Source organism: Lycorma delicatula, chromosome 4 (genome assembly GCF_047948215.1).
Source record: "Lycorma delicatula isolate Av1 chromosome 4, ASM4794821v1, whole genome shotgun sequence".
NCBI lineage: Eukaryota > Metazoa > Arthropoda > Insecta > Hemiptera > Fulgoridae > Lycorma > Lycorma delicatula.
Genome location: NC_134458.1, coordinates 206,795,285 through 207,876,913, shown reverse-complemented (window position 1 = coordinate 207,876,913; position 1,081,629 = coordinate 206,795,285). Strand labels below are relative to the sequence as shown.

Below are 1,081,629 nucleotides of genomic sequence, written 5' to 3'. Positions count from 1 at the left end.
AGTTTAACATAATGCACAATAATAATCACAGCAACTGGAGGAATGTAATGCTGTTTCTTACCAAATGCAGTAATATGTTAATATATTGTATAAACAACTTTAAATTACTGATAATTTAAAATAGTCATTAATTTATATAATGAAAATAAGAAATATTTACACTAAATACATTTTTTTCAAAATATATTGCTAAGACAAAAAAATACCTATGTATTTCACATTGTATAGACTGGATGTAATACATAGTAAATGAATCAGGGTTGCACTTGTAAATTTTCCAGTAGTGGAATATTTGATTTTTTATTATAGGATATGGTTCACATCCAAGGCAACTGGCTGACTATATGAGATGTATTTCAGATGTTTAATTTTTTTTTGTGAATTACATTGTGGTTACATCTGGTGTAGTTGCTGACTCACAGTGCTTTCTCAGTATTTAATGTTTAGGCAACAGCAGTGTCCATTACACATTACCATTAATGATAATATACTTATTTGCTTCAATTAAGTATAGCAAGTTTTGACTGTTTTGTATAAATTTTAAGTAACTTTGTAATTTTATATCATCAAATAAATTATAGGATAGCAATTTTACCCGTATTTATTATGAAACCATTAACATTTTACAGTTATTAATTTATATAAGTTAATAATAGCATCCACTGATGCCAAGGTTTGTTTAATTTTGTTGATCAGTAGTACAATTAGTTTTACTATCAGTAGTACTATTAGTAACTAAAAATAAAACAATTGAAAAAACAGTTTATGAAGAGATTAAACTGTTAGCACAGAGTAAAAAAATTGAGAGATAGTTTCATCTCACTATTATCAACAAATTGTCCCATATACATGGGTATTTGCAAAATTTCATAAAATTTGGTTTATAGTTAAAAGTTATTAAGCAGATTTTTATATTTTCTGGGGTCTCTGGGTCATTAATCAAGAAGTGCAAAAAACCCCATACCCTTTTTCTTTGACTGAATACTATACTTCCTTACAGCTTCTTTCCTTCTAAGCTTTTTTTTTTTTAAATAACTTTAGAAGATGTAAAAATGTTAGATGGTAATGCTGTCTCAATCTTAACAGTAAGTAGCAGTGAAAAACTTCACACTTTTCAAATAATCATTGAACATAAAATTGGTGTTTGGTATGCAATCTTCTACCATTGTATAATAGATCACCTATATAATTGTTTTTTACCCTGTAGTAGTAACATGTCCTACTGATAATGAAACAGCCAATGTTTTGGTCATTATTCTATTTCAAAAGATTTGTGAGTGAGATGTACTGATAATCCCCATTTAGGACTAATGTATGAGTTTGAGGATTCTTTTAAAAACTACTTTTATTAAACTACATTACCCAAATGGAGATGGGGCTGCTAAAATCTCCATTTGGGTAGTGTAGTTTAATAAAAGTAGTTTTTTTTTAAAAAGAATCCTCATACATTTTTTGTTTTTGGTCTGTGACCAAACGCCCAGTAGCTCGCACAATGTGGGGAGCCACTAGAAAAACAACTCCTCTTTTGTACAACAGCCTGGATACCTGTCTTGCAGCCTCAGCATAACTCGCTGCTGTTTCTCCTGCAGGTCTTCTCTAGAGGGTGCCTTGAGCATCCAAAAACAATGGTGACCCTGTTAGGGCCCCAACTGCCTTTCCTAAGCTGTTCCCTACCATCTTCTACATCCAGCTGCATAACATTGCTCTCTTTCTGCTGCTCACCTACTGCAAGACATTCAAGATGTCCGGATGAGGCCTGCAGCGAAGGCAAAAGCTGAGTTTAAAAATCACAGATGCAAATGTCTATCATCGAGGCATTTTACATCTGTGACAGCCCAATGAGGCCTGGCTTATTACTATGAGATGTAAAATGTTAGAGAGCAAAAGACGACACCCACGGCTAGGAACAAGGGTGGTGGTGTGCTGACCAGAAGCGTTACAGCAGGTGCCTTCCCCTACAGGTTGGGATGCTCACCTACTGCACTCAAAGAAGGTGTGTCCTGTGTCTTCACCTTCACAATATTGGTGTGAAGACACATTGGTATTGGTGTGTTTCTCCTCATCATTGTTAAATGCGCCGTGGCTCCTCAGGAGTTGAGTTTATCGAAAGTTAATCTCCCCATTCTCCTGACTGGCCCACCGTCCGATTTGGTTTACTTGGCATTTCTCCTGCCACCCTGTTTAGTTGCCCAAAAGCATAAGACCGAATATCTGTGCCACAAACGGCTACTGAGCCACGAAATAGTTTAGCGACTAGTGTCCTAACTAGCTCCTACAGCTAACCTAAAAGCATGAGCAGAATAAGCATGGTACCATACACCACTTGCTTGGTTGTCCCACCACCCACTTGTCATATATCACTAAAGTGGGTATGCGCATCCTGTCAACTATTAAAACATATATGACTACCAATAATTAATTTAAAAGACAGCAATTCGCTGCTAGCCTAGGCCGCTGAATACCAGCAAGTGCCTGTCCACCATATTAAAGCACTTGGAGCCTTAATTCACTGGTGCGGTAGGAGGCTTTTCCCTTAAGTAAACTACTGATGTCGGTTGAACAAAGCAAACGCATCAAGGAACTCTCACACAGTCCGACAATGCAGCTCTTGCCACATTGATTTGCCGCTTGTGAGTAGTCAATTTTCCCCATGACCTCTAAGTTCCAGGGCGGCCTGAGTTCTAGCCCCCCCAAGAGCTGGGCAATCGAACATCATGTGTTCGTTCGATTGGATCTCCTCGCAGACGCACAGCTCATCAGCTGCCAGAACCGAAACAAATATTGCTTTAAATTTACATGGTTGGAGAGCAATCGGGCTCCCGTTGCCCTTAAAAACGAAGGAGGGACATACCATCCCCACAGATCCTGTATAAATCTATACAAGGACCTTCCCTTAGTCGTGGCGTGCCATGCTTCCATTGCGAGGCGTAAAGCCTCCTCAGCAGGCGGGAGATGAGCAACTGTTTGAAATTAAGAACCAGTACATTGAGATAACCGTCCCGCTCCGGTACAGGCCCGGGTCGAAACCGCATCCCAAATAACCTCTGCCTTCCTGCCTCTTCGCAATTTCCACATGGCCGCCCGAACTTTCACCACCAAATCGATTGGGAGAGCCTACGGTGGTAGCCTCGTAGGAGGTTGTTTAAAAACACCAGTGCATACAAAGGCTCTGCGCTGGGCACTCCTACTCGATTTTTTCCATCCTATTCGCCCGAACGGACCCGCAAAAGGGGTCATACTTTCGAAGACACCTCGGTACAAATGACGGCCCGACAGTCCGTTATCCTTTCGAGCAATCCTTGTGCATCACAGAGACGGCGTCCGCCGCTACTTGCCTAATGTGATTGCTAAACAGCAACTTCTCATCAAACAAAACACCTAGGTACTTATGAACTCGACTGATTACACAGCCTTTATACTTAATACGGGGGTTACGACTGTATGATAATTTGTCTGCACCCTTGAGTAGCATAAACTTCGACTTGAGCACAGAAATCTTTAAATTTTGAATGTCCATCCAGCCCTCTGCGGTTGACAAATCCGCCTGCGCTCGGTCTTCTAGCTGCGGTCGTGAATTACCACGAACTAACAGGAGACAGACATCGGCGAAAGCCTGAGCCATGACCCCTTCTGGGAATATCAGTCCCAAAAATCCGTCGAATACCAGGTTCCACAGCAAGGGAACAAGAACGGAGCCCTGCGGGCTTCCCCTGGTGATGGATGGGTTTTCCACAACTAGGTGCGCATCCTTAAACAGACCTGTGCGATCTCACAAGTAGTCGCGTACAACGACCTGCAGGGCTACGGGAACATTGCGGCGTTCCAACTCATAGAGGACAGAACTCCAATACAAGGAAGGATATGCTGCCTCTCTGTCAATAAAAATTCCCAAAACATATTTACATTCGGCGCTTTCCACCTCGGCAAGAGCATTTAAGATGCAATCCTCGGTGCTGACCCCTTTCATAAAGCCATACTGGCCTCAAATTAGAAATGAGTTCATATCGATGCTTTCCCAAAGCCGTTCCACAACCAGCCTTTCAAGCAACTTGCCGATTACCGGCAAGAGGCTGATGGGTCGATTTGCTACTTCACTCGGATCTTTTCCTGATTTTAAGAGCACCTTCACCAAAGCCACCTTTCAATAAGTCGGAAAGCAACCCTAGTTTTGGCATCCCGAGAATCTGCCAAGCGGCTAACTTATGACAGGCAGCAGATGGGATAATATATCTGGGTCAAGCTGATCAATTCCCGGTGCCATTCGAGAAACCACTCAGTCTATATGTACGGGTTACACAGCCCGTACGCCAGGAAATGGTGTCTCACCCGCCCTAACGCCCACTTTTGCTTCACCCTCCGGAGCATCTGGAAACAGAGTATCCAGGGATGCCTGGTAAGTCGCCACAGATGTTAGTGTGGTCAGACCACCAAACCCGCATCGAACACTGGACAGCACGTGCAATGGCTTTGGCCGGTAACATGACTTCGCGAGCTGCCAGGGATTGCTCTGCAACTCACGCATGGAGTCTTGCCAAAACTTGGCTTCCTGGATGGCATGAACGTACTCATTACGGGCGCGCTGGTAGATCCGCAGATCCTCAGCACCCACATCATCATCGATAATCCCCGTTAGGGAGCGACGCTGGTATCTTCTCCTCGTGGATCTAACTCTTGCGCGCAGCACGCTAAGGTAAGAGGACCACCACTTTTTCCCGGGTTTCCGCCTGCGTTTAACAGACGGCTCCAGGCACTCTCCGATCAGCTGACAGGCCAGTACCTAAGGGTCCGTCCATTGGCCGAAGCCGCCGTAGGACCCTATCGCAACCAGTGTTGATGGCCCGGCCGAATTGTTCAGCCATCAATTCCACCTCCTCCCTCTGCTCCATGCGCGCGCCATTCCAACCTTTGTAAGGTAGCCGCACACTCGCGCCGCAGCCTGTCTTTATCCAGGCCCCTTTAGTTATAGCGATCCGAATGGAGCTCTTTGACCACCACCATAAACGATCATAGGTTACAAGCCTATGATCACTCACACTGATCTCGGGCCAGACAGTCTAACTACTTGTACACCAAGGTGACGTCGATGAAACCTTCCCCCAGTTCGGAAGAGAAAGTCGGCGGTTGTTCTGCCTCGTTAAGCAAGTAGAGGTTCCTGGCTTCAACGAACTGTGCGAGATTAGCGCCTCTGGATTCAGTGAGTAGTGAACACCAGACGGAAGACTTGGCGTTAGCGTCCAACCAGCACTCTAATGCCCGGGAGACCGTCCAGAATCCGCCCCAACTTCGCAAAGTCATCGATACTCCATCCAACCTGGAAGTATCTCGACACCAGTACAACATCGAGCGTACCCCTCGTGACTGGCACGACGGTGAATTGCTCATCAGAAAACTGAGGCATCCAGAAGACGTCCAACGAGACCGAGCCGACCACGATTGCAGAGAGCGGCCGTTTCTGACGAGAATGAATAACATCAACCCCATGAAAGCCGACCACCCTATCCTCGACCGTGTACGGCTCCTGGATCAAGAGGACCTCGAGGTCGTACTCCTCAAGATTACTCATGGCTTCATTGGTGGTCGCCTGGGAACGATGCAGGTTTAACTGTCCCAGGCGCAAGCGTTCGATATGGTGACGACCGTCCTCGAAAGCTTTTCCCAATTCAGGCGTCGCCATACGCCGTATTGTTTACAATCTTCGCCCGGGCTATGTCATACGATCTGCATTCTTTGCCCCCGACCCGTTATCCGGCATCAAAGCCTTTCACCAAGGCACAGGGAGCGCACTTTGGAGGCGATGTCTTATTAGGCTAGTGTTAATTGCCGTGTGCCCAGCAAGGGCGCAATGACCCCACATCTCCAACTGTGCTCAAAGCCTTGACATTTAAAGCACCGGGGTACTTTGTATGGTCGAAAACCCTGCAAGAGTTCCATCCAAGGAACAGCCGACCACCGGCCACCAAGACCTGCCGGATCTTTGGCAAGGTCTTAATTATCCAATGGCTCTTCGGGGCCTCTTTCCGCTCCAACTGCTGGACCACCCCGGTCCTCTTGAGGAAGTCCTCGACATCCATATACAACACAGGATTTTGGCTGTGTATAGCCCTAATGATTTCGGGCTCCTCTACCCTCGTTGCCCTTGGCAAATCGTAGACCAATATTTGCGGCCTCAGTTCGGCCAGCAACTGAGCCTTCAGCCCGTTCTTCCTAAGAACTTGGGCCTCCAGCAGCCGCTTCGCCTGCTGCTCATTAACAACCTCTAAGACGACTCCATGGTCCCTTGTTTTTGTGACCCGGGAAATCTGGAACCTTTCCTTCCGCTGGTCCAGGACCTTCTTCAGGGTCAGCTCCGTCATCGCAGAATCCCCGGACCAGGCGTCACAGGGACCACCTTGACAGTGGCCCGCTTAATTTTGATAGCCGGCGCCTGGACTGGTGGCGGGGAACTAACCCGCTTAGGTCCCGGCACGGCTGTTACCGCAGCGAAGGAGACAGGTTTTTTTTACCTTCTCCTCCACCCGTTTCAGAGAAGTGGATCTCGCCAGCTGTCTCGACCGAAATTTTTGACTCCATTTTTGAGGATATTTTGGCCCATGCGGACCGCATACCCTCGATCCACTATACGATCACGGCCACCACGAAACTGCATACCCTCGATCCGCCCTATCCCGAGCTAGACCCCTTCAAGTGTGGCATCGCTCCGGAGTTCTACGGGACAGAGCTGACCACCGCACCGCTGTACTCCACCATCCTCGACTTCGCAAGGAGCTGCCTCTCAGCCTTGACTCGTCCTCCACTTTTCTTTCCTTTTTTTTCCTGTTTAGCCTCCGGTAACTACCGTTTTTATATAATACTTCAGAGGATGATTGAGGATGATATGTATGAGTGTAAATGAAGTGTGGTCTTGTACATTCTCAGTTCGACCAATCCTGAAATGTGTGGACCAAAGAACACCGGTATCCACGATCTAGCATTCAAATCCATGTAAAAATAACTGGCTTTACTAGGACTTGAATGTGCTGGAACTCTCGGCTTCCAAATCAGCTGATTTGGGAAGACGCGTTCACCACTAGACCAACCCGGTGGGTTGACTCGTCCTCAACTGCCTTGCTTTTCCTGCACGGTTCCAACCGAAGTCTTTCCCGCACAACTCAACGCAGAGGTTTTGGCCATTTCGTGCAATCCGCCGGTGCTCGAGAGAGTAGGAGCTCCCCTCTCGTGGAGACCTCCTTAACAGAGCCGCGGACTCAGCGGAGACCTGCCTAGTGACCTTCTTGGCAGGAAGGGGTCACCAGTAACCAAGTCTTCGGCTAAACCAACCAAGTCCTCGAGGCAGTCTCCCCCGGATTTCTCCATCACAGCTTATTAAAACAATACAAAAATTGCACTGCTAGGCACTACAGCTGCAGTTTGAATGAACCTAACACCTTTTGCAAGACAGGTGAGCATTCGGCTTAGTTATTCCGAGCAAAGCCGCTTGTTCTCGCACAACCCCACTTGAAAAAGTCAAAGTTTAAAAGCTCCTAATATAGACCACCAGCAAGGTCGTAGCAAAATCGCTTCCTGAACTTGCCAGAGGTTCAGCAAAAATTTACTGGCCTTGCGAACCTATGAAAATGGAGACATGATTCAAACACACTACACAGCTATGTTGCCTAAACACCACAGCAATGCAGGTTGACTGACAGCCACTGATTTTTGTCAGCCCCAACAACATGAACGTAGGCATGCTGTACTTGTTGAAGCAATATAGCAGTAAATACAAGTTTTACAGCACAAGGCCAGAGGCCGAGAAGCGATACCCACCTTCTGATATTGGGTAGAATGTGGTAAAGGTCCACTTGCCCACAACTGATACCTCCCATCTCTCTCTTGCCTGTGCCATCATCTTTACTGTCTCCATTTGCCCTTTTGACCCTGAACTCTATGAGCGGCACTCCTACAATAACAAAGGCTGCCTTGAGGAAACCATTCCGTAGGCAGATGTAACCTGAGTGCTAAGAAAATTGGCCCTAAGGGCCATTTATAAGATAATCAGAAGCATAATGTCTGAAGTTTTCATCAAATTTAGTTAAAGGATCTAGTGTTCTACCTATATAAATATGGTCACAATCATTGCACTTTAAATAGTTATTTGTCTTGGAATGCAGGTTTAAATGCCAATTTAAACTATCAGTTTTCTGTGTGCTATTTATCAGTATTAAATACCAATATGTATTAATTTTTGACATTTATTTTTTGTATATATTATCTGCTAAAGATTCATTATAATCATTATATTTAGAAATTTGTTATAATTGAACTTTGTGAAATTTATTGCTCTTATAACCATGTTAGTTTATGTATGTGTTAACCTAGTATGACCACAGATGATTTGAATATCAATATATGGTGGTTTTGTTGGTTGTGGGTTTCCTATGTATGTGTATATATATGTTTTATCTACAAACATCTAAATAATTTATTCTCATTTTTATCAATTCATTATGGCAAGAATTTAACTTATTCAAAATTATTAAATTTTCATTATAATAATGGTATTATAGACCACAAAAATATCAACATACCTAGTCCAAAGTACATATCGTTAACATAAATAATGCTATAAACAAAAAAATCTCAGATATGATTGCAGACAATGGAAAGCCTATTGGTAAGGTAACTTAAAATAATTCTAGTGTCTTCATGATTTTGTATTAATTTATTTTTTATTATGTTGATTGTTTCTATGGGTATGCTGGGGTACATGTACTAATGTCATAACCAAGCAGGTGCACTTTGTTCAATCTAGAGTGATTTCTTAATTATTATTGTAATTAAAAATATTCCAGTATTTATATTATATATTGTTCCATTAAATTTTTATACTTTTAAATACATGATGACAGGCGACATGTTTGATTTGTCTGATTTTTTTTTTATAATTATAAAAATTATATAAAGTTAAATTTTATATTTGATATGGTTCCTTCCTTATTATCAAGGACAACATTTGTTAAATTTATCAAATTAAAACTGGTATCACTAAAGGATACCTGAATTCACTTTTAAAGTGAATTGAACCAAATTGCCAATTATAATCATTATTCCCCAGAAAATCCCCTTTTATTGTGTAATAACCCAACCTCTTATAATTATTCTTCGTTTTTATAAAATTATCAGTCTTTTTACATTTGGAATCATCAAGTTTATATATATACATATTATCCATATTAGTCCTAGTTAAATCAATAAGTGAAGATATGTTATTCCATAATATAATAATCCTACCTTATTCCATAATCCAAGCAAGAGCGCTTTTGCTAGTACCTCACATTAGTTGCGATATATAATTTTTCAAATTGTTGGTTCTAAATTAGCAATTAGCCTAATTCTTTGGCTAGCTAGTCTACATGGATTTCTATTTTGTTTTTATTGATTTTAACTTTAATTTTATTAATGTCTTTATATATGTGTTCGCAAATTAATTTTAATTTTAAATTTTTTAATTTAAAAAAATTGTAGTTTTATTTCTGTTTGATCTAATTGAAAGTGGATCTTTTAACAGTTTTAAATCTCATGTATAGTATAGGGTTTTTAATTCTATGGAACCAACGATTTGAAAAATTATATAGAGCAACTGATGGTGCAAGGTATTCACAAAATAATAAGGAATAAGATAGGTGTCATCCTATTTTATTTTATTTTATTAGTTCTGTACTTGGGTTGATAGGATTAATATAATTTGTATAGTGCAAAGGAATGTGATTCCTGAAAGGATTGATTTTAGAAAAATAATTTTAAATGCCAACCTGGCAAAATTACTATTCAAATTCTGCAAATTACATATCAAACTTCTATAATACATTTAAAATACAGTTAAATTACTATAATATGATCAATAAGGTTTAACCAAACTTTTAGGGTAAAAGTTTAGGATAAAACAAGAAATCAAACTCACATCTTCACTTTTGGAAATGTTATGTTTGATTATGTATTTCATTTAATTAGGACTAATATGGATGTGTATAAATACAAACTTGATTCCAAATATAAAAAGATTGATAATTTGATAAAAACAAAGAATAATTATAGTAAAAATAATCATAATATGTTAATAAATATAACAATAAGGGTTTGGCTTATTACAAGGGGATTTGCTGGGGAATTATGATAATTTGCAATTCGGGTCTTGATTTGATAAATTTAACAAATATCCTTAATAAGAAACGGTCTATTTTAGCTAATGCATTTCATGTTTTTAATAAAAAAAAATATAAAATTTGAAAAATAAATTGAATAATAATTTTATCATTTTAAAATCAGATAAATCAATCACGCCTCTCATCATGTACTCTGAAAAGTATAAAAATTTAATGGAACAATATATAGAAAATTTTCTAAAAATTATTCTTAATTATTACGATAATTTAACATATCACTGTACACTTTTGAACCAAATGCACCTATATTAACTGGACTTTGTATACCTATGCATTAATTGGCCGACAGAATTATTTTAAGGTTGATAAATCCTATATTCAAGAAAATACCTTACCAATGGGCTTTCCATTGTCGCCCATCATATCAGAATTTTTACAAAATTTTGAAAGTAAAATTGTTTATAGCATTACTTTATTTATGTTCATTACTAGGTATGTTTATATTTTTGTGGTCTATAATCCTATTATATAATGAACATTTAATAATTTTGAACAAATTAAATTCTTACCATAATGAATTGAAATTTATAAAAATAGGAGAATAAATTACTTAGATGTTTATATCTAAATAGATATAGGAATAAAAATCAATTCAGTACATAGGAAACCCACAACCAGCATACATAGATATTCAAATCATTCGTGGTCACACAAAGTTAATACATATACAAACATGGTTGTAAGGGCAATCAATTACACAAAGTACAATGAAAATAATAATAGTTATAATAGATATATTGTATATAATATAATGTATATTATAAAACATATATATAATGGTTATAATGAATCTTTTAGTAGCTATATACAAAAAACAAATGTCAAATATTAACAATTATATATATTTAATACCAATAAATAACACAATATTGACAATGTATATTTAAAATATGTATATACTGATAATATTGTTGAAAACAGAACAAGGGTTTATGATAAAAATTTAAAAAGTACACTTAAAGATTTAACATTTAAAAAATACACTTACTGCTTCATATGATTTATACAATTTGTGTGGTATTTATAGTGCAATGATTGTGACCATATTTATATAGGTAAAACCACTAGATCCTTTAAAACTAGATTTGATGAAAACTTCAGATATTAGAAAATTAGGTTTCTCTAATGTTTCTGATCATCTTAATAATAAACATTCAATATCAGATATTCATACAAATTTAGAAATTCTGGAAATTAAGAAATACAATATTAATATAAATAGAGTTCGATATTTTAGAAAGATTTTACATTTATAAATATAAAAGTAAATATAATTTGATCAACCTACATACAAAGTATGAGGATGACAATCATAAAAGCTGCTGTAGATAGCAGCACTTATGTAGACATTGATAATTCATAATATTTCAACTAGAAGGAGCGTAAGCGTTCTTGCTTGGATTATGGAATAAGGTAGGTGTCATCCTATTTTACTTCTTTTATTTTATTAATTCTGTTCTTGGGTTGATCCAATATAATTTGTATAGTGCATTGGAATGATTCCCAAAATAATCAATTTTAGAACTATAAATATATGTTATACAATATAACATGAATATTAAACAAGTATACATACGCGTATAGTTGAATTATACTCATAGTTTCAAATTATATTCACACTGGTTTGTATTCAAAATAATGAGTAATTATCATAGAGCTCAATTTATCAACCATATTTTTCTTGTAACATGTAACTGCATAACTCTGTATATAATAACAACTGTATAACTCTAGTCTTTACTAATAAATTGGTAACATATACCCTGCTTGCTTATTGAACCTAGAATCATATACATTTAGGATTTCTTTAAATGTTCACGAGTCCTTATTGGCAAGCAACACATTCCAATGAAAGATTTAGTGTACACCAGTAGTCTATACTGCTTAGGATATTTAATCCTAAACAAGACAACAATGTTTATGTTGTATATGTGCATGCTTGTGTTGTATGTATTGTGTTTTGTATACAGTAGAGCAATATGAATATGATAAATTACATTAATATGTATTTTAGCTTCTAATAAACATTACTCAACATGTGTGAACATCAACATCTAACTAGATTCTCAGAACTTGGGGATATACCTGGGTAACAACTCCATGGGTGAAGCATTTCGTTGATTAGAACAAATCAATAAATAGGTTACATGAAGGGAAACACCATTTATTGCGTTATAGATAAGTTTGTGGAAAATCTCACAGCGACAGACGATCTCCATGGTCTGTTGAAATAGCAAAAATAGGACAAGAGTTCAGACACACCTTAATTTGTGTCAACACTAAAATTTCTCAAATTTTTGATTGTTTTTTCTGTATGATATTTGATGCTTTTGATTGTGCTTTCCCATAAATCTCTATCCCTTGGGTAGTTGTACAGAATATTTTTTAGCAGAATGAAAGTTTGTACCATTGTTAGAAAAGATTTGAGTAGGTGTTACTCAAATGTCAAATAAATCTTTAGAGAAAATAAACTACTGAAGTCAAATCTGAAACAAGCTAAATGAATAGCCTCAGTAGCTAGACATATATGAGCCTTACTCAATGTTTTAGATCTCTGCCCGCCCTGATGAGTCACAATTGGGCCGCTATAATCTACTGCGCAAAAGAAATAGGCTGTTGGGATTGAATTTTTGCATTAAACCTAAAACAAGTCAACCATTTATGAATGATTGATGAAATTATTCTTTTTGCATTTACTATCCAGTACTTCTGACTGGATTCATAATTGATAGTTTCATAATGTTTGCACTAATGTTTAACATTGTATTGTAAAAAAGAGGGTTGAAGTCTGCCTTCTACAAGGAATAGACCTAAATCATCCAAAAAGGGAACTAGCGAACTAAGCTTACTCTGCTTAACAATTACTATTTTAATACAGAAGCTAAATGTTTGTATTAAAGTATGTAAACATGAGAACCTTTGTAAATAATCTAATACAACATTAGATACACAAGAAATTAAAATATGTTTGCACCTTTCTAATAAATATTCCAAATTCAAATTACCATTAAACGTAATATTACAATCCTTTGACCACAGGGAAGAATATTGTAACAGTCAGTGAGGACCATGCTACCAAATTGTAAATATCAAATAATTTACTTGAACAACCTCTAGATAGTACATCTGCTGGATTATCAGAGGATTTGATGTAATGCCAATTTGCAATTGAAGTGTTTTGCCAAGTTTCAGAAACTCAGTTTCCTATAAATACTTATCAGTTTGAAGAATGCCCATGAATCCAGCTAAGTGCTATTATGGAATCTGTGTGTAAATGCATCTCGTCAAATTGACTTTTAAGGGGGCTAGTCTCGATTTAGAACTTTGTGGTGAATAGGTGCGTATGTAAATGCAACAACTGTAGCCTTAATGGATGCATCAGAAAATCCATGCATTTGAATTAAATGTAATTTACACAATGAAAGCCATTGTATTTTTACTATTTTGTCCCAATCAAGTTTGAGTTGTCAATGACTGCATAAATTGTATGTATGGGGCCAACAAGTCCTAAAGGATCAGATACTTTCTGTGATGTGGACAGTATCTGAATTGTTTAAGAGTACGTATGTTATGTAGTGAAAAATCCTAGTGTTGTAATAATTTGGAGATGTCTTAGTTGAAAAACTTGTAACAACCTGTAATGAGATCAACATAGAAATCATTTTTAATAGCTTCAGAAGCTTGTGGAAAATTATTTTCAATTGATATTTGGATGAGACATCTTGTGGCTAAATATGGTGTTCAAGAGGTTTCATAAGTTACAGTTCGTAGTGCAAAATGTTTTATCTCCTGATTTGGAGAATCATGCCAGAGAATCCCTTGTTACAATTACAATCACTGGAATTAACTACATCCTCTAACTAGTAGAGTATCATTCAGAGATAACCCATTAGTGGTTTTAACTGAATCATCGATAACCATGTTAAACTAGTTGATTTAAATACCAGATGGTGAGGTAAGTGACATTTGATTTGTCCTAACAAATCATCAAAGTAATGACATGTGACTCAAAACTAAATATTTGAATTTTGAGACTAAGTGGAAAAGTCATGTTTAAGACTGGAATTATTGTTTACCTTCTTTCTAACAATAAAAATCTATTCTTTGCATTTACAAAAGAATTGCCTAGCTATATATTATTGGGTTTATATGATAAAGACACCACGAATCTGCCTTGACTGTTTAAGTAGAATTAAGTTGAAAATTTTTTTCACATGTAGAACATTCATTAAATGGAATATTATTATTGATTTCCTCAATCTTCCAAAAATTCTCAAGTACAGTTGAAAGATTTGTAGAATCTTGAGAATCATGTCAGTAGGCTGTTATTTCTGTTAAAATTCTGTGAAATTCTTTACATTTGAAAAGTTCATATGTAAAGAACGCATAGTAAATACAACACTTATGTTTTTGTTTGACTGCAAATTGAAAGATGACTTTAATTTGTTTGTTTCCGAGAACAAATCACTATTAGAGTAACATTTATCAACAGAATGACCCTTACTTAAACAATTGTTTTGATCCATGTAAACGATTAGAATTACCAATTAGACATTGCTTATAATTAAGTTTTGAATAACAGCTAAAATTTGCCTTGTACTGCTTGTTAGCATTTGTTTTAAAACATCTAGTATAAAATTTAGTTCCATCAATTCGTCCCTTGGAGTTATTTCTTAAGATCTTATGGTTTGACCTACTTGCGTTAATATTTTGAAGCATATGTTTTCTAGAAAGTTTCTCCTTCCATAAACTGGAGGTATTGTGATTAATTGTTTGTAATTAATTCATATGTGTCGATTGGAATATGAAGATACTTCAATAATAAATTTGGATAAATTATCCAAAGATTCTCCCTTTATAGAATTTAGTTTTTAAATATGATCTGCATTCCAAGATGCAATTAAATATTTATTTCAAAACGCCTTTAATAGATCTAGTGTAATTATATAATTTTTATTCACGATTGTTAGATTTTAAATAATAGCTAAGCCGTTCCTCAAGGTAAAAATGTAGATAGTGCAGTTTTGTAAACTGCATAAAATCGCTAAATTATAATGTTGCCAGTCAAGAACATTACCTCTGAAAAATGGTAAATTTTCAAGTTGCATTTGAATGGCATCAGATTTACCTTGCAACTCTGATAAAACTTGACTATCAGTTTGAGAGACATTTTTCAATGAATGTACAGATTCTTGTTGTAGAGGATTTAATTGATCCTTTCTGTCTTATTAATTGTTCATCATAAAATTAGTAATATTAATTAACAATATTAAAAGTTGTTGGCAACTTGAAAAACACTTTTTTGATTAACCATAAATTAACATATTGAAGATTTGTAGAATATAACCTTTATTGTCTTTGAAGAATGCCACAGTAAAAGTAAACTTCACATTATCCATGGTCGGAGGACCAAAAAAAAATTGTTAGAATAACTATGCCTTAATGCACTTTTCATTGTTTTGAACTTACGGCGCTGGTTCATTTATATCTTTAAATAAATTGATTGTTAGTCTTGTTGAAAATATGTATACTTTGTAAATAACACATATTTATCTTGATTATAATATTGTTGTTACACAGGATAACCTTTACATTTATATTAGTTTATATCGTATTTAAATAGTGTACATGTAATTCATTGTGTGTTTATTATTAGAATAATATATTTATTAAGAGTAATGTTACATATTAATGTTTAAATTATACTAAATACAATAAGAAAACGTTAATATATAATGAAAACAGCTGTTAACTCATCACTGAAAATAAGAAATTTATATACTTTTATGAAATAAGAGTCAGACAGTTAGTTTGTTTACCTTGAATAAGGAGGAAACAAAACATGGGAACATCAAGTTTTATTTTTTTTGCCCAATGTATGTAAACAATGTTGCTCCAGCACAAAAGGGTGCACAGATATGACTTAAGAAAAACCAAGTATGGTTATATATTATATTTTTGAATATTAAAGTTTAGTTCTAGTTAAGTTCTGACATTTTGTTCATCAGCTATAATCAAACATAAAGCCCTAAAGGAAATTGTATTAACGTCACCGCAGCTACAGCTTTATTTAAAAACAAAGTAGTCAATCGAATTTCAGTGGAAAATGGGCTGATATAGAGTTTAATTTATTAGATTTTAATAAATGGTTATTTATATTTATTTATTTTATAAATATAATTTAACCTACGCTCGCTTCGCTTGCTAACCTTGACTAATTAACAGGAGTGTTTTGATTATTTAAATAATAAATAATTGCAATAACTACTGAATTTATTAAACAAATACTCAAAAAATTACGGTGTTAATTGGTCAAGCTTAGCGAGCGTAGGTTAAGTTTGGTTAAATTATATTTATAAAATAAATAAATATAAATAACCATTTATTAAAATTAATAAAGAGACTGTTAATTTTCCACCGAAATCTGATTGACTACTTTGTTTTTAAATAAAGCTGTAGCTGCAGTGGCGTTAATATGTAAGTACCAAGGAAACTTATTGTGTGCAATTTTTTTTCATAGTATTTTTACTATGTTCCTCCTGTACTGCAGGCAGGGATATTACTGATCACATAGAACCTATTAGCTTATATACACACATACATATTCTACACATAACTAATGTTTATAGAAAAATGTGTACTTCTTGGTTGCTATTTCTATTATGCAGCAAATTTTACACCATGGGATCAATTACCCGTGCTCCTCTAGGTATCAGAATCTATACAGTAGGAAACCTCAATGAAAAGTAAAAAAGAAATTCATATGAAAACTGTTAATTTTGACTAGAAATTAAAATAAATTTTTCTTTTGAAAAAATGCAAAACCAGGGAAAAAATAAAATGCACATTCAAGCATTTCATGATTCCTTTCTTGTGAACCTCCTCATTCATGATGTAATATAATACTTTTCAATACTGTCCAACTTTTTTCTGTGTTAAAAAAGACATGGTGGTTCACAAACATATTTCATTAGTGGTTGCTGAGGTCTCAGATCCTATTCTTTAATACTGTAGTTTCTAAAGATATTTACAGTAGTGAGTTTGTATATTAAAACATTACATTAACATAGATTTACGATTATTTTATTCAACAGTTAAATATGTATGCATTATTAAAACATCAATTTACACAATGCACATTAGTGAATGATTTTTTGATTCTTCAAAATTGTTTTTAGAAACATAAGCTTCACAATCAACAAACGGGAAATATTTATTTTGTTTAGAATATACTAACTAGCCCAAAATAATTTATGATAATGTAAAATGAAGGTTGTTGTAATACTAGATGTCTCAGAAATTAACTATTCAAGGATAAATTACTTCCATAAGTAACGATATCCAGCAATATTAATTATAGCTTTATTATAAACAAAATTAAAAATTATAAATATTGATTTGTTAATACATCAGCATAATTTAACTACTGATCACACCTCCTAGACAAACTATCCAAGATAATATTTCATAAATTAGTACACTTTCTGCAAGGAAAAATATATGATCTAAACTTAACATCACTGCAATTTAGAATAGCAAAAAATGTAACTTTGCAAACCTATCAATGGTATTTGAACCTAAACAAATATTTGTAACCAAGGACTAGTTGCAATTATTTCAGTGAAGGAAGAAAAAAGAAGTTCTCACTGAAAATTAATTAATTCAGATTTAACAATTCAATTGATATACAATTTTTGGGTTAGGTGCAGAAATGAATTTCCGGATTAATCTTAAAAAGTAAGATTATATTTACATAAAAAACAAAATTTTTACTATTAGTCAGTAACTTTATTTTAAAAAAACATAAGAATAAATATATCCTTTCACAAAAAAATAATTATCAAGTAGGTAACTACAACCAGCATTAATGAAAATAGATTTTAATTCAGAAATTATGAATCATAAATCACTGCTTTGCTTGGTAATTACAATTTTTACTAACTAAAACCTATGCTAAAATTAATTGAAACAAAATAAAACTACTGAACTTTATATCACCATATGTTATACAAACTGAAATTTCCACTTCAACCCGGTATATGTAAAATAATACAAATTTTCCTTTAATTTTTTTTAACAGTTTCAATAGAAGGATGATGTTCTCAGTTTGACTTGTAGTTTTTGTTATGTTTTAGAGAAGGATCCTGTAAAAGGATAGAAAGGTCCTGTAAATGTTTCCTGATAAACTATTAAGTAGAAAATTTGTTAATGAAAAATTAAATTGTTTATTTAAATGGCTAGAATACATTTCTCTTTTTTCTCTTGCAGTTATTTACTTACTACTACTGAATTGCTGTATAGTAGTGATGTATAGCCTGATTACATTTTGACACACAAATTATTTTTCTGCTGAAATTCTTGTAAATTAGTTGAGACCTGAAGTAAAAAATAATATATGCTTCCTTATTCTAAAACAAATCCTACCTCACATTTTTCATTTCTACCAATACACAGGTTTTTGCCTTCATGCCACTTGACTGTTTTTTTTTTTATGTATAAAAAATAATATTTTATATATCTACTTCAAAATTTTTACCATTTTAGTTGGCAGCAAATTAAAAACAAAAATTTATAAACTGACTTCATTAAATTTGTTGTGGACTTAAAATGGTCAATATATAAGAATTTAAAAATTTTAATTTTTAGAAAAATTTGTCATGTTTTTTTTTTAATTAGGAAATAGTAGAGTATGAGACATTCAACCAGAATTTTGTTCATACTTAAAATAATAGTTAGTTAACTTTATAATATTCAAGTGTGTTAAGATCTGATTGTTGTGCCTACCATATAAACAGTATTGGCTTAATAACCACATCCTAATCATAAAATAAGATCTAAGATATCTAAAATGGCTTCAGTCATATTTTTCTTTAAAAAAAGCTGCTTATATTAAGAGGGTTATTTTTTTCAAGGTCCGATCGGTCACAAAATTAAAATCAGAGTGAAAATAAAAAATATTTTATTTGTAACAAGTACTTACATAGTTACGCTGTTCCTCTACATAGTCGCAACTTCGATTTATACATTTGTCGTAGCGTGGTACCAACTTTCCAATACCCTCGACATAGAACGGAGCCGCCTTTGTTTTCAGCCATGTTTCTACGCTGGTCTGTGCCAAAATGTTGTCCTAGCCAGCGTTTCATGTGAGTAAAGAGGTGAAAATCGGATGGAGCCAAGTCCGGGCTGTATGGTGGGTGATCAAACACTTCCCAACAAAAACGCTGCAGCAGCTTCTTTGTTACAGCTGCAGTGTGTGGCTGAGCATTGTCATGGAGAAAGACAATGCCTGATGACAACATTCCTCTCCGCTTATTCTGAATCGCCCTTTGAATTGTTTTGTGATGGTTGGACAGCATCTTGGGAACATCTCGCACACAGTTTACAATACTGAAGTCTCTCACTCACAATGGTGTAGAGAGCTGACCTTGAAATTTCAGGAAACGAATCACTCAACACAGAAGTTGTGAACTGACGATTTTCTCGAATCACCTCATCCACTCGCTCATAGAGATCATCGATTGACACTCGCTTCCTTCCCTGACCGCCTGCATCATGAACATCTGTACGTCCTGCTTCAAAGTTCCTGCACCATTGTCGCACTTTGCTGTCACTCATTGAAGTTTTACCGTACACATTACTTATTCGTCGATAAATTTCAGCTGCATTACACCCCTCAGCCTGAATAAATCGAATTACTGCAGGCACTTCACACTTGGCGGGAGATGCTATTGTTGTAGACATGTTTACGTGCTAGCTGCGTGATCAGAACTAAACGAAGTGACGCGGCGTGATTGAAACCATACTAGAGACGCTGCGCAACACATATGCGCAAATGTTCATCCGATTTTTGCGCGGGTTTTTATTTCGCGACCGATCAGACCTTGAAAAACAAATAACCCTCGTATTACTCATGTTTATTATACTGGTAATAAAATTGATAACACTGATATTCAAAACAAAAAAACATTTTAATGTTTTCTAAGTGTGATACCATTTCTTGAATTGTTTTTTTGTGTCCATTACAGATCTGTAAATACAATTTTTCTATCACCCTTACTTTTAAATAAACCACACTTCAAAAAAAATTAAGGGAAAATATAGTTAAAATCGGCAAAATTTATAACTTTGCAAGGCCATAACTGTGCTAGACTGATTTCGCTGGTGCTTTTATTTTATAAATAGCCTGAATTAATGTCTAACAGTAATCGACTAGCATGTTAGTATTCCATTTCCCTTTCCCTTTCCCTTTATAGCGGCTTTCCATCACTGAAATGTCTTGGTGGAAACGTTCACCGTGTTTGTCACTTATGTCTCTGAGGTTGTCCAGGAAAAAATCCAGATGTGAGTGGAGGAAATGTATTTTCAAAGCATATTACATCCCATAGCTCTGTATGAAGTAAGAAATTGATTAACAATATCGTGATAATTGTCAGATTTTTGTTTGCCAAGAAAACTTTTGCAAACGTCTTTAAATAAATCCCAAGCTGCACTTTCTACATTGTTTAACATTGAATTAAGTACATTATCTTTGATCAATTCTCTTATTTGAGGATCAAAAAATATTCCTTCTGTAATTTTTCCTTCACTTACATTTGGAAATTTCTGCCTGATGTACAAAAATCTGGGACTATCCTTCTTCTTTGCTTTTACAAAAAATTTTCAGTAGTCTTAGCTTAATATGGAGAGGGGGTAAAAATATTTTTTTTTGGGTTCAACTAAGGACTCATGAGTATTTTTTCCCATTTGGAGTTAAGTTGTCTTGTTTCTTCCACTCGTTGGTGTAATATATGTTTATCCCTAGCTCAGTTGTCCCATACGCAATGAAAATACATGTACTTAGTATAGCCTAACAAAATAGCTATAACTTTCAAACCACCAAATATATTCCAGCTATGATTTTTATAATTCATTTTTTCAAGAACGTCTTTCATCACATCGTTTGTCTCTCTCAGATTAATACCATAAGCGATTGATATCGAAGGATATTTGTTACCGTTGTGTAGTAGTACCACTTTTAAACTATACTTGGACGAATCTATGAAAAGGCTCCAGTCCTCAGGTTTATGTACTTGTCCCAAGTGCAACATAAGCTCATCAATATTAGTGCTATAAACCAAATTATTTTCATCAATTAAATACTGAGAAAGTTTTTTTTGTTGGCTTTGAAAACCCAAAATTTTTGTATTTTTTTGAAGTAAATTCCAACCTTGCAGTCTTGATCCTAACAGTTCAGCTTGATTTTTTCATAAATTTAAATCCCTAACTGAGTCATTTAATTCACCTTGTGATATAAGCTGTGACTTATTGGAAGATAATTCAAAATCAAAATCATTGTTATCTTCTTCATCGCAGCTTTCAAAACACAATCACAAGTGGCTCAGAATCTGGAATAGTTTCACTGTGAGGTGCATGCCTGATTGCAGATTGCAATAAAGGATATTTAAAATATGTTTAGATTTTTTAGAAATTCCAGACATACTTGTTAAACAAGAGTAACAATGATCCTTTGTTACATGATCCTTTGGTTCATGCCGAACCATAGGTAAAAATGGCAAAGCCTTCCATGTACCTTTCAGACATCCTCTTAAATAAACAGAACAATTAATGCATACTATTTGAGGAGCCCACGTCTTATCCTGATCATCAATTTTACACTGAAAGTAACAAATGATATGCTTTTTTAATTGAAGGTGTAATGTTTTTTCTATTTGATGTTATGGTAAACTCTCAACATACATAACAAAAGGCATCCACATCATTTACACAATTTTGAGGCATTATGACATTGCACTGTTAACAAACTTAAGACAGCAATAAGACTGAACAAAATTAATTAATTCCTAAATCCAGTGCTTAATACAAACAACACAGCTGTGTTTTCAGCTATATGTTTTGACCTGCACAGACATGATTAATCTTGTCCATGAAGGCTTACTCTTCAGTATTAGATATGATTTAATTCCTTGTCTGGTATTGTTTATTTATAGCTTACAAATTGCATTAACAAAATTAAACATTAAAAAATGAGCTAACAAAATACAACATAGGAGCTTAAAATGCTAACTATACATTGAAAAATGAAAAAAATCCTTTAATTAAAATTTAAACATTTTTCAAAAATAGTGGGTGATAAGAAAGATTGTAAGTTCATATTCGTTTTCAGCATCAAAAAACAAATAAAAATCATGTATCTGTATAGCATGTTAGAAAACAAAAATTATGTCTCTTAGTGTAATTAATATTTGATAAAAAAATAATCAGTTTTAAAACTGAGTTGCACTAAAAATTGTAAAAAAGAAATGTATTTTAATAATACTAATTACTGTAAATAAATAAATACTCTACAGGTAATATGCATCAAAGTTTGAAGAATCTACATTTAATTTGAAATTAAAGATATAAATGTACATGAGAAGAATTATGGATTATGAAACAAATCCAGCTATTCATATTAAATACTATAAACTTAATTATATCCTGTTCACCAGAGGACAATATTGACTGAGCATAACTGATGTAGCAAGGAAAAATGAGGATTGTTTAATTTTAATCATTGTCAGAAACAAATACATAATATTTTAATGAGGTAGGATGAGTCAGATTAAGTAATATGTATTTAGGTTACTTGGAACTAAAACAGAGATCCTCTTTTATGTGTAAACATCTAGGACATTGTTAATGCTGGTTTCTATGAGATAACTGGTAAATGTTGACATTTATCTACCACAACCATTTGACTACATTGGTTTTGTTAGACAATTGACTGATTACATCAAAGATCAGAGTATGTACATACAAATTGTTTATGGTTTGACTAATTCTTGTAAAAAGTCCTTTATATACAATTTTATTAATATTCACATTGGCATTACAAATAGTGTGTTGTTGTGTGCTACAGAAAACACTAACTTTGCTTCTGTGCAAAGAGTTGACCATGAAGGCCTGGACAAGTTATATTCTACTATTATTAGTTTCATATTATTGTGTTCCAGCCACCATTCAACTGTCAGATAAATATTACATACCAGTTTGTATAACCGATCTATTGCTTCCTCACCTGCACTGCACAGTAATTCTGCAGATATCCCAGGGGCCTTTCTGCCATTCAAATCTTTAATGCTCTATTAATTTCAGATCTCAGTATTGTATCTCCTTTTTCATCCTCTTCAACTTTCTCTTCTTCCTCTATAACACCAGTTTTTAATTCATTTCCTCCATATAACTCGATATGTTCCACCCACTATTCAACTTCTCTTTTGCTTTGTAAATTGGTGTACCATCATTGTTTAACACATTATTATGTTTTAATTTATGTACCCAAAATTCTCCTTAACTTTCCTTTATTCTTTGTTTATTTTATCATTGATCATTTTTCTTTCCACTTTGAACACTTTTCTTTAATCCACTCTTCTTTCGCTAATTTGCACTCCCTGTTTATAGTATTTCTTAGTTGTCAATAGTTCCTTTTATCTTCTTCACCACTAGCATTCTTATATTTTGTACATTCATCCATCAGCTCCAATATATCCTTTGATATCCAAGGTTTTCTACCAGTTCTCTTTGTTTCACCTAAGTTCGCTTCTGCCGATTTAAGAATTTCCATTTTAACATTCTCCCATTCTTCTTCTATATTTTCTACCTTACCTTTTTTACTCAGACCTCTTGCAATGTCCTCCTTAAAAACCTTTACCTCCTCATCCTCAAGCTTCTATAGATTCTACCGCTTCATCCGACACCTTTTCTTCAGGTATTTAAATCCCAATCTACTATTCATTATCACCAAATTATGGTTGCTATCAATGTCTTTCTTTTTCCTGTTTAGCCTCCAGAAATTACCATCCAGGTATTCCTTCAATGGATGATATGAATGAGTGTAAATGAAGTGTAGCCTTGTACAATCTCAGTTCGACCATTTCTGAGATGTGTGGTTAATTGAAACCCAACCACCAAAGAACACTGGTATCTATGATCTAGTATTCAAATCTGTATAAAAGTAACTGCCTTTTCTAGGACTGGAATGCTGGAACTCTCAACTTTCAAATTAGCTGAATTGGGAAGATGTGTTCACCACTAGCCCAACCCGGTGGTCGCTATCAATGTCTGCTCCAAAATAAGTTTTACAGTTGAAAGTTGATTTCTAAATCTTTGTTTAGCCATGATATAATCTATCTGATACCTTGCAGTATCACCTGACTTCTTCCATGTGTGTATTCTTCTGTTATAATTTTTAAACTGGGTACTGGCAATTACTAAATTATACTTTGTGCAAAACTCAATAAGTTGGTCCCCCTCTTTAATTCTTTTTGCCCAGCCTGTATTCACCCACAATATTTCCTTCCTTGCCTTTTGCAATGCTTGTATTCCAATCTCCAACTATTATTAAATTTTCATCCCCTTTTATATGCTTAATTGCTTCGTCAATTTGTTTGTATGCACACTACCTCATCATAATGGGCACTTGTAGGCATATAGATGTTACCAATCATCGTTGGCTTAGGTTTTGATTTTATCCTTATTACAATGATTCTATCACTATGCATTTTGAAATATTCTACTCTCTTCCCTATCTTGTTTATTACAAAACCTACTCCTGCTTGCCCTTTATTTGACTTTGAGTTTATAAAATCACCGGACCAAAGGTCATTTTCCTCTTTCCATCGAACCTCGCTGATTCCTACTTTATCTACATTTAACCTATCCATTTCCCTCTTTAAATTTTTGAACCTACCAACCTTTTTAGATTTCTAACATTCCATGCTCCAACTTGTAGAATGTAATTTTTTAATTTTCTGGCAACCCCCTCCTTAGTAGACCCAACCTGGAGATCCAAACGGAGGACTAGTTTACCTCTGGAATATTTTACCAAGGAAGGTACCTCCATCTTTGTTACATGAAAATGAAGAGCTACATTTTCTTGGAAAAACACTGCTGTAGTTTTCCATTGCTTTCAGCTGCACAGTAATCAGAAGATTGAATGATGTTGATATTGCTGTTTAATTCTTCCTGACCTATACCCTTAACAACTACTGAAAGAGCTGCTGCCCTCTTTCAGAATCACTCCTTAGTCTGGCTCTCAGCAGATACCTATACAATATGGTTGCACCTTCAGTCCAGCTACTATGTATCACTGAGCACTCAAGCCTCCCTCACCATCTGCAAGGTCTCATGATTCATAGAGGGAAAATATCTCTGTACTATTCTAATTAGCATAAAGTATTACCGTGTTATGTTAACATAGTTAGGCCTCAAAATATTGACTACAGTAATTTGCTTCATATATATTTATTAATTGGCAGTGTAGACTTTTAAGTGTTGTGACATATACAGAGTATTTCTAAAATGGTGGGCTGGATATACTTTTTCGGATTCTACTTGTAAAACTAAACAAAAAATATCCTTAGGAAAAATGCCAATTTCTCCTTCGTTCTTCCCCAGACCGCCACTTTATTTTTATATAAAAATTTATATCTCAAGTTCGGATAGAGGAATCACATTAATATTTGTTTCAAAAGTAGAAATATTTCTGTGAAAGTTTTCCCTCGTTTCACGCAAAATTTTACGTTGTATAGATGCTCCCGATAATCGCTACTAACATGTTGTACTAAAATTACAATAACACGAAAACTAAACATGTGGTTACGGAGGAGGTTATGTGGAACACAATGCTGCAAACCGCACATCACTAAATATCTCCGTTGGCGCGTAATTAAAAAAGTTCGGTTATTTTCTGAACAAACCTCGTACAACAATAACAGTTATGTAATATGTCCTTCTGCTACTTTTTGAAAAAACTGCTAAAAAATACTTTTGCTTATCAATTTTTCAGTTATTTGACACTTATACAGAATGTTTTTAAAACGGTGGGCTGGCTATACTTTTTCGGATTCTACTTGTAAAACTAAATAAAAAATATCTTTAGGAAAAATGGCAATTTCTCCTTCGTTCTTCCGCTATTTTGTTATTTTTATATAAAAATTTATATCTCAAGTTTGGATAGGGGAATTACATTAATATCTGGTAAGCATCTTTGTAATAAAGTTTTAAAATTAGAAAAAAATCAGAACTTAAATTCCTTCCCAAATTTCAAAATGGTGGCGATATTTATTTTCCAACCCTTTATATCTCCATAAATATAAATTTTTTCAAAATGTATGTTACTTTGTTAAATTATTAAGCCTTTTATTTTGAACAAAATGACATTTTATTTTCTTCTAAACTGGGGAAAACTTTCATAGAAATGTTTCAACTTTTGAAACAAGCTTACGGAGATGATACTCTGGTTCGTACGCAATGTTACGAACGGTTTTCACGATTTATAAGTGGTCGTCAGTCACTTGAAGATGACCCTCGACCAGAAAGGCCTTTCGACTTCAACTGATGAAACACGAGTTCAGAAAATCAACAATCCAGTGCATGCAAATCGCCGATTGATTGTCAGAGAACTTGTGGAAGAGGTTAGCATCTCAAGCAGAACATGCTATTTTTTCTTTTCTTTTGTTATAGTGGTGAGGAATCCCATTTACGTACGCCTAAGCAGTGTCGGGCTCGCTAACAGGTGCCGTAAGATGTTATGAGTATGCGTCTGTATACCTACGCACTACCGACTAAACCTACACCCCTAGCTATCCATCCTTCCTGGTACCTCTAGTGTAGCACTTCTGCAGGAAGTTAGTGTTACGCCTATTCACACGTTCATACACTATAATGCAGTGCTGCACATGAGAATGTATCATATACATCAAACACTTGTGAACAAACAGCAAGCAGAATACATTATAAATAATATTTAATTTATGTTAAAATTATATACTGCACAAATCTATATTGTACAAATGTACATTATAAATATATACTCGTATAACATACACTACACAGAATAATACATAATAAACAAAATACATAAACAATAACATAAGCAACTATTAACACAATAACATCAAATCAATACAAAACGTTGCAACTGAATTGCTACATATATAATTAGTGCGTGACCAAATGCAAAATACATCACAAGATAATACATACATAAACACAACAGTACACAACACAACAAATAAACAAAAACTCAAAATACAATATAAAATGTACAGCTCAACATGATACTTCAAGTACCACGACACAAGAAAACTCAGAGGCAATTTGTATCATTAACAAACTCATTTCATCACTCACTCCACAATGGACATGGGCCTACTACAGACTTACCGTCTGTGACACACAGGCGAATTGCTCGCGGCCTCATTGCATTCAGGTGCCCCCCACACGTTTGGGGGCCCCTCTAGATACTCAGCTGGGAGCCTGTCTGCCCGCGCGTCCTCCAGCGTTCTCGTGTTCTGCGGAACTCCTCCCATCTTAGGTCTTCCATAACCACTCTAGTGTAGTTACTAGTCACTCTCCATGCAGTTTCAGATTCGAGCAGGATGCTATGTGCCTCTTCAGGTGCGAACATGTCCCCTCTGTTTAGTTCGACTAGGAGGTCATTCCTCAACCCACCGGGTTGATCTAGTGGTTAACACGTCTTCCCAAATCAGCTGATTTGAAAGTCGAGAGTTACAGCGTTCAAGTCCTAGTAAAGCCAGTTATTTTTACACGGATTTGAATACTAGATCGTGGATACCGGTGTTCTTTGGTGGTTGGGTTTCAATTAACCACACATCTCAGGAATGGTTGAATTAAGAATGTACAAGACTACACTTCATTTACACTCATACATATCATCCTCATTCATCCTCTGAAGAATTATCTAAACGGTAGTTACCGGAGGCTAAACAGGAAAAAGAAAGAAAAAATGAGGTTATTCCTCACCCACCGGGTTGGTCTAGTGGTGAACACGTCTTCCCAAATCAGCTGATTTGGAAATCGAGAGTTCCAGCGTTCAAGTCCTGGTAAAGTCAGTTACTTTTATACGGATTTGAATACTAGATCGTGGATACCGATGTTCTTTGGTGTTTGGGTTTCAATTAACCACACATCTCAGGAATGGTCAAACTGAGACAGTACACTTCACTCATACACTTCATTTACACTCATACATATCATCCTTATCCATCCTCTGAAGTAATATCTGAACGTTAATTACTGGAGGTTAAACAGGAAAAAGAAGTGAAGGTCATTCCTCGGCTCATCATACCTGGGACATCTGAAAAAGACGTGATGGGGTGTTTCTTCCTCTTGACACATCAGTCATCCACTTGGTCCAGGTTAAACCTATGTAAGTAGGCCCTACACCCACCATGACCCGCCAGAAACTGTGTTAAATGGTAAGTAATCAAGCTACCCATGGGGAAATGCCTACACCATCGCTTGACATCACGTAGGAGCCAGTGTGTCCATCATCTCTTCCATTATATGTTGAGATTGCATTTTCCTTTCTGTTGTTGAAAGTGCTTGCAGCTCCCACATTCTTCTTTGGTGTCCAATTTGTAGTTCAATGGGGAGTTGTCCTGCAAGGAATCTATCCTGATGCCCAGGTAATTCACAGCCAGTTGTGACTCAATACGTTGACCTTCTATTGCGATGGACAGTTGCGTAATGCTATCACATTTTGACTGAAAAATTGAACATGCATCAAGTTGCACCAAGGTCTGTTCCTTGTTTGATGATTAAACAGCAGAAAGAATATCGAGTGGATTTTTGTTGGCAACTTCTTGCTGAACAAGCCAGTGACGATGAAACATTCACGCAAAGGATCATAAAGGAGACAAAAGCTGAGTTTACGGCTACAACATTGAGATAAAAGTTAAATCATCACAATGGATTGGCAAAGAATCTATACACCCCAAAAAAGTACATCAGTCTCAATCCAATATCAAAGTGATGTTCTCTGTTTTCTGTGATTTTAATGGAATTTTTAATTCTTGCCTCAAGGGGAAATAGTGAATTGTGCGTGCTAACAAGGTGTTTTACAATGGTTACTTGAAAAAATCCGTAAAAAGAGACCAGAGTTGTGGTGCGACAACTCATGGTTACTTCACCACAACAATGCACCCGCACACTCATCTTTGTCAATATGCATTGTGACAAAAATCAGATGTCTGTCCTCCCTCAGCCTCCCTACTTACCAGACCTGGCTCCTTGCGATTTTTTCTTATTTCTGAAATTATGCCGCCGTTTTGAGACTATTGATGACACTAAAGCAAATTCATTACAGACCTTAAAGGCCATTTCAAATTAAGCTAACCAGGACTGCTGTGTGAAGTGGAAACACCACTGGGAAAATTTTGTGAGTAGCGGAGGGAAGTACTTTGAAGGGAACAAGCACCAATAATCTGTAAAATTAAAAAAAATAAACTTTGGTTATTTTCTGAACAGCCCTCGTATTATCTTTAACAACAAAAGAATTTCATTACATTAAAATACTGATGTAGCAGAAAAACCACTTCCTATTGAAGTATAAAAACTGGAGTCCTACTTCAAAACTGTTTTAGTTAATATCATTGCAGTTTTCCTGATTCTAAAATTCACTGCTAGATTGCAATGCATTCCATTAAAACAGCTGATCATGGTCCACCAGATGTTTTTCTCAGATGGTTTTTCTTCTGTTGTTGTTTACATTTATAAAACAAAAATGTTGCTATTCATTGAAAAAATATTAACAAAAAAACAACAAATCTTTGCCTTGAAGATGTAGTATCCAAATTGTTTTAATGCAATGTTAATGTTTAAAATAATCACTTCAAACAAACTGAAGTTTAAAACTCGCAAGTTATCAGATTGCAATATAAGGAAGTATTTCGAAAAGCAAAATTCTGTTATGTACTGTCCAGTTACAAGTAGATCTAATGCTGCTATGAATAAGGTATTTTTGTCTATTAAAAATTTTATTGGAAGTCATTAAGAATCTTTTAAAATTCAACAAGTAGGTTTGCTTTAAAATTTTACCATATTCATTTTAGAGAATTTGCACCAGGAAAAATTTCAGTGATACAAACCATAATTAATATGTGTTCTTATAAAAAAAAATGATCCTGTTTGTAAGGTACAGTTTTTAAAACTGATGTTAAATGAAATTGAACAAAGAGATCTTAACCTGTTTTTTTGGAGTCTTGAAGCATTTTTTAAATTATCTAAGCTGTTAAATAGGCACAACTGTATTTTCATATTTAATGGTTTCCAGAAAACAACCTTAATCTTGAAGCTAACCTAAACCAACTTGACCCAACAGTTTAGTATGGAATACTAAGGTACATTACATTGGTGGTTCCAAGGAATGCTGAAACCAAAGTTTGTTGAAGGCTATATGAGCGGTCAAGAAATTGCTACCTATCTGTTACATAGCTGCAAATAGGTTTTGTATAGTTTTTAAGAGTTTATTTCCAGCATGATAGTGCTCTGCTGCATTAATCTAGTGCAATGCATGGTTATGTTATCAAGTAAACTGACAGGATGATGGAGCTCCATAAAAATGCCAGTAAGATCATTAGCTCTAACACCTATGGACTTTTTCTTTTTGAATGTTTTTCATTCATCATTTGTTTAAAGCAATGTTTAAAGCATTCATCATTTAACAAAATATTTTTAAGGAATTAATGTTGCTTTCAAAGAAAATAATTTTGATCATTACTGCTTACAAAACTATTTGACTCAGTGTTCTGTAGCATTTGTATTCATATATTAATAAAGAAAAAAATAGTTGAAGTGTAAAAGTAAGTCAAGGTAAATCTATGTTGGTTTCATTCAAGAGGTAATTTTGTGCTAATAATTGTATTAAATATTCATAATCTCTTAAAAACTGTCAACTCTTTAAACTTGTTAACTATCTTCAACAGCAATTAAAAGAATAATGTTATGATTTTTCAAAACTTTGTAATTAATCATTTGTTCAGTTTGTTTAAAAAGTTAGTAATTATAACTGATTTTCATCACTGCCCATCTTGTATGAAGACATAGCAGATTTTTAATTTGAGTTAATTGGCTGTAATAAGACTGTCAACCTCAAGTTGTTTTTCCATTTCTCATAATCTTCAAGAAAGAAAGAGGTTTAGGGATACTGTATTATAAAGAATAAAATAAATTATTCTTCCTAAGATAATACACTTTTATTTAACTACTCCATTATAATTACATGAGTTTTAAGCTTTTTTCTGAATAGCTGTTATGTATGATTTATGCAATTAATATAAATATGTTACTTACAAGAATAGAATTATCATCTTAAAGTTATAAAATTTTAATTTTTTTTGTCATCATGACTGAACTTAACTAGTAATCCAACATTGGTGTACTGTGAATCTTGATTATTTGAAAAGGATTTTGTTGTAATTGCAAGCAAAAGATGAATTTCAGCAATCATTACTCACTTAAAGTTTTTAATAAACTACAAGAACAAGAGAAGCAGATGTCAAGAACATTACACAGATCAAATAATACTCCATACAAACAGCCTCTACTATTGACAATTATTTGACTCCATTAATAATAATTTGACTTAATGTACAGACATAAGTAGCACATGTAAAACTAACAGGTGGCTATTTAGAAAGGATGGTAAAATTTATAAGTCTAGTTGTGTAATTTCATTATATTTTTAATTAGTTAAATCTTACTTGTAACAAATGTTATCAATATGTTTCCATGAAACTGTACAACTGGACATTTGACACTTTGCAACTTTGGTCCTTCCATGGTCTAGTTGTGTAAGAATAAATAGCTCTTGTAGAGGTTAAGTGACTGAGGTAGTTAAAAATTAATTTAAATTAATTAATAAATTAAAATTATTAATTTTCATTTATCTATTAATAATATTCAAATGCAATGATGACTTGAAGATTTTATTATGAAATAATTCCAATAAATATATTTTTGAGATTGGTGTTATTCTTATCTCTGAATCAGTATTTCTCAACCTGGGGTCATAGTGATATGAAAGGGGGTCGTGAAATTAGCCATGTCTGTGAAGGAAGCAGTCCATCCTTTGGTATGTCCTGGTATAAGACAATCTTTTAATTTTTCACATCTGTTGATTCATCAAACTGAATACTAAAAAATTCTCTTGAACTCACTTGCTGAATTGTCTGATCTCAAACATCGGCACCCATGTCATTGATTTGCCTGGATTTGATTGTTAGAAAGTGGTATTTTTTTCAATTTTTTTTTGCTTCCTCCACTCCTATTAAAACCCTGACCACATCGATTGCAGCAGGTAATATGACATTTTCTGCAATTGTATGGAGTTTGGACATCTTAGCTACTCTTAATGGTACAAGATAGATGTTTCTAATCTACTTTCTTGATTTACAAATAGAAGCTTGTTGATTTCTCAAAGTATATGGTTTTCTTTCAAAAAATTAAGAGGGTTTGCTTTTTTGATCTGGATGTTTAGTTCCTAGTGTTAAATTAATTTTGATGGCTTTGTGTTTTCATTAGAGAGGACTTGAAAACAAACAATGCGATGTGGCTTTTCATCCAATGAGGTAGAACCATAGTTTAAATTACTGTCATTGTACAATGTTTTCTTTTTACCAGCCAGTTCACTGGATGTAGATGGCTCACTTTGTTTTTGCACAAATTTATCCATTTTGCATAAGAGTCTAATTGAAAAAAACTTACTCCATTTGACCGCTAAAAAACAGAAACACCAGTTATTGTTATTTTGAATGAAATTACTATGCTTTTAAAAACTTTAATAAAGGCATTAGATGCATGCTTTACATTCAAAACTAAACTGACATTCTGCAATCCTTTACGTCTCTTCTATACTGCTGAGAGCACATGTTCAAACATATCATGCATATTCGAGCAGAACACTCTTACAGCAAATATGCAAGCAGACCAAATTACAAGGAGCAGTTGCACATCAAGTTGGAGCCCATCACTATCAATGCAGCTAAATAGTTTTAACTAGGCTTCATTGGGTTGAGATTAGGGGTTGCAAAATATTCATTATATCTTTTTTTACATTTTGGGGGGTCATCGAGCTAAAAAGGTTGAGAATCACTATTCTAGATACATGAAGACAATTTTCTTTCAATGCACACATTTTATTATACAGATGATGCATTTTTATTTATTTGTTTACAAAATTTGATTTAAAAACATATAGATAACATTGTCTTAAGTGATATTGCAAAAAAATCTCTACATTATGTCATAAACTTATTTCATAAAAACATCTATGATATATTTAACAGTGTCACAATATTATAAGATCATGTGCTGTAATATGCAATTTTTAAAATGTAATGGTTCATAGATTATTGTCCTTGACATTTTCAGGGCCATTAAATTTAAATGCTGAAGATAGCTGAAGCAAGCAAGTAGTCATGCTTTAACTTTTTCTAAGTTCTTTTGAAACATATTATTATTGATTATACATTAATATATTCTATGAGTTTTTTAAATAAAATATGTATTTTTTTAAAGTTATATAATATTGCTGCATAATCAATATTGATGATCTGAAATTTTAATGAGTTCTTTCTATAAAAATATATATGAATATTAAAATTTAAAAAAAATCAATCAAGGGCGTTTTTTTCTGTACTGATAATCTTCAACATGTGAGTGATAAAATATAGAAAAATAAAATAAATATTGGTATATTGGGAAGAATGTGAAACAAGTCATCTTCTGTACAGTTAATTACTATATTTGAGATTAAAAGGTCATCAACATTTTTATTAAATTCTAGTTTATCTACATTGTGTTAAGATAAACGTATTATGTAGTTCGTTGCAAATAAATTAATCTTAAGTGAAGTCTTATATTTCTTTAAAATGTTTTTACACCGTTAAGAACATTACAGGAGCGTTTTGTTTTTATTTTGCTATTAAATCGATTATTCAAACAACTAATCGAAATGTTCACGTCAGTAAAAATTACGTTTTATTTTGGTGAATTACTTTGTTGTGACAGTTCATTTTAACCGATGCATCGCCGTAATTGTGTTAATAATCATCATTATTTCCAGGAACCCCCTCCTATGACAGTTAATACCCCCACTCAAAGTTGAACTGGCCGCCCAAAGGTCGATTCGTCAATCTTCGGTTGTTAGAAGTTGTCTTGTCGTGTGTAAGCTCGTTCATAGCCGAAACGAAAGAGAACGAAGTTTTAACCCAGCGAGTATGTGTTTAGGATTAAGACAGGGAGGGTGAGGTCAAAATGGCGAATGTGATGTGGTCTTGTCCGTGTTGTTTAAGATTTAAACTTACACCTGAAGAATTAGAACAGAGGTATAGGAGTCAAGAAATTGATAAAATGATCGAAAAAGATAAACATTCTTTTCGAAGGCAAGTGAAATTATTATTATTAGGTGCTGGTGAAAGTGGAAAGTCAACCTTTCTTAAACAAATGAAAATTATTCACGGACTTAAGTTTGAACCTGAACTTGTTAAAGAATATCAACAGGTGATATACCAGAATATCGTTAAAGGTATGAAAGTGTTAGTTGATGCTAGAGATAAGTTAAATATTCCGTGGGAAAACCCAAAAAATACAGAGTGCGGTAATTATATTTTAAAATACGAAAACAATACGCATCTTGATACTAGACTCTTTACACAGTATGAACCTTATTTAAATAGTTTATGGAAAGATTCTGGTATTCGTAGAGCATATGAAAGAAGAAGAGAATTTCAATTGAGCGATTCAGTTTCTTATTTTTTGGATCATCTTGAAAGGATAGCTAGACCTGTAAGTTAAATTAGTTTAACCTATATTACATCACTGATATAATTTATATTTACTATTTCTTTGAACTTAATATTTACTTTGAATTATATTAGTTATGGCAGAATTAGAATATTTTATTCTTGTTTTTTAATATGTTACAGTTGTCACGTTTATTTAGTTGTCCAATATGGTCCGAATATTGGTTACATTTAAGCATTATATGTAGGTTATACCGTTTTGACATTTTTCTTTAAGTCGCACTAATTACGCCAATACAAATATATATTATTTTAATTGCATGAATAAAGTATCATTTTTTCTGTTTTACAGAGGTCTACCGTAATGAGAGTTGATTAGTTAGAATTTCATTAGAATTATTACTACTACTCAATTGGCATTGTTTATTTCGTTGCAAACAAGTAAATTCCAATTCATTTATTGAGGGCCAACCAAAATTTATGTTGATTTTGTTGTAGGATTTAGTACAGAACTGACTAAGTGACTCGCTTCCTAAAATGTAAAAATTACAGAAACAAAATTGAAAGTTTCAATTATTTTCTTCAAATTAAATATCTTCTGTAGATTGTTTTTGAAAATTTTCAGTACAATTGTATACTGTTATTTCTGCTTACTAAATAGTTAAAAAATGTTATTTGCAATAAATAGTTGAAATTTAATTATATTAAATTGCATAATTATGTCTTTTTATGTCATACAAACACATAAGTACTGTGGGATTTTCTTAAAATTTTTTAAATTGCTCTAAGAACATGAAAGATAATATCCATTTCCATATGAACTCCAGAAGTTGTTTTAACTACACAATCTATTTCACATTAATTTGAAAATTTATAAAATATAATGAAAGATTTTTGACATAGTAAAGCTAACAGGTATAAACAAGTATAGCCATATTGTATTGCAGATTATTTAGTGTTAACTGTGCTTTTATCTTTGTAGATCTCATCTCTATTTTAGAAACACATGGCGATTCATCTAGTCTATAAAGGTTACGATTCCTATTTCAGGTATGGGAGGTGAAGAAAAAAAGACATTTTAGCATGTTAGTAGTCATTGTGATAACAATCTAAATAGCTTGTTTAATTAATTACCTTAAAATACTATGAAATCTATTAAAAATTTCATCTAATTAACTAAAAGTCAGAATCAAAACTTAATGACTTTTTTGTACATCAATCAAGGTAATGATTTCTTTGTACACAAGTTAAAAAGAATTTAACCTGTCTTTTAATGTCTCATTTGTAATCATAAGATCATTAAAATATCAGACCATAAGGATGTAAAATTGGTTATTTTGTACAGCAGTTTTTGATTGACAGGATTTTTAATTTTGGGTGTTTGTTAGCGATTTATTGTTTAGTCTTTATCTGATATTGTTTAATATTGATCTAATTGTTTAATCAACTGGTATATAGGAGGAGTATGCAAACGATTATTGCAAATAAGTATTAACTTTATTACTTAATAAATTTTATTTTATTGAACTTCAATAATTTTTTATTAAATAATGATGAATTTGAAAGTGAATACAAGTAATTGTTTAATTTTCAGTAAAATTAAATGAAAACTGTGGCAGTGGGAAACAAGTGAGAAGTACATTCCTCAAGTATGCACGTTCCCTAGTTTTTTGAGAATGTTTGCAGTTTTTGGGTGATGTGTTTTTTATTAGGTCATCCATATTTTTTACAGTTATGTCTTTAAGACATTTGCTTCTTTTGTATTTATATCATTAAGAGGTAATAAAAAAATGGTATCAGATGATAGTAATATCAATAAAAATTATTTAATTTGGTAATGTTTAATTATTTATATCTCTTTTAACCTGACGTTGGTCGACCCCCCACCAGTCACTGAGATGGTTGGGTGAATGTGGCGCTCACCCACATTATTTTACAATTTTTGATTTATTTTTGTCATTTTTGGTTTTTTATTTATTTGACAAAAATAAAAGATAATACATTAAATTAAAATATTTACGTAAATATTTGCATACCTACATTTTTAAACATAAAAATTAACCTTTTTTTAGGTTAACTTGTACAGATGTGAATTTAATAAAACAATATATTAAAAATCCATACTATTTTTAATTATTTCTTACTCTTATTTACCATTTCAATGTTTCCACCGTATTATACACACATTGTTTTTGTGTGTTCACCACAGATTGGTATTATACATTTTGCACATCTGGTTGTGTTGAACCTTTTTTTTCTTTTTAGGGAAAACCCATATTTGACTCTGTATTTGAAACAGGCTGTGGTCACTGATTATTGGGTTCCATAGCAAGGAATCTTTTGATGTTCAGTATTAAATCAATTTGAAGACCAGTTTGGATGTAGCTTTACTGGTCACGTGAGGCTTGACCAGATTAAGAGTAAGAATCTTCAAAAACTTACTTTGCAACCTTTTTTCCATTGTTACAATTTAGAATAATTTGGGCATTGATCCTACCAATGTTGAGTAGTGAAAAAAAGATACGAAGAGACCATCAGACGCTTACTCTTGGTGTCAGATATTCTTCTTTCATGTCATAAACTACATCAACCCCCCCTTATGGTTTCGTGAGGTCACCAGTTCCTTCATTTGTATTATTGGAATTGTGCATACTCAATAAGTTTTTGTATTTCTTCAGAACGTGTGACACTATTATAGCCTTTTCTCCAAAAGCAAACTGGCCACTGCATTGAGTCTGGTCCTTGTATTCACTACTTCAGGTGGCAACACTTTGGTTTTTTTCAATTTTGCTATAAAAGTAACCCTTTTCTCAGTTACTAGCTGCACAATGAGAACCAATTATCCATTGTAAGATTTGTACTTGAACCATAAATTGGTAAAGTCATTCTCATAACAACTGCACTAGGCACAGTAAAGCAAAAGGTCCATCAGGCTGTTTTCCACAGTACACTTATAGCTTGAGTGTGTAGAACATTTTACTGTCAACCAATGCAAACAGTTTCAGTCCATATTTTGCAGGTTTGTTGGGCATATATTGCTGGAATGAACATTTTCCTTTGAACGATTCAAGCATTTAATTTAAAGTTACGTACTTGCCAACACTATAATTCTTCAAGCACCTCTCAACAAATTCATCAAAGACATCACATATTAGAGCCAGCTTGTCCAGCACTTTTCTTGCTTCTCTTGTAGCTGCATTGTCAAAACGGAAGTGCATGCAACAACAAATAAAAATGTCTGTAAGTCATTGTTAGTCAAAAGAGTTCTGGTGCATCTCGTCTATAGCACATACATCAATTATATTTACATGAGTAGATTTGAGTACACCAGCCATGACGAGTAGACCTATCAGAGCTTTAACTTCTGGGGTTTTGTCAACTACATTAGAAACACGATTATACTTTAGTACAATTTTCATTAGCCAAATGTCTATGTGATGAGTAATATATTTGATTACTGGTTCAGAAAAATAGGCTCCAGGCTGAAAATATTGTTGCTGCATTCTTGGCATCCCGTTTGACTCTGGTGGGTGAATAATGATGTTTCTTTACAGTCTTATGTTGATTTAGGGGTGGTGCATGAATTTTCCAAAGAATTACTTTGTCATGACCTAAATAACTTTGTTCACGATTGGCTAAATCACTACCTTCTTCCTCTTCAGACTGTTCACTTTCGCTTTCATCGTTTCTGATGATGTAATTGTTTTCGGAATTAGAAAAGTCGATACCTTAATTACTATCTCTGGACATCTCTTCTTCTAACAACTTCACTATTTGCCGATCTTGGTACATGTTATCGGACTGAAGAAATAAAATCTGCAACACTTAAAATCTAAAGTCCAAAAACAAAACTAACTAGAGACTAAAAAAGAGTTAATGTGTATGGTCAACAGGTGAGCGCGGCACTCACTGATGTGCTCTAATGTTCAACTTGGAGGCACTGAGCTGACTGAAGGTTGATGTGGAGTACGTGTGCATAATCATCCCTCTCCTTACATCCCAACTGACAGCTACTGAGGAGGTGGGGCAGATAGAAACAAAACTCAGGATTTTACAACAAATCAAAAATTAAAGTGAGGACTATGCTCACTCCTCGACCAACGGTGGGTTTAAACATTTAAGTTGAAAGTTACTTTATCTTAATAGAAATACAGTATTATAACCATATGTCTTTGAAACCATAAAGTGTAAAACAATGAATTATCAAATAAAACTTTGTTAAAATATTAATATTAAATTTTTGGATTTTATTGCAAAGGTTTGTTGTATAAATTATGCATTTCACATATAAACTAGCATCTCAATGCACTTGAACAATATGAAAATTACAAATATTTGACAAAATTAAATTATTACAAATTTCATTTGACAAAATTAATATGAAATAAATTACCATAATAGAGATGTATTATTTGAGTACATTCTATGGAATCCTAGTCACTTTACAGCAAGTATACTGACGACAATGCCTTGTACTGACTGGCCACCTTCACTGCAAAAAAATGTGCAAAATTAGTTCTCAAAAATCTTCTGGAACAGAAGCAGTTTCTCTTTAATTTAAAACTGAGTTAATTAAAAATAATCCTACCCTACTAAAGAGCATTTGTCTGTGTGTTTGTCCATCCCCTTAGCTTAGACCAGAATGTATCGATCACTAGCAGAAGATACTGATTATACTGATTCGTTAGCACATGTCTTGTGGTGGTCAGGTGTATACTTGTTATATTATTATATATTTATTACTTGTACAAGGTGGGCCATATTGATGGGACACATTTAAACTGCATTTGTGGAGCATGTTGAACACAACATTTATTACAAACTGTGGAACACATTGCCAAAGGATGGGAGTTTTGCAACGTGTTCAGTGTTTGAAGATTATATCTCTTAGATGGGCACCACCTTGACGAGAACATTCTTTGGCCGTAACAATCATGTTCAGCACAGTTTGGTGCAGGGTTTCGACAGGGATGGCTGCTATCTCCCTTCAGATGCTGCCATTCATTTCATTGATGATAGTGGGCTTCATAGTGTACACCTTCTCCTTCAAATAATCCCACAGGAAATAGTCGGGTGGAGTTAGATTGGGGGATTTGGATAGCCAATGGATATCACCAAATCTGGAAATGAGGTGTCCGGGGAAGTGTCGCTGAAGGGTTGTCATTGACACTATTGCACTATGAGACTGGTGGCACCATCCGCATGTCCCCTAGGCCAAACAGTCTCATTTCGGAAATGAAAAATGTTTGTAACATTGTGTTGTACCATTCAGCAGTAACTGTGACTGTGTCATTATGTTTGTTCTCAAAAAATTAGGGACCTATCACACAGGCATGACTCACTGCCCACTACACAGTAACTTTGGCACTGTGCAATGGCGTTTCTAGCAACAGTTGCAGATTTTGTCTAGCCCAGAATCAATAGTCTTGTTTATTGATTACCACTGAGGTGGAAATGAGCTTCGTTGGATGTGATAAGGTGTTAGACGAAGTCACACCACCTTTGCTGATTAGCCAATCACAGAATGTGGTTTGTTGAACCTTATCTTGGTCGAACAATTTATGCACTACCTGTACCGTGTATGGATACAGTTGTAAGCCCTTTTTAAGGATTCACCGCACACTGGTTCGTGAATATGCACTTGACGACACAATTGCTGAGTTGACTTTGGACCAAAGTTTTTGTTCGTGTTTGCAGTCTCATGAAAGTTGTGAACAGCATGCAGTATGATCTTTCGGGATGGTGCTACACGTTTCTTAAAATGTTTGAAATGCTGCTATGCTGTGATGATGGAGCTTTCACTACTGAAGAACGCCTCCATGATGTATAAAATTTCAACGGTGGTCTGCCTACATCACGATGATTACCTGCCGCAATGAAAGAAACATGTTTCAGTAACTCCCGTCCTTACACTTCCTGTTAAGCTATATGAAAAACATGCATGATTGTTATTGCTCGCAGTATTCAAAATATAAATATGTCCTATCAATATGGCCCACCCGTACTTGTTATTATTTATACTTGTAATATATATCTATCTCTTTAATCAATATATATATATATATATATATATATATATATTTTTTATTCATGTGATTGTTTTTCTTCATAAAATATTGAATTGTAAACAAAAAGTAATTACTCAAATTAACCATGATACAACTGGAAAACTTTTTTCTGACCATCCTTCATCATCCTTTCCTGATTTCATTTAATTTTCATATTATTCATTGAATATTCATTTTAATTTAAAAAAAGGAACTGCTACCACTTTTTTATTATTAATACTGATGTTTTAATTCACCTTATAAGTTCATGTTTTCTATTACTATTTGATAGTGAATTTTTATTAATATATTTTTATAGTTCTGTTTAGAGCCCATTACAGAGTACTCTGTTTTCTTTTCTTTCAAGGGAATTCATATTCTAATATCGTTAAATATTGTCTTTTCTTTAAGAAATAATAGTGTTTTTTTTTGTTACAAAATTTTTTTTTACTCGGTGTATGAAATCAGAAATACTAATTATTATTATCTCCGAAATTAACCAGAAGCAGTAGTAGCTTGAAAAATGATCAATAACCGAAAATCAATGATACAATTTGTTCACATTGGACACTAAGAACCAATAAAATGTATTTTATTTAGTTCTTGGGATGAAGAGGTAATTAATCAATTTTGGATACCTAATAATCCCATTCTGAGACGCCTATCAGAGCAACCTGCCCAGAGAGGCTAGCTGTGGAGGGCATGCCAGGAGAAGCTAGTATATAATAAATTATTTGCGTTCTTTAAGAAATGTTCAGTGGTTGTGATTTAATAAAACTCTTTATCTTTGTCCCTGCATCACTTCTTTTGTAACAAATTTTCCTTGAAAATAGTTTTCTGGTGAAATTTGAATTTACATGAATTTTAGAGAAAATGAGTTAATTTATATATCTATTATATATATATATATATATATATATATATATATATATGATAAAAAACCATGTGTAATATTTAGATTTTAGATGTACAAAAATATCCATTTGGTACAGATAAATTATAGCCATGGAGTATTGTTAAATGATATTACAGACAATAGTCTAAATAATTTACATTCCAATCTACTAATCAATAAATAATTTATTTTAAGAGTCATAATTTAACTAAAATTGTGCTTACCAGTTTAAAGTAATGTAAAATTAAAATTCAATGTAATTTAAAAAAAATAAATAAGTTTTTACATTATGATTTTAATTTAGAAATGAATTTTCCTGACTTACATTACTTTTGATGAATGAATAATTTTTTTAAGTCCCTTACTCATTTTCCTGTTTTAAATTAATTTTTCTGATTAAACTAACATCTGATGTTTACCATATCTTTCATCCTTAATTTGTCTAATTAAACTAATATCTGATATATCTTTCATCCTTACTTATCTGTTTTATACGTTGCAGTCTTTTTCTTCCTCTATAGATTTCACCTAATGAAATGATATGCTTATGCATACTACCTTACATCAACATGTTAAAGCCGTTAAGGATGCTGGTAGTATTTACCCATAAAAGTGACACAATCATGTTGTTCACCATAGGAAATGGGTGTTGTGTAGTTTATTGATTGCTGACCTCCATGGCCTTTCATCCCATGGTCCCGGATTCAAATCCCAGTCAGGCATGGGATTTTTCACACACTAAAATATTCATGTATCATTCATCTAGTGACTGTAAGAGGGCATAAGCTTTTTGTTACTATGTAAATAAATAAGTTATATTGTTATATTCCAGAGAACCTCAACTAAGAATTAGCAGCAGCAGTCTTTTTACATCATTTCTTTAAATTACTTCTCTTATTTTTTAACAAAGTGTAGCATTTTTCTTTCTGTTTCTTACGAATAGTTGTTTTTCATACGGCAGTGGGGCTTTTTTGTGAATGCCCATCATAGTTTAAATAAAACTAAAAGTGAACATTAAAAAAACAAAGCAGACTTAAAAACTATTCTGAAAAAATTAAGGTTTTAATTTTTAAAGCAACTATGTAAATTTAAAAATTTCTATAGAAAAAATAAATTCTTGAAGTAAGATTTAGCAATTATTTTAATTTGGTACTAACTTCAAAAAGTCAAAATCAGTTTTGTTACAGTTTTATAATTTTAGTTTTTAATTAAAAAATGTGTTAGTTTTCACTTTTTATGTTTTTAAGATTAGGTAAAAGAAATTTTCTGTGCAAATAATTGCCTGCATGCTGTAATTTACTAAATTTTTGTTATAAATCATATTGCTTAATGTTAAGTTGAAATATTTATTCAGGAAGTGATTGCCTACATTTGATTACTGGGATTATGTAGCTGTGAGAAACAAAATAGTTTTGTCATGACTAAAAATAATTAGTCTTGCATTTCTCCCTTGGAACTTGAAACTACTAATTACTTGTTTAGATTCCAAAATAAAACTAGGAATTGGGGAGTTCTTGTTAGTTTTAAACGTATAGAGTGCTATTTCTCATCATTTTATCGTTATTAATATAGTCAGTTTTTCCAAAATCGTAAGTGTAACACCATTACACTTTTTGCTTGCTAGTTAAAAATCATAAATTGTTCACTTGGCTGTACATCTTTGGTCACTTACAGTTGTTTCAGTTTTGTACATATACAAAGGGCACTAGTATAGTTTTGCAGCACAACTTTAATTTTTATAATTTTTCAAAATAATTTTCACTGCACTTATGCTTCTTCCTTCGTACACATCCTTCGAAACCAGTCTTCAAAGAAACCCTGCCATTTTCATTGAAGATTTGGGCACACTTATCATCATCCCAAGCTCTTAGGAAGTCATGATCACTCTTAAAAATAACTTTAGGGAGGCGTTCCATGGTATACCACTTCCCTGTAACTGTTTTTTGAGTTTCCATCACAACTCTCTTTAAAAAATACTGATTCTTCTTCACTGATCTGGATTTTCCAACAGCCATGGGGGTCTCCTTATCTTTGAACATCAACTCTTCTTTATTCTGAGCATTGATTGGGACATCATAATGGTACAGTAAAGTATCTGTTACCTATCACAATAGTGTTCACATAGAGGGATTTCCCATTTTCAAACTTTTTCAGTATTTACAGGACTATGAAACAAGATGCCCCATCTGATTGACAGTCAAGTTATGTGGGTACAAAACTTTCTAACTTGAAGGTCATCTTTTGCTTAACAGCATGAAATGCTGGCACATTTATGCCCAAAGACATTTTGTTTTGGTGGTAGGTAACATGCCTGTGTGTCTCAAGCATTTTTCATACTGAAGTAATGAATGTTTCTATCAGTCACAGACGAAGGTGATCGACCTGATCTTGGAGTATCTCAAGGCCAAAATTTCCTCCATCAAGCTGTTTGTTCTCCCTAAATATTATTGTTCATTGAGGGCAATCCTCTCCGAGCACATAAGTTATTTCCTCTAAACGTTGATCAACAACTATTTCATTTGCAAAATTGTAGCCCAAAATTATCTGGTATTCAGTTTCTGACCGTGATGATATATAACTACCTTTTTCACTAACACAACTAAGATTCAAACGACACTGAGATAGTGACTAGAGCGGCTACAGTGTAGGTTGGGAGGTGTCTAAATATTGGGAGCTATCTTGTAACCACTTGCATTGATCCATTCTGTCAAATTGCAAAACTTTTCTAGTGCCCTTTGTATAAATTGTTAAAAGATTAAAAGAATAATTAGTTGTTTAATATCATTTTTATCTAAGACTCCTTTTTCTCTATAAGATTACTACAATGATAGCTATGGCTGTAGTGTTATAGAATAGTAGTGGTAGTGTAGTGATATTGTATAGAATATTATTTGCTCTTTTTCAAGGAAAATTTAGTTTCTTAATGGCCAGTATTTTGTCTACTGTTTATTATTTTAATTAGTGCCTTTTTTCAACGTTCAGTAGTGTAATTCTAAATCTGTTGTGAACCACTCATAGCAATATGTTAACAAAAAGTGGTAATAAGAAACGTGTGTTCATTTATTTTTTTCTTGGGACCTACATAATTTATTTTTTGTTTATGCCTTAGAAAAGGCATAAGGCTTTTTTCTGCCTTTTCTCTGCCAACTCATTGGATTATAATACTTTCATTGGATTATAATAATTATTATACTTGAAATCTTTATATCCACTGCATCATTTAGAGGCATTATGAAGTCCCATTATTTTTTGTTCAGCCTGAGCAACTTTCTGTAGACCTAATCTTTTATTTTATGATGGTAATATAAAGTTTTAATGTACTTTCTTGAATGATGTGATTTTTCCTTACTCTTAATACCATACAGTTATCTTTACAATTTTTAATGACCTATGTACTTTATTATGTTCTAATTTCTGTACACAGTTGCACAATAGCCATCTATACTTCTAACACACAAATGCCTATCTAAACACTGCCAGCTGATCTGTTTTTAGTTTTACATTTTTTGACAGTTTGTCAAATTCTTATACAACTTTCATCACTGATACAAACTCCAGTAGCATACTAGACTCATTCTTCCATAACAGTTAGTTTTTTTCACCATTCATCATGATCAACAAAATATTCTTACCAGTGGATCGACTGCTGACCTTATCATATTTTTAATACTTCTTTCTAACTAATGTAATTCACTTTGACTCTCTTTTGCTGTATGTAACAATTAATTCATTTTGCAAATTTCATTTTGTTAACTGCAATTCAATTGAATCCATAAACTTCTTTAGTTACAACTCTTTTAGTTACTTATGGGCCTGGGAATTTCAATCTTCACTGTATTTTTATATGGTTTGAAATAGATTTTAATCTGTAGTTGGTGCACCCGTCTTTAAAAATTTACTATGGTGTTTGGAATGTTCTCATCTTCCTCTAAGAACTAGCACTTCTTCATAAGGCTGTAACTGTTTACTAATGCATATACTTGCATACCCGTAGAAAAAATGTACTACAGTAAAAACAATAAAAAGAACTTTTTCAAGAACAAACAACATTTATACGGAGAGAATTGGAGTGAGTTGGATAATATTAATGTAATTGGGTGTATTAAATATTTATTGTAGTTAAATGTAACAAAGTACTAAGGGACATAAAAAAATTTACTGGGAAGGTAGTGAGAGTACTAAATTGTTATAAGCCAGTTTCTATTGTAATAGGATATAGTAATTCTTATTGTATCTACTTGAGAGTTTACCTAGAATTTAGTATTTTAAAAACTCAGGACTTCAATCTGTCTACTAAACACTAAAATCTGGATTGGTTCATTTATGCATATCAGCAGTGTAAATAAAGTGAATTTTCCCTTCCCATTAATTTTTAAAAGCATTGTTTGCTGCAGATTATAAACATGTGCTAAAATTACTATCCTGTACAGCAGTTCAAATTTTATAAAAACTATATATTCCAGTTCTAAAAAATCCACTTTTGAAATTAGAATTCTTAAGAAATATTTATTGGTTTTTATTTTTTGAAATTTGCTTTCAAGTGCAAAAAATATGTTGTTTTCAATTCAGTGTGCTGGATGTGACATTTTGCACATCTGCTGCAAATCACTTAATTACTGTTTGTGGAAGCCTCTGTAAATGGTTACTAGAGGACACGACACTAGTGTATCATCTCTATTGTTTTATTAGTGTCTTGAATTTTCTGGTACTTTGTGTTCATATATAAATAAATGTTATTTTCACACGGTTTTAGTGTTGAATTAGTTTTTAGAGATTGTATCAGTTGAATATTGAAATCAAGTCAAGTTTTTGATGTATTTTTTCTCATATGTATTTTTAAAAATTGATCAGTTTTTTACTAAACAGCAATAAATGTTATGATAGTAAAAATTAAGAGGACACATTGTCAACCAGCGGGAAGAGCATGAACAATTGCACAAGTTGAAGATATGATTGTATGTAAACAGAAGTCAACAGCTAAGAGAGACCACAATGTGTTCTGTGGCACATTGTGTCGTAGTACACGTGAAAGTTTTAGCATCAGAGTGCATGCTACCAAGTAATTTAAAACTCCATTTAGGAACTATTTATCCCAGTGTTATTAGTAAATCTCATGACTTTTTTAGCTGGAAACTGGAAAGAGTTAAATCAACAAAAGAGCAGTTTTTGTAAGTAGGCCATCAACCTAGCAATGCTCTGCTAACAGCATACAAGGGAGTACATAAAATTGCAAAATGTGAGAAGCCTCATACAATCACAGAAGTACTCATTCCATCACCTGCTGTATATATGGTAAACATTATGATCGGTGAGTCTGCTGGGAAGATACTTTCAAAATCAAAAGTCTCTTTGTTTTATGACACCATCATGACTTAGTGTATAGATTTTTTTGTAAAACTAGAATATTTATATGACATTTTTGAAAATATGAATGCTCCTCCGAATCTCTCCCTTCAGGGAAGCAAGATACATCTTTTAAAGTTGATAAAAAGAATTTTAGCTTTTATAAAAAAAACTAAAGCTATAAAGAAGAAAAATAAGTTGATAGAGGCAAGGAGTGTTTCTCCTTGTTTCAATAATTCTTTATCACCAATTGAATTGATTTCTCTTGAATGAAATTAATTTTTGAAGAAGACTGATCACCTGCTTAGAGAAATATTTTTAAAATGATAATGTTGATAAATTTTCAGGGATTCAAGGTCTATTTAATGCTACTGCTCCATTTGAATTTGCCGCTGCAGAAAAAGAGATGTCTTGTGACAGTTCATTCAAAACAAATTTTAGCAACATGGATTTAACTAAATTTTGGATATCAGTAAATGATAATATCCACTCCTTGGAAGTAATGTTCTGAAAATTTTAATTCCATTTGCAACTTCTTAATTGTGTGAAGCTGAGTTTTCAGCAGTTGCTGTGATAAAATTTAAGTATTACGCAAAAGTTAATCTGGAGAAGGAAATCAGGAACTGTGTTGAGTTTAAAGTTTAAAAAGGAATTTTTTCCAGTTTAATTCTGCTATTTGAGAAAATGTGCAGTAATCAACAGGCTAGGCTCATCCATTGAATTTGTTTGATCATCTTTTTGTCTTCTAAAATTTATTTATTTTTATGTACCTTTACAAAAAAATGATTGGCTATTTCACTAAGTGTACTTGTTAGAATTTGACATAGGGTGCCTTGGGAAAATCTGGATTCAGTAAGGGTGCTGAGAATTGAAAAAGTTTGGAAATGACTGATGTAAGCTAATTTTTGTTTTGTTTTAATAGTTAAAAGTAATTTCAATAATTAAAAGTAAAATTGAATAATAAAACTTTCTAATATGTATTGCAAGAGTACATGTTAATGATTTTGGGATTAGCTAAGACAATATTATAAAATTAATTATTTGAAAAACAATTTTCAGATAATTCATAACCTAATTGCATAAAAATAAAAATAAACTTTTTCCACTTAAAATATTGAAATTACTTAATATGATAATTAAAATTAATTATGTTCAGAAATTTAGCAGTTTGCACGGTTTGGTATCCATAGGTAAATTTGCTATTAATTACCTATTATAGAAATATAATTTTAATTCTGCAGAATTTTGCTAATCTTATTGGAGCACAGCAATGTTTCTCCATCTTGGGAACTTTGGTTTTGAATCTTTCATTTGCTACAAAATTTGTTCATTGTCAAGAAAAAAGGTAGTTATGATTAAGTGGATAAAATAAATAATTTTATTTTAATTTTGAAAATGCAAAAATTAAATTATGAAAGTTATTAATAGGTTGAGTAATTTTTGTTTCAGTCGTTTTAATTTGATTATTTAATTTATTTTAATGTATGGAGTGTTTATAAAATAACTTCTTGGTTCTAAAAAATTGTAATGAAATAATGAAATCTGTTAAAAGCATCTGGTTTGGACTTAATATGTATTATTAAGACTTTCATTACAAATATTCATCATGGTTGGCATCACTGTGTTCAGCAAAATTATCAATGTGAATATGGCTGCGCCCACAAATAAAAAAATAGTCCTGTGGTTTAATCAGTTTAAGAAAATAGGCAGTGTCTTAAAGAGGAAGTCACCAGGCAGGCCGTCCATATCTGAACAGAATTTAGAACGGATCTGAGCATCCTGTACGAGTAGCCAGAAAAAATCATTAGCATGGCACAGTTTAGAGTTAGGAATACCTAAATCTAGTGTACAAAGTGGTGCATAAGAGGTTTATTAACAAGGCACAGTTTAGAGTTAGGAGTACCTAAATCTACAGTGTACAAAGTGGTGTGTAAGAGGCTTTGATGACGTTCCTGTAAGATTCAACTTTTTCATGAAATCAAACCCAATGACAAAGTGATAAGATTAAAGTTTGCAGACTCGAATACTGTTAATGCTTAACAATATTGAAGAAAATGAGAACTAACTGAAAAACGACATCTTTTCAGATGAGGTAAAATTTCACATTAGTGGTCAGTAAATAGACAGAATTGCAGGATTTGGGGATCAGAGCTGCCGCATGAAATTATCAAGCTTAAGTGTGACTCCCAAAGGCAATGTTTGGTATGGACTAATGAATGATCGTATTGTGGGCCCATTTATTTTTGTAGAAAGCACAATTAATGGGGATATTTTCTGTGATCTCGAACTTTGTCTTTCCACAGGTTGACAATTTTAAAGAGGAAAGAGGATTCATTTTGTATGAGCTAGACGGCAGTCTTCTGCATTACATCAACTGTGTCTGTGCTGCATTAAACATTTGGTTTCAAACCAGGTGGATTGTAAGAGGAGGGCCAATCGCATGGTCACCAAGGAGCCCCAGCCATGAGCCCACTAGATTTTTTTTATGGGGGCATGTATAAAACATTGTTTATTTTGAGAAAATCCGTAACATCAACAACTTGTGGGAGAGGATTGCTGTGGCAGTAGCATCCATTACACCCGAAATGCTGATGAGTACATAGGAAGAGCTGGGTTGCCTTCTGTACGTTCGCAAGGCAACAAATGGTGCACACATTGAAGTGTATTAAAACCAAAAAAAACTTCAGAATTTACCCTTTCGGAATATACTCATGCAAATAATACTTTAAATACAGTGCTGTTTAAATACTTGAAACAGAGGAATTCTTTTATAAACACTGTATTGCTATGAAAAATAACTGCTTTTTGTTTATTTTAAATTATTGGTTTTTATTACTATTAATAAAAAAAGATACAGTTTAAAATATTTCTTATCAAAAAACTTGATTTTTGTTCATTGATGTTATCTTGACATTTTGAAAGGTGAGGAAAATATTGATTTTGCCTTGGTTTTATCGTATCTATTAATTTTTCCCCCTCTTTCTGTGAAATTGATTGCAATAACTAGTAAACAATTCAGATGATACTAATTTGTATGTATGTATATTATTAAGAATGTATGTATATATACATACATACTTAATAATTTATACTATCGTAATGAAAATTGATTATTTTTGTCATTTGACATCTGTTAATAGGAATGTTCTGTCAAATTCTACCAGTTAATTGTAGCATTTAATTTGCTAGCTCTTGCCAAAAGGTTGTAGGCGTTGTGCATTTACTGTTGATGATTAAATTAGGTTTAAGGTTAGGAGAAGATTAGCTAATATGTCTTAAACTATTATTCTAAGAAATGTTATTTATACCATTAAAAATAAGTTTATATCATTTACTGTAGTATCTCTAAATTAATGGCTCATTTGTTAAAGTGTAATATATATATATATTTTAAGTTATTGGCTCTGTAGAATTGTTATTTGACCTCGCTTCTAGTTAAGCAGATGACATATTTTATTGCTGTAATTAATTTGTGATAATTATGATTACACTTCATTGCATTCTAGATGTTTTTTTTTATATCTATGAGTTTGAAGTTGGTATTTTACCGTAAGGTAATACTTTTTATTTATTTCTGTGAATACTAATTGTAACAGTCCTTAGATATTCATTAATAACCTATTTACTGTTTAAAAAAAAATGGATAATTCTGATATTTTACTGACAAAATCTATTGTGTTATCAGAAGCTGAATTCTTCTTAAAAGTATATTCCTTACTTCCTTGCTAATAGGTCCTTTAGATCTATTTATATGTATATTTCTTCTAAATTACTAACCAGAATAATTTGTAGAAAAACAGAACTAACAGTAGAGGCATACCTAATGAAGTCAGTTTTAATGAAAATGAAGTGGTTTCAGAAAAAAAACCAAGAACTCTATTAGCATTACCCCCAGATTAAGTTTTGATTGCAGGCTGAAGAAAAGGAGTGCTATTTACAGAGTGTGTTAATTATCTCGGGACTTTATAACCTATTCTACTCTTGAAGATAATGTTAAAGCTTCATATAAACATACATCCTAAAATTCTTCATTTGTGGGTTATGGCTAGTGAAAGATTTCACTAAGTTTTCAGCTACTCTGGTGAAATGAGGTTGTACTGAAATTTGTTGGATGTTAATTAAGGGCAGAATTACTGATTTCTAATGGGGTTTTGACTGGAAAATTGAATAAAATAGGTCCCAGAACCATATCTGCAGTAGTTTTTGAGAAATCTGGGATTAAAATCAATAAATTAGAGTAAAAAGCACTCTCTTTATGTTTGGCATACAATAACTTTCTTAAATGGGTATTAAACACTTAAGATTATTGAACAAAACTTGAAGAGAATTTAATTCTGAACACATTTGATAATATGAATTAAATAAAACAAAGAAAAGTTAAAAAAAATTATAATTTATTTAGAAACAGTACATCAGACCAAAGTGCTTTATATGTACTACTTTATAATAAAAATTCAAAAATGAGCCCGCCATTTTCAACACATTTCTTGGCACACTTCTGTACTGATTTTGTTGCTCTTTTTAGTAGTTCTTCAGGGCTGTCCTTAACTTACTTACCTGCATCCATAATGCAGACAATTAATTCCTCACACGAATGATTTTGTTTTTTATACAATAGTTTTCATCCATCCTCAGACACAAAAATCTAAAGGTGTTAGATCAGGTGATCTTGATGGCCAGGAATGTGGACCTCTACGACTAATCTATTTCTGAGGGAAATGATGATTTAAGTGAATGGAAACAGCACAAGAAAAGTGGGGAGACGTGCCATTATGCTGGGAGTATACTTTACATCTCAGCGCTAGAAGAACATCTTCAAACATCTACAGCAGTTCCTCTTGAAGAAGGTGTAAGTAGAGCTCAGCATTTAAGCAGCCAAGTAATATGAATGGTCCAAACAGCTCATTGTGAAGAAGGCTGCCACTATACATTTATGCTAAATCTGTGTTGAAAATTGCCGTCCACCGTTTCTTGAGTATTTACTTCTACCCATGTATGCTCATTGCTTAAGTTGTTTACGCCATCTCGAGTGAAATTTTCCTTGTTGCTAAACAAAACGTATACTTGTAGAGTTGTTGATTTGTATTTCACCAGTTACAGAACTACAAGCGAAACAGATTGTCTCTTGGATGTAGATGTTACAACTGGCTGTTTTTGATAAAACTTGTTTTGTTGTGTCCTCCAAACCATCAAATATGAAACCCTGATCCACTTAGAAAGATGTCGTGTACTGACGCCTGGACTGCGCTGAATTGCATCGATAATAATTTCAACCAACAGTGGAACCTGTTTCCTGAAGGTTGTGAAAAGTCGCTCTAATTTTTTTGGGATCTGGAATCCTGAGATTTGGAAAACATGTTTTGTATTCTACTGCAGTAGCTGTAGTGTGACAATTGCACACAGCCAGAATGAATACCATATTGGTGTATACCTCTGTTGTAAATAAGTATGGCATTACTTCAGTTGCAAACCGATCATGTTCAAACTAAATTCACGGAAAACCTGTGTCAATGACAACACAGTTCACAGTACCCATATACTTAATGTACCTTACAGAATGATTTAAACGTTAATACAGTATTGTACATGGTTGATCAGCTGTTGTTATTTTGCCAACTTTGAAATAATAATTTTTCAAATAATTTATTGAATTTGTCATTAATAAAAAAAATTATTCTTAGTAATTTTTATATACTTAATTTTATTTTACAGTTGTGTAATTTCCAGTTTTTAAAAATATTTTAACAGCATTTTTAACAGTAAATTTTGTTTTTTACAAGTTTTTATCATCAACAAAAATGAATTTGGTCTTTATTTACATTAAATACTTTTCTGACAAATGTAGTAATGTACTATTTCTAAACAAAATTCTAATTTTTCTAACTTTGTTTTGTTCAACTTATCTTAGATCATTTTGTTCACAGTTAAATTCTTTGCAAGTTTTGTGTAAAAGTTTTGTATATTTATTACTCATTTAACAAAGTTATTGTATGTCAAACATAAAATAAGGGCCTTTTATCCCAATTTATTAGTTTTCACCCCAGATTTCTCAAAATATATTACTGATATGGTTCTGGGATCTATTTTGTTCTCTTTTTTTAGCTTGCAACCTGTAAGAAATCACAAATTTTGTCCCTTAATTAACATCCTAAAAACTTCAGTACAACCTCATTTAACTGGGGTAGCTGAAATCCAAGCAAAATCTTTCATCAGCCGTAACCTGTAAATAAAGCATTTTAGGACATACGTTTGTTTATATCAGTTTTGACCTTATTATTTTCACAAGTAGAATAGGTTATGAAAGTTTCATATAACTTCGTGTTACATTCCTTATACATAGATTTGTAAATATCAAAAAAAGTTAGATAATGAGAATGAAAAATAATTTTTTAAGATCTAAGAAAAGTTGAATTTAAATGCAAGAAAAGAGGAATTATTTGAGTTTTCTTTTTGAACTGGGTATGAGTACAATGATAAAAAAAGGAAAGACTTGACTTTGGTTAGGTTATACAGTTTTTCAACTTTTGAAAATTTTTTTAATGATTGAATAAATAATTATACCTTTAGCAGAAATCTAAAACATTGTTTCCATACATTCTAAGTCTTTTTTGTTTTATTGGTTGTTGTGGTGTATAAATAAAGGACAATTTTGCCATTAGTGAAAAATGATGCATACAAATGTTTTTGTTTCAATATTTTGTCCTGATTTAAAAAACACTAAAGTGATGTAGGTTACAAAATAATGTATTAGAATTACAGAATATGCATTACAAGATACTTATGCAAATCTATGCTGAACTATTGATGATAAGTAGGTAAATTATCTGTCATTGATTTTCTTGGAGACAGTTTTATTATTTAAACCAATTGTATTTAGTTTTATCTTTTCCTATTGTTATCCAGTGTTTGTTATAAAAGTTTTAAGAATTATAGTTTAATTAACTACCACCATGTGATTGTCATAAACCATGCTAAAGAGTATGGTTTATTAACACATTTAGCATAGTTTATTGGTAGCATGAGACTGCTTATAGGATATTTGTCTTGTTATAAATTTATTCCAAAATAAATTTCTGTACTTGATAAATGTACTGTGAAAATCAGCTTAGTATTTTTCAAGTTTAGATGATGTTAACAGAGTGTTGACCACCATGTGCTTGTCATAAACCATGCTAAAGAGTATGGTTTATTAACACATTTAGCATAGTTTATTGGTAGCATGAGACTGCTTATAGAATATTTGTCTTGTTATAAATTTATTCCACAATAAATTTCTGTACTTGATAAATGTACTGTGAAAATCAGCTTAGTATTTTTCAAGTTTAGATGATGTTGTTAACAGAGTGTAGACCACCATGTGCTTATCATAAACCATGCTAAAGAGTATGGTTTATTAACACATTTAGCATAGTTTATTGGTAGCATGAGACTGCTTATAGAATATTTGTCTTGTTATAAATTTATTCCAAAATAAATTTCTGTACTTGATAAATGTACTGTGAAAATCAGCTTAGTATTTTTCAAGTTTAGATGATGTTGTTAACAGAGTGTAGACCACTATGTGCTTATCATAAACCATGCTAAAGAGTATGGTTTATTAACACATTTAGCATAGTTTATTGGTAGCATGAGACTGCTTACAGAATATTTGTCTTGTTATAAATTTATTCCAAAATAAATTCCCGTACTTGATAAATGTACTGTGAAAATCAACTTAGTATTTTTCAAGTTTAGATGATGTTGTTAACAGAGTGTAGACCACCATGTGCTTGTCATAAACCATGCTAAAGAGTATGGTTTATTAACACATTTAGCATAGTTTATTGGTAGCATGAGACTGCTTATAGAATATTTGTCTTATTATAAATTTAATCCACAATAAATTTCTGTACTTGATAAATGTACTGTGAAAATCAGCTTAGTATTTTTCAAGTTTAGATGATGTTGTTAACAGAGTGTAGACCACCATGTGCTTATCATAAACCATGCTAAAGAGTATGGTTTATTAACACATTTAGCATAGTTTATTGGTAGCATGAGACTGCTTATAGAATATTTGTCTTGTTATAAATTTATTCCAAAATAAATTTCTGTACTTGATAAATGTACTGTGAAAATCAGCTTAGTATTTTTCAAGTTTAGATGATGTTGTTAACAGAGTGTAGACCAACTAGTGCTTGTCATAAACCATGCTAAAGAGTATGGTTTATTAACACATTTAGCATAGTTTATTGGTAGCATGAGACTGCTTATAGAATATTTGTCTTGTTATAAATTTATTCCACAATAAATTTCTGTACTTGATAAATGTACTGTGAAAATCAGCTTAGTATTTTTCAAGTTTAGATGATGTTGTTATCAGCGTGTAGACCACCATGTGCTTGTCATAAACCATGCTAAAGAGTATGGTTTATTAACACATTTAGCATAGTTTATTGGTAGCATGAGACTGCTTATAGAATATTTGTCTTGTTATAAATTTATTCCACAATAAATTTCTGTACTTGATAAATGTACTGTGAAAATCAGCTTAGTATTTTTCAAGTTTAGATGATGTTGTTAACAGAGTGTAGACCACCATGTGCTTATCATAAACCATGCTAAAGAGTATGGTTTATTAACACATTTAGCATAGTTTATTGGTAGCATGAGACTGCTTATAGAATATTTGTCTTGTTATAAATTTATTCCACAATAAATTTCTGTACTTGATAAATGTACTGTGAAAATCAGCTTAGTATTTTTCAAGTTTAGATGATGTTGTTAACAGAGTGTAGACCACTATGTGCTTGTCATAAACCATGCTAAAGAGTATGGTTTATTAACACATTTAGCATAGTTTATTGGTAGCATGAGACTGCTTATAGAATATTTGTCTTGTTATAAATTTATTCCACAATAAATTTCTGTACTTGATAAATGTACTGTGAAAATCAGCTTAGTATTTTTCAAGTTTAGATGATGTTGTTAACAGAGTGTAGACCACCATGTGCTTATCATAAACCATGCTAAAGAGTATGGTTTATTAACACATTTAGCATAGTTTATTGGTAGCATGAGACTGCTTATAGAATATTTGTCTTGTTATAAATTTATTCCACAATAAATTTCTGTACTTGATAAATGTACTGTGAAAATCAGCTTAGTATTTTTCAAGTTTAGATGATGTTGTTAACAGAGTGTAGTCCACCATGTGCTTGTCATAAACCATGCTAAGGAGTATGGTTTATTAACACATTTAGCATAGTTTATTGGTAGCATGAGACTGCTTATAGAATATTTTTCTTATTATAAATTTATTCCACAATAAATTTCTGTACTTGATAAATGTACTGTGAAAATCAGCTTAGTATTTTTCAAGTTTAGATGATGTTGTTAACAGCGTGTAGACCACCATGTGCTTGTCATAAACCATGCTAAAGAGTATGGTTTATTAACACATTTAGCATAGTTTATTGGTAGCATGAGACTGCTTATAGAATATTTGTCTTGTTATAAATTTATTCCACAATAAATTTCTGTACTTGATAAATGTACTGTGAAAATCAGCTTAGTATTTTTCAAGTTTAGATGATGTTGTTAACAGAGTGTAGACCACCATGTGCTTATCATAAACCATGCTAAAGAGTATGGTTTATTAACACATTTAGCATAGTTTATTGGTAGCATGAGACTGCTTATAGAATATTTGTTTTGTTATAAATTTATTCCACAATAAATTTCTGTACTGGATAAATGTACTGTGAAAATCAGCTTAGTATTTTTCAAGTTTAGATGATGTTGTTAACAGAGTGTAGACCACTATGTGCTTGTCATAAACCATGCTAAAGAGTATGGTTTATTAACACATTTAGCATAGTTTATTGGTAGCATGAGACTGCTTATAGAATATTTGTCTTGTTATAAATTTATTCCACAATAAATTTCTGTACTTGATAAATGTACTGTGAAAATCAGCTTAGTATTTTTCAAGTTTAGATGATGTTGTTAACAGAGTGTAGACCACCATGTGCTTATCATAAACCATGCTAAAGAGTATGCTTTATTAACACATTTAGCATAGTTTATTGGTAGCATGAGACTGCTTATAGAATATTTGTCTTGTTATTAATTTATTCCACAATAAATTTCTGTACTTGATAAATGTACTGTGAAAATCAGCTTAGTATTTTTCAAGTTTAGATGATGTTGTTAACAGAGTGTAGACCACCATGTGCTTATCATAAACCATGCTAAAGAGTATGGTTTATTAACACATTTAGCATAGTTTATTGGTAGCATGAGACTGCTTATAGGATATTTGTCTTGTTATAAATTTATTCCAAAATAAATTTCTGTACTTGATAAATGTACTGTGAAAATCAGCTTAGTATTTTTCAAGTTTAGATGATGTTAACAGAGTGTTGACCACCATGTGCTTGTCATAAACCATGCTAAAGAGTATGGTTTATTAACACATTTAGCATAGTTTATTGGTAGCATGAGACTGCTTATAGAATATTTGTCTTGTTATAAATTTATTCCACAATAAATTTCTGTACTTGATAAATGTACTGTGAAAATCAGCTTAGTATTTTTCAAGTTTAGATGATGTTGTTAACAGAGTGTAGACCACCATGTGCTTATCATAAACCATGCTAAAGAGTATGGTTTATTAACACATTTAGCATAGTTTATTGGTAGCATGAGACTGCTTACAGAATATTTGTCTTGTTATAAATTTATTCCAAAATAAATTCCCGTACTTGATAAATGTACTGTGAAAATCAACTTAGTATTTTTCAAGTTTAGATGATGTTGTTAACAGAGTGTAGACCACCATGTGCTTATCATAAACCATGCTAAAGAGTATGGTTTATTAACACATTTAGCATAGTTTATTGGTAGCATGAGACTGCTTATAGAATATTTGTCTTGTTATAAATTTATTCCACAATAAATTTCTGTACTTGATAAATGTACTGTGAAAATCAACTTAGTATTTTTCAAGTTTAGATGATGTTGTTAACAGAGTGTAGACCACCATGTGCTTGTCATAAACCATGCTAAAGAGTATGGTTTATTAACACATTTAGCATAGTTTATTGGTAGCATGAGACTGCTTATAGAATATTTGTCTTATTATAAATTTAATCCACAATAAATTTCTGTACTTGATAAATGTACTGTGAAAATCAGCTTAGTATTTTTCAAGTTTAGATGATGTTGTTAACAGAGTGTAGACCACCATGTGCTTATCATAAACCATGCTAAAGAGTATGGTTTATTAACACATTTAGCATAGTTTATTGGTAGCATGAGACTGCTTATAGAATATTTGTCTTGTTATAAATTTATTCCAAAATAAATTTCTGTACTTGATAAATGTACTGTGAAAATCAGCTTAGTATTTTTCAAGTTTAGATGATGTTGTTAACAGAGTGTAGACCAACTAGTGCTTGTCATAAACCATGCTAAAGAGTATGGTTTATTAACACATTTAGCATAGTTTATTGGTAGCATGAGACTGCTTATAGAATATTTGTCTTGTTATAAATTTATTCCACAATAAATTTCTGTACTTGATAAATGTACTGTGAAAATCAGCTTAGTATTTTTCAAGTTTAGATGATGTTGTTAACAGAGTGTAGACCACTATGTGCTTGTCATAAACCATGCTAAAGAGTATGGTTTATTAACACATTTAGCATAGTTTATTGGTAGCATGAGACTGCTTACAGAATATTTGTCTTGTTATTAATTTATTCCACAATAAATTTCTGTACTTGATAAATGTACTGTGAAAATCAGCTTAGTATTTTTCAAGTTTAGATGATGTTGTTAACAGCGTGTAGACCACCATGTGCTTGTCATAAACCATGCTAAAGAGTATGGTTTATTAACACATTTAGCATAGTTTATTGGTAGCATGAGACTGCTTATAGAATATTTGTCTTGTTATAAATTTATTCCACAATAAATTTCTGTACTTGATAAATGTACTGTGAAAATCAGCTTAGTATTTTTCAAGTTTAGATGATGTTGTTAACAGAGTGTAGTCCACCATGTGCTTGTCATAAACCATGCTAAGGAGTATGGTTTATTAACACATTTAGCATAGTTTATTGGTAGCATGAGACTGCTTATAGAATATTTTTCTTATTATAAATTTATTCCACAATAAATTTCTGTACTTGATAAATGTACTGTGAAAATCAGCTTAGTATTTTTCAAGTTTAGATGATGTTGTTAACAGAGTGTAGACCACCATGTGCTTATCATAAACCATGCTAAAGAGTATGGTTTATTAACACATTTAGCATAGTTTATTGGTAGCATGAGACTGCTTATAGAATATTTGTCTTGTTATAAATTTATTCCACAATAAATTTCTGTACTGGATAAATGTACTGTGAAAATCAGCTTAGTATTTTTCAAGTTTAGATGATGTTGTTAACAGAGTGTAGACCACTATGTGCTTGTCATAAACCATGCTAAAGAGTATGGTTTATTAACACATTTAGCATAGTTTATTGGTAGCATGAGACTGCTTATAGAATATTTGTCTTGTTATAAATTTATTCCACAATAAATTTCTGTACTTGATAAATGTACTGTGAAAATCAGCTTGGTATTTTTCAAGTTTAGATGATGTTGTTAACAGCGTGTAGACCACCATGTGCTTGTCATAAACCATGCTAAAGAGTATGGTTTATTAACACATTTAGCATAGTTTATTGGTAGCATGAGACTGCTTATAGAATATTTGTCTTGTTATAAATTTATTCCACAATAAATTTCTGTACTTGATAAATGTACTGTGAAAATCAGCTTAGTATTTTTCAAGTTTAGATGATGTTGTTAACAGAGTGTAGACCACCATGTGCTTATCATAAACCATGCTAAAGAGTATGCTTTATTAACACATTTAGCATAGTTTATTGGTAGCATGAGACTGCTTATAGAATATTTGTCTTGTTATTAATTTATTCCACAATAAATTTCTGTACTTGATAAATGTACTGTGAAAATCAGCTTAGTATTTTTCAAGTTTAGATGATGTTGTTAACAGAGTGTAGACCACCATGTGCTTATCATAAACCATGCTAAAGAGTATGGTTTATTAACACATTTAGCATAGTTTATTGGTAGCATGAGACTGCTTATAGGATATTTGTCTTGTTATAAATTTATTCCAAAATAAATTTCTGTACTTGATAAATGTACTGTGAAAATCAGCTTAGTATTTTTCAAGTTTAGATGATGTTAACAGAGTGTTGACCACCATGTGCTTGTCATAAACCATGCTAAAGAGTATGGTTTATTAACACATTTAGCATAGTTTATTGGTAGCATGAGACTGCTTATAGAATATTTGTCTTGTTATAAATTTATTCCACAATAAATTTCTGTACTTGATAAATGTACTGTGAAAATCAGCTTAGTATTTTTCAAGTTTAGATGATGTTGTTAACAGAGTGTAGTCCACCATGTGCTTGTCATAAACCATGCTAAGGAGTATGGTTTATTAACACATTTAGCATAGTTTATTGGTAGCATGAGACTGCTTATAGAATATTTTTCTTATTATAAATTTATTCCACAATAAATTTCTGTACTTGATAAATGTACTGTGAAAATCAGCTTAGTATTTTTCAAGTTTAGATGATGTTGTTAACAGAGTGTAGACCACCATGTGCTTATCATAAACCATGCTAAAGAGTATGGTTTATTAACACATTTAGCATAGTTTATTGGTAGCATGAGACTGCTTATAGGATATTTGTCTTGTTATAAATTTATTCCAAAATAAATTTCTGTACTTGATAAATGTACTGTGAAAATCAGCTTAGTATTTTTCAAGTTTAGATGATGTTAACAGAGTGTTGACCACCATGTGCTTGTCATAAACCATGCTAAAGAGTATGGTTTATTAACACATTTAGCATAGTTTATTGGTAGCATGAGACTGCTTATAGAATATTTGTCTTGTTATAAATTTATTCCACAATAAATTTCTGTACTTGATAAATGTACTGTGAAAATCAGCTTAGTATTTTTCAAGTTTAGATGATGTTGTTAACAGAGTGTAGACCACCATGTGCTTATCATAAACCATGCTAAAGAGTATGGTTTATTAACACATTTAGCATAGTTTATTGGTAGCATGAGACTGCTTATAGAATATTTGTCTTGTTATAAATTTATTCCACAATAAATTTCTGTACTTGATAAATGTACTGTGAAAATCAGCTTAGTATTTTTCAAGTTTAGATGATGTTGTTAACAGCGTGTAGACCACCATGTGCTTGTCATAAACCATGCTAAAGAGTATGGTTTATTAACACATTTAGCATAGTTTATTGGTAGCATGAGACTGCTTATAGAATATTTGTCTTGTTATAAATTTATTCCACAATAAATTTCTGTACTTGATAAATGTACTGTGAAAATCAGCTTAGTATTTTTCAAGTTTAGATGATGTTGTTAACAGAGTGTAGACCACCATGTGCTTATCATAAACCATGCTAAAGAGTATGCTTTATTAACACATTTAGCATAGTTTATTGGTAGCATGAGACTGCTTATAGAATATTTGTCTTGTTATTAATTTATTCCACAATAAATTTCTGTACTTGATAAATGTACTGTGAAAATCAGCTTAGTATTTTTCAAGTTTAGATGATGTTGTTAACAGAGTGTAGACCACCATGTGCTTATCATAAACCATGCTAAAGAGTATGGTTTATTAACACATTTAGCATAGTTTATTGGTAGCATGAGACTGCTTATAGGATATTTGTCTTGTTATAAATTTATTCCAAAATAAATTTCTGTACTTGATAAATGTACTGTGAAAATCAGCTTAGTATTTTTCAAGTTTAGATGATGTTAACAGAGTGTTGACCACCATGTGCTTGTCATAAACCATGCTAAAGAGTATGGTTTATTAACACATTTAGCATAGTTTATTGGTAGCATGAGACTGCTTATAGAATATTTGTCTTGTTATAAATTTATTCCACAATAAATTTCTGTACTTGATAAATGTACTGTGAAAATCAGCTTAGTATTTTTCAAGTTTAGATGATGTTGTTAACAGAGTGTAGACCACTATGTGCTTGTCATAAACCATGCTAAAGAGTATGGTTTATTAACACATTTAGCATAGTTTATTGGTAGCATGAGACTGCTTACAGAATATTTGTCTTGTTATTAATTTATTCCACAATAAATTTCTGTACTTGATAAATGTACTGTGAAAATCAGCTTAGTATTTTTCAAGTTTAGATGATGTTGTTAACAGCGTGTAGACCACCATGTGCTTGTCATAAACCATGCTAAAGAGTATGGTTTATTAACACATTTAGCATAGTTTATTGGTAGCATGAGACTGCTTACAGAATATTTGTCTTGTTATAAATTTATTCCAAAATAAATTCCCGTACTTGATAAATGTACTGTGAAAATCAACTTAGTATTTTTCAAGTTTAGATGATGTTGTTAACAGAGTGTAGACCACCATGTGCTTGTCATAAACCATGCTAAAGAGTATGGTTTATTAACACATTTAGCATAGTTTATTGGTAGCATGAGACTGCTTATAGAATATTTGTCTTATTATAAATTTAATCCACAATAAATTTCTGTACTTGATAAATGTACTGTGAAAATCAGCTTAGTATTTTTCAAGTTTAGATGATGTTGTTAACAGAGTGTAGACCACCATGTGCTTATCATAAACCATGCTAAAGAGTATGGTTTATTAACACATTTAGCATAGTTTATTGGTAGCATGAGACTGCTTATAGGATATTTGTCTTGTTATAAATTTATTCCAAAATAAATTTCTGTACTTGATAAATGTACTGTGAAAATCAGCTTAGTATTTTTCAAGTTTAGATGATGTTAACAGAGTGTTGACCACCATGTGCTTGTCATAAACCATGCTAAAGAGTATGGTTTATTAACACATTTAGCATAGTTTATTGGTAGCATGAGACTGCTTATAGAATATTTGTCTTGTTATAAATTTATTCCAAAATAAATTTCTGTACTTGATAAATGTACTGTGAAAATCAGCTTAGTATTTTTCAAGTTTAGATGATGTTGTTAACAGAGTGTAGACCAACTAGTGCTTGTCATAAACCATGCTAAAGAGTATGGTTTATTAACACATTTAGCATAGTTTATTGGTAGCATGAGACTGCTTATAGAATATTTGTCTTGTTACAAATTTATTCCACAATAAATTTCTGTACTTGATAAATGTACTGTGAAAATCAGCTTAGTATTTTTCAAGTTTAGATGATGTTGTTAACAGAGTGTAGACCACTATGTGCTTGTCATAAACCATGCTGAAGAGTATGGTTTATTAACACATTTAGCATAGTTTATTGGTAGCATGAGACTGCTTACAGAATATTTGTCTTGTTATTAATTTATTCCACAATAAATTTCTGTACTTGATAAATGTACTGTGAAAATCAGCTTAGTATTTTTCAAGTTTAGATGATGTTGTTAACAGAGTGTAGTCCACCATGTGCTTGTCATAAACCATGCTAAGGAGTATGGTTTATTAACACATTTAGCATAGTTTATTGGTAGCATGAGACTGCTTATAGAATATTTTTCTTATTATAAATTTATTCCACAATAAATTTCTGTACTTGATAAATGTACTGTGAAAATCAGCTTAGTATTTTTCAAGTTTAGATGATGTTGTTAACAGCGTGTAGACCACCATGTGCTTGTCATAAACCATGCTAAAGAGTATGGTTTATTAACACATTTAGCATAGTTTATTGGTAGCATGAGACTGCTTATAGAATATTTGTCTTGTTATAAATTTATTCCACAATAAATTTCTGTACTTGATAAATGTACTGTGAAAATCAGCTTAGTATTTTTCAAGTTTAGATGATGTTGTTAACAGAGTGTAGACCACCATGTGCTTATCATAAACCATGCTAAAGAGTATGCTTTATTAACACATTTAGCATAGTTTATTGGTAGCATGAGACTGCTTATAGAATATTTGTCTTGTTATTAATTTATTCCACAATAAATTTCTGTACTTGATAAATGTACTGTGAAGATCAGCTTAGTATTTTTCAAGTTTAGATGATGTTGTTAACAGCGTGTAGACCACCATGTGCTTGTCATAAACCATGCTAAAGAGTATGGTTTATTAACACATTTAGCATAGTTTATTGGAAGCATGAGACTGCTTATAGAATATTTGTCTTGTTATAAATTTATTCCACAAGAAATTTCTGCACTTGATAAATGTACTGTGAAAATCAGCTTAGTATTTTTCAAGTTTAGATGATGTTGTTAACAGAGTGTAGACCACCATGTGCTTATCATAAACCATGCTAAAGAGTATGCTTTATTAACACATTTAGCATAGTTTATTGGTAGCATGAGACTGCTTATAGAATATTTGTCTTGTTATTAATTTATTCCACAATAAATTTCTGTACTTGATAAATGTACTGTGAAAATCAGCTTAGTATTTTTCAAGTTTAGATGATGTTGTTAACAGCGTGTAGACCACCATGTGCTTGTCATAAACCATGCTAAAGAGTATGGTTTATTAACACATTTAGCATAGTTTATTGGTAGCATGAGACTGCTTATAGAATATTTGTCTTGTTATAAATTTATTCCACAATAAATTTCTGTACTTGATAAATGTACTGTGAAAATCAGCTTAGTATTTTTCAAGTTTAGATGATGTTGTTAACAGCGTGTAGACCACCATGTGCTTGTCATAAACCATGCTAAAGAGTATGGTTTATTAACACATTTAGCATAGTTTATTGGTAGCATGAGACTGCTTATAGAATATTTGTCTTGTTATAAATTTATTCCACAATAAATTTCCGTACTTGATAAATGTACTGTGAAAATCAGCTTAGTATTTTTCAAGTTTAGATGATGTTGTTAACAGAGTGTAGACCACCATGTGCTTATCATAAACCATGCTAAAGAGTATGCTTTATTAACACATTTAGCATAGTTTATTGGTAGCATGAGACTGCTTATAGAATATTTGTCTTGTTATTAATTTATTCCACAATAAATTTCTGTACTTGATAAATGTACTGTGAAAATCAGCTTAGTATTTTTCAAGTTTAGATGATGTTGTTAACAGAGTGTAGACCACCATGTGCTTATCATAAACCATGCTAAAGAGTATGGTTTATTAACACATTTAGCATAGTTTATTGGTAGCATGAGACTGCTTATAGGATGTTTGTCTTGTTATAAATTTATTCCAAAATAAATTTCTGTACTTGATAAATGTACTGTGAAAATCAGCTTAGTATTTTTCAAGTTTAGATGATGTTAACAGAGTGTTGACCACCATGTGCTTGTCATAAACCATGCTAAAGAGTATGGTTTATTAACACATTTAGCATAGTTTATTGGTAGCATGAGACTGCTTATAGAATATTTGTCTTGTTATAAATTTATTCCAAAATAAATTTCTGTACTTGATAAATGTACTGTGAAAATCAGCTTAGTATTTTTCAAGTTTAGATGATGTTGTTAACAGAGTGTAGACCACTATGTGCTTATCATAAACCATGCTAAAGAGTATGGTTTATTAACACATTTAGCATAGTTTATTGGTAGCATGAGACTGCTTACAGAATATTTGTCTTGTTATAAATTTATTCCAAAATAAATTCCCGTACTTGATAAATGTACTGTGAAAATCAACTTAGTATTTTTCAAGTTTAGATGATGTTGTTAACAGAGTGTAGACCACCATGTGCTTGTCATAAACCATGCTAAAGAGTATGGTTTATTAACACATTTAGCATAGTTTATTGGTAGCATGAGACTGCTTATAGAATATTTGTCTTATTATAAATTTAATCCACAATAAATTTCTGTACTTGATAAATGTACTGTGAAAATCAGCTTAGTATTTTTCAAGTTTAGATGATGTTGTTAACAGAGTGTAGACCACCATGTGCTTATCATAAACCATGCTAAAGAGTATGGTTTATTAACACATTTAGCATAGTTTATTGGTAGCATGAGACTGCTTATAGAATATTTGTCTTGTTATAAATTTATTCCAAAATAAATTTCTGTACTTGATAAATGTACTGTGAAAATCAGCTTAGTATTTTTCAAGTTTAGATGATGTTGTTAACAGAGTGTAGACCAACTAGTGCTTGTCATAAACCATGCTAAAGAGTATGGTTTATTAACACATTTAGCATAGTTTATTGGTAGCATGAGACTGCTTATAGAATATTTGTCTTGTTACAAATTTATTCCACAATAAATTTCTGTACTTGATAAATGTACTGTGAAAATCAGCTTAGTATTTTTCAAGTTTAGATGATGTTGTTAACAGAGTGTAGACCACTATGTGCTTGTCATAAACCATGCTAAAGAGTATGGTTTATTAACACATTTAGCATAGTTTATTGGTAGCATGAGACTGCTTACAGAATATTTGTCTTGTTATTAATTTATTCCACAATAAATTTCTGTACTTGATAAATGTACTGTGAAAATCAGCTTAGTATTTTTCAAGTTTAGATGATGTTGTTAACATAGTGTAGTCCACCATGTGCTTGTCATAAACCATGCTAAGGAGTATGGTTTATTAACACATTTAGCATAGTTTATTGGTAGCATGAGACTGCTTATAGAATATTTTTCTTATTATAAATTTATTCCACAATAAATTTCTGTACTTGATAAATGTACTGTGAAAATCAGCTTAGTATTTTTCAAGTTTAGATGATGTTGTTAACAGCGTGTAGACCACCATGTGCTTGTCATAAACCATGCTAAAGAGTATGGTTTATTAACACATTTAGCATAGTTTATTGGTAGCATGAGACTGCTTATAGAATATTTGTCTTGTTATAAATTTATTCCACAATAAATTTCTGTACTTGATAAATGTACTGTGAAAATCAGCTTAGTATTTTTCAAGTTTAGATGATGTTGTTAACAGAGTGTAGACCACCATGTGCTTATCATAAACCATGCTAAAGAGTATGCTTTATTAACACATTTAGCATAGTTTATTGGTAGCATGAGACTGCTTATAGAATATTTGTCTTGTTATTAATTTATTCCAAAATAAATTCCCGTACTTGATAAATGTACTGTGAAAATCAACTTAGTATTTTTCAAGTTTAGATGATGTTGTTAACAGAGTGTAGACCACCATGTGCTTGTCATAAACCATGCTAAAGAGTATGGTTTATTAACACATTTAGCATAGTTTATTGGTAGCATGAGACTGCTTATAGAATATTTGTCTTGTTATAAATTTATTCCACAATAAATTTCTGTACTTGATAAATGTACTGTGAAAATCAGCTTAGTATTTTTCAAGTTTAGATGATGTTGTTAACAGAGTGTAGACCACCATGTGCTTATCATAAACCATGCTAAAGAGTATGCTTTATTAACACATTTAGCATAGTTTATTGGTAGCATGAGACTGCTTATAGAATATTTGTCTTGTTATTAATTTATTCCACAATAAATTTCTGTACTTGATAAATGTACTGTGAAAATCAGCTTAGTATTTTTCAAGTTTAGATGATGTTGTTAACAGAGTGTAGACCACCATGTGCTTATCATAAACCATGCTAAAGAGTATGCTTTATTAACACATTTAGCATAGTTTATTGGTAGCATGAGACTGCTTATAGAATATTTGTCTTGTTATAAATTTATTCCACAATAAATTTCTGTACTTGATAAATGTACTGTGAAAATCAGCTTAGTATTTTTCAAGTTTAGATGATGTTGTTAACAGAGTGTAGACCACCATGTGCTTATCATAAACCATGCTAAAGAGTATGCTTTATTAACACATTTAGCATAGTTTATTGGTAGCATGAGACTGCTTATAGAATATTTGTCTTGTTATTAATTTATTCCACAATAAATTTCTGTACTTGATAAATGTACTGTGAAAATCAGCTTAGTATTTTTCAAGTTTAGATGATGTTGTTAACAGCGTGTAGACCACCATGTGCTTGTCATAAACCATGCTAAAGAGTATGGTTTATTAACACATTTAGCATAGTTTATTGGAAGCATGAGACTGCTTATAGAATATTTGTCTTGTTATAAATTTATTCCACAAGAAATTTCTGCACTTGATAAATGTACTGTGAAAATCAGCTTAGTATTTTTCAAGTTTAGATGATGTTGTTAACAGAGTGTAGACCACCATGTGCTTATCATAAACCATGCTAAAGAGTATCCTTTATTAACACATTTAGCATAGTTTATTGGTAGCATGAGACTGCTTATAGAATATTTGTCTTGTTATTAATTTATTCCACAATAAATTTCTGTACTTGATAAATGTACTGTGAAAATCAGCTTAGTATTTTTCAAGTTTAGATGATGTTGTTAACAGCGTGTAGACCACCATGTGCTTGTCATAAACCATGCTAAAGAGTATGGTTTATTAACACATTTAGCATAGTTTATTGGAAGCATGAGACTGCTTATAGAATATTTGTCTTGTTATAAATTTATTCCACAAGAAATTTCTGCACTTGATAAATGTACTGTGAAAATCAGCTTAGTATTTTTCAAGTTTAGATGATGTTGTTAACAGAGTGTAGACCACCATGTGCTTATCATAAACCATGCTAAAGAGTATGCTTTATTAACACATTTAGCATAGTTTATTGGTAGCATGAGACTGCTTATAGAATATTTGTCTTGTTATTAATTTATTCCACAATAAATTTCTGTACATGATAAATGTACTGTGAAAATCAGCTTAGTATTTTTCAAGTTTAGATGATGTTGTTAACAGCGTGTAGACCACCATGTGCTTGTCATAAACCATGCTAAAGAGTATGGTTTATTAACACATTTAGCATAGTTTATTGGTAGCATGAGACTGCTTATAGAATATTTGTCTTGTTATAAATTTATTCCACAATAAATTTCTGTACTTGATAAATGTACTGTGAAAATCAGCTTAGTATTTTTCAAGTTTAGATGATGTTGTTAACAGCGTGTAGACCACCATGTGCTTGTCATAAACCATGCTAAAGAGTATGGTTTATTAACACATTTAGCATAGTTTATTGGTAGCATGAGACTGCTTATAGAATATTTGTCTTGTTATAAATTTATTCCACAATAAATTTCCGTACTTGATAAATGTACTGTGAAAATCAGCTTAGTATTTTTCAAGTTTAGATGATGTTGTTAACAGAGTGTAGACCACCATGTGCTTATCATAAACCATGCTAAAGAGTATGCTTTATTAACACATTTAGCATAGTTTATTGGTAGCATGAGACTGCTTATAGAATATTTGTCTTGTTATTAATTTATTCCACAATAAATTTCTGTACTTGATAAATGTACTGTAAAAATCAGCTTAGTATTTTTCAAGTTTAGATGATGTTGTTAACAGAGTGTAGACCACCATGTGCTTATCATAAACCATGCTAAAGAGTATGGTTTATTAACACATTTAGCATAGTTTATTGGTAGCATGAGACTGCTTATAGGATATTTGTCTTGTTATAAATTTATTCCAAAATAAATTTCTGTACTTGATAAATGTACTGTAAAAATCAGCTTAGTATTTTTCAAGTTTAGATGATGTTAACAGAGTGTTGACCACCATGTGCTTGTCATAAACCATGCTAAAGAGTATGGTTTATTAACACATTTAGCATAGTTTATTGGTAGCATGAGACTGCTTATAGAATATTTGTCTTGTTATAAATTTATTCCACAATAAATTTCTGTACTTGATAAATGTACTGTGAAAATCAGCTTAGTATTTTTCAAGTTTAGATGATGTTGTTAACAGAGTGTAGACCACCATGTGCTTATCATAAACCATGCTAAAGAGTATGGTTTATTAACACATTTAGCATAGTTTATTGGTAGCATGAGACTGCTTATAGAATATTTGTCTTGTTATAAATTTATTCCAAAATAAATTTCTGTACTTGATAAATGTACTGTGAAAATCAGCTTAGTATTTTTCAAGTTTAGATGATGTTGTTAACAGAGTGTAGACCACCATGTGCTTATCATAAACCATGCTAAAGAGTATGGTTTATTAACACATTTAGCATAGTTTATTGGTAGCATGAGACTGCTTACAGAATATTTGTCTTGTTATAAATTTATTCCAAAATAAATTCCCGTACTTGATAAATGTACTGTGAAAATCAACTTAGTATTTTTCAAGTTTAGATGATGTTGTTAACAGAGTGTAGACCACCATGTGCTTGTCATAAACCATGCTAAAGAGTATGGTTTATTAACACATTTAGCATAGTTTATTGGTAGCATGAGACTGCTTATAGAATATTTGTCTTATTATAAATTTAATCCACAATAAATTTCTGTACTTGATAAATGTACTGTGAAAATCAGCTTAGTATTTTTCAAGTTTAGATGATGTTGTTAACAGAGTGTAGACCACCATGTGCTTATCATAAACCATGCTAAAGAGTATGGTTTATTAACACATTTAGCATAGTTTATTGGTAGCATGAGACTGCTTATAGAATATTTGTCTTGTTATAAATTTATTCCAAAATAAATTTCTGTACTTGATAAATGTACTGTGAAAATCAGCTTAGTATTTTTCAAGTTTAGATGATGTTGTTAACAGAGTGTAGACCACTATGTGCTTGTCATAAACCATGCTAAAGAGTATGGTTTATTAACACATTTAGCATAGTTTATTGGTAGCATGAGACTGCTTACAGAATATTTGTCTTGTTATTAATTTATTTCACAATAAATTTCTGTACTTGATAAATGTACTGTGAAAATCAGCTTAGTATTTTTCAAGTTTAGATGATGTTGTTAACAGCGTGTAGACCACCATGTGCTTGTCATAAACCATGCTAAAGAGTATGGTTTATTAACACATTTAGCATAGTTTATTGGTAGCATGAGACTGCTTATAGAATATTTGTCTTGTTATAAATTTATTCCACAATAAATTTCTGTACTTGATAAATGTACTGTGAAAATCAGCTTAGTATTTTTCAAGTTTAGATGATGTTGTTAACAGAGTGTAGTCCACCATGTGCTTGTCATAAACCATGCTAAGGAGTATGGTTTATTAACACATTTAGCATAGTTTATTGGTAGCATGAGACTGCTTATAGAATATTTTTCTTATTATAAATTTATTCCACAATAAATTTCTGTACTTGATAAATGTACTGTGAAAATCAGCTTAGTATTTTTCAAGTTTAGATGATGTTGTTAACAGAGTGTAGACCACCATGTGCTTATCATAAACCATGCTAAAGAGTATGGTTTATTAACACATTTAGCATAGTTTATTGGTAGCATGAGACTGCTTATAGAATATTTGTCTTGTTATAAATTTATTCCACAATAAATTTCTGTACTGGATAAATGTACTGTGAAAATCAGCTTAGTATTTTTCAAGTTTAGATGATGTTGTTAACAGAGTGTAGACCACTATGTGCTTGTCATAAACCATGCTAAAGAGTATGGTTTATTAACACATTTAGCATAGTTTATTGGTAGCATGAGACTGCTTATAGAATATTTGTCTTGTTATAAATTTATTCCACAATAAATTTCTGTACTTGATAAATGTACTGTGAAAATCAGCTTAGTATTTTTCAAGTTTAGATGATGTTGTTAACAGCGTGTAGACCACCATGTGCTTGTCATAAACCATGCTAAAGAGTATGGTTTATTAACACATTTAGCATAGTTTATTGGGAGCATGAGACTGCTTATAGAATATTTGTTTTGTTATAAATTTATTCCACAATAAATTTCTGTACTTGATAAATGTACTGTGAAAATCAGCTTAGTATTTTTCAAGTTTAGATGATGTTGTTAACAGCGTGTAGACCACCATGTGCTTGTCATAAACCATGCTAAAGAGTATGGTTTATTAACACATTTAGCATAGTTTATTGGAAGCATGAGACTGCTTATAGAATATTTGTCTTGTTATAAATTTATTCCACAAGAAATTTCTGCACTTGATAAATGTACTGTGAAAATCAGCTTAGTATTTTTCAAGTTTAGATGATGTTGTTAACAGAGTGTAGACCACCATGTGCTTATCATAAACCATGCTACAGAGTATGCTTTATTAACACATTTAGCATAGTTTATTGGTAGCATGAGACTGCTTATAGAATATTTGTCTTGTTATTAATTTATTCCACAATAAATTTCTGTACTTGATAAATGTACTGTGAAAATCAGCTTAGTATTTTTCAAGTTTAGATGATGTTGTTAACAGCGTGTAGACCACCATGTGCTTGTCATAAACCATGCTAAAGAGTATGGTTTATTAACACATTTAGCATAGTTTATTGGTAGCATGAGACTGCTTATAGAATATTTGTCTTGTTATAAATTTATTCCACAATAAATTTCTGTACTTGATAAATGTACTGTGAAAATCAGCTTAGTATTTTTCAAGTTTAGATGATGTTGTTAACAGAGTGTTGACCACCATGTGCTTATCATAAACCATGCTAAGGAGTATGCTTTATTAACACATTTAGCATAGTTTATTGGTAGCATGAGACTGCTTATAGAATATTTGTCTTGTTATTAATTTATTCCACAATAAATTTCTGTACTTGATAAATGTACTGTGAAAATCAGCTTAGTATTTTTCAAGTTTAGATGATGTTGTTAACAGCGTGTAGACCACCATGTGCTTGTCATAAACCATGCTAAAGAGTATGGTTTATTAACACATTTAGCATAGTTTATTGGTAGCATGAGACTGCTTATAGAATATTTGTCTTGTTATAAATTTATTCCACAATAAATTTCTGTACTTGATAAATGTACTGTGAAAATCAGCTTAGTATTTTTCAAGTTTAGATGATGTTGTTAACAGAGTGTAGACCACCATGTGCTTATCATAAACCATGCTAAAGAGTATGCTTTATTAACACATTTAGCATAGTTTATTGGTAGCATGAGACTGCTTATAGAATATTTGTCTTGTTATTAATTTATTCCACAATAAATTTCTGTACTTGATAAATGTACTGTGAAAATCAGCTTAGTATTTTTCAAGTTTAGATGATGTTGTTAACAGCGTGTAGACCACCATGTGCTTGTCATAAACCATGCTAAAGAGTATGGTTTATTAACACATTTAGCATAGTTTATTGGTAGCATGAGACTGCTTATAGAATATTTGTCTTGTTATAAATTTATTCCACAATAAATTTCTGTACTTGATAAATGTACTGTGAAAATCAGTTTAGTATTTTTCAAGTTTAGATGATGTTGTTAACAGATTGTAGACCACCATGTGCTTATCATAAACCATGCTAAAGAGTATGGTTTATTAACACATTTAGCATAGTTTATTGGTAGCATGAGACTGCTTATAGAATATTTGTCTTGTTATAAATTTATTCCACAATAATATTCTGTACTTGATAAATGTACTGTGAAAATCAGCTTAGTATTTTTCAAGTTTAGATGATGTTGTTAACAGAGTGTAGACCACCATGTGCTTATCATAAACCATGCTAAAGAGTATGCTTTATTAACACATTTAGCATAGTTTATTGGTAGCATGAGACTGCTTATAGAATATTTGTCTTGTTATTAATTTATTCCACAATAAATTTCTGTACTTGATAAATGTACTGTGAAAATCAGCTTAGTATTTTTCAAGTTTAGATGATGTTGTTAACAGCGTGTAGACCACCATGTGCTTGTCATAAACCATGCTAAAGAGTATGGTTTATTAACACATTTAGCATAGTTTATTGGTAGCATGAGACTGCTTATAGAATATTTGTCTTGTTATAAATTTATTCCACAATAAATTTCTGTACTTGATAAATGTACTGTGAAAATCAGTTTAGTATTTTTCAAGTTTAGATGATGTTGTTAACAGATTGTAGACCACCATGTGCTTATCATAAACCATGCTAAAGAGTATGGTTTATTAACACATTTAGCATAGTTTATTGGTAGCATGAGACTGCTTATAGAATATTTGTCTTGTTATAAATTTATTCCACAATAAATTTCTGTACTTGATAAATGTACTGTGAAGACCAGCTTAGTATTTTTCAAGTTTAGATGATGTTGTTAACAGAGTGTTGACCACCATGTGCTTATCATAAACCATGCTAAAGAGTATGCTTTATTAACACATTTAGCATAGTTTATAGGTAGCATGAGACTGCTTATAGAATATTTGTCTTGTTATTAATTTATTCCACAATAAATTTCTGTACTTGATAAATGTACTGTGAAAATCAGCTTAGTATTTTTCAAGTTTAGATGATGTTGTTAACAGCGTGTAGACCACCATGTGCTTGTCATAAACCATGCTAAAGAGTATGGTTTATTAACACATTTAGCATAGTTTATTGGTAGCATGAGACTGCTTATAGAATATTTGTCTTGTTATAAATTTATTCCACAATAAATTTCTGTACTTGATAAATGTACTGTGAAAATCAGCTTAGTATTTTTCAAGTTTAGATGATGTTGTTAACAGAGTGTTGACCACCATGTGCTTATCATAAACCATGCTAAAGAGTATGCTTTATTAACACATTTAGCATAGTTTATTGGTAGCATGAGACTACTTATAGAATATTTGTCTTGTTATTAATTTATTCCACAATAAATTTCTGTACTTGATAAATGTACTGTGAAAATCAGCTTAGTATTTTTCAAGTTTAGATGATGTTGTTAACAGCGTGTAGACCACCATGTGCTTGTCATAAACCATGCTAAAGAGTATGGTTTATTAACACATTTAGCATAGTTTATTGGTAGCATGAGACTGCTTATAGAATATTTGTCTTGTTATAAATTTATTCCACAATAAATTTCTGTACTTGATAAATGTACTGTGAAAATCAGCTTAGTATTTTTCAAGTTTAGATGATGTTGTTAACAGCGTGTAGACCACCATGTGCTTGTCATAAACCATGCTAAAGAGTATGGTTTATTAACACATTTAGCATAGTTTATTGGTAGCATGAGACTGCTTATAGAATATTTGTCTTGTTATAAATTTATTCCACAATAAATTTCTGTACTTGATAAATGTACTGTGAAAATCAGTTTAGTATTTTTCAAGTTTAGATGATGTTGTTAACAGATTGTAGACCACCATGTGCTTATCATAAACCATGCTAAAGAGTATGGTTTATTAACACATTTAGCATAGTTTATTGGTAGCATGAGACTGCTTATAGAATATTTGTCTTGTTATAAATTTATTCCACAATAATATTCTGTACTTGATAAATGTACTGTGAAAATCAGCTTAGTATTTTTCAAGTTTAGATGATGTTGTTAACAGAGTGTAGACCACCATGTGCTTATCATAAACCATGCTAAAGAGTATGCTTTATTAACACATTTAGCATAGTTTATTGGTAGCATGAGACTGCTTATAGAATATTTGTCTTGTTATTAATTTATTCCACAATAAATTTCTGTACTTGATAAATGTACTGTGAAAATCAGCCTAGTATTTTTCAAGTTTAGATGATGTTGTTAACAGCGTGTAGACCACCATGTGCTTGTCATAAACCATGCTAAAGAGTATGGTTTATTAACACATTTAGCATAGTTTATTGGTAGCATGAGACTGCTTATAGAATATTTGTCTTGTTATAAATTTATTCCACAATAAATTTCTGTACTTGATAAATGTACTGTGAAAATCAGTTTAGTATTTTTCAAGTTTAGATGATGTTGTTAACAGATTGTAGACCACCATGTGCTTATCATAAACCATGCTAAAGAGTATGGTTTATTAACACATTTAGCATAGTTTATTGGTAGCATGAGACTGCTTATAGAATATTTGTCTTGTTATAAATTTATTCCACAATAAATTTCTGTACTTGATAAATGTACTGTGAAAACCAGCTTAGTATTTTTCAAGTTTAGATGATGTTGTTAACAGAGTGTTGACCACCATGTGCTTATCATAAACCATGCTAAAGAGTATGCTTTATTAACACATTTAGCATAGTTTATTGGTAGCATGAGACTGCTTATAGAATATTTGTCTTGTTATTAATTTATTCCACAATAAATTTCTGTACTTGATAAATGTACTGTGAAAATCAGCTTAGTATTTTTCAAGTTTAGATGATGTTGTTAACAGCGTGTAGACCACCATGTGCTTGTCATAAACCATGCTAAAGAGTATGGTTTATTAACACATTTAGCATAGTTTATTGGTAGCATGAGACTGCTTATAGAATATTTGTCTTGTTATAAATTTATTCCACAATAAATTTCTGTACTTGATAAATGTACTGTGAAAATCAGCTTAGTATTTTTCAAGTTTAGATGATGTTGTTAACAGAGTGTAGTCCACCATGTGCTTGTCATAAACCATGCTAAGGAGTATGGTTTATTAACACATTTAGCATAGTTTATTGGTAGCATGAGACTGCTTATAGAATATTTGTCTTGTTATAAATTTATTCCACAATAAATTTCTGTACTTGATAAATGTACTGTGAAAATCAGCTTAGTATTTTTCAAGTTTAGATGATGTTGTTAACAGCGTGTAGACCACCATGTGCTTGTCATAAACCATGCTAAAGAGTATGGTTTATTAACACATTTAGCATAGTTTATTGGTAGCATGAGACTGCTTATAGAATATTTGTCTTGTTATAAATTTATTCCACAATAAATTTCTGTACTTGATAAATGTACTGTGAAAATCAGCTTAGTATTTTTCAAGTTTAGATGATGTTGTTAACAGAGTGTTGACCACCATGTGCTTATCATAAACCATGCTAAAGAGTATGCTTTATTAACACATTTAGCATAGTTTATTGGTAGCATGAGACTACTTATAGAATATTTGTCTTGTTATTAATTTATTCCACAATAAATTTCTGTACTTGATAAATGTACTGTGAAAATCAGCTTAGTATTTTTCAAGTTTAGATGATGTTGTTAACAGCGTGTAGACCACCATGTGCTTGTCATAAACCATGCTAAAGAGTATGGTTTATTAACACATTTAGCATAGTTTATTGGTAGCATGAGACTGCTTATAGAATATTTGTCTTGTTATAAATTTATTCCACAATAAATTTCTGTACTTGATAAATGTACTGTGAAAATCAGCTTAGTATTTTTCAAGTTTAGATGATGTTGTTAACAGCGTGTAGACCACCATGTGCTTGTCATAAACCATGCTAAAGAGTATGGTTTATTAACACATTTAGCATAGTTTATTGGTAGCATGAGACTGCTTATAGAATATTTGTCTTGTTATAAATTTATTCCACAATAAATTTCTGTACTTGATAAATGTACTGTGAAAATCAGTTTAGTATTTTTCAAGTTTAGATGATGTTGTTAACAGATTGTAGACCACCATGTGCTTATCATAAACCATGCTAAAGAGTATGGTTTATTAACACATTTAGCATAGTTTATTGGTAGCATGAGACTGCTTATAGAATATTTGTCTTGTTATAAATTTATTCCACAATAATATTCTGTACTTGATAAATGTACTGTGAAAATCAGCTTAGTATTTTTCAAGTTTAGATGATGTTGTTAACAGAGTGTAGACCACCATGTGCTTATCATAAACCATGCTAAAGAGTATGCTTTATTAACACATTTAGCATAGTTTATTGGTAGCATGAGACTGCTTATAGAATATTTGTCTTGTTATTAATTTATTCCACAATAAATTTCTGTACTTGATAAATGTACTGTGAAAATCAGCCTAGTATTTTTCAAGTTTAGATGATGTTGTTAACAGCGTGTAGACCACCATGTGCTTGTCATAAACCATGCTAAAGAGTATGGTTTATTAACACATTTAGCATAGTTTATTGGTAGCATGAGACTGCTTATAGAATATTTGTCTTGTTATAAATTTATTCCACAATAAATTTCTGTACTTGATAAATGTACTGTGAAAATCAGTTTAGTATTTTTCAAGTTTAGATGATGTTGTTAACAGATTGTAGACCACCATGTGCTTATCATAAACCATGCTAAAGAGTATGGTTTATTAACACATTTAGCATAGTTTATTGGTAGCATGAGACTGCTTATAGAATATTTGTCTTGTTATAAATTTATTCCACAATAAATTTCTGTACTTGATAAATGTACTGTGAAAACCAGCTTAGTATTTTTCAAGTTTAGATGATGTTGTTAACAGAGTGTTGACCACCATGTGCTTATCATAAACCATGCTAAAGAGTATGCTTTATTAACACATTTAGCATAGTTTATTGGTAGCATGAGACTGCTTATAGAATATTTGTCTTGTTATTAATTTATTCCACAATAAATTTCTGTACTTGATAAATGTACTGTGAAAATCAGCTTAGTATTTTTCAAGTTTAGATGATGTTGTTAACAGCGTGTAGACCACCATGTGCTTGTCATAAACCATGCTAAAGAGTATGGTTTATTAACACATTTAGCATAGTTTATTGGTAGCATGAGACTGCTTATAGAATATTTGTCTTGTTATAAATTTATTCCACAATAAATTTCTGTACTTGATAAATGTACTGTGAAAATCAGCTTAGTATTTTTCAAGTTTAGATGATGTTGTTAACAGAGTGTAGTCCACCATGTGCTTGTCATAAACCATGCTAAGGAGTATGGTTTATTAACACATTTAGCATAGTTTATTGGTAGCATGAGACTGCTTATAGAATATTTGTCTTGTTATAAATTTATTCCACAATAAATTTCTGTACTTGATAAATGTACTGTGAAAATCAGCTTAGTATTTTTCAAGTTTAGATGATGTTGTTAACAGAGTGTAGACCACCATGTGCTTATCATAAACCGTGCTAAAGAGTATGGTTTATTAACACATTTAGCATAGTTTATTGGTAGCATGAGACTGCTTATAGAATATTTGTCTTGTTATAAATTTATTCCACAATAAATTTCTGTACTTGATAAATGTACTGTGAAAATCAGCTTAGTATTTTTCAAGTTTAGATGATGTTGTTAACAGAGTGTAGACCACCATGTGCTTATCATAAACCATGCTAAAGAGTATGCTTTATTAACACATTTAGCATAGTTTATTGGTAGCATGAGACTGCTTATAGAATATTTGTCTTGTTATTAATTTATTCCACAATAAATTTCTGTACTTGATAAATGTACTGTGAAAATCAGCTTAGTATTTTTCAAGTTTAGATGATGTTGTTAACAGCGTGTAGACCACCATGTGCTTGTCATAAACCATGCTAAAGAGTATGGTTTATTAACACATTTAGCATAGTTTATTGGTAGCATGAGACTGCTTATAGAATATTTGTCTTGTTATAAATTTATTCCACAATAAATTTCTGTACTTGATAAATGTACTGTGAAAATCAGCTTAGTATTTTTCAAGTTTAGATGATGTTGTTAACAGAGTGTAGTCCACCATGTGCTTGTCATAAACCATGCTAAGGAGTATGGTTTATTAACACATTTAGCATAGTTTATTGGTAGCATGAGACTGCTTATAGAATATTTGTCTTGTTATAAATTTATTCCACAATAAATTTCTGTACTTGATAAATGTACTGTGAAAATCAGCTTAGTATTTTTCAAGTTTAGATGATGTTGTTAACAGCGTGTAGACCACCATGTGCTTGTCATAAACCGTGCTAAAGAGTATGGTTTATTAACACATTTAGCATAGTTTATTGGTAGCATGAGACTGCTTATAGAATATTTGTCTTGTTATAAATTTATTCCACAATAAATTTCTGTACTTGATAAATGTACTGTGAAAATCAGTTTAGTATTTTTCAAGTTTAGATGATGTTGTTAACAGAGTGTAGACCACCATGTGCTTATCATAAACCATGCTAAAGAGTATGGTTTATTAACACATTTAGCATAGTTTATTGGTAGCATGAGACTGCTTATAGAATATTTGTCTTGTTATAAATTTATTCCACAATAAATTTCTGTACTTGATAAATGTACTGTGAAAATCAGCTTAGTATTTTTCAAGTTTAGATGATGTTGTTAACAGAGTGTAGACCACCATGTGCTTATCATAAACCATGCTAAAGAGTATGCTTTATTAACACATTTAGCATAGTTTATTGGTAGCATGAGACTGCTTATAGAATATTTGTCTTGTTATTAATTTATTCCACAATAAATTTCTGTACTTGATAAATGTACTGTGAAAATCAGCCTAGTATTTTTCAAGTTTAGATGATGTTGTTAACAGCGTGTAGACCACCATGTGCTTGTCATAAACCATGCTAAAGAGTATGGTTTATTAACACATTTAGCATAGTTTATTGGTAGCATGAGACTGCTTATAGAATATTTGTCTTGTTATAAATTTATTCCACAATAAATTTCTGTACTTGATAAATGTACTGTGAAAATCAGTTTAGTATTTTTCAAGTTTAGATGATGTTGTTAACAGCGTGTAGACCACCATGTGCTTGTCATAAACCATGCTAAAGAGTATGGTTTATTAACACATTTAGCATAGTTTATTGGTAGCATGAGACTGCTTATAGAATATTTGTCTTGTTATAAATTTATTCCACAATAAATTTCTGTACTTGATAAATGTACTGTGAAAATCAGCTTAGTATTTTTCAAGTTTAGATGATGTTGTTAACAGAGTGTTGACCACCATGTGCTTATCATAAACCATGCTAAAGAGTATGCTTTATTAACACATTTAGCATAGTTTATTGGTAGCATGAGACTGCTTATAGAATATTTGTCTTGTTATTAATTTATTCCACAATAAATTTCTGTACTTGATAAATGTACTGTGAAAATCAGCTTAGTATTTTTCAAGTTTAGATGATGTTGTTAACAGCGTGTAGACCACCATGTGCTTGTCATAAACCATGCTAAAGAGTATGGTTTATTAACACATTTAGCATAGTTTATTGGTAGCATGAGACTGCTTATAGAATATTTGTCTTGTTATAAATTTATTCCACAATAAATTTCTGTACTTGATAAATGTACTGTGAAAATCAGCTTAGTATTTTTCAAGTTTAGATGATGTTGTTAACAGAGTGTAGACCACCATGTGCTTATCATAAACCATGCTAAAGAGTATGCTTTATTAACACATTTAGCATAGTTTATTGGTAGCATGAGACTGCTTATAGAATATTTGTCTTGTTATTAATTTATTCCACAATAAATTTCTGTACTTGATAAATGTACTGTGAAAATCAGCTTAGTATTTTTCAAGTTTAGATGATGTTGTTAACAGCGTGTAGACCACCATGTGCTTGTCATAAACCATGCTAAAGAGTATGGTTTATTAACACATTTAGCATAGTTTATTGGTAGCATGAGACTGCTTATAGAATATTTGTCTTGTTATAAATTTATTCCACAATAAATTTCTGTACTTGATAAATGTACTGTGAAAATCAGTTTAGTATTTTTCAAGTTTAGATGATGTTGTTAACAGATTGTAGACCACCATGTGCTTATCATAAACCATGCTAAAGAGTATGGTTTATTAACACATTTAGCATAGTTTATTGGTAGCATGAGACTGCTTATAGAATATTTGTCTTGTTATAAATTTATTCCACAATAATATTCTGTACTTGATAAATGTACTGTGAAAATCAGCTTAGTATTTTTCAAGTTTAGATGATGTTGTTAACAGAGTGTAGACCACCATGTGCTTATCATAAACCATGCTAAAGAGTATGCTTTATTAACACATTTAGCATAGTTTATTGGTAGCATGAGACTGCTTATAGAATATTTGTCTTGTTATTAATTTATTCCACAATAAATTTCTGTACTTGATAAATGTACTGTGAAAATCAGCTTAGTATTTTTCAAGTTTAGATGATGTTGTTAACAGCGTGTAGACCACCATGTGCTTGTCATAAACCATGCTAAAGAGTATGGTTTATTAACACATTTAGCATAGTTTATTGGTAGCATGAGACTGCTTATAGAATATTTGTCTTGTTATAAATTTATTCCACAATAAATTTCTGTACTTGATAAATGTACTGTGAAAATCAGTTTAGTATTTTTCAAGTTTAGATGATGTTGTTAACAGATTGTAGACCACCATGTGCTTATCATAAACCATGCTAAAGAGTATGGTTTATTAACACATTTAGCATAGTTTATTGGTAGCATGAGACTGCTTATAGAATATTTGTCTTGTTATAAATTTATTCCACAATAAATTTCTGTACTTGATAAATGTACTGTGAAAACCAGCTTAGTATTTTTCAAGTTTAGATGATGTTGTTAACAGAGTGTTGACCACCATGTGCTTATCATAAACCATGCTAAAGAGTATGCTTTTTTAACACATTTAGCATAGTTTATTGGTAGCATGAGACTGCTTATAGAATATTTGTCTTGTTATTAATTTATTCCACAATAAATTTCTGTACTTGATAAATGTACTGTGAAAATCAGCTTAGTATTTTTCAAGTTTAGATGATGTTGTTAACAGCGTGTAGACCACCATGTGCTTGTCATAAACCATGCTAAAGAGTATGGTTTATTAACACATTTAGCATAGTTTATTGGTAGCATGAGACTGCTTATAGAATATTTGTCTTGTTATAAATTTATTCCACAATAAATTTCTGTACTTGATAAATGTACTGTGAAAATCAGCTTAGTATTTTTCAAGTTTAGATGATGTTGTTAACAGAGTGTAGTCCACCATGTGCTTGTCATAAACCATGCTAAGGAGTATGGTTTATTAACACATTTAGCATAGTTTATTGGTAGCATGAGACTGCTTATAGAATATTTGTCTTGTTATAAATTTATTCCACAATAAATTTCTGTACTTGATAAATGTACTGTGAAAATCAGCTTAGTATTTTTCAAGTTTAGATGATGTTGTTAACAGAGTGTAGACCACCATGTGCTTATCATAAACCGTGCTAAAGAGTATGGTTTATTAACACATTTAGCATAGTTTATTGGTAGCATGAGACTGCTTATAGAATATTTGTCTTGTTATAAATTTATTCCACAATAAATTTCTGTACTTGATAAATGTACTGTGAAAATCAGCTTAGTATTTTTCAAGTTTAGATAATGTTGTTAACAGATTGTAGACCACCATGTGCTTATCATAAACCATGCTAAAGAGTATGGTGTATTAACACATTTAGCATAGTTTATTGGTAGCATGAGACTGCTTATAGGATATTTGTCTTGTTATAAATTTATTCCAAAATAAATTTCTGTACTTGATAAATGTACTGTGAAAATCAGCTTAGTATTTTTCAAGTTTAGATGATGTTGTTAACAGAGTGTAGACCACCATGTGCTTGTCATAAACCATGCTAAAGAGTATGGTTTATTAACACATTTAGCATAGTTTATTGGTAGCATGAGACTGCTTATAGAATATTTGTCTTGTTATAAATTTATTCCACAATAAATTTCTGTACTTGATAAATGTACTGTGAAAATCAGCTTAGTATTTTTCAGGTTTAGATGATGTTGTTAACAGAGTGTAGACCACCATGTGCTTGTCATAAACCATGCTAAAGAGTATGGTTTATTAACACATTTAGCATAGTTTATTGGTAGCATGAGACTGCTTACAGAATATTTGTCTTGTTATAAATTTATTCCACAATAAATTTCTGTACTTGATAAATGTACTGTGAAAATCAGCTTAGTATTTTTCAAGTTTAGATGATGTTAACAGAGTGTAGACCACCATGTGCTTGTCATAAACCATGCTAAAGAGTATGGTTTATTAACACATTTAGCATAGTTTATTGGTAGCATGAGACTGCTTACAGAATATTTGTCTTGTTATAAATTTATTCCACAATAAATTTCTGTACTTGATAAATGTACTGTGAAAATCAGCTTAGTATTTTTCAAGTTTAGATGATGTTGTTAACAGCGTGTAGACCACCATGTGCTTGTCATAAACCATGCTAAAGAGTATGGTTTATTAACACATTTAGCATAGTTTATTGGTAGCATGAGACTGCTTATAGAATATTTGTCTTGTTATAAATTTATTCCACAATAAATTTCTGTACTTGATAAATGTACTGTGAAAATCAGCTTAGTATTTTTCAAGTTTAGATGATGTTAACAGAGTGTAGACCACCATGTGCTTGTCATAAACCATGCTAAAGAGTATGGTTTATTAACACATTTAGCATAGTTTATTGGTAGCATGAGACTGCTTATAGAATATTTGTCTTGTTATAAATTTATTCCACAACAAATTTCTGTACTTGATAAATGTACTGTGAAAATCAGCTTAGTATTTTTCAAGTTTAGATGATGTTAACAGAGTGTAGATTCTATGTTGTATGTTTATTTGATCTCAGATCAAGTAAACAAGACTATAACTATATAATTTTGCAGATAGTTTAATATTTTGCGTGTTTATAATATTTAAAATTCTACCTGCTTGCTGTAAACCCTCCATTATTTTTAAAATCTCTTGATTTGGAAAACTAAATTTTTTTGATTGGAGAAGTACATAATAGTATGAAATACTTTCAAAGAGGCTTTCACAATAATTTGTATAGTTATAAATTTTGGGTTAAGCTTAGAAAATAATTTCCTCGAGAAAAGTAAATTACAGTTTTCTAATAATTCTAAGTGGTGTTAACTTTAAAACTATCAACTTTTTATACAATAAACAAAACAAAATTTCATAAATTTCAGTTACTTCAACATTTTTCTGTCTTATAACTCTTTTCACTAATCTTTTTCACTCTAGTGCGAACTGATGTTATTAGTGATAGGTTATGTAATTTTGTAAATGTATATAGCATATCAAGGTTATACCTTGATAAACCTCTATACATTAGTTGATAATGTTGTGCCTTTATAAATCTATTATTAGATAGGTTTATGTTTTGCATTTGTGAAATGATTGGCAAATGGCTGATAAAATTATCCTTTTTTCGTGTTCATTATTTCTTTATTTGAAGCTGCTTCCTATCTGTCTAATATACTGTGCAGTAGAAGCAGTTTATATGAGAAACGTTTTCCTTGTTTCATGATTGTACTCTTCTTTAAAACCAAATTTTTTTAATGTATAAATATTCTATTGGTTTAAATTGAATCTTTGTATATATTTGGTAGTGTGATGTATTTTTTGTTTTTTATATTTATTTTTTTATTTTGTGTAAGAATGTATCAATTAGTGTTCTGAGTTGTTCTGTGTAGTCTTTAGTTAACATGGATGTGTTGAGTAGTGTGTGCTTCAAAAAGCAGATAGTTTATCTGAGGTTGAGTGGTTTGTGTTGTTGTAAATGAGTGTTTGTGATTGCTGGTTTTCTGTATATTTTGAAAGTATGTTGGTTGCTTTTTGAAATATTGAAGTAAGAAAATTTGTTTATTTTTTTTGGAACTATCAGTCAGTTGAATGACTTAGTACTGTTCTCCATTCTTTGCAAATCTTTTAACTTCCAACACATTATTCTTTAAATTATATTCCAGTCTTTGTCTTCCTCCACAGTTCCTCTATCACTAAGTTTACTATACTTGGATTTCTTAATACAATATATGAATCACTAACCTATTAATTTGTCTTCCTGCAAATTTTACTTTGAGAAGAATTCTCTCCTTTTCATATATTAAAAATGAAGAATCATTTTTTATTTTATGAACTCACCTAATTTTCAACATACTTGCGTCAAAGCTTTTTATTCTTTCTGTTTTTCCTATTCACGTTTCACTAGCATAAAGTGCTTCACTTAAAACAAATATGTTCTTGATTTTTTTTTACAGTTCTTAGATGTTTATCCAGGATTTGATACTAGATTTTTTCTTTCATGAGGGCTCTCCTGCTTGTACCATCTGCTTTTAATGTCGTAATACTTGGTTGTCCATCTTTTGTAATTTTTCTATCTAAATAACAAAATTCTTCCTACTTGATATATTGCATTCTCTTATTTTATTATTTTATTCCTCATTATCCTTCATTCTATTGGATTTAATTACTTTTACTTTAGTCTTTATTTATTTACATTGTAAATTTCCTTTTAAAAAAAAAACACGCTTGGAGAAAAAGTGTGTTAAGTTTTTGTTTTTGTATTTTGTTTATCTAATAATTGTTCATGTTGTGTTGCAATGCAACAATACATGGTGATATTGGCTATATATCTTGCATGGCAGAAATAGAAAAACCTATGCTTTTCTATTATGTATCTCTATTGTTATTTCTATTTGTTTTTGTATTTCTTCATTTATTTCTCTAAATATCTATTTGTGTAAAACCATATGAGACCTATTTAATCAAAGGCTATATCAGTTTTGGCATAAGAATTGTTTTGGATTGTGATTTTGTTTTGTAATAATGTTTGGTATTTTATTTGTATGAAAAAATAAAATATGTTTTTGATATTGTTTGTGGGAGTTTATCTTTAGTAATGGGGGGAAAGCTTCTATTACTGAGATTTAATTAAAAATAAATTTGTTATGCTAATGGTGAAAAATATTGGATTTGGGGTCTGTGCTTTTTTTTATTTTATATACTTTCTGATTACCTTGTCCATGTGTCAGACAAGTTTCTGGATTAGGACATTTTGGAACTGATGACTGGAAATACTTATACTATCACAGCTATTAGCCACTAATAATTATTGTGGTTTCTGTGCATGTTGTAGAAGTATGAAGAATATGTAGTTCCAATCAGTTATCATGTAGGTAGAATTCCTGAATAATTTACTTCGATTCAAATGTATCTGTTCTTCTAAAAGTTGTAATTTTTTTAACATCCATGAAAACACTTCACCCAGAATGTTTTTAAGATTTTGTGGTTTATAAGAAGACAAATGTGGCTTTGACGTGTTATCTTTACTGTTCTTAATTTATCCATATAAACATGGTTTCAGTTACTATTCTTTAAAATGTTAAAGATGAAAGCCATTGTAGGTTTTATTGACATATTTGTTATCATTTTAAAATTTTCACAGAGGGTTTTTAGATAAATCTTTTATTTGTTAGCCATTTACCTGTTAAATATCCTAATCAAGAAAATTTAAAAATATATTCATAATTATCAAGATATCAGCCAAATTAAGTAGAATATATCTTGAGTTATAGGAAGCGCTAACAATATATTACACAAGGTTTTATACAAATTTGTTTTTGAGCAAATTTCAACTTTAACAGACTTAAATTTAAAAAAGATTTTAATCACTTCTGTCCTACAAGTAAAGTTATGTTTTTAAAAAATCTCTTTAACACTAGTATAGAATCGTTATTATATTTGTATAGTTTGTATTTTTTATTCTCATATTATTTATATGTAACTAATTAAGAAAATAAGAGGTTATATAATTAGTATTCATAATTCCAAGAAGTTTTTTCACATTGATATGCATTATGATTGTTTATGATATTCATTGATAAAGTTTGAATTATATTTTAAATAATTTAATTTATGTGTTATATTTGTAGTTTTCTCTTCATAATATTGTTTATATAATAATGAAACATTTTACCAGTGACATCATCATTCTTATTTATCTGGGTGTAGTCCAAATTACATTCTAAGTGAATTGTAACATTTTTGAGAAATATAGCTGATGTTTAAAATAATCTTGTTGGCAGAAGCGTTACTAAATTCTAACCGTTATAAAATAAAATAAATCTGCTTATGACTTATATAAGTTTTATTTTTGCTGTTGCAATAGAGTTTAGACGTAAGTGTAATTTTTTTCTTAAAAATGACTTGTAACTATTACAAAGTTTGTGTAAAGCAAGAGATACTGTTCTTCGATGATAACAAAAATCAATTAAAAAAAAATGTATCAGTTTTAGAACAGATATGTTTGAAGCCTTGAGTAAATCGTGTAGGTATTTTACCTGTTGGACAATTGATTCTATGACTGTGCGACTTGAATTTGAATTTTCCTTCGCTATCTGTAATTGACACTTTTAAAATTAAGTTATCTTAGCAAGATATAGAGAACAGCAATTGGCTTATCATGATTAGAATAAGAGATGCTGGAAAACTAGAGTTGTAAATTACTGTGGTAAATACTTTTTATTTTTTGGTTTTTAAATCGCAAAGAAAAGACTTATTATGAAATTTTATTATTTTATTACATTGTAATAATAATGTTTAACTATTTTTATGCCGGAAATGCAATGCTTGAAGAGTAAAGAAATGCTACACAGAATTTGTCTTGCTTGCAACTATTTTAATAAATTAACCAAATTAAATTCTTATGGGAGTGTTAATAATTGAACACTTCTCTATTCTGAATTGTCAAAATGAGATAGAAAATATCTCATTTCTCTTCTTTTTTTTTAATTTCTGTTTCATGGAATAGGTAGAGTAGATACTAGTCAGTGGATAAACAGTAACAAATTGACATGTGTGGTGACATCATTATGTAATCATTCAGACTAGTTTTTGTGGTCCCTGGTTCAGTTCACTTGTGAGAATTTAATTCACGGAAATTTACTATTGCATAATGATGAGATATATATATATATATATATATTAAAACAGTTATCAGTATGTGTTTGATTTGGTAACAGGATACCAAATCTTATGATTGTGATTGGATGTGTGTTTTTTAAATGCTGGTACTTTTCTTTTATTTATTAAATGTTAGTAACAAATTTCTGTAAAGTAATTAGTGAACTCACCTTGGTCTTTTATTTGGAAGAGAAACTGTTTGATATACTATTATAGATTTTAGATGCAGCTATGTTTAATTTTGTATTTCTAATTCGGTGCAATTTCAATTTATTGAAGTTTATATATATTGGAAAATTGCTGTTTGAGCTTACATGAGTTATTAGTGCTAAAATAATTCATTAAAAAAATTAAAACATCATGGTAATTTATATTATACGAGTTGTAGAATAATATAGTTTTTATTACATAGAATAAGTGTTTAGCATGATAAAACCATTCTCAGGTGAGGGTTTCTTCCTACCTCGATCTAAGACAAATTCTTCTTGATTTTATTGCATCTGATACTTGTTTATTACTAAATGCTAATAGCATGTGTTTAATAATTCAGAAAGCAAGTGTACTTTTAATTTTATTTTATCAATTACTATTTTATTTTTGAATCTGTCTATTAGATCTACAATCAACTGTTCTGGCATCTTTCAGCTAATTCATACTCTATTATCAAAAATTCTCTTAGTTGTTGTGGATTCATTAATTTTGAATTAATTGTTTGTGGTTGTAATAAAAGTATTTGGTTTACTGTATTAACTACTATTTTACTGTTAACAAATCATTTCTCACCTACATCTCCGATGTAAGAGTATCTTTTTTTTTTTTTTTTGTCTTCAGTCATTTGACTGGTTTGATGCAGCTCTCCAAGATTCCCTATCTAGTGCTAGTCGTTTCATTTCAGTATACCCTCTACATCCTACATCCCTAACAATTTGTTTTACATATTCCAAACGTGGCCTGCCTACACAATTTTTCCCTTCTACCTGTCCTTCCAAAATTAAAGCGACTGTTCCAGGATGCCTTAGTATGTGGCCTATAAGTCTGTCTCTTCTTTTAACTATATTTTTCCAAATGCTTCTTTCTTCATCTATTTGCCGCAATACCTCCTCATTTGTCACTTTATCCACCCATCTAATTTTTAACATTCTCTCCTATAGCACCACATTTCAAAAGCTTCTAACCTTTTCTTCTCAGATACTCCGATTGTCCAAGTTTCACTTCCATATAAAGCGACACTCCAAACATACACTTTCAAAAATCTTTTCCTGACATTTAAATTAATTTTTGATGTAAACAACTTATATTTCTTACTGAAGGCTCGTTTAGCTTGTGCTATTTGGCATTTTATATCGCTCCTGCTTCGTCCATCTTTAGTAATTCTACTTCCCAAATAACAAAATTCTTCTACCTCCATAATCTTTTCTCCTCCTATTTTCACATTCAGCGGTCCATCTTTGTTATTTCTACTACATTTCATTACTTTTGTTTTGTTCTTGTTTATTTTCATGCGATAGTTCTTGCGTAGGACTTCATCTATGCCGTTCATTGTTTCTTCTAAATCCTTTTTATTCTCGGCTAGAATTACTATATCATCAGCAAATCGTAGCATCTTTATCTTTTCACCTTGTACTGTTACTCCGAATCTAAATTGTTCTTTAACATCATTAACTGCTAGTTCCATGTAAAGATTAAAAAGTAACGGAGATAGAGAACATCCTTGTCGGACTCCCTTTCTTATTATGGCTTCTTTCTTATGTTCTTCAATTGCTACTGTTGCTGTTTGGTTCCTGTACATGTTAGCAATTGTTCTTCTATCTCTGTATTTGAACCCTAATTTTTTTAAAATGCTGAACATTTTATTCCAGTCTACGTTATCGAATGCCTTTTCTAGGTCTATAAACGCCAAGTATGTTGGTTTGTTTTTCTTTAATCTTCCTTCTACTATTAATCTGAGGCCTAAAATTGCTTCCCTTGTCCCTATACTTTTCCTGAAACCAAATTGGTCTTCTCCTAACACTTCCTCCACTCTCCTCTCAATTCTTCTGTATAGAATTCTAGTTAAGATTTTTGATGCATGACTAGTTAAACTAATTGTTCTGTATTCTTCACATTTATCTGCCCCTGATTTCTTTGGTATCATTACTATAACACTTTTTTTGAAGTCTGACGGAAATTCCCCTTTTTCATAAATATTACACACCAGTTTGTATAATCTATCAATCGCCTCCTCCCCTGCACTGCGCAGTAATTCTACAGGTATTCCGTCTATTCCAGGAGCCTTTCTGCCATTTAAATCTTTTAATGCTCTCTTAAATTCAGATCTCAGTATTGTTTCTCCCATTTCATCCTCCTCAACTTCCTCTTCTTCCTCTATAAAACCATTTTCTAATTCATTTCCTCCGTATAACTCTTCAATATATTCCACCCATCTATCGACTTTACCTTTCGTATTATATATAGGTGTACCATCTTTGTTTAACACATTATTAGATTTTAATTTATGTACCCCAAAATTTTCCTTAACTTTCCTGTATGCTCCGTCTATTTTACCAATGTTCATTTCTCTTTCCACTTCTGAACACTTTTCTTTAATCCACTCTTCTTTCGCCAGTTTGCACTTCCTGTTTATAGCATTTCTTAATTGCCGATAGTTCCTTTTACTTTCTTCATCACTAGCATTCTTATATTTTCTACGTTCATCCATCAGCTGCAATATATCGTCTGAAACCCAAGGTTTTCTACCAGTTCTCTTTATTCCGCCTAAGTTCGCTTCTGCTGATTTAAGAATTTCCTTTTTAACATTCTCCCATTCTTCTTCTACATTTTCTATCTTATCTTTTTTACTCAGACCTCTAGCGATGTCCTCCTCAAAAATCATCTTTACCTCCTCTTCCTCAAGCTTCTCTAAATTCCACCGATTCATCTGACACCTTTTCTTCAGGTTTTTAAACCCCAATCTACATTTCATTATCACCAAATTATGGTCGCTATCAATGTCTGCTCCAGGGTAAGTTTTGCAGTCCACGAGTTGATTTCTAAATCTTTGCTTAACCATGATATAATCTATCTGATACCTTGCAGTATCGCCTGGCTTTTTCCAAGTGTATATTCTTCTATTATGATTTTTAAATTGGGTGTTGGCAATGACTAAATTATACTTCGTGCAAAACTCTATAAGTCGGTCCCCTCTTTCATTCCTTTTGCCCAGCCCGTATTCACCCACTATATTTCCTTCCTTGCCTTTTCCAATGCTTGCATTCCAATCTCCAACTATTATTAAATTTTCATCTCCTTTTACGTGTTTAATTGCTTCATCAATCTCTTCGTATACACATTCTACCTCATCATCATCATGGGCGCTTGTAGGCATATAGACGTTAACAATCGTTGTCGGTTTAGGTTTTGAATTTATCCTTATTACAATGACTCTATCGCTATGCGTCTTGAAATACTCCACTCTCCTCCCTATTTTCTTGTTCATCACGAAACCTACTCCTGCCTGCCCATTATTTGACGCTGAGTTAATTACTCTAAAGTCACCCGACCAAAAGTCGCCTTCCTCTTCCCACCGAACCTCACTAATTCCTACTATATCCACGTTTACCCTATCCATTTCCCTTTTTAAATTCTCTAGCCTACCAACCTTTTTTAAGCTTCTAACATTCCACGCTCCGACTCGTAGAATGTTATTTTTTACTTTTCTGGTGACCCCTTCCTTAGTAGTCCCCACCCGGAGATCCGAACGGGGGACTATTTTACCTCCGGAATATTTTACCAAGGAAGGCGCCTCCATTATTGCTTTTGAAAATGCAGAGCCACATTTTCTTGGAAAAAAAAACAGCTGTAGTTTTCCATTGCTTTCAGCTGCGCAGTACTCAGAGGACTGAGTGATGTTGATACGGCCGTTTAAGTCGTCCTGACTCACGCCCCTAACAACTACTGAAAGAGCTGCTGCCCTCTTTCAGGAATCATTCCTTAGTCTGGCTCTCAACAGATACCTCTCCGATATGGTTGCACCTTCGGTCCAGCTACTCTGTATCCCTGAGCACTCAAGCCCCCTCACCAACGGCAAGGTCTCATGATTCATAGAGGAGGGTAAGAGTATCATTAAAAAAAAAAAAAACAGTTAGAAAAAAATTTTGTAATTATAAGGTTCAGTTTCTTTTTCTTTTTAAAGTCTTATAAAACTGTGAAATCTTTCATCATATTATCTAGTTCTGTAGCCTTTGAAACTTATAGACATGATTAAAAAAAATAAATGTGATAATATGGAATTGTTCATACTGGTGTGTATAATATTGTTTTGATTGCTAATTGTAAAAATATGTTTTTAATTTTCAGTCAGTTATAACTTTTAGTACAGGCAATTTGTCATCAAAATAGGCTGTATTTGAAAATCCTTACCTACCGATTGATCTTTTGTCCATGCAAGCTTAACTCCATGGAAGCTCCATGGAAGCTTAACTCCAGATTTTTAACATCCCCTCCCATAGATTTTTGAAAAACTCGAAAAGTTTTTGAATGCGTTTTTCTCTGAATCTATGCATTTTAGAGGAAAGTTTTTCAAACAAAAAATGTAGAGGTCATTCTCCTCTACAATTAATGCCGTTGAAGTTATGCCGTATAATTTGAAACTGAAATACTAGGTGGCGCTGAAGTTGTAAAAAACGTTGTAAACGAGTAGACCGGTTTTGAACACGTGCCCAATTCACAACATTTTCACACTTTCACAAGCTACAGCTCCAAAACGGTAAGTCGTACAAGAAAATTGTTTAAATAAAAGTTTTGAGATTAACAACTTTTCCAAATGCAATACAGACAAAAAACAATTTTTTCGGGTGAAAAAACCGAAAAAACACGTTTTTTTACAACTTCAGCGCCACCTAGTATTTCAATTTCAAATTATACGACATAACTTCAAAGACATTAATTGTAGAGGAGAATGTCCTCTACATTTTTTGTTTGAAAAACTTTTCTCTAAAATGCATAGATTCAGAGAAAAACGCATTTCAAAAACTTTTTGAGTTTTTCAAAAATCTATGGGAGGGGGATGTTAAAAATCTGGAGTTAAGCTTCCCTCATCACCCCTAACATATAGAAAAAACATCAATCGGTAGGTAAGGATTTTCAAATAAAAATACAAATGACTGTACTGTTTTGCAAGTAGTGAGTTTTGTACTACATTTTAATCTATAGATGAAATTTTAAATTATTTTAAGTCGGTCTCATTGTCATAAATGTTTAGTTTATCTCATCTGTGTTATATTTGCTGTATCTTTGTTTTAAGTTTATCTCATGTCGTAAATGTTTTATTATATACAGATTTATTGCTTTTGACATTTCCTGTAATGATACATGGAATTTTGTTTTGTCATATGTGGTAGAGGAGGATTCATTATTTTAGCTGGTAGTAAAAGGATATGAATAATCTTTATAGAACAAAGGAAATTTGCGTATTTGTTTAAAAGTATGCACTTTGGAAAGAAATGTTCTATCCATTATCTTTAATCTTATTTCATACTCTTAGAAGGAAGAGAGGTCAATTTTGAGTAGACACTTATTTTTTTTAAAGATTATAAGATTCTCTTTTAAATTGTTTTTTTTTTATTGATGATAAAAATAGACCACTACGGTAATTTTGATTATCTACAGCAAAATATTCACTTTTAACCCCAATTTTCATTGATAAAGTATAAATTTCTATGACTTACATTAAACATTATAAAATACTATTTTTATAATAAAAGTTTTTATTATAAATTACTGTAAGTAAAAATTTATCAAGTGATCTGATATATGCAATTATTCAAATTCTTGAAAAAATAAAAACTAAAAAACAATATATCTAGGCTCTGTTTAGAAATGCTTTTCAAAAAATATATTTATTTTAATTTGACCAAATTTACCAAATCTTTATGTAGATGAGTAAAAAAAAATAAAAACATTTTTATTCACATAAGTAAAATATATATATATATATATATATATATATATATATATATATATATATATATATACACACACACACTTTAAAATGATAAAAATATGAATTTTGAAGTTTAATAAATAAAATTTCAAGTAGTGCATAATTTTATTCAGTTCTCTTAATTATTGCATTAATAATGTAATTTAAAAAAAAAATTAAAATTTTTATCTGAAAAAAGTTTTTTTTGGGGTTATTTGTATTTGTATTGTAGGTAACAAATTTGTTTTAATAAAGTGTTCTTTAAAATGCCTCTGAAGAAAATCAAAATCAAAATTGTTTTTTTCACAGTATCCCCTATCCCCTATCCCCTTAACAAATTTGAAATAAAAATTGATGTGATCAATAGAGATATTTGAGCCAAATTTGAAGAAAATCAGTTCGGTCATCATGCGATATAAGGCAAAAGCAATGTGACATACATACTTACATTCATACATGTTTTTTGGTCTCTAGGAACAAGCTCCCTAAAATGTAAAGATTTGCAAAAAACCTGATACCCTATTTTTGACATGATATCATATTTTCCTCTTTAATTTAGCTACTCTAGCTAAGGAAAGTACTGCTGGGAAAGTAAAAACCATATATTGGTTGTTTTTTTATTAATAAATGTCTTATTAATAAGTCTTTTTTTGGTCTAGAACTTTTTGATATACGAGGTGCGACAATAAAGTAATGAGACTGATTTTTCTTTGCAAGATGTGGCAACCCTGCAGCTTGCGTAGGCACACCATCTTTGACCTTGGTCTATAAGCTACTTCTAGTCCAAGCGGCACATTGATGCAGTTGCTCAGTCGTGAGTTGTGCTGTAATAAGTGAACACATGTTAGTGTCTCTCGTCACAGAAATGAAACCGCAAAATATTGCGCAACAGTATGCCATTTCTTTTTGCGTTAAATATGATGAAAACGTGACAACTTATGGCAAACTTCAGAAGGCTTTTGGAGAGAAGGTTATGTCAAGAGCTCAAGTTTTTCGGTGGCATAAGATTTTTAGTGAAGGCAGAACGAATGTTGAAGATGAAGACCTTAGTGGACGACCATCAACATCACGGACAGATGTCAACTTGACCAGGGTGCGTGAAATCGTACGATCTGATTGAAGATTATCTGTGAAAATGATTGCAGAAGAACTCAACATCAGTCGAGAAACGGTTCGTCTAATATTAACTGAAGATCTTGGTATGAGAAAGATTTGTGCAAAAATGGTCCCCAAAAATCTCACACAACTACAGCGAGAAACACTGAAAAATCTGTTAGAGGAAACGGAAATCAATCCAGATTTGTTGAGCCGTGTTATCACTGGTGATGAAGGTTCGTTTTTTCAATACGATCCAGAGACAAAACACCAAAGTTGGCAATGGTGCTCAAAGGTATCATCCAGACCAAAAAAAGCTTGCATGTCAAAGTCAAAAGTGAAATGCATGCTTGTGTGCTGCTTCGATTCCAAGGGAATTGTTCGTAAAGAGTGGGTGCCTCCTGGACAAACAGTTAACCAATATTTCTACAAAGAAATTTTAGAAAGACTTCGTAAACGAGTTCTTCGTGTCCGTGCCAGCATTGCTGATAATTGGATTCTTCGTCACGATAATGCGCCATCCCATACTGCTCTGTCAGTACAGCAATTTTTAACCTCAAAACAAATTTCAGTACTACCACAGCCACCTTATTCACCAGATATCGCTCCGTCCGACTTTTTTCTATTTCCAAGAGTCAGAATGGCGGTCAAGGGACACCATTTTCAAACAACACAAGATGTCCAAAAAGCTGTGACGAGGGTCTTGGAGGATATTACAGAAGATGAGTTCCAGAAATGTTACCATCAATGGCAGAAGCGCTGGAATAAGTGTGTGCAATCAGAGGTGAACTACTTTGAAGGAGACAACACTAAACATAACTAAAACGGTAAGCAACATTTTTTTCCACATCAATCTCATTACTTTATTGTCGCACCTCGTATGCATATGAAAATGCTATGGAATACTAGACTTTTGATTTTTTTAAAGATTTTAAGATCAAAAAATGTATGTCAATCGATTGAAAATTTTTGAAGATTGAACACCCATTTTGTTTTTATGTATAACTATTTAAACTACTGAAACATGTTACTATATTTGAGGTTCAGGAAATCTACTAAAGGATCAATATTTTTTATTTTTTGTTTGTGGTGACTGTCAGTAAATTGAAAAATGTTAGAATAAAATCTTATTGTTAATTGTTAACTCCTAGTAAAGTCATACTCAGATTAAAATTAATCAGTCACTGTTTGCTGAATAATAAAATTGCAAAAATAAGTACAATTAATAATTATAATAATAAATATATTAAAATATTAAAGTGTAGTTTAATAAGTTGATATGATGACAGTTGTCAAATTCCATTTTTTTAATATAAAATTTGTTTTCATACATATAAACCTAATTGTTCATAAAAATAATATTTTTCTATTGATTAATATTGTAATATTAAGATCTATGGGTCTCTGTTATTAAATTCTAACTATGTACCTTGATTGTCATATGTAATCTAACAAACATAGATATGTATTTTTGTAAAATCGATGACATAGGAACGTTCTGTATGAATTAACAAATTCTCATCTCTAATTAAGATATACATTTATCATTTTTTGTTGATAACTTGATCAAAAAAGAGGGTGAGAATTTAATAAACTTCAACTTATTTGTAGAAGTATTTTTCATTTGCTACCTTGATACATGGAAAATCTGGAGTGAAACACAGTTATTTGATAGGGTTGAAAAGTACGTACTAAATAACAAAGTTCTTATAAAAATAATTCTTTCTCAATCAGTGTTTATCCTACAATAATATAATGAATGTAATTCTTTTCTTTCAAAAAAGCTGTATTTGCAAAAATGGTGCCTTTTTTCACCATGAGTACAAAGTAAGATTTTAATATTTTTATACCAATTTTTTTTTTCAGTATTTGTTGCCATTTTTTAATACGTATGGAAATTTGTAGTTGATATATATCTGTTTTGTTATTTCTTATTCTGCGATTTTTTTTACACACATTTACTGTTGTGAACAATTCGTTTGTGTACTTTTTTCATTTCTTATTTTGCGATTTTTTTTACACACATTTACTGTTGTGAACAATTCGTTTGTGTACTTTTTTCATTTCTTATTTATACACTTGTACCTTCTCGGGTACTTTTATGTCTTTATCGTCTTGTAATTGGTAGGTGGAAGTTACTTGCTCAATTAATCTAATAAAGATCATACTTATCAGTTTTTTAATAAACTTGTGGTTGATGGTGCATTATTTTTACATGGTATTTTTCAGTCACTTTGAATGCTACAGTCATTTGTTTTGCCTTTTTTTAATCAGATAATAATAAATTGTTTTGATGTTCTGGTTGTTTGAAAACTACTTAATGATGTGGCAGTGACAATGCTACTCATAACTAGGATTGTCTAAGGATTTATTTTATTAAACAAGACTTAACAGATAGAGATTTTATTGTTGACACAGGATATTACTTCTTGAGACATTCTAGGGCATTAGACGATTAAATTGTTAAGATATTCAATTCATATTAAATTATTCTCAATAGATATATAATATCCTAATATATTACGGGATTGATATATTACGTGTTAATTTTCATCCCTGAGAATGACATGCCTACTCGTATTACTCCATCATTTCATTTCTTCAGTATTTTTTTTGCATTATTTCTTCAGGGATTTGTAGCCTGAAATTATGAAGTTTGGAGTTAGTTTGTTATGTAGTCATTAGAAACAAGAGTCCTCAAAATGTTTCAAGAGACACAAAAATGTTTCTTAAAGAAACATTGTTGTCCCCCTTTGCAATGTGTTGGTTGTCAAATAAACTATAGCCAGAACAGCTAATTAGACCTCTAATTGGAGGTATTTGGTTAGTAATGGGTGTTTGGTTCATTTCCAATCAGTGTTATGATAACTCCTTGCAGTTGTTGTAAGACATCAATTTAAATTCATTTGATGGTAGCAGTTATTGTTATTAGTGTATTGATGTTCACCTTTTTTTTCAGTGCTTCTGGCTTCAATTTACTTTAGGCCTTAAGGTTAAATTAATAGTTTTTTCTCAGGACTTGTTGGCTTGAAATTATGTAAGATCACATTCAGTGTAGCAGATTAATTAATTATTAATTTTATAGGCTAACTACATAAATAGTTACGGCTTGTTCTAACTGTTGTTAATCTCAGAAAATGTGTAGAAGCTGATAGCAGTGACTACTGCAGGCTTATTACCACTTAACCGTTTTGTTTTTGAATATATTATTAATTTTGAAAGTTTAGATAATAGAAGCAAGCCTTTTAGAGTTCTGCAGTAGTTAATCATTTCTGTTTTTTAAGTATTTATTGTGTTTTTTGAATGCTGTCCATCATGTAAGTTTTTGTTCTAGACACATTTTTTTTACTTACCTTTCTCGATCCTTTTTAATATTTTAATAAAAATGAACATTTGTTGATCACATGCATATTTGTTCATGATCTGTGATCATAACGTTAAAAATATTTTATTATGTATGAATTATCATATCTTTTCTGGTACCTGTTCTATTACAAACATTCCATCAGTTGTTGACCTTGAAACCTTTGTATTACAGCGTGATATAATCGATAAGTTGTTCTAATCAGTTTTCTTCATCATATTACTAGGTCATTTCATGCCAAATAATGTATTGATTTAGAAATATTTTTCATTATTCTTGTTTATAAATTGTTAGTGAGTAAAATGTTTAGAGAAAAAAGTTACATTTATTTCAGTTGTTTCCGAATATAATTTGTGTAATGAAAAGAATGTAAATCAAGTTAAATTTAAAGTTAGTAAAGGAACTATATATACTTCTTGGATGTTATTCATCAGAGGGTACTATTATTTATGGTGATATCATATAAATAAAATCTAATTTAAAACAGTTTAAGTAATTTTTTACAAAATAAAAAATTATTCAAATCCATCTATGACTATACATTGTTCATACATGAGGAATGTCTAGGTGTATTACTCACATAACTAAAGCAACTGTTCCTGCATTAGTTGCTTGGAAGAATCAAGGACATTTTTTATAAGAATACAAAAAAAAATAAATAAAAGAAAATAAATAAAATTAGCAAAAAACTGAAAAGTAATACTTTTAGATACTAAATAATTTAAAAAAGATATAAAGAATTTTTTAAATATTTTCATCAATTTAAATTTTAACTTTGAAGCCGGCATCATGTTTAGAAGTAACAGAGGGTAAAGTTGATTGATCGCCTGCTCGTGGTGGCCCCTGCGTAATCCAAACGATCAACAGATGTCGCCAAAGAGCCTATAAACGTAAATTTGCATTGCGACATTTATGCTTTTTATAAAAGCTCTGACAAATTTGGTGTAAAAATCAAGTCTTTGGTTTGCAATGCCGGAGGCATGGAATATACAGAGCTAAAAGTACTCATTACCAAAAATGACATTGACATCTTCGCCGTAGTGGAAGCAGGAAAGTCGGCTGATGCCATACAATATTACCAGCTACTAGGATGTGGAGTTAACATCACTTAAGCGGTCACGACAAATCGCATCTGGTATTGTGATAATAGTGAAGACTAAGTTTACGACTAAAGTGTGCATAATGCATGAAATGAGTATAAACGAAAATATGAGGCTATGCAGGTACAGGTAACGATCGACAATAGAAGGTTAAAATTTTATTTTATCTATAATCCACAAACAAACAAGTGCGATCTCAGCTGGCTGGAAAATATCTGCGACAATTAAACATTGGTGAAGGAGATTTCAGTATTCACTTTAGATGGAAACATCAAACCACTGATCCAATAGGTAGCATAGTGGTAGATTTCATACCACTCATACATATAGATTTCATACTCATACTCGGGCCAGAGGTAAATATCAAGAATGATGATAGCGCGCCCACATATTTGGCCTACAATGGGCAGCAAATGCACTCGGATCGTATCCTTAGAAGTCATCGTAAGTCGTCCTTAGAAGATTGTTATCCAAGCTTAGAAGGAAAATTAAACCTTAAGTTACACCAGGGTCCTGTATCTTTTGGGCATAGCATACTCTTACTTGAGATTAAAACAGTAATATTGTTTAAAAAATTTAGAGGCAAGCTTCCCTAGATGGAATTTTAAAAAAGCTAAATGGGAGGAATACACGCGACGATCTGATGTATACATAACTGAGAAATTATTCAAAGGTAGTATAGACCACATATATAAGGAAATAAAATACCAAATTATCAAACGCGCTGCGAAATTCATACTTAAGGTCAAATCAAAAGGTGTGTATCCCTTTCTGGCCTGATGAACTTGAAAAACTTAGGGTGGAAAGAGATGCAGCTCGGAGGACAGCTCAAACAAGCGGCTCCCAGAAGGATTGCGTAGCCCTGAGACAAAAGAATGGCGTCCTTAAAAGACTCATTATAACCTCAAAGAGAGAAACTTATAGAAGATTCCTTGCAAAATGGACTTTAGAAAAGATGGAGCTAGAGCCTACAAGTTCAATATCCAGGATTAACAATAGCCATGTCGAGGTCAACGAACGTATGATAGAAGGGGCAAAAGTACTCCCGAGACAAGTGGATATTGCCAATAAATTCTACAAGATCTTTGTTAAAACTAGCAAATTTAAACCCCCAAACAAAAGAAACCCCGCGAACCCTGGAATAAGGAAGCTACTAGTCAGTTAAATGAGCCATTCTCTATGGGGGAGTTAACACTGGCACTAGAAAACACAAAAAGTGGAAAAGCGCTTGGGATAGACGACGTATACCCTGAGTTCCTCAAGCGCATCAGGGAGAGGGCGAAAATAATTATTTTGAAGTTTATTAACCTAACCTGGGAAAATGGATGTATCCCAGATCTTTGGAGAAAAACTTTGTGAAAAATAGACAAGCCGAACAACGCTTTACAATCTGCCTTAAATAATATCAAGAATGGCATATCGCAGCGCCAAGCAGGATTTATAAAGCATAGAGATACTATCGAGCAGGTAGCATGCCTTTCCCAGGTGACTAAAGAAGGATTCCATAAAAAGCAAAGTACACTAGCTATCTTCATTGATTTTAAGTCGGTGTTAGGTAGAGTATAGAGGGATAAACTATTGCACAAATTATTTTCTCTGGAAATCGAAGTAAATTAATGGGGTGGATCAAATTATTCCTATTCCAACGTCAATGTGAAATATAGGACAAGCACCTCAGGATTCAAACAGGTTAAACAGGGACTCCCCCAAGGGTCAGTATTCAGCCCAGTGCTCTTTAATGTTATGGTTAATGATGTTATCGATACTCTGATGGAAAAGTACCTTACTTTATGTTGACGACTTGATAATCCCGGGAATGCCTTTGAACTCGGTGGGGGGGGGGGGGGGTCAAGAGTCCCCGTGCTTTATCACAATCGCCCAGCTTTTCCAGAAGCAGGCCGCATGGACGTAAGTCTATATTCCTCATTCTCGCCAATCAAATCGATAATGGCTTTCCGTAGTTCTGCCTCCGTGGTATCAGCGTCTATAACTTGGATATGAACCGCCGCGCGCCTATCACCTCGGGATCGCAGATCGACCTGCAGATCCGTCGCTTTATCGCGCAGCGTGGTCGTAAACTGTTCCGCGTTCGAGGAAGCCTTAATGCGCACAAACAACTCCTCATTTCTGCCCCGCGTCAGCGAGAAAACATCACCATCTTCTTCTCTTGTAACGGAAGTCTTCATAGTCCGCATAAGACTTACCCGCTGCTCGCACAGCAACAGTACAACTGTCATATACGGGCGGCGTGGAGAATTTAACAACCACCGCTGTTGAGCTGCTACTGTCAAGGGTTTTGCTACCATTACCGAGACCGGTTCAGAGCTTTTCTGAAACAAAAAATCAAATTTTTCTTGACCGAACTGCCTAAGGTTCCACCAAGATGAACAAAAACAAGTAAAAGATTTCTGCAGGACTTGCCTAGCAGCATTCAGAATCGCCTTGAAATTTTCCAATCTTCCAATGAAGAATCATAGTGTATTCTATAACTTTGTGAAGTAGGTTGCCTCATCAGCCATAAGAGAGGACGTATCTCTTACTATGTCACCAGGTTTTAGCTTTGACGATTGACTATACCCATCACTCAGTTTACGTTTATGAGCCAGGTCCACAAAACTACAAGTATTGCCGGTATCAGAAGTAAGAAGCTCCAACTGTCGTATCTTGCTGTTAAATTCTGCCATCTACGCTGTAATGCATCAAGTAGATCATCGTCAGATAAATCGCCCGTGATTAAAGCACAAAGGGTCTGTTTGGGTTGCTTGTGTGACCGTCAAAAGTGGCACTGACAACTCGGTTAAGGTCTTGAAAAACGTATGAGTCATCCTCAGTAAAACTGTAGATGGGCTAGTGATGCAATGGATTCCGGTCCATTGCGGTATCTATGGAAATGAACAAGTGGATTGCCTTGCGTGGATGGTTGCATGTCAACCACAGCTTATCTACCTATTTCATTGCATTGTGTGAAACAAATGGTCTGCACCGAAAAAGAGCAGCAAATTTTAGAGATTGGGGCGACAAACGCTGGGTGTCAATGCTCGACCCTAAAAAACAACTTCCACTGACTATCCAGAGCAGTAGCAGTGACCTGTTTTAGGCTAGCCAGTGGAGACGATTATTTGCGATACCATCTAAACAGAATAGGAGTAGCTGAGACTTCACAGTGCTACCTATGCAGCAAAGAAGAAATGACAGCTTATTTATTTGTATGTCCAGTAACTTTACCTATGGTAACTGAAACAGCCATGTTAATACCGTGGCTGTATATTGGGCTGTGAGGAATAAAATGGCAGAAATGCCTAATTTGGCGTAGAAAAAAAGTAACAGTTATCAATTGCTTATTAATTATTTATTTGCCACAACTTCAAATCAAGAATCTAAATAATTAAAAAAGTCTGCATCACCTTGGCCCTTACATCTCTACAAGTTTCAGTGTTCAAATCGCTATTCAATTCAGAGAATTTTTTCACATTATATTTCTGTATTTTACTTAAATCTTTAATTATTTGTATAAAATATTGGTTGGCTAGCAAAATAACTGTCAGAAAACTTCAAATTAAAAAAAAATGTGGAGAAGTAATACAAAGGAACTGCACTATATTGAACATGGCTAATATTCTTTGGAATGTACAAATGGGATTTTTTATTCTTAATTTTACAATCAGTTTTCTTGAAGTTTTGTGCGAAAGTAATTAAAAAATTTTAATGACTGCTTGTGTACCACTAAACTGCATAATCCTATATTAAGCAACATGGTGCCCAAACAAGTAAAATATATCTTTAAATTGTCTATATAGACTGACATATATTTTGTTTCAAAAGTCTTAAGTTTCTTCCTGTTTATTTGGAAGAAATAAATCTACTACAGGACCACTAGAGGAATCTGGTTTACATAGAATAAAAAATTAATTACCAAAATCAGTGGATTTGGTAAAGAGAAACAAAACAAAACCATGGTTTTGATCAACCGTAACCGTTTCTTTTTTTTTTTTTTTTTGCTTGTACATACATAAAAAATACATTGATTTAGGTTTAAGACTTAAAAATTTAGCTGAAAATATTTAAATCCATGTTCATGTTCTCAATCCATGTTCAAAACTCTCTTCCTTTTCTGGGGACTATCATGGAATCCAGTTCTCATTCCTGCCCCTGTTTGCTTTAAACATTTTAGCTAAATCTTTATTCTTTGAATAATTGAAAGGTATGATCTTTTAGATTAAAGTTTTTAAAAATATTTTATTAATTTCTTTATACATGAAAAAAATTACCTTTTTAGAGGGTTATGCATTTCACAGTGTTTGTCCCCCCCCCCCCCCCATTTGAAACAAATATAATTGGACTAATTTTATTTATAAAATAAACTTTTAAGTATATTAATGTTGGGAGTGAAATTATATGTGAAACTTCAAAAAAAGAAAATTTTTAGGGTGGTTCATGTGTATGAAATGCCTTATGGATTTGGAAGAAATCCATATGTTCTTCCATTCTAACTGCCAAATGGATTTGAAAAATGAGTTATAGATAATTCATTTTACTAGTAGGATTAGAGAGTAATTGATCTTTCATAATTCTTAAGAGATGAGGTAAACTAATAGCCATTAATTGAATTTTTAAGAAATATATTGTTCTCTTTCACTTAAAATTTTTATTTTTTGCAGTATTTTTTTGTTTAATTCCTTAATATTGATTGAATGATTTCATTTAATTTCTTCTTTTTTTTGTTGCAGGATTATATACCATCAAATAAAGATATATTACATGCAAGAAAAGCGACTAAAGGTATATCAGAGTTTACTATTCCGATTAATAATATTCCATTTAGATTTGTGGATGTTGGTGGCCAAAGATCACAGAGACAAAAATGGTTTCAGTGTTTTGATTCTGTAACATCAATCTTATTTCTTGTATCTTCATCTGAATTTGACCAAGTCCTTGTTGAGGATAGGTAATTTTTCTAAATTTATATTAATATTGTTCATTTATAACTTATTTTATGTGTGTGCATATTTGTTTAGTTTCATCATTTTTTTAAGTATCATAAGTTAAATGCAGTCATATTTAGATTCAGAAAAGGAAGGTCCACAACTAGTCCATTGAGCAAAATGATGGAAATAGCGGATAGAACTGCACAAGCCACCTGGAAAACAAAAATTCCAGCGGTCATGCTCTTAGATATGCAAAATGCATTTAACTCCCTCAGCTGGGAGGCCATCTTCAGGATGCTGAGGGAGAGAGGAGTTGCGAGATATCTAAAGAGAACCATTCAAACATACTTGCAGGATAGGTATCTCATATATCAGTCAGGAGAAGTGAAACTGAGATTCAAGGTAACGTGGGGTGCCCCAGGGATCGGTGCTGGAGCTGATCCTTTGGAACCTCGTATTTGATGATATACTATGGCTGAGATACCCGGAAGGAGTAGTACCAATAGAATTTGCTGATGACATAGCCCTTGTAGAATCGGCAAGAACAGAGGAATGGGTCACTGGCATTGCGAATGCATCAATCGAAATGATGCAAGAATGGATGATGGTGAAGGAGCTGCACCTGACCAGAGAAAAAACAAGACTAATAGTGATGGCAGGAAGGTGCAGCATCAGGAAAGTGTGGGACTGGTAAGTGTGGTACAAAATCAGAGGACAGCCAAAACATCTAGGTGTTTGGCTGGACAATAGAAGATTGTTTACAGCTCATGTCAACGAAATGTGTTGTAAGGCGAAGCAGACAGTAAAGAATCTAAGTAGACTACTGAGTAATGCGGCAGAACCTCGTGCTTCAAAATGCAAACTGTACGCTCACATTGTGGGATCAATATTACTGTATCGCATACTGGTGTGGAGGAGAGCAATAGAAGTGGAAAGAAACAGAAGGCTACTTAAGTAGGTTAAGAGACGCATTGTGCTCAAAATAGCTTCAGCACACTCATCGGTGTTGACCGAGGCTATCCTAGTGGACATGGGTATTCTTCCCCTACAGCAGCTGGCGAGAATGAGAACAAGTCTGTATGAAGGAGGAACGAGAGCAGTAGTCCTGTAAGAGATGAAGAGCGATTGGCAGACAAGGTGGGACTGTTGAGAAAGGGTAGGTGGACGTACCAGCTGATAAGAGAGGTAGGACCATGGGTCGGGAGGGGATTTGGTGAACTAAATTTTTGGCTCACCCAATTCCTGACCGGCCATGGTATGTTCAGAGTATACCTGCACAGTAGGAGGAGGACAGAAGATGACACCTGTCCTTATTATGGCAAAAGAGATACTTTGGAGCATGTGGCGTTCAAGTGCTGGAGGTGGATTGTGCAAAGGAATGACTGTGAGGGGAAGATGGGAAGGCCAAACTTACAGAATATAGTATCTACAATGCTTGGCAGGACCAAGAAACTTTGAGGTAATATCAGAATACATAACGGGGATATTGAGGGAGAAAAAATGGGAAGCGAGGGGAGGATAGACAGCCTGCTGTGGAGTCACTGTTGTCTTTGCTTGCATGGATGGGCGGCAGCAAGAAAGCAGTGGGACTCTTGAAACCCTGAGTTGTTAAGACCGAGTCCCAGCGAGGATTACCTTCAGGATTCCCCTGTTTGAGGCAGGCGCAAAGGACCGAGTCCCAGCTTCCAGGACGGGGTGACTGGAAAAGGCATAGCTTGGCCTAGTGTGGTCCTGTTCTGGGGTTAGAGGTAAAAGCACCTCCCAGGGCCGTGTTTATGCTTGTACGTGTCTGCCCTGGGAGGGGAGGGAGGGAAAAAAATCATTTAAGATTAAGTTATACAAATCTTCTAAGGAGATCTAATGAGTTGTATTATTATTATTATTATAACAGATTTTATGAAAGAGCAGTATATTAACTGTGCAACCTTTCATTTACTTTAAAAATGAAATTATCTTCAAGGGAGTGGCTTTCCTCTCTTACCATTTTCCCCTAACTTTTATATTTTTCTATAGCTTTTTTTTTTAGCAATGATTTAGAAGTATGATGTTTAAAAATCTGAAATATTTTGGAGACAAGGTAAACTTTTTTTAAACAAGAATTACATATTGACAAACAGAACCATTGTATTCTTCCTTAAAAGAATCGCTAATACTCACATCCAAGATGTTAGATAGCTGTTGTAGAATGAAACTTATTCCAGGAATGCTGTACATTATATTTTTTTTGAATATTTTTAGTTTGTTTCTGACTGTTAATAATGTAGTAGATCATTAGTTATATCTAAATTAATTAAATCTGAGGGTAATTTGGATATTCAAATTCACTGAAAATTGTAGTACAATATTTTAGGATGTATTGTAATTGTATTACACTGTACAGAATATACTAATTGTGTTGTTTAAGTTATAATTAATGCTGTAAGTTCTATAATTACCATTTTTTGTTTAATTTCACTTTGTAAAGAGTTTCTCTATGCACACCTCAGTTATGCAATAATATTTTTTCTTTAGGTATTTTATCATCTGTTATAACAATGCATGTTGTCTATGACTGTATGCGGATTTGCTGTTATCTTTTCAAATCATAGCATGAAGGTTTAATATTTCAGCAGGCATAAGCCACTGTTAATGTCACAGTTCTGGTCAAGCTTGTATTGTCATAATTCATTTGTATTCAGTAGCTTGTTAATTTATTTTGCTAAATTTATTAGTTTTGAACACTTTTTCTTGTTTAAATTTGTAGCATCTTATATCTTTGTCATTTTTGGTTTGATGTTGAACCTCTGGAAGTCAGGGTAATTATATGGGTATCCTTTAAAGCTGAGGTAATTTACTTGCTAAAGTGTCTAGGGTATACAATCTATATACAACCTATTATATGGTAAATATCTATCCTCACAATCTCGATTATTTTTATAGTTTGCTGTTGTTTTGTGTTAATTGTTTTTGTGGTAGTTATGTATTATAGTAATGTTATTAAATTTCAAATATATTTTTTTTCATAGATTTTTAATTATTTGCTAAGTTTCTTTGTAATAATGCACAGCTCTATAATACCTAGAATTCTAGGTCATATTCTTTATATAATTCAAAATATAAAAATATTTAATTGATTCATTTGATACAAAATGTTTTTCTGAAAATTTAATAATTTTCACAGTAACAGAAGTAGAGATAAAAGTGATGCAGGTGATGCCAGTACTGTTACTTCGAGAACGGTTTTTAAGGCATAGCTAGCCACCTAGTATGAAGTGCATACAGAAAAAATTAAAAATTAAATGCCAATCTCCATGCCAGAGGGTTAGCGTCAGCCTTTCATCCTGGGGTCTGGATTTGAATCCCAATCAGGCATGGCATTTTTCATACACTACAGTATTCCATTTTACGTATCTCCATGTACATTACACAAGCTTTCAAAAGCTTGTTTAGTGAATTAATTCATCAGGAAAAAAAAAGAAAAAAAAGTTTTAATTTTTTTTTTATCATTTAAGAAATAAATTGATTACATTCACTGGGAAAATGCAGTTTCTAAGTCAGATGTTCTGGCCAAAATTTTTTTAGCAACATTAGTTTTTTTAAAAAACTATAAAAAAAAGTAAACAAGATTCATTCTACCTTCATCTATGGTTTAATAGAATTTTTTAATATATTTGGGAATATTTCTATAAAATACTGTAATTTTCTTAAAAGTAGCTTGACCATTTTGGAATAATTTTGAAGGATTAAAATTGCATTGTAATAGAAAATACACTAGATGATGTCTTTATTTCGTTCTGTGCTACCAGCTTTTATCCTTCTTTAACAAATTCATATTGCCAATTATTTCACATCTATTCAGTTCACCGGTTACTGTGTAGTTAAATGAATTTGTGATCAGTTAATCATCTATGTATGTGTATCTTTTATAAAATAAATAAAAATTGATGACATTTTACCCATAAGCACTATTAATTGAAAAATAATGAAGAAAGAGGTTCAGAACAAGTGTTGCAAATAGTGAGCGTAAAAATATTTTTTTACTATTAAGTTTTGAATGTCGCAGAAATTATTTTTAACACACTAAAAGTAGCTTGCATGCATGCATATATGAATGTACACAAACACATGCATGTGCGCAACCCCAGACAACAATAGTGGCTTGTACTATAAGTTAAATGGCTCTGAAAAAGAAAGTAAATATTCTGTTAAAAATTTCTTTGTAAGATTGAGATCTAAATAAAATTCCTGTAATTTAACCTTCTGAAGTCTTTATTGTATCTTTTTATTTAAATACTTGTTAAAAGAAATCTCACTTCAGTTCATTTAAAAGAAATTTGAATAATAAAAACTTTATTATTTTTTGATTAATTCTGTTCTTAGAATTATTTATTATCTTATAAGTCCTGATCCATTATTTCTTAAAAATATTAGTGAAATATTGTCAGTTTATTTATGGTATGTTTAATCGTTTAATTTATGGCTGGTAACTTTACAAAACAACGAATGTAATACTGTGAAGCTACAAAAGATGATTTCAAATTACACGGCAATCTCTGGTTCTATGAGGTGTGTGAGAAAGTAATGATATTTTTAACACTGCGAGCGATCTGAAAACGCTGTGTCTACCGGTCTATGCTAGACCGGTTTGTTCATCCCTTCCACATGCTCAGTACGAGTTTCAACTCCATTCAACCAACACATTATTTTTGACAGCGCCATCAATGAAGTTGTGTTTTTGTTGAGTGTTATGAAAATGGAGCATCGGAATTTAGAGCAGCATTGTGCAATCAAGTTTTGTGTTAAACTTGGGAAATCCACAATTGTGACCTTTGAAAAGTTGAAACAGGCCTTTGGGGAACATTGCTTATCAAGAGCACATGTTTTCCGCTGGCACAAATCATTTTTGGAAGGCTGAGAACACGTTCTGCCCTCGCTCAGGGACGTTGAGCTTGTGAGGGTTCTTGTAAGATCAGACCGTCATTTAACAATAAGGATGATGAGTGAACAGTTAAATTTAAAACACTTTCACCGTACATCAAATTTTGACAGACGATTTGGACATGCGAAAGGTTTGTGTGAAATTGGTGCCGATAAACCTCACAACGGAACAGTAGGACAATCGAAGAAACGTGTACGTTGATCTTCTTGAGAGGATTGACAATGACCAAGAATTCTTCAATCATGTGATCACAAGGGATGAATCCTGGATATTCGAGTATGATCCTGAAACAAAGCGGCAAAGCGAAGGGCAGCACACTCCATCATTTCCTCGACGGAAAAAATGTCGAATGAGCAAATGAAAGATAAAATCCATGCTGATTTGCTTTTTTGACATAAGGGGTATCGTGCATAAAGAATTTGTTCGTCTAGGACAAACTGTCAACCAAGTGTTTTACAAAGGTGTCCTTGAAAGGCTCAGGAAAAGAGCGATTCGTGTGAGACCAGACATTGCAGACAAGTGGATGCTTCAATACAAGTATCTCCACCTCAAGCACCAGAAGGTTGTTGCATTGCTTTAATATTTTGCAATCAAATGTGTGGTGAACATTATAGAGCAACAATTATACCCATTCCATACAACAGATGTACAAGAGTTATTACCACTTGGTTTTGATAAATGGATGCAATTCTGTCAATGTTTAATTAGAAGATGTGAACATCATCCTAATTTCCCAAGTAATATTCTAATTACTGATGAATCCTGTTTTACAAGAAATGGTATTGTAAATTATCAAAATACTCGCACTCGGGCAAAAGAAAATCCCCAAGAGACTGCTACAAATCATTTCCAACATTCTTTTTCGTGTAATGTGTGGTATGGTCTTCATGGTGATAACCTTTAGACAAATTCATCTTACCACCAGGGTTCAATGGAGAGTGTTACTTGAATTTTTTGCAAACAAATCTGATAAAAATCTTTGAAGATATTCTACTTGCAGATAAGAGTACAGATGTGGTTTTTCAATGATGACGCATCTGCTCACTACATTGTGATGTGATGAACCATTTAAATAACACCATTAGTAAGCAATAGATTAGTTGAAGTTGATCAGTAAAATGGTCACCTTGATCTCTTGATCTCATGCCAGCAGACGTTTTACTTTGGGGTTGGATGATCCCATCAATCAGTAGTCATTAGTTTATTCCGCTCATACTAACACACAAGAAGAACTGAGACATCGTACAGTAGAAGCAGGAGCTACTATTAGGATTAATAATAGTGCTATTAGACATGTCCGCTCAACATGGATTTGCCGAGCTGAACTATGCATTGATTAACAACAGAATGGCAGCCACATTGAGCAACTGCTTTGAAGAAATGTTTGTAGCTTTATCAAGTAACCACTTTGATATTAAATAATTTTTAGAAAAAACCAAAAAGTATGAATTTTATTTTTTTAAATCTATTATTTATTCAATTTTTCTGTTTTGTTAAGTGTTCTATTTGTTTTCATTTATGTTATGTTGTTCAGTCATTGATGAAAATTTCTCTGTTTAAAATTGTATCACTTTTCAGGTCCAGTTCGTGTGCTTTGTTTTTTATTAAAGTTGAACTTCTCAGATCTGTGTTTAATTTTGATAGACGTTATTTACATCAATTTTCTCAGAATTAACTTCTCAACGAAGTTGTTTTATGCCAAACCTAAAAGTATATGTCGTGTTTTACCCAGTTTTTCTTAAAACCTAACTGAGATAGAAGTCTGAGACCACTTTTATTCAATTTTATAGATCAAATCCATAACAAAAAGCACCAAATTCACTTCTTGATTTGTATATCAAGAGTCTTAATTCAGTTTAATTTCATGGATGGAGCAGAAAGCAGGGCTAAATGTTTTGCAAACCAAAACTCCGTAATGAACCGTTTTCTCACCTATGTTTATATGAACGTTATTTCTTACTTTTGAATATAGAATCATCTCCTGAGAGATTGCTATGCAGTTTGGAATTACTCTGTATATGTATTTTTAGTGCTGAAGATTGATGTCGTAGACAGATATTATTTATAGTATTTTAGTTGCAAGCATGCTGTAATTGGATAAAAATTGTATATATGTTTTAACTCAGTTGCTCAGTAACTTATATGTAGTAAATCAGTTGTTTTAATAGCTGATTTTTGAAGTCTAAGGTTTTTGAGGTTGAAATCCTAATAAAAGTCAGTTGCTTAGATATGGATTTGAATACTAGACAGTAGATTTCAGTGTACTTTGGTGGTTTGGTTTCAATTATCCACACATCTCAGGAATGATCAGTGTAATACTGTTCAAGAATACACCTCATTTACATGTCATACATATTTTCCTCATTATATTTGGCCATGGGAGGGTTGCTTATTATTCACTAGTTGAACAGATTGTGACATATATATTAGAAAAATAAATAAAATATGTATTTGTAATGCAGTTTTAGAAATGCATTACTAGAATGGAATGTAATGCATTTCTAGAAATTAATGATTCTCTATTCTAACAATAGATATTTATCGTTAGATGTTTTAACTGTAAATCCTACTCCATATATTCCATTAGGAATATAATATTTCCTACTGCTAACTGCTGTAAAACAGAAATCTGTTGGATGAATTTGTTTTACGAGAACAGTTCAAAACATTGGAAGTCATCAGGTTAGCAATAACACTTGTTCCTCATTGTTCAGCTGTAAAGCACACTTGTACACGAGAGATTTTATCCTTACAAAATTATGATTGTATTCACATTGTGTGAATGTTTATAACTCAAAGCTTTATGATCAGTAAATTTTAAAAACAATTCTTTTTATTTTAAAATTGCAATGTTTGTGATAAACATCTCAAGATGTTTAAACATCTTGTGGTATATGCACGTAAATTACTCCATAGACTGACATTAAAGGTTTAACTATGATTACAATTTTTTCTTTTGTATTACAGTAAATTCAGTCAAAGGAGAGTTACCCAATTACTTGTAGTGATAAAAGAGTGGGACTTAAAGTTTGAGAATTTCATTATAGCCTTATTCAGGAGTTCCTCTATAAAATGTTTGCCACTTTTTTTTTAGAAATTATTGCTGTGAAACAAAACTCCAGATTGAGCTATTATGCTCATTAATGATAAATTGAGAATTATCTCATTGATTATGCTGATTTTCATTTCATGCTTGATGTACATAACATAATGCTAGTTTTGATAAATTTTTGAATGTAGTAATAATCTTAAGTTAAATTTTTATAAAAAACAAAACAGTTTTAATATTTGTACAAAATTTATTTCCTGCAACAAATAATTGTTACAATGTCAAAAATAATAATTTGTACATTTAATGAATAGTTATGTTTTTACCAATTGTTTGTATCCATACTGGCATTCAAATCATTTTCATAAAATTACTGATGAAATTTTATTATTATTAATCTTGAGTTATAAATATAATTTTTTGTTTGAGATAATTTAATGTAACGGTAAACATCTTGTGTATAACTTCCCAATGTTGGACATGGCTTGGAAACAACAATCTGTCCATTATTCAGAAAAATGTGAATACAGTATAATGCTCAGTTATTGTACAGAAAAAAGCAATTTTTAATAGAAAAACAGTATTTTGTATTTATTTCTTGTAAATTAAAATTAAAAAAAAAAAAAAATTAGTGTAATTAAAACAACCTTTTTTTTTCCTGAAAATAAAACGCTGCTGTCTGTGTTCATATTTCAATAAAGAAATAATACTGTACTACTGTAATAAAAAATAATTGAATAAAATTACTGTACTGTAATAAAATGGAATAAAAACAATGTTAACTATAGAAATATTAATCAAAGAAGCTACAGTATACAAGAATATTAATCAAAACACATGTACAAAAAATAATGTAACAATCAAAATAAAAAACCAAATACGGATACGTATAATTTATTTATACTTAGATGATTTAAAATAGCTTTCTATTTTATTTTGAACTAAGTCATGGTACATATTTTTTTCAATAAGTGACTGCACTTCTGATATTAAAGTAACACTTTCTAGTAACCCTTTTTGTAAAAAATATTGCTTTAATTTTCTAACCTCTTCTCTTGCTTCCTTACTCATGATGATAATTTTGGATTCATTGTCATCACCATCATCATCGTCAGAGTCATTGTCATTGGCTTTAAAAGTAGTCAGGTCTTAGGCGGCAACAAGATCACGGATATCATTTGATTTGTCCTCTGTGTTGAGTGTGATGTCAGTGTTTGGTACTTATTGTAGTTTCTAAATGGTTCAATAAGTTCTTGTAATTCACTCTGTTCCACAAACTTTTCATTTGGTTAAGGAAGATTTTCAATGTCAGAATTGAAGTTAGTTTGTGGAGGGGTCAATCCATATCAAATCATCCAGGTCATGAAACCCATAGTCTCAGAATGTCATGAACATTTTTTATTTGTTCTATTTGTCATCCTTATTAACCATGTAGAATTTTATTTTGATTTCCTAACTACTTTTTAAGTTATTAAATTTTTAAATTTGTTAAAAAATATGTTATTGTTGTTTCCGAGACTTTTAGTGATTGTTTCGTTGATTTAGTAAAAAACTTTGTCAATTTTCATCATATCACAAACCAAGCTCTCCAAGATTCCCTATCTAGTGCCAGTCGTTTCATTTTGGTATACCCTCTACATCCTGTATCCTTAACAATTTGTTTTACATATTTCAAACGCCTGCCTGCAAATTTTTCCCTTCTACCTGTCCCTCCAATATAAAAGAAACTATTCCAAGATGCCTTAATATGTGGCCCATAAGCAAGCCTGTCTGCTCTTTTAACTACATTTTTCCAAATGTTATCTTCATCAATTTGCTGCAACACCTCTTCATTTGTCACTTTTTCCACCCACCTGATTTTTAACATTCTCCAATAGCACCACATTTCTAAACTTTTCTTCTCAGGTACTCTGATTGTCCAAGTTTCACTTTCATATAAAGCTATTTTCAAAAATGTTTTCCTGACATTTAAATTAATTTTTGATGTAAAAAAATTATATTTCTGACTGAAGGTTCATTTTGCCTGTGCTATTCGGCATTTTATATTGTTCCTGCTTTGTTCTGTAATCATTAGTAATTCTTTCCAAATAATAAAATTTTTCTACCTCTAATTTTTTCTCTTCCTGTTTTTATTTTTAGTGTTCCATCTTCATTATTTCTACTACATTTCATTCCTTTTGTTTTGTTCTTGTTTATTTTCATGCAGTAGTTCTTGCAGGACTTCATGCCATTTATTGTTTTTTCTAAATCTTTTTTACCCTCAGCTAAAATTACTATATCATCAGCAAATCGTAGCATCTTTATCTTTTCATCTTGTACTGTTACTCCGGATCTAAATTGTTCTTTAACATCATTAACTGCTTGTTCTATGTAAAGATTAAAAAGTAATGGGGATTGTGAACATCTTTGTCAGACTCCCTTTTTTATTACGGCATTTTTCTTATGTTCTTCAATTATTACTGTTACTGTTTGGCTCCTGTAAATGTTAGCAATTGTTCTTCTATCTCTGTACTCAAACCCTAATTTTTTTGAAATTCTGAACATTTTATTCCAGTCAATGTTATTGAATGCCTTTTCTAGGTCTATAAATGCCAAGTATGTCTTTCATTATAACTCCTGCATATTTCATTTAACATCTCCTTCCACTCAGACACCAAATTTTCATCTGCAGCACCAACATCACCACAAATATTTTTATATGAATCATTATGTTTAATTCAGAATTTATGCAATTAACCCTCTGTTGCTTTACATTCATCGTAACAGAGTTATTTACTAATTTCTAGGGCTTTCTCACGTATCAAAGTTTCAGAGACTGGAATGTTATTAGCATGAGCCCTGAAAAACCACTCATAAGTCAGATTGTTAACCAATAGGCCTGGTATTTTAGGAAATACACATTTGCTTAACTGATTGTCATTTTCAGTCCAAGTCATTAGGATATAAAGTTTGATTTTTAAGATATTGCTTATTCGAGTTTTCCCAATATAAAAACATTCTGCTATATCATGCACACAGTTTTTCTTTTTCGAAGATATTTATAACTGCTACTTTATCTTTTAATGTCAAATGTCAACGTTTTTGAGATATTTTAAGTTGTAGTAGCGATGATTGTAATGATTTTTATAAAATACACAAAATTGAGCGTGTATTAAACACATGTATTATGTACTAAAGAAAAAATTTTGTAACAACAATGTTACATGTGTTCAGTGTACAGTATACATTTACACAGCAACTCGTTCATCATCCAGCGTGTTTACGATGGCAAACACGCTGGATGATGAATTGATTGAAATCATAATGTCAAGTCTTGGCGGAAAGTGATGCAATTCACAATAGAGAAACAAATTAGTCACACTGAGTATAAAATAAAACAAGGAAAAATTAAGTATAAAATAAAACAAGGAAAATTAAAATTTTTATTCCTGTTGTCCCTTTTTCAGAACTGATTGAACAGTTTTATAGGTAAATTCATTGTTCGACGCGAACAATGAAACAGACGCTGTTATTTAGAAAGTCTGTTATTGAGAAGTGTTTTATTCATTAATACCACTATAAAACTGCCGGGGACTCTAAGAGTGTTCGGTATTAAGAGGAGTTTTTTATCGGGAAGGGTTCGTTAAAGGAAGTTTCACTGCACTATCCTTTTGAAGTATTTAAGAACAGATCATTGTTAACTTATAATTATTATGTTTATAAACCTGATGTCAGTTTAGATTGATAAGAAAAATTTATTATTAAACATTAAATTTCATTTAATATTAATGTTGTTAATTCAATTTTTATTCATTTATTCTTTTTTAAATAATGGTTTGACTTCTTTTTGTTTTTTTTAGTGACTAATATTTAATATTGTGTTTTGTGGATGTGGATTACAGTTCAGATGTGTGTGTATGTGTATTTTCATGGATGTCTAAGCATTCATTATAATAGTCTTAATAAATTTTTGATGATATACACATGTTTTTTTTACTTATGTTCATTATATATTTTTTTGAACTTGTGTTCTGTATTAATTAACATGTGGGTGGGAAATGCCTATTGCTGTAAGTTGTTTTGTTTCTATGCAGATAATGAATTTAACTTGTTTTCTGTATTATTCTTACCGATTAAAAAAAAGTTGTATGAATTTATTGTTATTTTGTTATTTGTGTGAAATATTATATCATATTTATTTTTATTCTAAAGCCATTATATCATGAAGATTTGCTCTTTTTATTTAATTAACACTCATAATACTTGTTTTTTCTATTAAATCATTTTTTCTTATAGATTCATAAAATGTGATTCATTCTCTTTACTCAGAAACTTATGCAGTATTTTTCTATACTTTATTTTTGATCATTTTAGATTAGGTTGTTTTTTGTGTATAAGTAATAAAAATATGTAAAGGTTATTTGTTCATATAAAGTTCAGCATTTTTGGCATTAAACATGACCTATACATTATAAAAAGCTTGCCAACACGTGGGATGGAATATCACTTATTCCGCGTAATGAGTTTCAAGCATATATTACATCATCTAAGAGATTAAGGAAAAATTAGATCATCTAAGAGATTTTGTTGTTTAATGCAACATCAGGCTGATACCCAGTTTCAAAAGTCACCTTTTTTTCGATTAGATGAATTTTAATAAAGGTTGTAATCTTTTTCAACCTTTATTCTCATCTCATCACTCACTAAGATCAGAAGGGTGGAAAAAACCAAATTAAGCAGATATTCTCCTTAAATAGGCTAATACTGCTCTTATGAGATATTGCTTCTTTACTGAATCCTTAGAGGATTAAAAGATGTAACTAATTTATAAAAATTACTGTATCTTGCTCCATTTTTGGTGAAACACAGCAATTGTTAGGAATATTTATTTCAACTGTATGGATTTTTCTTAACACCATCCCTAATGGGATTGAAGTTCTCTAACTGTTTGGTATATTTTCTGAATCTGTTGTGTTTGAAGCATAAAATTAATCACAGGTGATATAATGCAAACATTCTATTAAATCCATGCTTAAAATTGTGAACCTGAATTAAGATTGGAAATCATAGTTTCTCATGTAGTTTGAGATATAATCTAGAATTCAGCGCGGCAATTAATTCCGAAAATAATTTGCAAACATGTTAATAACTAATTTCTGTGGAAGTTTCTAACTTGTTCTAAAAATATTATTTTATGAACTTTAGTTGTGTTTAGTTGCATATTAATGTTGGTAAGCAATCTCCATTTTCAGATAGGTAAATCAGACCATTTACGTTTTAGTTAGTAGAGAATTAATTAGGCAAGCAGTCACCCTGTGCAATGTGTTTTGTACAAAATTGAGGTTACTGTGTTAGGCTGTATGGTATCCTAGAGCTCTTGTTTGTATTCATATACAATTTATGCATTTAGATTTGCTCTCGTTTTAAAGTTAGATCAATTTAATTGATTTTTTTCACTCTTAGCAAAAATTCTTATGATTTTATAAATTGAATACTTCTTGGTATATTATGCATAGTAATGTAATGTAATGTAAAGTAATATTTATTGTATTCTATAATTGTGTAACTTGAAACTATTTGAAAGAAAATTTATTTCAGTATTTTAAGTAAACATTTTATTGATCAGTTTTAATGTATTGTTTTCTGTTTTCATTTTTTTAAATATCAGATGACATTTACATGGTATGTATAAGTTAAAACGTACTTCATTGTTAGTCATTTTATTTTAATTTTATTATGATAATGTTGTTTATCATGAACATTAAAAATAGACTGATCTATATTTATTTCAAATTTATTGACTTAGAACATTAAATTTTATTATTTTCTTATCTTTTTTATTGTTTTTATTTTTTATTTGGCATTAAACAGTTTACTGATTATTTTTTTAATAAAAATCTTTAAATTAATTATTAGCTAGATACAAATTATTGTAACTGTACGTTAGTATTTTTTTCAATCTATAAATAAGGTTATTTTACCCTGTTAATTATTGTACTTAGTTATTTATCTTCAAAAATTTCATTGTGTTTATTCTTTAGGAAATTATTGATTCCAATAGGATATTTGTACCATTTTCTTAATATATTAATAAATAAATTTATTTTGCTCAGTTGTAAAAATATTTTGTTCCTACTTATTAAGTTAATTCAAAGCCAATAGGACCAACTCTATTGATTACTTTTGAGTTATCAATAATTAAGAATTATTGAGTCTGACCAAACTGCCCAGCCATTTTTTTTTTTTTTTTTTTTTTTTTTTTTTTTTTTTTTTTTTTTTTTTTTTTTTTTCTAAAAAAATAATATCTATCTCAGATTAATTTTTTTTTCTTTTCACTGTACTAATATAATTTTTTTTTTTCAAAAGTGTGTGTTTTATTGCACATTTCTATATTTCTGTATGTGTATATATATATATATATATATGGCTGACAGAAAAAAGAGAATAAATTTGAAATGTTCTAATGAAAGAGCAAAGAGTCCTCAAGAATTTTCTGAATGAAACCAAAATCCTTTACATTGTTTGTTTTTGCATTAGATTGTACGATTATTATAAAATAATTTTATTAATAAAATATAATTAAAATTGCTAATTTCTGGCAGAATAGTAAATGCAGCTTTCAAATTTTGACATAAGAGCATTGTTTTGATACATAATGTATGTATATTTAATGAATGGTTAAATTGTTTATTTTTCTAATCGCTAAATACATCAGAGAAATCTTATAATGAAATTGTATTACTTTGAACTCTTTTTTACAATCTTGGTAAAATGTTCATTTCAGATAATACAGTAATTTGAATTAGATAAGTTTTGTTGAATTTATGTTTTCTTTTTTGTTTAAAAAAAAAGAAGGAATTATGAAGTACTAAAAAACTGGCAAGTAATTTATAAGTAAATTCTAAGTAAACTGGGAGTAATTTCCAACGATATTTTTTTATTTATCCAACTAGAACATTTTTATTCTACATTCAAATATTTTCATTGCTAAAATTTTTTACTGGAATCTTGTTTGTTTTCAAAAGAGTATTATGAGTTTAAGTAACTTCATAAAATTAATTACACAAATGAAAACATAATCTAAGTTCTATCCTGAACAATTACTTGTTATGTAAAATTAATTCTTTGTTTAAATTTGATTTTTTTGTTATATTTTGTTAAGCAACTAACTAGATTGATTGGCTGTAGAATAATATGCCCATTTTTAGATAATTAATTAATAGAGAGTTGTGCAGAATGTAAAAACTGTTGAAGAATAACATTTCTCCTAAAATTAAAATTTGTGGCACTTGTTCTATCTGATATAAAGTGTTTGATCAGCTTAGTAATTTGCACATTTAATACCTTTATCACACCGTTTTAACATCCATAAGTGAATTTCAATTGGTTTTACACCTTCAGAAAGTAAAAATCTTACAGGTGCACAGAGTTTTATGTCGTATTTTTATGGAATTTTAACAGTTAATTGTTTATACTGAATTTTTTTTTAATTTTCTCAATAATTAAAAATTATTACAATCTATTGATTTAAATAATTATTTTCAATCTACTGAGTAGGTAGTGTCTCGGGATTTTGTGCAGAGGTCCTGGGTTCAAATTCTGGTCAGGCATGGCATCATTTCTTAAGCTACCAATTTCCATTGGGCTAATGACCATAGCTATTGATGCTCACTCTTTCATAACAAAAAAAGAAAAAAAAAATTGAAAATAGAAAAACTCAAATTATTTTTAAAAAAAGTTTAATTAAAAATCAGAGATTATATAGTTATTTTTAAAGTTAAACCTTCATTATTAGTAGATACTGAACAATTAAGAAAAACAGAAGACTGCGTTTAATTGGTTAATAAACAATACTTATGAAATATTAAAAAAAAATGTTTTTACCTGTGTCTATAATATAACAACTTTAGACTAAAAGTTGGGTAATGTTGTAAAATTACTAAAGTAATTCTTTTAAAATTTAGACAGATATTGCCTAAATGATACTGTATAGTTTTTAGTTAAGTGTTTTGTAATCATTTTGTATTTTTTTATTAATTACTGTATTATTTTTATCAAATTGTATTTAATTTTTTTTATTATTAACTGTTGATTTTCTGTCTAACCATTTCCAGTATCTTCTGATTATGATTGTTTAAACTATGAATAATATGTCATCTAATTTTAGATTAATTTTTTTTTAACAGTTATTGAGCATTTTTTATTTTCGAATTTACATAAATGTAGATCAGCAAAATGTAGATCAGCATAAATGTAGTCAGCAAATATGCAATGGTTGGTTTTGATTAAAATGGAGAACACAAATAAGTAGATATAACTTCTTTCCTATCAGTTGATTGAAAGTTAGAAACATTTATATAATATAAATTAAAAGGTGCATATTATACACTTATATATATAATATGTTTGATTAATACTAAAGTAATGATTGCATTATGAGGCAAGAAATTTGATATTAGTTTTTTAGAACTAATATTTAGGTTTAATTGGCTTTTTTTATCATACTTTTTCTTATTTGTGTTAGTGAATATTTTAGATTATTGTTTTTCATAGTTTAAAAAAAAAACTGTATTAATTGTTAAAAAAATAAGCTATACATCGTAATAGCTTCCTTGAACCTTTTAACTATTGTTTTACAGGTTACTGCACATTGACCCTGAACGGGCGCCATTATATCCATCATTTCTGTAAATTTTGTGCTTTACATTTGTTTGTCGGCTTATTTTTTGTTTTGTAAACATTTAGATAATAATAACAAAAAAAAATTATGCAAAATGTCAAATTACTTACAAGTATTATTTATTATTTAGTTTGTTGCATATTTTTTTTATTAAATTATATTTTTTCCCATTTTGTGTAATGTATTGTAAGAGATATATTGCTGTAATTTGATGTTTTTTTTTTTCATTTAGTCATATTGTGGAAAATTTTAATCTTTCATACATTTACGTTTACATAAGACAATCCCTTGACTTGGGAAATTTATGTTACGTGGTTTACATTTTTTGTTGTAACAATTGTTTAACATACTGTTTCTTAATTAAAAATAAATAGTAGTTGATAAACTCATTTGCTCACACCATATTATTAAAAATTATTATAGTAATTTATCTTTGTTCTACTGAATATATAAATGAATAATAATATGAAATAAATAATAAATAAATATGAAATTAATAATAAATTAGTTTATTATATGTACTTGAATGTATTTTGTTAAAGAAGGTCTAAATAAATAAATGTGTTATTTCTAATTCTCTCTTTCCTTTATTAGTTAGTTAACCTGTCCTGTTAAAAATTACTAGCGGTTTCTTTTACTTACATAAAATTTGCTCTCCTGCTTTCAAAATATAAAGGCATTTTATTTACAAATTAAGTTCATTTGGTTTCATTTAGTTATTCTGATGTTTACTTATAATTTTCATAGATTTGTATTTATGTATTATATAAAAGGATAACGATAAATTAAATATTATTTTAGAGGGCAGAGTAGTTCAGAGGTTACGACATTTTGTTATTTAGGTTGTAAAAAGACAAAGGAGATAGATAAAGTAATACAGACATGAAAAGCAGATTAGCACGAACAAGAAAAGTTTTCATGAAATAAAGAGATTTACTTAGTATTAAATATAAATCTAAGAAGTAAGAAGAACCGTTAAAAGTGTTTCTGTTATTACTTTTGTGATAATGAAGCTAAATTAATGAAATCAAAAGCTGAAAGGAAAAAATATAGGCTTTTTAAATGTACTAGGGATATCTCTAAAGTAAAGACTGCTGGGAAGTTTCTCTCCTTAAGGTTGGCAAACCTGTGTTGTTCATGGTCACACTAGTAATGTACACACTGCATTGCTGTCTGTAAGTTGTTGCGTTGTGTAGTTTCATTGATTATGTGTGAGTAATTATGTTATAAAATGAATAGGAAAATTGATGTTGCTGCCAACTGTGAAATACATTCAGTCATGTTTTCTAAACCATCAAAATGTTAAGCCGGCTGAAATTCATAGGCAGTTGGTTGCCGTGTATGGTGATAATGTAATGAATGAAAAAAACATATGAAAATGGTGTGAAAGGTTTAGAAATAATAGAATTAATGTGCATGATGAACATTTGGGGAGGTCCTTGATAATCACTTGTTGAAACGTGTTGTTGATGAAATCAGAAAAGATTGTCACTCAACGATTTCCGACCTGGCCCTTCCTTTTCCTGGTTCAAGAGCTGTTATTGGTTGCATTGTTCATGACCGTTTAGGCTTCAGAAAGGTTTGTGATGTTGGTTGCCACACGTCATAACAGAACGTCACAAAAAAATCTGATTTGGAATTTTTGATGCGCTACACAGAAAAAGGTGATGAGTTCCTTAATTCAATTTTTACCGTGGATGAAACTGATTTCGTATTACACACCAGAGAGAAAATGGCAGTCAAGTTAATGGCGTCATTCTCAATAACCAACCAGACCAAAAAAGGTCAAGCCACAGCCATTTGGACGCAAACTGATGGCCATCACAGTCTTTTGGGATCAGTTTGGCATATTGCTGATTGATTTCATGCCACGTGGAATGACTATAAATGCAGAAGCCTACTGTGAAACTCTTAAATAAGTTACGGCATACCATTCAAAATCGGCAACGTGAGCGGGCAGATCTGACATGTGATTTACTGAGAACATCTGGATGGGAAATTTACGATCACCCACCACATAGTCCGGACATAGCTCCTTCTGATTACCATTTTTTTGGCAAATTGAAAGAATATTTGAGTGGTAAGCAATTCGTGGGTGACAATGAACTTAAAAATGCTGTTAATCAGTGGCTAAATTGGCTGGCAGCAGAAGAATACGATGAGGATATATTGAAGCTGGTGTATTGCTATGATAAATGCCTTAATTCATGTGGCGATTATATTATTATAGAAGTAGTATGAGGTATTTAGTTTAAAATGAAAAATATTTATAAAGTTTTTAGAATACATTTTTTTGCAATAAAATTGTCTTTATTTTAGAAATAACCACTCGTATTACAAAAAATGATGAAAATTTAGTAGATCAGTCATTTTTTAGAAAAAATTATAATAGTCATAACATGAATAAGTAAGAAGTATTTCTAGAAGAATAAATCATTAAGTGAATAATGCCTAAGTAGATTGTTTGACTGTAGAATAATATATTCATGTTTTGGTAATTTTGTAATGGAAGAATATGTAGAAGAAGGTAAAAACTATTGAGAAAGAATAACATTTCCATTATGATAAAAATTGGTGACACTTGTTCTGCCTGATTTAAACTGTTTGATCTACTTATAAAAATTTGCAAGTTTAGTACGCTTTTAATTATATTATTGTCAGCATTCGTGAGTGAATTTAAATTGAAATTATATACCTTCAAGAAAAAAAAATCTTATCACATTATCATGTTCTTCCAACAAACGTGATTAAATAGATTTAAATCTGGTTTCATTAAAAAAAAACAGATACCTGCAGAAATCAGCTGCTGGATCTTAGACTATAATTATTGACCGACTCTCAGCAAAAATAGATATAGTAAAATTGTGAATATTCTAACTTTTTCAAGAATTTATGTGATTACATTGCCAGTTTTTAAACCATTCAAATCGTTCAGTGTATGCAAATTACATGGCAACATCAAAGATTTCATTATTTGCATTTGTTGAGGGAAGACCATATTATCTTGTCTTCCGAATGAAAAGTGATGAGGCGTTCTACAATTAGCTCATATCAATCTTCAGTAAGTTATTGGTGTAAAATTAACAATTAATTTGATATTTATTACTTTCAGAATCTTCTTAATTGTGTATAAATATTGAGTATTAAAATATTAATTTGTATTTTTACTTTTTTTTCAGAAAAACAAATAGATTGGAAGAATCAAAGAATATTTTTGATACTATTGTAAATAATTTGGTATTTAGAGGAGTTTCAATTATTTTATTTCTTAATAAAACAGACTTACTAGCTGATAAATTAAAACATGGAGAAACAAGCATCAGATGGTTTTTTCCAGAATTCATTGGTGACGAAAGAAAACTTGAAGATGTACAAACTTTTCTATTAGATTATTTTAGAAATGTTAAAAGAGATCCAAGGAAACCATTATTTCATCATTTTACCACAGCTGTTGATACTGAAAATATTAAAGTTGTATTTAATGCTGTTAAAGATACAATATTACATAGGAATTTAGAATCATTAATGTTACAATGACCTTTCATTAGATGTGTAAAGGTAAGCAAGCATTTAATTTATTACTTTGATTATTATAAATTAAAAATCGTCTTGCTGGTTGGAGCCAAGATTCCTGAAATCTGTGGATCTGAATTTTTATACAGTGACATTATGTGTTGGTATTTCAATTGTATTTGATTCAGAATTTATGAAACTGTTTGGCAAAAAGTTTTTTTTGCAAAGTAGTTTTTTTGTTGGTTATAAATGTGAAACGCAGTTTATAACAGACTTCAACATAATTAAAAATGCATTGAATGTCTTTAGAAGATTATACTAACCACTGTATCTGACGGATATATCTTGTACTTAACCATTTTACTTTTTGTCTTTCAAAACTCATATGAATTAGTAATATTTTTATGCTAACAGGTCTTGATACCATCCCCACATACAAATTTGTTGTGTTATATGCAACAACAGTCATTATACAAACAGTCTATGCTATATGTGCAATGATTACACAAACAAGGGATGCAGATGTCTATTAACCTCAAATCAATAAAATTTTCGTTTTACATCTGGAGTATTCTAGAATAAAAAAATAGTGTTGGGTGTAGTTTCATTGCATTCTGTTACAATACTAAGCACATATAACTTGATGGGTGACAGTGCCAGATCTGATGGGCGTTTTGCGATAAATTTGGTATCTTTGGAATCATCAGTGGAAACATGGATTTGACTGTACTAGTTTGAAATCTATGGAGACGCATGATGGATGTGAGTTTGAAATAAGTTCATGAATTAAAAAGTCGTGAGTGAAATTTCAGTTCTGTCGTTCAAGTACATACACTTTCAACTGAACATGCATTCTCCTTCAAGAAGTAAAATATAAATTCTTCTTTCTTACTGTGTAAGTTTATCAAATATTTAATAATCAATGAAAAAATGTTTTTAATAATTAATAAATTTAAATTTAAAAAAATCAATAAATGTAATTACAAAAACCTCTATCAGTTCAGTAAATATGTTTTGTTCTAGTTTACATTTGTCACTGTAATTGATAAAGAACTTAAAATGTGTCTGATAAAAAAAAATCTGTAAATAATACGAAAATAAAAACGAGAAAGGAACATTTTATCTTACAATCAGCATTTTGTTGTAATACATTTATGCTATTCAATAAAAGTTTAGGAAATAGAAATTTACTTTTAATATTAGTAAAAGTTTATTTAATTTACAATTTAATTTACAATTAATTTAATTTACAATTTTTCTAATTATAAAGAGAATATGTCCTACACGTAATACTTCTTTTGTGTTTATGAATGAATCACTGTTATAACATGTAACAAATTTATAAACAAATTGCAGCTGTCTGAGCATTGAGCATTGCAACCATACTGTAATTGAATGAGAGATATGCCATTCTAAAAGCACCATTTTAATTCATAAAATAGTTTCATATTTAAGTCCATCATGCATTTCCATAATTCTATTTTAATTAAAAAATTTATAATTGAATTTATGTTGCCCTGACAGTTACAATGATACCAAGTGTAATGTATAAAAAATCTCTTCCCAGTATGCACTTCTTTTGCAATGGAAATATCATGTGTGTTTTAATATAAATCATTAAATAATCATTAAGATTTGGTACTTAGCAGAGTATTACATGAGAGTTAGATTAACAACTTTTTAGAGTATCAAATTTTTATTGTTTTATAGATGTCTAAATTTTACTTTATGAAAATTTCCTTAAAAACTGTTATTTTTCTATTTTCACACCAATAAAAAGGAAATGGAAAACGAAAGGAAATGTTGGTTTTTATGCAGAAAAATAATGAGGATCCTAATTTTACATACATCTTTTTTTTTTAGAGCTTAGTATATAGCTAAATGAAAATATCAATTTTTTAATACCATCTAAAGTTTAATAAAAAGAATGTCATATAAGAAACAGTTGTGTAAACCTTTTTTTAAATCAGATATCTGCATAGTATGAAATGCAACAGACCTAAAAGATCTGAATGGTAATTTGCTGTAAAAAAAAGCTTCAGATGTTTACTTGTTAGTCTGTTTAATTAAATTTTTGTATAAGTTGTAATATTTTTAAATGAAAAATGAATTATCTGTTTGATAAAAATTCTAATTAATTGGTCACTATGATAAAAAAATAAAATACACTCATAGGACATGTGGTAGAGTAATGTGCAAAGGTCATTGATTTGGTCAGTTGACAGTAAATTGACCAATCTTGAAGCGATGGTTTGTTTAATTACATAAAATGTTCTTGAAGTTCTTGATGTAGGACTTTTAAATTATAAGTCCTACTTATAAAAATTAGCTTTTTAAAAATAAAATTCTTTTTTTGAAGAAAAAAGGATAAGGCATTTAGAAATTTTAAGCAAAATATTTTAATCTTATTGAAAGTAGGTATTTTATGTTAAATCAACAAGGCCCACAACTTGACCAACTGGGATTTTCATGAAATTTGGTATGAATTACTGTTGATAAAGTTATGAGAAAATACTGAATATTAGATCTCTAACCATTTCGTTTTTAGAGCTCTTCAGATTAGCTGGAAAATGGCAAATTTTGACTTGCGGCAGTAGCGTTAGGTCAATATAACTTTGTTATTTATTAAGGTAGAATGATAAACTTGGTCTCAATTTAAAGCTTATTTGATGATGTTTCTTATATATAACAAGTCCTTTAATTTTCTTAAACCTTAGACCTCAAATTTCAGAAAAAATAGTCTTCAATTTTTTAATAAAAAATATATCTTATTCTTCATTATATTGTGAAGCAGTTAAGAAAATTTGAAACTGGGACTGCTTTGGGATCAGGAGATAAAAAAATGAGATGTGTATCAATCAATGTTTTAGAAAAATCTACTTTTTTTTAAATTTCTAATTAGTTTTATAACAAGAATGCAATGAATATTAATTAAGTCAAAATGAAGTTGAAAATCATTACACTTTATGCTTAATATTGAAATTAAGTTAAATTACAGTTACAGCATTTATGATTTGGACATTTTGACAGTCTTAAAATTCTTACACAGTATACAGAAATTAAAGCAGATCAACAAAATTTTAAAAGTAGTTTTATACATTCTTAAATGTACTGTTTCATTCCAATAGCTGTTATTTTAAATAAATATTTTAATTTGTATTAATTTTAAACAGTAGTCTTATAAAATACATCAACAGCATTTAAGTATTGATTAATGCTAATGTACTAATTAATTTTTCAAAGTAATGTTTCTTATTAAAAATAGTTTTTTATAATAATGATTTAATAAATGTAATCTTGATATTTTCATTAGCTTTCAATTATTGCTACTTAAAAATTATATCAATAACACTAGTATTAAGTTAAATTTAAAAAAAATTGTTTATGTGCTTGTTTGAAATATCTGATTATTTCGCTGTCAGTTTTTCATTTGCCTGAGTAGTTTCCGTTTCAGATAATGTATATGTACGTCCAGTAGCAGTTTTCAGATTAAATTTCGTTAGTACTTCCTGTCGAGGTAATATTAGAATATCACTATGTACTGGAAAAACATATGAAGGAGATGGACCTGGAAAGTGAAGAAAACTTACTTCCACTTCTTCTGTCTGATTCATTTATAGATAATACACAAGCCAACCACCAAGCATCATTATAAATGCATGTGACAAAACCGTTTTGTCAGTGGTAAATCAGAAATTTTAGGAAAACCAACTTCTGTTTCATGCAAAACTTTATGTTTATATTCTTCTTTTTGGAAATAATTTTTGTTTTAAGATATGTTTTCCTGGCTGATAAAATAGGATGCAACTTTTAAGTATCTGGAATCATCACCGCTTTTGCTAAACGAGGTGTTGAATACTTTTCTTCTTTCTGATATTCATTTGAAACAAATATGAAATTCTTATTTTTAATATTTGACCAAGCCCAATTGTAAAGCTGAGTGACTGTTGTTATTTGATTTTGGTATGGGCATTGTAAACTTGCTTTTGATGCTAATCTTTTAAGAGTTCCACCAAGACCATCATATGCACTCTTGCCATGTGATGTGGCAAAGAAGTGCCATTCCACCTGGGCATCAGTCATCCTATGATACGTTAAATTCACAAATTTTTTATGATTTTTTATATTGTGCTGCTGAGCCATCTGAGAAGTAAATAAGTTCGTTCACAATATTGTACTTTTCTTCTAAAAACTAAATTAGTTTTTTCTGAAAAAGGTGAACTTGTGTCATGTTGAAGGCAGTCAGACGTAACAAATAAATTATCATTTAAAGTGTCTGCATTTCTTGACTTTTAAAATAAATAGGAAAAGGATGAATTGTAACCTGTTGATTGTTACAGTGAAACCCTTGGGCTTCAAGAAGCACAAATAAGTAATTTTTAGCAAGGTCACATAATGTGATAAAGATTCCAGGTTCAATTACAGTTTGTAAATTTTTTAAGAAGTTTGACTGCTGAGAAGCAATGAATGAATGACGAACGAGAATTGATAATTTTTCAATAAACATCTCAATAAAATCTTCTGTGTTCTCTACTGTTTCTAAACTTGAATGATCAGTTGATATTCATTGCTTAAGTTATTTTGTCTACAGAATTTTCAACAAATATTGAATCTAAAATGTTTTTAAGTTGTCAGAATCTAGGTAATTCTTACATTCACCAAGATAACAAATTTCTTGAGATGGATTACAAATAATTTATACCACAGAGTATTTATAAGAAGTGAAATGATTGCCGTACTCTTTTATTAAATAATTTAATTTACATCCTTTAAACATTTATTTTTATGTTCTGATGGATAACATACACTTACACTATGAGTTCCACTGCCACCTGCTAAAACACAGTTTTCAGGATGTAAAGCAGCAAAGGTAGAAAACCCAATTTTAATACTTCCATTAGTTTATTTAAACTGTTGATTACCTCTTTCAGATTAGCCGGTACTAATCTTTTTTGAACTTAAATGTTTCCACAAGGTGTTTTGATTGTGACAGTCATTTTTGCCTGGCATTACATGACTTACATCAGTCTGGTTTATAAAGTGCCTGAATACATCCAACTATGTTTTGATCCAGACACTTTCCAGATTTAGGGTTCGGTGATGACAGAATCCCTTGTTCTATAACTAGTTGTTTTGCCTGTTGTATCATGTAATTGGTAATCCCTGCAAATTCATTTTGCACTTTTTTGATGCTCTAACTTTGTGGAAGAAGAGTAAGAATTGTTATTTTAAGACTTTTAGCCATTGTACAATTAAATTTTTCTTTCAACTGTACCAAGATTTCGCTATCAGGTTCAACTTGAGATGAAGTCTCAGAGTTTTTATTTGCTACATTGAATATTTTTTCCTTCATTGACGACTCAGTTTTTGCAATCTTTTTGGCAGGATATGTTTTTCCATGCAATCTTTTAAATTTTATAGGTGATTCCCCAGTACTTGCTAGACTCCCATTGAGCCTGTCTAATCCATATTAGTTTCATCATAAAGGGCTTCTGTACCATCATTTGCTTCTGAAGCTTTATTACTAATCGAGGCAAATTTTTTCTGACACTTATCACAGATTTTCAATCACTTTCTAAACGTGGATTTTTTTTCTGTCATCCGTGGTAACACTTTTCTTAAATTCTTAGTAACATTATTATGACCTACTTCTTGAAATAGATAACAACATTTATAGTAGTAAAACATTGCCATACTTCAAAAGATGCCTAACTTTAAAAAAAACTGTACCTACACCAACACTTGGACATAGACTGTGACTAAATTGTTGATGTAGTAAGCTTCAATACATTATACATTTTGTCTTCCAATTTGAATTAATTACACAATCATCGCATTACATCATCATTGGTCATTTGATTGAGTTGAGATATACTATTTCTTATTAGTAGACAAAACAAATAAGCAACATATTACTTTATTATTTTTAGTTTCTTTTTGCAAGACATTTTATTTGATTTTGCAAGTGTAGCCAATAAAAATTTGAGTATTTACCCTCTCAAAACCCCACAAAAAATATTTTTTTGTTAAAACATTGATACACATTGAAAATCGCAGTTGGTGGGTTGTGAATGGCTAACTACTGGTTGATTTGACACGAATGGCCCAAGTGTTAACAGCTTTTGATTTGTAGGATATAAATCTATTACAGAAATGTTTCAACTATTCTATTTTTGTATTAAGCTGCCTTTTTTTATGCAGGTGCACATTCATAACTTATATGATATTCTTTAATTAGCCACAAAACCAAGAAAAAACTTAGAGTAAAAGAAAAGAAAACAAAACCATTAAATGTAACTTAAGAAAGAAGTTGAAAGTAAAGAATGAACATGAAAATTATGTTTTGGTGTATATAAACACACATGTTCACAATTGAAATGTGGAAGGTTTTATGGTTGGGGTTGGAGCAGTATTATTTCATTTGGTTCAGTATTTGCAGATTATATGTGACAATGTAAGCAACATTGTTTTGTCTATTTGTTTTTTTAGATGTTTTAAGGTGTACATTGATCAGATAAAGCATTGATGGTTTCCATTAGAATCAAATTATTGAAGTTAGTTGTGTAAATCTGTTATAGCTAAAACCTATGAATTAATATGCAGAATTTTCATTTAAGTTTAATTATTTTTTAGAGTATTTGCTGCCATAAATGAACAGATCAGTACACAAATGAAACTGATTGTTCTTTTTTTGAATAACTTAAAAATTAGATTTTATTTTTAACAATTCTTTTTCATAGTAAGTTATTTGTATACTGTGTGTTTTTTGTCAGCATGTTGATTGAACTCATTATAAAAAATATTTAGTTACCCTTTTGAAATATAACAAAAAGTAATTATGTATCGCCTATCGTTATTAATGTATAAAGTAAAACCGGTAGGAACATTTTATTCTGGAGATTAATACATTTATCAGTTGTACATATACATTTATACCAATCATTAATTAAGTATAAATTGGTGAGTGTTGTAATTCTATTTGTTAGATGCTTTCCAGAATCAGTATACATTGATTATTAAAATAAATAATTCTGCCAATTGTGAAGTTGAAGCTGAGGTTTGGTTTTTGATGGTGGAAACTAATGCTTTTTTTTAGAGATAATCGGAATAATGCTATGAAATTTATAGGGAAAGTACTATGAGTGTCATTAACATCAGACAACAGTAGTATTGTTTGTTGGAAATGTTTGGGTTTGTACAAGATGGTCTGGAAGGGTTATTAATACAATATATAATATTATTATTATTATTATTATTTATATAATGATAAGGCCAAATGTTAACATTAACTGAACTGTTCATAAATGTTTATTATGCAAAGTTATTAATAGATTACTGTATTTACTTAGTGTACTAATATGATTGTAATTATAATTGTTTTTTTAGTTTCAGGTTTATTGATTATGTGAAGAATATTGCACTTAAAAAAGATTAATGAAAAAAAGAATATGTACTCTTAACATCACACTCTTTTTTAATGAAAAGCTAGTTTGTATTTTTATATCAACAAATTATATTACAGTGATACTTTCACCTACAAACCAGAGTTCATGTACTTTTACCTGTATATTTGAAAAGCATATCTTTGTTTGTATGTGTATATATATATATTTAAAAAAAAAATGTTTTTATTAATTATATAAGTGTGTGTGTGTGTGTGTGTGTGTGTGTGAGAGCGCATATTGATACATTATCATATCTTGGATCATTCAATTTGATCTAATAATCCATTTTTTATATTAATCCTTTCAACATAATATAATTATTTTTGTGTCGTTAATAATTTTGGGGAAACTGTGATAATTATAATCGTGTATATCGTGTATGCTCAGTTCATTATTATTATTATAATTATTTCATCTACTCAGGATCCTAATAAATTTTTATAAATTATTTTAATAAGAACTTCTTTTATGTATAATTGTAACTTCTCAGTAAACAGCTTATTGTATTCACTGATTATGTATAATTAATTATAAACCAAAGTTATTGCACTGTTAAGTAAAAGCTTAATTTAATTTATGGTTGCTTAATATTTTATATAATTCACAAAATTTAGAAGTTTACTTGAAAAGTTTTTTTTGTAATAAAAGTGTGTTTTTAGTTCATATGTTCAGTATGGATGATGTGGTGGTGGGACAACGGTATTTCAGTATTGTAACAGTATTTCATCTGGTAATTCATGGTGAACAGCCTATATCCATCAGTATGTGTTAAAATACAGTAAACCTCTCATATCCGAATTTTTAATTTATCAATTAAACTGAATATCTTTTTACATTCTGATCATTTAAATATAGGTTTAGAGTAATTAATATGTACTTCATTTTGTACATTAATGGGGGCCCAGTAATATCTATTTACTTATATTAAAGCCTAAATAAACATGTAAAATGAAATATATGAAAAAAGAAGAATATTGCATGGCAGCATATTGTGAAATTATGTACATTTACCATTTTTTTGCACTATTAGTCTGCAGATGAATAATTTGTTAGCAACTCATCTGTCCAATTTGACCGCCGTCCATACATTAATAAAGCTTATAAGAGTATTCGTAATACATTTAGTTTTATAGTTTTTAATTTTTTTGCCTGTAATTAAAAGATCTGTAACTTTTTTATTTAGTCAGTTCTACATTCAGTGACTATTTATAAAACATTTACTCACTTTCTTAACATTTAAGTCAAAAGTTACATTAATATTTGCTCATTATTCGTAATGGTTTAACTGATAATAAGTTGCTTAAGTTTATTAATTTAAAATATCTTCTATTTTTCTCTCCTTTTTTTTAATATACGTATCGGTCATCACACATATGTTGTAATTTCATCTTTTACATTTTCTTTTGATTGCTCTTTATGTAGTTTAATTAACAGGTAAAAAATGGATTAATGAGGAGTAAATTACTGACCAAGAAGACAATAGTAAATAATAGTGATTCAATATTTAGTTATTACAATTTAAGAAATAATTATTTTTGTAATTTCATCGATATGTTAACAGAATCTGTAACTTTATAAATTATTTTATTTTATGGCCTCATTATTATTTTATTAATATCTTTCCTTTTTATTAATTTTCTGCTTGATTACTGCATTTGATTGGAAAATACTTAATAAATAACATTGTATTGTGAATTAATTTAAGAAAAATGACAAGTACAGCTTTTTCCTGTTGTAATATATTTAATGATGAATAGATCTGGTTATTATATGAGGCATGCAGCTTAAGGCTAATAAAAAAATGACAATTTAATTTTAAACACTTATCATTATGAAGAACTATTTTTCAGCATAGTCTAATTAGTTGCATAACATTCCATATACTTTCTTCATATATTGTGGACTTCCTTAGTTGGCATAGGCCGTCTTTGATGAGAACTGATTTTTGCACAGTCCTAATGATATTATCATCTTCAACAGTGATTTAAATAGCTGCTTCAAATGCAGGAAGATGTGGAAATCACTTGGGATTAAGTCTTATCTTTTGGGAATGATCTGTTTGTTCCCATCCAAATGATATCCTGAGTTCTTGGGTTCAAACAACAGCATCAAGCAAAGCATTATTGTGAAGCAGCACAACACAGTACACCTTACCTTTTATTCTAGACCACACATCACAATTTCTTTAAAATCTCACAATAGGAGAACCCTTTCTTCTTGCGTTCCGTGACAAGAAATCAACATTAACGACACAACTGCCAATTTTGTGCCATATCATGGATGTGTTCTCATCCTTTGTTAAACTGTCTTACGCTGCTTTCTCCATCACTAATTGTATTTTCACCATAAATTTCTTTAGTTTTTTGATGAATCTCTGCTGGTTTCACATTTCTTGCATTCAAGAAACATATAATAGACCATACTTAATCAGCATTCAATTGCCTTAAATATGTAAAATTTACTAAATAATAAAATGTTATCTTAGTGTACATGTATATAGAAATCGTGTACATTTACATAGAGCTCTAACAGTCACATTTGGAAGAGTACTTTTTAAATTTGCCTCATATTACTTGAGTAATCAAGTAATATGCAAGTAGCAGCATGTAAATGCTGTTTATTTTATAGTAGATAAGAGATTACATAAAGCATTAATTTATGCAATATTGTGCTTATTAGGAAAAAATCTGATGAATGAAAATTTGCGGAAAATGTCTTTACAGGTAAATATTTGCATATTAAAAAAAAAGTTAAATAATAATGAATTTTTTTTTTTTGTAAATTTTACAGATAATTTGAATCTTTAAAAGTATGATGATGGACAATTGTAGTTATTATTAAAATATCAGAGAACATAATTGCAATGGATTCTAGTTAATTGGGACATATCAGAATAGGTTATAAATTATTTAATAAAGCAGCTACCCTAATAATGCTAAATACAATATTGTACAAAAAATATCTTTTGAAAATAAATATACACACCATTTGGAAGTAAACAAAAAAATTATATTGTTAATATAATTAAACATGGGTTGTAAATAAAGACTATAAAAAAAGTAATATGTATATTACATGTACTGTGATTTGAAATGTATGTTTTATGGAAATACATCAGTTAGTACAATTAAATGAATGCTAGAAAAATAAATGAAATTACCTAAAAAAAAGGTGAACAAATAAACATTATTAATATCATTTGATGGATTTATTCATTTTAAGTTCTTTTTGTTAATGATTGCTGTATAAATTCAGCATAGATATCAAACAATCTAATACAGATAAAGGGTTTTGTTATTGCAGAACAAACTAACATAAAAATCAATAGAGTTAGGTAGGATTAATAGGGTGAATTGGTTGTCATCATCGCTTTGGTCATCTGACTTTAAATATTTATCAGACTTAGTTCTATTTATAATAGATTTGTTGATTTATCCATCTATTTCACTGTAAGATTCAGTATAATCATGAATGATAATGTTAGGAACTTAAATCCATAATGTACAAAACAGTTTTGGATGATTTTATTCTGGCCACCTGTTAGCAACAAATTGTATTGCTTATAAGAGAAACCCCTGCACTAATTTTATTAACAATAGAATGTAATATTATTAAATTTCCTTCAATTTCTTCAAGAATATGATCATAAATTTCACATTACATAATTTTTGTATTATTTTCAACTCGTTTGGTATAATAAAATTGTGTTGAATAACAGAAATTCAGTTTGAATTTTTTTAAATGTTTAATGCAGATATATGCCGCAAGGTTTCAGTAAAATCTTTGTTGCTGCAGTCCATTGTCCACTTCATTATTCATTCCCTAAAAACCCCACTGATCATTCTTATTAAAATTGTATGAAACAAGCAGGCTATCCATCATAGCCCTTTAAAAGATCAAGGTTTGACTCTTTTCCAATAAGCAAGCATTCTTTTATCACATCCTAATATATTTACACAACATAGTAATGACATGCGATCTATTTCTTTCTTGGAATCTATCAAGGAGTTGTTTTTACAACAGCAAACCATCTCATGCTAACATGATAAAAATAAGCCTATTATCAGCATTGGAAAATGTCATCAGGTCAAAATATTTTAAGCAGATAGGCCATTTCATTCTTATCCGCATTGTTCCCCCCCCCTTTTTTTTTTAATATTGTCACCTTTTCTATTATGATAACCAATCATTTTTGTCTTAAATTCAGCTTTGTGCATTTTTTTTTTAATTCTGTTTTTATCTTTAGCATTAACTATTGAACTCTTTGAGAAGTGAAAGCTGAAACCCATTTTTTTAAAGCTTCTTTGACTTTTTGGTTTAGATTTCCATATCTGGGAGTCCATTCTTGCCATATCATATCCCCTTGAAGCATATGAAATTATGTTTGGCACTGCAATTATTTCAGTCACGACATTGATTTTTCTTTGATGATAATGAATTATTTTGCTCATTTACACAGTTTCTCTCTTTCACAAATTAAAATACTTCCTTAGTGTTTGTACTGAATCAAAATTATAATTTTTGTTCTAAACTCTTATCTGATACGGAATTGATTTGCCAGCAATAAACAGATGATGGATGAAATACAATGTACTGAAAAATAAGAGTTATGGAATGGTGAGAGAAATGAAATTAAAAGTAAAATATGACTGTTTACTACCAGTGTTAAAAGAAATGAACCATCATTAATGTGTGAAGAGTACTGTATACCAGTAATTTAACCCAGTTAAGCTGCAATGCATCCTTGTGATTGAAGAATATCGTCATTAGTAATCTAAGTTTGGTTTTGGTTTTTACGTGCCCCAATAAAACAGTGAAAAGCAGTTTCAGCTATTCCCAATTAATTGATGACCTGAGTAAATGAATTTTAATTAATATGGATACTAATCCACAAAATCCTTAATTCAAATAGGCGTATTGATAAACGACTTACTAACTTCAGAAATAAAGGCATTTTTTATTTATTATTTGTATTATATATATATATATATATAATAGGGGTGTGTGTATATATATATGTTTTCTTTAATAACAAAAAAGAATCTGTTATAGCCATTAATAGTCATCAAATCTAAACATGTCAAGTCAAAAATATATTAAAATAATAAATACATAAGGAAGTTTATAAAAAAATTAATTATAAAACTTTTCAGGATTATATAAACAACAAATAAAAAATTTAATCAGGTAAATCAAATTAGTAAACAAAATAAGAAGATAAAAAAAATCACTTATAAAAATGAAATATTAAAAGAGCTGATGGTTTTAGGATCAAAACTTTGAGACTTTGTGAAAAAAAATTAAAAAGATGTAAAATAGGGTGGCAGGAACATAAAACAAATGATCAAAAAAATAATATATAAACTTACAAAAAAAGTGTGAATAGATTTAAAATGTACAAGTAAAAAAGCTTTTATAAACAGAGTAAAATACTCTCTGTATATGGTAATATACTGCTATAAAAATTGCAACTTGTATGTGTAATTTGGAAGTTAGAATAATTTGCAGAAAAAAATTAGCTCATTTCAAGTTTACACATAGGTTAAAGAAAAATTTTTTAAAAATCTGATAAACTAAATAAATGGCAATATTTATTCATTTTACAACAGGAAAAAAGAAAAAAAAAACATTGGCATGCTTACAAATAAAAGTTATACTTAATGTTATGTCTACTTTTTGTTTGAATTATATATCCTCTACAAAAATCACGTAGTTGTTTTTCAAAGATTTCTATTTAGGCTCTCTAGCAATCAAATAATAACACTAGCAATATCAGTTGTTTATTATACAAATGTAATTTTACATTAAGAATCAAAGTGTCTAGTGGCTGATAACATTTGTTTGTAGTATTTGAAAAGTAGTTCATTTAGGATGGAATATGGCAATAAATATATTTATCATAAGCTCGGGAAAGGTTTGTACAATTTTGAACAAAAAAAGAAGAAAATTTATTTAAACAGACTGATTAAGGCAAAGAAAGAAATTTCCTGTTTCAATCATTATTACAAATGGATTTATTTATAAATTATTTTAAATCAGTGTTATAATTTTCTACCTTGTCGGTTTATTTTAGTTATCATGAGTATAATAATAATTCTCTAAAAATTAAAAGTACATTCTAATAAATGGCAATTTTATTTATTTTGTTATAAATATTAATAATCATTTTAAAAAACAATAATAATATTATTAATAATAATCATAAAAAAAAATCACTTTTTGTATTTTTTATAATGTACTGGTATTTTAATGAACAATTGTAACTTAAATTAAGAAGGAACTTATTCAGTGTAAATGTAATCTCTTAATTTTGTATGCTACCTTATTTTTTTTCTTTACAGATTCATTGTATATTCTGTAAGTGTCAGAATTAATTTTTTTTTTTGTGGAACTATAAATAAATGATTTATCATTATATAAATGATTTATAGCTATAGAAATAGTGTAGTTTGTTTTATTAGATTGCTATAACTTTGTTCATTAGCTAAAAAAACATCTTTGGTGATCTGCAGGGACGATTTTATTAAAAAATAACTTCAGACATTGGCAATTTATCTTTGTCATAACTTTCAGTTTTCAGTAGATTTTTTAAAAATATTCTAGTTATGAAATCATTAGATGTAATTGACTGCCTTACTCAGGACCATAATTGGTCCTGTTTGATCATTAAAGGAGGTAAATGGAATTAGGAACCCCTCCCTCTGTGCCCCACATGGCTTTACCATCAGGTAAAACTGTCAAGCTACTTCATAGCTATTAAGCTACTTCAGCCATTAGGATTTTTAACATAAATTGGTTGTTTATTACTAATTTATGTCTCGTATAGAGTACATTAATTTATAAGAATCTATGTGTTTACGTTTTTGTGCTGATATAAATTATTATTTTTTATTGCTGTAATTTGTGATACAAACATAAATTTCTCTAAGTTTAGCAAGTCTTCTATCATTGTGTGTGATATTTATACTCATATTCAATTAGTGTGGCATTCTATTAAAATTTACATATAGTTAAATCTTGGAACTGCTTTTAATCATCTGAGCAATGCTCAATATGATATTTTTAAGTGATTTTTAATTGTTCTTTTTTTATTTGCTTTTTGGGCCCTAAGCAGATTCATTAATTGATAAGATTGTTGAAGTAGCCACTTTAACTCATAGTGCCGTCAACAGAGAGAGCTAGAGCTACCAGTTTATATGAGTAGTCCCTCCCATCAGATTGCATTGGCCTACTCATGGCTCGTCAGCACAGACATTGCATGGCAGACATACACTCACAGTACTGAAATTGGTAGTAGGAATCAAGTATATGGAAAAGAGATTGGAGGTGAGAAAGAATGATCTACCCTTTGGGAGGTACACATTGCAGTATAAACAACCCTATCCAGAGGAACAAGGCCTCCTTTAAACAACAAGTTTCCATCTCACCTCCAATTCATTGATAGAACGAAGCAATCAGTATTTTGTAAAAAAATGTTATTTTTATCACTGATTAAAATATAAGGCCAATTGAGGAAACTGGCTTTATAAATTTATAAAAAAAAAAATCACAAACATTCATTTAAATTTAGCATTGTTGGTTAGAATCAATGTAACAGCACTGCTTGTTATTTAGAAATCATTTTTGGTTCCTCAGCTGTACTAGTGACATCCTCCCAGTTGTGCTTTCCATTATCTGCTTTATCTAGCCACTTCCAAAACTTAAGAAATTTCTGCATTGCTGATATTCTACCTATCATCTGAAAGGATTAAAATTTTGCCTGGGAAATATTCATCTTCATACATAAAGACTTCTATTTCTTTATTTTTCTCTTTCTCTTCTTCATTCTTTAACAGGTAATTTTTACTTGTGATAATTTCACAGTTTGTAAAGTCTTTTTTGCTTCTTCGCGGGATTTTCTGGTTTTTTCTTTTTTCACCATTTTTAACAATTCCTCAAAGGTTTTATGCCCCTGTACCGCTGATTCTGAGAAAGTACTTCTTCCTTGCAGCTGTACTACAGCTGAGAAAGTATCAGCTAACAGTTGCAAGAAATGGCTTTTGAGTATGGAATAGCTGAAGAAGCAGTAGCTTCTGGCTCTGCTGTATTAAGGTGTGGCAGATTCTTTTTATACCTTAGCAAATCATCTTCCTTACACATTGACACAGGAATTGCTTCCTTGTTAGGACCTCGTTTATCTCATCATAAATTCCTGTGGCCTTAAACCCATTCACTATATTAAGGGCAGGTATGTCTTATGCAAGGTTTAATTTGAACAAATGTTTGTTTGGAATTTTTCGTATGGCGATTTTCCCTCTGCCACTTAACAGAGAGCCTTGTCCCAATAATTTTTTAGACTTTTAAATACTGCAACATCTAATGGTTGAAGTAATGTGTCGTGTGAGGGTAACTTCATTATAGTTATTGATTTTCTTGGGCTAATCTGATCAATTGTGGAGAAACATGGTCATCATATATTAATAATACTGGTCTGTTTTTAGTTATGTTAAGCAGAAAAACATCACGAAACCAATTATAAACAAGGTGGTTTCCACCCAGCCTCGAGATGTTGCAGAAACTGCTGTTTGTGTTGGTATGTTTTCATTTATCTAATTTTCCATAATATATTTATCTTTAAAAACACACACAAGAGGTAACATGTGGCCATTGGCAAAACAACATAGCAAAACAGATATATTTTCACTAGTCTTGCGCATGCTTTTTGTACAAATTTCACAAATAACCTTTGTTTTATGAGGGTCATGACAAAATTATGTCTCATCACAATTGAATATCTGTTCTGGTTTCCCTTAAGATGAAGTTCTTCCACAGTTTTCTTATATTTCAAAATAATTATAGATGATCCACGGGTTCACCTGATCGCATCTAACTTGCTTAACGCTCTGGGCTTTCTTTTTGTTAAAACTAGGCGATGCCTAGTTTTAAAGGATATGAACCAGACAGTAGCAGGGCGCTGATCTTTAAATCTAGTTTGAATATTCTGTCGTATGTATAATAGCACCAAATCTAACACCTCCTCTCTAGATAGGCCAAATTCATTTTTTTTCGTTACTTTTAAACTCCACTATTTCCTTTTCTTCAAGAGTAGACAAATATGTTTCAACTCCACTACCACCCTTACCTTCTCTTGAAGTCAGTCCAGTAACACATGTCCCTCTAATACGATGTTTTAACATAGAACATGGAATATTGTAAAATGTTGATTTTCCCCTGGTCGTCTTGTTCCCATTTCTAATGTCATAAAGTGCCTTATTAAGATCCTTTGCGATATCCGAAAACCCAGCTCCTTTTTGAGTTTTTCTTTTGTATGTTCTCACCATTACATGCAACAAAACCAAAAGGAATTAGGAAAAAATACGTAAACCATTAATTAGGTCAGTTTAGATGAGGGAAACAATATGTCATAAAAGTACATTGATAGCATATTAAAGTTTGCCTAATGTTAACTTATTTTATTGGTAGTTACATTTTGTTAAGCTTAGTCATTTATTTTTGTAGCCTAAAAATAGTCTCAAATTATCTACTGGTATAACAATACATCAAATGGGGTAACAAGGTCCTGTGGGGTAACTGGCCCCATACCTGACCTAGTGACATGGCCCAATTAAAATAAAAGCAAAAGCTCACGGGGTAACTGGACCACCCATCCTAACCTCAAAACTTCCAGAGTACACGTATAAAACTAAGTATAACATTGTTAATTATAAATTCTTTAGTAGTGCTAAAATAAAAAATGTGACAAAAACACTTACCTTGATTACTCAAAAAAATTACTTAAATCGTAGTCACAGCGTAATGTTTCCAGAAAAACCAGGTAAAAATTTTCAATGTTCTCACATAAACCAAAAGTACGAGTGAGGTTAGAGGAATTGTTTGGGACAGAAGACACATTTTTGCAGTGTTGCCAACTGTTAAATGTTGAAATACTCTTACAGTTTTAGGAAGCACAGCCTGTGGCCCAGTTACCTCCTCCGCCTTCTTTAAATCTTAAAGCAGTGATTGATAATTTGAGTATTTTTTGCAGCTACTTTTAGCCACTAATGCTCACAGCTCACAATTATCCTTGCAGAGGAAAATTGCTTCTAGTATTGCTTAATTTAAATAATATGTAATCATTAATTTATTAGTTGCGTTGAATGTGTCTTTAATATTGGAAGTTTATCATTAACTCAGGCATGGCATTTTTCACATGCTACAAAATTCATTTAATTACTGTAAGAGGGTTTGAGCCTGTTGTTACTATGTAAATAAATTTAAAAAAATAAATAAAATTCACAACCTTGTCATTTCTGAGATATTAGTTGAGGTTTAGCATAACTCACTGGTTGTAAGTGACTGTACTTTTACCATCTGCCTATATATAACAAATATTGCTGTGTGTTCACAGACAAAATAAATCTTTAAATTGAGTTTCGACTAGTTCATAGTTTACTGTAGGATATCATTGCAATTAAAATAATGACTATTATTATTGCAACAAAATTTTGTGATATTTTATGCTAAGAATGCATTTTTAAAATGCGTATACTGTAAATGTTAAGAAAAATTTAGAGTTGCTTTTTATGGCAGGTTTTATATATATTTTTTTACATTTATTAAATACTGCTTTATATTTACTTGCTGTAAATATTTATTATTTAAATAAAATAAAAGGTTCTATATGATTCATTTATACATTTAAAAATATAATTATATTATAATGTTTTGTATTTATTATAATATATACAACAATCAGGACTGTTATTGATGGAAATAAATGATAATCTGGGAAAATAGTTGATTGTATGAAAATATATGCGAGGGTAAATCAATTATAAACGGGATTTTTTTTTTTAATTGAAAAATAAAAGGTAAATATAATTTTTTTCTATATAGTTCCTTGTTTAGCAATACATTTTTCCAGCGAGAAGGAAGGTTTTTTTAATCACAGTATCGTAGAATGAAGCTGGTTGCGTCAGGAGCCAATTGCGCACGAATCCCTCCACACCCTCGTCATCATCAAATCGTTGGCCTTCTAGAGCTTTAAGTGGCCCAAACAAATGAAAATTGCAGGGCAATAGATCCGGGCTGTTGGGAGGATGATAAAGTTGAGTCCATTGCATTTCTTTTAGTTTTGAGACCGTTAAAGATGCAGTTTGGGGCCTGGCGTTGTCGTGGAGATTGACTCTCGAATCGGTTGGTCTTGTCTTTTGGGGCGATATGCAGCTGTTATCTTCTTCAACAGCTCGCAGTAGTTAGCAGCATTTGATTTGAGTGTTGCTTTTACAAAAAATTAATGATCGAATTGCCTCGCCGGTCAAAAAAATCTGTTGAAAGTAGATCATGTTCCTGATTTTCCACTCGTTCTCGTCTTTCCATGATTTCTTTATGCCAGGAAATCATACGAGTCCTTGACAATGTTTGGTCCCTGAACTGTGCAGTCAATCAACGAAAAATTTCCGTCGCTTGGACTCCTTCGCGAGCAAGAAATTTTATAATCGCGCAGTGGAGGGATGCACCTATTACTTTGATATCGTGAGCATTACTGATGAATAGATTGGGAGTATGGAATGGCCGGCTCTTCCCACTCCTAATGATCCCACCCAAGCATATTAGAAGGGCGGGCCCAGTCCTACCAACCATAGATGCTCAGGAACAAAAATCCCGTTTATATTTGATTTATCCTCGTATATGGGTGTTTTCTCTTGTAGTAATTTTTGTCTGTAATTTTTATATTCTTACATCTACATAAGTTGTCTTAAGATTTGAAATAAATTTTTACTTTCCGTTCCATGAAATGAGATTATGTATAAAGTAAAGAAATTTAGTAAAATTTCAATAACTTACTTGACATTGAAGAGAGAAATAAATCTTTTTTTCAGGTTGAAAATTTAACATTGTAAGAATTAATGTTGTGTAGTGATATAGTATTGTTACAAAGGAGGAGATAAGATTATTCACTTAATATAATTTTTTATACACTTAAGCATTGCCATATTATTATTTCTATGCTTAGTTGTTGATCAGCTAGTAGACTACTGTCACATTAGAATGCAAAAGAATAGTGCTTATAAATTACTGTAACATGGAAAAATAAAAAATACTAGAGCTAGTGTTATGTACTATTTCGTAAATAAATATTTACGAAAATATAAGTGAAGTGTAACAAATTAAATGACTCCCACCATACAAAGAATTTAACTTTTTTTACTTTGTCACTGCACTGTATGTACTTAGTAAAAATGAGAACGAAATAGTGATAATGTTATAAATTGAAAACTAAAATGAAAATTATAGGAATCATTATTAATAAACAATTAGAGCAGGAGATGAGTCAAACAGCATACATTTATACAGTTTTTTTATTTTGTTGGCGTAATAAAAAAAGCAGCCTTCTCCATACAAACTGCAATAGTTAATGAAGCAAGGAAATCATGTCAATTACCTGTTATGAGGTATTTACTTTCTTTCTATGTTTATCAATAATTTGCCTACCTGTTGATGTTTACATGGAATTAAATAAGTTACAGCTACAAAAAATTTAAGTTTGTGATGCATTACTTTCCTATTTAAAGAGGTTTTTATCTTGTAATGGAAAAATAAAATAAAATAAAATATTTTTTAATAAAGTTTTCAGATAAAGAGGTTTTATTTTACATGATATTATTACTTTTAATTGAGGCTACATTTTATATTTTAAACCTGATGATTCATTAGAATTTCATGTTTAGCTACCACTAAACCCTCATTAAGAAGCTGTGACAATAGAGTGGTCTTTTTTTTTGGTTTAAAATCCCAATTCGGGAACCCACTTATATATGCCACCTTTTGGTGGCATGTATAGCAATGAGTTTGGAATCTGAAGTTTAAATAATTTCTGTTTTATTTCAGAATTATCTGTCTTCATGTTTCATAAAACCAGTTGTATAAAACTTGATTGAGTAAATAATGTTTTATATTTGTTATTCCTTTTTTTGTTCCATCTTTTCACATAATTTTAAAATTGTAAAGTTTTCAGTTTTTTCTTCCCTTCTCTACCGTTCATGTACTGTTATTGGTAAACCTAAATTAGTAATAATATTTTTTTGATAAATCTCTTGAGTGTAGAATATTTTTTTGAAGTTTCAGTATAAGACAAAATATCATATATCTTAAATGGTTTGTTTTGGGTATATGTTTGGCTAAGTGTATGGATAATCACTGAATGTATATTATATTTATGGTTAAAGTTAATCAAATATAGTATTGTATTTTTGAAGAAAAGTATAATTACTTCCATGTTTATTAAACTAATTATGCATATTTAGTTTGTAATTACAAAAAAATTAATCCTGAATTATATTCATAACATTGATTTTTGTTATATTACATTGTTTAAGTGGGGTCAGGATATGTAAATTATATTATGTCTTAAATTTATATCATATATTCTAACAAATAATAATGTTACATGCATGTATGTAATACTTAACATTATAGAATTAAATTTGTTTTATTAGAAACGTTAGACTGAGAAAATGAATTCTCAATTATGAAAAAACTTTAGCTGTTGTATTATTATAAACCAAAGACCTTTTAAAAAAATTAATTCTAATTTGTACAGTAATATTTTCATGTAATTCACGTTAAACAAAAAATATTTATACAATCTATGATTTGCTCTGATATTTGATAATAAAATTAAAAGACTGTATTGAACAAAAATAAGTATTTGATATAAATAATTTTTTTTATACATCTTGTAATTACATGTTACAATTACATCTTTTTATACATGTTGTACATATGATAAATTTAAGAAGTTTGTTATATACATTTTTTTTTACTTTCAAATATTTAAAATTTAAATGAGTAGAGCTCACAAACATTTTTATAAGGGTAATATTGATACTAATAATTGTTGGCATGCTTTATTATTAATTAAAAATTTGTTTTAATTAACTTGTCTTGGTTACATTATTATCTTTGTGATAAATTGTCTATTTTAAATGATACTTTAAATTACACAGGTCAGCAATGGAAAAGTTGTTTGAAAACTAATAACTGATTCTTATAAATTTTTGTGTGCTTTTGTAAATTTTTTGTGTTCAGGAAAAATAGTCAAAAAATTTCCATCATGTACCATTTTCTCACTTAATTTTTTTAATATTCCCACAATTGATAATCAATATTTTATTTATAGAATGTTGAATAAAAAATTAGGCATGTGTTAATTTTTTTGATGCTTTATTATCAGTTTGGTTTTATGGAATGAATACAAGTAGTGTTTCATAATTTTGGTTTTATACAGTAAGATGAGTGACTAAATAAGATGATTTAATATGGTAATTAGAGTGACTTCTTGAGTCACTTTTGTCAAGATATTACCTAACTCATTCATTCCTATTTCCCTTCACTTTACTGAAATAAAAATAAATCAGTTGCAGTTACAATATTGTGTTGAAAGGTTTTGCTAGTGTTAAATAGTTTTCTAAAGTGTTATAGTTTTCTTTCATTTTTTGAAGTTATTTTACTTGTGCTGTCCTTGTGTTTTTATATTTTAAAATTGCTTCAAAGGGTTGTGTTAATTCACCTAATAACTTCTGTTACATTTGTGGGGGAGTTTGTGGTGAAAAAACAGCAAGGAAATATTACAGACTTGTTAAAAAAGTGTACTATGCATATTTTAGGGTAAAACTTTGTGACCAAGATAAAATGTGAGTCTCTCATACAGCTTGTTCTACTTGTGTGGAAGAGCTAATACACAAATAGACGTTAAGAATACGTTTTTTTGGTTTGCAGTACCAATGATCTGGAGAGATCACAAAATCACACACAGTTATGATTGCTATTTTTGTTCTTGTAATGTACAAGGGTTCAATCTAATAAATAAGAAAGAAATTGTGTATCCAAATTATTATTTGGCTATAAGCCCTGTACCTCATGGCCCTGGTGTACCTACATCTTCAGTTCCAGAAAAACTGCAAGATATACTAAACAACTCCGAAACAGTCACAGGATGATGATGCTGATAATGATATTGATTTTACTTCTGGTAGTTATGAACTGAATGACTTGGTCAATTTTACTAAAAATTCAGCAGAACTTTTGGGATCTTGATTAAAAGAAAAAAACTTACCACTACTTTTTCATGGTACAGAAACAGGGAAATTTTCTTTACTTTGTACTTATCTGAAGATGGTAGATTAATTTATTGTAACAATGTTCCTGATGTAATGGAGCAGTTGAACATAAAATATGATGTTAGTGAATGGAGGCTGTTTATCGACTCGTCCAAAAGAAGCCTCAGAAATGTTATTCTTCATAATGGCAACAAATATTCTTCAGTGCTATTAGGACACTCTTTATATCTGAAACAATGCTATGAGAATTTAGAATTAGTTCTGTCTAAACTGAAATATTGCGATCATGAATGGGTAATAAGTGGTGACCTAAAAGTAATTTCTATGCTTCTTGGGCAGCAGGAAGGATACAGCAAATATACCTGCTTGTGTGAATGGGACAGCTGGAACAAGAAATAAATTGGACTAGAAAAAAATAAGAGTATTATTAGAACCTGGGAGCAAAAATGTAATGTGGAAAATTTTGGTTGATCCACAGAAAGCCCTCCTACCTCTACTTCACATCAAACTAGAATTGATAAAACAATTTGTAAAGGCTCTGTTTAAAGAAGGAGAGTATTTTGAATACATATACCGTAAATTTCCACAACTGTCAGAAGCCAAAGTGAAAGAAGGTATTTTTACTGGTCCAGATATTCGTAAACGTTTTAAAGATGTCTTTCAAATCAAAATGGAGGACATTGAAAAATAAGCATGAAGACCATTTAAAGAAGTTGTAAAAACATTTCTTGGGAACATTAAACCCAAATTTTAAGAGTGTAGTGAAAAACATACTAATTAAATTCCAAGATTTGGATTGTTCGTTGAGCTAGAAGATACATTTTCTGCATTCTCATATTGATTACTTCCTTGAAAATTTTGTTGCTGTAAGTGAAGAACAGGGTGAAAGATTTCACTAAGACATACAGTAATGAATGCATGTATCAGGAGAGGTGGAATGTGGATATGATTGCAGATTGCTGTTCATGTATGCTTAGATGATCCGCAAGCTGACTACAACAGAAAATGTGGCCTAAGAAACATTGAAAGGAAAAGAAAAGGGCAGTACAAGTCTTCATAGAAGTAAGAAAATGTACAAAAACTCTTTCTTTAAGTCATTACTTTTTTATAAATAAAAGTTTTAGATGAGGAATCCATTTACAGTGTTGGTTTATTACATTTTCTTTTTATAGTATTGTGAAAACTTATGTGATAGAAAAAAATGGTGGCCATATTTGAAATCAGCACACAAAATAACATAAAAATCAGTTATAAGATTACAAACAACTTTCAAATTCCTTAATTTTGTTGACCTGTGTTATTAAAGTAAATTGTGTAATTATAAAACTTTATTACACATTTTTGATGTAGGTTGCCTCAAGGGGACCCAGTAAGGTCTATTTTTCCAATGTTAAAGTAGCTAACTTCAGAAACACTTTTCTCATCAACTGCTTGAGATATTTACTTAGTTTCTGTTTGATTTTGTGCCTCTTTTTTCAATGTATTCATGTATAAATAAATTTTTGTATTGGTTGCATAAAAACATTTATATTTTTAGAAACTACAATTTTATAGGTTTTTCTCAATTTTATTCAATAAAAATTAAGCCAAGCAATCTATTTTAAAACCTATTTATCTAATAATGCTGCAGAAAAAGACAAAAATATAAAAAAAAAAAAAAATTAAGCGAATATTTTCTTGGTACCTCAGAAACGTGTTCTTAAAGTTAAAAAAATACTTTTTGTGAAATCACAATTAACTTTAACTCTTACATGTAATATCCACTTACTTTGCTTCTTAATAATAACCTGGTACGTATGAAAGCTCCTCTGGGTCTTCCTGGGCCTCATACATCTCCCAAAGTCTTCTTTTAACTTTTTTCATGGCATTGTTTACCTTTTTGATAAGTTCATAAACACTTTTTTGGCTCCGCACACTCGTTGCATATCTAGTTTATAATGTGCTTCATAATAGTTTCATCCATACCAATTTTTTCACATACTTTGCACTACATAATATTTCCAATGTTAAAGCTTGAAACAGCATCATTCACTCCAAACTCAAGTGGTGGCAGTGTAACAAAGACATTCTTAGGAATTTGAGTCCAAATTATGTTTGGATTTTGATTCTTTCTGTGAAGACATTTTCTGAGAAGTTCAGGCTTGCTTAAATCATTAAAAATTGGCTTGACTTCATCTAATATAGCTGGTGCAAGATGAAAATGTTTGCTGTAGTCATATTCCTTACCCTCTAATGATTTACAGTACTTACACTAGCCATCTATTCCTTTCCTGCATCAGGTTGCGAAGTGGCTATTCATTTGTCAATTTCAAGTGAAAATACTACCCACACTGCTCATCTCATATTTTCTAAATTCCTAACATTGCATGTTATAGCCAATCCATAATAAGTAGGAATGTCTTTTACAGCATTGTCAGTTAGCGCGACCAGATAAAAGTTGCCCATCTAGTAATTTCACACTACTCAATTTTGCTTTTACTTTCTGTAAACAAGTGCCCATTTACTTTTGGATATGTTCACAACATTCAAATTTTGTCACAGTGCAGTCATCTCAGGAAGGGTTTTCACTGACACGAGCACTGAATGCTTTGCTGTCTCCATCACCCTGATAATTCATATATCTAACTTTGTAGTTCTAGACAGATCTAGAGAATATTTGTCCTTCCACTTCCATCCTTCCACTCACTCCCCTATAATTTGCAAAACAGTTTTCATCATGAATGTCTGTCTTTATTTCATTCCAAACTTATGTAGTATAAACTCATCACAGAAACATCAACTATCCAGTGTCTAAAGATTTGGCAATTACGACCCCATTCAACAACTTGAACCCACGTTTCTGTCATGTATCATCTAGTGCAGCACTCAAGTCTGTGATGTTTTCATTTATTTTGATAGCCTCTTCAACTGCAGCTTTCGTGTTTTCCTGACAAACTTGTTTTGTAGCATCACCTAATACAACTTTCCAGTCGGGTAGGAGGACTTGGCAAATTCATCATACAACATAACATCTTTAACACACTATCACCTCTACAGACAGAGCATAACATAACCTAAAATTTGCATCATAAAGATCCTTATAACCTTTAGTCAGGATTTCCTACATTATTAGAACTTGAATAATGTGTTTTTGCATTACATCCAGTACATGAAAATTCTAGCTGAAAGGTAAGTTAGTCCTTTTAGTAATTTCTGCTGACAACTGTTCATAACAATGTTTACAAACAGTAATAGAAAAAAATACATTTAAAAATTTATCCAAGTCCAATAATTAATTCATAAGTAAAATTAGCGCTACTTGAATCAAGTGGTATAATCATCGTAAAAATGAGAAAAATCTTGTGCGTTTCTTCTTGGAACTAGATTCACTTTTTGTTGAAGTTGGGCCAATCAGTTCTGTTGAAGTACTAGAAATACTTTGATTAGAAATGTCAGTTTTTACTGGTACACCATTTTTCTACAAATATTTCCATTTTTTAAAAGTGGGTTTTGATCTTTTCATTATACAATAACATTACAAAAACACAGGCTACTTGTACAAATAGATGATTATAACAAAGTTACATATTTCCAACCTTTGAAATGCATGTATAAATTATTGTAATGATAAAATTAAGTGGTTTTACTAATTTTTCAAATGTTGTGCTCTTTTTAAAAAAAAGCATAAAACAATCTCCATTCATCTGAATTCATTAATTTTTGTCTCATTTAAAGTCAAAACTATACTGAATCAAATTAATTATTAAAAAAAAATCAAATTTCTGACTAATTTTTATTTACAGGATCCACTCAAATTATCAATGCCTTCTATAAGAAAGAAAAATTTATTTTTTAAAAATAAAATTAGTAAGCAAAGTATAATTTACAGTTTTTAATGATATTGGGAGTCTGAAAATTATAAATAATTAATTATGGTATCGGTGATAACTGAAATAAGTGGGAAAGTACTATAAACTCAACAACAAAGTTGGTTCCTGAATCACTTGATCAAGTTGGTTTTAACTTGACCCCTTAGAATTTCAGCCATGTTGTTATAAGTTGATTGCAAGAAGATCAATTTTTCAGTGAAATTATAGTATTTTATTTAAACAGTCAAATTTTATATTGCTCTACTTTGTCAAATTACAGGGTGTCTAATAAGTTAATACCCAATTTTAAATACATCCAGAATAGTAGGTAAATAGAATTTAATATTTATTTGGACATAGAAATTGTATAGAACACTTATTACCAACTGTCAATAGACTTCTGAAATGTCATCCAATGCTTCTGTTTGCCTTGTTCTTTAACATGAAATAATTCATTGACATCATCATTTGATATTTAAAAATTTAAAGAGGTATGATGACATTATTTAAATTGGGTGAAATAACAGAATTTTGCTATTATTTAGATAAGGTTTATGGAGGATTTTATTTGATAAAATACCTCATTTCTAGTTTGGATTTTTTTGCAATTGTTAGATCGGAAACAAAAAAATGAAACATAGGCAGAATTGCTTTTTCTCTGAACCATATTAAGGAATTGGGTGCCTTAATGAATCAACTAGAAGGGGCCAATTTTTGTCATCATGGATGGATCCAGGTTAATGGCTGATATAATTCCCATGGCATTTATTAATGGAAGTAGAGATGAACACAAGAAAAGTATTTGTAGAGAAAAGGAACAATGATTGCATACAGAATTACCCAGAACCAACGTTTACTGAAATCTGTAACTTAGAAACCTGAAACTTGTAATTACAATAAAATAATGTAATGTAGGCTTGTTTTTATGTATAATTGTATTAGTGCAACTACAGTACAATGTACAATTTTATGCACAATTCTCTTGTTAGGCTAAAAATGGCTTATTTTCACTATTAATATTTGTTCAATGTCAATAAATATTTAGCTATTGGTTTTAATTTTTTTCTCTGTTATGGTGAGCTGTTCCATGTACTGAAAATAAAATATTTTTGAATGCTTAATTCATTAATTTTCTTGAAGAATAAGCTTCGTAACTATTCTTTGGTTTCAAAACAAACTGAAATTGTGTCTGTATTTTTCAATTCTAAAACACATTGCTGAAAAAGTCTTGAGACAACCTTAAAAATTAGAGGTAAAAAAATAACCCATGTAAGATGTATGCATTCCATTTTACAAGATGTCATTATGTAATTATTAAGTTTTAATTAACTATAGAATCATCTCATATTTACAGAATTTATATTGGTTGTGGTTAATTTACTTAAATATATATTTTCTACTTTATTATTTTAATTTTTTGTTTTTACAAATAAAAAAATCTGGCAGAACAGTTGCATGAAATTTTAACGTAGAATGTATTAATAAGAATCATGGTTTAAACTATGATAGTTATTTCAGAAAATTTTTGTATGATATTTATTTTCTTTAACTGAAGGTATTTTTATTACGTTTATGCTTAAATGTATTATATGAACTGTACTATTTACCTATTTTTTCAAAATTAATAACATACTTATTTAGTGATTAATTCTAATTTTATCGAAGTACTTTTAATATGTTATATAAAACTTTGTGCAATATACCATTGTATTACAAAAAATATTGTAAATATGAGAAAGGTTTAATAAATGTTTTTCTTCCTCAGTCTTGATTGTTTTTAAGGTAATTCCACATGCAGTGTTATTAAAGTAATTTTGATAATAAGATTTGTAATTGCAAAATTTATATTTTTTTTAATATTACAATTAAGTAAAATTATTCAATTGATTTTTTTATCTGTATTTTTATTACATCACTTATAAAGGTTTGTTTTTTTATTATTTAATTCATGAACTACAGTAAAAAATTATAGAAGGTTAGAGTCTATGTAAACAAACGTTTTGGGCATAATACTAGCGTTACTTGGTTTGCTTATTCATGTACTTTTACTGCTATATCAACATTTTGACAATAAATTTACTTACATATTTTTTTACTTGGTAGTGAAGAAATATTTAGTTTATATTATTAAAAAACATATAGATTCTATGGTGTAGTTTATTTATTAAGAAGTTTGTAAATAATAATAAACAGTGCATCAGTTAATAATTATATAATGCAGCTCTGGTAAATGTTTGTTTTTCTTATAACATAAACTTGATTATGAAAAATTAATTAATTGTCTTTGTTTATGCCAATTTTTATGTTTGAGGTCTGTTTTTTTAATTTACTGATTAAGTAAATGAAATTTAAAAAAAAATTATAGTAAATATTCTTAAGCATACACTAATATACTGCCATCAATGTCATTGTATTTTTTGTTTAGAATTCAAATTATCTTATTTTTATGAAGATAAGTAAATTTAAGAATTGCATCTGCAGCAGAGTGTATGGTAAAAAATATAAACTTAATTTACAATGCTATAAATTACTAGAATATAAAATGGTATACAAACTCATGTGGGTTCTTTTCATAAACTGTTTACCTTCATTAATATGTGCATTGTTTTTAGGTTGTATTTTTGTAATCTAATTAAATTTTAATAACTCTGATAAACCTTAAGGTTCAAGAGACTTTTAATTGACGTTAAAACGACTATAAATTCATATTTACAGGAAAAATATTTTTTAATAGATACACCAATTTTTAAGTATTTCCATATTGCAGAGATTGGCATTTACATACTTATAAATTGAATTTGATAGGAGATCTTTCTAATCTCAGGATATTGCTGTTAGAGATAATACAGTTTCATACAGCCATAATTTGTAGAAGTACCTTGCTGAAACTGTGGATAAATCTTAGAAATCTAATTAATGAAAAATTTTTGTAAAAATGAAGTTGTTGAACTGTTCTGTTTTTACTATTTTTCACTTTTCCAAAAGCCATAAAATTTGCTTCAGTGTTGAAGGCTTATGAAAATAAACTTTGAAAGTAATGTTTTGGCGATTCTTCTCCTAACTGTGTGTTGGGGGTTGGAATAGCTAGATTAGTTTAAGCATTACATCAAAGTTATTGCTATGAATTTATGCTATTCGAAACAGTAGGTAGCCATTTTAATTTAAATGAAACTTAGCTGTGAAAAATTATTTGTTCAGTTTTCCTTCAAAATATTATTTATTATTATTACTTTTATTACAAAAATTATGTTGAAAACTTATAAACTAATGTTTTATTTTTTTTCCATACAACAGTTAATGCATCAAAATAGATATTTCATGTATTTTATGAAATGAGAGTCAATCGAACACAGTTGATAAAATATGTCTAGAGTAGTTGAACATTTATTTACCAGTAGTCAATACTATATAACTTTTGAAATACATGAGAACCAAAGATTATGTTCCTTTCACCATACAGTTGTGTTTGTAATAAGTCACATAAAAAAATTATTATTAGATTGAATAGTTAAATAAAAGAAAAAATGTAGTTAGTTCTACTGAAACATTTCCACAAGTAAAATACATTGAGAAAGAGACAGGAGAAAATATAGTGACAAAATCGAAGTGGGTGCTATTTTGAAAAAATTTAGAAGGTTGGTAGGTTGAGGTTTTGCATGAGCACTCTAGTGTTGACATGTAACATGGTTAAGATACAACACAATTGGTAGCAAATGACATGGAGTTGCTTAGTTTTCCTAAGCCTGTCTATTCAAGCAAACGAGTTTTTCTCCCTATATGTTTCATCAAACCTCATTATCTTTAGAACCCCAAATTCCAGCAATATAATACCTCATTCTGAAAAAGAGAGTATTTTTCACTTAATTTTAAAAATTTGAATGTTGATGTTGGAAAATTATATTTCTGTTAAGGTGTGTATGAGGCACTCAATTGTTATCCTGGTATTTTCGGCATTATAATCTGTCGTAATCTTTTACTTTGGGATCTTTGGTATACTGCACAAATTAGATTTTGATTTAAAATTATTTATCAATTTTAATAATGAATGTTGTATGAATCCTTGTTTTAATGATTCAAGTGGATTCTTTTGAATCTCAAAAAACAATCTAAATACAAAAAAATGTTTTTGTAGTAATAGCATAGAATGCTGCAAAAAATAGTTTTACTTGAAATCTTGAAAATACATAGTGAAGCTTATAAGTATTTTATGCTCTATAATTAAGATTTTTGGTAGAAATAAGAGTAGAATTGTTGAATTAAATTGTATTTTTATATACTTATACATCTGTTTTGTATAATGCAAAAATTTGTAGATAAATCTGTAAATAATTTTGTATTTAAATATTAATAATATATTGTTAGTATATATTTGCTCATGGTTGTTTACAACAGCCGTCACAATTCCACTGTGTTCTTTATAAATTTAATTTAAAATCATTGTAAATTCATTGTTATATAATGCATAATATTGCATTTTGTTTGTGTGCATGTGTTATTAATAAAATTTTACATAATTGTTTTATTTGTATTTATGTAATATATTTATTTAAGTAATATCACAAATTTATGTAAGTAATAAATATAGCAGACATTTATAAAAATATGCACATATTTGTATAATTTTGTTAAAATATGTATATTGTTAATCATTTTTGTTTATTATATAAAGATTGAAAAATAAAAATTATCTAACAAAAACAATTTTAATTATTTAAAAAAGAACTTTAATTTGTTTTCCTTTTTTTAAGGTGCTGTAACCTAAAATTAAAATAGTTTACAGCAAACCGCTCGCACGTTGTTCCACTAAAGTATGTAGCCATTCTTAGTAATAAGAAATCCCATGCCAGGCTCACTAGGAAAGGTAATGAATTAAGTGATTGTCTGCTTCTGCTTTCTTTACCAAATGAAATATATTGTTTCACATCAGTTTGCAAGTTCCATCAAAATGGAGATAATATTTCACAGCCCTTTAAATATCTCAATTCAGTTCACCTCAGGGATTGACTGAATAGCAAACATAATTATTCTCAGAGAAAACAACTTCATGCTCTTAACCTTAACATTCATGATCTTGTATAATACAAAAATAGGAGAAAGTGGGGAATAGACAGAATAATTTAAACATTTCTATTTTGAAACAATGCATTTACACATTGTTATGAGAGGGAAATGACAATTATGCTCAGTAATTTTTTTTATGGATATCTATTTTTTAAATTACATAGTTTTGTTTCATGTAGAAAATTGCAAAATACTTAGACTTAAATAGGTGTGAAGAATGTTGAGTCATCACACTTATTTTCTACATTTTGCTTGGATTAAATTTATTTATATTTTTCTTACTGTTGAAATACTTTAATAAAATGTTGAAGAAATTCCTTAGAACTATTTACAGAAAGAAAACATAACTGGATGTACAGTGCATAAAGTTATGATGCTTAGTTGATCAAAAAGAAAAGAATGTAAAATGGTACAGAAAAAAAATGAAAAATGATATGGAGGTTGGTAGTGGTCTGTAAGGACCAGTTTTTAGGATAAATATTAAGGAAAGATAAACTGAGGTGACTTAAGATTGAATAACTGTTATTATTCTAAGATTGAGTAACTATCTGTTTCAAATTATTCTTAAGCGTACAGAGTAAATGTATGTGTAGGATGAATATATAAATGTGAAAGTAATAACACTAAAAAAAATAATAATAGTTTGAAAGCAAAGAAAATTTATTTGCAAATTATACTTTGATTTATTAATGAATGTATTACAACACTGCATACAGAACCATTAAGCCTTGAGAACTGCTATGAAAAATTAAAATATAGAACTGTAATAAGAGTAGCTATACTTAATTAACATCTATTCTTTATATGTAATATATTACAGTACTAAAATACTGATTTACATTTACTCTCACTAAATATAATGTCATTTCATCAGTTGTTTTGGTGGTGAAAAAGTAAAAAAAAACTTGACATTTCAATCCTAAAGCATCGCATCAAAATTATTATTTTTTCTTCATAATGAACAGTTTTACAATAGAAACTAAAAAAAAAATTATTAAAATTACAATCGCATCAGAAAATGGAAAACAAAATTTAAATATTTTTGTATAAATATTGAATTTACTCTTGTGCATGAGAAGGTCAAGGGCATGCCATTAAGTGTAATACTCGTATGACAAAATCTTATTAAAATAGGTTACTGTAATAGTAGTGCACATTTGTTTATTAGCAATTATTAATATTTATCATTGGTCAGTGACAATTATTGTTTGCATTATATTTTTACTGGTAGTGAAGCTTAATAATTGCTTCAAAATAATGGTTAAATCATACGGTGATATTATTTTACTCTCCAGTTACTTATCTGTTATCTATGCTACTTCATTTTGTTCAAAAACTGGAGAAAACTAAAACAAAACACCCTTTATTTAAGCTGTAAACTTTCTAAAAACAAAATAAACTGATTATGCAGATACAATTTATCAGTAACTAACTGTTTCTAAAGATTTATAGTTTTTGGTGTAACAGCAACAATGGATGTGATGAGGTTAAGAAATACTTCCTTCATTCAGCAGTTCATATATATATATATATATGTATTTCTTTTACATAAAATGTAAATCACCAAAACACAGTAATTAGATAAGTTACACTTACCATATTCATTTCCATTCAATTATCATAAAATATTAAATTTTATTAACACAGTGGTCAGTATGTTAATTATTTATGTGAAACTTTCAAAACGTGTATATACATGTAAGCCTGTATGAATTATATGTCTATTAATTAATTATATTGTAACTATGAAATGTGGTGCTATAGGAGACTGTTAAAAATCAGATGGGTGGATAAAGTGGCAAATGAAGAGATGTTGCAGCAAATCGATGAAGAAACAAGCATTTGGAAAAATACAGTTAAAAGAAGAGACAGACTTACAGGCCAAATATTAAGGCATCCTGGAATAGTCGCTTTAATATTGAAGGGACAGGTAGAAGGAAAAAATTGTGCAGGCAGGCAATGTTTGGAATATGTAAAACAAATTGTTAGGGATGTAGTATGTAGGGGGTATACCGAAATGAAATGACTAGCACTAGATACTAACTAGAATCTTGGAGAGCTGCATCAAACCAGTCAAATGACTGAAGACAAAAAAAAGTTTAGATTTACCAATACTTTTTTTTATTTTATAATGCATTATTTTTATGTACAGGTTACTTAAGATAAATATGCTGGTGAAAATAATGGCTTTAAAGTTAAAGTTGAAGCAATGAGGTGGATCCAGAAGCATATCAGAAGTTTAGGAGGAGAACCAAGTCAAGTAACAATAGGTGGATATGGTGCTGGCTCCAAAAGTGTGATTCTAAAGTTATTACCAATGGCTAAAGGTTAAATAATAGATAACTTAAGAAGCTAACTCTTTTTTATAGTATACAAAGACGAAAGTGTCCTTTTCGTGTATAGGAACACTGATAAAACAAAATAAGTTTAAAAAGATAATATAACAGAATTCTAAAAAAATCACAATCAAAAGTAAAAAAAAATACTTTTAAGTTATTAAAACTTCAATTTTTGATGTCGGTATAAAATTAATGTTAATAAATTATTTTCAATCTGGTGCAGACTTTATAATTGAGGTTGAAATTTATAAAAAAAATTATTTTATTTATTAAATTTTTAATATCATACTTGTAAGTTTACATAGCCGGTCAAGCTCACTTCACTCGCCAGACCATCTAGCCAGGTGGCTCTACCCCCTGGACCCTCGACACATTTGTATCTTCATGTTTGTGAGGATATTATTCTAAGAAAAGCAATATTTGTGTGAAGAGAATATTTTTCTGAACATTTTGGTGTTTTTATATTTAAAATAGGCTTAATGAGTGAGTAGATATAGAATTTAATAGTCTTTAATAGAAATATAATGTTTAATGCTAGGCATATTGCTAACAGGGAGTTGGCTTAGGGATGCCGTCTTGTTCATTTAGTTTTATATGTGTTCGTGTGAGGTTGTGTTAGTTGCCAGTCCAGGTGCTGCTATTAGCACAGAGCGGACTGTGTGATCCGCCGGGTGGCTGTGCACAAACAACTCTCTCCTGCTAAATAAGAAATACTTTTTTTTACTGCTATAAAGTGAAGGAAACATTAAAGAAGGAATATTTGTTGGTCTTCAAATAAGAGAGTTTGTCAAAGATGATGCATTTAACTCATTGTTAAATAATGTAGAAAGTGCAGCTTGGGCTTCATTAAAAGACGTTTGTAAAACCTTTCTCAGAAAATAAAAATCCGACAAGTACCACGATATTGTTAATCAACTTCTTACTTCATACCGAGCTATGGGATGTAATATGTCTTTGAAAATACATTTCCTCTACTCACATCTAGATTTTTTCCTGGATAACCTCAAAGACGTAAGTGACAAACACTGTGAATGTTTCCACCAAGACATTTCGGTGATGGAAAACTGCTATAAAGGGAAATGGAATACAAAAATGCTAGCCGATTACTGTTGGACATCAATTTGGAATGTGCCTGAGAGTATTTATAAAATAAAAGTATCAGCAAAATCATTCTAACACAGGATGGCCATGCAGAATTATAAATTTTACAGATTTTAATATATAATATATTCCCCTAAAAAAAATTAATATATTTCCCTTTAAATTTTTTTTGAGGCATAATTTATTTAAAACTAAGTGTGATAGAAAAACTATTTACAGATTTTTAATGTATGCAAAAAAGCAATTCAAGGAATGGTATCACACGTAGAGAAACATTAAAAAAATATTTTTTTGTCTATCAGTGTTATATGCTGAACATTTTTAATGTTTAAGTAAATATCTAGTTCACTAACTTGATTTTGTTAGTTATGTTAATAAAATTAAAAGTTGTACAAGAATTAAATTTAGATACAGTTGAATCCCTGTAACATGACAGTTTGAAATTTATTAATGGTCAGTATTATCTCCAGTTGTTGATAATACTTGTGATTGAATTATTGATTGAATGATTGAATTATTTTTGTTGACATCTTATCTGAGGAACTTATCAAATCATTAGATGTGCAGCTGGATCTGTTGATTGTCATCATCATGTTGTTCTTGTACAAGGGTGGTCTGAAAGGTTCTCAGCCTTGTCTATAGATTGCAGCACTATTCACATGATTTTTTTTCCTTAGTTCAACTGTTAGAAGGCACCATGTGAAATTGCAAGTCATTCCATCGAGCAGTTGCCTACAGGCAGCCATCTTAATTTGTTACATTGCGTGTGTTGTTAGAAATGGAAAAAGTTGATTATTGTGCAGTGATAAAATTCTTTGTAAAAGGTTTGATGCTGGCCAAAATTCATTTGAAGATCGTAAATGTATATGGTGACTCTTCTGCTTCAATTTCCACCATGAAGAAATGGGTGGCCGAGTTTAAACATGGTCATGAAAGCGTCTAAGAAGATTCATGCATAGGATGTCCGAAAAGTGTAACCACACTGGAAATCATTGAAAAAGTGCACAATATGATTTTGGAAGATCAGCGTACAAACGTGTGTGAAATTGCTAAGAGTGTAGGTATTTCAAAAGAACACTTCTGTTACATTTTGCATGAAGAACTGCATTTGAAAAAGCTTTGTGCAAGATGGGTGCTGTACGTGCTCACGGCAAATCAAAAATGCATTTGCACGACACTTTCCAAACAGCGCTTGGCATGTTTTACGAAAAACAAGTGATTTTCTTCATCAATATGTGACAATGGATGAGACATGGATTCACCATTACACACAAGAATCAAAACAACTATCCATGCAGTGGACAGAGCCGGTTCTTCAGCTCTAAAGAAGGTGTAGACAGTGCCATTGGCAGGAAAGGTCATAGTGTCAGTTTTTGGGATGCAAAAGGAATCTGTTAATTGACTATTTTGAATAAAGTAAAACAATAACTGGGGAATATTATTCTAACCTTCTAATGAAACTGGGTGCAAGAATTTGTTAAAGCAGGCTTGCTGAAGAAAAAATTTTCCATCAGGACAATGCACCTTCCAACAAAAGTGTCGGCAATGGGAACTTTGAGGGATTAATGCTATGAAGGGCTAGAAGATCCACCCTATTCCACCATTACACACCAAGATTTAGCTTCCTTAGACTTCCATATCTTTGCAAAACAAAGTTTTCCTCGCTGGTCAGTGTTTTTCATCCAATTAAGAAGCAATTGCAGGTGTAACGGGTACTTTGCATCACTTCCAGAGGAACACTACAGAGACTGGATAATGGCAATGAAACACTGCTGGTTGAAATGTATTAATATTAAAGGAGATTATGTTGTAAAGTAATAATTTTTTGAAAACATAGATTCTCATTTTCTTTATCAGGCTGAGAACTTTTCAGACCATCCTCGTATGTTACAGAAGAGTCTATTTAGATGATATTCTAACATATTCACTGATTATCCTTTACTGTAGATTGTGCTGCAATTTTTTTATTATTTCTTCAGAAATGTCTACTAAGTATAATAATATATATTTAATTGAATAACATTGTTGCAAATATAAAATGATGTTACACCTGCTTGAACAAGTTTTAATTGGAAGGAATAAAATAATTTCTGTACCCCTTTTTCACAGTGAACTTTCCTTATGTGTTAGGATTTGTGTATTATATCCATCAACAATGTTAAAAATATATTGGGCTTGTGCCCCTAAGCAGAGTTATATCTCAAAATTGTGAGAAAATCTTTTTCCCTCATGCCTGATAGAAAAAAGGTTTTTATCCTTTTTGTGCTCAAAGGCTTTTTATATTTTTGTAAAAGAATTATGAGAGTGAGCCTTCTGATTGTTTTTATATTAGCCAGTAGCTTAATCTTGAACTGTGTTATAATATGGAAAATATTTTGAACTGTGTTATAGATCTAGGGGACCTGTTTACTGAAGTTGGAGACATTCAGCCTGCATTGCCTCCAAAGCAGTCTAGGCAGACACCCACTCCTACATCAGCTGGATCAATTGCGATACCAAGACCACCATCAAGAAGAGGAGAGGTATTTTGAATATTTTCTTTCATCTTTAATATTATATATTTTTTTAAATATCATGTAAAAATTGACATACTGTGAACATTCCAAAAAATGTAATCAGATGGCTCACATTCCGTTTTAGCTATGAGCTTCCAGTTCTTATCCAAACAGCAGCACTCGATTTCTTCTGTGTGATGGTTGCACTTCAAGTTATTGCACCTGTATGAATCAATTTTGTATATCTTTTCTATCTTCTTCACTCTTTATGTAAATGTGAAGAACCATCTGAAGATGCTGGCAAGACATTATCAACTTTCTCCCCTAGTCGATTATCCTTTTTTAGTGTGGCTACATTTGATATTCCTTTGTTTTTTTTTTTTTTTGGAGGCCTAGGTAAGATCTTCCATTCTTGAAACTGTTTATGACTTCTTGATGTCTGGTGCATTTGATTCATTCACACCATTATGTGATTGTCAGCACCGATGCCATTTCTTGTGTTGATCGTTAAAAAATTCTCTTCAATTTCTCATAACTAGTCACAGGATAGTATTTCCCATTAAAACTACCTGTTTATTAAATTTTAGTACCTTGTGGTAGTGTTGTTCTGTTGCCTGAAACATGCTCTTTTACTTGTTTCTTATGTTATGTAATTTCTTTGTGAAATCTTGCAGTGAATAAATATTTGTTTTGTGTAATTTTTTAATTACCTTTAATTCTTCTGTCTTATTTTTGTAATTATTCATATTCATCACAATTGGTTTGTTGTACTTATATTTTTGTCGAATTCAGTGTGACTGTATTTTTTTTAGTTTTGTGATATTTAAGATTGAAGTATTCACATATTTACAATTAGATTACTTGTAATTATTACTTTGGACTTCAGCCTCTTCTTTGACATGGTAAAATACCACATTAGACCTGAAATAACCCAATAGCTGGTCAGTCATTTAAAGTAGCTGTTTATTTTTGCTCTTCAATCTGTTAAATTTTTCATAGCATTTCATTTTTAAACATTCTCTGTATGTAACTTTAACTGAGCAGATAAAGCTGAAATTGATATTTTAATCTCACTGGTGTCATTTTTAATGAAGTCCAATTCTTCTAGCCTTTTTCAAAAATTTCTTGCAATCTTGTTGGGTCTGGAATGTTTTTGACTTATCCAGTCATAAGTAATTACTTTAAAGAAACTTTCTATAAAACTGTGGATAAAGTAGCAAAAAGTAATTTGCAAGTAATGCATACATATTGAGCAAATATACAAAAAACAAGCTGACATATTTTTCGTACTATACATAGTTTAGTTCCATATGAATCGATAAGATTGTGAGGAGTAGCAAACTTTATAATTTATTTTTATTGAATGTAATGTTTTTCAACAGGGTGGTGGAAGAGGAAGAGTTAGTCCATCTCCTATAGCTAGAGCAGACAGTGTTGGGAGCCTTGAATTCCGTGCAGCTGGAGTTGCATTGGGGTCATCTCGTGGCCCATCACCTCTTACCATTGGCATGGCAGATACGATTCCACTTGCTGTAGCATTCCATGAAATTATACATTCATATTTCCGAGGAACTGATGAAACAAAGTAATAAACGCTAATATTTATTAATTAATAAAGCTAATACATTATTATAAGTCAAGTATACACTGGTAAAGATATCGAAAGATTATTTTAAGTTTAGCTTTTATTCTGAATTTTTAGTCTGTTACATTTTTGGGAACAAGTGGATATATTTAAATACCTGGCAGTTGATAATTTTTGAAAATAGTAGTTGGAAATGAAATAGTTAAGGAAAATGGGAAGCGATAACATACAAAATGTAATCTAGTGAGACAAGCCAAATTAGGAGACAGTATTGGATATTAGAAGGAGAGGGCTAAGATGTTATGGTTACCTGATCAGAATTATTGACTTGCAGAAGCTCTCTCAGTTGATAATAAACAAGACTGGAAAGGCAAAGAAGGAAAGGACAACCAAAAATAGGGTAGCAAGACTTTTCCCCCTTTTTTCCTGGAAGAATTGATGTGGAAGTGAGAAAAAAGAGAGTTGGAGATTAAAGGATGGTTGAGAAAAGAGAAGAATCTAGGAAATAACAAGATGTCTGATACTATGAGAAAGTAATAAATAAAGAACTTTTTTTTGGAGGGAAAGTAGTCAATCTAATGTTTCCGTACTAAATATCAGCTAATTGTTTATTAAGAGTTCTGTGATACAAAACTTGTGAAATGTATTTAGTTTTTTATATCTAGCCTTTTATATAGTTACCCCAGCGAATCTACGAGCTTGTGATGGGATGTGCTGACATCTCATTATATTATTGTTTTCCAAAACATTTTTGTGTGTAATTATTATTTTTATTTCATTTTTCCACTTACAAACAATATGGGTGCCCAAACAATGCAATTATATTGTTGTGTGTTCAGTTATTTCCACTTGAGTTGATTACATGTATAAAAATTCTTAATGACTCAATCTTGCAAACAATAACAACTCCTTAACCAATGACTAATGCTCTGATTGGTATTATGTACAGGCCTATAAAAATTTATACATGCTGTTAGAAATGATGTCTTTTGTCACGATTTTATTTAGATCCGTAATTCGTAGTAGATGATGTGTGTATGCAGAAATAAACTTTAGTCCAGTTTATATCGTGTTCAGTGAAGGTATTCGGATAGCGTTTTTGTGCGGTCATATTATTTTATAATTACTTATTGTTTTCCACAGATTTTTTGTAATATGTTATTAGTGCAGCTTGTTATGACAGAATTTAAATCCATAGTTAAGAAAAAAAAACTTAGGCATCAAGCACGTGAAATTGTCAGTAATGTTTATGGTTTTATGAAAAAATAAGCTCTAAAAGTAGGGAAATTAACTGATGACAAACATATAATTGGAATTCAGAAATGCAAAGATAGAACTGCTGCTGCGTGTGGGATATCAAGAACACAGGTTCAAAAACTTAGAAGAGAAAAAAAAGACATGATTCTTCAATCAACATCCCAATCGTGTTCTTTCAGCACGTCGAAAAAGTATAAATGATGTTCAAAACCTGTCAGTGGACTGGACAGTTTTGATTTAGGTATAATTAAAAGAACAGTTAATGAATTTATTTCAAAGAAGAATGAATTACCTACTTAAAAAAAATAAGGCAAGAACTTCAGTCATCTATTGATTTTAAAGGTAGTGAATCAAGTTTAGTTTTATTTTGAAAGTTAGGTTACAAATGGCATAAAACTGAAAATTAACAGTAAACTTTCAATTGTGAAATCTGATATCAGGTGAAAAGAATTGAATATTTGCAGGCAATGGCTAAGTAAGACAAAGCAATGCTACAATTGTTTATTTGGATGAAATGTATGTTTTAAGTTCACATTGTTCGATAAAGTCATGGTCTGATGGTATTGTTGAGGGACTTCATGTGCCGATTAATAATAGTGACCATTTAATAGTAATTCATGCTGGAAAGAAATTGGTTTTATTCCGAACACACTACTTACTTGGAAAAGCCAGTTTGAAAAGTGGCGACTACAATGACAACATGAATACAGACAATTTCATGAAATGTGCGTGTGAAAAACTGATTAAAAATCTTCCACCAGTGTCAGTAGTAGTTATTGATAACACCCCTTATCACAATGCAGGTATTGATAAAGCACCAAATTCTAACTGCAGAAGAAAATATATGACCGATTGGCTGGAGAACACCCTTATTCTCTATAGTTAAAAAATGCTGAAACCACATTTATATGAATCAGTAAAGTTACATAAAACTAAAATATAAAAATATCACTTGGATGAACTTTTGAAAAAAACATGGGCATTGTGTTCTTGAACTCCCACCGTACCACTCTGATTTGAATCCGATTGAGATGGCATGTGGTCAGCTGTAAAACGACATGAGGCGAGTCATAACACAACATTTTCTTTCACAATGTTGAAAAATTATCTATGAAGAAATTTAATTCCATGAATGAAATTGACTGGAAACCCTATTGTGAAAAAGTAAAAAATATTGAAAAAGAGTATGAAAAACTGGAACAACTGATAGATGAAGTGACAGAATGTTATATGTGTAGATTCTGATAGTGAAAGTGACAGTGATAGTGATTTGTTTAGTGAGGATGGTGAGCTTGTTAGAAGTTTGAATTAGATGCATGAAGAAACTTCAAGTAAGCTTTAGTTTATTATTAAAAATTAATAATTTAGTACAAATAAAGGTTATAAGAGAATTAATTATGTATTGTTTATAATTAGTAAATGTAAATATGATAGTTATTACCGCATACAATATGATAATAAGCAATAATTTGATTTGAAATGCGGAGTTGATGTTTTCAGGCTGAGTAGTAATACAGTCTGCTTGTGAGATCACAAGCTCGTACATTGGCTGGGCCAAGTATACAGCTGTTTTTAGATTATCCTTAATTTATAGGAAATTCATAAAATTCTGGGTTATTTATTATACATAAAATGAACAATATCTATGGTTCCGTTCACTTGCTTGGTAACATTGAAAAATTAGTTTTTAATCTTCAGTTATAATTTTAATTCAAGTAAAAGGTTGATTGAAGATTTCTTCATTGCATTTTTTGTTTTTAATTTTTGCATATAATGCAGTTCATAATTCTCAGCATCAGATCTGAGTTTGTAAATATTTTTTATTTCAAAAATGTATGTTGCTTTGTTGTGAGGAATTCTGGTAACATTTTTTAGATGTATTAGAGAATTTGTTAGTGTATAGTTTTGTAGAGAGCATTGATCCTGTTTTTATTTTATGCAATTATTTTAAAACATTTTATTTATTTTTTCAGGTGTAAAGTGAAATTATCAGGAGATATGATGGTTTCCTTTCCTGCTGGAATTGTAACTGTTTTAGCTAATAATCCTTGTCCTGCTCAGTTATCATTTCGAATAAGAAATGCAACAAAATTAGAAAATGTGCTTCCTAACAAACAACTTGTCAGCCTGTAAGTTTGAAAAATCAGAATTATTTCTTATAAAAATTAATTTAGGATATTACTAGGATATTACTAGCAAGAACAAAACAGCCCCTTAGATCTGCAGAAACAATTAAATAAGAGAAAATATATTTTAATGTTGGTGGATGTGTTACTGATGTATTGGAGTTTATATTAAATGAGCTTACTGAAGATTATGTTTTATATACCGACACACAAAGTTGTATTACACCATTCTAATCTGTTTTCTACTGTGTATCTTCAGCTCTAGTACAGTTTCATTCAATCCAGACTGTAAGTTATTCATGAGAACTATATACTTTTGTAGAACTCTATACTATATACTACATATGTAACTGCAGTTACTTTATTGTGATATAGTGAAACCTTCCTCACATGTACACTGAGAAAAAGTTAGCCAGATTAGGGGATTGTCCTTATCTGAAAGTACTGGATATTGATGATTTGCCCATTATTTCACTTAAAATGACTGTGTATGACAACTGATATTGCCAAAAAATTGAATCTACACCCTAAAGTTTAGAAAAGTTTAAATAGAAATAAAAGTTGTTCAGTAATTTATTTCAGCAAAATAAAGGAAAGGAGAATTACATATGTTCCATAACACAAATATAGTTTCTTTGAAATTCTTAAATTAATCTAAAGTTGATTGCTCCAAGTATACTGTGCCTGTATTTTACTGAAAACTACAATAATGTTACATAGAGTTAATCTTATTTTGTGGGAATGTAATACTGATATCTTGAGTATTTTCTGCTGGTATACATGTGTACACATGTAAGCACACTCATACATATATATATTATTTTGTTTCTAAAATCGATCCTTTCGGGAATCATATTCCTCTGCACTATACAAATTATATTAAAACAATCAACCTAAGTACAGAATTAATAAAGTAAAATAGGATGACACCTACCTTATTCCATAATCCAAGCAAGAATGATTTTGCGAGTACCTTGCATCATAAGTTGCTTTATAATTTTTCAAATCTTTCATTAAAAATTAACATTAAAATTAAAATTGTTCATTGCAAATTGCACATACAATTAAAATTGAAATTGAAAATTGTTAAAAGATCCTTTTCCCATTAAATCAAAACAGAAATAAAACTAATTTTTTTATTAAATTCATAAATGTTAAATTGTAAATTAAAATTACAATTAAAAATTGCATATATATGAAATATGAAGTCATTAATAAAATTAAATTAAAAGTCAAAATTAAAATTAATAATAAAAATAAAATAGAAATCCATGTAGACTAGCTAGCCAAAGTTAAAAAAAAATCTAATATTGAATGTGAATTTTATTTTATTAATGAATTCATATATCATATATATGCAATTTTTAATTTTAATTTACAATTTAACATTTTTGAATTTAAAAAGGGTCATTCAGTAGGTAGTTAAAGACACAAATAGATGTGAAGGCAAAATAGTTAGAGGATTATGATACTTTTAGAAGAGTAAGTTGATAACCCTGTGATGACTTTTGATCAGCTGTTTAAACTAAATTGTTTATAACCTCAAAATCTCATTTTACAATTCAAATGTAAAAAGAATTAGTTGAACAGCATGCGGTGGTTTTTTATTTTTTTATTTTCCAAAGGTGAAAAACTGGTTAACATTTACTCTCATATGACCAAATAATACAGACAGAACTGTATAAACTGCAGAAACTTTTACAAGTGAATAGAAAAATTTAAAGATGGTCAGACTTCAGTGACTGATCAGCACTGTTCTGGATATCTAGTTGAAGTTTCAACTCCAGCGATTGATACTCACTTACACTCTCTCATTCAAGAAGACTGATGGATTATAGTTGAGATTATTGCTAAAATTACAATAAGTGTTGGTATTGTTCATAACATTATCACCAACATGTCAAGATGGTTCCAAAAGAGTTGACAGCTCACTATAAGGAGACAATACTTCACATGTGCATAGAACTGAAACAACTGTATCAGGAGGAAGGTGATGCTTATTTGCCCAGCATTCTAAGCGGTGTTGAAACATGGATTCACCATTATGAACTGGAATCAAAAAGACAGAGTACAGAGTAGAAGTACATGAGTTCATCTGTCAAGAAAAAAGTTTGAATCCAACCATCAGCAGGAAAAATTACAATATATTGTTTTGGGATGCAAAAGGTCAATTTTTTGTTGATTTTATAGAAGACCAGTGAACATTAAACAGCACATACTACTGTGGCTTGCTTGTCATCAAACTGAAGCCAGCAGTGCTATTTAAAAATGCCATGGATCTCAGCACAAAGACATCATTCTGCTTCATAATAATGCCTAGCCTCGTACAGATTGAGTAACTCAAGAAACCATTGACAGATTGCATCAGGAAGTACTACCTCAGTCCCATACAATCCTGGCTGCTCCACTGCATTTCCCCTTTATTACTATACTCACGGAGGCGCTATGTGGTAAGAAGTTTAACGGCAACGACAAAGTCACAGAAAATGCGCTAAATTGGGTCCAACATAAAGACAGATTTTTTTGCAGCAGGCATAGATAAGGTGATTTGGAGAAGAGGGAAGGTGTATTCATGTTGCTGGAGATTATTTTGAAAAGTGAAAAAATGTCACATTGATTAAATAAACTGTTTTAGCTCCAGGGCAATTTTTTTCTTTAAAATTATCAAATGTCTCTTGTATGTATGTGTCTCTGTTTATATGCATGTATGTACATATATATATATATATTATCGCCGAATGGCTTCGACGACACTGGCATTTTAAAACATTGTAGTAGCTCTGAGAAGGGCTATTGTCGTCAATTGGCTTCGATGGCTCATTGTAATTTATAACTTTGTGGTAGCCCTGAAAAGAGCTGTTTTTTGCGTTAGCTCTGAGAAGAACTGTTGGGTCTGGAAGCTGGTCTGCAGTGAAGTCGACTTGGCTGTAGTCGGGAGTTGCAGTTCATTCATTGGAATCAGACCAGGCTTCCCCTCAGCGGCCTGACTATAGTGTGGCAGTGGTGGCCTCCAGAGCCCGGCAGTGTCAGGTCGGTGTCGGTTGTCTTTTGCCAGTGTGGCCCAAGCGATCCCACGCTGGGCTGGCTCCTGCTGCTGAGTCGCTAGCCAGGGTGATTGAAGCCCAGCAAGTTGGAGTGGGAAGGTAGTAGCATCTACACCCAGCGGCTCCCACAGTGAGCCGACTAGGCCTGCTACTCCAGTGGGGATGTTGGCATCCGTTGGGAGGTCCCACGTTGAGGCGGTCAGGGAACTTCTGTTTTCTTCCATCTTCTCCTTCTTCTTGGTCTTCTCCAGGTGGTAGTTGACAATGAACTAAAAATTCACTCTCGTGCATGCTCTTTTATTGGACCCTGAGAGTGGTGAGAGAACTGCGCGGCAGGAGTGACACTTATGCAAGCGCATACGTATACTGTGCACCCACTGACATCTGAACTGCTACCGTTGCCCGTTGCCATCTGCTGACATTAAGTTAGACATATATGTGGTAAAAAAAAAATATATATATACATAAACATACATACAGGTACAATTTTTATATGTTTTTTCTTTTTATAGAAAACTCTCTTCCAAACTATCTCCTCACTACAACACCCAGATCCTATTTGATTTGCTTTCAAAGTCATTTGAGAACATACTTATTTAAGTTTCATCAACAAGTGAATGCAATAATAATTTAATTAAATAAAATGCCATTTATTAGGGACTGTTCTGTTTTAAAAATTTACAAATTAGTTGCAGGATATTTGTAAAGTAAGTTTAACAAATGGATATCAAGGAACAACTAAAACACTATAAAAACTTACATAACCTGCAAGTATAAACACCTGAGATTCTACCATTTTGTGATATTTTATTTTGTTTTGTAATCATTTCTAGTATTAGAGGAAATTATAAAAATAAAGACAGTCTGTATCAATATCCATTTCCCCTCTTTTGAACAAGGAGGTCGAGGAGTCATTTCTTTTTTTACTGAAGTTTTCATTTGTTCTAAAGGTAATGAAGTGGATTAATGTTTTTAAGATCACACACACACACACACACACACACACACACACACACACACACACACACACACACACACACGCACACACATGTGTGTGTGATTATATATATATATATATATATATACATATGGGCAAGAATGAACTGTGTTACTTGGTGACATCAATACATTCACATTTCCTGTTAAGTTCACTTAATATCATAGATAACTGATATAATGTTACTTATAGTGTATTGACTGAAGAATTTTTAGTAACATCAGTAGCCTTCTATTTGTTTAAGCAGAAATGTTTCAGTGTTCCTTGTTCACATGTGCTATCTAAATCTGTTGTCACATTAACTTAATTTGAAATGAGATATCTGTAGAATTCTAACTTCCTCATGCAGTTGTGTTTGTTAATCTGTGTTAGTAATGGGCATTGTCAGCTTCTGAATCTCCTGTCTAAATTTACAGTTAGTATAACTGTGCAGTTTAAACCGTAAGACTAAATGAAAGTAAATCAGTTTTTTCTTTTGTTTTATAATCCTTCCTTTTTGTGAAAAATAAAAAAAATGTTGTTTGAGGCAAAAAACCCCTTTTATAATTGTTTAAATGAAGAAGACTGTAATAATACTTATATTAACAACAGATGAATCTATATACTCTACTTATTTTGTTATTATTTCAGGTTGATTGTGATTTATTTCCAATGAAATTTTTTTTTAAATTTATGTTTTATTATTAATCGAGAAAATGGGAAATGTAATTCATTGTGTATTTATGCTCTTACTAATTCAGGTAAAATTTTTTTTTGATGCTGTAGGAAGTTTTATTTTAAATCCAGGCTCTGTTATTAATCCAAGTAGATTTGAAAGATTTCCATTTATGGGTGGAATAAATCGTAGAATAAATATTTGAAATGAACCATGTCTAAATCCTTATTTTTATGAGGATATTAAACAGATAATGGCTGGAGATCTTTAGAAGTTTAAGTTAAAAAGTAGCACCTAAAATTTTATCTAAAACTCCATTAATTATTTTAGAGATCTTTAGAAGTTTAAGTTAAAAAGTAGCACCTAAAATTTTATCTAAAACTCCATTAATTATTTTATCTAATAGAAATGTGTTTCCAGCAGACAAATTGTTTTCTGTTAGACACATACAGTATAACTGGAAAACCTGTAAGTATTTAAAAGCAGCAGGTAGTAAAAAACCAAATCCATTTATAGCTGGTTTATTAATTTGTTGGGGTGCTAACTTAATCTCTGTTGCAGAAAAATTTTCAGTTAACTATGATAAAGTCGAATATATTTAAAAATATATCAATAATTTCAATTGATTCTTATGACTGATAACATCTTCAGGAAATCATCATCTTTCATTTCTTCTTTGGGAAACGGGAATGAAGAAAAAATAGTTGCGTATCTGCACACCAGTAAACTATTGACAAGTCTATAAGGAAATTCAAGCTGTGTTAAGAAATCTCTAAGTGAAGTAGTTTAATTCTATATATAAAAAAAAGGAGGAGTCTTGAAGTGTAGGACTGGTAAGGGCAACCTCCCCACCGAGGGGAGTTGAACATTAGTATATTATAAATACTTCATCTTATAATAAATTCTTTAACTTTCGTATTAAACATCTCAGTTTGGTGCTGTTAGTACCAATATTAGATAAGAGTTGACTGTTTATTATTATACTCTTTAAATTAATTTGTACTAAACCTGCTTATTTATTTTACTTTTAAATCAATTTATTTCAGCGATTCAGTGCAGTCAACTAGTGAGAGTACTGCATATGACTTTAATATGAGTGCCTTAACAGCTCTTCTGAGGCGTCAGTCTGAGCAGAATCCTTCTGCTTCATATTTCAATGTAGATATTCTTAAATATCAGGTAAATATTTGATTTCTCCCATTCTCATCAAATGATCTTGTGGGCTTATTTATTATTTTATAAAGTTCTTCCAAAAATTTTGAATGGGCTTTATCAAAATACTTTATGATTTTGTTATACAAAGTATGCATGATTAATTTAATTTAAAATATACTATTTAAAGTTTTCATAAGACTTTCTTGCACATTTATTTCTGCCAGTCTGTCAGTATGTTAAGTCACCTAAGATTTCTCAATAAATCTCTGTGCATTTACATTTTGTATTCAGAAAATGCACTATAAAACTAACTTTGAATTTAAGATTGATATCCATTTGAAAAGTATAATTTAATAAAAACATCTACAGTGAGTCAGTTACATATTGGCAAAAGAAATTGTGAGCATACTGTTCAATGCTGTTTTAGATGATTTTGACAAAAAATATTTCCATAATGGCCTAGAAGCAATGTACATTCATATCTTCGTCTTCTGGAATGAATACAGATTATGTGATACAAATTATACATGTGATTGATAAATACAGATTATATGAATACAGATTACATTTGTAAAACAGAAAAATGTGTTGTCTAAATACACATTTTTTTTACGTTTGTAATACAAAAGGTTTTTTAAATGACTAATAAATGCATAAAATTTATAATCAAAACTTGTAGAGAATTTAATTCTAAGAAAATTGATGTAAAAAACTAATAAAAGTTCAAGAAATTTGATTTAATTACCTTTATTTTTATTACTATTTGCAATTTCCACAATTTAAAAAAATATGACTCATTATGACTACTTTGCTATTATCAGATATGATTTCGCAAAATAACTTAGTTATTGAGAAATAATTCATTTGAACAATATTGTATGAAAACAATATTTTTTTAAAACTTTATCAAAAGATAATTTTTGATCCTTTTGTGCAGATTATGGTCTTTCAGATCACAATTGTCAAATTGCAATAGCATCATTTATTAATGAAAATATGTGATGAGACAATGATTACGTTTATTATTTTAAAAGTGTGATAAAAGAAAATTCAATTAGAGATTTTAGTACTTGTCAGAAATAAATTAGAAAAGTAATAATAAAATTAGTTTTGATGAAAAATTTAACAATTTTCGTAATACATTTCAAAAGGTTTTTTTCTAACTTGCCCTTCAGTAAAGAAAAAACCAGTTTAAGCATAAAAAGAAAAATATACAGGTTACTAAAGGAATTGTAAATTCTAGCTCTGTGCTAAGAATTCTTCTTGGAATGTCTAAATAATTTAATCTTATAACTTCCAGAATTATTTGAAAAATTACAAATAAATTTACACTGAAGTTATTTGTACCACTAAAATATAATATTATTATAATATAATATCTAATTCAAACATTAAATCTGAAACTGTGTTGGCAGTTATCAAACGTGAAAGGCATTTTGGAAATAAAACAGGTTAGATAACTTTACCAAAAATGCAAAAGGACCAAACTTATGTTATCACATCCAGGTATCAGAGGAATTTAATCATTTCTTTTCTACTTTTATAAACAACTATATATTGATTCATTTCAAACAATGTCTTTCACTTAAATAGTTTTATTTCCTGTTGATACCCAGGAAGTTTTAACTTTTATCTTAATTATAGGCCAATTTTGTATCTGAATTTTTCTAAAGTATTTAGAAAAATTGACTTGACAATTCTTGAAAAGCATAGTATATTAATAAATTTTCAGCATGATCTTAGAAAAAAATTGTCTACTGACAGCCATTTTCCAGTTTCTGGAAAATATTTTAAATTGCGTAGACAACAAAAAGATTTCATTTTCAAATTTTTTTAATCTCATTAAAGCATTTGATTTAGGCCATATCTTTACTGATTGGTTTGCTTGGCATTTCTCCTGCCACCACCCCCATTCAGATTTCCTAAAGCGTAAGACTGAATGTCTGCGCCACAAACGTCTACTGACCTATGAAACAGTTTAGCGACCATTTTCCTAACTAGCTCCTAGAACTAACCTAAAAGTGTGAGCGGAATAAGCATGGTACCATACACCACTCACTTGCGGGTCCCACCGCCCACTTTCATATATCACTAAAATGGGTAGGTGCACCCCGTCAACTACTAAAACATATATGACTATCAATAATTAATTTATCTTGTCAAAGACAGCAATTCGCTGCCATGCATGCCTAGGCTGCTGAATGCCAAGTACCTACCCACCATTAAAGCGCTTGGAACCAAAATCTGGCTGGTAGCCAGCCATATCTCTCGGTTAGCTTCCTACAGCAGTGCGGTAGGAGTCTTTTCCCTTAGGTAAACTACTGATGTCGGTTGAAAAAAGCAACCACATCAAGGAACTCCCACATGGTCCAACAATGCAGCTCTTGCCACATTGATTTGCCGCTTGTGAGTAGTCAATTTTCCCCATGACCTCTAAGTTCCAGGGCGGCCTGAGTTCTAGCCCCCCCAAGAGCTGGGCAATCGAACATCATGTGTTTGTTCGATTCTACCTCCCCACAGACGCACAGCTCATCAGCTGCCAGGTGGGATCGAAACAAATATTGGTGTAAATTTACATGGTTGGAGAGCACTTGGGCTCCCGTTGCCTTTAAAAACGAAGGAGAGGCATGCCATCCCCCTAGATCCTGTATAAATCTATACAAGGACCTTCCACGCATTCCTTATACAAGGAATGGCACACCACGACTAAGTCGTGGTGTGCCATTCTTGCTGCCATGCTTCCATCGCAAGGCTGTAAAGCCTTCTCTGCAGGCAGGAGATGGGCAACTGTTCAGAATTTAGAATCGGTGCATTGAGATCACCGTTCCGCTCCGGTACAGGCCTGGCTTGAAACCGCATCCCTAATACCTCCCTGCCTCTTCGCAATTTCCACATGGCCGCTCGAACTTTCACTAATAAATCAATTAGGAGAGCCTTTTCCAATACAGTAGTAGCCTTGTAGGAGGTCGTTTTGGAAACACTAGTGCATGCAATTGAGGCTCTGCACTGGGAACTCCTTAAATTTTGAATAAGTGCTCAATTTCTTTCCAACCCATGTGCCCAAACGGACGCCGCATAAGAGGTCATACTTTCGAAGACAACTCAGTACACCATGTACAAATGATGGCCCAACAGTCTATAATCCTTTTGAGCAATTCTCCTAAGCTTGTACATCTCGGAGACGGTGTCCTAATGTGGTTGCTAAACAGCAACTTCTCATCAAACGAAACACCTAGGTACTTATGAACTCGAACTCGACTGATTATACAGCCTTTATACTTAATACAGGGGTTACGATTGTATGGTAATTTATCTGCACCCTTGTGAAGCATAAACATTATCTTGGGTACAGAAATCCTTTAATTTTGAATGTTCATCCAGCCCTCTGTGATTGACAAATCGACAGACACTCGATCTTGTAGCTGCGGTCATGAATTAATACAAACTAACAGGAGACAGTCATCGGCGAAAGCCTGGGCTGTGACCCCTTCCAGAAATGTCAGTCCCAAAAATCTGTTGAAACCAGGTTCCACAGCAAGGGACCGAGAATGGTGCCTTGCAGGCTTTCCCTGATGATGGATTTTTCCACAACGAGGTGTGCATCCTTAAACAGAGCTGTGCAATCTGACAAGTAGTCATGTACTATGGCCTGCAGGGCTAGGGGAACTTTGCGATGTTCCAACTCATAGGAGAGAACTCCAACACAAGGAAGGAAATGCTACCTCTTTGTCAATAAAAATTGACAAATAAAATTGAACGCCTGGTATGTCGCCACAGATGCTGAAGTGTGGTCACCACCACCAAACCCGAATCGAACACCGGGCAGCACGTGCAATGGCTTTGGCCAGTAACATGACTAGCAAGCTGCCAGGGATTGCGCTGCAACTCACGCATGGAGTCTTGCGATAGCTTGAGTTTGGCTTCCTTGATGGCTTGAACGTACTCATTACGGGCGCGCCGGTAGATCCGCAGACCCTCAGCACGCACGTCATCAACGATAATACCCGTTAGGGGGCGACGCTGGTATCTTCTCCTAGTGAACCTAGCATGCAGCACACTAAGGTCAGAGGACCACTACGTTTTCCCGGGTTTCCGCCTGCGTTTAACAGACAGCTACTGGAAGCAGTGGTCATGACGGCTCCAGGCACTCTCCGATCAGCGGACTGGTCACTACCTAAGGGTCCGTCCATTGGCCGAGGCCGCCGTAGGACCATATCGCAGCCAGCCTTGATAGTCCGACCGAATTGTTCAGCCATCAATTTCACTTCCTCCCTGTGCTCCATGCGCCATTCCAACCCCTGTAAAGCAGCCGCAAACTCGTGCCGCACCCTGTTTTTATCCAGGTTATCTTAGGTTATAGCGACCCGAATCTGGAGCTCTTGGACCGCCACCGTAAGCGATCACATAGGTTATAAGCCTATGATCACTCACACTGGCCTCGGGCCAGACAGTCCAACTACTTGTAGACCTAAGCAGATCGCCCGTCACCAAGGTGACGTCGATGTAACTTTCCCCCAGTTCGGAAGAGAAAGTCGGTGGTTGTTCTCCCTCGTTAAGCAAGTGGAGGTTCCTGGCTTCAATGAACTGTGCGAGACCAGCGCCTCTGGAGTCAGTGAGTGGTGAACCCCAAGCGGAAGACTTGGCGTTAGCGTCCAGAGCACCCAGCACTCTGATGCCCAGTAGACCATCCAGAATCCGCCCCAACTTCGCCAACAATTCATCGATACTCCATCCAAGCTGGAAGTATCCCGAAACCAGTACAACATCGAGCGTACCCCTCGTGACTCGCACGACGGTGAATTGCTCATCAGAAAAAAACTGAGGCATCAAGAAGACACCCAACGAGACTGAGCAACCACGATCGCAGAGAGCGGCCGTTCCCTACGAGAATGAAGAACGTCAACCCCGTTGAAGCCGACCACCCTATCCCGGACCGTGTATGGCTCCTGGACCAAGAGTACCTCGAGGTCGTACTCCTCAAGAATTATCATGGCTTCATTGGTGGCCGCCCAGGAACGATGCAGGTTTAACTGTCCCAGGCACAAGCGTTCGATATCGTGATGATCATCCTTGAAAGCTTCTCCCAGTTCAGGCGTCGCCATACGCCGTATTGTTTACGATCTTCACCCGGGTTATGTCATGCAATCTGCATTGTTTGCCCCTGACCTGGTGTCCGCCATCAAAGCCTTTCACCAAGTCACAGGGAGTGCACTGTGCAGGTGCAGTCTTATTAGAACAGTTAACTACGCTGCGCCCAGCAACGGTGCAATGACCACACACCTCCAACTGTGCTCTACAGCAGATAGAGGTGTGCCCAAAGTCTTGACATTTGGAGCACTGGGGTACTTCTGTATGGTCGACAACCCTGCAAGAGCTCCACCCAAAGAACAGCTGATCACCAGTCACCAACACCTGCCACATCTTTGACAAGGTCTCAGTTATTCAGTCGCTCTTCAGGGCCTTTTTCTGCCCCAATTGCCGGACCACCCTGATCCCCTTGAGGAAGTCCTCGATATCCATATCCAACAGGATTTTGTGTATAGCCCTGAGGATTTCAGGCTCCTCTACCTTCATTGCCCTTGGCAAATTGTAGACCAATAATTGCAGTCTCTGCTCAGCCAGCAACTGAGCCTTTAGCCTGTTCTTCCTAAGAACGTCAACCTCCAACAGCCACTACGCCTGCTGCTCATTAACAACCTCTAAGACGACTCCATGGTCCCTTGTTTTTTTGACCCGGGAAATCTGGAATCTTTCCTTCCGTGGGTCCAGGACCTTCTTCAGGGTCAGCTCCATCATCGCAGACAAAGCCCCTGGACTAGGCGTCACAAGGACCACCTTGACAGTGGCTCGCTTAATTTTGATAGCCGGCAGTGGGACTAACCCTCTTAGGCCCCAGCGTGGCTGTTATCGCAGCGGAGGAGGCATGTTTTATTACCTTCTCCTCCACCCATTTCAGAAAAGTATGGATCTTGCCAAGGACCCTTTCTGTTTCCAGTTTGAAGTCCTTAATTCCTTCCACCACCTGATCCATCTTGCCCGACAGTCGAGAAACAACTGAATCAATGGCTTGTTTTGCACCATGGAGGTTTTCGTTTTTCAGCACCAGTTCAGCAACGATCAAGGAACATTCAGAAAGGTACAAGTCGACCAGCTGTCTAAACTCGACTAAAATCCTTGACTCCTTTTTTGAGGACATTTTGGCCCATGCGGACCGCATACCCTCGATCCGCCCTATCCCTTTGGATCCTGAGCTAGACCCCTTCAAGTGAGGCTTCGCCCCAGAGTCCACCAGGACAGAGCCAACCACCACATCGCTGTACTCCATCATCCTCGACTTTGCAAGGTCCTGCCTCTCAGCCTTGGCTGAGAGGCAGGACAAAAAGTTATAATTAGTTTTTAAGATACAAAAATGAGATATCAGTTGTTTAGCTCCCATAATTATTAATCATGTAGGTAGAAAATTAAATATGTTAAAGTTACTTGTGTTTATATATTTTGTAATCTTTGCTAAAAAGATTACAAGTTACTTCTTCTGTACGGAATCCATCTGTACCAAACCAGACAATGGAACTGTTTTTGTATGACTAAACACAGTGGAAGTATTCTGTTAGTTACACAAAAAACTAGAAAAAACCTTTCTTTGCTTCCTTTGCCATTTTTAATAAATTACCAAACCATTTGAAAAATCTTCCCACCAATTTAGTTAATATACAATTAAAAAATTATTTTCTTTACAGCAACAATATTACTATCGTTGAATTTTTTTTTTAAATACTGAATTTTTTGCGTCCTGTTCAGCGTGTACATAACGTAAGTTTATGCTGAAAATAATTTTCAATAATCCCTTCTGAATTTGAATTAGTTTATAGTATTTTTTTTATATTTAATGTATTGTATAGGGTTATTTTATTTTGTTAATTTTGTGTACAGAATGATTCACGTACTGTTACTGGTGCTTTCTGGGCACATTCTACTAGCGAAAATTATGAAAAGAATTCATATAAATGTAGGTTATAAAGCATGGGTCTGGAAACACTCTTTTAGTAAGTTATGGCGAGTGAAAGATTTCACCTTGATTTCTGGGCAAAGAGTGAAATAAAATCATACTGAAATTCTAGGAACCTAAATTAAGGAGTAAACTTAATGTTTCATTTATTGCTGCTTGTAGGATCACAATTAAACTTTCTACAGAACACACAATGAACTATAACAACGGATTCACATTTGGCAAATGTAAAACAACAGAAGACTTTCTTTTCAAGAGTTGCCATCTCTGCTAGTGGTGCTGTCAAATGGAAAAAGAGTATCAATCTACGGTCATGCGCACAACTAGAAACATCCTTTTTGCTCTTAAATTCTAGACTTACAACAACAATACTGTACACCTCACTTCATCCAACAGATATAATAACAAATTTTAAAAAAATAAATAAATTTTTCCTAAAACATCATCATAATTTTCTCTGTATCAGGGCCATCTAAAATAATATTTCATTAAGCAACAAGTTGTTAAGAGCTACAATATAATGTAGAGATGTTATATCCAAAGAAAAACAGACCTGTAACATTGTACTTCATATTCACTTTTTTGTTATGTAGAGGATCCTTTTCCTATCTTTTTACATTGATCATAAATTTGAGATTATAACCATAATTACAGTCATGAACTGATAAATGAAAATGTTATCTGACACATTCAAAATTTCAGGATTTTCATACAATATTTGAAGTAGAATGAAAAATTCTGTCTTGAAGGTAAATCATTTGGTGGAAGTTTTGTACTATCTGTATTTTTACGGATGATACCCTAGTGAACCCTAAATCCTAGTGTAAAATTGCATTTCATTCCCTCTTATAAGCTCAGTGAATTTGCATGATGACTTGTTAAGCATTTTGGATTTCAGGTAACTTGCTTGATCAATTAATGGTTTTTAGAGGCCTTATAGTTTTTCTTTATTTACACCTAAAACAGTACTAGTTGGCTGGAATTTGTTAATCCAGTTTAAGATTTCAGCATGAAGGAATTCTATTTAATTCCAGAATCTTGAACAGATAGCAAATGAAACATTTGGATATAAAATTTTTATCAAATGGAAATTATCATCTTGTTACACTTTTGATATAGCTCGTAATACCAATCATTTGTTGGTCCATGTGCTATTTATTCATAGCTAATGGGAATTTAACTGATGATAACAGAAGAAACTGGTTTGCTACCTCACAATTCTTTATGTATTAGCAGTGATTTCATATTGGTCAAAACTTATTGCTTGTACCCATAATATGATATAAAAGAAAATATTAAATAAATAAATTCACTCTGACTCCAGCTAACAAATTCATATTCAGTAATTCCTGTAATAACAGGAACATGATTAAATTGTTTACTTATAATTATACAAGGGAATATCAGAAAGTAAGTTACACCCCCTCTATGAAACAAACACATTCATGAAGCAATTTTTTTTTTTATTGAACAAAAAACTACATATTTTTATCTATTTTTTGACATAATCCCAAGTTTTTCTAAACACTTTTCATACCCTGTGACAAGTTTTTCAATTCCACTCTCATAAAAATTTTGTCCAATTTCCTTCAACCATTTAAGGACCGCTTCCTTAAGTTCATCTTAATTAGCAAAACGCTCCTCTCCCAGGTCTCACTTGAGAGGACCAAACAGGTGGTAGTCGCAGGGTGCGAGGTCAGGGTTGTAAGGTGGATGAGACCATAGTTACCACTTGAACTTTTGCAGTAACTCCTTTGTCACATGAGGCTGAATGAGAAGTAGCGTTGTTCTGAAGAAAAACAACACCATCACTCAATCTCCCGGATCTTTGATGTTTAATCACTTTACACAATTTTTTTAAAGTGTAACAGTAAGATTCAGCATTGATTGTTGCTCCTTGGGGCATAAATTCACTATAAACAACTCCCTCAGAATCGAAAAAGAATGTTAGCATAACCTTTCAAACATGTGGAGATGTTATCACTTTTTTTGTCTGCGGCAAATTTTTATGTCTCCATTCATGTGATGCTCGTTTAGTCTCAGGAGTGTAATGAAGCACCCAGCTCTCATCCCCTGTGATGAAATGTTTCAAAAACTGTGGACCAGTCCTGGAATAACATTGAAGAATAGAAAGATCAGATACAAAACGTTGATGTTTGTGGTTGTGATCAACAGATGTGGAACTCACAGTGCACACATCTTATGGTAATCAAGCTGATCATGAATAATCACAAACACACTACCATAACTGATATTAAGTTCACTTTCAATCTCTCTAATTTTAATGAGCTGGTTAATCAAGCGTTGTATTAATGCGTTCCGCATTACCCTCGAGTTTGCAGTTGAAGGACGCTCAGCACGCAGTTCGTCACTCACATTTGTTCTTTCATTTCTGAAGATTTGGCACCATTTTGTGATCATCATGCGTGACATTGCATTCTCACCATATACCTCAACAATTTGGCAATGAATTTCACAACAATTGTAATTTTTTGCCTACAAAAGTCGGACTACTGATCGTACTTCTATGCTGGACAAAAACTGTAGAGGACACGCCATATTGACAATAATACTGCACACGTACTGAATTGCTGCTGGGGGAGCATGAAGACAACTCAACCAGTGCTGCCATACAAGACATTAATATCCCTTTAAGTTCAAGAACACAACAAGGGTGTAACTTACTTTTTGATCCACCTCTCGTATTTTTAACTTCATCAGGAAGAAATCTCTCTAAAGGTGCAATAACTGAGCTGATTACAACCACAGGAATTCTCCCTAAAACCTATCATTCATTATTTGTTATATAATTTTACATTTTAAAAAAGGTAATATTTCCAATATCTATCATTAATTTTTTCCATAATCAAATGGTTGAACCAGATTTGAAACTCAGAAACTGGCATACCCTTTCTCAAAAACAAATCTTTCATGTCAAGCAATAGAGTAAGTTTTCCATTTGAATTCTTCAATAAGCTGAATTTAAACAGCTCAAAATGTTAATTATTCACTTGCAGATGAAACATGCTTTTTTCAAATTATAAATAAAATTAATGTTTTAAAAATTTTGTAAGGTACTCATTTTACGTAAAACATTACTAAGGATTACTATTTTTATTTTATTAAAAAAATTCATCTTACTGGAATTTTGATTGAATATGCAAATTATTTACTAATTACACAACAATATTTTTTCTTAATATATAAGAAACCCAGATACATCTATTTAAAGACCTTTAAATGGGTAAGCTTGATACAGAATATATCTCTATGTACATAACCATATAAGTCAATACCATGTATTTTATTTTATGAAAAAGTGACATTAACTGCTGTTATCATAGCCATTTAAAAATGCTAACAGCATCCAATGAACTGCCCCCAATATTCTTAACTTTAGTATTTTATAGATAGTAATTCATTAAAAGTGATTTTAGTCATTGAATTTAGCTTATTTCCCATTCTTCAATATCCAGGATGTTACTCTGTGAGGCATTCTAGGTGTTTTATTACCATCAGATATTAAGAGATACTGTTTATCATTTTACCTAGTATTATTATTAACAAATAGCAATGTTATTATTTTACTGTTATCCATCTGCTTCAGAATGCATTTATTATATTGTCCCCCAACAATAATCTGTAGGCTTAATTAATAAGAAGTTAATATGGATTTGGATTACACAGGTAAGCTTCTCTTCATCAGAAAAATTTGAGGAAGATGCTTCCTCTCATTTGGTGGGCTTGGGCATACTAGATGTGCAATTGGTATATCATAAAATGAAAACTCTTCATATAGTTAGTCTTCATTTAGGTAGTTTGTATATAGTAAATAATTTGTGTTAGTATATAGTAAATAAGAAAAATGTATAACAACTCATAGCATTGATGCTTAAACAATTATCAATTACATTAAAACAGGTTTAAATTATATATTCAAATGTTAAATTATATTTTCAATTCTCCTCTTATTATGAATACCTCTTATTAAGAATCTCCTATTGTAATTTTAACTTGAATACAATGTAATAATTGATAAGACTAGCACTTCCGTATAGAAAATCAGGTAATTGAGTAAAATTAAAATATTTGGGAAGCAAAAATTAAATTTTTTTTTTTTTTGTCTTCAGTCATTTGACTGGTTTGATGCAGCTCTCCAAGATTCCCTATCTAGTGCTAGTCGTTTCATTTCAGTATACCTTCTACATCCTACATCCCTAACAATTTGTTTTACATATTCCAAACGTGGCCTGCCTACACAATTTTTCCCTTCTACCTGTCCTTCCAATATTAAAGCGACTATTCCAGGATGCCTTAGTATGTGGCCTATAAGTCTGTCTCTTCTTTTAACTATATTTTTCCAAATGCTTCTTTCTTCATCTATTTGCCGCAATACCTCTTCATTTGTCACTTTATCCACCCATCTGATTTTTAACATTCTCCTATAGCACCGCATTTCAAAAGCTTCTAATCTTTTCTTCTCAGATACTCCGATTGTCCAAGTTTCACTTCCATATAAAGCGACACTCCAAACATACACTTTCAAAAATCTTTTCCTGACATTTAAATTAATTTTTGATGTAAACAAATTATATTTCTTACTGAAGGCTCGTTTAGCTTGTGCTATTCGGCATTTTATATCGCTCCTGCTTCATCCATCTTTAGTAATTCTACTTCCCAAATAACAAAATTCTTCTACCTCCATAATCTTTTCTCCTCCTATTTTCACATTCAGTGGTCCATCTTTGTTATTTCTAATACATTTCATTACTTTTGTTTTGTTCTTGTTTATTTTCATGCGATAGTTCTTGTGTAGGACTTCATTTATGCCGTTCATTGTTTCTTCTAAATCCTTTTTATTCTCGGCTAGAATTACTATATCATCAGCAAATCGTAGCATCTTTATCTTTTCACCTTGTACTGTTGCTCTGAATCTAAATTGTTCTTTAACATCATTAACTGCTAGATCTATGTAAAGATTAAAAAGTAACGGAGATAAGGAACATCCTTGTCAGACTCCCTTTCTTTCTTATAAGGCTTCTTTCTTATGTTCTTCAACTATTACTGTTGCTGTTTGGTTCCTGTACATGTTAGCAAATGTTCTTCTATCTCTGTATTTGAACCCTAATTTTTAAAAATGCTGAACATTTTATTCCAGTCTACGTTATCGAATGCCTTTTCTAGGTCTATAAACGCCAAGTATGTTGGTTTGTTTTTCTTTAATCTTCCTTCTACTATTAATCTGAGGCCTAAAATTGCTTCCCTTGTCCCTATACTTTTCCTGAAACCAAATTGGTCTTCTCCTAACACTTCTTCCACTCTCCTCTCAATTCTTCTGTATAGAATTCTAGTTAAGATTTTTGATGCATGATTAGTTAAACTAATTGTTCTGTATTCTTCACATTTATCTGCCCCTGCTTTCTTTGGTATCATAACTATAACACTTTTTTTGAAGTCTGACGGAAATTCCCCTTTTTCATAAATATTACACACCAGTTTGTATAATCTATCAATCGCTTCCTCACCTGCACTGCGCAGTAATTCTACAGGTATTCCGTCTATTCCAGGAGCCTTTCTGCCATTTAAATCTTTTAATGCTCTCTTAAATTGAGATCTCAGTATTGTTTCTCCCATTTCATCCTCCTCAACTTCCTCTTCTTCCTCTATAACACCATTTTCTAATTCATTTCCTCCATATAACTCTTCAATATATTCCACCCATCTATCGACTTTACCTTTCGTACTATATATTGGTGTACCATCTTTGTTTAACACATTATTAGATTTTAATTTATGTACCCCAAAATTTTCCTTAACTTTCCTGTATGCTCCGTCTATTTTACCAATGTTCATTTCTCTTTCCACTTCTGTACACTTTTCTTTAATCCACTCTTCTTTCGCCAGTTTGCACTTCCTGTTTATCGCATTTCTTAATTGCCGATAGTTCCTTTTACTTTCTTCATCACTAGCATTCTTATATTTTCTACGTTCATCCATCAGCTGCAATATATCGTCTGAAACCTAAGGTTTTCTACTAGTTCTCTTTATTCCGCCTAAGTTTGCTTCTGCTGATTTAAGAATTTCCTTTTTAACATTCTCCCATTCTACTTCTACATTTTCTACCTTATCTTTTACTCAGACCTCTTGCGATGTCCTCCTCAAAAATCTTCTTTACCTCCTCTTCCTCAAGCTTCTCTAAATTCCACCGATTCATCTGTCATCTTTTCTTCAGGTTTTTAAACCCCAATCTGCATTTCATTATCACCAAATTATGGTCGCTATCAATGACTGCTCCAGGGTAAGTTTTGCAGTCAACAAGTTGATTTCTAAATCTTTGCTTAACCATGATATAATCTATCTGATACCTTGCAGTATCGCCTGGCTTTTTCCAAGCGTATATTCTTCTATTATGATTTTTAAATTGGGTGTTGGCAATTACTAAATTATACTTCATGCAAAACTCTATAAGTCGGTCCCCTCTTTCATTCCTTTTGCCCAGCCCGTATTCACCCACTATATTTCCTTCCTTGCCTTTTCCAATGCTTGCATTCCAATCTCCAACTATTATTAAATTTTCATCTCCTTTTACGTGTCCAGTCTATTTGGGCTATAAGAAAGTTTGGTGTTTTAATTTATTTACTGTAAGTCATCCTTCTTGGCTTTTCTTTCTGTTTTGGTGTTTTTTTTTTATTAATAAAATACAGATGTTTTAGCTGTTAAATATAATTCAAAGAAATTAGTTACTTAATCAGTTGTGATTTTGTTTACATTGGCAACGGCCATACGGGCTCTTTGTGATTGGTCGTTGTGTTTGACAGCGGCCATCTTGCATTGATCTGATTGGTTTTCTTTTGTTTACATTTCAATCTGATTTATTAGCCTCTTATTTATTAAAAAACTGTACAAATCAAAAATAGATAGATAGATTTATTAAAAATAGATGAAATCAATCTTGGATGCGGGTTATATATCGTGCTAAAATTTTTTTTATCGTGTTTTTTTTTTTAATGAAATGCAGATGTTTTAGCTGTTAAATATAATTCCAAGAAATTTGGTCGTTGTGTTTGACAGCGGCCATCTTGCATTGATCTGATTGGTTTTCCTTTGTTTACATTTCCAAATTAAAAATTTACAATTAAAAATAGATAGATAGATTTATTAAAAATAGATGAAAACAATCTTTGATGCGGGTTATATATCGTGCTAAAATTTGAGCTCAATCGGTACAGAACATTTTGAGTTTTTGAAGCGTACACAAACGAACTTAACATTTTTATGTATATAGATTTATAATTTATAATAAAATATAATTTTTACAATATTTAAAATTAACATTTTCAACAATAATAAAGCGATTCCTCATATACGAAAAATCGCCTATATGGGAAACGATTTAGAAATTGGATTCAAAATAAGGAATCTAAAGAATTAATCGATGGGGCAAACACTATTTATGCAGAACTTTGCCTCACCGGAATTCCGATAGCCAAACACTGTAGTGGTAAACTTAAAAAAATTAAAGACAGTGGATGTAAACAAGGTAAAATAAATAAATAAAATTTCATCGTCTTTAAAAAATATTTATTATTTTGTAAAATTTATTGTACATTGCGCCGACTAAAACTGCGAAATAATGTGTTTTATTGTGAAATATTTTGGTGAATCAATAATTTATTTAAATTGAAATATATAGACATTAACAAGAATAAAGGTTGTGGTATTATTGGATCTATGGTAAACTTAATTTTTGTAAATTCATATCAAAAACTTTAGATTTATTACCAGTTGAAAAAAAATTTATTCTCACAATATTTTTGTATTTGACGATGAAATAAAATGAAAATGTGTTTTAACCACTCGTTTAACAGTTTCGATTACTTTTAAATTTATTTTAAAATCTGGCATCATTACTTTCAGCGAAAGCGGATAATGGTTGATGGAGGTTGTAGATTGTTTATTGCTGAGATGGCTAATGACACTATGATGAAGTGTAAATTTTACAATGTTTGGTCATCACTACTTTCAGCAAAAATGTAATATACCATTGATTATTTCTTAATGTAAACAATAATCATTATTTAATGTCTATAATTTTAGTTTAAACTTCAAAATCATTGTTAGTTTTGAAAAAAAATCAGACATTACTTTCACCGAAAGCGGGATGATGAGTGACGGAGGTTGTAGATTCTTTATTTTGTTTAGTGTTGAGATTGTAATAGTATATTGACACCTTGATTGTGTAAATGTTATTATGATGTTTGTTCATCACTACTTTCAGCGAAATCTAGAGTTTAAACAATTGTATTATAAATTGACCGATTCGCCATATACGTTTTCAGATTATAAAAACAAATATCCCTTGTATGTGTGTGATTGTTCACGACAGGATGAATCGATAAAAATGGGCGTTATTGATTTGAAAATTAATATTGAAGTTGAAGAGAATTTTAAACCAAATACAATCGTGTATTGTTTATTAATATATGAAAATGTAGTGGCTTACTCAACGTTAACCGGCAAAGTAATTAAACAACTTTCATAAGTAGAAATTTTAATTTTTGCTTTCGCTGAAAGTAATAATGTCCGGTTTAAAAAAAAAAAAATTAACGTGATTAAAACTGCTAACTGAGCACATTTTCATTTTATTTCAGCATCAATTTCAAAAAAATATTGTGAAAAGGGCGTAGTTCAAGAACGGCTGGCCTTGGTCAGATGAAACTAGTGCACAATCAATTCAAAAAATTGGAAATTATTCTATGCATAAAGCCTTTCAAAATCGCGTTAAAAATGGCCTAGAACGCACCGTTTTCGAGTTACCCCCTATTTTTAAAATTCGACAGAATCTTTTCTAATGTATTGAATAAGTTATACATATACGGGTGTAATCTTCTTTAATGTATTTGAATGAGTTACATACATACTGGATCAATTTATTGAAATCGATTATCCCGCTTTCGCTGAAAGTAATGATATAAAATTTTTTTAAATTAATTTAAAAGTGATTTTGTAATCGAAATACAGGCGGATGGCCGCTTGGTTAGAAAGAAACTATCACAAAATAGATTGGAAGAACGGTGACATTGTATACAGCGAAGATGTTATGAAGAATTTTTGTTCACAGTTCTCTACAATATACACAAAGGGGTTGGAGAAATCTGAATTTTTGCGATGATATCCTAACGATGTTCGAATGATCAAGAGAACCTACCATAGCCGAATTTGAATTATATCGTAACCTGTCCGTACCATAAAGTACATCCAAGCGCTGGGTGGAGGTTTCTAATTTTATTAGCACTATTTTAAGAACAAAAGGCAAAGAACCGAAAAGAAGGGGCTTTGGTTATGAGGGTTGAAATGGCATGGTTTGGGTCAGGGAGGCAGCCTCCGCGTCTAGGACGTCTGGTCTTACCCACATGCAAGAGTGGAGTAGTTTGGGCATACCATGAAGGTGCGTGTGACCAGGGGCATGAAGCAATGGGTGTGTGAAATGCATGCCCTGAGCTGGTTAGGGTAGGGCTGGAAAGGGCAACCTCTCCCACCTAGGAGAGTCTCAGCTATTCACAAGAGGAGATCGGAACCCTCTGTTGAAGTGGGGGGGACCCCAACAGGTGAAGTTCAAGAGAGGACCAAGATAGGAGGCAGTCTACTGCCGTGACATCTGGGGGCGACTGATGGTATGCATTCCGGCAATTACTGATTGGTCCTAGGAAGCTTAAAATGAAGAATGGTGGTTCAGTACCAAAATATTTAGTTATAAAGAAAAAAGACAGCGATTTTTTGAATATTTGTATTCGATTGCTTGAAGCAAAATGATATTTTAAAAACGAGTATGGCAGACATATTAATTGAATTTGAGTCTTAATCGAATATTCCTTGATAAAACTGCTGCGTACTGTTAACTAAACTGCTTAACTGTTTTTACTATTGACCAAAGATAGTCTACTCTTGTTTTATGAATGACAAGACTAACTGCTCAATTTTCAGTTTAATATAAATGTCATGAAGTTACCACCCTGTGATATGGCAAGTCATTTTTTTATAAAAAAGGTAGGTACTAACTCTCACATGTTAATTCATAACTCAGTTGTTTAGCATCCCAGAGTTTGTAATTTTGGATTGTTTATTTTTTTAAAGCTACTGACCTTTCCTTGATTGTTATAGGAACAGGAAGTTTATAGGAAAAATAATTTTTATCAATTTTATTTACCACAAAATCAATTTAAATTGTGTATTACTCATCAGTGCAGTCTCTCTCAACTGCAGTGTACTTATCCTATCATTGTGGAATTTTCTCAACTAAACAACTATAATTTACAACTGCTTTCTTAGTATTTCTAATTTTTTTGAATAAAGTAAATTATAAAATGAAAAATAATCCCAGGTTTAATTTATTGCTTTGTTTATATACTTTCTTAAATCATGAAATTTTGACAATAAAACTAATATTTTTTTTATCTGCAGACAAAACATTTGAAACTGAACATAAGTAACGAAAACCAATGTGGAATATTCATTCCATGAATCTGCTGTATGTCCAACACCTCCATCTAATAATTCATTCACAAAATTCTTTCTTTTTTTAATTTAATATCGCATCAACCTTATTTCATACAAAATTGTCATTAGCAAAATATCTAGTGGATTACATTAAATTACAGATTGCTGCTTGTAGCAGTAAGTAGCAATTCAGGAATTTAACATAAATCTAAATGAACATGTCGAGTTAGAATTTGTTACTTATAATTCACAGTTATATATAGTGCTGAAAATTCAAGTCCTTCAGATAATTTAGTTTTCTCACAATTTGTCACTTTAAAGAATTTTTCTAGATCTTTTGTTTCGTGCTTTCTGTTTGATAGTGTGGATGACTTTCCATACTACCAAACTGGTAATAATGTGTTTTACTGATAAATGGAATATTCATAACTGTAATACCTGCCAATATTCAGATAGAATTCGCTCCTTTTTCAATCTGACACTTTGGCACTATTTGGTTTTGGTTCCAGTTGGCTGAAGTTAGTGTGTCCTATTCTCAATAGTTACACTTTTTTTTTTACTGAAAACTGCTATGGAAACCTTCTTAAAGAGAAAAGGATTATCAGCTTAAAAAAGATACAAATAATAGTAATAGCACAAGAGTTAACTTTACTCTATATGATTTCTATTTTTTATTCAGAATTCTTTTTAAGCTCTTGCTAAGGTACGATTTTCATATAGGAATGACAGAGTTTGTATTTTTAAGTTCCAAACTCTTACAATAACAGAATCTTTAAAGTAGTATCTATATTTATATATATGTATAACAACATTTCTTACTGTTTTACTAATTAGTTATTAACACTGTTGGGAAGTAAAAGGTTGTCTGCAAACAACAAAGTGTAACAATTATTAGTTAAGTGTAAAAAATGGCCCACTGAGCTGGTCAACTTGTGGTCAATGGTGGTTAACCTGTCATTGCAAATCATTTGTTTAAAGTCTCAGGAATGGTCGACAGAGTCTGTACAAAACTACATCTCATTTACATGCTATCCTTATCTCATTAGGTCAGGGGGGGGGGGGGGGGGGTTGCTTATTATTCATTAGTTGAACAGATTGCAATATACATATTAGGAAAATAAAATAATATTTTCAGGAGGTTTGCAATAAAAACTTTTGGAAACAGTTTATTTTTATATTTACCATCACAGAAGAGATGCCAGTAGGAGTTTGTTTACCTTATCTTCTAAATAACTGAGAATGACAGATACAAAACTTGAAATAAGCTCTTCCTGTCTGTCTAAAAATGAATAAATGTTTTTTTTTCTTCTTGTTCCATTGAATGTAAAATATGATCTGGCATGAATAACAGGTCTACTATATCTATATTTTGGGTTGAGACTGGCCTTGTAATAAAAACATAAGATAGTAGCTTTGTCACTTTTTTGGATTACTTTGCTTATTTTTTTTGAATTATTTTCTCCATTACTAAATAAAATTACTCATAAAATTTTGATTTTATGAGTACATTTCTAGATGTTTGATTACCTGAATCCTTTCATTTTAGAAAAGAAATGATGAAATATTAGGCAGTTCATAATGTGTGAAACTTACCTGCATAAAGACTCAATACTATAGAGATGGCCAACAAATCTCTTAGATTACCTTTTTTTGCTATGAGATTGCCACCTCATATTTTATCTTCATTAGATTTAACTAATTTACACATATTATTCAACCAAGATTATGTAAAAATTTATACAAAATATTTCTAAGAAGAAAATGGAACTACCTTCTTGGATCCTTTCACTCTCAGAAATATTTAATTAACTGGTGCAATGCCCAACATGAACATATATGGCAGAATTGATACATCCTTATCGTGCGCAAAATAATTACCAAATTACTCAGGAGCAAGACTTATGGTATAGGAAATTAAAAATATTTATAATTAGTTTGATTTATAATGGAGTATGAAACCAATAATAAAACTAATTAAAAAACATACCAGACTATTGAGATTTTGCAATATTGCACTATATCTAGATGCTGAGCAAATTTTGTAAATTTATAATTCACACCAGAAATTATTTGAACGTTAGATAACATTTATTTACTTATACAGTAATAACAGGCTATGCCCAATAATGACTAATTATAGTTGATAATAAACTTTTTATAGCATGAAAAAATCCTGACTGGGACTTGAACTTGGAGCCTACAGGATGAAAGACAGTGATGGTACTACTATGCCACAAGATTGGTAGAGCATTGAATAAGATAGATAAATATCTATTACTAAACTATACATATAAAAAACCCAATTTACTTTTGTATAAGGATAAAAGGAAAATTCAGAATATGTAAAAAAGTATTATTACAGAAATTTATTATTACAAATTATTATCACATTTTTTAAAAAAATTGTTAAATAATAATATATAGCATATAATTTTGAAAATAAAAAATATGAATTACAAAGGCAGATATATGTGTTCAATTAAAAGAAGAGATGAATTAATAAATCTGTGAAAAAATATCTAAATAAAGAAGGAAACAGCTGTTAATTGAATAAGTTAATTAATAATATTGATTAAAAATAATAATAATAATATTAAGCTAATATTAATAACAATTAAATGACTAAATGAATGTGACTAAAATGAAATCTTAGCAATTAGCAAAAATTCCTATGATGAAATTAATTAATTACATTGTTTAAATACATATAATATATATATATATATATATATATATATATATATATATATAAGCCGTTTCCTTATTTACATTAAACATGTATTTTTCACAGGTTAATAAAATTTTTAATAACAATTCTATAATATAGTATTATTTGATTTTTAGAGTTTTAAATTAATGTTACTAATAAGAAATTAGTATTATTGTTATTATTAATTAATATTAAAGCTGTAAGCTTTATTATATATAAATATAAAAAAAGAAAAAAAAAACAGATTCTCGCTTCGCAGTCAATACTGTAATCGATTTCTTTTATACATAATTTTTCTAAATAATGTAATTTGTAAAAACTATATGAATAAAAAATGAAATGTAAAAGAAATACACATTTTAATGTCTTAAGATATGTGGTAAATAGATGTATTTGAAAATTAATATACATGTAACTATAATTCGTCAGCACTAAGTGTAGCATTCTGTGATACCTTAACATTATCTATTATAAAATATTTATAATATTTTTTAATCTACAATATTTGAGTTAAATCGATCACAGTAAAATTATTATTATTAATACATTTTCAAATATATTTACTATTACTTCATTTCTTTTTTTAAACTAATAATATTAGTCACCTATTCATCATATAACTTACACACAATAATAATAACATTTATTCAATAATTATAAAAAGAAAAAAAGAACAATCAAACAGAATTATGTATATTAATAATTAGAACCGAGAATTGAGCATAATTTATAAAATTGGAAAAAATATTTATATAAATATATATAAACAATATTTTAAATAATTTACCTCGATTCTAACTGGAAACATACAAAGAATATGTATACATTCTCAAACATTCAAAGCAACTTTAAAATAATACTACAAACACTCTTAAAAGCGCAATCATATCATTTTCACATACATACGTCTATAATACAAATTTTATTAGGAATTATATAGTTAATAATTATATTTATATAATAATAATAGTCATAACTACCGTAACTAGAAATACAAATCCTCCAGTGGCTATTTACTAACATGCATATATATGTAGATCATAGACGGAGACGTGTTAGAAAAGAAATACAAAAATAAATTAAATAAGAAATACTTTACACAAAAGACTCATAAATTTCATAATAATTATTTTACATAATAAGTTACTATTATAGAAGGAAAGATGTATATGATAGTTAAAAGAAAAATGAGAAAAATGTTATTTACAACAAGAACCTACACCGAAAGAAAGTAAAATTAATAATTATAAAAAAAAATAAATCCCCGTTTGAGCTAATTAAAAATACAGTGAGTTCAACAGCCATCGGAGGAGATGATTCAATAAATACAATAAAAATACATTTTAGATCTATTTATGAATATTTTTAAAAGTAATTACTCAAAATTAATCTGAAATGTATTTTTCACTAATTGAAATTTTCCTATATTCAATTTGAAATAAACTAGTAAAGATCTGTTGAGAGGGCCATTAAAAGAAAACTAAGGCAGTACGTTGAATATAATCTCGAAAGTTCCCTCGATCGTTTGCTTTTTGAAAGCGTTTTGGTTAAGAGGGAAGGTCTTCAAGGCAGTGTTAAATAGAGGCCCTCTCATCTTGTCAAGTCTCATGAGAGGTAGTCAGGAGAAGGCTCTGCAACCGGCTCCGGTGTAGTGAACAGAGGGTTTGGGAACTCTGGAGGATGTGGCAGCGGCCCACTTGTCTTCGGCCTTCGCCGGTAGGCTATTAACCAGCACGATACAGCCACTGCCACTGCGACTAGTGCCAAAAGAGCCGTAATTACTAAAGCGATAATGAAGCCTATCATGGAGACACAGATGTCTTCGACTTGTTGTATCTCTGGAGCTAAACAATGAAACAAACTAATTAATCAAAACATATTTTCAATTTTAATTTATCTAAAATAATACAAAAAATCTTATTACATAATTCTTAGCACTAATGTTCTTCTTTTTAAATAAAAAGTAAAATTTGTACCCTTCAGTGGAAGGTAGCCTAATTGTTGTATATTTTGGTATATTCTAAATATACCTGTACACTATTGAATCAAGAATAGGCAAGGATGTTAATCAAGGAAGCTTATGCTTACTCCTGTGCTTTTGGGCCTTTTATTTTTGGAGAAATATAAGCAGCTGCAATGTATTCACTCTCCGGCTATAAAAATTATTTTCAGTGACAGACAGCTTATCCACTTCAAATATAATCGGAGATCAGTATATCTTTACAAACCTTACGTAAAATCTACTATTTTTCTTATTAGCTTTAAAAACAATCAAATAAATCAACAAATGATTTTCACAGAATTCCAAGTACAAAGTTTTGGAACAATACCATGCCCAAACCTTGCACCAATAAATAAAACTTGTTTACAAAGCTGGTCAAATAGCTGTAGAAAAATTTATATGACAATGACAAAGTAATTTGTCATTGTCATTTGTAGTGCAGTGATGATTTGTTAGAGAAAGCATACTTGAGAGAACTGATATTGTAATCAAGCAATTTATTTCCAGGCACACCAAATACACTGAGGTCCATGAAACTACGTTAAAAAATTAATAAACTTGTGTTGTAGAAGTATAATAATTTATTTAAAAAATAAAATACATTAAAAACATTAACTGGAGTTTGTATTTTTACTTTCTTAATATATTTAATATGTTTTATTATATTTATTATACTACTTTTACTTTTTGGTTTTTTGCAGCATTTTCATTAAACCTCTTTAAAAACACAATTAAAAATAATCCCTTAGATTCTTCAGACTAAATGTCTGTCAACTAATGATCATCTATTAATAAATACATATAAAATTACCATAAATAAAGAAATTTCTATTAAAAAAATGGGTATTACTTTACATGACTAAGACCATGTGAAAATACCTAAATATTCCTCTTTAATCCCTTTTATTCTTTTAAATCTTATGATAGACAATTAATAGGCGAAGGATATTTACAACAAATATATTTGTCTAAGGATGACAACTGCATCTTAGGTTAATGTAATTTTAGTTACAACTAAAAAAGTAAGTCTATAAGTTGTACTCATATGAATATCAATGTAATATATATAAACATGTTATGAATTAACATCAAATATTATTAAACAACTAAGTTACAAACAATTTTGATTAAGTTTGTAATTTACGAGTAGTTAATTTTATTTGCTATTAAAACTGAGTTTTATCCACTTTACTGTAATATACTGTGAACAGATAAAACTATATTTTACCTTCTGTCGGATCGATAAATCGTTCTTCTCGTCTTTCAAATGTGAGAATTGCGTTCGACTGTATTGTTATTTCTTCTCGTAATTGTCCTTCATTGAATGATTCTGTTATATCTACAGCTGTGGTATTATGAACAGCAATTTCTCTTCGTCTACGTCCGTAGGCATTATAACCTCGGCAATTAACCTGAAATAACAAAATTCACCATGAAGTAATTCATATGTAAAATAAAATTTTTTAACTTTTGTATCGAAACTATTAGAATCAAAATAAAAAATATTAGCACTCTACATTAGGAGTGCTTATTATTAAGAATGATTCTTATACATAAAACAATTTTATTAATTATTAATTGCTATTATTTGGCCATTCAATAAACAATTTTTGGTTCTGGGTAGTTTTTCTATCATTTACAATAAAAAATTAACTGATATAATGATATTTTAACTGATAACAAAAAATACATTACGTATTAATATTTTTTATTAATAAATGACCAAAATAATCCCCAACCTTAAGGTGAACAGTTCCCTTGCTTTTTTGTCTGCGTAAGAAATTAGTTATTAAATGTCTAACTTTACATAAATTTTGTAATTACTAAATCAGCAAAAGCAGGCTGAGTAAAATTAAATAAATATATAGATGAATCATTTGACTATCAGTGTATTATATGATTAACATGCTTAGTTACAGACTGAAGTAATAAATGTTTGAGTCCTAAGTCATTAAAACTAAAACAAGGCTAACTGAATGAAATAAGAATAATATTCTATTAATAAAACAAATATAATACAATAAGGATTAAACATGATTTTAAATGAAATTTTGACTATAAAATTAAAATTATATATAAACAGAAATAAAAATTATTGACAGATATACTTAATCACTTTTTTTGCTTTTGACCTATAACAACTTACTCTCTTCAACTCACTGTATTTATAAATTCACTTCAATGAGAGAAAAATTTCAATTAAAATGTGAATATTGATAAACATTTTAACAACTCCATCCTAGCAGTAGATGTAATTTATAAAATTAATCTTTTTTGCATTCATCGCAGAGATGTGTGAAAGTATTACATTTATAATATTAACATAATAATATTGCAATTAACTATATATTTGTATCATAATTAAATGTTTGCATAATATTAAAAATAATCTGACAGATTACCTCAAAAGTAAAAGTAAAAATAAATATATACAATATAAAATAAAGTATTAAAAGGAATCAACTTACAGGTTGACATTTTCCAAAACAGACGCGGATGTTACACTGGAATCGGATGTTATCACTACTTGGGAACTTGAATGCATTGAATCCTGCAAGCAGAGATTGAGTTTCTGGATTGTAATCCCATTCTCCAAAAATTGTTGGATCTGTTGCACAACCATTTTCATCGGTGACTATATATTCATTTTCAACAGAATCTTCCATTGTTTTAGCTACACAGCTTCGTGCAAATCCTCCATATATACCTTTAAAAGAAAATTATAAAATCTATTATTAAAACATTTTGATTTATAATATTTTTTTTAAGAAAAAGGTGCCACAAAATGGATTTTTAATAAAACTATTAAGTAATTTAGTAAACTGAATAAGACAGAAAACCCCGAAAAGTTAATAAGATACATATTAAAAAATAATTTTTATTAAAACTTGATGCTTTTAATTAGGTATATAAATAGATATATAAAATTGAAGTGCTAGTTTCACATTGTATATGAAGATCAAGTTGACAATCTGAAATATACAATTTTTAACTTTTATATTTACAATTATTTGCATCTCCCTTGATAATATAAATTCATGTCAAAAGGGAATGTGTTCAATTAAGGTTGAATAAACTGGTTAGTCTTTCATCAAATTTTTTTGAGATCCAATACTGGTTTCCACACTCTTTAAATTCTAAAAAACTTTAGTTATAGGTCCAGATTCTACACGTTATATTTTCAGTTTACTGGCAGAAACAGAAGAAAAGTAATACCAGTCAAAAATAGCAAGATTCTTCTCATTGGGCTTTTTTCAGTTTATATGCATATGTGTTGCCTTGATTTTAGTCTATATCTCAGGATAGTTCAATCTACAGTTACAAAATTTGGTTTGGTAGGTTGTGTATTAGGAGGAATTGATGGTATGTATTTTTGGATTAAACCAAGTTTTGAAGTGGCCTGGACTTATGAAATCTTATTTATGTATATGAAAAATTATCAGAAAATACTGCAGACTTAAATAATCTGAATCAACTAAAATCATGCCAGAGATCAGCTGAAAATTTGGATTACCAGGAGGCTGTATTCTAAGATCAAAAAATTTAGAATTAGAGTGGAAAGTCTACGTGTAATACTAAACATGTAGTATAATCTGTTAGTTAATTTCAAAATAATGAACATTTACCCATTTTTTTATTTTCACTGAACAAAATAAATTTTTAAAGTAAGAAGTTTCTAAATGATAATTTAATATACGATAAAAGAAAAAAATAATTTAAATGACTTAATAAAGTCAAACATAATGAAACTAATAACTTTCGTTATTGTTGAAATTAGTTATTTTTTGAGTCAATATTTTGAGTCAATATAATGGATAGAGTAAACGTGGATATAGTAGGAATTAGTGAGGTTCGGTGGGATGAGGAAGGCGACTTTTGGTCGGGTGACTTTAGAGTAATTAACTCAGCGTCAAATAATGGGCAGGCAGGAGTAGGTTTCGTGATGAACAAGAAAATAGGGAGGAGAGTGGAGTATTTCAAGACGCATAGCGATAGAGTCATTGTAATAAGGATAAATTCAAAACCTAAACCGACAACGATTGTTAACGTCTATATGCCTACAAGCGCCCATGATGATGATGAGATAGAATGTGTATACGAAGAGATTGATGAAGCAATTAAACACGTAAAAGGAGATGAAAATTTAATAATAGTTGGAGATTGGAATGCAAGCATTGGAAAAGGCAAGGAAGGAAATATAGTGGGTGAATACGGGCTGGGCAAAAGGAATGAAAGAGGGGACCGACTTATAGAGTTTTGCACGAAGTATAATTTAGTAATTGCCAACACCCAATTTAAAAATCATAATAGAAGAATATACACTTGGAAAAAGCCAGGCGATACTGCAAGGTATCAGATAGATTATGTCATGGTTAAGCAAAGATTTAGAAATCAACTCGTGGACTGCAAAACTTACCCTGGAGCAGACATTGATAGCGACCATAATTTGGTGATAATGAAATGTAGATTGGGGTTTAAAAACCTGAAGAAAAGGTGTCAGATGAATCGGTGGAATTTAGAGAAGCTTGAGGAAGAGGAGGTAAAGAAGATTTTTGAGGAGGACATCGCAAGAGGTCTGAGTAAAAAAGATAAGGTAGAAAATGTAGAAGAAGAATGGGAGAATGTTAAAAAGGAAATTCTTAAATCAGCAGAAGCAAACTTAGGCGGAATAAAGAGAACTGGTAGAAAACCTTGGGTTTCAGACGATATATTGCAGCTGATGGATGAACGTAGAAAATATAAGAATGCTAGTGATGAAGAAAGTAAAAGGAACTATCGGCAATTAAGAAATGCTATAAACAGGAAGTGCAAACTGGCGAAAGAAGAGTGGATTAAAGAAAAGTGTTCAGAAGTGGAAAGAGAAATGAACATTGGTAAAATAGACGGAGCATACAGGAAAGTTAAGGAAAATTTTGGGGTACATAAATTAAAATCTAATAATGTGTTAAACAAAGATGGTACACCTATATATAATACGAAAGGTAAAGTCGATAGATGGGTGGAATATATTGAAGAGTTATACGGAGGAAATGAATTAGAAAATGGTTTTATAGAGGAAGAAGAGGAAGTTGAGGAGGATGAAATGGGAGAAACAATACTGAGATCTGAATTTAAGAGAGCATTAAAAGATTTAAATGGCAGAAAGGCTCCTGGAATAGACGGAATACCTGTAGAATTACTGCGCAGTGCAGGGGAGGAGGCGATTGATAGATTATACAAACTGGTGTGTAATATTTATGAAAAAGGGGAATTTCCGTCAGACTTCAAAAAAAGTGTTATAGTAATGATACCAAAGAAATCAGGGGCAGATAAATGTGAAGAATACAGAACAATTAGTTTAACTAGTCATGCATCAAAAATCTTAACTAGAATTCTATACAGAAGAATTGAGAGGAGAGTGGAGGAAGTGTTAGGAGAAGACCAATTTGGTTTCAGGAAAAGTATAGGGACAAGGGAAGCAATTTTAGGCCTCAGATTAATAGTAGAAGGAAGATTAAAGAAAAACAAACCAACATACTTGGCGTTTATAGACCTAGAAAAGGCATTCGATAACGTAGACTGGAATAAAATGTTCAGCATTTTAAAAAAATTAGGGTTCAAATACAGAGATAGAAGAACAATTGCTAACATGTACAGGAACCAAACAGCAACAGTAGCAATTGAAGAACATAAGAAAGAAGCCATAATAAGAAAGGGAGTCCGACAAGGATGTTCCCTATCTCCGTTACTTTTTAATCTTTACATGGAACTAGCAGTTAATGATGTTAAAGAACAATTTAGATTCGGAGTAACAGTACAAGGTGAAAAGATAAAGATGCTACGATTTGCTGATGATATAGTAATTCTAGCCGAGAATAAAAAGGATTTAGAAGAAACAATGAACGGCATAGATGAAGTCCTACGCAAGAACTATCGCATGAAAATAAACAAGAACAAAACAAAAGTAATGAAATGTAGTAGAAATAACAAAGATGGACCACTGAATGTGAAAATAGGAGGAGAAAAGATTATGGAGGTAGAAGAATTTTGTTATTTGGGAAGTAGAATTACTAAAGATGGACGAAGCAGGAGCGATATAAAATGCCGAATAGCACAAGCTAAACGAGCCTTCAGTAAGAAATATAAGTTGTTTACATCAAAAATTAATTTAAATGTCAGGAAAAGATTTTTGAAAGTGTATGTTTGGAGTGTCGCTTTATATGGAAGTGAAACTTGGACGATCGGAGTATCTGAGAAGAAAAGGTTAGAAGCTTTTGAAATGTGGTGCTATAGGAGAATGTTAAAAATCAGATGGGTGGATAAAGTGACAAATGAGGAGGTATTGCGGCAAATAGATGAAGAAAGAAGCATTTGGAAAAATATACTTAAAAGAAGAGACAGACTTATAGGCCACATACTAAGGCATCCTGGAATAGTCGCTTTAATATTGGAAGGACAGGTAGAAGGAAAAAATTGTGTAGGCAGGCCACGTTTGGAATATGTAAAACAAATTGTTAGGGATGTAGGATGTAGAGGGTATACTGAAATGAAACGACTAGCACTAGATAGGGAATCTTGGAGAGCTGCATCAAACCAGTCAAATGACTGAAGACAAAAAAAAAAAATGAGTCAATAATCCTTAAAACTTCTACAAAACAATGTATTTTTCAATGTATTTTTTTTGAAAAGATATATTTTCTTACTGTCAATCCCTGAAAGAAATTTTAAAGATTGTTAACTAAAAAAAATAACCAATTTCAACAATAACCAAAAATTATCAGTTTTAATATGTTTGACTTTATTAAGTCATTTAAATTATAATTATTTTTTTCGTATATTAAATTATCATTTAGATAACTTCTTACTTTAAAAATTTACATTGTTTTGTAAGTACAGCATTAAGATATTGCAATGTACAATGTTGTTTGATAAAAGAAATTGGTTTAATGCCACCATACCTTATTGCACAAACTACAAGTACTTCATTAAAATGGTACACTTGGTAATAATTTGTTTTACTCTTTGATGTAATTTTTTTTTGGAACAAAACATTTTTATAAATCCTACATTGTTTGTTTGGGTCACCAAGGGGTTCAAACTGTTGAAAATTTCATTAAAAAAAGAATTTCATAAAAGTCACTTCCAAAAATCTTCCACCTTTTTCTAAATAATCATAATTCTTATCAAAGGATTAAGGTGATAAAATAACCCCTCTCTTAAATGCAGGAATGTATACATTTTCCCTTGCTTTTAATACCAAAATTATCACAAATCTTTATTTTCCTTCAAATAAAGTAAAATCAGAGTGGAACTGGTTTAAGTCTTCAGTTAGTAAAAGATATTTTAAGACAAGAAAATCTTAGCATAGGACTGAATTGGTAGCTACTTCTTTAGCATTTAAATTTTTTTTAAATTAATTATTGTTTTTTTAATAAGAAAATTATCATTTTTAAAGTTGAAAGGAAAACAATTTTCAGTTATATCAATAGAGGAGGAATTAAATTATAAACTCTATCATGTCCAACTTTAAAAATATGTTAATACATTTTGAAATTTTATTTTAATAAATTAATTTATGGTAAACACTTTTCAAACATGAAAATATTAAATCTATAAACAATTAATTTGTGATAAAAAAATTACATATTTTTATGTAAAAATATGTAATATTCATTGGTGGCCATGATATTAATAGCTCTAAGGGTTATTATTTCATAACAATGAATAAGTACATTAAAAAGATAAAGGAAGGAAATAATTTCAAAACTTACTTGAAGGTTGTACATCAACTTGTAGCATTAAGTTATCTCCAATTTCAGCAGAATTTATTTCCTGTCCAGTATGAGTTACAATACGCATTAAACATGTTGGTGGTGGTCCTGTATTAGCAATTGTACCAGCAGTTGTTAACATTGAGACATTAAAACCAATTGTTACATTTTGAGTACCGGTTGAATAGACACATTTAATATGATAAGCCTGCGCTTTATATGTAACTAATTTTGGATGCTTTTGTATAACTAATATAAATGTCGCCTGGCCCTGTAAAAATAAAGTTTAACAATTAGCATAAATGACATCACTGTTATTAGTATTAACACCAATATTTCAGTAAAATTAATTTCCAGTTTATACTTGAGCAGTGTCATGGCATAAACATAGATACAAATTCATACAGAAATAGTATAATTATAATGCACACACACACACACACACACACACATATATATATATATATATATATATATATAAATAAATGATTTATACAGGAATATCTATGTGTATGTATGTTAATTACATAGTTATAATGGCAGCAAGTGATCTGATATGAATCATTTCACTTCCTAAAATGGCCTCCACTTCCAAGCATAACAGGCTTTCACTGGAAATGAAGTAGATTTTCATTGCCTTTTTCACGAAAATAGTTCTTAGCCAAATGTATAGTCACATAACATCACGTTAAGATAGGCAATTTATAGACTTTGCAATAAAAAATCTTCACAGAATGAAGTTAAATGTAGGATTGAATACAACATTCATATATAAACCACTATATGTAGCAGTAACACCAAAACCATGATTATATATTCAAAATAAAAAAGCTATTATTTTTTTTTGAAGGTGATGTTTATGAGTGAATAACCAGGGAGGGTTGTCATTGACAAAAGCTAACTGCAATAAAAAAAATCCCTTTCGGCATGCTGGAAGGCAGAGGTAGATTTCACTGGTGCTAAGTAGGGGATAAAAAAAGATTTCCACCTTAAAGTTAAGAAAAACTTCAAATTTACTCAATACGACAATGATTGCATGTGAAAAAAGTTTCACATGTTTAGCATATTACAATCCCATCTTCTTACAATTCCATAAATATTTTGGTCATTAATTGCTGTAAAGGTTGGTCATATCAAAAATTGTTACAGACAAAGGTTTTAGGTAATGTTTAGAGGACTAACGACCACTTTAAACCGATTAAATACTGTGCCTATTAAGGGAGGTATGATTTTTTTTGTCTTTGAAACCCCCATTTTTTCAACCCCCTGAGCCAATGGTTGGTGATATAAAAAAAATTTACTTAGATAAGTTTTAGGTCCTTATCCAAAGAATGGTAGGAACTTTAAATGAATTCGATATTTTACTTAAGAAAGTTATGCAATATATTTATTTTTTTTATTTTTTGTTTTGCTTATCCCTTGCCGTAAGGGTTAGTCATATCAAAAATTGTTTCAGATAACAGTTTTAGTAATATGTAGAGGACTAATGACCACTTTAAACAGATTCAATACTGTGCCTATTAAGGGAGGTATGATTTTTTTCTCTTCAAAACCCCTTTTTTCCAATCCATAGACCAATGGTTGGCAATATCAAAAAACTTTACTTATATAATTTTTAGGCCCTTATTCAAAGAATAGTAGGAACTATAAACATATTTGATATTTTACTTAATAAGAAAGTTATGGCAATATTTTGTTTCTTCGAAAAAGCTCTCCCCATTTCCATTCCCACGGTTCAATTTTGGCTGTTAACGAACTCAACAGAGTTGATTTTGGACAGAGTAGATTTTGGACGAGTTATTTTTAAGGAACAATTTTAAAGTGATTGGCGCAAAATTATGGCAGTTGTCGTGTCCACAAGAAAGTGAAATATATATAATATATATATAAACTTTTGAACTGATGGTGGTTTTGGGGTCTGGGGAATGTGAAATGTAAAGATATGTTGAAATTTTCCAGAAGACAAATCATGGTACCCATTACAAAAGGTAGCTTTCTTATGAAATCTACCTAAAATATAACAATACACAACACAAGTAAAATAAGAACAATTATACAGTTTGGTTTGGCTTGTGTCATTATAAATTATTATAGTTTTGTATAATTGTCACTGCCTATTGCTGTACATATATAAAAAACAGTTATACAGATTGCTTTGCTGAGCTAATCTTTAATGTAATTCTATACTTATATTTATTCATGTTTATTTTCCTTAAATTATTTAAACTATTTTGTTTAATTAATATTGAATACATTTATGTTGTACAATCTGTACAAGAGTAGCTTAGCTGTAATAAGAGTAGAATATGAAGAAAGGTAAGCTCTGATTCTTCAATAAGTGTGACAAGGCCTGACAACTGCTTTTCAACTTGTATATAAAAAAAACAGAAAAGGAACTGAAAACTGAATGAAAAATTGAGAGAGGATTAAATATCCAAGAAGAAAAAGTACTCATACAAATATTAAAATTTACCAATTTTTTTTTTTCAGCAAAAACTAAAAATGAGACAGAAGTAATGTTGGATGGCAAGGATTTATTGTTTGGAGGAATCTTTTTGAAAATAAATAAGTCTAAAACAATGATAATGAAATGTGACAGAAGTGAACGAGAACAATGACAGTATATGAATGTAATATACTGGAAGATACAGAATTTTGCTATTTAGGGAAAAAATAAACAAACTAAGATGGAAATCTAAAACAGACTAGCACAGGTAAGGAGAGTATATCCGATATATTATCTAATATAGATCTATCTGTTAGAAAGATTTTCATAAAAATATTTGTTACATAGAACATTTTATGGAAACAAAACATACAAAATATACATCAAATTTTTCCTATAATAATTCAACATTTCAAAGTGGTCTTTGAAAATTAGAATTATTTCAGAAAATGTTAAACATTAGGTAGGTTGAAAAAATACAAGATGAAGATGTCTTAAGGTGAATAAGAGAGGAGAGAAGTTTGTGGTAGAAGTGAACTAGACTGATGAGTCATATCCCATTACCTTACATCGATTAAGACATTGAAGTCTAATTGATACTGATGTAAAGGGATGTGTAGAGGATAAAAATTATAGAAGACAAAGATGAATTGAATTTATAAAACAGGTAGCTGAAGAGATACGAGATAGTAATTATGCAGAGGTTAAAAGATTAACATAGAACAAAAATGAGTGAAGTAGTATCAAATAAATCAAATGACTGATGACTCAATAACAAAATTTGAAAACTCAGGATATAAAATAATTATTAAAATGTGCGCAGCTAACATTAGGTATTCATATTATGAAACTTACATTCACTTGTATTAATCCACAGGTACCAAAATTAACTTTGAATATTTCAGTACGAGCTGTTGAATCTTGTGGTAATGTAACCACACGACGGCACTGTTCATTTTTACTGTGACCTTTAACATACAGTACACCATTAAATCCTTGTTCTGTAATGTGGATTTCAACTTGTACACCATCAGATAAACAACTAACTGCCATTTCTGGTTTTGGGAAATCTGTCCTTAGATGTGAAGTTGTATCTGAAAAGATAAAATTTTTAATTAAATACAATGCATTAAGACAATTGAAAAAAATATTAACTACTTTATCCTCTGTTTTTGTTAAAAAATGGATAATACTTTTATTCCCTAAAGATAATCCATTGTAACAAATTACTTGATAACTACCTTAAAATCCTATGTAATTAAAAGAGGCTATAACAAAAGATGCTTGTAGAAAATGCCTCAGTGTAAGAATTTTAATACAGCGATAAAATTAATATACTTCTTAAATTCATTTCTGTGGAGTTATTGTAAAAAAACACAAACATTCAAAATACAGATATTTGTGAATTTCTAAACTTATTTGGGGTTAAGTACTGAGAGACTTTATCAGGACTTCTACAACTGGATGACCTTAATGATTTTAACTTACAGATGCCTTTATTAATATAAGTAGAAAATAAAATCCATAATATGTAAATTTCGATTTGATGGAGATATGGGCAATTCTATGATGAGCAATTTGAGTGGTATTATTATTACAGGTTTTTAATAACAGACTTTTGTGATTCCAAAATTCAGGCTTTTATTAATTTTTAAGTGAATTTTCACAAAGTTAACATTATTTAAATTTTTTATTAGAATTAAACCAACACAGAAGCTATAAGTATGGAAATTTTTTATGAGAGTTTCAAAAACTTTGACACCGTAGGTTTTATCATTTAAAATTCTGTCAAGTAATAATGATAATTATAATTGGAATACAAAAAAAATATGAAGGATTAGAAATGTTTGTAGTACTATTTTGTATCAGATGTTCCAACTCAGGTGAAACACTTCTCTTCAGAGAAATGTACAACATTGTAATTAATGAGTGAGTAAAAAGTTTATAAATCTCTGTATATATGCACTGTACTGATTACAGGTACAAAAGTAATTGGATATCTTATAATCTAATCATTTTGTAACATCTGAAAATGTGTTACAGAGTTGTGCAAAGAAAGGATAAATACAAATGACTAAAACAGTGTTAAATAAACTAGTTTCCATGTCTCTGAAATTAAATAATACCAGATGGAGTCTCACTGTATACTGTTTGCATTAATTTGAGGCTAATGACCACAGCATTTTAATAACAAACATTTATATAAAATAAATAAATACAATGCATAAATAAAAGAGAGCCTGAATCTGCCAGTAAATATAGACATAAATTATTCATCATAAAAGAAAAAGTAGAGCTTAATATAAAAACTAGATCATGTGAACTGACACAGTAGATAAAATTCCATTACATTTTTTATTTTAAAATTATAAATACTTACTACAATAAATGTTGGCATCACCGGTGTAACCAGTGATACACTGGCAGAATGCTTGGTGTTTGGTAGCATTGCACAGTGCATTGATTCCACATCGTTTTGTCAAGCACGGATCATCACATGTTTTTGTTTCTGGATTACAATAACGATGGTCTGGACACTGTTCATCAGTTTCACACTCAATTACTTGCACTGTAAATTTAGAATAATTGACTTTTAATAAAAAGATTTTAAATGTATCAATTAAAATAGAATGTTTCTAATATATATATGTATATTATTTAGCACAATTAGTAAGATCTTGAAATGTTAAATAACAAAAGAAATATTAGGTCTCAGCTTCATGATGTATTGATGTTCTATATAAATTGATGGTCAGTGGCTAAAATTTGTCAAGTTATAATGTTCACAAGAAGAATTTTTTAAGCTAAATTTTGAAAAATATGGTCCAACAAGTTTGATAAAAGTTTAAGAATAAAAAAATAAACATAAATAAAATATTAAAAAAAGTATTGTAAAAAATTACTGAAACCAGTTTAAAATACTTTACATTATAAGCTACCACTTAAAAATGTTTAATTCTGTAATTTAATACATCAATGAAATGTCAAATTTTTACTATAATCTATAAAAACTGGTCTACCAGCATTAGTAAGTGAGTGAACAAATTACTTATATACAAACTGATTGTCCATAGAGTTGAGAGAGTTTCTTATCAACCAACATTATTGATAACACATCTAATTATAAAATAGAAACAATCAAGAAAATTTCACAGAATAATTAGTTTAAAAATTAGCTCAAATAATCATAATGTTGTCTTTTTTAACAAGATAAAACTATAATCCATAATACCTACCAGGTACACAATTTCCATACATGTCCAAACGATAACCATGTTCGACAGGGCAAACACAGTTTCCTCTTTCATCAATAATCATTCCTTTTTCTAAAGCACACACACAATGTCCACGTTCATCAACTTTTTGTCCTCTTTCAGGTGTACATCTAACACATTCATCATTTGGATTTAATCCTGTTCCTGGAGGACAGACACAGTTTCCGTTTTCATCTCTTACAAATCCTTTCTCAACCAGGCAAACTGTAACAAAGATTTTCATTGTTTATTTAATAAGTTATTAACCTATTAGACTTGTTTAACAACTTATTAAATAAAATGTTTAATAAATCAGTAATAATAAGTTTTGAAAAAATCTAGGTAACTGAAATGTGTGTAATTTCACACACATTTTTCTTGAATTAATAAAGGCAAACAGTGTTTTCAGACTCTTATTAGGAGACCAATGAAGAAATAGAAAGAAGAGTTCAAGAAATTTTTAGCTGATTTAAGTGGACTGAGTGAAGAAGTACAGAAGAGATGTAATCTTACACGAGATGAACTTCACACTGATTCAGACGTATAGTGCAGAGGCTTGGATTACAAAACGGGCAGGGGGAAAGTAAATTGTGATATATGAAATGATCTTTCGTAGAAGTATGATAATCAAGATAAACAAACATCATGTGAGGAATTTAGAAGTAATGGGTCTCAAAATATAGAAATTATGGTGGATAAGAAGGGAGAACAGACATTTAAAAATTGAACTGGAAAGTAAATGGAAAGAAAATAGGAAAAAATATTATTAAGAAGTATAGAGGTAGAAAAAATTGTAAGAGGGAAATAAGTTGGAAGAATAAGAAATGGAATAATACACATTTAGAATAAATCTATTAACATTTTATATTACGATTAGAAGATACAACGTAATCAGATAGACTTTACTTATGGGAACTATAACAAATTATACACATGTTTAACAAACACTTTCCTGGATTTCTGGCTGATACTTTCTATTCATAATACAAAAACTTCTTTTGTTAGAAAAACAAAAATAAGTTTTACAGAAATAAAAAATGCTGATTTTTAAATTAATAATTTTTTCTGTTCAAAGATAAACCTATGTTTTTACGTAACTAGTTCATATAATGAAATGCTGACCTTTATTTTTAAATGAAAAAAAAAATGCAACTTATTTATTATTATTAATATACTTAGGATATGTAAATGTACGAATTTTATCAATAGATGATACAGATGAATGCAATGTTCATGCTGACCATTAACCTGAGACCAGCTGATTTAGAAAAATAAACCAATCAGCTAGCCATGCTGACTGAAATTATTTTATCACGCCAAGAGAAAAAAAAAACTGCCTCTTTTACATGTATGTATGTGTGTGTTTGAGTCAGTGTGTGTTAATTATATACTGAGTATTCAGTTAGTAAGATGTGGCACCCTATTTATATCAGTTAAGTAGGGTGGCACCCATTTATTTCACCTATTTCCCATTTAGGGAAATGAGAAAAAATATAAAAACTACTTTCAAATAATTTATTTACAATGAGTTACTGATTTTAAATGGATTTATTTTTAATGCAATCATACTGGCTTAACATAAGAAATGAAAACAGGTACAAAATACTAAAAATATATTTTCCGCTATATTTACATCATCTGAAATTGTATTTATATAGATGCTAATGTTTTGTTCACAAAAAAAGTTCTTAATAATTTTGATAATAAACCAGAATTTGAAAAAATTGCAGTTACTTAGTTTATAAAGGATTAAAATATCTGAATGTCTTTTAATTTTGAAATTTTTCATTTTCAAATCTGATATATGAAAAATCTTAAAATTTAATTTTTTGTAATGTCTGTTTAAATATGTGTATCAAATTTTGTTGAAATATCTAAATCCATTCTCGGTACAAATTTTTAATGAAAAAACAAATTGGCAGATAGCTGGGAAGTGAAACGAGAAAGAACATTTTTCATAATCCTTTCTTTTTTTTAAGTACTGAACCATTTCCCAAAGTTTGACAATATATAACATTCTACAGTAAAAAATATATAATACTGGTAAGCCAACTGGTATAACAATTAGCATGTTGATTTCTGAATAAGCTGATCTCAAATTCAATTCTTGACAAGGATCTAGAATCTTTTCACCCATCATTACGTTGATTAATTTTTGTTCTTGTGTATAAATGCACTTCCTAAATAAAAATAACAAAAAAATAATTTATACTATTTACCATTATCACAAAGTACAGCAGCATTTCCTTGGAATCCAGGTAAACATTCACAAATCATTGTACGAACAGGAGCTGTGTCAAATACTTGACAAATTGTATTATTACCACATGGTTTAGAAATTTCACATGGATTAACACAATCTGCATTGATACAAGCAGTCTGAGATGGACATTCTGTGTCACTTACACATGCAACTTCCACTGTAAAAACAAGGATAATAATGACAATTATATAAAATCTCATCTGAACAATAAAGTACTACATTCTACGAAGAATACAAAAAAAAAAAATTAGAATTAAAAAGAAAAAAAATTATAAAGAACAATTAGCTTTTTTATTCACTCTCCTTTTTTTATAAATAGATTTTGAATTCTTTAACCCTTTATTCAGTATGGCCTTATTTATTCGTGCCCTTGACTGTGCTGCTGTTGATATGTGATACTTGTATTTTGTTACTATACCATGTTCTACACAGCTACACATGCAATTCTTTTACAAGTCCTATTACTAATGCTTCCTTTTCAAAGAATTCCCACTTACTTTCTGACATTATACTTATTTATAAGGCCGGGTAAATACTAAATGCATATTCTGATATCAGAAGTATCTGTAGAATTATGAGTATTTTGTAGTTTTGATTGTTTACCACTGACAATTAACTGTTATCTTCACTTATATATATATATATAGTAGTTTATATATTACTATTTTAGTTTTTCAGAGGTTTGTAATTTTTGTTTCAAACGTTTTCTATTATAGTTTCTAAGAATGATGGTAATTACTAAATTACATTTTAACGAATACATGATTACTCACACTCCATGAATTAGATGATGAAGAATTAGAAATAATTAAATTTATAAGATTTAAGATTAACAATTTATAGATAGATATTTCTGAACTTCTAGCTACTTTTCAAGAGGAGAGAAACTTTCAAAATTTAGCAATTAATGTAAAAATCTGATTGATATTTGGTCATAAGTTCATCCCATGATGTAAGATATTAGTATAATTTGACAAAAAATTAATTTTTAAAACATACCTACCACAGTATATTGATGTTAAAATTTTTGTTCTATTTTTATTTAATAATTCATTTAGATTTAAATTTTAATAATATTATTATAAATGAAAAAACAGATTATGCATTATTAAATGAAAATTCTTTACTAAAGTGCAGAATGATTTTTATAATAGTGTAATTGTAATACTGATTTAAGTTATTTAAGATAGACTTCTATTAAATATAGAAGAACCCTGTGCCTTGGAATTGTATAGGATTAATTTCAAAAGACTTAAATTAAAGAAATAAATTTAACTGGTCAATAATGTAACTCATATAGGTCTCTGCAAATTCAATGAGAATATTTTTAATATCATAGAAACAGAAAACTTATAAAATAATGTTAGTATTATAAAGAAAAAGGTAATACCATAATTCTTAAACATACCTTTCTCACATCCTTTTCCTAAATCACCAATATAACCAGGTGGACATGAACAATCAGGTTCATGATTATATACGTGACATTCAGCCGGTTCTTTACATGGGTTATTAACAGTACATGGCGAAGCACACTGTTGATTAATGCAAGCTCTATCAACTGGGCAATCAGAATTAGAAGTACATGCAACTAAAATACAAGCGATCTGAGCATCACCGGTCAATCCAGGTGGACATTCACATACTGCACGATGGTGAGCACCATAACATACAGCACTTGTACCGCATGTACTGCCATCAGATGCACAAACTGGTGTACATAATCTATTTACACATGCATGAATGCCAGAGCAATCTGAATCACTTCGGCAACCAGCTGAAAAAATCAAATTAAAAATATTCATTATATACTAATAAAAGTCAATGCTTCTTTACTATAGTATTAAAGTTTTAATAAAATAACAATAAATAAAGATATTATTTAATAATTATTCTGTTTATTTGAAAAACATAAATATAAAATCAAATGAATAAAATGGGGGAAAAAAACTGCAACATACACTAATCCCACACATGATGTCCACATTCTGAATTTGGAGTAAAACTGAACAATACAATAAATTTATTTGATTAAAACATTTTTAAATAAACTGTAGAAAAAAATTACTAACCGCTCAAATTTAATTTATGTATAATGAAATTTTAGACAATACTTTCAAGCCTACTAGTACATCTCAAATTTTACTAATCAAATATTCTCCTACCTTAATAACATATCACTTTACATCATACTATCTTTCTTTCACTTACTTTTTGTCAAGATTATTTTTACACATTACTTACAGTTTTTATTTTCTAAGGAATCAATATTTAGTAATTTAGCTTCCTCTAAACAAGTAGCAGTAAAATAAATTTTTTATTTTTTTATATTTCATTATTTTATAAGCATGTATGTTTAATTAATTTTTTAATGGAAGTATTTATTTTTAATTTTAATATTTACGCAGTTCTGAAAATATAAAATGTTTAACATCAGTTTATATACAACAAAAATGAAATGTGAAATAAGGATTGAAAAAAGTTTTTTATTTTATTAAAAAATTAAACAAAATTATAAAAATTATGAAGAGAAATAACAATTTGAAGCTTTGTATAAAGCATCTAAAGTAAGTGGCACTATTTATTTATTTATAAAATTTACTAAAGCATCTCTAAGGATGGAAGTAGAAAGCACAATAAAATATCTTAAAAATGTAATTTAAAGTATATATCTTATATCTTTAAAGTAATTTATAAAACTCCATTTTTTTTTTTTGAAAATAATTTGTTAATTATTGGTGTAATAATCATTTTATAAAAGAAAAAGAAAATATTTTCTATAAATCTATTAACATTTACTGATGTTGAACTAGCAATTTTTTTTTCAATACACAACTCTGTAAAAGTTATTATAACAATTTAAATCAAATAGTCGGAATAAAAAATAATAAATAACGGAAAAATTAAATTCAACATACAAAAATGTAATCAAAATATATGTATGCGAGTGGTGTGATAAAGAAAATAAGGCCGTAATTAAGCAGACATGTCAGTCCAATTCTTCAGTTATTTGAATTCCTTCATCAGTAAATGCATAACATTAAAAAAGATCTAAAAGGATCTAACATTAAAACATTAAAAAGATCTAGCAACTAGATACAAAATAATGAAAACAAAGACTAAAATAATGAAACCTAACAAGAAAGTTTTAAAAAACCAACTAATTTAAAAATATTTCAATAATATTGAAAACATACCTCTAGAACATTCAATATCTGGATTTCCATCAAAGCCAGGTCGACAAGAACAAACAGGTTTATGGTCCACAACTCTACAATCTGCATTTGAACCACAGTTGCATGGGTTTCTACAAATACCTTTAACACAAGCTCTTTCAGATGGACATTCTGAATCATTCAAACAACCACCAATCTTTTCAATAGGTGGCGTTGGATTACATGTACCACTACCGCTGCTTATATAACCGCTTGGACAAACACAAATCATTGTACGGACTGGTAAAGAATTTACAACCTACAAAATAATATTAATTAGATTATACATAACATCAATTATTTTTATCCATAATGAAAAAGTTCATTAACAATATGATAATATAAGGTGTATAACTTAAGAATAAAATTTTTCTTTAGAGAGAAATGCAGTTTAGATTTAAAATAAAACTAATTACAATTATATTGTTTTATAATCACTTCAGTATGCACTTGTAAGTCTTGATTTAAAAACCAAGTATATCATAATTGACTCTTCTCTTAATAAGAATTCTTACCTTTTTATTTGAAATAAAAATATTTCATCATTTTTTTGAATAGTATAAATAAATATACCTATGTAGAAAAATAATTAATAATTTTATAACCGATCCATAATTAGAACAATAGCGTTAAACAATGTGAACTAGAGAATGTGAAGAGAAAAAAGAAGGAAAACAGCAGAAACTAATTATTATAGGCAACAGAGAAACATATTTTCTTTCATCAGACTATGCTATTTCCATAAAATGCTAATGATTATAATAGTTGATACCACAACAAAATGTATAAAAAGAAAATACACTGTACAAAAACAAACAATTCAACTAATACAAATAGCAAATAATATGATATAATATTAAGAAAATCATGTTAATAATAACAGATTTACTTCTTGAAGCAATTTAATAATTAAAATAATATAATAGTACATTTAAAAACCTTCATATTAAGAAAAAAGCAAAACACAAAAATAGGAAATATCATGTAATATAAACGATTGCAGTAAAACCTTTCTTTTTCCTGTTTAGCCTCTGGTAATTACCATTCAGGTAATACTTCAGAGGATGAATGAGAATGATATGTATGAGTGTAAATGAAGTGTAGTCTTGTACAGTCTCAGTTCGACTATTCCTGAGATGTGTGGTTAATTGAAAACCCAACCACCAAAGAACACCGGTATCCACAATCTAGTATTCAAATCCGTGTAAAAATAACTGACTTTACTAGGACTTGAACACTGGAACTCGACTTCCAAATCAGGTGATTTGGGAAGACGTGTTCACCACTAGACCAACCTGGTGGGTTTGCAGTAAAACCTGTTTCAGTAAAACAAAACAATTGAAAATTATAAAAAATAAAGTTTCTTTTATCCACATCTAAATGTTTCATTTCTTCTGTTATAACCACTCTGCACTGTTATTCAAACACTAATAATTAAGGAATTGTTACTGCTTTCAAACTGTACTATCTATGTCAGACTTTAGGACATTGATTAATATAATAAAAAATGATTAAAGTTTAGGCAATATTTAAAAAAATATGACAGCAGATAGTACAGTTAACTTCAATAATTGGGTTAAAGAAATAAAATCATCTTTTATAAATGCTTAGTGGAAAAACCTATGAAAAGTTGCCTATTCATATTAGCAGAATGGAACTTGATTCAGTAATAACAGAACTGTTAATCTTGTGCAGAGAAAAAATAGAGAGGGATTTCAAAAAAATTCTATTCTCTGATGTAGTGTAACTTAACAAATTTTATCAAAAAATCTTACAGTGAAATTAATAATGCAGCAATCCGATGATGAACAATGAATAAGAAGTGGTCCAGTGGTAAATAAAAATTTGTTAGGAAGTCAATGAATGAAATTGTTAATTTGGTAATAAAGTTATAAAACTTGATCAATGAGAAATAATTAAAAAAAAAAAATTATAATCAAAGCTACTCTTGAGCAATGAAAAATTAGTAAACAATTTTGATAAACAGTCTTTTGTTCAGTTATGTAGTTGTTATGAATAGCAATAGAAAATTAAATAAAACCACCACAAATGACTACAAATAGCAAATTTGTTTTAATGTAACTAAAACTAATAGTTAATATCGATTTTTAATTGTAAAGACCATATCATATTTTCTCAATATGTTTATAGTCTTGAAGTTGCAGTTTTCATATTTACAACATCTTCAGAGATCATAACTTCTGCAAGTAGTGGGGTTTTATATTAGTGATTTAAAAATATAAATAATGATAATGGTTTTATTAATAAATTATAAAATATTGTATGTTATTGTAAAAAAAAAAATCTTTGACAACTAATAAGGAAAACCTACCTGACAATCAGCTGGACGTTTACATGGTTCAACTTGTCCACAAGGTTCTCTACATTTCTCATTAAAGCAACCAAGGAATGGAGGACAATCTCCATCAACTTTACATTCCGGTGTAGGCTCAGGTCGACAAGCAACATATGGATTACCCATAAAACTGACCGGACAACGGCATAATGCGAGATGATTATGTACTTGACATTCAGCTCTTGATGCACAAGGATGTTCATAAATACATGGATTAATACACTGAGCATTGATACATGCTCTATCATCAGGACAATCGCTATTACTACGGCAACCAACAACAAGACATCTATCCAAAGGATTTCCTTGATAACCACTTAAACAACGGCATTCTGCCCTGTTTCCAACAGCATAACATTCAGAATTTGCTCCACAAGGGTCACTGATGACACATGGATTTACACAATTTCCATTAACACAAGCTTTACCAGAATCACATTCAGAATCAGATCTACAACCAACTGAAAATAAAAAAATAAATAATTATAAATAAATACAACACACACACACACACACACACACACACACACACACACACACACACACACACACACACACACACACACACACACACACACACACACACACACACACATACATATATATATATATACATATATATATATATATTATATAAATATAACTGAAATCCTAAGGTTTCTAAATATTATTTGTATGTACATTAGAGCCATAAACAGATGGTTGTAAAGGTTTGATGCAAGAATCAGTCACTTCAGAAATTGACTGGCAATTAGGATTTTTATTAAAATGGCCAGAATATGGAATTCTCAGGTTTAATAGAAATTCTATGGAAGTGTAGAAATATTAACCCTTTATTCAAGCTTTAATCAACTAGAAATTAAACATAAACAAAAAACATAATTACACAAGATCTCCATGATAAGGGATTAATTATAGCTGATAACATACTAGGCCTATTAGGGAAAGAGAAGAGAAAAGTGGTTTCCTGTGATATTCACAAGCTAGAATATATCATTGCATACCAATATTTAATGAAATGCAGGTGATATTCAGCCCAAGCGACTGATGCTGTTCATTACGTGTTCTATACTATTCTGAGAGAAAGCAACTCTGACTAGTATACCTCAGACACTTTAATGTTGTGAGGACAGATGAAGTAAATCAGCAAATTAATATATAACCATTTTTTGCTATACAATAGATTCCATAAAGTGTTTCAATTTATTTAGTAGGGGAAATTTACATTCATAGAATAATTCTTTCTATTCTATACTTCCTGATAGTTATTTGGTAATAAATTTTAGATACCTAAGCAGCAACCCATGGTTAAAAATGATTGAAGAGGTAAGGTTTTAACCTAACTCATTACAAGAGGTTAAAAATTATCACTGATTAACAGAAGAAATAAAAACTATAATGATGTTTCATAGAATTTGCCTCAAAATTGTTGTACATCAAAATTACAGTAATACCTAATAAAATACAGGTGCTGTATTCATTTTACAAAAAAAAACTAATTTTCTTATTTAAACTTTACTAAATATTTTTCTGATTTTGAAATACTTTATCACGTTACTTAAAAAAGATATTTTACCTGGTCTACAAGCAACATTTGGATTTCCTTCATAACCTTCTTGGCAAGAACAGATAGGTCTATGATTCTGTACAAAGCACTGTGCATTTGTTCCACAATTACATGGGTTACGGCACATTCTATTTATACAAGTTTCATTTGTTGGACATTCACTGTCAACTGTACATCCTGGTGGCATTGGTACTATAACTGAAAAAAGACAAAAATTAAATAATTGAAATTATATATTAATATCATTTTGAATTATTAGGAAACTAAAATGTGTATAAATCTAATGAAACATTTTGTTAGGAATTCCTTTTAAGAGTTTGTACAGATGAACAATTTTAAAAAGAAGTACATTTATGTTATAAGTATATACATTAAAACACTTAAGATTATATACAATTCAAAGTAGATTCCTCTGGCAGTTGTATACTTTTGACAAAGTTTATACTAATTTTAAAAATACTCTTAGTAATTTCTTTCAGCTGCTTCACTGCATCAGCTATGATGTCACTGACATCTTTGTATTGCTTTTTATCTGGTCATAGATAGTCTATGATCATCATGTAACCTTTTCCTCAATCTTTCTTTACCTTTTTTTTATTATTAAAAACTAGTGGCCCTTGCAGCATTAATATTTTTTCAAAGTAATGTTATATATTTAAAAATATTATATAAAAACCTAGTGGACACATGCTTCAGTGTTGATATTATAACAAAGTAATGTTATATATTTAAAACAATTGGCTAAAAACTTGTTTTAATTTATAAGACATTTTATCTCCAACTCCCTTGTATTTATCTTTTCTTTCCTACCACAGGTAAGGTGCGTGCTCAAAACTAATTTCCAGTTTATCCAGACATTTTACTAGACAGATAAGACTGATTTTTTATTCTTCTTGGAATGGCCTGCAGATATGCCATCAAGCATTGATGGACTTTCAAAGTGATTTTCCTGTGAGTAATAACCTCGGAAAGTTCCTCAATGGAGGAATAAATGAAGATTTCTAAAGGGAGAGTTTGGGTTTGTTGATATATCTGTTGGTCATTCTGAGCAGAATAAAAAAAAAATCAGTCCGATCCGTCCAGTAGAACACCCACATGGACTGGAAATATGTTTTCAGTTCATTTTTTGAATAAGATGTTTATTAATACAGTGAGCTATAATTAAAATCAAGACTGAAGATAATTTAAGGATCATTTAGTGGGTTCTGTTTAATCACTTTATTTGGTAGTCAATTTAAGAATACAATATTTTTTATAATGTTCATAACTGGATATCAGAAACAATAAATGAAATGAAAATCTATAAATAATCAGATCACTCAGAATTTCTAAAAAAAGAATTTTAATAAGTTTTCAAAATGCCAATTGTTGGAACAACAAAACAATGAACTATAATGAAAAACAAAGCTGGTATGTCAATCTAATGATTTGTTTTACCAAATAGGAAAGCAAAAATTCTTTGATCACTTACCTGACAGAAGATGGCTAAATAATTTCAGTACTTAAATTACTAATAATTTCTGATTTACATAGTTACTTATATAGGCTCTACAAAAAATTACATTTTAATTATAAAGATACTTAATGCATTCTTAACAAATATTCTTACCTGGTTTACATTCTCCTTCATTATTTGGAACCCATCCTTCAGGGCATGTACATATCATAGTTCTAACTGGCATTGTATCTAATACACTGCAACGAGCAGTTGATGTGCATGGTGATAACACTATACAAGGATTAGTACATGTGTTGCTGATACAAGCTAACTGAGATGGACAATCTGTATCATGGCGACATTCGGGTTCAGATTCGATAACCGATGCACGTTCACAATATGAAAGTGGATTGCCAAGTGGAAGATGTTCTGGACAGCGACAACCAGCATTATGGTTTCTTACATAACATTGAGCATTGACAGCACATGGTGGATTTACAACATCAGTACATGGGTTAACACATCTTTCATTAATACAGGTTCGATCTTGTGAACAATCAGCATCTACTCTACATTCAACCTTTAAAATTAAAATGAAAAAAGTTAAAAATAAACATACAAATATGGTTTTATTAAATAACTTACAGATTAATAACTAAAATAACTCTTTTACTCAACAGTCTTATATATGTTGTGGTAAAAGTGTATGAAATGTAACCAAAAACCTTGTAATCTAATTATAATATCAGGTTAAACACATACATTTCATGACCATGACTGTATCTATTCTTTAGTACATGTTTTAATGATTATGAAAGATCTTAACATCAGCTTACATAAAATCTGGCTTTTGTATTAAATTTTTTAGATTTTTAAACAAATACAACAATTTCAATAATCTTATTTTTAAATCACTAAAGTAAAACCTGCTTGTTTTAAATTTTAAAACCTGTTGTAAGTAATTTGTACTACCTGTTATGTCAGATTACTAGGACATAATATCTACATGTTTAGTGATAACTAATTATTAATAATTTCAAGATTGAAAATTTATTTTGGTGATGTTAGCTGATTTTAAAATAAGGTAGTTTAATTTGCAATGGTTAACTATTAAAATGAAGGTTCTATTAAAATAAAAATTGATCTTAAATGATCAATTTCTATATTTATTTCGGATTTATGAAGTAATGTTAACAAACATAGTTATATTTTGTTCTTATATTTGTGCAACTGATGCACATATAGTCTTTGTTGAATTAATTATTTGAATGTTTTCTTAGTGGAGATTGTATTAATGTTATTACTACATGGTATAGATTGACTTATTTATTGCTATATTTTTCACTTTTATTATTTAATAATTAATAAATTTGTTACTATTATATAATAATTACCATATTTAATACAGTATGAATGATTCCTTATTTAATTAAAAAAAACCTCATTCCATGCTGATTTTATAATAAATCTACATAGAATCATTATTTTATAGTAAATAATATTGATTTTTATAGAAAAAAATTTGGTGCAGTAAGAGAAAATGTAGAATCTAGTAACTTATTTACATTTTGTAAAACAAACACATTATCATACCTGTGTACATTGAACAAGAGGATTTCCAGAGAAACCTGGTCTGCAACGACAGTTACTACGATGATTGCTTCCATAACATTCTGCATTAGCAACACATGGATCACCCAATATACATGGACTAACACATTCTCCATTATAACATGTCTTATCAAATGGACATTGTTCATCATTCTCGCAGCCAACTGTAAAAAAATATTTAAAACCTTCAATATTATATGCAAAAATCTTTAAAAAATTTTATAAGCTAAATAGTTTTATTTCCCTAGCGTGTACTTGCAATCTGTTGAACTAGTGAACAATAGGCAACCCCCCACAGCCCAATGAGATATGTATGACATGTAAATGAGGTATTGCCTTGTAGACTCAGGCTGACCGTTCCTGAGATGTGTGTTTAATTGAATCCTAACCTTCAAAGTACACCGGCAATCACTGTCTAGTATTCAATCTGAATAAAAGAAACTAACTTTTACTAGGATTCAAACCTCAGAACCTTCGACTTCAAATTGGCTGTTAATGAGAAATCACTAGACCAGCCCGGTGGGCATAAGCTAAATATAATTAATTTTTTTTATTTAGCTTGAGTTTTACATAGCTTGTCTTTTAAATAGATAATCTGTAATACTTAATTATTTTTAGCTCAATTTACAAAACTGGATTCAAAACTGTATAAAGAAATTTAAAAAAGAAAATAAATAATTTTAACAATATTTATAAAAGAATTTTATGTACCTTTAACACAACCAAACTGTGGATTTCCGGAATACCCAGGTCGACAATAACATATTGGATAATGATTTGTAACACGGCAATCAGCGTTAGGTCCACAATTGCATGGTGTAATACAAAGTCTATTAATACATGCCTCTTGTAAACTACAATCAGAGTTTGCTGAACATCCTACCACAGCACCAGCTGCAAAAAATAAAAATAAAAATACATGTAATTTTTTAAATATATAAGCTAAAAAATAAAAATAAAAAACATTCTATGTGCAGTTATACAGCACAGATCAACTTCATCCTTCAATAGGAATTTAATTGAATAGGATTTAAACCATTCAATTAAATAGTTTGATTGTATATTTCACATTTGCAACCTATTTCTGGGGATGTGTGAGTGCTTTGCTGAAGGAAGGCCTACACCTTTTTTTCAGATGATTTTTTTTAATGTCAGAAAGGAAACCAATTTTTTATCATGAGTTGGTTAATATAAAATCCTTACTCAGTAATATACTGCTTTCATCGGTATAAAACAATTTACATCCTAATGAAGTGTAGAGAGGATAGATGTCTACCAATTAGATGGGACCTCTTGAAGCACTGAGATCGCTAGTGTAGTTTTTTAGGACCTCTGTGGTAGTAATTCATTCCCCACCATCCTTTTCTATATGCTTGAATTCTCTTCCCTGGTGGTGTTCTGTGAGTTCAGACTAGAAACCTACTGGATCTGTTTTAAGATTGTGGGTACTTAATAGATTATGAATAACTGGGCCTTTTATGTCTACGTAGTTTGGTGAGGTTGGCTTTGCCTATGACCTTGTTTCCGGGATATTCATGAATAAAAAAATAAAGTAAGAATGAAGGTAGAATACTTACGTGGTCTACATTCAGTGAAAGGATCTCCATTAAATCCAGGTGGGCATCGACAAACAGGTTTATGTTCTTCAGCATGGCAAAAAGCTGTAATCGAACACGGATGACTACTAGAGCATGGATTTTCACATCTCTGATTAATACAACTTCTATCAGATGGACAGTCATCATCTTTTATACACTCTGGTACTGGTAGTTGAATAACGACTTTAGGAACTGAAAAAACCAACAAAAATTCAATTAGGTATGAAATAAATACATATATAAGTAAATCATACCTTAAAATTTCTAGCTTATAAACATAATTTAGTTTAAAATGATTTAGAATTAAAATTAAACAAAAAAATGAAAGAAATAAAATTTAATATTTCATGGGATATTTTTTACAAAAATTCTCTTATCCTGAAAATTTATGTACATAATTTCTAAAATATCAGAAGGGAAATTTAAATTTTCCACTTATTTATACAAAATAATATGAAGATAGATCAGAGAAATAAGAGAGGATCTAAAAGAAATTGGCCTTACACCAGAAGACACCACAGACAAGATAAAATTAAATGAAAAAATCAAGGACAAAAACACTTGCTTCATACTCACAAGAAAGAAACTCACACCCCAAACATTTTCAATACCAGAAAGGGCTTGGAGATTGGAACATATGAAGAAGTACTGGGAAGACCGCAAGGCCTTAACAGTCCCTTCAAAGAGACTTGGATAATGGACTGACTAAAGTGATCCTATGTGGTCATAAATGAAAAACACAATTATCTACATTATCCTTGTTCAATCCATTCAAAGTGTTTAGCAGAATTCTTCACCAAATCATCTTATGTCTTTTCAGGTTTAAGAAAAACAGCAACAAGGTACTGACATAAAAAAAACAAAACATTCAGCACAGTTTCTTTGACAGCAAAACTTTCTGATCAGAATTTACACTGCTCTAATGTAATAAGAGTTATTCTCAAGATATCATTTTGATCTGCAGTTCCCAATTCTCTGGTAGAAAACATTCATAAGTGATAACAGAATATTAGTGACAACTGAAGGCACACAACCTGATTTTACTGGGCTTTAATAATGGAATTAGAATGGCTTCACACCACATTTAATCATTCATTTTCTTTTATTATTCTTAATAATTCTCACTTATACTTTTCCCAAGTCTTGTAACAATTGCAAGAAGAAAAGTGTTATATAGTAAAATAACTTTTTTCCAGGTAAATTAAGTAATCTTTTTCCAAGATGAAAAAATGTTGCAATAAATTTATGAATAAATAAAATAGTTTTAAAAAACTTACTTAATGAACACTCAACGTGGGGATTTCCAGTAAATGCAGATGGACAAGTACAAACTGCAGAATGCGAGATAGAATTACACTGGGCATTGAGACCACAAGGATCTACTCTACATGCTTCATTACAGTGTCCACGCATGCAACGTTCTGTTGTTCTACAATCAGAGTCCACTTTGCATTCAATTTGGGAAGGTGCTATGAAAATAAAAAGAAAAGAAAATTATTATGACATGAAAAAATATTTTCACATCTCTTCTATTTGAAAACCTAATTATTTTAAACTTACACAACAAAATTCATCAAAAAGTTCAAAATAACTTTAAAAAAGTAAGTTAACTGTTATAAATAATAAATATTTACTGAATGAAATGAATAAATAATACATTAATTAAATTACTAAAATAATAATATTCACCAATAAGTTTGCATCGTCCATCAGCAAGAGCAATACTATCAGGTGGACAAACACACATAACCGTACGTAATGGTAACGTATCTTGTACACGACATTCTTGATCGGGTGAACATATTGCTGATAATTTACATGGATTTTCACAATGATTATTAATACAAGCTAATCTGGATGGGCATTCACCATCTGAAGAACATTCTGGTGTTAATTCTGGTATACGCCCTCCTGTAAAGAGAATAAAAATATATTACAATAAAATATAAAATCAATTTAAGATATTTATTAATCACTGAATAAATTTCTGTTTATAATAATTTGTTGATCATAAAAAAAACTTGTTTTTTACACATGACTTATCACTTAATTTTAGATACAACTGCGTGTATTGTGCTATAAACAAATTATATAAAAGATAAAAATATTTTTATAGTTGACGATCGATCTATGATATCACTTAAAATTAAATTTAAAACATTTTCAATACCAGAAAGGGCTTGGAAATTGGAACATTATTTGGATTGGATTGGAACAATTATGTATAAAAATTATGTAAATTATATATCTTAAATTTATTAATTTTGACACTTCATTCCCTCAAATAAAGTGATAAAAAATTATTAAATTCTGTTTATTTTTAAGTAATGCAAATTAAAAGGATATTTGTGATAAGATGTTTATCTTATCCTAGTTGATAAGAAAGCGACTGTATATCATTTTAGATAAATATATTTGTTTTGATTGCTTCACAGTCCAAGCGATTAAGAACTTTAGATTTTTAGAAGTAATGATTGGTATTCAAAATCTTCAAAGACTGACTAATACTATATTACACAACAGCCAAATATTCACTGCAAGAAATGGTACTGTTATGTGTTAGAAAAAGAGTTTTTGTATCAACTTCACACTACTTAGATTTTAACAAAAGAGTATTAATAAAAAATTTCTGTAATTTTTTTTCTTATAAATTTTATGTTTTACTACACACTTTTTTTCTATTTTCATATTACTTCAAAAATAGTTGGATGTTACAGTATGATAATACTTCTAATTTTTTGAAAAATTAATTTATTTGTTTAAATTCATAAAACATATGTTTGAAGGGGGAATTTTATATGAAAGTGAAATTCTTTAATTAAAAGAAGGTAAATTAGAGAAAATTTTGATACACTTTATTGAATAACAGATAAATTTATCACAAGTATTATTAAATAAACTTACTTGTACACTGTATATAAGGATTTCCTTCACTACCAGGTGGACATACACAACTAGGCTGATGTTCACGAGCTGTACATGTGGCGGTTTCAGCGCATGTATCTTCTTCACAAACTGGTCGACAAACTCTGTTTAATCTATCACATGCTTCATGGTCTGCACAATCTTCATTATACTGACATACAACTGATACACAAGATACCTAAAAAATTTAAATATGAATTAATAAATCAGAATAATAAAGAACAATAAATTCCAGATTTATTTTTATTAATAATGAGACCATATTAATGGCCACTTCATTTTTTATCAAACATTTTTTAACAGACCTTAAATGTATTTATTTAGAAGCATTAGACATCAGAAGAATTAGAGCAAGAATTTTCACAAGTATAATGAAATGATAAGATGAAAAACTTTCAAATCAAGGAATCAAACTTGGGACTATATATTCCTGGCAAATGGTGTATTCACCTGATACTCCTGCTATATGACTTATGAAGTCAACTATATTCTATATTTTATCAGTTTATGAATTACAGTGAACTCTTACTAAAGTAGACAGTTTTTGCTGCTATAATTGCTTTTCAGACAGAAAAATTAAATCCAGGCTTTAAAAATTGATGCATTTTAGATCTATTTCCTAAATTGGGACGTTTCAGAACTGTAATGTAAAGTAACTTGAATAAAATTTTCATTACACAAAAATAAAATCTGAACATAAAGAAAAGAAACCTGGACTTAATCCAAGAGTAAGGCTTCTGAAAATATTTATTCTAGAATGTAGTTGTAGGCAAAATGTTCTGGTACAGGAATATGTAAAAACAAAATACAAAAAATACAATATTAATAAAAATTACAAAAAAATATTTATACAATATATGTATTAATCTTTTCCAATAACTTATCAGAGTAAAAATTCACCTTATTACTGCTGACAATCACAGTCATTTTTAACCTTTGCATTTAATTTGTAGTAGATATCTTATAACTTTTAGTAAATCCTCATTTATGTTGTGTCATTGGACATGTATGGAAATTAGCTGATTAGCATCTAATGGCAGGCTTCTTTGATGGCAGGAATATTTTTGGTTCAGTTTCATTGTCTTCTTCACTTCCTTCCTCTTCTTTATTCTGCAAGAGAATGCTTTTGATGATATTGCCATTGTCAGAAACAACCAAAGTAACCATCGTCTATCCCTAGACAGGATCCAAATCTATTTTTCTGAAGATACTGCAGATGTAGAACTGTTTGGACTGCTCACTTTGTGGAAGGTTGTCTTCTTCAACATAAATATTGTTTGTTTCTGGGTTTAGAACAAGGCCAAAATGTCAAATTAATTTTTTGATGTTGTGGTTATATTTTCTCATGCTTTTTGCAGTAGGTATACTGTTTTCATCATATAAATTAATTTTCTTTTGAGGTGTTTTTAATAAGTCTTACCATTTCCTTCTTATAGTAATCTTTTATGATACTGTGGTCCACCAGTTGTAGAATACATTTAGTATTGACTGGCACAAAAATGGTTTTAATTATGATATCAATATGTCCTATAATCTGTCACCAATAAAATTTTCTGATCAACTTTTCTTGTGTTCCTTGATTTACTGATTCCTAATAACAGATGTTTTTCTGTTCCTGACATATTAGCACAGAATAAAATGGTGATTTGTTCCTTTGACATTTTTCCAATGACATATTTTTCATCTTTAAATTTTAAAAATTTTTTCTGGAAGTACAATTTATAAGATAATTTGTTTTTTATTCTTACTATCCCACTTTTCCAGTCAACAACCAAAACATTTAAATTCAAAATTTTTTTAAATCCTAAATTTTTTGCGAGAATTTTGTCTTTACTTCTGGCCCAAAAGGAAACATCTGAACTCTTTATCTATGAAAACTACTTGATCAATTCACTCAAGTTCTGATCTTTAAATCTTTCTGTAATTACTCCCAGTTTCAATAACATGACAGTTGATTTTATTATTGTAACATAATGTTATTAGAAAAAATTATCACTTGATGACCAGGAAAATACTGCTGCAAGAGAAATTAGTGAAATTTTATCTGCCATAATAAAAGAAATAAAATACATTGCTTAATGTAAGAATATGAAGGGTAAATATTCCCACAACAGAGGTATTGCTGCTACAAAGAGAGCCACAGTAATAAAATTTCACTGTATTAAGTTATTTATCTCTCTGAAGCTGTAATTTTTAACTTAAACAAATAATAAGTTATTACAATGTAGATCTATACTTGTAGGAGTAATAATTGTGTAGAAATTAAAAATTTAATTTTTCTTATAGCAATAACTTTTAAACAAGAATTATTGATACGTAGATAAAGTTAACAAAACACAAATAAAGATAAACTCCAAATTGCAAACAATCTTTACTCAATTATTTCAGTATATCTATTAAATATACTCATATGACAAAATATTTTATTTTTTAATAGATTATTAATTAATAAATCATTAAAAAACTAAATATTCTCTCAAACAACATATATATATTGTTTATAACATTCTGGTTATCTTTTCTGGTGCTTTTTTATAATCATGTTTAATTACTTTTTAAATTATTTCAATCTGTATTTAATTTAAATAATATATTCAAATTTATTTTTGTCAATATTCTCACAATTACTTTGATTAATGATGATTTTACAACAATTGATTAACAACTGAAAAGAAATTCTATATACATATATAAAATACCTGTGGATTTCCTTGAGTTCCAGGAGGGCAGAAACACTGAGCTTGATGGGACTGTACTCGACATTCTGCTCCACGTCCACAAGATATACCCACACATGGTGATATACAGTTACCATTTACACAAGCCTTATCATACAAACAATCAGCATCTACCTTACATTCCGCTGAAAAAAAAATCATATCTAGTTACTTAAGTAGTTCTTAATGAAAAAAATTTACTACCTAACTAATATCTACTTCTATAAAATAAGAGTTTACGTAGGAAATTAAACTATTACATTTATAAGAGCAAACATCACATAAACAGCAAATTAACAAAATATTATTTTAAAGTTATGTATCATACATTGACACTGATCTTAAAATGCATTTTTAGTTTTCACAGCATTACAAATATCCACACAATCGGAGAAAGTAAAAATTCTTCTAAAATATGGCACTGCTTACCAATAAACAGAAGATGTAAATACACACTGATGTAGAATTAAGCAGTTACAAAATGTTACTATCCATACCATTATTGGCATAATTTTTATTTTTAGCAAGTACAACAATGAACAACCATACAGAATAAAGTGTTAAATGAATACGATAAAAGAAATTCAATATTAAGTGATAAATCATTCAGAATCTTTAATTTATGTTATAAAAATAATACTTTTATAAATAATTTCATTGTTTATTCAGGATTTTTTTTTCACTTGAATTAAACAAAATAAGAATACTTAATACTGAATTTTTTTATTTTAAAATGGACTTCATTTCAAAAATTTAACAGAAAATTTTACAAACTGGTTATAATTGCTGTACCATTCTACAGAAGAGATATTCATTTGTAACCATTAAAAAACAAACAGTATAGAAAGTTGATGCAACAATTTAATTAAAAATTTATGAATTGAAGAATAACTTTGAACAATTTTGTCTAGTCCAAATGTATTAAACACAATATTTAATCAGGTATGGTTGGTTCCTTTCTGATACATAAACCTACAGTAAACTATCTAGATATTTTATATGTATCAAATACAAAATTTCAAACAAAAGTAGTTACATGGAAATACTTACGTTTATAACATTGAACTTGTGGATTTCCAGCCCATCCTTGAGGACAACTACATACAGGTCGGTGATTGCTTGTGACACATTCGGCTGATGTTCCGCACGGATTTGACACAACACAAGGATCTTGACAACGTTGGTTAACACAAGCTCTTAAGATTGGACATTCTGAATCAGATGTACATTCAGGTGTAGTTGCTGGTACTGTAAATAAAAAAAAATTACATAATCTTTCATTAATAATTCTTAATAATATCTAATTTGTTAACAGGTATTAATAAAATAAAATAGAAGAGAAAATGTAGGTTATTTAATTATTGTCTATTTTAATTCCATTCCATTCCTTACTTGGCATTACAATGAAATATGTACAATCAACTATCAGAGATTGCATCAGTACTTGTCAATGACTAAATTAAATTATTACTGAATATTTTTCTTAAGATTTAACTACAAATTTATTCTTTGATCAAAAGACATCCACACAATACCACATATATTTGTGGAAGTATTTCTTCCACAAATGGAAGAAATGGTTGGTAATAATAAACACATAAAACATTTGGCATTTTCTACCGAAATGACATTTCAAATGTGTGTTTTCTTCTGTTTTTTAATATTTCACATTGTAATGTGTATCCTCAAATAAAAGTTTTAAAGTTTCTTAATATTTAGTGATATAAAGTTAACTATAAAAGTAACACCTTAAATTATTCACAGTTAATTTAATGATACAAAATTCCATTAACTGATATTGTTTTTGGTACTATTTTTATATATTTATACACAAGGTGCTACCCAAAAGTTTGGGGAATTTGAATTTTGCGCGTGAACCATTGCTGGTACAACCTGCTGCCGCTAGATGTGGCTAACAGTACTCTTTGTGAATCAGTGTTCCAACAGCTGTGACGGTGAGAGGCTGCATTGTTGACTTTCATGCGGTTGTGTAACGTTGTGTTTTACTGCTTAGGCGAAGTTCTAAATGGCAGATTTTAAAGAACAAAGAACCTGCATTAAATTTTGCTTAATGCTTAAAAAAAACTGGTGCAGAAACCCGTTGTATGCTTGTGGAAGCATTTGGTGACAATGCTATGAGTAAAAGTAAAACTTTTTTGTGGTACAAACGATTCAAAGATGGACGAACAACAGTCGATGACGAGCGTTCAGGAAGACCATCAACAAGCGCAACACTGGAAAACATCGTGAAAATGCGAGAGGCTATTGTTGCAGATCGTAGACAAACAATCCATGATGTTTGTGCAATCATACAAATGTCATATGGATCCATGCAATGCATCTTGGTGGACAATTTGAACATGAGACGCATTGCTGCAAAATTTGTACCGAGACTGTTGAACAGCGACCAGAAACAAATCACGTAGCTGTCTGTAGTGAATTGAAAAATTCAGCAAGCGATGACCTTCATCTCCAACATCATAACCGGTGATGAGACATGGGTGTACGGGTATTACCCTGAAACTAGCAGCAGTCGTTGTAGTGGAAGTCGCCAAACTCTTGGTCAAACTGTCAATGGGATGTTCTATTGTGAAGTTCTGAAGCGGTTACGTGAAAGCATTAGGCGCAAACGTTCAGATCTGTGGGGTAACAACAGCTGGGTTCTGCACCCTGTCAACGCGCCCGTGCACACATCGCTAGCCATTCAGAATTTCTTGGCTTCCAAAAAGATGTAGTGATTCGCCTGACCTTGCCCCGTGCGACTTTTTTCTCTTTCTGAAAATAAACTTTCAATTGAAAGGCCGTCGTTTTAACACAGCTGAGGAGATACAGGAAGAAACCCAGAATGTGCTTTTAACACTTACACCTGTAGACTTCCAGGGATGCATGGAATCATGGAAAAAATGCTGGGATCACTGTATCAATGCCCAAGGGGATTACTTTGAAGGAGACAGTGGAAATTAAAAGTTATGGTAAGCTATTATATTTTTATGGTAAAATTCCCCGAACTTTTGGGTAGCACCTCGTATATATAACCATACTTGGCATATTATAAGGTATTTTTTTTATGAAGGATGTAAACCTTCAAAGGTATACATTTCCTTTTCTTTGCCTGCACATTACTATTAGTAGAACTGGATTGTAATAATAAACCAAAAACACCTAATCAAAATTATTTGTAGATGCTAGTTAGGACTCAATTGTTTCCTTTTTTTCAAACACCAAATTTCTTACCTTTTTCACTTTTATAGGCATGTTAGTAACAAACTAAGAAATAAGAAGAATTTTATGTTGTTTAAAATGAAAAATGAGTACTCCGGGTCTGCAGTTAAGCAATTTTTTTCCGCAGAGGATGAGATGAATTCTTTATAGCGTGTGTGAAAAATGTCAAGCCTGACCAGGATTCGAAACCAAGACCTCTGGGTGAAAGGCCGAGATGCTACCACTCGTGCCACAGAGGCCGGCATCTATATTACACCTAAAGATATTTAACTTGTTACCTGAATGTGTTAAACTGTATTAGTAAGAATCTGTAACAGGATGATAAATGACTGGTTACTTAATTATGAAAATGTAGAGTGCTCTGTTTTGTTTTCAAGCGTCTAATTTTTTTTTATTATGTAAATGATGATTTATGATTAATAAATATTGCCAGAATATGCAATTTGAGAAAATATGACTATGCAAGTACATCAGCTCTTTTAATATATTCTGTTTAAAAAATAATAATAATTTATTGCATAAAAATGAATAATGGTGATTGTAATAATTGTTTGCGCTTTTTGATTAGTTATTTATTTAATTTAAATAAACCGAACAAGCCGCAATCATTTTGTCAATGTTTGGTTTAATTAACAATTGTTGTTTAGCCTGATCTGATGGTAATGCAAAAACAGGGCTTACCTCTCCAGCTACCTAACTATTTTTTTTTTAAATACAATTAATTATTTTAGACATGTAGGTAATAAAAACTGCTATAGTTTTATTTTTTTACAATGTTTGTTTCTGTACAATAACGTTATAGAATGAATTTTGTAAAAGAAAAGTACTGTTATATGAACAAAAAAAAAAATACTAAAATCACATCTGAAAAAAAAACATCAAATGAAGAAATCATAATTCCAAGCTATGTGTGTTCCTATGAGGCAAAAAAAAATTCCTATCTTTGAGTTATGGATAGTAGTTGCTTTACATATCACAACTAAAAATAAAAATTATCAATACTGTATAATTAATTAATATTCAAATTAATAAAAATAACATTAAATAGACTTTTTTTTAATACTTTTAATTATAATTGCATCAACAATTAAAGTCATTAGCGACTTACCAGTAAATATGTAGTTTTGAACAGACTCATGCTGACCATTCCTGAGACGTGTGGTTAATTGAAACTCAACCACCAAAGAACACTAATATCCACGATCTAGTTTTCAAATTCAAATAAAAGCAACTACCTTTATTAGGATTTGAACCTGAGAACTTTTGACTTCGAAATCAGCTGATTTGCAACAACAAGTTTACCACTAGACCAACCCGGTAACAATAAATTAAATATATTTAAACAGGTAATTGTTACTTTATAAAAAAATAAATGAATGATGATTTTGATGAATAAGTACAAATTCAGTGAAATATACTACGTAACACTTGTATACTTTACATTTGTTTTTTCATATAACATTTTATTAATTACCTGAGTAGCAGTTAACAAATGGATCACCGATAAGGCCTGTAGGACATTTACAAACTGCTTTATGATTAACTGGTTGACATTCGGCATTTTGTGCACATGGATGTGTTAAAGCACACGGATTAACACAGCGTTTGTTCAAACATGTATCTGTTAATGGACATTCATTATCGCTTTGACAACCAGGTGTTGAAGCAGGAGCTGTTAAAGTGAATCAAACAGTTAAGGAATTAGTCAAAATTAAAAGAAAAAATCTACATATAATTTTATCGATGTTAATAAAAAGTAATAATATTATTAAATTGTAGCAAAGTAAATTATACACTTTCTGTGTGAAATTAATAAAAAAAAAAAAATAAAATAAATAAATAAATAAATAAAATATAAAATAATTACTTCACTATAAGAAAATTATAATGTACAATTTTATTACTCATCAAAGTACAGAAAGTACAACAAATAGATGCGCAGTAGTTCCAACTGGGTGTCAATTAGTTTATCATTACTGATATTACAGTGGAGTCGACAGTGTTCTGCCAGAGTACTAACAGATAGCAGGAGGAGATCACAGGTCCAGCAATCCAACCCCACACTGTGCATCAACTGAGCTGTATAAACTTTGATGAGTAATACACATGTTATAAAAACATCAATAACAGAGATATATGGTTTTTCTATATTAAAATGATGTCTTAATTCCGTATGAATTCATTATTTCATTGAACAAAATTAATAATGCTAATTTACAAACTTTTAAAATTACAATAAACACAAGTAAATATATTTATTTAAATGTAAGTTACTTATTCTTTTTTTTTACTGTACTGCAATATGATTAAAATTTAAGAAAAGAACATTTATATAAAGTAAATTATTTTAAAAATCTTTAAATTATGAAAGATAATAAAATAAACTGAAAAGGGAACAAACTCATGCAAATAAAACATGCAATGAATTTAAATATAAGTAAATAAATAAAAATTAAATGGGTGTGTTGCTGAGGAAGAGGCAGGATTGTATAGGTATGGAAAATGTAATTAATAAAAGCAAAGCTTGTTATTCATTAAAAATGTGACCTGAAACATAACACAAAAGCATTAATTAAATGCATTATAAAAAAAGACTTAGTAATTAGGCAACAATGTATGATATAGACATTTTTCTTTCATTTACAAAACATCAGGAAAACCCAATAAATAATTAGGTGTCACCTTTTAACACTTTAATATTCTGTTTAGAGTTAGTAAGTAGGATAGAGTGTAATGATATTTAAATGTGCATTAAACAAATGTTAAATATTTTTTTCTGTCAATAAAAATAATGTAACATAGTTAAAATAAGTAAAAATAGTTACCTAACAAAGTAACTAACTAATTTGAATCATAGTAATTATTATAAATAGTAAAAGCTTAGTTATTATCAAACAGCAATGATATTTATTTGAAAATAAATATTTAGTTTTGTAAAATAAGATTATTAAAATAAAATTAAAACTGTCAATTTTTAACATCAAAAAAATATTACATACATTTCGTAAAGTGAACAATTTTGACAATTAATTTTGATTTATGTTTAGATTCCTAGACATATCTTTTTTTACTAATATATATATATATATATATATATATATATATATATATATATATATATATATATATATATATATATATATATTTGTACACACGTACAAAAATACAAGTCAAAAAAAATATAACCTGTGCGCACCATTTCTAATTTTTTATGATATTTCATTTAACAATTGATATGAATAAGAACAAAATTACAATTTTGACAAAATTTCAAAGTATATCAAATTTTAACATATCAATTTAATCTAAAATAGATATTAAAAAAAATAAAACAATGTTGTTAGAGAAAATTTCAGAAATAAATATATGTACATTAACTTGTTAACTGTAATCTGTCAAACTAGCTCTATTAAAAATAAAATTAAATCCAATAATAATTATTATTTGGTTATCACTTTCTGATGGTAAATATTTATTTTTAAATAAGGCAAATAATAAATATAGTCAATTTTTTAGAAAAAAATTTAGTTAAATTAACAATAAAACATAAGACTTACAAGAAAAATCTTAGAATACATTAAACCTTAAGAATTTTCTGGGAAAAAATTGTCATAAACTACATGAAGATTAGATTTGTTGTAGTTTTACATTGTTTGTTATGCTTTTATATTTGAATTGCTTTTTATTATTATGAAGTTTTGAAAATATATTACTTTTAAAAGTGAAATATGTAAAATATTTAGCTCTTCATACTTATCTACACATAGATTGAATATTATTTTAACAGTTGTTAAGCAAAGACATTTTTGTTAATATCAACATCAAACTGTCTTTAAAACTATGATTAAATTCATTAAATACAAACAAGTTAATAAACATATAACTTCTTCATAACTATTTTCAAGTGTAAGTAAATACTTACAAGGTAAATGACTCAGTTCATCTAAAATTGATTTATTAAACGTAAGGAAAAAACCTTCATCATCAAAACAGAAAGACAAAATGTACCATAACACAGGCTTGAAAGTGTTCAACATATAGAAAAATTTATACATTGTAAAAAAGTGCCTTAAAAACATCTTTTTAATTATAATAAAAAAAAAAAATCACTAGTATTCACATTTATCAATATAAATTGATTAAAAAATAATAGTACAGAAGTATTAACACTAAAATTAATAAAATCTTAGCAATCTGACTTAAAGATTTAGCCAGAATAAATGGCAAAAGTGCAAACTAATTAATATTATTATTTTTTTTTATAAATTGAATATGTAAACAATTTATATATATATATATATATATATATATATATATATATATATATATATATATACAATCTATACATATAAATAAATAATGAAAAAAATTAGGTTAATTTTACCTGTTTTACATTCAACATCAGCATCTCCAATAAAACCTGGTAAACAGAGGCATGACATTGTTCTCAATGGCAGTGTGTCGACCACAAGACATTCAGCATTGGCACCACAAGGTTTAGTTTCAATACATGGATTTTTACATTCTTGGCTAAAACAAGCCAACTTGCTAGCACAATCAGCATCTTTCTTACATTTTGGTGGTGATCCCACAGGTGCTGAAATAACACGTGCAAGAATAATACATAATATTAGAAACAAAATAATAAAGAGATCTAAACAGAAAAACATTATCTTTATAGGCTAAATGAAACTAATACATTTTTAAAAGGTAAAATACCCAAGAAATTTTCATTTTCTAGTAATAACATATCTGATGTAAAACAAGATAAAAAAAAACCACACATATCCAGAGAAAAACAAAAGGATCCAATCTGAAGGCATTGAAAGCTGTTACCATTTACATTAAAATATTAACCAAGTGTAAAATAATAAAAATGTTAACTAATATGTATATTATCTAACTGTACAAATATCTATGTTTATTTACTTTCCTCTACAAGAGGAAACCTTTTAAGTATAAAAAATGCAAAACGTTTAACTAATTTCACTAATATGTGTACGTGTATAAGTAAAATAATGGATTAACTGTCAGTTACAACTACAGGGTGTCCCATATAAAACGCAACCGAACCTTATATTGGTATGTATTGAAATAATATAAAGGCATGTGTAAATGTAAATGTAATTTTTATTATCATCCATTACCTTACATTTAGAGTAAATGTTGGAAGTGGCCGCCATCTTCTTGAATACAAGCTTCAATTCTTTTTACAGCGTTTCTTCCAACTTTTTACAAAGTTTGTGGCTGGATATTTAATACAGCTTGTTCAATATTGACTTTCAATCGGTCAAGTGTTCGTGGTTTGTTGCTGTAGGCTTTTTCTTTGAGGTAACCCCGTAGAAAAAAATTCGCCGCAGTCAAATCTGGAGATCTTGGTGGCCACAAACCTCGACCGATAACACGATTACCAAAGAATTCCTCAACGAAATCAGAAAATGAACCTGCAAAGTGCGATGTCGCACTGTCATGTTGTAGCCAGCAGTGTCTGTCTTCCTCTTCCAAGAGTGCGATGAACTGAAATAAGATATCCTGATATCGTTCTGCATTAATGGTGTACTCAAAAAAAAATAGGACCAATTATTTTCTTCCGTGATATCGTGCACCACACGCCCAACTTCTGCGGGTGTAATTGTTTTTCGTGATAAACGTGGGGATTTTCAGCACTCCAAATTCTATTGTTTTGGCTGTTTACGTAGCCACCCAAATGAAACCGTGCTTCATCTGTGAAAAATAACGAATCCATAACATTAATTCCCTCACGCAGAAATCGACGGAACCATTGACAATATTGTATATTCTTTGTCGGGCTCAAGAAGTTGATGAACCGTTTGAATGCGATAAGGTCGTAATTGTAATTGTTTGGTCACCCGATGAACAGTTGATTTAGACAAATTAATTTCAGCAGACAAACGTCTGATCGATTTATCTGGCGAGGCGAGTAATCGGTCTTTGATTTCAGTGACTGTATCTGTATTCAACACTGACGCAGATCTTTTGTGCTCCTTGTTATTAACAGAACCAGTCTCTCTAAATTTTGCAACTAACCTTAATACTGATGTTTTGTTAGGAGCTGGTTTATCTGGGTACTTATGGCAAAACAAATCTTGCACTACAACCACTGATTTCGTACTGAAGTACGACTCGACAATGAAAACACTTTCATCTAGCAAAAACAGCATCTTGTCTCTAGCAATACACTGAACGTTATGATTGCATTGTTGTTACTATCGGTAGTGTTCTACTGCATCGCCGCGATGTTCAGATGTTGGACGAGTCCATTTCAGTAACGAGTAGGGGAGTAAGCTTGACTTTTGAAATTTCATGGATGAGTGATTGATGGGTTGCGTTTTATATGGGACACTCTGTATTTAGATAAGAACACTAAAAATAAAGTGTTTTCAAGAGATTACCCCATCATAAGCTTTTTTAATGTATATTAAAATGCAGTTTCATAAAATTTTTGTCTTTATAAGTACTTCAACTTCTACCACAATATTTACAGGAATCGTGAATAACATATATTCATATATAAAATAATGCATTAATTTATTAAATATAATATAAACATTTTCAGTCTTCTTTGCGACCATCCTCATTGATTCATATTGTAATTATTACACATATATTTTTTAATTAAATAAAAATAAACAAATTAAAAACTTACCAATAGTACAAGATTCATGAGGATTGCCAATATAACCAGTTGCACAACGGCAAGATGGTATATGGTTAGCAACGTTACAAAGTGCACTTGGTGCACAATCACAAGGATTTTGACATTTCTGATCAATACAAGCCAATTGGTCAGGACAATCCGAATTTGATGTACACTGTGGACGTTCACATCTAACAAGTGGATCACCTGAATACTCTGGCAAACAGAAGCAACGTCCACGATGACTACTATCAACACGACACTCTGCATTGACACCACACTGTGTGTAAGAACATGGATCAACACATTCACGATTGACGCAAGCTCGTTTTGGTGGGCATTCAGAATGGGCTCTGCAACCGACTGTAAATAAAAGAACATAATAAGTAAATTATTAATCATAAAATAATAAATTTATAATAATAAGGTAAATAATAAAAATGTTTTGAATTCAAGATTTAAGCAATTAACTGAACCTTTAAGGTGTTTGCTACCACATTTCTGTGTTTTATTGGAATTAAATAAATAAAAATGAATATTGAAATAAATAAATATTCTATCAAAAATTACACCTGGGTGCCAGAAAAATAATGAATTTTACTAATTTTATTTGCTATCTATTCCTTTTTTTATACATGTTTTTATTACTCTACAGTAATGATGCTATAAAAGAAATAGTACTTCATTAGAAATGTCTAAAAAAAACTAAAATTTCTGAAATTTAGCTCACTTGATTTCCATAAAACTTTTATCTTAACAAAAAATGTAATTCTCAATATTACTACATCATTAACTTCCAACTATACACAAATAATTTTTCCTTGTGACACTGATTTTAGATTTAACAAATTACATTTACTTACTATAACACTGAAGTTGAGCATTTCCAGTAAGACCATCTCTACAGACACAGAAAGGACGATGTGCCTGTACTCTACACTCAGCATTTGAAGCACATATGTTGCTAGATTCAAGACATGGATTTTTACAAGAGCCATCAATGCACGCTTTGTCATTGGAACATTCTGGATCAGCTGTACATTCAGGTCTAGGAGCTGTTAACCAAATAAAGTATTTAAAATGTAATTTTAAATTGTAAAACATACACTAAATGAAATGAAATTATAAAAAACTTTTTAATTTCAATCTTTGTTATGAATTCTGCACATTTTTATAAGTAATGAAAAAAAATCCACGACAATTCCAATTATAGGAATACATTTTTTAAGTCAGTTTGTTATATGAACGTGAATAACTAATTCTTACAGTATTTTTCATGGTGTTTAAAATATGAAACCAGAATTCAATGCACGATTATTCTATCAGGCTTAGTTTTTTTGTAACTACCATTCTTATTTTTAGGTAGAATCATGCATGAACTCCATAAGCATAGCATTCTGTGAATGCATTTTATTACATTATTTATCAACTAAATAGCTTTTGTTTATTTATTACAGTCCCTTAATTGTTGTCACATTGATTTGTTAGACATTATTCATCATGTTTATTATTTACACCCTAATTAAAATGAAAAATAATGTGACTCATTCTTCCTATTTTCATCTACTATAAACATATAATCCACTCCTTAGTTATTTCTGTTGTTATATTTATAAACAGCATGCAGATTAAAGAAATATTTTTAATTCTCATTCAAGCGCGAGTTCTCGTGTGTGTAAGATTCAGTTTTGTAGCTGGCTTTTGTATTTGCGGGTATATGTTGTTCAGTAAAGTGAGTGTATGTTTATTAAATTAGTATGCTTATAAAGTGTTTCTTTTTAAACAATATAAGTTATTGTATGCCTTGCAGTTGCATTAATCATCCAAATAATTTCTGCTAACGTTGAAGTCTCAGAAAAGAAATATAACTCTACTGATAAAAAAGTGGTATGAACTGTATTTTGGATATAAATTTGGTGATCAGGACAAATCAAATCAGGGCAAATATGAGGGCTCCTCATATTTGAGGAGTAATATTGTTTCTTGTGTAATATTGTTGAATGGTTGCTTAAATGGATCTCGTCACATGCCATTTGCAATTTCAATGGTTTTGAGAGAAACAAAGGATCACATCACAGATTGTTATTTTTGTGTAATAAAGATATCTGGGATTACAACTAAAACTAGACACTGTTAATGTTAAATACCCTGATATTCCCTCTGCCATGTGGCCAGTGCTACATACCCAAAAGCTTCCAATTCCAGTACCATCAGAAACTTGGAACTAGGATTAAGATAAAAAAGGTCAAAATCTTTTGCTGAGTTATCAGGCGATGTAAAAAGAAATCCAAAACTTTTAGAAAATGGATATACTAAACCCCATTTAATTAATCAGTCAGAATTAAATGATCTGGCTTGTGATCTAAATTTATCAAAGAAACAAGCAGAAATACCGGCATCAAAACTAAAAGGATTGCAGCTTTTACAACCAAACACTAAAATAAGTGCTTTCTGTGACAGTCAGAATTTGAACATTTCTTCTCCCAGTACAGAAACTTAGTATACTGTAATGATGTGGACTCTCTACTGGGAGCTTTGGGTCATATGGACCATCCTGACGAATGGCGACTTTTTATTGATTCATCGAAGCTTAGTTTGAAAACTTCTACTTCACATTAGAAATAAATACCCATCAATACCATTAGCATATGCTGTACACATAAAGGAGTCTTATGAAACTTGTATTGAACAGGATTAAGTATGAGAAATATTTGTGGAGATCTGAAAGTAATAGCGCTTTTACTTGGACTACAACTTGTGTACACTAAGTTCTGTTGCTTTTTGTGCAAGTGGGACAGCATAGGAAAAGAGCAGTGGCCAAACAGATAGGTACTATCTGTAGAAGAGAAGAACGTTGTCAGTCAGGCATTAGTAAAACCAGAAAAAGTTTATCTTCCTCCACTATACATTAAGCTAGGTTTATTCAAAAATTTTGTTAAACCAGTGGATCGTAATGGTGCAGGGTTTCAATTTTTAAAAAACAAACTGTCAAATATAAGTGATGCTAAAATAAAGGAAGGTATATTTGTTGGACTTAAATAAGAAAACTAATGAGTGATCCAGCGTTTGAAGAATGTTTGAATGACTTGGAGGTTGCCGTGGAAATCATTTCAGAATGTGGTAAACAACTTCCTTGGAAGCCATAAAGCCAGTAACAACAAAGAACTTGTGAGTGAACTCCTTCAAAACTACAAAGAACTTGGGTATAGCATGTCACTCAAAATTAATTTCTTACATTCACATTTGGATTTTTTCCCTAACAATCTCTACACTATCAGTGATGAACATGGAAAACGCTTTCACCAGGAAATATCTACAATGGAAATATGATACCATGGAAAATGGAACCCAAAAATGTTAGCTGACTACTGTTGTAATTTAAAGAGGGATCTATCTGCAGCAAATTACAACAGAAAATCGAAAAGAAATAGATTTTAAGTGAGTACAAAATGCATGTAATGTATTGTCATATTACGTTCACCATACATTTTTTTGTTTCAAAAGAAATTCCAATTACAAAAAACTGAGTCCAATAGAAAAAAATTATTAACATATATGAAATCAGCATAAAAAATACTATAAAGAATCAGACATTCACTCTCATTTAACAAACAAAAAATTAAATTTTGTTGACCAATGTTATTTGTCTGAATTTTTAAGATGCTCTTACCCCTTGGTAGAAGCTTTTCTTGCTTTAATTTTCCACTGTTATTCATCTCCAGTTCAATCGATACTCTATCTTCTTTCTTTTCTAGCTCTTTATTATTATTACTATTATTATTGAAATTTTGTTATTTTTCTATATTTTGTGTTTTTATGTAAACTTATTTTATACAATGAGCTCAAAAGCCTAACTAGAAGCTGTTCATCTTTGGTTTTTGAGCTAAAGATGATGAATCAATTAATTCCTTTTTTTATAAACAGAACTGTAAGATTTTTTTATCAGCTGTCAGCCTGATACCGTCTAATAATCTTGTGGAAGAGCTGTTTTGGTTTTTAGCGAGGTTCAACAGAGTAGTAACTCTATTTAAGGGATATCCAGTTATTTCTCACTATTCCCTGGGGTTCTAATCCTGTATTTGGTTTTGTAATCAAGGGAAAAAGCAACTAAATTACTATAAGCAACTAAATTACTGATCAAGATGCATTTTTTTGATAAAGGCCTCTTACTCCTACTAAGATCTAGTCTCTGTCACTAGTTTATCAGTTAATTCATTTAATTTTTCAGATATTTGAAATTCCCTTGCAGTCAGTCAGTTTTCTTGTGACAGTAGTCTTCCTTGAGGAAGATCTTTAAGTCATTTCTCTTTTAGATGAAATAGTAATGGAGAGGAAAAATACTTTTAGCAGACTCTACTTGACTCCAAATTAACATTTCATACATAACAATGAAAAAAAAAATATTCATGAACTTTCTATTACTAGGAGTATCTGTTTGTAAGGAAGAGTATATCATATTCATATTTCTATTAATAAGATAAATTATTGACTTAAGTGATTAAGCTAATTTTCATTAATAGATTAATGGTTTGGAATCAAGTAAGTTCCTTACAAGGCTAAACATTCTTATCTAGTCTAAAAATAAAATCTAAGAAAGATAAAGTTGTTAAAAAACTTACGTATTTGTTGAACTTCCTGTAATTTACACTGAAGTCTAGGTTCACCAGTATAGCCAGGTGGACATGAACAGATTGCAATGTGATTGACAACTTGGCAAATTGAATTAAGACCACATGCATCAACACATGGATCTTTACATTTTTGTGCAAAACAAGTCTTATCTCTTGGGCAATCTTGATTAATAACACATTCTGGATAGGTACAAGATGCAATACCATTAATGACACGACACTGTCCATTCTGGCCACATGGTGACGGATTGCATGGATCAACAGGTGGTGCTGGAAAATGAAAAACAATGCATTTATAGATGAATTAAATATATAATTGGGTATTTTTTTACTTATAATTAATTATTTATCACCACCATAGTACACAATAGATTCATAATGTTTAAGAGAAGTTGTACATCATTAGTAACTAATTTTCTTAATAAAAGTGACATCACTATTGTCATCCAAGGAACATTACTCATTTACACACATGTATTTATGTATACTAGTCGGTCAGGGCTCTCTTCACTTGTCCAACCCTCTAACCAGGGGGCTCTGACCCCTGGATCCTCGACACTTTCATATCCTCATGTTGGTGAGAATATTAAGTATTTTACAGAAATATTTTAAGAAAAGAAATATTAGTGTGTAGAGAATATTTTTCGGAATATTTTGATGTTTTTATATTTAAAACAGGTTTAAGGAGTAAGTAGATGTAGAATTTAATCGTTTTTAATAGAAATATAATGTAATATTATGTTGTTATATTTATTGTATAAATATAATATTATCTATACGCTAGCCATATTGATAACAGGGAGTTGAGTTAGCTTCTTTGTTTAGTCTTGTGTGTATTCGTGTGAGGTTGTTAGTTGCCGGTCCAACTGCATGCCAACAACTCTCTCCTGCTAAATAAAGAATCCTTTTTTTACATGATTACCCAAAAAGGAGTATAATGTTTTTAAGGTGTATATATATATATATATATATATATATATATATATTTTATATATTTACTGGGCTTAAGTGGACTATAAGAGAACTGACATAATAATTTATGACAGCTGAATAAGTTTTAACAATAATGATTAAAACCAAAAACACCGCAGATCTCTGCTTTCCTAACTTTAGCATATATCAATACTTCAATAATTAGACTGTTTAGATAGGTTAAAAAAGATGAATAGATAGGACAGTTTCTTTTAAAAAAATAAATGAAAGGACATAAGGAATTTATAATGAATTATCTGGATTTGAAACTCATCAGACTAGGCAGTTTTTATTCATTACAAATTTCTTGTATCATATTCCCATTCATAAGCTGTAAGTCTTCATGCAGTGAATTATTAATGAACTAAAACATTCATCAGTTCAGCCATTAGAGGCTGATATTTAAATAACAAAAACTAGCAACATAATTATAAACAGTAAATGAAATCAGTAATAAATCAGAAATCCAGTATATAATATATTGCAAGCAGGATTTAACAAAAATAAAAATAATGATCAACAAAAAATTAATGAAATGAAAAATATTTATACTTACGAGGCAAATCTTTACATTCAGTAAATGGATCACCGGCTGTAGGTGGTGGACAGCTGCAAATAGGACTGTGGTTGACAACTTGACATGTGGCACGGAAACCGCACACTCCAGGACAAGGGTCAACACATTTATTATTGACACAAGCACGATTTCTTGGACAATCAGAGCTGATTACACATTCTGGTCTACATCCTGATGTACTCGGAGAACCTTGGAAACCAGGTATACATTCGCAAACAGCTGCTCCATTAACAGCATGACATACTGTATTTGGACCACATGGTGATGGTACACATGGGTCTGTGGATGTTGTTGCTAAAATAACAGGATACAAATATTTGTAACGAAGATTCTGATGGAACAAAAATCTTTATATAACAAAATCAATATATTAAAAACTATATTGGCATATTAAATCATTAAGTAGATTTTCTAAGTAAATTTAATATTATAGGAAATGGTCAAAAATAAACATAAAACCTTTGTATACATTTCTAAACAAAATTCTTAAATGTTAAAAAAAAATTAAAACGATAAAATAGAAATTCAACAGACTAATAATTAAAATTTAACTAAAAAAATATGCATGATGATTGAAAATTACAAAAAGACCAATGATTTTATCAAAAGATAACAGAAATCTCAGTAGGTATTCTATAGCAAAATTAATTTAATTCAGTAAAGGTGATTTCTTTGTATAACTAGTATTTTTACATTGGGATATGGAATATAAAGCCAACTAATTCAGTATTGAATTATATTGATAACCTTATGAAAATTTTATACATATGTTTTCTGGTAAGGTTATATCATTTAACAAAAAATTAACAAGTAAATAGATAAAAGAAACATAATTTTACGTAGTCGTAATTCTGTATGACTAGATGTATAATACAATACTTTATTATAATTTTTGAAATGCTTCTAGAAAAAGTATTATAAGCAGAATATTACAAAAAAAAAAATTAAACAGAATTTATTAAATAAATTCTAAAAATTGCTAGTTATTAATAGAACCTGTCTATTAATTGATTCAGTGTGGAGAGGAGGAATCTGTTTCTTTTAATAAACTCAACTTTATTTTACATGTGGGAGGGACTTTAAAAATTCCTAAAAAGAGGGTGACGTGTCACTCTGAAAAAATGGCACTGTCATTCCCAATAATAATAAATACTCATCCCAAGCTTACTAAGATAAGTAAGGAGTGAAGTAGTTTTTCAGTCTTTAGTTCTGAGCTATACAATATCATCATGTCAAGTCCACTAAAATGCAGGTGGTATTCACAAGTTGTACTCTGCTCATTGCTGGGGGTAAATGTATAATAAAAATCATTATTTTAAAAGAAAGAGAAGCTTTTACTAGTCCTTTAAATGCTTTATGTGATTCACAGACTAGGACAGATAGAGAAGTATAATTCAACATATTTCCTCCTACAGGAAATACACCATTATACATACTATGTCCACTTAGTAGAGGGAAACAGAGATCTATAATCATGTGTGCAATACATAAAAAAATAAAAATTAATTTACTCCATTTAAATTTTTATATTAAAAATGAATGAAAAATTTGTAGGCACATTTTTATCACAAAATATCTTTGACATCTTAGGGTGTCTTATTTTAATTGAATACTAATACTATTGGTCACGACCATTATGTATTTTAAGAAATATACTTTTTTACATAAAACTGCTGCCAATACATCGGTTAGTAGCTTCCTTTACCTTTAGTACTTTATCAACTAGGAAACAACATTTTTTCCTATGATTGATTTATTTTTGGAAATGGTAAAATAAATTCATTTGTGAACATTCTTATAGATTTAACTAATTCACAAATGAAGATATCTGTGTATAAACATTATAATTAACAATAAATACTTCAGAAGATAAAATAATTCAAATTTTTGGTAAAAAGAATCTACCACAGCTCTTTACTTTTTAATCTTGAACTAAATATTACATAAGAGCTGGAGAGGGGTTTCCTAATATTCAACAGAATTAGATGGTGGGGGAGGGGGGTGAAGGACCTATAATTTTAAATTTGTAATTCATGAAATGAAAATATATGTATTTAAGCAATGTTCACAACTTTTATAAAAGGTAGATTTAAATAATTTAAAAAAATAAAATAATTAAATGTTTGTAAAAGTATATTTTTTACTTACGTATCATCTGAATGCGATCGCAGAGTCTGAATGCATCACCAGTAGTTCCATCAGGACAAGAACATATAGGAATATGATTTGATACTGTACAGATGGCATTTAGGCCACATGTACCAGGACAAGGATCTTTACATTTATTTCTAATACAGGCACGATTCATTGGACAATCAGAACTCACAAGACATTCAGGTCGACAACCTTCATAAGGATTACCTTGATATTCAGGGAAACATTCACACACTGCGTAAGTACTTTCGACTCGGCAGCGTGCATTTGGACCACAAGGTGATGGTGTACATGGATCAGATGGTTTAGGAGCTGGTGGTGGTGTAGCTGAAAAAAAAAAATGTACTGTAATTTTTGTTCAAAGAAAACTCACTTTAATTCAGAGTCATTGAATAAATAATTTAAAATAAATGTTATTCAGATTATTGTTGAAAAGCATTCTCTATAGATTAATAGAATATTTGTAATAAAATGAATAAAACAATTATTAAAGGTAATAAATAAAAAAGATTAATTAATTCTAAAATAAATAAAAATGTAAAATTTGTTTATTTTATTTAACATATTTTTATTTAACAGACTCTGCTAAAGTGAGGTACTAAAATAAGATTTCAAATCATGCAAACACATAACTATAAATTTCATGCAAAGAAAATGCAAAATACAGATTAAAAAATCATGCAACTATATAACATTTGACATGCAAAATTACTTCAGAATGAAAAGATAACAAAATAGTTACTGTAGATCAAACTTTGCAGAATCAACTTTTGATGATCCTTTAAAAAAAAAAAACAAAAAAAAAAAAAACAACAACAAAATAATCGACAAAAATAAATCCAAAAACCAATAGGTGAAGCAAAACAACCTTAAAAATATTACTTATTGAATTAAGCAGGAGAACTGAAATAATTACACCGATACCAAACAGCTTAATCAATATGAAAGTACCTAAATATTTGCAACAAGGGTATATATACAAAAAGCGGTTAAAAATGATACTACTTAAAAGCAAATTATTATTGATTATGATGTTACAATCATTTACTTTATTATATCTATAATATTACAAATACTGCATTAATAATATTAAGATTAAAAAAAGGTACTTTAAGCCATTATTAAGCAAATAATTACATTAGTGTTATCTACATAAATACTAATAAATAATCATACAATAATAATTTATTTATTTTATTAAACTAATTAACTCCTCCACCAGTAGTACGTAATATGGTATTAAATTATATTGTACTGAAATTTGGAACTGGCCAAGAACTATAACAAACAAAGGAACTATACATAAAAAACTTTTGGTCAAACAAATCTCATCATTGATGCCTACGTTTTATATGGAAAAAGTGAGATTTACACAGTATTTCAAATATTTTACTTCCAAAAACATTAATAATGGAAAAACAGCTTGTCTGTTCAGAATATTCCAAAATTCTGAAACATACACCAAAAATATTTGATATATTTCTATATACTAACAACCAAAAGGTTTTTCCAGCAACAATTATTTTTTTTTAACCGAGTTGTGTTTTTTAACATAAACAGAATTTAAAAATAAAACTAGTACTGATTATATTTTTTGTAATTTATACCTTTTAAATGAGCAGAATAACAGATTTACTCCAAAAAAATATTTACAGAATTATTCATAGTTTAATAAAATAAAAAATTAGCATTTTATAAAACAGTTTGTTTTCATTGTTGCATTAGCTATTAAGGCCCACTAGCAGCTGTGATTTGATTTTATTGCTAAAAATTTTCCAAATCCCTAGCTGGGAACCCAGCACTTTTGGTATAATAAACAAGGATACTACATTTGCAACAATGAGAATAAAAAAAACAGCAATTTAATACCATATAAAATACAAAATTACCTGAATTTAGTTTATAAATTAGTAAATTATTTATTTATAAGAATCTATAATTTTGGTAAATAAGTAAAACAGTTAATATAAACAGTTGCAAAACAATTTTTTTTGTAAAATCTTTAAATTAACTTTTTAATTTATCAATCAAAAGGCAAATTTATGCTAAACATCTTTTCTCAATAAACAACTAGTAATAAAAAATGTATCATAAAAATATCACAGAGTTGTTAAAAATTAAATGGCTATGCTGTTTTACAGTTTACTTTGGTACTAATATTCTTATAACTATTATCACAGACAAAAATTACAAAATTACATGACTTAAAATAATTTAACAGCACAACCATTATTTTTTAAAAATTATATTAATAACAGTATTAAAAAAGTTACATTATGTTCATTATTAATATATTACAAATAAATATTAATAAAGCCATTTAATACCATTAGCAACCCAAATAACTATTATATAATTTTATACATTATTTTTACTTCTAACCAATGGTTTATATAATAAATTGATTTAGAGATCAGTCACAAAACTACAGTGAAAAACTACATAACTTTAACTATCACCAGTTTTTAATAATAATTACAATAAGTATAATGATATAAAAGGCAAATAAAATAATCGCATAAAAATTCCCCAGCATAATTAGGTGTTGTTATCTACTGAAGCTGCTGTATGAATTTATCAGGGTAACGCTTACATGGTACTGGATTGCAGATAGTAAATGGATCTCCTGTAAAACCTTGTGGACAAATACAATTTGGTGTATGACTAACAACACGGCATTCAGCATTTAAACCACAGGAGCCAGGACATGGATCTTGACATTTTTGATTGATGCATGCTAACTGAGGTGCACATTCGCTGTTAGAGATACATTCTGGTCGACAGTTTGGTGGTGCGCCGATGAATCCAGTTAAACATGTACATGATGGTGTGTTTGCAGATGATGCTTGACATACTGAGTTAGGTCCGCAAGGTGATGGTTGACATGGATTCTGTGGTATTGGCGCTGGTGTTGGTGCTGCAGGTGCTGAAAAATCATGAGTAAATTAACACAACAAAATTCATTTTTAACTTAATTTTAACAACATATGTTGATGTAAACTAACAATTTTAGGACACCTCATAAAAAATATCTGTTTTTAATTCTTTTTCAAAATGGGTGTAATCATAACTAATAAAAATATGATTCAGTAAACATTAAACAGATTATGCTAAATCAAAGTGAAAGAAATCTTTTAAGAAAAGGCTATAATGATGAGAAGTTCAGGTTTAAAAAGTAACTTTTTCTTTTAAATCTTTTTCTTTAATGAGTAGTTAAAAAGCGGCAATGTATATGTTCCTGAATTAAAATAAAAATAAAATACATATAAATTCAGTAAGCAAGAGTCATAATGAATAAATGATATGCGAGTAAATTATGAAAGACAGTTGATAAGTATTATGATTTTAAGTGGTTGAAAAACTGAAAAAAAAATGACATCTGAAAGCAGAGGAACTTATTACAACAGAAATAGGGAAAACAATGAAATAATTTAATTATGTGAGAGGAAAAAACTCAAGTTTGTCAATGATATTAGATTTATAATAAGACATTTACAATTACAGGAGGGTGCAATCATCAGAAAGAAATGTAAATGATGAGATGACTGGTACATTGACTTACAGAAGAAAAAAAGATGAAAATACCATAAAAAATTACAAACAGAAATGAGGATTATGAGATTAAAGTCGCTGAAGAATATTGGTTAGATCATGTGATATTTTCATTTACTGAGAAAAAATAGCCAATCTGTAAATAGAAAATTTCAGAGAAAACTATAAATCCAACAGTATCTTGTTCGTATTTTAACTAAAATAATAATTTTTTTAAAAAAATAAATGCAAAAAAGAGAAGAAAAAAAGATGAAAATACCATAAAAAATTACAAACACAAATGAGGATTATGAGATTAAAGTCGCTGAAGAATATTGGTTAGATCATGTGATATTTTCATTTACTGAGAAAAAATAGCCAAACTGTAAATAGAAAATTTCAGAGAAAACTATAAATCCAACAGTATCTTGTTCGTATTTTAACTAAAATAATAATTTTTTTAAAAAAATAAATGCAAAAAAATTCACAAAAATAAACAAATATTTTTTAGACAGATTAATAAAAATAATTAATGTATAATTATTTCACTCACGAATAGGGAAACATCTTGTGAATGGATCTCCAGTCATTCCAGGTGAACAGCTACATATTGGATTATGATTTATAACTACACAACGAGCAGAAAGTCCACAAGTACCAGGACAAGGATCAGTACAATGCTGGTTAATACAAGCTTCATTCAAAGGACAATCTGAATTGACAACACATTCTGGTCTACAAGACGGTGGTGAACCAATAAATCCAGGTAAACATGAACATACTGCTTGATTATTAACTTCTCTACATTGACTGTTTGATCCACATGGTGATGGACTACATGGTTGTGTTACTACTGGAGCTGAAAAATAAAAGTGAAAAGTTAATATTTACCTAAAAATAACTTTAAAAATGTACAAATAAGTTACTTAGCAAAAAAAAAAAAAATTATTTTTGGTACAGCAGTTATAAATGTTTGTTATATTCTATACAGGACAATCATTTTTTAAATTAAAGCATTAATTATTTTTTGGTTAAATCTTTAACAGATGTCAAAATTAAAAAAATAAGTATATTGTTTAAAAATGTAATTTTTGTTTATTATTTTAATTTACTGAGCATTAATAATTCAAATAGAAACATGTTAATTTAATCACATACAGTGATTGGAATGAGCTAATTATAAGACACTCAAATATAAATCTACTCATTAAACATCAAAACATAAAAACAATCTTTAAGGTCAACCCCCCATTTTTTAAATTTAATTTAAAGGAAAATATCTGCTGCGGACACCACATGATATTCCTTGTATGCCTATTAAATTACATATACATATTTTTTTTAAATCAGAGGTTAATAATTATTAATAATCAATATATTTAAATTAAAAAAAAGTTAAAAAAAAAAGGAAATGAAGTTGGATTTGAACCAATGTGTCTTCCCCTTGTACTATCCAAATATTTCATTAATTAAAATTTTATTTGGGTATTGGAACCAATGAAAATAAGTACAACTATGATATATTGTTGAAAAGATTTCAATGAGAGCTGATTACTGCAAGAAAAAATCCAAAATACAAATTTTTTGGATTATGGGCTTTTTTAGACACTTTTGGTCCAGTCGATAGCAATCAAAAGAGGAGGTGCACAACTAGATATTACTACTTGCTTAAATTTTATATCTAAATAGCATTAACAAAACGTAAAATTGTAATAAGCTTTTTAGTACCATACAAAATTATATAAATACAAACCTTGAACCCGACGACATAGCACAAACGGATTTCCAGATGTTCCAGGTGGACAACTGCATATCGGTATATGATTAACAACATCACAACGTGCATCTTGACCACACGTTCCAGGACAAGGATCTGCACATTTATTTCTGATACATGCTTTATCACGAGGGCAATCAGCATTTAAAACACACTCAGGCCTACAACCTCTGTATGGATCACCTTGATATTCTGGTAGACAAGTGCATATGCCATCAGAACATTGAGCATTTGGCCCACAAGGTGATGGATTGCATGGATCTACATTTACTGGTACAGGTGCAGCTGAAAAAAAAAACTAAATTATACGACATCCAAAGAATATATAAATCCAAAGTACATATAAATGTTTTACGTTTATGATAACATAAACGTATGTTTTTTAAAAGCATTGATAAAAAGCTGTAGTGATTTTAATGAAGTTAAGAAATTTAATAGTTTAGTGTAATTATTTTTTATATTAGAGAGAATTTTTTAATATACTTCTTTTAAATTTTTCTAAATTTTTGCAGCTACTACCATTGCTTCTCAGATGTGAAAACTACTTTAAAAATTCAAAATATTTAACTACATATTTCTAATGGTTACATACAATTTAAAAACGTAGGTAAAATTTAATTACTCTCACTATACTTATGAATATTAAAAAATATTAAATCAATACTATTATTATTTGATATAATAAAATAAAAAAATAATTTGATACAATAAGAATTTATCATACTGTAATTAAACTACTTCATCAGCAATTATAAAAACAGTACACATCTTTTTCATAAAGATACTTAAGATTGTTATGATTACAACTTAAAAACTTAAAACATGAACTTGATTGAAGAAGCATTATTATTTTTCTTAATTTTTAATTACATATTTTAAAATAAACTATGATAATGTTGCCGACTAAGTAATGTTGTATATTATGAATCTGCTTTAAAAATAAAATGATAACATTATAAATATAAATTTTTAGCTTATTAACTTAAATAAATTAATAACTACATACTAGTTGCAGTTTAAAGTGTTGCCAGGGGGCATTTTAATACAATATTTATTATCAATTAAAAAATTATTATGAAATCAATACATACGAGATGGATTTGGAACGCAGTTTGTGAATGGATCTCCAGTCATTCCTTCAGGGCAAGTACATGTTGGAGTATGATTGATTACACTACACTGAGCATTAGCGCCGCATGATCCTGGACATGGATCTCTACATTTTTCTCTCATACAAGCCAAATTACTAGCACATTCAGCACTTATAGTACATTCTGGTCTGCAATTCGGTGGACTGCCTATGTATTCTGGAAGACACGAACATGATGGTGATCCACCAATATCCCGACATTGTGAATTTGGACCACATGGTGATGGAACACATGGATTTACAACAACTGGTGCAGCCGGAGGTGGTGGAGGTGCTATAAATAAACCATCATTTAAATAAATAACTGACACTTACAATTCAATAATTTAAAATTAATATTTGTTGAAATATAATCAATTTTTTTCAACTATAGGGAAGATTTGAAATATATCATTACAGCCAGTGGCTACAACAACAAACTTTTAAAACTTATTCTCTATTACAATCTTTTTTTATCTAAAAACAAATTTAAAATATCTGATGTGGACACCACATGAATTTCTTATATGCCAATCTTTTTTTTTTTAACCTCCTGAACCACCTTTAGGTATTTGCTTCAGAGGATCGATGAATGATTTTAGTGTGTGTGAAAATGCCATGCCTGACCGGGATTCGAACCCAGGACCTCCAGATGAAAGGCTGAGACGCTACCACTCACACCACAGAGGCCGGCTCTTGTATGCCTATTAAATTACATATACACATTTTTTTTTTTTTTTTATTGTTACTGAATTATTTATCATAAAAGTTTTTACAACTAGAGGTTAATAATTTTTAATAAATCAATATATTTAAATTAAAAAAAAAAGAAGATGAAGTCTGATTTGAACCGATGAAAATTGAAAAGCTCTCAATGAGGACTTAGTACTGTAGTTAAGAAAAAGTCCAAAATATGAATTGGACACTTTCGATTCAGTTGATTGCAATCAAAAGGGGAGGTGCACAATTAGATGTTACAACAGTACTAAATCCAAAATTTCAACATCTTACAACTAATTGTTTTTGAGTTATGTGTGATACATACATACAGATGTCATGCCGAAACTAGTCAAAATGCATTCAGGTGTTAAAATGGATATTTCTGTTGAAATCAGAAAACCGAAATTTTTCATGATCACAATACTTTCTTTTACTTTGTACAAGGAAGTAAAAACGGTCAACTTGTATAAAATAAAATTCAAGAAACACCAGACCTTGGTTATATGATTAATAGCTCATACAAATCACAAATTTAAAGCAGTAAAAATATCCATAAATAACTTTAGTTTTATAATATAAATCTTATTTCACTTTTTGTAATATACTTAAGTATCTACTGAACTTAGGTAGTTCTATTTAGATATCTACTTTTAAAGTCGATCTTAAAAAGTAGATATTTCAAACGCTTTATAATTTATTAAAAACTTATTTTTTGGGAAACAAAATCATATCAACTTACGTGGAACTGGTAAACATCTAGTGAACGGATCACCAGTGAATCCTTGTTGACAACTGCATATTGGACTATGATTTATAACTTCACATCGTGCATTCAATCCACAAGTTCCAGGACATGGATCAGTACATTTCTGATTGATACAAGCTCTATTCAATGGACATTCTGAACTGACAACACATTCGGGTCTACAACCAGGTGGACTTCCAATATAATTTGGTAAACATGAGCACACAGCTTGTCCATTAACTTCTCTACATTGACTATTAGGTCCACAAGGTGATGGATTACATGGATTAGTTGGTGGAGCTTGTGCGGCTGAAAAAAAAAAACAAAATAAATTATATATTTACAAAAATTTATTTAAATTGCTATATAAAATTTGTTTATTAAAGGACTGACATGTCAGTAATGATATATAAGTGCAATAGCACAACTAATTAACATAATATGTAAAATTAAATGATATTAATTAAAATAAAAATTAATATATATATTCATACAAAATGTTCAAAGAGAGCGTGTGAATTAAATAAGTTACAAACACCTTTCTTCTATTTCCTTCCTTTTAAAATAGCATATATTTATGGTAATTATCCCAAGGAATAATTTTACAATTCCCTCTCTCTTCTATTATTACTATTTTTTGACACATTAAGCCAAGATAATTCAAAACAATTTATAGGCCGAGAGTTACAGATTAAGTGGTCAAATCTTTATGGATTATTTGCTCAGAAGCAAATACTGTTAACCAATAATTAAAACAAATCAGAAGAAACATAAACTATAAAATTAAAAAACTTCCATCATATCGTGACTAACAATCATTAGTCAGCTAATGGAAATTTTTATAAAAAAAATAAAAACTTAGAATTACTTACAAGGTGGTGGTATAGGAGAACATATCCTAAATGGATCACCAGTAAAGCCAGGTTGACAAGTACATGTTGGTAAGTGATTAACAACTTGACAATCGGCACTTGGACCACAAGTACCAGGACATGGATCTTGACATTTATTACTGATACAAGCTCTGTTTGATGGACAATCTGTATTTAATACACATTCTGGTCGACATCCTTCATATGGGTTTCCAATATAAACTGGTAAACAAGTACAAGATCCAGCACCATTTTGTTCTCTGCATACAGCATTACTGCCACAAGGTGATGGTACACAAGGTGTTGGTCTTTCTTGAGGTATTGGAATAGCTAAAAATTACATAAAAGAAAAAATTAAAAATTATTTTAGATATAAATAAAAACTATAAATTAGGTTTGTTTATGATAAGGTTGTTTCATTACCAGTACCTATATAATTAATCATTCTACCCATAAATTTCTGGAATAATTACAGCCAAAGATAAATGAACTGTTACAGTTAGGAATAAACTGAGTGTTTAAATACTGTCCAGACTGTGAAAAAATGAAAGTATTAATGAACAGATCACTCAGAACTTTGTGTAAAAAATATAGAATTAAAACTAACGTAAAAAATTTAATTATATTTATTTAGTTTATACTCTGCTCTTTTTTGTTTGCAGTGTATTTCCATAATATTATAAACATAAATATTGTGATTTTTCATAGAATTATCCAGAACATTATTATACAGATTCATAATGAGTAAATATTTTAACATTTAGAAGTTAGATTTATGAAATCCTAACAACAAATATTTCAAATTTCCTATTTTTCAGAACAAAATATAGAATAATGATCAAATTCATTTGTTTTGCCTCACACCATAGCAGAAAAAAATGAATAAACAATTAACACAATCATAACAAGAAAATTTCAGCTGTTTAACTAGATTTTAAAGATGTTTATGCTCATAAATAAAGAAAAAAATTGTAGACAGTTTTAATTTTTTGTGGTAAAATCTAATTAGAACCCTTCTGTAGTATGGTTTCATAGTATGTAACTAAAAATGTCATCTTAAGTAATGAATTGATAAACTGTGCCGGGTGGCTATGCGCAACACACAAATAATTCATTCATTCGAATGGTTTATAATTCTTGATATGAACAATTTGTGTTTTGGAGCTAAAAAAACAAAATATTGGGGTTACAGCTGTGTTAAATACAACTCAAGAAATAGCTAAAAATGTTCAGCATTTTGAAGCTTTTGTTGTAAATGTTTTTGTTGCTGTTAGTACGCTAAATTCATGAACATTATTTAGTTACAACAGGCAAAAACATTTAATAAAATCAGGTGTAATGAAAAATTTTGTTGGTGGGCCTTAGGCCCCCCTTTTTTTGTATTATCTGAAAACTGAATATAATATTCACAATCTTTCATGCCAGAGCGGTACTCTTTTTGCATTTCATCTAAGAGGTTCTAGAATAAACTCCAGTTAGGATTGGTATATTTCAGAAATTAAAAAATTCATTTGTAATAGTTAAACAGTAACTATAAAATGAGGATTAGCCTTTTGGTACACGATTACTAAAAAATAAAAGTAAATATAATTATTACTAAATGTTTTTCTTTTTTTTCTGAAATAAAAAATTCAAAATAAAAATAAAACAGTAGAAAAAAGGTAAACATTATTAATTTATAATTACCTTGTTGTACACTACATTGGATGAATGGATCTCCTGTATATCCATTAATACAAATGCATTGTGGTGTATGACTGACAACTCTACATTCTGCATTCGCTCCACATGTTCCTGGACAAGGATCTCTACATTTCTGATTAATACATGCCAAATGACTCTGGCATTCACTATTACTAGCACATTCTGGTCTACAACTGGGTGGAGTACCAATAAATTCTGGTAAACAGGAACATGATGGACTATCTCCAGCTTCTCTGCATTGTGAATTTGGTCCACAAGGATTTGGTTGACAAGGATTTGTAGGTGGAGCTGCTGGTGGTGGTGGCAATGGTTGACATCTTACAAATGGATCACCAGTCATTCCTGCTGGACAACTACAAATCGGGTTATGATTGATAACTTGACATCGTGCTACAACACCACATGTACCGGGACAAGGATCTCTACACTTCTGATTCATACACGCTTGATTTAAATTACAATCTGCACTGACAACACATTCTGGTCTACAAGCTGGTGGTGAGCCAACATATCCTGGTACACAAGAACATACAGCTTGTCCATTTACCTCTCTACATTGGCTGAATGGACCGCAAGGTGATGGATTACATGGTTGTGTTACAACTGGTTCTTGCATCGGCCGACACTGTACAAATGGATTTCCTGACATTTTTTCTGGACAACTGCATACTGGTATATGGTTGATAACATCACATCTAGCATCTTGTCCGCAAGTTCCTGGGCAAGGATCAATACATTTGTTACGTATACAAGCTTTGTCTCGTGGGCAATCTGTGTTCAATACACATTCAGGTCTACAACCAGTGTATGGGTCTCCTTGATATTCTGGTAAACAAGTACATATTCCATTACTGCACTCTGCGTTTGGTCCACATGGAGATGGATTACATGGATCTACTTGTTGTGGTTCAGCAGCTGAAAAAAACAAACGAAACAATAGTTAAAACTGGAATATGATTCATTTTAATAAAATAAAAAAATATAGTAATTTTTAATTTTAGAACTAATTTTTAAATAATTTAGTATTTTTAGCATAGGTGAAGTGGTTTTGGTAGAATTTTTGTGTTTGTAACTACATTGTAATTTTAATCTGCTAGAGAATAAAGTTATGATCAAACAAATCTAAGCCTAATGGTACTTAAATTTTGTTTACAAATGCTGAAATTAAAGGATATATAAAAAATATGTAAATTTGTTCTCAGATTCAGCCCCTTTCAGCTAATCAGCCTAGTGTATCCATATACTATTATTAAACTAATGAAGTTAATCAGCACTAACTTGAGTAAACCGATTGTTTTTAATTTTTGGACATGTTTTCTAATAATAAAAAGATGTATCTTGTCAATATTAAAATATGGCAAAAACAGATCTGATAAAAGTTCATCTTGTGTGGTACATGACTGAAGAACACAGCTGGATATTGATCAAATGTCTATATTTAAGTTATCTATATACAACTAATTAAAAAAAAATAAAATTTTATTAACTTCACACTTACGTGGTGGTGGAATTGGTGAGCAGCTTGTGAATGGATCACCAGTATAACCTTCTGGACAAGTACAAGAAGGTGTATGGTTAATTACATTACATAATGCACTAACTCCACAAGATCCAGGACACGGGTCACGACACTTCTCTCTAATACAGGCCAAATTACTAGCACATTCTGAGTTGATAATACATTCAGGACGGCAATTTGGTGGTGATCCAATGAATGATGGAAAACATGAACAAGATGGTATTGTGCCGACAACTTGACAAATTGAATTCAAACCACATGGTGATGGTACACATGGGTTAACTGGTTCTGGTGGAGCAGCTGGTGTTGGTGGCGGTGCTAAAAAAGAAAGAAAAGTACATCAACACTTCTAACCACAAATAATAATTTTTAATTTGTGTTGGTGGCGGTGCTAAAAAAGAAAGAAAAGTACATCAACACTTCTAACCACAAATAATAATTTTTAATTTATATTTCATAATATTGAAATATTAATAGTTTAATAATGAATTCATATAAAATATGCACACATAATGTCATTATATCTATAAGTGATGACACACACAGGATATGATAAAAATTATTTTCAATTTTCGTTTTATTGTAAGAATGTGTAAAACATATAATTATAAAACAAAATTATTTTAAACAAGAATTTAAATTTAATTAAGTAAAGACTTACATGGTGTAGGAAAACATCTAGTGAATGGATCTCCAGTAAATCCTTGTCTACAGCTGCATATTGGACTGTGATTTATAACTTCACATCGTGCATTCAATCCACAAGTTCCAGGACATGGATCTGTACATTTCTGATTGACACAAGCTTTATTCAATGGACATTCTGAACTGACAACACATTCGGGTCTACAACCAGGTGGACTTCCAATGTAATTTGGCAAACATGAACATACAGCTTGTCCATTCACTTCTCTGCATTGACTATTTGGTCCACACGGTGATGGATTGCATGGGTTTGTTGGTGGTGCTTGAGATGCTGCAAAAATAATATGAATAAAAATAAAATCTGGTAAGGTAATAAACAAATAGTTATGTAATTTTCATTTTATTTTACTGTAATATTAAATAGATACAACTGACAAAGAACACAGTTAAAGGTGTTATTGAAGCTTACTTCTCATTGTAAGAGATTAACAAATGTTGATTCTCCAGAGGAAATGAAATTTCTGAAAAATTATAATCACAAAAGAAAGGTCAACTAATCAGTTATCAGGAAGTTGATTGTTAAGAGTAGCATTAAAGAGAAAAAAAAATTAGTGAAATTTAACTTTGATGAAGATGAACAATCATCTGGAAAAATGTTAATTTTTCAAAAGTAATCAATAGTTTATAAGAACTCAGTTCAGTTAAAAAATCTGAAATGCAGATTGTATTAATGAAAAATCACAAAAACTTACAACAATTAAGATTTATCAGAAAAAAATATATTGTCAAAGAATTTTTTAAACATTCCAATATCATTGTTACTATCAGAATTATTTCTCATTAACCACATCAGAAATTTGATAAATTCTCCTTTTCTGGTAGTGCTTTTCTAATCCCAACTCATTATTCTTTTTATATTTCATCAGATTACCTATCGTTACATACAAATTTTTGTGCTGCTTTGTAGTTTCAAGTATCATATTTTACAATAACAAACAATACATCATGTTAAAAATAATTGTCGGTCTAAGAAGAAACTAAATGCAATGAAAGATGCAAGAAACGCCTAAAATATAACTCATACAGTAAACTGTAAAATCCTACAAGAAATAATTTTTGGCAAAAAAATTTTTTTTAAGTAATAACCAATAAAATAGTTAATAAAATATTAATAAAAAATTAAAATAACTAATTATAATCATAAATGTTTTAACTTACGAGGTGATGGTATCAGTGAACAACTTCTGAAAGGATCACCAGTAAAAGCAGGTCGACAAGTACATGATGGTAAATGATTGACAACTTGACAATCTGCATTTTGACCGCAAGTTCCAGGACAAGGATCTTGGCATCTATTATTGATACAAGCTTTGTTTGATGGACAATCAGTGTTTAGTACACATTCTGGTCGACATCCTTCATATGGGTTTCCTGTATAGTCTTGTAAACATGTACAAGATCCTGCACCATTTTGTTCTCTACATACAGCATTACTTCCACATGGTGATGGTATACAAGGTGTTGGTCTTTCCTGTGGTGGTGGAGTAGCTAAAAGTAAATAAATTGATTACATTGTACATCAATAAAAAATAAAATAATACATTAGTGTTTATATTTAACAATGTTCTTAATTAAAATCAAATATAAAGAACTGATACAGAACTTAAAAGTTTTTACAAAAAATGCTTTTAATAAAAAAATGAATCTGCAATGTAAAAAATAATATTGTATTGCTTGATAAAAAAGATAATTTTTAAGTGTAAACAAAAATATTTTAATACATAATTACTATTATTATTATTATTTAGCCATTAAGTCATGTTTTATCCTTGGCAAACTCCATAGGTAAATGATGTTTTGTCATTGGAATCTCCTGGTAGATTTTACAGGTGGTTTGCCATTGCCTTTTCAACTCTGAAGGAAAGGTAGATAAATGTACTCAATATAAAAATTATGATGATCTTAAAAGAAAATTTTGCTAAGATCATCATAATTATCATTAAAATATATATATATATATTTTAAATATGCGGGATTCAACATAAGCCACCCAAGGAAGAAAATAAAATAAAATAAAATGACACACCTTATTTTTTCATATGATTTCTACAAAAGTACCCGCATCATAAATTGAAGTCATTGTTTTGTAAAATACTTTGTATAAATTACATATTAAACGTAAAAATAAAAATAAAAAGGAAATGATAAAAATATTAAATTATGAATATTAAAATTACATATAAAAATATATGACATCAATTAAAAATAAAATAAAGTAAAAAAATCTGATGTGGACATCACATGACTTCCTTTATGCCTATTAAATTGCATATATTTTTTATTACATACTTTTATTTTTTTTTTGTATTTTATTTTTATTATTGAATTATTATTTATTGTAAAATTTTTTTACAATCAGAGGTTAATCATTATTAATAAATCAATATATTTCAATTAAAAAAAAAAGTAAAAAAAAAGAAAGAAAATGAAGTTGCATTCGAACTGATGTGTCTTCCCCTTGTAAGATCCAAATATTTCATTAATTAAAATTTTGTTTGGCTATAATTCTGGAACCAATGAAAATAAGTACCACTTATGATATATCATTGAAACGCTCTCAATGCTTATTATTGGAGTTAAGAGAAAGTCCAAAATCCAAACCTTTTAGATTTTGGGCTTTTTGGACACTTTTGGTTCAGTCAATTGCATTCAAACGAGGAGGTGCAGAACTAGATATTACAACCGTCCTAAATCCAAAATTTCAACATTCTACGGCTAATTGTTTTTGAGTTATGCGAGATACATACGTATCTAAAGACGTCACGTCGAAACTAGTCAAAATGGATTCAGGGATGGTCATAATGGAAAATTTTTATTTTTATAATGACTAAAATGTTCATAAAATCTGGCTTTAAAGGATCTATTGGTTTTACCTATATAAATGTCCTTACAATCATTACACTTTATCTTATAAACCCCACATAAATTGTATAAATTATATGAATCAGTATTATTAAATATTTTATTATGTGGTTGTTAGTTTTATATGCAGGTTTAAATATATTATTATTAATAATAATAATCATCTCATTAATAATTAACATTCTATTTCAGATATTAATATTAATTTAGAAATAAAGAAAGGTGATATAAAAAATAATAATAAAAATTCAGATATTTTGGAAAAGTATTATATATATAAATATGAGCAGGGATTCAACTTGATCAACTCACAAACAGAATTTGAGGAGCTAGAATAAATAAAAGCTAGAATAAATAGCAACACTTTTACAGATATTACACAGACATTTTATTTAATAGTACAGTATTATAGTATTACTGGCCATATACATATAGTTTGTTTTTTACTTCATTTTATTTTTAATTGACATCATATGTTTTTATATGTAATTTTAATAATTTATTATTTTTAACATTTCATTTTTGCTTCCATGTACAAAGTAAAGGAATTCAAATTAAAATATCAATTTTGAACATCCCTGGATCCATTTTGATTAGTTTTGGTGTGATGTCTGTACCTATGTACATATGAATATATCTCGCATAACTCAAAAATGATTAGCTATAGGAGGTTGACGTTTTGAATTTAGGACTGCTGTAATATCTAGTTGTGGATCTCCCCTTTTGATTGCAATCAACTGAACCAAACGTGTCTAAAAAAGCCCAAAATCCCCCAAAATTTGGATTTTGGACTCTTTCTTAACTGCAGTAATAAGTGGTACTTATTTTCATTGGTTCCAGAGTTATAGCCTAATGAAATATTTGGAGGTACATCAGTTAGAATCAGACATCACCTTTTTTTTTTAATTTAAATATTGATTTATTAATAATTAATTATTAACCTCTGATTGTAAAAACGTTTTACGATAAATAATAATTCAGTAACAACAAAAGAAAAAAAAAAGAAAAAATATCAGAAGTTATTAATGAAATAAAATGTTATGTACTTTTCATTTAAAAAAAAATGTGTATATGTAATTTAATAGTCGTACAAGGAAGTCATGTGCCAGCCTCCGTGGCGTGAGTGATAGTGTCTCGGCCTTTCATCCGGAGGTCCTGGGTTCGAATATTGGTCAGGCATGGAATTTTCACAAACACTACAAATCATTCATCTCATCCTCTGAAGCAATACCCAACAGTGATCCCAGAGGTTAAAAAAAAGAGGAAAAAAAAGAAGTCAGTGGTGTCCACATCAGATGTTTATTATAATTTTTACATTTAATGTGTAATTTTATACAATATATTTTACAAAAAAATATCTACAACTGAAGATGCGGGTTACTGCGAAAGTACTTTTGTAGAAATCATATGAAAAAATAAGGTGAGTGTCATTTTATTTTATTTTCTGTACTTGGGTGGATCACGTTGTATAATACATATTTTAATTATTAGAACAGAGGTGGATATGGGTCTTGAAAGGGTCGATTTTAGAAAAATATATATTTTTAAAATAATTCTAATTGGTTTGGAAAATAATAATATTAATCTCTCGAAAATTAATGTCAAAGACATACATTTAACCTTTAAAAAAATCAGCTGTGATCCATTTGTAAATATTAGTATCTGCAAAACTGAAATCTGTCTTCACAGATCAATCTCACACAATCAAATCACAGATATAATCTCTCACAAATTCAAATAATTTTGTTACAGAAATAAACACAACACTTAGCAATTGACACTAACATACAAAAACGTACAAAAAACATATAAAACACAATACTTGTGCAGATTTAAATAACAAAATACATTTTTTAAATTAAATTAACATACAGTAAACCAGTAAGGAAATTCAATTTAAAAATTTACTATGCTGGTTAAATCTATTAACATTTATTAATAAAATTACTTCATTTTAATAAAATTACTAATGATTAATGTACAACTCTATAAAAGCAACTGGTATACAATCATATGATTGTATTTATACTAGTCACGATGTATGTTTTCCAGTAGTTTGAAGAGTAACAACTCACTTCATAATAACACTGAAAATTCAAGATAATCTATCTTGTTTTACAATTACTTTTGTAACATTTCATTACTGGTTACTTTTCTAATAAAAATTGAAGAATGTCTAAAGAAAGGTATTATTATGACTACTTAAAAACCCATTCTTAACTTATGCTTTCATGATGCATGTAAAAAAATCTTTAAAATTTGTCTAATAACTATTCTATCCTGTACTTACACAATCTAGGCACTTAGCAGCCACCAATTTTTATGCAACTGGCTATTTTTAATAATTACCATTTCGATCATACATGGTTAAAGATAAAAAAAGTTAATATATTTATTTTTATAAATTGAACAAGAAAATAATAACCAAAAATTATAATTGAACAGTCAGTTACCTTGTTGAACTGTGCATTGTATGAATGGGTCTCCAATATAACCAGCAATACAAATACACTGTGGTGTATGGCTGACGACTCTACATTCTGCATTTGCTCCACAAGTTCCTGGACATGGATCTCTACATTTCTGATTGATACAAGCCAAATGGCTCTGACATTCACTGTTACTAGCACACTCTGGTCTACAATTTGGTGGTGTACCAATAAATTCTGGTAGACAAGAACATGATGGACTATCTCCAGCTACTCTGCATTGTGAATTTGGTCCACATGGATTTGGTTGGCAAGGATTTGTTGGTGGTGCTGCTGGTGGTGGAGGTATTGGCTGACATCTGATGAATGGGTCACCGGTCATTCCTGGTGGACAACTGCATATCGGATTATGATTTATAACCTGACATCGTGCTCCAACACCACATGTACCGGGACATGGATCACTACATTTCTGATTCATACATGCTTGATTTAAATTACAATCAGTACTACTAGCACACTCTGGTCTACAAGCTGGTGGTGAGCCGATATACCCTGGTACACAAGAACATACAGCTTGTCCATTTACTTCTCTACATTGACTGAACGGTCCGCAAGGTGATGGATTACATGGTTGGGTTACAACTGGTGCTTGCACTGGTCGACACTGTACAAATGGATTTCCTGACATTCTTTCTGGACAACTGCAAACTGGAATATGGTTGATAACATCACATTTAGCATCTTGTCCACAAGTTCCTGGACAAGGATCAATACATTTGTTACGTATACATGCTTTGTCTCGTGGACAGTCAGTGTTCAATACACATTCAGGTCTACAGCCAGTGTATGGGTCTCCTTGATATTCCAGTAAACAAGTACATATTCCATTATTGCATTGTGCATTTGGTCCACAAGGAGATGGATTACATGGATCAGCTGCAGGTGGTGGTGAAGCTGCAACAAAGAACAAGTAACTCATGTTAAACTTGTTATAAAAAAGTCCTACTTTTGTACAAATAAGCACAAAACTGTTCAATTTTGTTATATTTTTTGCTAAACATATAGTCGAAAACTAAATTTATCTAACTACGAAACGACTTTTAACTATAATTTAATGACCGTTAATATATTATGTTATATTATTCAGTTTTACACATTTATTGATAATCTAAACATTGCTGAATATTTCACAAACTGGTCTAATTATTTTAAATTATATAATTTAGGGTTATAATTATTTGTTATACATAAGTTTATAATATTAAATAAAGTTATAAATTTTAGGATATTAATACGACAAGGGGATATAAATATGTGAAGCTACATATGTCAATATTCAAAAGAATTTGAAACTTAGAAACAAATATTTCATATGCAAATTTATGAATGATAAAAGTTCTTAAAATGAACAAAAGAAGAGTATAAAGATGATTTTTATTGAAGAAGACAAAGTAGATTATTTATGAATATGTTTTAAAAGGTAAAGGATCTAGAAGGAATAATCAAAGAGATCACAATGAAGAAGATTTCAAATCGCTACAAGAAACTAAATTAGTAAATACATTGAGTACAGACTCTATATAAAAGAATTTACATGCTATGTGATTAGTGTTCAGTATATTCTGTAAAAACAATACACACACACTTGTGTTCATACTAAGTATATGTGCATCGCTAAATATAAATACATACTTTTGTTGATATGGGAATTTAGCTTTAACCACAGACTAAATAAATATATAATAATAACTGTTAAACTGTAAAAATAAGAAAAAGTAAAAAGCAATGAATAATATATCACATACACAGAAAACTCAAAAAATAATAAAAAACGAGGTAGTACCATGGAATTAAATAGGTGAACCTAATTTATCATTTTAAACACAATCTTATTTTACTTTGAGGTTTATAACAAATAAGTTTAGGTTAACATCAAATACTAGACAGCTGATCTTAATAATAAGGATTCAGTGGATAAAAATCAATACTTAGATAAAGTAGACACATAATGTGTGTTTAATATTTAAGGAAATAAACCAGATTGGTTTTTTTTTAACTAACCAGATTGTGTTACAATGTATTAACACAATCAAGTTTAGTTAATATCACTAAAATAAGAAGAAAGATATTTAAAAATTAATAACTGTAGAGGAAGATAAACACTGGAACCTACAAAACAGATAATTGAGGATTTAGGCTGAAGTACAAACGTTAAGGTTAAAAAAAGATTAACATAGAACAAAAGTAATGAAAAATAGCATCAAAACACGTGAATGACTGATGGCTCTGAAATAAAAAGTACATTGAATATAACCATAATGTAAATATACAAATACATACTTGGTGGTGGTTTCGGGAAGCAGTTTGTAAATGGATCTCCAGTCATTCCTTCAGGACAAGTACATATTGGTGTATGATTGATCACATTACACTGAGCATTAGAACCGCATGATCCTGGACATGGATCTCTACATTTTTCCCTTATACAAGCCAAATTGCTAGCACATTCAGCGTTTATTGTACATTCTGGTCTACAGTTTGGTGGGCTGCCAGTATATTCAGGTAGACATGAACAAGATGGAGATCCTCCAATATCTCTGCATTGTGAATTTGGACCGCATGGTGATGGTACACATGGATTTACAACAACTGGTGCTGCCGGTGGTGGAGGAGGTGCTGTAAATGGATAAAAAAAAATACATAATAGAAATTTTATAAAGATAATTTTAATCAAGAACAATCAAACATGTATATTTAACAGTCATATACATATAATTAAATTCCCAAATAATCTAATAACAGAATAAAATTCATAAATCTAACAGTACCGACACTGATTTGTTTCCAATCTGTAAATTTAACACACTTTGTTAAATAAAAGAGAGATATAGCAAGTACTAAAATTATCTTCTCAGTTAAGTTTATGTGATTGTAAGACATGAAACAAGCCTTTCTCAGTGTTCTACAAATTTTTTTTTTTTTACTTCATCATCGACTAGTTTTGTAAGCAAAACTTATAAACCTAACATGATTCTGTTTTTTATTTTTTTATATAAAACTCTTACACAACAGTTACAATCAATATCATGATGGAAAGAAAATATCAATTAAAACCACAGTTTGATTTTTTTACTTGTGTTTTATGATTCTAAGAAGGGGTTCTGAAATAAGAAAGCAGAGCCATTGTAATTTGTTTGTACTACAATACTTCGAATGTTGTAGGAAGAATATATTAAAAAATACAAAGATGAGAAGTAAAAATACTACTATTTCAATTAATAAACTATTATGCTACAATCCACCTGAATCTTAAAAAAAGTGAATCATAAAAATAATTTATTTTGGTTACATGCCTATGTTGCTGTCAGAATTTAATGGCTGCCAAAACAGTTGACAATACTAATATTTTCTAACAAAAAAATATAAAACATCAAACTATTTTAAACCTTCTAATTATTAAAAATATTAACATTCATATTAAATTAAGATAATAGTACACTTACGTGGAATAGCAAAACATCTGGTGAATGGATCCCCAGTAAACCCTTGTTGACAACTGCAAATTGGACTATGATTAATAACTTGGCATTGAGCATTTAATCCACAAGTTCCAGGACATGGATCTGCACATTTTTGATTTATACAAGCTCTATTTGTTGGGCATTCTGAACTGACAACACATTCAGGTCTGCAACCAGGTGGACTTCCAATATAGTTTGGTAAACATGAACAAACACCTTGCCCATTAACTTCTCTACACTGACTATTAGGTCCACATGGTGATGGATTACATGGATTTGTTGGTGGAGCTTGTGCAGCTGAAAATAAAGAACAAATGGTATCATTAATAAGATTAAATAATTACTGCCTCAACATGTCAATTACTGTAGCATTCATAATTAATCTAATTAGCATAAAAAAAAATTATGCTAAGCGTCCTCATGTAAAATTCTTGAGCTATATGTGTGACATATTTTCTTTGTTAATTTTTTAAAACTTTTTCTTCAAATTTCATCAAGACTCCTGTCTGGGAGTCTAATGTATCTCCACCAAAAAAAAATGAAAAGAAACACAAGAAAACAACAAACAAGAGTTATTCAAACTTCTTATGAAAGGTTATGACTTTTCATTTACTAAAAAACATACACTACTTAGATAACCAGTAATACTGTTTTGTTATGAAGTTTTCTTTATATACTAGCTATTTTCACTATTAAATATTCATTAATTGATATGTTTTAATATTTCTCATCATGCAAAATAGAATCACCATTTTTATTCTTCTCCCACAGCAAGCAAATTTACGTTTTATCTATATTTAGTCACATGGCACAGGCTAAAACCACATGTTTTGTTTATTTCTAATAAAGAAAAAAGTGAAACCATTATTTTTCAATCTATATTCTGTCAGACAGTGCAAGCTAAAAGGGTCCAAAAAATATTAGGATTGCATCAAAAATTTGATGAATAATTATTATTTATTAACAAAAATAATAATGGAGACAATTATATTTTTTGTATATTAATTATGATGAAAAGTAAACACAGTAAAATTACAGCTGAATTACAATCAGCTGGACTGTGATAAATGGAAATTATACATATGATATTTACCATTAGTAAATAATAAAAATTAATAAGTAACACACACACATGAAGTAAGTGTTTTTTCTGGAAAAATCAAGAAACTGCAATTAAAAAATTAATTTTTATGTACTGTATTGATTGTTTTATTAAACTGATCTAAAATCATTGTTTTTTATTTATTTTATTTCATCATATACATCATGATGAAAGTGATGAAAGATTATGACAAAAATAATTGATATCACAACTACCAAAAAAACAATTTTAATTGTTAAAGTATTAATGAATCTCCTTATGACAAAAACATGATATAAAAAAAAATGTGAATAATACAAACCCCTGAAAACACTTGCAGTATGAAGGCATCCATTAAAAAACAACTGTTTTCCTTGAATTTGAAAAGAATTCATGTATAAAGAAACTGAAAACTATTTGCTACTCTCAAAAACTTCTCTAAAACTCAATTGTCTTCAAACGTAGAGAAAAAATATTTAATAAATTAAGCTGTAAAAAACTTGGAAAAAATTACAAACAACCACTAGCCACAGGGCTATTTCAAAATATAACAAAAAATTGGTTTAGAAAGAACACAAAAAAGCAGCCAACTCGATTGTTAAGAGCAACATCTATTAGAGTAACATTATTTTGCTTTTTATTATTTTGCAATTGAAACAGCTCCATGGTGAGTGAAGTATGTAATTTTTTAAGTTTATGCAAGATTTAATTTATTAAGTATCTTTCCTCTGCGTTTGAAGCAAAGAACTGTGTTTTACAGAAGCTTGAGAGTAGCAATAGTATTCAGCTTCTTTGAATATCAATTTTTTTTGGATTCGGGGTAAACAGTTGTTTTTTGAGAAATACCTTCACACGGTAACTGTTTTTTTGGGAATTTGTATTTTCTTTCTATATCATTATGTTTTTGTCATAAGGAGATCACTAACAATTTTAAAATGAAATTTTTTTGGTGATTATGATAATTTATTTATGATAATTATTTATTATAATTTAATGTCAACTATAAAGTAAATGAATAATAACAAGAAAAAACTGAAAATGTAAGAAAAAAATGTTTTGTATAAAACCATATATACGTTTATATATATTAAATAAGAATTATGTGTATTTAAAAAGAACAAATAACTGATCCTTACACTGAATTATTATAGTAGATTATTAAAAAGTTTTAATAAAAATGTTCATATAATAACAATAATAAAAGTAAATAAAAGTGCCATGAATTATGCATCTACTGTAATAAATGACCACACTACAGTATACTGCAGTTGAAGAAGATATATATAGCAGTAACTACAGACGAAAAATAGCACAACATTCTCAGAGAATTTATTAATCCAATGTTTCAGTTTCAGTTAACCTAATAGTTATAAATTTGAAAAGAAACAAACAAACAATAAAAAAAAGTTGTACATCTAGGTTGATACTTCTTATGTTCATCTGAGCTTTGATACTTCTTATGTTCATTTACGATGAATGTTACCAGATAATATTGTTTTAATCACAACTCTAGTTATTTTATTAAACTTCTGATTAAACTTAATTTAATATGTATTTCTTAAAACAAAACTAATGAATGTATAACAATTTTTCCTGAGAAAATAAAAAAAGACTTACGAGGTGGTGGTATTAGTGAACAGCTTCTGAATGGATCACCAGTAAAACCAGTTTGGCAAGTACATGATGGTAAATGATTGACAACTTGACAATCTGCATTTTGACCACAAGTTCCAGGACATGGATCTTGGCATTTATTATTGATACAAGCTCGGTTTGATGGACAATCAGTATTTAATACACATTCTGGTCGACATCCTTCATACGGATTTCCTGTATAGTCTTGTAAACATGTACAAGATCCTGCACCATTTTGTTCTCTACATATAGCGTTACTTCCACATGGTGATGGTATACAAGGTGTTGGTCTTTCTTGAGGTGGTGGTGCAGCTGAAAATAAAACAAGAAATTTATAATTCTTGAATATATCTTTGATTAAAACTACTCACTTATTCAAACAAATAGATTTCTAAAATAATGGAAAAATGAACTGCTGAAAATAAAATTTTTATCGCTCGTATTCTCTTCACATTTTACAACATGAAATGATGTAACAGAAGAATATTTTAGATTAAAGGTACACTGAAAAATTATGTGGTAGAAAAGTATGAATGATAAAGTTTTATGTACTCCAACCTACTCTATGGCAAGAGTTTTATGGAATATAAACATAGACTGGAATCCAATAAAGTATTAAACAATAAATGTTTTGTGACTATAGGTAAGGAATTAGAATTTTTATTAAACTTTTTTACATCCTAGTCCATAAATGCTGGTTATAGAGAGATGAGCTACCTCACAATAAACTACTACAGCAAATTGTGAGTTCATTTAATATATCAATAAAATGTAATAAAAAAGCTTATCATCAGGAAACTATCAACAGGGCTGTTAAGTAATAGCTAATCACTAAATCAAAATAGTAACAAAAACTTCTTATTAATTTAATAGACATACCTTGTTGAACAGTACACTGCGTGAATGGATCTCCAGTATATCCACTAATACAAATGCATTGTGGTGTATGGCTGACGACTCTACATTCTGCATTTGCTCCACAAGTTCCTGGACATGGATCTCTACATTTCTGATTGATACAAGCCAAATGGCTCGGACATTCACTGTTACTAGCACACTCTGGTCTACAATTTGGTGGTGTACCAATAAATTCTGGTAGACAAGAACATGATGGACTATCTCCAGCTACTCTGCATTGTGAATTTGGTCCACATGGATTTGGTTGGCAAGGATTTGTTGGTGGTGCTGCTGGTGGTGGAGGTATTGGCTGACATCTGATGAATGGGTCACCGGTCATTCCTGGTGGACAACTGCATATCGGATTATGATTTATAACCTGACATCGTGCTCCAACACCACATGTACCGGGACATGGATCACTACATTTCTGATTCATACATGCTTGATTTAAATTACAATCAGTACTACTAGCACACTCTGGTCTACAAGCTGGTGGTGAGCCGATATACCCTGGTACACAAGAACATACAGCTTGTCCATTTACTTCTCTACATTGACTGAACGGTCCGCAAGGTGATGGATTACATGGTTGGGTTACAACTGGTGCTTGCATTGGTCGACACTGTACAAATGGATTTCCTGACATTCTTTCTGGGCAACTACAAACTGGAATATGGTTGATAACATCACATTTAGCGTCTTGTCCGCATGTACCTGGACAAGGATCAGTACATTTGTTACGTATACAAGCTTTGTCTCGTGGACAGTCAGTGTTCAATACACATTCAGGTCTGCAGCCAGTATATGGGTCTCCTTGATATTCCGGTAAACAAGTACATATCCCATTATTACACTGTGCATTTGGTCCACATGGAGATGGATTACATGGATTAACTTGTTGAGGTTCAGCAGCTGAAAAAAGATAAAAGTATGTATAATTCAGTTATTTTAAATGAACATATGATTACTAAAAATTATTAGCTAATTGTAACTGTAGTTAGGATTACGAAGTCTTTAAGGCAAGGAGAATATGTATAAGAGATCAAGTAAACTGTTTCACTATAACATTCAAGCAATTTATATTAAAGATAAAAAAAGTCCAGTGTTGTTTATTTAAAACTAATTAGATACATTTAACTAGCGAATATATTTTTCTCATAAACCAGTCCTGCTCACTCGATACCCAAATTACAATTTATTTATTTGTACCAAAATTTATAGTACAAAATTATAACTAATCATCAAAAATGTTAATACTACAATATAACTGCAAAATTAAATGTAATTACCACGTAAATAATCTCAAAGCGTAAACTTTCAGATCATAGATTACTCCTGCAATATATAAAACTAGTGAAGGGATAGTAAATACTTTATTGATCTTAGAAAATAAAAGAAAGCAAGGAATACCCAGAGAATGATGGATGAACTGAATGAAAAATTGTAAGAAGCAGTAAGATTATGGATAGAAAAAGTAATTAATTTAAGTATTATATTTGAAATACATTAAAAAGTAATTTAATTTGACAATAAATATGATAAGTATTTTTAAAAACTCTTGGTAAAATAATCTGATGTTCATCATATATTCATCATATACATGATTAAAATTAAATAAATTAAAGGATTATGATTACAATAAATTCAAATCATAATATTTATTTTTTTTTGTATTTTTTTTTTTAAATATAAGTTCAATAAAAATATATTCAATGTACAGAATATAAATTAAAATTTAAGGTTCAAAAAAAATTTGAAACTATCTACTTCATTGATTATCAATATTAATAAATGATCACTTATAGAATAATAAAGTAGAGTTTACCAAATAAGATTCTTTTAGTTCTTTGACCATTTCAATTCTTTCCTCTATGTATGTTGCAATCTGTCCCAACTTGTGAACAATAATAATTTCAGTTTCAATTTCAATTATTACAGAAAAAAATTAAGTATTTTCATTGCAATACTTAATATAAAAAAAGGAAAAAAATTACATCATCTATACTTCCCCCCTTTTTAATAATATTATTAAAAGATAATGTTGTTGCATTAACGATGTAACTACTTCTTAAATGTAAATTACTTTCAGAAATCAATACTGAAGATGAAAAATTGAAATTAATAGACTAAAAAATCATTATTGTTAAGTTATGTTTTATTTCTCTGTTATCTAATTTATACACATACTTTTTTCAGTGTAAATCATTTTTTAAATAATAATCTAAAGGTCCTTAATTTGCTAAATAAAAATCAAGTATGATTAAAAAATATAATTCTCATACCAAGTAATGATAATTATAGTAATAATGAAATTACCAAGTAATTTACTGCATAAAATTATAAGTTTGCATCCAGACTACTAATAAAATGTGTTAATTGTATTCATATTAACTAAAAATTTCAATATATTAATAAGTTACAGATAAATAGCAACAAAAAAATTATTAATTTTTAATAATGACAACTTACATGGAGGTGGTTTAGGGAAGCAATTTGTGAACGGATCTCCAGTGAATCCTTCTGGACAGGTACAAATAGGCGTATGATTAATAACAACACATTGAGCACCAGATCCGCAAGAACCAGGACACGGATCTCTACATTTTTCATTCATACATGCCAAATTACTTTGGCATTCAGAACTGATTACACATTCTGGTCTACAGTTTGGTGGTGTTCCAGTGTATTCTGGTAGACATGAACATGATGGAGATCCTCCGATATCTCTGCACTGTGAATTTGGACCACATGGTGATGGTACACATGGATTTTGATACGCAGGTGTTTGTGGTACTTGAGGTGGAGCTGAAAATCAGAAAGCAGTATATTACAAACAATAAAAAAATAATTCTTTATTCTTGTGATTCTAATATATGTTTATATACAAACAGATAATATGAAGAAAAAAACAATGCATAACACTTTACAAATGGTTATTTTATTTTCATCAATAACTATAGATGAATTTTTAGGTTTGTTAATTTTAACAATTTGTTCTACCGTGTTAAAATTTCACAGTAAAAATAATTTTATATGTTGGTATAAGATAATTTATACCAACAGCTCAGCATACATGATTTATGGAATTCTCAAATTCAAATTCTTTGTCAAGTAATTTATAAATCTTTGCACTAATAAAATACCTATTGCCTTGACATTATTTTTACAACTGCAACTGAATATTTATTTAAAATTACAAGTTTAGTTTCTGAAAAGCTCCACTTTTTATTTCTGTAATTAGTAAGGTCTTTTTTTAATGATCTGGTAAAATGAAGCAAACATGAACAAATGTTACTGATTTTTAAAAAAATGTTATCCCATCATTCATTTAGAAAGAGGTTTTTAACATATAAATCAGTAACTTTTGCTTTACATATTTTATATTAAAATTTTTTTACCACCCCTCACTTAATTGATTTGATACACTGCTATGTTCTCTCTATTGCGCTAATCTTTTAGTTAACACTTTCCACATCCTATGTGGATAATTATTTCCTATATATTCTAACTTTTGTTTTCCCTAGCAAATTTTTACGTTTTAATCACCAAAATTAAAATAATTAACTCTTAGTATTTTATTGTAGGAATTATCCCCATAGTTCTCCAGTTAAAATTTTCTGCGTACTATTATTTTCCTTAAAACTCCTTATGGAATTTCTTTTAACACAAGAAAATATTATCAAACTTAATTTCACATTAAATGAACAAATCTAACATATTTATTTGAAATTTCTTTTTAATAACAAGTGCCATAAAATTTTTACAACTTGTATCCAACTGTGAATTTAATTTTATCAAATGAATTATGAGTTTAATAAATTTAACATTTTACTAATACTACAACAATACTATTTTGATTTCAAATATATTTATAAAAAAAATGCAATTATATAATTTTTTCTAACAATTTAAAGTTAGAACATCATTTTATTAATAAACATCCTATTTATTTATATTTTACTAACAATTTCAGTATTCAACTGATGAAAAATTTTCTAAATTAAGTAAACAAATGAATTTTTCATCATGAAATTTAATAATACCACATATAACAAAGATAACCAAACCAAATAAATTCAGTAAATATGTAAAATGGAAACTAAATGTAACAAAATTCTTAATAATTCGTAAATGAGGAAACATATATTTATTTTATTTTTTTATAGTATAACAGGATAAAAACAAAATATAAGTTTCCGATCAGTTGGTCAAAGTAGCTCTAAAAACCTTTACATATCATTTCTCAAACACCAAAAATAAGTTATAGTATTTTTAAAATAAAAAAAATTCTTCTTACGTGGTAATGGGTAACATCTAGTGAATGGATCTCCAGTAAATCCTTGTTGACAACTGCATATTGGACTATGATTTATAACTTCACATCTTGCATTCAATCCACAAGTTCCAGGACATGGGTCTGTACATTTCTGATTTATACAAGCTCTGTTTGGTGGACATTCTGAGCTGACAACACATTCAGGTCTACAACCAGGGGGACTTCCGATATAATTTGGTAAACATGAACATACACCTTGTCCATTAACTTCTCTACATTGACTGTTAGGTCCACATGGTGATGGATTACATGGATTAGTTGGTGGAGCTTGTGCGGCTGAAAACCATAGTAAATTATATGATTTACAAAAAAATATTACTAGTATGCTAATATTTACGTAGCTTATTTTCATAAAAAGTAGAAAAACAGAAAAAACTATAATTTATGCACAATCTATAACCCAAAGTATTTTAATATTGGTGTACAATTCTAGATGTCATATAAAGTAAGAATTCCTTTTGTTTTATGTTCTACTTTGGTGGTTATAAATGACTAAACACTTACTCACTCACTCTCATACAACACATGCATGTGCACACACACACACACACACACACACATATATATATATATATATATGTAAGCTACAGATCTAAATTTATTTGTCATACATAACAAATGTGTCAAACATTTCATTTAAAATTAGGAATAATATAAAGAAATATCAGAGAAAATATTTTAAGTATTTTGATCAAAATTGTTATATGAAATTGAGGAAAAGATTTACGATTAGTTAAAACTATTCATTTTGGTAAAAAATGAATAAAAAAAAATATTATTTCTCTTCTTTTTTCCTCATCCCTATTCTGAGTTCTGTGGAGTATAAGTTATTTCCAATAGGTACTTGCAGAGGATCTGATCTGGTAAGTACTGGCTATCTGAAGACCTATTCAAGAACATTTTGTTCTATCCAGTGACTGGACAATTGGTGTAATGACTGAAATACTTATTCAGTAAAACCAGGTCCCTTAATTCTTCCTAAACTAAAATATTGTATTGTAAATAAATAAAATATAAATTTTTGCGTTTTGAAATTCGTTAGCAGATATTTTGATATTTTATTCCAGTTGCTTGTCATTCAATTTACTACAGAAGGTAATAAACTAATAAATAAAATAATAAACACTCATTATCATTAGAAAGATCGAGAAGTAGTCTGGTCTGCCATGTTATTTATTTTAACTGGTAATTCAGCCAATAGCAATTGGTAAACAGAAGCATATCAAGTAGTTTCAAAATGTATCCATTAAAAATGGGTCTGTAAAACTGTTATATGAAACTTGTTGGAAAAGATTACTATGACTTTGGTTTAAACTCTAGTTACATTTCAGCTGAAAATTATGAAGATACATCCACTCTTTTTGGTATGGGGTATGATGTGAGTGAATCTTGATGTTTAGTAAATAACCTGAAGTCTTTTAAAATGTAAAATTCTGAGAGATAGTTTTTACAATACATGTGTACAAACTAAATTAAAAAATTTGATATATGCATAAAAAAAATTTTCAACACTTACGTGGTGGTGGTATAGGTGAACAACTTCTGAAAGGGTCACCAGTAAAACCATTCCTACATGTACAAGATGGTAAATGATTAACAACTTGACAATCAGCATTTTGACCACAAGTACCAGGGCAAGGATCTTGACATTTTGTACGAATACAAGCCAAATTTGATGCACAATCTGAATTAATAACACATTCTGGACGACAACCTTCATATGGATTTCCAATATAATCTGGTAAACAAGTACATGAACCAGCACCATTTTGTTCTCTACAAACTGCATTTGCACCGCATGGTGATGGCATACATGGTGTTGGCCTTTCTTGTGGCAATGGGGCTGCTGTAATAAAGAAAAAACAAAAAGAAAATAAAACTAAAAATTCTTTAAAATTAATAGCTCAGGAAAAAATTGAACAGATTATTTACATATTACTTCAAAGAAAAACCAATAACTTACTTAGCATTAGCAAGCATTTAGTATACTACTAGCAAGCATTTGAGTTGTTTTGGTTCTTTTAATTTAGAGAATTTATTGATAAACAATAGTTTTAAAATAAGAAAAAAATATATATAAATAAGTTTAAATTAAATAATACTGTTTATAAAAATAATTATTATTTTTAAAGTAGAAAATAAAAAAAACTTACCTCTATATAATACAGAATAAATTAAACAAAAATTATAGATGATAAGCTAATGAAATTCAAAAGAAACTATATATATTTTACGCATAAGTAACTGTTACATGTTAAAATAAAATAAAAAACGTATAAAATAAAAAATATGACAAGTCATTATAAATTTAAAAAAAATTATCATCAAAATAAAAATTACAAACAAGATTATTTTACTCATAAATAGCTAAAAAAAAAAAATTGAATAGTAAAATGTGTTTAAAATATCCAATAAAATGTGTAATACTAATTCAAATAAACAGAAATTTTAATACACACTTTCAAAAATCAGATCTCATTTTTCATAACAGTATAAAACTGTTCAAGTATTAAAAGTTCAACATAAGTATAGTACCAATTATCAATGAGATAATAATATAAATTAATTGAATAATAAATATATGACTAAGAAAAAGATACAAAGAATTATATTTAAAAACATCTAAGAAAACTAAAAATCAATTTTGTGGAAAAGGAAGTAAATAATCTAACTTGCATAAAAAATAGTAGTAATACTCTCTATAGGATGATATGTAAGATATTAACAATAAAATATAGGAATTTCAAATTCATAGAAGTAACAGTACAGTAGAAATTATACATATCATTAAAAATTAACATTAAAGAAAATGAAAATAACAAAACTGAAAAAAATTAGAAATAGTATTTTGCAGCAGAGGACTGAAGTGAATTTGATGTAATACATAGAGAAGACATGCCTCCTTTATTATTAGTTATGCACTTTTATGTACATTTATTGAAAGAAATTTATATTCACATTGACTCTAGAGATAATGGAAAACATCAACCAGTATAAAAATATTTTAAAAAAATACAGTGATTTTTTTATGATGGAAAAATAATTGACCTCTTTCCAGGTTGCTGCTTCTTTGACAACGAACTAGTGACTATAATCTATGAGTAAATTAAAAACAAAACCGACTGTAAAAATTAACCAACTTCATAAAAATTTCCTTAGCTGAGATGTTATTCTAACAAAATAAATTGTTTTATTTACTTACGTTTGTGACAGCCTAATATGTGAATTAAGAGTCATTTAAGAAAGACTAATTTTTTTAGAATGAAAAAAAAGGTAAGCGTGATCATGAGGAGAGGTGTTATAACTAGACACAGACTCTACTATTCTGCCATGTTGGCTGAGTTCTCATGTATGACTATTTCAAAAATTAATTTAGGAAAATAAATTATATGAGGGGTTATAATTTTAAAATAAATACGACTTTGTTTATTTAAAAAAACAATTATATAATTGTTTAGTTTTAAACTGTATAGTCTTTTGTAAAGAATTGTTTTAATGAGAGAACGTATAAATTAATAAGTTGACTTACAGGTGTAAAAATCAAAAGTTAATATCAATGAACAACAAAGTACGTTATAATTGGTAAATAGGGTTTCCAAAAAGTAAGTAAAATACTGAAAAACAAAATATAAATAATAACATACAAATGCTCTAAAAATTAAATATATTAAAAACTTAACATTTTTATTATAATGTCGAAGTAATATAAAATTAGAACTTTAAAGGAACACGAGTAAGTAGTTGGCTGACTAAAAAATATTAACAAACTAGCATGAAAGGTACTTGACAAAATGAATATAGATAACAATCATTATTGATAAGAATAAATATAAAATAAATCAATAAAAAGACACTTGCACAAATCAAGGAAATCACTAATGGTTATAAATAGAAATGTGTATTTAATAACAAAAATAAACAATAAAAAAATAAATCGACTAATGTAAAAGCAGGAAGATTAACTGATCAATTACGAACTTGTTTATATCTAAAATGAATAAATAATAAAAATTTTTTAAATAAAATTATATGACATTTATATAAAAACCTGATGAAATGGTAACATGTATAAAAATTATTAGTGCAATAGTAATAGAATACCAACAAGAATCAAAAAAACGAGCCACTTTATAAATCTCAGTAACACAAATTTCAAGAATTATTAAACTGCCACATGCAGATAAAAAGAGGTAAGGACACTAATAAAAACATGGTGGTATCAAGAAATATTCACATCTTTTACATAAATAAAAAAAATTATAAAATATATACTTAATTAAAAATATCAACCAAATTGGTTTTATCTATCTTTGAAATTTCATACAACAGAGAAGAGGATTAAGCTTAAACTTAATATGTAATCATACGAGTGTTGAACATGCTGGCTGAATTTCTACAAGTATATAGTTATCAATATTAACTCATTCTATTAGATGCCATGGTAGAGATAGAAAGGTATAAACATTGACAAGACAAATATGGTTGGTATTTTAATGTAGCATTTTCATTTGCACTTGTATTTTACAATTACTTACGCAGAGAATGAGAATATTTCTCATAAGTTCAACATTTTGGTAAGTATCTTTACGTCTTTTTATTCATATCAGGTGGTTTAATAGTAATTAACACTGATAAACATAATTTTTGTTTCCTAACATGCGATACATTTTAATCTGTTTTTTTATGCTGAAAACGAAGATGAACTCAAAATTTTTCTATCACCCACGATTTTTGAAAAATTTTTAAATTTTAATAAAAGGATTTTTTTCACTTTTCAACATATAATTAGCATTTTAAGCTCCTATATTGTATTTTGTTAACTCATTTTTTATTGTTTAACTTTGTTAACATAATTTGTTAGCTATAAATAAACAATACTAGACAAAGAATTAAATCATATCAAAGTTACATATTATGACATCATATCTATACTGAAGAGTGAGCCTTCATGGATAAGATTAATCATGTCTGTGCAGGTCAACATGTAGCTGAAAACACAACTGTGTTGTTTGTATTAAGTAATGGATTTAGGAATGAATTGATTTTGTTCAGTCTTATTGCTGTCTTAAGTTTGTTAACAGTGCAATGTCATAATGCCTCAAAATTGTGTAAATGATGTGGATGCCTTTTGTTATGCATGTAGTGAATTTACCGTAAAATCAAATAGAAAAAACATTACACCTTTAATTAAAAAGCATATCATTTGTACTTTCAGTGTAAAACTGGTGATCAGGATAAGACGTGGGCTCTTCATATAGTATGCACTAATTGTTCTGTATATTTAAGAGGATGGCTGAAAGGTATACGGAAGGCTTTGCCATTTGGTGTACCTATGGTTTGGCTTGAACCAAAGGATCATGAAACCGATTGTTACTTTTGTTTAACAAGTGTGTCTGGAATTTCTAAAACATATAAACGTACTGTAAAATATCCTTCATTGCAGTCTGCAATCAGGCCTGTACCTCACAGTGAAATTATTCCAGTTCCTGAGCCACCTGTAAATATATGTTTTGAAAGCAGCGATGAAAAATCAGGCAGTACTGAAGAAGACAACAATGATTTTGATTCTGAACTATCTTCTGATAACCCACATCTTATATCACAAGTGAATTAAATGACTTGGTTAGGGATTTAAATTTATGAAAAAATCAAGCTGAACTGTTAGGATCAAGACTGCAAGGTTGGAATTTACTTTAAAAAAAATACAAAGATTTTGGACTTTCAAAGTCAACAAAAATAACTTTTTCAGTACTTTATTGATGAAAATAATTTGGTTTATTGCACAAATATTGATGAACTTATGTTGCACTTAGAATAAGTTCATAAACCTGAGGACTGGTGCCTTTTCATAGATTCATCCAAGTATAAATTAAAAGCGATTCTACAACGGTAACAAATAACCTTCGATACCAATTGCTTATGGTATTAATTTGGAAGAATTAATACCATCTGGAAGTATGAAAAAATAAATCATAAAAAACATAGCTGGAACATATGCGGTGATTTGAAAGTTATAGCTATTTTGTTAGGAATGCAGTTAGGCTACACTAAGTACATGTGTTTTCTTTGCAAATGGCATAGCCGAGTTAGGGATAAACATTATGTTACCAGACAGTGGAAGAAACGAGACAACTCCAAATAGGAAAAATATTATTCATGAGCCCTTAGTTGAACCCAAAAAAAAATTTTTACTCCCTCTCCATATTAAGCTAGGACTAATGAAAAATTTTGTAAAAGCAATGAAGAAGGATAGTCCTGGATTTTTGTACATCAAGCAGAAATTTCCAAATGTAAGTGAAGGAAAAATTAAAGAAGGAATATTTGTTGGTCCTCAAATAAGAGAGTTGGTCAAAGATGATGTATTTACCTCGATGTTAAATAATGTAGAAAGTGCAGCTTGGACTTCATTTAAAGACATTTGCAAAACTTTTCTCACCAAACAAAAATCTGATAATTCCACAATATTGTTAATCAACTTCTTACTTCATACAAAGCTATGGGATGTAATATGTATTTGAAAATACATTTCCTCCAATTACATCTGGATTTTTTCCCGGACAACTTTGGAGACGTAAGTGACGAACACGGTGAATGTTTCCACCAAGACATTTCGGTGATGGAAGGCCACTATAAAAGGAAATGTATACTAACATGTTAGCCGATTACTGTTGGGCATTAATTCGTGATGTGCCTAAGGCTATTTATAAAAGAAAAGCATCAGCGAAATCATTCTAACATGTATGGCAATGCAAAATTATACATTTTACAGATTTTAACTATATCTTCCCATAATTTTTTTTAAGCGTAATTTATTTAAAACTAAGGTGTTAAAAAAATTGTATTTACAGATCTGTGATGTAAGCAAAATGCAATTCAAGAAATGGTATCATACTTAGACAAACATTACACAAATTTTTTTTTTTGTCTAAGTGTAATTCTTATTTATTAATTTTTTACTATATAATATGTATCACACAATAATATTAATAACAGTTCGCCAAATTCTTCTTTTAAATAAATTATCTAAAGATCAAAAGTAAATTACCAGATATATCTAGTACAGAGGAATAATATGAATCTTAAAAATATTAATTTCAGTAAAATAATATATATAATTAAATAATAATGGATAATTACCTATTTTTTGTTTATGAGAAACTCACTTTTTCAATGTGCTTTAATAATGAATTCCTTTGTAATATGTAGTTTTTTACAAATACATACGTGTTATTCATTAAAAAAATAATTGATTGTTTAAAGTATCCTCTATACTCTTATATCAGTATTTTCTATGTTACGGCTTGAATTACATGGAAGAGATTGGTCAAAGGATAAATAACGAAATTTTTTTTAATGAATAAGTAGCATATACAGTTTGAAAAAGGGAAGTTATGAAATAATGAAACTGATGGTAGAAGTACATTCAAAAATGCATTCTTCATAAATAAAAATGTAATTAATGTAAGAATACCTCCTCAAATATGCACAAGCACATAAGGTAATATTTTACTTATTATGAGATCTGATTTTATTCAAAATTAATTTAACAAAAAACTAAAATCAAAATTAAAGTACACTAAAAGACACATTACTGCTACTATCTGAAAAATAATTATTCAAATATTTTCATGACATAAAAACTCTTCATTTCCTTATCTTCAGTAAAGTTACATCATAAATGTATTTTAATTTTTGCAGAATTTTTAATTCTGAAAAATATAAATAAAATAAAATAAAATTACCTGTTTTATATGCAACAAAAAGTTATCTATATACTTACCCATAATAGAAATAAATCCTGTATAAATATGAATAAACGTGAAAAATGACATTATTTACATAATGAAATTTACAATTCTAAAAATATTACATTTAATGATGAATTGTTTAGATCAATAGTAAAAGTTAAATAGCATTATTACTTTTAAGACAAACTAAACCAAATTTTAAACACAACAGAGGAGTTTTATGTAAATCAAAATATTCTCATTAAACACAGAGATGTTTGGTCAGTGACAAAAGCTACATGATTTAACTATAAACAATTTAAAATGAGTATCTTAAAATTTGGTTTGGTTTATCTAGAAAATGGAAATATTATATAAAAAATTACATTATTATAAAACAAAAAAGCCAGTAATTTTAAAAATACAAATCAAAATGATTAATTAGCCAAATAAATAGCTTATATCTAAATATAAATAAAGTACATAAATATAATATAAAAATACAAAATGATTAATACAAAATTAGAATTTTTTTTTTACAGTAAAAGCAACCACACATCAAAAGTTCCTATGAACTATTTTCTACTCTATAAACAAATATAAAGCAAAAGAAAAAAAATAATACAAAAACAGCAGTACAATTTGTATTTACATTATTCTAAAGTGAATGTAATAAACAATTAATTACTTTAACAGTTACATATTACGCTTTGTAAAAAAAAGTGACATATATTTTAATATAAAGCCAGCCAGCAATTTAGTTTATATTGTGCTATTTAATTATGTATATATAATAATGCGTTATACATGCTGCAAAAAAAAAAAAAATTAATAAGCAAGCAATATATAATATTTACAAATATGATTACATAATATTAAAAAGCTATATAATATAAATGGAAATAAAAAAGAACTTTGTATTACAAAATTAACTATTTCATAGGTCAGGTTTGACCGGTTCATAATAGAAAAAACTTCAATCATAATTTTCAATGGATAAATTACATAAATAAATAACAACTGAATTTTCCTCAATAAAACTGAATAATACTATAAATGAAGAAATCATTCAGCAATAAATGTAATACATAATATATATATATATATGTAGAATTATTTGAAATAGCATTGTGCAAAAATCAGTTGTATATATTGCCACAGACTGATCAAATTTTTAAATATTTTTATTAAAACACCAAAATGCATAGTATTAAAAAATCTTAAACTTGCAACCAGTTAGTAATGGTTTTCCACAGTTATTCAAAGTCGAACAAAAATTACATATAATGGAATTATAAATAATTATTTCATTATTAATTAAAATAATGAATTTAAAAAAAAAACAACATTATCAATGAACATAGTAAAGGAAAAAATAACAGAAATGGGAAATAGTGATTCTCACTCAAATAACATTATCAATGGGTTGAATTTACATGTCATATTAAGACAACAAAGAAAGAAGTAATAATATCCAAAGCAAGGGTAGTTAAAATAACATATATTAATCCAATTAAATTATTTTTATAAATAGTTATACATCTATATTCTTTAAAGTATTGGATTGTTGTACAAAAGTAGATATTAACAAAAAAAAAATTCTAAACATTGCAGCCCAGAATAAAAAAAAATCCCTGAAAAATTTTGATTAGAAACTATATTAAATTAAAACAAAACAATTAACTAAAGAAACATATTAAATAAAAATGCTTTAAGATTAGTTAAGTTTTTAAATAAAACTTCAAAAAAGATTAGATGGTTGAGATTACACTAACATTAATACACCATATTAATATTTTAAATGGTTTTCTTTTAGTTGTATAAAAATACTAAGATAATAATATGCATCATAACTTTTAATAATCCTAGCATCCTAGTTGTTTATATTTTACCACATTTAAAAATAAAAGAACTTAAAAGAGGATAAGAGAACTTTAAAGAGGATAATACTGAAATGATAAAATTACAACATATTGTTAGCAGGTTAAATTAAACAAATACATACGTAAAATTTAAATTAAATATTTGCAAAGCAGATTAAATACTATGCAATTTAAATTTATATTACTGTAATAAAAAGATTAAAACCATACATGAATTTTGAAAGAGGACACTTACACTGTAAAACGGTGCATCCAATAAATGGATTTCCAGTATAACCTTCAGAACAAGTGCACATAGGCGTATGACTAACAACATTACATAATGAATTAGATCCACAAGAACCTGGACAAGGATCTTTACACTTTTGATTAATGCATGCCAGATTACTAGCACATTCACTGTTACTAACGCATTCTGGACGACAACTTGGAGGAGTACCGATAAAATCTGGTAAACATGAACAAGATGGGCTATCACCAGCAACTCTGCATTCTGAGTTAGGACCACATGGTGAAGGAACACATGGATTTTGAGGTTGGATGGGTTCTGGAGGCGTGTTAGCTGAAATCACACATAAAAAAATAAAATAGATTGACATACTCGCATTACAACATTCTAAAAGATAAATTAATATTTATCAGTAATAATAACTATATTGTACTTTATTTCATTAATATTATTTCTAAAATTAATAGAAGATTATATATCACACAGTTTAATTGAAGCAACAGTAACTACAAAACATTTTGGTCAGCTCTCAAAATTTAATTTAAACCTTTAAAAATAATAGTTATGTAAAATTATAACATTAACAAATATGTTTTCATCTCAGTATTCACAGAATTTTTTTCTTATATATTAAGATTAAAATTTTTTTCTTAAAGTATCATTGTTTTCTTTTTTGTTTTCAGTAATGTTATTATTCATGGCTTTATGAAGATTCAACAATAACAGAACATTATTAGTTCACATTACTGAGAGATTTGGTTTAAAATGCTTTCCAGTAAATTTGATTATATGCTTATATATTAATATTAAATAAGGAGCACAAATTACAAATTAAAATGAATGTAAAATAATTTAGCGGATAGTTTTAATAAAATAATAAATCCTGCAACTAAAATAACTCATTGAAGAGGTTCTCTCTGAACAAAAAAAAGCTATTACAAAGATTTTGTAACAAAAAAAGTTATAAAAGAAATATTAAAAATTAAAGTATATAGCAAGCAGCAAGTATCATAGTTAACAACTATAGTTAATCTATAAAAATAATCACTAAAATATAAATACATACGCATAGGAGTACATCTGATGAATGGATCACCAGTGAAACGAGGTGGACAACTACATATTGGATTATGATTTACAACTTCACATCTAGCACCAACACCGCAAGTTCCTGGACAAGGATTTCTACATTTCTGATTTGAACATGCTTCATTTCTTCCACAATCAGAGTTCACAACACATTCCGGTCTACAAGCTGGTGGTGAGCCAATATATCCTGGTATGCATGAACATACTGCTTGTCCATTAACTTCACGGCACTGACTGTTTGGACCACAAGGTGATGGAATACAGGGCTGTGTAACAACTGGTGCTGTAAAATAAAAACAATACAACTTAATATTGTGCAAATTGTTAACACACACACACACACACACACACACACACACACACACACACACACACACCACTAACAGATATATTTAAGAATTAAGACCTTCTTCAACAACAGTCAGCATAAGTAATAACTGTCAGAGTAGGAAAATAAATTTTTTACAGTTATAGTGATACTTTCATAATTACATAATTAGCCAATATCTAATTAAAAATTCTATTATAATACTTATGTGAAATAAATGAAAATGCTTTTTAATTTATCCTTTGTTTATTGATATTACACTGACTAATGACAATATATGAAGGAAAACAAATTATAAATCTTATTTTCTATTTATTTACAAAAGCGAAAAAATGAAACAAAAACCTGAATATAAATAGATAAGAAAGCATTTTATATAGAAAGTTATACAGCAGAGTTAGAATTTTTGCATTTTGTGTAGGGCACTTCTGAATGAATATGAAACAGAGATACTAGGAAAAAGAGACAGAGAAAAGTTGGAAGTTTTTGAAGTGTGGAGATGGAGTACTTCGGGCAAAATTAAGAAATGGTGACTGAATGAGAAGATTGAATAAGAATAGAAAATTAATCAGAACATACCATAACAGAAAATTTAACTGAATGGGACATATCATCAGAGGGCAATGGTTAATTAAAGCAGTGCCAGAAGGGTACTGCAAGGTATTGTAAAAGGAGAGTAATGTTACAAGTGATCTAAAAGGGAATCCAAGATATCAAAACTAAAAAATTTAGCAAGAATTAGAAGAGAATAGAGTTAATGACTGATTAAAGGATCTGCCTCAGCACAGGTAACCATACAATGATGATAAAACTAAACAAAGTAATTAATCATACAAAAAATTCTTAAAAAATTTACTAATACAAGTAAACTGAGACAGAATTTGTAAATACGAGTAAATCTACAAAGGCTTATACAATTCAAACTTTTTTAAAGATATATTTCAAAATTTATTGTTTAATGTCTGAAAAACTGTTTAACAGATCTGCTTATATCCTGACATTAAACTTTATTAGACAAAATAGTTATTGAGTGCTAATAAATACAAACATATGCACTATAAACAAGATACATACCCTGCATAGGTTTACAATCAACAAATGGATTTCCAGATGTTCCAGTTGGACATGTACACATTGGTATATGATTTATAACTTCACATACAGCTCCTTGACCACATGTTCCAGGACATGGATCAGTACATTTATTTCTAATACAAGCTCTATTTCTTGGACAATCTGTGTTAAGTACACATTCTGGTCTACATCCTGAATAAGGATCTCCTTGATATTCAGGTACACATGTACATATGCCATTGTTACATTGAGCATTTGGTCCACAAGGTGAGGGATTGCATGGATCTGCTTCTAATGGTTCTTTGGCTGAAAGTAAAATGAAATAAATTTATTAATTTATAGTTCTATATAAACAACAATGATTTGAAAATGGTCATAAAACTGAATGAAAACTTACGTGGTGGTGGTTTAGGAAAGCAGTTTGTAAATGGATCACCAGTCATTCCTTCAGGACAAGTACAAATTGGTGTATGATTGATTACACTGCACTGAGCATTAGAACCACATGATCCTGGACATGGATCTCTACATTTTTCTCTCATACAAGCCAAATTACTAGCACATTCAGCGTTTATTGTACATTCTGGTCTACAGTTTGGTGGGCTGCCAGTGAACTCTGGTAAACATGAACATGATGGAGATCCTCCAATATCTCTACATTGTGAATTTGGACCACATGGTGATGGTACACATGGATTTACAACTGGTGCAGCCGGGGGTGGTGGAGGTGCTGAAATAAATAAAAATATATCATTACTTGAGTTAAATATAAACTATACAGGAGTAAAAAGAATTCTGATGAAAATAAAATTTTGTTACCATACAAAAATATTACTTACATGGTAGTGGGAAACATCTAGTGAATGGATCTCCAGTAAATCCTTGTTGGCAACTGCATATTGGACTATGATTTATAACTTCACATCGTGCATTCAATCCACAAGTTCCAGGACATGGATCCACACATTTTTGATTTACACAAGCTCTATTTGGTGAACATTCTGAACTGACAACACATTCAGGTCTACAGCCAGGCGGACTTCCAATATAATTTGGTAAACATGAGCACACACCTTGTCCATTGACCTCTTTACACTGACTGTTTGGTCCACATGGCGATGGATTACACGGGTTGGTAGGTACGGGTTGTGCAGCTGAAAATTAAGGGAAAGATATTTAATTCGTTTAATAATAATATAATATACTTTTTACTAATACTTAAGAAAAAAAAAACAAGTTTATTGAAAATGTTAAACAGTTATGAGAATGCTACTTAACATTAAATTTAACAATAAAATTTAAAATTAAATAAAAATTATTAGTAATTATTATTTATGGCTATTTTTCAATTTAAAATGCTATCTATCGTTAATCAAATTATAAAAAACTGATCGTAAATATACATTAATGTTTTAATTCTATATGAATAACATAAATATTATAAGAGGAGATTTAATTCCAGGAAAAACAATAACATTTTTAAGTTGTACAAGGAATAAAGAAGTTCAGCAAGAAGATAAAAGAATTTTATTAAAAATATTTTGAGATTTAAAACTGACAGATGAATAAAAATATTAACAATGATTTTAAACAAATAACAAATAGGAAAAGATAAGGGGTGAACTAGAAAAATATAAGCTACATAAAAAACGAAGAACTAGGAAACAGAACATTCCAACTTGTTTGTTGAAATCAAAGTATGAGAAAATAATATGTACTGCAGGTATGCAATTTATTTATTTTCCACTTATTTTGTATGTTTCAAGGAATGTTCATCAAATCAAAGTCTGGTTTGATCTATTATAAGCTACCATCAGCCCCATTACACAAAACAGTGGCTACAAGATGTCTTTTAGCAAAAGTCATGGGACAGTGGCCAATTCCTTTCCCAATCAGAAGCATATATCATCTAATAACGGTTATATTACCTAGACAAGAATAACCCAACAAAACTGATGTACCATAACTATAATACTCACATTCAGATTCTATAAGTTACAAAATCGAATTATAATTTAGTATATTTAACCAAAATCTATGTAACATTTCTCCACGTTAAAATTTGAAATTTGTAAAGATTTGTTTAAAATCATAACATACATAAAAGACAAATAATGTTAAAATCAGATTTAGGGTTTCATATAAGCTAAAATATTTTTATTCATTTCATGAATTTAATCGGATATTATAAAATTTTTAAACATGTAATATGATTTATCACATAGGTTTAAAACTTGTATTTGAGTGTCATATGGAATATTGTAGCATATAAAAAAATTGATTATGCTGAGATTTCAATTTGTAATGTTCTGGATGAAAACAAATATTCTACCATTTACAAACAGATTTCAATCTAGTAAATTTTAAAATCAGCAAATAAATAAGAAGAAATCTTACAAGGTGGTGGTTGAAGTTTGCATAATCTGAATGGATCACCAGTGTATCCAGGTCGACAAGTACATGATGGTAAATGATTAACAACCTGACAATCTGCATTTTGACCACAAGTTCCAGGACAAGGATCTTGACATTTATTTCGTATACAAGCTCTGTTTGATGGACAATCAGTATTTAATACACACTCTGGTCGACATCCTTCATATGGATTACCGATATACTCTGGTAAACAAGCACATGATCCGGCACCATTTTGTTCTCTACATATTGCATTACTTCCACAAGGTGATGGTACACAAGGTGTTGGTCTTTCCTGAGGTGGTGGAGTAGCTGAAATATGAAAAAAACATTATAAACATATTTTTAATTTATTATGTATGAATACCAACAAAATACATAAAAATAACTGAATTATTTAATTAATAATGAAAACAATTTCATAATTTTTTAATGGATGTAGCATAATGCTTTCAGTATTATCTATTATATCCAAATCAGAAACAAAATATTAGAAAACTGACAAATTTTTTTTTTTTTACTAACAATAAATCTATCTGGTTGTGAAAGAAACATACTAAAAAATTAGAGTAGGAAAGACTGAGATTAAAAAAAAGAAGTTATATAATGCAGTAAACTTCCACAGTTTACCCACACGACAACCTCTTGATATAATTAACACGTGATCCTAGTAAATAATTATTAGTTTTTAATTTTAATTAATGAAATCATTCTTTCAACTTCTGATTAATGACCTAAACATCTTAATCATTACTAATTAAATGAAATTAAATTGAAACAGAAGTAAACAAAACATTAATCAGACTGTTTTTGAAATGCTAAATGTAAATATATTTATAAGATCTAATAAAAAATGTAACAGTATGCATCATACATTTATCATTTTTGTCACTAACAACGAACAACCTGTTTCTTTAAATAAATGACAAGCTGCAATTAAAAGCATAAACAACAAAGCATATATATATTTTTTAAACATGTTGACCTGTGTGTTGAATTATAATTAGTATCTATAAATCACCAGATACATACATACAAAGCAATAGTGATCTTACTTTCAATCAAATAAGGCCTTTTCAAATACTTTAGATTCATCATCAGTTATTAAAAATAATATACTTAACGTTATCACTGAGGTACCTTATCAACCATGTCATGACCACTTGCTTTATATTTTATATGTTTTGCTTTATACTTGCTTTATATGTGTGTTTCTGGTGGTTTATAAATACTAACTATACTTATTATATATACTATACTATATAACTATACTATACTAACTTATATATATATATATATATATATATATATATATATATATATATATATATAAACTTCATAATTTATAAAACAGTAACAATTTTGGCAAATCCAAAAATTCACATATTATAAAAACAGTATGTTTAATGTAATTATAGAATTCAATAACAACTGAAAATGCAGGACCCGTAAAAATCCATTATTGGAATTAATGTGTTCTAACAGGCAATAATTTGATATTGACAGAATTTTTTATCATATTTTAAGTTTTTATTCAATACTTATTTTTATCATTAAGTTTTTATTCATTACTTTCAATCATCAAATGGAATTAAAATTAATGTTTGCAACTCAGAGAACAGCATTACAGTGATTAAAAAATTCATTTTTCTATTGTTTTAAATCAGTCACATCTATTTAACTACTATAGTGCTATTAAACTACGATCATTTTGCATAATTTATAAGTGTCTATATTGATCATAAGTTCTATTAACCTTATTGTACCCAGAATCTAAATGTACCACCAACATGGCACGCGGTACATGCTTCCATGAACTTGAGTAGCTAGTTCAGAGGGCAACAAAATAGGACAGTCAAGATGTCCGAAAGAAGCCTACAGCAAAGGCGAAGGCTGAGCCAAAATTTACTGATGTAAATGTCTACAGAGGCATTTACATCGGTGGCATCCCAATGAGGCTTAATTACTGTGAAATCTAATCAGTTAGAGGGTCAAAATCACAACCTCCCCTAAAGCCCATCAGGGCTATGAACAGGGGGGGGGGGTGACAGTGGCGATCAGAATATCGTCACAAGGTGGGTGTCTTCCCTACTGTGGTTAGGATGTACCACCAACATGAATTCGAATACAGTAATACAAAATTCTATTAATTACCCAGTATTTTAGGTAATTAATGAAAGAGGCTCAAGAATACAGTAATATAAGGAGTATATGTATAATAAAATACAGTGTGATATAGAATAATATAAACAGATTTAAATAACATACCTTGTTGAATAACACACTGTATGAAAGGATCTCCAATATATCCAATACTACAGAAGCATTGTGGTGTATGACTGACGACTCTACACTCTGCATTTGCTCCACAAGTTCCTGGACATGGATCACTACACTTTTGATTGATACATGCTAAATGACTAGCACATTCACTGTTACTGATACATTCTGGTCTACAATTTGGTGGTGTACCGATAAATTCTGGTAGGCAAGAACATGACGGACTTTCTCCAACCTCTCTGCATTGTGAATTTGGTCCACATGGGCTTGGTTGGCAAGGATTTATTGGTGGAGCTGCTGCTGGTGGAGGTATCGGTTGACATCTTATGAATGGATCCCCGGTCATACCAGCAGGACAACTGCATATTGGATTATGATTTATAACCTGACAACGTGCTCCAACACCGCACGTTCCAGGACATGGATCTCTACATTTCTGATTCATACAAGCTTGATTCAAATTACAATCTGCGCTGCTAACACATTCTGGTCTACATGCTGGTGGACTTCCAATATATTCAGGTAAACAAGAACAAACAGCTTGTTCATTTACTTCTCTACATTGACTAAATGGTCCACAAGGTGATGGATTACATGGCTGTTTTACAACTGGTGCTTGCATCGGTCGGCATTGTACAAATGGATTTCCTGACATTCTTTCTGGACAAGTACACATTGGAATATGATTAATAACTTCACATCTAGCATCTTGTCCACAGGTTCCAGGGCATGGATCAATACATTTATTACGTATGCATGCTTTGTCTCGAGGGCAATCATTATTAAGTACACACTCTGGTCTACATCCAGAGTATGGATCTCCTTGATATTCTGGCAAACATATACATATACCATTGTTACATTGTGCGTTTGGACCACATGGTGAAGGATTGCATGGATCTGCTTCTAATGGTTCAGAAGCTGAAAAAAAAAACAATATTTATTTACAAATAATTTCAAACAAATCAAGTTAAAAAAAAAGTAATAATAATAACGACATATCTACAACTTACGTGGTGGTGGTTTTGGGAAGCAATTTGTAAATGGATCTCCAGTCATTCCTTCAGGACAAATACATATTGGTGTATGATTGATTACACTACACTGAGCATTAGAACCGCATGACCCAGGACACGGATCTCTACATTTTTCTCTCACACAAGCCAAATTACTAGCACATTCAGGATTTATTGTACATTCTGGTCTGCAATTCGGTGGACTACCAGTATATTCTGGAAGACATGAACATGAAGGTGAGCCTCCAATATCTCTGCACTGTGAGTATGGACCACATGGTGATGGTACACAAGGATTAACTGGTATTGGTACAGCCGGAGGTGGTGGAGGTGCTGTAATGAAAAAAAAATAAAATAAACAAAACAGATCATTATAGTAAAGTGTCGTTAGTAAGTGTTGAAAACAAAGTATTCTTAATTTATACAATGGTCACAGTAACAAATTTATAATAAAATATGTAAATACTTACGAGGTATTGGTGAGCATCTAGTAAATGGATCTCCAGTAAATCCTTGTCGACAACTACATATTGGACTATGATTTATAACTTGGCACTGAGCATTTAATCCACAAGTTCCAGGGCATGGATCTGCACATTTCTGATTCACACAAGCTCTATTTGGTGAACATTCTGAACTGACAACACATTCAGGTCTACAGCCAGGCGGACTTCCAATATAATTTGGTAAACATGAGCACACTCCTTGTCCATTAACTTCTTTACATTGACTATTTGGTCCGCATGGTGATGGATTACATGGATCAACTGGTGCTGATTCTAGAGCTGAAATTGCAAAAGAAAAATATATCCTACTTTTACTATGGGACATTAATATAATTTTATTTTTAAAATTTATTACAATTATTAGTTAAAAATTACATGATTTAAGTTTTTTTGTAGGAATTTTGTCACAGATGATTTAAAAAATCTATCAGTATTAAGATAACTAATTCTCCTTTTTCCACTGATAAGAAATTATGAAAAATGTATATTGACTAATATGCAATCTAAGCAATATACAGTCTATGAAATCTGATATAAAGTTCAAAAGAAATTTTTATTTGAAATTATGTTGTTTAACAAGAGCCTGCAAGTGTGATTAAAGATTGGTAGTTGGTTTTGTTCAGTCTCAAGGAAATTGTTCCTTTAAAAAAAAAAAAAATACTGAAATTAAAAGATAATACAGATAGACATAACACAATATGGCTTACCTACAATTCAAATTATATTGTGAAATCTAACAATTTCTTATTATTAAGAAAGTTTAAAAAAATACTAACTTCATGCCTGTCATAGAACTTTATTTAAATTGAACTTTTCTCTTTTTTTACATTTTTTCAGTATACAAAACTGATTGCTCACTTAGATACATCTACCTAGTATAATTTCAGTAATTAGCACTTTGAAAAGATCCTGAGTGTGTTAGTGCTAATTATGAGAGATTCCTCTATTTATCCCTCTACAATATTTTCCTATTAAAACTGAAAGAACTCTGCTATTACTAGCACATCAGTATACAGTGTCAATGAATTCATACAAACTTAAGTTTTATGTCACTGTGATAATACCTGTACATTATAAATGATTTACTGAAATTAATCTTTCCAAAACAAATGTGGGCTAATAAAAAATGGATTACACAAAATATTAAAAATTAATAAATAAAAAAAAATATCACGCATGGTATTGCAGTTTATGCTAATAACATTTTAAAATTTGTTTTTAAAACAATTACATGTGAATATGAGTAACTAAAGCAGGAATTCTGTGAGAAAAACATTGTACTTGCATTAAACTGTTGTTCAGTGTGTTGCAATCAATAACTATCAACAAAAACCACCCAAACACACCAAAATAACAGGCAACTTTATCAATTTACATAAAAAACACTTTTAGAATCCTGGATCATGACAATCATCAGTTTTAACATATAACAAAGATAATGCATTGCCTGAAATAGTATTTTAATAACTGATGATGAATCCATGGATCTGAAACATACTTTTTATATAAATTTGTTTTTATTAACAGATTCTTTATGATTATAATTTTAAGAATACACAATGTAATTGTGAAACAAAAAATAACAACCAATTATTCATTGTAGAATTGTAAAAATGAATAGTTTTTTCACTTTAAAAACAATTACTTTGCTTATTCAGACTAAAAATTGATTGGCTCGTAGTTATTGAGAAATATACATACTTCAGTTATTCAGTATATACTGTGCAAGGTTTAAATAACTTTTTGCCTATTAAGAGTGCTGTTTCTTTATTCATATTAGAAAAATTATATGGAGAAAATATTGTTGGGTAGAAAAAAAAGGAACAAGGCAGAAATTATAACATAAAAGTAATAATTAAAAGTAAAGCCTAGAAGTTCCTGTCAACCTCAATGTAACATCTAGTCAGCCAGCAATGTGAATGACAAAGTGATAAAATGTTAAATGACCCCCTTCTAAAAAAGAAGTTTTATTCCTTCTTGTATATTTAGCAATGATGATATTTTCTGCAAGTGATATTAAATTATAAGTCATAAATCATATCTTTATCAAATTTAACACAAGTGCTGACTGAGACTGTTTTTTAGAATGATAAGCTATATTTTATGTATAAATAACCAGTAAAAATGTATAAAAAAATATGTAAATAACCTTTCATAACCATTTTCTTTGATAATTTCCAACTACAATGGAACTGGCAAGGAAAATACAATTTATAGTCTCATAAGTAATTGAAATTGACTAATTATAAACTAAATAATTAATTTAAAAATTATTAAGAAAATTATAATTCTTACATTGGACAGGTTGAAGATTACAAAATCTGAATGGATCGCCAGTATAACCAGGTCGACAAGTACAAGTCGGTAAATGATTAACAACTTGACAATCTGCATTCTGACCACAAGTACCAGGACATGGATCTTGACATTTATTACTTATACAAGCTCTATTTGATGGACAATCAGTATTTAATACACATTCTGGTCGACATCCTTCATAAGGATTACCAATAAATTCAGGTAAACAAGTACATGATCCGGCTTCATTTTGTTCTCTACATACTGCATTACTACCACAAGGTGATGGTACACAAGGAGTTGGTCTTTCTTGTGGCACTGGAGTAGCTGAAATAAATAACAAATAAAATTGCCGTTATGATCACTGATAAAATCAAATAAATATACTGAGAAAAAGTTATAATGTAATATTTTATTATCTAATAATAATAATAATTCAAATAATATAGATAAACACAAGCAAACATTGAAATAATCAATTATAAGAAATAATAGTTTTATTAATTTAAAAAAAAAATTATGGGAAAATATTAAAATACACTGTATCAATTAAAAAATAAATTAAAAAAAAAAAAAATCAGAACTTTTTATCAATTATAAAAATTAATTTTAATTGTAAAAAATAACATAAAAGTAAACTTACTGAATAAAAAAAAATAATAACCTCATTGTTTATTTTTATGTATTTCCAGTTATGAATTTCTAAAAAAAAAAGGTTTGCATTTGTGACAGGTATTATTAAACCATTCTAATATGGGATATCATCATCAGTGATCCCTCTTCTCATTGAGAGCTGGTGACCCAATTCATAACCTGCTGACAATTTTCTGCCATAGCTCACAGTCCTCTCTGTCATTTGAGTCAAGTCAACGTGTTAAATGTTTCTCCAGTCGCCTCTTCAATTTGGTCCAGTCATCTTTTCAGTGGTCTTTCATGAGACCTGATGCCCTCGACTTTTCCCTGCACGACTAGCTTCTCAAGATTTTGGCCAGGCCTATTGATTATATGACCGAAAAAGCAGAGGATGTGTTGGAAGCATATTGTGGACAACCTCCTCAGCATACTCAGCTCATTTATAATCGAGTTTTTCGTTATCTTTTCCGCCTATTCGACATGGAGCATTCTTCTATAGTTCCATATTTCTAAGCATCAATTCTCCTTCAGTCTTCACCTTGATAGTCTAGGTCTCAACGCTATACATGACTACTAGAAAGACTAGTACCTAAAGCAATCTCAGCTTTGTATTCTTCATGATACTTCGCAAGCGCCTCCTTTGCCAGGATAATTTTTTTTTGTAGTTTGGCCAACAAGCCCCCATCTTTATCTACTGTGGAACCTAAATATACAAAACTGTCCACCTTTTCAAAATCACACAGCGCATCTCTGACTGGAAGTTCATTGGCTGTCTCCAATCATAACTTGTTTTTCTGTTGTTTAATTTCAGCCCTAGTGCCTCACTTTCTAGCTGAACACAGTTGAGGATCTCCTTCATTTCAACTTAAAAGATATTTTATAATGTGGAATGAAAATGTTTAAGATTTCATTAAAACACATATTAAAATACAGAGAAAGGTTTATCTAATATTTGTAAAAAAAAAAATAAAAATTAACTATAATAAGAGTAGATCAGGAAAATAAACAAAAATATAAATACAAGTAGAAAATTGTACAGAAACTTGTACAAAGTTGAAATAATAGATTTGAAGTAAAAATTTAAGAACAGACTAGCAACCTAAAATGAGAAATAGAAAAATGGCATTAGCTAATGATAACATTTTTTTAAAAGAAACTAAAAATTATATAAATTCAAATGGTATGAATTCATTAAGGGAGAAATAAATGAAAAAATAAATAATAATAAACTAAAGAAACAAAATGAGACAGATAAGAGAATAACAGAGTTAAACACAAAGGTAACAGAACAAATAAGAATTGAAGAAGTTTGTTATTTTAACAGTAAATTAAAAAAAAATCTGATGAAGAAAAACAATAAAAGCAGATATTACAAGCAAGGAGAGCTTTCACACTCTAGTGATGCCTGCTGATATAGAAGGCCAAAAAGGGGAAACATTGAAGGATTTTGAAATAGGGTAAAAAATAATTAAATTTAAAATTGAAAGGGCTAGAAGAATCTTGAAGATAATTCAAGACAATTTTGATAAAGAGAAATTTGAACCACAACCTAAAAAAAAAGAAAAAAAAGATGGATATTGGTCTATCGTAAGATGTGCAGGATTAGTTACTCTAATACAAGAAGAAAATGTACAAAATAAGAAGAGTTAGAGAAAATAAATGTTAAAATAAACAAAGGAACTAAAATTGTGTAGTATGTAGAAAATATTTTATGACCAGAAGAAAACCGGAAAAAATAGAGAAGTACCAATCAAATGGCTCTTTTTTTAAAACATACTAAAAGAGTATTATATAATTATAATATTATATGTAAGTTCCAAAGGGTTTCCTGTGGCATAAGCCAATTAAAATTAGATACAATCTTTATTTCTCAAATGTATAGATACATATAAAAAATTCTAGTAATAAAGTTAGGAAAAAACTCTCGATAAACATAAAAAAACAAAGCAACAGATGGAAGAACACTTTTATTGAATGTACCAAAGTCTAAAAAGAATTTAAAAATAATAAAATTAAGTTTAAAATAATTAACAATGTAAATTTTGCTAACCTTGTTGTAATATGCACTGCACAAATGGATTTCCAATGTAGCCAACATTACATATACACTGAGGTGTATTACTGACAACACGGCAAACTGCATTAGTTCCACAAGTTCCTGGACATGGATCTTTACACTTTTGATTGATACATGCTAAATGACTAGCACATTCACTGTTACTGATACATTCTGGTCTACAATTTGGTGGTGTACCAATAAATTCTGGTAGGCAAGAACATGACGGACTTTCTCCAACCTCCCTGCATTGTGAATTTGGTCCACATGGGCTTGGTTGGCAAGGATTTGTTGGTGGAGCTGTTGCTGGTGGAGGTATCGGTTGACATCTTATGAATGGATCACCGGTCATACCAGCAGGACAACTGCATATTGGATTATGATTTATAACCTGACAACGTGCTCCAACACCGCACGTTCCAGGACATGGATCTCTACATTTCTGATTCATACAAGCTTGATTCAAATTACAATCTGCACTGCCAACACATTCTGGTCTACATGCCGGTGGACTTCCAATATATTCAGGTAAACAAGAACAAACAGCTTGTTCGTTTACTTCTTTACATTGACTGAATGGTCCGCATGGTGAAGGATTGCAAGGCTGAGTGATGATAGGTGCTGAAAGAAAGAGAAAATTACAATTAAATAAATAAAGACAGTAAAAAAATAAACCAGAATAAATCATACTGCAAGTAAAATACGATTATACAAAACAATTAAATCCACTCACCTTGCATTGGTCGACATTCAACGAATGGATTTCCAGACATTCCGACTGGGCATGTACACATTGGTATATGATTTATAACCTCACATGTTGCACCCTGACCGCAAGTTCCTGGGCAAGGATCAGTACATTTATTTCTAATACAAGCTCTATTTCTTGGACAATCGGTATTAAGTACACATTCTGGTCTACATCCTGAATAAGGATCTCCTTGAAATTCTGGTAAGCATGTGCATATTCCATTATTACATTGTGCATTTGATCCACATGGTGATGGATTACATGGATCTGCTTCCAGTGGTTCATTAGCTGAAAAAAATTTAAAGGTATAAATTATATAGGACATTTTTAATAAGAGTATACTATTTAGAGTAGCAGATTTTTAACCAACATAACATACTGAACACCTAAATAATGTTTTTACCAATTTTTTAATATAATATTATAAAGTACAGAATTAAAACTACAGACATTGCATAGAATTTATAAAATTAATTTAATTGCATATGGTTAGAAGTATTGTACAGAAAAACACTGTTTTATACTTTGCATTAATGCTGCTAATTATACCAAACATTAAAAAAAAATGAAATTACAGATCTCAAAATTTTCAAAATTTAATCTCCTACGATAATGATTGAAAATTATTTTTAATTTAATGAACTTATTTAATTTTTTAAAGAAATATAATAACAGGTGAACTATATTAAAAACACTAAAACACTAAAAAGTTATGTAAATTCAACACAGTACTAATATACTCTGTTGTTAGATACAAAAATATGATTAAAAACAACAAATTAAAATATTTTAGTCTATTTGAATAAAAAGAAAGATAAGTAAAACTTCTGCACCATTTTAATAAAGGATGAATTCTTCCACCCTGGTAAAGTTTTGTTTGAAGAAAAAATTAAGTGTGAAAGGCTGAAACAGTAAAATGCTTTGAAAAAGATCCTTTAAACTCCAGCTCTGAAGGGTTGGGATGCTTTTCTTAAATTAAAAAAATGTCAATTATATTTTATTGTAACTAATTTTTAATAATCTAAAAAACATAGCAAAAGTGAAATTTTTATGAAGTCCAATCAATTCCTTCCATAACTTAGGAGCTATCAAAATCTCTGAGCTCTTATTTAAAAAAAAAAGAAAAATAATCTACTTAATATACAACATATTATGTTCATATTAAGCTGCCTAATGTTGTTTCTTTCTTGTAGACTAAACCATGTTAAAAAATAATATATACTATACACAAATGTTGACATTCAGAATTTTGTAATTTTTAATTTGAGGACCATAAAGTGATAAAAGAAAAAATTTGGGTGAGTCATTTTTAATTTTTATTGATAATATTTTCCATTTGTTTTATACTATAACAGCAAGTAAGATAACACAATAAAAATTATATGGTATGAAAAACTGTATAACTGCGATGAAAGAAGACTACATGTAAAGTAAGAACACAAGACAATTTCCTAACTCATAAATCTAAAACAATAGAAAGAGTATTATCTCTTTTTCAGAAAAAAATAAGGATATTTTTAATAATATAAGAAAAATTATTGTGTTCTACTCAAAGACCAGTTAAACTACTTTCACTATCGAGTCATAAATATGAAAAAATTAACATTATCTAAATAAAACTATAAATAAAAGAAATTGGAGGTCCTGAGCAACTTCTATATATATATATATATATATATATAAAGTAACTAGTAATACATACACACACACACACACACACATATATATATATATATATATATATATATATCATTACATTTGTAAAATAATTTACATAAAAATAAGAAAAGTAAATAAAATAAAAGAAAGAAAGCTTGTACCAAGAATTAAATCACGGATTACACATCAACTAGTATATCAGTTTATACAGCTACAGAGGTTAACCATCTAGTTTAAGTAAAATTAATTTAATACCTTCAATAATCTTCAGGTTCATTAGTACAAATTATAAATTTAAAAAGCTAAAAATACAAGAGATTCTAAGACATATACAAAAGATACATAAAATCACCTTTTTAATGAAAAACATGGGAAATTATGGAATTGTGGAAAAAATATTTATAAACAACTAATAATTTAAATTGACTGATATTGCATTTATACTATATTAAGTTAATTACTAAAGACATAAATTATTATATTATTAAAAAAACATACATGGTGGTGGTTTTGGGAAGCAATTTGTAAATGGATCTCCAGTCATTCCTTCAGGACAAGTACATATTGGAGTATGAATGATTACACTACACTGAGCATTAGTACCGCATGACCCAGGACACGGATCTCTACACTTTTCTCTCATACAAGCCAAATTACTAGCACATTCAGCATTTATTGTACATTCTGGTCTGCAATTCGGTGGACTACCAGTATATTCTGGAAGACATGAACATGAAGGTGAGCCTCCAATATCTCTGCACTGTGAGTATGGACCACATGGTGATGGAACACAAGGATTAACTGGTATTGGTGCAGCTGGAGGTGGTGGAGGTGCTGTAATGAAAAAAAAAAAACAGATCATTACAGTAAATCAATACAGTAAGTGCTGAAAACAAATTATTTTTAATTTATGCGATGGCCATAGTAACAAATTTATAAAAAAATATGTAAATACTTACGAGGTATTGTTGAGCATCTAGTAAATGGATCTCCAGTAAATCCTTGTCGACAACTACAAATTGGACTATGATTTATAACTTGGCACTGAGCATTTAATCCACAAGTTCCAGGGCATGGATCTGTACATTTCTGATTAATACAAGCTCTATCCAATCGACATTCTGAACTAACTACACATTCAGGCCTACAACCAGGTGGACTTCCGATATAATTTGGTAAACATGAGCACACTCCCTGTCCATTAACTTCTTTACATTGACTGTTTGGTCCGCATGGTGATGGATTACATGGGTTGATTGGTGCAGCTTCTACAGCTATAAGAAAAAAATCAAATAGAAACTTAAATAAGACATAAAAAATAAAAGATTAATAGAATAAAAAATTATGCTGTTAATTAAAAAAATAATAATTATAAAAAGAATTATTATAATATTACTGACAATTTATAAGTTAGATCATAAAATTATATGATCTGTATAACTGGAGAATTAATTTTTTTATCTTAATATGGAATATACATAGTATAAACATGTGAAATACACCAAACTGATTGGAATAAAAAAGATAATTGCAGTTTAGGCTAATCAGAAAGTAATGAATGGGAAGTAGCATTTGATGCTTGAATAAAGAATATGTAAATTAACAAACAGGAGTAGGTCAGAAACTTGAAGCAGACAGATGTAGGCCTACATGAAATTATTTTTTGATAAGTATGGTCTCTGATAAGGTATCTATAAACATTTCAATAATACTGCATTTAATATAATACTACTTACATAAGACCTGCTAAGTTTCAGTTAAATCTGATATGCTTCTAATCTGTACATAGTTTAAAAGGGAATACATGTTTCAAAATGCTACAAGTCTGCTCACATTAATTTTAAAGCTACTATATAACATATACCCTAATAAATAAAAATATCCTTTTACTTTTCATGAACAATGAACTATAAATAAATAAAAAACTGATAAAATATTGAAGACATATATATAAAAAACTTACGAGGTAGTGGTTGAAGGTTACAGAATCGGAAAGGATCACCAGTGTAACCTGGTCGACAAGTACAAGTTGGTAAATGACTGACAACTTGACAATCTGCATTTTGGCCACAAGTACCAGGACATGGATCTTGACATTTATTACTGATACAAGCTTTATTTGATGGACAATCAGTATTTAGTACACATTCTGGTCGGCATCCTTCATACGGATTACCAAGATATTCAGGTAAACAAGTACAAGATCCTGCTCCATTTTGTTCTCTACATACTGCATTACTTCCACACGGTGATGGTACACAAGGAGTTGGTGTTTCTTGTGGCACTGAAGTAGCTGAAATAAAAACAATTATATATGAATAGAAAATTAAATACTGTTGTCATTAATATAAAGGGAGACACACATGGTAAGAAAAGACTTTTTAAAATGATCCACAATCTGATTATAAATCAATACAACTTAAAAAAAATCATATCATAACCATTTTAAGTAAGATCCATTTAAATTTATAATTAATTTATTCTTGGAGCATATATTTAGCATGTTTGTAAATAAAAATCTCACTACATGTGATTTTGGGATGTATTTTGGTTAGAGAGTGAAAAACATTTCTATAGAGATTCACAGGCAAAGATTTAACAGGGCTGTGTTTTAACACTCCATACTCATACAGAAAATCAAACTATTCAAGAGTTTTATTAGTATTTTTCTGCTGGGAAATCTTTGACCACACTCAGTACAGTTTCTAACACACAGAGTGATGAGCATCCTTTCCGGCATTACAAAGATTTGAAAACGATAATCAATTGAAAAATAACATAAATGTTAAATAGTTCAAATCAAGGGTAGGAGAGTTTCTGAAGTATGATTTACTGAAATTATATAATTTGTACTGTGTATAATGAATATATATATAATATTATATGAAATATAAACCTATATATAATTTTATATGAAATATAAACCATCACAGCACATTAATTAGAAAAGTTAAACTTACTATATTAAGTTCCAGTAACTAGTTTTCGTGGTATCCTGCATCTTCAATTAGTATTAAATTCTATATTTATTACATTAAAACATATTCTTTTAATTGCATGACATTTTATTAAAAATTATGTTGTTGCCAACAATTGGTTTGTATTTTTATTATGTTTTTAATTAAATCATCATCATTGAATGTGATCTGGTGGTTCAACATTTAATATTTTTACTTATATTTATCAATGCAATATTTCTCAGGTAATATATGTACTATATATATTGAAAAAAAACGAAAAAAATAAAAAGTTAAAAATAAAATTTGACAGCTTTATAGTTGAAAATAAACTGTTTATCTTTTTTTAATAATGATTTTATTTCAAAGCAGTTCTTATTAGAAAGGAAAAAAGATTATTCCTTGTATACTAAACATTGCTTAATGTTATAAGATATAAATCAGTTTCTAAAGAAAACTTCCTATTTTTAACATACATTTCTGTAAAAAAAAATTTAATGTTTTAACAATTTTAGATTACTCTGAGAGAGGAGAATATCTCTTGGGAAGGAAATTTCTATAAGATCACCACTTCCTTTGATATTTCTTTTTATGAAAACAAATATTATATGATTGATTTATTAACATGACGAAAGAAAAATGAAAATTTGTCTACTTTAATTTTTCATAATTTAGAACAATGTTCTTTAAACATTCATAATTTAGAAACAATGATAAAACTAGAATTTTTCAAGTTGAAAATTTTTTTCAGTTGTTTAATTTGACAATTTATGAGATGCTTTTTTTTAAATATATATTATAGAAAACCACAAACACCCACAAGAAATAAAAATAAAAAATGGTTAACATCTATCAATATTTTGTTATTTCAATTTTTTTTCAAAAATTAATGAAAAACTTCCTGTAATCATCAACTTCTACACAAAATTTCATGATTAAAGATTAAACCACAATAGATATGTAAAGCCAAACAGTAATGAACACACCAACAGAATTTTATAATGAAAACTAATATTTTTAGCCATATAAAAATGTTAAAAATACACAAATGATAAGATTATATGGCAATATACAAGATAGCAATTACCTTGGACTGTGCATTGTGTAAATGGATCTCCAGTATATCCAACTATACAAATACATTGTGGTGTATGGCTAAGTACACGACATTCTGCATTTGCTCCACAAGTTCCTGGACATGGATCTCTGCACTTCTGGTTGATGCAAGCTAAATGACTAGGACATTCACTGTTACTAGCACACTCTGGTCTACAATTTGGTGGTGTACCGATAAATTCTGGTAGACAAGAACATGATGGACTTTCTCCAACCTCTTTGCATTGTGAATTTGGTCCACACGGGTTCGGCTGACAAGGATTTGTCGGTGGAGCTGCTGGTGGTGGAGGTATTGGTTGACATCTTATGAATGGATCACCGGTCATTCCAGGTGGACAACTGCATATTGGATTATGATTAATAACTTGACAACGTGCACCGACCCCGCAAGTACCGGGACATGGATCTCTACATTTCTGATTTGAACAAGCTTCATTTCTTCCACAATCTGAGTTTACAACACATTCTGGTCTACAACCAGGTGGTGTACCGATATATCCTGGTACACAAGAACATACAGCTTGTCCATTAATTTCACGACATTGACTGTAAGGTCCACAAGGAGAAGGATTACAAGGTTGTGTAACAACTGGAGCTATAAAAAAAAAAAAAAAATGTATTAGTCTAAAATATTGAAAAATAAAACATTTAAAAATAAATACTGGACAACTTAAACAATATAAAATCCAACTTACCTTGCATAGGTCGACATTCAAAAAATGGATTTCCAGACATTCCAGTAGGACATGTACACATCGGTATGTGATTTATAACTTCACAAGTTGCACCTTGACCGCAAGTTCCTGGGCAAGGATCAGTACATTTATTTCTAATACAAGCTCTATTTCTTGGACAATCTGTATTAAGCACACATTCTGGTCTACATCCTGAGTAAGGATCTCCTTGAAATTCTGGTAAACATGTGCATACTCCATTACTACACTGAGCATTTGGCCCACATGGTGAAGGATTGCAGAGATCATTTTCCAATGGTTCTTTTGCTAAAAGAAAAATAATTAACCATTAACGATTTGTTTTATATATATATATATACACCTACACCTACATATGCACAAAATAATTATAACTATAGTCACAAAAAAACATGATTCATATAAAATATATAAAAATATGCCATTTTTATTTTAATTTATGAACCTAAATAAACAATTTCCAGAAATGATAGTTAAGTTAATAAAGGAAACAGGCTGAAATGAATAACTGAAATTAGCTGAGTAAAGAGTAAACAACTTAATAATAAGCTATTCTTTTAAAATAAAATAAAAGAACCAAACAGAAGGAAAAATAATACATCATCTGATAAAAATCATATAATATGAATATTCAATAACCTGATTACAAAAAAATAATGATTTTAAAATAACTTAATATACTTACGTGGTGGTGGTTTTGGGAAACAGTTTGTAAATGGATCTCCGGTCATTCCTTCAGAACAAGTACATATAGGTGTATGATTGATTACACTACAATGAGCATTAGCACCACATGATCCTGGACATGGATCTCTACACTTTTCTCTCATACAAGCCAAATTACTAGCACATTCAGCATTTATTGTACATTCTGGTCTGCAATTTGGTGGACTACCAGTATATTCTGGAAGACATGAACATGATGGTGATCCTCCAATATCTCTGCACTGTGAGTTTGGACCACATGGTGATGGTACACAAGGATCGACAACAATTGGAGCAGCTGGTGGAGGAGGTGCTGCAAAAGAATAATAAACATTTTGTTAAATGGTAACCAGTTAAAAGAAATAGATTCAAAATACATAAGACAAACAAAAGGAAGTTTAAAAAAAATTATGAAGTTATTACTTACGAGGTATTGGAAAACATCTGGTGAATGGATCTCCAGTGAATCTTTGTCTACAACTACATATTGGACTATGATTTATAACTTGGCACTGAGCATTTAATCCGCAAGTTCCAGGACACGGATCTGTACATTTCTGATTAACACAAGCTCTATCTAATGGACATTCAGAACTGACAACACATTCAGGTCTACAACCAGGTGGACTTCCAATATAATTTGGTAAACATGAGCACACACCTTGTCCATTAACTTCTTTACACTGACTATTAGGTCCACATGGTGAAGGATTGCAAGGATCAACTGATGTTGCTTGGACAGCTGTAATTAAAAAAAAAGGTACTTAAAAAATTACACAGATCAAAAATTAATCTTATAACTTACCATTCAAAATTAAACAACTGTTCAGTAGTCTGAGTATCCCCCTTTTGCAAGAGAAAATATTTATTTTTGTAAATTTTTTATTTATTCTTATATCATAAATTTATTATTTATTATTATAGATGAGTGACATGTTAACTTTTCTTGCTAAACAGACCTTAAGAAGTAATTTGTAACTTCAGCTTTTTATGTAATAAAAAATAGTAAGTAGTTAACATTTTTAACGGTTATAAAAATAGTATATACTAACTTTTGAAACTCAGATAATAAAAAAATCAAGAATTTCCATTCAGTTATTTAATAAAAAAAAATAATGAAAGAATAATAAAACCATAATAAATCATAATAAAACCATAAATCTGTACTGAATCTTAAAAATTGTTCTGGATCATTAGGAATACTTCAGTATTTAGAATCTTGCTAAAATACAATGATGTTGAATTTAAGTAATACCTTAATGTAAATGTATTATATAATGATGAAGGAATTGAAAAAAAACTAATACAATTATCAACATACCTTTTTTATTTTTGAAAAACTTCCATTAAAAGAAAAAACCTAAGCTCTTTGTTTAGCAGCCAGTACTGCTTGGCTCAAGTGATCAATTTATAAATGAAAATAAATTTATGAACAAACCTTAAAGCTCTAAGAAAAATCTAGACATTTAAAAAGAATGTAAAGTATAAATAAATATACAAAAAACAATTTAAAAAAAACATTCTACTATTGTAATTGATAAAATAAAAATTGGACTCCTCTTTGATTAATAACATAAATCGTACACAGAATTTATGTTTGTAATTTAATTTGATTAACTTCTGAAATACTAAAAAAACTAATGAATAAGTAACAAACAATATAATTAAAAAAATGTACAACTTAAATTAACAACAAATAAAATTTCTGCATTACTCTTCACGCTCAGTAATGGTTTATTATAAATACAGTATAATAAAAGAATTTCTTTATTAATAATAAAAAAATATCTTACCAGGTGGAGGTAGAAGATTACAGAATCTGAATGGATCACCAGTATAGCCAGGTCGGCAAGTACAAGTCGGTAAATGATTGACAACTTGACAATCTGCATTTTGACCACAAGTACCAGGACATGGATCTTGACATTTATTTCTTATACAAGCTCTATTTGATGGACAATCAGTATTTAATACACATTCTGGTCGACATCCTTCATATGGATTACCAATGTATTCTGGTAAACAAGTACAAGATCCTGCTCCGTTCTGTTCTCTGCATACTGCATTACTACCACAAGGTGATGGTACACAAGGAGTTGGTCTTTCTTGTGGTAATGGAGCAGCTGTAAAATGAAAAGAAAAACTAGGATAAACTATGTTCTTTTTTTATTTATTTACTATATTTATTAATTATCAAGCACTTTTGAAGAAAGTAGTTAAATTACATAATTAATCATAATATATATAAAGATGAAATATAATTTTTTATTTTAATGAATTATCTTATAACATATTCAACAGTAAGAAAATAGTTAACATAGATACTGGTGACCTTTCCCAGCACTTATGTATATGTTGTAAAATTAAACCCTTTCCACCTGGGATGAAGTTGAAAATTATTTTTATACTTATGACCTCTTTTTCTTTTCTACATAATTTCTTATTAAAAAATAAATAAATATATTTTAAAAAATTCAAAATTTATTTAATAAAACAGTAAGCCTTAATATAATAAACTTAGCCAATTATGCTTAAATTTACATTTAAAAGATTAATTATTTTTTAGGAAAATTATGAAAATATCTATCTGTATGACAGATGAAAAAGTATTTAATTCTGATATTGCCTCATTGAGCATTAAACAAAAATTTTATTTTTGCGATGTTAAAGAGTAAAAAGCACCAAAATTTATGAAAAATTATTTTTACCCAAGGTTAAGGTTCAGGTTTGAAAATTAATTCTACTCTGATGTGATGTAAAAAAAAATTAAAGTAGAAAAATTAAAAAATTCATAATTTAGAAACAATGATAAAACTAGAATTTTTCAAGTTGAAAATATTTTTTCCGGTGGTTTAATTTGACAATTTATATGATGCTATTTTTTTTTAATATATATTATAGAAAACCACATACACACAAGAAAAAAAAAATGGTTAACATCTATCAATATTTTGTTATTTCAATTTTTTTTCAAAAATTAATGAAAAACTTCCTGTAATCATCAACTTCTACACAAAATTTCATGATTAAAGATTAAACCACAATAGATATGTAAAGCCAAACAGTAATGAACACACCAACAGAATTTTATAATGAAAACTAATATTTTTAGCCATATAAAAATGTTAAAAATACACAAATGATAAGATTATATGGCAATATACAAGATAGCAATTACCTTGGACTGTGCATTGTGTAAATGGATCTCCAGTATATCCAACTATACAAATACATTGTGGTGTATGGCTAAGTACACGACATTCTGCATTTGCTCCACAAGTTCCTGGACATGGATCTCTGCACTTCTGGTTGATGCAAGCTAAATGACTAGGACATTCACTGTTACTAGCACACTCTGGTCTACAATTTGGTGGTGTACCGATAAATTCTGGTAGACAAGAACATGATGGACTTTCTCCAACCTCTTTGCATTGTGAATTTGGTCCACACGGGTTCGGCTGACAAGGATTTGTCGGTGGAGCTGCTGGTGGTGGAGGTATTGGTTGACATCTTATGAATGGATCACCGGTCATTCCAGGTGGACAACTGCATATTGGATTATGATTAATAACTTGACAACGTGCACCGACCCCGCAAGTACCGGGACATGGATCTCTACATTTCTGATTTGAACAAGCTTCATTTCTTCCACAATCTGAGTTTACAACACATTCTGGTCTACAACCAGGTGGTGTACCGATATATCCTGGTACACAAGAACATACAGCTTGTCCATTAATTTCACGACATTGACTGTAAGGTCCACAAGGAGAAGGATTACAAGGTTGTGTAAAAACTGGAGCTATAAAAAAAAAAAAAAAAGTATTAGTCTAAAATATTGAAAAATAAAACATTTAAAAATAAATACTGGACAACTTAAACAATATAAAAACCAACTTACCTTGCATAGGTCGACATTCAAAAAATGGATTTCCAGACATTCCAGTAGGACATGTACACATCGGTATGTGATTTATAACTTCACAAGTTGCACCTTGACCGCAAGTTCCTGGGCAAGGATCAGTACATTTATTTCTAATACAAGCTCTATTTCTTGGACAATCTGTATTAAGTACACATTCTGGTCTACATCCTGAATAAGGATCTCCTTGAAATTCTGGTAAGCATGTGCATATTCCATTGTTACATTGTGCATTCGGCCCACACGGTGATGGATTACATGGATCAGTTTCTAATGGTTCATTTGCTGAAATAAAAAAAAAAAAAATGAATGATTACCTTATTAACACCTAATTTAATATTCTAACATAATATTAAAGACAAAAACATATTTTCAGTTATAATAAAAAATATTGTTTTGGGATTAGTTTGAACAAAATATAAAAAATAGCAATCTTGTTTTTCAATTTTAAGAAGATTAGTAGACATTTTTAACTCAAATGAATGCACCAAATAATACAAAAAAAGTCTTTCCAAATGGTATATTCAACAGATTATAATAAATAAATTTTAATTTGTAAGATAAAATGAATACAGCAACTTTGATTATTAATTGTATATAATTACCTGGATTCAATTTGACTTTGGAAATAGGACCCCCAACTTTAAATGCTAGGCACTTTCATTAGGTTGGGTTGGTTAGCCATCAGCAAAGAAATAACAAAGTCTGCAGAATTGTTGGAGAATTTTGCTTTCCTTGAGATTCTTCCAGGTAATTTGCATACCATTCAGCCCCCAATAAATATATCTGGATGCCATACAAACTAGGTGCCTGGAGAGAGTCAGCGTATGCCACAGAAGTAATCCAAGATAGAATGGATGAAGAATTAGGAAAAATGGGGAGTCATTCCTCAAAGGATGTACTTATAATTAAGATTGTATGATTTGCTGTTCTTTAAATCATCTAACAGAAATACAGTGTGGAGGTAGTATGGAAAATACACTAAAATCAGTTTAAAGTAACTTAATGTACTTACGTGGTGGTGGTGGTTTTGGGAAACAGTTTGTAAATGGATCTCCGGTCATTCCTTCAGGACAAGTACATATTGGAGTATGATTGATCACACTACACTGAGCATTAGAACCACATGATCCTGGACATGGATCTCTACATTTTTCTCTCATACAAGCCAAATTACTAGCACACTCAGCATTTATTGTACATTCTGGTCTACAGTTTGGTGGGCTGCCAGTATATTCTGGAAGACATGAACATGATGGTGATCCTCCAATATCTCTGCACTGTGAGTTTGGACCACATGGTGATGGTACACAAGGATCAACAACAATTGGAGCAGCTGGTGGAGGAGGTGCTGCAAAAGAATAAAACACATTTTGTTAAATGGTAACCAGTTAAAAGAAATAGATTCAAAATACATAAGACAAACAAAAGGAAGTTTAAAAAAAATTATGAAGTTATTACTTACGAGGTATTGGGAAACATCTGGTGAATGGATCTCCAGTGAATCCTTGTCTACAACTACATATTGGACTATGATTTATAACTTGGCACTGAGCATTTAATCCGCAAGTTCCAGGACACGGATCTGTACATTTCTGATTAACACAAGCTCTATCTAATGGACATTCAGAACTGACAACACATTCAGGTCTACAACCAGGTGGACTTCCAATATAATTTGGTAAACATGAGCACACACCTTGTCCATTAACTTCTTTACACTGACTATTTGGTCCACAAGGTGATGGATTACATGGATTGCTTGGTGGAGCTTGTGCAGCTGCAATACAAAAAACAATCAATAATTAAATAATTGCTAGAATGCAATTAGCACAATCTACACATAAAATTATATGAATATAACATTCAAAAATTATCTAATATGGTTCTACGAACAAACATTTTTGTTAATGAATTCAATGTGTACGTGTATGAATACTTTTTGTCTCAGATCTTGATTTTGATTTCAGATTCGGTTTACGCATCATTAGTGAATTACTAAAATATATTAATGGCTGCAATTGGTGTCAGATTCACCTAAGATGACCACCAAAATTAAAGTTTTGTAATAATCATTATGCAATAACAGTGTAAGCTTTCAAGTTGATTCAAATGTAAGGTATACTAAAATTAATAAAATATATAAATATAAATTTTGTAAATCAAGTGTAAAACCCCAAAATGGGGGGAAAACTAAATTTTTAATAATTGAAAAAAAAAATGCTATAAAGCCACCAAAACATGAGAAAATAAATTATATTAACTTAGCGTATATTGGCTTCCAGTGGGAATTTAATAAAACCATAACACTCATTTGCATCATCTGCAGATCTTTAAAATTTAAACTTAGAAAAATGTGTAACTCTTTAATTGTAACAAATACTGAAAAGGAACTGATGTCATAAAAGACTATAAATTATGATTAACATAATATACGAGTACTGATTTGATCGGGCACCAAAATAATGGTCAATCTAAGAGAACTTTAAAACGTAATAAATAATCCCTGAAAGACTTACATACCTTAATATAAAATAATTAGTTTATAAAGTGTTAAAAATTATTAATTATAGTCAAAGTCCTGTTCAAATATCTTTAATTGCTTAGGAAATATAATTAAACAGTAATAGTAACAGAAATAATGGACTGCTGTGAGCTTTCTCTGCCGAAAGTCCTGCGCTGTCCGACATGAATCAGTCACTTCGGCCATTGGCAGGGATTGTCCCATGGGTAAGGGTATGGGAACCCTTACTGCTACGTGCGAGCCCTGGGATGTCGGTATCGTGGGTCAAGCAGTACCTGACTCCCCGGCCCGGGTTAAGTTTGTGAGAGGCGGCTGACTTGGGGAATCCAGGCAGGATCAATGATCTTGGGCAAGCCCAACCGTCTCTCCGCCCGCACCCTGTGTCATCATCACAGCCATATTGTAGGATTATGGACAATTTTTCATCACATCTTCCGTGGTAGAAGGTCCACGTAAAAGCCCTCGTCCTGGAGAGCCTTTGTCTTTGCTGGCGAAAAGAAGAAAGGGCGTAGAATTTAGCGATAAAGAAGAGATTATAGACCTGGAATGGAAGAAGGAAACTCGTAAGTTTAGACCGAAGAATACTGATTCAGTACCAAAATATTTGGTTATAAAGAAGAAAGACGGCGATTTTTCGAAAACTAGCCCTTTCGTGACGTGATAGCTCGTGGCATCACGGAAGCTGCTAGTGGACCGGTTAAAGAAATACGGAAAACTTGAGTTGGACTTTTTGTAGAAACTATCAACGACACGCAATCGTTACGACTATTGAAAACACAGAAGATCGGAATCATGGACATTGAGTTATCTCCCCATAGTACATGAAACACCTCAGAGGGCGTTATCGCGTGCAGGGATTTGTTAAACTGCACAGAAGAGGAGATTGTAGATGAATTGCATGAACAAGGTGTTGTTGCGTGCCGTCGCTTTAACATGCGTCGGAACGGGGAAGTTCAACCATTTGCATCACATGTGTTAACGTTTAATAAACCAAAGTGTGCGAAGAAGATAAAAGCTGGATGTGCGTCCGTCTATCTCAACACCTTTGCATTGCTTTGGGTGTCAGAGATTCGGACATACGGCGGCTCGTTGTACAAGGAAGCAGATATGTGTGTGTGTGTGTGTGTGTGTGTGTGTGTGTGTGTGTGTGTGTGTGTGTGTGTGTGTGTGTGGGGTGAACCATTACAACTGTATGAACTGAGTAGGGATCCCCTTGTCTGTGTCAACTGTCATGGACACCATTCTGCAAGGTCTAGGAATTGTCCTATTTATAAACAAGAAGTAGCTGTTCAAGAGATTAAGACAACGCAGAAAGTCAGCTACTTTGTCGCAAGAAAAATTCTGCTTGGCAGAACGCCAAAGGCCGCGTCTTATGGACGGGTTACTGCTGCTCCTGCCGCTTCCTTCACACCAAAGGATATGGTAATGGAATTGGCGCCTTCCTTAGCAAGCTTAGTGGTACAAATAATCGATAAGAAACTGAAGAATCATACAATTAAGGACAGTAGCCCAAAGTCGTCGAGGAAAGCAGACGTAACAAAACAAAAGTGTGCTACTCCACCGAAGAATGAGCCTTAGACCAGCTTAAAGGCGAAGGAAATTGAGACAAAAATGCAGAAGGAACTTGCAGCTAACATTCAGACTGAAGAAATCCAAACTTCGGGAGCTGCGAAACCAGAAATCTTCATTTTGAAAAATGAAGATTTAGGAAAAACTACAATTGAACCTCAGAAATCACGGAGGCCTTTAACTGAGACGGCGAGACACTCGGCCGCCCCACACGTTCTTGCAGTGAGTACATCAAGTCTTGACTGTGATGTATTTCTGACTGCGCCAAAGGAGCCGGTGTCATCTGTTGCCGGTAGCAGAAGATCCTTCGCGGTTTCCGCCGTCGGGACTGAAGGATCGATCTCAGATGTATCGGATACCGCAGAATTTGACATCGAGGCTTTCAGGAAAATGAAGAGGAACAAAAACGGATGGCATAAAGGGAAACCAAGACGATACAATTGAAGAAGAGAAAGATCATATATCTCAATCAAGAATTTTATAAAAAAATGTATTTTTTATTTATATGAAAATTTGATATATATTTTTTGAGGTTTTAATATAAGTGTTTTGTGTGATGTTAAATGGTAAGAGCCCTTTACACCCTTGTCATACTTCGTTTAATAGACTTTTTAATGTGCAGACAAGATTTTGTTTTTAGAGTTTTGACCAAATTTCGTAAGAAATGGCTAGAAAGATTTTAAAAATAACGAGGGCCTTTACACCCTTGCTATGTTATGTTTTCGGGGTTTCAATAACCATTGACAAGTCTTTTCCAGATGCTCTTTTTGACAAGACTAGTCCTTGACTATATCACCTGCGTTCTCTTTTTTGGGAATTTTTTTCTTTTATGATGCAGAAGGGGCTAATGGCCGTAGTAGTTCATGCCCCTAAAACTTAAAAAAAAAAAAATAATAATGCCCTGAGGTAGATAATCCCCACGTCCGAAACACACGACCTACGTTCCACGTTCAGGGCGGTAATAGTTGGACATAAGTACTATTAATAATGCTGACTAACGGGGCTCCAATTGTTTTTCTTCGGCCCGATTTTTCGGCCACCTGCAGACATTAAAATTAAAACGATTAAGGAAACGGATCAATCGCACCATCTTTAGAGCTGGCGATGTGGGGGCCAGGAACGAAATGATTGCAGGTGTAACAGAATCCCTTTCATTGTCCACATGCCGCCCGCGATGGCAAGCATGTAGCTAAAGTGCCCATGTATGTCGGAGCATGGAAGCCCTGAAAACTTCGGTGTGCAGGGGCCTGGAGTCAGTGCAGAGATTGTGTATCCGCTCTCTGCCAGGACATATGCCGGTTCCACCGGAGTACCGGACCGGACCTTCAGAGTTGGTAGCCCTGGAGGGGGGTGTCCCCAGCGGCTAGCTTTGCTACAGAAGGGACAGAAAATCATGCAAGTTGAACAAACGCCAAACGTGACAGAGGGTTTACGTAAACACCCTCGTCTTGAATCATTCGTTTCACCTGAAGCAAAACGGAAGAGTTTTGAGACCGCAAGGTTAGAGAAAGAGGCTAAGAGTATACAGAGAGCTCTGTACAAGAATAGTTTTTGTAAACCAAAATATTTTTATTAGTATAGAGGAAGGTAATTTTTCAAGGATAAGTCCTTTCCTTGTCGCTCGGGAGATAAATAATTGTGTTGGAGGCCCAGTAAAGGAAATCCGTAAAACTTTTAACGGACTTCATGTAGAGACGACTAATGACAATCAATCGCAGAAGATTCTTGGGCTGAAGAAGATAGGTGAGTTTGCTCTTTGAGTTGATCCACACAGCACCCTCAGTACATCAAAGGGTGTTGTGGTTTGTCGGGATCTAATCAATTACACGGATCAGGAGATTGTAGAAGTGTTGACACCTCAAGGTATGATTAAATACCAAAGGCTGAACTTGAGAAGGATCGATGAAGTTCTTCCGTCTGCCTCTCATGTCCTTACTTTCAACAAACCAACCCTGCCAGAGAAAGTGCGTGCAGGAATACACAGGTTGAATGTGCGGGATTTTGTGCCGCAACCCATGAGATGTTTCAGTGTCAAAGTTTTGGCCATACCGCTGCTCGGTGCGAAAAACCACAAATATGCATGTGTGGTGTGGAAATTCATGAAGGGCAACCATGCAAGTATCTTCCTTCCTGCGTAAACTGTAAAGGACAACACTCATGTAGATCGAGGAATCGTACTGTTTGCAAAGATGAGGTAGTTGTGCAGGAAGTCAAAACCCTGCAAAAGGTCAGCTACATCGAGGTGAAGAAGACTGTAAACGCCCACAAGCCCAGAGCAATGACAACTTATGCTCAGGCTGCGACTTGCTGTTCCTGCTCCAACTGCTGTTGATACAGACCAGTTTCTCGGTAAAATTGCGCCCACATTAGCTACTATGATTGAGAGAATAATTGACAATAGAATGAAGTCTTACTCATAAGGAATTTATAAAACCTGTGATAAAGATACAGCCTCCAGCTAATACATCGATTATAAGCAAAAGCGCACCTGAAACGAAGACAGGTGCTAAACCAGCGGTTCCAGTGAGTCTGCACAACATTTTAGATGTTGGTGCGAAAAAGGTGGTTGCTTCGGAGTCTTCTAAGTATGCTCCCAAGCTTCCTCCAACTGAGGTGGTCTCCAAACCACAGAGACGACACAAAGGAGGGACTTGTTTCCCTCCTGCCTGAGGTGGTGATTGATGCGACTCCTGTTGTGGGGATCTCCCAGGTTTCCGCCTTTCAATCGGCGCCTAAACCAGGCGTCGATACATGCCCGTCGTCGCCTGCGGCATCGATGGTCTCCGATTTGGAGATCGGGAGCTATACGGGCAACGACATACTTATCGAACACGAAGCTGTTCGTAAAATGGAAAAGAAGAGGAAAAAGGATGGCCGAAAGGCAAACCAAGAGATTAAATAAATTAAAAAATTAGTGATTCGATAATTCAATAGAAAATCAGTGGATGCTTGTCAAACATCCATGAGCTCCAACGTTTGGTACATGACGTAGATGCAATTTGTATATGCCTGCAAGAAACACATTTCTGCCGAAATGAAAATTTCCAGCGAAACATTTCGCCGAAAATTTTCCGCGAGATCAACCGTCAAATAAGAGCTAGAGTTGGAGTAACCGTATTAACATCGACTAGAGCTACGACCGAAGCGGTTGAAAGAAACAAATCTGCAAGCGGTCGCAATCACAATGGAGCGTCCGCTGCACATATACTTGCCAAATTTTTATTTGAAGGAGGATGACATAACACGACTAATTACTCTGCTTCCACCACCCATACTACTGGTAGGTGACTTTAATGCACATAATTCTCTTTGGGGGTCGGATCGAGTAGATCCCAGTGGAAGAGAATTATAAAAGTTCCTATTGACTTCCGATTTCATTATCTTAAATGATGGTTTAGGAACTTTTTTCAATACCAGAGATGGATCGATGTCCTGTATAGATCTTGCACTTATAAGTGGATCGATAGCACCGAGGTACACTTTCCATATTTTAGAGGATCTACATGGAAGCGATCATTTCCCGGTGCAAATTGTGACTCACGTTACGAGGAAAATATATCCAATCTCCAAAAGATGGAGGCTTGATAAGGCAGACTGGACGAGCTTCACAGCTAATACGATACTCCCTGAAACATTGAGTTATCGAAGCCGATGTTGATGCTATAATTAACGATATATTTAATTCGGCATCAAGATATATTCCCAGAACATCTGAAAAACTGAAGAAGCGACCCGTTCCGTGGTGGAAAGATGAAATAAGTGAAGCTATTAAAAGAAAGAAAAAAACGTGTAACGCCTTTAAGAAATGTCTAACAGTAAAAAATCTAATTGCCTTTAAAAAATACAGAACGTATGCAAAAAGACTTATGATATATTCCAAAAAACGATCCTGGCAGCAATACGTGTCATCCATTAATAGAAACACAACTGCATCAGACGTTTGAAAGAAAGTGAACGCTATCTGGGGGCGTGCAAGCTTTGCTCCCGTAACTTGCCTTCAATATGAAGATGAAGTTAAAGATACGCCAAACGAAATTGCAGAACTATAGCCAAACATTTAGAAGAAGCCAGCAAGACGGGTAACTACGATAAATATTTTAGAATGAAAAAAAAAACAGAACTTGAGGGTCCACTAAATTTCAGAAATTAAATAAATTATTCATATAATGTACCTTTTAATATGGAATAACTTGTGAAAGCGTTGGAGAAAGCTGGCAGAAGGCATTGATGTGACCTGGCGACATGGAATAATGCTTCAATTACATGAATGGGGCATTCGCGGCAATCTGCCAGTTTTACTCAGCAACTATATGAACGACCATACTTTCCAAGTAAGCGTTAACAATGAATAATCATCAGAAAAAAGATTGAAAAATGGCATACCACAAAGTTCGCCGTTGAGCGGTACCTTGTTCACGATCGCCATCAATAAACTAATATTAGCCATGCCAGCAGAAATCAACAAAAGTGCTTATGTCAATGATCTGGAAATTGTGTATGCCTGCAACAATACAGCTGGTGTGAAGTACAAATTGCAAGAAGCGATAAACGCCCTCAATGAAGTTGTGAGGAATAATGATTTCAAATTTTCACCAGAGAAAACGAGCTGTGTACACTTTTGTAGGAATAGAACTACTCACTGGTATTGCAGGGAATGAAAGTGCAGACGAAACTGCCAGGAAGGCGGCAGTCTGTGATAACTGGACATAATTCCTATACGAGTGGCATATGTTAAAAATTGTCTAACTAATACAATAAGAAACTTTTGGAGTAATGATTGGAGAAGATTAAATACCAAACTAAACTCAGTTAAAACTTCAAGTAAATGGAAGAGTGACGTGAAGCTGACTCGCCGACGACAAGTGTGACCAGACTCAGAATCGGGCACACACGAATAACAAATTCATATTTGTTAACCACAAAGAAAGACCAATGTGCAGTGTTGGTAATAATGCCCTTACAGTCTAGCATCTAATGGAATAGTGTACCATATATGAAGACCTCAGAAAGAGGTTCAGGCTAAGAAATAGTACTGCTACTGATTTGGGAAATGGAAATGAAGAAAAAATAGTTGCGTATCTGCACGCCAGTGGACTATTAACAAGTCTAAAAGGAAATCCAAGCTGTGTTACGAAATCTCTAAGCAAAGTAGTTTAATTCTATGTATAAAAAAAGAAAAAAGGGATCTTGAAGCGTGGCATGTGTAGGGCCAAGAGGTAGCCCCCCCTTGCCTAAGGTGCCTGGGCTTGCCTGCACGCAAGAGTCGGGGCGTATCCGATGATGGCATAGGAGACTCTCAAAGGTGGACAGAGGGCGCATGGCAAAGGGTATGTGCAAGATGTGCCTGAAGCCAGGTAGGTCAGGACCAGGAAGGGCAGCCTCTTCGCTGAGGGGTTCTTTGGCCATCCTGAACAGGTGGTCAAATTGCTCCACGACGCGGGGAGGGGTCCCGATGGGTTAAGTCCTACAGGACAATTTATAGGGGGTAGTCAACTGCCATGGCATCCTGGGGTGACTGATATAATGCTTGACGGCGATTCCAATTGACACGGGGGAGCTTATAAAAAAAGAAGAAAATGTTGGTATTCTTTTCATTTTTAGTTTGTGTTTTATTTATTTTTTCATTTTAATATTGGGGCCCTTTACACCCTGCAAGTGTTTTTAGTGTTTGTGTTTAAATGTTCTGTCTTGTTTATTTTGGTGTTTTTAAATAAAATGTAAGGGCTCTTTACACCCTTACATATGATGAACCTGATGGAGATTTAAACCTTACTTTAAAGAATGTGATGAGGGTTAATGACCATAGAAGTTAATGCCCTAAAAAAAAAAAAAATGATAATAAGAATGTTCGTTCAGAAAAGTCTTAAAAAATTTTTTATTTCTAATGATTAAAATTGAATAATTCCTGCTTAAGTTGAAATCGATTCTAAGAAAAAAATACTTCTTTTATATCGTTTTTTAATAACTGTGACCTTTGTATTATTAGTATGGTAAAATTTTGTAGTGTTAGGTCTTCATAACAGACTTTCTCTCTCTTTCTGTATAGCTTCCAGAAACACTGTTACGGTATTACTTCAGAGGATGAATGAGGATGACATGTATGAATGTAAATGAAGTGTAGTTTTGTACAGTCTCAGGTCGACTATTTCTGAGATGTGTGGTTAACTGAAACCCAACCATCAAACAACACCGGTATCCATGATCTAGTATTCAAATCTGTATAAAAAGTTTGTATAAAGACAGTTGCCTTTATTAGGATCTCAACCATAGAACATGCAACTTTGAAATCAGCTGATTAGTGATGACGAGTTAACCACTAAACCAGCCCTTTTCTTTTTCCAGTTTAGCCTCCGGTAACTACCGTTTAGATAACACTTCAGAGGATGAATGAGGATGATATGTATGAGTGTAAATGAAGTGCAGTCTTGTACATTCTCAGTTCGACCATTCCTGAGATGTGTGGTTAATTGAAACCCAACCACCAAAGAACACCGGTATCCACGATCTAGCATTCAAATCCATGTAAAAATAACTGGCTTTACTAGGACTTGAACGCTGGAACTCTCGGCTTCCAAATCAGCTGATTTGGGAAGACGCGTTCACCACTAGACCAACCCGGTGGGTCAAACACTAAACCAGCCCAGTGGGCCTTTTCATAACAGAATTATGCCTATTTCTAATTAAATAGACAAAATTAATTTTACTATCTAACTATTTATAAAAATTGAAGAAATTTGAACAGTTCTGTTTGCAGATTAAAAGTGCAGATTTAAGTGTAACTAGGAATTAAATTCTAGTATTCTAAACATAATGTTTGGAAATTAAAATTTCCAGATAAAAAAATTGAAGAATTTTCATAGTCTAGGTAATTAAAATGAAATTTAACTACAAATTAATTGAAAAAAATTACTGACAAGATATTAAAAAATATAGAATTAATTATTATTGTAAATTATTCTATTACCATTAAGATTATCATATACGTTCAAGTGGCATTTCACAGAAAAAACCAATTAAAAATAGAAACAACATTATGAAATTAGTACTAGATAGTAATTATAAAATATAAACTGTCTTACGGGCTGGAGGTAGAAGATTACAGAATCGGAATGGATCACCGGTATAACCAGGTCGACAAGTACATGATGGTAAATGATTGACAACTTGACAATCTGCATTTTGACCACAAGTACCAGGACATGGATCTTGACATTTATTTCTTATACAAGCTCTGTTTGATGGACAATCAGTATTTAACACACATTCTGGTCGACATCCTTCATATGGATTACCAATATATTCTGGTAAACAAGTACAAGATCCTGCGCCATTTTGCTCTCTACATACTGCATTACTGCCGCAAGGTGTTGGTACACAAGGTGTTGGTCTTTCCTGTGGTAATACAGCAGCTGCAAAAAAGTAGGATAAGCAATTAATTCTTTTTTATAAAATAGAGAAATTTGATTAAAAATATAACACATGTAAATGTGGTCAAACAATTTTTAAGATAATCAAATTAAATAATTTTAAAATACATTAAGTATCAGCAAGAATGATTTTTAAAAATAATTTATTCTGCTTAATGACAGTCATGTGTTCATTAACAATTAAAAATATGCATAAATGGTGAATAAAAATTTGACACCCTTGGTAAGAACGGAAACCAATAGCAGCTGAGTTGATTTAGATACCAATATTACTAATAATTTTCTCAGTATCAGGAAAAGTTAAATTTTGATTTAATAACTCATAAGATGTTCTGAAAGTTTCTACATATTTCTATAGCAACTTTTTTTAACCTTGGACCCACACAGCTGGGTCACTAATTTGTGTAATGTCTGCAACAGTAGCATCTTACATCCATAGATTATAAGGTTATGTTATTACATGGTTATCATTAATATGGTGGCTAAAAAGAGCATCAAGAAACTATTAACATCAATAATTGGTTCAAACTATGAACCTTACACACCTACCAGTTACCTACAAACCTCTGACAAAAAAAGACCAGCTCTAAACTATCTGAATAATTCTGACACACAAACTAAATTAAATCAAATTAAAACTATAATTCTATTCATAAATTATGAGATAATATTAGTAAGAATAAATTTAGACTCAACTTAGGTATGTCTTTTATTATGTATAAATTGAAGGTAAAATAGAACATATTTATGTAATATTATTATATCGGATATAGATTACATAAATTAAATGGTAATAGATGCAATAACTACCTTGTTGCACAGTACATTGTGTAAATGGATCTCCAGTATATCCAACTATACAAATACATTGTGGTGTATGGCTAAGTACACGACATTCTGCATTTGCTCCACAAGTTCCTGGACATGGATCTCTGCACTTCTGGTTGATGCAAGCTAAATGACTAGGACATTCACTGTTACTAGCACACTCTGGTCTACAATTTGGTGGTGTACCGATAAATTCTGGTAGACAAGAACATGATGGACTTTCTCCAACCTCTTTGCATTGTGAATTTGGTCCACACGGGTTCGGCTGACAAGGATTTGTCGGTGGAGCTGCTGGTGGTGGAGGTATTGGTTGACATCTTATGAATGGATCACCGGTCATTCCAGGTGGACAACTGCATATTGGATTATGATTAATAACTTGACAACGTGCACCGACCCCGCAAGTACCGGGACATGGATCTCTACATTTCTGATTTGAACAAGCTTCATTTCTTCCACAATCTGAGTTTACAACACATTCTGGTCTACAACCAGGTGGTGTACCGATATATCCTGGTACACAAGAACATACAGCTTGTCCATTAATTTCACGACATTGACTGTAAGGTCCACAAGGAGAAGGATTACAAGGTTGTGTAACAACTGGAGCTATAAAAAAAAAAAAAAATGTATTAGTCTAAAATATTGAAAAATAAAACATTTAAAAATAAATACTGGACAACTTAAACAATATAAAAACCAACTTACCTTGCATAGGTCGACATTCAAAAAATGGATTTCCAGACATTCCAGTAGGACATGTACACATCGGTATGTGATTTATAACTTCACAAGTTGCACCTTGACCGCAAGTTCCTGGGCAAGGATCAGTACATTTATTTCTAATACAAGCTCTATTTCTTGGACAATCTGTGTTAAGTACACATTCTGGTCTACATCCTGAATAAGGATCTCCTTGAAATTCTGGTAAACATGTGCATATTCCATTGTTACATTGTGCATTCGGCCCACACGGTGATGGATTACATGGATCAGTTTCTAATGGTTCATTTGCTGAAATAAAAAAATAAGAGAATAATAATACTTAATATATTTCAGGTACTATACAAAAAACACACATAAATATATATTTAAATTTATGTCAAAAACATGGATAATAAATGACTGCTAGATAATCTGACTTTAAGCTGAATGGGTTGGAGCTTGTGAGCTATAACATTAAAATACTTCCTTGTGTAAAAAGATGCACAATAAACTGACACCCATGATAGAATGTATTAAATTGAAAATTAATGTACCATTTTTTCAAACAAAACTCTATGAATGAGCCTTCCAAAGAAAGGTTTTTCAAATAATTCTAACTTCAGAAGTTGTGAGAATAAACTGCAGCAAAACTCATTAAGAGTATTTTTCAGTTCTAAAATAACATCTTTTAGTAAAAATGATAATAAGTTTATATCCTAGAACTACAACAAAAATTTAATCTGCATACATTTTAGATTCTATCTCTTCCAAAAATTCTGTATTATTATAAAACAGATAGAACTGGGCATTACTGGTAAAAAAATCTGTATTGGAGATCACCAAATTAATGTAAAAACATATAATACATAAGTATCAATCAAGCAAAAGAGGTATGGCTGATTAAAGGAACTGAGATCTCTTAAAACTATAATGCATAAATGTAAATTAAAGAAACAATAAATCTTTACTTAAAAACATTTGCTTAGGACCATTATACACAATATGAAAACAACTTTTTCAGATAAATAAATTTACACACACACACACACACACACACACACACACACATATATATATATATATATATATATAATCATATAAAATAACTAACAGAACATGATTTAATTTAAAAAAAAAAATTAATTAGAATTAACATAAAAAATAGGAATGATGAATGTTAACCAAGAAAAAGAAACAACTAAAAACACTAAAAACTTAAAATTTCAGTTATATTAAATAAAGTGAATCTTACAGTGAAGATAAACTTAATAATAAAATAAAATAAAAGAACCAAACAGAAGGAAAAATAATACATCATCTGATAAAAATCATATAATATGAATATTCAATAACCTGATTACAAAAAAACAAAAACAAAAAAATAATGATTTTAAAATAACTTAATATACTTACGTGGTGATGGTTTTGGGAAACAGTTTGTAAATGGATCACCAGTCATTCCTTCAGAACAAGTACATGTTGGTGTATGATTAATCACACTGCACTGAGCATTAGCACCGCATGATCCTGGACATGGATCTTTACATTTTTCTCTAATACATGCCAAATTACTAGCACATTCAGCACTTATAGTACATTCTGGTCTACAATTTGGTGGACTGCCTGAGTATTCTGGAAGGCATGAACATGATGGAGATCCTCCAATATCTCTGCATTGTGAATTTGGACCACATGGTGATGGTACACATGGATCGACAACAATTGGAACAGCTGGAGGTGGTGGAGGAGCTGTAATTAAAAAATAATATACATTATCATTTTTTAGATGAACTTACAGAAAAGTGATAAAGTATAAGGGTGAACGATTTCATAGAAAAAAATTACTTACATGGTATGGGTGTACATCTAGTGAATGGATCTCCAGTAAATCCTTGTCTACAGCTGCATATAGGACTGTGATTTATAACTTGACATTGAGCATTTAATCCACAAGTTCCAGGACATGGATCTGTACATTTTTGATTTACACAAGCTCTATTTGGTGGACATTCTGAACTGACAACACATTCAGGTCTACAACCAGGTGGACTTCCAATATAATTTGGTAAACATGAGCACACACCTTGTCCATTGATCTCTTTACATTGACTATTTGGTCCACAAGGTGATGGATTACATGGATTAGTTGGTGGAGCCTGTGCAGCTGAAAAAAAAGAAGTTAACTTAATAAATACAATTATGATAGATATTTAAATACATCCTAGCATTAGAATCAGTATGTTATTGTTATAATATTTTCATAATATATACTAATTTATCAGCAATAATATACACTTTTAAAAAAAAATTAATCATTGTAAATTTTAATGGGAAAAAGAGCAAACATGCTGTTTCAACCCAGTTTAATTAAAAAGTTTTAATCAGGGTTCCCTGGAACAACTAAAAAACATTACAAGTTGAAATAAAAAAAATAATGCAGTGTTTAAGGTATAAAATAATTTTTATTTGATAGATATGTATTTACATGCAGTGTCTATTAGGTTACTGTGACAATGCTACAATCATTCATTTGAACGTGAGTTAAAATAAAAAATTTCTGTGAAAATTTGTGAGTAGTTGTAGTACAGATAATTAATAATTCAAGAATTTCTGCTGAGGCATTTGACAAAAAAAGTTAATTAGGAAAGAATGGCTTAACCATAAATCTGGACTGAATCTTAAAAATTGAAGGTTTTTAGATCACAAAGAATACTTCAGCAGTTAAATCTTGTAAAAAAGAAGAAAACTGAATTTAAGCAATATTTTAATATGAATGATGAATTATAAATTGATGAAGCAATTACATAGTTTAGGCTTATATAAACATATTTTTTTAATTTTGCAACAGAAATAAGTGTAAGAACTCTGTGAACAGAGATTGGTTATGAGGGTCAGATTGGTTATAATGAGAAAAAAAAAATATTGCAAAACATTTTACTATTGCAACAGGTAATGTGATATGTGGAATTCACACCAGATTTTTTTATGAAAGCAGTTTAATTTTATTAATTAAAAAACTAACGAATAACTATTAAACAATATAATAAAAACACTACTATTTAAATACATACAACAGATAAAAATTCAGAATTACTTCAGTAATGGTTTATAATCAATACAATACAAAAAAGGGTTTCATAATTAATAATAAAAAAAAATGACTTACGAGGTGGTGGTAGAAGATTACAGAATCTGAATGGATCACCAGTATAGCCAGGTCGACAAGTACATGATGGTAAATGATTGACAACCTGACAATCTGCATTTTGACCACAAGTACCAGGACATGGATCTTGACATTTATTTCTTATACAAGCTCTGTTTGATGGACAATCAGTATTTAACACACATTCTGGTCGACATCCTTCATATGGATTACCAATATATTCTGGTAAACAAGTACAAGATCCTGCTCCGTTCTGTTCTCTGCATACTGCATTACTTCCACAAGGTGATGGTACACAAGGTGTTGGTCTTTCCTGTGGTGGTGGAGCAGCTGGAAAAAAAAAATTATTAGTTACAAACACACCCACACATACAAATCAAAGTTTATATATATTGGTTAATTAAAAAATTAATGATATATTGGAAAGTAAAAACTTTATATGTATAAAATATATATACAGTTAGTTACCTTGTTGTACAATGCATTGTGTGAATGGGTCTCCAGTAAAACCAGCATTACATAAACATTGAGGTGTATGACTAACAACACGGCAGATTGCATTAGTTCCACAAGTTCCTGGACATGGATCTCTACATTTTTGATTTATACAGGCCAAATGACTAGCGCATTCAGTATTGCTTACACATTCTGGTCTACAGCTTGGTGGTGTACCAACAAATTCTGGCAGACAAGAACAAGATGGACTTTCTCCAGCAACTCGACATTGTGAATTAGGTCCACATGGTGAAGGTAAGCATGGATTTTGTGGTGGTGTAGGTGCTGGAGGACTATCAGCTAAACAAAAATATATATACATACATTAAGTAAAAATATAAATATGAGTACCAAAGTAAATTACCACTGAAAATCTCAACAACACAAAACACAAACTTTATTCATTCTCTATATGAATATTTAGGAATTTATCAGTATTTTTTGAAATACTAATGAGTTACAATTATGTAAAAAAATTAAGAAAAGAAAGAAATCTAATTACAAAAAACGAATTTCTTTACTCATTCCCAATAATTTAATAGAATTCTTTACATTCAAAATTATTACAAATTGCTAATAAAATTAAGATAGTACATATTACAGTCTATAAAATTAGAGTATTTAAATTATAAATAATATTTTCTTATATAAATACTTACTAATAAGAATACATCTGACGAATGGATCACCACTGAATCTTGGTGGACAACTACATATCGGATTATGATTAATTACTTCGCATTTGGCACTGACACCACATGTTCCTAAACATGGATTTCTACATTTTTGATTTGAACAAGCTTCATTTCTACCACAATCAGAATTAAGAACACACTCTGGTCTACAAGCTGGTGGTGAACCAATAAAACCAGGAATACATGAGCAAACTGCTTGTCCATTAATTTCACGGCACTGACTATTAGGACCACAAGGTGATGGATTACATGGTTGTGTTACAAGTGGTGCTGTAAATTAGAAAAAGGTGAAAAATTAATTAACATTTTAGTAGTCTAAAAAAAAATCATTATAACTTAAAATATTGAAATAAAAATTAATCAAAACTACCTCAAAATCAGCCTAAAAAACCTGATAGATCAGTTATCACATACTCACACCCATGGATATGAATATAAATTCTCCGTTAGAGCATAGAACTTCAATGGAGTTTCAACATAAAAACTAATAGCAAGTTAATTTTTTGTGTTTAAAGGAAATATGTTAATCTGGATCTGTGTGAACATTTGTTGAAGTATATTTAATAGCTATCTAAATTACATGTTTATAAGAAAATCAAAGCACTGGGTTGATAAACAACTATATAAATCCCAATTTTAAGATAATAATGCTAATATATTTTATTTCATTTCTTATTTTAAAACAATAAAATTTTTGTAATTATTTCATATTCCTACAATATATATATATATATATATATATATATATATATAGAGAGAGAGAGAGAGAGAGAGAGTGAGAGAGAGAGAGAATCATTTTGAATTGCACGCCAATCTCTCGGGAGATGATTCTAAAGTGAAAAATATAAAACACGTACACGTTCGTATAAACGTAGGTCAGAAAACGGTTCGTTAGCGAGTTTCGGCTCGCGAAACATTTAGAGAGGTGGGAGTGGTGGGAGAGGTGGGAGCAGAGAGCCCTGCTCTCTGCTCCCTCTGTGAAATTAAACTGTACTAAAATTCTTGGGGTACAAATCGAGGAGTAAATCCTGATCTAACACCTTTCGATTTTTGCATCTTGGTGCTGATAATGCGCAAGGGTTTTTAGCCCCCCCAAAAAAAATTGTTCAGAATTAATATAAGTTTTATTTAAAAGTTTTATATGTTTATTACCCATTTTGCAAAGTTATTGTCAGACATAAAAAACAGGGTTTTTTACCCCAATTTATTGGTTTCACCCAAATTTTCTCAAAAACTACTACAGATACGGCTTTGGGATCTATTTTACTCAATTTTTCAAGTCAAAAACCATAAGAAATTGTTAATTCTACCCCTTAATTAATGTCCTAAAAATTTCCGTACAACCTCATTTCACTGGAGTAGCTGAATCCGAACAAACTCTTTTACTAGCCATAATTCACGAACAAAGCATTTTAGGACATAAGTTGATATGAAGTTTTTCTATTATTTTCATGAGTAGCATAGGTTCTGAAAGTCTTGGAGAACTTGACTCATGAACATGATTCATTCTGTATGTATATATATGTAATCTTTTGTTATCTGAATGCTTTTAACCCGTTTAAGTTTAATTAATTATTTAATACCACATTTTGAATTTTTCTACATTTCTTTTGATGTAGTTTTATGAACTTTTACATACAGATTTAAATCTAGAACATGCTGATTTAAATGTATGCTATAAGAAGAAGATAACAGAATTATGGAAAACAAACAAGTACTTTCTTTAGTGTACAAGAAAATCTCATACTTTAATTTAGTGTAGCACACATAAATTAAGCAGTTTCCTTCACTTACTGTGTCCTTCACCACACTATCTTTACTTATACAGGTTGTAGCTCAAGTTCTATACTCCAAGCTGTAAGTACGAAAACCCAGATACAACAATTACAGATGTTTATTCATTTTTCTTCCTCAAGGAGACATGAACACAAGGATTTAATTTTGTTCCTGTATAGATACTGCATTTAGATAATTTACGTTCCCCTAAATTATTCAATACAATTTCTAATGTTAAAATAAAATAATTTAATACTGAATAATAAAAAAAAAAAATTATTGAAGATCTTTCTGTTTTATATATATATATATATATATATATAAGTTACATATAACATACCCTGCATAGGTCGACATTCAACAAATGGATTTCCAGACATCCCAGCAGGGCAACTACACATTGGTATATGATTTATAACTTCACAAGTAGCACCTTGACCACATGTTCCAGGGCATGGATCAGTACATTTATTTCTAATACAAGCTCTATTTCTTGGACAATCTGTATTAAGTACGCATTCTGGTCTACATCCTGAATAAGGATCTCCTTGATATTCAGGTAAACATGTACATATACCATTATTACACTGAGCATTTGGTCCACATGGTGAAGGATTACATGGATCTGCTTCCAGTGGTTCAGACGCTGAAATAGAAAAAAAAACCATAATTAAAAAATAATACATTAAATAATTTAAAATATGTGAATATGTAATAAATAGAATCAAAATAAGATTTTTTTTTTTCATTTTATAACATTTCATTCTTAGCAATCTATACTAATGTAAAATTTTAGTATATGTATTTTTTTTTTGTGGAAGCTAATAGCTACTACTTTTTTCATGTATTAGTCTCTTCTTTTTCATAATTATAAGAAATAAACAAAAATAAATGTATTAACCTAATTGAAAAAAAACATTGTGGCTACTTTTAATCTATATATTTACTGCCTAACATTGTTTGCAAAGTTAATTTTCTATACTTTCTGAAGCTCCCTCTATGAATCATGAGACCTTGCCAATGAGGGAGCTTACTGCTCAGTGATACAGAGTCGCTGAACCGAAGGTGCAACCATATTGGAAAGGTATCTGTTGAGAGCCAGACTAAGGAATGATTCCTGAAAGAGGGCAATAGAGCTCTTTCAGTAGTTGTTAAGGGCATCGGTCAGGACGACTTAAACGGCCATATCAACATCACTCAATCCTATGAGTAGTATGCAGCTGAAAGCAATGGATAAATACAGCTGCTTTTTTTCCAAGAAAATGTAGCTTTCTGCATTTTCATATAACAAAGATGGAAGTGCTTTTCTTGGTAAAATATTCTGGAGGTAAACTAGTCCCCCGTTCAGATCTTTGGGTGGGGACTACTAAGGAAGGGGCACCACAAAATTAAAAAATAACATTCTACGAGTCGGGGTGTGAAATGTTAGAAGTCTAAAAAAGGTTGGTAGGCTAGAAAATTTAAAGAGGGAAATGGATAGGATAAATGTAGATGTAGTTAGAATTAGCGAGGTTCGGTGGGAAGAGGAAAATGACTTTTGGTCAGGTGATTTTAGAATTATTAACTCAGCTTCAAATAATGGGCAGGCAGGAGTAGATTTTATAATGAACAGGAAGATAGGAAAGAAAATAGAGTATTTCAAAATGCATAGCGATAGAATCATTGTAATAAGGATAAAATCAAAACCTAAACCGACAATGATTGTTAACGTCTATATGCCTACAAGTGCCCATGATGATGATGATGAGGTAGAGTGTGTATATGAAGATATTGACAACGTAATTAAACACATAAAAGGGGATGAAAATTGAATACTAGTTGGAGATTAGAATGCAAGCCTTGGAAAAGGCAAGGAAGGTTAATATAGTGGGTGAATACGGGCTGGGCAAAAGGAATGAAAAAGGGGACCGCCTTATAGAGTTTTGCACGAAGTATAATTTAGTAATTGCCAACTCCCAGTTTAAAATTCATAATATAATATACACATGGAAAAAACCGGTGATACTGCAAGGTATTAGATAGATTATATCATGGTTAAGCAAAGATTTAGAAATCAACTCGTCGACTGTAAAGCTTACCCTGGAGCAGACATTGATAGTGACCATAATTTAGTGAATGAAAAGTAGATTGGGGTTTAAAAACCTGAAGAAAAGGTGTCAGATGAATCAATGGAATTTAGAGAAGCTTGAGGAAGAGGAAATAAAGAAGCTTTTTGAGGAGGTCATTGCAAGAGGTCTGAGTAAAAAAGATAAGGTAGAAAATGTAGAAAAAGAATGGGAGAATGTTAAAAAGGAAATTTTTAAATCAGCAGAAGCAAACTTAGGCAGAACAAAGAGAACTGGTAGAAAACCTTGGATTTCAAACGATATATTGCAGCTGATGGATGAATGTATAAAATAAAAAAATGCTAGCGATGAAGAAAGTAAAAGGAACTATCGACAATTAAGAAATACTATAAACAGGAAGTGCAAACTAGAGAAAAAAGAGTGGATTAAAGAAAGGTGTTCAGAAGTGGAAAGAGAAATGAACATTGGTAAAATAGACAGAGCATACAGTAAAGTTAAGGAAAATTTTGGGCTACATAAATTAAAATCTAATAATGTGTTAAACAAAGATGGTACTTTGATTTATAATATGAAAGGCAAATTCGATAGGTGGGTGGAATATATTGAAGAGTTATACGGAAGAAATGAGTTAGAAAATGGTATTATAGAGGAAGTTGAAGAGGATGGAAGGGGAGAAACAATACTGAGAGCTGAATTCAAGAGAGCATTAAAAGATTTGAATGGCAGAAAGGCTCCTGGAATAGACGGAATAACTGCAGAATTACTGCAAAGTGCAGGTGAGGAAGCAATTGATAGATTATACAAACTGGTGTGTATTATTTATGAAAAAGGGGAAGTTCCATCAGACTTCAAAAAGAGTGTTATAGTCATGATACCAAAGAAAGCAGGAGCAGATAAATGTGAAGAATACAGAACAATTAGCTTAACTAGCCATGCATCAAAAATCTTTAACTAGAATTCTGTACATAACAATTGAGAGGAGAGTGGAAGAAGTGTTAGGAGAAGACCAGTTTGGTTTGAGGAAAAATATAGGGACAAGAGAAGCAATTTTAGCGCTCAGATTAATAGTAGAAGGAAAATTAAAGAAAAACAAACCAACATACTTGGCATTTATAGATCTAGAAAAGGCATTCGATAACGTAGACTGAAATAAAATGTTCAGCATTTTAAAAAAAATTAGGGTTCAAATACAGAGATAGAAGAACAATTTCTAACATTTACAGGAACCAAACAGCAACAGTAATAATTGAAGAATATAAGAAAGAAGTTGTAATAAGAAAGGGAGTCTGACAAGGATGTTCTCTATCCCCGTTACTTTTTAATCTTTGCATAGAACTAGCAGTTAATGATGTTAAAGAACAATTTAGATCCAGAGTAACAGTACAAGGTGAAAAGATAAAGATGCTACGATTTGCTGATGATATAGTAATTCTAGCTAAGAGTAAAAAGGATTTAGAAGGAACTCCTGAACGGCATGGATGAAGTCCTACGCAAGAACTACCGCATGAAAATAAACAAGAGCAAAACAAAAGTAATGAAATGTAGTAGAAATAATGAAGATGGGCTACTGAATGTATAAATAGGAAGAGAAAATACATATTTGGAGCGTAGCTTCATATGGAAGTGAAACTTGGATGATCGGAGTACCTGTGAAGAAAAGATTAGAAGCCTTTGAAATGTGGTGCTATAGGAGAATGTTAAAAATCAGATGGATGGATAAAGTGACAAATGAAGAGGTATTGTGGTAAATTGATGAAGAAAGAAGCATTTAGAAAAATATAGTTAAAAGAAGAGACAGACTTATAGGCCACATATTAAGGCATCCTAGAATAGTCGCTTTAATATTGGAGGGACAGGTAGAAGGAAAAAATTGTGCAGGAAGGCCACGAATATGTAAAACAAATTGTTGGGATGTAGGATGTAGGGGGTATACCGAAATGAAACGACTAGCAATAGATAGGGAATCTTGGAGAGCTGCATAAAACCAGTCAAATGACTAAAGACAAAAAAAAATTTGTGAAGTCCAACCAAGAAAATGCATGTTACAACAGTTACATTTTCCTCATTTGTTTATGCATTAACTAACTGGATGATTTGAACACAAACCTAATTTTTATTTTTACAAATTTCTCCAGCCTCCAATATTACAATTTATTTTGTGTTAATTAAATTCAATTAAGTTAATTAAAAACCAAACCTCAGTGAAATTACTGAAGAAAAAGAAAAAGTAATAATAATAAACCAGTTATGGGAAAAAATACATTTAACTAAAAACATTCTGATTTAATTAACAAAACAATGTTACCTAAAATATAAAAGTTAATATTTATACTCAATAAACTGATTACAAAAAAAAAAAAAAAAAAAAAAAAAAACATTGTATATTAAATTTATTAAACATATTAATGTTTATTATATATTATTTAATATATTATGTTTCAATATATTATATTGTTTGTTAACTCTAAATATACTTACGTGGTGGTGGTTTAGGGAAGCAATTTGTGAATGGATCTCCAGTCATTCCTTCAGGACAAGTACATATTGGTGTATGATTGATTACACTACACTGAGCATTAGAACCACATGATCCTGGACATGGATCTCTACACTTTTCTCTCATACAAGCCAAATTACTAGCACATTCAGCGCTTATAGTACATTCTGGTCTACAGTTTGGTGGACTGCCTGTGTATTCTGGAAGACATGAACATGATGGTGATCCTGTAATATCTCTGCACTGTGAGTATGGACCGCATGGTGATGGTACACATGGATTTACAACAACTGGTGCTGCTGGTGGTGGAGGTGCTGTGAAAAAAAAATATTTTACTTAATTACCTCTACTTAAATAATAATGAAGTTATTATTGTTTATAACAACAGTACATAATTTTAGTATAATAAAATACTTTATACAGCTTGGTTATGTTCTTTCTTCATCTCACAATTAATGATCTTTGTATGACTCATTATACAAAAATAATATTGTATTTTTCACTTGATAAAAACATTTTATCCTTTAGTATACGACACTTCATAACCCTTAAAATTTTTATCATGAAATACTGTGGAAATTATCCAAAAATTTTACTTTATTTCTATCATCAAAAATGAACTTTTTAAAAATATTTAACATTACTGATTTCAACAACTTTCTTGTTTTCTGTTACAACTTTATATTATCTATTAAACTTTTATTGCATTTTATGTTTATACATTCAATTTCCTTGCTTAATTATTTAAATAAATAAGCTGAAAAAAATTATGAAATACAAAATAATCTAACTAAATTTCTCTACCTTAATTTAAATGTTGTGAATAGAATATAAATTTTAAGTATCTCTCATAGTTACATTGATTTTATTTTAAATTTATAAAATTTATTAAAAATTTCTATGATCAACAAATTATACTTGGCTGATTAAAGTAATTATCAACAGTTATGAATCTCACTCTCCTTTTCTAAGAATGTGTCCTATCCAATTTAATTGTCTTCTCCTTACTGCACATAATATAGTTCTTACTTCTTTGAATTTATTAAACAGCTCTATAAAAATTGCTTTATTATTTATCAGCAGTCCATTTTATTCCTTGTATTTTCCTGTACATCCATATCTCAAAACCTCTATTTTTATTCTCCATAAGAAAATGGGTAAACTTTAATAAATGGATTTTGAATAGAATAACTTTAATAAACATTACATCTTATTTTGTAAGTTTAAAAATATCTATTTTAATATCTAAATCATAAGATTTATAAATTTATTTCATTTTAGATTTGATGAAGATTGAATAAATTATTATAATAGTTAATATTTTATGTAAAAGTATGGGTACATGTTTTAATATTAACAAAAAAAAAAAAAGGAACAGTATGTTTATTATAAGATTCTTCATGAAAAGGAACCATAACCTCTCAGTAGCAATGAAATAAATGCAAGAAAAGTGCAAAGGTAATACATTTAAAAAAATAAAAATAACTATCTAATCTAAACTTAACAAAATTATTTTAACTTCACTCAAACAATTGAAAATTGTAAGATTAAAACTTACAAGGTATTGGAGAACATCTAGTGAATGGATCTCCAGTAAATCCTTGTCTACAACTGCATATTGGATTATGATTTATAACTTGGCATTGAGTATTTAATCCACAAGTTCCAGGACATGGATCTGTACATTTCTGATTTACACAAGCTCTATTTGGTGGGCATTCTGAACTGACAACACATTCAGGTCTACAACCAGGTGGACTTCCAATAAAGTTTGGTAAACATGAACATACTCCTTGTCTGTTAACTTCTTTACATTGACTATTTGGTCCGCATGGTGAAGGTACACATGGATTTATTGGTGCAGCATCCAGCGCTATATCAAAAGAAAGAAAAAAACTGTAGACACTCCTTACTTAAGTACATTAATAATGACATGCATATAAAAATTTATTACTTTGTCAAAGAATTTATGTTTCATCTTTTATTATTATTATTATTCCTAATGTGTACATTGTAATCTGTTCAACTAGTGAACAATAAGTAACCCCCCCCTGGGTACAATAAGATGCGGATGATACGTATGACATATAATTGAGGTGTAGTCTTGAACAAACTCAGGCTGACCATTCCTTCTTTTTTTTATCTTGGTGAAAAACGCCTTGGAGTTATCTTCACCCGAACACAATGTGTGTTTAAAAAAAAACTAAATATTAAAAATTAGTTAATAACAAAAACATCTTTAAAAACAATTAAAATACATTTTAAAATGAAAAAAACCTGTAGCATATGCTAAGATAAATATCACACTGTATATATCTGATTAAGATAATAAAATTACCATCTGCTTTACGAGAATTGCAGTTAATTGAATCCCAACTACCAAAGAACATCAATATCCACTGTCTAGTATTCATATCTTTTTTTTTTCAATCTTATTAAACACCCACGGAGCAACTGATCCTCGCCGTTAAGCTTTAACACAGTCGCTCCAGTATGTCGTGGCTGTCGTCTGCCCCCCTGTCTTGCCCTCTCTTAGGGCTTCCCATCGGGGTCCCTCTAGTCTCATCAAGATGCAGCAGCCATCCCTTCTGGATGACCACCACATCTCTCCACTAAACTAGTATTCATATCTGTATAAACGTAACTTACTTTTAACAGGATTGAACTTCAGAACTTTCAACTTTGAAAATCAGCTGTTAAACAAGTGATTTGCGATGACGAGTTTACTACTAGATCTGCCTGGTGGGCTATTTTGTTCAATGTAAAAATTAATTTTTGTTCATACTCTATACATATTAATTTTTAAACATGTCAAATGATATTATTTGTATAGTCAACCTACATTTTCTTTAAGAAAATTTTTAGAACTACAAAACATTTAATTATGGATTAAAAATGATGTTTAATTTAAACTTACAAAATAACTTTATTTTAGACTCTCTGGCAATCTAATAGATTATTACATTTTTCTATATGTTTACATTGTTAAGAAGGTTTTATTTTTTTGAAAACTATAATTAGGATTACCTTTGAGGTAGCAACAGCATGCATTATAATTCTATTTTATTTATCCAAATCAAAACCAAATTGGTTTTATTTATTTTATTACTTGAATTTCTTGAAAATGTAATAAATAAGAAACAAAAAATTAAAATTATTTATAAATGATTATCTTTTTTGTTAGCATCGTATTTTGTGGTTATTGTTATGTTACACTAATGGAAGAAAATTTTGAAAGCTAAGGCTACCAACATACTGTCAAATCGGTTACTTTATTTAATGTAATACCATTTTATTTATTCAAATTAAAATGGTTGCATTATACGTATATTTATAATATTAATGATAACTAATAAAGCATTGTAATGTTATTTGAAATTATGATTACTGATTTAGCAGCAACTTCAAAATTCTGGAGTAAGGGACCGGCCAAAGTCAAATCTTAACTATGTTTTTTGTTATTTTTTAATTGCATTTGTAAACTGTATATTAATTTATAAGTATCCTAGTGTACCCCGTCGTGACTTCACCCACAATATAGATGTAGCTTCACTCGCAATGCTTTTTTCATAGCAAACTTATGTTTTTATAAAAAAAATATTTAATCAACAATATTATATTTAGATTTTCATTAAATCCTGATAAAACGATAAATAAAATTTTTTATGAAAAATACTGAAGGAATATATGATAAACAATGAATTGTTGCCCAAAACTTAAATAAAGGAAAACAAAAAAAGGAAGATAAGAAAATTGAACAATATTTGTTAAACCAATCCATTTATGAATGAATTAAAATAGTTCAATATAAAAGTCCAGTAAAGATAAACAAAAAATGTATTACAATCCCAAATCTAGCATCCCCATCGCCTGTGCTCTATGGTTACTTGTGCTTCCCATCACATTCAGAGGGTCATGGCTTGCTTCGCTCTCCCTTCCCGTTTTCTCCCATTTCCCTTTCCTTCTGTTTCTTTTCCCTTACTTTCCTTTCCCCTTACTCTTCCGGCACTTTTCTTTTCTTTTTTCCTCTTTTCCCTTTCCATTTCCTTTTCTCCGTCTTCTTTTCTTCATTTTCTCCTTCTTCCCTTTTACCTTTTTCTATTTTTTCCTTTCTCTCTTCTTCCCCGCTTTCGATTCCAATTGGTTTTCAATGAATTTCAGTATAAGTTCATTTTGCCGTTAAGCAGAAATCATGGTAAAATTCTTTGTTATTCCTAATTTAAAAACAAAGCCTTTTCCGGACACATGTTTATTATGAACTTTTTTCATTATTTTAAACAGAAAAATACAGCTGTAAAATTTAACAGCATTCTTCTGGAACACTCATTCTGTCGCTCTGCGTGCGCACACGATGTATTAATATTACTTATTTGACAGATGTAATGATTTACTTCATTTCCATGCTTTACCTACGCTTTTAATCTCAACCAATTTTTTTGCATTTGACATCTTCATTTGACAATTTAATTATTTATTTATTTATTTTAAATTTATTTCATCACCTTCCTCTTCCCCCATTTCCCTTTTACCCCTTCCACTTTTCTCTTTTCCCTTTCCATTTCCTTTTCCCCGTTTTTCTTTTTTTCATTTTCCCCTTCTTCCCTTTCACCTTTTTCGATTTTCCCTTTCTCTCTTCTTCTCTGCGTGTAAATTGGTCCAGTAATTTTTTAGTGTATAGCGGACACACATACTGGAAACATTGCAATGGAGCTGTAAATTATTTAGTATAGCGTATGTTGCTTTTACATCCAACAGTTAGCACTGTTAACACGATATTTAGTTTTTTATCAATTTGTAACCCTTAAAATGAAAATTTCGCAAAATCCTTTCTTAGTGCATGCCTTCTTAAAGATATGAAGGTACCCTAACAATTTCAAGTCTCTACCTATAATAGTTTTGGTTGTACGTTGATTACGAGTCAGTGAATCAGTCAGGACATTGTTTTTTATATTAGAGATTTCATGACTATTCTCATAATGTTTCAAGTTATTATACAACAATTAAGGCACTTATTCTCAAGTGTGGTTACAATAAACAATTTAATGGATCTTTTCTTTTAATATATAATTTGATATGAATAATGTTTATTTTTACAGATGAAGATTACATGTAATAAATTTACTTGTTTAATTTGGAAGAATTTTTTTTATTTACATACTTCATGGAATTTATTAAGATATTAAGGTATACATATCAATGTACATCATTTGAAATAATTTATCAGATATTTCAATTTATGCAAATTAAAACCAATGTTATTATTTATATTTTATGAATATCACTTACGTTAATTCTATTTTTATAAGTATTTTTATAAGTACTGGTAGGATGTTTAAAGATCAGTCTACATCTATAGATTCAATCTGAAACATTTTTATTTATTAAAATCAAAATGGAAATTAATTAAACTGACTATTTTAGTTATTTGACTGTTTTTAGTGCCTTTTCTTTCTTTTTCCTGTTTAGCCTTTGGTAATTACCTTTCAGATAATACTTCAGTGGATGAATGAGGATAATATGTATGAGTGTAGTCTTGTACAATCTCAGTTCGACCATTCCTGAGATGTCTGGTTAATTGAAACCCAACCACCAAAGAATACCGTTATCCATGATCTAGTATTCAAATCCGTGTTAAAATAACTGACTTTACTAGAACTTGAACGCTGAAACTCTCAACTTCCAAATCAGATGATCTGGGAAGACACGTTCACCACTAGATCAACCCAGTGGGTTTTTAGTTAGTGCCTATCGGGGTGAGAACCCACCTTCTGGATGTATTCCTATCACAGGAAAAAAATAAACGATACTGCAACGTTATCAATATCTGTCTGTGGTTATGAATTTCACACCAGTCTGCAAAGATAGCCAAGGGTAGAAGCTAAAGGAAAAGTTAGGGTTCATGAAGTCAGCAAGGATAGCAATGGTCAAGAGTAAAGAATGACATTTAACATGATTATGATCTACAACATTCCATAGTTTTTCTCACTTTTAAAATTAGAAGAATTTTATTAAAATAAATATAACATACCAATGCACACTTTTTTTTTTATATTATACTATATATATTTCCATCCCCAAAAATGTTGATAATACCTTAAAAATATTGTAATCATCTAAAAAGGAGATATATGCAATATCTATTTGGTCATCATGACAACCAATAATATTTTTTTGACTCAAATTGCAGTATCTAGCCCAGCAGGCTGGTCAAGTGGTTAACTCGTCTAAAATTATTTATTACAAGCTGATTTTTGAAGTTGAAGGTTCTAAGGTTCAAATCCTAGTAAACGTTCACTGCTTTTAAATGAATTTAAATACTAGACAGTGGATACTGGTGTGCTTTGGTGATTGGGGTTCAATTAACCACACCTTTCAGGAATGGTTGGTCTGAGTCTATATAAGACTACACCTCATTTAGATGTCAAACATTATTCTCATCTCATTGGGCTAGAGGGGGGTTGCTTACTGTTCACTTGTTAAAGAGACTGTAGTGTACACATTAGGAAAATAAAAAAAAATAAATAGCAATATCTAATAAATCTATTTTAAACATTCAAGTGATTGAAACAAAATATTTTTTACAACATATTACAGTATGGAGTTTTTTCAGTTTACCAAAAACTATAGTTTTGCTGCCCCATTCAAACAATAACTGATTCAATTACGTGAAATGTATATAAAACATTAGCTTAAGTAATTTTCAAAATAATTGAAAAACTATTCTTATTTTCTAAAGATAATTATACAGTAAAAGCTTGATAATTTGTTATTTTTACAATTTTATCAATCCAAGTTTTCTTATTTATTTGTTTTAAAAAATTCAAACCACTACGTTATTCAAATAATAAAACATTAAGTAATTAATAAAAGTTCTGTGTTAATTACACAGCATAGGTGAAACACATACACAGAAACCCATGAATTTTATTTTCCAGTTCTTTGTTTACATGAAAAATAAACTGGTAAGGAATTACTGGACAGCTGTTTATCATAAATATTTACTGTATAAGGTAATACTAATTAAGTTAGGTAAAATGTAATGTGCTGATATACAGAAAATCAATTTTAAATTAAAAAAAAAGTTGTTTCTCAAAGTTATAAGAATAACATGAACATAACAATGAACATTAAATTGTGTAAAAAACACTTAGAACTTGTACATTTCAATGACCAGTACCTAGTTAAATGACTGTAGACAAACACTGATTAACAACATGAACAGCTAAAGAGATGAAATAATTTTTCAAAAATAAAAGACCAACACAATTAATGAAAAAATAGAGAAATAATTAGTTTTTAGACTATGTTCACAGAAGCATATGAATTACTGAAATTTATCCCAAATGGAAGCATACATAGGTTATAAACTGTATCATAATCTTAAAAATTCAACAGGAAAATAATAAAATAACAAGTAAGATGAATTACAAAGGGACTTTTTTTAAAATAAAATAAGATAAATGTGATTTTTAGTGGGGCTCTGAGTTGGTTTAAGTTCAAACTGAAAAAAAGTTTCATGGAAACAAAATAAAAATATATATAATATCTTAAAAAATATTGAATCTTGGAAACAAAATTAGGTTTAACATAATAAAGATGCCACTGAATTGGTTGTTCATTAAGATTTTTACATGTTTATCAAATTGGACACAGTTTTCAGAATTTAAAAATGAAGTGGATAAATGGAAACAATTGATAATAAACTGAGAATTGAAGGATATGAACTAAGAAATGTTTTTTTTTTTTTTTGCAAAAGCCATGTTTAATAAATTAGTTTCTGTATATGATCAAACTAAATGCTCGGTATAGTTCATGCTAATGCCATTAGAATTTAATTAATGACTAAAAACAAACCAGTTAATGACACTAGAAATTTATAAACAGGGGAACTGACGTCTGTTATATATCAGCAGTACCACACAATGTTGTACACACAAAAGAAAAATTTGTGTAACTCATGCAGATAACATGAATGATGAAATCATCCCTAAGGATGAACAAAGGAAAAGGTGCCAATAGAATCTTTAAAAATATACAGAAAGAAGAAAACTACTAAAGCTTTGTGTGTACATAAAGATCTGAATTTATCCTTCATGTAGATTACCACAAAAGTAATCTTTATCAAGTAGTTCCTATTGATTACCAAACTAGGGGTCAAAGTAATGAATAATTTCTAAAAAATAGCAGAAAAGTAAGAAAAAAATTAGACAACAGTATTAACAGCAGTGAATAAGAAAGCAGCAATGCAGAAAGATAGAATGAACCCATAAAAACACTCGATAATGTATCAACACTTACCAATCACGGAAAAAAGTCACAAACACTCAGTGAATAACTTAAACATTCTACACATACATAAAATACGACCAAAACTTAGCAAGCTGAAATATTATGAAACATACAAACACAAAACCCTGAAAAGAAAGATATACTAAATCAACAAACAATTCAGTTCTAATGTAATTTTGATCATGTCATCCTAAATTCTTTTCTCAATTTAAAAAAACTACCTGAAATAACGAAAGTAACATTAACATCATAGAGATTACGTGTGCTTCAGTACTGATTAGAAATCAGCAATCTTTATAAGCAAATCTACGTTATCCTTATTATTTTAATGAAATTTGAAGTTTATGTTAAAAAAGAGAACTAATTGTCAATAAAAAGTGTAGCTCAAAGAGATTCAGATGCTTTGTGTCAACAAAGTGCAATGGTGTTATAACAAGTGCTACAACTTGTTAAGAAATTTTCTCAGAAATAATTTACTTTCTTGTGATTAAGTAATAATGATTACATCAGTGATCAATCTTGGCAGTTACAAGCATAATCTGTGATTGATATCTCATTGAAAAATGTCATAATGCTGTTGAAATTTACCAACAGTAATGTGAAACAAAAAGACAATTTGTAATAATCAAACAAAAGATAAAAAAAAATATGGGTTTTTAATTAGGTCCAAACAAGAATTCTTGATGAAGAAAAGAGTGGAGGAATAGAATTCAAATAGATGATCTTATTTATCAAGAAATGGGAAAGTTGACACTTTATTGGAAATGTATAGTTCTTACTATGCAATTTTCACATTGCAAAGTTAAGGTGTATAAAATTATTATAAAAATCTAGGTCATCATATATTTTATTCAAATAATAATCCTTAAAATGTTCAGCCCTGATACAGAAAGAATGGCTTCTGCATATGCATTTTCAGATTAATATTAGAGAAGGCAATACATTTTTTCCTCTAAACTGTGGCTATTAATAAAACATAGGTTTTAATGTTGAAGGAAGACAAAAACCCATACACAGGGCAATGTTCACAAAAATTAAACAAAACTAGTCACTAAGGAAGATCATGGCCATCCTTTTTGAGGCAAAAAAGATATCTTTTTGATAAATTTTATGGAGCTGGAAACAATAACAATAGTACTGATGTATTGAAAAATGAAAAATGTACATTAAAACTGGTATTATGGGATTCTGACATCAGGAATTGTTCTTTTTCATAATAATACAGACACTGACTGTCCTACACTGTTCAAAAGACCTATTACTTCTAAGGTGAAACTTTTTTTACCTAAAGAAGCAACTTGGCTCTCAACAGTTCCAACGGAGTAAATAATTAAAATGGTTATGTAGTAAATATATTAAGGGATATCGAAATGATAATAAATATTTCTTTTGTTTCTTTTTTTTATAACTATGCCTTATATAACATATGCTATATTAATCTAATAATGAATTTATCAATTTAAATACATGATACTTAAATTAATCAAATCTATCAGTCATTCGATGATTAATCATCAAGATTCTACTGTACTATGTTAAATTTTGTTTACCAATAATAAAACTACCATATAAAGTATATCATAAAAATGTCTTACGTTTCAATGGTTCAGGACGGCAGAATCTAAACGGATCACCGACATAACCAAGTACACAGCTACAAGATGGTAAATGGTTAATAACTGTACATTCAGCATTTTGTCCACACATACCGGGACATGGATTTTGACATTTATTACGAACACATGCTCTGTCTGATGGACAATCAGAATCAAATATACATTCTGGACGACAACCTTCATATGGATTACCTGTATACTCAGGTAAACAAGTACATGATCCTGCACCCTTTAATTCTCTACAAACAGCATTACTACCACAAGGTGATGGTTCACATGGGGTTTGTACTTCTTGTATCGGTGCAGCTGAAATTAAGTCAATACAATTGTTTGAGTAATAAGTACAAAATACAAAATCACCTATCACCACAACACAGTTAAACCGGATTAGTACGTAGCGCATTATTAAACATAATTAAAATCAACAGTAATTATTATTATAGTATAAAAATATATAATTATTACATAAAAAGAAAACTACAATTGCTGGCTGCGAAGCATTAGTATTGTAAGTTCAAAGCATAGTGAGTTCAGTGTGAATAAAATAATTTTTTCTTGATTCACAAGAACTATTCATCATTAAAAAAATGTCATTATTGAAACAAAAACAATGTTTAAAATAAAATTCTAATTAAAATTTCTTTTCATATTATAAATAATAAAAAAATTTAACAATAAAGGAAATTTTGATGTGTGGTTAAAAATATACTGAATTGTAACTATATAAAATTAAAATTAAGAAAAAAACATTTAAATTAATAGCTTAATGCAATAATTAATAATAACAATAAAAATAATAAAGAAATGTAAATGGAAATACAATTTTAATTTAAAAAAGAAAAATTGAAATAAATATAAAATTCACTTCTCAAATTGATTAGCCATATTAAAATCAGTACAATTTACCTAGTTTTAAATTATTAAGTAGAAAATAGATCAAATAAAGCATATAATGCTAACTAGAACTTAAATAAAATAAAATTAACAAGTACAGGCAGATTGTACTTAAAAAGAATTATAATGACGTGACAGAGATAATGCAGACATTTAAGCTTGGTTTCCATGATATAATATGTTTAAGAAATATTAATATAGTTTTTAAATTGACTACTGTCTAACGTGAAAGTTGTAAAAACTATCTCAGTTTAAGCTAGCTTTCCTCTAAAGCAAACTTATTCAAAAACTACTGCTGAGAGTTTTGAGTATTTTCTTGCTATTATGCATTGATGTTTGAATTATGTTTTAAGAAACTTTATTGTTTGTGTTAATATTCAAAGATTGTGTATAAAATTTAAATTATGTTAATTCGTTTAGAATACTGTATTATGTGAAAACTAGACTAACTTGAAATTTACTAAATCACAAAAACAACATTCTAGATGAGCAAACGAAATTTAAATTAAACATTTTCTGAGCCGATCATCAACAAGATGCTTTAAAATCTAACCAGAAAAAAGTGCTACACATAAAGACACAAAATCACTTGCTCTTTTCAGCAGTACTCTCTGAAGAAGACTGGTTTACAGTGAAAACTATATCAAACTAAATAAATCTTTTATAATTTTCATCTTAAATTATAGTGTACTATAGTTGATTAAAGGCTTTCTTTATAAAAATAAAATATACAAGAAAGATAATTAATCAAATCTTTAGTAATATCTACTTTAAATAATCCTTTCTGCACTTTCAACATTAGAAACCTACCAACAGCTGTTAATAAGCTCTACATAGATGTAAAGAGTATTAATAGATCTACATTTACGAGAGTAAATTCCAAATAGTATGACATCACTTCTTCTCTAAATAAAAAATATGATTATGGTATTAGAAATTTTAATCATCTACCCTTGGAGGATAATCATAAAATACAATAAAGTTGCTGATTTGAGAATCTGATGGCAATTTCTATGGATTTAGTGAAATAAAAGAGGGGTTGGTATTATCACATGTTTTGGAATAAATTATAATACATGTTTCTTCTTAGAAATAAATATGGTTTAATAATCATTTACGAATCACCTTGATAAATGTTTTTAATCAAGAACTGGTTAACAATAACCAACATATGCTGAATGCATGTTATTAGAATTGAATGATTTACACTACAAAACTCAATTTTTATAAAATTATTTTATGACTTTTATAAAATTTTAATATGTTTACAGTTGAGAGGAATACTAAAATTCTGACCATATTTTAAGCCCTTGAAGTTAATTTTCACAATACTATTATAGAAATATTCATCAAATTGGTTTTATGTTAATTAAATTAGTTGGACAAAGCAAGATTTTGTCCGTCTACAACTGGTCCCATCAGACCCCTAATTTTATTTTTCTTTGGTAGCTTAACAACTTATACATTGTGCTTTGATGCCTTGACCCTTTTTCCTCTTTATTTTCCATTTTTATGATAAATAAATAAAACGAGAAAAAAATTGAAGTATAATAATAAAATTTAAAATACACATTGCAACTTTATTTAAAATAATGATTTAACTTACTATTTTTTGAAAATACAGACACCATCAGTTGTTTGTATTACTGATTTATCCCTTTTTTTCATATGAAAATCAAAACTTTCTAAATGGTGTCAGTCAAAGAGGAACAGGTAATATATTTTGTATGGCATGTGTTTCTTTTCACATTGTTATGAAGAAAAATGAAAGTAACCTTCTATTGTGTTTCTAGTTATCTATCACAAGTAAATATTAGACAGGAAAAGACAGTTTCCTCGGGTTGTTTCATATCCTACCTTTACACTAGCACTCAAGAGTTTGGATTTGTATTTTAAAGATATTGTTATAATTTATGTTCATTTATAAAATGAAGTGCTTAGTTTAATATAGATTTAATCATATTTTTTCTTTTTTTTACCCGATTCCAATTAATAATTTTTAAACTTGTGAAAAATTATTTAATAAAAAATAAATCAAATTAAGAGTTTCTCAATTTTTTACTAGGAAAAAAAAAATGATTAAAATCAGTCAAAAATATAACTTCCCAAGTAAATATATACACATTCTCTGTACAGTATCCAAGGGAGATTTCAGGTTACCAAAATCTTTTTTTTAAATTCTTTTTAAACCGATTAGTTTCATTTTTTTATTAAGTTCCGTTTTTGATGAGCTCAAGTTTATATGACATTCCTTTCACTAACACTGGTTGTAAATGTATTTGATTATCATAACATATAGCTAAAAACAAAAGATTGCTTATCCGTTAAAATATTAATAAAATGAGAATTATTTTGAAATGTATAGCAAAATATTCAATGGTTAAATTAGCAAGACCAAATAAGACATTGGGATAATTAGACTGAAAAAATAATCAGTATAAAAAACAATAAATTATAGACAAAAAAACTTTAGAAAAAATTAAAATGGATTTTTCTAGTGCATATTAGAAAAAAGAGGGTGTGTAGTAAAAAATAACAGAAATAAATAAATTTTGACTCGTAAACATATATTAAGTACATCATTCATTACTAAATAGAAGGTTACTTGGTTAAAATTCTATAAAACAATGAAAATTCATCCATTTTTGTATAGAAAGCAGTATTAGATATAAGCTGAAGGGAGGAAAGATGTATATAATCAGTTAAAATGTCATTTTTACAAACAGGCTGTAGGCTGAATAACATTAGATTAAATGATCGATGAGATTTTTCAAAAAAAGTTAGCCATTTTAGCATTGAGGTGGTCAAGACATACAGTCTAAAAGAAAATTAAAACTATCCATTAATAGAATGGGTGATTCATGATTGTACAAGTAAGTAAAGTTATAAGTTAGCAGAGAAAAGGGATCCTGACAGACATAGATGAAGATATATATTATTCAGGAGAAATGCTGTAAAAATGACTTAAAAACTGAATAATTTGTTGTTAATGACCAGAATCAGAAAAAAATTGAATTGACTACCTAAAGAACCATTAAATAATAAAGAACATAAATTTTTCTGAAATAAAATCAGTGGGTAAAATCATAACCTTCAACTTACTACTGCTATATTTTAATAGTCACTTAATGAAAATTTAAGAAAAATCAATGATAGTACAATTTATTTTAAGATGAAAGTAATAAAAACATCTGTATCTGAGCTAAGTTTTGTTCTATGTTAGGCTTCTTCAGTTTTTTGAAGCAAAAGCTATCTCAATCACTAAGTTTCTTATAATTTCAATTTAAAATTAAGTGTACTGATAACAATTTTTATATCATAATACATCATGGATATTTGAATAGCAAAATTATATTTCCATTTGCTTACAAAAGAATATAAAAAAAAGTATAAGAAATAAAATTATTTTTTATAACATTAAAAAAAAAATTAATGGATATCAGAAAAGCTAATGTGTGATATAACAGTTATTATTTTACATTATATGTAAATTGAATAATAATTAATTTGTAAAATAATTAAGATTAACAATGGTGATAATTTACAATAACAAAAGAATAATATTTATAAATAACATTTTACTTATATAAAAATTATATTTCATACTCTGTAAACCAAAATATAAAAAAAAAACAAAAAACAATAACATTAATATATTAATGCACATTATATTTTATAAAAAGAAGACTTAAAGACTAAAACTAATAATTAGATTCTAATAATAAACTATAATACTAATATTATTGGTTATTAAGAAATAGATAGCACAATATATATAACTATTCTTTACAATGTAGATGAAAAAAAAAATACTGATTACAATAATAATGTAAAACAAAATGAATACAATATTTCCATAATGATATTAAAAATAATGATGGTAGAAGAACCTTATTAATTCAGTACAACATTTTCAAATGGATCGTAATATAATGAAGTCATATTTTGATTACAATGATAAAAAAAATATTAAATAAGTTATTTAATAAATAAAGAATAAATAATTTAAAATGAAACGGATAACAATAAAAAATCTGTAAAAAAGATTCAATCACAAAATAAAAAAAATATTTTATGTAACTGTCTATTCTCATGTAATGAGAATTAATTATAGAAAAGTAGTTAAAAATCTGATACATGCATATTGGCATCGAGCCAAAAGAAAATTTTCATATCAAATTGAAAGCAGCGGTACAACTATTACTAAATTTTTGAATTGAGACTTAATTCTTACGAAAAGGAATTTACCAATTAAATAATATTAGTAAATATGTACTATAAATCATATTCTTGTATTATAAGAATATGATACTCTATAACAGGAGATAATATCAATAAATACATATCACCAATGAACAATGAAAATTAGGGAATTTTCATTTCTTTTAGTTTTTTAATAATTTTTATTATTATAACTTAGATCACATATAAAAGTTTCAACAGTTCAATTAAAAAAAAACAATTTATTAATGATAATTAAACAACTACTAATGATAAATGACATTACTTGCTGATGGTTTTATAACATAGATAACACTTTTTAATTATGATGTTATTATGAGTTACTGAATTAATAAGGTTATAAAAATTAATGATATGATTACTCTAAATAATTGTTTAATATAAAAATATAATAACAATGATGATCATTACATGTAAACAAGATTAAATAAAACCTTAATAATAATAACACCTAGAAAAAACTAAAAAAATAAAAAAAATACTGTAAAGGGGAATTATATAAGAAAATAGATCAATTACAACAACAACAACAACAATGAAGAAGGTCAATATACAATCAGAAACATTAAACTAATAACAAAACTATCAACAATAACAACGCAGATAAAATTCTATAGAAAAAAATAAGAAGCAATTTGTACTATTTTCTGCCAATTAATTTAAAAAAATTAAAAATATTTGTTTGTAAAATTACAAAAAAATAAAGAGATAAAATAAGATTTGAGAAGAATAATGACAGAAAGTGTAAGTGATAATAGCATGCACATATAATAATAAAAACACGTACATAATCAAAAACATCATGCAAACATAAACATAACATTGCATGGCAAAATAATAACTATCATAAAAAAACATGCATCAATGCATATGTCATTTAAAAAAAACACTGCATAAACGTGTAAATAAATAATAATAATAATAACAATGAGATAAAAGATTATGTTGAAAAATGAAAAAAATTGATTGATTAAAGTCTGGAAAGAAACTGATTAATATATAATTAATCTGAATATTCTGGGTAAAAAAATGTCATTTAGGGTAGAAAAATACCAACTTAAACAACAAGTCTTAATAAACAATGGATTCATACAAAATATTTTAAAACTTAGTACCTAAATGTATACTAGAATATACTAAGTACTTCCTAAGTTCAGACATTTTTAAGTATAATCTGTGTTATTTCTAAGTAATGTCAGTACATTTTTGCTTTTTGAGTACAGTATCTTATTATAGTATCTTATACAGTAACATACTCATAAAAGATTACAGCTCAATAATACATCAAATTAAAATTGTCATCAGAATATTGTAGACTGTAAACACCATTCCATGACTAAAATAAATAAATAAATAAATATATATATAATAAAAGAAGCAAAAGCTTCATACAGGTGGTCACATATTACCAGCACCAAATCATAGAAGGAGTAAATATTAATTCCACAAAAAAATAATTTATGAATCTAAACGGAGTAAAAATGATTTTGATAAAATTTTATTATGCCTGGGAAAGTTAATTTGATAAAAAAAGAAATGTGTTTCAAATCTAACATCCTTTTAAATGATTTCATTTGGTGGAATGAATACTGAAAGATAAATCATGCAAATAATAATAATAAATTCAAAACTTATACAGAAGGTAGTGCTGGTTTGAGTTTAACTAGTCAGATTCGAAAAAAAGGTAATTGCAAAATTAAAAATAATAACAAATTAGATGAGATGAAAAGAAATAAAACGAGACAAAAATTATGCGTAAATGAGTACTTCTAAGAAACTACACACTCTGTTCCAACAATTTCATTTGTCAAAAACCTTCATCATCAGTATTTGTCATAAGAAATTCCTTTAAAAAAAACTAAATTGTTATAAATAAAAGCAGTAAAGAAAACTTACTTTATATAGAAAACAAGGTGATTCCATTATTGCTTGGAAACGCTAAACTGCCAAACAAATTAGATGAGAACTCAGTAACAAGAAAAAATAAGAATGTACCAGATACTGTATTTCTTGATAAAAGTAAAAGAAATGGTGATTTTTAAAAATTTTAGATCACACTAGAATATCATTCAACATTTGACCTTAAACTGTTAATATACTGCACCTTGGGGCCTATAAAACAGAAGTCACTGAATATTGGTAATAGATTCCACTGGATCCTCCCAATATTAAACAAAGAAAAGATAGAATACTGAATAAGGAGATTTTAAAACAAAACATGAAGCAGATACTGATAAAGTAATTATCAAAGTATGAATGGAAAAAATTGTGTTACATCTAATAAGGAAATAAGAGATTTTATACGTTGATTTAGTGCAATAAAATAAAGGCAGGAGAATTAATTTAAAGGGAATATTGAATGTTGAATGACATAGATTATTAGAATCTGTGTAGAATATTACATTAATTATTTTACAAATACAGCATACTTACAGCTTAAAGCATTAAGAAAATAATTCATTCATATAAAACAATGCTTATTCAGAAGCATAAAAATAGATTATCTTTCTATTAGATATGCTTTTATCAGTATCAGTAATATTTACACTTACATTGATGAACTATATCTATATCATATAGACATCAATCATCACAATTTAACATTATGAGTGAAAATGATCAATTTTAAGTAGTTAATTCACATTACATCAGAAGGAACTGATTGATATAAATTTACATGATCTGAAAATAAACTTTGTGGAATATAATTTTCATGAATTACGTATTTTTAAAAGTTCTAGACAGTTTCATACTTTCTACAACAAACTTTTCCTAAGAAGTTCAAAATATATATTTTTTAAATGACTTCATAATTAATTAATGCTGATATTTATTTCAAAATATTAAGTACACCAGTTATGTACATGAAATAAAATAGTATTATAAACTATGCAAAATGTTACAGTAAAAGTTATATTTGATAAAAAAACTATAAAAACTGCTTTATGAACACAAAATAAAAAAATAAATCCTTATATACAATTCTGTACAATAATATATTTATATCTGTGTATAACAATAATAAATATTTATTAGTTCTGTTATGGATCAGTTGCTCAACAGTTAAAAAATATTGATTACATAAAAAAATTGTATACTGTACAAAAACAGTTAGAATGAATTGGTTTTGTTTAACTAATCACTTCCATTGAATCAACAAAATGTTAATATAATTACATTAATAAATTTATTGAACTTAAAGATTTAATAATCAATTCCAAATAATTATAATGAACATTGAACATTTGAACTACACTGAGAAAATGCTTATCTCAATTTTAAAATTAATATTTATTTTTTCGAAGTAATAATTCATATTATATGACAGAAAATGTTCTCATTATCAAATTTATCAAAATTTTAACTTTTCTTTAAAAATGGGGAGTTACAAAGTCAATAATAAAATGTATTATGATGTTCTACAAAGACCGGCTTTACCGAACAAATACCTAAGACAGATGGGCGTTTTATACAGCCACTGGATAAGCAAGAGGATAGATCAATAGGCATAACTGCCCACATCACACCACACAAATAACAATAATACAGAAATTCTACAGGTCTATATCCTTAGGAAGAATTCACTGAATGTCTAGCTAAAACCCATTGAAAAGCATGGGAAGGAGTGACTAAGAATAAGGGGGAGTATCTTCCAATCAAAAGTGGACATGTTGAACAAATATATTATTAGTTTGTAATAACAGATTTATCTGAAGGAATGTTTCAAAATTATTCCAAGCAGCGAGTGCCCATACTATCCACAAATTCTCACATTGGTTATCTTTACTCAGAAAGGGAGTACCACATTATTGACAATTTTTTACTGATCAGCTAAAATACAGAGTTTCCTTTAACGATGAGACTAAACTCATTCTATTCTGATTCTATTTAACATAGTGAAGAAAACATTTCCAGTGAACATTGGTCTGAAAACACATACTTTTCTCTGTCCACCATTTTGTGTTTTTTAAGAAAAAAAATTATTTTTCAAGAATGGTTGGGGATAACGCAATATTTTTTAATAGGAAAAGAAATAACAATACTCTTCGTTGAAAAATTTCAAAATGGCGGTCGTTTCAATTTTTCAATCTTAAATATCTTCAGAATTATTAGATTTATCAAATTGTGTTGTATTATAAAAATTATGAAGCATTTTTTGGTGAAAAAAACGATACCCTTAGTCATAAAATTCCGACGATAAACAGCAGAGTTATTGCAAAAAGTAGGCCTAAACTGATTTGAATTTTTTATTATCAAGGTTTCTGATTAAAATTGCTAATTTTAGTAATTTTTGCTAATTATAGCAATTTCAATCAGAAAAGTTGATTTAGTTATCAAGCAAGTCAATAGAATTCAAATTCAAATCTACTCCAATAATAATTTTACAATTATTGGATTGTTCATTTATGTAATTCATTAGGATTCATCTATTCATGGCAATGAATACATGAAGGAATTATTTATAACCAGCCTAACTGGTCTAACTGTTTATAATGGCTTTACACTGCAAGAAGAGTACGTACATGGATAAAGTACTTTATCCACATGCTGGCAAATAACGGTTGTCATCTTTTTCCTTGGAACATATTTTTCTATAGTCAGTCAGTGGAATACTTATTTTTCAATAGAAGCAATTATTTGTAACAAAATATGTGTTTTTAATGGCATATGCATGAATTTGCATGTGTGTGTGTGTGTGTGTGTGTGTGTGTGTATATAAATCAGCATGAAATGAAATGAAAATGATAGAAAAAGATCAAGAATGAAATTAAATTTAAAAAAAAATAAAAATAACAAAAAGGTGAAACAAATAAAAAAAAATGAATAGGCAGAAAATTATGTACAAATTTAATATACTAACATCAAAAGACAACAAAAACAACGCTGTTAAAGAACTTCTAACCCACGACGTGAAGACGTTGGGGGACTTAAATCTTACCTTGAAAGTCCCCTAAGAATGAATCATGCATCATAAATAAAAGTGACAATAAAAAAGGGCAAACCACGATGCAGTTTATATGAAATGTTTTTCTCTTTTTTTTTACACATGTATATACATAGTATGTAGTATTACATGTCATGTCGTGCTCGTCATGCAAATAAAAAATCACGTGCTGTAACATGTAACACAAACAGGAGCTGACACGTTGCACTTGTTGAATCTCTTTCTTCTTGACCTGAAAAGGGCCTACCTAGATAAAACCTAACTAAATAATAGTAAAAATTATTCCTACACTAAAATTAGCCTAGGAAAATATAAATTAGAAATAATTTTCCTTCTTTAGAGAATCAAATGTAATAATATTATTTGCAAGAAATAATGAATGCTACTTAATTATTTTTCTTTAGTAAGATAAATATTTAAATTATTCAATCTCTTTAATAATCAATGTAAAAAAAAATAATGAAAATTATTAAAATTCGCTGTCAAATAAAATTTATAACTACTATTGAATAATGTAAGGAATAATTTAAAAAAATAAAAATGGTATACAAAATTATATAACTAAACTTAGAATTCTCCATTTTTTTATTTATTATTCTTTGAAGGAACTAAGTGCAGCACTAGTTTAAACTCCTTATCTCCTTTCGAAATATCATCAAACAAAATCCAACTCAATTCTTATAATCATTCATTACTTTTTTAAATCATGTAAAGATAAATTTCTAAATAGGGCAACATGGTTTTTTCTACGAGCAACATATTGAAAACTGGTTTAAGATGTTTAATTTAAAAATTGTATTAAATAACTCAGAAATATTTAATCATTTATAAAAATTAAACTTAAATCTTTTTAGACTGATTTTTTACTTTTTGAATATTTTTATTAAACTTTATATACTGCTTAAATAAAAAAGAAATTATGTAATAACAGGAATCAATATTCAATGCTGCACATATCAGCAATAAATCTGAATCATCAATCCCAGTGAAATTAATCTAATTAACATCAATACAATATGACTATACGTAAGTACGTATAGTTCTGACATAAGGATTCAAGATTTTTGAATGTTTTTCAGTTACACGATTTTTAAAAATATTAATCATGAATAAAGATTTTATACTTCAATTTGTATCTAACAAATAAACGTTTTTATAAATCAAAAGAAAAATAATACGGTGACTTAAAATGTACAAAATCCTTCATAAGTTTTGAAACAAGTACATTTAAAATGAATAAAGTATAAAGAAATCCACCAAAACAGGAAATAATAAAGTGTTTTTCTCCTATTTTTATATTTTTCAGGAAAATGTGTTTTGAAGTGTTTTTTTTATCTTCAGTTCCTTTCTTTATTTTTTATTTTAACATTTAAAATTATTAAAAACGCTTTACGAAAATAACCATATATAATTTGACATGGGAAATAAAAAAAAAAAAAATTGGATAAAGATGAAGAAATCAGGATCATCAGGAAAAATTAACTGGAAAACTCCGAAAAGATATAAAATAATAGAAAAAAGTAAAATCACTGCTATGATAGAATTCTTTATATTTTATATTTAATTAATAAATGAAATGACAATTAAAGTAAAAAATAAATTAAATAATAATCAATTTATTTAAAAAACAAAAAACAATACCTGTTACCCAAGATTTTACTTTTACAGTATGTATAAATAAAAGTCATGTTTATATCAATTTAAAACTTATTTAATGTAGTAAATTCTTTATTTTATTTATTACCCATACCAGCTATAAAAAATGAACCAGAACAATAAAACTCAACGTTTGAGAGACAACTTGGTTCTTAAACTGTAGGTTATCTTGGTTTTGATTTTTAATCATAACTTACATAAAAATAAAAAAATAGTCATGATTAATATTACTAATTTAGTGTTAATGTAATCTAATGTAAGACATAAACAAATAAAAAAATTTTTTTTTTCAATTCACTGTAATGTAATCACTTCTGTGGCTGTTCTAAGACAATCAGGTTAAAAAATGTATCTATTTTTTACATAAAATATTATTGTTATAGATACTCATTGATAATATTTAAAAATCAAAACTATTTTTCCTTTATTTTTTAATGTTGTTATAATTAAAAATCAAGAAAGATGGCTAAAGTACTGAAACAAGTCACTCAAATCATGAGTTCTGTTTTTATTACTTTATTATGTAGTTCATTTATTAATATTAATTTTTTCATTAAAACCAAGCATCTGCTGAATGACAAAATAAAACAGAAAGTGTATCTTAAAATTTTCTAAAACAGAAGCTAAAGATATTAATTTTATAGAAAAATAATGATAGAAATTACAGTTTTTTATCCCACGCGATTTGTTTTTCTAAATCAGCAAATGCTGATTGGTATTAATGTTGCAGTATGATAATTTTGAAAAAAGATAAAAAATATAAAAACTAGTGCTATTGCAGAAGGGTGTGTATATATATATATATAATAAAACTATGAAAATATTCATGTTAATAAAATGTCTTAATTATCTTTAAGATTATTACTATGTATATATGTTGTTTCACTAACAGCAATAATTAATAAAAAGAGGAACTTGTAACATTATTGTTGGCAGAATGAAATAATCTTCTTTTCTTTTTTGTAAGAATATCATAATAAAATGGTAACATGAGAATATAAAACAATACTGAAAAATCACAGAATAGTTTCTTTAAAAAAAATAACTTATTAAAAAAACCAAAACAACTCAAAATTAAAAAAAGGAAAAAATCACACTGATTCTCACTAAAATATCAAATAATGATCTTTAGTGGACACATGTAAAAAAAAACAATTAACTACTTTGGTTAAAAAAAGCTTTTGTGTTAGTAATCTACCTAAAAATAAAGGGAAATGATAAACTATATTTTAAAATAAAAATAATAAAAGCTAAGTATTCTAAATGTGATTCATGTAAATAATTTTTGAAAAATAATGTCATGAAAATACAATGGAACATTAATGATTGGAACTGAATATATTTAACTTAAACAGAGTTTATCTACTTACTTTTTATCACAAGGTTTATCTTTATATGGACATAATTACAATCAGAGAATGCAACTCCGTCTAGTAGCTACTATTATATTTTAAAATTGTAGTTTTTTTTATTTTAATTGTACATAACTTAAAAGTTCTTAAGGTTTAATACAGAAATAAACTTAATACTATATTATAAATATTAATTACATTTAATTATCAAAGTGCAGGTATTGTATCTATTATAATGGGAATGAATCTAAAAAAAAACAAAAAATAACAATAATGGATAAACAAAGACAAAATAAATAACAACCAGTATACATAATCATGAAAAAAAAAAGAATAAGAAATGTATATGTGTATACATTTCTTATTCTTTAACATATTAAAAGGGTTTTTTAAACTTTTTAAGATGGTTGTCATCAATCAACCACAGTGTTACTGGAACTCTTTAAATTCTCTATTACATTTAAACAGGCCATTCCTGTATTTCTTATTGTTATGACATTTATAAAACACCAGATTCATGGAGAATTCTGAGTTATTTTCTCTGAGAATAATAATGTTCACTACACTCAGCATAATTCATTCAGTAGCACTTTCTTCTCATACAGAAGAAAGTGAACTAACCAGCTAAAAAAAATAATCTATTAATTTGAAAGTATAATTTTTAATCATGTTTGAGTCAGGATTTTCAGTTAAGCAACCTACTCATCATTTATAAAATAAGATGACCTAGTTTTTAAAAAAAAATATTAGGCAATCAACAAAACTTGTTACAACCATCCCAATACAAAATCTTACATATTCAGATCATAAGTGTGTATATAAATTTAAATGAATGAGATCTTTCTACATTAAAAATAATTAGTTATAGTTAAATTGTTCAATTACTATATTGTAAAAATAGCATTACATCAAAATAATTTATTACTTCTAACAAGAAGATTAATAAAACTCATTAAATAAGTGTAAGAAATGAATAAATTAATATTTATTGGTACGCGAAGGTAACATGAGCGATAACAAAAATTACTGATTGATTATAATTTTATAAGATTGTTTCCAAACATCAGTGTTCCAATTATCAATGTTCAACAGTATTATCAAATTTATAGAATACTACCAGAATTAAATATTTCAAATTAAATGAGAAAAGCAAGTTAATAATTATTTGGCAAGAATTATTTTCTAATAGGCAAATACTTCTATAAAAAGTTCATTAAAATATAACTTCTCTGTTTCATTGAAAAAGTAAAAAAGTATGGTAGAAAATCAATGCACAATTTTATAAAGAACATAAATATTTTAAATAATAAAAAATAATAATAAAACTTTCATGATATCAGTTAATTATCAACATTAAACTACAGATGAAGATACGAGTATTTTTCACTATAAACAAAATAATACATCAGTAACTTCATATGGTATTTTAATAAGAGTTCAATATAATAATATATCTAAATTTTAACTAAAAAACTTGTAGAATTTTTTATTCCAAAAACCTATAGTTTCATAATTTTTATTTAAATAGTGTTAACATTTATAAAAAATTCAATACTAAAACTCACTAAGTTATTTTCATTTAACATGAACCACAAAGAATGACAAGAAATCTACTAATAATTAATTCATTTTTTAAGTATTAAAACTACAGTGAATTATTTATTAAAAAGCAGATAATATTAAAAAAAAAAAAAAATGTAAAAAACTAATTTAATCTAAAGTTAAATAAAAACATATAAAAAGCACAATAAAATAAGTATATATGGGGAAACTATTAATTATCTAAAATTACTGCAGGGATTTCTAAGTTCCTACATTATAAATTTTAATCAGTGATAGCCAGGAGGGTAAGGGGAAGTAGAACAGCGAGCGAAGGACAGCTGCATTGACGATGACTCGATCAGTAGTTTGTCAGCTCCAACATGCCATGCAGCAAGCTAAATAATGACTGTCGTTTTATCCTACCTTGTTGTGGAGAACAACCAGTGAATGGATCGCCAGTGAAACCTGGGTTACACGAGCAAACAGGTGTATGGTTGATAACAGAGCACTGTGCATTGGAGCCACAAGATCCGGGACAAGGGTCGGTACATCTCTGGTTGATGCAAGCCTGTGTCGCTGGACACTCAGGGTTGATCGTACATTCTGGTCGGCATGTTGGTGGAGTTCCGATATAATTTGGCAAACATGAACATGCAGGACTTTCCCCACGTACTTGGCACTCTGAATTTGGACCACACGGTGATGGCTGACATGGATTGACTGGTGTAGGTGGTGAAGGTGGCGCAGCTAAACAAAAAAAAAAAACAAAGAAATAATTAGAACAATTCAACAGTTATAAAAGAATAAATGGAGCAAAGAGAATACAATCAAATAATTTCTGATTTACAATTAGTACTAGATGCTGAAAATTGTGCAAAGACAAAATAAAAAGCAAACGAGGCAAAAATCCATATTTATTCACATAAAGTTAGTCTTTATAATCTAAATAAATTCCATCTAACTATTATAATTTCACTTAAACAAAGTATGATGGCTACTATTATTATAATTTATAGACCATTATAAGCTATATATATAATATCTTATAAATAATGTATGTGAATTTTTGTTTGCTTCTTTTTATAAGTGTCTGTTGTAGGTGATCTGGCCTGAGTTGTGAATCGATAATTTTAAGAGTGACAAGCATCCTTGTCATAATACAGAAAGCAGAGAGCAAAGAAACCTTCTACTGCATTTATCACTGTCATACAATACTGCAGCATATCAGCATCATGGAGTTATGTAGCATAATTCACAGAGAGGAAACATTATTATTCTCAGAGAAAATAATTCAGAATTCTCCATGAATCTGGTGTTTTGTAAATGCCATAACAATAAGAAAGACAGGAATGGGCTGTGTAAATCAACAAATTAACCACACATCTCAGGAATGGTCGACCTTGATTGAGACTGTACAAGACTACACTTCATTTACATTCATACACATCATCCTCATTCATCCTCTGAAGTAATACCTTATGGTGGTTCTGGAGGCCAAACAGAAAAGAAAAGAAAACATCAACAAACTAATGTATCCCTTTCTGTAATGAAACAGTACATAATATGAGGTAAAGTATACAGTAAGGTTTATAAACATTAGAAACACAAATTAATTCTTTTCTTCTAGTTGTGATTCTGGCAGATTAATAACATAATACGTACATTCCATCTAATTAATTAAAACAATTAAAATTGAATGTATAAGTTAATCCTATAACATTAAATTTGTTGAGTATATATTTATCACTGAATGAATTAAATCAGCAATGATACCTAAAAGTAAGAAAGCCAGAAAAACAACGAATAAGAGGCTAAAAATATGTTTATAAAAAACATATTGAAAATTTAATGATTTGGCGAAGTTTAAAATGATGAACAAGAAAAAATAGAATCTTGAGGTAGATTGTTACTAGAAGTAGATGAGTGATATTATTAAAAAATTTAAGAGTAATATATTATTATACAATGTAGGAGGTAAAGTTCAAAACTATAAGAAAAAAAACAGTCAGGTATGTGAAGTAAATGATGAAGTATGTTGTAGCAAATATTTTAAAGTTCAAAGAACCAGTCAAACTACTGATAAGAAAAAATAAAACATTATATTGCAATATATGATTGTGAATGAAAATGCATGGGGTACTAATCTGAAAAGTTGGCTTAGTATATCTCCACAGTGTTGACTAAACTTTGTATAAAATAATGAAAATATAACTGCGATTCAACTCAAGCTCTGGATTATTAAACTATCATTTATTAAATATACTTCAAGATTTATCTTATTCATTGATATATAATTTTAATGGCAACTAAAATAAAAAAAGCAATAACTTTTTCAATTTTTTATTTTTAATAACTAGTCATTTAACCAGTTTGATGTTACTCTCCACTCCTTTCAGTTCTGAGTGAACTTTTTAACCTGTTTTTTAAAATGCCAATCTTGTCTTTCTATACAATTTTTTACCACATATACAAATCTCTTTTACCAAATTAATTAAAACTTGACATCTTGATATATAATCCTTTAAGTTCATCTCTTTGCAACATTTTGCCGTAAACTTCTTTCTTTCTAGTCCTATTTGTTTTAAGACAGTTTCATATTTAAAGCAACTTTCAGAAACAAATAAAAATATTCAATAAAGTAGAATATAAGAATCAGTTTAGTTTAAACAAAAAGCAATCGCTGAAGCAAAACGAAAACTTTCATGATGAGCTTTAAGCAAAATTTCATGTGATTTTTTAAGTAAATTTTATTACAATAAAATATTTTATACATTTCACTGAATTTTAGACTAAAAAAAAAAAAAAAAAAAATCCAAATTAATTTACCTGGCATGGGGAAGCATTGACGGAATGGATCACCAGTATTGCCAGGAGCGCAGCTACATATTGGATTGTGATTTACAACTTGACAACGAGCATTATTTCCACAAGTACCAGGGCATGGATCTTGACATTTATTATTTAAACATGCTTGAGTCAAAGGACATTCAGCGCTGACAACACATTCTGGTCTACATGCAGGTGGACTTCCAATAAAACTAGGTAAGCAAGAACAAACTGCAACTCCGTTAGCAACTCTACACTGGCTATTCGGCCCACATGGTGATGGACTACACGGATCTCGAGGTGGTTCTGTAAACAAAATGGCAACAGTTAATAAAATTTCTAAAATTTAAATAAACAGTAAAATATAATGAATAAGTATAATCAAAAAGAAATATTTGCTGAAAAATCACCCTTGTCTAGTTACAACAAATGTGTGCTTAAGTACAGCTCTATGTGATAAGAAATACAGAAATATGCATATTAACTCTTTATTCACTAGAGGTTGAGCAGAAACATATTTCAACTCAGGAACTGAATGGCTGATTTGTATATTCTGAAAGTTTCCAGATGTCAATTAAAGCTTTGTTAATTTTTGGCCTGTAGGCAGAAGCATCTTCTATTTATGTAACAAGTGTTCTGGAGCTCAATATATTCCAGGATTATTAGTTCATAATGTATTGTTACTTAGAACCAACAATAGAACTGAAAAGCCATTAGTGTTAAATAAAAGAAACTCATAGTCTGATAAGAAACTTTTTCAGTCCACGGAAAACCATGGAGCAGCACATATCTTTTTTTAAAATTAATATCACTTAGAAATTATCATCAGAGGAGAAATTCATGAATATTTTATTATATATTTGAGGAAGAATCTTAAGTTTAAGTTACTGTTTCAACTCTCAAAGAAATAGTTATAATACTAGTTAGGGTAATATTCTTCAGGATCATAAAATGACCTTGAGGGATATTTTATGGTTTTATATAAGCCCTTATGGAAATTTATATTTCAGAAACTTTAAAAAAAATCTTGGTGTTTAATAATCTTTGAATTATTCAAAATGATTTATAGTAATAGTATTTAAAAAAAATGTATTTTATAAGCAGATATCAGTTTTATATTGACTTTTTTTTTTTTTTAAATCGGACTGAATCCATTCTTGTCTAGATTTACAGCCATTTATATACAAAGCAATATTTATTATTATTACCAACCAAAAACAGAATAAAGTAATTCTCAATCATAAACTGCAAAAATGATTTTAATATTCAATAAAACCTCAGTAATTTGTCACCAACGTGAATGCATGTGTTTTTTAAACCATACTTGAATATAAAAATTACATATATGTTAAATGAGATAGTTGTAATTAAACTTAGTTTTACTTTAAAATTAAAAAAAATGGTGAAATGATGGTTAATGCAATTAACCCTCAAAATAAAAGACATTATAAAAGAGAGGTTCAACAAACAATGCAATAAAAAGCAATATTCTCTAATCTGATATAGACCTTATTTACTGTACAAAGAAACAAGAAGCATACATAATAAAATTTGGATAAAAACTATCATTAAAACGATTTAATAATCTTACCAGGTGGTTTAGCTGGTCTGCAAGCAACAAATGGATCTCCTTCAGTACCAGTTGGGCATGTACATGTTGGTATATGGTTAATAACATCGCATGTAGCACCTTGTCCACATGTTCCTGGACATGGATCAATACAACGTTGATTGCTACAAGCTTTATCACGAGCACAATCTGAATTCATTGTACATTCTGGTCGGCAGCCAGAATATGGATCACCAAAATAATTTGGTAAACATGTACATGTGCCTACATTGCATTGTGTATTTGCCCCGCATGGTGATGGATTACAAGGATCAGCTGCTACTGGTGGTGGTGTAACTGAAAATAATATATTCAATGGTTATTTAAGCGAGATTATAACATTTAATCATTTAATTCAGTCAAGTAATCAAATGAAATAATTAAAATGCGACTTAAATTATTTTTAATAAAACTAGATGTACAAATGTACAAAATGTTAAAATTCTTTTGATATAATATTGAGTCATTAAGACAAATTCTTAGATTGCTTAATTTTATATGTATATGGAACATCTTAGGGAATAGTGTCTTGTAAAACATAATGATCCGAAGTAAGGATAAATGCCAGGATCTGTAGTTGCATTCAGTAAACAAATTCCTATAGTTCACTCCAGTTAATATATTTTACACCAAACAACATTAGGTACAGTACCCTTTTTGGACGTTTACTAATCAAATATAATGTTTAGATGTTAAGGACTAATTGTTGTAGCAATTACAGGCTATTTAAAGAAGAAATCATATGCTAAAAACTGACGTTCTACTTTAAAGGAAATATATATATATATATATATATATAGATGTATCACAAAGTTTTCCTGGGACTTTCATACGCTATTCTACTAGTGAGGATAATGGAAAAATACATCCTAAAATGCTTCATTTGCAATTTAATTTAATATGTACTGTTTCATTCAAATTTTCTAACTTATTTTTTATTCAACTTATCTTCGACCATTTTGTTTAGAATTAAATTCTTTACAAGTTTAAAAGTTTTATGAATTTATTACCCATTTAACAAAGTGATTGTACATCAAACATAAGAAACAGAGTTTTTTACCCCAATTTATTGGTTTTCACACCAGATTTCACAAAAGCTACAGCAGAAATGTTTCTGAGAACTATTTTATTAGATTATTCAGGTCAAAAACCATAAGAAATTACTAATTCTGCAAGTTAATTAACATTCTAAAAGTTTTAGTATGACCTCATTTCACTGGGGTAGTTGAAATCTGTGTGAAATCTTTCACTAGCCGTAACTTGCAAACTAAGTATTTTAGTCCATATGTTTATATGTACTTTTCCATTATTTTTATGAGTAGAATAGGTTATGAAAGTTCCTGGAGAACTTCATGATACATTCTCTCTCTCTCTCTCTCTCTCTCTCTCTCTCTCTCTCTCTCTCTCTCTCTATATATATATATATATATATATATATACTTTTTTTTTTTAACTAAGAAAATGAAAAGAAAGAAATTTTTAATTCAATATTATTTTTAATCTATGTTTGTGTCTTACTTTTTATCAAATAAGCAGATCATGGTTCATATTTTACCTTTCTTTTATAGGAAATCCCTTGAGTAATCCCATAGTAAGTCTTTTTAGATAACTAAAATAAAATATTATTGAAACGAAAAATCACATTGATATAGCTTGATTTCAAATAAAGATTCATGAAAACTACTAGGAAAAATTAGGATAAAAAAATAATACCCCTATTCTTAATTTAAGACTTTGCTCTTAAAGTTTGGTAACAGATCTATATTATTCATACAGATTTACATCATTCCTCTGGAATCCTTCCTTCTTTTTATCAAGACTCAGGTTTCTCGTCATTAAATTTCTTATGAAAAGCTTTTCTTTTAATAGACCAATCAATAGAAGAAAAAAAAATTGTTTTGTGACTAAATTCCCCTTCAAAAACTAACTGTGCCACGATTTGAAGTACGGTTAATACATGAAAACATACATGTTTCCAACTCCTAATTTGTTGTTTTTTTAAACAATATTTAAAAGCAGGAAATCCAGTTTCTTTTAGTTTTTCACATCTAGGTTGAAAACTAATGTGCTCCAATGAGAAAAGTTGTAGAGCACTGAAAAAACTTTAAAATGAGCTTTTATTGACTCAATTCGGGCATTTGTAACAAAAAAAAAAAAATCCATAAAAGAGTGTAATTTTTCAAAAATCCACAACTCCGCCAATTTACAAGTTGTAGCATAGGTCTTTCAGGAAAGAGTGGTTAATAATATGTAAATTATGTGGGTGAAAGATGACTGCTGTCCGATTAGTACTTTTTGCACAATTGCATCTTTTTGTGCACATTTTGCATAATGCATCCTTGCTTGACAAATGGTTCGATTATAATTTTTCAAAAAGATTTTTAAAGTATACTACAGGTGCTACAAATCATCCACTCATCGCAAGGCAATATATTGCACTGAAATAGGTAAAAAATGCATCCAAATATAGGGATAAACGTCTGAATGCGTGAAAGAAGCCGTGTAAAGGGGAAGTATTATACTATCAGCAGGGAAGTATATGTACATTTACATAGTAGATGCACATGGCGAATATTATTAATCATTACATTTCATTATTTTGGCGACTATGGGAGCAATTTAATGGGGTTTTTTCAGTCTGGGGTACCTCAACATACCCAAACTGAATCTGTCATCAGATTTCATGAAAAATCAATTCTAAAGTTGCTATTGCATTTTTTATTAGAGTATTCACATTGTATATGTATATTTAAATGACTTTTGATAATAATCAATAAAACCATTGTATGTTATGTATACATATTGTTTTTCATTTTATTTGTTAAGCAATTTAAGTTCTATTGGTTGGTCTGTAAGGGGAGAATTTTATTGTTGGCCAACTCATACTGTAATTAAAAGTAAGACTAAAATATTAAAATAAAATTTAAAAACAAATTATAATGCTAAATTAAAAATTAAAAAAACACACTGAAAATTAAAAAAAATTCTTTTTAAAATTCCACTTCAGATGCTAATGCAAAATTAGAATAATCTCCTAAACTTTTAATCTGGTGCCAACTTCAAAAAAGTTTAATTTAAAGCATTTAAAACATTCTAAATGTGAATTTTTTTATCCCAAAATTGATTCTATTTATTTTTTAATAAAGGTTTAATGAAAATCAATTGAAAAATATTTCCTATTATACTAGTTTGACAAAAACATTTTAATTACATTAATCTACTACCATAAATTTTTTGGAATACTTTACCGATTTATTACTAACTTTACCTGAAATACTGTTTGAGATAACAAAGAAAATTATTTTTTAATATTACTTTGACTTAAAACAGTCTCACTCTATATTTAAATGCAATGAAAATATATACTTTAATAACTTACATTTAATTATGGTAATAATAAAAAATCTGTAATTTAAATCATACCAACAATAGGTGAACATTGTGTAAATGGATCACCGGTGTTTCCAACGCTACAAGTACATATTGGTATATGATTTTGTACACGGCACTCGGCATTAAGTCCACAAGATCCAGCACATGGGTCACGACATTTTTCAGTTATACATGCTTGTGTAGATGGACAATCGGTGTTTACAACACATTCTGGTCTGCAATTTGGAGGTGAACCAATATAGTTTGGACGACATGAACATGATGGTGAACTGCCTGCTACACGGCATTCAGAGTTTGGTCCACATGGAGATGGTTCACAAGGATTAACTGGTGTTGGCGGAGCAGCAGGTGGTGGAGCTGAAATTACAAAATAAAATGTAAATGATTGGAATAACAAAATTTCAACTTTTATAAACTGATTTTTTGGACACAAGAATTTTGAATTGCTGATAAATATGAGTAAAGTTATTTCCATTGTTTATTCTTTCTGTTACAAATGAATGCACTTATATTCTATTTACATTCCAATATAATCCTTAAAAAGTATTTGTATTTAGTTTATTCTTTATTTCAATTATAGAAATCTCTTTATATATATTACATTTCTTATAGAAATCATATGGTTATTACAGTTAAACAGCAATACAATTACAATACAGCTATTCAATATATTTAATATTTGTTCCCTGTATATTAGTAATATTCTGGTTTTTTTTTTTTACAGATTTTAAGTTAATTATTATGAATTTTTGTGTAATTTTGTAATTTGAAAAACCTTTTTATTTAGTAAAAGATTACTTATTTATATTTGTAAAGTTTATTATTGTAATTAGAAAGTGTATGTTTTGGTCATAATACAAGGGTCTGTGAGGAGAAATATGTTTCTAAATGACCACTTAATTTCACAATTTTTATAAGATGGTAATTTTAATGTAAAATATATGTTTAATTGAGATCAATATATAATTATTCATTATATAGATTATATCAGAAATGGGTTGATGTGCTAATTCATGAATAAAAAAGGAACTGCCCAGGATTTGCCGGGACAGAACAAGGGAAACTGGTAAAATTTTGAACAGAGCAGCATCATTACTTATACAATTAATTAGATAAAAAATTAGAAGTGGTTAAAGTCTAAGTTTATATATAAAAATAAAAAATTATATTAAACAATAGTAAAGCAAATTATGAAGATATTATAAGATTAAAAAATAGGTACAAAAAATGTTAAAATTAAAAAGGTGTTATCATAAATTATTTGATTGTTCATCAATAATGAGTTTTTAATTTCAATGATTTTTCTGATGTGATATTTAAATATGAATTCTGTTTCAGTTAAACTTTTAATTCAGAAACCAGAATTAAGAAAAACATGCTACGTAAATTTAAAACTTAACAGATAGGAATTGCATGATTTGTAAATCCACAGTTAAAAAAAAACAATATATATTAAAAAAACAAAATCAAAATTAAAATTGTTGCTCAGAGATTACATTAAAATAAAAGTCAAATACGAAGGACTAACTCTGCAAATTTAAAAATATTTTTTAAGTTGAGATTATAATGTCCTAGAACTTTTAGCTCAATTAACAGTTTGATATTTGGTTTAGTTCAGTCTCAGACTGATTATTCCTGAGACAGTGCAATTTGTTTTAACTTCATACTCTCTAATCCATTTAATGTGTAAAGAACTTGAATAATATTAGAATTAAAATTCAATGTTCTTAATGCAGAATTACAGAACAATCAATCTAATGGATTGGACACTATCTCTGGGGAAGCTGACCCGGGACAGAACTAAAATAACTGCTGAACACTGTAACTGCACTAATGGTATGATTTAAAGCAGTATAATATTAAAATAAAAAACCTAAAAAATTATATTTATTCTGGATTCTGCTAACCACACCTCATACCTTTTACTAACATTAAATATTTAATCTCATTTTATAGATATAAAAGCTCATTTATTAAAAAAAAAAAATTAAACTATTAACTTCATACAATAGTTATTTGTATTCAAAGTTAAAAATAATAATTTTTAAATACTTTGTTCATCTTGATTATATGTACAGTGTCGGCTCTTAATCTTATATATAATGATAGAGAATATTTATATGATTATACCAAAATTATACAGACTTACAATAACTTGTACTGTTAACGACATTAAATTAACCATAAATATAAATTAAAACATAAACAAATACTTACGTGGTATAGGTACACAACGTGTAAATGGATCACCAGTCATTCCTGCTGGACAACTACATATTGGATTATGATTGATAACTTGACAACGTGCACCTAAGCCACATGTACCAGGACATGGATCCGTACATTTAAATTTATAACAAGCTTGATTTTGTGGACATTCATTGTTTACAACACATTCTGGTCTACAGTTTGGCGGAGCACCAATATAATCAGGTGAACATGAACAAACTGCTTGACTATTAACTGTTCTACAAATACTGTTTGGTCCACATGGAGATGGATTACATGGATCTTGAATTGTTGCTTGAGTTGTAACTACAAAAAAATAATAAAAAATAAATACAAATAATTATATTAAACCTTAAGACTCATAACAGAATTAATTATATAATAAAATAAATACATAAAAAGAATCTGTTATTGTTTATTAATTTTATGCGCATTCGACATTAATACAATAATAAAATCAGTAGCAGCAATACATAAAATTTTTATTAGCAACTTCTTTATTAATAAAAAAAGATCTTTCTAATTATATAAAATAGGTTCATTAGATCATATAAGCCCCCAGTAGTGAAAGCTATGAAGGCTACAATGTATATCAGAAAATGATTTCAAGGAAGAAAAAACCTCCATTACAGTATACCTAAAATTCTATTTTTAGATATTATTTTTAAACAATTAAATAATGCTATATAATAATAACGCTGAAACTGTAACTGCTTTAATGCCATGACTTAAATCATAATAATAATGAAATAAAAAAATAAAATTAAAAAACCTAAAAAAGTAAATCCTCAAAATTGATTTATTTTGGATTATGATAACCACACGTATTCTTTACTAACATTACAATTTTTTATTAATAATTCCTTTATTAATAAAAAAACATTTTTTCCTAAACAATAAAATTAATAATAATTATTAATTTAAATATTATTAACAATTAAGTTAGAAAATTAAATTTAGCATAAATTAATTAAGTTAGTTCATTAATAATAGATTTAATAATGCTTCACAAAATAAATGAGGAAACAGAATCATAAATCAGCTATAACCATTAAAAACAATATATAAATAATGACTAAATAATACAAATAAAGTAAAAATATGTACCAGGCGGTTGAAGAGTGCATGCTGAGAAAGGATCACCAACATATCCTTGTAAACACGTGCAAGTAGGTATGTGATTTATGACTGAACATTGAGCAAATTGACCACACACACCTGGACATGGATCTTGACATTTATTACGATCACAAGCTCTATCGGTTGGACAATCTGAACTAAGAACACATTCTGGACGACAACCTTCATATGGGTTACCTGTTAATAAGAAAATATCTTAATTATTAAAGGGAACATATAAATCTTAAATACCATTTAAGTTAATGTATTTTGTCTTCATATAAATTTTTCACAATTCTGGTCATAGGTGGAGGTTTTATGGCAGCTTACTCTTTCCGTACTACCCTTCCAAGCTACTAACGAATGGCAGCAGGATTTGATATAAATTTATTTACTAATCATGCCTGATGTCACTTAATTTATTTCATTGTTTATGTGGGAACCAGAATATTTATTAACATGGCTGATAATAATTTACAATAAAATTCATTTTTATAATTATACATCTAATAATTTAATGGTATTAATATGATATTGTGTCTCAAGCTTAAAAATACTTTATTCAAATTTACCTTAATTTGTTAATTAAATAATAATAGGTTTATAAGTTTATTTAATTAAATCAAAAAAGTTAATGGGCAATTTCGAATTGGATGATTAGTGTTTGTAAGTTTCATTCAAATGCAGTTGTACCTTGACAATCACAACTAAAATGTTTTTCAATATGCAGTACCATGAATGGAAAAATATTAAGTGCATACAAAATATTTAAAAAATGAAATATTTGTTAATTACAAGACCAGAATATTAGACAACCACCTCAAAGACAGTCTGTTATTGTACGGTACAATTGTTTCATTGAAACAGGTTGTGTATCACATAGGAAGCCAGGTCAAGGAAGCCTTTCAATTTCTGAAGCGGCAATTGAACAAGTGCAACAGACATTGATTTGTTAGTCTAGGTAAATTAACGGGATGTGTCAGCTTAGAAATGAATATTCCTAGGGTTACAGTTTGGATGGTATTGTGTAATCGACTGTCATTTAAACCCTACAAATTACAACTGATACAAGCTTTCAGTGAAGGTGATAAAGAAAAAAGAACCTGGTTTTGTATAAACTATTAAACAAAATTTTGACTGAAGATAATTATTTTAATAAAATTGTGTTCAGTGATGAAGCAACCTTCCTTACCAGTGGTAAAGTGAATGGACATAATGTCCAGATATGGGTGAGTGGAATCCATGTCACACAATCAAACATGTACGGGACTTGTTTAAGTTGAATGTGTTTTTTGTGCTGTACGTTCTCACAAAAATAATGGTCTTTTCTTTTTTGACGAGTCAACTGTAACTGGCATATCATACGTGGAAATGCTTGAACATAATCTAATGCCACAATTACAACAGGAAATAGGCACAGAGTTCATTTTCCAATAAGATGGCACCCCACCACATTATCATAGTGCAGTTGTGACATATCTCAATAGGAAAGTGCCGACTTGAATTGGACGTGGTGGAAAAATTTCCTCGCCACCATGATCGCCTGATTTAACTTCAATGGACTTCTCTGTATGAGGTTAAAGACAGAGTGTTTGTTCCTCTGCTTCCAGGAAATGTCAATGAGCTGTGCCACCATACATCAAGACATACTTCACAGGATTTGGCAAGAAATGATTACAGATGGGACATCTACCGTGATACAAAAGATAGCCATACTGAATATTTGTAAATGAAACACATACTGTAATCAGTGTTGAATCAAACATTTCTGTAAGTTAATTACTTTTTTCATTATTACAGATTACTTTTGTGTAACTAATTTACAAATATTCAGTATATAAATCATGTCTATCCCTTAAGAGAAAAACAATAAACTAATAGTGAAATAGTTTTGCAGTTTACCTTGATAATCAGCAATACAACTACATGCACCAACTCCATTACGTTGTTTACATTCTGCATTAGCACCGCAAGGTGAAGGTTGACATGGGTTAATTACTTCTTCTGTAATTAAAAACAATAATATTACAAATTAGTAATTAATAATAGTTATGGACATGCTTAACCTATTTAATACATATATGCACTGATATATAATTAAAAATTCAACACGATACATAAAATAACAATTGCACTAATTTGTTTCATGTTTCACATCAGATTATTCAGACTAAATCAGGGAATTTTTTTCCCTTGTTTTAATTATTTGTTATGAACAGAGTTGCTTCTGTTTCATTTTAAGTTCAATAAACAAGAGAGCATTTTTATACAATAAAATTGTTAATTTGTTGATGTGTCCTTAATCTTACCCATTAATTATTTAAATTATGTATCCTTAAATTACTATTTTCTTGGGCATGAAAAACTTTAACATTGAAACATTAATTGAAAAACTTAAGAGGGGAAAAGAATTAATTAATAAATATGTAAAAATATTTCTGCAGAACAACCATAACTACAGATTACAATATAATATATCTGTTCTGAAGCTAATACACCTACAGATATAATTAAAAGAAAAAAAAAAAATTAAAAAAATATTTAGAAAATTATAATTCTAGAAGTAACTTTGTATTATTAGCAAGTTAGAAATTCGGAGAAAAATAAAATAAAATAAATATAAATGTATTATACATTTTTTGTCCATTTTCTGGATGTGAAGTGTTATCAGTTTAATTCACTGACTATGAATGAATAAAAAGTAAGTCATACATGTGCCCTCAAATTTTCTTTAGAAAATATAATTCAGGGAAAATAGATTCTAGTCAATTATGAATGAATGGCAAATAGTAATGGACTTCATCTTTCTTAAGTAAAATATGTACTGTAACACATCAGATGATCAAACATTAATCAAAATATATTATGTACAATCATTCTTGCTTTTTTAATCAATTGACACTTTCCATTTCTATTACAATCAAGTCTAATTTTAAATCATTGATATAGTTAAATTTTTATATTTTTATATTTATATTTTATGATATATTTTATTACAGTTAAATTTATAGATATTTTTCTCAAAAAATATCTTAAAAGAAAGAAAGTTATGGTTTGAATGTGTACATTGAATTATGGATAATAATTAATTCAAGAAACAACCAACATTAATTTTTTTATGAATAATAAAATAAAATGCAAAAGTATAACTTACGTTTCTGTGGCAAGCACTGAATAAATGGATTTCCAGTAAATCCAGTTTGACATGAACAGCTAACAGCATGACTTACGACTTGACATTGAGCATTTAGACCACAGGAACCAGGGCAAGGGTCAGAACACTTATTATTAATACATGCCTAAAAAAACAAACAATAAAAAATAAATTTTTTCTTAGTTTCTTAATACTAAACATTGTTTTAATTAATAATAAATAAATGATAAATTATTTCATAAAAAAAAAAAAATTATATAAGTACCTGAGTTGTTGGACAATCTGGATTGATAACACATTCTGGTCGACAATTTGGTGGAGCTCCAATATATCCTGGTAAGCATGAACATGTTGGCGAATTATTTGCAGTTGGCTGACACTGTGAATTAGGACCACAAGGTGATGGTACGCATGGATTTTTTGGTGCTTCTGGTGGTGGTGGAGGTGTTGCTATAAAATTAAAATAAACATTTTAAATTAACACAATATAAATATCAGACAAATATTAAGTAAATATGGAGGTAAAAATAAAAGAGAAACAGAAAACTATATAAAAATAGAATCAAGAAAAACATACATACATACTTAATAATAAAGGACTTTACTTACTTTTTCTAGTAAGGTATCAGAAGAAATAGTTAATTTTATTTAATCTTTCTTTATGCTCTACTTTTCCTCCATTCACACATGCTCAACTACAGGCTTAATAAATAAATCATGTATTACAATCATTATAAGTAGATTTTATTTAGATATAGAAACAGCCACAATTTCATAACAACTGAGTTTGTGAGGTATTCAGCTGTAAATATGAGTTCAAAACCAGCAGCTGCCAAGTAACCTTTTTAATAAGTCCAATTGCTGACTCCCATTAATTTATTAATATCCATATAAATAGGAAAATTAAAGTTTTGTTTAAAAACTGTAAGTTAAACAAAAGGTTCTACAATATTGTGATTTTAAAAATAACAAAAATACTAACGTGGTATATCATAACAGCTTCTGAAGGGATCTCCTGTTTGACCCACTCTACAGCTACAAATTGGGCTATGATTTATTACTTCACATTTAGCGTTAAGACCACAAGAACCAAGACATGGATCGGTACATTTCTGATTAACACAAGCACGAGTTTGTGGGCATTCTGCACTGACAATGCATTCAGGTCTACAACTCGGTGGACTACCGCTGTACCCAGATAAACAGGAGCATACTGCATGTCCATCAGATGCTCGACATTGACTGTTAGGTCCACAAGGTGATGGTGAACATGGATTTTGTGGTGTTGGTGGAGCTGAAAAAAAATTTATAAACAATAATATAAAATAATAAAACCAAAATAAATACTATAGCTTTTTAACCCATTATTTGTAACAAAAATATCTACATTTTAAAATGAATTTATCATAAAATGTAATAGAAGATTATTTAAAACATACAATAGTTACATGGTTCTTTTAAAAAAAAAAATAGTTTATAAAATCCATCCTTCAAACAAGTTAAAAAAACAAATTTTCAAAACATAAGCCCTCTGGGCTTATATTTAATAGTTACTTTGATCTTTTGTGCAACACATTATTTTCAACTGTAATTTTGTTAGAACAAATAAAAAGAATATAAAACCAAAAGCATAAACAAAATTCAGTACAATCCATCAAAGTACAGAATCAATAACCTTATCTTATTATTTTTCTTTTTTTTTATAAATCAAAAGTGCTTTCGAGGAATTTTCTCATCATCAATGATTAAAATTAAAATTTGATTATACATTAAAACAATAAAATATTTAACATAATATTATTCCACACATGACATAATATATGTAGTCAAATAACTAATTAAAATAATTAAATCTTTAATCTTAAAAATATTACAATTTCTTTATACATGTTTGTGGCCAGCCACTAAATACAGCACTGTCATTGCTGACATTAGTGCTCTGACAGTGCTGTATTTAGTGGCTGGTCACAAACATGTATAAACATTTTTAATGTTTTTAAAATTAAAGATTTAATTATTTGACTAACTATTTAATTATTATATGTAATGTATGGAATAATATGATGTTAAATATTTTATTGTTTAATGTATAATCAAATTTTAATTTTAATCACTGATGATGAGAAAATTTTAAGGTAAGAGATGTTATTGATTCTGTACTTTGGTGGATTGTGCTGAATTTTGTTTATGCTTTTGATATTAATTGGTACAGTGGAAGATATGGACAAAAAAAAATTTATTTTACTAAATTAAAAAGAATATTATATCATCTAAACATCAAAGCCAAGTTTATTTTAATAAATTTACTCAAAATTAAATTGCATCATCTGACATAAAAATAACAAAAAATACTAATCCAAAAACAGCAACATTAAAGTGTGCAAAAGTGCCTGTAAATGGATTTCATAACACAATAACTGTAAATGAAGGCATTAAATACCATCCCTAATTCAAACACAAATTAATAACATAACATTTTTTTTACTTAACACACACATATATATATATATATATATATATATATATATATATATATATTTAAGAATTTAATTTTGGGTGGGATTGTAAAGAATTCCCACCAGGAAAGAGAATAAAAAAAAATCAGTCTTGACAGATAATTATAATAGCTCACAAGTTTTTAGATTTTTATATTCAAATAATTTGTCAACTTTGGCCATATCATCATTTTTAAGTAATTACAATTGGTAATCTGAATACTTTTTTATTATATCTACCTGTATTCTACTATAACTTGTATGAATATTTCAATAAAATAAAATTCAATCTAACTATTTAAGTTTCATGAAAAGTGTTGACTGTGATAAAAACTAACCTACAATCACAAAAAAAATGATATGGTAAAAGGTACTTTAAATACCTGCTGGAAGAATCCTGCAGTTAGAAAATGGATCGCCAGTATAACCTTGAGGACAAGAACATACTGGTATATGGTTAATAACATCGCACTGTGCATTTTGACCACAAGTACCAGGACAAGGATCACGGCATTTATTTCTTAAACAAGTTCTATCACGTGGACATTCTGGATTAAGAACACACTCTGGTCTACAAGCTTCATATGGATTTCCAGTATATTCTGGTATACATTCACATAAACCATTGTTACACTGAGCATTTGGTCCGCATGGTGAAGGATTACATGGATCTGCTGTTGCAGGAGCTTGAGTAGCTGAAAGTAAAAATATAACTTTTATTACAAAAACAGTCAATCAATATTTTTGTATAATTTTCTTACATACTGTGTATGCATTTTAAACTAAAAAAATATATGCTCAAAAATAATAAACAAAAACAAAAGAAAACAGAAAAATTACAATTTAGCAGAAACTCAATAATCCAGATCTCAAAAGAAGAACCATACTTGTTCCTGATTAATCAAAAGCTATTATAAATGTCCCAGTTTCTGTTTACAGTTACGATATTTATACTTTTACACTCATTAGTTTTCTTTCTGGAATATTTAAAAAACCATTTAAGTAAAGCCTAACATTGTTTGTTCTCTTTATCTGAAGCACCTTATGGTCTCTCATTAGGAATTCACAACTTTTACGTGTAATGTTATTGTAATTTAAAATGATAAAATTACAATCTTAACATTGCCTAGAACTACAAAGTTAATGGAAGAATTTTGTAAATTTCATTGTTCTGATAAATATTTTTAAATAAAAAATTACATTTCCTATTCAATTAAATGTCAATTCATAGTATAATCAGTTCAATAATAATAAATACAACTAACTGTAAGTGACTGAATTAAATTACAATATCTACATAACTGAAAACAATTTTTAGCATTTACATTAAATAGTAAACAACAATGGAAACTGAATTAACTATAGTATAATTATAAAGTCTATTAATAATTTTCACACATTACTTACTGATAGGTATTGGTGCGCATTGTGTGAATGGATCTCCAGTAAAACCATCATTACAAGTACAAACTGGTATATGATTTAAAACTCTACAATTTGCATTTGTGCCGCATGAACCAGGACAGGGGTCTCGGCATTTCTGATTAATACAAGCCATTTGACTTGGGCATTCTGCACTCAAGACACATTCTGGTCTGCATGTTGGTGGTGAACCAATATAATCTGGTAAGCAAGAACAGGCAATATTTCCATTGAGTAGCTGACATTGAGAATTAGGTCCACATGGATTTGGAACACAAGAAGGTGGTCTTTCTGTAGGTGCTGCAGATGGTGGAGGAGCTAAAAACAAATTTAAAAAAAATTAAAACTCAGAACAAACTTTAACTAAAACTGTTGTAAACAAATACAAAAAAATAAAAGGTTCAACTTTTCATCTGAGTTCTGATGTAAAGTGCAAATGTAAAAAACTGAAACGATATTTAAATAACAGAATTCATAATGAATACTTTAATAAATTACTATAAAAAAAGGATTTTTTTTTTGACTGATGGAAGCATTCACCACAGAAGCTTATAAATAAGCTTGTACATGGTAATGTGAAAATGGAAATTTGTAGCGAATGAAAAATGTTATACCTGACTAGGATTCGAATCCCAGACCTCTGTATGAAAGGCCAAGATGCTACCATTTTGCCATGGAGAGTGGCATTTTAAGCAAAGATTTAAAAAATTCATAAATAAGTATATAAATGTATGTAAATGTGAATAGACAAATAAAACTTAAAAAAGAATATTAATCCTTAGACTGCTACACGTTAAGTGGGAGTTATGTTAATTCTGCCATGTGCAAAATGCACATTTTACACTAACAATTTAAAAATTTAACTTCTCTAAAAATAGAAGGATTAGATTTTTAGAAATATTAAAACTGATCTCTGCTAAGTTTACTATTACAATTACTACACATTACACATTTTAGTGGAAGAATTAAGTTAACTTACACGCTTGGAGGTTTTTGAACAATTTGCTAAAACACTTAACTATGATTCAGTTCGTTTTAATTTTTGACACAATTAATAGACACATTTTTGAGCTCAATTGTAAATGAAAACAAAAGCCAAACACAAATTATCAATTAGGTTATTTTAGTAAAAGAAGAATTAAAATATTTTGCGAAAGAAATATGAAAATTAAATTTAATATATTCTATCTACTAAGATTATTCTCTTCATTACGTTTAAGGAAATCTAGCAATAGATAAATGAACTATAGTGAATCATAAAAATGGTTTTAATGGACTAATCTCTTAAAGCCTGATAGTTCAGGGCTAATATCTAATCACATCAGACCTGGAATTTGATATATTGACAGAAACTGTGATGCTCCAAGACAACATGGATAAATTCATGAGTGGTGGCTAATACCACCATCAGAAAAATTCTTTTTTACTGAATTTTTATGGATGAACAATCAGGAAGGCTATATTGCTCAGAGACAAGTATGACAAGAACTACTATGAAAGTTTTATAAAACAAATAAAGTTTAACTTCTGTCTACTTTTTTAGTGATCTACCTGCAAAAAAAAAATAAAAAATAACAATCTTAAATTCTGGTAAAGAAAACTGGTGCTAGTAGTGAGATAAGGCATAAATGAAGGAAACAGTTAACAGATTAAAATATAAGAACATTCAAGTACTTTTAAAATACTTACGTATTGAAGTACATTGTGAAAATGGATCTCCAGTAAAGCCAGGTGGGCAAGCGCAAATTGGATTATGATTCTTTGTAGTACATTGTGCACGAAGACCACAAGTATTTGGACATGGATCAGAACATCTTTGATTAACACAAGCTCTGTCTAATGGACATTCAGAGCTAACAATACATTCAGGTCGACATGTTGGTGGTGATCCAATATAATTGGCAAGACATGAACATACTGCTTGCTGATTTACAACACGACATTGACTATTTGGTCCACAAGGTGAAGGAATACACGGATCTTCTGGTCTTGGAGGAGCTGTAAACATAAAAAAAGTTGTAATAATGTAATAATATAGTGTAAAATTTTATAATTATTACATATTAACTTTACAGGACATATATACAATGCCATTAAAAGGAGTTTCTACTTAAAGGAAGCTTATTCAGGGCTTACAAAGGAAGACTAACTATAACTAACTGTAAATTGATTAAAACATAGAAGCACTATTACATTTCAAATTTAATTTACCATCAGATACTAAATATATTTTTTATATAAACACCTATAAAACTGAAAAGAAAATCACTAAAGAATTATTTATAAAAGAAAATTTAAATAAGATGCACATTTCAATTTCAAACAATTATAAACAGATATTCAATTTCAAACAGATATGGTAGAATTAGTAGTATATACAAAAATTAAACTTAAATATAAAAGAAATGTTAACAATAAAAAATTTCTGTAAAAGAAATTCTACAATTTAAATATTCTTAACGGCTGCTTAAATCAGTTTTAGTCTTTCACTATATTGTATAGCATTATAAAAAATAAAAATAAAATAAATATGATACTGGTAAAAATAAATGTTATAAAATATTTATTTACTTATTTTCACTATATTGTATAGCATTATAAAAAATAAAAATAAAATAAATATGATACTGGTAAAAATAAATGTTATAAAATATTTATTTACTTATTTTCACTATATTGTATAGCATTATAAAAAATAAAAATAAAATAAATATGATACTGGTAAAAATAAATGTTATAAAATATTTATTTACTTATTTATTAGTGTTTGAAGCAACAGGCAGCTACGCAATTATAGTTACAATGCAGTTTATATATATATATGTATGAGATGAATTTACAGCAGGTGAATAATACTGTGCCTGACTGGAATTGAAATATTCAGAACTTCAAAAACTTAGAATATAACCAAATTTTAAAAACTTAGTAACCATAAAACAGAAAAAATGTACTTGAGCAAAAATTAACAAAATACTTATGTACTCGACTTTAAAAAATCAGTTAATTTTCAATTAAAAAGCAACATTAATTTTATGGACTTGAATTTTAGTGATTACCTCTCTACAGGAAACATTTACAAATAAACTTAATGACCTTAATTTACAAGTTAATACTGTGGCCTCCAGAGACTTTCTTATGAATTTTTAAACACACAAGGGAACTCCAATGATTTATTATGATAAATAATTAAGATGTAAAAACAGCAAATGAAAATAACAGATAAATCATCTTAAGAAATTTTATTTGTACATCATAAATAACCATACATGATTTTTATATTAGTTAATTTACTTACGCGTAGGTGGTGCTTGTCTGCATGAGAAGAATGGATCTCCAGTGAAACCAGCAGGACATGAACAAACAGGTATGTGATTAACAACAGTACATTCAGCTCCAACACCACATGTTCCTGGACATGGATCTATACATTTGAAACGAATACAAGCAAGTGGAGGTGCACAATCTGCATTATTTTCACACTCTCTACGGCAACCAGCATATGGATCTCCTTGGAATCCTGGTAAGCATGTGCAAGCTCCCACACCGTTCCTATCCTGGCACTCTGCATTCGCTCCACAGGGTGATGGAAGGCATGGATCAGTCTGAACTGGAGTTCTTTCTGAAGCTATAGTGAAATACAATTACAATTAACATTAATACAATAGCTATAAATAAAATGGAAAAAATAATTTTCCTGATAAACAGAATGTTAATAATTCTACACTAACTTTTCAACATAAACTTGAAAATATAAACTGAAGAGAGAAAATCATTTTTATAAACAACAAAGACATTTAAAACTACAAAGATTTAATCTAGTCTTAAATGACTAAATAGATAGATTTATGCAGAGGACAATTAGTTAGGATTATTAAATTCTAATATTCACAATTACGTTGCATAAATGAATCAATGATTAAAACTTGAGAAGTATTTTACTCCATAACAACAAAAATGAATAACATTTTAAGTAATATTTTTAATAATGTTAATAACATTACAAACATAAACATTTGAATAGAACAATAAATAAATGAAAAATATTGTTTGTTAATAAAATTGTACGATAAAAAATTTATTGAGTAATATTTACTTTAATAATAATCACTTTTGAAAAAGCATAACGTAATGACTGCTCTTTAGGCAGTCTAGATTGAAAATAAAAAAAACTGTTTTATAATAAATACATTATAACTATTATGTAAATATAACTTGATGTAAACTAATTTGTCATCGTCCATTAAATACTGTTAAAATCTAATTGTCTACAAAATTTACTTACCTTAAATTAGAATTTATATGCCAGCCATGTCATTTAATTTTTTTTTTTAATGTTTAATTAACTATAAACTAAATCTATGATAATACCCTCTTAAGTTGAAAGTAAGAACTTTTGTGAATGACAGAACAAAAATAATTTTATTATACAATATAAATACAAACCTGTTAATGCAATTTAATGATCCTTATAAAATGAAATGTACATTAAAATTAAAAAATAAATGCGAAGTACTGTGAAGTAAATTCTTTATCTGTACATGCACACACAACATCCACTCCCATAGAATACAAACAAAAAAAAAATCGTATAATTAATTGATCAAACATAATCGACAATAAAAATAATCAAAATAAAACAAAATACCATTTAAGACCTACTATCAAACCAAACAATACAACTTATCTCTTACTTGTAAGCGGTGCAGGATTACACAATGTTGCAGGATCTCCAATAAATCCTTGGGGACAAGTACAAACAGGGCCATGATTAACAACTCTACAAAGAGCATTCTGACCACAAGATCCAGGACAAGGATCGACACAACGTTCATTACGACAAGCCAAATTACTAGCACATTCTGCATCAATTGTACATTCAGGACGACAATTTGGTGGACGACCAACATAATTTGGTAAACAAGAACAAGCAGGCGTTGATCCGACGGCACGACATTGTGAATACGGTCCACAAGGTGAAGGATCACAAGGGTTCACAGGAGGAGCAGGTGTAGTTGGTGCTAGAAAGAGAAAAAAGAGAGCAACCCACTAAGAATAGAAAATTACAGAAGTATAAAAGAAAATATAATAACAGTAACACATAAAAAGGACAGTATATTTAAGATTAAAACACAAAACATAAACAGTTTTAGAAATAATTAGATAGTATTTATAAAAAAGATTAAGAAAAATAAGTAAAATTCTTAATACAATATTATACTGAAAGAAAAAACCTAAGAGAAAATAAAAAAAATGTAGCAAAAGTATGTCACAACAATAAAAAATTAGTACAAGAAACAGAAATTGAATATTAATATACGTGTATTTCTACATCGGAATTAAAAATTTTAAATAGTTCTTTACATGTGCTATTTTATATAGTAATTAAAAAAAATAAGTATATAAAAATAAAATAAGAAAAGAGAAACAAAGATCAAAAATAAAAACTACAAGAATAAAATTAATTAAAATATAAATGTAAAGAATAAATAAAGTAATGGTTTTTTAAAATAAAAATGAACAAGATAAAAAATTACAAACAAAATGTAAAAACTAAAACTGCTGAGAAAAAATATGTATAAATATATATTTTAATGCAAAAGGTTGATTTAAAAAAAAAACATAATGTGTTATGAATTAATTTTTAAACCCTGAAATAATGTTAAAAAAGAGAAATATGGAAACAAATATTTTGTTTTGATTTCTTCACGAAATACAAACTGAATTAGAAAACCTTTTTGATTAAAAGAAAATTTCTGCTAAATGTATTAAAATCAGTGAAGTGTTCAGATTAGATAAGAAATGTACGACACAGACATTACTAAAAAAAATATATCATAGTTCGTCTAACAGTTGAAATATTACAAATAGACAATAAGAACAGTAATTATATGCTGATTTATATTTGACATTTTTTGTGAAAAAGTCGCATAGAGTTTAATTATTCTTCAGTAAAACATCAAACCGGTTTTTATAACATATAACCATTAACGATCGATCCATGAGCAAACTTTATAATAATTTCAGATATTATCTGGCCAAACAATAAATCTCATTTTACTGATATGCATCTAAAAAATTTTGATTTGTCCAAAAAAACAACATATTTTAATGCTATTTATATTTTTTAATAAAATAAAGAAAGAGGTTAGTTAAAGATATATATATAATCACTTAAATAAGAGTAAATAAATAATATTTACAAGATAGCTTGGAAAAGTTAACTCCAAAACTGTTAAGTATCTACAGAAACAAACACTTCCCTTAATGAAAGAAAATAATAGATATCAAAGATTATATTCATTTTTAGTATGAATAAAATTTAGAGTTAACTTCTTCAAGTGATAGAATCAAAACATAAAAAAAAAATAGTTTAAAACAAGAAAAGGAAAGTACCATGTTGTAGATAATTTTGAGGGTAAAAGAAGATTTAATTGTTAACTACTTAATTATTATAAACAACAGTTATAATATGAATTGTAAATAATTAAAAAATACCAATTCCTAAAAATATTCAATGAAAATGCCCCTCCAGAAATAAAGTTAAATATTACAAGACTGCATAGTTTTCATTTTTTCAACATGGTACTACCTTATAAATTTAATTTGCGTTATCTAAATGACAGAGATAGAAAGAAAGAGTAAAGAGTAAATATAGCTTACTTTCTTGTTTAATACATCGAACAAAAGGATCGCCAGAAAATCCAGGTGCACAGCTGCAAATAGGATTATGATTTACAACCTGACATCTGGCATTTGTACCGCAAGTACCAGGACATGGATCGACACATTTTTGATTGATGCAAGCTTTATCTTGAGGACATTCAGAACTAACAACGCATTCTGGTCGACAAGATGGCGGTGAACCGACAAATCCAGTTAAACATGAACATACAGCATGTCCATTTATTTCACGACATTGACTATTAGGACCACAAGGTGATGGCTTACATGGATTTGTTGGAGTCGGAGGTGCTTGAGCTATAGAATAAGAAAAAGTATGAACAGAATACACAAGGTAAGAGATAAAATTAAAAAATGTAAAGTTAACGAGTACAAAAGAGAGAAATAACATAAAACAGCTAAAATACAGATAAAATATGTCAAGAAAGTAGCAAAACATAAATTGTAATAATAGATATGAATAAGTAAAAAGTATAAGTTAAAGTACCCTTAAAAGTACAAGTAAAAGTAATAACACAAAAACAGAAAATAAGCATTCAGAGATAGTAAACATTGAAAATTTTAATAACAAAAATACTAAACATACATTTTGACTAAATATTGCTTATAATTAATGGATACTGAGAAATTAGCAAAGGTTAATCTAAGAAGAAAAGAAAAAGTAAAATTGCTAAAAAAATTAATAGTGCTAATAACTAATACCAATGAATCACAACACAGGTAAATATCCTTGTTTTTATAAAATATAAACTATTAAATAAAAGAACCAGAACATATTGTTGTCTATCTCACAGTTTAGAGTATTACTTGGACAATATAAACTCTCAACTACAATGATCAGTTTGCACATAAAGTAATGCCAGAACTAGTAAGATAAAACACATAAATAGTGACTGGGAAGCAGTCAGTACCCTGCAAGAGTAATCTATGACATATTCTTTTTTTTGTAAAATATGGTATAAATTAAATTTATTTAATACTACCATACATTAGATTGCAAAACTCTATTTAAACTTTATTGGTACATCTTATAAAATAATTTCAAAATAACCATTTTGAGACAGTTTATTCTGTAATTTTAGTAAGATTTAAATCCATGAACGTATCTTTTAAGTTAATAAGCATAAAAATTAGCATGAAACAAGAATTAAAATAAACTGGCCCAACCTTTCTTCATTATATTAAAGAAAGATCACTTTTTATATTTAAAAGATTAGATGCATATTAAAGTAAGAATAAAGAATTATCTAATCGAAGTCAAATAGATAAACACAGCAAAAGTAAAGATACAATCAATGAAGTTTAAAAGCAATCAAAGTAAATGATTAAGAAAATAAGGCTAAGATAATCAGTTAAAAAGAAACTAAGATAAAGATAACAGAACAGTTCTTACAAGGTTGAACAGGTAGACAGTTCGTGAGAGGATCACCAGAAAATCCTGGTAGACAAGAACAAGATGGTGCATGATTAACAACTCTGCATTCTGCATTTAATCCACAAGTACCAGGACACGGATTTTTACATTTATTATTAACACAAGCCTTGCTGCGATCGCAATCAGAGTTGATAACACACTCGGGTCTACATCCAGTATATGGATCACCAAAATATTCTGGTAAACATACACAAGATCCTGCTCCATTACGTTCTTTACAAACAGCATTTGCACCGCAAGGTGATGGATTACAAGGCATTCTCGGTCCTTCGGTAGGTTGTACTGAAAGAGCAATAGAAAAGAAACGTGATATAGAATCAACTTCAACAAATTTCTGGATGATGAAAATATAAATTCCAAAAAAGATGAAGAAAAATGGAAATTCGCTTACTTTGTTGAATCTGAGTGCATCCGGCGAATGGATCTCCAGTATATCCTGGTTCACAAGCACATTGAGGTGCATGTTTAACGACTGTACAAGTTGCATGCGCACCACAAGAACCAGGACAAGGATTGATACAGCGTTCTTTTTGACAAGCCAAATTACCAGCACACTCAGCATTGATTGTACATTCCGGTCGACAATTTGGAGGTCTTCCTACATAATTTACTAAGCATGAGCAAGCAGGTGTATTGCCTACTACTCTGCACTGTGAGTTGGGTCCACAAGGTGATGGTACACATGGATTTCCACTTGGTGGTGCTGGTGGGCTAGGAGCTGTAGCACAAAAAAGACATGCAAAAAACAGTGAAGGAAGTGTATAGTAAAAAAGAAATATTTAAAATTAGGCAGTTATTACAGATATATGTAAGTAAATAAAAGTAAATATAAAAACAAGAATAAAAGTAACAAGTAAAAACATAAAAGAAAGACAAATAAATCATTTAAAAGTAAGTTCAAGAATAACTGAAATTACATAAAACTAGTGAATTAGTATAGTTTTATTTGATAAAATTTAAGATAATGGAAAAAACCTTTTTCAAGAAAGAAAAAAGAAACAAAACTAAAAAATGCAATATTTAATAGTTCATAAAATATGTGAATTTGAAAAAGAAAATATTCAAAACTTTACAAAATGGATTTAATCTACATCTAAAACTAGATGAACATTTTGACTATAAAATAATTATCATCAGATAAAAGCAAAACAAATACATAATATAAAAAGAAAACAAGGATAAAATAATTATTACCAACTAAATAGACAATAACAAAAATAATATTTTGCCAGTATAGTTCATCATTTATTTATTAATTATTATTATTTTGTCATTGCCATTTTTCCTTTTATTTGCATAGAATTTTTTAAAACAATATTTCACCTACTGATGATGATTATTTAATAACTGAAACATGCATACAGTTTTAAATTCTAATTAAATTTTTTGTAAATGATTTTTGAACAATTTATATTTTTTAATTTATTTTTATACAGCATAGGTCTTATTTATAAAAACAAAAATGTTCGAAAGTTTTCTTAATGTAAAAATTTTAATTAATTATTTGTTTTCATTTTTTATTCAATTTATTACTGAAATTATGATAAAATGTACACATAATATGTGCAAAAACAAATACAAATTAAGGATAAAAATATTTATTCTTTCTAATAGTTACAAAAATTAATTTATTAGCAGAAAGACATTCTACAAAAAGAATGTCTTATAAAATTTATATGAAATAAATACTTCCAAATATAAAAAATTATCATCATATTTTATTAATAAGTTTTCACTAAATTAGAAGTGATTTTAAAATGGTTATATGTAAAACAATTGGAGTAAATTCATGAAAGAAAAACCATACATATAAATAGTGTAAAAAGTACAAAATTCTTTCACTTGGAAAATTCTTAGGGTAAAGAAATTCTATAGATAGCAAGTCAACCATGCATTATACACTTAAAGCATGAGTAAAGTATAAAAATTAAATTTAAAAAACTGAAAAGAATACAAGAAAAAATGAATTAAAATGCATACACCTGTAAATAAGAGAATATAAATAAATTAATAGATAAAGAATAAAGAAAGAAATCTTACTCTCTTTAAGGCACTGGATGAAAGGATCACCGGTAAATCCAGGAGCACAACTACATATAGGATTATGATTGACAACCTGGCACCTAGCATTCAAACCACATGTACCAGGGCATGGATCAGCACATTTTTGATTGATGCAAGCTTTATCCTGACTACAGTCAGCACTGACAATACATTCAGGTCGGCAAGCAGGTGGCGTACCAACATAATTAGATTGACAAGAACATACAGCATGTCCATTAACAACACGACATTGACTATAAGAACCGCATGGTGTTGGTTCACATGGATTCTTCGGTTTTGCTGGTTCAACTATAGATAATAAAGAAACACAGTGAAGAAGAAGAATATTTAATACAAAATAAAGAAAAATCAACATGCAAATAAAAGAAAAAGAGTAAAAATTATATCTAAATTTATAGAAAAATTACATAAAAAAAAGAAATAAAACAGATTATAAAATAAAATATTCTGTTAACAGAAATAAAGTAAAATTTTAAGTTAAAAGATATTTAAAATTATTAAAGCTTATATTTAAGATCTTAAAAATGGAAAAATGAAAGGAAAAACTTTATCAAGGAATAATTAGTCAAAAAGATTTCAAAAGAAAGGAAGTAAAATAGTAAACAACCTCAGTGCAGAAGACATACATATTTTTAATCACTATTACAGGTAACTCAAAGAAAGAAAGAATAAGGTAATTAAGGAAGGCAGATCAAATGAAGGTCAAAAGTAAACCACAATCAAGTGGTAAAAAAAAGAGGGGAAGACAAGAAAATGTGTAGTATGAAGAGTATGGCTAAAGGTTTACCAATACCTTGACCCATCAAGGAATCTAGACATATAACTTATGTTAATACGTTTTATAATTCTAAACTTTAAAGTTTATAATAATAAATTCTGAAGTATTTAAAAATTAATATTAAACCAGACTCCAGAAATATTAATAAATATCAATATAAAAATAAAATATAATATCAATAAAAAGGTTAATTTAAATTTTATAAAAAAATTTATACGAGCAGCATCCCAATTATTCAAACTGGTATAAAAACTTAAATTATATTAATGATTGTAAAATAAATTTACATAAACTGTAATATAAATTTCTTCAAATTTAATTATTTGTAATTTTTTAATGTAAATAATAAAATATATAACTCAGCTGCTAATATATTATAGAAAAGAAATTGAATTAATGATGAACTGCTGGAATAATAGCAGCATTAACTGAACATGAAAGTGAAAAAATTATAGACTGATCATCATGAAAAAACAGAATACAAAAGTTAAACTTTAAAAACACACTTTACTAATATAGTTTATAAAGATAAGAAATGAAGTATAGAAAATAATAACTAAAGTACACAGAAATACAGAAAAGAGAAGTCTTACTAGCTGGAAGAGGATGACAAGCACTGATAGGATCTCCAGTAAAACCAGACAAACAAGAACATGAAGGTGCATGATTGATCACTCGACATTCCGCATTCAATCCGCATGTTCCAGGACATGGATCTTTACATTTGTTGTTAACACAAGCTTTGCTACGATCACAATCAGAATTTATAACACATTCAGGTCTACATCCTGTGTACGGATCACCAAAATATTCTGGTAAACATACACAAGATCCTGCTCCATTACGTTCCTTACATACAGCATTTGCACCACAAGGTGATGGGTTACAAGGCATTCTTGGTCCTTCTGTTGGTGGAACTGAAAGAGTAAAAAAAAATACCCCAATAAAAAATCAAATCTGACAAAAAAATGGGTGGAAACAACTTCAAGAAAACAACTAGAAATCGTAATATCGCTTACTTTGTTGAATCTGGGTACATCCGGCGAATGGATCTCCAGTATATCCTGGTTCACAAGCACACTGAGGTGCATGTTTCACCACCGTACAAGTTGCATGCGCACCACAAGAACCAGGACAAGGGTCGATACAGCGTTCTTTTTGACAAGCCAAATTACCACGACATTCAGCATTGATAGTACATTCTGGTCGGCAGTTTGGTGGTCTTCCAACATAATTTGATAAGCAAGAGCACGCAGGAGTATTGCCCACAACTCGACATTGAGAGTTGGGCCCACAAGGTGATGGTACACATGGATTTCCACTTGGTTTTGGTGCAGGAGGTGGTGGAGCTGTAGCACAAAAACATGCAAAACATGCTGAATCATGCAATATAAAAGGGCACAATAAAAAAAATAAATAAATAATGATAAACTCAAATAATGAAAGAAAAAGAGAAGAAATGAAAACAGAATGCATATGAAATCACATAACTGAAGAATGAGATAAGTTTACTTCAAGACTTCCTCACCCTTAAAAAAAAAAGTAATTTTAATCAAAACACAGAATTTCAATACCAATAAGCCACTAAGTATGTATAATGTACACAACATAACAGCTTGATTCCTAAAAATCATTTCTAATGAAATGAACATTTACAATTCCAATCCAGTCAAAGCAACACTGTTTCAAATGTCCCCACAAAAGAAAATGTTTTATGATGTATTAAATACACTAAAACACCAAGCTTAATAAAAATTTACAAATCTATATAATACGCTTTTGAATCCATGGACTCATCATCAGATTATATCAGGTAATGCATTATCATTGTAAAACTGATGCATTATCTGATTGTTGTCATGATCAAATTTAATTACATAATGGTTACAATTAATCTAGTTAACAAAACATGGATGCCAATTAAAATAGTTCATAAAATTGTATTTATCTTCAAATACAAATCAATATAGCGTTTAGAAAATTGACAAACTTGAACAGTTAGAAAAATACTACATTTAAAAACAGAAATATTAACACACACTTCTGAATAAAGAAACAAGTTTTGAATAAGATGAAATATTTAAACTGCACACCTGTTTTAGTACCTAGCTTAATTGTAATCACTATTTAATTAAGTTGATCATGACAGCAATTAGTTTTTACATGTAATGATAGGTAAACATTACTTGATATATCTTTTAACCTATAATGAATCTATGAATTTGAAAAACTTATATAAATTGATAAGTATATCTTAAACTTGGTATTTTGAGTGATTGTAAGTGATTTATATTAATCACGATTAAAAAAAATAAACACAACTTACTGATCAATAAATAACACAGTAATTACTAGTAATTTAATACATTCAGTTTGTCTTAATCCTTCAGAATGCTGAAACCGTTTGTTTAAATCAATTGGTTTTAACCAGTAAATGTAAATTTAATTAAACTAGTTACAATTAAGTCCTGCTTATCCATGTACACACAAGTTAGGGTGTCGTCTAACTTGTTAAATATTGTTTACAAATTAAACAAATATTGGAAATTTATGAAATTGTCCGCAAAATAAAAACTGTTGTAAAAAATAGTTAAAATCAAGGTCAAAGAGAGCAAGAATTTGAAATATTAAGTAAAATTATAAAAAGCCTGTTGGAATTTAACCCATTAAAGTTAATTTTTTTCTAAATAAACCCATTATTTCATCTATTATTAAGTATATAAAGCTAAAAATATTTTCATATTGACAAAAAAATCAATAATCGCTCAGAAATAATACGGGTCGTTTATGCACCTTTGGCAAAAAAGCATGTAAAAAAATGTCATCTTCTGAAGAATATAATAAAACATATGAGCAATTTATTAAACCGAAAGTAATACAGTTACAAATAAACTATTTTAATTTTGTTTTTCTATTTTTTATAGAAAAATTATTTAGTTTCTTTGCTGCAAATGAAATTCTTGAAAAGATTTGAATGTAGGTACTTTCTACATTTTATACACAAAAAAATTGTATGGTTTTTGCACAGCTGACATCTTCGTCTAGATTTTTCACATGCTCTGAAATAACGTGTGCCCTATTTGATCGTAACGAACATCATCTAGCAAACTGTTTTTACTGATTTACTGTTATTTGCAAGTCTGTAAATTTTCCATGAATTTACTATAATAGAATCGATAGCATTTATAAACGATGGTCGCCACCATTTTTTCCACGCATTCGAATTATATAATTTCCAATACCATTAGGAATCAACGCCACCCACACTTTTAGTATATTCTGCTATCATTAATGGCTGAGCGATCACGAGGTCTTTCTTTCTTTTCGACTGTATCTTTTCGTATTTCATAACCGATATATGCCGTTGTTGTTACCGGCAACTATCACTACTGTATTTATCATTTCATCAAGCGATTGCGAAATTTGTTTTTTCAATGGGCGATTAGGAGCTTATTTTCTCTGACAATGCCGGTCGCAAAACATCCTTTTTCGTTTAGTAAATTATCATAATAAGAAAATTAATTGTCAAAAGAAATCTACGCTCATTAGGATCGCAAATCTAGCACTACTTGTTCCCGAAGATCGTATTCAGATTTTTCTTTGTTTGCACCTCCGTATGGAATAAATCGGTACCCATCTTAATTACACAAACACCAAAGCTTAAATCCAAATCTAATTGATTTTCACTCGATAAACGTTTTTGCTGAACGCCTACCTATATATGGCACCTTTTCTTCATCGATAGATAAATTATGAGAAAATCATTAGACTGGAAATTCCGTTTGCTGAAAAACATAGAAACTGAACGTTTTATAAAATAACGACGTCTACAAAAACGGTAAAACGATAGACAAACAAAAATTTAACGATTCAAACATAAAAATAGTACAACGCTGTATTGTAAAGTTATTGTAATGTAAGAATAACATATTGACGCCTAGCGTGTGATTTATTGCTCCATAAGCCAAAGGTGCATAATCGCACCATTATTTTTAACAACCAGTATTCATTATCGGTTTCAAAATAAATAATTTTCACGATCTGATGAATAAAAGCAACACTTAAATAAGAAAATAAAATAAAAATATTATTTTTAACAATATCGCGATCACTATTTACCTTAGACGGAAGGGGTTACACGATCTCGTGAAATATAGTACGTTGATAAGCAAATAAACTCGCTAATTAAAAACCTATAACCGCATAATTTTTTTTTGAGATTACAACACCTAAGAAAATAAATGAAAATTTTACAGAGTGCGAAAAATTTTGTAGAAATTAAAAAGAAAAAATGTTTACGAAAAGTTCGTTTACGCACCGTTGGCGGTCAGTAGGTTAATAAAAAAGTCCAAATGAAATATAACTGATTGGAGGAGTGATGACAAAAAATGTACATGTATGTTAGGATGATAAACTCCAACATCTTACAAAATGACGGTAGAGCAAAATTTGGAATCGCCTTGTAAAGTAGTACATAAAGTGTAATTTTGAGGGGATGTAGAAAGGAAGTATTAATTAATTTTTATAGTTACTGCGACCAATATTTAATAAGAATAAGGAAGTTCAGAGGAGATAATAAGTTACACAAATTAGTTTAATAAGCAGTTCCTGGTTACCCACAAAAACAACCCGCAAAACAACATGAACTGTAGTTATTTGTTGAACATGGATTGACATCGTCTTAAAAATCAAACTATAAACCAATATTATGAAAGTATGAAACAGACTGACAGCAAACTACCATGATTTCCGACAAAGATGCACAAAATACATAAGGCATTTCTTTAAATAACATGGAAGAACATCAGCTAATTTACATATCGCATCTAAAATGCCACAATAAGATTAATAAAAGAAGAATAAGGTATCAAAAAACAAACTGAACAAGCAAGCTACTTTTCTTTTCATTAATTAAAACATTTAAAAATAATTTTTTTATTTTCTAACCGCTTTTACAATCTGATAATGTATTCCCAGTGACATAATGTTATACAGCACTATCTCTAACAACATAATCTCATCTCTGTAGATACTACCATGTATCTAATGTACACGCTGTTAATATGACAAGACAGTAACGTAAGTAGTTTTCACTGGGTTTCATTTGAACTGTTTTTAATTAAGAAACTAGTAGAAAAGGGAGAAGCTATAGTAATCGGCTTTGTGAAAAAGCAAAAACGGGCAATGGCAGAAATAATGAATACTCGTCACTGGGTTGTAGTTATTATTTACATTCGATAATGTTTTTAGCTATATACATTTAAATAAAAATAAGAATTGTATTTTTTTAATACCATCGAAACAAGCTTTATATTTTATTTGATAAGCAGGACTTTACTAGTCTTAATAAAATTTTTGAAAAAACATTAATATAAAAATTTTAACTCTTCAGTATTAAAAACACCTATTAAAACTAAACGATTCAACACAATAAAAGAAATTTATTTATTTTTATAACATTAAAAAATAATGAACATTATTATTTAATCTTTTATAATTAATATTTCCATTAAAAACAGTAAACTAAAAAAAGTAAATATGAAAGAAAGACAGTGATAAAGAAGATATACAATAAAAAAGAAACACAAGTGACTTATCCTTACTCTCTTTAAGGCATCGTACAAAAGGATCTCCAGTGAAGCCAGGAGCACAACTACATATAGGATTATGATTGACGACCTGGCATCTAGCATTCAAACCACAAGTACCAGGGCATGGATCAGAACATTTCTGATTCATGCACGCTTTATCTTGAGCACAATCAGCACTAACCATGCATTCTGGTCGGCATGCAGGAGGCGAACCGATATAATTCGGTTGACATGAACAAACAGCGTTATTATTCACTACTTTGCACTGACTAAATGGTCCACACGGGGATGGTATGCACGGGTTCTTTGGCCGTACAGGTTCAACTAAGAAGTGAAAAAAGAGAAAAAAGAAACATGAAATAACATGTGGTAAGACAAATGTAATAAAAGAAAAAAGAAAGAAATATTTTAAAATGATAAAAAAAAATATAACTTTTCTAATAAGTTTTATATAAACTACTACGTTTGTAAGTATAAAAATTAAGTGGAAATATTTTGTTTTAAATTTACTAGAATCAGAAAATAAAATAAACAGTTTATTTTAATAAAATAATAATTTAATATTAAAGTGAAATACTGTCGTGAAAAAGTACAGTTTTAATATTAATCATGTACAATTAGTTTGATGGCTTAATTAAAGTAATGAGTAATATTTAGTGATGGGAGGAGGGAAAGAAGGAGAGACTGTCAGGATAGAATTTAAAAATAACATAAAACAGGGTTCTAGTAAACATAAAATGATTCAGTTATAAAAGGATAAAGATGATTGCTAAAGGCAGTAACTACAATACATGTCACAAAAGAAAAAAATTTGTTTTTGAATGATTATATCATCTGAACCACTTTAATAAAAACAATTGAGTTTGATACTATATTAAAAATTGTTCTTTTCTAATTTAATAATTTCAATAAATTTAAAAAATCCTATAAATGTTACAAAAAGTACCTTGTTTTTCTAAATTTTTTTCCTGTAATTATTTCAGTGTGTAACTTTGTAAAGATATATTATAAAAAGTTTCTGTTGAGGTATATTTAAAAAGCATTCCACTCATTGTTTAAATGTTAGAAAAACTTCTACAGTTGGTTTCAAAAAAATTAGCTGCTTTAAAAAGATACTCTTTGTTTGGCTCTCAATAAACCTGTTTGGAATGAACCATGAATTTTATTAACATTATTGGTATATACATAAATCCATACGAAACTGACCATCAGAAAATTAAAAAAAAAAAAAAAAAAATTGTATCTATAGAACTACTCTTAAATAAACTCAGATAATGTTTTATGAAATCTTTTAACAAAGTTATGGAATGGTAAATTTGCACTATCAGGAAGTCATACAAAAATGGGGTACCATTATGTGTGATTTTCCATAACTCCAAAAGTTTTTTTTTTGCAATAAATTGCAACTCATAACAACAAAGAAAAGAAACAAGTTTTAATATGGTATCTAACACAATTTTTTTTCTATCAAGTGGTCTGAAAGTTGTAACTGTTCAAAGAAAAGCTATTTCTTTTGTGACATAACTATAGATAATTTGAAAATTAATTGATCGTCTTGAGATTGTTAAATACAATGTGTGAGTATGAATATATGTGATAGTAAATGCTTGCTGGATCATGTACTGTATGAATCAAGAAATATTTCTTGTATTGTTTGTATTTTGTCAGAAAGAAGAAAAAAACAGTAAAAGATCAATGCAAGAAGCACTAATCCGTAAATCGGTAACTTTAGGAAAGAATAATTCACACAAGAGAGGGGAAATGAGAATAATTAACCAAGAGCATAGAAATATTATTGAAAGAAAGGATGATGAACTTTGATAAAGGGAAAAATTGTAGAAAAGAGCAGCTTGTAAACAAAAAAAATATAATATAAAGATATTATAACAAAAGATATAGTAAATAATGTTATAAAAAAGAAAATTACCAGGAAAACAGCAAGGAAGAAATGGGAGATTAGATAAAGATCAAGATATGTTGAGGTGGATAAAAAAGATCTCAGAAATTTTCACAAAAAAATATAAAGAATTTAACTACACTTTTATGAATATTCTAATCTAAAAAATAAAAAAAAAGTACAGATCTTTGTTTTTTGAAGTACAAAAAATAATATTATTTAAATTTAGTGTTTTAAGGAAAAAAAGTAAAATAAATAGAAAGGAAAAGAAGAAATAAAAATTGTAGTACCAGGTATTGGGTGACATGCACTGATAGGATCTCCAGTAAATCCAGACAAACAGGTGCAAGAAGGTGCGTGATTGATAACTCTACATTCAGCATTCAAACCGCATGTTCCAGGGCAAGGATCTCTACATTTGTTGTTAACGCAAGCCTTGCTACGATCACAATCTGAGTTGATAACACATTCTGGTCTGCAGCCTGTGTATGGATCACCAAAATATTCAGGCAGACAAGTGCAAGAGCCTGCTCCATTACGTTCTTTGCATACAGCATTAGCACCGCAAGGTGATGGATTGCAAGGCATTTTTGGTCCTTCTGTTGGTGATACTGAAAGAGTAATAAAAAATAACGTGATATAAAATTGACCTCGATAAATCGTTGGATTTCAGTTTGTGTTAGTTCCAATAAAATGAGGAAAAATGGAAATTCGCTTACTTTGTTGAATCTGAGTACATCCGGCGAATGGATCTCCAGTATATCCTGGTTCACATGCACATTGAGGAGCATGCTTGACAACAGTACATGTAGCATGCGCACCACAGGATCCCGGACAAGGATTGGTACAATGTTCTTTCTGGCAGGCAAGTTGTCCTGGACATTCGGCATTGATTGTACATTCAGGTCGACAGTTTGGGGGTCTTCCCACATAATTTGTCAAGCAAGAGCAGGCAGGGGTATTGCCCACAACTCGACATTGAGAGTTGGGCCCACAAGGAGATGGTACGCATGGGTTTCCACTTGGTGGCAATGGTTCAGGTTTTTCTGCACCAAACAGAAGACATGCAAAATAGATACATGCAATAATGAAAGGAAAATATGAAATAATTTTAATTCTATTCAATTTTTATTATTATTGTTTTTTTTTGTTTTTTTTTTTTTTTTACTAGAAAACTAAAAGTTAAATGTATAAAAATTAACAAAATAATTTAAGTAATTGTTATGCTTCAAAGCTAAATATTAATTTATGAAATAATTTAAAAAAATATTTTTTTTTTTAGATACATTTATGTCAGTAACTAGAGTATAATAGATCTAGAATGTACATTTTTAATGTATTGATATCAAGTAAAACAAAATTAATAATAGGTAAAAATTAATAAATTGTAATATCAGTTACTTTTGTAACAAATTTCATTGAATTTATTTCTTTTTTTTATAATCATAAAAAAAGATTTTCTAATAAATTATTATAATAAAATATATGCGTACATGTCTTGTAATTGTTATAAAAATATTAAGTTTTATTAAGACCTTTAAAAAATATTTAATTATTTCTATATATTTTGTGATTAGTTTTTTGGCTAAAAAAAATAATTACAATATAAGACTATTCCGAATTTTTTCTTTATGAATAGTTTTATATTGTAATTTAGCAAAACTATGGTATTTTTTTTTATAGCATGAAATTATAGAGTTTTTCTCTACAATAGTTGGATAAAAAAATTAAATATAAGAAAAACAAACATGCAACAAATCTACAAATTAGAACTAACTACAAAATAAAAGCAAAAAAGCAATAGATAGAGAAAAAAGAAAAGAGCAAAGCCTTACTCTCTTTAAGGCAGCGCACGAAAGGATCACCAGTAAAGCCTGGAGTACAACTGCATATAGGATTATGATTGACAACTTGACACTTGGCATTTAAACCACAAGTACCAGGACATGGATCTGCGCACTTCTGGTTGACGCAGGCTTTATCTTGTGCACAGTCAGCGCTAACCATGCATTCTGGTCGGCAGGATGGTGGTGAACCAATATAATTTGGTTGGCAAGAACAGACTGCATTACCGTTTACTGGACGGCACATGCTATATGATCCACAAGGCGATGGTATACAAGGATTCCTTGGTCTTTCAGCAGCTAAAGTAAAAGATAAGAATTGGGTTCTGTTTATATAGATATAATATGTGTTTATAAATAATAAATAATAATGATTAAAAATGAATGTAATGGCACAGTCAATATAAAAATATTGAAAATAATCCTGACTATTATAGCAAAAACAAATTTAATTACAAATTTTTAAAAAACTTATGACTTTTTAATTTAAAAAAATTTACTACAAAATAGAAAAGAAGAATATTTATTATTTTAAAATTAAAATTTAACACCTAGTAAATTGATTATGACCAAATCAAAAATTTACTGAAATGATTCAAAATCTAACTCATTGCTGTTTTTCTCACTATCTCCTAAAAATATATTATAAAAAACAAACTCATTTAAATTCAATATTTAGCAGTAATATTCTATGTAACTTTTAAGAAACTATATGAATATTAAAAACTGTACATTTCAAAATCTATGTAAATTTAAAAAAAATACCTATGCAACTTAAAACCAAGAACAATTAACATTAATAAAATATCTGCATTTTCTAAATAAAATTAAAAAAATTCATTTACTATTAAATAAAATCTCACTAATTTAAAATCGTTTTATTACTTTAAATTTAATTAATTAATTTGTTCATAGCTTTAGTTAATATAAATTTATTTGATATAGAATATTGAATTTTAGTTGATAAAAACATATTCAACCATTTATAAAAGAATTTCAAATTTTTGTTCATAAAGTTGAACAAAAGAAATTATACTTAATAAATCAGAAAATTATTCATACAAAGGAGTAACGACTGTTAGTTTTGTATTAAAAAATGTCAATTAAACAAATATGAATAATAATTATGAATTATTTATTCATAATTAAATTATGTAAAATGCCATACTTATAAATTCATTAGGTGGAAGTACTTTCATCATGATATCATCATTTCAAAATATAATTAACATGACAATTAGTTGTAATCATACTTTAGTTATATGATATTAACTATAAGAAAGAAAAGGGATATGTATAAATGGATATATGATTTTTTAAGTAAAAACAAAGATGCTTTTAACTACAAAAAAGAAACAATTGTAAGTAAAAATTTCTGACATTCATAAATTCAATTACTTAATATTCAAATAATTTAAATATAATTATTTTAATGAGATAGAATATGGAAATAGAAACTTTTAAAACAATCACAGAAAACTAAAAGTTTTTATATATTATCTGAAAACAAATAAATGGGTAAGTTATTTTAAATTAGTGTGATTTTATAATTAAAGAGAAAATGTAAGATACAGAGAGGAAGATTAAGGTAAATAAAAATGAAGAAAAAGGTATAAAGAAATACAGGTAATAAATAAGTATAGAAGATAAAATAAAAAAATAAAATCTTACGTGGTGGAAGGGGAAGTGGTTTCTGACATGCAGATAAAGGATTTCCATTAAAACCAGGTAAACATGCACAAGAAGGAGCATGATTTATAACACGACATTCTGCATTCAAACCACACATGCCAGGGCACGGATCCCGACATTTATTGTTTATGCATGCTTTATCACGTGGACAATCACTATTTAATACACATTCTGGTCTACAACCAACATATGGATCGCCGGTGTACTCAGGTAAACATGTACAAGAACCTGCACCATTACGTTCTTTACAAACTGCATTCGCACCGCATGGTGATGGATTACAAGGCATTTTTGGACCTTCTGTCGGCGTAACTGAAATGTTTAAACAATATTTTCAACAAACAAACAACCAAAAGGAAACCAACAACAAAATAATATCAAAATGAACAAAAAGATTTGTGAACTACTTCCACACATCAAACAATTATAAAGATAACCATCATGCAACAAAAAATCTTACCCTCAGATAAGTAGAGCATGTAAAATATTTCTACTATAAGTCATACATAATGTATAATTCCTTTTCTATAAATATAAAAAATACTTTAAAATTTAAATTCATCTATAACAAATAAAAGAACAATGAGAACCACTGGATGGTGAGATATAGGTATGCAGGATATGAATGATAATATAAGAAGAATTAGAGTCGAGAGAGAGAACATGTCACATCTGCTGGATCTATTAACTTCTTGTATCATCATTCTCCTAAAGCATACATCAATACAAAGGACAGTCATATCCTATGCTTTGTTAGCTTAAATGCCATCATATTTGTTAATACACAAGTTTTGTTGAAAATTACTTTTCTTCCAAAATATATTTTTTAAGGAAGTGATATCTATTACATCAAGCCATGTAGAAGATAATTTCTACTTAATTAAATAACTTAGCTTAAAAGAAAAGTAATAACTGACAAACTTTACATTATAGACTTTAATATAATTACTATAATACGTAATATTTAAAAAAATTATTAAACTCACTAACACAACTACCAAGGTTTATTTATATAAAGACGTAATGTATAACAAAAGAAAACCATTTAATTATGCATTCAGAAAACTTACCTGATTGAAATGAAGATAAACTTATTTTATTGTAAAATTTTAAATATAAACAAGAAGTAAAAAGTAAAAATTGCAATATATAATACTTACCTGTTCAAAAGTAATAATTATAATGTTACACAGTTAAAATAAAATTACAATTTACTTAATTAAATATGAACAGATTACACATTAATATCACTTTCTTACTGATGAAGCATACATACATATTTATAAACACACATTCATTCAATAATTGTCTGTATAGAATATTGTTTTTGAAGGCCTGTTGTTCATAGATCAAATTATTACTGTTAATATCCATAAGATATTTTTCAAAATCTGTAGAATTAAATTTATATGTATTTTGGAAAGCATATATAACAAACATAAATTTAATCAAAAAAAGATTTCTTCAAAATTCTGGATGTTTAATCAAAAAAATAAATTGATTAGAACAGATTATTTATAAAACAAGAAAAGTATTGAATAAAAATAAATAATTAATCAAATTTACAGATAAATTTAACTGCAATTATGTTCAAATGCCATTAAACAGAGAATTTAATTTTATTTATAGATACTTTACACTAAAGTTGTTTATTCACCATCTGCAGTAAATACTTTGGAGGAATAAATTTTATTTGCTAATTTTCTAACTTTATTTTATTGAATTTAAAGAACGTTTAACTATTTTAAACAAACATAAGGAAACTTACGTTTGTTTAGTTAAATTCTCATATTTTCATATGAGAAGTAAACTTTTATGACATAAAAGCCAAATTACTAAAAAAATAATAATAAATGTAACTTAAATAATTTGGTTTTTAATAAATCCAAAAGTTCTAAATATATTATAAATCTGCGTTTTAAAAATTAAAATAATTTAGATCATTTTATATTAATTGGATTTCAGTGAGAAAAATTTTATAGGAACCAATATATTAATTCTTCTCAAAAAAAAAATTAAATTATACAAACTACACTGAAAAGAATACAAATTGAAACTGATCTTACTTTCAAGGAATGGATGGCAGCCTGTAAATGGATCACCAGTGTAACCAGTGATACAAGAACAAACTGGTGAATGAGAAATAACAACACAAGTAGCATGTGGTCCACAAGAACCAGGACAAGGATCAATACATCTTTCATTTTGACAAGCCATTTTCCCAGCACATTCTGCATTTATAGTACATTCTGGTCGACAGCTGGGCGGCCGGCCAACATATCCTGATAAGCATGAGCAAACAGGTGTATAATCATGCGGTTGACATACAGAATTGGGCCCACAAGGAGATGGTTCACATGGGTTTATATTTTCCACCGGTGCTGCTGGGCGTTCTAAAATCCACAAAAATAAACAAACCCCATGCATAGTAAAACATGCAATAAACACCATGAAATATAATCAAAGCTTAATATAATACTACAAATACAGACAACATAAAACGAAACAATTTAATAAACATTCCATTAAACTACACTACCCTAAAAACCGCAGAAAAATTATTTTTATAAATAGTTTCATTTTGGAAATTATAATTTGTTTAATTTAAGCTTACATAACTGAAATTCAATTTAATTAACAGATAAATATTACTTTTACTTCAAATTAAAAAAAGGTTTTTAAAAATAAATAAAATGACAGCTACACACAGAGAATGTACATTGTGTTAAATACAATTAGGTAAGTACTTTTTAATGAAAGGAAAGAAAATAAAGTTACATATTTATTTTGGTTAGATCTATACACAGATGTATTTTTCAGACCTAACCGAGTAGAAGAACAGAAAGAATAAAAATGGACATTTTTAGAAAAAAATTATAAATAATTGCTCAAACCGTCAAAACACTAAGTTTTGTAAATATATTTAAGAAGACCTCCGACTTAAAAAATTATTAATATTATTTCAAGTGTATTCAAATGGAATAGGGGTTTGAAAGATCAAAATGATTCCACTCAATACTTAAGAAAAAAAAAATATATAAATTCGTTTTGAATTTTGTTCCTAACACAAATAAAAGTAGATATTAACATGCTTAAACATAAAAAAGTAGTTCAGAACCCTAAAAAATCGAATAATTTGTGGAAAATAACAAATCGAGCATCTTACATTACTGAATATAAACAATACTGAATTGCCTACATAAATGATTAGCCAATTTTTGATAAAAGAAAGTATAAAATAAGCAACACACTAAAATATGGTAAAAGCATAAAAAATCACTAATAAAATTAAGTATTGCCAATAAAGAAATAGTTACATTATAAAAATACTTGTCTTCTTAAATAAAAAATAATAATAATTTTTCATTAAAAAAAGTAAATGCGGCATTATTAAGTACATTTATTCATAATTACCTTTATTCATAATTAAAATCTTTAATTCATCTTTAAATAACACATTCAGAAGGTTTACTTATAGAAAAATACTTTATTGAAAATTAAGAATGACTATTAATGACCTAAACAAATGTAATAATAAATACAGAAAAAAAAGATAAAATATAAAAGATGTATTATACAAGGCATTATGAACAAATAATGTCATCTACAATATTAAGATCTGATTAATTAGAAGCAAATAGTTATTAACAAGAACATTATAAAAATATGCAGTTATCCGAGAAAATGGAAACTGCAACTGACATTATTAGACTTAAACTGATTCAATAAATCTCACTCTGATTGTTAATATTTTATCTTTACTTTTTCTGATTCCTTTATTATTAAGAATCTATTCTCTGAGAGGTTTTTTTTTATATATTTTGATATTTTGTTAGGTTGTAAGAGATGCATCCCTTATAATCACAATACCAATGAACTGAAGTTCATTAATTAACTCAAACCACTGATGTTATAATGTACTTTGTTTTTAAGGATAAATGACTGGAAATTTATAATCGTCCTAATAAGAAGGAAGTATTAGTTGTGAAATATACAAATATGTTATTTAATGGTTTCCATGATTCTTATATCTTCTTTTCTTGTAGAAGAGAGAAAGAGACTAAAATCGATAGAATGATCAATATTAATCATTAGCATTCTTTATTTAAAACATTTTAACGAAAATTAAAGAACATTAATTTTTTGTTAACACAACAGTAAAGAGTAATTATAGAACTGAATTTAAAAAAAATATAACTGATATCAACTAAAACATTAACAGTCTTGAACACGATAAAAAAAAGTTTTTTTTTAAAATGAGTAGGAAAATAACATTAAACTGTTGTCTTATGATAAGGTTTGTAATATAAATATATCATGAAATATTCTGTCTAGTCTTTATGTGTTCTCATTACAAAATTACCACCCTAAGAATAAAAACTAACTGTCATTTGGTCAAATAATTACTGAGTTGCTATCATATTTTTAATTACATTATTTAATCGCATGATTATAAGATTAAAAAATAATTAACTCCAAAAACAAAAAAAAAAAACATGGAACTTAAAATCCATATTTGGATTTCAAAAAACAAAGATGGGCCTCTATTTTTGAAGAATGAAAATTTTAATAATCAAATAAAACATAATAATTAACTAATTTAAAACAATTTCCCATTCAATTGGAGAAAAATTAAACAACATTTTTACAATTAAAAAATCAGGCATGATTAGATATTAAACTTTAGTTCTGTATGAAATAATTTAGCACTTAATTGGAAAAAAGGATGTTATGCGATATCCAGTAAAACTGATCTTTATTAACTACAATGAGAAAAATCCTACTTTACATATATACCCATTTTAAGCTAAACCAGTAAACTCTAGCAAAATATGTTTTATTTTGAAATTAACCATGATACTTATGAGCAGAAAATTTCAGGATGATTGAATAAGCTGTTCAGGAATTATGATTTGTTTGAAACAGATTTACTAATATAACTGCCTAATATAGGAGAGAAGTAATAACAGTGATGGAACAATGTTATTACCTGGAAATATGTAACAGCATCTACGAAATACTGTATTTTACTAAATCATACACTAAGTAAGTTTAGTAGTTTATTATATTTATGGATACAATAATTCTTTTTACTTACAGTATAGCAAACCTAAAATTGTATAAAATTTGTTTAAGTGTTCAGGCCATTTGTAATCATTCTTTAAAAAAAAGACTTAACATAAAACAGGAAAGGCATAAAATAAAAACATGCTTACTTTCTTCAATAACACAGCTGACAAAAGGATCACCAGAATATCCTGGTGGACAACTACAGATAGCATTATGATTGATAACTTGACATCTACCATTCAATCCGCAAGTACCAGGACAAGGATCAGCACAACGTTGATTAATGCAAGCTCTGTCTAATGAGCATTCAGCACTAACAACGCATTCTGGTCGACACATAGGTGGTGTACCGATATAACCCAATAAGCAAGAACAAACAGCAAGACCTTTAACCTCATGACATTGGCTATATAGCCCGCACGGTGATGGTACACATGGATCCCTTGGTAACTCCTCAACCACAACTAGAGAGAATAATACAATAACACATGCAATACCATAAAAAATAATATGATACCAAAATACATGCAACTTACTGAGTAGGTGGTACAGTAAATAAAACAAATTATGAATTTACATTTATCATAAAAATCTTTACAAAATGATGAATAATTTGCAACTTTGAACAATTACTTTTAGATAACTAATACACACAAAAAAGAAGTCGTTTGAATTATATATTAATACAAAGAAATAGAGTAAATTATGACTATATTAGTAACAATTTAAAAGTGAGTATGATAATAGTGAAAATAAGTGAAAAAATAAAGTAATTTGTAAACGGGTGAATCTGAATAAATTTGTTATAAAATCTAAAGTGAAAATTTGATAAAAGTATTACCAGGAAGATTATAACTGATTCTTCATGAATTGAAGGTGAACCTACAAGACAAAACCCTTCTAGATGAAGTTATAAGTGAAAAAAGCAATTATATGAAAATATAACAATGCTTTCGAAAGAAAATGGTTAAATAATACAGTTGAAATGGTTTTTATTTTACTTTGATGATGCTCATTCATGAGGCTTGCATATGAGTAATAATGATAAATTATGTTGTTAAATGTGAGACTTGAATCCATAATCTGCTAGAACCTTTTTCAATTTGTTCTCTACTGAAATCTAATCTTTTGTTAAAGAGACAAACAAGCTAATCATTATACTAACCATTGAACCTATCATTAACTGATTTCTTTTGGTTGTCCTTATGTTAAAAGTAAAATTAGAACACAACAAGTTCTCTCTTCTGTTTATCAGTGAAAAACTGGAGTCAGGGATCTACCAAAATAAAGAACATCTTGCGATGAAGATTACGATCATACATAATAAAGAGGATTTGTCCTTGTATTCATTATGTATACCCCCAAGAAAATACCATGTATAAAAAAAATAGTACCTGATAAAAGCTGGACACACAAAATAAAAGCTTTATGCATGCAAAATAAACTAATGGAAAAAGTCTACAAAATTAAATTTAAAAAAACGAAATTCATGCAATAAATAAATAAATACAAATAACACTGAAAAAACATTTTCAAAGAAAAAATACTGCATATATAAATAACTAAATAATTACATTTTTTTAAAATAAGAACTACCACTACAAAAATTACATCTACATTTACACCTTCAATTTTTAATTACAAAACTATAGATATAAAAAGTTCCAGTGGTAATAAAAATCTTATTGAAACATAACATACTAGAATAAACAGTTTACTATAAGAACTACCTAAATAACATCTGGCTTTGAGCGAAGAAAATCTTGGAATAAATACGTAATTAATATGATGAAATTATAAGAAAGCAGAATAATTATTTAAGTGATATGAAACTGTAAATAAAATACATATGAAAATTGATTTCTATAAAAACAATAATTTAATAACTAAATTATTAGATAGTGGACATAAAATAAAAAATTAAATAAAGACTAGTTCATGAAAAATTATAGCTTAAAAATAGATTTATAAGCAAATCCGATACAAAAAATCTAATGACAGAAGAAAAGCAATTTAAAACCTTGAAAATTTAGAGGTCAAAAGTATTTTGTTTAATATTTGATCCAAGAAGTTTCCTGTAGTTAATTAATGAACAATAAGAAAGGAGAAAAAAGGTATTTTTTTGTAACATTTTCAATAAGAAAAGTGGATTTGCACATTGAATAAAAATGTTAGGAACATAAATTTTTTCACATGGATGTCCACATTTACTTTTAGATCAAACTGCCTTTATAGTGAGAACAACAGAATTATATTGAATGTAACAAAAGAATTTAGAAAGAAATTTCATGTAATGTTCTTTTACAAAGAACACAGATATTGGAACACAGACATACACCCACACCCACGCACACACACACACACACACACACACACACACAATTTTATACCTTTGTGCAATGAAACATCACACACACACACGATTTTATACCTTTGTGCAATGAAACATAACAAATAAGGCTACTAAAATAAAAAACCAAGCAATACAAGCAATTCTTACTAGGTCCATGCACAATTTTTCGGCAAGAAGATAGTGGATTTCCAGTAAATCCAGGTGGACAGCTACATGTAGGATTATGATGCGCCACATGGCATTCTGCATGCAATCCACAAGCACCAATACACGGATTTTGACATTTGTTGTTTACACAAGCCTTATCCCAAGGACAATCGGTATTGAAAACACATTCTGGCCGGCAGCCCAGATATGGATCTCCAGAGTAACCAGGTACACATGTACATGACCCGATACCAAGCTGTTCTCTACATATTGAATTTGGACCGCATGGAGATGGATTACATGGTTCTTGTGGTTTTGGTTCTACTGTAAAATTGTAATTGAAGATGATTTTAAATAAGATTTACTTTTTCAAAGTTCCATATCAATAAATTATGTACTAATAAAATATATTAAACTCATTGTATAATTAAACTATAAACAAACAAGTAGAATTCTAAAAATAAGGTCTTTTTTAGATTTAACTAAAAAAAAATTCTTACATAATGAGATTAAAAAAATTTCTTAAGGGAGTCTACAAATATAAAACTGCACAATCTTATTACTTTATTTTATAAAATTATAACACTATCACTAGAAACATATCCTCAAAGTGGACTAAGCATAATATTTAATCGGATAATAGAAATTTGATTTTGTATTGCATTAAAAATACACATATTTTTAATCCAAGGTTTGACCACAGTCAAACCTTGGATGATAGTGCACTGAAAAATAAAGGAAGTAAATATCATCTTTACATATATAACTGATAATAATTACAAAATTAAAATTTATTTTTTAATATCAGAAAAATGAGATTTTTAAAGGAGTTTTAAACAGATGAAACAACTAATGAAAAAAGTGCTACTTAATAACATGTAAGTCTATCATGAAATCAATAAATACATAAATGTAACATTAATAATAAACATCCTTAGTAATAAAATATAGCAAGATATTTTTCAAACGATTCTATAAAATCAAAATTTAAAAGATAAATATACTTTATTGGTAAACTGATATGAAACTTTGAGTACAAATAATAAACGGGTACTCTTAAGCACAAATAACAACATAGACAATAAAAAATAAAAATAAATAAAATATTCATATAAAACGAAGATATTCAATAACGATAAACAGAAATAAATATAAATAAAAATCATGCAAACTTACCTTACTGTCAAATGATGATTTTTCATTAAAGATGTTAATATCATTAAAATGTACATATATAATTCTAATTAATATAATTATTGTACATTAATGTAATAAACAACAGTAAATACAAATGTAATTTATCTACAAGGCGACAACAGTATATTTTCAATACGGCAAAGATAATTTATTATATAAATATATATATATGCACCTAAAATCTAAATAAGCCATTTTAAATCTTTCTACAAAAAAACAATATTTAAGCAAAAAAAAAGAAGTAAATAAATTTCCTTACTTTGTAAAACACATGTAGAAAATGGATCCCCAGTAAATCCGGGGGGACAAGAACAAACTGGTTTGTGATTCACAGTGGTACAATTAGCTAAAGGTCCACAAGAACCAGGGCAAGGATTTTTACATTGTTCATTAACACAAGCCGTATTGCCTGGACATTCAGCATTGATTGTACATTCTGGGCGACAATTTGGTGGATGCCCAGTGTAACGTGGTAAACAAGAACAAGCTACTTGAGTTCCAATTCTACGGCATTGAGAATTTGGGCCACAAGGTGTAGGCTGACAAGGATCCAGTGGTATTTCAGGGCATTCTAAAAGAAAAATAGATAAAGCATGCTACATGCAGGTATATAATGCAAACTCAGTTAAATAATTAGAAAATAAAAATTAAAGCATTTTACACTTGTAAAATTTGTTACAGATAAATAAAATGAATAGAGTTAACATAGGATAAATTGAAATCTATTTTTAGCAATCTTATGTTTTTATTTTTGTAAAAAATGATAATCCCAATAATCAAGATAGTAAAATATTTATCTTTTCCGTTTTTTTTTTTTCAAAGGATTAACCTTCTGTTCATAAAGGATTAAAGAAGATATTAAAGACCATCTCATAATCTTAAGTACTGTGAAATTTTCAAGAGCTTTTAATAAAAGAATAATTTTATTGATTTTTTTCTATATTTTTTTTAACATATACAGAGTGACACTAAATTGCACGCCAATCTCTGGGGAGATGATTCTATAACCAAAAATAAGAAAAAACGTTCGCACAAACGTAGGTCAGAAAACGGTTTCGTAGAGAGTTTCGGCTCGCGAAACATTTAGCCCTGCTTTCTGCTCCATCTGTGAAATTAAAACGTACTAAAATACTTGGGGAACAAATGGGGGGGTAAAATTTGGTGCTTCCTTATGGTTTTTGATCTAAGAAATTGAATAAAAGTGATCCTAGACCTACATATCACCTAGGTTTTAAGAAAAAATGGGTAAAACACAATAAAACTGTCGGAAAAAATAGTTTTTTAGGTTTGGAATAAAATAACTTTTGTTTATTTACCGATAAACAAATAAAGGTTTCTAGCTAACTTTGTAGAGAATTTAATTCTGAGAAAACTTATGTAAATAACGTCTATTAAAATTAAACACAAATTTGAGAAGTTGAACTTTAATTAGAAACAAAACACAAATTGGATCGGAAAAGCGACACGATTTTAAACAGAACAATTTACATACAAATGCTAAACATTATAAAAATAAATTTGAAAGACGTCCTTCTAAAACATATTAAAAATTTTATGTTTTCATAGGTTCGCAATAACACCTGATCAAGAATGAAGTTTAGCATATGAATATTCATTTGAGAGGTGTTTGTGCTGTTATTGTTCGGCTAGTCATTCAAAACGGGTGATACCACAAATTTGTATTAATTAGAAGAATTGACGGACATTTAATTTATGATAAAGTAAAAAAAAAAAAAAAAATGAATCGGCTGTATGCGTGAATACCGGGAAAAATTTCCAGATTGAAGAGTACTGGATCGTAAAATATTTGCAGAGGCGAGTTCCAGAAACAGGTATGCTTAAACCACAATTCGAAGCTGGTCGTGAACGTTTTGTGAGAAATGCCAACGCCGAGGAAGCAAATATCGAATGCGGTACAAATATCTCTCAACTCATCGTTTTCATGTTTCGCAATCGAGTGTGGCGGGCGTTCAATACAACACACGTACAAGAATCATTACCCATAATTTTGATAAACGGAGATTGTATCGATGATTAATTAGAAATGTGAACATCATCCCCCGATTTCCTAAATAATTACAGATGAATCTTTTTTTACAAGAAATGGCATTGTAAATTATTGAACTCATAAGCCCTTTTTTCTTACGTCAAGGTTGAATGGAGGGCGGTACTTGCATTTTTTGCAAACAAATCTGATGGAACTCTTGAAAGATATTTCACTTGCAGATAGAGTGCAGGTGTGGTTTTTCAATGATGGCGCACCTGCTCATTACTGTCGCGATGTGAAAAATCATTTAAATAATACATTTAATAAGCAACGCGTTGTTGAAACGGACAAGTATCGTCTGTACTCGATACTGTACACGAAAGTACAACTTCGACCGGTATCGACTGTACTTGATACTAGCCGAAACGCGGCCGGTGGCAACCTCGCACGCCAGCGGACTTTTTCCTTTGGGGTTGGATGAAGTTATTAGTCTATTCCGCTCGTAACGGCACACAGGAACAATTGAGATATCGTATAATAGAAGCTAGAGCTACTATTAGGAATAATAATGATGCTATTAGATGTGCCCGAGTAGTATGGATTCGCCGAGCTGAACTATGCGTTGAACAGAATGCGGCCACATCGAGCGACTGCTTTGAAGAAATATTTGCTGATTAGCAGGTAACCGTTTTGATATTTAATAATTTTTCGGAAAAAACCAAACGGTATGTGACTTTTACTTTTTAAATCTATTTTTTATTCATATTTTTCTGTTTCGATAAGTTTTCTAATCGTTTACATTTACACACTGAAACTCACTAACGAACCGTTTTCTGCCCTACATTTATATGAACGTTTTTCTTATTTTTGGCTATAGAATCATCTCCCCAGACTGCCGTGCAGTTTGGAATCACTCGGTATGTATAACACTAGTATAATATTATTAAACTTCAGACTTATATTTTTGTTTTCAATATCGGTTTTGTAATAAGTTGTAGTAAAATTTATTTTATTAATATTTAATGAGGATAATATATTTTAAGGTAAACCTTTTCTCCATAATTAGTTGTGAAAGGGGAAAGTTAGTAATTATACAGAAATGCAAGAGAAACATTAACCGATTAATATCAACAGCAAAAATCTGGGGAAAAGAAAATTCAAAGTGAAAATTAAGAACGAAAATTTGTTTTTTTATTTAAGTATCACAGAAGAGAGGTTAGAATTAAAAACCTTCATAGAACTACTCGGAGCAGCAGTCAACAAAATTACTATAACCGAGATAATCGCTTACATTCAAAACAAATAAATATGCACTGTAAAAAGAATTCTAGAGAATACATTTTTAAACAAAAAATATAAATGTATCTGCAAAATGAAAGTTCCATTATTTATGAATTATAATTAGCGTTAAAATTATTTACTGAATGTTTTTGAACCAGGTATCAAATTAACAGATGCAACAGACCAGAAAAAAATAGATTAATTTACTCTCCGGTAGCTCAGGGATCTATATCCAATTACATATATTCTCTTTTTTTGGGAATTGTTAATTTTCTGGGGAAATGAAAAATGCAAAACCTGACTGGGATATGAACACAGAACCTTCTCTAAAACGTAGTAGGATACGGATTAAGTGTCTTTTTAATAAAGATTATGAGAAAGTGTTTGCATCTTCACTAAATGAAAATAAATCGTAATTATTTTGTTTCAAATTATAATCATATTATTGTAAGAAATTAAATATATCTATTTTTTCAGTCAGAAGAATGGAAAGGATAAACAAAATTTCCTTAACATTTTCAAATTTAAATAATCATACGAATATACAGAGTGTTTCATTAAGAAACGGAGAAACTGTCAGGATATGTTCTACTGGTGAAAATAATGAAAAAAGTTCACGTAAATATAGATCTAGAAACGCTTTGTTTTCGAGTTACGGCTAGCGAAAGGTTTCGCCCGGATTTCATCTCTTCTAATAAAAAGAAGCCCTATTGTAATTTGAGCTTGGAAATAGAATAAACAGGTTCTAGAACTCTAACTTAATTACCTTTTAAGATATTCGACGTAAAACACAAAGTTCGGTGTCAAAAAGCTAGTTTTTTTTTAGGTTTGTAGTACGATAGCTTTGTTAAAGAGCTAATAAATGCGAAAGATTTAGTAACAAAATTTGTAGAAAATTTAACTGTGAGAAAATTATGTAAATATAGTCGATAAAAAGTAAATACAAACTTTTAAAAATCGGTTTTTTATTGAAGCAAAAGAGACGAAGATAGACATAAAATCGTATTATTCTTTCTGTATCTAATAAATATTCTTTTTAAATATTCTTCGGTGCGTCAGCATTTATGAACGAAAGGGTCATTTCCAACTTGTTCGTTTTCTGTTGGATGCCAAATACGAGTAAATCATTGTGTTAATGATAAACATCGTGTGATTCTGCATATTCAGCGTAGCCTTGACCGTTTGTAGTAAATTCTGAAGCCGTTTGTTTTCAATGAAAACCTTACGGGGATGCATACATTCTTTCTTCGGAAAAATAATTTTCCGGCTATTTTGGAAGATGTACCTTTACAAACTAGATTGCAAATGATTTTCCAGCACGATGGTGCAACGCCACATTCTTCTTTGGTAGATAGAAATCACTTGAATGCTAATTTATTAACCTGCATTCGATTCGATGGATCGATCGATTGGACACCACGATCATCCGACTTAATGCCACTAGATTACTTCATTTGGGGCCATATGAAAACGATAGTATACCGACAAAAAGTTAGTACTAAAGAAGAGTTATTCATTAAAATACGAAATGCTACTGAATTTATTCGAAACGTTCCTGAGATGATACGGAAAGCAACTAGAAACATTTTACGTCGGGCAGAGTGCTGTGTACTTTTGAAGAAGGGAATTTCGAACAATTATTGTAACCGAGGTTTGTTTTCTGTTACCACTTATCATTTCATGTATTTTAATTTTTTGTTTTGCTACATTAAGAATAATTTTTATTAGGTACAGAATAACACGATTTTCTGTCTATTTTGCTTCAATAAAAAACCTAATTTTAAAAGTTAGTATTTACTTTTTATTGATTGTATTTACATTAATTTTCTCAAAATTAAAATTCTCTACAAGTTTTGTTATTAAATCTTCCGCACTTATTAGCCCTTTAACAAAGCTATCGTACTACAAACCTAAAAAAAACTAGCTTTTTAACACCGAACTTTGTGTTTTACGTCTGAATCTTAGGTGGTAATGGAGTTACAGTTCTAGAACCTGTTTTATCCTATTTCCGAGCTCAAATTACAATAGGCTTCTTTTTATTAGAAGAGTTGAAATCCGGGCGAAATCTTTCGCTAGCCGTAACTCGAAAACAAAGCGTTTGCAGAAACCTATCTTTATATAAACCTTTTCATTATTTTCATCAGTAGAACACGCCCTTAAAGTTTCTCCGTTCTTCGTGGGACACTATATAAAAAAAAATATTATTTTTAATAAATATAAAATAATAAATCAAAGATTTATTATTTTTAATAATTTACATATTATTTAAAAAAGTTACTTATATTTTTAATATTATAACCTATCAAGATAAAATCGAACTGACTTTATATGAAAATTTACTTAAATTTTCAATATTAAACATTATTTTCTTTTTACTGTTTTAGCTAAAGGGTAGTTACACAAATATTACTGCATTAAATATTAGTGAAAATATCAAGTTTAAATAAAAATATTGTTTAAAAGGGCCTACCATACAAAATAAAAAACAAATTATAAAATTCTGTAATTTAATAATAATGATGTTTAAAATTATATTAATTCTTTTTTTTTATATTACAATATTAAATATTTAATAAAATGATAAATTAATAATGGCCAAGCATTATGTTTGACTACCTTTAGCTTCAAATCGGCAAATAAACTTAGTACCCTTTAAACCTACATGGGTCAAGGGTTAACAAAATTATTAAAATTTTGTTTTTAAATAATTAATGATTAAATAATATTAGTAAAAAGCAACATGTTAATTTTAGCAAAAAAGATAACAAAAAATCAATTGCAAATAAAGTCAGTTGGATTTATTGCAAATGATGCAAGCATTGCACTGGACAGTCAATGTACCAGTGTTAATATTAGTATTATGATTGTAGTAGTAATACTTAATAGTGTATCAGTACAGATTTTTTTGCGATGGAAATAACTTCTTACAATAAGTTATAATCAAGGTATATTTTATGTAACATATTAAATCTAATGGTAATACTGATCGACATTCTAATAGATTTAGAGTTTACAATCAAAATTACTACTCTCATATGAATATTTTCTCATGTAAAATACTCCTAAAAATATTCATTTGTACTTTAAAAAAAATTACATAGCCACATATGTTGCCGATATGAACTCACTTCCAAGAAAAATTTACAATAAGAATTAAGAACAAAAATAATATTACTAAAATATAATGTTTTAATTATTTATTCCCACTTAAAAATACAATGCACATAAACTGGTGAATCATTTGTTATCATATTATATATATAAACAAAGTTATGTTTTACATTTATTAAAATAAATTGGAAAAAATGCTTAAAAACTGTTTACAAAATATCTTAATTAGAATTTAAAAATAAATGATCTTTTTGATTGTTAAACATTCATCAGTAGATCCGAGCAAGGAGTATGTATATAAAAATAAATAAATGAAAAAGTAATAATAAACATTAATTAACAATTAAAAAAATTCTTACACAACTCTGTAAAATATATATCTTTAAAAAGTTTTATTGAATAAAGGTAAAAACAACACAAGTATCAAATTGACTTGTTTCAGGCAATCCCGGCTGAAAGCATAAAATTAGCTGAAAAATATTTAACAAATAAACATAAGTAATTTCATCACTATCAGCTTGCCTGACGATCTATGTTGAAGATTTTAATAGTTTAGATGTTTTCACCCAATTTTTATGCTTTCAATTGTGATTGCCTGAAATAAGTCATTTTGTTTTCTTAATTTTGCTTTTACTCTATAAAAACTGTTAAATATATATATTCATATTTATTTTATAATGTTTTATAAGTATTATTTATTTGTTAATTAATATTTATTATGGTTTTTTTTGTCATTTATTGTTTTTTTTTATATGTACTCTTTACTCATAATTTACTGATGATGATTTTTAATTGAAATGAACATTTAGTTTAGATTATAAGTAAAATTATTTGTAAATAGTGTTTGAATATTTTATTATTTTCCAGTTTATGAGGAATAGTTATAAATAATTATACTGGTATATTTACTTACATATAATTATTTGGTATAATTAAAATATAGCTTGCAAATGGTATGATGTTTTTGCTTTTACTCTTAGTAGAAAAATAAAAATAAAATTCTAGAAACACAAAAAGGGCTAATTAACTACTACTTTTTGTCTCCTGAACTACTAATACTTTACTGAAGTGTAGTTTTATTAGTTAAGAGCCACCATCTATAGTTATAAGAGGAGCGGCTTTAAAATTTTGATATCCCAAAAATGTTAGATTAAAGATGTACATTTTAGAAGTTTGCAAGAGTAAAAGAATTCAGACATATCCTAATATATGTCAATATATATATATATATATATATATTATATAAAAAAGGAATAAATTATACCTTATTCGATATAAAATATATTTTAAATGTGAGTATATGAATCCATATGCACAGCAATTATTTTATACCAATTTTGATTAATATTTATTATATAATGAAAGTTTATGGTAAAAAATTGAGATTGCATCACAAGTCTATCTAGCCATTATTCACATGAAGCCTATGTGACCATTATATTTAAAATTTTTGATGATAATGTAACAAAGAAATGTGCAAACTACTTCCATTACATACAACGAATAATAAAATTTTGTAAAAATCTATATACACTAATTTTAAAAGATTCAATTCTCAAATTTAAATATCTTTAAGAAACAGTATGGAGAAATGATTATTTTCCATTAATTTTTTAAAAACCTCACAAGCACCAAAAAAATAAATACTTTAGGTATAATTTTCAGTATCTTTCTGAAGTTGTAAAATGAATGTTTAATTATAAGTTCCTAGGAATTTATAAAGGAAATTTGTGTTTACATCTCTGTACAATACACCATAAGTATTACTAAAACTACAATAATGTAATTTAAAAACAATAAAATAACCAAAAGATAAAGAAAGTAAGTGAAGTACAGTGCTTACTTTCAGTCATAAGACACCTAGTGAAAGGATCACCAGTAAATCCAGGATTACATGTGCATATCGGATTGTGATTAATTACTTGACATTGAGCGTTAATACCACACATACCAGGACATGGATTGGAACATTTTTGATTAACGCATGCTTGATTCAATGGACATTCGGAGCTGACAACACATTCAGGACGACAAGTTGGAGGTGCACTAATATAACCGGCCTGGCAAGAGCACACTGCCAGACTGTTAACAACTCTGCACATGCTGTTTGGTCCGCATGGACTTCGTGAACATGGATTCATAGGTGGTGAAGGTTTGGGTGCTAAAATAAAATCAGTCAGAAAAACAAGTAAGTACAGCTTTTATTAATGCCAACCCTGCATTAATGAAAGAAAACATGCAATATATAAAGGAAAATTTAAGAGACAAAACCAGCTATTATTTTTTTTCTTATTTGATCAGCTTAAAAAGCAACACAAAATATATTTATCTATTTTTATATAATTTCAAATTTAATTTGATATCTCTTTACATCCAGTGGGATGTCTGATTTAATCATATAGCTATGGTAAGTATTTCCACACGCCACACAATTCTAGAAATAGAATTCCTAAAGAATTTAACCTTTACTTTAATTAACCTTTAACCTTAAATTTTACCTATAATCAGCTAACCAGTGTACCTTTAGGAAGAATGAACTTGTCTTTGGGTGAATCTTTAGTTTATGCAGAAAATCAAAGTTTGCTGCACTCAATATTTATATTTGTACAATGGTCGATCAAAAATTGTAGATTAGTAATGTGCTGCTCCCATCTTAAATTAAAATGCCTCATGATCCTCTGGCCAGATAAATTAAAACATAAATTTCATTATTTCCTGGGGCAAAGTGGGGGGCTTACAAACAGCAATATTACAGTAATAATTGGCTTAGGGGTTTTAACAAATTTTTTTAAAGTATGACAATTAGTCACAAAATGCCACCAGTATAACTATCTACACAAATCTACAGGATTTGGTGAAGCGGTATCCACAAAAATGGTTTATTACATATCACTTTGGCTATTGTCTTTATTTCATAATTTTCATTTGCTTATTTTTCAGAACATTAAATTTCCAGATGTTCCAGGAACTGCACAACCATAAGAGTTAAACACAGTTCACCTTATTATTCAGGACTCTTCACCATATTATTCAGGACTCAAACTTAGAAACTGACTGTCTACAACAGTAAATTTTTAACAAGTATTTTATAATAAAACAAAGTTGTACTTCATTAACTGCTATTAAAAAAATTCTATCAAACTGCAATGTGGAAAATTAAAAAAAAAAATATTAGGCACATTTGAAATATTTTATATATTCAAAGGCCATAAACAAGTTAAAGTAACAAGCAAAATAGTGAATTTAATAACATTAAGTAACAAGAAAAAGGTATTGAATTTAACAACTTTAGAGAAATCATAACATTTACTGCACGTCTCTGTTTTTGTTTGTGTTTTAATATAAATTTCTATTTAAAGAAAAGAAGAGATACTTCTTAAATAATATCTTAAATATACATTTATCCAGATTCTCTAATAAATAAAATCACCATATTTTTTTAATTTGAATATTATTTTAAACAACTGTGCAACAATCAGCATAATTTACAATATTGAAGAAATACTTTTAAAGCAATTTTAATTCCTACAATAAAATAATTCTTTTTATTATTTAGCATAAACAATTAAATCTCTCAAAAGAAAATATTGTATGAATTTCAAACTTAAAAATAATCATACATTTCTAGTAACTGTACGGTATGTTACTACAAAGTGTGGCACTATTAGTACAGAACACAGTGGGTTATTATGTACAGTATGGTCTGGGTCGATTATTTTACATGAGATTACAGTTTTTATATTGTTGCAAGTTATAATCTTTGTGCTAACTGTAAAATACTTAAATGATGGTTTTTATAGCAAAAACAATATGTGATATGTACATCTTCATAAAATTAAATCAGTGATTAGCAGACCTGTGAATGAGAGTATTTTATTTTCAAATTCATTGTGATTAATATCTCTATTTCCATTAAGTGGCGATTATTTTTTATCCTATATTTACATTTTCTATTTAAATATACATGGATATTAAAAATTTACTTAATTATTTATAATATATTTCATGGTAGGAATTATTGTACTGACTGGTGAGAGACATGTTTACATGTATGATCCTCATATGCATGTTAATAATACATGTCCATATATAATCAGTTAATCCTATCATACATCTATATTTTTGACTGACAGTAGTAATACAATGGAAATATAACAATAATTTTTGTGAAACATGTATTCTATAAAAATCAATTCTAAAATTGATTCTAACCTATTAAATAACATATATCATAAAAATAAGTTTAAATAATAGCTGGTTCTAATTGTTAACTTGTTTTTAATTTTTTATTTAGTGATAGATTTTAAAAGTTATGGAATTAGAAAAAAAAAAGAAAATTTATTAATACATTTTTATAGTAACGATTTTTGAAGAAAAAATTAATAACAGGAATAAAATGAGAAAAGTTAAAGGTCATGCAATGTTAAATTAATGAATTTAAAATATTTGTTAACTAAAGATGTAAAAAATGTATTAAAAAAAAGTAAATACAATAGGAAGAAGTAGATTGTTGAAAGCTGATTAACTGGCTGATAAAATTGAATCCTTCCTCAGTATTTTTCAAAATTAATATTGAAGAAAAGTATTCAGACAAAAAAAAAACAAATTTTCAATATAATATCAAAAGAGAACCAATTTTCAGGACCATCCATACAGTATAAAAGGGTTAGCAAACATATTGCTGCTAAGCAGTTAGGCTGTAAGCTAACTAATATTTAAATTCAACAGGAAATTAAAAAAAATCTGATATAGAACTTAACACAGATTACAAAATGTATAAAAACTAATACACATTTTTCACTGAAATTATAAATAATAAAGTAAGAATATCAAATAACTGTTCTGTCATACAACATGATTGATTCTAATCCATTTAGGTATTACTTTTATATGATTTTAAAGATAATTTTATTAGCTTTTTCTGTTCCTTACAGTATAACCAATGACAATTTGTCACCAGTGGCTGACCAGGCTCTGTTTGATCAATAGAAGCCAATACAATGTGATATATCATGAGACTGAACAATTTCAAAATAAAAAAATAGATAATTAAAATAATTAGATTATCATAAAACATTATAACAAACACTAATCTTTTAGAAAAATAATAGTTTTGCAAGTTAATTATGGGCTAAAACATTACTGATTTAGGTTACATTATTGCACTTTCTAAACTTTTTTTTATAGTCTTTTACACAGAATCAATTTCCATGTGGTTGGTAATGAACCCCCCCCACAAAAAAAATCACTAATTAATATTGCTTAACCTCATAGCGTACATAAGAGCAGATATTATGACTTTTCATGTTTACCATGATAATTTCAATGTACAAAACCCAGTAAAAATTTGAAATGTATACATTGAAAAATGAAACTATTATTAAAATTACTGACAGAAAAGTACAATATTGGTAGTGACAAGAAATGATTGAGCAGCAGTTTGCAAATGTACGGAAAAGTACTGGAAATAATTAAAGTTTTAATTATAAGTTTAATTATAAGTTATAATTAAGAAATAATTAAAGTTTTAATTATTTAGAGGGTGAAACACCATTACATAATCTGTATAGTACAGATGACTGGATGATTTTATTCAAGTGTAGAAGTTTAATTTGTGATAAGGAAGTGCCAATGAAGTGTACACAATATATGTGAGTTAATACATTTCTAATCTGACATATGGTTCATTACCAGAGAAGATTATAAGAAGAGAAGAAAATAAGATATTGACAACTGAAATGGAATGTTTTAACATGAATATTTTTTATAACATGAGAAGAGGTTAGATATGAAATGTTAAAATAAGAAAAAACCTGAGATGTAAAATGCTATAAGAGAGAATTGAACAAATTATACTGAGATGATTTGGCTACTTACAGATAATAATACATACAAGCCGTAAAATAATTTTTTTATTTAAACCTAGTAAGAAATCTGAGATGAAGACCAAGGAAAAAATAATTAGATTACATAAAGGATGAACCTGAAAATGAGAACTAAACTGGTGAAGTTTGTGAAGAGATGTGATAGGAATATCATTAAAAAAAATCAATGATCGGCAGCCTGACTCGACAACAAATGGATAAAGGGAGGTGATGATTTTGAATAAAAAATTAATATTAAATCATCAAAGATCTTTGAAAACAATAATTCTGCAAACTTCATCATCAAGTTAAAATGGTTGGCAAGGACAATTGTACTTTTATTATTCTATTTTACTTTTTCAGTAAAGGATTAATCATATTTTAGATTGTACTGAAACATTTAGATCCACAGAATATGATTGTTTTATCTTGTAATCTGCGCATTCCAAAGTTTTGTAATTACAAATCAAAAAACCTTTGATCAAACTTAAGCTTTAATTAAAGAATAAAAAATGGACCAAATGAGTTCTTAAAAATTTTAATTCATCCGCGTTGATTCAGTACCCTTCCACTCCAGTATCCATAATAACAGGAAAATAATGTATTAGTCTTTACATTCGATAAGAAAATTGACTACCGTTGCAGTTTTATGATCTATTTAAGGCTCTAATTCTAAGAATTAAAGTGCAATCTACTTCTTCCTACAGACAGTAAGTATTTGAAGACGTTAGTTAATATTAAAAGGTTAGTGTGGCAATGCTTACAGGGAGGTTGTGGTTTGCACATCAGAAGAGCATTGCCAGTAAATCCAGGAGGACAGCTGCAGGTAGGTATATGGTTGATAACTTCACATTGAGCCTTGATACCACAAGTGCCAGGACAAGGGTTGAAACATCTGTTGTTACGGCATGCACGACTTAGCGGACAATCTGAGCTGAGCACGCACTCGGGTCGACAACCAATGTATGGATCACCTGTATAGTTAGCTTGACAAGTGCATGAACCAGCTCCTTTCCTTTCTTTACATACAGCATTCGAACCGCAGGGAGATGGGACGCATGGATTCTTGGGACCTTCTGTGGGAAGCACTACACCACCCAATACAACTCTCAATGCCTATGTATGTATTATATATTTTATCATATTACACATAAATTAATCTAATAAATATTTTCAAATAACTAAAATTTATACTTTTATAATCTTAAATAAAAAAATGCAAAACTGTGAATAAAAATATTACCTACAGTAACAAAAAAACAACTTTTTTAATGAGAAAGATTAAACATTATTTCACATTTTCTGTGATGAAGAAACTTAATTTTATTATTTCTCATAACCATCAACAGATTGGAAAACCCTAATCTTCAAAAAAAAAAAAATCTTAAAATTTTTATTACATTCTTTAAAATGAACGATTGATGAATTTATATATATATATATTTTGATTTTATTTTTATAGAATAGTTCCTCGATAAAGAAGTCTTATCTAATTAAACAAATTACATATATAGATAGATATTTTATTTAAAAAACTTTTGATAAAACACCATGTTTATTAATCAGTCTTCAATAATAATAATAATAAAAAATAAGAATTTCTTTTCTGTGGAAAAAATTACAGGTATGATGAGTATCTTGATATTTTATATAATTTTAAAAATCATCATCTTACTATAACAATAACAATAAATATAGAATTTTAATCATAAAAAATGTCTAAATCTAGATGAAATTTTTTTTCAAATGTGAAGACAATTTAAATATTTTCATTAATTACAGTATCAAATATGGTGTATAATTTATAACAAAATTATCCATTAGGATAAAATAATCGAACAAAAAAAGCTTACAAAGTGTTGTAAAAATAGTTTTTAAAGTACTTCTATGTAATCCAGATAATATTCTAATTTTTTCTTAGTTTTTCTTTTTTCCGTACTTTAATTTATGGTAAATTAAAAATATTTGAAATAAAAACATTTATGATTTGAAATATGACTACAAATTGTTCTGAAGACTCATGTATAATATTTATATATACAATATTCTAATTAAATGTACCAGTACAATAAAACCAGAATATTGTTCTCATATCAAAAAGAAAAGAACTTTAATTATACACACAAAGAACAACTGTTTTAGCCAACTAACATTAAGATTTTTAACCAATTAATGTAGACTCATTCTTGAGACAAGGGAATACAAACCAATTCTTACATAAATATGACAACTGAATCAGCAATACGGCTGATAAATTCTTCTGATAATTTAATATATTTATTATGATTAAAATACATATTGTACCCTGCAATGTACTAGCATTTTGCAGGCATTGATCTCTGTTACAAGCAAACTAAAAACATTGTCATTTTCTATATGTCTTTTGTGGTATGGTAATGTATAAAAAATAGGTTTCATAAACTTACTGTAGGGTATGCAATTGCTTAGTTTTATTCTAAATTATATATTGATGTTGTGATCTAGGCCTACTTCCTGTTGTATAGCAACTAATAACAGTAGAATCATTCATGGCTAATGTGCTATTTATGAATTGTTGTAAACAAAACACGCAATTCTAAGAATTTCATTTGCTTATTTTTAATCTAATCATTGGGCTGTGAAGAATCATATGTTACTCATCACTTGTAATTATGTTAAAGAAGTGGTTATGGTTATTATAGAAACATTTATTACGGTGTATATCGTACTTAATGAAGTGAATAGCTGTTAGTGATTTATTTTTAGTATTTGTTGTGTTGTTTTCATTTAAGGCTTTGTTAATTCCCAAGTTAGGAAGAAAAGGTACAGTAGTTCACAGTCAGGCAAGGAAAATTGTATTCAATGTTTACAATTTCTTTTTACAAAACAATGCCGGAACCGGAATAGTGAGGAAAACTGAAGAGATGAATACAGTTGTTCAAGTGACAAAAGTATCAAAACGAATGGTTCAAAGAATTATAGCACAAGAGAAATCAAATGAAACTGAGAAGCCGTTTGTGTTCGTTTCACCAAGAAAAGGTGTAAATCACCCCAGTACTGTGTGCAATTGCAATTTAGGTTTGTTTGACATGGATGCTTTGAGGCGTTTAAAATATAAACTTTATGTAACCGTGCATTTCTATTGTGAAGAGAATTATGCAAAAAGCCTGTAAAAGTCAAATTAATTTCAAAGGGAGTGAAAGATCTTTAAGGAGAATATTATGTAAAATGGGATTTAGATGGAAAAAAACAAAGACAACTGGAAAATACTTATAGAACGGCATGACATTAAAATGCAAAGAATGAAATTTCCCTCTTTCGCAAGGAAGGAAGATTGACTGTATACACAGATGAAACCTACATCACAGTAGTCATGCGACACCATAATAGTGGGTAGACACAACAAACCTTCATGAGGGAATGAAAACACTAGTATCCAAGAACTCACTATTAATAATTACTGATAAACATAATTTTTGTTTCCAAACATGTGATACATGATTTTAATCAGTTTTTTGATGCTGAAAACAAATATGAACTCAGAATCTTTCTATCACCCACCATTTTTGAAAAATTTTTTAATTTTAATTAAAGGATTTTTTCATTTTTCAACGTATAATTAGCATTTTAAGCTCCTATATTATATTTTGTTAGCTCATTTTTTATTGTTTAACTTTGTTAACATAATTTATAAGCTATAAATAAACAATACTAAAAATCATAAACAATACTATAATAAATACTAAAATAAACAATACTATAATTAAATCATATCATAGTCACATATTAGGACATCATATCTAATACTGAAGAGTGAGTCTTCACGGACAAGATTAATCATATCTGTGCAGGTCAAAACATGTAGCTGAAAACACAACTGTGTTGTTTGTATTAAGCACTAGATTTAGGAATGAATTAATTTTGTTCAGTCTTATTGTTATCTTAAGTTTGTTAACAGTACAGCGTCACAATGCCTCGAGAAACTGTGTAAATGATGTTTTTTTATCTATCAGTGTAATTGTTCATGCAGGCATTTGTTCATGTACTAAAGGATTCATTAACAATGCTTTACTTATGTATGAGTCAGATAAGAAAGGAGGTTATTACATATTGATGGATTCTGAAAAGTACACGAAATGGTTACAGGAAAAGTGTATTCACAACTTGGCACCTCGGTCAGTCATTGTACTAGATAATGCATGGTATCACAACATTCTGTTACAAAAGCAGGTAAATTCTAACTCTTTAAAAAGTGATATGATACAATGGTTAGCCAAACAGTGAATTAACTGTTCTCTGCTATGACAAAGATTGAATTATATGATATTATAAAATTACACAAAGAAAATCAAAAGAAATTTCTAATAGATGACATTTTCGAAAATTATTGTCACGCAGTTCTACGGTTGCCACCTTATCACCCAGACTTAAATTCCATTGAAATGATTTGGAGTCAACTGAAAGGGCGAGTAGCTAAAAGAAATACAACTGTTAACATGTCAGACGTTCTTAAGTTAGTTGAAAAGGAATTTCATAAAGTGTCTGTAGAGCAATGTCTGCGTGCGTGTTGTCAATGTTGAAAAAAATACATTGAAGATGAACATTTATTTGATGTGCACATCGACAATTTTGTGATAAATTTGAATTCAGAAATGTACACGAGCTCTTTAGAATCTACCAACAATAGTGACTGGAATTTGCGAGCTACAGGAATAAAGTGAGTAGAAAAAATAATTATTTAAAGTACTTTAAAATAGTATTAATTGTGATACTGAACTAGTTTTAATTAAATAGCATCATATGTATTTTGAGTTATAAATACTATCTATATTAAACTGACAATGTTTTCAGTTGGCCAAGTACTGTGACAAACTTTCGCTGAATGCTAGTAGTTTTTTGTGCCAACTTATGTGTCGATAAATCTATCAGTACACACATGTACTTAACTATATGTCTTAGACAGAAAAAAATGAAGTGATCCTGACAAGACAAACTACCTACATCCTTAATGTATACCTCCAGAATAAATTATATACAATATTTGACAAATACCAGAATATTATTAATCATTACAATAATTATTATGAATAACAAGATGTATGATCATACGATCTAATAACTATGTATCATCAACAACGCTATCAGCAACCTGGTAAAAAATAAACTGTATTTTTTGTCCTAAAGAGTAATTAAATATAAAAAAAAATAATTTAAGAAGAAAGACTGTAATAATACAAATATTATAAGATAAAAACATTACATGCAATAACATAAGACGAATCCTACCTGTAACTGGAATAGGGTTACAACCGGAGAATGGATCGCCTTCAAAGCCAGGTGAACAAGAACAAACAGGTTGATGATTGATGACTGTGCACTGTGTATTGAAACCACATGAACCAGCACATGGATCTCTACACTTATTGCGAACACATGCTAATTTTGTAGGGCAGTCGGGATGTATAAGACACTCTGGTCTACAATTTGGAGGAGCTCCGAACATGCCGGGTTGACAAGAACACACTGGTCGGTTATCAATTACTCTGCATTCTGAATTTGATCCGCAGGGTGATGGCACACATGGATTGGCTGGTACAGTTGGCACTTTAGGAACTGGAAAAAAAGAAGATATTACTACTCTAGTTTAATTTGGTAACACTCAGTAAAACAAATAAAACTAGAACTCACAAGAAATTTACGTAATATCCAAATTGAGATATTTTTAATATACTAAAATATCTGAATATGCTATACGTATTAAAATTATACATATATTAAAAAATCAAATTTTTATATGAAGTGATAGAATAAGAATTAGAAAATTAATAATAACAATATCAACAAAAAGTTTAGCATAACTGGAAAAATTATAAATCTGGCAAAATTTTCTAGTTATATGACTAGATTAGCATACCTACACATCAGTTAAGATACATTTAACATAAATAAGCTTTCTATATATACCATTTTATAAATCTAATAGAATTAAATTATTATAAGGTTTATAGAAAAAACAGAACTATCTAATGATTTGGATAAAATTAAAATATTCAAATAATCCAGAATTTATTATCAAATAAAGTAGTTAAATTTTATTGGAAAATCACTACTCTTTCACTTAAATTTGTTAATGAATTCTTAAAAAAACTACTAATATGAATATGGTTTAGTTTTGAAATAATAAAATAATAATATTCATTAAACACAATCATTTTTTTAATGAATATAAGTATTACATAATTATAATTGATATTGATGATGATAACATAGTAATTATAAAGAAGCATAAGTTATACTACTTTTGTTTGCTTGTTATAAGTGAATGGTCCACTTACAGCATGTTTGAATGGTCTCCCACTTCATAGTTGTGGGTGAACTTGGCCGCCACCCACAAATTAAAAGGAGAAGTGAATGTAAGGCCATAAACATATGGAAAATTACTGAAAATTGGACAGTGAATTTATTAATCATCAGTACTACAATCATTTGTTTCACTTTAACTAGGATACAAGTTAAGTATATAAACAAACATTAATTTGTTAGCAATAAATAAAATATAACAATTTAAAAATATTATGTTGACATTTGTATAAACATACCTTCTTGAATGCAACGAACAAATGGATCTCCAACCATCTGTGGTGGGCAGCTACATATTGGATTATGATTTACAATTTGGCATGTAGCATGAAGACCACATGTACCAGGGCAAGGATCTTGACATCTTTGATTAATACAAGCTCTATTCTGTGGACATTCAGCACTGACAACACATTCTGGTCTGCAGGCTGGTGGGCTACCGATGAAACTAGGTTGGCAAGAACAAACAGCGTTTCCATTTAATATTCTACATTGACTGTTTGGTCCGCATGGACTTGGTTCACAAGGATTCTGTGGTGGCAGTGCTGATAAACAAACAGAAAAAGATATTTAATTATGAAATGGGTTATGTTATACTGTAAAAAAGTTCATTAGATATTCAACAACCAATGAATACATAAAAATTCAACAAATTTTAATAAGATAAAGAGAATGTCAAACTTAAAATCCGGAAATAAATATACAATAATATAAAACAATAAAATCCTCTTTGAATTAAAAGCTATAAAAATACATCAACAGATTTAGTCATATAAAATGGTAAGTTGAGAAAAATGTTTATGAGTATAGAAAATTTGATTTCGTGGAAAAAGAACAGGCTATCAATTGAAAAAAAAAAAAAATGTATATGATCTACAAAATATTACTTCTTTTATATAACTTTTCAAAAAAAAATTGCTTTAAATGTTTTCATTTACCACACTTCTTTATCATTTTTCATTGAAAATTAAATCCAAGGCAAAACTGTTTAAACACCAATAATAATTTTACCTTTATTTTTCTTCCATTTGCATTTTATTTTAGCAGCTACATTAAAATATAATGAAATCTTAATTACTGATAAATGAGTAATTTGCTAAGTTTCATCTAAATCAACTATTTGGGTTTTGAAATGAATACTATTCTATAAACACAATATAATTGTGTTTATAAAATGTTAATTCCCTCACTTTCAGAGTTGATATTCTTACATGAATTTTATCAAAGGATCACTCTATATTTTGCTGTCAGGAATACATTTTTAAACTTTTATCTCATACAAAGAAGATAAGTCACATGAAGTTAAAATTCAATCAGATTTAAGTCACCAGAGTTAGTTACAAAGGTACTGATGGCCAAAGTATTTATAAGTTTAAAAATTTACTTTATGTTTAAATATAATAATTCTGTAGAAAGGCAGTAAAACAGTGATTCTGAACCTTTTTAGCACCATGACCCCCAAAAAGTTAAAAAAAAAAAATATAATGAATATTTCGCAACTGCCCAACCCCAATTCAATGAAACCTAGTTAAAATTACTTAGCTGCGTTGATAGTAACAGGTATGAACATACATATATGAAACGTATAAACATGAGTGATTTTCAGGTTCCAATTTGATTTGTACATGCTCCTTTTAATTTAGTCTATTTGCACAATATTTGCAGTGAAAGCGTCATGTTTGAACATGCATATGATACGTTTGAACACATCTTGCTCTCAGCAGTATAAAAGAGGTGTAAGGGATTGCAGAATGTTACTTTAGTTTTGAATGTGAAGCATGCATTTGGTGTCGTTATTTAAGTTTCTAAAAGTGTAGTTTCATTGAAAATAATAATAATAATTGAGGTTTCAATTTTTTAATGTGTGGTGAAACAGTGTTAACTGTTTTTTCTTAATTAGATTCTTATGCAAAATGGATAAATTTGTGCAAAAACAACGTGAGCCATCTACATTCAGTGAAATGATTGGTAAAAAGACAAGATTGTACAAGGAGAATTATTTAAATTATGGTTTTACCATATTTGATGGAAAGCCGCAGTGTGTAGTTTGTTTTCAAGTTCTCTCTGATGAAAGCATGAAGCCATCAAAATTAATTCGACAGTAAAAAACTAAACTTCAAGATTATAAAAGCAAACCCTTGAAAGAGAATCAACAAGCTTCTAATTGTAAATCAAGCTATATTGATAAAAGTACACTTGAAACATCTTATCTTGAAGCATTAAGATTAGCTAAGATGGCCAAAACTTGACCTTGTACAATCCTAGAAAACCTCATATTACCTGCTGCAATTGATATGGTCAGTATTTTAATAAGCGTGGAAGAATCAAAAAAATTGAAAAAATACCACTTTCTAACAACACAGTATCAAGGTGAATTGATGATATGGCTGTGGATATTTGTGATCAGATAATTCAGCAAGTGAGTTCAAGTGAATTTTTTAGTATTCAATTAGATAAATTAACAGATGTGGTGAACATCTCTCAGTTCTTATGTTTTGTGAGATATGAATGCGATAGGGACAGATCAATCAAAGAAAATGTTGTTTTGGAGATCAATAGCTAGTCATGCAACAGGACAACGTCTTTTTGATATTTTTTATGAAGCTACTAAAACCTATAACACAGATTAGATAAAATGTATTGCAGTAGGTGATGGTGCAAAGGCAATAATAGGAAAGAACAGTGGATTTCTGAAAAAATGAAATATTGTCTTATACCAAAGGTGGAATGGATGTACTGCTTCCTTCACAGATATGCTCTTGCTACAAAATATATGCTAGAAAATCTCAAATAAATTCTTTGTAAAGCTATAAAAATTGTTAATTTTATTAAAAAATTATTATAGAATAATGAGTATATGTTACTGTTGGCTTACTTAGCTGATCTATTTTTGCATTTAAATGACTTGAATGCGAATTTACATGGATGTGGTAAAAACATTTTATTAATGACAAACAAAGTTCATGCTTTCATTAAGAAGCTTGTACCTGGATTATTCACCTTCAAAGCAAAAATTTTGATATTTTTCCACTCACTTCTGACAATACTGAGAAAAATTTGGAAGACACTATTATTCATCACAATTTGGATACCAAGATATAATTGTGTGAGCCAAAGATTCATTTGGTGGAGTATTTCCCGGAAGGTAAAAGTGATTTCTCGTAGAGATAGGTACTGAATCCACTTAGTGAAAATGTTGTTACAGGTGCTAAGTTAACAGTTGAGATTCACAATCAGTTCATCAAAATGTCTGCCAATAAAACATTACAACTAAAATTCATATCTGAAGATTTAGATACATGTTGGCTTGCTCATCAAAGTGAATATGGAAATTTAGTCACAGAAGCATTGAAAATATTAATCCCTTTTGCTATGTCTTCCCTCTGTGTAAAGGGTTTTTCATCTATTATAGCTGCACTATAAACTAAATATAGAAATTATCTTTTATCACTTGAAAACAATTTGCTATTGTATGTTACTAACATAGATCCATGTACAAAGTAACTTTTAAATGAAAAACAAACAAAACCATCTCATTGATTTATTTTTCTTACATGTGTAATTATAAATGTAAGTAAAATGTTTATAATAAGTGACATTTTTTCTCATAAAATGATTTCATTATTGTTTATACGTAAAGTTATAGGCTAATTTCGTGACCCTCCTTTCATATCACTGTGACTCCCAGGTTGAGAAACGCTGCAGTTAAAAATGAAAAGGAAACAAAAAATATTCACAGTAAGTATGGGAATAGAAAAATAGATAAAAAAATTATGGAAACCAGAGAATAAAGAAAACAAGTAAGAAAATAAAAAAAAAGATGAAGTTCTTAAACTGGTAAAAAAAATCTAAGTATTTGGTTAATGAGCTGGTAAAGGATGGAAAGATCGGTAGAAAGGTAGGAAGAATAATACACAGTCTATCAAATTTTTATCACATCCTAAGAAGACTAATAGAGAAAAAGTGCCATGGAAATGTAAAGAAGTCTTAGGCAAGGTGTACTTTACACCAATTCTAGTCATATTGTGTAGAGGATAGAATTAAATACATAGGAGGTAAGTAAAAACTAGGAGATAAGTAATAAAAGCATAGAAGGTAAGTAAAGTACATGCTATTGGAATGAAATTTCTTACAAGCAAGCCAAATGAGGGTGTAGACGTAAAGCCTCTCACAAATATGAGAAGTATGTTGAACCAAACAAAAAAACACCACTGATAATTTTGAATTGTGAGAAAATTGAAAGAGACCAAGAAAAAGGTGTCTAAATAAGTTTAAGGAGGATATCATATGTAGAGTACAGAAGAAGAATTGGTTATGAAAGATAGTAGTCTATGATCCAAGAGCCAAGTTAATGGGTAAAGGGAAGAAGAAGAAAAATAAAAAATACATTAATATTTAATACAACAAAGGATTTAATAAAATGAGATTAAACTTACGTTTAATTGGTTCAGTTCGGCATGCTTTAAATGGATCACCAGTATAACCAGGTATACAAGCACAAATTGGTACGTGATTAACAACACTGCATTCAGCATTGATACCGCAAACACCAGGGCATGGATCTCTACAATGACTAGCTAAACAAGCTAAATTTGATGCACAATCTGCATTAATAACACACTCAGGTCTACATCCGCCAGCGTATGGATTGCCAACATATGGTGGTATACATGTACAACGTGCCATACCATCTTTACTTGTACACTGTGCATTTTGTCCACATGGTGATGGTACACATGGATCTTTTGGTTCAGCAGGTGGTAAAGCTGAAAAAATAAAGAGAATGCATTTTTCGTAATAAAATTTATTTTGTAATAAAATAATAAAATCTGTGACAAAAGCAATATGATAAAGTAAAGTTAAAGACTTAGTTTATAACAATAAACACAATGTGAATGTTCGTACATGTATATATATAAACACACTCAGAGATACAAAGATTGCTAAGAGTTAAAATTCAAGGAAGAAGTGAAAAAAGTAAAAGAATATAAAATCATTCAATAATAATATTAAGAAAAATAGCAGTTAGGATCAATCATAATACAGATGAATTTAGTAATAATTTAAACATTGATAAAAGTAAATTTTGTGGGTTAAAGATTGTCAGTCTTTATTTTCATGGTTTTAATGGTTTATTTTCATCTTTTGTGAGTTTTCAGTGTTAAATCTAATGAAATTAATAACAGAATAATAATTAATATTGGAGATTGTCACTCAGTATTTATTAAAAATCAATGCACACATCATATAACAGTTTTAATTTGTAATTGGTGCATGTGTTGTATTACATTTACTTATTAAGGGACTAGCATAGTATTATTAATTTTCCTGAGGATATTCTTAATCTGATATTAATTTTACAAAAATTAATAATAAATGTAATAGGCATTCACAAAGATTTTTTGGAAGGGGTGGTATTTATTTTGTTTATGATGTGATGGCAGAATGGTTCAATCAGATGAAACTTCATAGATCCAAACAATGCCAACAAATCTGTACATTATTCTGTTTTTTTTTTAAAGCCAAACAACCAAATATAGATTATTACAGTTCAAATACAAAATGGTAAAACCTTATTCATTAAACAATATTATTTTATAACAAAAAAAAAAAAAAAAAGAAGAAGATATTATGGAGACAAATATAAAGTTAAACAGGTTAAAACATAGATTAAAAAAGATTAATTTTTATAAAAGTATTTTCTATAACATTCTGTCACCAGGATAACTTATATAAAAATCTATAAAAACATTAACCAATTAAAAAGAATAATTAAGTTTCAAGCTTAATATTTTAATATAAATTTGTAATAAATGAAGATAAATAAATCTGAATCGTTTAATCATACATCAGGGAATATCCTTAAAAACCAATAAATAGATTTTTCATAGTGTTAATTCAACTTAAAAGTTCAATAATTTCCTAATTTACTAGTTTGATCTTGTAATAATAAAACTTAATTTCTATTAATTTCTTTACTGTATAAGTCATGTTAAAAATATGCACTATAATAATTTAACTGAAATATAATAAACTAACAAATAGCTAGCTACTTGGGAGGTTATGAAGATAGGTCTTTAAAACTGTACTAGAAAGGGTGAGTGATTCAGTTAAGCATACCCTGGGTCGGTATGAATTCAGGTTATAAAAATATATATCTAAATCAATATTCTTCTGCCAGTTATAATCGATCAGACACAGACATTTTTGATTATTTTAATAAACCACATGAAAATGTTATTCTTTTGAACACATTACAAATTGTTTCTAACATCACTCATTTCTAAGTAATGAGATGAAGTGTAGAAATGAAATACAGAGCGGAAACTAAAATAAAAAGAACATTATAATACTTACGAGGTGGTACTTTAGAACATCCAATAAATGCATCTCCTTGAAACCCAGGTAAACAGGTACAGAAAGGTGTATGATTGACAACATTACATTTTGCATTTAAACCACAACTCTGTGCACAAGGATCACGACATTTTTCTTGAATACATGCTTTATCATAAGGACACTCTTGGCTCATTACACATTCTGGCCTGCAGAATGGTGGACTTCCAATAAAATTAGCACTACACGAGCACACAGGACGATTTTGAATAACTTGACAAATTGAATTCGGTCCACAAGGTGACGGTTGACAAACATTTGGTGGCACTGATGGTACTTTTGGTTCTTCAATATCTGTAATAAAACAATAATTATTAATTTAAAAAAACATAATCTAATAAAATTAATTAACTCTTTAGGAACATTCAAACAAAATTTAATTTAATAACTCTTTAAATTTAATTCTAATTTTATTTTATGGTCTCTCCCAAGCCTTTTAGCCATCCCCAGCCTCTATGAAGATTTCTAATCTCTAAACAAGGAAGCGGGAAGACCTATCTAAGTATGAAAAGAAGAGCCTTACCTGACTAGAAAAGTACCTTGATGTGTAATATTTCAGTTTTCATTTATATAAAGCGCATCACAAAATTCTCTTGGAACTTTCATAACCTATTCTACTCATGAAAATAAAATTTGAATTTTTCTAACTTTTCTTTGTTTTATTCAACTTATCTTACACCATTTTGTTCAGAATTAAATTTTCTATAAGGTTTTTTGTAAAAGTTTTATGTGTTTATCACCCATTCAACAATGTTATTGTACATCAAACATAAAAAACAGGGTTTTTTGACCTCAGTTTATTGGTTTTCACCCAATTTCTCAAAACCTATAGCAGATACAGTTGTGGGACCTATTTTATTCAATTTTTCAGGTCAAAAACCATAAGAAATTACTAATTGTACCCCTTAATTAACATTCTAAAAATTTCAGTACGACCTCATTTCACTGGGGTAGCTGAAATCCAAGCAAAATATTTCACTAGCTGTAACTTGCAACTGAAGCTTTTTAGGACATTTGTTTATATGAACATTTTCCATTTATTTTCATGAGTAGAATATGTTACGAATGTCCCGAGGAAACTTCATGATACACTCTGTATATATATATATATATATATATATATTTCTTTACATCCCATCTCACTTAATAAAATTAGTTTATTTTAAAATTAAGAAATAAGATTGCTTCTAAAATGACGGCAATTTAGAAATGAAAGTTACACTCCTAATCTCTAGGCATCAGTATATTATATTTTTTAATATATAACACAATAATAGTTTTAAAATAATGAAAATAAAAGAGATATCACATTATGAAGACATGTTAAAAGAGTTGACGACTCTTTTTACAATGTTTTACAGCATGTCCTTCAAACACACTCTAAGAATATTTTCATAATCATGTAATTTCAATATCATGAAACTGAAAATACTTTATTAAATCACTATTAAAAATATATTTATACATATTAATTTTTTGAGGCAGTAATGGTACATAATTGTATGGATCATCACTCACAACTTGTAAAACAAAATGTCATACTTGATTTTCTAATTTTGAATTTAGAAAACCTCCAAAACAAAAAAAACCTTTAATTCTTTTTTTGTAATTTAGTCTGAAACTGTACTATATTTTCTAATTAAATACTATAATATCAATGAAATATAATGTAAACTTCATGCTGGCCAGATAAATAAATTTACCAGATTGGGTATTTACTATCTTCAATGATCAATCAATCCAAAATTTCACTATCAAGAATAATGTTATAAATAACTTTACAATCACCATTATCATAATTATTTACAGTTTCTAAATCAGTACAAATACCTCATTGATATCATCATGATAACTAGATGGCATTACACATTGAATGTAAAAAATCCTAAGTATGCTGAATACATAAACACATGAAACACATTATAATGTATGTTGTACAGCTTTTAAATAGTTTAACAATAAAAACAAATAAAATAATATTGCATGAATTTAAATAGCTATATATGAGATCCTGATGCTTTATAGTAAGAAATATTGAAAATATATAGGACTGAATCTAAAGCTAACCTGATTAGCTCTAAATTAAAAGGGTCAAAAGGAGAATTATTCAAATTAATAAATCCACAAAAAATAATGTAATAAATGCGGTATAAATAAATCTATGAAAATGTTATAAAATAAAATCAAATCTTACCAGGTGGTGGGAAACAGCTTGCAAATGGATCCCCATGATAATTCGGTGGACAACTGCATATTGGATTATGATTGATAACGATACAATGAGCAGCCAAACCGCAAGTACCAGGACAAGGATCAACACATTTTTGATTAATACAAGCTTGCACTTGAGGGCATTCAGCACTGACAACGCATTCTGGTTTGCAGACTGGTGGAGAACCCTGATAACCAGGTAAACAAGAACATGCCGCATATCCTTGTGGTGTTATTAAACAACGGCTGTTTGGACCGCATGGTGAAGGATCACATGGATTACCTGGTGCTCCCATATCAGCTGGTTGTACTGAAAAACAAAAGTTTATTTATTAAATTACTTCTAAATTAATAATTTTGTTTATTAGTTAATAAAATAATATATGTAATAATAATCCAAGTCTAAACTGGGAATTTATTCTATTTACTACAGTGTCAGCCTACATCACTATTAAGCAGCAGTAGTGGTATCCTATCTTATTACTATAACTTTTTCTTTTCTGGGCGAAAAACGCTTCAGCGTTATCACCACCCGAACACGATGTAAGTGTTTTAAAAACTATGTAAAAAACAACAAAATTCACAATTAAAAATTTAAAAGAAACGCCTAGAAAACAAAACATGTAATATAAACACAAAACAATATAAAACGCGCAGCCAATAGTATCATTCTGTTTCATCCCATCTGTGTATCCACTGCATCCGGGTTTGCCATGAAAAGAATATGATGAAAAATTTGCTGAAAGAAAATAGATGGTGTTGATTCTTTATTGTATTTTGTGAGGTCAAACATAAAATGTATGTGGGTGATTGTCCATGGAGAATATGAAGATGAATAAATAGGAAAATTAGAAAGTGCAGAAAACATCAGGTACGAATACCTACAGCTAGCTTATTAAGCAACTGAAGCCATTCATTTCATTAATTCACTTTCAGTTTACTATTATTATATAATACTACTACTATATTTTAATATTATGTTAAATGCTATTAAATGTACAACTATTATATGAAAGAAATACAGTTTTAAAAATCTATGATTTAGTAAATAATTTATAGCAACATAAAAGAAAATAAATATATATATATTACTTACAAGGTCTAAATGGATAACAGGATACAAATGGATCTCCAGTATGATCCTGAGGGCAAAAACAAATTGGAAGATGATTGACAGGATGACATAGTGCATTAACACCACAAGCACCAGCACAAGGATTTACACACTGATTATTAATGCAACATAAGTTCTGTGGACAATCTGTATTAATGACACATTCTGGTCTACAAGCAAGGTATGGATTTCCATAATAATCAGGAAGACAGTTGCACGTAACTTTTCCATTTTCTTTCTTACAGAATGCATTTGCACCACAACGTAGTCTTTCACATGAATCTGGTTTCGGTGTCATTTCTGAAATGATTAAAACAAAAAAAATAAAAATCTACTGATATCAAACTTATGCTAACCTGTAAAATCAGACTTTTAAGATAACACGGTAGAAATTTCTAAATTTCATTCTTAAATAAATTACATATTTTATTTTAATTCAGGTTTTTGAATGTTCATAAATAAATACTATAAAAATAATAATATTTAATAATGAAATTAATTTTTATATAAATATACCATATGAATTAGCGGGTTATTTCTCTAACTGTTAAGGCACAAAAAATCTCTCTTTTTTGAATACATTATTCACCACACTTTTTTAAAATAATAAAGTAAAAATTGTTTGTATTCATAGGAATCTAGATATGTAAACTTGATGAAAACTCATATCAGTATAAGTGATCAACAAAATTAGGTGTGATTATGTTTTCAGGTGGTATTCAGGGCTATTCCATAATGTAGAATATAAATAACAGCAAAGACAAAATCTGAATAAGAGGTTTTTCATCATAAATTTCCTAATCAAAATTTTACATCTAAATATAAAAATTGACTGTTTACAGCTCTAATATTAATAATTTAATAAAAATAAATATTAAACAAAAAACATTATTAAACATATCCTTAATTTAAAACTTATTCTTGCAATAATAATTATGTTACTTGAGAGTAATTATAGTCTTGTTTGGAGCCATTGTGGGGAAGCAACTACATCAATAAACAAATATTTCTTAAAAGTTCACAATTATTAATTACTTAATTGTATTTATTACAATATATTTTTTATATTTAAACAATATTACTGAGTAAAGATAGTTGAAATAAATAATAAAAAATAAATTTTCATACATTTAAAATTTTTTAGGTGAAAATTTTTTTAAGTAAAACAACAAATAAAATTAAACAAGAGGTAAACAATTCTTGTGATGGTCCTTCAATTCACTAAAATGAAACAGAAATAAGAGATAGAAAATTCTGGCAAATCACTGCATTGTAAACATCTGTTCTGATAAATAGCAAGTAAATTAAAGCTACTTTTCTTTGAATTTTAAGAGCAAAATAATATTTATTTAAAGAGCTCTTGCCTGAAACTTATATTTGTATTAAAAACTTTATGATATATATGCTAAAATTATATAGTATACAAATTTAGCATAATGTAAACATATTGTAACATGAACGTTCTTTACTCTAAGCTGGTTTAACTCTTACATCAATAATTAAGTACAATTTTCTACCATTCATTAACATGTTGAGCATCATAACCACCAATTGGGATCACTAGACAGTTATGTCAGGGGACATTGGCACCATCTAGGGGCCTATGCATAAGTCATATGGAATGCATTCTACTTATGCTGGCCTTTCAGTTCAGCTGTTAACTTTTATGTGGTGTGTTAATGTTAAAAAGAATTATCAGTGGAATAACTAAAACATATTTGGAAAAAGGGAGTAGTAACAGTGAATTTAGTGCTGAAAGTGACTCTGAATATGAATATTTAGATGACAGTGATGTCGAATCAGGTAGTGAAAGTGATTTAAGTAAAGACGAAAATCTTACTGACACTCAACTGTGCAAACTAACCACAGAGAAACTGAAACCAATGACAATGATATTCAGATAACTGAAAATGACATCGATGCAAATATACCTGCACCAAAAACCACTCAACGTACAACAAATATGAAAATGGCAAGTAATGTCGTATGGGTGACCGGTCCTTTCTTTTTCCTGTTTAGCCTCTGGGAATTACCGTTCAGCTATTACTTCAGAGGATGATATATATGAGTGTAAATGAAATGTAGTCTTGTACAGTTTCAGTTCGACCATTCCTGAGATGTGTGGTTAATTGAAACCCAACCACCAAAGAACACGGTATTCACAATCTAGTATTCAAATCTGTGTAAAAGTAAATACCTTTACTAGGAATTGAACACTGGAACTCTCAACTTCCAAATCAGCTGATTTAGAAAGACATGTTCACCACTGGACCAACCCGGAGGGTTTGGGTGACCGGTCCACCAGAATTAAAAAATAATTGATTTTGTTGATCTTCGTATTCCCGTTCCAATTGATGGTGATAGTAAACCAATTAACTATTTTCAATTACTAGCTGATGATAAGTTTTTTAACTTAAGTGTGAATGAAATGATTAATTATGCAGAAGTCTTAGAACAAAATTTAATCATCCAAAATTTTGTTTATTATGGAAACCTGTAACAAAAGACGAATTTCGCATGTTTCTGGGACTTGTTTTACACATGGGGAAGATTAAATTGAACAGAATAAAAGATTATTGGTGTACATATCATTTAATATACTGACTTTCCAAAATTACATGGGCTGGAATAGATTTATGGTAATTATGAGAGCTCTTCATTTTTTGTAATAATGAACAAGCAGCAGGTAAGACACAACCTTTAACTGATTTTGTTTTAATGAAAAAAATGGCTAATTTGTACTATCCTAAAAAATAATTATGTACAGACGAGTCTAAGGTTTTATGATGTATGTGTGTGTGCGCGCATGCGCCTAATTTTTCAACAGTATATCAAGAATAAAAAACATAAATATGGGATTAAAAATGTATTAAACAATTAGTATTTTAAAACCAATAATAATTTTCACAATACAGTAATTATATTGCACATAAACTAATATTAATTACTATAACAACCATTAAATCCATTTGGCGTCAAATGGCATGTGTGGCCCTTCAGAACATGCATTCATTCAGGAGGCCAACAGTGCCAAGAGATATCGTACACATGCATGGCTTTATAAGCGATATTAGTGTAAAAATGTCACTAAAACCCCTCATTTTATCTAAATTATTATTACTACCAAAAAAATTAAAAGTCGGGTTTTCAGAAAAAGTTTGTTAGATCGATTGGCACTCAACATGTTAATAAATAAGGGTTTTGATTTGTTTGAGTTTTTGCTTGAAAAAATGTTTGTAAGCTTTTTTAAATATCACACCATTAATAAAAATAATAATAATAATTAATAGAAAACCATTAAAATATACACTAACCTGGTGGAGGTGGTGAGCAATGTTCATATGGATTTCCGATAAGTGGAAGAGGACATGAACAAACTGGATTATGATACACAGTTACACATTGAGCATTAATACCGCAAGAACCAGGACATGGATCTCTACATTTCTGACTAATACATGTTTTATCAAATGGACAATCTGCATCGGTCAAACATTCTGGGTGACAAGCTGGATTCCACGTGGCTTCTGGACTACCGCAAGGATCACACATTGCTACTTGTGGTCCGTAGACATTACATACTGATTGAGGACCACAAGGTGATGGTCTGCAAGGTAATGTGGCATTTCCAACTGGCACAACAGCTGAAATTGAAAGAAATAAAATTTAACTATAACACTAAAAAAATACTACTATTAAAATACATTATTAAACCTAGAGTTAAAAAAAAATGAGTATGAAAAAGAATCAAGGAGACTGTTTATGCTAACCAAAAAACTGATTAAAATTCCATAATATTATTTTAAAGTGACATTTTGCTGTGTCAGCCTAAGAACAATTTAACCTATGTCACTCTTAGCACTAACCAGAAATTTTTGTAACAAGTTTATGAACTTGTTACAAGTTCATAACATGTAACAAGTTTTGGCTCTCAGACTGCAGAGAGGTATAAATTAATTATAATATTTCAATAAACTATTGAACTATTGGAATAAAATATTTTATAAAAGAGTAAGTGAAATATCCAATTTCATAATAAATATGACATTTATGATACGATTAATCAGTAAATAGCTAAAAAATATTCAGTAAAAGAGAGGGGAAAAAATTTTTTACTTTAAAAAAAAAATTAATTGACATATTCAGAAATTTCCATATATCTGCTTTGTTAATTCTACTTTTATAGAAAACTGTATCTCTTGTTCATATAGAGAGTAAACCTGAAGCTTGTTACATACAAGCATTGTTCTGTCAGGTATCAGTACACCTTGTATATGATTAATTAAAACTCAGTAACAGAATAGCGGCCAGGAGATAGTATCGAGAAGGCCCATTAAAATATAACTGTTTCATTACCTTTGCATGGAAAAAATGCTTCCCTTTGCTGCACTCCACAAATACAATTATGAATTTTTCACATGAATTTGTTTGAAATATAAAATAGTAACTGAACATAATAGAGTTATTTCATTCAACTCAGTAGTAACTGTGAATTAACATTTGCCACATAAAACAAAAATAAGTTTGAATGCCTTGGCAATGAAAATGAATAAGTTATATATTTATAATCAGTAAAACCGCAACATAATAGCATATTCAAAAAAGAGGAAGTGAGATTTTTTATTGACAAAAAAAAAATATGTCTCATGTTAATATAAAGTCTTTCTTTGAACTGTAGTTGGGTAAAGCATATTTCTGTGCAACCAAAAACATTTCACTTAAATTACAGCTCTAAAATCTGGAAAACCTATGTAAAAATTGAGATAACAGTTTGTTTTAAGTATAATAAAAGGAAAAAGTAATTAAAAAAAAAAGAAAAATTAATTAAATACTAATACTTACGTTGTGGAATACACTGGATAAATGGATCTCCAGTAAATCCATCTCTGCATGAACAAGTTGGAGTATGATCTTTACAAGTACAAACTGCTCCAAGACCACAAATACTACCAAGAGAGCATGGATTTACACAGTGATGACTGATACAAGCTTGATTAGAAGCACAATCTGAGTTGATGTAACATTCAGGTCGACAACCAGAATGTGGATCTCCGAGGAAGTTTGGAAGACATGAACAAACAGCCCGACCTCCAATAATGTCACATTGAGTATTTGGTCCGCATGGACTTGGTGCACACGGATTACCAGCTGGCACAGGTACTACAAAAATGGAAATTAAAGTTAATATAGTAAACATAAAGAAAAATTATATAATGGACTCCTTTAAAATTAAATTTTAATAACTACAATAAATATTTTTTTTTACAACTAGGAAAAATAAATTATTAGTACTTAAAACCAAAAATCTAAATCAAAGTTTAAATATAAACATTAATATAAAAAACTAATAGAAGAGACAAAATTTCATAAATAATTTATTTTAAATACTGTAAAACAGGTTTATCAGTATGGGTTATCTAAAGTTAAAACAATAAAACTGTAAAACCATTAATCTGTTTTTTACTGAATGAAATGCTATATAACATATCCTCTATTTATTATATTTTGTTCTTACTGTTATTGTTTGGTTAAATAAAAATTTTCTCATAATTAATACAAGAATTACCTTTTATCAAATTATAACTTAAAGGGAGAAAATGTAAATTAAATTGAAAAATATACTGTCCATGAGCTTCATATTTTAAATGTTAACTAAATAAAATGGCTCTTATTCATGAGCAATAAAATTAAAAAACTAATAACAAAAAAAGAACATTCATGCAATTTCAACTGTGCATGTGACATCTTGAATTTTGTAATTATGTGTATTCGTGATTATAAAACCTAAAATTTTTCCAGAATGCTTTTTTAATGAATATTGATTTTATTTTTTATTAATTAACTGATTTTGGAACATACACCATATACAAGACACTTTTTTATTTTATAAACTTGAGTAAAATTTTATTAAAGTAGATTTTAACTGATTTATATGATACTCCGTCAGTATTCAGATATTTAATCCTATTTCTTTCTGGTTGGAAGATAGCTGTATCCCTTGTCTAAACAGAGAGTGTACCAGCAGCTAGTTGTACCAGGATCTCTGTGCCAGGAGGGGTTATTGATTAGAACCTAGTATACAAAATAGAAAGAGACAATATTGAGAAGCTGTTAGCAGTAAAATGTAACTAGGCTGGATGGACTTAAACTGTAAACCTCCAATAAAAGATGATAAGTCTCTCTATATCAACCCAAAACACAAGGAACAAATTAAGGAAGTAACAAATGAAAAAGTTCATCCATTTTACTAGATGTCTATCTTGACTTGCATGATTTGGTACCAACCAAACAAATTTCTTTTTAAAAACAACAAATTCTTTCAAAATAAGCACCAAACAAAACAGAAATAAATTCTGTCAATGGGCAATGAAAACCATTCAATATAATCAGCATATAACTTACCAATAACAGGTGAACATCTGACTAGTGGATTTCCGGTTAAACCATGGTTACATGTACAAACTGGATGATGTTTTTCGACACGACATGATGCTCCAATACCGCATGCACCTGGACAAGGATCTCTACATCTATAACCCATACAAGCTCGATTTAATGGACAATCATCATCAGTTGTGCATTCAGGTCCACCACATCCAGTAAATGGATCTCCAGCCATTCCATCAGGACACAAACACATAGGATGACCTGTAATACAATGAATAGACATACATAAAATAATGCTGATGTTAAGTAATTGTAGATACAAAAAAATACTATATTACAATTAAAAAAAGTAATAAAACATTATAATAAATTTTTTAAATACAGAACTGACAAAGTGTACAAATAAAAAAATCTACAATTTACTAAATACTAAATTGTCAAACATCTGTTTCACTTATTCATCCTTCTAATGCTACATTTATAAATATGTATGCAATTAACTTTTCATGAATGACCATGTGAAGTTTTTTTACATTTTATAAATTTGACAACCTTCAATTATTAATCTAATTGATGCTGAATGCATTATATTTCTTAATAACAAGCTCTCTGAAATTATAGGCAGTAAATAGATATTTTTATTGTTTTCTACATTTTGTTTTATTGTTTTTATTTATCTATATAATCATGAGTTTTTTCTTATGAAAATAATTGAGTTATGTACTGCTCTAGAGTTGCAGGCTTTGGATTATCTATGGAGCAATAAAAATAGAAACAAAATCTAATGAATATTCTTTTCTCTAATAAACTCCATTTTTAAGAGACTAAGATCACAATAATAATAGTAACCTGTGAAATACTCAGGGAAACTGATACCAAACAACTACATAACGTTTTTAATTTACATCTTTACTCCTTCATTAAATGATTCTCTCATTTCTGAAATAAGTTTACTAGAAATAATACAACTTTTTGCAATTAATTTTTTGAGAAAATAAATGTTTTACAAGATGAAATAAGAAACTGACTTCAGTAATAATTACATTAGATTAACACTAAACTATTAATGCAATACTGGTTATCCTATATAAGGAAGGTCAATTTAAAAAACAAAATTCAATAGGATACAATCTGCCATTCTGGTTATGTTATTAGCACTACAACTACCTTGGAATTATTTATATTTAAACTGACAGATGAGAAAATTATAATTATAATGAAAGATAACAAAAGTTTAAAAAAATATCATGCATAATTTTAATTCCACTTTAGAAAAATTTTCAGAGTTAAGTAAAAAAATAAATTAAAAAATACATTTACCATCAGGTGTAACAGTACAGACAGCAAGAGGGCCACATGGATTTGGTAAACATGGACTAGACGGCTGAGGCCTGCAGCCATTATAAGGATCACCAATAAATCCTGGTCTACAATAACACTGTTCTGTATTACCAACAACATAACAATCAGAATTGAATCCACATGGTCCTGGTTGACACAAAGATTTGAGTGGTTCTAAAGAAAAAAATCACAAAAAATCACAAAAAATCACAATATAAATATTGTGTTGCAATCACAATAAAATATTAAAACAATCTTACAAAATAATAATTGTTAAAAATGAAAAACAGCAGAGTAATTACTGAAATTTATTACCTTAGAATAATATATCAACAACAGTTTTTAGAAAAAAAAACCTTTCAGGTCAACTATTAATATATGTATTAATACAACATGGAGACAAGTACTCTAGTATACTGTTTGTATAAAATATAAGGTTATATTTTATAAACTATAAAAATATTTAGAAAATTACAGTATTTAAAAAGAACTAATTTTAAAATTAATCTAAATGATAATTTGTTTAATTAAAAAAATAGTTACCACAAAAAACTATCAAAAACGCATTTAAGTTAGTACAAAAACAATTAAAAATTAAAGCAATAACAAATTCAACAGTCAACATAATGTAATAATAATGATAGGAAGAAATCTTTACACAATACCTTTCATTATTTAGATGAACTAATCATCTTTACAAGAAAAATATATAAATAGAAAATAACTGAGAAGTGAAAAAAGAATTCTAATAATAGTATTAAAAAGCTATACAGAGAAAACTACAATTAATATGAATATTGTGTAGCTTTATAAAAATACTACCTTCATAAATATTATAATTATAAATCTAATAAGGAAAACCAGTTTATGTCACTTTATTGTAATTAGTTACATATGGATGAATGGATAAATGAGTCACAGAAATAGAATTAATTAAGTTTGATTTAAAAAAAAGAAAAAAATAACAAGGTTTTCTCTTTTTATATAATTACTGTCCATACTGTTTTTATTAAATAATTTGAAAATAATAATAAACTTCATAAAACTGATAATCCCTCAAGATCTTTGTTTTTAAATCCTAAATTAAAAAAAGGCGGCAATGAATTGCATAATTTTCCTGGTTGTGGTGGTCAAGTTATGCAGTCCATTTCTGGTGTACACAGAAAGTTTTTTTCAAATCAATCATTTTAAGCTAATTTTGTATCTTTGTGATAAAATAATTCTTTTTTATTGAAAAACAACAAGCAAAATTGTAAATTCCTTATTTTCACATTTTTATGTAAAAATATTTATTTCTTATTTTGTGAAAGAAAATTGAATAAATAAATAAAACAACTGATTTTTTCTATACTTGTGGAAGACTTAATGAAAGTTTGAACAGTGGGACTATTGTTTTGAGTTCTAAAAAAAATTTTTTTTTATCAATTTGGGGCTCCCATACTCAAGGGAAAGCATTTGGGTAAAATTAATTTTTAAGAAAATAATCTCCAAGTTGTAATAATAAATTTAAAAAAAACTTATTAAAATTGTTTAAAAGATACAAAGATACAGCCATAATACTAAATAAAGTTTGTTTATTTAGTTTTCTCCATGGCAGATCTTCATTGATCTCCATGATGGAATGGTAACATCTTCGCCTTTCACCAGGAGGTCACAGGTTTGAATACCAGTCAGCCAAGACATTTTTCATACGCTATAAACATCCCATTTCCATTTCCCATGCAAAAGCTTCAAGATTATGTAGCGAAATCATCAAGTCAAAAAAAAAAGTTTTATTTTCAAGGAAAGAATGAAAATTTTTAGCTAATTTCTTTTTCAAAAAATACTAAAGAGTAAGGGGTATCAAAAAAAAAGTTTGTTACCACACACCATTGGAATGGAATGGGCAAATGTTTTATCGTGGTGTGAAGGCCTTTAGAAGTAGAAAGTATAGATGCGAAAAACTCCCATTAACTTCTTTTCTAAAGCAAGATATAACTAAAGAAAAGAAAAATATATAAAATCAGTTTTTGAGGAGTGAATGACAATTTTTTGTTGTTTGTAATCTTAATAAAAAGAACTTCAACTTTTGTAAGTACATTTTTTTGCTAAATTGCCCCAGTAAAGACTAAAATTTTATTTCTATAAAACACTCCCCCCTTTTACCAATTTTTGCAAAAATTTAATACTTTCTTCCCCTTGAATGTAGCTTCTACCTAGTTTAAAGAAAATCGGTCAATGAAGTCAAGAGTTATAAGATCAAATTCAGGCCAACATAAAATCGTACATACATACACATCTCTAACAAACATGCATTTTTTGGATTTGGAAGCATTAGAATAAACAATTTTTTTCACAGATTATTTATTGGCAATTTAAATTTATTTTTAAAAAAAAATGTCTCCTTAAGGCACAAAACTTTAAAAAGACTAATTCTTTTTGACCAATCTATATACTTTCCCATTAAAACTAAAGCTGCTATAGCAGCATATATCATTATAGCTGGGAAATATAAAAATCTAGTGTATATGAATGTGAATTGATATCTGTTTTGCCTTATATTATTTCCTTAATGCACAGTCAAACTTTGCTTAATAAGCACCTTCCAAAACAAGTTATTCACATAAGAAACAAAACAAAATGTAAAAAAGTGACTTCCTTAATGAGCAATGTTTCGCAGAACGAGTGACAAGGAGACATCGTGACATCACATCCTGCTTGCATCTCAACTGTCACCCTATCACTCTGTGTTTAGTGTTCATTCAACTAGCATCTTACTGTTGCTTGTGAAAGTTTCATTCAGACACATTATTGTGTATTTTTTTTTGTGCAAGTTTAAGTATGCTTACAAATTTTTCACCAACGAAAATGCTGCAAGAAGGCAGGGGTAAGAAAAAAAAATCACCGTAGAAGTTAAAGCCAAATCATTGAGAACGAGGTGTGAGCATTGTTAACCTAGTACGCACATACAACTGGTGTACATCAACAATCTGCACTATCCTCAAAAAAAAAAAGAATAAGATTGAGGAAATCGATACTTCAAAAGGTGTCAAAAGAATTTCTATGCAACGCCACATATTCTCAATGATGTTGAAAGATTGCTTCAAATATGGATCAACGAGAAGCAAATGCAAGGTGACACTATTAATGAAAACATAATTTGTGAGAAGGCAAAACACATTTTTGTCGACCTCATTAAGAAGACGCCAGGATCATAAATGGGCAAAGAAGAAGCAATCAAGGTAAACGGTGGGTGGTTCGAAAATGTTAAGAGAAGAACTGACATCCACAGTGTTCTGAGGCATGAAGAAACAGCAAGCTCAGGCATAAAAGTAGTCAAGAACTTCATTGGTGTATTCAAGAAGCTTGTGAATTCTGAGAGTTATCTACCGCAGCAGGTTTTTAATTGTGATGAGACAGGTCTCTTCTGGAAGAAGATGCCGAAGTGAACTTATATTACAACAGAGGAGAATTCATTGCTGGGCCACAAACCTATGAAAGACTGTTTCACACTGTTATTTTGTGCAAATGCAAGTGGCGAATTGAAAACTGCTCAGAATCAGAATCTAGCAGGCAATAAATTATATATTTAACTGTCTTATTGTAAATTAAGTTTTACTACTATGTAACCATGGTATAAATCAAAGAACTACAGTATAAATCAGAAACAATTTACTCTAAAATTAAATTTGGTATGGTAAATCATACACTAGCGATATTAATATAATACTTCAAAAAATTAAAAAAATAGGTGGGAATTGAAATGAAGTTGATTAATTAAAAGCAGTTGGGTAAATGAAATTTCTAATTATGTGTTTTTATAGGATATCAAAAAATAACATACTACTGGGAATTATTTAAACTTCAGTTAGTTAGTGTAAAACGTTAGTGGTCTAACTTTTAATACATTAAAAGTATTGAATTAAAATGTTTTTAATTGTTCACTAAATGTGTTATCAAGATTGATAAAAGTTCTCATCCCTTATCACTGGGGGTATTTGACAAAAATTCTAATTTAATTTTTATAAATATTTACCAATACAAAAAATATATTTAAAACATTCTGCATTATTTTTCTTTAAATAAATAGGATATAGTCATAAAAATAAAACAAATAGACTGGTAAAGTCTACTTAGGAAAGTTCAATTTTAAACTTTACATGAATCCTGTGAAAGTTCATCAACGTTTTTACTGTAGAATATTCTACCTGAAGATGATTTTCTTTGCTATTTTACATATTTATAGAAAAAGATTTTATAAATTTACTTTATATGATCTTAATAAAACTTTTCCAAGAAAAAAATTAATATAAAGGTTATAAAAAAAAAAAAAAAAACAACTAAATTTTACTTTCACTGATCAGTTAATCAAGAAAACTAATTATCATGGCTTAAATTTTAAACAATAATAATATAATAAAACTGAACAAAGAAATATTCATATGGAGCTTAAAATTAAATATTGAAAACTACACCAACAATGAAAACCAGTCTATTTATTTTGTCAATAACAAAAATTATACAACTAAAAGAAATTCCATAATGATCAAAAAAATGACATATACCCTGCTCCAGTACATTCTATCATAATTAAGCACATATTTTTAATTTCAGTTCTAGTGATATTTTTATTTAACTAAGTTCTAATATCAAAACCAAGCTTGTGTATATTTTTTAAAAATCAGACATAATATGAAGCTTAACTAAGAACTCTCACTATAAATATAATTATAATTACTTGTAAAAAAATAAATCAGAATTGGTCAGCCTGCCCAGACAATTTCTTGCTTTTATCAGTGGAACAACTTATTTAAGTGAACAGCTACTTCAAAATTTTACAAAGAAAAACTAACATCGTTGATTTTATTACATTCAAGAATAAAGGGTAATTTACAGAGGAATAAAGATTTATTCTGTTAACTAATTTTATTATATTTATAAATTTTATTATTAATAATTACTTTTCTCTTTTTTTCTGTTTAGCCTCCGGAACCATCGTAAGTTATTACTTCAGAGGATGAATGAGAATGATATGTATGAATGAATGTAAATGAAATGTTGTAATGCACAGTTTCAGGTTGACAATTCCTGAGATATGTGGTTAATTGAAACCCAACCAACAAAAAAACACGAGTAACCATGATCTAGCATTCAAATCCATATAAAAGTAACCGGCTTTACTAGGATTTGAACCATAAATCTTAAAATTAATCATAATACATATTACTACTTCTTTGAATCTTAAAATAATAAATCGCATGAAAAGTGTAAGAAATATGTATTAAAAAGGATGAACCTAAAAAAATTAAGAAAAGACGATGTTAAAAATAAATGTTGTAAAGACACAAATAAATAAGTTAACTCACCTCCGCAGTTTTTGAATGGATTTCCAATTAAAGGATCCGGACAGAAGCACGGTGGTGTTCTCGTTGGATCACAAACTGCTCTTGGTCCACAAGGATTTGGTTGACATGGATTTTTCACTTCTACACAACCTCTAATAGTATTTGGGCTTTCTATATAACCAGGTAAACAAGTACATTTAGCAAAACCATTATCAAGTATGGCACATTGAGTATTAGGACCACATGGAGAAGGATCACATGGGTGTGATGGAAGTATGCACGGTTTCTGTGGTGGAAAACCTTCGAATTCAGGTAGACAGAAACACTGAGGTTTTCCATGAACCATTCTACATCCTGAATTTGGACCGCATGGATTAGGTGAACAGTCATCTCCTTCAGGAACTAAAAGAGAAAAATAGTATCTTATTAAACATAAAATAATCAAATGAAATTAATGATTTCTGATATTAAAAGTAGGGAGAGATCTATGAAATAACCATTTATGATTATGAAATGCAGAACAGTCATACCTTATGGTAAATAGTTATAATTTTTTATTTAATTCTAATTCTACTATTATTCACTAAAAAAAAATCATACACAAAACATTTTCATAACTAAAGCAGGAAATAATAATATATGTCTAATGAGTACTTACTGCAATTTTTGAAAGGGTTTCCAGTCATTCCCTTTGGACAGAAACAAATTGGACTACCGTTATCTATTTCACACAGAGCTCCAATACCACATGGATTAGGATCACATGGATTTTGAGGCCCTGAAAAACAGAAATTTAATTTATTTAGAAATAATAAAATTACTCAATTGATCAAGAACACACAATTATATCTCAATTACATCAAGAAAGTTGATAGTTAGGTAACAATACAAAATGATTAAAATGTTTATACTTTAATAAAAATTTGTTTACATTAATAACAAATAATAATAAAATCAATAAGTTGTAAGTATTTGTATGATGGCTACGTATTACAAAAGTACACATATATATTGCAATTTTATAAGTAAGTATTCAAGAAGGAACAAATAATACAAATTATAAGTTTATAAAAAAAGAGATTTAAGCAAATTCCAATGGAAAAAACTAATAAAGTAAAGGAAAAATAATAGATAAACGTAAAAGTCTTGTTATATAGCTAAAAATGTATTTTAAAAGTGTGGTGAAGTCAAGTGAAGCATAAGTGCAAAATGAAATTAACGAGATCAACAAAACTGAATAAAAGATGAAATTTAACAATGAAAATATGATAAAAAAATTATAATGAAACATTAAAACAGATGAAAAGCATGGAATAACTTGCTAATTAAATAAAAAAAAAGGTCGGATGACATAAAAACCATATAGCAAACTAAATAAAACAATACTTTAAAAACATTAAAACAACTAAAAAATTAAAAAAGGGTAAATTATTAAAAAAAACTATATTATAGTGGATATAAGGAAAAATAATCTGAAAAATCATAAAAAAATTTTTATAACTCTCTTAATATAATATAAACCGATACCTGAACACTGAATAGCTGGATTTCCATGATATCCAACAGGACATTTACAAGTAGCTTTATGATAAATTACATCACATACAGCATTAATACCGCAACGGCAAGGACTAGAACATTTTCCATTTATACATGCTTCTGTTGTAGAACATTCATTATCACTGTGACACCCTAGGACTGTAAAGTAAGAAAAAAAGAAGAAATTAAAAAAATGTCACCACAATACAAAAAACTAAATAAATCTATAAATATAACAATGAATGTCAACATTTACATAAATACGAGACATATTTTTAAAGTTAGGTCCGTTTTGAGTTTGCCTTTGTAAGTTATGAAAATAGATAATACTAGCGTAGCTCAGTAATTTCAATCAATAGTTAGCAGTTAGCATCAGTTAGTCATTTTGTTGTTAATTGTTTATATTCAGCCATTTATAATGAGTACTACAATTCAAGATACTGTTAAGTGTGAAGTACGAGGAGTAATCTAAATTTTGATGGCAGAAAACAATTCTACGGAAGTAATTCACAGGCAAATTTGTGATGGTTGTAAGCCAAATATTATGAGTGATGCTAAAGCAGATGGTGTCATTCATTTCAAGAAGGGCGAACGAATGTTCATGAGAAGAACATAGCGGCCAGTCATCAGTGATAATAGATGAGCTGATTGAAAAAGTTGAAGAAAAAATTCAAGAAAAACAGAGCATCACTGTGTAATAATTGTATTAGATGTTTCCTGATTTCAGATTTATGAAGTTTTGAAATTGTTTGTAGGATGGATGCCAAAGATGTTAACCCACAAACATAAGTCAAAATGTCTTGCTGCAGCACATGAATTTTACAGTATTACAAAAGTGAAGATGATAAATTGTGTGACTGAACTTTTATCAGAGATGAAACCTGGATTCTTACTCAAACATCGAGGCGAAGCAACAGTCAATGTAACGGCGGCATCCATCATCTAGGCACAATGCAGAAAAGTAGTAAATAAATGCAGTTTTCATGTGCAAGTAATACAATTTATTCATATTTTTTACTTTTGATTTTATTTGAAAACAGACCTTACTTTAAAAACACACCTTTTACATTTTTTTCTTGAAATGATTAGTTTGATGCTATATTTCATTCCTTTCTGTTTGGTACTAATCTTTCAATCTCATCATGTTTACTTTAACCTAAATCCTCAGTTAGATTCTAAATATTCCAATCTTTGCCTCCTCTACAATTTTTTACTTTTTACACACCTTTTTATAAAAATTACCAAATTAATTGTATCTGAAACCTTCCAACCAAGTTCATCTTTACAAAATTCTACCATAAATTTCTTTCCTCCTGTATTTATTTATCTTAAGATTTCTTCATTTTGAATTTTATTGACCCACTTAATTTTTAAAATTCTCTAGTAACACTATATTTCAAACAACTCTATGCTTTTATTTTCTGTTTCTCTATTGTCAATGTTTCACGAACAAAGTGAAACGTTGCATAACTCTGCATAACAGTTACAAGAATTTTTTTTTTAATCTTTACACCAGTCATGGATATCTGGTATAATAAATTTATATATATATATCGCATGCGCGCACGCGCATGTGTATGAAAGGGAACGTATAAGAAAGAGAGAAAAAGATTTGTTTAAATGAAAAAATTTTATTTCACAAAAAAAAAACTAAATTATTTGTTATTCTCATACATTTTAATTTTTTAATTACTATATCTTACCAGGTATGCAACTGATATATGGATTTCCTTGATGTCCAGGTAAACATCGACAGTCAATTTTATGATTGTATGGGATGCATTCTGCATTGTCACCACATGAATCTTCTTCACACGGATTTATACAAATACGATTAAGTCTATCGCATAATTTATCTGGTGGACAGTCTTCATTATATTGACATGGTGGTTGTGCATGATGTGGCATTACTGTAAAATATACCATAAAAAATTTAATATATGTGTGTATGTGTGTGTTTTTAAATAAAAAATATTCATAAAACAATCATAGACTTTTAACTGGAAAAATATCCAATATACATTTTCACATAACCATAACAGAATATTCAAGAAAAAAATCTAAACTATATGAATTGGTTTAGATTTTATAATGATTAAATTAATATCATATTTCATTTAATAACAGTAACTGATATTAATTCTTAGAAAAAATAAAACAATAATCCAAGAAAAAAGCATTGTTAAATTATCTGAAAAGTTATTTTTGTTTAAATTAAAAGATTACCTTGCATGCTGATAAATAAAATAAAAACATACATTATTAAATGGCAAGTTTAAATGAACAGGTTTTAATTATTTCAAAAATATAGTGTATAATATTCTAAAAACAACAGGTACAACAGGACTACTTTGCTAAATAGTAGAGGAGCAAAAATCTGACTTCAATGGATCGAGAAGGTATCCGATAACATTCTTTAAAAATGAATAAGTATTCATTAATAACTGAAGCGTTGTGAGCATTAATAAACTGATTAGCATTTATAAACTAATGTTTATAAAATTATTTAAGTAAAGTGATTTCCAGAATATTTAATATTTTTTTTATGACAGTCCGAACAAGACATCATTGGAATATCTTTTACAGTAGCTAATTCCAATCCAATGAACTGTTAACTGTAATCCAAGTATACTACAAAATGTTTTACCATTAATACCTCATTAATCATCAATATCATTAATATCAATTATTATATTCTTTTATAATGTGAATAACAATAGAAGTTAACATAAATTGAAAATAACATTTCCCCTTTTTTGAAGTTTGTAAAAAAGACAAATAGCACAGTGCCATACTGGAAAAAAATACTGAAGAAAATCTGAGTAATAAATCATATGAAACAAAGAGTCGCACAAAGAATAAACAGAAAAAGCAATAAAAGTTTTAAGGGGTCTGACATACCAAAGAATAAATAAAACCAAAATGGATGTAAAAAATCTGTCAGAAAGAAAAAACTGTCTTAAAGCAAATGTAAAATTAAGAATAAGAAATGTAATAGCGTAATCCAAAAGGAGTGTAATCAGATCCAAGCAAAAATGAAAAAAATTACATGTTGAACAATTAGGGAGTATATACTTATGAGTAATTAATCCTTTAAGAACTTTATTTTCCTTTAAGAACTTTACTTTTCTTCATCACATTGCGAGTGATTATCAAATATGTATCAAAAAACTGACAATCATACATTTTTTACTTACATATAACTTAGGATTGTTTATTCAGTAAATATTAATTTATAAAATACAAGAATACATGTTTATAAAACAGTTAACCTAAAACAATAATAATTAAAAAAAATTTAATGATTACTATTGAAATGATTCATTTTATTATCTGTTACAGAGCAGATTTTAAACTTAGCTTCATTTTTTTATGTTTTGTTAACTTCATTTCAAATCCTTTGGACAATACAAGTAATAACAATAAACTTGGAAAAACTAATTATTTAAGATTACTGCAAAGCTTGATCAAAACTGATAACATTTTACAATTATTAAACAATAAATTTGTAGAATAGTGAAATTTTTACTTTCAAAGTGACTTTTGGAAGAAAAAATCAATTATTTTAACTGTTATTTAAACTGTCATTTAATATATAATAATCTAAAGCTAGTCTGTTATTCATACATTAGTTTGTTTGTGAGTATATGTATCTAAATATATACAGATTGTTAGGATTGCTTCCTCACTGACAGTAAGTATTAAAACTTTAATAAATTAAAGACCCAAAACAGTATAATGTTTTAAAAAATATAAATAAAACCCTTTTTAAATAATTGCTATATTTTTTTAATTCAACATGTAAATTATACAAACTTTCTAAAGCTAGCTTTTTTTCTAAATCAAACTTTTTCAGAAAGATGAGCTAGTTCTTGCTTTACGTAAAGCTTTTTATAGAAGCTTGATTTTTAGAACTAAAGCTAGCGCAGATGCAGGTGAGGTTATTGAACTTCCATCTCAAGTATGCTGTATATGCTTCATAAAAACATTACATTACAAAAATACAATCTGATTTAATACTGAAATTTAGAAAAATTGCATATGTTCTATACATCATTCCACAATATATAAAAAGAAGCGGCGATGTAAATGTCACCGTTGCAACACACAATCTTATTAACATAGGTTAAACCAGCCTTTGTTAAATTAAAGAGATAACTAAGTGTATCATACTTTCCTCTGCATAATAATAAATAAAATTTATATTATTTATTAAGAAAATACTAGACGTATTTGTTTGTAATAAATCCTTAAAAAAAGAAACTATATCAAAATAGTGATAAAAAAATTTTACCTGCTAAGCATCCAACAAATCCATTTCCATGGAAACCGTCAGAACAACTGCAATCGGACCCATGATTAGTATTAATACATACAGCATTCTGTGCACATGGGTTATGAAGATCACAAGGATGTTGACATGCACCATTTATACAAGCCTCCGTCAAAGAACAATCATCGTTGCTAAGGCAACTCACTAGAAAAATGTAGTCAAAACATAGCAGAACAGGGAAGAGAAGACAATAATAATATATAATGTATATAGATAAAGAATAGATAAACAGCTTTGAAAAATATGTATGGTACATAAATTGATAAATAGATGTATCTTATATACATAAGTTATGAACAACACCAAAATGTGTGGTAACTTTATACAAATATTATGTATAAATATATTTTATATACATACTGCTCCACATTCAAAACAAAATAGCCTTTATAGATTTATTTACATTAAAAAGTATATATATATATATATATTATGCAAATATATACATATCTCCCCATTTCATGACATACTGCTGTACAACTATAACTAACTTATTTCTGTATTTTTAGTTCTGAAAATACAACTAACAAATTATACAAAATAAAATAATGTGCAATAATTAATTATAAAACCTTTTACCTTGAAATAAATAAAACTATGCTATATATATAATAAATATATATGTACAAATAAGAAATACACCATATGTATGTAAGGTAATTACAAGTACCATGTTACTATAGAATAATAGGTTTTTATTGTTAGGAACTATTTTTTGTTTTGAACGCATTCACTCAATGAATAATGAATAATGAATATTAATTATAAAACGTTAATTAATTAATAATTTTTTTTTAAATTAATTAATTAATTAATCACTAAGTTAGTTTCAGATCATCATAGCACAATTAATGGTTATTTAATTCCATGTTTGTGCTGTTAATAAATATTTATACAGACAGAATAATTATTGTAGATTGGACCAAAATTAATTGCTTTTCCTAACTAGCAAACAAATATTAATACCGAAAAGAATACATGAATTTATAAAAATACAATGAATTTTTTTTTTTAAATTGTGTTTTATGAGGGATTTGAATCGTTTCATAATTTTTCTACAATTCATTGTTAAAATTCACACAGTAAATTTTACACATTCATTCAGACTTAATTAATTACAGTTACACCTACTGAAGGTAAACTTAAATATAATAAATATCTACTTTACTGCATACTACTATAAGAATTTTCTCTAAGTAACCCTAAGGAAAGAATTCTGAAATGAAGTATCTAAAAATTAAGCACATTTCATAATACTTTAAAGTTATACATAGCAGGTATTTTTTTTTCTTTTTGAAGATATAGAACAAAATCAATAAAAACTGACAACACTCATAAATTTTATACAAGTTTTTCCAGTACATTAATTATTTACAACTTTAAAAGATTTAATAAGTTTTGTTCAATAATCACTATTCCAAAATGTGATCACTTAAAAAGCTCATTGTATAAATATAAGTAATAGTAGGACCAAAAGATTTTTTTAAATGTAGAAGCAGCAGCAATATAATTTAAAAAGTTCTCTAGAACTTTCCACTTAAATACATACTTTGTCACTTTTTAAATTCTATTAAATTTTTTTTGACAAAGCAATTACTTATTTAAAGAAGATAATTAACATTCTTTTTCATAACTTTTAAGCTATATGAATTTGGTCAAAATTAATTTTGGTCAAAATCTATAAAGAAGAAATAGTAAACTATACCAATCAGTCAGAACTAATTAGCACTAGTTAGTAAAACTAACCAACCAAAATTATATTTTTTTAAACAATGTTTTTGGGAAATAACATTTTATTAACTATTTGGCTATAAAGTAAAAATTTCAACTGAAATTAAATAATATTACTGGAATGAAAATGAAATACTTTATTTCCTAAATGATAAGATAAATTGTTTAATTCTTCTTTCATTATTTTATAATAGGGTACAACTCTGGCCACCACCATTGTTGTTCATGTATGATACTTTTTGCAATTTTCTAGATAAGAAAATTCTACACTTTTATAGTAAACTAATTAAATATATTAAAAAAATAAGCATTTTAAAATATAAACAAAGATGTCTAAGATTACTGTATTTGCCTAAAAATAAAACCAACTTCATAAAAGAATTGATCATTTGAATGGTGGGTCACAGGGAAAAATTATCCATGTGTAGATTGGGTTAAGAATTACTGGCACAGTAGTTTTACAAATATTATCAATTCTACATATGGGACACCTAACCTTTGTTAACAAAAAATTATTTAATAAATTTAGTTAAAAGAATTTATTTTAATCAATTAATTAATTTACTATATTAATTAATATACACCAAGAACTGGGTGGTATTAGTGATTGCAATTACAAGCAATAAAAATAAATGTTACTTAGAGATATTAATGAGGATTAAAACTGGTGAATATGAACATGAATTGGGTTTTCAGGTGAATTATATTACATTGGTTATTATCTATTTTATAAGTAATTATATTCACCTATTGTATTTGTGAATTTTTCAGCAGACATTACACATCGCAATTGAATTACTAAGTACAGAATGGAAAATCATACATAAACAAATCAGATGAAACTGATCGACAGATAAGTTTAAAAATATACTGTGATAATCGATAACAAAATTATTCTTTAAGTGATTTTATTGGTATCGTGATATCAACATGCCTTAATTAGTAATTATTACACAGACTATTCTGATACATTTGTCTCTTTCCAACAATTAAAATCATTATTTAAATTCATTTATTTTTAATCACTTTTACCAATAAAAGTGAATAAATTTATTAAAAAAAAGTTTGCAATAATAAAAAATAAAGTTTTTCTGGCGAATTATTTTTAATGTTCTTTATACGTCCAAAATAATTATTTAAAATTAAAACAGATTCTAGAGAAAAATTTACATGAGCTTTTATAATAATAACCAATGGTATTCAGTTTACGTTACATCAAAGTAACAATTTTATTTTCAGGCAAATATAGTAAGTATCTGAGTGTTATTGAATCTTACATGGTTGTGGTTGGAAGCACTTAATTGCTGGATTTCCTTGATATCCCGGGGGGCATGTACAGACAGGCCTGTGCTTCACAACATGACATCTAGCTGTAGGCGCACAAACTTTAGCTATACCACACAAATCTTCACACAGTCCATCATAACATGCCTCTATCTCAAGACATTCAGAATCCGATTCGCATGGTTTTGGTCGTTTTGACGAACCCGGTGCTAAATTAATTAAGTATAAATGAAGAAAAGTTAGTAAATGATATTGTTATTTTAAAGATATTAGACGTTAAAGAAATTAAATTATTAATCTCAATAGATTAATAATTTATATTAATAGATTAATTCTTAATAGATTTTATTATATAACGACTTCAAGGAGATTTTCATTATATAATTATTCTGCCATTTTTTTTTTTTTGAAAAAATAAGATAACTGCCTTTAGGTACAGAAAAAAATCTAACTCAGAATCAGAAAATTCATGCATTATATATTTACATAAATTCTAATCTTTTCTGTAGAAAAAATATTTAAATAAAAGTTAAAAAGATTTTTCTTAGGTTAATAATGCATAAAAATTTAAATGGCACCAATGAAAACACATGCAATACTTATTTAATCGTTAATAATTTATTATAACAATAATAACATGGTGGAATTACCATATTTTATTAAATAAAAATTTAATGAAAATATTAAAAAAAAATTTACTATAGGCAATATTAGTTTTATACTTAGATAAATTATATTATATTTTTCATTTTTTATGTGTGAAGCAATGAGTATAACTTAGCAAAAGCTATGATTATTTAACAAAGAATATAAGCAGACAAAATGAAATAATTTGAGAGAATATTATGTTTCTACTGCTTGCAAAAATATTTTTCATTATTAATAACAATAATAGTTTATGGCACCAATAGCTTTTTAAATAACTAATGAAAAGAATTGATGTTTAAATAAATAAACACCTAATAAAGAAAAATAAAACACAAAAAAGCTTGCATAGATAAACACCAATCTGTAATATTTTTATAACAATAATAATTATTAATTATACAAAAAAAAAATATTAATTAAAAAAAGCTTTAAAAATTAGGAACATGTTATTCTGCAAAATATTATTTTTTTATTAAAAATTAATTAAGGTTAGCCCTATACAATAGCTAAAGGTACGCACCAAGATACTCCTCAATATCTTTTTTTAATACATCTAATTATATATTTCAATAAACAGCTTGTGTTTTCATTGCCCCATTTAAATAGGAAAAAAAATGCTAATTTAATTATAGGAATAAAGTTCATAATGCAGATAGCTTTAGAAAAATGAAAAAATGAATATAAAAAAATTGAGTAGAAAGACATTTAGACCATAAAATAACAAAAAAATATTAAGAAATATAAAAACTGAGAAAAAATTATAATAAACAAAAGACCTGGTTGTTAAAACACAAAATTAAATAATCAAAATTTATTTTATTAATAGTAATGGCACAGTAGTAGTATGTAATGTTTCAATTAAGAGTAAATTTTTTTTTAAATTCCAGTTTGAAAGTTTGTTTTTCAGTGTTACAGAAGGTTTGAAAATTAACTAATTATTTGTACCATATTCTAGTGTGTAGTTTAATTTTAAGTAAGTGTAATTCTCATAGTAATGATGTTCTCAAACAAAAGTAAATATCAGCTCTACTTTGATCCAAAGAATACCATTATTATGAGAATACTTCATCAAAAATTAATTCATATACACAAAGAAATACAAATAATTTATTTAATTAATTATATCTGTACAGTTGACTTTGTTTTATTACATTTAATAAGTTAAGATATATTAAATTTTATAAATTATTAAATTCAATAACTAAAAATACATTTCAACTAACTGAAATTTGATTTATAAAATCACAATGTTTGTAACAGTTCAAATTGTAAATACTGAAACTGTGTTTGTTTTTTTTTTTTTTTAATAATATTTTTAATTAACTGATGTACGTTTAATTTAAAATCATTAATTATTTTTTTTGCAAGTAATGTAGTCTTACTGAAAAGGGAAAATGTGTACAAATATTAAAGTGTATAAAATAATTTTAATAAGGAAGAAGAAAAGAATTATAGACAGACTTTTTACATTTGTTACTTTGAAAAAATTCACACATAATTAATATTTTACAGATGAAAATTAAATTATTTTAGTGCTTTTTCCGAACATAAAGTACACAAGTTTTAAACTGATATAAAGAAAATTATACAAAAGAAAGTAAAAAAAAAAATTTGAAAAAAAAACAGTAAAGCGAAGAATGAATCTTATGAGATAAAATATTATGTACATCATTTTTCCTTTATTTAACAATAAAAAAAAACTGATTTAAAATTACAACTTATTTCTGTGTAAGTGTAATTATAAATTGTACATATTGACAAAGTTTTGTGCATGTTTATGTATACCTGTTGTACAATCCTTGTCAGGTTGGCATAAGCCTTGCTGTGTCCCATTCATTTTTGTGCACTGATTGTCTTCACAAGCGGGCATACATTGCCCGCCTCTGCAAACCTCTGGCTTTGAACAATCTGAGTCAAGTGTACAATTCCTAAATGTTTTAGTCAAAGTATCGTTTTTTACGTCAGTCATTAACGTTGTGAATTCAGTAGTAGCTTCTATAGTACTAGTAATTTCACCAGTTGTTACTGTTGTTATTTCTGGTTTAGTAGTACTGATTACAGATGTAAGTTCAGGTTCAATTACAGATTCAGTGGTACGTATTTCAGTAGTCATATCAGTATCTGAAGTTGTGGTCTCAGGACCTATTTCTGTACTGGGTGGTAAACTTGATGTTGGGAAATCTGTAAACGATTCTGTTATTATTTTATCAGTTGCAGCAACAGTTGTTATAGTAAAATTAGCTTCTTCAAACGGTGGAGTTTCTCCACCAGCTTTTGGCATTTTTACTGAAAACATTGTAGGCCTTGGAATTTCTGATTCTGTAGTAGATTCTGGTAGAACAGTAGTAGTGATATCTGAAACTGGTGATGTCTTCTCTGAGCTACTTAATTCTTCAGTGGTCACTGTTAAATCAATTCCTTCTGTTGTAGTTTCAACCACAGGAGTGGTAGAAACTGACTCTTCTTTACCAGCTTCTGTCGCTGTACTTTTTTCAGAAAATGACAAAGTAGTTTCACTTATACCAGGGGTTGTAGTTTCAATAGCACCTTCTGTAATCTGTGCCACAGAAGATGTATTTATTTCTGTGGTTGAAATCACGGTAGTTTCATCTATCCCTTCTGTTGTCTCTGGGAATTTTTCAGTAGTTTGGACAGATATAGAAGTGGTCTCTTTTCGTTCAGTAGTGACTTCAGGAAAGACACTAGTCACTGATTCAGTAGATGTAGTTGTTGTTCCAGGTAGAATCTCTGAAGTTTCAGTTTCCTTTTCTAAAGTGGTAATTTCAATACCTCTAGATCCAGAAGGGGTAGTAGTTTCCACCCTTATTTCTGTTGCAGTTTCAGGGAAACTTTCTGTAGTTGTTTCTAACACTGTCATTGTTGTTACCTGAGGCATAATTTCTGTTGTTACAACTGGTGTTTCTCCTATTATTTCAGCAGTAGTTTCAGTTAAACCTACTGAAACCACAGAGAGAGTAGTTTCTTCTCTCCTTTCAGTAGTAACTTCAGAAACTGATGAAAGAGTTGTTTCTTCCCTTTTTTCAGTAGTTATTTCAGAGACTGATGGAACAGTGGTATCTTTCTGACTTTCAGTAGTTATTTCTGAAACTATTGGTACAGTTGTTTCTTCCCGCCTTTCAGTGGTTGTTTCTGAAACCGAGGGGATAGTTGTTTCTTCCTGCCTTCCACTGGTTGTTTCAGAAACTGAAGGAATAGTTGTTACTTCCTGCCGTTCAGTGGTTGTTTCTGAAACTGAAGGAATAGTTGTTTCTTTCCGTCTTTCAGTGGTTGTTTCTGAAGCTAATGGGAGAGTAGTTTCTTCTTTCTTTAGAGTAGTTATTTCTGAAATTATTGGTATAGTTGATCCTTCCAGCCTTTCAGTGGTTGTTTCTGTAACCAAGGGAATAGTTGTTTCTTCCTGCCTTTCAGTGGTTATTTCTAAAATTGAAGGGACAGTTGTTTCTTTTTTCTCTTCAGTAGTTATTTCTGAAAGTATTGGTGTAGTTGTTTCTTCCTGCCTTTCAGTGGTTGTTTCTGAAACTGAGGGAACAGTAGTTTCTTCTTTCTTTTCAGTAGTTATTTCTGAAACTATTAATATAGTTGTTTGTTCCTGTCTTTCAGTAGTTGTTTCTGAAACTGATGGAACAGTTATTTCCATTTTTTCCTCTGTGGTTGTTTCTGAAATTGAAGGAACAGTTGTTTCTTCCTGCCTTTCAGTGGTTATTTCTGAAACTATTGGTACAGTTGTTTCCTCCCGCCTTTCAGTGGTTGTCTCTGAAACTGAGGGGATAGTTTTTTCTTCCAGTTCTTCAGTGGTTGTTTCTGAAAATGAAGGGACAGTTGTTTCTTCCTTCTTTTCAGTAGTTATTTCAGAAATCATTGGTACAGTTGTTTTTTCCTTCTTTTCAGTAGTTATTTCAGAAATTATTGGTACAGTTGTTTCTCCCTGCCTTTCAGTGGTTGTTTCTATAACTGAAGAGGTAGTTGTTTCTTCTTTCTTTTCAGTAGTTATTTCGGAAACTATTGGTACTGTTGTTTCTTCCTGTCTTTCAGTGGTCGTTTCTGAAACTGAGGGGACAGTTATTTCTGAACCTATTGGTACAGTTGTTTCTTCCTGCCTTTTAGTGGTTGTTTCTGAAACTAAGGGGACAGTAGTTTCTTCTTTCTTTTCAGTAGTTATTTCTGCAACTGAAGAGATAGTTGTTTCTTCTTTCTTTTCAGTAGTTATTTCAGCAATTATTGGTACAGTTGTTTCTTCCTGCCTTTCAGTGGTTGTTTCTATAACTGAAGAAATAGTTGTTTCTTCTTTCTTTTCGGTAGTTATTTCAGAAACTATTGGTACTGTTGTTTCTTCCCGTCTTTCAGTGGTTGTTTCTGAAACTGAGGGGACAGTTATTTCTTCTTTCTTTTCAGTAGTTATTTCTGAACCTATTGGTACAGTTGTTTCTTCCTGCTTTTTAGTAGTTGTTTCTGAAACTAAGGGGACAGTAGTTTCTTCTTTCTTTTCAGTAGTTATTTCTGAAACTATTGGTACAGTTGTTTCTTCCTGCCTTTCTGTTGTTGTTTCTGAAACTGAGGGGACAGTTGTTTCTTCCTGACTTTCAGTGGTTGTTTCTGAAACTGAGGGAACAGTTGTTTGTTCTTTCTTTTCAGTAGTTATTTCAGAAATTATTTGTACAGTCATTTCTTCCTGTTTTACAGTAGTTGTCTCTGAACCTGAAGTGACTGTTGTTTCTTCTTTCTTTACAGTAGTTAATTCTGAAACTATTGGTGTAGTTGTTTCTTCCTGTCTTTCAGTAATTGCTTCAGTTAAACCACCTGAAGTTGATGGAATACTTACTTCTTCCCTTTCGGTAGTCATTTCTGGAACTGATGGAAAAGTTGTTTCTTCTCTTTTTTCTGTAGTAACATCAGTTGAACTTTCAGAAACTATGGGAACTGTAATCTGTTCTAATCTTTCGGTAGTTATTTCAGGTAGCTGTCTCTGTTGTGTTGTAGTCTCAGCAGTTGTAATCTCTTCTTTTCCAGTTGTGATGTCAGGTTGTTCAGTTGTTCTTAGTGTTCCAGAAGTGGTAGCTTCTGGTTTTTCTGTAATTTCTACAGAACTTCTGGTTGTTTCAGGTGGTAATTTAGTCTTTAAAATATCTGGAATATCATCTTGTTCAGGCTTTTCTTCTGGTATAATGTTGACATCTGGTAATCTCTCTGTGGTTGGGGAAACTGTAGATATGAAACTTTCTTGTGTAGTTATTTCCAGTAATCCCTCTCTAGATGTAGTAAATAATGTTGTTGCTTCTTCTCCCTTTCCTTCAGTAGTAATAATTTCAGGAAATATAGATCTAGTTTCTTCAGATGAAGCAGTAGTTTCTTCTTGACTAATGGTAGTAATTTCAGGCAACTTTCTTGTTGTTTGTTGGAATAAAGTAGTTTTCTCACCAATGCTTTCAGTAGTACTTCTAGATGTATCTGACTCTTTTGCTGGTGTAACAGATTCTTCCTTTCTTTCTAAAGCAGTTGTTATTTCTTCTCTGATTAAGGTAGTTGTTTCAGGATGCATTTCAGGTGTTATCCCAAATGATGAGATAGTAGCTTCCTTACTACTTTCTGTAGTAATTTCAGTAAACGACCTAGTAGTTTGCGTCACACTAAATGTTGTTTCAGTGAATTTTTCAGTATCACTGCTTAAAGATGCAGTTGTCTGAAATCCTGGTGTTGTACTCTCAGTTACAGATGATTGAGACGTAGCTACTGAAGATTCTGAAACAGTAGTCTGCAGAGAGCCAATCCCTTCTTCTGATGTAGTTTCTGTGCTTAGAGTGACATCAACTTCTTCTGTAGGCATAAAAGGTTCTGTCATAACATCATTAATTCTTGGAGACATACGACTAATCTGTGAAGTTGTTGTTTCACCTGAAGATGTTGATCTCTCTGATTCTGTAGTTCCACGCTCTTCTTCTTCAGTAATTGTTGGTAACTTTATGGAAGTTTGAGAAGTCTCTGTTGTAGTTATTCCTTCTCTTTCAGATGCTGTTGTAGTTTCAAGTAAACTCAGTGATGTTTTTTTATCAAACTGTGTAGCAATCTCTTCCTTAGTTTTTGTTGTTGTTTCTAATGAACTAATTTCAGTAAACTGAGCAGTTGTAATTTCTGGAATTGATGTTTCATCTGAAGTGCTTGTTTCAGTTTCCTCAGTGGCTGATTGCTGCATGGTTGTGGCCTGGAAACCAGTTTCAGTTGATGATGTGACATGAGATAAACTTGGTGGTTTTGTAATATTATCAGTCTTATCAGTTTCAGTAATTTCTTCAAAAATTTTCAAAGTAGTTTCTACTTTACCTTGTAATGTTGTTTGCTCTGATTCTTGTGTCGATGTACTTTGGTCTTCTATTGACTTAAAAGTTTGCTTTCTTGTTGCTCCTGCTTCAGTTGATGTTATTGTAGTGCCAGTTTCAGATCTTTCTCTACCAGAACTGGAAACAGTGGTGATTTCAGATTCTGTAATGCTGCTACTAGGTGATGTTATAGTTGTTAATGGCATAGTTGTTTCAGTATCAGGTAAACTTGACAAAGTAACTGCTGCAGTCGGAAAAAATGTAGTAGGAACTAAAGTGGTAAATGTAGTTTCTTTGTCAAATAATCCTGCAGTAGTTCTTGTTTGTGTAGTGGTCTCAAATGTTTCATTAACCTGTTCTTCTTTTGTTGTATAAGATATTGGTGATTCGGTTTCTGTAACGCCTCCTCTACCAGGTTCTATCGTAGACCCTAATTCAGTTTCAGTGGTTGCTGATACTGAAGGTGGTGCTTCTGTAAGTGTTGCTGTTGTAATGTCAATGTCTTTCTGTGTTGTGAAGTCAGTGTATGATGTTGTAGTTGTGATGCCAGCTTCAAACAGCCAGGCCCAACGAAGAAACACAGAAAAAAATCACACACAAAATGCCAAAGTTAGTTAGAATAAAAGACTCAAGCAAATAAAATTATTACTATACATAGAATATTAAATTTATATTATTTACAAATGACCTTTTTCTTTAAAAAAAATAACTTAAAAAATTGACAATAAATATGAAGTTTTTTTTCTTTAATGGAATTTACATTTAGAAAAAATTAATTTTAATCTAACAAGTTTTTTTAATAAAGATATTGATAAAAATAGAATAGACTTGAGGAGAAGGATTCTAAAAAGCATTAGTATGCAACACCTCACATGCAGTGTTAATATACAATACAACATGCCTATATAACAACATGCTTTAACATGCTTAAATGACAGATCCAACAACACTCATTCTGTATATACAAAATATAAATAAAAAGGAATATATGAATATATATATATATATATATATACATATATATAAGAAGAAAAACTGTGATAATACAAGAAAAAATTATACAATACATGATGAGCCCAAACTCAAGTAAAAATAAATCCAAAGAAATCCAATAGAGCAGCAGGCACTAAAATTTTAACATTTGGCATTACATTATTCTGTAATTAATGTAACATCGCAGGCTATAAAACTGGTTTCATTCAAGGTTTTTATTATAATCTTATATAATATATAAAATTAGGATAAATGAAGAGAATAAACCAGCAAGATTTAAGCATTCGGTATTTAGGCAGAATCATATGCTTTTCAAAATACCAATCTCAGCAGTTATCTTGTACTTTTATTATATATATATTTTTTTGCACATTAATCAATCATACAAGAAATGAAATCCCACCATCTTTATTAAATCAATTATTATGTAATACTGCTATATATAATAATTATTACAATATAAAAAAGTGATTACACATTCCTCCAAGTTATTTTAATTACTCAATAGGCGAATACAAAAAAAATTAATTTTTCTTTATTAAGAGCCAAAATAATAAAATACAAAAAAAAAATACAAATTTAAATTATATTCCTACATGCTTGGAGGCTTCCCCATGCTGCAGTCTGTGCTTTTGCAGAAAAAAATTAACCTGCTCCTTGCAAGTCCATATAAAATAACGTCTTTAATAATAAACTTTAAAAATAGATTTTTAATGTATTGTATTCCTTATCGATTTATATAAAACCAAAAATTTAGAATTTATAAAAACTAATTTCTCTGAATAACTTTCATCAAGTCCTTTTTTATATTTAAGATTTTCTATTTATATAATAGAAGAGCTTTTTAATTAGTAATACACATGTGAAATAAAAAATAAATAAATAAAAATATAAATGATAATATTAATATGATTTTTTTTCCAAATAAATTATTTAACAAATGAAACACATGTACTCATAATAATAATCACAAGATATTATTAAAAAGTACCTTATACTGATTGATGCTCTATTTTTGTCTTTTTGTATTAAAATGAATTATAGTAAAGCTTCTTCATTAATTCTAAACTTTGAATTCTAATATTAGTCAATACTTGTTATTTTGATAAAATAAGAATATAAGGTATAATTAAATTTTTGTAAGAATATAATAGTTTCTTTCACAAGTTAAACATTATTATTTCCAAGTTATCATTTATTCCTTAAAAAATAATAGTTTCCATCTTTATCAAACCAAGCGACAGTGGTTATAACATAATACAAAACTTCGACATATTAGAAAGACCCACTGTAATCATATACATTAAATGAAAAAATACATATTTTAATCTGAATGGTATATAATAATAAATTAGATAGATCACATCATTATAAATTAATTACAAACATAAAAATATACACTATACGGTAAAAAGTAATGTGATTAAAGTCCATTTAAATTATTTAAAATATAAACACATGAAATAATATAAAGATAAACAAATATATTAAAACACAATTCACAAAGCATTATTGAAAATTACATTGAGCACATATTTTCATGTTAAATAAGATGCAATAAACACAGGGGATTTAATAAAAATCTTTTAATTAGTATAATTTAAAAATTCTTAGACTTGATATTGTTTCTATAAAGACTTTTTTTGCATATTTGAAATAAACTGGTGGAAAGATTTTTTAAATTGTTCAATAATTTATTAAAAAAGGTAACCAAAGCATAAGCCCCAACCTCACAAAAGTGAATTATTGTATCGAGTTATACAAAAATCCTCCTCTATGAATCATGAGACCTTGCCGTTGGTGAGGGGGCTTGAGTGCTCAGGGATACAGAGCAGCTGGACCGAAGGTGCAACCATATCGGAGAGGTATCTGTTGAGAGCCAGACTAAGGAATGATTCCTGAAAGAGGGCAGCAGCTCTTTCAGTAGTTGTTAGGGGCGTAAGTCACAACGACTTAAACGGCCATATCAACATCACTCAGTCCTCTGAGTACTGCGCAGCTGAAAGCAATGGAAAACTACAGCTGTTTTTTTTTTTTTTTTTCCAAGAAAATGTGGCTCTGCATTTTCAAAATCAATAATGGAGGCGCCTTCCTTGGTAAAATATTCCGGAGGTAAAATAGTCCCCCGTTCGGATCTCCGGGTGGGGACTACTAAGGAAGGGGTCACCAGAAAAGTAAAAAATAACATTCTACGAGTCGGAGCGTGGAATGTTAGAAGCTTAAAAAAGGTTGGTAGGCTAGAAAATTTAAAAAGGGAAATGGATAGGGTAAACGTGGATATAGTAGGAATTAGTGAGGTTCGGTGGGAAGAGGAAGGCGACTTTTGGTCGGGTGACTTTAGAGTAATTAACTCAGCGTCAAATAATGGGCAGGCAGGAGTAGGTTTCGTGATGAACAAGAAAATAGGGAGGAGAGTGGAGTATTTCAAGACGCATAGCAATAGAGTCATTGTAATAAGGATAAATTCAAAACCTAAACCGACAACGATTGTTAACGTCTATATGCCTACAAGCGCCCATGATGATGATGAGGTAGAATGTGTATACGAAGAGATTGATGAAGCAATTAAACACGTAAAAGGAGATGAAAATTTAATAATAGTTGGAGATTGGAATGCAAGCATTGGAAAAGGCAAGGAAGGAAATATAGTGGGTGAATACGGGCTGGGCAAAAGGAATGAAAGAGGGGACCGACTTATAGAGTTTTGCACGAAGTATAATTTAGTAATTGCCAACACCCAATTTAAAAATCATAATAGAAGAATATACACTTGGAAAAAGCCAGGCGATACTGCAAGGTATCAGATAGATTATATCATGGTTAAGCAAAGATTTAGAAATCAACTCGTGGACTGCAAAACTTACCCTGGAGCAGACATTGATAGCGACCATAATTTGGTGATAATGAAATGTAGATTGGGGTTTAAAAACCTGAAGAAAAGGTGTCAGATGAATCGGTGGAATTTAGAGAAGCTTGAGGAAGAGGAGGTAAAGAAGATTTTTGAGGAGGACATCGCAAGAGGTCTGAGTAAAAAAGATAAGATAGAAAATGTAGAAGAAGAATGGGAGAATGTTAAAAAGGAAATTCTTAAATCAGCAGAAGCAAACTTAGGCGGAATAAAGAGAACTGGTAGAAAACTTTGGGTTTCAGACGATATATTGCAGCTGATGGATGAACGTAGAAAATATAAGAATGCTAGTGATGAAGAAAGTAAAAGGAACTATCGGCAATTAAGAAATGCTATAAACAGGAAGTGCAAACTGGCGAAAGAAGAGTGGATTAAAGAAAAGTGTTCAGAAGTGGAAAGAGAAATGAACATTGGTAAAATAGACGGAGCATACAGGAAAGTTAAGGAAAATTTTGGGGTACATAAATTAAAATGTAATAATGTGTTAAACAAAGATGGTGCACCTATATATAATACGAAAGGTAAAGTCGATAGATGGGTGGAATATATTGAAGAGTTATACGGAGGAAATGAATTAGAAAATGGTGTTATAGAGGAAGAAGAGGAAGTTGAGGAGGATGAAATGGGAGAAACAATACTGAGATCTGAATTTAAGAGAGCATTAAAAGATTTAAATGGCAGAAAGGCTCCTGGAATAGACGGAATACCTGTAGAATTACTGCGCAATGCAGGGGAGGAGGCGATTGATAGATTATACAAACTCGTGTGTAATATTTATGAAAAAGGGGAATTTCCGTCAGACTTCAAAAAAAGTGTTATAGTAATGATACCAAAGAAATCAGGGGCAGATAAATGTGAAGAATACAGAACAATTAGTTTAACTAGTCATGCATCAAAAATCTTAACTAGAATTCTATACAGAAGAATTGAGAGGAGAGTGGAGGAAGTGTTAGGAGAAGACCAATTTGGTTTCAGGAAAAGTATAGGGACAAGGGAAGCAATTTTAGGCCTCAGATTAATAGTAGAAGGAAGATTAAAGAAAAACAAACCAACATACTTGGCGTTTATAGACCTAGAAAAGGCATTCGATAACGTAGACTGGAATAAAATGTTCAGCATTTTAAAAAAATTAGGGTTCAAATACAGAGATAGAAGAACAATTGCTAACATGTACAGGAACCAAACAGCAACAGTAGCAATTGAAGAACATAAGAAAGAAGCCATAATAAGAAAGGGAGTCCGACAAGGATGTTCTCTATCTCCGTTACTTTTTAATCTTTACATGGAACTAGCAGTTAATGATGTTAAAGAACAATTTAGATTCGGAGTAACAGTACAAGGTGAAAAGATAAAGATGCTACGATTTGCTGATGATATAGTAATTCTAGCCGAGAATAAAAAGGACTTAGAAGAAACAATGAACGGCATAGATGAAGTCCTACGCAAGAACTATCGCATGAAAATAAACAAGAAGAAAACAAAAGTAATGAAATGTAGTAGAAATAACAAAGATGGACCGCTGAATGTGAAAATAGGAGGAGAAAAGATTATGGAGGTAGAAGAATTTTGTTATTTGGGAAGTAGAATTACTAAAGATGGACGAAGCAGGAGCGATATAAAATGCTGCATAGCACAAGCTAAACGAGCCTTCAGTAAGAAATATAAGTTGTTTACATCAAAAATTAATTTAATTGTCAGGAAAAGATTTTTGAAAGTGTATGTTTGGAGTGTCGCTTTATATGGAAGTGAAACTTGGACAATCGGAGTATCTGAGAAGAAAAGGTTAGAAGCTTTTGAAATGTGGTGCTATAGGAGAATGTTAAAAATCAGATGGGTGAATAAAGTGACAAATGAGGAGGTATTGCGGCAAATAGATGAAGAAAGAAGCATTTGGAAAAATATAGTTAAAAGAAGAGACAGACTTATAGGCCACATACTAAGGCATCCTGGAATAGTCGCTTTAATTTTGGAAGGACAGGTAGAAGGGAAAAATTGTGTAGGCAGGCCACGTTTGGAATATGTAAAACAAATTGTTAGGGATGTAGGATGTAGAGGGTATACTGAAATGAAACGACTAGCACTAGATAGGGAATCTTGGAGAGCTGCATCAAACCAGTCAAATGACTGAAGACAAAAAAAAAAAAAATACAAAAACAGTTCTGTTGTCTGGTTTAGTAAGGTGGATTGGACTGTTATTTTTTAAAAATAAGTGACTACTCTTTTTAGAACAGACTGGTCAGTCATAAATATAAACAAAAACATTACCTACCCATGTAAAAATGTTTTCCACCAATTTTTAAAAAATAATATTAAAAAACTTTTGATGTGTCTAAATGATAGATACTACTCGTATGATCCCTATTAATGACACTGTTATATTTTTATGATCATTTTATCTATATATTATCTTAACATATTTTCTTAATTATACTATTTCATATATTTATTATTTTTATATAAGAATATGAATTTTACTCACATATATATATATATATATATATATATATATATATATATATATATATATATATAGTACATATGCATATATAATTAATTAGTACTGATCATAATACAACATAACAGCATTGATCAAGGTTTTATTGTGCTTTCCCTTGATTTATCCAGGAAAATGCTGGGGCAGGTTTTTTTTTTAATCAGTGGAGTAGCACATTGACCATTTATTAAAGCATTTGTATATGTACAGCATAATCATGTACTGACATTGACATGAATAAAGTATTAACTCATTTAATTATTAAAAATCCTCAGTACTAAAATGTGAGATATTTTATGATGGATTCCTTTCATAAATTAAATTACTTTTAAATAGTTTTAATATATAAAACAATATAATTTTATTTAGAAACTAAAAGTAAAAAGTAAGGGTTATTATCTCCAGGAGTCCTTAATACACACAAAAGCATCAAACAATCTATTATAATAATTGCGGCGGGGCAGAATAAATAAAACATACAAGAGAAAGTAAATAATAATAAAGTATAATAAAATGACTGGTTAAAGAGATCAGAAAAATTCTTAATAACAACATACTAGTTTCACTGCTAGAGGAATTTCAGGTAATTCGCATCCTTATGACTAAAGAATGTGAAAAAGTCAACCAGAAATACAGAAATAAAGTTACACTTAAAATTAGTATCTAAAATCACTTCTCTTTAAACGAATGACTGAATGTTGCTAGCACAAATCGGTAATTATCTGTGTCAGTTGATTACTTTAAAAGCAATATAAATACTTGAAGAACTAACATTATACCTTACAACTATGATATCAATGTAAGTAGTGAACACTTCTTGGGATTAGAATAAAAAATTTGAAAAAATAATTAGAAAACACATAATGTAATAGAAGATGACTAATATTACACAGAATAATAATAATACAATCAGAAAACTTGTGTTGGATAGAAGTAAGGGTAACTATCGAAAAAAATTACAAGATGACCACCAACATCATAAATCATAACAAAACAAAATGTGAAATAAAATTAATAATATTGTTTTTATTTTTTGAAATCATACTCCTATTTTATACACATCAGAAAATCTATAGAACACCACAAATGTAAGCCCACTTTCTCTGCATGAATTACAAAACTTACTGGAAGACTTTGATTTAAGCTTACTGAAGAATGCTGGTACATGCAATGAGCATAGTTTTTGAAATATGAAAGTTGTAATTAAAACATTTAAATTAATTTTTTTTTAAAGAATTAATATTTGTAACTAAATCTTTCCACTCTTAGATTAACCTGTCCTGAAGCAGTACTGTTAACTAATCCTAAATGATAAAAATACTTTGATTATACAGACATTTAAATTAAATTTTAACCTGAGTTCTTAAAAGACAGTTTAATTAAATGATAAATTAAGATTTGCTCTTGCCTGAAACCTCACTTAGAATATTTAAGTAAATCACTATATTTTTAAAGGAACATCACTACAGTGTAATACTGAAATTAAAAGGAATAAATGATGTTTTGTAATTATCTAATTTTAAATATAAAATTGATTTAAGAATATGAATCATGGAAAAAGTTTTTTCAAATAAAAGAAAATCAAACATTGAAATTTGATTAATTTTTCCATTAAACTAATTTTGATACTTAAATTTTCTAATCTAAAAATAGTTATCCACAGATATAAGCATCAATTAATAAATTATTACAAAAAATATACCATATTCACTATGAAGTAAGAACATATTTAGAATTAATAAAGGCTTTACTATATTCATAAATTGGCTTCAAGAAAAATCATTGTCATTTTTGCATGTATAAATATAAATGTACATATTTATACACTTCAAAACATTGTAAAATATGTACAATCTAACTGGTAGTTCTCTATAAGATCAAATTATATACATAAAATCAACAAAGATAGTTAAAAAAAAGAGCATCACAAACAAAATAAAGAAAATCTTGTATACAATATATATATACAGACTGTCATACTTATTTCTTTTATACATAAAATAAAATGAAACAAATCATACACAAAAACTGGAGAAAAGAAAATTTCACCATATATGTATGAAAAACTGAAAACCAGAAAAGTTTTATATTTACATAAAAAAATAATAATGAATAAAATGTATTTATAAAAGGAAAAGTTTATATAAGATGTGTTGCTATTTTGCTTAATTTGTACAGAGAAGCCAAATGCCATGAAACAAAAAAAAAGTAACGCAAGTTCATTCAGTTTTTTAAACCTTATATACATATTTTTTATTAAATGTTTATGCAGTAATATATTTATTCGTGATAATAAAATTTAAGAATAAACAGTACAAGGAATTGCTTACAAGAAAGGAAATTTAGAAAGTAAAATTTAAAATATTTTTCAAAATTAAGAAAATAAACCAATATTGTAGTAGGTTTTCGTTGCACCATGCAAATGAAAAATGTATTTTACATAAATGAAAAATGAAAAAGTGAATTGAAGAAAATAATGAGCCACATTTGTAATCTCTGAACAAGTTTTTGAAAATTGTTGACAGGATAGAAATAAAAGAAATGAGAAAAGTGGAATTGTCAGAGAAAGAGGCTATATACAAAGAATTTTTACAAAATTTGAAGACTTTATGTAAAAAAGCTGAGGCACTTCTTCGATAAATCATTCTTCAAGCAGTGGGAAATTGCTTCTTCATATAGTTGGCTCCAGTTTAACTAGTCACTGAATTGATCCCTCACAAGAACTAAATTTGTTGTCAAACTTTATGGTAAGGTTAGGTAAGGTCACATTAGGTTAAGTAAAGGAATAAATTTTGGTATTAAAAAATGCATAGATGATTAATTAAACAAAACAGCAACACACCACAAATTTAATAGAACCTATGGGATTTATTTTAAAATAATCTTCTGAGATGGCTATAATAGTAATTGTTGACTGTAGAGGCATAAAGTGCCTGGCCTACCTTTAGCGCAAACACCTGAAACTGGATCACATGATACGCCAGGGGGACAATGCTCACACCCTGGTATGGGAGCTGGTGTATATTCTGAAAAAAAATCATACCCAGTGAATCACTTCAAAAAAACAAGAGTTAAGGGAAGAAAAAATTGTTATTACTACAATTAACCTATTTATTTATAAAATCTGCTACACATTCAAATTTTTATGCTTATCTGTAATTTCATACTTATTTGAAACCTACATAATGTCATGTACACTCTAACAATAACTATTTTTATTAAAATAAAAATTTTATAGTAAAAGATTTTAAGTTCACTTACCAGAAGGTACACAATTGCAACCATCACAAATATATCCTACTCTACATTCTGCATTTCTTCGACACTGGCAAACTGTAAAAAGCATTAAATTTTATCATAATACAAATGATAAAAATAGTTAACCTTTTTTATCTAAAATTATAAATTAAAAAAATAATAATAAACAATAAAATAATAATAAAAAAAGATTCACTTTCTAAATACATAAAACAATTATTTTAATGTAATTATAAAATTAAATACCAACTGAAGATGCAGGATCCTGTAAAAATCAATTCTTGAAATTAACATGGTAAGTTTATTTAACTTATCTATTTACTGCTTTTTGATGGCTTAAATTTCATTACACACACACATGCACATGCACACACGCAAACAAACACACACACACACACACACACACACACACACACACACACACACACACACACACACACACACACAGACAGACACACCATACATTATTTCCATACAATTAATTTATTGGTAAGTTGTTAATATTAATGATTATTAAATATTACAACTTAGAAAAGTTGTAAAAGTTAAACTTAGAAAAGTTAAAAAAATTATAATAAATCAATTTTTTTTAAACAATGCATTTTACAAATATTATCACTAGGCTAAAATTAAAATAAAAACACTGATAAAAATACATTTTAGCATGTCTACGCCAAATTGTCATGAAAAAAAAGGCATGAATATAAACAAACTTTTTTTAATTGAATTGATGACTTTATGATACATTAAAAATGGTTAATTTTTTTTAATCAATGTTTCAATTTTAACCTGATTATGAAAATCAGAATCTGCAAAATATATTGATTAAAAAAAAAATTATTTATTTACTTGACAATATATGATACCTTTTACATTAAGTTTCTTTTATGTGATATTAAACAACCAATACCATAAACCAAATCTTGTATATTTAATCTCACATCCTCAGTCATGATTGAAATAATTCTGTTATTGAATAATTATCTGTTGTAATTTTTATAAAACCGTCTCCCTCAAACACTGTCCGTTTATCAAATTGAAACTTTATTTGTATTTAAATATGTAATAGTTTTCTAAACAGTTAATTTTATGTCACCTTTATTAATTTATAATATTTCTTAATTTGTGTAAATATTAGAAATAGAATGTTTATTGTATATTAGATGATCATCCATATTAAATAAACCTAATTACTATTTTTGTAATTTCTATAATGTTCAAGAAATCTAGTTTTAAAGGATCTATTTGTTTTTAATAAATAAATAATGGAATTTATTTCAATCATGGTTTACGATGCGGGATAATGTAAAAGTACTTTCATGAAAAATTAAAGTAAGATATGTCTTATCTCATTATTCTGTACTAGTTGATTTATTTAATACAATTTAAATCTAATTTAACAGTACAGATGAATAATATGAATCTTAAAAGGATTAATTTCAGTAATATATATATATATATATATATAAATATACACACAACATTATATACAACAAGTTGAAAAGGATTGAATCTTTTTTCCTATAATTTCATCTATCTTGCATTCCTCTTTAAAATATATATAATTTACATAGAAGATCACAAAAAAAATAATAATAATCATAATTATATAATATAATTAATAAGTTTGTGTTGTGTGTGTTTTAATGTTAGATTTCTGTTAAGTTAATGTTATTTGCAAATGTAAATAAACTTATTTAAAAAATGTAGCAAACCTTTAACACAAACTGGTTGGTGATTATCAACATGGCAGTCCTGTTGTTCATGGCATGGATTGGCAACTTCACACGGATTTGAACAAGTATTGATAATACATGCATAATCAGATGGGCAATCTTCATGGTCTACACATCCAAGTACTGAAAAATTAAAAAAAATAATGTAACAAACATAAATAAACTAAATAATACAATATTAAATTTTTAATACAATGAATGAAAAATGGAATCGAGTTGGGTGATGAATTGTAACATCTTCATTACAAACCCATCTGCTAACTGTAGTAATCATGATATTTTGAGAGGAAATTATATAAATTAAACAGATTTATCTTTTATACAATTAAATGCAGTATGCATTATAATTAAACACATGGCCAAAACGTAAATAAAAAATTAAAATGAATGATTATAGATTTACAAAATAATTACATCAAATAAAATTAATAAAATATGAAAAAAATCTAGGGACATTAATAGAATGTGATGTCGAAAAAACTGAAGAAAAAGTTTAAGAAAACGAAATATTATAATAATTGGCCAGTTGGTGTAGTTGTTAGCATGCTTGTTTCTAGAAGATAATTTAATTGAAGGTTGAAAAGGGTTGAATCTTTTATCTATTATTTCATCTATCTCACTTTCCTCTTTAAAATATATATAATTTACATAAAAAAAAGATCATAAAAAAAAAATAATAAAATGAAACTTATACAACAGCACAGTAAAATCTCAACAGTACTATAAAGTTAGAATCTCAATCATCAAAAACCATAATACCTGATTAAATTGTCTTTTTTTAATAAGAAAATTTAATCTTTTTTTTTTAATTTTAAGGGGCCAAATAACAAAGAAAATGATTTCCATTTGAGAATATAAAAAATAAAAACATAGATTTATTGAAATTAGTAAAATATTATTTTGCTAGAAACCAAAACAGAAAGCGCTAAGGAATAAAGAAGAACCGTGAAACAAAAACAACTGAAAGTATATGTAAAATCATCAAGCATTCAGAAAATTTAATAAAGGAAATAAATTAGCAGATTAAAAACAATCAATGAAAAAATATAAAAAGTCCATTTAAGTTTTTTTCATAAGAGATCAGATGGGTATTATTACCTGAAAAACTCTGAACATTAGAATAACACATTACAGGTAAATTGGAAAATGATTACTTAATTTTGAAGTAAAATTGAAAACTAGGAGATTATAAAAAACATTTGGCAGGAGCCATGTACAGAGAAATGGAAAACACAAAAATGGTTTTTAATAGATCCCTACAAATGAAAGAAAAAATTTCAAAGAAAGGTATAAAATCTATAACTGAGAAAAATAAAATGAATTATTTAGAAACATAAAGAATGAATATAAATACAAGTACGTGCAATATATGATCAATAATAAATTGAAAGGTAAAGTAAATTAATAAAAAGTAATAGTGCAGGTACATCTATATAAATACAAATCAAAACGAATGTAACTCAAATGGGAGTGTAATGGATAACCCACTTCAATTAAAGATAAGAAATAAAATAACCAAAACTCACACAAAAATTACAACAGCCTATCTTACAGCTATTAAAATTACAAAATAATTTAATTTATTCAAATCATGAACTGAAATTGATGTAGTTATTTTATGAAAACAGGCACTTTTAATGAAATTAATCTTATATGCCATGTATTTTCATAAGTTTAATTCCTTTTATAAGCAAACAGCTATGTATATATTGTATATTTTATATATATGATGAAATATAATAATATAATTTTTCTTTTTGAGAATCTAAAATATCTTTCAAAATGTATGGAATTGTGATAGTTTTAAATTCAGACTTTTCAAAGTAATTATAACGCTTTGTTGTATGCTTTAAAAACCACTGCTAATTACATTTCAATTAATGACTGAGCCATATAATTCCCAGAAAAGATCTTCTGGAAATACAGTTCTGTGTATTACAGATAATTTTTTTAAAATGCAAATATTCAAAAAAAAAATTAATTATTTACATAAAATTTCATCTCAAAAATAAATATAACAAAATATAACTGTTGGTATAATTTTTTAAAATTTTTTTATTAATTTATAAGGAGAAACAACCAAAATGGTTATTATGACGATCGTTATATAATGTATAAATATACATATATAACTAAATGATTTAATAATTTTAAAAAATGTTAAAATTGTTTCTTATTTGCTCAATTTCTGTTAGGCAGTAAGAATTTTCTAATTTCAGATAGCCACTTCTGAGGCAGGACTGTTAAGTGAAGCCCAACTGTTAAAAAATTAACATTACTAAAAATATAGCCATTCAAACCCAATTAAAAATAACTATTCCTTTATTTTGATTTGAACATGGATTACCAGTGTTATTTGAGTATTACAGAATAGTGGTTTCAATAGTCAGCTGACAATGACACAGATAAATATAGCTGACCAGATGTTAGAACAATTCTGAAGGTTCATTTTGATAACAGCAACAACTTCATTTTGACTTGTAACGACTGCAAGTCAATTTGTATAGACTTTAAACATTTCTAAAGCAATTCAACAGTATTGCTTAATAATATTATCTTCTCATTATCAAAAGTAAATCATAAACATAACATTTTCAGTCATTAATTATAGAGCACATTACAGGAAGACTAAACAAAGAATATCTAACCCACTAGCTTATAAATCATGATTGTTTACTAGTGTGATAGTTGTCTCTGTTAATGCATTGTACCTTATGTGTTATAATTAATGTTGTTATTTTTAACAACATCATGTTACAACTGAAAATATGCAGTTCGTGGTTTATGATATTCTCTCTTATGTGTGTAAATAAGATTGTTACGATAATTTGTAATGTATGTATGTCACTATGGTAAGTATACATGACTCAAATTTTATTACATAAATAAGAACAAGTTTACAATCTGTTCAGTGATATGTGAACTGCCAACAAAACTTCCATATTTCAACAGTTATTCTAATATATTATCAACTATAATAAATCATTAATTAATCTATGAATATTTTATTAATCTTAATTTCAAAAGATTTTGCAAGAATCTCTTTAATGCAAAAACTTTTCAGTATAACCTAATCTTAATGCGATGAAGTAGCATATTCCTAAAAACTATTTCAATGTAAAAACTTTATTAACTACATCTTTTAAAAGTTTAATGTATTCACAAAACAGATTTTAAAAAATGCATATTAACACCAATTTTAATCTTTATGCATTTTTATTTTATGCCTTGGAAAAAATAAAATAATTCAAAATTATTGAATAAAAGAAATTAATTAATTATTTAGCTATAATATTATTTATCATTATTTAGCTATTATAAATATGTAATACTTTTATAAATTTCTACTTCACAAATATAAATCTGATACATATTGATGCTATTCAAATAAAATATAACAAACTTTGAAGCATTAAGAAAAAAATATTTTTTTAAAACACATTTTTCTTTACACTTCATAATTTAACAAAACAAAAACACAGCTGAAATAAAATTAAATATTAATAACTTAAATATACGTAAAACTAATAATAATTAACAACACATATAAAATTTAATAATATAATATTAAACAAATTAGAAAATATGAACTAAACAATTCATTTCGTTCATATTTTCTAAATTAAAAAAAAACACACCGAGTAAAACATACACACATACAACCCGACACCAAATTTCAACATATATTTCCCAGCACCAAAATCAAGACACAAATATATAATATAAAATAACAAATATTTATATAAAAAATATCAAGAAAAAACTATAATTGTCAAAAATATAGTGATAATATATAATGCAAAAAATAAGTTCTGTAAAATAAATTTTAAATAAAACAAAGAATAAGAAAAATAGTTTATTTAAGTTGAAGATCGTAGTGTAATCATTCGCCAACTGGAATCACAGATCAGACAAGAAGTAACAACATGCAGCACAGAGAGTGACACTTAAAAGGCACTGAAATAAAAAAAGAAAGCATTTAAAAGTAGTGAGTGATTATTATTTTTAGGGAATAAACAAGTAGTAATAATAAATAAAAAAAAAAAACAAGCAGACACAAAAAATAACATTTTTTATTTATTTTAAGTTTTAATAATATAGTTTTGTATCCTCATGCAAAATTAAAACAAATAAAAACAACAAAGCACACAAAAACAGCTAAAAATGAAGAATAAAAAATAGATAAGCAAGAATATACAAAACATACCTATGATTTAGATTTTAAAATATAACTGTTTTTACATATTATGTATGCAGCCAGCTTTTTAATAATATTATCAATGTTGTCTTTATACTCATTTAACACATAAATACTTTTATTAATTGAAATGACAATATGTAATTATGTATATATTATTTTTATAGAATTGTTTATAGATAATTACGTACAGAAAGAAAAAAATTTGTCAAGTAGAAAAATTTTCTTTAAATTATAGAAAAAACTACCTAAAGCTGCTATTTTTAAAATAATTACATAATAACAAGATCTTAAAACATTTTGTGTAATTTTTTAAAGCATATCAGTGGTTGTTGAAAAACTGTATATATGGAATAAGACATTAATTATTTGTTTTGCTTTAAGAGATATCTTGAGCTGAATATTGGTTAGGAGCATAGAACTAAACTGAATGAACAGTGAAACTACTTATTTTATGTACTTTCATTGATCTTATACACAAACAATTGTGTAAAAAATCCTTTTTTTAATTTTTATTATTTGAGACCTCTGAAATACAAAAAAAACTTTAAAAACTTGAAAAATTAAACATTTTTAGGATAATATAAATAATTTGAATATGAAAAATTAGAAACTAACATTCCATATAATTCTGAAAGAAAAATTAAAAATAATAAGCGAGAACTAAAATGTAATTTAAAAATCAGTACTTTTTTAATAATATTTTTTCTACTGACTTCTAGTCAATTCAAAACGGAAATTGATCCAGTATATATTCTTTTTAATTTATTTTAATAGTACACCAATATTAATATGTATGCCTCTATAAAAAGAAATTTTCTGATTGATTGAGTTTTATTTTAATTTTTTACTTGACTTTATAATAGAAATTAAAATTTTCTGAAAGTTCGCTAACTTCTAAATCTACCAACAGTGTCTAGAAAATGATTATAATTTTTTAATATAATTTTAGATTTTAATATCTGAAAATAGTTGTGCTTTTTTAACAGAATTTTACGAATTTAACAGAATTACTCAGGGATTTTAATGAGTGTAAGTGAAATGTGGCTGGCAGAAATGTCCTGTACACCACTCATGATAGACTCTAACAAAACGGTTAGTGTACTATGAGGGTACAATATTTATAAATAATAAATATTTTGTAAATGATATACTTACTATTTTGTAATAGATTAAAAAAATGAAATAGATTCATATACTTGATAAGAATAATAAAAATAAACAAATATTGATATGATTTATAATGAGTAAAATGTAATAATAAACATTTTTAATTTTTTTTGACAAATATTATTTAAAAATATAATTTTATGTAGTAGAAATGAATGATTGAAAAAGTGAAGAACAAATCATTCAAAAATAAATATATAAATAAAAAATTAAAATAATACACACATGTGTCATGATAATGTGTGTTGTAAGTTGTTCTGTGAAGTATCTTGAAGAATATAAATAAAGATTTCATGCCATCTTTTTCTACAGATTACAGCTTGTAATCTGAGAAAAATCACGTTCAGCATATAGCATGAAAATTTGCTTATGTGATTGCGTGTTGCGTGTATTACCTGGATATGTGTTACATTCAACTGTGTCAGTAGGCTGATTGTCCATTGTTGGGCACAAGCAAATAGGCATATGATTTTCAGTTTTACATATAACATTCTTTGGACAAGGTGAATAAAATTCACATGGATTAGTACAATAACTTTTTATACAACTTTCATTTTGATAACAATTAAAACTTGATAAACATATAAATGTGTCGTTCAAAAAATTGATTGTTTCATTTGATATACCGACACTGGTATTACCGACAGAACTTCCATCAAAAACTTGATCAGTGATATTAAAAGGAACAAAAGTTGAAATGTTAGTAGGAGAAGGATATGTTGTTATGTAGAACTGATCTGTACCGTTTGAAGAAAAAGGAACACTAAAAGAATGTAAAGAGGTAGGAACAACCTCTAAATTGTCAACAGTTGGATACACTAGTGGTTTTGTGAAAGAGTCAAAACTAACACTTCCATTCTCTAATAATGTCATATTATTACTTGTATAATTAAACTGTTTTGATGTAAAAGGACTAACTGACAAATCATCAGCTGCAGTAGATGACGTATAATCAGAATGTACTGTAATTCCAGTAACTGGAAATTTAGTTGAAATTACTGGGGAAGAAGTAATTATATCGTGTAACGTAAAAGGAGTTGTTATTGAAAAATTACTTTCTCCTGGTGTAGAAAAGTTTGTTATAATTGTTGTAGTATTATTATCAGTCTGTAAAGCAGTCAAATGAGTAATAAGATCTGTTCCATGATGTAACGTAGAACTAACAGTATGAGGAGTCATTTTCGGCTGATGTGTCTCATTTTCTTTGTTTATAATTCCCAGTTGTACATCACTAAAAGTTGTAGTTGTTATCAGTTCTAAACCAACATTTGAATTCGATTCTTCTTTAGATGAAATATCTGTAGTAATTTCAAATTTGTTAGCAGTGATTGTATCATATACTGGAGATGTAGCTTCAGTAGTTGGATGTGTTAAAAAGGGGGTTTCATAAATGATACTGGAAAAATTTTCTTCCAGCACGTTAGAAATATCTGTATAAGATGTAGTATCTAGAATATGAGTGACACTCATATTAGATTTTATATCTGACATTACAGGACTTGTAAAAATTTCATTTGTGTAAAATGGAGTGGTCACTTCTTCAGACCTTACTGTAATACCACCAGTTGAAACTGAATGTTGAAGTTCAGTGACAAAATCTTGTGAAGTAGTAGAAATACTAGAAGATGGTGTCGGTGTTTCCAGTGATTCATTCATTTCAGTAGTTAGGTAACGATATTTTTGTGTCTCAGGGAATGAAGTTGATGTAAATAAACGACGACTAAAATTTTGCACGCTAGTCTCTGCTTCACGAGAAAAACTGGTTACAACATCTGATGTGGTAATATCAACTGCCCTGTGAGTAGTTACATCATCAGTACCAAATAATTCTTGTGATGTAAAGTTTGTTACTGCTGCTGTGACTGGATAAGAATGTAAAGTAGTATGATCTGGGTTTTCAGTGAGCTGTCCTTCAGTTATATGCCTACCAGTTGTTTCATCTTTGTATTCATATGTAACAGTAGTTTCCTTGTCATTATGCATACCAGTAGTTCCCAATAGTTCACCACTAGCCACTGTTGTATCAAATTTCATTGTTGCTACAGGACTTTTGGTTGAAGCAAAAGGTATAACAGAAGTTACCTTATGTGTAACAAATTCGTCTAATGTAATTTCATAAGGAGATAGTGTCTTTACAACTGCTGTTGTTCCAGAATAGGCATGAAGTATAGTATGATCTGGTTTTTCAGTCACTGGTCCTTGAGTTTCTTGCCAACCCGTTGTTAAATCTTTGATTTTATATACAACTGTAGTTTCGTTTTCAATTTCTCCAGAAACTGTTGTTTTGCCATGAACTGAAGATGCATCAAAAGGGCTAACTGAACTTACTTCCCCAGTAAACATTTTTACTGAAGTAGATTCATATGATGAATCACTTTTTCCAGGGGGAAATGTGGGAGGATAAATGTGACTATTAGTATGATCTGATTGTTCATAAGCAGTTGTATCTTTGTATTTATATGTTGCAAAGGGTTCCAATTCAAATTCACCAACAACTGTTGTTTTACCATACATTTTGGTTGCCTCAAAAGGCTTATTAGAAAATAGTCCTTCTGAAACAAATTCTGCTGGTGTAGTATCATACGACTGAGTCTTTCCAGTTACTGTTATAAACTCATGTTCATTTTTAGCTGTTTTTTTTTCCACTTCACCAGAAATTGTTGTTTCAGCACCCACTGTAGTTTTTTCAAATGGCCTTCTGGAAGTTACTTCACTAGTAACAAATTCTTCTGCTATTATTTCATATGATGATGGAGCCATAACGTTTGCTGTTGTACCTGATTGAGCATGTAAAATAGTTGGACTTGAGCTTTCAGTTATAATTCCTTCCAATTCATTCTCAAAAGTTGTTAGATCCTTTAGTGTATATACCCCAGTTGTATCCTTTTCCTTTTCACCAGAAATTTCTGTTATTCCATTCACAATGTTCATAGTAATAGGTTTACTAGTAGTTACTTCATTAGTAACAAATCCTTCCTGTGATGTACCATATGTTGTTTTTGTCTTTCCTGTTTCAGCATAAGCATACAATGTTGTTGGACTTGGTTTTTCAATTTCTTTAAGTTTGTATTTTAGTGTAGTCATACTCTCATCTATATCTGTAGTTGTTTTTTCTTCTTTTCCTATATCTTTGACCTTTGTAACTATTTTTGTAGTATTAACAGGTCTACCAGTCAATGCTTCACCAATATTGATTGCTTCTGATGTTGTACCTTTTGCTATTGGTACTTTTTCGCTTATCCTAACATTCCCGTACCCTGGTGTACTTGTCATCTTACTTGTTTCTCCAGATGTTCCATTAGTTTCCAATTCTGTAACACTCATATCACTATACTCTGTAGTAACATTGGTTTGTGTAACTTCTACATTTGTAATCGTGGTATGTGATAAGGTAGTAACTTCAGAGCTAGCAGTAAGTGTGTAAGCATCTGTTAGGTCAGCAATATTAGTTTGATTACTTCTTGTAACAATTTGATCTACTGTGGTTACTGTGGTCATAGTCTTATACCAGGGAGATATTTTAATATCTGGTAATTGCAGATCTTCTTGTTCTGGAGTATTTTCCTGTGCAGCGTTATTTGTATATACTGAAGTAGGTAACCTAGAATGTAATGTAACTAATTCCTGTTCTTTAGCTACAGAATTAGACTCAGTTATACTTTCACCAATGGTAGTTTTTTTATCTTCTGCTGTAGGAGGAGATGACTGCGAGGTAGTAAAAATTTCACTGATCTTTCCCAGTTCTTTAGGGGTTGTAATTTTATAAGTGGTACCTATGTCTACTGACTTACCAGCTGTATACTCACCAACAGTTTGAGTATTTGAAGGTGATGTATTCAATATGTATTTCTCTTCAACATTTTTTTCAGTAACTTGATTGTGAGGTCTAAAAGTGGATGTTTTTGCTTTCTCTATTTCTGTCACACTGTCATACATTTTGGTTTTTAAATCTACAGAATTTATATCAGTTTGATATGAAAATGTAGCATTCATAATTTTATTATCCAACACAGTTTTTGAAATAGTAGTTGACTGTACATCATAACTGGGAGTACGAGAAGATATTACATTTTTTTCTTCAAAACCATATTTTTCTGTTGTACTTGCTTTATAAGGTATTGTAACTTGGGAGCCAAATCGTTTATCAATATCAGATGATGTCTTCTCACTTAATTCAGTAATAATATCATTCATTTTATTAGTAGAGCTTTCAGTACTGCTTGGAAAATTAAAATCATTAACAGTAGTTGTAAACCAGTCATACGGTGAAGAAAAATCTGAAGTATTTGAAACAGTGGACTGTTCCTGTTCTACATGGTCAGCAATATGTTTTTCAGTTTCAACTGTAATAGTTCTTTGATCTGTTGTATACTCTTTTTTAATTGGTATAGTAGTGGATTGGTGTATAGCTAAAGTAACTGTATCAAATTCAGTTTTATTAAATGTAGCAACCGTTTCATAAATTGAACCTGTAACATCAGTTCCATGAGTATCAGTACTAGGGAATTTAGAAGAAAATTGATCTGTGGAAAGAGGTGAAGAATATTTATCTACAGAAACTGTTTCAGTTCCACTTGCCACTGTTTCATTATTCATATACAATTCAGTGCTAGTAGTAATAATATCTGTGTCATACTTAGTAGTATAAGTGTGTTTACTACTAGACACTATGCTATTAATGGTAATAATGGTGTCATTCATGAAAGTTGTAGACTCTGGAGAAATTGTAATGCCTTGTCCAGTCAGATCCCTATCTGTTGATGTTTCATAACCAGGAATAGTTGTAACAACCGGAATTATAGGTACCATTAACATAGTGCTACCAGCAGTCTGGATTTCTACTTCTGGCCTAGTAGTATCATTGTAAGTGAATGTAGACGTTTCAGGTGTAATTTGTAGTGTTTCACTGCTTTCATATTTTTGGGTTGTTTTGTAATGATTTTTGTCTGTTACAGTAGATTTTTCTACTACTGCAGGAATTGAAGTTCCACTAATTTCTGAAGAATCTGTTGAAAAAGCAGGTAGAGCTGTTACTTTTTGTTGTGTTATCTGTTGATCTGAAAATGTCAACATGGAGATTTCAGGTAATTCTATACTAGAAGTTACTGTTTCTACAGGAATAGTGAAACCTGGCTCATCTATCACCGTTTCATTAGTTACATATGGCTGATGTGTAGAACTAGTTACAGATGCAGTTGTGGTGGTTTTAACATAAGTTACAGCAGATATTGTTTCATTCATCATATCACTTTCATGTGTTTTAGAGGTCAGATCATAAGTCTGTGGTATTGTAGGCACCTCACCTAAATGATTGAGAGTTGTAACTTCCACAGGAGTGAATGTAGAAAGTGCAGGTACACTTGTAACTGTATCAGTTTTTGTAGTTTTTGCACTTTCATAAAGAATAGCAGAAGTAAGAGGTATATCAGGTTTAATTTTCAGATTTGTATGCAGTTCAGTACCAGGTGATTTAGTTATACCTACCTTCTCTCTCAGTGAGGTGTAATTGTACATTTCATCAGTAGTAAGCAGAGGTCTTGCAGACAGCGTTTTGTTTATTTTGTATGGTGTTGTTGTCATGTCACGATATTTTGGAACTAAGGTAAAACTTTTATCAGTTTCTAAAGGTGCTACTGAGTTAGATGTTGAATGGATAGCTGTTTCAGTGGTGTATTTGCCAGTAAGCAATGTTCCAGTTTCTGCTGGAATTTCTGATATCATTGTTTTTGTATAAGATGTAGAAGTGGCAATTTTAGATTCATCAAATTTTTGAGAACTGGCAACAGTACGAGGAATATTTGTGTATTCTGAAGCAGTGACTACTTGACTGAATGTATAATCACCAATTGGTACAGATTCTGTTTCTGCTGTTTTCTTAGTTGATGCTGTACTGCTGAAAGGATTCACAGTTGTTATCCTGGGTACTTTGGAAAATTCTGTGGTTACTGTTTCATGAAAAGGTAGGTCAGAGTATTCAGAACCAGTAACTGTTTCACCTACATTGTATTCACCAGAAGGTACAATTTCTGTTTCTTTTAATTTTTCTTCTATTATTGTGGAGATATGGGGTTCAACAGTTGTTATATTATGTGCTTCAGCAAATTTCAAGTTATCAGTTTGGCCCACAGGCAGTTTTGTGTATTCTGAACCAGCAGCTATTTCAAATGTAGTGTATTCAAACACAGGTGTAGTTTCCGTTTCCTTTGCCTTTTGTTCTAATGCTGTAGGGGTAAGCGGTTCACTGGTTGTTATCCTAGCTGTTTCAGAATATTCTATAGAACCTGTTTGAGTTACAGGATGTTTAGTGCGTTCAAAATTGGCATCATATTCATCAGTAGTATACTTTTTAGTTGACGATTTTGGGTTTTCTGTAGTCATTTCTCTCAATGTTGTTCGACCAAATGGTTCACCAGTTGATACCTTATGAAATTTGGAGTAATTAGTTGGTATAGTCTGAACCATGGGGAGTTTGGTGTATTCAGAACCAATAACTGTTTGACTTGTAGTGTATTTATCAGTTAAAGGAATTGATGTTTCCGTTATGGTTGTAGTTATTGTTTGGCCATAAGGTTCAATAGATGTTCCCTTAGGAATTTCAGAGTATTCAGTTGTGATAGTGTGCCCTATAGGCACTCTTGTGTATTCAGATTCGGTAACTGTTTCACTTGTAGAGTATTTACCAGTTAAAGGAGTAGATGTTTCTTTTGCTATTACAGACACTGATGTTTGCCCATAAGGTTCATCAGATGTTATTTTGGGCATTTTGGAGAATTCAGTTATTACAGATTGGTCCAAAGACAGTTTCGTGTATTCAGAGTCAGTAACTGTTTTCTTTGTTGTGTATTCAAGGTTAGGTACAGTTTCTGTTGTCATTGTAGTTTCTTCAATTGTCGAGCTGATATATGGTTCACCAGTTGTTATCCTAGGTGCTTCAGAGTAAATTTTGGTACCAATATGGTCACCAGCCAGATTTGTGAATTCAGAATTAGCAACAGATTCACCATTACTGTATTTTCCAGTTAAAGATGTGAATGTTTCTTTTACGATGTTGGTCTCAGTTGATAAGACAAAAGGTACTTCAGTTGTTTCCTTAGGTATTTCAGAGTATTCCGTTGAGAATGTTTGGCCAGTAGAAAATTTTGCGTATGCAGTACCAGCAACTGTTTCACGTGTAGTGTATTTTTCCGGTAAAGTTGTTAATGTGTCATTAATCATCTCAGTCACTGTTGGTTGAAAATTAGTTTCGCTAGTAGTTATCTTAGGTATTTCCGAGTTGTCAGTTGTGATAGTTTGCCCTTCAGCCAGTTTTGTGTATTCAGAACCTGTAACTCTTTCTCGAGTAGCGTATATACCAGTTGATGGTGTTGTAGTTTCTGTTTGCTTTTCGGTCATGGCTGTCTGGCTATCGCATTTACTAGTTGTTATGCCAGCTACTTGGCGGTATTCCGCTGTTGTAGTTTGCCCCACAGGTGGTTTTGTATATTCAGATGCTGTAACTGTTTCAACTGTAGTGTATGTATCGGTCGAATGTGTTGGTGTTCCTTTTCTTGTTACAGTCGTATTTGCTTGCCCATACGGTTCATCAGTTGTGGTTTTTGTTTTTGGTATTTTGGAGTACTCAGTTGTGATAGTTTGCCCTTCAGCCAGTTTTGTGTATCCAGAACCTGTAACTGTTTCTCGAGTAGCGTATATACCAGTTGATGGTGTTGTAGTTTCAGTTTGCTTTTCAGTCATGGCTGTCTGGCTATCGCGTTCACTAGTTGTTATGCCAACTGCTTGGGGGTATTCCGCTGTTGTAGTTTGACCCAAAGGCAGTTTTGTATATTCAGATACTGTAACAGTTTCAACTGTAGTGTATGAATCGGTCAAAGGTGCTGGTGTTCCTTTTCCTGTTACAGTCATTGTTTTTTGCTCATATGGTTCACCACTTGTTGTTTTTGTTTTTGGTATTTCGGAGTATTCAGTTGTGATAGTTTGCCCTTCAGCAAGTTTTGTGTATTCGGAACCTGTAACTGTTTCTCGAGTAGCGTATATACCAGTTGATGGTGTTGTAGTTTCAGTTTGCTTTTCAGTCATGGCTGTCTGGCTATCGCGTTTACTAGTTGTTATGCCAGCTACTTGGGGGTATTCCGCTGTTGTAGTTTGCTTCACAGGTGGTTTTGTATATTCAGATGATGTAACTGTTTCAACTGTAGTGTATGTATCGGTCAAACGTGTTGGTGATCCTTTTCCTGTTACAGTCATTGTTTTTTGATCATATGGTTCACCACTTGTTGTTTTTGTGTTTGGTATTTTGGAGTACTCAGGTGTGATAGTTGGCCCTTCAGCCAGTTTTGTGTACTCAGAACCTGAAACTGTTTGACCACTAGTGTAAATACCGGTTGATGGTGTTGCAGTTTCTGTTTGCTTTTCAGTCATGGCTGTCTGGCTATCGCGTTTACTAGTTGTTATGCCAGCTGCTTGGGGGTATTCCGCAGTTGTAGTTTGACCCAAAGGCAGTTTTGTATATTCAGATACTGTAACTGTTTCAACTGTAGTGTATGTATTGGTCAAAGGTGCTGGGGTTCCTTTTCCTGTTACAGTCATTGTTTTTTGCTCATATGGTTCACCACTTGTTGTTTTTGTTTTTGGTATTTCGGAGTATTCAGTTGTGATAGTTTGCCCTTCAGCCAGTTTTGTGTATTCAGAACCTGTAACTGTTTCTCGAGTAGCGTATATACCAGTTGATGGTGTTGTAGTTTCAGTTTGCTTTTCAGTCATGGCTGTCTGGCTATTGCGTTTACTAGTTGTTATGCCAGCTACTTGGGGGTATTCCGCTGTTGTAGTTTGCCCCACAAATGGTTTTGTATATTCAGATGCTGTAACTGTTTCAACTGTAGTGTATGTATCGGTCGAATGTGTTGGTGTTCCTTTTCTTGTTACAGTCGTATTTGCTTGCCCATACGGTTCATCAGTTGTGGTTTTTGTTTTTGGTATTTTGGAGTACTCAGTTGTGATAGTTTGCCCTTCAGCCAGTTTTGTGTACTCAGAACCTGAAACTGTTTGACTACTAGTGTAAATACCGGTTGATGGTGTTGCAATATCTGTTGCCTTTTCAGTCATTGTTGTTTGGTTATAATTTTCACTAGTTTTTATACTGGGAATTTTAGAGTATTCAACTGTTACAGTTTCTCCAACAGGCAGTTTAGTATATTCCGTACCAGTATCTGTTTCTCCTGTGGTGTATTCAAGCGTAGGTGTAGTTTCTGTTTCCTTTGCTTTTTCTTCTGTTGTCATGTTAATATATGGTTCACCAATGGTTATGCTAGGTGTTTCATAATAATTTGTGGTATAATTTTGGCCCACAGGCAGTGTTGTGAAGTCAGGACTGGTAACTGTTTCACCTGTAGTGTATTTTCCAATTAAAGTTGTTAATGTTTCTTTAATCATCTCAGTCACTGTCGGTTGAACATATATTTCACTAGTGTTTATCTGCGGCTTTTTGGAGTATTCAGTTGTAATAGTCTGCCCTTCAGCCAATTTTGTGTATTCAGAACTTGTAACTGTTTCTCGAGTAGCGTATATACCAGTTGATGGTGTTGTAGTTTCTGTTAGCTTTTCAGTGATGGCTGTCTGGCTATCGCGTTTACTAGTTGTTATGCCAGCTGCTTGGGGGTATTCCGCTGTTGTAGTTTGACCCAAAGGCAGTTTTGTATATTCAGATACTGTAACAGATTCAACTGTAGTGTGTGAATCGGTCAAAGGTGCTGGTGCTCCTTTTCCTGTTACAGTCATTGTTTTTTGCTCATATGGTTCACCACTAGTTGTTTTTGTTTTTGGTATTTCGGAGTATTCAGTTGTGATAGTTTGCCCTTCAGCCAGTTTTGTGTATTCAGAACCTGTAACTGTTTCTCCAGTAGCGTATATACCAGTTGATGGTGTTGTAGTTTCAGTTTGCTTTTCAGTCATGGCTGTCTGGCTATCAGGTTTACTAGTTGTTATGCTAGCTACTTGGGGGTATTCCGCTGTTGTAGTTTGCCCCACAGGTGGTTTTGTATATTCAGATGCTGTAACTGTTTCAACTGTAGTGTATGTATCGGTCAAACGTGTTGGTGATCCTTTTCCTGTTACAGTCATTGTTTTTTGATCATATGGTTCACCACTTGTTGTTTTTTTGTTTGGTATTTTGGAGTACTCAGTTGTGATAGTTGGCCCTTCAGCCAGTTTTGTGTACTCAGAACCTGGAACTGTTTGACCACTAGTGTAAATACCGGTTGATGGTGTTGCAGTTTCTGTTGCCTTTTCAGTCATTGTTGTTTGGTTATAATTTTCACTAGTTTTTATACTGGGAATTTTAGTGTATTCAACTGTTACAGTTTCTCCAACAGGCAGTTTAGTATATTCCGTACCAGTATCTGTTTCTCCTGTGGTGTATTCAAGCGTAAGTGTAGTTTCTGTTTCCTTTGATTTTTGTTCTGTTGTCGTGTTAATGTATGGTTCACCAATGGTTATGCTAGGTGTTTCATAATAAATTGTGGTATAATTTTGGCCCACAGGCAGTGTTGTGAATTCAGGATTGGTAACTGTTTCACCTGTAGTGTATTTTCCAATTAAAGTTGTTAATGTTTCTTTAATCATCTCAGTCACTGTCGGTTGAACATATATTTCACTAGTGTTTATCTGCGGCTTTTTGGTGTATTCAGTTGTGATAGTCTGCCCTTCAGCCAGTTTTGTGTATTCAGAACTTGTAACTGTTTCTCGAGTATCGTATATACTAGTTGATGGTGTTGCAGTTTCTGTTAGCTTTTCAGTCATGGCTGTCTGGCTATCACGTTCACTAGTAGTTATGCCAGCTGCTTGGGGGTATTCCGCTGTTGTAGTTTGACCTAAAGGCAGTTTCGTATATTCAGATACTGTAACTGTTTCAACTGTAGTGTATGTATCGGTCAAAGGTGCTGGGGTTCCTTTTCCTGTTACAGTCATTGTTTTTTGCTCATATGGTTCACCACTAGTTGTTTTTGTTTTTGGTATTTCGGAGTATTCAGTTGTGATAGTTTGCCCTTCAGCCAGTTTTGTGTATTCCGAACCTGTAACTGTTTCTGGAGTAGTGTATATACCAGTTGATGGTGTTGTAGTTTCAGTTTGCTTTTCAGTCATGGCTGTCTGGCTATCGCGTTTACTAGTTGATATGCCAGCTACTTGGGGGTATTCCGCTGTTGTAGTTTGCCCCACAAATGGTTTTGTATATTCAGATGCTGTAACTGTTTCAACTGTAGTGTATGTATCGGTCAAACGTGTTGGTAATCCTTTTCCTGTTACAGTCATTGTTTTTTGCTCATATGGTTCACCACTAGTTGTTTTTGGTTTTGGTATTTCGGAGTATTCAGTTGTGATAGTTTGCCCTTCAGCCAGTTTTGTGTATTCAGAACCTGTAACTGTTTCTCCAGTAGCGTATATACCAGTTGATGGTGTTGTAGTTTCAGTTTGCTTTTCAGTCATGGCTGTCTGGCTATCACGTTTACTAGTTGTTATGCTAGCTACTTGGGGGTATTCCGCTGTTGTAGTTTGCCCCACAGGTGGTTTTGTATATTCAGATGCTGTAACTGTTTCAACTGTAGTGTATGTATCGGTCAAACGTGTTGGTGATCCTTTTCCTGTTACAGTCATTGTTTTTTGATCATATGGTTCACCACTTGTTGTTTTTGTGTTTGGTATTTTGGAGTACTCAGTTGTGATAGTTGGCCCTTCAGCCAGTTTTGTGTACTCAGAACCTGGAACTGTTTGACCACTAGTGTAAATACCGGTTGATGGTGTTGCAGTTTCTGTTGCCTTTTCAGTCATTGTTGTTTGGTTATAATTTTCACTAGTTTTTATACTGGGAATTTTAGAGTATTCAACTGTTACAGTTTCTCCAACAGGCAGTTTAGTATATTCCGTACCAGTATCTGTTTCTCCTGTGGTGTATTCAAGCGTAAGTGTAGTTTCTGTTTCCTTTGATTTTTGTTCTGTTGTCGTGTTAATATATGGTTCACCAATGGTTATGCTAGGTGTTTCATAATAAATTGTGGTATAATTTTGGCCCACAGGCAGTGTTGTGAATTCAGGACTGGTAACTGTTTCACCTGTAGTGTATTTTCCAATTAAAGTTGTTAATGTTTCTTTAATCATCTCAGTCACTGTCGGTTGAACATATATTTCACTAGTGTTTAGCTGCGGCTTTTTGGAGTATTCAGTTGTGATAGTCTGCCCTTCAGCCAGTTTTGTGTATTCAGAACTTGTAACTGTTTCTCGAGTATCGTATATACTAGTTGATGGTGTTGTAGTTTCTGTTAGCTTTTCAGTCATGGCTGTCTGGCTATCGCGTTCACTAGTACTTATGCCAACTGCTTGGGGGTATTCCGCTGTTGTAGTTTGACCTAAAGACAGTTTCGTATATTCAGATACTGTAACTGTTTCAACTGTAGTGTATGTATCGGTCAAAGGTGCTGGGGTTCCTTTTCCTGTTACAGTCATTGTTTTTTGCTCATATGGTTCACCACTAGTTGTTTTTGTTTTTGGTATTTCGGAGTATTCAGTTGTGATAGTTTGCCCTTCAGCCAGTTTTGTGTATTCAGAACCTGTAACTGTTTCTCGAGTAGTGTATATACCGGTTGATGGTGTTGTAGTTTCAGTTTGCTTTTCAGTCATGGCTGTCTGGCTATCGTGTTTACTAGTTGTTATGCCAGCTACTTGGGGGTATTCCGCTGTTGTAGTTTGCCCCACAAATGGTTTTGTATATTCAGATGCTGTAACTGTTTCAACTGTAGTGTATGTATCGGTCAAACGTGTTGGTGATCCTTTTCCTGTTACAGTCATTGTTTTTTGATCATATGGTTCACCACTTGTTGTTTTTGTGTTTGGTATTTTGGAGTACTCAGTTGTGATAGTTGGCCCTTCAGCCAGTTTTGTGTACTCAGAACCTGGAACTGTTTGACCACTAGTGTAAATACCGGTTGATGGTGTTGCAGTTTCTGTTGCCTTTTCAGTCATTGTTGTTTGGTTATAATTTTCACTAATTTTTATACTGGGAATTTTAGAGTATTCAACTGTTACAGTTTCTCCAACAGGCAGTTTAGTATATTCCGTACCAGTATCTGTTTCTCCTGTGGTGTATTCAAGCGTAGGTGTAGTTTCTGTTTCCTTTGATTTTTGTTCTGTTGTCGTGTTAATATATGGTTCACCAATGGTTATGCTAGGTGTTTCATAATAAATTGTGGTATAATTTTGGCCCACAGGCAGTGTTGTGAATTCAGGACTGGTAACTGTTTCACCTGTAGTGTATTTTCCAATTAAAGTTGTTAATGTTTCTTTAATCATCTCAGTCACTGTCGGTTGAACATATATTTCACTAGTGTTTAGCTGCGGCTTTTTGGAGTATTCAGTTGTGATAGTCTGCCCTTCAGCCAGTTTTGTGTATTCAGAACCTGTAACTGTTTCTCGAGTAGTGTATATACCGGTTGATGGTGTTGTAGTTTCAGTTTGCTTTTCAGTCATGGCTGTCTGGCTATCGTGTTTACTAGTTGTTATGCCAGCTACTTGGGGGTATTCCGCTGTTGTAGTTTGCCCCACAAATGGTTTTGTATATTCAGATGCTGTAACTGTTTCAACTGTAGTGTATGTATCGGTCAAACGTGTTGGTGATCCTTTTCCTGTTACAGTCATTGTTTTTTGATCATATGGTTCACCACTTGTTGTTTTTGTGTTTGGTATTTTGGAGTACTCAGTTGTGATAGTTGGCCCTTCAGCCAGTTTTGTGTACTCAGAACCTGGAACTGTTTGACCACTAGTGTAAATACCGGTTGATGGTGTTGCAGTTTCTGTTGCCTTTTCAGTCATTGTTGTTTGGTTATAATTTTCACTAGTTTTTATACTGGGAATTTTAGAGTATTCAACTGTTACAGTTTCTCCAACAGGCAGTTTAGTATATTCCGTACCAGTATCTGTTTCTCCTGTGGTGTATTCAAGCGTAAGTGTAGTTTCTGTTTCCTTTGATTTTTGTTCTGTTGTCGTGTTAATATATGGTTCACCAATGGTTATGCTAGGTGTTTCATAATAAATTGTGGTATAATTTTGGCCCACAGGCAGTGTTGTGAATTCAGGACTGGTAACTGTTTCACCTGTAGTGTATTTTCCAATTAAAGTTGTTAATGTTTCTTTAATCATCTCAGTCACTGTCGGTTGAACATATATTTCACTAGTGTTTAGCTGCGGCTTTTTGGAGTATTCAGTTGTGATAGTCTGCCCTTCAGCCAGTTTTGTGTATTCAGAACTTGTAACTGTTTCTCGAGTATCGTATATACTAGTTGATGGTGTTGTAGTTTCTGTTAGCTTTTCAGTCATGGCTGTCTGGCTATCGCGTTCACTAGTAGTTATGCCAGCTGCTTGGGGGTATTCCGCTGTTGTAGTTTGACCTAAAGACAGTTTCGTATATTCAGATACTGTAACTGTTTCAACTGTAGTGTATGTATCGGTCAAAGGTGCTGGGGTTCCTTTTCCTGTTACAGTCATTGTTTTTTGCTCATATGGTTCACCACTAGTTGTTTTTGTTTTTGGTATTTCGGAGTATTCAGTTGTGATAGTTTGCCCTTCAGCCAGTTTTGTGTATTCAGAACCTGTAACTGTTTCTCGAGTAGTGTATATACCGGTTGATGGTGTTGTAGTTTCAGTTTGCTTTTCAGTCATGGCTGTCTGGCTATCGTGTTTACTAGTTGTTATGCCAGCTACTTGGGGGTATTCCGCTGTTGTAGTTTGCCCCACAAATGGTTTTGTATATTCAGATGCTGTAACTGTTTCAACTGTAGTGTATGTATCGGTCAAACGTGTTGGTGATCCTTTTCCTGTTACAGTCATTGTTTTTTGATCATATGGTTCACCACTTGTTGTTTTTGTGTTTGGTATTTTGGAGTACTCAGTTGTGATAGTTGGCCCTTCAGCCAGTTTTGTGTACTCAGAACCTGGAACTGTTTGACCACTAGTGTAAATACCGGTTGATGGTGTTGCAGTTTCTGTTGCCTTTTCAGTCATTGTTGTTTGGTTATAATTTTCACTAGTTTTTATACTGGGAATTTTAGAGTATTCAACTGTTACAGTTTCTCCAACAGGCAGTTTAGTATATTCCGTACCAGTATCTGTTTCTCCTGTGGTGTATTCAAGCGTAGGTGTAGTTTCTGTTTCCTTTGATTTTTGTTCTGTTGTCGTGTTAATATATGGTTCACCAATGGTTATGCTAGGTGTTTCATAATAAATTGTGGTATAATTTTGGCCCACAGGCAGTGTTGTGAATTCAGGACTGGTAACTGTTTCACCTGTAGTGTATTTTCCAATTAAAGTTGTTAATGTTTCTTTAATCATCTCAGTCACTGTCGGTTGAACATATATTTCACTAGTGTTTAGCTGCGGCTTTTTGGAGTATTCAGTTGTGATAGTCTGCCCTTCAGCCAGTTTTGTGTATTCAGAACTTGTAACTGTTTCTCGAGTATCGTATATACTAGTTGATGGTGTTGTAGTTTCTGTTAGCTTTTCAGTCATGGCTGTCTGGCTATCGCGTTCACTAGTAGTTATGCCAGCTGCTTGGGGGTATTCCGCTGTTGTAGTTTGACCTAAAGGCAGTTTCGTATATTCAGATACTGTAACTGTTTCAACTGTAGTGTATGTATCGGTCAAAGGTGCTGGGGTTCCTTTTCCTGTTACAGTCATTGTTTTTTGCTCATATGGTTCACCACTAGTTGTTTTTGTTTTTGGTATTTCTGAGTATTCAGTTGTGATAGTTTGCCCTTCAGCCAGTTTTGTGTATTCAGAACCTGTAACTGTTTCTCGAGTAGTGTATATACCGGTTGATGGTGTTGTAGTTTCAGTTTGCTTTTCAGTCATGGCTGTCTGGCTATCGTGTTTACTAGTTGTTATGCCAGCTACTTGGGGGTATTCCGCTGTTGTAGTTTGCCCCACAAATGGTTTTGTATATTCAGATGCTGTAACTGTTTCAACTGTAGTGTATGTATCGGTCAAACGTGTTGGTGATCCTTTTCCTGTTACAGTCATTGTTTTTTGATCATATGGTTCACCACTTGTTGTTTTTGTGTTTGGTATTTTGGAGTACTCAGTTGTGATAGTTGGCCCTTCAGCCAGTTTTGTGTACTCAGAACCTGGAACTGTTTGACCACTAGTGTAAATACCGGTTGATGGTGTTGCAGTTTCTGTTGCCTTTTCAGTCATTGTTGTTTGGTTATAATTTTCACTAGTTTTTATACTGGGAATTTTAGAGTATTCAACTGTTACAGTTTCTCCAACAGGCAGTTTAGTATATTCCGTACCAGTATCTGTTTCTCCTGTGGTGTATTCAAGCGTAGGTGTAGTTTCTGTTTCCTTTGATTTTTGTTCTGTTGTCGTGTTAATATATGGTTCACCAATGGTTATGCTAGGTGTTTCATAATAAATTGTGGTATAATTTTGGCCCACAGGCAGTGTTGTGAATTCAGGACTGGTAACTGTTTCACCTGTAGTGTATTTTCCAATTAAAGTTGTTAATGTTTCTTTAATCATCTCAGTCACTGTCGGTTGAACATATATTTCACTAGTGTTTAGCTGCGGCTTTTTGGAGTATTCAGTTGTGATAGTCTGCCCTTCAGCCAGTTTTGTGTATTCAGAACTTGTAACTGTTTCTCGAGTATCGTATATACTAGTTGATGGTGTTGTAGTTTCTGTTAGCTTTTCAGTCATGGCTGTCTGGCTATCGCGTTCACTAGTAGTTATGCCAGCTGCTTGGGGGTATTCCGCTGTTGTAGTTTGACCTAAAGGCAGTTTCATATATTCAGATACTGTAACTGTTTCAACTGTAGTGTATGTATCGGTCAAAGGTGCTGGGGTTCCTTTTCCTGTTACAGTCATTGTTTTTTGCTCATATGGTTCACCACTAGTTGTTTTTGTTTTTGGTATTTCGGAGTATTCAGTTGTGATAGTTTGCACTTCAGCCAGTTTTGTGTATTCCGAACCTGTAACTGTTTCTCGAGTAGTGTATATACCGGTTGATGGTGTTGTAGTTTCAGTTTGCTTTTCAGTCATGGCTGTCTGGCTATCGCGTTTACTAGTTGTTATGCCAGCTACTTGGGGGTATTCCGCTGTTGTAGTTTGCCCCACAAATGGTTTTGTATATTCAGATGCTGTAACTGTTTCAACTGTAGTGTATGTATCGGTCAAACGTGTTGGTGATCCTTTTCCTGTTACAGTCATTGTTTTTTGATCATATGGTTCACCACTTGTTGTTTTTGTGTTTGGTATTTTGGAGTACTCAGTTGTGATAGTTGGCCCTTCAGCCAGTTTTGTGTACTCAGAACCTGAAACTGTTTGACCACTAGTGTAAATACCGGTTGATGGTGTTGCAGTTTCTGTTGCCTTTACAGTCATTGTTGTATGGTTATAATTTTCACTAGTTTTTATACTGGGAATTTTAGAGTATTCAACTGTTACAGTTTCTCCAACAGGCAGTTTAGTATATTCCGTACCAGTATCTGTTTCTCCTGTGGTGTATTCAAGCGTAGGTGTAGTTTCTGTTTCCTTTGATTTTTGTTCTGTTGTCATGTTAATATATGGTTCACCAATGGTTATGCTAGGTGTTTCATAATAAATTGTGGTATAATTTTGGCCCACAGGCAGTGTTGTGAATTCAGGACTCTTAACTGTTTCACCTGTAGTGTATTTTCCAATTAAAGTTGTTAATGTTTCTTTAATCATCTCAGTCACTGTCGGTTGAACATATATTATTTCACTAGTGTTTATCTGCGGTTTTTTGGAGTATTCAGTTGCGGTAGTTTGCCCAACAGGCAGTTTTGTGTATTCAGAACCAGTAACAGTTTCTCGAGTATTGTATATACCAGTTGGTAGTGTTGCAGTTTCTGTTTGCTTTTCAGTCATGGCTGTCTGGCTATCGCGTTTACTAGTTGTTATGCCAGCTGCTTGGGGGTATTCCGCTGTTGTAGTTTGACCCAAAGGCAGTTTTGTATATTCAGATACTGTAACTGTATCAACTGTAGTGTATGTATCGGTCAAAGGTGCTGGTGTTCCTTTTCCTGTTACAGTAATTGTTTTTTGCTCATATGGTTCACCACTTGTTGTTTTTGTGTTTGGTATTTTGGAGTACTCAGTTGTGATAGTTGGCCCTTCAGCCAGTTTTGTGTACTCAGAACCTGAAACTGTTTGACCACTAGTGTAAATACCGGTTGATGGTGTTGCAATTTCTGTTGCCTTTTCAGTCATTGTTGTTTGGTTATAATTTTCACTAGTTTTTATACTGGGAATTTTCGAGTATTCAACTGCTACAGTTTCTCCTGTGGTGTATTTAAGCGTAGGTGTAGTTTCTGTTTCCTTTGCTTTTTGATCTGTTGTCATGTTAATATATGGTTCACCAATGGTTATGCTAGGTGTGTCATAATAATTTGTGGTATAATTTTGGCCCACAGGCAGTGTTGTGAAGTCAGGACTGGTAACTGTTTCACCTGTAGTGTATTTTCCAATTAAAGTTGTTAATGTTTCTTTAATCCTCTCAGTCACTGTCGGTTGAACATATATTTCACTAGTGTTTATCTGCGGCATTTTGGAGTATTCAGTTGTGATAGTCTGCCCTTCAGCCAGTTTTGTGTATTCAGAACTTGTATCTGTTTCTCGAGTAGCGTATATACTAGTTGATGGTGTTGTAGTTTCTGTTAGCTTTTCAGTCATGGCTGTCTGGCTATCGCGTTCACTAGTAGTTATGCCAGCTGCTTGGGGGTATTCCGCTGTTGTAGTTTGACCCAAAGGCAGTTTCGTATATTCAGATGCTGTAACTGTTTCAACTGTAGTGTATGTATCGGTCAAATGTGTTGGTGATCCTTTTCCTGTTACAGTCATTGTTTTTTGCTCATATGGTTCACCACTTGTTGTTTTTGTTTTTGGTATTTCGGAGTATTCAGTTGTGATAGTTTGCCCTTCAGCCAGTTTTGTGTATTCAGAACCTGTAACTGTTTCTCGAGTAGCGTATATACCAGTTGATGGTGTTGTAGTTTCAGTTTGCTTTTCAGTCATGGCTGTCTGGCTATCGCGATTACTAGTTGTTATGCCAGCTACTTGGGGGTATTCCGCTGTTGTAGTTTGCCCCACAAATGGTTTTGTATATTCAGATGCTGTAACTGTTTCAACTGTAGTGTATGTATCGGTCGAATGTGTTGGTGTTCCTTTTCTTGTTACAGTCGTATTTGCTTGCCCATACGGTTCATCAGTTGTGGTTTTTGTTTTTGGTATTTTGGAGTACTCAGTTGTGATGGTTTGCCCTTCAGCCAGTTTTGTGTACTCAGAACCTGAAACTGTTTGTCCACTAGTGTAAATACCGGTTGATGGTGTTGCAATATCTGTTGCCTTTTCAGTCATTGTTGTTTGGTTATAATTTTCACTAGTTTTTATACTGGGAATTTTAGAGTATTCAACTGTTACAGTTTCTCCAACAGGCAGTTTAGTATATTCCGTACCAGTATCTGTTTCTCCTGTGGTGAATTCAAGCGTAGGTGTAGTTTCTGTTTCCTTTGCTTTTTCTTCTGTTGTCATGTTAATATATGGTTCACCAATGGTTATGCTAGGTGTGTCATAATAATTTGTGGTATAATTTTGGCCCACAGGCAGTGTTGTGAAGTCAGGACTGGTAACTGTTTCACCTGTAGTGTATTTTCCAATTAAAGTTGTTAATGTTTCTTTAATCATCTCAGTCACTGTCGGTTGAACATATATTTCACTAGTGTTTATCTGCGGCATTTTGGAGTATTCAGTTGTGATAGTCTGCCCTTCAGCCAGTTTTGTGTATTCAGAACTTGTATCTGTTTCTCGAGTAGCGTATATACTAGTTGATGGTGTTGTAGTTTCTGTTAGCTTTTCAGTCATGGCTGTCTGGCTATCGCGTTCACTAGTAGTTATGCCAGCTGCTTGGGGGTATTCCGCTGTTGTAGTTTGACCCAAAGGCAGTTTCGTATATTCAGATGCTGTAACTGTTTCAACTGTAGTGTATGTATCGGTCAAATGTGTTGGTGATCCTTTTCCTGTTACAGTCATTGTTTTTTGCTCATATGGTTCACCACTTGTTGTTTTTGTTTTTGGTATTTCGGAGTATTCAGTTGTGATAGTTTGCCCTTCAGCCAGTTTTGTGTATTCAGAACCTGTAACTGTTTCTCGAGTAGCGTATATACCAGTTGATGGTGTTGTAGTTTCAGTTTGCTTTTCAGTCATGGCTGTCTGGCTATCGCGATTACTAGTTGTTATGCCAGCTACTTGGGGGTATTCCGCTGTTGTAGTTTGCCCCACAAATGGTTTTGTATATTCAGATGCTGTAACTGTTTCAACTGTAGTGTATGTATCGGTCGAATGTGTTGGTGTTCCTTTTCTTGTTACAGTCGTATTTGCTTGCCCATACGGTTCATCAGTTGTGGTTTTTGTTTTTGGTATTTTGGAGTACTCAGTTGTGATGGTTTGCCCTTCAGCCAGTTTTGTGTACTCAGAACCTGAAACTGTTTGTCCACTAGTGTAAATACCGGTTGATGGTGTTGCAATATCTGTTGCCTTTTCAGTCATTGTTGTTTGGTTATAATTTTCACTAGTTTTTATACTGGGAATTTTAGAGTATTCAACTGTTACAGTTTCTCCAACAGGCAGTTTAGTATATTCCGTACCAGTATCTGTTTCTCCTGTGGTGAATTCAAGCGTAGGTGTAGTTTCTGTTTCCTTTGCTTTTTCTTCTGTTGTCATGTTAATATATGGTTCACCAATGGTTATGCTAGGTGTGTCATAATAATTTGTGGTATAATTTTGGCCCACAGGCAGTGTTGTGAAGTCAGGACTGGTAACTGTTTCACCTGTAGTGTATTTTCCAATTAAAGTTGTTAATGTTTCTTTAATCATCTCAGTCACTGTCGGTTGAACATATATTTCACTAGTGTTTATCTGCGGCATTTTGGAGTATTCAGTTGTGATAGTCTGCCCTTCAGCCAGTTTTGTGTATTCAGAACTTGTAACTGTTTCTCGAGTAGCGTATATACCAGTTGATGGTGTTGTAGTTTCTGTTAGCTTTTCAGTCATGACTGTCTGGCTATCGCGTTTACTAGTTGTTATGCCAGCTGCTTGGGGGTATTCCGCTGTTGTAGTTTGACCCAAAGGCAGTTTTGTGTATTCAGATACTGTAACAGTTTCAACTGTAGTGTATGAATCGGTCAAAGGTGCTGGTGTTCCTTTTCCTGTTACAGTCATTGTTTTTTGCTCATATGGTTCACCACTTGTTGTTATTGTTTTTGGTATTTCGGAGTATTCAGTTGTGATAGTTTGCCCTTCAGCCAGTTTTGTGTATTCAGAACCTGTAACTGTTTCTCGAGTAGCGTATATACCAGTTGATGGTGCTGTGGTTTCAGTTTGCTTTTCAGTCATGGCTGTCTGGCTATCGCGTTTACTAGTTGTTATGCTAGCTACTTGGGGGTATTCCGCTGTTGTAGTTTGCCCCACAGGTGGTTTTGTATATTCAGATGCTGTAACTGATTCAACTGTAGTGTATGTATCGGTCAAACGTGTTGGTGATCCTTTTCCTGTTACAGTCATTGTTTTTTGATCATATGGTTCACCACTTGTTGTTTTTTTGTTTGGTATTTTGGAGTACTCAGTTGTGATAGTTGGCCCTTCAGCCAGTTTTGTGTACTCAGAACCTGAAACTGTTTGACCACTAGTGTAAATACCGGTTGATGGTGTTGCAGTTTCTGTTGCCTTTTCAGTCATTGTTGTTTGGTTATAATTTTCACTAGTTTTTATACTGGGAATTTTAGAGTATTCAACTGTTACAGTTTCTCCAACAGGCAGTTTAGTATATTCCGTACCAGTATCTGTTTCTCCTGTGGTGTATTCAAGCGTAGGTGTAGTTTCTGTTTCCTTTGATTTTTGTTCTGTTGTCATGTTAATATATGGTTCACCAATGGTTACGCTAGGTGTTTCATAATAAACTGTGGTATAATTTTGGCCCACAGGCAGTGTTGTGAATTCAGGACTGGTAACTGTTTCACCTGTAGTGTATTTTCCAATTAAAGTTGTTAATGTTTCTTTAATCATCTCAGTCACTGTCGGTTGAACATATATTATTTCACTAGTGTTTATCTGCGGTTTTTTGGAGTATTCAGTTGCGGTAGTTTGCCCCCCAGGCAGTTTTGTGTATTCAGAACCAGTAACTGTTTCTCGAGTATCGTATATACCAGTCGGTAGTGTTGCAGTTTCTGTTTGCTTTTCAGTCATGGCTGTCTGACTATCGTGTTTACTAGTTGTTATGCCAGCTACTTGGGGGTATTCCGCTGTTGTAGATTGCCGCACAGGTGGTTTTGTATATTCAGATGTTGTAACTGTTTCAACTGTAGGGTATTTATGGGTCAAAGGTGTTGGTGTTCCTTTTCCTGTTACAGTCATTGTTTTTTGCTCATATGGTTCACCACTTGTGTTTGTTTGTGGTATTTTGGAGTATTCAGTTGTGGTAGTTTGCCCTACAGGCAGTTTTGTGTATTCAGAACCAGTAACTGTTTCTCGAGTAGTGTATATACCATTTGATAGTGTTGTAGTTTCTGTTTGCTTTTCTGTCATGGCTGTCTCGCTATCGCGTTCACTAGCTGTTATGCCAGCATGTTGGGGGTTTTCCACCGTTGTAGTTTGCCCTAAAGTGGGTTTTGTAATTTCAGATGGTCTAACCGTTTCAACTGTACTGTATGTTTCGGTCAAAGGTGTTGGTGTTCCTTTTGCTGTTACAGTCATATTTGCTTGCCCATAAGGTTCACCAGTTGTTGGTTTTGTTTTTGGTATTTTGGAGTATTCAGTTGTGACAGTTTGCCCTACAGTCAGTTTTGTGTACTCAGAACCTGTACCTGTTTGACCAGTAGTGTAAATACCGGTTGATTGTATTGTATTTGCTGTTGCCTTTTCAGTCATTGTTGTTTGGTTATAATTTTCACTAGTTTTTATACCGGGAATTTTAGAGTATTCAACTGTTATAGTTTCTTCAACAGGCAGTTTTGTATATTTCGTACCAGTATCTGTTTCTTCTGTGTTGTATTTAGGCATAGGTGTAGTTGCTGTTTCCTTTGCTTTTTCTTCTGTTGTCATGTTAATATATGGTTCACCAATGGTTATGGTAGGTGTTTCATAGTAAATTGTGGTATGATTTTTGCCCACAGGCAGTGTTGTGTATTCAGGACTGGTAACTGTTTCACCTGGAGTGTATTTTCCTGTTAAAGGTGTTAATATTTCTTTATTCATTTCAGTCACTGTTGGTTGGGGGTATTTCACTATCTTTGGTATTTCGGAGTATTCCGTTGTGATACTTTGTCGCACTGGCAGTTTTGTATATTCAGAAACAGTAACTGTTTCACCTGCAGTGTTGTTATTAGTTAATGGTGTTAACGTTTCAATTGTCGTTACAGTCATGGTTGTTTGTTCATAAGGTTCACCAGTTTTTGTTATCTTAGGCACATTATTGCTTTCAGTTGCTACAGTTTGGCCCTCAACCTGTTTTGTGTATTCAGAGCCTGTAACCATTTTCCTTGTAGCGTATTCAAGCATTGTTGATGTTTTTGTCTCGTTTGCCTTTTCTTCTCTTTTTGTGCTAATATAAGGTTCACCAGTTGTTTTCCCAGGTGCTTCAGAGTATATTGTGGTACCAGTTTGGCCCACAGGCAATTTTGTGTATACAGAACCAACAACTGCTTCATCTGTAGTGTACTCCGTTAAAGATGTTGATATTTCTTTGACAGTTTCGGTCACTGTTATTTGGCCATAAGTTTCAGCAGTTGATATCTTGGGTATTATGGAGTATTCAGTTGCAGTAGTTTGTCCCATAGGCTGTTTCGTATATTCAGTACCAAGAGCTGCCATAATATTTTCATCTGTACTGTCATTTTTGATATTAGTGGTTGCAGTATGAAATAAATTTCCTGGTTCAGTTGTACTATCAGATTTATCAATAATTGTTGTTTTGAATACATCCATAAATTCCTTTTTGCTAGTAGTTTCTTGTGTTACTTTTTTTGATTCTTCCATTTGTGGATATGTAGTTGTTAAATTTTCCAAAGCGTTTGTAGTTTTATGTTGTAGTATAATTTGGCTTTCAGGGGTAGTACTAATGGTTCGTATTTCAGTGTTTATTTCTGTCTTCGTTTCTACAGTACCTAGTGTTATCCCAGATAATGTTACGGGTTCAGTGTTTGAATAATTGTCATGTATTTGTGACATAACTACAGATGAGGTTTCATTTTCAGTGGATATTTGGGTTGTAGATTTTTTATGATCATAAGATGTTAATGTAAATGAACTTGTGATCGGTTCACTATCGTCTATTCTAACATCTAGTAAAGTTTTATCAGTAATAGTAGTTTGGTGATCAAAAGTTTGTTTAATTATACTAGGTGTTGTTAATGTTTGATCATAAATTATATTAATAATTGAAATACACTTTTTGTGTGGGTCACCACTATAATTATCTAAACAATAACAAAAATGCATATGTGCTTGTGCCCGACATTGTGCATTCACGCCACAAGTGTCGTTGGTGCATACATCAGTGCATTTTTCTTCTATGCAGGCTTGTGTATCTGTACACTCCTCATCCAATGTGCAGCTTCTATTTTCTGTGGAATCATGTATATGAAACAAATATATACATATATATTTTTTTTTAAACAAGTTATTTACAAAACAAAATACTAAGTGTATCCTTTCGGACAGCGGGTGATGATAGACAGAAAAGATTACAAGATTACAGAAATGTACATGTTATGTATAAATTTAAGTGAGTACTATACACATCTAATAACCAGTACCACATTAATATTAGTGCACAATATTATTACTCTGAAAGTCAAATGCAATTATTTATATAGATTTATGGAAATACACACATGTGTGTGTGCGCACGCGCGCACACACACAGACACACACACACACACACAAACTAATGTATGCGTACTCATTAAAGTATTGAGCATCATTAAAAGTGATACACAGAACTACCAAAAACTTATATTCATCCAATATTAAGAAAATAAAAAATGAAAAAAGTTGTTTTTCAGTAACAAATGATCATTTTTAAAGTAAGGGCTATTATGAAAATAAATTACATTTCATAAAATTACAGCAGCATAACCAGGGTATGTAGCACAAGATAGATAATTAGAAAACTACTTTTTTCCCAATTCTAGCTGACATTTGCTTTGTTGTTCAAAATAATGTTACTAATTTAGGAGATTGGAAAGATTATAACTGATCTGATCTCTTCAGGGTTCAGAATATTTTTGTGGGTTGATTGTTCCCTCCCATCACACTGTCTTCAGTCAGCTGGTTTTTTCAGCAGAGCGTGGAAGAATAACTCTACCAGTGCATAGGTCTAGAAACTAAAATTCCAAACATTGGGGTAACTTAAGGGGCCCAGCATGTGACTGAGAAGTGTTCAGACAACAATCCGACATTCTATTTTCCTATAATCTAAATCACTTAACTTAAAAAAAAAAATACAGTTTACTGTTAAAAAGATATGAACTCATTATTTATAGAAAACAATTTTTTGACTTAAATGATAAAGTTTTCATCCTCTTTCTTTACCCTCAACCTTTCTTTTCCTTCATCTATGGGTAGATGCAACAGAACTGTGTCAGCATTAATATTTGATTTTATCCAGGTTGCAGCGCTGACACTTTCAACTACTTGGTGAAGAAGCTGATTTCTTTACTGGATCCAACTTGTAAGGCAATGCTGCTTTGTGACTGCCTAATGATACTGAATTCCCTATCTAGGCTAACTAGTGGCTGAGATACCTATCAATTAACTTGCTTTAACTGAAAGCCTCCTACTAACCATAAGAACTAATAAAGAATAGTCTCATCAAAAATAATAAATAATACTTTAGCAAAAATAAAATTGTTTTAGGATATTAGGGTAAACTTCAATACAGTTTTTAGTTTAAATTAGCTTGTATTTAAAAGAAATAAAAAATAAACTTCACTAGATGAAGAAAATCCACAAACTAATAATAAAATTAAAAATAATATCAATTAATTATATAAATGTAGTTTTAGTTCATTTAAAACTCATTACATTGTATTTCAAGAGGAGATAATTAGTGAATGTAACTGTTATGGTCTTAAATGACCATCAGAGTATTCATCTTACATGTTAATGATTACAGTAATAATGTTGAAACATAATATGTACATTAAAGTGATAAATGTTTTTGCTAAGAAAACAACACTAAATTGAAGGCCTAAAACATAAACACTAAGTAACTTAACCAAGTTATATCATTAAATACTGTAATACTTCATAGAAGTATTTTGATTGTACAAAAATTTTAGTTAAAGCAAATAACAGTTATCCAAGAAATCAAAAGATTTTTTAATGAAGTTAGACAACATACCAGCTACTTATAGAACTATCGTAATCAATAAGACATAATCATGCAAAAATTATCTGGAAATATAATTTTAAATTTCTGGTATTAATTATATAAACTAAAAAGGTTAATTATTACGCTTTGTTAAAGTATAATTGTGTTTGTAATAAAATATAATGAACTATAATTTTACAGTAACTTTGTAATAAATTTTAGACATAATAATAAAAAAGATTTCATTAAATAATAAAATACAAAACTATATAATTAACTAAATAATGCATTTGACTCTCAAATTATTAATAATAGCATTATTTATTATATTACAATTATTTACATATGTGCAACTACTACACACACAAAATATTAATAATAAGACCAAATGACATTTAGAAGTAAAGGAACTGGTACGGTTACAAAAAGTGATGACAGTTAATAGATTAAGTTTTTGTTAAAAAAAAAAAAAAATTTAAAAATTAAAAAAAAAATTAAAAAAGATTTTGTGAAATAATATTACTATAATATAAACACTTTATTTAAAATAATATTTTCCTAGTTAAGTGATTTATATAAGAAGAATAAACAAAAAATAAGAATAAAATTAACATTTTTTGGGTTATGGTGAATATTATTTTACCTTTAAGACATCCATATTTATTGTCCGAGACATATCCTTTTGGACAGAATTTGCAGACAGGCTTGTGGTCTTCAACAATGCAGGGTGCATCTTGTGGGCATGTAGCATTATGGCACGGGTCGATACATTGGAAGTTGGAACAGGCGAGATGAGGTGGACACCCATTATCTCTCAAACATATCGAGACTGATGGGTGACAATCTTCAATACAAAGGCAGACAGGTTGATGATTTAATACAGCACATGTTTTGTTTTCTGGACAAAGCGATAATGAACACGGACTTTGACAACGGCTTTTTATGCAGGCAAGATTAGAAGCACAATCACTGTCCCGGTAACATTCAATTTTATCTGGGGCACAGCTCAGTTCTCCTAATTCATTCACTATAAATCCATTTTTACATATACACACAGGTTCATGATTTCTAACATCACATTTTTTATATTTATCACATTTGTTAGTCGTTAAGTGACATGGATCAATACATTTTTTATTAGTAGAACACATAAATTTATCTAAACAATCAGAATTATCTTTACAGTCTTTTAATTCAACATCTATTGAAGGAACTAATCTACATTTTGGATCTGGATCTGGCCTGCATGAATTTTTTGGGTCACCTACATAACACTGAGGACAAGAACAAGTCGCTTTATGTTTTATCGGTTGACACAATGCATTTTCTCCACAAACTCCACGGATGCTGCATACATCAACGCAAATTCTGTTGGCACAAGCCTTCTCGTTCGGACAGTCGCCATCACTGGTACATTCACTCTCTGGGACAGGTAGCAACAGAAGAACAGAAAAAATAGTGCAAAGGGAAAAAATAAAGATAAATGAAATGATTAAAAAAAATTGGGATTAAAATAAAAGAGAAAGTAGAGATTGTAAGAACTGTGAAAGGTGAAGTATTTCTCACAAACAAAAAAAAAAAAAAAAAAACAAAAAAAAAACAAAAAATCAACGAACATGCTATATACACATGTATAACAATTAAATATGCAAGAGACAGAGTCCAACAAGATAATGTAAGTACAATATTAACCATGGTACAAACTTTTTACAACAAATAAAATAAACAATTGCGACACAACCAAGAAGAATGATACGTATATATGTATACATATGTAAAAGTATATCAATATTTTTATATAATTAATACATTTTCTAACATTTGAGGAAGAAATTTTAAGATGTTTCAGAGATATGGTTAGAATAAATTAAAGATAATAGTTGTGAGAATGAATTATTCCTTTCACAGTTCCCAATCTGACTTCTCAATAACAATGTCAACATAAAAAATAATCAATAAAAATAAAATATTTATATAAATATACAAAAAAAGATAAAGAAAATATGTGCTGAATGGAATGATAATAAACCAATAAAAATAACAAGTAAAATAACAGCTAATAAATATTTACAAAAATGAACAATCTTGAAAACATGATTAAATTATAAATATGTACAGTTTTTTTTTTTTTTTTTAAAAAGAAGATTCCATTCATAACAACTATGTGTAAAACTATAAAAAAGAAAAACCAAATGAAAAGGATAGTGGGTTAGGGACAAGTTAGTGAAAAGGCAGATTGGACACTGTTTATATTTTGCGCAGAAAAAATTATTTGTTCAAGCATATTAAAATACAAAAATTGTCTATTGTACATTATGTACATTTCAATTCCATTTTTTACAATTGTAATTAATAGTGTTAATTAACACTTAAATTATTATCAAACTCACCAACTCCCTCCTATACACTGTACATATGTATTAATCTATTTACATGTTTATTAACCGTTTTATCTATGAAACACTGATTTGATTAAATAAAAGTATTTTGGACATCAGCTTCTAATAAAAAATAAGATCATTAGAGTAAACTTATACAACTCATTTTTGAATTAAATAATGTCTTAGAAGAAAGAGTTTGTAATAAATTAAAGAAAACTTCAAACTTTTAAAAACATATATATATTAATAAGGTCAGCTGATTGAAATTAAATGTCAAGGATGATAATAAATTTATGTTAATTATCCAACAGGGTATTTAAAAACTGAATATAAATAACTTTTCTTTTTTTTAATGTAAATAATAAAACAATACTTTAAAATAGGGTGCTGTCCAACTAGTTATAATTAAGTGGATTGAACCTTCCCTACTTGCCTCTTTTGGGGTAAATTAACCTAGAAATCTGCAATAAAGTTACAATAACTTTATTATCTGGACTACTGTGCCCACTACTGATCACCACAGTTTAGCATTGATTTTTTGTTCAACCCATGATAATCATCAGGGGCCAGTGATGTGTTTGTTCTAATATTCTATGTGCACTATCAGGCAGTACTAAATTGTACATATTGTAATGGTATAATAGAGTCTAGCTCAGCATTTAATTAGACTTTGCTTTTACCATATAAATTTACTTTATTAAGAAATATTTGTTTCTTAATCTCCATTTCTCAGTGCACTTTATTTTTTATATAATTTTTCATTATTATTCTATCTTACAAAATTAAATCTATAATAAACAACTAGTAGGTAGTTTTCATATAAATTAGAAAAAGGTTGCATCTGTTACTTTTACAATTACTTATTCAATTATTTATATATATATAAATAATATTTTTCTAAAATCGACCTTTTAGAGACCCATATCACCTCTGTATTAACAATTCAAATATGTATGATTCAACATGATCCACCCAAGTACAGAAAATAAAATAAAATGACACTCACCTTATTTTTTCACATGATTCCTATAAAAGTACTTTTGTGGTAACCCGCAACTTCAGTTGTAGATATTTTTTTGTAAAATACTTTGTATAAAATAACATATTAAACATAAAAATTATAATATAAAAAATTAAAATTAAACTTACATATAAAATAAATGACTCAACTAAAAACAAAATAAAATAAAGTAAATTAAAAACATACTACACGTATATGGCCAGCCAATACTATCAGTATTAGTACTGATAGCCAATATCAGTATTGGCCTATCATCCAATACTATCAGTATTAGCTGGCAATACACATGTAGTATGTTTTAATCTACTTTATTTTATTTTAAGTTGACATCATATATTTTATATGTAATTTTAATATTTTTAACTTTTCATTTTAATTTTGATTTTTATGTTTTATATGCAATTTTATACAACGTATTTTACAACAAAAAAAAATATCTACAACTGAAGATATGGATTACTGCGTTAAGTACTTTTGTAGGAATCATGTGAAAAAATAAGGTGAGTGTCATTTTATTTTATTTTATTTTCTGTACTTGGGTGAATCACGTTGAATCATACATATATACACACATATATCAAAGAGAAAAGTATAAAAACCGTTTACCACCAAACTCAGTACAGAATTAAATACAGAATTTAATATTAAGAGTACAGAATTTAATATTAAATTCTGTACTTTTGGTGGTAAATGGTTTTTATACTTTTGTATTTGAGATATTAGTACAGAGGAGAATATGGACAAATACAATAACAAAAAAATTGTTTTTTCTGAGTTAATACATATATATATATAAACATATACATAAAACACAAAACAATCACCAAACACGCGTAACAGAACCTAAAAAACTAATACCAAAAGTCGACTTTACGGGATCCCACACCATCAGTCTACAAAATTCCAAAATTATATCACGCAAAAACAATAAATAAAAACTAAAAATTTAGAAAACTTAAACCCTAATAACCACGACACTGGAACAATTAACTCAATGCCAACTGGAATGATAATCTAGTTGACTTTTGGTATTAGTTTTTTAGGTTCTGTTACTGTGTTTGATGGTTGTTTTGTGTTATTTTAGATTATTTGGTGCAGCAGTCAGTATGTTGCTGAATTTTTTGAATTTTCACAAGGTTTTATATATGTATTTAAAGTTTATAAGAAAATTCACAGTATATATAAACATATGTACAAATTAAAGGTCCAATTTTTGCAATTATTTGGAAGATCAATGTATAAAATCAGCAAATACTATTGTAACATACTAGCAAATAAAGTGAAGCCATAATAGGAAGGAAGCAACCCAGTTCTCTCTCAGAACGTGAAATTCTTCTGCATTATAATGCCTGCCCCTATACTGCTCAGAAGACACAAAGCTATTCAAAAGTTGGGTCGAGAGGTGATGAGGCATCTACTTTTCACTCCTGATAAGATCTGATACCATCAGACGTTTTTGTTTGGTCCTCTCAGAGTTTTTATATGGCACTAAGTTCGGCAGCAATGAGCATGTCAAGAATACAGTACAAGAATAGCTCAGAGACCAAGGTGAACAATTCTTTACTAGTAAAATGAGAAAGCTCACAGAAAGATGGGAAAAGTGTCTAAATGTAGCTGGGGATTATACTGAAAAGTAGCTGTAGAGTTTCATTTTCATTAAATAAATAATAATTTTCCTGCAGTAATTTGTCTCTTTAATTTTTGTACCACCCTCATATTATTATCATCATCATAAGGTTATCTGTCCTCAAGCAGGTTCCTTGCACCATGATTATCTTCACTCTTTTTTATTCTCAATTAAACTTTTGAGTTTTTGATAATTCCATCAGCTTAATTTTTAGGTTATTTATTTTTTTTTCCTATCTCTCTTCACTGAGTTCTCCAGCACTTTTAATCAAACTTTCTCCTCTCATTGTGTCTTAGCCAATTATTTTGAATAAGTTTCTTTCTTATTTACTTTCACCAATAGTTTCCTTAGCCATTATTATTGTATTTTTTACTATTTTATTTTCTCAATCTTCCATTAACATCATATTTAAGTACTTGAATTCCTTTACTTACTCAAATCTTCCTTCTTTGTATAAAAATTTGCTGACTTATAGTTGTCTCCTATCCTCATTACTTTTGTTTTCTGAGTATTCATTTTCAGTCTGTATTCTACAACTAAGTTTTCTAATTTTGAAATCATCTATTGAATATCCTGTGCTTCATACCCATATTTTAATATAAAACACAACAGCAAAGCTAATAAGGTATACTTAAAATTAATACATGAATAGTACTGAAAGAACTATTTTAGAGTAGTTAATATTAATTATTAGCATACAAAAATGTTATGAACAATTATTATTGATGAAAATTTTCAGTGTAAGAGTAACTAATTGTTTTCTGTAATGTTATCAGAGAAAAATATTAATTTTTTTTCTAGATAGTTAATGTGTTAAAATTACACTTACTAAAATTACACAAGAATATGCACATTAGTGCATCTTCTCAGTCCTGGTTTCTACAACTTTCTATCCTTATATAAAAAGTGAATTGCTTCACTGATAAAATATGTTATAAAAACATAAATTAAAACCGTTTAAGTTAAATAAGCGATACAAACAAAAGGTATTACATTCCGCAAATACAAAAAAGATTTTTTTTTAAGAAATAATTGCATAAAATTATACCTGCTGAACTACAACTAAACTTCATGTAATAAAATTGCTATTTTTAAATATACTCTTCTTACTATTTTATATATCCAGTCAGAAAAAAAACATTATCATTACAAGAAAAAAATTACAGGCAGAACAATTTCCTGTGTAATTTTACAGGTAATTAGGAGGTATTCAGAAACAACTTAGATAGCTGATGAAATTAATGGGATACCAGTTGAACAGCACTTATTAAAATTACAAAGATAAAGTAAAAAAAAACAATGTTTTTCCTTTTCTTTTCTTTCAGAAGCAAAGAAATTATCTCTAAAATAAGCATGCACAGAACAATATCATGAAAAAGCTGAAATATTCATTAATTATCCACCAAAAACCATAAAATTAATAAATATAGTATTAAACCTATTTCAAAAATTTTAAACGGCAATTCTAACTTCATTGCCTGGTGGTTTTAAATTAGACCATTTAAATTTACTAATTAATAGAAATGGACTGGTATATATATATATATATATATATATATCTGTGTCTGTATGTGCGTGTGCATGTTATGAAAAATAATAAACAACTTTCTGATAACTATATATGTATAATTTTAAAAAAATCATTAAAAAATGTTAAGCAGACAAAGGGAACGATTAAATTTCTTTCTTAACTTTCTTTAATTCACTAGCATTTTATAAAAATTCATAAATAGTTTTAAAATATTTTAACTAATTTTAATTATTCTTAAAATAAACTCAAACCAGAAATAAGAAATATTATTTATTTAAAAATATAATATCATGAATTCAAAAAATGTGTTTAATAAAAAAGCAAGGATTAAATAACTGTGAACACATAATTAAATCTAATATTAGTATTAATAGTGTGTCTCACTGTTTACAATGGTTTTATAAATACCTCTGAAACAGTCTTCTCCAGATCCTGAAGGACACTGACAGTGAAAACCTGTTTGATCTCTAATACACTCAGCACCTTTACCACATCCAGATGTACGGCAATCTTCTGTTTTCACTTGTTTACCTAAAAAATTAAATAAGTTTATAATGAACTGTTATTTATAAACGTATCTGAGAAACCTTTACGTAAAAAAAAACTTTTTTAGTAGCAAATCTGTTAAAATACTGGTTCTGAAGCAGTAAGGTGTTATCCTGAAAAAAAAACAGAGATGTCCAAAGGGAATTACCAGAATGGTTTTACTTTTCAGGACTTTATAAATAAGCAGATGAGTTCTGGCTATCTTCTACATGATTTCTGTTAAAAAAATTCAAGAAGAGACTATGAAACTGAAAAATTATGGCTACAGTGTTTTGAACTGTAAGAAATTTCAAGAAGCCTTGAACCACAATCATACTAGAAGTTAATTGTAAAATGGTGAACAAGTTTTAGATATCAATCCAAAACAAAATAGCATGAAATGCTCATGAAATATGTGTTCGTCATGACAATCAGTGGCTCTTTTTCGCAAATCACACACAAGCATTAATTTAGCAGTTAAATTGGCAGACATTTCAACACTACTCCAGTAGCTTGGTCTATTGCTGAGGGACTATCATCTCTTCAACTAGATGAAAATCTAGCTCCTGGCTGTCTAGTGTTTTATAAACATTCAAGAGTCAGTGGTTAGAGTTAATATCTGGCAGGTTCCCTGGTTGCTGAATTCTTTGACCAATCTACAAAAAAACGATATATGACTGGTGAAAAAAATACTACAGGTGCTTGAATGTGGATGGCATCTTTGTGAAATAATGTATATGTATACATATCTATATGCATGTAGCTTGTCAGCTTGGTATAATAAAAAGCTGCCATATAGAAGTCAATTTTAGAAATGCTTTTATATTTTTTTAAGAATATGCACATAAAAAATCAATACTAATTAAATGTTACATTACTTTTCAATAGCCTACTATAATTTTTTCTTTTATTAACTACATAAAATCTAATTTAGGTAAAAAAAAAATGCAAAAAAGAAACTTACATCTAATAAATGGATCTCCAATTGGGAAATCATCAGGGCAATGGCACTGGGGTTGTTTCTGATCATCTAATCTGCAAAATGCGTTAACTCCACATTGGAAATTTATGCACAAATCCACCATTAATCCCTGACATACACATCCACGATATGGGTCACCTGTACAGCCAGGCATACATGTACACTCAAAACCTCCTAATAAATCACGACACTTTGTATTTTCACCACACGGATTTCTTGCACAGTTTTCAAGACCTGAAAGAGGTATGATATGTTTCATTAAACATCAAATTAATTCATATATACCATACTTTAATGCTTAATTATAAAATTAAACACCTAAATTTCTAATCACAATATACTACTATATTCAGTAGCATTTTTTAAAACAGGTATGGAATATATATAATCTCTGAAGTATAAATATTTTCTTACAAATAAAAAAAAACTGAATTAAAAATTCCTGTAATCTTTATAATAAAAAAAATACCTATGTAATTAATATATTAATAATGTAAGATAATTAATATTGTATTAATACAAATAAATAATGATTAATTTATTACTTTCTTATTAATTATAAAATTTAATTATATCTAATTATTTTATTTAAAATAGATTGAACTTGTAGAATAACATAATTCAGATATTATTTAGCAATATGCAACACTATAATACAAAGAAGTAAATTGTCATATTATTTGTAGATAAAACACCTTGGGTAGTATAAGGCCCGATCAATTTTTAAAAAATTAACGTAATAGTAATAAATTAAATTCAGCCATGTGACAATGAAATGAAATAATAAATCAAACTGTATCATAACAGATAAGTAATATATGTTGCTCTAAAAGGTTTCTTGGAAAAAAGATAAAAAATAAAGAATGAATGGAAATACAGAAAGAAAATATCTATTTTTGAGTGAATTATATTTTGTTATTTTATAATTTTAAGGAATTATTTATGATTCCTAAAATCTTAAACATTTATAATGCTAATTTATATTTAAGCCCAAGAAAAACAGCTAAATTAAATTAAAATATTGAAAAAATGAATAAATGAAAACATTTCATGTATAAATTTTTAACTGATGAATAAATATTACCAACCTTGTTTACATTCAATATTTGGATTGCCAAAATATCCAGGTGGACAAGAACACTGTGGTTTTCTATCAACAACACGGCATTGGGCATTAACACCACATGCACCTGGTTCCAGACAAGGAATCCTACAAGAACCATCTTGTCCACATCTCTGATTTAATTCACAATCATTGTCTTTTATACACCTCGATGGAACACATGCTTGACTTGGTTCACCATGATGCCTAAAAAATTCATAAAAATAAAATTATTAACACAAACATTTTTTTCCAAAATGAAGGTATAATTTAAAAGATATTAACATATTTGTAACAATATAATGAAGAATTATTAAGGTTTTAAATTTCTCAGTATAAAAGATGAATTACCCTTATAATCTGATGATACATACAAAGTATATTTAATAATATTTTTTGATCAGAGCTGCTGTTGAACCTAAAATCCACAACTCAGGAAGAATGAAATTTGATTTAAAATCCACAAAAAACTGTGCTCAAGAGAAAATGTTTAATAAAAGACAAATAACTGATACATTGAAGTATAAGCATATATACTGTTATACACATTCAGTTTGAATTTATTACCTCCTCCTCCGTACTGCCTGCATTCAAATGCAACTTTATTCTTTCCAGACTGTACTCAAAATATACTGCAGTTATCTATATGCCATATAATAATGTAATATTCAGTTTCTATACAATAACTCAACATGAAAATTCTGATATTACATAAGAAAATAACAATTATATATAACTTTAAAAATTGTAAAGAACTTAGCTATAAAAAGCATAAATAAAAAATATCTTATGATATATAAGAGCATTAGAATGCTAAAAGTCTGGAATAGTTAACACCTACCCTTCTGGACAAAGACAGACTGGTCTATGTTCTGATACTCTACAAATTGCATTTGTACCACAAGGTTCTTTTGAACATGGATTGAGACACTGTCCATTATAGCAGGCACGATCTGTACTGCAGTCTCCATTTACTCGACAACCAGTTGTACATACACTATTAACACAAATGTGCCCCTAAAAAAAAATCCATTAAAAATAAAATTAGATTTACAATTTTCTAGTACAATAATAAAAGGTAGACAATATAAATAACATATTAATAAGTAACAAACCACAGGAATTCAGTTCACAATATGTAATTAAGAAAAAGATTTAAGTCTGTAAAACTGCATAATTAGAAGATAAATATAAGTCCTACAGTACCCCATGCTGGTGATTCTGACAATCACTACACATACCTCTGTAATGTGTGTTCCCAACACAGTGCCTTCCTAAAAGTAACACCTTGATGGGCACTGACTCAATGGTATATTTAAAAATTCTAAACATTCACTGAAAAAACATGCTTGAATGTCTTTAAGCTTTAAGTTTTGGGATAAATGATTTTTATTAGTTTACTGTAGTCCCTTTCAATATGCAGAGTAGTATGTTTCTTGATGACAGATACCCAAAAATTTATTTATATATTAGAAATAAAATTCTATTAATAGATTATTCACAATGAAACATTACTGACTTAAAAATGTATGTAAAAATAATCCAGTGTGATTAGTAGTACCAGTTTACAGAACTTACAAATAATCACTGGTTTTACAACTGACTTTTCCTATAAGTTAGAGGAGTAAATAAAATATAAAAAATTGTACATAAACTTTACATTGGCTGATTAAATGGCTTGGATGTTATTACTTTTAGTTTAACATATAATACAAATTATTATACCTCTCTTGCATAAGCCTGCTTTACAAAATTAGAGATTGAAAAATTTCTCTCTTCCAAGTTTAAATAGTTCAAATTTTCAAGCAATGTTATCAATTTGTAATTTTATTCCTTTAACAAAAATAATAAACTTAAGAAAAGATCATGTATAATAGCCTTTAAGTAAATTTTCACTTCAACAATTATCTGTATATTGAAACTTAAACAATTAAAAATTTAATTGTTATTAAAATATTTTACTTAATATGTTTTTAGCAATGGATGTATATATATATATTAAAATACTGTGCTTATTCATTGTGATCTAAAGTGCATACAGAATAGCCGTAAAATATTTATTTATGTAATTACAAAATAAAATGTTGTAGTGTATTTTAACAATATTAAACCAAAGTAATAAGAAAGATGATAAGAAGACGGATGGCTGAGAAAGGATTAAAACTCTCTGGTGATAAGTCTAGAGTGATATTGATGACAGGGAAAAGGTGGATAGGGCCAGTGTTGATCAGCATAGGAGGGAATCCAGTACAACAGGTGGCAGAAGTTAAATATCTAGGAATATGGATAAACAAATGTCAGACTTTTTCTACACATGTCCAAGAAACGTGTATCAATGCAGGCAGGATGGTTAAAAGCCTGAGTACACTTTTGGCAAATGTGACCAGACTGCATTCATCAAGACGTAAACTGTTCGCACATGTGACCAACTCTGTGCTTCTCTATGGTGCACCAGTTTGGGCCAAGATATTACATGTTGAACGGCACAGGAGAAACATGGAAGGAGTCCAAGGACAAATGGTCCTTCAAGTGGTATCTGCATACACTTCAGTATTAAGGGAGGCTTTGTTGGTGATAGTAGGAATACCCCCACTGCAACAGTTAGCCAGGATGCGGAAAAGGGTGGTAGGAGGATGGAGGAGTACGGCCAGGAACGACATGATCGAGGAGTGGCAAGCTAGGTGAGATGTCACTTCTACAGGACGATGAACGTACCATCTAATAAGGAAGATAGGGCCCTATGGTAGGAGGAGATTTGGGGAGCTTAATTACTGGCTTACCCAGTTCCTGACCGCCCAAGGGGGATTCAGAATGTACATGTATGTGGGGCGAAGAGCAGAAAAGAAGGAATGGCCCTACTGTGGGGAAATCGATTCCCTCAATCATATTGTTTTTCAACGCCATAGGTGAGCAATACAAAGACAAGAGATTGAAGGTAAAGTGGGCCCGACTGATGTGGACAGTGTTGTGGGGAGAATGTTGTATAGTGAAAAGGAATATTATGAAATAACTAAATTTATCTCAACTTAGAAAAGAAGAGGTGGAGAGGGGGTGAGGGACAACCCCTCATGGAGTCGCTGTCTGTCTGGGCTTGTTTGGATGGGTGGTGGTGATGAAGTGGGGAGACTCCAAATCCTTTCATTCACCTAAGAACACTGAGGGAGTGAGAAAATTGAGATAAAAAACTGAAAAGACCCGTACTGGCAAACAGCCAGAAATGGTAACCCCTGTTAGAGGGCAAAAAAAACCCAAACCGGCAGGAAGGCCAGTAATGGCATCCCCTGTTTGAGTGGGCAATAAAACAAAGATCCAACCAGCAGCCCAACCTATCACGCCAGACTTACAGCCAGTAGATGGGAAGGGCTGTTTCAGTTCAAGGACACTTCCCTGCATTGAGCCATGCTTAATTGCTGATCCAATGCAGGGGTGTAGGGGAAAAAACCTAAGCAATAATGTAATAAATAAAATGTTGAATTTGCCAATTGTACTTAATAGTACACACAATAATTAATAATTCTTGTTTATACAGGTTTTTTTTATTATAATAATTAACACAAAAATGAAAAGTAACTCAGTTATTGAGATATCTTACAAACATATTTTGAAACACATCTTTTTGCTAAAATAAGTGGGTATGATTTATTATTATTTTAAGTAGGTATATGATTTAGTTTTGAAAATTTAAGTTCATTTAGTACTGAAAAATAAAATGTAACAGTGAATTATTTTATTTCCCTGGTCAGGCATGGTATTTTTCATACGTTACAGGATTTCCATTTTCATATCATATACAAACTTTTCAAAAGCTTCTGTGATGAATTTATTCATCTAACAAAAGAAAAATACAAAAGAAAAAAGACTAAAAAATAAAAAAAATAACTATTAAATGAATCCTTTCTGCCAAGATGTTAACCAGCATAGTTATTACATACCTGATAAACTTTTAAATACCCTTTGTCAATTACTTAAAACAAGAAAATATAATTATGATGCAAAAGAGAATAATTAAAAAAAAAAATTAAATGTACCTACCGGTTGACAAGCAGAATTTGGCGAACATTTTAAAGAGCAGATACCACTATGACAAATCTCTCCACAAGCACAGTCTTTATTATTTGAGCATCGAATAACACAGAAACCAGATGCTTCATTACATTCACAATTACCATCACATCTTACAGCTGGTTTAATGCAGGAGATTAATGGGTTACCGATCAGTCCAGCAGGACAACTACATTGTACACCGTGATTAATAACACGGCATGATGCACATGATCCGCAAGTTGGAGCACCTTCACATGGATCTATAAATGAATAAAACACCCCAATGTAATTTTATGTTACGTTAAAAGTTATATTTTTTTTTAAATAGGTAATTTATGCACACATCTGCACTAATACAGAGATAATAAGATGAATATTAACTAATGAAAAATGACCCAAACTATAAAAGAAATCAATTGTAGGACTTCCAGTGAATGAAATAGTTGCTCTACCGACTGAACTATTAAGTGAATTTAAGTAATACAATTATAATACAAGTGAGAATATAATTTAATTAAAAAAATAAATATAAATTATAACGCCATTAAAAACACTCATATAATATATTTTTTAGAAGAAAATGTAATGAAAATATTAATTAGAAAAATAATTTAATGATGATAATAATAGAAATAAATCTTTGTCTTCGCAGGTTAAAGATATTACAAAACTTGTTAAAAACATTTTAAACTAGAATTCTTACAATGTAGGTTAACTTATGGATGAAAGTATACGAATACAAGTTTAACTGCATCGTGTACCCCTTGAACCAATCTTTATTTACTACCAGACAGAAATTCTCAATCAAAATGTAAAAAATCTGATATGAACGCCACACGACTTCCTTGTACGCCTGTTAAATTACATACACACATTTTTTTTTAAATGAAAAGTACATAAAATTTTATTTCATTAATAACTTCTGATATTTTTTCATATTTTTTTTAATTTTTATTATTATTACTGAATTATTATTTATCGTACATTTTTTTTTTTAACAATCAGAGGTAAATAATTATTAATAAATCAATATATTTAAATTTAAAAAATACTTTGAAAAAAGGAGATGAAGTCTGATTCCAACCGATGTGCCTTCCCCTTCTAAGATCCAAATATTTCATTAATTAAAATTTCATTTAGCTGTAACTCTGGAACCACTGAAAATAAGTACCACATGATATATCATTGAAAAGCTCTCAATGAGGGCTTATTATTGTAGTTAAGAAAAAGTCCAAAATCCAAATTTCTTTTGGATTTTGAGTTTTTTTGGACACTTTTGGTTCAGTTGACTGCAATCAAAAAGGGGGGGTGCACAATTAGATGTTACAACAGCCGTAAATCCAAAATTTCAACATCCTACTGCTAATTGTTTTTGAGTTATGCGAGATACATACATACATATGTACAGACGTCATGCTGAAACTAGTCAAAATGGATTCAGGGATGGTCAAAATGGATATTTCGGTTGAAATCTATAAACCAAAATTTTTCGCGATCACAATACTTCCTTTACTTCATATAAGGAAGTAAAAATAAAAGATATTTTTCATTAAAAAAATTGGCATGAATTTTATTTTCATCAATTCTTGTTTTCCTGATAGCTTTTACTAAATATACCCACAGTAAGTAAATTGAAAGAAACTCTCCTAATGAAACTCTATTAAATGAGAGAGGAATCCACACAAAAATTTCTGTGAAAACTGTTAACAATTCTATTTGCTTTAAATTACAGCACTTGAAAATTTTCATCTCTCAGCTGTTAATACAGAAATACTAATTATGCCAGAAGATTAGCTGAACTCCTGTTTTTAAGATGAAAATTTAAAAAACCTTTCTAGGAAAGTTGTTTCTAATTTCATTTTCATCTGTTGACATTTTTTACTAAATGCATGTTGAGAATGTAATATTTAAAAAACGTTTTACTAAAAAGGTGGAAAGTTTAATTTTTGTCCAATTATTATTTTTTTAACTGCTTCTTGGTAAGAAACGTCTAAAAGTAACTCAAAATATTACATGAAAAATGAAAAAAAAAAATGAAACTTTCTACTAAGCAATACTACCCATTCAATCACTTTTTTTTATGGGTAAATTTTCACCTAAGACCATCCTCAAATTTCACTAAAAATAATCATGAAAGAATCATTCAGCTCATTCCAGTGTTCCTGAGTTTTTTTTTTTTTTAAGTAAATATACATAAGATCATTATTATTTAAAATAAAGCTATAGATATTCCAGTTTCTTGAGGTTATTATTATTTAGATGCTTTTCATAAAATATTCCTTTTTCACAAATGACAAAAAGTTTCACAATGACAAAAAGTTTTAAATGTTCTCCGTTATAACTTGAAATAATTGATAAAATCTCAATTGTATAACTTTTTCACACTGCCGTTAAAAATATAAATTTAAAAATACTATTTTAAGATTTAAAAAGTAAGAAACAATTTAAAAATGAAAAACCTAATATGAATGTAAAATACAACATTAACTTATCCGCAAGAAGCCTGACTGTTAGATTGTGAAATATGAAAATTAAATTTTTCAAAAATTGTTTATATGATTTTGATAAAATTTTAATACTTTTACTATTACGTAAAATATAATTCGGCCTGTATTTTTTACCTTCAGTTTACACAAAATTTAAAAAAAAATATTAATGTCAAAATTGAATTCTCAATAATGGTTCATATGAAAATAATCAAATTTAAAAGGTTTATGGTTATGTGGAATACTAAATTTATGTACCTATTTTTAACACCTGCAGGCTATTCCAAAATTAATTTAAAAAATGACTTTCCCATTTTAATTTTTTTATATTTATCAGCTGCATTTTTTAAATATCTGCTAGAAGTAAACAAATTGATTCAAAACCGTAACATTACATCAATCCATAAATAAAAAAACCAAAATCAGTGTAAAGAATTACTAAGCAAATGGGATTATCCATACAGATTAAAATGTGATTGCAGATCACGTTTTTTTTTATAAAATAAAGAAAAACAGAACATCAAATGTTTTCTCACCTCTACATTGTTTATCAATACATGCATGATGATCAAAACAAACAGTGTCGCTTCTACATCCAGGTACACATAGTCTATTTTCACATATTTGGCCGGCACTGCATTTACTATCTGAATTACAAATTGCTTTGCATATTTCACCAACACAACGTTCATCAGATAAACAGTTCAAATCCCTGGAAAAATGTAATTAATTGATAACAATTATCGTTATATTTTATAACTTTAACTTATTTGTCTGACTGTATTAAAAATAAGAGATATCAATTATAACAAATTTTTCAAATTACATGGCAGATGTTATAAGTATAAAACTAAAAAGGACTTGAAACATTTTGACATGCATTATTTGATACAATTTTGTACAAGTTATGGAATCAGAAAAAACTTTCACTTGTAAAATTATTTTCAAAATGGATGAAATTCACTTGTAAGTAATCTTTCTATACATAAAAGTCACCAACATTGACCTCTTCAAGACTATCCTCATTTTGGCCCCCCCCAATTCAAGATTAATACAATTAAATTCTGCAACTCTGTGTTTAAAATAAATTACAAAAGAAAACAATTTGGTAATCAATATTATGAAAAGAACAAGACCAAATTATCTGAAAACTTAATGAAACGACTTACGTTTGACATTTTGAAGTACATATATTCGCATAACATGTCTGTTCTTTGGCACAGTTTTTATCATTCTTACATGGAACAACAGGATGATGACAGCCAATGTTAGCATCTCCAGTTAAAGGATGAGGACACACACATTGTTTTTGATGAGAAACAATTTTACATTCTGCATTGGTACCGCATGCAGTTGGAGATTCACAAAGATCTAAAATAAAATATTGATTTTATAATTTAATCTAAAAATTAAATCATTTTTAAAAATAATTAAATTTTATTTCAAATATTTTTATTTTAATCTTATCAATACTTTATATTATTAATATAATTTAATATGAAATTATTATAGTTAAAATATATTATAGGTATTATTATAGTTAAAATAAATTCCAACTTACCAACACATTTATTGTTAATGCAGGTTTTATCATTTTGACATCCGAGATCACTTCGACATCCAATAACACAAACTAAGTTTTCACAAACCTCTCCACTCAGGCAATCATCATCACGTCGGCAAAGAGGTTTACATACACCAAAAGAAGTATCACAATGTTCATTTCGAAGACAACCGGAGTCTGTTGAACATACTGGACGACAGAAATTTTCATGACATGTCATACCAGATAAACAGTCACGATTACTGTCACAAGGAGCTGCTGGTGCTCTGACACAAGCCACCTAGAAACAAGGAAGAATAATATCAAAATGTACAATTAAAATTACTGTAAGTAAATATTAAAGTTTGAAGGATAATTAGAATTAAAAATATATATTATCAAAGCAATAATAAAATTGTGAAAAAAAACATTAAATATTCTTAGATATTATAAATGAATCACTTTTAAACTCTATAGAAGTTATTCTTTGAGAGAACTTCTCAAAATTAATTAGCAGCCTATGGGTTCACTATGGATAACATGCCATCTTTATGAAATCATTAAGTTGTGAAATCTACTTTAGTGTATAACTGAATAATATATTCAATGTATACTGTGTTTTTCCCTTTAATATATTATTTTTGTCAAATTTAGTATGTTTGTAAATCTCAAGTGGTGAAAGTGTGCTGAGATACTTGTTTTTACATATTATGAACAAAGTTTACTTGTTGATATTTGTGACAATTTTAATATGTTTTCTGTACAAAAAACAACACCAAACATAACAGATTTCACTTTTACAAATCTCCTCTTAATAGAAAAAAGAAAACATATACAAAGATGATAATATAATATGAAAATTTTGCATACAAATGAAAACCAAAATCTAAATATCTTGACCGATATGAAATTTTTAAAAAATTGACGAAACCAACATGCTAAACTTACAAAAACTACTTAGAAGAGTATATAATTCGACTACATACTTTGTTAACCAGTGGTAACTACATTGAAGAAGATGCATAATTAGTTTCAACAGATCCCCTCCTCAAGGAACAATTTCCTTGTAACTTGAAACTGAGTTTTGTTTGTTATAAAATTATATTCTTTAATCATGCTTTCTAATATTATTCAAAAATCATTATATTATTACCTGTGCTGTTGGGCTGGGAACAAGACCGGCACGACAAGAACAACTAGCTCGTTGATTTGAAACTGTACAAATAGCATTAGGACCACATGGAGATGGTACACATGGTTTTGTACATTTATTGTCTCTGCATGCTTCACTGGCAGCACAATCTTCATCAGAGTGACATCCTAGTATACACATATTATGCAAACAAATATGTCCCAAGAAACAATCATTATCCACTCTACAGGTCACTATAAAATAAAAAAAATAAAATAGATATAAAAATATAATTTCTATGTATAAATATTTTATAATGTACTAGTATAAGAATTAATTTCTTGTATCCTGACACTAAAATGTGAATAAAATGAAAATATAAAAATCTTATTGATAAAAAAGTCATCTTTTTTTTAATAACTTATTTGAATTAACATTACTTCTTTGTATTAAAAACTGAAAAAGAAGTTGCTACTTACATATACAGATATTTTTCAAACATTTTTCATTAAAAGCACATTCATTGTCACCATGGCACACTGCTCGACATATACCCTCTTTGCATGAATTACCAACATTACAATTAGCATCTGACTCACAGGATACAGGAACTGTAAATAAATAGATTTATTTTAGTTAAAGAAAAACTTGTAAAAAAAAAAATTTGTAAATAATCTATATTTGTAAATAAAGATAAGAGTTACTTATATTATAACAGTGAAGATTAAACAAAGCTGTTAACAATAATTTAATGATAAAATTTATATTTAATGTGCTTCTTGGAATAGTACTAAGGAAGATTGTACAAATAAAACTATTTTAAGTAAAAACCCTGTTGTCTATAAATTTTAATCAGATTGTCATTGAAAAACATTAGTAGTTTCATTTAAAGGGTCGCACATCTCCTAGAAAAGGTTTTTAAATTAATAACACACAAATGCAAATACAGATAAACGAAATTATTAATTTATAATAAAAAATAATTGATTTTTATAAAAATAAGATATTTAAAATCATTTTTTAAAGACTGACTAAAAACCAGAACTAAATCGCCTACCTATCATTTTCTACTCATATCATTTTTTTTTTTTATTTAATGGAAAAGAGAAGAATTCAGAAACCAATTTGAAAAAAAAAGAAGAATCAATTTTATAGAATGAAAATATAGATTTTGTAAATATTTCAGGATTTGTCTAGGCTGTATAAACTGAATCATAATTTAAATTGATTTCTTTCTAAGTATACATAACATTTATTTGTTAAAAATATCATAAAATTAATCTATTCCGAAATAAATATTGAGAATAACAAAACATACAACATGAAATCTCTGATTTTACAAAGTATTTTTTATTGTGCCAGGCATGTTGGAATCATATTACTTATTTGTAAAACTGTACACCTCCTTTTTGTCAGTTTAAAACAGAAAATTTAAATCATGGTGTAAACACAAACAATGATACATAAAATACTGTTTACCATTAATTTCAGCTAATACTGGAAAAATATTAAATCATATTGGTAAATAAAACTATGCAAACTGAACAGGAAGTACATAACTTCCTCAATAAAATTTTTGCTTACTTCTAATACACTCAACATCTTGATTTCCGGTAAATCCAGGTGGGCATGTACAAATTTTATTATGAGCAATAACTCTGCACTCAGCATTAAGACCACAAGCTGTTTGTTCATCACAAGGATTAATACATTGCCCTTTAACACACTGTTCTGATAGACTACATTCAATATCTGATTGACAGAAGGCTGTTAAAAAAAAACAAAGCAAACAAAATTCAATTAAAATTCTCAGATATATTTAAATGAAAGAAACACATAAATTACACATGAGTTGTTTTTAGACATTAAAATAAAATTATATTTATAATTTCCTACAATTACCATTTCATAAACATTTCTAATTTAAAATTTTTCCAATAAAATTGCTTAGTAAATTAAAAAGCAATTTTATCTTTACAAATTATGCTAATAACTGATCTTGGGATTAAATTTATTTTTAAACAGATTTTACAAGGTATAGCACAAGAAAGTAATACAAAAAAATGGAAACTGGTAAGAAAAGAGGATGATGATAAGGGAGACCACCCAATAGAAAAATATATAGAATGTGATTGGCCAATAATTACAATCCTAAGCTCAAAAGAATATTGGTCTTAAATCACACACAACACTGCAACTGTAGAAAAATGGGAGAAGAATAAATAACAAGAAACCAAGGGATATGTATCTTCTAGTAATGTATTTTTATTAGCAAACAATCAGGATTACAGTACTTAGTCCAATGTTGTAAAATATTGTGAAAAAGCAAATAAAAATAATATTGTTTTTTTTTCTACATGTAATAATACACATTATTTTTTACAGTATACAGTATTTAAGTTAATTTTTAAGAAAAACACTTTGTACTATATTATTACTTAATTTAATAAAGAATATTTTTTTAAATGCATAAATTAAATATTTTTTGACTATTATAATGCAGAAATTAAAAAACATTCTTTTTTGATTTAGAAATATCAAATCAAAATCCATTGTTCACTTGAAATTTGAATTAGCTATCATTGTAACATAATATAAAAGTATATACATGCTTGCACATAAATTTATAATAAACATAATAACAAACACCTTATTAATAAAATAAACTGAAAAAGTGAAGTTTAAAAATCATGCTAAATACTTACGTTTACAAGTCTCTCCATAACAGTAAGTATTGATAGAACAATCTGTAGATGTCTTACATGAAACAGTTTTTGGTCGACAACCAACAGATAAGTCATGGGGATCTCCTGTATAACCATCATTACAAACACAAGCACTGACATGATCTTTAGCGAAACATTCAGCATTAGCACCACAAATATAATTTTCACAAGCACCTAGAAACACAATCAAAGTACATATATACACATATTATAGAGAATATAATATAGTTAATTAGATATTAACAGAAAATAGTTTTCTATTAATTATTTAACAAAGTAACGGTTTTAGTGCTTTTATTACTTGGGCTAGAAGTCCAATGTGATTATATGGCCATAATTTATTTACAAACTGATCAACATTTTGGAATGTCTATTATACAGAAGAATATTGTCACCTAGAAATCTGAACCCAGTTAAAGGATGATTATAGTATACTACTGTTTATAGAAAATAGCTGTTTCAAGCAAAGATTCTCACTTTTTTCCTCATTAGAATAAGCAATTAAATGATATCAAAAGTTGTAACTGTAAAAAAAAAATTGACCTTAACCAAGAAAGAGCAAGCTTTAATTTAAAAAAAAACATTCAATGCAGTAATTAAAAAACATTTAAAAAAAGAAAATGCTAAAAAAATTTTCATTAATATATATATATATAATATATATAATTAAAATCTAAAACAATATATCCAGTTCAATTGTTACATAACAATCAACAATCATCATAACTAAGGAATTAGTTAAAATAATTCATAAAAAAGAAAATTATATAAATGAATGATTAATAACTAAATAAAAAATACTTGTGAAACACCACAAAATAGTATTTTTTACCAGTGTGTATAAAAAAAATAGCTATTGCATAAGAACTGTTATACAATAACATGTTATACAATAACATTTTAGAAAAGTCCAGTTGAAAGCAGAAAGTTAGCTTAAAAATTATCTTTTCTTTTTTGTTTTTCTGTTTAGCCTCCAGAACCATCGTAAGGTATTACTTCGAAGGATGAAGTATTATTTTTATTAGCTTAAAAATCTGAACCACTCAAAATGCCAACTTAGAGATTGTACCTTTGTTGGGAGATCTGAACTGAACTTTGGACAATCTGAGAAGTACTGTGTTTAGCTAACTCTCTGATTTTGAAAGGGATTACCTAAAACAATACCACACTATTTTTAATCAGCATTTATTATTTGTTTTATAGACTATTAGAAATACTCATTGTATAACATTTCACAGTATTTACCTATTAATTATTTTATTATTTTTTTTCATTTCTTTTTATTATATCTGTTTTTTTTAAACAATTTCTCACCATTGACTGATCATGACTAGTTAAGAACTGAAATTGACAGCTAGTATTTATTTATTTATTTATTTTTATGTAAGTTGTTTCAAAGTCTTTTTTTTTTAACGTTATAGTACCAGGTTTTTTATCAAACACGTACATTTATACAATTTTTTTTTTTTTAATTTATAAACAGCAGTTTCATATTTTTCTTTAAAATAAAAACTATTTATGTTGTTATCTATTTTATAAATTTGAATAATTATGTATCACTCTATAAAAAAGTATGGTGTGTAGGTTTGTTCGTTTGTTTTCTTTATGTGCTCGCATTTTTATTTTAGCTGCTATTGCCACATAGCGGACGAATGGTGGTGCATCATGCAGCTGCCCATGATGACTCTGACTCTCTCAGCCAACTATATCCCACTAGAAGCACTCTGTTGTCAATTAATTTACAGATTATTTAATTTAATTTCTAAGTGTAGATTATTTTTATTTATATTTTACATTCTTATTATTATATATTAATTTTATTAATAAAATAAAGGGATTATTAACTAATATTAAGTAGTAAAAAAAAAAAAGATTGTATGTTTATTAAGTGGGAGGGAGTCGGCATGCATCTGGCTGGCGCATCACACGGTCCGCTCTGCACCAATAGCAGCAGCTGGACTGGCAATTAACACAACCTCATATGAACGCACACAATACTAAATGTTACAAATATGGCTAGCGTTAAATAGTATATTACAATTAAAAACTATTAAATTCAATATCTACTCACTCCTTACGCCTATTTTAAATATAAAAACACAGAATGTTCAGAAAAATATTCTCTACCCACTAATATTTCTTTTCTTAGAATATTTCTGTAAAATACTTAATATTCTTACAAACATGAGGAGATGAACACGTCAAGGGTCCAGGGGACACAGCCGCCTGACTAGATGGTTAGGTGAGAGAAGCAAAACCTGACCAGCTAGTGATTAATTACTTTCAAAGGGTATCAATAGTTTGGTTGCACATTTTATATTGTCCTGTAATCCCACCAGCATTTAACAGACTGAATGACAAAAGACTTTTATCAAAATTTTTTTAGTTTATATTGATAATCAATTTAGTTTCAGTCTCATAACAAGTTTTACCTAATTTTTTTGTAGAATGAGATCATCAGATATCACAAAGGTATATAAAACTTTTTCTATAATACATTTATTCAGTTTAATTTTATAATTCTGAAAGAATTAAATTTAACGTTATTATTACAGAAAACAAAATACTCACTTTTCTAACCAGTTTAAATAAGGTAATAATAAAAATTCACTAATAGTATATAGTATACACTACTAGTATATAAAATGTTGAAATACATACCTTTGCATTTCGGTACACCGTTATCTTGAATACATTTTGCAGCTGAAGGACAATCATCATCAGTTTGACATTCAACTGGAGGACGACATCCATCTTTATATGGATCACCAACTGTCCCGATCGGGCATAAACATTTATAAGAACCACGTGAATTATCACACGTAGCTCCTGGACCACATGGTGATTCCATACAAAAATTAATTAAATTACATCCGACATAAGCAACGCCGGTATATCCCGGTAGACAAGAACAAACCTATAAAAAAAAAATACATGTAAAATATAATATAAGGTATGAGTAACTGTAATAATATATTTTTAAATTAAGTTAGATTTTTACCTACTGTAAAAAAAGATGTAGAAAAAATGAGGAAACATTAGATATAAAAATAGATTAATGAATTTAATCCTTCAATGATGAAGAAGACAAAGAAGAAATTATAATATTTATTAAAAAAAATTTGTTCAAGGTACATATATATTTTATGAAACTAAAAATACAAATGTAAAAACATTGGTTTTTACATCTGTATTAAACATATAAAAAACAAAACTGGTAAAAGGTTTTTTATTAAACTATAAAAATATATACTACTACTACTAACCTGTTTATGATTCTTGGCAGAACATAATGTATTAGTTCCACATGGATTTTTAGCAAGACAAGATATTTTACACATATGATCTTCACATAATTTATCTTCAGTACAGTCATTATTTGAATTACATTCTATCGGATGACAAGCAACATTTGGATTCCCATGATAACCTTGTTTACATGTACAAACTGCTTGATGTTTAACAGCAGAACATTCAGCATTTCTACCACATAATGCTGCTCCTTCACAAACATTACGACATTCAGCCTGTTTGAAATAAATAAAGTATAATTATCTACGGTATTAATTGGATAATCAGATAACACCAATAAAATAATTTTATGATGATAAACATTTACTAAAACAATAAAAAAAGATATTCAAAGAAGACATCAGTTACTATTAAACTCAATCTGTGTATTTTTTTAGAAATCATAAAACTGCAGTAATTATTTATGGCAAATAATGGCCAGAATAGAAAAAAATAATGGCACGAAAATTGATTTCAACTCCTGTCCTGTGACAAAAAATGAGTAAGGTCCACTAAATGGATTAAGTAAATCGCTTCAAATTATATGAGACTGATCTCAACAAAAAAAATCTTATTGAAAAGATGTATTTTAATAAAACCTTCTTAAGTTTAATGATATTCAATGAAAATAAATAAATATAAAACATACCTGACCGTAACTATTTTCAATGCATTGTTTATTTAAATCGCAGTCATTATTAATTCTACAACGAATCTCTTGAACACAAATACCATTTTCACAGAATTGTAAATCAGGGCATGTAATATTATTTTGACAGGTTGGTTGACAAACACTATTAATACACAACTGTTCACTAATACATTCTCTTGTACTGCTACATAAACCTGTAGAATGCATTAAGTTTAAAAAGCAATTACAATTAACAAACATAAATAATTATATTACAACTTTAATAAAAATAAATAAATATATATAGCTAAACCTAGTAAATAACATTGCATAAAATCTTCATTACTTCACAAGCTAAATTCACTATTTAATGGTGCTAAGAACAATATTTTACTTTTAAGTTATGAAATTGCAAAAATAAAATTTTGTTGATAACAAAAACCTGAAGTAAATAAAGTAGTTTACAGGACTATGAATATTGTTACCAGCTTATAGAGAAATCTAAAAAAATTAACCTTTGGACACTGCCACACAAATCTACAGTAAGTTAGTTGTGTTTGAAAACATGAATAGTTGTGTTTGGATACATGAAAAATAAAAAAAATAATGCATTTAGCAAAAAATTGGACTTAAATAAATAAATATTTCGTTTGGATTAAAATACAATTACTTTACTGAAATTAATCTTTTTATGATTTATGCAATTCCTCTATACTGTTAAATTATATTTAAATTCTATTAAACCACCTAGTAAAGAATATTGATGAAATAAAGCATATCTTACCAACTTTTTGTGAAAGATATGTCTTATCTAAATATTCTGTACTAGGTGGTTTATTTAACAGAATTTATATATAAATCACAATTATCATACATTAGAACAAATCAGAAATGATTTCTTCAACTCAACATTTAACAACAGTAAGCTGACCTGATATTTCTTTAGAAGGATCAAAGAAATCTATAGGATTTAATCACAGCAGTATTACAAAATACAGAATTAATAAATAACAAATTAAATTTTTTAATAAATAAAATCAGTACAGGATAAAATAATAATTTTGAAAGCATTAACTGCAGATACTGAAGTATCTGAGTACATACTCATATTTTTACATATAAACAAGACATACAAGATCTAAGTTTTAAAAAACAAACCGATATTGTTTATATAAAACAACATTGTTACAAAGAAACAGAAAATACTTACTTGAACAAATACCATTGGAACATTTTGTACCAGCAGAACATTGGCTATCTGAAGCACAATACTGTAATCTAACGCATCCAAGACGTGGATCTCCTGTGTAACCTGGTCGACAAGAACATGTAGCTGCATGATTAATCGCTGTACACTGTGCTTGTTGGCCGCATACATTTTCTAAGGTACATGGATTAACACAAACACTGTTCAAACACAACAATGATTCAGCGCAATCTGTACTATCAACACATTCTAGTTTTACACATTCAACCTGCAAATAAAATTATTAGTAGTAATTAAAATTGCAAGTCATATCTATCTGTCATGATCATTGCTACTAATTATTATTTTAAGTTAAGGAAAAAAAATGTTAATTTTTGTCATAGTCTAGGATGAATGATCTGAACAAAATGCACTGAGACATGTAATTATCCATGTCTACCATATATAGGCAATATTACTGACTCGATGGCTAACATCATTGTCCTTATATTGTGAATGAGGAACAAGAATAATCCAACTGATTAAACTGAGTTTATGTGGTATCGTAACTGTTTTCAAGCTGAGAGCATTATATTTCGTATGTATGCAAGTATTACATCATTCATTATCCTTATTGCTACTATAATAGTAACATTAATTTAAACATCACTTTGTTACAGCTTTTATATTCACATTGTTTTACTGAAATCAAAAGTATTTAATATAGATAATATGTTGTGATAAAAACTTCAGGCTATTTTGTGAAATCAATTTATTCATTACTATTATTATTGTATCTTTTATCAATCTACACTATTATTAGAATTCTATGTGATATCGGGACCTAAACAGAAGTGGATGGACTATAACCAGTGCACATGAGTTAACTTTTTTTTTAATATTAATTTTAATTTAAAAAATTAATCTTTTTTTGTTAAAAAAATTTGTCATTAAAAGTTTTGTCAATAACTATAAGCATTAAAATTAAAAGGATTAGTAAAACTTTATAATTATCGTTTTACAATAAAAATTTGTGTATGGCAAGAGATTATTGATAACAGAGTTTGTATAAATATTAAATTTTTATAGTTTTACTTTTGAAATAAATTAAGGATATTCAATTACCTACAAAGAAAATGGTAACAAAAAAGTACAACATAAGCATGACGTAAATAACATATTGCCAAAGAATAATGAATGTAACTGAATTAATAATACAAACTTTGGAAGTAAGGATAGGCTAAGACTCAGAGCTATTTTCTTTCTTATGGAGAATAGATACTTTTCTTTAAATCATTGCCTATTTATGTAATATCTAATGATGTCACTAATACCTTAGCAAAGATCAAAAGAACTTTTGGACTGAATATGGAAGCCCATAATATCATTAATTATAATAAATGCATATTAAAAAAAATTATTCTTAATCACAGAAACATAAATAAAATATTTATATATTGAAACCATACCTTAGGGTCACCTCTTGTTTGAGAAGGACAGCGACATACAGCACTGTGTTCTAAAGCAACACACTCTGCATTTATTCCACAAGCCGCTGGTGTTTCACAGGTATTTCTACATGTATTCTCAATACAAGAAGCACTACTTGGGCAATCGTTATCAGATAAACAATCACCAGGTCGTCTACAACCAGTTTGAATGGGATCTCCAACAAGGCCATCAGTACAAATACACTGATAACCACCAGGTGTATTCTTACATCTGTAATTAATGAAAACAATATTAAAAATACATTTTATAAAGCAAATTTATAAAGCATATGTAATTAAATGACTCTTTAAATAGTTTACCAGTTTATTATTATTTTTACTACCTTATCAGCCATACATTAATTTTATAACTGTAATCATTTGATCATGGACAAGATGGTAAATTTCATACCATTCATTGTTTACAAACGGATCCTATAACATCTAGAAAATTTCAAACAATAGTATCTTAAAAAAAAAATTAACATCATTGATTAATGCTACAATTACTCGTTTAAATATGATGAAATCCAATTCCTGCTGCTACATTCAAGGGTTGTTAATCACTACTTTTTTAAAAATAATTTATTCCAAAGATATTCTGTTAACTTAATACATATGTTGTATTAACCAATAATTAACAAGTGTTAAAATAATTTGAATTAATAATTACATTACATTTATTATTATTCATTACATTATTTATTTATTATTACATTTTTGAATTAATTATTATTTATAACTATTGTAAGTAATCATTATACATCTTAATACTAAAATTACAAATAAAACATCATTAAGTTTTAATAGTAATTTTTTTTCGCAATTTGACAGTCAGTTTATGGCAACTATAAAAACAAAATAATAAAAAACTAAATTAGTAAACTCACAAGGGTTTTTCAATTAATAAGCTTTCTGGATTACTAAAATAAAATCATTTTTCAAACAAAAAATAAACATCATAATTTAAAAAACATATTATTAATGTACTTATATTACTTTAATTATTGTTAATATATTAAGTAGACGTCGATTGTGCCATTGGCTGACTTGTAATTATTAGTTAGCAACTATTAATTTTATCTTAAACTTTTTGGTGGCTAATATAAAAATAAAAATTATATAATTGTGTATGCTTCAAAGGGGAAAACAATTAACAATCTATTCCATATATTTGGCTTAGCACTAAACTAGAGCTGACTAGGCTCAGTATAACAACTAATGCTATAGTGGCGAGAATCAGAACATCATTCAGACTGATAACTTATAAACACACAAAAGCACACTGCATTAATTTTTTTAATATCTTTCAGGTGGCATCGATGGTGTGGTCATTAACCAATAAAAAATACTAAAAGAATGTAATGAAATTGCACTTAGCAGTGTTTAATTTCAGTGACTTATTGCTTTTTGGTGAGGCTTTGGCATTTGACTTTATCCTTACTATAAATTCTTTAATTTTAGGATGCTAATAGATGAGATGTTCCAAGTTCTGCAAAACTTGTAAGGTTGTAAGAAAATTTTGTCTTTGAGTATCAGTTTATCAGTTGCATAAATTACAATTTATAACTATTAAAAATGTATTAGTAAATAAATAAATAATTTTATTTATTTTTACAAATTTTGTAAACTATATGAACTTCATAAAATATTTTACAGTAAAAACAGAATAAACAAAAATGTATAAACTATGAATCAAATCTTTGTTTTTTGTTATAAACATTTTTATGTTTAGATGCATAATACTTACGTAGCTGTTTTATGACAAGGATTTTGCAAACATTCATTAATATCAACACATTTTCCATCAATATTCTTATATCCTTGAAAACATGAACAGGCTGCTTTATGACTTTGTACTTTACAAGAACCACGACCACACTTAACATTATCACAAGGATCTGAAAAAATTAAATGAATCAACTTTTCAACTAATATTGCTCTTAAATGTAACAAAATGCATAAATTAATTTGAATTATAAAATAATTAAGTAAGATAGAGATAAAAGATTAGGATTATCAACTTAGTATTTTATTAGTAAATAACCCAAGTTTTGCTTAGCCGTTCTGCATGTGCAAAAATACAACAAATTAGTAAGAAAATTACAGTAAATAAAGCTCCTTAAATTATAATCTAATGCCTGGAAATCAGCTAACTAGTATTCTATGTGCTACAGATATTACAAAACCACTTCAAGAACCTTTAAAAGGTACAGCAGACTTATTTTGAAAGTATTTAAGTTAAAATCCTAACACATTAATGACATGTTATAAAATTATTTCTCACTGTCATCAAATATTAACTGTAACTGGCTGTTAGCTGATAACATAAGTAAATAAATAAATCTATGAGGTCATATATTCTTATAGGAATGGAAACAATATGAGTGTGGTAAAATACAAACTAAGGACAGAGACAAAATGGAAAAGAGAAACCAAATGTGGAGCATATTCTAAACCAAATAATTCATAGAAATTAAAAAAAGCCACCAACATAAAATTTTGCATCCATTTTCTAAGGGATTAAACCAATTATTCTCAACCTTCTTAACCCCAGGTCCCCATTTTCAACATTAAAAGTCAGGCTCAATTTTCAACTTTTTATGGGCACTTACTCTGAAAAATGAATTATAAAATGTAATTGTTCCAAAGGATAGTAATTTCAATAATAATATTATAGGCAACAGTATTCTTGAACTTTTATATAAAATTTTGTATTTTTAATATAGAATATTTATTTAATTATATAGTATTATATAATAGAATTATATAGTATTATTATTATAGTCATAGTCTTTCATAGTCTTAATCATACTTCATAGTTTAATTATTATTATATTATTATTTCATAGTCTTTAAAATAGGGGTGCATTTAAGAGGGATACTGATGCCTTATTTCTCTCTTTAGAATGATTCTCTGAGCAGCTAATATAAACAAAAAAATAGCGAAGATGATAATTTATAACTTATTTTTCCTTTTCATTACAACAGTATCTCTTCATCCTAAAGTTCCAGGTTTGAGTCCCAGTCAGGCATGGCATTATTTCACATGCAACAAAAATTCATTATCATTGATAATGGTAATTACCATTGGGCATTAGCCATTGTTGCCTGAATAAATATATAAATAACTGGCTTTTTGTCAGAGAAATAACCATAATGGTTTTTAGGCAACCTAACTGGAAATGAAAGTCATATTTGAAATCATACTGATGAATAGATGTCAAAAGCTAGGCATATTGATAAGAGTGTGGTAAAGTAATTATTGTATTGAATTGTATACTTCAAATATAATGTCACCAGGTCTAGATAACCTCTCTCCAGATAATTTTCCATGTTCAATAGCTACTGACCACTGTGCCACTCTGGCACAACAAATTAAGCAAGATTAATATTATTAAAGTATCATGATTCCTAGGTCTGGATATGCGTATTTAAAATCTTGATAATACTACACTGGAGTAGTTAATCAGGATAAAAATATTAATAAATAATTTTTCCATTTATAATTAAACAGCTTGGTAACCAGTCTTCTAAATCACAAAGAAACTACCATAAGCTGAAAAACACAAGTTTATATAATTTTATATAAACTGCAATTTAAAAAAAAAAAAACAATACTAAATGCTATAAAAAAAATAAAAAACATAAAATAAAAAATGTAGAACTTACTCATGCACTTGTTGTTGCGATTATCACAATATTTATCACGAGGACAATCATTATCAGCAAGACATTCAACTTTAAAACATCCAACATTAAGATTATGTGGATCACCTAAATATCCAGCAATACAAGCACATGATGGTATATGATCAAATACAGAACATATGGCATTAGGACCACACTGATTAACTGGTAATGTGCACGGATCAGTACATCTTCCTTGTACACAAACAAGACTTTCACTACAATTTCTATCGCTAGAACATTGATGAGGGCGTAAACAACCAGGACTTGTATATGGATCGCCAACAGTACCAGATTTACATACACATTTATATGAACCGATTTCATTAATACATACTGCTGTACGATGACATGGTTTATCAAGACATTCATCAACATCTTGACATCCTGACGGTGTTAATTTAAATCCATTTGCACATCTGAAATAAAATAAAATTATAATTAATATTACTTTATGTTTCTTTCAGTTTATATCAATAAACATTTTATAGTAACATCATGATGCATGACACAAAACTTATTAGAAAAAAGTTTTCATAGAAAAAACTACAAGAATTCTCAAATTAATTATAAGAAAAAAAATGAAAATACAGAAAAATAAATAAACCAAGTTTTCAAATTCTATCCCATCAAAAAATCAAGGAGTGATATCAGAGACTGATGATAATCTAAAAAAATATAAATAAAATAATTTAAAATCAAAGCATGTCTGGAAAAGTGGTATACTCGTATAACCTTATTCCACTCAACTGTTGTATGAACCACCAAATCTTTCTTTGTATTCCCTCTAAATTATACTTCAAATGTTAGCCTGAGGCCAGCAGGCTAAGAAAACTTACATGTAATCATGTCAAGTCTTAGTATAAGTTGTGTGCCTTTTTGTCCTGTAAGCTTACTAATATTTTGTATAAATATTAAATTCATTATCTTTTACACTTAGTTTAATTTTGAATGACAGCTGTAATAAAATACACTATTAAAAGTAATAGTGTATTACATTCATTCATCAAGTAATGAATTTAATGTGGTATTGTGCACTAGTTACTGTTTACTGCTTGTAACTGTAACTCCATGAGGAATTTCTGAACATAAGAGAAGGATGGGAACTACATTAATATTGTTTTGGCAGTATGAAAACAACATACTACAACATTAACCATATAGTGAGTGTCATTTCACACACTTCAACCTATGCAGAAACAGTTTCAAGCGATGAACAAATAGTTCTTAATAGAGTTAATGCTACAGTTGAAATATATCAATAATCAATTATTTTCAACATTATGCTGTTAAAACGGAAATTTATTTAATATAACTTACTTGCACTTCTTACGGACACAAACTTGGCTAATATCACAATCAGCATCAATTGCACAACCTGGACGACAAGTACCACCAAGACAAACTTCACCGACTAAACAATTGCTATCACCGTAACAGACTTTAATACAAAGTCCATTATCACATCTTTCACCAACAACACAATCACTAGTTCCTCTGCATGGCTCACGACAGACGTTCTGATCACAAACCTGTAACAATTAAAAAGAAAAGAAAAGAAAATCAGATATAATTTTTTTAATTATAAAATTTTTCAGAAAGAAACTTACAAAATAAATTTTAACTAGATTGATCTTTGAAATGTATTTAAAATAATTTTAAATACAAAAAAAAAAACGGTTTACCAGCTAAATTTGAAAAAAAGAGAATGACTGACTATCTTCTTCAAAATTTTTTGCTACTTTTATAAATAAGACACAAATTTATCAGCTTAATTTGTTAAGGAACTTATAAACTAAAAAATTTATAATATACTAAAAGTTACCAATTTGAATTACTTTACTCCAAATGATAGTTGAAAGTTTAATAAAAATTCATTAATAAAATGAAAGAGAAATACAACTTCTACAGTAATTAAAACATCATATTTATTCTATTATTTATACTTTCCTGGTCTCAGCTCTAGACCTCTGCTGCAAGAAGGAAACCATGGTTGGTATTCATTCAAAAAATGGGATATAGGTTTTGTTGCATTTCTTGACATTTCATCACTCAGGGACTTCAAAAAACAAAACAGGTGGGAGGTAATATAAAAACATATGTACATATGTACATGTCTTGGTGTGTTTGAAGCTTAATAACTTATGACTGGATAAATAAATTTTGATGAAATTTGGTACAGAAACTCTTGGTCACGGGGCAATCTGTTATTAAAGTTTTGGGGACAATATGTCCAGGGAGTGGGGTATATAGTTTCTTTGGGGTCTATTTTCTAAAAAATTTTGCTAACATAATCCCCTTTATATTAATCTCAGTAAATGTGTATATGCGCTTATTTACCATTTCAAAAAAAAAAAAAATTTACCCCTTAATTCACCCCCATTCCCAAAATACAAATAAAGGTATCTTTTTATTAATTGCATATATTTTAATCAACATTTTTTAATTATCAATTAAAATATCGATTTAAAAATATCAATTTTTTAGATTTTTAAAATTATTTTCATGTATCATTATTTTTCTACTATATAAGAATAAATAAACCGTGACAGGAAAGTAAAAAAAAAAAATGTTCAATAATAATTATTAAAATAAAAATTTCCCATTGAATAAAAAAATATTTACCTGTCCAAGAGGGCACTGTTCCTTAGTAAGACATGTTGTCAAAATACGAACACAACCTTTTTGTGGATCAGGGCTACCTTGAAAACCTGGTGGACATTTACAAACTGTTGCATGATTAACAGTGGAACATTGTGCATTTGATCCACAAACACCTTCTTCTTTGCAAGGATCTATAACAAAAAAGTGGCAGAATTTTAAGACAACTAAAACAAAGTAACTAATAAATAAATGGTGACAAATAAAATTTACACAAAACTGAAAGTCAAGAGACATATTTTTAATATATTTAAAAAAATAAAATTGTAATATATGAGAAAAAATAAAAACAAAAGAAAAGAAAACAAGACTGTTTAAATATTATTAAAAAAAGATTATAATTATAGTTGTTTTTTTTTTTTTTAAGAAAAATCCAAGATAACATCATTAAAGATTACCACAGGCAGATTTGCCATACTGAGCACACATATTGTAGCCACAGAGTAGTGACTGACACAATTTCCGTTGTTCTTATCCAAAGAGAGATGAAGAATAAGGGAAAGAATGACTGTTGAGCAAGAGGTTAATCAATTCACATAGAGACTGCTTCTTATCCAGGGTAGATTGCATAATTTTATCTATTATATAAATATAAACATACATTTGTTACATATCTATATATCTGTATTTTAAATGTAAACATATATATGTTTTATATATATATATATATATATATATATATATATAAAACATTATAATTCTTACCTTGACATTTATTTGAGATACAAGCTGATGTTAATTTACAGTCTCTATTGCTGCGACATCCAAGAACACAAACTCCATTGACACAAGCTTTACCTTCGTTACACTGAGCATGTCCAACACATGGTACTTCACATTTATTATTCATACACCTTTCTCCTTCTGAGCAATCTTCAGTATTACGGCAAACAGCTGAAAAATAAATACAATAATTATTAGAAACTATGTAATGAAAGTGAATAGTTAATAATCAATCAAACTGTCAAGTCAGCAAGATATTTAGAGTAGCTTTATTTATTGCCGTTATATTTCTTGTTTGAAGTGACAGTGAATACAAATTTGTGTAAAACCATACATTTCTCAAGCCAAGTTGTGGTGTTAATTATAAAATCCAAGAATAAATATTGTTGGATACAGAATCAAAGGATCTGAAATTTATGAAATTTATTTATAGTTAGCTCAAACTAGTTGTATTTTTCACTCATTTTTGAATATCATAAAGATTTTTGAACCTAATCATTCATTAAGTTTCTTATTGAACAACCCATTTAAGAGATAGATCTTACTATATCTCAGTTTAGACCGAATATAATTTCTTAAAGAATCCCTCGAATCTGTGAGTTTTTGCTTAAGGAAGCCTTGATGTCAGTTCTCTGGTAACTAACTCTTTATTATCTGGGGAAAAAGTAATAAATTTGCTTCACAGGGAAACAGCTATACAAACACTGTAAAAGGTCTCACTGTGTTTTATACTAATATTAAGCACTGTAGAAAAATATAGTATTAATGAAAAACCTCTAGGTGGCTGAGTTTGCCAAAATTTTAATGAAAATTCTTCTTTCCCTCACAACTTTTTTCACTACATTTTTCACAATCAGTTTACTTGAAATGATAAAACTATGTATATAACATAATAATGTTTAAAAAAAAATCTCTAAATTTTAATAATAAAAACCAAAATAACAATTTTAAAAAGTGACCATTATTTTGAAATCAACAATGAAAAAATAAGAAAAAACCAAATAAACAATATTCTTAAATATTATCTGTATTATCAGTGAAAAAAAGTTTGGAATTCTAATTATTAAGAAAATAAAAATTGTACTTTTATATGTAATTACCATTATTCGTACTTTTTTTTTTAATAAACGGAAGTTAAAACAATAAAAATTAATTTTAATTCGCAATGATGCGGTATAAAACTCAATTCTTTTTTACATAAGTGGTTTACTTTGATATAAATCAAAAGAAAGTTTTTTTTTGGGTGAAATTTCTGTGGTGATTTATTTAATGAAAATTACTATTGAAGAGAATTTTAAGAAAACATATGAATATCAAAAGAAAAAAAAGAATGTGACCTGAATAAAGTGAGATATTTAAGGAATTAAGAGGAACAGAGAAACGTTAACAGAAAGGAATAGTGTATAATATGGGGTCTAAAGAAAAATGATTTTACAGAAAATTTTAAAATCTAGAAATATAAATATTATACATACCTTTGCACTGTCCATTGATACAGATATCACCAGAGCAATCAGCATCAGAAGAACAACTTGGAGTTGTTCTAACGCAACCGGTGTTTGGTCCTGAAGGCATTGGTTCAAATCTTGCTGGACAAGAACAAACTGGTTTCCGATTTTCAACTGTACAATATGTGTTAACTCCACATGCACCATCACAAGGATTGACACATTTCCCTTCAACACAAATAGATTTTGGTGGACAATCAGCATCACCACCAGGACAATTTCCTTCTAATCTACAACCAGCTGTAACTGGATCCCCGATATGTCCTGGTGGACAAACACAAGTATATCCTGAAGTTGAACTTGGTTCACATATAGCAGAAGGATGACATGGATTAGGTTTACATACTTCAATGGTAGTGCATTCAATATCTGGTAATGGATTTGGTTTAAAACCAGCTGGACACTGACAAATTGGTTTATGATCTTCTGCAATACATACAGCATTATCACCACATGAATCTTCTTGACAAACATCCAAACATGTATGTGACAAACGATCACATAACTGATGAGCTGGACAATCAATGTTATATACACAAGGGACTGTTTTACATCCTGATGTTGGGTCATTAGGATCTCCTGTATAAAGTCCAGGTGGACACTGACATTGAGCGACATGATTATTAGCAATACATACAGCATGTGGACCACAATTTATCAAATCACATGCAGGGCTACACATTAATGTACTGGTTTGACTATCTAATCTACACGTGTCAGATTCAGCACATTGATTATCTTGTGTACATTGATTTTTCAGAGTCGGTTTACAACCATTTCTATCATTTGGATTTCCAGTAAATCCAGGTAAACATTCACAATGTCCTTCATGTTTTGACGCAACACATATAGCATTAGGTGAACAATTAAATTCTACACAAACTGGTACACATTTTAATACACCTAATGCATCTTTTCTACATGCAGAAACCAACTGGCAATCTTGATCAGCATTACAATCTGGTGTTGATGGTTTTTCACAACCTGATGTCACAGGATTCCATATGAATCCAGGTTGACAATCACATGATGGATGATCATTTGTATTAATGTTACACACTTCATTTTGTCCACAAGCAACGGTTAAACATGGATTAATGCAAGAACTTATACCATCTAAATTAACTGAACATATCAATCCTTTAGGACAATCCTCATCTTTACTACATTCCTCTTTTGGTGCAACTCTTTCTGCTGGTTGACAACCAATATTAAGATCCACAGGATTTCCAGAATAACCTTCAGCACAAATACATGATGATCGATGATTATCTGATACACAGAGCGCATTTGGTCCACATTGTAATTTACTACAAGCATCGACACACTTTCGTACACCTTTACCGAGTTGAAAACAAATTTCAGTCGATTTACAATCAAAATCATTATTACATTGTCCTTGAATTTGACATCCTCTTTTTAAATCAACAGGGTTTCCTGTTAATCCAGGAGGACATACACATTTGCCATTTACACAACCAGCTCTTGGACCACATTTAACTCCATCACACTTGTGTTTACATCGACCACTTTTACAGGTAAATCTGAAAAAAAAATTAATAAAAATTTATTCAAATTATAAATTACACACAATTAGAATTCTCCAAAAATAATAATTTATAATAAAATACAAGACAAATATATGATATATATATATATATATATATACACATAAATGTAACTAATATCACAAAGTATAATCAATCCCAAAGAAATTGTACCTTTATAAATTCTGTATAAAAATATGAATAGATCTTGCATCAGTCATGTTAGTTATGAAATGGTATTTTGAAAAAAATGAATGGTTATCTTGAAAATTCCAACTTCAGTAAAAAAAAATTACGTAAAAAATAAAATTATTAAGTGTTTTTCTTTTAAATAAAAAACCAGCAATAAATAATACCTGATTCTGTATCTTTTTGTTAAACAGAGGAGAAATAACAATTTTCCAGTGACAATGAATATTCAAGAACCATAGCCATTTTATGAAATAACTCTTTAATGTGATAAATTCATATAATTTTGTTTTTTTATGTTATAACTATGAAAATGTATGTTAAAAATGATAAATTTTTAAGTATTACAAAAAATAAAATGAATAGGAAACTAAACCAAAATATTATCATTTTTAAAATTTTTCTTATTCTAATTCTAATTTTGTGAAATATAAAATTAGAAAAATTACTTACTCTGGAGGGCACGGAACATCTTTGCTACATTGACAACTTGCTGGATCTTTACAAACAAGACGAGGAGCTGGTGAGCATCCAGAGAATGGATTTCCAACAAATCCATCAACACAACGACAATCATAGTTTCCAGGTGTATTTAAACAAACTGCATTAATTCCACATGCATTTCCACTACATTCATCAATATCTGTCAACAAAAATTAAAAACATATTTATATCATTTGTTCATTTTAATCACGAAATCCTTAAATGTTTTAAATATACTTTTTAATGATTAGTAAATTATCAATGACATAAAAATAAAAAGAGATTAAAAATTTTAATTTTTAACTTAATCAAAGATTAATTATTACAATCAACAGAGGTAAAAAAAAGATAAATACAATTATATAAGACAGAAATGATAGAAAGATATTATATAAAAAATGGCAAACAGAAAATTAGATCTTAACTGAATTAATAATGAAACTTGATAATAATAATTTATGTTACTACTCACACACGCAGAAAGATTTTAAATGAACAATTTTCAACATCTTCTTGATAGTAAATGTTGTTCGTTTATTTATATTTGGAAGATGAAGCCCAAAGTCGGAAATTACATAATATCCTACTTAAGACTAAACTAAAACCTAACATAAATAAAAAATAATAATACACTGTAATACATACCATTACATTCAACATATGGATTTCCTGTAAAACCAGATGGACAGAAACATTCAACAGAATTGATTCCTTCTTTACATTTAGCTCTAATGCCACAAGATGTAGTTGAACATGAACGTTTATCTTGTGGGCCACATTGATCATAAGGATTACCACTTGTACTGGGATTGCAAACACAACGGTTAACAATTCCATATTCACAATGGGCATTTACACCACATTGTGGTTGACATACAGGCATAACAATAGCTGTAAAAGAGAAAAATAAAGTTATACTTTACAAAATTAACATAAAATTGAATATTATAATTTTTGGTTTATCTATATCATGAACCAGTAACATACCATTAACTAATATTTTAACAGGTTGAAAACTATCAAATAAAATATAAATAATAAATTAAGTAATTGATTGAAAACACTTCTTTGTTTAAATATTCTACACACAATTGTTTATCATTAGTAACTTATGTATATTTGTATGTAACTCGCGTATGTATACTTGGATTTGAACTTTATTTTGGCCTTTTCTTTTGTTTAATTTTAAATATTACTATAAAAATTGCTTAATAAAATGTTACTGTTAATAAAATTAGTAAATTATCGAGTTTAACAGTAAAAGCTGAACATACTAGTCTCTGTTTAGTAAACAACAATAATAGTAAAATACATATATTTATTTTCAAGAATAAAATGAAAGAATTAAGTTTTACATTAAATTTAAATATTACACAGAAATTATTCATGTTTTAGTATTAAACATTTATAATAAATTAATTTTATTTTTATCTAACACAACTCATCAGAGGAAACAAACTGTTCTATTGTCTAATACTGCTAATATAAAAAATGAATAAGATAAATAAAACAGCATACTTTAATCAGATGAGACTTACGAGGCATACAGAGTAGATCTGGATTTCCAACAAAGAATCTATTACAAACACATTGATTAGTTTCTGGATCACATGTAGCTCCGACACCACAAACAACTCCTTCACAACGTTCTTTACATCTACCACCGATACAAACAGCTGGTTTAGTGCATGGATTAGTTGCAGAACAAACATCTGTTACACAAACACCGCCTGCGAATGGATTACCACGGAAACCTTCAATACATTTACAGGTAGCACCCTCTGATGTTGCGATGCACTGTGCTCCTCTACCACAAAGTATACCATCACATACTGAAAAAAAATTAAAGCATAACTAAGTATTAAAACCTCAACAATTACCTGTGTTTTGGATACATTAATTGAAAGAGAAAGGTGCTAAAAATGACAAATATGTCTTTGTGAATTGCAAAGAGAATGGGAATGCTTACTAAGAAAATTAATATTTTATTTTCTGTCTTACTTTTTTTACATATTTAATCATCAAGGCTGATATCAGTAATGGTGGACTTGTGTCTGTGAAATAATTAGTAAATTCTGTATTTACGTTGCAATGGTAGGCTTCCAAGTGTTATTGTATCACTTTGAAACACTAACTTGTTTCACCGAATAGAACATTGTCCAGTCAGAGCAGTTCATCAGTTTATATATTCCAAGAGGTTTATGTTTGTTTGGTAACTGTGTTCTGTTTGCAATGATTTATTTTGTTTGTTCTTCTAAATCCTGCATTATATCTAAATTGTTTAAATTTTTGAGTTTTCATTCTAATATTTATGTATGAATACTGAGAAATGTTTTCAGTTTTGCTAATGTTTTTTTGTTATTTTTGCTTATTTTGTATAGAAGTGTGTTTGTACTGTTATATCTACACTAGGCACTAAATATTTTTACATTTACAACACTGAGTTCTATATGATTTTTTATGAAAGTACTGAGTAGTCTTTCTACTGTACTTCTAAAAGCAGGTAGTTTACGTGAGGTAGGGTGGTTTTAGGTAGTTGTAAATGACCAATTTGCCAGGTTGGTCAGTCTAATGGTGAATGCATCACCACAAATCAGATGATTTTGAAGTTGAGAGGTCCAGTGTTCAAGTCCTAGTAAAGGCAGTTACTTTTATACGGATTTGAATACTAGATCGTGGATACCGGTGTTCTTTGGTGGTTGGGTTTCAATTAACCACCTCGGAAATGGTTGACTTGAGACTGTACAAGACTACACTTCACTTACACTCATACATATCATCCTCATTCATCCTCTGAAGTAATACCTGGTGGTGATCCTGGAGGCTAAACAGGAAAAAGGAAGGAAGGTAAGTAAATGAAATTGTGTGTTATCTACAGTGTTGGTTTTCTCAATACTTGGGAAATATGTATTAGTTGATTGTTTTTCGTGATGATAAGATCAAAAACATCTATTTGCTCTTTGAGTTATTTATAATCTATTTATTATAAAAATTAGAATTTTATTATCATCCAAGAATCAAAATCTTTAACCTAAAAGATTTAATTTATAGTGTGTCTAATGAAAAATTTAGCATCTATTAAAATATTACTTGTCAAAGTTTAGAAACTCAGTTGACATGTACAGTAGGAATGAACTGCTGGCTTCTTGCTACCTACTACATTCTACTGTGGTACACTATCCCTCCAATATACTGTAAGAAATGCTAACACTACATCTGATATCCCAAGCATATTAAGTGTGCATTCGTATATTTATGCTTTATAAATAAATAATTAAACAACCTGCACAGAAAAAATAATTTTAAATTTAAAAAAATTATTTCAACTTACAAGAAACACATTCTCCATTAGCATTTTTAGTATATCCAACTTGACAAATACACCATGCAGCATGATTTCCATCAGGTTCACAGAATGCATTTGGACCACATGGTAAATTATTGCATGGATTTATACAGGCGCCATTTACACAAGCTAATTGTCCTGCACATTCTATATCAACTATGCATTCACCTTTTGGTGCAATACTTCCAATACCTATAAACAAATTTTATTATTTTGTTAATAATCATAAAAACATTCTTTTTTCTAATATATCAAAAAAATTAATTTTTATCTTATAATTAATATTATAATTATATTCTACTATAAAATAATATTTTTTTATTTTTTTTATTTAAATAATAAAAGCAATAAAAAAAGTAGTAAAATTCAAAAAGCAAAAAGATATTTAAAAATTATAAAAATAAAACAAACAGTTTCTAATGGAACTTTTGGTGTTAATTATCAGAACCTACTTCAGTAGAGTATTCTGTACACCTGATTGTTACTGAGATCTCTCTTAAAATGATCTTACCAAGAAAAAATTTTATTTTTCACTCTTATTTGAAAAGAGTACTTGAATATTTAATCATTTTAAACTGTTATATCTTTTTATTATAATTTTTAATTTATAACAGTACTTACAGCCAGATCTATATGGGTCTCCAGTCATTCCATGTGGGCAAACACATTTATAACCACCTTTTTCATTAATACAATGAGCACCATAAGCACATGGCAGGTCAATACACTCATCAATATCAACACAACCTACTTGAGCATCACCTTTAAAACCAGATAAACAATGACAACGTGGTGGATCACTAGGAGTACATTTAGCATTTACACCACAAGGAAATCTTTCACATGGACCTGAAAAAATAAAATCAAATTACTATTATAATTGATATATGTGTGTGTGTGTGTGTATATATATACATATGTGAGTGTTTGTGTATGCATATATGTGTGTGTGTGAACACGCATGCGCATGTGTGTAAGCAGTAACAGGCTATTTATTAATACCTTGTTTGCCACATAGCAATATTCATAATGATTTGCTTTTTTCTTTTTAACAACTACAGGTAAATGCTCACTTACAGCCACTGATTATAGATAAATTTTTTTAATTATGAAAATCGCCATGATAACTAGGATTTGAACCTAGGTCCTATCAGATGAAAGATAGAGATGCTATCTTTTTTACACAGAGATCAACATAATATTATTAACAATACAATTATAGGCTACAATGAATGAAATAACAAAGCTCAACTAATTTTTATCTCAATTTCTCTAATATTATAGTTCATTCATTAATAGTCACATCATGTACCCTTTGACTTGTCTCCAAATATTTTTACAGTATTAAGACTTCCTGTTTTGCACAGTAGTATTATAACTAGAAATGTGTGAGCTTGTGACTCACAGTGGGAAATGACAGTCATTCATATTTGTATTACACAAGGTATATAGTGTGATGCAATTAATAATTAACATAAATCACCTTTGAATAAAGCAAAATAGAAAACTCATTGTCAACTTATCAACCTATATAATAAGTGATTATCATCATTTATAAAATATTACATTATGTAACACATTACAATCCTATCGCTTTTTATATGCAACAACTGTAATAGACTATTTTACCTGATAGTATTTTAGAACAGTTAATTGATAATGAATCCATGGATCCAATATGTATGTATACGCATATATGTAATTATTTTTCTAAAATCAATCTTTTCAAGATCCATATTACCTCTGTACTAGTAAATATATAATGTAAATCAACTTGATCCACCAAAGTAAAGAATTAAGAAATATCTTAACTTATTTTGTTGATTTTTAAATATATATCAAAGATCACTTGTTCTAAAATATTTAATAATTAAAGGTGTGAATTATGTAATCTAATATTTATACAATTCCTTTTATAATACCCCTTTTTGATTTCCTGTTTCATCCTAAACCTTTGTATTGTATTTGGCTGGCCACATGCATGTTACCCAATCGACTACTTATGCCTTGCATATGAGTTGTATTTTAATCTTTTATTTTTTAACTTTTTAATACTTTAAATTTTAATTTTCAATTTTTAAATATAGGTTACATACATAGGTTAAAAGAATCGCAACATATAAAAATTGGTAATATGATTAAGATAAGAAATAATAGCAATAATGGTAGTAACAGAAATCTGCATGATAAGTTTAAAAAAAAAATGTTGTTATGAATAAAGATGATTCTTCATGTTTCATTGATATGCAGGAAAATTCAAAGAATTATACTAATACTAATGATGAATTTTTAAATTTGACAAATGTTAACTTTATGATAATGAGCAATCTATTATTGCAAATGCTTTTAAATTAATTTACTTAACAAGAATAATATTATCAAAAATATTGTAGTTGATTTCAAAATAAATATTAATAAAATAAATCCCCCTGAAAAGGAACAGTTATGTAATATTATTAGTGGCAATATCCATAAAATTAAAGATATAAATATTATTAACATACCACTTTTTAATAAAAAAGTAATTCATAATTTAAAGAATAAATTAAATGAAAATAATTGTATAATTTTGAAAACTAATACACCTGTTATCATATAAAGTGAAAAATAGAATATTTCAATGAAACAATATATATCTGAAAATAACTTTAAGGAAATAAAAGACCCTACTAATAAATTTTTGAAAATAACAAAATGTTTAATAACAGAATATCAAACTATTTTTGATTATAACAATAATTTAAGATACCATACTAGATTGTACCCCTTTGTACAGGTTGCACCAAAATTAACAGGACTTCCAAAGTCACATAAACCTGGCATCCCAATGCGACCTTTGATTGATTGTATTTCTGCTCCATCTTATATTATTTCCAAAATTATAGATAAAATCCTTATGATAAAAATAAATTTACATTATAGTTATAACATAAAAAATGGGTATGAATTTGTAAATAAATTAAAAACTTAACAGTCGGTGAAAACACTAGGATGGTGAGTTACAATATAAGTAACATGTATCCTAGCATACCTATTGATAAAAAAATTCATAGAATAAAAAATAAATAATAATGAAGACCCTAATTTTATTGACATCATTACTATTATAAGGATAAATCAACAAAATTACTTTGAATTTAATAACAAATGTTGCACACAGGAATTTTCCTGTGTGCAACATTTGTTAAAGGGAAATCCCATAGGCAACTTGCCTATAAGATTTCCTTTATCAGCTTTTATATCAGGGATATATTTACAAGATTTTGAGAGTAAAATTTTTATGGCATCACTCTCACACATAAGGTTTTACTATGGACTCATTATGTTGATGATGTTTTTGTCATTTATGAGGTCAGTAAATAATGACCACCTCATAATTTTGAATAAACTCAATTCATATCATAACGATTTCAAAATTTTATTTTGAAATAGATATAAATAGAACAATAAATTTTCTAGATGTTAGTATTGAAATTAAAAAAAATAATCAAATTATAACTTTAGGATAGAGAAAACCCATAGCCAATAAAACAACAATTCGTAGAAAATCAAATCATTCTTGGTCTCATAAAATTAACATATAAACAAATATGATTAATAGAGCCATCCATTAAACAAAAAATAACAAAGAAAGATTAAACACAGAAATAAATACTATAAAGCAAATTGCAATTGAAAATGGGTATAGTTCTTTGTTAATTGATAACATACATAAGAAAAAACAAGTATCGAAGACTTAATAGTACAATAACTTTAAAAACAATACATAATACACAAAGGTTTGATAACGTTTAATATTCATATACCAATAGTACTGCTGAAAATAAAACCAAAGTTTATGACAAGGATAAATTTAAATCTGCATGCAAAACTAACAACCACATAATAAAATATTTATTTAACAATAAAAATAATAATAATATTTATTTAACAATAATAACACTGATTTATACAATTTATGTGGTGTTTATAAGATAAAATGTAATGACTGAGGATATTTATATAGGTAAAACCAATAGATTGTTTAAAGCCAGATTTTATGAACATTTTAGGCATTATAAAAACAAAAAAATTGGGCTTTTCTAATGTTGCGGATCATCTTATAAACAATAAACATTCTATCTCTGATGTTAATATCAATTTAGAAATATTGGATATTAAAAAAGGCAATATAAATAAAAATTTAGATATTTTAGAAAAATATTATATATATAAATACAGGCAAAGATTCAATTTGATAAACCTACAGACGCAGTTTGAGGGAGATCTGCTTATAAAAGCTGCAATAGATAGCAGCACTTTCACAGATATTATATAGAATATTCATTACTTAGTATCAGTATTGTATTTGACTCGCAACATGCATATTACCCAATTGACTTCATATGCCTTGCATGTGTTTGTATTTTAAACATTTAATTCTTAACTTTTTAATCTTTTAAATTTGAATTTTCAATTTTTAATTTTAATTTTTTTATGCTTAGTATGTAATTATACAAAAAGTCTTTTACACACAACTGATGATGCGGGATCCCGTGAAAATACTCTTGTAGAAAAACAAAATAAGGATTTACATTATATATATAATGTAAATCAACTTGATCAATTCAAGTACAGAATGAAGAAATATTTTATTTTATATATATATATATATATATATATATATATATATATATATATATATATATATATATATATATATATATATATATACTGTCCCAAAAAAACCATACTCTTTACATTGTAAAATTACACATTTATCTTAGTTTCACAGTTTATAGGTTTTTATTAGTTTGTATAAAAGACAGTAAACAGTGATTGGGGAAAGAAAAATCTAATTAATAATAACTTATATCTGGAAACTCATTGTTTACAGTAAATACAATTATTTTAAGAAAGCTGAAATATAAGTTATGCAATAAGTATCTGGCAACTTTTTAAAATCTTTTTATAAAAATAAAAATAAAATCCTTTTAAACAAAAAAATATATAGATACAGTGATAACCAGGGTACCAAAAATATGATTCAATTAGCTTAGATAAGAGCTTCATAATATTCCAACCATTAATTTTCATCAGAATAGTAGAATATGTGATTATAACAAATACTGTCACTCAAAGATACACATTAAAGTAAAAGATTCATGATATTACAGTAAAAGTCATGTGACTTATAGTAAAAATTTCAATCTTAACAGAGATAGCAGAATATAATTACTTACTTTTGCATTTATTTCCTTCAACAAAATATGGTGGAGGACAAACACATTCACCAGGTTGAACACACTTTTCATTTGTATTACAATCATTATCAGCAAGACATCTTACTAAGTTTGGAGAACATAATCTGTATGGATCACCATTATAACCAGGAGGACAAACACATTTATATGCACCTTTTTCATTAATACATTCAGCACCATAACCACAGATTCTACTGTCGGTACACTCATTAATATCTAAGAAAAATAGAAACAACATAGATATTACTATATGAGTAAATCTAGCTACAAATATAAATTCTGCATATTAATTAAATACAATAAGTTCTACAAATTTGTTTTTTTAAAAATAAAATTACTAAATACAAAAGAAAATTTCGAAGTTATTTCATAAAACTACAAAATAAGATTTAAAATTACAAACCAAATAGTAAAGTAAACATTATGCATAACAAAAGAGAAAAGACTTTATTTTATATAATAGACTAAGACGGGAAATTAAGAATAAAACATTATAAAAACAACATTATACTAACCTTGGCAAGATCCATCATCATTAGGTCGAAAACCTTTGGGACAAGCACAGTAACTGACACCACCAGCAATTGTGATACATTCTGCACCTGGAGGACACTTACTATCCTTTGAACAATCAGCCAATATACATTCAGTACCAACTACTTGATATGGTGGTCTACATTGACATTCAAGTGTGTTGCATTCTGCAAATGAAATGATAGATTTTAATTTAAAACCAGGAGGATTGTTAATATTATTTGGCAAAAAAAAAAATACAAATAAAAATTACACAAAAGTAAAAATATTTACAGTAGACAAGGCCTACATAATGAATCTGGACCAACGTACCTTCACTAACCTTAAAAATTAATAAATAATATGAAACACCTACAAAACACCTACACAAATTTAAACTGGATATATAATGCTATTACATCTCTATCCACAGAAACTAGTTACGTGACAACCTTTGACATCAGACATCTTTGATCATTCACCAAATTACTTTATACTCAATCAATTTCAGAGAGTGGTTAGGAAACTATACATTTTCAAAATTATTTTTAGTAGTCTGATGTTGTTGTTAAAACATAGAATCCTAAGTAGTGCCAAATACAAAACAATACCAGTAGATTAATATTAGAATTTAACTTGAGATATCTCATTCAAACACTGATCAGAATATGAAAAACTTTGTACTGATCTGAAAATATATAACGTAACTGAATATAAACAAACAGCCTGTGGACACGTGTGGTGATGGTGCAATACCCTTTGTGTGGTTCTATCACCACATTGTGTGAGGGGGAGGGTTTTTAGTGGGTCCCTGTCTCAGCAGGAAACCCTGAGTCTGTACAAGACTACATCACATTTACTTGTCATACATATCATCCTCATCTCATTGGGTTGTAGGGAGGTTGCTTATTGTTCATTAGTTGAAGAGATTGCAATGTATACATTAGGATAAAAAAATATGGCTGTAAAAATATTTGGCTGTATGTATTTTATATTTCATATGCTTAAATTTTCAGGATACTACATACTGAGATGTTTAAGGAGTTGTAGAACTATAAAGCTTTTTTTTTTGGAAATGAAGCTTACCATATAAACTAAAATTAGATACGCTTATTGTTGTTTTAAAATCAAATATATCAAAAATATTTTTATTATTAGCAAAACTTTAAATAAAAACATTATTTCCTTACCTTCACAAAGTGTAAAAGGATTTCCATTGAAACCAGGTGGACATTGGCATTCATAACTTCCTGGTAAATTCTTGCAAACAGCATTTAAACCGCAAGGCAGTTTATCTTCTGATTCAGTACATTCATTTAAATCTCTACATTTACCAGAAGTTGAATCTCTAATATAACCTCTTTGACAAATACAAACATTCTGTCCAATATAGTCATCAGTTACACATAATTCACCATTAGGACAGGGAATAGTTGGACTACATGAATCTTGAACCTTCGGTTGACCACAACCATCTCTGTATGGATCTCCATTAGATCCTCGTGGACACTGACATGAGTATCGCCCTGGTTCATTATAACAAATTGCCCCAGTAGCACACGGTGATCCTGAACATTCGTTTATATCAACACATCCTCCAGCAGTTCCTGTATATCCTGCTTTACATAAACATTTTGCTTCTTTGTTTAATAACATACACTGTGCATTGGGTCCACAGAATACACTTTCACATGGATCTGTAATCATAACAAAAATTAACTGATGTTATTAAAACTGAATATTTAAAAATAATAAAAAGCTTTTATTCTATTTCACACAGATCAATTGAAGAACAATCTATAGAAATTAATTAAAAAGTAAAAATTCATAGTAAGATTTAAGTACAAGTTCAGTACTCTCAAATTACTCACATAAATCTTTTAATTAAATTAGTTAATCTAATAATTAATGTACTCTTCTATAAATGCAATAGTGTCATAAACAAAAAACCTTTAAAATATAAAAAAAACATATGCAATGATCATAACAAATTTAGGTATTGCACAACTATACCAGTACTATACTATTCAAGAGAAATGTCAAGGGAGAAATTCAAGTACAACCGGATCAGAAATTGAAACGTTAATACTAATAAAATGAATATTCAAAAGAAATACATAGACGATGTACACAAATTACAGAAAAACACATTTACTTATATACTAAATAGATTAAAATCTACTTACGTCGACATTCATTGCCAATATTAGGTTCTGGACAAAGACAGTGATGTTCTGGATCACATATTGCATTTCCAGGACAATCTTTATCATTATTACAAGTAACAATACTGACACATCTAATTGTTGGATCTGGGTCAGGTAATGCACCTTCAGGACAATTACAACTGTATGATCCTGGAATGTTAATACATTGTGCACCAACACCACAAGCATCTGGTTTTGTACATTCATTCACATCTAGAAAAGAAACAAGATAAAGAATAAAATAAAATAAAATTTTGTCACAAATAGATATTGCATAAATAACTGTAGTTCTGCAAATTAAGTTAAAATTACAATTTTTTTTTATTTTTCTTCCTATTAATAGCAGTGAAATATTTATAAAAATAAAATAAATATAAAAAATGAATATAAATGTTTACCATTGCACTGTTTCAAGGCATTTCCAGTAAAACCTGGTGGGCATTCACAACTATATGCACCAGGAGTGTTTGTGCATATAGCATTACTACCACAACGTCCAAATGGCCCATTCATTTTATCACATTCATCAATATCTAAACAAGCAAATAAATGATAATTTAAAAAAAATATAGAATGTATGCAATCATGTAAAAAAAAATTATTATATTTAATATTAAGTTTATCACGATCGAAAATTAATACAACAAAATAACAATTTTTATAAACATATTAGATTATGTTACATATTACATTTATAACTGATGTTTCAAAATATTTTGATAGAAACTAATCTTACATATAATTATATGTTATAAGATCGATTCAATTCTATCAAGTGCAACTTTTGATCAAACAGTATTAAATTATAAAACAAATTACCCATGCATCCTGCAGAAATGTCATTTGGATTAAATGTCCATCCTTCTTCACAAATACAATATGCTTCTTGGCCATCTGGTTTGCAGTATGCATGAGGGCCACACTTTACATCTTCACACGGTGCTGAAAAATTAAATAAAATTGTAAATGAGTAGATAATTTAAAATAAATATCCAAATTAATAAGAAAAATATATAAGCAGAACATTAAGTTAGGTAGAAATATAATTACAATAAAAATTATATTTATTCTTTTTGCTACAACTGATGCTGATATCCAATTCCAGAAATCTTTTTTCTTACGATAAAAAAATGTTAGACCATACTGAGGATTAAATCTAGAAGATTAACCATTATTTATACTTGTTGGCCAGTTGAATAATTAAAATATTTTTTTTTTTTAAATAACTAGTAACATCTTAACTACTTTGAAATGAATACTTTACCTTTACAAGGTACTCTAGGTGGAGCTCCAATGTATCCAAGTTGACATTCACAATGGAAACCTCCTGGTGTGTTAGTACATTTAGATAATGGCCCACACGGATTAGTTTGACATTCATCTAGATCGATGCATATCGAACCTTGTGCTTTGAAACCATTTTGACAAAAACATTGACCTTCAATACATTCAGCATTGTTAACGCAATCAAAATTTGTGTTGCAAAGTACATTGACATCAATCTGGAAAACAAAACAATTATCGTAGAATTAAAATAAATAGAATAGGAGAGAATAAGAAAATAAAAAAAAAAAAAATAATAAAACTGATTTAAAAAATACAGACTAAACAAAAAAACCTTTTTTCAATTCTTAAAATTTTTATTTATTTTTTCAAGTTTGTGCCAATTAAAAACAGATACCAATAATTTAGTAACCCTTAATTTGGAACAGTCTTCAATAAATTAAAATTTAAAAAACATAACAAAATACTATTTTTACAATTTAGTGTGGTTTTTCAGTCAGTTTTATTTTGTACAAACATCTTTTAGTTTTAGCTAAAGTATGGGTAGATTTCAAGAACCACTGCTTATGGGAAAATGAATAATTCACAATAAATGCATATACAAAAATCTATTTTTATAAAAATAAGAAAAAAAGGAGAAATGACAAAGAGATTGTAACTGTATGCTGCTAAGACTCTGTGGAACATAGAAATACATTATTTACTTTTGCTTAATTTTTTCTACTAATTTTCTTGAATTTTCACGCAAAAATAGTTTATTACAATGACATCTAACTATGAAACATCACTCTATAAAAATTGAATGCTGAACATTGATAAAGACAAAAATATCTTTAAATAATTTATTCACACAATCAAATTTTTTATTGTAAAAATTTACATTGGGACCATTAGAAGAACTTTATTGAAAGAAAATAATAAGTAATCATTGAAAATTTGTTAATTTGATGAACAGTAGAGCATGAATAAGCATAAAAAATATGTACTGGTTGGATTGAGAACCTCCTCCTTTTTTTTAAGTTTGTTAATAACAATTATAAATTAAATATTTTAAAATTATTAAAAAAAGTATAGAGTAAAGTTTCATTTAAATTACAGACATAGGAGAACAATAAATGAGTTTAAAGCTTGAAAAATAGTAACTGTAATACAAGCAAAGGCAGCAATAGCTTCCCTTTATAAACGTTATTGCAATCAATAACCGCCATTTGAACAAATATACTTGTAAAAGAGAATTTCAATAAATTTTATATAAGGCCCAAGTATTAAGCCTTAATATGTTTTTGTAGATGTGAAACATGGATGTAATTAAAGAGAGAAAAGGAAATATGTATTAAATACATGAAATATGGATGTGGAAATGAATGGATGAATAAATAATATAACAACATGTTTTTTTTTATATTTTCTTACTGACTATTTTAAAAAAGGGATAAGTAGCTATTTTACATAGGTACTCACTTAAATAGAAACTGCAACTAGAATTGTTTAACCTTCATGGTTTACTAGAGTTAATTAAATCTACTTCACGCAACTGAGCATTGATTTTTTTATTCTTCCTTGTATTTCATTTTTTTTTAATTTTCAGCATACTTCAGACATTTAATATGTTGCAGAACCATATAGAAATAACTGCACTGCAGAACCACAAATTATAAAAAGGATTATAAATAGATCTTATAAGACTTAGTGAACGACATTCACCCTATATAATTTCAAAGGAGAAAAAGTGATTACATCAAATGTATAAAGACAAAAGTTAAGTGGCATTAGTATTCAAGGCATCAATAGAAGATGAGAGAGATAAGAAATGAAAGCACTCTAAAAATGTACATGATTTGAAGAAAAATAAAAATCAGTAAAAAAAGGAAAAGCAAGGAATATAATAATATGTAAATATCTTTTATTTCAGATATATACCTTAGAACAGTACAATTTACATCAATGAGGAATATCAAAATAAAAAACATAATAATAAAGTTTAAAATTAATTAATTAAAATAAGTCAAACATATTTTCAACATATATATAATAAAATATTATTAGAGAAATTATCATTACAATGGTAATTTATCATTACAACGTACATTCAACTTCTTTTTTTTTTGAAAAGAAAAAAAGTGGGCAGAAAAATATTAAAAATACCTTAAGCAAAATAATAAATGATAACAGCAGCTAAAAAAGGATAAAAGTTACTGTTACAAAAAGTAATTATTACCTGTTCACATGCAACAGTTGGATCTGGTTTTCCAGTATATCCCTGGGGACATAAACAATTATAGCCTGGCACAGCATTCTCGCATTTTGCATTTGTTCCACATGGACGTTCCAGTGCAACACATTCATTGATATCTAAAATAAAATTTTAAAGATTGTAGTTTAAAGTATTCAGAATTTTTTACACAATTAATTAATATGAAATTAAAATTTTAACTAGAAACTAAATTTAAAAAAAATTGTTGTTAAAATTAAATCAACTGTTATTTTTTTCAGCATAAGTGACTTAAAAGATAGTGATTAATCACTTGATTTTTATCCAAATTAGGGAAAAATAGTTTTAATTACCATTATAAAGTGCCATAATTGAAACGGTTATAATGAGACAAATCACTCACAAAAAGGACATGGATATATTTAAGAATAACAACATTGCTTTCAGAGAAAGCAATTCTGATAGGTACCTCTTGCTTTCACGTGTTTTATGGGAATTATGGCCATAGAAAAAACTGGGATAGTGTAAAACAACAAATCTATTATCCCTTTGTGTTCTGAAATGATGCATTATAAACATTTCTTCAGTTTAACAAGGGAAGATAGAATTATGTTTTATATTTTTTGAGAAATTCTATTTTCTTTCCATTTGTGATATACACAGCGTAAACTTCACAACTTTTGTATCTTCTATTTAATAATAATAATATTGCATATAAAATAGTGTAATGTGTTTGGGGAATGAGTATTCCCTAACACATTCACTTCACTGCCTAATTTTATATATACATATCATCATTAACAATGATATGATAAAATACTGAGGTTTTTCAAACTACAAGGTTCATCATCAAGAGAATAGCAAAGAAAATCTCTGAAAGCAATACACAACAAAAAAAAAAACAATCAATTTAATTACAAGAGGGCCTGTGAGAAAATTTCACAACATGAAAAATACAATGATTGAAGTATACATATGGCTGGCATTTGTGGCATGTCAGTGGTGACTGAATGCATCAACGAGCCAGTTAAACAAATTTGAATTTTAACTAACTTTTTCACTTTCTATTTCATCTTAAATCTGTTTGATGCAAACCCGGGAGGTAATCCCTTATCCAGTAATACTAAATTTATGTGGGTTGTGTCGATGGTGTCTTATAAATGGTGTACAACCTTCATCTTTCCTTAGTGTATTGTATAAAAAGAAATATTCTTAATGTATACTATTTCAATAAGCTTTGATTTAAATGTCTTTTTTAATGTATAAAATCATTTCAGTTGATAATAAAACAGTGTGCCTAGAAAACTGATAGAAGGTATATAATTGTTTTTAAAATAAAACAAATTCACAGGGAAACAATTCGAGATATAAAATACATTTAAAATATGCATTGTTGAAGAAATAAAAGTACTAAAAATTTTCATATATATTTTTCAAATCAGAATTTAAAAAAATAAAATATATATAAATATATATTAATTCTTAAGATTTATTTTTAACTACGTAGTTGTTTTATACCACCAATCTAAATTTCTTGATCAATAAAAAAATGTATAAATCAAATAATTTACATTGAAAACTTACCAACGCAACCTTTATACGGATCACCAGTATAATCTTCTTTACAAGAACAAGCAAAGCTGCCGACTGTATCTGTACATGATGCATTTGCTCCACACGGATTACCATCGCATTCATTAATATCTAAAAATTGTAATGTACATAAAACAGAATATTAAAACTTTACAGTTTATAATTAACTATTGTGTTATAAAAAAATATACTCTTAATGATATAATTTACATTAAGTTCTTTAATGACTTTATAACAAAACAAATTATAAAATTATTTCGCAACCTATGTTTTATTTTTTGATATTCATTTTCATTCATGAATTCCCAAGATTATCATGATCACAGTTTGAAAAAAAGGTATATTTTTAAATTTCATTTCAAAATATACTTTTTTTCCATATCATGTTATTAGTAAAGAGATTTACAATACAAGAGAAAACTACTTGTGCAAACATTTTCAGTGAAACGAACCAAAATGAAGAGATATCTGGACACGGTTATGTAAACAGGTTCACCATAATCTTAGATCAGGGATCTGAAGAAAAACGATTGGATATGCAGCATATCAAACGTTATTGAGTAATATTATAATCTTTTTAGCACTTAAACAATAGGATACATGTTGAATTCAGCTGGAATAGAAAGTTCATAGATAAAATATGAGCTAATATGTTAGCGATGGAACTGAAACAATATTTACTAATTGCAACTGGATTTTGGAAGGCTGAAGTAACTAGTGTCCTATGTAAAACCTAAAAACGGATTATGAAAAGTGCAAGACTGCATTTCTTTCCTGTGAAGAGTTTTTTTGGGTGTCTCGCTGAATTCATGACTCTCCATATTGTAGCACCACAACTGAACATATGAGTGCAACCTTCTTTGCAACTTGTAGTAAAGAACTGTAATTCTGATAATAAAATAAGTTTAATAATTGTAGTAAACATGGGTAAAGGTTTGGTGCCTGCAACATCAAAACTTCTGGATTAAATTTCCAGCCTTAGTCTGAAAAATCTTTAACTAGTCTATTCCGATGTTATCACTATTTTAATTTGTTTAATGTACTTAAAAATAAAAAAAAAGATGTTAAAATTTTTGGTTTATGATTTTATAAAGACCATATAATTTATTGTAAAAAACATTAGATAAACAGTTTACCAAAAGGTTTGAAAATTGTACTTATCAATTTTGTAACATACTTGTTAATAGATTACTATGAAGAATAATGTGAAAATGTTAAAAATGAAACAAATTAAGTAAATTTGACAGGACAAGGGGATGTTTTGCTCAAGAAAATCAGACAAAAGGACCTAAGACAAAAAAATGTTATATACCTTTTAGAAGCAGGTTCCTGCAGATATTTGTGAAATAGCAGTAAGACAAGATAATAAGGAATATGTATACCACAAAACTAGATAACAGATTGTTTGGTAGAAAACCTAGAAACATTGAGTATAACAAAAAACAAAATAAAAATCAAGAAATGAAGACTCACTAGGGTAATTCCCTAATTTTTTTTGTAATAAGTACAAAGGAATACAACAATGAGTATAATTATTGTTTTTACGACAAAAGAAAGTTAATAAGGTGTAACTGATAAGGTTAACCGATTATATGTTAATAACTTAACACCAGCATAGATACAATTACATATAAAAGCACTTGTTTAAAAAGTTATGGACATCTACATAATTGTAAAAGAAGTGATTAATCCAACAATATCTTGAATATTATGATTAAACAGTAAAAGATTAAAAACATATTTTAATACTATGAAAAGTCTTTTTAATTATAATAAAAAAAAAAATTCATCCACTTTTATATATAACATTAAACTATCTGCATTTTTGCTTTTCTAACAATAAAATATTTAATAAATTTATTATTCAATACTTAACAGATACAATTATTAATATAAATTAACTGATTAATTAAGAAAAAATTCTAAAATAGATTTTTCTATGCTAGTTAATAGCATACGGCAATAATTTATAAACGTATGATATATTTGTAAACATAAATTCTAAGTACTTCGAAAAAGTTTTATATTTTATAAGAAAATGTATAAAAGCCCTTTCTTACTAATAAAAATAAGTTCTTAAAATAGTTACAATAAAAAATAAAAAGATAAGAAAGTAAATTAAAGATAAAAAAAATTTTGAAAGTGAAAGTTAAATAAGAAATATAAATCAAATCCCACAGAAAAAGGTTTTGTAGAATTTTTTTTGCTTAAGTAATATTATAACAATCAATAATATTTAACACATTTGCTACCGTACAAAGCATGGGCTTAAAACAATTTTTTATTGTCAGTAGTGATAGATGCCCAATATTCTAACATGTTTTGCTCCCTTGTAGTAAAAATGTTATAATTAAACATACAGTTTAAATTTGAAAATTGTTTGGACAAACTATCTCTGGTACATTCATGTTAATTAAACCCAAAGAACGGTAGAATTTAATTACTTAGATAATTCCATTAAAAATTGTATTTTTTTTTTTTGAAGCAAAGTTTTAGCACTGAAAAGAGATTAAAACTTTTCAATATTTCCATTTAATTAACTGACAATGATAAAAAAAGTATCTATCATTTACTAATATTTGTCTAGAATGATTAATTATACACATAAGTATCTTTTATTCAGATTTTTTTATTTTAAATCAGGGAATGAATATAAACTTCTTAATTTAAAATTAATAAGTGACTTGTCATGTGAGGCACTGTTCTAATTTTATTTCTGTTATTTTTTCTGCTGTCTTTGTGACAGTTATAGCCAAATATAAATATATTTTCAGATTTTTATGAAACTTACCAGTAAGGTTTCTTGTATTAATAACATATAAAATCTTTTTTTTTAAATTGGCGGCCAGTAAAGCTGTGTGGGAGAATGTCAACTGTTAGCCTTCCTTCAATGAATCACCACTTTATTAGAGTTCTTTGTATGAATTACTTAGCAAATATTAATTTTTTATGTTTATGCACATAGGTAGTAAAAAAAAATCTGAAAAAAGACAAGGGTACAGTGGAAGTACCTCTTTGATATTCAATGGTCAGAGATGATGACCAATGACCCTGAAAACAATCATTACAATTCTGCTGACACAATAAGATTATTTTTGGTACTGGCTAAACCTTTTATTCTCAATTACAATCCACTTTGTAAATTATATATAAATTTTCATTTTATTAATTTGTTCAATGTAGAGCACTGTTTATTAAATTCATAACAACTAATACAGTGAAAAGTGAAAATGTATCCAGTATTGTTTAACTTGATGATTTATATAAATCATTTTATTTAGCATGACACAGAAACTTCCCCTTAGCATCTTTCATTTTCCAGAATACCTGTTGTTTAACCATAAAGATGTAAGATTGCAATTTTTCTGTCTTAACTAAGACTGATTTACCTCTTACATCATTTGAAGATGCATTTTCTTATTCATTGGAGCAGCAAATGTGTTAAATAAACAAATATAAATAGATAAAAAGAGAAATAGAGTGAATAAAAAATTACCTTTTTATGTTGTGCATATATATGTTCTGTATGTAGAGTATTGTAAATAAGTAATAGAAAAAAAGAGAATAACATGAAATTTTTTTACCTTAATCCATAAAAAGAGTTGACTGTAACGTAAAAAATTCATCAGGTTAAAAGACAAAGATAAAGTAGGAGAGGAATTTTTGTTTGTTTTATAGAGCACTTCATCATCCACAGGAGAACATATAAAACAGCTGATAGAAGATTAACATAACAAGCTGTACACAAAAAAAAAAGTTTTGCAAGGAGTTCAGAATCAAAAGGAGAAACCAAGCAAACACATAAAGAGGTAAACCGCAACAGAGAAAAATTCCCCATAGATTGTCTGAAACTTAAGAAAAAAATGCAGCAGAGCAAAGAAAAACATATAATAATAATTTTTAGACATGAAAAAAATCGGTGATATAAAATACAACTTAAAAAAAAATAACCATACTTACAAATGGTTATAAAGAAGTTTGATGAAGCAATAATAATATTTACAAAGTATATAATACATCACCAAAATAATATTCATGTCATGAACTCAAAAACACTTAATAATATGATATGAGATAATAATATGTATATTTCTAATAAACAATAAAAAAATTAATTTATATACACAGAGAATACAAAAGCCAACATAACACAATATTAAGTGAGTATGAGTAAATTAAAAAAGAAATTGAAAAAAAAGATTTAAAAGTACAAACATATAAACGCTGAAAAAATATAAGTAATTTTTTTTTAATTAATGAAAAGCTGAAAAAATAAGAAAAGACAATAAGGAAATGAAAGCTAAAGAAAAAAATAAACATAAATATGCAACTAAGTAAACACAAAATAAATATGAAATGAAAATAAGCAGATGAAAATATGATAGACCTCGTAATATGTACAAAACATGCAAATTAGATAGTGAAGAGGGCAAGAAGCAATATCTATGCGAATTCTAATGTGGTAATTAAACATTATTACAATTATAAATGGCAGATATAAATGATTCCTGTATCAATTTCTTAGTTAATTTTTTTTTAATAAATAAAAAATCTTTTAAAATACAAAAATTATGAGTAAAAACAAAAATAATTAATTACGAAACATGCTAATAAATTAGCATATATAACGCGGTAAACAAAAGCATTTATAACATTAAAACATTATTAAAAATAAAAAATAAGCAAAAATTAACCAGAAAAAGACAACAGTTAACCATTAATATATAGATCATTTGATTGCTTCTAACAACAGTTTATTTTATTTTAACAAAAAAAAAAAAAAAAATTATGTAATAAAAATGAATATATAAATAATGGTTAACCATTATTTAAACTTTTTTAATTAAAGATATAACTGATAAAAATGATTTTAATACATATTCTTTTAAAATTAAAAAATTAAATCATATTTAAATGTTTTAAAACTTGTAACAGCAACCAAATGTCATTTCTGCCGATAAAAAAATGAACAAGTATCAAAATTTATGATTAATGAGTATTGACTTGATTTTATTTACCTAAAAATTTATAGCATTTTAATGTTTAATTCGTTAGGAAAATGTATCTTTAATATTATATTTTCAAAAACAATAATGATAATTAGTTAATTATGTAACAACTCACTTACTTTAATAAATCATGAGTAACAAACATTAAAAGCATCTTGGTTAACTTTCAAGTAAGAAAGCTAAAGATGTGTAAAATACTATGAGACACCTAATAAAAAGTTGCAAAGAATTCTCTTGCAGTATTTAAGAATTCTGTTAAGTAGCAATAAAACAACTCTTAAATATTTGGCAAATGAAGACAAAGTTTTTTCAATTTCTCATTCATTCAATTTTTTTAATTATTTAAAAACGAAAAAATAACAAAAATAATAATTTTAATTTATAAAATGTTAATATTTTGGTATTTTGATACTCAGATATAAATTTTGATAATGACTAACATGCTGGTTAATAAGCAAACCACACTAACTTTGGCAAAATATGTTTCCTTGTCCAGTAAATCCATCTGGACAAAGACATTTATATGATCCAGGTATGTTGATACATTTAGCGTTGACTCCACACGCATTTGGTCGACCGCATTCGTTGATATCAAGACATTCTGTTTTAGGTGGTCCTGAGAATCCTGCAGGACACTGACATTGATAACTTCCAGGTGTATTAATACATTCTGCATTTACTCCACATGGGGATGACTCACATTCGTTAATATCTGTTTAATTTTATAATTAACCAAAAAAAAAAAAAAAAACACCTAATTATTAGTAATAATGATGATAAATAATATGACAAAAACCATGCTTTTCTTTATAACAATAATGAAATTATTAGTATGACATTTACTTTACAATATGTACAAACAATTTTTGGTAACAGCAGCCAATAATCATTTAATGGAAGTCTGCATTTAAAAAAAATAATAATACTTATTTCTCAAAATAAATAGAGTTTTGTGAATAACACTTTAGCAAAAATTCACAAAAAAACTACACCTTTTAATTAAAAAATAAAAAATAAATAAAATCAAGCATTATATTGAAATATAATTTATATGATGAAATAACATTGTTAAATGTCATGATTATCATATTCATCATTCAACTGTAGATGAAGTGATGAAAATAAATGAATAAATATTGCTTATTTAATTGAATGGCTTCTATAACAGAAAATTATAGAAAACTATTCATTAAAACAAAAAAAGTAAATTTAAAATAAGATAGAAAGAAAGATATTTATTTACTTACTGTAAAGAAAAAATGCCGTTATAATTTATTTTGGAAACAAAAATGCCAACAAAATAAAATTTGGCTACACTGTCCAAAAATTTTAATAAAAATAGTTAGTAATTTTCCATTAGTGACTAATACAATCATAAAATAAATTAAACAATAATTTTTTAGAATAATTTTTCAGAAAATTTATGAAAATAAACTAATAAATAAAGTTATTGTTATTACAATAATTTAAGTATAGTCACTAATGAAATTTAGTAGAAAAAATATTAAATTAATAACACAAACATTTTTGTTAATACAAAACACACACTCTCACATAAAAATATAAACATATAAAATTAAATATACCAATTTACAATTTAAAAGGCACATAAATGCAATATTAATTAAAAGCTAAAGCAATGTTAATTTTAAAATATACTTTAGAGAAAATAACATTTTAAAGACATGTTCTATGTCATGATGTTTCCCCTGTAAAAAAATGTTTTGTATAAAATTTTACATTTTTTTGTTGTGCATTACCGATAAAAAAAAATTATCAGTAATAATAATTGTATTGTGATATTATTTTGTTTACTGTTTTTGTAGTAAATTCATCTTTCTTAAAAGTATACCTGTGCACGAATGTAATGGATCTCCTATTGCACCAGGTGGACACGAACATTTGTAGTTTCCGGGTAAATTGGTACAGACTGCATTACCGCCGCAAGGATTTAGCTTGCATTCATCAATATCAAAACAGCCATTATGGTACGGATCTCCTTCAAATCCAGGTAGACAATTACACTGCTTTCCTCCTGGTGTGTTAACGCATATTGCATTTGGTCCACATGCATTTTTGTACTTGCACTCATCCTCATCAACACACTAAATTAAAAAAACAAAAGGATGTTGTTAAAAACTATTTAATAAAAGTTATAAAGATCTAGAACGATACACTGGCAACTTCTAAGAAGAGTCGTATGTAAAAAGAGGTTTACAATGTTTATCAATATTTATTAATAGTAGGATTAGCTATGAGAACTGTTTCAAAATTGTTCTTAAGTTTTGGGTAGATCAGTAAACTACCCAGATTTCTTGACCAAGTTTTCAATCAATCTCTTTTGATCAACTTAATCGGTTGGTCATTGTATCTCAAAAAGCTCCGTCTTGACTTCAAAAATAATATTTGCGGATAAATATCTGTGAGACTCAAGAATGAAAGTAGAAACATGTATTCCTCACCAAATTTATAAAAAAATTAGAAAGGCTAAATAAGGTAATATATCCAGTTTATTATTCCATATAGCTAATAATGAAACATTTAGTTTTTTAATTATGCAATAAAAAATATGCAAATACTAAACATATAATTGAAGAGAACACATTTTAAAGAAAATGTAAATAAATATTAAAAATTCAATACAGGTTAATTTCCTATCCCACAAAAACTTAATTAACAATTTAATCATCCTCTTGCTTCTCTGTTTTAAAAAATATTTCACTAAGAGTCAAAACAGACATTTAGACATTTACTCTACAACTAAACACTCTAGTTGTGTGATTACAATAGTTATGTTCTAAAAGAAACAATGTATCTTAACTCTTTTTATATAAAACTGCTTTTAACAGATGCAATTTAGAAATTATATGAAGTAAAATTAAATGCATACTTACTCCATGATAAGGGTTGCCAACAAATCCTTTTAAACAGTCACAAGTATAATTTCCTGGTGTGTTGTGACAGACAGCATTATGACCGCAAGCATCTGGTTGATCACATTCATTTATATCTGAAAAATAATAATTTCAACTTGCTTTAAAATCAAAAATAATGTTTCATCCATAAAAAAACTAATCCTAAAAAAAATTATAATGGTGGTACAATTTAATGTAATGTTTTAAAATTTAACAACTTTATACAGCTGTAAATAAAGTAAATACCCAAAGGAAATATAAATAATATTTAAAGCACTTCTAAAGTATGATGATGTATCGACTTTAATATCTTGTAATTTTTATTTTTACTGCACTTATTTATTTTAAGAGTGATAAATCTAAAATACACATTAAAGTGATAGACATTTATTCAATTTGGTAACAGAGAAAATAATCTCATTAGTCTACAGTTCATCAAACAAGCATTTGTACCTGTTTTTTATACCATAAAAAACAAATTATGAAAATTATAACATTATACATGAATTAGACTCTGGGTTCAAATCCGTCAGGTGAATAACAATGATAACAAAAATTGATCTCTCAATCGTGGCTGAAATTGGATTGCTAGCTTGTAATTGCTTAAAAAAGGAAATAAACCAATAAAATTATTAAAACAATGTAACTTATTGCCGCTGATTATTATGTAGTATAATCTCAAAATAAAAAAATGAAACCTAACCCGACTAAAATTATTACACTGTATCTCAATTCAGGTCAGTTTATACTTAATTAGATCTTATTAAAGTCATATTAGAATATTTCATTTATGGATAGTACCATTTAAAATAACAAATGAGGGCTCTGTTATTACCAAAAAAAATTTGTAGTGTATGTATAAGATTGAAGAATCACATAAAAATAAATAAATTATGAATATATACAACTGGAAAATGTTCGCTGTTTCTCTATAATTATATATTCATAGTTTTGTTACACAGATGCTACTTCTGTATACGTAAATCTGAATATATAACTTGGTCATAAACAAAAGTATGTTAATTAGATTATAACATTACAAAAATGAAAAAAAAAAACTGATGTGGGCATCACATAACTTCCTGGTGTGCCTATTAAATTACATATACACATTTCTTTAAAATGAAAAGTGCATAAAATTTTATTTCTTTAAAATGAAAAGTGCATAAAATTTTATTTTATTAATAACTTTGATATTTTTCATTTTTTTTTATTTTTACTGTTATTATTGAATTATTATTTATTGTAAATTTTATTTTACAATCAGATGTTAATAATTAATAATAAATCAATATATTTAAATTAAAAAAAAAGTTTGCCTTCCCCTTATAGGACAAAATATTTCATAAATTAAAATTTTATTTGGCTAAACTCCGGAACCGATGAAAATAAGTACCACTTATAATATATCGTTGAAAAGATCTCAATGAGGGCTTATTACTGCAGTTAAGAAAAGGATTTTTTGAACACTTTTGGTCCAATCGATTGCAATCAAATGGAGAGGTACACAACTAGATGTTATAACAGTCCTAATCCAAATTTCAACATTCTACGTTTTTGAGTTATGCGAGATACATATGTACGTACATACGTAACGGCGAAACTAGTCAAAATGGATTCAGGGGTGGTCAAAATGTATATTTCCGTTGAAATCTGAAAACCAAAATTTTTGCGATCACAATACTTCCTTTACTTAGAACAAGAAAGTAAAAAGTTAAAACAACAATTTTTATTATTCAGACCACTATTAAAATTAAGTTAATATTTCGAGGGAATTTTATTAACTGCTGAATATTAGAATAAATAACAATTGTACTTTCATATTCTGCTAAGTTCAAATACGAAATCTAATAAGTTTAATAAAAAAATCGGAAGTTTAATAAAAACAGAATATTAAACGTGTTGAAATACTTGAGATAGTAAATTAATTTAATTATTTAGTTAATTAAGTTAATTATAAAAAACATGAACATAAAGTTTATTTCGTCAGCCAATTGTAAAGGATTTACTGCAAGTAACAACAGACTACAATAGCACAGTCCATAAACGTTTACAGATTATAATATATCTGAAGGAGGTTCAAAACCAAAACAACGTTTTCCATTATTTCAGAATCTAATCACACGTTTTTGTTCATAATCAGATGATAAGTTTGTTGACATAAACATAAAAATTAATGTATACCAATAAATAAAATGTTTACGCTCACATTACACAACAAACATAACCTGGAAGTACTTCAACGCCGAACAGCGTGCTTTCTACTGTTAATCAAATGATATATTAATACATAATGAATCACTTCAAAAGATTCATTTTTTAACAGATCATCATCAAACCACTTTTGCATGCATTTGCTTTATCAAAAAATCTTCATATCTTTTTTTTTGTTTCGGGGTTTAAATTACGGTAAAGTCTTTATATGGATGTCGTATTATGGAAGTATATTAACAAGTTATTCGCCTTACTTTTGTTTGACAAATACGACAATCTGAGATATCTTATTTATCTATGAAATTATAGTAATGCATTTAAAAATGTTCTAATAAAGCAAATAATGAGTAATATGAATATAAGTAATATGAAGCTGTAAACCACCCAATGGTAATTAAAAAAAACTCGGTAACGGCAATCGCATAATAATAAATCTAATGAAAGAAACCGAAAGCTTTCCATAAGATACTGTGTAGGTTATAGTTATCTGGTTTTAATAGCTCATTACACGCAAACAGTACGCGTAAGAACATTAAATAAATATCCTACGTGTTGAAGATCTCTGCCCTTAAAACGTGTAAGAGTTAGTAGCTGACTGGATTGTTGCACGCCTAGTCCATTATCTACTATAAAATTGCTTCACTGTATTAACTGAATGCCAACCTGTAGAAAGGCTTTATTTGGTTCAAATGAAGAGTATTAATAAAAAAAATACACAGAAACAGTGGAAAAGTTTCACACTTACCTCTGCATTCGACTTCACCATCTCCTTGAAAACCAGGTAAACATTTACATAAAAAGTTTGCAGGTAGATTACAACATTCTGAATTTGGCACACAGCGAGCAGCAATTTCAGGATCATCACACTCGTTTATGTCTATAAAAAGAAGAAATGTATTCTATTGCAAAAAAAATCTAAACAATCATTTACAAAAAAATAACAATTTATTAATGTAAAGAAAAAACATTGTGATGTGAACTATAAGTTCTGGAATTGTAATTGTTAAATCCTTGGATTAATTATGGTTGATGTTAATAACATATTTGATCTTAATTCCAGAGGTTTTACAATTAAAATTAACCGTCTTTAATCAATAGATATATATGATATTTTTAAACAGAAAAATCTTGACCTAATTTTCTTTTAAAAGTTAGATGGTAATTTAATGTTAAAAATGATTCATCAGCACAAAACTACGTATTCTTAATCAATATTTAAAAATTTTAAATACTTCATTCATATTTAAAAAAGTTTATTTACATTCCTATGTTTTAAAAATTATCCAAACTGCTAACAAAATAAAAAATTAACCATTTGCTTGGAAGCACGTAATGTATTTAAGAATTTACAACTTACGTTTTGTTTACTATATAATATATTATTATAGAATAATCGTGTAAAAACAGAAAGCATTAAAAAATCATTAACTGCATTTCTAGAGTGATATTTACTAAATCTAATGATTGAAAGAAAATTATGAGATGAAGGGAAACAACTTACAAGGAAATGTTGGTGTAATAAACAAGCATTAAGTCTGTCAATCGTAAAGTTTTTTATTACTACCCTTGTAATGATTTTAAATGTATTTAATTATAAGTACAAAAATAAAATAAAACTTTTTAAAAATAATTAGTTAACCGTAAATTAAATTTACATTTATAAAACTAAATATTAATTAATACGTTATATAAAATATTTTTATGAAAAAGATATAAATGGATAAGATACAAATATTGCTGTTGGTTAATAAATTACGAATTGTGATAGATGGATTGTTACTTATTATTGCTGTTAGTTAAAATCTTTAAGTATTTTTATTAGTTGCATTTTTCTTATCCAGATTAATCTACCTACGTTCTTATTTCTGATTGGTGTATTAATTAATTACTTCATCAAAACTCAAATGAGAATAATACTTATTAAATTTACTTATCTCTTTTTATTTAACTATGAAAAAACTAGACTTACTCATATTTATTAAATAAACTAATAATACTCTTAAGAAATATATAAGATTGATTATTTAGAGGAAATGAATTTAAAACACCAATTTTTAGCGGATTTCCAAAGAATTATGAAAAGCAAAGCAAATCTTAACCGATTTTGACGAAACTTGGTGGAGTGACGTAAACCTATAGCGAATAGAGCTCTATTTTAAGCGAATCGGTTCACAGGAACCGGAGTTAGAGCCAAAAAAGACCGATTTTTCGTTATTTTATTTGTAATTTTAAAATGTACTTTCAATAGAACTATGTGTGCTGCGATCTATCATATTCGATTTATACTTAAATGGAGCTGTAGTTCTCATGAAAACATTAGTTTAAGTGCATGATAAATTAATTCAGTGATGACAGATAACGGAGAAGAACCATTTTGACCTTAAATTGAGCGTAACTCAAGAACGACTCAACCACTCTTCAAATTTTCACACGCACAACTTCAGATACTCTACTACAGCATATTTAGTCAAAATTTATTTAGTCATTTTTGAAATTTTCGAGCCACAAAAGTTAATACATAGGCCTGTAAATACACAAGAAACCCCCATTTTAAGTGAATGGTATCGTCGTACTTCTTATGCCTCTAAACGTAAAGAAAATTTATTTTTACTCTCCACTCCCACATGCGACCAAAGGTAATACCGTACTTTTCTTCGAAAAGTCGGTAAAAATTAATTACATAAAAAAGCCAGTTTCGCTATAGTACTTTAGTTTCACAATAATCCAAAATGTGATTTATTATGAAGGGAAATGGTTGGTTGGTGTCTAAAAAATCAGTTTTGAAGTTTTAATCGTTTTAAATACATGATACTAACAACATGAAATACGAAAGAATACCGAAAGCAATATTATTTTCAAAAATCATTACAGCAGTGCAACATCCTTTCTTTCTTAACCAAAATCGGTACGTAAAATATCAGTGGCAATATTCTTGCTTATTTATTAATAAAAAAATGAGTAGTAAAAATGAAAAAAGGAGGAAATTAAAGTGAAACATAAGTCAACATCTAAATAACCAAGAATACACGAATAAAAAAAGGAAAACAAAAAAATGGCAGGTTGTTATCTATTGCGGGAAAAAGAACGTACATCCAATGTAAGAGCCTAATAACAAAAGGTCATAGTACGGACGGGTCAAATTGCTTTCCTAACATCAATACGTGATTCATTCTAACCAACCAACGCGCAACGTGTCGTTTGGAAGCTTATTGAACCGATGGGAATTACAATGTTGAATGTTATCTAAAATAGCATAGCATGGTAAGAAGAACATAAAATAAAACCAAGCTGTAACTGCACATATATTTTTATTTTGATTGTTCTAAAAAGAATACAGTACATTTGAAAGACTACATGTTGATTGCTTATTGTCATTATTTTTACGATTAATACAATTTATTTTTTTTCTATCGTGGCAGTTAAATGTTATATATAAATAAAACTAAGCTATGCTATACAGTAAGATAAAATTAAATAATCGCGCCAAAAGTAAACTTTCCAGATTTTTGGGATTTTGGGCTCAGGAGTTCATGAAACGTCACGAATTAAAAAACAGGTGGGGGGAGGGGGTAAATTCTGTGTTTGTGTGAATGTATTTTTTAATATGTATTAGCATTTATGTTTGGAGTGGGTAGGTTCTTAAAAAAATGTGTAGGGAAAGAAGCAGAGGTAGTATTTCTCGAGTCGTTGACCGGAAAGTTTTATAACATTTTTTAATGACTCAGTACTGTTACTAAGTCCCTAACCAATATGACAGCCCGTGCTGAAATGATAAATTTATAAAAGAAGATTTACAAAGAAAATTACCTGTAGTAATATGTTGTTTGGTCCATTTGTTTCTTCGGAAAGTAATAATTAAATATTTTTACTTTATCGATACCGAAATAAAATATTACTTTACCGAAATAAAAGACTGACTTTTTGTACTTTTAATTATAGGGATTTAATACCAACGAAATTTATAAATGCATTCCACATTTGAACAATCATGTTCTTTGACAATAGCTAAGATATTTACAGATTAAAAAAAATCATTCATTTATTATCGAGATTTATTTAAAGCCCGTTCGTCTTAATTTTAATTACATCTAAAAATCATTGGATTTCAAATGATTAGGTGTAGTTATGAAGTACATTAATGGGTACTGTCATCTAAAACATATCTAACTTTTTTTTCTGTAACCCGACTGCAAAACGTTCTTCCTGTTAAAATGATTCAAAAAATGCGTATACAATCTCTATGTTGTAGCTATTTTTGTAATTTTATATTTGAAGGAGACTCACAAATTATATATTTTAAACATAAATCGTATAGTTTCTGGGCTGTAAAATAAAACAATTCAATTTTATTTTTTACATGGAAAAAAAAATGAAACGTCGATGTTAATTTTTTATTTATGTTTCAATATAGTCTAACACAGCGTTTCACAACTTGTGGGGCGCGCCCCCCTAGAGGGGGGGGGATAACACTAAATGAGGGGCGGGAGCATATCGAAAAGAAAATATTAAAATAATTATTTATTTACTGAAAGGAAAGAAATAATATATATTCTGACATAATAAATAATAAAATACACATTTACACTGATATAATACACGTATAAATAGGATTGTATCAGTACTGCACAATGTATATAATAATTAACTTAAAAAAAAACTAAATTAAAAGCAAGTTTAATAGTTATTAGTGACTTCTTTGGGCTTGTCTTGCAGATTAAAGTTTTCCGAAGGAAGGCTTAATATTAGAAAGACACTCTGAGTTCTTTTTTTATATTTAGCTGAGATCTGTATTTTGTCTTCAAAGCAGCCACCGCAGAAAATCCGGTTTCACGAAGGTAGGATGTTGAAAATGGTAATAGTATACGAAATGCTCAAGTTTTCAGTGCAGAAAACTAATCATCCACCCCTGCCCAAAATTCGGAGTGATTTATCACAAAAATATCTTTTAATTTCACCTTTTGCCGTGAATTCTATGAAGATTTCTTCTTCGGTAGTTGAGAGCCCTTCGGGAGTGTTTATAAATGGATGTCTAACCCGCCCGTAACTTGCTACCGAGTTGTCGATAGCAAAAAAATACTTTTTAAAATTCTTTGCCAGTATGGCTAAATGATTTTCAATGGTTTCAAAAACAACTTTCACATGTTGTTCTTCAGCCTTGTAAGTTTAAACACATTCATCCACATTTGCAAACATTTCTAGGTTATTTTTGCTTTAAATTACTGCTCCACAATTCCAATTTTCTACAAAAAGCATGAACTTTATCACTCTTACCCAACATATGTGTATTTGCTCCTTGGAGTTGAAGATTCAAGGTATTGGATTTCTCAAATATGTTGACCAAGTAGCTCAATCCATGATAAATAAACCATCTCAAAACTTCTCGGCTTCCGGTCGGTTTTCCTCTTCTAGAAAAATGGCGATTTCATCTCTTAATATTCATAAACACATTGCAAAAATTTCCCACGTGATATCTTGCCTCGCAATAAAACAGTAACGCTGAACATAATGCTCCCACGTCTTTACAAAATGCAGAAAATATTCTTGATTTTAAGGGTCTCATTTTTATATAATTTACTATGGTTACAATCGTCGTTAGCACGATATTCAGACCAGGACTCATTTCTTTGGAAGCCAGAGCTTCTCTGTGGATTATGCATGTGTCCAGATACACTGTGGAGATATTTGTTTCACAAGTGCTTGTATTTGGAATCTTCCAGACATTGAACGAGCACTATCGGTGCATATTCCGACGCATTTTTTCCACTTTATGTTATAAAATCATTTAAGATAGCAAATAATGAGAGTTGTGTTGCTTTGATTTCTATTGGTTTGCAGAAAAGTAGTTCTTCTACTGCTGACATACCATCACAAAATCGAACATAGGCAATGAAATGAGCATCTTTATTGCTATCTGTCGCCTCATCAAGCTGAATTGAAAACATTTTGTTACGCAACTTTCCAGAAAGCTGATGCTGTATATCTTCAACTATATCACCAATTCGACGGGAACAGCAAAATTTGATAGAGGTACGGGCTGCAATTGTTTGGTAAAATTACCTCCAAACATAGTTTCTACAATCTCAATTGCAGATGGCAAAATAAGCTCTTCACCAGTGGTGTGAGGCTTTTTAAATCTGACTATTTTATATGAATCTTTGTATGAGGCAAATAAAAGCTTTTTTATTCATAGACAAGGTTTTTTTTAGAAATGATATTCGCTTTTCCTATGATTTTAATTTTTATTCGAAGAATTTTCGGGGTTTGTTAACGTACTCACTATGAAACACTTCCAAATGTCGTTTAAATTTATTAGGTTTCATGCTGTCTGCTGCCAAAACTTTTCAGCAAGTGACACGCACAGACCTTTCTTCATTTATTTCGGTACTGGTAAATTCAACATTTAAGTATTCTTGAGAATATTTTCTTGATTTTATTTTCGGAACTACGCTCGTCTGTGCACTTTTTGATGCTTCATTATCGTCTAATGCTCGCTTACGCCCAATTAAAAATTTATCTATGTTTCTGTATAAATCTACTGCTGGGAATATTACCGTGAATTGCAATTAACACGCAAATTACAACATTCACATTCACGATAGATTCGATAGCAGTAGAAAGATCGACTTGACAGAGACTGGCTGGAATTAAATGAGGAGCAGCATTTATACAAGTTTGCGCAGACGTTCCAGAATGTTCGAAACAAATCGGAACTTCTCGCGAAGCCGGGAGAATGTCCGAAATGGTGGACGTAAGAAAGAGAGCAAAGAGATAGAGAACTCGATTCTAGTTTTATCAATGCTGCGGATCGGTATTGCCAAATATCAATAAATTTACTTATTCTTGGTAATTTGTGAGGTTTGTAATTAAGGGTTTACTGCAGTTTTAGCGTCAGAATACTCAAAATACATTATTATTGTATAGATTATTATAAATGAGAGAGGGGGGCGATGAAAATGATGATTGAAAATCGGTCGCAAATATTGAAAGGATTGAAAAACGCTGGTCTAACATATAATCATTTTCTGCAGAGCTAACCACAAACCTTTTTTAAATTCAGCAAAATTTGAAGTGAGACACATAAAATGAATTTTAACCTGAGATTCTAAAGCAAAAATAATTCGAAAGATTTAATTTTGAACGGAAAGAGAAAAATAATTACACATTTATACAAAGGTTATTAGAATTAAATTATAATACATAATTACAAAGTAGGTTTTTTTATTATTGCGTTTTAACTTTTTAAGAATACAATAGTTTTAAATATACATAGATGAGAAATATTCACATGTACGTTGAAAAAAGAGAAGAAGATAAAATGAGTAAGAGTAATTTTATCTCTTGGAAGAGGGGGTCACGCGGACTCCTCACGATATCCCCTGACCTCCACGTTCTTATCCTTTCTGTAAAAAAACCCACCTACCGACCAATATGATCTATTCATCTTTTTTTTTATCCTGGACTGTAGTCGTCTTCACCTTCTATGAGGTTAATCGCACGCCCTTATAGCAACACAGTTTAAGATATTTATCAAATTGTACTAGTCAACATCACTAGTTTTTTTTATTTTTGTAAATAAATTATCCGCTTTAAATTATACATACATATTATTATAGAGAGCTACAATTTTTGTTCACATAGCGGTGTTAGGATAGTGGTCGTTTTGATTTAAGAATGTAGATTAAATCAAATTAAATTTAATTAGGCAATTTTTTTTGTATTATTAAGAATCTAACTAAACATAATTGTTAATAAGAAACTTAAAATACTTTAGAAGATTATAAAAAAATAAAAATATTCTATTTTACAACTATAAATGAAATGATAGAACTGATTAAAGTAAACAGGTAATTTCTCTGGTGAGTAGGTATCAATTTTCCATACCAATTTCTATAAACTGGATCAATGCAAAATCCATAGTATTAAAGTATTCATAAAAATACTTTATTAAAATTTATACTACGGAAATTGTGATGAGAAAGAATGATGATTGATGTTTAATTAAAATTAATAAAACGCCATTGAAATTAGCATAGTTGAAGCAGTTTACAAAGGTGAAAGAACAAAATTTGGAAAGTAACACATTACAATACTTCTTGAGAAATAAAGAAACGATGAAATATAGTGAAATAGTGAAATATAGTGAAATTCTTGAATAATAAACAGTAAACATTTTTTTTTTAAATTCAATATAAAACTGGCCATACCTAGATAATACTTTTCAATAAAATTAAAAATATTAAGGGATATTAAATAATTTAATTAAAATTAAAACTAGAAAAAAATGGTTTATTTTTTAAATTTCAGAAATTTACATGAAGCTTAATTCTTACAATTATGGTGACAATATTTCTTAGGAAGAAAGAAAATGTTAGCAGTATTAAAGGACCTTCAAGTGTTATCCTAAAATAGTGTTCTGCTTTTAACCAGTAAGGTAAATTATAATTTAATATAGCGATATTTAATGACACAGAAATCTGATAACCAGAATGGTTAATAACAATGCATATTAAATATCAGTAATGAAACCTAAATCTAAATCATCAACATGTCAGATCTCCAAACGAAAAGGCGTGGCGAATATAAAAAGCCACGCCTCTTCGTTTGACCTTAATAATTCACCAATAGTAGATCATGAGCACATCCAACACTCCACCAAAAGAGGCGTGGCAGATCTAAAAGGTTACTCCTCTTTATTTTTTGTCAAATAATTATCATAGTTTTATTTAAAATGATGTAAAACAAATTGTTAAGGATGTAGAATGTAGGGGGTATACCGAAATGAAACGACTAGCACTAGATAAGGTATCTTGAAGAGCTGCAGCAAACCAGTCAAATGACTGAAGACAAAGAAAAAATTTTAAATGAGTGAAATTTTTATGTACACTCTATTTATTGTTGGAATAAGGGCTGTTAGTTTAAATGATATTATGGAGTATTTTAGCATAATTTAGGGAAAATGCACCATTTAAATTTAGGCCAGTCCTAAAAATTCCAGGATTTATTGTTAAAGTAAAATCAAACTAACCATTAACACTTGCAACATTTTTAATTTAATTTAACTGTCATTAAAGATATTTAAGAAATTTACTTAATATGTAATCAATCACAACACATGTAAAGAAAACCAGTAAGCTTTAATTTAAAAATGTTCTTTCTTAATGAATAATTAATTTAAAAGAAAGTACAAATACTTAATAATAGTTAGTATTTTTCAATGTACGAAATTAATTTAAAACGAAATAAAAAGTTTTTTACAACATTTTTTAATAAAAAAAAAGTTAATATTATAATAAATAGATAACAGTAAGAAATTAACATAAATATTATTATGGAATATGTGTAGGAACATGCTTATATTTTACAAATAATACGCAAAAATCAAAAAAAATAATTTGAGTAATAAAATTTATGCTGAACTTAAAATTCTAATTCTTTGTTAAAGGATGTAAAAAAAAATAAAAATCATGTTTCATTTATCTACATAAAAAACTATAAACAGTATAAAGTAATATATATATTTTTTCTTTCAAAATTACATACACACTAATAATTTTATTTCCTGAAGGTCAAAATATTTAAAAATATACATTTTTGTATAAAAATATTCCAACGTTCAAGTTGAAGGAGAAACATAACAAAAGTAAATAAAAAAAAATAATTACATACCTTGGCAGTGAAATCCATCTCCTGTGTATCCAGGAAAACATGTACAGTGAAATCCTCCTAACGTATTTGTGCAGTGAGCGAATACATCGCAAGGTCTATATTTACACTCATTCTCATCTGGAAAAAACAAAGAATTTATAATTAAAAATAAATTCAAATCGCTTGCACAATGTATCGCTTAAATTTATATGTAAGCCTATGTTATCTTCTTTTGAAACAATACTTTTAAAAATAGAGTACAATACAAGGCATGAATCTAATAGCTTGACCTTGGTCGATATCACGTTTTAGTAATTGTATTCTACTACAGTTTTAAATAAATTCACCCATGGACACTACATTAATAAATAACCATAATTTAAGTTAATATATTATCAAAAATAAAATAACAATTGATGGACAATTTTCAATTTGTATAATATTTGAGTTGGTTAAACGTTTTCAGCTTAGTTAGTATATGCTTTTACTGCTAATCTATAATACGGATTAAATTTAAATCTTTCTAATTAAAATAGTATACAATAAAATTTTGTCATCAGATGACAAAACTCTTGTTTAGTAAACAACTTGTGATATTAAAATATATAATATAATAAAATTGCAACATTTATTAATTAGGAATTATATTCTTCAACTGAGAGACATTTTAGATTAGCTAAAGAAAGAAAAAAAAACATTAGTTTGATGAGTTTTTTATTTTTTAACAATTCAGATAAAAAAATCATATTATATAGGTCTTTCTTTTCTTTCTTTTTCCTGGTATCCACGATCTAGTATTCAAATCCATGTAAAAATAACTGGCTTTACTAGGACTTGAACGCTGTAACTCTCGACTTCCAAATCAGCTGATTTGGGAAGACGCGTTAACCACTAGACCAACCCGGTGGGTTCTATAGGGATAATGGCCTGGTTGCAATTGAACTTGCTGAAACTATAATTGTTAGTGCATATATTACGCCTAATTGTGAGATCTCAAGGTAAGCAGAGTGTACTGACAGGTTGCATCGGCTGGTTAATTAATCGGTCAAGAGAGGCATAATAGTCGATGACTTTAACTGTAGGGCTGTGTCTGCTGGAAGTAATGTCACCAATAGAAGAGGAGAGATCCCAACGGAATTTCTGCTGCTGACAGGTTATGACTGTCTGAATGATCAGTCTCCAACATACCGAGCGAGGGGACATAGTTCTATATTGAATGTTGGTATAATGGACGGAAGATGGAGACACCATAATTGTAAGTGGAGGGTGCTTGAGAATGAAACAGCTAGTGACCATCTTGTGGTGTTATTGGAGGTTACAGATTTACACATCAGAACCAGAACAAGAGAAATTCCTGGGCAGCTTACAGAGTACCAAGTGGAAACTGTCGTGCGGAGAGTCACCAACAGAATCAAATATGGAGTGCTGCTAACACCGGAGATATTCAGAGACGTCGTCAAGGATGAAATAGCCAGGATAACGAAAGGTAGTATGGGAAAAAAACTGTCTATTGGTGGTTCCCTAGAATCAGACAATTGAGACGTGAAATGCAGCGCCGAAGAAGGATTGCCACATGGCTGGCCAGAAATATGAGGCCTGGATTTGAGGAAGCTTAGCGTGAATATAAGGCTGCTAGAAATCTCCTTAACTTTGAGATAAAGAATGCAAAAATGTTAAAATGGAGAGCACTATGTGAAGAATTAGATAGTGATCCATGGGAGCAAGTCTACCGAATCGTGATGAAACGATTTGGTAGGCGTCTGCCAGTGCTTCCCGAAGTTTTAGCGAAAAGAGAACTGGTGAGACTATTCCCGAGCGGGGAGGTGGTAGTTGAGTGTCCAGTGGAATTTGAACTCACTCTAGAGGAAATTGTGGCAACTGTGAATGCGCTTGGAAATAATAGAAGTCCGGGGCCAGATGGTATCCCGGCTGCAGTGACAAAAAAATTGATGAGGTGTTTGCCTGGTGAGATGTTGAAGATGATTAACAGACAAATCGAGAGAGGTGTTTTCCCAACATGTTGGAAAGAAGCGCAAATAGTGTTCATACCTAAAAGCAGAACTGAAGATCTGGGGAAGGTCTACAGATAGACCTTTGTGCTTGTTAAATAATATAGCTAAAAGGGTCGAAATGGCAATTGCCAACAGGATTGTGGAAGAATTCCGCACAAAACAGAGCATCCATAACAATCAGTATGGATTCGTTAAAGGTCGGTCTGCCATACAGGCGGTGAACAGAGTGGTGGAATGGGCGGCTGAGGTCAAAAGGGGCACCTGGAGGACGAGGGGCATTCCGGCTCTAGTGTTACTGGATATCCAGAATGCCTTCGGTTCGGTTCCTTGGAACGTTTTCATGACTGCGCTGAAAGACAGAGGCATAAGCGATTACTTGTTGAGGCAGATAAGTCAGTATTTGAAGGATCGCTGGGCGGTAGTGGAGACGTTAGAAGGTAAATTAAACCATCAGATGTTTGGAGGAGTACCGCAGGGGTTCGTTTTGTGGCTACTGTTATGGATTGTAGCGTTCGATGGAGTGCTGAGACTACAACTTCCTCAGCATGCCTTCCTCAGCAGGCATTACCGCTAATCATAAGCGGTAATGATTAGCGGCAAGACGGAGGATGCAATCACAGGAAAGGGAAATGACGCCCTGTCGAGTATTTCGGAGTGGATGAGAGTGCTCGGGTTAGAATTGATGCCTGAAAAGTGTCAATCACATTGACCTTCAGACGTAGAATCGAATCTATTAGATTCAAAATTCGAGATTGCCAAATAAAAGAAGTTATTAAAGAAAGCTAAATATCTGGGGGTCACGCTAAACAAAAGCTTCTGATTCAGCGAACATGTGCTGATTGTATGTAGTAGAGATGAAAAAACTTTAACTGCACTGAGTAGGCTGATGACATCACATGCGACGCCTAGATCCTCCAAGAAAAGGATGATAATGTCGACGATAACATCTATAATGCTTTACGTGGCACCAGTGTGGGAAGGTACTGTGAGAGTTAAACGCAATTTATCAAGATTGGTGAGAGTGCATCGTAGATCACTGTTAGGTGTGGTGGCGGCGTTTCGGACGATCTCATATAAGGCAGCTTGTGTTCTGGCGGGGGTGCCCCCGATATACCTTCTGATTAAGGAGCGTTGCTGGAGGTACGAAGGAATTCCTAAGGAGGTGGTCAAAGATGGAATTAACGTAGAATTGCAGGAGAAATGGAGCGTGGGTGATAAGGCTGCATGGATCAAAAGACTTTTAGTTGACCTAAAAGCACGGTTAAGCAGGAAATATGGTGGGGTGGGCTTTTATTTAGCTCAAGTGTTAACGGATACGGCACCTTCAACGAGTTTCTTCACCGGATAGGAAAGTGTGACGCCCCAGTATGTATGTACTGTGATAGTTCTGACTCGGTGGAGTACATCATATTTAGATGTCGGGAATGGGAGGAAGAGAGAGAAGTCTCTGGCCTAAGCGGAGTGGGACCAGATCATCTGATCAGTTTCATACTGACTGGGGTACTGTGGAGGTCTTTGTCAGGAGTCCTGCGCGAAAAAGAAGCTGAAGAGCGGCGACGTGGTACCGAGATTTATTGTAGGAGTTGGGCGGACAGCCTCATCTGTGAGGGTTGGCATGCTTAGGTGTGCCGTGCCGGATCTGATGAGTGGGTGGGGACTACGGGAGAGTGTTAGGTAGTTAAGAGGTACAAGGGGTAAACAAAAGACCGAGTCCCGGCCACTAGGTAGGGGTCCGCGGGAGACGTAGTCAAGGTCTGGCTCCCGCTGTTTCAAACTGTATAGACCGAGACCCGGTCTCCGGGGAGGGGGGGGGGGTGCCGGAAATGACATAGTCGGGCCCGGATTACTCTCTCTCTCTCTCAGGGATTAGAGGCAGTCAGAAGATAAATAGTCGACCGGGGGGGCTGACCTGCCATGCCGGACTTTTGGCCGGTAGCTGGGGAGGCCCCCTTAGAGTAAAAGGACACTCTCCTGCATCGAGCTTTACTTAATTGTATGTCCGGCCCAGGGGAGTAGGGAGAAAAAAGAAAGGGGGTACATAAAGTGATACTTTGAGGTACGCCAAAGTAGTAATATAAATAATGTGATTTTTGACCACACATACACGCGCGCGCGCGCACACAGAGAGAGAGAGAGAGAGAGAGATTATATGGGGTACAACTTATAATTATTTTTTTCTTAGAGGTACGCGAACAAAAACGTTTGGAGATTGCTGCTCTAGAGCTATGATACCAGGAAAATAAAAATAAAGAAAAAAGAGTTTATATTTTCAGAAAAGTTGAGAAAAAAGATTTGCCTCAGTCTCTTATGATATGTTTAATTTCCAAACTTATAATCTGGATAAAAAAGTAGAAAAATAATTAATTTTTTGTTAAAATTGGAATTTTAAAACAGTATATTTATTTCTTTAAAAAAAATTAATATTTTTATTTTTTTTTTTTAAAGCAAAACCACTTTGTGTTGCTCTAGAATTTAATTAATTATGACACGAATTTTGTTGAATGTTTTCAATAGGACTAGTCAAGTGCTGTTGCTGCGTTTTCCCTTTTACTGACAGACAAAATTACGTGGTCTTATAATAAGTAACCTTGCGATTTCTTTTTGTGCATAGAACTTAGGTAACCTCCCAAAAAAATAAGTATATAATTTATTAATTGTATTTTTCTCAAGCAATTTTATAATAATTTCACTTCAAAATCAAAAAAATGAATGGTTTAACTTCTTTTAACACGTTGATTATAATACGATTAAATAAAATATAACTGAAAAATTATAAAAATCTGTATGTACAAAATAAAATAATAAACAAAATAACAATCAAGAAACGATCATTATTATGACCGATAAGAAAGTTTTGATGCCATTAAAGAAGTTATAACATTGCTAGTAAACATTAATTATAGTTAGTAGATGGAGGATAGTGGCAACATCTTTTGATTTCTTTTATGTATTGAGAGTTATTTAAACGGTAATGCTATAAAGTCACTAAAAATTAATTAATTTACATTAAATAAAATCTATTTCATAATTATAAAGTACTCAATTATAACTTACCAGGTACTTCACACGAACAGCCTCCAAAACCATCATTACAATGGCATTGATGATCTAGGCATGCTCCATTTTGACATTTTAGACCATCTTCATTACCGCAGTCATCTGAAAAAAAAAAATAGAATTGATCTATTATAAAAAATAAATACTAATTTGATATTACAATTTTCAATTAATTTTTAAATATATTAATTAGATTATAAAAAAAATATATAATTATTCTTAAAAAAAAAATAATAACAGGAAATCTAAGTAGTACCAAATCAAAAATAAAAATACTACTTTAATATAAAGTTTCTCTTAACGATTACGTTTTATTATTATTAGAAATAACTACTTCTACTGTATATTAGACTTTAATAAAACTATAATAACTAGTTTTTCATCTTTATAATAGAAATACATACAAGATAAAATGTAGAAGATTTTAAAAAGAAACAGGGAAAGGTAATTTTAATAAAGAAACTAGTTTGTATTACTATTTAGTATCTAGTTAAGTGTAGATAGATAGTTTCAGATTTTAGATGGCAGAGTTTATTAATAGTGAATTTATGTTATAAAATGGTCTTATAAAATGAATTACAATTAAAAAAATTAAAGAAAAAACATAAGTTGGAAGGTTATTTTTATTTTATTTTTTTTTTTTTTACAAATAAGCTAATACAAATATAAAATTCTATTAAGAAAATATAAGTTAAAGGTAGATCTTTCTTCCTTGATAGAACACGTGAAGCGCATGTTTATTATACTTTTCATGTTGATTATAGAATAACCCCCTTGTTGTTTCTCTTTCTTCTTCTTCTTCTTCTTCTTTTTTACCTTATTTTATCTTCTTTTATCCTTTCACTTATTCTACTTGTGTTTTATACCCTTTTAATTTTTATCTACATCTTTTACTGAAGATAAGTTAACCGGTTGCTTGATAAAGTATCCAGTTTTATGTTTTTACAGTTACCTACCTTACAACATTTATTAGAGAAATCGCTTCTTAAATAATCTTTCTAAATTTATATAATTTTAAGATGTTTATTTGATTAAATTATTACGAAAAATTTCAGTTTCTAATTATATTATTACATTTAATATAACAACACGGGTAGGTTATTCATTTAAATATATGAACTACAAGAATATAATATTAACAAAAAAAAAAAGGTTAAAATTGATTAAATTTCCGGGTGTTCTATAGAGTATCATTTCTGATATATTAAAATTCAAAAGGAAAACTTCTAAAAAAAAGTTTAATAAAGTAAAGAAGTTGTTTATGAAAACTCTTTTAATCCTTATTTTCTTAAATTCTTATAATATTGAACTATTTTATTAAAGTTTTTCTGTAACCAGTAATACACAACACAAAAAAAAGAAAATAATATATTTCAGTAAGGATTATCATAACTGATTAGAGTGTTATTTTCTGCCCGTCCTAGCATTGTCACTAACATTTGTAGTTCACGCGTTTCGAAGTACCTCCATTCACACACAAAATTTTAACATGGAAATATCCAAGCTAAAATTAAAAGGACAGGATGTAATTAATGAACAAATAAGCACTCGATCCGATGTAATATTTAAAAATGTTTAATTGTTAAAATAAAGAATCAGACGGATTAGATTCAAGAAATTGTATTACTTTTATGGCGGGAGGGACAAAGCAGACAGAAGAGGCCATGAAAGTAGCGACGGGGAGTGGGAGGAGCTTAACATCGATATTTATTCGACGATCTCAATTCAAGAAGACTCAGTAATAAATCTAGTTTTGAGGATGGAGGTACTTCAAAACGCGTCAACTACGAGTGTAGAGTGACAATGCTAGAAAGGGTAAAAAATTACACTAAAAAAAAAAAAAAAAAATACATTTGATCGTTCTTGGTAACTATCAAACCAGACAATACTTTTTTATAAAACGCAACGAAATACTTATACGCAATTGTTGACTTACAAGAAAGGGTTTCGTTATTCTTCCATTACTATTTTTAATAAATTACCAAACCGGTTAAAAAAAAAATGTCTACCAATGTATTTAAAATACAATTTAAAGGATATTCTTTAATAGAAAAAAAATATTACTTCATCGATGAATTTTTGAAATATTCTATGAATTAAAAACGATTTTACAAAACCTTAAGTTTTCTGTATTCATTTCAACGTACATATAAATATGTGCATAGGTAATTCTCATCAGTGCTTTTCGAATCGTGATTTATTTTTTTAGATATTCTTCTATACGTTTAATTTTTTACTAATTTACTTCACGTGTTTATATTTTGAACAATTAATGCATTTTAATCACACAGATTATTTTATTTTATAATTTAATTGTGTATTTTTATTAATCTGGTTTCATTAAGGATTTACTATTTTCTATCTTGATCCATACAAGCAAATGCTAAAACAATTCCTTTTTTTATCCGTGGAATAGAATGTCTAACCACCACTACCACTCCTGACATGATTTATACAATGTATTATTATGTAGACATTATTATAAAAAATGTATTTATTTGTATGATATACGAAACAACAATCAGAACTGAAAGAAATTACGTTTACTAATAGATAGTAAGTAAATACCGTTGTGGAACGAAATGAAACTAAAATTTATAGGGCTAAATATTAATTTACTCGTAATATTTATAAGCTTTGTTTAATAATATGAAACGGTACATCAGTTCATTGAAGAATGTATTTAGATCTCACGTTGCTTAATAAGGTTTCCATAGCTTACTTGTTATTCTTAAATATTGTTACGATATTTTTGGAAATTATTTGTAATTCTGTCTGGTCACCTACATTACAAATAGTCAAAGTTAACAAAAAGAAAAAAAAGAACATTGAAAACAAAGCTCTGTTTGAAAATACGACTTTTTTTTAAGGAAAATAACTAAACATTTTATATCCTCAGAAAGGAAATCAAAAAAAAATCTAAGAGGTTCAGGTTTTCTTAAAAAGTTTATAAAATCTTTTATACAAAATTTATATTTTATTTTTTACATTAATATTTTAAGGAAGTATTTTGTTGAATGATATTATTTTTTTAATTCTCTTCTATTTGAGGTTTTAACATTTTTCCGTTAATTTATTTAGTATTTTGTCAATAAACAGCTCCGTTTTAAATTATTATTACTTCTTTCAGCTATCCGTACAACTATTCTATTTTTATCTTAATGACCCGGTAGATGCTTTTAGGTCTATTATTTAATAATGAATAAAACAAGAGGTGAAAAAACCCAGACACTTTTCGGAAATTGAAATCGAGACCAGCTAACCTAAAAAATTTGTATATTAATTCATATATATAGAGAACCATAAAACTTTATTCTTATTGTATAACTATTAGATATATTTCATAGTAAAACAAATTAAATAATAATAAATAAGAGCTTAAGTTATCGAAATTCAGATTCATAATTACGACTCACAACTACGTATTTTAACTTCTTAAAAATTAACTTGCTTACGTAACACTTTTCTTTGTTTTTTTGTTGTTAATAAGTTGTGTACTTGTTAAACTCACACCAATCCGAATTCCAAACGATAGGGCGAGGCTAGTCTGTCCTCTTCCGACAGCAAATATTAAACCACATTAGCATTAAATTTCTTTAACTTATTAAAAAATTCAAATGGATAAAAAAAATACGAAAACAGATCTCCTAAAATTATTCATTTTTAGAAATTATAATTTGCATTTACGATTATTTTCACATTTATAAGCTCAAAAAAGGAGCTTCAATTTGACTCTCATGTTTGTTTTTTTACGTATGCATATTTAAGTCTATTGGCAATCAAACACAAAAAATCGGAAGATTTTTCTTTTTTTTATCAGCTAAAAGATTTTTTAAACAAAAAATTACATTGTCATTTTTGTTTTTGTACAGACTTTTCATTAACATCACTTGTAATGAATTGTTACGTTGTAATGATCTATAATCTTAAGTCATTTTGATGTAAGTTTTCTGTAGATATTTTCTCATTAAGCTTCCAAAAAATTAAAGTAGAAAACTTGAGATAAAAAGCTTATTATAGGATTCCAGAGCTCACTTTCATTTCAATAGTTGTTACTTAACAGTCTTTTTTACATTCCTCCTCATTCATATTTTTATCAAGACTTATTTTTCAATTTTACATTTCTTTTGACGATTTTATATATATAAACAGTGTTTTTTTGTTGTCTTACTCACATTTTAATTAAAAAAAAGATAAATAAAATGAAAGTTACAAAACAAATAAATAAAATAGATTTTAAAAACAAACTAAAAATTAAAAATAAAAAATTATAAAAAATAAAAAACTGTTTCAGTTCACCAAATTTCACTTTTTTAATTGTTTGAAATCAGAGCCCCAAATAAAAGGCTAGTAGGGTAGTTACGGGGGGTTATTATTTTTAATTTGTTATCGACTTCAAAAAATAAAAAAATAAGAAAAATTAAATCTTTTGTATTCTTAAAATTAATAATGTGATACAATAGCATGAAAGTAAATGTTAGGAAAACAAAAATAATGAGCTTAGGAAATCCATAAGTGAATGAATTTCTGCACAAAAGAATTGAACAAGTAATACAGCGTAAATACTTATATGTTAAACGAAGATCTCACAAGTGAAAAATAAAAAATCAGAGTAGAAATACTTAAGAAAATATATAATATAAAAAAATTATGTAGTAATAATTATGAAGTTAGATAGCATTAATGAAGAAGCGTCTTGTGAAATGTTATACTTGGAGTCTACTTCTACAAAGTTGTGAGACATGGCATTCACTTAGAAGAGAAAAAGAAAGAGGGAGGTATATGAGATACGGGCACAGAGAAGATTGAAGAAGATTTAATGAATAAAAGAAATGAAAAATGAAGAATTAATAAGGAAAATGAACGAGAATTGAAGCTTACCCTGAATAATTTATAATAGGAAAACTAAGTGACTGGGACATAGCACATATGAAAAGGATTGACTAAAACGCTCCAGAAGATGAAAAAAAGAGTAGGATGAAAATAATTAAGTTATAGAAGTTTACTAGGAAATGGAAGGAGCTATTAGGAACTCAAATGTGTTGCTGAGAATAAAGGGGATGGACATGATGCAAAGGACCTTTAGGGCAGATAAACATACCATGCCAAATTTCTTTAGATTTTTTCCTTTTTTTTTTTTTAAGTTGATTTTTATTTATTTATGTATTTTATATAATATCCAGGAAGTTGTAACGTGCTAAATATAAATATATAGATTTTATGTAGAATAATTCATAATTTATTTACATTGTAGGAAGTCATGAAAACAAATTATAAACTTAATGTACGAGTACACAATCTAGCATAGTTGAGGACAACAAATTTATTATAGAAAGAGAAATTTTTACTTTACTTAAAGAACTAATTCATTTTAACTTTAATAGTTAGATAATATAGTAACTAAAGCCTATGATAAATTACAGAGCAATTCGTTTTCTTATATAAATTATGTTTATATAAAATATTCTAGACTCTGACCACGTAATTCTCTCCTTTACACACACACACACACACACACACACACACACACACACACACACACACACACACACACACACACACATATATATATATATATATATATATATATATATATATATATATATATATTTCTTCTGTCCGTGTGTATGTGACTGAACTCCTCCTAAACGGCTGGACTAATTTCGATGAAATTTTGTGTGTGTGATTAAGTTGATTCTAGAATGGTTTAGATTCACAATTTGATCCAATAGAAAATGTTTTTTTTTTAATTAATTAATTAATTTATTTATGTGTTGTTGATCTTGGGATGGTTATTAATGAACATCTTCGAGCTAATGCATTGAGACAAAAAGAGGCACGTCAACGAGTTACCGACGCACACAGAGCACATGGTCGACAGCGCGTGCAAGAACGTCGCGCATTGACACGAGCATCACTTCACCGCCTTACGTTCGAATATGAGCCGGAAATAGACTATTCGTCACATGCACTAACTGTCATCGGTAATATGGACAAAGAATGTCAACACTGTCATGCATTTAAATACAAAAGTAAATCGGCCGATCTTTGCTGCGCATCAGGAAAAGTTTCACTTCCACCATTGAATTCGTCGTCAGAACCATTAAAAACACTATTGGCTGGAGCCTCATCTCAATCGAAATTGTTTTTGGGAAACATTCGTAAATTCAATTCTTGCTTCCAATTGACAAAAATCGTTCAGAATGAGGACGATCATAATTTTGAATCAACATTTAAGATTCAGGCCCAAGTGTATCGTCAAATTGGTTCTTTGTTCTCAATGACTGATGCCGATCCAAAATTTTTGCAAATCTACTTCACGGGCAATGAGGAGCAACAAATTAACACACGCTGCCAATACAACCACATCGAGCAGATGGAGGAGCAAGAAATAGTGGCAACTTTGGAAACGTTTTTGCGTTGGCAATTACTTCATCAGGCCTTGCAGCGTCCTTGCTTGATGGTGGGCGGACTGCGCATTCAGCACTCAAGTTGCCATTGAACATTCATACAAATCCAGACGCAATATGTAACATAAAGAAGCATTCAGGCATGGCCGAAGTTTTGAGAAAATACAAAATTATTATCTGGGATGAATGCACTATGACTCGCAAGCATTCACTTGAAGTTCTCGATAAAACGCTGAAAGATCTCATAGGTCGAGTTGTGATAGCTGTACGCGTGATGGCGTCAGGTATTTTAAAAATAATTTTTTTTTACATATTTTTTCATCAAAACGTTCCAAACAATTTATAGTTTATTTGAAAAATGATTTAATTTTTGGATTTACAACGTTTGAACAGGACAACGTCTGTCGGGTCCGCTAGTATATATATATATATATATATATATATAGATTTCCTTACTAATTAATTAATTTTTACCCCTAATATGCTTTCTCCTAGGATTATTTTTAAGTTTAATACACAATAATTAGTAATTGTGAAGTGAAAATTTAAATATTTCATAATAATCTATGAACTAATTTTTAAAAAAAATAAAGAAATCGGTTTATCGAATTGATTTTTTTATTATTTTACTTGCTTGATGAATACTTGGGAAACTGTTTTTTCCAATTAGAAGTGTTTTTTATTTTTTAAAGCCTACCGTGTTACGAAAACCCGAGATTTTTGTATAATTTAAAATAAAATTTACGTGTTTTACTTAATTTAATGGAAGTATTGCTCTTTTCGATCACGAAATCCCTGATTGATTTTCTTATAATGTTACAATAGAACGGTAGTTTTAAAGTTTAAAAAGTTTTAAAAGAAAGCTCAGACGGAGACTGGTGTTGCGGAAGGACTGGAATATGCGGATTAGTGATTCTGCTTAGGGCTACTCATTAAGGTTGGATCACCAAATAATAGATATAATAGACCAAGCAGATGATTTGCCTGAATATAGGGCGAGAATTCCTCCTTCATTCTCATTTAAGAGATAAGTTATGGCGTTTAGTTGCCCGGTCTGGTGTTGGAAGTGTTATTTTTTTCAATTTTTAGAAGAAACAAATAATAAATTTAAATCTAGAAGTAAGGATACAAATTTATAAGTCAGCTGAATCGCTAAGAGCACTGATCTGAGCAAAACCCCGTATACCCTTCTGGATCTACAAACTCAGTACATTCCTTTTAATATTAAAAATAGACTATAAAATCATTAAGTAACGCATTTAATTAAATATGCACCTTGTTGCTTAGCAAGTATGATATAATAAAAAATTAATTTATTATTATTCTGCAGCCTTTATAATAACTGTAGCGCTTGTTCGAGATAATTTCTAGGTAGGAATAATTATAGAATATTTTAATATAGAAATTTTAATATAAAAATTGCTTCTTGACGATTTATTCGTTCTATCTGGTTTTTGTTATCCAGTGAATTATTTATATTATGATGCACGAATGAAGTTATAAAAGTTATTAATCAGTTATTAATAAAAATATTCAAAAACGGTTACAAAAAATTACAAAAATTACTCAAAGATATCCTCCCTACATTATAAAACGGTAAGAAAAATGCTCAAAACACGAAAATTGCAATAACTGGAGGCCTAATTGATCTACTAGGACGAGCAGCGGCTTAAAACACTCAGAGAATCAAGTCACCCCTAATGAGGCATCACCCAAAACCTTTCCTCAACACTTCAGTCGAGATTTGTGCAAACACTGGTTCTCCCTATGATACAATACGGTAAGAAAAATACTGAAACTGTCACAACACGGCTAAGGGGGAAATGATGGATTGATTACCTACCTAGTAACACATGATGGATTGATGGATTACCTAGTAACTTATACTTTTGGAATAAAGTAGCTCTAAAATATACAATAAAAAATCCATTTTCATAATCAACATAATAAAGTTAACGTTTATTTTTATCTCGAAGGTCATGCAATTTGCTTGCATATAAGTCGTTAATACAAAAACATTTATCAGTATAAGACCTTTGATAAAAGAGGGGAAAAATTAGTTTCTATTTTAAAATTAATCCATCAGTACGATTTTTATCGATTATTCTGCTTAGTAGACTAGACCTCCGTTTGGTAACAGAAGTGTAGAAATTCAGTATGTTTAAATTATAGCAGCTTTCTTATTTCTATCTGTGATAAATATCAGAGAAATATTTATTAAAATGATTGTATTAGTGATATTTAATTACATCATCATTTAGGTTTCTGAGACAAAATAAATAAAGCTTAAGATTAAAAAAAACGTACTAAGTGCGATACAATTTATAAAGAAAACTAACTAACACGGTAGTGATTTTTATTTTCTTATTGTTCTTTAAAACAATTGTTAATAAAAGCTAAGGAAAACAAAAATAAGGTCGAGATTAGTTAAGTATAAATCCTGTCTGTTGTCTGCTATAATTCTAAGAAAACAATTTAGTAAAGTGAAAAGTACTTTAATTAGGTCATTAAAAAATTTTTATTTCCTTTAAAATATTTTATCGTTTATAATTCATCATTTTCGAATAGTGACCTCAAAACACGTTATATATACGAGTGAATAAATGTAAATCTGTTTAAAAATGTCATTCAATTTGATGGATGAAGGTGATTTAAAATGCAAATAATTAATTTCAGATTATCTTGTTTGACTTCCTTATATTTCATTCATTAAAGAAAACCGGCTAAATGTTTTTTTTTTATAAAAACATTATTTTTAGAAGATAGTTATCCTTTCTTACAACCCTTCAGACGATCAGAACACTTTTATTCAGAAACCCGTAACTTTGTAAAGTTAAATTTGCTATATTTAAGTTAATCAACGTTATGTAACGTTGATTAACTTAAATATAGGTTGCAAACAAAAAATTGATTTCATTCGAAAAGTTAAAAGCCAATCAGAAATCGGATAAAGCATATTCTATTAATGGACATTCTTGCTCAGACCCTTCTGACTGTTTAGAAGTATCCGACGATAAATCGTTCAATTAACGTTCTGGCCACATAATTCTTTATAAAGGATATATTTTTCAGTCGTGCCTAAACAATACATACTAGCTGATGGTAGATAAATAAAATCAACTCCTAAGCCGATTAAAAGAAAAAACTTAAAAAAAAACACGTTCATCTATTTATCAGCTCGACTAAGCTCAAACTTACGAACTTAACTGATTGAATGTACAGACAAACGAAGAACTCAAATTTATAACTTTTTTGTTTGGCTGGGTTTTGAAAATCCTAAAAAGTTGAAGATTAAGTCTAATTTATGTTTGAAAACAATACAAATACATAATTTGTAGATTAGAAAACTTATGCGATCAGAAACTTCATTTCTGATTGTATCTTTGATACTTCCATTAAATGAAAAGAAAGATAAATATTAAAAAAAACAACTGTCAAAAAAAAAAATTGCTCTTTAATAAAGGATAATCACGAAAATAGGATAGTTAAAAGAGATTACGGGTGACAATTTTCTATATAGTATAATTTTTTTTCTAGTTTTTAAATTTATTTAAATATAACACACACACACACATATATATATATATATATAAAATCTCATTAAATAAAATTAGTTTTACTGAATGGAATAAACTTTTACAAAAATAATTTGCTTTTAATAGTAAAAATATACTCAATTCAACTTCAAATTTCGACTTTTTTGGACTAAAATGTATTATTTTTTTACTTTTAGATGGTTTTTTAAATCGGTTTCATTTTACTGAAAAATCTTGTTTTATTTTTAGTTCAACTTAGATCTCTATTTAAAATATGAATAAGCCCGAAGAAAAACCCGCTACTTGCATGAAAAAATAGGATTTTTATCCTATTTGGAAGATAGGCAAAAAAGAGAAGACTTGCTTTCATAAAAATAAGGGAGAAAATGTAAAGAAATATAAACATAAGAAACATAAATTGCTATCGAAAATGAACTAAAACGTTTTGGACAGCAGGAATATTTATTATTTTTTTTACGCTAGTTTTCCAATTAATTTTCTTATTTTGCACATAAGTTTACTATAAATATCAAAACAGAATCATTTAATACATAATTTTTCTAAAAAAAATAAATATTAAAAAATGATGTCAAAAAATCTTCAAATCGACCAAGAATTCAACGTGAAAATTTTACAACAGAAATCTAGATATGGGCTTTTGCGGAAAATGGCCCTTACGTTCCCAGATAGTCATCGATGGGAAAATTCTGGAACAGGTGGGAAAATTCAAATATCTGGTTTGTGACCATTTGAGCATGAACAAGGTACAAATGGAAAATCAGCTAAATTTAGTGTGGTTTGTGGATCGATACGTCGTATTTTGAAAGGTCATACCAGGAAGGATTTTATAAAACAATGGTCATTCCTTTACCTTCATATGGTAGTTAAGTGTGGAAAGATGAGATTCCTGCGGAGCGTGAAGGGCTGTACGAGAAAGGACTGTATTAGGATTGAGGTCATTCGCAAAGAGTATAAGATAGAAGCAATCGACGAAACGAGCCGACGATATCGAGATAGATGGGTGAGTAACCTGTTACGAATGCCTTAGAATAGGTTGTCACTGCATGCGTGGTATCATAAGCAAGAAGAGATGTAGGCAGACCGAGACGTTGCGGAGACGAGCGCGGGAACAACCTAAACCGTGAAGATGGAGGAGGAGGAGAAGAAGAAGAAAAGATCTTCAAATCGGCCAGTAGACAGTCATTTTTTTTAAAAATCTATCACAAGTTATTAGGAAAAATTTACAATCGGTTCACCGGAGTAAAGAGTTATAATTGGTCCAATTCTTCTACAATATTAAAGAAAAATCAACAATTCCATCCATTCAGCGAATAGGTTTGAAAGTACATAAAAAATAGGTACAGGTCGAACTGAGAACGTTCTACTTTCATTAAAATTTGTTAAAAATGCACTTAAATCGGAAATGAACTTCTTAATTGAAATTTAAAAATTTTTGTAGTTGTATGAAGTTATGTCTTCATAATTTTTTATTTTAATATTACATCACGTTTCATTCACTCATTTCAATGACACTGGCATTAACCTTACTATATTTGTATTATTCATTTTAGTTTATTTTAAGTGGCCGGGAAGAAGAAGATACCGGAATTTGTATTTACTAGAATATTAACATAATATTAAGCTATATTATACGATATTACAAATAAAACCTGCGCTTGTAAAACAATAATACAGTCGGTTATCAAATCACATACCAACGAATACTCGTAATCATTTGTAATAGCATATGATTACATCATAATTATACACATATTTTTCGGATGTTTTCTTTTAAAAATAATTTCATTTCATTTTTGAGTACATTTTTTGTTTTGTTTTATAAATTCTTTTGATTATTTTATTGTCTTTTTTCTTAATGATTTTATATACTCGAGTGTATATATATATATATGGTATTAATGATTTTACCCTTTTTATTGAAATGCTGGGAAAAAAAAATACTAATTATATCTAATTATTTTTGCATTAAAAAAATTGAAAAACACATATGTGGTACCAACACGAAAAGATTTGTATTTTAAAAAAATACTCATATAAAAAATAAGGTAATAAATAAATAATTGCATCAAAAAATATCAGTTATTTAATTATGATTTTCATTTTGACATCAGCGACACTCCACCAAATTTGAAACCCTATGGACTTATTTCAGAATTACATAAGAAAGTAACATTAGTATAAAAATAACAGTGATATCTTCATAAACAAAGTATCAAAATCAGACGATTTTAATTATATTAGTGTTTAATTAAAAAAAAAAACTTAATTATAAAATTATACATTCTAAGTACATTATACCTAATTATAAGTGTATATGGGCTTGTCGTATAACTAACTTAGTCTTTGTGAATTTTTAGTTATTTATTGTGTACCTAATTTATATACACCTAATGTTAGTGAAGTACGGGAACTAGTAATGGACTTTTCAATTGTTAAACCTATAAATCTGAAATGCCTCAAAACGATCTATTTTTTCGGTTTGAGGCCACCCCCCAAGCCAAGCCCAGTAGAGCCCCCCTCCCCTGTGCAGGAGTAATTAAAACAAAAATTTAACGGAAAGGGTACAGTTTTGACATATTATTTTGAAGGCTATTAAGAAAAATGACGTAAAACACTTCTTTTACTTAGGACAATCCTAATGAAAACGGAGGTCATTTATTGATTTTTTCAACAGATATTTTTAAAGTGGTCTGCAGTATCTCTAAATAACTGCTGAACAGTGTAACTTTTTAACCTCAAAACAATTTACTTTTTTTATGAGATCACTATTTATTTTGTAAGGTAGGCCACTTTTGAAATCGGGATGAAAAATATTAAATGGTCGCCATTTTGTATAGGGTTGTTATATTCTGACGTTTTTTACGATAAAATGTTTGTCCTTCAATTCTCTATAACGTATCACAACCTTATCCTTTTTACTAAACTTTTTTGAGATGTCCCTTCCCCATACGAGCCTGTAGTGTAGCAGCTTTATATCGAAAAAGTGACCGTCTTGAGCAAAAATATTGTTAAATTTAATTTTTTTACGTTAACAGTTGAAAAGTTATATTTAAGGGTTCTTATACTTTTTTAAATCTATTTATATCGAAAAGAATGAAAAATGTATTTTATTATAAAACAGATTAACGTACGAGTGTAAATATGTAAACAGACGGTAATATACACCGAAAGATATTTTTTCTTATTACATTCTTGTATTTAAGTCCGTGAAATAAAATTAAAAAAAAATGATTTTGATAAATTTTTTACCTTTCAGAATTATAAATAAAACAATCATCTCACAATACAATCTCTACAGTTAAATTAACGGGAGAAATAAGCGAATCTTTCCTAGTCACAACAGGATTAAGACAAGATGAACTATCACCGGTATTATTCAATTTTGTTTTGGATAAAATAATGAAAACATTTTGGCAGACTAATGATACGGATGCAAAGATTGATTCCAATAACAGAAAGGTCAAAACCGAAGGAAGATACAGTAGTACCGATAGAAGAGTTAACAGGAATAGCCCGAAAAGCAGGCGTACAGGTATCCTTTACCTCGACGTTAATCATGACGAACATCAAATCGTTCACACAAAAGACAAAAGTGACTAAATACAGAAAATTAAATGTAACCACCATGTGAAGTACCTAGGAGAGATTATAAGCAAAACAGAAATAAAATGTCAATTGAAAATATAATATTAAAACTGGAGAAGCTTAGATTTATCACCAAAGATGTTTACAATCAGAAGAATCACGATATTTAGACATTAAATAACTGCAGTAATGTGATATGACACTGATCTTAGGGCATGTCATTGGGATGGATTCAAACATATTAAATGACAAATCTTTTGACAAGCTATGGAACATGTAAAGCAAATCAAATTATTTGAAACAGATGGAAGAGGACCTCAAAATCTTGAAAGACGAGGTCTGTTGCGTTAGGGATAACTTTCGAAGAATAATTTACAGTGTAAAAGTTCTTGTGATAGAAAAAAAGAATAGGAAGAAAATGGATAAATGGGCAAAAACGAAGCCATGCCGAAAAACTGAGAAACGCTTGAAAGAAGATAAAAGAAGCTAGAAAGAAGTGGTATTTGCGTGATCCTTAGTTGGCATTTTTGCATAAAAAAAAAACAGCCGTCTATGTTACACATTAATAATACCGTATATAATTTATTAAAAATGTAATATTTAATACTTTTCGTAACAGTTAAGTGATAAATAATTAAAAGAAAAAAGGAAAAGTAATATATAACAGTGAATAAAAACTAACAATAAGAAACAGATGTGTGAATATTTATAATTATTTTAATTAACAGTGGTGAATACAATAATTATAAAATAATCTGAAATTAAAAATAATTAATCAAAAACAACTTTCTCTACATAATAATATTAATTAATAATATAATGCGAGAAATTACGTTATGAAATGCGTCATTAAATAAACGCACTTTTACTTTCAATCGATATATTAGGAATAATAAAATAAACTTTAACGATTTAATTTTTAAATAATCAATTAAAAAGACAATCAATTTAATATTGATCGTATGAACTTATAGTAATATTGAGCAATTCAATATTTAATTACAAATATACGTATTACCAGTAAATTAGAAGATGAAAGAAAACAATATTACTGTTAGGAAATTATGAAAGCATTATTAAAAACAAATAAAATAATAAATCTGTACGTAATTAACAAACCTGATACTGTTTATTTTGTGAATTAAATTATAAATAAAAGAATGAAAATAAAGATAAATAATGATATCGAAAAATGTCAGGAACGGTGATATAATTCGATAAGAATATCTGGAATGATAACCTCATAATATGTATCTATGGATAGCAGGAATAACAAGTTAACTGATATTACGTTATAGATGAAATACGTACATTTAAATTTATATTTTTCTCGATTTTGACCATCTATGGATCGCGTGAACAACTATAGGTATGGATTTTAATTTTTTTTACTGCAGAAAGTTATCACTTTTTTTTTAAAATGAACTTGTTTTCTCTCCTCAAACCACGCCAGGTTGTTGACTTGTATTTTTAGTTCATGAAATGCACTAAAAATACAAGTCGAATTCTTGATTTTGTCTCAAAATGTGTTCCTTCATTAGTGATATTTATTTCTTGCATAACTTTACGAATAACGTCGATCCATCAATTGTTCTTTTGAGTTTTAATGTACATGAAGATACGTTTTGTAAGTCTTTTGTCAATAATGCGGGAAACGTGGCCATAGAATTGGATATTGCGTTTTCGGATTATCATATATATATATATATATATATATATATATATATATATATATACATACAACGTATAAAAACGGAATTTAGCAAATGACAAGAATCACATAACAAGAACCTACAGAGCTTCCAGAAGGGGAGAGTGAACTCAAACATTTTAAATGGAAAATATGGGGTAATGAAACATCATTTTAAAGGCCATTGAAAAAAAATTAAGTAAAAACCATCGAGTTATGACAACCTTGATCAAAGCGACGGTCATTTTATATTTTTCAAAACTAATTTCAAAAGTGGCCTGCAGTATATATCAAGTAACTGTTTCATACCGAAAAACAGATCGTTTCGAGGTATGAGCACTTGCTACATTTTATTTACTTTTATCTAACTATTGAAAAGTTATTTAAAAATTAGTATACTTTGTTTACATTCTGTGTAGGTATACACTGAGTTTCAAAAACTTGTACGTAACAATTTTTTTATTACGTATAAAACTGTATGAATAAAATCAACAATTATTGACAAACAAAATCGCAACTAATTATGGCAACTTACTTCCGAAAAGCACATCGTTATACTTAAAAGAAAACGTTATAAGATTTAAATCAAAAGATGTTAATCTATTTAAGCAACTTGGAAGCTACAAAAACTTAAAATTTAATGAAAAAAAAATCAAATATAAAAACACCTGGTATTTTCTTTTATGTATGTTGATTAATATTATTATACTTTCTTTTTCCTCTTTTCTTCATTAAAATCATGAAAAGATTATAGATATAGTTATAAAAAACTATTTTATGTTTTCGTTAAAGAAGAAAGACTTGATAATAAAAAGCTAAAGGAGATTGAAAAAGATTAAATTAATGAACGAAGTGAAAAATGAAAAAAAAAATACAAATTAACGAGAATATAAAATTAACTACAAAGATTGAGAGTAGAAAACTAACTAGCTAGGGCATATGCATCATAAGAGGGGAAGAATTGATTAAAACTGTACTAAAAGGATCAGTGGAAGGTGCATAAAAGAATAAAAGTTATAGATGATCTAAAAGGAAATTTAGAACTGTTAAAAGTTTAACCGGAAATAGAGAAGAATGAAAATGGATAACACGTCCATCAAAGGATCTATTTAAGGATATGTGATGTTATAAAGGAATATTTTCATTTAAATATGATACAAATCTGTTTGTTTTAATTTAAAATTACATTAGTTTTTAAAGAATTATGAATGTAACGAATAGATTATAATACTTAATGAACAGTTACTAAGATAATGTCGATGTAAGATCAAATGTAAGATATTAATCAACGTACACCTATGCTATTTCTTTGATTAGGGTAACAACATAATAATTATGCGATAAAACTTAAAGTTTTGTACTATTTAACTACAAGTAAATCAATAGAAATGGAAAAAAATAATAAGCTCTAGTCTTAATTAAACATAAACGAACGTTTCTGTACTCGTTAAAATACATAATAGTTCTTATTTACGTATAACGTATATATATGAAGAGTAATTATATGTTTTGCATTGACTTAAGAAATGCTAGCAGCTGTACGTTTTGAAGTTAATATGCAAAATCGTGAATACGTATTATTATTTTTGTTAAGTTCATCGTACTTGAACTTCATTCTGCAAGATTGAAAAGAAGTTATCCAGATAAATACCAGTAGCTATTAAATCTACTCAGTTAGTTTCTTGAACAGGCTACTGTTATTATTTCATGATAATGACGGCTATAGAACAATAACAAAATAACAACTCATGTTACGATGAAAAATATAAATTACATTTTAAGTTTATGTGTATTTTTAAACGTTAAGTTCACTGATTTTTAGTATAAAGCCGTAAGAAATTAATTATTATTATGATAAAAAAGAAAACATCAAGTATGATGCTCCAATTCAAACAATAAGTATTAAAAAACCATGAATTGTTTGTTCCAAAAATGAAAAAGGTAAATGAGAAAACAGGTTTCTACTTGAATGAATAAAAAAGAATTAAAAAATATGATGTGAGCATCACATGACTTCCTTATACGCCTATTAAATTACATACATACATTTTTTTAAATGAAACTACATAAAATTTTATTGCATTAATAACTTTTGATATTTTCTCATATTTTTTTTATTGTTTTTGTTGAATTATTATTTATCGTAAAGTTTTTTTTTTCAATCTGAGGTTAACGATTATTAATAAATCAAAATATTTAAATTAAAAAAAAAAAAAAAAAAATTAATGAAAGGAAATCTGATTCAACCCTCATCGGGTTGAATCAGATAAAGGGTTATTCAACCCTTGATCTAAATATTTCTTTAATTAAAACTTTATTTGGCTGTAACTCTGGAATCAATGAAAATAAGTACCGCTTACGATATATCGTTGAAAAGCTCTCAATGAGGGCTTATTACTGAAGTTAAGAAAAAGTCCAAAATCTAAATGTTTTGGGATTTTGGGCTTTTTTGGACTCTTTTGGTTCAGTCGGTTGCAATCAAAAGGGGAGGTGCTGCACAGCTAGATGTTAAAACAATCCTAAATTAAAAATTTCAACATCCTACGGCTAATCGTTTTTTGAGTTATGCGAGATACATACGCACGTACGTACTTAAATGCATACGTACATACATACGAACGGGCAGACATCACGGCGAAACTAGTCAAAATTAATTCAGGGATGGTCAAAATAGATATTTCGTTGAAATCTGAAAACCGAAATTTTTCGCTGTCTCAATACTTCCTTTACTTCGTACAAGGAAGCAAAACACTACAGATCTGTAATATGAAATTATATTCATTCAGCATTCAAAATACATTCATAAAAAATTTTTGAAAGATTCTGAAAATTAAGAAGATTAAGAAAACCACAATAGAATTATTCATTTTAAATTAAATTTCGAGTAAGAATAAATCGAACAGTTTTTATTTAGGCAATACACTTATTTAGAAATCACAATTTGAACTGAAAATCAAGCTAAGATTTTTAATTCAAGTTATTAATGTACAGTGGAGAAATGAACAGAGGCTGTAGTCACTGTAAAGAGCTAGAGGTATTTAAAATGAGCATTTACTAATATAAAATATTATATATTGAATGTTTAAATGTTAAGCAGACATAAAAAATTTTAAATTATTTTAATGGATAAAATAACGAAAAAAATATTTGTGACAAATAGTAACGTATCCAGAAAGTTGTATTTTAGTTAATCGTTCAAGTAAAATTGTTATGAAGAAGACAAGAACCAAGGAGAGACAGTTTTTTGGCTAAGAAATTTCAGAAAATAATTCAGGACTATAACGGAACTATTTAACAAAGTAATATTATGAATTGGCTAACATATTAAAACTATGGGGATTAAAAGGCAATCCATACTTGCCTCGTAGGCGTGGATTGTTGATTACTAACATAATACTTTCATTAATATATAAATATTTATTTGCTTACATGCAATGTATTAATCTATATATTGTTTTATTTTTTTATATCGATTAAAATTTTCATAAAACTTGAATAAATATCATTAAACAAATGTATAAAATGGATATAAATTGTTATCTTTAATTAAAAGAAACCATTAACTATTTATTTTTACTTATAAAACGAGTTTTAAAATTTGAAAAATTCTATTCATCGGCAATTCAGGTATGGTTTATTGGTACAATAATTAGATAAAAATTAAATTTATGTATATTGTTATTTAGAATACAAATTAATAAGTTTCGATAGTAGAATAATAAAATTAAGTAATGAAAAGAACAATGTAAAACAAAATATTATGTTCCAGTAAATTAATAATTATTATGAATAAATGCAATTTCTTTGTAAATTTTAAAATTGCTTTTATTGTAATTTTTTTTAATTATAAATATATTGTACAGTTGCTTTCAACAATGATACGATTTAATATATTTTACTGGTTGAAATAATTAGATTTGTCAAGAATATGAAAAAAGAACACAGTAAGTGACCTAACTTAGTTGGTTATTTCACCGTAAAAAATGATATAACTGGAGAATAAAAAAAAAAAAAACATATTTGATTATATTGTAGGCTACCTAACACAATTTATTTTATTTAATAAAAGAAAAGGAAGACCGGTTGACTGCAAATAACTGTACGTTTTATTTAACCAGTTTATAAACTGAAAAATTAATATAAAATAAAAAAATAGTTTTTTATAATTGTACAAATATTTTACGTAAAAATTAGTACTAAAAAAAGGGTTTGCTTAATTTTATTAAATTTACTAAAACTATTAAACAGGTAAAAATGAAAGTTTTTGATTCATTCATTAAAAACATTAGAACCGTGAAAAAATGGTTATTGTATTATTTTATTTAGTTGTTTTCGCCATTTGCGTTTTTATTTAAATATATGACTAAATAAATTTTCCTTTTATTTTTATTCTAAAACTAATGATATACTATAAATAAATAATGTAACTGAAAAAATTATTTAAGTTAAAGAAAACTAAAATTTAAAAGGAAGGAGGTAGAAATGTTGATTTTTAAAAATCTTTTTTATCACTTCTTCATTTTTTTATAATTACAATCAGATTTCAGTATTTATTTAATCGTTATAAATTAATATTAATAAAAAGTAGTTTTTAACAAGTATTTGTTACTAGGATTTGAATCTCAAAACAGTCGGCTTCGAAAATCAATTGTTTAACAGCTGATTTTCTAATTCGAAGATTCTGAGGTTCAAATCATAGTAAAAAATATTTTTTTTTGTAGGGATTTGAATACTAGACAGTAGATACCGATGTACTTTGGTGGTTGGTGTTCAATTAACCTCATGTCTCAGGAATAGTCAGCCTGATTTGTTCAAGACTATATCTCATTTACGTGACATACGTATCATACTTATCTCATTAGCCAGGAAGGGATTGTTTATTGTTGATTAGTTGAACAGATAGGAAAAAAAAAGAAGTATTTATTAGACTAATAAAAAATATTAATAAAATAAAAAAATAAAATCGATTTTCTATAGCATTAAAACCGGACACTTCAATAAATTTTATTTAAACAAAAGATCATAGAGTTTTAAAAAAATTAAAAATCGATTCTTTCCAGTTATGGAAACTCTAAATTGATTTTAAGAATTAAGAATATATCTATCTATATATATAAACAACATATCCTAACCGACTGATAATCAACGCTCAGCATAAACTACTGAAGATAAATTGATGGATATTTATATACACGTTCTTCTTAAGTTGTAAGTGCACATTAAGAAATGATTTTTGAAATTCAAAATTTAAAGGATTAAAATTGGGTAACATTAAATTTTATTATCTTTTGAATTTTTCGGTAAAAATGAAGATATCAACTTGATTTTTGGTGTATGTAATCTTTATGTGGATATCTAAAAATCAGTTTCTAGAATTTTCCAATTACGACCTTGAAAAGGATAAAGAAAGATAATAAAACTTCAAACAATAATTGTAAATTTTTCCCATTTCCGACTATAGCAAATGAGATATTCGATTTCGGCTTGCAAATATTCTTCAGACAAAATCTATAAATCATTTACGGGTTTTTTGAATTTTATATTTTAAGGGGTAAAAAAAATAAATTGTTTATTATATTTCAGCCGTTTTATATTACCGCTATTGAATCGATCTTTATGAGATTTGGTAACATTTTTATGATAATTTATGTTTGTAATTCTGATTGTACATTTTACGAGCGAAGCCGAGACGGGAAATGCTAGTTTTATTATAAAATTCCAGATTTTTTTTTAAAAGTACAAATAGGGCTATAAAATTTGTTTTTTCAATGAAATGAAATATATAACTCGAAAAGAAACAGTTATTTCAAATTTATATATCAATTTATTTAATAATAAATTATAAAATGCTAATTGAATAATGCGAATGAAATAACAGTTACTATTATTACAAAATCTTTTTAATAACTAATTGAATATTTTGTAGGAATATGTATTGTTATTTTAAGCAGAACACTTCCAGATAAATTTACTATACATACATTGTTATCAAGTCATTTATTTACAATTGTTTCGCGGAAATGCATTTTATTGCATATTGCATAACGGAATAGTGATAAAAGCAATTATTTTAATTTAATAACCTTGGTTTATATATAAATAAGAAAACAGTAATTGCAATGTCAACTGATGCAACATGTGATCACATCATCAAAATTACATGGTACAATGAGTATTGAAACAGGAAAATTAGCGGAAGTTGTTCTACTCTTATTTACGGTAGTTATGTAAAATGTATTTATCAACTCTGCTCCTAAGTTTATCTAACAGTGCAAACATATACATCAACATCTTTATCTTTTAAATGCGCGTAAATACACGCAACTAAAATACAAGATATCTATTTGATAAAACACACACCCGTGTACTCACAGTCTTTAATGTATATAAAATATCAAAAAGATAACTCGTAATTATGTGAAATAACATAAGGAACATCTAACTTACATACTTTGAGTGTACGTGAAACATGAAATTAATTTTTTAATGATCTTCATTTGTTTTTGTTCTGAGCTAATTTTCTGACCTTGACATATATATATATATATATAAAACCATAGTTGAAGTATTTATCAAACGTGTAAGATGGCTGAAAATGTACTTAGATGTTTGATTTATAATTTTTTATGAAAAATTTTGTATTTCGAGTATTAAGCTGAAATATATAGTTCATATTTTAATTTTTTTTTTATTTTGAGGAAAACATTTCGATGGTTTACGTGAAAATTGAAAAATCACTAATTAAAAAAAAAAATGTATTTCGTTTGGTTTGTTTTAATTTGACAAATTTGAACTTTTTTTGTTGCTTTCTGATTTGAACAAATCTTTTAAACAAATTTCTTCTGTTACTTGAAAACATTTAATTTTCTGTTTTATTTTATGACTTTTTAATTAACATCTACACATTTTCCTAGTTCTAATTTAACTTTAGATGATGTAAGATAAATAATTAACTAGTCTATGATCTAATTTTATTTATGTCTACTTTGCTGTAATCATACATTTAGAACTATGCTGCAGAAGGAAAGTAAAGTAATCAGTCAAATAATGGGGTTGGGTTTTTCTAAATTTCTCGATGTTTCATGACCCCAAAACCCGGAAAAACAAAAAAAGTAGGGGGTAATATTGTATGTACGTAGGCCTATGTACATCTTGTTCTTGCGGCCGGCCTATGGGGTGACATAGGTGGTTACGGTGGCGATGCCTCCCATCCTTGCGGAGAAATAGTTGTCAGATAGACGGATCGGTATTGGATGGGTAGCCTGTAGTGTCACTAGACGCACCTTCGATGACCTGTGTTTCCGGTGCTGGAATCTCGGCCATAAGGCTCAGTGTTGTTGCGGCCCGGATAGGAGTGGTTATTGTTTCGTCTGTGGAGAGGCTGGCCACTTGCGACTGTAAGGGACTGTAAAGGACTGTAAGGGGGAAGCTCGCTGTCCTTCTTGCATGTTGAATGGATATGTACATATGTACCCGGGGGTCGGGGTTGTAAGGTTTCACCCGTGTTATGAGTCGGCGGTGTCTGTCCTGGAGTGGTGTTTGCAGGGGACAGCCTCGTCTGGGAGGCTTCGGCTTCGAGGACTACTTTGCAGCTCCTCTGGAGGGAATGTAAGATCGTAGTCTCTGTGGGGGTTCCTCATTAGAGGCGAGGCGTAAAGACCGGAGTCCCACTGGGGGAGTCCTCTGGGGTCCCCTCATCAGAGGCATGACATGACAATAAATGATCGAGTCCCGGCTGTCTGGGTAGGGCTTTGTTCCTGCCGAGGTAGTTTGAGGCGATGACACACTTCAGTGCTGAGTTTATGCTTAGTTGGTCTAGTGGTGAACGGGTCTTTCTAAATCAGCTTACTTGGTAGACGTTTGGGATCAATATGTGCAGGGAGTAGGATAGATAGTTTCTTTGGAATAAATTTTCTCAAAATTTTGCAAACATAACCTCGCTTTATATTAAGCTCAGTACATACGAACACTCTTATCTTACCATTTAAAAAAACATTTCCCCAAATTCTCCCCCTTCCCCCAAAATCGAAAAACGCTACCTTGGTATTTATTGCATAAGCTTTAACCGAATTATTTTGTCTTCCAAGGCATAGTAGTAGTGTAAACTTCCCCAAACAAATACTTTGGGGCAATATCTCGGGGTAGGGGAGCCGATCAAAGTTTAAAAATATCAATTTTGTATTTTTTAAAACTTCTTTTAGTTTATTCAAATTTTTAATAATAATATTGCAATAAAATTTTATAATAATTCCTTCCAATCCCCAAAAATAAATCTTAGACAACTTTTTATTGGTTGTACATTTCTGAGTGGAATTTTTTTTAGTTTCTTCAATTTAACATAATAAACATAAAAAAAAAAAAATCAAAAATATTTTGGGAGGTGATTTTGGGGGAAACAGAAAAAAGTAAAAATATATATTTTTTGAATTTTTAAACTTTTTTTCATGTATCAATATTTTTCCACTTTAAAAGAATAAATAACCAATGCCAAGAACGTATAATAACTTTTTTCAGCTTTTTTTAAATAAGATTTTCAAACCTTTTTATTTTCTAATAATCGATTTGAACTTTTTAATTTTTAAATACTAGCGCATATGGATTGAATAAATTTGCCAATATACAATGTATATTTTTCTGATACCTATTAAACGAATACAATATACGTAAAAAATAAAATTTAATTACATAACCGAATTTAAGTTATTCTTTTAAAAGAAAAAAAAACAATTCGTAACTTCAAATTATTTTTTGTTCGTATTTCTTTGTGATTTAAAAAAAATAATTCAAGGTGAAACAATTAAAAATAATAAAAAAACAATTAAATTATAATGTTTATTGTTTTTATCTCTATAAATAAATTATGTTACGTAAAAGAATACTGCACTAACTAATTTAAAAAATGGATTAAATAAATAACTAAAATAAAAAAAATAAAGGATTATACATAAACGATTCATATTATTCATCACAAATAAAATTAATTACTTATCGGCAAAGAACAGTGCATGTTTTTTTATTCGCATTTACTGGATTAGTGTTATTGATAATTAATTTAGTTATTTTACGTATAGGAATTTCTATTCTTATTATTTATTATTTCAATAAAAATAACTAAGTCACTTTTCCTTTCATACTTTATATCATGTAAGATTTGAATGGACGGAAATTAAAATAATTATTATTTAATAAAAAGTTAGTCGAAATTTTTATTTAAATAAAAACTAATAATAATAATAATAATAATAATAATAATAATAATAATAATAATAATAATAATAATAATAATAATATGTATGGAATTTTATTGTTTTGATGTCGAAAACTACTGGTATATTTAATAAACATTTATAAACCGATTGATTTCTAGCCACAACGATTACCGTCTGTGGGTGTCTACGTGTAAGGTAAAAAAGATTAAAGATATTTCAAAGTAACAATGTGAGAACATTTATGTATACAAATATTTTGCAACTGATATCCTTTATTAAAATATAACAAATATCAGTTTGTACAGAGTGATTCACGAAGAATATAAAAAACTTTCAGGATATGTTTTACTGGCGAAAATAAAGAAGAAAGTTTATAAAAATATAGGTTCGAAAACGCTTCGTTAATGAGTATCGGTTGACGAAAGATTTCTCCCCGGTTTCTGCTCTTCAGTAAAATTAAGCCAGATTGTAATTTTTGGGACCCAAATTAAAGGGTAAATTTAGTGGTTTTATATGGAATCTGACCTGAACAACAAAAGAAAATTGGTTTCAGAACCGTATTTTTAGTATTTTTTGAGAAATATGGGGTAAAATACAAGAATGGGGTCAAAAAACACATTATTTTATGTTTTGCTTAATATATTTTTTGTTAAACGGGTAAAAAACACATAAAAGCTTTATACAAAGCTTATAGAGAATTTGATTCTGTGTAAAATGCTGTAAAATATTTATTTTTAAAGAACTTTGATATTCTTACTTTGTATTTAGGTCCTTTGTCTTTAGTTTCTAAAATTACAGTCTGGGACCTATTTATTTTTTTTTTTCAAATTTTAAGGTCAGATTTCATATAAATTCACTAAATTTACCTTTAAGGAAAAATCTTTCACCAGAAGACACTCGCTAACGAAGGTTTCCAAACGTATGTTTTTATGAACTTTCTTCTTTATTTTCACTGTAGAACATGTCCTGAAAGTTTGTTACAATCTTCGTGAATTACTCTGAAGCATTTCGGAGAAGGAACTTTATGCTTGTGTAAGTTATCATGACTCAAGCAATCTTCAAGTTAATCTCTTTATGTAATTTTACAAAAATTGTATTAATTTGTTAAATAGAATGAAGTTTTTATTTGCATTATATAGAAAAATTTCGAAAAAAAGATGTATTATATATAATTATATATTTATATACAAAACTGTATATTTATAAAACTATATACGTTTAAAACTGGATATATGTATTTGTAACTTTTTCTTAGTGGTAGATAAACCACAACAAGAAAATGTAGAGCATATATATATATATATATATATATATACACACACACAGTTAATAGATGTGCATTTAAGTTCATTTTAAAATGAAAAAAGTAAACGTTCAGGGTGACTGAAGGAAGCACGTAGCAATGAAGCGGGAAACATTTGACCTTGGGTTCAGAAACACCTGTCTATCAATCCGATGTAAACTACTGCACTTCTTAAGCTAATAATTTATATAGCATATGAACAATAAATAACAAACTCGTTTTTTTTTTTTAACTGATCACTTTCTATTATTTAGCTACTGTCATACATACATATATATATATATATATATATATATATATATATATATATATATATATATATATATATATATATATATATATATATATATGACAACATTAGTTTTTAATTAATAACAATAGCCTGTAATACAATCTAAAAATTTATTCATAACTCTATAACTGTTACTTAGTAATAAATATAATTTTATGCTACATCAATACAGATAATGTTTAGTACAATAAAACGCACTGTTGATTTAAAAATAGAATTTAAACAAAAAATTATAATAATTTATGTTAATAATAGTGTAATTAAAATTTTTAATTAAAAGAGTTATATATTAATCAAATTAAAATCTAAATATTAATTAAAAAATTAAATAACTTTTTAGTTAACAACTCATTTAAGTGTAACGATGTTAAATACTCATGAATCAGTAGCAATTTAATGCCTATAAAAAAGTTTTACAGGCCAAAAGATGTGTTATATCTGAAATTAAAGGTAACATGATAAAAATATTTTGTTACCATCAATAATGGGCTTAAACAAAGTACAAAACTGCATTATTGTGTGTATGTTTGCACAAGTGCGAGCATGGGGGAGAACGTTTAAATTTAGCATTCATTTAGGTATTAATAACATTGGAACGACTGGTTTAATGAAATAAATAATGCTTTAATTATTCAAGTGGAATCTTATTGCTCGTAAAATTTTTATTATTACTTTTGAAATGTTTTAAAAATAATTTAGTATTTTATTCTTTATATTATCACATTTTAAGCAAAGATAATTTGATTATTCAAATCATACAACTTATATAAAAAAAAAAATCAATTTACTGGTTTAAATAATTTAAAAGAAAATGTTAAATTACTTCTGAAATAACTGTTTTTAAACGATTTTAAAACCCCATAAATTATTTAATAAATTAGCTAATATATTTTTGATGTTAATTAGTTTGGTTATATTAAAATATTAATAAAAAAACGAAAAATAACAAATTACGTAATTTCTTATAAAGAAATTACTTAAATTTAATATTATCAGAATTAAACCAAAGTTAATCACACTATACTACTTAGCCGATTAAACATGTCTAAACAAAAACCTAATAAAACAGAAAAATGTTACACACACACACACACACACACACACACACACACACACACACACACACACACACACACACATATATATATATATATATATATATATATATATATATATATGCTTGTGTATGCCTTAAATAAGTTTTCAACTTTAAAATAAAAAAAAAAAATAAATTTAGAGGAGCTTAGAGAACCATTTAGCCTACCTCGAAACGATCTATTTTTTTCATTTTTCACACATTAAGCATACGCAAGAAGCCAGCATGAGAGGAGCAACATTAAACGCTGTTTAAGTCCATTAAAGGGCAATTAAATATCTTTTAATGGAAGGGTAGAATTGTGACACAATTTTAAAGAGCATTGAACTATTTATTGTATAAACATATTTGGACTAATCAAGATTCTTTGGACAACACTAATCAAGACTGCGTTTATTAAATATTTTTTGATAGCTAATTTCAATCCAGGACCTTCATCCGGAGGTTCTGGGTTCGAGTCGCGGTTGGGCATGGCATTTTTCACACGCAAAAAAAATTCCAGTTGAGTCGATGCCTGCACATTTCTTAAAAAAAAAAAAAAAAACTTCTGAAAGTAATAGCTATCTTAAAATATTTAAAGTGAGTCTATCAAAAACAAATTCCAATCGATTAAAAACCCCAAATAAACCACCAGAAACAAAATATTCAAATCAAGCCGAATCTGATCAATTGTGAAATACTAAAAACAAAAAAAAAAATTAGCAAATGCTCTTCCGTCAAATCGATCAATTTTTCGACGTAAGAGAAGTACTTGGGGGTGGATTGTTGGTCACTTTTGAAACTAGCAATACAAAATATTAATTGTCAACATTTTGGTTAGTTAACGTAACCCTATGTTTTTTATGACAACATTTTTTTTTCAATGCTTTTTAAAATAGTATATCACAATTCTACCCTTTCCATATAAAAGTTTCGAGTTTTTTTTCATTAGGGCTCCCTGGATATTTGGGGTTTCATATTCTCATACCAAAAAAATAGATCCTTTTGTGGTAGGAGCATTTGTTAAATTTAATTTCTAAACGATTGAAATTGCTATTTAAGGGTTTTCATACTTTATAAACACTTTGTGTATGTATGTATGTATAACTTAAGATAAAATAACAAATATTATTATTTCATTTACTAGTTGTAAAAAATAAAAAAGTAAGCTTACAATGGAGTTAAAGATCAGGTCTTATTCATATTAAACATTACTCTAATATTAACTACAAAGGCAGTTTTTTTTTTTAAGCGAATTCATAATGTATCTTTTTAATGAATGAATCCATTCATATTTTTTTTATTAACTTCATAACGAATCGAATAATTAATTATGAATATTCATACGTTGAATTAACGTATGAAAAATATAATCAAACAATCCAGTTATTAATTTATTAACTTCACGTTAAAATAAACTTGTGTTATATTCACGTATGAGGATTGATTTGTACATAAATGTTTCCTATACTATAATCGGAAGACGACTACTTATCATACTACAAAACTATATATGTATATACACATATAAATTTAATATCAATATTCTAAAGGAATACATTAAACGGATATCCGTAAGGTGAGTCAACAAATACGAAAGAATCAATTGCTGTGTAAGAGGTCAAAGAACAGAAAATTATTCTTTTTAAAAACAACAAACAAGTCGAACAATGAAGAAGAATTAAAAGAATAAAAATTAATAAAAAAAATGAATATAAAAAATTAATAAAGAAAGAGAATAAATTGTTCATTGATCTAACATAGTCATGATTATAAGGACAGAATACAAATTGGTAATAAATAATAATAGTAATAATAATAATAATAGTAGTATAAAAATAAATATTGAAAGGGCGGATGTACTGAGCAGCTGTATCAATGATACACTGATTATAAAAACCTATGAACATAACTTGGAAATAAATAAATAAATATATGTTTTACTAATGAAAAAATAACAGTAAAAAGAGGCAAAAGAACGATAAAATACAGACAAATATTATAAAAAATAAAACATAAAATCTTTTTAACAACTGTTATAGTAAGCGTTAAGAAATGTAAAAATATTATTAAATAACTATAAGCCACTTTTTTTAAAATTAGATTTACATATTTTGGGTGAGATTACATTCACAATTTTTATTTTATTTCTATATCTTCAGTTATATTTTAACCGTATAATATTGTAATAAACTGAAATTATAACGGTTAAATACTTTTATAGTTTACAACTTGTAAAACGTAACTTCTTCAAGAACAATTATACCAGTGAGTATTGATTTCATAAAAGAACAGTAATTTCATATCTTCTGTATCTAACAGTAATAACATTTATTTCTGTTGTATTGAGGTTTTGCTAATAATAATAATAATAATAATAATAAAAATAGACTAACGGAAAATCATCTAATTTATTAAAATAAGGTTAATATAATTTTTAATTAAAAAATAAATAAATTTGATAGTTCTCTTCTTTTGCAATTTATTTTAATAACTGTTAAGCGTAGTTCTTTCTTTCTTTCTCATCTATATTTTATGTTAACATTTTTTTATTAATAAAAATTATTATTTGATCTTTACCTGAGCTTATCCTTATATGAAAACGGAATGAAATATCTATCTATATATAATACGCTAAGGAAAGACCACGACTGTGCACCATTTATAAGACGACATCAACACAAACCCCCGGTATTATTGGATAGAAAATTACTTCCCGGGAGTGCATCAAACAAATTTAAGACGAAGAAGTGTTGAAAGTGTAAAAAAGTTAGTTAAAATTCAAATTTGTTTCACTGAGCCCTTATGCGTCCGATCGCCACCGACGCGCCACCCACCGTCCTGTCGCTGTGATACAACCAGAATCAGCAGTTTTATAGCGGTTTTTTTTTCATGTTCTGTACATTTTTTTACTGTAACATTTCAGTCATTGTATTTACTTTCCCTCTGTTTAGAAATCATTGTTACTGCAGCTTAACGTAATCTACTTTAATTTTTATAAAACTTTTAATCCAGTTGTCTCATCAAACTCGACTTTACATTAACTAAGCAGAGGAAATTTGGAAATTTTCACACGGGTCCGCTTGCATAAATTATATTACAGATAATTGTTTAAAAAAGCCGGCAATGAATTACATAACTTTCCCAGTCTATGCCGATCAAGTTATGAAATTAATTTTTGAAGAGAGGTGTTAAGTTATTTAAGCGGCTTGACTGTTTAACAAAAAAACGTCTTGTAAGTTAAAAATTTGAAATCGCGAACGTAGTTTTTTTGTCATTTTGGCGGCTCCTATACTGAAGGGGAAGAACTCGAGTAAAATTAATTTTTAAGAAAATAATTTCCAAGTGGTGATAATAAATTTAAAAAATAACATTTTGGAATTATTTAAAAAGTACAAAGATACAGCCATAATCTAAATGAAGTTATAATTTTCAAGGAAGGGTTGAACATTTTTTACTAATTTTTTTTTCAAGAAATACTAAAGATTAAGGGCTGTCAAAAATTAAGATTTTTATATTTTAAATGCAATGGAAAACTTGCGAAATGGATTTATTTTAAAAGAAATTATAAAGAAAGATGTCAAAAATTAAAAAAAAAAAAACATTGTTACCAGAACGTTGGAGTGGAATGGGTTAAAAACCTTTTACAGTGATTTGAAGGCCTACTGATGTATAAAATGTAGGGAAAAAATATCCATTAACTGCTTCTCTGAAGCAAGATACAGCTAAAAAACGAAAATTATATAGTCATTTTTTGAGAAAAGGGTGAATATTAAATTAAAAACATTTGATAACTTGTGATCTTAATAAAAAAAAACTTCAATTTTTGTAAGAAACGTTTTTGCTGAAGTGCTCCGGTAAAGATTTGAAATTTTATTTCGTCCAAAACACTCTCACCCCCTTTTCCAGTTTTTGAAAAAATGTTATACATCCTTTCCTCCCAAAGGTAGTACCTGTCTATCGAGTTCGAAGAAAATCGGTGAGTTATAAGACCAAATACAGGCCAATATACATACGTACATAAGCACAAACGTCCGTATGACAAAACTAGATTTCTGTACATGCGAGCCGTTGGAATACTAAGGTATTTTGGGAAATTTATTTGTTTTTGTGAAAAAAAATTGTAATATCTTCTTAAGGCACAAAACATAAAAAAAGACTAATTTTTGTTACCGATCTGTATGCTTTCCCGTTACAGCTATACTACTACAGCAGCATACATTATTATAACCGGAAAAGTAAAAATGGATAATGATGTGAAGATGCAATTTTCACGTCATGAAGATTTAATTTTTAAATGTAATAATGCTTATAAATGTATTAAATAAATAAAAACAGTTAAAAAAAGGTTTGACAGATAAGATAATTAATTATTATATGTTTGTATTTTATTCTTGTAGAGTAATAATAAAGAAGAATATTATCTATTGCAATTATTTAAAAATAAAATTAAAAGAGAAAAAATACTAATTTTCAAAGAAAATTACGTTTTCTTTATGTATGTTTTTTTTTTAAACAGCGGTAGAAAAAAGCAACAATTAAAACGGAAGTATTTAAAAAATTACAGAAAAACACATTTACATAAAACCTATTGAGGATGAGGACATATTGAAGGTAAAGTCTAATTTTAAATTTATATATGAAACGGAAAAAAATTAAAAAGAAAAGCAGAAGATACATGTTATATGAAGGTGACCTTCAAATTTTGGCCTTGATTATTACCGTTATGAGTGTAATCATCTTTTTTTAACTTAAAACAATATATGCCAGAAATAAACAACACATATATATTAAAATATATAAATAATGGTACTGATCTATGAATTTAATTTTATATTAAATTATTTTTTTTTTATAAATATTTTAAAATAATTATCAGGGTCAATCAAATTATTGTATTTATAAGAAGTATGTATAATATATAAATATTTTTCTTTTTCAGTAAGGTCCTTCTTCTTTTGAATTGTATATAAAAATAAAAATTAATATTTATCACTTTTTTCATTTTATATGAACGAGTACATCTTCCGTAGTCCTGAGTATTATTTCTTAAAATAAGAATCTGACAAGTAGTAATGCTTACCTGGCATTGGTTATTTATTCTTACATACTGGAAAAATAATGATACATGAAAAAATTACCTTAAATTTTGTTTTTTTGGGGGGGGGGGGTAATTTATGACAAAGTTTTATTGTAAAATTATTATCATTATATGTTTAAATAAACTAAAAAATATTTTTTTGGTTTATACTCCCTAAAGTAATTAGCAAATGTTGAGAAAATTGACCCAAAAAGCGACCCTCACCCCCTGCAGATATTGATCTAAAAATTTTACCAAAACCTTTCCCCATACACACGAGTACAAAATTGAATTAAAATCGGTTTATCCAGTCAAAAATGTATGTTTAAATAAACCAAAAAAATGTAAAAAAAACCTGATTTTTCTGCTTTCCCTCCAAAATCACCTTCCAAGGATATTTAAAATTTTTTTTTTTGTTTACTATGATAAATGAAAGGAACTAAAAAAGTTCCACTGAGAAATGTACAACCAGTAAAATGTTATCTAAGATTTTTTTTTGGGTGTGGGATTGGGTGAATTATGATGAAATTTTATGAGTATTTATTTACCCAAATAGTTATTTAATATATTTACATTAATTATTTAATGTACGTGCGAACGAACATTACGCCTACTTTATTTTTTTTGTTTTTCTGGGTCCATGGATCATAAAACGTCGAGAAATGATAAAAAACTCATACTTTTACTAATTATTAATTATGTAGGAAATCCTACATAATAATTAATAGTATGAGAACTGACGATTTCAAATTATTTAAACAAAATGAATTTATTATATAAAAGTTCATTTTGTAACTTAATCTTAAAAGAATTAAATAATATAAGTAAAATTTATAAATCTATCGGTTTTTTTAATTATTTCTGGTTTTGTGCAAAGTCAGTAGGAAATCTATATTGACTTAACGTTTTAAATAATAATTATTAGTCGGTTCCGCTGTATTCAACCTATGCAAAAAAATAATGTTTTATTCACTACATCGTACAAAGTTGAAATCTATTTATCAGTTTGCTCTTAATTATAAAATATACAAAAATGAGCCAAAAAATTTTGAAATTAAAACGGGAGAGAATTCTAAACATTGAAAATTATTAATATTTATATTTATTAGACGTACAGAAATACTCAGAGTTTTTGTTGCAGGTTACTTATCATAACCAAATAACAATGTTTAACTGAAATAATAAATGTTTCAATGTTTATTTTGCGTTTATAAAGAATTTTTTTTGTAACATTCTTTGGTTAGGAAATTTAATTTTTCGAATCAGTATTTCAAAAGCTGATTTGTCTGTTCCGTATTTCTGATTATTTCTCCTAAATATTTAAATCTTGTTAATTTATTTCTCCAAACTTGGTCTCTATTGATTTTTTGGGGATAATTCTTGAAATTTGTCACGATTTAATATTCTATTAATTATTTTCATTTATTTCTTTTACTATTATTTTATGAATTAATTTTTTAAAGTAATAATATATAGACTAATAATAATATACATATAGAACAACTTTTATAATTAATTGTAATTATTTATGTCGCTGTTCTGATCAAAGTTTCACTGTAGTTTCTCTTGATCCATCCAGGCGGATTTTGTGATATTGGGCAATTACTTTATTAATTGTGAATTAGAATATTCCTGATCTCGTCTATATGATGTATTGTTGTCTACCAGTCAGAAAAAAAATTATTTATTTATGTAGTAAACATAAGTTTATTAAATAAAATTATATATAAATCTAGTACTCGCTACTTCTATTATAATCTTTGTGCTTAATCTTTTTAATTGTATTTAAAAAAATATATATTTTATTTGTTGTTTTATTCTGTACTAGCCGTCGGGGTTCGTTTTACTCGGCGGACCATCTAGACAATATGAACCCCCGGGGCATACCCTCCACGGCCGCAGAATTCGCTTCGCTCGCCATTTCCTCCGAGCTCGTTTCGTTCGTCATTCTCGTCTTAGCAGAAGGCTTCGCTACCTCAACTCCGCAGTGTTCGTTATCTTCATAGTTATGAGAATAATACTGATAAATAACAATTAAAGTATTCAGACTTTAGAGAAACCTGAAAAAGTAACTAAATTACAAACGACAGAATAGTAGTAACTATGGGAACTAAAGTACACAGACCTTTGACGACGATAAATTCATAACTTATTTTTGTTACCACGGTGACAGAAATATAATAGAGTAAAAGAATTAATTTTTTTTTTCTTTAATGAATATCTTTAATTCGCAAACTCACCCTCAAGGGGGCTAAGACCTCGGTCTATGACTTAAAACCTAGCCTGGGATAACACGAATATATCCTGGAAATTTGAAAGCTATCGGTGGTTGGTTCTCGTGTGGTTCCGAGAACAGACACATTTTTGGATTTATTTATAAGAAGAAGATATGATAAAGTTATTAAGCAATACAGTAACATTTTTACCATATATTCAGAGCATAAAAGCAGACAAATAGGTCGTTGGTTTCTGTATAATTATCAAAAATTGCTTTTACACATATTTGTTCATTCTGTCACCTGACATGGATTCCTAAGTTGTATTTTTCAATTTATTTCTTCTTCATCTTTAAAGTGTTTGGGATAGGATTATTTTTGTTGTCCATTCTTACATATCAACTGATTTTACCGTACCAGCCTTCAAGTGAAGTGTTATTGATTTATTTTACTTTTAAAAAATTCATTTCAAACGACGGTTATCGAATTCGGAGATGATTCATAAAATAGTTTTAGAAACTTCTCGATTTTGCAGGTCAGAATAATTCTGGATTATAATTAACAATTCTCTAACATGAGTATATTCATTTTTTTTCAGGGGTATTCAACCTTAATATTTTAATATAATAAGCAATTCATTATATCTAGGTTGAATTCCTCTTATCGCCTTTCAATAATCCATGTATACCATTTTAAAATTTTAATTCAATACGACTTACGTATAAAAATACAACATCGTTTTAGCTACTTATTCTTAAAAACTCTTCAGATTTTATTGAAAATTACAATTATAATTATTATATCATTATTTATAAATGTTACTCTTTTTTTATATAAAAAAATCGATTATATAAAAACCAAAAATAAAAACATAAAAATTATTATTTAAAAAATAAAATTATAAAATATTTTTCCTCAAACAGATAATTTTTTTGTATGGCTTAAATAATTATTTTTATATTTAAAAATATATAAAATCATATAAATATTAGTACGTTAATTAAATAATTAAAAATAATTACAGTTACTATAAGTATTGTAATTGGTAATTATCATTGGGTATATTACATCCTGTAAAGAACGAAATGAATAATCATTTATTAGTCTAAAACAATGAAGAAGAAGGTTAATATTAAAATGACCTTGATTATTTTGCACGAAGGTGAAGTGCAGGAAAAAAGATCCTAATTTATTTTTTGTATGCAATAAAATATACATTAAATAATACGTAAAACTGTAAGCTAAACTTAATTATAAATGAGAATTAGATTAACTTTTGTTTAAAAAAAAAATCATCCAAGCGATAGATTAAATAGATGCATTTGATTCGTAAATTTAAAATTTTTTACTTTAACATAGAGTTTTCTTCTTTTATTTATTTACTTTTTTTCGTTAAATTATTCATTATCATGAAGACAAGGTTAAGTAGATAGAAGATTTCACAACAATAATAACAGAATAATAATACTAAAATTAGATTTTTTATTTTTGTTACATTAACGTATATAAAAACTATGCAGACACATGTTATATTATAAAACTTTATGTCAGTCCGTGACAACAATTGTACCTCAAAACGCTGCATACAATTATTATTTATATATGCTATGTTTATATCGTATGTAAATATCTATTTGAAATAAAATTCGTTTATTTTTTTGCAATTTTTTTAATAAATCACGAAAAACAGTCAGACAAAAGTCGTAATGTGTCGTTTTATTACAATTCATTTATTGTGTAAGATTTGAATGTTAAAATTATTCGTATAGTTATTTTTTAAAAAATATAATGGATTAAGAGATAAAAAATTTTGTTATAGTGGTTTTACTCAATGCTAGACTATTCCTGAAACAAAGTTTAGTTTAATTCCATAGACTGAATTATATGGATGAAACAGAAATTAAAATCCCGCTAAAATACTACATTTTTTAGCGGATCCGAATTCGACTTCTACAGTCGTAAAACAGTTTTGGGGATTGGGGATTATAAATTTAAGAATCAGTTAATTAATGGTTTAAAAGAGCAGATACAGTTATTGACTTTAAATTCTTTAATTCTTAGTTACAACACAAAAGTTTGATGAATTTTAAACTGATAAAAATATTTAAAAATTTTACATCAATCGAAAACCAATTAAAGCTGATAAATTTAAGATTTGATTTTTTGTTTTTCTAATGATAACCCACGTCAATCTTTATAACATTACTTATTACACAATATATAGAATGATTGTTTTATATTTTAGTGATTATTGTAAAAAATCAGTAATTACTTGTAATTAAATAACACAAATAAGTTAACTCTGTATATATATATATATATATATATATATATATATATATATATATATATATATATATATATATATTTTAATGATTAATTAAACAAATAAGCTTTAAACTTTGTAGTGTATTTTTTAGCGCGTGAAAATTATCATGTCTGCCTGAAGTTCGAATCCGGACCTTCCAATTTTAACTTGTTAACTGATCTATTATATATGTAAAACTCCAGTGGTTTTTGTAAGTCTGTTACTCTTTCATGCAAAACTCTTTTTTAAAGTTTCAACCGATTAAGATGAACTTATGCAAGAAAATAGTTTTTATGGCGGGGAAAATCATAGGACCAATGCTGTTACGAAATATTTCACCGTTTCAAAACGTGCAACAGTGTGGCCGTAGCGGTAGCAACCAGATTACGTTCCTTGCCGATATTCAAACTTAATACGACCAAACCTCTGATCAAATCGAATTGGAGACCACTTGCAGTATTTGAAATTAAATTTTCTACCAAAAAAAAATACTGTCAATTTCGATATCTCTTTTGCTTATCGAGAAAAGTAGCTTTTTTAGGTGCGTTGGTATACGGCGCGGCAGCTCAACTATCACAACCACTGCCACAGTTATTGTGTGTGACGCGACGCGCCGCGACTGGCTGCACCTGCCTCCGATTACTCGACTAAAAACCATAATTAAAAAAAAAAAAAGAAAAGAGAAACAAAATATGGTCACCTTGTCGTGGTGTCTGCAGATAACGCTAAGAACCGTGCAAAATACTTTTTTACGTTCGAAGGACGCCAGCTATAACTATTAATTTTAAGATGAGGGCCGACTATTCTGTAACCCGCATACGTCATATCAATCAAAGTTTCAAGTCCTGCGCTGACCAAACTGTAATTACAATACACTGATAGATTTTATAAATTAAACAGGCTTTAATTGTTATTTACTGACATTTTTCTCACCAGAATGAGAATAATAGGATGGAGCTCTGACTGGCTGGTTATTAATAAGATCTCTATAACGCGTTTTTTAACGAAAAAAATTAGATTAATGAAATATTAATTATTGAATAAAGGGTTTTAGTATTGCCGGGAAAGGAATACGAGTTTATTTAGATAGCTTGCTAGTAAGTGCTTGAGTTTCTAATTTCACGAAGGATTAGGGATCTAAGTATACTTGATGAGCACTTCAGAGATTACGGTTATATTACAGTCTCTGGATTGGGTCAATTCAAAGGTGAGAATGGATCAATTCCCTTCTACCTCCTCACAACAAAATTGTATTGATTTTATACGTCCTGGAATTCTCAGTATGGTCTTAACAGGGTTAGACCTACACCTAAAGAAAAGGAGAATGGGAAAGAAAATATTAAGAATAAGGAAAAAAGGATGTGTGATAAAGAAAGATAGATCTTTGCAAGAGTTAAAGACCTTTGCAGTGAGCATCCATTCCGTTCACAATTCTTAGGGAGATTTGAACATTTTTACTCAAGTGGAAGTAGCACACACAGATCAACAGTTGATTAGTTTAAATATAGTTTAATACAATAATTCTTTTTTAGAAATAAAATAGCCAGCTGAATAAAAGTAAAAATCCAGAAATAATAACTTCATCAGTTTGAGAGTTGTGATGGGATGTGAAACTTAACTATTTACCGTCAGTCAGACCATCACTAGAGATATGGCTAGCTAGACGTAAATTCATTATACAATTTATTTGTAGTATTTTGTAATGTTTATCATTAATTAAAATTTCATAAAAAAAATTATATTTATTAAATTTTATTATACATTTAGAAATCGATCTTAAAAGAAGAACGTTTAATTTTTAAATAACGCACTTATATATTTTTAGTCATAGGATATAGGATAGACATTTCGTCTAATTTTAACGCGGAGGATTAAACGGGTGAAATGACATGAGGAAAAGATTTCCAGCAAATCTCTACTGATAATGGAAATCAGATTATTCGATGTAAAATCCAAAGAATTTACAGCAACTGGTTGATCAACAAGGGTATACCAAAATTGGTATATGCCGGGAAATGAACAATAAATTAACTCGGTATTAATCTTTAAAAAAAATGTAATTTTTTTTAAATTTTTTCTTCTGTTATTTAGTAGAAGCAATTCTTAATTAGTATAATTTCAAACATAGAACTCCTTTAATTTGGAGTATATCTTTTTTTTATTATAAAAAAGCAGAATTTTCTCTTTTTTCTAAAGTAAAAGATTGTTTAAAGGTAGATATAATGAATTACGTATTTTAGTGATAAGATATCGTTAAAAAGTTGTATTTAGAAATATGATCATATTAAAATGATGATCAAATACTTGTCTAAGAGAAATTATGTTAAGATTATAGATAAATAATGCAAAATAAATAAATTATAGTTATAGATATTTTAAAACAGCTGACTAATAAAACTCTCTTGCAACATAAAAATGTCAGAAAATAAAATAAAATTTCCTACTTACTACATAATATAAATGAATGAAATATTGATTCATTAGAAAATTATATAGTAGTATAACTTACTTGTGCATTTTAGTTCACGGCGCAATTCATCGGAACCTCTAAAGCAGTCAGGACGGCCGTCGCATAACCTGGACAGCTCGTATAGTTGTAAAACGTCTGTTGAGTCATTGACCTGACAACCAAAGTAACCATCTTCTAGATTTAAAAAGAAAATCTCTCGTTTTATTCCGAAACCTATCCCGCCTTGTCCGTTAACCTGGAACAGAATACAGAATAATATTATATTTCAACTGAACTATTATGATAATAATAAAACTCAACTAAAATTGCTATTGCTTAGATTTATAAACTTATCAAAAAAAAACAAAAAAAAACGTTTTTATTTTTTAATAACATTGTTATGTATCTATAATCAATCAGCCCTTAGATGTGTTGTTTCAAGACTTCTTATTTGAAGGCATCTTAATGAAGGGATACCCAATGATATATATGTATATATATTAGCAGCTACCCACAGTTTTTCACGCGTACTTTTAACAATGTAGGGTATAAAATAAAGTTTTTGCTATTATAAAAGAAAGAAAATTAAATAAAGTTTCATAAAAATCGGTGTAGTACTCGCGGAATAAAGAAATTAACACGTTAATTATTATTATTTTTTTTTTTTTGAAGAAGTAACGTATGATATATCAGGTTGTCTAAAAAGTACTGATCCTTTAGAGACCAAAATTGAGAATACATTTACTGTTATTGGAAAATAACATTATGAAACAGCATATGCACCGATTTTTCTTTTGATAACCATCCATTTTCCCGGTAACAACATAATCCCGTCACTACACAACTTCTGTGGTTTCTGGTCAAAAAATTGTGACACGTGATTTTCACAGGCCTCTTTTGAAACTAAGTTAACACCATTCAAAGATTTCTGCAGAGAACGAAACAAATGATAGTCTGACGGTGTCTAGTTCGGGCTATACGGTGAATGCATTAAAACCTCTCTGTCAAGAACTTTCAATTTCTGACGGGTTGTTAAAGATGTATGCGATCTAGCCTTGTCAGCGTGGTATACGACATCCTTTTGCTTGGGCAATTCAGGCCGTTTTTTTTCAATTGCAAGGTGCAATCGTGCTAATTGTCGACAGTACAGGTTCTGAGTCTTTCGTTCAGCCTGACGGCAGCAGATCGTGATGCACAATGTCCTTCCGATCCCCCTAAACGCACAGCATAACCTTCCTGGGCGATAGTGTGGGCTTTAACACAGATTATGAAGCTTCTCCTCGCTTCTACCACGATCTTTTCTGCACATTGTTGTAGTTTATGCGATTTTCATCACTCATGATCAACCGTTTCAGAAATGGCTCGATTTCGTTATGTTTCAGTAGAGATTCGCAGACAGAAATTTAATATAGTAAATTTTTCTGTTTCAGATCATGCACCCAAGCTTCGAGCTTCTTTTTGTATCTAGCTTTCTCCAAACGGTTCAGCATTGTTTAGTGATGGATGTTTAGGTCATTGGCGATGTCATGACTGCTTACATGCCGGTCTTCCTCGACTTTCGTCAGAATACGCTATCGTTATCACGTACGCAAAAGGCTCAATACTTTTATAGACTATCTATTATATAGAATGTTTTAAGATAACATTTTTCAAATATTTAATTCTCAATCTTGCTGAAAATTCATACATTTATTTTAGGATCGATCGCGCTAAGTTTATAACTTAAATTTGTTTGCAAGTACTATAAAACCAATTGGATTTAAATATTAAATGCGGACAGAGTGAGAGAAAGTCTTTACAAGTAAATAAAATTCTTTACTTTATTATAAATAAACGGTTTAAATATACAGTATGTGGAACACTGAAGCATAATATTTGAAACATTTCAATTCGACTGATTTAAGGATTAAATATGAAAAATCGAAGAAGCTATCTGTAAGAAATGAATTCAAATAGATGATAAATTAATGTAACTTCGGTCAGTTTTCTATCCGGAGAGAGAGAGATTCATACTTTTACCATATTGTTGTCTAGATAATGAACTAAGATATTTATAATACTTAAAAAATATTATTAAAAGTGAAGTAAAGTTCTTAGATAGTAACTATAAAAAATGATCTTTCCATATATAAAATTCTTTAGCGTTTATTTTTATCGGATTATTTATATTACAACAGGTTCTATTCTCAATAACAATTTAGCCGTTGATTTTATCTAATTATCATAATTATTAGAGCCGAGATTGTACCGTTAATTAAACCATAATTACGATTAAAATGATGCGACTGAATCTTTTAATTAAAAAAGTATATTTTTAATACCTGGAATCTTATAGCATTACAGAAAGTCTTCATGACAAGTGATGTTTACAACATTTAAGATCAATTATGAAATACAAAGAAAGGTAACCTAATAAAGAAAGTTAAAAGTAAAACAACGATTAAGGATAATTAATAAAAAGACAAAAATTAAAATTAAATGAAAAAGGATTAAGATGAACAAAGTATGTGTGAGAAACAGAAGATGTGAAGGCAGCTGACTAGAGAATGTGACCTCCGATTTAAGATAAAGTTGGGAAGAAGAGAAATGAAGAAATAAAAACATAATAAGAATGTAAATGTTAAATAGAATTAAAAAAAGGAAGAATTTATTTAATCTTTTGCTGTAGAAAATATAAAAATACCTTATAAATTTACAGACCACCTATGACCTCCCTGTGGCTAAAATAATTGAACATGTATACTATGTGAATGTGTTGTGTGTGTACATGTATTTTATTTTCGAACATTCAACTTCTTATTATTTTCTACTTAATGTATTTTCCATTAAAAGGAACTGATATTTTTAAGATTATAAAAATCATAACCTCAAGCAAGACTTGCAATATTATTAGCTAAAAACAATTAATTACAGTGTAAACAGGTGTTTAATACTTTTTAATTTTATAAAGATTTAGTCATTTGGTTATATATATGAAGGTAATAAATAGGTTATGTTTCATTTTTAAATAATTACTGAAAATAAAACAAGATAGAAAACTGAAAATATAAATCCTTAGTAAAACTTGCACAAATAATATACAGTAAGACTACAAATTCTTTTTTTTTTGTTACTTAATACAATAAGAAAGTTTAAAAAAATAAAATAACGTAATTAGAAAAAAGTGATACTAAAAAGTAAAAGAATAAAACTATTAATGTTGAATACTACTATTATTAACTAATGTTAAATAATATTAAAATTATTTATAATTTAAATTAATCGTTAATAATTAGTTTTAACATCTACAACGAAGATGAAATCGGTAGTTCTGATTAACTATATTACAATATTTTACATTTAAATCATATTTTCTGTTAGTAAAACTATATTTTAGACTTTCATAACTTTTTTATTTTTAAAAAATAAATTTAAAAAAATTCTATTTATTTCAAATGAAATGTTATTGAATAATGGTATATATTGATATGATCATCATGAATCGAAAGATGTAGGGAAAATTAGTCGTGAAGATATTATAATTTTATATAATTACTTAAACAAGCAATAAAAATATAGAAAATGTTATTTTATTTGTTTATAAACTATGTATCAAATGATCGGGTGAGATAAACGTGCAAATAGCTACGTATCTACTCAATTAGACATTTTTTTCTAAAAGAGTTGTGAAATACCTAATGTTTTTTCATCTAATAGTACATAATAACAATTTAGAAAAAAAGAGATTAAGTACACTTAAGATAAAAGGGAGAAAGAAAAATCAAAAAGTAAAAGAATAATAGAAATATGAATGTTAAAAAGAATTAAGAAAACAAGAGATAAATATTACAAATTAATAAACACGACTGCCAAAAAAAAAAAAAAACATTGCTTTTTATTACAGGATAATAACTAATACTGCCTTTACTGCTTTTGTCTTAAGTGAACTTGATGGAAATCTGTCAGACTGTGACTTAACTAATGATGAAGATATCGACCCAACATTTGGATCGGATGTACCTCATAAACATGAGAAATTTTCTGATGATGAAAGCAGTGATGAGGATTTTAGTCAAGAAAATTCCAAAAGTAGGTGAACCTGCCCATCAAGATGCTGAACGACAACAACGTAGAAGACTGTTTTGGAGGATGAACGCGGACTTTAATCCTATTCCACCTGCGCCAGAATACGTTGAGATAGAACAAAATGCTATAAATTTGTTTCCGATTGAATACCTCAGTAAGAACATTCCTACTGACATTTTTGAAATTTTAATCGAACATATCAGTCGTAGGTACTTAGCGACACAGAAAAAAATCTCAAATGAAAATATTTGTTGGAGTTACAATTACGATATCTTACGTAAGTTCCCTAGAATACGCATGTTTTGGGAGCAAGACTACACAACTCCAGCTACTGCAGACAATATCAAAAGAGACAGATATTTTCTTTTGACGCGTAATCTTAAATTAAGAGATGGTAATACTGCATCAGAAGACAAATAAAAACAAATTCTGGAAAGTACAACCTATAATTCAGTCAGTTCGAAATAGTTGTCGGTTGAATATCAGGCCAGATAAAGTATCAGTTGACGAGCAAATTATACCCTTCTGGGGTCACATTTTAAAGTGTTTGAAAAGAAAAGCCCAATACCTGTGGATTGAAAGGTTACGTGGCAACTGCTACAGATGAACTTCCTCTAGAGCTTTATATTTATCAAGGGAAAGGAGATGCCATTATTGTAGATGAATGTTGTAATCACCTGGATTCCGGAGGTAAGGCTGTTATCAGATTAACGGAAACCCTTCCTCCAGGAGTAACGATCTATATGGATTGCTTTTTTACATCCGAATCCCTACTGGATATTTTACATTTTAAAGCAAAGGCACAAGGTACGAGGGGTTCTATTAAAAAAATAGTGCCGAAAAACTGTCAACTGAAGACAGATTTTTGCTGAAAAAACAAGGGCGAGGATCTACTGATCAAAGGGTTCGAAGTGATGGGCAGATAGCTATAATAAAATGATATGATAACCATACTGTAACTCCAATATCGAGTAAGGAAGAGGCTTTTCCTACGGATGAATGACGGCGTTGGTCCGAAGAAAGAAGGCCGGTACATAACGGTTACACGACCAAATATTGTTAAATCATTCAATTTGTGTAAGAAAGGAGTACATTTTTTGATCTGTAATTAGCTTTTACAGGATAGCAGCGAGAAGTAGACGGTGGATTGAAGTGTAATAATGCACACGATTGATTTTTTCACAGCTGCTTCTTGAATTGAGTACCGAAGAGATCAGACAGCTTTGGGAACACCAAAACAAGAAGTTATGGATATTGATTTCAAAAAAGATATTGCACACTTTTTAATACATTGTGAAAAAACTGAATCCACAGATTCTGAATACGAGCCTGAAAACCAAACTAAGCGACACCGCGGAACTGTTCCACAGCCTCCAGATGTCTTACGCAGAAAAGGAGCTCTTCATATGCTAGAAGAGAATTTCCTTCATCTGTCACTAAAAATAGGTGCCGATTTCCAGGATGTACGACAAATAAAGCACGTATCAGATGTTCAGTCTGTAAAATATTTCTTTGCGTACAAGATAACAAAGACTGTTTCCAGCTATATCATGACTTCTAATACAAAACGTTTTACAAGTTTTATTTTATTATTTCATATTACTTTTTAAATATATTACCTTACTGTACTTTATCGTTTTACTTTTTAATTATCTTGTTTTATATTATTATTTTTCTGTTTTCAATCTGTCTTTTGACAGAAAGGTAATTTTTGTACAAAACAATATAGAATATCAAGGTACAAAGTAAGTTTTTGGATAGCATTTATGAATATCTGCAATAAATTTTGTATTATACTGTATTTGCGAATTAAGATATTTTTATTGTATTGTTTTGTATTTGAAGAATTATATTATCATTAATACATTTTAATAAATTTATATACTGTGTAAATAAATTCGCACAGTACTAAGTTGATGTAAACAGAAAAATAAATATTTTATAATTCTAGCTGAATGAAATATAAAACTGTACTTTTTTTGCTAAGAAATTGTTCATTTTTATGGTCACTAACCATTAGAAAAAAGGCTTAAGACCTGATGTCCCCTGCAGGGAACAGGCCCTATTTTTTAGGACCCAAATAAAAAAAACCGCAAAATTTTCCAGAAAAACTTCAAGTTAGCTCCTAAACATGCAATATTACTACAATTACTTTTTTTTGCACGGGAATGATGAGGTTATCTTCCATAAAAAAAAGACAGAAAGATCATCTGATCAAAAAGGAAACGGGCAAAAAATTTTAACATTCTTAAAAAACACCATAATTTAACGAAAATTCTCAACTACGAAAAAGTTTATAAAAACCATGGGATTATTAGAAGAGATTAGTTGAAACCTAAAAAGTCAACATAATCAAACTTAAATTATAATAGCTGTATAAAACTTAAATCACAAATCATAAATAGAATGTACGTTGTTTATGATACGTTCAGGAGGAAAGAAGGAATAGTTATTTGTAAGTTAAATGGACCACAGAAAGGCTACCTCGACCAAACGGTGTATCGGCTTCATTAACAAGACTTGCATCCAAAACAAACTAAAGCTAGAACAGTTCGCCAAAAAACCAAGCATGCGACTACCAAAATTAAACATTTTACAAAAGATAGCGATGTTCTACGTAAATTTAAAATTAAATAAAAAGCAATATTTTGATTTTTTTTTTGTAAGAATTCTCCTAATATAAATAATATTAAAAGATATACGTGGTATTTACAAAACCTTACAAATTATAAAAACAGCGATGATCATATTTCACACTAATTACTTACTCTATCTTATAATAAATTTAGTTGTCTCTTACAAAATAAATAATTTTATAGTTCTATTCATTAATAGAATATTCCGTCTGACAATAATATTATGAATTATATAATTTAATAGCTACGATACTGATTTATTTTATTACAGTATTATTTATTTATTTAGATAATTCTAGGCAATGAATTATGCAATAAAATGTACTCTTTTTATCAGATGTTCTTCAGTCTATTGAATATAAAAACAATAATAAATAAATCATAAAAATTATGTAAGTAATACCATTTTATTTTCTGATAAAATAATCATGATGAATATATATATATGTGTGTGTGTGTGTGTGTGTGTGTGTGTGTGTGTGTGTGTGTGTGTGTGTGTGTGTGTGTGTGTGTGTGTGTGTGTGTGTGTGTGTGTGTGTGTGTGTGTGTGTGTGTGTGTGTGTGTGTGTGTGTGTGTGGGGTAGACGTGCCATGATGGGAAAAACTTCCTTTAAATATTGCAAAGTTTAATAGAAAAAATCTTCTTTAATAAAGGTTTATTATTATTATATATATATAAAACCGAGTAAGAATACACATACGCTATAGCTCAATAATAATTTTATAATAATAAAAAAAATTGGAAGAAAACTTTTTATTGACTGTTAATATTTTACGATGTAAAAGAAAATAAATGTATATTATATGTTGCAAAGAAAAGAGAAGTTATATTATAAAAGAGAAAGAAAATTATTTGTTTATTATTCACAAAAACAAACGTTTTTTTTTTATTTTAAGTTTTCTGTAATGAAGTTTTCGTGTTACCTTCAGGCAAGGAGAATCATAAGAGTTTCGTGTATCATTCAATATACTACAGAACAAAGAAAAGGTACGATGAAGTCAAGAAAAAGAAAGAAAAACAGTCATGCATACGTAATTGACTTTACTAGTCTTGTAAGTTAATATTCGTTTGCTTTTTATATTTTATGTTTTACAAAATAGATCTTTGATAATATAATGGGTAAGAAAGTATTTACTATTTATAAACCTTAATAATTTTGCATGTGTAATGCTAATAATAATAATAATAAAAGAAAACAAATCAATTATATCTTGTTTAAAAATATATAAAAAATTAATAAATAGATACGAGTAAAACTTAAATAAATTTGGTATCTGTTTAATCAAGGAGTTATAAAATTGTAATTAGATAAACAAATTAAAGTAATATGTAATATATAGCAATAATATATAGTCGGATAGTTTTTTGCTTATAGAAATAACTACGGTAACAGTTGGAAAAGTAAAAACTATGAGCAGGAAAAAATTATTAAACAATCTGGTTTACAAAATAATAAAAAAATAAATAAATAAATAAAAATTGAAAGAAAATGGACGTAAAAATAAAAAAACCCATTGTTTTAAATGTCTGTTAAAAAAAAGATATACGAGTGTGTATATATATATATATATATATATATATATATATATATATATATATATATATAAATTTATGTAACCGTTTTATTTTTTTATTATTTTAGCATAATAATTTCGCCACATAGCTTGAAGCTTTGCGTAGGATATGGAAATGGAATTTTGCAGCGTATCAAAAATACCTGAACCCGGAACCACCAGATGAAACGTCAAAACACTACCGCTACGTTACGGAGATCGGCTTTGATTAAAAAAAGTATTTTATGTAATAATATGGAACATATAATTTCTAGATAATTAAGAGAGAAGATAACTTTAAAGTAAAATGAAAATAATTATATCAATAGAATTTTGAAAAATTTTACATTTTCATAAAAATAAACCTTATTACATTCTCTTAAAAAAATGTATAAGAATTAATCCTCTATTTATGTAAAAAAAAAATAAAAATAAAAACATAAAAAAACAGGTAACCTTTTTTACATCAAATGTGAAAAAATTGAGAAAAAAATGTTAAACTCGGTCTTCACCTGTTTATTTATTTTTTCTTGTAATAGTTTCATATTGAAGATAAAAAATGTAGATCTCTAGAAAATTACCAAAAATTGAATATTATTGAAATTATTTCAATAATATAATATATTTCATATTATTATTATTATTGTTACCATATTTAAGGCAAATGCAAAAGCATTTTACAAAAAAACATTTTAGAATCTACAATTTCTTATTTTAAATTGTTAATCTAAATTTCTTGAAACAAATTTCAAAATATTCATTTTTACGTAAAATAGTTGTTTTCAATACATTTCAAGTAACTACAAAAAACCTCGTAAAATATTGATAAAAAATTAAATTTAAAAAGGAATTCTTTATATTGATAATTATAGTTTTAAACATGAATCAAAATGATTAAAAATTAAAAAAATTGATTATAAAAATGTTTATATTAAATATAGAAATTTTATTAACAAGCAAGAAATGTCTGGATGATTCTGTGTTTGTTTTTACTCTTTTTTTAATCTTCATTTTAAAAAAAATAAATAAATTTAGATAGTTTCTGAATTATAAACTCTAAGAAACTACAGATCTGACCTTTATGTAATTTGTTGGTCTTTTCTAATAATAAAATAAAAATTTGATACCTATACTTTGTTTTATGATTTTACATGATAAACAATAGATTCCATTGAAAAATGAGTAATTAATAATATTTGAACTGTTTGATCATTAAGTTTCAAGTAATGTCATTAATCTAAGACTAAGCTAATTTATTTTAATAACGAAAAATAGCAGTTACCGATTGTAATTACGTTTTATACAGCCTACCGTAAAATAGTATGTTTAAAACAACTTGAATGCCGCGCCGATTTTTCGAGCTCTTTTTAATTGTTTACGAAATTCCATTTGGCGTCTCACATATCGTCAGACAATGAGATCACACTTGGAATCTTACGTACGATTAATTTGTAGGACACGGATACTTTGAATGTCATCTCATTTTGTATATTTTTCTACCTACATATGTTCGCCACATTCTAACCTAAAGATATACATACTTAGCGTCCTGTTACGTTAGCTTATAATTTTTAAGAATTAAATGCCAGGTTTAATGCTTAAATTCAATTTTTTTTAACTTACGAATAAAAACAATAAAGTTTATAAGCAAATAAGAATCGTATTGTACGTTCAAATTATTAATGACCCGCCCGATTTGGAGGAAGTATCATCATTAATATTCCAAGAATCAATATTGTTTAGTTTTCTATTACCAAAACTGATTTTTTTTGTACAACATAAATTAAAAATATATACTTTTCTTTCACTTATTAGTTTGTAGTAATTATTATTAATGTGTATTCTACCTCGATACATTTTATATTTTTAACATTCTTAATTTTCTTTTATATTTTTTGTTTAGTCTACAGTAGTTTTTTAATCTTAAAAATATATATATATGTATATTTCGATAACATTTTTTCTGTAAATAATCATTAGAAAATAAAGTTTCCTGTATTACACAAGTATTTCACTTATTTGTAAAAACTGAGTAGTTAGATATTTCATGTAAGAGATCTTCTTCTTCCAGTTATCTTTGTCCAATTATTAAATAAAAGGATTTTTCTTGAGAAGTAAAGGATTTGAAGAGCGGTAACATAAATCTTTATTAAAAATAATAATTTTAATATTATTAACTGCTTGAATGTTCTACAAAATCTTTTATATCTATTTTTTATTTTATAATATATAAATGCATTCTATAGTTATATTAAACAGGGATCGAACCTAACATAAATGCCGATCAGCTGTTACAATAGCTGGTTTTTTTTTAAAATGTTACACAACTCAAATTAATTTTTTGTAAAAATATTATTACTTTTACATTACTACACTTGAAGCTTTACGAATCATAATTAATGTCAAGATTTCAGTGAAATTAATAGCCCGTTGTTTTGTAGTAATAAATGTATAAAAAAATTCTAAAAAATTTGAATTTTGTATCGCTTGTTGATCTGTCTGTCTGTAAAACATCTAAATATTTCTACGGTTAGGACAAGATTTTAAGCAATAGAAAATTGATAAAAAAAGAAGTATTTATACAACAAAATAATTCGTAACTAACCTAAATAAATACTATTTAGGTTTCTTCTTCTTTAACAATAAAGATTATATTAATAAAAATAATATCTAGTTTTTCTAGTCGTTTAACCTCGTTATAAAGGAGACAGTATAACAGGTTAAAAATTAAACTTTAAATAACCTTGAAATAATGTTACTGCATTAACACGACTTGTGAGATCATATATAGATTATAAATTTACGAAGATGTTCTTACAACATCAACTTTAACTATTGTTATTAGGTATAAGATTATTAGTGAGGTTTTAATTAAAATCAGAAAAAAAACGAATAGAAAAAAGCCGACTTCATAAACGTACTAAAAAAATATATACATGCATTTTGTATATCTTTAAAGCATACTTTTTTAATCCCTTATTATATTAAAATCAACTGCTACTAACTTTCTAACAGAAAATTAATTTCAATAAAATCGAAATTTAAAGAAGAATTTAATAAAAAACGATTTTTACTTTTTTAGACTTTTCGAAGAAAAGTACGGTATTACTGTCAGTCGCTTCGTGGGAATGGTGAGGGTAAAAATGGACCAAAATATTTAATTTTACATATAAACTTTAACAAATTCGTACTGGATTATTTGAATATATCGATTTAAAATTATTTCTTATTTAGATCGCATTTTATGGTTTATTTGTAAGAAATTTCCAATTTTATTTTAAAATGAAAAATAAGCAATGAGAGAAAGCGGTTTAAGGACATTTTTAAATGGTTAAGAAGAGGGAAAAAATAAAATGTTTTTATAAAAATATTACTCATTAAGTGTTCAATAAACAAACTGAAAAACAACTTTTTCTTTGTAAAAGAAAGTAAAATTTAAAGCATTTTTTATTTTTAATAATTAATTTGTAAAAATAATTTTAATTATATTCATAAATCCTGCATTAAATAACTGAAATGTAATTATGGCAATGATAAAGTGACAAATTTGAATTTCTTAATGTGTGATATTATCAAAATTAAATCTTTATTCTTGAATCAAGATAATTTTACAAAAAAAAAAACTAAGCAGAAAAATTACTTTGAAAGGTATAATAAATTAGATGAAATTACAAACAAAAATCACTAAAAAATTAAGGAAATTAAAAGTAATTCCATTTGTTTAATGTATGCATGGGCAGATAGATGTATTTATGTGTGTGTGTGTGTGTGTGTGTGTGTGTGTGTGTGTGTGTGCGTGTGTGTGTGTGTGTGTAAAAATTGTGTAAATTAACAAGTAATAGTTGTGATTTGTAACTTTCTACAACTAGTCTAACTGACCTTTAAAGAGCCGTTCATTAATGTATAATTTTCTAATTTTAATATTCTAATTTATAATAATCAAGATGGATATAAACATACTGTATCCAACCTCGTACATACACACACACCACACACCACACACCACACACCACACACCACACACCACACACCCCACCCACACACAAACACATCATCAAATACATTGCAATATCATGCCTGTATTTGCCTAAAATACCGTTATTCGTTTACCATTTGTTAACAAAAATCAAACGCGTAGTGACTGAAATAAAAAAAATCTAACCTTTAGGAACGTAATTATATCAAAATGAATTATCAGTATGAGTCTGTCTACGCGCGTACGCGTGTGTAAGTATAAATGAGTAAAAGACTCTTGATAAAATATAATTACTATTAAAATAGAAATTGTAATAGTAATAAAATAAAATAATTTAGTAAAAATTATATTAATGAAGAAGGTGTTATAATTTGAATACTATGGGACTGTATGTATGACATCATTATTACAAAATAAACATCATCCAGGTCAACAGTTCATATTGTCATATGATATTAAAAAACGTACTATTACAGTATATATTCTCTTTTAGAAAAAGGAACTCTCAGTTTTATTTATTCTTTTTTTAATACAGTAATATATTTAAGTTATTTTTTAAAAATAAAGAACAGTTAATGTTTTACATATAAAACAAAAATAAATAAATAAAACCAGTCTAAAAGTAGAAGGCGTGTCCGTCCACTAGCGGTTTAGGTAGTTAGGAATAGCGTAAAACATAACCTTAAGGGGTAAAACGTCATTCTGATATTGGCAAACATCCAACAAAATATTAAACTGTATATCTTTTAAATTTAACTTTTGTTACTTTTTATTTTTTTCAAACATGTATTTCTTTTAATTTTCTTTTTAATTTTTTTAATTTAAAATTTATATGATCAGATGAAAAGTTGGTATAATGAAATTTATAAATTGTATTACTTTATTTCTTAATGGAAAAAAAATTATATAAAAACACTAATGAACATAAAATAAGTGTAAATAACGTGAATATTTCAACACTTTTACAGCAACCACAAATCCCTTTTCATGCAGTATTATTATTATTATTATTAATAATAATAATAATAATAATAATAATAATAATAATAATAATAATAACTTCCTCAATTATTGATATGCTTTACTTTCTACTTAATAATAGTAGCATTAGTAATAATAATGAAAAAATATATATTATTACGCAAATATAAACAAAGAAGTAGCCTGACTAATGATGTCTAGCTTAAAAAATTACTTTAAATAAATATTTGTCAATTTTAAATTACATTTAAATATGGACTAATTGTTAAACAATGTAATAATTTTAGTTTTTCTTTTGCCTAAAAAATATGTAAAGAATGACACTAATGTTACTCAAGTGTAGAAAATCATTTGTTTTTTCCATTTTTATTTCTATTAAAAGAAGATTTGTAATAATGAAAAGAAAAAGTCGTGAAGGGGAAAGAAGACGAAAAGAAAAAAAAATGAGGCAAGATGTGGAGAAAACAAGAAAGACCTTTAATTATAAAATTCAATAACGGTGGTAAAAATAGATTTTCATAATTAGATTGTTTTTTTATTTTTTAATATTATATTTATTGAAAAAAATTTAGATTCTGGTTTAAATTTTATGTTTTGAATTTGTTGCCAAATTAAAACACGCTAAAAATTATTTTTCTTAATTCGGTAACATCTTAGAAATGTAGAATTTAAACGGTTTTACATCAATTCATTTTGAATATTATTGTAAATAGGATTTTGATTTATGAAATTTTATCCTTTTTTTTTTTTTACTATACAGAAAATTATGTAACAATTTCTATAGTTTGGCTATTCGTGTATCTTTGCACGTGATAATAACCTCATCTAGTTGTCAGACTTTAAGAGAAGGTTTCAAGAAATGTAAAAGTTTTATTGTTACAAAAAAAAGGAAATTAATACAGGGAAATGGCATAAAGAGTTCACTATCAAGTGTTAACTAACGCTGTATAGAATTTTTATAGTATGTATTGTTTATTTTATTTAAGTTCTTCAAATAATTTTGTTGAATAATTATTTGAAAACCCTTTGTAAGCCAGAATGCATATATATATATATATATATATATATTTTTTTTTATGTAAAAAATCCAATCCTAACTAACGGTACAAAAGAAAAAGCTTCCCGTCACTCTGCTAAAGCCGCGTTCCGGAAAAGTTCTACAACTGTCAATTGTTCCTGATGCTCGGCTTACACGCAACTTAATTTAAAATATTTATCAGATTATTTAAATATAGTATTTTTTCGTTTATTGAATTCAATGATTCTAATTAAAGTGCGCGCGCATACCGTATTTAATTCGTGCGGGTGTGGCGGTACTAGCGGTGACGGTCGGCACAAACTAAAGTAATATAATTTCACAACTTACATAAAACATATTGGTGTAGTCGCGAGGCTTATCGCACCAGATACGGAGTCATCCGGGCGATCGAATTCTAGATCCAGCCAGACCGAGTTAGTATTTTACGCTTTAAATATTATTCATTTATTTAATTACGGCACTCACCTGTGACGTCACAACGCAGCAGTTGTTTAGAGTATTTTTTGGGGCGGGGATGCGATTTTGAAAATTTGTTTTTTGAAATATTGTTATTTTTTAATTGTTGTAATGTGCTTAAGAAAAATGTGTCTTTAATTAGGCGAAATCTCGAGATACTGAGGATGACCTTACTCTACTTCCTCACCCCCTTGACCTATTACGTTGAAAATTTAACGGCATCAACGTAAAAGAAATCTGACAAAGTTTTGTCAAAATCGGTTCAGTAGTTCTGGATATATAAGGAAATTTAGAGGCAAACACCCCATGGGTGTACCATGGATGTATGGTACATCATGCGTACCGTACATTAATAACATTAACTCCATCTGATTTTTTGGGTTCCTTAGCTTTCAAAACGTCAAGATACGGTGAAAACCACATCTGCCCAAATTGGATCGATTACAATACCTTCCCTACTAGAGCTATAGCTCTGCTACAGCGCTATCGGGAAAGTAAAAATATTACAAATATTCTTAAACGTTTGTTGGAAACCATTTAATCTTTTAATTTCAAAAATGTTCATTTTCATTTTAATTATGTAAAAAAGACTTCCAATTTGAGCACCAAAGGGATTTCATTTATACAAAAAAAAGAAATCATTAGAAAATGTAGACATGATGCGTAAGACATGAAATTTGCATTAAAAAGAAAAAAAAAACAATTTTGGTTTATGTTGTATGATAATTTTGTTTTTGTTTCACGCATAATTTTTCCTATCCGATTAACCAATTTCACTTATATCTCGACTGTTTATCAACCAATTTGTATAAACAAGATTGTTATTTGTTTACAATAAAAAGCTGAACATTTTATTTAATAAAAGGTATTTCAATAAAGTTAATTTTTAGGAACCGTTAACGATTAACAAATTTAACGATACTATTTTGGAATTTTCAAAAGTAAAATTCTCAAACTTATTTATTTTGTAGTAGATGTGTACACGGACATCGAATTTCATTAAAATATGTTTATCGGTTCTTAAGATATAAAATTTTGTTAAAAAGACACAAAGTGGTAGAAAGAGAGAAAAATTAAGTTAGATAGGGTATTTGTACACAGGAACAATTTTGTTTATTTTGATGTTCTGAATCAGTGTCTTAAGTTTGACCGACACTTCCCAAGAACCCTATACATATATAAATATTGTTTTCATATAGAAAAACTCTATATTTAAAACTTCTTTTTGGCCTACCTTGAACTATATTAAAGCGAAACGAAAATCTATTGAACAGTTGTTTTAAAAAATAGAAATCGAAAGATTGTACTTTGTGATGACTAATAAAAGTAAATCTAATCATGGCCAAGGTAAATTTATACATTTAGGCTTATAATAAAAAAAAACAAGATTAAAGTTTTTTTAGACGGTTTTTTTTAACCAGAAGAAAGCATTTAAATAATTCGCAATTTGTAATATTATATAATGTAATGATGATGATAATAATAATAAGAAGAAGAAAAAAAACAACTATAAACATTAAACAAGAATATTTGCAATTCAAATTGAAGATAATACTTCATAATTTGTAAAAATACATAGAAAAAATAATAATAGCAAGAGGTTTCAACAATTTACAATTTCCGTTCTTGATTTTTCAGTTCCAGGATACAGGAATATATAAAAGAAAAGAAGGATGTCATCTTTTGTTTTTAGTAAAAATAAGATCGACCTTGTGATCAAAGAAGGTTGACGGTAAAAGAAGTAACAAAAGCAACTGAAATGAATGGTATGGAAAGAGAAGTAAAAAAAGAAAGAAAAGTAGAAAGAAATAACTGCAGTGAATTGAAGAAGTAAGAGTAAATAACATTTTAACAGTCTTTATTGTTATTGGTATTAAGCAAATTATAAACATATATATGATAAAATTCTATTGTTCTACTAAATAATAGTTAATTTTAAACTTTACCGTAATGTAACACTTTTAATAATAATATTGTCTTAACCTAAACAACTAATGTAAAGTAATTAAATGCAGGGTTGAATGTAACAATATAATCTTCTTGCAAAAAGGATATAACTTCCATTATTTTAAATGAAGAAGACATCATCATCATCATCATCATCGTTCATTTTATTATGTAATTATATCTTAATTAAATTTTATAAACAATAAAAATAAAATAGCTTTGTATGATGTAACAACATATCACAGGATTAAATAATACAAAGCAAGATAAAGTATATCAGATAATCTTCTGTTTTTGTTTTATGATGGCTTAAATAATCTAGCAATAAACAAAAGAACCTGCGCAGATATAGCGTAATAGATAATAAATTAGCACATTAGTCAAGGACATGACGTCATAGATTTTTACGAAGGGAATTTGCGGATGTGTTCTATACTTTTATTGTCTTCTTCAAAGATGACAAAACTACAAGAAATTAAAATTTTTCTTTAGCGGTTCAAAAAATTGTTATGTACTCGCTGAATTGTAACCGTTTAACTTTAAATATGGATAAAACTGTTGCTTTCTCAGATAAATTGAACTTGTGGATAGAATTCCTATTACTGATTACAATAATATTTCTGCGATCCGTAAAGCGAAATTTCCTGATGTTTTTATTAGAAGATAAATTCTCTTTGTATCAAATCGTTTGTAACAAAAATCAAACATTACTGTGTCTACATTGAAACGACTAAATAAAGATATTTATTACGTTCACATATAATATCATCTTTTGGGTCCCGTACAAAAATCAGAACGCATTTTCATTAAACAAAGATGGGCTGTGATTTTTATTTTTGTCGCCCATAAGAATGATTCATATAGATCTGTATTTAGAAACTTAAAAATGTTAACTTTCGTTGAGTTTGTATTTACAAATGTGCAATCTTTGTTGATAAGAGTAATCTCACTTATTTTTAAAAAGTAACAGTATCCACCTCTACCAAACTAGACAACAGAACTGTTTTCCTGTAACTCAATTTAATACTTCGGTTTACGAGAAAGGGCTTTATTACGCTTCAGTTACTATTTTTTATAAATTACTGATCCGTTTAAAAAATCTTCCCACCGATTTATTTAAAATACAATAAAAATGTTCTTTGACACAATCAATGTTCGGCTGAATTACTTTCTTGGCATCATAATTGTAGAGCACTGCTGCAAGAAGGAAAGTACAGTTGGTAATCAGCCAAAAAAGGGGATATGGATTTTTTTTTACATTTCTCCACATTTCATGACTCAAGGACTACAAAAAAAACCCCAAAAAAGTGGGAGGCAACATTCGTACGTACATATTTATGTACGTGTGTGGCGTGTTTGAAGCTTAATAACTTTTGACTGATAAACCGAATTTGATCATATCTGGCACAGACTCGTGTGTACGGCGCGATTACTTGGTAAAAGTTTGGGATCGATATCTCCAAGGGGCAGGGTATAGATAGTTTCTCTGGAATCAATTTTCTTAAAATTTTGCAAACAAAACCACCACTTCCCGCTTTGTATTAAATTCAGTACATGCGTGTAAGCTTATCTTACCGTTTAAAAATACATTTACAACCAAATTTTACCCTTCCACCAAAATCGAATAAGCTATCTTTTTATTTATCGCATATGTTTTAAACGATTTTTTAAGTATCTTTCTAAGAAGAGTAGCACTGCAGTGGATAAAAAAATATACTTTGGGGGCAATATTGAGGGTGGGAGAGCAGAAAAAAGTTTAAAAGTATCGATTTTTAAAAAACTTATTTCATATATAATTATTTTTCCACTATATAAGAATAATACCGATGCCAGGAAAGTATATAAACTTTTTTTAAATAATACAAATTGATAAATTTCTAAATTTTTTGCTTCAACGTATTAATTTTGATACATGACACTCATTAACGGCTTCTGAATTGAGAATTATTTTTTATATTTAATATCTTCATGTTTTTATACTTCAAATAATTATTATGAGATTTTAATTTTATGCTATTCAGATCAAGGGTTTTACCATGGTTTCATTTGATCCATCCTAGGACAGGATTCACTTGAAATTAATATGGCAGTTCTTTTTTTACCTATAGAGTGGCATATTTAATAAGTAATTATGTGATTTATATAATATATTATTATATACCGATCATAATAAACAAATTATTTATTAACCTTTACATTTATACATATATGATTGTGTGTGTGTGTGTGCGCGCGCGCGCACACACACACACGTTAAAGTAATAGTAATATTGCCTTAATTATCACGTTCTTTTAAAATACCCATTTTAAGATTTATTTTTACTTAGTAGTGGTTGTACTAGAGTAATAAAAATAATAACAGCAGTTATGGTACCGTTTAAAAATGGAATTAATTCATAGAATAACAGTAAGTTGAAGTATACAATTAATTAAGTCTTAATTACTTCAATTGCTATTAAATCGGTTTGTAAATTCAACGGTTAGTTAAGAAAATATGAACGGGGTTTTTTAATCAATCGCTTCGCTCGCTCTAATAAATAAAATAATGATCCGTTAGCATATTTTTTTTTTAATAAATAAAATGTAATAATAGAATAATCAGTTAATACATAAAATTAGGTTATAAAATGTATGAATTAAAAAAAATACTATTTTGTATTTTAACAAACATATTTAGTTTTTTTTTTAGAATGACACATTTAAACGGAATTATATAATTAAAAGTATTATTCAGACATCTTTATAACAGAAAAATGTTTAATTCATTATCGTTATCTGTCTTAAACGATTAAGGTAAAAGAAGTAGCAGAGTTTTTTAAAAGAACAATGAAATTCATAATACTTCTGTCTCTAAGATCAGAGTAAAGGTGTAAAACTAAATATAGAATTTGTTAAGACCTTTGAAAGGATGATGTGTAAAACAAATTCAGCTAATCGAACAAGACAAAGGAAAACCATCTGTAATATGTTATTTTTCACAGAACAGTTGACACAAGAGATGTTTCTGAGCACGACTATCCCATTCCTTTTTGTTGTATCATGTATAAGGTTCTGTATATCATTTGACCAATCGCATAACTGGACATCAGTATGGTTACACCGTGAAAATTTACATGGGTCAAAGGGTAGACGGGGTAAAGGCAGTAAAATGCACAAGCGTCGAACAATTCGTTAATTTGCCCAAAAAAATCTGCTCAATAGCTTTTAATGAGAGATTTAAATGTTTGTGCGCATAATTTTTATAAAAACAGGTATAATATTGTTTAAAAGAATTATCATATTTCATATCATATTCTTTTCCTAGTGACACAAAAGTAAGACTTAAGTTTGTTAGAAAAGTCATTATTATTAGTAGCCAAATTATATATATACTTCCAACCAGTTTTTCAGCTACTGCACAGTCTGGGTGTGTATGTAGAGGCAAATTCAATTACTGCTACCGGCTTGCCACGCCTGACGTAGCTGCAGATGTGCAATATAAGTGTAAATGTACCGTAAACATGTAGTCTAGAACAGACTCAGGTCGACCACTACTGAGACATGTGGTTAATTGAAACCCAAACGCCATATAAAAGCAACTGCCTTTACAAGGGATCGAATGTTAGAACTATCGACTTCGAAAAACACATGATTTTGCGATGACCAGTTTAATCGTAGATTAACCTGGCGGCTAGTAGCCAAATTATAATAGTAATATTAATTAGCAAAATCGTTACAGGTTCGTAATAGCTACTGAAGTAAACATTAAAGAGATTATCAAGAAAAATTACTCAGGGAAAAATTATTAATCTTTTACATTAAATAGCAAATAGCATGAAAGATTCCCCATTATTTTTACTGGATGAGTAGGGGGTCCATAGTAGAATTGCTACCCGGTACAAAAAGTCCTATCATGATACTTGGATATTAGTATACAATCTAAATTACCAAATAAATTATTGTATTGTATTTTGTAGCAATTAATCCTAAGATTGATTTTTAGAATCTCTTCAAGCAAATAAATCTTTGTAATGATTTTTCTTTCAATTTATTTACTTTTTTTTTCATAATAATGAATTAGTTCATCGATTCATCGCAGAGGTTTGTACGTGAGAATACGGAAATGGAATTTAGTAGCTATGAAAAATGCCATGCCTGACCGGGACTCGAACCCGGAGCCTCCGGATGAAAGGCCGAGATGTTACCACTTCTCTACCAAGAGCCTCTACCGACTCCTTACAGTCTCTGTAGTCCGTATTTATCATAAATATCTTATTCTTGCTCTCGATTTAGGTCTTTTCTCTTCAGTACAACCTTCCATTATTATTTTTATTATATAATTTTGTATAATATAAATCAATTTATTTTTTCTTTTTGTAAACATTTCCAAAATCTATTTTCCCCCCCATTTTCTTCTTAGAACTCTCTCATCAGTCACTTTATCATACTAATTTATTTTTACCATTCTTTTATAGCACCACATTAAAAAAGATTTAAAATTTTCTTCTTCTTTTTTTTATTACTCGCGTTTCACTTTCTACAAATCTCTATACCCCAAATATAAGTTTGTAATAATCTCTTCCTGAGTTCTTAGCAACATACTATGTTAGTCGTTAATAATTTATTCTGCTAGCAGAATGCTTGTTTTTTTTAAATTTATTCTGCTAGCAGAACGCTTGTTTTGTTACAATTTATTCTGCTAGCAGAATGCTTGTTTTGTTTGCATTTATTCTGCTAGCAGAGTGCTTGTTTTGTTTAAATTTATTCTGCCAGCAGAATGCTTGTTTTGTTAAAATTTATTCTGCTAGCAGAATGCTTGTTTTGTTTAATATATCCTACTTTATCTTTTTTTAGCTTTGGCCATCACTGTTAATTTTGCTCCTTAAATAAGTCAATTTCTTACATTTTTTATCTATTTTCCCATTTAGTACGATAAACGAGTTTGGATGTTTTGTTATTCTATGAGAAATTTAAAACTGAGATAAGAAGGCATTAAATCACACCTTTAATATACTAGGTTGTGAACTCGATTAAACATTTTTAATGATAAAAATCTATGTTTCAATCACTTTCGATATTTTAATTATACAAAAATTCTGGTTAACATTTTATTATTCTTTTACTACAAATTACTAAAAATGCCCATTTGATCATGAATCCTTAAACCGTTATGTAATACATTAAAGTAAAATACTAATTAGAATTCAAACTATTTATTATATAAATATATGAATAGTGAGAAATCGGTATATACTATGCATCCAAATATTATTAGAATACCTAAAAAATAGCTGTAGATCACAAGGACGTTTTGTTAGCCATAATATACACATAATTAAAATTAATTACCAGATTTCTTTATATATATATATATATATATATATATATATATTAAATTAGGTTTTTTATTGTTTTTTTCTTACCTCCGAGACCACCGTTAGATATTGCTTCAGAGGATGAGTTGAATGATTTGTAGCGTGTGAAAATGCCATGACTGACCGGGATTCGAACCCGGGACCTCCGGATGAAAGGTCGAGACGCTACCACTCGCGCTACGGAGGCTGGTTAAATTAGGCTTATGCAAATGTAAAGTCACTTAAAGTAAAAAAATTATATAATAAAATTTGAATGATGAAGAATTTTTTTTAAATAAAGAAATAAAACCGAGTTACTTTCAAGATGCGATAAAAGAAATCAAATCTTTAATTAATTTAATTGAATTTAAAATTTACGGTACAATTTCAGTTACAAAGTTATAAAATTATTCGATTTATTAATGATCTAATTTTAATGCAAATAAAAATCGTCCTTTTAGAGAAACATTATTAAATGGAATTTGTTTTTTTTTTTAAGGAGTTAACCAAGTTATAACGTCCTTGACATTCAAGCCACACCTATACAAGTAACTCTTAAAAAAGATAAATTATTTATAACAAAGTATGCATAATATCACAAAATATAAATACATATGATTGATTATGTATAAAACATTCAATATAGTAATGATGTACTTTACTTTAAAAGCGAAGTCATAATTCCTTGATCTATTATTAACTAGTATTATACACTATTATTATGCCATTAAAAAAGGGTGGGTATAAAAGTGTAATTTATTTAAAGTAATAAAATATATTTATATTAAAGAAGTAAAATATTACATAAAGTACAGACGGTATATAAAACAAATAAAAATAAAGTATAAGTTAAAAAATAAAGTAAATACACATAATTAAAGACAAATTAGGAATAACCAAAGCATGCGAATAAACAAAATAAAAAAATAAATATGAAATAAAGTACGATTAAAAGTAACAAAATTAAAAAAAAATGGAATAATAATAGTAATATTTTAAATAACAAAAAAAAAAATTAAATAGGGTGAAAGGAAAATTCAAAACTTGGAATGTAATGAAATCCTAAGTGAATGGATCGATTAAAAGTTGTTTTAGATAAATATTTTCATGGTAAATATTGTGAAATTTACAAAATTTAAAACTTTCTTTCTTCAATCCTCAAAACTATTATAGTATAAACCGATAACTTAAATTGTTCGATAAATATTTGCACATCTAAGAATATATATTGAGAGAGAAGGGTGGGGCAAAAATTAATTTGGAGATTTTGTGTGAAAATATAAAGGTATTGGTATGAAAAAGTGGGCAAAGTATCGAATGACTTTCCCGCCTATTAATAATAAAATTTAAAAGAGTTAGGACTAAAGAAAACACATATATCTTTTAGGGGTGAAGGATAAAAAAAAAACTTTCTAAAAATATTCATATGCAGGTTAAGCTTAATAAATTTGCTTAAGTAAAGTTTTCTCTAAATTTACCACCCCCTTTAATAAATGCTAAAATAAGAAATAAAAGATTTATTTCTTACTTTTCTGCAATTTAGATTATAAGTTTTAAGTATAAATTATCAAAAGTTTTGAAAAAATATTTAAACCGAAGAGAGATAGACTGAAAGAAGAAAAAACATATATTACAATTTTAAGAAGTAGGGGTTGATTTTATTTTTTCCAGTTAGCACCGCACCTTGAGAATTTAAAAAAAATATATATAACCATTAGTTTTCTTGCAGCCTGAACTGTTTTCGCTTCCTTTGACGCACTTTCATCTGCTCCCGTAGACTTTACGGTCACTGGCGTGTAATGGTGAATCCAAGTTTCATATATTGTTATAAGTAGTTGAAGAAACTAAGCTTAATCCGTTTAAACAAGTATAAACACCCTCGAGAGGTATTCAGTCGAATGGGTTTTTAGTCGACTGTTAAAAAACGCGGCATCATCGAGCGTAAAGTTTTTTTATACCCAAAACATCGTGTAGTGGACACGGTCTACGAAGATGTTTGCGATGTCAGCAGGTCTCGTATATTTCCCAAGTTGGAGATCATTTAATACGACATTTTCAATTTTTATTACGATTTCGATGGTCGTAGCAGTTTTAGAGCGTCCCGAGCGTTTATTGTCTTGACTGGACGACAACGTTTAAAATTGAGCAGTGCACTTTTTTTGCCGTCAAAAATGAAGGAGGAAATTTACTTTAAAGAGGAATTAACATTTTTCTGGGTCTGCCGGGGTTAAACCTTCTAAAACAAAGTACTTTATAACAATTCAAACTTCAATTTGATCCATTTTGCAGAAAATGTCAAAACGTGTTTGCTTTATTTGATCGCCACACATAATTAACTAAACGCACGCGTCTGAAACTTCGCAGCAAGTCACGTTAAAGATCATGCTTGACATACTTGACAAATATCATATTTATCAGATTATACTTACACCATCTCTCTGTCAGGTCGAAAGCTTTCCGAACGATCCTGATATCTAGTGTAAGAAGCTAATAGTTTACGTAGACTGATTACAGTGCTTTTTAAAGATAAATTATTAAAAATAAACCATATTTTCGTTTTAAATAAAAAAAGGTTTACGGTTCACATATTGACAATAGATAAACCTTATATAAAGGTGTATAAAAAAAATTTACCCTTCTAATAAAATTTAGACTTTAAAAACAATATTATTAAAAATTGTTCAAGTAGACATTTTTTTTTCAAAATTACGCTTTTTTATTTTATGTAACACTTTTAACCACATTTTTATAAATTATTTAATTAGTGTTATTACGTAAGAATAATACTCGTACATAAGTATATTTCAGTTTACATGTAAAAACAACTGTAATTTTTGTTTAATTATATTATAATGAAAATAAATATCTAAAATAAATTGATAAGAAAACGTATTAATTCATTAAACCAGTTTTTATACTGTAATGTACACATTTATATATTACTTAAACCACTAGTATAGTGGAACAAAAGAAAACATTTTTTTTTAACTGTAGCTATCGACAACAAATAGATAATATTTCAAGTGATTTGTTGGAATATTGCAACAGATTAATTATGTAATTTTAATGCTATTATAAAGTAACTTGATAATAAAACTGAATTAGTTTTATTAAAATATAATTGTGTACATTAAATAATTAGTGGCTACGTCCCTACTCTCTTCACCAATCCTGACGTTGGGTTTCGCTTACCACCTTGCCCTTCTTACAGCTCTTGGCTTTGATGTAATTACTGAAAAACAGATCTAATCAAATGAAAAAAAAAAAAAACAAAAAAACACATGTATAATTACTTAGAAGAGAATTTAACGCTAAGTACTAATGGTTCAAGAATAAATAACAGATGGTTAAAATAAATAAAATCAAAGTAAAAAACTAAAAAATCTTTATTTCTTTAAATGTTGACTTCTAGAAGTAGAGATAAAATTAAAAACTACTGCAATTTACTAATGTTTGACGACGACTTTACAATTTCAAAATTTAAAGATAAATATCAATATTAAATAAAAAAAATTGATATTTTTTTAAATATTTGAATATTTAAAGATATATTTTAAATAAATATTTATATGAGTATGAGTATGAGTATTATTTTTTAATTTTCAAGCGGTTGTTCTTAGCTGTTTTAATTTATAAAAATGAGAATAGGGTTACAGAAAAAGCTGTCCATATGAAAAATAGCAGTTTGTAGAAAACGTAAAAGTAAGAGATCTGCTTCTTAATAACATTAATTATAGGAATGCAGTGATGTAGATAGACTGCAACTGATCGTGAGCTAATGCTCTCTGGAAACCATAATATGCATTCATATAATACTTTAAAAATCAGAATAATATGACTGTGTGTATGTGTGTGTGTGGGAGGGGGGTTGTATTTACACTAAACAATACAATTCCAAGCAACTATAATGCAAAAACAAAGAAAAAAAATTAAATTTGTATATAGACATGTAATATTTCATTTAAAAAGTGTTCCATGTAAGTTATTTAGAGAAAATCTAGAATAAGATTAATAGAGGTAATTGTCCTCGAAAAAATAAACAGATAAATAGAAGTAATAATTTCCTCCTATTTAGAAATCTGTAATAAAGGACCGATTTTATTATGGATTTAGAATAACCAAACCAAAAAAATTCTTGAACAGATCTACGCAAGAAGACCGACTTTTCGTTATTTTATTTCATTTTCTTTTGCCCCGCTCAAACATACACCCAGTCGTCAAAACCTTCAAAGCAGGTAACGCTACCTGAATTCGCCGAAAATATTCCTTCTAACTCGCCCCGCTCACATTTTTTGACCTTAAATTGAGTGTAACTCAAGAACGACTCACCCAGTCTTCATCATATTCTTACATGCACAAATTCAGATACACTCCTAGAGCATATATAAATTTCAATGAAATTGATCTAATAGTTTTGAAGATTTTTGAGCCACAAAATTTTATACATAGGCCTATAAAGAAGTATCTAAGGAAATCACAAATTAAGTGAACAGTATTTTCATATTCCTCATACCCAAAACGTAAAGAAAATCCATTTCCACTCCCCCACTCAAACCATGCAACCGAAAATAATACTGTACTTTTCTTCAAAAAGTCGGTAAGAAAAATTCAGAACTATTTCATAAATAATCTTTATAAAACACAAAAATATTAAATAAATGTTGAATTTAAAGAAGAAAATAATTTTATTTTATAGATATTATATACGTATAATATAGATATATTAAAATATTATATATCTATAATATTTTATATTAATTTTATTATAATATTATCCATATATATATAAAATACAAGGCAATATGACAGATTATATATATACCGTTTCAGCAGGACAACCGATTATATACGACCTAATGAAATATAACTTGGTAAATTCCCGTTACACCTCAAGGTTAGCGGCTTAGTACTATTTGACCTTGGCTATCACATGGCATTTGCAATTCGCTGATCCAGGATAGGTTAGACAAAGTGACCGGATTGAATCAACTTAATAAAATCAAGTCTCGTTTGATACTAAACCAAACCAGCTTGCTATTTATTCTTTTATATAATTCTATTTATTTTATTTTTAACGAAAAAAATAATAAAAAAACAAATTGTGTGGATAAAAATAAAAATGGAGAACAAAACGATATGAAAAGTAAAGATATCCATCCTACTCGTTTAATTAAGAAAAAAAATATATTGGCTGCTTAGTTGCTTACTCGGTTCGCTGATTGGTAAAAACGATTGTAGGTGACATTCAAGGCGAACTTGTGTCTTAGTTAAAATGTTTTAATACCAACCGAAAAAAAAAGTTAAAAAAATACTTGATATTAAAGTACTGTAAAAAGTAGCATATATACATGGTCATCAAGATGTTAAATATTATTAAAATTATTTATTACTTAAAAAAATAATAAATATCATTTTGTTATTTATTACTAAGAAAAAAAAAATATCGAGGTCAATTTTATATTAAAAATTTTAAAATCAGATTTTTCTTTAATAGTTAAGTATTTAAAAATTATCCCATTTATTATTAAAATGGACTTAAAATTGTAATCTTTTACAGAGAGATCTAACAAAAAGTAAATAAAATTTAATACCTTCGTAGGAAACCTCATTGAAAACTGACCTTCCATAAAATTCTACTGTAATAGGAATTGCATAATTCGAATGTAACTGATTTAAAAAAAAAACAAAAAAAAAAACAAATATTTTATTTTACTTTGTTTACTTCACTACTAGGACTCTAAAATATCTTACAGGCAATTGAAAAGTAATTTCATTTTTCAGTAAAAACCAGAAAAATATAAATACATATACTGAGTTTGTCACGAAGTTCTCCCGGGACTTTCATACCTATTATATTCGTGAAAATAATGGAAAAAAAGTTCATATAAAGATATGTCCTAAAATGCTTCGTTTGCGAGGTACGGCTAGTAAAAGATTTCGCTCGGGTTTCAGCTACCCCTATAAATGAGGTCGTACTGAAATTTTTAAGACGTTAATTAAGGGACAGAATTAATGATTTTTTATGGTTTTTGACCTGCAAAATTGAATAAAATAGGTATCATAACCGTATCCGCAGTAGCTTTTTTGAAATCCGGGGTGAAAACCAATAAATTTGGGTAAAACCCTGTTTTTTATGTTTAACGTACAATAACTTTGTTAAATAGATAATACATACACATAAAAATTCTAAACAAAACTTGTAGAGAATTTAATTTTTAACAAATGATCTAAGAAAAATTCAATAAAACAAAGAAAACTTGAAAATTGAATTTATTTAGAAACAGTCCGTTACTATATTTGTCAAAAAAGTACTTATTTAATGTAAACAAAAACCGAATTCTTTTTTTGTGATGTGAAGAATTTGTAAAAACAAATTTTGCTATTAAAAATGTAAAAAAAATACTGGAAATTACACATCAATTGTAAAATAAAAAAAAATAAGTAAAAATTACTTAGATATTTTTACTTCCTTGTACCGTACAAGTAAGTTATTATAATCGCGAAATATTTCGGTTTCCAGATTTCAACGGAAATATCCATTTCGACCATCTCTGAATCTATTTTGACTAGTTTAAACGTGACGTCTGTACTTACGTACGTATGTTCGCACACACTCCTGACAGCTATTTGAGCTATACTGTAGTTTTTGAGTTATACTGCGCATAACACAAAAACGATTAGCCGTAGAATGTTGAAATTCTGGATTTAGGACTCTTGTAACATTTAGTTGTGCATTGGATTCCACCTAATTATGCTTTTTTATGTTGTAATTTAAAAAAAAAAATTAATTCAAATTATTATTTTTTAAACATTATAAAATAAATTACAGGTTTATTAGGTTTAATTATATTTGTCTATTTGATAACAGATGATAAAATGTTAACCATTGTTTTTTTTTGTGAATAATGTAGTAATTTCTCGTCACATATTCCATACAAAGATAAAATTACAGCTAAGCTGTTTTTTTAGATGAAAGAAAGATCAGTTTCTAAGTTACCGGATTGGTGTAGTGGTGAACTCGTCGTCGTAAATCAGCTGATTTCGAAGTCGAAGTTCTAAGGTTCAAACCCCAATAAAGGTAGTTGTTTCTATTCGGATTCGAATACTAGATCGTGGATACCAGTGTTCTTTAGTGGTTTGGTTTCAACTAACCGCAAGTCTCAGGAATGGTCGGCCTGAGTTCGTTCAAGACTTCAAGACAGTTACCGGTACAGTTACATTATACCGATAAGTCGCTAATGACTTTAATCGTTGATGCGACTATAAATAGAAGTATAAAAAACAGATCAATTTCTTGAAAATTCCTTCGAGTTGCAAATAAATAAAAAAAAATAAAAAATAAAAGTAGTTATCTTAAAAACTTAAAGAGATTTCATTCTTATCGTTTCAATAATTAGATCTAGATTTCACAGAGATGTCAAGTTAAATTTTTTGTTTACATTTTAATGTTGAAAAGACTAAGAATATCTACATTAATCCAAAATTATAAATAATTCAATTCTTTTTCTTCCGAATGGCATTGTTTAATCTATAATGTAAAGAAAGCGATTAACATTCACCGTTTTTTTTTAAAAAGTTAAAAAATTTATTTTCACGGTTATAATTTCTCATAAAAATCATGGCTTGCGAGTGAAAAATTACAATTAAACATAAAAATTCCAGTTATGTACACTGTGGATCTAATCCAGAATTTTATGATTCAGAAAGTAGCACGGTAATAGCTATATACCAATATGCTGGCCACTTAAACAATTCTCTCCGGTTTAATTATTGTTTAAGTATTTTTTTTAAATTCAAGAAAAAAATGTACAGTATAGATTGAGACCGTTGGAGGGCTGAGAAACATATACAGCGATATATAAGTATATACGCGTATGTAAGAAATCAATTACTTAGTTTATTAAAAAGACAAAGACAAATGGGTGATATTGAAATCATCCCGCTTCATTCTAAATTTTTTCTACAAGTAAAAAGGAGACCAAGTAATGGAGGTATCCGTTAAAATTTTGTGAACTGGAATTTAGCTGTAAAAAAATTAATTTTAATTGATTTTATTTGGATTCTACGTTGCATTTTCTGATTGGAAGCAAAAATTTTTAATGTATGATCGTAGATAATGTAATTAAATATAACTAAAACCAAAAATACAATAATAAAATTAAAATAATTAATAATAAAAAATAAAATAAATTAATATTTTTTACAAAATAATAAATATAAATAAATAATAATAATTTTATTTTATATAACTAATAATAAATATTTATAAATATATTATTTTATAATTTTATTTTATTTTTATCTTTTTATTTATAGACCCATGAACAGTTAAAATCATTAGCGAGCGGAGTGTAACTATATACTCCGGTAATGTGTAGTCCTGAACAGACTCAGGCCGACTACTCCTGAGACTTGTAGTTAATTGAACCCCAACCTTTAAAGAACACCGGTATCCAAGATGTAGTGTTCAAATCCGAATAAAAGCAAATACTTTTACTAGGATTTTCATTTAAGTATCCTCGACTTCGATAACAACTGATACACGACGACGAGTTTATCACTGTTTTCTGTTTTCACAAATGAAAATTGTTAATTTGTAGAACCAAAACATCAAAATAATTAAATATAAGATTGTTACAAAACAAATATTGCGGTATTAATCGGAGGTAAAAAACAAAACAAAAAAATCATATTACATTACGTATAAATTTTACTTTCTCTTCATATATTCAGTTGTTCAAATATTACGTTTAATGGAATATAATGTTATTAAAAAAATAATAAAACCTAAATTATTTATAATAATTTATCAATAAAGGGTTATTTTTTAATTAAGAATAGAATAATAAATACGTTTCTTTCAGAAGAAAATATGTTTTAACGAATAAATTTGTTACAAAATTTTACGGATATTAACGAGATATATTTATCATTTGATGAAAGGACTAAGTAAAAAATATACTTTTTTAATTAGGTTCTTGTTAAAATTAGAAAGCATTAAATGTAATACCTTAAAAAAAACAATAACCGGGAAATTATTTTTACACCTGAATAGGTATAAGTAATTAATTTTCATAACTTGTTATATAGAAAATAAAACAAGAGATATATGTAAATGAAACATTATAATATTTTGACAGAAAATAACGGATGTAATTAGATTTTTACTAACGTTTTTATAATTATTTATAGAATTAACAGTCAAACTTCCCGCTTATTAAATAATTAAATTTTTAATTTTATCTTTTATAGCAAGTTAATTTATAATAACTAATATTTTTATTTCTTATAATTAATTATTACATTGGTTAAACATTTTTTTTATGAAAGGAAATATCAACTTTATTCACATAGGTCAACATTTTTTTACGGTAACAAAAAGTAAATTAAAAAAAAAACAAAACAAATGTTTATTTTAAAATTAAGTTCACAAAAGTTTTACTTTATCTTCCTAACATATTACATGTAAAAAAGTATCTTATAAATTTATATATATTTTTAGAAACAATGTTGGAAATACATCAGTGAAGTAGCGAAAAAAAATATTGAATATTGAGTGATAGTTTAAGCTGAGGCCTTTGAAATGAAAAATGTTGTTATAGAACGATACAGAAAATAAAATGGATGGATAAAACACGAAATGAAGATATCTTAAGATGAATCAAGCAGAAAAGAAGAGAAATTTACGGTGGTATTTTTTGCAAAAAATAGAACACTATGAAACGCTACAAAAATTACATTACACATTCTTACATTGTACTGTACTAATCTGTTGTGTATGCATTTGATACACAAATGTGTCATTGTTTGTAATATGATGATGTCATCCGGTTAGATAGTACAACAAACCCCGCTCGCCCGTCCCGTCAAAGTCAGCCGACAGGGGCAAAATCGCTTAGTGTAAGCACAGAAAAAATCTAGTGAAACTCTAAATATATTTAAGTTTCTAATCTAAAATCTAAAGAACTTAAAAATTTGTCTTTCTAAATTCATGCAACATAAAAGAAAGATGTTTTATTTTAATAATTCTTTAAAATTTAACACCCTTAACCAAGTTAATGCTTGAACTTTTTTTGTTTTGGATCGGTGATATTGCAACCAACATAAACTTGGAGTTTGTGCGTGAAATGTGGAAATAGAATTCTGTGGCGTGTGAAAATTGTCATATCTGTCCCAGTTTTGAACCCGAAAAATTAAACATAAAAAGGAAGTTAACGGGATCTTGATCATTTATTTTATCTTCTTTAGGCATCCTCTATTTAAAAGCAACGTAAAGATAGCTGGTTATACTAATTCATTCCATATAATTTCATAAAAGGGGATTAAATTGTTAAAAGTAAATGTTATAGGTTTAAATTTCTGTTAAGATTCAATTTCGTTTTTAAATTTTAAATGAATAATAATTTTTTTTTTTAAATGAATTTGAACGTTAATTTATTTGTATACTTAGATAGTTTCAGGTACAATTAAAAGAAGTGTTTTGCATATGGTCAACCTAAAATTACAACAAAACTATCTGCTGTTAAATCAAAGCTTTATTGCAATGGACCTGAGATAAAGAAAATAACAATTTATAATAAAAATCATATTGTTAAACTACTTTATTTATTTATTATTATTATTTCTAATTTATATAAATTTTATTACGATATTTATATAACGTAAATTTTTATAAACTTTTATTAAAGAAAAATCATTTTTTATAATAGAAATGTGAAATTCTTTAACAAATCTATGGAGAATATTATATAAAAAATAAGATATGCAATTTTTTATTAGCGAAACGAAGTAAAGAAAAGGCAATGACTAATCATAAACTAGATTGAAATTATTAAAAAAAGAAATTATAAATGTTGCATGTCCGTCTGTCATTTTACTACGACATTGACATAAACATGGAAGTAATTCATAATTAGGTACGGCGGAACTGTCTACGACATTTTTTTAACAAAAAAAATTGAAATATGAAAAAAATTATTACCAGGACCTATTTCTTTGTAATTTTTTTCCTACATGCTTATATATATATATATATATATATATATTAAAATAATTTCATCTATCCACCTTTCCACTGTAATAATTTGAGAGAAAAAAAAAACGGTTGCTTTATGTTACGAAAAATATTTTTATATCGGTGGGTAATATAAAAAATTCGGAATGAAACTGAAGGTACCTCCGAAAAAGTTCTCATAAAAATTTTAAGTAAATAATCTTTACCACCACACTCACAAGCTCCCATGGGGGAAGCGACTCAAAAGTTTGAAACGGAAAGTATAGTTAGTGACACATCATTTTAAAGGAAATTAGAAAAATGGCGTAAAGATTTCAGATAACGACAACCCTAACCAAAATGGCGTCAGTATAATATTGTTTTTACAACTTCTTTGATAAGCGACCTAAAGCACTCCCAAGTAGCCTATTGATATTGCAAAAAATATATTATTTTTAAGGTAGTAGCATTTGCTAAATTTTTTAATTTAGAATATTGTGTCATTGTCATAACAACACACTTTCTCTTAAAAATGTTTAATTTCCCTCAAGGTGGTCTCATACCAAAAAATTTGCTAAACTTCATTTTTCTATGTTTAAATGTAGAAAAAATATTTAAGGGTTTCAATACTTTCTTAATATTTCTTAGAATTCCTTCAGCGATCAGCGACGTACCTAGCAAGTATATCAGGAATGAGAATTTTAAATTTTGTACTGACATAAATTATTATTAACATTATACTTGAAAAAAATTATATTCTACAAAAGTTTTTCGGAAACTTAATTTACAGAGAGTAAACGACAAGAAAAAATTTACAAGCAGACAGATTCTACATTTTAAGAAATTTTCCTTTGTTAATTTTATCAAATTTAATATACTTCAATTGAATTTTCACTTAATAATAAAGACGGAGTGGAATTCTCCGTATAAAAAAGAACAAACTAAAAACTTTTAAAATATTTTGTACTTTTAATTTTCATTTATTAATATTTTTATTAAAATCAATTCTCAGTGAAAAAAGCGCTATTTTTTCATCAAAAAAAGAGATATTCCCAGTAAATTTTTTTAACAATTTAGCAAATATTTCAATGGAGTTAATTCATGCTGGAAGTTTGAATAAAAATTGTTCTATGTTCTTGCGCGATAATTTAAAAAAAAAAAAAATTTGTGGTAATCGTAAAGATAAAACGAATTTTATTTAAATACAAGTCGCTAATGAAAATTTCGTAACCATTCCAAAGAATAACAAGGTCCACACGACTTATTACAAAAAGTGAGGGATAAAGTCATTTTTCATTACATATTTTACTTAACCGGTATAATTTTATGTAACAGTATGTAAATCTGTCTTCACAAGAAATACCTAGACTCTATTCACTATAGATTATAGTTGCAAACTACATCAGTCTCAAAGAAAGGTCCTCTTATTTATGCCTATTACATATTATTATTTTGCGTATAGTTATTATTTTGTATTATTTTGCGGCAGTTTTTATTCTACAAAAAACAGGGATAATAAAAAACAACAGATTAATGTATAATTTTTTAAAAAAGGTTTCACCTAATATATAATAAAGGCGAAAAAAAACCCAAAAAGAATAATTTGTTAAACATAAATAAAATGAATTCTGTTAAATTAATCAGATTCTCAGTAATATATCATTTTTATAAATATTTGACGCTTATAGTAAATGACGCTTATAGTATATCTCTTAAAGTTTTTTTTTAAAGCAACGTCTTCACTCGTTTTTTTTAGTAGCCTAAGGTTAAATTTGTCCCTGACTTTATAATATGGTTATGTAGCAGTGAAAACAAAAGAATTATACGTACATCCTTAATAGATATGCGTGTTGTTTTATATGAGCCAAACTAAAGTTTTGTGATGAGGTCTTCGTTCCGTAGAATAACAACTACACTACAAGAAGTAGACAATAGCTCGTTTTGTAATAACAACCTTTTTGTTCATCATAAGAGTATTACGAAGGATTAGTAACACTAAATCCGATGGTGGTAAATCAGTTTTTTAATAATAAGTCTTATTATCACTTCTATCATATCTCTTCGCTTTATTATTATTATTTTTTATATTGTTTTTAAAAAAGTCAAGTAATAACAAAGAAAATTAGAAAAAAAAGAAAAAAACAACTCGTAATATTACTAAGTTATTTGTTATAAGAATTGCTTAAGGTAAAATTCATGTTATTGTCTTTTTTATTTTTAATTCAGTTTGTAAGCAGCTTAGGTAATATGTAATCTTTCTAATAAATTGGATGACACAATACATTTTATATATATATATATTATTCTTGTTAAAATTGATTAATTATTAATTAGATTATTGCGTAATAATCATAATGGAATATTAAAAAAAAAGTTAAAATGTATTATTAAAAATTAAGTAAACGGGTTGAACTAGAAAAGTTATCTTTGAGTTTAAGTCGAACACAAAGATATAATAAAAAATTAATCTACTATTAAGTGCTCTACGTATTAAAAGAAATGTTATCACCGATTATAAGTAATGATAAAATCTTGTTTATTTTCACGACGGAAGAAATACACACTAATTTAGAATTCTATTAGATTTAATCTTGTACCTACGCCACTACAACAAGGTATGCAATTTCATTTTACAAAGTAACAACTTAAATAAAACACATATTAAGTTAATTTAACAATTAAAAACAAAAATCTCATTTGTTTTTTTGTTTTTTTTTTAAACAAAATATAATGCTAGACAAAACATAATACTGTACTGTATTCTACGCTTTATGTAATGACTGGATCTTTTAACAGACGGTCGAGATTTCCAGCAGAAAAAATTCTTCAGTTTTTGCCAGTTCTTTTTCCAAGTCATATTAGTTAAACCTATTAAATATGTATGTATTTTTTCAAAAAAATATTCTTTATTACTAATTTTAATGAAAGCCGAAATAAATTATTTTCGGTTTCGTTTGTTTAACTGGCTGTCATATAACAACCCACAATTGGAAAAAAATATCTGAATATAAAAACGACAGATAAAACTCTGTTCTTAAATATATTATATATATAATATTTTCACGAATATTAACTGAAGTTGGTTTATTAGTTTTTGAGTTTATTACACAGAAACAGTAAGAATCGGTTAGATTCAAGTTTATACAGATTAACAACTACTTTTATTTAAAAAGGTACAGTAGGTTGTTAGATATATTTAAGAAAATAATTTTCACAATACTTAAAATGAACAGTGCCAAGTTTCGTTCGATGTAAAAAAAGAAAAGAAAAAAAATGATACAAGCTGTTCAATATAAAACAATAAAAATACAATACACACACACACACACACACACACCGATATATATAAGCTCATAAAACAATCAAACAAATAGAAGAAGTAACAGAAAAAGTAACTGAGAATTTTATAAATAAGAAAACCAATCTATCACTTCGTTAAAGCAGCATTTTTTTTAAAAACCCACTTGAAAAATAAACACACGTACAAAAAAGCTTTTATTGATTTAACCAATAGTAACAAAAACAAGTTTCAGAGCCAAAAATATTTCTTCTATTCTGAATTTAAATAAAGCAGATTTTATTTTGGAACGCAAGGTCAGTTTGATACATATAATCTCATGCTACACGGTTTTTCCATTTCAGTATTTTATTAACAGGCTGCTGTTTTATATATAAAAAAAATAAATTCAGGTATATGACGCTAATTTTAATTAAGCGATGAAAGAAAACAAAATGAAGTAAATAAATTACCATGAGGTATTAAAATACGGTCATCAAACTAGAAAGCTTGAACGCATCGGAATGAAGCCTAAGTTTAAAATCAGGTGAAATAAATGTAACGGAAAAAAAAAATCTTGAAAAAGTCCTGGGTCTAATAAAAATTTGTGAAAACCAATACAATTTCAAAAGTAATAAAAATCTTTACAAATACAATGAAACTGAGAAAATGTCTGATTCTATAAGAAAAAGAACAGTAAATGTTCTTCGACTATATTATCAGAATGAACGATAACAGTTTCAGAAAATAAAATCTTCTACCATATTTACAAAAGACTGGAAATCAAGGAAAGTGAGTGATTCAAAAAATTTAAAAGAAATACTATAAGATAGAAAAACGCTCAGAAAACTGATATACGATTTCTGGTGTTTCCAACAGATGACGAAAAAAGAAACCAATAACGCGTGGTCAGAAGAAAAAAAAGCGAAAAAATCAAACTATTGAAAGATCAGGAAATAAGACGCCTAAAAAAAAAAAGAATGGTGCAAAATATTGCTTCATGTGGTTCTCGATCGGCCACACTTTGAAATAAAGATAGTTAGTTACTTGAAATTAGCTATGTTGTTTATTGTTATTTTAATAGTAGTGTTTTTAAACTGCATTTTAAATATTAAAATTACCTAAATTAAAAAACCTAGTATTACAATTTAAGAAGATTCAATAACCAATGTTTTTAGCTTGAAATTTACATTGTTGAACAAAATATAATATCTTCAAAAATTATAGTGTTTAATTTTAGCTATGTTACTCTACACACCGATCGACCTATATTAATCCTATTGGGGTTGCCACCATTCTAATAATTGTATCATTTAAAACAACAATAACAATGTAACAGGACAAATGTTCCGTAAAAATCCTCTGGAAGTAACGATTCCATAAATACCTTAAAAATTGAGTCAGATTTTTCGTTTTTCTTTTTTTTTTTAATTATTTTTAATTTGTAAATAAAATACGATTTTTTATCTAAATTAATTAATCTATATCAAAATTTAAGAAAAATTATACTAAAAAAATATTCCTTAAAAATTATTTTAAAAATACTTATTTTAGAAACAAAATTTGTATTACTTCTTGCTTCAAAAATTTATTTCATATTAATCTTTGATGAAATATTTGATAAACCACTAACCTCAAACAACGTGATAATGAATTACGTAACAATTTATTTCTATTAACTGTTGTAGTGTATTATAGAAAACTAACTAAAAAACCAGTTAGTTACGGTACGTCTAAAATTATTTCATCACAGAGTATAACGCTAAAATTTTTAAACCAGAATTAATTCCTTTTTTCCTAGCAATAAAAATGATTTCTAAAAAGTAAAATCTAGTTCAGATTAAAAATTTCTGGTAGTTACAAAACCGGCAACAGAAGGCAAAAATAAATAATCAGCGTAAATAGCCTACAGGATGTAAAAGTTTAATGAATTATCTAGTTAGTATTTCAAACAAAATTAAAATAGTTAAATAAAAAATAATTTAAATAAATTATGAAGATTTGCAACAAATTTTAACAAATAATATTTTTCATTATCTTCTAAAGAATCCGTAATTCTAGAAAGATAGATTTAAGTAAAGATTACATGTTATAAATATTTGTTTATAACCTTTTGTTGTTTTTTTTTTCATTTTTAAAGAGACTTTACAAATTTTTTGTTTTTTAATTTTTAAAGAGATGACCTTAGAATGTGGTTAAAAAATTGTACTACGTTTAAACTTTTTTAATCCATTTAGTATGTCTTATCACATGTTATTTATGTGTAAAAAAAGTTCTTTTTACTAGACATAGCCCGACTACAAGTTTGTTCATGTTAATATATTTGTGATCTATTTCTATAATTTGATTAACTAATATGACATTAATATTACTGTCTGTTGAACGATTGATTTTAATAGTATTTTTATTTAAAACTGTGTATGTTAGCCCACTTAGAATTCTTTACAGTAGAAGCCGTTTCATCCCCGTATGTAATAAGACTATAAATATGTTCTGAGTCAAATAGTCAGTGTTAATCTTTGTCCTTCGATTTGTAGGATATTTTGTATTATGTTAATTATTTTACATTTTCTGAATATTTGTTTATATAATACGTTATAAGATATATGTTTTGTCTTATTTTCATATTTTTTTAAATTTTATGAAGTAATACTGTAAGTTCTTAATATCCTTAAACGCTAACGATTTTATAATGTTGAGTTTTTGATGCGATTTTCACATCCGGGAACATAGTTTTAATATGTAACAATTCTTTTCCTAAAGGATAAGAGGCATGTAACACAGGATACTTCAAAATATATATGTATAGTCTATATGTATAATAAAACGATATCTAGGGCCGCTCCTGTGCATGCATCACGCAAAAACTACAGGACAGATTTTAATAAAACTTTACTGCAGATTTATACCTAAGAGGCACGGTCATTATTTTCAATTAAAATTATCACGATATTCCTAATGGAGAGTTAAGATATTAGCGATATTCATTAAAGAAAAAAAAAATTCTTTTACTTCATTATATTTCTGTTTCCATGTTTAAAGAAAAAAGATCTCTGAGCTCAGAGCTACATACTTTTAAATATTTTAATATTTTATTATTATTATTATTGCAATTAACTTAAATTAGCATATTTAGCAAACTTTTATGGGTTTTAGTTGGAATTTTGTTTATTTTGGGTGTCGATACTGGATTGCCAAAAGTTAAAAAAATATCCTTTTGTTATCAAGTAACAGAAGTAATATTTTTTATAATTCAAAGTCTGTTAAATTAATGAGAGTATCTCGGTCCTCAGAAGCGCGTGATTTTCGGTAAACTGCTGACCGAGAGCGCTACGTCCAGACTTGAGCCCCAATAAATTTGCAAAGCGGGTTGCAGTTAAATTCTTCATTGATGTCATTGTATAGCAACCATGGTCACATGAGGATAGAGGTGGTTTTAGCTATAACTTACAGATTAAGTACGCCGATTGTGGGCACATTGGCGCCATGGCAGAAGTGTGTTCGTATTGTCACGCTGGGAACGGGAAGGGAAACCAAAAGGGAATATGTTGTACGTCAGGAAAGTCTCATTTACTTCCAATGTAAGAACCGCCGTATGTACTTAAGCACTGTTGAATGGAGACCATTCTAAACCCAAAGATTTTCTAAACAAAATGAGAGCCTACAACAGCGCTTTTCAAATCACTTCGTTTGGAGACTTTATCAGTATTATTCGAACAACCATGAAGATAACAAACACAGCTGGGATCTAGAGGTGGAGCCCTTAGACTAGAGGGAAGGGCTCGCTTATTAATGTTATTACAAAAATTATTTCAAAATTATGTTATTTAATTCTTAATGGCCTGTTTTTTGTCATATTGGTTTTCATGGTAATAATAATACACTTGCCTAAATTACAGATAATTTTAATTTCAATTTTACTGGGGGAGAGGAATCAACGTTTGCTTTAAATAATTTATTTAGAAGAAAGCTTTCCATTTTTTATGTTACATATTATTTTAATTTCAAAATTGAAAGGTGACTAAAGTAAAGAATAAATTTTAGTTTTATATAAATTAACAGAGGGAAACCAAGGTAATATATAAATCAAAGAGAAACAAGAAAATTAAAAATATAAACCTTAAAAGAAAATAATTTTAAAATTTTACTAAAATAATCCAATCTAACCGTTCATAATTCAAGAAAAAATAAATTTATACAGAAAAATTTTAACATTTTTAGCATTTTATTCTTACAATAAAAAAAGGACAAAAAATATAATTTCTAAATAAATATAATAAAAAATAATTACAAAGATTTTTAAACCAGAGACAAAGTCAAGGCTGTCTAAAATTCTAAGAATATTAATAACTAAAACGAAAAAAAAAAATGCGAAAAAATGTAATTGAAGGAGGCTGTCTGTAGAACTAAATAAAAAAAAAAAATTACTTTTAAAATAAAATTACGACCAAAGTGTATAGTTATTTTTAGTAGTTAAAAACATAAAGACTGCTGAAGCGCACGTGAACGTCTTAAAAAAATGAGATGGTATATATATATATATATATATATTTACACACACACGCACGTACGCTCGCGCACACATGAGACAGAAAGAGAGAGAGTGATAGATGGATAAGAAACAATCAGAAGATGGCTGGCTACCTTCTATTAAGGGATCTTAAAATTATACCGACGTGTCGAACGTAATGTTAGAAGAGGTAGAAAATGAAGAAGATCAAAATTACACAGCGCCTTAAAAACATATCGCAATTATATTTTGAAGTACTAAAACGAAAAAGAAATAGAGTGTAGTTGTACGAACAAACAAGTGTAACCTATATAATTATTTTTTTATAATTTTATTCCCTTATATGAAAACATAATAATTTTAAATTTCTGTAAATGTATACTATTGAACGAAACAAAGAAATGTCAATAAAATGAACAATTAACTTAAATTGATGCGAAATAAATTGTATTACCCAAAATTGCCAAATATTCTATTATAAACCAATCGACAGTGAAAGTTGTTAAAAGTGAAATTAATTCTTAACAAAAAATAATTTTAATAATTTACGTGTAAATATTGTTGATACCTAATATGTATACATTTAGAATAATTATGACCGGAAGTGTTGAAAGCATTACTGATTAATTCCATTTTTAAATTTTATTCCTAAGTTTAAATGTACAAAAACGAGATTTCACTATATATATATATATATATATATATATATATATATATATGTATGGGTTTGAGAATTTCATTAAGACATGACTATACATAATTATTCTCTTAATATTAACGAATGGACATAATGTATATATATATATATATATATATATATATATATATATATATATATATATATATATTTATATATATATCTACAGAGAGAGTGTTTACGTACAAATACATACTAAGAGAGAGTGGTGATGTTAAGTACAGATGCCTATTTAAGCACAAACAAGTACGTTTCTTTTTCAACTAAGTGCATCATTAGTTAGAGAATACGTAACTATATTATCAAATACGAAGAAGGATATCCGCATAAAAGAAGGATGCAATCACCTTTTTCTAAGAGGTAATTTTTTTAATTAATCGATAAATTTAATTAATTTATCGATTAATTAAATTAAGGTAGTAATTTCTAAATGAAAAACGTATGTAAATATTCTTACAAGTGTATTTAAACTATGATATTTCATATATATCTTTTTAATATTTGTTATCTTTAAATGTAATCTATCAATTTTTTCTAGATGTAATAATAACTAAATAATGTGATTCCAAAACAAATCCTTGAATAATTAAAACGGTTCTTTGGGGATTTATATATATATATATATATATATATATATACACGCGCACACGCACAATTTGAAAATAATATACAAATATTTGCTTAATTTTGTTTATTTAATAAAAAAAATTGGTACGTTCATTATAAACAGTTACAAGCAACAATTAAATATCGTCTGTTAATAAAATTAATTTATATTATTATTATTACATAAAACCTTTTATTGTATGTATTTAGATTTAAGCTGATGATTTATAATCAAAAATTGGATTAATCTTTTATTTTACGTACACAAAAGATTTTGTTAATAAAACAATTATCAAGTTAAATGAAATTTTTATTAAAACAATATTATACTATCTTTCTAAACAGATGATATTCAAATTATAAGAATCTTAACTAAATTGACTTAATTGGGAATTTATTTTACATCCAACTGACGTCTACGTTTAAGACAGTATTAAACTGTTAGGCTAACTGTACTTTCCATTTTACTTCTCCCAGACATACTTCCATTACAGATCCGGCTGAACGGTCAAAATTCCATGTAATTTGTAGGATGGTTAATCGTCCTCCTTTAGGAAGACCAATATATTGTCAGTTAGATTTTCACTAGAGGAAAAACATTTTTATTTACAGCATATATTTTTACTATTCAACATAAAATGATGTATCATTAATATGTTGCTTCTATTATAGATAGAAATAACTTGATCTTTCCAGGAATTTTAACCAGAATGGACGTTTAATACCTGGAAGAAGTCTTAAAGAACTTTCTTAAATAAATCTGTTTGTTTTGAATTCTTTATGGACAGATTATCTACTCCGATCAAATACCTTCTTTTTTACTTAGATCACTATGCTAAAAGGATTTCCATCAGACATTTCCCGGATAAGTTATAGGATTAAAAAAAAAGTAGAATAGTTAGACCCTTGGTACTTATGAGGGTTTTGCGTTGCGGGGGGGGATGGTTTGACTAAGGATCTTTTCGATAGCTATAACAAACAATCTAACCTGGAAATTACGTGAATACTGGATGAAAAGGGGTAAACAATCCATTTATAAATACAATTTTTCAATATATAACCCGCTTATCTATAAAATTATTCAATGAAATCTGTTTGTTGTTATTTCATACATAGTTCACTTATTATTAAAAAAAAGATAAAAAAATATTTTTTCCTAAAATATGGATAACTGATGTAAATGACAAAATTTTGTATTTTTTAATATAACACTATACAAATTAGTATAATAAATCCAAACGCCCCATTTAGTAAGGTGGTGTCTGCAAGAATATCTGAGAGTAAAATAATTGATTAATCTTCAAAATCATTAAAAAAATAAAAATAAAAAAAGATGTACGATTTAAATATTTTATACTAAGTTTACCCTTTAATAAGTTTATACTGGCTTTTGTGAAAATAAAAATAATGTTGTTGAATATATAAATTATACAAATGAAGGAAAAATTAATATTAGCCATATATTAACAGTTATAATAATAACAACAACAATAATAATAATAATAATAATAATAATATTATTATTATTATTATTATTAATAATAATAATAATAATATTATTATTATTATTATTATTAATATAATACAATTTATAAGTCCAGACCTAGACAAAACATGAAACATGAGGCCCGTGAGTTTGCTGTCGACCTAAATAACCATGGAGAGAGCGAAACTGGTCACGAGAATATTAAACAACATGCCGTCATCTTTGCTATCAAATTCAAAACAAAAGTATTCTAACTTTTATACATATGTAATATTAATAAGAGGTAAATTCGTACCATATAAACTAAAGAAAAAAGATATCTATAAAAAAAAAAAAATAGATAACTGAACAAATTTAACAATTGAAAAGGTAAGTATAGTTCATCTAACCACCAATAAAATATTATACTCTTTTGATTCATACGATAATACTTTTTAGATGTTATGTCATTCTGTTTCATATGCTTAAGTTAACAAATTATACAACCTACAAATATTGCATCATAACCAATAACAATTCATATTTCACAATATATATCTTTAATTTGACATAATATTGAAAAAAAAATACATGTAACATACATTAAAGGATTCTTTATATAACTAAATTTTTTTTAAAGATTTGAATTTGTTTCTCTGATCGATGAATCTATTTAGGTTTGATATATACGATAGAAAAATACAATATTTCCTCATTTTTAAGAAAAATATCTCATGATAAAAAATAGCATTAATGTAGAATTTATAATATAAAATAAAGATATTATTTTTAACCGACTTCAAAATTCCACAACTTTCCGACTTATCAATTACAGAATTTTTTTAATGTATGTTACACAGTATCTCCGACGTTAATAAACCGATTTTGATCATTTTTTTTCAATTGAAAGAGTATACTTTCGGAATGGTTAAAAAAAAATTTAACCAAATCCGATGATAATCTTAGAAAGATACCAAAAAAACCGATCGGCTAGGCTCGACACCCATAGCCGCTGACCGCTCGCACAGTACAAAAGTAGGAGGTTTTATAAAATAGTTTATAAAAAATAAAAATAAAACCGACTTCAACACATAACAATATTGAAATGTTACAATAATTATATTTTTAATATTAACTGAAGCAAAAGGTATAGCAAATAAGTCTTTTTGAAGTCGGTGTCAGCCAACACAAGTTAAACATAAAGTTAGTATAACTGACCGCTAGGCGGCTGAACGGGATTCCCACATGCAAAATAGTATCTCAAGACCATATAAGAGAGCGTCTCACGATCATACCTCATCTTGAGTTCGCTAAGGCATATACTTGGCGATAATATATGTACCAAAGCATCTATAAAGTATTGCTATATCATATTTTTGTATGTAGCATTTAATTCTTATATTATATTTTTGTAGATCTCATTTTATTGCAGTAAAACTTCTATCACCGATTTTGCATTGTTTGAAGTAGGATTTGTATTATATAGATGATACGTTTTTTTGTTTAACTTATGTTGGCTGGCACCGACTTCAAAAATAGTTATTTGCTGAAAATACTTTTATTTCAGTTAATAAATACAAATATAACTGTTTGTAACATTTTAGTACTAATATTTTTTGAAGTCGGTTTTTATTTATTTTTTTGAAGCCCTGTTTCTCTATAAGTGGATTTTTGCTTCAATTAAACCCTTAGAAATGTTGTTTCATACCAATAAAATTAGAGATTCTAACAGAATTATCACGGTATATGTTATATTATTATTTTTTTAATTATAAATATATATTGAATGAAATAAAAAAAGATTAAGGATTACGATTCGGTAGTTTACAATTCATTTAGTCAGTAAGATAAAGAAAAAAAATAGGAAAAAAATATTATTAATCTTCTAGTAGTTGTGTTTGTGTAGAGATTAAAATTCAAACTTTCCTGCAGTGATAAAGAAAGTTTATCAACAAAATCAACTAACACAGAAATTTTAATTCCCAACAGAGTATTATTATAACTTATTCGGTTTCTTGAATGGTGGTTGCTGTAATGTGTCGGTTATAAGTGACCGAGATAAAAATGGCATAAGTACTTCTTAAAAAAACAAACATCCCATACCAGAATTACTAGAGAAAAATGAAGTGGTTCCCACTGAATTTTTCACAAAGCCGAATGTATTGTTGGGTATTAGAATATAAAGCCCACACTTCAGACGCAAATGAGAACTAGTTAGTTCTACAAGCGGAAATTGGCACCTTTATTTTGTCCAGAATAGGAATTAACTACAACTCTGCTAGTATCTCAGATGCTTTTTTTGCCTTTTAACTACAAGAAAGGTTGAATTAAATTGTGGTAAACAAGTATATGATTTACCCCTTTTTGTGAGATAAAAAACGATACTATTTTTTCACTCTTAGAGAAAACATTTTGAGAGAATAATATCTTCTTTTTTTTTAATTCTAAAGTAATTTGTTGAACCAGCAAAATATTATAAGATTTCATACAGAAATTCAAACCTAGGCTGAATTATTCCGTTTTAAAATAACAAAAAAAAAAAAATTAAATATCTGAAATGGAAATACCAAATAAAAATAATCTGAAATAAATACCAAATATATCTGAAATATCTGGAAATGGGTCATCTAAACAAAAATTGAATCTAAAATAAAGAATGAGAATTATTTTAAGCCTATATAAAATGTATGTTTTATGAAAGTTTTCCATGACATTTAGAACAATTTAATTTTTTTTCATAACATGGTAAACGAGCGACAAATATATATTTTTTAAATTTTTAAAAGAAGTTCTTTAAAATATAATGACGACTGAATTTACAATTTAATAATATTTCGCATTACACTATTATAATAGATATAATCCCTCCCTTATTCGTTGATCGGTGGAGACCGTCGACCGATCAGTAAATACTATAATACGCTTAACCTTGTCGTACGCGTATACCGTTTGCTCGACCCGATGATAAAATTCGTTTATGAATGATCAAATAACAGATTTTAAACGATAGCCATTAATTTTTTTTTGTCAGTTTACACGCCGTGTCGTTCATAACTGAAATATAATAATAACGAAAATATATAATATTTAAATATGAGAAATTAAAAGCAGGTAACAACTTCGAAGGAAAAAGCAGTTTTTATCCTGAATAAAAATTTGGATGAAACGTAGAGTTAAATTACGAAAAGGAAACTAAAGAGATAAATCTTATAACTCAGACCGATTATCTAATAAACCAAGAGTTTACACTTTACAGATTATACTGCTTTCTCTTGAGTAAAGAATAATTATTTTAATAAAATATTCACGATAATTAAATTTTAATTGAATTCTTTATCTTGTCATTACATTAAAGTTATAATTTTATACGAATATTACAATTCTACTCACAAGAGAAAACATAATATTAATATTAGCATCTTCAGTAGTAATAAAGTACTAATACAAATAATAATATGTGACCGCATTTGTTGACGACTGCTCTTCTATACAGTAACGCTATCTAACATTATTGTAATGTAAAAGTTAATGTCTGTTTGCATTTCCGTAGTAAACCAGATTATGTAGATAGATTTCACTTATTTCGTTTTAACTTTGTCAGAAAAAGGTACATTTAATCTTTATTTACTTTATAAATTAACACATACTGAATAAATAAGAAATAAAACGTGTACAACATGTATCTCTTAGCTTCGAACAACTTTCGCCACACTGATAAAAAAATATGCCTTTTGTTCTTTAACTCCTTTTATATTTAAATCAAAATATAAATATTACAATTATAAAAAATATATTAACAATTATTGTTGCAAAATATTAAACTTTATTTGTGAAAAAGAAAATAATTTAAGTCGATATTAAATATAAAACCTTGAGTATTCTCGTGTTTTAAAATAAAAATTAAAACTCATTTTAAAACTGGTTTTACATTATGCAGTTCAATTTTGGTTAAATTATTTTTGTAATGACATTTTAAATTGTTATTATAACAGTCTACTTTCTATTAATTAATATACCATAAATCAACTGAATAATAATATTTTGTGTTTAATTTTTTTATTATATGCTTAATTTTAGCGCTGAAATCTTAATTGCATAGTTTAGTTTAAGTTTGCTTATTTAATATTTATCTAATATTTTTAATATATATTTCTCAAATATAAAGATAGAAAAAATTTAATTTTTGATTATATACTCGTAAAAGTACTATCTATCTACCTATCTTTATATATATATATAATTTAATATATGTGATTAATACAAGACGTGTAATTGTTAGGTTAATTATTTCTTTTTTTAAAAAAAATTAATAATGTTATTTATGCATATAAATTTTTCCTCTATTTATTTTGATATTAATCAAGGGACGCCTGGATTTTCTTTTGAAGGAGCAATTTTGGTATTTCTTCTATAAACATAATCTTCTCGTTTGATAATTAAATGATTAAAAAGGGAACGGGCTTCTTTAAATAGTTTTTTATTATTCACTTTTAGCTAATTTTATATAAATTTAAGCTACGACAATTACTTTTAACAAATTTACAATTAAAAATAAAATTAATAGAAATACGTATTTGGGGAGAGATAGCTGATCTTAATTTACACAAATACAAGCTATTTTCAAGTTAATGTAGAAAGATAAATATTTAAACATTTTATTTTTTGATTAATTTTATCATATTCTATTTTAATACACAGAGTTTATTACGGAGTATCTTAACAAATAAAGTGAAATCCAAAAAAAGTTCGAGCTAACTGATTGATGGCATCTTTCTATGTAACGTATTCGTTTATTTTAAAATTAAAGTTAAAAATTTATAGAAAATATTATAAAAATTATTTTTTACCCTACTTAAACATGATTTTTTCTAAAATTTGTAAATTCATAGTTAATTAGAACAATTTTCGGACTAATTTGAGTTATTAATAAAGTAATGAATATAAACGTCATGAAGTTCGAATGACTCTGGAGAACTAATATGTAACTAGTTGAATGGCTGAACAGTAATAATAACACATTTTTACTATATAAATTGTTTTTAAAAATAAAAAACAGAGGAAAAGAGTATAAATAATTAGACAATTCAGGATATTGAAGATAAACCAGCATAACTGCTACGAAAAGCAATCTTTTAATTTATAAAATTTTACTTTCCATAAATGTAAAGAACATATGAAAAAGAGGATCGTCAAATATTAAGAAAACGTTTCTTAATAATTTCAAATATCTCAGATATTTTTAAATTTTCAAAATCTATTTTTTTTATATATTAAAAAAGAATTGGACAAAAAGTTTTTCGTATAATCTTAAAAAGTATAGTTTGAAATGTTAGCATACGTAACTTTATGGTTTCATATTTTATAGAAATTTAGCTAAGTCAATTAATACACTTTTTCTCTAAGATTAGCTTCCCCGTATTGTCTATTTTGTTTGGGCCTGTCTGTGTGTGTGTGAGTGTGTGTGTGTGCGTGTGTGTGTGTGTGTGTGTGTGTGTGTGTGTGTGTGTTTATTTTATAAAACGATATGAGATTAGGGAGGTTATGAGTGGGTGATATACAATATTAATAGCAAAAAGGAAAAGGTATTGTTGTACCCTAATTGGTATTAGTTCTACAGAAATCACCTTGAACTGGTTGTGTATAGTTTATTTTATGTAATACGTAACAAACTAATAGTGACATAGAATATATATTTTTTTTATTTACAATATTATCATTACGTTTCACTATATAAAAAATAAATTCAGGACAGCTAAAAAAATAACTTACATGATCTTCACCTAGATATCAGAAAAACATTGAGAAAAAAAATACGTTTCGAATCAGTACGTGGGTATAATATATATATATATATATGTGTGTGTGTGTGTGCGCGCGTGTGTGTGCGTGTAATGTATATATGTATGTATGCGTAATATTAAATACTTCTTATATACTTGTAACACTGTATTGTCATAATATTATTTGATTTCATCTTAGACAATGCAAAACAATAGTTATATTATGTACTAAGCGAATCATTAGATCACAATTACTTCGAGACATTACGTCTTTTCACGATGTAATTTATCACACAATAGTAACACATTATCACTATTACTATTAAATACTTTTATAATGTACACGTTCAATAAAATAGGTCTTGAAAAATATATAATCGACCTTGTTTTATTGTTACATATTTATACTGTATTAACTACATTGTAAATTCTCTTCATTGACATTTTCATTAGGCTATTGCTTTATAACTGTAATTTAATTTTTTGTTTTTATTATTATTTTGAAACAGTTAACGGGTGAATAAATATTGATGAATTTGGTTTGCAAATTTATTTACTAAGATTACATTATTTTATACATATTATTAGTAATATCTAATTATAATCAATCTAATATAATCTAACGGAATTAGAGTAATCTAGAAGTGATGTAAGTTCTTCTTTCTTATCCTAAGGTTATCCTATTCCTATACAAATCCGGTTTAGATTAATCAAATTGTATTGCTCAATGATTCGTCAGCCCATCCTACAATGATTCGTCAGCCGAACAGGAATTGAATGAGGTTGGGCGTTGCTTTTAACCCCGTTGTATCCTTACACACGATTGTATAAATCTTATTATCATATCACGAAAATATATGCATCCACTTATAGAGGGCATACGACAAGTTCCTTCATCATATTAATTATAGACTTCTTCGTGTACTTTCAAAATAATTATACTATTATAATACTCAAAGATTGCCGATTCCACAGAAGTGTGCAAGAACAGATGATTAGAGGACTCTTTCTAGTATAATAAAGTATACCGTCGGTATAAAAGGTAGGCTTATAGATTCGTCGACTGGGTCCTCTTCAGAAACGTTCTTCTCTACTTCCAGTCCATCTCGTTCTGGTAGAATGTGTGAGGTGATAACTCGCTGTATTCCTCTCCTCAAATAGAAATCCCAGTTTTAAGATTAATGAAATTTAAAAAATTTAGTAATGTGATGTAAAGGTAAATTTTACTTGTTAAATTTCCCACCTTTTTCTCACACTTATCCAATATGTCTTTATAATTTTTATAAGTGAATTTCCATTCAACAGAGACAATTAATCTGTTTCTTTATTTATTGTCAAGTTCAACGAGTAACATATTTTTTAATCGATTGAAAAACATTTTAATTATGTCTGTACATCGAACCCGATGCAATATTATTTTTCACAATGCTCCATGCAATAGAGAATAATGTTTTAAAATGCAATAATACTCTTAAGTGGATAATTAAGTGCGTATTAGCTGTAATAGACCAAATACTGCTGTTATGCATTACAATATTCCCCTCGCTTCAAAAAATTAAATACATCATTAAAATATCAAAGTCAAGTTTCTTGCTACAACAAGCAACTTTTCACTGTTGCAGTATTACAGTACTATTTGCTTCAAAGAATGATAGTAAAAAGTATTACATAAAATGATAGATAAGAAAAAGAGAGTGAGAGAGAGAGGGAGGGAGACAGATAGATATAGAGAGAGTGAGAGAGAGAAAGGGAATAAAACAATTCAGAGACTATGAATTGGATAATATTAGCGATTTAAAGAATGAATTCATTAAAATAGAACGGTTGTACGAATGCATTACTTGATAAAGTAAGATAAAAAATTCAATCAGAAAACGAAAATACTATCCAAATAAAATTAACTGATCTTTTATACATATTATAATTACCATAAACGTTAAATTTATATTAACATTTTTCAACGCGATATAAATGACCATAAAAGTTCGTATTTTGGAATAAAGAATAAATACATTAAAATAACATCATCAAAAGGGAAGGTCAGAAGGCTTTTGTCACAGACAATCATCATAATCTTTAGAGTGAAAGTGACAAACATTTTTACCTGCTTCTATTTGATATAGCCTAACAACAGATGTTGGTTCAAGGTAAACCCCTAAAGAATTCACAATATGGTCAATCGATGCTGGGCGTGCAAATTCTATAAAGATTATGTAACATAAATTCTTCTTAAACTGTAGTTCAGTTGACCTAACGGTTAAAAACAAATAATAAACATTTTGAAGTGGTTTCTGTTTCTATTAAAGAAGAGATCGATAGTTTATCTACTTTTTTATTTTTGCTGTTTGGCCTCCGGTCCCTACAGTTTAGATAATACTTCAGAGGATGAATGAGGATGATATGTATGAAGTATGAGTGTAAATGAAGTTTAGTCTTGTACAATCTCAGTTCGACCGTTCCTGAGATATGTGGTTAACTGAAAACCCAACTACCAAAGAACACCGATATCCACGATCTAGTATTCAGATCCGTGTAAAAATAATTGGCTTTACTAGGACTTGAACGCTGGAACTCTCAACTTCCAAATCAGCTGATTTGCGAAGACGCGTTCACCAGTAGACCAACCTACTACTTGCATTCTTATGTACATGCAAGTGTACGCACGCACAATCGTGTGTTTAGGGCGGGGGTTAAGAAACATTCAGAATAATATAATCTCTTAGCAGCATGCTTCAAATCACTGGACCATGAATTTCTATTGTCATATGCTGAACTATGTATTCTAAAGAATGTTTTAAATTATTAATTCGTTACTATTATTATGGACCACCAACGGCACGTTAATAAATATTATTTCTATTAATCTAATAATAAAAACGTTTTACCTGAGCTTCGTTACAATCACAGTTTCCTACTTACTCACAACTACTTTAATTTGTATTAATCTTCTTTTCTAAAGAAATCAAATTTATTTACCTGCAACAAAAAATAAAAAATAAAACATTATAAAGTAGGATGTTATAAATTACAAAAAACTATAAGAAAAATTTCATTGCTTTAAATTTTAGGCCGATTTAAAATAATGGGAGGTAATTCTTCATTCGATTTGTATATATTTTTCTTTCTAGTGTATGTTTAAGCTTTGGACATAGCCAATCACAATAATTTTCATGATTTAGTTTTTATTTTGTCGAGTACGTTTTTTCAAGATCACTTGGCAGATGCTTTCTTCTTTTTTATTATTTTTTATAAATAAATATTACAAGGTCTAAAGAGATGATTTGAAAGTATTTTTCGTTTCACATCATCAATATTTATTATTGGATTGTTGTAGCGTAAAAATACCGTATTTCCTAGTATAATTTTAAAATTCATTATAATTTTACAAGGAAATTAGTGAAAATTAATATATTAAATATTCCTGCATTTTAGAAAATTTTGCTATTTTTTAATGATATTTACTTAACGCTATTTATCTGTAATCATTTTCTGATTTTTTAAAAAAGTACTGTTTTCATATTTAAATCTCTATCAAATAGTTCTACATTCAAATGGTCGTCGTATTATTTATCGTTTTTAGATATTCAAATTTTAAATAAAAATAATATTTTAAAATTTAAAATTAACCAAACGCATAAAAAATAACAATTTTTCAACATTGTTTTAAAGTTTGAATTGGTACCGTATTAAGAACTTCTAAAGTCGTTTATATATATATTTTTTAGCCAGGACCTTCGGGTAAATGGCGGTGACGTTACCTCTCGCTCTATGGAAATTTTGAGGAAAATTTAAAAAAATCGTAATATTTTAACTACTGATATAGTGTTATGTTATATTTTTAATACGTTTTAAAAAAAAATATTCTGTTTCTACCATTATTTTTTAGTTTTATTTTACTATTTAATTATATCGAAACATCTTCCAAAAGTGTAAATATAAATTATTTATTACGAAAGATGAGAAATGTAGAAAAATTAATGTAATTTCTTACAACAGTATTCTTTTTTTAAATTTAAAATACTAATTTTCCCATTTTTTCCAAGGCTTAGAAGGAATTTTCACGACAAGAAACTATTTCTAATGCCAATTCTTAATATTAAAGACAAGTTGATCCGTATGGCAAAAAAGTAGCATCCCAGTCTTTCATCTACACGGTCTCGGATTTGAATCAGATAATTTTTCATTCCCTAAAAAATTTCCACCCATTATTTCCAGGTGTAAGTTACAAGCATTTAAATTTAAAAAAAGTTATCTAGATATAAAATAGGTAATAAATAATACATTATTAAAGAGTAACATCAAATATACTGTTTAACAAAGAAAATTTAAAAAAGGAAATCACGTGGAAAAAAGTAATACAACAATTAACGTAATAAAGAGAAGGCAGAAAGTATATTAGTAGGATAAAACAAAATATATACTCTAAGTTTACTTTAAAATTACTACTGAGAAATTATACCGTAATCTTTATAAAAAAGTACAATAATTATAAAGTAAAAATTTAAAAGAAAAAACATTAAATTTTACCCGAAACTATAATTTGTAGAATTGAAGTTCTTTTTTGTTAATTTAAAAAAAATATGTGTAAAGTTATATAGCGTCATGAAGTTTATAAAGCGGTCATTAAACTATATTGAAAGGAAAAAATGTAGAATATGTCAATAAATATATAGATGATAATGATAATATATAATAATAATAAAAATAATGATAATAAAAAAAAAATAATGCCCTGAGGTAGATGTTCCTCACGTCCGGAACATAATAGAACATAGGTGTTCCACGTCCTGGGCGGCAACAGCTGTACGTATGTACTACTCATAATGCTGGCTAACGGGGCTCCCAGTGTTATCTTCGGAGATGGAATTTCTTCGGCCAGAATTGAACCTACAGGCCGTTCTTCAAGAACTGGATATTTCGGCCACCTATGGAAATTAAAACGATTAGGAAATGGATTCACACCATCTTTAGAGCTGGCGATATGGCGGCAAGGGTCGAAGTGATTGCAGGTATAACGGAGGCTCTTCCGCTGTTCAAATGCTCCCTGCGATGGGAAGCATGTAGCTAAGGTACCCATGTATGTCGGTGCATGGGAGACCACAAAACTTCGGTGTGTAGGGTCCTGGAGTCAGTGCAGGGACTGCAAATCCGCTCTCTGCCAGGACATATGCCGGTTCCACCGGAGTACCGGACCGGACCTACAGAGTTGGTAGCCCTGAAGTGGGGGTGTATCCCAGCTGCTAGCCTTGCTACAGAAGGGATCAACTCATCATGCAGCCTGAACAAACAAACGAGGGTTCAAGTGAACACCCTTGTCTAGAACGACCCGTTTCGCCTGAGGCGAAGCGGAGAAAACGTTTTGAAAATAGAAGGATAAAAAACGATGCGAAGAGTTTGATGGGAAGAGAGCTCTATTCAAGAGCAATGTGCTAAAACCCAAGTATCTGGTAATCATGAGAGATGATGGAAGTTTTTCGAAAGAAAAACTTCCTTTTCTTATCGCTTGAGAAAGAAGTAAATGTGCTGGAGGCCCAGTTAAAGAAATCAAGAAAACATATAATGGACTTCATGTGGAGACTAATGATGCGCAGTCGCAGAAGATCCTAGGGCTTAAGAATATTGGCGAATTTGCTGTACATGTCGATCCGCACGGCACACTCCATACCTCAAAGGGTGTTGGGGTCTGTCGGGATCTGTTGAATTGCATAGAGCAGGAAATAGTTGAGGAACTGTTCCCCCATGCCTGAGGCGGTGACTGGTGCGACTCCTGTGGCAGGGATCTCCGAGTTTTCCGCCTCTCAATCGGCGTCTAAAGCAAGCGCTGATCAATGCCCGTCGTCGTCCACGGTTTCGATGGTCTCCGATTCGGAGACCGGGAGCTGCACGGGCGATGACATACTTATCGAACACGAAACTGTTCGAAAAATGGAAAAGAAGAGGAAAAAAGAATGGCCAAAAGGCAAACAAAGAGATTAAATAATTAAAAAATTAGCGATTCTATAATTCAATCGAACATCAACGGATGTTTGTCAAACATCCATGATCTCCAGCGTTTGGTACATGATGTGGATCCGATTTGTATATACCTGCAAGAAACACATTTCTGCCAAAATGAAAATTTCCAATTAAGAAGATACAATAAAATTCGGCGAGATCAATCGCTAAATATAAGAATTAGAGATGGAGTAGTTATATTAATATAAAATAGAGCTACGACTGAAGCGGTTGACATAAACACAAATCTGCAAGCGGTCGCAATCAGAATGAAGCTTCCGCTGCAGAGTATATGAAGTATATCTGCAGCGTTAATTGCTCAGCTTTCTCCGCCCATAGGGTGACTTTAATGCACATACAGCTTCATGCAGCAGTGGAAAAAAGCACATATTGTTCCAGTTCCAAAGAAAGATAAAAATCTAACAGATCCCAATAGTTACCGTCCTATTTCTTTGACGTGCGCAAAGGAAAAGGTTTTTGAAAAAAATGATAAATAATCGACTCGTTTGGATTTTAGTAAAAGAAAATCTCTTATCCTCACATTTGGAGGGACAAAATTTTTGCGTTCTTCTCCCTGCGCGATTCCCTTTCAGTCCGACCTGTAAATCCCTTTCGGTTTAGAAGGAATACGCCTGGTGGAACACTAGTTTTATTAAGGATATAATGCATTTCCTTCGCGGAGAGAGTTGCATACGGTGGCTGGAGGCGATTGCCTGCCTATTGATTTTTTAAGGTGATCAAAAGGGAATATAGTTTTTTCATGCTGTTTTTTTATAAGTTATAAAATCTTGATCGATGAAAAAATCAAGTTTATTCAAAAGAGCTCATGACTATATTTTACAAAATGTTTGATACATTATACCAACATGTACGAGCTATAGATGGCAATAAAGTTTTAGTATCAAAATAGATGTCGACTATTCGTTAATAATATTACATTTGCTCTTCTACGTTGTTACTTGCGTTAGATTTGATGAAATTTAACGTAGAACTAAAATGAAAACTAGACTAATACTGTTATATTTAAAATTGAAAAGCTAAAAGATCTTCTTCAAAATATAATGATGATTTTATCTTTACCTTTTATTTAACAGTTTTATTTACTGCAATGTTCAGATTCTTGTTTACAAATGAATAAGTATTGAAGAATACGTTTAAAAATTATAACGGATCCAACACTTTTTCGTAGTTAATATTTTTAATATGTTAACGTAGAAATTAAATGAAAATATTCTATAAAACACAGTCACTTACTATTGTAAAGCTAGGCTTAAAGAGTGTGAAGACTGTAAAGGTGGAGACTGCAACTGGAGGGGTAAATGGCAACAAAAACCAACCAGTATCACGCTAGTCAATATTACCTTTTCTTTCTTTTTCCTGTTTAGCCTCCGGTAACTACCGTTCAGATAATTCCATAAGGATGAATGAGGATGATATATATGAGTGTAAATGAAGTGTAGTCTTGTACATTCTCAGTTCGACCAGTCCTGAGATGTTGAAACCCAACCACCAAAGAACACCGGTATCCACGATCTAGCATTCAAATCCGTGTAAAAATAACTGGCTTTACTAGGACTTGAACGCTAGCCAATATTACCTGTCTCTTATATGCACACTATGATTCCTCACACACTCACACCCACCCACACACCCACACACACGCGCGCTCACACACACACACACACACACACACACACACACACACACACACACACACACACACACACACATCCACGAATAACTCCAACCTGCTGGTGTCATGAGGTGGGAGGTGGCTGCTTACTTATGCTCTTCCTCCTTACCGCGCATGCGTACATAGAACTTTACTGTCGCTTGGCTGAGTTATAACTGAATTGAAACTGAAATTGCATGTAATCTAATAATAGTGTTTTTACAATATATTATTAATTCTGTTAAAATAAAAACGTAGTCAAGCTCATCTAAAAAAGATAATACGTTTCAAAAATAATAATGAAATTTTCAGTTAACTAAAAGTTATAACTTTTTAAAAAAAATTAAGATAAAATTACTTAAACGTAAAATTAAAAAAAATAAATTCTAAGATAAACCAGGCTACGTCTAAAAATGATTCATATAATGGTAAAGAACTTTCGTTTAAAACTCAATTGATCCATAGTTATATATCCGGAAAAATATGATATCTTTATAAAAATACATTACCTATAATAATACAGCACGAAAATTATAAGGAATTTATTTCTTGGAGGGGGGACTAGTGTTATAAATCGAAATTATTTAAATTATTAAAAAGAAAACAATATTAAAATCTACGAGTAGTAATTTACTAGTGAAATTATATTATGAAAAAAATACATATATTTTTAGACTAAACAAAAACATATATAAGTTAAACAAAATTTAGAAGAAAAGCTATTATTATTTTTTCTTATTGATTGTAAAAGAACACGTTCTAAGAAAGAAAAAAATACAAAGCAACAGTAAAACAAAGCTTCAAGAGTAAAGTACAACAATCTAGGAATACTGTAGAGGAATAAGTATTTTTTATTGTCAAATTAACCATCAATCTTCTGTATCATATTAAGACCACGAATGGCGAAAAAAAAGAGGTAGTGGAACTAATGAAACAAGGTTCTTAGTCTGGAATTTAACATAAAGCACGTTCTTAATAACAAGCAACCCACTTATAACCAAAGAATTCAGTGTGTAGGGTGCTAAAGTAGATTAAGCTTTGTCCTTGTCTGCGTAATATAACAATAATAATAATAAAATACCACGAAATAAGAAGGATAAAAATAAACTGAAAAATAAAAACAACTTGATATTGAGTAATTTACATTTTTAATATGCAAATAAGTTTAGTCAAACTAACTTTGAACAAAATAAACAAATAATAATAACAAAATGTACTAAAATATAATTTATTGTATTCTTTTTGTATTGGTTGCATTTATCCTTTACATATTGGTTATGAATGCATTACTAAATTAACAATATTTAATTTTAATACTAGAAATAGTTTAGTGCAAGTATTAATAAAATAAGTAAATTATGTATATATATCTTTTACTAAAGCTAGACCCTTGTATATTCTCAACTAGTGGACCCGGCAGTGCTTTGCTATTGCTAAATTTAAGTGTATGAATTAACTAATTGTGTATTATATTCGACATATATAATCTACTTCGTTCATTTGATTGTGCTGTTTCTTCCCCTGTTTCATTTCTTCTATTATCTCATTCTCTTGGCTCGAATTAAGTATCGACCAATATTTTGTCGTTTTGGACGTATTGTAATTTTTAAATTATAAAAGTTTTATTTTGTACATAGATATTAATATTATTATTTACGTTCTTTTTTTTAATTGTTTTAACCTACGAAAAAATGAAACGAACAATATTACGAAAACAATAAATTGCACAATATTAATTCACTATTAATTTTCTTTCTCTATTCTTATGACCCCTGGAATGTATACCACAGTTCAAATCTCGCCAATCTCAATACTGTATAATCCTTTAAAATAAAACTTAAAAAGTAACCTAAAACTTCTTTTATTAAATTGTTGTCGATGTGTATATCGAGAGATATTTTCTATATTGATTGAAATTGTGCATATCGATCGTTTTGTATGTCAATATCGACTTTCTCAGACAGTAATTATGTGACCTATTATTTTCCCACCTTGCGCCAAAGCAGAGGTATAGCTTTAGAAAGGAAAGTATTGTAATCGGTCCAATTTGGGCATATGCGGTTTTCACCGGATCTTTACGTTTTGGCACCTAAGGAATCCAAAAAAAATCAAAAACCGAATGGAAATGTTCGTTTGTACGTGTGTATGTTCGGTGTTTCACACCTTATATCTCCAGAACTACTGAACAGATTTTGACCAAACTTGGTCAGATTACTTCTATATATGGGGCATTTAATGCCGTTAAAATTACAAATTAAAAGGTCAAGGCGGTCAGGCTGTACAGCAAGATCACTCTCAGTATCTCGAGATTTTTCCTAATTAAGGTCTTCTTTTCCTTAACTACATTTGTTAACAATTGAAAAATAATATTTCCAAAAAAACTGGTAGTACCGCCACCTCCCAGCAAATTAAATGCGGTATGCGCGCGCGCGTTTTAGTTAAAATCATTGAATTAAATAAAAAATATTTAAATAAAATGATAAATATTTTAGATTAGGTTGTGTGTGTATATATGTGTGTGTAAGCCGTGCATCAGAAAAAAGGCGCGTGACGGGAAAGTCTTACAACTATGTAAGCTTTATTTTGTCGTTTTGGATGCATTGTTATTTAAACATGTAAACTCTCCCGGCACAAATAATAATAAATTGTGAAATTTTCAGCGTAATGGGTACGTATTTTTTGAGTTCTTAGGGCACACACAAAACAAAGGTTGTCTTTTATTTATATAGATAAACTGTTTAATAATTAATTGCGTTCTAAGACAAATTTAAAAACTTACGTAACACTATTATGTGCTAAAAAAAAACTTGTATTTACACCTTACCCTTACCCTTTGTATTTTACTATAATAAAATAGAAAAGAGGAGGTAAATGATAAGTGAATAATTAGGAAGTTCACAGAATATTTCTGAAATTTTTATAAAATTTACAAAAAATTAACAATTCTGTCCGGGTTGTTAAGTTTCCCCCGCAGTTGTTACGGTAAGCTATATAATGAAGGTAATACATCTCTATTAGTAAAAAATGACCTTCTCTTACATTTTACTTTCCCGGCGAATATAGTTAGAATAGCTACATTAAAGAGAAAAGTATGGTGATCGTGTCAAAAATGTTTTTTTTCTAATCTTTACGTTTTACAGTTCAGCTAATTCATCTTGACTAAAAACCCATGTGTACGCCTAGCTATATTAAAGGGAACCAATGATGATTATGTCAAAAATTTGGTTCTTTGCAGATTTTTACGTCTTAGGATCCAAATAGTTCATCTGACCAAAAAAACATATGTACAACATATACGTAAGTGTATCGTGCTGCTTTTGGCCTTATATCTCTGGACTGACCAAAACCGACTTTTTTCAAATTTGGCTTAAATATTACTATATAAGGGACACTGATCCCTTATTATGCTATATGGTAAAAAACGCAATTTTAATTTTTTCCAAAAGCACTGTAGAAAAAACTTAGCTTTCCCAAATTTATTACCTACACTGCATATCTAAATCATCGTTAAAAAAAATTTCAAAAGTCAATCCCCCTACCTATTAAAATTGAAATTTTTGTTTTGGTCTAACTCCCTTCGCTTTTAATATTAAAACTTTTTTTTCACTTTATATATCATATATAGGAATATCAAAATTACGTATAGTTTTTCTAAATTATAGATATTTATAAAAATTATAGTGATATTTATCACTAATAGAACCAAACGATTTGAAAATTTATCTTTTGAATTATTTTTTCCTAAATAGGACATTTTCAGGTTTGAAATAATTCTCAGTTTTTATCAGTGGAATTCATCGTGATGGATATTGTTATATAAACATATGAAGAAACGTTTAGATGTTTATGCAATAAAAGTAATAATTTATGTAATAATTATTTAATTATGTAATAAAAGCTGATAAGTCTTAAAAAACATATATTACACTTTGTAATTTTAAACAACGATTATAAAGGATTTGAATTTTTACACTGATAACTGATAATTATAACTAATCCGTAAAATTAATGGCCAAACATTTCTTAACGTAAATAAAACAGTGGTATTCATATATAAATATAGTTTATTCCTATTTTTTATTATTTTTTTACGACTTAAGAAACTACGTTACAGTAATGAGAAAAATTATAATTCTTTATTCAACTTTTTAAAAAAAATTAAAAATAAAATAAAACTTGGAATAAAATACATAATTTAAAATATTATTTTCCTTACTTTCTCCCATATACGTGTAGATGCATTTAAAATACACATCATATGCCCCGTGTGTTACTAAGAGTCGAGTAACTCGAGTAAACGGCTGCGGGAAGAAGCAACATTCAATCGTACTAAACATGAGAATGTATGCGTCTTGTTTTATGTTGGCTATGTACGAAGAATATGCCTACTCCATTCTAAATTGTGAAATAAAACGTTATCGCATAACCCGATATGGGAAGAGACAATTTGTTGTTTCTTACTAACTAAAGGAAAAAAATGTTAAAAAAAGAAAATATTAAGTTTTTTAAGTTTTACAATATTTTATTCAGTAATTTATCTAAAAACTTGAATTTTGAAACTAATAAAATTTAATGGAAATCCAATAATAATATAAGATTCGAACACGAAATGTATTGAAGATCGAAAAATAATTCGTAAATCGATTACCATAGGTAAAAAAACAGTAGTATTTACTTTCACGTTTAAAATGAAAAAAAAATATTTGTAAATTCATTAAAAAATAAAATTTAGATTGAAAAGCGATAAGTTTTTGATAAATTACTAATGTTTTGTCCTTTGTATTTTTAATATATTTTTGTAACCGTAGATTTTTTTGTTATGTACATGTTTTTGAAGATCGACTGTTCTTATATGAAACTTTTAAGATGCTTTTGAGCATTTAGCTGTTAAAATTTTGATTTTTACTCTCAAAAAATTTTAAGTGATTTTGAAGAGTATATATTTAAGAATACATATATTATTTAATTCATTTTTATGTTTTCAAAAGCGATATTTATAAAAAAGGTATTTAATAAAAAAGAGTGTTGCAAATTTTGATATGACATATACGACATACACTTTTCTTAAAAAGAAAAATTTATATTTCTTTTTAAGTTTGGAAGGTATATTTTAAAAATTAGTAGGTATAGTTGCTCGATTAATTTAAATTAAAAATGACATCATATTAGCTGATTCCACGGATGCTGAATTGTTTATGTAATTGTTATAGCTCATTTAAGACATAATTAATTTGTTAGTAAAATGTTTCATTATAATTAAAGAGAAAAAATGCTAAAATTCAACTATATTTCAACAACATATTCAAGCGAGACGATTCTAGCGTATAAGTTCTTGTTTTATACGACTGTTTTTTTTTTTTTTGATTGGTAAATCCACGAAAACAAAACTAATTTTTGTTGTAAAACCAAATTATTGAATTGTGGAAAAACGTTTGAAAAAACATCATATTTTATCAAATATACCCCCTAGTTCCTGTGCGAGAGGGGTGTTGAACAAGTTATAATTAAGTTACGTACTCCTACACACCAGAAAATTCTGGCACCAGCTTAGAGTAAATTTTTAAAAAGCGTAATTCTATCAAGTATATTCTCAATAGGTCTCCCGTTTCTTAACAAAATCAACATTATTATAGAATCTATTAGAGTTAAACTCAAAGTCGTTGAATAGTAAAGTGGTGCTAAAGTGGATAAAATCGCTCTTGAAGGGTTTTTGTTAAGATAAGGAGGTACATTGCCTCGAAAAAGTATTAAAGCTATCGCTTGGGTATAATTGTATGTCTCAAGCCACAGTTCCTCGAGGGCTGTTTATTATTTCTCATCTTCCACCCGTTTTCTTACGCTTCCTTGTTTCAGTGAGTGTAGGTTAAGCGTATTAGATACAGGTTCAAAAGAATAGTGACGCGTAAAACAGTGCTATTGAGAGTGGGAGTAGCAGTTTCCGATGAATAAATTTTGGATCTTTTCCTGTGGACTAGTCAAACAATTATTCCCCAATTTAAATGACTAGTAAAAATGAGTAAATGACTAGTAAAACTCAGTTTCTTTAGTCGTTTATTGTTTTTAAACGTTTACGTTTTATACGTCTTTTTAGATACTCCAATTTCTTCATTTATAGCTTAAAATAAACATTTAAAAAACAAGGCTGTATTGTAATAATGAATAGAATTTTATTTAAAATAAAATTACGTATACGACCGTTTTAAAAATGTAAAGTTAAAAAGAGTTATTTATTATTCGTCATAACTTAACTAAGCGTCATAACATAACCGAATATGCTAATTCAAACATTTAACGAAGTAAAACAAACGTGTAAATATGTAAGTTCATTGACATAATATAGCCTAAAGATGTATATTATATATATATATATATACATACATAGACACGTGATGAACCGATATGGCGTTCCGGGTTTTTTTATTATTAGTTATCTAAATAAAGCGAACGGAAAAGAGGCTGAAACAAACAATGCGTAATTTTTTTTTTAATATAACGGTGTTGGGTGATGAAATTCTCTAAACATAAGAGGGTAATGTACTTTATTTAATATATTGACTGTTGTATACATTTTCTTATTTGAATATCTAAATACGAAGTATTAAAAAAAAAACGTTAAATTTTGTATTTCACTTTTTTAAGTTTTTTCTTATAATAATAAATTTCTTTAATGTAAAATTTAAACAAAAAGTTTATATAAAGCATTGTGAGAGGCTTTTACTGAGGTTTTTATAAATGAATGTTACCGATTGATAGTAATAGAAAAAAAATAAATTGACAAAAATCTAATCTACAGTATGTATTCATTTAGTAAATGGTTGAGTTTAGTAGATGAAAATATTCTGATAAATTAAAAAATTTTTTCCTACTATTTTTCGAATCTATCTATTTTTTTTTAACTACAACTTTGAACTTACAACAATTTGAACCAAAACAACTTTGAACTACTAAAAAACAATCTTTTATATCTGTTTATTTTCGGTCATTAGAATCACAAATAAATAAAAATTATCAGTGTGGATTTGTATAAAAAATTCATTAAAAGTTAATTAATTAAAATTATTAAAAATGATTTATTAACTTAATTATTTATTAAAATAATTAAGCATAATTATTAATTAACATCTAATTTTTTTTTTTGATTTTACTTAAAATGTATATATAATACTGCAGCCGATCTTTTGCTTTAGTTTTACCAACAAAACTTCTTTATACTTGAATATCTAAGTTAAAAAACGCTGGCAAAATATTGCATGACTTTTCCGTGTATTAATAAAAATTAAAAGAGTTAAAACCAAAAAACAAACAAAAAAATACATACATATTTTTAGAGGTGGGGAATAAGTTTAAAAAAAGTTAAATCTTAAGAAAGTTTTTCCAAAAATATTCATGTATAATATGAATTTGTTAAGCTTAACAAATTTGCTTAAATAAAGTTTTATCTAAATCTATCACCTTCTTCAATAAACGCTAAAATAAAAAAAATAAAATTTTCAAAAAACCTTTCTGCATTTTAGGTCCAGGATCTATTTTAAAAAAAAGTTGTAGACACTTATATAATACCTTATAATACCTCTAGATATGAAATATAAACATTAAAGAATTTTTTGAAAAATATATCCAAAGGTAGATAGAGCAAAAGAACAAAAAAATCTCAATTTTAGGAAGTGGGGGTTGATTTAAAAAAAAACTGGATTATTTATATTTCCACTGTAATAACCAATTTCCTTTAATAACATTTTCTCTAAAATTCCTCTGGAGAAATAAAAATTGTTTTTTTTGCGACAACCCCGAATATTTCGAGATTCAACGAATTTAAAAAAAAATAACATGATCAATATTTAATTATTAAATTTCTGTAAATATACAGAAATATTTCAGAAGAATTAGAAGAAAATCGGTTTCGTTAATCCTGAAATATAAAACCAAAAGCAGTGTGAGACGTATTTCTTTGTTCTAAATGAATTAGCTCAATCCTAAAACGTAAAGATTTGACCGATATCCCATTTTTGATTGATCTCCATACTTCTTAAATATAGCTATTCTAGTTACATTCTTCGCGAAAGTAAAAAGATAAACTGTATATAAAAAACAAAAATTATGTTCTTTTTAAAATATTAAGTTAGTATCAAATTAAAAAACAGCAACGTATTAATGCTTAATTTGACGCCGAATTCAAAAATTCGAAATTTTAAAATAAATATTTTTACTTTTAAAGAATTATTTAAGTCAACTTTATTTTTTCATATTAATTTAAATTATATTATAAAAATTAATTTTCTTTATGTAGAAAAAGACGTAAAAATATAATACAGATGAAAAAAGATAATGAACTATTATAAGGAAAGGTTTTGTGAAATGCGGAAATACGTTCCGTATTTTACTCAAATTTATACATTCATACAAAATATTACGTGAAAAGTAATCTTTTTTTATTTTATTTTCAAATTCTTTTAAATAGTATTTACTTTCTACATTTAGGCAAATTTAACATAAAATTTTCAGAAAACTTTAATTTTCGTTTTAAGATACTTTGAATATCGATTTAACATAGGAATATATGTAATAACGGAATAATAATTTATTAGTAAGCAATGCTGACAGCAGAATCATTTTTCCATTATATATTTAAGTAATTTACATAAACCATGTAATTCTTTGTATTTAAAATCTATCACTTATTTAGAAGAGATTTAGTACACATTATCGAAATCAGTGTTAAAAATACGTTAAGAATAAAATACATACAGCCATAACTATGAAAAAAGAAATTTTCAAATAAGATTGACGTCATTTTACATTTTAAAATGATACAGTCTTACATTTAAAAATTAAAAACAAGCAATATGACTGGGATAAGGAATGAAGACCATATTAATCTTCTTGAGTTTTAATTTTAAAATACGTACATTAGTAAATTTAATCTTAATTAGTAAATTTAATACAAATATATATACATATTTGTGTGTGTATGTGTGTGTGTGTGTGTGTGTGTGTGTGTGTGTGTATGTGTGCGTGCGAGCGCGCGCGCGTGTGTGGAACGACAGACTGATAGAGTAAATTAGCGTACGTGTATGATTAAAATAATTTTAAATTCAACGTAAAAATAGAAAGGATTACATAAAATTAGTCAAATAATTAAAAAAATGTATCTAGTATATAATTAAAAATTAAACCAAACACTAATCAAATATAACATTTTGCATAGAAATTATTAAAATTACTGGAGTATAAAAAATAAATAAAATATTTTGTATTACATTATAATAAATAATTAACGTCAACATCTTAACCTAATTATACGTTTGAAAATATTTGATTACTTAATCGACAAAGTGTAAGAGAACTTATTATTCTACTTTCACTAGTATATAAGCTACATTTTAACTCAGAATAAGAGATACAGACAGATACAAGAATAAGGAAGTAGGAACAATGTATAATTACTACTGTATCTTATTTTACTTCTAAGTTTTTTTATACAGAATTTCTACATCAAATTTCTATATTCATTTAAGCCGATATAATAATGTATTTTAATTATTAAGAAGATGCATTACGTAAAAAATAAAATGAAGCATTAATCTACGTTAAAATACTCGCGTTATATACGTTAATAAATTATTTAATTTAGAGGAATATATATATATATATATATACCAAAGGAAACGAATGAAGAATTAAACTGTGAATGTTCGTAATAATTTAATACCGTTAATTAAGTATCAAAAGTCAACGGTCAAAAAAATCTCGTAATGACAGATGACAAAAAAAATATACACTTAACATTTATAAGATTACGTCAAACAATCTTTTTTTTATAGATAAAAATTCCAACGGAAACTAAAAACAAATAAAAATAATTAAAAAGAATTCAAAGAATTTAAAATAAAAATAAAAATAAATGTTTTAGAACGTTTATTACTTCAAAAATATTATAACCTACTGTATAAAATTTATAGAGAAGAATCTTTACACATTCTTTAAATAAATGTAAATATTTATTATTAAATAGCAGACTACCTTAAATATGAACTTTATATTTTATGTAGTTTGTGGAAACTACATTATGGAAATAATTACCTAATTACTTGGTTGAATCACAACTACTTTTTTATATAGTTCATATATTCTATAATTCACGTCTCGTCAAGTGCTGTATTAACAATTTTTATAAAAAATTTTCAATATTTATTTTAAACCGTTTTAAAATTATTACTTTTAAAATGCCAAAAAGTGTTGTTTTAATTTTAACTTACAAAAATTTAGTTAAAAAAAATATGAATTCGTGTTTGTAATATCATCGTACTAAATAAAAAACAAAGATATTTATTAGTTTTTAAGTAGAAGTTTCTAAGAAAGCTGAAAAATTTAATTTTTCATTCTAATACTATGTTTATGGAAAGATATCAAACAAGTTTGCTCATTTGGGTGATTGTAATTAAACCTAAAATTTGCGATTCCTAAAACTACGTATACGACAAATTAATAAAAAGGAGAAAACCCCATTTTTTCAGGTGAAAAAAATCAAAAAGAGTACAAAAGATTATATAAAAAATAAATTTCAAAAAGGGATACAAACTAAGGCATATAATAGAAAAAAAGATGAAAAAGATTGTAATAATTTAAAATACGCTAAAATTTATCAGAAATAATTAACAAACAAATTTTAAAATAATTAAATAAAATTTAATGCTAATTCAATAAATCAATAAACATATAAATGAATACAACTAGTCGTATAAAATTGATTTAATTTGCATCGGTGGGGATTTTTTTAAATAAACGGTTAGAAAAACATCCCGCCAAGGTTAGAGACTGGTAATATTTCTATCTTTTATCCAGCAAAAACTACGTTGAAATTCCGATCAAGTATATCATTTTTTTATTCGCTCAAAAATACATATTTTCGTACTTGAACATCTTATTTTCCCCTTTTTTTTGTTGGTAATTAAACAGGATCCTAGAACCTCCCATATTTCACATAATTTGTACGGTCGGAGATCTTCTCATTTATTAAAGATAAAATAGGATGGAAATAATAAAATTGCAAGCCAAATAATAATAATAAAATGTCAATAGTGACCAGGATTGGAACCCGATATTAAACTCCCGAATCCGAGGATTCGATCTTTGCTGTAAAATTTATCTTTATACAAACAACAATATACAAGAACTACAACTGGATAAATTAGAGGTCACTCTCTAATTGGTACCGTGAATAAAGATATTGATAAATTGGTATTGGTGAAAACAAACATATTTTTTTATTAAATTAATTAATACGGTTTGAATATTGATTTTTAATCATTTATTCATTGTTAATTTTTATGTACAACTATATCTGACACTGGGTGCAATTTGAAAAAAAACTGAAAAGAAATAGGTATCATACTACCTTTCTTTTATATTCTTTTACAAAAAGATAAAAATAATTGCAACAATTTCAATAAATTCCTTTATATAATTTAATAAAAATTATACTATAATGTAGGGTTTAAAAAATAATAATTTCAAATACCCTGTTAATTTAATCTGGTAGTAATAACTTTAAAATACCAACATCCTTTCACTGTAGGTATTTTATATCAATAAAATTTAATTTCTAAAATGTATTCTTTAATTAAGGAATTTTTATAAAAACAAAAAAATATATTTTTTTTTTTAACACTAGCAGAAAATTAAACAACCGATTAAAAGAACCACTGACATCTTAACCAGAATGTTTCAAGAAAAGACATATTAAAAAAATCATGTAATCAGATTATATCAGATAACTCCATGTAAATTGTACGAATTTCCCGTAATTCCATTCAGCCTTCTTTGTAATATTTATGTTCGTTAAAAAAAAATCTGATAAAAACCCACAACGATAAAATTGATAAATTTTTGGTGGTCTTACAATAAATATTACCTAATTATAATTAAATTCGATAATGATATCTTTTATAAATTTATAAAAATATTCTAATTTTTTATTGGGAATCGAAATAGAACTAGTAAGTGTTTTCGGAATTAACATTTTTATTGATAATCATATTATTTAATCAATTTTAAATTCTACGGTTGGATCAAATTATATAAATTCATGATAATAGTAATAAAAAAGATAATTTCATGCATATAAAATTTAATAATAAAAAAAATTGTAATAACTGTATCACATACATTAAATGTTAAGAAAAACTGTAAAATCATAAAAGTGTTTTTGTCGGTGCGACAGATATACAAATATTACTCAGTATAGAAGTGTAATAAATAATATATATATATTTCTGTCACGTACAGTATCAAAATGACACTTTCGTCAATCGATTTTTTATTGATAAATACGGCTATTTATATCAGTTAAACGTTGCACTTTTATAAACTGCTTATAACAATAAGTGTTTGTTCGATATGAACACGATTGCATGATTTGTGAAAACATAGCGGCATAGTAACATAGAGTTAAGGTAATACTAAAATTGTTTCTCTCATTCCGTTTAGACGGGTGCGATGTAGAATGGTGTCTGAAAATACAGGTTGTCATTATCTCTTATTATTAGGCGCATGAAAATACTAGGATGTCAAAGAAATATACAATTAACAGCCTAATAGATACATAGCGTATACTGGGTGACTGGAAGGTTTTAACTTTCTAATTTTTTTCGTTTGCTAATATCAATTAAGAATATTATATATATATGTAAGAATTCATCGACATATTTTTATATAACGTCAGAAAACACTTTCAGATTTTGTACCTATAATTTTAAAATCATCCATTACAAGATGGAATATTTAAAATTATAATTATTAAAACGGATTAGAAATCATAAGAAATATGTGTTTTAATTAGCAGAGATCTTAATTTGCAAATGCATATTACTTATATATATTAACCATTTTTCAGTAAAATTGATGAATTTTATGAAAAAAGGATATACATATAACAGAAATAACAAAACACCAGCTTTAACGTCTCATAAACCAAAAATATTCTCTAGGATAATCTAAAAGAAATGTAGTGAAAGATAACAATTTTAACTTTGAAGGTTAATAGTTTTTTTAACTTAAATCCTTCTTTTTAGTTTAATTTAAAAATTATTATTATTGGAATTCCTATTAAATTTAAGATGATTGGGATAATTGATTCTTTTTTTATTATTTTTTTTATTTTTGATTTGTTTGATTTGGTTATTGTAGGAATTATTATGTTTAATTAATTAATTAATTAATTATTAAATTTAAGAAATAACATGGTAAAGGCCATTTTAATTAATCGGACAATTTTAGAAAGGAAAATGAATCTAAGTAGCATTTATAGATAAAAAGAAAGCATTTGGTAACACAAAATCGAATAAGAAATTTTTAATTTTAGAAAAGAAGGATCTAAATATAATTGAAAAAAGTTACGATCAGTTATAAAGTAGAAAATGAAAAGTAAGATCCGATTTATAAATGGGTTAGCAAATATGTAACCTTTCCCATTTTTTTAATTTGCGCATAGAAGAAGCGATATAGAGACTTAAGGAAACGTTTGAGAGCGATGTAATTATCCAGGGAGGAAGAATAAAGATAACAAGATATGCTGAATGGCAGGAACCAGAAATCAGTTAAATGAATACAGATGGGCAGAAATTTATTACAAAGTCAGAATTTTAAGATAACTAATACTAAAAAAGGTAATGAACTGTGACTAAAAGTGATGATAATCAGAAATTTAATATTAACGTAAGAAGAACAAAACATACGGTAAGCGTTAAAATTTTTTCTTTAGGTAATTAAATTACAAAGGATGAACAAAGAAAAGTGGTTATCAAAAGCCGATTGGAAAAAGTAGAACACTTTTCATACAAGAAAGAATTCTAACTGTATTAAATATAACATAATTCTTTCAAAGAATTTGATAAATATTATTGAAAAAAAATTTGCGTGCAGAGAAGTATATTTTAAGAGTTAAAAGACGTATAGAAAGAAAAGGCACAGAGGCCTTCAAAACTGGAAGATGCTGAAAATTAGGTGGATCAATAAAATTAGAAATGAAGGGTTCTCGGGACGAATAACAATAAGCGAGGTTTGAATAAGGATCTATTAAAGAGCGAACTAGGATGTTATTTCTTTTGTATTCAATCTGTATTAACATATCCAGTTGTAGTTATTTGGTGTTATAGGGACATGTAGAAGATATAAGACAGTATCGAAAGACAAAAATTTGAATATAAAAAAGTTAATCGAAGATGTAGGATGCAATAAATATGTTGAGGTAAAAAGATTAGTATAGAACAGAAACGAATAGAGATCAGATTAGTCAACTGATTATATATATAAATTTTCTTAAAATTAATGTTACTGTTCAAGAATCTTCTTAATCAAAAAGAAAAGAATTAGAAATACCACACATATATCTGAATCAATGAACACGGAGTAAGATAAAAAAAAATAATACAGTACGACCCTGCTACAACGTGGTTCAAAATTACGCGGATAGAATAATTTTCTCCCCAAAAAGCTTTTCTTTTTGGTAAAAAGTTATCAAATATAATGCAAAGGTTTCTACTCTTTAGTAGATATACAAAAATGTATTTCAACTATGTATACGTATGTAGTAAAGTATTGAGCAGAATAAATAGTTCTGTGAAATTATACGTAACTGTACTATATAAACAGGAAGATAACATAACATAACGATATCAAACATTTATGTTGTCTTAACCTCTTTCCTTATCTTCGATTTGTTGTGTTAATGTGTTCCAAAAAAGTAGTATTATTTATTACTTTACGGTATTTTGAACTCAAAACAGTTACTACAGTACTAATTTTCAATTATACTGTAAGCTAATGTATTTAAAAATCTGTACAATTACCGTAGTTTACCGTTCCGAAAAAAAAACAAAAATGAAATCTAGCTATTAAAATATTAGTATACGTTCAATATATTCTCATATTTCTCTATATATTATTTTATCCTACAATATTCTTATTTTTAACTGTAATAATAAGTAAGATTAATTTGGTATACGCGAAAGATATGCCTATTTATCTATCTTTCCCATCATTGGATAAGTTTTGTGTAAAAGATTCTTCATCCAAGAATGTATTCATGAGTTTAAAAAATGAACTGATTTTATTATCGGACTGTGATCGATGGATTACATAACTCTTGAAATGAATTAAAGATTATATTTCTATTAACCGATGTTGTCTCACTACTATATAAAGAGACGTTTTTTCGTTTGTTTCCGATAACCGCAGAAACTAAAAAACCAAATATTCCGAAATTTTAACTGTACTTTCTTATCAATGTTGGAATGTATACCTTAATTCAAAACTCACCAATCTCACTTCTATATAAATCACAAATGAAAAATCTTATAAACAAATAACCTAAAACTTCTTTTAAAATTTAATGTCGTCTGAATCGAGAGATCGATAGATGCATCTACTATAGATGTATCAACTGTAAATCGATTTTCACTGTCTACATCGATCATGTCTATTTCAATATCGACTTCTTCAAACAGTACTACGTGTTTTACTAAACTTGATGTCGAATGTAAATGAAGTGTAAGTCTTGTACAGTCTCACGTCGACCACTCCTAAGTCGTGTGGTTAATTGAAACCAAATCACCACAGAACACCGGTATCCACGATCTAGTATTCAAATCCGTATAAAAGGCGGCGACCCGCTAGAACTCATCCTCAAGCGAGTAAAGTAGCACTCTGTAGAATTTTGTATCCTGAACTAAGAAGTTCCATCAGAGTAAGCCATACATACAGTCGGCATAAATTTACTTTCTATTTGGTATTAATATTTTCATAATGCCTAGGTCGACAAAATTACATATAGAAAGAAGAAGTTCTAGAATTTATCATCGTAGACAACGTGAATCTATGCTAGAGCTTTCTCAAAAACGTTAAGAGCATCGTATATGTTCGGCTCAAAAACGAGAAATATAACTTCTGAATATCGATATTTTTAATGAAAAAACTTTGAGTCCACACTTAATACCTAAAAATCTATTTCTAATTTTTGAAGTTCTATACGAATACAGCGCGGGCAAAGCTATGACCGGGATACTAGTAGTAAAATATAAAGAGAAAGAAGCGTGGGGTATTGGATCAGGCTAACAAACGTCGTTGATATTTTTTATTTGTCCTTTGATAATTGTACTTTAGTACAATAAGTATTATGAATCCAGAAGGAGACGAAAGACCTCGATACACTTTTTGAATTTAAAATTTTCTAAGTCTTATAATCATTAAATTTAATTAATATAATTTTTTAATAATTAATAATAATATATTATTATTATTATTATTATTATTATTATTATTATTATTATTATTACCGAATAAATAATACAAAGTGTTATAAATATACTTTCAAACATAACAATGCTGTAAAATTCATTAACTAATGAGAGCATATATAAATACATAGACAAATAATAGAAATTGTAAAGAAAATATCATAATTCAATCATATACAACTGAAGGTAGCTTAGTTACAATAGTATCTACCTACCTTAATAGTAGACAGCTCTACTATTATTTCTTATTACCACTTTTACAAGAAGTAAAAGTATGTCGCGACATTTTAATTTCACAATTAAAATGAAGACCATTAAATTCACTCAACGTAGTAAAGATTGTTATTATTATATATATGATTATTAAATTTATTTCGTAATTGTTGCATTTAAAATTGACGCGATGTGTAACAAATTATATCTTATAATTTTACACTATTTTGATGAAGTTTAGTACCATGTTATTATTTTTTTAATTTTAAACTCTCCTTATTTAAAATATAGTTAATTTAAAATTTAAAAATAAAGTTAATATGATAGAAATTGTACGGATAGATAAAAATCAGAGTATAAAAATGTTGTTGAATAAAAATTAAAGATGAAAAGAATGCTAGATGAAAAAAAAATCTCGCGTAGTTCTGCGCTAGACCAAATTTTCATTAATTTAGTTCGGTTTTAATATTTTGATAACAATAGATACTGCAGATAAAGAAACGACAACATTCCAACTTACAGTTTCATAACTCTGGCCAATAATGAAAAGGTTTCGGGCTTGAAAATGGCTTATTCTTATGTATTTTCAACTGCTGAATTCAAAGATCACCACAAAAAGACCGATTGGTTCTTGCTTTGGAGATACAATGACATGTAATTTTTTACCCGATCTACGTTTTTAGTTTGGAGGTAATTTTGTTTTTGGAGTTGTCACATCTGTTAAATTACGAAATACAACGTTCTACAGTTGTTTATAGGTTATAAACATTATTACTGTTGCTGTGACTGTGAGTTTCATTATATTTGTGTTGTAATTAGTGCAGAATTTCTGGTTTTCGAGTGCTTTTGAAGTGAAAAATTTGTTAAATCAAAATGCCACGAAAATGTGTAAGTTCAGAGAATAACTTTTGTTCCATTTGTGGTGAAATAACATTTTCGTCACAGAAACACAATCTGACGCTTCTTGTGAAGACTGCCTATCAGCATTATTTTGGTATGAAGTAGGGGACCAGAATAAGTCATGGGCTCCACATGTATATTGCAACTCTTGTACAGTTATACTACGAGAACGGATGAAAAATAAAATACGATCTATGACTTTTACTGTGCCTATGATTTGGCAGGAGCATACAACCCTTTTAGGTAACTGCGTGGTATTCCTGTATTTCTGCTTGATTCCACATATAAAGGCAGGATTATCAATGAAGAAATGAGGAACAGTTCAATACTCTAATCTTTCATCTGCTATTCGACCTATTCCACATTCAGATAGTTTACCAGTTCCTACTCCACCCCAAAATTATGAGCTTGAAGTAGAAAATGAAGACAGTGTGGAAGAAGAAGAACCAAACAAGCCTTCCACATCCCATGACCCTGATTTTGACAAAAAAGATAATAAACCGCACAGACCAAGTCAACCGGAATTGAGTGATCTCATTTAAGACCTTTGTTTGTCGAAGGAGAAGAGAGAACTTCTAGGATCAAGACTACAGTAATGGAATCTTCTCCAACGTGATGTCAGGGTCTCACAGTACAGACATTGTCTTAGGGATCTGCTTTCTTTTTTTTTTTGAGAAGAAAAACAATCTTGTTTGCTGGGTTTATGTTCTTGTTCTAGTTCTTGTTGTTTGCTGACATTATTGGTTTGATCAAATGCTTGATTTTGAATCATGATCCAACTAATTGGAGGCTATTCATAGACTCCTCCAAGCTTAGTTTAAAGCTGTATTACTTCACAACGGCAACCGTCTTCCTTCTATTCCTGTTGCTCATGCAGTTCACATAAAGGAGAATTATGTAAACGTGGCAATCCTCCTAAACTCAATCAAATATGCTGAACACAACTGGAAAATTTGTGGCGACCTAAAAGTCATCGCTCTACTCTTAGGGATGAAACTGGAGTACACTAAATACTCCTGCTTTTTGTGTATGTGGGACAGTAGGGATAGAAAATCACATTATATTCAAGCAGACTGGCCTGAAAGAAATCTTAACTATAATAAGAAAAATGTCGTTGCTGAAACTCTCCTGGACCCAAAAGATATTCCTCTTCCACCCCTTCATATAAAGCTGTGTTTGATGAGAAATTTTGTCAAAAGTATGAACCGAGAAGGACAGACCTCTAAGTACTTGAGAGACAAATTTCCTACATTAAGTGATGCAAAAGTTAAGGAAGGTATTTTGATGGACCACAAATTCGACAACTTGTAAAGGATCCTGCGTTTGACCGAATTTTGGAGAGGAAAGAAAAGGAAGGTTGGGAAGCCTTAAAGGGAGTCATTCATGGATTTTTAGGCAGCAAAAGAGATTAAAACTACAGTCAGCTGGTGACAGTACTTCTGCAAAAATACCATCAACTCGGATGCAATATGTCTCTTAAAATCCATTTTCTCCAATCACACCTGGATTTTCTCCCATCTAGTTGTCAGTGATGAATACGGAGAAAGATTCCATTAGAATATTTCTGTAATGGAACAAAAAATATTCCTCAGAAAAATACGTGGTCGGAAATAAAAGAATGGAATATATCGACTAAGAAAAGTAAAAGAGTTATATATCAACAAATAGAAAATATTGAAAAACAATGAGGAAAAGAAGGAAAAATTCTACGACTGTCTATACAGAATGAACAATAACAAACTGCCAAAGAATACTTTTAATTCTATTAATGAAGAAAAGATAAAAACAGACCGGTACAAATGCATCGAAAAAGAGTTGGAAGAACTAAAGATAAACAAAAATGTTATACACTATGAAGAGATACATTCAGAAAAATTGGTTGATGAATTTAAAACCTACTAGAAATCTCAAGTTAATCGAAGAAAAAAGAAAAGCAGAGAAAATGAGAAGTTTTGGGAAAAGGAATAAAAAACAAATTATGTAAACGTAGTCCAAAGATCTCCGAATGAAAAACAGATAAACTTAATCCAACCTATATTTGTACAATACACAATTGTGACACCGTTAAACCTTATTTCCATCTTGATAATGCACTATGCAGAGAAAATAGATTATTAGTCGATCGATTGGAAAAGATAAAAAGTTACAAATAAATTTTTATATTTATTAATTTTTTTAAAACATATTTTCTTTTAAACGCAATTATATTTTGTAATTTAAATATTTAAATAAATAAAACTTTTTAATTCTTATAAAAATAGTTTAGTATCACATCCTACAACCAATATTTCCCACTTCTGTTAAAAAAAAGAAAAAAGTAACAAATACCCTTTTATTATTCATCATCAAATCGAAGAATGATTTTAGGTCAAACTGTTCGTTATATATAAAGGAAAAGAAGACATAAATACACCTATAAATATGTAAAGAGTTATGCCACAGTTGTACTAATATATTTATTATTATTCTTAGAATACTTGAAAAGTATGGAAATGCAAATATATCAGGAACGGTAGTAATTCTTTGCATCTATAATTGCCAGGATATATTCTAAAATAAAAATAACGTAAATTAATATATAAAACTTGTTTTGTTATTTGTTATATAGATTCTAAACCAAAACCGTTGTAGGCTACCTTATAAGGAACATAAATTAATTCCTGAAAAAGACTAAAAAAACAAGACCCCCATGCCAACTTTACTAAGAAAAATGAGGATTGAAGTAGTTTCTTGTGGTTTTCTTTAGTTAGGTGACTGTACTTTAGTACATCAAAAAATCAAGTCCAAAATAATAATTTCATCGCAGGGACTGGTTGTACAATGAATATAACTCATTTCTGAGAAAAAAATTAACTGACTGATATTGCTTTTGCTTTAGGTGTTTTACATACCATTAAAAATCTAGGCGCATCATGAGTCAAATAAGATATAATCAATGATTATACATGTTCCGAACTCACAAACAAACTGAGCCAAATTAAAAATTACAGTATAAAAAACTTTCTCGAGGAAATATATAATTTCTAAATGCGGTAGTTACTGCTATCTTTTCCACGGTCTTGCAACGTTTCTCTTCTATACGGCATATAATTATAAATTTGTAGGGGTGCTTTCTTTGTGGCATCCTTTACTAATACTTCTTCATCCATTGATAACTGCTATCATCTACTCCTTTAATCATGTTAGAAATGAATTAATGTTTACGATAACCTTCTTCTGTATTTGTGTCAACCATATGACTCAACGCGCTCTGTACTTCACGAAAATCACATCTCTACTGCTTTAATATTATATTCCTATCGTTTTTTGTCAAAATAAATTTAACGTATAGAAGATTTGGTGTAGCCCTTACAAAATAATTTTTTTTTGTCACTCCTGGATCTTTTTATCCAGTTTGTTTTCCTTTTCTTTTTTAACTAACATTATCATAATTAACCTAAAATTTATGTATTATTTGGTATAAAATAAGAGATAAAATAAAAATGTAACGAATATTATACAAAAATAAATTTAAAATTTTATGATAGCTGGAGAAACTGTTATACACAGTCTGTTCGTAAATATATATCACTGTAAAAACTCCCAGGTAGACTATCAAGAGAGATATAACATAATAATATATGCATCCATTGTTTTCCTACTCTACATCTCCCAGCCTTTAAAATAATAGTTATAACTTGAAAGCTATTTTTTTTTCCCAGTGGATTGTGGGAGGTTTAAACCATCTGATATATATTATTATTACGCTATTTGCAGAACACACGCAACAAATCTCATTATACTCGTACGTTAACTGTATTAGGTATCTCTTTATCTAAGAATCAGTATACCGTTTTAATTGTACGTAAGCAAAGAAATAAAAAAACTGTTATATTTCTGTTGTGTCCAAGTTTCATAAAGTGAAATTATGTTCAAATTTAGATTTTTTGATGCTAATTTAGAAATTAAAGTAATTTAATACAAAATCTTGTAGGCAACGTAATTACCTGCTTCTAAATCCTCTGTTCATTGTCTATGTGGAAAAAAGATAGTCTTATTATATTAAAAAGTTGAAATTTGATAAAAAAGAATTTCCTTAAATTTTCTATTCAAAAATACGTTAATTTATGTATTTTTAACAATTCTAAATTTACTACTACAGTTTTTATGTAAAGTATTTAACGAAGGCTGAAGATACAGAGCAAGTCAAAAGTAAGTAAATCACTCGACAATTTTATAACCGTTCCAAATAGAATACTGTAAATTTCAGGATAAGGTATCAATCAACTACTTTACCGTTTGACGAGAAACAGAATATCGACCCCTTCTTGGGGGTTGGCCCAAGGGTTGTAACTCAAATATTTTACAAGGTAACACCCTTTGTGTGATAGATCATTTTAAAGGTCTTTTTAAAGTAAGAAAAATGGTATAAATAAAACGTCAGTACGATGTTTGTACCCAAAACGTTCTGCGATTAAATATTCATTACCACTGAATATGAGTGAACCATCTATCTGCAGGATCTTACATAGGTACTTAAGTTGTCACTCCTAAAAATTCAAATTATTTGGAAATTAAAATATGCTGATTTGTTTGCTGGCGTATTATTTTACCAAGAAATGTTACAGGCTTTGGATGGTAATGAAAATATAATCCACCATATTTTTATGTCAGATAAAGCTTATTTTATCCTGAAAGACTACAAAACTGAGTAGAATAATCAGTATTGGAGCGCTGAAAAACCGTTGTATACACAGTCTAAAAAAAATCGCTCTATGATTTTTGAGATGCATTATAATGTATATGCATACTAGTTGCAAGATCGTAACTTTGCGGGCGACCTGACGTGAGACGCTAATTACTTCAAGAAAATGACACCGATTTCAAAAATAACAAAACATTCATACCGGTTTTTCTAAGGAAAGTGAGAATTGAATTAATTTCATATTGCTCTCTTTACTGAGAAAAATATACAGTCTAATCAAGAAACAGAGTTCAATCAAAAATTATATTTAGTCCTACGATTGACGCTTTCATTCAGTTTATTTATTTTACATTTACGAACAGTGTAATTTACATAAAATTTACAATTTACATGTAATGGATGTGTAATTAACATCATTACGCTTGGAGAAAAATTAGAAGAACAGCTTAAAGCTACAAATTAACGTATACTTTTTTGCGAGAAACAACGCCTCATCTCCTAAACATTGTCTCTACTCAGATTCGAAAACAAAATATGTTAATTATGTTATATTATTATAATCATTTTTATATTATGTGTAAATAAAAACTAAACTCTTACATTACTTACACTAAATTTTAAACTCTTCTTGAAATATGTTACATACCTGCAAAAAAAGGAAATAAAAAAATATATTAAAATTTTTGTTTTTAATAATAATTTGTTTAAATTCTTCTTCAGAAGTAAAAATCCTAAAATATTTTTGTAACTTTATACACATATTTTTTTTTTTTAAATACAAAACTTCTTTGGCCAAATTTATCCTAAAATTAGATTTTCAAGGACTTAGATTATATACATTAAACTTTTATAATTAAAAACGTAATTGCTATATTAAATGAATAATGTAATCTCAAAGTGTCAGACATATTTATTATATTGTATTTTTATATTTAGAGCTGTAATTAAATTGCATTTTTAATTGACTTTAATTAAAGGAGGTTTTCAATTAAACTAGTACGCATTTTTAAAAGTAATTTCAAACCTTATTATTAAGAAAATGTACATATTTCATTGTTTTTCTTTTAGTTTTGTACAAAAAATCCTCTGGTAAAACTTATTTGATTTTTTTTCCAGGTAATCTAAACGGATGATTTTAAACGAAAAATTAAATTTCTTTCATTTAAGGATATCTTTTATCTTTTTTTCAACATCATTATTTAATATAGAATTATTGTTGCGTAATGGTAGAGCCAGATTCTAGTTTAATAATCAAAGTATTCTCATTTAAAAATTTAAGAAAAGTAGAATTAGGTGAGTATTATCTAAAGGTAAGTTCAATAAATATTGGGCTGTTTACGTCGTTCTCGAACTTTCCTTCTGATATTCTTAATTTTGTAAGTCGACCCATATTTTAAATAAAACTAGTTTTATTTATACTAATAAAAATGTTGAGATGAAATGAGGAAATTTATAGAAAATTTGAAAACATGATCGACACACTTAAAACACGGAGATATTACTGTCATTTAAAGAAGCGATGAACGAATGAAAAAAGATTTTTAACTTTTTTTTGATAATTTCAAAATAATAACGATTGGCATCTATCATCTATATATGATAGATATATATAGATCTATATATAATGATAGATTGGCATCTATCATTCCTATCTAGAGATAGGAAAGGATCTTCAAGAGATCGAGAAGAAATTTTAGACAGGAAAATTTTCAAGAAAAAAGTAGACTAATTTAAAAAATTTAAAGCGGCTCAAAACGGAAGAGAAAACAACAGGAGAATCACAAAAAAACACAGAGAAAGATGATCGAGAAATGGGAGAAGATTAATGCCTCAAAAGAAAAAAAAATTTTGTCCATGCGATCTAGAGATAGTCAATTCGAAAAAAAAAATAGTTTTTTTTATATCAGTAACAAATGTTTACAACTTAATTTATAAATAATATATTTTTTTTCTTGCCGGAGAAAACGCAAATTTATTAAAATTCTATTTTTTATTTTTTTGAAATCGGAATATTGACATGTTTTAAAGATTTTAACCGTAACTTTTCTGTTTGAAACTGGATTCAAATTTCATAGTTTTAATTAATAAAATATAATTTAATGAGCAAACAGATAATACGAGATTTACAAAGAGATATTTTTACGTGAGATTTTTTCCTTATTTTAATACTTGAATTACTTTCCTACGTTATGCCATTTATTCCCGTAATACCACACACACACACACACATATATATATATATATATATGGCTTCTAGAGATAGGAAAGGATCTTCAAGAAATCGGAATTATAGAAGAAATTTTAGACAGGAAAATTTTCAAATGAATATATATTCATATGTATTAAATAAGAAGAATTGGATATTTATTTACTTTCGTAAATATTAAAATAATAAAAAATACATGTACCTAGTCAAAACTGTCAAAAACTTTCACTTATGTACATATAGCATGTTATAATACACCATACGTAAAAGATCAACACTTTTAAGAGAAAGTATACGGTAAATTTAAACATATGTAAATAGTTTATAATTACAAAATACTGTAATGTGTCGGTGTTTTAGTATAAATACGTCTGTTTACTATCGGTGACAAATACAACTGATTGCAATGTTAATTTATACCTAGAGAAATGATTATTTCATTCTTTAGTCATTAGTAATACACATTAAAATAAGTATATAATATAAAGTATGAAAACTTCGTACGTACGGCATTAAAAAAAAGAAAGATATAGTACAGCTACGATTTAACTAATATTATTTAAATATATGCACGTTTTTATGAATGTACGTAGAAGTTTAGTGGGGGTAAATAAAACATAAAAAGGGATAAGAACAAGAGAAAAATTGAGAGAGAAAGGGATTGGATAAAATAATAAAGAGAACTTAGGAGTCAGCTGGAGAATAAATTAGTTAACCTCACTAACTTACACGTACAAGTTTAGTATTGTATGCACACACACACACACACACACACACACACACACACACACACACACACACACACACACACCCACACACACACACATATATATATATATATATATATATACACATACACACACAAACACACACCACGCACACACCACACGCGCATACACGTACAAAAGTAAAAAAAAAGAAACGTTATTAAGGAATGTTCCTGACAATGCTTGATTTCCAGGTCACCCACTCACTTACGTTAGCTGCTAGGTTGTTTCATTCTCCACCCTAGCCTTGGACTGCACGGTCTATAGTTTCTTAAATACAGTAACATACATGCTTAATAATTTTTTAATAATTCACTTCCTCTTAACAGACTATTTCCGATATTTTATTTTTTACTTGTTAAACTTGATGTCATGGACATTTTAAAACATGTAGATTCTAATAAAGATGTGATTACGTTTTTTACTTAGTTTATTATAATGATAGATTTTATTAAATCGTATTTTTTTGGTGCGAAAATTAATTAAAAAAATTTCTTTTGTTTTTCATTAATCATTTAACATGTTAAGTTTTGTTACTTTCTGTTCTGTACTAATCATATGTACAAGAAAATTTTAATCTAAAAATAATTACCACATATAAAATTCTCAATTATTAGTATATTACTATATCAGTATTATAATTACTATATCAGTATTTTTCCAAACGTAAGTAAAGATACTTTTGGTACATAAATTATTGTATAACCTATATAATATAAAAAAATTGGATTACGTTGAAAAAAATTCTTTAAAATATTTTTAGTGTTTTTAGTAAAAAAAATATTAACAACTTAAAAGAAAGATGTATGAATATTTCGAAATGTTTCACAAAATACATTTTGAAAAGTAATAGTTAGTTTAATAAAGAAAAAAAAATTAAGAATTATTTTTTTTTAGAATAATTAAAATAGAAAAACCTGAATTTAGTAGATTATATCCGTAGACATTCAGGATACTTAATTATGTGTATTAATATACCTAAACGTGAGAGGTTCTTAGACAGAACCTTCTAGCAAAAAAACCTTTTCTTTCTTGGCATTACAGCTATAAAGTTATATTGCAAGAAGGAAAGTATGGTAATCAGTCAAAAAAATGTGGTATGGCGAATTTTTTCAGTTCTCAACGTTTCCTGACCTAGGGACCCCAAAAAACAAAAAAAGTGGAGGTAGCGTTCATACTCATGTTGGGCATGTTTGAAGATTAACAACATTTGACCGGTAAATAGATTTTGATGAAATTTGGCACAGAGATTCGTGTATATGGGGCAATTTATTGGTAAAGGTTTGGAGTCAATATCTCCAGGGGATGGAGACATGCTCATCTTAACATTTAAAAAAAAAAAAACTCTGTTCCCAAGTTCTTCCTCTTCCCCAAAAAACGAAAAATGCTATATTTTTATTTATTGGATATTTTTTAGCCGAATTTCTTTTATATTTTCCTAAGCATACTAGTAGTGCAAGTGGCGGAAAAATTGGGGTTGGAAAAGCCTATAAAAGTTTAGAAATATAGACTTTTTGGATTTTTTAAACTTTTTCTTAAGTATCATTATTTTTCCATTGTATAAGAATAAGCAACCGATGCCTGGAAAGTATAACAACTTTATTATCAGTTTGTTTTTCATCTTAAATCGGTCAACGTAAAATTGTAGGTAAGTAAAATATTGCTAATCCAACCTTATTAAAGATACCTTGATTTTTCAGGGACCTGGGTATATTTCCACTACCTGGAGAAGCTTCCACGACTTCTTCGAATTAAATTAACGTACTGTCTAACAAATAGTTGACTTGGAATAAAAAAAAAATCAATTACCAAAATGTAATTTGTGTTTAGACATAATTTGAGAAAATATATTTCCGAAAAAATAAATAAAAGTTGAATGTTTGGCAAAATACAGATTATTATATATCTATAATTGTGTACTTATACAGTATCATAAGTAGGTCGTCTTTAAAATCAAGTGTGAAAGAGTGATAGAAAAAAGCATGACATTTAATTTACAGTAATTAACATTTTTGATTATAGAATTTTTTTATTTTAACGAAAAAATAAAAACCGAATGTAATTTCACTAATATCGAGCTTATGTAACATATATTGCATAAATAATAGACGTCAGGCGTCAAGCGATTTAATATTAATCTGAATAAGGGAAACGTCGAACGAGCACAACCTATATTATATACAAGTTAACATTATTTTTAATTAGATAAAATAAAATGTTTTTAATTAACAGTAGAGAGTTTGTAAAAAATAATTCGTAATTTTTTATCTGATATTTTTTAACCGATTAAAAACAAAAGGTTCTCAATTAACTTGTATATTTTTGTTTTTTACGTATAAACACAATCAAGCTCTTTTCGTATTCAAAGAAAAAGATACTGGTCATTTTTATTTTGTAGTGAAAGTTATCCCGGTCGTCCTGAAGTAAGTTTTTTCAGAAAATATCAGTGAAAAATTTCTTAAACGAAAATTTAAACAGGTTTGTTGAAGATTTTAAGATATTTTTAAATGGCTTCAAAAAATTGAGGAGGTTTTTAAATCGAACCGTATTAATTTTATTTGTTAAATATTATTATTTATTTGGGTTGCTATAGCCTAATAGTCTAGCTGTATAACTTAAAGTTTTTCTAACACTGAAAGTATTTTTATGGGAAACCATAAAAAAATTAATTGAAAAGCTTGAGGTGGAAATATAATTGTTCATAATTCCGCAACCAGAGAATCTTATCTCACGCTCGATAGTAGTCATGTAATATCGTTTCTCTGCATTCTTATTATATTCTTTTAAGTTACAAGTTTATCGATGTTGCCGTTTCTTGCAACCCATTTTTTACGGTAGGAATTTTTAGGTCATATTGTTAATTAAAGACTTACCAAACTCATACTAAAATAATATATTCATTTATCTAAATTAATTAACCTTTCAATCTCCGTTGGAATACTGCATGACGACAGTCTCCTCTAAATCTTTTAAATCCATTTTTAATTAATTCGTTTTATTCTATTTTTACAGTTATAAATAAAGTCTAGGAAAAGAAATTTAAAAAATCGTACATTATTATTATCATTTTTTCTTTTTTTTGAATTTTTATATCAGACTCTAATTAAAAACAGCTGTCAAATATTAAGAAATATATTTTGACAGTTTATACCTTCTGGAATAATTCCAAGATTTTTCCTTTTTTTAAAATAAATTTTTAAAATTACGTCACTGTTTTTTATTTAATAAATTTATATCGAACAGTAATAATATGCAATATTTTCCCCACTTAACAAACATATATAAATATGTTTGTGTAAACCTATCACAAGATCCTTTTCAAACAGTTAAAGGAAATGGCTACTACATATTCTATATGCAGTTTAATAAACCAAATTATAATTAAATGTATTCTAGTAAAAGGGTTAAATAATATGAGAAAAATATAATTCTAATATGTAGCTAAAAATAAAAATATAACTTTACTATTACTATTAGAATTACTGTATACGATCGGTAGAATTATATAACCAAAGAAAGACTGCTTTACTTTTTTCAATAAGTCTATGGTATTTAATATTATCACGTCATTATACGTCAAAACCGTAAAACCTGTCATTAAGTGTAACCTGTATTATCGATACGAATGCTTCATATTATTTTGAACAGAATACTACAGTATCAACTCAGACCACTAATTGAAAATTATTATATTAATAATTTAAACAAAATTTTATTAAAAATAAATAATATATACCAAATTTTCAATGATAAATCATTGAAATAATTTTTAAAATAGAACTAAAATTTAAAAAAATTATAATAAAAAAAATTTCTAATAAAATTATCAAAATGATAACGTTTTATTGCATTAAAAAACTTATAAACCGAAATTAGTTAGAAGTAAAAGTACAATAACAATAGACGACTTTATAAAAAACAATCAAATCTAAAAAAAAGATTAAGGAGAATACGTTAGTTCAAAGGAACATAAGAAACGTCTTGCATGACAATATTAGGAATAGAAAAAAATTATATAGGTTACCGGGAACAGTACATGGGTTCCAGACAAATTATAATACAAGAAAAAATATTAGATTATTAAAGATTTTTTCCAAGTGAAAAATAAATGATAAGACTAACAACATAATAATTTTGTAACAAACAAATGGAATTTCTACGTTTAATGTAAGTCTTACGACAAAAAAAAAAAAAAAAAAAAAAAAAAAAAAACAAGAAAAAACGATGAATTATATAGCAATGTTTCTTTACATATATATGTTTATATTATATATATTCATGGTATTCAAATACGTATTAAGGCCAGGATTTATAATGGTTTCTTTGTAGTAATTCTATAAACTATGATTTAGATTATTTAAAAATAAAAACGATTACTGTAAGAAAAGATAATTTAATTAATGATTTTACAGTTTGGATTAAAATTACAGTCACAGTTTCCATTAAATAAATCTATATCGAACACCAATAATATGAAATATTTTCCTCACTTAAACGATTTAATAAATAAATATTCTTTTCCTGAAATTGTTCAGTTGATTGTTCATCATTCAGTAAATCTTAACTGGATTTAGTAAAGGATATACGTATAAATATTTTACTCTATTAAATAAAAATGTAAATTATATTCCACACATTGAAGATCGTATGAAAATTTATGTATACAGAATATATATATACAAGCCAATTATTACTAGCATAAAAATGGACCAGACTGCTATTGAAAAAGAGGAGAGAGAGAGAGAGAGTGCGAGAGACAGAGGTAGAGTCACGAAACCATATAGAATACTACAAAACAACAAACATATTAAAAATTATTATCGCTGAAATTGTTCTGTGAAAGTAGAATCTTATCTCGTAAAATAAAAAAAACAGCTTAAGAAATGATTTATCATAAGTAATTTTTTTATAGTAAGAGCTTACTAACACGCATAAAGTAACAATAAAGAAATAAAGAGCTACAAGAAAGCTTATTTCGATTATTGCGCGCGCGCACAAACATACACGCACATAAATATATTTACACACTCTACTTAAAATGTAGACTAAAAATATCTATTTAGACTATAAATATTGTGAATGCATGCATTAAAATTAGCCTATCAGTTACTTTAGTACATAAATTCAAGTGGAATTTTAAATTTTAACAGGATAATTTCAGCTAAAAAAAATTACCCAATAATAATTTAACGTTATTCTTGTCAAACCAAAAGAGAGAAATTTAATTTATTTCAATTCATTTAATCTTGCAGTCTAAAAATGAAGAATATATGTGACAGGGATAAATATATAGAAACAAAACTGTAAAAGAAACGGGAATAAGTAGAAGAGAAAAATAAAGATAATTAGGGAAGGGAAAATAAATGACTGACAGATAAGAAAAGAAAAATGCTTTTCTAATTTATTAAAAGTTAAATATTTATTTATTTATTTGATAGCGCATACCATAAAAAATACATAATAAAGTAACATTGATGTATTGAAACCGAAATGGTTAAGTAAGATGTAAAGGAGAATTAATATTAAGTTTTATAATGGACCGATCGTTTTGATCCTAATTAACATGTCTTTTTACCTTCATGTCAAATCTATTGTAAATTTTTATCATTTTATTAACTGAATTCAAACCAGAAGGAAATAATGTAACAGGAAATTATTTTTTAATAAGAAAATTTAAACGGTCACGTAAAAGATTTGAAGAAATTTCTTGTTTATTTGTTATTATTATTTAATACTGAATTTTTTTATAGTGCAATCATATATAGATTAAAGGTATGAATTTTGTAAAAGAACTATTTTCACGCTATAAATTAAAAAAAAAAAAAAAAAAAAAAAAAAAAATTGTAAAAATATTATAAATATTTTCTTATCTTAGACAATCTTAGTTTACGCTCGGTAAATAGTGGTTTCAAGTCGTTTATCTGCATTTCGTTTCTTTTAATGAAGACTGGTTTCTTCTCTTTTGCGTTTCATGCGAACGGCTTTTATTTTCTCGGCGAATGCAACTAGAATAGCTATATTAAAGGAGAAAGTATGGTGATCACGTCAAAAACGGGGTTTTTCCAAATTTTACGTTTTAGAGTTTTATTAGTTCATCTAGACAAAAAAATCATATTTACTTTTTTTTGAGATGATGGACATCGACTGCTTTGGTAATTTTTCCCTACGAGAATGGAAATTTTTAGCGTATTAAAATGTCATACTTGACCGGGATTCGAACCCAGGACCTCCGCATGAAAGGCTGAGACTCGAACATTCCGCCAGACAGTGACACTCCGTCGCACTGCTTTAGTCCGTATATCTCAGAATAGACTAAACAGACTTTCTTCAACTTTGACTCAAATATTTCTATATGTGAGGCACTGACCATATTAGTTAGTATAGCAGGGAAAGTCATGAGATATTATGCCAGATTCTATTCATACAAGCAACTTATTTTGGGCCTACCCATATTAAAAAAAAACACTTAAAAACACCCATTAATAAATAAAAGATAATACTTTTTAATCCGTTATTAAAGTTTTCCTTTAAGAAATCGGCACCAAATTAAGGACTGCCATAATCTTTTTTTAATTTGGTACCAATTTAGAAAAAAATGTTAGCACCTTTTAAAAATCAGTTTTGCTTTTTCAAATTACCTTTAGGAATTATTATTAAAAAAATAATAATTATAAAACTGAATTAAAGTTTTACTATTTAAGGATAAAATTAATTACGTAATACGTCTCGCAATAAGGTATTACAAAATAATAAAAATAATGATCAAATAATACGTATGTAGGTCGGTAAATTATAGTAAATCTTCCTGGAAGATATAAAATAATAATATATCACGCCAAAGATTGATCTTATCAAACTGATTACCAGACTGTAAGCTCTATTTTTATTAAAATAGAACACCACCAATGCCACCAAACAACTACTCATCATTATTACTATTACTACAATCGATATAGCTTATAAATATAACAATGAAACAATTCAGAGTTCGATGAATATCGCTCGCAGCGGGTGAATCTATTCTAAAAAAAATCTATTGCATTCTTCATTGTTATAAGTACATAGATTCTTTGAATTAACCAACTACATGCAAAAACTTAAACAGGTTTATATAATTACAGTAAACAATAGCTTTCATTTATTATGTGTACATTGCAAATTAGGTATAGTATAAACCAAATTATGCGTTTATGATTATTTTATATTTCATATAATTATGTGATATCATCAATGGTTTACAATTATTGTTTTTAATTCTTTTACAAAGGTCTTGTTAAATAACAAGAAATAACATTGTTACATTATTTAAAATATATATTTGTTTATTACTTATCATTTTACTAATGATTTATTACCTATCTAATTTGACTTTTACTTCAAATAAAGAAATTTAAAATAAATCTATAAAATGAAAAAGTGAAAAATATTTATTATTTAACACAGTTTTCCGTGGATGATGCAGGCTAAACTCGCGGAACACAGCGGGCGTCTGGTAAATACTAAAAATTATAAAATTTTATTTTTCAAATATTTTTTTTATATGCCCTACTTAATACTTTACCATATATATACTTCATACAATGTGAAACAGTCTTTTTATTAGCTATGACGTTTATAAAATGTTTGAGGTGCAAGAGGTACCAATCAGAGTTGCTTTCTTTGACAGTATTGATGTTCTTTATATAGTCACTCCTATGTTTAACATAGGAAAGGTTCACTTGAAGACTAAATATCACCTGCAGTTCAATGAACTTAGCATGATGACATGTAACTATATATTCGGTTCAAAAAATCCACTTCGTTCATCATTTTCTCCCAGTAAGACCATTTACAATTGCGTCATTGCGTCATTTACAATTATGATTATGACAGTGTTAACACACACGGACACACACACACACACACACACACACACACACACATGTATATATATATATATATATATATATATATGCAAATAAAAATAAAATTTAGCAAATGTTTCTATCTCAAAAAGATCTATTTTTCGGTATCTAACCACCATATTCCAAGCTATTTTGAAGATGAACTACATTACTTTCGAAATGCATTAACCTCATTCAAAAGGAAATTACATGACAAGGTATTGAAATGAAATATAACTTATACGTTAAGATTAAAATTAATTTTTATTTCACGGCACAATTCTAAATGATACTCTATTAACAACCTTTGCAAATTCATCGATTCATGGGCATTGATTTTAACCAGGCTCTCTTCTTAATCTAGAAGTTGTACATTTCAATCCTTTTCTCTTTCTCTTTCTTTTTGCTCTTTTATTTTTTTGGCGTTTTATTCTTCTTCTTATTCTTTAAATTATTCTCATCTTTCCTGGTTTTTAGAGCTTCTCATAAAATATTAAATTATATTCGTAATGAATTAAATTATATAGAAGTTACAATAAATTATCTTTTAGAAACCCTAATGATACTATTAAAGTCACGTTCACTGGATTGCTATTGGTATAGTTCTAAAAGTACATTAATAAAAGAGGAGCGAGTGTTTCGTTCTGTAAAGTATAATCGCTAGACTACCGTATGTGTTAAAATCAGTTATAATAATAGTAATAATTTAAGTGAACGAACTGGAATATTTTTAAGTGTAACATTAAAAGTAACGAAGTAATAAATGAACACTTGATTGGTAGACTAACAGCAATACAGTATTACTGTATAGGCAAACTTAAAGTCTACTGACGAATACGAGGAGTGGTCGGTTAGTTATCCAAACATGGTAAGTAAGGGAAAGCGGTAACACTGGGTTTTATAATACGACCAGATTTGCGTGATGTGTTGCGTAGCCTCTTAATAATTTAGTGTTCTTACGTATGTAATACACACACAAATATATATATATATATATATGAACGACTTAACCTCATAAATACGTGATCAGATTCATTTCAGTAGATCGTAAAAATTATTACTCAATAACCTAATCTATCCAATATGTTGATTTGCAAGGAAATTTTTTATTATTGCAAAAAAAAAAACATGTAATCAAAATTTAGGCTTTATTGTTCATGTAATGAATCATAAATTATTATTATTGCTAATCAAAAAAATACTATAGGAATCTATAAATATGAGTTTTTTTAATGAAATAGAATTATGACACAAAATATAATAATTTAAAGAAAAAAAATTAAATTAGACTATTGATGGAAAATAAAATTATTATTTGTAATTCAAAACAATTTTATCATACTTTTTAGCGACCTGAATATATCTATATGATGTATATTATTATTATTGTTGTTCTTATTGTAATTTAAGTGGCTAAAAAAAACGTTTTTTAAAATTATACGATCCTAAAATAAATTTTTTTTCCGACGTATGAAGTAATTTATTGAATTTTATTTAATGATTATAGCAGGAAAAATCTGCAGGTTCCTTATTATTAAAATTAATTTTATTTATAAATTAAATTTTTACCTAGTACAATCCTCGTATCTAGTATCTATTATTCGTATTACTATCTTTGATGTTATCTAAAATCCATTAATGTCAAAGTAAAAACTCGGTTGATTTTTTTTTTGAGGTAGTGAATTAACATAAGATTATCCGTTTCATGAAGATTACTTGCACGATAAAGTCTCCATTCTATCTATTCCTAACTAAACTTTCAAAATCTCCTGTTTTAAAATTTTTTAATAGCAAACATCTTTACACTTTTCTGGCGTCTCTCAATTGATCCTTTAAACCTTCAACTGATCCCCATAACACTGCTTTAATCAGTCCTTCACATTTCATGGATATGTTCCAGCCATTTAGTTACCTTTCCTGTTCTGTAAATTTCTATTTTCGTTAAATCTCCTAATTTCTTCTTAATTTTTCATTTTATCTGTCCATTTAAACCTCTCCAACCTCTTATCTATATCTATCATTCAAATGTCTTTAGTATTTCTTGATTTTTCATTTTTTTAGTATTCGTATTTCAATTGTTGGTTTTTAGATAATCACATGAAGAATACGCGCACCAAAAATCCAGTTAATTGGCAAAACCTTCCTTTTTTTGCCGAGAAATTCAAAAAATTGTAAATTTCATTGTTAACCCTTTAAACGTGGAATTTCAAAAAATCCTTTCTAAGTGTGCACTTACAACGTAAGAAGAACGTGTATAAACATTTTTCATCAATTTATTTTCAGAAGTTTTGCTGAACGTTGTTGGATCAGTCAGTCAGGACGCACAGATATGCATTTTAAATTATTATTTATTAATTAATTTTGTACTTTGTAATGACGAAAGTTTTTTGTATATTTTCTCTCGATTCTTCCTGCATTTTTCCTTTTTGTTATCTGCGGAACAGAACACTAACCATTTGTGACGTAATCTATAAGATGTGTAATTACGTTGTGGTGGAATAATGTATTTATTTATTTATCAACAATTTTTCCAGGGATTTTAAATTTAAGGATGAAATGTAATAGGTTTTTTCTTTTTATCGCAATAGATTTATAAATAAATCTTTTTCAGCTTTATTTAAAATCATTAACTTTTAAATTATACAGAGAAATTTTTAAAATCTATTTGAATAAATTTTTCAGTAAAAGAAGAAAATCTATTAGAAGAATTCTAATAAAGTAAATAAGATAAACAATTTTATAAAAGTTTTCCAAAACTCAAATGTTTCTTAAAAATGAAAGTGTTCTTCACATTTAGATTTAAAAAATGGATTATTATTTTGAAAATGAATAACAACATACAAAAAATATACGGTTCTAAAAATGAGGAAAAGTTAAAAATGGATTTAAATACCAGTGATATTTTTACTGTAAAACTATGTAAATTACTGATTTTAAAATAAATGATAAACTACCTAAATGTAAAAATCTGAAACAAATTTACGAACTGAATTATGGAAGTAAGGTTTTTTTTAAATATAATCTAACCTATATAATAACCTCATTACGTATGTTGAATAAAAAAGAAAACAAATTTGGGTAGATTAACATTTTTTTTTGTTGGAAAAAGTAAGAAGCTTTTTCAAGTAAATTACTAAATAACCTTGAAAGTAGTCCAAATTGTAGAGTAATTATTTTAAAGTAATTAACAATTAGTCAAAACCTAGTAGTGCACACCAAAAGAGATTAAAGTTTATCATTATAAATGTAATGTATAGTACATTTTAAATTTATTTTATAATATTGTATTTTTTTTATTATAGAGGCACGTGGGAAGTTTGGAGAACGTCCTTGGTAGATGACCGCCACTCCTTATATGGTTAAACTGAAAAACTGACTAGCGGTCCAACCCACGCGTTTAGAATGCACATTTATTTATCATACCTCTTTATTTAGTACTATAATTTGTATACTGTTCGCTTTGTAATATACAGCGTAATATTTACACGCGTTTGTTGCGTGTTTGTGTTTTTAATTTTTAATATGAGACTTAAAAGGATTAAAAATGCATTCGAACGTATCTAAAATTTTTATTTACGGTACTTGTACGATCAAAAAATATAAATGTACCGCCATTTTTTTTTAATTGCTTACTTTTTCCTTTTAAAGTTATGAACGGATTATCGTTTTAGAATAACGATTAAAATTTTGAATAACAAACGTTTTGATTTAAATTCAATTCATGCCTAAGAATCTACAGTCTAAATTTATCCAATTCAGATTATTTAGTTTCATTTTTCGAGCATACATTCCTTTTCTTAATTTTAAAATTATTTCATAAACTGAAATAACCATTATGATAAAATATAACATTGAATTCATGTACTAATCAAATTTAACAAAAAACCTTTTAATTTAACCTAACCTAACTATTAACCTTAACAAAACTTAACCAGAAAACATGTAATTTTTATTAAAAAAAATAAAACTTTTTAGAAACCAAACAATCAACAACTATTAAAATATGGAGATCCACCAATGTCCGTGGGGGAGTGGTAACGACTCGGCTTTTCATCCAAAGCTCCTGGGTTTGAATCCTGGTCAGGCATGGCATTTTTCATACGCTACAAAATTCCATCGGGCTAAATGAACTAAGCAGTCGATGCCCGTAATCTCATATTAAAAAAAATAATGACTAATTCATATCTATTCCAGAATATCTAATTAACGCATTTTTTTATCAAGAAATTTCTATTTAAATATTTATCTAATCAAAATCTTCTTTATTAAACAAAGTATGTATTAAGAGCGCATATTAATTTCTAAGAAAAAAATCTGGCAAGGAATTTTATGACATCTGCGGGTACGCCATTCGATTTATGTATTAATTTATTTATAAAGAAATAATCCCTTACAAAAAAAAAAAAAATAATAATTTAATTGAGAATTGTTAAAAATAATGAAAAAATAAAGTATAACTTTTATGAGAGTAATGAAAAAAAATACTTCTCTTTTTGGGTCTAGAATGCAATACACGTGCAAAAGCTACTTTAATTTTAATAGCTCTTTAAATGATGAAGAAAAATTTAACAATAAAAGCTTAAAGGGTTAAAGAGTCAAAAAAGAAACAGAATTATGTATTTTTAGAGGTGGGGAATAAATGTTTCTAAAAATATTCATATATAGCTTAAGCTTAACAAATTTGCTTAAATAAATTTTTTTCCAAAATCTAATACCTCCTTCAACAAAAGTTAAAATAAGAAACAGGAAATCTTCAAAAAATGTTCTGCATTTTAGATCCGGGTCTATAATTTAAAAAAAAATTGTAGACGTTTCATGATAGCTCTTAACATGAAATATAAACGTTTAAAACATTTTTGAAAAATATTTTAACCGAAGGAAATTAGAGCAAAAGACAAAAGTAATATAAATCAATCTTAATAGGTGGGTTTGATTTTTTGAACAATTTATTTCTAGATTATTTGTACATACATTGTAGGTGACAAATTTGCTTTAATAAAGTTTTCTCTAAAATGCCTCATTAGAAAATCAAAATTGTTTTTTTCGTGATATCTTCCTTCCCCCTTAACAAATTTTGAACAAAAAAATTAATTTGATCAATGCCTCATGTATAGAACTATTTGAGCCAAATTTGAAGAAAATCGGTTCAGTTAATACTGAGATTTAAGGCCAAAAGCAGTTCGATACATTTACATACATATATACATATGTTTTTTTGGTCTAGATGAACTATTTGGATCCTCAAACGTAAAAATCTGAAAAGAACCAACATCCTATTTTTGACATGATAATTCTTTCCCTTTAATGTACTAGCTAGGCTATATTTGCCTGCTGTATTTCCCTTCTATCTATATTTGCCGGGAAAGTAGAAATTGTTTAAACTGTTTAATTGTTTAAAATAAAGGTTTAAATTGTTTAATATTATTTAAATTTACTTAATTTTAAATTTCTAATGTTTCTTTAAACGTGGAAAAATAAAACATTTGGTAGAAGCTCTGTAAAGCGTCTTTCATTTTTTTTTTGTTATAAAAAGTAAAATTCAAGAAATTAATTTTTTCTCATCAGTAAGACGCGTTTATTTCAATAATTCAATTTTTTTTAAGTTTGTTTTTTTTTTTAAATCTTAACGTATTTTTTAAAATCTGTAATAAATATACGAAATAAGTTTTAATAATATTAAAAATATAAATGTTTAGTACCCATGTAATTTCTTATAAACTTCCATTTCATGTTATTTGAAACTTTTCTTTCATGTTATTGTTTTGCTGATCCAGTTTAATCATGGTTTCTATATATTTGGAACTGATTTTAAATAAAGTCTTGCAGAAAAACCTACGTTTCAATATTTTTATAAAAATAAATTGAAAGGTCAAAGAGAAGTTGTTTAGAGCACCGAGTTTATTTACTATAGTACATAGTTTATTTACTATTAATATAACGTACAGGTTCTGACATTATTTTGTTATACCGTAATATTAAAATGTAATATTACATCAATAATGATGGAAATTTAATAACAGTAACTATTATATAGTTTATACAGTTACAAATAACTATATCGTTATATTTGAAACAATGATGTAAAATACATTTAGTTTTTACATTCTAAATATGTTTCAAATTTAAGTTAGCAAATGATTACTAAGTATAGGATACATATAAAAAATGTCAGTTTGTGTACTTGGTATATAATCGTACGTATGCAAATTATTATCCGTCTCTTTTTTGTATTGTGTATATATACGTAAGAGTACATAAAGCGTAAGCTATAATTTTGCAATAGTCTTGAAATGCAAATCATGCGAACAAAAAGAAAAGTTTCACTGTTCATCATTTAACTCAATAGAAAGTCTTGACTATCTAATAATTAAGTGAGAAAACTATTTTTTTTTCTGTTTATGAATATTATATGCTATATCAAGAGGTCGTGACCAGGGATACCAAAAGTAAAAAGTTTAGATCCATTGGAAAGCCTTTATATAAAGAAAAGTTACTTAAATGTTATCATGTTTTGTTAATTTTTTAAGCAGCCCTAAATACAAAAAAAAAAAATGTGTACAGACATATATATATATATATATATATATATATATATATATATATATATATATATATACATACAGAATGTATCACGAAGTTCTCACGGGACTTTCATAACCTATTCTACTCGTGAAAATATTGAAAAAAGTTCGTATAAATATATGTCCTAAAACGCGTTTGCGAGTTATAGCTAGTGAAAGATTTTGCTCGAATTTCAGCTAACTTTAAAATATAACTTGTAGAGAATTTAATTTTTAACACAAATGGCGTAAAACAAGTTGAATAAAACAAATAAAAGTTAGAAACGTTTGAATTTTAATTAGAAACAGTACACTAAACTAAAGCGTATAATATGTACTAATAAATGTTCACATTTCTTGGTACGCGTCTGTACTACTTTTGTTGCTTTTTAAGAATTTTATTTACAAAAAGTGCATTACTGCAGCTGTCAAAAAATTACTTAATTAATTTAAATAAAAACCGAATTCTTTTTTGGTGATGTGAAAAATTTGTAAAAACAAAATTTACTGTAAAAATTGTTTAAAACTTTACAAAATACTGAAAATTACACAACAGTTGTAAAATAAGAATAAATAAATAAAAATTACTTAGGCAATAATTTTTTTATTAATGACAGTGATACAATAAATTATTTGAAAAATCATTTCAAAGTTGGCAATTAAATAACAACAGCTGATCAACAATGCGCAATACTGTATTGGTATTTAACACTGTAAGGTATAATAAGTATAACAGGTACTGTGAACTGTGCTGTACTCAGCGAAGGTTTTCTGTAAATTTTAGTTTGAACGTGGTCATTTTGCCATTGAAGTACTGCCATATTTATTTACAATAGAAGAACAAAATTTGATACTTTCTAAGTTATTTTTTGTTTTATTCAACTTGCCTGACACCATTGGTGTAAATAAATAAATTTTCTACAAGTTTTGTTTAAAAGTTTTATGTGCTTATTACCTATTTAACAAAGTTATTGTACGTCAAACATAAAAAATGGGTTTTTACCCCAATTTATTTTTTTTCACCCCAGATTTTCAAAGACTACTGCAAATTCGGTTTTGAGGCCTATTTTATTCAATTTTTCAGGTCAAATACCATAAGAAATATCTAATTTCGGATCTTAATTAATGTTCTAAACATTTCAGTACGACCTCATTTCACCGGGGAGTAAAACTTTTCACTAGCCGTAACTCGTAAACAAAGCATTTTAGGACACATGTTTATATGAACTTTTTCCATTATTTTTACGAATAAAACAGGTCATGAATGTCCCAGGAGAACTTCGTGACACATTCTGTTTATATATATATATATATATATTATACGTATATTATACTATTAGTATACCCGTCGCGGCCTCGTCCGCGCTGTATAGTTACTTGCGTTTCCCGTCGCCGTCAATTGTATTTTATTTTATGTTTTTTAGTGAAGTAACTGGAGGCATTCGCGTCGCACATATAATAACAGGGGCAGCGGCTGTATTGGCTGAGCCGCTCCGTATATTGTCAAACTCCTTAAAAAATCGAAATTCAGAAAAAACCGAAAATTATATTTAGGTATTTATCTGAATCGTATTTGCCAGTCCAAATCTAGCGAATATCTCTTTCAGTATAATCGGAAATGGGGAAAATTTGCAATCGCTGTTCAAAACCTTTTTACCTTTCTTCACTCCTTTCAAAATCGAATTTAAAAAAATCTAAACATTAGTTTTTAGATATTCCCATGAAGATTACACACACCAAAAATCAAACTGATATCTTCATTTGTTACCGAAAAATTAAAAATTCCATTTTAACCCTTTAAACTGGGAATTTCAAAAAATCCTTTTTTAGTGTGGACTTACACCGTAAGAAGGGCGTGAATAAACATTTTTCATCAATTTATCTTCGGTAGTTTTTGCGGGCGTTGATTATGAATCACTCACAACATGTTTTATATATAAAGATTTAACACATAGTGTTAAAAATTAGCACATAGTTGTCTAATGGTAAAACTGTTCATCGTAAATCAGCTGATTTCCAAGTCCAAAGTTCTAAAATTGAAATCCTAATAAAGGTAGTAGTTTTTATTCGGATTTGATTATTAGATAGTGGATATCGGTGTTCTTTGGTGGTTGGGGTTTCAGTTAACTAAACGTCATAAGAATAGTCGGCAAGAGTCTATCCAAGGTTACCCGTTACATTCACACAGATATTGATGAGTCGCTAATGAATTGCAATTGTTGATGGGACTATAAATAAATGTTAAAAAAAGTTTCTTTTTTATTAAATAATCTTTTAATTAATTAAATTTTTTATTTTCTATAAAATTAAAAATTATCAAAAAAGATAAGTCAAACGATTCGCTGAAAATTATAAATTTTAAATTACTTTGCGATAAATATTAATAAAAATTTTCAACTAGCAATAATCGCACTTCAACTGAACTTCATTAGTTACGATATCATCACTACTCAAAGTAATATTTTATGTAAATTTAATTTTTATAAAATAAATTAATATTATGTATATATTAATGAATATACAGTAATGTGGAAGTATCCGGGTTACTGGAGATTTTTATTTAGTAACAATTTGAATTTAACAACATTTGATGTTCTTGAAGTTACAGTACTGCTACATTTATTTATGTTATATTTTACGTACAGATTGGGTTAAAAGATAACTAGCACGGTTAGACTTCTATCTTTTAACCTTTAAAATAGAACAAAGCGAGTAATCGTTGTGCTGCTATGACATTTTTCTTTTGGTCAATACGTTATTACGACTTTTCTTATGCTGTCAACATAACAATACAAATAATGTCATGTCCATTTAGAGTAAACAGAATCGATTTATTTACAATTGAAGCGTTCCTTATTATTCAGGTTTGATTTAGAAAATAACATTATAAAAAAAATTGATAACATTTATTCTAATATTCCCAATCTGTCAGAACGGAAATAAACACAATAAAATTATAATAAAAATATTTTAAAGTATTTATACTTGTAACTTAGGAAGAAACAGGAGATCCTGACTTAACCCAGTAGGCATTTTAGTCATTAGTTTTGTTATCAATCAAGGAAAAGGAAAAAGGATCAATTCACTAGCAGCCTCCCACCAGATCACACTAAGGAAGCATTATTTTTGTAGGTTCGACATCCTCTGTATGGTTCTAACAGGATGGCGGAATTAAGGACAAGGGAAACTAGCGACTGGATAAAATAATGATTTATCCACGGGCGAACCACACCACGAAAGAAATAACCCTACCGAAACGTTAGCTTTAACGCTCTGACAGAGTAGGTACCCATACCGCAAGCAATTCCGTGGCCGATTTCAGTGTATTGTTAATAAGCTAAAGAATAGTTTCGCTCATAAAATTAAAAAAAATCAAAAAACCTTTTTACTTTAAAGGGCGTTTATTGATGAAATAAGGAAGTTTTTATTTAAAATATCCGTTAAAAATGATCAAATACAGTGTAAAAGAATTTGATTCATATAATCATAGATAAAGATTTACTGTAAGAGTGCCGAATCAATTCTAATTTCTTTAAATTTCTATAAATGTTTGAAAATTATATACCTTCAATAACTTTCATTCATAAGACTTCAAGATTATTTAGTTTGTTTTCATAGTTATGTCCAAAAGAATAATAAAATATATTTTTAAAAATATGTGAATAAATAAATTTTATTAATATTTTTTGGTTTGAAACATAAATACAAATTTTTATACCGCTATAATAAAATGAATACTACGTGTGCTTTAAATAATAACTTTCTCGAAGAATGAAACTAACGAATTATTCTTTCATTCGTTCCTCCAATGCTAGGTTAGATCAGTTCAGTTCAAGGTCCTCTTGAGGCTGACTACAACTATGGCTAAGAAGGATTCACAAAATAACAATGAATTCGTCTCGATTATTACATTATCCATATACCGTTAGGAATTTTCTGCTTTTGCTGCAAAACTATACTACGCTTATTATTATTATTTCACTATACTATAGGATTGCTTTGATTATTTTCTTTTCTATAGTAAACTATGTTGCTTGGATACATAGTCATTTCCTTTCTCTTATACTGCAGTGCATCACGACGTGATCTTCATTTTTTTGGAATGATTAAAGAAGGAAGTACGGTTAATATTTTGTATTTGTATCTGTTTTACTTGTTTTATTCTTCTTCTTTTTTCTTTTATATATATATATATATATATATATATAAGAATAAATATATATAATAAAAAATAACTGATGGTTGTGAAGTAATAGAGTACATAAAAATAATTGGATGGATTCCAATTTCAAGTGTTTCCTTAAAAAAAAAAATCGTGCAAGATACGTGCAAGTATTTTTACTGGTATCTAAGTCAACAAATGGAAATCATACTTGAGATATATTCTTTTTTGTTATTTTTATTTTATTAAGGTTTAAATAATATTTCAAAAAAACTAAAATTATATAAAATCCCAGGAAGCAATGTTAAATATTTCAGTCTTTCCATAATGGATTTACAGGTACATAAATTTTTAATTATATTTACCGAAAATATAAAAAAAAATTTAACATTTTCATTGCAATTTTTATAATTTCAGAATTAAATATAGTACAAAAGTTTAAAAAAAAAAGCCAAAAGATTATTAAATCTTTAAATAGTTAAAAGATTAGAGTAAACTAAGCAAATATACAAGCCCGCGAACTAATATTAAAAATTTAATGTAATTTTGTACATAAAACTTTATTCTGAAGGCCAAAATTTAACTGGGTTTTGAAAAAAATCACTAAAGAATATTTATAACGTTATTAAATTATTAAAAATTAATCCGTATAACCACTAATCATTTAATAAGAAATTAAAGATTTTAAGATATCTAAAGCTTTTTTCTACGATTTGAAACCTTTGTTAAAAAGAAAGTTACGTTGTAAAACGATATTTAAATTATTAGGTATTCAAATATTTATTTCATAATTCTTTTAAAACTCAGTCCATCCATTATAATTCTTTTAAAACTAGGTTCATCCAGTCTGAAATTTCAAGAAAAGTTAGGCCAACAAACATAAAAATTTTACAAATCGTCCGTAACATTAAAAAATTTATTTAATGTTTTATTTTATTTAAATTTTTATATTTTACATTTTCGTTAAGGAAAAAATCTAAAATATGGAATCTTAACTTTCATATTTAAAGAAGTTTTCAGTTCTAAAAATCGAGTTATTCTGTTTGAAGGGATTTAAAAAAATTAAGATCTGCAAAAACCCCAAAATACAAAATTTAGCCCACCAATACACTTTTCCGTATTTTGTATGTCATTATTTTGTATATCTCTATAGTATAATTATGCAGCTGAAAAAGTAAAAATTGTATATATTAAATTTGCGTTAATATTTAGAAAAACAATTTTAAATGTTCATATTTTCTTCGCGTAGACTTCAAATATAAATTTAAAAAAAACTCTCATATGATATCTATTTTGATATTATATAATTTCGAAATGGATATCAGGTGATATATTTGGTATCTTTTGCTGGGGAGACAACCTACTTAAATTAACTTAAAAAATAAATACCATTGTACTGCGAGATAGTCCATTCAGAGCTGTTTCACTAGAATTCATGTTGTGATAGTCCATAAATAACATTGAAATTTGAGATGTTTTATAGACGTATCTAATTAAATTAGTAGTTACAACAAAGTATGTGCATAAAGTTTTATTATTATTATTATTATTGTTTTTATAAATTTGTAATTTGCAAGGATATAACAAGTTTTACTGTAGTATAAAATATATTTTATCTAAAAAAAAATTATTAAAAATCTTAACCCTAATAATGAGGTAATATAGCAGTTATAACAACTGCTTATTCTGTACATAAAAATGGATTAAATTCAATCCTGGATAAGGTAAATTACGAAGTATATAACGGTATCATATATAATTTATAAGCAGTACAACCTAATCTGTATACAACAATTTAAATGAATTATTTGTTTTGTAACTTAACCAGTTATAATTGGTATGCTACACTACAATTGAGTTTTTAAATCGGTTGTATTCCTACGTTATTATTGGCATTACTATATAATTTATTTGTAACAGAAGATAGTTGTAGATTCTAAGTGATTCATTATTACAGACATATGTAACGAATAGTGGTATATAACTGATTATAGTTATAATAGTTGCAAAACTGATGACTACTTCTGACATTTCAATTATTACACATCAAAAACAAATATAACACAGTGTAACCTAAGTTAGCTTACTTTAAATTGAATAATTGTCCGTCAATAAATAATTTTTATTTAATTTATCAGTTTTTTTTAATAATCTGTGTTTTGTATGAATCTTAATAATGCCAATTTTCAATTATTATGTAATTTTTTTTCTATGTCATGAAATTAAATATATCAGATTTGGAAATATATAACAAAAATCATTTCAGATTAAAAAAGAAATTAACTGAAAAATGTTTATTAAACGGAAGTGAGTTCAAATTAAGTAAAGAGAATAAGAATATTAGTAGATTTTTTTTTGAGAATTATATAAAGACATTCTTTTTGTCAAAAAGAGGACTTTTCATCATTTCTTGCGGAGGTCTCGGGGTCGAATCCCGGTCACTGATGGCATCTTTTCATACGGTACCAACTTCCACCGGTATTACGACCATACCATGCTTATTGGTCACATTTTTGAACAGATTGCAACGTGCACATTAGAAATAATAATAATTTAAAAAAAGGAAGAAGTGAAACAATTTTCAGGTGTATAATGAACTCCATGAATGAATAAATTTCTAAATCTTAAATCTGTAATAGAAAAAATAAATAATTAAAAATATCCTATCTTATGGTACCACGCCCACTAAAACCGTAGCGAAAAATACAGTCTTAAATTAACTCAAGCAGAAAAAGTTATAGTTTATAAAAAAAAATAAATAAAATAAAAAGTCAAGAAGTGGAGAAAATTATATTATTAAATGGGAAAGGAAATAAATATATGTGTACTCGTGTATATATATATGTATTAGCTGTTAAGGCACACTGTGATGTAACTGCGTGTTTTGCGAAAATAAACTATTTGTGTAAATAAGAAAAACTAATATTTCTCAATAATATAAGAAAATATCTTTATGACAATTACATTAACAAGTGTAGTAAAATATATTTAAAAAGTAAATTCAAGGAATTATTTTCTACTGTCCATTTGTATATTCAGATTATGTAAGAAATGAGCGGAGAATTTAACAAAGCTAAATATTTTATATTACACGTTTATAATATTAAATACAAAACATTTTGCTTAATAAGATATCACTTTTTTGTAACAGACTAAAGTGGAATTAAATGTTTCATATAAAAACCAACTTATACAGAAAAAACTATTAATTAATGAAAACAAAAATACAATGTCTTGGAACAACAAGATTTAAAGAACAGAATCACTGATTTTATCGTTCAGAATATACTACTACTATACAGTACAGAATAATGTTTTCTAACAGGAGAGTAGTTTTAAATAACATTATACCACAAAAAAAAAAAAAAAAATACTGAAACCACTAAACTAGTAAAAATAACGATTTTGAAAGAGAAGTAAACAACACAAACCGTTAGCTGATGTTGTATATAAACTTTTCTTCTTACAAAATTCTATCAAAAATTTCAAATTATAAAATATAAAATTAAAAGCCAACTAGAGCTGCGGTTTGGTTGTATGGACTGGACGTTGATCAAAACAGCTGAAAAAGACTTTAAAACTAGAATTTTTAGAAGTTATATTGGAGCAAGACAATGAAATATGAATCTAAAAGTAGTATAAAATAAAAATAATTGCCCTATATGTTATACTTAGATGTTAACAGCTATGATTTGATAGTGGACAAGAAGGTAAACAACTGCGGTCTATCTGGAACAATGGTTATCTCTTGTAAGTTAATCCGTTCTCTTCCTATTCTTAACCCGTTATTCCTTTTCCCCCATACGAGTATATATATATATATATATATATGGAAGCTGAGTCATCCATAACTCCACATTTTTAATTAGAGTTCAATGAAATGATACTGTATTTATGAGACTGTGTTTGGGCTATTTCTTATAGTGTGGATTACACAGTAAACAAAACTAGAGGTCTTTGATAACAGTCGGCAAAATCAGAGCTTCGTAATCGAAGTGAATTATAAAAATTTAAATTATCTCTGTTTACCATTAAATTCAACGGTTTAGAATTACTAATGTGAAGTGTAAATAATTTTGTTTAAATCAGCTTGAAGAGGAATGATTATTCATTACCAGGGTTCCCTCACTTTATATTATAAAGTGAGGTTTAGAAAGATATGTTATATTAGGAATTAGAAAATAAAATGCGCGTATCAGAAAAAATGTAATTTCTGCGCATATAACGATAAAATCTTTTTAAATTAATTTTGAGATTGTATTCTGACAAAAATTGGAGAAAATAATTTTCAACAATAAATATTGTTGGACCTTAATTAACCTAAGTTAGCGAAGACAATGTTTGGCTTTAGAGATCTTTCAAGTAAATTATACCCTATAAAGATCTTTAATTGATATTTGCCTCTATTATACTCCATCTTCGCTGTAGACCTTCCGACAAGGTTACTTACTGTTGCTTCCTATGCGGAAGACACAGCTATTCTCGCTTTTGATGCCAGCTCAACTATAGCATCGAATAGGCGACTTGAGATAAAGTTCTAGAAAATGTTCTGGTTGTCGAGCAAAGTTCTCAATTATCTATATCTAATAAGCTATTGGTGTACTCAACAATTCCAAAACTGATCTGGATCCCACTTTGAAGTACTGCGAGCAAGTCCAATGTCGAAATCTTACAGCGGTTTCAAAATAAACTTACAGGGTGTAAAACAGAGGCACCTTGGTTTGCAAAAACCCGTGAAATACACGAATATTTAGGTTACGTCCGAGAGGAAATACTACTTTTCAGCTCAAAGTACGAACTGCAAGTTAACCACGTGAATCACTTCGTCGTGAATCCCCGTCATTTCCTAGACGACGGGGATGAAGTTAGAAGACTAAAACGGCTACAGGTTCTGGACTTTAGCGACTACAGAATCTTAAGTGTAACTTCAGCTGTGAGTGCTTTGCAATGGATTTTTATTTTCAAATTTATTGCATATTCTTTTATTTTTCTTCTCATCATTTCACCATTTTTCCTTTCTATTTTTGACTTCTTTTATTTCGTTTTCTTTTTTTGTATTGTTAGTTGTTAAATTTTGTCATAATTATATTTCTTAGTGTATGTGCTGTTTGCCACAAAAGTTCTCTTTATAAAACTAATGTATTTTCGAGAAGTTTCGCTGGGAACTCCTTATCATGTGATTGTGAGTGTGATCCATATTAATGAATATTTATATTAATGTAACCGATTGTAAAAAAACTTTTAAACAAAAAAAATGTATTATAGTAACATCAGTTAATCTATGCATATCGTTACGATGAAATCGATCAACGTTAGGTAGCCGATTGGAAAAATCTAACCAGTCAGACCTTCGTTAAGACTTTAAAGTTTTGAAGATAGCTGCTAATGTCTACACCCAATGGTCGGAGAGTTGTTGGAATGAATGGACAGCCTCATTTATATATGCATAAAAAAAACACAAAAATGTATACGAATCCGATTGCGGACGACTCAGCTGTTCTCGCTTTTGATGCCTACATAAATATTATTTCAAGTGACAAATCAACGGATATAAACGTTTTTTTCATTACTAAAACGTTATAAGCAATTCCTTATAGGTATATGGCTACTTTTTGTTGTAAAGAAGTATAGAACCTCTGTAAAAAAAAGTAAATAAATAAAAAATTGTACTCTCGCATCAGTGTAGTCCGGTTACGTTGTAACATCCAGGAAGCCTTAGACTACACGTAGAACCATATAAGAGTATGAATCTGGATTCTGGTTTCTTAATATCCTAATAAGGGTAGTTATTATTAAAAATAAATATGAAGATAGACATGTTATTCTTATTATAAAAACAGGATAGAGTGTTTCCAAATATTTATAACATACGAATACGTATAATTAAATTTAAGGAAATATAAAAATCAAATGATTATTAGAGAAATTTTAATTAAGTTAAACCGATTTACGTTTTTTTAGTATATTTAAAAATATTTTATATTTTACTAGAAAAATTTTTAACGATCAACCTGACAATTTGAAACGATGTGGCTAGTAGTGCAATCACTAACACATACCTATAACCACATGATTGGGAGTTACTTGAAATGTATATAACATTTATGAATGAAATATAAAGTTATAAATCGTGTGTTATTTTCTTTTTAAAAGATTTCCATTTCTTGTAGAGGGTTTTGTATTTTCTAATTATTAAAACTAGTTGTTGAGATAAGTAAAAAGTAGAGTTGTGTTAATTTTCTAACAGGTTCCTTTTAAAATTATTTCGGTATTTGATTGTTATCATGAAAAATCCATAAACTTTAGAAGAAGCTCATAGCCTGATAAGCAATTTAAAATCTATAGTTTCATTAAAATAATTATATTTCAGATTAATCTATTTACTTTGAGATTGTATATCTTGAAAGTTACGAGCAGAATTGTAACCGGCAGTTGATATCTCCTGATTTACAACAAAAGGTTTATAAGAGTGTTGTTACCGACTTCACCTTAAATTCAATCTATTTAAATCCAATATGTATTCTGAAGAAATTAATATCATGGCGGGTAACTGCGGAAATTAAAACGATCAGGGTTAGACATCATATATTCAACAAGGTGGGAAATCAGCCTCCGAAAGAGACCTGAGTCAAAAATTTGTGATAGTGGGATGCAACCCTTCTAGTAGCGTTAAAGATGCCAACTAAGGAAGATTTACAAAAGAAACAATTTTTCACGCAATATTGCGTGAAAAAATATTGTCGATCGTTCACTAAATCTGTAGTTTTAGAGGTATCACACGAAAGTTATAGCCATATGGCTATTAAATTGAAAAGTGTTTCAATTAATTTCCGAAATGTGTTTTAACACGAGATTTATTTCAAGTGATTGGTATGAACAATAAGTGAAAATATACTATAGACCTTTCCGAGAATTAAACAACTATATATATATATATACCTTCACAGTTCCGATTTCTTTTTAGATTATCTATAACTTCTACTCTTTTCCGACTATCTCTTTTTTGGATCTTCAAGTAATCCTTCCATGACTATTTTAATTAACCCTTCTCTAATTATATGTCCCAACCAGATGGTTTTCTATTCTGAATTTTTCCAAATAAGCTTTTATCTTCGTTAATTTTCCTCATTAGCTTTTCATTTTTTACTCAGTCTATATTTCATCTCAGCTTATATTTCAAATGCTTCTAGCCCTTTATTATCTGTTTTTATTATTAAAAATGTTTACAAAAGTACATTCCGAAAGTAACACTTTACAAGAAGCTTCTTTAATTCTAACTCTAATTTTGCTACATCAAGAAATATATATATATCGAGTAAAAATGAAAATTGTAAACGTTAATCCAATCACTAAGTTAAAGGAATAAATTAAAAGTAAATGAATTATAATGTAAAACAAAATTTAAAATTTTCATGTTATGATTCTAAACTGATAAAATTAAATTATAAGCTGATGATACATTTTGACCATAAACTTAAAACCATAAAAAATGATATTCTATTTTTATACAGCTCTGATCATATTTCAAAATGTGTTAATTGAAAAGAGAAAAGTATTGTAAATCAATTACTGCAGGATGTAATATTAAAACGGAAATGACATCAAGTAATATCTTCAAATGATTTACTTCCTGTTGTTAAAAAAAATATTAAAAAAATAGAAATGATTACTTTATACTTTTGTTCTTCATTCCAGAAAAATATCAACGAAGGAATTAAAATCTTTGAAGGATAATTCATTGAGAATATATATGTTTAGTGAAGATGAAGTATTCAAGTGCACGCAACATACTACTATTAGGTTGAATGGATAAAAAAAATATTACATAGTGAAAGGAATAGAATGAAATAGAAGAGTAAGAAAGGTAGAAGAAAGGAATGAAAATGAAAAGAAAAGGAGAGAGATCTGTAGAGAATTCATAATCGAGTTGCTAGAACCGTCTGACTGTAAGTCCAGAATGCCACAACGCTACATCGAACGCGCGCCTAATACGGCTCTTTTCTTTTCATTAGAACATCTTTTAGCTACATTAATATAACCCATCTCTCATCTAACGATTCCTTTTCCTCTCCACCACTTCTGTTTCTTTCATTTATTTTTTCTTATTTGAAACTACATACTAAAGCAACAAATGATATTCTTCTTATAGACACAAGACATTCAGATTTCACGGTTCAACAAGCAAACAATGTTGAAAAAAAAATAACTAAAGTGAATCTTTATGTTATAATAAACCGACCGTGATGATTCTTCTCGGTCTTTTGCTAATGTATTACCCAGAGAACGCCGCATACAAATTTTATTAACAGTATTGTCCATAGTAATAGATAATGGATATGAACACACATTTGCATAAAAATAGGATTAGAAAGAAAAGAAAACTTTAAATCACACCACGATAAACTTCAGAACGCATTTAAGAAATATATTTAGAAAATTTATATATTACAGTAGTATTATATTTAGCATTATGTTAATCCTAAGTTGATATGTCAAAATATTCATAAAATCGTAAGTATACTACTAAAGAATGAAGATTTTAACAAATAAATTACAAAACAAAAATATTATCATACAAATACTACATTGCCCTTTAACTTAATTTATCTATTATCGGTAAATTGTAGTTATATGATTTATGTCATGTGACAGATTAATCATAAAATATTAATATTATTAAAATATATGGAATTTCTTCCGTGTTACTCACTAATGCAAAAGGGCAGAACTTTGCGTTCTACATAATTTAATAGAGTCAATAATACAAATTAATCAGTCGTGTTTAAATAAAATCACCAGGGTGCTAATTTTGCACCCATTTTTACTTCAAACTTTCACTTTACATTAAAATTATCTTATATAATAAAATTTCTTGTCAGAATGCAATCTCAAAATTAATTTAAAAAGATTTTATCGTTATATGCACAGAAATTACTTTTTTTTCTGATACGCGCATTTTACTTTCTAATTTATCATACTATAATTAAGAAGAATTATTCCTAATTACTACAAACTGAAAAACAAAACTATTAGAAAAAACGAGTTACGGGACTGAAAAATATTGTAATTTATTAAGGATTTGAAGTTGCTCATAAAATTAAAAGTACAAAAAATTTATGAAATTAGAAAAGTCATAAAATACAAAAATAATTTATAATTGTTTATAAATCAGTAAAAATACAAGACTGTTTTTGTTTAAATTTAGCATAGTAAATAATAACGAAGAAAAAAATTTAATATAACTTGTATCGATGGATTTATAGTAAAAGCAGATAACAAACATACAAATCCTTTGCATTTTGATGTATATATACACAGAAAAATCATGAAAATATAAATAAACGGTAAAGATTGAATGTAATTTAGATATTGCTTTGGTGTCACAGATCTACATAAAGACAAAACACATGATAAAATTTTTACTTTCCCGGCAGCATAACTCGAGCTATTCTGCAACGAAGAAATTTTAGCAATAAGTCCAAAAATAGGGTATGGTTTTTTCTCAATGTTCCATGACCCAGGGCCCTAAAAAACAAAAAAAAAAAAAAAAGTTGGGGGTAATGTTCGTATGTACCGTGTGTACGTCTGTATGTACGCGGGGTTGGCATGTTTGAAGCTTAAATCACTTTTAACGGGATAAACTAATTTTGATGAAATTTTTCGCAGAGAATCTAGTAAATGAGTCAATTTGTCGGTAAAAGTTTGGGGTGAATAACTCCAGGGGGCGGGGTAGATAGTTTCTTTGGAAGTCAACTTTCTTAAAATTTTGCAAACTTAACCCCACTTTATATTAAGTTCAATGTATGCATACATGTTTATCACATCATTTTAAACACAAATGTTGCCCTCAAATTCTCTCCCATCCCGTAAATCAGAGAAACTATTTTTATCTATTATATATTTTTAACCGAATTTTTTCTACGTCTTCTTAAGCATAGTAGTAATGCAAGCGACCCAAGAAAATAAAAATACTTTTGCGGTCAATATTGGGGTGGGGGAGCCGAGCAAAATAAAAGATAACGATTTTAAACATTTTTAATGTATCCTTATTTTCCTACTATATGATAATGGATAACCAATACCAGGAGTGTATTACAATTTTGTGGTCAGATTTTTTTTACATATTATAATACCAAAATCAATAATACCTTATAAGTACTTACATCAAATTAAATTTTACATCTACAGGCACTATTCTAAACTGAGCTACATACCTGTAACAAAGAAAATAATAAATTTAAATATTACATTATTAATATTTATTCATTCATAGTGTTCCCCTATCTCAATTAAAATTAAAAAAAAATAATTAAAAAAACCCATTAAACACGCGTTTATTTAGTTTAATTACAGTTTCAAGAAAATAATCATGATGGCTTTATTTTATAATTGAAATTAACAATTAAACGGTATTATTTATTTATTTATTTATTTCTATTTTTGAGCAACTAAGTAAATTATTATTATTCGTTACGCATGCGCATGCGTAAATTAAATGTAACAGTTTTCTTCTTAAGAAATGATGAGAGAACGTTATGTTAAAAAAAAGCACAACAATAATAATAATAACAACAATAAAATTGGAGAACGGAACATCTGGTCCGTTATAAAAGACGATAGCCACTTTAAGGAACAATGCTCAATTAAATTAACACTAACACCATATACAGTTTATGTTAGTGTTAGAATAATTCAAGCAAGAGCCACTACCTGATCTAATTAGCGTGAAAAATAATTCTGTATATAATAAGAGAGGTTTTTGATATGGTTTTGCACATACCTACACACATATATGGTACCAGTGTATGCGTTGAACTGTATTATCTAGGCTTAGTTCTACTATTTTTAATGTAACAGAATGTAGATAATGACCTCCCGGTATTTTTTTTTTTACAAAATAATCTGTTAATAACGGTAAATAAACTTTATATTTAATTTATATGTGGTTAAATAGGTTCAAAAAAATAAATAATTATTACAAAAACTAAGTTGTCAGAGGAACGTTTTTTTTTTAATAAAACTGATTAAAGAAAAATAAGTTTAAAACATACCTTATGCGTAGATATAAGACATAAAGTAGACCATATATTAACTAAAATGTACTGATTTAATTGATAATAATTAAACGTAAGGATAAAATTGTATCCTTTCCCATTCTCCTTTAATGATAATTAACTAATGACCTTCGTTTATCTTTCTTATTCTACCATCTTTCTAGATATATTTTTTTGTCATCATCCATTCTCTTTTAACATATATATCTTCCATAAAACTAGTCGTACAGTACAAGGCAGACTGCAACCCGTGCAACTATTTTGTGATATCGGGAATATAGTACTAAGAAATAGAATGAAGTTCTGTAAATGACGGTCGATGATATCAGTCACTGTTTGTATTACATTTGTTGGAGCCGAGTTTGAAATACAAATATCACTTGTATACTTTTTAATCTTTGCTTTCCTAAGGCTTATCTCTTTAGAATTTCTCTAATTGATTTGAAATTCGATTCATAATTATATATTCTATTTTTAATAGAATTTTATTTATTTATCCATGTCCGTCGGCGGTCGTGAAGTAGGCAGGCGATGACATCCTTATCGAACACGAAGCTGTTCGACAAATGGAAAAGAAGAAGAAAAAATGATGGCCGAAAGGCAAACAAAGAGATTAAATAATTTAAAAAATTAGCGAGTCGATAATTCAGTGAAACAATGGATGTTTGTCAAACATCCTGAGCTCCAACGCTTGGAACATGATGTAGACCCAATTTGTATATGTCTGCAAGAAACACATTGCTGCCGAAATGAAAATTTCCAATTAAGAAGATACAATACACTTCGGCGAGATCAACCGCCAAGTATAAGAATTAGATAGTGGAGATAATAAACATCAACTAGAGCTACCACCAAAGCTGTTGATCTAAACATAGATCTGCAAAGCGGTCTTAATCAGACTGAAGCTTCCGCTGCAAATCACTATCTGCAGCATATATCTGATGAATTTTGATTGGAAGGATACGAAATAACACGATTAATTGCTTACCTTCCCTCACCAATACTGCTAGTGAGCGAGTTTACTGCACACAATTCTTTTTGGGGGTCGACCACGACCCCCAACACACGACTTAAGTGACAGATGCTAAAACGCCCTAAACACTATCAAATATTTATCCAACATCAATTGGGGCTCAGATAAAGAAATAGCACTGATGCTGTGTAAAGAATTGGTTCAATCAAAACTCGACTACGGATGTATTGTATATTCATCCGCTAGAAAGTCGCATTTACGAAAGTTAGACCTAATACATAACAGCGGAATAAGATATGCCACAGGCGCATTTCGAACAAGTCCGGTGACTAGTCTAATGTCAGAAGCCGGAATAATGCTACTACATTATAGAAGAAAGATCCTATTGCTAAGATATGCGGCTAATATATGGGCATTTCCTATTTATATAAATAATAAAACTTTCAACTAGCATCCTTTGGCTACATTATATGAACATACATAAAGCAGCCGGAATAAGGTATGACGAATTCACAAGAAAATATGAAATTGCTTTATCAGAGACATTAGCAATTTCTACAACAGAAATACCGCCGTGGTTTTTACCAGCGATAAACACAAGACTGAATCTCTCTCGTGGAAAAATAAAAGAGAAGCCAGCAGTAATCATCCAACAGGAATCATCAACCGTCAGTAGTTACGAAAATACATTATAATTTATACTGACAGTTCGAAAACCGAACATGGTGTTGGATGCTCCATATATGTAAATGGAGAAGCCCATTTTTGGAAACTTCCAGATATGGCAAGTGTTTCAAATATGGCAACGTATTGCCATACAGCAAGCTCTACGCAATTCGGAACACTACTACTGTTAAGAGAGTGTGCTAATATGTCCCGATTCTAAGTGCACTTACTGCAGTTCGGAACAAGAGCATTAAGAACGTCCTTATCGCAAATATCCTGTCCATTTTGTACGTTTTAAATCAACGAGGACAGCGATGTGTATTTGTATGGACTCCAGGGAATGCTAGTATTGCAGAGAATAAAATAAAGACGAAGCTGCCAGAAAGGCGGCAGTCTGTGATAACCTGGACATAATTCCTGTACGAGTGGCATACGTTAAAAATTGTCTAACTAATACAATAAGAAACTGTTAGAGTAATGATTGGAGAAGATTAAATACCAAACTAACGCAGTTAAAACTTCTCCATATAAATGGAAGAGCGACGTGAATCTGACTCGCCGAGAACAAGTGGCGGTGACCAGACTCAGAATCGGTCACACGCGAATAACAAATTCATATTTGTTAACCGGCAAAGAAAGACCAATGGGCGGTGTTTGTAATAATGCCCTTATAGTCTAGCATCTAATGGAAAAGTGTACCATATATGAGGACCTCAGAAAGAGGTTCGGGCTAATAAATAATATTGCTGCTGATTTGGAAATTGGAAAAGAAAAAAAAAATGGTTGCGTATCTACACGCCAGTGGACTACTATTAAGACTATGAGTAATTTCAAGGTGTGGTAAAGAATCTCTAAATGAAGTAGTTAAATTCTACGGATATAAACAAAAAAAGAGGGTCTTGAAGCGTGGCACGTATAGGGCCGGGATGTTGCTCACTTGCCTAGGACGCCCGGTCTCGCCACCACGCAAGACTGAGAGAGTCGTGGCGTATCGGAGGGCGCGGGGCAAAGGGTATGCGCCAGGTGGGTCAGGAACCGGGAAGGGCAGCCTGCCCGCCGAGGGGTAGTTTGGCTGTCCTGAACAGGTGGTCGAATTGCTCCTATGAGGCGGGAGGGGGGATCCCGATGGGTTAAGTCCTACGTGACGATTTATAGGGGGAGCAGTCAACTGTCACGTTATCCTAGGGTAGCTGATTTGTTGCTAAACGGCGGTTTCAGTTGTCCCTGAAGTGGTTAAAAAAAGAATTCTGTGGACATGGATTCTCTCGATATGTATTCTATAGATATGAATAATTTTGGTATTGTAAAGACGTTCTTTTTTATTTTGTTTTGTGTTTTATATATTGTTTCCTTTGATATCTGGGTCCTTTACACCTTATAAGTGTTCTAAGTGTTTGTGCTTAAATGTTCTGTGTTGATAATTTTGGTGTTTTTAAATAAAAACACTTACACCCTTACATATGATGAATCTGATGGTGATTCAAATCATTTTTAAAGAATGTGCCGACAGCTAATGACCGTAAAGTCGATGCCCATACATCCCCCCCAAAAAACAATAATAATAACGTACTATTTTAAAGTTTGGTCATTAAGTTCCATACTCGATAATTATTACTTAAAAATAAATTATAATTTTTGACTTCAGATTGCAATGTTTAAAATCAGTGTAAATAGACGATAAATAATGAAGGCATAAAATATCGATGAGTCATAATTAAAAAATTAATAATAATAATTAGAATTCTTACCAATATTATTCACGTAAATGAAAGGAAAAAATCGAATTTCGTTTGTAAGCTCGGATATACTATTAAATAATGTTTTCTCAAGGTTCATATTTTTTGTTTAATTTGCCTATAATTTTGATTTACTTCTAATTTTTTTGTGATTTATGTACTATTACTTAAAAGAAGTGAATTTATTCTAATAAAAAATTTCACAAAAATAAATCGAAACTGAGAAAAAATCATTGACGCATTTACGTATCGTTTGGCACCTCTAATATAAAGAAATAAAAATCATATTTAATAGTAACGTAAATATCGTGCAACGCTTCCAAAACAAGGTAACGATAACAATTGCACAGGCGCCATGGTTCACATGGAATGATGAGATACATAAATATCTGGAGCTTCCGACGTTTCGTGAGGTGTGAAACAGCACAATGTTAAATAACAACAACGTTTAGAAAATTACGTCAACCACTTAGCGATCAATCTGCTTGGTAACAGTGGGGAAGTTGGAAGGTTGAAACGTCTCCATGTGGGTTGACTTGGGGGCTACATAATGACAGTTTGCAGTTACCATCGTCAAATCCAGTGATGTTATTTTTGTTTACTTCTTCATTATTTATTTATTTATTTTTTTTTGTTTATGGCTACAAGTTGTTTTTTTCTTTGTTCGACTAGCTAACGCTTGATTATTTGTTTGTTCTTTTATTGAAGATTTATTTGTTTCTTTTTTTTTGTTTTTTCTTGTTAATTATTTATTTTTATGAACTATGAAGTGTTGGTAGATGTATTTTTTTACTAATGAATTTTATAATTACTGCTTACTGATAACGTTTGTTATGAATTGACTTACTATGGGAGTTCCTTAAGAACCCCCGATGGTCATGTTCTTATTATTAAACGATTTACTTACGTTTCCACTTACGGACCCGATTGTAAATACACTAGTTGTGTAAAAAAAAAGTATTTTAATTATTTTTTTAAATTGATTAGAATCATTAAAAGACCCAATTTTTTTAAACGATTTCAGAAAATGGAAGGAGGTTATGAATTGACCTATTTTTTGTTTATTTAACATATTTTTCCTTTTTCATTTCTAATTTGGTACATATATTTATCTACAAGATAAGCTATCATTTAAGATATTTAAGCCCGAAACATTTAGGTATTATTTGTATTGTTAAAAAAGATTTTTAAATGGGACAACGGTTTACATAGAATATAAAACAATCGAATTAATTAATTATTAAGTTGTGATTTTTAAAAAATAAATGTTATATCAAATTATATTATTAAAAAAAAAATGAAATTAATGTTAACATAGTAAAAAAAAAAATAAAAAACGACGAAACAAAAGAAAAGTTACTTATGAAATGAGATTACAAATTCTGATGTATCTATTATGAAAACGTTACAAATAAAAAGGGAAAAAGAAAAGAGAATAAAAGAATGAATAAAAATATTCTAGAAGAATATGTACGGCTTGTGTTTGTACAATAAATATAAATTAAAAAAGGATGAATAAAAAAAAAGAATTATTATGATGATGTAAGGAGTATTATCGTGTTAAAAAATGAAAGAAAGACATTCTTTGATGGTTTGTTTGTAAAGAGAGTAATGGACTCGGAAGTAAACGATGGATAGATCAAGATGAAGATGTAGATGAAAATGGAGAATATATAATATGGTTGTAGGTACAACAAATAAAATTTAAAAAAAAAACAAATTATGAATTCACTGTTAAGATACTTGTTGCCCGTCGCCCTTCTCTACTTTAACGCTGTTGAATCCGATTCCATGACTTCAACACTAACTTGTTAGTCGGTTGGTGGACTGTGCATACCGGACGGAGGTCGATGCACCCACCCTAATTGCTCGCAATAAACAGCCGGGTTCTCTGGTAAGCAGAGAAGTTCCTTCAGGCGCATCCAACCTATTCGATAAGCTATTTTGCTCCAGTATTTTCATCGATGTTAAAGATCTTCCTCATTCTTTTGCATAACATCATGCAAAACAGCATGAACATGAAACCGTTTTTTTACTGTTATTAATTTTTCTGTATAAATATAAACAATTTATACAAAGATTTACCTTAAGGTCATAATTAGTATCTATTTATATTTTTAACAGATAAATTGCTTAAATCTTTATTTAAGATGCGATTTCATATTAAAGTATATTTTAAAGAGTTATGAACCTAAGTAAATCTTTAATTAATTCACAATGAGTTAAAATTAAGAAATAAACGAAATTAAAATGCAACTTTTACTGTGTAAAAGAAAGAAAAAAATCAACTCTATTATAACAAATCGAAATAATTAACAACTCTAATAAATGTATATTAGGCCGTCAAATAAAAATTAAACACAAACATATACAAATATAAATATTTTCTTATACACGTATAATCTATAATAGGCACTTATAATTCTGGCTATATAAAATTATATAGTAGGCAATATTTCCTGATTTGTAATGCAAATGTAAATGTATTTGTAATTGGTATATTCTAAAAAAAAGTATTAGTTTACTATTTTGTTATTTTTGACTGTAATAAATTTAAAATTTACTATTATTATTTTTTTAATGAAATTTATTAGCATATTATTATCTATCGTGAAACTTAATTAAATAAATAATTTATAATTTTAATTACTGATACGTTAAATCAAATAAATATTTTTTTTATAATGCTATTCTCGAATAGATTAAGTAACCTTCTTTTTTAGCCTAAGGATTATTTTATGTAGCCTAAGGCTAAGCCTTAGGGATTCTTAGTCTTAGGCTTACTGTCAAACCACTGGTCAAAAAATAATGAGTTTTTGGACTCACGATTTTATCCGTACATACTCCCCGTTAATTCACTCAAAAAGATCTTTAGATTCCATAGGTGTACACAAAATTTAAGTATATTAAACTGGTATAGAGCCACAGATTTTTATACAAGCAAAGAAAAACGAAAACCAAGTAAAGAAAAGGAATGGATTATGAAAAATAAAAATTAACCTTAAGATACATAAAAATATAAATTAAAACTTCTCTAGAGGTATAGGGGAATTATCGATTAAAGTGCTCAAATATATTTTTATTTTCCTAATGTACATGTTGAAATCCGTTAAGCTAGTGAACAATAATAACCTTCCCCCTCGGCTCAATTAGAAGAGGATGTGTATGACAAGTAATCAGGTGTAGTCATGTACAGAGTCAGGCCGACCATTCCTGACATGTGTGTTAATTGAATCCCAACCATAAAAGTACACAGTATCCAATGTCTAGTATTCATATCCGTAAAAAAGTGATCAAGTCGTTCGGTAGAATGACGCCGGCGAGAATTTGTCAATACTGAAAGATTTATTTACTCTGATCAACTCGCAAATCAACATTTCAAAATTTTTAAAATTGTTTAAAATATAAAAAAATAATAATTTTGATGAAATAAAGCTAAAATAAATAAAAAAATTAAAAGAAAATACACTACAGCTTGTTTTAATAGTAAATGCTGTTATGTAAATGAAAGTACTGAAGATGAAACAATTTTTTTAAGTCCCATCACTTTATTAAAAAAAAAATAAAAGTATTAGTTTACAAGTGATTATACAATTTTTATAAAAAAAGGAATAAATAAATAGAAATAAATTTGGAACATTTTTATTCTACAATTAGAACTATTTGGTGGTCGTGATATTTCGAAAAATTGTTTTTATGGTCCTATTTAGCTCAAATTCGAAATATATATTAGTAATAAAAAATTTGGAAAATATATGTGACGTAATAAAAAATTCCTCACATTTTCTCAAATATGTTGATTGAAAATGCAAGAACTCTTACCGGCCCAAAAAAGTATTATTGAGTGGTCTAGTTTTTTTCAAAACTACCTTGTATTCGTTCTACGTTCTATCCTCAGAAGTTTTATATATTGCTAAAATGTAATTTTAAGAAATTTCAATGGGGATTCCTTTTTCCCCTGTACAAAGGCCCTTACAAAACTGTAACATTGTAAATAAAGATTTGAGAAAAAATTATATTAAATAAAAATAGTTTATTTTTAAAAATATTATTATTAACCCCTAACTCATAACCGACTTATCATCCGGTTATTGAATCGTGTAATTAATTCAGCGTATTTTAATATACCGATAAATAAATTAGTATTATGATACTAAAAAGTACGGAAATATTTTTAATTTATAATCTAATTTTTAAAATCTACATAGATTTGATTTTTTAAGTTATCATTTAGGTATTTATTTACCTGGATGATTAAGGATTAATATTTTAAAATTACAGTTTATAAATATAAGAAAATAAACCGTAAAAAATTCTGAAGTTTTTCAAATTTTCTTCTTCATTGTATATACATTGAAATTAGCTAGATCTCAAAGTGCACCGATCTATTGATAACCTCCAAGTTAGACTTTCTTAAACAATTCTTTCCTTCCAGATAGAATCAGATATTTAAAAAAAAAACTCTGATGCCTACTGATATTCTCAAATTATTTTCCATGTACTTTATTAGGAATGATGATTCTTTTGTCTTTCTTAAAGTTTTAACTTATTAATAATAAAAAAACTAAAAATATTTGTTTAAAATCATTAGAATGGATTAAAAATTGTCTGAAAAAAAGATCGTTCCGTTTATTTACACATCAGATTAGGTTTCTTTATTTAATCTATACAATATTTCTAACGCATTGGTTCTAATGAAAGTAATAAAAATATGGATATATTCTCATGGAAAGGGATTTGATGCTTTATCTATCTTTCCTACGGGTATGATTTATGTAAAGTTTTTGTAAGATAAAAGCAATACTTATAGATTTTCTTTCTCTTATAGTAATGATGTTTATTATATACTACGTTAAAATTTCCTGTCCTAAAATAACTGAATTAAAATGTATTTGGAATGCTTTAGCACCATATTTTATTTATTTTAATGAAAAAAAAGAAAACCAACACAAAGCTATTAGTTAACTTATATGTGTTCTCGCATTACATAGTAACCAAAATCGGATGTGAGTAACTTATTATTTCTGACAATGACCATGCTAATTTTAGAAATGATTGTCTTATTTCAGATCACCTACTATAATTAATTTATTTATGATATCTTGGATATAAATAATCAATCAGAGATAAGAAATATATATATATATATATATATATATATAGAAAAAAAGATAAGTATAAAGACGATGAGAAAATTAACTCGTTTGGAATACAAACTATTTAAACCTTTGCGCGTATTTCGTCAAAGGACGGGAAAATATGATTATGTCAACTTGTGATAGTAATAATAAAAAAGAAAAAAGGAAACAAAATATATAAAGAAAACGAGAAGAGAAGGAAAGAAGAAAGGACGAGCTCCAAATTGGGTAGCGTTTCACAGCATAATCTAGTCAGAGCAGAATAATACAGAGCAAAGACTCCTCGCGTGCTAAGCCATCTTATCCGTTAGGTCCGTTTACTTGTTATTCTGGTTCGTTATACATATGATGTAATTATTAACCAACGGTCAACTAACTTCTTCCCATTAACTCTACCTCATATAATGGATTTAATTCATCTACCTTTTCATCAAAGTATTCCTGTTTATAAAGAAAGAAAAGAATTTTTAAAATTAAACATTAATTTTGAATATTAATGTTAGGAATATAATATTAAAGATAATAAAATTTCTTCAATAAAAATAGAAATGACTACTAAAAATATAAAATAATATAACATTTGATAAAAGTTAAATAAAACTGCTTCCAAAATTAATGTCTATAATATAAAAAAAGGATTTATACGTGACTTTCATCCCGTTTATATTTTTCATTCGGAGGTCCCGGGTTTGAATCTCGATCAGGCATGGCATTTTTCATACGCTAAAAAATTCCATTACCATATCCCACGCACAAGCTTCAAGCTTAAAAAAAGAAGTCATCAAAAACGGCCAAAATCTATATATATAAACAACATGTCGTGAGTCATTCATAATTGACGCCCAGCAAAAAGATACTGAGAAGATAAATTGATGAAAATTTGAATACATTCTTCTTAGGGTGAAAAATGCATACTAAGAAAGGATTTTTTGAAATTCCGAGTTTAAACGTTAAAATGGAGTAACAATGAAATTTACTATTTATTGAGTCCTCCATAACAAATGAAGATACCTACTTGATTTTTGGTGTGTTTAATCTTCAAGGTAATATTTAAAAACCAATTTCTACCTAAATTTTCTGAAATTCGATGTTGAAAGGGTTGAAAGGTAAAAAAACATTTTGAACAATAATTGAAGATTTTCCCCATCTCCGACTATACTAAAGGAGATATTCACTAGATTTATCTCTTCAGATAAATATCTAAAAATTATTTTCGGTTTTTTTTTTTTAATTACAATTTTTTAAATGGGGCGATGGTGTACGGCGCGGCGGTTCAACCGATGTAGTCACTGTTACTGTATGTGCGATGCGACTGTCTGCACCTGCCTCCGGTTCCTTGACTAATACACATTAAATAATAAATATTTACGGCAACGGAAAACATAAGTAACCTTATAGAGCGGACAAAGCCGTGAGATGGATTCATGTAAAGACAAAAAAAATTTTTTTTTTTCATTTATGGATAACGTATATAGGAGATAAAATGATTTGTTTTAGATATAAAAAAATTATAAGAAAGTGAACGCTTTTATAATGGTTGAACTAGCAAAATAAGAAGCACCAATTACAAATTACACGGATTTGAAATTAATGATTATGGTTTTTTCTACATATATAATATTTTTCTGAATAAATATTTGCCATATTTGAAATTTATGCGATCAAGTAATTGGATAAGGAAGAAAAAGCTTGTCTTACAAAGGAGTTGATGGGAAAAATTGAGTCTTATACCGCATTACAGCTTACTCTTTTATACGTCATTGTTATCAGTTGTAATTTATTTAAAGAAAATCTGTAAGAAAATTACGAATTAGAAATACCCACCAAACACTAATCCGTTTTCACCTATTTTCCTAGTAATACAACATCAACGTTCCATAACATCATTAAAGAATTATTTTCTAAATTTATTTAAGAACAAAATTTTACGATTCAAGTATAAAAAAGACATCAGATATTTAACACAGTTACATTTGAAACTTAAAAAAAAAAACAACAGGAAGTAACATTTTATTACAAAATATTGTAATTTTTTTTTTAGGTCAAATTATAATAGAATCGGCATATATGTAGCAGCTTTTCATTTACCCTGCTTCGTAGAAACTACTTTTAAATTAAATAACAGAAAAAAAGATTGATTAATTGCAATCTTTTAAATTAAAATTGAAAATAACCGTTACAAATACATTTTGTATCGATCTGTTAGCTAGAAATCGATGATGATAGTTATAATTCCATTCTAGATTGATTTGTTGCTTACAAATGCTTAGTGAAATAAATATCAAAGAGATAATCGATTAACCGTAGTAAAGAATCGAAACGATATTGATTACTTTCAACTGCCTGATAATTTAAATGGTACTGAAACACACACACAATTTAAGATTAAAGGTCATTAAATGGATATGACTTTGAAAGATACATGATGAGCTTACATTGAAGCATTCAGGTACTGAGGCATTGATGCATAATATGAATCGACAGGGTTATTAATTAACATTAAAATACGAAAAACTAATTTTAAATTCTAGGTTATTAAATAGAAATGTTTTTAGTTTCTAAATAGTTTTTACGTCAATTTATAATATAACTGCTCATTTATAAAGTTAATTTATTTATTTAGTTAATTGCAAACTTTTTTAAAATTATTTAAAAAAAATGTTATCTAGTAATTTAATTCAGATTTTCTTTCACTTTTGTAAAATAAGTTATAAGTATTATCTTTAAATTATAATATACGATTTGTTATATTACATTAATTATTGTAAATTGATACATTAAGTTTAATCAAACATTTTTAACAATACATAAATGTTTTATCAGTTTGTGTGCGTATTTGAGTGTGTGTATGTTTAGTATAACTGTAATTAGTCATAATATTTATATAAGAATGATTTCACACATTGTTATTATTTAATTTTTAATTTTAGATTTCTCTTTTATCGAAAATTAGAAAAATGTCAATGAAACTTGCAGTGCAGTGTGATTTTTACCTCAATTTTGAATAATTATTGAGCAACATTAACTAAGCTTATAATTTTCACAAGAGGTTCTATACTCTTCAATAAATTAATAAATTACACACACACACACACACACACACACACACACACACACACACACACACACACACACACACACACACACACACACACACACACATTTATATTGTGTGTGTGTGTGTGTATATATTATATATATATGTTTTCCCCAACCAGTTTTCCAGCTACTGTCGGGTTTGGGTGACCGTGCAGGGAAATGAAATTAATTCTACCGGTTTTCCAGACCTAACGTAGCTGCAATGTAATTGTAAATGTACCTGTAAACATTTAACCTGGAAGAAACTCAGGTCGACTACTCCTGAGAAGTGTGGTTAATTAAAACCCGACTACCAAAGAACGCCGGCCTCCGTGGAGCGAGTGGTAGCGTCTCGGACTTTCATCCGGAGGTTCCGGATTCGAATCCCCCGGTCAGGCATGGCATTTTCACACACGCTACAAATCATTCAATCTCATTCTCTGAAGTAATGCCTAACGGTAGAGCCGGACGTTAAAGAAAAACACCGGTATCCACTGTCTAGCATTCAAATCCATACAGAAACAAATGCGTTTATAAGAATTCGAATCTTAGAACTCTCAAATTCAAAAATCATCTAATTTTGCGATGACGGGTTTAAACACTAGACTAACCCGGTGCGGGTTTTGGATATCAATATACAATAGAAATCTAAAATTAGTGCTACCGCTTAGCTTTCGGATTAACTTTTTAACATAAATACACATTTAATAACCTATCACTAGATATTTGATATTTTGCGCGTACTGTAAAGGAATAAGGGGCTTGGTCACGCTAAATGAACAAACCTGATACGTACTTTTATAATATTTTACGATGAAAGTACCCCCGCTAATTCTATCTATTTTTCCTTTTTTTCCTGTTTAGCTCCTGGAAACACCGTCAGGTATTACTTCAGAGGATGAATGAGGATGATATATATGAGCGTAAGTGAAGTGTAGTCTTTCAGTGTCACAGGTCGACCATTCTGAGATGTGTGGTTAATTGAAACCCAACAATCAAAGAACACCGGTATCCACGATCTAGTATTCAAATCCGTATAAAAGTAACTAACTGCCTTTACTAGGATTTGAACGTTGGAACTCTCGACCTGGAAATCAGCTGACTTGTGAAGATGCGTTCACCACTAGACCAACCCGGTGGGTTACCGATAACTCTAGTTGCTGCTATCTACACATCCCACTGCTTCTTTATCGTACGCACAGTTAAATCATTATAACTTTATCTATCTACATATATTCTGAGATTTCATTTTCCTAAAGTTTTTATGAAATTCAGAGCCGAACCTCTCCCACACTTGTTTGAAGACTATTCATTGGTATTTTTAAAATAGCTTCCTCTGGTTTGCGATTTATATAAAAATAAAAGTTAGATATAAAATATCAAAATCTATAAAAATAAAATTCATAAAATTAACAATGTTTTTTTTTTTTAACAGTTTTGAAATCAATTTTAGTATTACTGTACTAACACAAAATATTTTTTTAGATGAAAAGAACTTAATGAGTTTTATGTCTTGAAATATCCGGGTGAAGCAAGTTAAAGTAGCAAAAAAATAAATAATACCAATCAATATCTATTAAATGAAATTAAATGATAATTTACGAGTATAAATAGGTCTATACTATAACCTGTTATCGACAAGAATTCAAATGATTACTTATTGCAAAAGAAGTTCTTAATAAAATTAATACTTTCACTGTGATGTCATAACGCGTGTTTCATGTATGTGTAATTGTTAACAAACACAACACTCACTTCACATAGATAAGTAGGCCGATCTTATCATAAAAAAACCCAAACAAAGGATACATGTCAATCTAATCAATAATCATTTGATAATTAATAACAAGAATAATAATAATGCAATAAAAATAATAAATCAATGAATGTATTTCGTTTTAATGAAAGCCAAGCAAAAGTAAGTTAATTATTGTAAAAAATAATAGAAATTTAATTTTATTGTACTTTCATAATTAATCGTTAATGAATTAGAAATTTTAATATTTATAACACACTTAAAAGTAATTTTAAAAACTAATAATAATTGAGGCATAATCGAATCATTTTTTATTTTAATTTCATTTAATATAAATAAATTGTTATTTTATATTACACAATAAATATCGGTATTTCTTTCTTTTTTTTTATGCACAACTCTTTCTTAAAATTTACGCTCTATTTTAGCATTTTAAATCACTTTTCTTTTACATTATTTAAATGAAACAAGTAAAAGAAGTGAAGTGAAAGGGCTAACAACTTTGTTCTAAATAATTTAGATTATTATCTATAGTTAAAAAATATTGTTCAGTTTTATAACTTTTACTTAATCTTATAAATCATACTAAAACAAATTTAACTAATCTTTAAAAATTATTATAGCTATTATTTATAGTCATATTTTTACCGATAATAATTTATTTTTTAATAAATTATTTAATATAGCTAAGGAGAAAAATTACATTTAATAAAGCAATCTCATTTAAAATGTATTTACCAGTAGCCTACTATTTTTTTTTATTTGTAAGTTAATAGGATATATATATATATATTTATATCGCGCCATAAAAAGATTACATTCATGATATATTAACAATAAAGAAATCCAGTCAGTAAAATCATTGATGTTTTATCAAAAGTTCCCAGATTAAATTCCTGACAAGCATTTGGTTTTACGAAAATATAAAATGCCTTTTTATTACATAAATCCAACTAAACAATTCTTAAATACACATGAATAAAAACAATACACGCACGGACGCGCACACACACATAATATATATATATATATATATATTATTTTTTAAGAATAAATAGTCATTTAATTTTAAAATTTTTTAACTTTAAAAAGTAAAAGATGTATGTTTTTTGTTTGAAAAGCTGATAAAAACAGTACAAAAATGTATTTACAGGTGATAAGGTAATCAATCCTGTAACAGCTACTCTGTGCTGTAAACCGATTACACAAAGAAGTAGAATATACTAACTAAGACTTTAAATCTGTAAACAATCTCCATAGTAACGCACACTACTGTGGCGATGATTATATTATTCAAAAACGTATATAAGTGTGGAACGTGTCACCACACAGTTAATTGCCCGTATCACATAAAATTATTTGTTCATATTTCTCTGTTTTTTACTACACTTTTTAATTAATTATATTCATGTAATTTTGTTCGTTACTGTTTTACTTGTAATTACTGTGGTATTTTATTAAATTTATTAAAGCATTCTTTCCTCTGTAAAAAAATATACTGAAATTATTAAAGGAAAACAAATAGTAATCATGTCAAAAAGGAATATAAGGTTTTTTGCAAATCTACTTATTAGGGTCTAACTAAGGGTTCATTAAGATCAATAAAACTTATGTGTGTCGCACTGTTTTCGGCTTTATATTTCAGGTTTGATCAAATCGATTTTCTTCAATTTTGGCTCAAATATTTCTATATATGGAAAATTGATAACATGAATTTTTTTTCAATTAGCGAAGTTTACCCGTATGGCTTTCGCGATTAAAAGGCTGTCTGCCCAGGAATCCATTTAGATGGAGATTACATCCCGCGAGCTGAGAGTGTGCGGTATTTAGTTATTCGCATATATCGTCGTCTAACATATAATTCAAACAAAAAATATATGAAAACCTATCAATTATAAAAAAATAAGAAATAGAATCAAAAAAAAAAAAAAAAAAAAAAAAAAAAACAAACCCACTAAATACACAAATCAATTATTTAAGACACAAAAAAGGATTAAAGAAAACAGAAAAAAAAAATTTTAACATAAGGTCAATCTATCTAAATAATCTCTTCTAGAATTACGAATTAAAAAAACCAATAAAGAAAGCCCTAAAACACCAAAACCAGCCCTAAAAAAATTAGCCCTAAAAACACCAGCCCTAATACACCTATTTTTGTATAGGAAAAGAGGAAGTAACTGGATATCACATTTAAGGAGCTATACCGGTTAATATGCATGAAATCGGAATCGTCCGTATCTAACAAATTACTATTGTACGAAGTTACCCTAAGACTGATTTTGATGTACGGAATCCAATTTTGGGGTACGGCAAGTACCAGGAATATAGAGATTATTCAGCCCATCCAGAATAAATTTACGAGATGTATAACGCAGGCGCTATGGTTTGCTTGGAACACTGAAATCCACTGGTAATAAGGGTTTGGGTTACCATATGTAAATTGATTTGTAACAAAGTATAAAATGAAACTTAATGATCACGTGAGCCATCTAACTGTTAACCTCTTGAACAATGGCGAAGATGTTAGACGGTTAAAGCGACCTAGGTATAATACTCGGACGAGTCTTAGTTATGCGTAATCAAGCATTTATGTTTATATTTCTGGTGTTATTTGTTTTTATGTTACTGTTTCTTTTACCTTTTGTATTTTTTTTGTATTACTGAAAATTTCTTAAATTCTAGAGCCTAGTTGTCTAGACTTTACGATTGAATATGCTATTTTTGATTTGCTATTGATGTTTTTAGAATGCATTTGATTAAGGTGTTTCAAGGAAACTCCTTTCCACTTGCTTATTGCGATGAAATTTACTTACTCGTATGAATTTACTAGCTATGACTAACCGACTGTAAATATAATTTTAGATAAAAAAAAAGAATTAGTTAACAAGGTATATATGTATATACGAGGAGTATATAAATACAAAAAATCATAAATACTAATAACAAAATGAAAAAGTTAAAATAATTTATCAATTTAAGCAAAGTATTTTACCTTTACGAAACAGTTGCAATAAGGCAGATGTAAAAAAATAATTTCACATCATGCGGTATACGATTGAGAGAATTATTATAAAATTTAATATAAAAAAAAGCGTGAAATAACTTATTTTATATAATTATAATATCGTTGAACTAGTGATTACTATATAACAACGTTCGATAAATTAAAAAAAAAAAAAAAAACAATTTTTTTGTTAATGTAGACTATATTAATGTACAGTACATACCGGAAATGATTCAACAGTTTTTAAAAAAGTTAACTGTTAAAGAGTTTACAGTCCGTTTGAATCGATTAAGGATTTTCTTTTGTTATATAAATTGAAGAAACATCAAAGAAGCGTGAGCGTTGAAAATAAAATAAAATTCGTTTTTACTGTTGAAAGTAAACTTTAGTAAAGATATTTCTTTTTTTTTAATTTTGTAACATGGAACCGACCAAATAAGGAAGATCTATTGTCATGATTTTTATAACCGAAGTAAGCCGCAATATAATGTAATGTAGTTGAACCGTGGGAGAAACATTTACAATAGGTTTGCGGTTTCCCGCCATAGATGTATTATCGAGAAAAAGAATTTTCATAGAACAAGGTCGGTGTATCTTCCTCTTCATCTGTTTCGTCTATTTCATCTCCGGTTCTTTTTTTATTTATTTATATTTTTTCTTCTTATTCTTCTTACGACCAAAAGCGTGACTTCACGTACATTCGACATTCGATAACCGTCCCTCAGACACAACCATGAAATCAGCAAGATGTTCGTGCCAATAATATAACATACAAAAGAAGCAATAGGAACACATTAATACTAGTCCATATCTAACTGTTACAAATCCAGTTGGCAGAATAATAATTCAATTAAAATTGACAGATTTTACTGTATATATATATATATATATATATACACACACACGTCCACGTCAACGTTAAAAAAATAGCATCCATATCTGAAAATTTAAAATTTACAGACATAATATAGGCTTTTGAACTATGACCTAGGCAGAAAAGATAATTTTAAAAAACTCTTCCAAAAATTATTTTTAAGCATCCAAAAAAAGATTAAATTCGTTTTCCGAGTTAGTGTTTTAAACCAAAAATTAAGAAAGTATATACAAAAAAATTAATGATACCAGAGTTTTTCTTTTTTTGATGATTAATTCACCATATAAGTTCGAAGATTTTGCCCAGGAATGTAAAAATTTAGCGTATGAAAAATGCCATGCGTGACCGAAATTTGAACACGGGACCTCCAAATAAACGATCGAGACGCTACCACTCCTCCAAGGAGATCGGCAAAACTTCAGGAAACCTTAATTTTTAATAAATTTTCTGTGTAAAATCTTAAAATTTTGTTATTTTTTTTAGTATTCGACTATACTCGATTGATGAAAGTTTTCTTCTTGTTAGTACTAATCGAATAAACCAAATCAAATTTAATAAATGATATTTATTTCTGTAACATTATAAACGATATTTGGTATTAATGTGTTTATGAAATATGTTACTATTATTATTTATTGCATATTTGTATGAAATATGTTAATTCTGAAAATAAAAACAATCTGGCGGATCCTGGCAATAATTTTTAAGGCTTGAATCAGGGATTTACGATTAAAATAATCTTTAAGATTTAAAATTTTATTATTTTTAACAGATTAATTTAGTTTTTTTTAATATATATCTGAAGAGATATAAAATATAATGATGTTAATTCTTTATTCTTTCATAAATCAGTCAAGACGTTTATTTTCCGAATATAAATGGTCTTTTTTTTCAAGAACAAAATTTTAATTTATACAGTTCAAATTAAGAACCTAAACCCACAAATTAGTTTACTGAAACAGGTAAAAATAAAAACTATTAAAAAATATTTAAAATTAAATTAAATATTAGAATTATTTCAAATATTACCACAAAAGTTAATGATGTACTCCTAATATGTGTTTTATAATTTTAATTTTCATATATAAAAATTTGGCAAAACCTTTTTTCTTCGCCGGATAAGTTAAGCGGGGTATTTATTCAATTAGATTTTCATGGAAGAGGATTCATTTTCAAAGGAAAAATAGTAAGTTATCTACTACCTACATTGATTTTAAACATAATTCTAAAGTTATTAAAAATAAATATTTGAATTAAACCTTACGTTTAAGTAATTAAGTCATCTAACTTGTACAATAATGTGACGAATCCAGAAATGATAAAAAGAAAAAAGTATTTTTTGCACTCATCCCTTTATATGGGTTTGGATGATGAAAAGGAGAATTGTAAGTTATGTGAAAAAATATTATCTATCTTTTGAATTAAACGTTTAGATACGGGGCCCATAAAGCTATTGCTCCTTTCCTGTACGTTCTTGTCCTCTTGACCGATTGTGGCAAAACTTATACGGCATCAAAGAGGCGTATATATAGAAATAACCATTTCAAATTTCATCTAAATCGGTCGGTCTAGTTTGGAGATATGAAGCAAAATATTTTTCAGTGTTAAAATTCTGTTTGTTTAGTCATGAAACATAAATATCTGCAAAAACGTCGACGAGCAAAATTTTTCCCTAGTAGCGTTCTTTTCTTTATGTAGTATACTACATGTAGGGAAAATAAAAATTCTATATTATTACAATAAAAAATATGTGTACCCTAATAATTTATTGAAAAATAGTACATAGAAAAAATCCGCAGTAAAAATGAATGTACGGAGGAAAAGCTTGGCTAACTTTTACAGAAAACGCTAGTAATCTACCTTTAACATATAAATCACATGCAGAGAGGCTTCCATTGAAGCTCCTATATTAATATTTTCTATAAAGAATATTCAATATAAGAAAAAATTATAAATAAAAATGTAACATACATAATTATTTTATATAATAATTTTTCATGAGGTAAATGGCATGTAACAAATGTAATAGAATATTAATAATAAGAAAAATAATAATCTCCTTGGAGTGTCCAAATGAAATATAGATTATTAATTTGCGTGGTAGGCTAACAAACTGGGTGTAACAAATTAAAATAAAGTTAAAAATACTAGGATAAAAAACCGTGACCAGCACTATCAAATAACAAAAAATGAAACTATTACAGATAAATATCTTTGTGTATGTGTGTGTGTGTGTGTGTGTGTGTGTGTGTGTGTGTGTGTGTGTGTATGTTTATGTTTATAGATTTACTTACTTATTTTACGAATTTTTTTTGTATAATTTCAAACTAAAATCGAGGACGAAATAGATTGTTTTTTTTTTTTAGATTATGACTACTTTTGTAGTTTAAATAAATAACCTTATTTTATAATAGTATAATACTTTCTTAAAGCACGATTTAAACATTTGTTTAGTTGGTAGTACTATGTTGTATGCAAGCATAAACATTTACGGTAGTTGCCTTAAAGCATTTTTCAGCAACTTTAATATTGGATTATTACTTTCAAATTATCTTAAATATAGTTTCACCATTTGTTGTAGTATAATAAATTTACGTGATTTTATTGCAAAAAAAAAATATTATAATAATATTTAAGGTTTTATAAAACGCCTTAAGGTATTTAATTCTTTATATAACGTAAAATAATAAATAAAAAAAAGTATTTGACTGCAAAAACCATTTAATATTTTTTAAAAATGTATGAATTTTAATGTAAAATATAAAATTACAGAGATTAATATAAATTACAGAGATTAATATAAAAAGTCGATTTACACATTTTATGAATACTTTTCATCTTAAACGTTTAGTTGTAACTGTAAAAATTAACAGTAACAAACACAGAGTCTACCTCAGTCCACCTTGATGCCAAGAAGACAATAGTGTTAATAGAGATTTAAAATCAATGCTACATTTCGTCTGCGTATTATATTAACAAGTAACGTATTATTTTAACATGTTATTTTGAACATGCTCTACACCTGATTTTTGTATACAGTAAAGGGATTAGATAATGCTGTCGCACTATTTGGAATTAACTGTAGGGTACGTGCATAATTAGTTGTAATAGTGGAAGAAATGATTTAGTTTTACATCCCTATAGTATTTAAAATTATTCAATTTAAATCTAGTTTATTTAAATCTGCTCGTGAGGTTGTGAGACAGCACAGTATTAAGTACCAAAAAAGTTTAGAAAATCACGTCAGCCACTAAGCGATCTACCTGCTTGATAACAGTGGGGACGTCAGAAAGTTGAAACGTCTCCATGTGCTTGACTTAGGGGATACTGAATGACAGTTTGCAGTTACTATAGCCAAATCTAGTGATATTATTTTTGTTTACTTCTTTATTAATTTTTTTTTATATCTTCACAAGTTTTATTCTTTGTTCGACTTGCTATCGCTTGATTATTATTATATTTTTTTATAGACTATGAAGTATTGGAAGATATATTATAATTATTATTAGGAAATATTTTAAAGATATCTTAATTACAAAACTTTTTAAAAAACTCAAGTTTTTGCTATCGACCTCTTCTAAAATAGGTAATTAACGTGTGCGCTCACACACACACACACACACACACACACACACACATACACACATATATTTATAAAAAAAATTAAAATTTGATTTACTAGTGTAATTATAAAATAATCTTGTTATTTAAAATCATAATCTATCAATTACTGCCTCAAAGAAATCAATCAAACCACAACGGAACATTAAAAAAATAATAATAAGATTTCTAATGGAAATGAATAGTGTAACAGGTAATCAATGAGTTCATTTAATTTTCTGCTTGAAAAAAAATATATATTCTATACTAAACAATTATCATTGGTTAATCAAATAACGGAAGTAGAAATCGTTCAAATTTCACTTTACATCAATCAATTAAATGTAGAATGTACTGTGTTAATAATATAACATTAGCATACAGGCTAAATTAAAAATAAGGATGTAATCAACAGTTTAATCAAGCAGAAAAAACCGTTTTTTTTATTAAAATTACCTTAAAAAAAATTAAACAAAATAATTAGATATCATTTGACTTACATTTGAATAAGATGAAAAAAATTAATTTTGTCCTTACCTGTGAAAAAAAATAATAAATAAATTTCATTAGCATAATTTCAGCAATTTTATTTAAAAAATTAATAAATCAGTACAAAATAGATTTTTTTTATTTAGAACAGAATTTATTTTTACATTATATATATATATATATATATATATATATATATATATATAATATTTTTTATATATATACGTGATATAAAAAAACTAAATAAGTTACAAAATTATCCAAATTAATAGAAAACTTTCTAATGCAATTCATTAGGTCAACAATCAAACCAACAAAATAACAAAAACAAAAGCAGAAAACCTGATGATTTAAACCTGTTTATTACACAGGTTTTTAAACCTGTTGATTTTGTGGTTTATCTTGATAAAGTCCTACATTTTGAACGAAACGTTGAGGTTTCTGTTTTTGTTTTATTTATTTTGTTTGTTTGGTTGTTGATCTAATGAATTGCATTAGAAAGTTTTCTATTACTTTGGATAATTTTCTAACTTTAGTTTTTTTATATTTGTCTAACCAAAGGATAGAGTTTAGTTATTATTTTATACATATATATGTATCAAGTCAGAAACCAGCACGTATGGTATCTGGTAACAAAAGAAATTTTCCCGGTATTTACTTGTAAAGAAAAAGGGAAACCATAGGGAATATAACCAGAATGGATTGAAGTAACCTAACATGAATCACAAATCATTTTCGAAAATAGTGGAACACTAAAATAAAAACAAAGTATTGTATACTACGGAAAGTGGAGGAATAAGGAAATTTCCTTTTGCTTTTTTGTTTCTAAGATGAATATATTACAAGCCCACAGTAATGTATTTGATATTCAGTCTTACAAGTGACACGATTAATCGGTTTGTTTACAGAGAAGCTTGTAAGTGGGAGTATGAAAATGGAATTTTGTAGAGTATGAAAAATGCTATGCCTGACGGGGGTTTGAACCCGGGATCCTCGGATAAAAGGCCGAGACTGTACTAATCGGTAGTAAAGTTACTCTACCAGTGACTTTTATATGTGTTAAAGTCATAAAAAAAATGAGGTAAATAATGTAAAATACAAATTAATATAACCCTTTTTTTGGTGGAAAAATATACATGCTCTTTATTCAAAGGGTTTAAATTATATAAAATAATAACAATGCTAGTCAGAAGATAATAAAATATGTATAATGCATTCATCCTGATAACTTTTCACTATAATAATAATCCGCATCGCATGTTCTGACGTTAAATAGACTTAAGTGCCCGGAATAAATAAAGGATGGATTTCATAGGTTGGATATTCGTTCTTATATCCCTTCTTCACTGAGGTGTTTTGGATGCCAGAGGTTCGGACACAGCGGCGCGATGAACGAGAAAACAAGTCTTTGCTTGCGGAGACACATTACACCCGGATTATCTGGGTAGGGATCACCCAGTTTGTGTCAACTGTAATGGAAATCTCTCGGTGAGATTAAGAAATTGTCCAAAAAACAAGGATGAATTGTTAATACAAGAGATAAAGACCATTTAAAAGGTCAGTTACTTCGAGGCAAGAAAAACCGTCGTCAACGAATCGTCAAAGGTGACGTCCTATGCACAGTTACTGCCGTCCCTGTGGCCAACTCTAAACCAAAGATAACTGAACTGGCGCCAGCCTTAGCCGATTTAGTAGAAAAAATTATTAACTAGAAGATGATCAAGAGTCGAAGAAAGAAACCCCAAGTCTCAAAGACGAAAGTAGACGTACTGAACAAAAGAGTTCATCTCCATCGAAGAATGAGCATTCCACAAGTTCCACGGCGAAGGACAGTGAACAGAAAACGGACAGGAAGACTGTAGCTTAAGTAGAAATTGGAAAAATCCCTATACAGGGAAAAGAAAAAAAAAATTAGTAGAAAAAGGAGAACTAGAAAAAACAAAACTGAAGCTCTCAAAAGCTCGGAGGCCAATAAAAGAAAGGGCTAAAATATTAGCAGCCACACATGCTTTAGCGGGGTGTGCATCGAGTCTCAACTCTGATGTACTCTTGACCGTACCATCAGAGCCGGTATTAGCTGATACCGATTCCAAGGGATCCTCCGTGATTTACTGCGGATGATCGGATGATTCCATCTCCGAGGCCTCAGATACCTTGGAATTTGACATCGAGGCCTTTAGGAAAATGTAAAAGAGACGCAAAAAAAGAATGGCCTAAGAGGAAGCCTAGGCGATAGCATAAAGAATGAAATTAAAAACATTTTAATGAAAATATGATTTTAATATGATATTGTTGCAGCATTTAAAGGTTTGACAACATTTCATAGGAAATGGTTTATGAGTTTTTATTGTTTTTGAAGTATTTAGTGTGTAAGTTTTAAGTGGCAAGAATCCTTTGCACCCTTGCCATATTGTGTTTCCTTTGGGGTTTTAAATAAGAGTGTAAAATAAAGTTGTAAAAAAATACAATCGTAAAAAATTCTACCAATTTGTAAAATAATATAGCCTTTAAAATTCATTATAAATGAACAATAATAAATTACACAATTTTACCGTTTTAAAGACTTTTAATAGCGTTAATATTCACCAAAATTAATCTTAAAAGTTGGGATCGATAAAACTAATGCAATTTTTTCGAAATTTTTAAAATCTAATAGCCCAAATATCATTGGGGCATTCCTTTTATGATTATGATGATTATCAAAATAAGTTTTAAGCATTAGAATTCCTTGATTAATTTTTTTTTGATTTTACGGGGTTTCCATACTCTGTGGGGAAAATAGGAAAGTGATTCCTAATAAAAAAAGTAGAAAATTTTTTTTGAAAATATTCATATATAGGTTAACAAATTTTGTAAGTAGAATTCTCTGTAAATCTAAAAAAATTAAAAATAACATTTTAAAAAATAAAATAAAAAATAAAAAAACTTCTCTGCATTTTAGGTCCGGTGTTTACAATCAAAAAATAATTTTTAGAAATTTCATGTTAGCTCCTTTATGTGAAGAATAAACTTTCAGAAAGGTTTTGAAAAACATTTAAACCCAAGGGAGACAGAGCGAAAAAACAAAAAATTAATAATTTTTGAATGATTTTTTGAAAAAAGTGTTTTTTGATTATTTAAATTTTCATTATAGCAAACAAATTTACTTTAATAAAGTTTCTTCTAAAATTACTCTGAAAAAAATCAAAATTGATTTTCCCGCGATATTCCCGATAAAAGATTAATATAATCAATGCCTCATATATAGAAATATTTGAACCAAACTTGAAGAAAATCGGTTTGGTCATTCCTGAAATATGAGATCGAAAGCAGTGCGACACACATACAAACATACGCACGTACGTATGTTTTTTTCGGTCTAGATAAACTAGTTGAACCATAAAACCTAAAAATACCCGATACCCTATTCCTGACAAGATCTCCATACGTTCCCCTTTAATATAGCTATTCTAGCTATATTCCCCGGAAAAGTAAAAAAAACAAAATCATAATTTTAGATGATAAAGTATTTTTATTTAAATTTTTTCCCTAAAAATGTAAAACAATGTATTGTCTTTTATTAATAAAATAAATTACTTGCTCAAGTAAAATTTTTATTTTCAACTTAAAATAATAAAATTCTTTGTTAATCACGAACGCATACAGAGTATTTTAACAGAGACTTAATTTTTTTTTTATTCAGAAAGGAAGCACAAAATATGATAAATAAAGGAAATCATGTGGTGGTCATTGTTTTACCGATAAAAATACTTATACGTATTTTATATGTAAATTTAAAATACAACTTCACAATATTTTTTAAGCCGATAATATTTTAATATTCTGTTTTATATAAATAAACCGATCATAACCTATGTATGTTATATGAATATTAATGAAAAAAGAACATTGTGGGAATTTCTCACACATGATGTAAAAGACCTGACTTAAAATATATAAATAAATAAAATAAAATTGAAGACTACGACTGTGAAGCCAAAGTGATTTTTTAAATTTAATATCACGTATCCATCTGATGAACTGTGACAATATTTAGGGTGTATTGTTAATGTTTGAATGGATTATTCGATTCTATAGCAAGACAATGCACCTCAGCCCGTGGTCTCCACTCTTTGAATGTAAATAATCATACATGATTACATGAAGTGTGTGTGAGTGTGTGTGTGTGTATATATATATATATATATATATATACATATATGTGTGTGTATATATATATATATACACACACTCACACAATAATACATAATATATACAGTAGCTTGTTTGATGTATAAGCAGAAGTAACCAGTAACAAGGTGTCAATCAAATTTAAGTTTACAATAAGAACATCAATCTCAGTTCGTTAACGTCCATCAAGTGAATTTAACATTTATATAAAATATAGAAGTTATTACACAAAGAAATATGTAATTAAATAAAAACGTTAAGATAAATTACGTATCACAATTTCGGAATTATCATTTCATTGTCGGCGAGCTAAAGATAATGTAGTCTTTATAATTAACTGAGAAATGATTTGTATTAAAATTTTAATGAAGTATTAACTAAATATTCTTAATTTTATATGTATGTATTTACATGCAGTCCTGATATCAATATTATAATCAGCAGTTATAAAAATAACTAGGCAGCGGCATTTAGAGTTACTTGGTCAACTCTACTGGAATTTAATAACAAATCTCTTTCCTTTCTAAAAGGTACAACCTAAATTTCTAGACAGTCATTGTAAAATAGCCTGGTAAAGGAGATGTATTCTATTAAATTGTAATCAGCTAGGAAAAAAGAAAACGTTATCAGAAAAAAGAGAAATCTAGGATGAAAAAAAACATGTAATTAAAGATACTCTTATAAGTTTTTCAAAAATGAAAATCAATTTCTGGTATAAAGCAATGGATTTAGAATAGATACATACATCCAAACTGTAAATAATTTTGTGACTGATGTATAATAAACTTCAACTGATTTATAATAAACAACCCAAACTGGAAAATTTGGGAAATGGAAACGGATAAAAAATGTTTATTAGAGATATTTATTAGTTACATTAACGTTTAAGGAGGTACAAATTTTGATTTAAAAAGAAGAATTTAAGTAGATTTGATTTTAATACAAGTGAAATTTAATTGAACTATAAGTAACTCAAAACTCAGTTTTAATTTTGCAATCCGAAGAAGTGTAAACAATTTAGAGCCAGCAAGATTAATAATTAAAATAATTGAATTCAAAAGCACATCAAATCTTTTAAATTATTTATATATATACATATATATAAATATACAAAGGTACTTTTCATTCAGGCTAAAAATTACTTTATCAAATGGCCAATGGATAGCAATTAATACCTTATTCTTCGTAAACTATGGTCCTTTAATTTCAAGTTTTGCCCGATGGGAATATATTATACGGTCTCCAACAGGCTAAAGTCTAATCAATCATATAAAGGGGAGTGGATTAAATGTATCAACCGATAAGAAATATTTTTTAGTTCCTCCTACAAGTTTAACTGATACAGATGATCTTACAAAACCTGCTGTAAGATCCCTATCGGATAACCTATAACAAATTACTACATAACATTATTCTATTTTCCTAAGATTAATAAAAAGCTATTGAATGTATAATAATATTCAAAAATATTTGGCTATTAATATCTAATGAGTATTATTAGTATGTAACATTAATATTGGGATCATATTTTCAGACAAACTGATGGAAATATTTATGAAAGATAATTATTCTATTTTATATGACCTTCATGTCTATCTACAAGGAAGATATTATTAAAATAAGTTCAATTTTTCTAACTTTCAAGGATAATAACTTGTTAACTTCTACATACAATCTCTTTGGTACTTACTAATTACGAAACTGTTTTTCTCTTCTAATATAAATACTGTTCTCGCCGGTTATATTTGAATAAAAACGGCTAGATAATTATTTTATTATAATAATATATAACTAAAAATAGATTGCAATTTATTATAATAAAAAAATACTTTTATTTAAAGGGACGTAAGATATAACAGTTTCGCAGAATTTAATTTGTAATTAAAAACTTTTGTCATAATTGAGATCAAGAAAATTCATACCATATTTACGTATATATAGAATATTGTAAAATATTGAAGATGCAACATTCTATAGTAAAGTTTTACTGAACGGTTTTTTTTGGAATTATAGATTATTAACAATATTTTCCTGTGCGGTTCCGGGGAGGATATCACTGCTGCGGGGCCAGATAGAAGTATTAAGATCCTTTATCTGCACACAAAATAGTAATTAATTTTCGTAAAAAATTAGAATTCAACATATATCAATCTGATTTAAACTTTAACAAAATGTTAAAAATGTTTTCTATTTCAGCTATACAATTCTGTAAAATAATGTCAGTTAATTTGAATTTGGTATGAGTATAATAATGTATTAATAAATGTTAACACCTTATTTATTGTTGTTTGTAATTGATTTTTAAGAATATAAATAGTTTATTAACAAGGTCTCGGGTTCGAATCCGGTCAGGCATAGCATTTTTTCATATGCTACCTATTTCCGCTGGGCTAATGACGATAGCTGTCGATGTCCCCTCTATCATAATAAGAAAGAAAATTTAATTACATTTGTTTTTTATAGAAATAAACTCAGTTAAAATAAATTATATTGTTAAATCAAAAGTTAACAACTGACAATGCACATAGCCTTATAGTTATTACTTGATGAGAATTATCAAGGTATTAGACCGTGAAAAACCAGCACTAATAAAATTTTACTTTATTACAAATTGATCATAATCGTTTGAATTTAAAATAAATTAAACAATTTTGTCAACTTGTCCAATTAATAGTTTAATATACATGAGTATAAAACATGAAAATAAGTTTAACTTCATAGAAAAGCAAAGGAAATAAAAATTAAATAATTAGGTACATTAAATTTAAATTATATTTATCTAAGTCTAATTTAAACTCAACATACAAACACCCATTTAAATATATATATATATATATATATATATATATGTGAATGTTCGTTTGTGTAAAATCTTAAATTTCCGAAAGTTCTTCACCGATTGCTTCGAAATTTTGACACAACGTTGCATTCGAATACGCTTGTGCTTTTATATACCTACTATTTACATACCTAACATGTCACATCTGTGACAGGTAAAAACATCTTTTTTTTAAATAGCGCTATCTGTTGAATGTAAAAGCAGCACACGCTATACTAAATATTTTACGATTCCATTTCAGTGTTTCTGATTTGTGTGTCCCCAATAGACTAAAAAACTACTAAACCTATTTACGCGCGGCGAAAAAGGGAGAAACTGAAAATCGGAAAAGGGAAAAGGGAAGAAGGGGAAAATGGAAAAAAGGAAAAACGGGGAAAAGAAAAAACAGGAAAAGTAAATTGAAAGGGGAACAGAGGGAAAGAGGAAGGGGGAAAAGGAAATAAAAGAAAGAGAAGTGAGGGAAGGATAGGTAAAGTGGCGGTAAGAGGGGAAACGGGGGAAAGGTAAAGGGGTTGTGGTAAAATGAAATGGGGAAAGGGGAAAAGGAAAATGGGGAAAGGAGGAAAAGTAAAAGGATAAAAGGAAAGGGGGAAGGGGAGAAAGGTTGAACGGGTAAGGTTAAATTTTGTGAAGTTACGTAATGTTCATTTTGTTAATGTTTTATCAAACTTTCAATTGTGTTCATTTAATCTATATATATATATATATATATATATATATATATAGCAGCAAGTCTGCTAGTATGCTAGTATATATATATATATATATATGTTTTTTTTTTTTTTTTACTCATATCCAACAATAGCGAAGCATGGCTGGGTCTGCTAGTATATATATATATATATATATATATATATATATATATATATGATTTGTAACCGTGCCATACTGAAATATTCATTACCTTGAATATTATGATATATTAAAAAAAAAATATTGTTGGACCAATTTTATTTATTTTTTAATTAAAATTAAATTAAAAATTAATTTTAGGAAGACAATCTAAGGACGTTTGAATCACGAATGATCTAATTTATATTTTATTATCATTAAATCTACAGATTTAATTTCTTTATCATAATTTTTTTATGTATTAAAATGATGTTAAAAAAAGGGAAAAAAGCGTAAAAAATTAAAAATATTTTTAATTCTTTTATTCTCTATATATAAATGAAAATTAAAAAAAAATTGTCTTTTTTATTATTTCCACACATCAGTTCTTTAACATTTGATTTTTGAAATCGAAGGTTCTGAGGTCCAAATTCTAGTAATGGTTTGATACTTTTATACGGATTTGAATGCTACACAGAGGATACCGGTATACGTTTTTGGTTGGGATTCAATTAACCACACGTTTTAGAAATTATTAAGAAAAAAATTGATAAAATAAATAATTTTTTCTTTTCTTTACGATTCATCTTATTTGTTATTAAACTATTCAGATGTAATAATAAAAATAATAAAATGACATTTTATCAGGTTAAGAAAAGTACAGGAAGAAGAAGAGAAAGAAGAAAAAGCACTAAAAAGAATAATAATAATAAATATTACAAACATAAGATGGAACCAGAGCAACCACTAACAACATTCCGTCACATTACAAATAAGTCGTTAAAAAGAATTCAGAGTAGTCGGATTTAACGTTCACGTACTTTGAGAAAAAAAGATCTTTAAAGCTAAAACACATTTTATAGTGTCGTTAAATTTATTTAATAATAAATAAACATATAGATTATTTAAAAAAAAATACATTCTTTTACACTCACATTCACATTCATTAAAAAATTTAGAAATTAAAAAATTTAATTAAAAATAGTAGCTTGTTAAATAAATGTATCTTAGGAATAAAAATTGGATTACAGTTCAAAATTTGAAAAATAGTACCTTTCCTCGTCTTATAAAAATAATTAAGAAATAAATCACAAAAATTTGAAAAATAAATTATATTAAGTTACGAGAGCTATAAATTTTAATTAGTACTTACTTTCTTTTTAAAATAACACCATGAAAAACAGATTAAATAAATAAAAAACGCGATTATTTCTGTATTATAGGCATAGGTTGTTACTGTATAAAATCCAAGCTGAATTTTGAACAAATAAAACAAAATATCAACTTAAAAACGCCATACTAAAAATTTAAAAAATCTCATTACTTTTTTAAATTTTGACTAATAATTTGGTAACAAAATAAAAATAAAAAAATAAATAAAATGAAAAGCTTTTAATTTCTTCCAACTTTACAATGTTTAATATTTGTATACTAGTGTAGGTCTAATTTCAAAATTTTGAAAAAGATTCCAGTACGAAAAAAATCAACGTTAAATAAAGCATCATCTGTAAAACAGAGAATGTATTAGTTTTTACCCTGAGGTTTCCAAGAACTTTGTTATATTTTTTTAAGTTTTGTGTGAAAATAACTTGAATATTAGAATCCTGTCTAACTCGTACTGTAATATTATTAAGCTAAAATAATTCGATATTACGCTAATATTGATGACCAACAAAATGGAGAAATGTTTTCGTCTACATCATTTTTACTTTCCAGTCGTCATACCTCTAGAGCTATGCAGCAAGAAGGAGTGACGGTAATCAGTCAAAAATGGGGAATGGCTTTTTTTGCAGTAACCCAGAATCCTCATTTCCGTGATCCATAGATCTCAAAAAACAAAAAAAGGTGAGGGGTAATATTCGTACGTACGTATGTACGCGTGTTGGGGTGTTTGAAGCATAATAACTATTGACTGATAAGCAAATTTTGATGAAATTTGACACAGAGACTCGTTTATATGGGACAATTTGTTGGTAAAAGTTTGGAGTCAACATCTCTAGAGGATGCAATAGATGTTTCTTGGGGGCAAAACTTCTCAAAATTTTGCTAACATTACCTCACGTTATATTAAGCTCAATTCATACTTATCTTACCATTTAAAAGAAAAATGTTGCCCCCCAATTTTCTTCCTCCCCAAAAATCGAAAAAAGCCATCTTTATTTAATGATTATTTTAACCGAATTGTTTTTGTCTTCATAAGCATAGAGTTGTGCAAGTGTTCCAAAACAATTTTTGGAACAATATTGGTGTTGGGGAAGGTGATCAAAGTTTAAAAATATAGATATTTTGAGTTTTAAAAAAATTTTTTAGTTTATTTAAACTTTTAATAATATTATAATAAAATTTATTTATAATTCACCAATGCTAAGAAAGTATAACAACTTTGTCAGCTTTTTATTTTAAAAACGAAGTTTCTGGAAACTACGGGAATACTAGAAGACAACCTTCTCTTTTTTTTTAGAATCAGTTTTAAAACGGTTTGTATAATTTTTATATCATAAAAAAGACATATTTCTATTTATAGAAAATTATTGAAAAGGAAATCACTTTTCAGTTTTAGTTTTGTTGAATTAATATTTTCATACTATTGGCTAACACTTAAGAAAAATTACTTAGAAATATTATCACACTGATGAAACGTTTCGTTCTTACTTTAGAAATCCAGTAAAAAAATTAAAAAAAAAATTTAATTAATTATCCTTAACTTATAATTTTAATTTTTCTTTAAATATTTACAATTTCCAACAAAGTTCCATTTTGATGATCACAAGGTTAAAATATTATATTAATAATTTATATCATACGTAAATTATTTTATGGCAGGTCCCTCACACGACTTTCATTTTCACTCTCTCTTATTTTTAACTGAATTTAAATTCTTGTTTCCTTTCAGATCGTCTATCATTTTTAGTCTTGTCCTCCTACCTTCTTTAATTTATTGATCCTTCTAGAACTATTTTAACTGATCCTTCATCTCTCAAGATGTATATATCGGCCTAGCTTTCCTATCCTCATTACGTTTCTATTCATATTTACTCCCCCTTATTACTTCCTAATTTTTTATTCTGTCCATCCTTTACTCATCTAATCAGACTTACATTTACTCATCTTTCCTCTACTTACATTCAAATACTTTCGCTCTTTCTTTTTCTTCTTTTGTAATGTCATGTTTTATTTTTCTATACCGAAATACATTCCAAAGGAAACACTTATCTAGATATTTCCTCAATTCTAATTCCAGTATACACATAATAACGGGTTTTTTGTTAAAAACTTCGTTAATAGTGCTATTTCAGTTTTTATTTAATTTAGTTTTTGTGCAATCTTTTGTTAGCATGAAAACAACCAATTTATTTTTTTCATCTCAGTAAAAACCAAGTGATAAACATAAAACATCGACACAAACACCAAAAACTAAGAAAAAAACCAAAAAATAATAATCATAAAAATACCCGTAAATAAGTTTAATTTTTTATATCGTATTCAATTCTTCATTCTTTTTTTAATAGAATTACTTGATTTATATTTTTATCTTTATCAGCTTTTTTTTTTTTTTTAGCCTTACTATATATTTTCATTTCATAATGTCTTCTAATTCTAAAATCATTTGTTTTAATATCATATTTTTTATAACCTAAAAACCCCGCCATTTGCCAACTTTAAGTATTCCGTTTCATACTTTTTTTTGAGAATTTTTTATACATATTAAAAACAAGGTAGGAGCTAAGAAAAAAATCCCTTGTGGCAGGCAGTCTTATTTCTAAATTTCTATTCCTATATTATACATTATCGGTAAAATTAATAAGATGATATAGTTAGTGGATAATATATATAGTTAGTGTATAAGAGGTGGATATACTTAGTAAGTATATCCACCATTATCAGTGGTATTAGGGATGGTTGAAGATTTTATCTCCGGGGTCTCAGATCCCTATCTTCAGAGGAAGAGGCTGTCAAGAGGGTGGAGAAAAAAGTAAAAGGGATGCCTAAGGAGTAACCTAACCGATTAATATATGTAATACGTTTAATGTCAAGTCGACTGATTTTAAGGATGTGTTTTTAGTAACTGCGGGCCCTTTGCACCCGTTTTGATAGTTCTGATAACATTTTTCAGAAAAGGATTTTTTGTTTTTAAGTGAAAAGGAACCTATATATATATATACATATATATATACTCTTAACAACTTATGTTCTTTTGGGTTTTAATGTTCTATGAAAAGTCAGTTTTCAGGATGATCTGATCAACAAGACTGACCTTTTGATCAGTCGCTACTTTTGATCAGTGTGGGGAAGTTTTTATTTTGGGGGAAGGGCTAATGACCGTAATAGTCGATGCCAAAAAAAAATAAAAAATAAGTGGAGTAATTTCCTTATCAGTTACTTCATTTCAAATATAATATAATCTTTTTCATTCTAATGTTAATTAAAATTTCTTAAAATTAATAACAATAATAATTTTAAAAATGCTTATAAAATTTCAATATAAATAATAAATTCACAAATAACCTTTTATATATAAAACTATTTACGAAGTCAATGTTAATATATTAACTTCAAAAGGAAAGAAAAAAAACTGAAGGTACTTTGTGGGATATGCAAGTAATTTTATAAACGGTCACTGAATTCGTTAATTAATCAAAAAAATATTATCATTCAAAGAATTATAATTTAAAGATGATTATGAATAATACACGGTAGAGCAATAGTGCGGCATAAAATAACATTAGATAAATTAAGGATATAATTAACAGTAACTTTATATATGTACGTATGAGTGTGCGCGCGCGAGTGCGTGTGGTATGTCCTTTATAACGTACCGTTGTGATTTCAGTAAAGTAAGGAGACAAGGAACATGAGTGTGTGTAAATCAAGATACAGTTATATATGCAGCGGTGTCGGTATAAGTAGCGTAGTTGGACAAAATTTAAAAACGTGTAAAATTTTTTGTCTTAATTACGGTACATTTCTTGAGGTTCTATATAAATAGGACCTGTTATTATTATTAATGATTTACCTCGTGCATTTAAATCTCTTAAAGAATCTTTAATGCTCACTTATTTTATTTTTCTTTCATACAATTCATTTTTTTTTATTTTTACTTAGTCGGTTGCTTCGGGATAAGTCGTCCGCTTATTTTACCACAAACACTATCTTTTTCTTTTTGTATTTTCTTTTTTATTATATTTTTTTCAATATAATAACAACAAGAAGTCTGTTCTGCCCCTCGGCTGCTTATCCTTGCAGCACACTGGTCGCTACTCTCGTTGGTTGTTATACTATTCGCTGCTGTAGAGTCGCTTGTTGGTCGCTGGTAAGATGGTAAATCTCTCAAAAGTCATTGACCCTCTCTCTCATGACAGCCCTTCCCCTTTTTCTTCCTCTGCTCACTCCACTTCATCTTTCTCTTTCTTCTTCTTCCTCTGTTACTTTTATTACTATTACTACTATTCCTTTAACTTCTTTCCACCTGTGGTTCTACGGCACTGCACGTTGCAGTATAACGTAGCACAGGCACCGCTTAAACCCAGACCAAGTGTACTCAACTGTATACAAAAAAAAAAATCCGAAGTCGCCTGCTTTCCAGATGTCAACCTCGATGATATTTCTTAATGATAGAGTTTATATATCCAAACAGACAGGTGTTTAATAATAGAAAAAAACACATTCATACACGCATGAAATATATCATATCGTAAAGCAAAGTTTAATCGTTTAACTTAGGGAACAACGATTTAAATCTCATATAAATCATTTTCTTTTTTCAAAATTGACAAGTTACTTCCTCAGAGAACCGATTTTAAAGTTTCATATTAGTATAGACTAACCGCAGAAGTCATACGGTATCAACAGATACGAATAAAACATGTATAAATGCGATATATCTTTTGGTACGTATCATTGCTTCGCGTATAAAATAAACAGGAATAAATATTAAGTCGAGAAAGTTCATCAGAAATGCGGGTAATAAGTTAGATAAGATAAATATGAGATGATTACAAAACATTATTCATTTAATAAATATATTTTTTATATAATCTATCGATTGTACTTAATACATCGATATAATGGTTACATCCAATTAAATTTAACGCAGATACTTTATTTAATCTGACATAAATCAGCAAGATAAAACCGATAGATTTAAGTAACGAATTTATTGTTACATTTATATCTGCTTAGTAAATTTAACAACGAAAATTTACTGTCGATTAATATAAAATATAAATGTAATTAATTTCTTTGAAATGCTATATCATATAAAGAAGAAAAATATTAAATCGAACAAAATTACACAAACGTTTAATATAAAAATGTTTAAAAAAAATAATATAATAATACAAATTTAATCTTAAGACAAAAGGTAAATTTAAAGAGCCAATTTTTTTTAAATTATATATTTTATATATTGTACTGTTACAGTATTTTAAATTTTAAATCAAAGTTAATTATTTCAATGAACATTATAAAGAAAATTAATAACTTTTATTTTGATTAAAATACAATATTAATGAAAAAAATCATTAATAGCATATAAATTACAGAATTATATTAAGTTCCATTTGAAAAGATTTATCAACAAAAAAAAAAAAGAAGATAAAATAAAAAATAAATATATAATAAGAAACTTGTTGGAATTTTACAATATTATAGGAAAACTTGTTAACAGGTAAACGAAAGTGAATGGTAACGTAAAATAGAACAAAAACGGAATGTTTAAATAGATAAAAGTAAGACGCATAAAAAATGTAAGATTATTAATTATATGATATTAAACGAGAGAGAAAAAATAAAATCCTTAACTTCTTAAAAGGAGACACCAAATAAACTTTGAAATTATTTATCTGTAAAAAAAAGTGTCTCGTAAAAGATCTTATATCGTTACTTAAGATTAAAGTAATCATAGTATAGTAGGGAGGTTAGGTTCAGCCCTTGATAACTGCGGTTGCGTTTTTCTAGCTCCAGTATTCGTGGTTATTATTGCGGTTTTTGTTAATGCTTTGGTTACTTTTTCGTTTTGTCATTCGTTGTTAGTTGTTTGGTGATGGTTTTAGTGGTCTTGTTGCGTTTTTGTGATTTTCGTTTTTTTTTTTTGTTGCAATACGTTTAGTTTACGTTAAACAGAATTTCGTAGTACGTTTAGTTGTGCGTTCGTGATTTTTTTCTGTTATTTTACATTATTTTACGTGTTTTTTAAGTTAATTTTCAGTTTTTATTGTGCTATTTTATAATATTAAGTCTTTAGAAATTTATTTTTAATAAACTAGCATACGGTAACTAAGCCTTATTTACCTAGTTACTCAGCTGTTTGATTTGTTTACTCGTTTACATCGATGCGTGTCGAATTAGTACTTTTTAGAATTAATTACTATTGATTTTCGTTTTTATTTTTGAGTTCTTTTATTTTGCTTTTGTTGTTGGAATCATGAACGACCCAGAACGGTCAGAGGGTACGATTTGACCCGATGAGAAGGGATTTTCTCCGGCAGTGAGACGACGGTCCCCCAGAAAGGGAGCTTCTCCTATTCCAGATGCGGGAAGTTTTCTCCAACAGTAGTGGCTGTGAAAGCCTAGTGGAGATAGAAATAGAAGATATTCGAATACAGATAGGCTGTTGAACAGGCGAAAAGAGAAGAAGAGAGAAGCGTCCGCTCGGCGACGGCAGAGAGCTGTTGACTCACCGGTTCTGGCCACTGTGGGTGCCTAGGTAGTGGGGCCCTTGAGAGAGATTTTCCGCCTCTACTGATAAAGTTGGGTCACGACACTGACGACGATGGACCGAGACTTTCGAGAACGGCGGCAAAACGAAGCCTGCGGCTTTCCCTCCAATAACAGAGGAAAAGAAAAATCTAAGGCCGGCAGTAGGAGTCCCCTGTCCTTCCAGGAGGTCGCCTTCGATCTCGAACGTAGTACTGTCTCCCGTATGGAATAGGGGGGCAGGGGAAGCGAAACCAGAGGACGGTGCAAGTGTGGACCTTCGGAAACGGAAGAATTGTTTGGCGTTTAACACTGGAGCTTTACTCTGGTATGCCAAACAACTGAGCTTACTTGTTCGCCAAAACGCGACCGCTAAGATGGAAGTAAAGGAGTGCTCCCGCAATATGGAAGGTATTGCTCGTACGGTGGAAATGTTTAAAAGAGTGCTTGACGATACACTGTGGGGCCTCAGGTGAGGCGGCCTGCACAACTGGATATGGTGGATGAGGCCACACAGACTTACTTCATCATCACGGACGTGACCTCACAGACACCGGACGGGGTCTGCGGCAGAACATGGTTTGGACGGGTGAGGATCTAAGGCGGGCGATCGATGATGATAATCCGCTCGGATTATTGATATGGCGGTTGGGGGGGTCGACAACCCTCAAAACGCTATGATGTTCCAGAGAGCTCCAGGAATTCGGGACCTGGCTCGTGCTGGTGAACTGAGGGTGGGTCAGGTCCTTGTTGAGGGATCGACTATCCGCGATCTATCTGGCGTAGATGATGCGTGCAAGATAGATTTTAGAATGACGGATTACGTTTTAGTAATCGACTCGACGGTTGGGGATTGTAGGATGGTCTCTGTCAACTGCAAATCAGTTCCCCAAGTGCTGAATGAGAGACAGAGTCGACCGGGCTGTTTCTATGGGCCGCCTGGATGGATCGCACAGATTTTAAGGCGAACCGCTTTGTATACGTGTAGGCGGGTAGGGAAGCAGCATTTTGTTCATTTATTGCGTTCGTCGTCAACATTGATGCCGCAAAGTAAGAAGCGACCGACGGGGCCCACCGACCACCACAGTGATGGTCAAGGCGGAGGAGAGGTCATACGCTCATCTCCTTCGCTCCGTGAAGGTTGCAGTGTTGCCGAGTGAAACATGGGTCCTTTCCGTACGGAAGAGCCAGGAGGAGGATCTTCACCTCCGGGTACGAGCCGATGGTGGTGCGGCCAAACAGTTGAGCAGTGATATCGCCGAAAACGTGGAGAGTGCTACTACGGCCGTGACTGAAAGGGGAGGTAGGAGGGTCCACGTCCTTGTTAAGGACGTGGATGCTCTCATGACGCAGGATGAGTTTCTCAGAGAAATTCGTAAAATAACTGGTGAGTCGGTCACTATAGATTTTTTATCAATGCGGGGCCGGCTTACAGCTCGACTTAAGTAGTAATATTAGCTGTGCCGCCCATCCTTACGGACAAACTGCTGTCTGATTGGCGTGTTTGCATTGGGTGGATGGTGTGTCGGGTGACGCGGCGTGCCTCCGATGAACTCTGCTTTAGAAGCTGGAGTCTAGGCTACAGTGCCAATTTCTGTAATGGCGCAAATAGAAGAGTGGCCATTCTTTTATACGTGGTATGGCCGGCCATATACGTAAAGATTATAAGCAGGAGCCTCGATGTACATCCTGCAAGTTGTACGGTCATGCGCCCAGAGGTCGAGGATGCAAGACGGGTCCGCCTGCGTGAGGAGTTGTCTTCACAGTAATGTCGTGGTATCTTTGAGCTCCACCCGGGAGGGGTGGGAGGCTTCGGTCTTCCACCTGTAATCATCGGGTGGGGACTCCTTTGAGATGTCATTGTGGGGAATATAAGACCGTAGTCCCGGTGAGGGATCCCTTTGCAGATTGCCCACTAGAGGCGAGGAGTCAAAATCGGCGGTGGGGAGGCAGTGGGAGTTCCCACCGGGACTCCGGTTCCATCGGAACTCCAATTGGACTCATTTGAGACATGGCATGCGAAAATACCAAGTCTCGGCTTCCTGGGCGGAGCCCTACGTCCTTCTGAGGTAGTTTGAGGCGAAGGCATCCCCGGAGCTGAGTTTATGCTTCATTGCGTGTCCCCGGGGGGTGAGGAAACTACAGATGTATAAAAAAAAATCGTAGTGTAATAATAATTACTACAACGATAGAATGATAAAATAGTAGATTTTACCGAGAATCGAACCAGAGATCAATCGATTATTTCGGTATGTACAACCGCCCGTTAAATTGAATTATCGAAACGGTTACTGCATACAAATAAGTTTTATTTTTATTCTAATTCCCTAAATGTTTTAAAATGACATGTAAATTAATAATAAAAATCAGGATTTAACACAACCTTATTACCGTAAATTCTTTTCTTTTTAAATCAATAAGACATTAAGGTAACTAAACGCCTAGACCTTGGTAATTGAAAACATATATATTTTTAAATAAGATTTAACAGTAGACAAATTTAATAATTATAATGATTACATCAATTAGTTAAAAAAATAAAATAACAAATATATATATATAATAACAACACTACGTCAAATATTTTGACAACATAATTATTAACACTGCTGTTGTTTTCATAAAAGGAGTAGCTTATACTCGTGCCTATCTATTATTCTATTCAGTACTGTGGACTTACTAAATTATATACTTTAACGAATATAGTTGCAAAGAATTATTCATTAAATATTATGTGTTAGGAAATACGTACTCAGCGTATGACACGATATATAACAAATGGAAGACATTAAACTTCCTAAATAATTTTTTTAACAGTCTAGATAAAAGTAATAATAATTACAAAATGTTAACTATAGAATAAAATGTAATCTTAATTGTTAAATCTCATAATTAATAAATATTATATTAATTAATATAAAGTATAATATAATGATCATTTTATCACAAATAATAGATTATTATAAATGTTTTCTACAATTATTATAATAGTTATTACCCTTCTGTCTCGTTCAACCCCTACTTCAAAGTCAAATTCATTATACCCCTTACCGAACTTCTTTCTATATCAAACGACATTTACTAATAAGTAGTGGATTATATAAATGAATAATTTATGTAATATATATATATATATATATATATATATATATATAATATATAATATATATTAACAGTATGTATATATAATATAATATAATAATATATATATATATATATATATTTAATACATAATACACGTGATAAATAACATTCAAATTAATTTAAGTCAAACCGTTACATCTTAAACTTTCATCTTAAACATTTCTTTAACGGTTAAATGACTCTACGATGTAAATTTATACCTACGGAATATTACAATTTAAAGTCATACGTGCATAGAATTCGATGTGATTTTATTTTTTAATAGTCCTGATGATGATGGATTTACAAAATGTTGTAATTAAAACGACTATTCTTTTTAAATTTAAAACTACCGTGTACACAAAGTTATTTAAAAATATATATTAATAATAATACATCATAGTCTTTCACAACCATTAAAGTAATTAATATTTTTAATAAGATGTTTTTTTTTATAATATTTTGTTCGTTTTTCATACGTATATTTTCTTTTTCAAAGCTGTATTTATCGAAAATTTTTAGAATAATTTCACAAATTTTTTTAAAGAAATGTTTCTTCGTAAAAAACATTTTTGCCGATCTTCACAGGGGAGTGGCAGGGCAGCGTTTCGGTTTTTCATCCGGAGGTCTCGGGTTCGAATCCTGGTCAAGTAAGGCGTTTTGCATACACTTCAAAATTTCCATTTTCATATTCAAATTCTAAGCTTCGAGCTTATGCGATGAATTAATTCACGATAAATAAAAAAATTATAGAAACGTTTAAAAATATTTATTTATTTACGTAGTAACAACAGGATTACTCCCTCTAACAATTACTAGAACAATGATAAATGAATTTTGTAGCGAGTGAAAAATGTTACGCCTGACCGGGATTCGAACCCGGGACGTCGGATGTTAGGCCGAGACATTACCGCTTCGCCGCGGACATCAGTGGAGTGACGGAGTAACATAACTTATTTGTCACTCCTGATGTCATAATAATTATTGAAACATGTAAAAAAGCTGACGTACAAAAGACAACGATCACAGTTTAATTTTCTTGTGAGTAATGATGATAACTATATATGTAATTCCTGTGGTGAACGCGCTTATAGGGATAAACATCAATTGTATTTTGGAAGTTAGTATTCGCTGATGTTTGATGGACAAGAATTTGCCGAGTGAGGAAAGATAACTTTTCCTACATTTTAGGGTGCAATTTTTTAAGAATAGTTAATTGTCGTATACGTTCAAGATTCAAAAGAGGAAAATCTGAAGCTAGAGGACCGAGATATAAAATACTGCATAATAAAATAAACGATAAAAAAACAACGGAAAAAGAAAGTCTGGTTTAAAAGACTTACGGATTGGTTTCACTGTGGTTTGATATATCTATTTCGGAGTTGCATATTAAAATTTCTTGTAGCCGCGTCAATTACCAACCTTTGTAAAACATCATATAGGAGATAGTTATACAATTTTTTTATAAAAAATAAAATTGTACTCATCAGATTACCTACAACCGTAGCGATCAAGACATTAATAGAAAGAAAAATTACTGATGAATTATGATTATCGAAGATTACATTTTGCCCATTAAATTACCCAAGTTATACGGCATATTTACTCATGATTTCATTCAAATAAACAAAGCATTACTACGTTATTTTATTCCTAGTAATCGAAAGTTAGATAAATATGATATCCATATGATTTTTTGATATTTAAATTACTGGAATATTTTATTTAGTAATTTAAGGTAAAATCAAATTCAAACAAAAAACATCAGGATTAAGGAAAAACCCATTTGAGATCCTTATATAAGACTACAGTAAGTTATAACAGAATTAAATGAACACAGATATTACTATCCAACTGGGTTGATATTAACCTCTAATATTTCGCAACTATGATGTGGTTGCACTTGCAAGGATATAATACACACACACACACTCACAAATATATATATACATATATACATAACATACCGGTTATGCAGAATAAAATAACAGTGGTTTAACGTACTTGTACATAAAGAAACCCTGCAGCTATATATATATATGTTGTTTTTTTTAAAAAAAGACTGATACAGCAAGCAAAAGCAAGTAACCTAACCTAAAACCGGTTCTTGACATTATGTATGTATACGTGTGTGTGTGTGTGTTTGCGCGTGCACATACATAGACATACACATATATATATATATATATCTATGCGAGAGCGCACACGCACACACATACGTGCGCACGCGTACGTAGAAGTTTTATGTACATATGTATCTAGCGTATAACTGGTGACCCTACTGCTATTATATCCTCTGATTCAGGGTGGGTTTGATGATATCATAAGTACTATTATGATCTAATATATCAATTCATAATTATGTAAATATCAACATAAAAAAGATTAAATAAATAAATAAAAGGGTAAATACTTTTATAATGCGATAACAATTACGTAATACACTGATTATTATTTTTAACATTACTTTTTAAATAGTATTATCGATTATGTTCAAAATTTATGAAAGAATTTATCTCGTTAAGAAAAAAAAAATTAATTTAATGAGTTGATTTTTAATTTGTTTGCAAATCTTTTAGACTAAAAAACCATATAAGTAAGTGTGTAATTTTTATATTTTTTAGTTCCAAATTTTATTTAAAATCGGTTAATCGTGTAGAAAAATCTTATGTAAATCTAATCATACGCAAATAGTTGGTTGGAAGTTCCCGTAGAAACATCAAGATAATTAAAACTAGTATCAAAACTTGCGAGGATAGTTCATTCACTGTAAACACATACCGAAACCAATGACAACAAGGAACCGTAAAAGAAGGAAAGGATGCATGTTGAGAAAGAAAAAATGAAATGCCAATTAAACGAAGAAATATAAACAGAGAAGAGTAAACCGAAGTAGAGGACTCGATATACTGTTAAGGTAAGTGACATAATTACATCGTATATCAGACAATCGTAATATAGTCACTATCATACTCACCATCGCTTTATAATCATATCAGAAATCAAATCATCATAAATCCCATGGAGTCACTAAGATCTAGTATGTGGAGGCGTTTAAGCCTCATAACACCCTACCGTTGTCCAAGAGGTTAAGGGTTTAACGGTTCATGCGGCTTTTAGGAGTAGTTCATGCCTAGAACTGAAGAATTTTATCTTCCCGGACAACCTAAACCACTGAAATATCTCGAAGTTGCTCTTGCTTAATGTTCCCGATAATTCAATACCCTTAGTTCAAATCGTTTTTTATGTAAATATGTACGTATTTGTGGGACGCTGTTTATGGCGTTCTATCTCAGTATTGACCGAACCGATATTTTTCATATCTGGCTCAAATATTTCTACAAATGGGACATTGATCGTATTAATTTCATTTTAAAATTCGTTTAGGGGGTAGGGATATCGAAAAAACACAGTTTCGATTTTCTTCAGAGATGATTTATAAAAAACTTTATCAAAACAAATTTGTTATCTTCAATACTTTTATAAATAATCCCAAAAACATTTTTCGAAAAATCAATCCCTATATTTTTAAATTGGAATGTATATGTTTTCTTCTTTTGCTCTATCTCCCTTCGGTTTAAATGTCTTCCAAATTTTTTTCAAAATTTATACTACGAATATTCTATCAAGAAACGTTTATAATATTTTTAAACTATAGACCCCGGACCTAAAATGGAAACATTTTTTGTTTTTGAAAATTATCTTTTTCTTATTTTGGCCTTTTTTTAAGGTGTAGGTGTAGGTGTTTAAGGTTTTAAGGTTAAATGTTAGAGAAAACTTTATTAAGCAAATTTGTTAAGTCTATATATGAATATATTTACAAAAATATTTCTTAAAATTTATTCTCTAACTCTAAAAAATAAACATTCGGTTTTTTTTCTCCAATTCTTTTAATTTTTAGTCAGAAAAGTCGCTCAGTACTTTCCCAGTTTTTCATTTTTAATTTAAAAACGATCATTTGATTTTTTAAAAATATATCTTTAAAGGAAACGTCTTAAAAATAATTATATAGTTTTGTAAATAACGTTATTTAAAAAAAAAAATTAAAAAAAATATATATATATTAAAAAATTCAAAATTACTAAAAAATCTCAATATATCTAATCCTAAGATTTTAAATAAAATCTGGTTCAATTTTTTTCAAATAAATTCAAATTACACATTATACATGAAGAATTGAATTTTTTTTATCCAGACATTAATCGTTAACTATAAAATAGGTTACTATTATTACATGTAAAACTATTAATTAACCTATTAAAAAAATAAAAACATATTAATGCATAAATAAATTTCAACGGTAATATAAAACGTGTTGTTTATTAGAGCGAAATGTATTTAGTTCCATCACGATTAAATTAAATTAAAAATCAGGAAGTATTAAATATTAATATTTCAATTAAAAAAAAACTTCGGTTAATATAATTGTACGTTAATTATTAATATTTATACTAATTTAAAACATAAGTAATGATTTATCTAATAATAGTCAAAAAAATACCGTAAACGCATTCGATACCCACGGTCGTATAAACCTTATTATAATATTGAGAAATAGACGAATAAAAGAAGTTTAATATTATATTACAGAATAAATATATTCTGACTGGAGAAAATATTGGAATAAATAGATTTAAATTAATGAAATAAAATTGGAAGGTGTAAAATTTAGTAAATGCTTATAAAGATTAAAACTTTAAAACGCAATATATAGAAATGGAGAAGTGCATAACACCGTTCCAGCAACCTGTTTATAAAAACGTTTTTTACACAAAGTTTACGTAATTAAAGAAAAATATGAATATTTCAATTAAAAAGTATCTAATTTTTAATTTTATACCCTGCTTACCTCAAATTTTATAGGCTTGATAGAAAGAAAATTTGACAACGTCTCAATCTTCTCTTTAAATTAAAGATCAAAGTTATGACATCCAGATATGATTATATCGTATTTAATCACAAATTATCTCGTATTGTAATTACAATAATCGAATATAAATAATCTTTCCGGTTATTTATAATAATTAAGAATTTAAATGTTTCTGGTCCAAACATTTCATAGATATTGTTTTAACAAAACAAACCTTTTTTTTATAATTTTAAGGAATACTTTCCCTGGAAATTTACATATTGATCTACGAAGAATGTAAAAAACTCTCAGGACATGTTCTACTGGTGAAAATAAAAAAGAAACTTCATAAAAACACGTTCGTAAACGCTTCCTTAGGTAGTGTCAGCTGGTGAAACATTTTGCCCTAATTTCTTCGCCTTCAGTAATATTAAGCCAAGCTGTATTTCTTGAGATCCAAATTACCCATAATTTGGGTCCCAGATTGAAAATATTTTTACAGCTAGTTTCAAAACTAGCCTTCATTACACCCCAACTAGTCTCTCTTACCGAAAAATAAATGGTTTTGAGGTAGGATCATGTGCTAAATTTCATTTATCTACATTATATATATATATATCCGATATATGTGTGTGTTTAAAGAGAATTCTAATTGCATTACAACACCTTTCACGCCTTTTTTTTTGTTTTTACTTAAATTGGTTTAAATATATTAATTACGATACCATTAGCTTAAAGAAATGAATATAACAAGAATTTAAATACGGCAGTTGTGTTTTAGAAATTAGACAGGTATACCATTAGAATGTTAGAAAGTAAAAACAAGATAAAAGATAGAAAGGGTAACGAAGTTAGTAATGTTGTTGATGCTTCTGTGTTAGTATATAGAGTATACGTTAAAAAAAAACAAAAAAAAAACATTATCGTTAAGATGAGAAGCTCGCGTGCAGATGTACACAACTTTTAATTTAACAAGGACACGAGCTTCCTTAGTCATACAGGTCAAGGATAATACTATACTATATTAGTTATATGTAGGTATGAGCATTTTCTACATGGTACGTGCATCTTGTACTTACTTAACGTTTTAAGATTCTTGATTTAACTGATGTATATAATAACGGAAAAAGTTGTTATCGAGAGTCAACATCAACGAAAATATTAATATTAAATAGTAAAATACATAAACCTTTTTCCATGTGTGTGTGTGTGTGTGTGTGTGTGTGTGTGTGTGTGTATACACACACATGTTATATGCAAGATAAAGAATTAAAGGAAAATTAGTTATAATAATAATTTCAATATATTTATTAAAAAATGGCCCTCAACAATTGTATAATTATCATTAAGGGTTAACCTTTATGAAAACAATAAAATAATTAGCCTTAACTTCTTTTTTATTCTTCTTCATTAATTTGTGCATATTAACATTAATATGCACGCACGAACGCACACACACACACACACACACACACACACACACACACACACACACACACACACACACACACACACACACACACACACACACACACACACAATAATAATAATAATACTGTAAAAAGTTGTTCAGCTTTAACACCAACCAATATAAATAAACTATTCTAGCATAGTCAACCCTTTCGTTATCTTTAGGAATATCTATCTCTCTACTTACGAGATATGATAAATAAAATAATAAAAATCGAATGAAAGAAATTACATTAAGTGATAAAAAATATCTCATAAATATGTTAAATTTTAATGATATATTAAACAAATTTAAAAAAAATAACAATAATAAAATACATTATGTCGCCCTTTAAAAATAATATTTTATTAATATGACAGTCATACTAATGATTAATTTTAAACAGAGTACATATTATGAAAAAAAAGTTATAGTTTAAAATATAAGAAAATTCTTATGTTTTTGGTGATATAAGAAGAAATCGCAAAATTAAGACATAATACAGCAGTAGTAAGGCCAATAACTTATACGGCAATGAAACATTACGCCTAACCGACCTTGAAAAATTGCTCAAAAACGAAAGAAACTTATTCCTAAGTAAAATCCATGGTCCAAAGGTAACAGAAGAAAGATACAAAGTGAAATCTAACAAGGAGATATCTACCAAAATCAAGAATACTTAGAAACAGCTATAAGGAAAAGAACGCTAAATTTCTTGTAGTGTATTGTGTTGAACTACAATAAGTAAACAAGTCTCTGACAAGCTGTGGACCATGAAAAACAAATCAAATTACCTGAAACAGATGGAACAGAACTTCCAAAGAACAGGCTGGAAAGAAGAGAATTGTTGCGATAGAGATAACTTCCGAAGAATAATTTACAATACAAATGTCCTGCAGCACAAAAAAGTAGGGTAGAAAAGAAAATGAACAATGAGTAGAAATTTTGCCATGCCGAAAAACTGAAAAAAGCATGGAAGAAAAGAAAAAGAGCTAGAAAAAAGCGATATTTTCTTGGTTCTAAGTTGGCTTTTTAGTAATGATTTGGTATATTTTCATTTTAATTTTTACATCTCTCTTGTACGTTCATTTCTATATAATTTTATCAGATTATTAACTTTATCGGTATTACGTTATAACTGGTGCTGACGTATTTACGGTGATATCTTGGATTGTATTTTATATACTTTATTATAGTGGAGACACATAACTGAAGATAAATTTTGATAAAAATTCTGATGTATTTTATATGTATTGGTTGAATTTTTTATTATTTGTAAGAATTTATATATATATATATATATATATATATATATGTGTGTGTTTGGGTGTAATTTCTACTGTACATATCGTAAATATATATATATTACTAAAAAAAAGAAAAAAAGCTAATTATATTTTAAAAAAGATCGCGATTGTGGTAGGAATTATATTATGTATCATTAAAATGTAATGAATGAATTTTAACAAATTGCTATAATTTATTTATATATTTATAATTTATTTTGTAAGAATGTATTTTTACGTTGTAGACATAATATCTCTAAAAATAAACACATTTAACCGTATTTTTTTCTAAAAAAATAAATCCCGTTAAGATTTTACGGGTTATGATTTATAATAAACAAACACCTTACGTGTCACTTAGTATCAGTTACTTTATAAATTACATTACAGTAGTAAACTAAAATAGTATTATATGAACACAATATGGGGTCTTAACGGACAATGATACGCCAATTAAGAGGTCCATTTTTATCTAAGGAAGAATGAAATTAACTTTGTGTATAATGTATCTAACTGTAGCCTAGATCTAGGTGGCCTGTTCTGAATAGGATAGTATGATCTAGTTCTTTGTACTTCACTATTGTACTATACGGTTTTTATTTTATATTAGCAGTTATTATGTTTATAGGAAAATAAATTGTAATAATACTGTATCAAGGTAATAATATTAAACTTTTCAAATCACCCTTCCCTCTTTATATATATATATATATATATATATATATATATATATATATAAAATTATGGAATATTAATAAAATAGACGTAAAATATTCATGAAAGAAATATATTCTAGAATTACTATTATTTTTTTAATGCTTTTATTTCCAGTCGCATCAACAATTACAGTCATTAGCGACTAAAATTATTTAGTTAATAAATAATACAATATTTTATTTAAAATTCTAGATTTAACCAAATAATAACGGCCAGCTGAAAACAATTTAATAAACTATTGCGTTAAAATAAGCATAACTTTATTCTTTGACTTTCATTGTTTAAAAAACGAATACGAAATATTAAACAAAAAATCATATGTATTTAAAGTATTATATTTGGATAAAAATGGATATACTAGTAAAACACACACCAAGGGAAACTATGGAAAAAGATTGGAGAAAATTAAATAAAAAGGCAGGAAATAAAATAAAAAAATAAGTAAAAAAGACGGAAAATGAGAATAGAAGTTTAATCATTAGACCGATTCTAATTAAGAAAGACAATTGAACAAATGATACGTATAAAGAAGTGTTGGTAAAACAACTAAAACCACAGCTAGAAGCATCAGTTAAAGATGCAAAGAAGAGAAAACAAAATAAAAATAAAAATTATCTAAAAGAAATGCTTAGCTAAGAATAAAACAAAATGGAGTTAGATATGGTCCTGTCTCAGATACGTCCTGGATCTAGATTTAAATCGATGAATCCATCTGGGCAGAAAAGTATCCAATAAAAATATTATTATTCATCAAAATATGAAGACGGGTTTTAAAAATTAATGCGTTTATGGGATCATTTCCAGCATCAGCTTTTTTAAGTAACACTGAATTTTTAAAATTACATCCACCATAAATATTAAAAATATAAATATTACGTATATAAATTACATTATTTTGTCTAGATTTCTCATCTAATTATGAGGAAGTAGGTTTAAGGTAACACTATAAGTATTATATATACAAAAATATTTTTAAGAATTTCATTATAATTCCTAAATATATGTTTAATAGCACCTAATTCTTTTCCTAATTTATGCATGTCTAATTTTAGTATTGTCTTCCATCCGTTGCAATTTTACTTCCTAAAAAGCAACGACTTCTGGTAAAATTGTGGTCTCCTGTCATAATATTTTTAATCCCTCACTATCTTCCTTTCTATCGTAAAATTCTTTTATAAAAATAATTTCTAATTAAAAAAAAAATGAATTATACAACGTTCTAACTAGTAAATCTTTTCAGTTACTGGAGGAAAAAAGTGTTACATAACATATTATAAAATGTTTAACAAAAATAATTTCCCGGTAATATTTTTCTAACATTCTTTATAAGTAACTTTCAAATAAAAAAGAACTTCATGTATTTCAGTATATATGGTTGAGATTTATTAATATTTGAGATTATTAATATTTCTTTACGCGTTCAGTTATACGTATGGACGCAGATACATACGAAATTAAATATACGCGTTGTAAGTGGTATTTTGTATACGTACCCGATTACTATAACAAAAGACAACCACTAAAGCTTTTGATTCACATCCTGGTTTAGTTTCCATGCTTTAGTTCATGTATTTTATGAACGTTCTATTTAATCACCAAAATAGTAATTAATTTACGTATTAATAGCATGATTTTATTGTAGATATCGCCCAAAATCGGTCGGAATCTTACGAAATATATTGTGTGTTGAACATTTGTATAACTGCAGCATATAAATCGTACGCTTCTACTCGTGTATCAGAAATTTACTATTTAATGCAGAAAACGTATTTTTAAATACAATATTTTATTTAACCATTATAAAACGTCTTTCCCTTATTTAATATTGCTCATATATATATATATTAAGTGTGTATTACGACTACGACATTTTAAAAATGTACAAGTAACTAATGAATCGTGGGAGTGTACATCCTGTGAGATAATAGGTTGTACCACAAAATAATAATAATAATAATAAAAAGAATGTTTAATTCTAACCCTGTAACACGATATGGATTGTTTCCAAGCATTTTTAATGAAGTATTCAGTTATCCATCTATCAAATTCCATTCTGTACAATATTGGCTTCACCGTGACTTAGAAGTCGTAGTAGTAGTACGAAAAAAAGATGTTGCACACTCGAATGATAGTTATAAAAATTTATAACAAAATATGCATGCACGACGGGATATAGCACGTAATAAAAGATGTCATCTTTACTAGTTAATAAAATGGTCCATATCTGAACAAAATATAATATATAAAACTGGATTAAATTTAAATAAGAATAGGTCTACTACATGTGACATGACTGTCATAATAAATAGAAAATTTACAGCCAATTTCCTTCAAGATATTGTTACACGCACATACGGATTTGCGTACTCGTGTTTATATATGAGACATTTATATTTTATATATACAGTTTATACACATTTATATATATATATATATATATATATATATAAACACGAGTACGCAAATCCGTATGTGTGTGTACATATACACACATACACATATATATATATATATAATTTATGTATAAATTATACATAATATATATATATTATATATATATATATATATATATATAAAATTAAATGCGTCAATGTTCTGGTAATGGATTGACAAGTAAAAGTACTTTTATTACAGTAACAATATAAATAATTATTATTTAATTAAAACAACATGTACATAAGACCACTATTGAATAAAATTTTTTTTTAATATAATATTTATTAAAGGTGACAATCTCTAGCTCCTGAACGGGTCTCCTAACCGTTTAATTGGGTGTAAGAATTTTGTTTACTGGTATGGTTGAAATTTTGAATCAAAATCAAAAACAAATACATGCATTATAATATTGTTTGTTTCTTGCAAACAAATGGCGATATTTCGAAATAAAAATTCGTTTTCAAATACTTTATTTACATAAAATCATTAGATTTTATTATGATAAAATAATAATCCGTCTGTGACTCAGATAACAGTTATCTCGCGTATTGTTGAAAAATTCTTTCAGAGATAAATTATACTGATTTTCTAACTAGATTTTCTGATATGTAAAGAACCTAGTAAAAGTATTCTAACTATCGGGATATTTAATTTTTAAACCGATCACTACTATCATCAGATTTAAATATTTCTAATTTATTCTTTTATTAGGGGTTTTCTCACGAAGATTAAATTGAGGCTTAAATATGACAAAGATTTAATTAGGCGCATAGAAGAATAAATTAAATTTTTCAAATCATGAGGATTGTTATTTTTTTAGGTACACTTATATTTTATCTTTAAAATATTATTATCAAGATGTAACTGTAGAGAGAACATTAAAATTTTAGATTTGAACCGAGATCTTCCACTGTACATCTTTAAAATTTTAGATTTGAACCCAGGTCTTCCACTGTACATCTCGCATAATTATTCGGTAATAAAATAGAAATTGGATAATTTAATACGACCAAACTATAATCATCGTTGTTAATAAAAACAGAAATAATTTTTTTGAAAAATATATCTTAACGATTTAAACGACACAGAATTTGTTCTTTATAACTCCGGACAGATAATTTATGAATTATGCACTTTAAACATTAATTATGAAGACGGTACAGATAAAATGCTGTAAATATAATACGCATTTATTTTGACATAATTCCGAGCGATAGCACTATTAGTTATATCTAGGTAAATGCTATGAAATATAAATATAAAACGGCAGTTTGGTGATATAAAAAAAAATTACGGCATTAAAGTAATGCTTATTTAACTAAATCAGCAGGAGGCACAAAAACGTTTCGTCGTTACACCTATTGTTTCGGCGTTAAGTAAACAAAAACCACACGCTGTTTTACAACACTTAGTTTTAATTTCATACATATATAAATGACTAACAAAAATAAATATTAAATTAAATTAATTAGTTTAATACGTAACAGCGGTTGTTAAAATTAAATGACTACAAAAATAGATTCTTAAAATATATTTAAGAATATTGTATGTAGATTATTTAGGCAATATATTAATTTGTCCATGTACATACAAAAAAGTATTAAAAAAATAATAATAATTTAAACGATTAGACGATACCATTAATAAAAGAAAAAAAAAACGGCTTCGTTCTATCCTTCACGTTTGCAACAATATTTATTATCTAATACACACCTTTCACTGCAAGACTAAGTACGCTAAAGTACAGAGAGAGCAGAGTAGAGCAAACATTTCAATCCACCAACGACTTATGTAGGTCAATGCATTTGTGACCAGTTAGTAGTGTGTAGTTATTTTCTTGCTAAATAATTAAATTGAAACGAAACAGGTATAGTGTTCTCTTTTTTTTTATCTTATTACTAAAGTTTTTTTTTAATCATTAGGCAATCTGCGCTAGCTTTAGTTTATTTATCTATTTGTCTGTCTAAGTATAAAAGTAGTTTAAAACGAAAATAGAAATGAAGATAAGAAGTTTAATTTAATTGATAATTTTTATTATCAATAGAAAAGGTAGCAATGTAACAATATATACTTTTTTATAATGTTTGTTTAGTTTAAAATTGATTGTTAATTTCTTACAAAAGATAGAAATTAAATTGTAGATAAACTATTAATAAAGTGCTGAAACAAGTAAAAAGACCTTTATAAATATTGAAAAAAATTAGTACCAAAAAGTCTGATTTGGATGTTAATACATCGGCCGGTTTATAAAAAGAAAACAGCTCGAATATTTATTATGGATGATGTAAAAGCTAAAAATAATAATATTAAACAAAAAGAACAGTTTCTTTAATAAAAAATAAGTGAATCAAACGATATTACAACGAACATCAGTAGAAAAGAGTGAAAGCATCGGTAATGAAAATAGTTTTAAAGAAGCCGAAGTAATAAGAAAAAAGAAGAAATAGTACGGAGGGATGAAAGAAGATAATAAATTAGCTAGTGAAGTATAAAATAACATTACTATATACTAGTTTATTTCAATGGAAAAAAATACATTTTTACATTACTTTAGAGAACAATTTATGTGAAATAATGACAATTATTGTAAAATGAAGATTCAATTATTGTCAAGAAATCAATTCAGATCGTTTCTTTAATTTAAAAACAAAGGTAGATAGTTAAAGATACTTATAAATAATTTTCATGACGAACGTGCTTTACAGTCGACTAACTCTAACGAACGAAAGGTGGAGTTATCTTTCCTTCTTAAAGGTGTTGACCCCGATGGAAACTTACAACCCTGACAAAGTCAGCCAGGACACGGACCGGTAGCTTCTAACCAGTAACTTCGGTTAGTATGCAACCGGTGTGGCTTTGTGAAACAATGCCCATTGTCACCGTCACAAGCACACAACACAGACATGTCGAGTATTCAACGGCGTTTAGAATGCAACATCACGAATTAATCACACCTCATACACTATAAATAGATACTTCAGTGAAATAAAAAGGAGATGAGGTGAATTCACCTGTTTTTCCTTTCGTAACATAAAAAGATACAATAAAGCAATTAAAAACCTTAAGGAATAAAAATTAAAAATAAGAAAAAAAGAATTACTCTTCTCGAAATTTATTCAATACGTGTTAAAATTAGGAGAAAATCATGGACCGGTTTCTTTAAAATTTTGAAAATATACATTTTTGGAACTGTAATAAAAAATCAGAAGTATTGTACATTAACGTTTTTAAAAAGTCAAATAAAAACAAGAAACAATCTTATTTTTTGAAATAAAAAAAATGGTAAAGATACAAAGGCAATGGAAATGTTTCTGAGGATAACTTTTCTCTTATGTAGTCAAAAACTTATCTAGTCAAAAGTTAGAACTGTACGTAAAATGTAAAATTCAAAAGAATTAAAAAGTATTTAGTAAACGGGTAACAATATAATGTAAGGTAAATAAGTGTAATGGTATACGAAAAACTAATGTTCGTAGAATAATAACTGTAATACTAGTTCTAAATTCTTCCTGAAATGTGAAATAAAATGTCGCTATTTATTATATTTTAACAGTGTAACGAACACTATGAGTATCTTTTAAAATGTAATCGGGTAAAAATGGAAATCTCGCCGGAAAATGCCGAACAGCAAACATAAATTTTACTTCCATAAGTCACCCTTAGGTATCTCAGGATAACCTGCACGCAACTAATCAAGAATATCGTTTCATCTATGATAATCGATAAATACATATTTGTTTCGAGTTATTTAATAGACTGTAATCAGATGCAATATAAAGAAAGTTATATAATATAAATATTCAAAAGAGAATGTGTAAATCTAACCAAAACAGTCTACTGGGTACCTCCAATTATTTATTTATTACCTGTTAAACCTCACACGCAAAAATAAAGATTAATTTTAATATATTTTTTAAATACGTTTAAAAAAGGATTATTTAATATTTAACATTCTGCGTTAAGGTTATAGAGAAATTTGATATGCTCGCTCTACTTGATAACACGATTTAAATTTTAAAATAGCGTAACGATTCATTCGAAGCATTAAGCGTAATTTTGACGTCATAAACTGTAGGTTTTTCATGTTAAAAAATACAAAAATCAATTTATTTAAGCATTTCACACTGTGTCATAGTTATACTCGTAAGTATGTATATTTTATACGTATATGAATTTTAGCTAACCTATCCGTCAATGTTTACTCACTTTTTATTTGTAAAACTAATACAATATTTACGTTGCAATGGCAAACTATTCGTTTGAAATATAAATGTGTTGACAGACTTAGCGAACCGTGCTTTCAAATAATACAAACTGGTATTCAGATATGAATATAAAAATATCATTGAGTAGTGCTGAATAATAGAAAAATCTATGTTAAGCAATCATTACTTTTTTTTTCAATTTACAAATAACTTTATCGAAACGATTGGAATGAGGCATATAAAGAAGAAAAAATGCATAATAAGAGCAAACAAATCACAAAAAAGTGAAATTCTATATTATATAAAACGCTGTATCAAATTTGATATTATGTTTACATTTAAACGGTACATATTATTCAGTTCAACAGTTTTCTCCCTTACTTAAAGCAAGAAAGCACTATAAAAGGATATTATTAACTACATCTAATACGGTAGTTTTTTTTCCAAATGTATGTGCGTGAATTTTAATGAAATATGTACATATATTTTTCTAACACAAACATTTAATACATTAATCTAATATTATATTAGTAGATATCATACAAAAGAAACAGATGAAATTAAAAACCCATAGTTTATGTTTTGATAGAAATATCAAAGCGTCTTATACGATATTTGGAGTATCTTGAGTAGGTGTAATCGGGAAGCAAGATTAGTAAACTGATGATGATTGCTACTATGGAAACACATTATCTACTACTCGTTTAATTAACTTAATATTTCTATAACAACAAATCCTATCTGTAGCATATGCTTCTTGATAACTCCTCGGAACTGAACGTAAGATGACGGGGGAAAGTTTTATCCCCTTATTTATTTCAAAACCTAAAACAGTCGCTTGTTTTTAAGTCTTGTATTTATCTGCGAGTATTTAATTTTTAATGAGGGTTACATATTTATTTTTAGTCTGTTTTTGAGATGGATGGAGTTTAAAATTGCGTTCCGATCGTTTTTAGATCGTGTTTGCTAGAAATATTTTTACTCGAGTTATTCCTTGGAAGATTGCTTTTAAATAATCTCGTTGGGAGAAGGAAGCAAATATCTGACTCGAAAATATATTTTCCCAACGCGATGCGTCTTCAGTTCATTCACGGTCTAGCAGGAATGCGCCTGATTGCAAATTGAAAAAGAAATTTAGAAATATGTACGATAAAAAGGTGACTTAATCCAAAAAAGAAGATTTACAGTTATATGCACATTTGTACAGAATGAACAACCAGACAAAATAAATATTTAATTTCTACATAAACAGATCTAAAAACGTTAAACATTTCTAAAGATAGAGATAAATTTAGAAAGTGATACGAGAATCTAAGTTTTCAGAGAGAAATAAAAAGAAGGTTTAAACCTGAATAAACCCTATGGAAGAAAGATAACAACAAAGCAAAAGAATGAAAACCTTTTGGGAAAAGAAAAAAGAAGTCAAAACTACGCAAACGTAATCCGTAGTGGTCGGAACAAAAAGAAAAATACGGTTTGATACCACCTCTACAGAATTGTATTTTTTTTTAGATACAACTTTCAAAATATCTTCACTAAAATTTTGAATAGTTTCTTTAAACTTAAATTAAAACTTTTTTACACTATTTTCATTTGCACATTACATAGGATATATAACTAAACTGGTTTGAGTCAAAACTGATGGGATATTTATAATTTAAAATTTAACTTAAAAATATAGAAATCGTAGGAACGTAGAATCTGTAAGCTTACAGCGTTTATCTGTAAATTATTGATACAAGCTAAAACAAAAGACCTTTTTCCTTGTACTTCCTTGTACGAAGTAAAAGAAGTATTGTAATCGCGAAAAATTTCGATTTTCAAATATCAACAAAATATCCATTTTGCCACCCCTGAATCCAATTTGACTAGTTTCGGCGTGACATATATACGTACGTACGTACGTACGTATGTATCTCGCATAACTCAAAAACGATTAGCTGTAAAATTTTGAAATTTTGAATTTAGGGCTGTTGTTGTAACATCTAGTTGTGTACCTCCTCCTTTGATTCCAATTGACTGAATTAAAAGTGTCTAAAAAAGCCCAAAATCCCAAAAAATAGGATTATGGACTTTTTCTTAACCGTAGTAATAAGCCCTTATTGAGAGCTTTTTAACGATGTATCATAAGTAGTACTTATTTTCACTGGTTTCAGAGTTATAGTCAAATAGAATTTTAATTAATGAAATATTTAGATCTTACAAGGGGAAGGCACATCGGTTCGAATTCATCTCCTTTTTTTTAAATTTAAATATATTGATTTATTAATAATTATTATCCTCTGATTGCAAAAACAGTCTTACAATAAATAATAATTAAAAAAAAAATTAAAAAGTATCAGTCGTTAAATTTTACGAACTTTTCATTTTAAAAGAATGTTTATATGTAATTTAACAAGCGTATTAGGAAGTCATGTGGTGTCCACGTCATATTTTTTAGAAGTCTGAAAAGAGAAAATTTTATGGATTTACAGAATAAACAAAATTAAAAAAAAGATTAAGATTAAAAAAGATTACAGATTACAGATTAGATTAAAAAGATTACAGATTAAACTTAAAAAAAGTTACATCGGAGGCACATCGATTCGAATCAGACTTCATATCCTTTTTTTAACATTTTTGTTTTTTAATTTAAATATATTGATCAATAATAATTATTAACTTCTGACTGTAAAAAAAAGTTACGATAAATAATAATTCAATAACAATAAAAAAGAAATGAAAAAATATCATAATTTATTGTTGAAATAAAATTTTGTGTACTTTTCATTTAAAAAAAAATGTGTATATGTAATTTAATAGGCGTAGAAGGAAGTCATGTAGTGCCGACATCAAAGTTTTTAATTTTATTACAAAAAAACCTTGGACAATTTTAAATTATGAAATGATCCTTAATATCGCAATATTCTTAGTATTTACTTGAATGGATAAAAATGCAAAACAAACTGAAAGAGAAAGGTAGTCAGGTAATATTGTTATAACTTTATAAAATACGATAATGATAAATAAACAACAAAAGCGAAAAGAAACAATTTACAAAAAAAAATCAAAGCTTTGTCAGAGTTCTTCCGAATAGTTACGGGATCACCACGCTACATTAGCAATCTTTCTTTACTTCTGAAACTAAAATGCTACTCATCCATGAAATCGCCAGTCTATACAATTCCTTCAATAAGATACTGTAAAAATCATCAAAACGTTCTTGTTCTGTAAATTATTTTGTCAAGTTTTCCCAGTAAGAATTCTTCGCTAATGATCCTTAATTGCATGTTCTATTTTTTGTAAAATGTAAGCAACAAGGATTAGAATTTTCATACATTTTTTCAATTGAATCTAAGTGTATTATACTAGATAAGAACATTAACCTTTGAAATAATTTATGAAAACGATTAGGCCCTGTCCGGAATTGAATCAGAAGCGCAAGTTGATTTAAAAAAAAAACAATTTAGAGGGAAAATTATTACACCGATTGTCCAGTCAATTTAACGGATTATTAAAAAATTGTATTATTTTATTTAAAATAATAATCATTTTATGTAATAATATAAAAAATAAGATATCAAAAGTGTGAACAAAGCAGTGCAATGAAATTTATCCCTAAAATTATTGCAGAATAAAGTTGCAGTTTATATAATGCAATGGAGCATGATATATAATGGAATACATCACGCTTAAGGAATCATTGCCAGTTATTTTTGCATTCTCATCTAATATGTAGGTAATAACATATAATCTAACTGTAGGTTCTTAATAGAACTAAAGATATTACCGACATCTAATCTTTATTCTGTACGTAAAAGAAATTTCTCTTAATTACGGTAAATGCAGTAAAATGTGTATATAATATTGTTTTCATAAAAATAAAATAATTTGAAAACCTGAGTTGAACATCATTCTATATGAACACCCACACACACAGACATATATATATATATATATATATATATATATAAAATCAGTCTGAATTTACGTAACAGAACGTTAGTTTAAGATTTTCATAACCACTTTTGTAATGCATGTGAATGAGTCTTGCAATCAAGCCGATATGAACAGCCATTAATGACATTTGAGGAGGGGTTTACGAATTCCCTACTCTCTCTACCGATAGATGAACGACACCAATGCTCGACTGATATCTTATGTAAATGGGCGAGGCTATATATAACGTTACGCTAATGTACTTATATTCCCCGCCTTCCTGTAAATAATTTAAAAAATGACTATTAAAATTAATTAAAATTTACCGTAAATATTAAGAATTATGGATTTATATCCTTTTTCTTCTGTTAGATAAGTTTTGTGAAGAAAATAAGCTATTTTTATTCTAAAATCATTTAGTTAACAATTGAGAATTAGCTGCGAGAAAACATTTAAAAAATATCGTTTTAAATGTAATTAATTTCTCAAATTACAGAATCTTTTTTCTCTTCATTTAAATGTTTGTTTAGACAGAATTCATTGGTTTTTTATTTTTTAATTAACCAATTCTATTTAAATTTCTGTACTTTCTTGGCTTTTGTGAAATGGAAACGCCTACTTCAGAAAAGTATTTTAATTATCCTCTATGAGTTAAAGGATAACGGGTGTCCATTATCATACAGAAAGCTCTTATATATATGCGGTACGTATATTTAAGCTGATCTACTCGTTAATTATAATTATTAAACCTAAAACCAGAGTACACCGGTAATAGATAAACTGTACCTGAGATTAACTATATATTTGCTACGATTTGAACTTTGATCTTGCTACGTTACAAAAAAAATCAGTAACGATTTTAACCAATTTCAGTTAAAGAATTAGTGATAAAAAAGTAGTTTTTATAGTAAGTAAGGGATTTTAAGTTTATCTCTTAATCATAATTTTAGCATCTAAAAGAATCAGGCTGAACGATTTTTAACTTCAGGAGTTAAATAAATTTGAAAGTATAAACACAAGTCAAGGGATTCTGATAGAAGCCTGAACCCATTTTCAGGTAGTTTTTTAGTATCTGGAGAGTAAGTAATTTGTTATGGTATAATCTGAGTTAATATCGCTAAAGAATCCTCGATCCTGTTTTGGATAGAGAATACATTAAATCATTTGAGTGGAGTTTTTTCCCTTCAATCCATCTCTTTTCCTTATATTTATCTCTTCATTTATTCTGTTGGTTTTGACTAGAGGCCCATCGGATTAACGTTAAGAATTGGCTTCTACAGAATAACTATATTGCTAAATAGTTTGGTTACAGTTCTAAATAGTTTAATAGGGGATGCGTTGCCGATGGAACTTTCGGTGATTGTACGAAAACTTCCCCAATCCTTTGGTCGATAAGAATTTCGGCTCCAGTTGTAGAGTATTTTTCATATTTATAGATCGTTTAAGTTCATTAAAAGTTTTAGATAATTCGATTTTCATAAAAATTTTTTAATACAGAAAGTTTAGATGTCTGATCGGTTTGTGTTTTGATGTTCAAAAACAAATTTTAAATTCAGGAGGTACTTAAAGGTAAACGGGTAAACGAACACTTCATAGTCATAGTTTAAGTCTCGAGTTAAATTTTTATTTTTACTTTAGCCGTTTTTATTCAGTGAATAAGGTAATAAAATACACGCCGAGATAGGTTACAGAAAAAAATTTACTTTGGAATATCAAAAGAAAAAAATGCAAAACAATCCGCGATAAAAATTTTATAATAAAATAATAATATTCTTAATACAATGGGAATTAAGTGTAGGACAAATGCTAATGAAAGAAAGAGAAATGTTTATGTAAAGTGAAACCGATTCCAGTCTAGAAGGACTGAACTGAAATGCTGTTAGAAGATTTAGACAGGTCTACCGACATAGCATATATATAAAAAATAAAAGTAGAAGGATATGATCTGCAAGTGACTTGTGACCTTTACAATACTACAGCAGCAGTAACGGCAACAACACCGATCCAGTCAGCGGGCTACGAACCACACCCCAAATGACCCAGATAGCCAACTGGCCCTCGTCAGAACGTCGTACGTGTCCATACACCACACAAATAATCTGAAAAACCGGTTTTTAATCCACCCTCACCACGACTGTAATAATAATAATAGCAGTAATATATTTTTTAACAACTTTTTTTTTTTTTTTACAAAAAGTAGTTTGAAATTAGGATAAATTTTACTTATGAATATTAAATCAATAATATTAAAAGTATTTTATATTATTTTACGATGTAATCAATCCCTAAATATTTGTATAAAACCAAGAAATAAGTCTGCGGGTGATATTGTGTTAAAATATCCAGGTTTGATTTGCTAAAAAGTATTTTTTTTAGTGGTTATAATCTGCAAAGAAAAGCAAGAAGATTAAAGTTAATCAGAAGGGGCCACAGATCTTTTCAGATCATACGTCACCGAACATTTTTTCCAGAAATTCCACAGCGTTTTAAGATGTATAGCACGTTGCCCCGTCTTGAACAGTAGCGTTCATCAGGCTGGAGAAGAGCTAAAAAATGCGTAATTATAATCGGTTTTCCGAACTTCTTTTTCTGTTTAGTCTTGTACAGTTTCAAGTCGATGTTTCCTGAGATGTTTGGTTAATTGAAACCCCACCACCAAAAACACCGGTATTCACGATCTAGTATTCAAATCTGTATAAAAATAACTGCCTGTACTAGGATTTGAACCTTAGAACTCTCAAGTTTAAAATCAGATGATTTTCGACGGCGAGTTCACTACTAGACTAATCCACCGGTCGGTCTAGTGCCGGACTGTCATCGGTTTCGTAAAAAAAATCGGGCCCACTATTCTTCGTCGAGAAATCGCACCCAAATTCTTACCTTCTGTGAGTGCAGCGGCGATTCATTTAAGATTGTGGATTTTGTGTTTACCAACATCTGTTGTTCTGACTATAGATGTAACTGCTAAGGTTAAAATACGGCTCAACACTAAAAAAAACACACATTTATCCAGCATACCCGTCCTATTACCTGGTTGATAAACCACCTTATTCTTTTTTCTGTCTGGGGGTTACAGTTCCTGTACACAATGTATTCGGTATTCATGTAGACCTAATTTCTTTACGGCCTTTTGTGCACTCCCGTACGATATTGCTGTCTGCGATGATAATTTACACAAACTCTTTACTGGAGACTGTTCAAGTAATGCACGTAATTTGCAATAAAACTATCGCCTTGAATTATGTAATAATTTATTTTTTTAAATATCCACTACGAAATAATTATCCAGTAAAATCTTGTTCAGAACTGTGGAAGAAATGCTTGGAAGTAGATATGAAATATGTTCTACAAATGATAATATTATCATTTGATATAAGAAAATACAATCTATTCAAATTTTACGTCGTTAAGAAAATATAAATATCCTTAACTTGCTTGATTGTTTAATTTTATTTATTGGTTTTTTTTTGTGCAATCGACATAATAGCAATTCAGATTGTGATAAGCCTATATTGTTTTTATATTAACACTATAAAAATATAATAAACAACTAAAACTTACATTTTATATTTTTTATTTAAGTATACTTACAAACTAATACATAGTGTTTTCAAAAATAAAATGAGTGTTATTTATTTTATAGTAAATTATATTATATACATTTATTGAACCGTATAGTTTTAATTATTGCATATTCACAAAAAATAAATGAAATTGCTATATTAATGTGCACTGGTATAATATACAAAAACCATAATCTTAAAGTGATTAAAATTTAGATTTTAAGAGGTTAATTGACTCTCTTATCAACAATAAAATTAAAGTAAGGTTTTTGGTAATTACATTTTTATTTTTACGTATTCATTAAAGAAATCATACTATTTTTGTATAACACAGAAGTATTTTGCGAAATATACTTCTTTTCTGTATATAAATCCGGATTTGGGAGATTACCAATTGCATAGCATTACTAAAATCATCAACGGCAGGGTGCGATTTTTAATAGAAGCAAAAGATATTCGATAGAAATAATTTAACAATGATAAGAAAGAAATAATAATTATGGAATAAAAAAATTTGCAGAAAATCTGGTTCGGTTTGTAATTACTGTCACATAGAATCCATGAAAGAAAAAATTAGAAAAATGATTAATTTTTACTTATGCTCACATGATACGGCTTTTTTTTTACGTAAATTGAGTTTTATAATAAATTTTATCAAATGCAAAGAAGGTAATCAAATTTTTATCAGTAAACTGGTTAAATAAAAATAAAAAAAATACAAAAATAAATCAGAAATTAATATAAAATATATTTTTCTCTATTCCATTAAAAAAAAACGTAATATCTCAGTAGTTACCTGTTTAAAAAGATATTTAAAAGTCACTAGTATAACATGAATTTTTAAGAAACTTAATTAAACAAGAAGGAAGATCTTAGTTTCACCTTATTTATTTTTCATAAACTATGTTTAATATATAATTTTTACCAATTCACCGATTTCGATAAATCTTATCTTAAAGAACAAACTCCTCTGGAAGTTCTTAACGTTGTTTTTTATAAGTTTTTTATACTGTTTTTTTTTTGAAGGCATGCCCACATTTTAAATAAAAACAAAACAACAAATTTAACAAAAGAGATTTTTAAAACCCGACTTATAAAAAACTCACAAAAGTAGTTAAAAACGAAATAATACTTTTTCAATTATTTAAAGTTTAGAAGTCATTTCCAAACAGGGGGCCCTTTTTTGACTCTCTGTTTGGTCCAATAAACTTGTTAGTATGGTATTTTAAATTTCGAATAAACTTTTATAAGTACATATTTATATAGAAATACTTTTATAAGTGGGATAAAAAACTATTGCCTTTTATAAATTTGTAAAATAATCTTATTTATTTTTGTTAAAAAAATAAAAATGTTTATATTCTACACATATTATACGATACATTTATAATCATTTTAAAAAAAATAGTCAGAAATTTCAACATTTTTTTATTCTTCCTTAAAAATAAGTAAGCAAAAGTGTAAAATAAAAGAAACTGGGTAGAAAAAGAAATTAATAAAAAGAACTGCCGGTGGAAAAAGTGTCGGGAAAAAGATAAAAGGTAGGGAGATTTATTGATAGTAAAAGTCGATTTGCTTAAAAAAAAAAATAAGTAACAGAATAACCATAAGTAAAAAGCGAAGAACTACACCTTTAAATATCAAGGTCACGCTTTTTATTATGGCAAATGACTTTTAGTTTCATATAGTATTTTCTACAAATTATCAATAATCTTTCCTTTGTTTCGATAGAGAAGTATACTCCTAATTTACTATTTCCGATAAATTTTAATTTTAATTAATGTACAACATTTGGGATATGACGTTTTACATCTGATACGTAAAAGAAATTCCATAAAAAGACAATCTAGAGCAGACAGTACGAAAGGCCTCCCACATACGACCTTCCAAATCCAAATTAGGAATAATGAATGGTATGTGTAAAGAAACATCGATTTATATTACACAAAAATTAATTCAATTATACACACCCACACATATATATATATATATATATATATATATACACACACACACACACACACACATGTGCGCGCGCGTACACACATACAAAAGTAAAAGGAGACTTCCTACTTGTTTGGAGAGCAATAATATAATGTCAACTAGCTTATTAAACCGAATGCCAAATTCATATACTACTTCTGTATGACGAACTTTTTATTAAAAGTTCTGAAAATAGAGAGTATTATATTTTAAATTATTATTTTTACAGACTTTTCGAAGATAAGTAGGGTATTACTTTCTGTCGCATGATGGGAGTGGGGGTGAAACTGAATTTCTTTCCGTCTTGAAGTATGAGGATTACGAAAATACCATTCATGTATAAAGATTTGTGGCTCAACAATCTCAAAAATGATAAAAATAAATTCATTAAAATTTAGATATGTTGCAGTAGTGTATATGAAGTTGTGCCTGTGAGAATTTGATGAAGATTGATTGGGTCGTTCATCAGTTACACTCAATTTAAGGTCAACAACAGACAACATAACCTCAATCTGAGGTTATATTGGGTTTGTACCGGTGTATTTTTCATACGCGCTTATGCAGTGTGTTACAATGGTGAGCGAGTTTAAACTTGATGCTTGTGTGTAGGGTCTACTCGTTAACCGAACGTATGTAGTATGTTGTACTCTGAAAATCGGTGCGTTGCTGACTGTGAAATATGAGGGCGTTGGAAACGAAAAGACCGTCTTCTTGCGCAGAATTGGCCAAGAATTTTTTAATTTTCAGTTGTTGTTTTTTAATTATAAAGTAAAATATAATCTACATTGTAATAATTTCAGCAATTACTAAAAATACAAATAAATCGTTAGAAAAAAATTAATAAATAGATAAAATTCAAGAAACTAGTATTATATTCTTAAATCACTTTATTATTTATCTATGTTTTGCTTTTCTAATTAAAAAAAATAAATTATTTATATTTATATTTCTTATTACAAATTTATTGTCTAGTAAAGTAAATTTTTAAATATAAAATTAAAAATTGATTTTAAAATAAGCAATAAAATGAGTTTATTTTGAAGTCGAAGCAAAATTATTACAACAAAATTTCCAAAATAATTTTTAATTTGGCGCTGACTTCCTTAAATCGAATTTTAATAATAAACTAAAAAAGTACTAATTTTCTTTTTGCTTCGCCATTTTGAAACAAATTTAATTTTATTGGAAGTGTGGAGACCTCTGTGATGGAGCTGTGGTGAGAGAGGGTGTCTCTCCCGAAAGAGGACTAAAGCAGAGAGAGATAGGGTATGATTTCATTAGAGGCTTATTAAATTTGTAAATCTGTTTCTTGATTTTTAAGTAAATCAGAGAACTTCGAGTTGCAGGACAAAATTGTCGTTGTTGCGATCAACACTTTATTTTGTTGATATGAGGATAGTATTTTTGGCGTTTAAAAACACAATAAAGTAATGATCTGAGTGCATAGTCTTTTTTGTGTTAAACCTTCAGTGTTAGAGGAAGGCGTGGGGATCGCGCTTCCGCGAATCGGTTAATTTGATAGTTGAGGGTTGTGTGTTATGGGAGGTGGTCGTGGTTGGAAGAGGCAGTACGAAGGCGATAGTAGGTTGTGTAAATCTTGGTTGTGGAGTGTGTAGGTTGTGGAATACACTTATAGAAATGTCTGTCAAGGTATTTACATCGGTGGCATCCTGACAGAGATCAAACTCATGACTGTGTTGTATTATCAAGTTTAGAGGGTCTAAAAGGCGACTGCTAAAGTCCATCAGGGCTAGGAACGGAGGACCTGGAGTGGCGGCCGGGATCGTCACAAAGCAGGTGTCTCCCCTCGGGAGTCAGGATGTAAAACTTTATAAGTTTTGTTAAAATAAATTGTTTTTCACTTACACCTTTATTTCTTAGCTCCAGTAAATACCAGTAATACCACAGTAATGCTTCTTCAAAATTATTTTTATAAACAAAAATTCAATATTTCAGTTACTGAATTAAAATGAACTCTTCTATTTTTACTTAAATGAATTATATTTTATTTATTATATTTTATTTTTTCTTGTACGAAGTTAAGAAAGTATTGTTTTTTTATTATAACGACACTGCAACTTTACAATCTGTTCAGCAAGATAGTTGAACATTAACTAAATGAGATGTATCTGAACTAACTTTAAGTTGCCACAGACCCAGCGGCTTGTGACTTAATAACGAAATAGAAGAGCACTCCGTACGGCCAGACCATAAAGTCACCTAATTGAAACGATAAGGCAAACCAAGAATACTGAAAAATCACTGATCGTGTTATCTAATAAATTGACCGCCAAATAATTCGGGTGCCGATCCAAACGATTTTGATACCGTAGGCTGAACAGGGAGATTTCCTGCCAAACGGTTCGCAGCTTAAGATCATTATATATAAGGCTATTACTTATGTACCAGGGTACGGTGAGAATTTTCCGCAACGGGTTTGTTTGGTAGCGTTCAAGTATGCCAATACTGGAGTTGCACGCTGTACCCCACAATTTAAGTCTGTAAGTCCAAACAGGCTGCAAATCGGATTTATAAAACAATAATAATTTACTTTCTGCTGAAAGCCGAGATCTATGTCCTATCAGTCAGTACATGTGTTTAAAGTTGAGATCCAACTGCTTCCGCTTAGTAGTGATATGTTTCGCCCAAGTAAGTCGTCGCTCAAGATGAAACCCTAATATTTGCAGTCTTGAGATCTCGGAATTGGAACATTGAAGATAGAAACAGAAGGACAGTGTTCCTTACGAAGGGTGAACGTAACGTGCTTTAATTTTGTTTCGTTTATTTTTATTTACGATTCGAGGGGAGTAATATAATCTTGAATAAAACGAGACGCAGTAGTAGGATTTTTGTGGACAGCAAGAATTGTAGTATCGTCAGCAAACGTTGCATGTGTGGTATCTGCCGTAATTGGCAAGTCAGCTGTAAACACAACATACAAGATGGGTCCGAGAACGCTTCCCTGAGGTAACCCTGATTTTATAAGGAATAAATCCGTCAAAACCTCTCCATGTTTAACTTGAAAGCACCAGTATTCTACGTATGATTTTACTACCACATAGAAAACATGTGACTGCGAAAAATTTAGGTTTTCAGATTTCAACGGAAATATCCATTTTGACCATCCCTTAATCCATTTGACTAGTTTCGGCGTGACGTCTATACGTACGTGTCTCGCATAACTCAAAAAGATTAGCCGTAGGATGTTGAAATTTTGAATTTAGGACTATTGTTACATCTAGTTGTGCACCTCCTCGTTTGATTGCAATCGACCAAACCAAAAGTGTCTAAAAAATCCCAAAATTCAATTATTTGGATTTTGGACTTTTTTTTAATTCTAGTAATAAGCCCTTATTGAGAATTTTTTAACGATATATCATAAGTAGTACTTACTTTCATTGGTTTCAGAGTTATATCCAAATAAAATTTTAATTAATGAAATATTTGGATCTTACAAGGAGAAGACACATCGGTTCGAATCAGACTTCATATCCTTTTTTTTAACTTTTTTGATTTTTAATTTAAATATACTGATTAATTAATAATTAATTAACCTCTTATTGTAAAAAAATTACGATAAATAATAATTCAATTACAATAAAAAAAAAGAAAAAATATTAGAAGTTATTAATGAAATAAATTTTATGTACTTTTCATTTAAAAAAAATGTGTAATGTAATTCAATAGGCGTACAAGGAAGTCATGTGATGTCTACATAAGATTTTTACAATCTGTTAATATACAATGAAATTATTTAGTATAATTTAAATTAAATGTATTATTTCTCTATACGAATCATCGGGTTCATATTTTACTAATTTGTATTTCATTTTCAACACTGTTAAATGTTTTCTGCATCAATATTAAGGAATTCTAATTTCCAGTATTGGTATAAATTCTATAAGTAAAAGTATGTGTTTATTTTTTTTAATCTGATTATATATTCTGCGGAAGAAGCAGATAATCTATATCAAATTACTTATATAAATAAGAAATGGAATATAGAAAAATGAAACAAATAGACTACTACCCAGTGTGAGCTAGAATTATTAGGAATGTTTATATAAATTTTTTTTTACATCACGTTTTTTAATACTGTGAATATCAAAATGACCTCAGTATATGTATCATTTATAATTCAAATAACTTATGGTGACGTAAAAAAAATTCATAGGAACATCAGTGTTAACAAACAATTTTTTCCTTTTACAAATCTTTCATTAATCTGGAAGAAACTTATTACGGAACTACCGCAAGAACTTCCACACAAAATAAAAAAAACTATCATCGAAATCGGTGTATTTATTAAAAACATAAGGATTTTCATACATAAAATAAACTCTATAAAATAATCAAATGGAGAATTCACACCTTTCTTTGAAGTAATTAAGAAATTCCGAGTTTATTTTTAATTCTAACAGCGATTCCAATCATTTTAACAAAATGTTTTTCAATCAAGATGCTAGATATTTTCTATATATTTTAAGAACTTACTAAAAGTTCTCAATAAATTACTGAAAAAGAACTAGTTTTCATTGTAAACAGATCTTTATTAATAGATCTTTATTGATTTTAAAATGATTAACGAATAGAAAATTTTATAATAGAATATTTAAACATATAAAAAATAAAATAAAGTAAAAACAGTTTGAACTTCTTTAATAATGAATTCAATGCCAACATAGCAGGAAACTTACAGTAGAGGGTCTCCTCTACAGTAAGAGCTCCAAATTGAACCAAATGGGGTTTTTCTTTAAAAAAGAAAATTTAAAGAAAAATCTCTACGTAAAAATAACTGTTATCTGTAAAAGAAACAATATAATATTTCCTAATTCACACCCAGTTATACATTGTATTTGTATATATATATATATATATATATATATAAGAAACTTACATTATGACTAAGAAGGTAAACAAATAAATCTCTTCAATTTTAATTTTTAAGGTACGTTTTTAATTAAAAATTTATATTTCCGCAAAAGCACCTAACATAAAAACGGGAAAATTTAACAAACTAAATAAACAAGAATTTACTAATTTTTATAGAATAAGTAATCTGCTGCTCATTTTTTAAATAAATTTGCTAGATTTTTTTTAATAATTTAATATTCGATCAGTGCTTTAATTGAAGTACATTATCATAATAAAAATTGATACTCTAATCAAATAATGGTGGATTAGTTTACTTTTAATTGTTTAAAAGTAAGAGATGAAAGTAATTGATTAACTATTTAACATATTTATTTGTTATACGAAAATGTAATAATTTGGATTCTGCAAATCGGTCTAACCGTTAATCTGTTATTAAATAAAGGCGTAAAGGTTATTTCCCTTACGTTTTTAAAATTTAAATTAACTTATTAAAATTTTGTTCGTATTATGATATCCATAATAAAGAATCTAGTATCTGTGTTTGGAAAAATAGTAAAATTACATTTTTTAAAAAATAATTTTTTTCTAAATAAAATAAGATAAAAAAGGTGAAGGTTGTATAAAAAGAAAAAAATAAATAACTGAATTACGAACTGAAAATTAAGGTTATTATTTAAATAATTAAGTAAAATAATCTGAATAATTTAATTAAAATATGTGCACTAATCCTGGTGCAATAATTTTAAATGAAATTTATATTGTTTGGATAAAAAACTTGATTTGTGTATTTTATACGAGTTGTTAGATTATACAGCTAAAATGAAAACGTAAAACTCACGCTGAATAATTATTTATACTTTAACTTACCTACCGAATATGGATATACAAGCCAAGTATAAGTTACGCAAATCGGTTCAATCATGCAATATCTTTATTACCAGTATCTTTATATTAGTAACGTATAATCTACGTGTGGGTGATGAATGATATTTTGTGCATACAGATAAATTATTTATATACATATTTGTTTTATATACTTATAAGTTGTTATTAAGAGAAAATCAATTATTTTTCTTACCTGTGTCGTTAGATATATCCACACGACGAGCGGCAAAATTATTTTCATTTTCGCTGTAACAAAAAATAAATAAATTAAAATCCAAGTGAAAAAATAATAATTACTATTCAATTAATGAAAATAAAAAAATTCGTGATTTTTTTAATAATTTTTCGAGTTGAAATTAAATTACTAATTAAAACATTTTAATTAGTTTTTTTATATATTAGTAAAGGGAATATTTTGTCGAGATACAGAAAAGTTATTTTTTAATCAACAAATCACAAGACAATTAAAAAAAATCATAATTGTAATTTATACCTATACGTTTTACAACTACTGCTTTGGTAAGTTTAAAATTAATTTATGAACATCTACACCTCGACCGTCAACTTACGTGGAAAGTTCATACGAGAGAGAGAAGAAAAGGCGACTTGAGATAAAATTCCAAGGAACTTTCTAGTTGTTGTACAGACGTTCTCAATTATCTGTATCTAATAAGTTGTTGGAATACTCAAAAATTCTAAAACCGATCTGGATCAAACTTTGGGGTACTGCGAGCAGGTCCGATGTGAAATCTTACAGCGGTTTTAAAATAAACTAGCGAGATGTGTAACAGAGGCACCTTGGTTTAAAAAAAACAGTGAAATACACGAATATTTATAGGTTTATGTTATGTCCGGGAGGAAATACAACGTTTCAGTTCAAAGTACAAACTGCGACTTAACAACTACGTGAATCACTTAAGTCGTGAACCTCCTGACAACGGGGATGACGTTAGAAGATTAAAACGGCTACACGTTCTGAACCTTAGTGACTACAATATCTTAATTGTAATTTCATCTGTGAGTACTTTGCATTCGATTTTATTTTCAAATTTACTGCATATTCTTTTCTTTTTCTTTACATTGTTTCATTATTCTTCTTGCAATTTATGTCTTCTTTTATTTTGTTTTCTCTTGTTCTACTGTTAGGTGTTAAACGTTGTCCATAATTATTTAGTGTATGTGCGGCTTGCCACGAAAGTTCTTTATAATACTAATGTGTAATTTTTGAGAAGTTGGGAACTCTTTCTCATGTGATCAAATTTACTCAAGGTTTATATAAACGTAACCGATTGTAAATAAACTTTGAAACTATAAAAAAAAATTATGAACTTACGGGTTTAAAATTAAGCTATAAATTATTAAAAAAAAAAAAAAAAAAACAATGGAAAAGGAATCATACAGTTAATAATTGACAAAAATAAAAAAGGTAATGCCATTAAAAAAATAATTATTTTTTAAAGATATTACTAAAAAAAAATAACAGGTTAGCATAAAAGATAATCTTTTTTCTGTCTGCATTTGTACGTAAAATGTTTCAAAAGCTAGATTTATAAGAAGATTAACATCGACGGTCATTTTATAATACAAGTTGTAATACAGTTAGTATTTCAATTATTATTTTTTATTTATTTATTGTTTAATTGTGTTATTATATTTTCCATTATTTTATTTATTCTGCATATATTATTATTTATATATATCTATGGTTTAATTGAATTATTGTATTTTCCAGAGATGTAATGTATATTCTTTGAGGATTATAACTGGTTGCTCTTCTTTCATAAAATTATTTATTATACAATTTACTTATGGTAACGCGTAGGAGAAAAGGATTATATATAAAACATTGCAGCAAAAAAAAAAATATATATATATATTTTTTTTTTGCTTTTTATATATATATATATATATATAAATATAATAATATTAAATATAATAATAATAATAAATAATAATAATAATATTAAATATTAAATATAATAATAATAATAAATAATAATAATAATATTAAATATTAAATATAATAATATAATGTTGTATTATATAAATATATAATACAACACGCAGTTACTACCCTGTTGAAAAATTAAGGATACAACACAAGATTAAATAGACGTCCATAAAAAAATTTGACATTAAATCTTACAATTATCAATATTTCTTGAAATAGCGTAACAATAAAAACTACAATCATCACGGCTTATAAACGTAAGATTCTTAATTCAATTTCCACTTAAGAAAATTAATTTTTTAAATACACCACTCACTTTATTTCTGAATAAAAAATAAATAAAAATATATTATAGGCTTACACTACGCAGCCTATGGTCAACAGTATGAAGTTATTTATAGCAATAAATAACACAAGCATTTTAATGATTTTAGCACGTTGACATGCAACAATATATTCAATGAAAATCGTTACAGGAAGCCGTATCATTCCTTATTTTTCTCAGTAATCCTGGTGTAGGGTCCTGTTATTCTTAAGAGCTTATAATAGCTATAAAATATTTACGAATTATATTCGATGGTTTATAATCGTCAAATTATACCTAAAAGTTAGGCGAAAATTATTACACTATTTAAATATTAAAAATATTCTCAACAGATTTTTTTTTTAGTTATTTTACAGATTTAAAAATGTATAACTTTAAAGGAAAATAAATGATAATAATAACAAAAAATGTCATTTTCAACTTCAATTTTTGGATGGATATATTACAAAATAAGCTTTCGTGATTTATTTTTATTCGTTTAGGTTGTAATTGTGTTAAAAATTAGCAATGGCGCCAGTAAAAGACATGTGAATCTCTTTTTCTTTTTTTTATATCACGAACCATATATTAACTTGCTTAAAGAAAAAAATATCGTGACAATACCTTTAAGTAATTTGGTAACAAAAAATACGAGTATTATATTATCGACTGTTTTTTCTTCCCTTTTTTTAAACGAATTCTTAAAATTTTTATTGGTCAACATAAACAATCGATAAGAAATTCTGATATGAAAATAATAAAAAAGAGATAAACAGTGTATTATTATTTCCAATAATTATTTAAAAAATATCAATCGATGAATTTAAATAAACAAATAGTAAGAAAGTTATTTAGAATTAAAGAACATTTATTCCCCAAAAATAACTTCGAATATGTATCACCAAATATACAGAATGACTCAAGAGGAAAGGGAATTAATTTGGGAACTGATTCTACTGATTTAAATAAGGACTAAGGTTCATACAAACATAGGTCCGAAAAGACATATGTATCACATATCTTTGTTATCGAGTTACGGTTAGCGAAAAATTTCGTCCGGATTTCAGTTCCCCCGGTGGAATGCCATATTGAAATTTTTAAGGTGTTACTTTAGGAGTAAAATTAATGATCTTGTATACTTTTTGACCTGAAAAATCGAATAAAACAGGCCCAGAACTGTATTTCCTGTAGCTTTCATGATATCTAATATAAAAAAGAAAAATTTGATGACGAAAAACACTTTTTTTAGGTTTGAAGTACAATAATTTTCGTAAATGACAGTAAATGCGTAAATATTATTACAAGAACTTTTAGAGAATTTAATTCTGAAAAAATTGGCGAAACGGTCCGCCAGCCGTAACTCGATAACAAAGCGTTTTCGGACATAAGTTTGTATGAACTATTTTCCTTATTTAAAACTCTAGAATCAGCTTCCAAATTATTTCCCTTTCCTTCTGAATCACCTGCCTAAAGCTGTATATAAATCTATATGTATATAAATTTTACAATATCTATAAAAATTTATATATATAAATCTAAAACTGTCTATAGAAATTTAATTTGTGAAATTTCACACCTTTCTAAACCATACATGTCTTCCACAAAATGATAAATTATTATAGAGGATCCATTATAGCAAAACAAACCCACAAGCATTTCCTTTCCTAGCGTAAAATACTATTTGACCACAGGAAGTGATATATGTGGTGTATATATATATATATATATATATATATATATATATATCTTTTTCTAACACTTCTTTACTTCTAACCACTCTCTTTTAATAAAAAAAAAAAAAAAAAATGATAAATGAACAAAAGAAACATCGTTTGGTCACATAAAAAAAAAAAAAAATACGGCAAAAGGTGAAGAGGTCTTCGCTAAAACTTTTGTGATCTAGTTTTCAGAATTGCCTGAAGGTAAAGAAAGACTAGCAATTCATAGCATGTCGGTTATAGTATATAGATAGTTCCATTTAATAATAATGTGAAAGCTGGGCTAACGACTCCACCTTTTCTACACCTTTCGATTTTAGTTTTAACTTTTATTTCTCTTTTTATTTATTTATTTTTTTCATAAACTTCGTCTTCAAAATAAGAAAGGAAAAATTAATGAAACTAGTTTCGATTATATATTATAAGCCTATAGGAAATGGCAAAAACCAACCATTAAAAAAAAGAAACAAGTTTCATTATCATTCAAACCGTTTTTAAAAAATTTAATTAGTTTAAAATATATCCGTTGGTTTTTTTGCGGATAATTAATTAATAATATACGTTTTAAAACCTTAGGCATGGGAAAGAATTTAAATTTTGTAGTGCATGAAAAGTGTTATGCGGACCGGGATTAGAACCCGGGATCTTCCAGATGGAAGAGTAAGACGTTATCACTCGGTATGGTGATCAATGTGAGTATACTTTTACCTTTTATTTGAAAAATCTGTTTTGAATTTCTCATATAAATTTGATTGGTAATTTAATTAGTTCCATAATAGTTATGAGATACCCCTACTGAGTTACAAGGCCATATATATATATATATATATATATATATATATATATAATGCATTTTTTAACAAAGTAATACATTAATTTGTTGTTTTATTGCATTACTTTATTTGTTCCAGTCTTTCTTATGATTGTAACGCATATAAAGTAACTGATATACGAGCAATATTTGTCGGATAAAATGGTTTTTTTTTTATTATACAAACAGTTACTATGATGAACGATATTAATTGTATCAATTGATAATATGAAACGTTACCTGCATTTTAGCGGGCTAGCCATACCGGTATTCAAAAATATATATCTATATCAGTGAAGAAGATAACAGGAAATCACTATATTCCTCACTTTCCCTAATAAGCCTGGCATGATATGCTTATTCTTTAGAAAGTTATATCTTTTTTTTTTCTTGTAACTTGTCTCACTTCAGGTCGTCTTTTTGCAGTAGAAAATTTTCTTATACAAAACATTTATACAGTTTAATTTTTCTTATGCAGAATATTTTCTTATGCTAAGTACAGGCTAACCGATTACAAAAATCGTACCGACGTTCAGTCTTTTTCATTTTACACTTTAGATTTATAACAATATCCTACAAAGCAAGTTTATTCTAATAAATTAGGTCTTAGATGTTGAAAATTATAAAGTTCTCTTTAAGAGATTTAGTCCGCAATTTTAAGAATAATAAAATTTAAACGGTCCGAAATGAATGACAGTCAAAGATACGTTAACGTAAATACATCCATAATAATATATATAAGAAATTTTCCAGAATAAAAATCAATATCACGGATTTAAAAAAATGATATATTAAATTATCTTTTGTTCATTTGTAAATAAAAGACAAGTGTTAAATTTAAGATAAAAATATATAGCTAAAATAATTACGACATAGGTAGGTAAAATTATCAAATGCAATTCGAATGTTAATATGTATATAAAAAAGAAAATCATTTGATTGTGAAATAACATTGTTTTTTCTTAAATAAAAAATATAATGAAATTCAGTAATTGACAATTTGATAATAAAATGCCCAAGAGATTGTTAAAAACTAGGTATGAATTATTTCATTTATCAATTATTACAATTATCATGAGTTAAAAAAAGATTGTTTTGATTATATTTTTAAAATTAATTTTATGAGATACTGATAATATTTAATAATTAAATGACCTTGCTAATTTATCTTATTACAATTACATGTCAAAATAATGTAGAGTACAGAAAAATAGTTATTATTATCATTAATACTTGATAACCTTTTACCATTTTATATTTTTATTACAAAATTACACTTATTAAACTTATACTATTAATTAAAATAAATGTTTTAGAGAAATAGAATAATATTTCCTCAACAGAAGTAGAATTTTTATTACAGAAACAGATGTAGTAATAATAAAATAGCGTAGGTTACGTATAATATATGTAAGTGCGCGCGCGCACGTGTGTTTGACAGTCCTACGAACAGATTTATGCAAAGAAAAACCCAAAGATAAAGGTAACCAAGTCAGCTCGCCCTTGTGTACGATGATATAGTAATAACACGCCCCACAAAACCCTAGGCATTTCAACAATGACTCACTAACTGTATCATACTGTATAACTCCTAAAGGCATTCAGTTTTTTTTGTTTTTTTTTTTTTTGAATAATAAGCGAGGCGTTGCATCACCACCTAAGGGCGAGTCAATAGACAAGCTATTTAATAACTGTAGCCGATTACTTTCACTTGTCTCTGTAATATCCGTAAACTGCGGATATATTTTTCTTTTTAAATAACGAAAATTATCTAAGTTTTTAAAATTTAATTTACTCAAATGTTTTTATTTTTTATTAAAAAATTAAACATCTTTTAGATATATTATTATGATTACAATGTTTTAGCGTAATATACAAATGATACATTGTAAATAACAGCTTAAATTAACATTGCATAATGAGAAAATTTAGTAGAAAATATCATTTTATAATCAAAATTGTGTAATAATTATTAAAAAATTACAGACAGTCGAGTTTCATAATTCTACTTATCATCATCATTAAGGGATGATACATCTAATGATGATAGTAGGTTTAATAACAAAACCTTTGCAGAAAAAAAAATTATTTACTTATCCGGTTTGTATCTAATAAAATATATATATTTTATTTAATAATTTAAATATACATGATGAAATATTTCAATGGCAATTAGTAATATAAAAAAATTTAAAAAAATAAAATTAGAATTATTAAGTCCAGCTATTAAATTATATAATTTCAACATGTACGAAACTCTCAATAATATTATACCTTTGAAAATAAAATCTAACACAACTTTTTAATTTCAGAATTACTTTATCTTCGTAAAACAGTGTCCACTGATAGAATGATGAACATGAAGAAAAAGATTGTATACAATAACGTTTCTGTTATTTTATAAAAAAAAGAAAAAATGCCGCCATTAAAGAATGTCATCTGAAGGTGTTGTAAAACGTCTTCTGACTTGATAAACTGACATATTGACAAGAAATTACAGTAATTAATTCTTTTTTTTTTATAGGATAATTGTTATTTAGCATAAAATTATCCGTCGCTTTTGTAGAAAATAAAACCTTTATATCCCATGTAAAAAAAAACATATATTTCTTCAGACATAAATAAAAACTAGCAAATCAAGTATTTTACCAAAAGGATGTAATCGTGTAAACAAATTAACTTATAACTATACATTTTCTTTTCTCTTTTTTTTAACCTCCGGGAAACCGTTAGGTATTCCTTCAGTAGATGAGACGGAGTGACAATTTTTGTGCTTGTGAAAATGTCCCATGCCTGACCGGGATTCGAACCCAGGACCTCCGGATATAAGACCGAGATGCTACCACTCGCGACACGGAGGCTGGCATATGAATATACATTAAATTTCTAAAACTACACGGAATTACTGAATGACTACTGAAAACTCTGACAGTTCGTCACATCTTCAAAACATCAGTTCGTCAAAAGAAAAATCGGCTCTCTTATGTTTCTTTTGTTTTTAAAAAAAAATTATTTCATGAATCTAATGAGATATTATAAGTTAAAAATTTAATAAAATATTAAATAGTTAAAATATTATAATAATTCCCTATGTTTTCAAAGAAAATGAATATAGCTACCAAGTTGCAAACGATAATTTAAAGTAAGACAAAGGTGCTTCTTATCACCAGATTTGTACAATACTCATATTGAAAAAAAAGATAAAAATACTTCACGAAGAATATAAAGGAATTAGTGGAGGAGGAAAGAATAAGGTATTTTTAGATCCCTCAAATGATTTTCAACAGATTATTTCAAAATTGGAAGCCATTATGATAGAATATATAGCATGAACATTAATGTTAGAAAAATAAAATTAACTAGGATGGGAGACAATAAATAGGCAAATTTTAACACAAAAGAACGAAGATTGAACAAAAGTAGAAATGAAATACTTTTGTTCCATACTAACAACATTGCGCAAGTGAAAAGGAAATGAAAATAAGAATAGATTTGGCTGAGAAAGCATATACGTAATAGAAAGTATCAGTTATTTGCAATAAAGTAGTAGCGTTCTGAAAAAAATAATGAACGGTATCTTTTAAAATATAGATATGGAAGGGATTTAGAAAAATTCCAAATAAGATAACTTACCGGTTAGGATATATAATACGAATAAAAAGATTAACTAAATAGTTCTAGACGGATTGGTAGAAAATGGAATAACTCGGAAAGTAATAAAATTAAGAGACGATTTAAAATCAAATGATAATGAACTACGAATAACACAAAAGTTTAGCTAAAAATTGAACATATAATGCAAAGGACCTGCCTCAAGGCAGAAAACACAAGTTAGAGAAATAATAATTATAAAATGGAAATGATATAAGTTCTTACTTCTAGATTGAAATTAAGTAAAACATTTTGATTAAATGTTACTAATATGCAAATTAGAATAAATCCCTGACGTCAAAAAGTTATTGATTATATATGCCGTAATTTAAATTTTTTACAGATGACTTAGGAAATAAGTTGAAAATAAATATTCGTTTATTCTCCCAGTGGATTATTCTCTCTTGTTCTTTAATTCTTGCCCCACTATGTATAAAACTAGTAAGTGGAGATAACTAATTAACTATCATTATATAATTACTGCTGCGAGTTTAACCGTTTATCGTACGATCAACGGACTGGCCAAGCCGCCTTTCACCGTAACGCTCGCTCAGTTGAGCGGAACTTGTTCAAGGAAACTAACTACTCTATGAACATTGGTAACTTACTTAAAGATTATAAACAGAATTAAATACACAAATAAAAAATAACTAACCGTACATTAATAAAAATAATATTTGTTTAATTTAGTTCACTTATAGAAAAAAAACAAAAAAAAAAACATTTTTTTGCAGTTAAAAAGAAAATGATTGATCTAAATATCAGAATTCAACGCTAATTTGTTAAATTTTATTATAAATAAATAACAATATCTGAGAGGTTTATACATTGAAGTAAATCAAGAAATGTAGCAGCATAATAAAAATGGCAAGAAAAATATATTTAAAAGAGATCAATTAAACTTTAGTGATATTATGGTTTGGTTTCTTATAAAAGAATTATATTAAGCTGTATTGAGATAAAAAAAAAAGTTGCACGCCAAGGTAAATTAGAAGGGATTTTTTTAACAATGAAGGAAAAAAGAACTATCATGGAGCAATGAGAATAATATCTTGATTATATTTTATTACTTTCCCTACCTTTTCTATTTAATCATGCTAGGGAATAATTAAAAAGAATATAATACTAAAGAAAACCTATCTTAAAATAGAAGTTAAAATTTATATCATAAAATCAAAATAATTTGTTTTTCTAGGACGATTTTTTTCCGTACTTTGTTTATCGTCGCGTCAACGATAGTAGCCATTAACGGACTTAAATAAAACTAACTGGTTATAAGTGACTAGACAATAAACCAGAATTGAATAAAAAACTTGAATAACAAACTGATAATAAATACTGGATCATCATCTCTAGACTATTTTCACTGCACACACACAGTATTCCGTAAGGCGATATCACCTTAGAAAAACCGCTAAATTAAGTTCTTCATCCCGCTAACACAAAGAAACCGCAACAGTCTCTTGATGTATTTCTTCCGGTTGAGTAAAGCTTTCACGTTTGAACACAAGTTTAATTGTCGTCGAATAGGTTTAATTCTCGTCATCGGGAAATCTATGAGTAACTGGTTTACGACCACAATTTACATTGCACGCCTCACAGTTCTACTCAGAAAAGCCAAATAGACCAAATAGATGGAGGTGGGTTAGCTTTGTGTGTCCGATTCTAAGCCGCGTTAGGATGACTCGGTCTCTTCTGTTGTTAGGAATAAAAGGTTTCTCGAAGAAATTCTGCCAGATGCCATGTAAGGCCGCGGATGGACTCAGCAGCCAGAACCTATTCCACCGAGTACGTAGTTAGACACGTACTGTCTAACACATGTTAATTCTAATCAGATGACATTTGTTGTCGCTCTATTGGCAGCCTCGTATCCGCCCGTTTGTTCCCGAAGATGCCGCAACGGCGCGGGACCCATACGAATACCACTGTCTCGTTTACTCTTGAGAAGGTGTCGAAAATTATTTGATCGATGGGTTCAAATCGTCTGCAGCTCAAGCTCTCAAGTACACTCATAGAGTCGGTTATTATCATGAAGCTGTCGTCACTACGGGTCTCGATAACTCTCAAGGCAGAATAAAATGCGTAGGTCTCGCAAAAGAACACAGAGGAATAGGCTAAGGTTTAATAAGATTAAGCTAAGCTTAAGCAGATAGACTAAGCTAAGATTTTTATACTCTAAATTCTTACGTTGACCCAATAACCATTGAAATAAAAAATTTAACAATTTTATCACTCTCTAATGGATAGCGTAAAAAAAATATTATTTTGAATGAAACCTCTATAATTCGAAAACACGTCATCCGATTTTCATTATTAAAAAAAAAAAATTATATTTTGAATTTTAAGTTGATTTTTCTTTCTTCCCACACTGTATAAATTAAAAAAAATTATTGTTAATTATTATAAAAATTAAATTATAATTATTATTATCTTTATACATATAAAGAATTAAGAATCAAGATTAAAAAATAAAATCAGTTCAACTGTTTGCAAGGTATAATAAAATATGTATCTTAAAACAATTAAAAGCTAATAAAACTTTTACGTAATATGTAGACTAGTTCATAAACTATCATATTATTTTAAAAGAGTTTATTTAAAATATTAAATAGGTAAATAACATCTTAAAATATTCAAAATTCAAAAAAAATTAGAGTAAAATGACTAGTAACGAAAAAAAAACTTTGATTATTTTAAAAATATAAAGAAATATAAAATCAAACAAGAAATTAAAAAAGTTTACCTAGAGAAGTAAAGAATGGTTGGAATGAAAAGTTTAAGCTTTTAAAATATAACAAAAATGAAAAAAAGAAAAATGAACAGAAAACAAAAATAATTTTTAACTTTGATAAAAAACGCATATATGAATAATAAATAGATAATATGGAAGCAAGAAAAAAGCAAAAATTACAAAATTAAATATAACAGTAAAAATAGTTCTATATTAATCAATGTAGTAAAATAATAAATATTTAATAAAAGATAGATTATTATCCTGTAAAAAAAGAAGCTGTTCTTGATGATAAAGAATGTGCGTGCGTGTCTACTTACGTACATATTTTTAATATAATTGTATACCATAATGTTACCACTTGAATATCAATATACTAGTTACAAGGGTAACATTGACAGCCTAGACTGTTATACCCGGTAGTTAATCTTCAAGAAAAAAAGAATCGAAGGTAATTGAGCAGTTAAGTAATGTTGGATACAGTACTTATGTATCAAATATGGTCACCAATCAGACAGTATTTCATAGTGGCTAAATAAATATTTATTACATAAAAGTACATATGGATGTTGTGTGTGTGTTCTATTTGTCTGTCAGATTACAAAGAAAGAATTTTTTGTACCGCACACATTTGAAGTATACATCAAAATTATTGTTAACGAATTATCAATCAATTTTCGTCAAAGATTTTATTAATCCTCTTTTTAAAAAAAAACAAATCCTCACGTACTCAAGTAACAAAATTCTCCCACCCAAATATTCGATAACTTTTAGGATTTTCAATTTTTAAAATGCTGAACTGTTTTCTTTTTAATCTGGATACTTATTTTAGAGTTGTATTTGAAAATTATTAATTATTTCTTACAGAAATAAAATTTTTCATAAAACGTTTGCTTAAGTTATCTTATATAAAAGAAAAATAGTTCATACGCAACAAGATTTTATCCCTAGAATTTTTTAGATTACACTGTTCAATCGAAACTAATCTAATAAATAAGATCGGTTGACTACAAGCAGAATAATGGTATTGATTAAGAAAAAAAAATGTTTTTCTACTAATTATATTCAAATTACAACCATATAAAAATATAGTTTTAGAAGAAATTAAAAACTGAAAATGAAAGGGTTTTTCACATTTTTTCAGAACATTTTTACGTTTAAATAACGCTCGAAGAGATAGTGGTGAATGAATTAATATATTGAAGGTCCACTATCACTGTAACAAAATAATATAAATAGTGCAATTAAAAATTTTTTTAAAATTATTAAATAAAACAAATTAAATGAAAATTAAAGTAAAATAATTAATAATAATATGTCGGAGGAGCTATCAAAAATCAAAATAAATTAAAAAAATTAAGCAAAACCAACAATACAAAAAAAAAAACAAAAAAAAACAACAATTTAAAGGAAAAATAATATATTCCCATTTTTCTTTACATTAAATTTTTTTTAAAAGCGGCTAGAAATAAAATGTTTACTATTACTCAGGTGCTGATTTCAAAAGTCAAAATTAATAAAAAAAATTAATAATTACTATTTGTTTTAAAAATGGAATCGACATCAAAACCGTGTAATGTAATACACGTATATAGAATTATAAGATTCCCACTGTCCCTACCTAACCGCCGGACGACGAAAAAAACGATTTTGTCAATTTTTAGACAAATTTTTTGTCTCTGAAAAGTTTTCTCAGCATCATGGTACCACCGTGAATAGCAGCTGCGTCGATTGCAACTAGATTTATTTCAATCGAATTAAAAGGAAAAACGTTATGCATGAACAAACATGAAAAAAATACAAATTTATGGGTTGAATACATAGCCTCCTTTTTTGAAGTCTGTTAAAAGTATGATTTTGTACATTTTAATTTTATATTTGAAATAAATTTTATTCATCAAATTTAAACTAATTTTTATTTTCATTTAAAGTACGGTTATGTTTACAATAAAATACTGAATATAAGGAAAAAATATTTAAAAAAATGTGGATAGTAGATAATGATAGCTAAGATAAAAATAAAGAAAAAGGAATAGAAAGAAATGAAATTACTTTTCTTACAAATTTTACGGTACTTTTGCGTCGAGTAAATATATTTGTTAAAATCACATCAGGCTATATACCGCTATGGATTATCAACTGCAATACGATAAGTTTGGCAAACTGATTTTCAACTTGTATATTCATGTCCAAAGAGATAGAAAACCACTTCATTCCTAATTTTCTTTATTAAACATCAATGCTTATTATGACTGTCGATATAATTGTTCTGTTCTTCTGTTTTTAATGCGACTCATGTCAAGTCGCTTACAAACGTTACGTTTATGATGACGTTTTTATTCCTAACTAACAAATAAGGATCCAATATTAAGTAATAATAAGTAAATCGTATATTATGAGATCTTAGGTTATTTAAACTTCCCTTTAAAAAAAAAATCCATTTAATTTATTTAGAAACGACCAGAACATAAAAAATTCTTTAAAAAAATTAAATCATCGAAATCGATGGGTTTAGCAAACAATAGTGTTTGAAAATAATTTAAAAAAAATAAAAATACACACCTAATAAATCTAGCCTGACATACACTCCTGTTTTTTTAAAATTCAGTTAAAAATTGTATATATTAAAATAGATAACAAAGATTAGTAAAAGGGAGACTAATTAAAAAGTTAAAAAAGAAACTGATGTATGTTTATAAAATATGACGTTATATATTAAATATATGTAAATATTATAGCTGAAAGTATCTCTATTAAATCATTATTTTGTAAAACCAACATCAATAAAGGATTTAAAAAAAATGTAAATATTACTAGCACGTGCAAACAACGGGTTAACTAGTTGTAGATATGAATAAATAATAATCATTCTTATCTTTAAAAATTAAATAAATATTTGTATTTTTATATTATTAAAAAATAACTAGAATTAAGTAAGAATTATATCCTTAGATATAAATTATATATTTTATTAAATTTTCGTATGAAATTGTTATTATTATTATTATTTATTAGAAAGTAATTGACAATATGTAAATCTATGTAAGTAGCATGTGTGTGTGTGCGCGTGCGTGCGTGCGTGTGTGTGTGTGTGTGTGTGTGTGTGTGTGTGTGTGTGTGTGTGTGTGTGTGTGTGTGTGTGTGTGTGTGTGTGTGTGTGCATAAGAAGGGTCGTGATCACATGCTTTTACATCACAAAACTTCCGTTTACTTAAAATGGTAAAACTACTTCTTTTTTTTTAGGTTATACGTAATTTATCTTAAATTACAAAATATACCTAAAAAACAACTTAAAAAAGTGTTTAGTTCATTAATTTTAAATACTTTTACAATGAAGAAATTAAAAATAAACCAATCACTTATAAAGGGGAAAGTTAAACGTAAATAAACTGAAACACTTTTACAGAAATAATATTCAGTTACACAATTTTTTTTAACAAAAGCAAAATAAAATCATAAAGAAATAATAGCTTTTTTTGTAATATTATAAGTGTTTACAGTTTTTATTTATTTTTATAAAAGGGACAAACAGTAGGGAACTTCATTAAGAACGGAAAATCTTTTATTGATGAAAACAGTAAATAAATGACGTTAAGGAAGAACCAATACCGACTAACTTTCTACAAGTCTAGTGACTAAAGAAAAGACTGGTATCATTAAACTGGTATGAGAATGTACTATAGAATATATATGTTTCAACTTCTCAACAACATATATCTGCAATGCAAATATTCTACTAGACAGACGAGTTTGCACAACAACTTGAGAAAGAACAGCCGCGCGACGGCGTCTAGAAGATGAATTCTGTGTTATTACAGTAATTTTATATATATATATACGAGTATTATAGTGTAATAGAAGTAATAATAAGTATAATGATACAAAAATTTAACAATAGTACTTGTATATAAAATAGTATATAAGTAAAAGTTACCTTTACAAAAAGAAATATTTTTTATTATTATAAATTACGCTAATATATAGTAATTAACCTTAAACAGAATATATTTATATTGTTAAATGCATTACGAAATTACATAGATTACATAGTTACGTTTATACAAGCAGTGTACAGTCAGACATATATGCAAAAATTATCGTAAAGAATTATAGGATTGGTTTTTAAACGCTATTAAGGTTACACATATATACTCGTAGTATTGTAAATACAATTAAACCATGAAACAGATAAAATTATACCTATGTAGGTAAACATATCTCTCATACTATTGTATAACGCCGTATTTTATGATCATATAATATGAAAATAAATAACTTACGTTAGATTACAATATACGTTTCAAATTTAAAACATATTTAAAAAAATTAAAATAATCAAATATCATTGCTTCTTATTAAATCTAGTAGACGTCTCCCTAATTTTTTCGACTTACTTATTTCATTATGTACTTGCCTATTTATGTGTATAGGGAGAAAAATGAATGACGATTAATCAATTAAATACATTGTTTACTATTTTCATCTGATTTCGTAACAATAGAGAATTATTTAAAACTGTCAACATCATGACGTTCGGTAGTAGGCTCGTCGAACAGCATAAATGTGTCGGTTGAGATCCTTCATCTCTTTAATCGCTTTATCTTTTACTGCACATAATGAGTAGCAAAAATTTATTCCAGAAGTAATTATATACAAACGAAAATTTTTAATATTTCATCAATTTTCTCTATTCTAGATATTCTTTTTTATCCCATAATATTCCCTCCATTAAATCTTTCATTTTTCTTTTGTTGATCCTTTTTTACATTTTGATTATCTTTAAAAAATTTCTAATTCTTAAAAAAATTGCTTACAAGAAATTTCCATATTAGGATAATAAAAAATCTATAATTAAACCAGAAGTACGGATAAAGAAAAAATAGAAATGAAAAACAAAATAGAAAATATACAAAAAGAATATTTCCATATAATAATAAGAGCCTATTATTCATCAACGTCGGTGGTCGTATAGTCTGATAATATTGGATCATAAAATTAGTCTGAATTAGCGGTAAGTAATAACAGACATTAACAATCACAGATCTTCTTTTTCACGCGTAATGTTAATGTTATTATAAGGGACGGTTATTTAATGGTTTTAAGGTGAGAAAGGAAGAAATGCAATAGAAAAAACGGTATATGAAAAATTTAATACAGTTAAACGTATAATTTTGAAATCATAATATGTAACTTTTATGTGTATATAATATAAATATACTGTTAATTTTTTACCTGTATAAAATAAAAATTCAATTTATATATCATTAGTTTTAAATTATATATAGTATTTTTAGAAGCAATTTACAAGTAGATTTTATCTTTTTTCATATTTAAATATATATGGTTTTTTTTTACATAAGAGTAAAAGATAGATATAATGACAAAAGGTGGTCTTAAATGATGTTGAAAAGTTTTATGGTAAAAGATCTTTTCTTTGAGAAAAAAAATACCGCTAAAGGAAGATAAAGTTGGGTAAAGGTAGTTGTTGTTTACATGATAGAAAATAACACCTGTCCCTTTCTGTATAAAAGAAGTTAGGTAGATATGGACCGGATTTTACCTATCGATAGAATGATAAACATCCTGAAATATTTTTTCACAGCTCTGTTTTTGCAAACCCCTGCTGTATATAACCGATAAAACATTTATTCTTTTCTTCTTTGTTACCTTTTCATTTTTTCTTCCTCATAAGCTGATTCGTTTTAATCGTATTCGTTTTAAGTATATTGTTTTAAAAATGAAAAGTCGAATAATTTTTCTGTATAGTCAATATGTTTATACATTTAAAATAATGTCATTAATCTAAATTGTCATTTAAAGATTAAATACATATTGCAAAAGAAAAGAGAGATTAAGGTTTTAGGAGAATGAAGACCTATTATAATAAATGTTCTTCTCAAAATAAAAATTAATCATTCATAAAAACCATATTCTCAAGCAATATAAATTGTCGTGTAAAAAATTTATTAAAATTGATAACGTATAATTTCGCGTGCGCTCCCCCTCCCCCGCACACAGCAAACTGTTTTACAATGTATGCATAGTTCACGTATTTTAAAAAAAAGGTTAAACTTAATAAAATAGACTTATTTGAATGACAAAATATAAACATGGAATAAAATATTTATAAGTTATTATAAAACAAGCATTAATTAATATAATTGTATTATTATTTTTTTTTTTAATTTCTTTTACCATTAATTTTATAATAAAAATGTAACTTTTTAATACCAAACATTTTATGTCATTACCAATGATTTTGAAAATTAATAATTTTCTTCATAATAATACAGTACGAGCCCGATGTTACGCGTTTCAAAATAACGCGGATTGAAAGATGTCCCCAAAAAAAGAACTGTTAGTAGAAAAAAAAGTACAATTCTGCTTTTTGGAAGGCATATAGAAACGCATTTCAACTACGTATACGTATTTAATAATAAACTGGACAGAATAAATAAATACGATAATACATTTAGCTCTGTGAAATTACACTTAGCTGTAAAAAAAAAACCAAAAAAAAAAAAAACATCATCTCCAAGCAAACAAAATAACTTCCTATTGTTTCAAAGAACACTTAAGTGTTGTGTTACCTACATAGTGTTTATGTTATATACATTAAAATGTATAGTTTTAATATAATAAAGTGAATAAAGTGGTACTGTATATTACTTTTTGATATTTTGAATTCAAATACTTTACTTCAATACTTTATTTTCAATTAGGCTGTAAGGGAAAGTGCTTAAAAGTCTGTACAATTACCCTAGTTTACCTTTGCGAAAAAAAATATTTAAGTAAAATCTAGTTAAAAAATATAAATACTGTACAATACATACTCAGCGATGCATTTATTTTTCTACAATTTATTTTATTCCATGATATTTTCATTTTACTCTAAAATTTGGTAATATTTTAATTTTATTACAATATTAACTCAAGCGGCATTATTTTTTTCATTTATCAGATTTTCTTCAAAATAACGCGACTATTTTTGTATACTTTTTACGTTACATCTCTATAAAACACCAGTATTCTAAAAATATCTTCTATTAACTACATTAAAACAATTTTTTAGTGTAAACCAAAAACTATTTAATCGTTTATAGATTAATAGTATTTCCAGTTATTGTCCATTTTCAAATAATGTTTACTACAGTTAGGAATGATTTTTTAAAAAAAATTAAATACCCTGATATGTTCGTATGAAATATTTTATAATTAAAGGTAATCGTTTATTACGACGGGGACGAAGTGATATTTTAAATTAAAACAAAATAAAATCAAATAAGGGCTTTATATTAATTAATTAAGGATCTAGTAATAAATAATAAATGGTTAACTACTATTTTCTGAATCCTACTCTAATAATACTAAGATACAGTAAAAATTAATTATTTCCTTGTAAAATTTATTTTAAATCAAAAGTTGCTGGTGCGAAATATTTAATAAAACGTAATAATTACAGTTATAACATAAAATGCAGTATAACATATACTTCGTCCATAACAAACTGTAATTAAAATTATAGTATCTATAATTATAATCATATAGTTTCATTTTCAAGGAATTATAGGCTAGTAACCTAATTACAGCGTTGCTGAGATAAAGTTATGTAGCATGTGAAAAATGCCAAACTTGACTAGGATTCAAACACAGGACCTACCAGATGAAAGACAGAGATGATATCACAAGCTAAGAATATAGGTGGAATGGAGTATATCAAACTGATTAACTTAATGAATTGAGTTTAGTTTGATTATCCTTTTTAATTTTAACTGAAGAGCTGAAGATATGAGCTCTTTGTGAGAGAAGACGTGAATCACTTATCTCTTACTTTTTCCGGTTTTTTTTTAAAGTAGGGCTAATTTTGACCAAAAGAATTCAAATATTATGAAACTACAATAAGCAGTGATGACAAATCTCATTTTTTAACATTATTAACACTTTTTTTACTTAGTATACAAGTTAAAATTTTTTTTAAAATAACTATTACTTTAAAAATTAAGAATAACTGGAAAAGGGATTTTTTTTTTAATTTCTCCAAAAAAAAAACTATACAAATTTGGTAATTTAAATGAAAATATAAAAGATTAATTATTAGATAGTTATTACCTATTTTTAATATTTTTTTTTTTTGTGATTTTTATACTTAAGTAAATTGGAATTAAGTTAAAAGTTAATTTAAAATGATTAATTTATTTCTGCATTATTTTTTTTTTCAGGATCGTCATATGTAAGGGTGTAAAGGGCCCTTACATTTTATTTAAAAACACAAACTTCACAATAAACATTAAAACATAAAAGACAAGGACAATCACAAACACTTACGGGGTGTAAAGGGCCCCAATATTAAAATTTGAGATAGGTTCTCAAAAGACCATGAAATTAAAATTAAAATTAAACTTATCAGTACCATATCTTTCTTTCTTTCTTCTACGAAGTCTCATTTATAGTTTGTTTAAGCACCCTCGGGGCGACCAGAACCGCCGTTGAGCAGTATATCAGTCGTGCCAGGGTGCCGTGGCAGTTGAATCCTTCTTATATCAGGCCATAGGCATGCACAGCGTACACCCATAGCCTCGCACCCTGAATCCACCCTTGAGGGTCCCCCATGCCATCATTGGACACACCCCGACTCACTGCTCTTGAATGCAGGTGAGCCAAAATGGCCTAGGCAAGAGGGCTACCTCCCGTCACTATACGTGCCACGCTTCGAGACTCCCTTATATGTATATATAAAACTACCGCTTAGAGTATCTTTTACCACAGCTTTAAACTTCCATTTTATAGACTTTTAAGAAGTCCACTGGCGTGTAAAAATGCAACTATATTTTCTTCATTTCCATTATCCCGATCAGCACTAATATTATTTGTAAGACGGAACCTCTTTCTGAGGTCCTCATATATGGTACACTCTTCTATTAGATGCTTGATTGTCAGTGTTTTATTACAAACACCGCACATTGGTCTCACTTCGCCGGTTAACAAATATAAATTTGTTAATCGCGTGTGACCGATTCTAAGTCTGGTCACCGCTACTTGTTCACGGCGAGTCAACTTAAAGTCGCTTTTCCATTTATAAGGAGAAGTTTTAACTGAGTTTAATTTAAATACAAAATTAAACTCCTCCATTCAGCGTTCCACTTGTTTCTTACTATGTTTGTTAGACGGTTTTTAACATCTGCCACTCTTACAGGAAATGCATCCAAGTCATCGCAGACTGTTGCCTTTCTGGCAGCTTCGTCTGCGATTTCATTACCTGTAATACCAGCATGCCCTGGAGTCCATACAAATATTATTGTTCTGCATTATTATTGTTATTAAAAAATAAAAAAAATAAGATTGAATTGCGTAGATTATTAGAATAAAGGTAGGATAAAAAGTAAGATCACTGTTAATTTTGTACCTTTATTATAAAAAAAATTATTAAACTGAATCTCATCAGTAAAAATAACGCGATTAGTATAATTGTCCACATATTTATTACCAAATTAAGATAGGATTTTTGTTGTTAATATTGTTGTTAGCAGTAGTTACAGTGAATACCTTTTCTTTTATATCCGTATTATTATACAGTAAGAAAATAAAATATTTCTGTAATATTAACAATATTTTAATACAGTTATACATAATCTATATATTTGTGGCTAGGTTTGTGTTTATATCTAACGTTAATAACAAGAAGTAGAATATTTTACCTTGGCAATCTATATTACAAGGTTTTTGTTATTTGATAGTATAGAATAAATATAAAATAAATGTAGGCAGGTTAAATGAATTCCAGCCTACTTTATTTATCTTCATTAAATTCTTAACGACGTATATGATTGCACGTTAAGTTATATAAACAGGTGTTGATTTAGAACATTATTTTAAAACATTCCTGCAGGAATTTTAATTTTTTATTAAATATTTTAAAAGTTCTTAGTTATTGAATTATTTTCATCACTAGTATTTTCATTTAATTATAATAGTAAAGCTTTTTTTCTATATTTTACAGTAGGTTTGATTAATCGGGTGATTATACATAATTACCGGTGAATTTGATTAATCGCCTCCAATGTTGGAGAATAACATATATAATTTGTATGTTTAACCTTAATTAGACGAGGTTAGCGAGCGAAGGGAGCTTAGGTTAAATCTAACAAAACATAATTTACACTCGCTTCGCTTGCTAACCTCGACTAATCAACAGTAACGTTTTGATTGTTTAAATAATAAATTCAGTAACTACTGCTTATAATCGAGTAGCTACTTTGATATATAAAATATGTTAATATGGAGAATATGTAAAATGACCGGTGTATTTATAAAATTGCTATATATTTATTAAATTCTCCAACATGAAGGCGATTAATCAAATTCACCGGTAACATTATGCATAATCACCGGATTTCTTTTCCTGTTTAGCCTCCTGAAATCACCGTAAGGATTACTTCAGAGGATGAGTGAGGATGATGTATAAATGAAGTGTAGTCTTGTACAGTTTCAGGTCGATCGTTCCTGAGATGTATGGTTAATTTAAACCCAACCACCAAAGAACCCCGGTACCCACGATCTAGTATTCTACAAGACTACACTTCATTTAAATTCATACATATCATCCTCATTCATCCTCTGAAGTAATACCTGAACAGTAATCCCCGGAGGCTAAACAGGAAAAAGAAAGTAAGACACGGTTTAAGATTAATATAACTGAGCTTTTAAAAAATTAAAAGCCCGGGGATTCTGCTAATATATAAGATATACACTATTAAAACTAAAAAGTATTAAAAGCATTTTAATATTTAAGATAAAAGTAAAAAAAATTACATACATATCATTTTTATTCATAGATGATTTACTTAGTCTAAGGGTAGTAAATGGAAATAAATTGATTTTACTGAAGCATCTTTACTTAGTATACATACGGTTACAGATTATAATAGAATGTCAACAAAATGAAAAAAATACGAAGATTATTTTACCAAAATTAGAATAACAGAATTATCTACCGTAATGATAATAACTGATCATTACCAAAAGCAGAAAACTATGGAAAATATTAAGTAAAAAGGGCATATCCTATTTTACACTAATATTAAATTTAATTCCTACTTCCCTTTAAATAAAAGCTTAAAAAATATATGTATAAACCATAAATTATGTATAAATTAAAGAATTATTAGAAACTGATTTTAATATAAATTATTAAGTATACATTATAATATACTAACAATGACAAACCAAGAAAGAGTTACAAAGGTTTGCTGTGATCACTTAACAAGAAAATACTAGGAAAAAAAATATTTATGTTTCCTAAGGAAATGTGTTTTGGTCTCACGGTTGACTTCCCTAACAACACTATTTACTGTTACAAACAACCATTAGAGAAATACCTGCTGTTTATATCTGTTATGTGTAACAGAACTTTATTATATTTTGAACACTAACAAGAAGATTGAAACATTATTACAAATATGTTATGAATTATAAATTATAAACACACGTACAGATTACACGTCCGGGTTTAGATAATCTAAAATTAGGTTTAATTTAATGTGTAAAAATTTTTTATTATAGATACATAATATCTGGTTTTAAAGCAAAGATTCTATAATATTTGTACTTATTTGGAAAAATGAACTGATATATTTCATTTACATCTACATTTCTCTTTTAAGATGTTTATATATGATGATTCCACGAGCACATAATAACAAAATACAATAGAGAAATAATCTGTCTAGCAGAAGAAAAGGAGAAATTTTATCGTCTTTCTTCATAAATGTTTCCACTAATAATTTTAAACGTCCCAGAAATTTTTTCAACAGAATAAAATAGTTTAGTAGTAGAATATTCCAAAATCAATTATATATATAATACATTTTAAAATATATTTAATATGTATATAAATATACGTATAATACATATATATATTTGTGTTTAAACTTGAGATCCAACTGTTTCCGCTTAGATGTGATATGTTTCGCCCAAATAAGTCGTCAATCAAGATAAAAGTTTAAGAGTAAATAAAAAAAAGAACAACCCTTTTTGTATACGCTATATTGTCAAAGTTTTTAACTACCAAAATATATAAACAAATTTTTTATGAAACTTCAATACAAAAGAAAAAAAATTATGAATTTTCTTTATTATGAAATAAATAATGCCTACTAAAAAATATACATAAAAAAATATTTAATATAAAAATAATAATAACAATAAAAAATGAAAAAATATCTTATTTTACCTGGAGAGTATCCTGTTATACTATGCGTGGAAAAAAACTGACACATAGAATAAATAAAGGTTTGTAAGGAAAAGTCAATAATTATTCTATAATGTTTACAATAAGTCAAAGGGTTAATATTAGAAATTGATTTAAAATCTATAAATCATTTAATTGCAATAGAAAAAACCTTAGAAAGTAGATTTTAACATTTAAAATAAAATAAAATGTAAAACTGTTATTATTGCAAATATATTTTCTTGATATAAAACTTTCGCAACAATATAAAAAGTATATTTTATAATTGTCTCGAAATAATTACAACAACAATATGACAATCAATAATATTAAAATTAATTATTAAGTATATTTATAAAAGACTTAATAAAGCAATCTTTCCATTAGGTTATTGTGGTTTTATTATTGTTATTACTTATGTTCCCTTCATTCAATTATATAAAACATACTTAATTCATCAGTCACAAACAATATTTAAAAGACATTATTTTAATCCTATAAGTTTATTATTATTTCTATTGAACGGTACCAAATAAAAGAAATCATTAATTAAAAATATCAAAAAAAGAATTAGATATAATGTTAATAATGTATTATATTAACCTTTATTAGTGCTAATTTTTTGTCTTCGTAATGACTAAATAATAATGGCAAATAATAAACACACACACTTGGTAGGCGGTTAACGTAGTTAACGATAGAAAACTGTTGTTGTATTAAAACACTCAGTTTAAATTAAATTACGATTGAACGTGTTACTATTTTTTCTTCTTCTTTTTTTTACATATATGAATAAAAACAGTGGCTTTTGTTTATTCTTTTTTTATTTTATAAATGACAGATTTTCATCCCGTTTGAGAAAACCATTTCATACTTTCCAATTCCCAAAATATTTCTGCAAATATATTTTTTACTACCTATAACGCTATAGTTTTAAATAAATATTAAAAATAAAAAAAAAGTTTTGAGATACGCTTCTCCCGATAAATTTAAATTTTGATGAAACTGAAATAATACAAGTTTACAAAATAAACTAATATTTTTTTTTAAATTGGTAAAGATGTTTTTATATCTTAATTAGTATTATATATATTTTTTTATTAACTATTAACACAAAAATCTTGTAATATTATAAGAATAATTAAAAATAAAAAGATTTTCTCAAAGGATTTGCGAAAGTACTTAAAAAGATAGTTGTAGAATGGTTTGATACTGCACAGTTTTTTATTCATTCGGTTTCAGTTAACGGTAATATCACAAAAATGATTAGAAGAAGCTATGAAAAGGTAAAACATTAGAAGGGTTCACATAAAACCTTACAAAGAATTAGAAGGAACGTAAAATTAACACCAAAGGCAACAAAAGAGAAATAAAGACGCTACAAATATTCTACTAAAATAGAATAAATCTTCCCTAACAATTAATCCATTTGTAAAGAATCAGAAAAGGGATAGGAATTGAGGATATAAAGCGATAAAAGTTTATAGTAATTTATAATAATATTTTGCAACATTTTTTAACCTGTATCATAAAAAAAAATAATAAATGTTGAAGTAATTAAATCACTTCCGATACAAAATACATATTTGTTTGGTGTTCTGATAAAATTACATTAAAATAACAGATTCGGAGATCAAATATATCAGAACACAAGTATTATAATATATTTGACTTCCGAATTTAGTTTTTTTGCTAAGGAATCATAATTTTTAATAAAAATAATCTAAATGAAAAATAAAGTAACATTAACCTTTCTTTTTGAAATTTATGAAAAATATCCCCAATATAACACCAGTATTAGTGTTAGTAAAAATACTAAGTGTTTTACACCGAAAAAAATAAATATTTTAATATACATTGTAAAAAAAAAAAAAAAAAAATGAAAACAGTGAACAGCGTTATTCAAATTATCTGTGTTACTCTTTATCCGGGTAATAAAAAAAAATGAATCGTAGATTAGGGTTCAGGTTAAATTTTTAAGAGTACTAGATAAGAAATACAATAAATACATTGAACACATCACCACACAAATGCATTCTTATGAATAGAGCGCAGTATACTGTAAAAAAAAAAAAAATAAAAAAAAATAACCTATGTCAACTTAATAAAACCGTAAAAAATATGTTACTAGGATTTCATTCAAAGTTGTAAAAAGAAGGGAGATGTGAACTAAATTTTGACCTGAATATATCTTTAATGTTCCTTCTCTCTCTCTTTCTTTATTTCTGTTTTAAAAACATGCTATAAATTACGCTTATATAAGGATAATGTTAAAAATTTGTCAACATAAAGAAACTCTTTGAGGTAAAGCGAACCGAAAGTATTTTATTTTCATATCACGGAAGGTGACAGTGACAAATAGATCTTCCTGATCTACTTACAATGTATATATTATATACCGATGTTAAAAAATCTATGAAAAAGAATATTAAATTAAATAAAAAGCTGTGCGATTCAGGAATAATATATACAGAGTGAACATACATTATTCAACGCATTTTAGGGGTTAATAAAAAATTAACAAAGCGATGTAGCGCGCGTTGATTTTTTTTTCAAACATTAGTGTTGGTACTAGAGGTAATGACGACCTTGATTGAACATGCTGCGCGATGTAACGACAGGAGCGATCGTCAGTTGCGTAATAGCTACCGAGCAAGAGAAAGCAATGGGTGTACGATGGTTTCATAAAAGTGGATCTGTTATTACTGTTCGCAGACGTTTTATTTTGGAGTATGGCCGTGAACCTCCTAATAGATTTTAACGAACGATAGTTTCACCGATTTAAGGATATCGTCTCCGAGAAAGTTGTGGATCTAGTAAAAGAAATTTTTCAAAGAAGCCCGGGTAAATTAACTCTTCGTGCAAATTCGGAACTGGAAATACCGAAATCGACATTCGTGAAGATTCTACACAAACGCCTAAAACCTCATGCGTACAAAATTCAGTTAACGCTAGCGATTGAAGATTACGATTAACCACGCCGTTACACTTTTTCTGTAGATATTCTTGATAAAGTGAACGATGATAGAGCGTTTTTAGAAATCTTCTCTGATGAGCCACTTTCCATTTTTCTGTTCACGTAAACCGTCATAATTGTCGGATTTGGGGTATCAAGAAATCTGATTACGACTGACAAACACAACGTGATTGCCCGAGGATTAACATTTGATGTACGTTGACTACTTATAAAGTGATGGGACGGACGTTCTTCTTCGCCAAGCCAACAGTTACTAGTACTAGTTATCTAGAAATGTGTCCACATTACCGCAGATTGAAAATTGGCAACAGAACGTTTGCTTTCAACAAGATGGCGCACCATTGCCTCGGCGTTTACACGTTAGAGATTACTTGTATGAACGATTTCCTCAACGTTGGGTCGGCCGTGATGGCCGATCCCTGGCCACCTCGATCTTCTGACGTTACGCCACTCGATTTCTTACGGGTATTAATCAAAGATTTAAAGCGAGTATACGCAACGAAGATTGTAAACATCATGAACTAATTGAAATAATTCCGGATATCCTTCGAAATGTGTAGCGTGAAATTGAATATCGTTTAGATAGTTTACGCGCTACAAAAGGCGCTCATGTGCAACTTGTTTGATGTTAATAAGGGTCGTAAACAAAATTATTTGAAATGCTCTTTCCAAAAATAAAACGTGCATGTAAGTACATTGCCTTGTTATTGTTATACTAACACCTGAAATGCGCTGAATAATTTACGATCACTCTGTATTTATATATATAAACAAATTTCAGATACAATAAAATTTTCGTTATACGGTCTATTGATTAATTTACATTAATTATTAAAAAAATGTTTTTTTAAATGTAAAGAAAGAATTAATTATTAATAATAAAGTTTTACATTTCTCCTGAAAATAAATTCAATTTCCTTTAATTTTATAAATTTTCTTAAATATTTACAATTCCGCCAACCTCTGTGGAAGAATTTTAGCTTCTCTGCCTGTCATCTAGAAGGTTCCAGGTTTGAATCTAGGTCAGACCTGACATATTTTTAAATGTGCTACAGAACTACCATATCTTATATCACGTTCCACACTATTAAAGCCACATATTTTTCTTTATAAATTCTAAACGCTCATAGAATATTCGGGTAAAATTTTAGGTTTTTTTTATATAATAGAAAACTACGTGTTTTAAATACAGATTGAAAAAATATATACCGGTATTTTTTATCTTTGACGATATGTTTTAAGCTTAATAACTCGCGTTATAATAAAATATATAAAATAAAGTGCATTTTATTTTCGCCTTTTTCTTTTAACTCAAGCAATTTTATTTCCTTATTATAATTTTTTTACAAGAATCTGAAGAAAAACAAAATATACCATGTTTGACTAATTTTTAACTTTTCAAGTGTATGTATACGTGAAATGTTCTAAAATAATTTGCTGTTAACTAGGTGACATAATGTTTTCTTATTGTATTCACTGAAATGGGAATTTGACGGTTTCCTAGCTATAAATAATTTTTTAAGGAATATATAATAAAATATATATATATATATATATATATATATATATAAAATTATTATACTGAATATTTTTATTTTAAAAATTAAAAGAACCGTTTTAATTAAGAAAGGTATATAAGATTAAAATTAAAATTTAATGACATGTTCTACAACCTTTTTCATGTTATCAGCGTTTATGATTTTATGGCAACATAATTTTGATATTTTTAAAAAACACAGTAAAAGTAAAATAAATATCTATTTGTGAATATATATATTCGCGGTTTTATGCTTATTTAAGAAGAGAAAATAAGCGATAGTTTCATTAGAAAATTATTGTTTTCTATATAACATTGAAACCTTATAAAAACATATGGTTTACTTGGTATAAATTAGTCAAACGTGAAAAGTAACAGGTTATTTTAATGATATTTTTTCTATAAATAATCAAGTAAAACATTATTAGTATTTCTATTACAAAATTTTCCCTTTTTAGTTTAACACTTTTACTTAATAATAGTAAAATAATGAGAACATTACGCTTTTTTTTATTGCGATGGCGTAGTATATTTATATTTAAAAAAACGTTTAAATATTTAATTCTCATTTTATCAGTGTCATTTGATAGTTGGAATTTAATTAACAGCACAGTTTACAAATGATTGATTAGACAGGTAAAACTGTCAAATTTTAGGGTTTTTCCTCGCTTAAAATATAAGTATTCAACGAAATTACAACTACTAAATTATAATTTACAAAAAAATGGTAATTAATCAATATAATTGATTTTAAAAACTAACTAAAACTAGAAAGTATATATCGTATACTATAATAAAAAAACTACTTTTATTATTGTAATATTATACAGGATAAAGTTTTTTTTTTGTATTGGACGGTTCTCCTAGATTTATTTGCGTTGAGGGACGAAGAACAGGAGTCGTTTGTGGAACGCTTTCCATTCGAATTCTGTGTGGTTAAGATATGATGGTAATTTTTAGTAAGAGATGATATGTTATCGACAAGATCAGACGCCATAAAAAATCTAGCTTAATTATTTGTTGAAAAATGTTTAAAACGAAAATCCACAATAACAAATAAATAACTGCCAATACTACATGTCTCTTAAAAAGTCGTTATATGTCAATAAATGAAGATAATTAATTAACATCGTGAGAATAAAATTCTCCCAAGTAACATATTATATTAAACTTTTCAAGTTAATATCACTTGTACATAACTTAAATAAGAAATATTTCTTCCCCTTTTACTAAAATAAGTAATAAACTTCATACTTTTTTTATGTATTCAGTAATATGTACTAACTAAATTAAATTTAATATGGATGATATAATATACACATATAATCTAGGGAACGAGAATTAAAAAAAGTACTTTTTTATAACTGACTTGTATATGATAAAAATAAGTATATAAATCGATAAAAATATTAAAATAATAAACCCTTTATAACTGTACAAGTATTTTATTACATTTACGCATTACTACAATATACCATAAATATCAAATAAAAACTTATTCAAAACTATTATGAAAACGAATTTTAAAAGATTGTTGCTCGAGTAAAGAAAATAATTGAACTACTAAATCACTATTTTTATAAAATTTGCGACAATTTTTATCATTTTTTCGTATATAATATTTTTTTAAATATTTTTACTTAGGGATGTCCGATTGGGGTTCGAATTGGAACGCTATTCAGATAACAGGAATAGATGATATTTATTACAAAGTTAACCTTAAACAGATTAAGAAGATTACAATAAAAAAATATAAATAAATAATAAATCTGATTTCTTTATTTATTGTTTTATTAAATTTCCGTAGTTAAACCAATATTCCTGTACGGCTTAGAGACAGCCAGCTTATACTACCAATAAAATCTTCTATGAATCGAAAGAAGAATGTTCAGAAGAATCCACGGCACAGAAGAATCCATGAAAAACTAGAAAACATAGAAACCACAATTCGAAGAGAGATAATATTAATTATTTGAAGAGAAATAATATTCTACGGACAAACGGTTAGAATGAGCCCTACCAGAATCAACAAAAACGTTTTAGAAAAAATTTTCAACATGAAAAGTAGGGGAGATTACACCAAAAAAATCAAAGAAAAACTCCAAAAACTTGTAATTAATTACGAAGACCGCTTAAATAGAGAATAATTTAGAAAGCGCAACGACGGAATTAAGGTTCTTGTGGAAGATATGAAAAAAACATGCTGGGAACAAATGGACTGAAGAATGGAAATCACTTAGTCTCAGAGAAAGACAGAAGAGGAGAGATTCAAAAGGAAATTATATTTTCAACGGTCCCTAGTCGGCCTGTTCGCAAACAAAAATATCTGATTTTAATATATTATTTAAAAGGTAGGTTATTATTCAATTTTAAATTTTTAACTTTTTTTAAACCGGTTTTTAATTCAGTATAGACAATATTATCATAACTTTAAGAAATATTTTTTTTAAAGGATATTTTTCTTAAATTTTATTTATAATTAATATATATAGTAATCCTACAAGATCGTATAAAAAGAAGCCTTCTGAAAGAAACGGAAAAGAGTAGAAACTTGCGTTTTACTCGTAACAAAAAGTAAAGAAAAATAATTCGTTTACGAGGATATTCCTTTTCTCTTTCACTAATTTACCAAAACTTAATTAATGTTCAGATATCTGAAGCAATTCTGAAGATACTTTTGTGTTATTTTACGGTATGAAGTTTATAGAATCTGTTATGTTTTTAGTTTTTACGGGTAAAAGTTAAAAACGTAATAATATCATCTTCAGCTGTAATAAAAAACAGGACTTCAATATTATAATTAAGAGTTCTAAGCGACAATATAAGTCACATTTTAAGACATTATAATTTATAAAATAGACGAATTGTTTGATTCTGACCAAAGCACGGGAATAAATAAATGTTTTTTTTTTTTTTTTTTAACCTCAAGATTTATTTATTTTCAATCAATTCCGTGTAAGAAACCACAGTCGTATTACAAAAAGCAAATTATGAGGGGTTGCCAACGAACACCCTCGATAAAACTTGACCGCGTAACGCGTACATGAACTCTTGTATCTATGTGGTCTTATTCAGTGCGAATGTTTAATATATATATATGAATAAATAAATGATGTTTTTTTCATATAACTTTTAAACCAGACTATTTTATTATGAATTTACGTCTTTTAAAAAACTTTGCTTCAATATTTCACTGTTTATAGACAACTCATTTTTTCCATGATGTTTATATTTTATTGAAGTCCAAGAACAACGTCTTTTGGGATAAGATATAGAGGTGAAATTTTTTCATAAACTCTAAGTTGAAAACGAAACTTTCGGATGCGTGTTTGTTATTTTCATTTATTTTCACCGGGTGGAACACACCTTGAATTGTTTTCCATTTCTGGAAAGTGTATTTCTAAAACACTAAAATATATTTTAAACAGAAACAAGCATCATTCCAGTAGAGTTTTTAAAATTCATTCATAACAGTATTTTTCTGCCGTATTATTTAATTATAATCTATGCAATACCATTTTGTTATAATTTACAAAATAAAATTTAGAAAAAAAAATACCAATTTTTTAAAGTTAAAATAATTAGATGAAGAAGAGAAATCTAAAAAAGAATAAAAACAGTTCCAAAAAAATTAAAAATAACAAAAAATTTAGTAATGAAAAAATAAAAAAAAACAATAAAAGTATTTCTTATTGAAATGTGTTGAAGAACGGTATTCTATAGGGAAAGTTACTCGTTTACTAAACAGTAAATGTCATTTCTGGTTCACTAGACGCATATTCTACTTCTGTTTTTAAAATTTCCCTTTCGTCACAACTTTTTAATCACCGACACTGAATTATCTAGATTCATTTTAACATTTTTATTTTTATTCATCTTAATCGTTAAAGTAATCCGCCTTGGTCGTATATCTTTAGAAAACAGCTTTATAATATATATATAAAAAAAAAAAATACAATTTAATTTAACAAAATACAGCTATTATTACTACTGCTAATAATAACATAAAATTGGAACGGTGCAAGAAAAGAAACAGTTAACTTTATAATAAGGGTGTGGTTCCTTACATCGCCGCTTACGTCATGATAGCAGCAGCAGCAAAGCGCCTTTCAAGGACAAGATAGTAGAGTATAAACCACTACTACCCACTGCAGGATGTACGTGCAGTGTACGGGTTTATTTTGTACGTACACTTACTTTAAAATGCAACCGGACAATTTATTTACCAACTTTATTTATTAATCGACTACTATCTTAACATTAACATTACCTTGAATGTAACTGTATTAATGTAATATTATCATTAATCCGTATTATTTTATATCGCCTAATTGTAATATTCATAATAACGAATAAAAATAATGAAATTACGATTCTTTTATAAAAAGATAAATTTTATTTTGTAATATAAAAATTGAGAAATAATAGAATATTACAAAATTGAACAAAAATGAGAAATCTTCGGATGAATGATTATAAGGAAAAATATCTAAAATATACATTGAAACGTTATATTTTTTTGATTTTTTGTTTCTTAAATATATAGAACGGGAAACTCTTCTCATTAAAATAATTAGTTTTATATATATAGAAATAAATACAGTTTAGGAGAACTATTACATTTTTGTCACTTACTATTAGAAGAAATCAGGCCTTGTCACCAATACATTTATTCTAGAACCAAAAGAGAAAACCTATATAAAACCATATGTTCGGTGGATATATTAAATAATTATTAAAAAAAACCATATATTTAATTAATTTTGTATAATAATTTTAACATTATTCAAAACACAGTGAAAAAATGAAGTTTACATCTTTTATCAAACGCACAAAAAAATATTTTTAACTGATTATAAATTATTTCTTCGAAATAACTGAAAAAAAATAATGAAAGTAATATTTTTAAGCTTTTTTTTATTTGAACTTTTCTGTTTATTTTAAAGAACGAAAAACAAATGTTTTACTTTCTGGTGAATATAGCTATAATGGCAATAAAGAGGGCAATAAATAGCAATCATGTCAAAAATGGGGTAACGGGTTGTTTTTTTTGCAAACATTTATCTGTTAGGTTCCAACTAGTTCATCTAGATCAAAAATCATATATAAATCGCTGAATGCAGAAACGCCTCATTCCCATTTTTTTGGGGAAATTAACCTTTTTGATGTTTCATATTTTTCATATGAAAACACACATTTCTGTGCAAAAACGTCTCATCTACACTAAATAATAACTACAATTTAACTGAGAAATTTCGTTTACTCATCTCCTGGTTGTGAGGCCTTTCTGCAGTTAATTCTAATCAGCTGATCTGAACAGGTAATTCGTTTTATTCTTGATCAGTAGTGCGTTTTTTGGCTTGTGATTTGTATTCTTGTTTTATTAAAAGACTTTTTTTATTTTTCGTTGCAAACAATAATTCTGTTATGTGTACATAAATAAATTCTATATAATAATTTCCAATTATATACGTGAAAGAGTTTGTTAAGACTATTTTTTTTTAATTTACTATTAATTCTTTAAATATGTTCCATTCTTAGAACAGATTAAAAGTTATAATCATTTTTATTAGTTTAAGAAACCATTATAGAAAATTTTTTTATAAAATAAATCAAATAGATATATTAAAAATCCAAATTGTGAGGAATAAATAATTTTAATCTGTAGCACTTGGTAAATTTTAAATCATAGATTTTAACGCTAACAAGACTCAATTTTCAGCGTTTAACAAAGAAGTATAAGGAAAATACGTCAACATTAATACAGACTTTTATTTTGGCAACAAAGTTGTTTAAATCATTAAAAAATTGATATAATTAAACTAAACTTACTTACAGATAATAAGCATGTAAAAGTTAAAAACAAAAAGCAAAAAATAATAAATAAATGCTTTAATGAATTAATCAAAACAATGTAATATAAAATTATGTATGTAATAAATATATAAAAAAACAATCGATGTAGATAACCTCAAAAACGTTTTCAATCTTAATATGTAGAAACAAAAACTGGTCCAAAATAATTAATAATTCAACAAGTTTTCTTTTATATAAGTACGGATATTATACAAAATAATCCTTGACATTTTATTTATACATTTACCATTAAAACACGTCTGTAGAGATTTCACCTTTTCCTCATAAAGATTTATAAATTACTTATGTGTGAGTGTATATATATATATATATACGTCACACACACACACACACACACACACACACACACACACACACACACACACACACGCCTTAAAGAAAGATAACGGATTCATTCAAATGAGCCGTCTATTATTTAAAAGCGGACTCTTTGACCTTTTTACTTTTTCCAATATTTACAATTTTTTTTTATTTTTAAAGAAAACGTCAGTGCATTACGTAATATGTTATTGCAATCTTTAAGTAAAATTAATTCTAATACTATTTTGCATTGTTAAATTATTCTTTGTAACTGAATTGCATTATTTAATAGAAAAGAAGACGATTATATATATATAGTTTAAAGGTTACTTTTAATTTATTTTTCAGGTGAATGTATAAAAACAAAACTTGAAAGTATCGATCAGTTTTTTCTACAATCAAAATAACGTCAATAGTATTCGATTCTTGCAGTATAAATTGGTATTTATCTATACTTATGTTTGGTAAACTAAAATTAATATTCAAAAAATTAAAAGTATCTTAAGTAATACTCAACTGAACAGCTTCCTTAACTATTAACATTTTTAAACTCTTGATATTTTACAAATAATTATTAAATCGTATGATGATATAATATATATATATATATAAGTGCTATGTCATATATTTATGATACTGAACATAATAAAATAAATCTTCAATACATTATTATCTATTAGAATGGAAAAACGTTAGCATTCTTACCGGCTTTATTAAAGCAATGATTAACATTTTTTCTGTCAAGAGTATTACTTTACTTTTTCAGTGAAAATGTACAGAATATGATATAAAAATAAAAATTAGTCGTAAAAATAGAGATGTCAAAAAAAACAAAATTTATTGTAAATATAGAATAAGTAAAAAGATTTTTATCTTTTTAGGTTTTATCTTAAGTTTTTTTTAAGTTTTAACTTAAGTGCCTGCATTGTTAATTACATTATTTCATAAATAACTGTATATTTTAAAACCAATTTTCCTCATATAAAAAGATCCTCTCTCGATAACCAATCATAAATTACATTTTTTATACTAATTTTGTATTTTAATATTAAATTTTTTAATTTATTCGATAATTCATTGAATACTCTCTCTGAAGTTCACAGCTTTTATTGTTATTTTGACGAACCGAATTATATTAAAAGGCAAATAAATCGAAATTCGACAATAACTGGATTCCATTCCACATAAAGAGAAAGTGTTATAATAGAACTTAGGTAAGATTTATTATTAATTAGAAATTATAGCAAATATTGTTCGGGTGGAGGTGGAAGCAAAAAAAAAAAAAAACAGACAGCATTAAAACCTAATCATTAATTAAAATATATGTTAAAGAGTAAATTCAATTAATAAGTCAAGCCATCGATCCTTCGAGTTTATATATACACCCACACAATCGCTATACCAATCCAACTACCGGATATCCTGAAAAATACGTTTATCATATTCATGTTCTTTTTAGATTCCATTAGTGAAAAACTATAAACGATTTAAAGCGAAACACTTGTTATTCCCGAAAATGTTCTAGTTATTTTCAAGAATAACAAGCAAGTATTCTATGAAGATATATTATGATAATCAAAAGAGTTAAGTATCGTCCCGTAGTTTTCTCTACAGAGCCAAATATACTGTTATACATTAACAGGCCAAACTTACCACAATTCGTTCTTAAGTACAAATTGTGGTAATGTACGAATGTTATACTATTCAGGGCTGAAAAATGTAAATCAAGGGCTGGCTGAAATATCGAACATCACCTTCTGGAAAAAATAACAAATCAGCAAGAACTTTACATTATAGCCAAAATGAAATAGCGGAACAGATCGTATAAATGTATAGATTAATTTTTTATATTTCTGCATTATATACATTGATTCCAGTAAATAGTAAGATGCAGTTATTTACTAAAATATAAAATACCAACAAATCAACGAAATCGATATTAAGGCTTAATTAAATGATTTCGATTCTGTCATTACGTTCGAAAGGTTTTTTTATTATCTATTTTAACCTCTAAGACGTTTTACTGTACCGATTTAGTAGCAGACGTATCCTGTTGGTTTAATTTGCATTACATCATTTTAAAAAATCAACTTCAAATATTAGATTAAAATCAGAAGGGCAGATGCCTATAAAAAAATTCCTCTAGATAGAGATAGATTCAAAAATCGTAAAAGATAAAACAAAAAATGTAAAGTACGACCAAGAGAAACATACATAAAAATTTCAAAATTAAGCATATGTTCCAGCTCACCCAATTTTACAATCCAAAAAGAAACAATATCCAAAAACATAGCGGATTGGTAATGTTAGGTACATAATTTTTATACAGATATACAACCCGACCATCTCGTATTTACTAAATAAGTCCATTTTACACATTTATCATCAAGAACATTTTAAAGTTCAAGTTCCGATACTTATTTTAATGGTTGATACTTAGTGAAAAACTATAAACGATTTAAAGCGAGACACTTGTTATTCCCGAAAATGTTAAATTAAATTTCCCGAAAATTAACCAATTAAAATCAAAACTGTTGTTTTTATTTTGTTTTAACAAATAAAAACTGCAGTCTGTGATAAAAATAAGTTAACATCAATAAACTGATCATTCTTAAAAAATAATAAAATTTAATTTATGTTTATATTTCTACAGAATATAAAATTATTAACACACCAGTTCTTTAACTTACAAATACGTCATAAATGCCATTTAACCGATGTTATTAGGAAGACATCCTTGAAGATGACACAGCTATAAGCAAATTAGTAGATTTTATATTAAATATCTTGTTGGCGAATAAATTCTCAGGGTTTTTTTTTTAATACTGTCTATAAACGAAAAAAATATTCAGTATTATTGTAATCTTTTTTCAGTATGATTTATTACTAAAAATAAAACGCGTTTTTCGATTTCACTTACCCGGCATCATATCTCTAGAGCTATGCTGCAAGGAAAGTATGGTAATCAGTCAAAAAATGGGGTATGGGGTTTTTTCATTTTTCAACATTTCATGATCCAGGGATCGTAAAAAAAAAAAAGTGGCGGGGTAATGTTCGTACTACGTTCGCACGTTTGGTTCAAAATTTTCAAACATAATCCCACTTTACATTAAGTTCAGTACATATCTTACAATTTTTTTTAAAAATTTGACCCAAAATTCTCCCTTCCCCAAACGTTGAAAAAAATTCATATTTTTATTTATTGTACTATTTTTAACCGAACTTTTTTTGTTTCTTCCTAGGCGTACTAGTAGTGCAAACAACCCCCCCCCCAAATGTTTTGGGAGGAAAATTGGTGGAAAACGTTTTTGGGTTTATTTAAACATTTAATATTACTTAAAAAATAAACTTTTTGTAATAATATTAAAATAAAATTTAATCGTAATTCATCTCCCCCACCTCAAATAAAAAAGAAATCTGAGGTAACGTTTTTATTGGTTGTACAATTTTTATTGCAATTATTTTTTTAGTTTCTTCCATTTTACATAGTAAACGTGGAAAAATTAAAAAAAAATTTCTTGGAAGGTGATTTTGTAGGTGGGGGAGCAGAAAAATGTTTGAAAAATACATAATTTTTAATTTTTAAACTCATAAGTTACCTCTACTCTAAAAAATAAATCTTAGGTAACTTTTGTCATATATAATTAATTTTCCACTATATAGGAATAAATAATTAATGCCAGGAAAGCATTACAACTTAGTCGTCAGATTTTTTAAAATGGTTAAAAAAAACACAAAAATGTTCAATAAGTATTTTTATTGAGAAAATTTATTTTTATTATTTTAGATAAAGATATAGTAGTTTATAATATTACCAAGGTATTTATTTATTTTTCTTAACTTTTGAAAATAAATTGATAAATTATCTATAAAATATAATATCCAAAACATTATTTAATACTTTATTGATATTTTTTAATATCATTTTATTTTATCAGATTTATTATAATTATTATTATATTTTATTGAATCGTTTTCAACGACTACGTTTTCCCACCATTAAAGTCTCTATTTTATTATCTAACCAACGGCAAACTCGCTGTACATGCGAAACGCTGCAGAATCATCCACGTCTTAATTATAACTCCTTAAAAAAGATTATTGAAAAAGAATTTTATCATGATGTTAATTTAGAAAGCAATAAAAATTTATAATATATTATTTTTTTTTATTCAGTTCTGTAAACCTTTACAATATAAATATATAACTACAGATTAAAATATGTATTTTTTACAAATAATTTAGTATCTTTTAATAATCATTATATATTTTATTAGCGATATAAAAGTATTAGCAAAAAATTTGTTTTATTATTTAATCAGATTTAAATATCGATGATTTGTTGGAGAGTAAAAAACTAAGATTTCCGACTACTTAATTAAAATTATTTTCTATTATCATTGTATACCTCTAATTACATATATTTTTTGCGTCAAAGAAAAGTACTAACACTTTTTATAGTGTTTTACATTAAAACTATATAAACAACAGAACTGGGTATTTAATAATTTTCTTTTGAAAATTATTCTTTTAAATAAATTATTTTTATAAGAAAAAGAAGACTATTTAAAAATAATTTTAAGTAAAATTAAAAGATAAAAAATGTAATTACTTGTTGTGCTACAATGAGATTACGAATAGGTGAGAATTATTAGATAGCCAAATATCGGTTGCTATGGAAACATACAATATCAGATTATCTTATTGGTTAATATTACCAATAATTATTTTCCTTAATAACCAATATCTTTCTTTCATTTAATTCAGTTAAAAGTAGTAATCTTTACATAAAATATAAATCTAATATACATTGAAATAAAGCTAAAGATTTTTTTTACGGGTATTTAAAAGTTTTAAGGATGTACTATAAAGTGAAAAATGAGATTTTTATCAACGAGCAGTTTGTTATTGAATTTAATATTACGTATCTGAATATGCGTGTGAACACTTTTTGTCTCAGATTTTGATTTTGGTTTGGATTCGTATTAAGGATCATTAGAAGATTACAAAAATACACGAATGACCATAATCGGCCGTCAGGTCCACCTCAAAATAGCCGCCGAAATAAACATTTTGGAATAATCATTACGCAATAACAGCGTAAACAATTATGTCGGTTCAAAAGCGCTTATGTAACAGTTACTAAAATATATAAATACCAATTTTATAAATCGAGTGTAAGACCCCAAAATGGTCGTTAGGCTAACTTTTTAACAATTGAAAAAGAATGCCATAAAACCGCCAAAACATGAGATAAATAAATTATATTAACTTTGCGTATGTAGCGTAAGTATAAGTTAGAAATTGTAAGAAATAAATTAATAATTGGGAGAACAATAATAATGACAAAAATGCTCGTTCGGGAAAGTCTTATTTTTCATTGATAACTACTTTAATTTGACCTTAATAAAAGTAATTCTCTAGTCTGTTTTACTTTTTTTTCCAGTTAGATTTATTGTTTTGAATTAGTTGAATAACTCTTAGCTCATTATTTTATAATAAAAGGAAAATGTGATTTTTAAGAGGATTTTAAAGTTTAAAAAATCAATAAAACCTACGAAAAGGATGTGCATATACATTTTTTCAGTATAAATTATAATTATACCAGCATAGAATTATTACAATTTACCCTTGGACATGAATGAAGTTTGAAAATACAAAACTACAAAAGTTTTTTTACAGATTGCAATGAATAAATTATAATACAAATAGAATTATGTTTACTGTTATTATAATTAAATAAATTTAAAAAAATATATATATATATAAAACATTTATCGTTTGATAATATAATATATAAATAGGTTATATAACCTTCTAGATTTATTCTTAATTGCTTCCTGCAATCGGTAACAAAAGAGATTTTTAATGTACTTACAAATAAATTTATGAAGTCATTTAAATTAATAGGTTTGAAAGCTAATGCAGCACATTAAAAATATAATCAATGGTGTAAGCACACACTTTACGATTCGTTTAAAAATTAAATAATATATAACACTATAATTTAAATTATATATATATTTATATGTAATCTATAATTTTGACTGAGAAAACCAAATGAGTGGTGAAACAACTGGATTCTAATCTAAGTGAGTAAGAAAAAATTTATTCAGATTGATTACATTTTTATTAAACTGTAATCCAACACAGGGTTTGACAAATTTAAAATTACCAATTACGGATGAAACTTGTAAAAATAACTTTACTCTTTTGTAGATTTATACGGTAACTAGAAATCAAGTAACAGAAAATTGATATTAGACAACAAAGGAAAAATAAATGAAATGAAGAGTTATATGACATCAAAAAGAAAATAATTCGATTAAAAGAGATATAAATATAAAATTATAAAGAAAACATAATATTTTCTTTAGTTAAATATAATGAAAAAAATATCAGATTATCTTATTGGTTAATATTACCGATAATTATTTTCCTTAATAACCACTATCTTTCTTTCATTTAATTCAGTTAAGAGTAGTCGTAAATCTAATATACATTAAAATAAAGTTAAAAATATCAAAATATAACGGATAGAATTTAATAAAACTGAGGAAAAATAGTTAAATTTTAAACTATAATCAATCAATTTTAACAGTATAAAAAAAATTTAATAACACGAAACTTGTATTAAACTACAGTTAAATTTCATGAGGATTAAATCCAGTACAAATTTAATATATTCCTTTCAATAACATTCTAATGGAAAACAATCTCACGTTATAATAGTAATAATAAAAAATAAAATTTTGTAATATTGAAAAAAAGAAAGTACTGCATGCCTTCAAGTAAAAAGATGAACTGCATATAGAATACTAATAGAAATAGGTCAGTAAAGGCTTTCATAACAAAAAATTAATCTTTTTATATTAGATATAGATGCAGATATTAGGATGAAACTTATTATATAGACATACGTTTGAAGTCTAACGATATTATATAGTGAAATATGGATAAAAATAAATCCAAAAAAAATTTCTTTAATCTGCCGCCGTAATACGTTTGAAGTCTAACGATATTATATAGCGAAATATGGATAAAAATAAATCCAAAAAAAATTTCTTTAATCTGCCGCCGTAAAAAAGGTGTTCAAAATTACCAATATGAGCTGACAAATTTTGGAAATGAAGAGGATATAAAGGAAAATCAGAAAAGGTTTTAAAAATTTTTTTAAATCTGAAAAACGGAAAGTTTTTATAAGAGATAGAATTATGTGTTTATGAAAATAATGATATATCAGTGGTTTATCAATTTATTAAATGAATAAATAAAGGGTAGAAAATAAAAATAAATGGAAATAAATTTTAGAAAGCATAAAAAAATGATAGTTTATGTACAAAAAATTAGTTGAATTTAGAATGCAAGCGCATAACAGAAAGTAATGTTGAGTTGGATCAAACTACTAATGGATGCAGCCATTCATGGAAATGGATGGCCACGCATTTCCCATTATAAAAATATCTTACCACTTTAGATACAGGGATAGAATGGGAAACCTAATAGATTATATCAATAAAATAAAAAATTAAAGAAAACCATTACGCCCGCTGAAAAAGAAGCAATCAACAAACGAGCTCGCAAAAATGGAATCCACATACCGAAACATCTACAATGAAAAATGCATCTCCATCTACGCGAAGGTCCGTCAATATAAGACCGTCAAAATTCCTACAGATCACTAACAAAACCGAACACTCAAGTACTACAAGGTAAAGAAAAAAAACCCTCAGCAAAATCCTGTAAGATCCAATTTTACACCCAAATCTCTCGCATGAATGACGTAAGACACACAAAACTTATTCTTACATATCAAAAGAAAAATACATGAATCGATAATATTTGTATAGATATGCAAGAAATAAACATTACCGATGAAAACATAAATAAATCGGAACATATTTTAAGAGAAAATAAAGAATTTCAGTGGGTTTCATACAACTAACAAAACAAGTCAACAACAACTCGGTGTGGTCTGAGGAGAGAAAATAGTTCAAAATTACTAAAAAAGTAAAAGATTAAAATCCATACTTAAATCTGATCAAGCGGTCTATGGCATAAATCGAGAAAATAAATTAAGATCCAAACAAATACAGGAAACGGGGTAAAATCCTGTAAAAATTAAGCTGATAACAAACATATAAATAATTAAAAAAAACAAAGTTGTGAAGGATGTCGTCGTCAATATATTAAATATATATGTATAAAAATAATAATCGTTAAAATAATATATATTATTTTTAATTTACAGATAAAATCATTGGTTCTTATGGAATGAAATATTAGAAAAGGAATCACATATCTCGAGGAGCTGGTGGTAATAATATTATATCTATGCACTGGCGGGATACTTTAAGAAAGGATTAACAAAGGATCTTATAATAATGTAATCAGGTACTTGAATACATATAGAAGGTAATATCACTTCTGAAGTGAGTTTAAAAATATAACACACAAGATACCTTTAATCGTCATCCTTAAAAGTTATTCTACTTTACAATCTAATCGGCTGAAATATCCTCAAAACCGTTCTTTAATTTCATTCTAAACCATTGTAAAAAATAAACCAGGTTTATCTGTTTTATATTCCAAGTTACGGAGACATAATCTAAATGACTTCTGACTAGTGAACTGCATAAAATTGCAACGCTTTTTATGTTCTTAAATTTCCTAGTAATTCACTTCATTAAACCTAAGTTCCTTCTCAGTTTTTTTATACTGCAATTGAATCTATCTGCTGCATGAGCATTAGTTTTTCATTAAAATAAAATACCAAAGTCTTTAATCGACTTCACTTTCTCAATATTATAATATGAAAGTGTATAATTAAACACTGAAAGGTAACTTTTACTAGAATAAGAAGAAACTGTCTCCTAACATTTAAAGGCAATCGATTTCTTAACAGACCATCAATTAAATATCGATAAAAAAATAATAATTATTCTAAATAAAATAAAATTATATTATTTAAACGTAATTCGAGTAAAAATAAAGAGGTATTGTTAACCTTAAACGGCATAATTTTATTAAAATGAATGTTTTATCATAAACATTACAAGTTTTTAATAATTAAAATCGAAGAATTTACCAAAGAATAATTTTCAGTTTTAAAATTTAAATCCGAGGAACACGAAATTTTTTTGTAATTCCTTTAAAACATTAGTGAAATCAATTAAATTTTATTTTAATGATTTAAGTCCTTCCCTAAAAGAGGATGACAAGATCTTAGAATAAAAACTAATTATTTCGTTAATTTATGAATTTTGTCGAGTATTATAATGAAAAAATAAGACACACAACAGATTCTTTGAAGCTCCATCGGATTGCATAATAGTCTCTAATACCGCAAATGCCGAATATAGTTTATTCATTTCATTAATTCGCTTCAATCCGTTTATCAGTTTTATAAAAAAAAATATGTGGAACAGTAAGGTAAAAAAATAAACATTATTTTTTAGTTTACTGTTTAGTGTACTTGCTTTTACATTATGAGGAAAACTGATACCCATCGTATCATATAATTTCTCTCGTACAAACATCGCACGGTTTCTAATACATAAATTTATATAAATAAAGGTAATTATAATTTTTTTATTATTTCTTTTCTATTGCTTTATTTACAGTTTCTGAACAATGAAACTATACGTAAATGTTCAATAATAATGACGTGAAAGGGAGGCATCCAGTGATACCTCCCAAGACAATATAAAGGTTTAAACACAGTATAGTATAACAAAAAATACAACGATAAAATGATTTTCGTGCGTGTTAAGCTTAAATACATATTTTGTACTTGGCCGGTGGATTTGTTCACCGGCAAAAAAAAAAACACGAAATGTTCGGTGAATTTTTTTCAGAAATGTTCCTCAGCACTTTGTTCTGGAACTTTGAATGATGTCGATATTTCTAACCGTAACCCTAACTAAGCTGTATCTCGTAGGTCCATATTGACTTTAAAAACACCTTTTTATACATTTAAAGCAGTACTTATAAGAAAATTTAATACTAATTAGTATACAAAAATAGATTGTAAAATAATTCTAAATAAAAATTTGGTTTTGAAAAAAAGCTTATGTAAAATTATTTAAAATAACTAAACAAATTAACAAAATAACAATTAACTGTTTTCTAATTTGTGTTATTTTGAAGGAATTAATTATATATATATATATTTTTTTCAATAAAAACCTCTCAGTTATTAGTCATTCTAAAACAAGGAAGTATTGAAGAAAAGAAATTTTATTGTGAACGTTGCAAAACAAATTTTTTTTTAAAAAGGTTTTATAAACCCGTACATTAAAAACGGAAAATGTAGTGCGAGTTAAATTAATAATAAATAAATTAATAATATTTATTTTTATAAGAACTATAATAAAATCATATATCACAGATTTCTAATTTTCATTTTTACTTTCATGGGAAAATATTTATAAGTTATAACTGAAAGAGTTTATTCGTGCTCAGAAGAAATAAACCACAATTCATACGTACTTATGCAGCAAATATAGAAAGTACAAAGGTACTTACATATGTTTAATGAACATGTTTTTACTAACCGATGAAGAATAAACTTACAAGAAAAAAATATTTCATAAACCGGTACAACTTCAATGTATAAATAATAATAAAAAAAAAAATGCACATTTTAATTTTCTTATTTCATTTACTAAATTGATGCTGCATAAATGCGGTGAAATTATGTAACATTTAAAGATTTTATTGCAGGTTTCTTTATAGTTCATCCATTCACCTGTGGTCGAAATAACCTTTCTATTTGAAACATAACATCAAGGTAAACCGCTTGCTCATCTTCCATGAACTTCTTTAATTTATTACATGTAGACGGATTTTAATACCAAAGAACGAAATTAATTTTGTACTAATATATATATATATATATATATATATATATATATACATACAAACTAAAAATCAAGTTTGTTATTTTTATTTTATTAAAGCAAAACAGAAAAGAAAATTACACGAATAATCTTTCTTTTTTTCGATAAAATCTTTATGTTACTAGGTTACAACTTATATATAGGTCTAGATTTACAGAAAAAAAGTCATATCAACCAAAAAAAAGTTGATCAAATAATAAACGATTTATTTTAACATTTTACAAAAGTCTCTCTTAAGGTTAAGGTCAGATGATTCACAAGATATTAAAAATCCTGTCTTATGATATTTTAATTTTTTGTTGTTTTAAAACAAAACAGAAATAACATATTATAAATTCAACGAAATTTAATTTTAAATAAAGTAGATTTAAAAATTATTGGAAGGAAAAAATTAACCTGATGTTAAACTTTTTTTTTATGAATGGACTATAACAACAGAATCAGAATCTACTCTTTGTTGACTTTTTTAACGAAAGGGAAAGTAAAAGGAATAAGGGATGAAATACGATATCCCTTCTGGTTAAAATGACACCTGCTTAATAAATACCTAACAGGGTATATATAAAATGAAAAAAAAAAATCAGGTAACAATATTATGTTGGATCCTTCTTAAATAAATTTGCTAATGGAAAAAAAATAATAATTTTCGTTGAAAAACATAATTATCTATTATAATTTATTTTTAATAATTAGTTTAAAAAAGTTAATAGCGATACTAAAATTTTTATGAGTGAGAGGTGAAAATGAGTTTTCTTTACATTTTGAGATGTGAGAAGTATAAAAATATAATTAAATAAAATCAAATAGGACTTTCTTTACACACGTGTGTGTATATATATATAATTTTGTGTCTTGAAAAATTTCAAAACTACTCAATAAATTTCACTGAAATTTAAATATGCCGAGTCGTGTATCTGAAATTGTACATGAGAAAATTTGATGAAGATTTTTTGAGTTGCTCTTGAGTTACGATCAATTTAAGGTCGAAAAGATTTGAGTAGGGCCAGTTAGAAGCGTGGTCCGGTATGATGCTGCATGTTCGAACTTTGACGTTCCTTTATCTGCGGTATCTATTGTTAGCGAAATATTAAAACCAAATTAAATTAACGAAAATTCGGTCTTTTTGCCCAGAACTGCGCGAAATTTTTTTCAAATTTTACATTTAATTTTATAACAAATACATAAGTAAAGGAATACATTTTGTAAAAACTACAAGAGATAGTTAATACTGGATCGTAGATAAGACGGCAAACTACACTGTTCTTACAACCCGTTGGTTCCGTAACCCTGGGAAATCTGAATTACTTTCTGAGATAATAGAAATTTAAACGTATGAAGTAGAAGTACAGTATCAAAAATTTAAATCAAATCTCGATTGCTATAATAAGATAAACAGTTGACTGAAATTTAATAACAGAGATTGAGTTTTATTAATTAACGGGTAATAAATGTAAGCATTTGCTGACTTAGGATTACAAAAAAAAAATTAAAATAGAATTGTTGTTACCATTCATGGATCCAACCTATTATTAAATTAAAAAATGTATTTTAATCTTTATTTCATGATAGGAAAAAAGGGATCTTTCTTTCGAAAGCCATTCCCTTTAAAATCATCACTGGGATCTACAGTTGCAACGTCTATTCACAGTAACAGAGGCAGTGGCTGTGTTGGTACAGCCGCTGCACTTTAACCCCTCAAAAAATTGAAATTCAAAAGATTGAAACATAATTATTAGATATTTATCTAAAGACTATTTGCTAGCCCAAATTTACTCAATATCTCGTTTAGTGTAGTCGGAAATGGGAAAAATTTCCAATCATTGTTCAAAATCTTTTTATCATTCTTTACCTCTTCAAGATCGAATTTCAGAAAATCTAGAAATTTGTTTTTAGATATTTACATGGACATTACAAACACCAAAAAAACAAGGTGATATCAACATTTGTTTTCAAGAAAAAAAAAATAGTAAGTTTAATTTTTCCTCCATTTTCACTCTTTTAACTCGGAATTTCAATTTTTTTTTATTTTCTTGCACTCAGACCGGAAGAAGAACGCGTACAAGATTTCATTAATTTATTTTCAGTAATTTTTGCTGGGCCTTGTTTATGAATGACATTATATTTTATATACATATGTAGATTTTAATTTTTTTTTTAAATACAAAAATTACTCTTTTCACATTAAATGTATGACACGTTAATATTTGTTTATTTATAAGTGAATATGTAACGAAAGTAAAACTGAGTCAACATTTTTTTAATCATAATTAAAAAGTATTTAACAATACGGTTATTACTGTATAATAACAATATTAAAATTTAAGAATAACAAGATAGTAATATGAAAGGAGTGCCTCCCTGGAATTAAAGCGTGAAAGTTATTAAAGAATACACAGCTATATCGTAATGTACACAGTAAACTGTTACACAGAAGAATAATCGACAAAAATAAAACAACAGGTGGGGTACACTGAATGAAGAAAGCTGTGTTGATATAACACACAAGTGATGACGACTGTCTGACGGAAAGTAGCACATATGGTGGAATAAGTATGTATGATTCTAGAGCGTGTGACTTAATATCTAGCTGTTACAAAAGTTTTTTAATATTATAATATAATTATTTTTAATTAAACAAAATATAATTTAACAAATTTTAAATGAAAATTTTTATTTAAATAACTTAAAAAGTTATTTAAACCGCATATGTTAAATATATATAAAAAAAAAATAATAACAGTAATAGAAAGATCGTTAATGATTATTACATGATACTTCATAGTGAAAGCAGTTAAGTTACAACTTTTTAATGTTACCAAAAAAATGCGTCACCCAATATACGATACAGCCAATATACTGCTATAAATAATTCTTTTGCAATCTATCACTGGAAGTTCAGCTGTTGTGTATTTAATCCGGAGAGATAGTTAAGATTTCAGACACGTACCTTTATTTACATTAATAAGTTTATTTATTTCTTGTTTGTTATTCTATACTAAAATTTAACATATATCTATTTATTCACGTCTTTTTTTATATTTTATTTTTGAAAAAGTAAAGGTATGTTGTAATAAGTTGAGTAAAACATATTAATAAAAATCATTTGTCCACCGATTTTCCCGAAGCAGTTAAACGGTTGAAAGAAGTTAAAAAAGATATAGAATAAATGGGCATTAAAAATAAAGAGATTATAGAAAGAAAAACTCTTAGGGAAAAAAATTAACAAATTTAAAAGTTTCCAGGAGTTAGAAAAGAAAAATACCAAGAACACTTGGTCAGAAAAAGAATCGATTAATGAAAAAATAAAAGAATATTGGAAGAAGAGAAAAAATGAGAAGAAATCAAGAAAATCTTACACGGCATCCAAAAGGGATGAAAATCGACAATAGAAGAAGAATAAAGTTTGAACAGCTGTTGAATATTAAGAGAAACATCAAATCTTTTGTTTTATAAAAAAATTCTAGTTTAAAAACCTGTTGTTTTTAACCGGACGGGATTTAACTAAGGGTGGCAACATACATTTCAGAGTGGTTTCAATCCTAATTTCTTCATATACACATCATAACCACCATAGTACAAATTTTTAATCCAATTATCAATCGAGATTTAAATACTTGAACTGTTTAAGAAAAAAAAATTCCTAAATATTCTAAAATATTTAAGTTAAAATTAAAATTCAATGGAATTATGAAACATTACATTTATTAGACAAGAAGATTTATAAATTACGACTCTGACTTCCGATGTATTTATTTTAAAGGAAATACAAAACTTTCTTAAAATAAATTTGTCTCCAAATTTTGAAAGATAAAATAACGTAGAACTGCAGAAAAGATCGCTATTAAGTACCACTTCATCAAGATACCGCGCAAAAAAGATAAGGCATTTTGAAACAACATTGTTTAAAAATATTGTTATATTTAGATATTATATCAATTGTTTAAAAAAATAAGAGCTTATAAATAATATAATAGTAAAAATTTAATATATAAGTAGGAGTTATTGCAATTTATTATATACTATTATATGCTCCTATGTGCATAATGAAAAGTATGCTTTGAAATATTATACATAAATTTACTTACATACACAATAACTAAATTACTCTTCAATATTTTTCATTATTAAACGATAATGCACTATAAGTATACACTGAAAAATAGGTATAATTATTACACGCATAATTACACGTACACCAGACATCAATTTTAAACGTATTTAACGTAAACTGAAACACAGCCAAGCATAACTTACAGTTTATCTGTCGTTCGGACAAACTCGGCTCCCCCGTATCTACTCGAATAAGAGCAAAGCCTGGGTCGATCATACTCACTACCCAGCAGACTGTCTTCCTCGCTCGGCTATACTCGGCTCCCCGAATATATCCGAATAAGTAAATCATCTCGGAACCTGACAGATTCACAACCCAGCGGACTGGTCTCCCACGCTCGGTTAAAAAATATTTTATTAAAAAGAAAGAGAAATAAAAATCAGATGTAATATATCTGTATTATACAATTATGTTTTTTGCGATTAATAAATAATAAAAGCTTAATAATTATTTTTCCATAACCCAAATGAAGTTTCAAGAAATTATAACAAAGGAAAATTATATTTCTACTGGTGCAGCGTCATTTTTGTCGGCAGATTCTAACCAACGTTTAATGTTTCTCTTTAAATGAATTCGTTTAAATTAAATGTTTAAAAAAAGTTTCCTAATTCTAACATAATTTAATAAATTATCTTTTGTTTTTATAATAATTTTTACGCAGATTGTATAAATTATTTATTTAAATAATATAAATAAATATGTGCATATTTTTAATAATCTACTGTTATTTAGTATCTGGTATAATCATATTCGTACATCATAGAAAATGATAAGGTTTTTAGGTTTTCGTTACGATGTATTATCTTTACTGCGTACGTACGTACGTTTTAGTTATGAAACATCGATAATAAATAATATTTTTAATAAAACTTAAAAATTAAAAGTTTAAAAGATAAAACAAACAAACAAAATTCTCATGTTGAAGAAAGATGCAAATGTTAAGTTTCCTCTCTTTATTCTTTTCATTATTTTACATAGTTTGCGTGGCATTTCTTTGTCATACTATACTGTCCCTTCTTTTTTAGTTACTATCTTTATTTATCTTTTTGTGTTTTCTGTTTATATATATATATATATATATATATATATATGTTGAAGCCTGTGTGTGGCGCAGATCTTTGTCCTCTAAGTAAATCCCACGTATTCGCGCCCACTGACTCAATCACCTTAAATGGTAACATAGCTCTGCAACCACACACATTATAACAGTCAATAGTAACCCTATATAACCCAGCCTTACTATTTATTGCATAGTTATGTTATCCCCCAAGCTGTGATACAATAATGTAAAATGAATGTCGAGATGGCGTCATTTTTTTTTTTACCTAAACTCTTTCGTAAAATAAAACAAAAAAACACAACGATGACACATGATATATCTTATTAACGGTTGTGCTGCAAACTTAAAGAATAACCAACTGTGTAGGTTGACCGGTCTTGATAATGCCGTTTTACCTCTATTAACTAGTTGACAGAATATATATAAATATACATAATTCTTGTTTTGTAGGAGAATTTCCATTCTCCCCCTTAAAATTCTTTACTTCATACAGCCCACTAAATCGGTTTTGTAGGATTTTTTTTAACCGCTTAGTGGGTTGAGAATATAAGTGAGTGCATTTATGCACCATACATACACATTCAAAATATTTTATTCGATTTTTTCTGCAGATATAAAAAAAGATTAGAAAAAATCGGTGATTCCTGTGCAAGAAATCGTTAATTTTTTATTCAAGATATATATTAATAACAGAAGTAGAAAAAGAGTTTTTTATGCAATAATTTTAGAAAAAAATGATAAAAATATTAAAATCGGACTGTGAAGTGTTTTCACGCAGAAATGAAATTTGATATTATAAAAATTATTTTTTTTTTTTTAGCTCCGAGACTACCGTTAGGTATTACATCAGAGGATGAGATGAAATGGCAATTTTTTAGCGTGTGAAAATGCCATACCTGACCGGAATTCAAACCCGGTACCTCCGGATGAAAGACCAATACGCTACCACTCACGCACGGAAGCCGGCATCAAAATTAAATCTAGCAGTTAGTGAAAAATTAGAAAACTAAAAAAACTGTTTATAATATTTTTTGTGGAGTACTACATTTTATTTAAGTAAAACATAGAAAAGCTAGAAAAGTATTTCATGACTTTCCCGCTCATTATTAATAGAAATTAAAAGATTCAGTCCCCCCCCCCAAAAAAAAAAGTTAGAAGTAGGGAATAAATTCTAAAAAATATTTACATTGGTGGAAGATACAGCCAAAGAACAAAACATACATATTTCTATTTTAAGAAGTGGAGATTGATTTTATGAAATTTTTTTAGTATTTATTTATGTACTGCGGGTAAAATATTTGTTTAATTTTTCTCTAAAATATCAATCGAAAATGATTTTTTTCTCGACATCCTCCATCCCCTGAGAATTCTGAAAAAAATTAATGTGATCATTGCCCCATATATAGAAATATTTGAGCCAAATTTGAAAAAAATCGGTTCAGTAAATCCTGAGATACAATGCCGAAAGCAGTGCGACACAATACGTACATATATGTTTTGTTTTTGTTTTTTTTCCTAGATGAACTAATTGGACCCTGAAACGTAAAAATTTGCAAAAAATCCCGATATCCGATTTTTGACATGAACATCATACTTTCCCCTTTTAATAATTACTCTATCTATTTCGCCCGAAGAGTATTAACAACAATTTGTTAAGTAAAATTCACTTTGGATTATTTCCAATTAGTGTTCCTCAATTTATAACGGATAATCTAAATTTATGACTTGAATGTATTCCTGGTATTTATAATGTTTAGTATAACAGGAATCCCATAATGTATACTTTAAACATTATTCGCTATGTGAAAAATAGAACTATTTGAAATCTTTTTTTTTTCAATATAACAAGCTGTTCTTGGGATATTAATTATATATAAAAACAGGCAAATTGAAAGAAGGTTTGGTGAATTAAAGAAAAATCACTCAAAAAATTCCATTTAGTGATCATAAAAATGAAAAATGTATACATAAATTGATTAAAAAAATTTTTATTGAATCTTCTTAAGTTTGGAACTGATATAAACTGTCCCATGTAAGGTTGGAGTAACAAAACCATTCCTACCGTAACCGATAGTTTGTATTATTATACCAGGAATCAGCAGCGACCAGAAAAAGTAACCAACTTATAAGTGAAATACTTTATACCACATTAATATTTAAAACAATTAAAATCTGCAATTGAATATCAGGATGTGCCACGGTAAATATTTTCATGAGCTCAAAAAATCACTCCGGAAATAGCTGCGTAGAGCGTTTGTGTGTATCAGTTACAAATATAATTGGAGTGGCTGATATATATACTTATAAATAGAATACAAAGTTTATATCTTTAAAGAAGCTAATATTCCGTAGACTATGCTAATAAATTTAATGAAAAGACGTGTTATAAATCAGTCAAGTAATAGCTATTATTTATGTATGGTTTTTATCTTTAATATATTGCCTATTGATACAAAGTAACTATATTATTTATAATCATTTTTGAAAAAGGGGACAATTTACGAGACGTTAACGACAAAATACAATGTTGATTTCGTAGTTACATTTATTAATAGAACATAAAATAATAAAATATAGATGCAATTATTACGTACTGTAGATGCATCAGTTTTTACATTCGTCTGCTCAAGTATTATTGTTATTTTCATGGGAATCTTTGTCCGATTATTTCCAAGATGGTTATTATTCAAGGTTAAATTCTAAATATAAATAGCGGTGTAATATCCTTTTTACATCCGTATATATGTGTTTTTTTTAATCAACAAAAAAATGTTTAATTATCTTTATTTATGTCTTCTTTGGTCTTATTTTACTGACAGGCCGTTAGTTTGGAGGATTGCTCGGCGTTTTTAATGTCTCCCCGATGGTTGATAGAGCTAGAGTTGGTGGACAACGCCCTCTTTTGCACCTTACTCCTCGGTGCATCTGGAAGTTGGTAGAGGCTAGGAAAAGCAGTTTCTGAATCCGGACGGTCTGTAGTTCCTGAAGACGCTTCTAGGTCATAGGGGTTTCCCTCTTGTAGGGTGCAATTTTTCGCTACACGCTCCGGTTGCTTACAGAGGAAGCAGGATACGGTATCGGCCGAGAAATAAATCCAGTACTGCAAATCATCGTAGGTTAGGTTCATGGTACCTTTATAATATCGTCAGGGTGTACGTATATCTGACGACGAAAACTCAGAACATGTTCGTAGCCCGGCTCTGGAAAAACGACACGCAGGAAGGTTATATGCCATCCAAGGCGGTTGTCATAGCGTTTTAGTTCCTCCTGTATTATCTCGTTTGGAATAACTGGACACACATTAGACAGGACTACCCGTTTGAATTTGGTTAACAAGGGGCGAATCGCAAGGAGGTGGTTGCCAACATTTACTTTACTGTTTTTTTTCGATGATCGATTTGTCAGGATCACTATTCGCCAAGTTCATGAAGGTCTTGGATGCGTACATGGCATTCTAATGTCTAATTTACCGATGACCACGGTATAGGAACTAATCGGAATATCCCCAATGGCGTGTAGTATAATAGCTTGAGTTTTATTGGGACCACTTAGTTTTTGGCGTAACTCCCTGATTTATTCATTTGCTTAGTAAGACGGGTGTCATTTCCTGAACGATACGCTTCACTCGACGGTTTATCATGATTATTTCAGGCCGCATGTAAACTGTCACCCTCAGGTGTCTTTTCGGATATATTTTCATATGCTGTTACTGTCGTTCATACTCATAATAACTATTCCCTTGTACTCAGAGAAAGTAATAGAGTTGGATTGTTTGTTTACGACGATCAGCAGAGCCGAGCGTCGAACTAGTAGTCCTTAGTATGTTTGAGTTAGGTAGTTGTGTTATCCCAATCCATTGGGTTGGTCTAGTGGTGAACGCGTCTTCCTAAATCAGCTGATTTGGAAGTCGAGAGTTACAGCGTTCAAGTCCTAGTAAAGGTAGTTACTTTTATACGGATTTGAATACTAGATCGTGGATACCGGTGTTCTTTGGCGGTTGGGTTTCAATTAATCACACATCTTAGGAAAAGTCGAACTGAGACTGTAAAAGACTGCTCTTCATTTACACACATACATATCATCCTCATTCATCCTCTGAAATAATACCTGAACGGTAAAAAGAAAGAAGAAGTTGTGTTATCCCAATTATTCGTTATTTACGACCTAGCAGGCTATTAAAAATATTATTTAGTATGATTGTGATTAGTCACAAATAAAGTCCCTCACCAAATTCATCAATTTTGTTTTTGTTTATCGTAAACAATAATGGTTGCAATAAAAAATTAAAATATAAAGTTTTTATAAATGTGTAAACTAGACGATTACAACAAAATTTATCATTCATAAAAAATAATAGAAGTATTTCATACAGATAAAAAAAGTCAATAATAACAACTTTTAACAAATATATTTCGGTTTCAACGTACAGGAAAAATTGTGCTAATTAAACGCAATATTTTATTACCATGAGAACCAGGTTTAATAGAAATAAAAACATGAATAATTAATTAGATAATTAAGAAAAAAATAACTTTAATCGAATTATCGTAAACAAATTATTAATAATAATTTAAAATTAATTTATTGATGCCTAATATTCTCTGGTTTAGTTCAGGGACATAAAAATTTTACGGGTTCATCTACCTGTAACCTTTTAATAGGATCATTAAATAAACCATATAACTTTATATTATATTAGACAGGCTTAAATAACACCTTTTAATCAAAAGATTTAAATGTTTGATATGTTTTATTACAGGAATACTGTTAGACCTAGCACAGCGATGCAAATTTTTTAACGTTGGATAATTACAAGTTACTGAGGATTCATAATAATTCCATGTTATTTCAGTTTTAATCATTTGAGTGTATAAATATGAAATTCAAGTATATAAATGCATCGGTTAACGGATGATAATTGTAATTATAAACATGTTACTGATCTACAAATTTTAAATGTAAAATATTTAAATAAATGTAAAAAAAAATATCTATTTTATTACAGTTAATTAACAAGAATATTGGAAAGTAAGTACCACAGAGCAGAGAATTGTAAACTGTTGATCGCAATCTCGTGATTTTATCTGGTTTTAATCTCTATTACTCAACTTAAGATGTTTGGTTGAAAAAGTTTTTCTATGTTATTTACAAGTTATAAAAAATTGTTAGGTTCTATAACCCCACTGCTTTTAGACGATAAGATAAGAGACACTGTCACTCTTAAAACGGGTCATTAGTTTCAAAAATAAGTAATCTATCCCAGGCTTATTAAGGAAAGTGAAAAGTGAAACAATTTCCTGTTGAATTCTTCATTAAATCGAATATACTTGTATCGTTGCATAAGCTCAAATTTCTCTACACAAACTGTATCTGATATTCAATTCAACAAGGGAAAAGCTGTTTAATGAGCACTATTACTTTTAGAGGGAGCAACTCTAACTTGTGCCATCTGTACGTCCGGTGACTTATCCGAGTTTTTTACAACCACAAAAAAAAAAATACATATGATGTATATTAAAGTCGCTAATTACTTCTTTCTTCGAAAAAAATGGGTATGTATATATATTGTGTCCATTCAATAGAATTGAATTTTTACTCATTCAAATGTCAAAAATGTTATTTAAAGCAAAATGTTCCATAAATCTTTTCCAGGAAATATTCCTCTACATAGAAATTCCAAAACATATAGAAAATAATAATATTTAAGCAAAAATTAAATTCAAAATCTATTAAATTTAATCATACACTAATCCTAAATCTTAATTTTAGTGTTGCATATGCAAATTCAGAAAACTTTCATTCATAAAACATTTATGAAACAATTATATATTTTCTATTCATTCCAATAATTATTAATTGTTTCCCGTAAAAACTTCGAATTTTCTTAACTTTAGGCAATAATTAATTTTGCGTTTAAAATAAAACACTACTAATATATTAGGATTTGTAATTTTATTCTAAAAATATAATTATCTACGGCTGCCAACAGTTTGAGAGGAGATACGGCGATTCGGTAAGATACAAAATTACACTTAACAAACATGTGAACTGGCTCCCGGTTAACTCCTAGATAACAGCGAGGACTTTATGCGCCTAAAGCGACTGCATTTATTAGATCTCTAAGTTCTCTGAGATTTGAGGTGAGTCAGCTACCCTAGGCTGTTGTGCGTCGTCAAAATTCTTCATTTCGTTTCACCACTTACTTTTGTTGATTCTTTGATTTGTTTCACAGTTTCTATGTTTGATTAGCTGTTTTTTATTTGTTTGATAAGACTATTATTTGGATTTTCTTTCCTTTTTATGTTCTGAACTTTATCAGTCTTCTTTAGACTCATCTTTGTACACACTTATTTATATTTATGTATACTGTGTAAATATATATATATATACACACTGTTCTTTAAGGGATTTCAATGCAAACTCCTCTCTACAGGTCATTTTTTTGTATTCAAATCTATTTATGATTCCGGTAATTTGGAACCGACTGTAAATTAAACACTGCGGTAAAAAGGAGAAGAAAAAAGCGTTTTAATGGTACATAAACCGAATTAACAATAATAATATATCAATGTTTTATATAGTAAAAGTTAAATGCAGAGTTAAATAAAAATTAATTTTGGTTTGTATAAATTCTATTAACAAATATATAATTTATATACGATTATATAAATGACAAAAATAAATACTACCGATCTCCGTGGCGGAGCGGTAGCGTTTCGGCCTTTCATCCGGAGGTCCCAGGTTCGAATCCCGGTCAGGAATTTTTCATAAGCTACAAATTTCCATCTTCATATTCCCACATAAAAGCTTCTGTAGTAGATTAATACATCAGTTAAAAAAAATATGCGTTGAATAAAACGCCAGTTACTTATATTAGAAGGAAGCGTTCGAATCCATCCTTGAAAAGTTATTTTTTTAATTACTATTTTCAAGCGATGAAAATTTTAAATACATAAAAAATAATCTATATTAATCAAATAATAGGAAGGGCATCCGGTATTAAACCTTACAATTCCATTAGCTCTTCTTGAATCACGTTCAGAAACGTACTGAACAGTAAGTACATGATGATAGGGAAAAAGTATAATGTACTTTAAATGTTTCCCTCTTCATCCTCAGAAAAAACTTACGTAAGAGTAATTTTAAATGAAAAGATATATTTTGGGCATATATAATTAAAGGTAAATATTTAACGATAATTGTAAAAGAGTGAAATATGTGAAAGTGAAGATAATTTCATGAAAACAAATATTAATTGGAGCACTTAGCAACAAAAGTTTCAGTGTGAAAAAAGGAAGCATTCTCTCTGCTATCAGGTTCAATGACAATTCAGGGCACGCTAACAAACATATAAAATGCAATAGTAAAAGAATATTTCACCGCACGGTTGTCGAATAATCTCACCGTAAACTATAGAGGCCATTCATTCACACAACAATCAAAGATCACATTAATATAGTAGTACTACTAAATTTTTTGATACAAGATTAGATTAAAGTAAATCCGTTGGATAAACCGTAACATAATTTAATTTTACACCCGATCTTATATTTTACACAAATTATTATTAGTCTTTTTTTAACTCAAAATAACTTAATATTAGTTTTACTTTACTGTATTTATATTGGAATTGGAATTATTATGCTTTACAATAAATATCCTAATTATTAGAGTATTAAGATCATGGTTAAATTTATGTAATTAAATGAAAAAAGGATTTATATTTTTTTGACAACTGAAACTGTTTAATAAAAAAAGAATGATGGTAAGGACAAAGTACAAAACTTTCTAAAGAGATTGCCATTAGATACAAATTTATTTAAATATTAAAAGCATTACTTGACATTTAATTTCATAATCAATAGGATTTTAACGTATCAAATATTTACAATATTTAAATACTATAGCTTTCTCTTTACTTATAAATGTAAAAAAATTGATTAGTAGTAAAAAACAGGATGAAGAAAAGTAATCATGGACATCATCAATATTGATAAGATGCTTCGAATCCATAAAATACGTAAAAAATTATATTTCGTAATCTGTATATAGATTTGTAGATAAAAGTCTAGTAGGCACAAAAATAACAGAAAAATGTTAATAAAAGATCGAAGTAAGCTTAATATTCTGCTTTATATAAAATAAGAGATTTTTTATTAAAGGAAAAGGAGGCTTTTTGAAATAAATTTATCTTAATTTTATAAAACCATTCAATCATTTTTCATGTAATTTTACAAAATATTATCCAATATTTATTTAATTAATAGTTAAAGAAAAGAACTAAATTCTGAAATATGTTTTAGGCTTTATGTATCATAATAATGGAAGAAAATATTGCTAAAATTATCTGGTTAATTTTACACATGAAATAAGTTAACCATTCATGTTTTTTTTTTTTCAGTAAATACCAGATTTTTCGACCTAAAACAACAGAGGAAGGTTATAAACTAAAATCTAATAAAGAAATTTACCAAGAATTAAATGATTTACAAACCAAAAGAAGAATGAGGTTTGTTTTGTAATATTTATAGAATGAGTTATAATAAACTTAGAAAACGATTATTTAACTTTTACAAAAATAATAAAACAAAAATCGGGTGGATGGGGAAGAAAAACTACAAGAAAGAAAAACTACATTTTCGAAACTCTAATCAGATAGAATAGTTTCAAAAAAAAATTGAGGATATCAAACTAAATAAAAAGAACAGCTGCAGATAGTTTACGGAAGAGCAAAATCATGCGCTCTTGAAAAGATTGAAAAAGAACTGGAAACAACGGAAAGTAGAAGAAAAGAAAAAAGGAAATGCAAAGAGATCTGAAAAGGTCTAATCGAAAGAAAAGGAAGAACACAGGAATAGCATTATTTCTGATAAAATAAGACTTCTTGGAATTTTTGTAATTCTAAACGCTACGAGTTCCTTTGAATAAGAAAAACTAGCTTGTTTAGAAAATTCTATCTGTACAAATGAATATCTTATTGTGTTTATATTTTAAGATATGTTTAACTTACATTCGTAAAATTTAAATTCATAAATTATATATTGGACAGTTACGTTTATTAAAATTTTTCAAAAAAATAAAATGAAGAAAAATTAAGGAAGTTGTTATATTTCGAATAAAAATCCTACATTTTTATAAAGTAAATCAAAATTTATTTATTTTTCATATCATTTCACGAATTGTAGTAGTTTCTGTATATTTGATTTGAAATGATATTTTTAAATGAATAATTTAACGGTTTTATAGAAATACAACAAAATCAGCAATAATATTTACTAATTTATACAATAGAGAATTTCTAAATATTTAAAGAAAAAAAAAGTTAAGTATAAAAATTAACAAAAATTTACTGGAAGTTATTATTAATAAAGGTCAACAATCCTACACAATTCTGTATCCGTAAACCTACACGATTATTGTGCAATAATAACAGTTCTTTTAAAACCATCACAAGATGTCAAGGTACTTAAAAAAAAAAAAACAACATATGTTTATTTCAGAAATAAATAAGAGAAAGACATAAATACTGCTATACAAATATAACCCTTGCGAATTTTAAATAAAATTTAAGAGAAAGACAATTTTTCTACTTAAGGATGATGTAAAAGTTACATAATTAAAAATGATCCAAAATGAAGTCCAATTTGTAAAAAAAGTGACAACACAAAAAGATGCACACTATAAAAAGTAACCTAAGGTTTCTTTTTTGAGAGTGTAGGAAGGCGACTAATGATTAAATTTTATCACAATAATTTTACTAAAAATTTATATTTAAACTTTTAATAATATTAATAATTTAAATAAATCAAAAAGGTTCTGAAAATTAAAAAAAATCGTTATTTTTAAATTTTGATTGCCTCCCCCATTCAAAATATTGTCTCCTAAATATTTTTTGAGATTGCTTGCACTATTACTATGGTTAGGAAGACATTATTAAAAAATCGGTTAAAAATATGCAATAATAAAAAGATAGCTTTATCGATTTTTTGGGAAGGGAAAATCTTGGGTAATTTATTTTTACATGGTAAAATAAGCATTCAGGAGTGTACTGAGCTTAATATAAAGTGGGGGTTGGTCAAATTCGGCGAAAATTGGCCCCTTAAGCTTCCCCATCACTTGAGTTATTAACACAAAAATTCTGTCAACAAATAACCCCATATACATGAGTCTCTGTAGAAAATTTCATCGAAATAGGTTTATCCAGTCAAAAGTTATTAAGCTTCAAACCCGCCAACGTACATAATTTGAACGTATGAACATTACCTTCTACTTTTTTTTTGTAGCTTCTGGCTCATGAATGTTGAGAAATGCAAAAATCTATACCCCATTTTTTGATTGAAATAAAAATTCAATTTATATTTTGTCGTGAGTAAGATTTGAACGTAGATAAAAAATTTATTGTATCGGTGTAACTGAGAACTCCATTTTTTATAAAGTCGAACGACAAAAAGAAAAGATTGTTGAAATAATAGTAAAATTATTCGTTAATTTTTTTTTAATACTTTATTTATAGTGGCATCAACAATTAAAGTCATTAGCGGCTTAGTGTAATGTAACTGTACCAGTAAATTTGTAAACTTGAACAAACTCAGGTCGACTACTCCTAGACAGGTGTGGTTAACTGAAACCCAACCACCACCAAAGAACACCGGTATCAACGATCTAGTGTTCAAATCCCAATAAAAATAACTACTCTTTATTAGGATTTGAACCTGAGAACTTAGATTTCGAAACCAGGTGATTTACGACAAGCTTAGCAGTAGACCAACCCAGTGGGTTAAATTTTGTTTTTAATCAATATAGATACATAACGAAAATTATGTTTATTTAACCTCAATATATTTTTCCATTCTTAAACTCTTCTTGTAATAAAACTAACAAGCTTAAATTATAGAATTCAAAATATATAAACAGTATAATAAAAATATAGGTTAATAAATTCTTATAAACTACATTTCAATTCAATATGTTTTAAAATACATTTAATTAGCTTTTTATTAAAAGTAAATAAAAACTGATATAGATATATTTTAAAGTTCTTGTAATAAACTACATTAGAAGTATTAAAACGGAATGAATGTAAAATAAAATTATTGTTCAGTATATATATATATATATATACACACACACACATATATGAGTATAATATAAACACACGCGCGCTTAGTATATGACTTATAAAGAATAAAAAGCATCGCAACCAAGCATAAACTTGTTTAGTTAGTTATTTCATAAAATATTATTATAAGTTGGTTAAGAATAATAATGGTAATAAACACTCTGGGAAAAAGAGCGACAGCGTATGGTTTATAAAGAACATCGTGATCAAGCTAACTATAGTATATACTATAAAGCGTGTATCTTCAACAGAGGCGTTTAAACCTTGTTTTTTCCAATTTCTTATATACAACTTATAAGAAATTTTATACAAATTATGTTTTCCACGTATAACAAGTACTTATCACTGAAGGTTTTTATTTTTGTTTAGTTAGAAGATAAATTGTTTTTAAATCTTTAGAAAAATTAAAACGGAAATGCTTTGTTTTTTAGGAGTATTAAAAAAAATTTTCTGCTGTCCAAAAAAATTGAATGAAGACAACCTAAAAATAGTAAAATTTAATCTCAAATATGAAAATCAACAAAATAAAAAGGTGTTCATATTTTTCTGAAACAGATCCCCCCAAAAATAAATTTAAATTAGATTTATTTTTTTTAGTTAAATCCTACAAAGTCTACACATGTTACTTTTGCGATGACGAGGGGTGGCTGCCCTCGAGTTCAACTGATTGGTGTTTTTATCCAGCATTCTAACAGCGTGAGATGCTCGGGTCTGCGCAAGCTCCAAGCGCAGAGGACTCCGCGGAGGTCCACGAGTCCTCTCTGACGCGGAGGACTCGCGTCAGAGAGAAATGTAAACGGCTTAACATTAAGTTCAGGGAGATGTACCGGTTGCTAAGCAGGGGGAACTATCATTGTCGAAGAAACAGTATAACAGATAAGTTATTGAAAATTATAAAAGAGACGCCGTGGTTTACAAGAAACATTGAAATACACGATTATCTCGGAGTACCGAGCATTTGAGAGGAGATACAACGATTCAGTAACAAATATAAAATAGTCTGAACAGTCATGTGAACTGGCTCAGAGATAAGTGGCTCGGAGCTGGCTCTTGGATAATACCGAGGACACTCGGCGCCTGAGGTGGCTACACGTAATGGATTTGTAAGGTTTTTTGAGATTTGAGAGAATCCATTACATTGGGATATTATGCTTAGCCAAAATACGCTTCGTTTTGTTTAGCCGTTTATTTTTTTTCTGTTTCTGATATTTCTTCGTTTGGTACATTTTTGTGATTCTTTATGCAACTGTGAACTGTAGTTCTTAGTGTTTTCTTTTTATGTTATGGACTTTATCAGTGTTCTTTGGGGATTATCAATGCATTAAATTATTTATCTTTATTATACATTTGAGTGTACTGTAAAAGATATGTATACATACGCATAAATGTGTGCATGCATTTACAATTCGTGAGCGGTTTTAATGGAAATCTCTTTTTGCATGTCATTTGTTTATTGCAATAAAATTTACTTATGGATTCGGTTTATTGTGACTGATAGTAAATAAAAATAACTTTACTGACAAAAAAAAACAAATTTCTTTAAAATAGGATTTTTGTTATTGGTCCAAACAATTTTAAATCTTGATTTAATTTCTGTAACATTTTAATAAAACTAAAAAAATTTTTTAATACAAATAATTTAATCGGTTAAAAGTTAAACAATAATAATATATTATTGTATTATTTCTAATTAAAAAGGAAATACCTGGAAAATAAACAGATAATCAAAGAAGAGTTAAAAAAATATAATACCCTGTGAAAGTAAGTTCATTACAAAAATTGGTAATATGGATAAATAGATTGGTTCTTTAAAAAAACAGGAATGAAATATATTTTAAACAAGTTGTTAAAATGATGAAGAAATTTTTTTACTTTAAATGTAAATATTTAAAAAAATATATTACTTTAAAAAGGCGTGTGAATGTATATTTTAAATAAAATGAGATTCATTAAGACCGGTTAATAATTCTTGTATTTAAGTTATAACGTATTTCAATCTAGACCTACGACCCAGTTCTGTTTGAAAGTGTTTCTCTTCTAATTTAATGTTGTCTATTGCTAACTTGTTTTACGATCTCCCACGTCAATGGAAATTTTATTTGTAAGTTTGCTTAACTGCCCTCAATTCCCTTAAAAATATAAAATTTTAACGTAACGAAAGTATTTATTTTTTTTATTAATTCTTACGTATCTCACATAACTCAGAAACGATTTGCCGTAGAATGTTGAAAATTTGGATTTAGGACTGTTGTAACATCTAGTTGTGCACCTCCCCTTTTGATTGCAATCGACTGGAACCACAGGTTAATAATTATTAATAAATAAATATATTTAAATCAAAAAAAAGGAGATGAAGTCGGATTCGAACCGATTTGTCTTCCCCTTGTAAGATCCAAATATTCCATTAATTAAAATTTTGTTTGGCTATAACTCTGGAACCAATGAAAATAAGTACCACTTTTGATATATCGTTGAAAACCTCTCAATGAGAGCTTATTACTGCAGTTAAGAAAAAGTCCAAAATCCTAATTTTTGGATCTTGGGCTTTTTTGGACACTTTTGGTCCAGCCGATTGCAATCAAAAAGGGAGGTGCACAACTAAATGTTATAACAGTCCTAAATCCAAAATTTAAACAGTCTACGGCTAATCGTTTTTGAGTTATGCGAGATACATACGTACGTACAGACGTTATGCCGAAACTAGTCAAAATAAATTCAGGGATGGTCAAAATGGATACTTCCGTTGAAATCTGGAAACCTGAATTTTTCGCGACCACAATACTACCATTACTTTGTACAAGAAAGTAAAAACAGGTTTTTCTTAACTTCGAAGACATTTTAGATATAATACAAACATTAAAATTTATTCAAATGATCATAAAAACGAAATATATATTCACGGTTTTTTGTAAGAGGTACTACAAAATTCAAATGTTTTTACGAAATGTAAAGCAATTCCTGTTTCAAAAAGTATCAATTCTGTTTCACAAAAATATTTTTACCAAAGAGAAAAGAAGAAAGAAAAGATGAACATTTTGTAAAATTAATTGTTTTTTTATTTACTCTAAAAAATATATATATATTAAATAAATTCCAAGAATTTTTTATTGCATTAAATATTTTTTTAGATTTTACTACAAGTTTACATATACATTTTTACTTACAAATATACTATTTATTCCTATTATAACAACTCATCATTACTTCATAATACGCGCACGCCCCCCCCCCACACACATATATATATATATATATATATATATATTGAATATAAATTGTTACAATCATAAGAAACTTCCGTGATGGTGTTGAAACAACACGTTATAAACTCCTTTATATTATTAGTCATTTTAAAACTGGACCACTCTCCCTGAATAATACTCGTAGTTAAGTTGTGAGGGAAATATTACAACATCGTGCAAGGGCGAATTGACCGGATAGCAATCACAACGACCCTTTCACTATGTTTGTTAAGAATATATTAGTTCACCTATACTACCTTCATATAGTTCACTCCTACGAAAAAAAATATTTCTTTATAATAAAATATACAATAGCTAATATATCTGTCTGATATTTTATTGATTAAGAAATTGGAAAAGTTTATAGAAAGTTTTACTATAAATAATGTAAATGTTATTGGGCATAATTTTTTGCTAACTTTGTGCAACACATTTTTAGAGAGAAAGATATTTTATTATAAAGAAAAAATATTACTACATACAATTAAATTAATTTGTCAGTATTTATTTAGCCAACATTTGTAATTTTACACTTATATTTTTTTGAATCGATTTCACCTTTTATAGTGACTTTATGTAAAGAAGCCGATCTTCATGCCGGACTGATAACGTCTTGGCCAATCATCCGGAGGTCCCGGGTTTGAATCCCGGTCAGGCAACATATTTTTCATGCGCCACAGAATTCCATTTCCACATTCCCTCGGACAAGCTCTCAGGCTTATGTGAAAATTAGTTCAGGAAAAGAATTTTTAAAAAGACTATACTTATGCAGGGTTAAACTGTATTTATAAATCAAATTTTTGTGGAAATCGGCAAATAATATTTGGTAATACAATTTTAAACGGTTTAAACAGCTTTTATGCTCAATTCCTGGCAACTATTAGACATTTTTTCTAATTATCATTTAATTTATTTTAAATTCTTCATTTCTCCTTCCATTTTACCTTTAAAATCCTCATGTAAATGGATGTTCGAGGTCATAAAACAGATACAAAAGAAAAATAATTACAAAATAAAACTTTTATTTTCCCACACGTAGATGAATAATATTGAATCCAAGGTTTTATTTTATGTAAACTTCAAATAAGTTCCTTAAATACATTGAATTACAGCTTAATTCCCTATAAATAGTTTATTTTCTTTTAAAGAAAATTTATAGAATAAAAATTGTAATTATTGTTTTAATTCTTTGAAATTATACTCAAATTTAACTTGGACAATTCAAATTTACGATCTAATGAACAAAAGAAAAATCGCAACAAAATTTTTAAAAATAATTTTTAAAAATCACAATACGAAAAATTATTTTTATTAATGACTTAGTAATTACGACGACGCGAGTCATGGCTTCTTCTACATCAATATTAAAGATGAAATTACGCGATAAAGTTCTATATTTTTACATAAGGCTCAAACCAAGGACATTTAAATCTAGAAACTAGCACATAAAACTAGAATTCCACTAGTCAGCGGATCATTATTATATAAATATACAAATTGATTATAGAGTTATAAAAATGAAAAAAAAAATATTTTTCCACCAACTATGTTGTATTATACACGGTTAGGATGCTCAACTTTACCTCCAGGTTTAGTTTTATTTTCTTCTATATCCTTAATAACGATCCGATATTCGGGTAGAAAAGAATTAATAATAAGGAAAAATGATAGGTGGTAAAACAGGGACGATAAATTAAAAAAGCAACCGAGAAACGAAACGAACAACCTGGTCTAGAACAGCGTATTACTCTCAAAATTTAGAAAACTCAGTTGACGTGTAAGGTGATGACGGATTGCTGGATCGAAGACTGGCTTCTTGATACCTTCGACATTCTACCATGGCCTGTTCCACTGTACTGTTATAGTGTCTAAATTACTTCAAACATTCTGCAAAAAATTACACATCCATATGTTTAGCTTTTTTAAACTAGGAATACTTAAATTCCTCTTTAGGCAATGATATTCAACCTACTCAGAATCCTTCGGGAAAGCAGCGTATGTTTATCTTGGAAACAGCATATTACGGATAAGCAATTTTGTCAAATTTTATTTTTACTTAATAAAAATATAAATAGGTTTGAATTTAACCAAACACATAAACTATTTAGCTGTTAACCAGTTAGACAATGAGAAGGATGTGAGTCGGTTAAAGCGGGTTCATGTATGGATCTTGGAACCTAATAGCGGCACTCAGGATAAGGCCTCTCTTCTTAAGTATGCGTCATCAAAGTGTTTATGTTATGGCTTTGATCATTTATGTTTCTAATGTTATTTGTTTCTATGTTTTGCTTTTTACGTTGTGGTTTTATTCGCAGTACTGGACATTATTATGATTTCTAGTTCGTTACTTATCGATAAGCTTCCGATACTATTCGATAAGCCTTTGATCTTAATAAAATTAAGATGATTCAAAGGAAACTCCTTTATAACTTGATTATTATCATAACATTTACTTATGATGTCTAATCTACAAAACCGTAAAAAAAAAAAAAAATGTTAAGATTTTCTACAGCTATTAGTTAATCGTAATAAATTCAGCCAACCAAGAATGTAATATAGGTTCTTACGCCCTCAATCCTTACCGTGGACCTAGTAGCAATTAAATTATTCTTACAGGATTCAAAAAAGAGTTGAAAAGATGTTTATCGACGAAAGAATAGAGAAGCAAAAGAAAAATAACCCTACCGCAAAGGATATCTTGATAAAAAGCTACATTAAAATAAATATTAAAATACTCCAGCCGGCGATCGAACCAAACTCAAACCGTTCACAAAGCAACCTAATGGCCACCGCACTATATGACCAGTTTTCTTTGTCTTTCAAGTAACTAATCGTTTCACTCTCATCGATAAATAAAGCCAAAGAATTTTATTTTACCTTGTATTCAGTTCGAAAGTACAATAATTCAAGGTTGTTTAAACAGTGCGTTAATTGATTCATTAAGTATCTCAAGGAGGAAAAAATAATTCAAAGTGGAGCCCGTATAATATCGAAACTTTATGGAAACCTGAAAAAGTGGGGTCAATGAACAGCGTAGATGTGTTTTGTTTTTTTTTCAACCGGTAAAATCGATAGACATTTCTTTTACTTTAATCAGAATTAGTTTAACATTTTATAGAAAGTAGTTTTCGATATATAAACAAAATATACAAATAATTCGATTATATAAACAACTGTATTGTACGGCCTAAAATATTTTCAATCTTAGTACGTGTTTTTGTAAGGTGAAAAGTAACTTCGAAAAAATTTAACACTTATATTATCGGTTATTAGTAAATACGTAGTGAGAGTTATTCAGCCATTACATCATATGATTTACAGCCATATAAATTTACCCAGATAAATAGTTTCTATAATAAAATGAACTAGACAAGTACAAATAAATCATTACATTAACTCTCCATCTTTATTTATTATTCATAACAATCACATCTACCATTTTTTATTCACCTCTCTCTTTATTTTCTGGTATATACGCCTATTTAAGTACATTTTCGTGAATAGTCTCTAATCTGTAATATATTAAGTCCTAACAATTATTTTTAGTGCTACGATTATAAAGTATTAGTACATATAATTATGTAATATTTCAGAATAAGTATTTAACTACAGTACTATAATTGTCCAGATGTATTTGTTACTATATATATATATATTTTTGTTCATAATAAAAATAGTGAAAGTAAACATCTAAATATAATATATATTGTACGATGTTTATATATGTTTAAAAATTTCAACCGGTTAAATAAAAACTCAAGAAGATTTTGTTCATAAAAATAAATAATACTTTTAAAATTAAATACATTTAAGAGTAGATGTTACAATTTATTATTAAAAAAATGTTAACTAATAAAAAATATTTTATTTAAAAAATTGCTTATTAATTATTATGTACGTATATTTTAATAAATATAATCACCGACTACTTTCTCTTCGAAAGTAAAGAAAATATTTTCTAATCAAAAAATTTTCAATATTTTTTTAATTAATTTTAATCAGTTTTATTAAAATAAAATAATAGCACTAGATTTGTGCTTGTGTTGCATTTGTTAAAATATCGATTTAGTAATCTTTAAAAATAAACGAATGAATTAATTCATTAATTCATCACAGAAGCTTTAAATGCTTGTACGTGGGAATTTTTTTTTTTGTCTTCAGTCATTTGACTGGTTTGATGCAGCTCTCCAAGATTCCCTATCTAGTGCTAGTCGTTTCATTTCAGTATACCCTCTACATCCTACATCCCCAACAATTTGTTTTACATACTCCAAACGTGGCCTGCCTACACAATTTTTCCCTTCTACCTGTCCTTCCAATATTAAAGCGACTATTCCAGGATGCCTTAGTATGTGGCCTATAAGTCTGTCTCTTCTTTTAACTATATTCTTCCAAATGCTTCTTTCTTCATCTATTTGCCGCAATACCTCTTCATTTGTCACTTTATCCACCCATCTGATTTTTAACATTCTCCTATAGCACCACATTTCAAAAGCTTCTAATCTTTTCTTCTCAGATACTCCGATCGTCCAAGTTTCACTTCCATATAAAGCGACACTCCAAACATACACTTTCAAAAATCTTTTCCTGAGATTTAAATTAATTTTTGATGTAAACAAATTATATTTCTTACTGAAGGCTCGTTTAGCTTGTGCTATTCGGCATTTTATATCGCTCCTGCTTCGTCCATCTTTAGTAATTTTACTTCCCAAATAACAAAATTCTTCTACCTCCATAATCTTTTCTCCTCCTATTTTCACATTCAGTGGTCCATCTTTGTTATTTCTACTACATTTCATTACTTTTGTTTTGTTCTTGTTTATTTTCATGCGATAGTTCTTGCGTAGGACTTCATCTATGCCGTTCATTGTTTCTTCTAAATCCTTTTTACTCTCGGCTAGAATTACTATATCATCAGCAAATCGTAGCATCTTTATCTTTTCACCTTGTACTGTTACTCCGAATCTAAATTGTTCTTTAACATCATTAACTGCTAGTTCCATGTAAAGATTAAAAAGTAACGGAGATAGGGAACATCCTTGTCGGACTCCCTTTCTTATTAGGGCTTCTTTCTTATGTTCTTCAATTGTTATTGTTGCTGTTTGGTTCCTGTACATGTTAGCAATTGTTCTTCTATCTCTGTATTTGAACCCTAATTTTTTTAAAATGCTGAACATTTTATTCCAATCTACGTTATCGAAAGCCTTTTCTAGGTCTATAAACGCCAAGTATGTTGGTTTGTTTTTCTTTAATCTTCCTTCTACTATTAATCTGAGGCCTAAAATTGCTTCCCTTGTCCCTATACTTTTCCTGAAACCAAATTGGTCTTCTCCTAACACTTCTTCCACTCTCCTCTCAATTCTTCTGTATAAAATTCTAGTTAAGATTTTTGATGCATGACTAGTTAAACTAATTGTTCTGTATTCTTCACATTTATCTGCCCCTGCTTTCTTTGGTATCATAACTATAACACTTTTTTTGAAGTCTGACGGAAATTCCCCTTTTTCATAAATATTACACACCAGTTTGTATAATCTATCAATCGCTTCCTCACCTGCACTGCGCAGTAATTCTACAGGTATTCCGTCTATTCCAGGAGCCTTTCTGCCATTTAAATCTTTTAATGCTCTCTTAAATTCAGATCTCAGTATTGTTTCTCCCATTTCATCCTCCTCAACTTCTTCTTCTTCCTCTATAACACCATTTTCTAATTCATTTCCTCCGTATAACTCTTCAATATATTCCACCCATCTATCGACTTTACCTTTCGTATTATATATTGGTATACCATCTTTGTTTAACACATTATTAGATTTTAATTTATGTACCCCAAAATTTTCCTTAACTTTCCTGTATGCTCCGTCAATTTTACCAATGTTCATTTCTCTTTCCACTTCTGAACACTTTTCTTTAATCCACTCTTCTTTCGCCAGTTTGCATTTCCTATTTATAGCATTTCTTAATTGCCGATAGTTCTTTTTACTTTCTTCATCATTAGCATTCTTATATTTTCTACGTTCATCCATCAGCTGCAATATATCGTCTGAAACCCAAGGTTTTCTACCAGTTCTCTTTATTCCGCCTAAGTTTGCTTCTGCTGATTTAAGAATTTCCTTTTTAACATTCTCCCATTCTTCTTCTACATTTTCTACCATATCTTTTTTACTCAGACCTCTTGCGATGTCCTCCTCAAAAATCTTCTTTACCTCCTCTTCCTCAAGCTTCTCTAAATTCCACCGATTCATCTGACAACTTTTCTTCAGGTTTTTAAACCCCAATCTACATTTCATTATCACCAAATTATGGTCGCTATCAATGTCTGCTCCAGGGTAAGTTTTGCAGTCAACGAGTTGATTTCTAAATCTTTGCTTAACCATGATATAATCTATCGTGGGAATATAAAAATAAAATTTTGTAGCGCGTGAAATATGTCATGCCTGACCGAGGGATTCGAAACCGAGACTCCAGATGAAAGGCCGAGAGCTACTATTCCGTCATGGAGATCGGCGTTATAGACTCATATACGTAACAGGAGTTGTTTAGAATACCTTATTATAAAGTTGATAATCGAATAAAAATACACAGAAAAAAATCCAAATAATAATTAATCTTTTCAACCATTCAAACTGAATTATTATTTTTTTTTCATTAGAAGTTTTTTACCCACTTTTTGAAGAAAAGTGAGGTATTACTTTCCCTATCATGATGGAAATGGGGGAGTGAAAACGAATTTTCTTTGCGTTTTGATATATGAAGAGTACGAAAATACCATTCACTTAAATTAGGGTCTCCTTATACACACACACATATATATATATATATATATATATATACTTATGTCTATACACATCTTTAAAACTACGGAATCAATTTCATTGTAATTTAGATGTGCTGAAGTAATGTGACTGAAGTTGAGGATGTGAAAAATTTTATGAAGATTGATTGAGGTGATCTTGAATTACGCTCAATTTAAAGTTGACAATATTTGAGCGGGGCAAGTTTGAAGTTCGTTATGATGCCGCAAATTGGACCAGTGACGTTTCTTTATTTGTGTTATGTTTTGTTAGCAAGATTAAACCAAATTAAAAAAAATATAATTAAATATTACAACTAAATTAAATTAACGAAATTTGGTCTTCTTGGTACAACTGCAAAAAGATTTTTTTTTTAATGATATATTAACAAGATACAAAAAATTCTACAAATGTCATTGTAGTTGAAAGCAGTATCAAAATCTGCATCCCTAAAAAATTTATAGGTTATAGGTGAGGGCGAGCTGACGTGACTCATAAATTCATATCACGTCCACTCCAGAAAAAATTGACATAGCCATTTTAAAAAGTAATATGCCAATTCTATAAAGGAAAAAAAGAATAAAGTGGTTTCCTGTTTCCTTACTTATGGAGCTGAATATATTATCCAATTTATTAAATTGAAATAATAATTGTGACACCCAGCTTTGTTCACACAAGGGTGTGGTTATAAAAAAAATAATCATTACTCTCAGAAATAACAATTTTGCTTGGTTTCTATTCTATCTCGACGTCTTTTGTAGTGCTCCGTACATGGGATCTGCTTACGTGATTTTTTTATACTGTTGTTTTGTTTTTTGGTGTTATTATTCGTTGTTTGTTTTTTTGGTTTTGTGTTATAATTTTGGGGTTTTTGTTACGTTTTTTCGATTATTTTACTGTTTTTACCATCGAAGTTGCTAAGGGTTGTTGTGCCGGTTTGCAACGGTAGGTTAAGTGTTTTATTATTATATTTTCTACGATATTTTGCATTTACTATTTCCGTTGACTTGTTCAGTTGCTTATTGGACGATGAATTACTATTTCTCTAGCCCCTGGGTGATTATTGTTATTTTCTGGACACATTAATTGACTTTTGCTGTGACGATTTGTTTACATCGCTACAGCTGATTCTTGTTTACGTTTCGTTACTCGTGTTTTTCAGTAATGTGAGATTCTGGCGTACTCTTGCCTGGGGTGGGAAGTTTGCTACCCCTATAAGTAAAAAAAAATCCTACACAGCGTGACAAGGCCCGTGGGGGATTGTCTGGTGACAGCGAAATTGGGCAACCAGAGTTGATCACTTGGGTACCGAGGCGAGTGCATAGAAGCTCGGGTGATTCGGCGGCCTTGAACTCCTCGGCTCGGAGTCCTTGTACAAAGCATAAGAACTCAAGGCGAGACGGAAGGTAGGGAAGTATAGGGCCACATTACTTATACGGAAATTACTGTCAAATCCCTCCTCGTCAGTGGCTAGCGACAACTCAGGGAGTGATGACACTGATGAAGCCATTGAGTCACGGTTACCTCAGCGGAGTGGGTCTCAATCTCCAACTGCAGTTATGTCGTGGGCGCCGTTGGTTCCTCCAGACAAGACTACTGCAAATACCGCAGGTTAGGACGACAGAAAAGCAGCGGTTACGTATGTCTCCCACGGTTAGGAAGGAGAAGAAAAAATCTAAGGCTCATAGTGAAGACTTCTTCACCTCGATGAAGACGGAAGATAGAACAGCAATCCGGAAGCTAATTTGGATTCATGAAGGGGGTTCTATCGCAAATATGGAGGGCGTTAAACACCTTCCAGATCGTAGTAGCGAGTTTAACTTAGTGATGCAGGAGTTGGGCGATCAAGTTAAATTACTGAGTCACCTGGTCACCGCGAACATTACTACAAAAGCTGAAATCAAACAATACGAATGAAGCTGAGTGCTTCTATGAAGCCGTTTAACGGCCACCACAAAGTCTTCTGGCCGTCTGCTCAAGAAAAAGGAATCCAGGTGGCGGAGGTAACGGGCCACACAGACGCCCGTTACGTATGGTGCCCAGGAGATCCAGAGGGCTTTGGAGGAGGACGTGGAGGAGTCAGTTAGGTATATTGTGCTGGTGGAGGACCCTGAAGGCTTGGAGGATACGTCGGTGGCGTGAGTCTTTGACCTGGCGGCTGATGTTGGGCAAGCATTACAGAGGAATGTGGTGCCCAACGACCTTCTCAATGTAGTTAAGAACAGAGTATCATCTGACGTCGGCGGGATATTCTTGGACTGGAAATACGGCGGTGAGGATCTTCAGCTTAGAGTTAGTGCTGAGGGAGGAACAGCGGAGAGACTCAAGAGTGTAATTGCGCAAAAGATGCAAGGAGTGACAGTGTCAGCGGGAGGCAGAGCGGGTCGGCGAGTACACGTTATAGTCAAAGATATAGATGATTTGACCACCAAACAAGAGTTACGGAAGGCTCTCCGGCGGTTTGTTGAGATAGATTCAATCGAAGTGGTGTGTCTATGAGGCCGGCTTTTGGAGCAACTGAAATAGCGATGGTGGCGATACCGGCATTTAATACAGAATCACTGCTATCGAAGGGTTGGCTGAACGTAGGATGGGTGTCCTGCAGGGTTTCTCTCCAATCATCTACAGAAAGGTGTTTTAGGCGTTGGGCGCCAGGATACTTGGCCGCAACATGTAGGAGCCTGGATAGGGTGAAGCTGTGCTTCAACTATGGCGATCCTGGCCATCAGAGTAAAGTCTGTGCCCACGCCGCAAAGTGCCCCACATGTGGTGAGGAGGGTCATGGTTTCGGAGGAAAGAGCTGCAGAGCGTCCTGCCACTCATGAATGTCATTCAGATAAATGCCGCTAGGAGGTTTGGGAGGAATGTAGGAACAGGAACTTGGATACGGCGGTTGCTTCTTATGATTACACCTCACGTGGAGAGTACCTACAGTGAGGAGTGGTACGAGCTACCCCAATTCCTTAAGGGACATGGGTATTTCCGCTCGTACCTCAAGAGGTACAGATGGACGGAGTCAGACCTGTGTGTCTAATATAAACAGGTTGACTCAGTTGAACATACCGTTTTCAACTGCCATCACTGGGAGCAATCGCGGGCAGAATGTTATCGGGCTCTGGGACATCTAGATCCTGATAACGATATGGGCCGCATGCTCAGGTTCAGGAGGTGATGGGCTGTGATAGAGCGCATGATCGCGGACATCATTAAGATAAGCTGGCGGATGGGTAGTGGGTGACGGCCAGTCTCCGGGAGTGGGCATCAGGGGCCCACCCTGGTCGTCGCCCGCCGATGACTTTCAGTGAATGTCAGATCCTGCTGCTCAGAAGCCGGAAGTACGTGTATCTCGCACCCGTCCCATAGGAACCGTGTTCATGCCTCGCGGCCAGGTCCAGTTCCTATGGAAAGAAGGAAGAGGTTGTTTAGCGGATGTGAGCTCCGCACTGCCGTCAGAGCGGGCCTGACAGCTTCTGGTAGAGCTTTTCCCTTCCCCTACGGAAAACAATAAAAGGGGGAAAACAGGTTGGATCATTTTATAAGACAAACTGGAGCTGAATGGAATAGTAATATTAGATGATAATTACTATTATTTAAAAAGAAATTTAAAAAAAATACGATAAAATAATAAGTTATTAAGAAGTTCGTCAGAAAATAAAATGTTTTACTAAACGATCGAATAGTTTTTACGAAATGTCCTTAGTTGAACTTGAAGAATGGATTGCGGTTCAAAAAACTTTAATTATGCTTTTGTTAAATTCATATTATTTTATCTAAAAATAAGAAACTACTTATTCCATCCGTTTAATATAAATACATGTGGTAATTGAATACACGAACATTATATGCACGTCTTAAATTTAAAATACATGTTTGTATTATAAGCAAAACAAATCAAGTATTTAGTCGTAATAGTATTTTATGAAAATATAATTTTCATGCATCCAAGTAAATATTAATTTTTTTTTATAACCCAGTGGGTATTGCATTATTAATAACGTTTTTGCAAATATTGCAATAATAGATAATTTGCATAACCTATAATGTCGTGACATTTTAAAACGACCTTCGTGGAAGGTAATAAAAAAATAATAATGCGCATTTATATTTGTTTTATTTTCAGAGATTTAAATTTGATTATTACTTTTTTTTATTAAGATTTTATGTAGATATTTTTTAAGTACTAATTGTCTTATAATAAAACAATTGATACAGGATTTGCAAAAAAAGAATCGCACATTTGTAATATTATTCAATTAAAAAAATTATAATGATGATAAACGAAACTTAAAAGGCATTTAACCCATCAGAACTAGAGTACTACCTCATACTCTTGGATTAATAAAAGTTAAAAATATAGCACATATTTTACAACTAAGGTATTCTCTTCTCTATACAGCATTACCCGAATACCTAGAAATCAAAAAGTATTTTAATCTTACGGGGACGGTTAAACTTGGGATGGTAAGTACTCTAAAAAATATTTATTTTAATTCCATTAATAAAGTTATTTTGATCTAGAATTATCCCGAAATAGTAAATGTAAAATTAAACAAATATAATAGAGATCTGAAATTTTTGAAATATATACGATAACTTTTATTTAATGAGAAATTAAGCCGATGAAGGGTTTAATATAAATTCTTATATTCTCAATCCTTAAGGTGGACCTAACAGTATTTAACTTATACGTTGCATAAAGCTGCTTTAAGCACGACAGGTCTCAAGAGTAAAAATTAAGATACTTCACAGAACGGCATGATAATAAAATTACATTCAATCGGAGAGGGTCCATCTTCTCAAAAATCTTTCGAGAGAGGTTAACTTTTAATAAGAGTAAGATAGAAAATTTCTGTTACGTATTTTGCATCGACCGATTTAAATTTGATTTATATAAAGTATCTATTTACAATAACAAAATTGTTCTTTTCCTGAAAATTATAAAAGTGTCTTGTAGAAACAAATTCGATCATTTACCGATCGTGTGGCTTGTTTTACGGTAATTACCGGTCGGTAAAAGAATAATTCAACCAGATCGTTTGTAGAAGGTTAATATTGTAATAAATATTATTAATAATTAAATTACTTTTTTAGGTTAAATAGATTTGAAATTATAATTATAATGCATAGCTTTCGAATTAAATCTTATTTCGTAAAAGTAGATATATATAATCTATATAACTAATAAACGCGATCCACATAAAATAAAGCTAAAAAAATTAGTGTTACAACTGTAGAATAAATGAATAGTAGGTAACTATAGACTTCCATTCTTAATTGGCTTATATTTAGTTTAATTAAGTCGGGTAATTACGACAATATAATTACTGTAATCAAAGTTATTCTTATATAATAGTTATTAAAATAAATTTTTGTGCAATTTTGTATACGATTTACTACATTTAATTTAATATTAATTTTAAAAAGAGAGTAAATAAATAACAACATAATGAAATTTGACGTGTTATATTTTCATTCCACGATTTAATATAAATTATAATATATTATATAGGCAGAGTAGTGCGGTTTTTAAATGATATTACCAGCTCGAAAGAATAATTATACCCGTAATTGTAGGCTAGCGACACAATATAAAGAAGAAAGTTTGTTAAAACGGTTAAAGGTCGAAGGTTATAAAATTTGACCTTACCGCAGTTTAAATTTTTACCGATATCAAAATAATTATATTTCCTTTGCGATACGAAAGTAAAACCTTTCGTGTTCGTTTATAATCTTACTTATTATGTCATAGTACTTAGACTGCAGTTCCTTGCTAAATTTTTATTTATTTTTTTTAAATATTCATTCCGGATAATAAAATTTATATTTTAAAAATTATCTTTTTTAATATTTTTACTTACAGTCGTATCAACGATTAAACTCATCAGCGACTTCTCAGTTTAATGTAACTGTATCGGTGTTTATCGGCACACGTTTGTGTAGTCTTGAACGAACTCAGATCGACTGTTCCTGAGACGTGCGATTAATTAAACCAGACCGTCAAGGGACAACGGTATCCACAATGTAGTATTCAAATCCGTATAAAAGCGACTATGTTTATTAGGATTTCAACCTGAGAAACCTCGACTACGAATCGGCCGATTATTCGCTAGACCGACCCGGTGGGTTTATTAATTCGTCGTTTTATTAATTTAATATATCGTATAAATTTTTAATACAAATCTATCGAATTATATAATACCTAAGCAAAGATTGCAAAAGATTTTTTCCAAAATATTTGAATTAAAAAAAAAAAATTTTGTACGTTTAGTATCTTACTTCATTCGTGATATAATTTTATTGAAAATTCTACGGAGAATGGATTTAATTCTGGCTTTTATTCACACAAAAAACTACCCAGTTTTGAACAGGAGATTCAACTTCAGTAAGTTTGAAAGGTTTTTATACTTACTAAGAATTCTTATCAAGTAACAAATTCAAATCAAAAAAGTTAAATTTGAAAAAAAGACAAACAAAATATAACATTTCCAAATATTTCGATTTAATCGGGTGAATTTTTTTTTATTCATTCAAGATGTATTTTAATGGAAAAAAATTAAATAATGCTACTACTTTAAAAAAAAAGAGTTGATAAACATGACAGAAACACAATTTCTTTCTTTGAGCACCTGAAATAATTTTTTTTCTTTTAATATGAAAAATGATAACCGCATGAAAATTTCATAGAATTTATATTTTTGAAACTATTTTTGGATCTGAACATCGGTAATGCTTTTCAAGCGGTTGCTGCATTATTAGCTCAAAAAAAAAAATAACCTACAGATGTACAATCACCATGTAATTTGTTTTTTCTATTTTTATGAAAGACTGGGCATCAACTGCTACGGTCATCAGTCCGGTGGAAATCAGTAGCATACGAAAAAATGTCGTGCCTGAACGGAACTCCGTACCTTTGCACGAAATTCTGACGCTACCTGCTCGGCCCCGGAGATCGGCTTTTTAATTTTAATGTTACTAAAATTATGAAAATGTTTTTATATATTTCAAAAAGGAACTTCGTACCTTTAGTTGAAAGAAATTTTTTTGAACACATTTTCATCGAGAGTTTATATTCGCGTAATATCATTCATTTTATTTGTTTTTTGTGCTGAATTTCTTTATTTACAATCGACTTCTATACTGAATCTATAAGTAAGTCGTTTGATAGACTATCGCTTGAAAGAAGATCATAGAAGATCAATGCGATAAATACATGAAAAATATTATTAACTATGAAATACGTAATATTTTATAGCGACTTTGAATATAGTTTAATTTATTGCATCGTTAATCCTAAATGGGTAAGTAAATGGAACTAAATAAAGAAAACTTTAAATAGAACGATAAATGAAACGTTAACTTTAAAACAACCGTAGATAAATATTAAACGTGAGAGTCTACAAATCTGAATAATCAAAAAAAAAACAATAATTATTATAAGAATTGTCATCTTCAACAAATCGGATCATCATAACGGTCCATCGAGCGCGTGGAGTCGTTTCAACTCCCTACCGTCCCCGCAGTTGTACCGTAAATCCAAAACTACTTAATCAACGTGCTTCTTCGACCTGGACGCGTTTCTCGAAGCTAGGCGTTCGACTTCTGGAACGTACGGAACGCCTATGTGATCGTGGATCTCAGTATTCCTCGCGAACCACGGCGCTTGGGTTATGTTCCGTAGTATTTTATTCTGGAACCGTCGAATGATCTCCGCATTGCTGTTACTGGTTGTACCCCAGAGTTTGATTCCCTAAGTCCACACCGGCTTCAAGAAAGCCTTGTAAAGCAGAATCTTGTCGGATAAAGAAAGTTGCGATCCCTTATCCGATATCCAGTACATATTTTTAAACTTAATGTCGAGCGACTTCCTTTTCTCCCTTATGTGATCTCTCAGAGTTAAACGGCGATCGAGGTAAAAACCCGAGAAACCTTACCTTACTGGCATGAAGTATTCGGACACCGTTTAAATGAACTCAGGACGATCATTCTTTCCCATTGTGAACGTTATGCGATTGGACTTTGTTGGATTTACCTTTATTCTCCGTTTACGCAGCCTAATGCTGACGGTATCCGGTGTGGATTGTAATTTCTCTGAGGCTATATTCGGGCTACTGTCAACCGCCAAGATTGCCATAACATCTGAATATGACGCTACTTTGACACTGTCTGGATTAGGTAGGTTGGCGGTGTAGACCAGGAATAGAACCGGCCCCGGGACTGAGCCCTGTGGAAATTCTGATTTATTGTCGAAAAACTTCTGATTTATTGTCTCTTGATTGTAGTTAACTCGCGAGAAGCGACCGTCCAGATAGCTAATAAGGTTGTGGCAGGCACGATTTTAATTTGAAAAAACCAGGTAACCAAACTTGTTCAAATTCAGGTGAAATGCTTGTTCTACGTCCAAAAAGGCCGCTTAATAATACTTTTTCTCTTTTAGACATCTGACGATAAAACTGGTAATTCTGTGGGCTTGTTCCACTGTTGAACGACCACCTCTAAAGCCGAATCGATGGTCGAGTACCACTCCTTCGCTTTCTAACATTGGTCGTAATCTGCGCAGAAACAGTTTCTCAAACGTTTTGGATAAAATCGGTAGTATTCGTGTAGTATTAATAAAATCGTATTATGATTCATTCCTGTACATACTTATTAGTACTTTCTACGGGCCATCCTTAGAATTGCCGTCCTGTCCTCAAGCCTCCCGAACCGTTGCCATCGCTTTCTAAACTTTCTCTTTGTTCTAACTATGTCCATAATCTCCCTAGAATAGTCCGCACCTTGTATTCCGTTTACCTCCAACGAAGTAATGCGATTAAGCACCTTATAGCTGCCTCCACATCATCATCGCACTCAGTGCTATATCGAAAGGTAGTATCTCCTTTATCCAATTACGATACAACACCAAGTTTGTTCTATTGTTGTGAAGGAACAGTGATCACTTTTTTCTCAGAATCATTGCAATAATTGTCAGAAGAACAAGCGAGTGATCCGGAGCGGAGTCGTAGTTGTTTTTCACATCAGTATAAAATGGCGATACTCCCAAACTGACATAAAAATTCAGCAATCAGGAATCTTCGTTGGATCTGTAAGCCAAGAGGTCGGTTGAAGCCTAGAGTAACGTGTAGTCACATCCTTTCGATTGACACCTTTAGAGCCTTTACAGGTGCAGTTGTAAGCCATGATTTCCAGTTTAATACAAAAAAATACCTATACAAATTTAATACCTAGCATATTACAAGCTAATTTGTCAAAAGAAATTAGAGATAAAGTTAAAAATAAATAATTTTGCATAATTATAACAATTTTAAACTATTGAATGTGATTTATGAACATGTTACTTTTTTCAGACTTTAAACTCAGAACCTTGATTTTGGGATCGAATTCAAAACAGGCTTGACATGCTCTACAAAGATTTTACATCATTTTCTCACTCAAAATCCTTGCATATAGTAAAATAAGATGTATGTATAAAAAATTATTTAAAAAATAATGTTTCATTTTATAAATTAACACGCACCATGTACCTATTTAGAAGAAAAAAGTAATAGATAAATGCTAAAGGTAATAATAAAACATTAAAACGTAACATAGAAAGTTAGGATGTTATTAATAAAACACTAACTGGTGCTAAATATGGGAATGAAAGTTAGTATTTGCTGATAACACGTAATTTTAAGTGCAACGTATTGTGATGTGCGTGTGTGTGTGTATATATATATATATACATATGTGTGTGTTTGTGTGTATGTCTACGTCATCTACTTTATTATCTTAGGCCTATAGACCGGAACCCTTTTTGTACACAGCTCCTCCGGAAGTAACAAAAAACCAAACACTTGACTGCTTTCGACCACCTGGCAGTATTTTTACTAATACAAGATCTACACATACACACTAACATAAAATAATATATAATAACAAAAGTCTAACGACGGAAATCGCGGGAAATTTGTCAACTATAACAGTTTTTTTCTCTTTTTATACATATTTTGATTAATTGTAAAATTTCATGAGCATTTTTACTTAAAAAAATATTAATTAACAGGAAATGAATGTATCCGTTATTATTCAACACATAATACAAAACATAATTTTTGGGGTTTTATTAAAAGTAACTTTGCTCACACAAAGTTTCAAATAAACTTGAAACTTGCGTATATCTTTGAAATTCAGTGGATCGGAAATATATATATATTATAATTTTCCTCTATTTTATTTTATTTATTTAAATCAACGGTAATTATATATCAAAGAAGATTAATTATTTTGATATGATATTAAAAGGAACTAATACAAATTGTATGATGCAATACTCAGAAACATAATGATGCACTGTTAGAAAAATAAACTAAATAAATATATATATATATATATATAAAATAGAAAAAAAGAACCATAGGAAGACCTACGAAAAGGTATTTAAACTTTATAAATTGTTTAACCAATATTTTACAATAATAAAAAAAGGATTAAACCATTACTAAAAAAAACCGCAAAAATGTTATAGTTTTTATTATTTTCTTTAATTTTAAATAATTTGTTTTTTTACTTTTGAATTCGTAAGTATCTTATTTCACAATTAATTTCAATATTAATTAATATCATTTTTCATAGAAGTTAACCAAACTTTATGTTTTTGTTAGAAAAATATAAATGAATATCAATGAAATTTAATAAACTATGAAATTTAATAAACTATGCGATTTAAACTAAATTTATTGTATCAGTAAACGCAGTCGGTAAATGGATCGGAACCAATCAGTGATTATTGGTGAAACTTAATGAAGATATTCTTTATAAATTAAATATTTTCCAAACGGAAAGGGTTTAAATATTACTTACAACTTTTAATATAGAGCTATTTAAGAATTAATACAGAAACTGTTGGTAAAATCGGAAATATTAAACCAGTCTTCCGGTGTATAATTGCATACATATTATTTTACATAATGTATAGCTTTTGTTTTTACTTAAACATAATTTGTCAGTGTATTTGTATTGTAGATATCAGTTTTTAAATATTAACAGAAAAAAGCAAGATTGAATGGAAATAACTCTAACATAGGTAATTACACAAAGCATAACTTAAACAAGAATTGTGGATTTAGTTAGTCAAGTTTTACAAACACAGTTACACATAATGTGTGGAATATTCTTACGTAATAGTAAAGGTACTTGCTACTACATTTCAAATTATAAAAATGTTTATTAAAAGATCATACCCATCAATCTCGTATTAGCTAAGCTTTCCGCAGCTGATAAAGATGGAATTGTTAATTTTAAATTCAGCTTCTTACTTATAACTAGAATATGAATGTAGGAAACTTAAGTAAAGAGATCTGCTATATTATTAATCAATAAATATATAAGTAATTATTTACCGGAAAACTGGGCTATATTTCCAATATCGGTATCAATTTCTGTAAAAATCCAAAGCTGCAATAGGACGAAAGTTATAATGAAATGGTTAGTTCCTTTCTTTAAAAAAAACTATATGTCTTACTTTATAATTAGCATCTTCGCTGTATTCTCATGAATAATTACTCATTGCTTCAAAAGTATCCATCTTTGGAAAAAATTTGTGTTAAAAATAGAAGAGATTTTTCAAAGGTCAAGTATGCAAAAGTTACAAAAAACAACAAGAATCAACGTACATACACATACATATGTATATATATATAAAATGTTATCGTTAGTCAGGTTATTACTTCTAACTTACTTCTATGCTATCCTTCTGTTATTACTTTTTATATACGCCACCGTTTATAACCAACTGTTAAAGTCTCGAGCATAAAATTAAAAAAATTGTTTTAACTTATAATTATTAGATAACTGAATTTATTGAACCGTTCAGTTAAAACATACAATTAATTGATGTATCATATAATATAATATCAAAAGTTTTTGTTTTGTTTAAGTAATCATTTAATTAGATTAAACTTACTTTCAGTCTACAGAAATATATTACATATGGTTTACGATTTACAACTTCGATAGTGTAACTCAAGTGTCACTGCATAGCTAACAAAAAGAAAACAAAAAAAGAAAAACAACAATAACAGATAGAACAGTGTATGTAGTTGAAAAAACAATAGACACCCGGCCTCAATTTAAATACAAACGGTACTATGTTAGTGAAAGTAAATGCCCTAAGGTTTCCCCCCTGCATCTCCTACGCCTCATGAGTACTTTAAGCACACACACACACACGCTTACACATCAGTGTACAAAAACTGTTTTTGTGTGTGCAACACTTTGTACTAGACTACAACACCCACGAAGCTAAGTTATAAAGACACAATTGTTTAATAAAAGTTATACATAAATGCAAAGTTCTGTAACAAGATAACTCATCTGATTTGAAAAAATAAAAAAGACAAACCTAAATAAACAGCTGTAAATACAACACTATAAATAAAAATGAAAGCTGTTTAATTATTAAATAGTAACTTGTTGAATAAACATTGTTATGAATGAAATAGACTGCAGCAAAATCATATTCTAAGCAAGTTAAAGAGAGGAGAAATAGACGAAGAATGTGTTACACACTTTACAGTCTGTATATGCAGGTCATATTAAAATGTGCTCATAATGCGACATAATAATGTTTCACCTTCGGTTACTTCTTATAGATACAGTACACAATAAGTTTTAATATTGTCTATACAAAACAAATACTTCATAAAAGCAATATATATTTAAATCTTTTTTTTTCTTCACTGTACCGTTAACTTATTTTCTTTTTAATTTAATTAATGAAACTGCATTTTATGATTATTCGTTAGGTTTTTCTGTTAAGTATAAAAGTATTACAAAAGAAAAAAAAAGTGTTTGTATATTTATATATAATAATGAACAAAATTAAAAGTTTTTTTTCAGTTTTATTTTAATATATAATTGTAATTTATCTTTCACTGTTTGATACTTAATAAACAGAATTTTTTATAAATTGAAAAACTGTGCGCATTAATTTTTTGAAATATATTTTTAAATTTACGTGTATATCTTCGTTGAAAGTTAATATTTTTTTATTATTAAATGTTAAACGACTTACTTTTAAAATAATAAAACATTTTCTTCCAAAGTATTTTCAGAGCTAATAAGTCTTTTTAGCTCCTTCTTCAGCACAGTATTCGACTGCACTATTGTTAATGACGCCTCAGTAACTATTATTAGTCGAATAATTACGCAATAATATCCAACACAGAGATGGAATATACAATTCTATTACGTACTAATGGGATTTCCTAGCCTTTTAAGGACGCGGGCTATTAATTACCGGATACTTCAGGGAATAAAAAATCGATAATTATTTCTGAAAGGCCATTGGAAGAAAAATTTTCCATTATTTTGAAAGTGAGATGTTTAATATTTTATAAATCTAACTCTATTACATTAAACTATTATCATCATTTTATCCTATCCCGAAGAGAAGATAATTACATTTAGTCGGATGTAATACAGAATTACAATCATAAAATTCGGTTTTTAATTTTAAAATAATATAAATTTTATTATTTTATTAGTTAAAAAAACCTAAAGGCTGCAATAAAATTATATTTTAGAATTTAAAAATACGTCTAATTAACTGAATTTTCAATGAACAAAAACAGAGGCGTTACTAATTAAATAGAAAAGAGATAATAATTTAAATATAACCAATATAAATTTCTCTAAACCAAATATCTTTCTTAATTAATAAATAATTAATTAACATAGCTATTAGTTAATGTATGAGGAATAAATATAAATTTTTAATCAAACAAATTATTTTCTAAATACTCCGGTAACCAGAGGCTCTATGCAAAAACAATAATCTAAATTATTAAATTAACCAATTATTTTAACGTAAACTGTAAGATAATTTTATTATTTTTTTTAAATCACAAAACAAGTATTTTTGAAAAAATTAAGGAATATTTTTTTAATATTTAATTTTCGGAATTATTAAATTATTTTAAAATAACTTAAATTTAATATTACAAAAATAAATAAATTAGACAACCGAGACGTAGAGATTCATTGATAAAATTAATATAAATTTTAAAAACTATTACAATAACACAAAAAGCATTGTTCAGTTACTTATTTTAACACTAAAAAGTCTAATTGAAAAAAATTTAATAAAAACATTAAATATTCAAAAGAAAAAAAATGGCTGGACTAATATATAGCTTATTAATAAAACTGATATCTCTTACTTTAAATTCTTTAATTTTATTAATTTAAAATTAAAACGGCATAATCCAAAGTGATCATAAAATAAATAAAAACACTGCCTGTAATGACTCTTAAAATAGTCTCAAAACTTTTGCAAATTTGATTAGAAAAATGTTGTTATTAGGAAAAGTGAAAACTACGTATAATAAATAACTGGGGCTTTTTTGTTAAGAAAAATGAACTGTGGTAATTATTGTTTCTTTTTTAACGTATAATTTGAATACTAATTTTAAATAAATTTGTATTAATTCATTTTTTTAAATTTGGCTAATCTACAGAAACTTAAATTTGATATTTTACTTAAAATATAAACTATAAAAAACAGATTAATTATGAAATAAATAAACAGATGCGTATTTTTTAGTATTAACTATTATTTATAATTTATTACTAAAAATATTTAAAGATTAAAATCTTTGTTCAAAATGAAAAATTTCATTAAAAAAAAATTACACAAAAATAAAATTTAATAAGACAAGAAATTATGTATTATCTGCGAAATAGCTTCTTTTTTTATTCTATTTTAAGTGTAAATAAATTTTTATTTTTGAGATGACCAATTGCTTTGGTTACTTTTCCTAAGAGAATGAAAATCTGTAGCGTATGAAAAATGCCACGGCTAAGCAGGGGGTTCGAACCCAGTACCTCCGGATGAAAGGTTGACACGCTACCACTCCGCCACGGAGATAGGCATAAATTTTATTAATATATAAACTAAGGAAAAAAAAATATTATTATTAATTTTTATTATAAGAAAATATAAATATTATAATAAAATACAGAAATTAATTAATATTAGAATGTAATTAAAATATTAATTATTATAACAATTCCATTTTGTAAAATAAATAAATAGGCTATATATTATTTATTTAATTTCGTAATATATAAACGACATAACACTTTCGTTTCTTATGGCCTTCAATCTAAATACTGCTATAATGTAAAAGCAAGTTACACCACTAACTACTAATTTTAACAACAGATTAGGCTACGTTCAACACGTATTACATGTATGTATCGTAATTTAGCTTATTACAAAAAAAAAAACTTTTTTTCAGTACCCTTATTTAATTTAAGTAATTTTATTATTTTTTTTAAAAGTCTAATCAATAATTACAATACCATAAGAAACTTATACAAAAGTTCAACGTTTACCGAAGTGGTTATAAAATTTCCATATCTTAGACTGGAATTGAACCTGGGATATTTGGTATAGTAGGTAAGCACTTATCCAAAAAGTTATCATTATTTATATATTTTCTTATTACATAAAAAATAATAAAAATAAAGAAGGGGAATTATTAAAATATTTAATTTGAAATAAATTTTTTATTAAGTTATGAAAATGTTGACTGGTTTGGTACTGTTCCCTGTTCCTTTCTATTCTGGTCTAGCCTTTTAAGTTTAACACACTAACATCCTACACACCCGACTAATTGTTTTATACATTCCAATATTTGTACTGTATTTAACATTTTTAACGTCCCTTTTTTTTAATATAGTTTTTTATTTCGTATTTTATCGACACACTTAAATTTTAATATCCTACTGTAAAACTAGATTTCAAATGCTTTATCTTATCGTCCATGTTTTATTACTATAAATCAATATTTTGTTAAAATATTTTGAAAAATGCTATTTTCTCATTTGCTGATAATAAATTCAAAACGTAATCTGGGTTTTTAAAATGTATTTTTAAAATAATTTTATTTTTTTATAATTTACTTAATTTGAGGGTATTTATATTAAAAAAATAATAATTAAGAAAAACATTTTATGATTTTTTTGTTTTTTTATTCGTAATTGTCCCTTAAAATGTTATCGGGTAATGTAAATTTAATATACTGTTATTAATAGTATGAAATTATAACTGTTTTGGAGTTACATTACTCCAAAAAATAATAGAATTTCAAAATATTACGGGTAAATATAATACAAAATAAAAATATTAGACTCATATTATATAAAAATAAATATAAAAATTTATTTACCTTAGATACTTAATACAAAAGATATCATTCAATAAAAAAATAATTTCAGCTGATAATAAACTATCAATAAAGTCAAAACCGGTGAATGGGAGTAAGACAAGCCAATTTTGAAATGTATGAAAAATTTATACCGATTCGAACCCGGAATCTTCCATATAAAAGGTCGAGAAAATACCAGTCTCTTATTTGATTCAATTTATATAACTACGTAATCAATTAAGTAATCGAATATAAAAAGATAAATTTTAATAAGTAACCGTAGGGAAGAATCCTAAAATTAATTTATCATAATGAAATTATATTTATTAAATAATTTTTAAAAAATGATAAAGAATGGTGAAAGAAGTTATGAATAATTTACGGAATTTTCGAAAAAATCAGTAAAAAAAATAATCAATATCTTAAAAAAAGATTTAATTTTTTTTAAAGAAATTTCTGGAAATAATGTATTAAATTAAAATAATGTATTTAATAAAAAAAAATTATATTTTTAAAGTAGATTTATTTTTAAGAAAATAATAATAGAAAATGTTTCTTTACTATAAGTGATTTTTATTATACAGTTTGTTCACTAGGCGTTGCATTTTTTAACCAAATTAGGAAACATACCGCAGAGGAATAAGAAAAATCAGCATGTGACACTATTTATTCCATCACTGTTGTTTAAACTGAGATGGAATTAATTAATATTTATAGTAATTCTAGTAACGACTTCTTTACTTCAAAGGAAATACATTTATTCATTGTTGAAAAATACGGTCAAAGAATTTTTCGTTCATCAGCTATTTATAATTGTAAAATATAATTACTTAACAATGCAGTATTAAAAAATCTTTAAAATAGTATAAAGATGTAACATTGTTGCAAATATAATAAAAATTACGTGATTTCTACTTTTCCCCTATAGAGAAAAACATTTTTGTAATTAATGTCATTAAATACCGATCCTACAAAAAACTCTTCAACATTTTTTTATGTTAAAAAGTAACTAAAACTAATTGGGGACTAAGAAAAATTATTTTATAGTTTTTTCTTAAACTCATTCCCAGATTTAATTAAAATTATTAAGATTTTTACGAATTTTTTATTTCATTTTAAGCATACTTTATTTATGTTAATATTTCCAGTAAATAAACAGTAAAAAAGTTAAACCAAATCTCAGTATTTAAAAATTTATCACACAGAATTATTATTTAATATAAAAAATTATATTATTAATAATTTTAACAAACTTTTAGTATTTAATTAAAAAGAATCCAAATAATATTTTTTTTAGTAAATCAGTCTTATTTATGAAAAAGGGCGTTAAAATCTCCAAGAAAAAATATTTAAAACACCCAATTTATACAAAAATAAAAAAAATTATAGCTTTTTAAAAATTAAAAAAACAAAAACAAAACATACCCGTAGCCATGCTTTCTAAGCATCACACAGCCATAAGCGATGGCTATAAAATAAAAACCGCACACAACACACACTCGCGCGTCACAGGTAACCGTCTGATCACTTCAAAGTCTTCTCACAGACTGGGCCGCTGTAGTGTGCAACTGGTGTGACGTCAAGTGGCCGGTCTTACCTCCCCACCATCCTCCTTCATCAACAACCATTGCACTGAAATTCTTTTATTATTATTATTATGTGATTTTTTTTTTACTTATGCACCTACAAAAATCTGATATTATACCCACGATTACATCAAAGATCTATGACACATCGACGTATAAAATTAAAAATAAACGTACAGGATTAGACACCTACACTACCAGATAAACCGTTGTTCTTTATTCATAAAATATTTTAACATTAAGAAAATTGGAAAAAAAATATTCCTGGTTATAAAATAATTTCATCAATATCACCAAAAATTAAATTAGTTATTAAAAAGTATTAATAATCTTTGTAAGTATTTAGTGATCCGAGAATATTTTTCCTAATAAAAAAAAAACCAAGCCATTACTTAATTAGGCTCTAATGAACAAAAATATTGAGAAATTAATTTTAAGTAAATAAAATAGAATATTAAAAAAAAATAATAGCTGATTTTCGTTTAATTTAATTAACATTCTTTACTTATGAAAGGTTTATTGTAAAACATTTCAAACCATCACTAACATTTAAATTTTTTATATTTTACATTCCACAAAGCCATTACCCAGAAAAAAATGGATTAACATAACCACTTCATATGCACAGAGGAGTTTTAACAAACTCATTCTGTATCTCAAATATTTCTGAATTGTCATAAACTTTACCTGCCAAAAAATTCATTTCAACACTTGAAAACTTAATAACAGATTAATCAAAGCGTACAGATACATAAAACAGTGAGATACACCTTATAAGTGTATCCCATACGTATTTGGAGAGTATTTTGTTCATCGATTAAAAAATTAATCCTCAGTTAAAAAAAATAATCAAACAAATTTTTTAGTGAATGGAATCTGAGATGTAGTTATAAATCATGTAGGAATATGTAAAGACTAGAATCATAAAGACTAGCAAACGTAATTAATAGTTTTCAAAGAATTACATTTTAAAACTTACGAACACTAGCATATTATTATTACACTACAGCAAAAAAATTAGGAAAATCTGAACATTATTTAAACTGATTTTTCCAAAAATTCCGGTTGAATGGGGATGGTAAAAAATCTTAAATTATAAATTGTTTGATAATTAAAAAAAATAAACAATAAAATAAAAATATTTAATGAATACTACGATTTTCTGAACAGACAACAGAATAAACATTTAAAAAATTATAGTAGAGTATTTTTTCCAAGGAAACGTTATATGAAAAGAAAATTTGGATTTAATAAATTATCTATCAAATTAAAAACTAGCAGCAGCTACTGTTTTACTGCTGCACTGCTTTTGTTGTACTTCAGAAACGTCTCTAAGTTCCACAGCCGCATCCATAATGAGGACAATTAATTCCTCAAGAGAATGTATTTGAATTTTGTATACAATATTTTTCATCCATTCCCCAACGCAACCGTTGAAAAATTTATTTTTATTTTACAATTTTTTGTTTAATTTTGCATTTTTTTTTTTTGGAAAAACAACGAATTTTTCAAATCACCAAAAAAGAATTTGATTTCGGTTTGTATTAAATATATTTTTCTGACAAATGTAATAAAATACTGCTTCTAAATAAAATCGAATTTTTCTAACTTTTCTTTCTTTTATTCAACTTATCTCACCATTTTTTTCATAATTAAATTCTCTACAAGGGTGTTCATTATCCATTTAACAAAATTATTGTACGTCAAACATAACAGGTTTTTTACCCCCAATTTAATGTTTTTCACCCAAGATTTCTCAAAACCTACTGCAGATACGGTTATGATACGGTATGTATTTAGAACTATTTTATTCGATATTGCAAACCGAATACTGTAAGAAATCACTTATTCCATCTCTTAATTAACGTTCTAAAAGTTTCAATACGACCTCATTTCATCGGGGTAGCAGAAATCCGAGCAATATCTTTCACTAGCCCGTAACTTGCAAACGAAGCATTTTAGTACATATGTTCTGAACGTTTTCCATTATTTTGACGTGTGGAATAGGTTATGAAAGATCAGGGAGAACTTCGTGATATATTCTATTTATCAGTGATCTTCTTTTTCTGATTAGGGGGAATCCCATTTACGGACAAAGTGTCGTACTCGCAACAGGTTCCGCTAGTTGTTATGAAAGTGCGTATGTATGCCTGCGACCTACCGACTAAACCTAACCAGCTCATCAACTCCCCCTCCCGAAGCCGGATCCGCAATCAAACATTACACAGCCCCAAGAGGTGTCTTTGGGCAAGGGGGAATCCGGAGTCTCCATGCATCATCACTCCCGCCCACCTGCGCAAGCGCGGGCGAACGACGGCTCGCAGGGAGCTGTCCTTCATTTCCCCCTCCGGCTTCCGGTCGCATTATTCGGCTTTCCAGTGGACCTTTCTATGCTGACACTCAGTCCTAGCGCCTTAGCCTCTAATGTGGGGATCCGTGAAGGGCGACCCACACAGTGTGTCGACCTTCCTCATAAAGGAACGAGGGAGTCCCAGTGTCTCATCACTACCGCCCATCAGTGCAAGCACCGACGAACGGCAGCTCCGCAGGGGGCTGTACTCAATCCTTTCGCCACTCCGTCGTCTCGACTTTTCTGATGAAGAATACTTGATAAAATTGGTTATTGTCCGAAATTCCTCCACTCCGGACAACATACGCTCGACGATGTTCTTGACTGCAAGGGGCCCAGTGAACATTTCACAGCCGTGGCGATCGGTGACCCACGTCCGGCAGTCGAACACGATTTGTTCCGGTGTGTCCAACTCCCCGCAGTATAAACAGAGTGGGTTGCCTGCCCTCCTCCTGGCATGAAGTATACCCGGAACACGCCATGGCCAGTCAGAAATTGGGTCAAACAGTAGGATACCTCACTGGTATATATCAATGATTACAATGTGATAAACATGCTTCTCTACATTTTTAAGAATGTTTAAAATTTTCATATTCATACAATCTGATGAAGCAGAAATCTCTGCAACGAAGTGAAAAAAAAAATACATGGTAAATAAATATTTAATAAATAAGCATATTTAATTCCTTGATATAGAGAATAAGTCTTTAATGAGAATGAGGTTAGTTTAAGATGAAAATCATGCATTCAAATCCATAGGCAGGTAGTTAATTTTATTCAATAATTTTTTTTTAATGAACTAAGAAACCACAATAAATGAACTATTTTACTTTAATGCAGGGAATCTGGAATAATGTAGAGGATCTGTTCTCAAACTTCGCGTATAGAATTTAAAAAAAAAAAAGATTGGTTATTCGGTGTCGTAAATTTATTTTACGATTTTACTCGACCTGACACGTGATATAAATTACTGCGTAAAAATGGCAAAGGATTCTCAAAATTATTAAAATATTATAAAAGACTCGGTTTCATATTATGTGGTAAACATTCTTTCAGAAAAATTGTTGAACTTAGTTATTCAGCTCATTTTCAGTAATGTATTTAGTTTAATAATGTATTCAGTCGTGTTCGTTTTTTATATATAATATTTAAATCAAATTTAGTGTATCTATAAATGATATCTTTTTCAAGTTATTAAGTTCTTAATTTTTATATGCTATTTATAAACTTACAATTTTTTTTTTGCGGGTGAAAAACGCTTTGGCGTTGTCATCTTCCGGAATAAAATTTTATAGAACATAAAAATAGAAAAAAACTAGAACTACCTTAAAAACTAACAAAATTAAAACTTACAATTAATAACGCAACTAAAATCTCTTTTTAAAAAAAAAACTAAAAACTATTATCACAGGCGTAAAACTAAAATTAAAAATAAGCGTAAAACTAAAAACGTAAAATTTAACTAAAAATAAAAGAATTTAATAAAGTCCAACTGAGGTGTAAAGGGCCCCAACTCGGATAAGAGGAAGCCTAAAAAATTAACATAAAAAACTAAACCTAGGTAAAAACTAAACTACTTAAAAAGCTAAAACTTACAACACAGATGAAATATCAGTAAAAAACTTAAAGCTAATATCACAGTGGGAAACTTAATAAGGTAAATTTTATTTAAAAGAAAACAAAGTAAAAAATATATAAAATTAAAATAAACATCGATAAATTTATTTCTACAACTGACATTTTCTCTTTGGTCTCAACCAGAGACTGGTTGTATAAATATCATTTCCCTCAGGAAAACATTTTTTGTATGTGTCTACTGTTTCTTATATACTTTACATGTTTTAAAGGCACAAAAATGACTGCAGAACATTAATAAAATATTAAAGTAAAATCTTTTTTTTCTACGATTAAACGATGCATTATTATAGACACTACGTCTGTGTTTTAGGCAAAAATATTAGTTATAATAGGTTAGAATGAATGAATGAAGCAGAATGATAAGTTTAAAAAGAGAAAAATCGATTAATGGACCTTATTATCATCATAATCATCATCAGTGATCCTTCCTCTCATATGTGAAAGCTGGTGACCCGATTCATATCATTTCCCGCCATAGATCATGGTCCTCTGCTATTCGAATCGATGCGCCCTAACATTTCTCCAGTCGCCTCTTCGATTTGATCCAGCCATCTTTTTGGCAGTCTTCTGCGTAGACCTGTTGCCTTCAATTTTATCTGTATGACTAGCTTCTCAAGTTTTTCGCCTGACCTACGGTCTGTCTATATGGACGAAAAAGCGGAGGACGCGCTGGAAGCATATTATGAACAACCTCTTCTGTATACCCGACTCGTTTAAGATGGAGTTGTTCGTATTGAACGACTTATTAAACCTTATAAAATTTAATTTAAATCCTCCAAGATTATTTCCGCAGCTTCAAAACAAAGGAAAAAAGTCGGCGGTTAACTATAATGGAATAGATCGATTTGTTTAGACAAATATTAGTGAATTAAATAAAAATACACGGAATGAAAATCACAATAATAAATAATTCATAGAAAAAGTAATGTTTGAAAAAAATGATAAACCAGAATATCTAGTTCAATATAAGGGTTCATTATTTTTTAATAACAATAGAAACTAATATCTTAAAAATAATAAAATAAATAGAGTATATCTTAATACAAACGTAAATGGTGATCTATTGGTTTTTTCATTACGTAAAATCAAACCTTTATTTCCTTTTTAATTATTTTTTATAGTACTTTGAATACATTACTTTTTTATACATTAATATTGGTTATATGACAGGTGTACGGACACAATAAATTTAAACTTAATCCGGTTATCATCAGCGACAGCAAAAATAACTCATAATGCATTTCTTTTAGGATAAAAATATCATGGTTTCACCATCTCTTTTTTTTAAGGTAAACTCCATCATAAACAAAATATGATATAAATATTCTTTTAAAAACCTTATATAAATTGTTAAAAAATTACTAGTTATGTTTCGATAATTGCACTAACATGCCAAATTTATTCCAAATAAAATGAAAAACCGTTAAATATTCCAACCAAATTAAATAAATATGAATTATGATCGTTCAAAAATCAGCTTATGATAACAATAATACAAAATTGCATAAGTAAAGCATTTCAATAAAGAAAAAAAATCAAATCATAATATAATCAAATAAAAATAATAATAGACAAAGAAAGAAACTGAAGAAGAAAAAATACTTCTCTTAAACAGCCAAAGAAAGAAAACGTACCACTCCGCCGTCCACCTTCCGAAGATCATGCGAAAGGTTCGAATCCCGGTCGGTTTCATTTTTAATTTTTCATACATTACAAAATTCCCACTTCATATTCTTATCCAAATGTCTCGATCTTAGATGGTAAATAATTACATGCGTACATGAGGACAAAGGGAATTATTCATCAAAGAAAAAAAAATTAAATGCAGAAAAAAGTAAGACAAGTATTAGCCCTCTTTTATTTTTAATTTATTAGGTAGATAAAACAATAAAAGTACTAAAAGAAAAACAGTTACTGAGATAACAGTCCAGTGAAACTAGAAAAGAGTTAGTAAAATAATGGATTAATCGCTGGGGGGAAATAGAAAAATTAAATATGTGAGTAAAGAAGAGCAAAATAAAGCTGATGATGATATATGACAGAAAGAAAAATAATATAAAAATACGAGTTGAATACTTAGATCACCAAATACAATATTTTAGAATTTTGTTAGCATTAAAATCAAAAACGATAAATGAATAAATAACGTATTGAAACAGATTAAAATCATAAAATGAAAAACATTTATACAGAAAAGAGATCTGCTGATACGAAACGTAGAGTTAACATTTAATACCCATATATTAAAACATCAGGGTTAGTTAATTCTCTTTTAGATGGATTTGCATAAATAGATATAACAGGATAAAAACAGTTAAAGGAAGAAAAATATTGTAATAAATATAAAAGGTAATTAAGGATATAGAATGGGAAAGTACAATAAAGCAGTATAAATCGACTGACGATGCAATAAAAACTTGATTAAATCAAATGTAAATGTAAACGATAAGCATTAAACATACTCTTGTTAAATAACGATTATGTTCAGTCAAAATTTAGTAAAATATCAAAGAAAATAAACTTACGGAGAAATTTACGGAGAAATTTTACGGAGAAATTTAAATTAAATAAATTAAATTACCCGTTAACGTAAGTGTTAACGATAATTTTATAAATTCTCCCCGAAGAGATAAAAATCAACCGGCTTAATTAGTTAGATAGATAACATGATCTTATTACAGATCTTGGGAAATTTTAATTCACGCTTAAATTCTTCATTTTTGTTAATATAAACGTTTTCATATAAGTTTTTAACAAGATTTTTGAAATTTTCATAAAAGATAAATTTAATTTGCAATTATTTTTGTGATTATAAATTAAAGATGGATAAAATTAAAACCTTATATTTAAATTTTTAATCTTCTTTCTTCGTAGACTTTAAAAATGTATTATTTATTATATTAAGATAATATTAAATAGGCAATGTAATACAAAACTATTCAAAAAAATAATTATTTATTAATAACTCACTTTTTAATTAGCACATCCCTTTATGAACAAGAAATAAGATCGTTGATAGTTGTTTTAATTTTTTTTAAACTTATATCCTTATAAGTAAATCTACATTAATTCGGTATTATTCAGTGGTGAAGGATGAAATGATAGATCAGATCGGAAATGGCACAATGTTACCGCGAACTTCACTCTAACCACCGTCCACGTTATACTGATAACACTGAAGAATGCTGTTGAATAATAAGCTTAGTATCAGGAAATATTGTGTGCAATCGCAAGGAACTGAAAAATTTTCCTTCGATCGGTAAGAGACAAGGACATTATATTTTATCTCTTCTAAAAAGACGTTTGACTTTTGTGACCGAACGTAATGGAGGTGGAAGGACGCTAGCTGTTGTTGATTGGATGCGTTGATGTCTTAATATTCAAGGTCGTCACCGTAGTAATATTTCAAGGTTGCCAATATCAATAGAAGTGCGCGATAACACATATAAACAGAGCGCTAGTTCGATATTCGTGAGAAAATCTCACTTAAGAGCGGAAAACATCACACCAAATTCCTTACCCGCCATCCCAACCCCATTTTCCCCACAGCTGAGCTAGCTCTGGGACGCAACGCCCTAGAGCTGCCCAACCAAAACACATTTTCTTGAATAATAAAGAAATTTAATGAAGTACAGGCCCCACAATCGCCTCCAGCGCCCTCTCCTCTCGAGAGGACGACCCCTTAAACAAATGATTTCAGCCCATTCTGGGCAGAAAGGGAGAGAGTCACGGAAGATAAGCTTATTAGCGCATCGTTTCGACGGGTCTCTGCCGTCAAAAACCTCCATTGGGTCGGAATGCAGTCCAAATTCCACCAAATGAATCAACGCCACTTTCTATTCATAATCCGTTAGCTCATTTGATTAATCCAGCAGCAAAGGACGCAAGTCTGTATACTGCGATTAGTACGAGGGTATTGTACCCTCCTACATCCATGAGTTCCGCTCAGTTCCGATATTCGTGAAATGTGCAATATTAAACTAAGGCAGACTTGTAGATTCTCTTCCCAGCCGCGTTATCTCCTCTTCTCCATTCCACCCACCTACAATGTGTGAGCTGGCAACTCTGTATCTCTGTATATCTCTATTTTTAAAACTATGAAAAGTGTAGTAAACATTATGCCATGATTCGGTGATAATGCACTTGGAAGACCAATGGGTGTGGTTTGTTGCTATGACTACGACAAATGCCGTTAAAGTAAATGAGGTGGGATTAGTTCATATTCAAATTTAGATAAATCTGAGAGTTTTTGATTGTACGTAATAAAACGGAAAAGTCAATAACAAAGAAGAAGGTGTTCATAGTCGTAATAGAACAAATAATTCTGGTAAAACTACCTCAGCATCAATATACTCTTATTTTCTATTTAAATATGTTTTTATTAACGTCCTATATATTGAAGATAAATTATCAACACGATTAAGGATAAGATGGATATGATAAGAAGCAGTGTGTTATCTTCATATTGGGTTAATTGTTTCTGTAATAAATAGCTAAACTAATGAGTGTTGGTTATTTACCAATCCTACCTCATTGTCCGGTTTGCGTAACCGCAACCCAACAGTGTTCGGTTGCGTGTGACGAAACGTGGTTAGTACATTATAAATGTACCGGTTTTGAATTCATTATTACATCTTCTGTTAAACGTTCCAATTTCGGGTAAATTTAGATAAATTTGTATAGAACATTAAACTTCTATGTAAAACGATCTCAGTGTTACATAAAAAATAAAAACTATCCAAAACGCCGGACTATATAATTTGAAGTATTGGTTTGCTTGGAATTTCTCCCGCCACCACCCCATTCAGTCGCAATAAGAACGAATGTCTATGCCACAAACGGCTACTGAGCCTCGAAACAATTTAGCGACCAGTGTCTTAACTAGCTCCTAGAACTAACCTAAAAGCGTGAGCAGAATAAGCGTGGTACCATATACCACTCGCTTGTGTGTCCCACCACCCACTTGTCATATATCACAAAAATAGATAGGCTCACCCCGTCAACTACTAAAACACATATGACTTCAATAATTAAATTTATCTCGTCAAAGACAGCAATTTGCTGCCACGCTTAGCCCGCTGAATGCCAGCAAGTACCTGTCCACCATTAAAGCGCTTGGAGCCTTAATCTGGCTGGTAGCCAGCCATATCTCTCGGTTAGCTTCGTGCAGTAGCGCGGTAGGAGTATTTTCCCTTAGGTAAACTACTGATGTCGGTTGAACAAAGCAACCGCATCAAGGAACACCAACACGGTACGACAATGCGGCTCTCGCCACATTGACTCGCCGCTTGTGAGTGGCCAGTTTTCCCCATGACCTCTAATTTCCAGGGTGGCCTGAGTTCTGCCCTCCCTAAGAGCTGGGCAATCTAATATCATGTGTTCGTTTGATTGGACCTCCCCACAGTCGCGGCGTGCCATTCTTACTGCCCTCACGAGGCTGTAAAGCCTACTCCGCAGGCGTGAGATGGGCAACTGTTCGAAATTTAGAACTGGTGCCTCGTAGGAGGTTGTTTTAAAAATACCAGTGCATCCAATTAAGACTCTGCGCTGGGCACTTGGGCATTCCTTAAATTTTGAATAAGTGCTCGATTACTTTCCAACCTATGCGCCCAAACGGACGCCGCAAAAGAGGTCATTCTTTCGAAGACATCTCCGTACACCATGTACAAATGACGGCCTGACAGTCCGTAATCCTTTCGAGCAATCCTCCTAGGCTTGTGAATCACAGAGACGGCGTCCGCCGCTACTTGCTAAACAGCAACTTCTCATCAAACAAAACACCTAGGTACTTATGAACTCGAACTTGACTGATTAGACAGCCTTTACACTTAATACGGGAGTTACGACTGTATGATAATTTGACTGCCAAGGGTGCAGACAAATTATCATTTTGCACCCTTGAGAAGCATAAACTTCGTCTTGGGCACAGAAATCCTTAAATTTTGAATGTCTATCCAACCCTCTGCAGTTGTCAAAGCCGCCTGCGACGGTCTTCTAGCTGCGGTCGTGAGTTACCACGAACTAACAGGAGACAGTCATTGGCGAAAGCCTGGGCCGTGGGCCCTTCAGGGAATGTCAGTCCCAAAAATCCGTCGAATATCAGGTTGCACAGCAAGGAACCGAGAACGGAGCTCTGCAGGCTTCCCCTGGTGACGGATTTTTCCACAACTACGTGCTTATCCTTAAACAGAGCCGTGCGATCCGACATGTAGTGTCGTACTACGACCTGCAGGGCTACGCGAACATTGCGGCGTTCCAACTCATAGAGGACAGAATTCGAACACAAGGAAGGAATATAAAAATTGTCTCTACGTAAATAAAAATTGCCAAAACATATTTACTGTCGGCGCTTTCCACCTCGGCAAGAGCATTTAAGGTGCAATCCTCGTTTCCGACCCCTTTCATGAAGCCATACTGGCCTCGAATTAGAAATGAGTTCATATCGATGCTTTCCCAGATCCGTTGCACAACCAGCCTTTCAAGCAACTTGCCGATTACCGGCAAGAGGCTGATGGGTCGATAACTGCCGACTACACTCGGATCCTCTCCTGATTTTAAGAGTACCCTCACCAAAGCCACCTTCCAACAAGTAGGAAAGCAACCCCAGTTTAAGCATCCCGAAAACAGTCTGCCAAGCGGCTCTCTTATGACAGGCAGCAGATGATAGAAAATATCCGGGTCAAGTTGGTCAATCCCCGGTGCCTTTCTCAGTGTCATCCGAGAAACCACTCGGTCTATATCTACAAGTTCCACAGCCCGTACGCCAGGGAATTATTTCTCACCCGCCCTAACGCCGACGTCTGCTTCACCCTACGGAGCATCTGGAAGCAGAGTATCCAGGAACGCCTGGTAAGCCGCCACAGATGTTAAAGTGTGGTCACGACTACCAAATCCGCATCGAACACTGAACAGCACGTGCAATTGCTTTGGCCGGTAACATGACTTTGCGAGCTGCCAGGGATTGCTCTGCAACTCACGCATGGAGTCTTGCCAAAACTTGAGTTTGGCTTCCTTGATGGCATGAATATACTCATTGTTATTAGATTTATTAAAATTCTATAATTTTTAGATTTTTGTCCACATTTTGGTTTCACAGTATTTATGATTTAGAAACAGTATTTTAGACTAAATTTCAAAGGAATGAATAATTTGCGAAAAATTCAAGAAATGGCAAATAAAATATTTTCCCCAAAAAGTAAATATTAAAAATCAAATTTTAATCTATTGTTATCCTATTATGCAATTTTCTTATTATATTCACTTAAAATAAATGAATATTTTATTAAACATGATTAAGAGAATCTAACCTTGATAAATATTTCAAAACTCTTAATCTATTTAAGTTTACCCTATAAGTAACTATATTGTATTTTTAATACAAATCATTTGACTGTAGTCACTACTAACAATATTTATAGCTTTCTATTTAGTCCAGTGACGTAAATTTGAATTAATATATAATTACCGACTGTAGTCGGATTACAAGTGAAACAAGGTCTAAAAACATAACTTATTAGGTTACTATTATTAAGGAGAGAAATCATACTCTGTAATTTATGATAATCAATAATCAAATATAGTTACCTTTAAAAATAATATAGCTAATTTGATTCAAACTTAATTTTTATTTGTATATATGATTTTCCTTGTTGAACAGAATACCGGATAATTACTCAATTTGTTGATACACCACTTATGTTTTTCAGATTTTTCATCATATTACTTATGCAAATTAACAGCCATGCTAAACTATGCTAATGGATATTGAAATAAAATGTAAAACAAGCAAACGCTTCGATAAGATTTTACATAAAATCTAAAGCTTTCTCTAATTTCCAAACATTACAATTATTAAATTTTGAGTTGAAGATTTTAGCGGTTTGGTTATTTTTTAGTTAAATTTACCTTGATTTCTACTGGGATTTCCTATGAATAAATATTTGTATTATTTACTCGTATTTTAAAAAGTGCTATTAGTATTAAAAACTCTATTAAAATCATTTTTTAGTCCTTTGTAAGTATTTTTACTTGTCGATTATTTATTTTTTTTACTAATATTACTGTTTTTTTCTCTATTTATTTATTTTAGTTTCATGTTTTTATATACACTATTTTCGGTTTTATTGATGACTAGGCGGTCAAGGCTCGCTTCGGTTGCTCTTTCCGTCTGGTCGGGGGCTCCACCCCCTGGAAACCCACTGTAATCGTTATCTTCATATTTGTGAGAATAATACTGATAGATAATAATTAAACCTTGTTCAATTTATAAAATCTGTCAATGTACTGTAGATTCTGCAGAGCAACAGTTTGATGAGCACAGGACTCAAAATTTTGAGTGTTCTAAACTAAGCAGGTTTCGAAATAGTCGGTCCCAATCCTAATAGTATTATAGTCGGTTACCTGGCATTCGTACGAGTAAAATATTTTACACGGTTCTTATCGTTACTTTTAAAAGCAATGTAACTAATTTGTTTCAAACTTAATTTTTATTTGTTGAATAGTTTTGTTGATTTTCCTAGCTGAACTCATACCGGATAATTACTAAATTTTTTGATACACTACTTCAGATTTTTCATCATATTACATATGCAAATTGACAGCCATGCTATTATGCTTAAGTGACAAACACGAAGAGAAGGTGACCGTACTTCTTTTCTCATTTTTTTTGGTCTTTTTCTATGTTTTTAACTTTGTGTTTTTGCGTTTTTTTGTGGAACAGTTTGTATAAAATATAATCTAAAAAATGAACTTTTATACCATATTTACAGATTTTTTCTCTGAAATACATATATATTATTCCTACAGATATCCTACCAATATTTATTAAAATTATTAGAAAATTAATCAACTTCAACGTGAATTGTAGTATTAAAATACTGTACGATATACGTATTAAAATATCTTGATTAATTATTAATTTTTAGATTAATAAGATAAGGGAAGTTTTATGTTTTATTGGAAATTTGTAGCGCTACCAGCCAGTCAGATTATACAATTTATAGTACAAAAGTGAAATGAATCACGAACCAAATAATTGTAATATAGAAATCAGTATGAAATTCTCAATACGGAAGAGATTTTACATTATAATTATTATTATGGAATACTTTATAGACTATTCTGTAATTTTCGCTGTAACTCTTTTTTATATTTTAAGTAAAGAAACGTGAGGAGACATTTTTATTGATGTTATTATTATTACTATTATTATACATTACTAACGCTAAGAATTAAATTTAGATGGTAATATAAGTAGAATTATATCTATTTATTTTTCTACATTAACTTTTTTTTAAGTCTAAATTATTCTATTATTTGTTCTTTTTCTTAATATAAAAAGCTGTTTTTTATTTTTATACAGAATTGAAGACACTTACCACAATTATTATTCTTTTTAGCATACACTAGAACTAGAGAAACTCTGCAATTAATTCAGAAACAAAAAAAAGTTAAATGTATATTTTATATTTAACCACGGGTTGACCTTTAATGACAATAAAAATTATAATAAAAATAAATAATAAGACTTAATTAAAATTATTGGAATACGGATGTTACAGTGCATTTGTGTGTATCAGTAATTCATTTTCTACATAACATTTGTTAAATTATCTAAATTCATTAAAAATATTTGCAACATAAAGAAACTTAAGCAAGAATACGGGAAAATTGATTAAAATAAAATAATTATTATTAAGTTTTTATTCGGAAAACTGCTACAAGATTTCAAGGGTTCCTAAGAGCAAGAAAAGAAAAAATCAACAACGTCTAAACAAAGGAAGAAGGCATATTAACAAACAAAAGAATGAACTATTGAAAGACCGTGAAAGAAAATGCCCAGTAGAAAAATAAATTAACAAAAAAATTCTCAAAAAAAAAAAAATTTAAAGAACAACAGTTTAAAGAAAAGCATTGTTTGATATGAATCAAACGGCGACTATAATACCACGCGTTATTCCAACTCATAATTTTTGTTTTGAATACGGTGACGGACATTATTTCATCGGTATTACTAAAACAACATTTCGAAATACCTAGACGAATTTTTTCCACCCCTAACTTGAACAGCCAAGATTTCGGCATGATCTACAATATGTAACAGTTAGTACTATTTATAGAAAAGCATAGATAGATGTTTTGTAAAAAAATATATTTGAAAATTACTCAATTTCCATTCCGTTTGGTGAATTGTAATGCCATAACAGATCCTGATTAAATATAGACTGACTTACAAGGACTGAAAAAGCCCATTTATCTTAACCCTGAACACAACAGTTGAAGAACTAAAGGTTAGCATAAGAAAAAAAAAATTAAGATATTACTTCAGAAATACTACAAAACGTAAAGAACAGCTTAGTTCAACAATAGCGTAGATTATTAAAAAAAAATTAAAAGTGATAAACTTCTAAAATATATTGTTTTCATAAAAAATTGAATAATTTTCTTTCATAATTCAAAAAGATGTTATTTAAAATAAAATTATAAAAATCCTAAATTTTAAATTAAATTTTTAAATGAAAGATTCTTTTTATACACGAAATCTTTACATATCTTACCCGTACATACAAATTAGAAAATTTTAAGGTAACATTTTTCATTTAAATAAATACGAAAGAAATATTAATTAAAATTAATTTTGCTCATTTTACGTTAAATTAAATACATTTTATCATCAAAATATTACTTAAAATTTTAGATTACTTTAACAAGTACGAGGAGTTATACTTTATCTTTTATATGAGTTTTTTTTCAAATTTTCTAGATAGAAAATCAATTAGGTATGAAGGTACCGAATACGGAAATCGAATGATCTTCCTGAACCCTTTCTTCTACGAGACATCAGACATGCCCATTATTAGAATAAATGATTATCTACCTACTTTGTTATAATATCTACCACTTACTGAGTTGATACCACCTACTGACCTAAGATGGTATGACCTCTAGGTCATACGATACCGCCTAATAAGTTTAAGTTATATATATATAAATTTATTGTTACGCAACGGAAAGGATACATTAATTTGTTGCATTATACTCTCTATCCCAGTCTTTGACATGAACGAGGACGTGGTGTACTTATAACATACAAGCTGCAAGAGGTACTAATCACTCTTGCTTTCTCTGAGAATTAATTATTAGTATAATCCTTGTGTAAATGAAGTGAAGGTGTCAATTCTTGGTCAGAAAGTATCTACGTATTGGTTACCTTAGCGTGCGGATTTGTCACAAAATTTCGGTTAAATGAAGAAAGAAATGATATCCACTTCACTTTTTTTACTAAACTTGCCATGGAGTGTTAGTTTTCTTAAAAATGGTTATATCAATTTTAAGAATGATATGTGACTTGTATGAGCTCTCATAAAACTGTTACGAACTTGGCAATTAACAAACATAAACATGATATCGTAAACAAATATATTTACATTGTTGTTTATGTTATAGGAGGGATATTTTAAAAGTTGATAGGTTTTCATCCGATAAGCAACTTAGTCCAAGGTTGAGTTTTACATATAGTTACCAGATCTATACGAAAAACAGCCCTCGCTAAACAACATAAATAACTATTGACTCAGCAACTCTACAAATCTCTCAACATACTTACCGTGTATTTAATCATAGTTTACGAAATAAAACAGGTACAAGTGATAAGATTAAAAATTTTAAAAACCCAGGAAGCCGTTTTTAAGAGAAATATCTACTGCGGTGCCCCCTGGCGGCTTATAACCGTAAAACATATCTAAGAACCTGCTCTGAATAGATATCTATTTAATACAAAAAACCGCATCAAAATAGGTCTAGTAGTTTTTGAGTAAAATGGTAACAGACACACACACACACAACCTCTTACCCCAAAAGTATATACCGTCTCCGTTCCGTTGTGGGTAAAAATTACAAAAGAGACTTTATGAAAAATTAAAATATAGAATTAATAAATATCAGTCATTTAAAGTATTTGCACATGCGATAATTAGGCAATTAATTACGAATTTAATTATAACACTGATTTAATTTACTAAATTTAATCAAAAAGGAATGTTTCAAACAACGGGCATCCATCTCGTCGGTGATTGGGGGAAGGAGACAGGAATCTAAACCTTCGATAGAAGTAGTTCAATTATTGATCTTACCAAATATACAGTAAAAAAACAATTTCTCCCGTGAAGATAGAAAATACAAGGAGTAACAAATCACTCACACATCACAACAAGGAAAAGACACAAGAACACAGGACGTTTTTTATTACTGTGAACACTCATGGTAACACACATTCACGCAACCACAATAACCAACATTAAGAGTAAAAAATCAGACATAAATCACACAAACTGACTCACAACACAGAACTTACCAGTTCAGTACTTACCAAGTGGCAACTGTCTTCCGCAGCAACGAGAAAGCCATCGAGCACCAGGAACAGAATGCCCACGGCTTCACCACACCAAGGCGATCCCCAAACGCTCAGGAGGCCCCCGAGGCACAATTTTTTTTCTTATATCCTATAACTATAAAAAATTAAATATAGAATATAATACAAAAAAAAATAAAAACAAGCTTTCAGCCTTTTTACATTAATTAAAACAAAACATTTGACGGTAAATCTATCAATTTTTTTCAAAAAATTGAAATTTTATAAATACAAACGAACTTTTGGCTGTTTGCGGGTTTGTTTGTTTGATCCTATCAGCATCAAGAGAGAATCATCTGATATTGCTTTTAAATTTAGAGGCTACATTTGTGTTATCCCAGGGAAGGTTTTAAGCCCAAGACAAGGCCCTACACCCCCCTTGGAGATGAAGTTGTGAATTAAAAATATTCATTAAAAAAACAGGTTAATCCTTTTATATATCTGACACCACGGCAACAGTGATAAGTTATGAATTTTTCGTCGTCAAAAGTGTGTATATTTTATTAACCGTAGTTACTACCGCTCTATCTTTTGTAATTTAGTTTCTTTTTCATATTTCTATAAAGCATACATTTTTTATCTGTCAGTATTATTCTCACAACCGTTAAGGTAACTAACTAACACTGCTGGGTAGAAGGGGGACTCGTTTGGTTAGAAGGAAATTGCGAGCGAAGCGAGCTCTGCGGGGAATCAGGAGGCGGGGCCTCCCTGGCGAAATGTTAATGGCGAACGAAGCGAGCTCTGCGGCCCTGGGGTAGACCCCGTGACCCTGGATCGGCTCCGAGGTTCGCCTGGGTCGACTTAGGGCGCGGGATCTAGAAGGAAGAGCCCTTGGCTAGACGGTCTGGCAGACGAAGCGAGTCCTGACCGGCTAATAAATGAATAAAATAATGTTTGAAAGTTATTAACTAAGTTAATAAATTTATATAAATGAATCCATAGATAATGGAATATTACTTTTAATAATGAAATATTAAATCTTATTAAACAATGTTTATTATTTATTAATATTATTATAGAAGCAAAACAATACGAAGTAAAATAAAATAACTAATCTGGAGTAGGTTAGATAGTTTTTTCAATAGTCTTGTGTATAGAAAAGCATTTCTAATTATATTTATTATGATGAGACGTTTCAATAAAAAACAAGTGTAAAGAAAAAGGGTGTATTATCAGATGAGCGGCACCTCCGGGTTTAAGATGCCTAAGTATTTTAATGAATTTACATTAAATGACCTTGATATCGTTTGAATAAGTCACCTATTATAAAACGCCTAAAGCTTTTTTCTTATTTTTTTTTTTATGTACACATACGTAAGAACAAAAACTATTCGTTTTCTGTTACCTTATAACCAATATAAACTCAATAATAGTGTATGAAATAAAACTAAAAAAATTATTTAAAAAAGTTCAAATAAAGTTATTAACAATACTTTAGTTTTCTTAGTTATCAACTGGTAGATTGGTCAGCAATAGCTCTCCAATCTTTGGTACGGCATTCTGTTGAGCTCAGCGGAGGACCCTTAGCCCGTATCATTTTGTATTTGATTAATATATTTCGTTCTAGGTCTTCCTCTAGCATTTTCCCCTTCGGTAGCATCTTCGAGAATGAACTTAACTAAGCTATCATATCTTAGAATATGTCCAATCCATACGGGTCTCTTTTTCCTAATCATTTCCAACAAGCATGGCTCGTCTAATCTCATTCTCGATAAAATGTGAACGTTTGTAACTTTATCAAAACAACCAATTTTCAACATTCCACTGTAGCACCATTTAAAGACTTCGATCCTCTTTTTCTCTCGGCTTCCCCAAATTTCTAAGTTTCACTACCAGAGAGAAGCACACTCCATAAAAACATCTTCACTAGTTTTTTCCTGAGTGTCAATATGACACTCAGGATGTCAAGGATGACGTCAAGAAATTTTATTCCTTGCCGTGAAAAATTTGCTCTTTTCACGACACTATACGCCATTCCGAAGGAGCCATATTCCTTCGGTATAGCTATTAAATCATTCTCGTTTACTGAAAGTAAGGCTCCGTCAACTGTATCGACCTCATAATTACCTAAATAACCCTTAATTTGGTACACAGTATTTTCCTTTTTTTTAACGACAAAGCATTATAGGTAAAATGAATACAAGAAGGAATTATATATATTAATGTAAAAAGAAAGCCAAATGATTTTCAATAGATCTCATTAAAATGAAAAAAGGATAAAATAGAAGCAGTAATTATAAATTGGAAGTTTAAAAAACAGTAAAAGATATGATGAATAGAAAATATGAAGGAACAGATGAGGTGCTAATAGAATAATTAAATTTCTTAATAGAAAAAGATTATAAGAAATGTAAAACTGTACGATAAAATCTAGAATAACGGGATATAAGCTGACGAATTTCTTAAAATAATCGTGATTCCATTCTTCAAAAAGCATGGGCAATAGGGACAAGATTTCAGGACATCCGCATTCGACAAAGATTCTTCTACGAGATTAAGTAAAAGTGCAGAGCAAATGGTTACAGAATAGTAGTAAGGATTCTGAAAGGGGAGAGAATTGGCCTAGAAAGAACTAAGAATGAGAGTTGTGGAAGATGTGAAGGAATTAAAATTTATTTTATTCATACAGACTAAGGCACTCACCCGTCTCAAGTAGGAAACACTTATGGAAATATTAAAAAGCCAAAGAATAAGAGTAGAAAGATTGTGAAGATAAAGAACGCTCCAACTAATTGGTTTGACCAAGGAATGAGAACAGACGCTTAATCAGTAACTTAGAATAAGAACAAGATCTGGGTGAGGCATATCATGAGACGAGGAATAATTAAAACAGTGCTAAACTGATCAGTAAAAGATTTGAAAAAGAGAGATCGGAAAAGTTAAAATTATCGAAGATTTAAGAGGGAATGGTAGGTACCATGATTTAAAAATTTTAGCTGGGAATAGGGGAATAAGGCAAACATTCATAAGACACAACACTCGTCCTGCTGAACGACGTTGATGATATTATTTAAAATTTTTAGTTTTATTTAAAATACGGGTAAGTGGAAGAAAGCTTGCCCGTATGTAAACTAGATACCTGTTCGTAAGAAATACAACAGCGAGAAATTATATAGCCCAAACAAAGATAAGAAAACAAGTAGAGTTTAATGTTGTAAACAGACTACTTACTGCTAAGCATGAATTAAGGCTCACTGGAATTTTCCAACATAATTATTTTTTTTTTACTTCTATCTTATACACGAATATTCGTATAAAATATAAAGTCAAAATAGTTTTATCAATTTAACTTAAAAGTTTTTTACCGTTTATTATATGTTAGCACAGAATTTACAACAAGTTTCCTTGTAGATACAAGATAAGACAATTTGAATATCAAAAAGATATGAAATTAAACTTCATTATTACATATTACTTAATTTGACACCGAGTAATAACAAAAGATATCCTCCAATCGTACTTGTAAATCATGTAATATTTAATTTTAAAACATCTTCCAGATAAAGTTATATAAAAGGAACATATTAACGGGCCACCGATGAATTTTCTCAATAAGAAGAAAAATCATCAAAATCGTTTCATTTAGTCGTTGTACAGCTTAATTATACAAAAAAAAAAAAAATAAATAAATAAATAAATAAAAATAAAATTCAAATATCCGGATTCAATTGAGATCCCTCTTCTTTTTACCAACTTTTCGAAGTATGGTATTATTTTCGGTCGCACAGTAGGACTGGGGGGTGAAATTAGATTTGCTTTACGTTTTGAGGTATGTGAAGTACGGAAATACCATTCGCTTAAAACGTAATTTCCTTATATGTATATATATGCCTAAGTATAAAATTTGTAGCTCGAAAATTTCCATAACTAGTAAATTAATTTCATTGAAATTTAGATATGTTGTATTGTATCTGAAGTTGCGCATGTGAAGATTTGATGAAGATTGGTTGAGTCGTTCTTCATTATACGTTCAATTTAAGCTTGACAACAGACAACATAACCTCAAATTGAGGTTATTTTGACACTGGATTGGTATTTTTGCCATACGCGTTTAGCAGTGAGTCACAGTGGTGAGTAAGTTTAAATCTGATGCTTGGGTGTAGGTTCTACTAGTTATTTTTAATTAATTCATCAATTTACGGTTATAATAATTTATTTTCTTATAATCAGAAAATATATTTTAATATTAAATAAAACATGTATATATATATATATATATATATATATGTATATACATATATACATACCCCTCTTTTAATATTCTCATTTAATTTATGTTCTGTATATTTCTTGCGCAATAAGTTATACAAAGCAATTATATAAAACAAATATTATAAAAAATAAAATTACGAAATATTGGTCTTCTTGCGCAGAAATGTGCAAAAATGTTTTTTATTTTTAAATTATTTCTTACTGAAATAGTTTTTTTTTTTTTTTTATTCAAAAGCAAAATAGTCTACTCAAATCTGAATATAATGTAAAAAATTAGAATAAATAGAATAAACTGCGCCTGCAACATAAATTACTTTTTTTTAATTAAAAATTAATTAAAATATACATCTAACCGTGAAAAAATTTAGTAGATAGGTACAACCCATAATAATTTTTACTTAAATCACTTTCTTAATGACAAACTCATGTGAAAAGTGTGCATAAAAAATTCAAAATACTAAAAACGAAAGAAAAACTAGGACATATATTCACGCTATAATTTTAAAATAAAAGAGAAATTTATTAAAACACTTTTATTAATAATAATAATAATAACAATAATAATAATTACAATTCAAATTACCATTAAAAAATAATAACAATAATAAAGTAAAATAATAAAAAGACAGGTGAATGTGGGTGTTTATATTCATTAAAATAATTAACATAAAAAGGAAAGAATATAATTAAATAATCTACATTTGCAGGAAATAACATATGGTACAAATCGTCAAGAATGTTATTGAAATACATACGACACACACACATACTCGCGCGGGCGCGCTAAAATAATAATTGCAACCATTATATTGTTCTTAAAATTAAAGACATATTTCATAAAGGTTTTTATCGTTAGATCTTATACGTTTAGATTTAAATGCAACATAGTAAAAAATAAATAAAAAAGTAGAATTAACGGTGTTACTGATCTTTTCTATAATTTATTTGTAAACCGTTTTCACAGAAAACAAGAAATTAATGTGTAATGGCAATTTTGATTGCTAAAAATCATTAGCAGTAAAAACTATGAAAAAAGTGTAACGAAAAAAAGCACTTAAAAAGTAAATAATAAAAAAGTAAAAACAAAAAACATAAACAATATTAATTAAAAAATAAATAGTACTTTCAAATCACACATAAAACAAATATTTTTAGCCGGGATTTTAAAATAAGCCCCAAAGCAAATAGTAAAAATATAAATATAAGAAGATTACCTAAAAGAAATCACAGGAAAGGTTTGCAAAAGATTTTCTGCAAAAAAAGAGAATTTATGAACAACCAACATTAAGAATTTCTCCAAGTCCTTAAATAATAAAATTGAAAATATAGAAATGTAGAAAATCAAAAGGCAATAAATTTAAATATCTGGGGAAAACAATTCAAATTCATGGTTTACCAAAAGAAGCCTATCAAACAAGAACGAAAAACTGAAATTAGCATACCACTAACATAAGATATTTACATAAAATATAGTACCTCAATAAAAACGAAAATCACGCATTACAGCACGTTAATCAAAGTAGAAGCTCTGTACGCATCAGAATGCACAATAAAGATTTAATATTTTAAAATTTTTATTAAAAATTTAAGAATCTTTAATAAAAATTAAAGATCAAAATAATGTTGCCATTTTATTAGAAATTAAAGAAGATAAATGTTTAACAAATATTTTTACAATAAAATGAAACAGAAAATCAGATTGGATCAGAAAAAGAAGAGCAATATTATTCAGCAACTGTATGAAAATGAATGATAACAGGCTCACAAAACAAATCTTCAACAAAGTTTATATATAAAAAAGAATTTAAGCAGTTCTGCGCAAGAAGACAGACATTTAGTTTCCGACGTCCTCACTATTTCGCCGTCAGAAACGCACTGATCTTCGTAGTACAATAGACTACATACGTTCGATTACAAATAGATCCTAAACACAAACATCAAGTTTCAATTCACTCACCACTCTGATTCATCGCATAAGCGCGTATGGAAAATACATCATTACACAGTCAACATAACCTCAAATTAAGGTTATGTTGTCTGTTGTCGAGCTTAAATTTATCGTAACTCAACCAATCTTCATAATTTTCCACATGCAAAACTTCAGATACAAAATTACAGCATATCAAAACTTTAATAAAATCGATCCGTAGTTTTGGAGATTTTCGATCCACAGATTTTATATTTAAGCCTATACTATTATACAAGGAAATTACATTTTAAGATAATGGTATTTTCGTACTCCGCATGCCTCAAAACGTAAAGAAAATTCAATTTTACCCCCTAATCTCAACCTGCAACCGAAAGTAATACCGTACTTTTCTTCGAAAAGTCGGCAAAAAAAGAACTGAAGTAAATGGACCTCAGAGGTTCAAAACGATCTAAAAGAAATAATAATATCTTAATAAATAGTACAAGACATAATAATATTCAGAAAACTAGTACATAATTTCAAAGGTTTCTAAAAGAAGAAGAAACAAGAAACTAAAAACATGTGGTCAAATGAGACAAGGCAAAAATAAGACTAAAAAATGAACTATTGGAAGACCAGGAAAAAACGTTCAGAAGAAAGAGAAATTAATTCAAAATGTTGCTTTAAGTGTTTCTCAATCGGCTAAATTCGAAAAGAGATACAAGTAACTGTTGTCGTTTTAAACAATCCCAATCGAAATTTAATTTTAAAATATCTAAATTATTTAAATCTCTAATTTATACTGAATACTGTACACTACGAGTTACACACCTCTTTTAGTTTGATCAGATAAAACTTATCTCAAGAATGATAAAGACAGCATAAAACTTATACTAATCAAAGAGATACCCGTCTCCTAACAAACTTTTAAAGTTAGAAGTAACAATTTACGATTGTCAAATCTCACAAAAGATTTTTAAAAGATTCAAAATTGAAACGGGTAATTGGATATTGGTCCTTTATCGTTCTTCACCAATAAATTTTCTGCTTCGCTATTAATAAAATAAATTTTTCAACTAACCAATCCCTATTTATTTCATACATCTACTTTTAACAAACCGTCATTTCAAATAAACTATTTATGAGCAGTTTACAGGCAATTCTGAACTATAGTCGATTTTTCCTATCTTTTGTAAGCTAAATGTTCATTTATTCTAACTTTATTTTTTTATTTAGTTTTCCCAATTTATTCCAAGTTGCGATTGCTTCCTTTACAGATCAATTTATAAATGTCCGTCCCTTTAGCTTCTCCTAGAACAGAGAAAAATTTCCTATATGTAGTCACGGTAGCCGTTAAAGTTGAGTTGAAGAGTTAAAAGAAGTACTGAAAAAAAGTACGAAATAAAAATTACGTATTGCGTTCCATATAAAAAGTAAAAGGTATTTTTAAAATCACAACTTCAGCGGCTTGTTTTATCAACAGTGCTGTATTAATTAAATTTTCAGACAGTTATATTTATTCTATTTTCCTTTACAGCCAACCCAAGACTTTACAAATATCCATATTCCAGATAAATCATTCAATAATTCCTTATTTTATAATCCATATTGATGTATTTTATCACTAGATATTCTTGAAATTTAACATCTTTTCAATCTTTGTTGTACCAATCATAGTTCTGTGGCAATGTATTGTGACAATGTTTGTCTTAGATTTTAAAATTTCATAATGTAAAAAGTGGTAAGTATTGCATTAAAAAAAAAATCTACATTATTAACTCATAAAGCAATATAAGGTGAAATAAGAAGTAATCTAATTTGGTAAAATTAATTAACTGCATAATCGGTTAAAAAAAAGTAGTTATAAAAATCGAACGATACTTCTCAGAGAGATGTATCTTCTGTAAGATTTGCAATTTCATCTGCATAAATTATTACCATAATTATGATGTTTTCAGTAAAATTAGTTCATTTGAATTAAATATGAAATAATAAAAATACAAGGACACATATATACTCGTATATATTTACTTTGAAACATAAATTAAAATACGATAATAAAACAATAAAAAATTATATATGTACATCGTAATATAATTATTTTGTAATACTAATAATATTTTAACAATATTTCCTTGCTTATTACACTGCATCATTTAAACATTATTATTATTTTACATTGAGACTATATTACTAAGTAAAGAATACTATGAAAATGAAGAAGTATCAAATATAATTTAAAAAAATATTAACTAAAAAAATAAACCTAAAAATAAAATAATTGTTAGTGTTAAATGAGTTGTAATGAAATCGCAATAACCTTGAAATAAAAATGGTATTTATATTTTTTATGTAAAAACGTTTATAAAAAATAATAAAAACTCAAAATCCAATAACAATTAGTTTTATATATATATATATATATATATAAAATATTTTGAATGTCAAGGGAAATCAGCGTTTACTGTCGTAAAATAGCAAAAAGCGTTTTGTATAAAGGCCTATTTACTTCTGTATGTACTGCGTACATTGTAGTGCAGTTTGTACGCTGTAAAAGATATATAATTTATTTCAGGACTTCAACATTTATTTCAGTGACTATTTCAGAAAAATAATCACTTAATGAACTCTGATAAAATAATTTAAATTACCCTACTAACAAGAATGTTCAACTAAAACCAGAAAAAAAACTATATTAATTAAAATGGAGTATATACGAAGACAAGGTTTTTTTTTTATTTTGGATAGCGTAAGTTCAAGGTAAGTATGCCTGATTAAACAATTTTAATCGACGGAACAAATTTTGACATTTTATTTTTCTCAATAAAAGAAAAGGATTTAAATATTTTTTACCTCAACCTCTAACTGATTTTTCACGATACATTAGAAACCATTTTTTCTACCTTTAAAATCAATATTATCGCGGAGAAAGGGAGTCCTATAAAATCTTGAATAACTATTCATACGTTGGTAACGAACTGTTCTGTTCTTATAGTCAGTTGAAGGTGTTACAGTTACAGTCAAAATAATTCAAAACATCCAAACAAACAAAATAACTCAACGTCCCATATACTAAACGAAAAACGGGATTAACGGAATTTGCTTAAAATTATAAGCATTAAGGTAATTTAACTATTTAATGATTTAAAAGAAATTATAAACGAGGTACATTTTTATTAGTTGTTTTTGATATTTCATTTAAGTAAAATTTAAAATATACAACTCCATAATGCCGCATATTAATTAGAAAACAAATGCAAAAATTCAAAATGTAAAAACAAAATGTAAATTCAACTGTAATGAAAAGTGAAAAGTATACGTAATAATGGCTTACAACGTTGTGATCTTAACTTAAAAAATAAAAACAAGAAATTATCTGAAATGATTTGTAACCTCCTTTCGGTATTCGCCCAAATGCAATCGATATGTGCTACGCGCGTAGCTTATATATTTACTTCTATAGCAACTATTTTTAAAGCAATTTTTGTAATTTATTTTTAAAATTTGTTATTGTGATTAGGACTTAAATACGATAAACTACTACAATAATAAGTTTTACGGACGGATACTTTTAAAATTACAATTTATAATGTAGATAACTTTAAACCGGAGTAGGTTTATATAAGAAATTTTCTAAATTTTGCGTAAGTAATAAAATTATAAGCAATTATTTACTATTACGTTCAAAAATAAATATATTAACATTTTTCTAAAAATCATGCGAACCGTTTTTAAGAATTCAATATCAAATGAACACTTAAGTAGACCTAACGGCATAAAATATTTACAGAAAAATTACATTTACAATAAGTAACGATTATAAAAATTTTGTAGGCTTACTATAAAAAGAAAAAAAGCTACCGTACCGATTTTTACCAAACTGTATCTGTATCTGAATCTTTAATAAAAATTAAAGATCAAAATAATGTTGCCATTTTATTAGAAATTAAAGAAGATAAATGTTTAACAAATATTTTTACAATAAAATGAAACAGAAAATCAGATTGGATCAGAAAAAGAAGAGCAATATTATTCAGCAACTGTATGAAAATGAATGATAACAGGCTCACAAAACAAATCTTCAACAAAGTTTATATATAAAAAAGAATTTAAGCAGTTCTGCGCAAGAAGACAGACATTTAGTTTCCGACGTCCTCACTATTTCGCCGTCAGAAACGCACTGATCTTCGTAGTACAATAGACTACATACGTTCGATTACAAATAGATCCTAAACACAAACATCAAGTTTCAATTCACTCACCACTCTGATTCATCGCATAAGCGCGTATGGAAAATACATCATTACACAGTCAACATAACCTCAAATTAAGGTTATGTTGTCTGTTGTCGAGCTTAAATTTATCGTAACTCAACCAATCTTCATAATTTTCCACATGCAAAACTTCAGATACAAAATTACAGCATATCAAAACTTTAATAAAATCGATCCGTAGTTTTGGAGATTTTCGATCCACAGATTTTATATTTAAGCCTATACTATTATACAAGGAAATTACATTTTAAGATAATGGTATTTTCGTACTCCGCATGCCTCAAAACGTAAAGAAAATTCAATTTTACCCCCTAATCTCAACCTGCAACCGAAAGTAATACCGTACTTTTCTTCGAAAAGTCGGCAAAAAAAGAACTGAAGTAAATGGACCTCAGAGGTTCAAAACGATCTAAAAGAAATAATAATATCTTAATAAATAGTACAAGACATAATAATATTCAGAAAACTAGTACATAATTTCAAAGGTTTCTAAAAGAAGAAGAAACAAGAAACTAAAAACATGTGGTCAAATGAGACAAGGCAAAAATAAGACTAAAAAATGAACTATTGGAAGACCAGGAAAAAACGTTCAGAAGAAAGAGAAATTAATTCAAAATGTTGCTTTAAGTGTTTCTCAATCGGCTAAATTCGAAAAGAGATACAAGTAACTGTTGTCGTTTTAAACAATCCCAATCGAAATTTAATTTTAAAATATCTAAATTATTTAAATCTCTAATTTATACTGAATACTGTACACTACGAGTTACACACCTCTTTTAGTTTGATCAGATAAAACTTATCTCAAGAATGATAAAGACAGCATAAAACTTATACTAATCAAAGAGATACCCGTCTCCTAACAAACTTTTAAAGTTAGAAGTAACAATTTACGATTGTCAAATCTCACAAAAGATTTTTAAAAGATTCAAAATTGAAACGGGTAATTGGATATTGGTCCTTTATCGTTCTTCACCAATAAATTTTCTGCTTCGCTATTAATAAAATAAATTTTTCAACTAACCAATCCCTATTTATTTCATACATCTACTTTTAACAAACCGTCATTTCAAATAAACTATTTATGAGCAGTTTACAGGCAATTCTGAACTATAGTCGATTTTTCCTATCTTTTGTAAGCTAAATGTTCATTTATTCTAACTTTATTTTTTTATTTAGTTTTCCCAATTTATTCCAAGTTGCGATTGCTTCCTTTACAGATCAATTTATAAATGTCCGTCCCTTTAGCTTCTCCTAGAACAGAGAAAAATTTCCTATATGTAGTCACGGTAGCCGTTAAAGTTGAGTTGAAGAGTTAAAAGAAGTACTGAAAAAAAGTACGAAATAAAAATTACGTATTGCGTTCCATATAAAAAGTAAAAGGTATTTTTAAAATCACAACTTCAGCGGCTTGTTTTATCAACAGTGCTGTATTAATTAAATTTTCAGACAGTTATATTTATTCTATTTTCCTTTACAGCCAACCCAAGACTTTACAAATATCCATATTCCAGATAAATCATTCAATAATTCCTTATTTTATAATCCATATTGATGTATTTTATCACTAGATATTCTTGAAATTTAACATCTTTTCAATCTTTGTTGTACCAATCATAGTTCTGTGGCAATGTATTGTGACAATGTTTGTCTTAGATTTTAAAATTTCATAATGTAAAAAGTGGTAAGTATTGCATTAAAAAAAAAATCTACATTATTAACTCATAAAGCAATATAAGGTGAAATAAGAAGTAATCTAATTTGGTAAAATTAATTAACTGCATAATCGGTTAAAAAAAAGTAGTTATAAAAATCGAACGATACTTCTCAGAGAGATGTATCTTCTGTAAGATTTGCAATTTCATCTGCATAAATTATTACCATAATTATGATGTTTTCAGTAAAATTAGTTCATTTGAATTAAATATGAAATAATAAAAATACAAGGACACATATATACTCGTATATATTTACTTTGAAACATAAATTAAAATACGATAATAAAACAATAAAAAATTATATATGTACATCGTAATATAATTATTTTGTAATACTAATAATATTTTAACAATATTTCCTTGCTTATTACACTGCATCATTTAAACATTATTATTATTTTACATTGAGACTATATTACTAAGTAAAGAATACTATGAAAATGAAGAAGTATCAAATATAATTTAAAAAAATATTAACTAAAAAAATAAACCTAAAAATAAAATAATTGTTAGTGTTAAATGAGTTGTAATGAAATCGCAATAACCTTGAAATAAAAATGGTATTTATATTTTTTATGTAAAAACGTTTATAAAAAATAATAAAAACTCAAAATCCAATAACAATTAGTTTTATATATATATATATATATATATAAAATATTTTGAATGTCAAGGGAAATCAGCGTTTACTGTCGTAAAATAGCAAAAAGCGTTTTGTATAAAGGCCTATTTACTTCTGTATGTACTGCGTACATTGTAGTGCAGTTTGTACGCTGTAAAAGATATATAATTTATTTCAGGACTTCAACATTTATTTCAGTGACTATTTCAGAAAAATAATCACTTAATGAACTCTGATAAAATAATTTAAATTACCCTACTAACAAGAATGTTCAACTAAAACCAGAAAAAAAACTATATTAATTAAAATGGAGTATATACGAAGACAAGGTTTTTTTTTTATTTTGGATAGCGTAAGTTCAAGGTAAGTATGCCTGATTAAACAATTTTAATCGACGGAACAAATTTTGACATTTTATTTTTCTCAATAAAAGAAAAGGATTTAAATATTTTTTACCTCAACCTCTAACTGATTTTTCACGATACATTAGAAACCATTTTTTCTACCTTTAAAATCAATATTATCGCGGAGAAAGGGAGTCCTATAAAATCTTGAATAACTATTCATACGTTGGTAACGAACTGTTCTGTTCTTATAGTCAGTTGAAGGTGTTACAGTTACAGTCAAAATAATTCAAAACATCCAAACAAACAAAATAACTCAACGTCCCATATACTAAACGAAAAACGGGATTAACGGAATTTGCTTAAAATTATAAGCATTAAGGTAATTTAACTATTTAATGATTTAAAAGAAATTATAAACGAGGTACATTTTTATTAGTTGTTTTTGATATTTCATTTAAGTAAAATTTAAAATATACAACTCCATAATGCCGCATATTAATTAGAAAACAAATGCAAAAATTCAAAATGTAAAAACAAAATGTAAATTCAACTGTAATGAAAAGTGAAAAGTATACGTAATAATGGCTTACAACGTTGTGATCTTAACTTAAAAAATAAAAACAAGAAATTATCTGAAATGATTTGTAACCTCCTTTCGGTATTCGCCCAAATGCAATCGATATGTGCTACGCGCGTAGCTTATATATTTACTTCTATAGCAACTATTTTTAAAGCAATTTTTGTAATTTATTTTTAAAATTTGTTATTGTGATTAGGACTTAAATACGATAAACTACTACAATAATAAGTTTTACGGACGGATACTTTTAAAATTACAATTTATAATGTAGATAACTTTAAACCGGAGTAGGTTTATATAAGAAATTTTCTAAATTTTGCGTAAGTAATAAAATTATAAGCAATTATTTACTATTACGTTCAAAAATAAATATATTAACATTTTTCTAAAAATCATGCGAACCGTTTTTAAGAATTCAATATCAAATGAACACTTAAGTAGACCTAACGGCATAAAATATTTACAGAAAAATTACATTTACAATAAGTAACGATTATAAAAATTTTGTAGGCTTACTATAAAAAGAAAAAAAGCTACCGTACCGATTTTTACCAAACTGTATTAATTCATCTACGTATATGAATTAAATTTATTATAAAAGAAGAGAGGTTGGAAAAACCATGTATATTCTGATGGGAATATCTCTATCTTAGAAATGGAATCATAGTTTAGAAAAAAAGTTTCTTTTATTCCTTTTTATCATATTTCATAGGTTAAGCGAAAGTGATTTGGCAAAGTTTTTTACAACCGGATACCCTTTTTGACACCGACATAGTAGAGTGAATCAAATGTGAAAATTTATAACGTGTAAAAAATTCTGTACCTGTCTGGTTTGTGATTCAAACATCGGGGTAACATTCATACTAAATAATCATACTTTAAAAGGTTTCCTTTTTTTTTTGCTTTTTTATTTTTTTAAAGTTTTATGTTTTTAACGTTATTTATAGACCCTAGGCAAAAAATGTTATACTTTTTTCTAGAAAATTAAACAATTTTCGTTTGTTTCAAAACACCAATATTCTGCCAATTTTTATTAATTCAATTTTAAAAGTGATTTTCTTTATCGTAACAATTTAAAACTATTTTTCAAAAGAATTTCCAGTAATTCAATTAAATTTTCTTTATAAATTCTGTGGATAAACTCATCCACCTCCAAATATTTACGTTAGATACAAACTAATAATTACAGGAATAAATGTTAAAGATTTTTTTAAGGACTAATTAATGTCTTGTAAACTTAGACATTTATTTCCTACACATATTACAAGCAAAACGGTAGTTTTGTAATCAACCAAATTATAAATTGTTGGGCTAATTTATAATGTACCCTTATTGATGGAGGGTACATTCTTTAATATTCCATACACTTCTTAAATATTTTCTTTAATATTCTATAATATTAATATTTATATTATATTCTTTAATATTCTACACATTTTCTTAAAGAATGACACTGAAAAAGGCTTTGCAAAAGTGTTTTTCATTTCAGTGGTATATTTATTTTTTCTACAGTTACGTTTGTTTGCTCTTACTTCAAGAATATTTGGTAATGGTAATTTGAGGTTAGAAAAAAAAATTTATTTATTACTAAAGAGCGAATTTTATTCTGAAATCAAATAAATACAAAAAAAGTTTGTGATTTGCCATAAACGCAATACCATCAGAATCATGTTATTTAGGTAATAACAATTACAAAGAATTACAAATTGTAAAGCAGATATCAAAAGTAATTTGGCAAAAGGAAAATTCTCATCTAGAAAATAAATTTTTTAATATAAAATATAAACTGAACAATTAGAAAGAAATTCTTAAAGTGTGGAATGTAGAAGTATACTGTAGTGAAACTTGAATAATAGTAAGGCAAATGATGGAGACATTTAAAATATAATGCAAACGACTTTTGCAAATGTAATGGCAGAAGGATGTTGAAAACTAGGTGAGTCAATAAATTTGAAATATAAAGACCTTCAGATTAATAGAAAAAGAGAGAACAAAATTTTATGCAAACCTTTGCGAAGAGGCAAAGTCAATAGGTCATATTAAGACATCCAGGTTTAGTTATTTTTTTGAAAAGAAAGGAAATGTCGAAGGAAAAGTTTTTAGAAGAAGGCAAAGACTTGAGTATACAAAAGAGATAATTGAAGATGTAGCATGTAGTAAATATTTTGAAGTTGAATATAACCATAGAACAGAGAGGAACGAATATTTACGTTAGCCCGCCATCTTTATCTCATTTCTTGGCACGTTTCTTTACTACTTTTGTTGCTCTTTTTAGTTCTTCAGGGCTGTTCTTAAGTTGCTCAGTCGCATCCATAATACGGAGAATTATCCCTCACGAGAATGTATTTTTGTTTTGTACACAATATTTTTCATCCAACCCCAGATGCAAAAATCTAAAGGTGCTAGATCAGACGATCTTAGTGGCCAGGAATGTGGACTTCCACGATCGATCCATTTTTCAAATAAATGATGATTTCATTGTTCAGAATTAAATTCTCAACAAGTTTTGTTTAATAATCTTACTTTCTTTTACCAATTTAACAAAGTTATTGTACGTTAAACATAAAAAAACAGGAATTTTACTCTAACTTATTTGTTTTTACCGTATATTTCTCAAAAAATACTCCAGGTATGGTTCTGAGAATTATTTTATTCAATTGTCAGGTCAAAAACCATAAGAAATTACTAATTCTGCCTCTTAATTAACGTCCTAAAAATTTCAGTATGATCTCATTTTACCGGGGTAGCTGAAACCCGAGCGAAATCTTTCACTAGCCGTAATTCGCAAACGATGCTTTTTAGGACATATATTTACATGAACTTTTTACATTATATTCACGTATAGAATAGGTTATGAAAGTCTCGGGAGAACTTCATGATACACTATGCATAAAGGATATATCAGAGGCCTATATAGGATATGTTATATATAAATAAATATATATATATATATAAATATATATATATATATATATATATATATATACATATATATATATATATATACGAATAGTATACTAAATGAAAATATACTTTTTCATTTATAATTTTTAAATCTATTTAGTATACAATTACACCGACACCGAGAGAGTACTCGGATTAACACAAAAACATTACTGAAAAAGTAAAGGCAAAGAAAGAAATGGTCTCAATAGATTCGATAAAATAAAAACTTCTCGGGTAAACTTCCACACAACGAAATTACAATTACAATGATAAAATATTATACATATTTGTATATATATATATATATACAAATATATATATACACAATATATATTTATTCAAGCATATTACGTTCCGGGGCATATAGCTATAGTAGCTATATTAAACGGAAAATTATAGTGATCATGCCAAAAACGGAGAAACGGATTTTTGGCAAATCTTTACTTTTTTTAGAGCCCAACTAGTTCATCTAGATCAAAAAACATATGTATATATGTGCATACGTATGTGCGTCGCACTGCTTGGCCTTATGTTTCAGATTTTAATTAATTGAGTTTCTTCAAATTTGGCTCAATATTTCTAAATATGAGGCATTGTTTTCTTTCAAAATTCGTTAAAGGGATGGGGAGGACATTGTGAAAAAAACAGTTTTTATTTTCTTCAAAGTCATTTTAGGGAAAACTTTATTAAACGAATTATGTATTTGTAATGCATACGTAAATAATCGAAAAATTTTTTTTTCACAAAACCAACCCTCACCTCTGAAAATTGAAATATATATTTTCTGTTCTTTTGCTATATCTCCCTTAAGTATAAATATTTTTCAAAAAATTGTACTTCGTTTGTAAAGGTATTAAGAAATATTTATTTATTATTTTTTTTTTAATTATAGACCCCGGACCAAATGCAGAAAGGCTTTTTGAAAATTCTCTGTTTCTTATTTAGCTTTTATTGGAGAGAGTATTAGATTTAGAAAAAAATTTAACTTAAGCAAATTGTTTAAGCTTAACCTATATATAAACATTTTTAGAAAACGTTTTATAAGATTTGTTGCGCATCTCAAAAAATTGTGTCTATTTTTTTTTGCTGTATCTCTTAATTTTTATTATTAATAGTCGGGAAAGTCATGCAATTCTTTGCTAGCTTTTATATATGTATGTACATATATATGCAAAAGACTTGATTTTATAAAACAAATAACCGAGAATTGAGGGTATATAATATATATTTATAGTAATAGAAGGAAGTTCTGTCTCTTAAAACCATTACAAAAAGATTTGAAGCCTCTGAGATGTTGTTATTCAAAAGAATGTTACAAATAAATTGGACAGGTGGTCACTAACGAAGAGGTTTTGCGTAAAATACTCGTATAACAAAAAGATAATTAATAACGACCATAATAATCATCACGCCGATTAAAATATTTTGATAATGTGACGAAAGGACAATATCTTATAAACTTCTGCGAGTAATTATACAAGAAAAGATCGACAGAAAGCGTGATGTATAACGTCGAAGGATACGAATATCACAGCTACAGAACCGTACAGAATAGTTTAATTGTACATGTAACCAATTATTTAGAGCATCTGTGAATTAATACCAACGGTCACGATGGTCACCAACCTTCGTTCGAGGATGCTGCAATAAAAAGAAAAATATGTTTATATATGTTAAATACGTTTATATATATTTATGTTAAAAAAATGTTATATAAATTAGATGAGAAAATTTCCATCGGATTACGTTTTTGTTTTAAGTTTAAGGGTATTTTATTTTTTATTTTACTTAAAGGTAATAACATTTTGTTAATTTTTTTCTTTTTATGTAGCAAATGAAAGATCTTTCGTTTTCATTATTTTTAACACAGTTCCTTCTTTATTTTTGAAATAATCTCTAATATTACTGAAGTTAACAATTTTGGTTTCTTATAAAAAAAAAAAAAAAACAATAGGTGATAAAAATATATTTTTTAGTACCCTCTAAAATTTCATAAGTTTTAACCTTTAACTTCTCAAGACTTGAAGGTCACGTATTATATTTTGATATATTATCCCTTGTCGAAACATTTATTACTTACCTACTTAACAACAGATATTTATAGTCTATTCGACAAAAGATTACTGGACTATATTAATCTTCTTTATGTAACTGACCTTTTTTTTTATTATAAGTAACGCTCTAAAGAATACAAAGGTATTACAATTTATCTGTCGGAAGAACAGTTATATTTATTATTATTTTTTTATATCTTACTGATTCTAAACTCAGATAAATGTCTATCGTTTGTTAAAATTAAATACCTTTTTTAAGATCCTTAAATTATAGCTTTTCTAATCTTTCAATACAAGGATACGCATAACAAATTATTTTTATCTAATTTTCTACTTTTTATTTATAAAATTGTATAGGTTTTATTATTTTTTTAATCCACATTTTATATATATATATATATATATATATACATACAATACAAAACTATTTTAAATTTTATTTCCAGTTATTTAGCAACATTGAGATAATTAAAAATAAGTTGGTGAGGACTATCATCTTGATTAGGGATAGAGAAATTCATGACTATCTAGGATTACCTTCTGTTTACGAAGAGATCCTAAAAATTGGCTCGTGTTACAAACAGAGGTTAGACAAACTGTAAATTATCTGGCAGTAAATCTATTATCAGGCGACTGAAACGTTTCCATGCTTTGGACCCGAGAGATGTAACCAGAGGAGTGATCTGGAGAAGGAACCTTGGAGTGACAACAAAGGATGAGTCTGTTACAGCGCAGTGAACGTCACTTTGATAGTCGACGAATTTCAGCTAGTTCTATTTACCGACGAATGTTTGTTTTATCCATATTGGTATTGATGACGTTGTTTTTATTTTCATTTTTCTATTTTTTCCTCGAACTTTACTCGGACTACCTATACAAGTGCTTTTCTTATGAGGTGTTGAACCTTCGTATGCTTTAATGAGAGTTTAATTGTGGACCTCTCTTTATGCGATTATTATGACTCAAATTTACTAATCGTGCTCTATGAGGTACCGATTGTAAATGCTAACAGGCAAACAAATTAAAGAATTTTCTATTATTTTTGTCCCCCCTGAAATACTTCACTAAGATTCATCCATTACATGTAAATCGTAATAAAACCCATTCCACGCAAGATGGGGAAATAATATCTGTTTGAAATTTCGGAAATCTTATATAAAAATTTGTAAATAATATTAATTTGACATGAAACCTGTTTAAAATCACACCGAGACATACGGGTACCAGAAAAGAAATTTGTAGCGAAACGAAAAGGTCTATATCGCCCGGCCTGCCTTAATAACTCCCTAACTATTAGTCTCGCAGACGTAAATGCGATGTCATCTTATAACTTACATGATCAGCTCACCGATACGACTTTGTTTTTGCGTCACTGGAGAGTGGGTTGGCGGGCAGGGGACACAACGCAGATCGGCCAAAACTTGCGCTCTCGCTCATTTGTATTCAGTGTAGCTCATGAATTAGACGTGATAGCGCAGTGATTCATGTGTTTTTGTTTAGAGTTTTTCGAGATAGATCGATTTAAGTAATAATAAGTGTATTTTGTATAATATTTATGTGTAAACAATTAAAGTAAACGTATAAAAAGTATAAAAATTCAATGTGTCAGCCTCAGCCCGCGCAAAAACCAGCCGGAAATATAAATTACGCATATCGTTGGAAAGAGGAGATTATGGGCCACGCACAAGTACCCCAGTGTCCGGTGCCGACCGAGCGAGACTGTTTCGGGAGCAAAGCTAGCACGGCACGCTCGGTGAACGACGTCGACACCGCGAGCACCTCTACCGCTGCTTATTATGCTTTATGTCTCCTACTTCTCATATAACAGACCAATGTTGAACAAAATTGTAGTCGAATAGTACTCGAAATAAATATCATGTACCATTAATGTCTGTTTTATGTTAAAATTAAGTTTAGTACGCAGTCAATGTCTTGTTTTTATTTCAATCCAATACACGAAAGTGACTCGCTGAAATACAGACCGAAAAAATTTATCTGTAGAGTTAGCCAAATGAAGGAACTAAAATTTTTCATCGGAGCCTTTCAGTTTTGTTTAAAAAAAATATGATGGTGGCTCTCCCATTTAGCTCTACAAATAAGTTGGTCGGTCTGTAGCTCGGAGGAACTTCATCCAAGGTCTGTAACGTTTCACGTTAAACCAACGGCCGTGCGCCCCAACACAGCCCCACCCGATTTTTTATTTCATTTTTTTTTTTGAAATTTTTTATGAAAAAAATTTACCAAAAGAGAAGCGGGTTTATTCTGTCTTTTTAACTACACGTACTAGAATAAAACTCAAAATCTATTTTTCTTCCTAAGCAGAAGATAAAAGATTCTATTCGTTTAAATTGTTATATCCAGATAAAATAAATTCATTTTTTAAATTTCAGTATAAAAGGTTATGTCGTTTATTATCAAAAGCAAATCGACGTAACGGACAAAATTAAATTAAAATAAAACATCGAAGTAAATGCCCTTTCGTTTTAAATTTGCTTAGAATTAAATGATAACATGAAAATAATGTATATGTTAACAATTTTTACTTTCCTGGCATCATAGTTCTAGAGCTATGCTGCAAGAAGGAAATTATAGTAAATAGTACAAATATTTTATACGGACTTTTTCCATTTCTCGGTGTTTCATGACCCCAGGGACAATAAAAATCAAAAATATTTTTGTCGAGGGGGTAGTGTTGGTACGTACGTATGTACTTGTATTGGTGTGTTTGAAGCTTAATCACATTACGAATACACATTATTATTATTTTACATTTTATTAATGACATTATGAATACATAGTAGTTCAGATTTTAGAAGAAACAGCATCACCGAAAGTAGACACAATCATAAATTGTTTTCGCTTTTCAATCGGAACATAACTAAGAGCCTTATTTTAATGATATGTTATAGGATTTTATGATACTTTTATATTTCAAGATTTTGAAACAATATCACGTATAAAAGCTCATAGCACTTATTGTAAATACTCATGAATTGGGTTGTTCATATTATTATTATTATTATTATTATTATTATTACTCGCTGAATTATTATTATACACGTATATTCAAAAACATTGAACAACTATGATCAAGATGTAGTACTGTCAATGAAACCATACGCCCAGTCATGAATGCTGTAAAAATAAACTACACGATAAATGAACACACAATGAATTATAAATAATAATAATAATAATTGCCCAAGTAATTATAATAAAATACTGGATATTTAACAAAAATACTGAACGTCCACCGTAACAACTAATATTTTTTTCCAATTTTTTATTAATAAAAATCACTTTTCCAATACAAAAACCAAATTCTAGTGGCAAAAACGCACAAATTTCGATGATATTTCAGTTTAAGCAATGAAAATATCATTTATTTTGACAATATTTAAACTTTAAAAAATCTAAAATTATGTATAAAAATTAAAACTAAAAATAATCCCAACTTTTTGGCCTAATAAAATAATTTAAATTTATTCACGTTAAGAAATATCCTAAAAAAGACTTTCTTGATCATTTTTATTGAATTTCATTATCACTGTTTTTAACAGTATTTACTATAAAACGTTTATTTTTTTATGTTTAGTTGTTTGGAGGACGGATATAAAACACAAAAATAGGTATACCGATCCAGAAACTCTTTCGTTTCCTATCCGATAGTTGAAAACTAGACCTAACCTAGAACTGAGATGATATCAGACATGACATGTTCCTTTTATAATTTGTATAAATGCCGCTAAATTTTTTAAAGTAAATAACTAAATTAATTAAACATTAAATCCATTCTTATTTTATCTTTATACAGTTTTTAGAAATGAAGGGAGAAATATTCCCTATCAAAAGTAATTATCATGCTCAGAGTGATGGTAATACACTGAGAAACATTGATGAAAAGGTTCAATAAGACCATCATACGAGAAATATATATCTGACAGACCAGAGTAAGTAGACAACATTAAAGAGATCGCGTCAATAAATGGAAAAATTAACTATATTGATAAAGAGCATATTTTTTTTTTTTTCCAGAAAGTCATATAAAAAAGCAGATATCAAATTGTAATACTTTTCTAGCACTGGCTATTTATTCTTATTTAGTGGAAAAATAATTATGCATGAAAAAACTTAACAAAGATTTATTTTGGAAGGGGGGTAATTTATGACGAAATTTAATTGTAAAATTATCATTATATGTTCAAATAAAGTTTTAAAATTACAAAAATTCATATTTTTAATTTTTTTCCTGCTCCTTCTTCAAAATCACCTCCAAAGAGAATTGTTAAATTTTTCTACGTTTACTATGTATAAGAAAAGAAACTAAAAAAACTTCTATTAAGAAATGTACAACCAGCCACAAAAATGCTAGAAATTGTTATTAATTAATTTTTGTTACAAAAGATTTTCTTTTTTTGGAGTGGAGGAAGTGAATTATGATGAAATAATATTGTAATATTATTGCTAAAAGTTTATATTTAAACTTTTAATAATATTAAAAATTTAATAAACCAAAACGTTTTTAAAGGTTAAAACAGTTCATAATTTTAAATTCTAATCAGTTCCCCCACACCCAATATTGCATTTAAACTATTTTTTAGAGATTGTTTGCGTTACTAGTATGCTTAGGAAGACGTTACAAAAAATTCGGTTAAAAATATGTAATAAATAAAAAGATAGCTTTTCTGATTTTTAGGGAAGGAGAAATTTTGATGTAACATGTTGTTTTAAAAATGGTAAGATAAGCATGCATGCACATACTGAGCTTATAAACAGTGAGGTTATAATTACAAAATTTAAAAAAAATTGACTCTCAAAAATCCCCCCGCTCTGGGGATACTGACCTCAAAATTCTACCAGTAACAAATTTTTCCATACACATAAGTCTATGTACAAAATTTCACCGAAATCGGTTTATCCGGTCAAAGGTTTTTAAGCTTTAAACAGCATTATCCCATTCATTTTTTTGTTTTGTTTTTCTGGGGGTTCCTGGGTCATGAAACATCAAGCTCACCGGGCTGGTGTAGTTGTTAACTCGTCATCGCAAATCAGATGATTTCGAAGTCGAGAGTTTAAGGTTCAATCCTAGTAAAGGCAGTTACTTTTATAAGGATTTGAATACTAGATCGTGAATACCGATTTTTTGGGTGGTTGGGTTTCAATTAACCACACATCTCAGGAATAGTCGACCTGAGACTGAACCAAGGCTACACAACATTTACATTCATACATATCGTCCTCATTTAACTTCTGAAGTAATACCTTACGATGGTTCCGGAGGCGAAACAGAAAGAGAGAGAGAGAGAGAGTTAGAGAGAGAGAGAGAGTGATGGGATCTTGAAATATCGAACAAAACCCATACCTTATTTTTTGATTGATTATTATACTTTCCTTCTTGCAGCTTAGCGCTAGAGATATGCACCAAGAATAAAGAAGGAAAGAAAAATTGATCAGAACATTTGAGGAAATCTTATATTAAATTCACGTAAATAAGGGTGAAATTTAAAAGTCTCAATCATAAACAAATAACGTTCAGAAAAAGTATTCTAGTTTACTCATATTAGGGGGCTCTCTCCGACCCAGTTCGCCTTCGTTAAGGGAAAATCCACCGTGGACGCAATCAGGTACGTCGTAAACTGGACCAGAGAGCGTGCGGCAGGCAACTGGCGCAGACAATCAATATCCCTTGTGGTGCTACTTGATGTGGAAAACGCGTTCAATAGCATCCCCTGGTGGGTGATCGTGGAGGCCCTTAGGGATAGGGGCCTAAGTGATTATCTGGTGACAATTGTAAACAGATCCTTCATGATGGGCGGGGTAAAGTGTAAACAGAGGAAGAAATAGTGAACTTCGAAATGACAAGTGGAGTACCACAGGAGTCGGTGGTATTGAGGCCTCTATTTTGGAATTTGGTGTACGGCGGCCTCCTGAGGATAGAATTCCGAGAGGGAGCAGAGGTGGTCGCAAACGCTGATGACCTGGCCCTATTGGTTGCCGGCCGCACGGGAAGGTAGGTGGAAGGTGTTGCTGATGCCGCGATAGAAAGGGTCAGTAGGTGGCGGCTTGAGAAAGGAATAAAGCTTGCCCCTCGTAAGACGGCGATGGTAGCTGTCGTGGGGAAACGCAGATTGAGACAAATACAGGTAGAGATTGACGGGGTTCGGGTGGTGGAGCAGCGAAGTGCCAAATACTTGGGTGCTTGGATAGATAAACGGGACTCTTCACCACACACCTGCAAGAGGTGACGGTAAAATGTGAAAAGATCGCTGCGAACTTAGGAAGGTGATGACGTCGCAGAAGCGACCGAAGGCGAGCAAGAGGAAATTGATCATGTTGGTTGCGCTGTCGTCGCTGATGTATGCGGTTTTGGTCTGGATGGAAGCCCTTAACCGGAAACGAAACGTGGAAAGGCTGACCTCCCTGCAGCCTCGAGCGGCGATCAGGATGACGGCTGCATACCATACGATATCGGAGGACGCGATTGAGGTAATTACGGGAATCCCCCCGATACAGCTCCGTGTCTGGGATCTGATACGTATACAGGTGAGAACACCGAAAGGCGTTGCACGACAGCTACTGGAACAGGAGTGGCAAGGGAAGTGGGATGCCTCGGCGAAGGGTGCGTGGACTGGTTGATTGACTGCGCCTAGCTCCGTGGATCCGAAGAAAACATGGTGTAGTGACCCACCACTTAACGCAGTTTCTTTCGGGCCACGGGAGTAGGGGTCATACCTGTTTAAATTCAAACGACGAAGCGCCCCGAGCTGTATATATTTTGGACAGGTGGAAACTCTGGAACACACGTTCTACCAATGTGACAGATGGGCTTGCTGCCGAAGACTGCTAGGCCTGGACTGACTGACGCCGGGCAACACAGTAGATCATATGCTTCAAGGAAGAATTCAATGGGAGGAAGTGTCCACGCTGGTCACAGGCATCCTACAGTCCAAAATAGAGGAGACGGCAGCGTGGGGTAACAGCGAGTTGGGGTAATTGTCAACGCCACTCACTGGATTAGAATTAAGTTAGGCATAGTTTTGTTTACAATGTAATGTATAAATACTTTAATATGTTTGTGTAAAGTTAATATTTATTATCATGTGATTGGAAGGATCAATCCATGTTCTCTGGGAGAATACGTGCTCCAAAGCACTGATGTTGATTTAATTAGTATAGTTTAATTTTGGCGTTCAGTAATCATATCTAGTTTCATATGTGTTAGTTTAAGTTGCTATAGGTCTAATCCCGCGTATAACTGTTGAGGAGTGTAACCCCACTGCCTGTGATAGCAGAATATTTGCCCTGTACGAGTTGCAATGTGCCGGTAGCATGCTTGCGATCAAGAAAAGCCCCGGACCGGATCAAATACCAACTCCATTAATTAAGAACCTCATTAAGAAAGCACCTCGGGAGATACTCGAGGTGGCCAGCCACGGCCTGATTAACAAGACTTTCCCGGAGTGTTGGAAGGAGGCTAGAGTCGTGTTTTTGCCTAAAGGCACAGATGATACAGGACAATTGACTTATAGACCTTTGAGCCTCCTCAACACGATGGGAAAAGTGGTTGAGAAAATGTTGGATGGCCGCATATTGCAGGAGGTGGAGAATGGTGCAAGAATAATCCATCAGTTTAGTTTTTGGAAAGGCAGGTCAACAGTACAGGCAATCAGTAAAGTTATCAATTGGGCCAACGAAACTAGAAGAGGTACTTGGCGTACAAGAAACATTCCTCTGTTTGTCTCTTTAGACGTGAAGAATGCTTTCGGCTCGATTCCATGGAAGCATATTAATACGGCCATGGCTGAAAAGGGAATTAGCCCGTACTTGAGGAGACAAGTGGAGGAATACTTAAAAAATCGCAGCTGCACAGTCAAGGCGCAAGAGCAAGAGGTATCTTTTAGTATGGGCGGTGGAGTACCACAAGGTTCAGTCCTTGGACCACTTTTATGGGTCATTGCCTTCGATGGTGTGCTCAGGCTAACATATCCTGAGGGTGTTCAGCTAATAGCATACGCAGATGATCTGGCAATTCTTGTGCAGGCCAGAACGATTGGTGAAGTTAAAAATAAGGCAAATTCTGCATTGGGTATAGTTGGCAGATGGCTTAACGATAAAGGATTGCAGCTTTCGACTGAAAAGTGTAAATATATTAAGTTCACTGGCAAACGAGTATTGGAGCCAGTAGATATACGGATTGGAGGCAACAGTGGAAGTAACAGCACTAAAATATCTAGGGGTCATTCTGCAGAGAAATGGTAGATTCACTGAGCAGGTTCTAAGTGTTTGTCAGCTAAAAGCTTAAATATTATTTTGTCGACGCCGAGGACTCCTCAGGCATCCAAAAGAAGAGTGCTAGAGACAACTGTAGTATCAACATTGATGTATGTTGTCCCAGCATGGAGTTGTGCTCTGATCATCAGTAGAAATAGGGACAGGTTGAAGAGGGCACACAGGGGGATACTACTAGGCGTGGTATCTGCCTACAGAACTGTATCTTACAAGGCTCTCTGTGTGCTTTCGGGAACGCTTCCTATCAACCTCATTGGCAGATACAGAACTGACAGGTTTGTAGGGAGAGCAGAAAATGAAGTCAGGGAAGACATCTATAGAATCTGGCAGGAAAGATGGGTGGAGGCTGGAGTGGCTGGATGGACAAGAACTCTAATTGCCGATATATTAGGATGGATTAACAGGCGGCATGGAGAAACGGACTATTGGATCACCCAGCTCATGACGGGTCATGGGTGCTTCAATGGTTATCTCCATAAGGTGGGAAAAAGGAATGAGCCCACGTGCATGTACTGCGAGGAGAATGGCGATTCTGAACATACCTTTTTAATATGTAATTAATGGCTAAGGCAAAGACATTGCGTGGGTATTCATGAAAAAACACCGTAAGAGACTATGGACTTCATGCTTAGCAGTGAGGAAAACTGGAGGAAGGTTGCTGAATACATAAAGACAGTGTTAACATAAAAGAATGTAGATGAAAAAAGGTTGGGTTATTAGTATGTTAGGTTGGGTGGACAGCCTCAGCGGTGACAGCCAGCATGCTTAGGTGTGCTGATTTCGATGATCCGCTGAGGACTCCATGGGGTATGTTGTTAGGATAAGAGAGTATTACAAAAGATCCTGGGGCCACATCACGACTTGTAGGTATGATGTGGTTCCGTAAAGGACAAAATAGTGAATAAAAAATCTCAAAAGAGCCACCGGTAGGCCTGACCTGCCATGCCGGTATATAGCCAGTAGGTGGGGAGGGCCTATTAGAGTAACGGACACTCCCCTGGGTGGCGTAGTACCACCAAGTCGGTCCGGCCCAGAGGAGTATAGATCTTATGGTCTAATCTTATGGTTGATAGCGCGGTGATCCTTAATATTTGTATTAATCTGGGGTAAATTACTAGTGTGGCAAATTAGTGATATTGTTTTAGATGTTTTGTTATCTATATTTGTGTTTAATATTAAAGATTGTTGATAATATTATATCTAATTCTTTGATTTACGTATATTTCGCTCGTTAGATTATTACGAGCCTTCCCTTATGTTAAGGAACGGGGTGATCTGTAATATGGGTGACATGACAAACGTCACGATAATTTATCGGCGTATTGCACTGTCCAAATTGATGATTCGTAACTATGAGTACTCCTTTGTTCTCAATGAAGGTGACTAGTTATACTTATATTTGTGTTTAAAACTAAGAAGATTTATTGACTGTGATCTGCAATAATAGGAATAAATATTAAGCTGTTTTATTGGCTGTAAGGTTAAGAGATTTAGTGGAGGACTTGAGGTTTGTAACTTGATGAAGATTTACATGTTGTATTTTACTAATATTGCTAAATAATAACTTTTTTTGTATATTACAACTTTGTTATATAACAACTCTGTTGTAATTGTGTTTAAAGTTAAGGAGTATTTTTTCGATGTATCAGTGTAGTCTTATATAAGAACTGCTCTGTCAGCGAGCCTTGTATGTGTGTGGTATGTATGTGCTAGACGTAAGTTATGCATTATATATAACAAAATAAAAAAAAGGGAAAACTTAAAAAAATCAGGAAGTCTGGGGTGAAGCGTGGCGACGTCCAGGACCAAGGAAGCAGCCTTTTTTGCCGAGGACATCGTAGCACAAACACATGCAAGAGTGATTTGAGTATTAAGAGGGCGCTTCCGAGGACGGTATGGAGGACCCTCGCGGTATGAGAGCGGGCGTGGTGGGTGTATGAGAGCGGGTGTGTGCAACGTATCCCTGGACCCCGGAAAGGTTAGGGTCGGCAAGGGCAGCACTCCTGGGGAAGAGCATTTCGGCCGTCCAAAAGAGGAGGTCGGGATGCTCTTACGATCCAGGGGTGACCTCGATGGGTGGTTCCGTAGGGAACTGATAAAGGGGGATGGTAATCTGCTGCCATGGCGCTCGGGGGTGTGATTGAGGTAATGCGCCTGATGGCGGTGCCAGTTGCCCCTGGAGTGTTTAAAGATAAAAAAGGTAAAAAGTTTATCATATTATTAATATCTAATATTATTTAAAAAATTGTTAAAAAGAGAAGTAAAATACGAAAAAGTGAAGGTAAGAAAGTAGGAGAAAAACAGTCTGACAACTTGTTTATAATTAAATAACAGCAATTAGTTACTGGTAGTGATTAAAAACATTTAATAAATGAAACAATATGAAAATACGAAGCAATGAATTGTAATTCAATAATTACAGTTTTGACTAATAAACAATCATAAATAATCTGATAAACAATCATAAACATCTTAAATATCTTCTCAAAAAAAAAATCAAGCACATAATTAGATATTAAATTTATTTATTTATATACAGATTATTCAATGACAATTAAACTTTAAGAAAGATTAAGTATGTTTTTTTTTTTCAACACCATTTACACTGATAATTAAGTACAACATAAAGTTACCAGATTATATTTTAATATTTTAAAGAGCTAGTTAGGGCCCGCTTCGCTCGCCCGACCGTCTAGCCAGGGGGCTCCGCCCTCTGGATCATCGATGCGTTCGTATCATGTTTGTGAGAATATTAAGTATTTTACAGATATTCATTAAAGAAAAAGAGATTAGTAATTTTATTTAATTGTATTTTTGTTGTTATGTGACAGAAATTTAATGGAAGTAAAAGGATTAAAACATTTACATATTTTATATACACACACACATGTCATTCGTATCAAGAAGTATAGTGCTTCTATATTTATTTATTTTTTATAAACAATTTCAAAAAAAAATTATGTCTAAAATCGTTTTGTTTCTAACAAAATGTAAGAAAATAATAAGTATAATAAATGTTAATGTAAACAATGTACTGTTTAGAGAACAGAATACAGTTTATTATACAGTTAGTAGTTCAATTTTTTTTCGTTAGACAGTAGCACTCAACAACGGCTGCGCCAAGCCGCTTGGCTGCTCTGCGCCAATAGCAGCTAAAATAAAAATCTGAGCACATTCAACAAACAAACCAACGCACCATGTGTTTTTATTGGAAATTGGAGATGGAGAGATGAGCTAATCCAAAATTTTATACCTGTAAAAAGTAATACGATTTGTAACTAAAGTTTTAACTTTGCTAAAGGTAAACTTTAAAAACTGAACAAGTAAAACAGTACAGATAATTTGAAACGATGTTAATAGAAAATTGGAAAAAAGTGAAAACGAAATAAGAACAAGTATAGCAGTGGCTAGGAAAGTTAATATGTAATAAATCGTAGATAAATTTGAAAAAGAATATTTTGAAATCCTGTATTTGGAATGTGATAAGTATATAAATTTTTTATTCTGATCTATACTAGTATATAAAATAACACATCATTTAGATCATTTCAGAAATGGATAAGTATGCTACTTCACAGGTAAAAAAGTCAATTACTCCAGCATTTTCTGATTGGATCAAGCGATAAGTGAAACATTAATCTGAGCACCATCACAAAAGACAAAATTATTTGATGAAAAATAAATGTAATTAAAGTTAATATTAATTACTTAAAAAATAAATATTTGAAATGATGTTAGGTAAACAGAAGAAGATACTAAATATACAAAATAATTCGCAATTCAGAAGGCGGTAATGAAATGTTGAAAGGAATGCAATGAGGGTTTTCTAAAAAAATTAATTAGTGTTATTTAAAAATTCATACATTATTTATCTAACAGAAAATATTTTATGTAATTGCATTTTAGATAAATAAATTAGTGGGAAGATATTTTAAATGGTTCGGTAAATTATTAAAAATGGAAAGAATGGAAGGTGAAGAATTAAAAGTAGAAGAAAAATAGTTTGTTAGTAATTAGCTTACAGCAATTAGTTACAAAAGCTCTTTCTAATAAGTTGCAGCATTGTGTTTTTTTTTTTTTTTTTTTTTTTTTTTTTTTTTTTTTTTTTTTTTTTTTTTTTTGGTTGTTTGTGGGCGAAAAACGTTTGGGCGTTATCATCGTCCGGTAGTTATTATTAAAAGGGTAATATAACTCCAAAATAATAAGCTATACAAGGTGGAAACATAATATTAATCATATAATAAAAATTTACTAAAACAAGCGAAGAAGGCAAAAGAAAACCCAAAACTAATATCACAGACAAAGTTGATAAAATATTAAAGATAAAATAATAGAATAAAGAAAGTATAAAAACTTACGTAACTCTGATGGGTTGTGCAAAAATCCCACCCCGGATAGTAAAATTAAACACATAGAACTAAAAAATCAAATCGAAAATAAAGGTTAAAATTATTAAAAAACTCTCCTTACAGAAAAACATATATAAGTATATTAAATCCTTTGCAGTAACCCAGTACTATGAAAAAAGAGAAACATTCATTCCAAAACCCTGCCATCATTGCCCAAGACATCACGAATGCTGCTTGGTATATTAAATTGACGACGCAACGCTGCATAACATACGCAGTCCACGAGAATGTGGTGGACAGTCATGCGGCAGTTGCATCTTGGGCACAGGGGTGGGTCTCCTCCTGACATTAGATATTCATGTGTGATCCTCGTTTGCCCCAACCGTAACCGGCAGAGGACCACTTTCTCACGACGAGAGTTCCTGCAAGAGGAGCCCCACGGCAACACTTAGTCTTTAATCCGTCGAAGTTTACTATCGACGGCAGCCGTCCAGCCACTTTGCCACCTTGCTCGCAGTGATTGTTTTATATGGTTAATAAAATCAAAGGTAGTAACTCGGGTGGTGAAAGGAGGCTGAATACACGCATCTTTCGCAGCAGAATCTGCTCTCTTATTACCAAGAATCCCAACATGGCTAGGGATCCAGCAAAAACCTATCCCCTTGTTTCGTTTTTCTAACTCACCGATTTTATCATAAATGCCAACGACGACAGGATGTCCGGAATAATGGTTTTCCAACGCCTGGAGAGCACTGTACGAGTCACTGCAAATAAGAATGTTCCTATATTTAGAGCCAACGATACTTAGAGCCCTATCTACAGCGAGTAGGTCCGCGGTGAACACACTCGTAACACCGGGTAGGCCAAACATATAAGTCTGTTCATTGAAAACAAAAGCATAATCAACGTTACCGTCATGCTTCGACCCATCACTGTATACCACCACGTCTGGGTTCGACTTGGTAAGGAGAAACTGGAACACCTGCTGGTAAACAATAGGTGGCGTTGATTGTTTATCATACGTTGTAAGATGAAACGTAAAATTTACATGGTTTATTCTCCACGGGGGATTCGAGCACGGACATGATGGAAAGAACGAGGGAGTGCCAACATTCATACGCTGTAGCAGACGTCGTGTACGGACACCCACAGGCGCAGTACAACGTGGACTGTCCTCATACTTCCTCAAATTATGATTCTTAACAACTGGGTCAAAAGCTGGGTGATTCGGCTGTCCGCTGAGACGGGCAAAATAAGATAACAAAAGCTAGTCTCGTCTATCCCAAAGTGATGGCTCGCCACTGTCTACAAGTAAGCTTGCGATAGGGCTCGATCTAAACGCACCCGTGGCAAGCCGAAGAAAAGAATGATGCACACCGTCCAACATCTTAAGTACGGTTTGACGAGCTGAGGAATAGGCGACACAACCATAATCCAAACGGGAACGAATAAGGGAGTAGTAAAAACATAACATACACGACCGATCGGCCCCCCAGTTGGTGTTACTTAGGACGCGCATCATATTCAAACGTTTGGAACACTTTGTCCTCAAATCCCTCATATGTGTGACCCAAGTAAGACGGCTATCAAAAAGCAAACCCAGAAACCTGACGTAAGTAGAGACAGCAATAAGCTCCCTGTTCAGAAAAACCCGCGGATTAGAAGGGTTCCGTAGCCGAGAAAAGACTACACATTTCGTCTTGTCGGGTGAAAATGTGAAACCAGTAGTCACTGACCAAGCCTCAAGGCGAAATATAATGTTCTGCATCAGTCGCTTCGCAGTGGGTGTAGAGCGGCTCGCAACGTAAATAACAAAATCATCAACGAAAAGACAACAAGAGACAGGAGCCTGTACACAATTGGTATTGCTGTTTATAGCCACAGAAAACAAGGTGGCACTTAATACACTACGTTGCGGTACCCTATTTTCTGAGACGACACTGTCTGATAGTGAATCGTCTACACGAACACGAAACGTCCGGTGATTCTTGAATCACCGGAAAAAAGCAAGCATGTTGCCAGTGATGATCCCCCACCTCCTAAGGGTGTTAAGAATGCCACGTTGCCAGGCCGTGTCGTACGCCTTTTTTATATCGAAAAAGATAGCAACGAGGTGTTGGCGGTTCAGGAAGGCGTTTTGTATGGCTGTCTCCATCGACACCAAATGGTCAGTGGGAGATCTCCCATGTCGGAAACCACACTGTTCCGAAGAATGAAAGCCATATCTCTCTAAGTACCACGCAAGCCTGCGGTTCATCATCCTCTCCATTACTTTACACAACACGCTTGTTAAAGAAATAGGGAGGTAGCTTAAGGGATCGGTTTTCTCTTTGCCAGGCTTTAGTACTGGTATAATAAATGCCTCCGACCAGTCGGGCGGAAAGACTTGTCCGGAGAATAAACCATTGTAAATACTCAAAAGATGTTGTAGTACTGAGTCAGGAAGGTGCGAAAGCATACAAAGGCGACCGTTGTCCGGTCCAGGGGAAGTGTCACGAGAGTTCCTAAGTGCGTGCAACAATTCTTTAAGTAAGAATGGAGTGTTCAATTCACCAACCGAAACACCAATATTCAACCCCAATACTTCCATCCGTGCTTTGTACCTCTGAAAGTCGTTACTATATGACGAGGTGAGAGACACCGAACGGAAAGGTTTCGCTAAAGTATTTGCTACAGCCGAAGATGACGTAAGGAGTTCCCCCTCATCGACGAGACCGAGAGTAGATTGCCCTGGCGACCTGAAAATTGCATGGATTTTTCCAAATTGCATGGACACAGTAGACGTGGGAGTAGTACGTGAGATGGAGTTCACATACTTCGTCCATGAATTCCTCTTAGCGGTCAAGAAGACCCGACGGCACACTGCCCTAGCCCTGCGGTACATATCTAGATGTTCAGTTGTAGGTCTATTACTGAATTTGCGTAGTGCTCGCCATCGATTCACCTGCAATCATCATTCCACCACGGAACGGAAGGACGTTTAGGATTACCCGATGATTGTGGGACATATCTGCTGGCTGTTTCAAGTATTTTGGACGTAAAAGAGGAAAGTTGCTCAAGGAAGTCCGCACCGACGTCACACTGCGATTGGAAGGCCGTACGATACCCATCCCAAGTCGCCTTTTTGACAATCCACCTCCGTGGCCTTCTGCGAACCTCGTGGTCCACACCGAAACGAAGAACAATTGGTTTATGGTCGCTGCCATGAAAATCATCACAAACAGACCAATAAAAAGAGGGAGTAAAGACGGCGAGCACATGGAGAGATCGATATTTGACACAGTACCAGATGATAAAGACATGAATGTATGAGACCCATCATTCAGCAAACAAATGTCCAAGTCCTGTCTCACATCGTGTACTATATTTCCCCGAGTGGAGCAGAAAGTCGACCCGCAAGAAACATGATGGGCATTGAAGTCTCCCACTATTAATGATGGAGATGGTATTTGTGTGAGGAGGTCTGAGATATCCAGAGCACTGAACTCAGTGTTCGGCGAGAGATATAGATTGCAGATATGCAACTTGAAGGGGAAAGAGATCTTCACCGCAACAGCAGGAACGAGAGTGGTCAGTCGAATCCTTGTAGCTGATACCTCATCCCTCATGAAAATAGCCATTTCACCACTCTCTCTACCGTCCACTACACAGTCGAACCTCTCACAAAAGTATCCCCTGAGTGCGATTGGGTCATGTTGCAGAAGATGAGTCTCCTGGATACACATGACAATCGGATCATGCAGCTGCGCCAGTACTCCAATATCTGCAATGTGGGACCGTACACCCCGAACATTCCACCGAATAATGTTCATAAAATTAAAATAAAGTAAAAAATAAAAATATAAATATAATAATAATAAATAATAAGAAATATAAGAAATAATAAATATATTCAGGAAACCATATAGAATTCAGTTGTAAGTGATTCTATTTTTATTTTTTGTGTTCTTCACCTTAGATAACTCCGACGCCTTTGGGTCAGGAGGTTCCTCAACAATATCCTCCAGTATATGGGGTGACGGCGGAGGAGATTTATGAGAACGGGATGTCGCTACTGACATCCCAGAGGGGGTGGCCATGCGGGTCACTTTCGTGGGGACCTTGTTAGTTGGCTTACCGCCGTCTGTGGTAGCCTCTGCTCGTACCGGCAGCACGTTAGGACCCAGGAACTTTTTTATGAACCACACTGTTGGATTCAGTTACTGCGACACAGGACTTTTTACTCATCCTCGTCAGCCCGGAAATAGTGGCCGTAAGCGAAGTAACCTGATCGGAAAGCATCTGAACGAGCTTCTTAAGTTCCGTGCAGGATCCGCACTGTGGATCATGAACCAGGTGTAGCAGTCTGTTTTGACGCAGCAGTGGCGAAGGACACATCAGGTTGAACGAGATTACGTGAGTTAACTATCTTCTTATAGTCCCTGCGTGCAGCCGGGAAAGATCGTTGAGAATCTTGAGTACAGATCTTGAGAATCGGCTACTCTTCCTTAAAGGTTGGGCAATCCCGGGAGCGAGCCGTATACGAACAATTGCAGTTCGCACACCTTTCTGTTTCCTCGCAGTTAGCGTCACTGTTGCCTTCGGTAGCACATCGAGCACAGATCTCCGACCTCGAGCAAGACGTTGTAGTGTGACCGTACCTTTGGCACCTGAAACACCGCCGTGGGTTGGGAATGAACTGGCGTACCCGAATGGAGAGGTAACCTACTCTAATCCTCTCTGGAGGAACAAGAAGACCGAACGTCAGTATAAGGAACGGCGTCGGTTCTTCTGTTCCGTTCTGCCGTCTCATCATACGTTTCACCTCTACAACACCCTGAGTACTAAGTTCATCAGCAATTTCCCTCAAATTCATTTCTAGAAGGTCACGACAAAAAATCACTCCTCGGCTGGTATTTACGGTCCTGTGGCATGCCGTACTTACGATTATGCCGCCCATATTGGTCAGACGCAACAACGACCGACTCTGCTCGTCGTTATATGTCTCCACCAAAATTGTCCCTTCACGTAATTTTTTAATGTTCTTCGGAGAACCAATACATCCTGTGATGCATTTACTAATCAAGAAAGGTGAGACCTTTTGAAGGGAGCCACCCTCCTGATTATTCTTAACAACAAAGCGGACATTCTTGCACCGAACACCATCTTCTTTGGCTGTAGCAAAATTATCCTCGTCAGACGAAGCTGACCGAGGCCTTTTCACCAGACTTAAAGTGGTGGTTTTTCAGATGGACCACCAACCATCATAGAATTGGGTGTAGGAACTGAAATTTTGGTCCCATGAGAACCGGCGATACAATAGACCACTCCAGCAGACCGCACGCGTATTGGAGCTAGAGCTAAATACAACTGGGTTTGCTCTGGTGCCCAGAGAACATCGTTCGGGAGTCACTACGTAGAGCCATTCACCCATCGGCACGATAGTTCCCATTTCGTACGATGTCGCAACACCATCAAGTGTAAGTGAAAGAGAAAACTGCGTTGGTTGTTGTTGTGTAGTCGAGTAAATGTATACGTTGTAATTCATGTAGTGTACCTGGTGTAGCATACGTGTATAGTGAAAAGTATTCTGCAGCTAACTGTGTAGTGGGAAGAAAAGCTGCAGAGGCTAGGCCCGTGGGGACGCCAACCCCCAAAGTCTTAAAGAATAAGACTCCCCTTCGGGGAGCAGCATTGTGTTAAGTTCACAGTAACAGTTGTGTTGAGTTACACCTATCTAATTTAGAGTAGGTGGATAGGTTTTTTAAAGATTTCTATACTTCTGTAGTGGTGAAATCTGGATACTAAAAGGGGGAAAAACAAGGCTGTAGAAAGGCTGTCTCGTCCATGCCCACATGGACGAGACAGGAGAAAATGAAATCTCAACAATTTGTTGTAGGTCCTTCATCGGTTTACAATTTCTTCTATTTCCGGCAAAACTTTGAGTTTTTCATATCATTTTAGATCATCTATAATTTTTTACCGACTTTTCAAAGAAAAGTGCGGTATTCTTTCAGTCGCACGATGGGATTGCGGAGAGAAAATGAATATCCTTTACATTTTGAAGGATAAGGAGAACGAAAATACAATTCACCTAAAATTTCATTTCATTTTATATATATATATATATATATATATAATATATATATTATATATGTATATGTATATATGTATAAAATTTATGGCTCAAAAGTCTCTAAAATTATTAGATCAATTATATTGAAATTTAGATATGCTGTAGTATTGTATCTGTACATATGAAAATTTTATGAAAATTTTCATAATTTTATGAAAATTGGATGAGTCATTTCTGAGTTATGCTCAATTTAAGCTCGACAGTAGAAAACGTAACCTCAATTTCAGGTATTTTTTCGGTCGCAAGGGGTAATTAGGGGTGAAAATAAATTTTCTTTTTTGTTTTTTGAGAATTACGAAAGTACCATTTCTTCTATAAAATTTTTTTGATCGAAAATTAAAAAAAATAGCATTCATGTATAAAGTCTTGTTACTAAAAAATCTGAAAAACGACTAGATCAATTTCGTTAAAATTTTAGACAAGCTGTAGTAGTGTATCTGAAGTTGTATATGTGTAAACGTTGATGAAATTTGGTCGAGTACTTGTTCAGTTTCGCTCAATTTAGGTCGACAACAGACAACATAACCTCAATTTGAGGTTAATTGTTGACTTTGTATTGGTATATTTTTATTCGCGCTTATCTAATGAGTCAGTGGTGAGTGAAATTAAACTTGATGCTTATGTGTAGGGTCTAATCGTCATTTAATTATTGCACCAAATTACGGTTGTAATAATTTAATTTTTTTATAAACAAAAAATATATTTTAACATCAAATAAAATACCTCTTTTAGATTTCTCATTTAATTTATGTTTTTTTTCAACACGAAAATCAATATTTAACATTCTATATAAAAGCTAATTCAATTTTTAAAATTAATTATACAAAATAAACTAAAATAAATGAAATTATTTTTAAAAATAAGTATTACAATATTTATTAATAAAATATATAATTACTTTGTCACCCACTGATACGCCCAATCACTGAGTGGGTATTTTGTAAAAGTACAAAAGAAAGAGAATACGATGAGTCATTCATTTACATGTAACTAGCATATATGTAATGAGAAAAAAAACTTAAATGAACAACTTAACCTTAGAATTTAAGGACAATATTAAAAAACATACAGTGAAAAATATTACAATTACATTTTTTTTTTTTTTTATTTAAAAATGAACAGTATTCTTTATAATTGCAATACTTATTTGAGTAAACTAGTGGACAAAACGTAGTAGATAATTTTGTTTCTACAAAAAGTAACAATAATAATACGTAAAATAGAATGATGTAATTTTTTTTCAAATTAAAAAAAGGATGTATATTTTTATGGCAAGGAGTAGGATGATCACTATGGAAACAGTTAAATTGAAAAAAGAAAGAAAAAGTACGATGTATATTATAGGTGGGAGCGTTGACTCTTAAAGACACCTACGTTATACGGTTTAAGTATAAGTTAAAAGGGAAAGGTGGAATCTTCACCTACTACAAAAATGAAGTCGTTAAATGTTATATGATTTGCTGTATTTTCATTTTACAACAGTAAAATAACTCAAGTATAATATTTTAAAGAAATTATTGTTATTTTTATGAGATCTATATTCATTAGTTAGAACATTAACAAAGTTATAAAGAAATTTTAACGCGTAGGTTAAATTTCTTCATAATCGCATTGCTTATTTGTATAAGAAATATAATTATCGATTATCATCTTCACGATAGTAATCGATCAATTATTCCTTCATTAATTACTTCCTTACTTAATACTAGTTTATATATGAACTACAAAATAGACATATATATATATATATATATATATATATATATATATATATATATATATATGTATGTCTATTATGAAAATTGTTTTTTTTTATTTGTTCAATATAAATGAAACTTCTTTTTTATTAAAGAATAAGCGAAGTATTAACAAATCTTAAAAAAAACAGTAGAATATATGCTTTCATGATAATTTTATGATTCTTTTATAAATTTATATAAAAGATAAAACTTTATATATAAACATATAAATTCAATACAGTTTAAGAGTATATAAAAAAAGAGATTAATAATAAGGGTTAAAAAATGATAATAAGAATAGATAAGGGATGAAGAAACGGAATATAAAAGAAGTGATCTAAGAAAAGTATATAAAATATTATTTTTATTTAATATTTCCGAGAATCAGATATCAGTGCTATATATTATTATATTATATTAATATTTACGTAAAAATAAAAACAATAATTTTTTTTTTTTTTGCCCTGAGGTAGATAATCCCCACGTCCGGAACACAACATCTAAGTTCCACGTTCAGGGCGGCAACAGCTGTACTCACGTACATTACATATAGCTGGCTAACGGGGTTCCGAGTATTGTTTCTCGGATATACTTTTCTCGGCCGATTTTCATCTGCAGGCCGAATTAGAGGACTGGATTTCGCGGCCACCTGCAGATACGAAATTTTTACTGATTATGGAAATGTATTGATACTGCTTTTAGAGCTGGCGATGTGGCGGCCACGGTCGAAGTTATTTGCAGGTGTAACGGAGACCTTTCGTTGTCCACATGCCCCCCGCGATGGCAAGCATGCAGTTAAGGTGCCCATGTTGTTCGGGGCATGGGGGCCCTGAAAGCCTCGGTGTGTAAGGGCCTGGAGTCAGTGCAGAGACTGCGCATCCGCTCTCTGCCAGGACATATGCCGGTTCCACCGGAGTACCGGAACGGACCTCCAGGGTTGGTAGCCCTGGAGTGGGGGTGTACCCCGGCGGCTAGCCTTACTACAGAAGGGATTAATTGTTCATGCAAACGGAATAACTATACGTGGCAGAGGGTTCACGTAAACACCCTCGTCTAGAACCAGCCGTTTCGCCTGAGGCAAAACGGAAAAAAGTGCAGAGTCAAGAAAGATTGAGATTGACGCTAGGAAAAGCTTACAAAAAGCTTTTTTTAAAAATAGTAATGTACCGAAACCCAAATATTTGGTCATTACAAAGGAGGATGGAAATTTCTCCAGGGTGAGTCCTTTTCTCATCGCTCGGGAGATAGCCAAAGGCGCTGGTGGCCCTGTATAGGAAATAAGGAAGACCTTCATGGGACTTCATGTTGAGACTGTAAATGATGTCCAGTCTCAAAAGATTTTAGGGCTTAAAAAGATTGAAGAACTGGCTGTACATGTCGATCCCCACGGTACGCTCAACACCTCAAAGGGTGTGGTCGTCTGTCGGGATCTTCTAAATTGCACGGAGCAAGAAATTGTTGAGGAGTTGTCATCGCAGGGAGTAATAGAGTGTCGCCGATTGAACATGAGGAGGAATGGCGAAGTCCTACCTTCAGCCTCTCATGTTCTCACATTTAACCGGCCTATCTTGCCGGAGAAGATTAGAGCGGGGATACATCTATTGGATGTGCGGGCATTTATCCCGCAACCAATGCGATGCTTCAAGTGCCAACGTTTTGGCCACACCGCTATCAAATGTGAGAGAACGCAAATATGCGTGTGCGGAGTAGATCAAGGAATTGTCCTGTCTACAAAGTAGAAGTAGCTGTGCAGGAAGTTAAAACCCTGCAGAAAGTCAGCTACATCGAAGCCAAAAAGATTGTTAACGCCCGCAAAACTAGAGCAACAACGTCTTATGCTCAGGCTGCGGCTACTGTTCCTGCTCCTGCTCCAATTGCTGTAGATGAGACTCAAGTTATAAATAAACTTGCGCCTACTTTGGCTAACATGATTGAGAGGATCATCGAAAACAAGATGAAACCTTTCAGCAATAAAGAATTTGTTAAGCCAAAGATAGTGGTACAGCCTGCTGAAGATAAATCGGTAAAAGTGAAAGGTGCTCCTGCGGAAAAGAAAACGGACTCCAAACCAGAATGTCAAGTCCGTCTCAGCGAGATTCTGCATGACAAGAAAGAGTGTGTTATAGGGGCTGCAAAGCCTCCCGCAACTGAGGTGGCCTCTAAACCACAGAGGCCACAAAATATCACACAGGGGGGGACGAGTGTCCCCCCCTTCCACAGGCGGTGACCGGTACGACCCCCGTGTCGTACCGGTCCGGTTTAGAGACGCCAGCTTGCCGCCTCTAAATCGGCGCCTGAAACCGGCGCCGATCCATGCCCGTCGTCGTCGGCGGCTTCGGTGGTCTCCGATTCGGAGACCGGAAGCTACACCGGCGACGACGTTCTCCACGAACACGATGCTGTTCGAAAGATGGAGAAAAAAAGGAAAAAAGGGTGGCCGAAAGGCAAACCCAGATCATAATTTAATTAAAAATTAGCGAGTAGATTTACAATGGAACATCAATGGATGTTTTTCAAACATCCATGAGCTCCAACGCTTGGTACATGATGTAGACCCGATTTGTATATGTCTGCAAGAAACGCATTTCCGCCGAAATGAAAATTTTAAATTAAAAGGATTCAATATATTTCGGCGAGACCAACCACCAAATGTAAGAGTCAGAGGTGGAGTAGCTATATTAAAATCGACTAGAGCTACCACCGAAGCGGTTGTTCTAAACACAAACCTACAAGCGGTCGCCGTTAGAATGAAGCGTCCGCTTCAGATCACTGTCTGCGGCATATACTTGCCGAATTTTGATTGGAATAAGGATGACATAGCAAGATTAATTTTTGAGCTTCTCCCACTTGTTTTAATGGTGGGTGACTTCAATGCTCATAATTCTCTTTGGGGATCGGATCGAATAGATCCCCGCGGAAGAGAACTGGAAGGGTTCCTGATGAATTCAGAACTTATTATATTAAACGATGGATCAGGAACCTTTTTCAATGCCAGAGATGGATCGACGTCCTGTATAGATCTTGCACTTATAAGCGGATCGATAGCACTTAGGTACAACATCCATGTCTTAGATGATCTGCATGGAAGCGATCATTTCCCGGTGCAAATTGTAACTGATGTTACAAGAACAATATATCCCATCTCTAAAAGATGGTTCTTTGAAAAGGCAGATTGGACGAGCTTCACAACAAGAACGATACTTGCCTGAAACAACTGGAGTTATCGGAGACGATGTCGACGCCATAACAAATGCAATAATTGAGTCGGCATCGAGATATATTCCCAAAACATCTGGGAAACTTACGAAGAAACCCGTTCCATGGTGGAACGATGAAATAAGTGAAGCTATTAAAAGAAAGAAAAGAGCGTATAACGCCTTCAAGAAGCGTCCTAGCATAGAAAATCTTGTTGCCTTTAAAAAATACAGGGCGTATGCAAAACGTCTTATGATTGACTCGAAAAAACGATCCTGGCAGCAATACGTGTCATCCATTGACAGAACCACTACTGCATCAGATGTTTGGAGGAAACTGAAGGCGATTTGTGGGCGTAAACATTTTGCTCCCATAACTAGCCTTCAAGATGAAGATGGAATTAAGGATACTCCAAACGAAATAGCAGAGCTATTGTCCAATCACTTCGAGAAAGCCAGCAAAACGGCCAACTACGAGGAAGGTTTTCGAACCAAAAAAGAAGAACTTGAAGGTCTACTAAATTTTAGAACTGAGTATAATTACTCATATAATGTACCATTTAAAATGGAAGAATTCGTGAAAGCGATGGAAAAAGCAGGTAACACAGCTGCTGGTCTGGATGAAATCCATTATAATATGATCAGGCAGCTGAATACCACTGCAAAATTAGATTATTAGAACTTTATATTCAAATATGGCGGGATGGAACGTACCCGCAGCAGTGGAAAAAAGCTCATGTTGTTCCAGTACCAAAGAAAAATAAAACATGGAGAAATGGACTTTTACACTACTCAGCTCATGACGGGACACGGCTGCTTCTGCCAATATCTTAATCGAATCGGTAAGCGGGAGACCCCGAACTGCGATTACTGCCCAGCAATGCAGAACACATTATTGCCCAGCAATGGATGATGCAGAACACACAATTTTTGAGTGTCACAGGTGGGCACAGTACAGATATGTATCGGGTATAGACAACTTGACGGCAGATAACCTGGTTGAATGGCTGCTAGCTAATCAACAAAACTGGGACAGATTTAGGAGTTTTGCGGGCACTATTCTCCGTATTAAAGAGTGGGAATCAAGGGGACGCGAAAGATAGTGTCGTCGGTGCGGGGTAGGGCGGACAGCCTCGTCCTGGAGGGCCAGCATGCTGAGGTGTGCTGGTTTCGATGATGGGGCGGGGACTCCTGGGAGTCTTTGTCAATTGTGGGGAAAATAAAAAGACCTAGTCCCGGCTGGTGGTGCTGGTCCCTTGGGGTCGGCTCCGTCAGTTAGAGGCAATGGCATAAAGACCGAGACCCGGTCCCTAGGGGGGGGGGGGTGGAACGGCATAGTCGGGCCATGCTGCCTCATGGCAGGGATTAGAGGCAGGCACGTTAAGATCCGACACCGGGGGGGTTGACCTGAAAGAACACCTGGTTGAAAGAATCTTGGAAAATGGCATACCGCAGGGTTCGCCGTTGAGCGGTACCTTGTTTACCATTGCCATTAATAAATTGATATTAGCCATTCCAGTAGAAATCAGCAAAAGCGTCTATGTTGATGATCTGGCAATTATGTATGCCAGCAACAAGACTGCTATGGTGAGGTACAAATTGCAACGAGCGATCAATGCTCTAAATGAAGTTGCAAGGAATAACGTATTCCAATTCTCACCAGAAAAAACGTGCTGTGTACACTTTTGTAGGAAGAGAATTCCTCATCAAAGTCCTGCGTTGACAATTGATGATAATCCAATACAATATAAAGATAATGTAAGATATTTAGGACTAGTATTGGATAAATCCCTTACATGGGGATTACATATACAGGACTTGAGTGATAGATGCAAAAGAGCCCTAAACATTATAAAATGTCTATCGAACATAAATTGGGGCTCAGACAAAGAGACATTATTGAGATTGTATAAAGCATTGGTTCAATCTAAACTAGACTACGAATGTATCGTATATTCATCCGCTAGAAAGTTGCATTTAAAAAAGTTAGACGTAGTTCATAATAGCGGAATAAGATATGCAACTGGTGCTTTCCGCACAAGTCCGGCGGCTAGTCTGATGTCTGAAGCCGGAATAATGCCACTACATTATAGAAGAGAGATCCTTTTACTAAGATACGCAGCAAATATATGGGCTTATCCTGGCCATATAAATAATAAACTTTTCAATAACCATCCTATGGCTGCATTATACGAACGTCGTGCTACCTATTCCAGACCAGCCGGAATTAGGTAACACGAATTAAGAAGTAAATACGAAATTGCCTTTCCAGATACATTGGCAATTTCTACTAGAGAAATACCGCCATGGCTCTTGCCAGCGGTAAATACAAGTTTGGATCTCTCTCAAGGAGAAATAAAAAAGAAACCAGCAGTGATCATCCAACAGGAATTTTTGGCAACCGTCAGTACTTACAAAGAACATATTAGAATTTATACTGACGGTTCTAAAACCGAACATGGTGTTGGATGCTCGATATATGTAAATGGAGAAGCCCACTTTTGGAAACTGCCAGATGTGGCCAGTGTCTACACGGCAGAACTCACTGCAATTCAGCAAGCTCTTCGCTACACTGAACAATATTGCGAAGAGAGAGTGGTAATATGTTCCGATTCTTTAAGTGCACTTGTCGCAATTCGGAACAAGAACATTAAGGATATCCTAATTGCAAACATCCTGTCCACTTTGTACGTTCTAAACCAACGAGGACAGCGATGCGTATTTGTATGGGCTCCAGGGCATGCTGGTATTACAGGTAATGAAATCGCAGACGAAGCTGCCAGAAAGGGAACAGTCTGCGATGATTTAGATGCATTTCCTGTAAGAGTGGCAGATGTTAAAAACCGTCTAACAAATATAGTAAAAAACAAATGGAATGCTGAATGGAGGAGTTTAAATACAAAATTAAACTCAATAAAAACTTCTCCTTATAAATGGAAAAGCGACTTTAAGTTGACTCGCCGTGAACAAGTAGCGGTGACCAGACTTAGAATCGGTCATACCCGATTAACAAATTTATATTTGTTAACCGGCGAAGTGAGACCAATGTGCGGTGTTTGTAATAAAACACTGACAATCAAGCATCTAATAGAAGAGTGTACCATATATGAGGACCTCAGAAAGAGGTTTCGTCTTAGAAATAATATTAGTGCTGATCTGGATAATGGAAATGAAGAAAATATAGTTGCATTTTTACACGCCAGTGGACTTCTTAAAAGTCTATAAAATGAAAGTTTAAAGCTGTGAAAAAAGAATCTCTAAGCGGTAGTTTTATATATATATAAAGAAAGAAATGGTATTGATAAGTTGAAATTTTAATTTCATGGTCTTTTGAGAACCTTATCTCAAATTTTAATATTGGGGCCCTTTACACCCCGTAAGTGATTGTGATTGTCCTTGTCTTTTATGTCTTAATGTTTATTGTGAAGTTTGTGTTTTTAAATAAAATGTAAGGGCCCTTTACACCCTTACATATGACGATCCTGATGGAGATAATAATATCTTTTAAAGAATGTGACGAGGACAATGACCTTAGCAGTCGATGCCCATAAAAATACAGAAAAAAAAATTATAATTTATTTTTAATTATTAAAGATCTTTAACTGATTTTGAATAAAAGTCCATTTAAAACCATGACCTCGTTAATATTAGAGTAAACATCGGACCTTTAATTATTAAATATCACGTCATTATTTTCAAGTAATTTAAATATAAAATTATGCGTTGATATTAAAGTGCAAGCTGCCCTATCCTATTTCTATCCTATATTGTATAATAATATAATATAATATTAAATTTAAACTTGTTTTCATATTATAATTTATTATAAGCGTGCCATTACACGTGTATTATTCGTATTTTTTTTATAAATTTTGTTTTTATAAGATAGACATTTAATATAACGTAATATTATTACGTTCTATTAAATGAAATGTTTTATCTATTTAATTTTTAAATAAATAATTTAATTTTTAAATGGCAAATATAGTAATATTTTCTATTACTTTAGACCGGAACGCTCGTTTATAATTCTATTTTGTAATATGTCGACATCAGAATATAAACAACAACACATAAACATATGTAACCTTTCACTTCAGGTTATTATCTTTTTTCTGTTTAGCCTCCGGAACTACCGTAAGGTGTTACATCAGAGGATGAATGAGAATGATATACGTATATGAATGTAAATGAAGAGTAGTCTTGTACAGTCTCAGGTCGACGATTCCTTCTTCTTCATCGGAACCTATCTAAACCCTTGGAGTCCTCAGTGGATCATTCAGAACGACACACCTCAGCGTGCCGTCTCTCACCACTGAGGCTGTCCACCCTACCCTATTCTACACTAGTAACCTAGTCGCCTTTCATCTATATCCTTCTCTGTTAATACTGCTACTATAAATTCCTTAACCTTCTTCCAGTTTATTTCGCTCCTCAACATGTGCTCTAGGACCTCTGCTGGGCTCATACCTATTATGCCACAGTTCCTCCTTTTAATTGCCCACCTCTCGCAGCAGAAAAATGTGTGTTCTGCATTGTCAATTCTCTCACAGTACATACATTCTGGACCTGGCCTTCTTCCAACACGATGGAGGTACTCATTGAAATTGCCATGACCTGTAAAAAACTGCGTGATATGATAATTTAACTCACCATGTTCCCTGTCTAACCATAGTGCAAGATCTGGAATCAGCTCCTTCGTGCGTCTGGCTGTCCATCCTCCTGCCATCTATTTTGCCATCTATGTCAAAGTCTATCTTTTGCTTCATTTGCTTCGAGGCCTTGCGCCCTCTCGACTCTATTTAGGGCCATTAAGTCTATTGGTTACTAACCAGTCTGGTTAAAAAAAAAAAAGGTCGACCATTCCTGAGATGTGTGCTTAATTGAATCCCAACCACCAAACTGCTATCCATTATCTGGTATTCAAATCTGTAAACAAGTTATTCTTGCCTTTCCTAGGATTTGAACCTTAGAACGTTCGACTTCGAAATCAGCTGATTTGCGATGACGAGTTAACCGCTAGACCAACCCGGTGGGTTTACCAATTAAGCCCTTCAAGATCTGCGAAATCGAATTGTTACAGCAGTAAATTCAATAACCACGGACCAGTTACCAATTAAAATAATTAACTGTTATTTATAAATCTCGAATTTTACATCCTTGTACGAAGTAAAGGAAGTATTGTGATCGCGAAAAATTTCGGTTTTCAAAGTTTAACGGAAATATCCATTTTGACCGTCCTTGAATCCATTTTGACTATTTTCGACGTGACGTCTGTACGTACGTATGTATCTCGCATAACTCTAAAACGATTAGGCGTAGAATGTTGAAATTTTGGATTTAGGGCTGTTATAACATCTAACTGTGCACCTCTCCTTTTGATTGCAATCGACTTGACGGTATTTCGATATTTTACTTAATAACTGAATCCCTCATCGCGAGTTTTTCAACGATATATCTTAAGTGGTACTTATTTTCATTGGTTTCAGAGGTACATCGGTTCCAATTCGACTTCATTTCCTTTCTTTTTTTTTTTAAATGAAAAGTACATAAAATCTTCTTTCACTAATAACTTTTGATTTTTTAAATATTTTTTTATTGTTATTATTGAATTATTATTTATTGTAAAACCTTGTTTTACAATCAGGGGTTAATAATTATTAATAAATCAATAAATTAAATTTAAAAAAAATTGAAAAAAAAAGATTTCACCGGAACTAAACAGGGGATAAAAAGAATTTCCACCTTAAAGTTAAGAAAAACTTCAAATTTACTCAATACGACAATGGTTGCATATGAAGAAAAGTTTCACATGTTTAGCATACGACAAGCCCCATCTTACAATTCCAGCAAAGATTTGGTCATCCCTTGTCGTAAGAGTTGGTTATATCAAAAATTGTTTCAGACAAAAGTTTTAGGTAATGTTTAGAGAACTAACGACCACTTTAAACCGATTTGATACTGTGCCTATTAAGGTAGGTATAGTTTTTTATCTTCAAAATCCCATTTTTCCACTCCCTAGGCCAATGGTTGGTTATATCAAAATATTCTACTTAGATAAGTTTTAGATCCTTACTTAATAAGAAAGATATTTTGTTTTTTCTGTTTTTTTTTTTGTTTTTTTTTTTGGTTTTGGTCATCCCTTGACGTAACGATTAAGCATATCAAAATTGCTACATAATGTTAAAAATAATTAATAATAAAAAAAAAAAATATATTAAAAAGATCATATTAAAAATTGCTAGGTAATTTTTACAGGACTAACTATCACTTTAAACCGAATCGATACTGTGCCTATTAAGGGAGATATAACTTTTTTTTATCTTCAAAACCTTTTTTTTTTTCACCCACTGAGTCAATGGTTGGTGATATCAAAAAACTTTACTTATATAAGTTTTATGCCCTTATTTAAAGCGTCATAGGAACTTTAAACGAATTCGATATTTTACTTAATATAAATGTTATAGCAATATTTTGTTTTTTTCAAAAAAGCCACCCCATTTCCTCCTCCATGCACGATATTGACCGTTAACGAACTCGACCGAGATTTTCGGTCGAGTTTTTTTAGGGAACAATTTTAAAGTGATTGGCACAAAATTACGGCAGTTATCATGTCCACAAGAAAGTGAAATATATATATTATAAATGTAGATAATTACTTTTGAGCTGATGGTGGTTTTCGAGTCTGCGGGATGTGAAACGCATAGATATGTCGAAATTTTCCGGAAGTCGAATCATGGTACCCATTACAATAGGTAGCTTTCTTATGAAATCTACCTAAAAATGAATTAAATATTGCGTTTGGAATGAGAATAATTTTTTTCTCATTAATTAAGAAAAAAAACAAATTGCGTGTTAATTAAGAAATACCAAGTGATTAAAAAAGGACTTGACAATTTTATAAGCATATAAACAGTTATTTAGATAACTTACAGATTCGGTTGAGGTCTCATTTCATAGCAAAACAAATCAAGTTTTAACTCACATAGTTTATTATTACTGAATTTGGCCGCCATCGCTGTCACCAGTGTTGTAAAAATGAATGCCATAACTGGTGCGGAATACATTAAATGGTGCTCGTTGTGTGTTTTGGTTTCAGGATCTGCAGTCAGAAAATACAGTTCAAGGTAACTTTCATAGAGAGTTCGGTACGAAGCCTTCTAGTAGGCATATAGTTTACTCTTGGCATCAAACCTTCATTGATACAGATTGTTCTCTTAAACAAATAAAATTACCAAGACGCCCACGCGTCCCTAAAGTTGCTGTGAAACAACTCAGAGAAACCTTTGCACGAAGTCCGAAGAAATCAACTCAACGTGCATTACGTGAGACTGGCATTCCCCAGACAACTTTTTTGCGCGTATTACGTAAACTATTGCAGTTGAACCCGTACAAAATAACCGTGGTTCAACAAATTACAGATGACGACAAAGTTACTCGGCTGCAGTTTTGTGTGAAAATAATGAATAAAATTGACACAATACATTTTTAGATAATGTAATCTTTACTGATGAGTCACCGTTTTACATCAGCGGTTTGGTGAACACCCATAACTGCTGAATATGGGGTGACAAAAACTCTCATGAAACTTTGCAGCATATTTGTGAAAGCCCTAAGGTCAATGATTTTTGTGCCCTAAGCAAACAAAGACTGTATGGCCAGTTAAAAAAATCAGTTAAATAAAAACAAAATTATTACTACGATACGAATTATCTTTGAATTATGATACGAATTAGTTTCGTGATAGGAAAACTAATTAAATAGAAGATTGTTCTAGAACGATATAAACACGGTCAGATTATCAACACTTCTGTGATCAATACTATTATTTAAACAATCATATAACTGGAACGAAAAATCGGATTAATAAATAATTTTTAAAAACTGGCAAAGCATTGCATGACTTTCTCGTTTATTAATAATAAAAATTAAAATACTTAAAGCCAAAAACAAACAAACAATAGAATACATATTTTTTAAAGGTGAAGAATAAATTTTAAATTTTTTTCTTAAATATTCACTTATAGTTTAAGCTTAAAAAATTTCCTTAAGTAATGTTTTCGCTAAATCTAACGCCCTCTTCAATAAAAGCTAAAAGCAGAAAAAGAAAATTTTAAAAAACTTTTCTACATATTTGTTTCGAGATTTATTTATAATTTTAAAAAAATTGTAGAAATTTCTCAATAGCACTATGAAGTATAAACTTGCAAAAAATTTAAAAAAAAATTTAAATCGATGAAAGATAGATGAAAAGAAATTTAATTTCAAGAAGTAGTAGTTGATTTTCTGAAAACGTTTTTGGACTATCTATATATACGAGTATATTGTAGATAACAAATCTTCTTTAATAAAATGTTTTCTAAATGCGTCTGAAGAAAATCGAAATTGTTTTCCTTTAAATACCCCCACCCCTTTAACAAATTAAAAAAAAAATAATATGACCAAAAGCCCGGGTATAGAAATATTTGAGCTTAATTTGAAGAAACTCGGTTCGTTCAATCCTGAGATATAAAGCCACAAGCAGTGCGATACACATGCGTTCGTACATGTTTTTTGTGCAGATGAAATAATCGGACCCTAAAACCTAAAATGATTTGAAAAAAGACCCGATGCTCCATTTTTGTCATGAGCACCATACTTTCTCCTTTAATATAGCAGCTATTCCAGCTATTATCATTTAGAAAGTAAAACATTTAATTTAATTTTTTAAACAGCTAAAATTAAAAATGACTGTGCACTTATGTAATTGTTATTAACATATAACAAATATTATTCCAGGAAATAAACATAAAAATAATATTGAAATTTGTATTAATTCTAACAATGATGAAATAACCTAATATGTTTTTTTATCAATCATTGTAAGGAAAAGAGTAACCATTTTCTTATTTATTTTTAAATTCTTGTCGAAGATGAGTCATTAAGGTGATGAATATAAAATGAAAACATATGGGAAATCCGCTATTGAAAATTATAAGTACTTAGGTCATTGCTTGTTCATTATTTATTATTAGAAGAATTATTACACATCATTTATCAAAATAAATAATAATAATAAATATAGTATAATTTGAATAAACTTGATGAGAGACCCTGTATAGAGAGCGCTGATTAAAATATATATACGGTCACGATATTTTAGATAGATCTGTCCTGAAATGATTAATAGTTAGCAAATGTAATATGGATGAATAAAATGATAAAATATAATTTCCTTAACGGATATATATATATATATATATATATATATATAATAGACAGGACAGCTAACAACTAACAATTATTGTTATTGACATTTATATCATAAAAATTATTTTAACTTGTTTAATCTTTTTTTCTAAATACAGACAAAAAACATATATATTATAGCGTCACAATTAAGCTGGTTATGAATACACAAGGATAGTAAATTAACAAAAAAAAATATATTAAGCGAATTTCAATGTCAATAACAATAAAAAAATTAAAAATAATTAATATAACCTTAAACGTAATCCATTAATTAGTCCTTACATTTATCATTAATTACAATAAATTAAAAAAGTATTTACCCTTTTTTTATTTATTCAATTTATAATAATTTATTTTAATAAATAAAATTATAATATTTAGACCAAAGTTAGTTAAATAAAGAAGAAAATAATAATAAAATAAAAGAAATACGATGAGAAAAAAATAAATTTATTAATAATAAATACATTGGATAATACATTATAAAACGGTGATCCGACCAGAAGTTTTATGCGCGGCAGATTAAATATTTCTGAACCAAGGGGAAACAGATAAACTGGAACTCTCTGAAAGGCGAAAAGGACTGAAAGACTATGGAAAATTCTAGGGCCCAGAAAAACTAATGATGGTTGGAAATTAAGGAAGAATGAGGAACTTTACCGGGAGTTAGATAGAATCACGGAAGCAAAACGTAAGCAAAGACTTGAAATTCTATGGACATCTGACAAATTATGGATTCAAACAGGTTTACGAAGAGAATTTTTGATAATTGTAATGGTAACAAGACGGAAGTTAAATAGTTCAAGCAAGTAAAAGAGGACCTAAGGGTATCAAACATAAAAGTGACGAATTTAAAAGACAGAAGGGTGCTTAGAAAAAATTATAGAATTTAAAGGGATTCAGAAGAAGAATGTGTAAAACTAGAGTGGTCCGAAAAAAAAGGAAGCGGCACGGTGAAAGTATGGGGTATTGGAGAGTTAAAAAACTAATCAGAAGTTGACTATTCTATGTGGTCCTATAGTGACCGGGTTGAAGAAAAATAAATACATTTGATAAATATTTTATCAAAATGCGTCCTGTAAGCAGAATAAGTAACCAAATATTTATAGAAAGAAAAACTTACTATATTGTTACCTTATTTAATTTTTCTTATAATGAATTCGAAGTAAAAATAAATAAACCCGGATCAAACAGTTTAATATACAAAATATTAAGAAATACAGGAACTCTTAAAAATCTTTTCCACAATTAAATATAGAAAAATGAAATTTAACGAACGATCCTACCTTAAAAGATCTATGTTTAGATATGAGATCGTTACTCTCAAGCACTCAGGCGAGATAACAATTCAAACGTTTTAGATCTGAGTAAGTTTGCGTCGCGTCATTTTAAAGGACGTTGATTAAAAATGGCGTAAGAAACTTCCATCAACGATAATCCTAACCAAAATGGAAGCCATTTAATATTTTTCACATTTAATTTACTGCTACACTATAAAACAATAACAAAAAATATTCCAAATGTTCCTGCCCAAAAATTATCTTTTTCTTCATATGAGACCAACAATGGGGGTGTGTGCTGAAGGAAATCTTTTGTTGGGTTATCGTAGCCTAAATTTTTAGATTAAAATTATTTGTGTTTTTTATGTTTTGATGTTTCACAATCCTAATCTTTCCATTAAATGTGCTTATTTCGCTCTCCAATCTGCGGTCACAAGAGTTAGAACTTGTCACATACCGAAAAATATATCGTTTCACGATAAATCATTTGCTAAATTTTATTCTTTCATATTTAACTGCTGAAAAGTTATTTAAGGATTCTCATACTTTATTAACACCTGTGCATATTTTTTTTGAATTGATGAGAGAACAAGTAATGGAAATAAATATTTTGCACTTTCTACAATTATTAAAATGAATTTAAAATTTTAAAAATGTAATAAACTATTTCCTGTGCAATATGAAAGCGTTTACAACAAATTAATAATAATAAAAAAGGATCCCATTACGACTGGTGCTTTGTAATATATATTAATGTGCATTTTACGAGCAAAAAAAATTAGCCAACACGTTTGAAGTTTCAATTAATAAAAGTAAAAATAGAAATCTTTTATTCAGTATTCGTTTATCCGTTTATTTATGCTGTTTAAATTAAAGAATTATTTATGAACCAAACTTTCAAGACATGTTCTACCAGAGAAAATTAAAAAAGCCGGTACAAATAAACGTAGATTCGGATATGTTTCGTTGGCGTTTATCGGTTAACGAAATATTTCGCCGTGATTTCTGCGCCTTCCGTATAGTAAAATTAAGGTAGAGTGTAATTGTTGGGATCCAAATTAACGACTAAATTTAGTACATTTATATGAGATCTAACCTGAAAAATAAAAAAGTATCCCATAAAATAAATTTTTAGTAATTTTTGAGAAATCTGGCGTAAAAAACAAAATAATTGGGGTCGAAAAACACTATTATATATTGAGCATAAAATAACTTAGTTAAATGGGTAAAATAAACTCTAAAAATTTAAACAAAGCTTGTTTCAATATGAGTTTGAATCAAATTTTCAGATTCTAATTTCAAAGTTTATTAGAAAAAAAAAATAAAAATACGGCAGATTTTTTACGCAGAATTAAAGGAAAGAAAACAAATTCTTACATTTTCATGTAGTTTCTGTGAACTTTATTCGTACTATTTTACTCAGAATCAGATTCTTTATAAGCGTTTTTAAAACTTACAGCTTTGTTACCCATTTAATAAAGTTATTTTACACCAAATATAAAGTAGTGTTTTACGACCCCCACTATTTTGAGTTTTACTCTAGTTTTTTCGATAACTACTAAAAATACAGTTCTTGGACTTATTTTTTTTAATTTTCAAGCCATATTTCCTATATAACCACAAATTTTCCGCTTAATATGTGTGCGAAGAATTACAGTCTGTCTTAATTTTACGAAGATGCAGAAATCAGAGCGAAATCTTTATCCAGGCGACAATCGCTAAGAAAGCGTTTCCGAACCTATGATTGTATGAAGTTTCTTCTTCATTTTCATCCGTAAAACATGTGCTAAATATTTGTTACATTCTTCGTGAATCACTCTGGACATTAAAAAAAAATGGAGATTAATACCACTTTTATTATTCAATGTGGATAAAAAAAATCGTTTTAATTACCTTTTTGTTCAGTGTTTGGAAATTAAATCTACCTTTTTATCTAAATTCAATAATTTTACATTTCTTGTTCCGTTTCCCACGAATGTGGAACGAACAAATCATAGAATATGCACTATTTTAACAGCCTAATTAATATCTTTATTGATTATACTTGCCAAATTGCTTTCTGGTTATCGATCATTTTTCAAGAAATAATTATGTCAGTCAAGTTGAAATAAAAAAAAAAAAAAAACAATAATATTGGAATGTTCGTTTAGATAATTTAAAAAAATCTGTTTTAATAATAAAAAGTAAATATTATTATGACTAATTAAAGTACAATTTTAAATAAATAAATACATATGTTAAAAAGTACTGAATTAATTTCTACGTAGTGGTAAGATACTAAAAAGAATATAGTTTAATAGATTCATAACTGCTACTGAGGCCGATAATCTGCTGGTATTATCTGCCGATTAAAAGAAAAAACGCTAACTAATAATTTTCACACGTTAGTTACCACATAAACCCTACTGGTGATGACAATTTTTTTGATTTTTAAAGATCGTAGCTGGATGAAATATTAATTACTTTAAAATTAATATAAATAAAATAATATATTATATAATATAAATAAAATTTATAAGTAATAAAATTTTAAAAAAATTGTCTAAGAATGATCAAGTTAGGTAAGGATAATAATAATTGCTTATTAAACAATATTTGAAAATGTATTTTATTTTTCTGTTTTAAAAAACAGACATTTATCTAGATTCTCTTAAGTTTTTTAAATGTAACTTAAATAAAAATTGTATCAATTGTTTATCCAAAAAATTTATTGGAATAAAATTAGACTATCCTCAGTTTTTAGCATTATTATGAACTGTTAAAATTATACCAAAATTTTAAGTTTTAGGACTGAGGTATGATTCACACTACAAAATTTTTATTTTACGTCCTAATTATAATTAAGAGAAATGTAATTATTTATCTTTTATTTTTATTATTATTTCAGATTATGAGACTTCAAAAACAGAGTTTTCAGAGAATAATAATATATAATTATTATAATATTATCATAAATGTAAACGAATCGACCAAATTTTATTGAAGTGGTAAATGATAATAATATTACAAACAAAGAATTTAGATTTTCATTAACATTACACAGTATTAAAGTTATTAACTAATATATCTTTTTTTTTCTTTCTAGAAATTATATTTTATCCTTGGCTATGACCCAAACCTTTAAAATAACTCTGTTTTCCTTTAAAAATGAATGAGGAAATTCAATCATACCTTTATATATAAACTCATAATTTACAAATAATTATCTATAAAGCATTCTAGTGTGCAATATTCCATGAATTCATAAAAAAAAATACTTTGTTAGTGTAAAATACATATGGGATGATGATAATAATAATGACATAATGGTAAAATCATAAAATTACAACGTAAGAAAAAATACCTTATTCTTAATCATTTTAATAATTAAAGAATGAAAGAAAGCTTGATTCAGCAACCCAAGCAATGTAATATAATGATTTTCCAATTGACCGCTGAAGACAAGCAACTGATGGCATTATTAAAGATTTATTCATAAATAATTTTTAATGTAAATCACATGTTGTCATCTCGTTGGTTAGCATTAAAAATTGTAAAAAATTATCTTTCAAAAGTGAAAACGTCATGGAAAAACTTAACAGGAATAATAAAGGAAAGTTAAAAATCCACCAACAGATTTCTAGAGAAAAATTTAAAAATAATATTACTATTTTATATTATTAGGAATTTTATTATTTATAAGTACCGGAGATTAGTTAACTAAATAACCAATTATCGATGCGTTGGTATTCTGATGAATTTAAATATGAAATTTTCAAAATTGTTGAATTAATACATTTTTAAGTTACAATAAAATAACTTTCAACACCAGTGGGCTATTAAACAGACATATTCGATAGAATTTTTAACATTCATCAATTCTTATTTTAAATTCTTCGGGAAAGACAACACTTTTAACACTAACTGTAGTAACTGACGACATTAATAATCCAATAATCGATTTGATAGAGTTTTCTTTTCTTAAAATATGTTTTTGAATATTTAAAAAAAACATTTTCTGGCTTTTTACTATTTCAAACGGGGAGAAGGATGAAAGAGAAAGAAAGGAATTGAGTGAAAGAAGCTTGTTAAGAACAATCGAGAACAGAAATTTAATCGGCTGAACCGTAAAACGGAAAAGCTAGAAGGACCGATGTACGTAATGAAACAATTATTAGGTTTGATCAAAACAGTTTTAATAGGCGCAAAGAAAACAGTTATAAAAAAATGATAGACGATCTAAAAGTAAATGAGAGTTATTAGAAATTAAAAGGTTTGGCTGGAAATAGAAGAAACTGGAGACGGACATGGTACAAGGGACCTGTGTAAGGGCATATAATCTTACAATGATGATAATAAAAAGTATACGAATAAATAAATGAAACTATAAGGATTTTTAAGAACTATACAAAGATATATTTTTATATAATTTTTCCCGAGTAAGTTTATTAATCAAATAAACACATTATTTCAGTGGATAAAATTCTCTTGTTTACAAATTACTCAGAAAATCACACTGCAACTCAACTGAAAATTTACTTATGCCTGGTACAGCATAATCAATTGTTTTTCGACTATCAGAAACAGTTTTACTAACAGAGATATTTGTGTTAGAAAATTCAGCCTCAAGCATAACAGAGCAGAATGCTATTTTCAAGTAGAAAACCGGCAACTCGTCTACTACTGGGACTGAAATGTTTGCAGACATTAATTATATCCATTATTACATTTAGTAAATTATTTTGTTTTATTAAGGTTACAAAAATTTAGTTTATATCCATTTTTGATAAATCACTTAAATCAACGACAGTAGTTTTAGTTTTCGATATAATTAGCTTTTCTCGAAGTCGAGTGAAAAATAGGTAAAAAGCGATAAATTAATGCAATATCAAACGAAATACTAAGTACGGTCGATTTTAGAGATATATATCTCTGAAATGGATTACCAAATTTTCATAAAGTATATAAATTTTTATACCATTAATGTTTTCGTTTAAAATTTTTCGACTTAGTATATATTAATTTCCCGGCTACAGCAATATATGCTACTAAAGCAGCAATCGATCGATATAACGGGAAAGTATATAGATCATTATTATGTTTTTATAAGTCTTGTGCTTAAGGATACAAACAAATTTCTTTAATTAAAAATATAGATTTAAATAAACTGTGAATAATCTACGAAAAATCTAAAAAAAATCTATCCAAAATCTAAGTCCAAAAAATCGATTTTTATCGGATGGTGGTTTGTGTGTACGTACGTATGCGTGTTGGTCTGTATTTAGTTTTATAACTCTGGACTGTCGTTGACCGATTTTATTTTAAACTTAGTAAACTGGTCCTACCTTCGGAGGAGAAGAATTTGTAAAAATTTTCAAAGATTAAAAAAAGTATAATTATGGCTGAATCTTTATATTTTTTAAACAATTCTAAAAAGTTATTTTTCAAAATTTATTATTACTGCATAGGAATAATTTTGAAAAATATTTATTAGAGATTATTTTCTTAAATAAATTGGAATTTTCATTAGTACACTAGACCAAAGTGTACTGTTTATACAGTACATCCATATACGTAACGGTTTATAATTATAATTGTTATAATTTTTTTTTAACTTTTCTTTATTTTATTTAACTTATCTCACCATTTTGTTCAGAATTAGATTGTCTACAAGTTTTGTTTAAAATTTGTATGTTTATTACCCATTTAACAAAGTTATTGTACTTCAGACAAAAAAAAAACAGGGATTTTACCCCAATTCATTGGTTATTAACCCAGTTTCTCAAAAACTGCTGCAGATAAGGTTCTGAGACCTATTTTATTCAATTTTTCAGATCAAAAACCGTAAGAAATACTTAATGTTGTCCCTTAATTAACATCATAAAAATTTCAGTACGACCTCATTTCAGCGGGGTAACTGAAATCGGAGCGAAATTTTTAACTAGCCGAAACTCGCAAACGAAGCATTTTAGGACAATGTATATATAGACTTTCTGCATTATTTTCAGAGTAGAGCAGGTTATGACAGTTCCGGGAGAACTTCGTGACACACTCTGTATATGTTTATAAAAATATAACAGCCGACTTCGGGTACCTATTCTCAAACTTGACAGCACATACTTAATTCCGACTGTAGTGTAAAAATTGTGTAATAAAGGTTTGTAACTAAAAAATGCTCATTCTTTTCTTTCTTATTTTTTACAGATATGCGCCTACAGTTTACCAATTTTGAGTTATATGTTGTCATTTATTGTTCTTTCTTATATTAATGTAAAATTTATATGTTCAAGTGTGTAGGTATTTCAGCGGATGAGTTACGTAACTAAACCTCTGTGTAGGCTTATAAATAAATACTGTATAGTTTTTTTTAAATAAAAAAGTTTAACCGACACCACTTTAATTCGATAAAATTAAAAATATTTTCTGCATTAGGTCAAAACCAGTCTATTACAAAAAAAAAAAAAAAACAAAATTGTTGCTCCGGTAAAATTTAATTTATTTTACTTGTTATTTCTTAAAATGTATCTAATGTAGGAGTAACACGTTCTTAAGTAATAAGATTTAACTTAAGTGTAATGTAACGCTCATAGACTAATATATTTTAAGGGAAAGTTTTTATACTTTTTTTTTACTTTTACTGGTCCGTTTAGTTGGTAAAAGTACCAATAAGTTGTTTATTATGATGTGTCAAAAATTAATTAAATTAATTGCATTCAGTATGAAATGTTTATGCTATTAACGCGTATGCATTTAATGAAATATTTTTTAAAAATCCGTGTTACATATAGATTTGCGTGGGTTTATTTAAGGAATTTACTTTGAAAGTTCTTTTTTAAAAGTTACTCAATTATTTGTTTAATTAATTATGAAACCGTTATGTTTAGTAAATACGTATTATTAATTACAGAATTAAATTTATATAAAAAACCTTTTCTTACGATCAGTTAGTTATCTGTCTAAGAATTCGGCAAAGTTTGTTGTAAAAACTTGCCATTTAGTAAATCATTTCTGATCAGATTTAATAACAAGTCAGTCAAGAAAGAAATCATACCCACTTTAACTCTTGGAATTCCTTGCTTTTTTCTAAAATGCTCATTCCCAAAGGAAGTTCGTATAAACGTAAAAATAAAATAATAAAAACTTGTTAATTGTAATCTTTTTTCCTTTTCTCCTTTATTAGTGATTTAAAAATCATTTTGAACTAAAATTAGTGGTCAATGCGTTACAATAATCTAAGAAGTGTAATTAATAGCATTAAAATAGAATTATCTTTTACAAAAATTACACTTCGATTTCTGAATTTGTTACGTGAATCAAATTTATTCAATCAGCAGATGGAATGCACAATAATTCTTAATCTCATGTTTACTACAAAAACAAAAGTGTTGGAATTTTAGACTAAAGTATCCTTCTATTTTTTTTTTCATCAGTGCTTCTTTGATACATGTAAACGACTGGCTTTACAGGTTTTCATATTATTCTTTACTTTATTGCGGTCAAAATTGATTTCTTAGAAACAGTAATGTATTTCTGAAACCCATTTACCTTTGCAAATCATAATTTAACATGAGGTCTTATAAATTCTACACAAATATATCTTACTGATTAATATTTTTGATATTACATGAGAATTAAAAATACTAGATCGTGGATACCGGTGTTATTTGGTAGTCAGGCTTAATTAAACACGTCTCAGGAATGGTCAGCCTGTGTTTGTCCAAAACGACACTTTTAATGTTACAGTTACATTAGTCGGATAAGTTGTTAATGACTTTAGACGTTGATGCGACTATAAATAAAAGTATTAAAAAAGTACTACAATTGAAAATTACTTAAGAGCTTAACAATTAAAGTGCGTTTAAAAGATATTTATCGTATAGACTGTAAAATATATTTTCATTTCTAAGAAGTGAAATTTCTTTTAAATTCCTACGAAGAGATTTTATGAGATCTGCAACTTTTATCTCAGTGCATGATAAAAATGCATACTATTTTTTCTTTGTTTCAATATCGCTTATAAATATGTTTTGAAATTAATAATTAGTTTAAAAAAGAAAAGATTGTGTATCTTTAAATAGGAAAAACATAATTAGTGATCAGTAAAAACTTTCCCCTTTAGGAATCACAAGGTTAAAACGGGTATCCTTTGGAACAGATACAGTACCGCTTAAGAAGAAAAGATAATGGTAAATAAAATAAGCATCAAATAGTCGGTTTGCGACGAACGATTTTTTTTATTGCAACAAAAAACTCTCACTTCCATACACTTAAAAATTTAACTACGCGTTCAAAGTCATAAAATTGAAAGTAATTTTTATATTTACGACCTCATTTATTGTTCTATAAAAAAATATTTAAATTGTTCAAGATTAATTAACATCAAGTGAAATTTTATTATAATTATTACCATAATTGGCAATATTTTCCGGGTACTTGTACAAAATATTCTATTTTTAAAGAAATAATTCTCTCTAATCATGTCATAACAGTTAAAAAATACTAAAATTCTGATGACATCATTTCATGCTAAAAGTCAATATTTTAAAATATTAAAAAAATTAAAAAAAAGATTTACATAATTCCTTTTGCTTTCCCGACGAATATAACTAGAATAGCTATAATAAAGAGTTTTGTTACTTTCATAAACGTTTTTACTGGTACACCCGGGATGTCATGCAATTCTTTGCCAGCTTTTAATCTGTGTGGAATGTTATTGTCGTTCAACTGTGATAATAACTGAACTCTGTTTTCATTCAGACAATAATTCTTTTTTTAGAAAACGATTTAAAAAAAATCCAAGTCGGTCAGTTGAAAAACTCATAAAACTTCTTTTTGTGAATGGGAGGGATTTTATTCAATTAAAAAAAATACAATTATTGTCATTTTCAGCGGTATTTATATTTGTTTCAGCCATGAAAGATTATCACGGGATCAACCTCCTTCATAGCATCACTCATAATATCAACCTCCCACTTTTTTACGAAATAAATATGTTTAATACGCTTCTCCAAGTACATATCAAATTTCATAATTTTTGAACTGATCCTGAAAATTTTCATAAATCCGAATAGAGCAGTCAAAAATACGCAAATATTATCTATAAATTCAGAACTGTAGTATTTCTGAACCTGACGCGTAAAAAAGCTGGTAGTACATAAAACTCAGAAAGCGTTATTTTTTTATGGATACAAATGCAGTAGTAAGCTAAGTTGAAATCAAATCCACATCCATAAAATTATTGATTGAAGTTAAAAACTATGTAACACATTTATTCTAATACAAGTCATAAAATATTTTTTGATTCGAAAGTTATTAAAAATACTTCGCTCCGTGCGTAGATTTTTGTGTTTGTAGTATACATTTTTCTTGTTTTCTGAGCTACTGAGTCATCCGATCAGATTCTGTCAACACTTTTCTTTAATATCTATTACAACAGCTAAAATATAAAAGTAAGATTATTAGAATACTTAATTTACACCTGATGATAACTCCAAGTACTAGGAATTATTTCCATTGATGATTTCATTCTTCTTCCTGATGACGTTATATTAAAATTTATCTTTGAGTAAGAAAAATTTTCCACTTCTATATAGTTTTTATGACGTACATTTTACCATAACATGTATCAAAAGCCTTGTTTTTTTTAATTGTTTACGAAGACGAAAAGCTGCAAGTTTTTGCCCAATTTTTGCAATTCACTAGTAGTTCTTTTACAAAATTATTTCAACTACTTTTAAGATGGTAGTATAAACTGAATGTTAAAACTATATTAGATTACTAGAATGGATTCATAATGTGAATCATAAGTGTTTCATTATCAACGTCCAGAAAAAACTGCTGAAGATAAGTTAATGAAGATTTGTGTAGATATTCTTCTTATGGTGTAAGTGTACACACTAAGAAAGGATTTTCTGAAATTCCGAGTTAAAATGGAATTTTACAATGAAATTTACTATTTTTCTAATTTCTTTTCATTCGTTTAAAAAAAAAGAAGATATCAACTCGATTGTGTGTATGTAAATGTCTAAAACCCTGTTCCCAGGTTAAAGAGTTAAAATGGATTTTTGAAATTTTTCGAAATCCGGCTGTTTTTTAATTTCTCGATAAAATGAAGATATAAATTTGATTTTTGGTGAGTGTAATCTTAATGTGAATATTTTAAAACATATTTCTAGCGTTTTTTTAAAATTCGATCTAGTAAAGAAGGAAAGAAGGGAGAAAAACTTTGAAAAATGATTGCAAATTTTCCCCATTTCTGACTATACTAAACGAGATATTCACTAGATTTGGGCTTGAAAATACTTTTCAGTTAAATATCTAAGAACCATTTACGAGTTTTTTTGAATTTCTATTTTTTTAAGGGGTGCGACAATGTACGGTGAGGCGGATCAACCAAGCCAGCCACTGTCGTTACTGTATTTGTTCTCCCTGCCACCGGTTACATGGCTAAAAAAAATGGCCGTGACGGGAAACGTAAGTACGGATTCGTCCGCACCATATAGCACGGACGAAGCGGTGGCTGAGATGCTGAGAATTTGGTCTTACAGGGCTATGAATTCTTTTCCGTACGGGTAGATAAAAATATTCATTCGCTTAAATAAAAAATATTCACTTTTTTTGTTTAATTAGTACTATTTTTTTATAGATATTATATAGGTAATAATTATTAAAGTTGAAATTACTAAGTTCATTCAAAATCTCTACAAAATAAAAACCAACGCAGAATTGTTTTTGTTAATAAAGGATATTGTATTCCGTATATTATTAGCTTATTTTTGTTGCCTGAAATTAAGGTGATGATTTATTTACTAAATGTTTGCAAAAGAAATAATATCCTTTCGGTTCTAAAACTATGATTGTATCCTGTCTTTCTTAATAAAAAATTATATATACAAAAATTTAATTAACAATTCATGATTTATTTTAAATCTGATTTTATAAAAACTGATTGTTATACAAATTTTATTCATATAAATTTTATGGAGCTCCATAAAGAACATTATTTTTGTTCTACAGTTAACCAGTACCGGATGTCATTTTATTTAACAAGAAAAGGGACGTTGCCGAACTTGTTGCTTTTGCTGTTGTAAAAAGATCGTCGACTTTTTTTTATCTTTTAACTCGAAAAACTGGTCTCAAATGTCACACGAGTAACGGAACCGGGTTTTAATCTAAGCTACCTTGGAAATCAGCCGTAACCAAGCTAACAAGTAAGAGTGTAACTGTTTGATGCAAGATAAATGAAACGTGTAATATCTTCCTTCATTCATACGTGTATTACTATATGTACTTGTAACTTCAGAGAATTATCTTCTAGAATATACTACAATAATGTTTTAAAATGCAGTTTTGGCTAAGACTTGAACTAAGGAAAATCTCTGTAAAATATTATTACTTTCTCGGCAATTATATTTTATATTTACAATATAAAATGTAATACTAATATTAAGTGATAAGCTTTTTTAAGCTTATCACTTAAAAAAAAAAATCAATAACTTTTTCATTTTTAAAATGAATATTCCATTATTTAAAAGTAATTTATCTGAGTATTAAATTATCCTACTTTTTTTTTTACAATAGAACTGATTTTTTTTATATTTATAATCTACCGATTTATAGCTTTGCTAATGAGTTTCAAGATTAACTGAAAATACGGTAATGAATTAGGATGAGCTTATTTAACTGCTCAAATCACTTTTTCTATTCAAACTATGTAATTTAATCTGTATTCTTAAATTTATCTTCAAAGACTCAACAGGTTTAAAGAAAAAGAGTATTTTTAAATCTGACTCATGTCTGTTTGAAATTCATAAGAGAATTTTTTAAATAATGAAAATATTTTCTATTTACTCCTTAATAATTATTCTTTGGTCATTATGCCTGAGCAGTTTGGGATTTATTCCAGTCGATAATTTTCTAGTTATTACCAATTAAAAAAAATAATAACTTTAATCTAATATTTGGAATGTTTTTTTTTTTTTTAAATTAAAAACAAATGATATATTCGTTTAGATAAATTATGAAATTATGTAGTGATTTTATTCGACGGACACAAAATATATTTCAAAACATTTTTTTAAAAATTAAGTGCAGCTGAGGGGAAAGTGTTTTGTAACAAACAAACTTATGTTATAGAAAAGGTCTACCATCTAACAATTTTTATTATTACAGCTACTATGTGTGCTTCTGTACCTAAAAGAACCTCTATCTAATCATTTTTTTAATAGATTAACTATCAGTTGTATCCGTTGTGGCGCAAAATATTGATTACATATATTTTTCATAAATGTCACTTCACTTTCATCATAATAGTTGTCTACACATAAACAGAATCAGATTCAGATCAGAATGAAATTCTCTACAAATTTTGTTTAAAACTTTTATATGTTTATTAGCCAATTAACAAAGTTATTTTACACCGAACATAAAATTGTATGTTTTTTGACCCCAATCTTTTGTCTTTTACCCCAGATTTGTCGGAAAATACCAAAAAATACATTTCTGGAACCTATTCTTTCCAATTTTTCAGGTCAGATTTTATATAAATCCACAAATTCATTCCTTAAATTGAGTCTCAAGAATAACAATCCGGCTTAATTTTACCGAAGGAGCAGAAATCAGGGCGAAATCTTTCACCAGCCGATACTCGCTGACGAATCGTTTTTAAACTCATGTTTATATAATCCTTCCACTATATTAATTATTTTTTACAGACTTTTTGAAGAAAAAGCGTATTACTCTCGGTCGCTTGGTGGGAGTGGGGGATGAAAATGAATTTTCTTTGTTTTTAGGCTTGAAGAGTACGAAAATAGAGTTCATTTAAATTGGGGTTTTCTTATATATATATAGGTCTATGTGTAATATTTTGTGGCTTGAAAATGAACAGTTGTTATTTCTGGCCAAGAAGAAATAGTTTTGAACACGGAAGAAAGGATTGATATTGTGCAAAATTATTTAACAGAAAAATCTTTTGTTTTGTGCCGAGAGGTGTTTCAATTGCAGTCTCCGGGTAAGAAAGTACCACATAAATCTCCAATTAATAGGTTGATAAAGAAATATAGAGGGACTGGTTCTGTTTACAATCAGTGACATAGCCGGAAACGTTTAGTACTTAATGATCAAACATTGGAAGACGTTAGGGTAAGATTTTTAAACTCGCCCAGCAAATCATTACGAAAACTTGCACGATAAAAGAGTTGAATATTTCTGTTCAGTACCTTTAAAGCTACCAGAATATTTAACCTAAAGCTATACCAAAATCATATATCGCATGAATTAAACCCGATTGATTGCTGCTACGCTCCACTACTGTCAACAGTTAAATCAGTTTGTTTCGGGAGAGCATTAAAATGTTGGATAATGTATTTTTTACATATGAGCCTTGGTTTTATTTGACCGGTTACGTTAACAGTCGGAATGATCACTAGAGGAGCTCTAAAAACCTCACATCATCCGTTCACGACCACCCACAAAAGATTGGTGTGTGGTGTGCAATTTCCAGACGAATAATAACCGGCCACATATTCTTTGAAAACACTCATAATGCGGACTTCTACCGAGATACTGTAACGCAATTTATTGAAAATCTAAAATTAAATGAGAAAGGTTAGTGGTTTCAACTAGATGGGGCAACATGTCACACGGTAAGAGCAACAATGGGCCTTTTGAGAAATTTTTCGATGAGAGTAATAACGACTAGCTTACGGCCAGCTAGATCACCTGTTCTTTCTCCTGTAGATTTAAAAGGTTGTGTATTCAAAAACAGTCCACACATCATTGACGAAATGAAAGCCAGCATAACTCAAGAATTACTGAAAATTGGAAGAGGTACGCTTAGAAAGGTTGCACGGAACATGAAAAAGTGGGCAAAGACTTGCATTGATGAAAACGGTGAACGCTTTTGACATCTGTAATAAAAAAAATGTATCTTAATATTGTTTTCCGCAAATAATTGTAATATTTATAACGAACGGCATTAAATATAGCACAGAACTTTCTTTAAATCGGGTTGCTTTTTCTGGTTGCGTTTTAAAGCACGCTGTATAATAATTTGTTTCGGAATACCGGACACAACGGATGATATTGCAAAGAGTTAGTAATTCTGGGTGGGAAATATTGCTGAAAAAGATTATAAATGGACCAATAATAATAAATATTTATGCAATAGAATCTATGAAAATCTAGATAGAATATTGGTTACCAATAGATCAAATGTACATCCAGGAAAAAATGGATGAATTTTTTTCAGGATAGACGATATGAAGAGGTATAAAAAGGATACCTTGCAGTAATCATTAACGAGCACAATAATATTTTATTATATACTTAGATATATATTAATAATGTATAAAATAAAAACTTTTATTCGATTATATCATTTTAAAATTATTATTATCTCATATATATCTGTAATTAGGAAAAATAATACTTGAGGATTCTATACTTTATATTTACAAATAGTCGGAAAAGATGTATAACACAAAGAGGGAAAAATTTTTCTTTGCGTTATTACATAATCGACTAAAATAAATTATACTTATTGAAGAGTATTGTCTTTATCCGGTACAGGTGCAAAATTGTTTATCATTGACTGGCGTAAGCATCTAGGATAAGAATTATGAGAAAATCTAATACAGTTTCAATAATTATTACATTTTATTTTTTATTTTTAGCCATTTCAATAAAATACTACCGCGTTTCTATACGAAAGACCCATGAAAAATAGATTGTTGTAAAAATATTTATTTTTTATAAACCTTATCGCCAGAATTGATGGTCTTTTCAATTCTTGACTTTTAAAAAAAAAATCCATAATTTGATATTTTCATATTTTTATCTTTATTTTATACATCTATATATTTGGTGGTTTCAAAATAATATTATAACAATTTTCACACGTTAATTTTTGAGTATATCAAGCAAAATATTGTTTTTTTTTTTATAAAAAAATAAAAAACTTGAATTACGTATGCGCGAGCGGTAGCGTCTCGGCCTTTCATCTGGAGGCCCCAGGTTCGAATCCCGGTCAGGCACGGCATTTTCACACGCTACAAAAATTTAATTCATTTTATCCTCTGAAGCAATAACTAACGGTAGTCTCGGAGGATAAAAAAAAAATTAAAATCAGATACTAAATACATATTACAACATAAAATATGAATAGTGATAACGCGTAAATGGATATAAGTTTACAAAGAATTCATTAGCGCCAGAAGCCGCAGTGATTCATTCCAGTGTTACCAACTTAAATAATAAATTAAGGCGGTTTAGTACATTCACATAAAATAGCTTTATTAACCGTAGGCTTAAGTTAAAATAAATCTTAATAATAATTTATCCTGATATAAACAAATGTATATCGTAATAAGTAAATTAGTATATATATTAATGTAAATAATTCAGTATATAAATATTGAAATAATATTTATTATTAGGCACGGGGAAAGGGGCATTTTGACTAGTATATCTACGAAACTCAAGAAATCCCTACTGTTTTCCTGCCAGATTTAGATAAATAAGATTAGCTTAATATTTTTTTTTTTACATAAGTGAAAAAAATTCTGTTAAATGTTGACCGTTCATTTGTTTAAGTTTGGTCTACTATTTAGTTCTTCATTCCTGATAAGTAATTAATTTTTACGGAGTGTGTCCAATCATGTATTTTTTAATTGCATCTTTTCTGATCTACTGACTGAATAGATCAGAATGTTAAATAAAGTCTATGAATAATTTCAATAACGTATGAGTTTATTGAGACAATAAAGAAGCTTTTATCTAATTTTTCCAACCGCTGGTTATAAATAAAATTATCCTTGTTTGTGTTATATATTATTCGTAAATGCAGTTTATCAATTAGCAATAACATTATTTACTTATTTTCTATACAGCAGATCAGAAGAAGTATGGTGCGTTAGTTTGTTTGCTGTATGTGTTTACATTTTCATTTTGAATGAAGCCCTTCTTGCCATCTGTGCCAGTTTTTCGAACTAACAGAAGTTACCGAATAGCTCTAAACAAAGTGCTGTTTTTTATACTTGCTGAAAACAATAATTTATTTTGAGACCGAAAAACATTACGTACGGTAAAAATAATAGTGTTTATTAAAGAAACAATTTTAGAAATAAGTTCCAGAAGAAAACAACACGTAATAAATAAATATATATAAAAATAACATATTGTTTTCTTAAAATATGCCAAAAATAAAATAGAATAACGATTTAAAACTTATAATATACTGATTACAAACTGCAGAAATTTAAAGTAAAATTAACTTTTCCCTTTACAATATAAAAAAAATAAAACATCACACTTAAAGATTACAAATTAAACTACTTAACCAGATGAAGAAGCATGGTGCGTCGGTTTGTTTGCTGTATGTCCTCACATTTATTTTGAATGAAGCGCTTCTTGGCAAAATGCAATAAACTAGTAAAGTGAATTTCCTTGCTTTATTTTTTTGGAAAATTTCCTTTTTTTGTATTGAAAAAAATAAAGCAAATTTATTGCAATTCTTTTTATTTTTTTCATTGTTGCAATTTTTTTAAATTATTTTGAAGCTTTTCGTTGTAAAAGTTTTTGTTAGTACGCTAAACTCATGGATGTTATTTAATTACAACTAGCAAAAAAATTTAACAAAATCATGTGTAATGAAATGCTTTTTTTTGAGGGCGAAAAACGCCTATCGCCCGAAATTTTTTTTATAAAAAAATATAAATAAAAGAAATTAAAGCTAATCTAAAAGATAAATAACACGTACAACTAATATCACAGATAAAATCTAAAATAAAACCAAAAGTAAATAGAATTTAACAAAGTCCGAGATGAGTGTAAAGGGCCCATCCTCGGATAACAAAAAGACTAAAAAAAAACTGAAAAACATAAAAGCTTTAACATAAAACTAATACAAATTATATAACCAAAAATTAAAACTAAGTTAAAAACAAAAATTAAAAAAGTGAAATTAAACTTAAAACTAATATCATTAAAAAACTTACAACACTAATATCACAGACGGAGTCAAAACATAAAAGCAAAAATAATAAAAAACTATGTAAAATTTAACAATTTCCGAAAGGTAGTGTAAAAGGCTCCCTACTCTGATAACAAAATCAAAAACACAGAACCACAAAAATTAAAAGTAAAATAAAAATAAAAGACAAACTTAAAAATATACGCGACAACATTAATTTTTTTGTATTAACTCAGCACTACGCAAAAATAGAAATATCCGGTTTAAAATGTCATTATCATTGCACAAGACACCACGGATGTTTCTGGGTAAATTAAATTTACGACGCAACGCCGCATAACATATGCAATAATGAGTATGTGGCGCACAGTCATGCGGCAATTACATCGTGCACATAGGGATGCATGTCCTCCTGACATCAGGCATTCGTGTGTAACTCTCGTATGTTCTATCCGCAATCGACAGAGGACCACTATCTCACGACGAGTTTTTCTGCATGCGGAGTTCCATGGCAACACAGAATCTTTAATCTGCCGGTTTATTATCAACGGTAGCCGTCCAGTCACCTTGCCACTTTGCTCTTCGAGATCGTTTTACATAGTTAATAAAATCAAAATTAGCAACTCGGGTGGTGAAAGGAGTCTTCTTTGGTAGCGGAATCTGCATGTTCATTACTTGGAATCCCTACGTGGCTAGGGATTCAGCAGAAACCTACTTCTGTGTTGTGATAATGCAACTCAGCAATTGCGTTATAAAATTTCAATGACGATAGGATGTCTGGAATAAAGGTTTCTCTAAGGCTTGGAGAGCACTACACGAGTCACTGCAAATAAGGATTTTTCTGTACTTATAGTTTATGATATTTAGAGCTTTATTTATAGCGTACAGTTCGGCAGTAAATATACTCGTAACACCAGGTAGACCAAACATATAAGTTCTGTCATTGACAACGAATGTACAACCAACGGTAACGTTTTGTTTCGATCCATCACTGTGTACCACCGGTTCTGGGTTCATCTTGAAGAGAACACATTGAAACATTTGCTGGAAGACAATAGGTAGTGTTGATTGTTTATTGCATGTCGTAAGGTTAAACGTAAAATTTTTAAGGTTTATTCCCCACGGAGGATATGAGCACGGATACGTTGGAAAGAATGACGGTGTGTCAATATTTATATGCTGCAGTAGACGTCGGATACCTACAGGTACAGTAGAAGGTGTATGGTCCTCATACCTTCCTAAATTAGGATTTCTAAATCCTAAATTAGGACAGAGTCAAAATCCGGGTGATTTGGCTGTCCTTTGAGATGAGCAAAATAAGATAATAAAAGCTGGTCTCGTGTATCCCAAAGTGATGGTTCACCGCAGTCTACAAGTAAGCTTGCGATAGGTATTGATCAAAATGCACCTGCGGCAAGCCGAAGGAAAGCATGATGTACAGCATCCAGCATTTTAAGCACGGTATGACGAGCTGAAGCGTAGGCGACACAACCATAATCTAAACGGGATCGAACAAAGGAATAATACAAACGTATCATACATGACTGATCGGCTCCCCAGTTGGTGTTACTAAGGACTCGCATCATATCTAAAAAGTTGGAACATTTTGTTTTTAATTCTTTTATATGTTTGACCCAAGTAAGACGCCTATCAAAAAATAAACCTAAAACCTTGACGTAAGGAGAGATAACAATAAGCTCCCCTTTCAGAAAAACTTGCGGAATAGAAGGGTTTCGTAGCCGAGAAAAGACTACACATTTTGTTTTGTCGGATGAAAATATGAAACCGGTAATCCTGGACCAAACTTCAAGATGAGATATAGTGTTCTGTAGAAGTCTTTCTGCTGTGGGTGTTGAACGGCTCGCAATGTAAATAGTAAAATCGTCAACCAATAGAGAACATGAGACAGGAGCCTGCAACAATTGGTAATACTGTTTATGGCTACAGAAAATAAGGTGAGACTTAATACACTACCTTGAGGCACTCCATTCTCCAAGATGACACTACCTGAGAGCGAATCGTCCACACGAACACGAAACGTTCGGTGATTTAAGAATCCCCGGATAAAAGCATGCATATTGCCCCTGATTCCCCATTCTTTGAGGGTGTTAAGAATACAACGTCGCCAGGCCGTGTCGTACGCCTTTTTTATATCAAAGAAGATAGCGACGAAGTGCTGGCGGTTAAGGAAAGCGTTTTGTATGTTTGTTTAGATTGACACTAAATGGTCAATGGAAGATCGTCCTTGTCGTAAACCATACTGTTCTGGAGATAGAAAGCCATGTCTCACCAAGTACCATGTAGGGGAAGTGTCACGTGAGTTTTTAAGTGCGTGTAACAATTCCTGAAATACGAATGGGGCGTTTAATTCACCAACCGAATCACCAATGTTTAACGATAATACGTCTAGCTGTATCTTGTACCTTTGAAAATCATTATTATATGATGAAGTACACCGATCGGAAAGTATTTGCCACAGCCGAAGATGATGAAAGGCCTCCTTCATCAATAAGACCGAGAATAGATTGTTTCGGTGATCCGAAAATTGCACGGATTTTTTCCACACAGTAGAGCGTGATTTCCATAGTATTTTTCCATAGGAGTAGTGCGTGAGATAGTGTTCACGTATTTCGTCCATGACTTCCTCTTAGCGTTCAAGAATACTGCATGGCATACCGCTCTAGCCCTGCGGTGAAATTTTAGATGTTCAGTTGTAGGCCTACGATTAAATTTGCGTAGTGCCTGCCGTCGACTCCTAATAGCATATTTGTAATCATCATTCCACCATGGAACGGAAGGACCGCTAGGATTACCCGATGTTTGTGGGATATGTCTGTTGGCATTCTCAAGTATCATCGACGTAAAAGAGGAACATTAGTCAAGGATATTCGCACCATCGTCATACTGTGGTTGAAAGGCTTTATGGTATCCACTCCAATCCGCCTTTTCAACAATCCATCTCCGCGGCCTTCTTTTCACCTCGCAGTCTACACTGAAACCAATAATAATTGGTTTGTGATCACTGCCGTGAAAGTCATCACAAACAGACCAATTATGATGAGGGAGTAAATTCGGTGAGCATATGAAGAGATCGATGTTAGATACAGTACCAGATGATAAAGACATGAATATGTGTGATCCATTGTTAAGTAGACAAAGGTCTTGTCTTTAAGTAGACAAAGGTAGACAAGTCTTGTCTCACTCTGTTTATCATATTTTCTCGAGTGGAGCAGAAGGTTGAGCCCCAGGAAATATTTTCTTCATGAAAATAGCCACTCCACCACTCTCTCTACTGTCTACTAGGCAGTCGTATCTTTCACAGAAGTACCTTCTGAGTGTTACTGGGTCAAGATGTGTTTCTTGGAAACACATGATTAGTGGATCATGTGCTTGCACCAGTACTCTATCTTCAGTGCGGGTAAGTATGATAAGTATGTTTTAAGGAACTAATAACGAAGTTAGAAGTCGGTTATAACATGCAAATTATTTTCTTTCGAATAATAAATTTGTTCCTTAAAAATATGAATGATTTTAAAATTCAGGTGCCGAAATTAAGAAATTACGTCATTAGTACTGCATGTTTGTAATATTGGATGTTATAACGATGTTGTTCAATTAGACTAAGGAGGCACTGACCTCTTTCCAAATGAAGTAGTAAACCGTGTACAGTTTTTTACTGGCTATTTCTGGATTCTAGGAAATTCCATTCCTCCAATATTATGAAGTTTGCACAGGTAGTATGGCAATGGGAAGTATGAGTAATTTTACAGTCAAGTTCAGGTTGTCGATTCTTAAACAAGTTTGTGCTGCTTTGTACAGTATATTCGGGTGTTTAACTCAAGCTGAAGTCAATGTACTTTCGGCGAGCGTGGGTGATGGTTTTTTTATTCATATTTACGACACAGAAGTAATGTCGAGAGTTAAAATATTTTTTTTTTCAGTATTCGACAAATTAAAAGTGACTGAGAATAAGAAAACGGGCAATCGAACTTTGGCGTGTGTAAAACTCATGAACATTCTACTTCCACTGTCTAAACGATTCGGTAACCGTGATAAGTTAAGGATAGCTTTCGAAAAAGAACAGTCTCACGTAAAGAAGATATGAAAGAGTATGTGAAAAAATTATTTGGATGAATCTCTTACTATGTGTTTCAAAGTGAAGAGAAGTGAAAACGTTCCCATAAAAGAACCCGTTTTGAAATTTCAGGAAGAAAAATTTGCTGACCAGCAAGGATACAAAGGGTTTGTTTGTAGCGATAGTCGACTGAATAGATTTTAAAACGTTTTTGCAAAAGGTTTTTTGATTTAGAATTCGCTGATTTATCAGGGAATGAGAATATTGATATCGATGAAAATACCATCCATATAATCCTTTGCGGCTAGTCTATTTAACTTCTATTTAACCTCATTCTTTAATTCCTCACCATTGATCACTAAAAATCTACTTCAACTTTTATAAAAAAATGAATATTACTCGGAGATATATTCAGCTACACGGAGGAATACTGAATTTGGTTTGCTTGGCATTTCTCCCGCCACCACCCATTCGGTCGCTCTAAAGCATAAGATCGAATGTCTATGCCACAAACGGCAACTGAACCTCAAAGAGTTTAGCGACCAGTATCCTAACATAACTCCAAGAGCTTACCTAACACCGTGAACGGATTAAGCGCGGTGCCATACATCATCGGCTTACCTGTCCCAACCGCTCACTTGTTATTAATTTGCTAAAATGGGTAGGCACACCCCGTCAACTACTAGAAATAAATGTGACATCCACAATAAAACTTATTTCGTCTAGGCAGCAATTTGCTGCCACGCCTAGGTCGCTGAATTCCAGCAAGTACCTGTCCACCATTTTATAGCGCTTGGAGGCATAGCAAATGGCTGGTGGTCAGCCATAGTCAGGGTTAGCTTCCCACCGGAAATGCGGTAAACTACAGATGTCGGTTAAACAAAGCAACCGCATCAAAGAACTCTCACACGGTCCAACAATGCGGCTCTCACCACACTGACTCGCCGCTTGTGAGTGGCCAATTTTCCCCTTCACCACGAAGTTCCAGGGTGGCCTGAGTTCTGGCTCCCCCCAAGAGCTGCCCAGTCAAACATCATGTGTTCGTTCGACTGGACTCCTCGCAGACGAACAGCTCCTCAGCAACCAGGTGGAACCGAAACAAATATTGGTTTAAATTTACATGGTTGGAGAGCACTCGGGCTCCCGTTCCTCTTAAAAACAAAGGAGAAGCATACCATCCCTCCAGCATCCTGTATAAATCTATAAAAGAACTTTCCCTTAGTCGTGGCTTGCCATTCTTGCAGCCATGCTTCCATCGCAAGACTGTAAAGCCTCCTCCCCAGGCGGGAGATGAGAGCAACTTTTCGAAATTTAGAACGAGTGGAATGAGATCACCGTTCCGCTCCGGTACAGGCCCCGCTCGAAACCGCATCCCAAACACCTCGGCCTCCCTGCCTCTTTGCAATTTACACGCAGCCGCCCGAACTATCACCACGAAATCTATTGGGAGAGCCTTTCCCATTACAGTGGTAGCCACGTAGGAGATTGTTTTAAAAACAATAGTGCATACAATTAAGGCTCTGCGCTGGGGACTCTGCCCTTAAATTTTGAATAAGTGCTCAATTTCTTTCCAACCTATGCGACCAAACGAACACCGCGTAAGAGAGCATACTTTCGAAGACACCTCGGTACACCATTTATAAATGACGGCCCGACAGTCCGTAATCCTTTCGAGCAATCCTCCTAAGCTTGTGCATCACAGAGACGGTATCCGCCAATACTTGCTTAATTTCATTGCTAAACAGCAACTTCTCATCAAACAAAACACCTAGGTACTTATGAACTCGAACTCGGCTGATTACACAGCCTTTATACTGAATATGGTGGTTACGACTGTATGATAATTTGTCTGCATCCTTGACAAGCATAAACTTTGTCTTGGGCACAGAAATCTTTAAATGTTGAATGTCTATCCAGCCCTCTGCGGTTGACAAAGCCGCCTGCGCTCTGTCTTCTAGCTGCGGTCGCGAGTTACCACGAACTAATAGGAGACAGTCATCGGCGAAAGCCTGGGGCGTGACCCCTTCCGGGAATGTCAGTCCCAAAAATCCGTCAAATACCTGGTTCCACAGCAAGAGACCGAGAACGGAGCCCTGCGGGCTTCCCCTGGTGACGGAATTTTCCACAACTAGGTGCGCATCCTTAAACAGAGCCGTGTGATCCGACAAGTAGTCACGTACTACGGCCTGCATGGCTACGGGGCATTCAGAACTCTAACACAAGGAAGGAAATGCTGCCTCTATGTCAATAAAAATTGCCAAAATATATTTACAGTCGGCGCTTTCCACCTCGACAAGAGCATTTAAGATGCAAACCTTGGTGGAATCGAGGATTACAGGAAAGGGGTCCAACCCCTTTCATGAAGCCATACTGGCCTCAATTTAGAAATGAGTTCATATCGATGCTTTCCCAGAGCCGTTCTACTACCGGCCTTTCAAGCTACTTGCCGATTACCGGCAAGAGGCTGATGGGTTAATAACTGCTGACCTCACTCGGATCTTTTCCTGATTTTAAGAGCACCCTCACCAAAACTACCTTCCAACAAGTCGGAAAGCAACCCCAGTTTAGACACCCCGAGAACAGTCTGCCTAGCGACTCTCTTATGACAGGCAGCAGATGATATAAAATATGAAATATGATTTTTTTAAGATTTATGTGACTTTACTCAACAACAAAAATTATTAGCCATACAATACTTGAAACCATTTTTAAAAAATAATTTCCAGGTCAAATAACAAAAAATATATTAACTTTTTTACCGAAATTAGTGTCTATAATATTTTAGTGCCAAATTATATCTTTATGGTTCTATTTTTCCTTGCTTATCCCGTATTCTTCATATTCTCAACTACCTGCTGATTAAATCCAACTCAAATTTTTGGCTATAGTTGGCTGATATCAACAGCAAAGACAGCTGTGTCATCAGCAAAAGAAGTGACAGTAACCTCGTCTGTAGTCGGAAGGTCTGCAGTAAAGATGGAATATACTACGAGCTTCAATACAGAGCCCTGAGAAGCTCTCAACTTGATTTTGAAGAACGTGAACAACTCCTGTTATATTTTACTAGGAAAAAAAAACGTCCAAGTAACGGCGAACAATAAGGTAGTAAGGTTGAGAAAGCTTCATCTTCAATTCGTAAAAAAGACCAGGGTACTAGTCCTTGTCAAAGGCCTGTTGCATGTCTAAGAAGGCTGCTGAATAGTTTTTTTTTTCTTTTTAAGGCTTCTATTGATTATATTTACGAGCCTCTATGTTTCTCGATAGTGGAATGCCCACAACTGAAACATAATTTATGATCAGGAATTACATGGCCGTGCTCCAAAACAGGCCACATCCTCCGAAGGAACTAACTTGCGAACACCTTCGGTAGAATAGGTTACAGACTTATTGGCTTGTGTGAAGCACATATGGTTTGTCTGATTTCGGAACCAAGACTATTTGTGAAGCTTTCCACTCCGTTGGGAAATATGTTGTCCGGAGAATGCTATTAAATAGGTGTGTTATACATGATGGCTATTATTATCGGACCTATGTTTATATGATTTTGTTTCTCTAGCTTTAGTTTCATAATCACCTCCTTAAATACTGTCTTTTCCTATTTGTATAAAATATAATATAATATAAAATGCTAGTATAGGTATTGTATAACTTTCACCGTTATTAATAATAAAGTTAAAAGTTAGGGAAAAAATCTTGTAACAGAATATATAGTTTTTAGAGGTGGGAAATAAATTTTAAGAAAAACTTTTCAAAAAATATTCAGATATAGGTTATGTTTAACAATTTGCTCAAGTAAAGTGTTCTCTATATCTAACACCGCTTTCAATAACGGCTATCTAAGAAAATTTTCAAAAAACGTTTTGTGTACTGTAGGTCTGGGGTCTATAATTTAAAAAGAAATTTAAACATTTGTTGATATTTATACGAAAATATGAAGCATGAACTTTCAAAGATTAAAAAAAAAATATTTAAACCAAAAGAAGGGAGAACAAACAATAAAATAAACAATTATTTCAATTTTAAGAGATAGAGTTGATTTAAAAAAAAAAAATTTTTGGATTCTTACGTAATTGCCCCAAAAAACTGTATATATTTAGGGTGTAGTATGTTTGTTCCACCGTAGCAGTTCAACGGCTGAACCGATTTAGATGTATGACCCTGCCGTGGAATCCTTACGTTACCGGGAGTGTCTTAAGCTATATATATATATATAGCCTATATATAGCCTGTATATTATATTTATGTTTAAATAAAATTACAAGATTTGAAAAAAAAAAAAATTACACTATATACGAAACTGTCACCCGCACTCTCTTTATTATGCAACATTAATAAAATTACCCTATATTAAAGAACAGTTTTTTTTTGTTTTTTTTTGGCAATCGTTAATTTTTAACAGATTAAAAATTTGTTTATATATGCATGGTAGATAATTAATTTCCCTTAATATAATTTTCTGTAAATGCCTCTTAAGAAAATCGAAATTGTTTTTCCGCAATATCCATACTCCTTTAGCTTATTTTTAAAAAAAATTAATATGATCGTATATAGAAATATTTGAGCCCAAATTTGAAGAGAATCGGTTTGGTCAATCCTGTGATATGAGATCAAAAACCGTGTGACACACACACCAAAGTACACATACACATGTTTTCTGGTCTATATGAACTAGTTCATATAGACTAAAACATAAAGATTTGTAAAAATCCCGATACCCCAGTTTTGATATGGTCAAAGTAGTTTCCCTTTTAATATAACTTATTTGCCGGGAAATTAATAAATTGTTCGTGGAGTTTTTTGACGTCAGTTTCATTTTATTATTATAATTTTTATTCTTAGCTGGCACATCTTTTATGTACATATTTTTAAATATTTAGAAAATTAAAATAGTATCTAATACTTCATATATATTGTATAAACAATCTAAATTTCTCTTTTATAAAAAATAAGTTATTAATTAATCATATCTTATTAATTATAGAGCTAATAATCAGGACGCGTGGTTTTTATGTGACAAGAGGATAGCCCATAGCTGTTGATTCCCGCTCTTTCATAAAAATATACCTGATACTTGGAAGAACCCAGTAAAACGATGAATATTTCCATCGACGAATAAAGATACATAATATAATTGAATACGATTCATTAAATAAAGAAACGGCAGAGTTCACAATAAAAAAAAAAAAAAATAGGAAGTAGTATAATTGTGTAATTGAAAGTGACGGTATTACAAACAGCTTCTCGGTTACCACATACATGGAAACCATAAGAACATTCCGGTTTTTACGATGATGAATAATCATTCATGTGTTAATAATCTACTGTTTTAATAAGAAAGTAGTATCAAGTAGTACATTTTATTTATTCTGAAAAGACTTCTCGGTAGTTATTTTATGTTATGCTTAAAATATCTATTTAACTTTCATTAAGGAAACATACTAAATGAAAGTTCTGCGATAATAAAATATACAAAAAATTACATTTCGTATATTTTCTTCAAATTTACGACGTTAGAACTTCTTTTATGCATTAAAATTTAATTAAAAATAGATTTACGAGGTAATAATAACGTTACTATATATACTATTTTCATAATTTAATAAATAACACAGATTTTTAATAAGTTTTGTTCAATTAATTGATTTTGCAAGAGTAAATTTTTATTAATGCAATTAATTCAAATGTAATATTTGCTTTAAGATCAAAATCGATAGTGTTCGACGGAAACTTTCTAGGAAGAGTTACAATGAAATAATATAACAATGCAAATCGAAATACTTTTTATCCACCAAAGTATTAACCAAAATGAAAAAAACCTTAATATCCAACCCAGATGTTTATTAATTTAGTCCAAATATGTTAATAAATATTTTTATTTAATAAATTTCTGAAGATATCACAGATTTTTCTGTATAGATTATTTTTATTTCCAATTAATCGTAAATCTTCAAAAAATACTAAACGTTTATTCATTCCGATCATACTGGGATATAGGCGGCTTTACTTATTTGTTTTTTCGTAGGATCAGTGATTTTTTATTAATCAGAAACAATAATAGAACCCTATAATTAAGTGAATTATTATCGTCATCGTGTAATCATCATTATTATATTTATAGTAATAATAATTAATGTATGATATAAAAGAACTAAGGTTCAATTCTAATAAAATGGAATCTTTCTTTTAGTATCATAATTTTATCTATAAATTAAAATTCCTATTCTATAACGAAAATTATTCACGAGTACCGAGTAAATTAAATAATAATAAAGGAGGATTGTTTTCTTAATTTATTTTATTAATTACTGCATAATAATGTACCGATTAAACAAAATACAGACAATTCCTCAAGAGCAAGTAACACCGTCACTCTGACATCTGGGATATAAAAATATCTTTTTGATTTTAGGTATTTCGTAAAAGTGGAAGAAACTAAATCACTGGTTGGACAACGCAAATCGAAATGATAAAATTTAGTTTTCTGTTCAAACTATTTCCTTCATCAATTATTTATTTAGTTGAGAAAATAAATCGTAGTTGTAAATTTTAAATTTTCTTAAACTAAAAGAATCCATAGAAAGCTAAGATACGAATTAGGCTTTTTGTGTAGCTTCCAGCTAGGAAAAAAAGGTAGCAGAGTATCCCATAAATTTCCCGGCTATGCTGGGCAAGTTATGATTAGCAAAATAAGATTTAAGAATCAAAATTCTAAATAAAAACTTTTTGATTTTAGGGGCTTCCTTATATCTTGTCGGAAAAGTTGGAATAGTTTATTTACAAAGAAGCAATCCCTAACAAAAAAATAATTTAAAAGAGAATTGTTTAAAAATACTGAAAAAATAAATAGTATACTTTTGTAAGTATAAATTTTTATTAAAGTATAATAAAGTAGTAATGAAAAAAATTGCTTCTCATTTTGGTTCCGAATATCGGTGCCGATGCTACTTTAATTCTAAAACTCTTTAAGTGCGAAAAACAATTTCTTTAATAAGAATTAGAAGAGTAAGAACCAAAAAACAAAACAAAAAATCACATGTGTTTTTTAGAGATGGAGAACAAATTTTAAGAAAAGTTATTCAAAAAATATTGTTATATAAATTAATTTTAACCAATTCGCTTAAGTAAAATTTTCTCTAAATATAATACCTCCTTCAATAGAGGCTAAAATAAGAAACAGAGATTTAAAAAAAATTTATCCCTAGGTGTAATTTAATGAATAATTGTAAACACTTCTTGATAGCTTTATAAGTAAGTATAAACTTTGAAAAAAGTTTAAAGAAATATTTAAACCGAAGGAAAGCAGGGGAAAGGAAAAAACGTATTTCAGTTTTAAGAAGTTGGTTGATTTTTTTGAAAAAGGTTTTTTATTTTTTGTTAGTAAAATACTCGTACATATATATTGTACGTAACAAATTTTCGTTAAAAAGTTTTTTTTTTAAAATCCCTGTGAAGAAAATCGAAATTTGTTTTTTCGCGATATCCCCTAGCCATTAAAATATTTTGAAAAAATATTAATAAGACCGTATATAAAAATATAACCCGGTATATAAAAATATTTAGGCTAAATTTTAAGAAAATCAGTTTGATCAATCCTGAGATAAAAGTCAAAAAGCTGTGCGACACATATACTTTCATACGTGTCTAATTATAAATGTACGGACATATATTTGATTGTTTCTTTGTCTAGATGAACTAATTGGACCCTAAAAGGTAAAGATTTGCAAAAAAAAACCGAAAACCGTTTTTGACATGACCACCAACATACTCTATCCTCTTTAATACAGCTATTCCAGCTATATTCGCCGGGGAAATAAAAAAAAAACAAAAACAAGAAAAAAACAATGAATTCTCTGCATCATGTTTAACGTGTACATAAAAATACGCTCAAATAATTTCTATTAACACCTCCTGAATTGCAATTTATTTTGTAGTTATTATTATATTTAATATCTTCATGTACTAACTTAAAATTATTTAACGTATTTATAATTTAAATAATTAATAGGACTTAAATCACTACATTTTACTGTATAATCAATTGTGTACTTTGTGACTGCTCTGCATATCTACCCATTCCTTAATTAATCTACATAATGTATTATTATATGTCTATCAGAATAAAAAATCTATTTATTTGTTTATTTATTAATAAAGCTGTTTAAGAAGTGTTTGAAATAAGAAAGTTCAAAGAGTATTGTCATTAATCTAATAGTTTTGGATTTTTTTTTTTTTGTCTTCAGTCATTTGACTGGTTTGATGCAGCTCTCCAAGATTCCTTATCTAGTGCTAGTCGTTTCATTTCAGTATACCCTCTACATCCTACATCCCTAACAATTTGTTTTACATATTCCAAACGTGGCCTGCCTACACAATTTTTCCCTTCTACCTGTCCTTCCAATATTAAAGCGACTAATCCAGGATACCTTAGTATGTGGCCTATAAGTCTGTCTCTTCTTTTAACTATATTTTTCCAAATGCTTCTTTCTCCATCTATTTGCCGCAATACCTCTTCATTTGTCACTTTATCCACCCATCTGATTTTTAACATTCTCCTATAGCACCGCATTTCAAAAGCTTTTAATCTTTTCTTCTCAGATACTCTGATTGTCCAAGTTTCACTTCCATATAAAGCGACACTCCAAACATACACTTTCAAAAATCTTTTCCTGACATTTAAATTAATTTTTGACGTAAACAAATTATATTTCTTACTTAAGGCTCGTTTAGCTTGTGCTATTCGGCATTTTATATCGCTCCTGCTTCGTCCATCTTTAGTAATTTTACTTCCCAAATAACAAAATTCTTCTGCCTCCATAATCTTTTCTCCTCCTATTTTCACATTCAGTGGTCCATCTTTGTTATTTCTACTACATTTCATTACTTTTGTTTTGTTCTTGTTTATTTTCATGCGATAGTTCTTGCGTAGGACTTCATCTATGCCGTTCATTGTTTCTTCTAAATCCTTTTTACTCTCGGCTAGAATTACTATATCATCAGCAAATCGTAGCATCTTTATCTTTTCACCTTGTACTGTTACTCCAAATCTAAATTGTTCTTTAACATCATTAACTGCTAGTTCCATGTAAAGATTAAAAAGTAACGGAGATACGGAACATCCTTGTCGGACTCCCTTTCTTATTAGGGCTTCTTTCTTATGTTCTTCAATTGTTATTGTTGCTGTTTGGTTCCTGTACATGTTAGCAATTGTTCTTCTATCTCTGTATTTGAACCCTAATTTTTTTAAAATCCTGAACATTTTATTCCAGTCTACGTTATCGAAAGCCTTTTCTAGGTCTATAAACGCCAAGTATGTCGGTTTGTTTTTCTTTAATCTTCCTTCTACTATTAATCTGAGGCCTAAAATTGCTTCCGTTGTCCCTATACATTTCCTGAAACCAAATTGGTCTTCTCCTAACACTTCTTCCACTCTCCTCTCAATTCTTCTGTATAAAATTCTAGTTAAGATTTTTGATGCATGACTAGTTAAACTAATTGTTCTGTATTCTTCACATTTATCTGCCCCTGCTTTCTTTGGTATCATAACTATAACACTTTTTTTGAAGTCTGATGGAAATTCTCCATTTTCATAAATATTACACACCAGTTTGTATAATCTATCAATCGCTTCCTCACCTGCACTGCGCAGTAATTCTACAGGTATTCCGTCTATTCCAGGAGCCTTTCTGCCATTTAAATCTTTTAATGCTCTCTTAAATTGAGATCTCAGTATTGTTTCTCCCATTTCATCCTCCTCAACTTCCTCTTCTTCCTCTATAACACCATTTTCTAATTCATTTCCTCCGTATAACTCTTCAATATATTCCACCCATCTATCGACTTTACCTTTCGTATTATATATTGGTGTACCATCTTTGTTTAACACATTATTAGATTTTATTTTATGTACCCCAAAATTTTCCTTAACTTTCCTGTATGCTCCGTCTATTTTACCAATGTTCATTTCTCTTTCCACTTCTGAACACTTTTCTTTAATCCACTCTTCTTTCACCAGTTTGCACTTCCTGTTTATAGCATTTCTTAATTGCCGATAGTTCCTTTTACTTTCTTCATCACTAGCATTCTTATATTTTCTACGTTCATCCATCAGCTGCAATATATCGTCTGAAACCCAAGGTTTTCTACCAGTTCTCTTTATTCCGCTTAAGTTTGCTTCTGCTGATTTAAGAATTTCCTTTTTAACCTCCCATTCTTCTTCTACATTTTCTACCTTATCTTTTTTACTCAGACCTCTTGCGATATCCTCCTCAAAAATCTTCTTTACCTCCTCTTCCTCAAGCTTCTCTAAATTCCACCGATTCATCTGACACCTTTTCTTCAGGTTTTTAAACCCCAATCTACATTTCATTATCACCAAATTATGGTCGCTATCAATGTCTGCTCCAGGGTAAGTTATGCAGTCAACGAGTTGATTTCTAAATCTTTGCTTAACCATGATATAATCTATCTGATACCTTGCAGTATCGCCTGGCTTTTTCCAAGTGTATATTCTCCTATTATGATTTTTAAATTGGGTGTTGGCAATTACTAAATTATACTTCGTGCAAAACTCTATAAATCGGTCCCCTCTTTCATTCCTTTTGCTCAGCCCGTATTCACCCACTATATTTCCTTCCTTTCCTTCTCCAATGCTTGCATTCCAATCTTCAACTATTATTAAATTTTCATCTCCTTTTACGTTTTGGATAGCTAATATTTATTTATGTTGACAGTTTTAGAAAAAAATCTTTATTGAAAATACGAGCACGCACTTCATAGAATTACACTTAGAGTATATAATGTAATTCATAATTCATTTGAGGAGTATAAGTGATTTCTATTATGGTTTGTAATACGATTATAAGAATTAATCTGATTACGTTTTACCGTTTAAAACAAAATTTGTATGACCTTTTTTTTTCAATTTCTACAGATGATGGCTTTTATACAAAAGTCTCTGAATTTTTTTAATTGTAGATAAAACTGTTTTTTTTAAATACAGCCTACTAAAAAACAATATTTATATAATACTTTATTAAAAAGTTATGAATAGTGTACATTAAACTATCACAAACAGATGAAAAAAATAGTCAATTTTTTAAGCGTAATTTTCAATAAATTCTACGTATTTTATTTAAATTAATTGAATATCTCAAAAATAACGTAGAAAAGAACAAGGTTAACTAAGGGATGAAAGATAGTTTTTTTATCGACTACTTTATGAGGTATAACTTTTCAAAACCAAGAATTTTCTTTTACAATATCTATAGTACAGTTACGCTTCTATCCGTCAACACCACAATGAAAATTAACTAAGTTTAACCTCTGAACTACTCCAATACATACAAAATTTACTTATACACCTTAACTAAATAATAATTAGTTAAATACTATTAAATTATAATATCTAACACCGTTATAAAATAATAATAATGTTATAAGTTATGATACAAATAATAGGAATGAAGAAGAGATTGAAGTCTATCCATAAACTTCACGGTATCAAATTATGAAGTTATGTTATTATGACAAGGAGACGATCCAGTATTGTTAAGAACAACAATAACTTCTAAGGGTGTAAAATAACAATACAATCCGTCATTCAATATAACCATAACATATTTATAAGAAACCAATATTATCTATAGTTACGCGCGCACGCACACAGATATACACAAAAACACGCGTTTGTATACATATTCGAAGTTCAGTTAACCGATAACAAGCTTTAGGATATGGTAATAAAATCATACTGTTCGGTCGTTAACCTACCGTACAGTATTCTTCATACATATGAACAAATTTTCTATTGTCTAAAAATTATAGATCTAGAAAACCGATGTAATAATTTTATTTTTATGTTTTACTTTCAACAATTTAATGGAGTGCAATATGTAAATTTACTAAAGCAGTTTCTTTTGAACGTTACGCAAAACAAAAACTATTGTTATAAATCCAGTTATAGATTATTTTAGACGTAATAAAAAGAAGTATAATAATAATAATAATTATTGAAAACGTTTCTTTCATGGAATCAATTTTTCATAGTAGGCTGTAAATACAGCACGTTTACTCGCCTATGCAAAATACATATACATACAGAATTTTAGATTCATATACATCCACCGACAAAAATATAAAGAATCAGATAGACAAAGAAAGAAAAGATCTATTTCAGAGAAGAGTGATACCAGTAAGTAATCTACTCCCGATGCTTTTTAATTTATATATGGAAGACGCGATGAAGAAAATGAAAGAAAAATTTTGAAGTTGCAGCGATTATTTAGTAATCCTTTATCTGGAATCCGTTTGAGAAATTTTCAGATTTCTAGGAATAGACGAACTTTCCTTAATGAAATTTAATCTGTCCTAAACTGGTTCTTAGTATTTTGAGGAAAAGTAATTTACATCTATAAATGTTTGCATACAGCGCGTTACATACACACACACCGACAAAAATTATATAACTATTTAAGTGTATAAAATAAAAGAAAGGTAAACTCTTACTCATAAAGGAGTGATGCAAGGGTATGGGGCCTATCCTCAATGCTTTTTGATTTGTGTTTGCAAGAAATAATGAAGGAAGTAAAAGAAAAACTTTTATGCGATTTATTTGTACGCGCGTGTCTAGTTGTAGTAATTTTTATTGAGAATCTGGTTGAATGGTTTATATTTACACTTCTAGGGATAAATGATAGTTTTCCTTAAAAAAATTCAATTATCCTTAGACAGTTCTTTATTTTCTGGAGGAAAATTGGTTTGTAGCAACATACAGTCCATCTGAGCCGGCCGACTGATAATTACTGATCAATCCTGGATAAAGCTTAATCCGATCTCCGTAAAGATTACGGGTGGGATAAAAATCTATTTCCAGTACGGAACTTTGAATAATTTCATAATATGGGTTTATTTTGTTTGTCTGACTTTTGAAGTAGTTTATGAGAGATCATTCCTTTCTCCCTATAATCTTTTTCATTTATTATTTATCCAATTTTCTACTGGTAATGTTTTGTTGGTTTCACTCAAACGGTTGCTCGACCCATTTTAAGAATTTAATTACGTTTAAAGATATCATATTTTTTGAATATTTATATTATGGGGATATTAGTTCAGTCCATGGACAGAAATATCTGGGAATTCTGTTTGGATTGTTAAAACAAAACTTTGTAATGATAGAAAATTCACTGATGATCTATTATTTGGTTCATATCTTCCGATTTCCATACGAAATGGTTGATGAATATAATAGACTGGTAACAATTACGTTACACGGGCTCTTTTGACTATTGTCTATAGAAGAAAACAAAGCGAAAGGGTATGGACTTATCATCTGCCAATCGATAAAAGCGACAGGTAGATGAACCTCTTAGTCATATTGTAATATTTTTGTGATGATTAAACATGAATTCGTAAAAATAACTGCTGAAAGTAAATTAAAATTAATGGGAGCGGCAACATTTAGGAAATCCTTCAAAACCGAAAGATATCTAGCGAACCCTTAACCCAGTAGAAAGTAATAAAAAAAGTTTTTCTGGAGCCAAAAGCCCTCTTTGCCGATCATTTAATATCAAATCGAACAATAAAAATTCACATCTTTACTCTAGAATACTTATCCGGCTCCATCACGAAATAAAAAAAAAGGACATGACGTGCTGTAAAATGATTGTTTTGTTCGTGTATCAAAAATTTACTGGGTAGCATTAGAGTACCAACAGCCCTGATTTGGCTTCCAGGGATTTCCACTTTTCTTCTAAATTAACAGAATTTTTAGGTGGTAGGTCATTTAGGGAATCATGATTTGGTCATAAAATTTTTCAGTGAGTTATTGACATTATTAGCAACATATTTTCATAAATATAAAATAAAAAACTAATGATGCAATATTAAAATTTAAATTATGGCATTTTACAAAAAAACAATTATACTAAATTAATAATGTTATTATAGTCAAAAATAATTACTGATTTATTATTATAACTTAATTTATATTGCAACAGTCAAATATTCTTTACTTTTTATATAAATGTGTAATTCTTAATATACAATATGTTTAAATGTTGTTACAACAAAAACTAAATTTCTGGGGTTTGTAATAATATCAAAGATTTATAGGATCATAAACCATACAAAATCTATTTTTTTCCTTTTCATTCAACAATTTAGAAAATTAACAAATGATTACAAGAAAATATTTCCTTTTACCGAATGCAGCGGACTTTCTTCTTTTTTTATTATTAGTTTCAAAATAAATTTAATAATTTTTTAAACTGTCTAATGTAGACTTCATGACTTAGTGTTTTATAAGACACACTAATTTTTTTCTAAATAAATTTTAAAATTATCTAACATTGGATAAAATTCATTTACACAAAACAATAAGATGACAAGAAGTACTTTACAAGAGTAAATAAAAACAGTTATTTAAAAAAAAAAAAAACCATAGAAAAAGACGAATTCGATAAAGATTCACGATAAAGCAACTTCGTTTTTTTATTTAGTTTTGCTGGTCTTTTGTTTTGTTTTTTCTTTTTTTTATTTAAATGTAAAATTTTACTTTCACTTAAAAATAATGGATATAATTTTTAACTCGTCATTTTCCTTTCATAACAATTAAAACAAAAATTTGATTGATTGTTAATTTTAATTGCCTCTTTCTTTCTAGTTTATATATATATATATCGAGTGTATAATTCAGACATTATTGGAACGATTTCTACAGTACATAAAAAAATTTGAAACACAGAAAACAACAATTGCTATTTAAAGCAAATAAAAATTAACAAAATGAATTAAAAAAAAAATTATACTCTATTACTTTGAACTTTCATTAATCTATTATTAAAAAAAATAATTAATTAAAATTATAGTAAATAATTAACTGATATTCAAGTATTTATCTATAAAAGTAAGTAGTAGTTTTTATTTAGTCCTACTTGTTTTTTTTTATTATTATGAAAGAGCGGATATCAACAGCTATGGTCATTAGCCTGGCGGAAATTGTTAGCGTATAAAAAGATGCCATGCCTGACCGGGATACGAACCCGGGACTGCCGCACGAATTGCCGAGACGCAAACTACTCAACCATGGAGGTCAGCATTATTATTTTTTTCATATTCACTGAATGTTACCGTTAATTTAATGAATTTGTTTTGTTTTTGTTATATAATTTAAGCACTGTAAATATAATTATAGTGAGATTTGCAGTTTTTTATGTTGTAAAATATAATAAATACTTCGAAAGTTTCAGTCGAATAAAATTATACTAATTATGTTAAAAGTGTTCAGAAAAACAATTTAAAAATATATTTTAATAAATATCATTCATAAATTTTACAACCTAAAAAACCTCAAATTTATATTATGAAACAAGCTATCTGCTTATACATCTGAAATATAACAAAAATAATTGTAAAACAAATAGACATTAAAGTACACGTGGTGACCGTTAAATAAGGTAAGATTTGTGGGTTGTAAAGAATTTTTTTTTTCAAAATCAACACTATTTACTTTTAATTTTGTTAATATGTCTGTCTGTATGTTATAAAACACGACTACCAGAGTGTACGACACATATTTAAATGTATTAATAAACTTATTTGATAAAAATGTTATATTTATTTTAATTAGTGGTTCATTTGGTAAACCAAAACCAAATAATTACTTACTAATACTGGTAAGCTACATTAATTTATTTTTGAAAAGAAAACATGCCGACCTCCGTGGCTGAGTAGATAGCGTCTCGGCATTTCGTTCAGAGGTTCCGGGTTTGAATCCCGGTCAGGCATGGCACCTTTTCATGCGCTACCAATTTCCACCAGGCTAATGATCATAGCTGTTGATTTTCGCTCTTTCATAAAAAAAAAAAAACATTTTTACTACATATATATTTATTTATATAGTATCTATGTGTTTTTTGGTATATTAGGAATAAGACTTACAGGGTGAGTTTATTTTCGGATATCTTTTTCCACTAGACGAACAGTTTTAGTTATGAAAGAAGGAAAACCTCGTCTCTTTAGTGCCTTGTGAAAAATTTTTCGTTGTAGAAAAAAATATTATTTGATAGTAGAACAGTAATATGCTTGCTCTTGTACTGCTTAATGGTAACCGACTTCCTCCAAGAAATATAGAATGGGATCAACGATTGTTGTTTGGAGAAGCCTTTTATATAACAATAAATACATGTGTATACATTCCTTTAAAATCTATTTTATGTTTAAACGAGAACTTCATGTTTAACAAGCATTAGTAACTTAACACATTTATCTCGATTCGTGGTCCCTCTTTGGTTTTCTGTCGGTTTAGACTAGACTACTGTTGGTTAAAGTAACCTGCTTGAACTCAAGCATGTCACTTCAACCAATAGAGACAGAAGTTATTTCAACATTTTTGAACTGAAGAAATTACCTATCGAATAAAAATTATTATCTTCTTTCAAATATTTAATGATAAAATAAGATATAATGTACGGGTAAAATTAAAAATGAATTTAGCAAAAGTGTAAGAGCCATAATAATAAAAATAAAGTAAATGTTGAGATTTTATAGTTTTACGGATATGATGAAAGTATAAATTGAAAGTTCAAAATTGAAAAATAAAATACATATAGAGGTCATTTGCAATACAAATCATTGTATTATTTGTTTTAAAATATATATGTAATTACTGATTAAGGATAATATATTTTAACAAAAATTCTCAAGTAGGAAAAATTAAAGAAAACATAATTTTTAACAATTTTAATAGAAATTTTATTGAAATTTCAAGTAAGGGTTCCTTCTCCACTACCTTGCAAGAACACAGCTATGTTATAAACTCGTCAAGAGTACTTTTATTAAAAAAATTCAACAGAAAAAAATTAAAAACAAACAATTTTGGTATTTTTTTTTTTTTACTGAAGGTTCTTTTCTTGTAATAATTAAGAACTGACACAAAGAAAAACGATCGGTTTACATACATATGTGTAGGCCAAATATTAACTTCTGTCATATGAAAGAAAATAAGTAAATGATAATTATTTCTCAAAATTTACCGTTACCTATTCTAGGATGAACTTTTTTAATAGGTCAGTCATCTCAGAGCCAGAAAGATAAGCGGCTAATATTATCTCAAAGGAAGTTATAAGGGCTTTAGTATGAAACAATAAGCACGAAGGACAAATAACATAAAAGTTAAAAAAAATCTAAGAAAAAAAATAAATTTAGGCATGTCGATCCATGTATGATTTTTACCGTCGCTAAACAGTTCGATTCTGGTTTTATTTTCTAATATACATAGCTTCAGGCTACAAAATATGTTATTAACTTTTCTACATACATATATATCGATGACGGTTGTAAAAAAAAAAAAAAAAATACATTCATTTTATAGTTCATTTTCGACTCATATATTTTTAAAATTTATTTTATGTTTAAAAAAAGAACTTTATGTTTAACAAACACAAAAAAAGTAGTAACTTAAGCAAAGCAATAAAAAATTGGAGCGAAAGTGACGGCTGAAGTGATTCAGTGGTTGGTTATAAGCTAAGTTAAACTCGCTAAGAATCAAAGGTCAAGGTATGATTACCGTGCCCACACTATGTATTGCGACTCGACCGCAGGGCAGGGGCACCGCCCCTCCTTGTACGGTTGGCGACGACAGTACAGCCAATATACCGTGTTCTTTGCTATAGCTATATAGCTGTAAAGCTCTTATTGCTTGCCGCTAGTCCGCCGGCCTTGGGCCCACGCTCTCTCCTTGAATCATCCTTCCCCGACCGACAACTTCTCTTATATACCGTACCTTTTCTTAGCGCTATCCTTCTTTATATTCTTATTCTACTGCTGCATCCTCGGCCTGTTATAATGGGCGTAGGTTGCTAACAGCTAACAGAAGAAAGGAAAGAAAAATTTTAATCTCGAAGGAACTCTAATTTGAATCATCTCGTAACATAATCTTTGTATATAAGTAACGGATTAAAGCAGTTGTTATTCTACACTGGCAGTCACGAACCGTCTACAAATTTTATTTAATCTGTCCAACGAACCCGACGACTAACATAAACATAAAATTAATTTTCTAATCTTTTATAGCAAATAATAATTTTCTTTATTTCATACAAACTTTATAATAATTTTTCTTCAATTTAAAAAACAATATAGCGCTTTGTAATTTATCATTCAAATTTGCAATGTTTTTCGTTTTATCAATTTTAATAAAAGATCAAGTTTTGTTTTTGAAAATATTACATGTTAAGCTTTTTATTAACGAATATTTATTTATTTAACATTTAGGTTATCTTAAATTTCAAATAAAATTTATTATCTGAATGTATGAAATACAGAAATTAAGAAATAAACGTTATTGGTGATTTTCTTGTTACCTATTTATTTCAGTTATAGTCGTGCAAAATTTTTACGAGGTTTTTATTTTAATGGAATCTAATTTTTCAATGAAATACTTTGTATTTTACTTTATATTTTGTACTCATGTTGAATATAACGTCATGAAAAAACATATTTGATTTTTCTATAATATTAAAAATTAAATAATAAATATTAAATAGTTAAAATTAATGTTAATAAATTTTCTTTAAAAGTGAAAAGTTAATGAGCATATAAGTATGCAGATTTAATATATACTTTAAGGAGGAAAACAAGCGTAACTTGTTTTTAACTCAAAAAATGAAAAAAATATTCTCCAGTTAGAAAAAATAAATTCCTTGATCATATATCCCGATAAAAGTATAGTGTGGAAATGAATATAAACAAGGATAAATAGAAATTAAGTTACATCAGTTATGGTCGATCTTTATGGGATATAGCTTTAGGGAAAATTAAGATTTCTTACCAGTGCTTAGGGGTAAATCACAAAAGAAATATTATACCGCGATCTTAAAATATCGAAGATGACAGAAGAATTGTCCTAAGAAATTAAAAATATCTCCAAAATTTAGAAATCATAAAATTATTTTAACGATCAACAATAAAGAACAGCTAAAAAGTCAGTTTATAAAATGCAATACAAAAATTATTGATTTACAATACAGATTTATTTACTTAAAACTACCCACCACCGTCAAACTTAACCCAAATATCAATGAAATTAAGTGATAAAATACAACAATACAAATCGCACTAATGAGTATTTTTTTATTATTTTTAATAAAACATACAAATCAAACATTTATAACGATGCGGTAAGTTTTTACCAATAAACTGATGTTTCTTTCTATTAAAAAAGAGGTATTCACTTATTTACAGAATTATTAACAAAATGGAATGGAGATTTTTGAACAATTAATACGTAAGTTCAATGAAAAAAACACAACATTAATAATGTAGACGCAGATAGTCACGAGCTTAATCCATTGCATCATTATAAACTTGTTGTTTTTTTAGAAAATACCAGAACTTCAGTCTATAATGGAAAATTAGACATTTTTTTTTCATGAACCTTATATTTTTTATACCTTTACTTTTCGATCGATCAGTCACGATTTACAATCAGTAAATAATGTTCTATTAATTTTAGTTGGTTTTAGATTAGTGCAAGTAATCTAGGCCAACAAATTATATGAAATCGTACACACGCACAAGTACATGCATGTACAAATATGAATAAATAGAGGTAGGCTGTGTTTAAACAATTTAACTGTAGGACGATCTATCGCAAATATTTACATAATATTATTTAAATTCAATATTAAAATTATTAGAAATTATCATAACTGATTCTTAATAGCATATACGTGTCATTTTATCATGAGTATCACTTATGAGTGTCATTTGTCATGAGTAGGTAGTTTACGTATGCAAGTATAACGAATTTTATATATGAAAGTCTGTTTGTTTTTTTTTTTCATAAAAAGGAGTTAAAAATTAGATTTTTAAGGTAAAATTCTATATACAGTACACGTGATTCAAATTAAAATTTATAGCATTTTATATAAACAACATCTTGTAAGAAAATAAAATTACAGTTATAGTGTTTAATAAAGATGAATTAAGCTAAGGTGAGTAGGATATTAGCACAAAAAGAGTCTTTTTTTTGACTCGAAAACCAAACTAATGACGATTTTACCTTGTTACATAACACTGTAACAATGTTACACATTATATCACATTGCGACATAATTTTAGCAACTGAATGCACTAAATGATACCGCACAGAAAAGTAGTAAAACAAAAATGTTTTGTATTTTTTACCGTATTAGCAAAATTACATTGTATTTTATCAGATTTTTATCCATTATCTGGAAGCGAAACCATAGAAAAAATATTAATTAAAAAATTATGAATGTTGCTTCAGATTATATATTCTTTTAAATCTAGTCTTCTAATATATTTTATCTTCATCTCTACGTAGGTTATCGCATCCAGGTAGGTTTTTTATCGTCTCTAAGTAGGTTTTATCACAAAAATCTATTTCCACCACTGGAGTTACGATACCCAATTGAAATTTTATCCTTAGCGAGTAAATCATAAATAGCGTGCTGCCTCTTATTTTAAATTTTCCTGGAGAATATTTTTTCTCCGTGGCGGAGTGGTAGCGTCTCCTTTTGTCCTTCTGTTGAGTGGTTTCATCCTTTTGTCGAGGGGCCTTTATCCGGGGGTGCCGGATTCGAATCCCGGTCAGGCATGGCATTTTTCATACTCTACAAAATTACATTTCCATATCCTACGCACAAGTTTCAAATTTTTTTATACCCAAATTAAAATTAAACGCCTTAACTTAAATAACTCACGCATGAAGTGGGTTCTGGTCTTCTGATTAGCCCACTGGACTGGTCTAGTGGTTAACGCGTCTTCGCAAATCAGTTACTTAACAGCTGATTTTCGAAGTCGATGGTTCTGAGGCTTGTATCCCAGTAAAAGCTAGTTGCTTTTATACGAATTTGAATACTAGACAATTAATACCGGAGTACTCTGGTGGACGGGATTCAATTAACCACACGGCACAGGAATGGTCGGGCTGAGTCTGTACAACACTACATCTCGTTTGTCATACATATCATCCTCATTTCACTGGGACGTGAAAAGGTTACTTATTGCAATTGCAAATTGAATTCAAGATTTTTCTTCAGTTACCTGTTCACAACAGTCAACTGGTTGCTAGTGTTATTAGTGTTAAAACAAATATAAAGAGGGATTTGTTTTTCCATTATCTAATTGAAAATTCCTATATTTTAAAATACCTTTTCGATGTATTAATTTGTTTTTTCTTAATGAATTAATTCACCACAGAAGCTTTTGAAATTTGAGTGTTGAATATGGAAATGAAATTTTGTAGCGTATTAAAAATTCCATGTCTGCCCGGGATTCGTTTTCTGCCAGTCACACATATAGCGGTCGGCGTATTGCTGTACACATAGACAGAAGGCTGGCTTACCGCGCTATTAACTATCCAACAAATCTGACAATGTACTGCATACTTTGTAAGTATACGGAGCTATACGTGATGTTTTCGTAAAAGAATGACTATAACTGTTCCACCCGTCCTATCTGTCTATATATCTCGTACGCAATGAGCACAGCTATATCACGCCCGCTATATATCCTAGGTTAAACATTTTTCATTTTTATTTTATCAATCAAAACAGTTTTTTTGTAAAGACTGGGGATTTTTATTTGTCTTTGATCGTATTTCAAAATATTCAAAAAAATATAATAAATAGTACTGAAGTGCAATGGAAATCAGCAGTGCGAGACACTCACCATAAGGAAGTTGTCTTTTACAAATTACGTTTAGGACATATGTGGCTCTCCCACATAGTTTGTCTGGTAATGCTTCAATTCCCTCCCCAGAATAACTATTATGTAATGGTTCGTTACATTTTCCTAGATTGTGTACGTTATATAGTTTGTGAAGAAAATTTAATTCCCCCAGGGTTGGCGATAATCCGATTGATGGTTTGGCCGAAATAGATAACGTTAAAATTTAAAAGTCTGCACGAATCCAAACTCCCAAAACAATCAAATTTTTAAGGTTTCGGCGAGAGTTTGCCGTCAATTGAAAACATCAAAAATCAAAATTCAACAATTTATTTATGTATAGTTCTTCAATGGCATTGTCCGAATAAAGAAATACAGATATGTATGAAAGGCGAGATAATAATTCTTATAAATTTTTCCTACTTCATTTTCTCAAATAATATTTACAGGAATATACACCGTTAAATATTTTATTCCTATATATTGAATATTAAATATTCATAAATATTAAATATTTTATTCCTCTATTAATATTGTAACTAAATAATAGAACATTTTTAATACAAAACAAATATGAAATCATCGAGAAATAGTTGGAGATAAACAATTTTTTATACACTTTTATATATACTTAATAAAACAAATCGTATAATAAAAAATTCGTAAAACTTTCTCAAATATGTTGATTGAAAATGCAAAAACTCTTGCCGACCCGATTTCATAATCCTAATAATTCATGATCCATAAGTCAGTGTTTTACTTCTTTACTTCTTTTGAAAGACCATAATTCCCAATGCAAATCATATTAGTGATCGTTCTCTAGTTCTAAATCCTAATTAATCATTTATAAGAGCTTCTACGGTACAAAATAATTTGATGCAATTCGAGAGTATCGTGCAAAATAATGTGCATTTTAATTTCTACAATTATTTTTGTATATTTTCTTCAAAATATACTTAATTTTTTGTTTGGATTTTTGACAATGTTTAAAGTTAATGAAAAAAAAAAGTTTGATCTATTATTTTTAATTCATGACAGTATGAAATGATTCAGTGATTGAAAATAATTAATTAGTTAGCTGAAAAAATATTAACGGTTCGTAATTTCTTTGTTTCAAAAATTAACTCTATTCTAGAAAAAATGTTGTATAATTTAAAAATAGCGTAACAAAACGTAAATTTCGTTCACAAAATTGAAATATGTTTTAATAATTATTTTTATTCACAAAGTTATTTTTTTCTAAGATAATTAATACGTAATTAGAGGCAGTACTGGTAGTGATACTTTACTTTAGAGTGTAGGTGACATTAGAAATGATTTCGTCACTTTGAATTTTCAAAATCAAGGAAACTTTTTATTAAAGGTAAAGTTACATATAATTAGTGTTGTGTGACTTTTTAACCATTAGGAACATATGATAAATATATCTATTGAAACCCACTAATGATAATTAGTTCACATAATAAGGTGTGTAACACTCACTTTAAATTGTCACAACGAACCGTACTTCCCCTACTGTTGATCTTTGATAAACACTTGATCTGTTCATTAAGTGATCTTTTTATTGAAATCAGAAATTGATTATAGTTCTTAATAGAATTTTTTCGACGTAAACGACAAATTTGAACTTATGAAATGACAAAGTATGAAGTCGGAACGTTTGCTCTATTTTTATAATTTTTAAGTGACGTATGTAATATATGATTTTTCGGTAATTTCAGGATCTCATTCTTTAATAATGCATAATTAAACAAACAGTGAATAACTGAATTAGAATAACACGAACTGAATCACCATTAGATATTCCGTGCAATTCTCTATCATTTGCGCGGTTTATATCACTTGCATCATTCGATTCTTGACACTCACTGATATGTTTAGGCATAAGCCAAATAGCATCCTTGACTTTTAAATTCATTTTCCCTCTTCAAGAACTAGAAAATCAGGCCTATATTTTCTTTTTAATCTATTGTATTCATGTACTGCTTCAGAACTGGCCGTATTCGTGGATGGATCAAAATTGATCAAATGCAATCCCTTAACAGACGTTGTTCTTGATAAAGCAACGTATTATTGACCTACTGTAAAAATATTATTAGCAACATCTATGAAGGAATTTTTTATACTCATTCGTTGTGACATGTATACGGTGGTAGCATAGCTTAAATATATAGGAAATTGTTTCTGTATGATGAAAATTGTATCCATAAATTCAAATTTAACACTTATTCTTTCAACTCTACGTTCTTTCTCAGAAAATAAGGTAATCGTGTTACTTGTTGAACATCATTTTTGTCATCAACTTTTTTTTATACTTTTAACAATACCTACGGGGTACCAAATCCTTGAGATATTTCTAGTCAACATGACTATAGCACAAATTTTTATAGTAATGACCTTAGAACAATCTCCAGTCGTACAACAACTTTCATCATCTGATTTTAAAGCTTTATTGATATTTTCCTCAAAACTTTAACTAATCATAATCACCTAATTCAATTTCTTCAGAAGAGATGCGTCTTAACATCTCAGTATTTAATGTTTCGCACATGTAACGGGTTGCTAGAAGACATAACGTATCTATTGGTAGTTTATCGATGTAATTGCACAATTTGAGTAAATTCTTATAATAATCAGTATTTTTAAAAACAACGTTTTTTGTAGAATTAAGTTTTAGATCGTCATTGTTCAAGTAACCGATATTTAAAATATCGGTTTTAAAATATCACTTTTCAATATTCTAAATCTTTTTTTATCGCATATTGAAAATCAATTCATCGTAATGGAAAAGAATCTTCCGTAAATCAAAGGAACCAAATGATCCAAGTATTAGTTGGTTTCATCTGAATTAATTTTTATAGTAATTTTGAAGTAATTTTATTTTTATATGAAGTAATTTTTAACAAATCTCCAGATAATAAAATGTGTCGTTTTCCAAACCAACCATCTTGTTCATCAGAAGTGTGGAATATAATCTAAGTGTGTCAAATATAAGTGTCATAATCTAAGATTTATATACATAAAAGTTATGTTAGATATCGCAAAATTTCATCAGTAATGATTAAAGGTGTGTTTTTCAAGTTTTCTCTTATTGATTTCAATGCTATGTCTGACAATGGTCTATATTTTGGAGTAGCATCATGTTCTACAGGCAGTTGAAAAAGTCCGTGGATTGTTAGTCCTTTGATGTTATGCGAAGCGATACCAGTTGAAGCAGTTACAGAAACACTTTTATTCAATTGTTGTTTAACCCAACACCTTATTGCGTGGATAAGAAACCTTTTACCGGTCCCTCCTTCACCAGTAACAGAAAATCTTAAATTAACCATTATCAATTTCTACGCATTTTTTACTGTATCAAGTATACGTTTCTGATCTTCACTTAATTGCGCAAGAATATTGTCCATTTCACAATCTACCAACTTTTTGTCAATTTCTCTGTAATCTTTCATCGCTTCATCGGCCCCAATAGGGCAACATTCTACTGATACATCGATTATTTCTCAGTCTTTTTCGTTCTCTTCTATTTTATTTTTAATAATTACCTCAATATGCTCAAAAGCCTTTTGAATTTCCACTAGTCTTTCATGGTATGCCATTGTTTTTGGGAAACTATGTTGTAGACTCTGGAATGACTCTACATGTGTGCTGTATCCATTTTCCAAAGTTTGTGACTTTCTCCAGGGTTTAAATAACAACAATAAACTGTAATAGTATTTTGCAGGTTGAATATCCACATTATATCTACAATGATTTACAAGACATGGATTTAAACCGTTTCTTGATAAATTTTTCATTAAGCAGCTAATGGAATACAACTAATATCAACGCTTCAACGAGAATATGCTGAAAATCTCAGAGAATTGATTATTATGCTTAAACAACAATTCTTATACGAAACCGATAAGTTTTACGATCGCTTTGCTGAATACGATTACGAAATACTTGGAGCGAAAATTTAGCTAGTACCGCGAGCTGTAAAAAAAAATGAAAATTTGTATTGAAATCAAAATATAATTTTCAAGATGATAAAGTAATGCTATTCTAATTTAGAATTTAGACAAAAAAGTATTTTTATTCATTAAAATATTAGAAATATCAAAAAACTTTATATTATTTATTCGACTGTTTATTTGTCTAATAAATGCTTAACATATATCAGAAAAAATTCAATTCATCTTTAATGAAGTTTTGAGGAAGATTAAATTTTTAGTGTTCTCAATATATCATGAAAGTGTTCCGAAGCTGTTACGAAAGTTATCAAATGTTATCCAACTTTATTTATATTCAAAATAAACCTATTACAATTGTAAAATTTACAATCATATTCAGACTTTTTTTAACTACGATAAATAATATCATTGATGACTAAGAAAATATTAAAATTATGTTATTTGTTACAATGTATTTTATTTTATAATTACGTTATTTTAGGAATGTGTTTTAGTTTAGCCGTATATCACTAAATTGATTTTTTAAATTATAGTCAAGTTTTTACTTGAAAAAATATTAATTGGACATATACTACGTACAATTTCAATCTAATAAAGACCTAATTAAAATACATTAAATATTACTCATTGTTAATAAGTATTTATTTATTAAAAGCTAAAAACTTCAAACGATAGGTTATGTTGCACTGAGCTATTATTAAAACGTATTTTTGTTTTGTGTTAATATTGTTAAGAATTAGAGCATCAGAATTATAATTCAAATTACCTATTAAACTAATACTATGTAGCTGATGATTAAGTTGAAACGATTTTAGCAGACACTGAAACAAATTTAACCTAAGTTAAAAAAAATATTCGACTCAAGTAGAACAGCAATAATATAATAAATCTGAAATCATGCGATTGGTTGATTGCACGATATATCAAGTCTAGTCAATTACTATTCATCTATTAATAATAAAATTCTTCTTATTTTTATAAAAGATAAATATAGTTTTTTTTTTTAATACATAAATACAATTTTTCGAAATATCACGATCCCAGCGCTACCAAATAGTTCTAATTGTAGAATAAAACTTTTACCAATTTATTTCTGTTTTATCTATTCCTTTTTTAATAAAACTAGTATAATCTCTTTTAAAATTTTCTTTTAAATGTTATTATTTCAAGTATACGCTACCTAGTACTATCAAGTACTGCTGTCTAACGACGCGATTCGTTAACGGATTAGGAAAAAACTCAGGTTAGAACAAAAATTTCACATTTTAAAATTAAAAAATGTGAAATTACAAAGATTATCACATATTTATCGAAAAAAACCTATATTCATTAAAAAAAACTATTCTGTGATGATATGTAGGTTTATTTCATCAAAATTATTATATTTTTAATTTTTTTTTTTCTTCAGTCATTTGACTGGTTTGATGCAGCTCTCCAAGATTCCCTATCTAGTGCTAGTCGTTTCATTTCAGTATACCCTCTACATCCTACATCCCCAACAATTTGTTTTACATACTCCAAACGTGGCCTGCCTACACAATTTTTCCCTTCTACCAGTCCTTCCAATATTAAAGCGACTATTCTAGGATGCCTTAGTATGTGGCCTATAAGTCTGTCTCTTCTTTTAACTATATTTTTCCAAATGCTTCTTTCTTCATCTATTTGCCGCAATACCTCTTCATTTGTCACTTTATCCACCCATCTGATTTTTAACATTCTCCTATAGCACCACATTTCAAAAGCTTCTAATCTTTTCTTCTCAGATACTCCGATTGTCCAAGTTTCACTTCCATATAAAGCGACTCTCCAAACATAGACTTTCAAAAATCTTTTCCTGACATTTAAATTAATTTTTGATGTAAACAAATTATATTTCTTACTGAAGGCTCGTTTAGCTTGTGCTATTCGGCATTTTATATCGCTCCTGCTTCGTCCATCTTTAGTAATTTTACTTCCCAAATAACAAAATTCTTCTACCTCCATAATCTTTTCTCCTCCTATTTTCACATTCAGCGGTCCATCTTTGTTATTTCTACTACATTTCATTACTTTTGTTTTGTTCTTGTTTATTTTCATGCGATAGTTCTTGCGTAGGACTTCATCTATGCCGTTCATTGTTTCTTCTAAATCCTTTTTACTCTCGGCTAGAATTACTATATCATCAGCAAATCGTAGCATCTTTATCTTTTCACCTTGTACTGTTACTCCGAATCTAAATTGTTCTTTAACATCATTAACTGCTAGTTCCATGTAAAGATTAAAAAGTAACGGAGATAGGGAACATCCTTGTCGGACTCCCTTTCTTATTAGGGCTTCTTTCTTATGTTCTTCAATTGTTATTGTTGCTGTTTGGTTCTTGTACATGTTAGCAATTGTTCTTCTATCTCTGTATTTGAACCCTAATGTTTTTAAAATGCTGAACATTTTATTCCAGTCTATGTTATCAAAAGCCTTTTCTAGGTCTATAAACGCTAAGTATGTTGGTTTGTTTTTCTTTAATCTTCCTTCTACTATTAATCTGAGGCCTAAAATTGCTTCCCTTGTCCCTATACTTTTCCTGAAACCAAATTGGTCTTCTCCTAACACTTCTTCCACTCTCCTCTCAATTCTTCTGTATAAAATTCTAGTTATTTATATATTTATATATTTTTAATATTTTAAACAATTTTAAAAATTCTGAAATGTCAATTTGCGAGTTAGTCAAAGTAAATAAGTCCTCGGTGTTTACGCCGTCGGACAAACTCTCGCCTGGGTCATTCTACCGAACGACTTGATACTAACCGAATTTCAGTTTACTTTACTTATGAGGTAGGTAATATTTTTTCAGATGATCAGATAAAAGACCAACTTTTTAGCATATTTTTGTTGTTAATCTGGTAAAACAGCTTCATTTACTGTTTTTTATTCATTTGTAACATCCCTTAACAATTCCTACAGATTTTTAGGTTTCCTTGCATGAAAATAACTAAAACGAAATTTTCGTAATTTATTGTTAATTCATTTTTAGGTTTCGCTCAAAATTAGACACCTTTAGCTTTGTATAGCGACTTTGTTTTTTTTAATTTCTAACTTTCTGGCTGTTCGACCAGAAAAAAAGATAAAATTAATATTTTTTATTATGTTGTCAAAATCCGTTCTGTACAAATATATACTAGAAATAATTTCATAATGAAGTGACAAACACCATTTAATTATTTTACATTAAAATTTAGATATTATTCCAGATTATGTAGCAGTTGAAGTAAGTTACATCAAACATGTTTTGTAAAAATAGGTTAGGCTGTTCTCGTATGATATATAGACACAAACCTAGATAATCTATTATACTACGGGAATAACATCTTTGCCGACGAGTTACAAGTTTTATAAGCTGCTTCTTGGTAACGACACAAAAATTGAGGGTGATTTTTTTAATAGCACTTGTATTAAACTATGAAATTGTATACCATTCCAACTTCTTACAGTAAAAAGTTTTATTTTAATCTGTTATTTCATCTCTTTTATTTATTACACGCATTTTCTTAGTCATTTAAGAAAGAATGTATTTGTAATATCTCAAAATACCTACTCCTGATAAATAGAAATTATTTGAAAATAACTGAAAAAAAGTTGTTCTATTTTTAAATAGAAAACTAAAAAATTAACAAATAGTTGTTCCACTATCCTTAAATACTGGAAAAATGATACATGAAAAATGTTTAAAAAATTCAAACAATCGATATTTTTAAATTTCATCACCTTCCCCAGCCCTAATATTGACCCCAAGGTCCACTTGCACGACTACTACGCTTAGAAAGATATAAAAAAAAATTCGGTTAAAAATATACAATAAATAAAACGTTAACTTTTTCGATTTTTGGAAAAGAGAATTTGAGAGAAAACGTTTATAAATGATAAGACAAAGAGGTACGCATGTACTGAGCTTAATAACAAATGAGGTTATGTTAGCAAAATTGTGAGAAAATTGACCCCAAAAAACTATCTTCCCCACTCTCTGGAAATATTGACCCCAAACGTTTACCTACAAATTGACTCATATACACGAGTCTGAACAAATTTTTATCAAAATCGGTGTATCCTTTCAGTACTTATTAAGCTTTAAATACGCCAAAACATGTATATACGAACTAACCCCCATTTTTGGGAGTGGATTCCTGAGTCATGAGACATCGAGAAATGCAAAAAACCATACCCCAATTTTTGACTGATTACCATTCTTTTCTTCTTGCAGTATAACTCTAGAGCTACAATGCCAGGAAAGTGAAAATGATAAATAACTGTAAACTCCTTAAGATATCAAAAACGACCAAACTACTCTGCATATATAATTTAAAAATACGATACATTTTTGCAAGTAAACATCACATTAAGAAGAAGGAGAACAAATCCAATTTCATGGAATTTCACTACATGTTAAAAAAAAATCTTCCACAATAAGAGAAAGTGAAATACTTGGACATACGTATGGGTAGACCTCCAACATGGAAAATGACGTATATGAATATGTACACGTATATAATAGATGTAATGCAATTCAATTAATTGTATTATCTAGCTGAAAATAATTTGCAGCTCTAATTAAAAATTAGAATTCTATTATTTAGAGTTATATAATTACATGTAAAATATGTACAGTAAAAAATCGCTAAAATTAGGAAAAATAATGAAAAATAGTTAGTTTATATCACATTAATACGGCAACCGTTTAGAATTTTTCTTCTCATTTCATACGAGCATAAAATTAAGTTATATTAAAAAAATAAAAATAAAAATTCTTAGCCCACCTGGTCTTGTGGTTAACTTATCGTCGCAAATCAGTTGTATAAGAGCTGAATTTCGAAGTCAAAGGTTCTGAGGTTCAAATCCTTGTAAAATTTGGTTGCTTTTAGACGGATTTGAATACCAGAAAGTGGATACCGGTGTAATTTTTTTTTATCGGTGTTGCGGAGAAATAGCATTTACATACCCCCCACAAGTGGGGGAGTGTCGGACTAGATGGGGTTCGGCTAGATGTTATTAAGAGTCTATTGTGCTCGCACCCTACCGACTAAAACTCCTACTTCACCGTTCCTCTCCACCCGGGGCCGGGTTTGCAATTAAGTATAGCAACAACCCCGGAGGTGCCAAAGCAGGAAGGCCCAGGAGTCCTACAGATTCACCACCGCCGCCCACCCGCGCAAGCACGAATAGACGACGGCTCCACTGAGGGCTGTAAAAACTATTAATTACACTTCCGAATAGTGCATTGCGATATAGAACTGCAACTACTCACCTTGAAATCGATACTCACATACTTGTACATCATTCGACACCTCAGTTGGGATACTGGTACTACTCACCGCTTGCTCAGGGGCTACCGGAGTCCCTCCGCTTCAACACCACTGCCCATCTGTGTAAACACAGACGAACGACAGCTCCACGAAAGGCTGTCTTTCACCCCTTTGCATCCTGCACCTTCCCATACAGCACACTGTATACAAAGTTCGACACTGCGGAGAATTTATCACTATCTGCTAGCATTACTCCAATGAAATTGCCTACGTGTATCTGACCAGTAATCACCAGACATCTTCTTCTTTCACTTTCCCATCTAACGCAATGGAAAAAGACATGTTCAGCTGTGCCCCTCTGACTACAATATTGGGACTCCGGATTATCTACCTTGTGTCTTCTGAACAAGTAGGTTCTGACCAAATCCCCTAACAATCCACGGCCCGATCTCACCTATTAAACGCCGGGTCCATTCGCCTTTTCGTGAGGTGGATCACCTTGTCTGCCTCTCTTCTATTAACTCACGTTGCGTGTCTTCCTTAGCTCCAGCCATGTGATGTATAGGTAACACCCCGGTAATTATAAACAATGCTTCAGTTGACACCGACGAATAGGCACATGCTTTCCGTAATGCTATTTTTCGTTGTACTCCCTCTAAGTACATCCTATTCCTGTCACTTCTCTGAGCCCTGTGCCACACTGTCACACCGTATAATAATATAGAATTCACCACATGTGAGTACAGTTTCCTAACTGAGGCCCGCGGCACAGTAGTTGTATTTAGACTCTGTACCACTTGTTCAGCTTTAGTACGAACCTCCTGTACATGAAAAGTAAAGGACCTTCTGTGGTCTAGCCACATCTCCAGATATTTTGTATTTCTGACAAACTGGAACGGACCTTCCTCAGTCGCAATCGGAATATACCTTATAAATCGTCTCCCCATCATAGAGATCGCCACCGGTTTTTCGTACGAGAGCCGAAATCCTCTAATTCTTATCCATGTATTTACCATATATAGTGCCTCATTTGCTACTCTCGCTACGTCTTTCTCCTCCTTTGCAGTGACCACCAGCGCAATGTCATCAGCAAAAGCTATTGCTTGCACTCATTCTGGGTATTCTAATCGCAAAATCCCATCGAAGATGGGATTTTGCGATTAGAATTTAGATTTAGATTCCGTAAAATGGGTCCCAAAACTGAACCCTGAGGCACCCCAGCTTTGAATTCAATTTCACTACTGCCTATTTGGTATACCAGAAATCTTTCTTGTTAGTATGTCTGTATCATTCGTCTGAAATATGGCGGTATATCGACCTTCTTCATTACTTCAAATATTGCTTCCCATCTCAGGGAATTAAAAGCATTGTATACATTCACAAATATGACTACAGAAATCAGCGCGTGTACAACATGCGCTTTGCCACGTTATCAACCAATTTCATCACCTCCTTCACAGCATCCGTTGCTGATTTTCCTGATCAAACTCCATATTGCTACTGGCTAATACCACCGCTTCTCCAATATAGGCCCGCAACCTTGCCTCTAACATCCTTTCTAATAATTTACAAAAATTATTCGAAGTTAATTATTATTAATTAAATTGGTCTATGTGGAATTGTAGCTCCCGACCTACCTGGTTTTTTTATTAAAACCAGTCTTGATCTTTTTCATGAAGTCGGTATGAAATCGCCTTGCAGCATATTGTTCATTACTTCCAAGATTTTAACAGGCGCTTCTTCCACCAGTATCCGGACGACTTCTACCAGAATGCCGTCCAGACCTGGACTCTTATGCAGCTTCATTTTTTTGCCTGCAGTCTTTAATTCCTGCACAGTGAACGCCGGTATTCCATCATCCACTACTTCCTCTCTATATGGATCTACTTGATTCAGAAACAGTACATCTACATATTCACGCAGCTTGTCTTCTGGTATCACTGGCAATCGTCTACCTAGTCTTCCGAAAACCAACTGGTACTCTCTTCCCCAAGGATGTCTATCGATATCTTCGCAACCAACACTTGCTTTTGGCTTTTTTGATGGTTGCTGTATATTTGGATCTAGCCTCCACGTATTCTTCTTTGGCCTCATCCTTGCAAAGTTGACACCCATGTCTTTTAACTCTTTGTAGCTTTCCTTCTAGCTACCCAAGCTCTTTTACGTAAGACCTCTAGCTCAGGTCCCCACCAATACGTATGTCTTTTTCGGGCACTTGTACCAGGACTCCCGCCTTGTCACATTCTATAGTAACAATTTCTGTCTTCAGGGTCTGTTATTTCAGCCACTTTCTCACCAAATCACCTCCGAAAAACGAACACACCCGCGCCTCGAGGTGATAGTTCTACCAGGCTTAACCATTCTTGGTATCGTTTTTACCTCATGCGCTAGTATGTAATGGTCTGACAGACTCTCTTCATCCAATATTCTCCAATTAATTAGAGTAGCTACATGATCGTCAGAGATGAAAATCAGGTCAATTGCCGAGCTGGCTTATCCGCGACTAAAAGTGGGTTCATCATTGTTCATACAAATCAACCTTATAGTAGAATTGATTTTTTCTGCTAAATTTTGTCCCTCCAAGTTTCGCACACTCCCCGCAAACTCTGGAGACTTAGCGTTAAAGTCACCAGCCAAAATTATCTTTCTGCCTCTGAACCTTAAAATCGCATGCCCTAATTCATCAAGGAGAGCCACAAAACTGACAACTTTCACATTTGGGGAATGGTTCACAGTGAAAATCACAGTATCCCCAAGTCTGTCCAGACATAACTTTTTCCAGCTCCACATATTCCTACCGGAGTCCCTACTGAAGGAAAGCCAATTGCCACTGTCAAATTCTCGTCTCTTATCCATTCTGGCCTAGAAGTCACTGATACATTAGGCTCCGGAGCAATTATTACTCTATTTTGCATAGCCAACTTCCAGCCGTTGTGATGTGCCCATCTACTACGATTCATATTTAATGTAGTATCTTCATTTCTGAGGCGTACACATTCCGGGTTTAGTGGTCCTCCGAACCACATATCGCGCATATGGTTGGGGCTTTGCATTGAGGGCTCTTATGGCCCCGTTTCCCACAGTTGAAGCCTAACTGACGTCTGTCTACTCCTTTGCAATCCGCTAAGACATGGCCCGAAGCCTTACAACGATAGCATCTGTCTTCAGGTACTCGGATATAGGCATGACAATGTACCCAGCCTACCCGTATTCGAACCTCTGTTAACTTCATCGCTGCGCGATATATCGTGACCACTGTTGCATTTTTGGTTTCACCATAAGCAGGTCTTACCGACGAGATATTAAACTCACCTGCACCTCCGATTACCTAAGCTATTTCGTTCTTAATTTCCTGTTCACTGGTCTCACTGTCAATATCTCTTACATGTACAATTGTTCTACGTCCGCCTCTAGTCCTCATATCGATCCTTAACTCTGCCGACTTAGCTCGTAACGTAGTAGTAAGTGCCTCAGTCTTCTCTTTCCCCCTAACTCCTATGCATAATTTTTCATCATTCCTTTTCCTAAGGGACAGCACTTCTCTAGCCTCTTCCCGGGTAACATTTTGTTTCATAGTCCTTAAGAGTTCTGCATAGGATCTGCCCTCTGCTTTGACTAGTATAGTTCGGCTGTCTTGTACAGGACGAGTAGTACGTTTGATCCACGGACTTTTGCTTTCCTGATTTGCAACTTCTGACTTTGGAATCAAAATTCTAACTTGGTCTTCTCTACCCTTTGTTAAATATACTAGTACTTTCCTAATGAGGTTCCCAAATCTGCCTCCTGGTAACGTAAAAGTCGCTGCCTTAGTGGTTTCTAGTATTTTCTTCGTGGCTTTTAATATTATCATTACTGCATTATCCTCTCCTTCAACTGTTTCATAAAAAATCGTGTATCTACTGGCTGGATTTATAGCTTGCTCACGTCCTACGATAACTGTATCATTTTTGAAAACGTCTCCAGAGACCACTCCCGCGACACCACCAACAGGGTGAACTCTTCGCCCGAAATGGCCTGTTAGGTCATAAAACCTAATTATTTCTCCCTCATCCGGTATTTCCTCTACTTGGGAAACACTATAAACTATTTCAGCCGGCCATCTTCTAACGGAAAACACTACCAAGTCCTCATCAGATAAGTCAGCGTCCAACTGTTCCCTTATCTCGAGCGCGCGAGACCCTATAGTTTGTGTCACCTACGTAATCGTTGTCAGGTATGGTAACAACTCCATCAGTCCCTTAAACCCTTTGTATATTCTACAAAGCTCCTTTTCATGTGTTGTTATATATTTCGACAGGCCTGCTCCTGAATTTTGTTTCAAATTAAACACTAGAAGTCCTAACTGAGTAATCAGTTCATTCACTGTTCCCACAACAGAATCCTCCTCTTCCGATGACAACTGTCTGCACCTCTTTTTGCCTTTAGCATACCGTTTCTTTACGATTAAGAGCCGGAGGTCTCGAACTAAAAGATTCCGCTGAATCCGCCAGCGGAAGTGATTTTCTTCATTCCATTATTAAACCAATCGTCTAATCGAAAAACTAATGCACAGACCGTCTTCATCGCCAAATTCCGCTTAATTGGAATACCCACTCGCCAAAATCGTGAGGGGCTTTTTGATGGTTGGGGTTCAATTAACCACACATCTCAGGAATGGTTGTCTTGAGTTTGTACAAGACCTCTACACGTCATTTACACGACATAAATATCATTCCGTGGCAGTGGAGGAGTTGTTATTGTTCACTAGTTGAACAGATTGTAACGTATACATTACGAAAACAAAAAAGGGTTCTTTTCTTTAGTTTTCCTTTTATCTTTTTTGGAGAAAAAAGTTAAATGAAATAAAGTTTCGTAAGTTTACAGAAAAAATATTGGATATAACATAAAACCATCCTCGTTTTTTATCGTTATTATGAGTCTAGTCATTAAGCTTTAAACTTATCGGAAAAAGATATAGCGAACCTTGTTTAATTTCCTTAAATTTTGTATAAAAATTTGATTTGATAGTCTCTATTTGATTTCCATAGCCTATATATATATATATATATATATATATATATATATATATATATATAATACACATCTAGAATATCTATATATACAGAATATAAATATTTTAATAAAAGTGACAGAATAAAAAGTAAATGATTTACGAATTATTATAACGTCCTAAAAATTTAATAAATATAATAATAATAGAAAAGCATATTAAACGTTTTCAAATATTAACGGTATATAATTTACAATTAAGAGTTGATTAATAAGTCATCGGATTACCTTTGTGGAAGATGTAATGTAATGTGGCGCCACCACATTCAAAAGCTACCAGCAGTATACAACAGAATTAGAAGATGCTATTACGAAATCTACTGTCACAAAATACGAAATGATGATCAAAAATATCTTGCATTATCCTTTAAATAATACAAGAATGCTTGTTATTTCTACAGTAATCGTTAAAAGAATTTGAAAATTACGGTTTTAATTTAATTCAACATCTGGACATTATAATATATTTAATCAGGTGTTAAAGGAATTATAAATTTATTAAGTAGTTAAAAAAGTTGTTAAAAAGAGATTTTTATTCAAATTAAATCTACACAGGCACAGTAACAAAAATGTCTGTTGTATGTTACTGTTTTTTCTCCTCGCTTGAAAAAGAGTAAAAATAATGATTCTCATTCCCATGTCATAATCTTGATTGCATATCATTTTTTTAAAATCATTTTTTGTATCTTGTAAGATGTTCTTTTCCATTACATAACGGAACATAATTAATATGACAACAGAAAAAAAACTGTAATAGAGTTAAAGATAATGATTTTTTAATCTAAAAAGATGTGAAAAAGTATTTTACTTTAAAGAAAATATGGATAAAGGTAATATAAAAATGTTCAACAATGTTAAGGAAGTTAATGTGCGACTACAATTTATAATTAAAAAAAAGTAAGAACAGAAATAAAAATAACAGTAAAAACAACATCAGAAATAGTGGTATATGTTGGACATACTTCTAAGATAATAATTAATAACATTCGAACACGGAGAAAATCCAACCAAACATTCGTGCAATAACATCTACTGCACATGTCCGGGGCGGGCAACGACATATTACATCGGTACTTCCACTTATGGCAGTTAACGGAGCAACGGTCTTCCTCAGGAGCTCTCTTGTAAAGTACGGGATTGACAGTCCCGAGCTGTCCGAGCTGGTTGCTGTTATGCTTCTCAGTTCCGCTGCTTGCAGCGGGAGCGGGAGGCATGACCGTGATTTGTTTTTACGACGCTGGGCGGAATGCGGACGGGGAGTTCTCATCCCTCTCCTCGGTTTTGGAGCCGGGTTGAGAGTGGGCTGTTGTGACCTAGCTCTGCTGAAGTCTTGCGCTGTACAAAGTGAGCCAGTCACTTCGGCCCTTGGCAGGGATTGTCCCATGGGTAAGGGTATCGCCCTTACTCCTACGTGCGAGCCCTGGGATATCGGTATCGTGAGTCAGGCAGTACTGACTCCCCGGCTTGAATTAAATTTGTGGGAGGCGGCTGACTGAGGAACCCAGGCAGGATCAATGATCTGAGGCACGCCCAACCGTCTCTCCGCCCGTACCTTGCGACATATTGAATGACGATCAACTTTTCATGAGCAATCAACTTCCACTTTATCTGTGGCTCAGGATCCACATAAAAATCCTAGTCTTGAAGAACCTTTATAACGTCCTAAAAATTTAATAAATATAATAATAATAGAAAAGTATATTAAACGTTTCCAAATATTAACGGTATATAATTTACAATTAAGAGTTGATTAATAAATCATCGGATAACCTTTGTGGAAGATGTAATGTAATGTGGCGCCACCACATCCATAAGCTGCACAAGACAATAGGTCTGCGCTTGTGGGTAGCCGCTACATTCAGATGAACCGTGCAGGGATCCATCCTTCTACGTAAATAGTCATGGGAAACATTTAGCAAGATCGTGAAATTGCGCAATGTATATGGAGGAAGTTGCCATCCAAGAAGTAAAGACTATACAATAGGACAGCTTCTTCAAGGCAAAGAAAGTAGTTCATAATAGATAGCTTAAATCAACGTCTTACGCCCAAGTTGCAGCAATTCCTATTATGACGTTTAAACAAAAGACGTTATATCTGAGCTAGCATCAGCCTTACTTAGAATTCGACCAATAAGACTCAGAATTTAGTATTCGTCCAATAAGAGATAGTAGCAAAGAAATAGCAAAGAATTTATCAAACCAGCACCAAACATTCAAGAAGTAACGATGGAAAACAATCCTCAACTCAAACATGAACCGTCGACTAGTAATAGAACAAAAGAGAATAAGGGAAAAACACAAAAGCCTCAGTCTAATTTAAAACAAGTCGAGGTTCAGATAAAGAAAGTCCCCATTCAGGGAAATCAGAAAGACGAGTCAGGACTGATTGAAAGGAAATAGAAGTTAATGTAGTTGTGAAGCCTCCAAAAGAACAGAGGCCTCCAAAGGAGAGGGCGAGCATTTTAGCCGCCCAAAAATAAAGTTGAGAAGTGCATCAAGCATGGATATAGATGTAATATTCCCGCTCCAACTGGGTCGGTATCATTAGATGTCGGCCATAAAACTTCCTCCCCACCGCCATCAGTAACATCAGAGGGAAATGATCAGATGGAAGAAGATAATATCTTCGAGGCCTCGGACACCTCCATCAGAGATAGAAGCTGTACGGAGAATGCAGAAAATATTTAACAAAGGTTGACATTAGGGAAAACCTAGGCGATGATCAAATACAAGCTACAGATGGATATTAATAAACTCATTGAAGTAGCAAATATGAATGCATTCCGGTTTTCAACTGAGATGACGTATTATGTGCACCTCACTAGAAAAATATCGGCATACATAAGTTCAGTTTTGACAATGAACAACAGTATTATGGAATATAAAGAAACAGTTTGTTTCTTAGGTTTCACTTTGGAGAGATACCTTTCATGGAGGGCGCCCTCCATGAAAGGTATCTCTTCAAAGTGTAGGTAGACGTTTACATTCTTTTCGACGACAGATTTCTGAATACAAAAATCACATCCATGTATTCACCGATGGGACGAAGACTGAGAACGGCGTCGGAAGCTCTTTAGTTATATATGGCGAATCCCACTTTTGGGGCCTATCTGCAATAGCCAGTGTCTACACAGCAGAGTCATACGCAATTCAGCAAGCTCTTTGTTGTGTATTACATTACAACGAGGAGAGAGTGCTTCTCTCCTCCGATTTCTTAAGTGCAACCACTGCTTTAAGGAATGGGTTCACGCATGATGCACTTGTTCAAGATATATTAACAGCAATTAAAAATCTTAAAGATAATAGTAAACAATACATCTTGATATGGACACTTGGCCACGTTGGTATTCCTGATAATGAAGCAGTTGAGAAAGCAGCCAATCAAGCGGCAAACAGCAAAGAAGACGACATAGTTCGACTAGATGACTTTAAAAACTAGTACACAAGTAATCAGAAAAGAATGGATAAGCAGGTGGGGTGTTCTTACAACAAGGCTTAATTCCGTTAAGAATTAATAAAAAAAAAACAAAACAAGAAACACTTAACCCGTCGAGAACAAGTAGCCCTTACAAGACTTCGAATAGGTCATGCTAGACTTACTTCAACCTACATGCTAACAGGAGATCAGAAACCAATATATGAAAGCCTCTCAGTGAAACACATAAAAGAAAAGTTCACGTTGTATAGAGACGTCAGAATGAGGCTCAAACTAACCGGCAATTTGGCACATGATTTGTCATATAATGATAAAAGAGAAAAGAAAATTGTCAAGTTTCTCAGAAGAAGCGGTTTCTTGGCGCGACTTTGATTCTTCATTAATACGAATAATTATGAAAATCACTTTTAGCTGTATTTTGTGCTTTGTCTAGTTTTGTGTTCTAGGGTTTTAGTGTTGTTGACGAGTTTTTTAAGGATGTGTTTTAATATTCATAGGCCCTTTACGCCCGATTTGATAATTTAATGACATTTCTACAGAAATTGCACATTTTAAGTGACAAAGGCCCTATACACCATTGTCATCTACTGTTTTTGGGGTTTTATTGTTTTGTAACAAGTCTTTTTTTCCAGATGACCTGCTTGACAAGACGGGAATTTGATCTAGTCGCTTTTATGAAGGAAGGAAAGTTTTTAGTTTGTAACAAGGGGTAATGACCATGTAATCGATGCTCACTATATTCATAAAAAAATATAATATTCGATGTAATTCAAATGACTCAAAATAATTTTTAAGTAAAAGGTTGCAAGAGATAGGAAGCTTTTAAAGTATAGTTATAAAGAAGAAATGGTTATAGAATAATTGAAAGGATAAAATCAGATACATAAACACAAGACCAAAAGCATGTCAAAAGTGATGATTTTCGCTTTCATTAAACAGGGTGTTATTGCTGCGGACAGAGTGCCAAACCGTGTTAGCGTGACTGCTATTTAGTATAGAAACATAATTCAAACGATTTTGTGACCGAAAGTTAAAAAATTCCGTCCAGAAAAAATTGAGACATTGGTGTGTCAATTTTGCATAAGAATGTGCGACTATTTTGAGTTCTGGTATTAATATTCTCGTCGATTATGTTTGGGAAACGATTTATCTACCATAGAACCCTGATTTGAGTCCGCAGGACTTCGATCTCTTTCTAAAGCTGAAAGAATCACTCCGAGGAATTTGTTTTAGCAATTTGAAAATGTTATCAGATGCCATAACCCAGGAAATTCTGGTTCTAGCCATGACCAAGAAAATTGACCTCTACAAAGATCGCCCTTTGACAGGAATCCAAAAGCTGACAGACCGTGAGCGGGCGTGCATTATACATGAGGAGAATATATAGAAGTTTGTGAACTTGATTCGATGTACAAATAAATTTTATATGAATCCTTATGAACTATACATTATTTTTGGGTTAACCTGGGTATGTGGACGGTAAATGAGAAATAAACACGGTGAAAGAACCACTGATAAAAATACAAAGAGGATCTTTTAAATATTTTATTAAAGCTATTTGGATGGTTACCTCCATCCACTGAGTCTCATCGACATCAGACCACCATCTACCTCATCCTATCATCTCCTCCTCGGTTTACCTCTTTTTTTCTCACACTAAACATTTCTTTAAATATTATTTTTATTATTCCTGTGTTCTCCATTTTATATACGTTTCCTACCCATCTAATTCTAGTTCAGTAAGATTTAATAAATTTAATTATTTGTCTTTCATTCATTAAGGCCTCAAGTTCGGTGTTTGACCTCCTTCCACTCTTCGCCGATTTCCACAAATTTTTTTCGCAAATATTTCTTCACAAATCACCTCAGATTTTCTTCATCTGTTATAATTAGCATCTATGTTTCTAAATCATATATTACAACTGGTTTCACCAAAATTTCATACTTTATCATTTATGCTACTATAGATGAAGTCTATTTAAAAAAAAGGTAATTTTATGTTGTAAAATGCTTTATTTACCCGCTTGTATTTGTTCCTTGATACTTTTTTTAATTTGATTTTCACAATTTATCGCCATAATATTAATCATGTATCAATCACAGACTAAAATAAAAATTCAATTTTTTTCAGAAAATTATCTTAGCATTCATATAATACAACTGCTTCGTTTGGTTTTAATTAAATTAAATTAAAACTTGATAAGTTTTTTTTAAAAAGAAGATAAACGATAGATATTAGATGTGATAAAATAAAATTAAAATCTTTCCATCATTTTAAATATTTCTATTGTATGAGAAACATAGAGAGTATAATTACGAGCCAAAATCAATGTGATCCTATTTTATTCCATAAAAACTGGCTAAGTACTTTTTAAGAATCAAATGCGAACACGTTGATTTAGACTAGTTTACAGTCATTTTATGAACGGTTCAGTTATTTTTCAATACATTTGGTAAACTACATATCAATTAAAATGTGTTTTAAAAAAGTATTGAAAAAATAAATGTGAAAAATTATTTAAATTTTATAAATTAATTTTTATAACATAATTTTATATTGTGATTACTAAATTATGTAATTATAATGTAATAATGACAAAAATATTAAAAACAAAATAAATAAATATTAACATTAAATATTAGTTTTGTGAATGACGTGCATATTAGGGAATAAACTGAAGTTGTTTTGATAAAAAAAAAAAAAAAATACATAAACAACAAAAATGTGTATGATTTATAGTAAAATAAGGACATTAATGTAACTTTATTAAGTCTCCGTGGCGTAGTGGTAGCGTCTTGGTTTTTCATTCGGGAGTTGCCGGATTCGAATTCATGTCAAGCGTGACATTTTTCATATGCTGTAGAATTCAACTTCCCAGTTTAATTAAAAAATTACTTTTACTATTATTACTAAATACTATTATGTTTTTTATTTTTGGAAAATTGAATAAACTTTCCAAAACTTCTGTGGTAAATTAATCCATCAAGCAAACAAGAGAAAGTTAGGAACATTTCTGAAAACTAAAAAAATCAGTTTAAAGAAATATTTTTTTTATTCATGTAAAAATTCAATAGCTAAAAATTATTCCTCAGACATATTAAAGAGAAAGAAACAATTTTTCATTTAAAAAAAGGGAAATCACGTTGATCCAGCTTTGAACAAATACTCAAATACATACAATGCAATTGTTTCAAATAATATCTTCCAAACGGTTTTTATAGTACACTTTATACACTGTTATACATATTTTAATTAATTAAGAATTAATTCTCAAAAAACAGTATGGATTTAATAAGGGAAAGATTTAAATAGAGTGAATACAAACACGTTAAACGTTATGAATTTCTTACTTTTTTCTAATTCACTCGTAAAAACCGCTAAATAAATGCATTATTAAGAGACTAATAAAAAATGATAAAATTTTCACAAAGGCAACGTTTGTATAATTTTTAATTATATCATCGTTCTCACAAATTCATTCAATAATTAAATAACGGTAATTTAAAAATGGGTTCAATGTTATTACATATCCCATAACTATGGATTATTTAAAAAAATGTAAAAATCAATGAGAAAAATAATAGGAAAAACATAATTATTTTGTGCTGTTTAAAAAATTAAATCAATTGCCAATAACTTCGTTTATAATCTTCTTATTCCGCTACTATATATATATTTTTTTTTTTCTGCCTATATCCCTTTTGTATCAAGGTGTATGTATAATTATATTTAAGCAACCAGTTTTTAATGTTAGAAAGTTATTACGGATAGCGTAAAAAAATTAACCGAAAATAAAAATTCCTCCAAAATTAAAAAAAAAGAACAAAAAAAATCATATCGTGTAGGTAACAGTAATGTCTTTTTTCAGCAGGAGCAAAACATAAAAGAAAACATAGGCTATACGCCTAATTACTAGTAAATACAGATCCTAACAACCCAATTTATGCTTATACTACACAAAGCAGTTTGTAAATTTTAATTGATAATGACGTTAAATAACTAATCAGGAATGTTCAAATGTAGCTTCAATAACTTGCATATACAAATATACGTTGCACAACATGTAATTAGGGCAGACAGCTACGATTATAGAACCAAGATGAAAGTTAAACTATCACCCGCAATTTCTTTTTTCAGACAATTCAATTTGAATGATTATCATATTTGTAAATACGCTACCGTCTGAAACACAAAACGATAAATTATTGAGCAATTATTATGGAAAATTAAATATTATTTTAAAGCAGAGTCATATCCCCCGTACTCAAATAGAATTATACATTATATAGTATAAAATTATATACAGATGTGTTAGTGTAAAGGTAATTGTGCAACAATGTAATATGGAACGTTGCATGTATCAAATACATTATCTTTGTTTAATACTATACAGTAAATGTTAGACCTGAGGAAGTAATGTTCAATATTTACATAAATGTAACACACCTGAATGTTGCATTTAAATTTTTCATTCGTTTTGAAACTATTCCAAGAATAGGCGAGGGAGAGAGTTAAAATAAAAAAGAGAGAGTTTATTTAAACTTGTTATTAAGATAAGAAGATATATTTTAAGCTTGTTCGATGAATTTTTATTGTTAAAAAATAATATATAATTGATGTTTTTTAAATATATTTTCGATATCCTAGGTAGAGTTTATAGAATATTAATAATTAAAGACCTATAAATTAAAATTCTTATTTTTATTTTTCCTAATGTGTAAGTTGCAATCTGTTCAACTAGTGAATAATAAGCAACCTCCTCCCCGCGACTCAATGGGATGTTGATGATGTGTATGACATGTAAATAAGGTGTAGTCGTCTAAAGACACTGGCCTACCATTCTTTAAACATGAGTTTAATTGAACACCGACCACCAAAATAAACCGATATCTACTATCTAGTATTCATATATTCGTATAAAAGCAACTAGCTTTTACTAGGAGTTGAACCTCAGAACATTAAAATTAAGTAAAAATAATCTGTCACCTAAACTTTATGATCACGAATATAAATATATATTTTTATATCGGCAAACTAAAAGGAAAAACGGAGTTCCCGCACGATTTTCGTCATTAAAATACCAAAGTTCCTAAAAGTATTGAATTAGAAATGAATTTAGAAGAATAAAATTTTGCAATTTGTGCCAGTGAAAGTTGTCTAACTGTGCACTCCCTTTCTAAGAACTCACTTCTCTAATTTTACAAAGGCCTCCGCTGGTTCCTCCCTCCTACGTAGATTAAACCATCCCGATGAAAACACTGCTCCATCAACCTTTACTTGAAAGGTATTTAAAGGTTTTCTTTGTTTCTTCTTTCTTTTAATAAAAACATTAAAAATTGCTAAATTAAATGCAATTAGTAATTTTTTTATGGACTTGGTTAACAAACATTATTTTTCCTCTGAGGCTTTAATCTTCTGTCTTTTCTCAATCACAAGTGTTTTTTAATTTTTCTGTGTGTTCTGTAACTTTCGTCTCCGTAATTTTAAAAACTTTTGCTCAGTTCTGCGCAAGAAAACCGACTTCCATTTCAGACGCCCTCACTATTTCGCAGTCAGAAACGCTCTGATATTCAGAGCATTTAATTCGAATTTTTCATTTTACACATTACAATATTCAATAAACGGATAGATCCTAAACATAAGCATCGAGTTTAAACTCACTCACCACTGCGACGCAGCAAAAACGCGTATGAGAAATACACTAATACAAAATAAACATAACTTCAATTGAGATTACCAATCCGTTCACATGAACAACTTCAGATGCATTACCATAGGATATCTAAATTTCAATGAAACTGATTAATAGTTCTGGAGTATTTCGAGTTTCAGATTTTATACATATGCCTATATATATATATATATATATATATATATATATATATATATATATATATATACACATAAGGAAATTACATTTTATATAAATGGTATTTTCGCATCCCTCATAGTTGAAAACGTAAAGAACATTCATTTTCACCCCTCCCCCTTGATCACACTGAGCGACCGATAGTAATTGAGTACTTTTCTTTGAAAAGTGTTTTCAAAAGCCATTTTAATAAGAGTTCTCATTAATTTTAAGCTGAGTTTTCACTTACAGGTCGAATAAAATATTTATTAAAAATTTAATTATAAGTACAAATCATTACATTTTATATTAAAAAAAAATGTTGTCATGGATGCGCAGGGGTTATACAGTTGTCTTTTCGTTTAGAAAGTCATCAGATCAAGGCGTAGCAAATACGTTACCATACATGGAAGCATAATAATTTAATGATAGTATTTACCCAAATATTATGTTGTTTAATTGCTTCTAACTACCAGAACAATCTGGCCTGTCAAATCTAAATATGTAACAGTATAATTAGCAAAAGCTAATTAACTATGTTAATTAACAAAAAGCAACTATCTCCAGATCAATGTTCAATTTATAAAAATAATAATGTTAAAACATAAAACACTTTTTTATCTAGCATTATGTTATTATTTCCTCAAATAATACGGAATGAACAAAACAGGAATATTTGTAGCAAATATAACGGTAAAATTACAATTTTTTCTGTATTCTTTTTAAACCGAGAAAGAAATAAACGTTTTTTCCATGAGCTGGCCAGCACTGTGACCACAACATTTTTATCGGTAATTATAGCATACACTCACGAAATCATATTCTCACCAAACCAGAACGTTAATAATTTAATCTATAACATAACTAAAACCCGTGAAAATTCTTCATATTTTAAACTTAGTAACATTAAATATGAGCATTTTGTACAGATAGATAATTAATAAGAAATAATGAGGTAAAATGAAAAAAAGAAAAAGGTAACAAAATGTTAAACGTTATTTTCATGTAAATACAATAAACGATTTTAAAGTAGAAAAATAATGAAATGATAAATTAAAAAAAATATTTTATAGTTTTAAATTGATAATTTTTTGTGCGTTAATTTTATAGTAACATTTGGAAGTACCTGAATAATAAATATAAATAAATTCTAAATTTCATAACGGAGTTTTAAATTATTAACAAAATGTAAAAAAAGAATAAATTTAGAATTATTCTATAAAAGTGAATGTCGGTTACTTGTTCGTACCACATTCGCTCTTAGTGTTTAATTCGACATATAAGGAACTGTAAAATATAATTACGAATCGTAGGTCACTTGAAATTTAAAATTGATTGATATATGCTGTACTTATAAATATATGTATTTATAAAACCATTCATTAAAAAGTACAAAATACATTTTTTTTTTTTTATTATACTGTAAAGTAAAAATATATTCTTGTTAAACCAACATTGCTCCTCACTTTTCCTAGTACATCTGAAATGAGATGCTTGTTATTCTTAAGGATAGCTATATCATTTTTGGTAGTGATTTGCGACTCATTTCAGGTTATCTAAAATTGTTTAAATAATACTTAACCGATGCCGTGCATATATTAGTCACGTAAAAGTAAGTTAAAATTTATTTTGTAATAATTTATAACCCGAAATTAGATTTTGATTTTTAAAAAACCGGGTTATACATAATTAAAAAGTCAATAAAAGAATTTATACTGCAAGTTAAATTGTAGTTTAAAATCGCTAAAATTTGAAAGAAAAATGGTTCATAACTAGAGAAAGTAAATAAAATAAATCTAAATTTCTCTAGGAAAATTGTGTTAGAGCAATAATTTTTTCTATTTTTAACATAGTTAAGTGAGAGTATTAAAAAAGAAATTACAATGAATGTTAAAGCGACTCCAAGAACATAAAAATTATTATAAATAAAAGCATTTCTTATATAAAGTAGAAATATTTCATAAATTTTACATTATAAAAAAGAAGATATTGTTATAAAATTGTGTATGAACGGGAGAAAAGCCATGGTTTTTACAATAAATAGAGTGCTATAACAAACCGGTCCAAAGGATGATTATTTAAAAAATAATTTGCGTTACGTATAGAATTTTTTTTTTAATTTTTAAATTTTTACTGACATTACAATCTGTATAAAATTAATCGTATTTTTACAACTTTTTATTTAGTGAGTAATACATATATTTAATCCTTTTACTAAATCATAATACAGACTCTCTTAAACATAACAGAAAAAACCCAAGTAAAGGTGAGGTTAGAAGATGTTTTTAAAATATTTTTATAAAAATACACAATTTTCATAAGCACGGTCTAGGAAATAAACTTCGGAATAAAATCTAATGTCACAAAGAATATGTCAGACCTCTAGCATTTTTTATTTCCTGCCGACCTATGTTATTATCTTTATATCCGATCTAAAAGGAATGTTAAAAACCTTCAAGACCAAGATTAACTTCTCAATTTTTGACAGTTTAACCTAGTTCTAACAACTATTATGAAGGAAATATGTGAATGTCATTTCTTCTTCTATAAATTAGTATCTCTATTATATAACAGAAAATTGACCCAACATAAAAGCCCAAATCGTTCTGATTCCACGATAATGTAAAAAATGATAAATAATTACATTTTAAAATCCGCATTGTTTTATTGAAAAAATACATCTCTAAAATGTAATAAATAATTAAAGGGAATATTTGTAATTAAAAATAAAAATAAAAAATTATATTTTTAAAAAATATATAACAAGAAATATAATCTTATTATTTAAACACATTTTTCATTCAAAGTCTGTTCCCCTTCCACCAATTATTAGGAAGTATTATAAGAAGGTAAAGCTTATAGATGGATCTAATTACACATTCACAAACAACGGTGTACTATGGATTTATGTGAGTAGTAATTTTAAATATCTTTCATATTGTTATAGATTCCATATTAACGAAACTAATATCATTCATATTTAAAAATTTTAATTAATTTAAAGCATTTAAGAAATTTTTCAATAAAAACAATTTAAATAATTTATTTTTTATTTTAAGCTATTCACAAATCTGTGAATCAAAATATTTTGTTTATTTATATAACTTAGCTTTATAAATTAAATGCCAAAAATTAAAATTAAATTTGTATTTAATTTTTGACATTTCATTTATATTTATCAGACTTTAAATAAAACTACACATTATCATTTGTATTCAAATTAAATTATAAATTTAGCAGAATTCAAAATTAAGTCGAAAGCATTTTTTCGGAAACCGATAGTTACTTTATAATTATTTTCAAACGGTTTGATTATAGAAATTTACTAAAGCTAATATGTTCATAATAGTTGTAAGGAAAAATAAGAAGAATATAAGTTAAATACAAGAAAAAAGAGAAGTTTTATGAAAACGAAGAAGATAAATTATAGTGTTTTAAAGTAAAAAAAAAATATTCCAATTTCTGCTTAAAATAGTGACCTTATAAAGTGCTTGAAGGCTTAAGAGAATACTTAAAGACGAATTTTCGAGTGCACTGAAATTAAATACAAGTTATCTACGATGTATAGTCTCTTCGCGAAAAGGAGATAAAAATAATATCATTCTTTTCCAGTAGTAATATAAAAAGGCCTTCGTTTTTAAAGAGTACTTGTATGTTAGGTACCATATCAAGGCAGTTTTAAATCACCTAACATAAAAAGTAAGTAATTCAAAAAAAAAAAATGGCATTGATGTTTTTATGAATAAAAAAATCCCATGAGAAGTTCCTAGGATAGCCCCATAATAAGCTACCAGCCTGGGAGAGATTATGGAAGATAAAGTACTTTTTTATTGCCTTCTTCTCGTTCAAATAATGGTGTTGCTTATCACTACACCAAGCCCAATAAAATACAGGCGATATTTAACCGTAAAAATGGCATCTTCCTTCTATTCACCGTAGGGAATGATTGTATAGTGAAAACAATTACTCACGAATAAATAGACTAACCAGCAATTATTCGTGCTTCAGGTGCTTTATACACATCAACAAAACTTATGTTTAATGTAACAATTTCTGCGGTAAACAATGAATTATATAACTGTCTGCACCCGGTAATTTAATGGTTTTAATAAACAACGTATAAATAAAAGCAATTGTAACAAAGTTAAAAGAACAAGAAAACCAAATTTATTAATGTATTTTAGAAACAATGTTTCTTTTTATATTTAATCCAAATTCTATTTAATTGTATTATTTTTTCGCTGAGTGTTCCATTGAGTTTCAAATTAGTTAATTTACAATGGATATAATTATTTTATAACTTATTTAATTCGGTGATAAATATTAGTAATAAAGAAATCATTATTAATGATTAATTAAAAAACAGCCAATCATTAATAGTAATTTCTTTATTTATTAACGAAATATTAATGATTGGCTTTTTATTAACCAATCATATTTCATACACACGTATACATATCAGAAAAAACTGGGCGTTACTCGTAACCAACGCCATCTATTGAGAAAATTAAAGAATCATTAAGAATATAAGGAAATTATTTTTAATTGTAATGTAACACTTTTAGCATAACACTTATAGCCTTAATAAACAGAAAAGTCATTAGATAATATGTTAACCTAATATCAAGTTTTTAATTATAGATAAAATTGTACATAATAAAAAGATTATTTATCTACAATTAAAAACTACATATAAAAGGATTATTTATCTAAAATTAATTGCATTAAACGTCCTTCTCTTAAAAATAACAATAATATTTTCTCAAAAACAATAAAAAAAAAAAACAAAGTAAAAAACTAAGTACAATTATGCAAAATATTTAAAATGGAAATAAATTATGAAATAATAATAGCAGTATAAATTAAATTAATTTTTTTATACATTGTTTAAATTTTAAAATACTTTCAACATTGATATTTTAATTATATGTAATAAATAAAATAAGTAATTTTTTTTTTTTAAGTTTAAACAATAATCTTTAACTTCTCTTTAAAAAAAAAAGGAATAAATTATTGAAATAAACCAGATTAAATAAGATTAAAAATGAAAGAGAAAAAGTATAAGAAAGAGAAAAAAAGGAGGCGTTCAATAAAGGTGTGAATTTATAATGATACACTAAATTCTTTATTACAATAATTAACTTTTCTTTTGTTTTATAGGTTTAAAGAAACCACAAATTTCAGTAATTTATATTTTATACAATACTTAGACGCTTATTTACAAACATATGCATCTAAGTACATATGTCGATGTGTGAATATATTTATATGAGTATACTTTATGAATAATGAATACTGGTGAGTACAGAGAATGACATAAATGACCGTTGAAGTTCCTTTAAAAAATAAGGCAGTTAATTATTTATTACGTGATCTATGATTGTATTTTACAATTCTATATGACTACCAAACTTTAGTAAGTTATTAGGCTTGGCTAAATTTATTAACACTGCAATGGTTTAAGGTAGGCCCTGACATAAAAATTATATAACTTTCAAATGTTGATGATATGATGATGACAAATAGTTTTAAATAAGTTATAACCCTCCTTGAACTTATTTCGTACATTATACTGTATATTATTGTATTTAATTAACAAATTATTATTTATATTAATTGTAGTAGAAGTAATAATAATAATAATTACTTTTAATTACAATAATTAATCATTAAAAAGTAAATTTATATCTCACTTTGCTTGGTACACCAATCCCTTTTAGCTAGTGCTACTTACCATTTTTCGCGTAAATGTAATTTAATGACATAAAAAGTTTCGTAACAATTGTTAATTTCATAATAACATCCGTTTCAAAACATTTTCCAATAAATTTTACATTTTTTAAATAATTGGAATTTTAATTACGGGAGAAAATGTATATATACTTACAATAATTGTTGTCATCATACTCCTAATTAAGCCTAAAGATTTATAAACAAAAAAAAAATCGATGAAGTTAAGAATAGGTTTAACAAAGGTTGATTTTTATCTCATAAACTTTAATTTTTTAGACATCAGTTTTCTCAGAATTAAATTTTCTACAAGTTTTAATTATAAAATTTACGCATTTATTTGCCATTTAACAAAGTTATTGTACTTCAAATTAAAACAAATCTGCTTTTCGTCACCGATTTTTTTTGTTTTACTTAGATATCATGAAAACTACGAGATATACAGTTCTTAAACGTTTTTATTCAATTTTCCTGGTTAAAAACATTAGAAAACATCAAGTTTACTCCTTACACAGCGCTTTAAAAATTTTAGTATGACCTTAATTCACCAGGAGCACTAAAAGCAAAGAGAAATTTTTCACTAGAAATAACTAATAACAAAGTGTTTTCAGATATGTTTGTATGCATTTTATTCCTTATTTAAAGTTCTAAAATCAGTTTCCATATTATCTCCCATTCATCCTAAATCACCCAATATATTCTTTCTGATAGTGCGATTCATGACGTTTTAAATTACGAGTATATCATGGTTAAGCAAAGATTTAGAAATCAACTCGTCGACTGCAAACCATATGCAGGAGCAAACATTGATAGCACCATAATTTAGTGATAATAAAATGTAGATTAACAACCTGAAGAAAAGGTGTAAGATGAACCGGTGGAATTTATAGAAGCTTGAGAAAGAGGAGGTAAAGAAAATTTTTGAGAAGGACATCGCAAGAGGTCTGAGTAATAAACGTAAGATAGAAAATAGAGAAGAATGGGAGAAATTTAAAAAGGAAATTCTTAAATCAGCAGAAGCGAACTTAGGTGCAACAAAGAGATCTGGTAGAAAACCTAGGATATCAAAGGATATATTGAAGCTGATGGATGAATGTAAAGTGTATAGGAATGCTAGTGATGGAGAAAGTAAAAGGAACAACCGATAATTAAGAAATACTATAAACAGGAAGTGCAAATTAGCAAAAAAGAGTAGATTAAAGGAAAGTGTACAGAAGTGGAAAGAGAAAAGATCATTTGTAAAATAGACGGAGCATACAGGAAAGTTAAGGAAAATTTTTGATACATAAATTGAAATCTAAAAAAGTATTAAATAAAGATTGTATACCGCTTTATTATACAAAAGAAAAAGTCGATCTGTGGGTGGAATATATTGAAGAGTTATACGGTGGAAATAAATTAGAAACTGTTTTTTTAGAGGAAAAAAAGGAGGTCAAAGAAGATGAAAAGGAAGATATAGTACTGAGATCTGAATTTAATAGAGCATTAAAAGATTTGAATGGGAAAAAGGCTCCTGGGATAGACAGGATACCTGCAGAATTACTGCGCAGTGCAGGTGAGGAAGCTATAGATAATTTATATAAACTGGTGTGTAATATTTACAAACAACGGGAAATTCCGTCAGACTTCAAAAAGAATGTTTTTATCGAGATACCAAAGAAAGCAGGAGCAGATAAATATAAAGATTACAGAACAATTAGCTTAACTACTCATCCATCAAAAATCTTAACTAGAATTCTGTACAGAAGAATTGAGAGGAGAGTGTAAGAAGTGTTAGGAGAAGATAAATTTGTTTTCAGGAAAAGTATAGGAACAAGGGAAGCAATTTTAACACTCAGGTTAATAGTAGAGGGAAGATTAAAGAAAAGCAAACCAACATTCTTGGCATATATAGACTTAGAGAAGGAATTTGATAATGTAGACTGGAATAAAATGCTCAGCATTTTAAAAAAAATAGGGTTCATATACAAAGATAGAAGAACAATTGCTAACATATACAGGAACCAAACTGAAAGAGTAATAATCGAAGAACATAAGAAAGAAGCAGTAATAAAAAATGGAATCCGACAAGGATGTTCCCTATCCCCGTTACTTTTAAATCTTTACATAAAACTAGCAATTAATTATGTTAAAAAAAACTTAGATCCGGAGAAGCAATGCAAGGTGAAAAGATAAATATGTTACGATTTGCTGATGCTACAGTAATTGTTGCCGAGAGTAAAAAAGATTTAGAAAAACAGTGAATGGCATGGATGAAGTCCTACGCAAGAACTACCGCATGAAAATAAACAAGAATAAAACGAAAGTGATGAAGTGTAGTAGAAATAATGTAGATGGACCACTAAATATAAAAATAGGAAGAGAAAAGATTACGGAGGTAGAAAAATTTGGTTATTTGGGAAGTAGAATTACTAAATTGTTTTATAGAATTTTATATATTATATATTATAGAATTTTATAGAATTCCTAAAATATAGATGAACGAAGCAGGAGCGATATAAAACGCTGAATAGCACAGGCGAAACGAGCTTTCAATCAAAAATATAATTTGCTTACATCCAAAATTAATTTATACGTAAGGAAAACATTTTAAAGGTATATGTTTGGAGGGTAGATTTTATATAAAAATGAAACTTGGACAATTGGAGTAACTGAGAAGAAAAGATTAGAAGCTTTTGAAATGTGGTGCTGTAGAAGAATGTTAAAAATCAGATAGGTGATATTGTGACAAATGAAGAGGTATTTCAACAAATTGATGAGGAGAGAAGCATTTGGAAAAATATAGTTAAAATAAGAGACAGACTTATAGGCCACATATTAAGGCATCATGGAATAGGCGCTTTAATATTGGAGGGACATGTAGATGGGAAAAATTGTGCAGGAAGAGAACGTTTGGAATACGTAAAACAAATTTTTAGGGATGTAGGATGTAGGGGGTATACCAAAATAAAACGACTTGCACTAAATAGGGAATCTTAGAGAGCTGCATCAAACCACTGAGTGACTGAAAACATAAAAAAGTGCTTTTTGCATCTAACACTCAAGTCCTGTATATATAATACCCATGTAAGGGATTTATCTAGTAATAGACCTACAAATCGCACATTATTCTTGTGTAGTATACGATGGTCATCGATGGCCAAAACAGGACTTCAGTAAGGATTCTCTTCCTACAGAAGTGTACACAGCACGTTTTCACTGGTAAAAATTTGAAACCATTATTCCTCTAAAATTCATTGAGGGCGTTTAACAATCGTTGCAATTTGTACTTCACCATAGCTGTAATGTTGATGTCATACACAATTGCCAGATCAGATCATCAACATAAAAACTTTGGCTGAAATCTGCTGGATTGGCTAATATTAGTATATTGATGGCGATCGTGAACAAGGTACCGCTCCACGGCGAGCCTTGTGGTATGCTATTTTCCAGTCTTTTTTCTGATGAATATTCATTATTAACGCGTATTTGGAAAGTATGGTAGTTCATACAATTGCCGAGTAAAACTGGCAGATTGCCGCGAATGCCCCATTCATGTATTTGAAGTATTATTTAATGTCGCCAGGTCACATCGAGTGCCTTCTGCAGATCAAAGAAGATTCCGACACAATGTTTTCTTGTGATGAAGCTGTTATATGTGATGTTCTCTAATCATTTGATCAGTAGTTGAGTGGTATTGTCAAAAACCTGGTTGATCTGAGGATAAGAGATTTTCTTTTTCTAAAATCCAAACGAGTCGATTATTTATCAATTTTTCAAAACTTTTTCCTACAGCGCACGTCAAAGAAATAGGACGGTAACTATTAGCATTTGTTAGATTTTTATCTTATTTTAATAGCTTCACTTATTTCATCGTTCCACCACGAAACGGGTCGCTTCTTGAGTTTCCCAGATGTTTTGGGAATATATTTTGATGCCGAGTCAAATACGGTATTGATTATAGCGTCGACATCGGCTTCAATAACTCCAGTTGTTTCAAGGAGTATCGTTCTAACTGTAAAGGTCGTCCAATCTGCCTTATCACACAGCTATATTTTGGAGATGGGATATATTTTCCTTGTAACGTCAGTTGAAATTTTCATTGGTAAATGAGCGCTTCCATATAGATCCTCATACAATATGGAAAGTGTACCTCGGTGCTATCGATCGACTTATAAGTGCAAGAGCTATACAGAACGTCGATCCATCTCGGGAATTGAAAAACGTTTCTGAACCATCATTTATAATAATGATATCAGAAATCAGTAGGACCTTTTCCAATTCTCTTCCACGGGGATCTACACGATCCGACCTCAAAGAGGTGTGCATTAAAGTCACCCACTAGTGGTATTGGTGGGAGAAGCTGAGCGATTAATTGTGCTATGTGATCCTCCTTCCAATCAAAATTCGGTAAGTAATCACTTCTTATCGAAGTAAGTAAGTAATCAGCTGCAGATCACTATCTGCAGCGGAAGCTTCATTCTTAGTGCGATCGCTTGCATATTTGTGTTTATTTCAACCGATTTGATGGTAGCTCTAGTCGATGTTGATATAGCTACTTCAGCTCAAGTCTTATATTTGGCGGTTGTTTCCCCCGAAATACATTGTATCTTCGTAATTGGAAATTTTAATTTCGGCAAAAATCTGGTTCTTGCAGGCATATACAAATCGGATCTATCATGTACCAAGCGTTGGAGCTCATGGATGTTTCACAAAAATCCATTGATGTTCCATTGAATTATCGAATTTTTTAATTCAATTATTAAATTAATTTTTTAATTTATTTAATCTCTTGGTTTGCCTGTTGGCCATCCTTTTTTCCTCTTCATCTTCATTTTGCGAACATCTTCGTGTCCGATAAGTTTGGCATCGTCCGAGTAGCTCCCAGCCTCCGAATCGGATACCATCGAAGCCGCAGACGACGACAGGCATTAATCAGCGCTTGCTTTAGACGCCGATTGAGAGCCGAGGGAGAGCCCCAACCTCGCTGCTTGAGGCGGTGACCGCCTCAAGCAGGGGGAAATAGGAAACCCCTGTGTGATTTTATGTGGCCTCAGTGGTTTAGAGGCCATCTCTGTTGCAGAAGGCTTGAGGCCTCCACAGAAGACAGGGAAGCAGTCATTTTCCTCGCACCATCATCCAGTATTTCGCTTAAACGAACCTCTGGCTTGAAATCGTTTTTCTTCTTATCAGGAGCACGTTTGTTTTTGATCGAGGTATCATCAGGAAGCTGTATTTTTATCAATGGATTTGTGACTTATTTACGACTAAGAGACTTCATTTTATTTTCTATTATTCTCTCAATGATATCAGCCAAAGTGGGCGCAAGTTTGCCTAGAAGCTGGTTTGCATCAACAGCAGCTGGATAAGGAGCAGGAACAGTGGCTGCAGCTTGAGCATAAGTTGTTGTTGCTCTATAGTAGATATAAATCACCGCTTCTGGCACAGCAGCCAATCAGAGAGCAGCATTCTGATCACGTGACCTAAGCCACGCCCACTTACTCTAGATAGAAATTTACACATTACGCAGCCTTTCACAAGCAAAATTCCCATATTTTGCACTCTTTCGCGAGCCATCATTATGATTCTTTAATGTGCATGTTACTGAAATACATTTACAAATACAATATATATATCGTTTTATATAAATAAGCGTTATATTCGTTGTTAATGTTAAATAAAAAATAATCGAGGCCCTGGTTTATATAAATACACATTATATTCGTTGATAAAATAAAAAAAAACGCGACCACAATGATAAATTTATCTGTATATAGGTCACAGACCAGTCGAACCAAAACCCTTATCATTACGTTCGGTTCCATCTAATGTTTCGCTTTCCGTCCACGATATGCGTTTGTATTTTGATATTACCAATTCAGCGATTCTCATTCCCCTTTGCACCGTAAATTCTTTTTCGCCCAAATTTATAAGACCGATTTTAATTTCACCGCGATAATCAGCATCGACCGTGCCTGGTGAATTCACAACTGCAATGCCACAGCTCATCGCCATACCCCATCTAGGTCTTATTTGCGCTTCATAATTTTTAGGCAGCGATATAGCAATGTTGGTCGCGATTACTTTTATTTCGGCCGGCTTTAAAATCGTATCGATCGTTGAAACTAAATCTAAACCGGCGCTTTGTTCGGTAGCGTATTTAGGAAAATCAACGAAATTATTCAATTTCTTAATTTTAAAATGTTCCATCTGAAATGTCTATATTTACAAAATTAATTATCTATTCAGGGAAAAAATCATACATTTATTTATTGTATATGTTCCGGCAGTTTTGTGAGATGTTGCAAAATACCGATTAAACGGCAGAAATGTATCTAAATGTAAGTCATTCATGTAAATAACATAATAAAGCGTGTGCATGAGATCATGGGGATCCCCTCGTCTGTAGCTTTGACCTTTGTTCGCGTAAAAAAAATAGTACAAAACTAACAATCTATTGATGGTAAAAAAAATAAAAATATCTGCGACCTTTCACTTATTATTCTTGCTTTATCACTTTGCCCGTCAGCGGAGAATACGCGATTACATTATCGTATATCAATAAACAATATGCTACTGTATTTGGTTTAAAATTCTCTTCCGCTTCAACTTTAATCTTCAAATCGATTACACCAATCTTTACGGAATCATTTCGACTCGAACAGTCGATCACATATAAAGGATATTTGGTTCTGTAATCGGAAAACGTGTATGGGGAATCTATATTTTTATAATATGATTTTTGGAAATTAATAAACATTCTATACATCATCGCTTGGTTCCCTCGTAAATCTTCATACGGATATTTATTCGAATTGATCATTACACAAATATTTTTAACGTTACACGAATCGAATTTTGACGCATCCTTCATGGCTTTATCTTTCCTATCGGTTTGAGAACTTACAATAACATAGCGCGGTTTATCTATTTGCAACAATTTTGTCACATTCCATATAAAAGAATTTGTTTGAGGAACCACTGTATTTTCACGAAGGTCCCACGCTCTGAACGCCATACGCACATCTTTATTTTGATCTCTTATTTTAGCTAATTCCAATTCATATTCGGGTGCCACCTTGAGGTACGGGACAACCCACACGATGTCTGTTAATTCTATCTTAGATTTGTGGTCGGGAACCGTAGCGTGTATCGCGTTTACATCGCTATCAAAACGTCTCAACACCAATTCTTGTCTCTTGTCTGTCCTTGTCTCTCCCAAATGCATTTTATCACGACAAATTCAATTTTAATCTCGCCCAATGTAGCCGTATCTGTATTTTTATAGTATTTCACACTGTATACATGATCTAGAGATACTTTTGGACCAGTCTTCAACATTTGTATGTACGGTTTTATAGCTTCTGAATAATCTTCACCTGTAATTGTCTCTTGTGTCTCATAAATTTGTGTAGATGAAGTGCCTGGCAAAATATGTATATATTTAACAGGCTCTTCGTCACCTTCATACGCAGTTTGAGTTTGTTCGCATAGTAGAGTTGTTTGTTGAGATAACATGGTAGAGGAAGCTACATCTTCTTCATCATCTGAAGGTTCTAAATCTTGTTCCAATATACTTTCTTCACATCTCTCTTGATGTTTCTCTAAATTACTCATCAGTCTATCGCCCAATTCGCGTCCTACTCTATCTATATCAATTTCTCCATCGGTCAGAGGTGAAGGAAACTGTTTTGGTTTATCTATTTTTTCTGTAATTTCTTGGATCGGTTTGAAACGTTTAGCATATAAAGCTTCCTCTTCGGCTAAACCCAACATAAAAGCCGCATGTTTACGTTTAAAATCTTTATTCAATCTATCAATTTCCATCATTTGTTTCTCCTTCTTATACATTATTCTATATATAAAAAATTAAAAACTGAAACAAATAATCTATTCGCGTTCAATATAGCATCGCTGCGTTCGACAGTGCGTTCAATATAGCATCGCTGCGTTCGACAGTGCGTTCAATATAGCATCGCTGCGTTCGACGGTGCGTTCAATATAGCATCACTGCGTTCAATCGATGATGATAAATTTATCCATACCGTTCCGATAGCGACCCTTATGTTTATCGCTTTCTTTATCAATATCTAGAAAACCATACCGATTTGCGTTCCAAACATGTTCGCATAAAGATTTAAAGTCGTCAAAGGACATGGTGACGTTTACGTGTTCATCGTAAATGTGTTATAAATTTAAACCGTCTTGTCTGAACAGAATTAGAAAATTGCAATTGTCCCGCACGAGTTGTTTTGGTATTTTCGAATACGTTTGCGCCAGATAGAAGCAATCAATTTTATTGTGGCGACCTCTCGAAAAATAATCACCGATATTGTTTTGCTTTTGTTTGATTACATCGTCGAATACCATTATCGAATGTGGTTGAATCGCTTCCGGTTGTGGAACCTGATCGTTTTCACTGTATCCATAGTAATCCAATTCTGGATTCAACATTATCAGGTTTGATAACATTCTATATAGCGGTTGATGGAGAGATTTAGAGAAAATGTACAAGTTCTGAAAGCGTACTCCGTTTTTTGAACTAAAAGATTGAAAACCACATTTGTTTTACCGCAATTCGATGGGCCGCATACAATACATCTGATAGTATTTGGCAAGAGGGAACCGTGCTTACTTCGTTTTTTCAATCCTTTCATTACGTTCATGATGGGAAATTTTGTTTTCTGTTGCACTTCCTTCATATCTCTCTCTTGTAAAAATATTTATGAATTTTTAACAGACTATTAGTTTGTTAAACTCACGTCAATTTCGATGACTTATGATAAAATTATTGTGAAATTTGTTATCTTATCCCAAAATCATACGGATTTTTATGCGGAATGGAGGCATCTCTATATATACAACATCATTTCATTTGTCATGAAATATTGAAAATCATATCCAAAACATCAGTAAAATCAAAATTACCAAAACAATAAATTTTCAACATTATAATCGAATCTATTGTGAAAAAAAAAATTTTCCACGTAACAATATATTCACACTACAACATCATTCAAATCTATCCATGAATTGTAAGATTTATCAAAACCTAACTAACCATTTTACATAGGCTTTATTGCCTTTTCGTTTGAGAATTTTCTCAATTTGATATATGTCTTTGTGTTTTGTTTTTTGCAATTCGTGTTGATAAAAACGACCTTTTAGAATTTCATTTCTGGAATCGATCAGTTTATAGGTTACAGGTCGGGATTCCGAGTGAACAGTGTGTATTTTGAATATTTCTTTCGTCCAATTGGGCAAATAACCCTTGTCGAATATCTTTTTATGTTTGCTTATACGAACCGGATCGTCGACTTGAAATTTAATCTTTACAATATTCGGTTTCCTGTCGTATTTTTTATTTAAATTTGCAAGAACTTGCTGTTCATTTTTTTGATTTACATCTTTCGGTTTAAATTTTGTAGCCGAATGCAGCGTATTATTGTATTCATCGACGAGATTTTGCAACATGTCAATCCATTTATAGTTCCCGTGTTCTGTAAATTTGGTAAACATTTTAATCTTTAGCGTCCTATTAAAACGTTCAACTATGGCAGCTTTTTTATCTGAATATGTAGAAGAGTGATTTATGTTGTACTGTTTCAAAAGGGCTTTAACTTGCGGATTATAAAATTCTTTCCCCTGATCTGTTTGAAAATGTTTCATCTTGTGATTTGCGACTATCGGATGCAAAGCGACTGCGACTTCTATACCCGTCTTCTTCTTTAACGGTATAGCGTATGCAAACTTACTAAAACAATCGATAACCGTCAAAAAGTACTTGTAGCCGTTGTTTTGTCCTGAATAAGGTATCATTTCGACTATGTCTGCTTGGACTAAGTCATTCAGGCCTTTTAATTCCGTTTTTCTGGTTGGATAAATGCGTCTGGCAGGCTTGTGAAGTTCTTTCGCTAAAATAGATTTAATGGACATGTTCGTACTTAAAAGAAGAAAAAAAAATAGCATAAATAATAATGTATTAAAGCCAAAAAACTGGTATTTTTATCGATAATCACCAAATAGTTGTCTTTTATCTGTTCGTAACAAACTCATTTCAGATTTAAACAAATATTTTTTTAAGTTTCATTACTTTTATATATAGAATCATAAAATTGTCTAATATCGTCGATAAATTGAATAGCTTAAATTATAGCAATACTATAAAAAATATCGGAGAATTGACCTGTAATAAGGAATACAGAATTGAAAAGATGGAGTTTATGAATACTAGAAACGGTAAATCGATTATTGCGTCAATTGAAGGATTCGGGAAAATATTTTTACCACAAAGATTTAATAATCTTACAGAATCGGATTTGGACGAAATCAATAAAAATAAAGAACTTTATATAGTATATAACGGATTAAAGAAAATGAGTAATGGACACAGTTATCATGACATAGAATTTACATGCGGTTACATTCGTTATGATGATCGTGCAAGTATGTCGGATATGTTACATCGACTTCGAATATGTAGCCTGTATCCGCATCGTTAGGATGATTCATTATAGAATCTAAAATTGTATATAAATGCTCTTTATCCACCCATTTAAAGTTGCCGTATGGTAAAGGCTGACTCATACTGAACCCGTATAAGTTATTGGCGTCAACATAAGCTATATATTTACTGGGGGCGTTGGGGCTGTAGTTTTCGAGGTATTTATTATTTGCTACAGCATGTTTTTGCACACAAGTTGAAATGCCGCCTCTGATGCCCGATTCGATAAACATGTACATGTCGACGTCTGTGAACAGTTCCAATTCAACGCGGGTTTTATATAGCATGGCGTCGAAAGCTAAACCGGGTGCTGAAATATAGTGCGCGGCATCAAGGCGGTATTCTCGTAGACATAGGGTTCTGAAATTCTCGAAAACGTCAGCCAACAATAGCACATCGCATTTTAAATATACATTGCTGTATTCACCCAACGTTTTACATTTAAAATGGTCCCATACTATTTTCATATTCTATGTTCATATTCATCGTCAGTAATATGCGAATCGGTAAGGGAGCTGTAAAATTTTTCTTTCGACGGCAGCTGTGTTTCATCCAATTTCGACCACGAATCGGTATATTCGTAAGAGTACACCCTTTTCGTGGCCATTGGTATATCGTCAGCTGCAAAGTCTTGTTCGATGTGATTAAATGATTGTTTTGGTAAATTTGACGCTAATCTTTCCAAACTCGAGGCCAAAAACTGAAAAGTGTCAACGAATTTTACGCTTAAAACGTCAGACATCCGTTTCGTAAACATTGTATATTTTTCGGTGGTTTTATGTATGATGTTTATATCCTCTCTATCGTAATCCAGCTGTCTTATAATGAAATGCGAGTCGTAACTGGTTAAATTATGAATGAATATCGGTATCGTATTTTGTGCTTGTCTGCGTAAATTGCAGCTATTGCATAACGCGGCTCGATAACGACCGGTTAAGTGGCAATGATCGCGAACTTTTTTGCGATTTAAACCGAATCCTGAATTACACATTTCACATCGCTTAGCGTTGTCGAATTTTCTTTGTTCATCGACGGAAAGAGGCGTCATTGCAACGTGTATCATTTCATCGGCAACTTGATTCGCGAGATTGGATAGAACATTTATGAAATTTTCAGCCGCTTTTTCGCCTCTATAAAGTACAGGTTCTTGTGCGAGGACTTGTTTTATTTTATCGAAAACCGATTCGTTACAAACGAAATACAAACAGTAACTCATCGGTTTGTGCACATGGGTTGTATAACTATATGATTTTGTATACGGTGGATGGTAAGGTGTCGGATTCAAAATACATTAAAAATCTGCATATGCTACAACAGGCATTGGAAACTGATTTTCGAACCTATTAAATTTCATTATATTTCCCTCCGGTTTTGGTGTCTTTATACGTGCCGGTTAATAGTAAATACAGCGTTTTAAATGAGCTTTCATTCTATCTTCACTATTTCCATCTTCATAATAGAATGTGAAACAACGTTTGCATACATCTATTGTGTGATTGTTTTTCGTTAATTAAGACCTAACCAGCCGTGAAAAATCTTTTATGTAGCAATAGTGTGAAACATCATCTTTCTTTAAATACAATAAATCAAAATGGTTTGGTTTTTCAATGGTTTGGCAAACTTTTAAAGGTCTAACTTCATCATTATCTGTCAGCGTATATACATTTATAGAAACATTGATGGCAGATTCAAATTTTTTAACATCTTTTATCTCGACTGGAAACTTTAACATGCTAAAGTCATATGTACTTTCTAAATCAACAGTATAACGTTTATCTAAGCGTTGCGGATTATTACTGGTTACATGTTTCGATAAAATAGCCCATTTAAAGCAGCATATGTCTTTATTGTTAACATTAATCACAGCCTTTTTTTGTTTTATTTTATCGGGTAAGTCTATATATGAAGAACCACGTAACGGTTTAAATTTATTTATACGCAACATTAAACCGTCGATACTGATTAAAGACCAACCGCTGCCTTTACCTTGAATTTCGGATTCTTCGGCTAATAGTTTTTCAAACGCTTCGCCTCTAACTTTATCTAAATCATTACAATTATATATTGGTGTATTTTTAGTTTTAAAATTAATGTCTTGAGAATCGATTTGGTCGCTCCGACGTTTTTCATATGTACATTCCAACAATATATTAAATTTTACAGCGTCCGTTGTTACATGTGATTTTAAGATGTTGAGAACGCAATTTCTTCTACTGTTTAAAAATAAATATTTATCTTTATCTGTTTCGTCTCCTTTTTTATAATAATATGGGCTTAAATTATCTTTAAACGCATTTTCTAAAATTGTGAAACAATTCGCGTCACAGACAGCTAATATGACTCGCTTTTTAGCGGTTGCGCAATCATTTTCTGAACACGCACGTTTTAACTCCATCACCTATATAATAATTAATAAAGTACCCATAATATTGTATTTATATTATTAAATGTGCTACTGCACATGCCCGAACAAAACTGTAATTTACATTAAGGTCAGTGAATTCTATTGTTAATATCTATCTTTAATTGAATAAAAAAATGCAATTATTATTATTATAGTGAACGAGAAGAATTCCCTGACGTCATCGACAGGCTGTAATAAATACATATTCACTGCGCAAGATTGGGGACGACATAAAAAAACATTAACAACGAATATAACACTTATTTACATAAAACGATATATATATATATATATTGTATTTGTAAATGTTTTTCAGTAACATGTACATTAAAGAATCATAATGATGCTCGCGAAAGAGTGCAAAATATGGAAATTTTGCTTCTGAAAGGCTGCGTAATGTGTAAATTTCTATCTTGAGTAAGTGGCCGTGGCTTTGGTCACGTGATCAGAATGCTGGTCTCTGATTGGCTGCTGTGCCAGAAGCGGTGATTTATATCTACTCTCTATGCTTGCGAGCGTTTACAATCTTTTTTGCCTCAAGACAGCTGACTTTCTACACCGTTTTGACTTCCGGCAAAGGTGAAGCAGAAGGTAAAATTTTGCCGATTCTTCTCATGTTCAACCTCCGACACTCTATCACTCCTTGTGGTGCCAATTCCTCAACTATTTCCTGTTCTGTGCAATTCAGCAGATTCCAAGAGACTACAACACCCTTTGCGGTACTGAGTATACCGTGCGGATCGACATATACACCAAAATCTCCAGTATTCTTAAGTTCTAGGATCTTCTGTGACTGCGCATCATTAGTAGTCTCCACATGAAGTCCATTATATGTTTTCTTGATTTCTTTAGCTGGGCGTCCTACACATTTACTTATTTCTCGAGCAAAAAGAAAAGGACTTACTGTCGAAAAATTTCCATCATCTTTCATGGTTACCAGATACCTGGGTTTTAGAGCATTGCTCGTGAATATAGATCTCTTCAAACTCTTCGCATCATTTTCTACCCTTCTATTTGCAAAACCTTTTCTCCACTTCGCCTCAAGGGAAATGGCTGGTTCTAGAGGAAGGAACCCTCTGTTACGTTTGTTTGTTCAGGCTGCATGATAAGTTGATCCCTTCTGCAGCAAGGCTAGCCGCCGGGGTACACCCCCACTTCAGGGCTACTAAGCCTGGAGGTCCGGTCCGGTACGGTACTCCGGTGAAACCAGCATATGTCCTGGCAGAGAGCGGATGCGCAATCCCTACACTGTCTCCAGGCTCCTACAAATCGAAATTTTCAGGACTTCCATGCATTCACATACATGGGCACCTTAGCTCTACATGCTTGCCATCGCGGAGGCATGTGAACGACGGAAGGGCCTCCGTTACACCTGCAATAACTTCGACCCTGGCCGCCACATCGTCAGCTCTAAAGATATGTGTTATGATCCGGACGTGGGATTATTTACCTCAGGGCATTATTATTAATAATATTTTATTATTATTATTATTATTATATACAATATACTAATTATTATTATTAATAATAGTCAGGGTCGATTCTTGGCCCTGACCTTTGGAACGCCGTCTATGACTGCTTTCTGAGGCTGGAGATACCTGAAGAATCGTTCTTGGTTGTGTACGCTGACGACGTTGTGTTACTTGTCGCAGATCGCGACGTGAAGCATGCCCAACTGAGGCTCGGCCGAGCTATGCACAGAGTCAGTGCCTACCTGGACGACCATGGGTTCTCTCTAATCCTTATCCTAATCCCATAGGAAAAGACGTTTCCGGTCGCCACACATATCCCTCCCGTTCCTAGCCCTGATGGACTTTAACGGGATTTGTTTTTCGCTCTCTAACTTTTTACGTCTCATAGTAATAAGCCCGGCCTTGTTAGGATGCCACCGATGTAAATACCTCGGTAGACATTTACATCAGTGATTTATAGCTCAGCTTTTGCCTTCGCTACAGGCATCATCCAGCCCTCATCACAATTCCACCCCTCCCTCGCGAGAGGAAGAAAACCCTCCATGTAGCGTGTCTGTATCCAACTCTCAGCAAAACCGAGATCATGGTTCTAACGAAGTAGAATATCGACACCCTCCTCTCCTGCGGGTTGGGGTCGAGGTTGTTGAGAACCAGCCGGCCGCAAATTTTTTTTTTTTTTTTTTTTTTTTTTTTGAGGGTGAAAACGTCTGTACGTTATCATAGCCCGGGTATTTTTTTTATGAAAAAAATATATGTAATTAAAACTAGTACGTAAAAGTAAAACTTAAAATAAAAATAAAAAATAAAAGCAAAACAATTAAACAAAGTCCGAGATGGGTGTAAAAGGCCCATTCTCGTATAACAAGAGCACAAAAATGATACAAAAAAGTTTTTAAAAAATAAGCAACAAACATAAAACATAGAAGTAGGTTAAAACTAAAATAAAGAAATTAAATAAAACTTAAAACTAAGTTAAAAAAATAAAACTTAAAACTAATATCACAGACTGAGTCATTAAAACATAAAAGCTAAAATAATAAATAAAAAGCTATATAAAAAATAAAATTTAACAGATTCGGATAGGGATTGTAAAAGGCTCCCTCCTCGGTTAACAAAATCAAATCTATTAAAAACCTTTCTAGAATAAGTTATATACCCGACAACGTTAAATTTTTTGGGTTAACCCTACACTACGCAGAAAAAGGAACATCCGGTTTAAAACATCATTGTCGTTGCACAAGACACCACGGATGTTTCTGGGTAATTTAAACTTACGACGCAACGCCTCATAACATATGCAGTCCACGAGTATGAGGTGCACAGTCTGCATGCGGCAGTTGCATCGTGTGCATAGGGGTGCTTGTACTCTTGTCATCAGGTGCCCGTGTGTGACCCTGGTGTGTCCTATCCCCAACCGACAGAGGACTACTTCCTCACGCCGAGATTTTCTACATGAGAAGTCCCATGGCAACACAGAATTTTTAATCTGCCGGAGTTTATTATCTACAGTAGCCGTCCAGTCACCTTGCCACTTTGCTCTTAGTGATTGTTTTACATAATTAATAAAATCAGAAGTAGCAACTCGGGTGGTGAAAGGAGGCTGGTTACATGCTTCTTTGGCAGCGGAATCTGCATGTTCATTACCTAAAATCCCTACGTGGCTTGGGACCCAGCAAAAACTTACTTCTGTGTTGCGATTATTAAACTCAGCGATTGCGTAGTAAATTTCAATGACGATGTGTGGAATAAAAGTTTTTTAAGGCTTGGAGAGCACTACATGAATCACTACAAATAAGAATTTTTCTATATTTAGGGTTAATGATGTTTAGAGCCTTATTTATACCGTATAGTTCAGCGGTAAACACACTCGTAATACCGGGTAGACCAAAAAACACACTCGTAATACCGGGTAGACCAAACATATAAGTTCTTTCATTGACAACAAATGCACAGCCAACGGTATCGTTTTGTTTCGATCCATCAGCGTATACAACCGCGTCTGGTTTCATCTTGGAGAGAACATACTGAAACATTTGCTGGAAGATAATAGGTAGTGTTGATTGTTTATTGTATGTCGTAAGGTCAAAAGTAAAATTTATAAGGTTTATTCTCCATGGAGGATATGAGCAAGGATAGGTAGGAAAGAATGACGGTGTGTCAACGTTTATATGCTACAGCAGACGCTGGGTACGGACACCTACAGGTGCAGTACAACGTGGATGGTCCTCATACTTCCCTAGATTAGGATTTCTAAAGACTGACTCAAGAACCGGGTGATTTGGCTGTCCTCTGAGACGAGCAAAATAAGATAATAAAAGCTGGTCTCGTCTATCCCAAAGTGATGGTTCACCACAGTCTATAAGTAAGCTTGCGACAGGATTTGATCTAAACGCGACTGTGGCAAGCCGAAGGAAAGCATGATGTACACTATCCAGCATTTTAAGCACGGTTTGACGAGCTGAAGAGTAGGCGACACAACCATAATCTAAACGGGAGCGAACAAAGGAATAGTAAAAACGTATCATACATGACCTATCGGCTCCCCAGTTGGTGTTAGTAAGGACTCGCATCATATCTAGTAGTTTGGAACATTTTTTTAAAAATTCTTTTATATGTTTGACCCAAGTAAGACGGCTATCAAAAAATAAACCTAAAAACTTGACGTAAGGAGAGATAACAATAAGCTCCCGTTTCAGAAAAACTTGCGGAATAGAAGGGTTTCGTAGCCGAGAAAAAACTAAACATTTTGTTTTTTCGGATGAAAATGTGAAACCAGTAATCCTGGACCAAGCTTCAAGGTGAGATATAGTGTTCTGCAGTAGTCTCTCTGCTGTGGGTGTTGAACGGCTTGCAATGTAAATAACAAAATCGTCAGCAAATAGAGAACATGAGACAGGAGCCTGCACACATTTGGTAATACCGTTTATGGCTACAGAAAATAAGGTGGCACTTAATACACTACATTGGGGCACTCCATTCTCCAAGATGACACTATCTGAGAGCGAATCATCCACACGAACACGAGCCGTTCAGTGATTTAAGAATCCCCGGATAAAAGCAAGCATATTGCCCTTGATTCCCCATTCTTTGAGAGTGTTAAGAATACCACGTCGCCAGGCTGTGTCATACGCCTTTTTTTATATCGAAGAAGATAGCGATGAGGTGCTGGCGATTTAGGAAAGCGTTTTGTATGGCTGTTTCTATTGACACTACATGATCAATGGAAGATCGTCCTTGTCGGAAACCACACTGTTCTGGCGATAGAAAGCCATGTTTCTCCAAGTACCATGTAAGCCTGCGGTTTACCATTCTCTCCATTATTTTACTCAAAACGCTTGTTAATGATATAGGGCGGTAGCTTGAGGGGTTGGTTTGGTCTTTACCAGGTTTTAGTACTAGTATAATAAATGCTTCTGACCAGCCGGGTGGGAAGACTTGTTCGGAGAATAAACCGTTGAAAATATTCAAAAGTTGTTGTAGTGCCGAATTAGGAAGGTGTGAAAGCATGGAAAGGCGAATGTTGTCCGGTCCAGGGGAAGTGTCCCGTGAGTTTTTAAGTGCGTGTAACAATTCCTTATATACGAATGGAGTGTTTAATTCACCAACCGAATCACCAATGTTTAACGATAATACTTATATTTGTACCTTGTACCTTTGAAAATCGTTATTATATGATGAGGTGAGAGACACCGAGCGGAAAGATTTTGCTAGACTATTTGCCACTTCCGAGGGTGATGAAAGGAGTTCTCCTTCATCAATAAGACCGAGAATAGATTGTTTCGGTGATCCGAAAATTGCACGAATTTTCTTCCATACAGTAGACGTGGGAGTAGTGTGTGAGATAGTGCTCACGTATTTCGTCCATGAATTCCTCTTAGCGTCCAAGAATACCCGACGGCACACCGCTCTAGCCCTGCGGTATAAATTTAGATGTTCAGCTGTAGGCCTACGATTAAATTTGCGTAGTGCCTGCCGTCGATTACTAATAGCATATTTGCAATCATCGTTCCACCATGGAACGAAATGACGTCTAGGATTACCCGATGTTTGTGGGATATATCTGTTGGCATTCTCAAGTATCATGGACGTAAAAGAAGAATATTGGTCGAGGATGTTCGCGATTGGAATGCTTTATGGTATCCGTTCCAATCTGCCTTTTCAACAATCCATCTCCGTGGCCTTCTTTTAATCCCGCAGTCTACACCGAAACCAATAATAATTGATCTATGATCACTGCCGTGAAAGTCATCACAAACAGACCAATTAAAATGAGGGAGTACATTCGGTGAGCATATGGAGAGATCAAGGTTAGATACAGTACCAGATGATAAGGACATGAATGTGTGTGGTCCATTATTCAGTAGGCAAAGGTCAAAGTCTTGTCTCAATCTGTTTATCATATTTCCTCGAGTGGAGCAGAAGGTTGAGCCCCAGGAAATATGATGGGCATTGAAGTCTCCTACTATTAACGATGGAGATGGTATTTGCGTGAGGAGATTTGAGACATCTAAAGCACAGAACTCAGTGTTCGGTGAGAGATACAGATTGCAGATATGCAATTTGAAGGGAAGACCTTTACTGTAATAGCAGGAATGACAGTGGTTAGTTGAATTCTTGTAGCTGACATCCCATTCTTCATGAAAATCGCTACTCCACCACTCTCCCTACTATCTACTAGGTAGTCGTATCTCTCACAGAAGTATCCTCTGAGTGTAATTGGGTCATGTTGTAGAAGGTGAGTTTCTTGGAAACACATGATTAGTGGATCATGTGCGTGCGCTAGTACTCTAATATCTTCAATGCGGGACCGAATATCTCTAACATTCCACTGAATAATGTTCATAAGTGTAAAAATATAAATAAAAAAATTAAATAATTAAATCTCGGGAATTATATAAAAATTAGCTGTACGTGATTCAGTTTTTATTTTTTGTATTTTTTATTTTAAAGAACTCCGATGGCCTAGGGTCGGGTGGTTCTTCAACCATATCCTCCAGTATATGAAGTGATGGTGGAGGAGATTTATTTGAATGGGATGCTGCAGTTAACATCCCAGAGGAGGTGGTTATGTGGGTTCCCTTTACGGGGAGCTTATTAGGTGGCTTACTGCTAGCTGTGATAGTTGCCGCTACTCGTGCCGGTACGACTTTGGGAACAGGAACTTTCGTATGTATCACACTGTTGGATTCACTAACTGCAACGAAAGACTTTTTATTCATCTTTGTCAGCTCTGAGACAGTGGCTGTAAGTGAAGCTACTTGATCAGAAAGCATCTGAACAAGTTTTTTAAGTTCACTGCAGGATCCTCACTGCTGATTATTATCGTTTGTAAGAGTTTGTTTCGATGTAGCGGTGGCAAAAGATACATCTGGTTTAACCAGGTTCCGTGAATTATTTAACTTTTTGTATTCTCTTCGTGCGGCCGGGAAAGATAGCTTTTGCTCCGTACATATTTTGAGAATTGCCTTTTCTTCTTTAAAAGTTGGGGAATCTCGGGAGCGGGCTGTATGTGGACCACTGCAGTTTGCACATTTTTCACTTTCTTCGCAGTTAGTGTCGTTGTGACCTTCTTTACCACGTCGAGCACAGATCTCAGTTTTCGTGCAAGATGTTGTAGTGTGACCAAAACCTTGGCATCTGAAACATCGCCGTGGGTTGGGTATGAATGGTCGTACCCGAACCGAGAGGTAACCCACTTTAATCTTCTCTGGTGGAACAAGGACATTGAATGTTAGTATAAGAGACGGTGTCGGTTCTTCTGTTCCTTTCTGCCGTTTCATAATACGTTTCACTTCAACAACATCTTGGTGGCAAAGCTCGTCAACTATTTCAGTGATATCTATATCTAAAAGATCTCGACAAAACATTACACCCCGGCTCGTATTTAAAGTTTTGTGGCTTTCTGCATTTATATTTATACCACCCATATTATGGAGACGTAAGATAGATCGACTCTGTTCGTCGTTGAATGTTTCGATCAGAATCGATCCGTCACGTAATTTTCAGTTTTGTTTATTAAGAAAGGTGAAACCTTTTGGAGGGAGCCACCTTCCTGACTATTTCGGAGAACAACGAATCTAATATTTTTAGCGTTTAAGTCTAAAGATTTGCAGTTACCTTCGGTAGGACTTTTATCCTCGTCAGACAAAGCTGATCGAGGTCTCTTCATAAGACTTAATTTGGTGGTTTTTTCAGATGGACCACCAACCATCTTGGAATTTAATATAGGAACAGAAATTTTGGTCCCACGAGTACCGGCGAAAAATGGACCACTCCAGCAGAGCGCACGCGTACTGGAGCTAGAGCTAAGTACAACTGGGTTCGCCCTGGTGCTCAGAGGACATCGTTCGAGACTCACTACGTAAAGCCATTCACCCATCGGCACGATTTGTTCCCACCTTGGGTTACGGTTGCGTTTCGTAAAATGTCGCAACACCACCGAGTGTTAATGTAAGAAATATCAGTGTAGGATGTTGTTGTGTAATTGTGTAAGTGTGTATGTTGTAATTTATGTAGTGTTCTTGGTATAGTAAATGTGTATGATGTAAAGTGTTCTGCAGCTCACTGTATAGTGGGAAGAATAGCTGCCGAGGCTAGGCCCGTGGGGACGCCAACTCCCAAAGTCTTAAAGAATAAGACTCCCCGTCGGGGCGGCCGCAAAGTACCTCGGTTTGATGATTGAGCGGAAAATCAGCTTTGGAGAGCCGCTGACAAAGCTACGACAACCATAACTGCTCTCATCCGGCTCAAGGCGAGTGTCGGCGGATCGAAGGCCAGCAGACGACGAGTTCTGGTAGAAAGGGGAGTGGTTTTAGTCGGTAGTCTGCTAATAGTGATTTGATATCACCAGTGGGAGCCCGACACTCCGTGCGTAAATGCACTTCCACCTCCCTACGCAAAAAAAAAAAAAAAATATTATTATTACATTTATTGTGATTATTATTTCAAGAGGAAAATTTCCTCTTGAAATAAGAATAAATCCCTTTTGTTTGTTTGTTTTTATTGTTGAAAATAAGACCCGAGTAATAAAATTTATTACTCGGAAAGCCATTCAAAAGGAGAAAAAGTTAAATTTTTTTTATTGATTATATCGTAAAATTTCTTCCAACGCTATACTCTATAATTATCGGATATCAGCTTTTGAAAAAAAGCTCTCTCTCTCTCTCTCTCTCTCTCTGTGTGTGTGTGTGTGTGTGTATGCGCGCGTGTGTGCGCCCGCGCGCGCGCTTGTAAGTATTAAGAACTGCGTGGAAGAAATCTTTCTTCTGAATAAATGTTAGATATCATCTTCAAGTTAGAAATAAAAGAAATACAATTTTAGACCGTTTGGTTTGTTTGAATGTGCGTTTACGAATTTTTTTAATTTAACTGGATAAAACTGGTGTTTTGTTTGTTTTTTTTTTAAATTAACTGCGCTTTAAAAATTAACGAATTTTTGTTGTTATGAATCCTACTGGATTTTTAGACGGAGATATGTCTTTGTACTTATTTCTTTTCAATAGATTAAGTCTACATTTTCAGTAAGCTGTTAAAAATTTATTAAAAACTTAACTTTGAACCAGTCTTCACTTGTTTTAGGATTATATTTGTAAATAAATAAATATATAAATGGGCCAGATTAGTAAATGAGAAAAATTTAAATCAACTATTTCGTTCCGTTTTGTAATTATGTTTCAAAATGCATCTTAAATTAATCTTGGCGTGATTTACTTTCTAGTACTGTCTTTAAGTAAAAATCAGTGAGTAACGATAAATTTTTTATGAAATTTCGTCTCGAAATCGTGATCGAAAAATATGTTTTACTTCTTGGTTGCCATAACGAAATGGTTATAGGCTGAATGAAATCCGATATAATCCCCTCCCATAATATCTTGGCCATTAAAAAAAATCAAGCCATAATAGGTTTACAAAGGAAAAGAATTGAAGTGATTTTCCCTTATTTTTGTCATTTTTTAGGAACATTCAATTGCATATCAACTTACCTAGCCTACTGAAATGCAGGTAATATTCACTTCTGTTTGGTGAAGCCACAAAAACAACGTGTTCACCACATGATATGGCTCTTTAATGAACTTAATTTTATCCGAGAATGAATTTTTTCTCAGATGTAACTGGTACCTCTGTACTTGGATGTTTTACACGTAATACTATCGTAATAAAGGCTGGGATTAGTGCTGCAAATTATTAGTTATTCTGTACTATTATTATTGTACTATTTTGTTGCAGAACGATGTAGAACGCAATAAAATAAAAGAGGTTTTGTTATTCTTTCGGTATTAGTTGAAAAAGAAAAAAAAACCATTAAATCACGTTCAAATATCAAACCACAACAGTAACGATTAAGTCTGTTATATCTACAACTCATGAGCAGTCATGCAATAAATAATTCACAAAATTTATAAAAAATTTGTGAGGTATCACATACTTAACCCAATCAATTGAAATACAAGTTATTATCATTCATAAATGCTACGTAGTACAAGATAATACTAAACAGTACAGTATATCGAAGTTCGGAATTGAGAATAAACATAACGATTATTTTTGTACGGAAAATGATAGAATGCAATCTAATTATCAAAATTAAATTACATTTTATCCGTAATTTAGTGGAAGATGGTAACAAATATTATCAGGTATATGAAATTAGAAAAAATACTTTTTTTTAAGTATTTTAAAATCAACAATTCAAAAAATCTAAAAACATTTTTTAATAAAATGATAAGACTTCATTACAATGAACCAAACGAATTTTACGGGTTTACATTTTAATTTTATGTGTTTGTAGATGTAGCTTAGGATTACGCTAATCTGCAAAGCAGTTTGGAATCGAAAGGTTGATTATCTCTTTGTGAATCTGTTTTCATTATTACGGTGTCGATTCTGCTCAAAAGTATTACAATTAACAAATTGGTAACGGTTTTGAAATTTAAAAAAATTATTTAGATGAAGGAAGAGATAATTATTTCGTTATATTTATGTAATTTTTAACTCCTTCAGTTACTGTGTAACACGTTAGCTAATTAAAAAAAACATTTTTACTTGATTTATGGAAAACATTACTGTAAAACAATTATCATGGTAAAACATTAAACTGTATATAGAATTAAAAAAATTACTGTTAATATTTTAAACCTGTTATGAAACGAATAAGAATTGCCAGTATACAGATTTTAATCAGCCAACCCCGCCGTTTAGAATTGACAAATTAGATACCTTGACTTATATTTATTCTCTATACTTTTTCCAAGGTCAGAACATCGACTTTGTTTTGGAAGGCGATTGAATGCAACAAATTATAAAAACGGTTAAAAGTATTTTTAGTAATGTATCTTAAAATTGCAAGTAATTAAACTATACACAAATTTCCGCTTACGCATCGCAATAAATGCACCAGTTTCTTATTTAGAGAATTATTCAGAAAATTTAAAGATGGTTGTGATATGTAGTTCAACTATCAATAGGATTTTAAGAAATTATCCTTCATAAATGTGCTGTAGTATGAGATAATGCTAATCCACCGATCAACATTCGGAAACCAGATACAGTAGATAAGTTTAGATTTTCATACTAATTTTTTATTCCTATCTAAAATCTGCAAAAAAAAGATTTTTAGGTAGACTATAAAACAATTTAGAACAAACCAAAGGAACGTTTTGAAATCTTTTCAATAGATTAAATGAGAAATATTTATTTCTTGTATAAAATATCACCATGGAATTTCCTTTCCAACTATTAAAAAAAAAAAAATGTTTTCCCAAAATTTAAAAAAAAAACCATTATTCTACGATAAAATATTAGTAAACAAAAAAAAATCAAACGTGTTTATTTTCCATAATACTAACACAATGAGATTGCGGTAACCAGCAAATCAGAGTGCAGAATCAAGAGATTAGATAGATATCTAATCTCTTGATTCTTAAAATATATTTTAATTCTCTTTATTTTGTACTTCTTTAAATTCTACTTCAAATCTGTTTGAAAGCACGATTTTGGTACAGGATGTGAAAGAATACAATGAAATGAAATATGGGACCGGGTCTCTCAAAATACATAAGTACACATGAGCAGGAGCTCAAAGGTATATATGATGGGCTTAATGCCTTGGCGCAAGTCTCGTCCCCTTTATCAGTTGTTACGCAGGCTACTCAGACGGACCCTATAGTTGTGGAAGATGAGATGGAGCAAATTCTTACTAAGGAGCTGACAGATGAGCAAATAATAGATCTACTGCCCAAAAGGTGGCCAAATAGTTTGCGGAACAAAATTAGTTTGATTAATGAGTTGCCTTCTGAGGTGGTGGACTCTTGTACTGTTAGTGGTTTAAGTAAATCAAGTCAAGGGGATGAAAAAGAAGGTATTAGTACCAAATACAAAGTAGGCGACATTCGTAAAGATGTACAATCAATTCTTGGAGACTGTGACCACATTAAGAAAAGTAAATACAAAATCTACTATGATGGTAATGCTACTGAGAAGAGCACAATGGGAGCTATATTGAGGGCTTTAAGGAAGATTATTCCTCAGGTTGGTAATTTAGTTTTTGTCATCCCCAATAATAATATTGGAAACTATATGAAGAAATTAATATCTTATTTGCGGAGAGACGAGGAAGTAGCGGTTAAAGTGCTTACGATCCCAGTTGAAGGTAAAGCTATACAAGGCAAGTCTGGACAAGCCCATATTAAAAAGTCGACACCACCGGCAGTTGACAGTCGTACTGTGGTTATCAAAGCAGCTGGAAAATCCTAGTCTGATTTACTTAAAACGATGAAATCTGCAGTAAGTAGCGAAGATGCAAAAGAGGTCATCTCCTTACGTAAGGGCAGGAATGAAGAACTCCACGTGAGAATTCAGGGAACACAGAAAGCTGCAGAGTTTACAAGTAACCTATGAGATAAGGCGGCAGATCTGCATGTTGACCTGCGTACAAGAGCGGGAAGGCGCACAATAGTTCACATCAGGGATGTAGAATATGACACCACTGAGACAGAAATTTTTGCTGCAATTACTGCAAGAGTAGGTACTGATGAGGACATCAAGATATCGTCAATTAGAAAAGGGTACGCCGAGACCCAAAATGTTACAGTTATCACCTCGTATAGGGCTGCCTGTAAGCTGGTGGAACAAAGGTTGAGGATTGGCTGGGTAAATTGTCGGGCATATATTACGGAATCAGAGGAAAAGTGCTTCAGATGCTGGAATACTGGACATCGTAAACATGAGTGCAAAGGCCCTGACAGAATAGATCTCTGCTTCAATTGTAGAGGGAGAGACCACAAGATTGCTGAATGCCGGGAGCATAGTAGCTGCCTGGATTGTGGGAGCCAAGAACACCGCACCGGAGGCTGGGGGTGCTCAAAACACTTAAATGCTTAGGGTGATAATAGTTAACGCAAACAGAAGCACCATGTCTCATGATTTAGTTAGTGAACTGGTCATAGAGCAACGGGCTGATTTACTGATAATTACGGAGCTGAACAAGTACGTTGTTGCTAGATCAGGCTGGATGGTGGATACAAATGGTGACGTGGCAATTATGGATGTAAGTGGCATGATAGCATGGAGATTGACGTCCAGATTTGGAGGCATGTTGGCGGTGGAGTAGGATTCAACACTAGCGATTGGTGCCTATGTGTCTCCAAACTGTGACATACATGAATTTACTAGAAGAATAGACATAATACAAGGAGTAGTAAATAACGCTAGGAAGAAAGTCATTATTCTAGGTGATTTCAATAGTAAAGCGATTGCAGCAGGGAGCGCATACTCCAATCGCAGAGGTGAGATCCTTACGGATATGATGGGGGTAGTTAGCTGTCATTGTGTAAATGATGGCACCCCTACATATGAGACGAGAGGACACTCGTCAGTCTTGGACTTAGACGATAGACGATAGATGGAGTAGGGAACACTGGGACTGGCGAGTGTTACCACATGATATGGCGAGTGACCATCATGCCACTATGATTACCATAAAAGGCTCAGACTATGTGACTAGAGAGAAATGCCCTATAGTAGTTTTACAACGGAACAGATTGAGATCATAATCGATAGAACGGCTGAAAGGATTATCAACATATAGAATCTGACACCAGTTGCCCTGACTAACGTTATAAGACAAGAAATGGGCAGAGTAGCTCACAGAAGAGCTAATAGAAACTCAGTGTATTGGTGGAATATGGAGATTGAAACACTGAGAGGGCTCCTACAATCACGCAAAAGAAGGAAGCAGAGACTCAGAATGCGAGGTGGACAGGAGTACGAGGAGGCATCTCTTGCTTATAAAGAGACCAGACGGGCCTTAAACAAAGCTATTCGTACGTCTAAGAAAAAACAATGGCACAGACGCTGTGAGGAGTTAGGCGGAGACCCCTGGGGACAGGCATACAAAATAATCACTAAGTGATTTGGAAGGCGTCTGCCCGTATTACATAATGAGCAGGTAGAACAACAAATTAATGAGCTATTCCCAGGTAGAGTAGAAACTGCAGGAAATGTTACAGATTGCGAACCCAGACGCTTTACGTTCTCTGAATTGGACTTGGCTGTAGCACAACTGGATAATAGGAAGAGCCCGGGTCCAGACGGAATTCCAGCGGCACTCCTTAAAGGGCTGATAAAGAGAATTCCTTATGAAATGCTTGATGTTGCCAGCCATGGATTAAAAAAAAGACATTTTCAGGAATCTGGAAGGAATCTAGGGTGGTGTTCCTACCAAAAGGCACAAATGACAATGGAGAACCTTTATACAGACCATTGAGTCTTTTAAATACCATGGCGAAGGTAGTGGGGAAGATGCTCGCTGGCCGAATCTAAAAGGAACTTGAGGAAGGAATAGGCATTAGTGGAAATCAGTTTGGATTCATGAAGGGTCGTTCGACGATACAGGCGGCGACAAAGGTGATCGACTGGGCTAAGAATACTAGGAGCGGCACATGAAGAACGAGGCGTATTCCCCTATTCATAGCTTTAGATGTAAAAAATACATTCGGTTCTATCAAGTGGGAATCAATAAATAGGGCATTAGTGGAAAAAGGTATCAGTCCTTATTTAAGAAGGCAGATAGGGGAATACCTCTCAAATAGAGAATGCTTGGTGGAGACGCAGAGTGAGTGCCTACGTTTCAATATTTATGGCGGTGTGCCACAGGGGTCTGTACTGGGACCCTTACTGGCCTTCGATGGGATATTAAGACTAGACTATCAGGATGGGGTACAAGTAATTGCCTATGCCAATGACCTGGCGATACTCATCAAGGGTAAAACAACTGTCGATGTACAAGAGAGTGCTAACAACACGTTACGGACGATAGATAACTGGTTGAAAGAGAGGGAACTCCAGCTGGCAATAGAGAAATGTAAATATATTATGTTCACAGGGAAGAGGATTTTAGACCGTCCGGCCATCCAAATTGGAAACCATCATTTCTTTCAATTATACCCTTATAGTTTTATTGTAACACACCGATAGTATTTCTTGTATATCTGGATTTACTCGTGGCGTTACCTTACTCGTATCGAACTGGATTCAGGACTCTGCTCGCTGGACCGACGTCTCGCAGACTCAAACCTGTGACTCTTCTCGCTGGACCGTCGTCGTACATCTCGCTGGAATGGTTCGCAGACTCCGCCAAACCCACACGACTCCACACAACTCGCAGCCTCTCCTCGCAGAACTGCCCTTGCGGGACCGACGCCGTAAAGAACGCTTCGCAGGCTGGTTTGCAGAACTCCGCCGAAGTGAATTTTAGCTGGTCTTCCAGAGCTATTTATACTGCTAGTCTCTTTACCTGCCGGACCGGACCCAAGTCGAAGCATGAGAACAGTCGACCGAGGTTTTTGTTCCCGTGAATTCCAAACCTGGTCTCTTCTCACCGTACAACAGGTGTTCATTGTGTGTTAGCGGGCACTATAACAAAAGACAATTATATAACGGACCTAATCTTTGCAAAAAGCGTTCTTTTTTTGTTCCTTTCTGGATTCTTCCAATTATTATATTAATTATTACTTTCATAATAATTGGCAGGAATCCGTTACTCAGGCCCGCTATACCGATTTTGTTACACTATGTATCAAATATTTTTAATTTTTTTCGGTAAGAATTTTCTAGTCGTATTTTAATTTATTTTCAAACAATAACATTTAAAAATATAAAATCTTATTACACTTCAACAAACAAAATAGTTATTTAATTTAATTTAAATACATAAAAATTTACTAAACAAGATGATGCTAATAAGCAGAATCTTGTTTCGTCTTTAGACGAAAATGTTCCATTAATTTAAGGCTAGTCATTTTTCATTTTCATACTTTTTAATATTTATCTCATTTCATTATGATATTAAAAAAATTATTTATTTATTTATTTTTTTTTTAGGTATTAAAAATATGAATAACAATTTAGTATTATATTCAAAAACGAATATTTTAAAATTTTATCAAAATCATATAAATTGTTTTTGAAAAATTAAATTTTTAAATTTATCGCTTTTATAAAATTATTAAATATAAATAAGAAATCATTTTTCAAATTATTTTCTTGAAACTCCATACAGTTGTTGAACTACGTGTAAAATTACATGGTTACAATAAAATATTTTTTAAATCCTATCTAGATGTATTCGGCTTGGAACTACAATCGGATTATTTTTATAATATAAAACTTATATATGTAATCATTGGATTTCATTTAATGTGAACTAGATAACTCCATATGCCTTTATTATACTTTAATATATATTTCCTGACCAAATGTTCATCAAATATATTAACCTTGATATTATACGCCTCTTCATATCCTTGGATTTAAAACGGACCTTGTCACCATAACCTACACAACTCATATTACACACGCACATACTCACAAATAAACACTATAATACATATCTATATATATATATATATATATATATATATATATATATATATATATATATATTTACTTACAGAAGGTCATATTATTTAAAAGTGAATTAAATTAAACATCACTTCTGGTTAAAAATTGATTTTTAATAAAAAATAAAGAATTTAAAAAATACCAGTCGAGATAACTCACATGTTATTCCTTCTTTTTCAGTCCATTTTTTACTTTTTTTATTTGCATTTCTTTCATTATTAAATTACTATGATGTCTTGTAACTTCATAGATTTAAAATTAATCAATAAGAAATGACGAAAGGTTGATTTAATTTAAAAAAATATATATATGTGTGTGTGTGTGTTACATTTCTCGTGAATATAGCTAAAATAGCTATTTTGAAAGAGAAAGTATGGTGATCATGTCAAAAAATGGCATATCGGGTTTTTAGCAACTCTTTACTTTTTAGGATAAAACTAATTCATCTAGACTAAAAAAATTATATGTATGTATGTAATTAATTATATGTATATATGGTTCACAGACTCCGCCGAACCCGCCGAACGACTCCACACAACTCGCAGCACATATGTACGTACGTATGTACACATATGTGTCGCAATGCTTTTGGCCTTATATCGCAAGATTGACTGAGACATTTTTTTAAAAATTGGGTCTAATATTCCTATATATGGGGAACTGATCATATTAATCATTTTTTTTATTTCTTTAAGAGGGTAGGATATATTGCAAAAAAATCATTTTTTATTTTCTTCTGAGGGGTTTTAGAGGAACTTTATTAAAGCAAATTTGTAACAGGCAATGCATATATAAAAAATAAAAAAAATTTTTTTTACAAATCAACCCCCAATTCTTAAAATTGAAATATATATTTCTATTCTTTTGCTACACCTTCCTTCGGTCTAAATATATATATATATATATATTATTTTATACTATCTTCTGTCCAGAAATTTCTACAATTATTTTTAAATTACAGACCCCGAAACTAAAATGCAGAAGATTTTTTTTTTTAATTTCCTTTTCTTATTTCAGCCTTTATTAAACGGGGTATTAAATTATTTAGAGAAAACTTTACGTAAGTATATTTATTAAACTTAATATATATATATATGTATATATGAATATTTTTCTTACCATTTATTCTTCTCCTCAGTCTTCTGGCTCTAACTCTTTTAATTTTTATTATTCGATTTTTTTTTATTTCATCTCGTAAAAGTTTATTAAAATCAAAGATACTTTAGCACCTACATCTTTTAAAATTTAGCAACAGACGTGTAAAGTGTTTTTATTTATTTTATTTTAAGGCTTTAATTACAAACTACCATAGATAAAAAAAATAAAAATAAAATATGAAAACTAATAAAGTTTTTTTATTCGTTTGTGTATTTTATTTTTGTTAAAGTGTAAATTTTTAGTTTTATATTTAACTACATAATGTTTTATTAAGAACATCAAAAAATTTGACTACAAAAAAAATTTTCTAATTGTGTAGTAAATTTTTGTTATTGTTTATAAAAAGATCAGATTACTTTATTATAAAAACTAAATTGAGAGTCTTAACGTTTGAACTGCAAAAATTCGTTAAGGGTTTGGGAAATTTCTAAAGTGCAGAAAATCTTTTTGAAAATTTCCTTTTTCTTATTTCAGCCTTTATTATGGGAGTACTAGATTTAGAGAAAATTTTACCTAAGCTTAAGCTTAACGAAAATTTGTTAAACTTAACCTATATACGAATACTTTTTCCTAAAGTTTATTCCCCACCACTAAAAAATATAAATCAAGTTTTTTGGAACTCAAAAACTTTATTATTAATAGCCAGGACAGTCATGCAGTACTTTGCCAGCTTTTAGACCAAATGAAAAATAACTAATTTTTAAAGTATTTCAAATAACTTGTATATCTTAGTTATATAAAATAACAATAACGCAAATGTTATTCCTTAAGATTTTTTAGTGGTATCGTATTTTTCTATTATATTACTTTTATTAAAAAAGAAAAAAACATAAAATTTTCTTCTATTCTAATCAGGTAAATCATGTGAAAATGATTATAAACGGAAGAATATTTGTTTGTTTAAAAATAAATGCATATGTACAAAAATAAAATACATTATAAGTAATTTGAAAAAAATCTCAAAAATAAGTCGTAAATTTCAATTCCACCAATAAACGTTGGTATACAAGTAGTAACTTCAGTATTCTGATAAGGAAGACGAAAACTGACGATACTTCTGATCTTAAAAACTAACTATTATCCAACTTCTTCTTTATCATAATTGTAGTATTATAAAGAAACCCGTCTTAAAATGACTAAGAAGCCTTACTAGTTTATATACAAACAGTACATATATAAATATATATATATATGTATAATATGTATATACATATGTATAAAGCATATATGTATATGCTTTGTCAAATAGTTGAAAAATCTCATATTGTTCAATTATTTATAGATCTTAATTTTTGGGTTCCCAAACATAAACCTTGCAGCAATTTTTACAAACATTTAATTTGATGCAATCAGATAACAATGACAAAAGAAAAAAATTTTGGCCTTGGAAGCATAAACAATTTTATGAGCATAAAAACTTGGTATAAAAACCTTTATTCCGAATATTCTGAATATTTCTATTTAGATTTTTATTTTTGTTCACTTTCCTCTTTACTCATTTTTTCTTTGAATTTAACACCTACAATCTCTTATATCTTTGCATTTCAAATGTTTCAAATTTTGAATTTTCCATTTTTCTTAAGTTCATGTTTCACATAAATACAAAATTACTCCCAAAGTAGCACTTTCCCATCTAATCCGATTTATCAGTTATAACAAGAATACAAGTAAGCAAATTATGACAATTCAACTCAGCCTATAGTATCAGAACAAGAAAAAGAACCCTCAAAACCTAGATTCTCCTATCTTACAGCAACTAGTAAGGCAACAGCCTAATTAGCTATCATAAGCGACTAACTAGACATAATAACCGACTTCCTCTGCAAAATATCAGACCCTCTACAACATCCATCAGGCACATTCCAGCAAGATCGAAAGGCAAATTGACCGAAAGGTCTTCAGTGGGCGGATTGAAGAGATTCGCATCGAGAGAAGGACTTAAATATTTTGTTTATCTCCCAAGGAACAACCCAAGTGAAAATATTTTTCACAAATACGATCGGAACGCGTTCCCAAACTCTGTCCGTTTTAAAAATAAATATATAATCGTCATTAAAAATGAAATACCCGCGAAATTAATAGAAAGACCCTAACTTACAATATGTGGTTGTATTGGTGGTAGTCGGACATGTATGCCTCAGTGTATATGTTATTCTTGTGAGGGTCTATTTTTCAGTCACTTTGTAGTTAACTTTACAATATGATATGACTTCAACGATATGATTGATATCTAGGTTCTGCAATAAGTAGGGAGATAAAACATCCCCCGACATCCTTGCGTCCCGTTCCAAATATGACATAAGATTTCTTTCTATTAAATTACATAACAATAATACAATTTTAAGACCAATTTTATAAAATAAACTTTTCAGGTTAATACGAACATTTTTTTTTTTTTAAGTTTTAGGGGCATCGAATGCTATGGTCATTAGCCCCTTGCACATCAAAAAAGAAAAAATAAACATACTTTTCTCCTCCCGATAAAAAACACGAGCGACGTAGGCATTACACTAGTCCTGTCAACAGCGATAATAAAAAAAACAGACTTGTCAGAGGATTAAAACCCCAATAGAAACACAAAATGGCAAGGGTGTAAGTGATCCTTGGCACTTAAAAACAAAAACCACTTCTAACCAACGTTGTCAACAATCAAATTTCAATAGTGTGTTAGACACGTAATAACAAGAATGTAAAGGGCTCTTGCCACTTAAAAAAAAACAGACCACTACAATCAAAGTTTTAAAGAATTCCCCATGTCACGCAAAAATTAGAATATTAATCCTTTCGTTAAAATTTGTCAGAGCATGTAAAACGAGCTTCATCTTAATGCCTATCGCTTAGGTTTTCTCTTAAGCCATTCTTTTTTGTTCCTTTGCTCCATCTTTCTGAAGGCCTCGATGTCAAATTTTGAAGAATCTGAGGCATCTGAGTTCGATCCTTCATTCCTCCGGTAGAAGTCGCGGAGGATCTCTTACTGCCGGCATCAACGACACCAGCTCCTGTGGCCCGGTGAGAATTGCATCACAGGCGAAACTGGATGCACTCATGTGCATCCAGTTTCAGGAGCATGTTGGACTTCCAAAGTCCTCGCCCTCTCTGCTAAAGACCTCCGAGATTTTCGGGGCTCCATTTTTATTTTTTCTAAATCTATTTTTTTTTCTAAGATTTTCATCTCTATCTTGTCGCTTCCCTGCACGGGGATTTTAGTAATTTCGACTTTTTGTTCAGGCTTCTTTTCTTACCTGCATTGACTGTACTTCTAAAAAGGTTCATTTCTCAAACGAGACCAACTCTTTTCCTTAACAGCTGGTGTTTTCTTCTCTCGCTATAAGCTACCCTCTCTCGTTGGGCGATTTCTAAGTTTCTTAACGACGATATGTTCAACCATACTTGCTAAAACTGGTGCCAGTTACGCAATCACATCGTTAGCATTGAAGGAAGCTGCAGGAGATGACACAGCTTGCCTTCGACATCGCCTTCGGCGATCTATTTTTTACAGTTTTCTTCGCTTCTACATAGCCCATCTTTTGAATAGTCCTAATCTCTGCTACCTCTTCTTTATATATTGGGCAATTTCTAACCGTCGCAAAATTATTTCCCCGACAATTGACGCAGACAGGTGGATCCCTGCATGGGTCGTCAGGATGGAGCGGTTCACCACAAACACAGATTTGTTTCCTAGTGCAACGTGCCGCTGTATGACCATAACGCTTACATCCAAAGCACCGCACCGGTGTTGGGACAAACGGACGGACGTCTAGTCTGTGAAAGCCAGCCTTTATCTTTTCTGGGCATTTTGGTTTGTTAAATGTCAACATGGTCGACGCGGAGGGTTGTAATTCTCTATTGCGTCGGGTGTTCAATCGACGATGAGCTATATCACTCTGTTCACTGAGTTCATCGACGATATCCTCTTTACTGCAATTCAACAAGTCCCTGCACACAACTACACCCTTCGACGAATTTAAGGTTCAATATGGTGATGCTTCAACGTCAAATAATCCAATCTTCTTCGCCTTTAACAATCGTGAGGATTGTAAATCGTTGACCGTTTCAACAAAGAATCCTACTGTAGTCTTCCTTTCTTCTGTAATCGATCACAGCAGCTTCCGTGATGCCACGAGCTATCACGAAAGGGCTAAATTTAAAAAATCGCCGTCCTTTTTTGTGACTAAATATTTTAGTACTGGACCACTATTCTTAGGTCTAAACTTACGAGTTTCCTTCTTCTTTTCCAGATCTATAACCTCTTCTCTATCACTAAATTCTACACTCTTCCTTCTCTTTGCCTACAAAGACAAGGTCTCTCCAGAACGGGGGTTTCTACGTGGACCCTTTGCCACGGATGTTGTGGAAGGTGAAAAATCCATATCCCATATTTTCCAACATGTTACAAGGTGCGGGTGGAGAGAAGGTTGGGCGTGCGCCGGATAATAGACCCTGTCTGGGTTCCCCCAGTCCGCTGCCTTCCACAAATTTAACCTGAGCCGGGGAGTCAGGTACTGCCAAACTCACGATACCGACACCCTAAGGCTCGCACGTAGCAGTAAGGACTCCGATACCCTTACCCATGGGACAACCCCTGCCAAGGGCCAAAGCCACTGACTCACACTGGACGGCGTAAGACTTCGGCAGAGTAAGCTCACAGCAGCTTACCCTCAACCCGGATTTACAATTGAGAAGAGGAATGGGCACTCCTCGTACGCACTCCGCCCAGCATCGGCCAACAGATCACGGTATGCCTTTCACCCCCGCTGCAAACAGCGAAACCGAGAAGCACAACTGCAACCAGCTCGGACAGCTTGGAACCGTCAATTCCACACTACACAGAGAGCTCCTCAGCAAGTCCATTTTCCCGGTGGCCGACATAAGTGAAGGTACCGAAGTACCACTTCATTACCCGCTTCGGACTTGCAGGGACGTGGGCTTGTATTTATTCTGGGCTATTATAATTTTTTTTTTGAGGTTTTAGAGACATCGAAAACCTGGTCATTAGTCTCTTTCCACTTCAAACAAAGAAACAAATCCTTAAATTTTTCACACTTCCAATGAAACTAGAACTGTTCAGTGTTTTTGTCTTTTAACAAATAAGGAAATATAATCACGATGAATTTGAATTCTTAAAGATATAACATTTATTTATTTACCGCCAAGGCTTTCCTTTCCGCCATCCTTTCTTGAACCCTTTTTTCCATTCTCCTTATGGTCTCAACTTCTGATGACAAAGTGTCTGAAATCTTGTACATGGCATCTTCCTCCCTTTCTGATACCAGTGATGTTCTGCGGCTGATATCAAGTGATGATAACTTAGATAAAGCAGTTAGCATATGTTGTTATCGAATCTAGACTTGATGCGATTGCTAGTGGCATATCTTCGGCGGCTGAAGTACTCTATTCAGTTCCAAAGGTGTACTTTGTTCTGTTTAGCCTCCGGAAATTACCGTTCAGATATTACTATTATGAGTGTGAATGAAATGTAGTCTTGTACAGTCTGAATTGGACCATTACTGAGATGTGTGGTTAATTGAAATCCAACCACCAAAGAACACCGGTATCCACGACCACAAATCCGTATCCATAATCCGTAATTCAAATCCGTATAAAAGTAAACTCCCCTGGTCCGGTCCAACTGGTTGGTATTGCGCCACCCAGGGGAGTGCCTGTTCTACTCTAATGGGCCTTCCCACCTACCGGCTATAAGTCCGGCATGGCAGGTCGGCCCACCGGTCAGTTTTTTTTTAGTTCTTTTGCTCATCCGTATATCGCCACGTCAATGCCATGTATTGTCGTGACGTGGCAATTGGGTCTTTTCGGGTCTTGATATTAACCTAACGAATAACCCTTAGGAGTCCCCAGTGGATCATCAGAACCGATACACCTCGGCATGTCAGCCACCACTGAGGCTGCCCACCCTGCCCTATGCTAAAGTTTAAAATCCTAGTCTCCTCTCATCGTTGTTTTTCTGGATAAGTATTCTTTTGATGACCAACTCAACTTTTTTCCAAGTTTCTTCACCGTTTAACATGCTATTGATTAGTCTCCCAGTTCCATCAGATGACAGGTTAATACTGTCTGTCTCTTCCCTCCATTTATGACATACAGTGAAAGTATGTTCGACATCATCATCACAGTCACAGTACATACAGGCTGCAGTTTCCCTTCTGCCGACTCTATGCAGATAGTAATTAAAACTACCGTGTCCTATAAAATACTGTGACGTGTAAAAGTTTATTTCACCGTGTTTTCTATGTATCCAGTTCCTTAGATTGGGGATTAGTCTTCTGGTCCTGTCTCCAGGGCCTGCTGTGCTCCATCTATCCTGCCATTTCTCTAGTAGCATATGCCCCGCTTCATGAACTTCAACACCTTGATCTCTTTCGACTCTGAAATGAGCCATAAGGTCGATCGGAGGCACTCCTGATAAAACGCATAACGCCTCATAGAAGACTGTCCTGTACGCGGAAACCACGCCAAGCAACAGTCTCCTATGGGTCCTAACTAAGCGTGCCAAGTTCTTCTTTATCCGTACTGAAGGCCACCATACCGGGACAGCATATAATATCGACGACATAACCGAGGACGCAACAACCCTCCTTTTAGACGCTTTAGGTGCTCTTTGAGAAGTCATAATAATATTAAGAGATTTAGTCATCTTATCAGCCCTATTGCAAACCTCGTGTATGTGTTCCGTAAATGCACCATTTCTCTGAAAGGTGACCCCCAAGTACTTTAATCTATCTGTTTCTGCTATTACTTGTTCATTGACCTTGATATTTAGCCGCTCGATGATCCTTCTGCCAGTAAATGTAATAAAATTACATTTACCAGTATTTAGCGTTAGATTCTATTCACATAGCCAACCATTTATTATCTGCAATGCCAAATTGGCCTTTTCTTGTGCCTCCAATTCATGCCTGTCACTCGCCAAGACCACCACATCGTCGGCATAGGATATAACTTCAACCCCAGCAGGATAGTCTAGGTTTAAGATCTCATCAAACGTTAAGACCCATAATAATGGGCCTAAAACTGAGCCCTGGGGCACTACACCGAGTATATCTATCTCCATTTATCCTTCTTGCGTTGCCACCTTGCATGTTCTATCAGAGAGGTATCTCATTACTTGCCTCCTCAAATATGGACTAACATTTTTTGCTAATAGCGCTCAATGTATATGGCTCCATTTAATGGCGCCAAACGCATTCTTGATATCCAATGAGACAAGCAATGGAACACCCCTCGTCCTCCAGGTGCCGCGTCTTACATGAGACTCCAAGTGTAATTGGAGTGGCTGAAGTACACGCCCTCTCCTTATCTGTCGTCTGAACATTTGGAGGTTCCATAGGTGCAGGTTCTATAGCGTCTGTGTCCGGTGCTTTCTCTATTACTTGCACCTCCATTGCACTAATCTCACATTTTTTTCTTTACTCTTGCCACACCTTCCTATGCCTTATGACTGATAGGAGGAGTGATTTTTTTGGCTTTGTCAGATATGTCCGTATCTTTACGTACAACATCGATTGGTGGTGTCATGGCCGCGGGTTTCGCTGCTTCTTTATGGTAAGAAGATTCGTTCTTTGTGTCAACAATGTCAATCTAGGGATGAGTCTTCATAGGTTTTAATGGTTCTTTCGCTTACTAGACTGAATCTTAGTATCAATGATTCTATCATTGTAGCAAGACATGGTGCAAGCATAGTAAACAACTGCTCTACGTTAACGTTAGATGACGAAAATGCAGCACCTGCTTCTGCAAAAGTAGTTGTTGGTCTACGTGTTCTATTGTTAACAACTTTCCTCGCTTCAGGATAGCTTACCTTTTGAAGCGTTTTAACCTCCTGAATGGCCGTTTCCAATTTATACACTGGGCAGTTCCTTGATTGGCAGTTGTGGTGCCCTTTGTAGTTAATGCAGTCTGGAGGATCTTTACATGGATCACCCTTATGTGTTTTACCTCCACACACGCCAATTTCATGCCCTTCACATCTGACCTCCTTGTATCCGAAACGTTGACACTAAATCGCATAGGTTGCGGGATGAATGCGTGTACATCAAGCCGATGTATGCCAGCTCGTACTTCTTCAGAAAGATTAGGGCTACTGAAGGTCAACACATGCGAGACTAAAAAAAAACCTCACCATTTCTCCTCATAGTGAACCTGCAGCATTGAATGACTCCTTGACACAACATTTCCTCTGCTATTTCTTCTTCCGTGCAATTAAGAAGGTCACAGGAAACAACGACACCTTTCGATCAGTTAAGCGTAATATGAGGTTGCATAAACTCCGCGAACTCACCAATCTTCTTTAGAGACTGAACTTTATGGGTTAAACTGACGTTAACAGTTTCGACGTACAATCTATTAAAAGTCTTTCGAATCTCCTTGACAGGACCACCAGTACAATTCGTAATATTTCTGGTAATTAAGAATGGGCTGACCTTCTGGAAGTTCCCATTCTCCCTCGTAATAACTAAATATCTCGGTTGGGGTCCATTATTGCCTAACAAAGCTTTCCTCAAGTCTCTACTGATTCGGTCAGTATCTTTTCTGATTTTCTCTGTCTCCTTACTGCATTTCCTCTTCACTTGTGGCGAATCAGCTGTTTCTAAACGAGGGTGTCTACGCGCACCTTTTGTCACGTTATGTTGTTCAAGTTGTTGCATTATGTTTGATCTCTTCTGTAGCAAGGCTAGACGCTACAGACCCACTCCTGGACTACTAACCTTTTAGGTACGATTCGGTATTCCAGTGAAACCGGCATATATCTTGGCAGACAACGGATGCGCAATCTCTGCCCTGACTCCATACACCACCGAACTCCAGGCTCATACACATCAAAGCTTTCAGAGCTCCTATGCACTGACTTACATGGGCACCTTCGCTACATGCTTACCATCGCAGAGGGCATGTAGACAACGGAAGGGTCTCCGTTACACCTGCATTAACATCGGCCCTTGTGGTCCACATCACAAGCTCTAAATGTGGTATAAGTCCATTTCCGGTTAATTTTGAATGTATATGATCTGCAAGTAGCCGAAAAATCCAATCCAAATTAGTGACCTAACGGTGGAAGACAGGTCAAATAAAAGATCACATTTCCGAGGAAAGTACTCGGAACCCCCATTAGCCATATATGTGTTGTACCTATGTACAGCTGTTACCGCCCTGGACGTGGAAAGTAGGTGGTGTGTTCCGGACGTGGGGATTATCTACCTCATGGCAGTTTTATTATTATTATTATTATTATTATTATTTTATACGTTATTTCAGAAGTTATCAACATATCTAGGCTCGTTACATTAATCAAATTTATGTGATATATTTTGCTTTGATAAATATCAATAATTTTCTATTGCCATAATTCAGGTTATTAATCTATTCTAACAATTGAGTTAACCAGGTAAAGAGGCCGTCTTTTCAAGGCTGCCCAGCCAACTTCAATTTCAACAGGCTTTACACCCTTCACTTCCCGACCTTAAATTAATATATAAAAGTAATGTTGTTACTTCTCCCTGTTCCCACATGTATAGTGAGTTTAATAGCATTAGGATAATTCATCTTTCATATTTTTTAAAGTTCATCGGTTTTACTTTTTAATAATTCCATGATTCACATGAAACCGATTGGGAAGTAATTTTAAAAAAATTATATAATTAGGATTTTATTCTATTTCCTCTTCATAATAGAATTGATAAATAACAAAAACGTTTTCGTAATGTTTTGCAGATAACCCTTAAGTAATTTTTAATTTTTATGTAACAGGGAAGGCAAATAATTTGAGACAAATTAATTTCTTGCGAAGTAGAATAATCTTTTCTTTATAACGAGATAATATATCTTTAAAGGTATTCATACTTTATATTTTCCTTTTCCATCATATTTTCCTTTGTTTTTCTTCAGCCTGTATATAAAGAAAAAGCGGAATATCAAATCATTAAAGAGTAATACATCATCAAAGTTTAACTATTTTCAAATTTACACGAAAGAAACAATAGAGATTTTGTTTTTAACAATAAAGGTAAAATTTCTGAATTTATTTCCTTGGAATAATCAAAGAAAAGACAATAAAGACATCTAGAATCACTGATATTATTACTGTTTTAACGAGTTCTTAGGTAGAAGAGAAATTAAATTAAAAAGTTATCAAATACGACAATATAGTGTAGGTTTAACGGAAGAAAAGAAAATACAGGATGTAGAAAATTACAATAAAAATGTACAAACCATCCTGTATGATAATGGATGGATGAAGCGATTAGTTGATGAAAATCCATAACAACAATAGAAAAGAAACAAATATGTAATTTGATTTTCACAAAATTATTTGAAAAATCATAACAGTTGTATCGGTACACACCTAAAAGTTAAGTAAAACAGTTTTAGATAGACAGGTTACAACTAAAGAGGTTTTGGAGTATACAGTACTCCAAAAAGCAGTCCATTTTTACTAAATTATTTCACTGAAACTGTATTTATAAGGTTATAAAATTTTCATATATCAATCATATATACAGAATGATTAACGAAGAATGTAACAAACATGTTCTATTGGTAAAAATAAAGAAGAAAGTTCATATAAATAAAGAATAGAAAACATTTCGTTATCGAGTATCCCCTAGCAAAAGATTTCGCCCTGATTTCTACGTCTTCGATAGAATTGAGCCAGACTGTAATTCAGGGGACCGGAATTAAGGGGTAAATGTAATCGATTTTATGA

At 29.7% G+C, this 1,081,629-nt stretch overlaps 4 protein-coding genes and 1 pseudogene across 6 annotated transcripts; 2 read left to right on the top strand and 3 right to left on the bottom strand.

The window, feature by feature from the left end:
* The first annotated feature begins 33,933 nt into the window (after positions 1-33,933).
* cta (Guanine nucleotide-binding protein subunit alpha cta) lies at positions 33,934-138,678 on the top strand. Of its 3 annotated transcripts, none has more exons than XR_012756254.1 (5): positions 33,934-34,829; positions 104,772-104,989; positions 124,775-125,153; positions 132,495-132,699; positions 135,344-138,678. XR_012756254.1 is itself a non-coding variant. In XM_075365109.1 (4 exons), the coding sequence occupies exons 1-3, from the start codon at positions 34,299-34,301 to the stop codon at positions 125,130-125,132; spliced, it is 1,107 nt and encodes a 368-aa protein (XP_075221224.1). In that variant the 5' UTR covers positions 33,934-34,298; the 3' UTR covers positions 125,133-125,153; positions 132,495-134,153. The 3 variants fall into 3 exon arrangements, 1 of the variants encoding a protein (XP_075221224.1); XR_012756255.1 differs by lacking the exon at positions 135,344-138,678 and adding an exon at positions 131,310-131,562 and having other exon boundaries at positions 132,495-134,153; XM_075365109.1 differs by lacking the exon at positions 135,344-138,678 and having other exon boundaries at positions 132,495-134,153.
* Positions 138,679-152,224: 13,546 nt separating this feature from the next.
* On the top strand, positions 152,225-180,334 carry LOC142322793 (F-BAR domain only protein 2-like). Its single transcript, XM_075361869.1, has 7 exons — positions 152,225-152,300; positions 158,726-158,890; positions 162,395-162,525; positions 163,881-164,083; positions 167,314-167,469; positions 173,209-173,341; positions 180,248-180,334. The coding sequence occupies exons 1-7, from the start codon at positions 152,225-152,227 to the stop codon at positions 180,332-180,334; spliced, it is 951 nt and encodes a 316-aa protein (XP_075217984.1).
* Positions 180,335-193,581: 13,247 nt separating this feature from the next.
* On the bottom strand, positions 193,582-899,197 carry dpy (fibrillin-like protein dumpy). The gene is made up of 172 exons (XM_075365108.1): positions 899,084-899,197; positions 810,352-810,404; positions 628,378-628,573; positions 589,141-589,245; positions 584,096-584,212; positions 575,175-575,306; positions 572,195-572,310; positions 571,153-571,405; positions 569,770-570,012; positions 564,283-564,402; positions 562,705-562,838; positions 560,467-560,704; positions 560,022-560,144; positions 559,601-559,735; positions 559,182-559,415; positions 558,186-558,692; positions 556,998-557,183; positions 556,462-556,698; positions 551,861-552,088; positions 551,225-551,431; positions 549,432-549,725; positions 548,539-548,784; positions 547,864-548,053; positions 545,642-547,218; positions 544,149-544,337; positions 543,408-543,577; positions 542,103-542,314; positions 540,765-541,201; positions 538,843-538,993; positions 537,072-537,324; positions 535,627-535,891; positions 534,435-534,631; positions 533,761-534,021; positions 533,156-533,411; positions 530,474-530,668; positions 529,353-529,535; positions 528,248-528,379; positions 527,790-528,022; positions 526,655-526,937; positions 526,263-526,464; positions 525,630-525,805; positions 522,596-522,867; positions 519,405-519,580; positions 518,550-518,770; positions 517,444-517,695; positions 516,363-516,485; positions 510,038-510,817; positions 477,584-477,727; positions 475,872-475,943; positions 475,553-475,636; positions 461,669-466,765; positions 459,229-459,444; positions 456,182-456,364; positions 453,591-453,797; positions 451,876-452,046; positions 451,007-451,126; positions 450,370-450,750; positions 445,004-445,198; positions 443,699-443,944; positions 442,139-442,456; positions 440,611-440,940; positions 437,279-437,596; positions 436,166-436,492; positions 433,933-434,265; positions 432,012-432,341; positions 427,815-428,120; positions 426,502-426,828; positions 407,797-408,120; positions 405,443-405,760; positions 402,293-402,619; positions 400,206-400,538; positions 398,526-398,834; positions 397,410-397,736; positions 396,981-397,301; positions 394,806-395,117; positions 390,222-390,551; positions 389,796-390,119; positions 388,401-388,712; positions 386,752-387,078; positions 386,319-386,642; positions 384,905-385,222; positions 382,936-383,262; positions 381,540-381,869; positions 379,934-380,242; positions 378,230-378,562; positions 377,206-377,517; positions 375,310-375,621; positions 374,593-374,777; positions 374,328-374,472; positions 373,076-373,177; positions 371,162-371,371; positions 370,043-370,360; positions 367,856-368,182; positions 364,415-364,729; positions 362,824-363,129; positions 360,421-360,744; positions 345,346-345,672; positions 337,020-337,334; positions 335,443-335,775; positions 331,239-331,544; positions 324,044-324,670; positions 322,886-323,215; positions 313,179-313,493; positions 312,729-313,064; positions 311,693-311,998; positions 310,970-311,593; positions 309,585-309,914; positions 308,219-308,533; positions 307,772-308,104; positions 307,069-307,374; positions 306,345-306,968; positions 304,264-304,593; positions 303,260-303,574; positions 302,799-303,134; positions 300,624-300,929; positions 299,885-300,511; positions 297,199-297,528; positions 294,868-295,182; positions 294,395-294,730; positions 293,370-294,302; positions 291,084-291,413; positions 289,526-289,840; positions 289,084-289,416; positions 288,687-288,992; positions 287,262-287,567; positions 286,202-286,528; positions 277,873-278,202; positions 276,318-276,632; positions 274,490-274,825; positions 272,000-272,932; positions 271,103-271,432; positions 268,387-268,701; positions 267,224-267,559; positions 264,905-265,837; positions 260,748-261,077; positions 259,546-259,860; positions 258,864-259,202; positions 257,348-258,280; positions 255,662-255,991; positions 254,784-255,098; positions 253,287-253,619; positions 252,172-252,480; positions 250,972-251,277; positions 249,481-249,813; positions 246,882-247,214; positions 244,713-245,027; positions 243,173-243,454; positions 239,417-239,608; positions 238,563-238,916; positions 236,280-236,492; positions 233,370-233,567; positions 229,724-229,921; positions 228,656-228,819; positions 225,936-226,134; positions 224,721-224,942; positions 224,309-224,500; positions 223,011-223,223; positions 222,145-222,327; positions 221,416-221,597; positions 219,994-220,402; positions 218,394-218,582; positions 216,794-217,278; positions 214,444-214,720; positions 212,655-213,023; positions 211,203-211,403; positions 208,966-209,208; positions 208,110-208,298; positions 206,585-206,823; positions 203,284-203,554; positions 198,001-198,239; positions 196,761-196,944; positions 193,582-195,374 (listed from the first exon to the last, which is right to left on the bottom strand). Exons 1-172 carry the CDS (start codon positions 899,091-899,093, stop codon positions 195,136-195,138), a joined length of 55,983 nt encoding a protein of 18,660 aa, XP_075221223.1. The 5' UTR covers positions 899,094-899,197; the 3' UTR covers positions 193,582-195,135.
* LOC142324306 (U4 spliceosomal RNA) lies at positions 727,174-727,261 on the bottom strand (annotated as a pseudogene).
* Positions 899,198-1,052,490: 153,293 nt separating the features above from the next.
* On the bottom strand, positions 1,052,491-1,054,315 carry LOC142322791 (uncharacterized). Its single transcript, XM_075361868.1, has 2 exons — positions 1,054,015-1,054,315; positions 1,052,491-1,053,023 (listed from the first exon to the last, which is right to left on the bottom strand). Exons 1-2 carry the CDS (start codon positions 1,054,313-1,054,315, stop codon positions 1,052,491-1,052,493), a joined length of 834 nt encoding a protein of 277 aa, XP_075217983.1.
* Between the last annotated feature and the right edge of the window lie 27,314 nt (positions 1,054,316-1,081,629).

Excerpts from the sequence above, each read along its gene's own strand:
- LOC142322793 (XM_075361869.1), top strand. The coding sequence starts at position 152,225 with ATGGATGGATCCAGGTTAATGGCTGATATAATTCCCATGGCATTTATT. Across the intron at positions 162,526-163,880 it reads CACCATCAAGAAGAGGAGAG|GGTGGTGGAAGAGGAAGAGT; the intron begins GTATTTTGAATA and ends GTTTTTCAACAG. Across the intron at positions 164,084-167,313 it reads CGAGGAACTGATGAAACAAA|GTGTAAAGTGAAATTATCAG; the intron begins GTAATAAACGCT and ends TTATTTTTTCAG.
- cta (XM_075365109.1), top strand. The coding sequence starts at position 34,299 with ATGGCGAATGTGATGTGGTCTTGTCCGTGTTGTTTAAGATTTAAACTT. Across the intron at positions 34,830-104,771 it reads TTGAAAGGATAGCTAGACCT|GATTATATACCATCAAATAA; the intron begins GTAAGTTAAATT and ends TTTTTGTTGCAG. Across the intron at positions 104,990-124,774 it reads CAAGTCCTTGTTGAGGATAG|AAAAACAAATAGATTGGAAG; the intron begins GTAATTTTTCTA and ends CTTTTTTTTCAG.
- dpy (XM_075365108.1), bottom strand. Across the intron at positions 564,403-569,769 it reads AGGAAACATATTTTGCCAAA|ATATTAATGAATGCGATGGT; the intron begins GTTAGTGTGGTT and ends TACAATTTTTAG. Across the intron at positions 233,568-236,279 it reads TGATGTTGAATGTAAAACAG|CTCCTGCTTCAACACCTGGT; the intron begins GTAAAATTAACC and ends TCACTTTAACAG.
- LOC142322791 (XM_075361868.1), bottom strand. The coding sequence starts at position 1,054,315 with ATGAAAGATGATGGAAATTTTTCGACAGTAAGTCCTTTTCTTTTTGCT. Across the intron at positions 1,053,024-1,054,014 it reads ACCACAAGGAGTGATAGAGT|ATAAAGTTAGAGGCGAAGCG; the intron begins GTCGGAGGTTGA and ends GTAATGATTTAG.